The following is a 1,153,433-nucleotide window of genomic DNA, read 5'->3' as shown; positions in this document are numbered from 1 at the left end:
TCTTACTTGTACAGCAACACGAGGACACATCAACGCACAGGCTATCCACAGATCCCGAAAACATGTATTATGAAATAAATGGACGGTATCACTGCTTCAGACTCCAATCCACCACATCAAGAACCGCCTGCCAAATTTTCATCAATGTCAAAAAGCTAGTGCACCATGTTACCAATTACTTCATGATAACCGCTCAAGGGAACCCAAAGAAAAAAAGATTCCCATGATATTCTACGCATTGAAGGCAAAAGAGGTGTTTTCTAAAGTATTGTTTCGAACCACTGACCATGTTTTTGCTACAGCAGATGGCTACTAAATGATGTAGACGGGATGACATGTTTCACCAGCATCAACCGCCAGAATGTACAAAACGATGGTTCCAAATTTCTGGCAGCCACCTCAGGCCCATTGAATTCTGTAAATGAGAAAAACGTGCTAGCATTCCACACAGAAAATGATGACTTTCCACTGCATAAATAAAGACAAGTAAAACAAGCATTGGCATAGCCAATAGGTCTCGCTTTTGGGACCTTATAAGTATTTACTTATGCAGCACAATATCCTTGGTTCAACAACATCAACTGTTGCATGGCTAAACACTTATAAGATCCCAAAGGCGAGACCTATTGGCTATGCCAATGCTTGTTTATATATGGCGCATCCCTGTGTTCTGAAACTGACAGAGCACAGCTTTACCAATTTTGGCAGAACAGCGCGGTCATGCCATTTTCTAGTAAATTTGCCCCTAGGTTTGAACTTCAAATATGGCATGTTACATTGTAGAAATGATCATTTGTGACTTTGAATAGTAACCGATTCCTTTGTGTTCAATATATAAATACTTCAATTTGTAATGGATCCATAATGTTTTTCCATTTGTTATATTTGGAGACATTGTAGTCCAGGTCTTTGAGTGAGGTTTGGGTGAGGAGAGGCAGAAGTGGAGGGTGAGGAGAGGCAGATGTGGAGGGTGAGGAGAGGCAGATGAGGAGGGTGAGGAGAGGCAGATGAGGAGGGTGAGGAGAGACTGAGGTGTAGGGGAGTCAGAAGTGGAGGAGAGACAGAGGTGGAGGGTGTAGAAAGACAGATGTGGAAGAGTCGGAAGTCGAGGAGAAACAGAGGTGGAGGGTGCGGTGTGACAGTGGTGGAGTGTGGGGGGTGGGAAAATATCACTTTTGCCTCCTCTCCTAGTGTCAGGTAACACCCCCACTCCATAGGCCCTGCCGGGGACGAGGGCAGATCACTGTTCGTATCAGCCGTCATTTGAGACCGCTAAGTACTGGTTGGTAAAGAGAGGTTCATTATCTGCTGATAATGTGATACACTTGGGGGGCTGACTTACCTCCTCCACCCCCAGGGCCGACACTGAGAAGGCATCAGAGACCTGGCGCTGCCTATGCTGCAGTACTGCGAGAGAGAGGACTGGGGGCAGAGGAAGAAGAGTGGCGTTAGAGAAGGGACAGGTGGGGAGAGAAACAGGAGAGAAGGGACAGAGACAGAAAAGGAGCGGAAAAAAAGAGTTGGAGAGAGTAAAGAGGAGAATTGGGGTAAATTAAAACATTATGAGAGAACATGTAGCATAGAGATGGAGAGAGTAATGACGCAGGCAAGAGAGAGGGCAGAGACAAAAAGAAACGAAACAAAATACAAAAGTCTTCAAACTCATAAAACAAGAAAGCAAAGCAAATGCCGGATGGGGGTGGGAGAGCCTGGTGGGGGGGTGGGAATGCGAGGGAGGAGAAGTGTGGCAGGCCTGTGTGCGAAAGCGTGATGGGCTTGGAGAGAGGCCGGATGGGGGCGGGAGAAACTGAAAGTACGAGTAGGAGGGAGGCTGATGCGCGTGCTTGTTTTGTCACGTTTCAGGACATGAATTCTCGCTCCGCTCAATGCGCTTGCGCGCATTGATAGGTCGCGAGACCTAAAAAGCACAGAATTGGTGCCACACAAATCACAATTTTCGTCTCAGCGCACTCCCTCATTTTGAGTGGTCGAAAGAGCTGTCCCGCCGTTAAACAAAAACAATGGCAAATCAGAAGCTATTGCAACATCCCTTTCCAGAGCGTCGACCCCCAAAGCGGGAACAAAACACAAACTTATGGTCCGCTGCAAAGTGATTTAATTCCTGAAAGAATTCACAGAACACAATCCAAAGCATTTCGGTCACAGGGCCTTAATCACAGGTCCCCTGATCACGGTCCTGTAGTTACAAGATTCTGTAGCAGCAATGTTTACCACATAATCAAGGATCTATCATATCTGCCACTTAATCTGTAAAATGTGCAGATTTCACACAAAAATTGTTTCTAGCTCAAAAGGATAAAAAATAATACTTCCAGAGAAGGTTCTTGATAATTTGCATTGTTTTTGCAAAATTTTGACAACCTGGCTGTATATTTTGGTCCTCTATGTCGCATAATCCTATTGACCCCGACAGTGATGAAGCTCTGCAGAGTGATTTGGGGGGCGGGGGGTTCATTAGGTTGATGAAATCCATGTTTGACAGGGAACAGTGAAATATGGTTTTTAAAGATTTGCATTACTACATTTTGCACAATAAAAGCACCCAAATATGAAACACAAAGGCAGACTCATAACAGTTATCTGTGTAATATAACAGAATATTGCCTAGAGATGGTAATATAGAACCCTACTACGTCACTGTTATGTACTTTGCATCGTACATGTTTATTCTGGGGTACATACATGGCTTGAAATGGCCGTTTTGTTGGAACTACAAGTAACAATAGGCACTGACTGGATTAAGAATGATTAGGTGTATGAGTCAACAAGAAATTGTTGATAAAACATTGGATGATTGTGAGGGCGCTGGATTTATGTAATTTTGTGCCTGCTATGTTTGCCACATAATTATGTACTGACAGTGGTTAAAGCATACTTCGAAGATTTCACATGAAAAGCTTTCTAGCTCAAATGAATAAAAGGAATACTACCGGAGAACGTTCAGCACGATCTGCCTCTTTCCACATAACTTAGATAACCTTGCTGCATAAGCATAGTGGTCCCTAACATTGACAAAGCTCTGCAGTGATGTTTGGAGGACTGTAATTAGGATTGTGAAAGCCATATTTCACAGTACCTGTAAAATATGGGTTTTATACCACTGGAATGTGTGTAATAAAATCACCCACATATATATGTGTATATCTATATACACATACACACACTATATATGTGTACCCAGTCAGTGAAAATAAACATTACCCAATGATGTCTGTAATTTGGCCAACTAAACTAATAAAGTTATGTTCAAACATTTACTACTACAGTGCAACAGTCAACTCGAGGTTATTTACCACAGCAAAGCTGACATGAAAAAACCCTGTTTACTGCCTCACAGATTACATGCCTCAATTATTATACCTCGGCAAACAAATCTTCTCATTGTCACAAGGCTGCTTCAATATGATTCCCTTTACCGCAGAATTTAACTCCCCGTCATCCTGGTTTTGATGAAGTATTTTTTTTAACAAATACACACAAAAAATGCCAGGTCATAAACCATATATGCAGATGCACAGAGTAAAATTTCCAATTTCATAATCCACTCGCGGCTTTGCCCCTAGTGAGTCATGCCCTCTTCACACTCAAGAATGCCAATAAATAGCATAGTAAACCCTACACACATACAATAGAAACATAAAACATGATTTTAACATGCCACAAGCCAAAAAAAAAAACAGGTCTGATGAAGGCGATCACAACGAATGCATCACAAAGCAGCAAGTTCCTTCCTGTGTACTGTAAAGATGGGGGAAGATGGTTGTGAGCTTCTTCAATTGGCTTCACCCGGGTGATGTTATCACTCGGACAGCTCATTTCTAATTGAAACAAATAAGCAACACGTCACTTATTTAGTGAACCCCTTTACTTGCTTCAGCCAGCCAATCAAGATAACACACCATGTAATGTTGACCCAATCAACATGCGCTTTTGGTGTCTCCAAGACATGTGGAATCGCACAGAGAGCTGCAAACCAGACAAGAGCCTCGGACATTCTACAGCCCAGAATCTCTTCACTTGAGCCTTGAGAAAGCACTGGCACTGCTCACCACACTATAAATATCCATCCTATACAGTCTTGTCCAGTTACAAACAAAAACATGAGGGTTGCCCAAGCCGCTTCCTGCTATGCATTCTCACAGTGTGCGGAGCAATTCCCCACAATGCTTTGAAAACTAGTGCTAGATAATGGCGGCAAACAAATGCTGCTTCAGATATTAATCTGCCTGAAAATGAGGGAGGGCTCATTTTCTTTCTATGTTGGGTTGTTGTCACTCTCCTGCGAGGGCTCCGCATCTTCTCCGTCCTTGACAGCCACCCCTTAATTGGTAAGGCAGCTGTCGGTGACGTGCGTGGACCTGTGCTGATGGTGTACAGGTAGGCGCAGTAGCGGTCTTGATTTCAGCACTCTATAAATAGCGCACCTTTATGGATTTTTGTATTGATGTGGCTCAGCTGTACACAGATGGACTAAGGCACTGCATCAATCTATGTCCTATTGGAGGACTCGACACAGGGATACCCAAGGCCTAGTGTTCTCACCAACGCGGCATCAGTCGATCAGTTTTTGGCTACAAGCAGACTGTGCACAAAACACCTACGTAAAACCAAGAGTTTACGATGAATAACAAAAAAGTAAATGGACACCATAAAATCAGGGCCTCCATGGAACTAACCAAGGGGATGTAAGGGTTATCAAGGAAACCAGGCCCAGAGCACACACTCGATACTGGGCTCTCCTTGCATAAACAAAGAAAGCTCACAAAAAAGGAAAAGTGTGAAATAATTAAACAATGCCATTCAGCAAGGAAACCGAAACGTGGTTAGAAACACTAAACCAAGGAAGGATCAAGCGCTGCTGTCAACAAAAGAAAACCGCAATAATAAATTTGGAAATAATCCTACAAAATATGTTATGCTTACACGCATCTATAGTGTGGGTACAGAGAGGATGTCCTGCATTCCTGGGTGGGAGTGGAGAAGAACCTGCGACTCACCACTTTAGCACAATACACCTTAATGCATTCACAGACAAACACGCTGGGCTATACTCTTTGGTATTTATATGACGTTATGTGTCGCTTATTTATTTTTTTGATTAATGGAGTCTTAAATTTCACCGTAGTCGCTTCAGACAGCTACGCTGTCCCCCTGGCCCTGAAGTGTTAGAAACTGAGTTGAACGGCAGCCCAATCTCCGACTGGCAGAGCTCCACCTCCTCATCTAAGGGGTAGCATTAATGCTTGCGGGTATTATGATCTCTAAGAAACAGGCAGTGTCATACTTTCATGTCACACAAAAAAGGCAATTTTGGACCTTTCCTTCCCAAATCCTGCACCATGGCATCTCTGGTGGGTTCAAAGGAAGATGAGCAAGCTGGGCTGGCATTTAGTTCAGGTCCAGAAAAGGGTTCTCTAAACACCCTAAGAGCCAAGAGTGCCCCCAAAATGCCCAGGTTCCACAAAGACATATGTTGCTGACTGCGAGATGGGACACCACTACATGAGAGTAGCCCCACTCTGTGGATCCTTTTAGTGCAAGCTTCCAGCAAGATATTCGATAGTACTGCACTGTACTGCATCTTACCAGATTTTATTTGTGCTGCTACAGCGCTTCACAAATCCCTTGAGAGGCCTCAAGCGCTCTTCCGCTATAGGATCCTGCTGTAAAAGATAGCTGACGTTCGCATGTGGGATTCAATATCCTATACACAATATTTAGATATGCTCCAACTATTCATCATCTCTTATCAGTGTGTGCCCTGTACTGCTAAGAGTCAACGGTGTGATCCCAAGGGCACAAAGGGGATGTAGGTTTGCATGCTTGGACTTGTTTTTGCTGATCTTTGTTGGCCTTTGTTTGTCCCACGTGGTTGAGGGCTGTTGTGAGTGAGAGCGGCCTATGCATCAAGCTGACAATGGGAGCATATGAAAGGAAACAGAATGAGGGTCAAACTGAGAATACCACCCTCAGCAACGCTGGAGGCAACAAAAGGTACAGCATTGTGAGAACGTGATGGAGTTGGCAAAATACTCTCCCTGGGAACCCGTGTCTGTTTATCTACTACCAGGTCAGGTAATGTTCAGACTAGAAATGTCCAATGCAGCTTACTTCAGGGTGAGACGACATCAGAACGTGGATTTTAGAACATCTAATACCACTTCAGAAAAATAATAAAATTCAGCAAACATAAGCCCTTTTGCACAAAGGTGGAAGAGGAAGTTGATGGAAGGTATATAAACGAATAAATTAATACACATTAATGGCTCCAACAGAAAATGCCTTCTCGGCAATGCCAGCATTGACAAGTACTTGCAAGCAGATTGCTCACCCTAAGCTCAAGTGTTAGCTGTCACTTGGTAGGGTGTGCCACTTGTTCCATAGGCAGTCACGCTGATGTCAGGGAGACACAACAATTCGTAGCCTTATTCAAAATGGTGTCTTTGTTGACGTACTAGACTACTCACGGATGCTGCAGCGGCACTCATGCTGTCACTAACTCACAGCATCAGTCTCATTTTTCGATTCCAGCAGGCATAGTCTTTCTCTTATTTGTGCCTTTCTATCACTAGTCTGCGGAATCACTCTCTCTTTATTATCTTATCACCTTAACTGATTGATGTCTGTCTCACAGCCTGTCCTCTCTGCCTATCTGTCTCTCCACTGGATGCATTCCAGGAGTTGACCCTTCATTCTCTCGGCACCTCTCGGTCTGTGGCAGTCTCCTACACTATCACCCATCTCTTTAGTGGGGATGTCCTTGCCCCCTCAACTTTCCTTCCTTCATCCCAATCTCTGCCCCGTTTCCTCGGGGGACCCTCCTATTGCTGTCTAGCTGCCAATTACCCTAACCCACAAACTGCCACCCCACCCCCATTCACATGTAAGGATGCTGTTGCTAGGTACCGAATGATTCAATTTCAAAAACAGTTCAATAAATGGCTGAGGATAGTACGAAATCATGGAGATAGATCTAGCAATTGACCCAAAATCCTTTACTAATTAACTGTGATGAGTCGCATACTGAGTGGGACATGTCTGGCTACAGAAAGAAATATCTTCCCTTCTTGCTGGACGCACCTGTGAGGTATAAAGTCCAACTCACTTCATCACAGATTCCTGGGTACATTAACAGATGTGCACACATGATAACTTATTTACTAGTAACCTGTTACTTAAGTTTCCCTAGTGCCCTCCACTTTCCATAATCAAAACAGGACATAAAACGCAAAAACATGCTTAAGGGAGAGAAGTTGGCCTAACGGCTAGGGCGGTCTACATTGAATCTGGGGAACTGGGTTTGAGTCTCAGCTAGGACGCTGAACATCCTGTGATTCTGGGCAAATCACTTAATCTCCCCGTGCCTAACAAAAATAATTGTGTGTCCTCATGTAATGCAACTGGTGCTATGTAAAGCGTTCTGATACCCGATTCGGGTCAAGTTCACCCTATATAAAACTCTGTAAAATAAAATATAAGATATATTTAGTCTCCATGAACTCAAGCAAACTAACAAGTCAATAGGAGGGACACTTTAAAGAACTCGTAGGACACTGAAATCTCCATGCTAGCCAATGGTTGGTTGAGTCAATCCAGTTTAAACTACAGCTTAAACAGTCCTTTAAACGTATTCACGCCACTAATGCGTATTTACTCAGCATCAACACTGTCTTAGGGCTCTTCGCAGGAGGCCCTGAAAAGTTAAAAAATATCATTACCAGGCGACACTGTGTGGACACGGATCGGTGATCAGCAGCTAAAAATAGTTATTTCTTGCTGATTTTCGGCTATAAAATCCTCTTTCCTTGAATCAGACATGGTGGAGAGCCATCGCTGTGAGCTGTGGCATCAGAATATCAAGTATTTAATGTTCTGTTCGCACATGCCGAAACAAAATATGGAGAAGGTAAGAACACACTGGTAAGTATAGTTTTACTACACATCAATCCACACATATGTATCTTGACCATTTATATCTTCAAAGTACGCAGATGTGGAGTTATACATACCAGCATGTACTTACCTTTTTGATATTTTTGCTATGAATTGAGTTAGCACACTATTAAAAACGAGATATACTGACATACAAACCCGCAGTGCAAGTCTCCCAGTAATTCTATTCCTCGCCAGAATGAAGGATCACAGGTTTTCATACACTCACTCACTAAACGCTAATAAACCATTGCTGGTCGCTTCGTTTTTCAGCATTAAGATGCCTCTGCAGATAAACAGTGTACATGTGCTATAGTAAAACCTATACCACAGCATGACGAGTGTCCATTACTTATTCCCTTCACAACACCAACATCCCATCTTCAGGCCTCGAGTGAAGCTCTCCCCATAAAACAGTGGGTAGAAAAAAGCCGACAACATACCTTGTACAGCATTTCAAACTACTGTCAATAAATCTCCCAAATAATGTCACTTGCTCACTGCTGGTTCTGTTACACTTCCCCATAAAAGCTTCACCAATGGAAGGTGGCGGGACTGGAACGTATCGACACCTGCAGATCAGACACAGCCCATTTGATCGTGAGGCATTGGTCCCATCAGACAAAGGACCAACCCTGCGCTCCATCCACCTCTATTGAGAAATGTAGGCGGACGCAAATCATTTTCTAAAGCAGTCTGGGTTGAAGATGAATGACCATGGGGAGCTGGTCACTCTCCAGTTGACTACAGGATAAGGGTCCATTACACAACCAATGGTGTAAAGACGTGACCAAGTGGACAGAAAATGAGGAGGTTCATATGATAACTGCCCCAACAGATCCCAAACCAGTGCCCGATCTGACAGACTAGAGAGAAATATGAAATAGTCTACACACTTCATCTGGTGATGAAGGCTTTGTTTAATAATGCTGTTTATCAAGCCTTGTTCTGGGGTGTCAACTCGTTAGATGGCCCAACTAAGAGAAATAAGATTTAGATTACATCATGATAATATCTTTGAAACCACTCACTGTAAAACATTTGTAAAAAAAATGTGAACAAGACAATGTTAAAAGATATATTTATGGGGAAAAAAAGCTGCGTAAGGGCAGATAGGGAAATTAATTCATTTTTCCTTTTTCAAGAAAATCCTTTTAATAGTCAAAGTAGAGGCTTTGTTAAAAGAAGACCTCATTTTCGAGAAACACCAATCCTCCCTAGAGTTGCCGCAAACTCACCCACACACTGTGCATGCTGTGGAATCTGAATTCACCAACCACATGGCAAACATCTAATTTGGTGCACTTGGGACCATTCCATCACTGGCTTTCATGGAATCTGAAGACTGGAGAGGGAGGTGCAGGCATGGAGTAATCAAACAATAACACACAGCCTTATATCAAAGCAAACCAAAAAACAGCAAAAAATAGCCCCTTTTAGCATGTTTGCATCACCATTTGCCTGTTTTCTGCTTAAACCACCACTCCTGGAACCAAGAAAAACACCTAGAAATCGCAACCCAAGTAAAAATAACAGAACGCAACCCGTAAATCATAGCGAGAACCCTGCCGTATGAGAACACAGAAGGCTGTTCTAAATATTTCCCGGTGTCGATTATCCCTGCTGTGTAGAGATGGGGCCAAGTGGGAAAAGATGTGGAATATTGAAACAGATGCACGGTATCAGCTGTTGCAGTTTATGGTCTTAAACCCCTGGAGCTCCTCAAAAGAAAGACACAAGAATGAGCCACCTGTCAACAGGCGTGTTAACCAACTGAGAACAGCCGACTGTGCACTCATTAAAACACACAGATACTGGCCCTGCTCGGGTTCCAAGTCTATCTTAAATGTAGATCACAAAAAAAGTTACTAGAGTATTTCCATTTATTCCGTGTTTTGCCTCAAGAACAACATGTTAGGGCACAGAGGGGGTGCCAATGAGAATGAACACACTGCCTGAATAGTTAATGCATGTCAGTTATATGACCCGCACACACTGCTACCTAAACATTACTCTGATCTTATAGGGAGAAATTACACAGGTTTAAATAGGATCATTTTGACCATCCTGCGGGATACTCTGAGTACCATTTGATGAACCATCACTTCTTTCTACAGGCGCATACCACACTTGGGACTCGGCCTGCTTTACCAGCACAGCAGTACTATCACAACTAAAGCTGGTTAACCAATAAGCATTGGAAAGTTCAAAGGTTCATTTAACACACGAAATTTCCGACCGATGACGTCGGATTGTACACAGGTCCCTGCTGTAGGCACCGTGACCTTTGAACTCTCTCCACCTTCTATGACCTAGCTTTGAAGGCAATTACACTTACACGCCAGATGCGTCTCACCTTCTGCAACCTGTCTTTTCGGTCTGGGCTGTTTCGTCAGATCACAATTGAATTGTAGTGTATTTTACTTCCTATCATATTGATTTTATTCCTGGTACTGAAATACATTCCACCTTGCAGGAACCGACTCATTAAAAGACAGAACATTTTAACTTGAACAGCCCCGCTGAGCAGTGAAACAATAACTGGTCGAGTGCTTACGAACAACCAGGGGACGTACGAACAACCAGGGGACGTATGTACGACCAGTAATAAGTGGCCACAGTAAAAATATTTGGTTAAAAACGTTGAAAAGATTAATAGCTCTTAGAAATCTTTCTTCCAGGGGGTTCAGGCTCGCCATATGAAGTTTCCTGTATTTCATTTAGCCGTATAATGCCTGGGCAGGAAAATGTACAAATTAAATATATCAAAAAACCTAATCAAAGTGGGAGGGTTGGACAATGTAAACAGATTCCCCTGCCTTTAGCAGCCTTACCATTAATGCACTTAACAGCTAGAGTACTGTTGCTAAATGAATGAAATTCGGAGGCTACATTTATTTCCCAAAACAAGTTCTTAATCATTGCACCTTTTTTTCGACCAGGTCTGGTTCATACACTGCACAAGCCAACTGCAAGTAACATGCTCTGTAAATAGTAAAATGATCAAAGGTAGGCGTGATGGGGAGGACACTGTGCATCCCACGAGAAGAAATGCCTCTAAGGCATCCCTAACACAACTGTCTGGTTATTGATCCTCAGTACGCAAGTCTATATAAACCAGTTTTGTAATTAGTTATATTCTCCGTCCGTGATGCTCATGTTAAGGGATCCCTCCCGTCCCTCGAGGACTTCCTATCAAATGTAACATCTACAAAGTACATAATGCGGCCTCAACTATGGCAAAGCAGACCTTATGGTCTCCTACTGGAACCCAGGAAAAGGTTCTGTACTGTGAGCAACCTGCACCTGAGAATTCATTTTAACATTCACAATGTTCAGTCCTAATCAACCTGGTACACAAGTTAGACAGACAGCTTGAAGAAAAAAAAACTCAAGCAGAACTTCGTAAAGGCAGGATTAGCATAGCGTCTAGTGTGGAGATTCCACAAGTGAGGGGGGGGTCTTTCTGCGGTCGTTAAGTGTCAATCACCCATGCCAGACCCAGAAGGTACTGCCTTGGGAGTGATGCTTTGGAATATGCAAAGCTGGTAGTGAACTTTTCGCGAATAGTAACTTTGGGGTAATTCCCCTACATTCACTATGCCGTACCCACTTTTCCGTTCCCATACTACTCTACACTTCAAAGCTAACCCATGGACAACTGAGGCATAAGGAGCTGAAATTGTATTTTACGGTGCAGTAGCTTTTGTAAAATGTTGAGATGCCCAAGAGGTTTCCTGGTGCTGGCAAAAAAGGGACATAGAAATGGGAAGCTATGAACACAAAGGACTGATGGTCTTTGTTAAAAGGTGTGTTTTAAGCCTTTTACAGAACTTAACACTGGAAATGCAATGAAGTCATGGACAGCCCATTCCAAACGGAACAGAAAAAGGCTTTTTTCCCCCTCAGCACCTCACTGCAGAAAACATGGACCAAAAAAAGCTACCAAAGAGAAAGCGATGGTCTACGTGGTCTGAGTTATGCTTGTGGAAATAAAGACGGATCCACATATGGACTAATTATTGGATACTAATTAGGATTCTCTCAGAAATCAGTAAAGAGACAAGCCGGGAAGGGCGGGCTCAAAAGTTTCTTCCACCACCATATGACGCTATTCTAAAGTTGAATAAAAATGTAGTGCGTTAGACCTCTGTAATGGTCATTGCTACTAAAGCGCTGAGAAGCCTATGAGTTCTTATTACCAATGTAATTGATCCTTTACTCATCTCAGTTGACCCCAAATTCACCTGTCATCTTACACGGCCGTGCCTTTGGTACTCAAGCATGAATTGCTGAAGGACCACTCAGGAGGATGTAGGATGAGGGTGGAGGCTGTTACCCTTCTCCTGAATGGCACACTTGGTAAGCATGGGGACTCGGGTTGGTGGGGGCGGCAACGCAACACGAAAAAGTGGACATGCCTGTAGAAGTCTGATGAACGGGTATTTCTTCAGACAGTCCTAAGGCCCTTTTGGCTTTCATCTACCCAGGAAAAAAAAGCAGAGTCTGAAATTCACAAGAAGATACAAATACTGCAGTATCAGGTCTAATAGTTATCTCCGTTCCTGATACTGACTGATATCTGATTTAACTCTGCAAAACCTTCCAACATTCAAAGAGAAAGGCACTGGGATACTACAAAAGGTAATCGTTTAAGCACTTGGCGTCAGAGAGACAGAATGTCACCATTCAGGAGTAAAAATGTGCCAACATGGCATACCACTTATAAACACAAATCAGCCAGTGGTAAGAAAAGTTGAAATAATAAATAAAGGTGTGATTCAAAAGAGGTTCAGGACCCAGTCAGGAGGGAAGCTGCCTTTACATCGTGCTCTGGGGACACAGGGAGGGACTCGTAGGAAAATGAGCAACAACAAAAAAGAAATCAACAAAGTCAAACTGTACTAAATGCTAACCAGGAACAAGCAAAGGGGCAATGACGAAAGGCAAGTGGCTGGGTGACTGCAGCACAACACTGATCACGGTCGCTCTCTGCTGCTGTCAGAAAGAAACGTCATCTGCACAACCGAGTTAAGTTCACAAAGATGCCACAGACACTTGCGGCAAGTCTTAAAGAGCGAGGTGCCAGGATCAAACACCGCTTGCGGAGGCCAAGTAAGACCTCTAAAGTGGTAGGAGAGACAAAAATCCATTTTATAACGAGGTATCACACTATTAAACCAGCCTGGACCCAGACAGTTCGTCTCCACATAAAACAAAAACAAAATAAAAAGAACATCGACATAATTCACAAAGGCTGGAGAGCACACGTGAAAACGGAGTGTTTCTTGAAATGCGGATTCTCAATAGTATAACAACACTTGTGACATTTACATTTAACGGGCATCGGTACATCAGTTTATGCAGAGAGGGCGTGTGAGAGAGGGTGGGTGTGTGAGAGGCTGAATGAAGTACCTGCTGGCTCCTGTCCGCTGGGTTCTTCATCACTGCCTGCCGGAAGCTGTTATCCACATAAGATGCCATTGGAAAGCCTTGGTGATCCGCCGTCGTCGACAGGGGGCGACTGTTGTCCAGCTCTCCTGAAGTGCCCAAACGCATTGGGCCCTGGATCTGTCCTTGGCTGCAGGGTCCACTCACACTATCCAGTCCAATGGGGTGAACACTCGGCTCTTCTTTAGACAGGTGTCCCCCGGAAGGGGCCCACTCCGGGTTCTGCTCACTGCAGAGCTCCCGTCTGGCAAAACACACTCCTTCGAGGCTGTGAACAACAGTCTTCTCCCGTCCCAGATCCAGCTGCACCGCAAATGGACAACGTTCCAGAAACTTAGAACAAAAACATGTATTTCAAGGCCGGTGAATCGGATTCTATAATATCCTTTTCAGGGAGAATGTGTAAAAATGAAGTACGGGATGTGTCACCACCGCTAGCTAACTGCACTAAAGTGGCACTGCCATTTCCCGCTTCTTTAAAACTTTGGATGACCTCAGTAAACCAATCTCCCTAATGGGAGTTGGGCACACCGTCTGCAACCCCAGAAAGTAAAAAAGACACGTCCTATCTGGGAAGGTCCCTTCCCTCCTTGCTTAAGTTGACCTACTGCAGCCCAGAGTCTGTTTACTATATTTACCCTTTGACCCCCGCTCACCCTCTGATCAAGATGCTTCGCCTTCTCTTCCCTATTAATTCAGCCCTGTCCCTCACTCAGACCTCACTCCCCCCCTGAAAAATCCTACTGCCCTCCAGCCCTGGGTCGGCATCACCTCTGCCCATGGGACATCAGACCGCTGCTTGGGGGCACCCTATTAGAGGGGACTAACGCCTCAACCCCAACAAGGAGGCAGTGACAGAGAGAAGAAACGGCACAGGTAACATCTGAGCGCCTGAGAGTAGGGCTGAGAGGGGCAGCGAGTTGTAAAAGCAGTCTGAAGAGAAGAAAGAGCTTTAGAAGCAAAGGAAAACTGAAGATACTAAGGAAGGAGATACGTATATCAGAGTGTGCAGACAGGTCGAATAAAGATCTTAAAACTGAGTGAGGTGGTTGGAGCAGGGAGATGGAAGAGTCAGATTAAAGAGAAGAAGGGCAGGAAGAAATAAGATCGGACAAAGATATGTAGAGAAAGGGTCAAAGAGAGTAGGCGCAGGTGGTCAGAGAGAAGTAACGGGACAGGAGGCAGAGAGTTGACAGAAGAGGGCAAAGGCGGGCTACAGGGCAGTGCCAAAGACAGATGTTATCCCAGGGGTCTGAGGGGACCTGTTAGGGTGGGATCCACGGACGGGCCTAATCTGAGCACGGGGGAGGCAGCGGTGTGACCACGGGAGTGCAGCGGCTGGTGGCGGCGGGCAGAGCCCAGCCCGAGGGCCTGCCCGTGTGCTCCTGGAGGCTGCGGCTCCGTCCGGAGTGCTGGGCTCCGGGGGCAGCGGTGGCGGGATCCCTCGCTCCTGCTCCGCTCTCCGCGGCGGCTGCTCCGGGTCTCTGCTGCTCTATGCGTCCCTCCCGACTGCTGCTGCATGATCCCGGGGCCGGGCCCCGCTCGCCATCCGAGGGGCCGAGGAGGTCAGGGCGCAGGAGAAGCGGGGCAGCTGCGGGCTCGTGGCTGAGCGCCTGCGGGCTCTAGCTCCGGGGCCAGGGCATGGCGGGCGGGCTCTGCCTCGGTCACCCCCCCGGCCTCAGGGATGCAGGGACCGGCGGCGGCTTTGTGCAGCGGCTGAAACCATGGTGAGGGCTGGCGCGGCGCGAGCAGGGCGAGTCCCGATCCGGCGAGGAGGGGCGGGGCCGCGCGAGCCGAAGACAAGGAGGAGGAGGAGGCCCAAGAAACCCAACTTCCACGTCCCCGCCTCCCCGACCGCCCGTCCGTCTCCAGCATCAGGCTCTCTAGCGCCACCTCGCCGCAGCCGAGCCCCACTGCAGCGCGTCCATCTGCACCACTGCCGCGGCAGGGAAAAGATCAACCCACCCTCTGACAGCGGGGCCTCCATCCATCCGCCCATCCGGGTCCTAGCGCAAGAGGCTCGTGGAAGAGAACCCCACACCACTCCTAAACAAACAAACTACACTGCTTAAAAACCGAAGTAAACACAAATAGACTTTTCCTCATGGTGGGTTATTTTTTTTGTGTTTATTTATTTATTTATTCGTTTATTTATTTATTTATTTGAGCTGTTAGCTACCTATTCCTTGTTTGTTTATTTAGTTATTTATTCGCTCATTCATTCCTTTGTTAGTTTATTTATTCTGGGGCGTGTAGAGACCGGATTTATCTAAACAGAGGCGTCCGATACAAAGTATCAGAAAAATAATCTTCCAGGCAGATGAGGCGATAATATACACACCACAGCAGAGAATATACAGTTTCCAAGGGTTAAGGACAAAAACTATAATATGAAACAGCGGGAAATACATCGATTTGTTATGCACACAAATACAAAAAGGAACCGGGTTTCAACAGTATGAGAACAGTGACATTCGATCTGTACATAAGTTCTAGAAATGCATTTCTATTATTTAAACTGGCAGTTGGCGTACTGCATTCCCCCCCCCAGAAAGGGGTCCTCTGGTTGGGGTGAGGTTTAAAAGCTTGAGAGTACGTTTTAGGGCAACAAAGTAGGAAAGTGAAGAGTTTTTCACGTGAAGATGTTTGATTCACAAGTTAGCTTTCACTAAGCACTTAAAAACGTAACCACCAGGAATTCAATGTCTGCTCAGGTGGGTTGCAGAAATATCCGTGGGGCCCGGCAACAAACCTTTAATTTCTCCGCCGGGCCACCCCGTCAGTCCTGGCCCCTTTTCATACTAGTATTGTCCAGCCAGCATCGGGTCACTTTAATCCACGTCCGCCTGTGATAAGTCACTTTAATGCTGAGTTTGCACTCCCTCTTCCTTTGTTTTATGATACAAAGCTATTTCTACTGTTCCCCTCTCTTAGGTTTACTACCCGAACCCCCCTCTAAAGTACATTGGCGATGTATAATTAAATCTCTAATGAATTATGTAACTATGTATAATGGGTTTTACTAGTCTAATGCTCACTAATGTCTCTTTTAAAAAACAATTGTAACAATTTTAATTAATCGTACAATAAAGTATTACATACACTTAACAAACATTTTCAATGCAATAGGTCTCGCATTTGCGAGAGTTTAAGCTAGTGCAATTGTAAATGAAAAAGCCTTTCATTAGTGTGTTTAAAACCAACACACATATACAAGGCATTGTTATTTAAAATGAGAATAGCTCAAACTCTCGCAAATGCGAGACCACTTTAATGGTGGTTGTGCTCCTTTCTTTAGACGCTGATCGCCGTATCCAGGTTACAGTGGGCAGCGTCTAAAGAAATGGGCGCGGCCAACATTAAAGTGAAAGTGCGTTTTGGGTCGTTTTCACCCAAAAATAAAAAAATAAATTAACAAAGGTTTTGTAGCGCGGCCGCTAATGTTAATGTGGACCGCGCTGGAAAATTAAATAAATAAAAATGCGCATCTGCTATATTTAAAGCGGACAGTGCTGGAAAATGAAATAAATAAATAAGGGCACCCCTTTAGTTAAAGCGGACCCGCAGTCATTACTATTAAAAATATAAAAGCAGCCGGTGTGCTGCCTCGTAGGAAAGCACGTCATGGGTGGAATAGTGGAAGATCATTAAAGAAAATTGTGCTCTCAGACTAGATAAAGCAGACCGTGTAACAACCCAAGTAAAAAGGCCTGTCCTTATAGGAGGTTACAAATACAGACAAGTCAGTACCAAGGAGCGACTACTAAGCCTATTTATCAATCAAAAGCAGCGATTTTGAAAGGGCAGCTACAGGAGCCAATTGAAAATATGGGCAGGGAATGGGGGGAGCTTTTATTCCATATCTCAATAAAGCATGCCTGATAGAGCACCTCATTCACTGCCCAGGCTCGACCTAAAAAGGGCAAATATGGTGCCGGCCTTATGTGAGAAGTTGAGTGCTCCTTACGACCAGTGCTTTAAATAGAAATAGAGAAGTCCTGGTACCCACTATCCAGAGTACCTGTTTTCTCCTAAGTGCTGGTACTTTCACATTAAATGTATGATAGAAGTGCTGAGAAGTGCGGGTACTCTCCCAAGGCGGTGGATGTCGAGTGCAGTGGTGTCTTTAGGTTTCGGGTTTTTCTTAGCGGCTCACGTCGCAGTCAGGGGTACCCTCCAGAAAGGGGCTGCAGGTGTCGGTTGGAGACTTGAGGCAGGTCAGGGATCAACGGATCCCAGGTCAGGATAGCTGGGAGTCCTCCTCGTGGTATTGGGCCACTCAAACCTGGGCCATGGGCGTCGGGTGCAGAGTGGTGCAGACTCGTGGATTTGGCCAGAGCCAGAGTCTGTTGTGAGCAAATCCGGTGCTCACGGGAGACAAAGTCTGGTTTGGGAAAGCAGGGCAGCTCCTTTGGGTTCTTGGGGACTGCTGGCCTCAGGACACACTGAGGTTTTGTTGGAGCAAGTTTTTGTTGGAGCAAGTTCGAGGTTGGGACAGGTCGGTAGGGCTGGGGCCAAGTCAGTTGATGTCCTCCTCTTCTTCTTTCAGTATGGCTTCTTCATTCCTTCTTCTTCTTGCTTCTTGTCTGAGGAGGCAAGGTTTGAGGTTGCTCCTAAATACTAGATTTAGGGGTGTTACAGGTAGATGCAGGTCGGGACACATGGGTCCTTTCCTTGGGGTGGGTACCCCCCATTATACAACCCTCCAGTGGGATGGGGGCATACGCCTCACTCTGGTTGGCTGGGTCCCCTATCTGCAAGATGGCAGGGACTAAGAGTTGTGCTTCATCTCGCCTCCCCCAACTGAGGGGGACACAAGATGAACACACCTCTCCTCCTAACTTGTTGTCCCCGCTGATTCTCCCGCCCAAAGTGGGGGTCAGAACTGGTAGGGGCCAGTTGCTGGGAGCATGGAAAATACAGACTCAGCATAGTATCCTACGCTGCTGACACCCAGCTCATTCTCTCCCTCACCATAGAACCCAACATCACCAGACACAGTTTCCAGGAAGGAATGAAAGACGTTGCATCCTGGATGAGCAGTGTGGTTCTGAAAATTCTGGACTCGTGTAATAATTCTGGACTCGAGAATTAAACTTCGTCGTAACATGACGAATTTAGTATCACAAGACAGAGAATGACGAGTACACTATGTACAAGCATTTTCGTCAATTTCGAGTGACGATTTCACCTCGAAATCGTCATTTTCGTTCTGAACCCTTGGCTTCCATTTTGTGCACAGCAGCCATTTTTGTGAGTTGCCCTTTACATAGGCTTATAATACAGCCAAATTTGATTCCAAAGGACACTTACACCTTGATTAACTTTTCTCTGACCTAGGCAGGCTGGGCAAGCTGAAACCATTGCCCCAGGCCGAACCTGTTTGGTCAGTTCCTCTCCCAGTGGCCGAATGAGATAGCATCAAGGCTCAACAGGCCATAAAACCTTTTCAGCACATACACACCCTGCCGAATCTTGCTCACACCTGTCCCTGCTCTTTTCTCTCACTTGCTTTATGATGGGGAGGTGCCCGTTTTTATTGGGGGGCCACCGATATCTGATGAAATGTTGGGCCTTGCCGGGTGATTTGTTGTGGGCTGGACGAAGTGAAATATGGACATGTCATCATGACTCTGCTTTTCCTTTGTAACAAAGAAATGTCAATGGTGTACTGTAAATTCGAAGAATGTTTGCCTAAAGCACAATATTTCGTATAAAAAGAGAAGCCTGACTTTGTGAATTTGAGCAGTCTCCTGAGAATATACATCCTGTGTGTTGTACTTCTAGGACGCTTGTTACCTTGGTTGCAGCCAATAAAATCGATCCTTGACTTCACCTAGAAGACTCTGAGTTTCTGTGGTCTGAATCAGGAAGAACCCAAGGTATTTGGGTGTACCCTGGCACCGCTGGGTTGCCGGTTCAGTACCAGTTCTGAAAAACCCAGTACCTCAGTTGGCGCCCAATGTTTCGGGCGATACCAACGGTACCAGTCCAGCCCGAGGTTCGTGAGGAGCTTCGTGTGAAAATTCTGGAGGAAGGCCATCCACTTCATCGACCCCTGCATGTCGACGTGGTCCAAAAGTCTTTGCTGCGAGGTTCCCCGCTTCCCGACGGCTACAAAGGACTGCTGCCCTGGCTATCGCCCTGATTTGGACCCTTGAAGTTTGGTAGAGCGAAACACTAAGACGAGTCTTCTGGTGACGTCATCGATATTTCAGTTAAGTATAAGTGGAGCGTCTCCCAGTCCTTAGTTGGTTCTTAGTCTTGGGTATCCTTTGGGATCATTTTTGGAACTTGCAAGTGCCAAAGCCGAAGGACTCGTGTATTCACGAGAATATCGTAATCGATAATCCTTTGAAGTTTGGAGCTAGACTAGAGAGCGAAGATGCCTGGTCTTAGACTTGGAAATTTGTTTTGTCTTGGTTGTAATAATAGGGACTCCCGATTGGAGGACTCATGTCCGGTTCCTCCGGTTGGAACTCCAACTTACGAATTATATGTAAAACATGGAGTAGGGCCCATCACGTATAATGAAGTGTGGATCAAATACACCAGAAACGATGGTGTTTTAAAATGGCCCCAATATGGTAGCTTTGATACAGAAATTTTAGGCAATCTCGAAGTTAAACTTTTCAAAAAGAAAGCCCGGCCGGCGATGTTTGACTCTTTCCGCCTATGGCGTAAGGAAGCCAAACAGAAGGAAATTAAATTAGCAAAGAAAAATTAGAGATAAGGGGGTATTTCGATAATGCAAGCTGCTATGTAGTTTAAAGACAATGAAGAAGAACAGACGAGTGAGCAGTTGCACAGGCAACGTAAAATGGTAATAGATAAATGCTATCCAGTTTTGCCGTCTCTTCAGCAAGAGGCAGCAAAAGAGCGTGAAAAAGATCCGTTAATGTCGCATTTATTAGGTTCGCCACCCCCCTATGCGCAAAATGCCACGGCACCTCCACAACCTTTAGTTGTGCAACCTGTGCCTCCTGTTCCTCCACAGCACCCACCAGCTGTTCTTCAGCTGGCTCCTGCTCCTTTGGTGCAGCCTCCTCAAGGCCCACCGATCACATCTGTTTCACCTGTGCTTTCTACCACTTTGCCTAGTGCACCTTCTACTTCTCCTAATGATCCCTCTGCTATTGCTTCTGCCCCTGCCTTATCTCACCCTGTTTTTCCACCCGTTCTTCCTTCAGTTTCTCCTTCCGTTCGTCAGAAAATGGCCAACACTGTTACTAATCTTTTCTCACCTCTTTTCGGGTCGCCTACTACGACCCCTAACATGGGACGAAGACAGTTGCGAAGTCAACTGCCTGACTATCAAGAGAGAGATTCACTGAATCGTTTAGCGCATAAATGGGTTTTGGACACTGTAAAATATGATGTAGAGTCGGTCATGGAAGTCTTCCGTCAATGGGAAGCACCGACGCAGAGATATGTTTTTGAACAAATGTGTTTTTCTCTGTGAGGATTTGGAAGACAATGATCTGGAATACAACCCACAAGAGTTGTGTCGTGTGCGGTTCAATTTCGCAGAGGGCATGATTGTAGGTCACGATGTCAAGAGAGCGGTTGAGATATTGTTGTCATATCGGAGTAAGGGGGGCCCTTCTCAGTCGCTTTTTGAGCATGGTAGGAAAAAGGCGCGACAGTACCCCATGAGAGAAGTTCCCCCACAATGGAGAGAGGGTGACGCAAATGCTAACCCACCTATTCTGCCACACTTTCAGCGTGTGTGGGTACATGTCCCATGGAGGCGAGCTGAAGTTTTAGCCCTTAAACAGACATTACCTGATCACCGTAAAAATCCTGCAGGGTATTACAAAGAGTTGTTACAAACTGCTGGGTCATGTATAATGAATTTAGCCGATATCGATATGTTATTTGGGAATGTTGTTCCACAGCCTTTATGGGGTAAGATTCGTCATGTAGATCATGATCAGGAGTTAGGTGACACATGGGCTAATATTGCTACTGCAGATGCCCGACAAGTTGGTGGTGCTAAGCCTGAGCCTTTAGTAGCCGAACTTCCTGGTAAAATAATTGATTACATGAAAACGATAATGCCCGCAATACGTGTAAATTGGGATAAGTTGTTTGCATGTAAGCAGAAGAAAGATGAAACGGTCTCAGATTTCTTCACCAGGTTTGAAGAGACTTTTGTCGACCACAGTGGTCAAGATATGAGCACAGAAGGTGGTCAGCGTTTGTTCGTCGATAAATTCGTGCACAATCTGCTTCCAGAGTCGTGTAAAAAGTTGAAAGACTCCGAGAGTTCTTGGGCAGTTTCCTCCTCAGCACAGATATTGGCTACTGCACAGTATTACGAAAATCGAGACAAAGACGAGAAAGATAGAGCAGAAAAGAAAACTAAAGAGTTGAAAACGAAGGTTTTGTTACAGCAAGCATATCCGCCACGTGGTGGTGGTGGCCAGAATAGTGGTGGTCAAAATAATAGTGGTCAGAGTAACTATCAGAATAATTATCAGCAGCCTCAACAGTATCAGAGGAACTCGCAAAGAGTCGAGTATACTCAACCACGTGTCCCTGTAGGCCCCAATCAGTGTTCATATTGTAAGGAAGAGGGTCATTTCAAGTATAGTTGTCCTATTTTATTACAGCGTGCAAATGGTGCTTCTGGTGTAAGAGGTCGAGGTGTTCAGCAAGCATCTAGAGGTAGAGGACGTGGAAATTTCCCCCAGAACACACAGTCTCTTCCACCTCAAAATTCGATGAATAGGTTTGATCAGCAGAATAACGCATCTGGTAGGACAGCTCAGTACTATACTGATGATTACTATACAGAAGATGAGCATTGGGAAGGTAATGATTGCTAGGACAGCCATAGACAAAGAGAGGGAGTTGTTTCAGTTCCAGTAGATCAGAGTGGACCTTACGTTGAGGTGATTACATCAGGTGTGTCAGAGCCTTTTCTGTTGGATACTGGTGCTACAAAGAGTTCTATTATGCACTCCAAACTCCCTGGCGCACCTTTGTCTGGCGAAATGAATGTTTCTGTAGGTTTTTCTGGCGCCCCAGTTAGAAATCCGATTTCTGACCCTTTGTCCCTTTCTGTTGGACCTTGTGAATTCGAAGCACCCCTTATTCTAACAACAGGTTGTGGTGAAAACTTGCTAGGATTAGATTTGCTAAAAAGATTGTATGCGACTTTGTACTGTTCTCCTTCTGGAGTACAACTTACACTGGGTAAGAAAGTGGTTTCTCCAATGTATTTGTCGAGAGACAAACTTCCAACAGAATTGTCATCTCTCCCTAATATTCTTTGGGCTACTGGTCCTAATGATGTAGGTCTTTTGGAAATACCACCATATGTTGTAACATTGAAAGCCAATGTTAGAATGCCACGAATTCCCCAATATAGAATTTCTAGTGAAGGTGAAAAAGCTTTGCTAGCGATCGTTTACGAACTGATTTAAAAAGATGTGATTGAAGAGACAAGAGGCAACGTTTGCCATAGTCCTGTTTTGCCTGTTTTAAAACAAACTGATCCCTCTCAGCCACCTGTGTACAGATTTGTGATTGATCTTAGAGAGGTGAATAAAATAGTTGTGCCACAATTTCCAGTTGTCCCCGACATTACTGCCCTATTGACCATGATTCCAGCTTCTGCCACCTGGTTTTCGGTGATTGACTTGAAGAATGCTTTCTTCAGCATCCCGATTGCTGAGGAGAGCAGGGATATTTTTTCCTTCAGTTTAGGAGGTCGCAGTTTCCGCTTTAAACGCGCTCCTCAGGGCTACTGTGAAAGTCCATCAATATATAGTCAAGCTCTAAAAACACAGCTTGATACGATTGTTTTACCTGAAGGTGCTACTCTTGTACAGTACGTTGATGATTTGCTTGTTGCTGCAGATACTGAGGAAATATGTAAGAGAGCCACGTTGTCATTGTTGCGTCATCTGTGTGATTTGCATCACAAAGTGTCACTTTCCAAATTACAATATTGCCGACAAGAAGTGACCTACTTAGGTCACCTCTTATCGAAGGAGGGAAGGAAACTGACCCCAGAAAGAATTCAGGCAATAGCGAAATTGAGTGTGCCAAGAACACAGAGAGAAGTGGGTGCTTTCTTGGGCATTACATCGTACTGTAGACAGTGGATTCCAAATTTTTCGTTATTGGCCAAACCTTTGGTGGCATTAACGTGTAAAGATACACCCAATCCCATTCCTTGGTCTGAAGAGTGTCAGAAAAGTTTCTCTGAATTGCGCACAGCATTATGTTCGGCTCCTGTGTTAGGTACCCCCAACTACAGTAAGCCCTTTACATTATATGTCCATGAGAAGGAAGGTTGTGCATTGTCAGTTTTGACTCAGTTGTTTGGGGACAAACAGCGTCCATGTGCATATTTTTCGTCGACTTTGGATCCAGTAGCTAGAGCGTTGCCAAGTTGTTTAAGAGCCACAGCGGCAGCAGCTGTTTCTATTCGACAGTCTGCTGGTCTAGTAATGAATAATACGCTAGTCGTGATGGTCCCACATGCAGTAGACACGTTGTTAAATAGAACCAAGACACAGCACTTAACTAGTGCTCGATTGTCAGGTTACGAATTATCATTGTTAGCGAGTCATGTGCACATAAAAAGGTGCAACACTTTAAACTTAGGTACGTTGTTGCCAATTGTAGAGGAATTAGATGCTTCAGAACAGCATGATTGTTTTCTTAGAACAGAAGAAGAAACGAAAGGGAGAATAGATCTTAGGGACACTCCTCTTGCTGAATGTGATGGTACATTATGGGTGGATGGTTCATGCTTCAAGCTCCCGAATGGTGACACGACTGCAGCATATGCTGTCACGACTTTGCATACAATTGTTGAAGCTGGACGTATTCCACATAATTCAGCTCAAGCAGCAGAATTGATTGCACTTACAAGAGCATGTGTGTTGTCGAGAGGAATGAAAGTGACTGTCTATACCGACAGTCAGTATGCATTTGGTGTGGCTCATAGTTTTGGACGAGTGTGGAAAGAACGTGGGTTCCTGACTTCGCATGGAGCTAAGATTCAGCATGGTCAGTTGGTGAATGAGCTTCTTGAATCACTGACCATGCCTCTGCAAGTAGCGATTGTGAAATGTAGTGCTCACAAGAAGGTGACTGATGATGTTGGTCGTGGAAATGCATTTGCGGACGAAATCGCGAAAGAAACTGCAAGAAATGTGATGAGCCGAATGTATGTTGCAGGCCCTGCAAGATGGGTTGGTGATGTTGGAATGTGTGAGGACACAATAGAGAGTGTGAAGTCTATTCAAGCTGAGGCTACAGAGAAAGAGTTGAGCATGTGGAGAGAAAGTACGGGTAGAATGGATGCAAATGGCTGTTGGATTGAATTGTCAGAGCATCAGAGATGGTTGTTACCCGATGCATATGTGCTTGCAGTGGTTACAATGGCTCATGGAATGGCTCATATCAGCGTGAAAGGGATTTGCAAGTTGTTGGCTCCAGTATGGCAAAATTCAGGAATTCCCAAGTGTGCAGAGAATGTTGTCAAGAATTGCATGGTGTGTCTGAAACACAATCCTGGTAGGGTAACCCCAACTCCAGCTGGTCATTTTGCACCTCCTACGTACCCGTTCGAGGTTTTGCAGCTAGATTTCATTCACATGGAGAGGTGCAACAATTTAAAATACATACTCGTTGTTGTTTGTGCCTTCTCAAGATGGGTAGAAGCATACCCCCTAAAAGACAATACTGCCTTATCCACAGCGAAAGCCCTTGTGAAAGAGTTCTTCCCCAGGTTTGGAATGCCTAGAATGGTCTGGAGCGATAATGGAAGTGAATTTGTGGGTCGTGTGATGAAGAGAGTGTGTGAAGGGCTGGATATTCAACAAAAGTTCCACGCTGCAAATCACCCCCAAACAGCTGGATTAGTAGAATGTTACAATGGCACGCTTAAGTTAAAACTGGCCAAAATTCAAGCGAGCACGGGTCTTAAATGGCCTGACGCTCTACCCTTAGCACTCCTGTCCACCAGAATGACTGTGCATTCACGAGTGAAACTTAGCCCCTATGAGATAGTCTTTGGCCGCCTGGCCAACATATGGGGAGTGCCTAGACCCACCAAGTTCAGCGAGATCGAACACCCTGTTTTGCTTGATTATCTGTACGAATTGACGGCTAAATACCGTGTTTTGCATCAACAGGTTCACGACACCCTGCCTCCGGTCTCTGAGACTCCAGGACACGCAATAAACCCTGGATCCTGGGTGCTGGTCAAGAATTTCCAGAGAACAAAGAACGACCAGCCCAGGTGGACCGGACCGCACCTCGTCCTTCTTTCCACAAGATCAGCAGTTCGAGTGGAGGGGAAGGCGAACTGGATCTATGGAATCCATTGTAAACGGATCCCTCTGCCTCTGCCATATGACCAGTGGGTCCAGAAGGGTGTCGCTGACTCAGAAACTGAAACCGTGCCACGTTTCTTACCTTTCAGTGATGCACGTGTAAAAGGAACACTAACTGAACAAGAGAGTGACGATATTTTGCAACCAGCAGTATCACCATCAAAGCGGCTGAACACTACAGAGCCTGAACTTTTGTTTCAGGATCAAACAGTACCTGGAAGAAAACGTTACAATTTGAGACCGAGACCTATGGACAAATTAATATATTTCTTTTTCCCTCCAAGTACTATTTTTTTAAGTGCAGCTCTCCCATCTGAGAAAACGTGCTTATTTTTGTTTTTCGAACCGCCATCCGGGTTCCGCTGCTAGGGCCGCGATTGCTTAAAGTCTTTGGGGTGCAGCTGACGACGTTAGGTCGGCAGTTCTGGTCGGTCTAAGGGAGTTGCCCTGGATTGACAGAGGCATTTCTTAGCAGAATCAACCTCCCGTCGCGGGCAGCACTTTAGAGAGGATGGAGTTTTCCGAGATGGAGAGACCTGCCAAGGAAATGAACTTTAAACACAGGATGTGTAATGTAATGACAAGGAAAAGCTTCTTGATACTGTGCATTTTTATGTTATTCAGTGTGATGATATTTTTAATAAGTTATGTGTTATTCTCTTTTCGAGTAACATTTGCACCCACTACATCGCCTATACCTCCTCCTTCTACTGTTTCCCCACACTCTTTTCAACCCCTTCCTGAACACGAATCAGCTAGGAGATTAGAGTTTATTAATAACTCATTTGTTCAGCTTTTGCACCAACACCAACTAGTAATGAACACAACTAACTGTTGGGTGTGTGGTCTTATGCCTCACACAACGGATAAAGGTATTCCTTATCTGGTCCTGCCATTCAGTCACAATGGTTCTGTGTGGGCATACAGAACAATGTTCATATACGCCCATGAAGTCTACCCCCTACGTTCTGTAACAGACAATCCTAAAAAATAGTGCTCTAGTTAAGGGTATAGTAGACATGATTAAGGAAGGTATTTCTTATGAGACTATCCCGAGAGATGAGACACTAGTATACATAGGATGGAACATAACCGGATATGGAGCTACTCTGAGTGAGAAACAGCAGGCTAAGAGATCCTCCCCGATTTGGATTGTACCCCATCAGGGTCATCTGTGTCTGCAAGGTAATGGCACGAATCCCAGAGCTCAGTTAGGGAAGAGTATCTGCACTAAAACGTATGTTTTTGCAGCCCAGACTTCCCCTTAGTTTTTAGCAGCTAAGGGTACCTATTTCATCTGCCATGATAGAGCCTATACATGGTTGCCCCCTGACTTTTCGGGCTCATGTTTTGTTTCATTCCTGTTGCCTCCCACCTACACAGTAGTGGCAGATTACCACAAGACAAGGATAGTTAGAGGTGTCTTGAGCAAAGAAGACACTGCAGGACAAGAATTTGGGGACTTCACAAAGGGTTTTCTGCCGTTCTGGGGATCCATGGCTAACAGCAGGAACATAAGGCAATTGACAAGGGTAGTTGAGTCCACCGTGATCGAAACTGCTGGTGCCCTTAGTAACTTGACTGCTGAGCTCCAGTCGGATCGTCTTATGACCCTTCAGAACAGGGTCGCATTAGATGTCATACTTGCAGACCGAGGTGGGGTATGTAGATTGATCCAATCGAGTTGCTGTGTTTTCATCCCAGATAACGCTCCAACAGTGTACCAGGCCATCTCTAAACTGCATAAGATTTCCGAATCTATTCATGTAGATAAAGGAGATTGGTCATTTATGGGGTGGTTCTGGGAACTGATATCCGGTTGGGGATGGAAAATTCTGATGGTCATTGGGATGGTCTTAGCCATTCTTTTCCTGTTCTGTCTGTGCGTGCAGTGTGCTCCTGCAATATGTGGCCTCTGTGTCACGTCATGTGTAAGGAAACCTGTATCAAGAGACGAACTAAGTACTAGAATGATGTTACAGCAACATCTCAATGACTTTAGGAATATAGACCTGGACTCAGACTAGCATGAGATTAGGTTAAATTGCCTATGTAAGGGCAAAAGGAGGGATTGTGGTTCTGAAAATTCTGGACTCGTGTAATAATTCTGGACTCGAGAATTAAACTTCGTCGTAACATGACGAATTTAGTATCAAAAGACCAGGAATGATGAGTACACTATGTACAAGCATTTTCGTCAATTTCGAGTGACGATTTCACCTCGAAATCGTCATTTTCGTTCTGAACCCTTGGCTTCCATTTTGTGCACAGCAGCCATTTTTGTGAGTTGCCCTTTACATAGGCTTATAATACAGCCAAATTTGATTCCAAAGGACACTTACACCTTGATTAACTTTTCTCTGACCTAGGCAGGCTGGGCAAGCTGAAACCATTGCCCCAGGCCGAACCTGTTTGGTCAGTTCCTCTCCCAGTGGCCGAATGAGATAGCATCAAGGCTCAACAGGCCATAAAACCTTTTCAGCACATACACACCCTGCCGAATCTTGCTCACACCTGTCCCTGCTCTTTTCTCTCACTTGCTTTGTGATGGGGAGGTGCCCGTTTTTATTGGGGGGCCACCGATATCTGATGAAATGTTGGACCTTGCCGGGTGATTTGTTGTGGGCTGGACGAAGTGAAATATGGACATGTCATCATGACTCTGCTTTTCCTTTGTAACAAAGAAATGTCAATGGTGTACTGTAAATTCGAAGAATGTTTGCCTAAAGCACAATATTTCGTATAAAAAGAGAAGCCTGACTTTGTGAATTTGAGCAGTCTCCTGAGAATATACATCCCGTGTGTTGTACTTCTAGGACGCTTGTTACCTTGGTTGCAGCCAATAAAATCGATCCTTGACTTCACCTAGAAGACTCTGAGTTTCTGTGGTCTGAATCAGGAAGAACCTGAGGTCTTTGGGTGTACCATGGCACCGCTGGGTTGCCGGTTCACTACCGGTTCTGAAAAACCCAGTACGTCAGCAGCAGCTCCCTGAAGCACAACTCAGAGAAAACGGAAGTCCTCGTCCTCGGATCCACCCCTCCACATGGGACAACACCTGGTTGTCCACCTCCCTCGGCAACCCTCCCACACCCGCAGACCACGCCCGCAACCTCGGCATCATATATTCGACTCCTCCCTCACCATGAACCAACAGGTCAACGCCGTATCTTCCACAAGCTTAAATACCCTCTGCATCCTTCGCAAGACCTTCAAACCTTCAAATGTATCCCCCCCCCTGAAATACAGAAAGACCGTCACCCACGCACTCATAACCAGCAGACTGGACTATGGGAATGCCCTCTATGCCGGAATCAACAGATCTCTACTCCTCAAACTCCAGAACGCCGCAGCCAGACTTGCCCTCGGCATCCTATGAAAAGACCGCATCTCCCAGCACCTAAGAGACCTCCACTGGCTCCCCGTCAAAAAGAGAGTGACCTTCAAGCTGCTCACTCACGTCTACAAATCCCTCCACAACACTGGAACCCAATACCTCATTAAAGAATCTCCTTCTACGCACCCAAGAGAAACCTCCGCTCTGCCGACCTTACCCTGTCTGAAATCCCATGCATCCGCTGAACAGGAGGAAGAGCCATCTCCTACATCACAACCAAGACCTGGAACGAACTCCCCCTCAGCATCAGACGAACCCCCACACAGCAAGCATTCAGGAAGTGCCTCAATATCTGGCTTTTCAGATGAGACAGAGCTGCTCGAACCCTCCTTCCCTCCAAGCGCCTTGAGACCCTCGCGGGTGAGTAGTGCAGTTCACAAATCCCTGATTGATTGATTGGGAGCAGCAAATGGCTGGGGTAGCTCACAAACGTGGCAAACCTTTGAAGCTTCCCCTTCGTGGAGCCGGCCCATCATGGGTGAGGAGGCTTGGCACCTCGTCCCAGGATGTGCTTTGTTTCAGATCCCAGAGAACGGCAGGCTCTCGACCCAGGGGTCTAGGAACATGTCTGGTGGTGGCAGCTGGCGAGCAGCCACTCAGCCAGTACACTAAACTTAGGTCATTTTTTCAGAGGGCATCTCTAAGATGCCCTCTGAGTGCATTTTTCAATAAATCCCACATTGATGTGCTAAGAAGGTAGATACCAAACTTCCCAGTTTTCAGCAAAGCTATTATGGTGCTGTGGAGTTCATAATGATAAACTCCCAGAACCATATACTCTCTTTGGCATTACTGCATTTACACTGCCTAAGACTTAACTTAGACAGTGTAGGGGTACAGGGCTCATGCATCTGTACCCTCGCCACTGGTATAGTGCACCCAGCTAGAGGGGTGGCTTACCTATGACAGGGCAGTGGATTGTAGGCATGGCACACAGGGGTGTGTGCCATGTTGACTCTTCCCTATGTATGCACCAAAACGCCCAGCCTGCAATGGCAGTGTGTGTGTGTAAAGGTGCAGGTCCTAGAAGGGTGGCATAATACATGGCAGTTAAAACTGTGTGCCGACACTGCAGTGGCAGGTTTGAGACACCGTTGAAAGGATACTTGTGTGGGTGGTACAACCAGGGCTGCAGGCCCTCTAGTAGCATTTGATGTACAGGCCCTGGGCACACACCCAGTGCACTGTACTAGGGAGTTACTAGTAAATCTAATATGCCAATGATGGGAAACCAATCATAACACAGTTTACAGTAGGATCACTTGCACTTTAGGACGGAATAGCAGTGAAAAAGTGCGCAGAGACACTAAACCAGCAAAAATGAAGTCTAGGTTACAATCAAATACAGGAGGTCAGAAAGCAAAAAGACAGGGGATACATGCCAAAAGATGCCAAGTCTAACAGATAATCTGTCAGGAATTCAGTCTTTCGATTTTGAGAGATTGGAAAGCATACTTCTGTGTATTTCTCTTCCCATAATGTGTCTGTTAATTGTTTGTTTGCTATTCAGAATAATGAAATTGAACCCAGCAGCATGTGCTGCATTATTTAAACTCACTAAAATCACCCTTAAACAGAATGTAATTTTCAGCCCTAAACAATTATAATGTTTCTTTCCTTATCTTTCTCAAAATGTTTATTATTGTTTCAAGTCCCTTTGTCACATGTGCTATCAGCAGCCAGCCCCAGCAACTTAGCAAACAGTGGAATGAGTTCTGGGCTTGTTCATTGCTTAATCTGCTAAAAAATTCAGCCATGCAAAGTGCTTTTGGAAAAAAGAGTTCATACAAGACGTTGGGCTGATACTCACCTAGGCATGCTGTACTTTAAGTGGATGGTCCCTTTAATTTATTATTTCTCTATATTTGTGTAGCTCATTCTATACCCTCAGTAGGATGGCAGTATATAGAGAACTCATCAAAAGAGATCTGTTACCTGAGTAGATAGGCTGCATACAATATTTACTAGTCTTGATTAGTATTTCTTAATCAGCGTGAGCCTCAATGGGATACCAATAGAGTTGTATAAGTTGAATGCCCTGAAGTTCGCCCTGTATATCCGAGCCATGTTCCAGGAGAGTAAAGAGAAGGGTCAGCTCCCATACGACCAGCGTGTGGCGAATATAGTGGTTATTCATAAAGCAGGTAAGCCCAGGACACAATGCTCTTCATAAAGGCCCATTTCACTTCTTAATGCAGAGCCCAAAATCTTGGCAAAACTGCTTGCTACCAGATTGGTCAAGGTAGTCACAACAACCCTGATACACCCCGATCAGTCTGTCTTCATGCCGCGCCGGAACACGGCTCTGAACCTGCGGAGGCTGCATGGGATTCTTGGGGTTCCTCAAAGATACAGGAGCCGGCGGTCCTAGTGTCTTTGGATGCCGCTATGGCATTTGATCGTGTTGAATGGAATTATTTGTTTGCGGTTCTGGCGAAGCTGGGTTTTGGAGGGGAGCTTATTGGGTGGGTGCGAGTATTATACACTAACCCCCTGGCCAGAGTGATAGTTAATAACTGTAGATCGAACGATTTTTCACTGGAGAGATTTTTCACGAGACAGGGATGCCCGCTGTCCCCACTACTCTTCGCTCTGGCACTGGAGCCGCTTGCAGCGTGGGTCAGGTGGGATCGGTCGATACGGGGCTTGCGGTGGACACCAGACTGGGAGAATAACATTTCATTGTACGCCGATGATATTCTGCTCTATCTTACCAATCCCAGAGTGTCTTTGATTAGTTTCCGGGATGTGCTTGCCATATTTGGTAGATACTCCGGATTTGCTATAAATTGGTCGAAGGCGGTGCTTTTTGTTCTTGCGGGCGACCTGCCAGTAATTCCGCAGTCGTGCCCCATTCAGATTGAACCAGTAGGATTTAAATATCTGGGTATCTATATAACGCTTGACCCGAAGTTGAGGTATACCAATAACTTGGGTTCCCCCTTGAGCAGGTTTAGGAAAGATGTGGAGCAGTGGAGAGCTCTTCCACTATCATTGCTTGGAAGGGCGGCGCTGTTTAAGATGATGGCCCTACCTCGATTCCTGTATGTACTACAGAATTCAATGGACCCAGTACCAGTCTTCTGTTTTAAAGAAATTGAGGGGCTTCAGAGGCAGCTTCTTTGGGACGGTAGACCCCGAATAGCGTTTGTCAAACTAACTCTCCCGTGGTATGATGGGAGAATTGGACTCCCAGATTTACGAAAGTATTACTGGGCGTCGCAATTAGCAGCTGTGAATCATGTCGTCTATGGCCCCCTGGGGACCCGGGTTACGCCATGGACCGCGGGCTAGCGCCGGGTGGAGATATTAATAAAGCTTTGTATGCTAAGCCAGGGCGATTTGTGTTAACGGGCCCAACTGCGCATGCTGTACAGGTGTGGCACGCGCCTAATAGATATTTGGGATGGGAGGGAAGATATACATTGGCAACCCCCCTGTTTATTTCGGAGAGACTCTGGAGTTTGTGGAAGTCCAAGGGGTTCGATAAGTGGGATCTTATAGGTATTACCCAGATAAAGGACGTTTGGGGAGGAGACAAGATACATACATTCGACTTTCTTAAGCAACAGTATAGTTTGCACGACAATGCGCACTATCGATATCGACAGGTGAGGCACGCACTCCTCACCCATGTACCCAGGGGTGCCACGCTTCCCGAAGCCTCTCCTCTTGAAGATCGAGTTAACCATATGGAAGACTCGCTGGGACATATTAGAGCGCAGTGGAGTGCGGACGGGTTGGAATTAGATGACGAGGACTGGGTGGAGGCAGTTTCCTCCCCGAAGGTAGTGGCGATTCAGATGAGGCTTCGACTGGTGCAGCTAAAGCTTTTGCATAGATCATATATTACCGGACCCGACTGGTGTGAATGGGGCGAGCGGGGAGTGGAGAGTGCAGAAGGGAGTGTGGAGAGCCAGGCACTTTTATGCATATTCTTTGGCACTGCGTGGCAGTTCAGGCGTTCTGGACGAAAGTTCATGATGAGATGAAAGAGGTATTGAGGGAGGATATAGGGCCAAAGGCTCCGAGGTGTCTACTGAATGTGTGGGAACCCACGGATCTGAATGTGTACCAGAGGCAATGGGTGACACTAGCGTATATGGTGACTAAACGAAATACAGCTCAGCTTTGGGGTGCAAGCCAGCAGCCTCGAGTCTCCAGATGGGCTGAGGACTTAGACTGGTGTACGTTTAGGGAGAAGTCTGTGTATGTAGCCAGGGGGTGCCCGGGGAAATGGGGGAAGGTCTGGGGGCATGGAACAGCCATCGTGGAGAGATTTGTGAACCACCGGCCCCACGAGTGGAATCGGAAGCGCAAGAATCCCTGTGATCCTATTAAAACAAATATAGTTGTATGTGATTCTGTACATGTGATATGCGGACCTATACGATAAGAAAATTGTGGTTCACCTGATGCTTTTTCTGTTTTGTAATTTATTTTCAGTTAATTTGTTAATAAAAAGAGTTAAAAAAAAATCAGCGTGAGCCTACTTGGTAAAAATGAACGGCATTACACAGTGAGATTTACAGTCACAAAAGTATACACCATTGTTAAACGTGAACTCAGGCACCAGAGATAGCATCTCGGATTCATGACAAGATCAAGAGTGGTGGGTAGAAATGATATGGCTGTTTGCTTTTTAGTCTAAATTTGAACTGTTACAGGAGTGACAAGGTTGATGCGAGTTGGGATAGAGTTCCAGATCTCAGCGGCAATGCCAGTGAAAGAGAACCTAATTATAGAGCTTTTCCTAAACTTAAAGATTTCATATTGAATGATGGATTTCCCTTCTTTATGGTCTATTTTTTCCAGAAATGAATAGTTTAAGTGGCAGCAGTGTCCATATTTGGTGACATATGGGCGAGCTAAGCAGTCTTGCATGGTCTTTGAGCCTCAATGAGTAGTCAGTTCAGGCGATTCTGAATTGGTAAGATATAGTCACATTTCATAGCCCCAGATAAGGACAGAGCAACTGAGAGAATTATATATTTGAGAACTACAAGTTGGATCTTAGATATGCCTGATTGAAGGTCTTTACAATACTGAGTGCTCAAAATGACTATTGGTTGTACTATAGCCTTTAAATATTTTGTGGGAATTACAAGAAGAATTACTGTTTCAATTGTCATCCTTCAAGCTACCTCATGTGAGTTATATATCTTGACTGCTCATCCATGCTAGTCCAGAGAGTCAAGGATGGTACGTGTGCTTCACAGTTCATTGCACTGGTGCCACCTGCAGCTCCAACATTTCACTCATATGAATTTACCATCTTATCCAACAAAATATCTGCAGGTAGGAGTGATGATATTCCCAGCACCCAAAACACCTCTACTCTCCAGAGATTGTCCAGAAGTTCCAGGTAGGAGTCCAGCTTCAAAATACTGAAAGATCTTGAAAGTCGCCATATCAGCAACTGGGGAGTCAGTTTCCATAAGTTGAGAGTACTCTGTCTTCACCCTGTTCATTGTTGCTTCTTGGCACGGTAGCTCTGATCTATAGGGAAATCTGGCAGTGCCAGAAGGGCTGATTCCGTAGGACAGTATATGGGCTATTTTTGGCTATTTGTGGGCCCGTTTTATGATCGAGTCCAGTGGTTCTTAAACTTTTCAGTGCTGTTAACCCCCCTTAAACATTACTGGAATCCAGGGACTGCCACCGAGTCAGTAATGGAACCCAGGGACTCCGACCTAAGCAGTTTCAATGATTTGAACCACCAAAAAAAACATACAATATTGGAAACAAGCATTCATCAAACAATACAAACATGATGGAATATTTTATTTAATTCACAAACAGATTTTAAAAAAATCAAAATTTGAATGGGGAGGTAGGAGATTTTCGAAAATTCAAATGAGGCCACATATAGTCCATACAATACTCTGTGTAGCTCACAAGCACTGCTCATACAAATCAATATGAGAAGACCAACTTATTTTTCAGCCTCAAAGTTCAAATGCCTTCACATTTACAGAAAGTTTAATAATTTGCAATTTTACAATTCTCTTCTTTATTTATATGCACCTTATTAATCAGTTAATTATTATTTAATCTTCTAAACAGTTGGGGACCCATAAAGTAGGTATTCTGGACCCCCAGGGTCTCCACAACCCAGGTTAAAAACCACTGATCTAGTGGACTGGTGTTTACTGTTGATTTTCTCTGATATTACCACAAACAATGTCTGAAGTAACGATAAATACATGCAATCTCCCAAACTTTGGAAAACACCAACACAGTGCATCTTTACTACTTCATAATTGCCCCGATTTGCAATTGTGGGCCACTTTTTAGTTATTTTTCAGTGGGGCCCTTTTATTATGGTCTCTGGGCATATTTTCTGTTCCAGTCCAACTCTGTTTCTTGGTCCAGCTCCACACTTCACTCTCTTAGCGAGTCCTTCTAAAACACACTTGACTGACTCAACCTCCACCTCAATCTCTCTTGCTTTTCGTTATAGGTCCACATGACGCAAATTGATTGACCTCAAAAGGACACTCTTATGCCAATAATTTCTCAGCTGATACTATCCCTCTCTGGCAAAATTCCTAACACTCATACCAATTTCTCCACATGCTTGATTGAGGTCGTAGAATGGATGAAAAACAACTGTCTTAAACTGAATACTGACAAGATGAAAGTTGTGATCTTCAGAAAACAAGGCTCTATGTGGAATTCCACTTGGTGGCTGGCCGAACTCAGACCCAGACCCGTCCACACTATCCATGCCAAAAACCTCAACGCATTCGTCAACCAGCAACTCATAATGACAGCCCCAATGAACTCCTTCTCCACCACTCTGAAGTCACTGAAAATAATCTTCAAATGGTTCCCCACCAGCAAAATTATCACCTCATATCCAGCAAACTGTACTGCAGGAACACCCTTTATGCCGGAATCAAAATGCAACTGAGCAGACAAACCATACAGAATTCGACAGCCTAGCTCACACTCAACCTACTATGCCACACCCACATCACCCTGCACCTCAGATTACTCCAGATCCGCAAATGAGCTCTTTTCAAACTCCTCACACACACCTTCAAAGTCTTACATAACATGGGCCCAGTATACCTCAAAGATCACATGATCTTACACAAACCCCACCAGACGTCTCCGCTCAGCCAGATTCCGACTGGCACACATCTCATGCACACAAAGAACCAGAACAGGTGGTTGTGCCTTCTCCTATATCACTCCCAAAACCTGGAATTACCTACTCATGCACATTAGAGCCACCTTATCAATTCTTGAATTCCGCAAGAAGCTAAAAATGTGTTTCTCTCAACCAGACTAGCCCTCTGCTAGGCCCAGAAGGTTCCTGGATCAGCACCAGAATATCCTTCTGGGTGATAGCGCATTTACAAATACACATAACATAACATGTCTGCAGGAATATCAAAGTCAGAAGCTTCCCTGTCTTGCTGATCCTGCCCTCTAGGTTTTCAATATTATGAACACTAGAGAGCTCTCAGGGAAAGGAAACCCAAGAAGAGAAACACCAGCTAAGACAATTTTTTGCTTGGACCAAATGAGTATTTTACTTGCAGTTTAGAACTACCTTTAATTCTAAAACTTACATGACAAAATTTAGAATCAAAGATAGATTTCGGCCTTAATGATTGTCATAGCGCACAGTCTTCTAATGAAGACTTCACAGACCATTTACAGACTTCCATTACAAGTATACAGGTAACCTTCTGCCTCTGCTTAACCGTCCACTGCTGAGAACTCCTTACATGCTTCACACAGCACCTTGTTAAGTATTCCATGTTTCCTCCCACCATAACTCACTCTACTACTCAGTCACTTCTTGAAAAAACAGGAAAAACATATTGGCTGCCTTGAACTTTTGGAATATGTAATGTCAAGCATGGGGCAAGAAAAGTGCAAAAGAAGAATGAATACCATTCCCAAAAAATTCAAAATCTACAATGTCATGTGCTTCTTTCTAATCAATCTCTTCTTCTACCACATGTATTCTACTCATGTATGTGTATTTCTTATGTAATCGACTGAACCATATATGCCTATCCATGTATGAAATTCAAAAACCACAAAAGTCTAAATCCAATGAAGAAGAATGTACTCAATTTAATTACAAATGTTTACAGACTTAGCTGTATTAAGGAAAAAGACAAACCACTATTTCCAATCAGTATAGGGCAAGGGCATCTATGGGTACCATAGCATTCAAGCAGGTACTCTCATAATTCATTTATTGTAATCCATACTGACTTGGTAGCAACCAAATACAAATAAGCATTTGCAATGCAATAGGTCTCGCATTAGGAAAGTGTGATATTTTGGTATTGTAGATAATATGTTTTTTTATTTATGTTTTTGTATACACAAAATATAGGAAGTAATAATTTTGTATTTTACAATGCCAATATTTCAAATTTTTCAAATGTGACACCTTAAGCAATTGTAATACAATATGTGTTGTTTGTATGTGACTTGTATGTATTGATATTACAAATAACAATGGCTTTTATTTAAATGTATGAATTCAATTTTGAAATAAAAAGTTATTGTAATGTATTATGGTATTTGCTAAAACTTATGTAAATAACTTGGTGGATTTGTATTTGGAGGGTGGAGTTTGATTATGTTTTTTTTTAGTTTGTTATTTGATGTTGGATTTGGAGGGTGGAGTGTGTAGTTGTTGGAGGGTGGATTTAGAGGGTGGATTTGGAGGGTGGAGTTAGAGGGTGGATTTGGAGGGTGGATTTGGAGGGTGGAGTTAGAGGGTGGAGATAGAGGGTGGAGTTAGAGGGAGGAGTTAGAGGGTGGAGTTAGAGGGTGGATTTGGAGGGTGGATTTGGAGGGTGGAGTTAGAGGGTGGAGTTAGAGGGTGGAGTTGGAGGGTGGATTTGGAGGGTGGAGTTGGAGGGTGGATTTGGAGGGTTGATTTGGAGGGTGGATTTGGGGGTGGAGTTAGAGGGTGGAGTTGGAGGGTGGAGTTGGATGGTGAATTTGGAGGGTGGAGTTGGAGGGAGGATTTGGAGGGTGGATTTGGATGGTGGATTTGGAGGGTGGATTTAGAGGGTGGATTTAGAGGCTCGATTTGGAGGGTGGAGTTGTAGGGTGGATTTGGAAGGTGGATTTGGATTTGTAGGGTGGAGTTGGAGGGTGGATTTGGAGTTGGAGGGTAGAGTTGGATTTTGAGGGTGGAGTTAGAGGGTGGATTTGGAGTGTGGAGTTGGAGGGTGGTGTTGGAGGGTGGATTTGAAGGGTGGATTTGTAGGGTGGAGTTGAAGGGTGGAGTGCTGAGTGTTGTTATTGTGGTGCTGATTAGTTTTGTGTTGTTTCTGAGTTGTGCTGTTGTTTGCTGACTGATGCTGTGTTGTGCTTAGTGGTGCTGTGGTGGTGCTGAGTGATACTGTGGTAGTTTTCAGTGATAATGTGGTGGTGGTGAGTGTTGCTGTTGTGGTGCTGTGTGGTGTAGATTTATTTTGTTTTGGTTGTGCGTGGTGCTCTGGTGGTCCTTAGTGATGCTGTGGTGGTGCTGAGTGGTGCTGCCGTTGTTTTGAGTGAAGCTGTGGTGTTTTTGAGTGGTGCTGTGGTGGTCCGGATTGATGCTGTGGTGTTGCTGAGTGGTGCTGTAGTTGTTTTGAGTGAAGCTGTGGTTGTTATGAGTGATGCAGTGGTGGAGTTGTGGTTGTTATGGGTTGTGTTGAGTGATGCTGGGCTTGTGCTGAGTGGTGCTGTGGTGTTGCAAAGTGATAATGTGGTTGTGCTGAGTGGCGCAGTGGTGGTGCTGAGAGATGCTGTGGTGGTGCGTAGTTGTGCTGTGGTGGTATAGAGTGGTGCAGTGGTGGTGCTGAGTGGTGCTGTGGTGGTGCAAATTGATAATGTTGTGGTGTTGATTTATAATGTTGTGGTGCTGCGTGATGCTTGTGTAGCGTTGAGTGATGATGCGGTGATGCTGAGTGGTGCGGTGGTGGTGCTGAGTGTTGCTGTGGTGGTGCTGAGTGATTATGTGGTGGTGCGGATTGAAAAAGTGGTGGTGCTGATTGATATTGTAGTTGTGCCGAGTGATGCAGGTGTTGCGCTGAGTGATGCTGGTGTTGCAGTGAATAATGCAGGAGTTGCGCTGAGTGATGCTGGTGTTGTGCTGAGTGATGCTGGTGTTGCGCAGAGTGATGCAGGGGTCGCACTGACTGATGCAGGTGTTGCGCTGAGTGATTCTGGGAGTTGCGTTGACTGATGCAGGGGTTGCGCTGAGTGATGCAGGGGTCGCGCTGAGTGATGCAGGGATTGCACTTAGTGATGCAGTTGTTGCGCTGAGTGATACAGTAGTTGCACTGGTGGTGAATGATCCAGGGGTCGCTCTGAGTGATGCAGGGGTCGCACTGAGTGATGCGTGGTTTGCGCTGAGTGATGCAGGGGTTGCGCTGAGTGATGCAGGGTTGCGCTTAGTGATGCTGGAGTTGTGTTGAGTGATGCAGGGGTTGCGCTGAGTGATGCAGGGGTTGCGCTGAGTGATGCAGGGGTCGTATTGAGTGATGCAGGTGTTGCCCTGAGTGATGTAGGTGTTGCAGTGAGTGATGCAGGTGTCGCGGTGAGTAATGCAGGTGTTGCGCTGAGTGATGCAGGGGTTGCGCTGAGTGATGCAGGTGTTGTGCTTATTGAAACAGGGATTGTGCATAGTGATGCAGTGGTTGCGCTGAGTGATACATGGGTTGCACTGTTGGTGAATGATACAGGGGTTTCACTGGTGGTGAGTGATGTAGGGGTCGCGCTGAGTGATGCAGGTGTTGAGCTCAGTGATGCAGGTGTTGTGCTTAGTGATGCAGTGATTGCGCTGAGTGATGCTGGGAGTTGCGCTGAGTGATGCAGGGGTCGCGCAGAGTGATGGAGGTGTTGAGCTCAGTGATGCAGGTGTTGTGCTTAGTGATGCAGTGATTGCGCTGATTGATGCTGGGAGTTGCGCTGAGTGATGCAGGGGTCGCGCAGAGTGATGGAGGTGTTGAGCTCAGTGATGCAGGTGTTGTGCTTAGTGATGCAGTGATTGCGCTGAGTGATGCAGGGGTTGCACTGAGTGATGCAGGTGTTGTGCTTAGTGATGCAGGTTTTGTGCTTTTTGATGCAGGTATTGCACTTAGTGATGCAGTGGTTGCGCTGAGTGATACAGTAGTTGCACTGGTGGTGAGTGATGCAGGGGTTGTGCTGAGTGATGCGTGGTTTGCGCTGAGTGATGCAGGGGTTGCACTGAGTGATGCAGGGTTGCGCTTAGTGATGCTGGAGTTGTGTTGAGTGATGCAGGGGTTGCGCTGAGTGATGCAGGGGTTGCGCTGAGTGATGCAGGGGTCGTACTGAGTGATGCAGGTGTTGCCCTGAGTGATGTAGGTGTTGCAGTGAGTGATGCAGGTGTCGCGGTAAGTAATGCAGGTGTTGCGCTGAGTGATGCAGGGGTTGCGCTGAGTGATGCAGGTGTTGTGCTTATTGAAACAGGGATTGTGCATAGTGATGCAGTGGTTGCGCTGAGTGATACATGGGTTGCACTATTGGTGAATGATACATGGGTTTCACTGGTGGTGAGTGATGTAGGGGTCGCGCTGAGTGATGCAGGGGCTGCGCTGATTGATGCTGGGAGTTGCGCTGAGTGATGCAGGGGTCGCGCAGAGTGATGGAGGTGTTGAGCTCAGTGATGCAGGTGTTGTGCTTAGTGATGCAGTGATTGCGCTGAGTGATGCAGGGGTTGCACTGAGTGATGCAGGTGTTGTGCTTAGTGATGCAGGTGTTGTGCTTTTTGATGCAGGTATTGCACTTAGTGATGCAGTGGTTGCGCTGAGTGATACAGTAGTTGCACTGGTGGTGAGTGATGCAGGGGTTGTGCTGAGTGATGCGTGGTTTGCGCTGAGTGATGCAGGGGTTGCGCTGAGTGATGCAGGGTTGCGCTTAGTGATGCAGGTGTTGTGCTTATTGAAACAGGGATTGTGCATAGTGATGCAGTGGTTGCGCTGAGTGATACATGGGTTGCACTGTTGGTGAATGATACAGGGGTTTCACTGGTGGTGAGTGATGTAGGGGTCGCGCTGAGTGATGCAGGGGCTGCGCTGATTGATGCTGGGAGTTGCGCTGAGTGATGCAGGGGTCGCGCAGAGTGATGGAGGTGTTGAGCTCAGTGATGCAGGTGTTGTGCTTAGTGATGCAGTGATTGCGCTGAGTGATGCAGGGGTTGCACTGAGTGATGCAGGTGTTGTGCTTAGTGATGCAGGTGTTGTGCTTTTTGATGCAGGTATTGCACTTAGTGATGCAGTGGTTGCGCTGAGTGATACAGTAGTTGCACTGGTGGTGAGTGATGCAGGGGTTGTGCTGAGTGATGCGTGGTTTGCGCTGAGTGATGCAGGGGTTGCGCTGAGTGATGCAGGGTTGCGCTTAGTGATGCTGGAGTTGTGTTGAGTGATGCAGGGGTTGCACTGAGTGATGCAGGGGTTGCGCTGAGTGATGAAGGGGTCGTACTGAGTGATGCAGGTGTTGCCCTGAGTGATGTAGGTGTTACAGTGAGTGATGCAGGTGTCGCGGTGAGTAATGCAGGTGTTGCGCTGAGTGATACAGGGGTTGCGCTGAGTGATGCAGGTGTTGTGCTTATTGAAACAGGGATTGTGCATAGTGATGCAGTGGTTGCGCGGAGTGATACATGGGTTGCACTGTTGGTGAATGATACAGGGGTTTCACTGGTGGTGAGTGATGTAGGGGTCGCGCTGAGTGATGCAGGGGTTGCGCTGATTGATGTTGGCAGTTGCGCTGAGTGATGCAGGGGTCGCGCAGAGTGATGGAGGTGTTGAGCTCAGTGATGCAGGTGTTGTGCTTAGTGATGCAGTGATTGCGCTGAGTGATGCAGGGGTTGCACTGAGAGATGCAGGTGTTGTGCTTAGTGATGCAGGTGTTGTGCTTTTTGATGCAGGTATTGCACTTAGTGATGCAGTGGTTGCGCTGAGTGATACAGTAGTTGCACTGGTGGTGAGTGATGCAGGGGTTGTGCTGAGTGATGCATTGTTTGCGCTGAGTGATGCAGGGGTCACGCTGAGTGATGCAGTGTTGCGCTTAGTGATGCTGGAGTTGCGCTGCGTGATGCAGGGGTTGCACTGAGTGATGCAGGGGTCGCACTGAGTGATGAAGGTTTTGCGCTGAGTGATGTAGGTGTCGCGGTGAGTGATGCAGGTGTTGCGGTGAGTGATGCAGGTGTTGCACTGAGTGATGCAGGGGTTGCGCAGAGTGATGCAGGGGTTGCGCTGAGTGATGCTGGTGTTGCGGAGAGTGATGAAGGTGTTGCACTGAGTGATGCAGGTGTTGCACTGAGTGATGCTCTGAGTTGCACTGAGTGATGCATGGTTTGCGTAGAGTGATGCAAGGGTCGCGCGGAGTGATGCAGGGTTGCGCTGAATGTTGCAGGTGTTACGATGAGTGTTGCAGGTGTTGCGCTGAGTGATGCTGGTGTTGTGCTTAGTGATGCATGTGTTGTGCTTAGTGATGCTGTGGTGTTGTAGAGTTGTGCTGTGGCGGAGCTTTCCTGATATATAGTGATGCTGTTGTGGTGTTGAGTGGTGCTGTGGTGGCGCAGAGTGCTGTTGTGGTGTTGGTGATTGATGCTGTGCTGGCACCGTATGAGTGTATTGTAGTGGTGCTATGTTTAGTGTGTGATGTGTATTTTAGCTGAAGTGATGGTGTGTAAGTTTGTTTTTTTAGTATGTTATAATTCTCTATGTTAACATGTGTGTTTATTTGTGTGTGTGTTTTAATATTTTGTGTGTGGCGTGTGTGTTAGTGTTGTGTTGAGTGCTTTTACATACTTATCAATGGGATATCTCACCTGCGCTCCAATATATATATGAACAGAGTTAACTGGTAATCAACTACAATCTCACAAAGACTGAAGAACTAATGCTATATCAAGAAAATAAATGCAATGATGTAACCATAAATCATTGGTCACAAATACACAAAATCCATTTCTCAAGTCCAACAATATTAATCACTGTGCCAAAGATAAGTATCCACAAGTAGTTGGGTCCAGTAGAATTCTTCTTTATTTTCTTATCATAGTTCACAACTTCGGTATCTATTCAGAAAACAGCCACGGTACATTTTCAGAAAACAGCCAACACGTGTTTCGTCTGGCTTATGCCATTGACTTCATCAGGGCTGTATTTAAAACAACAAAAAAATGATATCAAGACTAAGTAACATAAAATAAGATTGTTCGTGAAAAAGGAATCTAGACGTAAGAAAAAGGTAGATTGTGGTACGAGAGAAAATGGAAAAGAAAAGAAGAGAATAGAGATAAAAGTGTCACCGAGGTCCTAGGTTCTCCACTGTGCACACCGTATAACCCAAAATATTAGTAGTAAGGCGATGTTCACCTTCTCTAATTGAGATTAGTACTTGGTTGTTTCATATCTTCCTTCTAAAGAGAAAATCAATCCTTCATAAAATCTAAATAACAAAAGATCATCCAATTAGTAAACATTCTAACTATGCTTCATACCTCATCTCATAATCATCATTATATAATATATCCTTGCCATGAAAAGCATGGTCAATATATTATGGTGTTAGACACCTCAATCATATTTAGTGAACGTTATATTACACTGTTCCAACACCAATACGTTCTAGTACAGCACATACTAAAACTCACCACTAGAGTATATCATCCTCGCCTCCAATAATAGGTCGAGATAGTACACTTCCTGGTCACACGCGAGAAGATCAAATAATATTTGTATCTGTGGTGAATAAGTTATACCGTCAGATACATAACGATATCATCACGATCATTGAAATATCAAACAACCAGTATATCTTACCCTAAATGTGTAATAATTCCTTGTTTCAGTATAGCACTCCTATTAGTACTGGGGTATTATATCTAGAATCACCTCATATTCACCAATGTCTGTAAGTAAAACAAAGGTGGTAATATAGTACCCACTGAACCGGTTTCAGCTACAATAAAAATGATCAGAGTTCAATTTTCATAACGCTTACCTCATTATTTTCTTCAAGTTATCAAAACCTATAGAAGTTTTAAAAAAAACAACACTAATTAATCACGCGTTAAAGGTTTTGAGTCCGATTATCATAACCTGCAAAACCAGTTTTCAGCTTACCTCGCTATTTCTCTTTATCCACGTATCCTATCAAAAAGACAATGATGGCGCATATCAATATGCGTTAAATGTCACTTAATCAGAGTTTCTAGCTACATAACCTCCCCCTCTCACTATTATACTATCTAATTCTCACCGTGTCAATAAGTCTTCATGATCGTCAATTTCGGCGTGCAAGTTCGTCGCCATATTGGTACACCCTTTTATAGCAATCAGGGAGGTAGCGCCATCTTGTAATGTGCAAAATCCTAATAGATTCCCAAATTCCAATCATTAAACATCATAAAACGTAGACTTCCTACTAAAAATCTCATTCAATTCTAAGGTAAGATCCTACAATGGTCATAGAGTGAATCTCCTCTGTTTTTACTCTCACTCAGAGTCGCGTGTTTCCCTTGCAATGATCCAAAAACCGTAAAGAGCGCGATATAAGTGCGAAGGGAAAAAAAATAATCGAAAAAGACCTGAAAGTGTCCAAATATCCCCCCTAAATCTTCAGGGTGCATATTTATCTTCAAAATTATGTTCTAATAACGAAAATATAAAGGTATAAATGTTATAATGAAAATTCCAAAATTATTTGTAAACTAATCTATTTGGGTCTCGAACCAAGATTCTCCTCGTATGTAGCCTCGCTCCCTATTACTTGTGCTATCTGACAGTCACATGCAGAAGGAGCATTCCGCTCCTATGTATCATCTAAAATGAATATATATCGCCACTAAGTCGAAAAAAGAAAAAAAGAGAAGATCAAGATGAGGTAGAATTAAAGTTAGAATATATATGTAAAGAAGAAAAAGGGCAAAGGACAATAAAAGTGCGAGATTATATAGACCTTCAGACCAAGATATAAAGGTTACAAAGGCAAAAAGAGACATATATATTATTTTCTTTCGATAGATTCATAATATCTCTTCACATAGTTTTAAGTACTATTATATAAATTGACAGACGATTATTAGTATAGTACAGACATATATTTCTGTAGGCATTTTGCACTAATCATACATTGTGGATCTCAGGAGGATAAAATTGTTATTAACATACAACGTATCCTTACAAGAATTACACATATTGTAATTAATGGATTCCAATTATCGACCCAAATAATACTGTAATTCAGAGTCTAAGTTAAGACCATCTTCAACTGCTTTCAATCTCATTATCCACATGCATTCCCTACGTCGTAGTTGTAATGTCCTGTCACCGCCTCTTTTATCAGCCTTCACTACATCTATACCATGATAGTGAAATTGGTGTTTAGTCCTCTCATTCTGAGTCCTTATATAATGTGCAGCAATTGGGTACCTCGTATCACCATTTTAAGAGCTCTAAAGTGTTCAATCATTCTATCACCCAATCTCCTAGTTGGGCTCCCAACATAAATCTTGGTACAAGAACAAACAATCACATAGACCACAAATGTAGTTTCACAGTTGATAAAGGAATTAATCTTGAAGGTACCCATATGATTATAATTGAATTCCTTAATCCTCCTGACAGCCCATCTGCATGAGCTGCAATTCCCACAATAATAAAAGCCATGTGGTTGGCGACTAAGCCAATTAGATTTGTCCGGCACGCTGAAATAACTAGTACAAAGTTTATTAGAAAGGGTATTACCCTTCCTGTAGGTAATGTTTGGGCTATCATTCAACACAGGTTTAATGTCAGTATCACTTAATAGCAAATGCCAGTATTTCTTGAGAATACCAAATAACTGGTGATTCCCTTCTCCAAAATTAGTTACCAGTCTCACCAACTTATTAGTATCCTCACTGTTCGGCGGGCTCGGTTTGGGTCTCAGTGTGTCTGATCTTGGTATATTTCGGACTTTCCTTTTAGCTGCAATGATAAGGAAACTGAGACCCAAACCGAGCCCGCCGAACAGTGAGGATACTAATAAGTTGGTGAGGCTGGTAACTAATTTTGGAGAAGGGAATCACCAGTTATTTGGTATTCTCAAGAAATACTGTCATTCTCAAGAAATACTTAGTCTATAGGTATATAAATGTTTTTAATGTTGATGTCTTATGTATATGTTTTGGAGAAATGATTATATTTTAATGTATTGCTTGTATGCGACGTTTTCCCTACATATTCTTTTTTTTTCTCCGACTTTGGGTATGTACTTTGTGTCTATTTATAGAATATTTTGATGTGCTATGTTTTAATGTATGTTTTTATAAGTAGATTATATTGTTTTTATTGCTTGCATTGTATTTTATACTTATTGTGACAGTTATTTATTGTGCCTATGTACATTTTTTGTTATTGTAAAGGTATTACCTTATATTGTACTGTAGTATTTGATGCACATTGTTTTTATGTGGGTGTATAAATGTGTATTTTAGTGAATGTGTTTTATTAATGTTTTTGGGTTGTAATGAAATATGAGCTTATCGTTATGCAACAACTTTTAAAAACACATTTTGGTGTACCTTTGTGTTTGCAGTAACGTTATAGTTGTAGGTGCACTTTAGTTCCTTTTAGCTTGCGATCGTCAGTTATTATTTTTTGCTTTGACAATATTTAATATTTTTGGGTAGTGTTCATTAAAGGTGAGATTATTTGTTTTAGTATCGGTTTGTTTGTTGATTTGGTGCTAGTGTATTCTTAAGGTTGTTTTTGATTAAAAGATTTTTTGGTACTTGTTGTTTATTAGAATGTTAGTTGTGACATTTCCTGAGTTATTTTGTGCTTGTGCTTTGGCCCTTGTTTTTGGTGGCGTTTTATTGTTGCAATATTTTTTTTACATTGTTATACTTTTCGTATTGATTGCTATGTGTTAATTTCTTTCGCACTTATTTGATGTACTGTAACAGATTCTGTTTTGTAGTTATTGTACTTTTGCTGTTTGTTGTTGCTGTGGTGGTGCCGAGTGATGCTGTTGTGGTGTATGGTGTTTATTTATAATGTGGTGGTGCTGAATGATGCTTGTGTAGCGTTGAGTGATGATGTGGTGATGCTGAGTGGTGCTGTGGTGGTGCTGAGTGGTGCTGTGGTGGTGCTGAGTGATAATGTGGTGATGATGAGTGATAATGTGGTGGTGCTGTATGAAAATGTAGTTGTGCTGAGTGATGTTGTAGTAGCGCTGAGTGATGATGTGAGTGATGGTGAGTGGTGCAGTGGTAGTGGTGAGTGATGCTGGTGTGTTGCAGAGTGCTGCTAGTGTGGCGTTGAGTGCTGCTGTGGTGGTTTGAAGAAATGTAATCTTCATTCTCAGGGAATACTTACTAATAGAAAAAAGAACTTGGCACAGAAGCTGAAATATGAAAAGACATCTTTATTAAATTTAATAAGTGAGGCCACGTCACACAGAAGCCGTAGCAACTGAATGAGGTAGTCTAAAGAGTACAGAGCACAGAGGCCTTTTATATGCTTAGGGTTACAAAACTCAGCATAAAAAAAGGGGGCAGTCCTTGCTTTTGCAAGCATGCAAAATGCCTAACATTCCTTCTTACACAAGCCGGACAAACCCATAATAAAAGGACCACAACCCATATCATAAACAGACCATAAAAGAAGGAACAGAAAACAGATAAGAAGCAGGATAAGGGGTGTGTGTGTGTGCATACCAAACTCTACAATGTCCTGTGCTTTGATCCTCAATCTTGATCAGCTAAAGGGCAGGAACTGGTTTAACAAGGTCAGCTTCAGGCAACAGGGTCAGTTCACTCAGGTCAAACAGGAGTCAGCACGAACTCTAGCTAAGGTGTACATGTCCTTAAAAGACTAGTTCAGCCACAGTCATCGGCCTATGTAAGGCAACCACAAAATGGCTGCCATACACAAAATGGAACCCACGGGTTCAGAATTCACAGAACCTCAGACCCTCCTTTTGCCCTTACATAGGCAATCACTCAGTCTGTGTCTGAATTGATATCAAGATTATCCGTTATTCCATTCACTAAGGCATTATTACTCGAGTTATCTTTCATGGAACGCAAGGGATAGACTTCGTTGGCATAAATAAACATCGTCTGATATGCCCATACAGACCCATTGTAACTAAATGGCAGAACCAAATAGGGAATACCTCTATCTGTAGTATGTGGCATAAGACCACACACCCAACAATTAGTGGTGTTCATTACTAACTGGTGTTGATGCAGAAGCTGTACAAAGGAATTATTAGTAAACTCTGACCTCCTAACCAGTTCATGTTCAGGTAAAGTATGGAAAGAATGCAAAGAAGTAGTACTAGGAAGAGACATAGGTTGGGAGGTGGGTACAGATGTCAATTGGGTAGCAAAAACAATCCAACCCACAAAAGACAACGTCATGCTTAAAAATACTAGAAAACACGTTATTAAGAACATATAGACAACAGGAGAAAGTAATGACCACTATTACAAACAAAATTATCATTTTTCACAACTCTAAGCAGAAAGCAAATCCTAAAATTATCTAGTAACATTTTTATGGCTCCTATGCATTTCAGTAAATTATTAAATGTTCGGGTGAAACAGTGGTGATCCTAATCAATGCTCTGAGGTGAAAAGGGGGTACTCTTCCACAGAGAATGGATTTTATTCTGCTTTTACTAAACCGAATACTACTTTAAAACAATGCCAACAAAACAATAAGAATCAGTCTCCAAAAACCCATTTTATGCAATCACACGGAAACCACTTTATGCAACAATTATGCCCAGAGTCTGTTCAAGCCTCTCTGGCAGGCTTCTATCGTCCATCAAATCTTCTCCCATTGTTGCATGGGCCTCTTGATTCATGCCTCCCATGAAAAATAGTGTGTTTCAGTATCCGTTGGAGTGCCCTCCTGGCAAACACTCACAGCTCATTTGAAAGTCTCAATGTCTCAAGGCAGTGCACCAATATCTCTCCTCTGCGGCAGGCACTACAGATAGTGTGCTCTTCATTGATCAAGGGCACAGATCATCTTATGCAGATCCGGGTCTACATTCTCAGGCTCCAACACTCATTACTCAGTGTCAGAGAACGCTCAGGCTGCTCTTTCATGGGCACCAGAATGTAGTGCCTTTTGCCAAACTCGAATCCTCCGGTGCACTGCACTTCCGTTGGAGCAAAGGAAAAGGGGTTGTGTGGCCAAAACTCAGGCCAAGGGGCTCAAGGGACTGCACACTGTCAGAGATACCAGCACATGACAGGTGGGTGGAAAACTGAAGCCTCAAACAACAAGAATCCTTCTCTTTCGTTCTTTGCACTGAAATTATTGTTCTGTGACGTCCAATGCCATCTGATGGAGCAAGTGCGATGCTTTAAACAGTTCATTGTATAACAAGGGGACTGCAAGCAGGTGGCCTGCAATCTTCAAAGGAATGGCCATATGCCATGGGACAATTCTGGTCTAGAATACACTGTCATTTCTCAAAGGCAAAACAAAGACAAAGGCAGTAGGCAAAACAGTGCCTCTAGGCTCTTCAATTGGGTTTCCGTGTGAGAGCATATCCTCCACCATCTAAGGGTAGATAGCTACATGGGAACTCTATCTGAATGGATGTTCTCACACATAGTGGCATCGTCTAATGGGGTAAACACATTTTTGTTCTCAATGATTACATATAGGTGTTCCTAAATTCCTTATCTAGAACAACTCAAAAGAGAGATCACATAATACATATTATCAGGGACATGTAGATACCTCCCTTTATTAATTGTGCATCAGGTGGACTATGCAATACAAAAGCTAATGATCAAGATGTGGAAACAAAAGACAAGAACTAGAGAGTCCTGGTATTTCCATTATTAAAAAACGTAAGGTGTCTCTTATTGAGGTGGAAAACTTGTCTTACTATAGTATTGAGTCAGTTAACCAGTCCATCACTACCCTGACAGTCAGACTGGAAAACATCAAGTTAGGCCTAAAGAAAATTCCTAAAAAACAGTCTAGTCATACAAAAGGGAATTATACATAATATAGGGGTTCCTAGTACATTACTGCAATCTGGAAGTGTGAACCTAAACAATACACCTACAATAATAAAAGGGCTGACTGGTGAAAGGAATATGGAAAAGGGAAATGGGACTAGGTCACAGCTAAAATCCCCAAACGCTAGGCACTATGCGACATCGGTCAGGGGAGAAAAAGAAAAATCTATAGGAAGAACAAGAAATTACTTGGGTGAACAAAAATCTAAATTAGTTCAGAAATGTTAGCTCTACCGCTGGCCGCTACACCATATACGATAATCTCAGCTAATGTTCCAGTTCCTTCTTCAGGGAAAAATGAAACCTTGTTTCCTTTATGGTACAAAGCCATACACTACTTAGGAAGCAGAACAAAACTGACTAATGTAATATAGAAATTAGGTCACCATGTACAAGAGTCACAAATCTATAATTTTATCCTTACGTCCAATCAGGATACATAAATGTAGGGCTGCCTGTTCCTTAAGGGGAGGGGCAGTACGTGACTAACAGCATGTGGCACACTTTGATCCTGTATATCTCTTTTTTATTTTCCTTCAAATACCATTAAAGCCAAATTTGACATACACTGATGAAGTGTTGTCTTGTCTGTCTATCTGTGAAATTTAGTGTCAGAGCAAATCTACCCAACTGTTGTGCAGGATACACATCGTCATGTATATCCCTTCAAAACACAGGTAAACTTGTAATAGTATCAAAAACAACAACATAAAACAAAAAACATGCAAAAAAAACGCACAAAACGGACATGTCAAGCCATCAGATATACTTGCTGTATATCAAGCACAAAAAGCATAGACAAAACAATAGCATATATAAATGAGCGGTGACGCACAACACCAGGTCATGTACTAACAATATTCGGGCCTGCTTAATTTGTCAGGTTTAAAATCCTCACCCTCCTTTTTGACAGCAGATCACCAGGTAGTGGAGATTTGGCTGTCAAATGCAACTTACTGTGTGTCACTTCTGACACACAGGACCAGCAGGAACAATTCATAAAAGGATAAAATGCAAGAATATGTAAAATGCATAAACATTTCTTTTCAAAGAAATTACGCAAAAACACATCTCTTTTCAACCAACCAAACTCACGTGTCTTGTCAGCCTTAAAATCACCCAGAACAATCCATGAATGATCTGTGAGCAGAAGCAGAAAGAAAAAAAATACACAACACACAAAAGAGAGACATTTCTCATAACAAACAAATATCCTATATAACTTGTCATCAGAAGACAAAACATGATACACATTAACATACACAAAAATAAATTTCCATTACTTAACTGTTACCATCTTGTCAGTCAGCTTGCAACATTAAATTATTTTAACTTTTCTAAAGTAAAATTCTTTCACTGACACTCCATGTTATTTTTGGGCCACAATTTCCACTGTAAAAAATAATTCTTAATTGGCAAATCGTTCTCACTTAGGCATGTAGCCTTCAAAATTTCAATAAAAAGCTTTGTCTTATTTTCTGTCTAAGACTTAATGCAATGCTTCATTTTCGGTCAAATAAAAGCAACTAGCAGACATTATTTTTTTAGAGGCAGAGATACAAATATATCATTTCTGCAGAGCATTTAGCATGTGTTGGGACTTTCAAAGAAACCTTTTTCATATTTTCCCTTTGGAATTAAGTTCTTTAATTTTGTGGAGAAACCAGAAACCCTTCCTTTTAGAGGCCTGTTTAGCAAGGTCATTCTGCATTTCACAGAGACAAGGCCCTAATTTAAAAGGTCACAAATGTCAACATGACAGCCTCCTTCCATTGTTTACAGGGAAACTAAAGATAACACCTCAGCGCGACTTGAGCAGCCTCTGCAGCTCTACTAGCCCCCACCCTCTGCTCATTCTGAGGCTGACAAAGGCAAAAGGCCTTCCTAATTCCTCCTAACCTGCAATAATTTACTCTATTTTGAAAAATAATGTCTCCTTTTTAGGCGCTAAAAATTATCTCTGTTTCCAGATTATTAAACAACATTTACAGTGAATAATTCACAGAACCTAATAACACACATACCAGTTTTTAGAACAAATGCTTGTTGCAATGGTACTTATCTCATCAACCTTGAATGGATCTCACTGGGTCATTTAAAAGCAAACCCCAAGTGGGGATAGCCTTCAAATTTGTATTATACCTAAATGTATGCATTTACTGAAGCCTAAAGCACTTTAAAGCTATTATAAATGGCAAAAATACCCAAATTCGACTTTGATATTTGGGGCACTTAAAAATAAATATCCTATAAGTATGTTACATATTAATCATCAACAAAGAGATTCTATCAATGTGTGGACATGTATTTTATTTGTTGGTTTTACAGTGATGAAAATATAGTGAAAGTACTCTCTCTTAGGGTGATAAAGATGAGAGCGCTATGTGCTTTTTAAAATACCCCTCACACACTAAAAAAATCCAGTAGTGTCATGCTTCATCATTGGGGTCTTCCCGTCCCTCTACGGGGCGGGGCGTGCTACGACCTGACCGACTACGCGGGAGCACTGAAGTGGTGACAGGACTATGTGATGGTGCAAGGTGTCAGTGAAAGTGTAGGGACCTAACAATGTGTGTGAGTACAAAAATTAAAAATCCTCTGGCTAGTAGAAAAAAACAATTTATTAGCTTCTCTAGCTGGGGACGTTAAGAAGGGGGTTTTGGGGTTGAGCCGATCGCTACAACCTGGTCTACATGTTTCGTAGGCAGTCCCCTACTGCCTACTCATCAGGACCTTCTACTGGTCCCTACGAAAATAAGCTCAGTTGCTAAGTATTGTCAGCCTGTCTTCCTAAAAACTAACAGTAAAATTCCACTGTTAGTTTATGCTTCAGGGCATGAGCTGGCCCCCTGGGAAGCAAAAATTATCAAAAATAGTGACCCAAATGTGGTCTTGTTGTGGCAAGTGCGTGGTGCCCCATGAGCTGACAATCGGTAGGAATTCACCGCGGCGCTTTTGTCCGCATAGTCCCTAAGTCTTACTTCTACCAGTGTTGCCGCTCTGCTGAATGGTAGAAGTAAGACTTAGGGACTATGCGGACAAAAGCGCCGCGGTGAATTCCTACCGATTGTCAGCTCATGGGGCACCACGCACTTGCCACAACAAGACCACATTTGGGTCACTATTTTTGATAATTTTTGCTTCCCAGGGGGCCAGCTCATGCCCTGAAGCATAAACTAACAGTGGAATTTTACTGTTAGTTTTTAGGAAGACAGGCTGACAATACTTAGCAACTGAGCTTATTTTCGTAGGGACCAGTAGAAGGTCCTGATGAGTAGGCAGTAGGGGACTGCCTACGAAACATGTAGACCAGGTTGTAGCGATCGGCTCAACCCCAAAACCCCCTTCTTAACGTCCCCAGCTAGAGAAGCTAATAAATTGTTTTTTTCTACTAGCCAGAGGATTTTTAATTTTTGTACTCACACACATTGTTAGGTCCCTACACTTTCACTGACACCTTGCACCATCACATAGTCCTGTCACCACTTCAGTGCTCCCGCGTAGTCGGTCAGGTCGTAGCACGCCCCGCCCCGTAGAGGGACGGGAAGACCCCAATGATGAAGCATGACACTACTGGATTTTTTTAGTGTGTGAGGGGTATTTTAAAAAGCACATAGCGCTCTCATCTTTATCACCCTAAGAGAGAGTACTTTCACTATATTTTCATCACTGTAAAACCAACAAATAAAATACATGTCCACACATTGATAGAATCTCTTTGTTTATGTATATCGTTTTGGAGGGTGATTCTATCAACTCCTCTGCACTTCCCTTATTGTTTTGGACATATTAATCATCCTCAGAATGTTCTTTACACACTACAGATATTAGACATATCTCATGTAAATCCTTAGAAAAATGAGTTTTTTACGCCTGCGCTAAGTGAGATGTCATATGCTAATGTCCTCATTATGCAGTGCAACACAACTCAAATTAAATTATAATGCTAGGAGGTCACAGTATGAGCATTAAGCTTCATGAATAGTAAAAAACGAATTTTGTAGCACTTATTTTTAATAATTATTTTTCATAATTTTTTTTAAGCATTTAGACAGTTTGCTTAATAGACTGAAAACATCAAAAAGAAACACAAACACACATTTGAGCTCATTTCAGACATAAACAGAAAGGGGTCAAACACTCAGGACACACAATACAGCGCACTTTAGCCATGCATTTCGTGAATAGTGCCAACGCTATTCACTTACAGAAATTGCACTAATGAGAAAACCACATAGACATTTAAACACATATTTAACCCACAAACCAATACTCAGAACAAAAACAAAGGACAGCCCACAGACTGTACTTAAACCAAACCATTTGTAAATACTAGTTGTAAGTCATATTTACAAGAAACGCTTCTCAATTGTGTTTCAAAAGACTGCAAAAACAGCCCAACAGACTGATGTATGTCCAAAAAGCGAAACAACACTCAATTCACTAGCTTTGGCTAGCAGAACACCAAAAATCGCTCTGCATATCTTCATTCATAAAATTGCACAGAACAAAGGATCCTTGTATGTATTATGTCCATATTTTAATTCCCTGGGGATACAAAATCACCAAGGAAGAAATATGTTTGTAAATCTAAACCTATTTAGATAGTTCCCGCTAGGGGGGGGGGGGGGGGGGCGGCTAATTTACTTCACATCACACTATGGTACCTTCCAAAAAAAGCAACACATTTTTCCATGTGAGCTTGAGAACAGGCATGCCAAAAATACTGCGGAATACGCAAGTATTATAATCATAGTGGTGCTTAAGGTACTTTTCGTACGTGCACCGTTCAACTAAACCAAATGGAGAAATATCTCCTCATTACCTGCCTACACAAATTGCAATTTGCATATACAAACCTATACAAATCCAAAAGTTGGCCAACACAAATTCCAAAATTCCAAAGTTACAGTCCTAAATTTGCTAAGACCAGGCATCTTATAGCTCACTAATCTAGCTTTAAACTTCAAGGGGTTATCAAAAAACGATATACTCGCAAATATACGAGCCCCTCGGCTTTGGTAATTGCAATAACCAAATCAAAACCAAGAAACCAAACAAAGTCGTGGGAGCGACCCACTTGTACTTTTTATTCTTACTAATCAAAAGGTTATCCAAATTCTAACTGTCAAGTTCTACATGACCTAACGGTCTTTTTCAGAATACTCACGCCAAAAAGGTTCTCAGTCAGGAGTGACATCATGTGGAGGATCAAAATCAGGAAGATCAAAAATATACTGGGCTGCAGAAACAAAGAATCTCCAGAATCCCTGTGCACAGAGTACCTCCTTAGTAGAATCCTGTTCTGTCCTCCTCAGTAGATTTCAGTCCTCTGACAAGATCACTCCCACAGATAGTCACTTCTCTGATGAAGCCCACGTTGGCCGCGCCATTTGAAGAAATGTAATCTTCATTCTCAGGGAATACTTACTAATAGAAAAAAGAACTTGGCACAGAAGCTGAAATATGAAAAGACATCTTTATTAAATTTAATAAGTGAGGCCACGTCACACAGAAGCCGTAGCAACTGAATGAGGTAGTCTAAAGAGTACAGAGCACAGAGGCCTTTTATATGCTTAGGGTTACAAAACTCAGCATAAAAAAGGGGGCAGTCCTTGCTTTTGCAAGCATGCAAAATGCCTAACATTCCTTCTTACACAAGCCGGACAAACCCATAATAAAAGGACCACAACCTATATCATAAACAGACCATAAAAGAAGGAACAGAAAACAGATAAGAAGCAGGATAAGGGGTGTGTGTGTGCATACCAAACTCTACAATGTCCTGTGCTTTGATCCTCAATCTTGATCAGCTAAAGGGCAGGAACTGGTTTAACAAGGTCAGCTTCAGGCAACAGGGTCAGTTCACTCAGGTCAAACAGGAGTCAGCACAAACTCAAGCTAAAGTGTACATGTCCTTAAAAGACTAGTTCAGCCACAGTCATCGGCCTATGTGAGGGCAACCACAAAATGGCTGCCATACACAAAATGGAACCCACGGGTTCAGAATTCACAGAACCTCAGGTTCTGAGTGGTGCTGTAGAGGTGATGAGTGCTGCTGTTGTGGGCCTGTTCAGTGTAAGTGAGTGAAACCTGCACTGCTGCTGCCTGCGCTGTGCCTGTTTCTGTATGTGGGCGAAGCTTGCACTTCTGCTGCTTGCACTGTCTGTTCTGTGTATGTGAGGGAATCTTACAGTGATGCTGTCTGCACTATGCCTTTTCTGTGTATGTGTGGGAAGCTTGCATTAATGATGCTTCCTGCACTGTGCCTGTTGTGTGTATGTGAAGGAAGATTGCATTGCTCTGTGTATGTGAAGGAAGCTTGCACTGCTGCTGCCTGCACCATGCATGTTGAGTGCATGTGGGTGAAGCTTGCACTGATGCTGCCTGAACTGTGCTTGTACTGATGTTGATTGTGCATGCTTGTTTTGTGTATGCGAGGGAAGCTTGCACTGATGCTGCTTGCATGATGCCTGTTCTGTGTATGTGAGAGAAGCTTGCATGTCATGCTTGTTCTGTGTACGTGAGGGAAGCTTGCTTGGATGCTGCCACACCCTGCTTGTTTTCTCTTGTGAAGGAAGCTTATTGGGTGCCTGTTCTGTGTTTGTGAAGGGATCTTGCACTTATGTTGCTTATGCCGTGCCTGTTCTGTGTGAGGGAAGTTTGCACTGATGCTGCCTGCACTGTGCCTGTTTTTTGTATGTGAGGGAAGCTTGCTCAGACGCCGCCCGCTCCGTCCCTGTTCTGTGTACGTGAGGGAAGCTAGCACTGATGATGCCTGTGCCGTGCCTGTTCTGTGTACATGAGGGAAACTTGCACTGCTGCTGCCTTCACCTTGCCTGCTCTGTGTACGTGAGGGAAGCTTGCATTGCTGCAGCCTGCACTCTGCCTGTTCTGTGTATGTGAGGATAGCTTGCACTGATGGCACCCTGTCTGTTCTGTGAATGTGAGGGAATGTTGCACTGATGCTGATGGCACCCTGTCTGGTTTGTGAATGTGAATGAAGGTTGCACTGAGTATGTGAGGGGAGCTTGCACTGTTGCTTACTGCACCACACATGTGCAGTGCACATGGGTGAAGCTTGCACTGATTCTGCCTGCACTGTTAATGTATGTGAGAGAAAATTGCACTGATACTGCTTGCACGGAGCGTGTTTTATGAATGTTATGGAAACTTGCACTGTTGCGGCTTGTGGCATGCCAGTTCTGTGTATGTGAGGGAAGCTTGCACTGTTGCTGCCTGCGTTGTGCCTTTTCTGTGTACGTGATGGAAACTTGCTCTGATGCTGCCTGAAACGTACCTGTTCTGTGTATGTGTGAGAAAAATGCACTGATATTGCCTGCGCCATACTTTTTTTGTGCACGTGAGGGAAGCTTGCATTGAGGCTGCTTGCACTGTGCTTGTTATGTGTACGTGAGGGAAGATTACACAGCTGCTGCCATCATCATGCCTGTTCTTTGTATGTGAGGGAAGCACTCCTGCTGCCTGCACCGTGCCTTGTGTTTGTGAGGGTAGTTTGCACTGTTGCTGTCTGCACTGCACTTGTTCTGTGAATGTGAGTGAAGCTTGCACTGCTGCTGCCTGCTCTGTGTTTGTTCTCTGTATGTGAGGGAAGCTTGCACTGCTGCTGCCTGCACCATGCCTGTTCAATACATGTGGGTGAAGTTTGCACTGATGCTGCCTGTACTGTCAGTGTATGTGAATGAAGCTTTCACTGATGCTGCCTGCATTGTGCCTGTTCTGTGTATGTGAGGGAAGCTTGCACTGCTGCTGTCTACACCTATCTTGTTCTGTGTATACGAGTGTAGCTTGCACTGATGCTGCCTGCTCTGCGCCTGTTCTGTGAATGTGAGTGAAGCTTGCAGTGCTGCTTCCTGCACTGTGCTTGTTCTGAGCATGTGAGGGAAGCTTACAGTGGTGCTGCCTGCACCGCACATGTTTAGTGCATGTGGGTGAACCTTGCACTGATGCTACCTGCACTGCCTGTGTATGTGAATGAAGCTTTCACTGATGCTGGCTACACTGTGCTTGTTCTGGGCATTGGAGGGAAGCTTGCAGTGATGCTACCTGCACTCTGTCTCTTCTGTGTATGTGAGGGATGCTTGCAATGCTGCTGTCTGCACTCTGTATGGGAGGGAAGCTTGCAATGGTGCTGTCTGCACTCTATATGCGAGGGAAGCTTGGAATGGTGCTGTCAGCACTGTTCTTTTTCTGAGTGTATGAAGGAAACCTGCAGTGGTGCTGCTTGCACTGTGCCTCTCCTGTGTATGTGAGTGAAGCTTGAACTGCTGTTGCATTCTTGTTCTGAGTATATGAGGGAAGCTTGCAGTGGTGCTTCCTGCACCACGCATGTGCAGTGCATGTGGGTGAAGCTTGCACTGATGCTGCCTGCACGGTCAATGGGGTTTGAGAACAAATGGAGAGCTAAGAGCGCACATGAGAGGGAGGGGGGAGTGGAAGAACGTGCAGCTGAATGGGAGAGAGACAGTGGTCTGCGTGTTTGCGCGCTGGAAAGGCAAGAGATGGGATGACTGGGCAGCGTGCACGTCTGAGTGTTGGCATGCTGGAGAGGGAGGGGAGGATGATGAACGAGAGGCGCGTGGAGAGGGTGGGAGGAGTCAGCAGCTTGAATGGAGCGTGCACAAAGTGAAAAGCCAATAAAAACAGAAGCTGTGGGTTTGGCGTTGGCATGCTGAGGTAGTGCTAGGCAGATGAATGCTTCGTGGGCAAAATGAAGAGAAAAGTAGCACGCGAATTAGAGAGAATGGGGGTAGGAGAAGAACGGGCAGATGATTAGGCTGTGGTGTGCGTGTTGCCGTGCTTGAAAGGCAGGGGGTGGGACGTGCACGTCTGAGTGCTGGTTTAAAAAAAAAACTGCATTGTGGATTTTTTCTGGCATTCAGAGTGTTGGTGTGTGTGCGTGGCCTAAGCATGTACTGACGGCTGGTGTTATGTGTGGCTGGTGGGTAACTGTGCACTAACAAATTGCAGACATACAGATAACATTTAACCTGCATGTAATAGTTTGTGGAGGGGCCGTTGTGTTTTAGCCTGTGTTTCTAAAGTTGGTTCACTTGTTTTCCTATTTTTGGGGAAGACGAGTTTCGTTCCCTTTAGTTCAGATTTGCATTTCACAGCGGATGGCTGCCAACAGATTAGAATCTTTACGACTGAGCTTAAAGCACTCCAGTATCCTGGTGTGGATTCGTCCCCAGACAGTTTTTTTGCCCCCTCCCGAAATAAAAACATGATGGTCAACACAATTGCAGACTTATTGTGTTAGTCTTTGTTACAAATGTTCAGACTTCGAAATAAGTGTAAGCCTTTTGCAAATGACAGATTTTGCACAACATGTTTTCCAATTGCTAAGTAACTTAAAGTTTTTTTAAAAAGCAGATGCTTCGTAAAAGAGGTTTTTACATTACTTCAAATTAGAAATCAGTTATTTCGGGCTTTGCCATATTTTTTGGTGCTTACTTTGTAGGTATAGTGTCGCAAGGCAAAAGCTAATTAATACATTTAAAAAAGCTCCACATCAGTAATTGTGTGCACATTGCACATTTAAAAAGTTAACATATGTTTTTGAAGGTATAACATTTTTTAAATGGAAATGCTTTGCTTGGATTGACAAAGATGCACACTCATTTTGGCTGTGTTTGTTCATTTGAAACAATGTATACCTCTTTCACAGGTTTCACCTCAGATGCGTTTTATTTGCTATGTGTAAAGTTGTGTGCTTATTGCAATGCTATTTTTTTGGGCATTTTTAGAATGAACTGCAGAAGCTGTGGGTTTGGCGTTGGAAGTCTGTGGCACAAGTTTAGGTGTTTGCAATCAAATGTAGAGAGAAGAGCGCGCATGGGGGGAGGGGGGGAAGAACAGGCAGCTGAATGGGAGAGAGTCTGTGGTCTGCGCAAACAAATGTAGAGAGAAGAGCGTGCATGAGAGGGAGGGGGGAGAACGGGCAGCTGAATGGGAGAGAGTCTGTGGTCTGTGTGTTGCCGTGCTTGAAAGGCAAGGGGTGGGATGACGAGGTGGGAGGAGTGAGCAGCTTGAATGGAGCGTGCACAAAGTGAAAAGCCAATGAAAGCTCTTGTAAGCTCGTGAAAAAAAGCCTGTGGGGGAAAAGCGCGTGCTTGTGTTCACGTGAACTGTTTGAAATACGCCGATGGTTTGAGAACTTTTTTGCCTACTATAATTCTCCCCTATCCATTCCTTGCGGAATGGAATAGGCGAGACCTAAAAAGGAATAAAAAAGGGATAAAAAAGTGTATTCATCTTGCATTTGATAGATTCTCTATTTGTGACAGTGGAGGGGCTGGTGAATAAGTGGGAGTAGCTCCTATGATAATTTTCAGCGTGGAGGACCTTCTTCCTAGGTTTCTGCTTCTTTATAGAAATCTCGCTAAGTTTACTGTTCTGTAACCAGTAATGATTCAAAGATTTTTGGAGCATTCAGGGATGTGAGCTCACCATAAGGTCTTTAGGTTCTGATGCCAGGCTGTCTCTGGCTCAAACCTGCCCCATAGCCAGCCAAAGACCTTGGGCCAGGTGTATGAAAATTCTATTTACAAACCGTGGTCGCAAATTGCTTTCTGACTATTTGCAAATGGAATAGAATTTTACGAACCGACCTTTGTATCAATAGGTTGGTTAGCTTAAGTGAGCTGCAATCCTATCTACCTTATTAATATTCATGGGGTAGGTCACAAATTGCAACTCACTACAATGGATGGCCTTCACAGGGTTTGTGTACAGCTGCAGTCAGCAGACTACCATGTTTTTAAAGACATATATAAAATAATGCAGCCAGTTCTCCTTAATTTAAATGCGGCTGCATTTTGATTTTTTAAAGAATCTTTTTGAAAAGTTTGTTTGAAGTACTGCCTAGTCCCCAACAATTTTTTTTAACATTCACAAGCAGAACGGTGCCCCAGGGGCTCCAGTCCCTTTTGCAAATGGGTTACCCCCCAAATCAGGAGTCTGTAACTTTTCAATGTTTTGTGACCAGATTACAGCTGCAAAACACTGATACATTGCGTTGCAAATTGTAATTTGGAAGGGATACCCTAAACACCCCCTTTCAAATAGCTAAACGTCATGCATTTATAAACCCATTTTGTGATTTAGGAATCATTTACTGGATTGCGAATTGAGTTTAGTACATATCAAATAGTTATTTTGCGATTTTAAACACGTATTTTGTGATTCACAGGCTTTGAAGCTGCAAAATGGCGTTGTACCTCTTGCCCCTTTTTCCGATTGGCAATCGAGATTCATTCTTAAGGTTTTGGGGACATTAGCACGTAACAATATTCTGTTGATCCTGCTTAGTGACCTAAGACTTTGATCAGCTAGAATAGGCATATTCCCTTTTTATTTGCACAGGATTTTTCGGGTCGTCCCTTGGCATAGGATGGAAAGCTAAAATTGACACATTCAAAACACTCTTATCTGCCTTCGCGCAATCTGTGTTCTGTGAAGACTGTGGGACTGGTATAGCATTCTGACTCATTACTAGTCATAATAGACAAGGAGAAGCTTTAGTCTGTGCAGGATGTACACGAAAAGGGGAATAGATTACTGTTCCAAGGTAAAATCAGGGGAAGCCTCTTCTGGTAACGGATTTGTAATCTTTGCCTTCATTAGTGTTAGCGATGGAGTCAGTTTTGCCCGTGTCTTATGATTTGCCCTTGTCGGTTGTTAGCCTCAGATACCCCTCTCTGTCTCCGATTCTTTCTTCTAAAATCTTGCTATTTCCTTCTTTTGGATTTCAGCAGGTTTAGCAGATCTTCATAGGTTTGTATACACACATTTGAAAAGTTTGTAAGATGAGTAAGTACAGTTTTTAGTTTAAGTGATGCTCACAAATAGATAATTGTTGCCCTGTAGACGTGCTCCTTCTCAAGGACTGGCCGCCACTATAACTATCTGGAACCCTCCCTAACTTTTACGCGGGGGAGCTTGTAGGCAAGAGAGCTATGCATTGGACTGCAGATCTGTTTCTGGATGAATTCCAGAACTACCTGCATGTTTTGTAGCAGAGTTCACACTGCTGCAACACCATTTCATCACCATTAGCAGACTGAACCTGCTCAATCTTAATTTTTAATTTCTAACCTCCTCCCCTTTTCTGACTTCTTTTGAGGACAGCTGGGACTGACTGTGGATAGTCAGCTTTTGGAAGGGTGGACACCTTAGCTGACTTTCCATTTTCTCCATCAGGCTCTGTGTTTGACTATGACAGGAGCATGGGCTTTGCTTTACGTGTTGTGAAGCACCCATTCTTCTAGTCTTAAGCCGTAACCCCAGAAACATTGGTGAATCTGTATTATCAGCTGCGTGGCTTGGCCTTGATATACTGGGTTGAGTACTAACTGTTCTACCAATGGATGTGTACTCTACTGTGGTATGCAAGCTTTCATGGTGCCGGTTCACACTTTTCTAGAGATTCTTCCAGGCTCCCTGTTGACCGTACATTGTCCATAAAAGTGAGAAATGCATTGGTACAAGAATCCTCTCTAACAGATAGCAGTCATACGCTAGTCATAAAATGATTCTAGATTTTAAGAAGAAAACAGATATTCTCTTAGTTTAGTTTTGATATCTCATGCCTCTAAGAAGTGCAAACTCAATATTTATCAGTACTCTTCAAGCTAAAACACTTTAGTGCAGATGGAGAGATGTGCAAATGGGCGATTGAATTACATTTTATAAATGCAGTACTCCAAAGGGCCTCATTTATTTACCCACCAAATTCGATGGTCAGCAGGGCTGGGGAAATTAAGCCAGCTCTGCAGTGCCCAGAGCAATGCAGAAAGACCTGGCTATCCATGGATTCCTGGTTCAGGTCTAGCGTTTGATTTGAGAAGAGAGGTGCACGTAAGATTACCGGGAGTGGGAGACCTTGGAGGATCCACTATAAGAGATACGTGACCGTTACCATAAGAATAAACCACCCCGAGCAAGTTTTCCCCTGCTAAATCACGAGACCGACATCTAGAAAACAGCAGCATTTCAGGCAAATTAAAATTAAAAAGGATTAACAACAGACAGTCAAACCCAAAGGAAGAACCGCTAGGGGCAGTACAAGTTATTAAAAGAAGCAATAAGGTGATAACTTACAGTTGCAGGGAGAGCGGTTCCTAGGAGAAGTATATTTTTTAATACCAAGAAGGAACGTATTAAGAATCAAAAAGATGATGCGAGAGAAAATGTACAGATACAGCTAAGGGTGATGTAACCAGGAAATCTTTTATAAGTGGCAACCAACCAGTGCCTAGAAGCAGGAGAGACTGATTATTTAGTCTTGAAAAAGATGGCAGAGTACCAATAAAAGCCATCGAAATGCGTCGACGTCACTACTGCACAATCAAAGAAACCAGATCTATCCTGTAGACAAGACATATAACGGGTCCAGGTTTAGATTTTGTGAATATTAGGTTTCAGATGTGTTAAATAGAAAGACCAATAAAAAGTGTCTGTTTGTCTCTCCCCCAAACGTGATCTTTTGTCCCTTTTTTTAATTGATGTTAATCAACTGTGATGCAATGTGATTTAATGTGTTTTTTATTAGTATGTGTATAAAATGATGTTAATGAAATTGTAAGTTGTTTTCATAAGGCGCGCAATAATTTGTTTTTAAGTAGCATAAAACACAGAAAGAAAAAAACCTTTTTTTTAAATAAACAACAAAACTATATTGCTATTGTGTGGGTGTATTACAGGGTGCAGAACTTATTTTATGTGTTTAGTTGACCTAGACAATCACTATGTGTATGTAATTTTAGTTGTCCGCCAAGGGAAGAAACCCCTTTTCTTTTCTGTTTAGAGTACTCTATTCCCCTGGTGTGCTAAGGGGTCACTCTCAAATTACTAAATAACTAGAATTGCTTACTACCATATCTTCATGCCTGTCTTCGTCTTATCGACTTCGAATGGCCCATTCCCAGACAGCGGGATTAGTAGCTTTGCTCAGCATGAACAGCAAACACAAAGGAGGATGTTGGGAAAGAGCAGGAGCTGTTGAGTCACAGAGAAGTTGATGCCCACAAACTGCACCATGTATGCACATACCTGGAGCAACGAGCATGCCCCAGAGCATGGTCAGCATCTGACCTGTTTAAAGCCAATACTTAATAAAGGTAACAGTTAATTAAACTAGAGATAGACATCATGCAAAAGTAGAAGAGAAACATGCTAGTCAGGTGTCTGTCTTCAGAAGCTAGGGTGGTGGAGGTCATAAACTCTGCCACCCTCACTTATGACCGCCTGATACATTTAGAGATTTCTACGTGCTTGGCAGAGAGCTCTGTGCCTTCAGAGGAGTTGCTGACACAGAGCTCCCCTGAATGCACTGTAAGTTTGCTGAGCGACAGTCATGTTTCATGCAGCGATTCAGCAAACCAATTTGTTTTTTGTGCTTGAAAAACAGAAAGCTAATGGCCCTGGCACATTGTGAGTTTGTATTTGTTTCTGTTCAGGACTGCAAGGGTTTTTCTGGAGGATCTGAACTAAAAAAAGAGGACATGAGAACACTCATCCTCAATAAAGTGGATGGTCTGAGGTACTTAGTCCACAGCCCGATGTCCATGACACCATTGGTCTAAGGTTTCTGGCGATGGAGCTGGTAAAAGCTCTGCTGGCGAAAACATGACAGTTTGCCTGACTCTAAATACTGTTTAGTAGACAAGGCACTCTGCTACATTTGTCCTGAAGTACCCTGCCTGCCAAATTCTAATTATCCTGTTAAGACTTTCGCATATTCATTTTGATTAGCGACTCTTTGGCACCTCCTGAAATGTGCACTATTCCTTAATCATTGTCAGTTACATTTTGTTTTCCACAAATCTATTCTTCCATAGATAATTAAACTAAAGTAGCATTTGTCATGTCATTTTTAAGGCTAAATGCTGCAATTGCAGTATTGCAGTGATAGAGATAAATAATGTTTGTTATATAATGCCCTGGCCTTCTGTGATCATATGTGGAAACTGATAGAAAACCATATACTCTTTCTTTGGATTATCAGTTGGTAATTTCAAGACTATCTTCAGAAGCCAGGTTGGCAGAGGTCATAAGCTCTGCCACCCTAACGGATGACCGCCTGATACATTTAGAAATTTCTGCCTGCTTCGCAGAGAGCTCTGTCCCTTCAAAGGAGTTGCTGCCACAGAGCTACCCTAAAAGCTGTAGTATCCTGGATATGTATTGCAATGTATTTTCCACCACCTACTCAGCCAGTGCCTGTGCTCTGAACACAATAGAATGTTGGAGTCTTGATGCGCCTCGGAATTTTGGGACACAGAGAGGTGAAGAGACAGTTGGGCATGGGCTGAGCAGCAGACAGGCTGCTCCTTGTGGGGCTGCTTTACTGAACTTTATTACCTGCTGTACTCGAACTATTCTACATGTAACTATCTTCAATAAACCTTCCTGAATTTCATCCTACCTGCGTGGACCTCCTTACTACATTTATTTGGCGACGAGTTGGCGTAGAATCTACGTGTTACAAGCGGATCTCTGGAACATGGCGAACAAAAGAGGACCTGGAGATGGCGCAATCTACATAGACTACAGCTGAGTTGCTGCCACTGAGCTCCCCTGAAAGCACTTTGTTAGGTTACATACCTCACAATCAATCGCTAAGTCATTTAAACTGGTTGGCCAGAAGAAAAAAGATCCTCATTATTTTATCAAGGGTTACCGAAGGAGTTGAAAGATGTTTTGGGACATGTGATAAATGCTCCTTCTATAGAACTGATAGATTTAGCGTCTGAATTTCATTAAACAAAAACTTAAGTACTAGAAGGGTGGCCAAAGCCCATGCAGAATAGTGTCATAGAGGTTTCACAAGCTATGCATTTTGGCAATATAAGAGACCCAATATCTGTTTTCCCTTTTTTATTGAGCTTTTGTGACACCAAAGCAGAAATGAACTAAATCAGGCAGAACAGAAAAGTGAAGTTAAGTTACTTAGCACGGCACAGTGCATAAGTAAGAGACACTATCTAAAGAAGAGAACGAAAGAAGGAAATCACAGAATCTATATTTAGATTGAAGAAAGTCAGTTCAGACTGTAGAAGTAACACTATATAATTTAAGAAAGCAGCATTGGTTACATTACCTATTAAGACCATAGATGGAAGAAAAACTAGATTTTTCAAAAGTGAAGGGGGTGCCTTGTTGAGGGAATAAATTAAGGGCTTTATATAGAGTTTGGCGGGAGAAATACTTTTCCACGATAAGTGGCATAGTTTATAATGCATGTGTAATACAGCAGACGGGACATTTGCAATGTTTATGAGGGAGTATCTTGTCTGCCAAACTCTAAATAAGGCCCCAAGTCAGTTCCAAAAGGTGATCTGCAGTAGTCCGTATGACAGTTCCCATGAAAATTATTTTATCTGATGGGCAGGAGAAGATAGTTTCAGGACTTTTAGATTCAGGAGCCTCTGGGCACTCTATGGACATTCAGTGCGCCCAGTCCTTGCAAACCCCTGCAATTAAGAAAAAGATTCCAGAGTAGGGCAAAGCAGTAGATTGTTTTACATTATCTTCAGATCCAGTTTGTTTTCATACACACATGATTTCTTTGACCTATCTGGAAATCATCATGATAAAATGTGTTTTGATTTGATAGAGTCCCCTGATGAATTTGGATATGCTTTGGTTGACTTTTCTTAACCCTTGTATTGACGGGACACCAATGACAGTACAGTTGAATTCAGATTATGGTCAGGTTACTTGTGTGACTACTGGTGAAATTCCTGTGAGTCGTCCTTGTTCTAGCAGGGTTTGTCATATCTCCTGTCACTGGTTGTGCGACTTCTCTACCTTCTAGTTATGAGAAATTCAGGGATGTATTTGATAAGAAGACAACAAATCTGTCACCCCGTCAGGATACTGGCTAGGTGACAAGCACAAGCAGTGCGGAGTGCTTAATTTGTAAAAGAATGAGTACCAATGGCCAAACCTCTGCTCAGAAGTACATGGCGGTGTAATTAAATGTTGGCATGCCCAATATCTGGCTGCGTAGTCTTAATTCCACCTCGTGCCTCTTAAATACACTAACTGGCACTCCTTTATCTCACTCTTCAGGTTCCAAATTTCTCCTTTTATGACATTTTTCAGTTTTTCTTTTCTTCTGTCTGTTCACTTTATCTATGTTTCTCACTCTTGCACTTGTTAAATGTCAGATGCAGAAAAATAAGTGCCTGACCCCAAAAATGAGTGTCGGAGCTCCCTCCAACACCCACTGGCTCAAATTAAACACTGACAAGAAGACTGAAGGCGTTGGAGAACGGGCCTGTCAAACCTTAGGGGCATATTGGCAAGCCCCTAACACAACAGGAGCATCCCTTTTTCTTACACTCTGATGGCATTGCTCTCAGCCCCTTATTTACAAGGTGGATTAAGCCACTTAATGTGGCTTAAGCCATCTTGTTAATATGGCCCTTACCGCAGCAGTCCGCTGCAGTAAAGGGGTGGGCAATGGGTGTTGTTGTGGGCGTTCCACCACAACACCCATTGCTTTTTTACTCTTCCCCATTTTACAACGATGGGGCAGCGCCAAAAACTAAGACCGGGTAAAAACTGGACTTAGAATGGTGAATGATTAATTTCTCCTCATATTTTGCTCTTTCTATTTGCGTGTTATATTCTGCAGCACACAGAAACAGCAAATTACCTTTATTTATTTATTTATTCTGATATCTTTATTGAAGTATTTCCCCCCCTTTTTTACAGGGCACATTAGTCATGAAAAACAAAATCAATATGTATAAGAACAAACATATACATAAGCTGAAGCACATGTGGTGATCAGAACTTTAGCTGCAGATATATGCGCACAACAAAGAATTCAAAGCAGAAAATCGTACATAAATCAGTAAACAAAATGTAAAAAAGAAAAACAATATCTCAAGAGCACGAGGAGTAATAACTAAACTAAACAGCCGGGGCTTTCCTTTCCTTCCAGTTATTTATAGGCTCCCATATTTGTAGCCCTAATCTTCTTCCCCTTGTGCCCTTCCTTGCATATATCCCTTTCTTGAGATTATAAACAGAAAGCAGTCTAGCCAACCATTGATGAAAGGTAGGTGGCAATCGTTTGAGCCATGCCGAGGCAATACATATTCGTAATACTGCCATAGCTAAGAAAACAAAGTGACCAGATTGGGCCTGCGAGCCATCACTGTTTACCCCAAGCAAGATTCTTGATGGGTTAAAGTCGTCTCTACTCCCAATGATTTCTTTAAGAATAATTCTATGGCACTGTGGATTGGTTGCAAGTATGGGCACAATGCGAAGATATGTATCATATCAGCGTCTAAGCTGTCGCAGCGAGGGCAGTTAATTCCAGCTATTCCTCCCCCCAATGCACAGTCCTAGCAGGTGTGTAATATAACGAATACATTATTTTGTAGTGCTGAGCCTGAAGGGCCGCTGAACAGAGAGTTTTTCGACCTAACTCTAGTGACAGTCGGAAGCAGTCCCGCCCTATCCCTAACTTATCTGCCCATTTGGTCTCGTACTTCTCAATATCGTCTTCTTTACTTGCAATCAACTCGGCATAAAATCTTTTAATCGTACATCCAACTCCACCTTGAATTACTTCCAAAATTGTGTTCTTCCCAAACCCAGCAGGTCCCCCTTTTTTAGTAACTACATAGCTCCTAACCTGTAAATACTTTAAAAAATTCCTTAAATCAACTCCATATGTTGACCGAATATCAGAAAATTGGTACATTCCCTCCACCCCCATCAAATCTCCCACCTTTGTTACCCCCCGCCGACCCCACTCTGAAAAAACAGTATCTTCAAATATTTCCCACGGGAGCTTGGGATTCTCCAACAACCTGGTGTATGCATTGAACCTCCCCAATCCAAATTTTTTCATAAATGCTATCTAAATGTTGTGCGCTGCAATCCCAGTTTTAAACTTCGTTCTTTTAAAGTAACTGGGGTCTGTATATTTCAAGAAGGCATTCTCTGCCTCCCCACCAAGCACTAACGTGTATATAGCTATAGATCCTAGTGTATCTTCTGCCTCAGTCTCTCCTCCCCCTATCAACCCCGTCATGTACTGTAGGGCTGTTGCCCAATAGTACAATTTCATGTCAGGCAGGGCCCACCCTCCTCTATCCCTAGGAAGCGACATATACCTCAGAGCCCTTCTGGTCTTGCCATGCGCCCAGATAAATCTATTTATCATCTGTTCTAATATGGCGAACCACTTTGCCTCGAACATAAGCGGGATTGCCCTGAAGAGATAGAGGAACTTTGGGAGAAGAATCATTTTGACAATGTTAGTGCACCCTACTATAGACAAATGAAGGTTATGTAGCCTATCTAAATCCTTCTTAGCTTTATTAATTATTGGCCCTATACGTGTCTCCACCAGACTGTCCAAGTTCACTGAAATCTTTACCTCCAAGTAAACTCCAGATTGTACCACCCGAAAAACAGTACACCCTGCCTTCCCATTCTTGATGATCTGGCTCTTAGATCTATTCAGGGCATATCCTGAGACCTGGCCAAAATGCGCATCTTCCAACTCCACCTCACTTATAGCCTCTGTGGGTGCTGGGGTGATGATTGCCACATTGTCGGCGTAAGCCAGAATCTTCCAATGGCCTCTTTGGGTCTCTATCAGGGGAATCCTATCATTCACCTCCATTTTGCGAACTAAAGGGTCTATATACATGGCAAAGAGGAGTGGTGAGCACAGGCAGCCTTGTCTCGTACCTCGTTTGATCTGGAAGGGCAGCGTATATCCTGCATTCACACGAAGTCGAGCTGTGGGAGCTATATATAATGCCTGAACTGCTTTAATAAAGTTCTCTCCGAAGCCAGATCGTCTTAAAGTTCACCAAAGAAATTCCCAGGAGACCCGATCAAATGCCTTCTCAGCGTCCAGCAGTATAACTGCCATTGGGTTTCCTGGAACCTCCATGCCATCGAATAGAGTAATAACTTTACGGGATGGTGCATCGTACCTCTTCCTGGAATGAAACCATGTTGGTTTATGCTGACCAATGTACCAATTACTCTTGACAACCTGACTGCCAATGCTTTCGAAAAACTCTTCGCATCTGAATTCATCAGTGTGATTGGCCTGTAAGACCCTGGTTCTGTAGGCGGCTTCCCTTTCTTTAAAATAATCACAATGTCCGCCCCTGCTCAGGTGCCCAGAACAGATATCCCTAGCTGAGCCTGCTGAATTGTGGTGACCAAATCCAAGCTGATTATATCCCGAAAAACTTTAACCCCTTCGACGCTCATGACGAGCCCAGCTCGTCATGGAGCTTCCATTGACTTCAATGGAAATTACATTAAAAGCCATAAAACACCTTAGCATCCAAGTGGTTAAATAACTCAATAGGGATCTGATATGGCCCTGCTGCTTTACCGGAAGGCAGGCTTGACAAGGCAGCCATAATCTCTTCTGCCTCCAGCGGTGCATCTAGGATTTCCTTATCATCATCAGAGAGAGTAGAAACGGGGATATCATAAAGATATGCTTGAATTTCGCTGGGGTCTTTTGGTTGTACCTTATCATAAAGTGTGACATAAAACTGCCTGAAGCCTTCACGGATCCCCTCTGAGTCTGTAAGGAGCCGCCCAGAGCTATCTGTGATCTCTTTTACTTCGCCTATAGCTGTTTTCTGCCTAGCTCGTACTGCTAAAGTATGGCCCACACGTTCGCTGAATTCATAGCACTGCTCCCTTTTTGCTAAAAAGGTGGCAACAGCCTTACTAACTATACTCTCTTCTGCCTCAGCTTTCGCCCTCATTAACAACAACAGAGGCTGTCCAATACCCCTGAACCAGGGACAGATAATAGAAACACCTAATAAAAGGTTCAGGTACACAGATTCACTAGCAAACTACAAATTCCTACTGGAAAATTCGTTCAAGTAATAGAAGGGGAAAGAAAGAAAGAAAGAAAGAAGCCTATATTTCAAAAACAATTACAAAAAATACTCATAATTTATTAGACATATAATTTGAAAAAACACATTCCAAGTAAAATAAACGCTCATAAAAAAGTGTTGGCAAGACTAAGAGAACTAATTCATTTTACCGAACACGTGGCTAACATACAAACATTACATATACAGAAAGAACAACAAAAACAAACACAATGTGTCTTTCACAGTTTGTGGCCACAGAATGCGTCGACGGCGTTTCGACCGCTGGTTGACTATGCGGTCATCATCAGGACAGACAGTGGTTAGAGCGTTTTCAGTAACAATATTAAAAGCAGACCATTCAGTTGTTGAACGGCAGATGTAATACGTTAAAATTTATGGAGCAAATCACAAGTCCTCATAACACCATTCGAGGGCTGATAAGAAAGCTTATATATAAGTGTGTCTGTCAGTGCCGTGAGCTACCCGGTCGGACCCGTGGATGTATGCTGATTGACTGGGCAAATGTTGGGCCATAATTAATTGCTCCCCACGGACTTTTTGTTGTGCTGAAGACACACTTATATATAAGCGGTCGAAACGCTATGTCGAAATGTCAAATAAATTATGAGTATTTTTTGTACTTGTTTTTGAAATATAGGCTTCTTTCTTTCTTTCTTTCTTTCCCCTTCTATTACTTGAACGAATTTTCCAGTAGGAATTTGTAGTTTGCTAGTGAATCTGTGTACCTGAACCTTTTGTTAAGTGTTACTATCAGCTTTCGCCCTAGCAACCTTAATAAATGCCTGCTCGAACGGCGCACCTGTCACCGCATAGTGGGCCAAGTCTTCTTCAGCATTTACCAGTACCCTGGTTAATTCTGCCATCCTTAACCGCACCTGCTTCCGTTTAAAAATACTGAAACTTAATGTCTCCCCCCGGACCCCTGCCTTAAAGGCGTCTCAGGCGATTCCTGGAGCCGTACTACCCCTATTGATCTCCCAGAAGCCTTTAATCCACTCTCTCATGTGACGAATGTAGTTGTCATCCTTTAGTAAACCCCTCTCAAAAGTCCACACCCACTCCTGCCTAACTTTCGTTGGCACATCTAAGGACAAGACCAGAGGGTTATGATCAGAAATGATCCGGGACAATCTTTCAATTTGTGACTTCGATAGTAGAGAGCTCGAGACAAGAAAATAGTCTAATCTAACACAAAGCTTATGGGGAGCCGAGTAATAGGTAAACCCGGAATCACTAGGTTTTAATTTTGCCCATACATCCACTAGTGCATTATTCTTTGCCAGACTAAGGATTGCTCGACAGACCCTCTTCTCCCGGCCCTGGTATCTTCCAAAAGAATCCAAACCCAATCCTCCCGCCCCGTTGATATTAAAGTCTCCAGTAAGAATAACACGTGGAGCCCATGTGGCTAGTTCTAAGTCTAAAAAGTCAAAAATCTCCGGATTGTCTTCCGTTGAGCCAAAAATTGACCCCAAGGTAACCCAGTTCCCATCAATCAAACATTCTATCAAAACCCATCTGTCCCACTGATCCTTGAGTTTCTTCCTCACCACAACATCTTTGAGTCTTGACAATATGGCCACCCCTCTGGTCTTGACCCCCTGCTTTGCGTGGGCGAGCAAGTGAAACCCTAATTGTTCTAGCAAAGATCCCTTAGTTCCCTCGATGTGCGTTTCCTGCAGACACACAAAGTCTGCTCGCGTGTTTTTCAATAATGCAGCTACACATTGTCTCTTAAGGCGATCATTCAGGCTGCACACATTAAGCGTAACTATCCGTGTAATCATTAGAATACATATGGTGCCTGCCCTAACCAATTAACCGGCCAAAATATGATCAACTTTCCTTTAGTGTCTATTCCTCTGACGGAATCCAGTTCCACATTCAGTTCGTGTTGCTTATTATTATTATTATTATTATTATTATTATTATTATTATTATTATTAATCAGGTTTTATAAAGCGCAAACAACCCGGAGGCCTCGTAGCGCTATGTACCGTCATACTAGTAAGAAGGGAGGAGAGATTAGATGAACAGATAGGTTTTCAGATCCTTCCGAAATTTTAAAAGGTTGGGTTCACTGCGAAGGAGAGTGGGCAAAGAGTTCCATTCCTTAGCAGCATTCCAGGAAAAGGAACGTCCACCCCATCTAGTGCGTCTGATCTTATTGACAGTAGCTAGAAAGGCAGTGCTTGAACGCAGAGGTCTGTGAGGGAGGTAGGGTTCCGCTAGGGAGCAGATCATAGTGGGGGCGGTCTTCCGCATGGCTTTGTGCATGATACACAGGGATTTAAACAACACTCTGGCTTTGATAGGAAGCCAGTGCAGTTTCCTCAGGGCCATGGTACCTGATTGCCATTTGTTGAGGCCTAATAGGAGGCGGGCTGCAGCGTTTTGTGTCACCTGCAACTTCCTTATTGTGGAGGTAGGAGCCCCTAAGTATAGGGAGTTCCCGTAGTCCAAACGGGACAGAATAATGGCTTGCACCATTATTCTGCGAGCTTACTCCAACATGCGGCAAACATATATTCAAAACAGTGCCAAAATGTGCATGTTCCCCCTGCCTCCCTCCCTCAGAACCCCACCTCCTTACAGGCAACTAGGTCAATCCTGACCTATGTGTGACAGCTAAAGCCCTCAGGAAGTCGTGCCCTCCCCCCCACTATGTTTCCTATCCTAGTACCCTTGTGCTGTGGTAGTTCTCTGTTTAGTAATTATACTATTTAATCACTAAAGCTGCAAACTTGCTTCTATCATTTATCTCAATGCAACACTGACGCGACTTTGCTCCCTTTTTTCCTGTAGCTCTGGTAAATATGCTTGGGCCTTTATTTCTGAAAAGAACATCGTAACTTGACCATTCACCAATACCTTAAGACAAGATGGAAATAACAGGAAGGCTTCACAGCCCAGTTTCTGAAAGGGAGATATCAATTGTCTCAACTGCCACCTCCTCTCCACTGTGGCGGGGCAAAAGTCAGGGCGGGCAAAGAATGTTGTGCCATTATATGTTCGCCTGGCCTCGGGTTTTGCCATGTCCATGACCTCCTGTCTGAGTAGGGAATTCTCCACATAGACCAGTATAGCCCTGGGTCTATTAGCCTGGGATGCTGCATATCCTTTCCTGTGGGTCAAAGGAAACCGGTTGGCTCACTGTACTTCGTTCTCCCAGTTCCATGCTGTTATATCGGGAAAAGCCCACCTAAGTAAGGCGATGACGTATGCCCGGAGACCCTGCCCTTCCGTTCCCTCTGCCACACCTAACAGTCTAATGTTATTCCGTCTCTGGCGGTTCTCGAAATCTTCGAGCTTCCACTGTACATCCTCCGAGATTTTCAGCTGTGCCTCCTTAAATTCTTGCCATTTAGAAACTTCATCCTCCAGTTTCACCGTCCTCTCCTCCATCTCAGTAACTCTTCCTGCCATATCTGCATAATGTTTATTCATTTTCCTTAATGACCCCTGTATTTTCTTATTTGCCTGTTTGGCCCTTCAACTTTCTGGTCTCCCCTTGCATTTGTTTCAAGGTGGTGTATAACAAGTCCATGGTGGGGGTCTGTGGGGGACTGGATGAGGGATACTGCTGTACATTCATACCCCCCCCCGATATAGCTGAGAGGTGGTGGAGTAATCCCAATCTAGCTTCTTAACCACCTCTGAATGTGATGGACTCCCTGCCACCTTTGATTTTGAACGAGGTCTGTCTTTCTGGTGTTTAGATCTCTGAATAGCCGAAGCCCTCTGAACTGAAGTGCTTTCTACTGCCGAAGGCTCAGAGTCCGGGTCCCCAGTATAGCTTTCCCCACTTGATAGAGATGACCCTGAATCATCATTCAGGGAAAAGAAGCAATCATGGCTGGGAGAACCCGGAATTGAGTTAGGGGGGCCGTTCTCTGGGGGAGCAGGCAGTATTGGTGGCGCAGCTGCTTGCTGCCCTCCTGAGATAGGATCCGCTCGTGTATCACCCTCAGGCGCAACAGTGGGATGAGTAACAGTATCACTGTTGTATCCCCTTGTTTCAGCAGTACTGGCCAATGTAACCAGCTCCCTGGCCGAATGAATGTCCTGAGTTAAGGATCCCCCGGCGCCTGTACCGGCATTAGCGATCAAACCCTCATCCACTGCTGTACGCGGATTTGTTTGCTGCTCTGACCCCACATTTGCTTGATCCGGTACCTGTGGTGCATAGGACTCCGTACCTGGTACCGTCTGTGTTGTCGACTGCATCGCGGGCTGAGACACAGGCTGCAAGATCTCCTGGCCAGCCACCATCTCATTCTCAGCATCCATGCCGCTCCCTAGCTTGCTTCCAGACGCCTGCGTGAGCTCCTCGTTACGCCGGCCATCTGCGCTGTCATCGCTCGGCTCACCTTGTCTTCCAGGAATCTCAAGATTGCCCCGCAGTGGTATCCCGTCCGGAGAGAGAGCGCTTGCAGGAAGAGGCGCCTCTGGGTTCGCTGGCGTTACGGGGAAGGATTCGTACAAGGTGGGTTGCCGCAAGCTGTATTCCTTGGTTATGGTTATAGCGCCTTCATACTGACACATCTTAGCCGCTCTTTGTCCGGTGATTCCCTTATCCTTATCTGCGATGGCCCCATCTCGCAGATCATCCAGAACCCCCGGGTTTTTGTTGGTCTGTCTCCGTGCTTGTGTTGCCGCTCAGAGGATAGGAACCGTCACAGGCGTCGGTGCAACGGGATCCTTAGTAGTCAAAGGTACTTCTGGTCTTTCTGTGCTTTTGGCCCACTCGGCGCCATTCGGGGTGTCAGGAAGCACAAGTTCAGCAAGGAGTATGCTTTCAGTGTCTCAGTCGGTGCAGAAATAAAAATCGCGGAAATGGCTGTCTAGTTTCCACCTCCGATAGCCAATTCTATAAGCATTGTAGCCAACTCGAAATGCGCAGCATACTACAGCTTACTACAGCATATCACAGCATCATTTGAAAGTCCTAGGGAGAGGGAGAGGATGCAACTACTCCCTACGGCCGGTCAGCGGCCATCTTGCCCCTCGGTCAGCAAATTACGTTTAAAGATTGTTTATGTGCAGGAAGGTATCCCTTTCAACATATAAACAATCCCCCCTGCAGCACGGGGCTTGGGACCGGTCTGTCAGTCCCAGTTCAATGATGGAGCAAACTATTAGTAAGGTCCAGGACGAGCTTGAGGTTATTCGGAGGAATGTTCTACTTTGCTTAATCACTTGATTCAATTAGTGCCTCGTTTAACTGTTATTACTCCTTCTTCACTGATAATGACTACTCCATGACGAGTGGCTCTAACCCAGCTGGAATCACGAGTATTAATGTAAGACTGGATTGAAGTTCATTTTTCACTCCTATTTAGGCCTTAGTTCCTCCCTAAAAGCTCAGAGTGGATCTGCATACATTTCAAAACTTTATGCAAATGTGTCAATTGCATTTTTTAGCAACACCACAGTTATTTACCAGTTATACTGCCAAGGTTACATTTGCTCTAAAGATGTTTTGATGTGGGCGAGGCCATTCATATTGAACATGAGTTGGCTTCTATCCAGCCGGACTCATTTCTTGATCCACTTTACCTCTATTTTTGACTTTCTTACTCTGGAACAAGGCAGCCAGGATCCAGTGAGTTATGTCAGTCATTTTCCGAAGCTGCCTGGGTGGACGAGTCTGCAGCCGCAGCATTTTTATAAGGGATTCAGGGATGATTTAAAGGATGCTTTGTCGTTGTTGTTAAATAGACAGACCATACAGAAAGTGATTTAAAGCTGCAGATCGATCCACATCAATAACTTACAAAGCTTTGCAAGGACTTTATACTTGTCGGCTCTGTTCTATCAAGTCCCCTGACCATAGTGAAAGGAAAGGTCCTGTCGAAGAACCCATATAAATGTGCGATTCGTAGAAAATCATGACTTTGTTTTTATTGTGGAAAAACTAGACATGTGATGAGAGCTTGCCCTCGGTTACAGGGAAATTACTCAGCTTGTCTCTGCAGAACAGACCCAGGATGGGCTCCTGATTCACAGAGGTGTCAATCACAGACCGAGCACATTACTTTTTGCAGGTAATGATGGCCACATCTGAGGACAGTCCTCGTCCTTGCACAGGCTTGGAGCATCCGGGTATTTTATGAACAATCAGTTCAAGCAGCTCAAAAGATTCATATTAGGGAAAAACGTGTAAACGGTGAGATTCAAGGAAACGATGGCAGTGTCCTCCCTTTCAGCGCTATGTAATATACAGCTCTTCCTTTACTCATAGCTACTCAGACAGAATAGTAGAAGGGAATCACTTCAACTTGGAATGTCTCCTTTCTTTTGTGTGTACTGCCAGCATCCCTGAATATTGCCTTTGGTGAAAGAACATTTAAGTGAATTAACAGAAATACAGAGGCCTGCACAGGAAGTTTAGAAGAAAGCCAAATTTAATTTAAAATTCTATGCTGATTGTAAAAATAATCCAACTCCCTGATATGTTATCGATGAGAAAGTGTGGGTACTCAAAAAATATACATTCGAAGAAATTTTCTAAGCTGCAATCCAAATGTGTAGATCCACTTGCTATTGGTCAGATTGTAAATCCAGCTACTCTTAGACTGAAATGACTTCAATCCGAAAATTCACCCAGTAAGTCATGAATCTATTGAAACCATGTTCTGAAAGAACACATCTTGCTCTAAAATGTGTGGAAATTCAGGTGAATGCTGAAAGTGGAAGATGACTTGCATAAAATATTAGATGCAAGAATTGTCAGAAAGCATTTGCAATATTTAGTAGATTGAAAGATTTTTACCCAGAGGTGTGATTGTGGGAGCTATCCTCTAATCTTCAAGTCACACGTTTGTAAAGGGAATTTTATGTAAGACATCCTGACAATTGACACCCTCGAATGGGCATACTTGCTACAAATGTTGCGACAGATGTGATTTGGGCCTCATTTCTGTAATTGGGTGATGCTGCTCTACCCGGCCCCAGGGCAATTGTGCGCAGTGGAGAGATGTGAAAAGGGGCACATGACAGGGATGCTTGTTGTACCCATTACTTTTCGCCCTGAAGGTGGAGCTACTGGTGACTTGACTTTGTGAGTTTAAGGGGCGAGTGGTTATCAAGGTAGGGTACTCCACATACCTTAATTCCATGTATGTGGATGATGTGCTGTTCTATCTATGGTGACCCATTGAGGCGGTTCCACAATTGCTGATGCATCTTGAAGAATTTGGGATGGCTGACGGTTTGTGAATCAATAAATATAAATTGCTGCTATTCCCACTGGGAGAACTGAGTAAACCGTACCTAGGCTGTGGCTGCACTGGGAAACTGAAAGTTTTAGGTATCTGAGCTTCATGGTCGTGCTCTCTCTGGAAGGGTGACATCAGCACAGTATTGAGCCACTTCTGAGCAGGCTGACGAGGTCGGTACAATTCTGGAACTCGCTGCCACCATCGTTGGCAGGAACAATTGAGGTGGCAAAATTGCCCTGCAGTTTTCTTAAGACCCTGGTTGGCCTTCTGACCTCATTAGTGTTAGCTGGGCAGATGAGCAGGGTAGCATTACTGCTGCTTAAAATGCACCTCCTAGAGGGAGGCCTAGGTCTCCCAGACATGGAGCTCTATTATAATGCCACGAAATTGCAATATGTGACTTACTGGGCAGCAGGGGCAGATGATTAGGGAAAGAGTCTACTGAGGGGCACTTATGGGACAATCGCTGCTGACCCTGCTTATGAGAGGTTTGAGAACGCCAGTAGATATACCCGTATGTAATATGCCAGGTAGCTGTGGCAGAGGTGTGGGAGAGGGTCGTGACCAGAGTCCTTGAAGAGGCCACCATTTGCAAGGAAACTCATCCTATGGATCTTAATACCATTTAGCCAGATCACTGCTGACATGTTGATGGCGCGGTAGAGGGAAGGAGGGCGTGAGATGACGGGTGATCTATATCCGGGGGGAGAGGCCCCTTACCTTTGCGGAGGCACATGAGGTATTTACGTTGGCATGTGGGCAGTTCTTACAATAAGATACGCTGGTGACTGCTGCGTGGGAAATCTGGACGGATTTTCCCAACAGACAGTAGTGTGAAACCTTCAGGTTATAAATTAATCTGCTCCACAAATTGGCGCCCAACATGGGGCCCCATCAAAGGCTTGCAGTCGGACTGGGGAGGAGATCAGGTTGGTAAGACGAACTTCGCTGAGCAGCGCCCCACCTGATGAAATTAGTATTGCTCGTGGTCCAAGGTGATTTTTCAGCTCTCCAACTCTGATCTTCCTGGCGGCTGCTAGCCTTGACTGGGGCCTTTGGACGGTCATTTTTGGATCAAGGAGGATCGACAGGTGGGAGGCAAAGACTACACATGAGGTAAAACTGTATTGAACTCGTTCATTTGTTCATTTGGTTTGGATCTGTTTGATCTTTACTTGACTTGGTATTCGTCTTGACTTGCTATTTGATTGGTAATTTGTTTGGAATTTGGTAATCCGTTCGGACTCTGTTTTGCATTTTGAAACCTAGGTTCTGGTTGGTATTTTGAGATCTAAGTTTTGTTTTAAGACTTGCTATTTGTTTTGACTAACATTTTTTCTTATAGGTAAATGTGAGAATATTTTTTATTTCTCTCTGTTTCTAAGTTTTTTTTCTCTTATATAACATGCCTGTGTTTAGCACCCTTTGGAAGTTTTGTTGTTGCTGCTGCGATAAGCAGAGCATTCTGGAAGCAAGTCAGCTGGCGCCACCAGAAGGTTCGCCACATTTTTAGATGTACATCAAATATGGTATTTGTCCCTGCATGTATAATACATTGTGGAACAAATACACAAAAAGGGATACCCAGCTGAGATGGCCATTATAGGGAACTGTGGACCCTCACAAACTTGAGTATTTAGAGAATCAATTGGTTTTGAAGAAAGTTAGGCCGGCTATGTTTGACAGTTTGCGTATGTGGAGGAAAGAAGTAAGGGAGATGCAGCTCAAGGCAGAGAAGGTACAAAGGAAACAGCAAAGGAAAACAGAGTTAAAGAAGTATAAGGAATTGAAGGATAAGGAAGTTCAGGAGAAAAAAGAATGTTTAGATAGGGAGCATAAATTATTAATATCTAAGGAATATATAGTTAGACCAACTGTAGCAGTTCAGGTCCACCAAGAAGATGTGGATTCAGATATTGATGGGTTGTTGATAGAACAACCCCGCCCCCATATGTACCCTTAACACCTCTTCCCCCTGGACCACTAAACATCGCCCCCCTTGTACCTCCGGTTCCGCCTGCTTTGCCTGTGGTTGTTCAGCCCCCTATTTTCCAACCAGTACCTGTACATTCCTTACCCCCACCAACCCAGGCTACTGCACCCCCATCCCAAGCCTCTGCCCCTCCACCTCAGGCCACTGCATTTGAAATGTCTAATGATTCTGTACTTCCTGCATCTGTTCTAACCCCTCGAGTTCTCCGCTCTACTGTATCTCAGCTTCATCAGGATGTGATAAGATTGATGATAATAAATTGGTTAAGTGATTTAGAAATGGAAGTAGAAGACATGATAAACTAGATTCTGAATTTTTTGAAGGCGAGCCTCTATGCCTTATAAATAAGCTTTCTCATCAACTTATGGTTCAATGGGAGATGACTAAAGGACGAAATGGTCCGAATGATGTTAGAGCAATTAATAGACAGTGTCCGATAGGGGCCTTCTCTGTAGATAGAATTAATACTGCTCTAGCAACGATAATTGTATACCATAATGAGCTTTCTTCCTCTCCCCGAATAAGACCTATGAGGGAAGCTGGGTCACAGTTCATCCCTGGAAGAGGGAATGCAGACAATGATGACCCAAACAGTGCTGATGCTAGAGCCCTTTTTTGTATAATTGGATATATACGCCCTGGAAAAGGACAGATGTATTCACTTTAAAAGCCACTTTACCAGACATACGGAAAAATCCTAGAGGATTTTATGATGATGTACAGGCAGCTATTGATTCTTGTATTATGACTTTAGCGGATATCGATATGTTTTTTGGTATGATCCTACCACCTGATATGTGGCGACTTACTCGGAAACAGGATCATGCTGTTGATTTGGGAGGAGATTGGACTGCCATTATAGCAGCTGATAGGGATAGGAAACCTGGTCAGAAACCTAGTCAGCTTCTACTGGATCTCCCTAGTAACATTCGTATTATATAAAAACGATAGTCCCAGCCAGGAAAATAGATTGGGCACTCCTTACTGCTTGTAAACAAAAACAGGGAGAGGCCGTCACTGAGTTCGTTACTCGCTTTTAGGAAGTGTTCCATGATTTTAGTGGACAAGATACATCTACACCCACAGGTGCACATTTATTTGTAGACAGATTTGTGGGAAATTTGCTTCCTGAGATATCAGTTCGCTTAAAGAACTGTGAAAGCACATGGGCTTCAGTGACTCCAAAAGCTATATTAGATATGGCTCAGTATTACCAGAATCAGGTTACCATTGAGCAAAAAAAAAAGAAGGAAAATCAAAAGAATTGAAAACGAAGGTAATAATTTTTCAGGCCTATGATCCTCAAGGTCGAGACCGTGACCAAAATTATGGTCAAAATTATAGACAAATGCCTCCAGTAGGACCACCGCATAGACAAACTCCACTAGGGCTAGATCAATGTGCTTATTGCAAAGAGAAAGGACATTGGCATTCTGAATGCCCTGTTTTAGCTGCTGGTGGAAGAGGAAGGGGATAGGTGAATAATAATCAAGGGACTTCAGCTCCCCGACAACAGCCATAGCAGGTTCAAGCTCCAGAGAGGAATAGGCCAGGAAATTATTTCGATCAAAGAAATAACCAATACTCTATGGAGGATTGGGATTCAGAGGAAACTGTGGGAACACATTTTGCCTAGGACAGCGTAGGACAAGGAGGACCAGTTGAGATACCTGTAGATCGGTCAGGGCCCTATGTAACAGCAACCATACTTGGGCAGGAACAGAAGTTTTTAGTGGATACGGGGCAACACGTAGTGCAATTTTTCAGAAACTGGTCCCTGGGACACCCTTGTCTGGCCAAGTGATCACATCGATAGGGTTTGATGGAACCCTAACTCCTAGCCCTGTGTCCCAAAAACTACCCTTGCAGGTTGAGAATTTCATCACTACAGCCCCCTTTTTACTTCCCCCACATGCTCCAGATAATCTGATGGGACTTGATCTTTTGAAATATTTCCATGCTACTATACATTGTTCCCCATCTGGAGTACGTGTCATTTTTGGGGAAAAGACATTCCCTAAACAACATACGGCCAGATTCATCAAGGTAAGGAATTGCGAGTCCTTAATAGCGAATTTTAAGGATTCGCTATTAAGGACTCGCAAAACGGGATTCATGTAGGAATCGCAATTGAATGTGCGATTCCCACTGATTCCTTATTTGCGATTAGCTAATTGCTAATCGCAAATAAGGAATAACTCCCCATTCATTCCTATGGGCCTAAAGGCCTAAAGGCCCATAGGAATGAATGGAGAGTCATTCCTTATTTGCGATTAGCAATTAGCTAATCGCAAATAAGATTGCGATTTCAAGGGTGCCAGGGTGTCCAAAGGACACCCTGTAGCACCCCTGAAATGTAATCTACATTGGTGTTGCGCACACACATGTCCAAAGGACATGTGTGTGTGTAACATGCAACTTAGAAAAATGCATTTAAATGCATTTTTCTAAGTTTTCGCAATTTACCACGAGGTTTGACCTCGCGGTAAATAGCGGCCCGAAATTGCGATTTCGCAATTTTAAAATGGTTCATGAATTGCATTTAAGGAATCTCAAATAGAGATTCCTTAAATGCAATTCCTCGCAAATGTGCGAATTCTTTATTAGCGAATTTTGCATTTGGGATGATGAATCCCAAATGCAAAAACTGCACTCGCAAAGGGCCAGATTCTCAGATTCTGGCGCTTTGCGAGGGCAATTTAGCTTGATGAATCTGTCTGATAATTTCTTTTAATGTCCGCACCTTGATTCTGTTCCTTCATGTGTTTGGGCTACCACTGACACAGATGTGGGAAGAATGGATATCTCCCCAGTACATATACAGGTTTGGGAGGATACTTCCTTACCAAGGGTCCCGCAATATTTATTTATTTTAAGAACTTGTAAAGCGCGACTGCCACCATTGCAGGCATCCTGGTGCTAACAGAATCCAAACCTAGATAGAAGCAGAAGCAACCGAGTATACCAGGGGAGAGAGACTAGCCAGGGAACAGCCAGGTTGTTACCTTTTTCCTGAACTGCAGAAGTTCATTAGTGGCCCTAATCTCGATGGGGAGAGTATTCCAGAGTCTGGCGGCAGTCACCTGAAAGGATCTACCACCAGCTCTGACCTTCCTAAATCTGGGAACGACTACCAGTTTAGCATCCGATGAGCGAAGGTGTCTGGAAGGAGTATACCAGACAAACTTGGACCTTAAAGGAGCTGGACCGCATCCGAGGAGAGCCCTGAACATTATACAGAGGGCTTTAAATTGGATCCTCTGTCTAAGAGGAAGCCAATGTAATTTTGCCAGGGCAGAAGGTCCATGAGATCTCCTAGGCAGCCCAACGCCAATTTAGCCGCCGCAGATTGGACCCTTTGGAGTCTGTCCAGTAGATACTCAGGGGACCCGAGCAGGAGGGCATTACAGTAGTCCAACCTGCTCAGGATGGTGCATCTAACCACTTGGGCACGGGCATGGGGGGGTAAAAGGGGCAGAACCTTCCTAAGTGAGCGAAGGATGGCAAAACAGCTGGCCGATGTTTTCTGTACATGGGTGTCCATACTGAGCCCGTGGTTCAGCAGGACTCCTAGGTTGCGGACAGAGTCCGCAGGTCGTACGGTACAGCCGGATTCCGGGGGCCAGAAATTGTTGGGAAACGGTCGAGGAATCCTTGTTCCAGTGCTGAAAAGCACTTCAGTTTTCCCGGCATTAAACTGAAGCGAGTTTGCCTTTAACCAGCTTGCCGTGTTCGTTAGGCAGTTATGTAGGACCTCCACAGAGATGGACTCCTCTCCTTCCAAGGAGAGAATCATCTGCGTGTCATCGGCATAATTAACAATTCGAATGCCGAATCCTTTAATGAGCGAGATTAGTGGCCTAAGATATACATTAAAGAGAATAGGGCTGATATCAAAAGAAGGTGAAGATGCATTGATGTATATCATTAATGACATGATACGTACAGGAGTTGTTGAAGAAGTTCCTCCAATGTATGCAAAAGCCCCATTCTTCCCATTCTAAAATGGGGCGATGGAACAGGAGATAAGATTTACAGATTTGTGATTGATTTGAGAGAGGTCAATAAAATAGTGATCCCTCAATATTCTGTTATCTCAGATATTATGACTTTGTTGACATTAATCCCACCTACAGCAATTGTATTCTCAGTTATTGACCTCAAGAACACATTTTTCTCTATTCCTATACATGAGTTTGAGTTTGAGTTTAAAATTATTTATAAAAGCGCGCATACACCAGCGGTTTCTTGGCGCTACAGCTAACAAAGATCCGGGGCCAGAAAACAGGGGAACTGCGAGGGAATTTATTCAAAGGACTTCATGAATAGGTGGGCCTTGAGATGTTTCCGAAATTGTGGGTACAGGGTAAGGGTTCGGAGTTCCAGGGGAAGAGAGTTCCATAGGGACGGGGCAAGGGTGGCAAATTTCGAGCCACCCCACTTCTTTCTCCGGTAGCGTGGAATGGTGAGGAGGGACTGGGAAGACGAACGTAGTTCTCTGCTGGGAGCGTAAGGGGTAATCTCAGATGAGATGAACGCTGGAGCTAAGCCAAGGCGAGCCAAGAAGGTAATGGAGGCGATCTTAAATTGGACCCGGGCTCGCACAGGGAGCCAGTGTAGAGACTTCAAGAGGGGAGTAGAGTGCTGGAATTTCGGGAGATTGAAAACCAGGCGGGCCGCCTGGTTTTGTATCAGTTGCAAACGCCGTAAGCTATATGCAGGAATACCTGCATATAAGGCGTTGCCGTAGTCCAGGCGGGACACCACCATGGCCAGGATGATAAGTTTAAGAGCGGTGAAGGTAAAAAAACGGGACACCCTGCGTATAGTACGCAGTGAAAGGAAAGAGGACGAAACCACAGAGCTAACCTGGGAGTGAAGGGAAAGTTGAGAATTGATTTTTATACCAAGAGTTTTAACTGAGGTAGCGGGGACAGGAGAGGGACCAAGAGAGGGGGGCCAAAACAGAGGAGACCAGGGGCTGGATGAACCACCCGTCAACACCAGCTCGGTCTTATCGGGGTTGAGTTTTAAGTGGTTGTGGTTCATCCAGTCCCGGATATGAAGCATAATAGATTGAAAATTAAGAGCAGAAGAGGGAGAAGAAGACAGGTCGAAAACAAGCTGGAGATCGTCCGCATAATTAAACACGGCGACCTCCATTTGTTGCAAGGAAAAAATGAGAGGGGCAATATAAAGATTAAATAAGAGGGGGGAGAGGGAAGAGCCTTGGGGAACCCCGCACTGGACTTTCCGGACGTCCGCTGTGAAATCACCCAGGCGGACAGCCTGGGTGCGGTCACTCAGGAAGGAGGATAGCCAGACCAAAGCGGTCCCCCCGATCCCCGCCGCCTTGACACGGGAGAGTAAGATGGTATGATCCACCGTGTCAAAAGCGGCTGAGAGATCGAGGAGCACCAGGGCCTGGCGTTGGTTGGTATCCATTCCCTCCCTGAGGTTGTCCAGGGCCGAGATGACAACGGACTCCGTAGAGTGTGCGGGGCGAGAGCCGGCCTGGCGGGGGGCAAGAGCTCCATGCATCTCCACAAAGGAGCTCAGGGCGCAGGTGACGTGGCGCTCGAGCACCTTTGCCAAAAATGGCAAGAGGGAGATGGGGCGGAAATTAGCAGGAATAGAGGGATCCGCACCGGGTTTTTTCAAGATAGGCACGATAACCGCAGATTTCAAAGGGTTCGGTACCACTCCTTGAGCAAGCGAGCTATTAAGGAGATGAAGGGGGGGGTCTGGACAGGTGACAAAAATGTGGCGGAGAATGTGAGCGGGACAGGGATCCAGTGGAGAGCCGGATTTGACCAAAGGTACTAAGGTGGTCAGAGTTTCCCTAGTTATGGGGGGGAGGGAAGTGAGTTCTCCCTTGGGAGAGGGACATTGGGGGTCAACAAAGGAAGGAGAAGGGGGAGGGATATTAGCTTTAATGGTCGCAATTTTGTGAATAAAATAATTGTTGAGGGAATGACAAAGTTCTTCGGACGGAACGGGCTTAAGAGTAGATCTGTCCGAGAACGCCAGGTTATGGACAATAGCAAATATTTCCTTAAAATGGTTTTCTGCAGCCAGGATTTTGGAGGAGAAATAGGTGGTTTTGGCCTCCAAGATGTCTTTTTTATACTGGGTCAGGATGTTAACATACTCCAGTCGTAAGGTGGGGCAATAATTTCTCCTCCAGGCCCGCTCTGCGCGACGTACTGCTAATTTGGTGGCCTTAAGCTCTTTGTTGAACCACCGGTTAGCGTCCTTCTTGCGCTTAGAGGTGATACGTTTAAGCGGGGCAACAGAATCGCAGCCTAAGGAAAGCCACTGTTCTATGGCCTTGACCTGGGAGAGGGTGGATAGACCCTGCAAAGAGGGGAGGGAGGTGGTAAGAAGGGAAGAAAGATCTTCCAGGTTGGCTCGGCCCCAGGCTCGGACCCAGATGTTTTTAGGGCGAGGGGGCTTAGCTGGGGGGTGAATAGGTAGGGAAAATGAAATAATATGGTGGTCGGACCAGGTACAAGGCGAAATTAAAAGGGATTCCACAGGGCAGTTCAGGGACCAAATCTTTATGAAGACAGTAAATATCTTCTTGGGTTTTCCTTACGAGGACGTTCATTTAGATTCTGTAGGGCTCCACAAGGCTATACAGAAAGCCCTAGCATTTACAGTCAAGCACTTAAATGACAGTTAGATGAACTTCTTTTGCCACCAGGAGTTAAACTTGTTCAATACGTTGATGATATTTTGCTAGCTACAGACACAGTTGATCATTGTAAAGAGGCCACTCTCTAGCTTTTACAGCACCTTGCTGTCAAGGGACATAAGGTATCTAAGAATATGATACAATATTGCCAGTCTGAGGTCACTTACTTAGGTCACCTCTTGTCTAAGGAAGGTCGCACTCTGACTAAGGACAGGATTCAAACTATCCTAAAAAATTCCAATTTCAAGTACACAAAAAGAAGTCAGGGCACTTATTGGTATTACTTTCTACTGTAGACCATGGATCCCAAACCTCTCTCTTATTAATAAACCTCTTTTGTCCCTTGTTACCAAAGACACTCCCTCTCCTCTACCATGGACAGCTGAATGTCAGGAAGCATATCAGCGGCTTCGCGCATCCCTTTGTTCTGCTCCAGTGTTAAGCACTCCAGACTATGCAAAGCCTTTCATATTATATGTACACAAGAGAGAAGGATGTGCATTGTCAGTTTTGGCACAGCCATATGGTAATAAGCATCGTCCCTATGCTTATTGCCCAGCTGTATTAGACCCAGTGACCAGAGGACTTCCAGGTTGCCTCAGAGCTGTTGCTGCCACAGTAATTTCTATACACCAATCTGAGGGGATAGTGTTGTGCAGCAAGCTAATGGTTATGGTACCCCATTCAGTAGATGCACTCCTGAATCAGACGAAAACCCAGCACTTAACTAGCGCTAGACTTACAGGATACAAATTCACACGTTTTGCACCTCACATCACACTCAAGAGATGTTTACCATTGAACCCAGTTACATTGTTACCTTTGCCATAAGAACAGGTGCATGATTTGCATGACTGTATTTTCCTAACAGAAGAACAGACTAAGGGAAGAATAGACCTAAAAGATACATCTTTGTTAGACCCTGAGGGAGAAGTATGGGTGGATGGCTCTTGTTTAAGATTATCTGATGGCACCACCTCTGCATCCTATGCCATAACTACATTACAGACTGTGGTGGAAACAGCCTGTATCCCACAAAAATCTGCCCAAGCAGCTGAACTCGTTGCACTTTTTAGGGCTTGTGAACTTAGTGAAGGATTAAGAGTGAATTTTTATACAGATAGTCAGTATGCATTTAGCATGACACACAATTTTGGCAAGCTATGGAAGGAACAGGGATTCCTAACCTCAGATTGGCTCTAAAATACAACATGGTGAGTTGTTAAATAGTCTTCTTACTGCCTTGACATTGCCAAAGAGTTTAGCCATTATCAAATGTAGTGCCCACAAGAAAGTTACAGACAGGGTTGGACAAGGAAATGCTTTTGCTGACGAAGTTGCACTAGAAACTTCAAGTGCACTCACAAGTAAAATATATGAACTACGCTCCCAAGCTGAAAGATGGGAAATCATGTATACAGAGATTAAGGACATACAGCAATCAGCCACTGAACAAGAAAGAGCAGAATGGCAAAAGCAAGGAGAGTTAGATGATGAAGAATGTTGGAGATCAAAAGACATGTTCAAATGGAAATTGCCCTGTGCCTATGTATTACCTTTTGTAACTATGGCTCATGGACCTGCTCACATTAGTGCCAAGAACATTATTTCCCAATTAGATCCAGTCTGGGATAGTCCATTTATTCGGAAAATGGCTGAGCATCTGGTTAAACATTGTATGATCTGTTTACAGCACAATCCTGGGACGGGAGTATCAACCCCTACTGGTGGATTTTCTCCACCTCAGGTACCATTTGAAGCACTCCAAATGGATTATATTCAATTAGAATGCTGCAACAATTTAAATACGTACTAGTTGTGGTTTGTTCTTTCAGTAAGTGGGTGGAAGCCTATCCCACCAAAGATAACATAGCCTTGACATCAGCTAAAGCTCTATTAAAAGAGTTTCCCCCCGTTTTGGGGTTTATAGAGTCCTGTGAAGCGATAATGCCCCCCACTTCACTGTCCAGATAATCGAATACCTGATGAAGAGTTTAGGGGTGAAGCAGAAGTTTCGTGCTGCTAATTATCCTTGGTAGAAAGATATAATGCCACCCTGAAAATCAAGTTGGCAAAAATTCAAGCAACAATGGGCCTTAAATGGCCAGATGCTTTGCCACTTGCTTTGCTATCTGTTCGTTCCATCCCACAGTAAGATTGGACTTTCTCCCTATGAGATTGTCTTTGGTAGACCTATGAATGTATGGGGACCCCCAACACCAAATATGATTAAAGAAATACAGTACCCTGTTTTGAGTGATTATCTTAGAAACTTGACTGAAAAGCTGTTTCTGATTCATCAGCAGGTGCGTGAAGCTATTCCAGACAAATCAGAGGGTCCGGGTCATGGTCTCCAACCCGGCGACTTTCTCCTCCTCAAGAACTTCCAGCGTTCTAAGAATCTAGAGCCTCGTTGGAAGAACATCGAGCAAGTACTGCTGGCAACCCGAACTGCTGTCCGTGTCACCAACAGACGTCACTGGATCCATGCAGGGCACTGCAAAAGAATCCCAGCAACTGTTCTCCAGCCGGGAGGCAAAAATTATCTAAAGGACATTTTGCAGACTCAGAAAAGCATTGCTCCTCTGAACGAAGACACTCTGGGGCATATTATCAAGGGGGTTTATCTCCGCTTTTTTGGCTTTAAAAGCCAAGAAAGCGGAGATAAAATTAACTCCCTATTACCTAGCTGTCGCTAACACCAGTTAGCGACAGCTAGTAGGAGATAGCGACCATCTTGGGCCCCGCTTTGCATGTCAGTGAAATTTATCACTAATGACATGCAAAGTGGGAGTGCCAAGATGTTAGCGACTGGAAACAGTCGCTAACATCGCTATCTCCTATTACCAACTTTTGGAGATATTCGCGCTAAGCGCGAATATCTCCAAAAGCTAACACCTGCCCCTGAGCAGTTCTTAGCCATGTTATCCAGTAGGTGGATAACATGGCTAAAAGCATTAGCTCTGTAATGCATGAATATCGCTGACTTTTCAGCGAAATTCATGCATTTCGGCCGATTTTTATCGCTTAGGAGATAAACCTTGATAATAGAAAGGTTCCTAAGCGATAAAAATCGCCGCAGCTCGGCGATAAAAATATTGCCGCTAAGCCAACATAGCGATAATTATCGCTAGTTGTTGGTAATATGCCCCTCTGTTCCCAGATCAAACTGTGCCATCGGCATCAATGTACTATCTACGACCAAGGAAGGGAAGGAGCAGATAGAGATACCGGAGGGCCGATTTCAATTAGTGGAACGGTTCGGCTGTGACACGGTGGGATCACAGAATCGGCTAAACTAGGTTCAGAGGGGGTTGTGATACGTGTACAGTGTTACCTGGATCTCTTTCCGACCTGTGGTGTATCGATACCGAGAAGGGGACATGCAGAGACTGGGATGCAAGTTGCAGCTGCAAAACAAAGACAAACCTCTGTGTATGGTGATTTTGATTATACTCTTGATAATCTTGGCAGCAGTTTTTTGGACAATGAAGAAAGTGATTCCGGCCCCAACCTTATTGCCTGTTACTACTCCGGTCCCCACAGAGCACTTTTATTACACTCTTTCCTACCATGAGAAAAAGCGCCGGATGTCCTACCTCAATAACACTTTTATACAAATGCTACATCATACCCACAATGCTACAAACACTACCAACTGCTGGGTGTGTGGAATGATGCCAGCTCATCAAAAGAAGGGAGGAACGCCTTTTATTCCCTTGCCATTCTCACACAATGGTTCCTGTACAGCCTGGTTCGCATTATTATGGGCCACTGAAATAAACAAGGTTTTGCTGATGTGGGTAGACTCATTGCCCAGCTCAACAGGGTTTGTAACCCCAATGAAGAAGGAGATCCCCAAGCCAAAGGAACTGTATGGGAAATGGAGGAATATCGCAAAGGAAATTCCTCCACCAGCTATGTCTTCCCCAACACCCGAACAGCTAAGGGTAATGGGCCTCCTGTTATCGCTGTAACCAGAGCCGAGCAGAACTTTGTGTGAGCAGTATTGACAGTATTTCTGTGGGAAAAAGTGGCTCTACCACTGTTTTAAATATTACTGGGACAAACAACAGCACTTTTCTGTCTTCCCACAATACTTACTTTGTCTGTGGCAATAATGGTTACTATCATCTACCAGTCCGTTGGTCTGGCATCTGTTTTGTGTCTTTCTTACTTCCCCCTGTATTTTTAGCACCTGCCTCTTATCACAAAAACCTGAAATTATATAATGGCATCTCTTTAGATAGGTTCAAACGGACCATGACACAGACAGGAACCTGGAACTACTCGACAACCTGTTCCCCACTTTCAAAGAGCAGCTCTCCAATTCCCGGACCTCCACTCATACCCCACTCCAACTGAACCAGAACACCACACTTCCAACTAATGTCTCAGAACAACCCACCGCTTCTGTCCCACACAACACGACTCTCTCCCAGCCCACCCCCCCCCCACTTTCCCCACCCCGCCACTCGCTGCACTCCCCCCACTCCTAGCCCCCACTCCCCCCTCGACATCTCCCTCCCCACTCTCTACACTCAAGTTCAAGTTCAAGTTCAAGGATTTATATAGCGCACTACTCACCCAGAGGGTCTCAAGGCGCTTGGGGAGGGGGATTTATTATTTATCGAATAGCCAGGTTTTGAGTTCTTTTCTGAAGGGGATGTGGTTCTGTGTAAGGCGGAGGTGAGTGGGGAGTGAGTTCCAGGTCTTGGCCGCCAAGTAGGCGAAGGATCTACCTCCCATGGTGGATCTTTGGATACGCGGAACTGCGGCGAGGCCTTGATTGGAGGATCTTAGTTGGCGGGTGGGTGTGTAGAAGGATAGTCGAGTGTTGAGGCATTCGGGTCCTAGTTTGTAGAGGGCCTTGTGTGTGTGGGTGAGGAGACGGAATGTTATTCTCTTGTTGACGGGAAGCCAGTGGAGGTCTTTCAGGTGGCCGGTGATGTGATCTTGGCGAGGGATGTCCAGAATGAGTCTCGCTGATGCGTTTTGGATGCGTTAGAGTTTTTCCTGTAATTTGGCTGTAATTCCGGCGTAGAGGGTGTTTCCGTAGTCTAGTCGACTCGTAACCAGTGCGTGGGTGACAGTCTTTTTAGTTTCGGTGGGGATCCAATGGAAGATTTTTTTGAGCATACGAAGTACGTTGAAGCAGGAGGATGAGACGGCGTTGACTTGTTTGGTCATCGAGAGTGAGGAGTCTAGGATGAAGCCAAGGTTACGTGCGTGGTCTGTGGGTATAGGTGCTGAGCCCAGATCCGCAGGCCACCATGAGTCGTCCCAGGCAGAGGGGGATGATCCTAGGATGAGCACTTCCGTTTTGTCTCATGCCACTCCTGGCCCCCACTCCTCCCTCAACATCTCCCCCCCCACTCTTGGCACTCAAGCTACTCCTGAACGTCACCCCTCCCTCAACATCTTCCCCACCACTCCCTGCACTCCCGCCACTCCTAGCCATCACTCCTCCCTCAACCGTTCCCCCCCACTCTTTGCACTCCCGCCACTCCTGGTCCCCACTCCTCCCTCAACATCTGCCCCCCCACTCTCACTCCCTTTTACTATACCTCCGCAACAAACAGCCTCCACACGTCTCGCAATTGCCTCACCCCTCCCTTCATTGATTCCCTGTCCAATAACACCAACACCGTCACTTATCTTCTCACTCCTCTCCCCCCAACATCGTTGCTACCTACGAGAACTCCAACACACTCACTAACACCCCCAACTCCAAATCCATTTCCAACCACCTCAATAACACCCCCACCCCTTCCCCCCCATGCTCCAGTCGCTCAGACACGTGCTCTCCCTCAGTGCCCCCCCCAACTCCTTACCCAACTGCACGCTGGACACAATCATGACCACCCTCCTCCAAGTGAAAGAAGAACTCCACACCCTCAAAGAGTTTCTCCTCACGCACCCCAGACACCCCTCTCTCACCACCACTCCTCAACGAAACAACAACCCCCCCTCACATCCTACTCACCCCTCACATTGGACCTCTATCCCTTCTCGCAATACCGCCAACCGCCCCCAGCGCACTATCAAGACACATCCTACACACCCCTTACATTGGACCTCTATCCCCTCTCGCAATACCTCCAACCGCCCCCAGCGCACTATCAAGACTCTCTCGGACCTCGACATACATACCCTACTCCGCACATATGTCCCGGAAACCCAAAACGTCTTAGCCACCACACACCTGTCCATTCCTACGATTCTTTCCAACCATATCAGACACCCCACGCATAACAACAGAGGCTCCGTGCCCAACAACCTCACTAAAGTCCCTCTCACTTTAAACCCCTCCTCCTCCCCTTGCACCCCCAGACTCAAATGCACACTTCTCAACTGTAGATCGGCCCAAAAACACTCGTCAGAGGTCGCTGACCTCATCATGTATCTGGACCTTGACCTAACCATCCTAACTGAAACATGGCTAACTGAATCCTCTACTCCTATCATGGATATCCTAGTCCCCCCAACTACTGCATCATTACACTTGACAGGTCCAACAAGACAGGCGGCGGAATCGCATGCATTTACAAGAGCAACCTTTCAATTAATAAAGTCACCGCCCCTTCTCTTACCTCCTGTGAATACTTCTGCCTTGATGTCATCAGTGAAAACAAACCTGTATGCTCGCTACACATCATTTACCACCCTCCTGGGGACAGTCTCATCTTCTCCCAACAACTCATGGACACAATATCAATCAACTCAGGACGGCAAAACACACAAATCTACCTTGGCGATTACAATCTTCACTGGAATGATTGCAGTGACGCAGTGGTTAATAGCCTCAAAAATGTCCTTAACGCTTCTGACCTCACACAAATATGCAACAGCCCGACACATGACAAAGGCTCTATCCTCGACCTTGTCATCGCCAAAGAAGGCACTATTCAACTTGATTCAATCCAACCTTGTGACTGGTCAGACCACCATACTGTCACATTCTTCATCAAGGAAAAAGTTAAACGTATCCCGGTCCAATACTCCATGCCCAAAGTTTGGAAAAGAGACCTGAGGAAACTCAATCTAAACTCTCTACCCCCTAACAGCTGCAATCTCCTACTCCCCCCTACCGACGTTACTGACGTTCAGTACTTAACAGACTACTATCTCAACACCATGGCCTCAATAATCAATGAGGCTGCACCGATGCAACTGAAAAGAGTCTCCACCAAGATCTCCAACCCCTGGTACAACGGGAGTCTCAATGAAGACAGGCGGGCTATGCGAATGGCAGAGCGCACCTGGAGATCTGTTCCCTCGGCACTGCATCTAAAAATTTTGAAGAAAAAGAGAAATACCTACTTCAGGAAAATAAAACGCTCAAAATCAGAATTCTTCAGACTCCAGCTCGACCAAGCAAAAAACCGTCCATGCAAATTGTTCGAGCTAATCCGATCACAATCTAAAGAACAACCCCCAGCTGCTGACATTATGGGCACTGCTCCTTCCTGTGAAGATTTCTCTGCTTTCTTTAACAAAAAAACGGACAACATAAGGAGCGATCTCCTCATTGACCCAAGCCTTTACTCAAAGCCCCACTGCATAACACCCAATGAACTAAAAAACAATGCGACATGGTCATCCTTTGACACCTACTCTGAAGAAGAAATTGACAGAGTACTCAGCACCCTGAAACCATTCAACCACCTCACTGACCCTCTTCCTGCTAACGCTGTAAAAGACTTCACCCCCTTGCTCCTCCCACTCTGGACTAAAATTATCAATAGCTCACTTCAACAAGAAACCATCCCTGACTCCCTCAAAGTTGGCCAAGTGACACCTTTACTGAAGAAACCAACAGCCGACCCCACTGATCTAAACAACTACCGTCTGATTACCAACATTCCCACTCTCGCCAAACTGTTGGAAAAATGCGTCCAACTACAACTGACAAAGCACATAGAACAGTCTGATCTCCTCAACCCTCATCAATCAGGCTTCCGAGCAGGGCACAGCACTAAAACCGCTATGACTCACATAATTGACGACGCCCTCCAAATTTTAGATCAAAATGATACCTGCCTCCTCATCCTTCTTGACCTCTCTTCAGCATTCAACACGGTGAAACATGAGAACTTACTCGAACTCTTAAAAACAAGAATGGGTTTCTCTGGGACTGTTCTTCAGTGGTTCACTTCCTTTCTACACAACCGGTCTCAAAAATTCAAGAGCAAAAACTTGATGTCCTCTTCAGTACCTGTTACGTTAGGTGTCCCCCAAGGTTCATGCCTATCCCCCACTTTATTCAACTTAGTTATGGAACCACTCACCACCCTGCTACAAGCATCCAATGTACACTTTCACATGTACGCCGATGACACTCAACTATATCTCAAGTTACAATCCCCCAAAGACATCATGCGTCTGAACGCAACGATCAGAAGCACCCAATCTTGGCTAGCCGATAACCACCTTAAACTCAATGCTATGAAAACTGAGTTCCTCCTGATCTCACCTCCCACGAAAATATCCACCACACAAACATGGCTTAAGCACCTAACAGCACTCAATGTCCAACCGACCATCGTGGATTCAGCAAAATCCTTAGGAATAACACTTGACACCAACCTCAACATGCAGCAGCATATCAGCAAGGCAACTAAGGGGGCGAACTTCCAAATAAATACATTGAGGAAACTTAAACCCTTCCTCCCAGCCAAAGACTTCCAAACTGCAGTACAAGCACTAGTCATCCCTCGCATAGACTAAGGCAGCGTGGCCCTCTGCGGCCTCCCTCTAACTACAACTGCACCCCTCAGAGCTTCACTAAACGCGGCAGCTAGACTCATCACTGGATCTAAAAAACATTCGCATATCTCCCCTGACTTTAAAGCCCTGAACTGGTTGCCTCTTGAAGCCAGAATACAGCTGAAAATTGCCTGCATGACGCACAAGGCTATACACCTGAAATCACCCGGCTACCTCATGCAGAAGTTGACAATTTCCGGCGGGTCCAGAACCACCAGAAGTACAAACAATCTTCTGCTGAAACCTCGAAGATTCCGGAAGGAAAAAACCTACAAACGCTCCTTCTCAGGAATGGCGCCCAGGATCTGGAACGCACTCCCTCCTGAAACCAGACTCATCTCCTCTACTCTTCTTTTTAAGAAAGAAGTCAAAAGTATCCTCATGGCTAAATACACTTGAACTACTGCGTTTGATTTACTCTGCGTCGATCAGTATTACCGGTCCTATTCCTAGGCACATGTGTCTTACTTGTTTTATTGAGCTACCTAATTGTTCATGCTCCCTCTTATCTGCATTATTTGTGATATTTGTACTATTTACATTGATTTGATGCCATGCTACCTCATATCTGTACTATCTGTAATAGTTGTACTATCTACACTAACGTGATGACCTACCTTCCTACTATGCTCCCTTGTTTCCCTACCCTGGCACTTGTCTGTCTAAAACGCTCTGTTATCTGCAAAGATCTTGTTCGCGCTATATAAAACTTTCAAAATAAATAAATAAATAAAGTAGATCTGACCGATACAGCTTTGCAGCAATATGTAGATTTTAATTTGGGACTCTTTTTCTTTGTTGGTGCAGCCCTAAATAGTAGGAAGATTAGACGCCTAACCCGAGTAGTAGAAGCAGTACCTAATCAGACAGCAATGGCTCTAGGAAATATTACAGATTGTAACTCTTCAGAATAGAATGGTGCTTGATGTAGTGCCCGCCGATCGTGGTGGAGCATGCCGCATTATCGGTAGTAGCTGCTGTGTGTTTATACCTGACCACGCCCTTTCTGTCAACAGTGCTATTTCAAAGCTTCATGAAATAGATGCAGAAATACCTCCAGACCAAGGAACATGGTCCTGGTCTAACTGGTTATGGGGACTTATCTCCTCTTGGGGTTGGAAATTGTTAATGGGGTTAGCAATCATAGGGGCCATCTTCTTCACTTGTTGTTGCTGCATTCAAAGTGCCCCCACAATATGTACAGCCTGTATAGCCATTTGTAATAGTATTAAACCTTCTCCAATCAACGTTCCTGAATTAAATGGAGAAATGATTATGCTCACTGAAATTCATGACCTTATGAATATTCAAATATACGATTAATACGTATACCCTGTTAAATAGATTCAGCATAGCTGAAAAGGAAGGACTGTGAAACCTTCAAATCTGAATCTCTCCTTTTCTGATTCAGCTATGCTTCATCCATACTCACCTTTGACCTGTTTTTCAGCCTGACTCTGTCCCTGACTCCACCTGCATAAACATTAGGTCACAAAGCTAAAGTTGAGACATTGTAGGCTGTGTAAACATGCAAAGTCAGCACAAAAGAACAACTAATCTCTGCACTGTGGGTTTCGTGTGTATTTTAAACAATAGTAAAGCCTTAGATAAAGTTTGTTCAGATAAGCCTATCTTGTTATGCTTCAGAAAAGGGGGTGGTGATGGACAGAGCATCTGAGTTAAACAGAACACTCATACCCAGTCAAAAGATCAGGGCTTGATCCATCACCGTTTTTTAGCTCACTACACCATCCCAGCTCAGAACCTGGCTATATGCAAATTAGTCTGATCCTGGCCCAGTGCATCATGGGAACAGGGCAGACCAAACTACCAAGACAATTCTTTACTGGAAAAGAAACAAGCTTCCGGGGACCGGTTTCCGGCATTGCAGCCGTCTTCGGCCCGGCTTGCTTGAATCCTGATTGTGCAGTGGGCAAGGGACACATGTCTGAGCATACCCTGCCACTCCTATAGTGGCCAAAACGATTCAGAAAAGGGGGTGGTGATGGACAGAGCATCTGAGTCAAACAGAACACTCATACCCAGTCAAAAGATCAGGGCTTGATCCATCACCGTTTTTGAGCTCACTACACCATCCCAGCTCAGAACCTGGCTATATGCAAATTAGTCTGACCCTGGCCCAGTGCATCATGGGAATAGGGCAGACCAAACTACCAAGCCAATTCTTTACTGGAAAGGAAACAAGCTTCCGGGGACCGGTTTCTGGCATTGCAGCCGTCTTCGGCCCGGCTTGCTTGAATCCTGATGGTGCAGTGAGCAAGGGACTCATGTCTGAGCATACCCTGCCACTCCTATAGTGGCCAAAACGATTCAGAAAAGGGGGTGGTGATGGACAGAGCATCTGAGTTAAACAGAACACTCATACCCAGTCAAAAGATCAGGGCTTGATCCATCACCGTTTTTTAGCTCACTACACCATCCCAGCTCAGAACCTGGCTATATGCAAATTAGTCTGACCCTGGCCCAGTGCATCATGGGAACAGGGCAGACCAAACAACCAAGCCAATTCTTTACTGGAAAGGAAACATGCTTACGGGGACCGGTTTCTGGCATTGCAGCCGTCTTCGGCCCGGCTTGCTTGAATCCTGATGGTGCAGTGAGCAAGGGACTCATGTCTATGCAGCCTCAAGATGGGACAGTTACACAAGGCACCAAGGTTGTTGATTCTTACCAATTGTCTCATTTGTGTGTTCTTCTCAGAGCCTTATTTACCTCTGGGCGTTTCTTGTCTGTGGTTTTCACTATATAAACCCATGTAACCATAGTTCAGTGTGTTCTATCCTCGGTAACTTGATGATACTGGTCAGATGGAGACCCATTCATGAGTGATTGAATAAACTACCCATGGTTTGTACTTTGCTCCAGTGTCGTTTCCTCCTAACTTGATAAGAAACCATGGCAAAATGGTGATCCCTGCACCAGCAGGTTATAGAATAATCTGTTCCACAGTAGCATTACAAGTGATGTTGACAAAAGGGATGGCGAGGCATCTAGTGACGCTCCTCTATGAAGCACTGAAAACAGACTGGGTCAGGCTTGATCTCATGGCGCATCGAGCATAGGGTGAAGAGTTAGTGGCACCCCTGACTGATAAGGAGTGAAATAGGACCTGTGAACTGGTGAAACATGTTTCATGTAATGCTAGGTTTAGGCTGGCATACTTGAATTACGTCCACCGCACATACATAATACCGGTCAAGCTTAGTAGGATGTACAAAGAAAGGTCGACAGATTGCCCAAGATGTGTGGGGGGGAGCTTCCTTTGTTCATATGGCATGAACGTGCCCAGGAGTTAATGCCTACTGGTCGTCAGTGGTCACGCTACTGCGTATCCTGACAGCATTGGAATTTGAGCTGACACCACAGGCGTGTTTGTTGGGTATAGTTTAACAGTCAAAAGGGGGGGAGATCCAATGGAAGTTCCTTTATTTGGACCTGTCTTGGCCAAGAGGAGGGATGCAATGGGATGGCTTAGCAGCAGAACTCCATCTATTGGTCTGTGGTATACAGATGTCAGAGAATGGGCACTAGCAGAGGAAGTGCACATAAGGATGCATAGGCAGGATGACAAATCACAAGAGGACTTAGAGGTGTGAACAGCATTGCTGGAAGCTATGCAGACCGGGGCGGATGAAAGGAATACGAGGGAAAGGCAATCTCAAGGCAATGCTCAGTCTGAACATACAACAGGGATAATGTCGGAATGGAAGGTGGGGGATTCACCATGAGTGGCTCCTTGGGAAGGGTATGGAAGAAGAGACACCAAGGTGGTTTGTCTCCAGGAAAATATTGCCTTGGACCGTGATGTGCATGTGTCAATGAACTCTTGTTATGGTGATTGACGTATCTGCAGATGGGGGGAGGAGGGTGTCTGGGGAGGGGGTCCTTACCACTGTGGCTGAATGTATAGGTACGTCTAAACAAAAAGAGAGGTAGGGAGAGTAGAATGACACTCTTATTCCCCGGTAATAGCCAATAAACAAAAGAAGAGTGTCCAATGCTTTATATTATATAAAACCACAAGACGGAGCAAACAAACGGCTTCACTTGAGACGTTTTTAGAAAGCCCTCACTCACCACCTAGTGATGACATGCTTCATCATCGGGCCCCACCAAAGAGACCGAGTGTCTCTTTGGTGTGCTGCAACGCCAGATTTACTGCGGAGCGGGTTGGTGAGTTCAGGCAGTGTTGTGCAAAGAAAAGTAACTAGTGAGTGGTGAATGGTTAAAAAACAGTCCGTAGTGTATCAAAATAACTTTATTTAATGATCACTAAGGATAGGTTTAAAATTATGTGTTGGAAATTTTGTCCACAATTAATTGAGTGGTAGTTTCCTAAATATCAGTCGACATGTTTCAGCCACGAAACAGTGTAATTTTACCTGCCATTCATCAGGACTCTGCGTGTGCTAAACCCTGGTGGAATGGACGCGCTAAGGCCCACCCTTACCTAGGGGCGTGAAAGTGAAAATTAACAAAAAAGTGAAAAGTGAAAAAAAATTAGGAAGGGAAGAATGTTTTCCTAATTACTCCTGGTTTAGCAGGCTTCCAGCTTAAGGGTTTCTGCACCTGTAAATGGAAATGACAAGGACATACAAAAAGGACAGAACATACATTCAGTAATGATGCTGAACACTTGTGTACATCGCTAGTGCTCCAGTGCGTGGTTTGAGAGACATTTGTGGTAAAATAACGATATAGTTATCACCACCATAGTCCCTGGGCTTATAGATGCTAAACAGTGGGTAGTGCTGTGTACTACTCGTGCTATGCAAAAGTATGGTTAATTAAAAGGAAGATATTAGCCTTGTAGCTATCAAATTAAAATGCAGGCACGATCGTGCTAACAGGTTAAAAATATTTCTCACTTTCGTGGTGTTAGGAATTCGCACCATGGGTCTCAGGAGGGGGGTGGGAACGTAATTGGCACACCCTGCGGTTTTTCAAAACAAAGGAAGTAAACGCACGGTCAGTCGTATAGCGTTAGAGAAATACTTAGCTCGGTAGTGAAATCAATCGTGAACAGGTTTTCGCTTCTACTCACGCCCTCGACGCTCGGCACCAGCTGTGTACCTACATCTACCCTCGACCGGACCCCGAAGATGTGGACGCGGGGCCTGGAGAGCATTAAATGTAGGTTTTCGGAATGATCGGCTTCCGGGTGGGCGTGGCCGCATTCTATCGGTGCCCACGTATGGGCCAATCAGAGAGATCCTACGTCATTTTACGTTGCAGTCACATGGTCAGGAAGTGTCCTGACGCGTGAATGTTGTTTGTTGGTATGGTGATCCTCGGCTTTAACACCGGGGCTTCAATGGACTGGGGGCTTGGTCAAATGCTCCAATCAGAGGCCCGTAATAGCGGAGCCCGGGAGCTTGTGTCCGTACACAATCAGTAAGAGTATATATACCAGTTCAGCGCTAAGAGAAAGCGCAATAATCTATAAGATCTGATTATATTTGCAGCAAAAAGAATATTAATGTGCCTGAAACTGGTTTTGGGCTCATCATCTTAGGGGCAAAATTGTGTGCTCACTTGTTTACTGATAGCCAATGGGCCCTCGTAACAATGGTGGTGGGTCTCACATGGCAAAATAGGAACACAGAGAGGGGGGAAAAGTTAGGGGGAACGGTTCGTAAGGGACAGAGTGATGCTCATTGTGCTAAGCTGTTCAGCAATTACAGAGGTGCCTGTCTAACACATGTCTAATTGTATTCATTTGATCACAGAGTTCCATGGAATATCGTCATTTAATCCAAGTAGGTGGGTCCCAAGCCTATACACCCACCGCTGTTCTTTTTCAAAAAGGCAGTGATTGATGTTATTGCCACTACTCACATGTTCAATAACTGTCCATTGCATGTCGTTGTTGTATGGTTGAGTTCGAGAAAGTGTCTGCTCATTTTAGTTGTGACTTTCTTACATCTGATGTTTGATCGGTGTTCACAGATTCTCTGTTTTACCCTTCTACTGGTCATGCCTACATAGCGCAATTTACAGGGGCACATGATAAGATAGATCAAGTTTTGCGTGTTGCAATTGGTATGATCTTTCTGTATCCAAGTTTTGCCAGGCTCGAGTTCTAACGTTTTTGAGTGTACCGTAAGGTGGCAAACGCTACAGTTGGAGCATGGGTAATGGCCGACCACTTTTGGTAGGCCCCAGATGTCTGTGACTGATCTTGGTGTCTCTGTGGTTTTTTGTTTTGGTCGTGTGTGGACCAGGGCATCCTTCAGACCACGTCCTTTCTTAAAGGAAAAAAAGGGGTTTCTCCCAAGTTTTCTTTATACTGGACAATATTCTCCAGTTCTTGTTTATTGATTTGTTTACAAAGTTTGAAAGTGCGCTATGTGTAGTTACACATGTCAGTGGGATGTCTTTTGTGTTACTGACCCTGTCCTCAAGGAGCGCTTCCCTCGGCTGGTTACGGGCTCTTTTATAGCCCTTGTTCAGGATTGCATGTGGGTAACCTCTCACCTTAAGCTTTGATGATAGATCTGCAGATTGGATTTTGAAATCCTGTAATTCAGAACAGTTCCGTCTTAGCCGTAAATATTGGCCGTAGGGGAGGTGTTCTTTTAGAGGGCAAGGGTGAAAACTGGTGTACTCTAGGAGGTTGTTTTTAGCCGTAGGCTTATGGTATGTCTTGGTGGTGAACCTTGTTCCGGTGACTTGGATCGTTACATCCAAAAAGGTTGCCTCAGTTTTGCTGGTGGCATGTGTGAATCTTAGGTTGTGATCCAGGGTATTGACCCAGGTAAGGAAAGCCTGTAGCTGTTCATCGCCGCCCGTCCAAATGACCAGGACGTCGTCTATATAGCGCTTCCAAACTTGGATGGACGTTGAGAAAGGGCTATCTGGTTGCAGGATGTATTTCTCTTCAAAGTCTGCCACATAAAGGCCTGCCACACTGGGGGCAAATGTGCTGCCCATTGAGGTCCCAGTGCATTGAAGGAAAAGGTTGCCTTTATAAGAAAAGAAATTCTCTTTGAGAGCCAAAGTTGAACACTCCAAGATGATTTTTTTTGAAGCCTGGTAGTTCCAAATAACAGAGTCTAGAGCCGCCCCCAGGACCTTGATGGTATCGTCCTGGGGATGCTCGTATAAAGGCTCTCGATGTCTAGCGTGACAAGTGTTACTGTATTTTCAGTAAAGCTGAGGTCCTGGAGTAACTGAAGGAGGCTCTTGGTATCCTTAAGACACTCGGTCTCTTTGGTGGGGCCCGATGATGAAGCATGTCATCACTAGGTGGTGACTGAGGGCTTTCTAAAAACGTCTCAAGTGAAGCCGTTGTTTGCTCCGTCTTGTGATTTTATATAATATAAAGCATTGGACACTCTTCTTTTGTTTATTGACTATTACCGGGGAATAAGAGTGTCATTCTACTCTCCCTAACTCTCTTTTTGTTTAGACGTACTTAGCAGCGCAGAGCTGTGAGAGCTGTTCTTACCCAGGCCTATCCAGATTGGCTTTTAAAAAAAAAAAAATTCACATCTATTGTCTCACTAGCGTGGGCTCATCATGTCAAACTCAGGACTAACGTACTCCGAGTCTCAGATAGCTGATATCCTGTCTGACACAAATCTATTTGCTGATCCTGTAGTCTCGCAAGCCATAGCCCATACCTCCGAATGGGAAAAACTGACGGAAGTCAAACGCGAGAGAATACGCACCATCCTTCATGGAACCATACTGAAACAGTACAGCCTTAAAAACACGGCACCTAAAGGGCTACTAGTCACCAATGCCCCCAGGATTTTCCTGAATGATACCATCTTTAGGAAGGAATGGGCCATGATCGCGTGGCATTGTACCCGTGACTGGCTCGTTCTTATAATAAAAACCGCCCTAAGACTTTCAGAGACTTTACTGGTTGAAATTCAAGAGACTGAGGTTCGCTTCAAAACAACAATAACTGGTTTAAAAAAAAGCTGGATGAAATCAATAAAGATCTAAATTAATATAAAGAGAATTTAACACAAGCCAAAGTCACCAAGTTCCAAAAAGATCTAACCAAATTTGAGTTTGAGAAGGTTTACCCTTACTCAGCGGCCTCTTACACACCGCCTACATGGAACCCAAGTAACAATGATCAATCGAATGATGATTCATCCAATAGCAGTGGTTCCAGTACCGGGTCCTACAAACAAGGAAGAAGACGAGGCAATAGAGGAAACCGCAGTAACAGAGGGCAACCTGCCTACTATAACCAACCACAGAGATGGCCGGCACCACCACAAATGATGGGAATGGGACAACAATTCCCTTTGCAACAACCACCTTATCCTTTAATGGGATGGAACCCGGGCTTTATGCCACAACCAAATTTCACTCCCCAATATCGCCAGCCTTTTTTAGACTTGGGCAGGAGAGGAAGAGGGAAGAGAAGAGGGTCGAGCCAAGTGTCTTGGGAAGACAACGATGCGGTGAGCATCCACACCCGCAACAAGGACCAACAACCGGGAACGAGCAACATGTGAGCTTGATAACCAACCTTTCTGACAAAGTTCTGTCACCGGTCGAAACCAAGATCTTAGAAAGGGGACTAGGCTTTGTCCCTACGTCCCGTCCGGACAAGTTTAGGCTCCATTGCGAGCTCGCTGCTTTCTTTAGGAAACTAAAACTTAAAGCTTTCTTTGAGGGCAAGGAAGACCCTAATGAAGCCTCTCGTAATGGGGACACCAGTCTCAGACTGAGCTCTACATTTAAGCTTCCGCCGCACACAGTGCCGGCTGTTATCACTGCTTTTGAACAGGCAGTGTTTTTGGACCTTGAAACCTGCCAAAACCCAACAACTTATAACAATTTCAGTACTGCAGAATACCATGCACTTCAGGCTTTGCAAAACGACCAGAGCATTACGATCAAGCCAGCGGACAAAGGCGGTGGCCTTGTCATACAGAATACAGTTGACTATGACAAGGCATGCCAAGTACTCCTGGATGACAAGAAAAATTATAAACCTCTGACGCTAGATCCTACAGAGGACCTGAGAACACGGATTTCGGAACTGGTTAAGAGAGCAGAAGAAGACGGGCAAATTTCAAAAAATGAAGCGGATTTTCTCAGTACTAATGAGAGTATAACACCCTATTTTTACACACTGCCTAAAACCCACAAAAATCGGATGCCCCCACCTGGACGCCCGATCGTGTCAGAGATTGGCTCTTTATTGGAGCCATTATTGCGCTTTTGTGACTATTACTTAAAGCTGATAGCCCAGAGCACCCCAACCTATCTTAAGGATACCAAGAGCCTCCTTCAGTTACTCCAGGACCTCAGCTTTCCTGAAAATACAGTAACACTAGTCACGCTAGACATCGAGAGCCTTTATACGAGCATCCCCCAGGACGATACCATCAAGGTCCTGGGGGCGGCTCTAGACTCTGTTATTTGGAACTACCAGGCTTCAAAAAAATTCATCTTGGAGTGTGCAACTTTGGCTCTCAAAGAGAATTTCTTTTCTTATAAAGGCAACCTTTTCCTTCAATGCACTGGGACCTCAATGGGCAGCACATTTGCCCCCAGGGTGGCAGGCCTTTATGTGGCAGACTTTGAAGAGAAATACATCCTGCAACCAGATAGCCCTTTCTCAACGTCCATCCAAGTTTGGAAGCGCTATATAGACGACGTCCTGGTCATTTGGACGGGCGGCGATGAACAGCTACAGGCTTTCCTTACCTGGGTCAATACCTGGATCACAACCTAAGATTCACACATGCCACCAGCAAAACTGAGGCAACCTTTTTGGATGTAACGATCCAAGTCACCGGAACAAGGTTCACCACCAAGACATACCATAAGCCTACGGCTAAAAACAACCTCCTAGAGTACACCAGTTTTCACCCTCGCCCTCTAAAAGAAAACCTCCCCTACGGCCAATATTTACGGCTAAGACGGAACTGTTCTGAATTACGGATTTCAAAATCCAATCTGCAGATCTATCATCAAAGCTTAAGGCGAGAGGTTACCCACATGCAATCCTGAACAAGGGCTATAAAAGAGCCCGTAACCAGCCGAGGGAAGCGCTCCTTGAGGACAGGGTCAGTAACACAAAAGACATCTCACTGACATGTGTAACTACACATGGCACACTTTCAAACTTTGTAAAGAAATCAATAAACAAGAACTGGAGAATATTGTCCAGTATAAACAAAACTTGGGAGAAACCCCTTTTTTCCTTTAAGAAAGGACGTAGTCTGAAGGATGCCCTGGTCCACACACGACCAAAACAAAAAACCACAGAGACACCAAGATCAATCACAGACATCTGGGGCCTACCAAAAGTGGTCGGCCATTACCCATGCTCTAACTGTAGCGACTGCCACCTTACGGTACACTCAAAAACATTAGAACTCGAGCCTGGCAAAACTTGGATACAGAAAGATCATACCAATTGCAACACGCAAAACGTGATCTATCTTATCACGTGCCCCTGTAAATTGAGCCATGTAGGCATAACCAGTAGGAGGGTAAAACAGAGAATCTGTGAACACCGATCAAACATCAGATGTAAGAAAGTCACAACTAAAATGAGCAGACACTTTCTCGAACTCAACCATACAACAACGACATGCAATGGACAGTTATTGAACATGTGAGTAGTGGCAATAACATCAATCACCGCCTTTTTGAAAAAGAACAGCGGTGGGTGTATAGGCTTGGGACCCACCTACTTGGATTAAATGACGATAATCCATGGAACTCTGTGATCAAATGAATACAATTAGACATGTGTTAGACAGGCACCTCTGTAATTGCTGAACAGCTTAGCACAATGAGCATCACTCTGTCCCTTACGAACCGTTCCCCCTAACTTCCCCCCCCTCTCTGTGTTCCTATTTTGCCATGTGAGACCCACCACCATTGTTACGAGGGCCCATTGGCTATCAGTACACAAGTGAGCACACAATTTTGCCCCTAAGATGATGAGCCCAATACCAGTTTCAGGCACATTAATATTCTTTTTGCTGTAAATATAATCAGATCTTATAGATTATTGCGCTTTCTCTTAGCGCTGAACTGGTATATATACTTTTTGTCTCTTACTGATTGTGTACGGACACAAGCTCCCAGGCTCCGCAATTACGGGCCTCTGATTGGAGCATTTGACGAAGCCCCCAGTCCATTGAAGCAAGCGACCGCCCCGGTGTTAAAGCCGAGGGTCACCATACCAACAAACAACATTCACGCGTCAGGACACTTCCTGACCATGTGACTGCAACGTAAAATGACGTAGGATCTCTCTGATTGGCCCATACGTGGGCACCGATAGAATGCGGCCACGCCCACTCGGAAGCCGATCATTCCGAAAACCTACATTTAATGCTCTCCTGGCCCCGCGACCACATCTTTGGGGTCTGGTCGAGGGTAGATGCAGGTACACAGAGGGTTCGGAGCGTCGAGGGCGTGAGTAGAAGCGAAAACCTGTTCACGATTGATTTCACTACCGAGCTAAGTATTTCTCTAATGCTATACGACTGACTGTGCGTTTACTTCCTTTGTTTTGAAAAAACGCAGGGTGTGCCAATTACGTTCCCACCCCCCTCCTGAGACCCATGGTGCGAATTCCTAACACCACGAAAGTGAGATATATTTTTAACCTGTTAGCACGATCGTGCCTGCATTTTAATTTGATAGCTACAAGGCTAATATCTTCCTTTTAATTAACCATACTTTTGCATAGCACGAGTAGTACACAGCTGTTAGAACCGGGGGTCTCTAGTTGGCAGAGGTAAGTACCTTAGATCAAGTAGGGACCCTTGCTTCTAGTCAGGGTGTAGGAATGACCCTCTGAGATAACCCCTGCTCACCCTCTAGGTAGCATGGCGCGAGCAGTCTAGGCTAAACAGAGGCAATGTGGATAACATTTGCACTTAACACAACAATAATCCCCAATCCACCACAAACTGAGACCACACAGGTAGGTATATTTTATAAAAATATATAACTTTATCTAGTTTCAGCAAGTAAATGAAGCAGTTGCATGATAATCACTTCTTTAGAAAAATGTTGCATTTAATCTTAAGGGTTGCACTTAATCTTCATGATGGTGCTTGTAAATAGGAAGTTCTTATGTAAAAAAAAAAACAAGGATAGTCTCAAGTCTCTTTCAAGATCAGTATTTAAGAATCACACCTGGTAGTTATCTAAGCTTAGCTCTCTAAAAATGCGCCAACTAGCTATGCCACTGATCCTCCTTAGTCAATTTCGAGCCCGCAAAGCAATGGGCTCCTCCCGCTGAAAGCGCGCCTCACCAGCATCCCTGGGGACTCTTTGTTTTCTCACCGGCACTGCCTCAGGGCCTCGGGTGCATCTCGCCTGTCAGCGCTCACTCGCGCTCAGGCCCGGCCGGTCTCCGCAAGCTCTCCGCCCGCTCTCAGTCCTTCGGGAGCGGCGGGGGGCAGAGACGGCAGGCCGGGGGCTGGGACACTTGCACAATCCCTCGGCGAGGTCGGGTCTGTCTTTCCAGGTCCCGCCGGGTATCGCACGGCAATCCCGGGACCTCCGCAGCAGCTCCTCCGCTGGGCCAATCAGGTCGCGGCACCGAGGACGAGCCTCCACACACGCCCGGGAGTCAGCCTACGGCAGAGCGGCTCCCGGGTCAGGCAAATGATGACGCTCTGCTCCTTCGGCCAATCACGGCCCACCACCACCAATGATGCTACGCCGCACGGGCCAATCCCGTCGCGGCGTTAGTGAGGGGGCTCGGCTCCCTCCACCAATGGGAGCGCGGCGGCTTCGTTCTTCGCCGCGGCAGCTCCTGGACCTCGAAGCAAGTTACGGGGGGGTTCCTGGCCCCGGGCCGCGGTGGTGATTTGGCGGCAAAGGGTTTTCGGGGCCGCAGATCACGGTCAGCCGGATTCTCCACCAGTAGATCAACAGGGGGAACGTAGGACGCAGAAAACCACTCCGGGTCCCTCCTCACCCCCTGAATCTGTGCCGAAGAGCACAGCGATCAAACCTCACAGCTGGCAAGTAATAATCCCACGTTGGAGCGGGCCACAAGTACGATCTCTCAGCAGTCTTTGGCAAAGTTTTAGGAACCTTTAACCCTGGGTTCCCAACAGGAGGCCAGCTCTTCTCAGGCCCTTGGAGATTCAGTTCAGGAGACACAGCACACAGCAGAGTCTCTCGTAGTTTCAAGCAGGCAGGGTCACAGCACACAGCAAAGCCCCTTTTCTTCTCCTCAGCTTCCAGGTAGACAGCAGAACAGGTCAGCCCTTAGAGCACACAGCAAGGCAATCTTCCTTTAGTTCTCTAGCCGTCCTCCTTCCAGCCGAGGTTCCTTCTTGATTGTAGAATTTCAGAATCTACACTTCTGTAGTCAGGGGTCCTTTCCTTATACCCCTCAATGTCTTTGAAGTCCTTTGAAGTCTTTGTGCATGGAGGCCCTGGGTCCAGTCTAAACCAGTTCTGGGGGTTGCGGAGCACTGAGGTGTCTCTGGTTTTCTTCTTCCTGTCAGCTTCAGGGCCAGAGGTTTCAGTTGGCCGGCAGGAGGGAGCTAGCATGGGGGAGGCAGGCAGGCACAGCCCAGCACTTATCAGGCGTTTCTTCCTCCCACCTCCCAGGCAGCAGATGTGCCCTTTCATCCCCGGGCTGGCTCCGACCCTCTCCTCCGGGGGCTCTGCAGCCCCCCTGTCACACCCAAGCATTCCACAAACCCAGGCACACAGAAAGGTTTAGACAAGAGAACAGCCACTTTCTAAAAGTGCTATTCTCCATTACAGGATTTAAAAACACCCTTCACTAAAGGATGTGTCATTAAATTCTGAGTTCAGGGATATCTTTCACTTATGTCCCATCTTGTTCCTATGGGAAGATAGGCTGGTCTCACATGGGCCCAGCCTCCTCCATGTTACTCTATGGAGCAAGATAGCCTTACAGCAGTGAGCACATAAAATGGCTGCAGCCCACTACCAGAGCATGTGACCTGCACTAGTACATGCTCTACCTTATCCATACACTGCACCCTGCCCAGGGGGGTACCTTGAGCCTTCCATATGGGTGACTGATGTGCACAGACAGGGAAGGGTTAGGCCCAGCCAGTGGAGACACTGTCCAGGGGGACAGGCAGTCTCTGACTGCACACAGGCCCTGCGTTGGCAGGCCTGAGTCACCATTTTAAAGCTACTCATGTGGGTGGCGCAATCTGCGCTGCAGGCCCACTAGTAGCATCTGTCATCACCAGCCCTGGCACACACAGTGCACTTTACTAGGGACTCCATGGTGATACAAATATGCCAATCAGGTATATTCAATCAATATCACAATTTACAGAGGGAGCACTTACACTCTGACACTGATCAGCAGTGGCAGAGTGTCCAAAGCATCTAAATCAGCAAAAACGAAATCCAGCACAGCATCAAAACATATGAATCAGAGGCAAAAAGATGGGGGAAGAACCACGCCAAAAGGTGTCAGGTCTAACAACAGCACTACCCACTGTTTAGCATCTATAAGCCCAGGGACTACGGTGGTGATAACTATATCGTTATTTTACCACGAATGTCTCTCAAACCACGCACTGGAGCACTAGCGATGTACACAAGTGTTCAGCATCATTACTGAATGTATGTTCTGTCCTTTTTGTATGTCCTTGTCATTTCCATTTACAGGTGCAGAAACCCTTAAGCTGGAAGCCTCCTAAACCAGGAGTAATTAGGAAGACATTCTTCCCTTCCTAATTTTTTTCCATTTTTTCCATTTTTGTTAATTTTCACTTTCACGCCCCTAGGTAAGGGTGGGTCTTAGCGCGTCCATTCCACCAGGGTTTAGCACACGCAGAGTCCTGATGAATGCCAGGTAAAATTACACCGTTTCGTGGCTGAAACATGTCGACTGATATTTAGGAAACTACCACTCAATTAATTGTGGACAAAATTTCCAACACATAATTTTAAACCTATCCTTAGTGATCATTTAAATAAAGTTATTTTGATACACTACGGGCTGTTTTTTAACCATTCACCACTCACTAGTTACTTTTCTTTGCACAACACTGCCTGAACTCACCAACCCGCTCCGCAGTAAATCTGGCGTTGCAGCACACCAAAGAGACACTCAGTCTCTTTGGTGGGGCCCGATGATGAAGCATGTCATCACTAGGTGGTGAGTAAGGGCTTTCTAAAAACGTCTCAAGTGAAGCCGTTTGTTTGCTCCGTCTTGTGGTTTTATATAATATAAAGCATTGGTCACTCTTCTTTTGTTTATTGAATGTATAGGTAACCAAGGGCAAACTGAGCAAATATATCATCTGTTATGGTTCTGTTTTTGAGTTTTTCAACTCTCCTTGCTACTTCTGTATTACGCGAGGGGGGTGTCCATGCAAATAACCAATAAGAAGATGTTTGAAAAAATGTCATGGCTTGCTACTGATGGCTAGGCGGGTGTGGGGGCACAGTACTCAGAACCCACTTGCATGACTGTATTTCAAGATGGAAAGGCTGGCAGTGTTGACAGATTATTGGGGCAGCGTGGCAAAATGCTTCATGTTTGTGGAGAACATACTATGAAACTGCACCCAACAACAAGACTACAATTCCAAAGAATTCTTAAACTCTCATGATGGTAGTGGCCATCATGGATTATTGCATATAACTTTCTTCATGCTTTACGGCATCCTTGCTAAGGAATCCTGATACAATGTTGCAGCAGCAAGAACTCTTGCTTTTTGCACTTGTGATACATTGTGGAAGAACAGTTACATTTGAAAGAAATCGCGCAAGAACAGGTTGAAAACAGAGAGGTTGTCTAGAAAACAAAATGTGAACACTTATTTTAACATTGGATTTGGTACTTTAAGACTTCTAAGCTTTAGGATTGTTTGCAATTGTGAAATGCATTTTTTCTGAAGTAACAGGAAGTTCCTTGCATCAACATTATGATTATAATAAGTATATATGAATGTGCAAACAAGGTACAAGTGGAATTAAGTTAAATGATACGTTTTATCAAAAATAGGCACCACAAACTATTAATGATTGTTAATTACTTTGCCGTTGCACAAGAGACAATCTAGAATGTAAGCCAATAAGAAGGCACATATTACTCTGCAGGTGTATGAGGTTGAATATTTGTGTACCCCTATTCTTCCTATCTCCAGGATTCTATCAGAGAATAATGTGAGTCCCTGGTGGCTCATTTTTGTCATGCAAAATACTCTGCAATGGGTTGAGGCTGTAAAACTGTTCTTGCCAGACCTGTTCCCTGAAAAAAGTCCTGCCACTGGTTCCCAATCCATAAAAATGGGTGCCTGTACAAACTCAGGCTTAGAATATAAGTTTTTAAGGCAAATCAGTAAATTGACAACCGGTTTTTAAGACTGTGGCTTTTTTAATATGTTAGTAGTAAACCTGGGAAGGTTAGCATTGACTCTGACCTAAACAAATCCTTACACTGGCTCCCTACTAGTGAAATGATTAAAATCATACTATCAATGCAATGGCCTGGTCATAGGGACAAGATACTTGTTTGTGTGGGTAAATCTCCTCCCTGGGGCTGGAATATACTTCCCAGATAGAAATGCTCTGAAAGATTACAGCCAGAAACATATTTGTTTATGCATATGTACAAACGTTTTCTCTGCCCACTTTCACCCTAGATGGTGATTTATTCTTGGATGAAAGAGAAATTATTACTGAAAGTGCTTCAGTAAATTGGTTGATATAGTGACATTGTGATGAAGAACTTTGTTACTGGCTGCAACACACCAGGCACCAACAAATGGCGTTTAGTCTCTATTCAGTATCCAAAATTGAATTTATACATATGCACCTCTGTTCCATTCAGTAGACTTGAACTGACAAATGGTACTTGATCATCTACCTGTGAATGACCTGGAGGATAAATCAGAAGTATATGTACGTGAGGGGATTGGGCAAGGTTACCCGGGCACTTCGCAGCTAAGCCAAGCCTTGTGTTTCAACCACACACAGGTTTCTCATCGTTTAACAAGCCCAGGAGTTGGTTGAAACATGTGTAGCAGCATCAAGGTTATTAGCTGCAACATGTGAGTCCGGGAACTTCATAAACCAGCTAATAAGGGAGCAGATAATAATTCATATAAACAACAAACAAAAGTGCAGGAGAGATTACTAGGTTGTAGGACTCCCAGTCGAGGAGATACTATACAGTAACTATAGTCAAAGGTAATTAGCCCTCAATTGGATGATTATGTGTGCTCATCGGTCAACTGAAGAAATGAAGTGGGTAGAAAAGTGAATATAGGGCCAGATGTAGGTCGGTCGGTAACGGCCGAAAATCGGTATTTTCGGCCGTTACCGAGCGGTATTGAGCGATCGGTATGTAGGTGATATAAATTGGGCCAAATCGGTAAATTTACCAAATCGGAAAATTTACCGAATTGGTAAAAAAACGAATCGGAAAATGTACCGATTTTGAAAATTTACCGATTCGGTAAAAGTACCGAATCGGAAAATTTACCGATTTTGAAAATTTACCGAATCGGTAAAACACCGCTTCGGAATATTTACAGAATCGGAAAATTTACCGATTCGGTAAAAGTACCGAATCGGTAAAATACCGAATCGGTAAATAAAATAGGAAAAATCGAAGAATGAGATGTAGGTAAGCTCTGAAATACCGAATTTGCTTCAAATTCGGTATTTAAGAGTCGGTATTTACCATGGATTCAAATCAGGTGGTAACCAGGTGCAGCCTATAAAAATGGACCCAAAATGCAATGCTGTTTGCACAATGGCGGCATTTTATGTCATCGCAAGACGGCTACGGCTACAGAAGGAAGGAGAGAGGGAATGGCTGAGACAGGAGCAGGTCTACAGGCAGAGGGTGACCCTGTTCATGCTCACAGAGGCAGAGATACTGCAGAGGTACAGGTTGGATCCAGACACCATCTGGGAACTAATCAGGGACCTCCAACCACTGTTGCAGCACACTACCCCAAGGGCACATGCAATTCCACCCCATGTACAGGTGCTGTGCAGCCTCCACCTGCTTGCGTCTGGGAGCTACCAGAGCGTGGTTGCTGTGGCGGGTGGGGTGAGCCAGAGCAGCCTCTCAAGGTTTTTTCACAATTTCCTTGACGCCATGTTGCAGAGGATGGAGCATTACATTTCTTTTCCTGTCACCCATGCTGAACTGGTTCAAACCAAATCTGACTTCTACCAGATGGCTAGATTTCCCCATATCATCGGCTGCATTGATGGCACGCATATCCCCATTTGTCCCCCTGCTGCCACGGAATACATCTACAGGAATAGGAAGTCAACGCACACCATCAATGTGCAGGTGATTTGCAATCCAAAGTGCGCCATCACTGACCTAGTGGCAAAATACCCTGGGAGTACCCACGACTCCTACATATTTCAATACAGCGGCATCTATGCACGGCTGGCTGCAGGGGAATTTGGTGAAGGATACCTCCTAGGTGAGACACAGTTGTGATGTATTCCTATAGGTTCTGTATCGATCCCCCTATTCCTGACCCTATTCTGGTTAACAAGTTAACTAGCAGCCATCCCATGAGGCAGAAAACCCCCATGATGCAGGAACCGTTATCTGATAAAGCCACACTACGGCACAGGAACGTGTTATCTGATTAAGTCATAACGCTTGCCATCTAATTAGACAAGCGATATTCCTCCAGCCCCTGATAAGGCATACGGAGTTCTCAAAACAAATCAAACCTATGACAGACCTGGGAAAAACCCTGCGGCCATTGTTTTGATTTCACCGAGAACTTCAGCAAAAGAATGTGCTAACGACCAGGTCGTATGACATCCTTATTGACGTATCTATGTCCATCCTTACGTCAATCTCGGCACCTTAAAGGTATAAATATTACCGATATTGCCCTATGCAAACACACGCGGTGGTGACGAGATCGGAGCAGCCAGACTTGCCGAAGCCCAGAGCAGAGCAGACCCCGCTGGCGCAGCCCCGCCTTCCTGACGCGCTGAGAACGAGACGCTGCTTTCTCCTGCCGAGAAATCCAGCTCCGGCGCTTCCGGGTAGCCCTCGCAGGCAGCCTGGGATATCGAGACCAGAGACGAGAGATACCATCCCTCATTCATCCTAGATTCCAGGTACAGAACTGAATAACCCCTTGCAGAGAATTCTTTAGTCAGTCACTTGGCAAAACAAACTTAACTTAAACTGCTACTTTCTATTCCCGCCCACGTATTAGGCTTAGGTCAGGTACACGGGGTAGGCGTAGTTAGAAACACCAGTTGAGTACGATTAGTCAAATGTAAATGTGTATGTATTCATTTTATTCATATTAAACCTTCATATGGCTTAGAAACCATATCAATGTTTTTACAGTATTATTTTATACTTCTGCTTTTATTGTATGCACTTTACTTAACCATAAGTATTGCAATAATATCGATCCATTTCTCTTGTATGAGAAAAGAGACTGATCAATAAATAACATCTTTTATTGAACACGCCCGTCTCTTCCTTTTCTCTACAATCTGGTGAGACTAAGAATGCACGTACTGACTGAGTAAAATAAGTCGTCTTTTGTTTTCACACAACTCTAGAGATACACTCTTGATTAGGGGAGAGCAAAGTTGTCATGTTCTATGGTTGTCAGAAACTAAATCCCTTCTTGCTATCCAGGGAGGTTCAACTCCTCCTTGCCTATTCGAGAAAGTTTCTAGTGAACTCTGAGCTAGCTGGCAAAACCCAAAACTTTAAGTCTAATATCGACAGTAGTAGACCTAGTTAACGTCTGGTCTAGGCCTATACTATTGAAGGTATTATTCCAATGCGCAGAGCCTATTGGGATAATAGGAACTACACTACATGGCGCCCAACGCGTTTGGAAGGGCGATAAAACTAACGTAAGACATTTAGAGTAACTCAGTCGTGCTTTTTCACTCAGACCCCTTTTTCCCATAATACTCCAAAGACATCTGGAGTGGGTAAAAGGTAATATCCGCCAGACCTCGCAGGAGGAAACTCCTATGTATGGTTCTTGGTTTAGTCAACGTTGAAGGATACACTGTTCCAAAATATTGTGCATCTAATCTTTGTTTCCATAAGAAACCTGATCTGCAAACAAACTAAATAACCTTCCTGTCGGTAAAATGGTAGACAGTGATGAAGCAAGAGAGACAGTTAGGATAGCAACTGAACTCGCAGCAGCTGATAATGCACTGCTAGATGCTGACCCGGATATAATACTCATCCCGGTCATCAAGAGGAAATCTATAACTTTAAAACTTATAGAAAATGGACTGACACCTAGAGGTGGCACAGTCATATTCGTGATTGAGGCACACGAATATCGGCAGACAGAGGTATATTATTCATGGATACATTTTCCAGCAGCAAATGCTGTAACAAAGTACTTCCACTATTACAAAACAGAGGACCCTCCTAATGAGTACACTCCTTTCGAGGAGGTGGAAGTACCACTTAAATTTCAAGAGCATCTGCTCTTATTTAATGGCGCCCTAAAACATAATAATCACATCACCAGGCTCGGTCCATTAGGTAGACCAGGAGCAACGTGGCCGGTCCTAGCCGGATACACACCACATCCAGACATCAATGGGATGTCTCAAGCAGAGCTTTTAACACAGCTAAAACAATTAATAAAATTACATAGACAATTAGTCCAATATGTGATGCGGACTTCAACAATTCAACCAGCAATTAAAATTCCACAGCTGACCCCTCACCAGGGGAACACAAATAAAATTACACCACAGAACATACAATCCTGCCTAGGTAAAGTACCAGCTAAACGGGAACAAATACCATTCTGGTTAGCACAAAAAATCACCCAAATAGAGGCGGTGTTTCCAGACACCACCCCGTTAGAAAAACACAGGATTCTGACTATCTGTCTTCCAATGGGAATCGCACCACACGTGGAGGACTGTGACACTTGGGGTACAGTCTTTGCTTCCATCTACACAAAAACGCACGGTGTTCCATCCATTTCGGTAATACCAGATGTGCTAAAACAAATTCAAGACGAATACGGTCCAGAACCCGCTTTAACTCTTGGTATGAAAATACTAAAAGACTTCAAGCAGGTCTCGGCTATATTATTAGCCAACATAAAGGGAGAAGCAGCAAACGTGGCGATCCGCCAGAGGTTAAAGGAGACAGATATAGCAGACCAACCAGCTGAAATTGCCAGAATTATAGAAAAATCCTATGAGGAACTAGGTAGAGATAGTTTAGGTGGAATACCAGTAAAACCACAACTGATTGAAAGTCCTGAAAAAATATTTTTTAATAATAATTCAACATCACAAAAAAAGAGCTGGGATGGAAACAAACAATCCAATCCTAAAGAAAAGAAATTCCAGTCCAGAGGAAGGTCTCCTCGGCGGAGAGAAAAATCTCCGAACCAGAGACACAGGTCACCCCAAAGTGACCCCTCTGGGAAAAGATATAACCTTAGAAATAGGGATAATATAAAGAAGCCTGATAGATATCAAGACATTGATACACGTCCCTCTCAATCTTTTCAGGCTTCCTCGCAGAAATCGTAAAGAAGAGGACGATCAGAACAAAGAGAAGAGCACGCCAAGTCCAAAGACAAGGAACCTGCTCATCTAAAAAAGAAATTACAATTTCCAAAAAAGAAGGTAGCCAGTATCAAGGTAGTAAACAATGCCGAGAATACTGAGGACACAACTGAAAAACGGAGAATGGGCTCAGACAATGCTAGACAGCGCAGCAGAAGTGAGCATAGCTCGCAAAGTCCTTATGAATCTTCTGGAGACAGTGGACACGAATGAATATCTTCAAGTGGAAACTGCAGACACCAGAGTTAGCAAACCTCACAAAATATATGAAATAACTTTACGTATAGAAGGGGATAAGACTAGAAAAATAAGGGGACTATTTTGGGATAATCTCTCCAAGGGCTATGACATCCTTCTAGCTGAAAAAGACTGGCCACCAGAGTTTGTCAGGGAGTGCCCTCATGGCGAAGAAATAATTATGCCTGCCTTCTCAAATCATATCCCAATTCATAAAAAATACACACTTGCCAGAAAGTGGGCAGTAGCTCAAGCTCCTGCTTTATATAAAAATCACGTAGGATGGGATGAGGACTCTCCTCCTCACAAAATCCAGTTAAAATCACAACCTACTGCACAAAGGCAGTACCCAATTAAGCAAGAAGCTAAAAAACAGGTAAAAGAAATCCTAGATCAACTAGAATACCAGGGGGTGATTGAAATTTGCACCTCACAAATGAACAACCCTTTGTTTCCGGTCTCCAAACCAGACAATTCATATCGTCTAGTTTTGGATTACCGACACCTTAACTCATGTTGCAAAACTTTTGCAGTACAAAACTCGCATAGTGCTGAACTAATGAATAACATAGTGCGCAAAAAATACAAAACAACATTAGACATCTCTAATGGATTCTTTTGTCAAAACATAGCACCAGAGAGCAGATATTTGTCTGCATTCTCAATAAATGGCACTCAAAAACAATTCTGTCGGTTAGCCCAGGGGTACAAGAATAGCCCAGGGGTATTCTCAGCGAGAGTAACAGAATTACTACAAACATATGATGACGAAGCATTATCTTATGTCGACGACATATACTTAACAGATGATGACTTGGATACTCACTTGAAGAGAGTGAACACCATAATACTTGGGTTCGCAGCAGAGGGTTACAAATTCAACTTTAAAAAATCCAGAATTGCCCATCTAACAGTCCTGTTCTTAGGATACAAATTATCAAGTGAAGGCAAAAGCCTGGCTGACAATTTCCTAGAGAAATGTGCCGTACTCCAAGCACCTAGAGCACTAAAAAACCTACAGTCAATTCTAGGCTTCCTAAATTTCGGAAGAACATACATCGCAAATTACGCAGAAAGGGTCAAATCCCTTTATGATCTAATAAAACCAGATTTTAAAAGAACCAATTGGACTCAAATACACACAGAAATTTTGAGATCATTACAAACAGACATGTTAATTAAAACAAAATTAGAAACACGTGATAACACACGCAATCTTGTGATTCGAGTCATCCCAGGAAGATGCGGATTCACATACCTGACCTCTAATGAGGGAGAAAAGGTACCAATTGCATTCAAATCACACTTGTACACTAGGGCTGAAATGAAATTTAGCCCAACGGAAAAAATTCTTACTGCAACACAGACAGCTATAGCAAAAGAACGAGCCCTGGCACAAGGTAAACGAATAATAATCGTGACACCAATACCAGCCCTAGAGGCTGTAACAAAAGCAAGCATTCCAAATGCTAAAGCGCTCCATCCGAGATGGATACAATGGGCTAATTCTCTTGCTGCAACAGACGTGGCATACGAATTTGATCCTAACTTAAAAACACAAGAATTTCTCCAATATGAATTTGAATGTCCTCCGCCGACCGAAATTCTGCCTCTAGAACATTACGGCTGTATAATATATACAGACGGATCAGCACAACCCGCAGTAGGGGGTAAACAAGCTTACAGTGCTGCGTGCGCGATTGTTAAAGGTCGCTGGCACGAAGGAAAATTCAAACCGGCTATCACTAAGACACAATCTCTAGGAGATTGTACAGCTCAGCGAGCTGAACTACTGGCGTTTAAGATGGCGCTTGAAAATACCGATCGAGAATTCCCCACACTCATAGTGTGCGATTCGTATTACTGCGTTCAGTCTTACAATGAATACTTGCAGATCTGGCTTCAGAATGGCTTTAAGGATGCAAAAGGAGGCACAATCAAGCATAAGATGCTCTGGGAACAAGTAGTTCTTTTACAAAAAGAACTACCAAAGACTCACGTGATACATATGCTGAGTCATCAACGTGATGGCGTTCACGTTGCAGGGAATTCATTGGCTGATGAGGCCGCGAAGGCAGCTGTGCAAACGGCTTCCGTAGCTGCCATCACACGGTCAAAAACAAAAATAGACAGCGAAATATTACAGGCTGTCAGCGCTACAGAAAAGGATTCGATAGAAACACTCCCGAAAGGCTTTCCAGTAAAATACTCATACATAACTGATGCAAACAATGTTCCTTTTGCTCGAATCCCTGGAGTGGGGGATAGGGCAATTCCAAACATGGAACATAGGTTAGGACTGATAATAGCGGCACACGAAGGGCTTGCTTCTATACATGCTGGCGTCTCAGCCACAGTATCATTATTAAAACAGAGATACTGGTGGCCACAAATGAGAAGACAAACAAGGAACTATGTTTTAGAATGTGAAATATGTCAAAGAATGAAAGTATCAACGGTGAGACGTCCAGCGCAGACGCCCCTTCTAATCTCGGATAAACCATTAGCCTGTGTTTACCTAGACCACTGTGGTCCCTTACAAAGGGATGGTAACTATAAATACATCTTGGTTGCAGTGGACTCATGCACGAGATTCATATGGATGTGGCCCCAGCGAACGGCTGACGCCAGAACTGTTATAAAAGATTTGCGAGTCTTTATCGGCACATACGCAATTGGCATGCTGCATTCGGACCATGGTCCTGCTTTTAGCTCTAGGGCTTATAAGGAGGCCATGGTCAGCATGGGCGTTACATTGCGGTACTCTTGTCCATTTCACCCTGAGGGGAACGGAATTGTTGAAAGAAAAAACCGTGACATAAAGCAATCTATAACGGCAAAGGTATTAGGTTCGGAAGCTGGGTGGGTCAAACATCTAATAAGTGTCCAACGTAGTCTAAATAACTTGCCAAGAAATTCTCTGAAGGGATTCAGTCCGTACGAATTATTATTTGGAACTAGGATGTTAGTCTTAGATCTCGACAGTCAGACTTCAGTGGTGAAGGAAAAATGCTTTGATATCAAAGATCGTTTGGCTATTTTGCAGGACTTAAACGAAACAAGAAAAGACCTGAGCAACATAAAGTTGAAACAGCAGCCAACAACCACTGAAGAACCACCACCTGTCCCAGCAAGACCTGTCTGGATTCCAAAAGTCGGGGATCTAGTCAGAGAAAAGATCGTGGTAAAGAAGGAATTTGGGCCTTCTTACAGGAAAGCAGTTCCTGTCTTGTCTGTCAACGGGACAAGATCAGTTGTACTACCGCCGCTTGCTGGTAAAAAGGAGAACCGAGTTGTATCCATCGACCTGGTAAAACCACAACATGTGGCCGATAACAAATAGTAGGCCAAGTGGACTCCCGAGAAGTAGTAGAACACCAAGATTTGCTACTAACACAGAGGTTCAATCTAAGAGGCTAATCACATTCGAAACGCCTACAGAACTACAACAAGGACTATGCAACAATGCAATGGAACTTAGACCTCTGAAAACCCAAATAAAAACATTTAGCAGAGACACACCAATCTATAATGAAGTAACAAACGACTATGCAAGAAACAGTAATCCTGAAGCAATTGGAACAATTGACAGAACTGCATCCGGCTACTTCATAAACTTCGATGATTCCTCTGAAGGCTTCACTGAATCAAAAACACAGCCATCAACAAAAACCTTTAAAGATAAAGTCAAAGTACTTTTGAAACAACTGAAAGAAAAATATCTGATTTCTCCATGGATTGAATTTTGGGTGGGTTTTGGTGCATTTATCCTCATACTTTGGCTCATCATGGTACTAACTTTGGGACGCTTCATTGAGGGAAAATATGCTAAAATGGACACAGCAAGTCAGAAAATCAACTTGATCCTCAAACCACACACATCTTCACACGTCGAGAAAAGAGAACTTTCTTCAGTCAACTTCACAGCCAATCCTATACCGGGTGGGGTAGCATGGGACAAAACTGACTACGAAATTTATGGTCCGGTTGAAATCCTGAAATATCCACACCAAATTAAGATCTCATTGAGTGACTTTGTAAAACCAAGCTCATTTGCTGACGATTGGGACTTTGAAAGTATAAATAATATGATGTCTGACTTAGTGATGTCTGCTAAATTTACCAAACATGATTATTTGCAGGGTTCGACAAATTATGATAGTATGTACTGTTATAACCACTAGGGTAACCATTTTCTACATAGATCTGCACAACCTAGAAATGTTTTAAATTATAATCAATGGGAACATTGTGCAACTCCTCAAAAAGGAAGCTCAAGAACCGTTTATGACAAATATTCATACTTTTCAGGTTTTAACACAAGTAATGCTGAAACATTTTATTTCAAATTGTCAAAAAAGACAGGGACAAAGACCATGATAACAAACACAAAATTGATATATTCAGACTCATTCTTTGAACAAATGAATACTTTTGGTTTTGATTATTGGGACAAAAATGTTGAAGTAAAAAGTGTTTGGGGTACAAAAGAATGGCAAGTACAGGGTATAGAATCCTTGTTTAGAGCCTGCATGATCCCAGAACAAATTATATTTTTAAATGACACTGTTCAACAAACTACCTGTCTTGGCTTAGCCAAAATCAAAGACTTAAATAAACCGTCTATTCCAAAACCAACAATGAACAGCAATAGCTCCACAGATGAAGAGATAGACGTAAATTATGTATTAAACCAAAACAGAACACATCCTGATTGGAAACAGTGGTTGATCTGGCCCACAGATACTAATAACTGTCAAAACAGATTCCTGAACAAAACACAGGGGTTCAAAATGACCAGGCCAGACCCTAGATATTCCCAAAGACAACACCCAGGGATAATAACCACCTACAGTGTGGGCAAATTATGCCTTCAATGGCTACAGACTTCCACACTGGCAGAAATTAAGCAACACCTAACTTTACTTACTGATGGTGCTGACTTGCGTGATTTCATTATGGGACCGCGCAAACAGCGTCAGAAACGTTTCATAGCAGCCTCTGTATATGCAGCATACAACGAGGCCTGGAAGGTGACTCAAATTGAGACACCAGAAAGAATACGGGAAATTGACCGTATTAATTTGGAAAAATCACTTTCTGTAGTGGACAATGGGTTAATGACTCTGTCCTCCAGAATTTTTTCTCTGGACAGCATTGTGTCTTCAGCAATCGACATAATATCGCAAGACTTACTATTGTTACAACACGGTCAGTCCCAATTGCGTTCTATTGTACAGCTTGGCTGGACGTTACAAAATCTGCGTTCAGGCTATGTGCCTTGGCGTTTAATCAACACAACGTCACTATTCAATATCTTTAACCTTACTGATAAACAAATCAGTATGGCCCAGAAGGGTGCTGATTATACAATCCTGAGCATTGAGAAACTCGAGAGATTACCAGTGACAATGTCAGAACGACCTGTCAGTGAATGGATAATACATGGGATAATTAATATTCCAATATCAACCTTCAGGTTTCAATACTGCCAAAAATATATACAGGCTGGCATGTACGAAAAATTGGGAAAGGGGTACATTAAAACAACATGGAACTTGCCCTATTCACATGCATGTGTCAGTAATAAAGGCCAGAAAGTGTTTCTTAGTGGCAATAATTGTGCAATGTCACTGAGCGGTACACTTCTGTGTAATGGAATTAGTTTGCATGGAGCCTGTGAAGGGAACTCAAATAACCTTTCATGTCACCAGCTAGGCGCACCTGCAACAGAGATAGAACCATTCTTTCAAAGACTCTATAATGGGAGTTACATTCTAATTGTAGATCGCAGATGCTGTAGTCTTATGCCCGGGACTCCTTATCTCGTAACTACGACTGCGAAGGTCAAGTGCTGTGGACGCTTATTGTTCCCCAGCTCCCTTCCAGACAGGGAGGCAAGGGCATGGCCCAACTTGAAAATTACTTCTATTCGAATAGATACTTTAAGCAGAATGAAAACAGTGCTTCTTCAGACGCCGACCAGACTCACGTCATCAAAAGAAACGTATGATCTCCTAGTTGCAAGGACGACTGCAGAGATTCACTCCTTACTATCAACTAATTCCCCCATACATTTCGCAGAAATCCTGAATGAAATCTTAAATATTTCTGATACCAGTGGAGTCTCAAAAGTATTTAAGACAGTATTTTCGATGGCATTAACACCATTCAAAGCCATACTGGGTATTTTTCCAGATTTCGTCCATTCGATTTTTGGCGGACTTCCCCTCATTTTAGGACTAATTGCAGGAATCCTATTCTTAGTCCTTATATTTCGTTATGGCAAACCATGTCACAGACAAAACACCTGCGACAAGGGAAGAAACAATCCTAGCCATTGGATACCGGGACCGGATGTCAAAAATCCTGGGACTATCCCGGCTTAGAGACGTGAACATGACTTGGTTTCTTTCATTTCGACCAATGTGGCATCGATGTGTTTTACCTGTATTAAGGTGCTTGCTATGCGGAGAAGAATGCGTGTTAGACACCTGTCTGACTCTACAATCAGATGCGCCAATGGATGCAGAAACATTGTTGAGTCCAATAAAGGCTCATACTTTGTGCTGCCCTCAACGGCTACCAATCCTGATGACGGCATTCGTGGAAGCTTCACCACTACGATTAAGGGGTAGTGAAGTTCATGATGAAAGCAGCATTGATCAGGTACGACCTTCTGTCAGCAATACTAATCAAAACGTCAATGGAGACAATCATGCGCACGAATGCATGGTTACACCTTTTTCCGAGTTAGTGGAACTCTCCCAGGAAGCTGTTGACAACTTTTTCGAGAGTCTAAATGATATGATGTTCTCACCAGAGCAGAAATAGAGACTTTTGAGCAAGCTCGCACACGGCGTTCCCTGAATTTGGCCTTCAACTAGAATAGCAAAATACCATGAACAATTTTCCCTCCAGTTCACGGACAGCAATTTTTTTTCAGCAGCCCCAAAGTATTTTTACGACTTTTTCGGGACACTTATTTTCTGCTTAAAGTAAGAACTATTCTTAGAGAACTAAAATGTCTATTTTTAGATACTTTATAGACATTAGCTGCCCGCTGGTATGTTCATAATTATTTTATTCTGTGATGGAATGGTCTCAAAACTTTTTTCTGTATTAAGAGCCATTTCATGTGTAAATTCTCATATACAAATTAGTGATAATGTATAGATATGCGTGCTTACTTTAGCATTATTCAACAGCTTGAGTGCATATATTACATGAGACTGTTTTTTCCGTATATTTGATAATTTCAAAATGCATTTATGTATTTTGGGGTGGTAAGGTATACACAATACTCTACAGTATGTTTTACTATGCATAGATTCGTAAATATGTCCATAGTTAGCGTGGAGTGGGTGTGATGTATTCCTATAGGTTCTGTATCGATCCCCCTATTCCTGACCCTATTCTGGTTAACAAGTTAACTAGCAGCCATCCCATGAGGCAGAAAACCCCCATGATGCAGGAACCGTTATCTGATAAAGCCACACTACGGCACAGGAACGTGTTATCTGATTAAGTCATAACGCTTGCCATCTAATTAGACAAGCGATATTCCTCCAGCCCCTGATAAGGCATACGGAGTTCTCAAAACAAATCAAACCTATGACAGACCTGGGAAAAACCCTGCGGCCATTGTTTTGATTTCACCGAGAACTTCAGCAAAAGAATGTGCTAACGACCAGGTCGTATGACATCCTTATTGACGTATCTATGTCCATCCTTACGTCAATCTCGGCACCTTAAAGGTATAAATATTACCGATATTGCCCAATGCAAACACACGCGGTGGTGACGAGATCGGAGCAGCCAGACTTGCCGAAGCCCAGAGCAGAGCAGACCCCGCTGGCGCAGCCCCGCCTTCCTGACGCGCTGAGAACGAGACGCTGCTTTCTCCTGCCGAGAAATCCAGCTCCGGCGCTTCCGGGTAGCCCTCGCAGGCAGCCTGGGATATCGAGACCAGAGACGAGAGATACCATCCCTCATTCATCCTAGATTCCAGGTACAGAACTGAATAACCCCTTGCAGAGAATTCTTTAGTCAGTCACTTGGCAAAACAAACTTAACTTAAACTGCTACTTTCTATTCCCGCCCACGTATTAGGCTTAGGTCAGGTACACGGGGTAGGCGTAGTTAGAAACACCAGTTGAGTACGATTAGTCAAATGTAAATGTGTATGTATTCATTTTATTCATTTTATTCATTTTAAACCTTCATATGGCTTAGAAACCATATCAATGTTTTTACAGTATTATTTTATACTTCTGCTTTTATTGTATGCACTTTACTTAACCATAGGTATTGCAATAATATCGATCCATTTTTCTTGTATGAGAAAAGAGACTGATCAATAAATAACATCTTTTATTGAACACGCCCGTCTCTTCCTTTTCTCTGCAATCTGGTGAGACTAAGAATGCACGTACTGACTGAGTAAAATAAGTCGTCTTTTGTTTTCACACGACTCTAGAGATACACTCTTGATTAGGGGAGAGCAAAGTTGTCATGTTCTATGGTTGTCAGAAACTAAATCCCTTCTTGTCTATCCAGGGAGGTTCAACTCCTCCTTGCCTATTCGAGAAAGTTTCTAGTGAACTCTGAGCTAGCTGGCAAAACCCAAAACTTTAAGTCTAATATCGACAGTAGTAGACCTAGTTAACGTCTGGTCTAGGCCTATACTATTGAAGGTATTATTCCAATGCGCAGAGCCTATTGGGATAATAGGAACTACACTACAGACCCCCATCATACCAATTGCAGTAAGAAGTACATGTATGCATGTGAGTAATGTATTCCCTTTTCATTCCAGGAGACAGTGCATATGCCCTCCGCTCATTCATACTGACCCCGTACCTCAACCCCTCAACACCCAGGCAGAGGAGGTATAACCGGGCCCACAAAAGCACAAGGAATGTAGTAGAACGGACCTTTGGCATATGGAAAAGCAGATTCAGATGCTTGCACAAGAGTGGAGGTGCAAGGCAGTATACCCCCATCACCTGCTGTAAGATAATTGCTGCCTGTTCCATGTTGCACAACCTTGCTGTGAAGAAGGGCACTGAGGTGGAGTTGTCAGAGTACGAGGATCATGATGACGACAATGCTGTGCCAGAAACCCAACCTGCTGGAGTGTCAACACCAAGTGATGGCAGATACAAACGTGAGGAGATTACAGACAACTATTTCTGAGTGAGTAAAGAGACACAGACAGGTTGTGAATGTGAAAAACGATATTTAATGTTGCCACAACGTTCATGCACTGATGTGGAACAAAAAATAAGTATTGGAACGTGGGGACTGCTAATGTCCCAGGTTGCCTCACCCACACTGTCAATGTCATTTGCGGCCGCGCTTCGCAGAGCCACTGGGGTGTTGCTCACTCCCTTCAGCATGGCCTGCAGGCTCAGCTGAGCGCCTGGAGCTCCGGCGTGGCTCAACAACTGCGCTAGCTGGGCTGCTGTGGCTGCTGCTGTCGTCTGTCTCAGCCATGTCCAGGGCAGGATTCACAGCAGTATGGGAGATGATCATGGCCTCCAGGGCACAGGTGATCCTGCCCATGCCCCTGGTTACCTCCGCGGTGTTCTGCGTGAGGCTCTCTTGCATGTTGGCGCCCCTACGGCATTGCTGGGATGTTGCCGTGGCCAGCCGGTTCATAGCCCTGTTGTGCACACGCGCATCCCTGCGCCTTGTGTGCTCCTGGGTATCCATTTTTGCGCACAGCTGGTTGATGGCGGTGGTCATGTGAAGCATTCCAGATGCAATGTCACTATTGGTCTTTGCAACCTCCCTGTTGGTTTCCACTAAATCACTGATGCTCTTGGCCATGTCTCCCATTTGCTGATTTAGGATTCGAAATTGGCGGTGGCAGGCCTGAATCGCTTTCCCCTGCATGCGCTGGATGCGCACCATGCTCCCCTCAAGGCCAAGGAACACAGTGCCCTCTCCAGGTGGACCTGCACTGCTGGGAGTGCGTTGGCGGCTGCGAGTGCTGCTGGACTGATGGGTGCAAACCTGTGCAGTAGGAGTGACTAGTATGGTTGCTGGAGCCTCACCCTCACCTCTCGCCATGACTCTCAGTGGGGCCACATTTTTCCTCCTGGCTGGTGAGGTAGCAGGTGTTGTCAGGGACTGTGATGGGGAGTGCTCAGGTGAGAACACCAATGGGGGGGGATTGGGAAAGGTGTGAGGAGTGGGCAAACACAAGGGGACGAACAGTGTCATCCTCATGGGAGATGGCAGTGGCGTCTTCGTCCTCCTGCGAGGCTTCTGCGGTGCTTGGCCCTGCCTCAACACTCTCCTCCCTCGCTGGTGCAGTTCCTTGTGATGCAGATGGTCCACTGCCTGATGTTGGCCCGAGGTATAAAGAAGCGTATGCACACTGAGTGCTATTGTCTTACAGTCACTAAAATAAATGCATTGCACATTTCACTTTCATTACTCTGATTGGCTTTCAATGCCTTGCTGTTTTCTGTGCACTTACATGTGGTCCTACATTTGCTGACTACATTTCCCATAATGCATTGCTCATGTATAGTGCTAGCAGTACTGGACTGGGGTTGGCCTGTACACAAAGGCTAAAGGGAAGCAGTTTGCTTTGGGGTGTCATGCTGCGCACGCCTCTTACCTTTTCTAGTAGCTCTGGCTGAGCTGTCCACATCTCCTACTCCCACAACACTGTCAGGCTCGATGGTTGAGGCCACCAGTTCCTCAAGGTCAGTCAGGGGGGGCGCTGGGTTCCTGCCTCCACCGGTCACACCAGCCTGCTTGTGGATCTCTGCCATTTTTTTTTGGTGAGGCTCCTGAGGCTGTAAAATCTTTTCTTCAGGTCCTCTTGGCTCCTGCTGGTCACACCCACAGCATTCACCTTCTCCCCTATGGCAAGCCACAGTTTTCTTTTGGCTGACTCTGGTACTGTGAGGGACAGCCTGCCAAAAATCTGTTTGTGGACCCTCACCACTTCCTCCAGCAGTACCTGCAGCTCCATGCTGCTGAACTTTAATTTTCGTTTTCTTTCAGCCTTCTGGCTCTCTGTGCTGTTTGCCATTATTACTCTCTTTCACTGCAAACAAATCTCTCCCTGCTGCTCTGTCTCTCTGCTCAGCTCTGACTGCCTCTCCAGAACCTTCTAATGAGTTGCAGCTGCCTGGGTTGACACTCCCTGATAGGGTGGGGGAGGGTGGTGGCACCTGATTGGCTGTTTCCATTGCTTTCACTTTTACTTGCTTGCCGATTCGGTATTTACCGATTCGGTATTTACCGATTCGGTATTTTCAATGCATTCCTATGGGCCTTTTGGCCCATAGGGTTGTATGGCCATTACCGATTCGGTAATTACCGATTCGGTATTTGCCGATTCGGTAATTACAGAAAATCCGATACCGACTTTTACCGATTCGGTAAAAAATACAGATTTTTTAGCTACATCTCATTTACCGATTTTTGAATACCGAATCGGTAAAATTCGGTATTTAAAAATCGGTAAATTACATTTACCTACATCTGGCCCCTAGTGACTGTGAGTAAAGTTGTTTATTATATGGTGTGACTGTGCAACCTCACTATATAATCAAGACACAATTACGTATTAGGTCCATTCAGGTTCATTTGTAAAACCTTAGCTCAGTCCTGAGTAGCTGTGGTTCAGAGCAGTCAGACTTTATCAAAGAAAACATGTGTAAAACATTTAATGATAAGAAAAGACAACACAATAAAAATATCGAACCAATTTATAAAAATAGGTTGTATTTTGTTTCCTTAAATAGACACCTAAATGACAAGAAATCCACCATAGGGTTCCAAACATATGACTTTTTAAAGAAACAATAAATCACAGATACTCTCTTGTAATCTCTCTTGAAAACGGCTATAAAAAAAGGCAATCATGTGGCGACCAACAATGGCAGGGAGCAACTCACAGGGAACGATAAGGTCCAGTTGAACAGTTACCTAGCAGTCAAAGCAGTCTCCAGTCCAGTTTCATGCTTTATTGGTGAACCGCCATAGACATCAATGGAGTGGGCCTGATGCAAGGGTTTCTGGATGCTCAACGATGCTGAGGATGCTAAGCCGGTGTCAGGGGCCATGCCTGGGCCCACAAAAATGGTGGGGTGACTTCGGCCACATGGACCAAAGCCCCTCGAACTCCATGTGAATTTGAGCCAAAAGCCTGTTACCACTGGTCTCCGTTTACAGCAAAACCAGCGGTTCCCTTTAACTCAGCAGACTTGGGTTCAACTTTTGAGTGTCAGGACTGAGTCTCCTAGGATGCACTTTGGTGGTCAGTGGCAGTTACATGTTCTTGGCTACCAATTCACCAAGGCAGGCTTCTTCAGCTTTTATGGCCCTTTGGCTGTTACAGGAAGGTAGCCAAATGACTCTCTGAGTCACCTTTTCTGTCTAGGGCTCGGGAGGACTTTTCCTTGAGTGGGACACCACAGGCACAGTCCTTTCTTTGATAGCCCAAGGTGCAGAAAGTGCAGGCCAATCCTTGGTGCAGCCTCTTTTTGCTGGGCCTAGGAGACATCAGTGGAGTCGTTCTTCAATCCTCTCTCCAGTACAAACGTGATCTGAGTTCTGAGTGCCAGGGTTGCCTCTTTTATGCCCACTACAAGCTCATGGGGACAGGGCGGCTAACTAGCCAGTCAGGCTACCAGGTCCCTCCCGTCTGATGACAACTGCCTCTGAAGTGTGTTATTTAGGTATCCCAAGGTCAACTATTCTGCCCAGTCTCAGCATGGCAGAGAACCACTCTTGGGGTGTGGAGATTTATTTCCCTTAAAAAGCCCTTTTGGCAACAGCTTTCCCTCTCTGCCCAAGAGGGATCACCGACATAATATCGATGCATACAATATCACAGCACAAAAATATTGGAAATTAAATATCATTAACAAAAATATCAACTTCCTATATGTAACTAGTACAACCAAAAATATTGAGAACACAAATTCATGTCAGAATCTTACCTTATTTTCCACAGGACTGAGAGGAAGCCAAGATGCTAGATCCCATCTTCTCCAAGTACCAAGGTAACGCAACAATAGTAAAAGCCAACCAAGATGGACAGCGAAGAGGGAAAGGAAAGAGAAAAACAAGACAGTCCCACGAAGAGTGTGCTTTGGTGTGAGTGTCTATCTGGGCAATGTAAGACTCCTCCTTCAATGAAGGAAAAATAAAGAATGGGGCAGAAAAGCCTCTAATCCTTTTTACATATGAATCTTTTATGTATAACTAAGTACCTGAGCAATTCCCCTCTTTCGTCTATCAGTAGGAAAAATGACAGCTATTGATATTTTTGTATACCTAAAGAAAGAAAGAAAGATAATACTTGTAAATATAGTGTAGTGTAGTTCCTATATTCCCAATAGGCTCTGTGCATTGGAATAACATAAACGATAGTTTAGACGTAGGACTGAGGTCGACTAGGTCTCTATTGAATATGTTAGACTTAATTATGAATGCCAGCTAGCTCAGAGGTCACTAGAAACTTTCTCGAGTGAACAGGAAGGTGTTAACTTTCCTGAATAGACAAGAAGGGATTAGTTTCTGACAACCGCATAAACATGACAACTTTGCTCCCTCCAGAATAAGGAGTATACCTCCAGAGTCGCGGAAACAATAGATAGTTATTTCACTCAGTCTATCGTGCATGCTTAGTTTAACCAGGAGTGCAGAGAAATAGAGAGACGGGCATTTTCAATAAAAGTGGTTATTTATTGAGCAGTCTTCTTTCTCATGCAAGAGAAGTGAATTGCCACAATTGCAATACTTGTCATAAAGTAAAGTGCGTACAGTAAAAGGAGTATTATGAAATAATACTGTAAAAGCATTGATATGGTTTCTAAGCCATAGATACTTAAAACGGATAAAATACATACAATGATAAAAGTTGACTAAACGTACTCTGCTGGTGCTTTTAAAATACGCCTACCCGGGTGTACCTAACCTAAGCCTAGTACGTGGGAAGGAGTAAGTGAGATTTAGTTTGAGTTAAGATAGTTTTTGCCAAGAATCTGAATCAAGAATTCTCTAAGGGTCTAATCAGCTCCGTACCTTGGTTATAGAATGAAGGAGGTCTTGTATCTCTCTCTCAGGACTCGATTTCCCAGCAACCCGCAAGGGTGACTCGAAAACACTGGAGCTGGATTTCTCGGCAGGAGAAAAGACAGCGTCTCTCTCAGTGCATCAATGGGAGGGTCGGCTTCCTTCGGCACTCGTTTCAGCTGGGCGTCGGGCAAGTAGATAGCCGATCTTCTCCAAACCACCATGTGTTTGCTAAGGCAGATGCTGGTATATTTATACCTGGAAGGTGCCGAGTTTGACGTAAGGTTGGACATAAGACGTCACTAAGAACTCGCAGTTCTTTTAGGACTCCAGGAGTTCTTGGACAAATCAAAACAGAAGCAGGGAGAATTCCCGGGCTGCTGGAGGCTTGGTTTGTTTAAGAACGTGTTGTACTTTCTAGGAGTCTATGGGAGTAGCCTTGCCGTATTTGGAATGCTTTGGCTATGAATAAATATGGATATGATTCTTATGCCTTTATAAGGATATGATTTGTTATAACCACATAAGGGCATAAATCGGGAATATTTAAATAGGGTCCTAGATAAAACTTACAACACCCACTCCACGTATAATGTCCATCATTACTAAATATTAAGCAATATTAAACATATAACGATGCATGTGTTTTCCAGCCCACCCCAAAATACATAAATTGCACTTGAAATGGTATATACACGAAAAATGAGTATTATACTGTACGATTTTAAGCAGTAGTATCATTCAGATAATGCATATATAGTACGTTGAATATTGGCTGAATGAATTGCGAAAATTACATTTATGAAATGGCTCTTAATACAGAAGAGAAGGTCGAGACCATTTCATCACATATTTATACAAGACTGTGCATGTGCTAGAGGCTAAATCAAAAATATTGTCTCTAGAGTCTCTAAAAATAGAAATCTTGTTCTCTAAGAATAGTTCTACTTTAAGCAGAGCATCATGTGCCAAAAAAGTAAATATTTTGGGAACGGAAAAATAATTTCCTTTCATGGGAAAAAAAATAGTTCCAATGTTTTTTAGAAGTTCTGTTTATCAAAATCGAAGGCCGAATTCAGAGTTCAGGGAACGCTGTGTACTCGTTTTTTCTTAAAAGTTATTCTCGTTGTTCGGAGAGAACATTAACTCAGATAGGCTGGCAAAGAATTCGTCTACAACAGTAGGTGAAAGTTGGACCAAGTCCGAAAAAGTAGAAATAGTGCAAATGTGAGAGGCATTGCCGTCATCGGTGTCTAGATCAGCAATGGTCACAGAAGGTTGTACCTGTGTGCCGCTTTCATCTCGTACCTCACCGCCACCTAATCGTAATGGTGAGGTGTCAACGAATGCCGTCATCAGAATAGGTAGCCACTGGGGACAACACGTTGCATGAGCCGTTACCGAACCAAGCAAAGTATCGATATCCATAGGTACTGCTGATGGTAGTGTAAGACAGACGTTCAACACGCATTCTTCTCTGCATAGCAGGCATCGTAGAACAGGTATTATTATTATTATTATTATAATTACATTTATTAAGCGCGCAGCTACCCGGAGGTTTCCCGGCGCTAAAGCAAACAGAACGGTATACAGGGTGAGAGGAGCGTCAGACCAGAAGTTTAAGTATTGAAGAGCCAGGTCTTGATTCCTTTACGGAAAGTCAAGAAGCACATTTCAGAACGCAGAGATAGGGGTAGGGAGTTCCAGAGAGAAGGTGCTAACAGGGAGAACGAGCGGCCTCCCATTTTAGCTCTCTTGACACGCGGTATCCTAAATTTATTCTGCGTGGATGACCTAAGTGTGCGGGGGGGGATATATTGCTGCACTAGAACAGATAGATAGTGTGGAGCTCTTCCAGTCATGATCTTGTGCATGAGACAAAGTGCCTTGAATTTGACTCTGCTCTCAATTCGCAGCCAATGCAGTTTACGCATATGAGACGTGGCCGAGGTTCTGGCGGGTAGGTTACAAATAAGGCGAACTGCCATATTTTGTACCACCTGGTACTTCCTGGTTACCTCCTTGCAAGCACCCAGGAGTAGGATGTTCCCATAGTCCAGGCGTGAGGTGACAAGAGCCTGGACTACAGTCCTCAGGGTGTCAGCAGGCAGCATCCACGTGATTTTCCTCAGCCACCTGATGATGGTGGTACAGGTGGCGGAGACTTTCACAACGTGTTGCTTGAAGGATAGTTGATTGTCAAGGAGGACCCCAAGATTACGAGCAGTCACAGTTGGAGTAGGTAGAGGGCCCATCTCCGGCGGCCAATGTTGGGGGCCCCAGAGCGAGGTATCTGAGCCAAACAGGAGCAGCTCTGTTTTGTCCCCATTCAATTTCAATTTGTGCTTAAGCATCCAAGCAGATATTTGTTTCAGTCCAGCTTGAAGAGAGGAAGAGGGAAGATTTTTGTTAGTAGAGAGTGAGTAGATGACTTGAGTGTCATCGGCATAGGAATAAATTGTAAGACCTGCCTGTTCCGCCAAAAAAGCAAGAGGTCTCACATACAAATTAAAGAAAAGAGGGCTAAGGATAGACCCTTGTGGAACACCGTGAGTGGAGGGAAAGATTGAAGAAACAGATGTAGAAGAAAAAACTTGAAACGTGCGATCAGAAAGGAAATTAGCAATCCAGGCCAGGGCGGAGCCACCGACACCCACACCCACAGATTTCAAGGTGGACAACAGGATGGGATGGGAGACGGTGTCAAATGCGGCACTCAAATCAAGCAATATGAGTGCCACTGTCTCCCCATTGTCCACCTTTTGTCTGATGGATTCCGACACACCAAGGAGAGTGGTTTCAGTGGAAAAACCAGCCCTGAACCCGGATTGAGAACCATGAAGAAAATTAGAGGCTTCGACGTGGGAATTGAGCAAAGAATTAACGTGTTTCTCTAGAATTTTAGAGAAACATGAAAGCAAAGAAATCGGGCGAAAGTTAGATGGGTTGTTGGGATCTGCGTTGGCCTTTTTTAATAATGGGACCACCATTGCGTGCTTCCATTAATTAGGAACAATGGCTTCAGTTAGTGACGCGTTCAAAACCTCCAAAATAATATGGAGTAGGGCTGGGTCCAAGGAACTCAGAACTTGAGGAGGCATTGGGTCGAGGGGGGAACCAGATTTTATGTCTTGCAGATACTTTTTTAGAAGCGCAGGGGAGATGGGATCCCAGGCGTGAAGTAGGGGAATAGCGGATGTGGAGCAAGGGGTAATAGCAGGAGGGGGAGTGCATAAGGTTTGATCAGGATGAGTGGACGTAACGGGAGTAGAGTTAAAAGTATCATGGATATTATCAATCTTTTCAACAAAGAAATTGGCTAAAACATTACACTGGGCAGTGTCCAGGCAGGGGTCCTTAGGTACAGTAGACGCACCTGAAAGCTCTTTAACTATTTTAAACAGGGCCTTGGGTCTATTTTGCGCCGTTAGGATAGTGGTATTAGCAAAATTGGCTCTGGCGATATCACAAGACGAGTGATAGGCTTTAAGAGCAGCCTTGTGTTTTACTTTCTGATCAGAGTTATAGTTGGAACGCCATATGCGTTCCAGTTTTTTACAATTGGATTTTTCCTGGCGAAGGGCGTCAGTAAACCATGGTGCCGGTGGGTGATGGATTTGTGATTTATTTCTTTGAGTCGGGAGACAAGAATCCAAAGCTGTTGTCAGCCACAATCTGACAGCAGGTAGCTCTTTAGTAGTTATACTGGAAGACGTAGGTTTTGAGTTGGCAAGAAAGGAGTTTAGTTTGTCTATGTCTAGACGTTTCCAGTTCCTGCTGGCTTTGTGAGGAAGAGCGGGATTAGAGGAATTAACCACAGTCATTTTAATTGAAAAGTTAACAATAAAATGGTCCGACCAGGTGACCGGCGTTGAAGATTGATAGGAGATACCAGTGAGGTTGGAAATGATGGGGTCTAAAAGATTACCGGCCTTGTGGGTGGGGTCGGAATTATGAAGGTGAAGATCTAAGGCTGCAAGATCCTGTAAGAGGCGTGTAGAGATAGCACACGAAGCAGAGTTAAAATGGATATTTAAGTCACCAACGACCATAAAATTAGTTGATTGCGCTAAGAATGGGGCAATAAGTTCAGGAAAGGAGGAAGCCCAACTACTAGCAGAGCCCGGTGGACGATAGATCAGCGTGCCGGTTAAAGTAAATTGAGGAGAAAGTAAGAGTTTAAACAAACCAGCTTCGCAGTTTGGGAAATCGAGGTCTTCCCATTTACAAGAGAATTCTCTCTTGAAAATAATGGCGATTCCCCCGCCGTCTTTAAGAACCCGGTTCCGCCCAACATAGGTGTAATCATTGGGGAGAGCCATGGCGATGTCAGGACCTGAGCTATCATTTAACCAGGTTTCAGTGACAAACATGGCAGCTGGGCTAGCTGTCTCCAGAAGGTCAAAAATATCTCTCTTGTGTTTCGAGAGAGATCGACAGTTAATACTAATAAACCTCAGAAGGGAACAGGGATTGGGCGGAGTGGAGGGGGAAGTATGAATGTGGGAGGGAATATTCCAAAAAGTAGAAGACATGCAGTCTATGCTTGAAGTGAAAGAATCCAATGAGAGGCTGCACTTTGGGCAAGTAGTGGGCGCATTGTGACAGTTAAGAACAATATCCGAAGAACAGGATGGCCCCCGTAGCCGCAACAAGGCGGTACGAGAATAGGTTACGTAATCGTGAGCAGGGGAACGGGTCCCTGGGCCCGTACTGGCGCGGACGGGCGCAGACGGGCTTGACTTGTGCGCGACTTTGGCGCGAAGTCGGCGCTCCCGCTGCGCTCGTCCGCTGCGCTTCCTCCATGCCACCATTAAATACTACAGGGGGAGGGAGCACTAGACCGCTCACCTGCAAAGACTAGCGCAGGGCGGAAGTGGTGTCAGCCAACAGGAAGTGCGCTCCTCGAGCTGGCCCTCCGCAACAAACGGCACAAGCCGGGGCGGAACGAGGCCACGAGGGCGGTAAAGTGCAGGTAAGAGCGGCTTTCATATAAAAAGGTGCAATGTTACAATTTAAAACAATTAGTCCAGCGTGCTTTTAATATCAGCCGCGGACATAAAAGATAAATGTGCAAATGTGCTAAGATTTTTTAAAAGTAGATCATGCGTGCTCTTAAGATCAGCAGCGGCACAGTTTTCAATTCAATACAGCATCCACAGACCACACACACCGCAACCTGAAACGCTGCGTTTGTCACTGGGGCTGGGAGCAGAGAGCGGCAGTTAAATACTAGGACGGGCTCGGCAGCACTAGACCGCTCACCTGCAAAGACTAGCGCAGGGCGGAAGTGGTGTCAGCCAACAGGAAGTGCGCTCCTCGAGCTGGCCCTCCGCAACAAACGGCACAAGCCGGGGCGGAACGAGGCCACGAGGGCGGTAAAGTGCAGGTAAGAGCGGCTTTCACATAAAAAGGTGCAATGTTACAATTTAAAACAATTAGTCCAGCGTGCTTTTAATATCAGCCGCGGACATAAAAGATAAATGTGCAAATGTGCTAAGATTTTTTTAAAGTAGATCATGCGTGCTCTTAAGATCAGCAGCGGCACAGTTTTCAATTCAATACAGCATCCACAGACCACACACACCGCAACCTGAAACGCTGCGTTTGTAAGATGCAATCTTGCCAGATTGGTCTGAATTAAAGAAACCAGGTAGTATTCAGATCTCTTAGCCAAGCGAAGCCGAGGACCTTAGTAATCCGCTCTCGGTATCTCATTGCTAGGATCGTGTCTTCCATTGTTGCCTGAGTTTTGTCTGTGACTGGACTTGCCATATCGGAGCAGAAGGAACAAAAATAAAATTCCTGCTACGAGTCCCAAGATGAGAGGCAGGCCGCCGAACACAGAGTGCACGAAATTCGGGAAGATGCTCAGGACTGCTTCAAAGGGTGCTAATAGTCCCGAAAAAATCGTCTTAAATACATGTGCGATGCCACTGGTATCTGACATGTTTAAGATATGACCTAACATTTCTACGAAATGCACGGGGCAGTTTGTAGATAATAATGTATGTATCTCTGCTGCTGTCCTTGCAACTTGCAGATCATACGTTTCTCTAGACGAGGTTAAAGGCACAGTTGTTTGTATAAGAATAGACTTCATTCTGCTTAAAGTATCAATTCGAATAGAAGAGATATTCAGAGAAGGCCATATTGCTGCCTCCTTGTCTGGTTTGCTGTTTGGATACAATACTTGCACACAGCAAATGACCCTGGAAGTAACGCTCACGAGATAGGCCATTCCTGGCACCGTGCCACAACAGCTGTGGTCATTTATTATAACGTTGCTGCCGTTGGAAACTTGTCTGAAAAAAGGCTCTATCTGTGTAGCAGGGGTGCCGTGCAGGTGACATGAAAGGTTATTTGATGAACCTTCGCAGGCTCCATGTAAGTTAATACCTTGACACAGAAGTGTACCGATTAGTGAATTTTTACAGTTGTTACCACTAAGAAATACCTCCTTTCTCCCTTCACTATAACATCTATGTGTATAAGGTAAATTCCAGGTTGACTTGATGTATCCTTTACCCAACCTTTCATACAGGCCTGCTGGTATATACTTTTGGCAATATTGAAACTGAAAAGTCGTTATCGGAATTGTAATTGTACCATGTAATATCCATTCAATGACAGGTCGTTCTGACATTGTCAATGGTAATTTTTCTAGTTTTTCAATGCTCAGCACCATATAGTCTGCTCCTTTTTGTGCCAAAGAGATTTGTTTATCTGTAAGGTTAAAGATAGAAAATAATGACGTTGTGTTGATTAGACGCCATGGCACGTAGCCTAAACGCAGATTTTGTAACTTCCAGCCTAACTGTAAAATAGAACGTAATTGGGACTGGCCATGTTGCAACACTAGCATATCCTGTTCTATTATATCAATAGCAGATGATACAATGCTGTCCAGTGAATACATTCTGGAGGACAGAACCCATTGTCCACTACAGACAGTGATTTTTCCAAATGAATACAATCAATTTCTCGTATTTTTTCAGCAGTTTCAATTTGTGTTACTTTCTAAGCTTCGTTGTAAGCTGCGTATATACCGGCGTATATGAAACGTTTTTGATGCTGTTTTGCGAGTTCCCAATATGAAATCTCGCAAGTCAGCACCTTCTTTAAGTAAAGTCAAGTGTTGCTTTATTTCAGGCAGTGTGGATTTCTGTAGCCACTCAAGGCATAGTTTTCCTACACTATATGTTGTTATTATACCTGGATGTTGTCTCTGGGAATATCTTGGGTCTGGCCTGGTCTGTTTGAACCCATGTGTTTTCTTCAGGAATCTATCTTGACAGTTATTAGTGTCTGTGGGCCAGATCAACCATTTTCTCCAATCAGGATTAGTTCTGTTTTGGTGTAAAATATGGGATACGTCTATCTCCACATCTGACGATCGAGGTCTTCGATTAACATTCTAGTACCAAACAAAAGTTCATACGGAGTGATCTCCCCCAGAGAATTTCTTGGCAGATTATTAAGACTACGTTGGACACTTATTAGATGTTTGACCCACCCGTCACCCGAACCTAACACCCTCGCTGTTATAGATTGCTTTATGTTCTGTTTTTTTCTCTCCACTACCGCATTTCCCTCTGGATGGAATGGACTAGAGTACCGCAATGCAATGCCTATGCTGGCCATGGCCTCTTTGTAAGCTCGAGAGCTAAACGCAGGACCCTGGTCAGAATGTAGCATGCCAATTGCGTATGTGCCGATAAAGACTCGCAAATCTTTTAAAACAGTTCTGGCGTCAGCCGAGCGCTGGGGCCACATCCAAATGAATCTCGTCTTAATAATTATGGGGTCGCATTCTTCTGTTTGGATGTCTGCGTGTAGATAGCCTAATGCTGTCTAATAGAGGTGTCTGGGCTGGTATCTGGTCCGGTTCACAACTGCGATCTCTGTTGCAGTCCTGACAATCCATTGCAAAGTTATAAATTTGCATGCTCATCCCTGGCCACCAGTATTGTGATTGCAATTCTATCAGAGATTTCAAGATCTCTTGGTGCCTCAGACCCATTCCCATGTGTGCTTCTTGAATCAAGTAAGCCCTCCGGTTCGTGTTTGGAATTACTCTATCACCCACTCCAGGGATTCGAGCAAAAGGAACGGATATCGCATCAATTATGTATGTATTATTGAGTGAATAGTTGAGAGGTAACGCCGCATAGTCGCCTTTTAATGAGGCTTTTACTGCCAGCATTGTTTCTCCATCTATTTGTTTTTTAGAACGCTTTTTTGTAGCTACGGAAGCCGGTTGAACAACTGCCGCTGTGGCTCTGTTAGCCAATGAATTCCCTGCAACGTGAACGCCATCACGTCGAAGACTCTGCGTATGTATCACGTGAGTCTTTTGTAGTTATTTTTGAAAAAGAACTGCTTGTTCCCATAGTTTTTTATGCTTTATTGTGACACCTGTCTCATCTTTGTAATCGTTTTCAATCCAGGTCTGCATTGAATTATTGTAAGACTGGACGCAGTAATGCGAATCGCACACTATTAGTGTGGGGAATTCGCGATCAGCATTCTCGAGCGCCATCTTCAAAGCCTGTAGTTCAGCTCCCTGAGCTGTACAGTCTCCGAGTGATTGAGTTTTAATGACCAGTGGTCTGAATTTTCCTTCGTGCCAACGACCTTTAACAATCGCGCACGCAGCACTATATGCTTGTTTACCACCAACTGCGGGTTGTGCTGAACCGTCTGTATATATTATACAGCCGTAATGTTCCAGAGGCAGGATCTCAGTAGGCAGAGGACATTCATATTCGTATTTGTAGAAATTCTTGCGTTTTTAGGTTAGGATCAAATTCGTATACTACGTCTGATGTAGCAAGAGAATTAACCCATTGTATCCATCTCAGATACAAAGCTTTAGCATTCGGAATGCTGGCTCTTGTTACTGCCTCAAGGGCAGGTACCGGTGTAACGATTATTATACGTTTACCTTGTGCGAGGGATCTTTCTTTTGCTACAGCAGTTTGAACCGCAGTCAGAATTTTTTCAGTAGAACTGAATTTCATTTCAGCTTGTGTGTACAAGTGTGATTTATAAGCTATTGGTACCGTTTCTCCCTCATTAGAGGTCAGGCACGTGAATCCGCATCTTCCTGGGATGACTCGGATTACAAGGTTGCGCTCGTTTGCGCGTGTTTGCAGTTTTGTTTTAGTAAACATGTCTGTTTGTAATGATCTTAAAATTTCTGTGTGTTTCTGAGTCCAATTAATTGGTTTGAAATCAGGTTTTATTAATTCGTAGAGAGGTTTAACCCTCTCTGCATAATTTAGAATATAAGTTCTTCCGAAATTCAGGAAGCTTAGAATTGATTGTAAGTTTTTCAGTGTTTTTGGAGCTTGGAGTACTGCACACTTCTCTAAGAAGTTGTCTGCTAGGCTTTTGCCCTCACTTGATAACTCATATCCTAAAAATAGGACAGTTAGGTGGGCAATTCGTGACTTTTTAAAGTTGAATTTGTACCCTTCAGATGCGAACCCAAGTATGATAGTGTTCATTCTTTTCAAGTGTGTCTCAAGGTCATCGTCTGTAAGATAGATGTCATCGACATAAGATAATGCCTCATCATCATACATTTGTAGTAACTCTGTTACCCTGGCTGAAAATAATCCTGGGCTATTCTTGAATCCCTGTGAGAGACAACAAAATTGCTTTTGTGCCTCCATACTAGAGAAAGCGGTCAAATACCTGCTTTCTGGTGCAATGTTTTGACGGAAGAAACCATTTGAAATATCTAATGTCGTTTTATATTTTTTGCGCACGATGTTATTCATTAGCACTGTGTGAGTTTTGTACTGCAAATGTTTTGCAACAAGTGTTTAGGTGTCTGTAATCCAAAACTAGACAATATGAATTGTCTGGTTTGGAGACAGGAAACAAAGGATTGTTCATTTGTGAGGTGCATGTTTCAATCACCCCCTGATATTCAGGTTGATCTAAGATCTCTTTTACTTGCTTTTTAGATTCTTGCTTGACAGGATACTGCCTCTGTGCAGTAGGTCGATTTTTTAACTGAATTTTATGGTGAGGAGAATCCTCATCCCATCCTACATGATTTTTATATAATGCAGGGGCTTGGGCCACTGCCCATTTTCTAGCATATGTGTATTTATTATGAATTGGAATGTTGTTTGAGAAGGCAGGCATAATCATTTCTTCCCCATGTGGGCACTCCCTGACAAACTCTGGTGGCCAGTCTTTTTCTGCTAGAAGGATATCATAGCCTTTAGATAGGTTCTCCCAAAGGAGACCTCTTATTTTCCTAGTTTTGTCCCCCTCTATACGTAATGTTATTTCATATAATTTATGGGGTACACTGACTCTGGTGTCTGCAGTTTCCACTTGAATGTATTCATTTGTGTCCACTGTCTCCAGACGATTCATCAGGATCTTGCGAGCTATGGTCACTTCTGCTGCGCTGTCAAGCATTGTCTGGGCCCATTCTCCATTTTTCAGTTGTGTCCTCAGAATATTCGGCATGTTTTATTTTAATACTAGCTACCTTCTTTTTTGTAATTTGTAATTTTTTACTTTGATGAGCAGGTTCCTTGTCTTTGGACTTGACGCGCTCTTCTTTATGTTCTGACCGTCCTCTTCTTTCCGATCTCTGTGAGGAAGTCTGAAAAGATCGAGAGGGACGTGTATCAATATCTTGATATCTGTCAGGCTTTCTTAAATTGTCTCTATTTCTAAGGTTGTATCTTTTTCAGAGGGTTCCCTTTGTGGGGACTTGCCCCCTCATTCTGGAGATCTATATCTTCGTTGAAGAGACCTTCCTCTGGACTGAAACAGTTTTTTTCTGGGAGTGGTTTGTTTATTACCCTCCCACCTCTTTTTTGGAGTATTGAGATTATTCTTAATAAAGGTTTTTTCAGGATTTTCAGTTAGTTGTGGTTTTAGTGGTTTCCCACCCAAACTATCTCTACCTAGTTTTTCATAGGATTTTTCAATTATTCTGGCAAGTTCAAAAGGTTGTCCTGCTATATCTGTTTCTTTCAATTTTTGGCGGATCGCCACAGATTGTACTGTCAACTGTCAATTGAACTATTTGTCTATATGCTTTTGTTAATTCTTTTAATTTAACTAAAAGTTCCCCGCTTGACATTTTTTCAATGTCGGGATGTGGTGTGTAGCCGACTAGAACTGGCCATGTGGCTCCTGGTCTACCTAGTGGACCGAGCCTGGTAATGTGATTTTGATGTTTTAGGGCGCCTTTAAACCAGAGCTCATGCTCTTGGTAAGTTAGTGGAATTTGAACATCCTCGAACGGGGCGTATTCATCTGGAGATTCCTCTATTTTGTAGTAGTGGAACTCGCGTGTCACAGCGTTTGCTGCCGGAAAATTTATCCAGGAATTGAATACCTCTGTCTGCCGATATTCATGTGCCTCTACTACAAATATTACTGTACCACCTCTTGATGATACTCCATTTTTTATAAGTTTCATTGTTATGGTTTTCCTTATATTTACCGGGATGAGTATTGCATCCGGGTCATTTTGTTGGAGACTTGTGTCTTCCGCTAAAAGTTGAGTTGCTAATGCTTTTCTTTCTCTTTCATCTTCACTTTCCGTCATTTTGCTGACAGAAAGTTTTGCAGAGCAAGTTTCAAGGAAACAAAGATTAGGTGCACAATATTTTGGAACACTGTATCCTTCAACGTTGACTATGCCAAAAACTAATACATAGGAATCTCTTCCTACTAAGTTCTGGCGGATATTAACCTTTTTCCCACTCCAGACGTCTATTGGAGTATTTACGGGAAAAAGGGGTCTGTGTGAAAAGCACGACTGAGTTACTCTAGTATCTAGCGTTAAATTATCGCCTTACCAAGCGTTGGGCGCCATGTAGTGTTGTTCCCATATTACCAATAGGCTCTGCGCATTGGAATAACATAAACGATAGTTTAGACGTAGGACTGAGGTCGACTAGGTCTCTATTGAATATGTTAGACTTAATTATGAATGCCAGCTAGCTCAGAGGTCACTAGAAACTTTCTCGAGTGAACAGGAAGGTGTTAACGTTCCTGAATAGACAAGAAGGGATTAGTTTCTGACAACCGCATAAACATGACAACTTTGCTCCCTCCAGAATAAGGATTATACCTCCAGATTCTCGGATACAATAGATAGTTATTTCACTCAGTCAATCGTGCATGCTTAGCTTCACCAGGAGTGCAGACAAATAGAGAGACGGGCGTTTTCAATGAAAGTGGTTATTTATTGAGCAGTCTTCTTTCTCATGCAAGAGAAGTGAATTGCCACAATTGCAATACTTGTCATAAAGTAAAGTGCGTACAGTAAAAGGAGTATTATGAAATAATACTGTAAAAGCATTGATATGGTTTCTAAGCCATAAGATACTTAAAACGGATAAAATACATACAATGATAAAAGTTGACTAAACGTACTCAACTGGTGCTTCTAAAATACGCCTACCCCGGTGTACCTAACCTAAGCCTAGTACGTGGGAAGGAGTAAGTGAGATGTAGCTTGAGTTAAGATAGTTTTTGCCAAGAATCTGAATCATGAATTCTCTAAGGGTCTAATCAGCTCCGTATCTTGGTTATAGAATTAAGGAGGTCTTGTATCTATCTCTCTCAGGACTCGATTTCCCAGCTACCCGCAAGGGTGACCGGAAAACACTGGAGCTGGATTTCTCGGCAGGAGAAAAGACAGCGTCTCTCTCTCAGTGCGTCAATGGGAGGGTCGGCCTCCTTCGGCACTCGTTTCAGCTGGGCGTCGGGCAAGTAGATAGCCGATCTTCTCCAAACCACCGTGTGTTTGCTAAGGCAGATGCTGGTATATTTATACCTGGAAGGTGCCGAGTTTGACGTAAGGTTGGACATAAGACGTCACTAAGAACTCGCAGTTCTTTCAGGACTCCAGGAGTTCTTGGACAAATCAAAACAGAAGCAGGGGGAATTCCCGGGCTGCTGGAAGCTTGGTTTGTTTAAGAACGCGTTGTACTTTTTAGGAGTCTATGGGAGTAGCCTTGCCGTATTTGGACTGCATTGGCTATGACTAAATATGAATATGATTCTTATGCCTTTATAAGGATATGGTTTGTTATAACCACATAAGGGCATTAATCGGGAATATTTAAATAGGGTCCTAGATACGTTCACAACAATAGTAGAGGAGTAACAGGTGATATTAGGAACATATAATTCCTGTACTAAAGCATACCATATGTTTTACTGTTCACGTCTTATAAGAAGGCACATAGGGGCTGTCTAGAATTTCTGAAAAAAAGAATGAATGAAAGGAAAGTATTCCTACATGTATTTCATTTCTAGTCTGAAGACTGAGGGACAAATTATGAGTTTGAAGGTCAGATGGACTGCCAAACCCAGTGTGGCAGTGTGGCTACTGCCGCTCCAGCAGTCTGCCCCCCATATTCAGAGTTGGGTGGCTGGACCGCCATTGGACCACTGCGACCGCCAAGCATAGTACAAGTTTCCTCATCACCATCACCACAGTTTTCATGGCTGTGGGTCCGCCATGAAAAGTGTGCAATGAGGAACACTATGGCGGCCCTAAAGGGCTCCCTGTTGCCCTAGGACCATGGGATGCATACAAGGGGGCACATGTTGTGCCCCGTTTTCTGAATGCACCCTCAGTTCCTGCACGGCATGGACTTTATAGTCCATGCCGTGCAGGAACGCGCTCTGCAGATCCCAAGGCGATGCCTTGTTAAGGTTCACATATGAGCCTTAGCACGGCACCGCTGTGGTACTGCCACAGCAGGACCGCCCGACTTGGATTCCAGTCAGAATCCGGCAGGTCTTCTCAGTACGCATTTGGCGCTGTGGCAGCAGGGCGCTGGCATGGTGTCCCGCTGCCATACAGCTAAATCCGTATTCAGGCCCATAGTCAAAAAGCAAAAATCTAGAGCCTTAAAAATAGCAAGAAAGGTAATAGTAACAAGAATAATATGTAAGAATATTTCAGCCTTTAGAATTTAAGCATTTCATCGATTAGTAATGACTATTCAACGGTCTTCACATCAGAGGTAAAAACACTTATTATGAATCCCAGAAAACAAGAAGCAAAATCAGATAAGTGTTTCATTGTCCGCTTGAAACCTGCCAGCGTGCAGAGCGTGTTACCAGACTGGAATTGAGAAAAGTGCAGATTCTTTTAATGTTTTTTTTTCTCTCTTTGTTTCAGGTATTCAAAATGCTGGAGTGCAGCATCAAACAAGAGTCGATTCGATGAGGACAATGAAGGAATCCAAACTGCAAGAGAACCCAGCGAGGGGCCGCTGAGAACGCCGCAAACAATGAAGAGGACCCGGAAACAGAGGTAAGGAAAACCAATGGCAGGAAGCCTCAGGCAGGGAATAACTAGCATACCAAGCAGCTTCCTGTCCATCATCACCAGTTTTATTCTGTGCATGCTCCAGCCCTGATGCATCTGGAATACACATAGCAGTAGGCATTCCATATCATTGTTAAAAATATAGATTTTTACCTATATTGAAAATAGAAATATCAGAAACAAAAATATTGTTACCTTTAAATAAACATATAATATGTCAAAAATATGGATTCACACAATAGCAAATACAATATTGTTGCCAAAATAATTAAATAATTGCTAATAAAAATAAAAAATCATTTTCTACAGAACACAATTATTAGCAATAAACCCAAAACATTGTTTAAATTAAATATTCTCACGACTTGTTGTGTTCTTACCGGTTCTGGCGTGTAGGAAAAATTCTCGACTTTGGTTCTAGAGGGTTCTGGTCTGACCGAGGTAAGGGCAATCCCTTCTGGTAGCCATGGTGCTGCCGACAATGAAAAAGGCCAAAGCAGACCGTGCCTTTCAAAAGGAGTCCCAAGAGGAAAAAAAACCCATAAGGAAAAACCTCTTATAGAAGTGGGACTCCAGGAATGAGAAGGAAGGAAAGAAGCTACCTGTAAGGAGGAAATAGAAGGCAAGTAATCCAAACAGGAATAGAAGACTATAATACAGAAAAAGTTACACCAGCAGGAATCACAGATACACCAGACAGGAGCACAGGATACCAACAGGAGCGAGAAAACACCAGCAGGACCAGAGTGTTGCAAGGCTAGGAAATTAAGGATTCAGACCTTTAAATACCCATGAATAGGAAGTGACCAAACAGGAAGTGACAAAACAGGAACAAGAGGTGACCAAACAGGAAGTAAGTAAGCACCATCTTTGATAAGGAAAAGGATAGTGGCCGGAATAGGAAGGTCACCATCTTGAATTGGTACAGTAGATACTTCCCAAGGCCTTTTAGACAGAAGACTATGGAATCATGGGAAGCCAACGATGGCCCACAGAAGAAATTAAGAAAAAAGAATTATCCAGTTAAAGGAAGGTAAGAATATAGTGCCCCAACATGTGAAAATAGGAAGCCGCAATTCCAAAACCGGAGCTGCGGTATTCATGTCATTCAAATTGTCAGATAACGGGCCGCTGCGTAGGTATGTGGTGTGCCCAACACAGAAAAAGATCAGATGCTGCGGGACGCACCTGCGGTGTCAGAACAGCAACATCGGGCCGCTACACAGCATCACGATGCACCCGAAAAAAGAGGGAGGCGTTGCAGGCTGTATCGTGGCCTGCGAGAAGGAAACCGACAGCACAGAGAGCCGAATCACTGTCTATTTATTTATTTATTTATTTATTGAAGTTTTGTATAGCGCTAGCTGGACCCGGGGGTATCAGAGCGCTTCACAGCAAATAGAGAAATGCAACCGAGGCAATAAGCATAGAATACAAGAATCGGAAACGATAGGAGGGAAATAAAGCCTGTACACCAACAAAACAACAACAATAATAACGCAATAAGAGACGGAGTTCGGGGGCGAATCGGATAGATTTGAGTTCCGCAAAGGATATCAGATTTCTGCTGTTGGGAGATGGGCTTCTCGCTAAGCACCGGAGCGTTCAAGGAAGAGGGCTTTGAGTAGCGTTTTGAATTGTGGGAAGGAGGCGGTCGTTCTGATATGTGGGGGGATGGAGTTCCAAATCCTGGGAGCAATCCCCGCAAAGGATTTATTAGAGGTCTTGCGTTTCTGTGATTTCAGCGGGATGAGCAGGAGTGTGTTGGAGCTTCTGAGGTTCCTGGATTGTCCAGCCCTTTTGAGTTTAGAGGCCAGGTATTCTGGTTTGCCTGTATGCAAGGCTTTATGTGTGAGGCAGGCTGTGCGGAAGTTGGCTCGTTGGTCAATCGGGAGCCATTTGAGTTCTTTGAGTGCCGGTGAGATGTGGTCAAATTTCTTTGTTCCTGTGATCATTCTTGCGGCAGCGTTGAGGGTGGAGTTGAGGGGTCCCAGGTGTGACTTGGCTGTTCCAGTCAGTACAGCAATGCCATAGTCAATTCTTGAGAGCACAAGTGCCTGGGTGGCATGTTTCAGATCTTTGGGGGGGAGGAAGGGTTTAATTTTGTAGAGAAGTTTCAAGTTCATTAACGCGCTTTTGGCGGTTTTAGAGATGTGCTTCTTCATGTCCAGTTTGGGGTCGAGAGTGATTCCTAGTGATTTTGCTGAGTCTGTTGGAGTAAGAGAGACATTGAGGGCATTTAAGGCTTTGAGCCATTCCACTGTTTGTGGGTTTTCATCTTTGTTCGAAATTAGGAGAACTTCTGTTTTTTCTTCGTTCAGTTTGAGGTGGTTGGCTGAGAGCCAGTGTTGAACCTCCATGAGTGTAGCATTAAGTCTGTGAATGTCAGCGATTGAAGTGGTTTCCAAGTAGAGTTGAGTGTCATCCGCGTACAGGTGGAAGGGGATGTTAGAGTTCCTTAGGAGAGAGGTGAGGGGTTCCATGTAGATGTTGAAAAGTTGCGGGGAGAGTACTGAACCTTGTGGAACACCTTTGTTGATGGGAAGGGGGTCTGACTCGAAACTGTTGATCTTTATTCTTTGAGAGCGGTTGTTAATCAAGGAGGCGAACCATTTTAGGACTGTGTTTTCGATGCCCGCTCTTTCTCGGAGGACATTAAGAAGGAGGGAGTGATCGACTGTGTCAAATGCAGCCGAGAGGTCAAGGAGAATGAGGAGGCTACATTGGTTGGAGTCGAGTGACATGTGCAAGTCATCAAGGACATTTAGGATAGCGGTTTCCGTACTGCAGCCCTTTCTGAACCCTGATTGGAGAGGATCCAGTAGGTTAGAATTCTCTAAGTGTTGGTTTAATTGTGACAGCACACATCTTTCCAGAATTTTGGCTAGGAACGGAAGATTCGAGACTGGTCTGAAGTTGTTCATGTCTGTGAGATCAAGGCCGGGTTTTTTGAGCAGAGGGGTGACTTGTCCTAGTTTAAGGCAGTCAGGGATGAGGCCCTCGCTTAAGGAGCTATTGATGATCTTGCCCCAGATTGGTGCTAGGGTGAGCTTCAGGTCCTTAGTCAGTCTCGAGGGAAGTAGATCGAGAGAGTGAGAGGAGGGTTTCGCTGCGTCAATAAGATTGCTTATCATTTCAACCTCGACTGGCTGGAAAGAAGACCAGCGGAGAGATGAGGTTACTGGGGGGTTGTGGATGATTGCAGGGCTCTGGATGAAGGAGCGATAGATTTTGGCGATTTTTTCATTGAAGAAGCTTGCGAAGTTGTCGCATTGGGTTTTGGAGGCAGCTAAGTTGGCTGCCTTGGGAATGGAGGTTTGGTTTCTAATGATGTCGAAGAGTTCCTTGGGGCGGTTTCTGGCATTGTCTAATGCAGAACTGAAGAAGGTAGTCTTCTTACTTTTGATGTGGGTATAGTAGATTTTGCGGGCTGCCTTCAGTTGGTCCCGATGCAAGGCAGAGGGGTTGTTTCTCCAAGTTCTTTCCACGGATCTAAGGTGTCTTCTTTCCTCATTAATGTCAGTAGAGAACCAAGATCTGCAGGGGATGCTTCTGCATTTTTTTAGTTTCAGAGGTGCCAGCTGATCTAGGACAAGCTCTAGATTGGAATGGTAGAGCGAGGTGAGTTCCGAGGTAGAGAGGGGCTCCGACGTGTTCGGGAGGAGCGTGCTGAGTCCTTCCTCAAGCTTGTCTCGGGGAACTCTGGTGGTGTTCCTGACCCATTTAGGGGGGGCTTGAGTGGGTGGGAGTGACACGGCTGGCTGGATGATATGAAATAAAATGATGTGGTGGTCTGACCAGTCCACCGGGATGATGTGGTCAATCGAGACTGCAGTTTTGTTCGCAATGATGGCATCCAGGGTCGCTCCTCTGTAATGTGTTTCTTCTGAGCAATGTTGGACCAGATCGTTGTCTTGTAGAAGGGTGTTTTGAGATTGAATCAGCGGGTTTTTGTAGTCGTTCCATCTTAAGTTGAGGTCACCCATAATTAGATTGTCGTCGCCATTAAGTGCGGATTGGGTGATCAGATCCGATTACTGAGCTTTAAATTCATTGGCATTGCCTGGGGGATGGTAGAGGAGATGGCACTGACGAGAGCTATGACCGTGAGATTTGATGTTGACCGACAGGCATTCGAAGGAGCTGTGTAGGTAGGAGGGAGCTTCAGAGACTGCGAGGTTGCTTTTGTAGATGATCTCTATGCCGCCACCTTTGTGAATGGGCCTGTCTTTACGGATAATTGAGAAGCCGGGAGGCACCAGGATATCCAGAATGGGGTGGGATAGGGAGTTAAGCCACGTTTCAGTAATGAAGGCCACATCCAGGTCATGGGAGAGGATGGATTCAGCTATTTCCGTTGCATGTTTGACTGCGGACCGGCTGTTGATAAGCATGCAATTCAAGTGGGGGGGGTCTTCTTTTGTTTTCAAATTGTCAGGGATGGCTCTGGGAATGGGGGACAGATAAAGTGGGGGTCTGACGGTTCTACGGGTGGGCAGGTCCCTACCTACTCCGGTGATGACTTGGATCGAGGCGGAGAGGGTCGAAATCACGTGAGGGGCCAGGGCAGTCTGGTTCGGGGGGAGTTCGTATGAAGCGACGAGTGCGCTCACTTCTAGAGGGGGGAGGGAGGTAGAGTTTCTGCTGGGAGTGACTGCTTGCGACTTCGTCGGGACTTTCGTGAGAGGAGGCAGGGGACCAGGGAGAGTATGAGCCTGGACGGTACGGGGATAGTCATTCCTAGGGGGAGGTGGGGTGATGTGGAGTGGGGCGGAGGGGGAGGGTGGTAGCTGGAGATTCCCGAGGGCAGAGAGGGTTTCCTTCAGTCCTAGGATCAGGGTCGAGATCTGTGCTTCAACAAGGTCGAGGCGGTGCGCTATCTCGAGTGAGGGGGGAGGGGAGGATCAGTGGAACTGGGTCCTGGGTGCGAGGAGCTTATGGGCGAGTTTCCAGTGGGAGGGATAAAAGGATGGGAGGTGGCAGGATCTGGATTAGGGATTGGTTGTGAGAGGGCTGTTAAGGGTAGGGTGTTGTGGACCCTACGGGGGAGGGAGATAGCTTCAGAGGAGGGGGAAGTGAGAGCTAGAGGAGAGAGGGATGGCGGGTTAGGAGGTTGAGTAGTGGGGTTGTCAGGTCTATATATCAATTGAGGGAGGGTTAAAGGGTGCTGTGGATTACTGTCCGAACGGGGGTGCGTGTTCACTTCGTTAGAGGGAACAGGGTGAACAAGGGGAGTGGGTATTGGTGGGGGTGGATTGAGCGATGGTGTTGATGAGGGGTCTGGGATCATTGAGGGGTGGAGGCAGAGAGTGGGTGGTGCTTCTGGGGCTGGGGAATGTTCTAGGATCACAAGGGGGGGAGGCTGGGAGTTAGTGGAACTTTGTGGGCTAGGGAGTAGGAGGGTTGGGGTCCTTTGGGGATGAGATTGGGAGCAATGGGGGGGCGGGGCTAGGGAGAAAGGGGGAGCTGGGTCTGGTGAGGACGAGATATTGACAGGTTGGAGGGATAGGGACGGGAGGCGACGCTGGCGCGGATCACTGAGGGCGTAGGACTGAGAGTAAGGGGAGTTACGGGGGCTGGGGAGGGGTGAGTTGAGGGCCCTAAGGGGGAGCGAGGGGGGCTCAGTGGGGGGAAGTTGGGTGTGCCGGACGAGGGGCGAGAGTTGTGAGGTATGGGGTGTTAGGGCTGTCGGGAGCGGCTGGGTGGAGGAGGGACTAGGTAGTGTAGTGGAAGGACGCTGGGGTGGCGCGTTCTGGAGAGTGAAAGTTTGAGCGGAGCCGGAAGGTTGGGCGGGGGGAGTTTTGAGTGGGTAATGGGACGTAGCCATCCTAAGTGTGGGGAAGAGAGAGTCGAAGAACTCTAGGTTCTCCTCTTTCGCCTGGATTAGAATGGTGCCATTCCTATAAATGGTGATGGAGATGTCTCCCGTCAGGGATAGATGATTCAGGGGGGCGAATGTTAGTTTGCGGTTGTGATCAGTGAAGGTGGTTTTGGAGACGGGGAGGGATGAATTAAAGATGGTGGCCCAAACGTCAGGTCTGTTGGTGTGGAAAATAAAGTCCATTTTTTTCGGACCTCTCGTAGTGCAGTGGTAAATGTCAACAATTAGCGTTTCAGGGTGTTGCCTTATTATGTTCTGTTTGAAGCGTTTTTTAGATTTGAAAGAGAGTGTTCGTGGGAACGATATAGCGAAGGTGTTCGGTCCATGAGGGGAAAGGAGGTTAGTGGAAGGGCCGAGATGAGTGACCAAGAGTGCGGCTGGGGGCATCTTGGCTGGGCGGGGGGAGAGGCTCAGGGGGAGTGAGGTGGAGGACAGAGGGGAGGAGGGTTAATTGGGACGGTGCAGAGAGTGTAACGTGTTGTGGAGTGGTGTACCAGGGGGACACGAGGAGAGTGGTCGAGGAACACGCGGGTGGTGGGGGGGAATCGGCGAGATAGGTAGAATGCGCCGAGGATCAAGGGTGGATGTAGGGTCAGAAGAAGTTAGCTCTGGGAGAGCGGAGGTCGGGAGGACGCGGGGAGGGCTGAGGCTGGAGAAAAAAAAAAAATGAGTGTGGCGAGGAGTAGCTGTCGGGGACCGGGAGATTAAGGGCAGGATAGGTTCCGAGGCCCTGTTCGGGTATTATGGACGAGTTCGGAGTAGGCTTAGACCGGGAGATCAGGCCGAGTTTTGAGCTTGGGGAAGCTCTGTGTGAACTCTTAGCTCACCAGGGCTAAAGTTAATAAATCGGGAGAGCAGGAGACTCAAAGTCCATAAGGGCAAGAAAGGGCAGGGCAGGTTCACGTACCAGGGTCCGGATAAGGCATGAAACGGGCAGATCAGCACCGATTTCGCAGCTGGTCGATGTCCTGAGTGGCGGCCCAGTTAGGGACAGGCAGCCAGGGCTAAAGTAGCGAAATTGGCAGTGCATGGAGACTAAGAGTCCAGGTGGGCCAGAAGGGGAGGGCAGGTTTACATGTTCTGATCAGATGTTTCTGGCGAGTCCCAAGTAGGCAGAGAGCGAGCAGATCCGGTCCAATTTAGAGCTGGAGGATGTCTTGTGTGGTGGCCATATTAGGGACAGAGCAGATCAGGACCGATTACATTGCTGGTCGATGTCTTGAGTGGCGGCCATATTGGGGGCAGGCAGCCAAGGCTGATGTCGAGAAATCTGCAGACCTGTTCAAATGATACAGGCGTGTCCCCGATAGGCAGAGAGGGAGCAGATCCGGTCCAAATTAAAGCTGGAAGGTGTTCTGTGTGGCAGGGCAGATCAGGATCGATTTCCTAGCTGGTCGCCGTCCTGAGTGGCAGCCATATTGGGGACAGGCAGCCAAGGCTAATGTCGAGAAATCTGCAGTGCAGATAGGCATGGAGACTAAGAGTCCGAGAGGGCCAAAGGGAGGGCAGGTTCACATGTCCTTATCCAGTGTTATTGGAGAGTCACGAAAGGGAAAGAACGTGCAAATCCGGTCCGGTTTGTAAACTGGGAAGATGTCCTGTGTGGCGGCCATCTTAGGGACAGGGAGCCCTTCACGATATTGAGCGGCTAGTATAAGTGGGGAGGGCGTGGGGGGTGCCCCCGTGGGAGGCACCAGTGAGCCCTGTTTGCAGCGGAGGTCTGGAGGATCGGAGGCCCTTATTTCCCAAATGTTTTGGGCTCACCTGAGACCTTGTCGGTTAGGGCTTGTAGGAGGTCGGCCATCTTGGGGACAGGCAGCCCTGTCGGTCGAGAGCGTCGGGACCGGAGTGAGGTCCTCCACCCGGAGCGGGGCCTTCCGCTTCCACCGAGGTCGAACTGCAGATGAGGAGATGAGGGGAGGGCGGTCCTTGCCCGCGGGCCGGTCCGTGTATGGAATGGCGCTGCTCTTGGTGGTCCTGGTTCGCCGCCCCGCCTACCGATGGAGCGGCCAGTGGAGAGTATCCCGCTCAGACCCGGTGAGTGAGGGGAGGGGGCACTCCCTGCAGCGGCAGTATCACAGCGGGTGGGGGAGCGGACGTAGAGCGGCAGTATCACAGCGGGTGGGGGAGCGGACGTAGAAATAATACTACTATAATAATATATAGTATATTATATTATATATATATAATACTATAATAATAATAAGCGTACTGTCCACCTTGCAATAAATATATTACATCAACAAAATCTTTACCATTCACACCAATAAATTATATACCTAAGATCATAACAATGTAATCTCAAACAATATTACTATTAACTACAAACATTTAACCTCTTCACTGTGCTGGACATTACGATCACGAGTGTGGTCATGATGGCTCCCGGCCGTCATGAGCACACGCCCACCGTGACTCGTGACGGCCGGGAGCAGTCATGAGCATAGGAGAGTTTAAACAACAACCATTAAATAATAATAAATATATATAAATATATATATAAATAAACAAATTCAAAATTATCAAACCATATATCATGCATTAAAAATGAAACCTAAATTAGCGTTTACCATAGAAGGACACAAATGATCAAAACAAAATTCAAACTAAACCTAAACCAATGTATTAACAGAAAGGAAAGATGGTTGACTATACAGTTCTGCACCTCATGCCAGTTCTGATATCCAGTTATCCAACGCAAATAGCCCTGGCATCAACCGTCTAGTGGTGCCACTGTGTTCCAGATCCTTCAAATTGCAATTGGGTGGGCGTGCACGGAGAAATGAAGTCCACTGGATCACAAAGCAGTTTTAATTAAATTTCTTTATTTTATATTAAAATAAAATAAAGAAATTTAATTCAAACTACTTTGTGATACATTGGACTTAATTTCTCCGCGCACGCCCACCCAATTGCAATTTAAACCTAAACCAACCAATAAAATAAAAGTATAAACAACTTTAACCAATAAAATCAGACAAACAATTAAATTAACAATAAAAAGGTACACAAATTTAAGCAACTATGGGGTCTATTACAATAACAGGCGGATCGCCACTGCCGGTATGGCGGTGGGATCCACCCGCCATTACTTACCGCCTGCCTCCCATTTACCCCGCCATATTACGATGGCGGGAGGGGGGGACCATCTGCCGGTTTTCCGCCCGTCGACGAGTCGACCGGGCAGAAATGGGGCTGAGTATGGTGGCAGTGTCTGCAAGACACCGCTATCCATGTTACAATACAGGCGGAGAAGTGCCTTTCCTTGCGGGTTTGCCGCCATGGAAAGGCATGCGGTTCCTGAATGTAGGGGCCCGTTCGGGGCCCCCAGGGTTTAGCGGAGTGCACATAGGGGGGTACCATTTGCATGCACAACGTGGCAGGCACCGCGCGGTGCCTGCCACGTTGTGCATGCAAATGCACAACATGCCTTTTTTACATTACGGTGGGTGCTGCTTAAAGCACTGCCTGCCGTAATGTAAAAAATGCAGGATGCGCGTGCCAGTGTGGCGGGTGCATCCTAATATGCATCACGGGACCGCCACACATATGGCGGACGGTCCCTTTTGTCATTACGGTGGCAGGCGGACAAAGTCCGCCCGCCATCGTAATAGACCCCTAAATACTTAAAAAATGCTACAAGACGAAGAAACTGCCAGATTCTCTCACCAGACCATTAAAGACGAAATATATACATCTCAACTACTACCTAAGTAAAACTTAAATGAAAACTAAAGCATACTTGTTAATAAACTTAAAAATGTAAAATAACAAAAAATTATTATAACACTCTCAAACTTCTATCTCTTTACATAGACTTCCTAAAAAGTTAAAACTACAACGAGCAAAAGCGTTTAACTGTCAGAAAAAACAACTACCATAAACTAGCAAAAAGATACATTATTAAATGTTATAATAATTCATTTGTAAAGCACAGAGTTCACCTTGCAGGTATCATGGTACTATGATACAGCCCGAACACACAAATCCTCCTAATTTTGTAACAGCTAGCCTTAGTATCTTATACTTTACGTCTCGAATTTGGGAAGAGCCAGGTTTTTAAGTTCTTCCAAAAACTGAACAGTTTCCCTGGTTCTAAGAGGGGCTGGCAGATTGTTCAATAACTGAGCTGCCTTAAACTGAAAGGCTCTTCCATATGATCTTACTTTCCTGAATCTTGGCATGCATACCAAGTTAGTAGACGCGGACTGCAAATATCTTGAAGGTTTATCGAGGCTGAATTTCCTTTGTAATAATAAAGGTCATAGTCTGTTGACAGCTTTATAGAATACACATATTGCTTTGCAAACAATTCTATCCCTCACCGGTAGCAAATGAAGCTCCCTCAAGGTGCCCAAGGCTGAATCATGACTTCATTTATATAGTGCCAGTTTGGCTGCTAGATTTGTATTCTGCAGAGTCTTTAATTAGGTAGTCTGGCACACCTAGTAGAAGGGTGTTCCACTAATAAATTCTACTTAATACAGTGCATTGTATAACTGGCTTCCTAGCTGGCCGTGGTAGTAATGGAACAATTTTCTTTAGATGCCTTAATAAGCCAAGACATATGGCAGAAGTTTTATTGAAATGATTCTCCATAGACAGTTGTTGATCCACCATTACTACTAGATTTCGTACTACCAGGACTGTTTTAAGCTTCTCGGAGCTAGTTCAGGGCCAGAAATTGTTGAGAAGTGAAAATGGCACATTGGAGGGGGTACAACACAAGAACTCCGTTTTACTTTTGTTAAACTTCAATGTATTTTTCCTAAGCAGCTCGCCATTGCTTTCAGGCACAAATGCAGTCTTTCTATTCGGCTCTGACTGCTATTTTCCAGGGACAGAATTAGTTGGATATTGTCCGCTTAATTAACAAAAGAAATTCTATGAGATTTAATCAAGGTCAGTAGTGGGCCATAAATATACATTTAAGAGAATAGGACTTATGACAGATCCCTGGTGTACACTATGTTGCATTTCCTTAAATTTCGAATGAAAAGGAGGGAGTGAGATTGCTTGACATCTGCCTGATATATAAGATTCAATCCACTTCAGAAAGGTACCTTACATTGCTATCTCTTGCAATCTAAGGAGTAATATTTGATGGTTGACAGCATCAAACGCAGCTGAAAGATCCGGCAATACCAGCACCACCATCCGACCACTGTCAACCATCATCCTTAGTTCGTCCATGGCAGGAATACGTGTATTTTCTGTACTATGTGCTGGTCTATAGCCCATTTGCTCGTTCTCCAAGATGTGATGTATTTCCAGATTTCCGGCTAACGTTTTACTAAGGTATTTCTCCATAATTTTCACTGGATAAGGAAGTTGCAAAATTGGGCTGTAATTACTGGGATATTTATAACTGTCCGTGTTTTTTGCAGTGAGGGAGTGATTAAAGCTTTCTTCCAGGCAGCTGGTGTTTTACCAGTAGACAATGATTGATTACATACTTTTAGTAAACCTGGGTACAGTTCATCCGCTGTTTCTTTCCATAAACTGGGCGGCAATGGATCCTGAAGAAATTGAAAAGACCACAGTTCAGAACTCCTCTTCTTACATAATTTCTACATTTTCCAATCTGAGACAAATCTTACCCGACTGAGGATCACCAATCATGTAGTCAGATTTCATATCATTTAAAAAGAACTCAATTTTATTATTTAAAAATTCTGAGAGGCTGTCACAAAACTCTTGCGAACGTTTCATCGCTTTTTCGAAGACACTCTGGATTTGCTAGGTCATCCACTATACTAAATATTTAAGAATTTATACGAAAGTAAGTATACATAAATTACTAAGAAACTATAAACTCACCAAAATTGCGAGTAAAAATAAAACTAACAACCTTCAGCCCCTACAAACAGTTAACAAATTAATATTTAAAATTAAGCTGACATTTGTTTTAATCCAACAGACTATAAACCACCTGCTTTACATTAGAACACCCCCAACGTAGAAGCTGAAAACCGTGTGAAACATATAAACAGAACATACATGGAAGAATACAAAAACAGAGTAGTTGCTTACTTTTATATGAAAATAACAAATGTATAAACTTTAAAATATTGTTTATATTTATACTATTACACTACTTTCAGATACAATGACAGAAGCATCAAAGTATATAACTTTGCAGAAAGGAAAAAAGTTACTAAATCACGTGGGCTACACCGACAGCCAAGGAGGTACATCAACAGAAAATATAAATTGGAAATGTATCAGATATTATCCTAATGCATGCTATGGGGCAGCAACTGCAAACGTTGATGTTGTTATTCATGTAAGAGAGCAAAACCATTACCCCAAATGTGACAGAAATAGAAGTAAGTGAGATATTGCAGGATATAAGAGAGGCAAGCACTAGCTCCCAGAAACCCACAACTAAAATCCTTAAAGATATACTGCCTAAAGTCCCTGAACACATAACAGGCCAACTACCACCTATACCCACTTTAAAAGGTTTAATTGCACAAACTAAAAAAGCCACCAGCAGTACTCCACCTGCCCCTACAAGGTACCTGAACATTTAACATTGACACATAATAAAGAACCTTTCCTTTTACATGACAACCTAAATAATGAGAAGCAAATCATAATATTCTTTACAGTAAATAAGTTACTAAATCTTAGCCGATGTCAAATGTGGATGATGGACAGGATCATCCACTCAGATATACACCATACATGGTGAATATCAAAATACAAATATCCCTTTGATATATGCCCTACTACGAAATAAACAATGCATCACTTACTATGACCTCTTAAACCACATTAAACATCAAACAAGTAACTACTACCCCATAAAATAATCATAGACTTTGAATAAGCAATAGTTTAAACCATTTAAAACATTTACCCACACAGACATTCAAGGCTGTTACTATCATTGCAATCAAAGCATAGGGAGACCCTTCCAACAATCTGCACTAGGGGGCTTATTACAACTTTGGTGGTGTGTGGACTGCCGTACCCGCGGTCGCGGACTGACCACCACAAGCTCTGTGGTTCAATGGGAGTATTGCCTTTGCAAACACTGTGGCTGGACAGCCGGCACTGGGAACACACCGCCGACCATAGTCGGGGGAAGGCAGCTTCCATAGGGTGGTACAGAGGAGCAACACCGCTGTCTGTATTGTGAGTTGGCCTTCCAATGAGCCGACCACGGCTGTCGGACCACAGTCTTCAGGTCGGCGGAAATGAAGCATTTGGGGTGTATACTCACCCCTTTCCAGTTCTTCCCAGCAGTTTTCAACATGGATCCCTTTCTCCTGGTTCCCCCTACACAGCAGCATCTTCACCCCAAGGAATATGACCCCATCTGCGGCAATGCTCAGGTTAGTGCACTTTATACCATATACTCATTGCCAGGCCTGCCCACATATGGGTCGGACTCCCGCAATGGGTATGTGGTATTTTTCATATGTATCATGCATATGTGTGCATTCAACACATATTTGATCAAAATGTACACACATGCATTGGTAGATATGGAAATACATTGACAACTGCTGCAAGACTGCCGCAGCCACACAGCGGACCACGCGGTCAACTCGTAATACGGCAGTCAGAAGACCGCCAGCACTGCATTCTTCTCACGGTTGCAGCCACTGTCTTTTGGCAGTCTTACGGCAGTCAGACCATTCTCCAAACAGCCAAATTGCATTTGAAATAAATGATTGATAGCATTAGCCTATGTTCCAGTCAAAGAGTTATCCAACCACTACAATTTATTAATAGAAAGCCCTTTCTACCAACAAAATGAAGACAAACTAAGCCCTCTCATGGATTATTTCAAAGTCACTTGTGTTAGCAGACTGCATTGCTACAGACACAATCGTCAACCCAAATTCCAAATACCGTGGTGTAATGTCTATGACAGCATCTTGGCACAAGAAGCCAAAACAAACAATGCAGTGAAAGGATGGCACAATGCATTCCAATCCCCATTTGGCAGACCCCAACCTACACTCTATAAATTGACAGAACCACCAAATAAAGAAGAGCAAATCTACTAACAACTACGAATAGAGCAATCTGACTTGCCTCTAAACTTAGCAAGCAAACCAAAAGAATGTACTACATTTTGAAGTCAAACTCTTCATAAATAACAAGGAGTAGATTACTTAAAAATAATAGCAAAAAACATTATAAAATACATATTAACCGACCAAAGTCCTAAAAATGTATCACAAAATCTAAACCAACATAACAAATCAATTGTATTACTTCAGTCAAACATTAAATAAAATTCCAATGTTAAGGAAGACTGAGATTATAAAATTATATATAAATTATTTAAATAAAAAATGTAAATGTCACCAACCAAGAAACTTAAAACAAACTCAATCCATCACATCACATAAAGGCAACCCATATTTATTCATTTTTTTTTTCTATCCTCATCCACGTTCATGGTTTCTAGCTGCCAAGCATCAAAAGAAGGTAGTGGGGCACATAGATTACAGTCGTGCTGCCTCAGTCGAAACTGGCAGGGAAGACAAGCGGATGGTGGTAACAATTCCCAACAACAACAACTGGCTCGTACCCGACAAACCAACTATGTTGCACAAATGGCAGATGACACCATTAGGCCAGTTGCTATCATAGCTGATGCCGACAGATAGTTGGGCATAGCAAAGTGATTAAACCATGGCTATGTAATCATCAGACCTGGTGAAAAGAAAAAAAACCAACAAAAACCCCCCCAGGTTCAATGTGCCCAGTCCAACAAATGCCAAAAAGCTCTTCTATCTTTCTTCCCAGCCCTGGCGAGGTCTAATTTCGAGATCTGTAAAATTGAGTTATACCAGTCATGGAATGTAGGGGGGAAGCATCCTTCCAATGTTTACAGATTTCTCTTCGAGCCGCCAGAACGGAGTAAAGTTTACTGCTAATTGAGTCCCAAAAGATCACCAGTTGGGGGCAGTCAAAGAACATATGAGTATCCGGGGCCTCTTTTAAACCACACCTTGCACAAGCCACAGGGCCTCCCAGAGAAAACTTTGACAACCTTTATGGGAAGTAATATGCCCTATGTAGGGTAAAAAGATGATTTCTACACAGCCAAGCTGGTTTAACTAAATCCCAGAGAACCCTACAAGAGATTGGCCAGAGATCTTTCACATTCAAGCCTGGCATTGATTCTCAAAAAGAACAACAGAGGTGCACGTGCCGTAATCAACTTAACCTAGATTATTTTTCTACCAAACATATGAACTAAAACATCATGTTTCATGTGATTTATCACTTCTTTTATTTATTTATTTTTCAATTTCCTTTTTGTTTACCCTTATTTTGGTCTCTTAGTTAACCAAATTCACATTTTTAAGACCTTATATACACAAACAAATACATTCATATTTACATAAACAAAACAATAATTTCAAAATACATTTAAGAGATAGAAATCATTCAAGCCACCATTCATTCATCAAACATACCACCACAAACAACAAAAGCAATGAATTTTTAACAGATACCGGAATAAGAATATTCACAGTAAAGCCATCAATAGTTAATATTCTCTAAAGGAGATAAAAGTTCCACAATCCTTTGGAAACCTCTTTTGTAATTTAGGCTTAATGAAAGGTCTACGCGTTTCAAACTCGTATTGTTTAAGAGTTCTCATCAGGACCGTTGTCTGTGAAGAAAGAAAGGAAACTTTCTTAGGTGAAAAATCATCACTGGGGAGAGCTGCCTATTCCATTATTCTGGCCCTCTGTGTCTTACCTCTTTTTTATCAAAATGGGGGATGCCTGGCCAAGGTTCCCGACGTGTACAGGTCGTCTACAGGGAGAAATATCATGTATTGAAACATCTTCCACACTTAATCTCATTGCTCGCATGTACACATCACACGCATTGCAAACTTACTTGGTTACTGTGGTCCGTTTTAATTTTGGTGTCACTCGTTCCCTGCCTCACTGTGCTCTACAATAAAGGGAAAAGGGACGTTTTTTTAGGGGGGGGTTAATTGCAGTAAGGGGTGATTACTGAGCTTGTGCCAAAGTCAGGCGTGTCTTACCTGACAGGAGGACACGGATGTCTTTAAGGGGATTCTTGTGCCACCGCCTGAAAGTCAATTAATAAGAGCGGGTTATAACCAACGGAGGGAACCCAATATTCTCCTTGTTTCCAAAGAACTGTGTTTTGGATCATCTAGTTCATACCTTTGATTTGCGGGGCACAGAGCGTCCAGTTCCACTCCTGGGAATCGCCGCGTTCGCGTTTGCTTCCGGGTCCGCGAAGGATCATGGGAGTAGTGGTGCATATGCCGCTCTCAATTATATACATTCGATGGTTTCGCGTAGTTTTTTTTTCTTTCAAATCGACATATGGGCCCGTGGATTTCTTGTGGGAATTAATTGCTTTTGGTATCAACGGTGATCTCGGTTTTTTAATCGTCATTACTTCGCCTGGTTAAGGGGAATCAGACGATCGTGAATGTATCCACGAAAAGCTGTTGGAATCATGGGGGATGTAGTTTAGTTTGCCTGTGGTGAATCGACTGCAAGTTAAGCATTTTTTCAGTATGTCTCGAGGTCCCTGTACTTCTGAGAACGTGTAGGTGTTAGACTTTATAGCTTGTACATTTCTGAGAGTTCATTAAGTTCATCAAATGCAGTGTTGAATTTTACTATTAACAATGCCTCACGTTTTGAAAGTTTTAGTTCTAAATTTCCTCCTCTGTCGTCATTTTCTACTTTTGACACCACTGTCCATATGAGGTCGGTGTCTCTGTGATTGAGTTCACGCCAATGATTAACCAGGGGGGCTGTAAGAATATTGTTTCTTATCCTGGATTTATGTTGCTGTATGCGTACTCGCACTTCTTGGCTTGTTTTACCGATGTACAATAGATTACAAGGGCATGTGATCCCATATATAACATGCCGCGATTTACAATTTGAGAACGTCTCGTGTTTCCAACTTTTTCCTTTGTGTGTAAAGAGTATTCCTTCTTTTGTTGAATCACAGCAGGAACATGTACCACATCTGTGGTGTCCTTGAATGGGTGGTAATCTCAACATGGTGCGAAGGTCTGTGTTATTTTCTTTTCTCGGAAGGGCCGCTCTCACTAATTGGTTCGCAATACTGCTGCTTTTTTTAAATGCGAACAACGGTTCTTTTAGAAAAATATTGTCCACATTTTTCAAAATATGCCAATTTTGTTTGACCATCTTTTTCAATGAATTAGAATGGGGGCAAAATGTTGACACCATAACCATCCTTCAGTTTCTTTTTTGGGGTTTCTTTCAAGGAGAGTTTCGCGCGGAGTCCACCATGCTCTCTTTAAGGACTTTTTTAGGAGCTTTTTTGGGTAGCCACGTTGGAGTAGATTAGTTGTTAAATTTTCAGCATGTCTAAGGTATTCATCCTTGTATCGGCAATTGCGTCTAATTCTTAAATATTGTCCGTACGGAAGATTATCTTTCAGGCTCCTGGGGTGGTTGCTTTTGAAGTGGAGTGACTTATTTCTATCCGTAGGTTTTTTGTAAAGTGTTGTGACCAATCCGCCTTCCGAGGGGTAAACCTCGACATCTAGAAATGGCATTCTTTCCTTTGAGTAGTCCAGACTAAATTTGATTGATTGTACTCTGTTGTTAATCCAATCATGGAATTTGTTTAAATCTTCCTCTGAGCCTGACCAAACAAAGAAAATATCGTCAATATACCGATACCAGTGATTAATCCACTGCGAAAATGGGTTGTTCTGGTAGACAAATGTTTCTTCGTATTTTGCCATGAATAAAATGGCCAGTTCTGGGGCAAATGGGCATCCCATCGCCACCCCGCTTACTTGAAAAAAGAAATCTCCGTCGAAGTTGAAATAGTTCTTTTTTAGGGCAAACTCAGCCAGTTTCAAAATGAACCCCGTTGGTATTTTATGGGGTCTCACTCTTTCTTCCAGAAATAACTCCAACACATATATTGCTTCGTCCTGTGGAATTTTTGTATAAAGAGACGTGATGTCCATCGTTACCATCAGATGTTTCTCTTTCTCAAATTCTATCGTGGTCAATTTATTGATGTAGTCTGTCGTGTCTTGTACAAATGATCTAACAGAAGGTAAAAAAGGTTTTAGGAAAAAATCAACAAATTTGGAAATCGGTTCCAATAAAGACTCACACCCAGAAACTATGGGGCGTCCTGGTGGAGTATTTTCGTTCTTGTGTATTTTTGGTAACACATAGAACAGAGGGATTCTGGGATACTTGATTTTGAGGTATTCACACTCCTTTTTTCCTAGGAACCCCTGTTCAAAACCTTCATCAATGATTTTGTGTAACTCATTTTTTACTTCGACGGAGATTTCTTTTTTCAAGTAAGCGGGGTGGCGATGGGATGCCCATTTGCCCCAGAACTGGCCATTTTATTCATGGCAAAATACGAAGAAACATTTGTCTACCAGAACAACCCATTCTCGCAGTGGATTAATCACTGGTATCGGTATATTGATGATATTTTCTTTGTTTGGTCAGGCTCAGAGGAAGATTTAAACAAATTCCATGATTGGATTAACAACAGAGTACAATCAATCAAATTTAGTCTGGACTACTCAAAGGAAAGAATGCCATTTCTAGATGTCGAGGTTTACCCCTCGGAAGGCGGATTGGTCACAACACTTTACAAAAAACCTACGGATAGAAATAAGTCACTCCACTTCAAAAGCAACCACCCCAGGAGCCTGAAAGATAATCTTCCGTACGGACAATATTTAAGAATTAGACGCAATTGCCGATACAAGGATGAATACCTTAGACATGCTGAAAATTTAACAACTAATCTACTCCAACGTGGCTACCCAAAACAGCTCCTAAAAAAGTCCTTAAAGAGAGCATGGTGGACTCCGCGCAAAACTCTCCTTGAAAGAAACCCCAAAAAAGAAACTGAAAGGATGGTTATGGTGTCAACATTTTGCCCCCATTCTAATTCATTGAAAAAGATGGTCAAACTAAATTGGCATATTTTGAAAAATGTGGACAATATTTTTCTAAAAGAACCATTGTTCGCATTTAAAAAAAGCAGCAGTATTGCGAACCAATTAGTGAGAGCGGCCCTTCCGAAAAAAGAAAATAACACAGACCTTCGCACCATGTTGAGATTACCACCCATTCAAGGACACCACAGATGTGGTACATGTTCCTGCTGTGATTCAACAAAAGAAGGAATACTCTTTCCACACAAAGGAAAAAGTGTGGAAAGAGGCCTGGTAGGACGTAATAAAGTTTACAAAAATATGTAACCTGGCCACCAGTATGTAAAACTGCTATTTATTTTAGCAGACTAAGGCTCAGCGCATTTAGTCACTGTCCCTTACTTCATCACTTGAAAATATTTTTTTAAACAATTTATGTAACCATTTTACTTTTCAATGAAGCATTCGAAAGATACATTCTTCATTTTACAGATAAAGATAAAATAAACATGTAAACAATATTGTGAAAGTGCAACAAATAACATTAAAAATGGTGTACATAAAATTACAAATCTTGTGTACTTAACATTGCAAATAATTACACCAGTCAATAATAATGATACATAAGCTCTCTCTAATGAAGACCTTATACTTTTCTACTTATTCGAGACGATCTGTCTATGGGGAGAATTGAGTTTGAGGGTCTCTCCTAAGGCCTATTTATACTGGTAACCTCTCGAGAGTCCTACTTAATTACAATCCCTCATAGATGAAAAAGGAAAATGCCGACGCATAGTGACATTAATGTCAAAATGGTTACATGTAGTGGATGGGAATAAAATCTCTATATATAATAACGAAAATATGTCTGTTTGTCCTTTATGCATTACTACACCATTCATCCGCTCGCCATGAAACTTTGGGAAGTTGTTGAGAACACTCACGCAAAGGTTTCTGGCAAAAAAATAATAAAAAAGATTTGTTAAAAGTTGTTGAGTACACTTCCGCGAAGGTTTCTGCCAACAAAAAAATGTGTTAAATATCGGCCACCCAGCCCCCCAGGCCACCCAGGGCCCTCATAATCTTTCTAATACTGAACGTTTACAGTTTACGGTGCGACTCGCTTTTGCAATGACCATCAATAAAGCACAAGGACAATCGCTGCAAGTGTGTGGACTAGATTTGAAGAATCCGTGCTTCTCACATGGACAACTGTATGTGGCCAGCTCACGCGTCGGAAAACCTTTTGATTTATTCGTGTACGCACCAGACGGAAAAACAAAAAATAGCGTGTATTCACAAGCACTTGAATAAATAAACAGAATTAAAACAACACTTTAAAATGTTTTCCATATTAAAATGAATACGTTTCAATAAAAATGACACAATGTAAATTGAATGTTATCATAACAAGTTTCTTTAAATTTCCTTTCTTCTGAGATCGCAGCAACGCGCGACGGGTAAGCTAGTGTATTAATAAAAATTAAGGGGATGGGTTTGCGAACAATGGTTTAACTGACTTTAATGACATGTAAGCATGGTGTGATGAAGCCTCCCCCTTGCCTGACTAATCAGATTTCGTATTTTTACGATATTGAAACTTTAGTGGGTGGAACATGAAGAACGAAAGGTATAATTAAGATAGCTTTAGTTAGTTAGAGAGATTCAATTTTGGGATGCTGTTGTTGCTGCGGGGGATGCTGTTGCTGGGAGAGATGCTGTGAGATGCTGATGAAGAACTGAATGAAGAACTTGAAGCAGAACTTGCTATCCTAATTAATTGGGTTAGATTAGAAGATTGCGGAAGAATCTCAAGGAGAAAGAGAGTGTCAGAGAGGGGTGCGACGCAACCGTCGGTATTCTAGAGAGGTCATCTATCCTGTCCTGATTCCTGTCTTGAAGTCTTTGTCTCCTTACCTATCCCGGGGGGACCCTTACCAGCCCCCAAGGGCTGGTCTTTAACACCATCCTTGGTAACTATATTTCCTTGTTATTTGTTGATGTCCTTTTCTCTCTTTCCTCTCCCTTTATGAGCATTGATCATTGTATGAGTCTGAAGTATATGCTTGGTGTTTATGAATTAATTTTTCTCTCCTATGAATGAAAGTGACTGCAATGTATTTTGGAAGGGTTCACATGCATTAATTTTAGATAAAGATTTTAAACTTTCCTGAGTCTGTGGTTATTTACACAGAAATGAAGAACAGTTAGTTTAATGTTATTTTCACCATCAACTATTTCAACTAATGGTCCATTGACCCGAGGAAAGAACTTTTTGATAAGTGAAAAGTTAGTTAGGATTATTAAATAACTCATCTTGAACACTGAGAAAATTACAAACTTGACCCCAGCGGTTTTATGCACTGTGAGTTTATGAGCCCAGGTGAGTATATGGTAGTGAAGTATCTGTTGTTGTTGGATCGCTGGATCAGTTTTCTGGTAGCAAAGTTATGGTTATTATTGACGAGTTTGGTGATTAGTATTGATTATTAATTATTGATTTATGTTTAACAAAAGAGTTAGCGTCTTCTTTTATGTTGTCTAGAAGCACAGGTACAGAGGTTGCCTGGTCATCCCGGGAATGGAATGGCGGGTGGTGCTAGAAGCCATACTGCAGGAGGTTACTCATCTGTTGTTGTAACACTGAGATGCTACAGAGGGCTGGCAGTGTTGTATTAGGGACTATATCGTACGATAATAAAGTGTGTATGATAGCAAAAGGGGTTCTCTGGTGAAACTTTGGTCTCATTTCCCAATACGGGTGACACTGAAGAAGTAACAAGTTCTTCTGAGCTTGAATGAAGGGTAAACAGGGGTTTTACTCGAAGTGAAAAGAATTCTGGAATAAGTAATAATCTATCCTATTTAGTGCAACAGACAGAGTAGCGAATGTTTTTATGCTGTTCCTAACAAATTTACATTAAGGAAAGTTAAAGAAATAAGTTTTCGTATTACCTTGTGAAGGGAGAGTCAGTCGCAGGAGTTATACTGACGTCACAGAGAGCCGCGCTGGGATTGGTCGAAGCAGCGGGCATGAGAAGGGAGCAGATTGTAAAGGGAGGGTCAGTAGTGAGGAGCAATACTGACGTCACAAAAGGCCCCACTCGCATTGGTTAAATGAGCAGTGCAAGCCTGAGCTTTGAACGGTTGCTTGATAGAAGCTCTGTTAGGATTGGTTAAAAGAAAATTGTGTGTTGGATTCTGATTTGACATTTGGTGTGAGTCGTGCAAATATATTACGAGACATAAGTAACAGAACTCGAGGATTTACGGAAGACTCTTTCATATATTGTGCATCTAGAATGTATGGAAGAAAGAGGAAGATGTCATTAATAGAGAAAATTAAGAATTTCTTTTAAAAAGATAAGCCTGTGTTGACTAGAGAGGGAATTTCTATTCTGCCACCAAAGACGCCTGCTTCATTTATGATGATGGAAAGAGGATATCATACTTGTATATGGTTAGAGAATTGGATAGAGTATATGAAAGGTGATGGTGTTCTAGCTTTTCCCGAAGATGGTGCATTTAATGGGAGAATTATTCAGAATCTGAGAATGAGAATGAATGATCTAGAACTAAGGCCTAGGTTAACTCAGTATGAGGCCTTGGAAGAATGGGAAACTGAGGTATTTGAACAAGAGAAATTCAGAAGTGCAAAGAAATTAAGGGGATTTTTATTTTTTAAAAATCTTTTTATTAAACAATAAGAAACATTACAACAAAATAAAGTAAAAATTTAGTCTCAGGCGAAAGCATACGATTTCAACTCATGGGTCTAATTGGCACAATACAGAATCTAGTAAATGACAGTTAACACTGGGGTCAAGGGGATTCCTGTACTTATAGGTCAGGCTCCAGCATGGGCGGCTTGCAAAGTCCCCCGCGGTAACTGTTCCATGCTCCCCAGATCTTCACCCATTTCCGCGGACAACTTCTGGCCACATATACTGATCTTTCTCGGAACATGCACCAGTCAAGGTCTTCCATCCATTTGCCGACACGAGGCGGTTGACTAGCGCCCCAATGCTGAGCTATATTACGCTTGGCCACCATATATGCTAGCGTGACCCACTGCTTTTGGTACTCATTCAAATCAGTCGGCTTCCATACGTTCAACAAACATCTCCGAGCCTCAGGCCGCATCTCCACTCCCAACACCTCTCTCAACTTGTCATGAATCTTTATCCAGTACATCTGTATCACATCACAGTGCCAGAGGATATGCATCACGGTACCCACGTCTCCGCTCTCTATCCGACAGTCTCCACTCTCAGCTCGCCCCATTAGCACCAGGCGCGGCCCGGTAATGTAGGACCTATGCAACACCTTCAGCTGTACCAATCGAAGCCGCATCTGGATAGCGACTACTCTGGGGATAACACCACCTCCGTACAGTCTTCATCATGCAGTTCTAACCCATCCGCACTACACTGAGTCCTGATCTTCAACAGCGGGTTCTCAGAGTTATTAACCAACTTCCGATATATCAATGAGATAGCCTTCTCTGGGAGATGTCCGTCCAGTACCCGGTCCTCGAGAGGAGTCGCCTCCAGGAGCTCTGTGCCCCTGGGACGTGAGCGGCAAGAGCGTGCCTCACCTGCAGATATCGGAAGTATTCGTTCTGGTGCAGACTATATTGTTTGACGAGGGAGTTGAACGTATGTATAGAGTCCTTCCCCCACACATCCTTAATCTGGGTAATACCTATAAGGTCCCACCTATGGAACTCCTTGGTCTTCCACAGACTGCCCAACCTCTCAGAATTCAACAAGGGGGTAGCAAGCATCAATTTAGGGAATTTTTATCTAGAAATCCATATGAGTCACATGAGGATCAGATGAAACAAGGGAGAAGAGCTATGGTATCAGAGGGTTTATATCCAGTGTTAATGGCTGAAGAGCAGTCCGGAAGCAAGTGTAAGGAAAATACAAAAACATGAATGTGTCAGGGTATGAAGAAACAGATAATGAATTGTTGGAGGATATTTTAATAAAAAACCCTCCACCATATCAAGAGATTCCTAGGATGGTCACCCCAAGTGCTCCAGTGTTGGGAACACCATTGGTTCCACAGATTCTTCATAATACATCGAGTGCTAGGGTGTTACAAGACAGCAAGAGAGAAGCTTTAAACAAAACTAGAGAAGAATTAGTTCAGTTGAATTTAAATACAGAAGCTTTGACAGTGCCATTAACAATTAGTCCTGTGATCCCATTGAATGAATTTAAAAAGAGTAGTCCAAAACCACAAACTGTAACATTCCTTTAAGTAATATTAGGAAAGAGATAGTGATGTCTGGTGATCAAGCTAGTGAGAGTGATTCAGTTATTTCATTAATGGATTTTCCAATTATGGAACCTTTAACTGAGACTCCAAAGAGAGTTACACCTGAAAAGGTGAAAGAAAAGGTGCCTACAAGCCCTAGTGGAGCAGGTTACCCCAGAGGATTTAGAGTGATGGGCACAGGGTATAGAAAAACGAAATTCATAACCAAAGGTTTTAGCTATTACCGGATTGAAAGTGGATTTGAAAGAAATGATAGCTGGTAATGTAAGCACAGAAAGATTGAACATTTATAGTGAAGATGAATTGTTGTTTTTGTGTAAGAGCATAACAAGAAGGGCAAAGATTTTTCATGAGAAGTTAATTGAAGTTGCTTCAGAAATTGGAATAGATATAGAGAGATCGTAGTTTTTGCATAAACCATATCGAGTGGAGTTTACTGAAAAGGAGTTAAAAAGTATAAATACTTCTGGAACAAGACTTCAGAGAAAAGAATGAATGAACATTTTAAGAAAATGGGGGTACATTGATAAATGGAGAACTAGATGGACAAAGAAGGAGGAGGAAGTACAAGCTAAAGAAGCATTATCTGCATTTCCAAGGAGAGAATCAGAAAAGGTTGAAAGGGCATGTCCAATGAGGGAAGGACCTGGTGGTGGATATGTTCATGTTCCTTGGAGTAGACAGGATATTTTGTCATTTACGGATGATTTCCCTAGGTTGAGAGAAAAACCAGTTAAATAGTACAAACAAGTGGAAATGTTTGTGAAAGTTTCAAAGGTATGGTTGAAAGATTTGATGGTTTATTTGATATTGTCTTTCCTGCTGATTTATGGATGGAGTGTAAGATTACAGTTGATTGGCCAAATGAGGAATATGCAAGAAATTCTAAAACAGGAGTCCCATCAGAGGAGGTGATGAAGAACTATCACCAAGTAATTACTTTCTTGAAAGGGAAAATACTGCCCAAAGAGACAGATTGGGTTAAGATAGAGAGAACAACTCAGGAGCAAAATGAACCCATACATGCATACTATGAAAGGTTGTTAAAGGTCATCAAGCAGTATTGCGGATTTAAGAACATTGGAGATAAGGATATGGGACATTTTGTATATCGGTTTGTGTATGATTTGAAACCGGAGATTAGTCAGATGATTCAGCAGCACATGTTGTGGTGGCAGAGTAAAACGATTGATGAAATATTGAAATATGCCAAGTATTGCGACAATGACATTGAGGCAGAGCATAGAAAGCTTAAAAAGAAAATGATGTGGGCACAGGTGAAATTGGCAGAGCAGCAGGAAGCAAAATTAACTTCTCAGACTGATAATGAGATGAAAGATCAGAATCAAAGTGAACAAGTGTCGAGTGGTGGTAAAGGACGAGGACGAATGAATAGAGAGAAAGCAAGAAAGAAATTTCCTTGTCATGCGTGCGGAAAGCTTGGACATTGGAAGAAAGAGTGTAAGGTTGTCCAGAATAATAATGGGCCAAATCAAAATTTAAATCCGCAGATGCAGAATGAAGTGGCTGTGAAATAGCAACAGCAGCAGCAGGTAGTTACTCCACAGTATCAGTTGCCACAGCCTCCTATGCCAAACCATGTGAACATTCACAAATACAGTGGGAACGCCGGATTTCAAGGAGAAATTGGTAAGAATAACCCTGTGATTTCACAGTATTTTTTGCAGAATAAGGACGAATCGGTGCCTGAGGGGGGGAGGAAGAGGAGTGGGTGCTTGGCGCATACTTGCCGGTAGAGCAGACAGGTCTATTTATTGATGGGAAAGTTGAAGGTAATTACATCATTTTTCTATTGGACACTGGTGCTACCCGGTCTACTGTGAGAACAGCAGACATCCCAAACCTACCCTTCTCAGGAGAAAGTATCCAAGGTGTAGGAGTGTCAAATAAACAGATTAGAACCCCAGTTACAAAACCAATAGAAGTTCATATTGGAAATGTTAAAGACATGTATCAGTTTGTAGTATGTGACTCAAGCCCAGTAAATTTGTTAGAAAGAGACCTACTGTGCAAAATTAACTGCACAATCTACTGTACGCCTGATGGTGTTGCTTTACAAACACCTAATGAGGACGTAGTTTGCAAAATGATGTTAGCTAAGCAAGGTGCAGAAGTGGATGAAGTGTTCTCACTAGTAACTGAAAGTGAATTACCAGAAGAATTGAGAGACACCGTAAATCCAGAAGTGTAGTATTTTATAGGAAAGGATGTAGGGCTAATGGCGTATGTAGACCCTGTGAAAATAGTGGTGAAAGAAGGTGCAGTTTATCCAAACACAAAACCGTACAAAATGAGCCCAGAAGTGAGAGCAGGGGTTGCTCCAGTGATTGAACACACGATCAAGCAAGGGATTCTGACAGAAATAGTAGGGAATCCTTGTAATTCGCCAATTGTGGGACTTAAAAAGCCTAGTGGCAAGTACAGAATAGTGCAAGATTTGAGAAAGATTAATAAGATTGTAGTGCCTTGTCCAGTGGTGCCAACTCCAGCAGTGATTCTTTATCAAATACCCTGGAATACAGGTTGGTTTACAGTGATTGATTTGCGTCAAGCACTCTTTTCTATACCCTTGCACCCGGATAGCCAGTATTTATTTGCCTTTCAGATTGGGGATCATATATTGGCATGGTGCAGAGTTCTTCAAGGGTACACAGAGAGTCCAATCAAATCTTGAAAAAGTGCCTAGAGACATCATTAATCATGCCTGAGAAATCAGTTCTAGTTCAGTACATTGATGAACTATTGGTGGCATCAAAAAACACAAGAAAATTGTGTCACTGACACAATTGCATTACTGAACCATTTGGCCGAAGGAGGACACAAAGTGTCTCCAGAGAAATTGCAATTTTGTCAACAAGAAGTTAGATATTTAGTGCATAAAAAAGTGACACCGGAAAGAATATAAATAATCAAACAGATGCTGCTACCTCAGACACAAAAGGAGATGAGAATGTTCCTGGGAGTGGTTGGGTACTGAAGGCAGTGGATCAGTGGCTTCTCCCTGTTAGCGAAGCCATTAATACAATTGACTCGGAAAAGAGTGAAAGATCCAATTGATTGGGATGACAAATGTTTGGAAGCATTTGTGAAACCGCGAAATTGTCGGTGTGAGGCCCCTGCCTTAGGCATGACTGGTGTATTCAAAAGAATTTGCGCTGTTTTGTTGTGAAAGAGAAAATTGTGCACTTTCAGTTTTGACTCAGAGACATGGACTGAGCCGACGTCCAGTGGCGTATTTCTCTGCCACCTTGGATCCAGTGGCTTCAGCATTACCTGGCTGCTTAAAAGCAGTAGCTGCTACCTGTGTGAGTTTGGAGCAAAGTGAGTCAATTGTGATGGGACATCCTGTAAAAGTATATGCCCCACATTCAAAGTCAAAGTCAAAACAAGCTTTATTTGGTATAAAAATTTACCATAAAAGCATTCTAAATAATGAAACTTGATTCAAAGGAATAATATAACAATAAAAACATTTCTTCGTTTTGCAATCCCCTATTTAAAAAGTTACGTATTTCATTATTGATGTATAAACACCATACTAATCAGTAACATTTCATGGGGTGCATAGAATTACGACAAAACTCTAAAAGGTACCAGATACCTGAGCCGACTGCCCAGATGAAACCACCGTCGGCTGTAAGAACCAGGAACTGGGTGGGCTTCTCCCGGGCGAAATTCAACGGCCCCCTCATTGAGGGAGTAATAACAACAAAACAATGTTCCTTAGGCAAATTATTTCACCTTAACTTCACAGTTATAAAATTGTCACTGCAGTGAACATAAATTTGGTTTTTCAAGAGAAGGTACAAATCTTAAATCATTTGCATTTATTTAATCTGAAGAATATATGAACACATTATATCTCAATCCACTTACGGCAACACAAAGGGGTATACTGTTTTTTCAGTTTGTAGAAAAATATATACAGAACCAAAAGACACTTTTGTAAAGAATATGGACAGTATTGGCGTATCTTCCATATATACATAAATTTTGCAAAAGTTATATACAAAATTATAAATCACTCAATGTTGATGCTATTTACAAAGAAGTGCCGTTGCGTTGACGTTTCGGTCTCATGCAAGACAAGATAACGAGACCATCATCAGGACATAGGTTGCACAATGGACCTATAGTGAAACAATATAAGTATCAATCACAGCTAAGTCTGTACATCATCTTGAAAAAAACTGATTCATAGGTCTACCCACACCGAACCAAGTGTCAACACCTGTGTCCAAAGATTAAAACATATTTACAAGTATACATATATACATAGTGGTCATGCCCCAAAACGACATGCACCCACACCATAATATCACCGTGAAGAACAATAATGAATAAATACTCACTGAGAAACCAATGGAAAGGATTCTGATCCTATTAGAAACATAACAAATAACGAACAATGTCCGAACTGGCCAAAATGGGCAGAAATGAAAATGACCATATCATACAATATCAACAGGAGAATGGAAAGGTCCTACCTTGAGTAGTGTCTTATAGATCACTAACTTGTGGGGGCACTTTGCTCTGCTATAGATATGCTCCGCTCTATCTATGATGAGACAGAACAACGAGCTGTTTAGTATTGTGAATGGTATCGTTTTATTACAAAACGAAAGAAAATCAGTCATAATGTAAATAAGAACCAAAATTACCTTAATGGACAGCGAGTCCAAAAGCGTGGTGGTCGGTAAATACACGAGCCGATCCTAGCGTTTACCCAGAGTATCAGGGTAGAGCTCGCGGTCACGCGATGCAGCGTGGCACGTCAAAGCGGCCATTTTGGGATAATAATTCCGCCTGACTATACCTATAGGTAATAGTAGGGGTCAGGCAAGCCATCAGAAATATATGAACCTGGCGTTTCACAGGAGGGCCCGCAGTCACATGATGTAGCGTGACATCACAAGGCGTCCATGGTGGAATAAATTTGTCGCCTGACTCTAACTATAAACAATAACATGGGTCAGGCAAGCCATCAATCATACACTTGATAAAGTCTCGATAGTGCGAGAGTGTAGCAAAACGAATGAACCATTCCACAAAATTAGTATCAATTCCATTGAGGGAGGCTCCCCGGGAGGTATGGACATCGAAAGCGCCTGCACCAACTTAAACAGGCACATAACGGAAGCTCTGGATAGCACGGCTCCTTGGGTAAGGAGAAAGATGCAGAGTAGGGCTCAAAAATCTGCTCCCTGGTATAACGTTGAACTACGCCTCGTAAAAAAAGAGTGTAAACGGCTGGAGGGAAGCTGGAGAAAGGGTTTCTCGGAAGAGAAGGAGAAAGAGTACCATGCTAGGTTACACACATATCATGGGCTCATTAGGAAAGCGAAGGCCCACTATTATCGAGAGAGAATTGGGGCGGCAGAGAATGCGGCCAAAGAACTGTTCAAGATTTATAAGGAAATTTCTTCTCTGGCTAATCTCACTCCCTCTGTCGTGGGCTCAGTGGAAGCGTGTAATCGGATAGCTGACTTCTTCTCAAATAAGGTAGACAAAATATACTCCACCTTCCCTGATGAAGCTAGGGATGGTAAAAGCATTGGGCTGTGTGAGAGAGGTGTCTGGGAGGGTGAAGGCATGAGCAACCTCCTGGTCCCACCTCCTGAGACACCTATTCAAATATGTTTGAATGTGAAGTCAGGATCTCCTAGGGAGCCTGCGGCCCCTAAAGCTTTCAAGGAGAGCATCTCCGTCCTGGAACCTTATATCAGGCACCTTTTGGACATCTCTTTTGGGACTGGCGTGGTCCCCAACTGCTGGTAAGAGGCAGTGGTCCTGCCCCTACCCACAAAACCTCATATTAGCCCTGAACAACTCGATAATCTGCGTCCCATCTCTCTTCTTCCCTACTTTGCTAAAGTGGCGAAGAAAGTAGTGAACAACCAACTGACGACACATGTGGAGAAATTCCATCTTCTTCACTCTTCTCAATCGGGCTTTCGGGCTGGTCATTCCACCAAGACGGCACTGCTCTATGCCGTCGAATCTATCAGGCAGAGGGTGGATGCTGGGCAGACAGTAGCCCTGATCCTGTTAGACCTTAGCGCCTCCTTTGACACAGTGGTACAAAAGGGGGTGCTCCGTCCATCACCACCCCCTTTTGTATGCTCCGTCCATCACCACCCCCTTTTGTATGCTCCGTCCATCACCACCCCCTTTTGTATGCTCCGTCCATCACCACCCCCTTTTGTATGCTCCGTCCATCACCACCCCCTTTTGTACCACATTTGACACTGTGGCACACCACACCTTGCTACAGTGTCTAGAGGCGGGTGGTGTCTCTGGTCTTGCCTTGAAGTGGGGGCTCTTTCCTGGCAGAGCATAGCTTCCAGGTGAGACAGGGCTCCCACTACTCTAAGAGCATTAAGATACTTCAAGGGGTACTGCAAGGTTCGGCCTTGAGTCCCACCCGTTTCAATCTTTATGTGGCCCCCCTTGCCAACATCGCCGAGCGGTTCGGGATCAGGGTCGTGTCATACGCTGATGACACACAACTGGTGGTGTCCCTCATGCAGGATCTGAACTCGGCAGCCCTCAACTTCACGGCATGTCTACAGGAATTGGCATCTTGGATGTCTGATAATTGTTTGACGCTGAACGGCAACAAGACCGAGGTGCTGATCGTAGGCCGCACCCCAGTTTGGTCGTCGGCGTGGTGGTCTCAGACCTTGGGTCCCACCCCCACACTGAGTAATCAGGTGAAGAACCTGGGCATGTGGCTGGATCTTAAGCTCTCTTTCGAGTATCAGTCCAGACGGGTGGCAGGTACCTGCTTTGGGGTCTTAAAAGGCCTCCCTAAGTCCCTTGACCTGCTGCCGGTGCCTGCCAGGAAGACTATGGTGCACGCCCTGGTAATTTCCCGCCTGGACTATAGCAATTTACTGTATCTGGGTGCGACGGGCCGTGTTTAAATAGGCTCAAAGGTGTGCAGAATGCTGCGGCTAGGATGGTTCTCATGCTACCTAGAAGGGCGTCTTCGAAGAAGGCTCTGGTGTCCCTCCACTGGCACCCTATCAGAGAGAGGGTGATGTTTAAGGCACTCTGTGTGTGCCATCGCATCTCCCAAGGTAAGGGCCCAGCATATTTGGCGGACTTGGTCTCTCTCTATATTCCCACTAGGCAGCTGAGGTCCTGCGGATCGGGTCTGATGACTGTCCCTAAGATTTCGAAATCCAGGATGGGTGGCAGATCTTTTCGTCGCCTGGCCCCCCAAAACTGGAATAAACTGCCATTGAGTCTTAGGCTGGAGGCAGCGGAAACCAATTTCAGGAAGGACTTGAAAACTCACCTTTTTCGTGTGGATTTAGGGTATTCGTAATCTCTGCTTTGCTCTCTAGCTCTGTGTGGTCGCCTCCCACCATAGCACGGGGACACACCAGTCGGTGTAACCAGGCACTCTATAAATCTTTTATTATTATTATTATTATTATTAAGGTACCTGAAGTTAAACCCAACATTTGATCAGCTACTCAGTCTCGTAGACAAGTGATTCCAAATATGATAGCGTTTTGCTTAGCTTAATTGCTAATTGAGTGAAGGAAATTACTGCATTAAAGATCGTAACATGATCTAGTTTACATATAAAGTAAAAAGCGGTTTTATAGGCGTACAACTTTTTGGAAATAAAAAGTGGGCGCAGAATTGATTACCTAAGACCCCTATAAAAATTACAAAACAGTATAAAGTGCAATGTGCTTTGGGCAGATTTACCATCGCAGGTGCACGTTGGGAGGTTTTCACTCCAATTGCCCATCTTAGTAAATGCTATCTGGAAATGCAATGTTTGTAGCCTTAGTCTGGTCAAATAAAATCTATGTTGGGTATTCCTGATAAATATAAGGTAAGGTTGGGTGCCTACTAAAAAGGGCCCTTCACAGTATGATATAACATTGGATTTAGTACATTAGCCCTACCTCCCTTTTTATCTTCCTAGACCCAAGGAGTTTCTTTTTAAGCTCCCTCTTGCTAAAATTCTCAATAATCGATGGGTCTTTAAAAGCAACATTCACATCACACTCGAACAGAAGATCATGGACGTATTTTAACCATGGTATGTTCTTCGAGTGATCAAGACTAAGGCAATCATATATTATTTCCTTGGTAAAATAAGTTTCTTCCTTTGTCCAAATTCAATGCCATAAATTAATGGTCAGTACACTAATCAAAACACTTAAGAAGGGGACATCTGTTTCTCTATGGACAATATAGGTATCAGTGGAGTTTGGGACTGACAACACCCTACGCAAAAATGTAATTCCCATTATTTGCAATATAGAGGTATCTGCCATTCCCCAAAGGGAGCCACCATAACATACCCGAGATACACATTTGCTCTCATAAAGTTTTAAAATCTCTCTCACAGGCTTATTACCTATTTTTTGTGAGAATCTAAAAATAGCCTCACTTGTCCTTAAAAATTTCAATTTACTTAGGTTAACATGGGCATTCCAGGTACCTTTACAATTAAAAAGTAATCCTAAATACGAAAAGGTAGGAGTCCTCTCAATGGGTGCACCGTTTATGAAGTGGGTACTATGTTTAGTTTTACGTTTCCCACAGGTCATAACAAGAGTTTTAGATAGATTAATTGCTAGGTCTTTATCAGTCATAAACTCAGTAATATTATCGATCAAAAGCTGAAGACCATTTGCAGTCCTGGAAATCAGGACTGCGTCATCTGTGTATAATAAAATAGGTGTTACGCATTTACCTACATTAGGGGGATTATGGAGAAGCGTGGCTCAGTGGTTAGAGGCGGCAGACCCGGAAGCTGAGATCAGCTGTGGACCAGGGTTTGATTCCCCGCCTCGGTGGGTCTCGGGCTCAAAATTCCACGGACTCGACAATTCTCGCTCCGGTGCCTACTTGACTCACGGGGTCACACTCTGCGACTCTGGGCAATAGCTTGCTTAATCTCCACTACGGCCCCTCGCGGCGGGATGCTTGGCTTTCACCTTGTGGATACCCTGCCGGGGTATCTCACAGGGGAATACCAGGATGGGTTCCCTAAGCAAGCGCCTTGATACCTTCGGGTGATACGTGCGCTATATAAGTCGCAATACATTTACATTTACATCAGCTTTAAGACCCTGTAGCAAGAAATTAACTCCATTAATATATAATGAAAATAAAAGTGGTGCGAGGACGCAGCCTTGTCTAATTCCTTGGGTAACTTTAAAATGCGTTGTGCATTCCTCTGATGGTCCATATCGTATCTTAGATGTTAAATGGACATAAATTTGAGACAGGAGACTAATAATATTGGTTGAAGCACCCATCCCTTTCAGCGTTTGTCATAACATAGTATGGTTCGCTAAATCAAACGTGCTGGAAAGGTCAACAAAGCATAAGTGTAGTGAAGCCTCCTAAGCAAGAGTATATTTTCCTATGAGTAACTGCAAGTTTATACACTGTTCAACCGTTCCGATTCCTTTTCTGAAGCCATACTGTGTTCCAGTTAATATGTTCCCCTCCTTCACCCAACACTCCAACCTTGCAAGTAAAATTCTGCCCATAAGTTTAAATGTGGAGTCAAGGAGGGAAATCGGTCGGTAACATTTAGCACTAGCTCTATTGCCCTTTTTGAAAATTGGGATGATCACACTTTCGACCCATGTTGCGGGCAACGCCCCGTTAGTAACAGCATTTAAAAAAGTTTATAAAATGGGGGACCAGAAGTCGATGTTATGTTTAAAAATGTCTATCGGAACCCCGTCTGGGCCTGCCGCCTTCCCACTTGCACTGTCTTGAAGGGCAGTTCTGATCTCATCTATAGTAATTATATCAATCTTGCCAAAAGTTAGCAAGATGACATTTCCATCCTTGCCCTTATTATTACAACATTTTGTGGGGTTAAAAATTCCCTCAAAGTACAACAACCAATCCTCTGGAGACACCACAGTATCAATTCCTACCGAATGATCATCTTTTAAAAGGGGTTGATCTATGGTTTTCCAGAAGAGAGTAGAATTTTTAGTTTCAGCTGCCTGTACCAGGATTTCCCAAGCCATCTCTCTTATCTCTATTTTCCTGGCCTGTAAAGCTTGTTCGTAACATTTTCTAAGGTTTCTAATCTCTTCACCATTTCTAGGTTTAACTTTCAGTTCATCCTTCAGGGCTCTATTCAATTTCGAGCATTCCTGGTTAAACCATCGTGGACAGAAAGCCTTATTGTTCCTTTGTTTCGTGTTTTTTTAGTCTCAATGTTGTATCTATACCCATAGTTATATTATTAAAAGCAATAACAACTTCAACATTATCAGAAGATTCATCTAAACAGATTTTAATGTCGCGGTCGCTATTCTCAATCAACTTTTCCATAAAAAGAACAGGGTTAACACCAGACCCCTTAATAGAAGTCCCATTTTCACCTTGGGCTCTTATATCTGCAGCCACAGTACATTGTTTTTCCATAAGATATAGACTCGATTTTAATGTTAACAGTATGGGGTGGTGATCGCTGAATAGGCTATGTACAATAGTATAATCGTTCACAAAACGCCTACTATTCCTTGATATCTAAAAAGTGATCAATACAAGATGATGATCTAGCCCCCTCATAAGTGTATAGGTCCTTATTTCCATCATTGTTGCCCAAATTAATTGCTTCCAGCCCGTATTTATACAACACATAATTAAGTGATTCACCATAGGGGGTATGTATAAAATTGGTAATTTGGTCCCCTAGGTCATCCATGTGGCCACATTGATCCATTGTCGACACATTGCATAATTTTATATTAAAATCTCCACCCCATATCAAAACATAGTCATCCACCAGCCTAGTCAAGAAAATATCAAGTTCCTCCTCAAGCATCATTATTATACCAGCTCTAGATTGTTAAAAATATTGTTGTAAAAGTTGACCACTACGATGTTTTGCTTTCCTTTTACACTAAATAATAAAAACTGGAATTATCGTGACTTGGTAAAACTTTTCTTTAGAGTCAAAGGGGAGGTTACGGAAGCAATATGGCCAAACCTCCACTCGCTCTTCCAGCCTTAGACGGAATCGCTTTAGTGAAAAAGGTTTTAAAACCATTTACATGGAACTGTTCTGTAAGCCAAGTTTCCTGGATCAAAATTAAGTTACGATTTTGGATGCTATTTAGCCATAAGGGTTCGGATAATTTAATTTTGATCTCTGCTACATTCCTTGAAAGGAATTGTAACAATGCTGGTGATTGACAATCTACCAAAACATCATTGCGGCAGCAATTACTAGACAGGGTAAGTTCTCTATTGGTGCCCAACAGTATATTTTCAGTCACTGACGCGACTACTGAGCTTGAAAAATAAGGGGAAAGGTTACATTCAGCTAACTTATTCTGACTACTAGTGGGGAGGGGAGATTTTCCTTCGTCCAAATGGAATACATCTAGGGACCGTAATACTGCTGAGCTTTCCAAGATTTTTACAGGCAACTGAGACTCGTCGATTAGTGTGGATTTTAAATGTAGTAAGTCTACCTCACTGCAGCATCGTAGGAGTTCAAATCTATTTGGCATGAATGGGATTAAATCATTTTCAATGCAATGTCATACCCTGTTGGGTTCTAGGTATCGCTCTGTATTAGGTCTATAAAAATAGCTGAGGGGTACTGCAATAATTGTTTTGTGTACATTTTCTCTATACCATCTTTGTTTCATAGCAATCTTATCTAACAAGTGAGCCACAAGCTCTGGATGTCAGAAAATTACTACAATACAGTCACCCTCACAACCTTTTATTGTACTACCAACCCAGCCCACTCTCCTAAGCATTATTATTTACCGAGATAAAACTCTGATGTTACAATGGCTATTAACAGAGAACCAATGAACCACGCGATTTCTCAAAGATCCCCAAGCGTCTGTACAATTTTCAGCTAATCGAGGAACATCTTTTAAAACATTGACGTAGGGGGTGGCCTGTGGGGGTAAATTCAAAGTAACACCCTGGGACTTTGGCTGGCGATCAATTTCTGAACCGGGCTCATTAATAAAACTTTTTGGGGATTCCTATTTGACCCTTTGTTGTATGTACTCTGGTTAAACAAACCTAATGACCCCACCACATAGTTCGCAGGAAGTTTATCAGAGGCCACCTTCCCTATTTCTTTAACAGTTGCTTTACTTGCAGCCACTGTTACTTGCTTAACAACATCTCTCTTTGGCATAGCTTCTATGCATGGCCTGCTGGTGATTTGTTGCTTAAAATCTATAATCAGTTCAGTAAGATGGCAAAGGTCCTTTTGTACTGATTTAATTTCAGACATGATACGTCGTTCAATTGAGTCAATTTTCCAATGCAATTTCTTAATAAGGGTATTAATACCAGGCATATTTTGTGATGTATCCAAATATCCAGCCCCAGTCCCGTTGCACCTTTTATCATGATTTACATTTTTTCCTCTTTTTGGTTTGGATTTCTTGGGGTTAGTCTTAGGGCTGGTCTTTGCCAAAATAGAGTGTTGTTTGCTCCTTTTAGCCGGTGGTGACAACTGATCAGGTACATCAGACGTTGTGGAAATTTCCATTGAGGAGTGTAATACACATGGGACTGCAATTTTTGTAGTATTAACTTTGGCGATATTGCGGTCATCACTTTGTTTGCTACTATTTGCTTTGTCAGGGTCTTGAGCTCCTGCCCCAATTTTTTCTGGGCCAGAATTATCATCCTGGATATGGTCATCGAGTGTGATTTTCGCCCCCCTTTGTGCAACATTTAAAGCTGTTTTAGTAGCCGCCAATTGTTCCTCTACGTGGACTATCTCGTCATTTAAAATTCCCATAGCACTTTTAAGATAGTTTGTAACAGGCGCTGTATTCCCCGTACACTTCACTTTATCTAGGGCTAACTTTCTCTTCCCCATTGTTTTAGTAGAACTCTAGACGAACAGTTAATGCACTAAATTCTTGTTCTTACCAATGTGGATGATCCTGGATAATAGGGTCAAGAGGTGTTGCCCAGCCTGGCCTCGTCCGGTCGCGGACGGGCGTAGATGGGCCCGGCCTTGGTCCGGGCTTTGCCCGGGCACACCCGCACGCATCCCGCGCTGCGGGAGCCCTAGCCCCCTTTTGTGCGCCTCCTGGCGCTCTCGGTGCGGTGCGCGGCATACGCGCCGCACAGAATGCTGGGATTTGTAGTTTTCCGGGCAGGCGGGCAGCAATGGCGGGTCTCAGGCACCTCGCACCTGTCAGCAGATGTGCGGCTCCGTACCCAGGGCTGTTGGCGGCATCCTGGAAGAGTCAGCAAAGAAACAAGGTACCCCTAACAGCAGAAGCCGGTACGTTGAAAATGGGCTCTGTGTGTCTCAAGCCCAAAAGCTAGAAAGACAACTAGCGCCCCACATTCAGTTGACAAGAACGTGAACACAGCACCTCACTCCTAGTCGGTTGACTAGGAATGAAAGAGTGAGTTTAGGAGCAGAAAATGTGATGTGATAAGATGTACGATAATTAATCCTGCCACATGTTTGCCAGATCCATGTTGTGAAGAAGTAAAAGATGAGACTGATCATGATTGTCTGGATGTGACTGAATTATTGACTAAGCTCCGTCCTGATATAAAAGAAACTCCCTTGAAGTAATCTGATCATGAACTATTCGTGGATGGGTCTTGCCTGAGAAAGGAAGATGGAGGTTTAAGTGCTGCATATGCTGTATGCAAAATTGCAGGAGTCATTAAAGCATCCTGTTTACCGGGAGTCAAGTCTGCACAAGTAGCCAAATTGGTGGCCTTAACAAAGGCATGCAAGTTGGGAAAAATTGGAGAGTAACCATATTTACGGATAGTCAATATGGTTTCGGGGTTGTGCACGACTTTGGCCAGCTCTGGATGCATAGGGGATTTCTGACTTCTTCAGGATTTCCTCTCAGAAATAGTAAAAATGTAAAAGATTTGTTAGAAGCATTACAATTGCCAAAAGAAATAGCAGTGGTCAAATGTGCTGCACACCAGTGAGGAAATAACTCTGTGACGGCGGGCAAAGGATATGCCGACCAAATTGCTCAATACTGTGCGAAAAATAAAATGACAAATAACAGAAAAGTGGAAACAGGTGAAACCATCTGCCAACGTATTTTTTTCTGAGTTTCAGAAACATGGGATGAGGTCAGACAGTTGCAGGAAGAAGTTGAGGAAAAGGAAATCTGGATAAAGTCAGGTTGAACAAAAAGGACCGAAGATGAAGTGTGGGTGTACTTAGATGGCAGACCAGTCATGCCAGATTGCTTACTCTCTCAAATGGCAAGAGTATACCATGGAACATCACATATTGGCAGGGATTCAATGATCAGACTATTTAGACAGAGTTGGTACAATCCTGAGTTTAGGTTAGTTGCAGATAGCCTTTGCCAAAGATGCTTGATCTGTCAGCAGCAAAACCCAGGTAGAAAGATAGTGGTCAGTTGGGGAAAGATTGTAAAGGCTGAAGGACCCTTTACCAGACTGCAGTTTCACTTTATCGAGTTGCTACCGTGCAATGGATTGAAGTATGTACTTGTCATAGTGTGCATATTCTCGAGATGGGTAGAGGCATATCCCACAAGAAGAAAGGACAGTCTCACAGTTGCTGAATTATTGTTGAGGGTTTTCAGTTAATTTGGAATCAGAAAGAGGACCTCATTTTAATAATGAGATAACTCGATTAATCTGTGCTGCATTTAACATTGAACAAAAAATGCACTGTGCTTATCGTCCAGAGGCTTCTGGAATAGTTGAACAGCCTAATGGCACAATCAAGTCAAGGTTAGGGAACTTGTGTGCATCCATAATGCTAAAATGGCCAGGTGTGTTACCTCTTGTATTGATGGGTCTTAGAAGCATTCCTGACAGAAAAACAGGCTTAAGCCCTCATCAAGTGCTCATGGGAAGGTCAATGAGACAAGCATTTATTCCTGGAAATAAATTGATGAACATAACTGATGATCTGGCATTGGATTATTGCAAAGGATTGGCTGAAATGGTGCGTTCTGTCTCTCATCAGGTTGAAGAAGATGCAGTTGCAAGGCAGCCAGACCAAGCGCATGATTTGAATCCTGGGGACTGGGTGTTAGTGAAGAAACACGCAAGAAAATTGTGTCTCGCACCCAGGTGGGATAAAACACGTCAAGTCATACTTGTCACTACCACAACAGTGAAGTGTGCAGGTTTACCCAATTGGATTCATGCTAGCCATACCAGAAGAATTCCGAGCCCATCTGAAGAACTCAAGCAGCAACTGACCAAACCAGCTGAGACACCGGAAGCTGGAGGTTGTGTAGTCGAAGAATCTAAGGTGACTGATTCTGAAAGACAAATAGATGATGAACAACCCAGCACAAGTCAAGAAGACTGAATACCAGTGATTGAAATACCTAAAACTGTTTTGGAAACAAGAAGAACAATTAAATTAGATAGGCATGCAGAGAGGAAAAGACAGGGAAAGAAGAACACACTCAGGAAGAAATAAACAAAGCTATTCAGAAACCTGAGCAGGGTGAGATAGAGGAAGAAGAACAAGTTCAGGCAGAAGAAAAGAGATATGAAATAAGACGTGAACAGGACCAGATATATCTAGTAGAACAGGTTCAAGCAGAAGAACAAAATAGAATAAGACCTGAACAGGTGCAGGCAGAAGAAGATCTAAAGACAGAAAATACAGAACAAGGACAATTAGAAAGGGAAGAAGAAGAAGAACAGATTGTGCCCAGACAAAATGAAAATAAAAGAACTCTAGAAAACGATAAAGAAGGCGAAAGTGCAGCTCAGGTCAAAAGAGTTAGAAAAGGGGATAATTGGTCAGGTGGAGTAAAAAGATTAAGATACTATTAAAGGAAGTCAGAGCAGCAACCAGAACAAGTAAATGAAGTTTCATCTCAAAGTAAATCCAAACAGCCAATAGCAAAATTCACTCGCAGAAGTCTAAGACAGAGGATTCTGAATAGAAAATACAAGGCCTCTGAGTGGACCTATGTAATTTTAGAAGAGTTTGAAAATCTAGATTTAGGAGAAGAATTAGAGGAAGTTCATGTTGCACAGAATGATGACAATAGATTAAGACCACCTTAGAAATAAAGAGAGTGAATTGTGAATAAAGCAAGAAAAGACATTTTCTCCGATTAAAATGGCAAAAGTTGAAGTCGCTGCACAACCGAAAAAAAGTATTAAACGAAAATGTCTTAGGTTTTGCTTATGTAGTATTCTATTAGTAGTATTAGTGTGGTTATTTCTAACAGTGGGAGTACCTTTGTTAATGAAAACAAGTAACAAGAATAACCCAATTACTAATGAAAAAGTAGGTAGAGTAAAGGGACTAAAATAGAAATGGGGTAGAAGATGAGATAAACTATCATCATAATGAATCAGACAAGCGCATGATTTGAATCCTGGGGACTGGGTGTTAGTGAAGAAACACGCAAGAAAATTGTGTCTCGCACCCAGGTGGGATAAAACACGTCAAGTCATACTTGTCACTACCACAACAGTGAAGTGTGCAGGTTTACCCAATTGGATTCATGCTACCCATACCAGAAGAATTCCGAGCCCATCTGAAGAACACAAGCAGCAACTGACCAAACCAGCTGAGACACCGGAAGCTGGAGGTTGTGTAGTCGAAGAATCTAAGGTGACTGATTCTGAAAGACAAATAGATGATGAACAACCCAGCACAAGTCAAGAAGACTCGATACCAGTGATTGAAATACCTGAAACTGTTATGGAAACAAGAAGAACAATTAAATTAGATAGGCATGCAGAGAGGAAAAGACAGGGAAAGAAGAACACACTCAGGAAGAAATAAACAAAGCTATTCAGAAACCTGAGCAGGGTGAGATAGAGGAAGAAGAACAAGTTCAGGCAGAAGAAAAGAGATATGAAATAAGACGTGAACAGGACCAGATATATCTAGTAGAACAGGTTCAAGCAGAAGAACAAAATAGAATAAGACCTGAAAAGGGGCAGGCAGAAGAAGATCTAAAGACAGAAAATACAGAACAAGGACAATTAGAAAGGGAAGAAGAAGAAGAACAGATTGTGCCCAGACAAAATGAAAATAAAAGAACTCTAGAAAACGATAAAGAAGGCGAAAGTGCAGCTCAGGTCAAAAGAGTTAGAAAAGGGGATAATTGGTCAGATGGAGTAAAAAGATTAAGATACTATTAAAGGAAGTCAGAGCAGCAACCAGAACAAGTAAATGAAGTTTCATCTCAAAGTAAATCCAAACAGCCAATAGCAAAATTCACTCGCAGAAGTCTAAGACAGAGGATTCTGAATAGAAAATACAAGGCCTCTGAGTGGACCTATGTAATTTTAGAAGAGTTTGAAAATCTAGATTTAGGAGAAGAATCAGAGGAAGTTCATGTTGCACAGAATGATGACAATAGATTAAGACCACCTTAGAAATAAAGAGAGTGAATTGTGAATAAAGCAAGAAAAGACATTTTCTCAGATTAAAATGGCAAAAGTTGAAGTTGCTGCACAACTGAAACAAAGTATTAAACGAAAATGTCTTAGGTTTTGCTTATGTAGTATTCTATTAGTAGTATTAGTGTGGTTATTTCTAACAGTGGGAGTACCTTTGTTAATGAAAACAAGTAACAAGAATAACCCAATTACTAATGAAAAAGTAGGTAGAGTAAAGGGGACTAAAATAGAAATGGGGTAGAAGATGAGATAAACTATCATCATAATGAATCAGACAATGATTCATCTTTAAATGTGTTTACTAAGTTGTTATTTCAGTATGGTAATACAATGGAGATTAGTGATTGTTATGCCTGTATGAAGTTACCGTCATCCGTATCAGAAGGGGTGACCTATCACCATGTACCTTTAACATATGGTGGGTCGTGTAGCATTCTATCAAGTTTAGTTTATGTAACCAGAAAGCTTCAGTATTTTTATTCAAACTTAGATGTAGTGTTTTCAGAATTACTCATCGAAAGAATATGAATCCAGTACTTAGTAGTAAGGATGCACAGTTTATGGGTGAATTTTTCTTAGCAATGAGTTCAATAGATATAGCACAATCGGATCACTGACATAATATCGAGGGACATAATATCGACTATCAAAAATATCGTTGACAAAATATCGACAGACAGAATATCGACTTTGTATCTACAAACAGGTAAGCACAAAAATATTGAGTAAAAAATATCGTTTACAAAAATAAGGTTTATAAAAATATCAACTATTAAAAACAATGTTCAATTAAATTAATATTAAAAATTAATTACTAAAATATACTTAAAAATACTTAATTTACCTTATAATAATTGAAAAACTTTATGAAAGTTATAAAAAAAATCTTTTACAATCATATTTGTTAAAACATATATATATAGTAACATAATATATTTAAATAATATCCAATATTATTACCGTAGGATAGCGGAAGTGTAAAAATTACTATTCCCACTCCAGAGAGTGCAACAGTAGGGAAAGCGTTGGATAGCGTAGGGGTAAAAATTACTATTCCCACTCCAAAGAGTGCAACAGTAGGGAAAGCGTTGGATAGAGTAGGGGTAAAAATTACTATTCCCACTCCAGTGGGTGCAACAGTAGGGAAAGCGTTGGATAGCATAGGGGTAAAAATTACTATTCCAACTCCAAAGAGTGCAACAGTAGGGAAAGCGTTGGATAGCGTAGGGTTAAAAATTACTACTCCCACTCCAAAGAGTGCAACAGTAGGGAAAGCGTTGTATAGCGTAGGGGTTAAAATTACTATTTCCACTCCAAAGAGTGCAACAGTAGGGAAAGCGTTGGATAGCGTAGAGGTAAAAATTACTATTCCCACTCCAAAGAGTGCAACAGTAGGGAAAACGTTGGATAGCGTAGGGGTAAAAATTACTATTCCCAATCCAGTGAGTGCAACAGTAGGGAAAGCGTTGGATAGCGTAGGGGTAAAAATTACTATTCCCACTCCAGTGGGTGCAACAGTAGGGAAAGTGTTGGATAGCGTAGGGGTACAAATTACTATTCCCACTCCAAAGAGTGCAACAGTAGGGAAAGCGTTGGATAGCGTAGAGGTAAAAATTACTATTCCCACTCCAGTGGGTGCAACAGTAGGGAAAGCGTTGGATAGCGTAGGGGTTAAAATTACTATTCCCACTCCAGTGAGTGCAACAGTAGGGAAAGCATTGGATAGCGTAGAGGTAAACATTACTATTCCCACTCCAAAGAGTGCAACAGTAGGGAAAACGTTGGATAGCGTAGGGGTAAAAATTACTATTCCCACTCCAGTGAGTTCAACAGTAGGGAAAGCGTTGGATAGCGTAGAGGTAACAATTACTATTCCCACTCCAGTGGGTGCAACAGTAGGGAAAGCGTTGGATAGCGTTGGGGTAAAAATTACTATTCCCACTCCGATGAGTGCAACAGTAGGAAAAGCGTTGGATAGCGTAGGGGTAAAAATTACTATTCCCACTCCAAAGAGTGCAACAGTAGGGAAAGCGTTGGATAGTGTAGGGGTAAAAATTACTATTCCCACTCCAGAGAGTGCAACAGTAGGGAAGGTAAATACTTCTTATATTATGTAAAAAACATATAAATTAATATCTATCAAAAATTAATTATAAGTAATTATCAATTTAATATAATATAATAATTAATCAAATAAAATTCCAAATTACAATTAATTGTTACTATTTGTTACCTATTCAAATTAATTACAAATTAACAATTAATTAATTAACAATTAAAAATGAATAAACAATTAATTCAAATTAAATACAATTAAATAAATTGAATTATTTAATTAATTATGAATACATTACTTCCCACCACCGTTCTCCCTAGGGCGCGCGCGCGCGCACCGCTCCTGACCTCACCGCGCACCTTCTAGCGTGGAGCGCGCACACGGTCAGGAAGTCGCGCCGCCGGCCGCTTTGAAAGAAGCGAGCGGCGCGAATGCGGCGGAGCGGTCATGAGGCGTGCAGGTAAGGAGGTGGGGGAGGGCTTGTGGCGCTTGAGGCTATGAGGGAGGGCGGGGAAGACTCTGGCCTTTTGTTTAAGTATTGCTGTTAATTAGAGCCCCTTCACGGGCTCCGATTAACAGTAATACTTAAACAAAAGGCCAGAGTCTTCCCCACGCTTTCCTAACAAAAGAGTAGACAGTTTCCAAACACACGCTGTGTTTGGAAACTGCCTATGCTTTTGTTAGGAAAGCGCGGGGAAGACTCTGGCCTTTTGTTTAAGTATTACTGTTAATCGGAGCCCGTGAAGGGGCTCTGATTAACAGCAATACTTAAACAAAAGGCCAGAGTCTACCCCGCCCTCCCTCATAGCCTCAAGAGCCACAAATTGCTATGTGTGACATTTTCATAATTCCACTAATTCCATTACGGCACTTCAGCTGCTGCAGTTAACTCATTGTCGGGCGAATCTTATGAGTCCTTAAATATGCATCCCCCGACTCGGGGGATGCATATTTAAGGACTCATAAGATTTTCCCGAACAACTCGCCCCCACACTTATGCTCCTCACCCCTCTCAGACAGTTCAGGGAGTGATTCAAGACTTGCTGAAAAGATACTGACCTCAACCAAACTAACACGTCAATTCTATCAGCTTGGGGGCTACCACTAATTTCGTTCACAGAACCATGTCAGACCTCTACCTCGTCATTTGCACCATAAAACTACATGAGCTCATGTGCCATTGAACTATGGTCTCTTACATGGGTTCTGTGTTACGGTGGTACTCAGGGGCAAGACTTGCTTTTAAATTTATAATACATGAAAATGTTAGGTTACAATCCAGATTTTGGGTATGAGTGTGGCCAAACATGTAGCAAATTGAGCATACCTGTTGTGTACTCACGTACAATGCATATCATGCTTCCATGCGCACATAGCCAGTGGGACAGAGGGCACCAAAAACGAGTGGGGCAGAGGGCAGAAGGGCACCAAAAACGAGTGGGGCAGAGGGCAGAAGGGCACCAAAAGCGAGTGGGGCAGAGTGCAGGAGGGCACCAAAAACGAGTGGGACAGAGGGCAGAAGGGCACCAAAAGCGAGTGGGGCAGAGGGCAGGAGGGCACCAAAAGCGAGTGGGACAGAGGGCAGGAGGGCACCAAAAACGAGTGGGACCGAGGGCAGAAGGGCACCAAAAGCGAGTGGGGCAGAGGGCAGGAGGGCACCAAAAGCGAGTGGGACAGAGGGCAGAAGGGCACCAAAAGCGAGTGGGGCAGAGGGCAGGAGGGCACCAAAAGCGAGTGGGACAGAGGGCAGAAGGGCACCAAAAGCGAGTGGGGCAGAGGGCAGGAGGGCACCAAAAACGAGTGGCATTTGGCACCGCAGACGCGCGAGGTTCGGTTCCTGGCGCACATAGCCATGGTTGCAGCGCACAGAGACCCTCCACTGCCGCACACAGAGGAAAAAAATTAGAGGGAACATTGCTTCCCACCCTATTCCCCTATAAACTCACAACCCGCTACAGAAAATAAATTATTAAAATTAACATAATTAGCAATTAATCAATTAAATACAATTAATTGGCAATTAAAATTTAATTAATTACCCATAAAAAATTAATTAACAATTAATTCTAAAAAAATACCAATACATACTTTTACATATTTAATTAATTATATATAAATTACTTCCCACCCAATTCCCCTGTAAACCCACAACCCGCTACAGAAAATAAATTTGTAAAATTAACATAATTAGCAATTAATCAATTAATTAACATTAATTGGAAATTAAAATTGATTTAATTACCAAATATAAATTAATTAACAATTAATTAAAAATGAATACCAATATATACATTTACATATTTAATTAATTATAATTAAATTACTTCCCACCCTATTCCCCTATAAACCCACAACCCGCTACCGAATTAAATGACGCAAAAATTAAAATAACAAAATTCATTAATTAAAATTTATTATAACATAAATACACACTTTTCATACATATAATAACATAACAAACACTATAAAAAATTTGATATTTTTAAAAAATCGATAATTTTAATAACCTATATTATATACTTCGATATTTTAACTTTCTATATTTTTAACATTCGATATTACATTACTTACCTTACAAAACGATATTTTTGATGTCTATATTCTGTCCATTCGATATTTTGTCCAGCCTATATTTTGGACTCGATATTATGTCCATTCGATATTTTGTAGTCGATATTATGTATGCTCCGTCCATCACCTCCCCCTTTTGTACCGCTTTTGGCCGCCATAAGTGTGGCAGGGTATGCTCAGACGTGAGTCCCTTGCTCACTTTGCCACTGGATTCAAGCAAGCCGGGCTGAAGACGGCTGGAATGCCAGAAACCGGTCCTCGGAAGCTTGTTTCCGGTCCAGGGAAGGCATGGCTTGGCAGTTCGGGCTGGACTGTTCCCATGAGGCACAGGGTCAGACTGATTTGCATATAGCCATGTCTGAACTGGGGTGGCAGAGTGGGCTAAAGAACGGTGATGGATCTAACCCAGATCTTTTGACTGGGTGTGAGTGTTTGATTGGTTCTAATGCTCCGTCCATCACCACCCCCTTTTGTACCGCTGTTTACCAGCACAATCACATAGAGATAACCTAACATGTATATTACATGAAGAAGAAAATGAGTTTTTGAATTTAGTAGAAGAAAGGAGACAGGATTTAACAAAGAAGGCTGCTGAACAGAAATCCCATGTACCTCCATGGGCTAAGAAAGAGGGAATTTATGCAAAGCGCGAGGCTCATGCTGCGATGTCCCTAGATTTTGTGAAAAGAGGAAAATTCTGCCTCCATAGGTTAAAGACAGATTATATTTATTTGAACTTATAATGCGCAACAGCTACCCGCAGTGGGTTTCCCGGCCCGCAGTAACATCTTCATTAGTTCCAGTGAATGTGAACACAACTTCCTAATTTTAGGCGGATGGGGACTAAAAGGGGGAACTGATCCTGTATTTCCTGGAGTTTATTATGCGGGAATAATGCCTATTGTAGGTTACCTGCAAGATGGTATAGAAGCTGTTATTTTGGAATAGTTTTCCAAAAATGTACCATGTGTACAGAATCAATGGAATGAATGAAATATCTAATGGACTAACACGAATAAGAGCTTGTTTTTCTGAAATTGTAGGTGATATATTTAGTGCATTGATACCCTCAGTTGGAGTCATTCTAAATTCACGTAAAATTTGCAAATTGTCAACAATAGTTGATTATCTTTCTAGAGATACTGATGGAGGATTCTCAATGATTAATACAGAAATGGCTGCGATAATGTCTATGGTTTTACAAAACTGTCTTGCTCTTGATATTTTGTTGGCAAAAGAGGGCGAAGTCTGTGGTATGTTGAAATTTCAACATTGCTACACTTACATTCCTGACAAAAGTCAATAAATTAAAGGGTATATCGAAAATATTACAAAAAGTCATAAAGAATTGACCCAACTGGAGGTTGACAGTGTATGGGGAAAACTAACAAAAAGCATAACATTAATAGGGAAATGGTCTACTGATTTTGGGAAGAGTTTTCTAGGTCAACTAATATTACCAATAGTTATGATAATAACAATAGTAATGATACTAATGACCCCATGCAAGTGTTATAGAAGTAAGTGAAAAAGAAGAACACAGTTATAAAAGGATGGGAAAGGAAAGAAACGAAAGAGGGAATAGGAAGAGATACAGCTGGAGGAAATAAAAGGAAAGCTAGATAAAAAGATGAAATATTTGAAATGAGAAGGAGAAACTGTCAAAGATCACAGAGAGAAAGAAAAGAAGCTGAGATGTGCTAAAGTTGGCATCTGGTTGGGATGGGAAATTTTGTGATGGCTCAAAAAGGCCATCAGAGAGGGGATTGATGGAGCAAGGACTTGTCGAGAAGACACTTGCTTGGAGCAATCCAATTGTTTAACTCACTAGCAAGTTAATAATAATCATGTTTGTGAATAACTAGTATGCACCACTTTGAACACGCAGGTTAGTGAAACTTGCTTATGTGTGTACTAATGCGGATAACAATGAAAACGGACTAATATCGCTCTAAACTGGGAAACTGTAGTGCGCATGTATCAACTGCATCTACGTAGTATGACAAGCTAACGCTTGGAGGGAAATTCTGGCGCATGAGCAGAAGATACTAAAATGGTGTCTTGAAGACTTGCGTGCATGGCATCTGCTTGTTTGAACTAAAACGAGTAATTTCTACTAATGCTAATGCGGGAAAATACATAAATAAATACACTGGGTTAGAGTAGAGGTGGGTGGTATACAGTGCGACCATTTATTTTGTGAAAGTAACATCTGTCTATTGACTTTATCACTAGTGCATATTTGGGCCTCTCTCGCATTACTGAATGAGCTGAATGATGCAAGGTTTGCGCATGCCCACTGAGGGAAGTCATGAAGGTCAATGACACAGCAGTTGAAAGAAAGACAAGAACCGGATGCTACTGCCTGGGAACAGATGGTGCAGAGTTCAGCAATGAGATGGTCTATTCATCGAAGTGACATTAATGTTTCAAAATGGATACATGTAGTGGATGGGAATAAAATGTATGAATAGAAATTAAGGGGATGGGTTTGCGAACAATGGTTTAACTGAATTTAATGACATGTAAGCATGGTGTGATGGAGCTTCCCCCTTGCCTGACCAATCAGATTTTGCATTTTTACTATAGTGAAACTTTAGTGGGTGGAACATGAAGAACGAAAGGTATAATTAAGATAGCCTTATTTAGTTAGGGAGATTCGATTTTGGGGTGCTGTCGTTGCTGCGGGAGATGCTGTTGCTGGAAGAGATGCTGTGAGATGCTGATGAAGAACTGAATGCAGAACTTAAAGCAGAACTTTCTATCCTAATTAATTGGGTTAGATCAGAAGATTGCAGAAGAATCTCAAGGAGGAAGAGAGTGTCAGAGAGGGGTGCGACGCAACCGTCGGTATTCTAGAGAGGTCATCTATCCTGTCCTGATTCCTGTCCTGAAGTCTTTGTCTCATGACCAATCTGGGGAGCCCCTTACCAGCCCTTTGGCCAGGGGGTTGGTCTTTCACACCATCCTTGGTAACTATATTTCCTTGTTATTTGTTGATGTCCTTTTCTTTCTGTCCTCTCCCTTTCTGAGCATTGATCATTGTATGAGTCCGAAGTATATGCTTGGTGTATATCAATTACATTTTTACTCCTATGAATGACGGTGACTGCACTGTATTTTGGAATGGTTCACATGCATTAATTTTAGATAAAGAATTTAAACTTTCCTGAGTCTGTGGTTATTTGCACTTAAGTGAAGAACAGTTAGTTTAATGTTATTTTCACCATCAACTAGTTCAACTAATGTTCCATTGACCAGAGGAAAGAACTTTTTTGATAATGAAACGTTAGTTAGGAGTATTAAAAAACTAATCTTGAACACTGTGAAAATTACAAAATTGACCCCAGCGGTTTTACGCACTGTGAGTTTATGGGCCCAGGTGAGTATATAGTAGTGAAGTATCTGTTGTTGTTGAACCGCTGGATCACTACTACAAGGGACCTGAATTCCAATCCTGCTAATTCAGTAAATAAATTGGGCATTCATCTTGATTCCTTCCTTTTAATTGATCTTTAGGCTACTAAAGTGGCAATTAATTGTTTTTTCATCTAATATGTTAAAAAAAACGCCAACTCAATCTATCCTGCTTTGCAATTGAAATAAGCCCAATGTCTCTGTCTCTTCCAAAATACTGCAGACCATCTTCTTTCTGGAAGTACCAGACTATATCACATCACTCCTATATTGAGGGGCCTCCATTGGCTCCTTATATATAACAGGATTACTTTTAAATCCTGACCAATTTTACAAAAATCTGTATGAAAAAGCTTTATGTTTTGAGCCTCTACTGTCTCTTGTTAATAGGGTATTATCCTGGCAGAAACCTGGGTTCCAGCAGTCTGTTCTTCCTCTCTGTTCCTCAATCTAAATCCACCATCATTGGGACAGCCCTTTGATCCAGCGGATTTAAACCCCACAATACTGGGCCCTATTATCTCTTTTCCACCTCTACTTTACTCCATCGGCTGGATCATTTAACTCTGCTTTACTTACTTGCTAACTTTATGCTCTGATTGACCTTTTTGTGTCGCACTGAGTGGAAAGAGAGTTAGCATCACTTGTCCGATCAGTGTATTAACAGTGCAGCAAATTGGCCACACAATGAGGACCAGGAATAGATAGCCATTTTTAAGGGTTTTATTACAAATAGATGCCTACATTTAAGGAAATCTCATCCTGTTTTTAACTCCCATGCTGTCTATCTGCTCAGATGTTGGCTTAGAATTCACAAAGACAGTGTCGAAAGTCACTCCCAAGAAGCACAATTTTCTATATGTTTCTGCTTTTAAAAATAATTACAGATAGGAAGCACAATGTTTTTTGTCCATAATTATTTGTAAAATCAGTAAGAACGTAAAACTGCGAGCCTTAATTATAATATTTAAAAAATGAAGACTCTCTACATCAGCAGTATAAGGTACAAAGTATGCAAGAATCCTAAAGACACGTAATTCTCATGTGCAGAATGCACCTTGATCTGGTGTGTCACGAATCGTCACTTTGGATTTTTGTGACGTGTAAAGAGTGGGCAACTTGATGCTGCACCACCTTCCTAAGATGTGGAATTCTGTCTTTCACTCTACGATCTGAAGCTGCTGCATCCCTATGAAAAAAGGTGTGTAAAAATCAATAAATGAGGTTACTCTTTTAGGTTTGCTAATGGTAGGTCTCGCTCTAAAGTGCCAAGAAGCACATGTGTAGAGGTGGTGTACAAATATTATCGTAACCTAACATACTTTCAATGGTAAGTTTTGACCTGGTTTAAGGAAGGAGTGCAGGGATTGTGGTAGAATAAGGCACATTAGTCAAATGTACAGAACACTCAGAAAAGCAAGAGTACATATGAGACTTCGGGCCTGGTGTATCAAATTATTTTAGTCATACTGTGTCTACGGGAAAATGTGATAGTACATGTTGGCCATAGTTCTTTTGGTGACACCTACTCTCGGGTAGATGTTCAGTCCTTTCGCCTGGAAGATGAGTGGAGATGGACTGAGCCCCGGATGTCCCTCTCCAGTGTGTGCACGACCAGACACCTCTTGGCCTTGTCCATGGTGATGAAAACACATGATGTGGTAATGCATCATTGCCGGACCTGCCTAGGGCCTGAGCCAAGGCTCTAACCAGGTGAGCTGTGGAAAGAGGCGCGGAGGAATGGATAGGGCTCTAGGGACAGGAGATTAACCACTCAGAATGTAAATCGAATATTCGCAAGTGCTGGGCCATTGGTAAGGAGTGCACTCTTACACCTCCCTTCACATTTAATCCCTTTTTGCTTTTTCGTCATCTGCAGACTGGATCTGAATATATTTGTGAGTCGAGCTAGCACATTGCACATTCTTGTAATTATTTGTTGCATTCAGTACTTAGGTGTATACTGTAGAAAACTCGCCTCACTGCCAACCTATACATTTATTGGGTGCGTGCTTTTGGGTCCTATCGGATGTTAATTGAAGCGCCTGATAAAATACCGTCTTTTTTGTTTACTTCAAATATGAAGTACTTCGCAACATTCTTCCATTACCGAGTCAAATACTGGTAATATAAAACGATGCATGCATGCATTTATTTGTGTTTGCCTGAGGAGAGGACAGAACCCGCCCCGCGCGGTGCCTGTAGTTCTTTCGGCCTCTCCCTTCTGTTGACCCACAGCGGCGGCCGCGAGGACACTCTGAAAGAACTCGGTGGGAGTCATTGTGCCGTCTCTGAAAGGGCACGCGCCCGCCGTGCCAGGTGAGCTCGCACGAGGTCGCAGTATTAAATAATGCAGCCGAGGTGACCCTCGGCAACAGAGCGTCCTTGGCAACCAGCCACTCGGCGCTGCAGTCTACTGTCCCGCATTCCTGCTGCCAGCCACCGTCCAGGGTCGGTCGCAATGCAAGGGCAGAAGAGAATCTCCGGCCTCTATTCCATCCCCCACCGCCTCTCGCTGCCAAGCACCCCTGGGCACAGGATCCTCTTCACGGGTAAGATGCCGGGTATGATGCGCAGACGAGGGCGGCGTAGCAGCGGCCTTTTTCAGTCCCAGGCTACCCTGGGCCGTCTTCCCCTGATGAGGGAGAGAGATCGCTAAGGGGACATTCCTAGACACACAGCAGCTTCTTGAGGCTTCATTTCATGCGACATATTATATACACTAACTCGCAGACGCGCTCTCCTTTACAAGTTCTAGCTTGATAATTAATGCGCGAGAGGTAATCTAAGCAGCTAGGCAAACTGAACATGTAGAAAAGCAAGATACCACCCCCCCCCCCCCCCCCGTGTTCGGTATAGTTGTAGTATCCGCGTTTATATAGAGACCAGAAAAATATATGAACAGTAAGCATTCTTTTTGCTGAAGCCTCCCTCACACCGACCAGGGTAAAACAAACGAGTGATTAACACACATTAACCCCTTGCCTGCTTCTCAGAAATACTAATGCTCTGTGTGTGTTGTGCAGCTCTCCTCTTTTAGGTCTGGTTTGACAATACTTTTGTGTATGATCGCCCAAAAAAAAAGCTTTGAGAGACAGTTCAGAGAGAGGGGCAGCTTATGCGCATGGCAGTATGCCTGAGTAAGGAGTACTAGAAAAAACGTTTGGTAAAGGAAATGTGCCAAATCTGTTCACTGCTGTTGTAACCAAGGGTCAAGGGTTCATTTACCCCTCTGATAAACCATGGGGTTAAAACATTTGCACTATGATAATCATTTCATTTCATAATCTTTATTTCGATGATTGTTCATCATAAAAGATACAAAAACAGTACAATCATGCAATATTAAAAAATAGTATTACAATATTAAAACTCCCACAGTTAAAAGATTTAAAACTATTTCAATCAGATGCTCAAGTTGACCACAATCTTCCTAGTTTCGAAGGGCTGCATTCAGACAATAGCACCTCCTATGCCAGACCGTGCCCAAGTATTTTGCCACAGCAAACACGATGTTTTCAGCAAGGTCAGATTTAAGTACCCTGTAAGCCACCAGGCACTCAGTGAAGCCTACATTTTTACACAGTGGTACTATCCATTTCTTTCTAGCACCACTGTACGCTGGGCAAAAAAAGAGAATGTGCATATCTGTCTCTCTGTCTACTCCACACCCAGGACAGCTACTCTCAGTGGGCTTACCCCACTTGCTTGTGAGGGCACGAATCGGTAGTGACCCGTGCCTCCACTGCACATAAAGCTTCCTTATAGAGGGCGGGTAGATAATATCTAGGACTGGTTCGAAACAGTAACAGTCTTTAAAGAGCAAAAAAGACTCAGTGCAGGACCCCATATTTTTATTTTGCACTAGTGTCGCTAGTTTGTGATCATAGTAGGTTTTTGCCAATCGCTTCTTGGGCAGCACTGGACAGGTGACCAAAGGGTTAGACCATACAGTATGTAAACCAATGCTCTCTAACCCCGATTTGACAAACTTGAGCCAGGGAATTTTGCCTGCTTTGGGCAGGGAAAGAATCTCTTGCAAGGCCTCCCTATAACTGGCTAATTCTGGCGTTGCCCAAATCCTACGCCAGAACATCAATGGTCTCAGAGATAATTCTTCATCAATTGGTCTCAAGCCTATGTCTAGCCTCAATGGGGTCAACGGTGTGCTGAGGGGGAGTAACAAAAGCCTCCTGATCAACTTGTTCTCCACCTTTAACAGATCATTACAGGGTAGATGTCCCCACAATTCGCTACCGTACATTGCCGCACCTTTTGCCTGGATCTTATAAATCTCTAAGGATGGGCCAACAGGTCTCATCGATGACTTGTTCTTCTCAATCATCTTTGAAATCCCACCTACAAACTGGGCTAATTTGAGGTGCGCTTTTTCATGTTGGTGGCCCCAGGCTAAGGTTTCATTCAGGGTGACCCCCAAATATTCGAAGGTACGAACCCTTTCAAGTTTGTCCGGGCCAATGGACGGAACAAAACGGGATTTGGGAGTTGGATTAAAGACCATATACTTGGTCTTTCCGGTGTTAATTTCCAGCCCATGCTCACTGCAAAAATCCACAAACCCGTTAAGGACACGTTGAATCCCCATTGGGGATTTGGAAAGCAGCAGGGTGTCGTCTGCGAACATAATCGCCGACACCCTGCTGCCAGCGAGCCTTGGGGCATCACTGTCTGCAACCCTGTTGAGGTGGTCAATAACCCCGTTGACATAGAGGCATAACAGGGTCGGTGCAAGCACACAACCCTGTCTTACCCCCCTGCCAACGGGGAATTTACCAGAAAGGCCCCCAATCCTGCCACACCTGACCCGGGCGTAATTGTCAGTGTGAAGACGAATTATCACCTTCCAGAGACTTGGCGGGACCCCCATTTTGCCTAAGACCCTCCACAAGTTGCTACGCGGGACAAGATCGAAGGCAGGTCCACGAATACAGTGTAGAGGCTGCCACCCTCCAACTGTACCGTTTTCCAGAAAATGAGTGCCAAACGAAAGACCTGGTCAATTGTAGAGACCCCGGATCTAAACCCGGCTTGGAACGGGCTCAGTATTTCATTATCTTCCACCCATTCTAGTAAACGGTCAAGGACCAGACGGGAAAACAGTTTCTGTGTTACATCCAGGAGACTAATTGGCCTGTAATTAGCTGGGAGCAATGGGCACCCTTTCTTAAATATTGGGACTATCTCTGCCCCCAGCCATGTGGCAGGGGGCGACATACCCTCAAGGATGGCGTTAAAGAACACCTGGAGATACGGTGCCCAGATGTCAACCTCATGCTTAAACAGGTCCCCGGGAAGTTTGTCCAGCCCCGGGGCCTTTTCAGCTGACAGACCCAGGATTGCTGCGCTGACCTCTCCCAGTGTAAACATACCCATAGGGGCTGCACCCAGGGCAGGATCTGTACCCTCTGGAACTGCCATGGTTTCCATATGGTCCACATCGGCCGCTCTATACAGAGAGGCGAAATGTTCTTCCCAAACGGACGATGCAATATTAGCCTCAACCGCTTTGGTAGGTTCAGCTGACCCATGTTGGACGATTTGCCAGAATTTGCGGGCGTCCCTCCATTGTAGAGCGCTCCTCATATCTGACCAGTTTTCAAAGTCCCATTCAATTTTGGCGTTATGAATAAGATTTTTATATATTACTCGCCTGATCCTGATCTTAGTAGGACTTTCCCGCTCTTTGAGGGACTTTAAGAGATCTGCCTTAGCTCTCCTACACTCAGCGTTAAACCATGAAGCGCGCATCCCCCTTGGATTCCTAGTTTTCGCTACGGGATTCAGGACTTCAGCTAAGTTCATGACCAGCTCCTGGTGGATACCTGCCAGTACTCTGTATCCATCCGGGGACGGTAACCCGGGTAGTAGTTTTTCCACTTGTTCTAGACTTGGAAGCAGTATGGTGTACAGTCTCTGGATGTCATCATAATTCCCCGCTATTTTAGGCCATCTAATTCGCCGCCTGTTACTGGCTGCTATTAGATCTGGGGCTAAGTTCGCAGTACACTCCTGTTCCCCGGGTACCACCCCCTGCACTTCAAACCTGAGCGCCAGCGCATTGTGGTCGCTGTCCGTTCTGGTAAGTACCTGAAAGTCCTTAACTTTCGCCCAGTCCCTGGATTCCACCAACATATAATCTATTCGCGACTCTTGCCCTGGTTTATTATAAGTGGGCCTTGGTGGTATGTCCCCTTTTATACGCCCGTTACAGGCTCTCAGTGAATTGGCCAGAGTAAGGGAAGTAATCTGCACAGCCAGTGGGGACCATGCCTTTGCTACAGGGCCTGCCGGAGGTGGGATTCCCCAGGCATCATCCTCATCAATTGTGGCGCCCTCCAGAAAGGTCGGCAACGGCTCAAACTGATTATTGAAATCCCCTCCCACTAGGTAGGGCGAACAGTGGGGGGAGGAATCCAAAAACACCGCCAGCTCCTCTATTGTGCCCGAGGTCCTAGATAGCCCCACTGGTCGTGAATACACATTAACCAGCGATAGTGATTGGCCAGACACCCAGTCTAGTACAACACACTGAAAATCCTCAGAATTCGTTTGCAGTGCCCTAGCCCTACACCCTAAGTGGGTAGCAACCCATATCAGTAACCCACCTGACGGGCGTCCCTTCCCCCCCCATTTGGCTGTACTGAAAATGTTGCATAGCCTGGTCGGGAATTGCTTCCCCGTGCCCAGGTTTCTTGTAAAAGGCAAATGTCAAAAGACTCTATGAATGTCTCCCATTCAGGCGAGTCCCATTTGTTTGACAGGCCGAGTACATTCCACGAAAGAATAGACACCAAGCCTGGGACCGCCTCCCGGTTCGGTGTGGTACTCCTGTTTTGGTGCACTATTACATTGCTATCATCGGGTCTTTTATCCTGGATCTGTAGTTGTACTAAGCCCCCAAGATCACTGCTTTCTCCAAATATGGATTGACCCACTCTCGGTGAAGTTATACCTCGTTCCTGGGCGGAGTCTACCTGATACTCCACCGGAGGAGGTGGTGTAATACTCCTACTTTCAACAGATGATTCCCTATCAAGTGTTTGCTTTACCCCAGCGCTAGAATCCATCAACTGTCAATCCACTGCATCTAAACAGCCGAACCGATTGGGATGGGTGAATTGGAAGTAAGGGGAACTGGGGGTAGGATGGTTCCAACCTCCCCTCACAAAAGCTCCCCCGTGAGGCCCCACCCTAACTGCACGATGTTGTCTTCTTGGGGGAACCCAAGACAAGCCCTCATTGCCCCCTTCCTCAAACCGCTCACGTTTGTCAGGATAGAATGCCCTCAGGGGTAATGCTTGAATAGACGTCATGGGTGATGGACCTTCCCAATTGCAGATAAAACTTACTGTCCTCGGGTCTCTAAAATTTACCAACACACAGTCCCCGGTGCCCCTTTTTGTTGTCTCGCCAACCCAGGGAACGCTCCTTGCAAGGATAATTTCGTTGTGCATCCCTAGAGGTAATGGTCTATATCTATTAAGCCAACTAATTACCTTATTCTTTAAAGAAACTGGGTTTTCCCTCACAGCTTCCTCAAGTTCTGGTACACCACTGAGGACGACTACATAAGGGGCCGCCCCCGGGGGGAGGTGTGCTGCTTTCCTACTTCCGCTTGCATCTTTCCCTCGCTGTGCTTGGCGCAGCTGTGCCAAGTCAGGTGCCTTCCCCCTAATTTGGTTAGGCAGTGGATCTTGGGGAATAATAGGAGGCGGTATAATGAAGGGGTTTGATGCAGGAAGAATATTACCACCGTCCAAGGGTAGACCTGTGGTAATGGCAGAAAGGGTTGGTGGGATACCTGAGTCGAGTGGTAAGAATGGATTATTATTAGCATTAATTACTGCCCCCCCGCTACGGGGGCCCCCGAGGTGCCAAAAGTTCCACCCAAACCTCTATTCTCCTCCTGCGCCTTATCAGCCTTGACATAGCCAAGTAGCTCTCCCAGTAACCCCTCAATTTTACCCAGCCTATCTTCAGAGTTCCCGTGGCGTACTGTAACCTCCCTCAGATTGCCATGCGCAGCCCCTATAGATTCTACAATGTTGCTGATTCTGTCCTCGATCCTAGTTAATCTGGCTTCTAGGAGATCTATCAGGGACTCCATCAGTGAACTTAGGTCCCTACACCCTCCTGATTCCTCACCCCCCCCTGTGGTGCTGTAGAGAGTTATCAAGCTGTCAGAGAGCGACGGCTGGTGAACTTCCTCTGCCACCAACCGTGATTTAGGGGCTCGGGGGCCCCTCCTTTTACCCATATTACCCATTCTGACAGGTTGTTGTGAATCTTTTTTAGGGACCTTTGACTTTATCCCACATGCTAATTCGGGACCAAGCTTCCTTTTTTTAATGGCTCCTTGCCTGTGGGCTTCATCTATCGGTGTTGGATGGGCCCCTGCTTCTACTATTGTGGTAGTTTCGTGGGTTAGAGGGATAGGTGAGTCGGGAACGATAAGATCATCCCCGCTGTTTGAGTGAACATTAGGTTGAGTAATCTGTACATTAATATGCAGGGGAGCTTCCTGCCTAATTGGAGAGAGGGCTTTAGCTATACTTCCCAGAGAGGAACGTTTAGAGTTTACAATTCCCTGAGAAAGTCTACGCTCCAGGGATGTTATTTCATTGTTCAAAAGTGAGCTAGCACGCACAATGAAGTTGTCCATAGTCCCCACTAATTGCGTGCCAGTCTTAGAAGTAGCACTCCTAGGTTCACGGCCCGACATTTGAATGCAAAGGTCCAATGTACTATGAGTACAAAAGGTACTTGCGGATGGAAGAAGGATGGGCCGGTCTGGTCTCCACCGGGCTCTAACGGGCTCTAACGGGCTACAACGGGCCCGCTCTTGGCCCGGTCTTCGCCCGCGCTTCACCCGCGCGCGTCCCGCGTTCGCGCAAATGGGCAGGGTTAAGTAGGAGGAGGAGTGGGCGGGAAGAGGCAGCAGGTGTGCGCGGTGGCCTGGCATGATAATCCTTGTTAGGACATTTTAGTCAGATGCTGTTTGAATCTCATACAAAGGAAACATTTATAGGCGAGTGGTGGATTAGTTACATCACCATTGTTCCCTTGTTTTTTGTCTCGTTCTTCACCGTCTTGCTACTATTTGTGTTCCTGATTTCGGCTCCTTACAGCTGGGATTTCCGCTGCATATGCTGCTGGATGTTTTTGTCTGCCTTTTTCCTCCTACCTGGTGTCAGAGAGAGACTGCTGCTTACTATTTACTTCTACATTCATCTTTATCTTATCAACAACCACAATATTGTGATGGAGGATTTTTTGCCCTTTGTGGCTTTTTTTCCTCCTAACTAGGACCCTCTTAGGAATCCCTTAGGAGGAGCATGACACCTTTCGTATCAACTATTCAGTGCAAGGTGTCATCATCGCTACTGAGAGAAATTGTCCTTTCCTAGGGCAATCAAGAAAAAACCTTAACAGACCTTTTCAGAGTTCAGTTATTGACAGCCCATTTGTCTATTTTTATTTTCATTTGCTTTTTCAGTCTATTTAATGTGTTTCCTTGTGTGTGTGTGTACTGCGTGCCACACGGCCACTGATTTTAAACCAGGTGGCTATGCTGAATAGTATATTCCATAGTGTATCTTAATTTTACATTTTCAAGATGGTCACCACATTTAGAGTCACTATATCAGTAAGGATGTACTCTAATATAAGTTTGAATTTACATACATGACAATATTGTGAGAAGGATTAAAACCTGATACCTGGTCTGGCTTCAACAAGTTTCAATAAAGGATGTAGGCATCAATTTGATCAGTAAAATGATATGCTATGCCCAATAACCTTCCTAGAAGGCACCCAGTGCAATTTTTACTGAGCGGAGATTTTGTAATTATATAGTACATAGTGTATTCCCATTCCAAAATGGCCAACACATTGCTTCTCAACAATGTGGCCATATTGGAATTTTAAAACAATACACTAAACACCATTTCTTTCCAATATGGTCCCTTTCTGCTTCGTTTATTTATTTATTTTATATTGCAAGCATATTTTGGACATGTTTAGGAGGTGAATTATACAAAAAGTGATGGATGGAATGCTTGAATTAACCTCAGCCACTGTTAATTAATAGGGCCACTTCCCAGTCCATTGTTATTTTGCACATGCCACATCAGTTTGGACCCAGCCATTTGCAAATCATTCTTGAGATTGCACCAATGGGAACAGTCCAGCCCAAACTGCCAGGCGAGGTAGTTCCTGAACCGAAACACAAACAACCCAGATGTGCAAAATAACAATGTACCGTGGTGTGGGTCTGAATAATTAAATACATTTTTGTATACTTCAGTGTGTTGGCCCAAGTGGGACGGATATGTCCAGACGTGGGTCTCATGCACACTGTGTCACTGGAACCAAGCTATACCTGGCTGATGACACCTAATCAGGGTGAAACCGGTCGTAGGTTGCTGTGTTCCAGTTCAGGAATACCTCGCCTGGTAGTTTGGGATGGACTGTTTCCATTGGAGCAGGGTCAAGACTGATTTGCATATGGCTTGGTCCAAACTGAGGTGGCATGGTGTGCAAAATAACATTGTACTGGGATGTGTCCCGAGTAATTAACAGTGGCTGACATTAATTAAAGCATTACATCCATAACATTTTGTATGCTTCAGTATGTCACACTTGGTAGGATGGATATGCCCAGATGTGGGTCCTGTGCACATTGTGTTATAGGAACCAGGCTATACCTGATCCCATTGAATTAGGGTCAAGACTGATTTGCATATCGCTGGGTCCAAACTGAGGTGGTATGGTGTGCAAAATAACAAGGTACTGGGATGCAGCCTAGAGTGATTACCAGTGGCTGAGGTTAATTCAAGTATTCTACAATCACTTTTTGTATGCTTCAATGTTTAAGAGGTGGTCATTTTCTATTTTCATATTTTATTTCTTTTTCATATGCTTGCTGAATTAGGTTGTGTGTTTTATTGTGGATGGGAGATGGGTGAATGCAAGAATAAGGCAGTTGGTGGATGAATTGATCCACAAGTGCAGGTAGGAGTTACAGAGTTCATTTATGATGAGTTTCAGAATATCTAAACTCACTAGTGACTGTAGAGACACTTTTATGTATAAGCCAGACCTAATGGCATCGGCAATGCTTATTTTCTGAAGAAGACGGCGGCAGAGTGAATGTGAGAGCAGAACAAAAATGCACAATGCCGTACTTTCATATTTTCTTTCTTTAGCAAACGGTATTGTTTTTTACTGCCTCTTTTTGTCAAATGCTTTTTTGAATTTTTCTTCATAAAAGGCCATGCTTTTTTAGTGTTGAAAGTCACCCTTTTCTCTTTTTGTAGAGTGGAGCAGGAGAATAAATAGCATGTTAATTACTCATAGGCTCCAACATCCTGCCTTGCGGAATTGATAGGCAGGACACTTAGCTATTCCTTGGGGCTTCAGGTGTGGGAACAAAACCATACCCCAAAATTTAGACAACCCAACATTTTTAAAACCTTAAGAATTTAACTAATCCGGTTCTCCAACAGTTTGAATTGCGCATCAATGTGCCCCCTTAAACATAAATTAGCAGAATAAAGCAGTTCAAATAAATAACAAGGTCTACTCAATTATTGAGTTTTAGAACTATAAAAGTTAAAGGGTTTTATTACAAAATTCAAATTAACGATAGTCAAAGCTATGAAGGCTCTCAGATGTAAAGTTATATAGAGTATGTAAAAATCAGAAATTATTCGAAGTCTCACATGAGCAGCAAAATCAAAATACAGCTGGACAACATCCCTAGTAGCACAGGAAACTCCTCTGATTCACTCCCAAAACCGAGGGGTTCTTGTACTCCTTTCTTGCATAACAAAGTAGAATAACTTTGATTTCATCATGGTATGAGCAAAAGTATAACTTCTTTAGCAAATAAGAACCTAAGAAAAATACACACCATTACCTTAATATATAAGCACCATCCCATTTTTGAAAAACGTAATCAACACCCTGTGTGCTAATTTCACCCAAAGAAGTTCTAACTATTATGAAACATTTAAACAATGGAACTTTCTTTGAATGAATAGACTAGTAATCACAGTGGAAGGCAGTAGATGAGACCTTGACAACATGTCATATAATAGAGAACAGGGACAAGTTCATCAAAAGTAATGTTATCCTAACAGTGGAAATAAACTACTAGATGTCAGCTTGATTGTGCTATGCAGAGCCTGTGGAGAGAAGATGTGTGCAGGTGGGGAAAGCAGGAATAAGTGACAGTGATGGCTTCCATCTTGTTCAAAATGGCGTTTTACATAAAAATGTGGCATAACTAAAACACATTATTAAACACATTTTTACTCATCATATAGAATTTGTTTCAATTACAATTATATCACTTTAGTCTATACATGTATTCATGTACTAAAGAAAATATAAATCATTGTTAGTGTACAAAATAGTAATACTGACACAATTTAACAAATCACCCTCTGATTATTCTATAATCATTAAAAAATTAAAATAACGTTATTAATCTGGAACTTATTCCATCAGCTTCACTTTTTGCTTCTTTCTGGAATTCTCCTCCACCATTTTTAACTGATTGTAGATCTGATACTTGACATTCTCTATCTCATAGTTTCTTTAACGATCTCTCTTTAACCTTGCATTTACAACTGTTATTTAAACAGTTAGAAAGGTTTAGAAAAAGAAACAAAATAATTGCACAAATCATTATAATTATTTTTGGGGCTAATATGAGGTGCTAAGTACCCCCTTCCAAACTATCAATCCACTTATCAACCTTAATAAAACCCTCCCTATCTTACTAACCCAGGACCCTACAGCTTGCCATAGGCCATGTTCTTCAAAAGACTGTAGTTTGTAAGACATATTAGTTAGATTTGTGATATAAGAATTAATTATAGGACTTTTGTCAGGGATAAAAGTGCGGCCCCTTTTACCTTTTATTACTTTGCAAACACTGCCTTCCTTTGCAAGGTGGATATATAACGCTAAGCAGTTTTGCAAAGCCATAAGTCTAATAGCTATTAGTTCAGAATTTATTTGAGTTATTGCGCCCGCTGTACTTAAAGGAAGTCTATCCACTAATGTAGATAAATGTCTAATGTTCACATCATTCATTGCCAGGAAACCACCTGACCAAATCCTAGCTTCACTCTTCTCAAAGCAGCTGCATCATCCATTTAACTCATATGATAAACTCCAGAAAATATTAAAGCAAGCTAACAAGATTCAACCATATTATGCAGCAATTTAAAATAAGCAGTCTTACCACATTAATAATATATTCCTCTCAAAATTGGTTCTCCACCAATCAAATAATCACCACTCAAATCTTAATTTCTTTCACACACTCTAGCTCTCATGTATTCAGCCTTGCCACTCTTAAGAGGTTCACAAAGCGCCATAAACATTTCACCTCTTCTTTCTTGCTCCATTTTCAAAGTATGATGCAGATTCAACAATTAACATTTTTCCACTACCTTTATTGATAGCCTTATAGATTTTTCATCAAACCAATTTCTCACAATCTTCACTCTTCTCTCATTGTATCTCTAATAACGTCATGCTCTTCTTCACTTAAACAACACAGATACCCCCTTTTAATAGTTTTTGTTTCAGGACGAATTTGTGCAACCATTTAAAAAATGTACCATACTTAATACCATTAGATTCTCCATTCCCCAAAAGAAGCACATCCTCCAGTGATACATTCAAATTCAACAGGTAAGCAGAGAAAAAATCTTCATTATGAAATATGCTAATAAAAACTGCACATGATAGACCAAATGAAATAGGAAGTACGTAATGATCCCTCTATAGAAAAAGGAAGGAAAGTGAAAATGGAGCAATTCTGAACCTTCATCATGTCCAAATACTCTTGTTCCATTTTAGTATAAAATGTATCTTGAAATTTATTAACCAAACCTTTCCTAGATTCACATATGTTATGTTTAATTTCATTAGCAACTGTAATTAATTCAACTCTTTTGAAAATATGCCCTACCAGAGATAGTAAGCACAACAACAGGCTAAATGAGATTGGTAATATGGGAAACATCCTTTACAACGAAACTTTTACAACGCAGTGCTTTTACAATGCAGGTTTTACAACGAAAACCATTACAACGCATTGCGCTGGGGGGCGCTCTAGGATAGGGAATAGATTTAATTTACTATCCAACACCTTCCCTAGTGTCCATGGGGGCTGGAGTTGGAATAGTAAATTAAACTATTCACTATCCAGCACCCCAAAGTGCTATGCGTTGTAAAGGTTTGCGTTGTAAAAACCGCGTTGTAACAGCATGCGTGGTAAAAGCATGCGTTGTAACGTCATACATCCAAAAAAAGGTATGGCGAGGCTCAAAATAATAAAAATAAAAAATAAAAAAAATGTTCTTTCAAACAAGTATCAGAGTTTTTCATTCCCTCTTATTTCTTTAAAAACAAGAATACAACAGAAAAATAATTTCAAAACAATCTTCTTTCTCTTTTTTTCAAAAGGTTTTTCAGTTAATGCTCTCAATAAGGTTTTTTTATTCACTTTAAATTTTTTAACTTGTACAGTCTTTAAAACCTCCACAGTGGTTCTTCCTCTTCTTCTGATTGACTTTCAAATTCACTTTCAAAGCTGTACTGGCAACAATTTACAGGCCGGCAGATCGCTGATTCTTCTTCATCTTATACTTGAGCTAGATATACCCATTTTGCTGTAATGCAACATCTCAATGAATGAGGAAATTGATTGCAAAACCATTGTAAAATAATTAACAAAGAATAAACCCTTTTCTCCTCAACCTAAATAGGATCGAAATCAGTAAATTTAGGCAAAACAGTTTCACCATCAGTAGAAACACACAAGAAGAGCATCACCCTTTCCGTACCGTTTTCAGAACACGGTTCACTCTGCGCAGACACCGTCCAGTGTCAATCCACTCTAGCTAATGCACTCACTCCTGTACCTAAGGAGCAAAGTAGACCAACCCAAATTAAACACACACCGTGAATGACTAGTTAGTTCAGAAACCTCGGTATGTGTACGTGCAGCACCTTGCATTACTAGACGCCATTCACCGCCACGCTCTTGCGACTGTTGCTACCACAATACTTTGGTTCATACTCGGGTTTTTACCGAGATCTTTTCAAAATATGCACGTCTAGTCTTCTTCTTTTATATGAAGTGACAACCTCACCTTCGAGGAACCTGACCAAGGTTGGGCATATGGCTCTTGGATTTACTATTTTAATTGTTCTTTTTGAAATATATAAATAACCTTGCCCTGACGAAGTCCTCTGGGATACTAGCCAGACGAAACACGTGTTGCCAAGATCTTTGTGCTACCCTTTGACTGAAGAAATCTAAATTAAAAACTGTGGCAAGAATTTGTTTGGTTACCCTGTGGTTGAAAAGAAATGAGAACTGTCTTTACTCAGAAGAAACCTTGAAAAAGGGACAACAATAAAGAGAAGAAAAGAAAAGAAACATTGCTGAAGAGAGTTTGTTAATGATATGTATACTGATAGATGTTAGCTTTGCTCGGGTTGGAAATTGCGCTCATGTTTTAGGGTAGACTTTGTCTATCTGTTTTTACAACTGTTGAAATTGGTTGTAACTTTACCTTTGAGCATTTGCTTGCCTGAAATATTGTAAGAAATAGTACACTTCTTGCTCATTTATACCCTACTGTCAATCTTGTTTGAATTTTTTAAACCCAGATCAGTTGACTGGGGGTGAGTGTTTGATTTGCTCCAACCCTCGGTCCATCATCCCCATTGGTATCGCTTTGTTCGCCCTAAATTGGCAGGGTATGCCCAGACATGGATCCCTTGCTCACTTTGCCACTGGATTCAAGCTAGCCTGGCTGATGACGGCTGATTAGCCAGAAACCGGTTCCGGGATGCTTGTTTCCGGTCCAGGGAAGACATGGCTTGGTAGTTCGGGCTGGACTGTTCCCATGACGCACAGGGTCAGACTGATTTGTATATGGCCATGTCTAAACTGGGGTGGTGGAGGGAGCTAAAGAATGATGATGGATTAAACCCAAATCAGTTGATTCGGGTTGAGTGTTTGATTTGCTCCTACGCTCCGTCCATCATCCCTTTTGGTATCGCATCATACGGATAGAGCAATGCAAATTGATCAAGACAACAGGAAGGTTGAATCCATAACAGGTTGAAAAAATGGCTGGGGCAGTGCACAACCCAAATGAAATTAAACAATATTCTGAATGCCCAAATGGGGTTTGCATACCCATTTTCACCTACTCGTCCTTCTTTATATGTAAAAGATGATACACATCTTGCAAATCAAGTTTAGTAAACAACTCTTGCTCCTTCAATTGACTCTAAAATAGCCTTCATTGTTATGTTATGTTATGTTATGTTGTCTTGTAAAGCGCATGGCTACCCCAGCAATGGGGCGTCCCAGCGCTGTAGACCACTGGGGAACCCGTCCTGGCTTTCCCTGTGAGATGATCCCTGCTGGGTATCTCTAAGGTGAAACCAGGCATCCCCGGTGTATGTGGGGGGCCGTTGTGGAGATGAGGCAAGCTAATGCCCAGAGTTGCCGAGTGTGATCCCTGGTTAGAGTAGGCACCGAAGCGAGAATTATCGAGTCCGCTGACCCTGGTCCACTCGAGGCAAAGGATATCAATCCTGGACCATAACGTAATTTTTTTTCTCTGTAATCAACGCAAGGACAGAGATCTTTCATGGGCACAGAAAGCAAAGGTACTCCAGCTGGCGAAGAAGATGGCACAATCAACTCATATTGAAAATGCTCTCATAAATAAAACTTTTGCATGTCTTTCTCTTTTTCCCTTAAGGAACACATATGTCCAAAAGGAAGAATAGTGCTGGATTTGCTGGTTTGAGTGGTGCAATCATATACACCAAGATGAGGAAGTGCGCACACCTTGGGCGTGGCAAAAACTGGAGAACTGATTGTGGAACAACCCTTGGGGAGACTGTGACCCTTGCATAGTCAGCAAGATCCAAGATGTATGGATGTCCAGGATTCACTGCAGCAACATGGATCCTCAGTGTGTAATAAACACACCCTTCCTCTCTCTGCGAGCAACATTCGGTAACCCATCGGCACAGATAATATTCTTAGTGCAATTCCCGATACCCTGAAGGAGGGGAGGGTGAACCTACAATCTCATACTTTCCATCAGCTCTCAAAAGGAATATACCAAGGGGCATATCTAATTAGATGTACCCATAAGTAAACAAGTCAAATATAGACCATCATTGGATTCTGATGATATTGTAGCGAAATGAAAAGAGTGTCATTCCTGACATTTCTTCTTCAAAACTCAAAGCCAAAGCCCCAAGTCCCCGTGCAGTGCCTTAATCTCGACTGGCAGAGGAAAGTCTACTACATTTTTCAATCATTTGGTTTCCAAATGCCTGACATCATATCAAACATTTCAATCTAGTGCGTAAGCACCACAGGGGCCACATTTGCTTTAAAGGCCTTCAATAAAGGCCTACATCAATGTCCCCCAAATACTACGTTAAATTGTATTCACCATTTATGGATGCTGCAGCACAAGTTGCCATCATTCTCCTATGCATAGCTTTCCAAAAGGTCCTTAGTAAAAGGAATAACCAAGTACTTGTACACATATACGATTCTAAATGATTCCTACCCCAAACTCTTTGTTTAATTTGCCTGAATCCTCTTAAAGCTAACAATTTGCATATTGCTCATGTTGTCTGTATGTTTGTTGGTAAGGCAGTTTGAAATTACGATTTAACTGTACAAAATGTGAATAGAATCAACTGGAATTGTCTCTAAATATCAAAACATTTACATCAATATCCATTCAAAATGTTTTGCTAGTGGGCGGAGCTTGGTCTTAGTCATGATGGCTGTCCTGTGACAGTGCTCTGCTGTGCAGCTACCCCGGATGTTTGCACATGATGATTCTTTCATTGATAGCGGATTGCAGGTTTCAGCTGCAGATGCAAAGAGGAACACCCAAACCCACTGTGGACTTCCTCTGCCTTCTAAGAGGAGTGTGGCTAACATCACGTGACCACTGTGGTGTAGCTCAGTGCTGTAGGCACTGATCAACCAGTCAGCGGCCTGAATTTCTCCATTCGTGGTTCACTATCTTTCCCTAAGGAGTGGTGACTATGATGGGGAAAGGGCTTGCCAGGCCTTTGCTGTGATGTGCAGAATGAGCCTCCTTGGCTCTCCTAAAGAGGAAGGCTTCATTAAGGGCAAATGCAGCCTTGCGAATGCTCTGGGGTTGCATCCTGAAGTGTGTGGCTGCTGTATCCCACAAATGGTGACTCCTGACTCTGTCGAGCTACTAAATGTTGGCTCTGCAAGAGGATGCCTTCAATACAGATTTGCCACATATTTGGATATGAGATAGGCACTACTGCTTTACTGTGTCTCTACTCCTAATGCACACAAGTGAACTTGATGTGTGACTTTTGCTCCCTGTGTAGATTACTCCTTAGAATACCAATGCCTTTTCGCCCATCTGGCACCTTCTACCCTTCAGTTTCCCTGCAAAACAACACAAAGGACCTTTTGATTTTTGATTGACACCTAATACACAACTCCTCAGACTTTTCCATTGAAACCAATGCAGAGGCACTGTTTTGTGGCATTAAAAAGGTGCCTGGGTAAATTGGGTATCAGGTTTGGCCCATCGGACTGAGCTATTATGTTAATAACTGTGCATGACAAAACAGGGAAATACAACAAACCAAATGATCTAGAGAACTACCTGGACTCTTTGGAAACCTCTGCCATAGACACGGTTCCACCTGACTCTGTAGAGAAGGAACTGGATCTACTACACTCCCCTCATGATCGACATTGGGGATCTCAACAGGGTTCAGGAGGGACACTTTGTTGTCGCTCCAAACACGACGGCCTAAACAGAATCATGGAGAAGTTGCACACTAACAGAATTTTGTCAGAATTAACCGTAAAGGCTTCACCAGAAGTGCAGGGTGAACCCACTTGACCACTGCGACTATTTGACCGTGCTCATTCCTTGGAGTTATGCAAGAATTTATGCTCTCATTTTTCCTCCTTGATTTGTATTGTTCATTCCTTTTGGTTTTCACCATTGTCCTGCAGTTCTAATGTATTTGTGTATTTATCGCAGGGGATACTGAATGCCTTACTGTATAGCCGTGATTGGTCCCACTTTTGCTTGTTTTTCCTATAAGGCTCTTTGCTTGTGATATATCCTCATTGTCCTTTGTATCCAGCCATCGAATGCCATGGGTTGCTTCTTAATTTTCTGATGTATAGCATAATGATGCTTTGTGGATTTCTGGTAAGTGGTGAATACATCTTTGGAGTTTAGTCTTAGTTCTGTATGACCATCCACTTCCCCTCACTTTCTACCTTTAATAGGAATCTACAGTTATAGGCAAACTACTTATCCGATTCCTGGATATTTTAAATTGTGCCCTGTCTTCAGTCATATCCACCATGTGGGAAACTGCCCAGCAGTGCTCGAATTAAGCTCCTGGACTACAATTAGCACTGGGTTAAGGTTTCGTACCCAACCAAACTGCATCTCCCTTTTTCCTGTGTCCCTACCCCTAACCTGTTCCTTTACTCTACATTCATATCTACCTCTATGGGGCTTTTTGGGGAACTGACAGTTTACCTGACCTTCGAGCACAGGTTTCTGGCCCTCCACTGTCTCAGTGTCATTGCATGTCCCTGAGAACAATTCTTTTTGATCCTATTTGTTACTATCTACTATACGCATTTATCTGCCAGTGGTCTGTACATATGTCTGCTGGGAGCTGGTCGCCTATTCCTAATGTTTGGGGATGGCCCCCTTTGAAAAAACCCTTATACATTGTGTCTCTGAATGTGAATGGTCTTTCATGCTTCATAAAATGGAAGAACATGTTTCATTCTTTACACATGAAAAAGCTGACATTGCGTTACTCCAGACAATGTACCTGTCTTCCCTCAAATGCTCTAAGCTAAATCAAAAATTGGTTGGGTTCTGTTATTAGCAACAGCTGGGAGGTTGTCACAAAATGCTCCCTCCACCACTTGTAGTTGCTCCAAGAGTTGTGGTGTAGTCATTCTTATTAACTGCTCAATTCCCAACAAGGTTTTATGAACTTGATCAGATATTGAGGGATGTTATGTGTTCGTCAAGCTAACCTTTATGAAGATGTAGTCATAGTGGGCTCAATGTACATGCCCAATCGAGCTACAGCTTTTTTGTTTTTTATCTAGGCTCTTACTTGGATTTGGCATGTTTCAAACAATAATTGGACTTGCCTGCTGGACAAATTGAATGGCGATCACAGAGCCACAACTTGTCTGATGACTGACACTTGAAACATCCAATAGTGCATCCAACCTTTCTCACCGTCGTTCATGATATGTCATCCTGGCTGGATCACTTCCTGGTGCGAGGTACTTGGGTGTAAGATTTTGGATGGTGGGATGATGGACCATGCTGTAATTCTACTCTCCCTTGATTTTTCATTATTGCAAACATCTCAGGGACTCTGGCATAAAAGGGAATCTCATACAGGGCACTAGTTGAATAAAGTATCTTGATGGGTCATATCCAAGATTACTTACCCATCAATTCTGACTCTGCCCCATGGGCACAGATACTTTGGGCTGCTGCGAGGCTACTTGGAGGGGCAGTCTGGTGAGGGATATTGTGTAAATGATAGCTGGGTGTAAGTGTATCCGCATGGAATGGGAAATTATCTTATGATTCTGTCTAATGAATTCCCAAATCTGACCCTGAAACATAAGCCAGAAGTAGGCAAGCTGGCCTTGAATGCCCTCCACATCCAAGCAAAGGAGTGTGCTCTAGTTAAGTTGAAATTATGGCACTCTGGAACAGGGAAAAAACGGGCTGACTTCTAGCTACCTAACTGAAGTAGAGAGAGGTGCAGAGCGTGATCTGGGTGGTTAAGTCCCTGGACGGTTCCATACTCTTGTATCTTGTTGATATTGTTGCAAGGTTTGCCTCTTACTATGAAGCCCTCTATAACTTAGTCCAGCTTGATACTATAACCACAGCAGGGCTGCCCATGGTCTCTACAGGCATCTCTCATGGATGTTATTGGAATCATATCCCATGATAACCTGCATGTTAATTATGCGGACACAATGCCACAAACTCCTTCTATCTCAAACCATTTTCCGTGCCCCTCTCCATTATTGTGGAACGCTGGACCTTTGATCAACAAGAAACCCATTGGGGGCTGGAGTGGGTGGGGTGGTCTAGCGTCAGGGATTTTTGGCCTCATGGTAAACTCACAATCTTTTTAGACACACAGAACCACTCACCAGGTGTTGTGGCAGGCCATACTTCGGTGCTTTGGTCTTTGTTCTCTCTACCCAGAGGGCCACTTTTATCATTCCTAAATTGCAGTTATCTTCAAACCTTTTAATCCTGCCCCCCCCCCCTGTGGAAAATAATAATAATTGGGGCCTCCCCACATACTTTTTCACAAATATTCTATTTAATTGACAATGTTTAAATATCAGGTTGAAGACCCCTCCTCTATAGAATTCAAAACATTGCAAAAAGTGTGATTCTATTAAAGAATGCATTTATAACTAATTCTTAAAATGATGTTTTAATAACTCCAAAAACACTACTTAATGACGGATCTTTAAAGGAGGAATGCTTTTTATCTAGAACAAACAAATGTAGCCCCCTTCAATGTAAATTGAAGACAGAGAGGAAGGTGAACTGTCCGCAGCTAGGCAATAATTGTAGCCATAAAATACACCCAATCGACATATTAAAAAAACAGAAAATCGTAATCGGGGAAGGAGAGGAGGTGACTCCCCGGTCCCATCTACCTTTTCAAGAGGGCGTTTTAATGGAGGAAGCACTTCCACTGAGTTTGATTTTTAATTCATTTGAACTCAGTATTTTTTTTTTATAAACAATTCTATTGCTGTAATAACTTCACTATTATTTAAACAATTCCTTTTGAAATGTATTATTCTTTATTTCTTTATTTTAGTTTTCGTTAAGTAATCAGCATTTTAAAATTAATTGTAAGTATTAATTGTTGTAATACTTAAAATTAATAGGATTTATTTTAGACCTGTGCTTTTGCTAGCTGTAACCCAAAAGCTGCCCTTTAAGAGCCATGCGGAAAACATTATATAAGGCCTTCACAAGATGAAGTGTTGCTGATGGAGAGCCCTATTTTAATGTGCCTGCTAACATCGTCTTAAAGCTAAGACTGCAGTACTCTCTAATAACGTTTAAAATTTAAAACTCGCTTCTGGTACTGCCTGGTTGTGGTGAAGAAAGTTTCTGCCACAGACGCCACGCTGTCGAGCTTTGTACACATGTTCAGGCTGCCTCTCTGTTGCTCGAACCAGCAGCAGCATCAGCTCCCAAATGGCTGCCGTGTGCTCCTGCATAATTCATAATTAGACTTACCGTAGACAGCAACTCCCCGGTGAGCACGGCGGCCCAATTTTGCTAATGCACTTGAGAACCATGAGGTCATACATTTTTGTTCAACAGAGCGGAATTCTGCAAGCATGAATAAAATACGACGTGTTGCACTCCTCCCGCAGCATGGAAAGCTCGGCAGAGAAGCCGTAAATGAACAGCAGGGTTGAAGGCTTACGATTTCCGGACAGCCACCAGACGCCCATAGTCACATCAGGGCCACATGAACCCCCGCCCCACATGCCCAAACCCGCAAATAACACAAGGACACAAATGTTAGGTTTGGGTAAAAATTGCTGCAGGTTTATTACATACAACATATGTAATGACGGTGGGTTAGCTTACGGGCGATCCTAGGGCAGGCCGCATTCTCGCTACCTGCCCGCCTGTTGAGCCAAACAACACAGTGGCGAACCACCCAACTGTTGTACAAATACCATAATTATACTGACACGCCCATTTACTGGGCGTGACTAGGCAAACCCCCGGTTGCACAGGCCCACAACCGCCCGAAGGACTACTGGGGCGCCGACACGGATTCCTGCACCTCCCATGAGGTTCCAGGTTAGGCTCTGAGGTTATGCTCTGGCACCCCTATGTGCCCGCTGACGTCCAGCGTTTGCACCTCTCTTCTTCCGGATCGCCCAGTAACTCCGCCTGCAACGAAAAAGAAACATATTAAAAGCTCCCCCCGGAGCCCCCTCAAGCCGACACTCTGGGTTCGAGGAAGGGCGGGAAAAGAGTGTCCCAACATGGAACAGCGACGTCCGGGGCGGCAAAGAGGCCTCCCCAGCAGGGCAGAGGTCTGATGAACTCCAGACGGCTCCTCCCCACCGCCCCGGACGTGCATCACTACCAGTCTCCACCAACCAGGGGAGACTGCCTCAGGAGAGGAACTACTGCGTCATGCGGGGGCGGGACAGCCCTCCGTGACTAGGAGCCCGCCCTCCTGATGGCCACTGCGTGGCCTCGGGCAGGCGCATAGTCACATCAGGGCCACATGAACCCCCGCCCCACATGCCCAAACCCGCAAATAACACAAGGACACAAATGTTAGGTTTGGGTAAAAATTGCTGCAGGTTTATTACATACAACATATGTAATGACGGTGGGTTAGCTTACGGGCGATCCTAGGGCAGGCCGCATTCTCGCTACCTGCCCGCCTGTTGAGCCAAACAACACAGTGGCGAACCACCCAACTGTTGTACAAATACCATAATTATACTGACACGCCCATTTACTGGGCGTGACTAGGCAAACCCCCGGTTGCACAGGCCCACAACCGCCCGAAGGACTACTGGGGCGCCGACACGGATTCCTGCACCTCCCATGAGGTTCCAGGTTAGGCTCTGAGGTTATGCTCTGGCACCCCTATGTGCCCGCTGACGTCCAGCGTTTGCACCTCTCTTCTTCCGGATCGCCCAGTAACTCCGCCACAGCCCGTGAGGTGGTTCCCGCTGCCGCACGGGCCCCCCACCATTATTACTGCTCTTTACCTGCAACCTACACCTAGAATTGCTACCTCCAGACAGAGGAGGAACAGGGCAACGCCCAAGGCGTGGGGTGCTACCATCAGGCACCAATAAACCTGTCCTACAACCCCTCAGGGAAACTAAAGGGATAGGAAGGGGCCCCTACCACAGAGGCCCTCAGTAACATGAAATAGGCTGTCCAGCGCAAGCCGTTGGGACACCACCATATCCCTTCCCACAGAGCGTCAGAAAACTGCGCCATGGAGTCACAGATACATCTGAATTACTGTCTTCATAATCCAGCAGGGAGAGTAATTGTGCTCACTGACACGAGGGAATAGGAGGGCACCGGACATACTATAGAACTTGGACGAGTCCCAGATAATGGATAATCCGGGTTCCCAGGCCAAACAGCCGGCATCCCCTGCCCTCTAGGTTTTAGGCTGGAAGCAGCTTCAGACATACCGTTAAGTTAGCTAGACTGAAGGCCGACTTGGGTTTTGGGCTGGTAAGCAGCATCGGCCATGATACCATAAGTTAACTAGTCTGTAAGCCACCTACAACCACCTCCCGGGGAGAACTGCGCCTGCAACGGGGAGCCCCCTAAGCTCCAGACCTGCGCCGGGATATGCCTGGAGAAATAAAAGCCACTCAGGCACCCATTGGCATAACCCCTACAGAATACAGAAGTCTATTGCAGTATGCAAATGTATATATTGGAATAACTAGCGACGTGGTCTAACAAGTGAAAACAGAAAAAACCACGGGGACGGCCGATAACACATGCCCCCCAGTCCGGCCTGCCGGCTGCCAGTCTATCCTACCACAGGGATAGCTTGTCCTAAGTTAACTAGGACCCCCCCCCCCCAGGGATAGGGAACCGACACCGGGGGGGGGGGGGCACCGGGTAAGATACCAGATAGAACATTCTCTAAAGGACTTCTAGGGACCCACCTCAACGATTATAGACAGTCTGGGCTCGGGCTGTGGTAGCCACGGATGTTCTCCTTATACCTGAATTGATTGTTACACTAAGGCTGCAGACCGCGGGTGGGCTGCCAACAGGTACCCGAGCCTAAGATGAAAGATAGACAGCAGGACCAAAGGAAGGAGGGAAATGACTATTGACATACGACCTTCCCTATTCATGGTAGAGCAACACATGTGCTGTTATCAGGAGTGTACAGGTAGTATTTCTCAATTTTACGTGTTTGCCATTATTGCAGTGCTCCCTATGTACCAGTGTGTGGTACTCTTTGTTGCCAGCCACGCCACTTCTCTGAACGCACTGTTTGCTATTTCCCACGTGTTTATCTTTGCACTTACACTTTCTCACGTGTTTAGCTTGCACTTACACCAGCGCTAACATTGCCAACGTCCCGTATGTTCTAATGCCCTGGTGTCTATTGCGTGCTATACCTATTGCCTCCACACTGGGTGGCAAGTTTGCCGACCAGCATGGCACAAGCGCTTGTGCTGCACTCCCTTCATCTGCCCAAAATACCAGGGGGGGGTACTATCAACTCCCGGAGTTTTTAGCATTTTTGATAACCCTAGTCAGAATACAACACTCAGAAAATCGCTTTCAGGTTCTGGCCAGAAGAAGCCCAAGAATGGCCACACCACTAAAATTGCCTGGCAAGAAAACATGTCTAACAGGGACGATTTAGTTGGGAGAAGGTTTATTCTGAATGAGATATCATAGGGGAAGAGTCTAGAATGTAGATCCATTCCGAATTCTCCGGTGTGCCACAGCACTAAGCCTGGTGATGGCTACAGCAGATTTGATAAGTGTGAGGCGCACAATACATACCCACCCACCCACTCACAAAGTACAGTCTGGGTAGCTGGGACATGCCAGGAGGAGGTGTCTGGCCACAATTTAGTATATTATCGTAGCAAGAAATTGTTGGTTAGCATGTAAACAAAACATTTGGGAACAGTACATCTTTACTGGCGCTAACAGACTACAGGGCACGCCAAGGCAGTCCCATATGGCCTTGGCTTATTTAACATGAACGCTCACTCGTGTAACATGAAACTTAACTGACGCAGGGGAGTTTACGCCAATCCACATCCTACCAAGTGCCGGCTGCTATGTGAGACATTTTATAATTTGAGTGTAATTATGAGTGACAATTCAATAGCTCACAGTGCTGCTTTCTCGTGAAAACGAGGGGAAAAACAGTTGCTCCACAAGGGCTCGAAATTAGCGGCTCAAATGACTTGTGCCCTAGCGCATACACTGTTTGTAGGCTTGTATATTCACACCTCATTCACACCCATACATAATATGTATTGTACCTGTAAAACAATTGAACCCCTAGTATTTAAAATAATAGCAAGCCTCCTGTATAACTTCCTGGAGTAAATACGGGGACCTATACATAGCTGACAGTTTGAGACTAAGTATGTGTGGCATATCCATTCATTTTACGTGTGACATATGATGTCTAATATCTAGCACTTCGCCGCATGTTAGAAAAAGGACTGAAAAGAGATCAGCCGTAGAGCCTATCAGTATGATGACCACCTCTTGTGTGGTGAATGGGACCAAGTTATAACGAAAGTGCTTCGAAAATAATAATAACATAAAACTATACTGGATTTCCTTTAAGATTACCTGCGGGTCAGATACAAGGCAGAACTATCGAATTAAAGTAGTCGTGCCTTGCCAAAGCGTCAGGTTACTTTCCGAAACATGGCCCGGCGTGCAGCATTATCTATAACTGCAAATGCCTTGTTTTCTTTGAGCAGGAATCGCAAGGTGTGGGTGCGGGGAGCAAGCCTAATAGAGTAGTTGGTGTGTCATAGGCACTGTTACCGGAAAGATATGGGTCCCAGGATAGAGATAGAATGAAAATTACAGCCATGATCAAATACAACAATAAGGAGGAGACAGGCGTCCTCGGTGCCACTGCACCCGCTGCCGCTACGCTCTTGTTTGCCTGTCTCAGTGAGGGAGTCTCTTCATATAAAAACAGGAATGGGTTTATTCTCAAATCCTGTCCAGCCTCCAGCTATAATATTATTAAACCAGTTCTATCACATGCTATGCTGATGACATACTCCCACCCACACCGTTGTAGATAACTACCTGCAAAGCTGATCAGTTCCCGTATGGTTAGAGGGTTACTTTCCATTTTTATTCCTGATAATAGCAGAAAGAACACAGCACTAATCTCTGTCATACATGGGGCTTAAGGTAATGTATTATTAGGAATAGAAGCAGGGCTCGACTGAAGGATCGCTTTCAATAAGTGTATAATGAACCACTCGCACCCTCCATCGCCAGAGAAACTGTCCTGCTAAACTCAAGATGACGCTGGTCGAATATCCAATATTTATCTTGGGTGATATGATCGTAGGCATGTCATTTGCCACCAAAATGCCACACATTGTAATGGAATGGTTAGACAACTTATAGTAAGATACCATTGGGACAGGAAGTTGCGCATTAGCCTCGACTTCCCCCTATGCCGGGCTCCCAAACCGGACCAAATTGGCGTACAGGGGGGTCAATGAATTTGAAAATATTCTTAACTGCCCATCCTACAAGATGAACAATACTGATGACGTTTAAGGCTTGTGCACTCGCACCTGTTCATAGAGACTTATAGGGAAGGCACAACCGATGCAGGGTGAAATTACAAAGAAGTAACATGAATCAAGGGTTAGCACCGCACGGCTGGTCCCCATTCAAATCGTATAGTGCCCTTCCTTATAAATAGCTTGTCAATTTCATAATAGGGGTACATGTGAACACACCAGAATAGTTATTTCAGCCTACCAGAATTACCTACTTAAGTATCTGTGCAACCCTTTCAGTTTGGGGCCCGGGCCTCTAGGTTTGTGCTTGTCTGCTAGGCTGACATGGCTACGCTACACCCCTCATTTTCCGGGCTAGCGGCATCTAAAAATTCCGATTTAGGTAAGAGGCCTAAATATTTGAGGCTAGTACTGGGAACTGAGCTAGGGGACTTGCTCCCATGGGGGGGAAAGATGTGTCTTTGGAATACCATGATGCTACCTCTAAAAATGACGGACAATATTGAGCATTTCTTTAACCACAGGCAACACCCATCAAAAACATATCCAAACACGCCGAAGATTTCATAAAGACATATCATTCTCCCACCCACAGCCAAGGCTTGATACAGCCGCGGTACACACCAACGTGCTTCGTTAAGGAATAAATAATTTAGCCAGAAGACCATCTACGTATCCGGCACAGGTAAGAACTAGTGGTCCCGGACGTCGTTCCTAACAACTGCAATTACTCAAACCATAAACATACCGTAATGTCAACCTGCACGCACGAGAGGCTGAAGAAGGAACTTGTGTATGGATTAGACGCGTGAATCAGCAGATGTGAGAATACAAAGACTTGGATGCGCGATGAAGGTGTAGACCAAGAAGTTTACAGAGATTCAGACTGCCCCTTTGAGATGATATATTTTTTCGCTCTCCAAAACCTTCACAGCAAAATTCTAAAGACTGCGGGCGAGTCCATTTTTTAACAGGGTGGCGTAATTAGACATTCATCCGTACATATATCTCGTGCAAAAGAATTAAGCAAGTGCAGGTACACAAACTACTGAGTACCCGAATGCTCCTTAGAGGTGCGGCAATCTCCCTTAAATGATTTGCAGCAGTACTGAACTTGCAGGTAACTCCCTTTCAAATCACACGACGTTAATGTACTCTGCACGAGACAATACCAACCCATAATCACTGCTTGTATATGACAATATAAATGAGGTGAGACTTAATGTAACAGAAGCCAGATGACAAAATTCGCGCTGTACTTGCAAAGGAAGGAGACTAAACATGACTATGACCCCATCTGATAATACTACCTAGCAGGAGGCCTGATGCAACGAATCGGATACCTGAGGCCCCCTCAACGCCACACCCTCCTGTTTGCCAGCATACATACCTCACAAGGAGTGGTTGCAGGAGCTGCCTGGTCAGCGCGGCGCCGGGAGTTCGCAAAAGGGGGCGCGGGGGGGGCGAACAAAGGGGCGGAGTCTGAAATAAGAATGGCAAAATTAGGTATAGAAGCCCACACCAGAAGTGCTGCGTGGGTCGGAAGCAACAGTCACATGCTTAAGAAGCTGAACCTCGTGATTAACACCGCAAGTCATAGAGAACCCGGCTGCATCGCAAGCCAGGCGGAGCGAAAAGGAAACATAATGGGGGAGGGAGGACCCGAACACAGTATCCTCTTAACCATGCATTCCACGGAAATGTCCGTCAAAATTGTCCTCACTTACTCACATGCGCCGATATCGAAGAACCGTGACCCAAATTCACCGCCAACAGGCGCCATACACGTCTTGCGCCGGTCAAAGGAAACAAACCACCACCAAAAATAGCCGCACTGGACGCCATTACCCTTAAGCGCCGGACATCACACCATGGTGTCCCTAAAATGGCCGCACCCTTCAGCCATTACACACGTGCACCAGGATAGTAGTAAGCAACTGCAAGGAACCAGGACCATCCCCACGCTTGCCCATATATGCATGTATATTAACAAACCACACTGCGTTATAGAATCGCGCCGTTCTTAGTCGTTGGGAGACTGGTGACCCAAGTGTCAGCACAACAAACCTACAACAGACATGCCGCGAAAGGCCCGAGGATGGCCGACACCCAACAATGGTAAGACTGAATGATGTGCTCGGAGTGAATACACCGATGTCGCAGAATTTTAAATATACCCATAATGCGAGTAATAAACTGAATTAGCGCCGCGGTCGGAAGCATGCCACAAGCAACCACAGCCGCCGCGTTATGGATCCGAATAGCCCGGGGTTAGTGCAATGAAAATGACTCCATGCCTCTTACAACCGCCCCTACGTGACAAGTCCCGGGCCGCAACCACAACATGCCGAAGATGACTCAGTTTCCCCCGGGGCGGAAATCAGCATAGAACTGGCGACGCCCGCCTGTGAACACCTCGCACCAAGATACCCGCGGAGCTGCGCTCAGCACAATACGACACCACCCGTGCTCCAGCCGAACTCCCGACAACTTGCCCCACAATAAAGATGACCGCAACCCATATGCGCAATACTTATTGCCCCCAGAAGTGCGAACCCGCCCGACGCACCCGCTGCTCTACCCAGGATGCGCTTGAACCCGCTTGAGCCGCGACGTGACAATACCACCGGCAGCAAAGGCCTCCACGCCCACGGGACGAGACCAGCCGACTCCCCCGGCAGCTACCGCACCTGCAGGAGACCCCTACTGCCATCACACCAAGCACACCCGTTACTTGCGCGCAAACCAGCCACTCAGAAAGTGCCACGATTCAACAGAGTCAAGCTGAGGTAGCGGTATGAATCTATCCCCCGCGCCCGGGTGCTGCTTTGTTCGCGCCCCCTCACAGACTTCAAACCTCGGGACCTGCTGTTCTCCCGCCGCGTAAAAAGGGGGGGGGGGGCGCAATGCAAACTGGTGTATCCCGCAATAAACAACGCCGGGCAAGACTCACCGCACCGGAAGACGCCAACAAACACGACGCCAGACCATCGAGGTGCCCCCATGGGACCTCGGCACTGAAGGAGACCTCCAGCCGACAGGAAAAGAGAGTCCCTCTCGAGGACACTACCACGCGTCGAGGCAAAAAGAGTGTCCCAACATGGAACAGCGACGTCCGGGGCGGCAAAGAGGCCTCCCCAGCAGGGCAGAGGTCTGATGAACTCCAGACGGCTCCTCCCCACCGCCCCGGACGTGCATCACTACCAGTCTCCACCAACCAGGGGAGACTGCCTCAGGAGAGGAACTACTGCGTCATGCGGGGGCGGGACAGCCCTCCGTGACTAGGAGCCCGCCCTCCTGATGGCCACTGCGTGGCCTCGGGCAGGCGCAAACTACAGCACAGCAGACAATAAAACCTTGGCTGTTTGTATGTAAGATTCATGTTGTCAGCATCTCACCTACTTAGTGAAATGTATGAGAAAACCTCGTTTTATTAACCCTTGCCCATTGCCGTTGTTCAATTTGTGTGTGTGGAGGGAAGAAGTATTTGTAAGACCCCCCCCCCCCCCCCCCCCCCGCAGTAGCCGCCGAATGCCAGGGTAGTCAAATACCAATGCTGCTTAGTCCCAATTTTACCCCATGCTTCTTTTTTCCTCCACCGTACAGTTCCTCTCTCCTTGCATAACTCTTGTGTGCTCTTTTTCTTTTTTTATCCCTCTTTTCTCCCTTTGTCCCTGTGTTCCTATCTTTCTCTTCCTCCTTCTTTCTCCCTTTTCTGTCTTTCTCTCTCTAGCTCCTAATCAAAGTTTGATGATAAAAAATAAAGTGTGGTCACTAAAAACGGGTGCTGGTGCCAACCATCGGTAATCACCAGTGCAAATTAAACGCTGTCTTTGGCAAATTGAGTCAACGTCCACGGATATTTATTTAAGACTCTCTATAGAGCGCACTTACGCTACTTTAAAGAGTCGCATAGTGCTAATAAGAACTCCCACCTAACAGTAAAGGCTACCAACAGATTGCCATTTTAAGATGTAGGTACCCAGGTATTTAACATTTTTATACATCTGAGGTGATTTGGTTCTGCACAACTATCAGGGGTAAGTACATTTCAAAGAATTGGACCTGGGACACAAAGGGTCGGTCTTACCTCCCCACTTAGCTAACCTAGCCCTTGAGACAGAGAAAGGTATCTTGGCAGAAGATTGTACTGCTGGTATTTCTTGAATCTGCTAATAAAAAAGCACCAGCTACGATCTGTATAAGGTTGTATGCATTATACAGGTGACCTTAAATTCTATGCGTTTATTAACCGGCTACCAGTGCGATTGTTCCTGGTATACCGACACATGGTCAGATTCCTTCCGGTTGCAGAAAAGCAGGGACTCTGTATTAATACTTCCTGTTCACATCCAGTATACAATAATTTCAAAAACATTTTCTCAGCTCTGGTTGATACCTGCAGGTTCTAATCAGTACATGAAACAAGTGTGTATATTCCCATTATTAAATCTGTATTCAATAAAAGTGTTGGTCACTATAATTCATTGGAAATATAATAGGAAAGGAAAACTCGTCGAGTTATTTCAGGTGAAAGAAACAGGACTTTAGAGACAGCTGATATCTGAGGATCCAGAGACAAATTACAATCCAATATCCGACCACTCTTCACAGAAGAAGGGATTGTGGCCATAAAACATGGTCCCATGAATTAATTTTGTTGCTGAATACTAATATATCTATTTTACTACGATTAGGTCTTAATACCGGTCTTTAATCATTTTTTGAGCCTGGTCTAACATTTCACTAACCTTGGTGTTATTTCATCTGAGTTCACTGACAACTGGAAAAATGTGTCTTAATTCCTTGTTCTCATAGAAGATGCGCTAACGGGTTACATATGAATTAAATGGTATAGGGAAAATAATAGATCCTTCCGATACGATCCAAAGCAAAGAATTTGGAGAGGAACGAAAGTGTTCTAATTGCGTTTCCTGAGATATATTAGATCAAAAAGAAGTAATGCACTTTAAAACAAGGCCTTATTGCCATTCATTCCTAGGTTTTGAAGTCACTGTAGCAGACTGATATGGTCTATGGTGTCACAAACTGCAGAGATCCGTGTGAATAAGGCCTTCCTCCTCTGCGCTCACAAACACAACATAGTTCTTAAGTCATCAATCACTCAATTGATCCCCAAATCAATACTGAGGCTGGGTCTAAATCCTACCGGGCTATCTTGTAAAATGTGTTTTTCTTCAATTTAAATCAGCAGGTGCTGAGTCTCAATTCGTTTTGCAATAAAAGGGAATAAAGAAATAGGCCTAAAATGCAGGGACTCAGATGGATCCAATAACAATTTGTTTCAATAGAGAACACAAGAAAACATTTTTTATCCACTCCAGAAAAATGTAAGGCATGAAGAAGGAATTAAAGATGTCGGTCAAAAAACAGACCACGGACTCCTTCAGCGAATCCACAGCGCACCTGGAATTACATCATCGGGCAAACTGGAAGGCCCACTGTTACCAATAAGCAAACAATACTCTTTACCCATAGTGGAGCTGAAAGACCCAAAGGTATGATTAGTTCATACTGGCGTTATGTCCTCTCTACTCTCAGTAGAACTGTATATGATACTAACTTGCACTAAAAGAATAATTATCAAATCACTTTTCTAATTAGAGATGGAGTCACCCCACTGTACATTCACCAATGGTGAATGTAAAGTGAATTGTTCTGCTAATTCTTTTCGAATTAGGCTTACTGTACTTTCAACATATTGTGCAGGATTACATACTAAGGTTTGATTACCTCGCACCTAATTATAGGCTGTGAAAATTTGAGTGATATATTTGACAGTGTTATATTTGTATTTAATATTTTGCTAGATTATCAAATTCTTCAGCAGGTCTAATTAAGAAGTTCCTCAATTGGCATTAGAAGGTAGCTCTGGTTGAGAATCCAGTGTTTGCTAATATCATCTAATGAGTCCAAGAGGGAGTTTCCCAACATTGTTTTCTGACCATATTCTTTTCTGCGCAGTGGCTATCTTTTGCACAGACAGGGCCATTATTTGAGTTTCTTGCATCAAAACAGTAAAGGGGATGCAATTTAGCTTTGAGCAGTTGAATATGCCCGATTTGCGGAAGAATAGTGACCGCAATATTTAAGTGTGGGCATAAAAAGTGTTGAAACTGGCTATTTACGTCGATCATAGCAGGATTCATGGTGAGTCTATTAAAGTGGTCTCTTCAAATGTTGGGTCTTTTCTTCTGCACTTGCTCCTGTCCACAGTATTCCTGGAACCAAGAAGCTCTTTTTTCATAACACATTTAAAAAAACCTGTTTTATAGAACAGGGTACACGTGCAAAACGTGTTGGGACAATAGGTCCAGGATTAATGAGGAAATGGCAGAAGGAAATAAACAAAACTGTATGGTGCTTAGATCCCAACCCCACAAATGTTCCACCCCTATCATCCCACCAATGCCTCACCCAGGCAAGGCCCTGAGACATGTAGCCCAGTCCTGAACGTATGTGGCGCAAATTTCAGACTCCTGCGTCATCATGCCGGCGTCCCCAGGAGTTGGAATAGTGCCTGCTAATTTGCACATCTTCCCCATACTTTCATATATTTTTGGGGACCGGTCCTGGTGTCATACACTGTTTTTTCCATAGACATGAAATAATCTAAGCCCCATCGCCATTCCTCAATGGAGGGGGACACTCATCCTTCCACTGGCGTGAGATGCCCCTTTTTGCCATGATCAGATCCAACAAAAACATTGCTAATTTGTAAAAACCATCATCAAGGTTTCTGTGAATATGTAACAGGACTACATTAGGATCCATCGATAGAGACCACCCCAGCTTCAATCCCAGGCAGGAGAGCACACAACACAAATATTGCGCTATGTTAGGGCAACTTCATATTGTGTGGATGAGAACATCCACCAATTGCAAAGCAACAAAGTTAGGCAGGGGAGGTGATCACATCCATCCTTCACAGCTTGTGTCTCATGAGGTATACTCTATGCAGGTAACTCAACTGTACTAGGCGGAGCCTGGCCATTATTGCCGAGTATGGTGGGGATGACCAGGCATCCATCCAGTTCTCATCTTCGAGGGCTCTCACGTCATGTTCCCAGGCCACATGGCAGTTAAGATGTGTGATGTATTAAAGTGCCGTATACCTGCTTCACTTTATGGTCTCTCAGTTCTCCATCAGCAATTTTGCCTCTAGGGGACTGAATTCTGGAAGGTTTTCCAGGTCCGCGACGTAGGGTTTCAAGGCATGTCTGAGTTGTACGTAGTGATAACCTGGCTATAATGTAATTTAAATTCCTGTTGTAGGGTGTGGTAGGAGTTGAATACTGTGCCTTCCATCAAGATCAAGTCACACAAAGTAGATATACTATGACCTATGATGCCCTCCAGCCAAGACACCTGTCGCAGTGTAGTGCCCATCCACAGCAGGGTCTGTCCTGTCAGTTTGTTATGCCACCCCATGCATCACAGGATGGTATTCCATGTCTAAATTACCACTTTAGTCGCCAGTGGAAGCAGTGTGCCGCTTCGCCTCCTTAGAGTAGGTGCTGGATCGGTGTGCCCCGGAGTGCTCATTTTTCTGACGCGTATGTAGGACTTCCCAGGTTGTCTTACCACCACTTGTTAATTATGACTAGGTGGAAAACCTTGTAATATGATTCAATATCAGGCAATACAATTCCATGGACATATCTGGATTTTAAAACATTTAGTTAGGGTGATGGGGGGGGAACCTTTGGTTCTACAGAAAATTGCAGAGCATAGAGTCAATCTTGCGAAAAAGGATGCGTGGGATATCATATGGACACTTCTGCAACTAGTATAAGAAGTGAGGATGTGATATCATCTTGAATATGGCAGATCTCCTGAGCAGTGACAGGAGAAGTGTCGCCCATGTTTTAAAGTTGGATGTCAGGGGGCGTGGCCAAGATGGCGGCCGAGTGAGACGCTTCTGTGAGTGTCTCTGGCGCCATTGTCAAATAGCTTACATTTTGCAGCCCGATGCCGGCACCTGCAGCGGTGGGAGACGAGCCGTATGCACAAGGGCACAATCCCAAAGATTTTCAGCAGGGTTGGAGACTCTGTTGCGGCAGATGCAGAGTGATTGACGCCGAAGTCGTATCGAGGCCCCGGGGCCTGAAGGAAAGGGGCGGACTCGTCTTGCAGGTCGACCTAGTGTGAGATCCCCGCCAGGGTCTCCAGCAGTAGTGGAGGAAGAAGGGATCGGGGTGCTGCCTGACTAGCGGTGACTCTCAGAGTGAAGGTGAGACCGGTGCGCAGCGGAAAACTGCCAGAGCACGCGGCCTTGCCTCGTGCACGGCCCGATGCGCGACCGGTTCGGAGTGGAGCGAGGTCCGCTGCTGAGGGCCGAATCGTTGCGGAGAGACTGAACTCGGAATAGCGTCGCGGGCCCGGAGCCTGAGGGAGAGGAGTGACCCTGCTGGACGAGACGGCCTGTGCAGAGAAAAGGGATCAGGCTGCGGCCTGAACACCGGCGGTTCCCAGAGCGAAGGTGACTAAAATGCATAATAGCAAATCTAACAGGGGGTTTATTAGGAATGTTAAAGAGAGAGCGAGCGTAACACCAAGGCTTGTTTGAAAGAATTTCTTTGTATTGTTTCAAAGAAATTGCAAAAAATTTGTCATAGTCATATAAGTAATGTACAAAAATAAACTTCTGACAGTGCATCTAGGACGATAAATGGAAGTGAACCATCAAGATAGCACTCATGATTGTATAGAGTTGCTTCATTATTCTGTATGACCTCTTTTCAAAAAACAGTCGCTTCCTTTGATGAACATTCCTTTGAAACCTTGTATATATTTTTTCACTTAATGTCACTTAACTATTGATTTTCTTGGTTCTTATATTACACTTGGGACACTTCGCGCTGTCAGAAGTTTATTTTACTTTTAGATGTAATAAGATACAATGATGTTTCTTTTCTTTCTTTCTTGTCCACTTTATTTCTGTGATTTATTCTGTACATTTGTTTCACAGCCAACACGTGTTTCGTCGTAACGGGAAATCTTCCCACGACTTTCTCAAGGCTAATTCCTTTTGGATTCAGTCGTTTTTATATGCGGTGATAATTCCAACCCGCATAGGGGTTCTCTGGGAGGCGTCTATGTCTTTTATTTCTTGTATTCTTGGTAAGGTAGCCTATAAATGGCTTCTTCTCAATTTGACATAGCTTTGGCCGGTGTTCTTCTATCAGTACGGGCGTCTCCCAGTGCTCTCGAAGCAAAATCAGTTATGGCAAATAAAATCACTGAAAGAAGCCGTTGAGGTGCTGGGACTCCCCGAGGAACCTCCTCAAGTGGAAACATACAGGCGTAGGAAGACCATGAATGCTCCTGATTCACAGTGGCGACGGATGGTGGTGTCCTTTTGCTAGCCTCAACCCTGACTCAGAAACGATCGCCAGGGAAAGAAAGGCAGGGATTAACGCCCTAGCCAAAGCACCTAAAGGCACTGTCTCCTCTTGAAATGTCTTCTGGGCACCAAACGGCTTGATCTCAGATGGCGCTGGGGAACTCCCGACCATCGGACTCCTCCTCCCTGGGCACCAGTCAAGGGATTTCAGCAATTCCGCCACTGAAGATCCACTCGGTGCAGCCGACCCACGCTTCCCGTGTTTTTTCTTCTGACTGACGAACTGTTGTCTTCTGTTGAGATGAGACTGATTTTTCTTTGCTCTTATGGGAGGGACTTTTTTGGGTTAAGTTTGGGAGTTCATTATTGCTTTTGTTTACCCTTTCATTGCTTCCCTTCTCATCACCGATACCTGATAAAGACGCTGTCCTAGCTGGGCAAGAGAGACTATGGATTGGGTATCCTAGGTGGGCCAGTAGTTCCACCCACATAGACAAGCCACCTTACACACTTAGAGATGACGGGGAAAGCTGAATCACCCGGTGAAAAGAACAGCGATTCTGTCCCTTCTTGAAAGCTCCCGAGGGGATATCTGTCTCCTGCAGGAAACTCACCTTTTGCAGTGCGATACACACCGCATGCGCTCCCGGCGCTCCCCCCTCCAAGTCTGGTCATCCAAAATGGGCCAAAAGTCCAATGGGGTCGCAATTCTTTTTAGTGCGAAATTTAGCGGTAAGCTGCTGGCTACCATTGTAGAAATAAAGGGGAGACTTTTAGCTGTCAGGATTCAGTGGGAGACCTTGCTGTTCACGCTCACCAATATTTACACCCCGAACACACAACAAGAACAACTCATTCGCAAAGCCCTGGGTGTGGTCCTGGTATCCGCTGATGCAGACATAATAGTGGATGGGGATGTTAACCTAGTAATGTACTCGACTCTAGATTGGTCAGGACAACAATACACACAGACGGGTTCCCTGTCGGAACCGGGCATGCGCTGGTTGGGAGAACACAGGTTCCTACACCTTTGGTGCACCCATCACCCCAGCGTCAGGGACTACACATACTACTCAGCAGCACACAAAACCTAAGCATGCATAGAGCACTTCCTGGCCTCCCCGGCGTTGGCCTCGACCATATCAGATCCCACCATCAAACCCCGCTCTTTATCAGACCATTCCATGATCATGGTTACACTGCAGAAGAAAACACATACTCCACGCCTGGGGGGTTGGCGACTGAATGACACCCTACTGCAATCCAAATCGATGGTAGAGGCGGGCTGCGCCCGTATCACAGACTATTTGCAGAACAATGACACGGGGACTACCTCCCTAACGGCGGTGTGGAAAGCACTGAAACTGGATGTTAGAGGAGAGTGTATAGCGATATCTGATGGAGAGAATAGAGCGGGCAGGGAGAAAAGACAGAGCATAGAGCAGGAAGTGAGAGAGTTGGAGGCGATCCATAAAAGGACGGGGCACCAAGAGTATGGAGGGAGTTGGGAAGAAAGAGACTCCTGTTGTCCTGTCTAGACCTTGATAGAGTACAATACGCACTTTTACGTCTTCTACATACATTTTTTATTAGCAGCGACAAGTGCGGCAAAATGCTAGCACAAAGACTCAGGGCCAAGACCATGACGACCACGATCTGCTCCATCAGAATGGTGTCTGGTGATTCAATGCAAATAGACTGAGACATATCAAACGAATTTCAAATCTTCTATCGCTCACTGTACGCTGAGGATTACTCACCCCCAGTGTCCCCTCTCTTGTTTTTGCAGGACGTTCAGGTCACTAGACTGACGGAAACCATTGCAGAACAATTGGACCAACCTATCTGCACGACGAGGTGATCGCGGCCATTGCACATCTCCAAAGGAATAAGGCACCGGGTCCGAACAGGTTCACGGCCCAATTTTATAAATTATTTTGTCCTGAACTGGCTCCGCTGCTAACTCGAGTCTTTAACTCTTTCTGTGAAACTGGATATCTGACGGATTCTATGCTGGAAGCTTCGATATTCATTATCCTGAAACCTATGAAAGATCCTGCTGATTGTGCCTCCTATCGCCCAATCTCCTTATTAAACATTGACGCAAAATTATTTGCTGGCATACTAGCCGCCCGACTCAACACGCTGATGGTAGGGTTGATGGACCCGGACCAATCGAGATTCATACCCACCCGGCAGAGCGGGCACAACAGAAACAGGTTTTTACACCTTACAGATGTTACCCAATGATCGGGCAGGGAGGCGGCACTCCTTGCCCTTGACGCTGAAAAAGCGTTTGACCGAGTGAGGTGGTCCTATCTGTTCGATATGCTACATCATTTTGGCTTTAGGAGGGCTTTATCAAATGGGTCTCCTGTATCTATAGCACTCCCAGAGCTTTTGTGAGGGTAAATGGGGAGTCGTCAACTGGGTTCCCCATAGCCAGAGGCACTCAACAGGGCTGTCCCTTGTCCCATTTCGTTTTGTGCTCTATATGGACCCTTTCGCACAGAAGGTGCGGGACAACCCTCAGATTAGTGGTATTAAATTCGGCGCGGGCACACTCAGCTTATATGTTGAGGATGTTATCCTTTCGTTGACGCAGCTACAAACCTCATTGCCGGCCCTTCTATCGGAGATGGACCACTTCTGGAAGGAACGCGGATTCAAAGTTAACCTGGGTAAATTCCAGATCTTGAACCTCTCAGTGGCCCCCGCACAGAGATACCTACTTGAGAGAACGTTCCCGCTCTCCTGGACAGAAAAGTCTATTACTTACCTGGGTATCTCACTTGCCACCACTGTTCCTAAGACCTCGACAATGAACTACACCGCTCTTGTGGCGCAAACGTCGCAGGCTCTGACCAACTGGAGCCGGATGGGCCTCTCCTGGTTTAATAGGATGCCCGCAGTTAGGATGACAATCTTGCCGCACATTCTGTACATTTCAGACCATCCCGGCAGCACCCCCCCTTAAGTTATCTGCTCCCTGCAGTTAGCCATCAACAATTTTAGGTGGGGCGGTAAGAAAACACAGCTATCCAGTACCCAACTGACACAATACAAACGGGAAGGCGGAGTGGGTCTTTCCCTGATCCATAGATATCTTCAAGCATCAGACCTCAGGTACATACTCAAATGGAATCATCCCCTGTCCGAAAAGTATTGGACATTCATGGACCAGACAGTAGCAGGGGTCAACATCTAAAGGGAAATCTGGCTTCCCCGCAAGCATAGAGCGTGGGGGCCATACTCCTCCAGTACCCGGCTATCCAGTACTCAACTGACACAATACAAACGGGAAGGCAGAGTGGGTCTCCCCCTGATCCATAGATACCTTCAAGCATCACACCTCAGGTACATACTCGAATGGAATCATCCCCTGTCCGAAAAGTATTGGACATTTATGGACCAGACAGTAGCAGGGGTCACCATCTGGAGGGAAATCTGGCTTCCCTGCAAGCATAGACCGTGGGGGCTATACTCCTCCCCAGTGACCTGCCACAAGATGTATATTTGGGACAGTGTAGCGTGCGCCAAATCCCTGACCACATTTCCCTTATCAATGACCTCAATAACTGAGAACCTGATTTTCCGCCGGGACTCAACTCTACGGTGTTTGATAAGTGGTGGGAGCAGGGCTTTAAACGGGTTGGTTCGCTCTTTGCTCCGGATGACAAAATCCCCTTTGACCAATTGAAACAAGTCTATGGCAGGCAGACACTGGCTCATACCGTCAGTTGCGTCACTGGGTCTCAGGGCCCGTTTATCGGGAGGCAGCGTTGCGAAAGCTGACGATCTTTGTAAAATGGGTGGTATGCAAATCAGACGATAAACACCGTATTTCGGAACTCTACTCAATGTTAACAAATCGGGCGTGAGGGGATGTACTAAAGGCCTGCAACGGTGGGAAGAAGCACTGGGGCAGGCTTTCTCGTACAAGGAATGGGAAGATATCCATTACAGAGCCACCCACAACAGCGCACAGCACCGCAGGGGCAGAATCCATGTACAAAGTACTCTCAGATTGGTGTCTCACCCCAGTGTGCATACACAGTTGGGATAAGAGCAGGTCAGAGAAATGCTGTCGAGGCTGCGGTCAGACAGTTTCCCTTGTCCATTTGCTTTGGCATTGCCCTAAACTGGAACACTTTTGGGCGGCGATTCTGGACGATATCGACAGAGCCTTCAATACTACCATCCCTCACTTTCCAGCTTACACACTCTTAGGGCTGCCAAATCCACCAACATTTCCTCTGCGCTCTTTGAGAGGGCGCCAAATTCTCCTTGCTCTCCTAGCTGTGCGTCAGGTAATTTTGGCGAGATGGGGAACAATGAATGTCCCGGACCACATATATTGGCTACATAAATTATGGCTAACCTTAGCAATGGAGCGCCTGTCGCTGGTGGCGGACCACAAGGAGGAAACCTATAGCGACCTTTAGGCCCCTTTCATCCAGATACTCTCAGTTGAGCTGAGAAAGGTTACTTGCCCGCAATATCTAAAGATGTTGAGACTCATCCCAAGCTAATTGGGCCTTCTGATCCGCTAACCAGCAGATTCCTTAGGCAGCAGGCCTCCATAGGCTGTGAGTAGAAGATAGACTTACTAAAGGGATAGAGCTTCACTGCTGTACAGAGGGTAAGTGAGGGGGAAGGGATAGGGGGGTGGGGTGGAGGGAGGGTGCTATTTCCTTTTCTTTCTCTGTACTTCTTCCCCACCTGATTTGGGGTTTTCCCATGTATGCTTTCCTTCCGTGTTATCTTGATCCTATGTGACTCCCGATCGCTGCCTGCCCACTGGGTTGTTGGCATTAAAGCTGTGTACTCCAGGTAAAATTGATATGCAGCCGGCCCCAGGGTTGTAGGCATATTGCTGTGTTTATCTCTTGAACCTCACAATAAAAAGAATGGTTTCATAAAGTTGGATGTCATTCTATCCATCAATGGTTGAATGTTCTTCTCCCTCGCCTCCTTGGCATTTGGTGTGACATATACTGCCAAGGCAGCGAAAGCCATTTGTGGCCACCTGTAAGCCAGCTGTTCAGTCCGGGGGGCATATTTACAAGAATTGATGCAGCGGCATCGAAGCAACAGATTTCTTGTGCTTGACGCAGATGCCCTAACGATTCCATGGATGCGCTGTATTTACAACACAGTGATCCATGGCACAAGGATTCGCGGATGTGTCAGAAATTCTGATGCATCTTTTGGAGCTAAATTGACGCATTGCTGGAGCTGGTTGTAAGACTGACGCAACTCCAGCAATGCGACAGAACACAGAGGCAAGTCCCATGTTAAAAGCCCTGCTTCAATCCTTATGCCTGGTTTGAGAAGGAGTCGGGATTTTGACGCAGTCAAGTTGTAGAGAGAGTTGCACATTTCACAGTGTCAGTTCTATGTGGGTTTTAATATGGGAACGCCTACCATGCATACATTATACCTGGTGCAAGTATAATGTGATGCAGGCCTCTACAAACTGACTCATTGGGCCCAATTTGCCAATTTGTAAATATAGAGCAGTGTGCAGCCGCAACTCGTGCCGTGCAGGTAAGAGCGGTGGGACCCGTTGGGAGGAGGGGTTAGGGTGGAGGGATTTTGACAGACGACGATGAGGGAACATTCATTATTTATTTATTTTCCCCTTGTCATCGTCTGTCGAAATCCCCACCCCATCCAGGCTCCACCCCCACCAATCTTACCTGCGCGGGCAGGGCCGGTCTTAGGAATTGTGGGGCCCTGGGCGAAATGGAAGATGCGAGGCCCCTCTAATTTTCATGTGACATCACATCCGGGGCCGGCGGCGGGGCCCCTCTGAGAAACACACACACTCTCAATATTATTAGACGGACGGAAGAATGCACTGTGCTGTGCTCACCACTGCGCAGCGCTTTTCCCCAGGCCATCATCATTTATTATTCCCGCAACTGCGGGGCCGGCGGCGGGGCACCCCTGAGCGCGAGGCCCTGGGCAGCTGCCCATACCGCCCATGGCTAGGACCGGCCCTGTGCGCGGGCCCCAGCTGGCAATGTGGAGCACTGAATGCACCGCTGATGCATAAAAAAATATGATGCTGCATTTCTGCTAGCTCCTTAAAAATATGCCTCCAAGTCTAGAGGATAAGTATTGGCCTGAAAGATACACCATTTGGCTATATTAATAAAAAGTCCGTACATTCCCCCCAGATTTGGATGATTTGAAGTGTATGTTGTATGTGTACAGGGAGACTTTATCCAAAATCCCTTTATCCCATTCAAAACCCCTAACCTGTGCATTGAAACGAAGCCACTCCACCAAGGACTCTATGGCAATGGCAACAAGGAGAGGCGACAGTGGACAAGCCTGTGTCGTTCCCTGTGAATCAAGAAGAGTTCTGGTGGGGGCGTGGCTAGCCAACAGCCAAGATGGCCGCACACTAAGCGAGCTCTGTGAGTAACGAGCCTCCCTCTTAGAATCCGCCTAATAATCCGCACTCTTGGCACTGCCTGACCGACACGACCTGCAGCGCCTGACGATCCGGTGCACCCGGCTGTTTACGGCGACTCCCGACGAGCTTCCCTCGCGGAGATACGCCGTGTGCAACATTGAGGCCTGATCAGAGATTGAAGCCGGGGACTCGAGTACGGAGAGACTCAGGCGGCGTACCAACACTGTGGCAAGCACCATCTCCTGCATACCAGCGACAACCCAGGTGAGGCGCCCCTCCTGCCTGCAACGCTCAAGGGAATCCACACCCGGCGGCCACCCACAGCGACCGACGTGCACCGTCGGGAGAGGCACCGTGGCCTGGAGCGCTACACCGGCGCCGCAACAGACGTCCCTCCCCCCCACCCCCCGGCGAAGGGTCTAGAAGGGACGGAAGCGCCTGTAGTGATCTGCTGACTCCGGGACCATACCGGGCATAACCTTCTAGGCGCGAGAACCCACAACTAGCCTGAAAACGCCCGTGATTACCGGAGAGGGGGTGGGAGTCCTCGGTGGCGGCTGGAACGAACGCTTAGCGCTGGCCTACCACAAAGATCCCATTAATAACTGCCTTGCTGCCTGCTACGATACTCGGACAATTATCGCCGCCATCTCCCCGCTACTGAGGCCTGCTACGCGCTATATGTGACACCAGGGGCTGTGAGAGACCGCGACAGAGGGAAGGGCGAAAAAGCGCCGACAAACGGACGACGGAATCTAACCACTGGCTCCTTTCCCCGAGCACCGGCCACCAGCGACGCAACGCCACACGATCCGGGCCGAGGGCCCATTGTTGCCACGCACTGCTCGCCACTGAGGCCTCCTGCGAACTGCACACAACTCCTTACCGCGACCCGCGCCCATTCCATGCGGTGCTCCAGGCGCTAAAAAAAGAAGTACCCCACGAAGAGGGTGGCAAGGAACGCGGCTCAAGCCAACCTAAACACTACACCGTCCGTGATGAGTGGCAGGGGGACCAGAGGCCATCAGACCTCAAAACTGGACAAATTCGCCTATCAAAAGGACCCACCTGACATGGCGAAGGGGGACCCGACCCGAACGCCACCACACCCCGCAGGGGACGCAAATGCCGCGGAGAGAATTACCCTACATGACGTCATGGCGGCCCTGAAGTCAATGCAAGCCTCAATGGGTACAATCTCCACGGAGGTCTCACTGATTAGAGCGGATTTCGCCAAAATGTCTGACCGCGTTCTAGAGGTGGAAAGACCTACTACCGACCTGGTGGGTGACACGTCTGATCTACAGCGGAGAGTCCAGAAGCTAGAAGATGACAACCTCGTGCTTCGGGCGAAGCTGGACGATCAGGAAGGCCGCTCGAGGCGCAATAATATCCGCCTGATTGGTGTGCCGGAATCTGTACGCGGCCCGGCCCTGGACCTCTACGTGGAGGACCTCATCTATAAACAGCTGCAACCCAAAGGTCTATCGAACTATTTTTCGGTGGAACGCGCCCACCACGTGCCTGGGGGCGAGCCAAAACCCGGGGCCCCCCCTCGCCCCATAGTGGCCCGCATCTTCAACTTCAGGGACCGTGACGCGATTTTACAAGCAGCTCGCACAAAACCGCCGATCAAAATTGAAAATGCAGTGATCCACCTTTATCCGGATTACACAGCGGCCGTAGCCCAACAGTGACGCGGCTTCACAGAGGTGAAGAAAGAACTACGTGCCCGAGAACTCAAGTACTCTATGATCTTTCCAGCAAAATTGCGTGTAGAGGCTGAAGGTAAAATATGGTTCTTTGACACGCCGCAGGCAACCCAGGATTGGCTGGAGGTATGGCAGCCGGCAAAGGGGCCTAAGAACCGCGAAAGGCAGCGAAATCACGAAAACAGAAGCCCACGGATGCAGGACGAAACGGAACAAGGACAAGACGATGAGCGATAGATACCGCAGTACAGACACTTCCCTTGGGGCCGCTACTTTTCAACTAGATTTTGCCCACTCCTCCCAACTGAAGATGAGACTTCCTAGACAAGCGAGGAGGAGATGGGACAACAAGCCAGCAACTGCGGCTGGCGGTAGATGGTAAGACGCTGGTCGTGCACATGAAACTCCATGCAGGTAGGACATCTGGTTACGCAAGGCACTGCATGGTCGCTCCCAGAGGGGGGGGCTCGACAGCGGACACAGAAGTCTCACCCCCGAGAACACTGTTCGATAGTTGGGACTACAAGCACTCTGCTCAGCTGGGGTGGTGGAAGGTTTATTGTCCGCCGGGCAGGGAGGCAGGGTGGGGGGCTGGGGTTAACTACGTTTTGAGTTTACTCTGTTTTAGTTTTCGTTTCTTGTTACTGCAAGGTTTAGCTTTTCCTGAGCACACACCATGTACACCAGGGTTCCAAGCCACACACACGGACACACTCACCGGACGGAGGTTACTGCACAAGTCCGAACGTTCATGGTTGGGACGACCTGGATCACGCCAGGTCTTTCCGCCACTGCAGGCCTCAGGAGGTCCTCTTATCATGGACGACGACCGGGCCTCGGCCCGGGTAATCGCCTAGACGGTGCAGATATGCTTTCTTACTGGAGAGTATGGCTGATCCGGATACTTTGACAATAGACCCACAATCACAACCATTAGTATCCCCCCCACTGACGGTTATCTCGTCGAATGTAAACGGACTGGGTCATAAAATTAAACGGGGATTGGTCTTATAATATCTGAAGAGGAAAGCGCCCACCCTGGCTCTGCTGCAGGAAACACATTTAGTAGGGACAGCATGCAAAGTGATTAATCGGTGGGGCTTTAAGATGGTCGCCCATGCAGAATTCTCCTCCGGCTCCCGCGGGGTGGGCATTCTCGCTCAGAAAAGTGCCCCTTTCCTCATCAAACACACTTGGGCGGACGACAGGGGGCGTTTCGCAGCAATTAATGGTCAATGGGAGGGCAAACCCTACAATATTCTATCAATATATATCCCCCCAACACTACACCAAGACACTCTCTAGGACCTGGGGAAGCTACTGCTCGAACTCCCAGAGGGAGAACTAATCATGGGGGGCGATTTCAATGCAGTCGTAGACACTGCGGTTGACCGACACCCTCCGCGTGAACCAATAGACCCCATCAACTATTTAAAGACTTCCTAGAAGCCCTAGGACTGGTGGACATGTGGAGACTGAAACATCCCTATGACCGCCAATACACCTTCCACTCGGGAGCACACAATAGTCTCTCCAGGATAGACTACATGTAGACTCAAGCGGTCCCTCCGGAGAAGGTGTCAGTCATAGAGCACCTCCCCCGAGGGATATCAGACCATTCCCCAATACAACTCAGTTACACGGCGCAACCCTCTAGGCGGCAGAGAATATTCCCGATCTATCCGGGATATATAAAAAATAGACCGATTTTGAAGGCCATTACAACCTCCACCACTCACTATTTTGACGAAAACACTCACTCGGTGGACTCCACCTCCATCCTCTGGGAGGCGTACAAGACGGTGGTCAGAGGGCAGGCCATCTCTTCTATCACTAGCCACAAGAGAGAACAAAGGGCAACCATAGAGTCCTTAGAAACAGCTCTACACACTGCAGAAAGGGCACATGCGTTAGAACCACAGACGATACAGCACACGCCCTTGCACTGGCGACGCAAGAATACAGGACATACGCAGAAGCTGTGACCAAAAAACGATTAACCGACACACTGCATAGAGTGTACGAACTGGGGGATAAAACAGGGAAAATGCTCGCGTGGCTTGAGCGTAAGGACAGGGCAAATCGGTGGATTGCGATGATGGAACTCCCAGACGGCACACATACGACTTCTCCCGCAAGCATAGTGGAAGTACTAGCCACCCACTATGAAACTGTGTACACCGCGCGTAGTGGGGTGACAGAGGAGGACGGCCTGACATTCCTCCAAGACATACCCATGGCCACACTAGCTTCAGAGGATGTGCAGGCGCTTGAGGAGGACTTAACAGGGGAGGAATTTGGAAAGGCCCTAGCAGCACTACACACTGGAAAGGCCCTAGGTCCAAACGGGCTACCAGTTGAACTTTATAAAACACTATCTCAACAGCTCACTCCACACATGCTTGCCATGTATAAGGATTGTTTGGAAAAGGGTACACTCGCACCAGACCAAAGACTAGCTACCATTATCTCAGTGCACAACCGGGCAAACCGCCTGACAGACCAGCCTCCTATAGACCAATCTCCCTGATGAATGTAGATGCGAAAGTCCTAGCGAAGCTCCTAGCCCTCCATCTACAGCCCCACCTCACGACTTTAGTTCACCCGGACCAATCCGGATTTATGCCGGGAAGAAACACATCCCTTAACCTGAGGCGTATTCATGGGGTTATGCACCGTATCCCGCTACTGCGGGAGGATGCAGCCGTTCTCTCCCTGGACGCGACAATGGCCTTTGACCTTGTGGAGTGGCCATTCCTATTGCAGTGCTTAGGAAAATGGGGTTTGGTCCGAGATCTGTGGATGGGTCAGACTCCTTTACACTGCCCCCCAGGCACAGGTGGTTGCAAACGGCCATACGTCGCGTATAATAACATTGGGGCGTGGAACGAGACAGGGATGCCCACTCTCCCCACTCCTATTTGCGCTAATCTTGGAACCACTAGCGGTGAAAATCCGTCTTGACACTCAAATCAGGGGAATAACCTGGGAGGCGGGATGGGAGGACCGCATCTCATTGTATGCGGACGACGTCTTAATCTACCTGACATCCCCTTCCGCATCCCTAGCCGTCCTGATGGGCATCCTCGACTCCTACGGTGAGGTGTCGGGCTACACCATTAACTGGACGAAATCACTACTATATGTCCTACTGGGTAGCCCACCCGTACTGCCCCCAGACTGCGCGATACAAACGGTCACCAGAGGGTTCAAATACCTGGGAATTTACATTACACCTTAGGAATCGATTTTATGGAAGAAAACTTGATGAAACCTCCACTGAGGCTGAAAGCTGATGTTTCCCATTGGCGATCTCTACCACTGACACTACTGGGGAGGGCAGCGCTCTTTAAGATGCTGGCACTCCCCAGATTCCTATATATTTTACAGAGCACACCATTCCCGGTCCCACTTACGTATTTCAAATCAATAAACGCAGAAGTCTCTACGCTCCTATGGGACAGAAAACCTCCTCGCATATCACACTCCAAACTGTCCCGTTCTTGGTATGATGGGGGAATCGCCCTACCCAATACGAAACTATACTACTGGGCGGCACAATTGATGGTAGTGAACCGATGGATACACGCCCCACAACAGGACCTAGCCTTCCGCCTTGACAGGACGATACTGCCCCCAGATCACCTATTAAAGGCGCTCTATTCCAACAAAAGACGCCACACACTGACGAGCCCGACAGCCCACACGGTTAAAATATGGCATGCAGCGCAGAGGGCCTTGGGTTGGGAGGGAGTGCTCACACTAGCCACACCGCTTTGGGACACGCGCCGTCTCGGTACCCATGGCGAACACTAAGGGTTTCCGCCAATGGGACCTTATTGGCATCTCTACGATAGGTGATCTGTGGAAACGGGGGGCGGTTATTTCTTTCCCCGCCCTTCAGGAACAATACGGGATGGCAGACACAGAGAGATATAGATATATGCAAATCAAACATGCATTGCAGAGCGCCATCCCGACAGGTACAACTCTCGCAGAATCATCCCCCCTAGAAGACAGACTCCTTACGGACCAAATAGACAAGAAAGCAATATCACTTACATATCAGAAATTGATCAACAACCTCCCAGACCCTACGGTAGTTCTCCATAGCAAATGGGAGGTAGAACTAGGAGACATTGAGGACGAAGACTGGCTACATGCCCTGGCATCGGCCAGAGAGGCCTCCATACCATCACGGCTTAAACTGGTACAACTGAAAATAGTACACAGAATATACTATTCCCATACACTTCTACATAGATTGGGCCGCACCCCAGATCCAAATTGCATGCGCGGATGTGTCTCCCCTGGCACATTCTTCCACATCTTATGGGACTGTCCAAGAATACAGAGATACTGGGAACAAGTTCTGTCGGAAATCTCTGAGGCAGCCGGGGTGGAACTGCTGAGGGAACCTAGATGTTGTTTGTTAAATATGTGGTCGCCAACTGATATGAACCGGGGATTGCAAACGTGGGCTACACTGGGCCTCGCACTGGCGAAGCGCAATATCGCTAGAAAGTGGGGTTCTGGAGTCGTACCCTCGCGAACACAATGGGAAAACGACATGGACACAGCTATGGTTGCTGAAAGGGCTGTATATGTACATAGGGGATGCCCCAAGAAGTGGTCCAAGATCTGGGGAAAGTGGAACGAACACCGGGGACAGATATGTGATCCCCCGCCTGAACTGTCAGACCCAGAAGCTAGTCCATAAGGGGGTGAAAGACGCAGCATATTACGATTGTGTTGGATTTGTGTTGTTCCTGGAGGGAGGAGGGGGGGTCTACTTTTTCACTGATGAGGTCTAAAACTGAGTAGCGAACGGTGTAAGAACCGATGGGGCGGTGGGCACAACCACGAGAGAACGGTCACATCCCCTATGGGATGCATGGGGACCCAAACTGTCTCCGTAAATACTCTGATAATCAAGATTGTGGTAAATGCAATGTACTGAGAAGTTCAGGTCCGCGCAAATGTATAACTGATCAACTGAGATTCAATGTAATTGGTGAGGTGTAATTTGATGTAAAGCTAAATAAAATGTTTTAAAAAAATAAATAAAAAAAAAGAAGAGTTCTGGTGTTTCTTTGCCCACTTGAACAGGGGAGTTCAGCCCTGTATATAGCAACCGGACATAGACAGTAAATGTGGGCCTGAAAAGGTCAGGGGGCTAAGAAGGGTGGACAAAGAGTTCCACTCTTCTGAGTCAAATGCTTTTTCAATGTCAGCCAGCAGAATCATTGCAGGACCTCCCAGTTGTTCTGCCAAAGCATAAGTGTTATATAAAAGCAGAATATGATGTCTACGAGCTCAGTGTGGCATTAATCCTGCCTGGTATGGGTGTATCAATGAAGGGACTATTCCCAGCAGCCAGTCTGCCAATGCTTTGCCGATGATCTTGACTTCAGTTATAAGTTTGGAAATGTGGTGATATGAGGAGCCCTCCTACGGGGCGACCTGGCTTGAGAATTATCACAATGTCCGCTTGGTAAAGATCAGGTGGCAGCTGATCAGCTCCCACAGCTTCTTCCAGCATTCGTTTAAGGGGTTTGCCCAGGGTATGCATAAATGCCTTAAATAACTCAGACTGACAGCCACAGGGGGCTGGAGCCATCCCTCACTTCTAATGGATAGAGCTGCTGAGAACTCTTCCCCATGAAGTCTCCCTCTAGGGACTGTGGGGCATATTACCAACAAGTAGCGATATTTATCGCTAAATAGGCTTAGAGACTATTTTTTTATTGCTGCCTATCGCTGGATATGTTAGTGGAGAAAACATGCCTTCCTCAGCTCTACCCGCAACCCACTCCCAAGTTGCAGTATTGCCTCCATTATATGTGACATTACTATTTCATATCTTACAGGTCCGGCCAACAGGGATTTGCGTTTCGAGGCCCTCCGTATCAACCGAAGGTTTCAGTTCTCAAGAGTGATTTTAGTTTGTTAGTAAGTGTATCGAACCACCCACTGCCCCTTCAGCCTCCATGTCCAGGTTTTCGGCTGCCTCTCTGTGCCTCTTTTGTGATCGTCCCACTACAAGTCTTCTGTTCTGTCAGGATGAATGAGAGTGGTTCCTGTTATGTCCCCAATGTCAGGATCTGCTTGGGGATTCAATGGGTTTGTCTCTCTCTGGGTATCTGTATTAAACGGAGGGGTGTATGTGGACTCTGGCTATTTTGACCTCTGTCCAATTAATTATATATCTCTTCAGGGGATTCAAAGAAGAGGATCTGTGATTGGTAGATTATCTCAAGTTTAGCCGGGTATAAGATCATGTAGCAGATGTGGAGGTTGCACAGCCATTTCTTGGCTTCTATTTTGGGATTTCCACTGCTGCCAAAGCCCTATGAGTCCATTCAATGATAAAGCAGGGAGACATCGATTCTGCCGGCAGAAGAGAAAGCAGCCAGAGGTCCAAGAATTTTTCAGAAGTGACTTCACAGTCTTCCAAAAGTCCTATGAAGCAGAGGTTGTTCCACTGGACTTGTCCATTGGCGTCTTCTACTCTCACCGCCAGCTCTTTAGAGATCGAGGTGAGCCACGCTATGGACTTCTTCATCTCGGCCACTGTGTCCTTCCCCCAGAAACCGCTTTTCTGTCTATGTTATTCAGTCCACAGCCTGGCGAAGATCCTGAAGCAGCTGCATGGCATCTGCCCCATGGCTCTGATTTTGGCTTTCAATACATCCCATGATTTGGTGATGCCTGGGGGCAGATTGACAAGAAACTGACTCATCTCTGCGTTATAGCGGAGAGGCATCAGTTTCCTTGCACCATGCAAAAAAAACCCTGCGCTTCCATGGATGCGTCGCATTTACAATGCGGCGCTCCATGCTGCAAGGATTAACAGATCAGTCACGCATCTGTTGGCGCAAAGGTCACGCATTGCTGGAGTCGTGTCGCAAGCACGATGCAGCTCCAGCAATTCTCAGGAAGGCCTATACCTATTGTGCTGCATCATTCCTTACGTCTGCTTCAGGCAGGCTTAAGGTTTTGACCCAGTGGCGTCAGAGAAGTGGGCAGCATCCCTTTTATGAGGCTTCCCTGCGTCAGAACACCCACCCTGCATACATTATACCTGATGCAGGTATAATGTGGCGCTGGGCTTTACAAAGTGACTTATCTCCCTAGATGTGTCACATTGTAAATGTGTTGCAACGTGGTGCATTGTTTACGCTGCATCTGTGTTGCAAAAGTGATGCAACGGCAGAGCAAAAGTGTCACAGGGGGCTTGTATATTTGACCCTAATACTGCAAAGCTTCCATTTCCCCCAACATTCAAGCTCTAAAAACTGCCTCGTCAACCGTCACTATAAAAAAAAAAAACTCCTGCTCAACAGAAAATGATTTAGGGGACATTCAGTGTATCCACTCGCTTTAATTCCATCTCTCACGTTTTCTACTGACACCAGCAGATTTCCTGGGCTAGAACCACACATGACAGCAAAGCAACAAGTCGTAACTTATACCAAAGATAAATCTTTTGAAATTGTCACCCCGCGTTGTCGCCCTCCATGTACTGAAACTTTATACTTCCCTCTCTGAGCTCCTGACTCACCCACTTCTTTGTGGACTCAGATTCTCAGGAACCACACCTCACTATGGCATCTGACAGCTTCCACTACATATTTTAACAAGATAGTTTATGCTCATGGCTTCATGTTACCGGATCACATTTTCTAGTTCTTGAATTTCATGCTTTTTAGAAACCACTGTAGATTGCATTGCCAGAATGCAAGATTACAACTCCCAGAATGCCTTCGGTTTCTAACTGAATGCACCCGGTGATATGAATCCTTGTAGTAATCACTGCCCACTGTGCGGCTTAAAAAAACGGCCAGGGGACAAAGACGGACTGTCACTGTGTGGTCTCACCGGGCCAGATGCACACGTGAACTGGCAGGCAGTGTTTCCTTACACCTGCTCCTTTACATGCTAAGACGTGTCCGGGGTAGTGTCTGTCTTTTGACGTCATGCCTGCAGGCCTTCTGCCAAATCGCCGAGAATGCTCTAGAAAGAGGGAGCGAATCCTTCCAGCTGCACCTTTTCAAAAGTGTTTATACAAATCTGAGCGATATTATACTAATATTTATTTGCACAGCATATCATAGGAATGCATAAGTTAATTAAAAATGCGTCTAAGTTAAAAATAATAGCAGAGATAACCCCCCCTCCAGAAAACTGAAAAAATTGTGGATTTACCTTCGAATAGCAATTTCCTGCTGATCATTTCTTCAGAAATCCCAGCACAGCAGAGGAACAGTGACTGAGGCCATCTACACATGCCCACCATGACAGCGATATAGGCACAGCCTCTCATCTACATGTAGGACAACCTAGTGTACACCCGTCTATAAATGTGGTGGTTACATAGCAGTAATCTTTTCTACTCCGATTATCTTACCTCGTTCCATTTGTTACAGTATGAGGTGTCCCATCTCCCTTCAGGCACCACGGGAACGAGTTAAAGCCAAAACAATTCCCTTCTGGCATACAAAACCCCCTTAGGTTCCGCCCTTAACCCAGAATCCCAAAAGAGGAGACCTCCAAAGCACCATATCAAACCATAGTACACAAAATTTCAGTCGCTGACAAAAGAGGGAGGGTGGTACGTAAATACTAAGGACAAGGATGGATAATCCTTATCCGAGTATTGAAGACTACCATTAATGATCTGTACATTACATCAACACACAGTCCTCACAGTAGAAGGAAATATGACAAAACCAAGTAACTTTGACTTGATTTCTTACTATAAAAAAAGGCACAGACTCCAGAGTAATGCCACCCATCCATTTAATACATTCAAATAACATTGGATGAGAATAACCAATCAAGAAGAAAGAGCAACAAATACTTTGACCTCAATGTCTAAGGACCTTTGATCCCCCACATACAATCTGTAGTGGGATACATAAGTGGACAGAGCTGCCCAAGTTGCAGCCTACAATGTCCTGAATGGAAGTTCCTGGAGCCTCCGCCCAAGAAGCAGCCATTGCACGGGTAGACTGCTCCAGAACCAGTCCTGGCTACGAGACCCCCTGAAAGAATACACAAGGGAAACCATTGTCTTAATCCAACAATTTAAAGATGAAGAGGAGGCCCTGAAAGGATCAAAATTAACAAAAAGACTCTCACAAAGTTAGCAGTCAAAGGATCTTGAAGGCACTGGAAACAGCCAGGAGCTGCTAACCCTCTTTCTCCGCCTCAGTACTAGGAGGGAGAAAAAAAAGTAATTTTCTGGTCCAAATGAAAAGTAAAGAAAATACTACTTTAGGATGTACCCCGGAGCTAATTTCAAGGCTAGCCTTTTCAGGAGAGATCTGAAAATATAGAGCGTGGATGGAAAGAAAGTCTAGTTCCCTGACTGGGGGATGGTAGTGATGGCCCCAGGAAAATAAACTTTTAGAGTAAAAAAAAGTGAGGGAGGTCACTGCTAGATATTTAAAGGGAGGACCTGCAAAGTCCTACGCACCAGAGGCAAGTTTCAGGTGGGAACCACTGATATCAAGAGAGGGCGACAAAGAGTAAAATCCTTCAGGAGCCTCTCACCCAAGCCCTCCAGTTCTAAGAGACCACCCTAGGAGCTCAAACAGCTTGACATAAATGACCATTGGACACTGGGGGCCCGATTCACAGAACTAACTTAAGACAAAATCCTAAACTTACTACCATTTTGGTATTCACAGAAGGCACTTACTCATTTTGGTATTCACAGAAGTCACTTACTCATTTTGGTATTCACAGAAGTTAGGAGTCCTAACTTTCGGACTCCTAAATGCCTTCTGTGAATACCGAAAGTCTTAAAATTAGGATTTTTCTCAATTTAGTAGTAGTAAAGTTAAGACTCCTAACTTTCGGACTCCTAAATGCCTTCTGTGAATACCGAAAGTCTTAAAATTAGGATTTTTCTCAATTTAGTAGTAGTAAAGTTAGGACTCCTAACTTTTAGACTCCTAAATGCCCTCTGTGAATACCGAAAGTCTTAAAATTAGGATTTTTCTCAGTTTAGTAGTAGTAAAGTTAGGACTCCTAACTTTAGAACTCCTAAATGCCTTCTGTGAATACTGAAAGTCTTAAAATTAGGATTTTTCTTAATTTAGTAGTAGTAAAGTTAGGACTCCTAACTTTCGGACTCCTAAATGCCTTCTGTGAATACCGAAAGTCTTAAAATGAGGATTTTGGTCAACTTTACTACTACTAAACTGAGAAAAATCCTAATTTTAAGACTTTCGTTATTGACAGAAGGCATTTAGGAGTCCGAAAGTTAGGAGTCCTAACTTTACTACTACTAAATCGAGATAAATCCTAATTTTAAGATTTTCAGTATTCACAGAAGGCATTTAGGAGTCCTAAAGTTAGGAGTCCTAACTATACTACTCCTAAACTGAGAAAAATCCTAACTTTAAGACTTTCGGTATTCACAGAAGGCATTTAGGAGTCCTAAAGATAGGACTCCTAACTTCTGTGAATACCGAAATGAGTAAGTGTCTTCTGTGAATACCAAAATGAGTAAGTGCCTTCTGTGAATACGAAAATGGTAGTAAGTTTAGGAGTTTGTCGTAAGTTAGTTCTGTGAATCAGGCCCATAGTTTGGAGACTGTATATACCAGATCAAACCCATCATGCAGAAACTTCAGAATGAACTTCGGCGAAAATCCGCAAGGGTCTAAGGAGCGTTCTGAACATGAAGAAAAAGAAGTCCAGTGGTAATTGTTAGAATTATATGGAAATAGAGCCTGAAATTCTTTAATAGAGGCTGCCTAACTTTCCCTTTCTCTCAACTGCCAAGCCAACAGAACATTGACATGTCACTTGTTGAGGAAGAGGACTCTGGAGTTGGCAAGGATTCTGAGGAAATATCCACTCTGGAGACAGCAGAGGAAACCATCCCATGTAAGGCCAAAAATAGCTACCAGGGTTAGATCTGCTTTCTCCCTTAGCCAACACTCTGGGGAATAACAGAAAAAGAGTGAAGGCATACAGTAAGTAGGGAGTCAAGGGAAGGTCAGAGCATTCATGGCAAATGTCTCCACTTCAGGAACCGGAGAGAGTAATCAAGATAGGAGAGCACTTCTGGCGCTGACAAAGAGGTTCACTACTAGGATTACAAATCTTCTGCATACCTCGAGAAAAAAAGTGTTCTGCTTCTATACTGTCCACTCGGATGCTGATAAGACTAAACACATGCCGTTCTGCCCACCTGTCAGTCCGTACAGCTAGGAAGGCCAGAGCCCAAGAACCTTCTTGTGCCCTAACTGTGTGTTGATATGAGCCTTTGTTACCGTGTGGTTGGTTTTGACTAAGACCAATCAACCCTGTAAAACGGCGGTAAACCAAAGGAGGGCCCTGACTACTGGATATCCCTCCAATTGGATGAGTGAGTTCTGATGGAAGGCATAGCTCCTGTGCAGCCAGAGACCCAAAGTCCCTTAACCCATCCTATTGATATCTTTTGTAATCATTGTTGGCGCTGGGAGGAAAAGAGGATTGCAGGACATAGCCACCATTGTAGATCAGCCCTGTTGTTGTTGATGACTAGAATCAGGATGTTGACACCCTAGCAAGATGGGGATGATTGCTAGTGGAAATGACAGCCCAGTAGAGCAAAGTGCAGATGAGCCCAATGCACCACAATCATGAAGGATGCTTGCGAAAAAGAAAAAAAGACAGATCAAAACTCTGGTTATATCTCCAATCATAGGGAACCCATCTGAGTTCCATTGTGTATTCACTTACCTTGCCTCCTCCCACCTGGAGCCACTCCCTGGATGACGCTTTCTCCTTGGAGAGCAGCATGTAAAGTTTAAACTGGAGTCTGGAGGCTATTGCAACAGGAAGAAAAACAGCTTCCTTCTTTGTATGGAAGTGAGCTGTGATTAAGTGTATGTTTCAGGTTAGTGTCAGGCAGTATTTCTGATGTTAATCAGAATTCTGTGATTTAGAAGAAAATGTAAAACTCTGCGCCCCACAAGTCCCACTTTGCCGATTGGCAGTGGATTAGCCAATCATCCAGATAAGGGTGTACCAGTGTCCCTGCATCGTGATGAACATCCACCAGCAGGGCTAACAACTTGGTGATTATTCCTGTAACAGACGATAGCACAAAAGGTAACTTTCAGAACTGCCAAAAGAACCCCTTTACACAGAACCTCAGAAATCACTGGTGGACTGGATGTATTGGAATATGTAGATAATCATCCTAACGATCTATTGATGCCAACTATTCCAATGGAGAGACTAAGGGAATGATCCTGATGGTTTCATGTTTAGGTACACGTGGGGCCGTATTACGGAAGTGCTCCTGGAGCGCAACAGGCGTTAGTGCCCACTTTGCAACCCCTAGGGGCACTCTGGTATTGAAGAAGGGGCCGCAGACACTTGTGCAGCCCTTTCCGTAATAGAGATAGCTCACATATAGCACCAGCACTATCACCAGAGTGCGTTCCCTCATTTGATTAGGGGTGTGGCCCCACGCAACTGAGGGAATTCCTTTGCCTCTGCGCTGTATTATAGACACAGATGCAGAGGTAAAGAAGCTGTCAGGAGGTGCACTGACAGTGCACCACACCTGTCAATGCGCTCCCTGAGGTTCCGTGAATTCTGAACCTGGGTCATAAAGGTCGTGGTTCTGTTATGAATTTGGTAACAGCGAACCGTAAACAGTGAGCTCAGCAAGTATGAGTGTTTTCGTCATGTTACACCGATGGATTCACTGTGTATTTGAAGATTTCGTTCTGAACCCTTGGGTTCCATTTTGTGCATGGCAGCCATTTTGTGGTTGCCCTCACATAGGCCGATGACTTTAGCTGACTTTTAGATGACCTGAGTGAACTGACCCTGTTGCCTGAAGCTGACCTTGTTAGGCCAGTTCCTTGCCCAGTAGCTGAACAAGATTAAGGATCAGAGCACAGGAGATTGTAAAGTTTGGTATGCACATACACACCCCTTATCCTACTTCTCATCTGTTTCTGTTCCTTCTTTTATGACCTGTTTACGATATGGGTTGTGGTCTTTTATTGTGGGTTTGGCCGGCTTGTGTAAGAAGGAATGTTAGGCATTTTGCATGCTTGCAAAAGCAAGGACTGCCCCTTTCTTTTATGCTGAGTTTTGTATTCCTAAACATATATAAGGCCTCTGTTCTCTGTATTCCTCAGACTACCTCATTCAGTTGCTACGGCTTCTGTGTGACGTGACCTCACTTAATTAAGTTTAATAAAGATGTCTTTTCATATTTCAGCTTCTGTGCCAAGTTCTTTGTTATATTAGTAAGTATTCCCTGTGAATTAAGATTACAGTTCTTCATCCCTAATGGCATCCTTCTAGATCCCTCAGAGATCCCCTTGCAGGGAGTTTCAGTCAGTCACTGCACCACCTGCAAGGAGATATCTCACCGCATTTTAAAAGTGCAGGCGAGTTTCCGCCTGCACAGTAAAATAGGGGAAATTGCAATCTATTCACAATACAGCCCCTGGAGTACAGACCCCTTGCCTGATCTCCTCTGGCAGAACTGATATCACAGATTGCTTTTGTACCTGCTCCATTAACCCCTGTAGTAAAGAAAGATACTGAGCCGGGTCCCTGTATTCAAATTGTATCACATCCAGTACAAAAGCATTTATAATGGGATCTGCCCAAATGTGATAGAAGAGTGATCGTTGATGTCCTATCTGAACATCAGGCAGGGGAATGGCATAGTCAGGGTCAGAGTTTGTTCTTGGGGAAAGGAGAGGAAGGAGATTGTTAACCACCTCTGGGCTGTTAAGTAAGAGGCTCAAATGAGGCGCTAGAGGGCGCGCACATGGAATGGCCACCTAACTGTGAGGCTCCCGCTCCCTGGAGAATTTATCCTAAATTAATCCTACCCTACTGGAGGGTGAGAATCCCCAAACGCAGCTGTTTTGGTGCAGCGTGTGGCCGCCCACGCTCGGTCCAACTCGTGGACCTCTCGGTGCAACTGGGACCGAGAAAACGATCCTGCCGAAATCCCCCGGCGGTGCTACTGGAGCTGGCGAGACGCGGGGCCTGGTGCCGGCTACCACGCAAGACCGGTGCTTGCCGCGAGGTGGCAGGCCTTGACTGCAGGCCCAGGCGGCGGTGACCGCTGTATCCGTTGCTTTCGGTGTGGAGTTTGGCCCCTTCACCTGCCTGATGAGAGACCCCTCGGAGTCATGACGCCTGAAGGCATATATATGTTGGACTAACCTGTCTCGGCGTAGAGGGCATGCATCTGCGGCCGGAGCCTGATGTCCTGTGAGGGGCCTGGTGCTGGCCGAGAGGAGTGCTGCGGGTCCATACGGGCGCTGCGGTGTGCTGCGACTGCCGCCGAGAGCGTCGTTAATCCTGCCTCGACCCCCGCTGTTAACGCTGAAGCACGGAGCGCTGCTGGGGACAGGAAGAATATCTCTGTGGACGTCTAAAGGTGAGCCAGCTCGGACTGACTGTTGTTGGAGGCTGTGAGGATCGGTCTGACCGTGTGGTGGTTTTCCAATCCCGTCGGAGATTGAGCGCGGTTGGCACCCGAACTCTTTTATCGCTGTTGTGCCGAACGCTGCGCCGGTGGGATTGCAAGCCCCCCGACCCTAAGGTGGAAAACTGAGGCCGGCTTGCCTGGAGTTGGTGGAGGCGTAGGGGAGGCTACGCGGGCGGCTGCTACCTGCCGCGGGATTCTGCGGGGACCTGCTTCATTGCCCCGCTGCCGCCTGGGACTGGGGAGAGGCTGGCTGTGTCTGGGTGTCGCGATCACCCTCGCCACCACAGCCAGAATAAAGGCACGTCGCATGGGGCGTCCTTACCAGATGGACTACATGTCCCAGAGGGCAATGCGGCGTTGGAAGGCTGGAAAACGGGCTGATCCTATATAGGCTCCTCCCCTGCAACAGAAAGGTGCTTGACAATTGTTTTTGTAGCCTAGGTAATGGCGGAAGGTGTTGTCCCCGCTGGATTTATTGCCGAGAAGCCCAACGCCGACGAAGAGCCTGCGAGGTCAGAGTGTGTGTCCCAGCGCCGACGAAGAGCCTGCGAGGTCAGAGGAGAAGCTGTTTTCCTGCTGCACGTCGCAAGTATTGATAAAGAAGAACGGGCTCGTTCTTCTTTTAAAACCTTTTTCCTGATTGAATTCCAACCGCGCGGATGCGCATTCTATGTTTCGTTCTCGCACCAGAGTCTTTCTGACTGTAGAGATCAAGAATTTGATTTGTATTCAGCACACTTTCCTGTGATATATTGGCCATTATTTGTTCCCAAGAATTATTGTGAGCAACACGAGATCGACAAGATATATCGCATCTTGCCACAAACAGTTCCGTTCAGAGCCGGAGAATAGTAACGTCTCTCTGGATCAAACTATCTCTACTGAGGGAAGTGACTATAACTTTCCTTTTCACTGTTTCCCGTTATCTTGGAGTAGGGGACAGCACCATAACATCGCACGAATCATATCGTGGTGTTTTTTGGTAAGTGTAGTAACGAGGGGATAAGGGGCGTTGATGCTAGTCAGAGGAGGCTCTTACTCTTGCTCTCTGTCTCCCCACGCTGCAGTACCTTCCTCGTCCGAGATCTCGTGGATAACTCAGACCAGACCCAGAAGAGAGTACAGCAAACCCTGATCATACTAGTACCTTCTCACCTCCCGGCTTCTTACAATACACGCTCAGGAAGTGGCTGTAGATTTACTGCTGGGTGTTGTGTTGGGAAAAGTCGAGGGGACTTTCCGTCCGATCGTCTCTGCTGGACATCTGAATAAGGTTAGTGGCGCGCGTCTATTCTTGCGCTGCTTACAATCACGACAGATTGTCAAGCCCAAGAATACCGCCCAGCCCAGACGATGGATACCAATACTGTCCTTGTTTCATTATTGGAAAGTTTTTCGGAATTACAACAGGAGGTCCATACCTCTCGTGCAGAGAACCAAGCGTTGTATCAAGAAGTTTCTCTGATGCGCAAGGAGTTGTCTGATTGGCGCAAAAGGAACCAGGGGTGAGACCCTTACTCAAGCCTGCCACATTGCCCCCTCCTGTTTCGTCTCGGCCAGGTTTTTTTTTGTGCCTACGTCTACTCCACCTACAACTACGGATGCCGTACCTACGGTCCAGATAATCCAGAACACTGGGATACCTCTTGCTCCTCCTGAGAGATTTTATGGAGACCCTCGAAAATTTGAGACCTTTCTTAATCAGTGCCGTCTACATTTTCTGTGCAAGCCAACGGTCTTTCAGGATGAAGCAGCAAAAACGGCGTTTATGATGTCGTACATGGGGGGGAATGCGTCGAGTTGGACCATCCCCTTACTGGAACGTAACGACCCAGTGTTACATAATTTTCCCTATTTTTGTCTCGAGTTGAGAAAATTGTTCGACAGAAAGTCACATATGTTAACCCTTGACCGTGAACTAATGACATTGAGACAGGGTTCGCAAGATCTTTTGTCTTATATTACCACCTTTAATCGCCTCCTAGTTGAAACTGACTGGCCTGTGGAGAAACGGATTTCCCTCTTTTACCAGGGTTTGAGAGGAGAATTGAAGGACGTGTTAGCACAAGTGGTACAATTGCCGACAACTGTATCAGAGCTCATTGACTTGACCGTCCAGCTAGATCACCGCTTGCTGGAGAGAAAAGAGGATAGACCTAGGGGGGAGAACCGAGTCTACTATCCTCTAGCAAGACAACGAGTAGGAGGAGAAGTAAAAGCCAAGACACCAGAGGAGCCGGAACCTATGCAGATAGGAGGGATTAGAGGCCCCCTCACCACCGAAGAAAAAGAGAAAAGGAGACGGCTTAAGCTTTGTCTATATTGTGGCAAAGGGGGGCATTTTATCAAAGAATGCCGAGCTCGTAATTACGTTCCAGGACGCGTTTCCCTTCCTCGAGTCCAGGCCACAATGAAGGCCGAAGACCAGTCGGAAAACTGAAGATCTCGAATCAGACGGAGGTCTCTGATTTGAGATGCCAGCTTCCCATGATCTCCCCTGTTCTTGCCAACACCCTCCATCCAGCAGTGGCCCACATGAATGTAAGTGTGTCTCTCTGGATTACTTCACGAGATAAATTGCAGATTGAGGCCCTCTTGGACTCTGGGGCCACTGGGAATTACATCGACCAAGACTTCGCATTGCGAATGGGAATCCCTTGCGAAAAAAAACTGAAACCCGAAACTGTGAAGGCGGTGGACGGAACGGTCCTTTCATCGGGCCCAGTGGTATATCACACCCTTTCACTATTGATGGAGTTTGGGGTGGATCATCAAGAACATATACAATTCGACCTGATCGACGCACCGCAATTTCGTCTTATCCTGGGGATGCCATGGCTCACCCTGCATGATCCTTTTGTGAGCTGGTCATCCCGCACCGTCAGTATGACTTCGCTCTATTGTAAGGAACATTGTAAGAACCAGGAAGTCCTTCCTTTAGCTACTGAACCCTCACCAGCCACCTACTTGGCGAATGCATGCACCCTCGAGAAGTTCTGTTGTGCCACGGTTCTGCCTGCTGAATACCTAGAGTACCACGCATTGTTTGACAAACAAAAGGCTACCCAGTTACCACCCCATCGGGTCTATGATTGCCGTGTAGATCTGGTACCGGGAGCGGATATTCCCTGCAGTAGGGTGTATGCACTAACGGAAAAGGAGACACAATATCTGAAAACTTATATTGACGACAATTTGGCAACCGGGTTTATTAGACACTCCACCTCACCTGCCTCCTCGCCGATGTTTTTCATAGCCAAAAAGGACTGTGATGAGTTAAGACCCTGTATTGATTACCGCGCCATCAATAAGGTAACAATAAAGAACCGTTATCCTCTTCCCCTGATTCCAGTCCTGATGGACCAATTGAAAGGAGCACGTTACTTCACGAAGCTCGATCTCCGGGGAGCATACCATCTTGTAAGAGTACAGAAAGGGGACGAGTGGAAGACGGCGGTCAGGACCAAATTCGGCCTTTTTGAGTATAGGGTTATGCCCTTTGGTCTCTGTAACGCCCCGGCCGCCTTTCAATTCTTCATGGACGAGGTGCTCAGAGGGTGTTTGGAGTCGTTTTGTGTGGTCTACATCGATGATATTTTGATTTATTCATCAAATATGCTCGATCATATCACCCATGTGAAGACCGTGTTGAGAAAGCTTCAACAGAATTCGTTGTATGTGAAGCTGGAAAAGTGCCTCTTTCATGTCCAAGAAGTCGCCTTCTTGGGGTACGTGATAGATGCCCAAGGGTTCAGGATGGACATGAGCAAGGTTGAAGCTATTCTTAACTGGAAGACTCCGTTGAACGTGAAAGCTGTACAAAGTTTTCTTGGCTTCACCAACTATTATCGGCGCTTCATTCAGGACTTCTCCATGACCATACATCCCATCACTTCCCTCTTAAGGAAGAACGTACCTTTCCTATGGGTAGCAGAAGCAGAAGCATCCTTTCAACTCCTGAAAAAGAGGTTCACTCAAGCCCCCATTCTCAGACATCCGGATCCTCAGTTGCCATTCATTCTAGAGACCGATGCGTCCCAGTTCGCCCTCGGAGGGGTTTTATCCCAACGGCATCCCACCACAGGGCAGCTCCATCCGGTGGCCTACTATTCGAGGAAACTTACACCCTGTGAGGTGAATTATACCATCACTGACAAGGAGCTCCTTGCCATTAAAAGAGCGTGTGAAGAGTGGCGACACTATGGGGGCGGAGCTAGCCGCGCTTGGAAATGGCCGCGCCGTAGGCGAGCTCTCCCGATCGAGCCACAATCCTTCAGCTTATCCTGGGTTTCAACGAACCACATTCGCCCACACCCGCCTGCCTATGAAGCGGACTGTCTGAGCTATCGACTGATACCACTCCTGTGCAAATCGGCCGACATTGCCGCACCGACATCGATCTGACCGGGAGCGGAGCGCTGCCCTGCTTACCTGTGCGTAACCACGTTCGAGCTACGCAAGCCCGAGGCTGCGCTGGTGTGAGATAGGCCGCATCGGCCTGAGAGGGTGCTGGGACCATCGCTCTCCGAAGCGCGCTCCTGCTTGGGTCTCACGGGACTTATCACACCTGGCTGGGGCTTCGTCCACAACCCTTCACCCCATCCTAAACACCGGACCCTTGTTGGGGGACGATCCGACTCCTATCTGCGCCACAATTGGGCCTCTTCACTGAAGGCTCCCCTCCCCCCCGACCGCCACGAACTTGCTGTCGGAACACGCGGATCTCAGCCGGGGGGCTGCCAACACCACTGCCACTATGGGTAAGCCGGAGAAGACACAGACAAAAATTCAATTTGAGAACCAGCGGAAATTGCCCATACCGTCCACAGACCGCCAAACGCCACCCCGCGACTCTGCACCTTCTGCTGCGGCCCAGACGACGCTGGACGTGCAGGCGATGTTCACCGCCAGTCAATCCATCCTAACCAACATTGATGGGAAAATTGATTCACTCACTTATCGAGTGGACCGCATGTCGGAACGCCTAGATAAGCAGACGGAGCGTATGGACATGGCGCAACGCCGAATATCGGACGCTGAAGATGCCACGAACCAACTTGAACTGAAACATAAGAAGGTGGACGCTCTCTTGCAAAGCCTCGCGGCCAAAACAGAAGATTTGGAAGCACGCTCGCGCCGCTGCAACCGGCGCATACTGGGCATTGCGGAGACAACTCAAATCAGAAATATGGAAGCATATGTAGAGACCCTTTTGACGACCAAATTGGGCAAGGACATTTTTTCAACGGTTTTCATCGTGGAACGAGCGCATCGGACTTTGGCGCCAAAACCGGCGATTGGAGACAAACCGCGCCCAATCATCGCCAAACTCTTGAATTATAGAGACAGAGACGCCGCGCTCCGGAAATCCCGGGAGCTTGGATCTCTCACACATGAGGGCATGAAGATCTCCATATACCCAGACTTTACTTCTCATGTGCAGGAGGCCAGAAAGCAATATGTGGACATCAAACGGAAACTGAGAGACAATGGTATTCAGTATGCAATGCTATACCCGGCACGCCTCAAGGTCACTATGGATGGATCCAGCGTTATATGCAATACACCCCGTGAAGTAGTTAAATACTTGCAGGCCAACCATCCGCATGTCCTGAGGCGCAAATCGCCACGCGGACAGAACCAGGACCAAGACCCTCCTTCAGATGCAGAGTGACTGATACATAACGTACCCGATATGCTGGAAGGTTTGTGACTGTGTGTCTGGACCATGTTTGCTGAAACGGTTTCCTTTTTTGACCCTTGCTTAGGCTGCTGCTCCTCATTGTTACTAGCTAGCTATTGCACCGCCACTACATGCCGTGGACACTGAAACCCACCGACCACTGACTCGCGCTTTTGCGAGTGGCTTGATCACCCAGCGACTAAATGCTGGGAGTTGTGCGGGCGGCTACCGGCCCCCCTCTGTGTAATCCACACTTTTTGCCTAGTTAAGTTCGAAGGCACCCTGTCATTAGGGATGCCTGCCAGTTGTTGTTGTTGTTGTTTCGGGATGACTGCATGGGGTTATGGCTTTGTCATAATTGGGATGGCGAAGCGGGTGGTGGGCGGAGGGGGGGGTTCGACGACGGATACTGATGTCATGATTTACTTCGGCTATAATACTGTCCCTGATTGTTGGAATACACGCTTTGTATTCCCTGACGCACTGCAATTACATGTATTGTTGAAATGTACAAATGGTAGTGGGTAGATGCTTAAAGTTGCTGACGTGGAATGTCAGAGGCCTTAACAGCCCAAAGAAGATCAGACAGATATTTGCATACTTGGACCGTCATCACATAGATCTGGTCCTTTTGCAAGAAACCCACCTTCTTCCTGGTAAGGCCAAGACACTGGGGTGCCGCTGGGCTGAACACTCTATCTCTGCCACTTATTCCTCTTATGCTCGAGGGGTATCAATCTTAATACATCGTGGGGTTCCATTCTGCTTAGAACGCACAGACATAGACCAAAATGGTAGATTTGTCATTGTAACTGGCACACTCTGTGGCACTAGAGTAGGGGTTGTTAATATATACGGACCAAACACTGATGACCCTGAATTTTATCTCTCTCTACTCACCAAATTGCGAGATTATCCCCCGCTGGAATGGATCTGGGGGTGGGGATTTAAACATAGCACTTGACTCTGCCTTTGATAGATCACAAGACACATTTGAACATCATAGGCGCGCAGCGGACGCTCTCCTCCATGGCATTGAGGAATTTGGCCTACGTGATGTCTGGAGAGACCGCAACCCCACAAAGCGAGAAAGTACGCATTCCTCTGCAGCACATGCCAGTTGGTCCCGCCTCGACTACTGGCTACTATCGGAGCGAGCATCCACATGGGCCACTGAGATCTCACATCTCCCCAAAACACTGTCAGACCACAACCCGGTATTGCTGTCTTTAGCCGTTCCATCCCACACTCCTCCCCCATTCACCTGGTGCTTCAATGCCGTAGCACTCATTGACCCCCTATATAAAGAAACCATACACAAAGCGATAGAGGATTTTTTTTCGATTAACAGTAAATCCGTAGACAGTGCTGGTACGCTCTGGGAAGCATTTAAAGCCACGCTTCGCGGGGTATGTATCTCCACAACTGTAGGTATCCTGAAAGATATTAGAACGCAATTGCAGAACTGCGAGGCAGATATCCGTCGGCTAGGAACAGAGTTCGACTCCACGCAAGATACTGGGGTGTTAGCTGACATACGCGAGGCTATCTCACGGAATAACGCGCTGGCGGACGACGAAATTAAATACACGTCCAAGAGGGGCAGAGCGCGTAGATTGGGTGAGGGGGGTCGCCCTGGCCGGGTGCTGGCGCAGAAGGTGTGCGCGCAACATAAACGACAATTAATCACACACATCACGGACGACCAGGGTCATTCGCATTTTGACACTCCTAATATCCTCAACACGTTTGTCTCCACATACCGTGACTTCTACACCACACAACACACGGCCACTGAATCTGACATATTCAACTATATCGAGGATTTGACACTGGTGTGGTTATCGGACTCTCACCGAGACTTTTTAGCCTCGCCTATAGCGGAGGAGGAGACCCTCACTGCTATCAAATCCTTGCCGAATGGGAAAGCCCCGGGCCCGGATGGGTTCACGGCGGAATTCTATAAAGCATACGCAGAGGACCTTATCCCACCCCTCCTTGAAATGTACGATGAGGCCCACACCGAAGGCGTTTTACCACAGACACTACGGGAGGCTATCATAGTCGCACTTCTCAAACCCGACAAAGATGCCACTAGAGCAGATTCTTACCGACCCCTGTCGTTAATAAATACAGATGTGAAAATACTCGCGAAAATCATTGCCATGAGACTGCAACCACTGATGCCCACCATTGTACTACCAGATGAATCTGGCTTCATCCCTGACAGATCCACCACACATAACCTGAGGACGATCTTTGCACTAATGTACCAGTTGAGGCCGGATCTCCGTGCTGTGGCGGTGCTGTTAGATGCAGCCAAGACCTTCGACTCGGTGGAGTGGCCATATATGTTTGCGATTCTGGGGCGTATTGGCCTGCCCCTGCGTCTGCTAACTTGGATCAAACTCCTATACACGAACCCCACGGCACGCGTCAGGGTTAATGGTTTTGTCTCAGACGCCATACCAATACAGCGAGGCACCAGGCAGGGCTGCCCACTCTCCTCCCTACTCTTCTCGATTATACTAGAACCACTAGCCTGTAAAATCCGTCAGAAATATGCTCACACTGCACTTGGGTTTCGCCTCCGGCCTATCAGCATTTCGCTATATGCGGATGACATGGTCCTATACCTTCGCAACCCGGATACCAATTTATCCCCTGTACTACGGGAATATGTGAAATTTGGCAGACACTCTGGCCTCACCATAAATTGGTCTAAATCCGCAGTGATCCCATTAACCACAAGCACACAACCTCCACAACTAGATTTCCCCCTCGTGTGGCAGGATGACCCCATAAAATACCTTGGGATATGGGTACACCGAGATGTGGAACTTGTAATTCGACACAATTATGGCACAGTGGTTGATCACATCGAAACGCAGATACAGAGGTGGAAGACACTCCCGCTTTCTCTCGCTGATAGAATCTCTCTACTAAAAATGATAGTGCTCCCCAAGTTGCTCTACCTCTTCGTTAATATCCCAATCACCCCACCCCCCTCGGTGTTTGCCAGACTGCGCACAGCGTTCACACAGCTCATTTGGGCTGGGAAACAAGCCAGGATTAGTCTCCGTACACTCACCCTTCCATACACCGCAGGCGGCTTCATGGCACCCGATGCTTACCTTTACTACCTGTGTGCCCAGGCACAATTTGCCTACTACTGGCATCATCCAGTGCGCTATATGCCACATTTAGCGGTTGAAGAAGGAGACGCACACCCAATACCGCTCACAAGCATTCTATCACACACTAGACCACATCTAGCGGACAAGGAAATAAACACAATCCGCACCACCACTCACGCATGGACACGATTAAGTACGCTAGCATGTAAATCCCCTATATATGCTCCGAGTCTCCCATTGGCATGGCACTCCGACCTCTCCGTCACGAGGGAGCGGAATAACATGACCATACTGCAACAGGCAGGCTTTTCGACCCTGGGGGACCTTTACCCCAATGGCTCCTTCATTACACACGAAGATCTGGAATATATTAGTAACCAAACCCCACTCTTTCGTTTCCTGTATCACAGACTGCGGGCCGCGGCTCGAGAACTATACCCCTCCTTCCCCGAGGAGCCCCCCACCTTCCACTCTCTACAGCTACTAATTACCTCACCCACTCATGCCCACATTCTGTCCAAACTGTACAGACAAGCGCAGGCTGAAATCGGCGCTGACACCGTCCCGATGAGAGATAAATGGTCCAGAATGCTAGACACTCCCCTTACGGAAGAAGACTGGACAGCAGCCTGCACGCTGACATCACTCCTCACCCCTAACGGGAATCTACGTATAATTCATTATAAATATCTACATCAGGTATATCACACTCCCCTAAAACTGTACAAACTTAAACTGCGAGATGATGCCAAATGTAAAAAATGTGCGATGGATGGAGCAGACTTTGCACACCTAACCTGGTGCTGTGTGAAAATACAGCAATACTGGAAGAATGTAACCGCCCATTTAACGACATTGCTGTCATGTGATATTCCCTGTACTCCTAGAGTATGCCTGCTGGGCTTGGACGCCCCCCTCAGAGCGCATGGCAAGAAACTCATGGCTTTGTTACTGCTGCTGGCGAAACGCAGACTCTCTATACACTGAGATAGTAAACATTCCCCTCTAATTAAAGACTGGTTGATGGACGCTGCCTACTGCAGGGATAACTTTATGATATATGCGGAGGAACTGCCGACTGCCTCTAAACCTTCTGATATTTGGGGTCCACTGTCTGACTATCTACGCACTGCCCCGGATCCTCTTGAAGAGGCTCCTGCAACTGGGATCCGTCCCTAGCTTTCTGCCTGTACAAATTCACACGCTGCATTATATATGTAAGGTGCAAGTATGGAATGTCTGTTTAGGTATATATTGTTTGCAAGTCTGTAGCTCTGAGATGTATTACTTTGTAAATCTGTGGCATAATGCTTATGCCTGACGCATGACATGTATCTGTCGTCTGAGTTTATGAAAACCTTGATAAATAACATTTTAAAAAAAGAGTGGCGACACTATCTCGGGCTTTGCATACTGTTGAAATCATTACGGATCATAGGAACTTGTTGTTCCTAAAAACGGCTACGGCCACGGCAGCTTCGATGGACCCTGTTCTTCTCTGACTTCGACTTCATGATCAAATACAGACCTGGATCCCGTAATGGAAAAGCAGATGCTTTATCCCGGTTGGGAGAAGAGGAGACAGTCGACCCTGAGGAACCCCCTTGTATCCTTAAAGTAGCAGAATGTCCTAAGACATCGATTGCCCTGATCACTTCTAAAGACTTTTTGGAAGATGTTAGAGTTGCATTATCTGATATCGATGTCCCCTCATGGGTACAGGAGGCACCAGAACACCGACACACAAAAGACGACTTGGCATACCATTATCATGCATTGTACATACCCCTGACTGAGTTACAACAACAGGTGTTGAAGTGGGCACACGATTCAGTACTGGGAGGACATATGGGAATATAAAAAACCACAGCAAACGTGGAACGTTCTTTTTGGTGGAAGGGTGTACGAGCAGATGTAAAAGAATATGTTAAGAACTGTGCGATTTGTGCCCAAGGCAAATCCGTCCACACTAAACCATCGGGCTTACTCCATCCGTTGCCCATTCCTCCTAAACCATGGCATACACTATCTATGGATTTTATCGTGGAGATGCCTCCCTGCGTCAATCAGACGGTTATTTTGGTAGTGGTAGACCACCTCACAAAAATGGGACATTTTATAGCATTACCTGGTCTACCAACGTCCGTGGAGTTGGCTACAGTGTTTCTCCAACACATTGTGCGGGCGCATGGATTGCCGAGTGTGCTGATCACTGATCGCGGTACGCAATTCACGTCCCACTTTTGGAAGGCTCTCTGTGCCATCTTGCAGATTGATGCGCGACTTTCTTCCAGCTACCATCCACAGACAGACGGTAAAACCGAACGTCTGAATCAGACGTTGGAACAATATCTCCGTTGTTTTACCTTGCAAAACACCACTGAATGGACCACCCTTTTGTGATTAGCGGAATTCGCATATAACAATGCTGTTCACACCACTTTGGGATGCTCTCCCTTCTTCTGCCTCTACGGTTTCCATCCGCATATGCTTCCATTCGACTGGCCTGCGGAATCCTTGGTTCCTACCATACACGAGCATCATGCTCATTTAAGAGCTATTCTGATCGATGCTCTGAATAGTTTGGAGACCGCTCAAGCCGCTCACAAACTCTTTGCTGATCGGAGGAGGTCCGAGGAGCCTGCTTATAAAGTGGGGGACAAGGTGTGGCTTTCTACTCGCAACTTACACCTGAAAGGGGTTAACAAACTGAAACCTACGTTTATCGGTCCATATGGGATCTGTGAAGTGGTGAATCCCGTAGCGATGAAACTATCCCTGCCTGTCTCTTGGTCTATCCATCCTGTATTCCATGTGTCTCTCCTCCGGCCCTGTCCGCTGAGTATGCGTTTACCGGAGCGTCCTCAAGCTCTGGAGGTTGAAGGTCAGGAAGAGTATGAAGTTCAGGAGGTTCTGGATTCACGTATGGTGCGTGGCAGAATCCAGTACCTGGTCGATTGTAAAGGGTATGGACCCGAGGATCGGACATGGGAACCCGTAGATAACCTGCATTGCCCTGACTTGGTCGCTCATTTCCACGAGCGGTTCCCTGGTAAACCGGGTCGACCGCCGGGACGGCTGTCCTCGAGAGGGGGTACTGTCGCGATCACCCTCGCCACCACAGCCAGAATAAAGGCACGTCGCATGGGGCGTCCTTACCAGACGGACGACATGTCCCAGAGGGCAATGCGGCGTTGGAAGGCTGGAAAACGGGCTGATCCTATATAGGCTCCTCCCCTGCAACAGAAAGGTGCTTGACAATTGTTTTTGTAGCCTAGGTAATGGCGGAAGGTGTTGTCCCCGCTGGATTTATTGCCGAGAAGCCCAACGCCGACGAAGAGCCTGCGAGGTCAGAGTGTGTGTCCCAGCGCCGACGAAGAGCCTGCGAGGTCAGAGGAGAAGCTGTTTTCCTGCTGCAAGTCGCAAGTATTGATAAAGAAGAACGGGCTCGTTCTTCTTTTAAAACCTTTTTCCTGATTGAATTCCAACCGCGCGGATGCGCATTCTATGTTTCGTTCTCGCACCAGAGTCTTTCTGACTGTAGAGATCAAGAATTTGATTTGTATTCAGTACACTTTCCTGTGATATATTGGCCATTATTTGTTCCCAAGAATTATTGTGAGCAACACGAGATCGACAAGATATATCGCATCTTGCCACAAACAGTCCCGTTCAGAGCCGGAGAATAGTAACGTCTCTCTGGATCAAACTATCTCTACTGAGGGAAGTGACTATAACTTTCCTTTTCACTGTTTCCCGTTATCTTGGAGTTGGGGACAGCACCATAACATCGCACGAATCATACCGTGGTGTTTTTTGGTAAGTGTAGTAACGAGGGGATAAGGGGCGTTGATGCTAGTTAGAGGAGGCTCTTACTCTTGCTCTCTGTCTCCCCACGCTGCAGTACCTTCCTCGTCCGAGATCTCGTGGATAACTCAGACCAGACCCAGAAGAGAGTACAGCAAACCCTGATCATACTAGTACCTTCTCACCTCCCGGCTTCTTACAATACACGCTCAGGAAGTGGCTGTAGATTTACTGCTGGGTGTTGTGTTGGGAAAAGTCGAGGGGACTTTTCGTCCAATCGTCTCTGCTGGACATCTGAATAAGGTTAGTGGCGCGCGTCTATTCTTGCGCTGCTTACAATCACGACACTGGGTTGTTGGTCAAAGAGAGGCGCCTACCGCAGATACGTCATAAGCACACGGAGGTTACAACATTTCAAAGTGCATGACCATGGCTGATTAACCTACGGAACAAGCTAAAAATATTGCTAAGAGACGGGCGATAGACCAGATTGGCCCGAGCCTGCTAAAAGTAGAGACCAGTGGGACATCCTTGATACATGTGACCCCCCCCGGTACCTACACCCTAACTGAGCGGAACACTGTGTAGCTTCTAAACTGTTGATGGTTCCACAGCGCGAGGAGGCACGAGACACAGAACTGAAGTAATACCCTGCTTCAAGACGAGCTAGCAGGCATCGTGACTCCACATTCGGCCAGAAGGGGCACACTATAGTATCGTTGGACCCCAAGGTGGCAGGCAGTGAGAGGCGCAAAAGCACGATGATGCGTCCAGAAAATCGCCAAACGAAAATAAATTTTGAAAATGCGAAAAAAGGGTCGAAGACAGTACCTGCTGACCCAGGGCCTAGTGGTGCGGATATTACCGGCGCAGCCTCTCCTTCTATAGAGCTAGACATGCACCATCTACTACAGGAGATGCAACAATGATTTGCCACTGTGGTGGAGAAAGTGGACAGAATGTCTTCCAGGATGGACGCCCTTGTGCATAAAGTAGACCAGCATGAAGAGCGGATAACTACGACAGAACAACGGATCTCGGACAATGACGACATCACCGCCTCACATACATCTTAACTGGCCCGCATAGATAACCTACTGCGGGTTATAGCGGCCAAAAATGAGGATTTGGAAGCCCGTAGCAGGCGCAACAACATTTGCGTTACGGGCATTCCGGAGTCCACAGGCAGGATGGAACTGTATGTGGAGAAACTCCTTAGAGCATCGGTGGGGGAGGATGCCTTCTCGCCTCAGTTCATCGTTGAGAGGGCTCATAGATCGTTGGCCTCCATCCCTAAGCCCGGAACACCGCCAAGGCCTATCATCGCTCGCCTACTGAATTATCGTGATCGGGACGTTGCACTGAGAGCAGCCCGAACCAAGCAGAACCTGAACTACAATGGCGTCACCTTTTCTATCTATCCTGATTTCACCCCCCTAGTGCAGGAGGAAAGACGCAAATTCCTGAATGTTAAAAAAGAATTGCGCGAAGCCCAGCTAGACAACGCATTGCTCTACCCGGCGAAGCTGTGGGTGACACACCAAGGAAAGCAGCGATTTTTCACGAACCCGCAAAAAGCAGAAAATTACTTGAAAGCGGTCCGGAAAGCACAGAGAGATGGTCGGGGCGGCAATGCAGACCTCGAGGACGACCCACCGGTAGCGGACGAAGATAACTGATGCAGAGCGCCTCCAATAGACTAGGCAACGCGGGCCCTATCCGGATTGGCTGGAGCCTGGGAACATTATGTCATTCTGCAGTTGGGGACTATTGCACTCGTCCAGTGGTAAAGTATCCCAGGGACCACTATCCCTGCCTTGGCCTCCACCGAGGGTGGTACAGAACAGGAGGCTAACGGAGGGAGAGGTGGCTGTGTGCTCTTGATGTTGTTTCCCCTACGGGTATACCCCAACCATGGGTACCAGTTATGGCAGTTGCGGGGGGTAGGGGGAAGGGGTAGGGTGGGAATGGGTGGCTGCTGGCATGATTGGGATGCAGTAGTGGGAGGGGGGAGGAGTACTGTTGAGGAGGGAACTTTGTTTTACAGGGTGGGAAGGTGGCTGTTTGAAACTTGTGGTATTTTGCATCACCTGAGGAGAGATGGCTCTACAGAGGCTACTATGGCATGCTGCAATTCTAAGATGTTCTTTAGCTTATGGCGTGATCAGGGTCCGATGCACAATTGAGTTGTATGTCATGGAATATAAGGGATCTTAATAATGCCAAGAAATGTCAAAATGTGATTGCATACTTGGACCGCCACCAAGTTCAGGTAGCCATGTTGCAAGAAACACACATATCACCGCAAACACGTACTAACTTCGCAAGCAAATGTTATGTTAAAAGTTTGTGTAAGCGCGACAGCTGCCCCAGCAAAGGGGCATCCCGGCGCTGGTAGATCAAGTGCAGTACCAAAGAGGCAGGCAAGCCGGTAAAGCAACCCTAAGGGGGAGGAAACAGAAGGGTTTTGACAGCTTCCCGGAAGGTAGACAAGTTCTCCATGCCACGAATGCCCAGCGGCAAGGAGTTCCAAAGCTTGGCTCCTAGAACCCGGAAGGAGCGCCCACCCATATGGCATAGTTTAGTACACGGTACAGTCACTTGGTGCTGTCCCAGTGAGCGCAGACTCCGCTGGGGCACATATGGAGTTAAAAGCGGACACAAGAGGTCTGGGCACCTGGATTTAAGGATCTTGAACGCCAAGCAGAGAGCTTTGAACTGGATTCGGGAGTCAATAGGAAGCCAGTGCAGCTTTCTGATAGTGGCTCTGGCAGAACATCTACGGGGAAGACCTACCAAGGTTCTTGCTGCCAAATTCTGAGCTCTCTGCAGACGTGCTATCTCAGCTTTGTTTGCACCCAAGAGCAGCCCACTGGCGTAGTCCAGACGTGAGAGAATGGTAGCCTGGACAATAAGCTGCCGTACTTTCGAGTCGAAGAACTTCAGTATCGGGTTAAGGCCCCTTAGCAGTCCCACACAGGTAGCTGCCACTCTCTTGGTGTGGGTCTGAAAACTGAGCGAGGAATCCATCCAGACTCCCAAGTTTTTAACTAATGACTTGGGTGCTGGCATGGTACCCAGAGAGGATGGCCACCAATACTGATTCCAATGGGTGGTGTTCTTCCCTGCAAGCAGCACCTCCGTTTTACCTGCATTAAGCTGCAGGCAGTTGTCAGTCATCCATTGGGCAACAGCAGCCATCCCGTCCCTAAATCTCGTGGCCGATGCAGAAGGTCCTTCAGTAAGGGTGATGACCAGCTGAGTATCATCTGCGTATGAAACCAGCGTGAGGCCCCACTCCTTTGCTACTGCCGCAAGCGGTTGTACATAGAGATTAAAAAGGGACGGGCTGAGTGGAGAGCCCTGAGGGACTCCCTGACCGATGTGATGGGGCTGAGAAAGATACGGAGGTGCCGACACCCTGAATGATCTGTCCTTTAAAAATGAACGAAACCATTCCAGGGCGAGACCAGTAATCCCGACTGCCTCCAGACGATATAACAGAATGTCATGCAATACCGTGTCAAAGGCCGCGCTGAGGTCTAAAAGAATCAGCGCAGCACTCTGACCGGCGTCGAGAATCGTCCGGAGATGTTCGGTCGTAGCCAGTAGGGCAGACTCGGTGCTGTGGCCCGGCCTGAACCCATTTTGAGATGGGTCCAGAATGTCGTTTGGTGCATGAATTGCGACAGCACATTGTTAACGTGGGCCTCAGCAAGCTTGGCCACCCACGGGAGCAGGGAAATCGGTCTGAAATTTTCTGGTTTAGAAGGATCCAGGGTGGGCTTTTTAATGATAGTGGAGACCCATGCCTGTTTCCAGGCAGTAGGAACACTGGCCATAGAAAAGGACAGGTTAAGTATGAGACTCAAAGGCTGCTGGAAAAGCATCGGAAACTCCATGAATTGTGCTGGCCTCACGGGGTCTGCCGGAGAGCCAGATTTAACTTTTCTACAGAGTTTAGTCAACTCATCCATCGTGATTTCAGGTATAACAGTCAGGGCAGCACCACCAGCATTGGTATTAGTGGAGGTGTGTAAGTCCAGAGAGTGCTGCGGAAATGACCTATATATTTTTTGCACCTTTTCTACAAAGAAAATGGCAAGGTCCTCACACTGATGTGTGGAAGTAATGCTAGCCGCAGGAGTTCTATTACTCTGAAGTTCCTACACCAGCTTAAAAATACTTTTAGTGGGGTTAGAGCTGGTTTTAATTTCTTCCGCATAAAATGCAGCACCCATGGAGCAGATTGCTTTATGATAGAGTTTTAATTTAGCTAAGTACACCGTTTTATCTCCATCTTTGTAGTCCCTTCTCCATGTTCGCTCAGCCCTCTTACAATCTTTCCTCATGGATCTCAGGGCATCGTTATACCAAGGGTTAGAGGGGGAGCTTCGCCCCTTAGTCCATTTAGCCGGGATGATGGCATCAAGCCCCCTCACAATCCAGTCATGGAAGGTGGTGTATGCTGTATCGGGGTCCAAAGTGTCCCTACCGGGAAACATCCCTAGGGAGGTATGGAGGTCATTAGATTTAAGTTTATGCCATGGTCTCTTAAAGACCCGGTTCAGCCCTTCCCTTTTGAATGGCTAAAGAACCTCCACAGTGGCTTTAAACTAGGTAGTGATCAGTCCATCCCATAGGTTTGGGCACCTCCGTTTTAATCACCGGGATGTTAGAAAACAATGGATCCAGTATATGCCCTGCCGAGTGCGTAGCGACCTGAATTAGAGAATCTAATTGAAGGGCCGCTAAGTCTGCCAAGAGGTTTTTTATGGTAGGGTCGTGAGCCTGGTCGAAGTGGAGATTCAAATCTCCTAGAATCGTAAAATTAGCCGAACCCACCACCAGGGAGCTGGCCACCTCCAATAAAGAATCAATAAACTTAGATGCAGGTCCTGGGGGTCGGTAGATGTAAAGTCCTGACAGCGAAAAACGCGGGCTAATGGCAATATTAAAGCGGGCACCTTCACACCCCCAAATATCTTCCTTGATGAAAGAGCAGGCGTATTGTTCTTTAAAAATGACTGCTATACCGCCACCCCTAGCATCCCTATTTACAAACCTAATCAGGTAGCCTTCCCGAAGCGTGAGGCTAGGTAAAGTAATCATATCATCGCGCAGCCATGTATCACACAAGAATAGAACATCAGGGGATTCATCTAGGATAAGTGTCCGTACCTCTAAATAGTGCTTGGCGAGGGATCTAACATTCAATTGAAGGACAGTGAGAATGACATGCTTAGCAGACCCCGATCTTTGTCTGGCCAAACAGGGCCTAGGTACAGCAAAATGGCAAGAGTTACACTGTAAGCATGTAAGCCCAAGTTGACCCTGCAACTCACCACAGGTATGATCTGCATTCAGTGCAAGTAAGGTCTCTTTACCATAATATCGAACTTCCCGCCGACCACGACCAGAGGTACAGGCGAGAGGCGATGTACTGGCGATGACGGGCGCAGACGGGCTTGCCTTAGGCGCGCCGCGACGTCGGGGATGATGTTTATTTATAGGAGGGGAGGAGGGCGGGAGGCAGCCGCAACTAGAGCGCTACCCCTGCCTTCACCCAAAATGGCGTCCACCCTACACTCGTACCAGCACCTGATTGGCTGTGCGGGGAGTTAAACTGAGGTAGGAACAGTGCAAAAATCAGGTTTTAAAATACACAATGTACATACAGTTTAAAAAGATTTAAAAAGCGATTGTGTACAAATGTTAAAGACCTAAATAAACGAAGCGCTAATGAGAGGAAAAAGCGTCCTCCACGCTAGTAGCCCCTGGCTTCCGCCTCAGGGGTAAACAACACAAGTAATCTGTGTGGCCGCGTTCTTTAGCGGTTTAAGTAGTCCGGGAGGGCGGGAGGCAGCCGCAACTAGAGCGCTACACCCCGGCCTTCACCCAAAATGGCGTCCACCATACACTCGTACCAGCACCTGATCGGGTGTGCGGGGAGTGAAACTGAGGTAGGAACAGTGCAAAAATCAGGTTTTAAAATAAACAATGTACAATGGGCAAGCGCCCGTGTTTTTTCATCTTATTCCACTTATGCGAGGGGGGTTGCTATCCTGATTAGGCGAACTGTGCCATTTCAAGTGTGTGGGGAACTGTCGGATACGGAAGGCCGCTTGCCGCTTTTCTCTGATATGGGGACGCCTAGGCCGTGACACCATCACGTTAGTAAACTGTTACGCGCCTAATGTGGATATGCCCATCTTTTTTACCACATTGTGGGGCAAAATTATAGACGTGGGGTCCCGACACGTTATTTGGGGGGGCGATTTTAACTTAGCGCTGGCGCCCCACCTGGATAGGGCAGACAGAGTGACGCATTACAAGCCTAGGTCCAGAGAGGCTCTGATGGGTGTGATATCGGAGAGCAATTTAATGGATAGTTGGCGCTACTTACACCCTTTCCGGAAGGAGGGCACACATTTTACATCACTGACAGGTACATGGGCGCGACTGGACTACCTTTTTGTGTCTAGAGACGTTAGTGCAGGGGTGACCAGGGCGGTGCACCTCCCGAGGACATACCCTGACCATAGTCCTATCCTGGTACACCTAAGGGTGCCTGGTTAGGACAACCCTAGACCACACTGGAGGCTGCAGCCAGCGGCCCTATTAGACACCGTGTTCCGCACCGAACTTGGTGAAGAGATTGCTGCTTTCTTCCCTCGAAACAAGGGGTCTGTAGACTTGGTCGAACACATTTGGGAGGCATTCAAGGTTACGATCAGGGGGTATTGCATATCGAAAAGCTTCGGGTTTTTGCGTGACATTCAACGCACAATTCACATACTCGATGGCGAACTGAAGGACTTGGAGGCTCGGATGGTAGCGGGGGATAACACTGCAACACACACAGAGTTTAGAGATAAACTGACACGATACGAGGAGGAAGCGAACAGGGAGGCCAAGTTTAAAGGGAAACATTGGCAGGCAAGAAGATACTGTGAGGGAGACAGACCTGACAAGGCCTTGGCAGTGTTGACACGCACCCCGCACAATCATAATACAGTTCTAGAGGTGGTTGGCGACCAGGGACAGACAGTCAGAGACGCAGATGACATATTAACTGTGTTCAAGTCTCATTATCATGCGCTGTACACCACGGCCACGTCCACTGACGTGTCGTATAATGATTTCCTTGGTGATGTAGCTCTCTGCTGGCTCAGTGACGGAGATAGGGCCTTCCTGGCCGCCCCTTTCGAATTGGACGAAATTAGGGATGCTATTATGTCACTCAAAAATGGAAAAGCACCCGGCCTAGACAGGATCCCAGCCGAGTTTTATAAGGCATATATAGACATTATGGCCCCTGTCCTCCGCGAGATCTTCGTGGAGTCTCTGGCTGACGGGGTCCTTCCCTGCTCAATGCGCGAAGTCGTGATTACCTCACTATTGAAACCTGGCAAAAGCCCCAACGCTTGTGACTCCTATCGCCCGCTTTCGCTCTTGAATTGTGATGTAAAAATACTAGCAAAGGTGCTGGCCACCAGACTGTCCCTTCTGATGACCCGGATCGTATTGCCCGACCAGTCTGGGTTTGTCCCTGGTCGATCCACCTCCCATAACCTACGAACATTGTTTTCTCTGCTCCGCACAGTGCACCCTGATCTCCCAGTTGCAGCAGTTTTTCTGGATGCCACTAAGGCCTTCGATTCCGTCGAATGGCCATACTTGTACACCGTCCTGGCGCGTATGGGGTTCCCTAACTTATTCATCTCTTGGGTCCGATTGCTGTATACGCAACCAACAGCGAAAGTCCTGATTAATGGTCGTCTTTCTCCCTCCATTGCAATCACAAGGGGCACTCGACAGGGATGCCCACTATCCACTCTCCTATTTGCGATAGCCATCGAGCCGTTGGCTTGCAGGCTCCGTCAACTACACCGAGAGGGCGCGGTTCAGTGCTTCCAGCGTCAGATTGACGTGTCGTTATATGCGGATGACTTGACGCTCTTTGTCAAAGATCCGTCACAAAATTTAAATCCCTTACTTAGGGAATTTGTTGTCTTCGGTAGACTGTCTGGAGTGCACATAAACTGGGCCAAGTCACAATTCTACCCTCTTACAGATGCGGTTCCTGATTTCCCACTTGACTTTCCTTTGGAGTGGTGTCGCTCGGACTTGCGTTACCTTGGTATCCAGATTTCACGTGATAAAAATTCAACATTGCGGCTGAACTATGGTGTAGCGGTCACGGAACTTACTGCATCAGTAGATCGTTGGATCTCCCTTCCCCTCTCCATGGCGGGGAGGGCATTGCTTATCAAAATGGTGGTGCTGCCCCGATTTCTGTATCTTTTCCTTACTATCCCTTAATACCCTGGTGCGTTTTTTTTAAGACATTAAAGTCGGAGCTGTGTTGTTTGTTCTGGGGGGTAAGCAACCACGGCATGATGGTCAATGCTGATTCAACCCTATGATAAGGGGGGCTTCGATGTACCCGATTTCGAGGCTTATTACGTATGTGCTCAAGCGCATTACGCATATCACTGGATGGTCCCCACTCCGTTCATGCCTCAACTGGCAGTTGAGGACTGGATCGCGAACCCCCTTCCCCTCAATGGTCTCCTGCATTGCCCAGTGACGTTCATAGAAACACCTCACACTTCCGTCACGTGCACCATGAATGCCTGGCGCCGCATGGCGAAGAGGCTAGACTGCAGTTTGCCATACTCTCCTCGGCTGCCACTGGCATACCACCCTAAGCTTGAACTCCTACAGGAGTATGGCTTCCGGTTGCTCTGTCGGCGCCTGCGAGTCAACTGTTGGGGCGACCTCTTCTCCAATGGCCAGTTCAAATCTGCGAATTTGTTTTTTACTTCTTACGAACCTACACCACTCGATAGGTTCTATTACATACGACTGCGCCACGGAATGAAGGAAATTTTGCCTGGCTTTCCCAATGAACCCGAGGTCCTACCTCCACTACACTTCTTGTTATGCTCACAGGACGGTTCACACCTGGTGTCGGGTATGTACCGCCACATCAGGGCGTGCAGCCCGGGACCGGAGAGCGCGGCCCAAATGCATTGGGCTGCTGACCTGGCAACAGAGGTCACTGATGAGCAGTGGCTATACTGCTGTAACCTTACGGCTCGGATATCGGCCAGCAGTAGGCTCAAGATGATCCACTTTAAGTTCTTGCAGCGGATGTACTATACACCGTTCAAAAAATACAAGTTCCGTTTGTCCAGTGATGATAGATGCGAGCGCTGCCGCGAGGAACCCGCTGGTTTCCTACACCTCGCTTGGGAATGCCCTTCTGTTCATGCCTACTGGCAACAGGTGCATCGTGCCCTTGAATCAATGGTTGGAGAATCCATAAATCTTAATCCATTACTAATGCTCCTGGGGCACACGCCACACATCCCTAAGACCTGCAGGAAATTCTTAGATATTGCTCTGCTTCTTGCAAAACGGCGCGTTGCATGTAGATGGGGTTGTGGCAGGGCCCCAAAGTTTAAAGACTGGCTTGCAGACATGACTCATTGTCAGGAACAACATGCAATTTTTGCTGAAACGCTTCCGATTCCCAGCAGGCCTAATGTCATTTGGGGCCCACTAGTCACATATCTGCTAGCTCAGGGAGATGGGGATGAGCATCCGGATGGGAGCGGGATTCGGACTGGTGGTAATGACCAGGTAGGATGTGACTGAACTGACATGTGGTGCTATCAACAGGTGGCTTAAGATTATGAACATGTGCTGCATAAGTGATTGTATAACCTAACGACTAGCATAACTTGACAATGTTTACTATTTCTATGCATAAAAGACCAGATACTACCCTTTAAATACCCTTGCGATGGGCTGAAGCATGACACTCTTATACTGTATATTGACAAGGTGACTCTGTCCTTAATTGACATACTATGTTTTTTTTACCCTGATGACCATCTTTCGCTGTATGATGCTGTTGACTTGCCATGATCTGTCAATGCTATATGCTCCAGGTGTTTCCACTTTGAACCACAATACCAACCCTTGTATTGTTCTGTGTTAAAAACTCAATAAACAAAGTTTATAAAAATAAAATAAAAAAAAAGTAAGAGGCTCAAACCTAAACTGGCTAGCACGAACAAGTGACATTTTATGACAATGCCTGCAGGAAGGGAGATGAGGGGGTTTCAGGGCTTTAGGTTGACTCTTGAGGATCTGAGCAAATTTTTTATTTTTGTAAATATATTTATTGGCATTTTCATAGTAGACATCCCAAAGTATGCACCGTAACACCAGCCATTATGTCCACAGCTATTCCCACAGGATACCCAGCGTCGCTGTGCAAGGTTCCATAACGAATACTTCCGTAATGGGCAACTTTGAATGTCACAAGAATACATGAAATACAAACTAATAAAGTCAGCAAACTAAATATCTGAGCATATTTCTGATTCATTTAAGTATGTATAGCTTTTTTAAGGTCTGCATTTACCCTTCTACCCACAGAATCAGTATCTTGAAAGTTCTTTAGCTATCACCGGAGAACACCCAGCTTGATTAGCTAACACGGGACATAGACTAAGGGTTGCAGGAAGGTTAGAAAGATCCCTGATCAAGGGGTAAAGCCTGGCCAGGATCCTGGGTAGATCGGCTTTTCCTGAGTCCATCAATTCCCTCAATTCCCTCAAAAGCAGCTCGCAGACCTCACGGTTTACTGGCAGGTAAGGGGGAGGATGAACTTGTAACTAATTAAACAGTACCCACATTAGTGCTGTCTAATGCATCCTCCACTAGAAGTCGAAGATTGTCTGCCAGGCATTCTACACTGTACGTAACTCTGATCTTCGTACTGCTTTGCCCTTATAAACAGGGTGCAGGGTTAAGTATTTCTTCACCACACTCTGGAAAGGGCCTGGAAGAGACTGAAGAAAGAGATGACACTTCTCTACAGGACCACTCCTTCATTGCTGCAGAGCTTCATGAAGGGAGGCAATCAAGGCGTGACTCTGTTTAATACGAATACAAGGAGAGTCAGGCTCCTTGGCAATGTATTGGGAATCCCAGTACTCTATATTCTAGGGTACTGTCTTCAAGTACATCCTGTGGTGTGTCTATGCATTTCAACAGGATATGTCTAACTTGTAGATATCATAGGTATTGGGCCCCTGTAATATTGTGTCTGAGATCTGCGAAAAACACAATACCTCTCTCAGTCCATATGTCCCTCACTTTCGGTATCCCCAAAAGATCCCACTTCCGATCGCCCACCACCATCTGCAGCGGAGAGATGGTTGCTGCGTCCTACAGGGGAATCTAATGTTATTTTGCCACCCCAACTAATCTTATTAGTGGTCTCCCACCATCTCCTAATCACCATCGCTATGGGAGACGGTAGTGAATTGAATCTCCCGCTCTCATACAGCTATCAGACATACCCCAGTGGGTCCATGGCCTGTCAGTCTGCACCAGCGTGGGCTAGAATTCAGTGGCGGCTGCCACTAACAGAGGGTGGTGAGGTGGGTAGGGAGAGTGCGGATGGGGAGCGCGGGGGGGCGCATGTTAATAATAACAAAAACGTACTTTTAGCAGCCTTCCGCCTACAGCGTCGAGTATGCCGCCTCTCCTCTTACTGGGTCCCAGCAGCCCGTGGCACAGACTTCCATCCAATCTCTGGGCTGCAGAGCAGTGCAGGGATTTGCTTGAGCAGGCAGGAAAGACGCTCTGCTGAAGTCATGGAGGCTGTGGGGTTTCTCCAGTCAGGCTGCTGAATGCAGCCGGGCTGGAGAAACCTAAGTGCGCATGTATGTTTTGGTCAGCCTGAGACGGCCGTCCAAACACATATGCGTACTTAGGAAGTGCACAAGCACTCTTCCTCCCTCTCTCATGCCCCGCCACTCCCTGCACAATCTGGCTCGAAGCTAAAAAAAAAACTATGCTAGAACATTGTTTTATTTCTTGTTTTTTGGCTCTGCGCCAAGCAGTGAGGTGACGCTCCCTGCCAATGCGGAGGAGACGCCGCTGCTAGTATTGTTCTGCAAATGACCAGTCATTTATTACTATGAGTTGGATTGCCCAGTAATAGAGACTTAAGTTCTGCAGTACTATGCCTCCATCAAAATGGGTTCTTGAGAGTGTTGTCAGTGCTATTGGTGGTGCACCTCCATTTTCCAGGAGGAGCCTGGTAATGGCATTGGCCAGTCCGAAAAAGTGTTTGGGGACTGGAAAAAGAGAGTTCTGGAGTGCATATAAGAAGTTAGGGAGGCATATCATTTTGTACAAGGCTGCACAGCCCATTCAGGGATATAGGTAGCCTGTGCTTGTGGCCCACGTCCAGCTTATATTCCTACAGAATTCTGTCTAGTTTATTATAATAAAGGATCTGTTAAAAATTCCCCTGGTAAGTAGGTATCAGGCACCTCCACCGCCCCCTCGGCCACCATCCCCCCTCATGGGGAAGAGACATGATTTTTCCCAGTTTTTGCCTAGTCCAGAGAACTGGCATAGATGGCAAAGATCTCGAGGATCCTGTTGATTGAGGCCTCCTGCTCTACGAGGAATAGGAGGACGTCCTCTGCATAAATGAAGGCGACATCCTCTCAGCCGTGATCCGAGTGCAATCACCTGATTAGGGTGTCCCCTCAGCTCAAATTTCCCAGTGGTTCCATTGTTATAGCAAAGAGAAGTGGGGACAGACGGACTCCTTTTCTCATCCCTCTCCCCAATGCAAACTCATCCAACATTGTGCTGGTGACTGAGAGCAATGCCATGGGTCAGGTGTAGAGAAGTCACAGCCAGCCAGGAGGGTGGCCAGTTCTCATATGCGCCCTTCACACACCCCCTCCACTACTTTTGTTATGGTGTGCCTTTTCAGTCAGGGAAAGAATGCTGCCCTGTTTCACCTGTTCTGTAGAGATGCAAATCCTACATTGCTGCTGCTGTTGATAAAGGTGCGAGGGAGACACTTGCTCCTCAGATGTTTGAGTTGTACCTGTTTTACCTGGAGTAGTATTGCACAGTTGGTATGTTGTTGTTGTTATGCATGTGTGATTGAATCTTGTGGTACTCCTCTTACTGCCGACACCTGTTGGGTACCTATTATTTGTGTTAGGGAAGCTTGAACTGCTGCCTGCCTTGTGGTGCCTTTATCATGTGTTAATGATGCTTTTGATGCACTGTTTCACCAAGAAAGGACAAAGGGGCATATTATCAAGAAATAGCGTTAACATTATTGCCGCTTTAGCGGCAGAAAACTGCCGCTAAAGCGGCGATAATGTGCTCGATAATACGCCGTAGAGAATTCCCATAGAAGCCCATGTTCACACTAGAACATGGGCTTCTTTGGGAATTCTCTCTGGCGTATTATCGAGCACATTATCGCCACTTTAGCAGCAGTTTTCTGCCGCTAAAGCGGCGATAATGTTAACGCCGTGCTTGATAATATGCCCCAAAGTGATTAGCTTTTCGAATGCTTGTTTTAATGAAGGATACAAAATGGAAACATTTTCCTTCAAATGTACATGGAACAAGCAATCACAATTTTTTTAAATGGACTAGATGATTTTGAAAAAATCTATATACCTACCAGGTAACTCTTTGTAATGTGTGATACCTTCAGCCAGCTCTGGCTTTTTAGCTAACACCACTTTAGATGTTATGATTTATGAGAGCATGATGGAAGTGTAGGTAAGAAACATGAAAACTGATCAGGATAATAACTAGAGGGACTTACCGCAGCTAGTCCTGCTCTTCATTTATACCAGTCAGCCTAAGAGTACACAGTGGCTCCTGCTCTAACATGACTAAAATGGTTTGCAAAAGATGGGCTAGAAAATATTTATTAGCATTCCCTATAATAGGGAGAGATTTCAGAAAATAAATTGCCCAGATCAATGAGAGCTTGCCGGGATTTGGGCCAGTGGATGTAGCAACACCTGTGAACCCAACCCCTGCTGTGGTAAGGCTTTCTAAAAGCACAGGGCAATGCTGTGTCTGAAGATACATGAGAGACTAAACACGTTTACACAAGAGCTTTGAGCTTTGGAACAGACGGCCATCTCTGAGCCTTCATCGGCCATAAGCAAAGGTTGATGGTGGCCCTTGTCTAAAATTGGTAGGGAGACTCAATTCAGCCGGTGTCCACCTCCAGCATGTGCCCTGCATACAAGTAATCAATTGAGCCTTACAACCGTCCACAGGTAACACTGACATCATATGACTCTTTCTCCCAGCCCTTTGGAAGCTAATCTAACAGGTGACTGACTCTCTCAGGACCTCCATCCTATTCAGAGGCAACTCACAGATGTGACTGACTTTCCCCTTCAGTCAATTTAATTGGAGGCTAGTCTGACATGTGGTGACTGAAGTGTGCTTCACAGAGGCGAAAACATGCCTAATCGTGACAGCTTAATAAGTGACACCAACTCTCGATTGCTAGCTCACCTGCTGCCCCGGAACTTGGAGGCCTTTATTAAAAGTCGGACCTAGACACCCGCCTCAACTTTATCTCTGGATTTCCTTGTGACACCCAGGGCAAATGGTGTGCTCCCTTCACTCTCAGAGCGCACAACAACATTATAGTCCTTTCCAGCTTACACAAACTTGACCACAAAACATCCCTACCATGGGTCTAGTACCAATGGCATTCCTAATCCTTTAGGGTCACACCATGAAGTCACTAAAGCGTACTGAATGTGCTAAGCTATGTCTCAAGTGGTACTTGGATTGGGTGCCCCGGGGCATCTCAGGGCTAGAGGTGCAGTTCCCTTGAACATTGTCTCATTAGCTGGGCTGGAGAGCTTTTCTGGGGGCATTCATGTCACACCTGCTTCCTCTGATGGACTCATTCTCAGAGGCTTTGCTAGATAGGGGCCACTGACTTCTGCATCTTCTTCGACGCCACCTTCTTCTCCTTGGTTGTAGGGTGACACTACAGGATGTGCCCAGTGGAAATATTTCTCATCACTTCTACGTCGCACCTCTTGTCCGTTACCATAGTACTGTGGCCCTTCGTCACTTGCCAGCGTTCTTGCTCAAAAGGCATCCTAAATTTACTGCCAGCATACCGGCCCTTGACTAGAACAGCATCGCCCACCCATACGTCAGAGTTTTGGGCTCATCTCAGAACACTGTTGTGGGCATTTATCTGCTTCCCCACTCGATTATCATCCAAAACTTCAGGGCCCAACTTGGGTGATGGCGAATGGAGAAGGGCATAGTGTCTACTCCGGTTGTGGCATATAAGGTCTGCCAATAGTCTCATAGGAAAAAGTAGCTGGCCCTTTCTAAAGGCTGTCAGTTACTGTGAGCAGTGAAATTTACTTTATTCATCGTTTTCATAAAGTATTCAACCTCGCAATTCCCTGGTGGTCATTGTAGTTGTATTCCTCTTTGTGATATGTTCCAAGACTTCAGATACTCGGCAAGCTCATGCCCATAATGAACGGAAGTCCATTGTCTCTCTGGAGTTCCCTCAACAACCCATGAATGGCCATGATTTTCACTAGTGTCTGTAGGGCTTCACTGGCTGCAGTTGTGGACACAATTTCAACTTCAGGGTACTTGGAGTAGTCATCCATGACACTCATCATGTATCGACCGGCTGGGAGACTGCAAAAACCCATGTTCATGTGTACCTAAGGCTGTCAGAGCTCTTCCTCTGTGATAACAAGGCGTGGTGGTCAAGTCGCATAGTCACTTGGATGGAATGCAAGCCATCGTGGTGGTTTCAACTGGCTCATCCAACTGTGGGAGCCATAATATGTCCATGGAGCAAACAGCAGTTTTCATCTGCCTCTAGTTCATGTCGGACATTGTAAAGGGATTCCAAAATCCTCTGGGCTTCTGGGGTCCTCAATGCCTAGTGGGACTTGAGCACGTCCGATTGTCCTGCTGTGATTGAAGGGAGAGCCATCTGGAGACAATTGTCCTTTTAAGTGGCTGTGGCGATGATGCTAAGTATCATCAGGAGTGCTCTACAACATTCCTAAGGTATTCATCTGTGTCCTATAAGTCTTGCTCCTCTTGGGGATTCCTGCTCTGGAATGCTGGGACAAGTGCTCTTCCATGTTTTGGAAACCTGGTTTGCATTCAACTCTGAATGAATATTTCTGCATCTGCAGCATTCACTTCTCTATGTGGGGAGGAGGCCGACCCTTGAAAAAGCGGCACTGGATGTTCATGGTTTGGGTGCACCACTAAAAGATGCCTATGTACATAGGGATGAAAATGTCGGCACCCCTAGTGGTTGTTGATTGCTTCATGTTCGCTCTGTGAGTAGCGCTGCTCAGTCAGAGTGAGCACTTGACTGGCATAGCCCACAGGTGTCCATTTACCGCACCTTTGTTTCTGAGAGAGCACAGTCCTGGGCTTGTGGGCCTGGTATCAACTGACATTTCAGTGGCTATAGCAGGATCAAAGTATGTGAGAGTGGTGTCTGCAGACAGCACCTCAACGGTCTGCCCAAATGTCTCCACTTGAGGCGCCCTCCACATCCAGGGCATCTTGGTAAATTCCCATAGGGGTTTGGTGAGGGTAATCAGGTCTTTAATAAACCTTCCACAATAATTCACATCCCTAAGAAACTGCAGACTTAGACATACAGGATGGCTGTGGCGCCGTCTTGACATCTTTTACTTTGGCAGGTTCAGGAGCCACCCTGTCAACAGAAACTGCTTGTCAAAGAAACAGATTATTTTTTAGGAATTCACACTTATCTTTGTGCAATGTTCGTCCCCTCACTTTGAGTCTTTACAGTACCTTCCTCAGCCTGGCGTCGTACTCTTCCATTGATGCGGTATGGATCAGAATGGCATCACTCACGTTTATGGCCCCGGGAGGCCTGACAGCACCTCCTGGATAACATTCTGGAAGACTTTGGGGGTGGAAATGGCGAAGTTTAATCATTTCAGCCAGCAAAAGGCCAGGTGAGTGGAGAAGGTGGTGAAGTATTGGGAGGCTAGGTGTAGCATGATCTGATGGTAGCTAGAATTAAAGTTCATTTTCGAAAAACAGCCAAACAGCCCAAACAACTCAATTCATTGACAATATCATCCACTGTGAGAGTGAGATACCTCTCTCTTTTAATGGCTACATTCAGCAGTCTCATGTCTACAAGCAGCCTTACTTTGCCAGGATGTATGGACTTCTGTGTGACAATGATTTGTGACACCAACTGTGTGGGGCCTTTAACCTTCTCAATGATATCGATGTTTTCCAGTTTCTTTAGCTCTGCCTCTTTTGGCCTTAGAAGAAAAGCAATTCGTCAGTGTCAAAGAGCGACCAGCTGGACTGGCCAGTCGATGAGAACTATTGTCTTATCTTTAGGCATACAAAGCCTTGGAACATGTTGTGATACTTAGACAGGACATCTTCAATGCTTGATGCATGAACTCGGAGTGCAAATTGCACCAAGCTCAGTTCCTCCGCTGTCTGGCAGCTCAGACAAATACAGCAGTAGTAGTCACCTGACATATGTGCCGGATTTTTGCTGTGAATTTGCCCTCTATCTGCATTAGCTGCATCTGCCTATAGGGAAATACCTGGACCTTTGCAGGGGTGAAGCTCAGTCACTGACCCAGTTTGTTGTACAGCTCTTTGGCCAATGAGAACCATCAGTCAGATGTTTTCAAGATTGGCATGGCAATCAGTGGCCCTGGTATTGCAGAGGCTCTGTCGTATGGCAAACAGAATGTGTACAGCGCCTTTAATTGTTTTGTGGCCCATGTCGTCTGCTTTATCCCCTGCCTTCTCCTGGTGTTCAGTGAATGCCTGCACCAGTTTTGTTGGTTTTGTTTGCACATTGCGTTTCAATCGACAGGCCTTTGCAAAGTGACTGAGATCGCGCAGGCTTTTCCTTGTGAAGGGCAGTCACTTGGACGATGGGCTGAACTACTGTAATACCTGCATGGTCCCCGTGGGGAAAGACATTGCTTGGTTTTGATGGTCGGACAGACTAGGGAGACTAGATTCACATACTTATCTATGATTGACCTATGCAACACTGCTTCCATGTTGGATGCATGGGCTTTCGACAGCTTCTCCACCTGGCCCAGTATTTGTATGTCATTGAGGGTCTTCCCTGGTTTTTTGGACCATTTGCTCCATTAGTTTGTTTGAAACTCACCCTTGGGTGGTTTGGGCGCGTATTTCTTCACATTCCTTTGTGAATGTGCACTTGCCTGCTAGTTCCTTAAGTCTTGCATAGAAAGTGTCAAGAGACTCATCTGACTCCTGACAGGCTTGGCAATGAAGGAATCTTTCGTAATAGAGGTTTGTCATGGGCTCCAAATGAGTGTTGAGAACCCGGACCATTGTAGCATTTGTTAAGGGGACTTGTTCTCCTGGAGTGTCCAGGATTACCTAGATATATCTGCCCCTGAAAGGTGTAACAGCAATGCTTTCTTGCGTTCTTTCTCCACCTATGTGGCAGCAAAGAAAAGATTTAGGACTTTATTAACAAAGGTAAACTCACACTTTTGGTGTGAGGTTACTATTCTTTTGCTAGTCTCAAACTATGAGTGTAGTTTTACATATAGTATTTGTATGACTGCAGAGTACTCAGCACATATAATATAGAACAGTCTCTACAGTCATACAGATACTACACGTAAAACTACACTTGTGGGTCCTGATTCACAAAGATAAACCTACACTTTTGTGTAAGTTTACGTTTGTTTCGGAATTCACAAACTCAAATTTAGTAGTACGTTTATGGCTCTGGAGGCTCTGCAGTCAGGGCAAAAACTCCACACATAAAAAGATAGACATGTCATATCTTTTTATGTGCAGATTCCTCTGCCCCAGCTGCGTAGTCTCTGGGTAGATAGTCTCTGGGTAGTCTCTAGGTAAAAAGTTTTTGCACTGCGTTATGTCACCTGAAAAAAGCAGGACTGCGCCATATCTGCAAAGAAATGGGGCAGTTCTGTTCTCTCTATGTACTGGCTCTCTTTGGGCTGCCTAGTGTGAACACAGGCATTTCTGATAGATACATTTGCCAGTGGATTCCTCACCTTGTGAATATCCCCCTGCGTCAGCAACGTTCAGAAAACTCTTTTGTAGCACGCCAGCGTGGATGACGTCACAGGAGCAAGCATCGTGCGCGACTCCGGCTGACGTCACCGACTCCTTATTGGGCCTACGTCGGCGTGATGACATCAGTTCCCTTTTTTCCGCGTCGTCGACGCTAACGGTTTTTTGGGATCTCTAGTGTTGCGGATAGTAACTTTGTTGCTATTTGTGTGTTATTGTATCTTTCTCGAGCCACTGTCTTTCGCCGAAGATATCGTCGAAGAAGACAGGGTTTAAGCAGTGCGGTTCGTGTGCCGGGATGATGTCCATAACCGATCCGCATGAAGATTGCTGGTGGTGTCTGGGCTCGGAGCACGATGTCAGAGGCTGTCGTTCCTGTTCCAAAATGAACCCGAAGGCTCTGCGTGAACGAGAGGCTAAACTCCTTCTGGCCAAGGTAAAAGGAAAGGATGCCAAGAGGTCTTCGAGGTCAAGATCTAGACGCTCGAGGTCGAAGCCGAAGTCGAGATCGAGGTCGAAGACGAGATCGAGATCGAGGACGAGGTCCCGATCGGAGTCGGCGTCGAAGTCGGCTTCGGGTCATGCTTCGGGATCCTCGAAGAAAAAACATAAGAGGAAGAAGCATAGCTCAAGGCATCATTCTGGCAGGGAGTCGGATTAGAAGAAGAGGTCTTCATCTCGTAAGCATCACAAGGACTTCATGTCTCCATCACCATCTCGTGAGCATGAAGGTGAAGCCTCACCTTTTCAGTCCCGAGGGCCATCTCCGGATCCGGAACCGAATCCGACTCTGGATCGGTGTCAGTCTTCTGCGCATGAGGAGGATGACGTTGAAGATCCTCAGGCTCCGGCGTCTCCGGTGCATCATTCAGAAGAACAGGAGCGTCAAGAAGGAACGGTTCCGGTGCAGCCTCCTCTGGGGCAGCCAGTGGGTTCGTACCCTCCGTTTCCTGGTCCTGAACAGGACCCCTCGCATTTCCTTAATGCAATGTATGGCGTGTATGCCACGGCAATGTACCCCACTGGTGCACCGGCTGGTCCCATGGGTCCATTATCTTACAACTTGGGCGTTCCTCAAGCTTACGCCCGGCGCCTTTTCTGCCGTTTTTACCAACGCCATATCCACCATGGCTTGGTTCGGCGCCGCCGAGGTCATCGACTCGAGATCGGATTCGAGATTCGACACCTGTTCCAGCTTCCCATCCTCAGGCTGTTCCAGCTCCTCACTCGACGCCGGCCCCGACTCCGTCGGAGTCGCTACCGGATCCGACGACTTCGGTTCGGTTGGAGTGGTCGAGGCGCAGAGCACAGCATCTCATGGAAGAGAAGGAGTATGAGGATCCAGAAGTAGAGGAAGGAGAACTTCAGGATCAGGAAGATTATTTTGAGAATCTGCATAGTGCAAGTGGTTTGGAATTTTCACCAGAGTTGGGGTTGCCTGCAGTTTCTGATGCACCCTCTAAGGATGTGGCTCCATACAATGTTGTGATTAAAAAGGCTGCAGAACTGCTGAACTTGACTTTGCCTTCTGTAGAGTTTAAATCTAGCATCCTTACTGAGGTTCTACATTCACCTTCTTCTGTTGTTGAGCCGACTCTCCCGTTCACTGAGGCTCTTACTGAACCGATAATGGAAGTCTGGAAAAAGCCTCTGACTGCTCCTGCGGTGTCTAGAACTGTGGCGAGACGCTTTAGGGTGGCACATGGTGACCCTAAGTTCTTAACTTCCCATCCTTCACCAGAAAGTCTGGTTGTTCAGGCGGCTTGTTCAAAGAGGTCGGCTGGTGTTTTTCCCCAGGTTCCAGGGGATAAGGACTCGAAAAAATTGGATCAGAATGCCAAAAAAGTATTCTCATCAAGTAGCATGGCCTTGAAATCGACAAATGCTACTTGTCTGCTGGGCAGATATGTACATGCTTTGATGGACACGGTTAAGCAGTTACTAAACTTCCGGAGGAGGATAGGAAGAATTTCAATGAGGTTGTGTCTGACACGCAGGCTGCAGCTCGCCAGGTGATTCAGAGTGGCATGGACACAGCGGACTCTGTGGCTAGAATAATGGGATCTTCAGTCGCCACTAGAAGGGCCGTTTGGTTAAAATCGTCTGAATTTTCATCTGATGTCCAGGCTGCTCTGATGGATTTGCCTTTTGATGGCACTAGCCTTTTTGGGAAGAAGGCTGATGCTGCCCTAGAAAGGTTTAAAGATAGCAGGGCGACTGCAAGGTCTTTGGGCTTACAGGCTAGAGGCTCTTCCACCAGGAAATTCAGGGGTTTTGGAAGGTCCACTTTTCATGCCTATAGGCAGAACCAACAGCAGCAGCAACAGCAGAATCCTTTGTACAAGTCCTACAGAGGTAAACAAAGGGGACGTGCCCGAGGTCGTCAAGCCTCCTCCTCCTCAACTTCCTCCTCTAATACCCACCCCCTACCTACAACAGCAAAGCAGCCCTAGATCCACCATTCTGGATCATTTGGGTCCTGTAGGGGGTCGGCTTACCTATTTTCTACGAGATTGGGAATCGGTTACATCAGATCTTTCAGTTCTCAATCTCGTAGAGAATGGGTATGCTCTTCCCTTTCGGGAATTTCCCCCCAATTACCCTCCTTGCCAAGGTTATTGTTCGGAGGACCACCTGCTTCTCTTTCAGGAAGAAGTCATGGCTCTTTTCAGAAAGGGTGCGATAGAGGTGGTTCCGGAGCAGGAGAGGGGTCAGGGGTGCTACTCCCGGTATTCCCTGATTCCCAAGAAGGATGGCAGACTTCGTCCAATCCTGGACCTCAGGGTTTTGAACCTCTATCTCAAACAGGAGAGGTTCAAGATGCTCACCCTTGCGCAGGTTCTTCAAGCGCTGCTGGAAGAAGACTGGATGGTGTCAATCGACTTGCAGGATGCGTATTTATACATTCCGATCCTGAGGTCTCAGAGGAAGTATCTCCGTTTTACGGTGGGTTCGCAACACTACCAATTTGCGGTCCTTCCGTTTGGAATTACTACTGCGCCTCGGGTCTTCACCAAGGTGATGGCTGTGGTGGCAGCACATCTCAGAAGGTCGGGGATTACAGTGTTCCCCTATCTGGACGACTGGCTGATCAAAGCAGAGTCGCCGGAGAAGGTGCTCCATCATTTGCAAGAGACAACTCAGTTGTTGCACAGGTTGGGTTTTTCAATAAATGTACCCAAATCTCACCTGGTGCCCTCCCAGCGCAACCTGTTCATAGGTGTAGTACTGGACACTACTGTGTGTCGTGCATTCCCTCCTCCTCAAAGGATTCGCGACATACAGGAGACGATTCCTTTATTTCACAATGGAGCGGTCGTTCCAGTCCTGAAGGTCCTTCGTCTGCTCGGTCTGATGGCTTCTTGCATTCTGTTGGTCAACCATGCACGCTGGCACATGAGGGCACTCCAGTGGTGCCTCCGCAGGCAGTGGTTTCAGCACAACGGAGATCTCAGGGAGTCAGTTAGAATCTCCAGAGAAACTGTGGCAGATCTGTCTTGGTGGGGGCGTGAAAGGCAATCTGTCTCAAGGAAAGCCTTTCCAGCTGCCTCCATCGGTGGCCACAGTGATAACGGATGCATCCACTCTAGGGTGGGATGCACATCTGGGGGACCTGGAGGTCAAGGGTCTTTGGTCTCGAGAGGAAAGGTTGCTTCACATCAACCTTCTGGAATTGCGGGCCATACGTTTAGCACTCAAGGCCTTCCTCCCTTCCCTTCGTGGTCGGTCGGTTCAGGTCCTGACGGACAACACCACCACGATGTGGTATGTCAACAAGCAGGGAGGAGTGGGGTCGCGGTGTCTCTGCAGAGAGGCTCTGCGTCTCTGGTCCTGGGTTCAGGGCCATCAGATTTGTCTAATGGCAAATCATCTGGCCAGGGTTCTGAATGTACGTGCAGACAGTCTCAGTCGGCAGTTCTCGGCCGACCACGAGTGGAGGCTTCACCCGGAGGTGGTTCGTCATGTCTTCCGGATGTGGGGAACTCCTCAGGTGGACCTGTTCGCGACTCACGAGAATGCTCACTGCCCGTCGTTCTGCAGTCTCCAGTTTCCGATGCAAGGAGCTCTGGGAGACGCGTTTCAGTTGAGTTGGGACTCGCAACTCCTTTACGCATTTACTCCCATACCCTTGATTCCTCGGGTTCTGAGGAAGATTCGCCAAGACCGGGCCCAAGTTATTTTGATCGCCCCGGATTGGCCAAGAAGGGTGTGGTACACAGATCTTCTCCACCTCTCCTCGTGCTTGCCGCTCCGTCTCCCTCACAGGGCAGACCTCCTCTCCCAGATGGAGGGGCAGGTTCTACACCCCCACCTCCAGACCTTGCACCTTCATGCCTGGAGATTGAAAGGGGCAGCCTGAGTTCTTTTTCTCTCCCTCACGATGTGGTGGATGTCATCTTATCAACCAGGCGTGATTCCACCAAGTCCATCTATTCTTATAGGTGGTCTAAATTTGTTGCTTGGTGTGGGGAGAAGTCCATTGACCCTTTAAGGACTTGTTTGTCCAATATTCTACAATTTGCACTTTCCTTGGCCCTGCAGGGTTTTGCAGTGGCAACTATCAAAGGTTATTTGTCGGCCTTATCGGCTTTCCTTTGTTTGCCTGACCAGCCCTCGTTGTTTAAATCTCCAATTGTTTTACGTTTCATTAAGGGCCTTACCAATAAATTTCCTCCTACACCTTTTATTGTACCTCAATGGGACTTGAACCTTGTTCTTACATTCTTGATGGGTACTCCTTTTGAACCTTTACACTCATGTCCCTTGAGACTTTTGTCTTTCAAAACGGTCTTCCTGCTCGCAATTACCTCGGCAAGGAGGGTTAGTGAGCTTCAAGCTCTTAGCTCTAAGCCCCCGTTCTTGACCATTCATGCTGATAGAATGGTTCTCAGGACCAGGGCTGCTTTTCTGCCTAAGGTGGTAACTCCTTCCATCTGGGGCAGTCTGTTACCCTTCCTACCTTCTATCCTCCCCCCCCCACCCTTCCAAGGAGGAGGAGAGGCTTCATCGCTTGGACCCTAAGAGGGCGGTGAGCTTCTACCTGGACAGAACAAGGGAGTTTAGGTTGGATAACCAGCTGTTCGTTGGATTTGCTGGCTGCAGGAAAGGAAGATCTGTGCACAAGCGCACTCTTTCAAGATGGATTATATTATGCATCAAGATCTGCTACTCCCTGGCGGGTAAGGACCCTCCTGAGGGTATAAGAGCTCACTCTACTAGAGCAAAGTCTGCTACATCTGCTTTGTCTAGGGGTGTACCTGTTGAGGATATTTGCAGAGCCGCGACTTGGGCCTCCCTCCACACATTCGCAAAGCATTACTGCTTGGATACCGTGGTGAGGAGGGACCGCACTTTGCGCGCTCTGTCCTCCAGGATTTTCTGGTATAGGAGAGTGGACACCCTCCTCCGGTAGAGGGGACTGCTGTGGGACTCTATTCACAAGGTGAGGAATCCACTGGCAGATGTATCTATCAGAAGAAAAAGTTACTTACGTTCGGTAACGCTTTTTCTGGTAGGTACAGTATCTGCCTGTGAATTCCTCACTGACACACCCGCCTCCCCGTTGTTCACTCTGCTATACCTGGGTTTATGTATTTTTATGTATATTTGTATTTATATTTGTATATATATTGGGTTTTTCATACCCTTGCTTCGCACTATGTGTGCAGTTTTGAGTTGTATGTACTATGTACATTGTATGTATGTATATCTACTGTCATTGGTCCGTCCGGGTGCCTCGAAGGCACGGAAAAGAGGGCGGAACTGATGTCATCACGCCGACGTAGGCCTAATAAGGAGTCGGTGACGTCAGCCGGAGTCGCGCGCGATGCCGTGCTCCTGTGATGTTGTCCACGCCGGCGTGCTACAAAAGAGTTTTCCGAACGTTGCTCCGAACGTTGCTGACACAGGGGGATATTCACAAGGTGAGGAATTCACAGGCAGATACTGTATCTACCAGAAAAAGCATTACCGAAGGTAAGTAACTTGTTCTTTTGTGCCATCGGTCAGTATAGTTTCTGTGCAGCAAGGGGGTACCTTCTTGCACAAAAGTTATCTTTGGACGTTTTTTCCCTGTATGTACTGCAAAATGCAGCACACATCCAAAGGGAAATAACGAGGAGAAACAAAGATATTTCTCCTCGATATATCAGAAATATGGGTTTGCATCAACATCCGTGGGTGGGTGCACTGCATGGGAACGCTCTTGCACTAGCAATGGAATGCCTACCTGACGCAAAGTAACACATGGCAGTGCAATGTGCTGCGTTGCATTACTTTTTCATCAGGCTATGTTAAAAAGTGATGCAGCTCAGACACTAAGACCCTGATTCTGATGTTGGACAAACCGGAGTCCGTCCGACATCAGTTTGGAACTGTAACCGAACAACCTCCTGTCGTCGGTTACAGCCCAGGAATTTGGATGCGACGAACCCTGTTTGGTTGCATGTCTATTCTTTACAAGGGGAGCATGCATTCCGAATGGAATGCATACTCTTATTGTAAAGAGCAGAGGTGTAGTTCATCCCTGCACCCGGTGACAGGCACCTTGAGGCGCCCACCTGTTGATCCCTGCACCCGGTGGCAGGCACCTTGAGGTGCCTTCCACCGGGTGCAGGGATCAATAGGGGGCAGGCCGCCATTTGGGGCCTTGCACCCATGGAGGCCCTGCTGGGGGCCCCCAAACACAGTTTTCCAATGCCTTTCCGTTTTGGAAAGGCCAGCACAGAAAGGCAGTGGGAAGCTAGCATCGTAATCCCTCGGCTGGAAAGAGGCAGCTGAGGGATTACTGAAGGCCTTCTGAATGGCGGACGGGCTCTCCGAGCCAGTCGTAAGCTATTGGAAACTCCTGTTTGTAATGATTTCGATCGACTCCATCAAAATGGGTCGGTCTGCAATTATTACAAACAGGAGATTATGAAGCAGTAAGATTGGCCTTCGACCGACGGTTGGAGCCATGTCTTACAGCATAGTAATCGAGCCCTAAATATTTGTAAATCCGGGTCTAGCTATATTTAAGTTTGTGATCCAAAAACGAATACAGAAATGTTTTTGTTAAATCAGGATTACCAGAAAAACAGCCACAGATCTAGCAGACCCGACTCAAGGCCCCCAGATCCAAATACCAAACCAAGAACGTATTTATTTAGGGGTTGTTACACCCCAAACACACCCATTGAAACTACGCCCCTATTTCCAAAGCCCATAAATTTCCCACATTTTAGTGAGTATATCATGACAACTGCATTTTGTCTACTGTGGTAATATATTATGCGTGTTATGTTCTATATAGGTTTTTTGAGCATACAGTTACAACCTGTGGTAACTTGATTCGAAATGATAAAAAAACAGAAGGAGGGGAAAAGGACGAAAAAGGATTGGCTACCATTTGGTGACATGCAGAAGTCAAACTTAAAAACAATGGGGCATATTATCAAGGACGGGCGATACATTATCGCCTCTTTTATCGGCAGGAAACTGCCGATAGAGCGGCAATAATGGGCTTGATGATATGCTCTATGAATTCCTATCGAAGCCCAACCTCAACCCATGCAAGAGTGAAGGGTCCAAGAAGATGTGTTTAGAGCTAAAGAAAGAAAATGGAGAGATATAGGCACAGATGAGAAAATGGATGCTGAAGGCCCAAGAGAAAAATGGAGGTAGAAAATGTAAATGACTGGAAAGGAGGAAAGACTGAATGGGAAATCCGAAGGTGGAGTGCGTGGATGGAGCAAAAGAAAGACGAGACAGGGTGCATGTAAAAGAACAAAAGGACCGAATTATAGGTTGGCAGATGAGTACTCCATCACAAATGTAACAGATATCCCGCTGCTTAAAGCATAAGGTGCATAAGGTGAACAGGCACTCCATCATGTCTGTGAGAGAGTACTCGTCTTTTAAACTCCAGATCAGACCCACAGGCTGTATGTGAGGAAAGAGAGAAGTGAGAGGTGAAAACAGGGAGAAGGGCTGAGTGAAACAAATGATTTGTGAAGGCATGAGGACTGAGAAGTAAAGCAGACAAGGACTCAGTGAGAACAAGGGAGGGGAGGAAAGGGTAGGAAATAAAGGAAAAGTGTTAAAAGGTGAAAAATAGACAGCAGAAAAAGATTGTAACAGGTTGGACGGGAGGAAGGGAGTGTGATGAGGTGATTGTAGAACAAGGGAGAATGGTTCAGAAGAACAAAAAAGCATGAAGAACTCAGGGAAAGAGATGAGTGAAGAGTGAAGAATGAGGATGAGGGGGAGACTTTAGGAGAGGTGAAGAAATGAAAAGATCTCAGAGGAGAGGTTGAAAGACCGACTGGACTGTTTTACCACATATTTTGTCAAAAATGAGGGCCCCTTTCCTACTAAGCAATGGCTCATGAAACGTCGTGATCCACAAATACAAAACACTTTTTTGGGGTGCCTTGGTACATTTTTCATGTCAAGTCTCTCCTCAGTAATGCTGAAGGACATCTGACAAAATGCAGATGAAATCTTCTTTTTCGTCATCTTAAATACACAAGATTTCATCTTCTTTCTTGGGTGCTTTCCTTAACTAAGGTACGGTATCTTGAAATAATTGCTTGCAAGTACTAGTGGAAAGTAGATCTGCTCTCTACAGAGCAGGCCACTTCATACTCCCATGGGCGCTCGCCAGCGGCAAACAGGTTAAATATTAGCGATGTACTACTGCAGTGTTACACTCCAAGTGGGAGAGGAAACGGCTCACAGTCACAGGCCACACCACAAAAAGACTTGTTTGGACAGTGTGTTAAAGGGCTGCTCACTGCAGCGTCTGCAGGTCACATCTATGAACTAGCAGCAATAAGGTGAGTCCTTCATGGTTTAATAGCCCCATGCAAAGTACATAGGGATGTCAGCAAATAAACGTTCTGGATGGATTAAGCATCAAACAGGCAGCCGTTATTCAATAACCAACACCACACAAGGACACTAAAAATGTTAGACTAAACTGAGTTAGAGGAACGAGGATAAGTAAATTGGGTGTTAGCTTCCAGCACTGGCCAGCACATCCACTCGCCACGAACTTAGGGGCCTATTACGATTGCGGCTGGCCCGGAGGATGCGGAAAAACCGCAGCAGACCCACCAAAGACCCACCGCCACATTAGGATGGCTGGTGGGTCCTGGTTTCCGTCCACAGCTTTTCCGCCGCGGTTGGCTTACAACCGCGGCGGAAAAGCTCTAATATGGTGACGGTGTCTCTCAGACACCGCCAGCCATATTGGATGGGCTTTAAAAAATGCTTTATCGGCGGCGGGTTTTCTGCCGTGGAAAAGCATGTGGAACTTCACTGCGGGGGCCCGTTGCGGGCCCCCTGGGTGAAGGGGGGTGGGGGGTGCACATGGGGGGTACCTATGGTACCCCCCTGCAGTTGTATGCAGAAATCGTCAGGCACCGCACAGTGCCTGCCGCTTTCTGCATACAAATACAATGTATGCATTTTTACTATTGCGGCGGGTGCAGCTTGAAGCCGCACCCGCCGCAATGGTAAAAATAGAGGATGTGACCGCCAAGGTGGTGGTCACATCCTAATTGGACAGGAGGGAACTCCGCAGGTCATGCGGAGGTTCCCTCCTCCTCTATGGTCGCGGACGGACTCAAGTCCGTCCGTGATCATAATGGGCCCCTATGTTGGTGATCACTGCTGAGTGGGAAGGCTAGTTAGCCCCCACATTACAACTCAACTTCTAAATATGGTGGAAATGGCTGCAAGTCATGGCATTTCCAGCCCAGCCCTTTCAGATGCATTGATTGGCTCAGCTCATTTCATAATCAGAGCAAAGCCGTCCAATGGCAGACTTGCTGGAAAGCATGCCAGAAAAGGGAAACTTGGTATTACCATTACTTGCAGTGACTTTTGGAAATATTTTAATCTTTTACTGGAGTTCTCGAGAAAAACAATAGTAAATACTGTCTATGATGGTAGTAATGTACTGCCAGGCGGAGCAGTCTTAGTTCCAGAATTAAACAGATGTGCAGTTTTACTGGCATGCTGTAGAAACGCAGGACAAAACGGATCCCTAACAGATTACAGGCATGAAGTGGGGGTAATAACAGCACAGTGCAGACTGTCTTGGGCTAAACCCCACACCGCGGATCAGTCTGATGCTAGTGTGAACTTTTTGATGGGACGAAGGTGATCAAGATTTGATTATCGGGGTTTTAAAAATAATTCAGATTCTCTGCAGAATAATACACAGGAGGCATATGAATATAGAAGTAGACAAATATGGAGACAAAACGGATTCAGGCCACAACTGATTTTTGAGCACTAGAACATGAATGCTGGACTTCACTTGCAGGCTTTCTCTTGCCACACGGTGATTGCAGCGTGCAGGGCATGCAGGGGCGAGCCGCCCCGTCAAGCCATTGCCTACTTTCTTGGACATGGGATTCTAGTGGGCAGGAAGCCACCGGCTCCTGTAGTACAGACTCTCCTCCAGCAGTCACATGGCAGTTGTATTAGCGAGGTTGACCAAATACAACAAGAATATATCGGTAGTACCACCGTCCCCAAGCAACACACCGACTGGAAAGGTCGAACATTGTGTAGACCAACAACTGTTAGCTACAATGTCCATGCAGCAGAGCCTTTGGAAGTTGGATCAGTTTGCACACTTTGTATATCTTCCAAAAATCACTGGTGGGCTGCAGGAATGTAAACACCTTGTCGCTGTTATCTTCAACGACTCTGGGTACCACAAGGACGGTCCACTCTTCAGTCTAAGGAGTTCATTTTTGGCAGACTAAACCTTCTGCCTTCTTTTCTGGGTCGTGCCTCTCAGATCTGAGAAAATTATGACTTTGCAGCCTCTGAAAGTTACGTCTTTCAGTTTAAAGGCGGCCCATGTCAGCAATTCTTGCTGTCTAGAATAACCCTGACAGCACTAGGAAATCGCTTGACACACCCTCTCCTGCAGATGCAGGATATCCTGTGACTCTCTAGAGGTAATTGTAAAATCGAGTAAATATTCAGGAACACAAGAGACTCAGATATGAGAAGGTAGGGTTTATTTCTTGAGATAGAGCGAGAGTACCCCATCCACAGCTGCTAGTCTTGACTCTCCTTCTCTCACTCCTCGCAGGGAGCTCGCCTCGGAACGTTCGCCACTGTGACATTCTACAGCATGTCACAGTGGTGTCAACCAATGTGAAACCAGAGGAGGGGTTGAGTGCCAAGGTCTGGGTTCCCCCTAACTCAGAGGATACCACACATCCCCCTCCTTTACATAACCAAGAACAATTGAACACAATATGAAGAGAATGCACAAGAATGATTATTTAGTGACATAATCCTCCAAATATCTCGGGTGGCCAACCATTCCCTGGCTTGTCCTGGGGAAAGGGTTGGCCTGTCCTGAACACCCCGGCTCGAGCGGGTCGCCCATTCTCTGGGGTTCACTCCCACCCCTTGGTGTGTTATCGCTGTCCACCGTGGGAGCAGTGTACCTTACCACCCTCCCCAAATTCCAAATCTTCCCCTCATTTGTCTTGACAGCATTCTTAAATAACCTTACAACGTTGGTGGGTCTGGTGAACTCAGACCAATTTGCTCTGCCAGTGGGTGCTTTAATTTTGACCAGATCTCCCACTTGGAACCTCACGTCTTTGACGGTATGTAGCCTATCGAACCTGGTCTTCCTATCGCTCATGTCTTTATGTTCTCTGTCTCGCCACTGTGATTCTTTAGAGTGGCCTGTCCAACCTTTGTACCACTCCATCAACCCTGGTACCAGCCTTGTGTTGGGTTTTCTGGCTCTAAGCAGTTCGAATGGCGTGATGCCTGTGGTTTGATGAGGGGTCAGTCTGTAGGCTTCCAGAAGTTTCACAACCTCATCCTTCCAACTGAGCCCACTAGCCCTCTCTATTGGATCCCCTCCTTGATGGTCTTGTTGAATCGTTCGACCATCCCATTAGTCTCTGGGTGATACAGCGCACACCGCTTGTGTACGATCTCATTACTCTCTAGGAAATCTCAAATTTCTTTAGAGCTGAGTTGCACCCCATTGTCCATCAACAAGCTACTTGGCAAACCTTCCCTGAGGAACACCTCTTGTAGAAAGTTTGTGACAACCCTCCTGGTGATCTCAGACACAAATTTCACCTCTGGCCACCTGGAGTATAGATCTATGAGTACCAGGATGTAAGGTGTACAATGTTCTCCGGTCAATTGGCCCACAATGTCCAAAGCCGCTTCCACCCATGGACCCACAGGGAGTGGCCTACACTGCATGGGAGGTGTGTGCTGTTTTAGAACCTTGTCCCTGGCGAAGCAGGGTACACAGTCTCTTATTTTCCTTGCGATTTCAATGTCCATGTTGGGCCACCAGTAGTCTAGCGGCAACCTTTGTTTGTTTTTGCTAACTCCCAAATGCCCCTTATGGACCAGATTGACTAAACACTTTCTCAAGGTCTCGGGAGGGACAAGCCTTGTACCCCTTAACAGACAATCATCAGTGAATGATAGTTTGTTTCTGACCATACAGAATGGTCTTAGTGTCTCTTCCCGCTTATCTTGGTCCTTCCAACCTCCCTTCGTCTTCTCACAAACTTCTTGTAGGAGCACGTACGCCCTGAGAACTTCCATTAAGCTTCTTTCTTCGATGGCTCCTTGAGTGATGATGCACACATTCTCCGCCTGCATCTCTTTATCATTCTCATAATCCTCCTCCCCAACGATTGCTTCCTCCCGCGCCTCACTCACCAGGCGAGAGAGATAGTCAGCTGCCAGGTTCCTTACTCCGGGTACGTATTCCACCTCGAACGTGTACTCTTGGAGATTCACGCCCCATCGTATGATCCTGCTTGCAGGAGACTTCAACCAGGGGCTTATGATCTGTCCTCAGGTTAAACTTCATTCCCCACATGAAATCTCTGAATTTGCTTATCGCCCAATGCGCCGCTAGCGCTTCTTTCTCGATTACCGAGTAAATGAGCTCGGCTTTGTGTAGCGAGCGCAATGCAAAAGCTATAGTTTCCTCCCCTCTTTCACCAACCTGCATGAGGACTGCTCCCAATTCCTTCGAACTGGCTTCGGTGGTCAGCACGGTCTTCCTGCCAGGTATAAAAGATTTGAGACTCGGGGCTTCGGCTAGTGTTTTTTTTGTATCTTCAAACTCCTTCTGATACTCCCCACTCGGTATTCACTCAAAATATCGAGTCATTAATATCGATTTGCCTAAATATCGAATTAAAAATATAGAATGGACACAATATCGAATGGACAAAATACAGACTACAAAAATATCGAATAGAATAGCAGTAATATCGAATCCAAAATATAAAATGGACAAAATATCGAATGGACAGAATATAGACAACAAAAATATAGAATGGACAGAATATAGACAACAAAAATATAGAATGGACAGAATACAGACAACAAAAATATCGAATTTGAGGTTAATATTTATTTTTTAATAATATGTAAGTGTTTTTTATGTTAGTATATGTGTTAAAAGTGTATTTTTATTTTATAATTTATTTTAAATAATTAATGTTATGGTATTTAATTTTTGCGTAATATATTTCCAGAGCGGGTGTGGGTTTATAGGGGAATAGGGTGGGAAGTAATTTAAATATAATTAATTAAATGTTTTAATTTATTTATTGGTATTTATTTGGAATTAATTGTTAAATAATTTTTAATTGGTAATTAATTAAAATATGATTGGTAATTAATTTGAATTAATTTATTAATTGATAATTATGTTAATTGTATTAATTTATTTTCTGGAGCGGGTTGTGGGTTTATAGGGGAATAGGGTGGGAAGTATTTCAAATATAATTAATTAAATATTTTAATGTATTGATTGGTATTTTTTTAATTAATTGTTAATTCATTTTTAACTGGTAATTATTAATTAAAATATAATTGGTAATTCATTTTAGTTAATTGATTAATGGATAATTATGTTAATTGTATTAATTTATTTTCTGTAGCGGGTTGTGGATTCATAGGGGAATAGGGTGGGAAGTAATTTAAATATAATTAATTAAATATTTTAATTTATTGATTGGTATTTATTTTGAATTAATTGTTAAATAATTTTTAATTGGTAATTAATTAAAATATAATTGGTAAATCATTTTAATTAATTGATTAATGGATAATTATGTTAATTTTATTAATTTATTTTCTGTAGCGGGTTGTGGATTCATAGGGGAATAGGGTGGGAAGTAATTTAAATATAATTAATTAAATATTTTAATTTATTGATTGGTATTTATTTTGAATTAATTGTTAAATAATTTTTAATTGGTAATTAATTAAAATATAATTGGTAAATCATTTTAATTAATTGATTAATTGATAATTATGTTAATTTGTATGAAGTATTTACTTTCCCTACTGTTGCACTCTCTGGATTGTGAATAGTGATTTTTACCCTCCCGCTAGCCAACGCTTTCCCTACTGTTGCACTCATTGGAGTGGGAATAGTAATTTTTACCCCTACGCTATCCAATGTTTTTCCTACTGTTGCACTCACTGGAGTGGGAATAGTAATTTCTACCCTCTTGCTATCCAACGCCTTCCCTACTGTTGCACTCTTTGGAGTGGGAATAGTAATTTGTACCCCTACGCTATCCAACGCTTTCTCTACTGTTGCACTCTCTGGAGTGGGAATAGTAATTTTTACCCCTACGCTATCCAACGCTTTCCCTACTGTTGCACTCTCTGGAATGGGAATAGTAATTTTTACCCCTACGCTATCCAATGCTTTCCCTACTGTTGCACCTACTGGAGTGGGAATAGTAATTTTTACCCTTTTGCTATCCAACGCCTACCCTACTGTTGCACTCTCTGGAGTGGGAATAGTTTTTTTTACCCCTACGCTATCCAACGCTTTCCCTACTGTTGCACTCTCTGGAGTGGGAATAGTAATGTTTACCCCTACGCTATCCAACGCTTTCCCTACTGTTGCACTCTCTGGAGTGGGAATAGTAATTTTGACCTCTACGCTATCCAACACTTTCCCTACTGTTGCACTCTCTGGAGTGGGAATAGTAAATTTTATGCCTACGCTATCCAACGCTTTCCCTACTGTTGCACTCTCTGGAGTGGGAATAGTAATTTTTACCCCTACACTATCTATATGCTTTCCCTACTGTTGCACTCACTGGAGTGGGAATAGTAAGTTTTACCCCTACTCTATCCAATGCTTTTACCTACTGTTGCACACTCTGGAGTGGGAATAGTAATTTTTACCTCTACGCTATCCAATGCTTTCCCTACTGTTGCATTCTCTGGAGTGGGAATAGTAATTTTTACCCTCCCGCTATCCAATGCTTTCCCTACTGTTGCACTCACTGGAGTGGGAATAGTAAATTTTATGCCTACGCTATCCAACGCTTTCCCTACTGTTGTACTCTCTGGAGTGGGAATAGTAATTTTTACCCTCATGCAATCCAATGCTTTCCCTACTGTTGCACTCACTGGAGTGGGAATAGTAAATTTTATGCCTACGCTATCCAACGCTTTCCCTACTGTTGCACTCTCTAGAGTGGGAATAGTAATTTTTACCCCTACTCTATCCAACGCTTTCCCTACTGTTGCACTCACTGGAGTGGGAATAGTAATTTTTACCCCTACGCTATCCAACGCTTTCCCTACTGTTGCACTCTCTGGAGTGGGAATAGTAATTTTTACCTCTACTCTATCCAATTCTTTCCCTACTGTTGCACTCTCTGGAGTGGGAATAGTAATTTTTACCCTCCCGCTATCCAATGCTTTCCCTACTGTTGCACTCACTGGAGTGGGAATAGTAAATTTTATGCATACGCTATCCAACGCTTTCCCTACTGTTGTACTCTCTGGAATGGGAATAGTAATTTTTACCCCTACGCTATCCAATGCTTTCCCTACTGTTGCACCTACTGGAGTGGGAATAGTAATTTTTACCCTTTTGCTATCCAACGCCTACCCTACTGTTGCACTCTCTGGAGTGGGAATAGTTTTTTTTTACCCCTACGCTATCCAACGCTTTCCCTACTGTTGCACTCTCTGGAGTGGGAATAGTAATGTTTACCCCTACGCTATCCAACGCTTTCCCTACTGTTGCACTCTCTGGAGTGGGAATAGTAATTTTGACCTCTACGCTATCCAACACTTTCCCTACTGTTGCACTCTCTGGAGTGGGAATAGTAAATTTTATGCCTACGCTATCCAACGCTTTCCCTACTGTTGCACTCTCTGGAGTGGGAATAGTAATTTTTACCCCTACACTATCTATATGCTTTCCCTACTGTTGCACTCACTGGAGTGGGAATAGTAAGTTTTACCCCTACTCTATCCAATGCTTTTACCTACTGTTGCACACTCTGGAGTGGGAATAGTAATTTTTACCTCTACGCTATCCAATGCTTTCCCTACTGTTGCATTCTCTGGAGTGGGAATAGTAATTTTTACCCTCCCGCTATCCAATGCTTTCCCTACTGTTGCACTCACTGGAGTGGGAATAGTAAATTTTATGCCTACGCTATCCAACGCTTTCCCTACTGTTGTACTCTCTGGAGTGGGAATAGTAATTTTTACCCTCATGCAATCCAATGCTTTCCCTACTGTTGCACTCACTGGAGTGGGAATAGTAAATTTTATGCCTACGCTATCCAACGCTTTCCCTACTGTTGCACTCTCTAGAGTGGGAATAGTAATTTTTACCCCTACTCTATCCAACGCTTTCCCTACTGTTGCACTCACTGGAGTGGGAATAGTAATTTTTACCCCTACGCTATCCAACGCTTTCCCTACTGTTGCACTCTCTGGAGTGGGAATAGTAATTTTTACCTCTACTCTGTCCAATTCTTTCCCTACTGTTGCACTCTCTGGAGTGGGAATAGTAATTTTTACCCTCCCGCTATCCAATGCTTTCCCTACTGTTGCACTCACTGGAGTGGGAATAGTAAATTTTATGCATACGCTATCCAACGCTTTCCCTACTGTTGTACTCTATGCAGTGGGAATAGTAATTTTTACCCCTACGCTATCCAACGCTTTCCCTACTGTTGCACTCACTGGAGTGGTAATAGTAAATTTAACCCTCTCGCTATCCTACGGTAAAAATGTTGTATATTTTTTGTTAATATTATGTATATATATATATATACATGTATTAAAATTAATATTTTATTTTTTTTAAGTGACATTAATTTTAAGGTTATTTAAGTATTTAAAGTATGTTTAAGTTAATTATATTTATTATTATATTAATTTTAAATTACTTTTAAGATATTAAAACAATTCGATATTTTGACTATCTAGATTTTTTACAACAATATTTTTGATTCGATATTTTTGTACTTACCTGTTTGGAGATAGGCATTCGATATTTTTGTATTCTATAGTTTTTTACTCGATATTTTTGTAGGTCTATATTTTTGACTACGATATTATGTCAGTGATCCTCACTCTCTGGAATGGGAATAGTAATTTTTACCCCTACGCTATCCAATGCTTTCCCTACTGTTGCACCTACTGGAGTGGGAATAGTAATTTTTACCCTTTTGCTATCCAACGCCTTCCCTACTGTTGCACTCTCTGGAGTGGGAATAGTAATTTTTACCCCTACGCTATCCAACGCTTTCCCTACTGTTGCACTCTCTGGAGTGGGAATAGTAATTTTTACCCCTACGCTATCCAACGCTTTCCCTACTGTTGCACTCTCTGGAGTGGGAATAGTAATTTTGACCTCTATGCTATCCAACACTTTCCCTACTGTTGCACTCTCTGGAGTGGGAATAGTAAATTTGATGCCTACGCTATCCAACGCTTTCCCTACTGTTGCACTCTCTGGAGTGGGAATAGTAATTTTTACCCCTACACTATCTATTTGCTTTCCCTACTGTTGCACTCTCTGGAGTGGGAATAGTAAGTTTTACCCCTACTCTATCCAACGCTTTTACCTACTGTTGCACACTCTGGAGTGGGAATAGTAATTTTTACCTCTACGCTATCCAATGCTTTCCCTACTGTTGCATTCTCTGGAGTGGGAATAGTAATTTTTACCCTCCCGCTATCCAACGCTTTCCCTACTGTTGCACTCACTGGAGTGGGAATAGTAAATTTTATGCCTACGCTATCCAACGCTTTCCCTACTGTTGTACTCTCTGGAGTGGGAATAGTAATTTTTACCCTCATGCAATCCAATGCTTTCCCTACTGTTGCACTCACTGGAGTGGGAATAGTACATTTTATGCCTATGCTATCCAACGCTTTCCCTACTGTTGCACTCTCTGGAGAGGGAATAGTAATTTTTACCCCTACTCTATCCAACGCTTTCCCTACTGTTGCACTCACTGGGGTGGGAATAGTAATTTTTACCCCTACGCTATCCAACGCTTTCCCTACTGTTGCACTCTCTGGAGTGGGAATAGTAATTTTTACCTCTACTCTATCCAATTCTTTCCCTACTGTTGCACTCTCTGGAGTGGGAATAGTAATTTTTACCCTCCCGCTATCCAATGCTTTCCCTACTGTTGCACTCACTGGAGTGGGAATAGTAAATTTTATGCATACGCTATCCAACGCTTTCCCTACTGTTGTACTCTATGCAGTGGGAATAGTAATTTTTACCCCTACGCTATCCAACGCATGTTTAAGTTAATTATATTTATTATTATATTCATTTTAAATTACTTTATTAAAAAAATTCGATATTTTGACTATCTAGATTTTTTACAACAATATTTTTGATTCAATATTTTTGTACTTACCTGTTTGGAGATAGGCATTCAATATTTTTGTATTCTATATTTTTTACTCGATATTTTTGTAGTTCTATGTTTTTGACATCGATATTATGTCAGTGATCCTCCCCACTCCACTCGAAAGTCACCCCATTCCTGAGTAGGTTGCGTATGGCATATGTGCGTCTGCCAAAATTCTGCATGAACTTACTATAAACTCCACCATCCCCATAAATGATTTTATTTCTTCATTGCTTTTGGGTGGTGCAAGGTTCTTAATAGTGTTTTGTAGGTCTGCTTTGGGGCAAATGCCCTTCGCCGTCACCTTGTGGCAAAGGAACTCTATTTCAGCACAGCCAATCTTGCGTGTTTCCTTCTTCACCGTGAGTCCTTGTTCTTTGAATCTTTCCAGAACCTGCCTCAGCCTGATCTCATGTTGTTTGCCATCCCCTCCGAAGACCAGCACGTTGTCCTGGTAGCATATGACCCCAGGAATGCCCTTAAGGAGGTTGCTCATTATCCTTTGAAAAACTGCAGCAGGAGAGACTAGTCCAAAAGGCATCCACTTGAATTTGTATGCCCCCATGGGCGTAATGAATACTGCGAGTTCTTGCGAGTCAGGGTGGAGCCTGACCTGGTAGTAGGCTGAGGTCAGATCCAGTGTGATGAATACTTTTCCCCCCTCTAACGTGCTTATCATCTGTGAAATGTTCGGAAAGGGGTACTTGTCGACTATGACTTCCTTGTTTAATGGTCTGAGATAAATGTATAATCGCCCGGACCCATCCCCCTTCTTGGCTGCGACTATTGGTGCCAACCACTCAGTGGCCGCTATTGGTTCGATCACCTCCAACCTGCACAACTTCTCCAACTCCTCCTTCACAGCCTCCTGTATGGAAATGGGGAGACTCCTAACCTTGGCTGAAATGGGCTTGGAATTCTCTTTGAGCTTTATTCTGTGGGCATAGTTTCTGAGACATCCTAATTTCTCTGCGAAGACCTCCTGAACTCTTCCTCTAACCCCACCAGGGTCTTCCCGACCTCCTGTACTAGTATCTGGGGATTCTTGTTAGGATTGAGGTAGATGCCTAGATCTTTTTTAGGCTTTCCACCCCAGTATGTTGTCCCCCTTTTTGGACACATAAATCTTAGCAACCGCTAACCTGTCTTTGTAGCCTACCGTGCCCCAGAAGCAACCCTTCATGTGTATGGGCTGCCCCCCCATAGCCTCCCGGTCATACATCCATTCTCTGCAGTGTCAATTTACCTTTTGACACTTTCTCAAACTCTTCTGCGGATATGATCGTCAGTTTGGAACATGAATCAAACATTGCCTCAATTTTTGTTTCTTCCACAGCTATAAAATCCTTGGGATTGCTCACTGACTCCCCCTGTACCTGTAACACAATCTCATCACATACACGAGTGGTACCATCCCTATTCTGTTTCCTGTAATTGGCATTGCTCCTGCAGCATCGTTTAAAGTGTCCCCTCCTTCCACACTTGTTGCATGTTGATTTTAGCGCGGGCACTCCCTATCATTCGCCACATGACCTGGTTTGCCACACCTGTAACAGTTTCCTTTGAAACCCCAATTTCCTCTAACCTCTTTCTGTTCCTTTTTTTGCTCTTTGACTGCGAGTACACTTTCACTCTCCACAGAGACTTCACTCACCTTGACTTTTCCCTCGCTATCCTGCTTTATTTCACTCACACACTGCCTCATGTGTTCGACTTGCTTCGCCACAATGAGCACCTCCCCAAGGGGCGGGTCATCTTCAAGCCACAACTCCTCTCGTACATGCTCAGTCTTACAGGTTAAGACAAACTGGTCACGTATCTGCTCCTCACAGGCTCCCCCAAACTTGCAAGCAGCTGACAATTTGCACAACTCAAAGGCAAACTCTTCTACAATTTCTCTCTCCTTCTGTCCTCTTCTCCCAAAATGGTAACGCTCCATAATGGTGCTTATCTTTGGCAAGAAATGAATGTCTAGCTTTTTCAGACTTATCTCATATTGATTCAACCCCCTCGCGTCATTGGCATTAAGCTCTGAAAGATGTTCTAATATCTCTTACCCTTCAGCCCCCAGGTCATGCATCAGCAAAGCTGCTTTTCTTTCAAGCCCCAAGTTCGGTCCACATACTACAGCGTAATTCTGGAAAACCTTTTTCCATTTGTTCCATATGAGAGTAGGCTCCCCTGGAGTGGACAGAAAGAATGGGGGAGGTGTGACATTCTGCATGACGACTGCTAGGTGCTGTGACAATTGACACCGAATGTGGGGGGTGTCCTACGGGTTCTCTCTTGGCAATAAGTCAAACATACAATGCACCTTGATCTACCTAACTTTCACCTTACAACGATATGACTATAATTATGCAGAGGACAACAATGTATATAGAATTGAATGGAATAGCTAAGAGTTACTTATGAGTCACGGAAACAAATAGGGGATAAATAATTCTAGAAATTCGCTAGATAGCGCTGTTCTACTACCAGTCTGTTCCTATGAGAGGCAGAGCTCCTCTCACACTCTGCTCGTCGAGTTTTCCAGAGAGTTTCTTTCAGAAGACGATGAAAAGTGTTTTGGACTGCCCGCCTAGACCACAGGCTGACTCTCTCTGAAGTCTGTCCATATGCCGATGTACACAGGAAAAAGAGCTACTGCAGATGATTCCTCACATTGTTACATTGCGTGCAATTCCCCTGTCGACGACATTCGAGGGGAAGGCTGGGTTAACCAGTGTGGCCAGCAGCTATCCACACTTCCCTTGCCAGATCCCAACTTTTGTTATTGAGCAAAAAAGCCTGCAGAGCAGTGCCAGTCAGCGCGACTGGCAGGAGAACGTGCGTCGAGTCAGTTACTTCCTGACGACCTGCAGTCTTCCCCACTTGGCTTACGTCACCCACCTGACCTGGAGACACTCTCCCAGTCACTCCACAGCGTTTCCAGACAAGTCCCACCGCCGGTAGCTTTGCCAGTCAGCACGACCGAAACGGCTTCCTCTTTCGCCGCCCACCGCCATGAAGAAAAATGCACACATTCTCCTTTGGTACACACTTCCTGGCCACTGGGTGTCCCCTCATATACGGCAAGCCTCAATGAGCCATCTGCAGGCAAAAGTCTCACCGTGAAGTGAGACAAAACCAAGACAGGACTTACAGTGCCGCTTCAAATCTCACCTCACTCTGTTGATTTACTCCTCTGCACTCCGCCGCACTGCTTCTGCACACGACTGGTGAGGTGGCCCCAGCCTCCGCCCTTCCTCCTCCTAGTCAAAACACCACACACCCTGGGGACAGCACACAAACCACCGCTCCGAGACACCAGCGGCGAGTAGCCGGTACTTTCTAGGGTATGATTGACCATGTCTCTTGCAGGAGGTAGGTGAGTGCTTTTATTTCCTTACGACTTTAACATTTTTCCTGCATTCGTCGTGTAGGATGGTGCTCCACACTGTACCGAATGCGTTTCCCCCAAGGGCAACAGGAAACTCTCCTCTTTGTACTCACAGTGCCAGTACTGTACACCTTAGGATTGTTTCCCAGCGTGTTGAGGTACCTTTTTCTTATGCTCCTCTGCTCCCTGATCCTGTCCTCCGTCGCCAGTGTAAAATCGAGTAAATATTCAGGAACACAGGAGACTCAGATATGAGAAGGTAGGGTTTATTTCTTGAGATACAACGAAAGGACCCCAGCCACACCTGTTAGTCTTGACTCTCCTTCTCTCACTCCTCGCAGGGAGCTCACCTCAGAATGTTCGCCACTGTAACATTTTACAGCATATGAGCACATCAGTTTACCAGAAACACAGAAGCAGAGCTTTAGCATATTTTTCCTCTGGCAAAGGAGGACTCCATGTACATGTACTCTGGATCCTGTGGCTCTCATCCCACTCCTGAAGAAATCCATGCTAAACCTTGATGACCTCACTAACTACTGGCCCGTCACTCACCTTTCCTTCATGGGCAAGATCATTGAAAGAGGAGCCTAAGATTTTAAAAAATCGATTCTATCCATGCTGCCTATAATTAGATTACCACAATTTGAGTGGTTCTGATTTCTCTTTTTTGGTAAAGGGTGACAACTTTCATCGCTTCCTTCTCTCTCTCAGGCTTGTGATATGACCCGACTCCCTGTGTTGTTAGAGCCCACCAATACATGTAAGATATGTGCCCAGGTCGCCAGGTGCTCTGCAGTTCTTTCATCCAGTCTGACAGCCCTTCAATGAAACTCCTCTGCCATTGATCACTCTGTCCTTTCTCGTTTCCCAAGAGTTTCTGGTAGGACCCAGGTCTTCAGAAGTACCAACCTTAGGGACAAATACCTGTATCTGAGCTTTCCCTTTTTAGGTACATGATTGACTCCCACAGACTATATGGGAGTGGTCTCCAGATGAATACCCAAAAGCCACCTTCATTTTATCACCACCTCCTCCCAATAGCTCTATTATGATTTACAATACCATGTCAGATGGCCAACTGAGGCTTCGGTGCCTCCAACTCTATGGCAAGCAGAGGGCCTTTCAGGGTATATCTTCCAAACGTTGTAGCGGGGTCAGGTATGTATGGTGCAAGAAATTGAAGTGTATTATCTTAAACTTTGTGGTGCAGGAATCCACTTTTACTTCTCCCATTCACATCCAATATTTGTTAGAGACTATTCTCTTCCCATTTCTGTCTGATTTTCTATAGTAGTGTTTGCCAACAACAGACAGCTCCACTTGAAAGTCTGCTCCACTCCAGACACCAACGCCTCAAACACTGCCTGCAACTCTTCCAGACCTGGATGTCTAGCACTTCTCTGAAGTTCAACCACACTACAACATAATTGATGCTATTCCCCAAACAAAAACATGCAACAACTAGTCCAAATTTGACTCAATGTTAAAAACAGGACAGATTCAAACCCCAAATTTCACTCAGTTCCGAATTTTGTGGATTCATCCTAGACAATGACTTCCCCCACAAGAAACCAATTCAGAAGAATACAAAGACAACCTGGTACCAACTCTCTCCATACAGAAAGTGAAACTATTCCTCCCAGAAAGTGACTTCAGAACTGCATTTCAGACCCTTATATTTGCCCAACACCCTTTCAGATTCTACACTGTCCCCTCCCAAAAGGATTGTACATGCCACAACACCCCTCATCAATAGCTAGAAGAAATACAATCATATCAACCCCTACTTGATGGAACTCCTCTTGCTGGACCTCCCATCTTCAAAACCAGATGCATCATCTACAAAGCCATCACAAGCAGCATCCCTACATATATGGTTGGCAAGCTCACCATTTCGGATTACACTCAACACACCAACAGCCAGGACACCATCAAACTAGCAATGAAGATTGCAAAAAAGACAAATAAGGAAACAGGCCTTCTCCATGTAGGCAGCCAGGATCTAGAGCAATATCTCCATATCCATCAGAACCATCAAAATCCAGCTTTATTTTAGGAAAGACCTGAGCGCATATCCCTTTAAATAATAGTACAAAACAGTAACAATCCACTTTCACTCTCGGGAACCCAGCTACTGTTCCAATCACTAGGTAATTGTATAATTGTCTTTGATTCTGTCCAGAATTCTGCTGCGTTTCAAGATATGTTCTCCAGATTTTCCACTTCGCCAAAAAAAGTGATGCATCTCAGACATGAAATCTTTGTAAATCAGGGTCTAACTATATTCAAGTTTGTGATCCGAAAAATGAACAAGTTAAAACCTCTTTGTGAAATCAGTATGATCAGAAAAACCAACACAGACATAACAGACATGAAACAGGGTCCCCATATCCAACTACCAAGCCAAGAATGTATTAGTTTGGTTTCACCCAAAACCACCCCCTTGAAGCTACGCCTCTGGAATCTTGTTTTTGAGGTTCTGGCTAACCTGATCTGTTGATTATCAGACAGGTGTTCTCATGCCACTGACAATGCAAGGGATGAAGAAGAATTGCACTTGCCACATAAAGGCAATGAATAGCCAGAGTGGGCCTGACTGTCATGTGAAATGTATAGTCTGGTAAGGTAAGCTATACACGCCCAATATTCTAAACTTCATTTCCACGGTATCTTGAACCATACCTTTTTTTAGGCTACGCCTGCACAGCACTTGCTCTGTGCTTGAGAAATCTATCATTTTTAACATACACTGAAAAGGGAATTACATCCTGCCTCCTCTCTTTCCTGGCTTCTTATTGGTTCCTGTGCGTGCAATTACCTTTCCTCCATTTCTATTGGCTGTAGCATATTTTCCTGCATTTAACAATTCTTGTTCCTTGTCTGCTTCTCTTATCAGTTTCCCACCACCAAAATACTGTTAACATCCAATTTGGTGGAACTTTATTTTCATAAAGGTTTGCCTTTTACTATTGCAGCATATTTATATAACAATTTATCACCCTGAGAAATTAAGTTATTTGCATAGAATCACAGGATGTTGTGTGGTGCCGCCAAGACTCAACCCGGGATCCCCAGCACTTGCTACAGCACCTCTGGCCACTGCAGCACATCCTCCTCACTTCTTTGTTAATTGGCAGGGAGCTCTTTCCTTCTCCCGGACATTGATTGATGAAAACAGCTCTTCATTCATTAAATAGGCGTAACCAATGCATTACCAATGCTTGTCTAACAGGCGACGTCTCGTCTGCTTTAAAGAGGATTTAGGTTTACCCAGATATGAGTCCTGCATCCCGACTGATTTCTTACACTGCTTGAGAATTTATTTAAAACTCATGACGTTCAATATTATTCCTTGTTCTTTTAAAAACACATTGTACCTGCCCTGGAAAGCACAGTGCGTTAAGCAAAGAATCGGCTAAGCCATATTTGTGTGCTTAAAGTGGTTGCTGCGTACCACTTGTCTCTAATAATGTGATTATTGAAGACACAGTGTGCGCTGAGTATTATCCATAGAAATTACCATAGAGAGATGACGTGTCTGGTACTACAGCCCACAAAATTAAAAAATACCAAACTCAAGTTATGTTGAGTACATTTATAGTATATATTACCACACAGAGGGTCTCCAAAGGAGCATTTTTTACTACCAGAAACATTCTGCTCCCAAAAGGGCAGTCTTACATACTATTTGTACGTTTGGTACATGTGAAAATTAGCTCTTTGGACAAGAAACGTCACTCACCTGAAAGTGACATGCTCCATCACAGGGTTCCTTCCTCACACATGGACCGCAAGGTGCCTTGTGTGGGCTACGACTCACGAGTATTACCGGGAGGAGCAAAGGTCTTTGGATGAGCAGAATGGTAATGATGCTGAGTTAGGGGCAGAGTGCAAGAAAGAAACCTACATCCTGCTCATCAAAACAACTCCGCTCCTGCCGGTGATACTCGGGAAAGGTAGCCCACACAAGGCACCTTGCAGTCCTTTTGTGAGGAGTGAGTGCAACAGTGAGGGAAGTGTTGGCTAGTGGAGGGGTAAAAATTACTATTCCCACTTCAGTTTATGCAACAATAGGGAAAGTGGTGGATAGCGCAAGGGTAAAAGTTAATATTTCCACTGGAGTCATTTCAAAATAAAAAATAAAAAAAATCAACAATACAAAAGATTTTTAAAAAACATATAAAAGTTTTAAATATTACAAAAGATAGAAACAGATTAGAATTTTAAAAAGATCTAACAAATACCTTGAAAGAACATTTTTAAAAATCATTTACAAACAAAAACATTTTTTTTAATAGAAAATGCTTATGAACAAAACATTAATTATTACACAAATGTAATATTTTTTATTTCTTACTTAAATAACACCACACAATTCACAACCCACATTAATTTTTTTAAATGTACCTCCATAATTAACATAATTAATTAGCAATCAAACAGATATTATTAATTTAGAAAAATGAAAATAAATAAAAGTTAATTTACTCCCCAAACGTTACCTCTATAAAACCAAAACACACGCACACAAAATAACAATAAACACTTACCATAAATATTTATCAATTGATACATTAATATTTATAATCAACTAATTTTTAATTAAACATAAATTATTTCCCACCCTCTACCCCAATAAACTCCACAACACACACTTAAAAAACATTACACAATTTCCATAACTGATTTTACATTACTAAATTAATATCAATTAGCAACAACTTATTAATTAATTTAAAATAATTTACTTCCCACCCATTACCACTATAAACCCCATAACTTACATCAAAAATTAATTACACAATTGCCATATTTAAATTTTATTTATTTAAATAGCATTAACACTTATTAATTAAAAATAAATAAATTACTTCCCACCCTATTAACATAATTAATTACAAATTAATTAATAATAATTAACAATCAATTACTACATATTTAATAATAAAATAACTCCCACAATTAACATTATAAAACATAAATTAAATAAATAATAATAAATACAAAATATGAATACATTTATTATAATTAAATTACTTCCCACCCTATTCCCCTATAAACCCACAACCCGCTCCCCAAAAAATGACACAATTAACATAACTGCCAATTAATTAATTAATACTAATTAGCAGCAAATTAATAATTAATTAATTCCCACAATTAACACTATAACATCTAAATTAAATAAACACTAATATATAAAAAATTATAACTAACTTATGATAATTAAACTACTTCCCACCCTATTCCCCTATGAACCCATAACCTTCTCCTAAAAAATGACACAATTAACATAATTGACAATGAATTAATTACAAATAATTAACAACCAATTAATAAATAATTAATAATACATTAATTCCCACAATTAACACTATAAAAACTAAATTAAATAAATACTAATACATAAAAAAGTCATTAATTTATTATAATTAAATTACTTCCCACCCTATTCCCCTATAAACCCACCACTCTCTACAGAACTTAAAAACACATGTATTAAAAAATAAAACAAATTCCTATTAAAAAAAATAGAACACATACTTTTTTTTTTTAAATATTTTATTGAACAAAAGCAGAGGTAGTATCAAGCAGTCAGTCATAAAGTACATATTTGACATAGAATAAGTATGTTACAGCAATGTATCACCAGCACGATTGCGAGGGGAACCAGGTCTAGCCAGTGCCATTTCAGTTGAGGGGGAAGTACACAGTTCACCTCTATAAACGTTCCATTGCCCCCATTTCTTATCCCAAACACCAGGGCATCCCCTGACCTTGTAGACCGTCTTTTCAGACAACATACACATATCCAAAGCAGCAACCCACCTTATCAAAAGCGGTTTAGATGGTGAGCCCCATTGCATTGCTATTTCCCTTTTCAGTAAGAGGAAGCCCAGAGCCGCCCACTGTTGCTCCAGTGCAGTTAGGTCTGTGGGGTCCCATATATTGAGGAGTTCGCACTTGGGAGTCAGAGGGACGGGCTTTCCTAGAGCATCAGCCATTTTGGGAACAGCCCGCTCCCATAGGTCTTGAATTACCAGGCATTCCCAGATAATGTGGTAGAAGGTACCAATCAGACTGTAGTTATGGAGACAGAGGTCAGATGTGCGTCTACCAATCCTGGCCAGTAGGGGAGCGGACATGTATGTGCTGTGTAGTATCTTTAATTGTATGAGTCGAACAGGGGATATCAACGCCGCCTGCCATTCTGCCTCATCTAATTCTCCGATGTCGCATTGCCATTTGCCTCGTAGAAGTTGGAAGGCATTGGGCATGTTATTACATAGTTTGCGGTAGGTGTATCATATTGCTTTGGTCTGGAGGGGTTCTGACAAGAGTCTATCCTCAAGGGGCGAGGATTGTGGAAGAGAAGAAAAATCAGGGACGTTGGCGATTATGGCGTGTTTGATTTGGAGATAGCGGAAAGCCTCAGATTGGGCTAAGTCATGTGTCTTCTGGAGCTCCTCGAACGTCAGTAGTTTGCCCTTGTGAAGCATGTCACTAAGGTAGAGATGCCAATTGTGTCCCATCTGTCAAAGCCCTGATAGTGGCAGAGAGAGCCTAGTTTATGTGAGGTCCAAAGTGGGGTGGATAGCGTAAGAGTGTTAGCCCACCCGAGTCGTTTGTTAGCGCGGTGCCAGACTGTGATTGTGTGGGACATCGGGCCTATATATCGGGCTCGAGAGTGTTTACCATACAAGGCCTCAAAATAGCCCCTGCGGCCCGTCTGGTATCGTTCTAGGTGAAAAGCCGGGTTCGTGGGTGAACCATAGATCCATGTGTTAGTGGCAGTTAGTTGGGTAGTCCAATAGTAGAGTCGGATGTTCTGTAGGGCAATACCTCCATCGTACCACCCCTGTGTAAGTGAAAGGAGAGCAATGCGGGGAGAACCGCCATCCCATAGAAGGAGTCGGAGGTCTCCTTCAAGCGTGTTGAAATAAGAATCGGCTATGGGAAATGGACAATTCTGCAAGGCATATAAGAATCGAGGGAGTGCGAGCATTTTAAAGAGGGCTGCTCTGCCAGGGAGGGAGAGAGGGAGTGATCTCCAATGAGAGATGTCATCATGAAGTCTTTGTAGTGGGCCTTTAAGGTTGCGATCGTAAAATATTGTTGGGTCCGGAGTGACAAAAATCCCGAGGTATTTGAATCCATCCTGGGCCACTTCAATTGAGTATCCTCGTGGGAGGGGAGGTGGTGGGCCGTGAAATACGTATAGTATCGATTTGGACCAATTAATGGAAAAACCGGAGTATTTGCCAAAGTTAGTGATGACGTGTAGTAGACTATTGAGAGAGGATTTGGGGGAGGAGACGTAGACGAGGATGTCCTCCGCGTAGAGCGAGATCTTGTCAATCGTGTCGTCATTCCATCGGAGGCCATGGATGGAATTGTCAGTCCTGACCCAGTGAGCCAAAGGTTCAAGAGTGAGTGCGAACAACAGAGGGGACAGAGGGCACCCCTGTCTCGTGCCTCTGTGTAGGGGAAATCGCCTGGATGTGTGTCCATTAACATAGACTTGACCCCAGAGATCAGTGTAGAGCAGTCTGATCCACTGGATGAATTTGGGACCAAAACCATAGCGCAGTAGGACCTCGAAAAGGTATGACCATTCTATAGAATCAAAGGCAAGTGTAGCGTCTAGGGAGAGGATAGCTGCGTCTTCCTGAAGATATGGTATCCTACTCATTACGTTATGAACCCGTCGGAGGCTGAGCGCTGTATTCCGGCCTGGCAAGAAGCCCGACTGATCTTCATGGATCAAGGCGGGGAGGACTGTCATGAGTCTGGTAGCGAGGAGCTTCGCCAGGATCTTCGCCTCAGAGTTGATGAGGGAGATTGGTCGGTAGGAGCCGCAATCATTAGTTGGTTTATTAGGTTTACGAATGACCACTATTGACGCCAACCTTTGGTCCAGCGGCAGGCATCCAACCTCTCGGCTCTCTTCAAACATTGCCTTACGGTGCGGGAGGATCTCGCCCGCCATGCCCTTTAGGAACTCAATAGGGACACCGTTGGGGCCCATAGCTTTACCTGATTGAACGGCAAACAAGACATTTCCAACCTCCTCTGTGGTGAGGTCTGCCTCTAATTCCTGCACATCAGAGGCGGAGAGAGTGGGAAGTCTCATCTTGTCCAGGAGCAGTTTAGACTCTTCGGCGCTATATAGTGCCTTGGCCGTGTAGGTTCTCTCAAAGTGGGCGGCAAAGGCCTCTGCTATTTCACCTGGGTCTGTGATAGGGGATTGGTCTGGTATGGTCAACTCAGGGATCCATCGGGATCCCTGGTCGCGTTTTTCTAGCCATGCCAGCAGTTTACCTGCCCGGTCCCCCAGTTCGTAGACACGATGGCGAGTCTTCAGGACCTTGGCCTGTGCTTTCTCAGAGGCCAGCGCTTTATATTCCGTTTGTTTCGCGTGGAGACGAGCCGCCGTTCCGTCCGTGGGATTTGCGTTGTGGAGTGATTCTAGGTGGGTAAGGTCTGTTTCCAGTCAGGTGCTCGCTTTGCTTGTCCATGTAACCAGTTTTGAGAGATAATGCCTTACCCTTAAGTACCGCCTTGTAGGCCTCCCATATAGTTATAGCCGATTTCACAGAGCCGACATTTTCCGCGAAGTAGTATTCTGTGTGTTTTAGTAGGTTGTCTTTTATGTCAGGGATTTTTAGGATCCAGGGTGTTATGATTATAGGGCCGCGGGGTCTCTGGCGGTGATGCGTGAATTCCACTGTGAGCGGAGAATGATCCAAGATTCCCCGGGGAGCCCTTTTGGGTGAGGAAAAAAACTCTAGGTCAGTGGTAGGAGAGAACAGATAGTCTATGCGAGAGCTGCTGTTGTGGGCATTGGAGTAGTGTGTGAAATAAGAAGTAGTCGGGTGAGATGAACGCCATAGGTCCTCAAGCCCCATTGTCCGTGTGAAGTCAAATAGAGCAGAGCCCGCTCGGTGTGACGGGCGCTGGGGGTGTCGGTCCTGGGCATCATTCATTGTCATGTTGAAGTCGCCCCCAATAATTAGGGGTCCATGTGGGAGGTCTAACATAATGCGTTGTAGGGCCTGCAGTGCAGCTGTGCCTAGGGCTGGAGGGATATAGACTGAGATGACATTGAGCGGTTTGCCTTCCCAGGTAGCCTCTATTACTGCGAAACGATCCAGAGGGTCAGCCCATGTCTTTGTACATGTCAGTGCAACATTTTTCCGAACCAAAATCCCAGTCCCTCTAGATCCAGAGGTGAAGCCTGCGTGTACGAGTAGTTTATAGCCTCCCCGGTGTAATGCTTGGCATGCATTGCCCATCAAGTGTGTTTCTTGAAGGAGAACCAAGTCTGGAGGGTGGCGTTTAAGATATTGCAGGACTATCCCTCTTTTAATTCTATTGCCTAGGCCGTTGACATTCCACGTCATGAGTGAGAGAGACGTCGTTGATGGGGGTGTCATGGTGGCTCAAGGGACGGAGGGTGTGCGCGGATTAATGGTTTTGGGGGCACCAATTGCAACCCGTAGAAAATGACGGTCCCGGATAGGCCCATAGCGGATTTAGGGAGAGACCTGGCATGACCGACCGCTGGGTATTGGGCGCTTTGTAAAGGCGTCGAGTGTTGTGTAGGTAGGCCCGTGCCTGAGATATCAATGTGGCGCGGAAACAGGAAATGAGTCAGAAATAACGGCAACGTCAGAGCTAGTTTCTCAGACATCCATCTCCCTCTGAGGAGGGATTCGGTATTGTCTGATAGTGAGTGTGGATTGTGTCGTGAAGGCGTGTATCGCTGTGTAGTACGTTCCATGTTCATAAATTCTCTGCAGTGCGTAAACAAAAACAAAGCCAAAAACCATAACAATGTCGTGTCAAACTGCTCAACAACCCCTGCCTCCCCCCGACCCTCCCCCCTTCCCTTCCCCCCGACCCTCCCCCCTTCCCTTCCCCCCCCTCCACCCCCCTCCCTGCCCCCCTGCCCACGGACTTGAAACTATCCACTCCCAACTAGGCAGAGTGCCTGTCGCCCTCCCGAACATTGATGGGTTGCATGGAGAGCCGTGAGTGCCCCCGCTAGCTATTGAACGGATGATATCGTCTGGCGCGATTAAAACATCTTATAACAGTAACAGCATTCACATAGTAGAAATTATTAAAAGTATAGGCCCAGGCCGGCCCACGTCAGAGGCCCCTCCCATTTCAGTGTAGGCAATCTGACGGCGTCCAGATGCGCTGCCCTGTGTATACAAACAGTATGCAACTACCAATAGGGTGAGGAAGGTCCGAGTCTGTAGCGTTGCTTCCCCCAATTAGGCATGGTGCTCATCTCCCTCCCACTCTTTAATAATGCACCCATGGGGCCAAAAGTTGCCTTTACTCAGGAGTGCTAGGTGAGTTAGTTTGTCGTGTCCCAAGGTAACCCCTAAGTAAATATCGTTCACCGGGCCACTGAGAAACAGTCAGATCAAAATGTAAAGATACATCAGGACCAGTAAAAGGATATGCATGGATCCGGATGGGCTGCAGACTGCAGGATGGAGTCTTCTCCGGAGAAGAGGATAACCGAGTCACGAGGTTGGGTTCATATCGGTGACCTGGAGGAACACCCGGAGGCTTGAGGTTTGAAAGAGATTACGTCTGTGAGGTTTAGATATAGTAGTGAAGTGTGGCCCTGATCAGTGCAGACATCTTCAGCGGAGCAGGCATTGGGGTGGACCAATGCGTGTGCGGATCTCCCTTCAATGGGCCAGAATGGGGTCTCGGGACAAGTCGGAGCAACACTACTGGCGTTGCGAATGCAAACGGTTAACAACAAGAGTGCTCCATCTGTTTGAGAAGTACTACTCTTATAGGTCACTGTTCACCCTGCGTGTTATCTGCAAACAGGTCTTGACTTCCAGGTTGCACCTCTGCGTCGGAGCGATCTGCAGATTTCCTGCGACGATTCTGGGTAGTTGCAGACTGACGCCACCCCTCCAGCCAGTCCCATACTTCAGCAGGGGATTCAAAGAACAAGGTCTTGCCTTCCGATTCAATCCGCAGTTTCGCTGGATACAGCATGGAGTACTTGATGTACTGTGCACGGAGTGTCTTCTTCACTTCCAGGAAGCTGCGTCGACGAGCTTGCACTTTTATGGTGAAGTCCGGGAAGAACATGATCTGTGCGTTGTCGATACGCAGTGGTGGTCCCGCTCGTGCCGTCTGGAGGATGACATCTCGGTCACGAAAATTAAACACCCGGACAACGATAGGGCGGGGAGGAGCCCCAGGTTTCGGCTTGCCCCCGGGAACCCTATGTGCCCTTTCTATGGAGAAATAGTTGGAGAGTTGTTTTGGCTGGAGGTGTTGGAGCACCAGTTTCTCCACAAAGAGGTCGGCGGCCGGCTCCTCAAGGCGCTCCGGAACACCTAGGATGCGGAGATTGTTGCATCTGGCGCGCCCTTCATAATCATCGAGGAGTGTCTCCATTTGTTGTTGTTGCTTCTGAAGTTGGGTGACTTGCTGTTGTAACGTGGAGGTGTCGTCGACGAGCGCCAGGGTCTTGATTTCTATATCTTTTACTTTGGTATCCATTTTGCGAAGATCCACGCGCAGCAGCGTCACCTCTATATTCACAGAGTCAATGCGGGTCTCCAATGAGGAGCGGACTCCAGCGATCGCCTCCATGACATCGTCGAGAGTGGGGGGCCTCGTTGGCGGAGGGGGAGACGCTGTCTTGGGTAGTGCATCAGGGGGAGTGTCTTTATACTCTCCCTTGGAGCCCCACGATAGTTTGTTAATTTGTCTTTGGGCGGGGGGCCGATTTCCCCTGCCAGAGCCCATCGTGGAGTGCAGGTCTATTAGGAGGTTGTAGTGGCGCAGATCTGAGAGGTGCACTGCTTGGAGGGGGAGTCCCTCGCCGACCATAGAAGGGGGGGAAGTGATCCCCACGTCGTTCGAGATCTGCGTCTCAGGAGAGATCGTGGGTCCACTGGGCTTTAGGAGGCGAGGGCAAGCAGTTGCACATGGATAGAAAATGGGGATCAGGAACACTTCTTGTAGTACTGTCAGCCTCACCTTCAAGTAGGACTCAGGGTAATGTGTGGTCCGCCTCTGGTTGGATCCCCGGTGCAGCACTAGCAATTCTGGAAGGGCTGGGCACCTCTGTGTGGGAGCTTATCGCCGTCCAGGCGACACCAGCAGTCTGGGTGGGCTTCAGGATCAGGACCAGCGTACCCCAACCACTCCGTGGGTCTCTTCAAAGCCCTGCCACACCTTGAGCGACAGACACATACTAGGGGCACAGGCAGGCTCACAGGGTCCCAGGTGTGCAGCGAGGAACAATGTGAGCCACCAGGGCAGCAGAGTAACGAAGAGGTGCCAGTCACGACACCTTACACCAGGGGGAAACCTCTGGGGAGCGCCGTGATGGGGTCCGGATAGCCCAGGAATTGGTACTAGAGGCAGTGGTGTTCATGCCATTTGGCGCAACCAGTAGGGAGTAACGGGGAGAGTATGTCCACACAAGTTTCCGGAGCCAGGGTGGGAGTAGTGTCTTGCACTCACCAAAGGCCGGGGGTCCGTAAGTCGTAATCTTTTAGCCTCTCTGCTTGCAAGTTGGCACCGCTCCCCACCGTGAGGGCCAGAGGAGTGTCTTTGTAGATCTTTGATGGCGCCACTCACAGCCCCCAGGGGGAGGCTCCAGCAGGAGCCGGGGGGGGGCGTATGTTCAGCCGCCGCGTCGCCAAGCGGAGGAAAGGCGAGTGTCACTGACAGTTAGGAGGCGGTCCCCAGCAGTAGGCCCAAGCCGGGGACTCGCGTAGGCGTTGACGCCGGGCGGCTGGGGGGGCCCGCTATTCGTCGCACCGCTTGTCACCCGGAGGGGCCAGCAAGGCGTGGGTGGTGGTGAAGACAGGGGTTCGTCTCCGTAAGGCTCGGCTAGGCTGTCTGCCTGGAATTAGAGTCCTACAGCGTCTGGAGCGGCTCCGGTCTCGGAGGCAGCACGTCAAGGGTTCGCGGCCGCCATCTTGGGCCGCGAGAAGGTCGTTCACCGGAATCAAACGCTGTCGCTCAAGGAGACTCAGCGGGTGTTAGAGCTCAAGCGGGGGCACCCAGAGGATTCACCGTCGATCGTCTGGCAAACCTGGGCAGTTTGGGAGCACCAGTGCAGGATTATTGGGCAGTTAGGCAGCGAGGGCTGAGGAGCCGCTTCAGTGTGCGGCCATTCCCCTCGGCTGCAAGCCACGCCCCCCCCACATACTTTTAAAATACATACTAAAATACATAACACTAATTAAAACATCGATATTTTAAACTACTATATTTTTGCAAACAATATTAACTACTTCGAAATTTACAAAAACGATATTTCTTACCTGCAAGTCAATATTCTTGACCACAATATTCTTCCTGTCGATATTTCTGTATCACAATATTTAAAACTCAATATTTGTGTTTGTCAACATTTTAAACTCGATATTCTGTCTGTGTACCCTTTATTTCTACAGTAAGAGACATGTAATAAATATATAGCTACATAACTACATAGAAAGATATACATGTCAAAGGAAAATAATAAAAAAATATAAAGTTGTATTATATAAGGTCCCATATGTGCGTGTATGGAAACATTTTTAGAAACTCAGGGCCAGATGTACAATGGATATTTGCATGCGCAAACGGGTCTTAGACCCGTTTGAGCATGCAAAAATCATTTTGGCCGTGTACAAACCCTATTTCCGACTCACAAAAAATTGCGACTCGCAAAATAGTGTTTTGCGACTCGCTATTAGGAAGGGGCCTTCCCTTCCTAATTGCGGCCCCAAATGCCATGTATGACTGTTTTCCAACCGCAATTCCGGACGCCAAACAGTCGCAGTTTATCACCCTTCACAGAAGAAGTCTGAGGAGCCATTTCTTCCATTTCAAGGGGCACCTTTAGGAGGCAAGCTGACTGTGCGCCAAATCAATGTGCTCCCCTTGACATCACCTTTGCCTCTGTGCCCACATCTGAAATGTAGCATGGACGCAGAGGAAAGTGTTCTCCTGTTTGCATAGGGGCATGTCTCCAGGTAAATGAGGAAACACTCGCTTGTGATTGCGCCTGTGCACATGTATCATTGGTGCAATCTGTATTACATACAGAAGGAGCAGCGCAAGCGTCTGTAGCTCCTTCTGTAATATCAAAATGCCGGGGTGACAAAAAAAACGGGAACAAATGCCTGGTGCACCTTAGGAGCCCTTAGTGTAGTACAGCAGCAGCTGCAATTTCAACATTGCTTGATGGAATTGTCTTCACTGTTTTTTTGCGTCAGTGGTTGATATGTTAGTCCCTAGTAAATCCCCAAATGATTCCCCATGTCCCCACACATACCTAAATGTCTATTGCAGTCGAGAGCACTGCTGAGGCATATTGGTTAATAAATTACTATTGATGCCTGAGCTGGAAGATTTTCTACCTAAAAGTCTTCACACATACCATATTTTTTACTTCAGTATAGCATTTAGCTTACTTAGATTATCCTCTATTTTGTGGATTTTCTGCACTTGGTGAAGCGTGGATAGGCATCAAAAGAGAACAATCTTCTGAAGAGTGAATCTGACCGAAGTTAAAACATTACAAGTGAGGCACAACATACTCTTCTTTTGAGAAAGCACCAGGTATCCCCTTAAAGTAAAGCTGTTGTTCAGGAGAAGTACTGCCTCTTCTCAGTTAATGTTTTTTCATGTGTTTCTTTTAAGCTCCTGATGGCGTGGGGGATTACAGAACTCGGCGCTATGATTTTACTGCCTATATTGGTGACACAGAGCCCTCGCCTGAAAGCACCACTAGCGTTGAGCACCTAACTCAGGCTCCCTCAGGCACCTTTGAACCACGCCCAAAATGTCAGTATCCTGGTGAAATTGGCTGGAACGTCGAGGAACACCTGTACCTGAACAGAGCCAATCTCTTAAGTGACATGCAGATCAAGGTAAGTCAACTCTAAGACATAGCTCGGCTTATTTCAAACCTTTGTCTGGGGACATTGTGTGCAATCAAGTATCTTATTAATCCAGTGGGTGCAAGAGAATTATTTAGGTAAATACTTTAAATGTATGTGCTCATTGAGGTCACCATTGCCATGTTTAGGTCCCTACCATATCTCAGATTTAGGCTAAGCTCTATGTCACTTTGCCTTGCAGAAAATGTTCCTTCATCCACAGGTTTCCAGCTCTCAGAGCCATTATGAATGAAGGGGCCAGCCAGGCTTGCCCCAAGGTTTGCTCTTTGCAGGGTCAATGCTGCCGCAAGCCAGCTTCCTCTCCTAGTACTCGTTGACTTTATGCTTGTCTTTGACCAAGTACAGTGTTCTGCTGCCTTTTGGCTAGGTTTGCTCCATAGAAATACTATATACATGCATACATACTTAGATATATACGCATGTTTACTGAAGTTAAAATAAAGCACAAACATGACAGGAAGCCTAATGTCCAACTGGCGTTTAATGCAAAATAGCAGCCAGTGAAGAAAAAAAATCAAAGGACAATTGTCTTTTCAACTGATCGGGTCTCTCGCTAAAAAATGGTCCATTGGAGATTAGAGCTAAAATGCATGCAAAATCATCCCAGTAGATATACAGAATCTCTTAATAGGAATAAATGCAACATGGCCACATAACAGAAATGTATTACTCTCAGCATAAACATATTTAACGTGTAGGTGTCAGGATCTCTCCCTCGGTGTAGTACAAAATAGCCCAATTATTTTCACAAAATCCTGCTTCCTTTGCTAGGTTTGCTCTTGAAAATGTATAAAAAAGGGTAGCACTGAAAACTATGGCTTCCAGGCCTACTAAGCCTGCCAAAGTTTTGCAAACAATTCAAAGTCAAAATAGAAAGCAACATACATATTTGATTACTAGTTTAATCCTAACTACATATGGGATTGTTAACATGGCCCTTATATGTGATCATAATATATATGGGTTCTAAATATCTTTTCACACTGCTAAATGTATTGTAGTGTATCCATCACAAAGCCACCAACAGAAGCATGATGTGTTTCAGTGCAATCAAAAATTGCATCAACACCCTGCCAGATCCACCTATCCTTCACTCCACAGAAAAGTGCAATGCCATTAACCTCTTCGTCAGCGAGAAAATAAAGAAGATCTGGCAGCATGTTGACAATACTAAGCTTGATTCATCTTTAAGCCCCACCTTCCCTTCAATGAATAGCCTTTATAGCTCTATCCCCCACAGAGCTCCATGACAGACTCAACTCTATCAAAGCCACTTCATATGAAGATGATGTATTAGCCTTGTCCATCATCAAAGCTCTCTGGGGGGATGTTCTCTGATCCCTACTCACCGAAGGCATCTTCCCAGAGGCTCTCAAGAAAGCCCATATTGTCCCACTCATCTCAAAGCTAGACTAGACCCTGATGATTTTGGAATTATCAACTCATCACTCACATACCATTCATCAGCAACATCTTTGAAAAAGCAGTCCATGTTCAACTCCAGGCTCACATTAATGCTAACCCTTTACTGCACGATTACCAGGCTGGCTTCTGATCATACTACAGCATGGAGGCCGTTCCCTTACACATTGTAGAAGATGCCTTTCTGATCACAGAAAAAGAAAACCCTGCCTCCTGATATTGCTTGACATCTCAGATGCCTTTAACACAGTCAACCATCCCATTCTCACACTCACCTGGAATGGAAATCACTGGTAATGCACTTTACTGGTTCTCCTCCTTCCTTCTTCCTTCCCAAATGACACCAGTTTGTTCACATGGGAACCTCCAGGCCCTAAATGATATATATCCCATATAGAGTACCTAGGGTTTCAACCCATTCCTTGTCATTTTTAACCTCTTCATGGAGCCACTACTCACAAATAACAGCATTAAGATTCAACAATATGCAGGTGATACATAACTCTACTTGAAAGTTTCTTCTGCTTCAGACATCTAAGACCTCAAACACTGCCTGCACACGATCCACTCCTGGATGTCCAGCACCTACCTGAAGTTCAACCCAAACAAGACATAATTCATTTTATTTGACAAGAACAAGAAACAGTGCAAACCTGTCTCAGTGACATGAACCTTCATGGCTTTGAACGTCAACTTTCACTGAATAACAAGTCACTATGATTCACTCTGGACACCAACCTCATTCTCAAAGAATACATTGCCAAAAACACAAAGATGACCTGGCACCACCTCTCTTGTCTAAGGAAAGTGAAATTGTTTCTTCCGGAAAAGGTCTTTAGAACTGCTGTTTAAGCCCTCACAGTCTTGCATCTGATTGTTGGTTAATGGCTTACTCCATGGCCTTTTTGGTTCCACAGTGGCACCCTTAAGGAGCATCCTTCATACCACAGCAAGTCTCATCCAGGGCCTGAAGAAATATGATCACATCGGCCCCATCCTGATGTAAATCTATTGGCTCCCCTTGCCAGCCCACGCTATCCTCAAAAGTAGCTGCGTCATATATAAAGCCATACACAAACAGCACTCATGCTTATCTTGTAGACAAGCTCACAATCTCTGGTGGTTCTCAGAACACCTGCAACCAGAACACTACTAGACTGCAGATTAAGAGGTGTAAAAAAACAAAAAATAAGTCAGCAAGCCATTTCCATCTATGCACCCAGAATCTGGAACAACATCCCCATATTCATCAGGGCCACCTAAACCCTACTCCAATTTACAAAAGAGTTGAAGATGCACCTCTTTAAAGAACACTACATCACAATGCATTCACTAGCCACAAACCTGCAAACTCTCCTATAAATCTTTGACTTTATCCTGGTGTTTGACCCTGTACAAAGCTCCGCTACCTTTTGACTATGTTCGCACTACAGAAATAACACACACATACATAGATTCATAAGTCACAGAAGCAGGATGAACCTGTTTTTACGATTATAATTATGATGAAGCAGGTAATGACAAGTCATCACTTGATGGCACCATATACTGGTGCTACCTCTAAATATGTCCAAGGACATTGTTTACCTTTTGAATATAGTGCTTTTTTAATAGGGAGGAATGCTGCAAGGGTCCTGCATCATGTTCTGGTCCCTGGCCCCAAAAACGTTTCTGATAGTTCTTCCCAATCTGGTGCACTGTTATATCCACAACATCCCAGAGCAGAAACAATACTGTGTTACTCAGATATAGTGACAGATTTAAGGTAAAGAATTCTGTAGAAAAAATGGACAAAGGGTCCTGGGCGCAGACAAGGTGGGCATGGGCATTCACTGTACATCGCCTTACCTGCATCACCTAAATACAACATCGTTTCCACTACATTTTAGGAGAATTGAGTGCCATATTATCAAGAAAGGGCGATACATTTTCGCCGCTTTTATCGGCAGGAAACTGCCTCTAAAGCGGCAATAATGGGCTTGCTAATATGCCCTTGCGAATTCCCATAGACGCCCAGGTTCTGGTGTTATCCTGGGCTTCTATGGGAATTCACAAGGGCATAGTATCAAGCCCATTATCGCCGCTTTAGCTGCAGTTTCCTGCCGATAAACGCGGCGATAATGTATCGCCCTTTCTTGATAATATGGCCCGAGTCATTTCATGTAAGTTAGTCAAGGGTAAAATTAAAATATTTAAAAATGGGCCAAATACATTTAATTAAATCAATTTAAAAAATGTAAGGACAATAGGCGGTTCGCATGCCTTAAACAATTTTGCCCCACGATACAAAAGAGGTCATGTAGTGATCAGACAACCAGTAACTTCTCCAGCACCTACAACATAACATACGAGTATGGAATTGTGCTGGGACTTAGGGTGCTCAGAGTTCGAGTGGGTCTTGGTTGTGACATCGATGCATTTTAAGAATAAATATTTTAGTTTGTTTAGGGTGCCACTTTTTAATCCTAGGATTCTGCTAATATAGAGCTCTCATTGTCAAAGTCACTTTAAAATTACAATTTTGATTTTTGCCTATTTTTCGTTTTTGAATTAAATATGCCATCATTTGTGTGCTTTGTTGATATATCCTTTTGTATATTTGGGCATTATTTTGAGGTTCAAACTGTAGAAAATGCTTAGGTGGGGTCCCCACTTTCCAGAAGAGATTCAGGTGGAGGGGGGGAGGGGTCCACAGAAATCACACGTGTAAGAACTGCTGGTGTACAGTCTCCCTTACGTATGTGAGGTGGTGAAAATGAGTAAAGCTTTCCATTATTAAATACCTGTGATACACCCATTAAGAGTTTGGATTAAACCAATAAGGAATGAGAAATTAGATACACGACGATGGAAGGCCCAGAGTGATTGAATTGCTACCTGAGTTTGGTTTGTCATCTGTAGAAGAAAAATACCTAGGGCCTGATTTAGATTTTGGCAGACAGAGGTCTCTCTGCCGGGATGATAGAGGACAATACCTGAGGGACCTCCGCTGGACAACTCTCTACATTGACAGGAACTGCTGGCATGGCGGTTTCGGTCAATATAGGAAAAGTTTGGCGGTTGTACTGTCAATGATGGGTGGCTGTCAAACTTTTCAAACGTTTTTTGTTTTTAAAAAACAAACTACCAAAGTGGAAGTTTACTTTGAAAAGCAAAAAAAAAGAAGGACTCAAAATTCCTAGGAGTTTCTCCCAGGGTGTTGGGGTCATTATTTGGTTTACTCCCATCCCTTACCACCAGGTTTTTCCTGATAGTGACGTACAGGAAAGAAAAGTCTTTACACTGTCCTCCCTAAATAGGGAGGACATTGTAAAGTCCTTCTTCCGATGGCCCCAAAGGTCATCGAAGGAAGTATTCTGTCAACGGAGCCAATGGGGACTCTGTTGATGGAATTCTTACTGTCTGCCCTAATTGTGGCTGGTGGACCGAGAGTTTGGTGGACAGGCTCCTCCGTCACATTTGCCATGGAGTACCCTGTTTGTCAAGCTCTACAGGGCCTGATTTATAGTTTAGCTAATGGTTTACTCTGTTACAAACAAGACAGATATCCTGTCTGCCCTATTACAGGTGGCATAAGATATAATGCTCTTGTAATAAGGTGGACAAGAGATTTGTCACGTTGAGACGGAGTAACCCAGCCACCAAATTCTAAATCAGGCTGTTAGACACCTGTGAAAACTACATAGATATGTATTGTGTCGCTATATTGCTGAATACTCTTGAAACATGTTTATTGTTTTTGTTTTATTCGTTTGTTTGCATATGTATCTGAAGTTTAGATGCACTGGACACATTCAAAAAGGGAAATCTACATCCAGGGATCTCTTGGCACATATAGATTTCTGCCTATACTTGGATGGATCCAGAAAAGGGGGTGGTGATGAACAGAGTGTCTGAATTAAGCAGACCACTCTTACCCAGTCCAAAGATCAGGGCTTGATCCATCACCGTTATTTAGCTCACTGCCCCATCCCAGCTCAGAACCTGGCTATATGCAAATTAGTCTGTCCCTGGCCCAGTGCATCATGGGAACAGGGCAGACCAAACTACCAAGCCAATTCTTCACCAGAAAGGAGACAAGCTACCGGGGACCGGTTTCTGGCATTTCAGCCTCGTCGGCCCGGCTTGCTTGAATCCTGATGGAGCAGTGAGCAAGGGACTCATGTCTGAGTATACCCTGCCACACCTGTAGTGGCCAAAAACGATTCAGAAAAGGGGGTGGTGATGAACAGAGTGTCTGAATTAAGCAGACCACTCTTACCCAGTCCAAAGATCAGGGCTTGATCCATCACCGTAATTTAGCTCACTGCCCCATACTTGGATGTGGATGGAGACATCCGCAAGGATGGTATTCACCAACTCCATGTAGTTCAGTCTTTACAACTGTAACGTTACCACTAGTAACTTTAAAAACATATTTTTGACCTAGGCCCATATGTAAAGATATCTGCAGCTGAGGCAATTAACTTTGCTTCTGCCATTGAAAACTCAGAATAGAAAAGAAGAAATCACACACACTTCACAAACATTAACCCCCCAAACACATAAATACAGCCCACATCTCAAGCTTTAATCTCTTCTCCTTAGACTTTCTTACTTTGCTCGCTAACACAGATCCTGGGAACTGCACAGCCTCCAGGACACAGCCTGCCCCAGACAAGAGGAAGAGGATATTTACTGAAGAGATTGACTTTGTAAAAAGCTTTGTTGTATAACACAACAGGGAGCTACATGATTTCTTTCCATACACTCTCAGTGGAGAAGAGCATGTGGACTTGTGGTAGGAGCTGGCAAATTTTCTCAATGTTTGAGGATGGTTGTACCCTTATGTAGGACCTAAAAAAATGTCAAGATGTCAAGAGACAGGTAAAGGTAATGTTTTCCAGGGTTCAGGTGACAATGTTTTTTTTTGGAAGTTGACCTGGATGCCATCTCGGGCTCAGTCCCCTCGATAAATATATCCTCTTCACCATGTACCATGACCTTTGACACATCTGTTCCAGAACCACAGTCAGGCCAGGTAAGAAACTAGGGGGCAGATTTAAAAGCCCCTTGCGCCACCGGTGTATCAGGTTGCATGACGCACCGGTGGCGCAGCCTGCTGTGTGATATTTACAAGCACAGGTAAAGTCACCCTGCGTGACTTAAGCTGTGCTTGTAAATATCGCCCCTGTTCACGCAACACTTTGCATGTTAGGGACTTGACATGGGTGTTGCTGTGGGTGTTCCCACGCAACACCCATGTCCACTAATGCATTTCCAGATTTACGAGAAATTGTAAATCTGGAAATGCGTCAGAATGCTACACCAACCTAGGGGTGGCGTAGCGAGGTGCAACGAGGAGAAATGTTGTCATTTCTCCTCGTTTATTTCTCTTTCAAATCGTGCTATATTCTACAGCACACATTGGAAGTGAAAATCACCTCAATTTATTCTTTTTGTGAAGGAAGGTGCCCCTTCCTGCACAGAAACAATCTCCCCACTCCCCATGGTGCAAGGGTGCCCTGTGCTACGAAACTAACGCTGCGCGGCACAGCAAAATGAATTGCGGCACCGCGCTTCATTAGTTTCTTGTAGATCTGCCCCTAGATTCTTCTACCTATACACTACATTGCTGCTCTGAACTCATGTCACACTTCCCTTATCCCCAAATGTAGGCACACATTTCACACATCTCGCTCACACATGCTTGTACATCTACTATTTATTATAATATTCTTATTGCACACTATTTTCCTTTTATACTTTTACCATATCAAGCGTATGTTAGCAAGAGCTGGAGCAAGAGTAGCTTTTAACGTGGCAACACGTACCACACTAATATCAATGTCACTAACACATTTCAAAAAGTGCATGGTTTTGATTGTCATACCTCAAGATTAAAATTAATTATTATATATATGTTAAGTTAAAATGTTCTCTATAAAAAACTATAATGTAATTTCATAGGCCTCTGTAGTGCTCATACATATAATGTCATCATTTCTTTGGAAGGACCTGCTTTGTCTGTGCCACCTGGAGCACCCCAGGCCATTGTTCTTTTTGGGGGACGCAGGGGGGGCCTGTGGGCCCTGTTAACCACACCAGCACACTGCTACTGATGGAGCGACATTATTTTTTGTAACAATTGATTTAATTTCGAAGTTGGGTGCCCCAGGGCACCGTACAGCATGTTCTTCATTAGGGACTGGAAGGGGAGGCCCAGGGCCCGCCTTATTGTCTGATTTCACCCATCTCTGGTGCAGCAGGAACTGCGATTGCTCCCACCCCGTCAGGCGGGAGCAATTGACAGTATTTTCCCTGCTCGAGGGCGTGAGCAGGAAAACGTTTTGTTCATCCACTGGGCAAGAGCTGCTTTGTGCTCTCGCCCAGTAGGAGAACATTTTGTACTTTCCATGTTCGCACCCGTTTAGATGGTGTCCGGGGATGGGGACCCCGCAACACTGTATGTTAGTTGACCCCGGGGAATGGGAACCCCAGGGCCTTTTTAGGCTCAGGGAGGGGAGCCACAAGCCCCCTTCCCTTAATTGTTTCTATGGCCCTTGGGGAGGGGCTCGGGTTAGGTGGGCCGCACCCCCTGTCCATAAATAATGAATGAATCGCTTCCCCGTGCCCTCTCCCACCCTAATGGGAGTACTTTGAAGAACGCGGGAGACCCGCTTTATAAAAATGTTTTAATGCAGAATCATGGATCCTATGCAAAGTTTTTGGCCCCAGGCGGGATCCCTCTGGCACGCTACTACCAGGCCAAGAAGGTCAGTGTATCCCTGCACTGCCCCCTTATTTGTAAAAAACGTTTTATTAGGACTCTGGACTGAGACTCAAGTCCTAAGATGGCTACACCCACATCGTTGTTGATGTGGTGCCAGCCAATCAGATATCTCCAAGAGATCTGTTGGCTTCGCAGATCCTTTGCTGCATAATATATACAAAGTTTTAAAGCATTAATTGCTTAAAAACTACTGCATGGATTTACACCAAATCACAAAAAAACACTCTTTCTAGACTTTCTAGACAACAGGCGGTTGCTCTTTCCCCGTACCAATCACAGTTCATGAATGTCCAGCATGGTGTGCTGCAGGGGTCTGCCATCAGTCCAATCCCAATCAATATCTATATGAGGCCTCTGGTTGCTGTCATCAAATCACATAACATCAGTCTTGTGAATTATGCTGATGACACTCAATTAATTTTGTCACTAGAAGGCCACCATTCACTTTCGCTGAAAGAATTTCATGACTGTCTGAGAGATACCGTATTATAGTTACAAAAAAACTATTTACAATTTAATGGGAAAAAAACGAGATCCTGTGTTGTTCAGCTTGGAAGGTACCCCTCCTACTACCCACTGGGTTTTGGCCACTCCCTGTGACAGCTCCACTGATTCCTGCTAAGGCAGTATGCAATTTAGGAGTCAGCTTTGATTGTAATTTGAGTCTAGAGTTCCAGGTAAATAAAACAGCTGGAAGCTGTTTCGCTCTGGTTATAGTGGTCCGAAGGATCCTCCCACTGCTTCCCACACAGACCAGATCATTGGTAGTAAGGAGTATCATTCTGAGTCGACTGGGTTACTGCAACACATTGTTGCTGGAGTCTCCTATATATTTGATTGGGAGACTCTAGGGAATCCAGTCGATGGCGGCCAAGCTAGTTCTAATGAGACCACGTCAATCTTCGGCATCTCAGGCCCTCTCTGAGCTCCACTGGCTCCCAGTTATGCTGAGGGTACAGTTTAAGTCGCTATGCTTAGTTTTTAAGGCTCTGCATGGCCTTGTGCCCAAGCCATTACAGAGCAGATTTAAATGGTATGTCCCCTCGCGTAACCTTCATTCCTCCTCCGCTAAACTGGTGAGAGTGTCCAGGTTTAGAAGAGTCAAATCAGGAGGAAGGGACTTCAGCATTGCAACAGCTTCGGTTTGGAACAAACTCCCAGCCAAACTTAGGCAGATGGAAAACCTGCTGCAGTTTAGAAAGAAGTTGAAGACTTGGCTCTTTCCTAGGGCATAAGTTGTGTTCATGGTTCTTTAGTTTTTTCGTTCTATTGGTCCCGTGCCCTCCAATATACTCAGATTTTAGCTGGTCTCACGTGTTCAAGCAGCAGGATACCCATAGGGTCACAGTGCGCTCTATAAATGCTGATTACAATTACGATCTAGCTTTCTACCAAATTTAGAGTACATCCGCTAAGTGGTTTGGGCTGTAGCAGTGTCTAATGTTCCTATGGAAAAATGAATGGGGAAAAAGCATTTTGGGACCCCAGCTTGATGGACCCACCTGAAACTTTGCAGTTAAGAGCTGCAAGAGTCCTTCAAATCCAATTTTAAAAAACATAGAGCGTTCTTCCTTAGTCAATCTCACGCCCACATGAGTCAGAATCCAGTGGGAGCTAGTGTTCTGATTGGCTAGCAGCAACTTGAGAAATATTTTGCTGGCTGCCATTACAGGACTCCGTGACTTATCCCCTGCCCTGAACTTAAAAAACAAATCATATAAGGGTGCAGGGTAAGGATACCCTGCCGCCTTTGGCTCCATGGGGGGAACCCTGAGGTCCCTCTCCTTGGGGCCAAGATTTGTAACAAAAAAAAAATCAGTTTTTTTAATACATATACACTAAAAAAAACAAAGGTTAAAGTGATACTTACATCCAGGCCCTGTGTCCAATTACCCTGAGGCAGGCAATCCCATACTGCGCACGTAGTTCAGCTATACGCAGAAGGGGATTAAGAGCTTAGCCTGCCACCAGGCCCTGTGACCAAACCCCCAGCAGGTTGTCAACCCCACGCCGTGCACACCCTTTGGCGTAGGGTTCCCCTCTAGGCCCTGGAGAACGCATCTCCCGGGGCCAAAACATATATATTAAGGGGAGGAGGCCCCTCTTCCACAAGCCTTAAAAGGCTCCAGGGATCCCATCCTCCAGGGACAAATGCAATTATACAGGGGAGAGGGCATGCGGGCCCCTTCCCCAAGTCTTCTTGGACCCCAGGGACCCAATCCCTGGGGCCAAAATTTATGGGGAGTGGGGTATTCGGCTCCCTTTCCTGAGCCTTAAAAGTTAACGGGGACCCTGTGGTCCCTACTCCCTGGCGCGACAGACACACTGTAGCCAGTAATAGGATGTTCTTGTTCATTTGTATAAATATAGTTATTTGCTCAGCTCCTATCCATCTGAGGAAGGTCCTGAATTCAGTCCACTCTCCCCGTTCTTTCTGGTTAACACCGGGATCTGATGGTCGTGGGGCTTCTCCCTGGTCTTTTCCTGTAATATCCTAGGTGTTGGTGTATTGTGGCCCTCAAAGAAAATATAGGATATGTGGAGAGTTCTGGTAATTAGGTATCCCTCTCCATGTGGTCCGTCACTGGACGTGCTCTGTGATACAGCCCACTAGTGCATTCACTCTGATGCATGCAAACAAACAAAACACCTGTGCAGTTGTAATGTAATGTAATGTAATGTATGTATACTTGTAAAGCACACTATCACCTTTCAGGCATCCTGGCGCTGTATACCACTGTGGAACCCTTCTTGGCTTTCCCTGTGAGATGCCCCCTACTGGGCACCCCCACGGTGAAGCCAGGCATCCTAGCGCTTTCGAGGCCGTAGTGGAGATTAAGCAAGCTATTGCCCAGAGTTGCAGAGTGGGACCCATGATTAGAGTAGGCACCGAGGTGAGAATTATCGAGTCCGTGGACATTGAGCCCAAGACCCTGCCACGTCGGGAATTGAACCCTGGTCCCGGGCCATACCTCTGCCGCTCTAATCGGTGAGCCACACTTTGAGTTTCTATTTTGTGATGTTCTTTTAACTTGTGTTTGGCAAACCAGAATTCCGTCCATCACTTTCTTACTGTATATGCATTAGCCCACAGGACTTGCCTGAAGCTTTGACCCTCCTGGGCGGCAGCAGTTGGTGTCACAGCATGCACTCGCTCCCCTGGACAGCTGGAATTGAGTGCCATTTATCGTCTTACTCGTCTCCGGTGTCCTTCCTCTTCTTCTGACCTCTGTCTCCTTGTCCGTCCAGTTCTCGTATTCTTTTTCCCTCCAGCACACTTGATCTGTTGGCTCTGTCACACCGCCCTCTTCCATGCTGACAATGCCGTTCCAAATATGGACACCATCCCGATGATTGGGTCCAACTTTTGAGACCTGCTGACGCTCTGCAGGCCATGTGACGTTATCGTGGTCTGCTAGAATGCTAATGTAGCCCTCGGCCTGACTATTATCCGTGGCCCTATTAGAAGTCTCAGAGCTTTCAACTACCGGACTACAGACCCCATCCCCCAGGGCCAAATGTAGTTTAAAAGGGGCCCTGGGAACCCCCTTCCCCATGTGCTGTATGTAATTTAAAAGGTGAAGGGATCCCCCTCTCTGAGACTTCTTAGGGTGCACATCCTCCCTCCCTGAGCCTTATTAGGCCCTGGGGACTCCATCCCACTGGGCCAGACCCACTGGGCCAAACTAGGCCCCCAGTGCCTACCTTGGGCACCCACATACCACATGTTGTGTTCATTATTTTTTTGTTAACTTTTCAGATACAACTATCACAACTTAGCACAAAAAATTTGTTCACTTCGCATCAAACTTAGAGCAAAATTTTTAGACAGTAAAACAGAAAGAAGGAAAACACAAATGAGATATACTGCGAGTCAAAGACAGCATGTGGCTGTCAGCGATGTCGGTCCCATTCAGGGGGCCCAGTTTAGGGCTACGAATTAAGGCCTGGGTGGAATAGCATGTGAGTCCCTTGCTCATGTCCTCTGGTCATGCTGACTGGCATAAGAGCCCAGTAGCCCTCAAAGCGCTCCTGGCAGAAAGTGACGTCAGTCAGCCAGGCGCCAACAGTAGGCATTGCGGTGCAACCCCACTACATTGGAATCATTCTCTTGGCCAGGAGTAGCATACCACATGTTGGGGCCATGGGGGAGCCCGAGGGCCACGGCTGGCTCCCTGCGTAGTGCATTAGCCGGCACTGTTCTTGCCTGGAGGGAGCAGCTGCTTTTTGCATGCTCCCTCTGGGCGGGAGCAATATGTGTTCTATTTCTGTGCCCGCATCAGTGTGGGCAGGGAAACAGAACACAAGTCTGCTTCAAGCCAGCAGGAGCATCCTTAAATCCCCCACCGACTGGATGCAGACTTAGTGTTTGCTCTCGTTTGAAGGGAGATTTAAAAATGCTCCTGCCAGACGGGAGCAAACACATGTTTCCCTGCCCATGGTAGTGTGGGCATGTAACCTACTGTGTCTCGGGGGTGGGCTCTCTGGGACACAGTGACCTAGCGGGCCCCGCGAGGGCCATTAAAGGCTCAGAGGGGTGCATGACCCCCTCCCTTATAATCTAAGTGACAGCCTTGAGGGATGGCATCCCCAGGGTCGTTTTAAGGATCAGGGAGTGGGGGTTTGGCCTGCCTCCCCTTTATTTTTTAATACCGCCCTGGGAGATGGGGTCCCCGGGACCTCCCTATGCTCCAGGTGGGTGGGCCTGTGTTCCACCCCACCCCATTCATTAGGATTTCGGCCACTAAGAATGAGATTCCTGGGTCGTCCTTAGGCTTAGGTAGGGGAGATGAACGCCCTCCTCCCCTTAATTACTACATTGGGCCCCAAGGTATGGGGTCCCCAGGACTGAAAACGGCTTAGGAAAGAGGGCCCACGATCTCCCCTTTAGTAATATACCCAGTCCCAGAGGACCCAAAATGAGCTTGGGGAGTAGGGCTCTACTCACCACCCCCTCCTCATACATTCCTTTTAAAAATTTGCCCCATGGGATGGAAGCAAAAAATGCATAGTTTTTTATTCTGGCCCGGAGCGGGGTTGTCCCTCTGGGTCCCCCCGCAAGGCCTAAGGGGGTAGGGTATCCCCACCCTACCCTCTATGTTATTTTTGCTTAACTTCAGGAAAGGGGACTAAGTCCCCGAGTCCTGTAATGGCTGCCAGCAACTTTTTTCTCAAGTTCCTGGCAGCCAATCGGACCACTCTGTCAAGCGGGCTTCCTGGGCCACTCAGAAGGCTTTATAGTTTAAAATTGGATTTCAGGGACTTTAACCCAACCGTCCAGATAGACAAATAATTTTAAACCTTAATTTCTCAAAAACTACTGAACGGATTTACACTAAATCACAAAAACCACAATCTGAGGACCAGGATCTAGCTTCTTGCCAAATTAGGTGCCATTCCATTCAGCAGTTTTTACAGTAGTGCTTTCTAAAGAAGTCTATGAAAAATGCATGGGACTTCTGATAGATACATCTGCCGTGTGGATTCCTCACCTTGTGAATATCCCCTTGCGTCAGCAACATTCGGAAATTCTTTTGTAGCTTCGCGCCGACGTGGATCCGGACGTCACAGAGGCACGGCATCGCACGCGACTCCGCTGACGTCACCGACGCCTATAATAGGCCCACGCCGGCGTGATGACATCAGTTCCCTTTTTTCCGCGTCGTCGACGCTAACGGTTTTCAGGGATCGTACTGTAGCTTACAGTAACTTTGTTACTATTTTCATTGTATTGTGTCTATCTTCATACTTTTCGAGATGTCGTCGAAGAAGACTGGGTGTAAAGCTTGTGGCGAGTGTGGCAAGACTATGTCTATCACCGATCCTCACGAATGCTGTGTCTGGTGTTTAAGCTCCGACCATGATGTCGAGGACTGTCTTTGCTGCAAGAAGATGACGCCGAAAGCTTTGAGAGAGAGAGAGGCGAAACTCCTCGTGGCAAAGCTTAAAAGTAAGAAGATTAAGAAATCTTCGAAGTCTCGATCTCGTCGGTCGAGGTCGAGATCGAGGTCTCGTTCGAGGTCGCACTCGGAGTCGTCTTCGGCTCACGCTTCGAAGTCTTCGAGGAAGAAACAGAAGAAGAAGAGCCATGAGTCGCGTCATCATTCTGGGAAGGACTCTAGTTCAAGACCGAAGTCCCAGGTCAAACTTCTGAGTAAAGAAGTGGAGATTTCAGAATCGGAACATGATGAGGCTTCGCATCCGGGTTCACCCGAATCTCAGAAACAGATCCATTCTCCGTGTCCATCCAATCCTTCTGGTCAGGAGGATGAAGGTGAGGAGCAGGGGGCTGGTGGAGCCGAAGTTCCAGTACCTGAGGGTTTGTCGACTCCGGTTCCGGCACCCGATGAAGAGGTCGACGTCGTATCGACTCCGCCTCCTCAGGAACAGCCACGAGGTCCATATCCTGAGTTTCCGACTCCAGGTCAGGATCCTTCTCAGTTCCTGAATGCCATGTTTGGTGTCTATTCCAGGGCAATGTTCCCGTCTGGTGCACCTGTTGGTCCCACGGGTCCTATGGCCTTTAACTTAGGTGTTCCTCAGGCTTACGCCCCTGCACCCTTCATGCTTTTTATGCCAGCTATACCACCGCATTGGCATTTTCCGACACCGCCGGTGTCGTCAACGCCGAAGCGCACGACGCCGGTGCCATCGACGCCGATCCCATCGACGCCGATACCTGTGACTCCGAGGCAGGATTCTGCCCGACCTCGTATGGATAGACCCCGTCCGACTTCGGGTTCGACGCCGGCACCGACCCCGTCGGAGTCGATTCCGGATCCATTGGCTTCGGTGGTGAAGGAAAGATCTCGGAGAAAGGCCCAGAGACTTCTGGAAGAAGAGAAATATGGGTATTCAGATACTGAAGAAGGAGAGGTGCAGGATTCTGAGGACCCGTTTGAGGATTTGTGTGAAGCCAGTGGGCTTGAATTATCACCTGAATGGGAATTGGCTTCTGTGTCAAATGTTCCATCAAAGGATGTGATGCCTTATCACACTGTCATTAAGAAAGCAGCGAGTCTATTGAATATTACTCTGCCCACTGCTGATTATAAGCCTAATATTTTGACTGAGGTGCTTCATTCACCCTCATCTATCATTGAACCTATGTTGCCCTTCAACGAGGCCTTGTCTGAGCCTATTTATGAGGTCTGGAAAAAACCCTTATCTGCTCCTGCAGTTTCTAGAACAGTGGCCAGGAGATATAGAGCTGCACCAGAGGACCCTGCATTTTTATCTTCACATCCTCTTCCTGAGAGTTTGGTGATACAGGCTGCTTGCTCAAAGAAATCTGCTGGTGCTTTTCCACAAGTTCCTGGAGATAAGGAATCCAGGAAGCAAGACCAAAGTGCCAAGAAGGTTTTCTCATCAGCCAGTATGGCATTTAAGTCAACCAATGCTACGTGTCTGATGGGAAGGTATATCCATGCTTTGATGGATTCTGGTATTGGACACTCAAGCAGCTGCTAGACAGGTCATTCAGAGTGGTCTGGACACTGCTGATTCAGTGGCAAGGGTCATAGGTTCCTCCGTGGCCACTAGGAGGGCTGCCTGGCTCAAATCTTCAGAATTCTCTGCAGACGTCCAATCTGCCTTGATGGACTTGCCTTTTGATGGATCAGGGTTGTTTGGTAAGAAGGCTGATACTGCCTTGGAGCATTTTAAAGACAGTAGGGCCACTGCAAAATCTTTGGGTCTTCAGTCCAGGGGTTCTACCGGAAGACGTTTCAGGGGATTTGGTCGATCTTCCTTTCGGTCTTATAGATCATCCCAGCAGCAGCCTCAGCAGCAGCAGAATACACTGTACAAGTCGTACAGGGGCAGACAAAGATCCCGCCCTAGAGGTCGTCAAGCTTCCTCCTCCTCCTCCTCCTCTCCTTCCCAACCCCCTGCCAACGCAGCAAAGCAGCCCTAGATCCGCCATTCCGGATCATGTGGGCCCAGTGGGGGGTCGGCTTACACATTTTCTACAAGATTGGGAATTAATAACATCGGATCTTTGGGTTCTCAATCTTGTAGAGAATGGGTATGCACTTCCTTTCCAGGAATTCCCTCCCAATTACCCTCCTTGCCAGGGTTATTGTTCGGAAGACCACCTGCTTCTCCTGCAGGAAGAAGTCCTGGCACTGTTCCGAAAAGGTGCGATAGAGGTGGTTCCAGAGCAGGAAAGGGGTCAGGGGTGCTACTCCCGGTATTTTCTGATCCCCAAGAAAGATGGCAGGCTTCGGCCAATCCTGGACCTCAGGATTTTGAACCTTTACCTGAGGCAGGAAAAGTTCAAAATGCTCACTCTTGCACAGGTTCTTCAAGCGCTGCTGGAAGAAGACTGGATGGTGTCGATCGACTTGCAGGATGCGTATTTTCATATTCCCATCTTGAAGTCGCACAGAAAGTATCTCCGTTTCACGGTTGGGTCACAGCACTACCGGTTTGTGGTCCTTCCGTTTGGTCTTACTACTGCACCTCGAGTCTTCACCAAGGTGATGGCAGTGGTGGCAGCTCATCTCAGGAGATCGGGGATTCATGTGTTTCCGTATCTAGACGACTGGCTGATCAAAGCGGAGTCGCCGGAGAAGGTGCTCCATCATCTGCAAGAGACAACTCTGTTGTTGCACAGGTTGGGTTTTTCGATAAATGTACCCAAGTCTCACCTGGTGCCCTCACAGCGCAACCTGTTCATAGGTGCGGTACTGGACACTACTGTGTGTCGCGCATTCCCTCCTCCTCAAAGGATTCGCGACATACAGGAGATGATTCCTTTATTTTTCAATGGAGCGGTCGTTCCAGTCCTGAAGGTTCTTCGCCTGCTCGGTCTGATGGCTTCATGCATTCTGTTGGTCAACCATGCACGCTGGCACATGAGGGCACTCCAGTGGTGCCTCCGCAGGCAGTGGTATCAACACAACGGAGATCTCAGGGAGTCAGTGAAGATCTCCAGAGAAACTGCGGCGGATCTATCTTGGTGGAGTGTGGAAGGCAATCTGTCTCAAGGGAAGCCTTTCCAACTGCCTCCATCGGTGGCCACAGTGATATCGGATGCATCCACCCTAGGGTGGGGTGCTCATCTGGGGGATCTGGGGGATCTGGAGGTCAAAGGTCTTTGGTCTCCAGAGGAAAGGTTGCTTCACATCAACCTTCTAGAATTGCGGGCGATACGTTTGGCGCTCGAGGCCTTCCTCCCTTCCCTTCGCGGTCAGTCAGTCCAGGTCCTGACGGACAACACGACCGCGATGTGGTACGTCAACAAGCAGGGAGGAGTAGGGTCGCAGTGTCTCTGCAAGGAGGCTCTGCGCCTCTGGTCCTGGGTTCAGGACCATCGGATTTGTCTGATGGCAAGTCATCTGGCCGGGGTTCTGAACGTTCGTGCAGACAGTCTCAGTCGGCAGTTCTCTGCCGATCACGAGTGGAGGCTTCACCCAGAGCTAGTTCACGACATCTTTCGGATGTGGGGGACTCCTCGGGTGGACCTGTTCGCCACTCGCGAGAATGCTCACTGCCTGTCATTCTGCAGTCTCCAGTATCCGTTGCAAGGAGCCTTTGGGGACGCGTTTCAGTTGAGTTGGGGAAATCAACTCCTTTACGCGTTTCCTCCCATACCCTTGATTCCTCGGGTACTGAGGAAGATTCGCCAAGACCTCTCCTCTCACCCACCGCTCCGTCTCCCTCACAGGGCAGATCTCCTCTCTCAGATGGAGGGGCAGGTTCTACACCCCCACCTCCAGACCTTACACCTTCATGCCTGGAGATTGAGCGGGGCAACCTGATTTCTTTTTCTCTCCCTCACGATGTGGTGGATGTCATCTTGTCGGCCAGGCGTGACTCCACTAAGTCCATCTATTCTTATAGGTGGTCTAAATTTGTTGCTTGGTGCAGGGAGAAATCTATAGACCCTTTGAGGTCCGATTTATCTGATGTGCTCCAGTTTGCCCTTTCTCTGGCTCAGCAGGGGCTTGCTGTTGCCACGGTGAAGGGTTATCTTTCTGCGCTGTCGGCTTTTATCTGTTTGCCTGACCAGCCTTCTCCTTTTAAGTCTCCCATTGTTTTAAGGTTTTTGAAGGGCCTGACTAATAGGTTCCCTCCTACACCTTTTATTGTGCCTCAGTGGGATTTGAATCTAGTTTTGACATTTTTAATGGGTGCTCCTTTTGAGCCTCTTCACAAATGTCACATGAGGCTTCTGACTTTCAAAACGGTTTTTCTCGTTGCAATCACCTCGGCAAGGAGGGTAAGTGAGCTTCAAGCTCTTAGTTCCAAGCCCCCATTCCTGACCATTCATGCTGAACGAATGGTTCTTAGGACCAGGGCTGCTTTTCTGCCAAAGGTGGTGACTCCTTTCCACCTTGGTCAATCCATTACCCTTCCTACTTTTTATCCTCCCCCTCACCCTTCCAAGGAGGAGGAGAGATTACACCGTCTTGACCCCAAGAGGGCGGTGTCTTTTTACTTGGACAGGACTAAAGACTGTCGAGTGGACGACCAGCTCTTCGTTGGCTTTGCTGGCTGCAAGAAAGGAAGAGCGGTCCATAAGAGGACTTTGTCGAGATGGATCGTCCTCTGCATTAAGATCTGCTACTCTTTGGCCGGTAAGGACCCACCAGAGGGTATAAGGGCTCATTCAACTAGAGCTAAGTCTTCGACCTCAGCATTAGCTAGAGGTGTGCCTGTTGAGGATATTTGTAGAGTGGCAACTTGGTCTTCCCTCCACACTTTCGCGAAGCATTACTGCTTGGATTCCGAAGTGAGGAGGGAGGGTCACTTTGCGCGCTCTGTCCTTCAGGATTTCCTGGTTTAGAAGAGTGGACACCCTCCTCCGGGATTGGGGACTGCTGTGGGACTCTATTCACAAGGTGAGGAATCCACACGGCAGATGTATCTATCAGAAGAACAAGTTACTTACCTTCGGTAACGCTTTTTCTGGTAGATACTATATCTGCCTGTGGATTCCTCACTGACCCACCCGCCTCCCCGTTGTCCACTCTTCTATGCCAGTGGTTTATATAATGTATTATTTTTTGGTCAAGGATTTGTCTATTTCAAATGTTTTATTGCATTTGCTTCACACTGTGTGTGTTACCTTGATTTCTATACTGCGTATACTGTGTATATGTCTACTGTCATCGGTCCGTCCGTGTGCCTCGAAGGCACGGAAAAAAGGGCAGAACTGATGTCATCACGCCGGCGTGGGCCTATTATAGGCGTCGGTGACGTCAGCGGAGTCGCGTGCGATGCCGTGCCTCTGTGACGTCCGGATCCACGTCGGCGCGAAGCTACAAAAGAATTTCCGAATGTTGCTGACGCAAGGGGATATTCACAAAGTGAGGAATCCACAGGCAGATATAGTATCTACCAGAAAAAGCGTTACCGAAGGTAAGTAACTTGTTCTTTAGGGGCATATTATCAAGCCTGTGCGATAAAATTATCGCCGCTTTATCGGCCGAAAGCGGCCGATAAAGTGGCGATAATGGGCTTGATAATATGCTCTATGGAATTCAATCGAAGCCCATGTTAGATGTGAAGACATCTAACATGGGCTTCGATTGAATTCCATAGAGCATATTATCAAGTACATTATCGCCGCTTTATCGGCCGTTTTCGGCCGATAAAGCGGCGATAATTTTATCGCACAGGCTTGATAATATGCCCCTTAGTATTTTGTCAGCCCCTGCTTGATGGATCACCCTGAAACATTCTATGCAAAAGAGCACTTTTTGGAGTTTTGTTGAGATTCATCAAATGGTGCCAAACTTACAAGCACAAAAAATAAGGCAGTGACCTAAAAAAATAAGTACCCAGTGGTGACCACCACTGGGTAATATATCTATATATAGATTTATGTATATTAACTAAAAAAAAGGTTACAGAGATATTATAGTTAGGTGAACAGCCAGTTTAAATATACCATTTTAAATGAATAAAACCACTGAAATACACCAGTTATAGTTATCACAAGTAACTATAACTCGTGCCCTAAATTAACTACAAGACGTGCCCTGCAATGCACAGTGATGTCATCAATTATGTATTTTCAGATGTTAAGATGGATGAACTTTGTTTTCGTGGAAAATTAGATGTTGAGATGTCAAATTGTGCCAAAGTTATAATCAAATCAAAAAAACAATTTCCTATGGTAACAAGACCCTAACTATGACTCCTGAGTGGCGACTGCTACTCTGTTATGGATATATATTAAATATTACCTACTAGCGGTCGCCAGTAGGTAGTTATAGTTAGGACCTATTATTCATAGGAAATCTGCAACATTCTATTCCCAGTAACTTTGGCGCCGACTGATGAATCTTTGCAAAATTTTCCAAACTTTTGGCCAGCTCAGATCTGCTCCTATCCTGAAAGTCTCGGGATGAATCGTCAAGCGTGGGAGGAGAAAAAAAGAGAGGTCCCAAAATGTGTTTTCCCCATGCAATTTCCCATAGGACCTTTAGCCGCAGCTACAGCCTGAACTGCTGAACGGAATTCCACCAAATTTGGCAAAGAGGTAGTCCTCAGTTCAGACTTGTGCCTTTTGCTTAAATGGTGTCCATCTGTTCAGTAGTTACAGATAAAATTGCAGTTAAAAGTATATATATATATATATATATATATATATGGGCGTGGTGGATCCGCGCATCCTGCGCGCACCCTGCGCGCACCCTGAGCGCACCCTTCCGATCACGTGCTGAATGCTAATTGGCTGTGAAGTGGTTATCAACATTCGAAACTAGGTACTGTTGGTAGCCATTTTGTGCTTCGGTAGAAGCGAGCCTGAAAAGGTCTGTGGAATATGTGTGCAAAATGTATAAAGGGGGCAGGGTAGAAATACCCTGACCCTCTAGACCTGCTTAGGGGTCCCAGAAGGACTCCCAGCCCCCCCCAATTTTTTTATTTTTTTTAAAACTCGCTATGTTTGCGCAGGGTGCGCGGATCCTGCCGTAAAAAAAATAAAATAGAACGGTGCTTCTTTTATAATTAGCCCCTGGGGGGCCAAATCCCGGGGGTAAAATTTATAATTTTAAAGGGGCCCCAGAGGGGACCGCCACCCCGTGGCTACAAAATAAATTGTTGGGAGGGGGTCAACGGCCCCCCAAGCCCCGGGGACCACCACCGCCGGGGTTTTATGGATTGTGGGAGGGGGCCTGTGTGGCCCCCCTTCTGGAGCTCTCGAGGGCTCTGGGGACCGCCACCCCACAGGGCCGGCTCCTGCCGTGTCCTGGGGTGCCTACCCTTGGACACTGCTGTTTGCTATGAGAGGGTGGGAGTCTCCCGCCCTCCCATAGCAAACGTGGTTTTGAAAATCCAAATCATATTGCTTTTCCACACGGGGAACTGCATGTTAGCAGCTCCCCATGTGGAAAAGCAATGCCAGCTCCCGAAGGACGCGGGGAGCCGGCTGGGTCGTGGGGGCATTGGGGTTCCCCCCACGGTCCCCAACATTTTTTTATAAGCCCCGAGGGATGGGGTCCACGGGGATAATAAAAATTAGTGAAAGAGGCTATTTCTTTTAACGGTAAAATTAGGAGTCACGGACCCAGAGCGGCGCTCAGTGCGGCCCCCTGGTGTGCACGAATTTGATGCATGACTCATAATCTGTAGGGTGCGCGACTCCAACGCGTTTGGTGCATGACCTCTAAGCGTTTGGTGCACGACTGTGACGCATTGGGTTCGCGACTCCAAGCAAAAAGAAAATATATTTTTCAGATATACATTACGTTTATGTGTTTAGTTATTAGGTGGCTCTAAAATGAGCCCTTGTATTTATTGAGAGATTTTAGTACCTACAAGTAAGTACCTATGCAGAGTCTAAAGTTCAAGAGGAAGACTGTTTCCCTCATCTGTAAAATGTACACCATCTCTCCTATAGATGCCATCCATATTGAAACGCAGATTGTTGTGGTAAATGGGCCCCATTCTATAGTCTCGGAGAAAAGCAGAAACAGATTTATTCACATGTTTCCTAGCTTTCTCAATCTGTGGACAAAATTGATTGGACCAGTTCCATTTCTGCCTTTGGCATATGTTAGAATAGACAAAGGCACTTTTGGGCAAAAGTGACATCAATTTTCCAAAGGTGTCCTTCATAAGCATTTACCGGCCTTCCCCATTCAAAGTGCCTAGGTCATTGCCACCACAGTACACAATTATGAGGTCAGGGTGTTGGAGACGCAAAAAGAATTTAACCAATGGCATCAATTGGTGCCACTTTAACCCTCTCTGTCCAATCCATTTAATGTCTACATTTGGTAAATCTAGGCCTTTGTGAATTCCTTTGTTTTCTGCATACCTTTGGCTCCAGAAAATATAGATGTGTCACACAATCCACACTCTAAGCATCTTGAAGGGAGGTTTGGATGTACTCAGATGGTCTCTGTAAATGAAATGGCAGTTTGAAAACTAAGATTTTTCTAAAATGGTGGATAAGATGCAGTTTTGAAAAAGAAAATAAATGATTGGTTGTTTGACAACATTCTACACTGAAAACTAGGGTGCATGTTTCTGTTTTTTAAAAGCATGAATCTTATTGGTTAACAAAATCTGACTGAAAGGAAGATTACATAGGATAAGCTGATATGTTGAAAAGTCAAGCACACTTGCTGTTTTGATTAGCAACATTGTGTGATGAACTTTTGACCTGTGTGCTCAGTTAAATGTTCCATGAACTGTTTCTATGGTAACAGGCAGAAGACAGATTGGGGTAGGGTTCAAATGTATGTCAATTGGTAAGGGTTCAAATGTGTAACCAATAGAAATGTGTGTTTGCTTTTGAATTAATGTGGGAAGCAATGTGATTTGATGTTTAGGTGTATATGAGTGATATATGCTTTATTTCGATACATAGATATCTTAAAAGCAGTACATACATTAGAAAGTACATTCTTAAGGCAAGATAAAATACATTATAAATTTAAAAAGGATAAAACAATCAACACTGTTGCAATAAATATTTAAAAGGGAATTAAATTGAAATGGAAAGCCTTTTAGAATGGATCACCCATACCCATTTAAAAAATTTAGTAACACCACAAACAATGGGGGACGATGTATCAGTCAGTAAGATACGGAGGGCCACCAAATGCTGTTGTGTACCTAAAAGTCTGCACAATGGTGTAAGCCAGCGCCTCCTTGGAGCACAATAGTCCGGGCATTCAAAAAGAATGTGTGCCACCGTCTCCACCCGTGTCGAACACAGAGCACAGGAGGGTGAGGACTGGGAAGATGATTTCCACCTGGACACCAGGTTGCCTAAAGGTAAAATACCCACTCTGAGCTTAAAGTAGAGACCCCTGTCCAATGGAATAGAAATGAGGTCCAGATAAGGCTCATATGCAACCACATCTTTGATTCTTAGGAATGCTGCGGTCGAATTGCAGTGACGAGGATTGCCAATGAGTTTGGAAAATACCCACTCCCAGTATAGTTTCTTCAGGGTGGCTTTGGGAGGAGCAGAACGAGTAACCCAAGAGTCATCCAACCCCAGCACCCCCAATAGGCTCTTAACATCCCTTAGCCATTTAATTCGATGCCATCCCTCCATTGCGATCACCTCAGACAAGCCTGCTGCATATGAGGCTAGCTCAGGGACCCTCCACAAGCGAGCCCACAAGAGCAAAGGTCGGAGGCGCGCCTGGTCCGCAATTGATCTGCAGCCCAAGTCAAGAAGCACCGGAACTGTGGGTGTACTCAGTGGGAGAGCCATAAGTTCTTTCAGGAATTTGCTTTCCGCTTTAGCTAATACCTCAAGGTTTGAGGTGCCCCACAACTCCGCCCCATACAGGGCGGCAGTAACCCCTCTGGCTTTGTAAATGTCTATAACCGGGGCAATGCAATGTTTAGTAGATGAGCGATGTTCCCTGAGTAGAACACCAGTAACCCTTTTGTGGCTGAGCAGCATCTTTTGAATGTGTGGGGTCCAGCTCATGGAATTACTAAGGCGGATCCCCAAGTAATCGAACTCACAGACCCTCTCCAGGGGAACAGAGTTTAAAACCGGGGGGGGCCTAACTTTTTAGGGGGGTTCATGGTCAAATATTTGGTCTTGTCTACATTAATCGTCAAGCCCCTGAGAGAGCAGAACTCCTGGAAGCGGTTGAGGAGCTTTTGTAGACCCTGAGGTGTCTTTGCGATGAGAAGGGTGTCGTCGGCAAAGAGCAGGGTGGGGATCCGAGTGCCCGCCAGGGACGGGGCATCTGCTGGTTCTTTAAGCAGGTGCTCTACCACACCATTCACATAAAGTGAAAATAGTGTGGGAGCTAACACGCATCCCTGGCGGACGCCCCTACACACCGGGATCCTATTGGTTTTCTCCCCATTCGTGCCCCACCGCACCTGTGCATAATTGTCTAAATGAAGTTTAATCAAGAGCGACAGGATGTAGGGGGGCAGCCCCAGCCCCTGCAGAACCCTCCATAACTCCTCCCTAGGTACTAGGTCAAAGGCAGTCTTCAGGTCAATGAAGGCCAAATAAAGACTGCCTTTGCCCAGCACCACCACCTTCCAATACAGGAGCATCAACCTGAAGGCCTGTTCGATCGTCCCAGTACCTGAACGGAATCCCGCCTGGAAGTCAGACAGTATCTTGTGGTCGTCAGCCCATTGAAGGACCCTCCCCAAGATCACCTTCCCAGCCACCTTTTGGGAAGAGTCGATGAGGCTAATGGGCCTGTAATTGGCGGGGCTGTCCCGGCACCCCTTTTTGAATATCGGGACAACCTCTGCCCCCTTCCAGGAATCAGGTACTAGTGCGCCCCTCATGATTGCATTTAGTAGCGTAGCGACCAATTGACCCCATTCCTTCGGATCGGCTCGTAACAAGTCACCTGGTATCCCATACGGCCCAGCTGCTTTTAATGGGACCAGGGACTTGATTACTGCCTCCAACTCCCTCGCGGTAAAGTCATCACTGCCCCTAACGAATACATCATCCTCCAGGGAGAAAGACTCACTAAGGACCCCTTCAGGTTGGGAATACAGGGCCTCGAAGTGGTTGTACCAGATCTGGGCGGGGATGTTACATGTAACCAGCGATACGTCTGGCCTATTCCTAGTTCTAACCAAACTCCAAAAGCACCTTACATCCTTTCCCTTACTTGCTACCAAAAGGTCTTCCCAAAACCTCTCCTCCCACTCCTTTTTCGCTGCACTTAAGGTGTGCGAGTAATCCTTCCTTGCTGTCCTGATTGCTAGTTGGGACTTGGATTTAACTGCCCCTATCAAGGCTTTTTTCAGGGTCCTGCATTTTGTCGTGTACCAGCCCTGTCTATTCATGGGTTTAGCCCTGTTAGTAGCACCAGAAGAGCTTTTGGGTAAGATGAAAAGCTTACTTAGGGCCCTAGTTAGATCACAATAAATCTGCGTGGCCTCCTCAGGCACATGGGACAATGATCCCAGATTACTCTGGGCTGCAGCCAGCAGTGCCCCTATGGCTGAGACTTTCTCAACAGACAAGACAAGCTTGGCCCACTTCAGTGGCCTCCTGCAGTTAGATACACTGGCCATCTGGAAGTTGGATGCCAACAGAGGATCTAACCCAGCCCTGCCCTTGAGCCACTCAGGAGATAATACAAGAGAGAGAAGATTGTGGTCACTCTAAAGGGTCTGAATAATCTCCATATCACTCAGGGTACTCCATAAACATACGTCGAGAAGAATATAGTCTATTCTAGACGTATGATTGGGCCTATTGTAGGTGTGTGCACCAGTCAAATCAGATTTGGACCTCCCATTGACCGCCCTAAGATCAAATTCCATATTGAGGGCGTTGATCTGCAACGCCACTTGTGACCACCTTTTGATGGGGGGCAGAGCCAGTGCCGGAATCCCCCTTCTCGAATCCTCCTCTTCTGTGCCTAGCATGTCATCAGGGCCTAGGGGCTCGAACGTACAATTTAGATCACCCGCCACCAAAGTGCACGATTTTCTTGGCCGCTGCCTAAGGAGATCTTCCAAAAGAGCAATGGTGGGTGATTGTACGCCTCCCCTAGTGCCTCTAGCATAGATGTTGAAGATGTCTAGGAGCAGACATCCCCGTGAATCCTTTAACGTGATGTTGAGGATGTCTGGTGAGTTTGTAGGGTGCTCCTCCACCCTACAGTCTAGGGAGACAGCAACCCAAATGAGGAGACCACCCGAAGGGCGACCCCTCCCTGACAAAGGGGTGACAGCTGGAACAAAGTGGGATGAATATCCCACCTTATGACAGGGCTCCTTACCCCACGTCTCCTGGAATATACAGATGGAATAACCCTCCACAAGAGCGTTCCAGTCAGGCAACCCCAACTTCCTATCGATTCCCGCGATGTTCCAGCTGAAAATCCTAAGGACTGGATCTGCCACAGCTGGATCACCGCCAGAGTCGAGGCCTCCTCCCACCCTCAACAGGTCCTGGGTCGTTTGGCTGCCAACCCCACCTTGCCTCCCGGGAAGCTGATTACTCTCTTGTATGGGAGTGGGGACTGCCATACTCAGAGCGAGTTTACCATGATCAATGGGCAGCCCTCTCAGCTCAGTGACATCACCTGAATCACCAACTCCGGGGACCTCCCCAACGATACCGTCGGTTCAATAACCCGGTGGTCTCCACCCTGGCGATGGCCAGACTGCCTGAGGATAGAATTGAGGGTTAGCGGGAAATTCAGAATAGGCGGCGCTATTGCTCCATCCCATGCCGAATTCTCGGCCAATCGGGGGGTGACTGATCTTGGGTAAAAAAAGGATAGGTCCACTGTGCCAATTCCCGGCCCCCCGGGATTAGGTTTATATTTGCAGATAGTTTGTGCTACTCTACTATCCCTGAAATTAACCACTAAATGCTTGTGGCCATAACCCACCCAGCCCACCCTTCTGGCTCCTATAATTGATCCATCAAGGCCCCTAGGAAGGGGTCTGTTGGACTCTAGCCAGTGCAACGTTTTATTTGTTAAGGCTTGAGGGGATTCATTTTGATCGGCCTTCAGGGTGGGTACATTTATAAGGACAACAACATAAGGGTGACAGTCTGGGATAAGTCCATAGGGGGGGATATTGGGGCAACTTTGGGTAGTGGAACTTTTGGGACAGCTTTTGTTGGTAGTGTTTGTGGGTGGATAGGAGCAGGATTATTATTCATAGTTTTGGCTGGACAAGCCTGACTATTAACTTTACCTTTACCCGTCCCCTTTGGTGTTCCCTTTGGTTTAGCAGGACCACTCCCACCCGGCAACTCAACCCGGCCCGGCTTCGTACCCGGGACTTTAGAGGGCTTGGGAGTACTTGGAAGGACTGGCGTTTTTTGGCCAATACTCCCAGAGGTAGCCACAAGCGGCACTAAGGGAATATTGTCAGTCGACTGGGCAGTTACCAAGATAGCCGCAGAGGGTACAACAGGCAAAGCCTGCTGGGGCTCTGTAGTTATCCTGTTTCCAGTGGGCCCTCCTTGTCCCTCTTCCCTTATCCTAGAGTGCAGTTTAATGAGTGCTTTCAACGAAAAAAAGCTATCTAGGGTTGACTGTTCAAACCTATCTAACCTGTCACCCAGCCCTGTTACTCTGTCGGCAATCGGGGTCAACAATGTTTTCAGCAATTCCTCGATTTGGGCAATAGTAACAGGGACACAGGGAGCTGGTGGCTGGTAGCTAAAAAGAGGAGCTACACCTACTTTTTCTAGGATGGAACCACTCCCCTTGGTAGAAGAGGAGGGATTTATCGAGCCCAAACCCTCACCCGTTTTGAAACCTGTGCCCTTGGTCCCCTGTTTCCTTGATTTCTTGCACAATTTCAAGGAGCTTCTTTTACGTGGGCTAGCAATCCTTTTCCTTTTGGTAGTTACAGGGATCTTGCGAGCCAAAGGCGGGGTGCCCAGTGACTTTGGATTTTCCACTGTGGGGGGAGAACAGGCAGGGCCTGCTATGAGAAGAGGGGATACAATAGGAGACAAGGCTGGGTTGCCACCGTCTTCAGAAGGAGGTATGGATGATGCAGCCAGCCTCTCCAATCTATCGATGCTGGCTCTCAGAGATGCAACCCTCGGTTCATCTGATACATGAGGTGTAGCTAAAAAGGGAACAGGGTTACATACAGGTGACACTGCCTGAGCTAAGAGGCCCAGGGATGATCTTTTAGACGGGTAAAGTTCTTGCGAAAGACGCCGCTCCATCATTACAATCTCCTTCTCTATGACGGCTGCAACCCGTGTGATAAATTTGTCCATAGTACCTATAACGCTACTAGGTCCCACCTCCACCCCTCCCCTCAAGCTCTTCCCCGAGCGGGTAGACATTAGCACAGACTGTTAGGAAAGAGCAAATACCCTTATTAGCGTAAGATTGTCTACCGGGTGTGGAGTATCCAGATACGATATCAGAGGGATAGCCCAGCCCAGCCTCAGACAGCCTCTGACTGCCACAGACTGCCCGCCCTTTGCCCGGGCTTCGCCCGGCGTTCCGCTCGCGTTCCGCTACGCGCCGGTCGTGCTGTTAAGTAGAAAGCGTTGCGGGCGGGGGCGTGGTTTTGAGGGGGCATGGCCAAGATCTCCGGGGCTTTGCAGGGACTACTGGTCAAGCGAGACCCTGCCTCGCACCGCCCTTCTCGTAGTCGCTGAGTGCTCCTCCTCTCCTCCCTGGTTCGCCACAGGAGCAAAACCAAAGCCCCTCGCTTCTGCCCGCGATGCGGCACCCGCAAAGCGGGTGCGGCGAGGAGTTGCGGGAGTAGCGGTATCCCTCTGGAGTGAGGGATAAAGGGCAGCCCAGGTCTCTATACGGCACACAAGCCTCACGGATCCTCGCCAGGTAAGCTCTCCCACCTGTACCCTAGCTTTATGCGCCTTTAGTTCTCAGCCGGGCGGGGGGCGTGGTTTCGAGGGGGCGCGGCCAAGATCTCCGGGGCTTGGCAGGGACTCCTGGTTAAGCGAGTCCCTGCCTCGCACCGCCCTTCTCGTAGTCGCTGAGTGCTCCTCCTCTCCTCCCTGGTTCGCCACAGGAGCAACACCAAAGCCCCTCGCTTCTGCCTGCGATGCGGCACCTGCGAAGCAGGTGCGGCAAGGAGTTGCGGGAGTAGCGGTATCCCTCTGGAGTGAGGGATAAAGGGCAGCCCAGGTCTCTATACGGCACACAAGCCTCACGGATCCTCACCAGGTAAGCTCTCCCACCTGTATCCTAGCTTCATGCGCCTTTAGTTCTCAGCCGAGCGGGGGGCGTGGTTTCGAGGGGGCGCAGCCAAGATCTCCGGGGCTTTGCAGGGACTCCTGGTCAAGCGAGTCCCTGCCTCGCACCGCCCTTCTCGTAGTCGCTGAGTGCTCCTCCTCTCCTCCCTGGTTCGCCACAGGGGCAACACCAAAGCCCCTCGCTTCTGCCCGCGATGCGGCACGCGCGAAGCGGGTGCGGCGAGGAGTTGCGGGAGTAGCGGTATCCCTCTGGAGTGAGAGATAAAGGGCAGCCCAGGTCTCTATACGGCACACAAGCCTCACGGATCCTCGCCAGGTAGGTGTATATGTGGTTAAAATGAGAGGGAAACTTTGCCATTCTTTGGTTCTGGTGAGAGGTGTACAGAACAGAGATTCTGTATAAGAAAATCTGGTGTGTGACTGACATACTTCTTATTCTACAAAACAATTTGAAAGGTGAGTTATTAATTTGAGAGGGGATGTATGTGGTGCATTTTGATTTTAATCAGACTAATGTGTTTCTCCTGCTAAAGTGTAGTTAATACTTTTTTACTTTAGAATTTTATTGTGAGTGTGTGTGCATTTAGAAGCCATTCTGAGATACGCATTTGTGTATTTCATGTGTTTGCAGACAGATAACTGTGCTGTTCTCTTGTTTTGGTAGAATTAGAAACCAGTCATTTTTTATGTATTTGCAAAATGAGTCAAGTTTCTACATTAAAATGCAGTACTCCTTCTAGACTATGAAATTTGTTTTGGTAAAATGCAAGGGATTGTGTTGTTTGTCTAGAATCACACAGTGAGTCTTGTGTGCATTTAGGAATCATTCTGATAGAAGCACTCTATACTAATGTGTAGTAGAATTTTGTGTGCAATGTGTACAGTCACCTTATGCCTTGTAGACTAGTAAATGTGTTTTGGTAAAATGCAAGGGATAGAGTTGCTTGTCTAGAATCACACAGTGAGTCTGTGTGCATTTAGGAATCACTTTGAGAGACGCATTTTGGTACTTCATGTGTTTCCTGACATGTAATTGATTAAAAACGTATTGTGTTCTCACTTTTTTGTAGAATTAGAAAATAGTAATTGGTTATGTGTTTCCAAAATTAGTTTAGCTTTAATAGTAAAATGCAGTTATGAAATATGTGGAATGGATGCTTGATGTGTTTGCAGACAAATAAGTACATGTACTGTTGCAGTGAGCCAGGCTTTAGGGCAGGCAGTGCTTGAAACTGTTATGCACTATGCAAATAGTAGGTTAATCACCATCACACTTGTGTTTCGGGCCTACATTTTCCCAGTCAGTATCTATATACTCCATTTATAAGAACTACTGTTATTTGTCTAGAATCAAACTGTGAGTCAGTGTCCATTTGGGAAAATTGAGAGAGAATGATTTGGTTGGTTGATGTGTTTGCAGATATAAAGGTACATGTACTCTTGCAGTGAGCCAGGCTTTAGGGCATGCAGTGCTTGAAACTCCTATGCACTATGCAAGTAGTAGTGTAATCACCTTCACACTTGTGTTTCAGGCCTACATTTCCCCAGTCAGTATCTATATACTCCATTTATAAGAAATACTGTTATTTGCCTAGAATCATACTGTGAGTCAGTGTCCATTTGGGAAAATTGAGAGAGAATAATTTGGTTGGTTGATGTGTTTGCAGACATATAAGTACATGTACTCTTGCAGTGACACTACCTCCAGCATGAGCCCTTACACTACCCAAATACCACTGCACTATCCTTAACCCTAAAACACTACCCCAGCACAACCCCCTACACTACCCAAATACCACTGCACTACCCTAAACCCTAAAACACTACCTCAGCACGACCCCCTACACTACCCAAATACTATTGCACTACCCTAAACCTTAAACCTACCCTAGCAAGACCCCTTACACTACTCAAACACTCCTAAACTACCCTAAAACACTATCACAGCACGAGCCCCTACACTACACAAACACCACTGCACTACCCTAAACTCTTAAAACACTACCCCAGCACGATCCCCTACACTTCCCAAATACCATTGCACTACCCTAAACTTTAAACTTACCCCAGCACGACCCCTTACACTACCTAAACAGCACTGAACTACCCTAAAAGAGTACTTTAGCACGATCCCCTACACTACATAAAAACCACTGCACTACCCTAAACCCTAAATCTACCCCCAGCACGACCCCCTACACTACCCATTCACAACTGCACTACCCTAAACCCTAAATCTACCCCCAGCACGACCCCCTACATTACCCATTCACAACTGCACTACCCTAAACCCTAAAACACTACCCCAGCATGACCCCCTACACTACCCAAACACAATTGCAGCACTCCAAACCTTAAATCTACTCCAGCACGACCTCCTACACTACACAAACTTCACTGCATTACCCTAAACTCTAAATCTACTCCCAGCATGACCCCCTACACTACCCATTCACCACTGCACTACCCTAAACCTTACATCTACCCCAGCATGACACCCTACACTACCCATTCACCACTGCACTACCCTAAACTCTAAAACACTACACCAGCATGACCCACTACACTACCCAAACACCATTGTACTACCCTAAACCTTAAATCTACCCCTGCATGACCCCCTACACTACCCAAACACTACTGCACTACCCTAAAACACTACCCCAGCACGACCCTCTACACTAAACAAACACCAGTGCACTACCCTAAACTCTAAATCTACCCCAGTACGACCCCCAACACTACATAAACACCACTGCACTACCCTAAACACTAAAACACTACCCCAGCACGACCCCCTACACTACCCAAACACCATTGCACTACCCTAAACCTGAAATCTACCCCAGCACGACCTCCTACACTACATAAACACCACTGCACTACCCTAGAATACAACCCCAGCACAACCCCCTACACTAGAAAAACATCACTGCACTCCTCTAAACTCTAAATCTGTACTGTTGCAAAACCATAGTGACTGTTTATGTACCATGTAGTAATCTATTCACTAAAGTAAAAGTGAACCAATTATAAATTCACTCAGTGTCTCTCCTTATAGTATTGTGATCATTCAGTTAATATGCATGTACTCATACAGTGCTCCAGGTTTTAGTGTTATGGAGTGCTTCAAACTGCTATGCACTATGCATGTAGTGGTCTAACCACCTTCACACTTGTGCTTCAGGCCTACAATTTCTTAGTCAGAATTTATATAAAAAGTGTTTGTATAGTAATAAAAAAGTATAATATATAAAGTTATTAATAAATATGTATGATTATTTTTTTACAGATACTGTTTATCATCATTAAAATAAAGTTATCATGCCGGAGAAAGAAAGAAGAAAAGGTCAGAAAAAGGATACTTACTTGAAAAAAACTCAACCACAAGTATTGGAAGACCAACATAATGTGGCTAAAAGAGAAAAAATTCTGCTAAGACCACAAAGGACTTTATTAAAAATATTTCTAGATTGAGAAAAAAACTGGAAATGTTCAAAGCACTGAAAATGTTCCAAGCACAAAATAAGTGCAAAGAATAGGAAAGGAAAAAAAGGCAAGGTACATACAAAAGATACAACTTATAGTAAAAGAAGAGAAAATCCATATAAAGAAATCCGCAAAAAAATATTTTACAACAGAGTAGTCCATAATTTGATGAAACATACAAAGAAATTTAGAAAGAGAACACTATTTTATAAAAAGAAGAAGCATATTGAATCCATTGTTGAAAAGGCTTTTGAAGTAAAGAAGAAACTATTTATTTTAGTATTAAAGAGAATTTGATCACTAGATAAACCAATTCATTTAATGAAGGCCAAAAGTAAGAAGAAAAGAGTAATTAACAAAAGTCATTTTTGTGATATTTTCTTTGGGGAATGGAAACACAGTTTAAGTTCTGAATTTTTTTTTAATGAAGAGAATTATTTACAGACCAATGATTTGTTGCATGCAGTTGACACCAGTGGTCGAGCTTATGAGGTTAGAAATGGTTGTCCAATTGACAAAGAGCAAAGGGTTCCTAGAAATGCAGAAGAAGTGATAGCTGATGAAGTTCTAGGCAGACGTCCTAACGCCCCAGTGTACAGTTGGGATTGTAGTAGTATTTGTAGTGTATGACAAGAATCTATTGATAAATTACGCAATTTCATACAAGCATATTGTAAAAAAAGTGTTAAACAAAAGATTAAGGTGTTGCAAGGATTAGACCCTTGCAGAGTGAGAAAACGTAATGGTTTGCAAAGTCATTCTCTGGCTTGTCTTTCTAGGAAAGTATGTCAAAGTGTTTTTCACCATTTCAGGATGTTGGCAGTACATCATACTCAAATGCGGAAGTTAGTGAAAAGATTGTATTATGCAAAAAGTCCAGCACTAAAGTAAAATGAGTTGAACAGTACTCTTTTGCGTGGGTCAGTATCAGATGTGAAAAAGGTTTGTGATGATATTGAGTTTTGTTACTTTGGTCCTGAAGAAGAGAGTGAAGAAACTCAGACATTAATAGAAGAAAATGTTGTAGAGAATGTTGAACATAGTTGTACAAAACATTTTGAAAATGAAATTGCAAAGTTTAAGGTGATTTCAGGTGGAAGGCCAAATTTTTCTTGTATTTGTTGTCGGCGAACTCATTATAAAAATCAGACTAGGAGTGTTGAAAAGAAAATAATGATAAGTGAAAGGGATTTGCAACTTATTTGTTGGTGAAGAATTGTTTCGATTTGAGTTCTGATCAGCGTATTTGTAAATATTGTTATAACAAATTAGATGAGATTAAAATGCCCGCTAGAGCTCTGCATAATAATTTAGAGTTAGTTGCTATTCCTCCAGAATTTATTGATTTAAACACCAATGAGTCTATTCTCATTCAATGTGTGCACCCGTTTCAGGCTATTGTTTGTATGGAGCCTAAAACAGGTAAATTGCCTCCTTCAGATTTACTAAGAGGATTAAAAGGAAGAGTTGTGTATTTACCGTTAGATTTAAAGTAAAATATTGAAACTATTGGTGTAGAGAGTTTAGAAAGTGAACCACTAGTTATTTTTGTTAATGGTGTGCCGACTAAGAATAAGAAAATCTGGCAGGAGTTAGTGGATGTTAGGAAAGTGCAAAAGGCAACATTGTATTTGATAAAAAACAATACATACTATGAGAATGTTTATATGGGAGAAGAAGAAATAATTTTAGCAGAAGATACTGAAATGTCAAGTGGACAAATTAAAAAAGTGTACATGTTAAGATGTGAAGAAATCTATGAACATTACAGTGTGCATCCACTTCATTCAAAAGAAGTGATGGGGAACACTATTGAGTTGTTCCAAATGAAAAAAGCAAAAGGAACTCCCATGAGTATATGGGAAGAGAGCTTGGAAGCTCGTTGTTTTCCACAGTTGTTCCCAACTGGAAAAGGAGGACGATATGATGAATGTCCTTTGCGGATTCCTGCATCTGAATATCGGACAACAAGATTATAAGCAGAAGATCCAAGATTTCGACAATGTATCCCTTATATATTTCATTTTTTGTTTGAAAGTGACTTGTTTGGACTTTCATATGCAGTCAATCACATTTTAAAAACTGGAATACATCTGCAAAATGTTTCTGCAAAAGATTTTATGGATAAAGTGCACCAGAGAGATGATCATCTAGAATCTTAGCTCATTAATCTGATGGCATGTCAGCGAGGGACTAATGAATATTGGTACCGTCATCATGGAGAACTGTAATGTATGCTACGGAACTTAGGAACTCCTACATGGTTCCTTACCTTAAGCTGTGCTGAGCACGCTTGGGATGATTTGCTAGAATTTCTTCGAGAGGTAAACTCAATATAAAAAATATTGAAAATAAGACACCTGGAGAATTGTGCTCTTTGGATCCTGTTAATGTATGCAGGTATTTCAATCATAGATTTGAGGCTATGATGTCATTTATCTGCAATAAAAAAAATCCTCCTCTTGGAGAAGTTGCGGATTTCTTTTGGAGAAAGGAGTATCAAGCAAGAGGTGCTCCTCATATACATATGCTGTTATGGATTAAGGACTCTCCCAAATTTGGAACAGATGCGGATGATACTGTTTTGAGTTTTATTGAATAATGTGCAACATGTGCTGTACCCAAAAGCACAGAAGAAAACAACTTAAGAGCACAAGTCTTACGATTCCAAAGCCACCGATGTGGAAAATACTGTCGACGAAAGTACAAATCTAAGGACAAGTTGTACACCAAATGTCGTTTTGCATTTCTACGTCCTATAATATTCAAAGGAAGAGTGAACAGTTTTATGTAATCTTTGCGACATACTATCACTAGAAAGTCTCCAAAAAATACCTACAACTTAAGAAGAAATGAAGGGTCAAAATACATAAATGACTACTGTTGGACCTGTGATGGGCAAGCCCAGCACAAAGGGGGTAGCTTGGCTCAAGTGTCAAGGCAGTGAAGGCTGTAAGGCTAAGCCGGCTCTGACCCAATAATAACCCCCTGCACAGTCACACCAAAAAGAAGGACACCACACCACTGCTGTAGAAAAATACGATTCCTTTATATAAAAGTTCTCTGCTGTAAATAGGGATCAATTGGGGAAGCACATTCACATTTCATTTGTTACAGCACTCTGGGATTCAGGTTGAGAATAAATACAGTAAATAGGACTTCAGGAACACTGGTGTTGCATAAATATTAGGAATAGCTCTATCAATAAATAAAATGAATATCAGGTTTATATATCACCAATACATGGAATAATAAAGCCTGGTTCATTTAAATGCATAACCACATTTTCATTCTGGTATCGCTGCCACCAATTAAATAATTCAGGAAGTTTACATTTGCAAGATAAACCCACTTTGAAAAGGATAACAGTACTTGTGGAATCATGGGGAATGCATGCAGGCTTCTCTGGATTCACGGTGCACTGGGGACTCTTTTATGTTCACGCTGGGCCCATGCTCGTGTACCTACAGACAAGGAAACACGGTAAATATGACATTTGGCCCTCCGCTGCCACCGGGGAAGGATGTCCGCTTGCCGGTGTGGTTTACTTGAGCCTACGGCAATATCGCAGGCACCAGGGTAGCACAGTTCGAAGTCAGTAGACGAACGAACGGCTGCCAGCGGGGTCACTCAGTCTCAGCGCTCGCTCAAATCAACGCCGGTGCACAGTTCCTTGATAACGCGGCACCCCTCCAGGGGAAACAACCCACCTCACTACGGCTGCAATCGAATAGCGATTCAGTCGGGGCACCGCACTTCCTACGCCAGCATCAGGGTTCTCAGGGGCTTCACGGACCTCCCTCCGACTTCCTCTTCCGGGGGCTGTTCCCGCCCATGGCAACAGTTTCCCTGGTCTCTGGGAAAGGGCAGGGACGCTAATCCCGCCCAATGAAGGCCGGCCTCTCCCCGCCCCGGCGCACCACCTCACCTTCGATCACTGCACAACCAGGAAGCGCGCAACGCCGGTGGGGCTCGGAGACGTCCGAGTCCCCCGCGATAGGCGCTATTCACGAAGGGGGCACTGTGGAAGGTCGCGACTCGCCTTTTCTTCACTATTTCGCCACCGGGGAGGGGGGGCGGGGAGGCACATAAACTTGGCCACAGTCTTTTGGGGCAATGAGGCACTAGCTGGGCAGGCGCTGTAGGCGCAAGGTTACTGGAACACGCCTGACTGGAACGCCAGTCAGGAATCAGGCTATTAACCCTTGCCACTCTACTGCCTGTGCTCTCAGCCACCTCAGGGGTCAGCAGGGCAGGTGTCACTCTGGTGTCAAGTCTGGAATCCGGATTACATCTAAAATGGCCGCCAGGGACTGGGCTTTATATAGCCAGTGCCCTGAGGTACTGGCACGAGCCAGAAGGTTCTAGAACCTTCCCTGGCTGTGTCAATGGCATGGCACTTTTGAGGTGTCTTTTGGTCACTCAGAGCCACCGTACTGGGGCTCTGGAGCAGCCATTTTGTGTACCTGAGGAAAGTTATGAAATTCCTGTCAGGAAAGCGCGCCAAAACCTCAAAAGGTCAGGGTTCAAGGAGGCTCCAATGTGAGTCACTCACATGAGGGAAATATGTGTCCACCATTTTAAGGTTAAACACACACAGGTTGCCAACCTCAGTTTTCATGTCCACAGGTTTCGCCAGGCGCCTTGTACATAGGTGCCAGAAACCTTGTGAGCAACTGGGTGTCAAGGAACACCAAGCCCCATGAAACAACACACAAAAAGGTCCTGGTAGACAAATAAAAAGCGGCAAATTTTGGGAGGTTCAGGGGAACAAAAGAAATCATATTGGTGAGGGGACTCTCAGAAGCAGACGGGTCCAACAACTACAAACCTGTTATTTTGTCCATGTGGAATGCTAAAATGGATATTCAGTATGTTGCGAACAATTCTATTGCTGTTCCTTGATATTTAACGTCCTATGTTACAAAATCAGAAAAGACGGAATTGAAAGAAATGTGGGAAGAGATTTCTCACGAGAAGACTCTAAGTAAGAAATTATACAGTTTCAGTTTGAAGATGTTATACCCCTTCGAGAAATCGGAGCATATGAATGCTCAGATCTGTTATCATCTGCAAGTCTATACTCTAAATCTAGAAGAATCATTTGGGTGAGTCTAGGTCTTGCAGCAATGCGAAATCGAGTACTGAAATCTGTATAAGAAATTGAATATTTAGCAGAAAAAGATCCAGAAAGGGCAGATATTTTGAAAACGAATATGTTGGACACATATTACCCAAACAGAAGTCATCATCTTGAGAACATGTGTCTCTATGAAGTGCTACAAAACTACACTTTTAAACTGAATACTACAGAGAACATCAATAATGTAAAATATGGAGTCATTGGTTCCGAAGGATTTTATTTATTTATTTATTCAAAGTTTTATATAGCGCGAACAAGATCTTTACAGATATCAGATCGCTTCACAGAGACAGGGGTAGGGGCAACAGGACTGAACAGAAATAATGGGAGCAGTATAATAGATACAAACATAATAGGATAACAGTAATGTACAGAAAACATACCGATATACAATCAGGTAACAAGTAATATAAGACGGCGCAGGTCATTGATCCCGCTACAATAGAGTCCAGGTAAACTTTGGATGTAGGGGTGGCTTATACCAATTTCTTAGGATAGAGAGAACACGGGGTGGGGGCATCGGGAGAGTGATTCAACAAACTAAAGTGTATCATATATTGGTCGGTAGTAGGAGAGTAGCATAATAGTGTCACAATCAAATAGGAATATAGTGCCAAGAGACAAACAGGTGATCAATAATACAGAGCAATGCAGAGTCTCTCATCCAACACCTATAAAGTTCAGGAGATCTTGGCCAGAAGGATGGTTTTCACCTTTTTCTTGAAGAATGCAGTGGAGGAGATAAGCCTTGTTTCAGGAGGGAGTGCATTCCAGATCCTGGGTGCCATTCCTGAGAAGGAGCGCTTGTATGTTTTTTCCTTCCGGAATCTATGAGGTTTCAGGAGTAGATTTTTTGTACTTCTATTGGATCTCGACCCTCCTGATATAGACAACTTTTGAGTGAGGTAGTTGGGTGCCTTGTGGTGCACGGCCGAGTGTGTCATAACGGCAATTTTTAGCTGTATTCTGGCTTCAAAAGGCAGCCATTTTAGAGATTTTAAGTCTGGGGATATATGCGAATGTTTTCTTGAGCCAGTAATGAGTCTCGCGGCAGCGTTCAGGGAGGCTCTTAGGGGTGCTGTTGTGGATAGCGGGAGTCCGCTGAGGGCCACAATTCCATAGTCTATGCGAGGGATGACTAAAGCTTGTACAGCAGTTTGGAAGTCCTTGGCTGGGAGGAAGGGTTTAAGTTTCCTCAGTGTGTTGATTTGGAAATTAGCTCCTTTTGTTGCTTTGCTAACGTGCTGTTGCATGTTGAGCTTGGCGTCGAGTGTGATGCCTAGGGATTTCGCAGAATCCACGATGGTAGGTTGGACATTGAGTGCTGTTAGGTTATTGAGCCAGGTTTGGGTGGTGGTAATTTTCGCCGGAGGTGAGATGAGTAGGAACTCGGTTTTCAGAGCATTTAGTTTGAGGTGATTATCGGCCAACCAAGATTGAGTGTTACTAAGAGTGGAATTCAGAAGTTTGATATCTTCCGGGAATCGTAGCTTTAGGTAAAGTTGTGTGTCATCGGCGTACATATGGAATTGAACATTGGATGCTTGGAGCAAGGTGGCGAGCGGTTCCATGACGAGGTTGAACAGTGTGGGGGAGAGGGAAGATCCTTGTGGAACACCTAGATCTGCTGGCACAGGTGTAGATAGCACATTGTCGATCTTGAACTTCTGAGACCGGTTATGAAGGAAGGAAGTAAACCATTTGAGAACAGTTCCCGATAGACCCATTCTAGTGCTTAGCAGCTCCAGTAAGTTCTCGTGTTTGACCGTGTCAAATGCTGAAGAGAGGTCAAGAAGGATGAGGAGGCAGGACTCATTGCGGTCAAGGATTTGGTGGGCGTCATCAATTATGTGCGTCATAGCCGTTTCCGTGCTATGTTTCGCTCGGAAGCCTGATTGATGAGGGTTGAGGAGGTCAAATTGGTCAATGTGTTTTGTTAGTTGGAGTTGGACACATTTTTCCAGCAGTTTGGCCAGGGTGGGGATATTGGTGATAGGGCGGTAATTGTTCAGGTCAGACGGATCAGCTGTAGGTTTCTTGAGTATGGGCGTGACTTGCCCCACCTTGAGGGAGTCTGGGATGAGACCTTGTTGAAGGGAGCTGTTGATGATTTTGGTCCAACGTGGGAGGAGCAGGGGGATGAAGTCTTTTACAGCATTAGCAGGTAGGGGGTCTATGAGGTGATTAGAGGGCTTCAAGTTGCAGAGTAGTTTGTGTATTGCTTCTTCCGAGTAGGTGTCGAAGGACAACCATGATGCATTATTTTTAGGTTGAGTGTTAGACATTCTGGTGTGGCTGGGGAATCGGTTTACATCCATGATGAGGTCATTTCTTATGTTGTCGGTCTTTAGCTTAAAGAAAGCAGAGAAGGCTTCACAGTGTGGGGTGTCACTTGTTGTGCTGTTTGATTGTAAGGGTTGTGTCTTTGATTGAATTTTGATAAGTTCGAACAGCTTTTTTGGCCTGTTTTTTGCTTGGTCCAGCTGGCGGCTAAAGAAGTCAGACTTTGCGTGCTTTATTTTCCTAAAGTAGGCATTTCTCTTGTTCTTAAGCGTTTTGAGATGCAGTGATGAGGGGTCAGATCTCCAGGTGCGCTCGGCCATTCGCATAGCACGCCTGTCATCATTGAGTCTGCCGTCATACCAAGGGTTAGAGATCTTGGTGGAGACTCTCTTCAGTTGCAATGGGGCGACTTCGTTGACTATTGAAGTCATAGAGTCAAGGTAGTGATCGGTCAGTGATTGAACATCCGAGGCACCTGAAGGGGGAAGTAGGAGACTGCCGATGTGGGGAGGCAGGGTATTGGGGTTAAGATTCTTCATGTCCCTTTTCCAGGTCTTGGATTTGGTAGGTTGAGCCGGGTTAAGTTTAACTTTTTCGTTGATAAAGAAGGTGATAATGTGGTGGTCTGACCAGTCACAGGATTGGATCGCCTCCAGTTGGGTAGAGTCCTCTTTGGCGATGATGAGATCGAGTATCGGGCCTTTGTCGTGTGTTGGTCTATCGCATATTTGGGTGAGGTCAAGTGCATTAAGGAAAGTTTTGAGACTATTCACCACTGCGTCTTTCTGATCGTTCCAGTGGAGATTAAAGTCACCCAGGTAGACTTGGGTGGTCTGCCGACCGGCATTGGATGTGATCGTGTCCATGAGTTGTTGAGTGAATGTGAGGTTGTCACCAGGCGGGTGATAGATGAGATGTAAAGCACAAACTTGTTTGCCCTCGCTGGTGATATCGAGGCAGAGGAGTTCACAGGAAGTAAGGGAGGGGGAGGTAGCTTTAGTAACGGAGAGGTTGCTCCTAAAAATGCATGCAATTCCCCCGCCCGTCTTGACAGGCCTGTCCAGTCTAATGATGTGATAATTGGGGGGGACTAGTATGTCCATTATCGGTGTAGAGGCTTCAGTAAGCCACGTTTCAGTCAGAATGGCTAGGTCCAGATCCATTGTTGTGACGAGATCAGTGATGTCGGAGGAGTGTCTCTGGGCCGATCTGCAATTGAGTAGGATGCATTTAAGTTTGGGAGTGAGAAGGGTGGACGAGCCTTCTAGGGAGAGGGGGACTTTTCTGAGGTTGTTAGGGACGGAACCTCTGTTGCTAAGGGTTGGGAGCCTCAGGGGATTTGTGAGAATTGTGGGTATGGGGATGTGTGTGATGGATATGTGTTTTTACCGGACCTGGGCCATAAGAGCGAAGGAGGGAGCATAAGTCGCGGTCCGACAGGGAGTTGAGGACACGACGGGGGCGGTGGGAGTTATTGCGAGCAGGGATAGTCGGCCATCGCGGGGGTCGTTGAAGGCGATGGTATGTGGAGAGGGTGCGTCGTTTGTAGGGTAGTGGAATGGTGGGAGGTTGACTGGGCTGTGAGAAGAGAAGTTCTTTGATTGCGTGGAGATCTATTTTGACTTGTAGGAGATCCTCTTTGACTTGTTGGAGGGTGGATAAAGTCAAGTCCAGAGGTGGATTGGGGATGGGGTTGGTGATGAGAGCCGTTGGCGAGTGGTTGAGTAGTGAGCTGGAAAGCGAGCAGGGTACCGAGGGGGGGATATGCTAGTGTTATTGGAGGGTTCTACGGTGAAATTGGTTGGGATGGCATTTGATGTGTGGGAGAATTTGTGGGCGAGGGGTGTGGGTGAGATAGGGGGAGGGTGGGAGGCATAGGTAGAGACGTCAGTGGGAGACAGTGCCGGTGAATTGAAGAGTGAGTGAAGGCTGAAGACAGTGGGGGTGGCAGGAAGGTAGTGGGGGCTGAGAATGGGAGGGGAGAGAGGGGTGGGTGCTAAGGTAAGGGAGGTGTTATGTTCTGTAGATCTAGTTGGGAGGGTGGGGATGTCGTGAGTGAGAGTGGGGAGGGAGAAGGATCTGCCGTGGGGGGAGGAAGGGGGGGGGGAGATAAGCTCCGGACGGTGGTGTGTTCAGAGGCGTTCGTGGGGGGTGTAAGGTGGGAGGAAGGGAGCGTGGGGGTATCGAGGATGTGGGGGTATCGAGGATGTATGGGGGGGAGTGTTCTCACGTGGGGACTGAGAGTGGGGGGGAACAAAGGGTGTGATTTGTCGTTATGCGTGTCGTTCTGGTGCTGATCTAGATAAGAGGGGTTGTGGGTGGGAGTTGTTATGTCAGGGGAGAGAGGGATGGGAGTGGTATGAGTGGGGATCAAAGGGATAGTGTTAGAGGGGCGGCTAGTGTATGAGGGGGAGAGATTTGTGACTGCGCTTGGGGAGTGTGGGGTGGTAACAGCAGGTGGGCGATTGACTAGGGTGCTGGGGGTAGAGGTGAGGTGCGTGTGGATCCGATGCTGAGCTATGTTAGAAGGGTTGTGGGTGGGGGCTGCGATGTCAGGAGTGATAGTGCTGGAGGAGTTATGGGTGGAGGTCCGCAGCTTGGAAAGGTGCTCTTTGAACTTGGGGAACAGGTTGTCTAGTAGTTCCAGGTTCTTGTCTGTGGATTGAATTAGGACAATCCCGTTATTGTAGATAGTAATGGTGGTTCTGCCAGGGAAGAGTTGGGAAGGTGTGATAGAGAGAGTTAGGCCATGAGCGGTTTTCCTGGTGGTGGAGACGGTGAGGAGGTTTAGGAACGCTTTTCTCCATTGAGCTCTGCGTAAGGTGTGGAAGATGATATCAATGTTCAGGGCTCCATTGCCCGGTGAGAAGTAGGTGTCGGCAAAGGGGGTTTCAGGGTGCAACCTCAAGAAGTTGTGTTTAAAGCGTTTAGCGGCTTTTTTGGTGAGAGTGGAAGGGTAGTTGATTATATATGTGTGCTTGCCGATGAGATCCATGTTAGGATGGCTGTAACGGTGGGTGTGGGAGGAAGAACGATAACAATACACATATGCAAAGAACAGCTGTCATCCGTTGGTTACAAAGCACAAGAGTGACACTAGTGAGTGGCCAAAAGTAGCCAAAAATATAAGAGGTAGCAATCGGTGCACTCCCGGAACAAACAGTGCGTAGGTGCAGCTTACAAAATGTACAATATATGAGAGGTAGCAATCAGTTAAATGGGCCAAATTGACACATCAGAATATAAGAGGTAGCATCGGTGTAATCCAGGAATAGAAAGTGAATGGGTGCAGCTTACAAGACTAAACAAAATAAATGAGGTAGTAATCAGTGCATCAAAGTGATAAAAGTGAGATGGGAGCAGCTTACAAGACTGAACCAAATAAGTGAGGTAGCGATCAGTGAATAATAGGCTAAGAGTAATAATAGGATAAGAGTGAGATGGGTGCAGCTTACAACATATACAGTATACAAGTAGGAATAAAATACTAATGAATTACTGGAACCAATATAGGTGCAAACAATGACTGCAATAAACAAATATGACACTAGTGAGCCACCGGAAGAATATGAGGTAGGAATCAGTGCACTGTCGGTGAGGAAAAGTGAAAATGGGTGTAAAAATGGCCGCCAAGTAGGGGGGATAGAAACATTAGTCCTCTTTTAGTTGTTGCTGTTTTCAGAGCAGGGAAGAGCAGTTTCAGATTCTATTCTTGTTCGCGGGAGGAGAGAGCCTTATCTCCGTTTTGATGACCCCTGACCTCGTTGGTATGCTGCCTCATGGTCATCTGTGGGCAGTGGCGGCGATTCATTGCAGCAGTTAATGGCCCCCGCCATTTTAGACAATGTGGAGTGGAGAGGGAAAGGACCGTTATGCTCGTGACGATAGTTAGAAAGTTTGAAAGCCTCTGAAGTTTTTTTTAAAGAGGTTCCGGGTACAGAATGAAAAGCCGGCATGGGTGATAAAATAACAATTTGCAAGCCAGTACCTTAAAAACTTCAGGGCCTCGTGGTTCCCAGGTTAGTGTTGCACGCAGAGAGCCCTAGAAGAACTCCCCGAGGCGAGCCACTGCACAGACAGGTCCGGCGCTCCCCAGGGTCCTAGTCACCGGTGCCGGTGGTCATCAGGCGAAGTCGGAAGAGCTAAGGGGACCGGCTCGCAGAGAGCCTTCGCAAGCTCCTCGAAGCGAGACTCTGCAAGTCCGTCTGCTCCGGCGCCCTCCCCGGTCCGAACTCCCAATGCAGGCAGGAGGCCAGTCAGAGGTCGTGAGAGCCAAAGGGCCGGGATAGCAGAGAGCCCCAGAAAGCTCCTTGAGGCGAGGCCCCACACTGCATTCACCGGCGAGACACCTTCTGTCCCCGTGCTCCACCTCTGCTCCGTGAGGCGGAGCGCTGCCCAGTGTGTCCCGGTGTCCGAGTTACTCCAATTAGGGTATTGCCGCAGCTCAGCAGCCAGTCGAGGGGGGGGGGACTCCAGGCGATGCGCGACCCCCCTGGGCGTCTGTGCGACCCTCAGCAGGCTCCAGCAGGCACAGTCGATCCGTCTCGGACACCGCCTGAGTCCAGAGCCAGCCCGGTGGCGGTGGGGGTGATCGCGGGACTCAGCACGCCCTGTTCGACCCTTTGCTCCAGCCGCTGTGCGTTGTTGTCCCGATGCTCCAGCCGCTGTGCGACCCTGCGACCCTCAGCAGGCTCCGTCGATCCGTTTCGGACACCGCCTGTGTCCAGAGCCAAAGCCAGCCCGGTGGAGGTGGGGGTGATCGTGGGACCCAGCACGCCCTGTTTGTCCCTGTGCTCCAGCCGCTGTGCGTTGTTGTCCCGGTGCTCCCGCCGCTGTGCGACCCTCAGCAGGCTCCGTCGATCCGATTCGGACACCGCCTGTGTCCAGAGCCAGAGCCAGCCTGGTGGAGGTGGGGGTGATCGTGGGACCCAGCACGCCCTGTATGCCCCGGTGCTCCAGCCGTTCCGCCCGGGCACCATCAGATGCAGATGGGGGTGCCCAAAGTCTTGGACCAACAGCAGGAGTCTCCTACCATCCGTCCCGTTCTCAGCCAGCGTCCAGAAGCAGCCCGGTGGAGGAGTGGGTGATCGCGGGACTCTGCAGGCTCCAGACCTCCGAAAATAGGTAAGAGCAATCCAGTTACTTGCCGAAGTTCAGTTCCGTTCAATCCAGTTACTTGCCGATGTTCAGTTCCGTTCAGTACATACAAATAGTGGGTGCTAACAGGGATAAGTCCAGCGAGGGATCCCAAGCACTGGGAGCTCTTAACAGGAGCTCCTACCTTGCGGCCATCTTGCAGTTGCAGGATGTTTGGTGAAACAAACAAAAGGAAATGTGATTAATCACAGAAAGCTGAGTTGCGACACTGCTGATAAAAGGGAATTTTACTATTTAGCCCTTTTACAACTATTCAAACCATGGCGTTCAGAACTGGAATTACTTGGAGATTCCCAGAGCTATGAAGATTCCTTTAATGCTTGTAAAGATAGCATACAATGCAGTGCTTTTGCAAATTATGTGATAGCGCTTGGCTGCAGTTTAAGCAGCTGTGCAGAGGGAAGCACAGACCTGCAACATATTTATATACATATGTTGCATCCCTGTGCTTCGGAAGTACCACAGCATGCTGTAGTTAAACAGTTTACAGTGTCATGCTGCAGCACTTCCTTATAGTTCTGCACTTATGCATTCACCAAACATCACAAATGCATTCTTTCAGTCAATTATGCACTACACATACCTTCATCTAAACTTTCACACACTAGCATACAAGTTTAGCTCTTTTTTTACCCAGAGTAGGTAGTTCTGAAAATATCTTACTTTTTTTGGTTTTGTAGATTTTTGGGGGGTTTTTGAACAATTTTTATGATTTTTTTAAACAGGGAAACAGGACAAACAGAACCAAAAACTATGAGGAGAAAAAAAAACTAACAATGGTGATTGTCGATAGCCCGACAAACAAGGTCCACTGATTGTTCACCATAAGCAATGAGATGTCCGCATTTTACACAATTCATCCTCACTCATGCAAATTGGGGACGTATAGCTGGTGGTGAACTAGAACTTGATGGTGCTGTCCCAGATGTGCTTGGTACAGCTGGTGGTGCAGGAGCATTTTGATGTAGCCTTCTCATCTCCTCTTGGGCATAGTTGACAGGATGACGTGTCTGCAAATGCTTTTTCATACTCGCTGTCCCACACGAGTATTTTTTGTTGGGGTTTCCTCTAGAGAGGACCGCTTTGCAGATTTTGCAACGTACCTTGGTCGCATTGACCTTTTTTAGTCCAGGTGGGAATGTGAAAAACTTCCACACAATAGATGAATACCTCTCTGGAGGGGGAGGTTCTGGAAAAAATTCCTGAGTTGTAGACTCTTCAGAATCTGATGAAGAAGGTAGATTTGTAGCAATTTGAAAATGATGTGGTCAATCAGGTCTGCAGTGAACAAAAAACAGCAGTTCTTCTCAGCAGGTCTTTCCCTAAGAAACGGTCTAAGAAGATTAAATGAAATGAGTGGGGTCCTTCAATACTTTGAATAGGAAGTGTAATGACACAAGGTGGCTGCGGAGTTAAAATACATACAACCTGATGTCGTTTGTATACAAGAAACGCATATTCCATGGGCTAAAAGGTCGATTCTAAAAGACTTAGGGTTTGTGTTGGCATCTGCTTCGAAACAATCTAGTATGATACGTGGGGTGGCTATATTAACCAAAGACAATTCAATAACAGTAGGTCGCAAATTAGAAGATAAAAAGGGCCGATGGGTCATTGTGGAATTAAAAACTGGTAAGAGTCAACTTACATTAGTCTCGGTATATGGGGCTAATCTAGATGACCCCGATCCATTAGTAGAGATCAATATGGAATTAGTCAACTTTCAACATCCCATAGTGATTTGTGGCGATATTAACATAAATCTGACTAATAGTGCTCTAAGGGATATGCAGGCAATTTATACGGGCCGTAAGCCTCGGGTGTATAAGGCACTTGTGAATCTTTTACAAGATCATGCATTGGTGGATACCTGGGGTATGCTCCGAGAGAGGGATAGTGGATTTACTTTCTACTCTCATCCTCATAAAAAGCTTGTGAGATTAGATTATTTTTTTGTACCCCGAAATTTATTAGAAGGTACCAACATTAAAATTTATCCTAGGGTATCTTCGGATCACTCTCCTATTGTGGTTGATATCCACTACTTAGTTAAACGAAGGATACAATCCAGCTTTTCATACGATAGGAAGTTAGGGTTAAACTCAGAATTCATCGAACATATACAACGCTGGATTCAAATCTTTTTTGATGAAAATCGTGGTACTGCTAGCACTCCCGTAGTATGGGATACATTTAAAGCAGGGTTCAGGGGAGAATGTATAAGCTTTGTAGCCAGGCAACGCAAGAATTCAAGGAAGGAACTGGATAATTTATATGAACTTTTAATTAAAGCCGAGACTCATCTAACCAGAAAGGTGGTACTGGGCGATACAGGGTTATTCAAAGAGGAAAATGATGTAATTAAGGCTAGGACAAACATTTTGGGATTCTGGGATAAGGAAATCGCCAGGAAATTTTTATCCTATAGATTGACGAGTTATGAATTCGGGGAGAGAATTGGTAAAATCTTGGCTACTAGGATTCGAATGAAGCAGTCCGCCCAAAATATAAATTCAATGAAGGATTCCCGGGGAGACTCTCATTCTGACCCAGAACGTATCTTAGAGATATTTAAAACTTTTTATGCTAATCTTTATGCCAGGGAGGGTGGTGTACATAGGGATGAGCAATGGTATGATAGAATGCTGATAGAGTTGAAACATTAGACTCTGAAGTAGCTGGGGAATTAGATCTACCTATAACTATGACAGAAGTAGAGAATGCAGTGAACGGGCTTGCAGTTGGCAAAGCTGCGGGGCCAGATAGAATGCCTGCTGAGGTGTATAAATGTTTTTTTCACATCTTAAAGGATGATTTATATCAGGTAATACTAGCCGCCCAGGATGGTAGTCCCCCTGCTACATGGTCTGAAGCAACGATAGTTGTGTTCTGTAAAAAAGAAAAGCCTACTGATTCCGTAGGATCATACAGACCTATTTCATTGTTAAATGTGGACAACAAGATTTATTCAAAGATTTTAGCCAATAGGTTATCCGGGGTTGTGGCATTATTAGTCTCCAGATATCAACATGGGTTTATTCCTAAAAGAAGTACTGTTGACCACATTAACAAAGTTATCACGTTGTTCGATCTGGCTGCGGTGAACAAACGGAAATTAGCGCTTTTTTTACTAGACGCGGAAAAAGCGTTTGATCGAGTGTCATGGGAGTATTTATGGACCTTAATGGATAAAATGGGTTTTGGACAAAAATACATTAAAGCCATAAAAACACTTTATCTTAATCCTACTGCAAAAATTTCTGCGGCGGGAGGGCTCTCTGATTCACTGTGTATCACCAGAGGGACACGTCAAGGGTGCCCCTGTTCCCCGTTATTGTTTTCATTATACATTAACCCTTTTATTGAACTATTAAGTCGAAACCCTTTAATTCCTCCCTTTCGTATTTCTGATTTTTCTTTTTCAGTATTCGCATACGCGGATGACATTGCTGTAGTAACAGATACACCTGAAACCGCCAGCCCAGAGATTGAGAGGTTGGCTAAAGACTTTGGGATGACAACTGGGTATAAACTTAATGCTGCCAAAACTCAGATTCTTTGTTCAGATGCCATAACCTGGGAAGATGAGAGGGTGGTAGGAGAGGTTACCTATTTAGGGATCCGGATTAAATCAGACATGGATGAATTGGTCAACGTAAATTGGAGTAATGTTTTTCAGAAAATCAAGAGTTCTCTCGAGAAATGGGACCGGCTATACCTTACCATCATAGGTAGGACTAATATCATAAAAATGAATGTCCTCCCCAAAATTCTTTATTTGTTTCGGTCCATTCCCTTAGAGTTTCCAAAATCTAAATTGCAGGCTCTACAGTCACTCTGTGGGAAATTTATTTGGAGTCCTGGTAAACCCAGGAGGGCGATGCAGATCTCACTTTGCCCGTGGAAAGGGGCGGATTAGGGGTACCCGATTTTTTCTTATATTACATAGTATGTTTTTTGTTAAAAATGAAAATTTTGTTAATAAGAGACTCTGTAGAGTATGGACATAATCATCCTTCTATATTCGAGATCCTGATAGGAACACATGCTAGACAAATTTGTTTTAATGAAATTGATGGTAATTATTACAAGAGGACCCGATTCAAGGTGCTTATGAGTGCTTATAAAATTTGGAAATGGGTGGCCCGTACCGGTGATATAGGGAAACTATCATACTATACCCCTTATTTTTCTGCTAGATTTTTACCTCTTATATTTTCGGATGGATCTGCCAGGAACTGGCAAAAAAAAGGGGTGACATGTTTGGGGGATTTTTTTTCAAATGAAGGCAAATGCAAATCATTTACTGAAATGTCTGAAGAGTTTGATCTATCTAGAAGTTATTTTTTTAAATTCTTACAAATACGGGATTACTTTATAAGACATAAATTATGCTTAAAAAAGATTAATTTTGTTGAGGGAGTTGCACGACAAGTTAAAATTGGTACTCTTTATCAAATGTTTATTCTCGTGAAGCCTGATGATCTGGAGAAAATTCAGGCAAAGTGGGCATTATTATTGGGAGATAATGAGATTGTTGTTGAGGATTTGATTTTGCTCTCTAAAGAGGTCTTGATGTCTGCAAATCTGAAAGCTCAATTTTTTAAAAGTTTATTTGATTTGTATTATACACCTGCTCGAATGGTAAAATGGAGAAGGGGCTTTGATGGTAAATGCTTTCGTTGCCAAGCTGATAATGCAGACAGTGTACATATTTTTTTTTCTTGCCCCTCACTAGGAAGATTCATTCAGGATATTGAAAATTTTTTGTCTTTAATTTTTAGGTTTAATTTAAAGATCACCCCCTCTATGCTGATGTTAGGGAAGATCCCTAAGGACTGTAGAACCAATGAATTGCATTGCTTTCGATATTTTATTTTTTTCACAATGACTGTGGCTCGGCTTTGTATTGCCACAGACTGGCTCCAAAAAAAGCCGCCCATATTCCAACAGTGGCAAGCACGATTGTATAAACTTTATAGGTTAGAGTCGAGTCTTTTTTCGATCTCCACGTCCAGGCGGAGAAAGAAATTAGGACTGAAAATTTGGGGGACATTCTCAGAATTCTATGAGGTATGACGGGTGGTAAAGATAAAAAAGAAAATGTCATATTTTTTTTTCAAGTGTATATGTATGTGTTCCTTCGCTTAATGGCATACTATTCAGCTTTTCGATTTCTGCTATATGCCCTTATATTTTATTAAGTGTATCTTGTGATATATGTATATCTCAATATGAATTATTTGATCTGTTTTTGTCGTGTATCAATAAAAAAAAAAAAAAAAAAAAAGAATAGGAAGTGTAATGAACCAATCAAATCTCTTTTTTCGTGGTCACATGGGGTACGCATAGGGTGCGCACACCCAGCACGCACCCAGCTCGCAACCAGCGCGACTTCACGAAATTGCATTTAAAAGTAATATGCTCTTTTTGAAAGTTAAAGAATATTATTTTTATAATTACCTCAGATAATGTCTTGTCTTAATATTTATATTAAATCTATATATATAAGTTTCTGAACATTAAAAAATTTCGCGGGAGTCGAGCACCCACTGCGTCCAATAGGCATATGATGTCACGCGTTACCGCACGTCCGTCACGTCGCGTAATACGTCTGCTTTGGAAAAGTCGTACCCGTCGCACACCCTACGCGGATCCTATACAGCAATCCTAAAATGGTGGACACGTTTCACGCAGTGAACAAGCAGGGGGGGCGCGACTCCGAAAAAAAGGAAAAAAAATCATTAAAAAAATAATTTAAGTATATTTTAAACAATATAAAATAATTTAAAAAAGTATATATATATATTTTTAACTATGTGTAATGTCATTTAAAAAATAACATATCTAAAAATGAAAAGATAAAAAAATATTTAAAAAAGATAACAATAAATATATTTACAAATTAGCATTTAAAAAAATCTTTGAAATTCACTAAAAACATATAGGTTTTAGACATGTTATAGTTAGGAATTAACATTTAAAAAACCTTAGCAATTCACTGAAAAAACCAAAGGTTTCAGACAGGTTATAGTTAGGAATTAGTATTTAAAAACCTTAGAAATTCACTGAAAAAAACATATGTCATCATTGATTTCATTTGAGATGTCATCAGTGATGTTATCAGTGATGTCACTGACCATGTCATGAATGATGTAATAAGTGACATCATCAGCAGTGGATTGCAGGCGCGCGAGTTATAGTTAGTACAACTAACTATAACGGAGGAATTTCAATGGTTTTGCACAAGTGAAATGTCTAGTTAACTATAACACCCTTGAAACCTATGGTTTTTTCAGTGAATTTCTAAGGTTTTTTAAATGCTAATTCCTAACTATAACATGTCTGAAACCTATATATATATATATCCACAAGACTCCGTCTCGTTCACAATCTTCCAAAAGAACGGATACGGACCACGGTATGTGCTTGAAGATTTATTGGTGCACAGTCGCCATTACGCGTTTCAGCTTACTCGAAGCATTGATCACATGACATGGAGGCGCGTTACTTCGGTGCATTTAAAGTGACAAGTGCTGGGTGGTGTTTACCACATGTGCAAAATTTGCCATAGACATAGACAGCAACTTTGATTATTAATTACAATTTAAATATAAACATAACATAAATATGTTGCAGCAATGTTCCGGTTAAATCCATGAATTTATATACATATGTACCTTTGGTAAATTTCCACCTGAGGTTAAGGCTTGCAACAAAATACACACTGTATGCATGAATGATACTGCGAATGTTTGAAAAAGTTTGTTAGAATTCATGGGACTTTTTGACCTAGCATAAAGGCATCCATAACTCAAATCATTCAAATATTGTTATGGTTGCTAAGCCTATTTCTGTGTATCCATGATGAGCTAAAAAATTGTAAAATACATGTTTATCATACATAAATGCGATTGATTTAATCCATAGGTCAAGGAAAATTCAGCTGCCGATGTTGTCAATACGTCCATATTGCCATAAGTGAAAGTGCTCTAGTGCAAACATTCAATGTGTAAACAGTGATAAAGTTTAAGTAAAGTGCCTAGTGCAATTGTGCAGTCTTAAATATTGTAGTATTCTTTGATGCTTATCAAATCACTTTTGACCACCCTTGTAGGTATTAATTGTCAAGGTTAGGAGCCCCCAACCCAGGGTGTGCTTTTTGCCTCGTAGCCGCTGCTACCTGGTATAAATACCAGTTGGTGGGTTCATCGGATTGTGGGTTCAAATGACTTCGTACCCCCATATATATCAATCAATCCTAAGATGGGGTCAATATGTGCAAATATTGCTGTTTCCAAATAGATAAATATCACAAACCACATACATATAAATATATAAACACATAAATATATAAATATAAATATGTAACATGCTAACATTAAATATTGGGTATTTTTTTTCTCCGTATATTAAAAAAACCTTCTGATGTATATTTGTGGATTTGTTGCTAAAAATTCATTAGTTGCAGACATGTATATAAATCCTCTGATATGTTCAGGCCTCTAGGGTGTTTGGAGTTCAATTCGATAATATATCGGGTTTCCAATTGTCTCAGTCTGGACTCCCTCCTGCTTGGAGGCACTGAATCACTTACAAAATATCGGAGGTGTTTACTATTAGAATTGTGCTTGTCTTTAAAATGTCAGGCTACTCGGTACGTGTTGTCCTGGTTATTTATAGCCCTCAAGTGTTGGAGCACCCTTTTGTGCACCTGTAATTTGGTGCTATCAACATATTGCAGGGACACAATAACACTTAAACCGCATATTCGGTTGTGCAAGTCAGCAATTTCGAAATGTTATAATGCTTGGGGCTAAATCGAGTTACATACGAAGTCGTATTAGTGCCCTGCTGGCAGGCTTTGCACAATTTACACTTGTAGAAGCCTTTGTGGTTTTGTAGCCAGCTTGAGCCCTCCAATACCTCCGGACTGGTCTTTACTAAGCCATCTCACATGGCCGGTCCTCTGCTGTATGTAATAGAAGATTTCAGTGGTAGAGTTGACTCAATGAGCGGGTCATTTTGAATCAATGGCCAGTTCTGATTAATAATCAACTGAATTTGTTTCTGTTGTTTAACATACTCCAAAATGATTCTAAGTACATTGGTTGAATTTGACTTACTGTCCCCTATCTGTTGTATATTGTTTGCAGGGTTGACCAGTTTGGTTCCCAGTAGTACATCAATACAACACAAACACCATCTCATAGGCAAACTTCATAATAAAGAATCACGGGAAATGCCTCCCATCCATTTCCTCTACTGCAATCAACCCTTCATGCTCCGTTTTTCTAAAATGTGGTGATATGCACTGTTCTTTGCCCTATACTCAAAATAAAACCATTTTCAAAGGACAGTCAACAAGAAACACGGTCTTGATAGAAATTCACTTATTCATAATGTAGGTGAAAAAAATGTAAGTGGAAAAAATGTATGAAGGACAAAATGACCCCTCACGGGCGCACCACCATCGGGGTAACTGGCAGGTACTCACCAGATTCGGCCCCTTTTCTCATCATAGGCAGTCATTTTAAGTCCCAGAAAAGAAAAGAAAGTGTCCAAACAAGGAAAGAACGTGAAGTGCAGCGGAATGGTCAAGAATCACCATCCACTAGTGACAAAAAGTGATATTAAAATTGACAGACACATCCTTCTCACAACTTTATTCTTAATTTATTGGTGTAAACTGTCAAATTAAAAAGGTTGGTAGCTAACCTTGCATACCAATACCCTCTGCCAACATCTTTCTCTGCCTCTTACATTTTGGCAAATTCTTCAGGGCTAGACACTCTGTCACAGCACCAATGTGTCTTTCCTAATTAGCATGGTCTCAATTTTGTCATTACTGATGTATACCTGAGTATCTAAAAACTGACCTGTGTGTTGCTGATTGTGGCTGTAAAGTGCAAATTTAACTCATTGGTATTGATGGTATTCACAAATTCATTTGCCTAATCAAATGTTCCATCCCATACCACAAATAGGTTGTCTATAAAACGTAAACATAATTTGATCTGACTAGAGGTATATTGCACAAGCTTTGATCCTAGGGCCAGCTGCTCCCATCAGCCCATGTGAAGACATGCAAAGCTGGGGGAGAAGATGGCCCCCATCGCCACCTCTCTGGTCTGTTGATACAGAATGTTATTGAACATGAATATATTATTGGTTAAACAAAAGGTCACCATATCAATCAACATTTCATTATGATCAGTTAGATTTCCTGGTCTTTTGTTTAAATAATATTCCATCGCACGTAAGCCATCTGAATGTCTTATGCTTGTTTATAAAGAGCTGACATCAAGTGCTATAAGTAAGTAATCCTTTTTCCATGTGAAGTTCATCAGTTTGCTTAAAAAGGGCCATATGTAGGAAGCTGTTTTGTGATCCCAAACACTGCGAATCGCAAACATCAGGGTGTTTGCGATCGCAAAACAGACTGTTCCTATATAGGAAAGGTTTCCGCAGTGCAAAAATGGGAATCGCTAATTTAGCGATTACCATTTCTGCGTGCCAACGATTCTGCGAATAATATCGAAAATTGAGATGTAGCAAAAATTCACAAATAGAGATTATACGAAAATCGCAAATTTGCACTTCTCAATTACCACCAACTCTGAGCAGGTGGTAACCAGGTGCTACCTATTTAAACAGGCCCACAATGCCACTGGGACGTCCCACAATGGCTGGCCTGTATGTGATTGTGGAAAAGTAAATTTTGCCATGTTATATGTGCCTACGTGTTCCCCATCTTATGTTATATGTGCATGATCGATATGCATGTATTCCCCTCTGATCGATTAAAGACGCAATTACAGTTGTGTCCATCTCTAGTATGCCAGTTTCCAGACCTCGTGAAAGCAACGAATATTAGGCCTATATAAACCTACGTTGCCACATTTCACAGTGTGCACGTTAATTCATTGAATTGTCCCCGTTTCTAGGCCTCAAAAGGGCCCGGACACCAGATTCAGCTCCAGTCTCCTGAACCCTCTCCGAGGAGCGATACAGCCCCCACCTGTATCCCTGACCCTTCGCTTATTTCTTGCCACGCAGTGCCCGGCCCGGCCTGGCTCTGCCTCCCAGTCTGCCAAGAATATGTTATGTTTCTCGTTATCAGTCCAGCCCTCCTTCTCTGCATTCCTAAGCTACTGAATCGCATCAATAGTTTCCGTCATGGTCTAGCCTTTCTGTCTCCATGTAAGAGAAATACTGTATTAATATTCATAGAATATTCCTCGCACACGCAATACATGTAGAATTATGCATGCACTAGCCTTAGTGTCTATTTGCCTTTGTCCTGATAACTTTTGGATTCTATCAACATGTACTCTAAACACCAGATACCAGATATGCCTTGGGTACATGTCGCTCTAACACTCCAGACTTTAGTCTCCTCTTCTAGCGCAGAAGTCATAGCCCCCAGTTCTCCCTGGTAACACGTCATTGCCCATTTGCGCGCACCACTAGGTTAGAGGTCCCAGCTGCTCAGGTAGCCCCCTCCATGTTTCCGCCCCGTTTATGACATATTCTGTTACGTTTACATCACATGTCTATGTACACGCCCTGTACACGCCTTCTTGTTACATCATTTTGCCCTTATCTTTCGCGACTGTTACGAGTCACGCCTACTGCTACGCCTACTGTATTGAATGTAATGTATTTGTTTAAGTATATATACTGTGCACCCATATTAAAAATTATTCCCCCCCATTTGCTAGCCAATTCCCAGATCCTGCCCCCGGCAGCTGCCTTCATTCTATTCCCGTACAGGCTGTCCTGTTCCTGTCCTTTATGCCTGATTAAAGCCTGGAAACTCCAGCTACCTCGAATCTTGACTCTTATTTATTGAGCTACCTGTTTATTGATTATTCTGAAAAATAGATCCGGTAATAAATTATTTATTTACCACATAATGGCGCCCGAACAGGGACTTGCCCTTTCCCCACGCGCCGGAGAAGCCACGCAGGCCCCCTGATCCTCTGCAGCCGTGACGGAACCATACCGTGCACGTGCAGATATTTCTGCTTCAAGTATCCCTCAGGCCCACGGAGGAGACGGAGGTTGCGGTCCAGCGTCCAGACGAGGCGGTGAGGAACGCGGCGAGTCCCGACCAGAGCCCAAGCCGAGAGTCCAAGGTCCGAGGTATCCGGAGGCCCACCTGTAACTGAAGTCCGAAGTTCGTAGTCCGTCGTCGTAGCAGTCCAATCCAGTCCGAGGCCTTCCGTTCTTGCTGCCCGGTGAGTACCGTTGCTGGGGTAGTATCTAGACAGGGTCAATTAATTTGTCTCTGGTCCGTGGGTTTGGGTACGCAAATCCAACACGAAGTGTTCACTTAGGTGGACGCGGGTCCTGACGTGTCTCTTTATGGGACCGGTAAGTTTCGTACTGTTTTAGCAGTGCATCTAGTCATTCTAGTAAGTTTCTGTTCCAGTAAGTTCTGTTCTCGAGAAAATTCATGTATTCTGTCCGAACTGTTATTATAAATGTTATTCCATGTGTTTTCAATGTCGTGGTATGAGTGATTCGTTTCTCAGTTATTATTGTGTTCATCGTGTATTGTATTGTGTCCAGACTCCAGCCTAAGTTATGCCTCTGTTCTCGAAATTACGTCAGTTGAAAACTAGAAAAGGTCTGCTCGAGGAAGCAGTTCCTGTCCCGCCTAGGGACAGTCCAGGTCATTTTATGTATCATAAACATGGCATAAGTGCCATATTATATCTAGACTTATGGGTGGAGTACACCAAGGAATTAGAAGAGAAATATAGATGGCCCGTATCAGGTACGTGGGATGCCGAGTGCATCATGCGAGTAGAAGAAGCATTATGGAAAAAGAAAGCCAGACAGTCCCAGAAAGATGCCATCGAGTTATGGCGCAAAGAATCTCATAAAAGAACCGAAAGAGAAATCAGAAAGACAGAATTAAGTAGAGAATCCTCAGAAAGAGCCCAAGAAAGGGAATTAATCGAAGTAGGTGAACGAGTTAAAGCCGAACAGTCAGACAGACAGAGAAATGCTCTTATTAAGGGTATGTATCCTCTTCTTGCCGAGGGCTTGCCGAAAGCAACCCCGGAAGCACCATGTAATTTTCCGCCGTCATTAGTTCCGATTAAGCTACGTCATAAACCGACCGCAGCTGATATTTTTCTCTCGTCCTATTTGGACGACACAGTCCCAGAATATGCAAATACTGTTCCGCCAGCTCCTGTAAATAATGTAATTCCAGTTCCTCCAGCCACTGGGGCACCCGTTGCAGCACCTGTTACGGCACCCCCGGTCCAGCCCACAGTCCAAGTACCCGCTACATCAGTCACTCTGCCAGCCCGTACGATACCCGTCGACGATTCTAGTTTAGGAGCCGCGGGGGGGGGGGAAGTCCTCCTGGAACCCCGCCTCAACACAGACGTCTGACACTTCTCGAGCTACATGAACGTGCGTTACAGCGTACGCCCAGACCCCAGTCCGTTGCAGATATCAAGCGAGCCCTTACCGAATGCCGTTATGATCCAGTCCCAGGCGATAATGATATGGTCATATATTCATTGCGTGTAAGACGGGTGACCGAATATTTGGACACCCTACCGAATATGAAAGAAGATCTAGACAGAATATATCGTTTCATCCGTACAGGAGTAGATCCAGAAAGTATTGGCGAAGCCATGTCTCAAAGGAAAGTCGAGACTCAGCTCATGCTATTAAAGTTTCTAATTAATTGTTTAATAAGGGAACAAGATTATCCAACTAAAGATCCGACCGAAATGAAAGTCCTGACAAGGTGGAGTGACCATATAGCCGAGGGAAGACACAAGACACAGAACTGTATAGAGAGTATGTACAAGAAAATCCGTCAGGAAATAATAAAGATACACGAGAAACGAGAAGCAGCACAAGTAACCGAGAAAGAAGACAACTCTTCTACTGAAGAGGTAGACGACGAGAATCCCTCCAGAATAGCGTATGTAGGTAGAACTAGACTTCCTGACCGACATTCACGCCTAGATCACAAGAAAGTTTTCCCTCCTCCAGTACCAGAACAAGGTTCTCTTGAACAAGTATTTCAAGCTACCGATCACATTCTGAAATCACGAATCGGTTATAGTGAACTTAGTACCATGCATGAACAAGAACTAGCCCGATCGGCAGTCCGATGGACTACTGATTCTACCACTTTTCCAGACGAAATAGTGGCACAAATGTTTCTGAAACTGCCCCCAGCCGAGCAGCGACTGGTGGGTATGTATATGATCCAGCACCTCATCACACTGTATGAGGGTCAGCATTCTGATCCAGGTCCGTTACATGATGTTCTGAACGAGTTACTCCAATATAGATGGAGAGGTTTAGGTACCGATTTAATTAGTGTCATTCTAGAACAGCGCCACAAATATCGAACGTTTTTGAATCCGCATTTTGTTCATGTCTCACCTCCAGAAAGTAAATCATTTTACATAGATAGCCAGCATCCGTTACGAGAAGTACACCCAGTTAGGACAGCGGGTGGTGATCTAGAAAGAGTATTTGTTTACACCCCTATCACAAAGATGGAACTCTTAGAGATGAAAAAGTTAATTCCCTGTCACGACAAAGATCCAGCAGGGTTCCATCGAGAATTAAAAGACATGCTCCGTATGGGAGAATACACGTATCCTGATATTATTAAAATGTTAAAGGTCCTGTTGCCCGCAGGGGTATATGAAAAGCTCAAGGAAAAAGAATGGGAGGTGGGAGAGAAAAAGATAGATTGGACAGCTCTAGAAGCTGAAGATAATTCACGAGTACCAGGTACCGGTCTTGGGGGTAAAGTTAAGGAATTGCCCGAGTTACTGATACAGGTTTTGCCAAGATTACTAGCCACGAAAAAGGAAGATTGGGATGCAATCTCAGCTTGTAAACAGAAACAGGATGAAGACACTAGTGATTTTTATTCTAGATTTGAAAAATGTTTCATTATTAACAGTGGTCTGAAGACGAGTAGTGAATCGTACCCTCATCTTTTTGTTACTAAACTAGTCGAGAATTCAAGTCCACAAGTTAAAAATAGAGTATTGAAAGTCAAAAGTAGTTGGCAAGCTAATACCCCGTCACAAATGCTCCAGATGCTCCAGTATCACCAGAACAGAATCAGGGAAGAGCAAGAACACGAAAGGAGACTTATGAAAGACACGAAAATGAAAGTATTAGTTGCACAATCTGTTCCACAAGACAGTCAGAAGAGGGGTCCGAATCAAGCCAGTCATCCTGCAGCTCCCGTTAAAGGGACCTGCAATTACTGTAAACAGCCAGGTCATTTTATAAACGAGTGCGCAGTTCTGAAACACAACATAGCTACTGGTAAGACTAAAGAAAGACCACGTCCGCCTAGACAAGAACAAGTTTCACAGACTTCTCAGTCACCCCAGAATGCACAACAGACAGTTCCAGCACCGCAGCCTATCGCTGCAACACAGCATGTTACACAGCAAATGTACCAGTATGCTCAGTCAGAGTATCCAGAGTATCAACAGTATTCATGAAACAGCCTAGAGAGGGAGGTAGGCTTGCCTCTCATCGAGATACCTGTAGATCAAGAGGGTCCCTATGTACACAGTCAAGTATTCGGGAAAGACAGAAAGTTTCTGATTGATACAGGGGCAAGTAGGACTACTATCAGTCATGACGAGGTTCCAGGGGCTCCGCTCTCAGGCTCTAAAAATGTTTCCCTTGGATTTTCAGGAAAGCCTATTGTTAATGAAATTTCGAAACCAGTTTCCCTAGAAGTTGGTCCATTGTCCCGACCTACTGATTTATTACTTACAAAGTCATGTCCAGAAAATTTGTTAGGCATTAAAACATTAAAAGAATTAGGTGCAGTAATTTGCTGCTCCCCAGAAGGAGTCCGATTGTTTTTGCGTGACTTTAAAGGTCACTATGTATTACGTGATTTTGATCCAAGATTATTGAATGTACCGCAGCATTTATGGGCACAAGGTCCAACTGATGTAGGATGTATGCACATCACACCCCATCGTGTGACTCTCAAACAAGGTATAGTTTTGCCACGAATCAGACAGTACAGATTGCCACCTGAGGCTGTAGCAGCCTTATCCAAAATTATTGACGAGCTTATTACTCAAGGAGTGGTTGTAGAAACTGACTCCAATGTATGTAATTCTCCTATCATTCCAGTCCTGAAACGTACTGATCCAAGTGCACCCCCAGTATATCGATTAGTGATTGACCTTTGAGAGCTTAATAAATGTATCATTCCTCAGTATCCAGTAGTCCCAGATATTTCTTCCCTATTGACAGCCATTGATTCTGAAGCTACATTTTTCACAGTTATCGATCTCAAGAATGCATTCTTCAGTGTCCCCATTCATCCAGACAGCCAGTACCTTTTCGGTTTTTGTTTAAATGGAAGAAGCTATAAATTCACACGAGCTCCTCAAGGTTTCACAGAAAGTCCTAGTATTTACAGTCAAGCACTTAAGAGACAACTAGACAATATCCACATGCCAACTGATACTGCCCTGCTCCAGTATGTCGATGATCTACTGATCACAGCCCGTTCTGAACGTGACTGCGAGCGTGCGTCACTTACAGTTCTGTATTTCCTAGCCGAGATGGGGCACAAGGTGTCCCCTTCGAAGCTTCAGTTCTGTGTCCAGCAAGTGATCTACTTAGGCCACTTACTGTCCAAGTGGGGTAGGCAGTTGACACCAGACCGTATCCAGTTAATAGCGAGTCTTCCACAGCCCAAGACACAGAAGGAGGTACGAGCTTTTATTGGCCTTACTTCTTACTGCAGACAATGGATTCCTCAGTATGCATTTCTAGCCAAGCCACTGATACAGTTAACGACACAGGAGGCAGCCGTATCGACTGTCCTCCCTTGGACCCAGGGACATACACTTGTATTCAATGAATTAAAGAAAGCCTTATGCCAAGCACCTGTTCTAGCTACACCGAACTACAGTAAGCCTTTTACACTTTTTGTCACAGAACGTGATGGTACTGCATTATCTGTTCTCACACAAGATCAAGCAGGACAGTACAAGCCCTGCGCTTATTTTTCGAGCACATTAGATCCAGTGGCCCGGGCTTTGCCTGCGTGCCTCAAGTCAGTTGCAGCCACAGCTCTAGCTATCAGACAAAGTGATTCCATAGTGTTAGGACATTCCCTGACAGTACAAGTTCCACACTCCGTGGAAGTTCTTTTAAACCGAACACAGACTCAGCACTTGACAATTGCACGTTTAACAGGTTATGAACTGACACTGTTCCAGCCACACATAGAAATCAAACGCTGCAACATTCTAAATCCAGCCACACTGTTACCGTCAGTTACTTCATATCCTGCCACACATGACTGTGTGGAAGTTGTTAACACTATGACAAAGCCAAGACAAGACCTGACAGACATTGCATTACCTAATCCCGACCTGACATTTTATGTGGATGGTTCATGTATGAGAACAAGTACAGGAGAACTAGTAGCCGCGTATGCAGTGACTACTGAAACTGAAGTTATAGAAACACATCGTATTGACACCCTGTCTGCTCAAGCAGCAGAGCTAGTAGCTCTGACCCAAGCCTGCATACGTGCCAAGAACCTGAAAGTAAACATATATACAGATTCACGTTACGCATTCGGAGTCGTACATGACTTTGGAGTGCTCTGGCAGGAGAGAGGTTTCATGACTTCTCATGGAACCAAGATTCAGCATGGTCTCCTCATTCAAGCTCTGTTAGATGCAATACATTTACCGACAGCTATCGCTATCATGAAGTGCAAAGCACATACGAAAGTTACTGACATCATTTCCCAAGGTAACGATCTAGCAGATCGAACAGCCAAGCTTACAGCTCAGACTTCAGACATTCTAGTTAACACGACACAGACACTCACTCCAGATCCGACTACTTGTATGACAGTTAAGGACCCTACACAAGATGTCATAGACATACAGTTACATGCTACTCCTGAAGAAATAAAGAAATGGTCCGAACAAGGAGGGGTCCAGACAGATCAGGGATGGTTGACGAAGGGAAAAGCCACATGGTTTCTCCCCGACTCTATGGTTCAAGTCATTATTAATACCGCACATAGTCCAGCACATCTAGGAGAAAAAGCTATGTTAGACAGTATTCAGAACCTTTGGTTCAACAAGCATTTACGAGCTGCAGCCAAGCAGAAAGTCCGTACTTGTATGATATGTTGCCAGTTCAATCCAGGTAAAAGTGTCCCGGTGGAACAAGGTGGATTCCAACCTCCTGACCACCCTTTTGAAGTCCTCCAGATGGATTATATTCAGATGGAGCGATGTCGAGGTTTTAAGTATGTCCTCGTAGTTGTATGCGCTTTGTCCAGGTGGACAGAAGCATATCCAGTTCCAGATTACACAGCTGCGACCACTGCCAGGCAGTTGGTTCGTGAATTCTTTCCCCGCTATGGACTCCCTAGGGTCGTGTATTCTGATAACGGCCAGCCATTCTCATCTGAGCTTATGAAACATGTTTCCCTTCTGTTAGGGTACCAGTGGAAGTTCCATTGTGTGCGCCATCCTGAAGCAGCCGGTCTCATAGAGAGACATAATCAGACGTTGAAAATACGCATTGCGAAAATATGTAGAGAGAAAGGTGTAGACTGGCTAGTTGCCCTGCCAGTTGCTTTATTTTATATGAGGATGGTTGCACATTCCAGATCAGGTCTGTCCCCGTATGAGGTCGTATTCGGCCGCCCCCCAAACATGTGGGGTACACCTAGACCACGCAGTATTACAGATGTTTCCAGTAATATGCTGACAGATTACCTAGCTTCCTTGATGTCTGCCCTACACTCTTGTCGTTCACAGGTTGCCGCCGCATTTCCAGACAACACCGAGGTGAAACCGCATGAAGTCATTCCAGGCGATCTGGTGTTGGTGAGGAATTTTGATCGTTTAAGTCCGCTGGAGCCCCGCTGGAAGGAGCCCCGCCTCGTCTTACTAACAACAAGAACCGCCGTGAAGCTCGAGGGCAGGAAAGGATGGGTCCATCTGTCCCACATCAAGAAATTCCATGGAGTTCGTGAAAAGACATTTCCTAAGGACTGCCTAAAAACAGACTCTGAACTTGACTCTGAACTAAAAGTTCCTCTGTTAGAGAAAACTCCGCAACAGGAATATAAATTAAAACTCAGGTCTAGTAAAATAAGTCAGCCAGTTTAATTGTCTAAGTCCCTCTCGGGTGAAACGGTTAGACAGGTTTCTGACATGTATGAGATAGACCCCCATAGTGAGAGAGTTAGTCAAAACTCTATACGATGTATCATTGTTCTAAGTTTCTTATTGTTTCTAAGTTTAATGGTTACCTGCACAAGTTATGCATTACATTTATGTTTTCCAAGTACACATGTAAATAAGTTTTCTAATGCTACAGTAGAGCACACATTTAGTGATCTGCCTCCTCACGAGCTATCCTATCGTCTTGCTATGCGCAATAACACATTTATCAGAATGTTACACTATTCACACCGGACCAGCAATGCCACTAATTGTTGGGTGTGTGGTCGACTCCCCCCTTTCCAGACTCCGAAGGGAGTTCTGCCACTCTTTCCTTATCCGTTTTCACATAATGGTTCGTGTGGAGCATGGTCCACGTTAACGTCATCCTCAAATGATATGTCCCTTCTGAATAGAACATGTTTTCCAGACAAGCAAGGTCTCCCCCATAGAACAGGGTTAGATCTAGAAAATGAAGTATATGATTTAGGTAATTATTCTTCGCATTTCATGGTTTTGAATGTTCAGTCTGATACTACTCCAGATTTACCTGCTATTTCAGTACTACCAGTCAAAGGCGAATTATGTGTCAGAAAGAATGGTTCCGCACATGTAGGACATAGTGATTGTACTACTATTGTCGAGTATAGTGACAGTGGGAAATCTATTTTCAAAGCCTCACGTCATTCTTATTTTGTTTGTGGTCAGACCGCATATGTTCGTCTGCCCCTCGATTGGGATGGAACATGTTACATTGCTTTCCTACTGCCACCAGTTTTTCTAGCCCCATCTGATTATCACAGAAATACACATCTAGTACACGTCAGACATAGAAGGGAGATCGAGTCCCCAATTGTCGATCAAACTGAAACTACTCTAGAACAGTATCAAGACTTTAATAAAGGTTTCTTCTTCTTTATAGGACCTGTCCAGAATAGTAAGTTAATCCGTAGGTTAACCAGAACCCTTGAAGCAGTAGTGAATGAGACTACTTCTGCTCTAGGTAACTTGACCAAAGAGCAATCTGCTATGAGATTTGTCGTGCTCCAAAATCGTCTCGTTCTTGACGTCATACTGGCCGATAGAGGAGGAGCATGTAGAGTCATCGGATCTAGTTGCTGCATTTTCATTCCTAATAACGCGCCATCTGTTTATTCAGCTATAACCAGACTTCACAAAATTGCCCATCAGTTACACCAGAATCCAGGCACCTGGACATGGTCCGGTTGGCTCTGGAGTATTATATCTGCCTGGGGATGGAAAGTATTGTCATTCCTGGGTATTGCAGTAATGATCATATTCAGTTGCTGCCTCTGTATACAATGTGGCCCTGCGATTTGCGGCATGTGTGCTACCTCTTGTATTCCTAGTTCTAAGTCCCGTTCCAAGACAATTCGAGACGAACAAATGATGCTATATGAAATGATAGATGGTATCATGAATATTGATGTTTCCTGATGGAAACGTAGGGCACAAGGAGGGAATGTGGAAAAGTAAATTTTGCCATGTTATATGTGCCTACGTGTTCCCCATCTTATGTTATATGTGCATGATCGATATGCATGTATTCCCCTCTGATCGATTAAAGACGCAATTACAGTTGTGTCCATCTCTAGTATGCCAGTTTCCAGACCTCGTGAAAGCAACGAATATTAGGCCTATATAAACCTACGTTGCCACATTTCACAGTGTGCACGTTAATTCATTGAATTGTCCCCGTTTCTAGGCCTCAAATGGGCCCGGACACCAGATTCAGCTCCAGTCTCCTGAACCCTCTCCGAGGAGCGATACAGCCCCCACCTGTATCCCTGACCCTTCGCTTATTTCTTGCCACGCAGTGCCCGGCCCGGCCTGGCTCTGCCTCCCAGTCTGCCAAGAATATGTTATGTTTCTAGTTATCAGTCCAGCCCTCCTTCTCTGCATTCCTAAGCTACTGAATCGCATCAATAGTTTCCGTCATGGTCTAGCCTTTCTGTCTCCATGTAAGAGAAATACTGTATTAATATTCATAGAATATTCCTCGCACACGCAATACATGTAGAATTATGCATGCACTAGCCTTAGTGTCTATTTGTCTTTGTCCTGATAACTTTTGGATTCTATCAACATGTACTCTAAACACCAGATACCAGATATGCCTTGGGTACATGTCGCTCTAACACTCCAGACTTTAGTCTCCTCTTCTAGCGCAGAAGTCATAGCCCCCAGTTCTCCCTGGTAACACGTCATTGCCCATTTGCGCGCACCACTAGGTTAGAGGTCCCAGCTGCTCAGGTAGCCCCCTCCATGTTTCCGCCCCGTTTATGACATATTCTGTTACGTTTACATCACATGTCTATGTACACGCCCTGTACACGCCTTCTTGTTACATCATTTTGCCCTTATCTTTCGCGACTGTTACGAGTCACGCCTACTGCTACGCCTACTGTATTGAATGTAATGTATTTGTTTAAGTATATATACTGTGCACCCATATTAAAGATTATTCCCCCCCATTTGCTAGCCAATTCCCAGATCCTGCCCCCGGCAGCTGCCTTCATTCTATTCCCGTACAGGCTGTCCTGTTCCTGTCCTTTATGCCTGATTAAAGCCTGGAAACTCCAGCTACCTCGAATCTTGACTCTTATTTATTGAGCTACCTGTTTATTGATTATTCTGAAAAATAGATCCGGTAATAAATTATTTATTTACCACATGATAGCCAGGAGGCTGCGTATCAGAGATGCTGCATAGAGAAGGAGACGCCAGGAAAGGATCTACAGAACACGCATCACCTTCTTCCAGCGGACCGAGGAGGACATCCATGTGAACTACAGGCTGCACCCAGACAGCATCCTGAATTTGACAGAGGAACTGACACCCATACTTGAACACCCCACAAACAGGGCACACACCATTCCAACCCATGGCCAGGTTCTGTACTCACTGCACCTCCTGGCATCAGGGAGTTTTCAGGGGGTGATAGCCTCAGCAGGAGGGGTCTCTCAGAGTGCACTTTCGCGCTTCTTCCATGCTTTCCTTGATGCAATGGTTCGGAGGCTGCATCACCACATTCAATTTCCCAGCACACAGCAGGCACTAGATAAGACCAAGCAAGAATTCTACCAAATCGCCCAATTCCCCCACGTCATTGGCTGTGTAGATGGGACCCATGACGCACTGTCACCCCATCACAGAATGAGTATGTGTTCAGGAACAGAAAGTCATGTAATTCCCTGAACATTCAGGTAGTGTGCAAAGCAAAACATATAATCACAGATATTGTGGCAAAATACCCAGGAAGTACACACGACTCATTCATGTTTCGCACTGTGGATTAAATCGCAGACTCACAAATGGCGAGTTTGGAGAGGGCTACCTGCTAGGTAATTGCATGGCTCACAAACACACAAGCAGCAAAGGTTTAAACTGGCAGGACAGTATTTAACATAAATCTACTTTTACCCTGCAGGTGACAGTGCGTATGCTGTACGTGACTACATTCTCTACCCATACCTGAATCCAGCCACAGCAGCTGAAAGCGCCCACAGAGCCACACGCTGCCTCCATAAGAGTGGAGGTGCACTACAGTACAGCCCAGAGACATGTTGCAAAATCGTGGTTGCCTGTGCAATGCTACACAACATCGCTACCAAGAAGGGCACCCCAGAGGATCTGACAGATACGGACACATCAGATGAGGAGGAACCACCTCCACAACGCAGACCACCAGGTGGTGCCGGGGCGGCTGCCGGGCGCCTCAGGCGAGATGACATCACACAGAACTACTTCTAGGTGAGTAATGAGGACACAATGCCACAGAATGGTGCTTAACTGTGATGTTTATTTCCTTTACTTCAGGAATACATCTATCACACAGTGTGACTTTTTTGTTAATGCTTGTACATGTTTGTGCCACAGTGCTAGAATTGCCATCAGTCAATGAGTCCATATGAAATGTATTGCTTCACACATAGCCATGAGTCCCTGATGTCTCTTCACCTCCTACGTGCACGCTCTGTTGCCTCTCGCTCAGGCTGCACACTGACCTCACTGGTGTCATCACCTACTCTCCCCTAGCGCGCACTCTAGCGTCTGTCTGCTGCAAGTGGTGGAGTGATGCTGCTCCTGCTGGACTGTTCGTCCGTATCCAATGTGCCAAGTGTCTCTATGCCACCTGTTGCAGCTGCGCGCATCTGGTCCATGGCATGTGTCACCTGCACCAGGCCCCTACCCACATCCTGGCAGCAGTGGGCCATTTCATGCTGCATACTGACACATCTTCGGGCCAGCAGGGATGTGGTGGTTGACTGGCGGTTGACAGCTCTTGTGTACAAGTCCAGCTGGGTGTGAAGACAATGTTTCTCCCTGCGCCTGGCTACCCTGTCTCTCCTTATCTCCCTGCACAGTCCTTCCAATGCACATGTCATGGCCATTACACCAAGCTGCAACTCTGTCATGTTGTGATTGTGTGCTGCTAGTTGGTGCTGTATTGACCTTATACCTTTCACTTGCAGGTGCTGTGCTTTCAGCATGCTTCCTTCAAGGCAAGAGAACACTGTGTCTTCATCGACAAGAGCATTGCTGGTGGAGGGCCGTGCCCTGCGTCTTGACCCACTGCCATCTCTAGGTTGTACAGGGGACTGTGGTGTCTGCTGTCCGGAACGCTGCCTCTGGACTGGCTGTGCCTCTCCTGAGGTGTCTGTTGCCTCTGCCTCCAGCAGTGGTAGTGGTGACACTATGTGGTGCCGTCTTCCTGGCGCAGGGTCTGCTTGTCTTGCTGCACCCTGCTCCTCCTGCCCTGCCTCGTCCTCATTTTCTGGTGTGTTCACCCCTTCTGCCACGGTTTCCTGTGATGTTTGAGGTGCTGTGAATTTTAATGCACACATTAATTCTCTGTCCTGTCTTGCATTTGTTATGCATTAAAGTATATAATTTTTTATTCACATTAGTACTATCTGTCTGTTTTATCCATTTACTGAATGAGTCATCCCTATTCCCCCTTGCTATGTCTCACTGGTCCAGGTATCAGTGCATCTGACTACATCTCCCATAATGCAATTCTGGGTGTGCTTGTGGACATGTACTGGAGTTGCACTCAGGTTGGGTGCCTGGGGGTGTGAGTGGGTTGGGTATGTATCAGGGGGTTTTGGCATGCATCTTACCTTGTCTGGTGTCTGTGTGTTTGGAGCTGTCCAGGTCAGCCACGCCACTCACACTCTCAGGCTGAAGGGTGCCCTCCACCAGCTCCTCCAGGGGCGTTGGGTCTGGTGCTGTCAACGGCCCCACCTCCATGTCTTTTTGGCCTCGGCCAATCTTGTAGCCACCCTCTCCTTTGATCTTTGGCGCATGTCGTACCACCTTTTCTGAGGTCTTCGACTGTGCGGTGTGTGACGCCAATTGCATTCACTTTTTCCTGGATGTCACTCCATATTTTTCTTTTTCCTGCCTCTGGCACACGTAGTGAATTATTTCCAAATAGTAAGTCATGGCTGATGACTATTTCCTGGGTGAGGACCTCCAGCTTGCTATCACTCAATTTTGTATCCTCTTTCTGGGATTTTCTTCCTGCTGCTTCTCAGTCCCCTGGGACTCCATTCCTCCTGCTTTCAGTTGCACAGACCTCCAACTCTCCTCACATGCTCTCACTCTGCTTCTGGCTCTCACTCAGCTGCTGGCAATCTGGTGCAGCATGGGCAGTCACACTTCCTGGTTGTGATGTCATCATTCTGCACCTGAATTGCTGATTCCCGGAATTGCGATTCCTTAATAGCGATTACGCAATTAAGGAATCGCAATTTGAGTAATTGATATGTGATTCTGATATTGGAAATCGCACATTTTTTCCGATATTTTACCTACATCGGAATTTGCGATTCTGAAAAAGCGATTTGCGGAAAATCGCAATTTAAGAATCGCAAATTCTTTTTTACCTACATATGGCCCAAAGTCACTTGTGTCGCGTATGTATGATGGCAGAGTCTTAACATGTTCTTGTAAGGAGTAATCAATATACTGTGAGGAATGTTCTAGTAGACTGTTTCTGGCCGAAATGATCAATGGTTTTGTAGCGTCTTTATGTACTTTAGGAATAAAATATATGGTTGGTATTACCGGGTTCTCATTCTTTAAAAAACTATGTTCTTGTGCTGTAATCAATCCCTTTGTTTTCCATGTCAGTTATTTATTGTAGTATGTTGTATACATTATCTTTATGTTGGAGACACTACTTCTCAGATAACAAGTTCTATAATTGAGTTTGAGAGTAGGCTTCTTTCAGATAAGCTTCTTTAGACATGATAACAATATTTACTACTTTATCAGAGTTGCGAATCACTGTGTAATTTTTACTTTACAATTTTGTCATGAGTTCCTGGTACTTGTTGTTTTGCCAGTTATATTTGTATTGCTGTTTTACGTCTTATGATTTAAATTGTTTAATCTGGTCTACCACGTGTTCATGAAAAATGTTTATCGAATCTCTGAGTAGAATAGGGTTGAAGGTAGACTTCTTTTTGAATGGTGTTGGTTCAATTGCTGTTGGTTTCCCACTCATTTCTGAGACATTCATGCTTGATGTTACGTCTTGTTCACCCCTTCCATCATTGGCCCTACTATCGTTGGTTGTACTGGCATCCCATAGATATCGAATCTCATTGATGAGGATGGAGTCTGATTGGGTGAGTTATAACAGTTCTTGGTTCATTGATATTTCCCTTTGACGGAGCCCCTCTTTTTGTTTAAAATATGGAATTTCTTAAGTTTAAATGTTCTGATACTTTTGTATACATCTAGTCTAGTTTTTGAGTAATTAAAATTTCTATCTGGACAATAAGACAATCCTAGATATAGAATTTCCTTGTCACTCTCGGTTAAATATATGTTGGCTAAATTCATGATGGTCTGGTTTTTATTGGTGTTTATTCTTTCCTTTTTCTCCAACCCGTATTTGACTTTTTCTGACTGGATGCGATTCCTGCAGGCTTTCCTTCTTTGTCTCCTCCTGAAGTCCTGTTTGTGCGTAGTTGGTCCTTTGTGGTGTTGGTCGGAGAGTTTGTCTCCTGTCGTGGCATAAAAAAACAAGTTCTTGCTCTAATGGTGATTTCTGTAGTACTTTGTTTCTATCAATACTGCTTGGTTCCCGGTCCGACTCGCTGTCAATAGCGGAGATCAAATCTGATTGAGAGGTACCAGATGTCGGTTCTCCGCTCCTTGAGGTGCCTGCTTTGGGTTCTCTCATACTTGCAACTTTATTTGTTCTCATTGCTTCGTATTTCTTTGCGAAAGTGAAGATTTGTCCTAAATCATAATCAGTTTTGTCTCGAAGAAACTTATATGCTTTCCTTTCCTTTATTTTGTTTTCTTCCGTTTTTTAACGCAGTATCATTTCATTGCGTAATTTTGTTTTTTCATCAGCCTCACCCACATTCTCCAATTCATCATTTATCTTATCAATTTCTTCCAGTAGTTTAGCTCTGTCTATGTCAGCATATTTAATTAATATCATGACTAGTCGTTTGGAGGATTCCAAATTACATTCGGCCCACTCTCTCATCATGAGTGGGTTTGGATTCTCATAACTTGGGGTAATGAGAATCCGTAAAGCCTTTGGTATCCTGCCCACATCAATGTAGCGCTGCAATGAGCGTGATTCCCACCACTTGCTTTGTTCGGCTCTCATTTTTTTCTCCAATTTTCAAAATTTTTCCTTAACTGTGCCATTGGTGGTGTTTGTTACATTGTTGCAGCTTTGGGCACTCAGTGTCATCGTGGGGCAGTCACTGAACATTTCCAGTGCCACGCCTCCCGATCGTGTACCATGTCCGCTGACATTGCACCCAAAATTTACGTTATCGACCATTGGGGAGTTATCTAAGCTCCTAGTTTCTCCCAATTCACACTCCCTTCCACCCCGCACTTGCTGAATTTCACCTACCTGGTATGTAGCTTGATTCGCCCAAATCCTCCGATTCAGTTCCCCTCAAGCACATCCAGGATTTACGGTCTTTCCTGGCTCGGGATCAGGGGGGTCAAACTCCGCAATTCCTTCCAGATCTTTTGCTGAGCTTCCAAATTGCCCGGGGCCGCTGTCTCTTTATGTGCGTTGTCCTGTTGTAGAAGGGGGGTCCATTTTGCTGAAGAAGATACTCGTCGGCTGATTATATCCACAAGACTCCGTTTCGTTCACAATCTACCAAAAGAATGGATACGGACAACGGTATGTGTTTAAAGATTTATTGGTGCACAGTCGCCATTACGCGTTTCAGCTTATTCGAAGAATTGATCAAATGACATGGAGCTGCGTTACTTTGGTGCATTTAAAGTGACACGTATATATATATGTATATGTATATGTATATATATATATATATATATATATATATATATATATATATATATATGTACATATATATATATATTACCTACTGGCGGTCGCCAGTAGGTATATATAGTTAGGATTTTTTCCCTATGGGATTTTTGAAAATTCTATGTCTAATAACTTTGGCGTTTGTGGACGGAATTGGCTGAAATTTTCAGCAAAATGGAACATTTTGTTTCTGAGCAGCCACTGGAAATTTGGGGGGAGTTGGTCCAGGGGGGGCCGAGAAAAAAGGGGGGTCCCAAAACGTGTTTTTAACATTGAGTTTTCCATAGGGCGGTTAGCCTCATTTTTAGCCCGAACGGCTGAATGGATTTGCACGAAACTTGGCAAATTTGTAGGGACTGGTAGCCCGATGTGCCTTTTGTAGGTCTCAATATATGTGCTCCAGTGGATTTTGAGAAATTAACGTTCAAAAAAAGATATATATCCAGAGCCGCGCCTGGAGCGCTCCCACGTACGCGTACAGGGGAGCGCTCCAGGCGCGCCACGCGATCTGCGCACGGCAAGCTGATTGGTTCTCGGGTGTCTATAAACATTCGAAACAGTCCGCAGCGGCCGCCATCTTGTGTCTCGGTAGGATTGAGACACAAGAGGTGGCAAAAATCAAAGGGGGAAATGAGCAAGAGGGGGCAGGGTACACACCCCCTGACCCCCTAGGTTACATGTGGGGGCCATAAAAGGCTCCCGCGGGTGAAAAAAAAAATAAAAAAAAATTCGATTTTCGCGGGGGTGAGCGCCCGGTACGCGCACCGGGGAGCGTACGGGGGAGCGTACCATGGAGATTAAAAATGACAGACTTTAAAAAAAATAAAGCTTCTTTTTAAAAATTGGAGGTAGTTCTGAAAAGAACTTTTTTTTTCATTTTGTTGTTTTATATATATTTTTTTTTTGTTTTTTTTGTTTTATATTTTTTTAGACTTTTTAAAACAATTTTATATTTTTTTTGTATTTTTTTCAAGGGAAAAACAAAAACAAGGATTCCAAAACTGCTCAACAGGAGCAAAAAAAATTGAAAATTTAGGGACTGGAAGAGCAGCGGTGTTGCTGTTTCTTTAGGGCAATCAGTTCAACACTCTGCTCCCCATAGCAGAGCAGTTCGTCACACTCTGCGCACAAAAATTTGATGCCCGCAAACACCGGCTGAATGTTAGGGATCATTCTTCCACGGGGTGGTCCCGAAGGTGTTGCTCCACCAGTGGAGGTGCTGCCGCCATCTGTTGGTACATTCCGTGCCAGCTCTCTGACACTCTCCCTGGCAAAGTTGTTAGGGTGTCTTCTTTTGACATGCCGGATCAAATTGGCATTGCCAAAACTATATTTTTTCAGAGGATTGCCTCTGGATAAACTACTCCCACATATTTTGCATGTTACTTTGGGAGCGTTCACTTTTTTCTGTCCTTCTGGGATGTCGTAAAATTTCCAAATGAAATGGGTTTTTTTCTTTTGCTGAGGAGGGTCCTCATCCAAAAATCCCTCTGAATCACTGCTGGATGACTCTCTTGCAGCCATTGCTGGAGATCAGAAAAGTAGGAGATAGAGTAGACACAACAGCTCTTGCTCTCTCCAAGTACAAAGCAATAGTGAGAGAAATGGGTGGGTTTCACACAATTTGGAAAAAAAAAAGTTCTGAACCAATGAAAAGTGTTATTTTAAAGTCACATGGTTTGACGCGCTTACGCTACGCGCCCGGGGCGCGTCCCGGGCGTGTATCGTAAGCGCATCGGGGCGCTTACGTTGCGCGATCGTATGCGCTTCCGGGTGCGCTTACGCGGTGCGTCATAAGACGCATCTCGCGGCTACGCGATACGTGTCTTATGACGCAAGGCGTGGCGGCTACGCGATACGTCACGATGTTGTTTTCGTTCTCGACAATAGCGCTTCCGGGACGCGCATTAGTACGCGCCTCGGGGCGCGCCGCCAGATTGCGCTTACCCGTGCGTTCACCTGTCCGCGCCCCGGGAGCGCACTAAAAATAATATTAAAAAAAAATAAAAAAATTATAAAATATAAAATTAGATTTAAAATGTATTATTTTTATAAAGATTTGCTATTAAAAAACCTATGAAATTCACTGAAAAAACCATAGGTTATAGACCATATATAGTTAGGAATTAGCATTTACAAAACCTTGAAAATTCACTGAAAAAACCATAGGTTATAGACCATATATAGTTAGGAATTAGCATTTAAAAAACCTTATTTTACTCACACAAAACCATTGAAATTCCATATATAGTTAGTTGCAGTAACTATATATCGCGCACCCGCAATCCACTGCTGATCATGTCACATATTACATCATTCATGACATGGTCAGTGACATCACTGATGACATCACTGATGACATCTCAAATGACATCACTGATGACATCACTGATGACATCTCAAATGACATCAGTGATGACATCATGACACACCAATACCAGTTACTACATACGCACTCACTGATTCCTACGTCTACACACACATTCACTCATTCACCCATACAATCACTCATACATACAGTCACTCATTATTACAACACTATCATATGCACTCATACACCTAGTCAGTCCTGTGAAGAATCAATCACACTTCGATTTCCTCATCTATACAGTTAAACACAGAACACCATACTTTTCACACATAAACTAACACATACTTACTCTCTTATACAATCACTGATACAAGTACACATTGATATGCACAGTCACACACCTCCCAGCCAGCCACACACACACTCAGTCTTCCATACATCCACTCATTCTTCAATATGTAAAACATATTTAAACTTTACAAAAACACACAGACACTAGATGATGTCATCAGTGATGTCATTTGAGATGTCATCAGTGATGTCATCAGTGATGTCACTGACCATGTCATGAATGATGTAATATGTGACATGATCAGCAGTGGATTGCGGGTGCGCGATATATAGTTACTGCAACTAACTATATATGGAATTTCAATGGTTTTGTGTGAGTAAAATAAGGTTTTTTAAATGCTAATTCCTAACTATATATGGTCTATAACCTATGGTTTTTTCAGTGAATATATATATATTCATTGAAAAAACCATAGGTTATAGACCATATATAGTTAGGAATTAGCATTTACAAAACCTTGAAAATTCACTGAAAAAACCATAGGTTATACACCATATATAGTTAGGAATTAGCATTTAAAAAACCTTATTTTACTCACACAAAACCATTGAAATTCCATATATAGTTAGTTGTACTAACTATATATCGCGCACCCGCAATCCACTGCTGATCATGTCACATATTACATCATTCATGACATGGTCAGTGACATCACTGATGACATCACTGATGACATCTCAAATGACATCACTGATGACATCACTGATGACAACATCCAGTGACTGTATTTTTCTGTAAAGTTAAAATATGTCTTACATATTTAAGAATGAGTGGATGTATAAATGTCTGGATGAAGGATTTAGTAGGTGCATGACTGACTGTATGAGTGAGTGATTAAATGTGTCTCACTGAGTGCATGGGTTAGTGACTAAACTGTCTCAATTTGTGCATCATTATGTCTGTTGTTCTATAAACTGCTGCATGTGTTGATCATTAGCTATATGATTAAATATATGCGTTATTGATTGGTTGCCCAAGTATTTGTATGGGAGACTGAGAGTGTGTATGGGTGGCTGGGAGGTGTATGACTCTGTGCATAGATGTGTGAGCAGTTGATTCACTAGATGTATGGGTTCAAAAGTGCATGTGGAAACAGCTGTATGGGCGGTTGACTGTGTGCATGAGTGTATTGCTGAGTGAATGGATATCTCAGTGCTACATGTCAAAGTAAGTACATATGTAAAACACAGTACATGTGAGAGTTGACATATATAAATAACTGTGCATAAGAGCCAGTGAATGTGTGAGTGGCTGTATGGATCATTGTGAACTTGTATCATTGATTGTATAAGAGAGTAAATATGTGTTAGTATATGTTTGATATTTGATATTTATGGAATTTTGTAAAGCGCGGCTATCGCTCCGGGAGGAGCATCTTGGCGCTGAGCATGCAGAAGATAGTGGGAACGAGGAAGTAAAGTAGATCATATAGCTGCTAGGACTGAAGTGTCAGATTGCTGGAACACCCAGGTTTTCAGAAGTTTCCTGAAATGAGGTTCAGTTTCAGCCTGCCTGAGATTAACAGGTAGGCTGTTCCAGGCTCTGGCAGCCAGGAAGGAAAAGGTTTTTCCCCCCTTGGTTTTTAACTTAAATCTTGGAATTATAACAAGATTGGTTCCTGAGGATCTTAAACAGCGTGAGGGATTGTAATAAGTGAAACGCTTGGAGAAGTAGAGGAGACCTGTTTTCCTGGTAGCTTTGTATACAGTCAGTAAAAGTTTGAACAAGATTCTTTTGTGAAGTGGTAACCAATGGAGGACATTGAGAGCTGCTGAGGCAGAGGACCTTCTGGGAAGTTTAAGCACAAGTCTGGCAGCGGCGTGTTGGATGCTTTGAAGTTTTCTAAGGGTAGACTTCTTCAATCCTGCCATCAATCCATTACAATAATCAAGTCGGGAGAGAATTAAAGCAACCACGACTGATTTTCTGGCTGTAATGGGGAGGAAGTCGAAGAATTTCTTCAATGATCTGATAAGACTAAAACAGCATCCAGCAGTGATGCGAACATGATCATCAAAGGAAAGGGATGTATCAAATTGAATGCCAAGGTTGCGTGCCGAGGATACAGCGCTCGGAGGGGCTTCTGAATTTTTAGGCCACCAATCTTTTGGGCAGAAAGATACGTCTTTTCCTAGAGGTATTATTTCGGTCTTTGCGCTGTTGCATCTGAGATGATTATTATTTAGCCATAAAAAGACCTCTGAGAGGCAATTCTGGAATCTAAGTTCAGCATCAGGACATTTCCTATCAATAGTGACGACCAATTGAGTGTCGTCAGCATACGATGTAGCGAGGATTCCATGAGATTCGATCACTGCAAGGAGGGGGGCCATGTAGATATTAAAAAAAAGAGGACTGAGTATGGACCCCTGGGGAACTCCTGATGTGATGGATCTCTCGCTGGATTTAAAGGGGCCTAGTGCAATCGTTTGCGATCTGTTAGATAAAAACGAAACTAACCATGCCAGCACAGAGTCTTATGTTTGAATAAGTAAGGTGTGTATAACTGTATAGTTGAGAAAATGGAGGTGTGATTGATTCTTTGCATGACTGACTAGGTGTGTGTGTAACTCTATGGATGAGTGACAGTCTGTGAGTGTCTGTTTACACTTACTGTATCTAAGGTTATATTAGAGTCTGAAGAGCTTCATCGTATTATCACATGAATGATGTCATCAGTGATGTGATCAGTAATGTCAAATGAGATGTCATCAGTGATGTCATCAGTGATGTCATTTGAGATGTCATCAGTGATGTCATCAGTGATGTCATTTGAGATGTCATCAGTGATGTCATCAGTGATGTCACTGACCATGTCATGAATGATGTAATATGTGACATGATCAGCAGTGGATTGCGGGTGCGCGATATATAGTTAGTACAACTAACTATATATGGAATTTCAATGGTTTTGTGTGAGTAAAATAAGGTTTTTTAAATGCTAATTCCTAACTATATATGGTGTATAACCTATGGTTTTTTCAGTGAATATATATATATATATATATATATATATATATATATATATATATATATATATATATATATATATATATATATATATATTTCACAACATTCCAACTTGTCCAAGTCAGAAACAGGCAAGTACACTGGAATCCGATTAGAAAATCTTTATTGGCAAACCCCCCTTCACCCCTGACAGACGCGTTTCGCTACTCTAGCTTCGTCAATGTCAGTTTGTCTGTGGAAAACGCGCCGTTTTAAAGTGATTGGCCACTGCACAAATCATTGACATAAATGAGGTGTTGAATTGCCAACGTGGCGGCCATATTGTAGTATATAATCTTACATTACACACAACTTTTAAAACAAGGCGCAGTTCAATATGAAGTGCTTGGTGCTCATTTAAAACATATCGACTGACAAACATTTCATATTATTCTTGACACTTCAATTGAAACAATAACAGTGGGTTTTCACAGGGCAGTTTTTAGAGGTTAAGAAGTATAATATCTGTTCTTTAGCTTTCATTTTGGCGATTAAATGGATGTATTCCCTTAATACGCTTAACCCTCAAAATTAATTATCCTGTGTCTTTCCTGTTTTGTAGCCCTGTATGGGCATACATTTATTCTTATTTGTTCATTTACAAGTGATAGTGGGCTGTTCACATTTCTAAGTTCATACTGAGTTTTATATTTCATTGTTCATAGTTATTAACATTGGAGTATCGATATTTACAGTGCCTTACGCATGGTCCCATGCATTTACCTTCTACAGGTGGACCCAAAGTTCCTCGCCATTATTCAAACCCCACGGAGCCATAGTTTTTAAATCAGTTATATATCTAGACTCCAGGATTCTAAGTGCCTTTTCCCTGTTTCCCCCAAGTTCATGTCTGTTGACTTGATCTATACAGTAAAATCTTAGCAGATCTCTATTGCTCTGATGGCATTCGGCAAAGTGGCGGGCTACGGGGTAAGATTTGTCTTTATTAGTAACCACACGCATATGTTCTAAGATCATACGTTTTGTGGGGTTAATGGTACTCCCTATGTATCTTTTCTTACAAGGGCATTCTAGGCAATAGATGGTGAATTCAGAGTTACAGTTTAACAGTTTAGTGATTTTTCTATCGGGTCCACCTTCTCCAGTTCTGTTCGGATACTCCAAAGTTTTCCTACTCCCTTTACAGGCTTTGCAGTGGAGACAGGGATAAAACCCTTTTAGATTAGACATGGTTACTGGCTTTGTTGTTTTAGCTGAGAAATGGCTGTGAACAAGTTGATCTGATAATGATTGACAGCGTTGATAAGTCACTAAAGGTTGTTCTGTTAGATGTTTCTTAAGAACGCTGTCAGTTTTTAGAATGTGCCAATGTTTTTTCAGGACATGAACTAGATCACCCGATCTTGTATTGAATCGAGTGATCATTCTCACGTCATCGTTTGTCCTTGGCACTTCTTTTGGCATCAGGAGATCCCTCCTGATTGTTTTCGATACTTTTGATGACGCTTGATTTAATAGGCTATTGGAATATCCCCTGATAAGGAACCTGTCTTTGGCTTCACATTTTGCTTGTTGGAAATCAATTTCCATAGAACAGTTCCTTTTTAAGCGTAATAGCTCACCATAGGGTACGTTTTCCACCAGACTGCGCGGATGGTAACTAGCTGCATGCAAAATTGCATTGCTTGCAGTGGGCTTTCTGTGGAGTTTTGTTTGGAGTGTATTGTTCTTTATATAAATCTCCAAATCCAAATAGCAAATGTTCGTGGCACTAATTGTGCTTGTGAACTTCAAATTTTTAGTATTATCATTTAGTTTGGTGATGTAGTCCTCAGCCGTGGTCCGATCACCGCGCCAAATAATAAAAAGGTCATCTATATACCTTGTCCACATTAAAATGTTATCAGTCCAGATCTCATTTTGTTCCACCCATGCATCGTGCTTCTCCCACCAGCCAACGAATAAATTCGTATAGCTGGGGGAGAAGCAAAAAAAAAAAATATATATAAATATATATATATATATATATATATATATATATATATTTTGTTTGCATTATTAGTCTAGCTTATGGCTGGAAGGGGGTCACATTGGGCATGGCTCTAAATATATAGATATATATATATATATATATATCTATATATTTAGAGCCATGCCCATAAGCTAGGCTAATCAAGGATCAAGGGCTTCCCTGCTTAGGCGATAGACTATGGACTATGGGCCTCTGCCGCAGTGGCACTTGTCAGTTCTATGCCCCTATCCCCCTGTTAATACTTTTCTGAGCCACTGGACAGACCTATGGGGAATCCTCACCTGTGGACCCCATCTGTCCCCACCCCAAGCAAACTCTGCCCATAAGGACAGCAGCCAGTGGAGGCCATTGGCAGCTAGAAATGTCAAGAGCCAGCCCAGGGCCATCCACAGCCAGGTTGAGGCTTCAAGAGAGGGCCTTTGGTAGACTTCACTTTCATCCTTGGAGCTGGGAACAAGTTCCCTTACTGCTCTTGAAGATTCTCTGACCTCTGAAGTTTCTCAGAGTGGGATGGCAACTGCTCCAGGTGTTAGGTACCCGATTTCCTGTCTCCTTCCCACCAGTCCAGGAGTTGTAGCCTGAGACTGGCCAACCAGCCCAGGGTCTATAACTTGAGGCTGAACAGGTGCCTGGCAAACCAGGACTTCCAGGGGAAAACCACCACTCCCCTCAAGGATGTTACACTCTGTGTCGTGCAGGGATCAGCCTGTTGCAGGTCTCCAGCCCTCTGTCTCTGTGACAGCACAGGGAGCCTTTCGAGGTCAGAAGTGGCCTCAGCATAGTCATTCTTGGGGTGCTCTGTTCTCTGAGCTGGCAATCCCTGATCCACTGGTTCTCCCACTGTGGACTGTTTCTACTTCCTGCCCCTCCAAATGGGCCTCCCTCCCCTCCCCTTGCGATAGTACCCCAGAAACCTGAGCTTTCATGGTGCCGTGAGCAGCCGCCCCTCCCTGCTCTGCTAACACTGGCACTCAATAATTTTCCAAAGCACTGTCAATGGGCATTGGGATACTGACTATGTCCCTCCTCTGGGTCACCTCCTCAGCTAATTCCAGGGACAACAGAGCCATAGGGTGGAAGAAATCCTGCTCAGGTGCCAGAGTTACCCTACACATCTGTCCGGTAAACTGATTTGGAGAAACTAGCTTTTTCACTGTAAGGGTCTGATTTTACCAGTATCTCTCAGAGCACTGACAGGGATCCCATTTACTGTGACCTGGAGAAAGTAACAAATCCCACCATCATCCTCTGAGTCTCTAACTAAGGGAGACTAGGGCATGTTCTACCACCTGCCCCTGGGGGCTACTTACCCCCTAAGGTCATGTTGCCATCCCTGTAGAGTTTCCACCAGTGGGTGGTTTCTTAGGACAGACAGAATCCCCCTGTGTGTATCCTAACTGGGAACACTGACAGCAACAGAGCTGAACATGGGATGCCCTGGGCCAACTACCACCTGTTTCTCAGTAGGGGCTTCAAAACTCTTCCCCCACCTTACTTTGGGACTTGTCTGGGGCACCTTGGACCTCTTTCTCTGGGAGGAACCTGAACCACCCTTTAGGGGTCACTCCCAGGTACCTTCTTGGACACTCTGATGCTGACTCACAAGTCCACCGTGAGCTCCCTGAGCATATGATCCCTCAAAATCAAGTCCTACAGCCCAATGAAATCACTAACTTTACTGCCCCTTGCCCAAGTCCTCCCTATCCTACTAAAGTAATCCCAGAAATCAGCCCACTACTGGTTTGGCAATTTCTGGCTATCCCTGAGTCTTACGTGGTATTTCTTACGGGTGAGCCCAGACTTAGTGAGAAGAATGGCTTTCATGGGAGCCTACCTCATCTAGTCCCCTACCTCTAGTATCAGCAGATTATCCTTCCCCACTGTAAGCAAGTGTTTCCAGACACTTGCCCCAACCCTCCTCTGGGCCCCTGTGCATCCTCAGGACTACTTCATAGGCTGAAAACCATTAGTCAATATCATTCCCCACCACATAGCTAGGAAGCAGGTCTTAGGGAATGCGGACGCTCGTGTCTGCAATGGACATTGTATTGCTGCCACCTTTACTGCTGGACTCTGAGGCTTGTTTTGGTTGGATGTCCACCTCTTTAAGACTCACTTCATGAGCCAATACCAGTTTTCTTTCAGCCAAGGCCCATTCAGCCTCCACTTTCCTCTTCTCCAGGGCCAGATCATTTTCCTCCAAAGCCCTTTTGCAGTTGCCTCCTCCTTGGCAGCTGCATCCTGAACTCCCTTTCAGCCTTTCTGTCTGCTAGTTCCTCAGGGGACAGGTTGTGTGAGGACACACTGCTCCCTACCCAGGCAGGGGGCTCCCCTCCTGTGGACTAACTGTCCCCCTCCTCCTCGGGGTGCTGCAGCTCAGGTCCTGTGGCCAGGCCCTCTTCCCCCTCTAAGTGTGCCTCCTCCTCAGGACCAACCTCTTCCTGCTGCTCAGGGTGGGGGGGGGGAGGGTTGTATACTTCTGACTTCCTCAGAGCCTCAGATGGCTAACTAGAGGTCCACCTTTGTGGTTGTGTTACCCACATTCAGCCCCTTTTCCTCGCAAAGCCTCTGCCACTCTGCCTTGCTGATGTATTCAATGTTGATCAGCTCCATCTCAATTGTAGCAAAAATGATGTGAGGTACCTTAAATTTGACAAAAGGAAAAAATAATCAAATAAAAAACGGATGAGAATTTAGCAAAACAATCAAATCTGATGCAGTTTATTCTTATGGGATTTTAGTGTTACAGAAAATCACTGGTACTTTACAAACAAGTATTGAATCCCACCGCTGAACATTAGGGCTATTAGTGTTGGTCCACGTTGTTTGTTTTACCTTTGATGTGCTAACTGTTCAATCCCCCATGCACTAGCAGGTGTGTTGAATGTGATTTAGGCCTGGTTGCAACATGTGTACTCTATTGTGGATATATTTAATGTTGTGTTGAATTTTTATCATAATTAAATACAACTGTAATATTTTTTCAATAAAAATATTTTCCTTTTTATTATTTGCTAAGTGGCTAAGTGTTGTTCCATGGTTTGTAAGATAGGGCTTTTTCAGTAGCAGTGTTTGGACATGTGTTTTTTGTGACTTACAACAAGGCTTGGCTGGAGTAGATTTGAGGCTGTGTTTTCAGTAATGTGGTTTTAACTTTGGTGAATTGAAAGTGGCTTAATCTGTTATGGGTGGGTTGTAGTATTTGCATGAGCCTACCCATGCCCCTCTCTTTACTCCGCCGATGTTGTTGTAGATATTCCTTATTTTCTCACCACTCACCTTCCCCTACCATATTTACTTCTAAAATAAGCACCCCTGTGTGCTGAATTCTTTGCACTTGTGGCAGAGAACTTAACACTTAAGGGATGCAGGTGGCTTAGGTGTAGTTTTGTGAATTGCATGTGAGACTATGTAAAGCAGTGCTACTGGAGTACTACTTTGCATACTAGAATTGCTTTCATGAATAGGCCGACGTAGTGCAGGCATTGCATGCCTACATGATATGATAATGAATACACACCATTTGTGTAAGAAATTGGGTTATTTATTGAGGGTGGTGAAAACTCTACTCAAGCAACAACCACAATCCTTGTCAGGGTGAACCACGAAAGTCATTATTAAAATGTGCTTAACCCTCTGGTAGTTTGGCACAAAAGCGGTCAAGCTTAACTTAGAGGCAATGTGTAAAGTATTTATGCAACTCACAAACAGTAATAAAGTGAAAACACAACACAAGAAAAATCACACACCAATTTAGGAAAATAAGGTAAATTGTAATAAATAAAATGATAGCAAAACAACATAAATCCAATCAGTAGAACTTGATATACGTAATCTTAAAGTTGGAGGTAGGTATAAAGCCTAAAAGCACAAAGAGTCACCTGGTCATGCTAGACAGGGGGAAAGTCACCATTTCATGCTGACTGCGATGGAGCTTGGGTCAGATACATGGAACAGGTTAGTCCCATGGAAAAAGTTACCTTCTCAAAGGTTGGTGTGAAGAGTCCAGAACTTCAGGATTTCTCCTTTTCTTGTACACAAGGTACTCTTGTCTACAAGCCTAAGGTCTAGGACCTGGGGATGCACCTCTTGAGATCAGGGACTCACTCAAGCAGAGGCCAGCCAGGCTCATACAGGTCAGCTGTAGGTTCAGGCAGGTCCAGTTGCACATGGTCAGCTGGGCAGTTGCAGGTAGGCCTTTGGAGCTTGTTGTGTCCCTGTGGCTCAGAAATGGAGGTTAGCCAACTGACTCTTTGAGTCACTCAGGTAGTCTGGGGTGAAGGGAGTAGGTCCAGTCTTCCTTAGCAGAGAGCAGTTCAGGACTCAAGCAGCAGGGCAGTCCTCCGGTGGAGCAAGGCTGGCCTCCAGCAGCAGGTAAGTCCACTGGGGAACAAGGCAGGCCTTAAGCAGCAGAGAAGTCCTCTGGTAGCAGAAGGATAGTCCTCTGAGGAACAAGGCAGGTCTAAAGTAGCAGGACAGTCCCCTGAGGAACAAGGCAGGCCTCAAGCAGCAGGAAAGTCCTCTGGGGGATAAGGCAATCATTCTTCTGTGATGTTGGTAGCTCCAGTAGTGTACTGAAGAGTGGCACAGGAGGTCCAATATTTATACTTGGTGCCATCCTCTGAAATGGGGGAATTTTGTAGGCTACCCCTACATCTGGGTCTGGAAAGTTCCGTCCTTCCTCTGTCAAGGCTCCCAGGTGTCAAGGGTGACACAATGCTAGTGTCAGGTTCCTTTATGGGCGCTGGAGGCAAGCCCTTTGAAGTGTAAGTTGGGCAGAGAACAGTTCAGCCTCCAACCATTCTAGAAGGATGGCCCATCCTACCCACATCTAGTCCCCTATTGTTCACTATCTGGGCCCAATACACATTTTTAATGGGAGAGCTATTAACCGGTCCAGGCAACTGGGAACTCCTAGAAGGCTTTAGAAGCTTTTGGGCAGGAAAATGCCCCCTTTCTAAAAGTAGTACTTTTAAAATCTAAGATTCAACTTTACAATTAAGAGGATTTTAAATCGCAATACATTTAAGTCCAAACATGACATTTGAGACCTGTTCCCAATCAACAGTTAGCACTTATTAAATGTAATAAGGATACCCAATTTTACCCAATGGGAGAGATAGGGCTTACAGTAGTGAAAAACAAATATAGAATTTTTTTACTACCAAGACATGTAAAAGCACCCTGCACTGTGGGCTGATTAGGGCCTACCTTAAGGGTGACTCATATGTACCAAACATGAAGGTTTAGAATTGGCAAAAGGTTTATTCTACCTAGTCGAAATGGCAGTTTACAACTGCAGTACAGGCTACAATGGCAGACCTGAGGCATGTTTTAAAGGGCTACTTTAGTGTGTGGCATAATAAGTGCTACAGGCCCACTAGTAGGATTTGGCTAACATGCCCTGGGTACATGTAGTTACATATACTAGAGACTTATAAGTGAATTAAATGTGCCAATGAATTGCAGGCTACATTTACCATTTGTTTAGAATGAGAGCGCAAGCATCTTAGCACTAGTTCTCGGTGGTTAAGTGGACAGAGTCCTAACGGCAACAAAAATAAAATCAGAAAACAGGAGGGATGACGGCAAAAAGTTTGGGGATGACCCTGCTTAGAGGGGCAATTCCAATAATTTGTGTATCTAATAACCCTTAGAAAATAAATACATAAACATTTCTCATTTTAGAAAGTGGTAGAAGTAAGATACCCTGGTGCTCTTACAGTCAGTAGCAAAAAGAGTCATGACAAAAAATAAAACTGAGCGTAAATAAACATTTGCAGTTTTAACTCTGCTTTTTATTTCTCTACTAGGAAACACCTTCCACTTCCCTTTCCCTCTCCTTTTTCCCCATGAAACTCTAGCACTAGTTAGCGGTGGTTAAGTGCACAGAGTCCTAACGCCAACAAAAACAAAATCAGAAAATCGAAGGCATGGCGGCAAAAGGTTTGGGGATGACCCTGAATAGAGGGGCATTTCCAATAATTTGTGTATCTAAAAACCATTAGAAAATACATACATAAACATTTCTCATTTTAGAAAGTGGTAGAAGTAAGATACCCTGGTACTCTTACAATCAATAGCAAAAAGAGTCAGGACAAAAAATTAAACCAAGTGTAAATAAACATTTTCAGTTTTAACTCTGCTTTTTATTTCTCTACTAGGAAACACCTTCCACTTCCGTTTCCCTCTCCTTTTTCCCCATAGATTGGTACTTAACTCCTTCTTATCATAGAGGACATTTTACCTGCCTTTCCTTTATAGGAAACTGCATGCAAATTGTTTCTGAATATTTACAACTTAACTAGTTCAAGTGAAGGACTGGCTGCTGAAAAAATGTGTTGAGCCACCTGCTTGCTTGAAAAAAGGGTGACTCCTTCTCATAGCCATGGTGCTACCCTGCACAGATTAGACTACATGAAAGGTGTCAAGTGTTTCGTAAAGAAGATCCTAATTAGGTGGAAAAAAGACAAAGAGTAAAAAAGCTTGTTTTGTACCTCTTTTTTGAAGAGATAAATCTTAATGCTAAAGTGATAAGCAAAGTGCCGCGGCAACAAATGATGGATGGAATGCTGAATAAATTAAACATTCTCCCCAAGTGAAGAGATAATAATAATCCACATTTGTAAAGCACGAACAATCACCCGTAAGGGTCTCTAGTCAAATGGTGCTAGGCTAATCCGCCGCCGGCGCTGGGGATCGAACCGTGATCCCCAGATTCCAGCGTCAGTCGCCCTGACCACGGTGCCGCCACACCTCTTCTGGGTTAATTCCATTGTTCTTTTGCTCACTACGCCACCCCAGTTTGGACCTAGCCATATGCAAATCAGTCTTGTCCCTGCAACTCATGGGGAGCAGGGCCAAGCCTGATTTGCATAGGACTGGGTTTAAACTGGAATGGCACAGGGACCAAAATAACAATGAATTTAAGCCCAGATCTCTGTACTGCGGTGAATATTTGACATTGTTCGGTATTCTGTCCATCAATTGCTCTTTTTGCATTTATCACCCCGAGTGGGTCGGGTATGCCCAGACGTGAGTCCTGTGCTCTCTATGCCACTGGAGTAAAGCTAGCCTGGCTGAGGAGGGTGGAACCCCGAAACAGGTCTCAGGATGCTTGTTTCCGGTGCAGCAAGAAGCGGTTCCTCGTGTCCTTTTATTCCTGACCTACTTCGACACCCGATGTCAGTGGAACAGTGTGCCCTTGTATGATGTTGACAGGTTTCAAACCTTGTGAGTCTTGTGACCGATATATGTCGGTGATGGACCCACATACAATTTGTATGTGGTGTTTAGAAGAACACCACAACTCAGAGGATTATGGATCCTGCCAGAAGTTAAAACCAAAGTCGCTGAAGGAGCAGAGTATAAAATTGATGGCGGCGCATATATCATTATTCTTGGAGGCTTCCAAGCCTCAGTCTTCATCGTCCCAGAAAGAGCATGTGCAGGGTTGATCCAAGATCCGAAGCCGGTCTAGAGAACGTTGTTCTCCAGGGAAGTCTAAATATAAGGGTGGTTGAAGTCGTGGCAGTCTCAGACTTCAACGTGTGGAGACTCCGTCTCCCATGTCTCCTCCCGCTCAACGGTTGAAGAAGCCAGACACGACTCCGTACCATGTCTCCCTGTATTTCCAAGAGCCTGGCGTTGATGGCTCGGATAAGGGAATATTATAATTCCTTACACCTCATCTTCCAGGCCCCAAGGAGGTGAGTGGGATGCCGTCGGAGGAATTGTCCTTGACTGTTGTACCATTGGAGTTGAGGGATCAGTGTCGGTCGATGTCATTTTGGCGCAGGCTAACAGTCTTTTGGGATCTTTGCCATTGATGCCATTCTTTGACCAACCTACTCCAACATTGACATTGGCGGCACCAGTTTGAGACACCTCTCCTTCCCCTGTCGATGTCGTGATGGCGCCAATTCGGCGTCGTACGGCGTCTGTGGTGGAATCGGCCACGCTGCATGAGGAGATTATACAGTTTGTGGCCCCTTTTCAGGAAGAGGCATCAGGAGGTCCACCTGTGTCGACTGGGTTAGGACATTTTCAGCCAATTTCAAACACCAATGTGTTTCACATGGAGGAGAGGTGGCTTACAGGTGTTAGTGAGGCTAGTGGACCGGATTCTTCACCAGCCTTGGGGTTGCTGTCTCCCCCTAGTCTTGTCAGGGAGGCAAGTTCCTCCTTTGAAAACTTGCTGAGGAAAGTGGTTGCTGTTTTAGATGTATCACTGCCTACAGTGCAGAGGTCGACAGGCCCTTTGTTAAAGATCCTTTGCCAGGGGCAGAAGGGAGAGGAGCCTGTTCCTCCATAGATTGAAGCACTATTTGATATTTTGTTAGGTGCCTGGGCCAAACCAGACTCAGGGGTCTCAGTGGACCGTGATGTTGGGCGTAGACATCTACCTGCAACTGGAGACCCAGTGTGCTTGCATAGGCATCCCTCCACTAGCGGCCTAGTCACCCAGGCTACACCATCTTCTCAGGAGATAGATTCTACTCTTAAGACACCGGCGGGTAGGAATGCTGGGGTACGTGATGCTTGTGGTAAGCATATTTTTGCTTTAGCCAGCTCAGCATTGAGAGCGACCAACACGTCTTGTGTGCTGGGGCGCTTTTACTATGCTTTATGGGATTCTTTACAGAACATGCTCCAATCCCTTCCCAATAACCTCCGGGCTAAGGTAGGCAACTTAGTTAGAGATGGTCAGCAAGCTGCTAGGCTTGCCATAAGGTGTGGCATGGACACAATAGACTCTGTGGGTCAGGCCATGGCATCTGTGTTGGAACTAAGGCATCGGGCTTAGTTGTCCTCTTTGGGTTTCTCAGAGGCTGTCCAGTCTGCTTTGGCTCACATACCATTTGACAGTGCCCATCTTTTTGGAGATTAGGCAGATGCGGCGTTAAGATGCTTCCAAGGAAGACGGAGAGCTACAAAGTCGTAGTCCTGAATTTCTGTCACTGTGTTCTTTGCTTGCCCTTGGGCTTAAGATGTATATTTTGTTGGGCAAGGTGTAGCCTTATTAGTATGTTGTATAGGTCCAGTTTTGGTTATCAGTACTACCACGTGTACTCCGTTGAGGAGGGTGGTTATGACCTCAGTGTCATTTAGTTTTGATTGGTAATTATTTCAATGACTGAGGGAGGTTTCCTTTGTTTCCTGGTCTCTGAAGATGAGGCTATCATTAAACAAAGTGACTTCCTGTCTGGAAGCAAACCAGTTGCATGCTTCTTAGAGACATATGGCACAGCACAGAGACCGCCCTACTTGCCACCACAGATGACATCTGCACCCTCCTGGATAAACGCCACTCCGCAGCCCTCATCCTACTCGACCTATCAGCGGCCTTTGACACCGTCTCCCACCGCACACTAGTTGCCAGACTACACAACGCAGGCATACAAGGAACAGCCCTGGACTGGATCAGATCATTCCTCACTGGAAGAAGCCAAAGGATCAGACTGCCACCCTTCTTCTCCGACCCCACGAAAATCACCTGCGGAGTCCCACAGGGTTCATCACTGAGCCCCACCCTCTTCAACATCTAGATGGCCCCCCTCACAGCCATCGTCCGACAACACGGCCTCAACATAGTATCCTACGCTGACGACACCCAGCTCATCCTCTCCCTCACCAAAGACCCCACCACTACCCCACCACTACCAAACTCAACTTCCAGAAAGGAATGCAAGACGTCGCAGTCTGGATGGCCAACAGCTGCCTGAAGCTCAACGCCAAGAAGACAGAAGTCCTCGTCCTCAATACCACCTCTTCTGCATGGGACAGCACCTGGTGGCCGAACGCCCTCGGAAGCCACCTACCCCCTCGGACCACACCAAGAACTCGACATCGTACTCGATTAATAACTCACCAGGAACCGACAGGTCAACACCGTCACCTCCAGCTGCTTTAACACCCTCTGCATCCTCCGCAAGACCTTTAAGTGGATCCCCCCTACGTCAAGGAAGACAGTCACCCACGCACTCATCACCAGCAGACTGGACTATGGAGTTGCACTCTATGCCGGCATCAACAAGTCCCTACTCCACAAACTCCAGACAATACAGAACACCACCGCCAGACTCGTCCTCGGCATCCCCCGACACGAACACATCAGCCAACACCTAGGAAGTCTCCACTTGCTCCCTGTGGAGAAAAGAGTCACTTTCAAAATCCTCACTCACACCTACAAAGGTCTGCCCAACTGACCCAAGTACCTCAACGACAGAATCAACTTCCACCTACCCAAAAGAAACCTCCAATCTTCCAACCTCGCACTGACCGAAACCCCACGCATCCACAGAGCCAGAGTAGGAGGAAGATCCTTCTCTCACATTGCAGCCAAGACCTGGAACGAGCTACCGGCAGAAATCAGACGCGCCCCCTCCCTGAACACCTTTAGGAAGACCCTCAAGACCTGGCTCTTCGGCTAAACAGGTCTGCAGACTCCCCCTCAGTGCGGGTGAGTAGAGTGCTTACAATTCACTGATTGATTGATTGATTGACTATGCCAGTTGTAGGCTGGTATAGAGTGACTCTTTGGTTCTACTCTTAGAGTACTCAGTGCTTCAGCAAGTTGAAGCGTTGCTCTGGCTCAGACTATATGCTTGCATTATTTCCATATAAGATTTTGATCAGCACACAAGAAAAGTATATGTTCAATGTACAATCAAAACAGATTCTTCTTGTTATTCAAATTCCTTTATTGATTTCTCTGTTTAAATGTAATTTCTTCCAAAGCACCATAGTAGCCAATGCGTTTCGTCCTCCTATGAGGACTTCTTCAGGGCTTACATTTCAGATATTAGCTTCTGTAAAAATGAACCACTTCTGATCTCATTACAGTAAGCCTTCTGGTATTAGTCCCTAGTCCTGTATTTATTTACTAGTGTTCAGTGCTGGAATTCCGTTTTTTTCTCTCTCTTAAACCTGGCACAATCTGCAACATGTGATGTCCGTTATATTAAGCCATGGTGGGCATCATATCCTTTCGAAGCCGGTAGCGCGTTCCCTTCGTGTTCCTGTGGTCAAGACCGCATGCAAGACAAGACAATATGCCCTAAGTGTTTCAGCCGTTTTGGCCTCCAACCGGGCTGCCAATCACCTATAAAGGTCTGGGAGATAACACAAGACTTTGATTATGCCTATGATTAAAGGATTACTTCTCCCAAAACGCGTCAGGCCAATTTGAATATTGCGATGTCCCTGGAGCTCAACGGATGATTCTTGGTTCCTGGGTGCGCTCTCACCGGCTGATCTGATTTATGATATATTTATGTCTATAGATGTATCTCTGTGGCAAGATGTTATACAATTGGTCCATAGAATGAATATGATTTTTCATTTTTGTCCAGACTAAAAGATTTATACTAAGGAGGTGTTGTAGTTAATTTTTTCCCTTGGAGTAAATGAGTTCTGAAAGTCCTGTTTTGGGATTTTATCAGGACAGTAACTTTTCTAATTCCTTATTGTCATGGACAATGCAGACTATATGAATTTTATCATGCATTGACTCTTTTTGGTCATCGAGTTTTCTTACCACTTTAGGGGATGGGATTAATGTTTGTCGTCCGATGGATGATTCTTCAGGGGTTTTCAAACCTTTTGCTTTCTAGGATCGATTCTTTTGGACCTGAAAAGGCTGTTTTGGGGTTATATGTTCTATGACAGTGATCATGAGTTATTTTAAGAGTCTAGCTCTTGTTCTGCTATTCAAACATACATTTGGCTGGTTGACTGGCTTGTTCTTTATGAGAACTTTGTAGGATTAGTTCACAGACCCTCCTCCAGTGGGGTATGGCTATGGTATTTAATTCAAAGTTAAGGAATCTGTGACTAGATGTCTCTATCAGATGTAAGAGTTACGTACCTTCGGTAACGCTATATCTAGTAGAGACGCAGTCTAGCCGCAGATTCCTTAACACCCTGCCCATCCTCCCCGCTCTGTGAATTATTTTTGGGCACCCTTTTGGTGCGGGTTTATATACCAGTGATCACTATCTTAATCTATGTTGGGACTAAACAAATCGCTTGACCTGGACAATTAGCTTTTGTTTAGATGTTGCAATAACATCCATTTCCAAATGTGTGCGGTTGGTAGAGTGGGGGTGTGTTTTATATTTTCCTCTGGATGACACACTAGCGAGTAGTATTAATTCCTTTGTTCTTTCTATGAAAGTCTTCTTGGTATCTTCATACTTTTACATTGGTACTGTCAATATATCACGTAATGGTGTAATTTATCACACAACCTGGTGTTGTTGTTGTAGGTTCTGTTTGGCTATTGCCATGCCATTTATTACCATTGCAGAATGGTTTATAGAGTGCATAGTCTTTTCCCTCATATGGGGGTTATTCTCAAGGGCGTAGAGTTTCTTGTAGCCCTGTGTTCGTTGACTTTATTGGGGATTTCTTTAAAATTCATGTCTGGAATTAATATACCATTTGATGTTTGTTCTTTTTTAATGTTGCAAAGATTTTTGATCTTTTTTGGCACACTGTTTCCACCACCAGTGTTTGTAGTGGCTCCATGTTCTGGTGCGGAAGGTTTCACAGAAGAAACTGACGTCTGTGCTCCGGAAACAACTTATATGGCTCCACTAATGTTATATCCGGAGACGACGTCACTGCAGAGCCATACGACGCCGTACCCTGGCGCACAGAGGTACTTAAAAAAAAATCTGGGTCTAGACTGGCGCCTGGGGAGAATTCAAAGTTAAGGAATCTGTGGCTAGACTGTGTCTCTACCAGATATAGTGTTACCGAAGTGTTACATTAAGACAGGAAAGTAGAATCACAAATAATTGTTTCTAAGGAAAAAAATGAAGTGCGCAAAAACCTTTGTGACCCTTGCCCCATATTTTGGTGCAAAGCGTGCAGCCCTGAGCCGTCTTCACGTCTTTCAAGAGTTCCCGCTCAGGTGCGCCTCAGGTTTCTGCCCAAGATTACAGTGGCTGAGGATTCTGAATCCGGCATCGATCATGTTACACTGAATTGCTAACAATTCCTTTCTTCCGCCTTATTCTTCACCTGGCAGCCAGAGTACAACACAGTGTTTAGATTGTACCCTTTGTATGGATTACTAGGTTTATTATCTGATGACACCATTTGTTTTTCCAGTGCTTATGCTCATGGGGCTGGCTCACTAACATGTTTTGCTGCTGTTGTTAATTCAAAGGCTGAAAAGGGATTTCCCATGAGATAATTGTCCAATTAAATACAAACACCTTGAAGAGGAAACTGTAGTCCCTAAAATCAGTGCAGTAACACATTCAAATTATAAGTCACAGAGGCATGTATGTAGCCGGATGTCAGTATTGTCAAAAATGGTTTGCACATCTGCACAGTGTCATTTTTACAGCATAACAGAAACTAGTGCTGTTTGTCAATGACATACACAAGCACCAATTATGCTGGATTCACAAACTCTTTGCGCATGTAAGAGGAACTTGTGTTAGTGAAGTTACATACCCAAAAAACTGATCTACTGGTGGATATACTCTGACTCCGGTTCGCAGAAGGAGTATTCGTTTCTGTACCCTCATCGGACATAGAAATGCCGGCAATACACGGATTGTCTGCATAGGTAACTGATGTGGGCAGGGACAGTGGACACAGATGTCAACTTCTGTGGGGACTCGGGTTCGAGCACCAGCCAGTAGCATGGGAACAGAGGCACCGGCAGGAAGGCTTCCTTTGCATCTTTCAGTACAGGCTCTTTAATTTGTTGCTGTTGCTCCCCAGCATGACAGCCGAAGGGCTGGAAGTTGCTGGCACACAAGGGCAAACCACACGTGAGCTCCTGTTGTGGTGGGTAGTAAGCAAGCTCCATTGTTTGTGGATTTTGAATGTTTGCCCATTAGCCCTGGAATCCTAGCATCTGCACATGAAATGCAATCTCTGCCCCTTCACCACTATACTAATTAAACCTTGATGGTTTGCATGAATAGAAGCTGCAAACCACACAAAAACCTGTTTCACTTAGGTGCCAAGTGGCCCATTGTCTTGTGTGACACTTCATCAAGACCTCACTTTTTCAGCAGAGCAATGCTGCATTCTGGGACTTGTACTTTTTTCAATCAATCATATAATTTGTAAAGCGCTCTACTCACCCGTGAGGGTCTCAAGACGCTGGGATGGGGAATGCTGCTACTGCACGAAAAGCCAGATCTTGAGGAGTTTTCTGAAGGTCAGCAGGTCTTGGGTCTGCCGTAGGTGGATGGGGAGGGTGTTCCAGGTCTTGGTGGTGAGGTGGGAGAATTATCTGCCGCCGGAGTTCGCTCTTCGGTAGTGGGGGACTGTGGCGAGGGCGAGGACGGCGGAGCGGAGCTGGCGGGTGGGGGTGTAGAAGCTGAGTCGTCTGTTGAGGTACCTTGGTCCGGTGTTGTGGAGTGCCTTGTGTGTGTGGGTGAGGAGCTTGAAGGTTATCCTCTTGTTGACCGGGAGCCAGTGCAGGTCTCTCAGGTGGGGTGTTAAGTGGCTGCGGCAAGGGATGTCGAGAATCAGGGGTGCAGAGGCGTTCTGGATGTGTTGGAGCCGTCTCAGGAGTTAGGCCAAGGCTCCTGCGTAGAGGGCGTTTCCACAGTCCAACCTGCTGCTGACGAGGGCCTGGGTGACCATTCTTCTCGTTTCAGTGGGGATCCACTTGTAGATCCTGCGGAGCATGCGGAGGGAGTTGAAGCAGGAGGAGGAGACGGCATTGACCTGTTCAGTCATGGAGAGAGTGGAGTCGAGGATGACCCCTACGTTGCGTGCGTGGTAGGTGGGTGTTGGGGCAGTTCCCAGTGCGGTCGGCCACCAGGAGTAGTCCCAGGCCAAAGTGGTGGATCCGAGGATGAGGACCTCTGTCTTGTCCGAGTTCAGCTTCAGTCAGCTGTTCCTCATCCATTCAGCGACGGCCTTCCTTCCTTCGTGAAGGTTGGTTTTGGAGGTGTGGGGTTCTCTTGGTGAGGTAGAGGATCAGCTGGGTATCATCGGTGTAGGAGATGATGTTGAGGTGGGGCCGACGGGCGACGAGGGCAAGCGGTACCATGTAGATGTTAAACAGAGTTGGGCTGAGGGATGAGCCCTGGGGTATGCCGCAGATGATCTCAGTGGCTTTGGAGCAGAAGGGGGGAAGGCGGACGCTCTGTGTTCTGCCAGAGAGGAAGGAGGTGGTCTAGTCCAGGGCCTTCTCTTGGATCCCAGCGTTGTGGAGGCGTGTTCGTAGTATGTGGTGGCAGACCGTGTCGAAGGCAGCTGACAGGTCCAGGAGGATGAGGGCCGCCGTTTCTCTGTTGTTCAGCAGGGACTTGATGTCATCGGTGGCGGCGATGAGGGCAGTCTCGGTGCTGTGGTTGCTGCGGAGCCCGGACTGGGAAGGGTCCAGGATGTTGTTCTCTCGAGGTACCAGAGCAGTTGTTCATTGACGGTCTTCTCAATGACCTTTGCCGGGAACGGGAGCAGGGATATGGGCCGGAAGTTCTTGAGGTCCTTGGGGTCCGCCTTGGGTTTCTTGAGTAAGGCGTTGATCTCGGCGTGCTTCCAGCTTTCCGGGAAGGTTGCTGTCTCGAAGGAGGTGTTGATGACTTTCCCGGAGATGGGGTGCGATTGCTGTGCTGGCTATGTTGAAGATGTGGTGTTGGCATGGGTCTGACGGAGATCCGGAGTGGATGGTGTTCATGATCTTGATTGTGTCGTCGTCGTTGATGTTTGTCCAGGAGAGCAGGCGGTTGGTGCGGATGGTGGTCGTGGAGGCGGAGGTCTCAGTGGTTGTCGGGGCAGTTGTGGCGTTGAAGCTGTCGTGGATGTCTGCGATCTTGCGGTGGAAGAAGGTGTTTCCAGCTCTCCAGATCTCCGGGAAGGTTGCTGTCTCGAAGGAGGTGTTGATGACTTTCTGGAGATGGGGTGCGATTGCTGTGCTGGCTTTGTTGAAGATGTGGTGTTGGCAAGGGTCTGACGGAGATCCGGATGGATGGTGTTCATGATCTTGATGGTGTCGTCGTTGTTGATGTTGGTCCAGGAGAGCAGGCGGTTGGTGCGGATGGTGTTCGTGGAGGCGGAGGTCTCAGTGGCTGTCGGGGCAGTCGTGGCGTTAAAGCTGTCATGGATTTCTGCGATCTTGCGGTGGAAGACGGTGGCCAGCGAGTCCCACAGGTCTTGCGAGGGTGGGGCGTCGTTGGTGTTGGAGCTGGGGTTGGAGGGTTCCTTCACAATGTTGAAGAGCTCTTTGCTGTTGTGCGCGTTGTTGTCTAGGCGGTCTTTGAAGAAGGCCCTTTTGGCGGATCTAATGAGGTGATGGTGTCTGCGGGTGGCATTCTTGTGGGCCGCGTGGCTGTCCGGTGTTCGTTCACGGATCCAGATCTTCTCCAGCTTTCGGCAGGTTTGCTTGGAGGCCCGGAGGTCTTCAGTGAACCATCTGGCTTTCTTGTTGGTGTGACTGTTGGAGGGTTTCTTGATCGGGGCAAGGGTGTTGGCGCAGTCGTTGATCCACTGTCTGAGGTTGCGGGCGGTGGTGTCGGGGTCGGTGGGGTCGGCGGGTGGGCTCTGGGCGAGGGTGGTGGTTAGCTGGTCTTCGGTGACTTTGCTCCAGCAGCGGCGAGGCATCTTTTGGGTGCGGTGGTGCGTGGTGGGTTTCTTGAAGGTGAAGTGGATGCAGCGATGGTCAGTCCAGTGGAGTTTGGTGCTGTGGTTGAAGGAGACGTGGGGGCTTGCGGAGAAGATGGGGTCAAGCGTGTGACCGGCGGAGTGGGTGGGTGTTGTGACGAGCTGTCTGAGTCCGAGGTTGGCTAGGTTGTTGATCAGGGTGGAGGAGTTGGCGTCGTTGTTGTTCTCGAGGTAGAAGTTCAGGTCCCCGAGGAGGATGTAGTCCGTGGAGGCGAGGGCGTGTGTGCTGACAAAGTCGGCGATGGATTCGCTGAACTGTGGTCAGGGTCTGGGGGGGTCTGTAGATGAGGGTTCCTCTGAGGGTGGTGTTGGGGTCGGTGTGGATCTGGAAGTGCAGGTGTTCGGCAGTGCTGAGAGTGTCTTCCGTGTTGGTCAAGACTCTGAGAGTGTTCCTGTGGACAATGGTGATTCCTCCTCCTGCTCCATTGGTGCGGTCCCTGCGGGTGATCTTGTAGCCTTCCGGGACGGCTATGGGTATGTCGGGTGCCGAGGCGGGGTTCAACCAGGTCTCCGTCAGGAAGGCGACGTCTGGGGAGGTTGAGTCGAGTAGGTCCCAGAGTTCAACGGAGTGTTTTCAGGCGGAGCGGGTGTTGAGAAGGATGCATCTGAGGTGGTTGGGTTCATTCCTGATTGGCAGCATGGTGGGGCGGATGCTTGTGAAGCTGCAGTTCCGGCAGGTGAAAGCTCCGCGGGTGCGCTTCGGGCAAACAGGAAGTAGGTGTGTGATCGTCCGGTGTTGAGTGCGTGGAGGGTTCTGGCATCGTAGCGGTGTCGGCGTCCTGGCACTCGCGGGGTCCAGGGGTCCTGGCGCTGGGCGCGGTCCAGGCGCGGACGGGCTTGCCTTAGGCGCGCCCGATGCGCGCGGCTGCTGGACGGCCTCCGTAGGAGGGGATGAGGGAGGTAGGAGCAGCTGGGAGGCGGGAGCGGGGCGGCGAATGGGATTGCAGGGGGGCGGGGCCGCAGGGACGCAGCGGCGGGAAAAACGGGCGGGCCGCGGGAGAACTTGGCACAGGAAGGAAAATCAAGTTTAGGCAAGAAAACAAGTACAGGCACAGAGAAATAAAAACAAATCTGGGCAAGAAAGCAAGTACAGACACAGAGGAATAAAAACAAGTCTGGGCAAGAAAGCAAGTACAGGCACAGAGGAATAAAAACAAGTCTGGGCAATAAAGCAAGTACAGGCACAGAGGAATAAAAAAGTCTGGGCAAACAAGCAAGTTAGGCACAGGGGAAAAATACAAGATGAGGCAACAACAATGCAGGCAGAGCTGTGCAGCAGCGTGGGGAGCGACCTGCCTGTCTTTTCTGTCTAAAATGCAAAGTATTGCTGGCTAAAAAGCCAAGAAAGCATGATCATAAAGGCGTCATCATGATATAAAATCACCTTGATGTTTTTTTTTCTTTTACAAAGTGATCAGTGCCTTTCCAATGTGGTTACTACTTGACTGAGGGTTTAAAACCAAGTATTAACCAAGCTCACCTATTTTATGGAAGTACACTATTTCATTCACCTCATGCATGAAAACAAGTATTGACAATAACCTTTGTTTTCACCTTAAAATAGCAATTAGGTAAATGTTTTAGCAAGTGTCATTAACACGTGGCCGCAATGTATTGCGGGGCACTTCGGCATTATACCAAGGAGAATGCATCTATGTGTTGTGACCTATACACACTTGTTTCATGTTCTGATTAGAAACTGCTGGTATCGGCCAGAGCTGAATTATTGTATACTGGATGTTAACAGGAAAGTATTAATCCAGAAATGCTAATAAAGATTCACTTGTACAAAAAAACACAGCAGGCCACAACGTTTCCCGCATCATCTGCTGCATAATTTGCAGATTTAAACAATGTTTTTGTTTCTGGCTCAAACATATCAAAAGTTACTAAAAACACAGTAACACTTTTTCCCATGCAGTGGAAGGCCCGTTGCAAAGGTTGACTGGTCACTTTTTAGTTGCTTTTTGCTGTATTTGGGTGTTAAACTGGTACTAATGGGGAGAAACATTTGCTCAGGCAGTGTTATCACGTGAAAAAATGACAAAATAGAGAAGTAACACTATCCCAAAATGTGCTGCATTACACCACACCCATAGTTTGCCTTTTGATGCCTGCCACATAATTTGGTCTTCCCTGCAGGATAATTCCAGCAGCTCTGATGAACGAACAAAACGGGTATACCATGGGCCGCAGCAGTGTTTTTGGAAAAGAACAGAGGTGGATTGGAAAAATGGGAATCTGAGAGACAGCGTGTGTGAGGGGTGGAATGTGGAAAGCATGTGTGGTTCAGTGTTTGTGAGTGTGTGTATGTGGGTAAATTTGTGTGTGTGACCAAGAGTGTGAGAAAGTTGAAGACAAAGCGTGAGTCTGACTGAGTGTGAGAGTCTGAGAGAATGTAAGCGACCGTGTAAGACAAACATGTCAGAGAGACAGTGGATGTGTCCTCGTGTGTGAGAGCTAGTTAACATATGAGCATTTGAGTGCACATAATAGAATGCATGTGTGTGTTGATTTCCCTGCCATACCAAAGGTAATTCTTGGCTTATGTGGGAGGGCACTTATGGCATATGTGTGGGGGGGTGCTACCCATGGCAGAATGCTTGTCTTGGTATGCTGGCACATGGAGACACCCAAGGCAATATGCTAGTGCTGCTATATTGAAGGTATTGAAGGTAATTCCTAGCATAAGAAAGGATTTTCATAGATAGGGACACCCATTGCAAAATACTGGCCCTAGCATTCCAGGGTAGTTTTTGCCACGGGGGAACAAGTGAAAAGTGAATAGTTTGTTAAGTGTTTTTTACTTCTTTAGTGGGCGGCATATAATTAAACTTCTTCAGAGCACGACTGAGTCGTTTTTAAGTGTGAGCAGGTATATCGGCTAGAGGACAGCAGGCTTGCTGTCAAGAATGGTAGGAAGAGTGACTTAGTGGCTTATTTAGAGCTTGTCAGACAGGGTACTCTGCACATACGAGATGGAGTACCTCTACCTGTCTGGCAAAGTCTCAGGCGTCCTCTCTATTTAAAGTCTGGTGAACTGTCATGCTTCCTCTGGAGGAGCCTCTGCTGGTTCCACTGGTGGAGACCAGCGACCCATTGGGCTGTTGGTTTAATGACCTCATGCTATTCACCAGAAATAGGAAGTACTTTTTTCCTGTTCAGGACTGCCAGGATAATCCTGGAGGTCCCGAACAGTAAAGCAAAAAAATGTCCCCGACACACTGGGAAAACAAAACACAGCATGACTGAGCTGACTCATTAAACATGGTGACTCCTCAGCACAGATGCATTGTCTTCAGTGGAGCTGCTGTGGTGGTGGCTTCTCTAAATGTACAAAAAGTTCTACATGTCTGGCAGAGATCTCTAAATATGGTGGTAGGACTTCCATAGGGCAGCAGAGTTAATTCTTCTGCTGTCCTGACAAACCAATGGACCGTCTGCCAAACTAATAGCAAGCCTTTTAATTACTGTTTGGGCAGGAGTCATTTATTTCCTTTAAAATGACCCAGTTGTGATGGTATTCCTGGCAGGAAAGGTGAGAAAAGAGGCTCAGGGGTTCAAGTTAACATTTTTGTAGGAAATTAACTACTGTGCTGCATAATCTTTCCAGGCCAGAGATGTCACGTACATGAGCTGTTTAATTGGGCCTATGGATGGTATCACTACCTACAGCATTTAGTTGATATCTTTAGAAAGGTGCACTGACCACACTGTCCCTATAGAAACTGTCAAAAATTAGAACATCCCCACCTGCTACGAAAGTAATGATATACTTCTTAACATTTCCCTTTCTGCCATGTTTTCTTATAAGATGCCAAAGAAACTTTCTTAACACATTTCAAGAAAGTTCCTTGACAAACTTTCTTTGAGAAAAAACACACTTTCTCAGGGTGAAGTTTAAATCCTAATCTTGTATTGGCTGCACAAGGTAAGATATTGAAATAGGATTAAATATTTAATGTGAACATGGAAAAACATAAGAAATAGGTTGTCATATAGTAAACACAAGGAGATGATGGACGGAGTTCAGAAACTTTTCAGACACTCAGCCCCAGTCACAGGTCTGGCTTGAATCCATCATCATTCTTTGGCTGACTTCACCACCCCAGTTCAGGCACAGCTATATTCAAATCAGTCTTGCCCCTGTCCCTCATGGTAACAGTCCAGACTGAACTGCCAAGCCATGTCTTCCCTAGACCGGAAACAAGCATCCTGGGACAGGTTTCGGGGTAACACTAGCGTGAATCCAGTGGCAAAGTGAGCAAGGGACCCACATCTGGGTATACCCTGCCAACTTAGGGCGAACAAAGCAAACACAAGGAGATGATGGACGGAGTGCTGAAGCTTTTCAGACACTCAGCCCCAGTCACAGATCTGGGTTGAATCCATCATCATTCCTTAGCTCACTTCACCACCCAGGTCAGACACAGCTATATGCAAATCAGTCTTGACCTTGTGCCTCATGGGAACAGTCCATACCGAGCTGCCAAGCCATGTCTTCACTGGACCGGAAACAAGCATCCTGGACGTGGGTCCCATGCACCCCATGCCACTGGAGTCAAGCTATTCTGGCTGATGAGGGGTGAAACCCCGAAACCAGTCCTAGAATGCTTGTTTCCAGTCAAGGGAGGACCTGGCTTGGCAGTTCGGGCTGGATTGGTCCCATGAGGGACAGGGTCAAGACTGATTTGTATGTGGCTCAGTTCAAATTGGAATGGCATAGTGAGCAAAAAAACAATGGATTTAGGCCCAGAACTCTGTACTGGGGTGAATGTATAACATTGTTCTGCATTCTGTCCATCAAATGTTCTTTTTGCATTTGTCATAAAGTAGGTAAAATCTTACCGCTTGAAGCTCAGTACAAAACTAGCTCCATCTTTTTACAACAGACAATAACTCCATACATTCCCATGAAAACTCTTCCCTCTAAAGCATCCAACCTCCTACATCGTCCTTCTATCCAAAGGTCACGCTTGCAAGGTCATTCATTTTGATACCTCCCTTCCATTCATGATCTGTAGCGATTCTACTCCTAAAGTCTTACAGAAAAAAATGGAACGTGGCTATTTTTTGTCTAGTTTAGTCTTGCCCCCACTTTTCACATTAGCACCAGGACCCCCTATTTTGGACAACAGTGTACTTTACACATTATTTTTCATTCATTCATCCCATGAATTCATTTTCAGGTATCACATTCTATGGTAGTTCACCAGCAGAAAAGTCCACCAGACAATCCTATCACACCTTTCTGTGAGCAGCAAACAGCTGAAGAGACAAAATATAGTGTTGTGAAGTTTTTTTCTCTATTCATATTAGAGACACAGGTCTAAAATAAAACAATTAAGGATAGTCCTGGATTTTTATGCTAATTTCAATTTCCTTCGAGGGTTATGGGTTTTGTAGTGAAATGAGTCAACAGAATTCCTAGATGAGCCTGTGTAAAGTATAGGCATGTCTACATCTTATCAGTGTTAGTTAACGATAAATGTATTTTTACATTGCAGGTGTGTGCAACGAATCATCAAATTGTGATGAGTTTTTAACAGATAAAAATATGTTGGATGCGTCACATTTAAAAAAATTCTATTGAGATTTTGTGTATGGTTATGTTTGCTTTCATGTTTCATATATATATATATATATACGTACACCATAGTATTTTTGTGATGAAAACAAGCTTTTTTCTTTCAATAGCGCAAGGAATTTCGTCAGGCCAGTGAAGACAGAGTGACCCATCGGTATCAAAATCCATGGTAAGCATATCTCAAATCGAAGGAGAATTAGCAAAACTATGATGCATTGTCTGTAATCATTCTATATACTCAGTTTAAAAAACTGGCTTGAATAATCTGGAAGGATAAATAAATTATTTACGCCAACTATGGCACGCTACTCTACAAATAAGAAACCTCCTGAAATACATAGCACATATGAAATAGAATATAACACCCACCAGAATGAATACATTTCAAAACCAATATGATAAATGGCAGAATCAGTATATAATGTCGCAAAACTAATAAAATACACAGAAGAATTTATACATAACTTAGTGAATGCTATGAATGATACATATGTGAAAAGGAATAAAACATATCCTTAAATATGTCAACCATATTCAAATAATTATGGCCCTCACTAAAAAGAAAATGGCAAGCACTAAAATTAATATAACGTGAATTGAAAAGAGAATGGCATTGGCTGAAATGACTGACGTTAACAGGAATATGACAGATGTTGAAATGCATATGATGATCTGAAATTAATATATCAACACTTCGTCAGGAGTAGTAAGCGCTATGTAAATACAAATAACCTTGAATTAAATAATTATGACACAATAAAATAAATGTCCGGTATTTTGAAATGAATATAAGTAAAAAAAATATGACTGTGAATCCTTGTAATGAATGACTGTTGTTGAAGTGAATATGACCCAGACTGAAATTAATAAAACTCACAATGAAATGAATATAGCATACTTTGAAATGACCACAAAAACATGAACATTTATGCAAGACCTGTTGAAATTAATATAGGCTATATTAAAACGAATATAAAACAAGTTCAAATGAATGTAGGTTTAGCTCAAATGAATATGAGAAGTGTTAAAGGATTGTGATATATGCTGAAATAAATGTGACATGCATTTAAATAAATATGGAATGCATTAAGAGGAAAATGACACACCTTAAAGTTAATACAGCATGTGTTGAAACAAATATGAGATGTATTGATATTATATGAAATGCTAAAATAAATATGACTTTTGCTAAAATCAAAAGGATCTATGCTTGAATATCACATGCATTAAAATGAAAATGACCCACACTGAAATGAATATGACATACATTCAATCAATTATGATATGTATTGAAATGGAAATGACCCCCCTCAAAGAAACATGGCTTGCACTAAAATAAATATGGCTTATGCTGGTATGAATATGACACATTGAAATGAATATGGCATCCATTGAAAGTAATAGGAATAGAATTTGACATGCCCTAAAATACATTTGACCTACGCTAAAATTAATACAAAATTTGTTGAAATGAATATGGCATGTTTTTAAATGGATATGACTAGGGTTGAAATGCATCTGACACATGTTGGCAGGACTATAGAACCAGAAGAAATTACTATAACCCATGTCAAAATGAGAAAGAAAATCCTGGAAGATAATAGGAACCCGCTGAGATAAATTTGGCAACAAGGAAATGAATAAGGTATATATTGAAATAAATATGACTCCTGTGTGAAAACATGTGGCATAAATTGAAATGATGATGATATGCAATGAAATAAATGTGACATATTGAAATTGTTATTACATACACTAAAATGGATATGGAATGAAGTGAAATTAATATAACAAGCTTTTAAAAGAGAATAAATCTTTTTCATGTTTATTTAAATTTTAATCAATAACTGCAGACAAACAAAGCAGCACACATCTGGGCATTGACATACATGGCATAGTAACTTTGTTTGTGTATCTACACTATTAATACAACCCTGAACACTGCATTGGTTTGCGCAAGAGGAAATACATTGGTGTAGTCATTTCAAGAGAGAGATGACTTTTATAATCACTATCAAAGCTGTAAGACAAACATCCTATCAGCCTGTCACATGCAGTGGCATTATCATTTCCAACATGTTTGTCCTGGCTTCGTTACAGTAATCAGGACTGAGGCTGTTCCATCAGATGCCTACACACTTGAATCCAATTGCTTTTTCAAATATCTCCTCAAATAACCCCCATATATCGTTAGGCCTGCATTTCAGCAGTTGTTGCATTGCATAGCATTTGGCAGATTCAATACAGTAAGCTGCATTCTGCAGCCAAGCTTCTGTTTTGGGTGGTGTGTCTTTCAGCCAGGTCACTGCTACCCTGCTGTTGGCCAAAAGTAGGAGCATACCTTGTCTTCAAATGCTGATTCTAATTCCCTTTCCTAGTGCTATTTAACTGGAGATACAGAGCAGCCATGGCTGAAGCACAACTGCCATAAACCTAGGACACCCAACCTTCTGTTAATGTCTGATGTTAGACGTATGTCTGTGGGTATATTCAGGCGGCCGAGGATGAAAGGTTGGGAATGCATCCCTAGTGGGGTGCTCAAGCCTAAAGTATGAAAAGATGTCAACGGACTGGTCATAGTCACCAGTTTGAATGCATCTAGTGTTAAGACTTCCTCCCCTGGCACAGATGTCCTAGTTGCAGTAGGCCTTTTACTGGGAAGTGTCGCTACAACAAAGGGTGAAAGTGTAGGAGGAAGCAGAAGGTTCCACAGCAGAGTCGTAGCATGGAAATATAACATGTCATGGCCAGCCCTGCACATCAGAGTCCACCAGACCCAACATGTACAATACACTGTGTGATTTCAAGTGAGGGCTTGGGGTGCTTAATGCATAATGCTGTCAACAAACAACCCTCCACTACCTGGTCTTTTTTGATCAGGAAATGTGGCAGTTGGGACCCATGATTGCACCAGTGTACCACATAATGTGCTTGTGCTGTTAAATAATACATGTAGAGGTCTAGGACCTCAAAGTCCCCCCACCCCCACTTCAGGGGCAATGCAAACCAATTTAGCCAGCATAGCCTTCATGGCCTTGAAGAAATGAATGTTGAGTGGGATTGGCATATTTGTGAATAGTAAAGGGATTGAGGCAATATTACCATTTTTATTATGGCATGCCATTGAAAGTGTCAGTTTAATCCACGGTTTCACATAGGTTTCCAGTTTATCTAAGATCAGGCCATAATGTTCATGATTCAGAATGTCTTAGTCATGAAATAGTGTGGTACCTAAGTATTTAATGGAGTTCTCTTTCCATTTTTTTGGAAACTCCAGGGGTGGTAATTGAAGGTCCAGACACTTCTTCATAGCGCGCTATTTTCCTCAATAAAGGTAGAAGGTTGTGTCCAGGATCTTTAATAAAAAAAGCAAGATGCTATCCTCATGTAAGGAAATTATTATTCTTTTGTCTGGGAGGGCAATCCCCCTATGAGATTGGTGCTGCCAGATTTTACAGGCGAGCGGTCTAACAGCCAGAGCAAATACGAAAGGGTTGAGTGGACATACCTACTGTGCCCCAGTCGCTTTGGAACCAACAGAATAGATTATTATTCACTTTCACCTTACCCCTGGTGAGGGTATACAATAGGCTCGCAAATTTTAGCAGATATGTACCTAGCCCCATATGCGCGAGTACAGAGTACAAATCCAACCATTCAAGCAAACCAAAGGCCTTTTCTGCATCTAGAAAGGATGACACTGCCATGACTTCTGAATGCATTCGTTGCATTAAGGCAAATAAAGTACAAACATTATTAGAAGTAACTCTACCTTTTATTAACCAGTCTTCTCCGGGAGCACTAGGTTATCCATATATAGGGCAAATCTTGTTACAGTGACCTTGGCCAAGATCTTATTGACCAAGTTCCATAACAACAAGGGCCTTTACAAATGACATTTGGAGGGGCCCTTACTAGTCTTTAGCAGTTAACGTGATTATAGCTTCTCTGGAGGTTAAGGGTAGTTGCCACCTCTCCAACGCTTCCATATATACTTCAAGCAGGCGTGGGTCTAAAGTCTGCTTATATTGCTTATAAACCTCAGCAGTCAGACCATCTAAACAGGGGTATCTATCACCTAGAAAGCTTTCTATCGCACTGATGACCCACCCAACTGAGATGTGGGGTAAGAAGGGATCTCTTATTTCATTGTACACCCATGCCAATGCAGCTTCAACTAAATAGTCAGAGAAGGTTTCAGGGATAGTACGGCCCTTAGAAATATATAAAGTGGCATAGTAATCAACAAATTATTTTACAATCTTCTCTCTTGTTGTGGCACAACTATCATCCTGCGTAAAAAGCCTGGTAAAAATGGGTGGGTGTTAACTCTAGCTCGAAATTATTTGGTTATTTGCTGTCAGATATCCCTGCTTGTTTGGAGCTGGCCATCCCCCTAACCCAAACTTTAAATGTGTTCCATAGCTTGGATTGAAGAACAACAGTGCCTTGGTTGTTTTCAAAGTACTCTTTAATCAGTGCCCCCATCTCATCACAGAGCATTCAATCATAGAGGGCCATAGAGGAAAACCTCCATCTAACCTAGTGTGGCAGTGCAACAGGGAGTTGGAACTCCAATGTTACTGGAGAGCAATGTGATAATCTCTGCGGTAAATACAGAACATCCGTCCCATACTGTAAACGGTCAGTATTTACGAACCAGTAGTCAGTATGAGAAAAGCTATCATGTACTGAGGAATAAAAGAAGAATACTTGCTTAGGGACAATTAGGTGTCTCCACGTATCTATGATGGCATATACTGGCGCTAGATGAGTGCTTATTCCCCCAGTACCTCCTTTAGGAGACTCACCTCTCTAGCATAGTCTAAGGCATGGGTACTCACAAACATTTTCCCAGGCGCCGCAAAGTTTGGTCTATGGTGTGACCGAGGGCCGCACTGATGCCAGCGGGGAGTGTAAAGTGGGTGTAGGGGAAGCAAAGCAAGTATGTCTAGTGGCTGTCTTAAAAAATTAAGGTTATCATAAAATGTTAAGGACCTAGCTACTTCATTTCTCTAACTGCAATTAACCTTTAAATAGGTGTTTGCTGTATATTTAACTTTTTTTTTCATGTTAGTGCTGAGTGGAGTAAACGGCAGCCCTGTGCTGCTGCTACCCAGGGGGCTGCATGTAAAGGTCAGGAAGGCCGCATGCGGCCCCTGGGCCGTACTTTGAGTATCACTGGTCTAAGGAGATAACAACAGTCTTATCCAGAGCCGCATCTAAAACAATATTAAGGTCACCACCACAGATAAAGTATTGTAACTCATATTGTTGCCAAATTATATATATTCAAGCTAAATCCACAAAAAAGTGGGGAGACTCACTGTTAAAAACATAAACATTAAGAATATCAGAGGGCCAATCAAAAAAAAATACCATTGACTGCAATCACCCCATCAGGGTCAGCGTATACACAGTCAAGGTAGGGAGCAACAGATTTAGGTATAAGAACAGATATACCCCTCGCATAAGAGCTGTATGAAGCAAAATAACGGAATGGGCACCATCTTGTTTCAAAGGCATGAGAAAGCTGCAAGTACCACCCTTTCTTTTTTCAAACTATTAAGACCTCTAATGTACCAGGTCACCATTTTATTGTTATGGGCAGTCACCACCCCCACCCCCTCACCCCAATTAGTAACAATGGGTTTGCAATCTGAGTACACAAGATGATAAAATACCAACAGGTTGTAAGTCCCAATGCAGCACTGCACCCATCAGCTTAGCAAACAAAACAAGCATTGAAAATGCAATAGGTTGCGCCTTTGATTAGGTTAAAGCCATTTGCTTTGCTAATGGTATTATTTAGCAAAGGAATGGCTTTAACCTAACGAAAGGCAAGACCTATTGCATTTTTAATGCTTGTTTAAACCAGTGGCCATCTTTCACAAGTTAAAATGTAACCATTATGCGCGTACAATACATCAATGTACTCCTCCACAGGTTAACCACAGTTAATGAACCCAGTGTGTGCTAATTTCTGTCTGGTACAGTATCACAACACAACTCCATAAGCAGAAGAGTGGCATAGAAGGGTGCCATGTGCCGTGATACAAACAGGGGAAATTGGCTCCCCATCTCTTGGTTTGATATTGGCAGTAAAAAATAGCTACAGGCGGGGTGCGTTGGACCCCTTAAACGAATGGCTCCGGTGCCACTGCACCTTCTGTACTGTTTGATAGCTACACCTCTGGAGCACAAGCAGTTTGTGTTTGCCAAGTCTGAAAGACAAGCTGCACTGCACAGGTCTGTGATCGCGTGAATTATGTCTTCAGAAGAGTGGAAAGTAGAAGAAAGCACCCTCGGCTAACACTGAAACAGCTAAAAGGTAATCTCGAATTGCACCGAGACAACTCCCTAGTGAGTGTCCTGCTGCTCAAACGATGTATACACAAATACATTGTTGCAGCAGGAGAGGTTCTGCACTGAAGTGAATCACGCTGCAGCTGCACTCTTTCAAGTATGTGCGTGCCACGTGCATCTGTCTACATGGAGCGTGCGGAGAGGGTATTAGAGCATCGTGCAGCCTGTGGGGTGAAAGGACAGTCATGGCTGCCCACGGCCAGGCTGCTGCAGGACAGGTCGTCAATCTGTACACAGCGCTGCCTTAAAACACTCTCAGAATACTCTATCGAGATACGGGGTGGGGTGAGGGCTGCTGAGAGGCACGCCTTTATCACACACTGGGAGACCTGTTTGAAAACACAGTCAAACCCGAGGAACCTGCTGGATAGATTCAAAGATATTGAGACAGAAAAAGAAGGTGCACTCTTAGAAAAATCAGTGCCAGGAGTTGCTTTTTTGTATAAATTCTTCTTTATTTTGAATTTCTTTCAAACATCATAGGCACAGCCAACGCGTTTCGTTCCACTCTTTGCCTTTTGGAACTTCGTCAGGGCAATAAATAATAAACTTGAGACTTCAAAGAAGTAAAGTTCGAAGTGCCACACAGTTCCACATATTACGCTGTGCAGGCCGGACGTGCGTTCTCATAAATAAGGATAGCGTATATCAGCCTGTAGGTCCTGGAGTAATCTTGTGTTTCACGCAGAGAGATTAAGAACCCGTTTTCAAATTGTGCCAGCCTCTATTCGTATTACAAACGTCGAGGTTCCCCGGAATGAAATCACAGACCAAGTGCTTGTGAGCAGTACCGGAAACTTAAAGTACAACGTGCCGAACCTATGATAGGATATCGGCTCTCAGACCCTCGGCTGAACGCCGCACACGCCGAGGGTCTGAGAGCCGATACCCTATCATAGGTTCGGCACGTACTTTAAGTTTCCGGTACTGCTCACAAGCACTTGGTCTGTGATTTCATTCCGGGGAACCTCGACGTTTGTAATACGAATAGAGGCTGGCACAATTTGAAAACGGGTTCTTAATCTCTCTGCGTGAAACACAAGATTACTCCAGGACCTACAGGCTGATATATGCTATCCTTATTTATGAGAACGCACGTCCGGCCTGCACAGCGTAATATGTGGAACTGTGTGGCACTTCGAACTTTACTTCTTTGAAGTCTCAAGTTTATTATTTATTGCCCTGACGAAGTTCCAAAAGGCAAAGAGTGGAACGAAACGCGTTGGCTGTGCCTATGATGTTTGAAAGAAATTCAAAATAAAGAAGAATTTATACAAAAAAGCAACTCCTGACACTGATTTTTCTAAGAGTGCACCTTCTTTTTCTGTCTCAATATTCTTGTAAATCACGCATCCTACGGCAGCGGATGTTAGAAGTGTTTGCACCACCATTAATTGGGAAACAAATGAATCGTTGTGCATGACCAGGTCTGCTGCTTTGGTCCTTCTGTCTAACAGATTCAAAGATATGTCTTTCTCATTTAACATAGGGTATACAGACTGCAGTCTGGGGCCACGGAAGTGGTGCAGTCCGTGTGGTGATGTCCAGGGTTGTGGAATGATGAAGTGTGACCCAGAGATGGACTACAAACACAGGGCAGCGTGGGAAAAGAGTGGCAGCTCTTGGAGCGAACGAGACCCGCGGATGGTATATGATAATGCAAGCATTGTGCGGAGTATATAGGGAAGACAGTCTGAGATCCCAAGCGCATCCTAACAAGGGATGTCCTTTGTTTCTCGGAATTTGTAATGTTTGCAAGGCTGAGAGTAAACAACAGCTTGCACTATTGACACATCTCAGAGGAATTTCCATTAGAAAGTCCGTGGTGGTTTATGAGGAAAGGAAGTGGCCGGAGAAGAAGGGAAAGCTGTCTTCAAGTAGGAACAGCCAGTGTTCAATTACAACAAGCATCGATCTCTTATCTTTATGGGGCCACGTGTTTCTAATTAGCGTTCTCTCAAAGGAATTTTTTTTTGACAAAACCAAGATTTTTTTCTTTGAGAGGTCAGGGGCAGTGCGCTCCTCCACGTTAATTAGAAACACATGGCCCCATAAAGATAAGAAAGTGCTTTGCGACAGCAGCAAAGCAGGCGACCCATTCCGGATCGGAGGCAATAGGGCGTCAACCAAAACCCCTCATTTCCAATGGCAGGCCACCATTTAGCATAAACACTGACACCAGCCAATGAAAATGAGGGGTGGGACTTCAAGTACCCTTCTCAAATCTACTCTCCTACGCAATCTCTCGCCCAGCGTGGAGCGCTTTGCGCTGCAACGCCAGGTGAGACCTAAAAAGGAAAACATTAAGAAACATGCAACTGGCATCCCCCACCCACCCAGAATACTACCCCCAACTGCGGTGGTGTATCCCAGTTGCTTAGGTACATAACTCTGAGTGCAATGCAGATCGGGGCATACACCACCACCCACGAAATCTCGCTCCAATAGATTATCACAGTCCAGAGAAATAGTGAAGTAAAAGCCAACAACAAAAATGTGTAGCAGTTGTTAGGGTACGTAGCTATCTCACCTTCAGGCACCACTCATTGTAGTAGAGTTCAAAAAAGGACAAAAGAATCATAGAAACTAGCTAACCATATCAACTAAACATCCAATATCATACCAGTTCTGATGCATAGCTTCGTACGTACTTGTGTTTCATAATCTAAACCACAGTTATTCATTCCACGTCACTTAGTAGTTGCTGGGAACTCCAGTCTGGTTCTGCGCAGAGCGGTACAGATCTTGAGGCAGTCAATTTTATGCAGAATTTGCAAGCACCTTCTCGTTTGTTGAAGAACAAGGTGTGACCCTCCGCTGTCCCATTATGCTTTGTAGGGTACATCAGGGCATATTTTATACCCGCAGTTTGCAAGAAAGGCCTGTCTAGCCTTTTGAACAGATATGGAGCATTTGTATTTGCGAAACGGTTGGGTGCTAAACCCATACAAGCCATGAATAAAGTTTACCAAGCTAAATTTCTATCCTGTGCTAGTTATGGAAGTGGTGTATGGGGATATAAGGATTGTGGTGAGATACAGAGAGCTGAAAATTATTTTATCAGAAGATTACTGTTAATCCCACAATCAGTCGCCAATTTTATGGGTTTGTGAAGAACTGGGGTTGGAGTATATACAGCTCTTTCACCCCTAGCTCAGTGGTTCACAATTTGTTCAAGTATTGAGATAGGGCTGAACTAGGCTATCATAAAAGATTGTATTTCCCTGGATAAAGATAATTCCATCCCGTGGCTGCGCTATATTAAAGTGTGGCTGGAAAAACTAGGGTGTCAGGATCAGTCCTGGATTAAAAAGCAATTTATGACAAGAGTTAAAGCAGATAGAGAAGAAAGAGAAGTTTTAAAACTTACAGCTCGGGCCCACATACTCCTAAAACCAGATGTTTTTATGGAACCCTACTTAATTACAGTTATATCACCCCATCACCACTTTCTTTTAACTCGTTTTAGATTTAATCTTTTGCACTTGCTTTTAGTAGTACCCCAGGGGCAGCATAACGTGGAAGACCAAGGGCCATGCTCATGTGATAACTTCTCGGTCCAAGATACAGTGCACTTTTTTATGATCATTACCAGACCTTAAGACAATGTTATATTTTACCGTTGCTCAGAGGGAAGGGATTTGGGCAGGTAAAACCAGCCCTGATGTGCCTTCAAATGTTACAGTCCCCTAAAATGTGCTTTAATGTGGTAAGCATTTTGGTGGGTGCTCTGAGAAGTAGTAAAAAACTTTGAGTAGCTGAAAATGTACAATGGCCTTTTTAAATTGAATCTCTTTATAGTACCTAAATATTGAAGATATATATTTATGATGAAATGTACTTTTTATCTTTGTATTTATTCATGTGATGTACTTTTGTGGTTTTTATTTAACCGAATAAAGTATCTATTGATTGATTGAACAGGTTTTGGTAAAAACTGTAGGAGAGTCAGGCATACTGATGTTCAATGTTGCTACGTTCCCTTGCCAACAAAAAAACCATGGACAAGGCCCCTGTAGTTGAGAAATTTAGGTATAATGAGGCAGGCAGGAGCTCTCTGCCGTGGCCTTGCAGTAAGGGACCAATGAGACCCTCTCCACTTCAAAGCTCCATGAAAATAACTCTCTGCCATATATCTTAATGAAAAGTGTCTCAATAATTATCTCACCTCTATTGAAGGAGGTAGATTTGCAATTCCCATGCTGCAGATGTTATTGTGTTTGGTCTCTGCTTCTAAGTCTTCCACTTTAGTCTTGGCAGAAGCCATTTATTTCTCCAGCAGGGTGAGAATATCACTTGATGATCTATAGGTGTTTTCCAGGTCAGAGATGTTTTGCTTGGCTTCATCTAGTTGGTTACCTTGCCTGTCCAGGCATTCAGCAGGGTATGGTGGCTAGGGGCCAGATGTAGGTATCCAAATACCGGTCGGTCACGGCCGAAAATACCGATTTTCAGCCGTTACGGACTGGTATTTGGATACTGAGATGTAGGACATTAAAAAATACAGATTCGGTAATTTTACCGAATCAGTAAATTTACAGAATCGGTAAAATTACTGAATCTGTATTTTGAAATGTAGGTAGCACTGTAAACAGTGCTACAGGGCTTTAAGGATTCGTTATTTACCACCAACTATTAGTTGGTGGTAAATAACGAATTCCTATGTAAATGCAAATATTTGCATTTACACCTGTGCCATGTGACAGACATACATGCCCTTAGGGCATGTATGTGTGCCACATGGCACACAAGCACTAATCAGGGGTGCAACAGGGTGTCAAAGTGACACCCTGCCACCCTTGACTTTTTCGGTATTTACCGAATCGGTATTTACCGATTCAGTAATTGACATTCATTCCTATGGGCCTGGAGGCCCATAGGAATGAATGGCATACCGATTCGATATATACCGAATCTTACCAATTCGGTATTTTTTACCGAATTATTATCTACATCCCAAATACCGATTCTGAAATACCGAATCGGTAAAATTTGGTATTTTAGAATCTTTATTTTCAGATTACCTACATCTAGCCCTTAGTGAACTAATGCGTATACTGTATGTTCAACCTCATGGTCACTGGTTCAAATCCCAGGGTGTCCACTCATCCTTTCATCCATTTACGGTGGATAAAAAAGTGCCACTGAGATAGGTAACAATAGGTATCCATTATTCAGTGCCAAGATGCCCTTGGGTGAATGTGTGCTTTACAAATACATGTTATGTTATTTGATCCAAGCACTGAGATATAGAGTCAGTTTTGTTGACAAGCAGCACATTTCAGCCCTTCACACCAGGGCCTTACCATAATCCAGTACAACACAAATCACCTCCCTAACAATACAGGTGTGTCCACTACCAGCCGCTGACTGGGGAGCAGGACCTACACCTGGTTGCTTCTCTCTCCGCCAAATCTCCCAGTTAGCTAAGAGTGGGGCTTGAGTTACAGCATTATGTGGCTATCTTGATGCCCAGCTGGGCACACCCTATAGAATAAACCCTTTACAATGCCATGCATGGTCATGTGATATGAGGAGCCTATGGTACAAGGATATGAAGTATAAAGAGTTTGGCGCACAAAGACAGAGACAGACTTATTACAAGCTGGGTGGAACAGTATTAATGCTTGGTTTTGTGTAGTGACACCACTCTTCACAATTATATTGATTCTGGTCTGTTATAATGTTTTTGCTATGTGCTAGTCATTTTAAGAGGTGTCATATTTGTAGAGTTGTAATTTTGACATGAACAGGTTCCCATAGACAATGCAGTATGTATAGAACACTGTTTCATAACCAGCATTGAAACAATGTAAAATGCATTGATGTCATCAGTGGTATTTTATACTATATACAAAATGTAAATAATAGTAATGAACAGTGATCTAAATTTAGAGAATGGTTGTATGCCTCAACAATAGTCTCAAGAAAATTGACATCATTCAAACTTCATAAATAGAGGAGTAACTAGTAGGGTTGAAGAATTCATATTTCCTTTGCAAAAGGTTATCGGTGAGATTGTACTTGGAGCAGCATGCAGTTTTGGAATTTCCCCTGTGTTAAGAAAGAATTAGTTGGTGGAATAATTCTCCCAGTGGCCTGAAGTATGGGCCATCAAAAGAAGGATTTTACACTCTCCGCTGTAATTAGAATGGATGGCGTCTAGTCATTTTTTTCTGACCCTCACCGCCAGGAAAAACCTGGTGGTAAGGGACAGAAAAAACAGTAATGAGGGGGTGTCATTAGATGTTTTGTTTTACAAAAATAAACTTCCTCTCTGGGAGTTTGTTTCTGATAGACAAAAAACGTTGTAAAAGTTTGATGGACGGCCGTCATAGCTGATTATACCATTCATCAGGCTTTTCCTACATTAACAGGAACTAGCATGTTATAGGTCAATGTTAATGTAGGGAGCTGTCTGCTGGGCTAGCGGACAACTGTAAATTTGGCTGGCGGTTATCCTTTGTGGTGGTAGAGGTATTGTCCTCTGACATCCTGATGGAGTAAACTATGTACACCAAACTCTAAATTAGACCCTCAGTGCAGTAACCAGCAGGCTAACTTGCAGATGTTGATTTTGCATTAAATACACAGCATACCACAGAGACTGCGTGCACTATATTCTTCATTACAGCATTTTAAATACATAATAGTTGCAGGCTTCCATTTTTGTCAGTTGTGTAACTCCCAAGAGAAAATCTGAAAAGTAATTAATTAAATAAATAAATAATAAAAATAAAAAAATACACCAGGCTCTCTGGTAGTATAATTTCTTAGGGTCTGTTTTAAAGTTCAGCGAATGGGTTACACCGTCACAAACGTGACAGATATTCCGTCCGCCATATTACAAGTTCCATAGGATATAATACATTTGTAATACAGTGGACAGGATATCGGTCACATTTGTGATGGAGTAATCCTTCCGCCAAACTCTAAATTGAGCCCTTACTCTTAACAGAAGCCCTGTTTGTGAGCTTGCTTGTGATACTACATTGATGCCATACAGCTTTTTTAAAGTGAAGCTTACAACTGGTGAGTATAGGCTAGGGCTCTCTATATTGTGAACACTCAGTGGAGTAAGAGCTGTGACACCCACAGTGCACCCCTTTTTTGAGTGAGGAATGCTACTGCACCCTAAAACCATTATAGGCATTGACTGGCGGTGACAGCAGTTGATTTGGTGTCCAGGGCCACTTGCCTTTTTTCTTGAAACCTTGAGGGAAGGCTGCCTACCAGTAATCCCCAGTAAAAGGTGGAGACAGTCCCTATAATTTAGGATCTTGCCTTCATTGTGTTTGCAACATGAACGAAGAGCATGTATGTCTCTGGATGACAGATGTGTGGTTCCAGATGACTTGGTGAATTGTGTGCTCCTTTTGGACTCCATTAGTATGTGGCAAATTATGTTTATCTTTGTGAGGGCTGGCTATGTAAATCATGTACACTATATGTATACATGTATTCCTTTGCTGCCCTTCTTTCTTGCACCTTGCACTTAAGGAGCATAAACCAGCCCATCTCTTTGGTCATGGTAGACTTCATCTGCCCATAGTCATGCGTGGTTGCCATCTCCCATGGCAACAGGAGCAGATACTCAGCCATATTTAAGTTGAATTCACATCTCATCTGGGATCTGACGGGGAACTGAAGGATGGCTACAAATTTAAAATGCTGTAGCTCCTCTGGCTGTATTTTGGCTCCTGCTTTGGCTACTAGAGGGGTATAAGTATGCAGTCTCTCAACCAGTATGTGATTCATTATTGGTTTCTGGACTCCAAAAAGACCTCAACACCCGTGCAGGAAGAAGACAACACAATCAAGAGTTGAGTCTCTTTATGGCTGCTATTGTTTCTCTAAACTGGTTCTAAATCTGGGAAGTCTACAAAGAGACCTTTTGGTTGTACATTGCGGGGAGAAGGAGAGCTTACCTGTAGGAAGAGTGTAACTGTGCCTGCCAGGAGAAGTCAACCTGATCGAAGGCAGGTCTTCACAAGGCATAGCTGATGATGGATCTGGTTGGCAAATGTCATCTTGGTAATGAAGATGCTTCTTTGCCTGTCATTATCTTAAAGGACAGGCTGAATTATTCCCCAAACACCTACGCTGTACCACTATCATCTCTTTATCAACCCCATGAGGACCAGGAGGAAGTTGGACTTCACATCACTGGCATGGGGCCTAATTCTGTTGTCTGAAGAAAGTCACCCTGAGTATGGAACTTTTTGAACTATCATTATAGCCACTGCAGACCCTGAGCGTATCTTCCTGGGAAAAAAATATTTGGTGATTAGTCAGATTTTTGTAGGTAAAAAAACTCTAATCTGAAGATACACATTCTGAATGAAAAATTGGGTGCTGCTTGCTTCTTCTTAAATTTTGGGATGACATGACAGAAAATAGTCCAACCCTTAGAGATACTGGCTCCTACAGATGCTACCAGGTCTTAAAAGAAAGAATGGACATATCATCAATCAGAATATTTTGATAGAGGGGAAAATGAAAGAATAGATAAAATATTGTTGAAATATTAAATATGCACTGGGACGCAAATTGTGATTGTCCACGGCGGGTCTCTTGGCCCCCTCATGAGCCAAAATGGCATCAAAAGGTGGCAGAGCTTTTTCTGTCTAAATTTCCCAACTCTGGAATGAATTACCAGAGAACCTCCGTAAGGAACCCGCCCTCCTCCCTTTCAGGAAGTGTCTTAAGACTTATCTGTTTAGCCCTGGCTATAATCCAATAAATGTGTTTGGTGCGCTTCTGGGATGGTAGAAGGTACCTAAGCTTTCTATACAAGCGCTAAGAGACCTTTAGGTGTTTATGCTCTATAGAAGCTACAATTAACATAAAACTAGTGAGTGTGTGTGGTGGGGTATCAAGAACAGAAGGTAAACCAGATCGTTTTAACGAGGGTTTTATTTTTCCCAATACCCTTCTCTGTCTACTGGTCAGTCTTTCGTGTGCGAAGTTTGCAGAATCCGTCTTGTTTCTGGGGGTGGAAGCCTCAGGGAAGCGTATACCGAGCTCTGTGTCTCTTTCTGACAGCTGGTTCCCAGGGTCGGTTGGTCCGGGACGAAAGCCACAACCCAAAATAAAAGAAAATAAGGAAAAGAAATCAGGACACTCGTCCTATGTTCTGGTTCCTAAACCAGGGACCAGGGGGCGGGGGGGGGTTTAGGAAAAGCTACAGCTCCAGTGCACTACGTGACAACACACGACGGAAGCGAGGGTTGGTGCTCGAGTGCTCGTGAGGTGAAGAACAGGTAATATTTACAAAAAGGGGGGATATATACAAGGAGCAACAAGTGGTGGCGAGGAATTGGTGTTTTACGAGGTCGGGTGACTTTTCCTCCCTACCCAGCCCGCCACTTTGCTCCGTACCTCTTCAAGCCACGCTCCTCCCCTGGGAACTGGAATGGCTTAATAACTTTAATAACTCAAACCTGGCTGAGGAGCTCAGCTACACTGGCTGTGAGCTCTAATCAACCACTCTGGGTCGGAGCATTTCGCATCACCACCAGCATAACATTTGGGACTATTCTCAGGCAATCACCCACCACCCCCCTGAGACTCTTGAAAGTGGTTGTATGATGTTATAACGCATTCCCTTGCAACACATGCCTTTTCTACGCATGTGTTACAATGGGAATGCCATTACCACGCATATGGTTTACCACGAAAATGCCTTTACCACGCTTAACTTTACAGCGATTTTCGTTGTATAACTATGCATGATAATGGCATTTTCATGTTAAACCGACTGCTGGGCTGATTATTTAGTTAATATCTATAAACATTTTTTAATATATCCTAACCTAATAAATTGTTATTTTAAAAAAATATACTCACAGTTTTTGTCCGTAATTCTCTTTCCTCTTACACTGTTTCAATCGGTCCTTTTTCTATTTTTTTGACACTGCAGTACATAGATGCACGTACGTAATTGGAGAAGCGTGGCTCAGTGGTTAGAGGCGGCAGACCTGGAAGCTGAGATCGGCCGTGGACCAGGGTTCGATTCCCCGCCTCGGCGGGTCTCGGGCTCAAAAATTCCACTGACTCGACAATTCTCGCTCCGGTGCCTACTCGACTCACGGGGTCACACTCTGCGACTCTGGGCAATAGCTTGCTTAATCTCCACTACGGCCCCTCGTGGCGGGATGCCTGGCTTTCACCTTGTGGATACCCTGCCGGGGTATCTCACAGGGGAATACCAGGACGGGTTCCCTAAGCAAGCGCCTTGATACCTTCGGGTGATACGTGCGCTATATAAGTCGCAATACATTTACATTACATTTACAATTACGTCGTTAGGGAGGCTCTTATTAAGGACAACAGCCACTGAAGATAATTTTTCAGGTAAGACTTTTCCTTTTTTTTTAAACCCCATTAGTTTTTTTTGGGGAGGGGGGAGATCCCCCAAACCCCCCTTTTTTATTTCGACCTTTAACCCTTTGCGTGCTGGTGACGGAACCACTCCGTAACCAGCCACGGAGGCGCTGTGCTGGTGACGGTGTGGTTCCATCACGGCCCGGCCGCCGCACCTGCGTGGCATCAATTTTGCGCCTGCGTGGCACGTTCTATTAAGCGGGCAGGGCCATGACGGAACCACTCTGTCACAAGCACATCGCGTCCGTGGCTGGTGATGGAGTGGTTCCGCCACCAGCATGGAGGCGCCGCACGGCACCCCCTCACCCCCAGCGCCGCAGCGCAATTACCGCCGCCGCCAAGGGGTTAACTCACATTCCTTTACTACATATCTCGTAGTAAAGGAATGCGTGGTAAAGATTAACCGTGGTAACCACGCATGCGTTGTAAAGCATGCGTGGTTAGGGAATTTGTGGAAACGGCCACGTTGTAGTGGCTGTTTCCCCTTGAAAGTAGCCCATAACTAGGGGGCCCACGTCACCGCTGTCCCCGCTACAACTCCATTGCATCCAAGTGCCCTACTTGTCGAATAGAGTCGAACAGGAGGAGACAAATGGCCTCACAATTACCCCACTGACTTAAGGCCCAAATAGATTGCAAGGAAGAATCAGAAAATTCCTATTTCTGCAACTTTATGCTATTCACGGCACCCCTCTACCATCCACAGAACTCCAGTCTTAAATCGCTGATGCCTCCCGATAGGCCCGGATGGGATGGGCAGCCATGCTTTCTCTGTGCGAACTGCATCATTCTGGAGCTCCTTGCCTACCCACCTTCGGCTGATAGAGTCTGGACTGGCAATTAGGAAAGCACTAAAAACCTGGCTCTTTAACCTCCCGTAGCTCTCTCGCCTCTTTCCTCTATGGTAATCTGGATTTAGCGCCGGAACACCTCCGTCTGGGGTAGCCATGAGCTCTATAAATGCCTCTTATCTTATCAGGGGGCCACCTCCAACTGGGGTGTACGATCAGGACTGCTCATCTCATAAAGTCCTTGAGTTTGGCAAGCAGGTGTGCACCACTCAAGCAACAACACCAATACAATCCTCTGGAGTGAGTCCCTTGCCTGGTTTCAGCTCCTGTAACCTCCTCCCACCTGCAGCACAAATTTGTCTCAACACCATTAGTCACAGACACATTCAATACCATATTAGAGGCCACAAGCTCAACATGAGCTGCTTTTGAGGCCAAAGTAGATGCCATAGCCATAGACGTCAGCTTCCTACTCGTGGACTGAAAGAAGCTGGCTGAGTGGGTTGCTGTGGCAGAGAACAAGAACACAATAGCCAAGTTGACCCCTGACTGCCCAGGACCACAGCTGATGAGTTAATATGAATCTCTTATCAGTCCCCCCTCCCCACTCCGATCCCACCTCAGACCACATGGCCAGTTCTAAGGCATCTCTGCCAAGATAAACCACCCAGTCCCCGATCAATGAGGAGGCGATGTAGGGTCCCACTCCCCAGGTTAAATATCTATTAGGTGAGCAGAACTGTATCCCTATAGTATGAACAAAGGAGAGAGTGTAGGGATTTAATCCACCTTAGTGGACGGAAGAGTACTCCTGGTCCCCTGGGTTAGGTATCTAAATTAACAAAAAGAAGGAGTACCACCAGAAAAAATGCTCAGCAGAGCGATTTCGGCGGGATGATTCGGTTTACAAAAGAAGAGAGTCCTTCTTTGTTTTTTAGTAACCCCTCACTCACCGACCTGGTCGGTGACATGCTTCATCATCGGGCCACCTCGATGGCCGAGTGCCATCAAGGTGTGCTACAACACCTGAAATACAGTGGAGCTGGTATGTGAGTGATGAATGTAGAGAAAAGAGTGGGTGTGTTAAAAATTGTCCTGGTATGACTTATTTTGGAAAAAACTTTATTCTTTAAGACTACTGGACAATATTAAAATCTATGTGTAGATACAGTAATAGGTTTAATTATGACCAAGTGTATCTGGATTATATGTGGTGGGTCTACATGTTTCAAACCGTATTGGGAGTTACCGGTTATTCTTCAGGACCAAAGCAAAGAAATGGGTGGTCAGGGTACACTAACACCCTGCCGTGCCGTCATTCCTTTGTGCCTAGGTAACCAAATCGTGACACTAGGCAGAAAAAACAACAAAGGTATAACCCGGTTGTGTGCACAAGGGCACACAAGGGACTCCATAGGTATAATGCCATGCTAGACCTGCAAGAACTAATATGTTTTCAACCACAGGCCTCTCCTCCCTCCTAATCCCGTGCTGCCCTATGACTCTTCACTAGGAGTCTTTTTATTGTTAGGATAACCACCACCGGGTTATACCTTTGTTGTTTTTTCTGCCTAGTGTCACGATTTGGTTACCTAGGCACAAAGGAATGACGGCACGGCAGGGTGTTAGTGTACCCTGACCACCCATTTCTTTGCTTTGGTCCTGAAGAATAACCGGTAACTCCCAATACGGTTTGAAACATGTAGACCCACCACATATAATCCAGATACACTTGGTCATAATTAAACCTATTACTGTATCTACACATAGATTTTAATATTGTCCAGTAGTCTTAAAGAATAAAGTTTTTTCCAAAATAAGTCATACCAGGACAATTTTTAACACACCCACTCTTTTCTCTACATTCATCACTCACATACCAGCTCCACTGTATTTCAGGTGTTGTAGCACACCTTGATGGCACTCGGCCATCGAGGTGGCCCCGATGATGAAGCATGTCACCGACCAGGTCGGTGAGTGAGGGGTTACTAAAAAACAAAGAAGGACTCTCTTCTTTTGTAAACCGAATCATCCCGCCGAAATCGCTCTGCTGAGCATTTTTTCTGGTGGTACTCCAGAACTGTATCCCACCATCTCGCCTCTCCCAAGCTCTAGCAATATCTCAAGCTGCACATCCTCTGTTAACTACTGGGTAGGCAGGTTGAATTACTCCTCTTTGTCCCTCGTCTTGTTTCTTACCCTATCTCAATAAAGCTACAACAGTTCTCACTCATGTTTGGGCGACTAGCCGTTTGTGTACTGTCCATTTTGGTTACATTACTTTCCCTCCACCCACTACCCCCTTTTCCCTTCCCTCTCGTACCAGAGCCTCCTATAATTCCATAGGCCATTGCAGAAGTGGGGCACTTCCCTGCAGCCTTCTCCTAGCTCCATGCCGCTGGTAAATTGCAACTAGTCTGTTCATATTAAACATTCAACACTCAACCCACAGTTTATAACTTAATCTCTAGGAACATCAGGGGAATGCACACTCATTCCAGCAGCCGTTATAAAATGCATTCATTTCTTCAGCATAAGAGCGCTCACTTCGCCTTTCTGCAAAAGACACACCTGGCTTCGTTGGAGGAATGCTGGCTCCAAAAACGTGGGCGAGGGCTGGTTTACTTTACCGATTACTCAGTCTTTGCCACAGGTGCTATGAAAGTTTACTTAACTGATTCATACCATTTTTGTGACCCTGGGACCAGGAGATCACTGTATTATTGTTGGGAATTATGCAAAAAAGTGTATAAATTGCCTTCTTTTTCCCTTTTTCTAATTGAAGATTATAAGACCGTTTGTATATTTTTGACCTATTATTCCTTGCTTCCCTCCCCCCCCCTTCCTTTTCTTTTGGGCATGAATTTTTGATTAATTTTCATCAAATGTATTCAAATGCATAAGCATTGATTATGGCCCTCGGTACATTGTGAATAAAAACTCTGTACATCATATCTTGGCTTTATCTATGTATGTATAAATGTGTCACTAAGTCCTTCTAAAAAAAAATTCTTCTCCCTGTCCGGACCACCCTGTCCATACCATGAAATGGATCCAGGCAGGTGCCCCATTCTCCATAAATTCAACAGTTATAGACCCAAAGGGTCATACTGGTGGAGTGCTCCCTAGACAAATCACCATTGGCGTTGGGTAGCGTATACGCCCCGAACTCTGGCCAACTCCCATTTTTTGCACGACTTACAGGTTGTTTTAGCACCTTGAGACTATCACTTCTGGGTATTTGGAGGGGACATTAATGCAGTTTGAGACACAGGTTTAGATAGACTATACCCCCACTACCTTAGGCTCTCATCAACAGCAATGCTTAACCTCAGTCGATATCTGGAGGCAACATAACCCAAAACTCAGATTTTACTCCTACTACTCACCCTCACATGACCTTTGTGTACGTCTCATCCAAATAGTATGTTCAGCGCAACTTTCTTCATTATTCTCCTTGTCTATTTGGGTAGGAATATACCTGTTCGCAGTCCAAAAACAACCTCTATTAATGAGGGCAACATTTGCCCCTATTCCCACTTTGTGCCTTCAGGTAGCAGTCTTGGAGGAATTTCCATTAGGAGACTCTCTGACTTCCTGCATTAGCGACTATTTCGATTTTAATAAAGGCTCTGCCTCATTAGACTCCATCGAGTAGATGTTCTTAAAGTGATCATACATGGCCGCAGCATATGTGAGACCTCAACCACCAACGAACAGATTAAGAAAAACCTTATTAGAGCTCAAGGTAAAACCAAAAATGTTGAGTGCCAGTTAGCCATCAACTCGTCCTGCAGGGAAGCCCTTGGAGTGGCCGAGGTCCACAAAGCATCCTTGTGGGAGAAACATAAATGCTTTGATTACTTACGATACACCACCCATACACATGCTGAAGGGGACAAAGAAGGGAAACCCTTTACCTGGCTAACCACACAACTCCTCCCAGACTCCTTTCACAGAACTCAGTGTTCAAACAGGATCCCTAGCACATACCCAGCAGGGCAATCTGCTCTGCTTCCACAACTGCTACAAGCGCATTTGTGCCAGGACCTCAGATGACCATTGTTCGCAGACAGCTGCCTTTTTTCATAGACCTTTCCATTTCCCCGAATTTCCCCTAAGGACCCAGAGGATTTGGATGCTCTGATATTCTCGCAGATAATTAAGACAGCAATCCACAACCTACCAGCCGGCAAGATGCAGCGGATGGACAGCTTCCCTTGGGCTTTTATTACCCATCTTCAGGACTTTTCGCCCCTAGATTAGCTGAACTCTATGCAACATCCTTGGAAGAGAGCAACCTCCAGCAATCCCATCTTAAGGCCCTACCAGTACCTGGGTGCAGTCCAAATGACCCAATGTCCCTATAGGCCCATAGCTATCTTAAATTTTGACTATAAGATATTGGGTAAAGCCTTGGCCTCTCATATGCTCTTGCTCCGTCCACAATTATTCACCCATTTCAAAATAGGTTCATACCATGAAGAAACACCTCTCGGAATTCTCAGTCGCCTGTACATAATGCTAGAAGCTGCTCCTCTGTTCTGGCAGCGATCTGTGGCCCTCTGCTTGGAGCTCGAAAAGGCATTTGACACCATCTGTTGAGAGTACCTATTCGAGGTTCTCTTGTGTTTTGGTTTTGGTCCACTCATTATCCAGCTAATTTAGATGCTTTACTCGCACCTCATTGCATGAGTCTGAGTAGGTTAATCTATCTCACCTCCCTTTAAATTTGGTTGGCGATTCCGCAAGGAGCCCCTTGCCTTCCTCATCTTTGCCTGGGTCATGGAGCTGATTACGATTCGTCTTTGTGCTGAGGGGGTGCCTGGGGAATCTCACTCTCAGAAGGGGTCCACTCAGTCTTCCCATATACAGATGATCTTCTCCTTTATTTCAAGGATTTTCAAGGTTGCACAGCCGAAACAACACTCCTCCTCGCGGACTATGCAGCAGCAGCTAGAATCCGTGTTTGCTGCCCAAAATTGTTTCTTCCCAGTGGCCCCCAATATTACCGGAGCCTGCCTGGACCTAGGGGGAGGATCCATTATTGGGAGGGCATGAATTTTCACTACCTAGGAAGCAGGATATGCTATTCAGATAGAATACCTCTAAGATGGCAACCTGATCCGGGTGGTGACGCCCCTTTCCTCACACATATTGTTTTGGAAGGCCCTTCCCCATGACTTAATTTGATGCACTGTACTTTAGAAAATGGTGGGTCTTCCCCACCTGTTTTATTATATTTTGAAATTCCCACTAGCTGTAGCCTCAACATTTTTTCGGGACTTAGTTAAACTATTATGAGAACTCATTTGGCATACATGCAGAAGTATAGTGGCCCTGCCTACCCAGCACAATAGGTTCAGGGCCCCTCATTTTGAATTATACTTCCTTCTAGCACAACACCAATGGTTATGTAGATGGCTTTCTGGTCTCTCTCTTAAAGAAACAGACCTATAGACACCACCATTATGGGTAGAGGACCTAAATACCCTCCTTCTTGTGAACACGTGTTACTTCTGTTCCCACCCATTCTCCTCAGAATAGCCCTGCGATCACATGCTTTGAATCTTACTGGGCGAGTAATGCCCTCTGCTCCGACAATTCCTCTTATGGGCCTACTGACCTCTCAATAGGCCCATCCATCCACAAAATCTTTGCCTCTGGCATGAGTCAAACCTATTGACCTTTGGCGATTTTTTCGATGAACAGTGTGAGCTCTCCTTTGAGGAACTCCTGGATAAATTCGACCTATACAGGGGCCAATTTTTACTGTTTAACACCATCCAGCATAGGCTGGGTGGGCTTTGGCCCATTTCAGACTCACCTCAAGAGTCGCACTCATTTATCCAAGCTTTGTACAAAAGGGGCGCAGAATATATGTCCTGTTTCTCCAACACCCTAATTGTTCATGCCACCCTTAATCTAGCTAAGTTGAGAGTAAAGTAGATGTTGAAGGAGGCAGAGCCTTTAATAACAAGGAGTGGACGCAAGCCCTTGAGTTATTTCACTCAATATCCTGTAATGCAAAATGTAAAGTGCTATAATACTTTATACTGCACATAGCCTAGCTCTCCCCTGTGGCCATTAACAAATATTTCCCACTAAAAACCGCCTTTTTCCCCAATACTCAGCCTAGGTTGCTGACTTCGCACGCATGCTTTGGCCTTGTCTCTTCTTCAGATCATATTGTGCCTTTACAACAAACTTGCTAAAGACCATTACAGTCAAACCTATCCCACAGAACTGGTCTTCTGTAGCACTAGAAGGACCGTGCAGCCTCAAGGTTGGCTAATTTGGCCCATCTTTCAGCAAAGCATATGATCACTTCCCAATGGAAGTCTAAAATCCCGCCTTCCCTGGTAGCCTGGACTTCTCAAGCGGCCTGGCAGTGAAAGTTTTCGCTGCGTAGAGAAGAGATCGGGCGCTCCGAAAACGCCCATTGCCGCGAACTGGGACATACTTCTAGAGCACCTGAAAATAACCCTGGCCAACAGTGATCCCCATAAGAATGTACAGACACCACAAACTACAAGATATCTAAGCTTACTAGTCCATTGGCAATCCCTAAGGTTTTAGACATCTTCTCTTAACATGGCAGCATCACACGCTATTCACCATGATCATCCATCTTCCCACGTCTATTCGCTATCCCCAAAGTTAGAGCTGGGAACCCTTTCGGCTCTGCATGGACTGCCGTCCTCTCTCTCCCCCACCTCCCCCTGTGTTCCCTTGTTTAGTGTTCAAGTTGTTAATAACTTAGATCATGACTGGATCCTATCCATTTTCAGATGATGCAGACACATGTTGCTGTTTATAGGATACAATGTTACAGGCTCTTTATATGTTGACACCTAAACAGTGTTCGTCGCCTGTATTTGCTTTCGTACCACAGCATAGACAGGCTCTGCATCTGCAATCTGATACCCTTGCCTACAGCCTAAAATGTACTCATGGTGTTAAAAAATAACAGAATGCAAATAAATGCATGTTTAAAATGATTAAAAAAGAATAGACACGTTCCACTAGCTGAAGAGCCGCAGGAATAGTAACATTTGGAAGGCAAGAGAATGCACCGCAGACAGTTAAGAGACCCCCTGTCGGAATGAATCTCTGGATTTTACGCAGGAGAAACAGATGCCAAAGAGCCGATGAGTGATCTTGATGTGAGGGAGTGCATTAAGCTTGAAATTCAGTGTGAAGCCCTATGAGTCGGAAAAGGGAATCAGTAATGAGCAATCCCAAGTGCTTAGTCTGAGAGCCATTTCTACTATGAAGACTGAAACCCGGGAAAGGGCGGCCTTCTGGGAGCCGAAGTCCCGAGGGACTAAACTTTCACACAAAGCAGCGCAGAAAGGGAACTTGCTGTGCTGCGTTGGGTCAAAGGGAGAGAGTAGAAATGTGTTATATTTGCTAGGATATGGTGCACTTCTGCTCTCTCCTTGCAGGGGCAGCTCTAGGCTCATGGCGGCCCTGGGCAGGGAGCGTAGGTAGGCGGGGCGGAGCGCGGAGGCTAGTGAAGAGGGGGTGGGAGGGAGGGGGGGTCAGGGTGTTTGGAAGTGGAACAGAGCCGGAGGCCTCCAAATCCCTGCCAGGGGCCACCACCAAATATGTATCCATCCTCAGAGGATTATTATATTAAGGATATATATTGGCATAGCGGCCCCTGGGGTTTGGAGGCCCTGTGCAGGTGCACAGCTTGCACATGCCTAAGGCCGCCCCTGCTCCTTGCGCTGGTACAGTTGTGGCAACTAAACGGCAACGCAGGCACCCTTTCTCCAAGAGTGTTTTGGCCATAATAGTTTTTGTGCAGGAAGGGATAACATGCAGCCCAAAAGCTATTCTTAGAGGCTTATTCCTCTTTGCTTGCGTGCTGTGTGAATGCAGCACATATTCAGAGAGAAAGAAAGGAGAAATAAATATATCTCTCGTTACACCAACCTCGGGTAGGTGCACCATTTTGGTACAAAACCAGTTTACAGATTAGTACATCTGGGTTTGCGTCCACGTACATGAGTGAATGCACGGGAACAGGCATACTACACCCATTTAACACCTCCCCCATGCAGAGGTAAGCAATGCAGTGTTGCATTACATTTTTGTTTTTTACAAAGCCTGTTGCCAAGTACCAAGGTGTAAGACCCCTTCAGGTCCACCAGGTATCCTCTAGGACGAGCTGAGAAGAGTTTTTTAGGAGAATCCCTATCCATGGAGCTCAAGGTAAGCCCTGCATGGGTCAGCAAGAGGTTTTCCTTCCCTGCTCCAGCACATCTCGCTCTGAGAACAGATCAGCTGCCCCGGCGTCATGGAGCATCTCAAGAAAGCATAATTGTCCGTTTTAGTTTGCAATTGATGTTTAGGTCGTCTATTGCACCCCATTTCTGTCTCTTTGTTTTAGGGAATATCGCATAGTTCTATGTATGTCCTGTCGTCCACTAGGAACCGAATCTTCTCTGCACTCTCAGGCACTTGTCGACTACCCGGCTGGAATAAGGACCACAAGATGTTCAGGCATTTAAAACCCCCCCTCAGGGTAACTCACAACACTTGCCTCAACACTCTGGGGGGGCATCATCCATTTGTCTGTCCTCACTTACGCTACTACTATGGCCCCCAGCAATTCATCTATCCCCCTTCCCTATGCTTCATCAGGGGGATCAGCCCTTTATTCTTCTTATCGATGGATATTGCCCTTCGACACAACAGTTTTTTCAGTGCAGGGCAGACCCTCCTCACTGGAGCTACTCACAACTCCACTACTCTGTAACTGGGAATTCAGCTGCCCGAAGGCCAGGCCGTGCTCCCCTGCTGCCTTCTAGGGGACTCTTAATCTCTCGCCAGAAACCTCTTCAGGCTCTCAGGCATGTTGTTCGCCTTCTCACCTCTCTTTAGCAAATCCAAAAGCCTGGTTTGTGCTTTCGGATACTTTACCACTGCTTCCTGCAGTGACTCCTCAGCTCTCCCAGACCCATCAGATCCCATAGCCACCTTGATCAAGCTGCCTGGCCCTCAATCCCTGGCCAAATTACCAACTTCTCTTCTCTGCTGGTCAGGCGCAGTACGCAGCAAAGTGGACTGCATTGGCACATAGAGAAGGTGGAAGATTACTCCAAAGAATGGCAACTCAACAGGAGAGGAAGGAGCCTCTAAAACTGGTGTGGGAGAGGTGAGATGTTTTCCAAAGAGCGTAGGAAGAGGACATGATATTTTGTGAGCACCTTATGTACTTTGTGTTTGTCTGTAGCCTTGGAAAATGCGAGCATGAATCGTGACAGCGTTATTTTTAAAAAAAATGAAGATTAAAAGGTTTATGGACACTTTGTAAACACAGAAGTCCCAATGACATACAAAAGTGGCTCACTGGTATTTCACCAATTCATGATGTGGCATCCCAAAACCTTGCCCTATAGACAAAGAATACAACACACAGTTATTTCCTCTTTTGAAAGGCTCCAATGGATTTACAATATCAATATTTCATCATTGAAAAAGTCCTACAATCAGGGGTATATGCTGTAGGATGACATGAGTGACTTTGCCATGGTTATTTCAACTGAGACATGAGAACTGCTGACAGTTACGTTGTTGTTAGTACATATATGGCAAGCAAGTAAAATCTTGGTGTTCGGTTATTCTGGAGTTTCAAACTCCTTGGTTCCATGCTGTATGTCTGTCCACAGCTTCTTGTGGAAGTCGATTGGTTTGAGGAGTTGTGACAGTTCTTCATGGGTATCTGATCGGATAGGCATCTATAAATTTAGCTCTTCTGGATCTAGAAATGGTGAACTTGTTGTGATAGATGGACGCCATCTGAGGACCTTACGCGTTGTGTTATATTGTGGACACTTAGAAACCTTCTCGACCTTTACTCATGTTCCATTCAACTGGTCGGGCAGATTGGGTCCCAGGCACCAGTGTTTCCCTTTTCTTTCCTCAGTGTGCATGCTATCTTGAGTTTATAGTGTGATAGGGTGGATGTATTGGCTCTTTGGCAAAGGAGCCTCCCTTTCAACTCTTGGTTTTGCATTTATGACACATTTGTATTAGCCTGCCAAGCCGAGTAATGCTAATCTGTCCAATTCCCAGATCCCACTGACAGTCATGCAAAGCATACTATGCTGGCCAGCAGTAGACCCGGGGGAATGAGATAAGGGAGATAAGAAGAGACACTGGATATCATCTGTCTGCCAGTGCTTACAGCTGGGCATAACCTGCACTGCAAAAGCATTGATACTTAAAACAAGCAATTACTCTTTTACTATTTTACTATTAACATTACAACTTACTATTCCTAATTTAACATATGGTTAACCATGTGACAATATCTGTATTTCTGAATCACGGAAGGCGCTTGTAGAGCAGGAATACAAATGAAGCTATAACAGGTGCAATAGAATACTTGAGCTACAACATCTGTTTCTATATTGATAACTACCTTCTTTGATTCGCCAATTAAGTCTGTGCTCTGAATGATTCTTGATGCAACAAGTTTATCAGCTCTAACATGAATACACATTAGTATCGTTCCTTTCCTCTGATAACAAGCAATTCGTATTGATCACTGTCAATACTTTAATATGTGGAGTGGTGTGGCTCACTGGTTAGAGGCAGCAGACCCAGAAGCAGAGGACAGCCTGGGACCAGGGTTCTATTCCCGACGCGGCAGGGTCGAGGACCAGGGTCAGCGGACTTGATAATTCTCGCCTCGGTGCCTACTCTAACCAGGGATCACACTCGGCAACTCTGGGCATTAGCTTGCCTCATCTCCACAACGGCCCCCCACATACGCCGGGGATGCCTGGTTTCACCTTGGATATACCCAGTAGGGACCATCTCACAGGGAAAGCCAGGACGGGTTCCCCAGCGGTCTACAGCGCAGAGATACTCCTTCGGGAGTCGATTCTAGCGCTTTAGAAACCCACAAATAATAATAATAATAATAATAATATAGTACCGGAGTCAAATGAAAACATAAATGAATCTGCACAAAGTGAGGATTATTCTCCTTCTCCTCATAAAACCTTAAGTGGAATTAGAGTTCACAACCCTTGAAAAGAAGCCTCCATTACGAATGAGCACATAAAGTCTAAATCTTGACCTCAAGTACTATCCAGAATGGCTCTCTGTTTCCAGCAAGTCTTAGAGTACCACAGGCGTAGCTCTTTGAATTACAAACACTGGCAATAAGAATCTGGCTGCAACAACTGAGGAGGAGATTTACTAAGATTGTGTGCCGTGTTTGCGTCACAAAAGTGACGCAAATCAGCACAAAATCTTTTTTTCCCAATTTACTTTCCAGCACTAAACTTGTTTAGCAGTGGAACAGAAAAGTAATGCAAAGCAGAGCATAGTGCTGCTTTGTATTCCTTTGCACCTAGGGGGAGTACCAAGGGTGGTGCATGGGCGTTCCCATTCAATCACCCAAGGTTTCTTATGCTAAACCCAATTTACTAAATAAAGTAGACTGGGTTTAGCATGAGAAAAGTGCGCCATTTTCAAGTTGGTGCAAGGAAGGAGAAATGCATTCATTTCTCCTTCTTTTTCTGACTTTACATGTGTGCTGCACTTTACAGCACACATACAAAGTGGGAACATTATTAAACTGAGTCTGCGCATAGTATTTCTTACTGGAAGGGTTCCTTTCAGAACAAAACCTATCCTAAACTCAAGGAGAGACTCTTGCACCATGGCACAAAGGTGTCTCCATGGCTCACGGCAGCTGATTTCAGCACCAGCGCCAGTGAGAACGGGAGGAGGGTGCCTTATTTTAGTAAATAGGACGCTCGCCTCCTCTCTCCTTTTCCTGTAGCGCAGCACAGCATTTGCGGCTGCTGCAGTGCGCTACATGAAAAAATAGTAAATCTCCCCCTAAGTATCTTTATTGCCTAGCAACCAATGCGCTGAAACACCAGGAACTTATTCTCCATGAATCTAAGATAACTGTAGAGAGCCATACTGGCTCTCCTATACATTGTTGCTGAAACAACACGCATCCACGCATACCCCGGGGCGGGCTCACACGGGGTATAAATAAAGAGGGCGGAAGACCGCTCGGGGTCTTTCCGGCTAACCAGCATAGCAGTGTCCGTGTCCCTCATTGTACACCTCCCCTCCATGTGTTAGGCCCCGACCCGACACGTTACACTGGCGACGAGGCCGGCTTACTGTCACGCGTGCCCGGCTGCCTCTGTGTTCAGCTCCACGGTGTGCCTGCTGCCTGCCGCAGAGCCCACCCGCTTGTACTCCTGCATCGGCCCCGGCTCGGAGGCCCGCCCACACGTCTCCCCGTCGGGAGCGCCTTCAGCTGGCGGGACTCGCCGGTGGGTCGCTTTGTGGCTGGCTGGCCCTGAGAGGTGCGGGTGAGTCTGCTTCTGCCCGCGCGCCTCTGTACAGCCCCCCTTGTGGGCTCCCTCCGCGGCGCGGAGTTATCGGCCGCGCGGAGGCCTGCATGCACTGGCGCACCCGGCCGTCGAGGGGAGGAGCACCACATTGCTCAAGCGGCGGAGGCACACGTGGTCGCCAAGGGGCCCAAGGCTCGCCCTCAGCGGCGCGAAGGCCGCTTCCACACCGGCAAGCGGAGGACGCTGCTCCCTGGCTCCAACGAGACAGCAGTGGAGACCACACGCTGCAAACAGGCACAGGCAAAGTCAAAAAAGTAAAAGAAACAAAAGAGTGACACACCTGGCATCATCTCCTGCAGCAACCCAAACCCACACTTGCATTGGGTCAGGAAAAGACGCCCCAAATAAGAGGGGGAAGGGGATCAGCCTCAGCACAAAGCAAACAAACCTTGGCCAGCCCAATCACCCGCGCAAGAGGGTTTGGCGCGCAGGGACCACGCGAGCGAGCACCTGAAGGCCGCAGAAGGGATTGAGGCATGTCCAACACAGCGCCGGGCGCAGGCCAGGATGGCGCAGGGCAGAATATACCGGCAGTGGTCGCCCCACCACCACCTGTGATGGTCGCACCGCCACCACCAGGCCAGAACCAGGCCGGAGCCCCGGCACTGACTCCACCCAGCCACTTACACTCGGGGGCAGCGCCAATTCCCCCATTTAGCGAGGCGGCGGATCCTGCGACAGCGGCGTCGAGATGGAAGACGTGGATTGGAAGACTGAACCTATACTTTAAAGGCACCAGAGAGACCGATGGGACAGTCAAAAGGTCGCTTCTCATCTTATATGGAGGCCCTGAGATCTACGATCTGTTTGAATCGCTCCCCAATACTGGACCCGAGCACGACTGCGATGCTGCGGTCGCTGCGCTCATTTTGATCCCCAACTCAACAACGACTTTGAGAAGTTCAAATTCAAAAGGGCGTGGCAAACTGAGTCAGAATCTGTGGACATGTATTACGCCAGGCTGCGCCGGCTGGCCAGCACCTGCCCGTTCACGAGCCCGAGGGACGAAATCCGAGACCAAATCATAGTGGGCTGCCGATCAAAGTTGTTGAGGAAACTCATTCTCCGCCAACCAGGCATATCACTAGATGAGATATTAATTCTAGCCAGATCACACGAGCTATCGAACGCGAGAGCTGAAGAGATGGAGGCCGCTCTACGCACTCCGGTAATCGCACCAGCAATGGCTAGGACACCGCCGATCAAAGAGGAGAGATTCGACGCAATCCAGAGGAGACCCCCGGCTAGCCGCCCACGAGCCGCCACCTCCCGAGGGAGCCAATGCGGATATTGCGGTGAAGATCACCCAGCAACAGCAACATATGGAGCGAAAGGAAAGACATGTCTAAAATGCGGGCGGCTAAACCACTTCGCTGCAGTTTGTCGAGGAGGAAAGTACAGACCAGCAGGTCCAAGGCCCCGGACAGCGTCGCAACGCATTCGTCAGCTGTCGCTTGACCAGGAACTGCCTCCCCCAGACAGTCAAGCCCGGGAGCGGCGACCTCGGTATGAAGATGATGAAGACGATGAGGTCTATGTCATCTCCTACGTCAGCAGAGCGTCCACCAAGAGGAGGCCACCACCCATGTGCTCAATATCCATAGAAGGCACCGAGGTAAAAGCCCTCATCGACACGGGGGCCTCAGTAAATGTGATGGACTCAGACCAGTATGACAAGATGACCCCCAAGCCCCCCTTGGCACCTTCCAACGTGAGGATCTATACCTACGGCGGCACCGAGCCTTTGCCTCTGAGAGGAGTCATACAGACGACCGTCATAAATGGCGACTACTCCACGGAAACACGCTTTCACATCACGGAGGGGAAAAAGGGCACCCTTCTAAGCTGCCACACAGCGGAAGATCTAGGACTCATGTTCTTTGCAAACCAGGTGCACCAAGCGCATGCAGATACCCTACTGAAGGATTTCCCAGAACTGTTCCACGGCCTCGGAAAACTCAAAGGACGGAAGTTCAAGCTGCATATCGACACATCAGTATGGCCAGTGGCCCTCCGTCACAGGCGAGTGCCGTTCAACCTGAGACCCCAGGTCGAAGAAGAACTCCAGAAATTGGAAGATCTCGGAGTGATAGAAAAAGTGTTGGGCCCGACACCCTGGGTTTCTCCGCTGGTAGTAGCACCCAAGCCCAAACAACCGGGTGCGATCAGGTTGTGCGTGGATATGAGGTTACCCAATGCGGCTGTGAAGCGGGAGAGACACATCACCCCCACTATGGACGACATAGTGGCCGACCTAAATGGGGCGAAATGTTTTTCGAAATTGGACCTCAACTCGGGTTACCATCAGCTTGAGTTGGAACCAGCGAGCAGGTATATAACGACCTTCTCAACCCATGTCGGACTTCTTCGATACAGACGGCTGAGCTTTGGTGCCTCATCCGCCCTAGCCATAAAGTGGGCGTGTCAACACTTCCACCTCTACCTGTGTGGCCAAGAATTCACCGTAGTGACGGACCACAAGCCGCTGCTGTCATTGTTTGCGGGGTCCTCCAGGTTGGCACCACCACGAATTGAGTGCTGGGTCGTCCAGCTACCAGGATACAACTTCAGGATTGTCTTCCGACCTAGTGCGCATAACCCAGCTGATTATTTATCACGCCACCCAGAAACCTCCGGCTGTTGCTCCCCGGCTGAGGAAAGAACGGAAGCAGAAGAATTCGTCCACATGATCTCGCAAGCAGCGTGCCCAGAAAACATGACACTGAAGGAGATCGGGGAGGCGACCGCAACGGATGAAACACTGGTGAGAGTTCGCCATGCTCTTGAAGGAAACCGCTGGGCCCATTTTCTAGATGGAACTCAAAGCCTTCGACTGGAAGTAAGCCACTCGCGCCAGCAGCTATGGCAAATCCGAAACGAGCTGAGTGTGGGGGACGAAGGGGTCATTCTTAGAGGACATTTGATCGTGATACCAGAGACCCTTCAACAGAGGGTACTAGCACTAGCACACATAGGTCACCAGGGAATGGCCAAGACGAAAGCTCGCCTGAGAAGCAAGGTGTGGTTCCCAGCCATGGACCGTCTAGTCAACGAAATGATACGATCCTGTCATGCCTGCACTATCACCGGAGGCGACCCGGCCCCAGCACCAGTGATCACCGAAGATGCCCCACAGACGCCGTGGACTCACCTCAGCATAGACTGCGGGAGCCTCCCCGATGGCAGGCACACGTTAGTCATGGTTGACTCGTTCTCCAAATTCCCGGTGGTAGAAGTGCTGTCCTCGACGGCGTTTCCCCAAGTCAAGAAAGCCATGAATCGCGTCTTCGCCACCATGGGACTCCCAGATGAAATCAAATGAGACAATGGGCCACCCTTCCAGGGGAGAGAATTTCAGAGCTATCTCGAGAGCCTCCAAATCAAACACCGGAAGATTACCCCTTTGTGGCCCCAGGCAAACAGGGAGGTCGAAAGGCTAATAAGGACACTGAACTGAGCCCTAAGGATAGCCGTAGACAATGGTGAGGATCCCGAAGTAGCACTTGATCAGTTCCTAGGAGCCTATCGGCAGACGCCACATAGCACCACCAAATGCGCTCCTGCCCATGCCCTATTTAAGAGAGCACCCCGAGACAGCATCCCGACAGATAGCACGTGGATGCCGGAAATCCGGAACGCGGAAGCCATTCAAGCTCGGAGACGCACCACCAACCAGAAAGCGAGTGAGGCACGACATGCCAAAGAGCCCAGCCTGCAGGAAGGCGACATGGTGGTCGTGCGAGATCGGCACCCAGGATGGAAGTTCCGAAAGCCATACGTGCCCGAGATGTGGGTCGTAGACAAAGTCCAAGGGACCATGGTCACCGCAAGGCAAAGTGGGCATGTAGTAACACGTAATGTGTCCTGCTTCAAGAAAATGAGAGAACCTACCAGCAGGGGTGAAGCGACGGAAGGGCAGGAGATGGGAGATGACGGTGGTCTGGATCCCCGAGGATCATCCCCCAGGGTCACCGGTAGTCAGGCAAAGTGGAGAAAGCTCACCCAGGACCACACATCACAACACCACTGTCGAGTACATCCAACCATGTGGAGTCCCAAGTGAGGAGAGTGAAGGAACAACCCCGGCTGGGGTTGCTGCATCTCCTGTTGCCCGAAGCCAACGGTATAACCTGCGATCCAACCCAAGACCCAGCCAGAAGCTGAGAGACTTTGTCTGGACATCTCCCTGAGATGACGAGTTTTGATTGATATATGGACAGACTAAATTGAAGGAGGGATGTAGAGAGCCATACGGGCTCTCCTATACATTGTTGCCGAAACAACACGCATCCACTCATACCCCGGGGCGGGCTCGCACTGGGGTATAAATAAAGAGGGCGGAAGACTGCTCGGGGTCTTTCCGGCTAACCAGCATAGCAGTGTCTGTGTCCCTCATTGTACACCTCCCCTCCATGTGTTAGGCCCCGACCCGACACGTTACAATAACCACTACCATTGCAAGCCTCGCAAGAGTCCTGTGATGCTCTGGGACGTGTCTATCTTGACTCCACACACTTCACAGAGATGCAAACCTCACACTGAGCAGCAGTGCAGCACCCACTCTCTGTGCGTAGGGCTGACCTCTTCTGCTGTGACAGACCGATTCACCCAGGAAGTTCGGAGTGCCTCCTAATGTGTTTAGAAAATGCAGGTGAGCATTTGCCACGGATTTGACAGTTTATCTGAAATTCGGTCATAGGGACATGGTATTTTGGCTCCTAATTCCACAATACTGATAGGCTAGAGAGAATTCCAGCTCTTAACTAGGGGCAGCTCCTCCGTTATGGCGGAGGAGCGCCGCCCCACTCCTGGACACAGCAGACACATGTAAAATAAAATGATAATAAAGCAGTTAATAAACCTACTTTATTTTCATTTTGCGCTGAGTCTTGAGGGTACGGCCATCAGGAGAGGGAAGAGTGGTGGGCTCAGGGCACTGCCAGTGCACATGTAGATTTCGCCAGCCGTCTTAGGATGGCCAAACCAACATGCACACTTGGATATCTCCAATCTTTTGCTTGGTGATATTGCAGGGCTCAGGAGCACAGGCTCCCAGTCCCTGCTGGAGTGCGGAACCAGCCTGCACCGCCCAATACATATGCTTCTCTCATGCTGGGTAATACCAGCATGAGAGTAGTGTCTGGATTGGCGCAGGGGACACTGGAATCTTCTATGAGCATCGTCTGAAGAAGCGCCAGGCAGCAGTTTTTATTTTTTGTATTCTTCTCCCTTGTCCCCCCATGCTGCACCATCAATTTCCCCAGCTAGCGGCCGCCATTGCCTTTAACTGAAAGCAATGTGATCCTATTGATATCTTTAGCTCTTTATTTGGTTACTACTTGTTATCTCAGTAGTTACACGTGATAAAAAATTAATGATTCCAAAAGTAAATCAGAGGCTACAATTGTTCACTTACCATGGCCATTAAGCGTCCTTTGTTTCCCACAGCTAGGCTAGAAACGCTGCCTCTCTACGATGGCTTAGTTAAGGGAATCTATTGCCTTTGTTTTTTTGTAATAAACACCTCCTAACTTCCACTGGCTCTGTACGCCTTTGTATGATTCTTCTGAAGGCACAGAGAAATAGTGAGCTCCCAGTTGGGGGATTTATTACAATCTCCTTGGGTTCAGTCCAGCGCCAGAAATGGTGCAGTTCCTTTCATTACTTGCGGAAACTGTGAAAAACTGGTTGGTTGCACAAACACTCTGGTCTTCACAGTGGAACGGACAGAGAAGATATGCTATTTATTTATATAAGTGCAGTATTCCACGATTATCCACAGAAGCTAAAGGCCTCACCATTATTGGACTAGGATGTTGACATAGCCATATTTACATAAGGAAATAAAGAACAACTGGGAACGGATCCAAGTTCACCTTCACTGCAACAGTAGTGGCGATAAAAAAATGCAGTCAGTTATCTAGATCTTTAACTGATCTTTAACTGAACTGTCTAGGCGCTTCGGTGGTCTTTAGACGTCTTCAGGTGAGTGGCTTTAAAAGTCAAATGATACGTTTGTAGACTGAATCCCATCCTCTTAATTCCATACCAGTATTCTTGGTATATCTGTATCATTTACCCCATTGTGTTACTGGGTTTTGTTGGTCATTTGCATTCTGCCAGTAACCAATGGGCTAAATAGTAATCCTATCTTTCTTATGGCTCATAGAAATTCATGGCAAATCCTTCAATGTTGATAAACGAAATAGGAGTGGTCATCACCAGTGTGAGTACCTGTAAGAAAGACACAGGCACGTATGATGTGTCTGGAAGGCTTTGTCCATGAGCGTCTTGCAGCTTTTCCCTTGAAGTTTCTCGCCCTTTTTACATCGACTGCTTGTTGAAAAGCCTGACAAAAGCTTATTAGTGCTGGTGCTTTCAGGCTTATTATATCTGTTGTCGTCCATCACTCAAGTCCCATCTCAGAGTGCGGTAGGGTACGATTTCACTTGTAATGTCATATATAGTCAGAGCAGCCTTGCATGAAGGCTTCTAAACACTACAACTGGCTATGCTCTTTGGGGCTGATTTACAATAACTGACACATCCCTGCATATCAGCTGGGATGCCCCAGTTATTGTGCACCAGGGCTCCGCCACCATGGATGCGCCGCATTTACAATGCGGCGCATCATGGGGCAAAAACAGACAGATGCATGACGCATCTGTGCCGTAAAGGTGGCGCATTGCTGGAGTTTTGTCGCAAGCGCGACGCAGCTCCAGCAAGGCTCCGGGGTGCCCTATCTTTCTAATGCTGCATCAATCCTTACGCCTGCTTCAAGCAGGCGCAGGGTTTTGACGCAGCATGGGCTTAAAAGTGACTGAGTGAAATCTTGTAGATTTCACGTAGTCACTTTTAGGAGGCGTTTCTGTGCCAGAACGCCCCCCCCCCCCCACTGTGCCTGAACGCCTACTACTTCTGGCACAGGGCTTTACAACGTGACGCATCTCCCAGACGCGTCACGTTGTAAATACCCCACAGCATGGCGCCTCTTTTGCGCCACCGCTGTGTCACAAAAGTGACGCAACGGCGGCGTAAAAGAGGTGCAAGTGGCTTGTAAGTCTGACCCTTTGTTTCTCTCAGGATACACCTGTTGGTTGGTATTTGCTTCTCTGGCACAGGTGCATCGCACAGTACTGTTTCACTGCTATGCTTGCCTTCAGTTCATGCTTACCTTGAATGTTTCTGGGATCATCTATCCCTGAGTATCAGACGTCTCTAGCACTCTAATAGACTCAGCCCAGTGTCTCTCAATCAGTCTTTTTCAGAGGCTACAAAACAAAGATAGAAGCTACAAAAATCATACCCGATACAGGAAAGCACTCAGAAAATAGAAACTAATTTTACACCATCTCTGCTATTGATCTATTGAAATTGTTTCCGAGCTCCCTTTGTGTTTCTCGTTGATGTTTGCCCGTTGAACGGATCTGCACTCTCCACTGTCCATTATTGCTTCTCTCATTAATTCCTCTGTTATTCTCCATACAAGGCCACTTGGAGGAATGTTAATGGCAAAAAGACCCATCTGGGTAAGTGGAGAGTGCAGTGCGCCTCTCAGCCAAAGGACCATTGTGGCTGAGTCTGGAGGCTGTCAACCTTGATGTCTGCAGGTGACCATAGAGGGCTTCCTGGCATGCACTCTTTGAAGGCACTGCAGCAGTGAGTGTCCAAGTGGCGATGGTTTGAGCAGTGGTATGATATGTGGTGCTGGTGGACCAGCAGGACAGCATGGGAGGCCTGAAAACATTGAACTGCTGTGCTAGCAGGCAGACCGTGGTGCTAGCAGCCAGAAGGCTGTACGCTTCGAGCACGAAGCAGGGAGGAAGTTCTGCTAGGCTTCCCTGCTTCAGTTACTCCCAGGCCACAAAGGAAGATCACAGATTTACAATTCATAAACTGATTCAATTTGTTTGCACAGTCTGTCCTCTGGCTATCTATACAGGCTCTTTCTCCTCTAAGACTCAGCAAGCAGTCTGCTGATTGCAACACCCCCCCCCCCGCCTTCCCTCCCGCCCCCAGCCTTACAAACATTCCTTCAGAAAGAACACTTCTTGTCTAAGGTTTGAAACTCTGAAGCACCCTACCATGGCATCTGAGACTTGAAATAGACTTCCTGAAATCCAAAATGCTAGAGCAGTGGTTCCTAACCTTTTGACTTCTGTGGACCCCCACCTAATCATTACTGGAATCCTGCCCCCCAATGCCCCCAATGAATTATTTTTGGAATCCATGGACACCCACTGAGTCATCATTGGAATTCGGTGCCCCAGCCTAAGCAATTTCGATGATTTCAACTGCAAAACAATACTCCTAATTATGGAAACAATCATTCATCAAACAAATACATAACTGGTGAAATATTTTATTTAATTCAGAAACAAATATAAAAAAAATCAATATGTTGGTTTGGCCGGGAAGATTCGATTTTTTTTTGTTACTCAACTGAGGCCACCCATTGTCCATACACCATCTGTTTGATGCACTTGCCCTGCTCCCAAGAACCATATACCAACTTAATTTTTAGCATCCAAATTCAAATTCTTTACATTTACAATAATGTTTTAACATTTTCAAATTTTGCTTCTATATTTGAATACACTTTGTTAATCTGGTAATAATTAATTTTCTAAGCAGTTCAGACCCTCTGAGTGGGCATAGTGGATACACAGGGGTCCCCAGATCACAAGTTAAGAACCACTGTGCTAGAGTAAAGACTCACCTCTTCTGCTACCAATCTTTACCCGTTGAAGATTATCTTCCAGTAACGCTAACCTTTGTGCCTTGCATCACAAGTAAGGCTGCCATTTTTCTGTTTAACTGAATGTTACAGAAAAATACAGAGGGAAAACAATGTGTTTCCTGTCTGTATGTATTTCTTAAATGTGAACAAAATACAGAAAATTGTGCTTCTTATGAGAGACACTCCATGCTGTCCTTCAAGAACTCCAGGCAAAAGCCGAGCAAAAGACAGCATGGAGAGTTAAAAAACAACAGGATGAGATTTCTTTAAATACAGTTTTATGTTAACATATATTCTTAATGTAACGCTAATATGTGCCTGTGGGTGTAGTGTTTTGTTTTATGTGACTGCTTAATTTGCTAAAATGCAACAGGAATCCATGTATGAGTGCACGTTTAAGAGTTAAATAAACTCTTTTACGAATACATACATTTTTTAAACACAAAATTAATATGGATAAATACCAATAAGCCGGCCAACAAATAAATATGGAAAATTACTGACGGAAATGTTAAAAAAAAACATAAAACCGTGAGCCCTAATCCTAAGCACCTCTCAATCCACAGGCTACACAAATACCTAAGACCAAACTTATTTTAATGCTTGCACACACTCCAAAGACATCGGTCTCTGAGGGCACTTTCTGTCCCATGGCTGCCAGTGATAAGAACCTTTTTTCATAAATTGTAAATCTCTGATCTTCCTTTGTGACCTGTTTCTCTTGAGATATAGGGATGCACACCTCTTATTTCCTTATTTAATTCGTCGTATTTTTTTATCCCGCTTTCATCAAGTTGCGTGCAGAATGGTATAGGCATGCCCAACTGCCATAAGTTATGAAAACTCCATGTGAGAAGGGACTACATAGCCCCAAGAACCGTTTGCACAGCTTCATGCCGTCATCTGACGTGCATGCTTTTCACAATCATTTTATCAATTTATTCATGCTTTCTTTCTTTTAACCATATTTATAATGCTTCATTTCACCATCTTTTATCATGTTTTTCCAGGGTTCCACAACCGATTTAACTGCCTTTTTTCTGATTTCTGCTATTCTAATTGAGCCAATCCAGGTCTCTTTCAAAGAATAGGAATGATGCAATAGTTCATCACAAGCAGTCTTTTTATTTTGTGTAAAAAACCCAATGCATTTCGGGCTACTACGGCCCTTCTTCGGGGGTCACTACAAATAAGATTAACACAAGCAATTAGTACTGATAATTTCTAAGTAAATCTCTCATCACAACATAATGCATTACTTATGATGTATGTTCATATTCACAAATTCATTTCAAAATAAGACCATTTCAAAACGAAACCATAAAAACATAGCATAATCCCATGTTTCCCTTGTTATAATGCTCCAATCCCTCCTTACTGAACCTTCGTAAACACACACCCTCGTTCCCAATTCGTCTACAACCCCCCTGGTAATCCTCATGTTTCTCATCCTCTTCGTGCCAAAACCCTCTAATCTATACTGCAAGCACTCCATTAAGCCTTCGTTCCTGCCATTCACTTGGTTGTTTATCAAAATCATTCCGCATTTTTCGAAGCGCATTTATTGCTGCTGTGAACTCATACGCATATGAAAGTGACTTTGCTAATCACGAATCTCCCAGTGCTTTAGTAGACCAGATGCCATTCGCCTATGTTAACGTACCTGCTTTCTTCATTTTTCTAAAAGACCCAAAGTGTCACGCCATCCTCCAGCTCAAAAAACCGTTTCAATACCCCACCCACGTTCTTAAATCTCTCCACCTGTGTGCCCAGATCCCTCCCAATTGGTTAGAAACAAAGGACTACCCGTCTCTGTGGTTTTTTAAACTGCATTACCCACAATGCATATCAAAGGCTTAGCAAAACAACCATAAAAACTGCCAAATTCGAAATGAACCAAAAACACCAAAGAGCGTAACATGCTGCAAATGTTTTAAATAATTAATGTTTTAAAAACATTATTAGTGTCCATCCGCTTGTAATGTTGTTTCGTTGCTTTAAACTTGTGATGAACTCCGGATGTTCCGTCGACCTCTGTGGATCCCAAGTCTTCCTCCATTACTTTAAATTATTCTCCTTTTATTCAACGGGTGCTAATCCCTGGTTAGGGCAATAGTTATGAATGTTTCTCTTGAGATATAGGGATGCACACCTCTTATTTCCTTATTTAATTCGTCGTATTTTTTTATCCCGCTTTCATCAAGTTGCGTGCAGAATGGTATAGGCATGCCCAACTGCCATAAGTTATGAAAACTCCATGTGAGAAGGGACTACATAGCCCCAAGAACCGTTTGCACAGCTTCATGCCGTCATCTGACGTGCATGCTTTTCACAATCATTTTATCAATTTATTCATGCTTTCTTTCTTTTAACCATATTTATAATGCTTCATTTCACCATCTTTTATCATGTTTTTCCAGGGTTCCACAACCGATTTAACTGCCTTTTTTCTGATTTCTGCTATTCTAATTGAGCCAATCCAGGTCTCTTTCAAAGAATAGGAATGATGCAATAGTTCATCACAAGCAGTCTTTTTATTTTGTGTAAAAAACCCAATGCATTTCGGGCTACTACGGCCCTTCTTCGGGGGTCACTACAAATAAAATTAACACAAGCAATTAGTACTGATAATTTCTAAGTAAATCTCTCATCACAACATAATGCATTACTTATGATGTATGTTCATATTCACAAATTCATTTCAAAATAAGACCATTTCAAAACGAAACCATAAAAACATAGCATAATCCCATGTTTCCCTTGTTATAATGCTCCAATCCCTCCTTACTGAACCTTCGTAAACACACACCCTCGTTCCCAATTCGTCTACAACCCCCCTGGTAATCCTCATGTTTCTCATCCTCTTCGTGCCAAAACCCTCTAATCTATACTGCAAGCACTCCATTAAGCCTTCGTTCCTGCCGTTCACTTGGTTGTTTATCAAAATCATTCCGCATTTTTCGAAGCGCATTTATTGCTGCTGTGAACTCATACGCATATGAAAGTGACTTTGCTAATCACGAATCTCCCAGTGCTTTAGTAGACCAGATGCCATTCGCCTATGTTAACGTACCTGCTTTCTTCATTTTTCTAAAAGACCCAAAGTGTCACGCCATCCTCCAGCTCAAAAAACCGTTTCAATACCCCACCCACGTTCTTAAATCTCTCCACCTGTGTGCCCAGATCCCTCCCAATTGGTTAGAAACAAAGGACTACCCGTCTCTGTGGTTTTTTAAACTGCATTACCCACAATGCATATCAAAGGCTTAGCAAAACAACCATAAAAACTGCCAAATTCGAAATGAACCAAAAACACCAAAGAGCGTAACATGCTGCAAATGTTTTAAATAATTAATGTTTTAAAAACATTATTAGTGTCCATCCGCTTGTAATGTTGTTTCGTTGCTTTAAACTTGTGATGAACTCCGGATGTTCCGTCGACCTCTGTGGATCCCAAGTCTTCCTCCATTACTTTAAATTATTCTCCTTTTATTCAACGGGTGCTAATCCCTGGTTAGGGCAATAGTTATGAATGTTTCTCTTGAGATATAGGGATGCACACCTCTTATTTCCTTATTTAATTTGTCGTATTTTTTTATCCCGCTTTCATCAAGTTGCGTGCAGAATGGTATAGGCATGCCCAACTGCCATAAGTTATGAAAACTCCATGTGAGAAGGGACTACATAGCCCCAAGAACCGTTTGCACAGCTTCATGCCGTCATCTGACGTGCATGCTTTTCACAATCATTTTATCAATTTATTCATGCTTTCTTTCTTTTAACCATATTTATAATGCTTCATTTCACCATCTTTTATCATGTTTTTCCAGGGTTCCACAACCGATTTAACTGCCTTTTTTCTGATTTCTGCTATTCTAATTGAGCCAATCCAGGTCTCTTTCAAAGAATAGGAATGATGCAATAGTTCATCACAAGCAGTCTTTTTATTTTGTGTAAAAAACCCAATGCATTTCGGGCTACTACGGCCCTTCTTCGGGGGTCACTACAAATAAAATTAACACAAGCAATTAGTACTGATAATTTCTAAGTAAATCTCTCATCACAACATAATGCATTACTTATGATGTATGTTCATATTCACAAATTCATTTCAAAATAAGACCATTTCAAAACGAAACCATAAAACATAGCATAATCCCATGTTTCCCTTGTTATAATGCTCCAATCCCTCCTTACTGAACCTTCGTAAACACACACCCTCGTTCCCAATTCGTCTACAACCCCCTGGTAATCCTCATGTTTCTCATCCTCTTCGTGCCAAAACGTTACGCTCTTTGGTGTTTTTGGTTCATTTCGAATTTGGCAGTTTTTATGGTTGTTTTGCTAAGCCTTTGATATGCATTGTGGGTAATGCAGTTTAAAAAACCACAGAGACGGGTAGTCCTTTGTTTCTAACCAATTGGGAGGGATCTGGGCACACAGGTGGAGAGATTTAAGAACGTGGGTGGGGTATTGAAACGGTTTTTTGAGCTGGAGGATGGCGTGACACTTTGGGTCTTTTAGAAAAATGAAGAAAGCAGGTACGTTAACATAGGCGAATGGCATCTGGTCTACTAAAGCACTGGGAGATTCGTGATTAGCAAAGTCACTTTCATATGCGTATGAGTTCACAGCAGCAATAAATGCGCTTCGAAAAATGCGGAATGATTTTGATAAACAACCAAGTGAACGGCAGGAACGAAGGCTTAATGGAGTGCTTGCAGTATAGATTAGAGGGTTTTGGCACGAAGAGGATGAGAAACATGAGGATTACCAGGGGGGTTGTAGACGAATTGGGAACGAGGGTGTGTGTTTACGAAGGTTCAGTAAGGAGGGATTGGAGCATTATAACAAGGGAAACATGGGATTATGCTATGTTTTTATGGTTTCGTTTTGAAATGGTCTTATTTTGAAATGAATTTGTGAATATGAACATACATCATATGTAATGCATTATGTTGTGATGAGAGATTTACTTAGAAATTATCAGTACTAATTGCTTGTGTTAATTTTATTTGTAGTGACCCCGAAAGAAGGGCCGTAGTAGCCCGAAATGCATTGGGTTTTTTTACACAAAATAAAAAGACTGCTTGTGATGAACTATTGCATCATTCCTATTCTTTGAAAGAGACCTGGATTGGCTCAATTAGAATAGCAGAAATCAGAAAAAAGGCAGTTAAATCGGTTGTGGAACCCTGGAAAAACATGATAAAAGATGGTGAAATGAAGCATTATAAATATGGTTAAAAGAAAGAAAGCATGAATAAATTGATAAAATGATTGTGAAAAGCATGCACGTCAGATGACGGCATGAAGCTGTGCAAACGGTTCTTGGGGCTATGTAGTCCCTTCTCACATGGAGTTTCATAACTTATGGCAGTTGGGCATGCCTATACCATTCTGCACGCAACTTGATGAAAGCGGGATAAAAAAATACGACGAATTAAATAAGGAAATAAGAGGTGTGCATCCCTATATCTCAAGAGAAACATTCATAACTATTGCCCTAACCAGGGATTAGCACCCGTTGAATAAAAGGAGAATAATTTAAAGTAATGGAGGAAGGCTTGGGATCCACAGAGGTCGACGGACCATCCGGAGTTCATCACAAGTTTAAAGCAACGAAACAACATTACAAGCGGATGGACACTAATAATGTTTTTAAAACATTAATTATTTAAAACATTTGCAGCATGTTACGCTCTTTGGTGTTTTTGGTTCATTTCGAATTTGGCAGTTTTTATGGTTGTTTTGCTAAGCCTTTGATATGCATTGTGGGTAATGCAGTTTAAAAAACCACAGAGACGGGTAGTCCTTTGTTTCTAACCAATTGGGAGGGATCTGGGCACACAGGTGGAGAGATTTAAGAACGTGGGTGGGGTATTGAAACGGTTTTTTGAGCTGGAGGATGGCGTGACACTTTGGGTCTTTTAGAAAAATGAAGAAAGCAGGTACGTTAACATAGGCGAATGGCATCTGGTCTACTAAAGCACTGGGAGATTCGTGATTAGCAAAGTCACTTTCATATGCGTATGAGTTCACAGCAGCAATAAATGCGCTTCGAAAAATGCGGAATGATTTTGATAAACAACCAAGTGAACGGCAGGAACGAAGGCTTAATGGAGTGCTTGCAGTATAGATTAGAGGGTTTTGGCACGAAGAGGATGAGAAACATGAGGATTACCAGGGGGGTTGTAGACGAATTGGGAACGAGGGTGTGTGTTTACGAAGGTTCAGTAAGGAGGGATTGGAGCATTATAACAAGGGAAACATGGGATTATGCTATGTTTTTATGGTTTCGTTTTGAAATGGTCTTATTTTGAAATGAATTTGTGAATATGAACATACATCATAAGTAATGCATTATGTTGTGATGAGAGATTTACTTAGAAATTATCAGTACTAATTGCTTGTGTTAATTTTATTTGTAGTGACCCCCGAAGAAGGGCCGTAGTAGCCCGAAATGCATTGGGTTTTTTACACAAAATAAAAAGACTGCTTGTGATGAACTATTGCATCATTCCTATTCTTTGAAAGAGACCTGGATTGGCTCAATTAGAATAGCAGAAATCAGAAAAAAGGCAGTTAAATCGGTTGTGGAACCCTGGAAAAACATGATAAAAGATGGTGAAATGAAGCATTATAAATATGGTTAAAAGAAAGAAAGCATGAATAAATTGATAAAATGATTGTGAAAAGCATGCACGTCAGATGACGGCATGAAGCTGTGCAAACGGTTCTTGGGGCTATGTAGTCCCTTCTCACATGGAGTTTTCATAACTTATGGCAGTTGGGCATGCCTATACCATTCTGCACGCAACTTGATGAAAGCGGGATAAAAAAATACGACGAATTAAATAAGGAAATAAGAGGTGTGCATCCCTATATCTCAAGAGAAACATTCATAACTATTGCCCTAACCAGGGATTAGCACCCGTTGAATAAAAGGAGAATAATTTAAAGTAATGGAGGAAGACTTGGGATCCACAGAGGTCGACGGAACATCCGGAGTTCATCACAAGTTTAAAGCAACGAAACAACATTACAAGCGGATGGACACTAATAATGTTTTTAAAACATTAATTATTTAAAACATTTGCAGCATGTTACGCTCTTTGGTGTTTTTGGTTCATTTCGAATTTGGCAGTTTTTATGGTTGTTTTGCTAAGCCTTTGATATGCATTGTGGGTAATGCAGTTTAAAAAACCACAGAGACGGGTAGTCCTTTGTTTCTAACCAATTGGGAGGGATCTGGGCACACAGGTGGAGAGATTTAAGAACGTGGGTGGGGTATTGAAACGGTTTTTTGAGCTGGAGGATGGCGTGACACTTTGGGTCTGTTAGAAAAATGAAGAAAGCAGGTACGTTAACATAGGCGAATGGCATCTGGTCTACTAAAGCACTGGGAGATTCGTGATTAGCAAAGTCACTTTCATATGCGTATGAGTTCACAGCAGCAATAAATGCGCTTCGAAAAATGCGGAATGATTTTGATAAACAACCAAGTGAACGGCAGGAACGAAGGCTTAATGGAGTGCTTGCAGTATAGATTAGAGGGTTTTGGCACGAAGAGGATGAGAAACATGAGGATTACCAGGGGGGTTGTAGACGAATTGGGAACGAGGGTGTGTGTTTACGAAGGTTCAGTAAGGAGGGATTGGAGCATTATAACAAGGGAAACATGGGATTATGCTATGTTTTTATGGTTTCGTTTTGAAATGGTCTTATTTTGAAATGAATTTGTGAATATGAACATACATCATAAGTAATGCATTATGTTGTGATGAGAGATTTACTTAGAAATTATCAGTACTAATTGCTTGTGTTAATTTTATTTGTAGTGACCCCCGAAGAAGGGCCGTAGTAGCCCGAAATGCATTGGGTTTTTTACACAAAATAAAAAGACTGCTTGTGATGAACTATTGCATCATTCCTATTCTTTGAAAGAGACCTGGATTGGCTCAATTAGAATAGCAGAAATCAGAAAAAAGGCAGTTAAATCGGTTGTGGAACCCTGGAAAAACATGATAAAAGATGGTGAAATGAAGCATTATAAATATGGTTAAAAGAAAGAAAGCATGAATAAATTGATAAAATGATTGTGAAAAGCATGCACGTCAGATGACGGCATGAAGCTGTGCAAACGGTTCTTGGGGCTATGTAGTCCCTTCTCACATGGAGCTTCCTTTGTGACCTGGCAGGACACTTGCAAGCTTTCATTTGTTTATCTTTGGGTGGAATTTCACAGCCTCGTGCACTGGGAACCTTTCCCCTAAACCCACCAATTCAAACTCTGGGATTTCACTAAGAGACCAGACCTCTACTATTGATGCAGGATTTCAGTGGTCGGACAAATGTCTGTGTGCCCCAGGACTTATCCTATTGTGGACTGCCCATGCTTCAAGCTCTGGCCGGTCCTCCTCAGGGCATGAGGTAGGCTATTTTCATGGTCAGTTTAAGTACATGGACCCGTATGTACCAGATACCCTTGTGGGTAGATGCAAACATTATCCACACATCACTATACCTCTCAGCCTATAACAGAAAGAATCAGTGGCAGGGAAGGCAGGCAGGGCCTAGGGCAGGTATAAAAATCATAAACTTCCCTCATGTAGGCCTGGCACTGCTATGCTTTTGTAATAAAGTTGTACATCTTCACAGTGCCTACTATTACAGGGGTGTGCATCTTTTGTATGCCTTGGGTTGTAAATCTGCTTCTCTTGAACCCACCTAGGGCTCCACACTCCTCTTGTTAGGGTAAGTTGGTCAAACAGGAAATATGCTCTTCCTAGGAGCTAATTGAGAGTTTTTCTTTCCCACACTTACTATCATAAGTTAGCACATCAGCCTTGTCTGGTCACCTGACAGCCATGAAAGTTAAGGATGTACCCCAATCGGCCAGTCACTAACCCCACCCCTCCCACCCCCCACACCATGTGGTAGTGTCTTTCTTTTTTTTTGTTGAAACATGTAATTAAGGCACACTTGAAATATTAACATGTGCCTCATGACTTGTACCTATAGTAACAGTTTCCATCACTAGTTACATAAACATGGGTACACCATACAGCAGACTTTTATAGTATTTTTATAGTGAATACAAAACATCTTTATTTATCCTCGTCGTCTGAACTCTGATCCATTGTCGGAGGGGTACAAATGCCACCCCTGAAGGAGTTCCATTTACCCCACATTGTCTCCCATTTTTTAGGGCATCCCCTGTGGACATACGTGGCTTTTTACGCAGGCGGTAGTGTCTTTCTTGATGTCATTCGGGTGTGGTTCTGTTCTGGGTATGCCTTCCCTTAGTTTCAGTGTGGGGTAGCAACTTTCATAGGATCAGACCATTGCAACAGCCACTCACACGGTGAAACCTCCAGTGTTTACACACTGGCAGCCCTCGTGGGGCAGCACGTGCTGCACCATTTGAAGGCAGTGCCACAGGCGGACTCGGAAAGATGGATGACAGCACATTCTTTTTCGTTTCATAGTGTCTCTGTTGCTCGCATTGTTCTGGGAAACAACGTTGTTTTAGCTTGTCGTTTTTCCCCAAGGAGTGTTAATGGTATTGTTACCCCATTAGCAATTAGATGTTCCGATTTGTATTTGAAGGGCAATGTCTGTCCTCTCAACCACTGGGCTGTTTAAGCCTCAAGAATAAAGCCAGAAAGTCAGGAACAACATTTCATTTTGCATTTCACTAGTTTGTTAATTGCTCTATGGGCATATTAGCCATTTCTCACTTTTCAGCACACAGCATATTGTATTGCAGGGCTTGGGTTTTTGCCTTAACGCCTTCTTTTCTGGGTTAACAGTACCAGAATGCAAGTGATGTTAAACAACATGCCAGAAATGGCAGAAGGTGTTATACATGCCACACAGCCACTTGTCAGGTATGTTTTAAAATGGTGCAAAGTCAACAAGTCCATTTTAAAATCGGCTTGTTTCACACATAAATCTAAACGTAAACTCTACTCACATATTTTGTGATGGTTCACCCTTTCATTTATGTCATGCATTACAATTAGAATTGGCAATATGATTTTGTTTTGACTTTTGTGAAGTGAAAGGTTTTATACCGAACTTCACACCACAACAAAGGTAAAACATGGACAGTAGCAGTGCAGCATTCCGCAATGAAAAGAATAAGTAAGGAGGAACATTACACGCTTCTCTCACTCATACAGGACTGGTACAACACAAATAGCTAACACACTAAAGAGGCACTGAGAGGTGTTAAATACATTTGTAAACACTGTAAACACGCATAAACATATAAGAAACACAACACACCTGGAAGAAAGAGCGAAAGCTCAAATAGAATTCCTCTATTATAATTATAGAATGAATTATACATTCATGTACTGTATAGGAGGATGAAACCCGCATAGCATGTGTAGAATGGGTCAACTGTCGGTTGCACAAGTAGCACTGGAAACATCAAAGAGTACGGTACAAAAGGGGGTGGTGATGAACGGAGCATCTGAACCAATCAAACACTCACACCCAGTCAAAAGATCTGGGTTTTATCCATCACCGTTCTTTAGCCCACTCTGCCACCCCAGTTCAGACATGGCTATATGCAAATCAGTCTAACCCTGTGCCTCATGGGAATAGTCCAGCCTGAACTGCCAAGCCATGCCTTCCCTGGACCGGAAACAAGCTTCCGAGGACCGGTTTCTGGCATTACAGCCGTCTTCAGCCCGGCTTGCTTAAATCCAGTGGCAAAGTGAGCAAGGGACTCACGTCTGAGCATACCCTGCCACACTTATGGCGGCCAAAGCGGTACAAAAGGGGGAGGTGATGGACGGAGCATCTGAACCAATCAAACACTCACACCCAGTCAAAAGATCTGGGTTTGATCCATCACCGTTCTTTAGGCCACTCTGCCACCCCAGTTCAGACATGGCTATATGCAAATCAGTCTGACCCTGTGCCTCATGGGAACAGTCCAGCCCGAACTGCCAAGCCATGCCTTCCCTGGACCAGAAACAAGCTTCCGAGGACCGGTTTCTGGCATTACAGCCGTCTTCAGCCCGGCTTGCTTGAATCCAGTGGCAAAGTGAGCAAGGGACTCACGTCTGAGCATACCCTGCCACACTTGGCAGTTCGGGCTGGACTGTTCCCATGAGGCACAGGGTCAGACTGATTTGCATATGGCCATGTCTGAACTGGGGTGGCGGAGTGAGCTAAAGAACGGTGATGGATTAAACCCAGATCAGTTGACTGGGGGTGAGTGTTTGTATTGTCAACGCTCCGTCCATCACCACCTTTGTTTTTTCTTTGTTCGCCCTAAGTTGGCAGGGTATGCTCAGACGTGAGTCCCTTGCTCACTTTGCCACTGGAGTCAAGCAAGCCCGGCTGAAGACAGCTGTAATGCCAGAAACCGGTCCTGGGAAGCTTGATTCCGGTCCAGGGAAGACGTGGCTTGGCAGTTCAGGCTGGACTGTTCCCATGAGGCACAGGGTCAGACTGATTTGCATATGGCCATGTCTGAACTGGGGTGGCGGAGTGAGCTAAAGAACGGTGATGGATTCAACGCAGATCAGTTGACTGGGGGTGAGTGTTTGTATTGTCAACGCTCCGTCCATCACCACCTTTGTTTGTTTTTTTCGCCCTAAGTTGGCAGAGTATGCTCAGACGTGAGTCCCTTGCTCACTTTGCCACTGGAGTCAAGCAAGCCCGGCTGAAGACAGCTGTAATGCCAGAAACCGGTCCGGGGAAGCTTGATTCTGGTCCAGGGAAGACATGGCTTGGCAGTTCGGGCTGGACTGTTGCACAGGGTCAGACTGATTTGCATATGGCCATGTCTGAACTGGGGTGGCGGAGTGAGCTAAAGAACGGTGATGGATTAAACCCAGATCAATTGACTGGGGGTGAGTGTTTGTATTGTCAACGCTCCGTCCATCACCACCTTTGGTTTTTCTAACATCAAAGAGTACTACTGTACACTAGTTGTACAGTCTCCTAGTTATGGGCTACCTAGATTTGGTATGGTCATGACCCTTATGTCAACATGTATGTTCCACTTTGTTAAATTCTCAGACACATATTAAAGTGTGGGTGAGCTAAAATTGTTTTACCAGTGCCCCCCTACAACAAGACTAGAAAAGAGTGTAGAGCAACGGACCCTGCTACTCTTTCCCTGTCAACATGTTTTGGAGCAAAGATATTGGGTGTAAGAACTTACTCAGAGTTACAGGCCCCTCATTTCAAATATATTGGAAAAGTTCCTGTTCATAGGAAATGGTATGCAAGTCCATTTTATTTATACTTGTTTTCTTTATAAGTAGTGGAGACACCGTCATTCAGCAATGAATACACCCATTCTACAAAAACAGGTACACCTTGGTCAGAAACAGTGCAGGCACCTGTAGAGGACACACTTAGGTAGGGCAGCAGCAGTGCAAGCTTTCTCTATCACAGGACACATACAAACCAGTGCAGGTTTTGCGTCCTCACAGAAATCAGAGACGTTTTAAGGCATGGGCTAAGTGGACTCGGGCCCAGGGCCCCAGCCTTTCAGGGGGGCACTGTAGAGACAGCTCAGTACTGAGGAGTCTTGCCCTGATTATTTGCAATAATGTGGGTGAGTTGCTGTTGTGTTACAATATTGAAAATACACGCCACTATTCAAGAATATTAGATGTAAACACATTTAGAATTTGGAGGAGTGCGTCTGTGCACTGTCGGTGACCTGGCCAAAGAGGGAATGAAAGAGCTGAAATTGGATCATATATTAAAAGCTGTTCTAAACAGGGGACCCCAAAATGCGTTTGGCCCAGGGCCCCCCGAATCCATAAGATGTTCCTGCACAGGATTGGTACAGGGTGGCACTAGCAAAGCAAGCTTCCCATTCACACAGAACGTAGCAAGTACAGTGTTCCATATTTTCCATGCAGAACAGGTTCAGAAGCCCAGACTAGTACAAGCTTCCACCATCACTCACTGAACATGCAGAGGTAAGGCATGAGTGACATGCGAGTTGGAGGCAGATCTCTGGAGTGGGTGCTTAACTCACTGCGGGAAATCTATGGGTGAGGTGATTGCGGGTTCTGACACCATTATCACAGGTGATATTCTACATCAACATCCGGAAAGTCCCTAGTTTTCCACATATTGAGAATCAGCGTTAACCATAGGGCATTGTTATTTAGAACAACCCAGCCGCAGCCTGTGTAACTATGCTCTATTCACGCACACAGGAGGCAACCTCTTCAAAAAGGTTTTGAATGCGCGTGCCCTAGGTGCTATACAATGCCAGCTTTCGTGCTGCACCTGTTCAAAATGTTGAGGGCCGCCAGTACCAAGAGTGGCACAGGCAACCGAGGTACCATGAAAGATTTTCACGGGCTCATTAAAACCACTGCAGACCAAGAACAGGTCATGGCTGCCACCTACTGGCAGGCTGGCAAACACAACATTCTTCTACTTGGCATACACAAAATATAAATAAACCTTTGTACATTTTATACAGGCGAGTGGTTTACTCGCGGGCTACAGTAAACTTCAAATGCAGGCATTGAAGGGCAGACTCCGCAGTTTGGGAACAATAAAGTTGGCTGAGTGTACACCGAGTATGACGTAATATGACCGCGATATAGATCTAAAGCGCGAGGCTGGATTATGAACTCCTTAGTGCCTCGATGTCTGTCCAGACTGTAGGAATGGACTAGAACAAGCGAACATTTGCTTTTAAAACATCCCATCTCCGAAACAGCTTGAATCTTGGGTGGAAAACTGAAATTTCAGGAAATTGCCGCAAGAATGTGAAGTCTAGGAAAGTGCAGAAGCAGAGCCCACGAACAAGTGGCTCGGTCCGTTTCAAACCACATATCGTCCTAAACAAGTTGATCGAAGAACTAGACTTCTGATTAACCGCACACTTTACTTACACACAACAGGGCATATTACCAAGGGCCTTATCGCCGCTTTAGCGGGAATTTTTCTCGCTAAAGTGGCAATAATTTTATCGCCCTATTACCTAGCTGTTGCTAACACCAGTTAGCGACAGCTAGTAGGAGATAGCGATCATCTTGGGGCCCACTTTGCATGTCAGCGATATTTATCGCTAATGACATGTAAAGTGGGCGTGCCAAGATGTTAGTGACTGTAAACAGTCGCTAACATCGCTATCTCCTATTAATTACATAGGCGTACTTTTGGAAATATTCGCGCTAAGCGCGAATATCTCCAAAAGCTAACGCCTGCCCAGAGCAGTTCTTAGCCATGTTATCCAATGGTAGGTGGATAACATAGCTAAGAGCATTAGCTCGGTAATGCATGAATATCGCTGACTTTTCAGCGATATTCATGTATTAGGGACGATTTTTATTGTTTTTGAGATAAACCTTGATAATAGCAAGGTTTATCTGCGATAAAAATCGGCGGAGCTCGGCGATAATAATATTGCCGCTAACCGTGTTAAGCGATAAATTTCGCTTAATCTTGGTAATATGCCCCAACGATCGCTCTGTTTTGTGGAGCGCAGACACCTTAGCATGTGAAAGGACAATGTGGGACAGTAGTTTGGCGGCGGTGCTGGAAGAAGTCCTGATGCCGCAGCATCATCATGGAGAGTGAAACAGTCAGGTTTCTGCACACCCCGAGTCTTCCATGCCAGCTATTATCCCGCATCGACCGACGCAAGGGCAGTGAGTTCAACTTATTTACACCTCAGAAATGTTGAGGATGTTTATGGCCATAATGAGTGTAGATTATATAATACATACACGGGTAGAGCAGAGACTCACTCCAACAAAGTTTGTCATTGTTTCTTTAGCATAAAGTTAACACAATGAATTCTTATTAAAAGGTCAGTAGTTTGCCGTCACATGTTTTAAAGTTAAGTAAGCATTTTCCAGATTTTATAAATATACCTCATCAAACAAAGACTTTTCTCTCATGCCTAGCCTTCGCAGAGGATAGTGCCACCATTGGCAACTCCTCCCACCCCCGGTCTGAGCATGCAGGAATGAATAAATATACAAGACAACTTTCATTATGTGAAAATATTGCTGCAGGTTTATTCCATACAAGAGTATGCAATATGTGCGTTATCTTACGGGCGATCCAAGGGCGGGCAGCTGTGCCAACCTATGCTACCCCCGCCGGCCTGATGGGCCAGCACTGTGGGACACCCCGTCAGTGCTACCTTTGATGATTCTCTTCCGGATCACATGACACGTTGGTCTCTTCTACTCACGCCATTTTCAGGGCAGAGCATAGCAGGGCAAACCCCAGGTATGTCAGGCCCCTAACCATCCGAAGGACTAACTGGGCGCCGTTGTGGTTTTCCAGGAGCCTGCCCTGAGGCTCCTGGTCTTTGGCTATGGCACCCCTACTGTGCCGCGCAGAGTTACCCTTACTGTACCCGTCTGCTGCAGAGGTACCCTTACTGCACCAGTCTGTTTCAAGATCGCCCTGTAACTACACCTGAAACTCAAAAGGAAAACATTAAAACATTCACAGTACACTGTCCACCAGCCAAGATGCCGGGTAGGAGGTGGGGTGGGGAGACAGTGTCGCTGGTGAAAAGAGACCGCCAGGAGGGGCGGGGAGGGTTATATGCCCTCCCCCCACCAGGCGCACCGGAAGGACGCCACAGTGGCGACCTGGCTAGAGGGCTCCTACAGGAGCCCCCAACAACTAGAGCGGGTGGGCGGTGCCCAAAATGGCACTAAAGGGCCGCCCTGCTGGATTGGCCCCCTGCCGCATTTCCCATGTAAATTATAATTAGTGCTCCTGGTTTTATGGTATTTATTTTTTTGCCATTTCTGTCTCTATTTATACATATTTATTTTTTGCTACTTTTATCTGTATTTAGCCATATTTATTTTGGGTTTTGTGGAAAAATTTAGCTGAAATGAGTATATTTTCACATTTATTTAACCAATAAATATGCACTCATGCTTGGATGTCTGCCAGACTTCAGTGCTGTGAACACCAGCAGAAAATAAATCAGTGCACTTATATGAAAATATTTAAATTTCAGTATCAACCTTGTGCATATCTACTGCTGCTAAAGCCTCATTACTAAAATGATTTTCTTTTTCAACCCCCTTATCTATCAATCCACACATCTATCGGCCTGGCAGTCATGGCAGACAGTATTTAGAATCACTCAAAAAGCAACCCAATTTCTGTTTTTATCCACATTTAAGAATAAATACGGACAAGAAAATTAATGTTTTCTGTCTATATTTATCTGTAAAAACTGAAAGCAGGGAGCCTTAATTATAATTGCCCGTGCTCCTTATTGACCTTTGGCATTTCAGTTACCAAGACTCTTATATTTTTCCTTACTATCAACACATTCATTTCCCCTGTCTATGTAGCTGATGAATTATTCCATACATGTCCCAGTGTTCCCGACAAGATGTCTTGGTGAGAAATGCGCTTGTTAGTGACATCTGATTTAGCCTGCAGGCACAACTTTAAATCCTGACAGGGCTTTGTTAGTTATTGGGTTATTGGCAGGGCGGCTCCTCCATTAGGGCGAGGAGCATCGCCCCACTGCTTTCTTGCAGTGCGAGAAGCAGAAACATAAAATGGTACTTTAAATATAATTTTATGTTTCTGAGAAAGCAAGGGGTATGCCTGGTTGGGGGCGGGCGGGTGGGCGAGTCGGGGAGGAGTGGCTTGCCCAATGCTGTGGCCCCTGACTGTTTGGTCAGCCCTCTGGGGCTGACCAAACCAGTCATGTGCACTTCGCATTTCCTCTATGTAGGCTACATGCAGCCTACATAGAGAAAATGGCCTCTCCATAGGCACACGGCTGGGTGCTGTCCCCACCAATCACAACGCTGCCATTGCAGCCTTGTGATTGGCTTAGGGGAGTGGAGGGAGGCTGCGTGCTTCCTGTTCGTCAGGAGAGCAGCAAAGCAGCAGGAAAACGTGGTACCCGGTCAGGAGCAGAGGCGGCGCAGGACCAGGTAAGGTACGCTTTTTTAAAAAAAAATCCCCGCATAAATCCCCCACCCAGGAGTCATGCCGGCCACGACTGGTTACTGGTTCACTGGGGTATGAGCCCTGGTAAAGCAGCAACCACAATCCTAGTCAGGGTAAGATGCAGACAAACCCTAAAGGAACCTGTGCTTAACCTCTGGTAGCTTGGCACAGAGCAGTCAGGCTTAACTTAGAGGCAGTATGTAAAGTATTTGTACAACACTTCAAGCAGTAAAACAGTGACAGTACCTCATAAAAAGGTCCCAAACCGAGCTAGAAAAATAGATTTGACTTTAATAAATACAAGACAAAAACAACAACAATCCAACTAGTAGAACCATAAATATCGAATTTCAAAGTTTTTATGTAAAATAGCGCCTAGAAGCAATAAGCGCTATTGGGGATATTTGGTCGCGCAGGATTGGGACAAAGTCACAAGTTCAGGCTGACAATGATGGTCCGTGGGCCAGCTATGGGGACCCAGTTGGGCCCACTGACCAGAGTACCTTAAATCCTAGTTGCAGAACGTTGCGTGGTCCGTGTGAAAGATGTGCTGTGCAGCCGAGGTAATGCGTCATTTACGAGATGCTGTAAGGCTGCGGTGCGTGGTCCTGTTGCATCAAGGATCCCGTTGGCACGGCTTGTGTTGCAAAGTCTTGTGTCGGGAATGTGATGCGCAGATGAGGCAATGCGCCAATTCCAATGAGAGGTAAAGCTGCTATGCGGAGTTCAGCCATTATCAAGGCTGCCATTGATGAGAGATGCGAGGAGCTGCACTGGAGAAATTGTCATGCAATGGCGGTTACGAAGGCGATGCGTCGGTCCCAAGGCACAGGTTGCAGCGGGGATGTGAGTCTTTTGCAGTGGGTCTGATCCACGCAGAAGCGGTGATGTGCCGGTTCTGCTTGGGGTTCGCCACTTAGCCGAGGAGATGAGTCGGGTCTTCTCGGAGATGCGCTGCTCGGCAGTGAAGATGCGTCAGTTCCTTTGGCAAGCACTTTAAGCCCACTTCCAAGGGTCTAGGTCTGTAGTGCTACCACTTAGCAGGATAGACTCACAGATGGCAGAGTCCAGGTGCAGGTGTTGGAAGCCTTTTACGTCGCAAGGCTTCAGATCAGGAAGTTAGCCAACTAACCCTTGGATTCACTCTGGGTTCTGGGGTCAAGAGATGCAGCTCCAGTCCTTCTCACCAGACAAGAGGGCAGCAGATCAGCACAGCAGGAGGTCAGAAGAGTGCTTTCCAGCAGTCCTTCTTTCTGGCAGAGTACCTACAGGTCCAGAAGTGTACTGAAGTGGTGGTTTCTGGGGTCCACTACCTATACCCAGTGGTTCCTCTGAAGTGGGGGAGACTTCAAGGACCTACCTTTGAAGCACATAGATGTTCTCCCTTCCTGCACTGGCTCCAGACTCACTAGAGGAGGGTATGCAGCCCTTTGTGTGTGAACAGGACACAGACTACTCAAATGTAAGTGAGGCAGTGCCCAACTCCTCCCTCCCACCCTGCCAATGATGGCCCATTGAGACACATCTAAGATCCCATTGTGCTTGGCTGTCTAGGAGGAATACACAAAGGCCAACTGCCAACTACACCCAGTGATGTGATCAGAGACTGGTTACAGGAACCAAATGGCTAAAGCAAGAAAAGGCCAACTTTCTAAAAGCAGCATTTTCAGAATTGCAATTAACAATCCGACTTCACCATACTTTTGGATTTTAAATTGTGATTTCAGAGACACCAGACTTGAAGGGTTAATCTCTTCTCAATTAGAAATTATACTAATACAATGTAATAAGGTAATCCCAATGTTATCCTAAGGCAGAGATAGCTCTTTCAGTAGTGAAAAGGGAATTTGAGAGTTTTTCATTACCAGGACATGTAAAACTTAGAAGTACATGAACTGCCTTTTAAATACATTGCACCCTGCCCTCTGGGTTAATATGGGCCCTACCTTAAGGGTGACTTATTTGTATAAAAAGGGACAGTTTGTGTCTGGCAATTTTTTTTTCCAGGTCACATGGCAGTGTAAAATGCACACAATGGTAGGCTTGAGACATAGTTAAAGGGCTACTTAGGTAGGTGGCACAATAAGTGCTGCAAGACCACTAATAACTTTTAATTTACAGGCACTGGGTACATGTATTCTCACTTTACTAGAGATTTATAAGTAAATTAAATATGCCATTGGGAATGAACCAATATTACCATGTTTGGTGGAGCGGGGTAGAGCACAAGCACTTAAGCACTGGTTATCAGTCGTAAAGTGTGTGGAGTTCTAATACCAGCAAAAATGAAGTGAGTAAAATGGAGGAAGAAGGCAAAAAAGTTTGGGGGAAGACAACAATAAGGCTGTCAGGTCTAACAGGCTTAGTCTGACTTTTATCCACCAGATGTCGATAAATCGAGTGCCAATTAATTGGGTAATATAACAGCTGCAGTTTACAGTCAATAGAAATTACAAATGTTACCATATGATGCACGTTATAAATACTTTGTTTTTGTCCTAATTCTCTGCCCAACTTGCTCCAATCTACACTAGAGACATCCACACACTGCCTCAGCATACTGGATATGTAGGCATATGGAAGTGGGGGCCCTTGCCTACAAGGGTAAAAGGGATACTCGAGGGCCTATATGGAGCATTATGGGGATCCTCTTTACCGGGCTTCCCAAGCCTAGTCATACTCAACGATGCACTACCATGCTAGAAAAATATCCTAGCGCTACTGAGCATCGCAACTTAGCCCATGTTTTAGCTAAGCCGTGTAAAACCTTTAGCTTCATTTTTTTTTTAAATTTAGGATCACCAAATTTAAACAAAAAAACCCTCCTCTGGTAACCTAGCACCTCTAAGCATGGCCAAAAACATGCCACCAGCCGCGGTGTTAGTGGGCATTTTCAATAACATGCGAGAATGAGAGAGTTGGAAATCCCAAGCGTACATCTGGAGATCCGGAGCAGCTGGGCCTCCCTTTTACCTCCGCCGCCTTAGTTTTTTCCAGACGATCCTTGGCGAATGTTAGGCCCAAATAAATGAATTAATGTCACTCTGCAGCTTAGCTAAAAAAGCATTCTCAAAGTAAAGGGGAATGGTATTGAAAAGAAACGTAATTTTAGGTAGGATAGACATTTTTACTAAATTTACCCTTCCCAAAATTGACAGGGGTAGTAAAGCCCATACTCGCATAAGTTTCCGGCACTCCCTCGCCACATCTGAGAAGTTGGTTTCAACAATCTTGGTAACGTCCTGAAGGATGCTGATTCCAAGATATCTCATTTTAAAGCCAAGCTGCAGCCCTTGCTGAATCTCACCCATATTCCAAGTCATAATATCTGTTTTGGAGGCATTTATTTCATACCCGGAGACCGCTCCGAATTCCTGGGCTAATTTGACAACCAAGCGAAGAGCTGTATGCAGATCAGAGGAAATAATCAAAATGTTGTCTGCATACAGGGCTACCTTCCTCTCCCACTCCCCATACCTAAAAGGCTTGATGTTAAAATCATTCCTCAACCGTTGGGCAAAGGGCTCGATATACAAATCGAATAGGAGAGGGGAGAGAGGGCAGGCCTGACGAGTACCCCTTGTAATCTTAAAGGGGTCAGAGAGAATACCGTTCACCAGAAGGCTTGCGGAAGGATTCTGATAAATCAACCCAACAGCTCGGCGAAATTTTTCACCGATCTTAAACTTACCCAAGATCCCCGACAGTTGTAACCAATTTACCCTGTTGAAGGCCTTGGTGGCATCAAGAGTCAGTACTGCCAGAGGGAGAGATTGAGTAGATACAATATCAATAGCACCGATCAAGTCGTACGTTAAGTCTGAAAGCTGTCGACCCCTAACAAAGCCCCTCTGATCCTGATGCAAGATGTCTCCAGCTACTCGCCCCAGTCTTGTGGCCATAACAGAGGCGAAAATTTTATAATCAGCATTCAGGATAGATATTGGCCTGTAGGACACACAACTAGATGCAGCTTTGCCAGGTTTTAAGATCAAAGTTATAGATGCATTGTCCCTCGAGGCTGGAGGGGCTACCCCGTCCTGAAGTATCTGATTGAAAAGAGCGGTCCAAATAGGAACCATTTCCTTACCCAGGATTCTATACATTTCAGAGGGAAGGCAGTCAGGGCCTGCCGCCTTCCCCTTTTTACAGCTCACCATAGCTCTATTGAACTCTTCCTGTGTAATGGGTTGATCGAGATAACCTTGTTGTTCTGTGGTTAAGGAAGGCAATGTGACCTCATTCAGCCAGGTCTCAATACTAGAATGGACAATACATTTATTCTAATTATAGATGTCTTGAAAGAAAAACTGAAAAACCCTACGTATATCTTCATATGATGTAAACGTTAGGTTGCCTTGCGTGATTGACCCAATATTATTTCTAACTTGATCGGACTTTGCTTTCCAGGCGAGGAGCTTGCCTGCTCCTTCGCCATACTCAAAATGAGCAATTTTACTCGCCTCCCACCTACGAAGTAACCGTGTATTTAAAACTGTTTCCAGCTGTCCTTTCAAACTCATCAATTTGTTTTGTAACTCTTGAGATGTTTCAGGAGAGGTACCATTGGATCGATCTAATTCCGATTGCAACCCTTTTATTCCAGCCTCAATAGTTAAAACTTCCTCTCTATATCTTTTTTTCCTGTAACTAGCCCTGCTAGTTATTTGGCCCCGTAGAAAGGCTTTACAGGTATCCCATACGCACACCATTGAAGCAGAAGCTATGTTCATTTTCAAGAACCAATCTGTCTCCAAAATCAAAGATGAAATCACTTCGTTCTCCAAAAGTAGTGAGCGATCAAAGGACCATGACCTATAAAAACTAGGAACTGTGCCCTCTACTTCCAGCCAGACTGCAGAATGATCAGATAAATGAGAGGGGAGATATGAGGTGTTCTTAACTATATCTTTCAATGACTGACTAACCAATACAAAATCGATCCTAGATTGATGCCGATATTTATAGTTACGAAACGAAAATCCCGATTGTTGGCCTGATCTTAACCTCCAAATATCAGAATAAGCATATTCCCTCATAGCTTCAAGTAAAAAGGCCCGGGTTTTAGAGGGGACCAAAGCGCGGCTGTTAGGTGATTTATCAAGAAATGGATCAAAAACAATATTGAAGTCCCCTGCTATAATAGTTAGTTCTGGAAAAAATAGATTTAAGAGAAGAAGGGTCATCTTGTTTAGGAGTCCTAATACCAGCAAAAGTGAAGTGAGAAAAATGGAGGCAGAAGGAAAAAAGTTGGGGGGAAGACCACAATAAGGCTGTCAGGTCTAACAGGCTTAGTCTGACTTTTATCCACCAGATGTCGATAAATCGAGTGCCAATTAATTGGGTAATATAGTAGCTGCAGTTTACAGTCAATAGAAATTACAAATGTTACCATATGATGCACAATATAAATACATTATTGTTGCTATTATATGAGGGGAGAATCCACCTGGGATTGCTTGTGCCTGAAAGGTGTTTAGTGTTCAGGATAGGGCCCAATAAGTCTTCAGCAGACGGAGGACACAGGTGCAGTATATCTTAAATATGAAAGAAAAGGTGCCTCACTTGAAGATTAAGAAAACAAAATGCTCTTTTGGAAAAACAGGAAGCTATATTATCTTGAGGAAGTGAATGGAAGCCACTTGCAATGATCAAGGCCTAGCCTTACTTGGGCATTAATTGCCAGCTCTAAGAGGAGCTACATATGATCTAGTTAGGTGCTGTGGGAGCCTCAACTGGCATTCCTCAAAAAAAATAAAGACGCTCTTGGGGCTGAGTTGAGCTGTTATAGAAGATGCTGGGGGTGTGGCAGAGTATGGAAGACTTTCTCTAAAAATAAAGAGGAGCCCTTTATATACCCAGTGGGACTAGGGCACTTCAACAGTAGAATACGAAAAATCCCATAGGGTAACTTTTTCTATGCGTCAAAATAAGAAAATAATTTCCTGGTTGACGACTTGTGCTGTGTCACATTCAGTATGGAAGAGACAGGTGGAAGAGGATAAAGCCCTCCATGAAACGAAGGAAGAGACACCTTTTATTTTATTTTATGCTGGACACACATGTAGAAGGCTTTCAGAACAGAAATGTATGCTTTTCAGCTTGCAACTCTTTAAGTATTCACATTTGTGAGTCAAGTATAGCAAAGTGTTTGTTTTCCTTCCTAACTTGTTTGTATCATGGTATATCTTTCTTTTACAAGACCGATCGAGGGGTCCTACAGGACTGTATATTTCTAGTCCTGCTTGCCAGTTCTTTCGGAGGGTAGCCATTATATCACAAGCATCAGTGTTGTTGCTCAGTGTTTGGTAGACGGGGTGGAAGCAGGGCACAAGTTGAGGGTACATGCGGGTAGACGGTGTCTACCCACAATTTTCACGGGGTGGATGCTGAGAGCCCTGCCAAGAGGTTGAACCCCACAGAAATATGCCAAACTTGTCCCGGTGTAATTTTCAGACACCGGTACACTTTCATCAGCTCCTGCACTGTTGTCTGCTTTTGTTCCCGGCAGCATCGTGCAGGCAGGGAAGGGACTTATCAGATTCCAGATCGTCTATAACAAAAGACAAAGTTAAGGGTCCATCGGGCTTCTTTTTGTTGGAGTATCCTGTCTGGGAGCTATCGGGAGCCTCACACCAATATGCAATGGTGGGGGAAACAAAGGCTCACAGCTTATTACTTCACAGGTACTTAAGAGAGGCAAGCTTTTGACTTTGTTCAGTCTTTGTATATAAGAGATATGCATGCACTGTAAGAATGTCAGATGTGTTGATCTGTCCCAGTATATACAAAAATAACAATTTAAATACAACTATTTTTTTTAATTTCTTTTATGGCGCTTCAGCACTACTCATTCCAATGCAGGTTGGCAGAGCGCATTACATCACAAGTACACATTATACATTGACAATAAATCCTATGTGTGTAAACAATGCACAGGATGAGTTCCATACAACAGTGTGGGTTATAAGATGTAGGAGCCACACGTCCCTCAAAGCTCACTGTGGTATGGTAGTAGGATTACAATTTGTGAACTGCAAGTAACAAAATGATTTCTGTGTTCAAAGCAGTAAACCACTTACCTATTTACATAAAATAAAAATCTGTCATCTGAGTGTTACATAACGTGCTTAGTATGAGACATATTAACCTTCTATGCTACTTTGATTGAAAACTGGATCTAGACAAAACACAGATCTCTCCAGAAAAGACGTTTTTCTCCAGAGTTATTTTACCATTATTATTTCCTGAGATTTAGATGTCATACAAAGATCTCTGCAGCAGATGCCTTAATCCCAAAAGATATTTTCAAATCCAGACTTTGCAACCAATTAAGCAAAACAGATTTACTACCACATTTCTCCTTGTTGCCAATTCTAATTTGTTAAACCTTGTAATGCACTAAAATCTACTCATGATCGACCTGCTTAACATATGTGAGGTCTTAAGATCTAATGTCAGTTCCTGGGAGGTCATGGGTTGTGTTGCCACTTCCTGTGATGACACATGAGATGTCATGCGCCGTGATGTCACTATCATACTGCCTAACTTGGGAGGTACTCACACTTCTTTTTTAGGACTTGTGCCCTGGGTGGAAAGGTGCTGAGTTTTACAAGCTTTTAGAACTCTCCCTGTGGTTGCATTTGATATTGTTTGCAGTCTGTAGGGCTCAATGCCTTTTAGAAATAAGAGATGTAGCCAAACGGCCCTAGTTGCCTACCTAGGAATTGGAAAGCCAGGCCAGAGTCCGACCTCATCGCAACATCCTGCCATTCTGGGGAAATGACATTATCTCCTTGCACCTAAAAAAAAGTACGTAGGTACAGGATGCATGCTTTATTATATGCAGCATTTATTATCTAAAATTTCTTTTCACTATTAGCTCATTGGGGCATCTATTAGGAGTGGCGAACACAGGGCTGGCCCCTGTGTAGTCCTGAGGAAGTGACGCACGAAACATGTTGACAGACAGAAGTTGATAGGTACACCTAAACACATTGTCATTTAGGCACCCTACTATTTCTACCCCGGTTTTAACTCTACCACCTAGGAGCAAGAATAAACTATTTAAAGCTTACTAGGCAGGTATTTTTAATTATTCACATACACCCCACTCCAACACATCACAACTCTCGCACCACACAGAGTCTAATCGTAAGTGCTCCTACGTAATTTGCAAGTCGCAGCACGCCCCAGTCCGCAGCGAACTGGGATGGCCCCTATGATGAAGCATGTCACCGTGGGGCAACCCTGGTGAGTGAGGGGACACCAAGAAAAATACCAATACTCATTTTCTATCATTATATACACTATTCCAACTCCAGTGAGTGTTGCGAATAGGACTATAATCAACAGCTAGGCTCCTGATCTCTGTTTCCCAGAGATCTTTTGTGACTTATCAGTTTCTGGAGGGTGAGCCTATGCCTTTTCCCTCTACCTCCCTTCTAACTTTTGTTAACCTAAAAAAAAGTGTAATGCAATCTGGTGCTCATGTGTAACGCTCTAATGCCCTTGGGCTAAGGTCGCGCTTTATCAAACTGCAAAAAAAAGTTTTGAGGATTAACAGTAATCTAGCACAGTGTTGCTGGGTGCTTGCAGTGTCCTAATTGGTTAAATTTCCTACACAATTCCCTTGTTTATGAAAAGTCTAACATAAAAGGTGTCATTCAAAGTCATTTGATTGAGGTGTGACTCCAACATAAGGGACTCGTTGAAAAAGGCCCTGAAATGTTAACTTTTTGTGAGAAGGTAATTGGGCTACTACCCACTTGAGAACGTCGGAAGATACAAGACGAGCTTTGTTTAGGGCTCAACAACATTAGCACAGTTTTACACCCAGTTCAGGGTGAATCTGCTTTTTATCCCTCCCATCTTACTGTTTCTGAAGCGTCTTTCAAAATATATGCCTCCATGAGGGTCTCACCAGCCTGCAGTGATAAAAGAGATAGTAAAAGGTTAATGCTCGGTCCTCAGCCTTCCACAGCTCCTGCATACAGCATTTCAATAGACATGAACAAAAGACTCTCCAAGGCAACTTTGGCAGAGCACAATGATTGATTATACAAGCTAAAGATAATACGGGAAACAACATACACGTTCCAGGACAGTCCAAAACAAGAACATAAGGTCAAGATATTGCACATTCCATAGATAACAAAATGTTTAATACAAACTATTACTGGTAAAACATAAACAATGGCCATGCCGCTGTAAACTAGCGTACATCATTGAGGCAGGGTTTAGCGACAGGGCCTTTACGTGGTCACATTATAGTTCACGACAGTAGTAGTGCTATAAGAAAAGATTTTATGGAAGGGTTTAGCAGGACAAAACTCTAAGAGCAGGACAAGCCTGGAGTAGGCCAAGCCACCTTTTGCTGAAGGCGGATTAAACAATGGTATCTTCCCACTACTATGTCACAATAGAAAAAAAAAGGTTCGTCCCACAGGAGCAGGTTAGGCTGAAGCTCACTGAAGTCTCAACATCGTTGAATCAGTTTGAGGAGTGCTCACAGTGAAGTAGCTTAAAGATGGCGGGACAGGCTGTGTGGGCGCAGGTCATGCCGGAAGCCAAAGCAGGGTGTCCTTGTTTCTTTGTGAGCCCTGTATGTCCCAGGGAGATGACTCGTGTAGGGATTATTTGACAGAGTTGGCAATTCCACATTTGGGTCCCACACTGGGCTCGCTGTCTTGAGCGGAAATGAATATTGACACGTAGAATCTGCCAGCAATTTGTGTTCAAAATATCTTCTGTGTGCTTGTTTCTGTGGAGCAGTGACACAAGATCAGTGGTTCTAGCACTTCAGGATACTCAAGTAGAGACTATTAGCTTAAGTGTCATGAAGCAAGAAATTACTAGCGCCAAGAGGAGCTGGCCTCAGTTGTGTAGAGTCCTGGCCACAGAGGACACAGACTCAGGTGCAGGAGTCACTATGTTCCGTTTATACACGTCTTCTTTTTCACTCTCAGGCTACAACTGCCCTTTCCAGGGCATGACTCCACCTCTTCCCCTGTCCCTCCCTCTTCCCGCCTCCTCAGCCGAGGAGGTCCTAGTGCCCACAGCTTAATGCAAACATTACATCTCCCCCTTTCTTAACAAATGAACTAGTCCAAGCTTCTTTCAACATATAACTAAAAGAAAAATGTCACATAGTTACAGTTCTTCAATCAGACAACTCAGTCTCTTGATGACTCGGCGGGGACGGGTCTGGACATCCAGCCCGTCAGATTTTCTTCCATCAGAGATCACTCTCGACATCTGGTCACTGGTTTTAGTCTCACTAGGTCTCGTTTCTCCATTGACAGGGCCATTAAGCAGTTCTTTAACTTGAGAACTGCATTTCTGAAAGTGCGCCACATTCCGGGTGATTCTATTCGCATCCGATTAAGCAGTGATCATGGTTCCTTTTTGTTTGGTGCCTACTAGTGGAGTTTCATGATAACAACAGTCTGTTTTCTTTTGCTGTTCTTGTTTTACTAGTACCCAGTCACCTTCTTGAATCAGGGAGGGTGCCGCTCGCCAACGGCGAGCCGCATAAGTCAGTCTTCATCCTTTCCTTCTTGAGTCGGTCAGTGACAGCTATGTCATTTAGATCAGAGTCTTGTGACACTGCTCCTTCCTTCCAGTCAATCATGGGTATTCTGGTGCGCACCGGCCGGCCCAGAATTAAGGTCGCGGGGCACTTGCCGGTAGTGGAATGTGGCATGTTTCTGTAGGCTTGCAAAACTTCATTTAAAACCATTTGAGTGTCTTTCCGTGACAGTTCGGCCTGTTGAATGGCTTTCTTTAATGTAGAAATAAATCTCTCTAACATTCCATTGGCCTAAGGCCATAAAGGTGTAATTTTGCGATGCTTGAAGTTGAGATGTTTGGCAAAGTCTGTGAAATCTTGACTGTTGAATGGAGGCCCATTATCTGTTTTCACTATTTTGGGAATGCCCCAGGCAGCGAACACTTCATCCAGACAGGTATTGTGCTGGACGCTTTTGTAGACGCAATGAGTTGGGCAATAGGAAAACGTGAATACTCATCCATGATAACCAGGATACATTGTCCAGATTTAAATGGCCCAAAAAAGTCTACAGCAACATGCTGCCACACACCCTCCGGCAATCGGGACATTTGCAGTGGTGCGGGAGGATCAGGTCGACTGACCAGTTGACATTGGGGACAGTCCTTCAAAGTGAGCTCTACCATTTGGTCTAATACGGGGAACCAGACCCGTTCCCTCAGTGCTCTCTTGGTGGCCACGATACCTCTGTGGCCTTCATGTGCCAGATTAATAATGCCTTGCCGTAAGTGTCTTGGGATAACTATTCGATTGACTCATAAGAGCAGGCCATTGGTGGCTACCGACAGTTCCTCTTTCACGTGCTTGAAAGCGGCAACTTCATGTCTGTCAATTGAACTGTTAGGGGGGTTGACATCTAAGTGCCTCCAGTCATTGTTATGTATGCAACGCTTGACGTCTTGTAGAGTGACATCTTCAAGAGTGGCATCGAGGATGGCTTCCAGCGGGACGGCTGGTGGCCGGGCCTGATCTACCACAAAACATACATATTCCTCGGCCACAGACGGTCTACACTTGGTTGTCTCTTTGGGGTGCCCTGACATGTAATCAGCAGGGTTTTCTGCTTTTCCGGGCTTGTGCACAATTGTATAAGTGTATTCTTGGAGGCGAAGACCCCAGCGTTCTATTCTCGGTGGCATCTTAGCTCTAGGGTTGCCAAAGATAGTAATGAGGGCCTGATGATCAGTGATCAGTGTGAAATGTTTTCCATATATAAAAATGTGGAAATGCTCACAGGCCCACACAACAGCCAAGCTTTCTTTCTCGGGCTGTGAATATGCTTTCTCGGTCTCAGTCAGGCTTCTGCTGGCCTAGGCAATTATATACCATTGGTCACTTTCGGAGTCATATTGAGCTAGAATAGCTCCCAGCCCCACGGGACTGGCATCAACAGTGATTTCTGTCTTCTTCTTCGGATCAAAATAAGCATGTTGTCAGCTGACTCCACCGCCGCTTTAATTTCGTTGAATGCCTGTTCATAGCCTGCCGACCATTGGAACGGGTGACCTTGTTTTGTGAGTTGTCTCAGGGGATAGCTGATGGTTGCATAGTCCTGGCTATACCGAGCACAGTAGCTAAAAAGGAGCGAACATCTCCTGCATCATGACGACTGGGAGTATCATTCAAAGCAGCCACTTTGTCTGGATACGGTCTCTTCCCCGCCTGTGAGAATATATGGCCAAAGAACTTCAACGTGGACTTATGGAATTCACACTTTGCTTTATTTAACGTGAGGTTGGCTTCCATTAATGCATGACAGACTCGTTCTAGGGGGGTGTCGTGTTCTTGTGTCGTGGACCCATAAACCAGGATATCATCACTGTAATTTATGGCATTAGGGATGTGATGAATTGTTTTTCGAATGGCTTCTTGAAAAACTTCAGCGGCAGAGGACACGCCAAAGCTGAGTCTCTTGTACCTGAAGAGACCAATATGCGTTGAGAAAGTTGTGATGTAACGCGACTGATCGTGTAACTCTTTTTTTTTAACTTTTTTTTTTACATTTTAAAATTGCAGTTCAAAATGACAGCGCAATTAGCACGTAGACAGCTCAGTACAAAATCTGTTACTTGATCACCTTACTGTGAGCAGAGTTGTAACATTACATGCATGACAATAGCATAAATAGACCATAAACGAATCCTACAGGGTCTCTGAATCCGAGACATGATGTGAGTAGTGGCACATTATACATAATGGAATGGCCCGTCAAAAGTCATCATAGGAGCTCTACAAGTATCAGCCCTCGCACCCAGCCTCATCACAAACAATCAACATTGAATTCAGGTACATTTCAGTGCCAATTGGAGGTTTCCCCAGCCTCACCCTCCTCACCCTCACCATCTTCATCAGTGTGTCCCTGTTGTAGCATATAGTCCTGTAACGGTCCCCATATGTCTTTGGGCCTCGAGGTCACTGGTTGTGTTTCAGCATAGATTCCAACCAGTTCCTGACAATATATCATATCTTGTAACCATTCCTTGAACTTAGGGGCTCTCCCCCTCCCCCATCGGCATGCAAGTTTCCATTTAGCTAGCAATAGAGCAATATCTATGAATTTCCTGCTGCCTTTGGGTATGTGTGCTGTGTAGCCTAGAAGTAGAGTGATCGGTCCTTCTCAAAGCTCTTCAGTGCTTCATGTATCTGCTCCCAATAGTGCCAATTCAAAGGACATTCCCAGGCCAGATGGTAAAAACCAGCCCCCGGTCTCCTGCATCTTTCACAGTGGTCTGTGTCAGAGAGCTTGAATCTATACTTCCTGGCAGGTGTGTAATAAACTCTGTGCAGGAATTTATAGTGTATAATCTTAAATCGACAACTGGAAGTGATACGTCCCGTTACATCACAACAATACTCCCATTGTTCGTCCGTTATCTCTCGCCCTAGGTCTTCACTCCAGTGTCGCCTGGCCGAACCCACCACCTCTGGGGTGTGAGTACGACGGCTACTGTATATGCCGGATACAAGGTGCGTGCCATCAGTGCTGCCCAATAGGACATTCAGAGGCGATATAACGTCCGGCTCCTGTGGATAATCGGAGAGGAGAGCCTTCATTCCCTCCCGTAGCCGTATATAATAAAAGAGTTCTAGGGACTAGAGATAGTATCTCCAAAAAATTGTTCCTTAGTTCGAAACTCTCCATTTACAAACAAATCTCCCAACGTTGCTAAGTGAAGACGTTTGCATAATTTTTGAAATCCAGATTCTTGTATCACAGTCACCTTGGGGTGATACTTCAAGGGCATACGCGGTGTATACAATAGGGGAATCTGCAATTTGTGCGATATCCTCTGCCAAGCATCGATAGTGCACGACACAGTGGTTGGCGGTGTCTCGAGAATAGTGGCAGGTCCATGAACGATCCCACTTAGGGGCAGGGGCTGTGCAATCCAGTCTTCAGCTGCTATCTGCGGCATATAACGTGTGGGCCTGACCCAGTGATAGAGATAATGCGCTTGAGCGCTAAGATAATATGCTTCGAAATCAGGGATATCGAAGCCCTCTTTGTGCCATGACAGCCCACTGGAACCTCGGTTGCTTCCCTCCCCAGACCAGCCTGATCAGTTCTGATTTCAGAGTTTTGAAAAAGAAAGCCCCAGGGTGTGAAGGTATATTAAGGAAGAAGTACAAGAACCTGGGCAGCACAACCATTTTAATAAGCGAGGCTCTTCCCGCCATTGATAAGGGCAGCGCATTCCAGCGGGTAATGGTGTCCTTAAGTTTCATCATAGCTGTGCCATAGTTCATCCGTAATATCTCATCCTTGTCTCTCGAAACCCGGATCCCCAGGTATTTTAGGTCGGAGTGGCACCATTCAATAGGAAAATCTAATGGGAATTCGGACACTGCTGGGGTCATTGGAAAAATCTGCGATTTGCTCCAATTTACAGTTATGTCCGACAGTCTGCCAAAAAACAAAAATTCCCTTAACAGGGCGTTTAGTCTGTGCTGCGGGTCGGTGACATACAGCGTTACGTCGTCAGCGTAAAGTGAAACCGAGATCTGTCTTTGGAGGCATCGGAATGCACTGTCCCCATGTAATTGTCGTATCCTGCAGGCCAGAGGCTCTATTGCAATGGCAAAGAGAAGGGGGGATAGTGGGCACCCCTGCCGTGTGCCTCTGGTTATAGACACCGCGGGTGAAAGGTGACCGTTCACTAGTATTCTGGCGGTGGGTTTATTATATAATAGTTGCACCCACGCGAGAAATATAGGTGGAAAGCCCATCTTTTGCAGTACAGTAAAAAGGTAGCACCACTCCACGGAATCAAACGCCTTGGAGGCATCCAAGAACACAGCAGCAAGCGGAAATTCCGGTGCTACTGTTTGTGTAAGTGAAAACAGGGTACGGAGATTATGACTGGTCGCTCTGGACGGGACAAACCCCGATTGATCCGGAAGCACTATTTGAGTCATCAGCAAAGACAGCCGTGTAGCCAATACTTTGGCCAAAATCTTCGCGTCGCAATTAATTAGGGATAAGGGGCGGTAGGAATCACACTCCATGGGGTCTTTCCCTGGTTTCAAAAGAGAAGTGATCACCACCTCCCGCATGGATTGTGGTAGTGTGCCTCCCTCCACTGCGACTTCGAAGACTTCGCGCAATACCGGTGCCATAATGTCTATATAACATTTGTAGAATTCCGCCGGTATTCCGTCTAGTCCCGGCGCCTTCCCATTATTTAAAGACATAATCGCTTCCCTGATTTCATCCAACTCCAGTGGAGCACTTAGAAACTGTCTGTGTACATCGCTCAGCCAACATAAGGCCACCTCCCCCAGGAAGCCATCAAAATCCACAGTGCCTGCAACCCGTGTAGTGTATAAGCTCTGGTAGTGCCCGGTAAGTACTTCCATGATGCGTGCATTATCTCTACAAGCCTCCCCCTTACTGTCAGAAAGTTCGAGTATAGTATTAGTGCCTCGCGTATTTCGTATGATTTCAGATAAGACCTTTCCTGGGCGTTCACCCACCCCATATTTTCGAGCAATCCAGTATTTACTCCGGAAGTTCGACTCCCTGTTCGCTTCCTCCTCATATTCCGACAGCTTGGTTCGAAACTCTTTCTGCGCATCAGCCGTTTCTCCCTCTTGTATCCTCTTTTCTAGTTCTTTCAGGTCAACCTCTAGTTTTTGTATTGTGCGTTGGATGTCACGGAGTACTCCAAACCCCTTTGCTATGCACCACCCGCGTACTGTGACCTTAAAGGCCTCCCATACCATTTCAACGCTGTTGACAGTACCCTTATTGCGTGGGAAGAAGTCCTGTATGTCGTCTCGCAACTCCTCTCTAAAGGCTGTATCAAGCAAAGCAGTGGGCTGTAACCGCCAGGTTGGCCTAGGGCAGTCAAATCCAGGCACCGTCAGTGTGACTAATACAGGACAATGATCAGAGTAAGTGCGGGCCAGATGTTTTGCAGCAGTCACACCAACCGCTAAACCCCGTGTCAAGAAACAGTAATCTAGATGTGCCCATGTACCTGTATATGACGTGAAGTGCGTGCCCTCCAGTGTCGTAGGATGTTTATGTCTCCAGCTGTCAACCAAGGATCCTTCCTCCACTATACCCTGCATGGCCTCCCTTGCTTTAGGATGATAGTGTGCCAAACCATCCGCCCTGCCAGTGTAGGTGTTAGTGCCACATTAAAGTCCCCATCTCAGATGACGTGAGTGGATCCAATATCCAGGATCTTACCCCATAACATTGTGAAAAATTCCGGAGCGTCAGTATTGGGAGCATAGCAATTCACAATGGTCCCGTCTCCCAGTCTCCCCCACACTATCACATAACTCCCGGATGAATCGACCAGTTGACCAAGGGATGTGAATGGAACAGCTCGTTTAATTAATATTGCAACACCCATGGCGTAGGAAGAATAGGATGAGAAATACCTACCACCAGCCCATCTGTTGGCAAAGGAAGGATTAGCCTGCGGGGGAATGTGTGTTTCTTGCAGTAACACCACTTGTGCTTTGTGCCTATCCAGGTAAGACAATACTTGCCTACATTTACGAGCATCATTAAGACCCCTAATATTCCAGGATATGACGATTAAAGATTTGTTAGGTGGTTCACCAGTGACAAATAGAAGCAATAATGAGCAGGTAGTACCACCCAGTCTGCATCTCGTCAACCTCTGCCCACATATCAGAGTCCTGTATAGTGTCATCTTGTGCATCTGCTCTGTCTAGAACACAGTTAACATTTCCCCCCTCCTCCCTCCACCCAACCCCAACCCCCACCCACTGAAGCAGCCAACTTGCCAGACCAGTCTACCCACCCACTACCCCTTTCCCCCAATATGAACACAGTCCCTCCCCAACAAATACAATTCAATTCAGGGGAATACCCGTAGGGGGCCTTTCTAGAGGGTTACACAGCCGCCCTCCCCACCTCGAGCCTCTGGACCTGTACGACCTCTAGGCTCCAATTGAGGGGGGGTAGCGGGTCCCGGAATACATTACCACTGGAACGTCAGCAGTCCTTCTGTGATACTTATCCACTCTTCGATCTCAGTTACAGTTTCTAGCCAAGCATTAGTATTGCCTACAGCGGTTCTTAGGAAGTGAAAGCAATTGGTGGTTGCCCCAGTTCAGGCTTCCTCGTCCGTGCCTTGGTCATGTTCTTGTTGGCCTGCGTCCCGTCCATTTCCTTCCCGCTGCGTCTGCTTCAGCGATCGTAAGTAGTCCTCAGCTTGCTGTGGGTTTGTAAAGAAGCGTTGTTTCCCTTGGTGAGTCACCCGAAGACGCGCTGGATGTAGCAAGGCATAGTCGATCTGTGCTGCACGTAGTTTCTTTTTTACCTCAATGAATTTGCGCTGCTCCTCCTGCACCATTGGAGTAAAGTCCGGAAAGATCGAGAAGGACACCCCATTATACACCAGAGTTTGTTTGGTGCGTGCTGCACGCAGTGCCACATCGCGGTCGCGGTAATTTAGTAGACGCGCAATGATGTGCCTCGGAGGAGCGCCTGGTTTCGGGCTCGGCCCAAGGGAACGATGTGCGCGTTCCACGATAAGATGTGCGGAGAATGCCTCAGCTCCCATGGTAGTTATGACCAGTTTTTCAAGGAAATCTTCCATACGCCCAGTGTCCGTGGATTCCGGAATGCCCGTCACGCGGATGTTGTTGCGTCTACTGCGGGCCTCCAAATCCTCATTCTTCGCAGCGATGATACGTAGCAACTTATCCATTCTCGTCAATTGCGTCGCATGACTAGCGGTGGTGTCATCATTGTCCGATATGCGCCTCTCGGTCTCCTTTATTCTCTCTTCATGCTTGTCTACTTTATGCACAGTAGCGTCCATTCTAGAGGACATGCGGTCCACCTTGTCGAAGATTGTGGCAAATCCTTGTCGCATTTCCTGCAATATCTGCCGCATGTCCAGATCTTGAGATGGCGCACTGCCACCGGACGTATCTGCATTATCCACATCGGCATCGGTCAAATTCTGTTTAGCCCCTTTTTTGGCAGCCTCAAAGTTGAGCTTCGGCTGGCGGGTGTCCGGCTTCCCCATATCTCTGCCTGCACCCGGAGAATCCGACTCTACGCAGCACCTCTCGGGCCAGTACCGTGTCAATACCTCGCTGTCTGTCCCCTGCGTCCCTGAACTGCGGCGATAGTGGTGGGGTCCGTCACAAATGCAATATTCCTGTTCTCGATGGTACCCCTAGGTTACACCACACCGCTGGGTCTTGTCCACAGTATGTCCAATATTGCGCGGTATGGTTGAGCGCAATTATTACCTGCTGGCATTCAACAGTTTACGCCCCTGCAACGTCGCCGCCGATCTCGTAAATAGCGCCTCACCGCCGCTGGTTAGAATTTTGTAGCACTGCATCAATCGGTGAAAAGCGCCTGGTCCTGCTGACCAATTCTGCAGTCTGTGTCGCGCTGCGAGAGGCCACGCTCGAGTCTGCCCTCAATAAGTGTCCCAAGGTGCCGCGCTTAAGGCCGCGCTCCCAGCAGTGTGCCCTGGTAATTACCTCCACTTTCGCAGTTAGCGCATCGGGCCCCTTGACGCAGCAAGTAGTGCTATATTCCTATGATGCTAGGTTACCCCTTGGAGGAGGGGGGAGCAGGGGCCCAGGGTCGTAACACTGCACTGACAAGCTGGGCTAGATCCGGTCTTTCGTTTCGCCCTGCCGGTTTAGATGTCAACCGTAAGTCCACTTGTGCCCGTACTTTGTTGAACAGGTCGCGTGAGGGTTTACTTTTGTAGTGTAGCTCCTATTTTCCCAATAGGCTCTGCGCATTGGAATAGTACCTACAGCAGTAAAGGCCTAGACCAGACGTTAACTAGGTCTACTACTGTCGATACTAGACTTAATTTTTGGGTTTGCCAGCTAAGCTCAGAGTTCGCTAGAAACTTTCTCGAATGTTCAAGGAAGGAATTAACTCCCCTGATAAGACAAGAAGGGATTTAGTTTCTGACAACCATAGAACATGACAACTTTGCTCTCCCCTAATCAAGAGTCAATCTCGAGAGTCGTGTGAGCACAAGGCAATTATTTTACTCAGTCAGTACGTGCATTCTTAGTCTCATCAGAATGTAGAGAAAAGGAAGAGACGGGCGTGTTCAATAAAAAGGTGTTATTTATTGATCAGTCTCTTTTCTCATACATGAGAAATGGATCGATGTTATTGCAATACTTATAGTTAAGTAAAGTGCATACATTAAAAGCAATAGTATAAAATAATACTGTAAAAACATTGATATGGTTTCTGAGCCATATGATGTTTAAAATGATTAAAATATATTTACATACACATATACATTTTGACTAAACGTGCTCAACTGGTGTTTCTAAATACGCCTACCCCGTGTACCTGACCTAAGTCTAATGCGTGGGCGGGAATAGAAAGTTACAGTTTAAGTTAAGTTTGTTTTTGCCAAGTGAATAACTAAAGAATTCTCTGTGAGGGGTTATTCAGTTCTGTACCTGGAAGTTAGGATGAATGAGGAATGGTATCTCTTTCTCTGCTCTCGATATTCCAGGCTGCCTGCGAGGGCTACCCGGAAGCGCCGGTGCTGGGTCTCTCGGCTTGAGATAGCAGCGCGTCTCTCAGCGCGTCAGGAAGGCGGGGCTGCTGCCAGCGGGGTCTGCTTCTGCTCTCGGCTTCGGCAAGTATGGCTGCTCCGTCTTGTCACCACGCGTGTGTTTGCATAGGGCAAGATCGGCAATATTTATACCTTAAAGGTGCCGAGATTGACGTAAGGATGGACATAGATACGTCAATAAAGATGTCATACGACTTGCTCGTTAGCACATTCTTTACTAAAGTTCTCTGTGAAATCAAAACAATGGCCGCACGGATTATCCAGGTTGTCATAGGTTTGATTTGTTATGAGAACGTCGTATGCCTTATCAGGGGCTGGAGGAATGTCGCTTGTCTAATTAGATCTCAAGCGTTATGACCTAATCAGATAACACGTTCCTGTGCCGTAGTGTGACTGCGTCAGATAAAGGTATCTGCATCATGGGGGTTTTCTTGCCTCATGGGCTGACTGTTAGTTAACTTGATAGTTAGTTTAACCAGAATAGGGTCAGGAATAGGGGGACTGATTCAGAACCTATAGAAATACACGACACCCACTCCACGCTAACTATGGTCATATCTACTAATCTATGCATAGTATAACATAGTACAACATACTATAGAGTATAGTATATACCTTACCACCCCAAAATACATAAATGCATTTCGAAATTTTCAAATATACTGAAAAATTGCAGTCATATATATTGTATGCACTTAAGCTATGAATTAAATGCAAAAGTAAACACGCATTTGTATGCATTATTGCTTATTGGTATATGAGAAATACACATGAAATGGCTCTTAATATGGCTATACAGAAAGGAAGTTCGAGACCATTTCATCACATAATAAAATATTTGTGAACATCCCAGCGAGCAGCTAAAGTCTATAAAGTATCTAAAAATAGACATTTTAGTTCTCTAGGAATAGTTTCTTACTTTAAGCAGAAGATCAGTGTCCCGGAAGAAATATGTAGAAAAATATTTTAAGGGGCTTGCTGAAAAATATTGCTGTCCGTGAGCTGGAGTGAAATTGTTCATGTGACTTTATTTTTAAAGTTGAAGGCCGAATTCAGGGAACGCCGTGTGCGAGCTTGCTCAAAAGTCTCTATTTCTGTTCTGGAGAGAACATCATATCATTCAGGCTTTCGAAAAAACTGTCAACAGCTTCATGGGAAAGTTCCACTAAGTCGGAAATAGGGGTAACCATGCATTCGTGCGCATGATTGTCTCCATTGACATTCTGTATCGCATTGCTGACAGAAGGTCGTACCTGTTCGATGCTGCTTTCATCTTGGACTTCACTACTCTTCAATCGCAGTGGTGAAGATTCCAGGAATGCCGTCATCAGGATTGGCAGCCTTTGAGGGCAGCACAAAGCGTGAACCTTGGTAGGAACCAACAGTGTATCTGCATCCACTGGCGCATCCGATTGTAGCGTCAGACAGGTGTCTAACACGCATTCTTCTCCGCATAGCAGACACCTTAGTACAGGTAAAACACACCTTTGCCACATTGGTCGAAATGATAGAAACCAAGTCATGTTTAGGTCTCTAAGCCGGGAGAGTCCCAGGATTTTTGATATCCGGTCCCGGTATCCAATGGCTAGGATCGTATCTTCCATTGTCGCGAGAGTTTGATCTGTGACATGGGTTGCCATAACGAAAAATAAGGACTAAGAATAGGATTCCTGCAATTAGTCCCAAGATCAGGGGAAGTCCGCCAAAAATCGAATGGACGAAATCTGGAAAAATACCCAGTATGGCTTTGAATGGTGTTAATGCCATCGAAAATACTTTCTTAAATACCCCTGAGATCCCATTGGTATCAGAAATATTTAAGATTTCGCTTAGGATTTCCGCGAAATGTACGGGGGAATTAGTTGATAATAATGTATGTATCTCTGCAGTCGTCCTTGGGACTTGTAGATCATATGTTTCTTTTGATGACGTGAGCCTTGTAGGCGTCTGAAGAAGCACTGTTTTCATTCTGCTTAAAGTATCTATTCGAATAGAAGTAATTTTCAAACTGGGCCATGCCCTTGCCTCCCTGTCTGGAAAGGAGCTGGGGAATAAAGAACGTCCACAGCACTTGACCTTCGCCGTCGTAGTTACTAGATAAGGAGTCCCGGGCATAAGACTGCAACATCTGCGGTCTACAATAAGAATGTAACTCCCATTATAGAGTATTTGAAAGAATGGTTCTATTTCAGTTGCAGGTGCGCCTTGCTGGTGACATGAAAGGTTGTATGAATTCCCTTCACAGGCTCCATGTAAACTAATTCCGTTACACAGAAGCGTGCCGCTTAGTGACATAGCACAATTGTTGCCACTAAGAAACACTTTCTGTCCTTTATTACTGACACATGCATGTGAATAGGGCAGGTTCCAAGTTGTTTTAAGGTACCCCTTTCCCAATTTCTCGTACATGCCAGCCTGTATATATTTTTGGCAGTATTGAAACCTGAAGGTTGAGATTGGAATATTTATGATTCCGTGGATTATCCATTCACTGACAGGTCGTTCTGACATTGTCATTGGTAATCTTTCTAGTTTTTCAATGCTCAAGATTGTATAATCAGCACCCTTTTGCGCCATACCGATTTGTCTATCAGTAAGGTTAAAGATTTGGAATAGTGACGTTGTGTTGATTAAACGCCAAGGCACATAGCCTGAACGCAGATTTTGTAACGTCCAGCCAAGCTGTACAATAGAACGCAATTGTGACTGACCATGTTGTAATAACAGTAAGTCTTGCGATAATATATCGATTGCTGAAGACACAATGCTGTCCAATGAAAAAATTCTGGAGGACAGAGTCATTAACCCATTGTCCACTACAGAAAGTGATTTTTCCAAATTGATACGGTCAATTTCCCGTATTCTTTCTGCTGTTTCAATTTGAGTAACCTTCCAGGCCTCATTGTATGCTGCATATACAGAGGCTGCTATGAAACGCTTTTGACGCTGTTTGCGTAGTCCCAGTATGAAATCACGCAAGTCAGCACCATCAGTAAGTAAAGTTAGGTGTTGCTTAATTTCAGGCAGTGTGGAAGTCTGTAGCCATTGAAGGCATAATTTGCCCACACTGTAGGTTGTTATTATCCCTGGGTGATGTCTTTGGGGATATCTAGGGTCTGGCCTGGTCATTTTGAAACCCTGTGTTTTATTCAGGAATCTATCTTGACAGTAATTTGTATCTGTGGGCCAGATCAACCATTGTTTCCAATCAGGATGTGTTCTGTTTTGGTTTAGTATATGGTTTACGTCTATCTCTTCATCTGTATCAGAGCTATTGCTAAACATTGTTGGCTTTGGAATAGACGGTTTAATTAAATCTTTGATTTTGGCTAAGCCAAGACAGGTGGTTTGTTGAACAGTGTCATTTAAAAATATCATTTGTTCTGGGATCATGCAGGCTCTAAACAAAGCTTCTATACCCTGTACTTGCCATTCTTTTGTACCCCAAACACTTTTCAAATCAACATTTTTGTCCCAATAATCAAATCCAAATGTATTCATTTTTTCAAAGAATGAATCTGAATATATCAATTTTGTGTTGGTTATCATGGTTTTCATCCCTGTCTTGTTTGATAATTTAAAATAAAAAGTTTCAGCATTACTTATGTTAAAACCTGAAAAATATGAATATTTGTCATATACGGTTCTAGAGCTTCCTTTTGGAGGTGTAGCACAATGTTCCCATTGATTGTAATTTAAAACATTTCTAGGTTGTGCAGATTTATGTAAAAAATGGTTACCATAATGGTTATAGCAGTACATACTATCATAATTTGTAGAACCTTGCAAATAATCATGTTTTGTAAATTTAGCAGACATTACTAAGTCAGACATCATGTTGTTAATACTTTCGAAGTCCCAATCATCAGCAAATGAGTTTGGTTTTGCAAAGTCACTCAAGGAGATCTTGATTTGGTGTGGATATTTCAGGATCTCGACCGGACCATACATTTCATAGTCAGTGTTGTCCCAGGCTACCCCACCAGGTATCGGATTGGCTGTGAAGTTGGCTGAAGAAAGTTCTGAAGAGAGTTCTCTTTTCTCGACGTGTGAAGATGTGTGTGGTTTGAGGATCAAGTTGATTTTCTGACTTGCTGTGTCCATTTTAGCATATTTTCCCTCAATGAAGCGTCCCAAAGTAAGTACCATGATGAGCCAAAGTATGAGGATAAATGCACCAAAACCCACCCAAAATTCAATCCATGGAGAAACCAGATATGTTTCTTTCAGATGTTTCAAAAGTTCCTTAGCTTTATCTTTAAAGGATTTTGATGATGGCTGCGTCTTTGATTCACTGAGGCTTTCAGAGGAATCATCGAAGTTGATGAAGTACCCGGATGCAGTTCTGTCAATTGTTCCAATTGCTTCAGGATTTTTGTTTCTTGCATTGTCACTCGGCACTTCATTGTAGATTGGTGTGTCTCTGCTAAATGTCTTTATTTGGGTTTTAAGAGGTCTGAGTTCTATTGCATTGTTGCATAGTCCTTCTTGTTCTTCTTTAGGCGTTTCGAATGTGATGAGCCTTTTTGTTAGGACCTCTGTGCTGGTAGCAAACCTTGGTGTTCTGCTACTTATTGGGAGTCCACTTGGCCTACTGTTTGTTATCGGCCACATGTTGTGGTTTTACCAGGTCGATGGATACAACTCGGTTCTCCTTTTTTCCAGCAAGTGGCGGTAGTACAACTGATCTTGTCCCGTTGACAGACAAGACAGGAACTGCTTTTCTGTAAGAAGGCCCAAATTCCTTCTTTACCGCGATCTTCTCCCTGACTAGATCCCCGACTTTTGGAATCCAGACAGGTCTTGCTGGGACAGGTGGTGATTCTTCAGTGGTCGTTGGCTGTTGTTTCAACTGTATGTTGCTCAGGTCTTTTCTTGTTTTGTTTAAGTCCTGCAAAATAGCCAAACGGTCTTTGACATCAAAGGTTTTTTCTGTAACCACTGAAGTCTGACTATCAAGGTCAGAGATCAACATCCTAGTTCCGAATAATAATTCGTACGGACTGAATCCCTTCAGAGAATTTCTTGGCAAGTTATTTAGACTACGTTGGACACTTATTAGATGTTTGACCCACCCAGCTCCCGAATCTAATATCCTTTCCATTATAGATTGCTTTCTGCCTTGGTTTTTTCTTTACACCATCCAGTACCCTCAGGAAGGAAGTGAGAAGATTCCCGCTGGGCTGTGCTCATTTGGCCATGTTTCCCACCCCAGGCTGGATTGCCTGAGTGAAAACAATGGTCGAACGTAGCATGCTCTTAGCGTATATGCCATTTAGACTCGCAAATCTTGTATAATAGTCCGGACGTCAGCTGAGTGCTGGTGATCTACATTATAAGTGGAAACTAGCCTGTATATGTTAATCGCAAGCCATTCTTTTTGCTGGTAATATTATCTGCCTTGATACGACGAGGTATTAAACTGCTTCTCTCCCCACTGCGATCTCTGTTGCAGTTTGGGCAGTTTTTTACAAACATGGTGTAGTGCAGGCTCATGCCTGGCCACCAGTACCGTGATTGTAATTCTTCCAGAGAATCTTTTAATTTAAGGTGTCTGAGACCCTCGCCCATGTGTGCGTCTGCGATTAACAAGTTTCTCCTGTCCATGTTTGGAATCACTCTATCCCCCACTCCAGGGATTCGAGCAAAAGGGACGGAGTTTGCATCGATTATGTATGTATAATTGAGTGGATAGTTGATCGGTAGTGCTGAGCAGTCGCCTTTTGATGACGTTTTCACCGCCAGCAATGTTTCACCGTCAATGTATTTTAATGTACGCTTTTTTCGATCTATGGGAGCCGGTTTAGTGGCTGCCGCTGCGGCTGCTTCAGCCAATGAATTCCCCACAACGTGAACGCCATCACGCTGATGACTCAGTGAGTGTGTCACGTGAGTCTTTGGTAGTTCTTTTTTCAAAAGAGCTACTTGTTCCCAGAGCAGTTTCTGCTTTATTGGTGCATCTGTGTCATCTTTGTAACCGTTCTGAATCCATGTATGCAAATCCTTGTTATATGCTTTGACGCAGTAATATGAATCTGACACTATAAGTGTCGGGAATTCGCGATCCGCATTATCTAGCGCCATTTTCAAAGCTATTATTTCAGTTTGTAGTTCTGAATTAGTTTCTACTGAGTGTGATTTTGTTAAAAGAGGTCTTAGTTTACCTCCGCGCCACACTTCTTTTGTAATCTCACATGTGGGATTGTATGCATGTTCTCCCCAAACGGAGGGTTGAGCATGTCCGTCTGTATAGATTACACAGGCGTAATGTCGTAGAGGCAGAATGTCGATTGGCAGAGGATACGTCTTTTCATATTTTAGATTTTTTAATTCTTCTAGTTCTGGATCAAAGTAGTAGTATACTTTGTCCGTTGTGATTGAATTCACCCATTGTATCCATTCCGGATTCAATGTTGTTGTTGGTAAATTACAAGGTGTTGTTAGTGCCTCAAAGGCTGATTCTGCTGTTCTGACTGTGATATGTCTACCGTCAGCTATGTCTTTTTCTCTAGTTATTGCGGTTTGAACTGCACGAATTATTTTTTCTGTATTACTGAATTTCTGTTCAGCTTCTGTATACAAGTGTGATTTGAATGCAATTGGTACCTTTTCTCCCTCATTAGAGGTCAGGTATGTGAATCCGCATCTCCCTGGGATGACTCGGATCACAAGGTTGCGTGTGTTATCACGTGTTTCTAATTTTGTTTTAATTAGCATGTCTGTTTGTAAGGATCTCAAAATTTCTGTGTGTGTTTGAGTCCAATTGGATTTTTTAAAGTCTGGTTTAATTAGATCATAAAGGGGTTTGACCCTTTCTGCGTAATTTGCAATGTATGTTCTTCCGAAATTTAGGAAGCCTAGAATTGACTGTAGGTTTTTTAGTGTTTTAGGGGCTTGGATTACGGCACATTTCTCTAGGAAATTGTCTGCCAGGCTTTTACCTTCACTTGATAACTCATATCCTAAGAATAGGACTGTCAGATGGGCAATTCTGGACTTTTTGAAGTTGAATTTGTAACCCTCTGCAGCGAACCCAAGTATTATGGTGTTCACCCTTTTCAAGTGAGTCTCCAAGTCATCATCTGTTAAGTAAATGTCATCGACATAAGATAATGCTTCATCATCATATAGTTGTAGTAATTCTGTTACTCTCGCTGAGAATACCCCCGGGCTGTTCTTGTACCCCTGGGCTAACCAACAGAATTGTTTTTGAGTGCCATTTACTGAGAATGCAGTTAAATATCTGCTCTCTGGTGCTATGTTTTGACAAAAGAATCCATTGGAGATGTCCAAGGTTGTTTTGTATTTTTTGCGCACTATGTTATTCATTAGTGCAGCACTGTGTGAGTTTTGCACTGCAAAGGTTTTGCAACATGTGTTAAGGTGTCGGTAATCCAAAACTAGACGATATGAATTGTCTGGTTTGGAGACCGGAAACAAAGGATTGTTCATTTGTGAGGTGCAAGTTTCAATCACCCCCTGGTATTCTAGCTGATCTAGTATTTCATTTACTTGTTTTTTAGCTTCTTGCTTAATTGGGTACTGCCTTTGTGCAGTAGGTTGTGATTTTAACTGGATTTTGTGAGGAGGGGAGTCCTCATCCCATCCTACATGATTTTTATATAAAGCAGGTGCTAAGGCGCTTTCTAGCAAGTGTGTATTTTTTATGAATCGGTATTTGATTCGAGAAGGCAGGCATAATTACTTCTTCGCCATGAGGGCACTCCCTGACAAACTCTGGTGGCCAGTCTTTTTCAGCTAGAAGGATATCATAGCCCTTGGAGAGATTATCCCAAAATAGTCCCCTTATTTTCCTAGTCTTATCTCCCTCTATACGTAATGTTATCTCGTATATCTTGTGGGGCTTGCTAACTCTGGTGTCTGCAGTTTCCACTTGAAGGTATTCATTCGTGTCCACTGTCTCCAGATGATTCATAAGGACTTTGCGAGCTATGCTCACCTCTGCTGCGCTGTCTAGCATTGTCTGAGCCCATTCTCCGTTTTTCAGTTGTGTCCTCAGTATTCTCGGCATTTTTAACTACCTTGATACTGGCTACCTTCTTTTTTGGAAATTGTAATTTCTATTTTAGTTGAGCAGGTTCCTTGTCTTTGGACTTGGCGTGCTCTTCTGATCGTCCTCTTCTTTCCGATTTCTGCGAGGAATTCTGAAAAGATTGAGAGGGACGTGTATCAATGTCTTGATATCTATCAGGTTTTTTAATATTATCCCTATTTCTAAGGTTATATCTATTCCCAGAGGGGTCACTCTGCGGTGACCTTTGTCTTTGGTTTGGAGATTTCTCTCTTCGCCTAGGAGATCTTCCTCGGGACTGGAATTTCTTTTCTTTAGGATTGGATTGTTTGTTTCCATCCCAGTTCTTTTTTGGTGAATTATTATTATTAAAAAATATTTTTTCTGGACTTGTAGTCAGTTGCGGTTTTACTGGTATTCCACCTAGACTATCTCTGCCTAGTTCCTCATAGGATTTTTCTATGATTCTGGCGATTTCAGCTGGTTGGTCTGCTATATCTGTCTCTTTTAACCTCTGGCGGATCGCCACGTTTGCTGCTTCACCTTTTATGTTGGCTAATAATATAGCCGAGACCTGCTTGAAGTCTTTCAGTAATTTCATACCAAGAGTTAAAGCAGGTTCTGGACCGTATTCATCTTGAATTTGTTTTAGCACATCTGGTATTACCGAAATGGATGGAACACCGTGCGTTTTTGTGTAGATGGAAGCAAAGACTGTACCCCAAGTGTCACAGTCCTCAATGTGTGGTGCGATTCCCATTGGGAGACATATAGTCAGAATCCTGTGTTTTTCTAATGGGGTGGTGTCAGGAAACACCGCCTCTATTTAGGTAATTTTCTGTGCCAACCAGAATGGTATCTGTTCCCGTTTAGCTGGAACTTTACCTAGGCAGGATTGGATGTTCTGTGGTGTAATTTTGTTTGTGTTCCCCTGGTGAGGGGTCAGCTGTGGAAGTTTAATCGCTGGCTGAATTGTTGAAGTCCGCATTACATACTGAACTAATTGTCTATGAATTTTTAGTAGTTGTTTTAGCTGTATTAACAGCTCTGCTGCAGGCATTCTTTCGATGTCTGGATGTGGTGTGTATCCGGCTAAGACCGGCCACGTTGCTCCTGGTCTTCCTAAAGGACCGAGCCTTGTAATGTGATTGTTATGTTTTAGGGCGCCATCAAATAAGAGCAAATGCTCTTGGAATTTGAGTGGTACTTCCACCTCCTCAAAAGGAGTGTACGTTTCAGGAGGTTCCTCTACTTTGTAATAGTGGAAGTACTTTGTTACAGCATTTGCTGCTGGAAAATGTATCCATGAATAGTATACCTCTGTCTGCCGATATTCATGTGCCTCGATTACGAATATGACTGTGCCACCTCTAGGTGTCAGTCCATTTTCTATAAGTTTTAAGGTTATAGATCTCCTTTTAATGACCGGAATGAGTATTATATCCGCGTCTGCTGCTTGCATGGTAGCATCAGCATCTGCGAGTTCAGTTGCTAATCTAACTGCCTCTCTTTCATCCTCATTGTCAGACATTTTACTGACAGGATGGTATTATGTTTATTTGCAGATCAGGTTTCTTTATGGAACAAAGATTAGATGCACAATATTTTGGAACTGTTTTATCCTTCAACGTTGACTTGACCAAGAACCTTACATAGGAGTTCCCTCCTGCGAGGTTTTGGAGGATATTACCTTTCACCCACTCCAGACGTCTTTGGAGTATTTGGGAAAAGGGGTCTGAGTGAGAAAGCACGACTGAGTTACTCTAAATGTCTTACGTTAGTTTTATCGCCCTTTCCAAACGCGTTGGGCGCCATGTAGTGTAGCTCCTATTTTCCCAATAGGCTCTGCGCATTGGAATAGTACCTACAGCAGTAAAGGCCTAGACCAGACGTTAACTAGGTCTACTACTGTCGATACTAGACTTAATTTTTGGGTTTGCCAGCTAAGCTCAGAGTTCGCTAGAAACTTTCTCGAATGTTCAAGGAAGGAATTAACTCCCCTGATTAGACAAGAAGGGATTTAGTTTCTGACAACCATAGAACATGACAACTTTGCTCTCCCCTAATCAAGAGTCAATCTCGAGAGTCGTGTGAGCACAAGGCAATTATTTTACTCAGTCAGTACGTGCATTCTTAGTCTCATCAGAATGTAGAGAAAAGGAAGAGACGGGCGTGTTCAATAAAAAGGTGTTATTTATTGATCAGTCTCTTTTCTCATACATGAGAAATGGATCGATGTTATTGCAATACTTATAGTTAAGTAAAGTGCATACATTAAAAGCAATAGTATAAAATAATACTGTAAAAACATTGATATGGTTTCTGAGCCATATGATGTTTAAAATGATTAAAATATATTTACATACACATATACATTTTGACTAAACGTGCTCAACTGGTGTTTCTAAATACGCCTACCCCGTGTACCTGACCTAAGTCTAATGCGTGGGCGGGAATAGAAAGTTACAGTTTAAGTTAAGTTTGTTTTTGCCAAGTGAATAACTAAAGAATTCTCTGTGAGGGGTTATTCAGTTCTGTACCTGGAAGTTAGGATGAATGAGGAATGGTATCTCTTTCTCTGCTCTCGATATTCCAGGCTGCCTGCGAGGGCTACCCGGAAGCGCCGGTGCTGGGTCTCTCGGCTTGAGATAGCAGCGCGTCTCTCGGCGCGTCAGGAAGGCGGGGCTGCTGCCAGCGGGGTCTGCTTCTGCTCTCGGCTTCGGCAAGTATGGCTGCTCCGTCTTGTCACCACGCGTGTGTTTGCATAGGGCAAGATCGGCAATATTTATACCTTAAAGGTGCCGAGATTGACGTAAGGATGGACATAGATACGTCAATAAAGATGTCATACGACTTGCTCGTTAGCACATTCTTTACTAAAGTTCTCTGTGAAATCAAAACAATGGCCGCACGGATTATCCAGGTTGTCATAGGTTTGATTTGTTATGAGAACGTCGTATGCCTTATCAGGGGCTGGAGGAATGTCGCTTGTCTAATTAGATCTCAAGCGTTATGACCTAATCAGATAACACGTTCCTGTGCCGTAGTGTGACTGCGTCAGATAACGGTATCTGCATCATGGGGGTTTTCTTGCCTCATGGGCTGACTGTTAGTTAACTTGATAGTTAGTTTAACCAGAATAGGGTCAGGAATAGGGGGACTGATTCAGAACCTATAGAAATACACGACACTTTGTAAATAGGATCAGCGTTTGTAGAGGCATGTGACTTAGCCCTCCTCTGCAAGCTCTCCGGCAGAGATGTCGCACCGTCTCGAATCCCCGGGCGATGGGCTCAGCAGTTCCGTCCCCGGTCATAGAGGCCTGTTCACCTCGTGACGATCCCCGGTCTTTCCTGCCATCGGCCGCCGCCTACAGTGACTCCAGCTTCCCCGGGGCAGTTCCCGGCAGGGAGATCAGCGCCGCGTTTCTCAGCCTCAGAGACTCGATCGCCTCCAGATTTTCACCGAGTGTGGGAATTGTATTTATAAGCATGCAGGCTTCATAAAAGCAGCTTTCTTTTCAATTTAACAGGATAAATACCGAATAATTATTTCGGGTAGCAGGAGCCTCACCACAGGGCGGCCTGTAGTTCCTGTTCGACCGCTTGTTGGAGATGAAAAGGGATCCGTCTATGGTGCTGGGCCACTGGAGTTATTTGTTCGTTAATGTGTAATCGAATCTGACAATGAGCCATCTTTCCCAGGCCAGCAAATAATTTTGGAAATTTCTGAACCACATCAAGTTCGGCATCCACCTTGTACAAAAAGGTCAACTAGTCTCAGCCGCTCAGCAGTCGGAAGACTCAGAAGGCAGTCCGCTTCTGGCCCTTTAATGACATGGATGTAGGCAGGAATGGTGCGATCTTGATACGTGAGATGCGTTGAAAATTTTCCAAAGCAGGGGAGTGGCTTTTTGGACATTCAGGTGTAAACTCTCACATGAGCAGGGCTTAGTTGCGGTGGTGACTTCATCCTCTGATATTCCGCCACTGGTATGTAGTTGAGAGAGGCTCCACTGTCCATCACAAACGTTGTCCAGTGCGTGCCAATTTGAATGCTGAGTCGAGGATATTTCTTCAGTCGGTCGGGGTCAGCAGCCATACATATATATTCATCACTGTCCTGCGAGTTGGGAGACAGTGACGTTGATTCTTGAGAAGAGATGCGTCGGGATCGGTAGCTCTGGCGAGACTGGCAGCTGGAGCGGGATGATCCCTTTGACGAGTCTCTGTGATCGCGTAATGCTTTGACATGGTGACGCGTGCTCGATGATTGAGAGGACCTTTCCTGATCTCTGTTTGTTATTCCTGTAAGTTTCACATACGTTCTCGAAGTGGTTCTCCCCACCACACTTCCTGCATTTTTGACCCATGGCAGGGCACCCGTCTGTGTGGGGAAAATCATAGCCACAGCGGTAGCATTTGAGATGGTGCTCAAACCATCTGTTGTTTTGACTGGAGCTACGACGTCGTTGGTTCACAGGTTGCTGTTGCATTTTGGACCGGGATGACCTCGGTTTCGCCGGGGAGTACTTGCGTGTGTTGCGAGATTGAAGCCTAAAAGCTTGTTCACGCTTTTCACTTCTCCCGGCTTCCATCTTCTTGGCATGTTCTTCAGCCTGCTCAGGCACTCATGTCATCTCCTCGATTTCGTCTAGCGAGTAGATTTTCTTTAACAGCGTCGGTCGCAGTGATTCAGACTGACAGCCTTCGATGACCCTCAGACGAAGGGCATCCTCAGTCGAGAAAGAATCAAGCTTGCAATAACATGCCAATCGTCTGAGACGTGTGATGAAGGCGCACATGGGCTCTTCTTTTTCTTGAGCAGCTAGGTTAAACGTGTATCTCTCATAGTCAATGTTCCTTTTTTGCAAGAATGTTCGGTTCAGCGCTTCACACACATCAGCATAAGATGCAGCATCGGCTGCAGGTAATTCCTTTATAATTTGGCCGTCATCTTTTCCTATTAGATTCCATAGTGCTATCAGCTGTTGACCGGCTTCCGTCAAGTGCGAACCCTTCATGAAATCTTCAAAATCTTCAAGCCACTCCTTCCAATGAAGACCCATACCTCCTCCTGTTTCGAGAACTAAAGGTTCCGGTGGACGCAGAAACGACACTCCAAACACCCCCATCTGTCCAGCATTGGCTTGCACCGGACCCGCTTGACGAGGTGGTGTGGTGAGTCGGCCTTCTATCAAGTCTGCCCACCGACTGAGGCGACAGCTCCCTCTGTTACTTTGGACGAAGCACACTCCAAATCCCCGCTGGACTTACCTGACTTGAACTTGCGAGAGCTTGATTCAACCAGTACACTAGAGAACACACTCCAGCTGCGTTTGCATACTTCTCGGTTGAATTTTACCAGTGCTTGATGATTTTCCAGCTTTTTAGTTTAATTTCTCAATGCTTGATGGATTTCAAGTTTTTTAGTTGAATTTGCCAATGCTTGATGATTTCCGATTTTTCCAGTTGAATTTGCCTATGATGATTTTCCGATTTTTCAATTGAATTTGCCAATGCTTGATGATGTTCCACTTGAATTTGCCAATGCTTGATGTATTACAGACTTTTCCGTTACATTTACCAATGCTTGATGCTATGTTAGGCACTCCGCCTGACTTTAAAATGGCCGCCGGGACTTCCTCGCAGGGGATTGGTGCAGGCGCCTAACTTAAAGGTGGCCACCACGAACTCTCGCGCCCCATGAAATTTGGCCTTTTGCACACCAGCAGCAGCTCCTCCAGCAACCGGACCTCCCTAGCAACCAGAGAAGGAAGAGAAGACACTCACCCACAGGTATTGGGCTCAGTGACGCGACTGGGGTGGGCTCCCAGATCGCTCCTGCACATGTAGCAACGCGGGACCTCCGCGATGCTTCGACGTCGGGGGGGTTTCACAGGTGCCCCACACGCGCCGCTCCAACATCGGGGGGGCTCTCAATACCCCTTCCTCTTCGGCAGACCAGATGTGACTGGGGTAGGCACCCGGATCGCGGTGCTCCACAGTGAACGTGGTTGTGGTAGGGTCCCGAACCGCGCCAAGCAGATCCTTGCCAGGTGCTCCACGCACTTGCACAGTGCTTCCAGCGCTCGCAGGGCATATACCCACACCACATGGGTCGTGGCCACCACTCGTCGCCAGATGTAGTGTCCTGGCACAGAGGACACAGACTCAGGTGCAGGAATCACTATGTTCCGTTTATACACGTCTTCTCTTTTTCACTCTCAGGCTACAACTGCCCTTTCCAGGGCATGACTCCACCTCTTCCCCTGTCCCTCCCTCATCCCGCCTCCTCAGCCGAGGAGGTCTGAGTGCCCACAGCTTAATGCAAACATTACAAGTTGGTGGCACTTGCTGTTTCTTGGTCAGTGCTTGTAGCTGTGAGGATGAAAATAGTTTTATAAATTGTCTTCTAGCAGTAACCCATATGAAAGGCTGGTGACGTCTTCACATTAACTCAAATCAAGGGTCTCCTCAACCTGCAAAGGACCTACAATGGACCGAATTAACTCTGCACAGCGAGCAAGGATGATATGTTGTTAGAAATGCTCCTGTCCACCAATTCCGCCTGCCTTGTTAAATTAAAAAATAAAATAAAAAAGGACCCCTGACGAAGCAGCGGCGGCTGACAAGGTTGTCAGTTAACCCAATAGTTTGCAATATGCCGCTTTCACCGTCTGAAAGTTCATAAAGATATGTGATCATCAGCACGGTGGGGACCTCGAGGTGCTAACACCACCAATCAGAGCTTTTCTTGAACCAAACGGTGACCGAGAGAGTTGAAGAGTAGACTCATAATTATTTTTAACAATGCTTCCATCTACATTGATTCTACTTCTCGTTACTCATTTCCCAGCAGGAGGGGCTGCTGCCCTGTTTTTAGTCTGGTTGGTAACATTCTCGCTGCCGACTACCATTTCCTCAGCGAAGGCAACAGAATTCTCATGCTAGAAGGTGACGTTGCGTCACATGTTGGTTCCTCTCGACAATTAGGCAATACAATTCTTGTCTTGGACAAAATAACATTTTAGGGTTCCCCATAAACCTGCTACCCCTAGGTTAGATGCTATATTTAGGGTTGTATGCTTTAAGAAAAATTGGTTTTAGTTATGGTGAATTGAGTATGCTAGTTACAGGTTGTGCAGCTGGCCATATACAGACAGTACAGGCAGAGAATCATTCTTTTGTAGAGATGGAAATAAAGATGTTATGAATCTATGTACATTAGTCATAAATGTGTGTGTGTGTGTGTGTGTGTGTGTGTTTGTATATATATATATATATATATATATATATACACACTTGTGTTTGTCTGTGCACGAAAGGAGCTGACACAATCGATTTATATTACATGTGGTCAGGCCAGAAGCCTCTCAATATATATATAACTATTCCTAAAGGCAGAGAAAGAGATATAAAGAGCACATGGAAAGCTGGTGTATTGAAAAAATTCCCCGTCAATTGTGGTTCCGGAGGTTTTCCTCAACAGTCCCAAGGTGCGGCTAAATGACAAACAGATACAGCCCTAAGTATTAAAGGATACAATAAAATACTATTCTAACTCCTGTCCTACAACCCCTGGAGAAAGTGCGCTTTAAAGTATTTCCCTATGTGCACCAACACCAACGACGTCCCACCCTTGCAAGACCTGTGCGACTCGCTGGCCACGTTCTTCCACCGCAAGATCGCAGACATCCACAACAGCTTCAACGCCACAACCGCCCCGACAACAACTGAGACCTCCGCCCCCACAACCACCATCCGCACCAACCGCCTGCTCTCCTGGATCAACATCAACGATGAGGACACCATCAAGATCATGAACACCATCCACTCCGGATCTCCGACAGACCCATGCCCACACCACATCTTCAACAAAGCCAGCACAGCCATCGCACCCCATCTCCGGAAAGTCATCAACACCTCCTTTGAGACAGCAACCTTCCTGGAGAGCTGGAAGCATGCCGAGATCAACGCCTTACTCAAGAAACCCAAGGCGGACACCAAGGACCTCAAGAACTTCCGGCCCATCTCCCTGCTCCCGTTCCCTGCAGAGGTCATCGAGAAGACTGTCAACGAACAACTGACCCGCTACCTCGAGGAGAACAACATCCTGGACCCTTCCCAGTCTGGGTTCTGCAGCAACCACAGCACCGAGACTGCCCTCATCGCCGCCACCGATGACATCAAGTCCCTGCTGGGCAACGGAGAAACGGCGGCCCTCATCCTCCTGGACCTGACAGCCGCCTTCGACACCGTCTGCCACCACACACTACGAACACGCCTCCACAACGCCGGGATCCAAGAGAAGGCCCTGGTCTGGACCACCTCCTTCCTCTCCGGCAGAACACAAAGCGTCCGCCTTCCCCCCTTCCACTCCGAAGCCACTGAGATCATCTGCGGCGTACCCCAGGGCTCATCCCTCAGCCCAACTCTGTTTAACATCTACATGGCACCGCTCGCCCACGTCGCCCATCGGCACGACCTCAACATCATCTCCTATGCCAATGACACGCAGCTGATCCTCTCCCTCCTCAAGGACCCCCACACCGCCAAAACCAACCTTCATGAAGGAATGAAGGCCGTCGCTGAATGGATGAGGAACAGCCGACTGAAGCTGAACAAGACAGAGGTCCTCATACTCGGATCCACCCCTTCGACCTGGGACGTCTCCTGGTGGCCGACCATACTGGGAACCGCCCCAACACCCACCGACCACGCACACAACCTAGGGGTCATCCTCGACTCCACCCCTCCATGAGTAAACAGGTCAAAACCATTTCCTCCTCCTGCTTCAACACCCTCCGCATGCTCCGCAGGATCTACAAGTGGATCCCCACTGAAACGAGAAGAACGGTCCCCCAGGCCCTTGTCAGCAGCAGGTTGGACTATGGAAACGCCCTCTATGCAGGAGCCTCGGCCAAACTCCTGAGACGGCTCCAACGCATCCAGAATGCCTCTGCACGCCTGTTCCTTGACATCCCTCGCCGCAGCCACATCACACTCCACCTGATAGACCTGCACTGGCTCCCGGTCAACAAGAGGATTACATTCAAGCTCCTCACCCACGCACACAAGGCACTCCACAACACTGGACCAACGTACCTCAACAGACGACTCAGCTTCTACACCCCCCACCCGCCAGCTCCGCTCCACTGACCTCACCCTCGCCACAGTCCCCCGCTTCCGAAGAACTACCGCCGGCGGTAGATCATTCTCCCACCTCGCAGCCAAGACCTGGAACACCCTCCCCATCCACCTACGGCAGACCCAAGACCTGCTGACCTTCAGAAAACTCCTCAAGACCTGGCTTTTCGAGCAGTTGGTGAGGTAGGACCCATTCAACCTGACGCTTAACCAAGCACGCGGCCTGACGTCACATGAAGACATCTGGGAACAACACCCATTTGAAAATAATATAATTGTTGAAACAGCTTGAGTCTCCACAACAGTTGGCAGATCCCTAATAACATAACGGATTGCTATATAGGATCAAGAGTGTGGAGACTATCACAAAAATCTATAAAAACGCAGGATTCCCACCGAGGAATAGAAATTATATAGCTGGTGTTTGGATCCAAAGTGAGCCCCGCCTACCACAATCGGAGGATACTGAATCGTCAGGTCCAGCCAAGGGAAACATTCAGGGATTTTGTCAATGGAGACTGTATATCATATTTTGTCTTGAAGAAGGTGGTTACAATAAGACTCATACCACCGAAACGCGTCGACGCATTGGTTTACAGTATTGGATTGTATCCAAGGAATGTGTGTGGGTCTAACGGAATATAGAAGGCGGTAGCCTCTAACAAACATAAATAGATTAATTCCATAGGAAACAACTGTACTAGTGATGTGATTATTTGTTTGCACTGTATATTTGGCTGTCTCTCCTAGTTTTGTCATATTTTTTTTACATTTTTTTTTACATTGTTATTTTATGGATGTATTGTTTTTAATATTTCTTACGCACTTGTAGTGCTTTTATCAGAAAAATTGAATATAAAAATTGAATTTCAAATAAAATATCCTTTACATGTATTTCTTTGACAATTTCATCATATATGTATTGATTGACTAATAGGGTCTGTGGGGTCTTGAGGTGTATGTGGATGAGTATGAAAGCATGGGATAACTAAATAGGGATTTTTGTACAATTAACAATTCATCCAAGAGAGTTGTTTCTTTTACTTACCTGTGGTACTTGGCTTTTGGGGTCACTCCCTTGCTTTTGGAGTTTGAGCAGTAGCAGCATTCCCCAACCCAGCGCATTGAGACCCTCACGGGTGAGTAGTGCGCTTTACAAATGATATGATTGATTGATTGATTGATAGTAAATGCAGAGGTAAATACATTTTAAGGGTAACAATAAATGTTGTCACCGCAATTACCAGAACACCATTAAAAGTAAGGCAATCTTGCAGAGAGCGCCAGTTCTGTTCCATACACTCTAATCTCAAATAGCAACAATCCTCTAATATTCAATTCTGGCACTTTGCTCATAGGCACATGCATGACTTCCAACTGCAGAGTAATAGTTGTGGGTACAATGGAAGCCTCTGTAGTAATGGGCTATTTTATTAGTTGGCTTCAGAACTCTCTGAACAATCCGAGACATTCGCCGTCGCTCTCATACTCTCTGGAAGAGGGTCAGAGTCACTCACTACCCTCACAGGCTCGGTGCGGTCCAGGACCGGTTTCATCTGGTTTGCCAGTCTGCTTTTAGTTCCCTGTTTGCTTCCCATATACTGCTGTCAGCCATCTTTTACCACTTTGAAGCAAGAGGAGATCTAGGTGATTTCCAAATATTCAGAAATATTGTTTTGATTACTTAATCAGTACCCAGAGAATCACGCCTTTCATCTCTGAATGAAGTAACAAATAACAATTATAGGAAACCATGGGACATTTGTGGATGTTAAAATCTAAAATGAAATTAATTAACAACAAATAACAATAAAAAAGGTTCAATTTCAGTAACAGTATTTTCTCATTTTCTCTCATGCCATGAAATAAGTCTGATTGATCCAGGGTGGTGTCTCCTCTGATTGATAATTAGGGACATCTTTATCGACCGAGCAACATGAACAGTCTGTGATGAGGACAGTGGCAGGGAGCAAGGTTGTGTGCACCCGAGGTGTGTTGCACACAACTCGGATCCTGGAAATTATCACCATTAAAAACAAACATTGTCTTGTGCTTATGCTTTGAATGAACCATTTAGTGCATGCATAAAAGATCACAGTGTAGACACTTCGCGTTGGAGCACAGCCTGCCTCCTGCTGGCATTAAAGGGGCGCCCCCATGAAGATGGGCGCTGTCACACGTTTTGCCTATCCATGTGGAGGCTTCAAGGCCTCCCCAATGGAAGTGGTGCACAGTGCAGATACTAACATGGCTGCCTCTGTCAGTGCCTATGAAAGATCACTCACTCTTTTCACTCAGAAAGTGTCCCAAGAAACACACCTACCATTGAGTGATGCACCGGAAACGTACCACGTCAAAGGCCTATTCGTTTCTGAAAAACAAGTCTTTACTTAAGCTCATGTGTGCTGCAAAATGAATCCCTTATTTGCATGAGGCCTCAACTTGAGCAAATAAGGGAATGTTCATTGGCCATTCAGTGGGTGTGGACAATGACAGGTACAAAAGGGGTGGCATAAACAGCTGCACCCAATTCTGGACCATGGAAATGCTGTCTGCACAGCTATCCTTTGCTTTCTTGGGCCATTTAATGAATTTAGCCCGAACTAGCAGAGCACATTGTGCATCATAGTTTGTAATCGGGCTGTGATCTGGGGGCACATGCTCTGGGGTACTCATAGGGGCCAGTTTACCACCATACAGATTCAATGGGTTGACGGTAGAAAAATAAAGATGCAAGTCTTATAGTCAGTCCAGTGTTTGTATCTGTCGAGTGTCTTGCAGACAATGTGTGTTTTCCCTTCTTCCCGCTCACCACTCCTGCCACCCACGCGAAATTATTCTATCCCTTTCTTCGCGATTTGCTGTGTCCTGTCATGAAAATAAACGACACAGAGACTAGAATGGACTCGAAGGGGGCATGCTACTGGGCTCATATAGTTGATCATCTATAACTTCAACCTCCAGAATATTTATTTGCTTCTATAGGTGTATAATATATATTGCCAAAAGGCAGATACCTCTGATGTACCTTCATCCTTGTTGAGATGCAGCATCCAGAACTTGGCATAATACTCCTGGTGAAGACCCACAGTGGTACTCCCTTTAAAAACAAAATTCCCACTAAACTTTAATGCCATATTATCTAGACAAATATGGCAGTATCTGCTGATTCTGAATGCTTGACAGTCACTAATAAGGAGAACCTGAGAAGAAGGGATACATCTCTGCTGTGAGATAGGACCACATTGCACAAACATTCCTGTGGGTATGCATAAAAGGCACCAGCCCTCACCAGCTACTTGTAGACTGTTACCACACTTTGGTGGTTCTGCTGATTAGGCCTCTTTCAGTGTACCACGAAATTGCCTTGCTTATCTTGCCACCGTACCCACTGTTTGAAACATCATGGTAGTTATGTTAGAATTGCGAAAATTATAACTCCGAGGGTGTCAGTGTCATCAGCATTGTGTTTCACAAAAACAAACTTCTGCTTTGGGAATTTGTTTCTGTAAAACAACACATTTTGCTGAGCGGCAGCATAAAACATGGCGGCAGCTCAGCAAAATGTTAGCGCCTTCATAGGCTCTGCTGTGGCAGCTGCGCCTTTGAAGGCACAGAGGTCTCCACCAGGAAGGTGGATATCTCTAAATATGGCGAGGTCATGACCTCTAGCACCTCTCTCCAGCCTTCACTCAATGTAAAGTTAGCACTTCCTGGCAGTGTGCAGAACTTTCCAGGTTCCTGATTCTGGGATGGCAAGGGACCTTGGCAGTCAGCAACCCCAACCTTGGAGCACAAGAGTTTCTCAGTATTCTCTGGCAGGAGACCCTGGATACTGAGAAATGGGAAATCTAGTTACAATTACATGGTTTTCAGCCCCGGGCTTATTCTTAGTTTGTAGAAGCAGACTGTGTGTGTATTCCATGAGTCTAGTGTAGGGACCATTTTCAGGCATTTCATGCCTTTTGTGTATTCCCGCCAGATTGGTCATAGTCTTTTGTCCTTTAGTGTCAGAAGGAAGGTGGGCTACATTTTGGGAGCTCCTTGACAGGGGATACCCAAAACAAAACATGTAGAGGGTGTGAGGCTGCTCCACTTATCTACCTCTCCCAGGTGCGACCCGTGCGGGTAAGAGCGGTGGGGTGGGGAATGGGGGGAACTCGACAAAGAGGGAACATTTAATTTAATTTACTTTTTTCTCGTCTGTCGACAACCATATGACTTTCTTGCATTAGAGAACATAACAATTATCTGGCTGTACTTATTACGTTCCATAAACACAACATTAAAAACATTTCCACAACATTCTTGCATATTATTTACAATATGTACAGTACTTAATTGGGGGTGATTAATACATGGATTCTCCTAACAATAGCTCTCAAAGAAATCATGGTTGGCCACTCTCCTATGGCATGGACTGTTCCAGTTGTGCGGGGGCCATGATCCCCCACAACGAGTTAATCATCACAAGGCGAACTCACCTGCTCCTTCAAGATAGTAGGAGTACGGTCCAGCATAAAATCTGGAAGCGAAAACAAGCATGCCAGAGGCAAACCCAAGACAAGGCAACGGCCACAGTCAGAGCTGGTCTCAGGATCAAAAAAACGCACATTTCCTGCTGGTCCGGAAGAGGATGCAGGAACCCAGGTGCAGGCCCATTGACGGTCATCAGGAGCAGCCAGGCGAAAACCAGGTAGTGGTGAGCGGGTATGTGCCCCTCCTTTAAAGTCATCTGGCGGCCCCTGCATTCCACCTAGGCGACCCCATTATCCTTCTGTCAGCCAATGACTGGCATTGCAGTTGCCTGCGGGAAATTAGAACAAACTTGGTGGCCATTGTGGCAGCCGCCTTCAGCCGGTCCGATCTGGTCCGATCTGGCCCACACATGTCTATTGGGCCTGCCATCCTGGCGTTTCCCCATGTCCATTCTCTTATCCACCATTTTGAGCCCAGCACCACAGCTGCCCTGCTTGCCTGTGAGTAGACTGTGTGCCACGTGCCAAAACTTTAACTGAAATCCAAGTAGACTCCATTGATGTAGATCGTGCACATTATGTGGGGATCTACACTTCTGAGTTACAAGTGCAGTGCCAGGAGTAAAACCCGGTCAAGAGATTCCCAAGTCGGCAGTGTATGCACCATTCCTTCTCACGCTCACCCATCATCCTGATCTCTTTCTAAGACTCTCTCCCACCCAGTCTCTCCCAGCTCAAAGGCTCCTTCTTTACCGTTTCTGCCTTGAATTGCCTCGTCTGCTCCCAGGTCCAGTCCAACTGACCGGCCAATTGAGGGTGCTGTCTGGTCATCTAGCACTCTGATTGCCGGGAATTGTGAGTATTTCGGAAAAACTATTTCTGATCATAAGGCTCCTCCCTCATTCCCTCTCCTGCATCAAATGCAAGCCGGATTGGGCTACAGTATTCAAATATATTGGTGCATCAGTCCTTTGTAGGAGATGGGCATACTTATCTTTATTGAGATTCTGTTAGTCTTAGCCCAGAGGCTGTTTCCCATGTGTATTCGGCCCTCAAGATCACATCTGCCCCAAAAGCTGTCAGACCACAGCCCTGCACGTCAGCACTACATAAGTACCTATACATCAGCCTAATCCTGGCTCACTTTATATAGCCGACGGAGTAAGAAGCTTCTTTCAGAAGGAATAGGACGGAACCGTTTATTAAACACAGTTCACTCACTTAAGAAATGATAGCAGTGGGAGGCCATCTCTCTGGGTTTGGGAAAAGTCAGTGGTTACCGCACAGCATCAGTGGTAGGTATGTGTGGTTACCTCTGGTGTCCCCGGGTCTTCGGTATTATTGCACTCCAAATGGATAACCAAGTTATTCCATACAGAAGCTTGCCATCCCAGGGATAGCAGATCGAACAATCTGAGCTTACTTCAGGAGGTTGGGGTAGGTTAGGAACTTGCATATAATCTGACATATTAAGCCCACTCAAACTCAACGTTGAGTCAGGATTTAAATTAGTTAAATATTTACCTACAAGAAAATAAAGAAAACTACAACAATGAGCATCAGAAAACAAGCATTTGCAATGCAATAGGTCTCACATTTACAAGACTTTGAGCTATTGGCATTGTAAATAGCAATGCCTTTTATTTATGTGTTGTTTTTAAAACAGACAATTAAAAGGCATTGTCATTTACAATGCCAATAGCTTAAACTCTCGCAAATGCCAGACGTATTGTATTGCAAATGCTTTTTTTTTGCGAAAGTGCCCCATGGCGCACTTACATTTTAATGGCGGCTGCACAACATTCTTTTGACGCGGCTCGTCTAAAGAAAGGGGCGCAAACACCATTAAACTGAAAGCATGGTATGCGGCGCCTTTACAAAAAAAAGCATCCATTTGTCAAGTTGACAAACAGATGCTTTTTTTGTAAAATCGACCCATGCCGCGGTTTCACTTTAATAGCGGCCGCACACCTTTCTTTAGAGGTGGCTCATCTAAAGAAAGGGGCACGGCTGCCATTAACATGAAATCACGGTATGGGGCGCTTGTAAACAACAACAAAAAAGTGAAGAAATAGGAAAAAAAACTATGGGTCCACGTTCGACGCCGCAAATAAACCAAATGCATAAACAACAGTTGATGGACAGAATGCAGAACAATGTCATACATTCACCCCAGTACAGAGATCTGGGCCTAAATCCATCGTTTTTTTGCTCACCATGCCATTCCAGTTTGAACCCAGCCATATGCAAATCAGTCTTGACCCTGTGCCCCATGGGAACAGTCCAGCCCGAACTGCCAAGCCAGGTCCTCCCTGGACTGGAAACAAGCATCCTAGGACCGGTTGCATATGGCCATGTCTGAACTGGGGTGGCGTGGTGAGCAAAATAACAATGGATTAAACTCAGATCTGTGACTGGGGGTGAATGTTTTGCCAATGTGCAACATTCCGTCCATCATCTTGTGTGTTTTGCTGTTCGCCCTATGTGGGAAGGGTATGCCCAATCGTGGGTCCCGTGCTCACTACGCCACTGGAGTAAAGCTATCCAGGCTGACGACTGCTGATAGCCAGAAACCGGTCCTATGATGCTTGATTCCGGTCCAGGGAAGACATGGCTTGGCAGTTCGGGCTGGACTGTTCGCATGAGGCACAGGGTCACGACTGAGCGCTGCTACTCGATTCAATTCACTGCCCGAATTGAAGACGATTCATCCCTTCACCGGGTGATTTGCATAACAGCTTGAAGATAACCGATCTCCTTACCGCCGAAGTGGATGTTTCTACGCCACCTGACGGCCCTTGCCCTCCCTGGACCACTCGTGACTCCAGGACTCTGCTGTTCTCCACGTGCCACCCGGATCAGGACCATCACTGGCTTTACTCCAATTGAATCTTTCCACACTGGTTCGATAATCACTGTTCCATGCACTGTACCCAGCCCATCATGTCCTGAAGATGATCCTCATTTATACGGATCGAAACGCCGTCGACCAAACAGCCAGACTCTAGGCGCCCTTCCACATTGGTTCGCCTTACAAATACTGAACTAAGAAACCATTATTGAACCGGAAACCATTGTGTACCTTCACTGTATAAATTTGCACCTTGCACCTTGCGCCGTTCACGCTGTATTCTCTGTCACTTGCGCTGCCGTAGTGTCTCAACCCACTGTACTCGTGCACCTTGTACTACCCTATGGGCTGATATTTGCTATTTGTTTATTTGTTTACACAGTGCTGTAACCATTTGAATATATCCTTTTCTTCGAATATAAAATGATGCTTTTTAGCACTACCATGAACAAAATAACTGACTTCTTGATCTTTTTAGGATAATACTGTATAGATATCCTTACCAAGTACTGTTTACTAACGTGTTCAATAATACCATTTGGGATATTGTTTTGTATATACTTCCTTAGACCCCAATCCCAATAGGTTGATGGGTTCATACTCCTGTTTTTCCACATATGATTTGCTTTTGGCCATGTCTGAACTGGGGTGGCGTGGTGAGCAAAATAACAATGGATTAAACCCAGATCTGTGACGGGGGGTGAATGTTTTGCCAATGTGCAACATTCAGTCCACCATCTTGTGTGTTTTGCTGTTCGCCCTATGTGGGAAGGGTATGCCCAGATGTGGGTCACGTGCTCACTAAGACACTGGAGTCAAGCTATCCTGGCTGACGACGGCTGATAGCCAGAAACGGTCCTAGGATGCTTGATTCCGGTCCAGGGAAGACATGGCTTGGCAGTTCGGGCTGGACTGTTGCCATGAGGCACAGGGTAAAGACTGATTTGCTTATGGCCATGTCTGAACTGGGGTGGCGTGGTGAGCAAAATAACGATGGATTAAATCCAGATCTGTGACTGGGGGTGAATGTTTTGTCAATGTGCAACATTCCGTCCATCATCTTGTGTGTTTTGCAATAAACCAAAGGCGCAGCCGCCACTGTATCAGCGTAGCGTGCCACGCTATAAAATATAAAAATAAATCATTACGGGAGAGAGTGTCCTGCCTACAACAGAAGGCAGGTGAAGACCATTTAACAATATAGTGCTCAGAGGCTGCAATTAAAGCCGACCGAGTAACAACTCAGGTAACAAGGGGTGTCTTCATGGGAGGTTACAAAATGAGATAAGGTGGACCTAAGGAGGGACTAGCAAGCCTGTTGACCAATGAAAAGCCACAGTTTACAAAGGACAATGACACAAGGCAATGAAAAATATGGGCGGAGAATGGGCATTGCTTCAAGTTCCTATCTGAATACAGCTTGCCTCGCAGAGCAGCGCATGAGCTGCCCAGGCTCGACTTAAAAAGGAAGTCCTAGAGCGTTCAGAAGCTGAAAATTAACCCCAAACACTTTTTAATTTTTTTTTTTAAGCGCTGACGTAGTTAGTCATCTGGGCCTCACATTGCTGCAGGTAACATGCTTTCCTTTAAACAAGTATAGAGTTTCACTTCCATGGTTTTAGAAGTCACGTCGGCATCAAGGTTTTAAATTTAAGAGACCACCACTGCAATTTAGATGACGCTTTCCTTATTATTCAGAACCAGATGCAGTGTCACCTCATCATACATGGGCTCTATTATTTGGTAATCCTCAACTAATTGTTCTACTTAGCATATAAGGTCCAGTGTGGGTCGGGGTGAGGGCTTTCTGTCCAACCTTCTTTGGTCACGGAGTTTCCTTCAGCTGTATTCCAGTAGGGGTCTAATTCGAGGTTGGTCTGCACATTTCATAACTTTTTGAGCTGTTGCCCGTAACTGTGACCAGGATCAAGTGAGGTTGGTGCTACTAGGGTTTGGTCAGTGGGGATGCTGTGCTTGATTGAACAAAGCCAGGATTTAGAAATCCATCCCCCTTTGTACTGTTTGAGTGTGGATGCCGGCCTTGAAAGGCTGCAAATTGGGTGGTCATTGTAGAGAATGCTATTGCCACCATACCCTGTTAAACGACCATGAATCGTGCCTTTGGGCATTCATCTGTTGTTCAGTGCTACTTTGCTTCCTTGCAGGGTTCTGCTATACAAGTACCTTTACATATATGACATACAACACACATTAAGAGTCTCTTTCGAACATAAATACAGTGCTACGGTTGGTAAAATATTTGTTGTGTTAGTGTTTCCGTTCCACTAGGGACTACTAGGGCCTTTCCATGGCTGGCTTTTGGCATGGGCGAGCTGGGCCCAGGCCTGGGGCGCCTACAGGTAGAGGGGTGTACATGTAGGTCACCACCCGAGCTGCCATTAATAATGCTTTAAATTCAGGCCACAGTTGAGTTTATTACATTAGAAATGCAGGCTGTATGCGTTCACTATCCTCCCTCCCACTCTCCCTTCATTCTCCCTTGCCCCTTCATGGACTCTCACCTCCGGTTTAGCAAATTAACAGGTTATTAAGTTGAGGTTCAAGGAGCAAATGTGTGTTAACAGGCTGGTCTGAGATATTCAGCCCAGGCTTCAAAAGGGCTTCCCGCCAGGATCACTAGTGGGAAGGGGGAGTTAGGGAAAGGGTGGGGAATGAGAATCAGGTGGGGCACTAAATGTAGTTTCGTCCGAGGCACTGTCTGATGAAAGGCCCGCCCTGCTCTTTTCCCTCAGTGTTCTGGGCCAGGGCTGAGGGATTCCGAGGGGTGGTTTGTTGAAAGGAAGGTTAGACAAGCCCCGCTACCACAGGATCAGTGCTCTGAAAGACAACAACATGCAGAAGAAGGGGAAAGCAGCTTGCCTTCCTCTGTCAGCAGAGTCAAGGCTTCAGGGGATAACAGGAAAGGAGGGGTCTTGACAATTGTTTAATATAAGAAATAACCAAGAACCCTTTCAGGGCCCAAGCCTTAGCTGATTTTGTATGGAAAAAGATCTTGCAATGGAGTTAGATTCAAATGTTTTCTTAGATGCCTTCAATGTAAATGACGGAGCTCCTGCTAGTGTCATTGTTGCGAAGATGTGCTGTATGTAGGTACAGCTGAGGTGAGTCTCTTCGCGATTCGTCAATGTGGGTGCAGGTGCAGCAGGAGTGGGACCTTCAGTACTGTTATTAAAATGTAAAATCTGATTCAATTGTCTTTTGATTAAGCTATGCCTCATCCATTTTTCACCCCTGTCCTGCTTCCAGTCCGGCTCTATCCTTGCCACCACATCTGTATAAAAATGAGAAAAGAATCTAGATTGGGGCATTTTAGGCTGTGTATACATGCAGAGCCAGCACAAAAGAATAGCTGGCGTCTGCTCGAGGCTTTTCAGACAACGGTTAATCCTCAAGTAAAGTTTACTCAGATAGCATATCTTGTTGTTCAGCCTTAGGAATTAGCAATTGCACAAGACACCGAGGATGTTAGTTCTTGCCGTTACCTCATTTGTGTGTTTTTCCCAAAGCTCTATTTACCTCTGGACATCCCTCGTTTGTGATCTTATGCTATAAAAACCCATGTAACCCATCGTTCAGTATGCTTCTCCTAGAGTATCTCTATGGTGCTCGTGGAACGGGCCCCCATTCATGAATGCTAAATAAATGATCCTTGGTTTGTACTTCACTCCAGTGTCGGATCCTACTTACTTGTTAAGAACCCGTGGACTAAAAGGTGACCCTGCACCAGTGGATTATTAATATTCTACTTTCACAAATAGGCTCCCAACCTGTGGGGGCCCATCAAAGGCTTGCAGTCGGACCGGGGGAGGAGATCATGTCGGTAAGACGAACTTCGCTTAGGAGCGCACCACCTGAAGAGATTAGTTCTCGTGTCCAAGGTGATTTTTCAGCTCTCCGACTCTGATCTTCCTGGCGGCTGCTAGACTTGACTGGTGCTCTCGTATGGTCATTCTTTTGGATTAGGGAGGATCGACACGTGGGAATTGAAGACTACGAATAAGGTAGATTTGTATTGAACCAGTTCTTTTGGTTATTTGGAATTTGTCTGGAATCTGTTTGGGATTTTGTTTGGACTCAGTTTGGAATTTGTTTGGAATTTGTTTTGAACCTTCTTTGGAACTTGCTATTTGGTATTGATTAATATTTTTTCTTCCAGGTAATGTGAGAATATTTTTTCATTTCTCTCTGTTTATAAGTTTTTTATATCTTTTATAACATGCCTGTATTTAGCACACTTTGGAGGTTTTGTTGCTGCTGCTGCAATAAGCAGAGCATTTTGGAAGCATGTCAGCCGGCGCCACCTGAAGGTACGCCAAATTTAGAGATGTACATCAAATATGGTATTTGTCCCATCCTGTATAATGCATTGTGGAACAAATATACAAAAGAGGATCCTCAGTTACAATGGCCATTAGAGCGGACAATGGACCCTCACAAACTCGAGTATTTAGAGAAACAATTGTTTTAGAAAATTAGGCCAGCTATGTTTGACAGTTTGCCTATGTGGAGGAAGGAAGTAAAGGAGCGGTAGCTCAAGGCGGAGAAGGTACAAAGGAAACAATAAAGGAAGACAGAGTATCAAAAGTATAAGGAATTGAAGGATAAGGAAGTTCAGGAGAAGAAGGAGTGTTTAGATCGAGAGCATAGAGTGCGCTCTAGAAGTATTTCTTTCATTTCATTTCATTTCATTTCATAGTATCGAAGGAATGTGTAGTCAGCACAAATCCACCAAGAAGATGTGGATTCAGACCATGACGGATTATTGATTGAATGACCCCCACCCCCATATGTACTTTTGACACCTCTTCCCCCTGGACCGCCAAATGTCGTACCCCCTGTACCGCCGGCACCACCACCTTTACCTGCGGTTGTTCAGCTCCCTATTTTCCTACCAGTTCCGGTACATCCCCCCCATCTCAGGCCACTGCACCCCCATCCCAGGCCACTGAACCTGAAATGACTGTCAGGACGCAATAAGGTTGATAGTACTGAAGTGGTTAAGTGATTTAGAAATGGAAGTAAAAGAAATGATAGATCAGATACAGGATTTTTCACATAATGAACTTCTTTGTCTGATAAATAAGCTTTCTCATCAACTTATAGTTCAGTGGGAGATGACTACAGGACAGAACGGTCCTGATGAAGTCAGAGCTCTTAATCGACAGTCTCAGATAGGAGCCTTCCCTGTAAGTAGAGTTAATAATGCTATAGCAGCAATCATTGGATATTGTAATGAACTTTCTTCCTATCCTCGAATAAGACCTATGAGGGAAGCTGCGCCACAATTCATTCCTGGAAGAGGGAATGCAGATAATGATGACCTTATTGATCCCAATGCTAGAGCCTATTTTTTGTATAATTGGATATATAAGCCTTGGAAGAGGACGGATGTACAATATCTAGGGTGCTTGTCCTTATAGCTGGGTATGTGGCAACAGAAAAAGTGTGTCTATGTGTTTCGAAGGCTTTATCTTATTCTACCTTCTTTATCAAGACAGTCAATTAAAACCGCATGTTTATTGCAAATCTATAAATATAAACACACATATATAAATAAAACATGAATGATAAATTTAAGATCATCATTACATGGCTACTTATAAAATACTCAAATACATATCACAAATCACAATTTTTATAATCAATAAGAAAAACCAAGTATTTCGCAAACCTATATCAAAAACAGACCCCAGCTTATACAGAGTAATTGTCTGGTATCTTATATCCTAAGGCTGTAGACAGTAAAAAATAGAAATACATTTCATCTACACTGATGTAACACATTCCCAGAATATATGACAATCTACACTTTTTTTAGTGTCATACTTGTAGTCCACCCCGTCGCACCAGAGCACTTCCCACTTGGCTATCCAAAGGCCGAGCACCCGCTTGTACTCACACTACTCACCCTGCTTCCTAACAGTTCCATTCTACATACATTCATACACTCTCTCATAGACACAATACATGTTCTATCATATATATTGCACTTATAACACTACACCTAGTGTGTGTAGTGGTAGAATTCTGAACAGTTTTTTGAATTATTTTCAATGAATATATCAACTTACTTTGATGGATACTCGTTAAAACCCTCTCTAGCCACAAATATCGTGATCCTAGGGAGATGTTACCAATTAAAATATTCCAATGAATTCTTAAATATAAGAGCAAACATATAAAATCAATATGCTTCCTTCAATGAGTAATAATCAAATATTTGCTTTATGTCTCTTTGTAATCTATCCTATTGATATGTCTAACTTACTTTTTGCAAACTTATAAAAAAGGATGATGTTTGTGGTTCTCGAATGACCCCACTACTCCCTTTTGTATTCCATTGGTCTATCCTTATTGTTTCAATTTCTATAAGTAATAAAATATAAAAGAATACAATAATGAGTCCTACTTCTATGAACACAACCTTGCTTCTCTTTACATAATATATGGTTCAGCAAGATTACCCCCTTTATTAAAAAGGTGCCCTCTCCTAGCATTTGTTTTTAATTTCAATGCCAGGATGTTTTACCTTGAGGGAATCTTGTGCCTTCATGCGATTCCTTCTGCTTTTAAACGTTGTAGAGCATCATCCAATTCAGCTCTACATAACACTGGCCCAGCATGGCTCAACAAAAGCCTTTGCTTTCATAAACCTTCCACACATCCTGACTCCTACTTGCACACATTCCATGCATACGGAAAAGCAGATCCAGCGTTGAGCCTTCTGCATCGCTCCTGAAGCGTGGAACGGCCTGTGGTACACATAAGAGCCTTCTTCTCACTTCTTGAAGTCTGCAAGAAGTTGAAGACCTGGCTTTGAGTAGTCCCACTAGGCCCTTGTTTGACTAGGCTCACCCTTGCTCAGCGCAAGGATACCGTCCTGGGTGACAGTGCACTCTAAAAATCTGCATATCATAACATCACGCACGTCGTGGAAACTCCTTACATAGAATCAAAACAAAGACAACACATTTCCAATAACGCACCCTCCAATGTGTAGCTTGCTAGCCAGGAAGGCAAGTGCCTCACCGTCCAACATAGGACGTTAGTGCTACATAAAGAGGGTGACCAGAATTTTAAAGCAAAAAAATGGGACATTTCACAAAAATAGAAGGACTACAATTTTACTTCAAGCGATGAGAGCGCTCCTCAGCAGAGAAGTACAGAAGAGGCAGTAAGAACATACATAAAATGTAATTTTTAAACCCAGTAGCTTGCCTGTTAATTAAATTGCTTTCTTGAAACAACTGTTAACTTTCCCTGCTTTGTAAAACATAAAAAACACCTACCACCCTTTTCAGTCGACCCTCTCTAAAAACCCAGACATGAGCTAAATTTCTTGAAATTTGCTGGGGACCGTCCTGGCAAAACGGGGACACCTGGTCACCGAATACATAAATGTTGCAATGCTACACAATACAATTCAACCTATTCCTTACAGGGACGGGTTGACACGAGTACAGGCGCTCCAGATCACCCCTTATCAGACAAGTGTCTGGGTTAAAGCACTCCGTCGTCCATAATAATGATATAACCGCTCCCTAAAAAGGACCGTTCAGAGAGGCAAGAACGGCAGTTTCTAAAAGTTAAACGCTCTCTCTGTGCGCGAGCCCAGCTCCTTGGTGGATGACGTCAACGAGCAGAAGGGGGGCTTGGGGGGGGGGCAGCCGACCGAAGGGAGGTCCCCCCCCCCGGGCTGTTTGGGAGGGGCGCGTGGGGGGGGAGTGGGCGGGATCCGGCCAGTTGGGCTATTTTTGGGCTTCTTTTGGGCTCCCCTTATGCTACTAGGGGAGCCCAATTATATATATTTTCCTGTCGCCTCCTCCCGGCCACCATTTTAGGCTAGGTGACCTGGTGGCCGGGAGCTCAATAGCTAGTTTAAAAATGTTCTTGTATTTTTCTGTAGTTGTATTTTCAGGGTGATTTACTATGTCGTTTGAGGACTATCGTGTGCTTGAAGCTATCCGGCTTCTAAGCGAAGCCGGACGTTTGGATCTGGTGATTGGGGAGGCAGCTGGGCCGTCGCGTCCTCACCGACAGGCCTCAGCTGGTGTGTCGGCGGTGGTGGCGGCTTGTATGTCGCCGAAACGGTCCCTCCGGGAAGGGGTAAGTGAAAGGGGCCGCCCACGCTCTAGGAGGGCGGCCCCTGGCTCTGGCATACAGGCGGAAGCCGGAGCGGCTTCATTTGGTCAGTCGGGAGTGGGGGAGGGGGGCACTGGTTTCCCTCGCCCCCGTGTTGCCTCCGTGCGCTTTTGGTCCCCGCTGCCAGAAGCAAGCGGGCCGCTAAGCGCGGAGGCAGGAAGCGCTCTGCTCCTGCCTCCGTTGTTCAGTCAGGGGAGCCGGCGGTTGGCGCGCATGCGCAGATGGCATTTCTTTCTCCTCACGCGCAGGGGAATGAGTAGTCACCGGCGGTAGTGGCGCTCGGAGCGCATGCGCAGGTTGAATTTGTGTCGCCTCACACACAGGGGGCTTTGATGTTACCGGCTGAAATACCGGTTATGCAATCTTTGGATCAGGCGACTCAGGAAGCTTATGGTAGCTATGATAACGCAGATATGTCGTCATTGCAGGAAGTGGCTGGGGGGGCACGTTTTTCTACTCCAGTTGGTGTTGCAAAAGAGCATGTGTTTTTGGTTGAGGATGTTCATGAGGGGGCGCAGGCTGGGCAATGGGTTTCGGGGGGTGAATTTGTACCTTTTAGCCCTCTTTTGTTTTCTCCTTCTGTGTCTACTCGTGGGGAGGTGGTTTCTGTGCTCAGTGGCTCTGTGGGAGAAGGGGAGTGGGCGCAGGTTGAGAGAAGAGGGGGGCAGGTTCGTATTGGTCAGACTTCTGGTCAGGTTATGTTGGGTACCCCTTTACTTACTTCTGGGTCTGGAAGCGGGCGCTTGGAGCCTGCTGTTGAGGGTAGTGTTTTTTCTCCTTTGCAAGGGAGTGGCAATAAGCAGGTGGGTGCCAGGTCTTGGGAGGGTCTGGATGTGTTTCCTTCCTGGGCAGATGCGGGCGGTGTGGCGCCTATTAAAGGGACTGACATGTTGAGTGGCTTTGGGGGCACTTTGAAGTTTCCAGGTTTGCCCGTGGGTGGTCGACCTTCTGTGAGGGTGGACAAGGCATCGTCTGAGGCTCAGCAGGAGGGACATAGGGGACAGGTGGTAGGTCCTGCTTCTAAGGCGGATACTGTTCACTTGTGAAGAAAAGAATCAGGTGATTTCTATGGTGCATAATGGCAATAAATAAGGGACTAAGATACTGGTTTGTTTTCTGCTTGCAGTTACTCAATTTGCAGACAGCCTATGAGGAAGAGTGGATAACTCGAAACGCGTCAGGCTCTGCTGGCGCTGATTGCATCTGTAAACCCCCCCCTTACTGGAGAAGGCAAGCAGGGAGTGCACTCTGCTTTTGGGCACCTTGTGGAACTTCATATTTACGGCCGACCCGGCCGGGGAGAGCACCGCCGTACATTGGAATGGTTCCGCTGCTGGTACAACTATCGGCAGGGCGGATCTGGTTTGCCGATAATTTGAACGGGGAGGTTATCATGCAAGTGCTTTCGTGACTATGAACTATTTGATTGAGATAACTGCAAGCAGCCCACTGGGGTATTATTGAAAGACTACCAGTCCCAGCACACACTATGTTGATATTGTTCACTTGTGAAGAAAAGAATCAGGTGATTTCTATGGTGCATAATGGCAATAAATAAGAGACTAAGATACTGGTTTGTTTTTTGCTTGCAGTTACTCAATTTGCAGACAGCCTATGAGGAAGAGTGGATAACTCGAAACGCGTCAGGCTCTGCTGGCGCTGATTGCATCTGTAAACCCCCCCTTACTGGAGAAGGCAAGCAGGGAGTGCACTCTGCTTTTGGGCACCTTGTGGAACTTCATATATATATATATATATATATATATAAATATATATATATATACATACATATATATATATATATATTCACAGAAAAAACCATAGGTTATAGACCATATATAGTTAGGAATTAGCATTTACAAAACCTTGAAAATTCACTGAAAAAACCATAGGTTATAGACCATATATAGTTAGGAATTAGCATTTAGAAAACCTTATTTTACTCACACAAAACCATTGAAATTCCATATATAGTTAGTTGCACTAACTATATATCGCGCACCCGCAATCCACTGCTGATGATGTCACATATTACATCATTCATGACATGGTCAGTGACATCACTGATGACATCACTGATGACATCACTGATGACATCTCAAATGACATCACTGATGACAACATCCAGTGATTATGTGTTTCTGTAAAGTTTAAATATGTTTTACATATTGAAGAATGAGTGGATGTATAAGTGTCTGAATGAAGGTTTTAGTAGGTGCGTGATTGACTGTATGAGTGAGTGATTAAATGCGTCTTACTAAATGCACGGGTTAGTGACTAAACTGTCTGAAAGTGTGCATCAGCATGTCTGTTGTTGTGCAAGCTGCTGCATGTGTTGATCAGTAGCTATATAAGTAGCTATATGGGTTATTGATTGGTTGCACAAGTATTTGTATGGGAGACTGAGTGTGTGTATGGCTGGCTGGGAGGTGTGTGACTCTGTGCAGATCAATGTGTACTTGTATCAGTGATTCTATAAGAGAGTAAGTATGTGTTAGTATATGTTTGAAAATGTAAGGTACTCTATGTTTAACTGTGTAGATTAGAAAATGGAACTGTGATTGATTCTTTACAGGACTGACTAGGTGTGTGAGTAACTCCATGGATGAGTGGCAGAGTGTGAGTGTCTGTATAGGTGTATGAGTGCATATGATAGTGTTGTAAAGATGAGTGATTGTATGTATGAATGATTGTATGGGTGAATGAGTGAATGTGTGTGTAGACGTAGGAATCAGTGAGTGCGTATGTAGTAACTAGTATTGGTGTGTCAATGGTTTCAAAAATTATACTCTGTATTTAACACTGGGTGTAACAGAGGTTATATTAAAGTGTGAGGAGATGCATTGTATTGTCACATTAATGATATCATAATTGATGTGACCATTGATGTCAAATGAGATATCATCAGTGATGTCATTTGAGATGTCATCAGTGATGTCATCAGTGATGTCACTGACCATGTCATGAATGATGTAATATGTGACATCATCAGCAGTGGATTGCGGGTGCGCGATATATAGTTAGTGCAACTAACTATATATGGAATTTCAATGGTTTTGTGTGAGTAAAATAAGGTTTTCTAAATGCTAATTCCTAACTATATATGGTCTATAACCTATGGTTTTTTCAGTGAATTTTCAAGGTTTTGTAAATGCTAATTCCTAACTATATATGGTCTATAACCTATGGTTTTTTCTGTGAATTTCATTGGTTTTTTAACAGCTAATATCTGTAGCTGTAAAATGTATTCTTCTTTAAATCCAAAAATATATTTTATATGTTTATGAATAATTTTTTTTTTAATATTTTTTTTTCTACGTTCCCGCTTCGCGAATCGGGAAGCTTCCCGTTAGCTGACCTTGATGCCGCGAAATAGACCGCGAGCCGGTAAACGTTTCTTTACCGCAAGTGCCGCGTTAGAAAACAACATCGTGACGCCTCCCGTCCGCATGACGTTCCACGTTGTCGCGTGATACGTCATATGACGTGCTACGTTAGCGAACTGGTACGCGAAGCGAGTCGCAAAGCGCAGGTTTCTGGAAGCAAACCGTGAGGCCCTGCAAAGCGCTTAACGTAAACACAGCAAGTCATGTGACTTGGTAATAACACTTTTCATTGGTTCATTTCACTTTTGGTTTCCTAATGATGTAAGACTAGGTCATATAATCTAAAATGAACACTTTTGATTGGTTGAGAACTCTTGTTTTTCCCAAATGATGAAAATCCCTCCTTCTTTCCTCACTCTGACTTTCATCATTGTGAGAGAAAGACCCTTTGTGATCACTGAGCAATGGCTTCTTTAGTAGCTTCAGCTGGTGCTTCCCCACCACCTCCACCACATCCAAGGAAGAGTGGACCACCTGCTCAAGTTATAATTCAACAAGAAGAGGAACAGGACGACGAGCATGAAGAGAGGCAGTTTTTGCCTGAGCAGCCCAAGACGTCTCACCGGAAAGAAAACTTCATTTGGCAATTTTTTAAAATTCCCAAAGGTCGGAAAAAAGTAAATGCAAGATACGTAACTTGCCTTATATGTCAAGATAGACTGTCCAGAGGAACCGAGAAAAAATACAGTTTCGGAAACTACACAATGCATCGCCATATGACTAGGTGGCATCCTAACAACTACAGTGCTGCACAGTTTCGGAACGACCTAGATAATCTCCCTATTATGGCCAGAAGATCTGTTGTACCGGAAGTAACGGGACCAGAGGGCAGGGAGATGGTGCCAAATATACAAATGAAATTTGGTGAAGTAAAACACATCTGCGTATTTTGCGATGGATTCATTTCCTACGGAGAAAGAAGCATCACTCTGATCAACAGAGCTATTGACTATCATATGCAAGTTTGTACGAAACGCCCAAAATAATAAATACTTCTTTTTTTGTTTTGTTGCTCCTGTTGAGCCCTTTACAATGAATCGTTTTCAATGCCCCCTCCAAGAAAAACCCAAAAAAATATAAAACTGTTCAGAAAAATTCAAAAAAAGTAAAAAAATGTTCCGAAAAATAATAAAAAAAATATAAAACAACAAAAACAATTAAAAAAAAAGTTCTTTTCAGAACTACCTCCCCGTTATTAAAAAATTGGTACAATATTTGGAACTGTGCCAACCTCTATTTCTCTTAGTTCGCTTCCCAGTTCGCTCGCCGGTACGCGAACCGGAAGCGAACCAAAAACAGTAAGTATAAGGGAAGGAAACAGACACTTATGTAAAAAAAGAAAGACAGCTATAGGGGAGTAAACTAGAGATACTATTACCCGTAATCCACTGCTGATGATGTCACATATTACATCATTCATGACATGCTCAGTGACATCATCAGCAGAGGATTGCGGGTTTTTTGGCAACGTGCCTTATCCACGGTTTAATAACGCTGCCTTTTGCTTTATATAAGTTTTCAAATTGTATGAAATATATACCAATAGGTCGTTATGAACCTTTAGGTAGTGCTTTTCTTCATGAGGTCTGGTCGCTTCCATACACATACAGATGTTTCAAAGATGATCAAGAAGTTTATCTGAATGGAGAGGAATGCACTGAGACGCCAGATCATTCACTAATGTGTAGGCACATACAGTTACACGGTTCATGCAACAAACACCGACCAAATATGGCTTGCGTGTTGCAAGGCACGCCAGTTCCTGCTATCATCCCCACGTTCAAGTTGTTGGAAAATGGTAGTTATTTGATGCTCAATAATGAAGATTGTTCTGAGTTAATTAAAAGTATTCCTTTTATCGTAACAGTAAGTGAACGGGTTATTTGCTGCAGAAATGTTCTATTTCCTCCCACACATGAACATAGGGAGTTTTCAATCTGGCCACAAATACCAACCTTGGGAGCACATTTCAACGGCATGGCAAGAATAAGAGCTCTTTTGTCTCAGAGAGAGGTGGCCTTGAGTTCGGCCCGTGAAACTTTCGTGCTTCACATAGCGAACACCCGTACAGAGGTGCAGACCCTTTTCAATTAAGATTTGCCTTTCAATTTCAGCAAGATGGTTCCGACTATCTTTAACGCATCCTCCACAAAGGCCCTGGCGCACTTTTTTGAAGTTGTTACCAGTGGTCTCGTGACTTCATTTGAGAAAATCTTTGGAGTCATCCCTGCTTCCTTTCATTATATTTTTTCCACGCTGCTTCGTGGATTGGCATTTTTACTTGCATTACCAGCGGACGCTCTTGTGCTTTTTTACATTTTTAAATATGGATGTCCCTCCTATGCAACCTCCCACCCTGCAGATGCTGACACTGTTCCGCAATCGCATGCTAGAATATTATGGCACAATGCCGTTGGCGATATTAAGCACGGCATATGGATTATCTTTTCGATTCTCCTACTTCACCTGTGTCCAGCCTGTATTTCACTGCCTGACCTGTGATTTCGATTGGGCCATTGATTTGTGTCTCTGCGGACCGGTTTCTCCTGACGTCGACTTTAATCAGCTGATGACTCCTATCATTACTCACGAGTTGGTTTGTCCTGGCGAAAGGATTATGGCTGTGGCATTGATGCATGGACTACTTGGTCCCTGGAATTTACTGGCGGCAGCACAGTCTTTCTTGGAACAGAGCTTTCTTGAAAACCCACCGAGCTGTCCTCTGATGGTGATAGAGGATCCGGTGCTGGGAGAGCACGTATGTTCTTTTCCGCTTTTAAATTGGATGGCTGAACTGTTTTCGGATGAAGACGGTGACTTCCTATTGGAGGCTGTTGCAGCTTATTTTGCATACACAGTTATGTCATAGACCTTTTTCATGTTTGATATGCTGAGTACTAGCATTTCATTGACAATTCATTGACTTATTTGTCAAGTTTTTATTATTTACCTTGCCTATTGGCTTAAGACTCGATAAAGTACTTGGCTGTTTTATTTTTCTTTAGCATCAAATTTTCCTAGTTTTTAATGCTTTACCTTGCGGACCGTCCACATATAAACTTGCAATCTACTCTCATGAGATGGCACTTCTATTATCTTATTCAGTTCGTTTCCGGATCATGGGGAGGTGTCATCTAGGTCCTGGATATCTTTACACCGTGTTAAGTTAGCATGGGCTCATTACCGGTTTAAACGCCATTTTTCCTTTTTTGCAACTTCTGCACACGACACTTAGTTGTTGCTTTAGCTTTCCACCTAGTAGTTCATCGTGGTTTACATGAGAATAATATGTTATTGCTCTACTATCTGCTTTGCTTGTTAAACTATATCTGTACAGCGAGTGCTAAAGTTTCAAGAACAACACGATACAGAATTGTTATGAGGTCTGATCTCCACGACTTCATACTCATAACATAAGTGCAACTTCTGCCAATTCTGGGCATGAGGCGGGTTTTATATTGCTTTGCCGAACACACATACACAACAGTTGATGCGGTTCACATGAAGAGAGAGCTGGTGTATGCTGATGTGATTCCTTCAAATCTAAGACACTAAAGTATGGGCACGCCCTAAACCAACACAAAGAGACCTTCTCAGCAAATAATATAATATGTGTATTAGGGAGGGTGAGATATAAGCAGCCGCGGGCCGTGGAGGGAGTTACGGTGAGGCAGGGAGGCGGGGAGGCTGCCTCACCGTAACTCCCTCCACGGCCCGCGGCTGCTTATAAGTGTTGCTAACTCTTATTCATTTACAGCATGTTAACATACTGTCACCATTCGCTTTTTATGTACTACTGACTATGCTGGTAATTTTGCTACTGATAATATGTGTACTTGTATAATCTAAGATACTACGCCTCAGAAGACGGCATTAGTAAATAAACATTTCAAATACACATGTGTTCTTCTTAACTCCATGTTCTGGTTTCTAAGAAATATATAACGACCGACTGTTCATGAGTTCCACGTATCCTGAGGTACTATAAGTTCATATTCTGGATTGTCTAAACATTGAGAGTTTGTTATATCCAATGTGACACTGTACCTAGCTTGCTAAGGAGTTTTTGATTACTAACGTGAGTTTTGGGACACCCTAATTCGCCGAGGTTCCAATCCTCTGTCCACAGTTCTGTGTGAGAACAGAAACCCTGCGACAGGGGCACCCCCGACCCTTGCTGGAGCTTCATCACACTTGCGATACAACTCCAGCAATGCGCCACCTTTACGGCACAGATACATCACGCATCTGTGCTGTTTTTGCCCCATGATGCGCCGCATTGTAAATGCAGCACACCATAGGTGACGGAACAGCACAGAATGACTAACACATCCCTGGTGATGCGCCAGTCATCATAAATGTATCCCTATGCTTCTTATCTTGTTAGAGATGAACCGCCATATGTATCATCAAAGTTTTTTGCATTTCCTAAATAGCGAACTTTAAGGAATAAATAGCGATTCTTTACCATTCCTAGTTTGCGATTAGCTATTTGCTAATTACAAATTACCCATTCATTTCCTTCATTTCCATAGGGCGGTTGGACTCACTTTTAGCTCGAACGGCTGAATGGATTTGCACGAAACTTGGCAAAATTGTAGGGACTGGTAGCCCGATGTGCCTTTGCTATGTCTCAAGATATATGCTCCAGTGGTTTTTACGAAAATTAACTTTGAAAAATATATATTGGGCTACATTGGCCTATATATATGTTGGAGCCCAAATGTAGCCCAATGTAGCCCAATGAAGCCCAATGTAGCCCAATGTAGCCCAAAGATGGCCGCCAGACACACAAAAAAACAAATGTAGCCCAAATATCAGCCAGATGTAGCCCAACTATAGCCCAGTGACAGAATGACCAATCCGCTTCGCAAACCTCCGTTACGCGAGGCGGAGCGCTGTTACAGATATATATCTTTTTTTGAACGTTAATTTCTCAAAATCCACTGGAGCACATATATTGAGACCTAGCAAAGGCACATCGGGCTACCAGTCCCTACAATTTTGCCAAGTTTCGTGCAAATCCATTCAGCCGTTCGATTATTATTATTATTTATTTTTTTTGCCCCGCGGGGCCCTTTTAAAACCTCCACATCAAACCTAGGGGGTCAGCGAGGATCTACTATTCCCCCTTATGGTCATTTGCCCCTTCGCTTTGGCCTCCTCTTGTCTCTCGATCCTACCGAGAGACAAGATGGCGGCCGCTACGGACTGTTTGGAATGTTGACAGACGCCAGAGAACCAATCAGCTTCGCTTCACAAAGCTCCGTTGCGCGAAAAGTACGCGTCCTGGGCCGCTGCCCGGTCCGCTGTTACAGATATATATCTTTTTTTAAACGTTAATTTCTCAAAATCCACTGGAGCACATATATTGAGACCTACAAAAGGCACATCGGGCTACCAGTCCCTACAATTTTGCCAAGTTTCGTGCAAATCCATTCAGCCGTTCGGGCTAAAAGTGAGGCCAACCGCCCTATGGAAAACTCAATGTTAAAAACACGTTTTGGGACCCCCCTTTTTTCTCGGCCCCCACTGGACGAACCCCCCCCAAATTTTCAAGGGCTGCTCAGAAACAAAATGTGCCATTTTCCTGAAAATTTCAGCCAATTCCGTCCACAAACGCCAAAGTTATTAGACATAGAATTTTCAAAAAACCCATAGAGAAAAAATCCTAACTATATATACCTACTGGCGACCGCCAGTAGGTAATATTCATTGAAAAAAACAAAATGTAATTTTTAAACCCAGTAGCTTGCCTGTTAATTAAATTGCTTTCTTGAAACAACTGTTAACTTTCCCTGCTTTGTAAAACATAAAAAACACCTACCACCCTTTTCAATCGACCCTCTCTAAAAACCCAGACATGAGCTAAATTTCTTGAAATTTGCTGGGGACCGTCCTGGCAAAACGGGGACACCTGGTCACCGAATACATAAATGTTGCAATGCTACACAATACAATTCAACCTATTCCTTACAGGGACGGGTTGACACGAGTACAGGCGCTCCAGATCACCCCTTATCAGACAAGTGTCTGGGTTAAAGCACTCCGTCGTCCATAGTAATGATATAACCGCTCCCTAAAAAGGACCGTTCAGAGAGGCAAGAACGGCAGTTTCTAAAAGTTAAACGCTCTCTCTGTGAGAGAAATGGGTGGGTTTCACACAATTTGGAAAAAAAAAGTTCTGAACCAATGAAAAGTGTTATTTTAAAGTCACATGGTTTGACGCGCTTACGCTACGCGCCCCGGGGCGCGTCCCGGGCGTGTATCGTAAGCGCATTCATGTGATGATACGATGAACCTCTTCAGACTCTAATATAACCTTAGATACACTCAGTGTAAACAGACACTCACAGACTGTCACTCATCCATGGAGTTACTCACACACCTAATCAGTCTTGCAAAGAATCAATCACACCTCCATTTCCTCAACTATATAGTTAAACACACCTTACTTATTGAAACATATAATAACACATATTTACTCTGTTATACAATCCCTGATACAAGTTCACAATAATCCATACAGCCACTCACACATTCACTGGCTCTTATGCACAGTTATTTATATATGTCAACTACCACATGTACTGTGTTTTACATATGTACTTACTTTGACATGTAGCACTGAGATATCCATTCACTCACCAATACACTCATGCACACAGTAAACCGCCCATACAGCTGTTTCCACATGTACTTTTGAACCCATACATCTAGTGAATCAACTGCTCACACATTTATGCACAGAGTCATACACCTCCCAGACACCCACACACACACTCAGTCTCCCATACAAATACTTGGCCAACTAATCAATAACCCATATAGTTAGTCATATAGCTAATGATCAACACATGCATCAGATTACAAAACAACAGACACAATGGTGCACAATTTAAAACAGTTTAGTCACTAACCCATGCACTCAGTGAGACACATTTAATCACTCACTTATACAGTCAGTCATGCACCTACTAAATACATCATCCAGACACTTATACATCCACTCATTCTTCAATATATAAGACATATTTTAACTTTACAGAAACATACAGTCACTGGATGTTGTCATCAGTGATGTCATCAGTGATGTCATTTGAGGTGTCATCAGTGATGTCACTGACCATGTCATGAATGATGTAATATGTGACATCATCAGCAGTGGATTGCGGGTGCGCGATATATAGTTAGTACAACTAACTATATATGGAATTTCAATGGTTTTGTGTGAGTAAAATAAGGTTTTTTAAATGCTAATTCCTAACTATATATGGTCTATAACCTATGGTTTTTTTCAGTGAATTTTCAAGGTTTTGTAAATGCTAATTCCTAACTATATATGGTCTATAACCTATGGTTTTTTCAGTGAATTTCATAGGTTTTTTAATAGCAAATCTTTATAAAAATAATACATTTTAAATCGAATTTTATATTTTATAATTTTTTTATTTTTTTTAAATATTATTTTTGGTGCGCTCCCGGGGCGCGGACAGGTGAACGCACTGGTAAGCGCAATCTTGCGGCGCGCCCCGGGGCGCGTACTGATGCGCGTCCCGGAAGCGCTATTGCCGCGAACAAAAACAACATCGTGACGTATTGCGTAGCCGCCACGCCTTGCGTCATAAGACACGTATCGCGTAGCCGCGACTTATGACGCACCGCGTAAGCGCACCCGGAAGCGCATACGATCGCGCAACGTAAGCGCCCCGATGCGCTTACGATACACGCCCGGGACGCGCCCCGGGGCGCGTAGCGTAAGCGCGTCAAACCATGTGACTTTAAAATAACACTTTTCATTGGTTCAGAACTTTTTTTTTTCCAAATTGTGTGAAACCCACCCATTTCTCTCACTATTGCTTTGTACTTGGAGAGAGCAAGAGCTGTTCTGTCTACTCTATCTCCTACTTTTCTGATCTCCAGCAATGGCTGCAAGAGAGTCATCCAAGGAGCAAAAAAATTAGAAAATTTAGGGACTGGAAGAGCAGCGGTGTTGCTGTTTCTTTAGGGCAATGAGTTCAACACTCTGCTCCCCATAGCAGAGCAGTTCGTCACACTCCGTGCACACAAATTTGATGCCTGCAAACACCGGCTGAATGTTAGGGACCATTCTTCCATGGGGTGGTCCCGAAGGTGTTGCTCCACCAGTGGAGGTGCTGCCGCCATCTGTGGGTACATTCCGTGCCAGCTCTCTGACACTCTCCCTGGCAAAGTTGTTAGGGTGTCTTCTTTTCACATGCCTGACCCCACATGGCCCCCACATCAAAAGTAGGGGGTCAGGGGGTGTACCCTGCCCCCTTTTGCTCATTTCCCCCCTTTGATTCTTGCCACCTCTTGTGTCTCAATCCTACCGAGACACAAGATGGCGGCCGCTGCGGACTGTTTCGAATGTTTACAGACACCCGAGAACCAATCAGCTTGCCGTGCGCAAGTCGCGTGGCGCGCCTGGAGCGCTCCCCGGTACGCGTACCGGGCGCGGCTCTAGATATATCTTTTTTTAAACCTAATTTACTCAAAATTCACAGGACCACATATCTTGAGACCTAGCAAAGGCACATCGGGCAAACAATATCTACAATTTTGCCAAGTTTCGTGGAAATCCATTCAGCCGTTCGAGCTAAAAGTGAGGCCAACCGCCCTATGGAAAATTGCATGGCAAAAACACGTTTTGGGACCCCCCGTTTTTCTCGGCCCCCCCTTGACGACCCCCCCCCAAATTTTCAGGGGCTGCTCAGAAACAAAATGTTCCATTTTCCTGAAAATTTCAGCCAATTCCGTCCACAAACGCCAAAGTTATTAGACATAGAATTTTCAAAAATCCCATAGAGAAAAAATCCTAACTATATATACCTACTGGCGACCGCCAGTAGGTAATATATACATACATATACAAAGGACAGTGATGGATGGAATGCTTGAATTAATCTCAGCCACTGGTAATCTTTCAGGCCACATCCCAGTTTTTGAGCTTATCACAGCCGCATCCGAGTACTACACAGGTCTTTAAAAGACCATTTACATGTTAACAAGGCTTTGTAGTTTTTGCACCCCTTCATCTCCACTTTGCCTATTGCTGGAAGAATTATTCAGACCTTTATCTGAACCAGGCCCCAGGCGCGAGCCTAGGTCGAGTTTTCAGTCGCTTGTCCACATTTAATTACGAAACATATTTCCAAGAGAAATAGTTTGTGGAGATTGTGCACTGTTAAAGCACAATGTTCTTACAATTCTCTAATGATCTCAAATACAGATGGTAGCCCAAGCTCTTTAGGGTAAATGCGGGCTTTGCCAAGTTGACTGTTATCCTTTAGTACACGGCTCTTAGTAACTCATGGAGACTTACGTAAACAAGTTTACAGTAAAAGGTGAGTAATCTTTTCTCATTACTTATACGTGAAAACTAAACGATTTGGCTTGTAAGACAGACACAAGAAAATCCAGAGATCACACTATGTTAATATTGTATTTATTGCTTTGTGAACTTAACGAGGCAAGAAACGTAGAGCGCCAAAAAAAGAGTAGATGGCATTGTGCAACATCTATAACTTATAAATGCTTTCAAATTTGTGTAATAGGTATCCATCTAAACAAGATCTTCAACAGCAGGAAGTAAAATATGTGCCCGGTCAGGCACAACATCAGAACTACAACCGTAGTGGAGAAATGTCGGCTTCTGCGAAAACTAGTGGCGGACACAGAACATGAGCTTATGTTACAGGTAACAAATATTATAAAATATGGTATAACAAAATGATACATGCAAAAGGATACAAGTGAAGTAAAAGAAGACTGGATGAAGAAAGGCACTGAAGTACTGGATACTCCTTCTCCGTAATTATCACTCATACATCAGTTTTAAAATTCACAAACGCAACTTTTTCTCCCCAAATATCAGCTTCACAGTTCCTCAAAGCACACACATTTTCTATCAAATACAGACGTATTAACATTTGATAAATACGCTCAATTCTCTCTGAAAACAAGCGTACCATTTTCAAGAACAAAAGACTACTTTTGTTCTTAAATATCACTTTTTTGTACTTTTTGTAACTGCAGATTTGGTTCTGAAGCATAACTTGCCTTTTTCATCAAGTAGTCCCATGTACAACTTCCACACATTGGCAAATCCTAACCTTCATGGCCTTCCATTGATCATTCCATAACATGGGTTGCCCATCAATATTGCATGTAGTTCTACTACTACTATGCCGATGATGGACAGATTACATCACACATTTCCACAGTATGTTAGAGGATGGGTTCCTTATGACAGAACCCCTTTCATAAGTTGAATATCTGTAAATAGATTACGAATGGAGAACATATGTCAAGGATGTCCACGGTTATGCTAGAGCGGTCACTTATCACAGGTAGCAAAAATTACACCACTCCTGCATCCTATATGTCAGAATCAGATACTTTTATTCGGATGTAACATGCACCCATAAAAGTTGCACCGCAACACATGACGATTAAAAAACATTATAATAAAACATAGGTTAACACATTCACTCAATATACATAGCAGCATGCAGGTAGCAGCCCTACAATAAAACAGTAATAGCAGCGTGATTGATGAAACAATATATGCTTTACATAGCAACGTTTTAAAAAAATCCCTAAAATGAGGCAATATGAGTAACAGAGTTAGTAGAACATAGAGCTTCGTGCCTGCACAGCAGATTTTAAAAACGAACCTATATGCAAAACAGTTTCTAGGTCAGATATTGCAATAAAAGCTGGGTTTCACCTGCCTATTATCCCAGCATTTCTTTTCTAAAACCAGAATAAAAAAATGTTGTGTATAACTTTCATAAAATTTAAATAAAAAATGCAAAGTATAACACGGATTGTCCTGACTTGCCATTGCAGGGACATGCAATGTCGTCTAAATTCTGCGCGTAACCTAACTGGAAGCACAAGAATTTGACTGTGTCTGCCCTAAAGTGAAATAATAGTGAGCATTACTACCATCCATGCGCATACGAGAGTTAGTTGGTGGTACTGTTTGGCACAATCCTCCTCTGGTCAGCCATAAAGCTTGATTTTCCTGTTAATTTGTTGGGAATACACATAGTTGTGCAAAGCTTGATGGAGGTTCTTTTTAACGAGGGTGTTACAAAACGCAGGCTCCTCAAAAGCACACCGCTGCCCAATCCTAGAACATGCAGATTTTACATAGACTAGTCAGGGAATGAGCGCTTACCTCTTTCACAGGAGAGACAGTCAAAAAACAAATGTCCCTTGTTAGACTGGCCTCCTTGTTTCTCAATATGACCAGCCAGAATAAACTAGTGCCGGCCGCACCTAAAGCAATCTTTCTGGGATGACAAACCCAACTCTTTGTTGCAAATGAAACTAGGGGATGAAATGGGGACTGAGAGGAGTCTCCTACAAAAGCGGTATTCATCGTGCTGTATAGCCCCCTCCCCATGCTTTATCTCCGTACACTGCGATAGAAATACATTGGGCTTTATAAATTTGCAATAATGGTCTGAGTGAGCCACCTCCCACTGGCTGCGGAAGGCTACATAGCAAGCCAATTGCACTCAACAGGTTTGCTCTGTGCAAGGCAATATTGGGAACTCAACACCCAGAGGTAGAGAAGGTAATCCCCAGATAAGGAAATGTGCTTGTGCAACTCAGGTAATTGGCTCCAAAAGGGAGTGGCGAGCTGTTTATGCTTTGGCCCACGCGCCATAATTTGTGTTTTTGTGAAATTTGTGAGTAAATCTAGAGTGGACATGAAGTTCACAAACACAAGCACCATAAGACGCAGTGCCTAAGGCATACACGCCATAAGCACTGCGTCGTTCACATACAAGAAAGTAGGTAACCGCATATTTGTGATTTTGGGTACATTCTGCATAACAGTGTGTAAAAATGGGGGAAGTTCATTTATATTTAAGATTAATCAGAGAGAGGCTAAGACTCACCTGTCTTACTCACGAATGCACATCTTTATCCCTGGATACGTCTCCTTGTGTGCTAATTCTTGCCTTCAAGTCAGTATGCAAGTATGCCAAGAAGTGCATTAAAACTTCATCTATCCCATGCAAGATAAGCATATGCCTAAGCTTGGAGCGGTTAAGACAATCGAAAGCGGAGGTCGGTCCATAAATGGCAGGTAAATAGGGGTTTGTTTGGCAATAGTATATTTTCCAAGCACCAAGTTCAGATTTAAACACTGCTCGATTGTTCCCAGTTTGTTTCTAAACCCATACTGACACAAATATAGGAGCGACTCTGCTTGGATCCACTCCTTAAGTCTATTGTATAAAACCCTCCCCTATTGTATAAAACCGTGGTATCGCTCAAAGAGATCGGTCTAGAAGATTGAGGATGGGATCGATCACCTTTTTAAAAAATAGGTACTATAATAGATGTGGACCATGAGGGAGGCAGCAGGGAGTGAGCTAGATTGTTAAAAATGTTTGTTAGCAAAGGTGCCCAGAAGCCAGGGTTACATTTTATTAGATTGATTGGGACACTCTCTGGGCCTGGAGCCTTAAAACTAACACTTTGGTTGATCACACCCTCTACTTCACATGGGCTTACATGAAATCTTCTCATGCTGGTGGGATTTGTAACAAACTCAACATCTGATAGAAGGGCTGCATAAATCTTGGCAAAGTGAGCCTCCCAGGTTTCACTAGCAATATGACAGGTAATTGAGGTAGCTGGCTGATTTTTGCACCTCAAATCTGACACAGTGGACCAAAAGGATTTACTGTCTTTCCGAGAGACTGCATGTGCCAGCAAATCCCACTGCTGTAATTGTACTTCCCTCCAGCGTTTCAAGGTAACCTCTCTATAATGATTCTGTGCAGAGGTCACAGTAGCACAGTCTATCGAGGTTGAGGTGCGAGGGCCTGGCGCAGTATGCGATTAGCTATGGGAAAATCATGGTTGAACCGTCTATGGGAGTTGGCTATAGAGCAAAAGGGCTTCAGTGTTACCTTCCTAATGTTTGCACATTAGCTATTAAATGCTTTAAGTAACTGGTGGGCCGTCTCCTCCACCGCTAGACATAATTCTACCAAATCAAAATTTTCTCTGATTATTAGTTAGAAAAACTGGGAAGGTTACAGCAATCTCCACATTAGGCTAAGGTTGTCTGTTGAGGGTTGGTAGTCACTTGCCTCTTTGTCCACCCTAATTTCTATTTGGGGGCTATAATGAGAGCTGTTTCCAGGGGATTATGATCACCATAGTTTGATATGAATACTGACTCATGTATGAGTCTGTCTAAGAGGCTATGTTCGATGAAAATATAATCTATCAGAAAAGGATTACCTTTGCCTCTGTAGGCATGTGGGACAGTCTTTAGAACCTGCTACTTCCATTAGGTTAACTAAATAACATGAAGCTAAGTGAGATACAAGATTCTGGTTCCTAGGGTCTGTGTTACCTAAGGGATACGTGCCAATACATGGTGTGCTGTGCTTAAGCGGTAGCTTAACATGAAAGACAGAAGTAAGATGAAAGCCCTGAGGAGGTAGTTTCATCTATCAGTGTGTTAATGTAATCAAACAATGCAGGGAATTTAGAGTATTGGTAAAAAATTACTAGATACACGCTTATGTGGGTCTTCAATTATACATTTGGAAATCGCAGTTTGGTGATTCAAGGGTGCAAGCACGGCCCCCTGTAATTATATTTACCCACCCGTCTAGGCTCCTAAAGCACAACCATGGCAGGAAGGTAGGGTAGGGACACAGACACTGGAAGCCATCAACCACAGAGGGCGATAGGTGCCATTTTTCTTGGAACATGAAAATGTTGAATTCCTTTATAAAGGATAACCAATTGGTTAAACCAATCTTTGACTGAATTCCAGCAAGGTTCCAACTTAGTATTCTCAGCAGATTATCCTGTGAGACATTCAAGTCACTGGCAGAGGGTGGCACACCAAAGCGGGGTGGGAGCACTGCTCTGTTTGATCCTAAACACTGTTGAACTTTTGTGTACCCAGACATGGAATCTACATCCTCAAGGCCGTTAAACGGTGCAAACCTATTGGCACAATCGAGCGGGGGTATACATATAGGGGTGTAGTGTGGCTAGATTATAGAAATATCCAAGTGGGGGTGCAGTGATTTGTGGTGATTCAGAAAAACTAATTCCTTCATAACAAGTATTTTTCGAACACAAGAAGGGTTCCGGAAGTTGACCACAATACAATCTCTCTCAATGGTTTTCTTTGAATGCCCCACTCAACTTACCCTTCTCACTATAATACCCTCTTTGAAGTTCCCCACATTACAATGTTTGTTCTTATTTAACCAATGAATAGTTTTATGCGGGACTGATCCCACATTTCTTGTTGCTCGGGCCTAAGGGGGGTACTCTTGCCAGAATTAAAACATACAGCCAGGACACTGGTGGTTAAGTTCAAAATATCCTTATTCGGGGTGCTGTCACAGTCATCAGGTCCTTCTATAGATAAGGGATATCCATTTGGCTGTGTAACACGTGTCATTTCTTGACTTGGAGTTCGTATCTGTTCCTTGTGGGATACCCAGACCTAGCGTTACTAATGGGTAAAAAGTTGCAGGTATGGACAGTGGGTGTTGTGACATGCTTAACATTAACCTGCAGGTTACCAGGGCCAGGCTGGCTACAAATCATTTTACTTACTACCAAGGAGCTACTTCTGTTGGTAATGGCACATTGTTTATAGACCAACCTGGCTAACAAACTTTCAATACTGTTAAGACGATCCATTAATGGCTGTACTTTCTCCACCAGAATGGAACTAAATCTGTGGGAACATGTGAAGAGTAATCATGGGTTGGAGTTAGCTGGGGCTGGGTTTGAATCTGGGCAGTAGGCTGAACCCACAACCAGAGCTGGCTTTGATGCCCTTGGAGGAATAGTTGCTGGTTGGGTTGACAGGTGGTTTTGTTACGACTAAGGGTTTGATTCTATCCTGGGAGTTTTTTCCTTTTTTTAGCCATTCCACCTTGGATCTGAGTGATGACTGGACTGGGCGGCTCAGGAATGGGAGTTGTTTTAACATGGTCACTAATCCGGGAGCGCAGTTGCATTGCACCAGCTCAGGTACCAACGGGTTCTAAGGTTCTATCATTTAAGGTGGAACTCTCTACAATATTATTTAAGGGGGGGTTCGTTGCCCAAAGAAAGCCTGCGCTCAGCAAGAGCGATTTCAGTGGAGATTATCCCAAACACCCTCTCAAGCATGCTGTTGATAGTCACTGTTGGCCAGAGCCAGGTAGCAGTGCATGCAGTTTTTTGTTTGCCCAGGATTACAAAGAACAGTGGGAGCTCTCACCTGTTGGCACGCGCCCACGCACATACCACCGATGATGGGCTTTAAAGAGAGTGGGCCCAGCCCTGCCTCGTCCAGACGCGGATAGGCAGAGAAGGGCCCGCTCTTAGCCCGGTCTTCGCTGGGCATTGAAGTAGAGCTCTGGCGGTCAGTTGGCACCCATGTGACTGCCTGGAAAGCTGGGGGTGAAGTCCCAACCCAGTGAGTACAGCAGATAGTAGCCGGTTTGGGGACAGTGAAACAGGCTATGAGGCACATGCTCTGCGGGACACCACTGGCAGTGAAGTAGCGCTCCAGCGCTCAGCTGACCCCCCACGTGACTACCGGGAATGCAGGGGGATGAAGTCCCACCCCAGTGAGAACAGCAGTGAAGATATGGGTGCCATTAGATCAAGGTTACTATTATACCACAGCTAGCTACAAATGCATAAAGTGTTTCAACATGATGCAAAGGGAGACCATAAAATAAATAGCCATAGTTAATCCCGGACTTCTCCAAAAACAACATGGGCAGTCACAAATAGAGCGGGGCTAATCTAGTGCATTGAATGGCTACAAACACAAAGTAGGCTCACAGTATGATAAAGAGGGTGTGAGGGGCGTTATTCCTGGGATTCCTGGGATTCCGGTCCAGGAAAGACATGGCTTGGCAGTTCGGGCTGGACTGTTCCCATGAGGCACAGGGTCAAGGCTGATTTGCATATGGCCATGTCTGAACTGGGGTGGTGTGGAGTGCAAAAAAAACGATGGGTTTAGGCCCAGTCTCTGTACTGGGGTGAATGTATGACATTGTTCTGCATTCTGTCCATCAACTGTTGTTTTTGCATTTGTCACCCCGAGTGGGATGGGTATGCTCAGACGTGAGTCCCATGCTCTCCACATCACTGGAGTCAAGCTATCCTGGCTGAAGACGGCTGATAGCCAGAAACCGGTCCTAGGATGCTTGATTCCGGTCCAGGAAAGACATGGCTTTGTAGTTCGGGCTGGACTGTTCCCATGAGGCACAGGGTCAAGGCTGATTTGCATATGGCCATGTCTGAACTGGGGTGGTGTGGAGTGCAAAAAAACGATGGATTTAGGCCCAGATCTCTGTACTGGGGTGAATGTATGACATTGTTCTGCATTCTGTCCATCAACTGTTGTTTTTGCATTTGTCACCCCGAGTGGGATGGGTATGCTCAGATGTGAGTCCCATGCTCTCCACACCACTGGAGTCAAGCTATCCTGGCTGAAGACGGCTGATAGCCAGAAACCTGTCCTAGGATGCTTGATTCCGGTTCAGGAAAGACATGGCTTGGCAGTTCGGGCTGTACTGTTCCCATGAGGCACAGGGTCAAGGCTGATTTGCATATGGCCATGTCTGAACTGGGGTGGTGTGGAGTGCAATAAAACAATGGATTTAGGCCCAGATCTCTGTACTGGGGTGAATGTATGACATTGTTCTGCATTCTGTCCATCAACTGTTGTTTTTTCTATTTTTAATATAGCTAAATGTGAAGTATGTCCTAAGATAATTTCAGATCATAATCCTGTGACACTGACACTCACATTTAACTAATCTAATAAACAAACGCATCAGTTTTCTTTCCCTCGTTCTCTCTTGACTGATATAGAGTACCAATCTTTTATGAAGGAGAGCATTAGCAATTTTTTAATGAAAATGAAGGCTCTGCTTCCCTTTTCTCTGTCTGGGACTCACTTAAAGCTTATATAAGAGAAGCCACTCAGGAGTATGTTTGGAGACAAAACCGAATTAAGAATCAGACAAGTGAAGATACTAGTGCAGAAATTCGACAATTAGAAATAGCTCATGTGGATGAAATTAGGCTAGGGAATACTCTAAAAACCTCAGTTCCTATATACTCTCAAACATACTTACTTCTAATTGAGAAACGTGCTGTATTTGGATGGTCCCTAAAAGATAAAACTGCGGCTAATTACAATAAAAATAGAACCCTCCAATATGAGTATGGTGAACAAGTAGGTAAAGTGCTTGCACATTAACTTCCTGATAAAAGAGCGGGCGAGTAATAAAGAGCATAAGAGGAGGCGGGGGGTTACTTCATACACATCCAGAAGAGATATTAGAGTAAATTTCAGACTTCTATCAGGCACTTTATAGCAATTCTAATGTGTTTAATGAAAGAAAATGTATCGAATATATGGATACATGTAAATTCTATGGAACAATTCACAGATTAGAAATAGATCAGATTCAAGTCTTTAATCTAGATATTACAGCTGACGAAATATGTGACGCTACCATTTGACTCCCTTCTAGAAAAGCGGCAGGAGAAGTTAAAATACCACTGGAATTCTACAAAATATTTAAGACTAGCTTAGTTTCTATGATGTCTGAGATTATGAATCATATTGGTGTAAGGGGGTCGGTGCCGAATTTGTGGTATATGACAAACATTGTCTTCTTTCTGTAAAAGAATAAGCCAAGGGAAGAGTGTGGGTCATATCGACCGATTTCATTAATCAACAACGACGCAAAATTTTTGCAAAAATATTGGCTATGCGTCTTGCACCTTGCATGGCACAATTAGTCTCTGACCAACACCACGGATTCATACCCGTTAGGGACACAACCTTGCATGTGAATACAGCTTTAGTCGCTTTTGATGCTGCTTCTAAACTAAATAAAGTCTTAGGGATGATCATGCTTGATGCTGAGAAAGCATTCGATCGTGTAATGTGGGACTGTCTTTGGGCTACACTTTCATCATGTAATATCCATGGCCGCTTTTACCACTGGATTCGAGCTTTGTATAAAAGCCCAGTAGCTAAATTAATTTACTTAAATCATCAGTCTGCTCCTTTCTCTATTTTGAGGGGTACCCGACAAGGGTGCCCCCTATCACCTTTACTATTTGCTCTATATATATAGAGCCATTTATTAGATCACTAATCATCAACCCATATATTCCGCCAGCTATATTAGGCTCTGAAGAACTAAAAGTGACGGCTTATGCCGACGATATTGCCATTTTCTCTGTGGATCCAGCCAGTGCTATAGAGGCTATTCAAATTAAAGCTGGTACTTTTGAGGACTTTTCTGGATATAAATTAAATGTTAACAAGACCCAGATTATTCTTAATTTTCAGACAAACAGGGCAGTGTCTGGGATCGTCACGTCAGCAACCTACTGAGGAGTACAGATTACCGCAGTGTGGTCGTGGGGGGTAGGCGGGCCGGAATAACAAGCGGGGAGGCCAGATAAAGTGGGCTATGTCTGAGCCGGTTTATTGTGCAAATACAGGATATCAGTGAAACACAAGGGCTGAACACGGAGACACACAGGAAGGAGATGTCCAAAGAGCTGCTTGACACGATGGCGGGTGCCGGTCCTCCTTTGGTGCTCTCTCGTCGTCTGTCCGGTCTGGTTGGGGGTCTCTCGGAGGTGTGGAAAAAAGAGAGAGAGAGGGGCAGTTAGTCCGGTGGACAGGACGCAGGCGTTGCCTTCTACCGACACCAGGAGTGGTGGGAGGCAAAAAGGACCGTGAGGTAGGTAGGGTGGGATCAAGAATGGGAAAGAGGAAGATTAGGAAGGCGGAAGGGTGACGGTGTGATTGGTAAGGGCAGGGGCTTTAGTACAGGCGTGCTCGTGATGGACAACTCTGGTGCTATACAACAACTTTACAGTGTCTAGTGGTATATACAAGAACTCTACAGTGAGGGGTGCGAGGTGTTACAACTATAAACACTAAGGCTATGCTCTCCAGCAAGGGTTCGTTACTCACCCGCCCCGCCGTAACTCTCTTCCGAGTTACGGCCGCTCTCCAGCCTCCTCCGATGGACTCCACCAGTCCTCGGTCCAGACTTCGTCTCCATCTTCGTCTCCCCTCTCCTCTTCCTCCTCCGGTTCTGCGCACGCTGTCTCCTGCCACGAGTCCGCTGGCTTGAACGCTTGGTCTTCCTTGCTTCCGGCTTTTCTGTGTCCCGCCTCTGGATGGTGGGAGGTACTTCGGGGGTCACGGGGCAGTCCTTCCGGGTTTCCGTCCGTTCCGATAGGTTCCTGAAATGAAGGAGAGAGGGGTGGAGTCCGGGTTGCCATAGACGCCACAGAATCGGTTGGCGAGGCTCGGGAGCTCGAGGAATGACGCAGCTTTGCCGAGGTGAGGTTCCCGGCTCTTCCACACGCAGATTTGGGACGGGTCATAACACTGAATTAGGAGTCCTTATTTAAATCTATGGTTTCCAAAATGAAGGAATGGCATAAACTTCCTATGAGTATCATAGGACTTTGTAATATTATTAAAATGATTATTTTGCCCAAATTTCTTTATTTATTTAGGGCAATACCGTTGCGTGTCCCGAACTATATATTTTTAAAACTGGAGGGGGCTATAAGTAGTTTCATATGGAGCTATTAACAACCAAGACGTGCAATAACATTTTTTAAACTACCTTATTGATATGGAGGATTACAGCTACCCGATTTTAAATTATATTTCTGAGCTTCTTTTGTAGGACCTCTCCGCGACCTTCTTGTTCCTAACAGGCAATATTGTTGCTATAATCTCACTGTTGGAAATGACAGCACTATGTTCCTATATAGGATTCACGATCCAAATACTTTAAAAGAGTAAGGTTCAGGACACTGAGGGACATAGTGTGCATATGGCGGGATATAACAGCTAAATGCAATCTACCTTTGACGCATCGAAGCATGCCATTATGGAGCAACCCGATGCTTCCGGAAATCTTTCATGATATGCAAGCTTAATCCTGGAATACATATGGTATTAAACAACTCAGTCATCTATATAATGATATGGGCTTCCATACATTTTTAGATCTTCAGAAGATATATGGCATCCCTAAGAATATGTTTTATAAATATCTACAGATTAGAGACTGTGTATGGAGGTGTAGAGAAATAAGACATCCTACGGGTTCAGATACACTGACTTACTTACACTTAGAGGGGAAAGTGACTATTAGCAAGGCTTACCAACTACTTTCTCAAATATGGGAGAATGGCAGCCTTAAAATAGCGTCAAAATGGAGGGAGATACTGAGACAAGATGTAATCAGCCTTGACCCTGTAAGCTGGGGATATAGAAGACTCTTTGGAAAGTTTAGATACTGTGATATACTCTACTAATGTAAAGTTGCAACAGCTTAAAACTGTATATATGCTCTATTATACCCCAGAACGAATAGCCAAATGGACAGATCTCACCGCTATAAACATGAATGACAAATGTAAATGCGCTAAGTGTGGATTGGTTGCTGCTGACATTCTGCATATGTTCATTACCTGTTCAGGCTTGACTGATTTCTGGAAGGATGTCCTTTTTATAACTAATCGTTTGAAAATTAATATACACTTAACGGATAAAGAACATATTTGGTTATAAGCCAGATATAGCTCTGGGATTAAGATCCCTTACATCAATTATTATAGCAACGGCAAGACTCTGCATTGCCCGCGCATGGATATCCAAGCTTCCACCCAGAGCTCATGAATGGTGGGCAATGTTAAGGGAGATCTTCGAAAGGGAGATGTCTATTGCCAAAAGCAGAGGTGTTCGTTCTGGAAAGAAGCTTCATCACATTTGGGGTCCTACGCTTAATTAGATTAAAACAGTATTGTAATCGTCTTAGCAAATAAAAATATATATTGTACTTTCTTTTCCTTCTACCCTCCTTCTTTCTGTTTCTAGCCTTCATATGTTTAAATGTTTAATGTAACATGATTTCCTTAGAAGCTCGGTTCTTCCTATGTTTAGGTCTCGCTGAGCCAACGCACATGCGTTGCTCAGCGAGAGTAAAGTAAGGGACTTTAAAAAATGCTCCCAAGGTCTGCAGGCGGATCGGGAACAGTGCATGTGCGCCGGGCGCGCGCACCATTTGTTAGCCAGTATCCTTTGGGAGGACTTTTGCGGCTGCTTTGATGTTCTCGGTGAGCCGCGCAGCCACTGAGAACATCAAAGCGGCCACGAAAGTGCTCACCATTTGCCACCCCTCTCCATTATTCCACTTCCTGCTTGTTTAAAAAAGATATTTCTCACTGCTGTCACACCCCACATCCCCCCACACACACCCCACACAAACAACCCCCCCCACACACAACCCTACACACACACAACCCCTCACACACACACACACACACACAACCCCACACACACAACCACACACACAACCCCACACACACAACCCCACACACACAACCCCACACACAACCTCACACACACAACTCTAAACACACACACAACCCCATATACAACCACCCCACCACGCTCACAACCCCCTCACACACACAACCCCCCACACACGTGCTCACCTTTTGCCACCCCGCTCCATTACTCCACTTCCTGCTCACAACCACACACAACCACAACCCCACACACCCAGACCTCCACACACACATATAACCCCCCACACACACAACCCCCCACACACACTGCCCCTCACACACACTGCCCCTCACTCACACAACCCCTGACACACAAACCCCCCACACACACACCCAGACCCCCCCACATACCCAGACCACCCCACACACACACATCTCCTGACACACACAATCCCTGACACACCCCTACACATAACCCCACACACAACCAACCCCATACACACACAACCCCACACACACAGGCCCCCACACATACACACCCTCGCACACACACAACTCCCCCAAACACACAATCCCCACACACGCAACCCCCGACACACCCCACACACACACCCCACACACACACCACACACAACCCCCCACACACAACCACAAACACAACCACACACACAACCCCTCACACCCACCCCCACACACACAACCCCCCACACACAACCCTACACACACACAACCACACACACACATAACCCCACACACCTACAACCCCCCCACAACCCCACACACACAACCCCCCCACAACCCCACACACACAACCTCCCCACAACCCCACACACACACAACCCCACACACCTACAACCCCCCACAACCACACATGCACACAACTCCCCCCACACACAACCCCCACACACAACCCCACAACCACACACACACAAGCACACACAACCACACACACAACCCCACACACAGACCCAACACATACAAGCACATACAACCCCACACACAACCCACCCACACACACAACCCTCCACACACACACCCCACCCCCACACACACAACCCACCCACCCCCACAAACACAACCCCACACACACAGCTCCACAGACAAAACTACAAACACAACCCCACACACACACAACCCCCACACACCCACACCAACACACACACCCACACACACAACGCCCCCACACACACAACCCACCCACACACCCATACCCCCCCACACACACAACCCCCCACACACACACACCCACCCCCCACACCCCCTCCACACACACCCCCCACACACACAACCCCCCCACCCCCACACAACCCCCCACACACAACCCCCCCACACCCCCCCCACACACACACATACACACACACACACACAACCCCCCCCACACACACAACCACCGTTCCCTTTAAGGCACGCACGCGCACCTCTCCTGACATCAGCGCGGACTGCCGGTTGTGGAGCGTGCGCACTGCCAGGACGTCACGCGAGACAGTGTCGCCGCTGGCTGCTTTAAAGATGCGAGCGGCGCGGAAATCAGGAGTCGTGACGAGTGCAGGTAAGGTAGCCTTGTGGCCTGGGGGGCTTGTGGTGATGTGGCTGCAGAGCGCGGGGCAGATTGTGGCCTTTTGTTTAAATATTGATGTTAATCAGAGCCCCTTCACGGGCTCTGATTAACATCAATACTTAAACAAAAGGCCACAATCATCCCCACACTTTACTAACAAAAGAGTAGAGCCAGTTTCAAAACACAGCGTGTACTAAAGTACATGCTGTGTTTTTAAACTGGCTCTATGCTTTTGCTAGTAAAGCGCGATACGGGGACGATTGTGGCCTTTTGTTTAAGTATTGATGTTAATCAGAGCCCATGAAGGGACTTTGATTAACATCAATACTTAAACAAGTGGCCACAATCGTCCCCGCACCGCAGAGCTTGTCCACAGGGCTTACACAATTTTCCTGCTGTAGACCCACAGGTATACACTTAGTAACTTTATGCTGCATACATAGCTGCCAAGGTTTCAGATTGCTATGTTATGTTATGTTAAAGGTGGATTTATAGAGCGCACAGCTACTCAAAGAGTGTCCCGGCGCTGAGACAAAAGAAAGATGCAGAGTCACAGTCAGTGAGAGAGAAAACGAGGGCCCTAAGAGTGGAGTGATCAGACTGCTTGTTGGAACAGCCAGGTTTTCAGTTTCTTTCTGAAAGCCAGAATATTTGTTGTTTGCTTAAGCGGTAGAGGGGGCTTATTCCAGGACCTGGTCACCAGAACCTGAAAGGAAAGGCCCCCACAGCGGGCATTTACACATTTAGGAGTTACCACCAGATGTTGAAAAGCAGACCTAAGAGGTCTGCCGGGGGTGTAAAATGAAATTCTTTTACGTGTGTAGAGTGCCCCCATACCATGCAGGGCTTTGAAGGCCAGGACCAGAGCTTTGAAGAGTATTCTGCAGCGGACTGGAAGCCAGTGCAGTGCCTTCAGATGATGAGAGATCTGGTCTCTAGGCCCAATGCTGAGGACTGTCCTTGCTGCCGAGTTCTGCACAACTTGCAATCTGTTGAGCAGAAACTCCGGGAGGCCCAAATAAAGGCTGTTGGCATAATCGAACCTAGAAGTAATAAGAGCCTGTACAACTGTCTTCCTATTAGAAATAGATAGCAGGAACAGAAACCTGCGAAGCATCTTCAGGAGGCCAAAACGGGTGCCTACGACTGACTGTACTTGTGAATTCATGGATAATGTCTCATCCAACTTTACCCCTAAGTTCCTTATAGTCTTAACTGGTGTTTGAGGAGGGGACATATCAGGGGGCCACCATTGTTTCCACGCGTCCTAGGGGTCGGCGGGGGTGGGAGGGGGGGGATCCGAAAAAGATGATTTCAGACTTCTGAGTTGCATTTGAGATGGTTCAATTGGAACCAAGCGAAAACGTCTCTCAGGCATTTATTAATTTTCTCCCCATTGAACACGTCATCCTTTTTGCACGTGAACAGCAGCTGGGTGTCGTCAGCGTATGATATAATTACAACCTCGCCTGCTTCCAACAGTGTGGCCAGAGGGGCCATATACAGATTAAAGAGCACAGGGCTCAAAATGGATCCCTGAGGCACGCCCACATTAAGAGGAGGTAGACCCGCTGAGAAAGGGGGTGATCACACCTCTTGCTGTCTTGCCTCCAAAAAGGCACTTGTAGGACACCCCCGCGCCGCACGGCCACCAGCTGCTGCGTGTGCCCCCGCCTGCCGATTCTGCCTGCCTCGCAGAGCCTTCCCGCCCTCGGGTCCGCCCTCAGGCCACGCCCCCCGCCTGTTGTTTCTTCCGCGTTGTGTACCACTGTCTGCCTGTTTCTGCTGTATTGTATTTTTACTGTCTGTGCCCTGATACTTTGTTTATTTTTGTCCCCGTGCTGCCCTCTGTACCTGTTTCCCCCCCCTGTGCTGCTGACCCCTGCACCCGCTCCCCGCTGCCGATTCCCGCTGCCGGGGAGTGTAGCCACGCCCCCTTCCTCCCCGCTCCCGCCTCCCAGCTGCCCCTCCCTCCCTGCACTTGGCCATAAATGGCGACCGTGCGGCACAGGTGAGTGTGACCTACTTGTAGGACACCCCCGCGCCGCACGGCCACCAGCTGCTGCGTGTGCCCCCGCCTGCCGATTCTGCCTGCCTCGCAGAGCCTTCCCGCCCTCGGGTCCGCCCTCAGGCCACGCCCCCCGCCTGTTGTTTCTTCCGCGTTGTGTACCACTGTCTGCCTGTTTCTGCTGTATTGTATTTTTACTGTCTGTGCCCTGATACTTTGTTTATTTTTGTCCCCGTGCTGCCCTCTGTACCTGGTTTCCCCCCCCTGTGCTGCTGACCCCTGCACCCGCTCCCCGCTGCCGATTCCCGCCGCTGGGGAGTGTAGCCACGCCCCCTTACTCCCCGCTCCCGCCTCCCTGCTGCCCCTCCCTCCCTGCACTTCGCCATAAATGGCGACCGTGCGCACGCGCACCGGTAACGTGCAGCGGGCGCGTCGATTGTGCGCCAAAGGCGCGCCAAAGGCAAGCCCGTCTGCGCCCGTCCGCGACCGGACCCCGCCCAGCGCCAGGACCCCTGGCTCCCGCCAACACCAGACCACCCGCCGGACCTACAACGCCACCGAACTCTACGCACTCAACGCCGGCAGACTCCCGGGTTGCTACCATGCCACCCCGAGACGCACCCACGGACCCTTCTGCTGCAACTCATGCAAGTTCACCTGCATCCGGACCCGCACCACTCCAGCAGTGCCCAAGACCCCGACGAGCAACAACAGCAGCCACCTGAAGTGCATCCTACTCAACACCCGCTCCGTTCACAGACACGCCGTCGAGCTCTGGAACCTGATCGACACCACAGCCCCAGACGTCGCCTTCCTCACGGAAACCTGGATGAACACCTCCTCAGCGCCCGACATCGCCATCGCCATCCCGGACGGCTTCAAGATCATCCGGAGGGACCGCGTCAACCAGACAGCAGGAGGCATCGCCATCATCCACAGGAACTCCATCCGCATCACGACCAACACCGACGACACCTTCGCTGTCGCTGAGCACCTGCACTTCCAGATCCACATCGACCCCAAGACCACCCTCAGAGGCACCCTCGTCTACAGACCCCCGGGACCACGCACACAATTCAGCGAGGACATCGCCGACTTCATCACCCCGCATGCCCTTCCCTCCGCTGACTACATCCTCCTCGGGGATCTCAACTTCCACCTGGAGAACAACAACGACCGCAACACCACCACCCTGCTGGACAACCTCGCCAACCTCGGTCTCAAGCAACTGGTGACCACCCCCACCCACTACGCCGGACACACACTCGACCCCGTCTTCTCATCCAGCAAGGACATCGCCTTCAGCCACGCCACCGGACTCCACTGGACGGACCACAGCTGCATCCACTTCAGCTTCAGAAGGACCACGATCCACCACCACCAGCAACAGGTGGCCCGCAGAAGCTGGAACAAGATCACAGCCGAACAGCTCGCAACTTCCCTGAACAAGAGCCCACCCACCAACGCAACGAACCCCAGCCAAGCGGCCACCAACCTCACGAAGTGGATCAGCGACTGCGCAGACGACCTCGCCCCTCTGAGGACCCCGCCTAGCAGACCCGGCAGCAAGAAAGCCCCTTGGTTCACCGACGAACTCAAGTGCTCCAAGAAGAACTGCAGAGCCCTTGAGAACACCTGGCGCAGAGACCCCACCCCGGACAACATGAGTGCCCTCAAACTCGCCACACGAAAACACCACCAACTGATTCGCACCACCAAGAAGACGGCATTCAAGGAACGACTGGACAACAACGCACACAACAGCAAGGAACTCTTCAACATCGTTAAGGAGCTCTCCAACCCCAACGCCGGAAACAACGACATCACCCCTTCGCAAGACCTCTGCAACTCCCTCGCCTCCTACTTCCACAACAAGATCGCGGACATACACAACAGCTTCAGCACGCAACCGACGCACACCACAACCGAACCGCCGCCCCCCACCACCACCCTCCGCGCCTGGAACACGATCAGCACCGAAGGCACCATCCGCACGATGAACTCCATCCACTCCGGATCTCCGACCGACCCCTGCCCCCACCACGTCTTCAACAAAGCTGACGTTATCATCGCACCCCACCTACGGGACATCATCAACACCTCCTTCAACACCGCTACCTTCCCGGAGAGCTGGAAGCACACAGAACTCAGCGCCCTATTGAAGAAGCCATCAGCTGACCCCACCGACCTCAAGAACTACCGACCCATCTCGCTGCTCCCGTTTCCCGCAAAAGTCATCGAGAAGACCGTCAACAAGCAGCTGGCCGCCTTCCTCGAGACGAACGGATCCCTCGACCTCTCGCAGTCTGGCTTCCGAGCCAACCACAGCACCGAGACCGCCCTGATCGCAGCAACCGATGACATCCGAGCCCTGCTCGACAACGGAGAAACGGCGGCCCTCATCCTCCTAGACCTCTCCGCGGCCTTCGACACAGTCTGCCACCGCACCCTAATACAGCGCCTCAGCAACGTCGGAATCCAGGAGAAGGCACTGGAGTGGATCATCTCCTTCCTCGCCGGTAGGACACAGAGAGTCCGCCTCCCCCCGTTCAGATCAGGAGCCACCAAAGTCATCTGCGGCGTTCCTCAAGGCTCCTCGCTCAGCCCAACCCTCTTCAACGTCTACATGAGTCCCCTCGCAGCCCTCGCACGCCAGCACAACCTCAACATCATCTCCTACGCCGACGACACCCAGCTGATCCTCTCCCTCACCAACGACCCCGCCACCGCCAGAGCTAACCTACACGAAGGGATGAAAGAGGTAGCCGAATGGATGAAGAACAGCCGCCTGAAACTGAACTCTGATAAGACGGAAGTCCTCATCTTGGGATCCTCACCCTCCGCCTGGGACGACTCCTGGTGGCCCCCCGCCCTAGGCAGCGCACCCAAACCAACGGACCACGCACGCAACCTGGGCTTCATCCTGGACTCCTCCCTCTCCATGACCAGACAAATCAACGCCGTCTCCTCATCGTGCTTCAATACCCTACGCATGCTACGCAAGATCTTCCGATGGATCCCCACCGAGACCAGGAAGACGGTCACCCAGGCACTCGTCACCAGCCGACTGGACTACGGCAACTCCCTCTACGCCGGAACCACCGCCAAACTCCAGAAGAGACTCCAGCGGATCCAGAACGCCTCAGCACGACTCATCCTGGACATCCCCCGCCGCAGCCACATCTCCGGACACCTGAGAGACCTGCACTGGCTCCCGGTCAACAAGCGAATCACCTTCCGTCTCCTCACCCACGCACACAAAGCCCTACACAACCAAGGCCCAAGATACCTCAACAGCCGCCTCAACTTCAACGCTCCCAAACGCCAGCTTCGATCGACCAGCCACGCCCTCGCCGCCGTCCCACGCATCCGAAGAGCCACCACAGGGGGAAGGTCCTTCTCCTACCTCGCCGCCAAGACCTGGAACTCCCTCCTGACCCACATCCGCCTGACCCAGGACCACCTCGCCTTCAGGAAGCAGCTCAAGACCTGGCTATTCGAGCAGTAGCGGACCCCCCCTCCCCTAGCGCCTTGAGACCCCCAGGTGAGTAGTGCGCTATACAAATGCTTTGATTGATTGATTGATTGAAAAAGGAGGACACCCACTTCAACACCGTGCCCCCATACCCGCACTCCTGCAATCTTCGTGAGAGGTGTGGCGCCACGGCCAGGGCGACTGATGCTGGAATCTGGGGATCACGGTTCGATCCTCGGCTCCGGCGGCAGGTTAGCCCAGCACCACGTGACTCTGGACAATAGCTTGCTTAATCTTCCTGACGGCCCCCAGCTCCTAGAGACCCTTACGGGTGATTGTTCGCGCTTTCCAAATGTGAATTATAATTATTATTATTATTACGTAGTAGATGATCATGGGGCAGGGGTGTCGAATGCTGCTGAGAGATCAAGTAAGACCAGCACCGCTTTGCCACCTTTATCAAGTGTCTCCTTAACAGAGTCCGAGATCTCCAGCAGTGCTGTCTCCATACTAAGGTTCTGACGGAAGCCAGATTGGCTAGAGTGGAGAGATTATTAGTTTCCGCAAAATTGTAGATTACTGAGTGGACATGTTTCTCAATGGTTTTGGCAAAAAAGGGCAGCAGAGAAATAGGTCTGTAATTGGTGAGCATAGTAGGATCAGCCGTTGTTTTTTTTAATAAAGGAATGATTTTAGCGCACTTCCAGACGGCCGGGACCTTACCGCACATAAGTGACGTATTCATCACCCTGTTGGCTGTAGGATTCAGAATCTCAGCCATCTCTGCTAAAAATTTAGCCGGGCACGGATCGACCGGCGATCCTGATTTCAGGCCCTTCATGATTGCCAAGGAAGCTTCGAGAGACAGAGGGGGAAAGGTGAGAAGGGAAGCCATGTCCTTGTCATACTGAGGTACAATCCGAGGGGAAGCCGTTGGATTGATCACCTCGTGGGCATCGAAATAGGATTGGATGGTTATTATCTTGGAGTAGAAAAAGTTAGCTAATTTATTCGTCCAATCCAAGGAAGGGGGGGGGAACCCTCATCATGGCCTTCGGGGAGGAAAAACTTTTAACTATTTTAAAGATTTCCCTAGCCTTATTTCCTGCGGACTCGATCTTGGATGCAAAAAAGCTCTTTTTGGCTGACTGTATCTCTTTATGATAGAGTCTGAGGGCCTCTTTATATCTCTTTTTATCCTTCATACCAAAGTCCCTCCTCCAGACTTGCGCAAGGTGCTTGCAGTCCTTACGGCATTGACGCAAAGCCTCATTGAACCAAGGGGCTGAGTATCTGGTATTTTTGGAAAGGCTTAGTGTCGGTGGTGCAAGGGCCGTAGTTGCTTGCGCGATCTAATTTCCAAGGGCCTCTGCATCCTCATCAACATTGCCTGAAAAAGATAGCGGGTGAAGATTAAGTTCATTTTTAAGGGCAGTTGAGGGGATCTTGTTAAAAGATATGGAGGTACAGGCTGGTCGCTTAACCAGAGCAGAAGGCACATTTGTAATTTTTAGCATTTTAAAACCCACCAAGTAGTGATCAGACCAGGGGAGTGGTAGGGGCATTTCTGTCAAAATAGTGCAGTTTGCAAATATTTGGTTAAGAGTATGACCTCTAATTTGGGTAGGGACAAAGACCTGCGAAGCGAGATTAAGCGCATCCAGGGCTTCACTCAGTATGATGGACTCCGAAATTTCCTGTTTGTCCATGTGTATATTAAAATCTCCTAATACCACAAAGTGTTGAAACCTAGAGGCCACTGGTGCAATAGCCCCACATAGGGACTTCAGAAAGGCCCCTGTATGCCCAGGGGGTCTATACACTAAAATTCCTGCTAGACATTGATGGGGAGACAGAGTGGCTTGAAAACCGAGGCATTCTGCTCCGACAATTCCTTCTAGAGGGATACACGAGGTCGCTATAGCAGTTTTGCTGATGATAGCTATCCCCCCTCCTCTAGTTCCTGCACGATCTTTCTTAAGGATCGAGTAGCCCTGGGGGAGTGCTGTTGCAATGGTAGGATTGCTAGTATCCGTCAGCTAGGTTTCTGTTCAAAAAAGGATATCAGGACGAGACTCATCTAATATGTCAAAAATATGCAGGTCATTTTTGTTTAATGAGCGGCAGTTTAGTAATGAAGCTCTAATGAATTTTTGATTTAATGGCCGATAGGCCTGCTGCAGCCCAGCCTTCTCGTGACTGTGAGAGAAAGAGCATCCAGTCAGGGACAAATCAGCAGCTTCCCAGTGGCAGTCCTGACACCGCAGAGAACCCTGTGCAAACCTAGACCTAGCCTATTATTGCACTTTGGACTGTGGCCCAGGCCCCAAAGTGTTTTCCTATCGTAGGCCATTACCTTATTTAATTGTCGTGCGAAACCGGCAGAGTTCCCAGCCCCAGTCTTCTCCGGGTTGCGGATGTGCGCAGACGGGCTTGCCTTTGGTGCACCTTCGGCGCGGCCGCTGCGCGCGTCCGCTGCGCGGCCAGGTCTCCATCTGAATAAGAGGCTGTCCCCAGCCGGAAGTGGCGTGGCGGGGGGAGGAGCCGCGTCCCTCCACAACAATCGGTCGCTAAGAGACCGCGGTGGACCGGGGACCGGCTAGAGGTGTCAAACACAAAGGCAAGTGCAGCACAACACAGATGAAAAGAATGCCAATTTTAAAAAAGCAAACAGAGGAACCCTTGCGCTAAAAGCAGCCTGTGAAACTCAAGCAGCTTGCTGTCTCAGCACGGCCGGGCCTCTGAGCCTATGTGTGACAGTTTCATAATTTCAGAGAAATTATGAGTCACATTTTAACGACTATGAGTGACACAATTATGCGCGCAAAATCACGCTATGAAGAATGGGGAAACGTAAATTTCAGAAATTACACCCATTTCAGCTACAGCAGTAAGAAATAATGATTAAATTGGTTACATTTAAGAAACTCGTGCCTAAGTAAATATAATTAAAATTGTACAAATATCACAAATCTCCTTTGCAACATATTAAATAAATGCTCTGAACTGTAGCTAAGGAACTATTTTTTTGCAGTTGTATGTTTTTTGCGGCTTGTGCTTCTGTGGTGAATGCTAGCCTGCACAAGACACACAGCTATGGAAAGCCACACCATTTGGCAGTGCGATAGTGCAGACCTTCTGCTTGCACATCAGTGTATTTATTCTCTGCCTGAAAATAATGTTAATCTGCCCAGCCACGCACTCGCAGACAGTGACAACAGCGAACACACCAGAAGGCTGTTACAGACATAGTGCTGCCTCTCTGATGATGTATGTGCAGCCGCGCTGACTGTCATTTGTTGCACCGACTGGAAACACCAGTCCACTGTGACTACGCGCTACGGCTAGCGTAAAAAATAAATAATCAAATATCAACAAAAAAGCACTCACTTTACTTGTTGAGTGGCAATTGCAGGCCGCCTCGTCGTTAGAGCCGCAACGACTCCCGACCGAGGCAAACGCCGGCCAGCATAAGTCCGAGGCTCAGGAGGCCTGGCTGCACAGGGCGTGGATTGGAAAGGTGGGTCGGCTCCGGTCGCAGCAGGTTCAATGGTACCGCAGCACAACACAGTGCAAGCAGTGCTCAGGTACCAGAGGTTGAGGATGAGGCTGAAGTTAGCTACTTATTCGGCCAGCTTCTTATTCGCAGGCTGAAGTTAGCTACTTATTCGGACAACTTCTTATTCGCTGATCGAAGCTAGCATCTCATTCAGTCAGCATCTTATTCAGCCAGCATTTTATTTGCAGGCAACTTTTTATATAAAATGCAATCGTAAATAATTCAATTAACTCCATTTTATGGGACTCTGCATTGCCATACAGTGAATATGTTGTTTTTGAAATACAAAACATAACACTATGACGTCTATTAGTATTAACTAGCAACCTTTCCACCAAAACATGGGACAACTTTGCCACCATCACAATTTAAGCAATGGACCACTCATTTACAGAACCTGTTTGTAAGTTGTCTGAGCTGATCATAATTTGTGGCACCATATGGGTTGCCTTGACCTCAAACCATCCGGGCAGTTATATTCTAATAAGTAATCCTATTTTCCCTATAAGAAATTCACATTCGATCACAATCAGTTTAAAAACAATCCATCCTCCTAGAAGCTCCAGAAGGACTAACACTGAGCCAAGCAATGTTAACACCTGTGCCCACTGTGCCACCCTCAAGCCAATGCATTCATATGGAGTTATTGATGAATAATTAACCTACATTTCTCCCATCAAGATCAACTTGGCTCACTAATTTTCATATTTATCCTAACAAAGGAAGTCCCCCTCTATACTTCTGATATGTAAATTGCCGGAGCCAAGCTAAATTTGTCACCACAGGTGGCACCAAACTGGCTGCCCTCACCTCAATGCATTCCTATATAGTTGCATGCAAATAAGTAATTGTGGTTGTCTTATAGGAAAAACACATTGGCTCACAAATATGTATTTTGTTTTTCAAACATACCACATCCCCCTACGAGTTCCATATGCATTTAGCCTGAGCCATGCCAAGGTTCCACTTGTGCCCACTGTGCCACTATCAAGCCAATGCTTTCCTATGGAGTTATAAACAAATAAGTAACCATCCTTTCTCCCATGAAGATCAACTTGGCTCATCAATCTTCATTTTGATCCTAATAAAGGAAGGCCCCCTCTATACTTCTGATATGTAAATTGCCTGAGCTAAGCTACATTTTTCACCACAGGTGGCACCAAACTGGTTGCCCTCACGTCAATGCATTCCTATACAGTTGCATGCAAATAAGTAATTGTGGTTGTCTTATAGGAAAAACACATTGGCTCACAAATATGTATTTTGTTTTTCAAACCTACCACATCCTCCTACAAGCTCCATAAGGATTTAGCCTGAGCCATGCCACGGTTCCAGTTGTGCCCACTGTGCCACTTTCAAGCCAATGCGTTCTCATGGAGTTATAAACGAATAAGTAACCAAACTTTCTTCCATGAACATTAACTTGGCTCACTAATTTTCAAATTGATTCTAATAAAGTAAGGTCTCCTCTATACTTCTGATATGTAAATTGCCTGAGCCGAGCCAAATTTGTAACCAGAGGTGGCACCAAACTGGTTGCCCTCACCTCAATGCGTTTCTATATAGTTACATGCAAATAAGTAATTGTGGTTGTCTTATATGAAATACACATTGGCTCACAAATATGTATTTTGTTTTTCAAACATACCACATCCCCCTACGAGTTCCATATGTATTTAGCCTGAGCCATGCCACTGTTCCACTCGTGCCCACTGTGCCACTTTCCAGCCAATGCTTTCCTATGGAGTTACACATGAATAAGTAACCATCCTTTCTCTCATGAAGATCAACTTGGCTCACTAATTTTCATATTGATCCTAATAAAGGAAGGCCCCCTCTATACTTCTGATATGTAAATTGCCTGAGCCTAACTAAATGTGTCACTACAGGTGGCACCAAACTTGTTGCCCCCACCTCAAAGCATTCCTATATAGTTGCATGCAAATAAGTAATTGTGGATCTCTTATAGGAAAAACAAATTGGCTCACAAATATGTATTTTGTTTTTCAAACATACCACATCCCCCTACGAGTTCCATATGTATTTAGCCTGAGCCATGCCACTGTTCCACTCGTGCCCACTGTGCCACTTTCCAGCCAATGCTTTCCTATGGAGTTATACATGAATAAGTAACCATCCTTTCTCTCATGAAGATCAACTTGGCTCACTAATTTTCATATTGATCCTAACAAAGGAAGGCCCCCTCTATACTTCTGATATGTAAATTGCCTGAGCCAAGCTAAATTTGTCAGCACAGGTGGCACCAAACTGGTTGCCCTCACCTCAATGCATTCCTATACAGTTGCATGCAAATAAGTAATTGTGGATCCCTTATAGGAAAAACACATTGGCTCACAAATATGTCTTTTGTTTTTCAAACATACCACATCCCCCTACAAGCCCCATATGCATTTAGCCTGAGCCATGCCACGGTTCCACTTGTGCCCACTGTACCACTTTCAAGACAATGCTTTTCTATGGAGTTATAAACGAATAGGTAACCATCCTTTCTCCCATGAAGATCAACTTGGCTCACCAATTTTCATATTGTTCCTAATAAAGGAAGGCCCCTCTATACTTCTGATATGTAGATTGCCTGAGCCAAGAAAAATTGGTCACCACAGGTGGCACCAAACTGGTTGCCCTCACCTCAATGCATTCCTATACAGTTGCATGCAAATAAGTAATTGTGGTTGTCTTATAGGAAAAACACCTTGGCTCACAAATATGTATTTTGTTTTTCAAACCTACCACATCCTCCTACAAGCTCCATAAGGATCAAGCCTGAGCCATGCCACGGTTCCATTTGTGCCCACTGTGCCACTTTCAAGCCAATGCGTTCTAATGGAGTTATAAACAAATAAGTAACCATCCTTTCTTCCATGAAGATCAACTTGGCTCACTAATTTTCATATTGATCCTAATAAAGGAAGGCCCCCTCTATACTTCTGATATGTAAATTGCCTGAGCCTAACTAAATGTGTCACTACAGGTGGCACCAAACTGGTTGCCCCCACCTCAAAGCATTCCTATATAGTTGCATGCAAATAAGTAATTGTGGATCTCTTATAGGAAAAACAAATTGGCTCACAAATATGTATTTTGTTTTTCAAACATACCACATCCCTCTACAAGGTCCATATGTATTTAGCCTGAGCCATGCCATGGTTCCACTTGTGCCCACTGTGCCACTTTCCATCCAATGCTTTCCCTATAGAGTTATAAACGAATAGGTAACCATCCTTTCTCCCATGAAGATCAACTTGGCTCACTAATTTTTATATTAATCCTAATAAAGGAAGGCCCCCTCTATTCTCCTGATATGTAAATTGCCTGAGCCGACCTAAATTTGTCACAACAGGTGGCACCAAACTGGTTGCCCTCACCTCAATGCATTCCTATACAGTTGCATGCAAATAAGTAATTGTGGTTGTCTTATAAGAAAAACACATTGGCTCAGAAATATGTATTTTGTGTTTCCAAACCTAACACATCCCCCTACAAGCTCCATAAGGATTTAGCCTAAGGCATGCCATGGTGCCACTTGTGCCCACTGTGCCACTTTCAAGCCAATGCGTTCTCATGGAGTTATAAACGAATAAGTAACCATTCTTTCTCCCATGAAGATTAACTTGGCTCACTAATTTTCATATTGATCCTAATAAAGGAAGGCCCCCTCTATGCTTCTGATATGTAAATTGCCTGAGCCGAGCTAAATTTGTCAACACAGGTGGCACCAAACTGGTGGCCCTAACCTCATTGCATTCCTATATAGTTGCATGCAAATAAGTAATTGTGGATCTCTTATAGGCAAAACACATCGGCTCACAAATATGTATTTTGCTTTTCAAACATACCACATCCCCCTACAAGCTCCATATGTATTTAGCCTGAGCCATGACACGGTTCCACTTGTGCCCACTGTGCCACTTTCCATCTAATGCTTTCCTATGGAATTATAAACGAATAAGTAACCATCCTTCCTCCCATGAAGATCAACTCGGCTCACTAATTTTCATATTGATTCTAATAAAGGAAGGTCCCCTCTAAACTTCTGATATGTAAATGGCCTGAGCCAAGCTAAATTTGTCACCACAGGTGGCACCAAACTGGTTGCCCTCACCTCAATGCAATCCTATACAGTTGCATGCAAATAAGTAATTGTGGTTGTCTTATCGGAAAAAACACATTGGCTCACAAATGCGTATTTTGTTATTCAAACATACCACATCCACCTAGAAGCTCCATATGTATTTAGACTGAGCCATGCCACGGTTCCACTTGTGCCCACTGTGCCACTTTCCAGCCAATGCTTTCCTATGGAGTTATAAACGAATAGGTAACCATCCTTTCTCCCATGAAGATCAACTTGGCTCACTAATTTAGATATAGATCCTAACAAAGGAAGGCCCCCTCTATACTTTGGATATGTAAATTGCCTGAGCCGAGCTAAATTTGTCGATTCAGAAAAGGGGGTGGTGATGAACAGAGTGTCTGAATTAAGCAGACCACTCTTACCCAGTCCAAAGATCAGGGCTTGATCCATCACCGTTATTTAGCTCACTGCCCCATCCCAGCTCAGAACCTGCCTATATGCAAATTAGTCTGTCCCTGGCCCAGTGCATCATGGGAACAGGGCAGACCAAACTACCAAGCCAATTCTTCACCAGAAAGGATACAAGCTACCGGGGACCGGTTTCTGGCATTTCAGCCTCTTCGGCCCGGCTTGCTTGAATCCTGATGGAGCAGTGAGCAAGGGACTCATGTCTGAGTATACCCTGCCACACCTATAGTGGCCAAAAACGATTCAGAAAAGGGGGTGGTGATGAACAGAGTGTGATGTATTCCTATAGCTTCTGTATCGATCCCCCTATTCCTGACCCTATTCTGGTTAACAAGTTAACTAGCAGCCATCCCATGAGGCAGAAAACCCCCATGATGCAGGAACCGTTATCTGATAAAGCCACACTACGGCACAGGAGCGTGTTATCTGATTAGGTCATAACGCTTGCCATCTAATTAGACAAGCTATATTCCTCCAGCCCCTGATAAGGCATACGGAGTTCTCAAAACAAATCAAACCTATGACAACCTGGGAAAAACCCTGCGGCCATTGTTTTGATTTCACCGAGAACTTCAGCAAAAGAATGTGCTAACGACCAGGTCGTATGACATCCTTATTGACGTATCTATGTCCATCCTTACGTCAATCTCGGCACCTTAAAGGTATAAATATTACCGATATTGCCCTATGCAAACACACGCGGTGGTGACGAGATCGGAGCAGCCAGACTTGCCGAAGCCCAGAGCAGAGCAGACCCCGCTGGCGCAGCCCCGCCTTCCTGACGCGCTGAGAACGAGACGCTGCCTTTCTCCTGCCGAGAAATCCAGCTCCGGCGCTTCCGGGTAGCCCTCGCAGGCAGCCTGGGATATCGAGACCAGAGACGAGAGATACCATCCCTCATTCATCCTAGATTCCAGGTACAGAACTGAATAACCCCTTGCAGAGAATTCTTTAGTCAGTCACTTGGCAAAACAAACTTAACTTAAACTGTAACTTTCTATTCCCGCCCACGTATTAGGCTTAGGTCAGGTACACGGGGTAGGCGTAGTTAGAAACACCAGTTGAGTACGATTAGTCAAATGTATATGTGTATGTATTCATTTTATTCATTTTAAACCTTCATATGGCTTAGAAACCATATCAATGTTTTTACAGTATTATTCTATACTTCTGCTTTTATTGTATGCACTTTACTTAACCATAAGTATTGCAATAATATCGATCCATTTCTCTTGTATGAGAAAAGAGACTGATCAATAAATAACATCTTTTATTGAACACGCCCGTCTCTTCCTTTTCTCTACAATCTGGTGAGACTAAGAATGCACGTACTGACTGAGTAAAATAAGTCGTCTTTTGTTTTCACACGACTCTAGAGATACACTCTTGATTAGGGGAGAGCAAAGTTGTCATGTTCTATGGTTGTCAGAAACTAAATCCCTTCTTGTCTATCCAGGGAGGTTCAACTCCTCCTTGCCTATTCGAGAAAGTTTCTAGTGAACTCTGAGCTAGCTGGCAAACCCAAAACTTTAAGTCTAATATCGACAGTAGTAGACCTAGTTAACGTCTGGTCTAGGCCTATACTATTGAAGGTATTATTCCAATGCGCAGAGCCTATTGGGATAATAGGAACTACACTACATGGCGCCCAACGCGTTTGGAGGGGCGATAAAACTAACGTAAGACATTTAAAGTAACTCAGTCGTGCTTTTTCACTCAGACCCCTTTTCTCCCATAATACTCCAAAGACGTCTGGAGTGGGTAAAAGGTAATATCCGCCAGACCTCGCAGGAGGAAACTCCTATGTATGGTTCTTGGTTTAGTCAACGTTGAAGGATACACTGTTCCAAAATATTGTGCATCTAATCTTTGTTTCCATAAGAAACCTGATCTGCAAACAAACTAAATAACCTTCCTGTCGGTAAAATGGGAGACAGTGATGAAGAAAGAGAGACAGTTAGGATAGCAACTGAACTCGCAGCAGCTGATAATGCACTGCAAGACGCTGACCCGGATATAATACTCATCCCGGTCATCAAGAGGAAATCTATAACTTTAAAACTTATAGAAAATGGACTGACACCTAGAGGTGGCACAGTCATATTCGTGATTGAGGCACACGAATATCGGCAGACAGAGGTATATTATTCATGGATACATTTTCCAGCAGCAAATGCTGTAACAAAGTACTTCCACTATTACAAAACAGAAGACCCTCCTAATGAGTACACTCCTTTCGAGGAGGTGGAAGTACCACTTAAATTTCAAGAGCATCTGCTCTTATTTAATGGCGCCCTAAAACATAATAATCACATCACCAGGCTCGGTCCATTAGGTAGACCAGGAGCAACGTGGCCGGTCCTAGCCGGATACACACCACATCCAGACATCAATGAGATGTCTCAAGCAGAGCTTTTAACACAGCTAAAACAATTAATAAAATTACATAGACAATTAGTCCAATATGTGATGCGGACTTCAACAATTCAACCAGCAATTAAAATTCCACAGCTGACCCCTCACCAGGGGAACACAAATAAAATTACACCACAGAACATACAATCCTGCCTAGGTAAAGTACCAGCTAAACGGGAACAAATACCATTCTGGTTAGCACAAAAAATCACCCAAATAGAGGCGGTGTTTCCAGACACCACCCCTTTAGAAAAACACAGGATTCTGACTATCTGTCTTCCTATGGGAATCGCACCACACGTGGAGGACTGTGACACTTGGGGTACAGTCTTTGCTTCCATCTACACAAAAACGCACGGTGTTCCATCCATTTCGGTAATACCAGATGTGCTAAAACAAATTCAAGACGAATACGGTCCAGAACCCGCTTTAACTCTTGGTATGAAGTTACTAAAAGACTTCAAGCAGGTCTCGGCTATATTATTAGCCAACATAAAGGGAGAAGCAGCAAACGTGGCGATCCGCCAGAGGTTAAAGGAGACAGATATAGCAGACCAACCAGCTGAAATTGCCAGAATTATAGAAAAATCCTATGAGGAACTAGGTAGAGATAGTTTAGGTGGAATACCAGTAAAACCGCAACTGATTGAAAGTCCTGAAAAAATATTTTTTAATAATAATTCAACATCACAAAAGAAGAGCTGGGATGGAAACAAACAATCCAATCCTAAAGAAAAGAAATTCCAGTCCAGAGGAAGGTCTCCTCGGCGGAGAGAAAAATCTCCGAACCAGAGACACAGGTCACCCCAAAGTGACCCCTCTGGGAAAAGATATAACCTTAGAAATAGGGATAATATAAAGAAGCCTGATAGATATCAAGACATTGATACACGTCCCTCTCAATCTTTTCAGACTTCCTCGCAGAAATCGGAAAGAAGAGGACGATCAGAACAAAGAGAAGAGCACGCCAAGTCCAAAGACAAGGAACCTGCTCATCTAAAAAAGAAACTACAATTTCCAAAAAAGAAGGTAGCCAGTATCAGGGTAGTTAACAATGCCGAGAATACTGAGGACACAACTGAAAAACGGAGAATGGGCTCAGACAATGCTAGACAGCGCAGCAGAAGTGAGCATAGCTCGCAAAGTCCTTATGAATCATCTGGAGACAGTGGACACGAATAAATATCTTCAAGTGGAAACTGCAGACACCAGAGTTAGCAAACCTCACAAAATATATGAAATAACTTTACGTATAGAAGGGGATAAGACTAGAAAAATAAGGGGACTATTTTGGGATAATCTCTCCAAGGGCTATGACATCCTTCTAGCTGAAAAAGACTGGCCACCAGAGTTTGTCAGGGAGTGCCCTCATGGCGAAGAAATAATTATGCCTGCCTTCTCAAATCATATCCCAATTCATAAAAAATACACACTTGCCAGAAAGTGGGCAGTAGCTCAAGCTCCTGCTTTATATAAAAATCATGTAGGATGGGATGAGGACTCTCCTCCTCACAAAATCCAGTTAAAATCACAACCTACTGCACAAAGGCAGTACCCAATTAAGCAAGAAGCTAAAAAACAGGTAAAAGAGATCCTAGATCAATTAGAATACCAGGGGGTGATTGAAACTTGCACCTCACAAATGAACAACCCTTTGTTTCCGGTCTCCAAACCAGACAATTCATATCGTCTAGTTTTGGATTACCGACACCTTAACTCATGTTGCAAAACTTTTGCAGTACAAAACTCGCACAGTGCTGCACTAATGAATAACATAGTGCGCAAAAAATACAAAACAACATTAGATATCTCTAATGGATTCTTTTGTCAAAACATAGCACCAGAGAGCAGATATTTGTCTGCATTCTCAATAAATGGCACTCAAAAACAATTCTGTCGGTTAGCCCAGGGGTACAAGAATAGCCCAGGGGTATTCTCAGCGAGAGTAACAGAATTACTACAAACATACGATGACGAAGCATTATCTTATGTCGATGACATATACTTAACAGATGATGACTTGGATACTCACTTGAAGAGAGTGAACACCATAATACTTGAGTTCGCAGCAGAGGGTTACAAATTCAACTTTAAAAAATCCAGAATTGCCCCTCTAACAGTCCTGTTCTTAGGATACGAATTATCAAGTGAAGGCAAACGCCTGGCTGACAATTTCCTAGAGAAATGTGCCGTACTCCAAGACCTAGAACACTAAAAAATCTACAGTCAATTCTAGGCTTCCTAAATTTCGGAAGAACATACATTGCAAATTACGCAGAAAGGGTCAAACCCCTTTATGATCTAATAAAACCAGATTTTAAAAGAACTAATTGGACTCAAATACACACAGAAATTTTGAGATCCTTACAAACAGACATGTTAATTAAAACAAAATTAGAAACACATGATAACACACGCAATCTTGTGATTCGAGTCATCCCAGGAAGATGCGGATTCACATACCTGACCTCTAATGAGGGAGAAAAGGTACCAATTGCATTCAAATCACACTTGTACACAGAAGCTGAAAAGAAATTCAGCATTAAGGAAAACATTGTTCATGCAGTTCAAACCGCGATAGCTAGAGAAAAAGATCAAGCAGACGGTAGACGTATCACAGTCAGAACAGCAGAATCAGCCTTTGAGGCACTAACAACACCTTGTAATTTACCAACAACAACATTGAATCCGGAATGGATACAATGGGTGAATTCAATTACAACGGACAAAGTATACTTCTACTTTGATCCAGAACTAAAGGAATTGAAAAATCTAGAATATGAAAGAACATTCCCTCTGCCTATCGACATTCTGCCCTTACGACAATACGCATGTGTAATCTATACAGACGGACAGGCTCAACCCTCCGTTTGGGGAGAACAAGCATACAACCCCACATGTGAGATTACAAAAGAAGAGTGGCGCGGAGGTAAACTAAGACCTCTATTAACAAAAACACACTCAGTAGAAACTAATTCAGAACAACAGACTGAAATAATAGCATTGAAAATGGCGCTAGATAATGCGGATCGCGAATTCCCGACACTTATAGTGTCCGATTCATATTACTGCGTCAAATCATATAACAACGATTTGCAGACATGGATTCAAAACGGTTACAAAGATGACACAGATGCAACAATAAAGCAAAAACTGCTTTGGGAACAAATAGCTCTTTTACAAAAAGAACTACCAAAGACTCACGTGACACACTCACTGAGTCATCAGCGTGATGGCGTTCACGTTGCAGGGAATTCATTGGCTGAGACAGCCACAGCGGTAGCAACTAAATCGGCTTCCGTAGCTCGAAAAAAGCGTACAGTGAAGTATATTGACGGTGAAACAGTGCTGGCGGTGAAAACGTCATTAAAAGGCGACTGCTCGGCGCTACCGATCAACTATCCACTCAATTATACATACATAATCGATGCAAACTCCGTCCCTTTTGCTCGAATCCCTGGAGTGGGGGATAGAGTGATTCCAAACATGGACAGGAGAAACTTGTTAATAGCAGACGCACATATGGGCGAGGGTCTCAGACACCTCAAACTAAAAGATTCTCTGGAAGAATTACAATCAAGGTACTGGTGGCCAGGCATGAGCCTGCATCATACCATTTTTGTAAAGAACTGTCCAAACTGTAACAGAAATCGCAGTGGTGAGAGAAACGGTGTAATACCGTGTCGTTTCACTCCAGAAAAGATCAACAGTAAAAAGCAAAGCGTCCGATTAACATATACAGGCTAGTTTCCACTTATAATGTAGATCACCAGCACTCGGCTGACGTCTGGACTGTTATACAAAGATTTGCAAGTCTAAATGGCATATACGCTAGAAGCATGCTACGTTTGACCATTGTTTTCACTCCAGCCCTCCAGCCTGAGGGGAAACATGGCCAAATGAGCATAGCACAGCGGAACTCTTCTCACTTCCTTCCTGAGGGATACGGGATGGTGTAAAGAAAAAACCAAGGCATAAAGCTATCTATAACAGAAAGGATATTAGGTTCGGGAGCTGGGTGGGTCAAACATCTAATAAGTGTCCAACGTAGTCTAAATAACTTGCCAAGAAATTCTCTGAAGGGATTCAGTCCGTACAAATTATTATTTGGAACTAGGATGTTAGTCTTAGACCTCGACAGTCAGACTTCAGTGGTGAAGGAAAAAAGCTTTGATATCAAAGATCGTTTGGCTGTTTTGCAGGACTTAAACGAAACAAGAAAAGACCTGAGCAACATAAAGTTGAAACAGCAGCCAACAACCACTGAAGAACCACCACCTGTCCCAGCAAGACCTGTCTGGATTCCAAAAGTCGGGGATCTAGTCAGAGAAAAGATCGCGGTAAAGAAGGAATTTGGGCTTTCTTACAGAAAAGCAGTTCCTGTCTTGTCTGTCAACGGGACAAGATCAGTTGTACTACCGCCGCTTGCTGGTAAAAAGGAGAACCGAGTTGTATCCATCGACCTGGTAAAACCACAACATGTGGCCGATAACAAATAGTAGGCCAAGTGGACTCCCGAGAAGTAGTAGAACACCAAGATTTGCTACTAACACAGAGGTTCAATCTAAGAGGCTAATCACATTCGAAACGCCTACAGAACTACAACAAGGACTATGCAACAATACAATGGAACTTAGACCTCTGAAAACCCAAATAAAAACATTTAGCAGAGACACACCAATCTATAATGAAGTAACAAACGACTATGCAAGAAACAGTAATCCTGAAGCAATTGGAACAATTGACAGAACTGCATCCGGCTACTTCATAAACTTCGATGATTCCTCTGAAGGCTTCACTGAATCAAAAACACAGCCATCAACAAAAACCTTTAAAGATAAAGTTAAAGTACTTTTGAAACAACTGAGAGAAACATATCTGATTTCTCCATGGGTTGAATTTTGGGTGGGATTTGGTGCATTTATCCTCATACTTTGGCTCATCATGATACTAACTTTGGGACGCTTCATTGAGGGAAAATATGCTAAAATGGACACAGCAAGTCAGAAAATCAACTTGATCCTCAAACCACACACATCTTCACACGTCGAGAAAAGAGAACTTTCTTCAGTCAACTTCACAGCCAATCCTATACCGGGTGGGGTAGCATGGGACAAAACTGACTACGAAATTTATGGTCCGGTTGAAATCCTGAAATATCCACACCAAATTAAGATCTCGTTGAGTGACTTTGTAAAACCAAGCTCATTTGCTGATGATTGGGACTTTGAAAGTATAAATATTATGATGTCTGACTTAGTGATGTCTGCTAAATTTACCAAACATGATTATTTGCAGGGTTCGACAAATTATGATAGTATGTACTGTTATAACACTATGGTAACCATTTTCTACATAGATCAGCACAACCTAGAAATGTTTTAAATTATAATCAATGGGAACATTGTGCAACCCCTCCAAAAGGAAGCTCAAGAACCGTTTATGACAAATATTCATACTTTTCAGGTTTCAACACAAGTAATGGTGAAACATTTTATTTCAAATTGTCAAATAAGACAGGGACATAGACCATGATAACAAACACGAAATTGATATATTCAGACTCATTCTTTGAACAAATGAATACTTTTGGTTTTGATTATTGGGACAAAAATGTTGAAGTAAAAAGTGTTTGGGGTACAAAAGAATGGCAAGTACAGGGTATAGAAGCTTTGTTTAGAGCCTGCATGATCCCAGAACAAATTATATTTTTAAATGACACTGTTCAACAAACTACCTGTCTTGGCTTAGCCAAAATCAAAGACTTAAATAAACCGTCTATTCCAAAACCAACAATGAACAGCAATAGCTCTACAGATGAAGAGATAGACGTAAATTATGTATTAAACCAAAACAGAACACATCCTGATTGGAAACAGTGGTTGATCTGGCCCAGAGATACTAATAACTGTCAAAACAGATTCCTGAACAAAACACAGGGGTTCAAAATGACCAGGCCAGACCCTAGATATTCCCAAAGACAACACCCAGGAATAATAACCACCTACAGTGTGGGCAAATTATGCCTTCAATGGCTACAGACTTCCACACTGGCAGAAATTAAGCAACACCTAACTTTACTTACTGATGGTGCTGACTTGCGTGATTTCATTTTGGGACCGCGCAAACAGCGTCAGAAACGTTTCATAGCAGCCTCTGTATATGCAGCATACAACGAGGCCTGGAAGGTGACTCAAATTGAGACAGCAGAAAGAATACGGGAAATAGACCGTATTAATTTGGAAAAATCACTTTCTGTAGTGGACAATGGGTTAATGACTCTGTCCTCCAGAATTTTTTCTCTGGACAGCATTGTGTCTTCAGCAATCGACATAATATCGCAAGACTTACTGTTGTTACAACACGGTCAGTCTCAATTGCGTTCTATTGTACAGCTTGGCTGGACGTTACAAAATCTGCGTTCAGGCTATGTGCCTTGGCGTTTAATCAACACAACGTCACTATTCAATATCTTTAACCTTACTGATAAACAAATCAGTATGGCCCAGAAGGGTGCTGATTATACAATCCTGAGCATTGAGAAACTTGAGAGATTACCAGTGACAATGTCAGAACGACCTGTCAGTGAATGGATAATACATGGGATAATTAATATTCCAATATCAACCTTCAGGTTTCAATACTGCCAAAAATATATACAGGCTGGCATGTACGAAAAACTGGGAAAGGGGTACATTAAAACAACATGGAACTTGCCCTATTCACATTCATGTGTCAGTAATAAAGGACAGAAAGTGTTTCTTAGTGGCAATAATTGTGCAATGTCACTAAGCGGTACACTTCTGTGTAATGGAATTAGTTTGCATGGAGCCTGTGAAGGGAACTCAAATAACCTTTCATGTCACCAGCTAGGCGCACCTGCAACAGAGATAGAACCATTCTTTCAAAGACTCTATAATGGGAGTTACATTCTAATTGTAGATCGCAGATGCTGTAGTCTTATGCCCGGGACTCCTTATCTCGTAACTACGACTGCGAAGGTCAAGTGCTGTGGACGCTTATTGTTCCCCAGCTCCCTTCCAGACAGGGAGGCAAGGGCATGGCCCAACTTGAAAATTACTTATATTCGAATAGATACTTTAAGCAGAATGAAAACAGTGCTTCTTCAGACGCCGACCAGACTCACGTCATCAAAAGAAACGTATGATCTCCTAGTCGCAAGGACGACTGCAGAGATTCACTCCTTATTATCAACTAATTCCCCCATACATTTCGCAGAAATCCTGAATGAAATCTTAAATATTTCTGATACCAGTGGAGTCTCAAAAGTATTTAAGACAGTATTTTCGATGGCATTAACACCATTCAAAGCCATACTGGGTATTTTTCCAGATTTCGTCCATTCGATTTTTGGCGGACTTCCCCTCATTTTGGGACTAATTGCAGGAATCCTATTCTTAGTCCTGATATTTCGTTATGGCAAACCATGTCACAGACAAAACACCTGCGACAAGGGAAGAAACAATCCTAGCCATTGGATACCGGGACCGGATATCAAAAATCCTGGGACTATCCCGGCTTAGAGACCTGAACATGACTTGGTTTCTTTCATTTCGACCAATGTGGCATCGATGTGTTTTACCTGTATTGCGGTGCTTGCTATGCGGAGAAGAATGCGTGTTAGACACCTGTCTGACTCTACAATCAGATGCGCCAATGGATGCAGAAACATTGTTGAGTCCAATAAAGGCTCATACTTTGTGCTGCCCTCAACGGCTACCAATCCTGATGACGGCATTCGTGGAAGCTTCACCACTACGATTAAGGGGTAGTGAAGTTCAAGATGAAAGCAGCATTGATCAGGTACGACTTTCTGTCAGCAATACTATTCAAAACGTCAATGGAGACAATCATGCGCACGAATGCATGGTTACACCTTTTTCCGAGTTAGTGGAAAACCCCCATGATGCAGGAACCGTTATCTGATAAAGCCACACTACGGCACAGGAACGTGTTATCTGATTAGGTCATAACGCTTGCCATCTAATTAGACAAGCGATATTCCTCCAGCCCCTGATAAGGCATACGGAGTTCTCAAAACAAATCAAACCTATGACAACCTGGGAAAAACCCTGCGGCCATTGTTTTGATTTCACCGAGAACTTCAGCAAAAGAATGTGCTAACGACCAGGTCGTATGACCTCCTTATTGACGTATCTATGTCCATCCTTACGTCAATCTCGGCACCTTAAAGGTATAAATATTACCGATATTGCCCTATGCAAACACACGCGGTGGTGACGAGATCGGAGCAGCCAGACTTGCCGAAGCCCAGAGCAGAGCAGACCCCGCTGGCGCAGCCCCGCCTTCCTGACGCGCTGAGAACGAGACGCTGCCTTTCTCCTGCCGAGAAATCCAGCTCCGGCGCTTCCGGGTAGCCCTCGCCGGCAGCCTGGGATATCGAGACCAGAGACGAGAGATACCATCCCTCATTCATCCTAGATTCCAGGTACAGAACTGAATAACCCCTTGCAGAGAATTCTTTAGTCAGTCACTTGGCAAAACAAACTTAACTTAAACTGTAACTTTCTATTCCCGCCCACGTATTAGGCTTAGGTCAGGTACACGGGGTAGGCGTAGTTAGAAACACCAGTTGAGTACGATTAGTCAAATGTATATGTGTATGTATTCATTTTATTCATTTTAAACCTTCATATGGCTTAGAAACCATATCAATGTTTTTACAGTATTATTTTATACTTCTGCTTTTATTGTATGCACTTTACTTAACCATAAGTATTGCAATAATATCGATCCATTTCTCTTGTATGAGAAAAGAGACTGATCAATAAATAACATCTTTTATTGAACACGCCCGTCTCTTCCTTTTCTCTACAATCTGGTGAGACTAAGAATGCACGTACTGACTGAGTAAAATAAGTCGTCTTTTGTTTTCACACGACTCCAGAGATACACTCTTGATTAGGGGAGAGCAAAGTTGTCATGTTCTATGGTTGTCAGAAACTAAATCCCTTCTTGTCTATCCAGGGAGGTTCAACTCCTCCTTGCCTATTCGAGAAAGTTTCTAGTGAACTCTGAGCTAGCTGGCAAACCCAAAACTTTAAGTCTAATATCGACAGTAGTAGACCTAGTTAACGTCTGGTCTAGGCCTATACTATTGAAGGTATTATTCCAATGCGCAGAGCCTATTGGGATAATAGGAACTACACTACAAGAGTGTCTGAATTAAGCAGACCACTCTTACCCAGTCCAAAGATCAGGGCTTGATCCATCACCGTTATTTAGCTCACTGCCCCATCCCAGCTCAGAACCTGGCTATATGCAAATTAGTCTGTCCCTGGCCCAGTGCATCATGGGAACAGGGCAGACCAAACTACCAAGCCAATTCTTCACCAGAAAGGATACAAGCTACCGGGGACCGGTTTCTGGCATTTCAGCCTCTTCGGCCCGGCTTGCTTGAATCCTGATGGAGCAGTGAGCAAGGGACTCATGTCTGAGTATACCCTGCCACACCTATAGTGGCCAAAAACGATTCAGAAAAGGGGGTGGTGATGAACAGAGTGTCTGAATTAAGCAGACCACTCTTACCCAGTCCAAAGATCAGGGCTTGATCCATCACCGTTATTTAGCTCACTGCCCCATCCCAGCTCAGAACCTGGCTATATGCAAATTAGTCTGTCCCTGGCCCAGTGCATCATGGGAACAGGGCAGACCAAACTACCAAGCCAATTCTTCACCAGAAAGGATACAAGCTACCGGGGACCGGTTTCTGGCATTTCAGCCTCTTCGGCCCGGCTTGCTTGAATCCTGATGGAGCAGTGAGCAAGGGACTCATGTCTGAGTATACCCTGCCACACCTATAGTGGCCAAAAACGATTCAGAAAAGGGGGTGGTGATGAACAGAGTGTCTGAATTAAGCAGACCACTCTTACCCAGTCCAAAGATCAGGGCTTGATCCATCACCGTTATTTAGCTCACTGCCCCATCCCAGCTCAGAACCTGGCTATATGCAAATTAGTCTGTCCCTGGCCCAGTGCATCATGGGAACAGGGCAGACCAAACTACCAAGCCAATTCTTCACCAGAAAGGATACAAGCTACCGGGGACCGGTTTCTGGCATTTCAGCCTCTTCGGCCCGGCTTGCTTGAATCCTGATGGAGCAGTGAGCAAGGGACTCATGTCTGAGTATACCCTGCCACACCTATAGTGGCCAAAAACGATTCAGAAAAGGGGGTGGTGCAATGAGCTAAAAAACGGTGTTGGATCTAGCCCTGATCTCTTGACTGGGTGAGAGTACTCTGCTTAATTCAGAGACTCTGTCCATCACCACCCCTTGTTGTAAATTATTTTGTCCACCCTAAGCGTGGAAGGGTATACTCAGATGTGAGTCCCTTGCTCATTGCACCATCAGGATTCAAGCAAGCCGGGCCGAAGACGCCTGAAATGGCAGAAACCGGTCCCCGGAAGCTTGTTTCCTTCCCAGTGTAAGAATTGGCTTTTGTAGTCTGGTCTGCCCTGTTCCCATGATGCACTGGGCCAGGGACAGACTAATTTGCATACAGCCAGGTTCTGAAACTGGGATGGTGCAATGAGCTAAAAAACGGTGTTGGATCTAGCCCTGATCTCTTGACTGGGTGAGAGTACTCTGCTTAATTCAGAGACTCTGTCCATCACCACCCCTTGTTGTAAATTATTTTGTCCACCCTAAGCGTGGAAGGGTATACTCAGATGTGAGTCCCTTGCTCATTGCACCATCAGGATTCAAGCAAGCCGGGCCGAAGACGCCTGAAATGGCAGAAACCGGTCCCCGGAAGCTTGTTTCCTTCCCAGTGTAAGAATTGGCTTTTGTAGTCTGGTCTGCCCTGTTCCCATGATGCACTGGGCCAGGGACAGACTAATTTGCATACAGCCAGGTTCTGAAACTGGGATGGTGCAATGAGCTAAAAAACGGTGTTGGATCTAGCCCTGATCTCTTGACTGGGTGAGAGTACTCTGCTTAATTCAGAGACTCTGTCCATCACCACCCCTTGTTGTAAATTATTTTGTCCACCCTAAGCGTGGAAGGGTATACTCAGATGTGATTCCCTTGCTCATTGCACCATCAGGATTCAAGCAAGCCGGGCCGAAGATGCCTGAAATGGCAGAAACCGGTCCCCGGAAGCTTGTTTCCTTCCCAGTGTAAGAATTGGCTTTTGTAGTCTGGTCTGCCCTGTTCCCATGATGCACTGGGCCAGGGACAGACTAATTTGCATACAGCCAGGTTCTGAAACTGGGATGGTGCAATGAGCTAAAAAACGGTGTTGGATCTAGCCCTGATCTCTTGACTGGGTGAGAGTACTCTGCTTAATTCAGAGACTCTGTCCATCACCACCCCTTGTTGTAAATTATTTTGTCCACCCTAAGCGTGGAAGGGTATACTCAGATGTGAGTCCCTTGCTCATTGCACCATCAGGATTCAAGCAAGCCGGGCCGAAGACGCCTGAAATGGCAGAAACCGGTCCCCGGAAGCTTGTTTCCTTCCCAGTGTAAGAATTGGCTTTTGTAGTCTGGTCTGCCCTGTTCCCATGATGCACTGGGCCAGGGACAGACTAATTTGCATACAGCCAGGTTCTGAAACTGGGATGGTGCAATGAGCTAAAAAACGGTGTTGGATCTAGCCCTGATCTCTTGACTGGGTGAGAGTACTCTGCTTAATTCAGAGACTCTGTCCATCACCACCCCTTGTTGTAAATTATTTTGTCCACCCTAAGCGTGGAAGGGTATACTCAGATGTGAGTCCCTTGCTCATTGCACCATCAGGATTCAAGCAAGCCGGGCCGAAGACGCCTGAAATGGCAGAAACCGGTCCCCGGAAGCTTGTTTCCTTCCCAGTGTAAGAATTGGCTTTTGTAGTCTGGTCTGCCCTGTTCCCATGATGCACTGGGCCAGGGACAGACTAATTTGCATACAGCCAGGTTCTGAAACTGGGATGGTGCAATGAGCTAAAAAACGGTGTTGGATCTAGCCCTGATCTCTTGACTGGGTGAGAGTACTCTGCTTAATTCAGAGACTCTGTCCATCACCACCCCTTGTTGTAAATTATTTTGTCCACCCTAAGCGTGGAAGGGTATACTCAGATGTGAGTCCCTTACTCATTGCACCATCAGGATTCAAGCAAGCCGGGCCGAAGACGCCTGAAATGGCAGAAACCGGTCCCCGGAAGCTTGTTTCCTTCCCAGTGTAAGAATTGGCTTTTGTAGTCTGGTCTGCCCTGTTCTCATGATGCACTGGGCCAGGGACAGACTAATTTGCATACAGCCAGGTTCTGAAACTGGGATGGTGCAATGAGCTAAAAAACGGTGTTGGATCTAGCCCTGATCTCTTGACTGGGTGAGAGTACTCTGCTTAATTCAGAGACTCTGTCCATCACCACCCCTTGTAAATTATTTTGTCCACCCTAAGCGTGGAAGGGTATACTCAGATGTGAGTCCCTTGCTCATTGCACCATCAGGATTCAAGCAAGCCGGGCCGAAGACGCCTGAAATGGCAGAAACCGGTCCCCGGAAGCTTGTTTCCTTCCCAGTGTAAGAATTGGCTTTTGTAGTCTGGTCTGCCCTGTTCCCATGATGCACTGGGCCAGGGACAGACTAATTTGCATACAGCCAGGTTCTGAAACTGGGATGGTGCAATGAGCTAAAAAACGGTGTTGGATCTAGCCCTGATCTCTTGACTGGGTGAGAGTACTCTGCTTAATTCAGAGACTCTGTCCATCACCACCCCTTGTTGTAAATTATTTTGTCCACCCTAAGCGTGGAAGGGTATACTCAGATGTGAGTCCCTTGCTCATTGCACCATCAGGATTCAAGCAAGCCGGGCCGAAGACGCCTGAAATGGCAGAAACCGGTCCCCGGAAGCTTGTTTCCTTCCCAGTGTAAGAATTGGCTTTTGTAGTCTGGTCTGCCCTGTTCCCATGATGCACTGGGCCAGGGACAGACTAATTTGCATACAGCCAGGTTCTGAAACTGGGATGGTGCAATGAGCTAAAAAACGGTGTTGGATCTAGCCCTGATCTCTTGACTGGGTGAGAGTACTCTGCTTAATTCAGAGACTCTGTCCATCACCACCCCTTGTTGTAAATTATTTTGTCCACCCTAAGCGTGGAAGGGTATACTCAGATGTGAGTCCCTTGCTCATTGCACCATCAGGATTCAAGCAAGCCGGGCCGAAGACGCCTGAAATGGCAGAAACCGGTCCCCGGAAGCTTGTTTCCTTCCCAGTGTAAGAATTGGCTTTTGTAGTCTGGTCTGCCCTGTTCCCATGATGCACTGGGCCAGGGACAGACTAATTTGCATACAGCCAGGTTCTGAAACTGGGATTGTGCAATGAGCTAAAAAACGGTGTTTGATCTAGCCCTGATCTCTTGACTGGGTGAGAGTACTCTGCTTAATTCAGAGACTCTGTCCATCACCACCCCTTGTTGTAAATTATTTTGTCCACCCTAAGCGTGGAAGGGTATACTCAGATGTGAGTCCCTTGCTCATTGCACCATCAGGATTCAAGCAAGCCGGGCCGAAGACGCCTGAAATGGCAGAAACCGGTCCCCGGAAGCTTGTTTCCTTCCCAGTGTAAGAATTGGCTTTTGTAGTCTGGTCTGCCCTGTTCCCATGATGCACTGGGCCAGGGACAGACTAATTTGCATACAGCCAGGTTCTGAAACTGGGATGGTGCAATGAGCTAAAAAACGGTGTTGGATCTAGCCCTGATCTCTTGACTGGGTGAGAGTACTCTGCTTAATTCAGAGACTCTGTCCATCACCACCCCTTGAGCTAAATTTGTCAGCACAGGTAGCCCAAACTGGTGGCTCTAACCTCAATGCATTCCTATATTGTTGCATGCAAATAAGTCATTGTGGATCTCTTATAGGCAAAACACATCGGCTCACAAAAATGTATTTTGTTTTTCAAACATACCACATCTCCCTAGAAGCTCCATGTGTATTTAGACTGAGCCATGCCACGGTTCCACTTGTGCCCACTGTGCCACTTTCCATCCAATGCTTTCATATGGAGTTATAAACTAATAAGTAACCATCCTTTCTCCCATGAAGATCAACTTGGCTCACTAATTTTATATTGATCCTAACTAAGGAAGGCCCCCTCTATACTTCTGATATGTAAATTGCCTCAACCAAGCTAAATTTGTCACCACAGATGACACCAAACTGGTTGCCCTCACCTCAATGCATTCCTATACAGTTGCATGCAAATAAGTAATTGTGGTTGTCTTAAAGGAAAAACACATTGGCTCACAAATATGTATTTTGTTTTTCAAACATACCACATTCCCCTACAAGCTCCATATGCATTTAGCCTGAGCCATGCCACGGTGCCACTTGTGCCCCCTGTGCCACTTTCAAGCCAATGCTTTCCTATAGAGTTATAAATGAATAAGTAACCATCCTTCCTCCCATCAAGATCAACTTGGCTCACTAATTTTCATATTGTTCCTAATAAAGGAAGGCCTCCTCTATACTTCTGATATGTAGATTGCCTGAACCAAGCAAAATTGGTCACCACAGGTGGCACCAAACTGGTTGCCCTCATCTCAATGCATTCCTATACAGTTGCATGCAAATAAGTAATTGTGGTTGTCTTATAGGAAAAACACATTGGCTCACAAATATGTATTTTGTTTTTCAAACCTACCACATCCTCCTACAAGCTCCATAAGGATTAAGCTTGAGCCATGCCACGGTTCCATTTGTGCCCACTGTGCCACTTTCAAGCCAATGCGTTCTAACGGAGTTATAAACAAATAAGTAACCATCCTTTCTTCCATGAAGATCAACTTGGCTCACTAATTTTCATATTAATCCTCTCACTCTATTCTTCTGATATGTAAATTGCCTGAGCCGAGCTAAATTTGTCACAACAGGTGGCACCAAACTGGTTGCCCTCACCTCAATGTATTCCTATACAGTTACATGCAAATAAGTAATTGTGGTTGTCTTATAAGAAAAACACATTGGTTCACAAATATGTAGTTTGTTTTTCAAACCTACCACATCCCCCTACAATCTCCATAAGGATTTAGCCTGAGCAATGCCACGGTTCCACTTGTGCCCACTGTGCCACTTTCAAGCCAATGCGTTCTCATGGAGTTATAAACGAATAAGTAACCATCCTTTCTCCCATGAAGATTAACTTGGCTCACTAATTTTCATATTGATCCTAATAAAGGAAGGCCCCCTTTATACTTCTGATATGCAAATTGCCTGAGCCAAGCTAAATTTTTCACCACAGGTGGCACCAAACTGGTAGCCCTCACCTCAATGCATTCCTATATAGTTGCATGCAAATAAGTAATTGTGGCTGTATTATAGGAAAAACACATTGGCTCACTAATATGTATTTTGTTTTTCAAACATACCACATCCCCCTACAAGCTCCATAAGAATTTAGCCTGAGCCATGCCACGGTTTCACTTGTGCCCACTGTGCCACTATCGAGCCAATGCTTTCCTATGGAGTTATAAACGAATAAGTAACCATCCTTTCTCCCATGAAGATAAACTTGGCTCACTAATTTTCATATTGATCCTAACAAAGGAAGGCCCCCTCTATACTACTGATATGTAAATTGCCTGAGCCAAGCTAAATGTGTCACCACAGATGGCACCAAACTAATGGCCCTAACCTCAATGCATTCCTATATAGTTGCATGCAAATAAGTAATTGTGGATCTCTTATAGGAAAAACACATTGGCTCACAAATATGTATTTTGTTTTTCAAACATACCACATCCCCCTACAAGCTCCATATGTATTTAGCCTGAGCCATGACACGGTTCCCCTTGTACCCACTATGCCACTTTCCATCTAATGCTTTCCTATGGAATTATAAACGAATAAGTAACCATCCTTCCTCCCATGAAGATCAACTTGGCTCACTAATTTTCATATTGATCCTAATAAAGGAAGGCCCCCTCTATACTTCTGATATGTAAATTGCCTGAGCCGAGCTACATTTATTTCAACAGGTGGCACCAGACTGGTTGCTCTCACCTCAATGCATTCCTATACAGTTGCATGCAAATAAGTAATTGTGGTTGTCTTATGGGAAAAACACATTGGCTCACATATATGTATTTTGTTTTTCAAACCTACCACATCCCCCTACAAGGTCCATAAGGATTTAGCCTGAGCCATGCCACGGTTCCACTTGTGCCCACTGTGCCACTTTCCAGCCAATGCTTTCATATGGAGTTATAAACGAATAAGTAACCATCCTTGTTTCCATGAAGATCAACTCGGCTCACTAATTTTCATATTGATTCTAATAAAGGAAGGTTTCTCTAAACTTCTGATATGTAAATTGCCTGAGCCGAGCTACATTTATTACAACAGGTGGCACCAAACAGGTTGCCCTCACCTCAATGCATTCCTATATAGTTGCATGCAAATAAGTAATTGTGGTCTCTTATAGGAAAAACACATATGCTCACAAATATGTATTTTGTTTTTCAAACATACCACATCCCCCTACAAGCTTCATATGTATTTAGCGTGAGCCATGCCACGTTTCCACTTGTGCCCACTGTGCCACTTTCCATCCATTGCTTTCCTATGGAGTTATAAACGAAAAAGTAACCATCCTTTCTCCCATGAAGATCAACTAGGCTCATTCATTTTCATATTGATCCTAATAAAGAAAGGCCCCCTCTATACTTCTGATATGTAAATGGCCTGAGCCAAGCTAAATTTGTCACCACAGGTGGCACCAAACTGGTTGCCCTCACCTCAATGCAATCCTATACAGTTGCATGCAAATAAGTAATTGTGGTTGTCTTATAGGAAAAACACATTGGCTCACAAATACGTATTTTGTTTTTCAAACATACCACATCCACCTACAAGCTCCATATGTATTTATCCTCAGCCAAGCAATGGTTCCACTTGTGCCCACTGTGCCAATTTCCAGCCAATGCGTTCCAATGGAGTTATAAACGAATAAGTAACCATCCTTTCTCCCATGATCATCAACTTGGCTCACCCATTTTCATACTAATCCTAATAAAGAGATCACTTCTCTACACTACCTATATCTCAGTTCCCTGAGCCGAGCAAAATTTCCACAACAGGCGGCATCAAATGGGTCCCCTCACCTCAATGTACTATGTCTGAATAGGTAATTGCATTTGCCTGATAGGAAAATCACGTTGCTTACAAATACATATTTTGTTTTTCAAGCACACCACGCCCCCTATGCGATCCATAAGCCAAGTAAAGTTTTCACCTCTACCTACTGTACCTCCCTCGAGCCAATACCTATGGAGTTGTAGACTAATAATTAACTATCCTTTCTTCCATCAAGATGAACTCCACTTACACATATTTTTCTCCATCATAATAAATGGAGCATCACACATGATTCATGCACACTTTAACACATTTTTATACAGTTATGTTCAAAATACTAAGTATCAGGTGCGCCCATGCATTTAAGATGTCCTGTCATCTGTCAATTAGGTACCTGCAAGGCTGAAATAATGGGAAGCCTTTATCCAGAAGTAGCAGGACATAGGCTCAAAACAGAAAAAAATGTTGAAAGATAGCTTGTGTGTTTGAAACCTGAGAAGAAACTTCACAATCAGTGCTAATGCTCAAGCTCCATGCTGAAGATGTTTGTATACCGTCAGGCTCAAGTTCTTGGACTGGGTCGTGGCTACGCGCTGATGCGTGATGGCGCAAAATAGAGTAGCTCCAGAGCCCTCCCCCTGAAACCCCCGATCTGTGGAAAAGTCAGCCCATAACGCACCTGATGCCCAGGCTGCTGGCGCAGGACGCCTCTTAGTTCCCATCTTGAACAATTATCAAATAAAGAGACGGGCGCTGGAAGTAGGAAAACAAGAACAGAGCTTTATTTCTCATGAGGAGAGCCTGTCATTTCGGACACTCGCATAGTGTCTTCAGGAGGTGCTCTCTCCTCCCACCCCCCAGTTTCTCTGAGGCTTCGTCTTTTATACACATGTTTATGATGCACAAACATTCCTTATTACAATAAAGACACTTTGAAGTAGGAAAAAACATGCTTGGAATCCCAGCTTCAGGCCTATTCCCATACCAGTCGATCAGATGTCATCCTCCCCTCCTGAATGTAACAAGAGATTGTGATCTCTCAGCCGGACATTCCTACAGGACACGAGGGCAGGAGGGGATGATCAAATCAAAGGTTGGGCAGGCGATAAGATCGGGCACTTCGGCTGGTGTATCACGGTTTTGTTATGCTGGGCAGGAAAAGGGGGGGTCTTAGGACTTGGGACCGGGTCGAGAGGCCAAGTGCAGCCGGGGGGGGGGGGGTCGTCAGCTGAGGGGAAGGGTGTTCTCGGGAGGAAATGGGGGGTGTGGGTCAAGCAGGAGGGTTACTTCTAGAGCAGGGTCACGCAGAGGGAGAGGGTCTTGTGGCCGATGCATGAGCAGTGCGCGCGGGGAGGGGTGCCGGGAACAAATGGGCAGAGAGGCCATGGTGCCTAAAATGGCTGTCGTGTACGTGTGTGCATGGGTCTATGCTGGCGGGATAATTCAGTCAGGGTTTAGCGATATCCGTTCTGCTTACAACAAGGGGTACAGTGAACACAAATGAACGCCGCTTATGTGCATATACATTGCCATTTTCAACAGATCAGTTTATTTAATCCGTACCGTAAAGCTGCCAGAAGTGTCCCGGACTCTGCCGACGCTACAATCGGGTCTGTTGAGCCAATGCTGGAGGAGTGGTGCGCACCGCAAATTGCGGCTCCCCGGAGCAGAAAGCCAGGACCTGAAATGATGGATGGAGCCGACGAGGGTGCATGAGCGTGAGGTCGGCGCAAAACGAAACATCGCAGCCTGGGGCCTGGTCCCAAGGGGAAGTGAAAATGTCGGCGTGGGGTCTCCCCCCCCCGGCCATGATATTCCAAGAGGAGTGTTGGGGCCCCGGAGCCCACATCGCGGTGAGTCCGCCAGCCCTAGAAGGGGGTGCAGGGGACGTTTTGCACCTCCCCACAGAACCATGGTGGCGGGCAGATGCCAGAGGATCTTGAGTGCCCCCGGGATTGTGAACTCCAGTACAGAGGTGCTCCAGCCATCCCGGAGCGGCACAATATCCCTACTTCTCCTGAGATTGGTGCGGCCTGCCTGGTGAGGGTATGGCCCAGAGCTCAGAGAGCCCCAAGGATATAGGTGTATCCTATTGACCGGAGTGCAGGCGTGAGAACCCACAAACGTGTACTCTGGGGTGGAAGTGGGGGGCCCACCTCTGGGACACCTGCGCTGGACACACACCCATCGGACAATAAATAGCGGTGGCGCGGGTGCGTGGTCCCTGCTGTGATTTGGCATGAAGTGCTGCGGCGGGGAGATGCCTACTCTGCCCTCCAGCACCTACCGTCCAGGAGTCAGCGCCCTCGCCCCTGCCTACACTCAATAGCAAAGGGGGTCACGGTCTACACCAGCAGGATCCAGAAAGCAGCAGACGGAGAGGAAAACTCACCCCGGTGGGGCACGATGTCAGGCGGGAGAGGCACAAAGACTACACAGCAGAACAAGCTGGACCTATATACTTGCCCAAAGGCAGCCATTCCCGAGCACCTCTCCTGGGATAGGCCTGCGGGGGGGTCAGACGGGGACATCCCCCAACCTACCCTAAAAGACGTTATGGCAGTAATTGCCAGGGTGAAAACATCTATGGAGCAACGGACAGACGCAATCATGGTGGAGAGGACGCTCATTCGAGCTGACCTCACCAAAATGAGCGATAAGCTCAAGCAACTGGAGGTGACCTCATCTAGTCTTGTCGACGACGTCTCACAACTCCAATCCGAAATCCAAGACCTGACAGCCTTTAAAAAATTTGCCAAGGACAAGTTGGACGACTATGAGGGGCACTCCAGATGAAATAATGTACGAATAATTGGGGTGCCGGAGATGGTGGAGGGACAGGCACCAGATCTGTTCGTTGAGGATCTCATACTCAACCATCTACGCCCTAAGGACCTGTTGCAATTCTTTGTGGTTGAGCGGACCCACAGAGTCCCCGGGGGGCATCCCAAACCCGTCGCCCCTCCCCGTCCTATATTGGCTAGACTGCCTAACGTTCGTGACTGGGACATGATCTTATAGAGTGCTAGGGTGGCGCCACCACTCAAATATGAAAATGCAGTCATCTCTGTCTTCCGGGACTTTACTCAAGCCGTACAAAAATAAAGGTGATCTTTTCTTGATGTTAGAGATAAAGGATTGAAGTATGCAATGCTCTTCCCAGTTCGGCTACGGATTGAGGCGGATGGAAAAGCCTGGTTTTTCAATATCCCGAAGGCAGTGGCGGATTGGCTGGAGGGATGGAGAGACGCAACGGAATACAATGCCAGCTGATACTTGATCAATATGGAACTCTGACTACGAGACATACCCTGGCTTGGTGAGCTCTGACGCCCGTTTTGCCCTTTGCCCCAGTGCTGAGATGAGAAGGAAAAGTTGGGGGCGGTGGACATCCTGGAGAACTCTGACTGGTTGAGTCGTATCACGTTTCCTGTTTTGAAAGACACTGGTGACTGCCCCACTCGGGGAATAAACCTTGTTTGTTTGGGAGAATGGTGGTGGGCGGAGGGATGGAGCGCCTTTCCCCACATTTAGCTACTCGTAGTTCTTAAGTTGGGCGACAGGCACTCTGCAAAGTTGATTTCATGGGTAGTTTTAGGCCCAGAGTGCAGGGGAGCAAGGAGGGGGTGGACGGGTTCGGGGGGGTGTTCACTTGTTATAGTTCAATCTGCAGCTACGGTTATAATAGCGATTGAAGGTAGGCTTACAACTGAAAAATCGTCATGGGCACACACTAGCATAAGAGTTTTACTCTACTGAGCTGGAACGTAAATGGTTTGGAGACAAGGTGAAACACACTTCAGTCCTACAATACTCCAAACCCCACACCCCTGATGTGGTTTTCCTCGAGGAGTGCACCTGGTTGATGACACCAGTAAAGCACTCAACAGATGGGGGTATAGGATAGTAGCCCATTCCAGTTTTACTTCTGGGTCCAGGGGAGTGGGCATTATGATAAAAAACTCCTTCCCCTTTTCCATGCAGTCTACGTGCTCCGATGAGTACATCACTATCACTGGGCAGTGGGAGGGCAACACACTAACCTTAATGTCGGTGTATGTCCCACCCGGGTTACAGAGCCAAACGTTCACTGATCTGGGTACCCAACTGCTCTCGCTTTCTGAAGTTCTTTTACGGGTGGGAGGAGATTTCCATGCGGTGGCCTCTGGCTCCCTGGCTCATCACCCCCCCCGCAACATAGGCCCCTCGTGTCGCTGGCTTCCTGGAGACCCTCTGCCTCTTGGATGTATGGAGGCCGTTTCATCCTAAAAGCATTCAGCATTCCTTTTTCTCAGGGGCACATCATAGCTTTTCCCTAATGTACTACCTCCTTACTCGAGCTTTTCAACACACCCACATGCAGGAGATCAGGAGATAGGGCACTTGGCATGGGGTATATCCGATCACTCCCCGGTATGGGCCCGGTTGGTCCTGGGAGACATGTGGGTGGGAACGGCCGCGCCCATCAGCCCTTGGTTCCTGCACAACCCTGTGGTTTGCAAAGAGCTCTTGCTAGCCATTGACCACTATTTAAGGAAAATCAGGGGCCGGTTGAATCCCCCCAAATATTGTGGGAAGCGTTCAAATTTGTAATCAAGGGGAGGCTCTCTCACTTATTGTAGGAGTCAAGAAAGAAAACCAAGAAGATCTTGAAACTTTGGAGGATGAGATCCTCTGGCTGGAGGGGAGTCTCATTGAGGAAGTGAGTCTGGAAAAACGACACCTTTGGAAATTAAAGAGAGATGAATATAAAGGTATAGCCACTGACAGGGCTAGAACTTGGGGGAGGGAGAGAGACGGTAGAGTGTATGAATGGGGAGACAAAGCCGGGTAGCTACTGGCCTGGCTGCACAGGAAAGAAAGGGCCAACAGGCTTGTCCCAGAGTTGACGGACGATGCAGGCGGAACAATCACAGACCCCCTAAAAATTGTTAGTGAGTTTGCCGCGCATTAGTTTAGTTTAGTTTAAAGGGGTTTGTAGAGCGCATGGTGACGCCTCCCGGCGTGTCCCCGCGCTGTGGATAGAGAATATACTGAGGAGAGAGAGGAGTAACATTATGCCGTAAATAAATGGGTTTTTAGCCGCTTTCTGAAGAAGGCCTCATTTGTCTCTAGCCTGATGTCCGTGGGAAGGAGGTTCCAGTGCTTGGCTGCCATGGAGCGGAAGGATCTGCCTCCCATTCTGGCTTTTTTGGGGCGAGGTGTTCTGAGCAGGCCCATTCCCTGCGATCTTAGAGCTCTGTTCGGTTCATACAGGGATGCCAGATCTGACATATAGGCCGGCGCTTTTTGGTGGATTATCCTATGGCACCATAGAAGAGCTTTGAAGACGATCCTCTTGCCAATAGGTAGCCAATGGAGGGATGCTAAAGAGGGTCTCGAAGGAGCTCTCCGAGGCAGCCTTAGTACCAAGCGTGCTGCAGAATTTTGCAGAACCTGTAGTTTCTTAATGTTTTTGGCAGATGTGCCCAGGAGCAGCACATTCCCGTAGTCAATGCGGGATGTGATCAGTGCCTGCGGCATGGTACGTCTGGAGTTCAGAGGCAGCAAGTCAAGGGTGCGATTGAGTGTTCTCATTACTCCAAAACATTTGCCAACTGTTTTCTTGATGTGGCTGTCGAAGGACAGCTTATCGTCTATCCAGACACCTAGATTTTTTGCTTCATGGTTCGGCGTAGGCAGAGGACCCAAACAGTTGGGCCACCATTCTTTTGTCCATTTTGCCTCGTTTCCCCCAATTATAATAACCTCCGTTTTCGTGCCATTTAGTTTTAGACAGTGCTCTGTCATCCAAGTGGCAAGCTTACTCATACAAGCCTTGAAGTTATCTGCTTCTAGAGAAGGGGCTTGTGATAGTGATATAAGAAGTTGCGTATCGTCGGCGTAGGAGACGAGCTCCACGCCGAACGATTGCACCACTTCTGCCAGGGGAGCCATGTACAAATTGAACAGGGTGGGACTCAGGGCAGATCCCTGAGGTACCCCCTGTTCAAGCTTCACACTGTCAGAGAGAAAAGTCCCTCTTTGGACTTGAAAGCTCCTGTTAATCAGAAAGGCCTTCAGCCATCCCAGTGCCTTATTGGTGACACCCGCTCTGTTTACAGCCCAATATATTAATCAAACTTGTCTTTCCTCGAGGAGGACTCCATGGATTTCCTTCAAGATATCAGCATATCTGCCCTCTCTGAAGAGGATAAGAGTTTTCTAGAAAGCTTTTCTAGAAAGCGACATCACCAATGATGAAATAGCCCGGGCAAACAGGACCCTCCGGTCAGGGAAGGGGCTAGGCCCCAATGGACTGCCGATCAAACTTTATAAACTACGTCTAGATAAAATAGGCCTGTATCTACAAGCCATGTTTGAAGAGAGTAGGAGGGTGAGGTCACTCCGGCAGGACCAGCGTCTTGCGTCACTGGTCGTGATACATAAAGAGGGTAAACCTAGAAATACATTTGCCTCCTACAGACCCATCTCCCGTGTTTAATACAGAACCTAAAATCCTAGCTAAACTCTTGGCCACTCGTTTGACTTGGGTGATAAGTACTCTGGTGCACCCTGATAAATCGGACTTTATGCCCCACCGAAACATGGACCTAAATCTGCAGAGGGTGCATGGAGTGTTGGGGAGGGTTGACACCATTAAAGAGGCAGCCGTGATTGTGTCCTTAGATGCCTCTATGGCTGTTCTCACCAAAATGGGGTTTGGGCCCGTCTTCACAGCATGGGTTAGACTCCTCGACTCTGAGCCATTGGCGCAGGTAGTGGTCAACAATAAATGATTGGACTCATTCAAACTGAGTTGTGGTACCCGTCAGGGGTGTCTACTGTCGCCACTGCTATTTGCCCTCTCCCTGGAGCCACTGGCGTCCTGGATCCGTAGGGAACCAGTGCTACGGGGCTACGGTGGTCGGCAGATTGGGAGGACCGTATCTCGCTCTATGCAGATGATATACTCCTCTACCTAGCCTCCCCCAAAATGTCTCTAAGTTGTGTACTAAACATTTTCACGACCTTTGGTAAATACTCTGGCGATTTGATTGATTAGAGCAAGTCTCTCATATATATATCCTAGGAGGCGATTCTCCTGCTGTACCCAGGGACTGCCCAATGCAAACAGTGAGGTATGGCTTTCGCTACCTTGGGATCATTGTCATCGCAGACTCTAAGCTCCGTTATGAGAGAAACCTGCTCTCAACCTTGCTGAGGCGAGATATCGCTGGTTGGAAGGCACTCCCACTCTCATTACTGGGCAGAGCAGCTCTATTCAAAATGATGTCCCTGCCCCATTTTCTATATGCCCTGCAAAATTACCCCGATCTCGTCCCTGTAAGATACTTTAGGGAAATTGAAGGCTTGCAGAGGGAGTTGCTCTGGGATGGGAATTTCGTTAACTTATAAAAATTGATTAATAATTCCCCGAACACCCTTGAACGACTACGTGAGTGTTGGGAAAGAGATGGCCTTGAGCTTGACGACGAGGAATGGCGAGAGGTGGTGCTCTCTCCGCGAGAGGTGGCGATTTCCGCTCGGCTACAACTGGTCCAACTTAAAATATTGCATAGAATGTAGCTGGTTCATATGAGGAGGGGGGAGGGGGAGATTGTAGAAGACACTGTGGTCAGGTGGGCACTTTCCTAGCCATACTTTGGGAGTGTGAACAGATCCAAGAGTACTGGCGGGGGTTACACGAGGTCATGCGGGAAGTACTGCACAAAGACATAGTCCCGGAGGTTAAAAGGTGTCTATTTAATGTTTGGGAACCCACTGATTTAACTGGTATGGAGAGGCTCTGTGCTACTCTGGGTGCAATGGTAGCCAAACGTGATATAGCACAAATGCGGGGGTGGGAACATCACCGACTCTGGACACCTGGAAAAAGAACTCAGATTGGTGTATGTTCAGGGAGAAAACGGTCTACGTGGCAGGGGATGTCCTAAGAAGTGGTCTTCTGTATGGTGTAAGCGGAATGCCTACCAGGGAGATATATGTGTGGCCCCTATGGTCCCCTTGGAGGATGAACCTCTGTCTCCTTGAAGCCCATTTGGGCGCTCGATATGTGCCCCAGCTATCTATGATGTCTGAATGTACTCGCCATATGAATCGATACCATGTCAGTGCAAGCTGCTTTGCCGAATGTCAATGTTTTTGTTTAATAAAAAGATATCTAAACAAAAAAAGCCTTGGATTCGTACTAGGCAATAGGATGTTGATTGGAAAATGTTGCTCTCTGGTTTGCTAGATCCCTGAAATGAATACCCTCCATGAGAGTTTGTGTAGAGTGCGTATGAAAAGTATACTTCTGTTGCAGACTCACACGCAATTAAGATGCAGCAACTGCTTCTCGACTAACACCTTCCCTGTCTTAGAGACAACACCAATAAAATACAGGGGCATATTAGCAAGAACCTCGTTAAAATTATCGCAGTTTTAGCTGCAGGAAACTGCTGCTAAAACTGCAATAATGGGCTTGCTAATATGCGTTATAGAATTTCTATAGAAGCCCAGGTTAGATGTGCAGTACATCCAACCTGGGCTTTTATTGGAATTCTATAACGCATATTAGCAAGCCCATTATTGCCGTTTTAGCGGCAGTTTCCTGCTGCTAATACGGCGCTAATTTTAACGAGGTTTTTGCTAATATGCCCCACAGTCCAATATGACTAAGTAATACAAAAACATCTAATGACAATACAATAAAATCAATTATATCCTTAAAAAGTTCAATAAAATTTAATTAAAAAGATTTTTAGTAATTTATTCACCCAGTTTTGTAATTACTATTTTTAAGAACCTCACAAAGGTAGCGTTCATAATTATATCATTTGAATGAAGACAGTTTATCAATGCTTGCCTGCACGTCCTTATCCCACGTATATTAAATTGCAATTTAAGCAGTGCGCATCTTTCATTACGGAGTTCAGGACAGATACATAAGAGGTGCACAATATTTTCTTCACCGCTTTTACAAAGTCTACACAATGTGCTAATGTTAGTTTTTTTCCACGGAAGGACGTGACTAAGGCCCGGTAGTACTCCAAATCTTGCTCTTATGAGACATTGTTTACATTTTTCAGACCAGGGTATCTCCAAGTATTCTTGTATCTTCTTTTTTTGGTATCCATTTATTACGGACCATGAATGCTTTCTTTTTGCCAGCTTATCTTTGTCCCTTACAAGTGATAGGTGATTTGTTGTTCGATTTACTATTTTTTTAAACGATCCGTTACTTATCATATTATTCCAAATTGGCATAAGTCCAACTCTTCTATTGCCTCATTTAGATACTTCCATGCAAGGGAATTCGTATTCCTATTTAATTCTTGCCAAAGAAGTTGCGATATATGATTGTCATGGTCGTTTTTTATCCTATACCACGTTTTGATAAATTGGCCTTTTCTTGCAAAACATTGGTTATTTAGACCAAATTCCAATCTAATTTGTGCTGGAGAAGCATTATTTGGAAGATAAAAGAGAGATTTATATGTTTTGGAAAGTACCTTATTTATTATTTCCGCATCCGTCCCCATTAGTGCCTCGCTACCATATTTGAATTTGAATTTGAATTTAAAAACATTTATATAGCGCACTTATACCGTGCGGTTTCTTGGCGCTGTTGGGTTGCAAGGAGGCTAACGGGAGCAGAGGGAGTCTAGACATTATAAGCTTGGGAAAAGAGCAGAGTTTTAAGACCTTTCCGAAACTCGGTATAGGAGGACGTCATACGGAGTTTCGTGGGGAGGGAGTTCCAGAATACAGGGGCAAGAACTGCAAATTTTGTTCCGCCCGCCTTTTTCTTTCTGAAACGAGGGGTGGTTAGCAGGGACAGATGAGTGGATCGAAGCTCTCTTCCCGGCGTATAGGAAGTGATGGCGGAGCAAATGAACTCCGGGGCAGTGCCCATTTTGGCCTGAAAGGTGGTACAGCCAAGTTTAAACAGGGCTCGCTCTTTCACCGGCAGCCAGTGCAGGGCCTGCAGTAGAGGGGTGACTCGATGGAATTTAGGCAGGCCGTGAATCAGGCGGGCAGCCTGGTTCTGCACTAGCTGCAGACGGTGGATGGCATAGGCTGGGGCGCCATTGTAAATGATGTTGCCATAATCAAGGCGCGAGAGCACCATAGCCATCACTATAATCTTTAGGGCAGGTAGGGAGAAGAAGCGAGAGATCTTCCTAATGGTTCTAAGGGAAAAAAAACAGGAAGAGACAACCGAATTAACCTGGGAGTGAACAGAAAGTGAGGAGTTTAAGAAAATACCAAGAGTTTTGACTTTGGGGACAGGGAGCGGGGGAACACCAAGTGAAGAAGGCCAATGGGAAGGGGACCAGGGACTGCAACCACCTCCGGTCAAGACAAGCTCCGTCTTGTCCGGATTGAGTTTGAGGTGGTTGCAGTTCATCCAATCTTGGATGAACGACATGACGGATTGGACATTCAGGGAGGACAAGGGGGAGTGGGAAAGGTTGAAAATTAGCTGGAGGTCATCGGCGTAATTAAACACCGTGACCTCGAGCTGCTGTAACATAAAAATGAGGGGGTAGATGTATAAATTAAACAAAAGAGGGGAAAGTGAGGAACCTTGGGGGACTCCACATACCACCCTACGAGGGGCAGCGGTGAAACCAGCTAGGTGGACTGCCTGAGCCCTACCACTCAGGAAGGACTCCAGCCAGGCGAGGGCCAGGCCCTCTATGCCCGCCGCCCTGACACGGGTGAGGAGGATGGAGTGGTCCACCGTGTCAAACGCGGCGGACAGATCTAAAAGGATGAGGGCCTGCGGGATGTTGGTGTCAATGCCCTCGCGTAGGCTGTCCATCACTGAGGTCACCACCTTCTCCGTAGAGTGGAGGGGGCGAAAGCCCGTCTGCCGAGGGGAGAGGCAGTGGTTAGTTTCCACATAGGAGCTCAGGGTGCTGGTTACGTAGGTTTCTAGAACCTTGCCCAGGTAGGGCAGAAGGGAGATAGGACGGTAATTGGAAGGGGATGAAGGGTCAGCACCGGGCTTTTTTAGAATAGGAATAACAGCCGCAAGTTTGTGAGCGGTGGGGACCACTCCATTACTGAGTGAGTCATTCAGGAGTGTGAGGGGGGGAATAGGGCAGTTTAAGAAGATTTCTCTCAAGATATGGGCAGGGGCGAAGTCTAGGGGGGAGCCTGACTTTACCTTTTGGAGCAAGGGAAGAAGTGTAGCCTTAGTCAAGGGGGGAATAGAAGTGAGCTTGGAAGTGACAATAGGTGGGGAAGGGTTAGTAAAGGTAGGGGAGGGGAGAGGGATGTTGGACTTAATCTTGGCGACCTTATCAACAAAAAAGTTGTTGAGTGAGTCGCAGAGCGGTTGGGAAGGTGGAATCGAAGCCGTGGTTCTATTGGATGAGGCAAGCTCGTGTACTGTCGCGAAGATTTCTTTAGCTTGGGATTCCGCTTCCAGTATTCTATTGGAGTAGAACAAGGTCTTAGCATCGAGGATGCCTTGCTTATACGCCTTGAGCACGGAAAGATAAATAGTTTTTTTTTCGGGGCAATATTGTCTTCTCCATAAGCGCTCAGCTCTGCGTGCGGCCAGTTTCTTCTCCTTGAGGTCGGAGGTGAACCAGCGGTTAGCAGCATGGGCTCGCTTGACCGTTATTCGCCTCAAGGGAGCAAAGTCGTCTCCTGCCTGGGTCAGCCAGCCATCGATAGTGGCCAGTTGGGCCTTGGCAGAGAGGCCTGAAAGGTCGGGGCAGGAATTTACTAACGATGAGCAGAAAGATGACATATCTGCCTTACCCCATTTTCTGACCCAGATATTCTTGGGAAGGGGGGGTTTAATAACTGGAACCAAAGAAAGGGAAAAGGAAATTAAAAAGTGGTCCGACCAGGAGCAGGGGGAAATGGTAAGGGGAGTAGTAGGAACATTCAAAGTCCAAACCTGGTCGAGCAGATGGCCATGCACATGAGTGGGGCTGTGAACCTGGCAAATAAAGTTAAGGCTGGTCATAAGGTCAGTGAATTCTTTGGATAGGGGACTTTCGGCAGGATCGTTGGGCCAGAAATTGAAGTCACCCAACACCAACACTGAAGAGTTATTAACGACCAGTGTTGCGAGAACGTCCTGGAGACTGGAGATAAAAGAGGGAGTGGCGTGTGGGGGACGGTAGATGAGGACAGCGGTGAGAGGAGCCGAATAAGAGCTGGCGCGAATTATCAGACAGTCAACCTCGGGGATGGAAGGAAAGGGGAGAATCTGAAAGTGAGCGTCAGCATGAGCTATCAAGGCTACTCCCCCACCTCTAGTGCCCTCAGGTCGATCCGCACGAATGATGGAATATGAGGGAGGAAGTGCGGCTAAGACGTGAGGTAGGGAGTCAGCCTTGTACCAGGTCTCTGTTAAAAACAGGAGGTCTGGATTGTGGGTGTCAAGGTAATCAAATAGCTCATGCTGATGGCTGACTGCTGATCTGGTGTTAAGGAGTGCAGCGGCGATGTTAAAGGTCGGCAAGAGGGAGACAGGGGGAGGAGTGAGTATGGGGGTAGCGGTAGGAAGCAGGGGGGGTAGGGAGGGGAGCGAGAAATGGTGGTAGGTGGGGTAGTCGGAGGACTCGAAAAGAGACTTAGGCTTTGCAGTAGGTTGAACACATGCGGGCTGACGGTACCTGGGAGCCAATAGGAGAGGAGGCTGGGGGATGAATATGACAGCGGTGGGACATAGGGAGATGCCCCTGGCCCCGGCCTGCCGCGGACGGGCGCCGACGGGCTGGACTCAGGCGTGACTCCGGCGCGAGGCCGGCGCGCCCGCTGCGCTCGTCCGCTGCGCTGACGCATGTGGAACGTTTAAGTAGGCGGATGCGAGGGGGGTGGGCGGAGTCAACAGGGCGGGTTGGGAGGCGGATTAAAAATCAGAAACAAGCCAGCCGCTCGTAGTCAGCGGGACGAGGGACTGCTTGTATTCAGCAGAGAGGAAGGTTAGGTTTTTAAAAAACAAATGCGCTCACAGCCTCGCGCTAGCCCTCTGCCACCGGGCTACTCGCAACACTGAGGCGAGGGAAAGAGAAGCCTAAGAAGGCGGATGCGAGGGGGGTGGGCGGAGTCAACAGGGCGGGTTGGGAGGCGGATTAAAAATCAGAAACAAGCCAGCCGCTCGTAGTCAGCGGGACGAGGGACTGCTTGTATTCAGCAGAGAGGAAGGTTAGGTTTTTAAAAAACAAATGCGCTCACAGCCTCGCGCTAGCCCTCTGCCACCGGGCTACTCGCAACACTAAGGCGAGGGAAAGAGAAGCCTAAGTAGGCGGATGCGAGGGGGGTGGGCGGAGTCAACAGGGCGGGTTGGGAGGCGGATTAAAAATCAGAAACAAGCCAGCCGCTCGTAGTCAGCGGGACGAGGGACTGCTTGTATTCAGCAGAGAGGAAGGTTAGGTTTTTAAAAAACAAATGCGCTCACAGCCTCGCGCTAGCCCTCTGCCACCGGGCTACTCGCAACACTGAGGCGAGGGAAAGAGAAGCCTAAGTAGGCGGATGCGAGGGGGGTGGGCGGAGTCAACAGGGCGGGTTGGGAGGCGGATTAAAAATCAGAAACAAGCCAGCCGCTCGTAGTCAGCGGGACGAGGGACTGCTTGTATTCAGCAGAGAGGAAGGTTAGGTTTTTAAAAAACAAATGCGCTCACAGCCTCGCGCTAGCCCTCTGCCACCGGGCTACTCGCAACACTGAGGCGAGGGAAAGAGAAGCCTAAGTAGGCGGATGCGAGGGGGGTGGGCGGAGTCAACAGGGCGGGTTGGGAGGCGGATTAAAAATCAGAAACAAGCCAGCCGCTCGTAGTCAGCGGGACGAGGGACTGCTTGTATTCAGCAGAGAGGAAGGTTAGGTTTTTAAAAAACAAATGCGCTCACAGCCTCGCGCTAGCCCTCTGCCACCGGGCTACTCGCATATGTTATGTTTGGGAGCAATTTAGCCCCTATAATTTTCAAAAGTGGCCAATAGGTTAGATTTCCAAGCGATTTCTGTGCTATCTTAAATGCTGCAGTTAGCGAATTAGCTTTTCTTTGTATGTCCAGTTTTTGCAGTTGGTAATTTCCCTTCTGGTCAAATAGAACACCCAAATATCTGTACATTTCTACTTGTTCAAGTTGGGTGTTTTCAATATACCATTTATTTTTTTGTCTCAGCCTTATGTTCTTAGTGACCACCATGATTTTTGTTTTGGTTTCATTTATTTCCATTCCATTTTCATTAGCATACAAGATTGTTTGATTAATTAAACGCTGAAGGCCAATTTTAGTATGACTTAAAAGGATGGCATCATCTGCATACATTAGGTTAGATATCAGTTTACCCCCTAGTTTCGGAGGATGTGCATTCAGTTCGTCCAGATTTCCTGATAGATCTCCCAGGAATAGATTAAAAAGGAATGGCCAACACACATCCCTGTTTTAGCTCTTCTAGTGCTGGAATCTCTTTTGTTAATGATTGTCCGTCCCCCATTCTTACTCGTACCCAGGTTTGACTGTATAACAATTTAATCAATCTTAGCAATTCAATTGGAATATCTTTTTCCAGGAGTTTTTTCCACAATAGGTTTCTTTGAACACAGTCAAAAGCAGATTTAAAATCTACAAAACATAGATACAAAGGCTGTTTAACTCTGAGTGACTTTTCAATTATAACGCCATAATGTTTGTCATTGTTCCAAGCCCCTTAATAAAACCAGTTTGGTTCAATGGCAAGATCTTATTTTCTGTTACCCATTCATTCAATTTAATTAATAATACTCCAGCAAATAGCTTGGCATCTGTATCTTGGAGGGTGATAAGTCTATAGTTTTCAGCAAGCGCCCAATTTCCTTTCTTATATATTGGGGAGATTAAGGATCCTCGCCAGGACTCAGGAATATTACCTGACTTTATGATTTCTTTAAATACTTTTACCAAATAGAACGACCATAAGTCTGGGTTTTCTTTATAAAGGGCAAATGGTATCCCATTGGGACCCGGTGCCCCATTTTTCTGCTTCTGTATTAGTTTTGCTATTTGATCTATTTGCATTTCAAACTGATCTTGTATCTCATCACTAGGAATATTAGTTAGTTGTGTTTTCATGATATTTGATGTTGGTTTCTTACGATTTAGGTGTTTTCCTAGATATGTAACCCAATCTTGCTCAGCCAAAGTTGAAGAAACTACCAATTTGTTCGGTCTTACTAATGTGTTTATAATTTTCCAAAATTCTCTTGCATTTGTTTGTTTACTTGCATGAAATAATTTTGACCACATTTCCTGTTTCACTTGATATTTTTCATTCCATATTAGCTTCCTCGGGTGTTGATTTAGGGGCAGATTTATGTTAACTGGTGCATCCCCAGGGATGCGCCAGTTAACATGCGCCACAGTGCGCCACTGCTCCGCCACCCATGGTGCGCCGCATTTATGATGCGGCGCACCATGGTGCAAGGCAGTGAGGATGCGTGACGCATCTCTCGGCGCACGGGCGGTGCATTGCAGGAGTCATGTCGCAAGTGCGACATGACTCCTGCAATGCACAGGGGCCACCTATTCAATGTATGGTGCGTCACCCTTACGCCTGCTTCAAGCAGGCGTAAGGAATTGACGTAGAAAGTGACTGAGTGAAATCTCATAGATTTCACTCAGCCACTTTTAGGAGGCGTTCCTGCGCAGGAACGCCCCCCCCTGCGCAGGAACGCCTCCTTATGGCGCAGGGGTTTCCAACGTGACGCATCTCCTAGATGCGTCACGTTGTAAATAGGGCGCATTGTTTGCGCCGCCGTTGCGTCACATTACGTGACGCAATTGCGGCGCAAGGAGGCGCAAGAGCCTCATAAATCTGCCCCTTAATGTTTTTAGCTTAATTAGGATTTCCTCTTTAGCAGTTGTATTTTCTATTTGTCTTCTTATCCTATTGCGAGTTCTTTTTAACTTCGTTATTGTGTACGGAAGATTTATGTATGAATCCTTTTCTTCTCGTTTTTCTTTTACATTCCTTTTGCTTGAGGTATCTTGAGTTTGAGGTTTCACTAATTTCTTGGTAAATTCCACCCATTGTTCAACCGCTGTTTCCGTTGAATCTTCATTGAAGCAAGTCTCTAGAATGATCCGGATTTGTTCATTCATCCTATACTTATTCAAATTGGTCCAGATAAGTTTCTTATAGTTTATCGTTCCAACATACCCAGAGACAGTATGGTATGGTTGGTTAATGTTGCTTCTAATATTGGTGGTTATTATCTGCTGGCAATGGTCACCATCTCCAACCTTGACTAATCTATATGAATTTATATTCTGAAATATATTAAGTGATACCATTGTATAGTCAATCCTAGTGCTTACATTCTTTGAGATGTATGTATATGCTGGGGGAATATCCTCTTTAAATCGACCATTAAGGATTCGCAATCCCAGCGCTTCTATATCCTAATGAATGTTACAGCGATTTTGTTACGTGCCTGGCTAGTCATGGCACCTAAGTGCTGTTGTTGAGGAATTAACCACTGCTGGTCTTGTGTTTGTGAAACATCATCCCTTATTAATGGTACTAATAAGTTAAGGTTAAAATCCCCAGTCATCACATAGTCTACTGATACTGTGCATGGGGTTTTTTAGAAAAGTAGGACTACAGGGGCGCACTACCTGGGTTAAACGTTACAAAGTGTGTAAGGAACAAACGTGTCGTTGTGTAGTGCGTAAAGAGCAGACGGCAAAACGCCCTTAACCGTCTCAACAGGTCAAAAGACAAGACAATAGTACAACAAATAAGCTCTCGCAACTACAGGTGTGTATAACAAGACAGGGTACAATGACCAACAGTAAAAGGAAACGCAGATGCAGGTTCTTTGGTGTGAAGTTTCTTATTACAGCAAGACGTTGACTTTTCTCCAGACTTAAGAATGATAACAAACGCCGACACGTGTTTCGTCGTGTACGGGTGAGTCAAACACGACTCTTCAGGGCTTATACTCCCAATCCACAGTGTGGTTGGAGTAAGTCTGGGTCTTTAAAAGCTCAGTTATAGGCAATTGGTATTTGGTGTGTTCATATATAAACGAAACTGGTTGATAGGGTGAATAATTGCGGTAAGAGAATGGAGTTGTCCAATCCCGTAGGTAGTCTTGTACAGACTGTAAAAGCGCTGTATCCTGTTGTGTCATCAGGCGGTAAGCCGGGAGGGGATTCTTAAAGAGTGCCGGCTTGAGGAAACGAGTCTGTCTCCTCTGAGGCGATGCGCCGCTTCGTGTAATCCCTCCTCTGTTTGTTCCCGGCGGTCGTCTCTCGTGTACGAATCACATAGTCTACTAATGGATTCTCCAGCATATGTTCCAGCAACATATTGTTAAGAATTGCACATATACTTGCTCTACTTGTTTTTGTTGGGTGGATATATACATTGATCATAATTAATGATCTCTTCTTTTGCTCAGTTGTTTTATAATTCAGTTTGATTATAAGAATATTTTTACTGTTAGATACCAATTGCTCATGATCAGCCTGTATGTTACTGGAAATAAAGGTTGCTAGCCCCCCACTCGGACGACCGTACTTATGAGTTTTGGTTGCATTTTCATAATATCCTACATAACCCTCCATTATAAAGGGATGTGTTTCCCAGGTTTCCTGGAGGAATAATATATGACATGGGAAGGGTATAGACCTTATATGTGCATTAAAGAGCTTTGACCCTACTCCATTTATATTCCATGAGCACATTATCATTTCAGTTATTTTTTCTTGGGGGATTGTAGTCTTATTCCTTCATTGGACTACATTGCTGTGAAGAGCCTGTGCAATCCATTTTTCATTTATTCCTGGGGTAGTTTCTATTATATTAGATGGTAATGCCACTCTTGGTGTGTTAATAGATCTACCCCGGGCATTCCTTAGCACTGTTCCTTTTTGTTTAGTATTTTTTTCTATTAGGACATGACTTATCTCATTAATAAATGGAGTAGGATAAACTTTCGGTGCCTGCTTAATAATGTGTATTCCCCAGGCTTTAAATGTTGTAAACTCTTTTAATATTTGCTCTACTATTAACATAGATTTTAATGTGATCAATGTCATTTCTTGAGTACTATCCTTATCTGTAATAAATTAAATGGAATTGATATCTTCGTTCTTAATGTTATCTAATGCTGGAATTGATTTAAATAGTCTAAGGATGTTCCCTCTATTCAATATATCAGATCTACCTCTGGATTCATATTCCGGTTTAAATATTAGCTGTGCTTTCTCCGTTGTAAACAGGTTTTCTTTGCAAGGTACCTCCAGAGTATGGTTTTTTCTATATGTAATTAGTTTTTCTCCTTCCCGATTTTCAATCACAAGATGATCCCTGTATGGTAATTTGGTTTTATGCTCTACTGTTCTATATATAGTACTTCTTGCTGTATCATTCACGTTAGTTTTGTAACATGTTTCTGTATTCCCATTGTGGTTTAGATCTTGTTGCTGGCATCTTTTTACCGTTATTTTTAATGGCATATTTTCATTTATTCCATTTATATTGAAAAATGTCAGATTGTCCTCCTGGTCTTCATCTATTTCCCTTCTTTTTTCTTTAACTAGTGGTGAATTAGTTATAGTCATCAGTTCTTTTTCCACCTTTTTTAGTATTATTTTGGCATCTTTATTAAGTGCTTGTTCCAGTAATGGTTCTTGTACGAATATTGGGAATAATTTTTTAGTCTCATTGTCAGTTTTTAGAGGAGTTTTTTCTTCTTCTTTTGAATTATCTAGTTACAATCCATGATTTTTTATTGCATCATCAGTTTTTGTAGAATCATCGTACGCATAGTTGTTAACTTTTTTATTTTTCCTTGCTTTACGTAGTTTTTTTCTTTGCCGTTTTGACATGGTATAACCTTTTGAATCCTGTTCTTTGCATTCGTACTCTGCCCTTGTTACAGTACTAATTGGTTCGTCATGTGTTTCATCCATTACTTGTATTTCTATTGACACATCTCTATCATCCTGTATATTTACTTTTTTCTGGGATTCCATCACTGGTAGTATTTCTTTATTATCAGCAGTTGCCACAATGCTCTTTTTCTCCTTTTTAGCTGTCTCACTCTTTTTGCATTTATATTTTCTTGGATTATCTTCCTGGCTATTTTCTTTTTTAATAGCCTTTTTAGTATCTTCTATTATAGTATGCAAAACCTCTGGTATAGCTACAAGCTTATCCATAAGTGGGGTGCAGATACATTCAATGTCCGTTTTTTGTTTGTCATTTTGGACTCTAACTATTAGACTATTGAGCTGTGTAAGTTTATTATCTATCCCTGTAACTGCATTTGCCATCATTGTGAGGAGATCAATCTGAATGTCCATCTTATTGGATTGATATTTTAACGCTTCTAATGTTAATGTCGATGTTTCATAGAAAATATCCCAATTTATTCCAATGTCTAGGTTTTGTATTTCTATTCGATTGTATTGGGTTGACCTTCCATTTAGTTGTTCAGTTAGAGGTGCACAATCTGTTGTAAGGAGGGTGTTTGCTTTTGGGAGTAAATCTTCCATTGTTTTATTATCTTCCCATATTCTATGCATTTCATTTTCTTCATTTTTAGCTTTCCCAGTGTTGTAGCTTTGTGTACTAGTATTTATTTATTTATTTATTTATTTTTAATATTTATAGAGCGCTGCATATACCCGTGGGCGTCTTGGCGCTAAAAACCATTTATCTGAATACGGACTATGAGCTGATGAACCAGTTAATTAAAATGGACTGTGAATGAAAAGATGATTATTGAGTGAACAGCCAAGTTTTCAGGCGTTTACGGAACTGAAGGAGCGTAGCACTTTGCCTGATATTAAGAGGAAGGGTGTTCCAGAGTCTGGGGGCCGCCACCAAAAAGCGTCGGTCACCCCAGGTGACCTTTTTGGTGCGGGGGACAACCAGTTGATTGAGAGTGGCTGATCGTAAAGCTCTGGTGGGTTTGTAGTGTTGTAGTTGATCTTTTAGGAAGTGTGGTCCTTGATTATTAACTGCTTTGAACACAATGCAGAGAGATTTGAAATAAATTCTTTTTTGTACAGTGAGCCAGTGAAAATCCTTTATATTTTTGGAAATGGATTCAAATTTTGTCTTGCCGGAAAGCAGACGTGCCGCCGCATTTTGTACCGTTTGGAGTTTAGTAATTACTCTGGTTTGAGCATTAAGGAATAGCCCATTACAATAGTCCAAGGCTGAAAGGACAAGGGCAGAGACAAGTGTCTTGATGGCAGAATCAGGGAGGAAAGGGCGTATTTTCCTGATCATTTTTAATTTCAAATGTGCCGTAGACACCGTTTTGTTGGCGTGGTCCATGAAGATTAGACCGTCATCGAAGATGACTCCGAGATTCCTGACCTTGGTAGTGGGAGTGGGAGGGGTACCGAAGGTCTCTGGCCACCAACTAGTTGGCCAGGCTGGTAAAAGTGGTCCAAAGATGAGAACCTCGGTTTTTTCCGAATTTAGCTTTAGGCAATTGGTAGCCATCCATTCTCCTATATCTAGGAGCCCATTCTTAAATTTTTCGGCTACTTGCTCTCCATCCCCTTTAATTGCCAACACTAGTTGGGTGTCGTCGGCGTAAGAGGTTAGGCTCATCCCAGGTGCTTTGATGGTCTTAGCAAGGTCCGACACATAAATGTTAAAAAGTGTCGGACTCAGGGATGAGCCTTGAGGTACTCCGCAAGGAGCAGAGAGTTGGGCCGATTGAAAGGGTCCTAGAATGACAGCCTGCGTTCTTTTGGCAAGGAAGGACGCAATTAAGTCTTTGGCAGTGTGGCAGATGCCAAATCCCTGGACACGGTCGACCAAGGTGTTGTGGTCGACCGTGTCGAAGGCCGCCGATAAATCTAGCAGAACCAGGATGGCAGTGCCTCCTTGGTCCCTGATTATCCTGATGTCATCGGCGGCTTTGATCAGGGCTGTCTCTGTCCCATGGTGTTTCCTGAACCCAAACTGCGTGTTGTCAAGGAGCTGGTGTTTTTCTATAAAGTCGGAAATCTGGGTATTCATGATTTTTTCGATCACCTTCGCCATGAAGGGGAGGCTAGCGATAGGGCGATAGTTTTTTAGCTCACTTTTATCCAGGGAGGGTTTTTTTAGCAAGGGTTTTAATAAAGTGTTTTTGAGGGAATCCGGGTAGTTGCCTGACAGAAGAATTGAATTGCAAACCTGCATGAGTGCCGGTATGATAAAGTCCATTACCGGTCGGAGTACGGAAAGAGGGCAGGGGTCCAGAGATGATGCTGATTTAATAGTGGACAGTGTGGTTTTTATTTGGTCAGGGGTGACCGGTTGGAAGCTGAGGAACATATTGGCTGGAGAAGAGGTAGTAGGTGTGATTGTACTTAGAGGTGATTTGGTGGAGAAAGCCTGGTAGATATCGTCAACTTTGGTGAAAAAAAAGGAGGCGAGAGAATCACACAAAAGTTGCGACGGAGGGGGAGTGAGGTCAGGGGAATTACCTGATAGTGCTTTAGTGATTTGAAATAGTTGTTTGCTAGAATTCCTAGCTTTCTCAATTTGATCACTATAGTATTCTTTTTTTGCTTTCGCTATCATGGCTTTGTAAAGTGCCAGGGCTTCCTTATAGGCTACTTTACCGGCTATATCATAATCTTTTCTCCATATTCTTTCCTTGCTACGATTAATCTGTTTTTGAGCCCTTAGCTTTTCATTGTACCATGGGGCAGTAGGTTTGGCTCTGTTTCTGGAATGTTCTTTGGAGGGGGCTGATTGGTTTGTAGCCTGGCCCAGCCAGTCGTAGAATTGCTAGAGAGCTAGGTTGGGGTCTGATGCAAGCGTAGGACGGGTTTGTTCCAGTATAAGTTGCAGATCGTCGTAATTTATGTTTTTCCAGTCTTTAAAAGATTGTTTGGGCATGGAACGAGGGTTGGTACTGCAATGATTATTGATGGCTATGTTTGCAAAAATTGCAAAGTGGTCTGTCCAAGGCATAGGCAAAATGTTGGTAATTTGCAAGCCTTCTAGGTTAGAAAAGATGGGGTCCAAGATATGGCCCGCTTGGTGGGTGGGGGACGTAACACGTTGTTCTAGCCCTAGGGTTTCTAGGTCAGAGATGAGGGCGGCAGAGTCAGAAAGGTGACTTAGATCTAAATGAAAATTTAGGTCACCAAGAACCGTAAAGGCACTTTCTGTGGCTACGGATTCCATCATGGTGTTAATACTGGATAAGAAGGCCGTCTTGGATCCTGGAGGGCGATATATTAGTATTCCCTTGAAATTGAACAAAGGGGAAACATTGATGGCAAATTGCATGGCCTCACAGGAAGTTGATGGAATGGGGGTCGTTCTGACGGGATAAGAATCTCTGGCAATTATAGCCAACCCGCCCCCTCTTTGTTTGGGCCTATCCGGACAGTAAGCTTTATATCCCTCTGGAACTGCGATGACTAGGTCTGGCTGTGAGGTATCATCGGTCCAAGTTTCGGTGATAAACAGTATATCTAGTTTAAAGTCTGTTATTAGATCGAAGATTTCCTGCCTGTGCCTGTGCTAGTAGATTTAGTCCTATTTTCATCCATTGATGACTGAGGTTTTTTCATTATTTCCACGTTTATTTCTATAGGAATTACTGATATCTTTGATTCAATCATGCTACTTTTATTTAATGTCTCTTGTATATCTTGGTTATCCAATACTTCTAAATCTTATAGTTCTATTGATTCATCGTATTGATTTATATTTGGAGGAATGGTTACATTTGGCATATCATGGTCTGTAATTTGGAGATTCTGACCCATCTTTTGTGTGTTAAAATCTCCGTTTTGAGGGGTACTTTGCATGACTTGCCCATTATATTTCCCAGTGCTCATTGGCTTTATTGGAGTTTGTAGTTTATCATTTTCCATATCCTTTTGCATAGTGATAAGAGCACCAGCTGGGTCTGTCAGGAATTCAAACTTGTCCGGGATTTTTCCTGATTTCGCGAACATTCTGGCTATTGGGGAAATTAAAGTTTGATTTACTCCTTCAATGTTTGCTTTGATCTTTTTTTCAACTTTTGTTTGTTGTATTTTCTTTGTACGTCTAGTAGTTGATCCAGACGTTCTCAATTTGCCAGAGCGCATAGTTCCTTTATATTTTCCTGCAGTTTCAGCACTGCCCTTTTGTTATTTCTTATCCCGGACCTTAATAAGGGCGAGGTGCTCCGTTCTCAGGACTCAAGGGGTCGAGGGCTCAAAAGCTCCGGGGGTTAACGCTTTCAAGCATTCAGCCTTTCAACCTGAGCTCTTGCCCTCCGCCACAATTACAGATGATTTTAGCCCTTTGCAGTCCCTCCTTATGATGTAAACTCAAGGCCTGTGAGTTGTAGCGGCGTTATCACAGCGCTTTTTTTTTTACAGCGCTCACGCTCACATTCAACCCACTTACGGTTTAACACCACCCGTCTGATATGGTGTACTTCGATGTGCAGCGGCGTTGTTTTCCTAGCGCGTATCTCCGCGCTCACGCCTGCTCACACCTGCATACAAACTGCAATCCTCCAATAGATAACCCTCCAGCCCCCTGTATCTTCTTCTTTTGTCTTATTTCAATGGATATCCTAGGCTGGCCTCTCCAATGTCAAAGCCCAGTGTCAATGATTGTCATGAGGAAAATCGTGGGGAAATTGTGGGGAGAGGTGTGACCTCCCAAAGGTCTCCCAGTGGTGGGCGCTTAACTTTGCTGTGTGTCTCTGGTTCCCGTTTGCCTTTGATACGCTCACCCTCCCAAGCCTGTCTGCCCTATAGGTAAAGAACAGCTGCCGTCAGGGAGGGATCGAGCGGGAACAAAGTCGGGTTGGAAAAACAACGTACGATTTATAATTGCTGCATAAACCCTCAGCACACTCTATCCTTCGAGGATTCTTACTCCAGCAGGTCTACACCGCTACCCAGCTGTAGCTAATTTAGTGTTCGTTCTCAGTAGGAGCCTCCTCGAAACACTGCTATCAGTAAGCTCACTGCGTCACTCACCCAGCCTACGCTCCCCACTACCACTACCACTCAATTTCCAATCGGGACCCGGTGCTAACCTTTATGTAAACAGGGACCACCTATGTAAGACACTCTGTGTCACTCTTGAGCACTCTTGGGCATCCCTTCGATATAGCCCGTTATAACCCACAGTACACTTGTCTTGACTCAGACGTCATTCAGGGCCTCGGCATTTTCATAATCACAATAGTTAGTCACAAAAGTTAGTCTCTGCACACTCAGCACACTCGGAGCCCAGTACTACGGTTACGTAGCGTATCAGCGTACCAGTTCTCTTAATTGGGCGCGCATGTGGTAGGGCGGGAGCAACGTGCGGCAATGGAGGGGCAGGGGCAGCGCATCGATGGATTAAGGGGCTATCATTCTAATCTACTGCCACCTGCCATTACCGTTACTACTACCACCACTCTGTGCCGTTTACCACTGCTGCCACTGCAGCTTAAATCAGAGCACCAGCGCTCCGGGTTTATTACTTTCGAGCGCACCTGTGGGAGGCCTGTGGGAGGGCGGGAGCAGGAGCACTGGGCGGGTGGTGGAGAGACTGATGGACAGGCAGGGACCGTGTTAAGGTACTATGATCCTACTCCAGACACCCTGCCGTGCTGTGCCGTACCGGTACCGTATCTCGTTATCCGCTCTGTGCCATCACTGCTGATTCCGCTGCCGATTCCGCTGCCAATTCCGCTACCACCGCCGCTGATGCTCTACTTCGCTCCTCACCACTGAGCTCTGTGCACCACACGCTGCAACTCAGTGCTCTCTGTTCTGCTCTCTAGCGCCACCTCAGCTTCCTCAGCTGTCAGAACAATCCACCGAGAGAAGCTGCTGGCCTGGCACCGCGTGGATCTCTGTCAGGCTCAGTCCAATATGTATTCAGACAGATACTGCCAGGTATTTGTATACAAATAGTCTCAGCCCCTTTATCACACTCGTAAAGTAAAAGATGGACCAAAGCAACTTCATTAAAATGTATGTCAAATACAAGGATTTACTTTCCCAGGTTGTATAGATATTGATTATAAGTATGTTCTTGTTGATGTTAGTTATGCTTGTTGATGTTGCATTCGGAGGAATTATTAGAAATTTGTAGATACTGTCCAAATGACCAATGGACGAAATAATACTTGTAATTTGTAATTTGATGTGTCTGCTGTCTGTGGAACTGATATGACTAGTTAATATACATGTAAACTGAATAATTTTACAATTTACAAACAGAAATGCCAGAAAACAAATCACTTTTGTATTCAAGTGCTTTATGTGGGGTTTTAGGGTACCGAATGAAGATATGAAAAATAGTTACTTTACAATCAGTTTGCTACTCCAGAAGTGTTGTTTCTATATACAAAGTGATGATATTTTAAACATAAAAAAATCCATATACGAAATATTATAAGAAGTAAAAACAAATAGGTCTAAATGATTGCTGCTACCAACATAATTGTCATCAGAGTTTATATTGTCTTCATACTTTGCAAGTGTTTTCTCCACTTCTATTTTTTCCATGCAGAGTATCTTTGGTGTACATATACCTCCATTCATTTTGTGCATGTTCACTTCAAGCAACTCATTTGCTGATTTAGTATCATGAAACATTCTCATCCCCTGTAAAATGAAGAATTATATGTCAACGTTTAAATATCAGGTGACCACGTTTAATATTTTACTTCAGTGTCTTTTCATTGCGGATGCATTTTTAGGAACTATTTAATGCCAGTCCCTGCCTAGTAAATCCAATCATTAAATTTAAGACCAAATGTAAACAGACCTTATCTCCACTATTGTTAGAAATGGTGGTCTCTAGTTGGCAATAGCAGGCGCCACTGTCCAAATAGGGACCCTTCTTCCTAAGTCAGGGCAAGTGGGCTACCCCCTTTGACAACCCCTGCACAACACGGTGGTAACGTAGCACGAGCAGTTAGGCCTATCTCCGAGGCAGTGTGTAAAGCATTTATGACCACGTACAATAAGGCATCAATGACACCACAAAAGGACACAACTCAGGTAGGTATAGAAAAATAATATATTTATCTAACAGTTTAACTCAAAACTCTCAAAGCATTTCAACAACTACAATTCACCTCAACCTGTAGGGACTCAAAAAGACAATAACGTATTCACCAAAGCGTGACACTGGCTGAGTTCAGGGCTGGGGCCTACTCGACCCGTTGCGCACCAGATACCTGTTGTTGAATAGGGACACAGCACGCCACTTCTAGAAGAAGCGGAGATGGTAACAGGAGGACTCCCAGTGACCCCAAGTCTTGGAGGCCGAGGCCCGCAGCCTGCACCCACAATGATTCGGGCACTCTGGAACAGGCGGGCGCTCAGCAGCAGCACCACACGGCTGAGGCGGCCCGGGCTGGTGGTGGCGCTGATTCTCGTTGTGCAGCTCCGTGGTGGGCTCACAGCGGCAGCAGCTCTCTCGTAGCTGAGGTGGCCCACAGGACGATAGCGACAATCCTCAACAAGGGAGGACAAGGTGCGGGCGCACAGAGGCAGCGGCTCTCGCTCAGCTGCGTCAGCCCACAGGACAAAGCCCAAGGATGCAAAGTTGCCAAAGGTGCGGTCGCTCAACGGCCACAGCTCTCTCTCAGCTGCGGCAGCCCACAGGACAAAGCCCATGGATGCAAAGTTGCCAAAGGTGCGGTCGCTCAGCGGCCACAGCTCTCTCTTAACTGCGGCGGCCCACGGGACAAATCACGATGATGCAAAGTAGCAAAGGGTGCGGGCACTCAGCGGCTACAGATCTCTCTTGGCTGCAGCGGCCCAGGGAACAAACCACGATGATGCAAAGTAGCAAAGTGTGTGGGCACTCAGCGGCTACAGCTCTCTTCTTGGCTCCAGCGGCCCACAGAACAAATCACGATGATACCATGTAGCAAAGGGTGCGGGCACTCAGCGGCTACAGCTTTCTCTTGGCTGCAGCGGCCCACGGGACAAAGGATGGTCTCGGCCCGTCTGGCACAACGGTGGACGCTCAGCGGCTACAACTCTCTCTCAGTTGCAGTGGTCCACACAGGTTCAGTGAAGGGCTCGAAGGTGCAGATCTTGGTGGGTTCTCAGCGGCGGCAGCTCTCTATCAGCGGCGGCGGCCCACACAGATCCAGCGGAAGAGTTGAAGGTGCAAACTTAGGTGGGCTCTCACGGCAGCAGCTCTCTTTTAGCTGCATGAAAAGGTAGGGAGGCCTTCAAGGGATATAGTTCAGGAGAACAATCAGTTATTCAATGTCAATTGCGGAGAAATTAATTAACCAAATGTGTAAATCATATAATCAAATTGTAAACACATTGAAACATATAAACATATAGACAACAAAACACAAAGGTGTATATAAAAAGAATTTTATCAAAAAGTTCATTAAATCAGCAATAAATCAAAAAAGCAGGTATGGAGATGCTGGTATAAATGACGTGATAGTACAATAATCAATACCACAGCAAAACCTAAAAAGAACATCTATCTCAGAAAACAAAGTGAATCAAACACTGTAGAGATAAGATGAAGGTCGACGTTTCGGTCTCTTTACAACAAATTTATCGAGACCATCCTCAGGACTGATGACATTAAAACACTGCTGTAAGCTGTGCTGTAATCAAATGAACTGAGATACCACAGTATTGGTCTCAAAAAGGATTTTAACGTTGTCCCCCGGTAAGTACCTATGTATAGAGCATAGCCGTCCCTCAGGCTAGAACGCTGAGAGTGTGATGATCGATCAATTATAGATGGCTGAAGGCTCGCAGGAATGAATGCTCCGTGATGTGCAAGCCAGGGATATGAGATCCTCTTATTATCCGATATCTGTATCCACGCACACGTAGTCTTTTAGGTTGAAGCAGTTGTCCAACTGGTAAACACAGAGCGCTAGGACACTTCGTTGCTGAGGTTGCGACGAAGTGTCCTAGCGCTCTGTGTTTACCAGTTGGACAACTGCTTCAACCTAAAAGACTACGTGTGCGTGGATACAGATATCGGATAATAAGAGGATCTCATATCCCTGGCTTGCACATCACGGAGCATTCATTCCTGCGAGCCTTCAGCCATCTATAATTGATCGATCATCACACTCTCAGCGTTCTAGCCTGAGGGACGGCTATGCTCTATACATAGGTACTTACCGGGGGACAACGTTAAAATCCTTTTTGAGACCAATACTGTGGTATCTCAGTTCATTTGATTACAGCACAGCTTACAGCAGTGTTTTAATGTCATCAGTCCTGAGGATGGTCTCGATAAATTTGTTGTAAAGAGACCGAAACGTCGACCTTCATCTTATCTCTACAGTGTTTGATTCACTTTGTTTTCTGAGATAGATGTTCTTTTTAGGTTTTGCTGTGGTATTGATTATTGTACTATCACGTCATTTATACAAGCATCTCCATACCTGCTTTTTTGATTTATTGCTGATTTAATGAACTTTTTGATAAAATTCTTTTTATATACACCTTTGTGTTTTGTTGTCTATATGTTTATATGTTTCAATGTGTTTACAATTTGATTATATGATTTACACATTTGGTTAATTAATTTCTCCGCAATTGACATTGAATAACTGATTGTTCTCCTGAACTATATCCCTTGAAGGCCTCCCTACCTTTTCATTTAATTACCCAAGCCCTCAAGGGTGTAACTGGGTTGCTCACTTTTTCTGAATCACTCTTTTAGCTGCAGCGGCCCGCTCGGGTTTAGCAAAAAACTCGAAGGTGCCCAGTTCCCATTCCTCACAGTAGAACTAGCGGCTCCGGATTACTCGACGGAGGCCTCACCTGCAAGTAGGATTCCTCGCACAGGAATTCCGATGGCTGACGGGGTGAAGTATAATGTCCCTGAGACTTCTGCAGGAGGCACTCTCGATTTAGGCCCTCGGGTAGTTTCTTCGGCAAGTTTGGTGAAAGTTTCAAAGTCCTTTCCTCTGTCCGCTCGGACAGAGTTTCGTCTTGACATCCAGGAGGAACACACATGGACAAAGTTCCAGCACAGCATTTTATACCTAAAAAGTCTTTGTTCTCTAAAGTCGCAAATCACTGACTCCAGTCAGAACCAGTTTGGTGTGGTCGGGGAGCACTTGGTTTGTGAGGCGACATCCTGCCCTTTCAGAATGAGGGGGTCTGCTATCAGACACCCAGTGGGAGGTGGAGCCATCACTCACCTTGCCAGGCACAGCCCTGCTCGGATCAAAGAGTCACCCCTCCCCATGCTCTGAATACCGATCTCTCTCTCCAGCCAGGTGTGACCCAGCTGGCCCTGCTGCTCCAAAACCAGATGGCCAATACACATACTCGCAACAGCCTACAGCAAAGCTTAGGCAAGAAACTACGCATTTTCAGGAAAGGTATTTCAAAACATGTAATATATAAACAGTCCTTACTAAAAGGTGCCCCTCAATGTCCGAGCATAAACATATCAAACTCGAGGTTCCTATCAGGTTCCTAGGGCCAGATAGGATGATAGTAAGTAATCCTTATTCGGCCCATCCTGGCCTATGAGAATGGATCGTTTCGCAGTAGCGACAGTTAAATGGAGGGTAACTCACTATTGACACAGGCTACACAGATGTAATCATTATGGTTATCCTTATTCATACAGTCATTTATAGACAGGGAGCATTCGTGCTGTGGCAGTGAGTAGCAGTGGCACGGCTCCCAGAACATCTAAATCCAGCCAATATAAAAGATAGGGAGAGTAGAGAGGAAGGGATACCCACGCCAATGATGCCAGGTCTAACAGGAAAATAGATTACCGGTTCAAAGTGTGTATGTATATGGGCCCAGGTGAGTATGGTGTTTTAGAAATATCCTGAACTGGTAATCTTGCGCCATCAGACCCACGCCGATGATGCCAGGTCTAACAACTATTAAGGTAGGAAATCACAAGATTTGTTGGATGAATTCCTATATTTGGGACTTCTACAATGGAAAAATAGTTTTGCCATTTTTTTTAATTGAGTTTGCTAACAGCTTCAGAACCTGTCTGAACTCCCCCTGTCAAACTTATTTACAGATATTTGCAGTCATAGGGACAACCTGGCAATATCAATTTTGACATTGATGGTGATCTGCACTAACTAAGATACTGGGTACTTAGTTTGTGATGTAAGTTCGAGACTGCCAAGCATCCTTGACTCTCCAGATAGCTTGGTTGAGCAGTACATGCATAGCTTAAAAAAGGTGGTATGAAGATTGACATGAGGTAGAGGATAACAGAGTGATTGTATCTGCAATAATAACGGAATATCAAGACAAATAGAGGTAAAATGGTGTCCTGGATGAAAAGGATATAAATATAATTAACCAACATAATATAATACAATTCAGTTGCAACACTGTACAACTAACTTACACACTGAGGGCCTGATTCACAAAGGTAAACTTACATGGTTGTGTAAGTTTACTCTTTTTTGGTATTCACAAGCAAGAAGTTGATAGGAACATTACGACTGCTGACACTCCACAATCTGGGCAGAGAACTCCGCACATAAAAAGATAGGACAGTCCTATCTTTTTAGGTGCTAAGTTCTCTGTCCAGAATGCGGAGTCTATTAAATTGCAGTTTTTTTAATATCAAAGAAGAGTAAACTACACAAAGGTGTAAGTTTACCTTTATGAATCGGGACCACTGTGATCTGTTTGCAATATATGAATCTGAATACTGCCTTGTTTTATTTATTTTTTAATCTGTTGTTTAATATTTTACTAACAACGCATGGCAAGCATACATCAGTGGTTAGCATCTGTACCGTACATCGTATAAGCATTCCTAACATCCCCACATTCTTCCTTAATGGACCCTTATTTCTTTACCGTTTTAATATAATATTGGTCACTGGACTGCAGGCATCTCGATGTACTCATGCATATGTTATTAGGAACAAATTGGCAGCCACTTATTGCCTACGTTTGACAGTGCAAGTCATATAAATAACAATAAGCCATCGGAATCAAACTCCCTCTGCAGCCGGTGTGTCCAGGTCCCTAATCGCCTATTAAAGTAGTATTAGCAGTTCCTTTATGTCTTGTTTCTGGATGTTTGGGGGACAATACCCACTATTCCTGGTACATCTCAGAATACTCCAGTCATTCACCACATGGCTAGGCCTATAGCTCCATCCCTGCTCTGTGAGCAATCAAGGGGAACCCCTTGGGGCCTTCCCAGCAGGGTCCCCCTCTGAGTCAGTCTCTGGCATCTGTAATGCTATTACTAGCGCTTCCCACGCCCTTGCAAAGTCCATCGCCTTTTCATTATTAGAACGTATAGCCTGTTGCAAACTAACTGTGCTCTCACTCCTAGCCCATTTAAGTAGTTCCGATTTCCACTTCCCTATGTTAGGCCCTCACCGTGACTTCCATTTGGCCGAGATTTCTCTCTTGACTAGCAGTAGGCCTATGTCCAGAAACTTGCTCGTGATTTTCGTTTTGGGAGAATGCGGAAACCAATGCAATATACAGGTGCCCATGTAAATTTCTATGCAGCGCTCTGTAACTCCACAAAGCTGTTCGACTACCTCCTTCCAGTACGTTCCTAACTATCTGCAACTCCACAGCATATGATGTAGCTCCGCCCTTCCTAAGCTCCAGCGTGGGCACTGGGCAGTATCTATCTGAAAATACCGATTAATCTTGGCCGGAGTCAAAGAAGCCCTATGCAATATAAAGAATTGTATTAATTGAAATCTGGCATTCCTAGTACCCTTCCAGGACCTCCGAACCAACTACTCCCAAGTTGTTTCCGGTATTTCCTTCCCAAGATCCACCTCCCATTTTCTCTGTAATTCTTGCAGCGGCTGCAGGCCTTCTGTGACCAGTCGCCAGTAGAGCCAAGTAACCGCCTTAAACGTCCCCGCCGCCATGACAACATATTGGCATTCCATAGAGGTCCGTGGTTCTGAATGCCCCTCCTTCCAGTGGCATTGTATTCCCGAGATCAGGGCTGCATGCAGCAAATAATTCCCTTGCGGCAGATCATACCTGTCCTGCAGCACTTGAAAAGGTAGTAATACCCCGTCTTCGTACAAGTCACCTATTACCTGGGCACCCATCGTCTCCCAATCTGCAAGTGCCGACCAATCCCCCCCATGAGGGAGGGCAGTACACATGCCCAAGGGAATCTCCAGGGCATATGGGCGGCTAATGCCAGCTCTGTGCTGGAACCGGTACCAACACTGTCTCAGCATCCGCGCCTCAGCGGTCAGTGACCCAAGGTGCAGGCGTTGCTGTAATATTGTAAATTAGATCACGTGACGCGGAAGCCACCGACCCTCTGGACCGTCTGGGCCCCAAAACTCTCGAGCCACCACCTGAGTGAGCCACTGTAGCTGAGCCGCCAAGTAATAAAGTTCGAAGTCTGGCACGCCTAGGCCCCCATCCGTCTCATCATTGTAGGCAAAAACACCCGCCTTCTGCCATGTCCCCATAGGAAGCCGCTAACCATTGTTCTAAGCTGCCTGAAGATTGCCCCCGGTATCCACAGTGGCAATGTCCTAAAATAATATAATAGGCGGGGTAGTAGCACCATCTTCAGGAGTGCCACCCTGCCAGCCACCGAAAGTGGAAGAGCACTCCAAAAAGCCAGGCATAGTCAGGCATAGTCAGGCATAGCCAGTCCACGTATGCCCCTTCCCACATTCCCTTCCAGTAAATCAGCAGGTGCATGATATATATTGGTCCCAAGATAGGGTAAGCAGTTCGGTTCCCACCTAATTGCTGCTACCTGAGTAGGGCCTGACGCTGCTGGAGTCACCGGGAAGAGACATGTCTTCCCCCAGTTAACCCCCATCCCCGAAATCCCTCTGAACTCCTGCAACAGGCTTGTTACCCCTTCAAGCGCCTCTCCCGTATTGGCCAGGAAGATAAGTAGATCATCGGCGTATAGGGATATATACTGCTCGTCGCCCCGCAAGGCCAGGCCCTGGTAGTGCCGCCCCATCCTAGCATGCACAGCCAGTGGCTCAATGGCTAACGCAAACAGCAGTGGTGACAGTGGAGAGCCCTGTCGCGTTCCCCGACCTATTGAACAGGGGGAGGATATCACCATCCCCGTCCGCACCCTTGCCGTCGCAGCCCTGTATAGTAACTCCGTCCATCCCACAAATACCTACCCAAGGCCGAATGCACGCATAACTCGGTACAGATAAGGCCACTCCAGGGTATCAAATGCCTTCTCTATGTCCACTGATAGTGCCGCAGCATTGGGGGTATCCCCGTGATCGGCATTTAATTTGGGGAGGAGGCGTTGTATATTAATGTCCGTGTTCCAGGTCGGGATAAAACCCATCCGGTCCCGATGAACCAGTTGTACCACGTGAGGTAGGAGCCGGGTCGCCAAAATCCTGCTTAAATTCTTATAGTCGGACGTCAGCATAGATAACGGGTGATACGCCGACTTGTCTAATGGGTCCTTCCCGGTTTCGGAAGCGGGATAACGATAGCCTCTCTCATGGAAGTTGCGAGGCACCCCTCTTCCCGCGCCTCTTTATAAAACGCCAGCAATTTTGGAGCGAGTAAATCAATATAGGTTGAGTAAAACTCAACGGTTAGGCCATCTGTGCCCGGTGTTTTGTTGCGCTTAATGGCACCTCGTATTTCCCCCAGCTTGATGTCCTGCCCCAATAAGTCTGCTTGCTCATCCTCCAGTCGGGGCAGTATTATATCGGCCAAGAATTCTACCACGGCTACGTCTGTGCCCCTCAACCGACTCCTATATAAGCCATCATAATACGCTAAAAACAAACCGTTAATCCCTCTCTGAGTGTAGACCGGAGTTCTCAACAAAGAGTTCAACGCCAAGATAGGTGTGCCCCGGGGCACCAGGTTGGCTAACCAAGCCAGCAGTTTGCTTGCCTTGTCCCGCTCAACGTGCGCCCGTGCCAGGTAAGACCTGTGATCATAACAACGGAATCTCTCCATCTGGGTCGCCACTTCCTCTCTGCCCCAGACAGTTCTTTCTGCACCTCTGGGTGCTCAGGCCACTCCCTATCCGCCCCGCACAGCCGGGTTTCTGCCGCCTCTACTTCGCGCAGTAATGTCTTCCGTACACCCGCCAGTTTGGCAATGCACATCCCTCTCATCACCACCTTAAAGGTATCCCACTCCGTCGCTATATTAGATGCCGTCCCCTCATTGTGAGCAAAGTATTGCTCAATGCATGTTTCTATATCCTTACGGAAGGCCACGTCCTCCTGCATTTCCGGTCATAGGCGCCACATCGGTATGGCAGGTCTCTCCTGATCCCAACTAATTGTTAGCAATAACAGATTATGATGCGATATTGTTCTTGCCAAATACTCAATATTAAGTACTTTTGCATGTACGTCTGGCGAGCACAATATGGCATCCAAGTGCACATGCAGTTCATGCAATGCAGAGGAGAAGGAGTAGTCACGATCTTCTAGATGTTGCATTCGCCATGTGTCTACAAGCCCCCACCTTTCCTGCCAGTCCCTTCTGGCTTTAGATATCCTGTGTACAGGGGCCTCCGGCAATGGCGTATGTGACCTAGCCATAGTAACGTCAGTTATTGAGTTAAAGGCCCCTCCCAATATCACTGGGCCTGTCAGGTAAGGTGCCAGTTTTCCTGACAGATGGTCAAAAAAGACCATCTGGTCAACATTAGGGGCGTAGATGCTGCATAACATTACGTCCACACTGTTCAGCCGCCCCCCACCACCACAAACCTCCCTTCTGGGTCAGCAAATTGGCGGGTCATCTGGAAGGGTATACCCGCCCTAACCCATATTAGTGTTCCCCTAGCAAAAGCTGAATACGTTGTGCAATAGACCTGCCCCTGCCATCTTCGCTGCAGTGCAGAGCCCTCTGCTCGATTAATGTGGGTTTTCTGCAGGAATGCAATATGCACCCCCCTCCGCACCAAATAAGCATGTTCCCTGTGGCGCTTTCTCATTGTATGTCAGTCAGTCAGTCAAAGATCTTTATTCGGAAAAAAATAAATCCATAAAAGTACATAGCAAATGCAATAACATACAGTACAATACAAAAATGAACAGCCGGTAAATATGATATGTCTGATGTGCAAAAATGCAGAAACATGTTAAAAAAGACAAGACAATATATACAATATTTTTTAAAAATTCATAAAAACAACAACGAAAACTATTCGATCAAATATATATGTGCAAAATACAATGTGCAAAAAGAGAAGATGATATAAAGTGCGATATGCAAATTGTAGGTTCTTATCAATCAATGTGCAAAGTAGCTCGTGAGCGAACAGCAACTTTAAGAAAACAGCTCACTCTAAATGTAATTTCCTCAGTACCTAACATTAGCAAATTCCTCATTGCAATCTTAAAATCTACCAGATCGTGTTTCCTGCAATATGGCATTAAAAAGTGCACAGTAAACAATTTATAAAAATCACAGAAAAACATGAAGTGCATAAGGCTTTGTTTCATAGTCGGGTTGCATGGACAACTTAAAGTTTCCAGATGTTTGTTATAGCCCAGTGGGAAATGTAACAAATTTACTATGCTCCCGTCCCGGAAACGGAATAGTAAACTTCTATTCCACCTACCCAGATTTAAACGTAGGTATTTCTGGGGCGGGGCAGAATAACTGGAAGTGAGCTCTGAGTGGCCCAAATATTTTACAACTGTACATTTTGGGAGATGTATATTTTCCCGTTTTTCTCTGTACATGTTGTACAAAGCCCTTTTAATACACTTCTTATGGGACCGATCTATAAGGTTAGGGGATGTAAACAAATAACCATACCCTACATTTGTTAGGCTTTCATTTACTGCTTTTAGCCATGGTATATAATGTGCCCTATCACATTTTAAGCAGTCTGATGTTATGTCTTGGGTCAATATGGCTGCCGGGTTTGTCCATATCTTCAACTAAAAAAGGGCAGGCCTAGATCTAACAAAATCCTCAATATAGGGGATGTTTAATTCACTATGACATATGTAATTTGAAGCGCAAATAACTCCTCCCAACACTTTTCGGCAAAATCTGTTTTCTTCCGTTTGGATATGGAGACAATTTGTATATCCCCATACCTCTGCGCCGTAGGTGCCGGTTGGGATGCATTGTGTTTGATAAATCTTAATTAATGGTGTTATCACATCCGCATGGTTGGGTTGACGTAGAGAGATTATGGAGTTAATGGCTTTGCCCAGTTTGTTTCTAGCATAAGCAACATGCGGTTGCCAAGAACCGCTGTTTGAGAACAACAGCCCCAAATATGGGAAAGTGCATGTGCTGTGTAGATCATTCTCCCCTGAGGTTATCCTTGTGATTTTATGTTTTTTTGGGCCACAGGACATAATAAGGGATTTTTTGAAATTTGTACTTAGGCCCAAGTCAGCCATAAAACTAACAAAACCTGAGATTAAAATACGCAATGCCTTTGGAGTGCGGCTCATTAGGACCGCATCATCAGCGTAAAGTAGGGTAGGTATCGGCATGCCGTTGATATACGGTACATCTTTAGTTAGGGTACTTAATGAGCTACTCAATTTGTTAATATATAAAATAAAAAGCAGAGGGGCTAGGACGCAACCCTGTCTGACCCCCCTGCCAATTAAAATGTCACTTGATACTTCGCCAAATGAGTTAATACGCACACGAGCTCTGAGGTTGCTGTGAAGATAAGATAAAAAATGCACCAAATTTTCGTCTAAACCATAATTAAGAAGGACAGTCCATAAACGGGAGCGGTTTACAAAATCAAAAGCAGAACTTAAATCCATAAAACCAAAATATAAGGGGGATTTTCTAGCAATTGTATATTTGGCCATTATCAGATTTAGGTTTAAACACTGTTCTACCGTGCCCACCTTACTACGGAACCCTAGTTGGCTTGGGTGTAGGATGGAACTTTCCTCCGCCCAAGTTCTAATTCTTTTAAAAATTACCCTACCCAAAACTTTCAGGGTGTTATCAATTAATGATATAGGGCGGTAACACCCGGGATCCAGCCTATTACCTTTTTTAAAAATGGGGACGATAGTACTGTTTGACCATGTTTCAGGGATGGATTTGTATGTTAGGTTATTAAATACATTGCATAATATCGCTGCCCAGAAATTAATTTCACATTTTAGTTGGTCGATAGAAAGACCATCTGGGCCAGGTGCTTTATTACTGGCAGATTCAGCAATAGCATCCTCTACCTCAAGCTATGAAAGCAATGTGATGTTTAAATGAGTTGGGGGAGGACGATTTTCTGCAGGGTGATCAGATACAGCATAAATCTTTGAAAAGTGCTCCACCCACACAGGTCCCAAGATGTTACAGTTAATTGATGTTATATTTGAACCAAGTTGTCTTAAGTTCTTTACCTCCCTCCAGAAACCTGGAGTGTCTTTTAGGGCGGCTGTACGTACAAGGGATTCCCAATGATCTTTAACTAGTTCAGTTGATCTAATACGCAGGGTGGATTTATACCTTGCTCTCAAAAACTTTACCTGGGAAGTATCCCGTGGTTTGGCACTGAGAGCAGCCCTTAGATCCCGATTTGCCTTCGAGCAAGAGGCATCAAACCATTTTGGGGCTTCCTCAACTTTCCTTGATGTTGGCTTGGAAATCTCGCTTTTTATTGCGAAGCAGAGTTCACCAAATGATTTAATCAGGTTACCCCTGCAGTTGTCAATATCTAGACAATCCGAGATCAATGCAGGATGTTTCTTAATCACAGTACCCAAAACACCCCTATTATCCACCCCCCTCCAAACAACCCTGAGTCCATCAGTTGTGGCTGCTAAATTTGCTGCCCCAATTTCCCTATATGATTTTTTTCCCCCTAACAATTTTAGATAAATCACAATTGGGTAGTGGTCGCTATATACGCTGCACACTACCTCTGCTTTTAATAAAACATCGGCAAGGGAGGATGAAACAAATATATAATCGATGGTTGTTGCACTTCCATGGCCGATGTAAGTAGGAGCCGGTTTGGTGCTTATGTCATTGCCAACAAACTCCATAGAGTTTATAAGTTCTCTAGTTGCAAGGAGATCAGATAGTTCTACGCCTCTCCTGCAAGGGGGATTCCTTAAATGGATGTGAGCATTGAAATCCCCTCCTAAGCAAATCCCATCAAACTTCCCGTATTTGCGTCCCTCCACTATGTCATCAAAGAAATTAAACAAATCTAAAAAGTTACAATTAGGATGGGATAAAAAATCATTATTATAAAAGTTAATCAGACATAATTTTATATCTCTTACATATACCAGTGCCATAAAACTTGGATTATTGGTTTGTATTACTTCTGTTTTTACCTCTGCTGTTATCTTTATCCAAATTGATAGACCCCCACTTGGACGGCCTAAAGGTGGAGACGGCACAATGCTGTTATGACAGCTATACCCTTCTAATAACAGATTAGTTGTGCTCCATGTTTCCTGGAACATTATAACATCATAACAATTTACCCAATCCTTCCAGGCTCTAATTTCTAATTTTGCCTTTAGCCCTGCAATGTTCCAACTTACAATAGACAAGTTCTCATTAATACGTGGGCAAACATCATAATTTGCAATGATTGTTGAATTAGCTAGTTGATCACATTGAGGGTTCAATGGCAAAGAAGGGTAGGGTAATGTCAAAGCCGCATCAAAATCTACAGTCTTTGAAGGGTCATCAGCAATGGGCACCACTACAGCAAAATCTTCCCGAGTTGCTGACAGTCAGTCTAAGGTGCCCTGGTCTGATAGTGCTGAGAATCTGTTAAGTAACGGAAATATTGGTGGTGATTGCAACAATCTGTTGGGGGGTCTATAGAAGTAACTCAGAGGTAAGGGGGTCACCACGGTAGATGGACCATTCTGAATATTCTTCCTGTTTAGTAAGTATTTTACTACGCCCGGGTTCCTAAAATTGATTGTAATGCAGTCCCCGTTGATGTTTTTAAACAGGGGACCGACCCAGGTCACCCGGCGAGCAGAGAGAATTTAATTTGTTATGTCGTAGCCGACCCCCTTGTGTTTGGTTAACCAGTCAATACATTTGTTGTGTAACTGTACCCAAGATTCACCTTGACCCTCCCTAAGTGGTGGTATGCCGGCCAAAACCAAAACATATGGGCACGACTCAGGAGGAAGGTGTAAAGCAGGACCTTGATGTTTTATCGGCCTGTTATCCTCCGGTTGACCTCTATGCTGGCCTGGTCTGGTAAATACTTTCTGCTTAACTATACCATTGGTGGGGTTACTCTTTTTCGAATTGTTTGTGGTATTAGGCAGACCGGAAGATGGTAGAGGATTGGGAGGCGGGTTTATTGGAGAGTCATTTTGCCTTGTGTTAGCTTCCACTGATGTCGGAGGGGCCATATTAACATTTGAAGCCCCTGTAGCCCCTTTAGGTGTAGCTAAATTACGATTATTATTAGTCTCTTTGCTGGATAGAGTGCTGGTAATAGACTCTAAGTCTTTTAAGAGACGATCGCCTCTAATTTGGTCTAGGCAAACCATACCTTTCCTCTTAGCTTCATCATTTTTCACAAGAGTCTCCAGTCTATCAAACCTCTTAAAAATGATATTAAACTGTTTGATCATTTGACCTTCAAGTTGTTTAAAAATTGTATCTGCGATAGTCTCTATAAGGTTTCCCTGTGGTTTAAGATGAACATTTTCATAAGGGAAATCCGTCTGTGTGCAGATTGAATTAGTCCCATCATTTATTATCACGGTATCACAATGATCCCCAGTGTCAGAGCAAACTGTTGGGACCTCTATTTGACGCTTCTTCCCCTTAGACCACATGCTCTGTGGAGTTGGCTGATTAACACTCCTAGGAGGCTGCTTCCTCTTGTTTAATACAGTCTTTGCTGGGCCCCTTTTACGTTTCGCTCCTGTGATCTTGGTGTTTGTAGATGGAAGCGCTGATAGCAAATCAGGATCACTAGCAGCGTCAGTAGCTGTGACAAGGATATTTCCTTCCTGTAATGCGACAGATGAACTCACCGCAGAGGTAGATTTTACTACAATTACCTCTGGCAATAGGGGTATAGTGTGATTAGGACTAATAATAACAGTCGGCTGGCAGTTACTTTGGGAAGCCAAGGACAACCTCCTCTCAGTCTCTGCAATCTCGTTGAAAGCGTTATCCAAGAGACTCTCAAACGAGAGTTGTAGAGATGCAGGGACATCAATAGGCTGAGATATTTTATTAATTTCACTGGTGGAGATATTGATACTTTCCCCCATGATAGACGATGTGGCTCACCTTTCCAATGGAAGTTAGATGTTAGATGGGTGGCCCGCCCGACCACTGCTGACCTCTGAGGGCCCGCCCTTTGCCCGGGCTTAGCCCGGCGCACTCCCGCGCGCGTCCCGCGACACGGACTAAGCCTACGCCCTTTGAAGCGCCTCCGGGCGCGCTGGCAGGCGGAAGTGGGCGGGAGTGCTTGCCGAGCACTCTGGGAGCTGTAGTCTTTCGCGGCGTCCACAGGCTTCGCTGGACCGCTGCGGCGGGAGAGAGCTGCAGCGTGAGCACCCCAGAGGCGGCGAGGCAACAAGCAGGTATCAGGTGTCAGGCGTCCGCTGTTGCAAAATGACCCCGCTCCTCAGATGGAGCCTACGCCCTTTGAAGCGCCTCCGGGCGCGCTGGCAGGCAGAAGTGGGCGGGAGTGCTTGCCGAGCACTCTGGGAGCTGTAGTCTCCCCGCGGCGTCCACAGGCTTCTCTGGACCGCTGCGGCGGGAGAGAGCTGCAGCGTGAGCACCCCAGAGGCGGCGAGGCAACAAGCAGGTAAGGGCTCCGGTGTCAGGCGTCCGCTGTTGCAAAATGTCATTGTATGCATCTACCCCCTGGAACCTCCGTACCTTCTCCAAGGACACACCGGCATCCCCTGCATCTCCAAACAATCTACTCAACAGTCCCCAACAACCCCACCCCAGAACAGATCCTAACAAATCAGCACCCATCCAAACTCTGAAACAAATTGCTTCCCCGGTAGCTACCAGGGAGCGCCAAATACAATAGAAGGAGGGGGGTGTCCAAGAGCCAGGTGACACCAAATTAGAGTAATCCAAACATCACACGCCTTACCCCACACATGTCACAGCTCCCGCTGTAGTTCCCAAAGTTAAGGGAGCCCTACCCCAAATACTCCCCCCCAAGCCCCCGCCTATACCCCCGTCACCATCTCACCATACCCCACAGTGTGATAAGAAAAAGAAGGGGGAGTGTCAAGAAACCAAAGCACCCTCCAGTCCTGGAGAAAGTCTTACTGTACTATGCATCGGCAATCTCATCAGCAGTCCCTGGTGTGACATGAGGCATAGTGATGCTTGCCGAGTCCGATTCTTCAGACGCCGTCCCAGCTGACCCCTTCTCAGAGTCAGTCGCTCCCCTCGATTCCAGTCCCTGCTCCTGCAATATCTCCGTCACTGCCATAAGCACCGCTGATCGTTCTTTTTCCGTCTGAGATATCGTTAGCCTCTGGGATCTGAGCCTCCGTCTTCCGGAGCGCCATGGACGGGGAGGACGTGGCACCCCCTCGGCAGCCTCCGGGCCACGACCAGCTTCTCCCTGTCCCACCCAGTAGGATTTCAGCCAGTCCCATGCTTCCTCAGGAGTGTTAAAAAATAACTTTTTGCCGTCCATGGCCACTCTCAGCGGCGCCGGAAACATCTGTGAGTATTGTAATTCTTCTGTACGGAGCGCTTTCTTAATTCCAAGAAGGTGGCCCGCTGTCGTTGCACTTCGAAGGTGTAGTCAGGAAACAGCGTCACACTACCATTATTCACCCTAAAGGGGCCCACAGTGCATGCCCTATTCAGAAGAATGTCTCTGTCTTGTAGTGGAGCAAGCGTATCACCACAGGCCTGGGAGGCCTCCCGGGAGTCAACGGGCATGCCGGCACCCTATGCACCCTCTCCAGGGTAAAGAAAGGGAAAAATCCCTCTGGGGCAACCTCCATCCTCAACCAGGCCTCCAAATAGTCCACCATACTGGCTCTTTCCACTCCTTCAGGCAGCCCTACCACCCGCATTGTTCCTTCTGTTCCGCCCCTCAGCATCTTCCGCTCTCTTCTCCAAATTTTGCAAACGCCGATGCACTTCTCCAATCTGTGTCTCAAGAGCCTTGTGTGCAGGATCTAGGACTCCCAACGTGGTTTTGGTTTGTTTTACTCGGTCTGCCAGTTTTGCGTGGTCTGCCCGGAGAAGGCCCAACCCCACAGACACCTGTGCTATATCCTGCTGGAGGGCATCCCTAGTGTTCGTGATGGCCTTAAGTATTACCTCCACTTTCTGCTGCATCATCCCCTTAAGGTGCAACTCCAACGCCTCCGTCTTCCGGTGATCCACCGCCTACGCCTCTTGTTCTGGGGGTGCACCCCCCTGCTTGCCCCGTGGCTTTCCCATGACTGTCCTCTCCACAGGTCCAGCAATTCTACCGGCTATCTACTGTTTCTCCTCCAATCCTCTGCTTTCGTCAGAGATTTTCACGATATTTCCTCATTACTAGGCGTCCCCACTTTTCTCCTCAATATAGGCTAGCCGCCACCCAGTTAATGTGTCGAGACCTGCAGTGAAATCCGGGTTGTTAACAATCTGTGTCAGGGGCGATGGGAAGGAAGTAAGCCCACAACTAGTTTCAGTCGAGTACCAGGCCTTCAATGTAACACTTATGACAGGGGAGCGGTATATTCTTTATGGTTGCTGGGTCTCTTGGAGGAAAGGTATCTTCCACAGTGTCTGGCCAGCTATGGCTCTATCTATGAAAAGCCAGCGCTTTTTCGTTGCTGGACCATTGGAGGAGCTCTTGAATTTGGGTAGCTTGATAGTAGCAGTGAATATTTGGTATGCCCAGGCCCCCTTAACTCAGGTATCTATAAGTCAGTTCTCTGTGAATCCTCGGCCTCCAGCGGCTTAAGTCCTGGCTGGTTTGAAGGAGTATGCGTTTGTAATTGGGGGCGGCGGTGTCCTGGGTGGAAGTTGTCAGCTTGAGCCCTAAATGGGAAATTGAGTCTGCCGCTCACTGTATTGGGCTTGACTGTTGCAGGGCCTCTACAGTAGAAAAGTGGAGGGAAACTCCAAGAACATGTGATTTTTGTATATTGACCTTAAAGCCCACTGCTTGAGGGAAGGCCTCAAGCTCTAAAAGAAATGCTGGTGTTGAGACCTGGGTCTTCCAGAGTTGCGATGACATCATCTGCATATAAGCTAATTGTGTGCCTTTCTCCACAAAGCACAAGTTACTTACCATCGGTTACAATATATCTGTAAGAAACATTAGTTAGTTATAGATTCCTTACCTTAGAATTACCCGCAGGCATCAGTTTCTTTGTCAGCGGTACCTCTGTGCGTCGGAAGGTGGCGTCGGTCGGCTCCGCGTTTGTCGTTGGCTTCGTGGTCGCCGGGATGACATTGCAGCAGCTACTTAGACGCCACCCTTAAGCGCTGACATCTGTTCTGTACATGATTTCCGCGCCAGAAACACAGAACCATGCAAGACACTGACCACTGGTGCACAAAACTAGGACCCTGAAAGGATGTAATTAACCCTAGAAATCAGTTCACAGAACGTGGAGGATGGGTGGGGCGGTAAGACATCTATAACTAACTAAAGTTCCTTACAGCTATATCGTTACCGAAGGTAAGTAACTTGCGCATCTGAAAGAAACACGTTAGTTATAGATTCCTTACCTTAGAATAGATACCCCAGCAATACCAACCCTGGTCGTGAGTCTGCGAACCAAGATCACACCATAAAATCCTGGAGAACAGAACGGCCAAAGAAGCAGTCTCTCCGGACTTGGCTGTCCAGGCAGTAGTATTTGGTGAACGTGTGCAGTGATGCCCACGTGGCCACCTGCCAGATGTCATTCAGAGGCACTCCTCTTCCCAAGGCAGTAGTGGCTGCCGTCGCCCTGGTGGAGTGAACGCGTAGCCCCACTGGAGGGTCTTTTTTAGTTATAGAATAACAAGCCTTAATACACAACACGACCCATCTAGAAATGTTGCGCTTGTGTACGGCCCGACCATTCTTTGCACCCACGCAGCCAACAAAAAGTTGATCATCCACCCGGAACTGTTTTGTGCGATCCAGAAAGAAAGAAAGCTCACTTTTTGGGTCCAGACGGTGGAGCCGTTCTCCTTCCGTTGAAGGATGCGAAGGCGGAAAGAATGTGAGCAAAGTAATGGTCTGCCCGATGTTAAGGCAATGACAACCTTAGGAAGAAAGGATGGACAGGTCCGGAGAACCACCTTGTCTGGGTGAACAGACATGAAAGGAGGCTTTGAGGAAAGAGCCTGGAACTTACTCACCCTTCTAGCAGAAGTGGCTTTGAGGAAAGAGCCTGGAGCTCACTCACCCTTCTAGCAGAAGTGGTGGCTAACAGGAAAGCAGTCTTTAGAGTCAAGAGACGTAAAGGACAGCTATGAAGCGACTCAGAGGGAATGCCCATTAAGTAAGTCAGTACAAGATTCAAGTCCCACTGAGGCATAAGGAAAGGAATTGGAGGAAAGAGATGCGTTAAGCCTTTTAAGAAAGGGTTAACTACCGGGGACTTGATAAGAGAGGGCTGATCTGGCAGCCAGAGGAAAGTAGAGGTGGCTGAAAGGTAGCCCTTGATAGTGCCCAGAGCAGAGCCCTGCTGGGCTAAAGAGAGAAGGAACAAGAGGACTTCAGACAGAGGGGCAGAAAGGGGATCCACAGCCTTTGCTGTGCACCATGCCACAAATTTGTTCCATCTGCAGGCGTATACCGTCTTTGTGGAGGGACGCCTGGCTGCCACGATTACTTCACAGACATTGGGAGGCAGGTCAAAAGACGTCAACTGCCGCCGCTCAATCTCCACACAAGGAGGTGGAGACGGATGCTGCGACAGAAGATCCTCCCAAAAAGGCAGTTGGCTCGGAGGATCGATGGCCATGTTGAGCAGCTCGGGATACCAGACTCTTCATGCCCAATCCGGAGCCACAAGAATGACTTGGGCCTGGTCACACCTGATCTTCGTCAGCACTCTGGGCAGAAGTGGTATAGGCGGAAAGGCGTACAACAGACCCCAACTCTACTCGTGACGAAAAGCATCGCCGAGCGAGTGCCGCCTTGGAAATTCCAACACGTAGAATTGCTGACATTCTGCATATTCTTTGGTGGAATATAAATCTAACCAAGGCTCTCCCCATGGTTGAAAGAGACCTTGCAACACCTCCAAGTGAAGACGCCATTCGTGATCCATCATGCACCTGCAGCTGAGTTTGTCTGCCTTGGCGTTCAGAGAACCTGCCAGGTGTTGAACCACCAAGGAAATGCTGTGATGAAGAGCCTCCTGACATAGGGTCCATGACCCCAACCGCCCTGTTTGTTGCAATACCATATGGCGGTGATGTTTTCCGTGAACACCTGCACTACTCTTCCCCGGACAGAGTGAAGGAATGCCTTCAGTGCAACCCTTTAGGTTGAGGGCAGACAAAACCTGAGCAAGCGTCAACATTTTGAACTTCTCCTTCCAGAGGAAGCGATTGACATCCCTGAGGTCCAAGATAGGACGCAGGCCCTTGTCCTTCTTGGGAACCAGAAAGTAGTGGAAATAGCAAACATGTCCTACTTCTGGGAAAGGAATGCGCTTCATGGCTCACTTGGCCAAGAGAGCTGTAACTTCCTGATGGAGAAGTGCCAGATGATCCTCTGACATGCGGTGGTAATGAGGTGGCTTGGCTGGAGGGGTAGTCTTGAAGGGGAGAGAGTACCCTCTTCAGATTATCTGCAAATCCCACCTGTCCGAAGTGATGGTGCGCCAGTGGGGGAGATGATTGCGAATCCTGCCGCCCACTGGCATTTGATGGGCCTGAAAGGTCGACTAGGAGGGTTTGGAGGCTGCTGCAGAGGGGGGATTGGTGGACTGGCCCGCCCGTTGGCCCCCTGAACTACGATGCTGGTTCCCATGTCTCCGGCCACACGAAGGTTGGGTGCCTTGCTGCGGCCTGTGGCACTGGGTAGGACGTAGTGGGGCACCCCTTCCGTAGCCACGAAAGGGGCTAAAAGCAGACTGCGCCGGACGGAAGGAGAAGCCCAAGGACTTGGCCCTTCGCCCGTGAGTCCTTGGGTCTGCCCGAAGATGGCGTGCATCGCCTCATAGAACGTACGAAGCTGGGGGGGGGTCGCTCCAGGTCCCGTAAAGGGAGGGAAGCTCGGAGTCAACCTGTAGTGTAGTTCCTATTTCCCTTATAGGCTCCGGGCATTGGAATAATATACACTATAGTTTTGGCATAGGACTGAGGTCAGTATGCCTCTATTGAGTACATTAAACTTGATTACTTGTGTGTGCCAGCTAACTCACTAGAAACTTCTCGAATGAACAAGAAGGGATTAATTTCTGACAACCGCAAAACATAACAACTTTGTTTCCCTTAGAATCGGAACAGTTCTCAGAATCGTGGAAACAATAGATAACAGTTTCTCTCAGTCAATCGTGCATGCTTCCTTTCTGCAGAGTTACACAGAAATAGATAGACTGGCGTTTCAATAAAAAGGATTTATTGAACAGTCTTATTTCTCGTGCATGAGATATGAACTGCTACAATTGTAAGACAGAATGCGAAATAGAATACGTACAGCGTTAGCAGTAAGATAAAATAATACTGCAATAGCATGGATTTTAGCTATGACATATATTCATAAATACATACATAAATAACACAGGCTAAAATGTGAATACTCGTCTGGTGCTTCTAGCTATTTCTACCCCAGTGTACCTAACCTAAGTGTAGTTTGAGGTAAGAAGTAGGTGCTGTTTTTCTATAGTGTAGTTTAGCTATAGTTAGTATTGCCAAGAGTCCCTCTAGGTTCTAGTCTGCTCCATACCTTAGAATGAGAGAGGTTGGAATCTCTTTCCGGGTCTCAATATCTAACCCCGCGAAGGGAGTCAGAAACACTGGAGCTGGATTCTCTGCGAGGAGGATGACAGCATCTGGTCAGTGCGTCAGGCAGGGACTCAGATTTCTTTTGATCTTGCCGTGACAAGCCGTATCCAGCTGTGTAGCCGAGCCGTGGTTTGCCAGGGTAAGTGCAGGTATATTTATACCTTAAAGGTATTTAGGAATGCTAGCATTGACGTAAAAGTTTGGCAGAGGCACATCATGAATGAACCCCTAAGGAATAGTTGTTCAATCAATAATCCAAGCAGGGGAAGTCCTAAAGGCTTAAGAGTCTGGTTTTCCAAGAACTCGTTGTGACGTGGGATGGACGGATGTAGGTGACCATGCCTGTATTTGGTTTGCATTGGCAATGCCCAGATAAGGACTGGAATTCTATGCCTAAATAAGGGCAAATGAGAGTTGTGCCTATATAAGGGCATGATTCGGGAAACCTATGTACGGGTATCTAAATCAAAACACAACAAACCCTTCAGGCTCCACGCGCGGAGCCGTGGGAGTGGCACCATCCGCGTGCCTCTTCAGATCGGCTGATCAACGAGGAGAAGTCGAAGAGCGACGATGCTTCTTCGACTTCTTCTCATGCTTCGACTTACCCGACTCTGAGTGCGAAGTCTTGGATGACTTCGCGCCGGAATGACGATGGCTCTGCGATGGGTCCCTCGGCCTATCTCTGGAATGGGACCTTGATCGGCACAGAACTGACTGCCGGTGTTCGAGCAGCTTTCGAGACCGCTCCCACAAAGCCTTTGGTGTCAACAACTGGCAGTCGGAGCACAACTTGGGGTCATGGTCGCACTCCAGGCAGAAAAGACACACGTGGTGCGGATCCGTCACCGACATCATGCAAAGGCAGGATCCGCAGGCCTTAAAACCGGATATCCCTCATGCACCTTACGGAGTCAAAGACTCGAAAAGACGTCGACAAAAGTCAAGAAAAAGATAGTCAAAAAGTTACTGAGGTACCGCTCTTCCTGGATCAGCGCTGGCTGGCGCGGAAAAAGAAAGAACTGACATCAGCGCGCGAGGGCGGCATCTACGTAGCTGCCGCGACGTCCTCCCAGCGACCACGACAACGAACACGGAGCTGACCGACGCCACCTTCCGACGCACAGAGGTACTGCTGACGAAAAAACTTTCCGGATCCAGTCTGTCGCATGGGGGTAATTCTAAGGTAAGGAATCTATAACTAAGGCGTTTCTTTCAGATACTAAACCCCTCTAATCAGGGGATTCTCCTGTACCCTTTGTGCCATGGGCTACATGTAAAGAGCGAATAGGAGGGGTGAGAGTGGACACCTCTGCCTCATCCCTCTTGTGATCGGAAAGGGGGCTGAAATGTGTCCATTTCCCCACACTACTGCTGATGGGCGGGTATAGTTGCTGAATATCCATTTTCTAAATCGGTCCCCCATTCCAAAGTGTTTGATGGTGGCTTCTCAGTATTGCCAGTGTACCCTATTGAACGCCTCCATGGCATCGATAGATAGCAGTGTGCGTTCCAAATTCTGATTTTGGGCCTTATCTATGAGATGAATCAGTCTTTGCGTGTTATCGCAATTTTGTCGGGTTGCAACAAAGCCCGCCTGGTCTGGGTCCACCAGTCCTGGCAGCATTGGGCCTAAACTTGCCGCCAAGTTCCCGGAGAAGAGCTTCAGATCCACGTTTATGAAGGATATTGGTCGGTAGGAGGCACATTGCTCTCTATCCCTGCCAGGTTTCAGGATTACAACTATGGAAGCCAGGAGCATCATGGGTGGGACGTCAGCGGAGTCGGCAATTGCGTTATATAGTTTAGTTAATATTGGCGCTATGATATTACAAAAGGTTTTGTAAAATGTGGCCGAAAACACGTCTCGGCCTGGAGTTTAAAGAGGTTTGAGACGGGTAATAGTAGAAATCACATCATCTATACGAATCGGGCTGTCCAGTCTGGGCGCCTGGTCTGAGGTCAATTTGGCTAGGGTTGCCCCTTGGAGGTATGCCAATGACCCCTCCCCAGGAAGTTGGGTTGTGTAGAGATCAGCTTAGGAATCACGGAACGTCTGTGTTATGTACAAGACATCAGTGTGTTCAGAGCCAGTCTCGTACCCCACCGTTTTAACAGTGGCCTCCTGGGTTTGCGCCCATAGTTTGTTAGCTAGAAGCCATCCGCATCTGTTCCCCCCCACGTAAAAGGAATGTCTCTGTGGCTGGGCAGCATACTCCGCTGTGTCCATGTCCAGGTTAGCTAGCTGTGATCGCCCAGCTTCCAGCTGACGCCAGACCCATGGAGGCCTGTCCTCTTGTGAATGCAAACCAGCTTGAGCACTTGTTTAGAAAGATTGTCTCTTTTGTCCCTGCATATTTTGTTATCCACAGAGGGAATTGCAATAAGGGCCCCTTCTGCCACTACCTTGAGGGTTCCTCTGAAGGTGGTGTTGGGGTCGGTGTGCATCTCGAAGTGCAGGTGTTCGGCAGTGCTGAGGGTGTCATCGGTGTTTGTCGAGACTTTGAGAGTGTTCCTGTGGACGATGGCGATTCCTCCTCCTACTTCCTTGGTGCGGTGATCTTATAGCCTTCTGGGATGGCTATGGCGAGGTCGGGTGCCGAAGAGGGGTTCAGCCAAGGCTACGCCTGGGGTGTTGGAGTCGGGTAGGTCCCAGAGTTCAACTGCGTGTTTGCGGGCGGAGCGGGTGTTGAGAAGGATGCATCTGAGGTAGTTGGATTCTTTGGTAGGTGGGTTAGCGGGCCGGATGCTGGTGAAGCTGCAGTTCCGGCAGGAAAAGGGTCCTTGGTAGAGGTGGGCGGAATTTGCGTAATTGCGTTACACACATCTCTGCAAAACGGTAAAAAATCTCTGAACACGCAGAAATTCTGCGAACACGCGGAATTACTTGTTCACGATGCTTTTTTCCTGTTCGCAATTGCTATTTGCTTGCTCAGGGGAAAATATCTCGTGAACACGCATTTTGAGAACGCAAACAAGCAAAAATTTGCAAAGGTAGAATTTTGGGCAATTTTGCGTTCTCCGCGGAACGCGAAATTATCCAAATTCCGCAATTTCCGGGAGTGGAACGGAATTTACCACCCAGGCCTAGTCCTTGGGTGAGCTTTGGGGCAGCCAGGCAGCAGGTGCGTGGTCGTCCGACGTTGAGTGCGTGGTGCGTAGAGGGTGCTGGAGTTGTAGGGTAGACGGTCGTCATGGCGTTCACGGGGGCCAGGGGTTCTGGTGCTGGGCATGGGCCAGTCATGGGCGGGCACAGATGGGCTTAACTTAGGCGTGCCTTCGGCATGCCATCGGCGTGCCCTCTGCCCACGGCCATGCTGTGGCCGCCATATAAGGGGAGGTGGGAGGGAGGAGCAGCTGGGAGGCGGGAGCAGGGTGGCGAATGGGTGAGCGAGGGGATGGGGCCGCAGGGAGGCATGGCGGGAAGAGAAGGCAAAGGGGTAACGGGGAAGGGGCACCAAAAAACAATGAACAAAGGGGCAACAGAAAGTAATTTAAAGCGGCACAAAACAGTCAACAAGTCAACACAAAGGATATGGCGCAATGCAGAAGAATACACGCAGGGAAGAGGGGGCAGCACACTTATGGAGCGGCAGCAGTGGGCACAGAGGCAAGCACACACAGGCGCAGCTGTGCGGCGTGGGGAGTGGCCTAACCTACAAGCAGGGTCAGGGGTCGAAGTGGGGCCTCCATTACCCGTGGCCTCCGATGCCCTTAGTAGCAGTTCTGAGGCACTTTCCTGGAACGTGGCACAGTGGGCGCAAGTGGAACCATGGCATGACTCAGGCTAAATACATATGGAGCTTGTAGGGGGATGTGGTATGTTTGAGAAACAAAATACATATTCCTGAGCCAATGTGTTTTTCCTTTAAGACAACCACAATTACTTATTTGCATGAAACTATATAGGGATGTATTGAGGTGAGGGCAACCAGTTTGGTGCCACCTGTGGTGACAAATTTAGCTTGGCTCAGGCAATTTACATATCAGATGTATAGAGGGGGCCTTCCTTTATTAGGATCAATATGTGTGAGCCAAGTTGATCTTCATGGGAGAAAGGGTGGTTACTTATTCGTTTATAACTCCATAGGAAAGCATTGGCTTGAAAGTGGCACAGTGGGCACAAGTGGAACCGTGGCGTGGCTCAGGCTAAATACATATGGAGCTTGTAGGCAGATGTGGTATGTTTGAATAACAAAATACATATTTGTGAGCCAATGTGTATTTCCTATAAGACAACCACAATTACTTATTTGCATGCAACTATATAGGAACAAATTGAGGTGAGGGCAACCAGTTTGGTGCCACCTGTGGTGACAAATTTAGCTCGGCTCAGGCAATTTACATATCAGAAGTATAGAGGGGACCTTCCTTTGTTAGGATCAATATGAAAATTAGTGAGCCAAGTTGATCTTCATGGGAGAAAGGATGGTTACTTATTCGTTTATAACTCCATAGAAAAGCATTGGCTGGAAAGTGGCACAGTGGGCACAAGTGGAACCGTGGCATGGCTCAGTCTAAATACATATGGAGCTTGTAGGCAGATGTGGTATGCTTGAATAACAAAATACATTTTTGTGAGCCAATGTGTATTTCCTATAAGACAACCACAATTACCTATTTGCATGCAACTATATAGGAACAAATTGAGGTGAGGGCAACCAGTTTGGTGCCACCTGTGGTGACAAATGTAGCTCGGCTCAGGCAATTTACATATCAGAAGTATAGAGGGGACCTTCCTTTGTTAGGATCAATATGAAAATTAGTGAGCCAAGTTGATCTTCATGGGAGAAAGGATGGTTACTTATTCGTTTATAACTCCATAGAAAAGCATTGGCTGGAACGTGCCACAGTGGGCACAAGTGGAACCGTGGCATGGCTCAGTCTAAATACATATGGAGCTTGTAGGTAGATGTGGTATGTTTGAATAACAAAATACATATTTGTGAGCCAATGTGTTTTTCCTACAAGACAACCACAATTACTTATTTGCATGCAACTGTATAGGAATGCATTGAGGTGAGGGCAACCAGTTTGGTGCCACCTGTGGTGACAAATTTATCTTGGCTCAGGCAATTTACATATCAGAAGTATAGAGGGGGCCTTCCTTTGTTAGGATCAATATGAAAATTAGTGAGCCAAGTTGATCTTGATGGGAGAAATGTAGGGTAATTATTCATCAATAACTCCATATGAATGCATTGGCTTGAGGGTGGCACAGTGGGCACAGGTGTTAACATTGCTTGGCTCAATGTAAGTTCTTATAGAGCTTGTAGGAGGATGGATTGTTTTTAAAATGATTGTGATCGAATATGAATTTCTTATAGGGAAAGTAGGATTACTTATTAGAATATAACTGCCCGGGATGGCTTGAGGTCAAGGCAACCCATATGGTGCCACAAATTATGATCAGCTCAGACAACTTACAAATAGGTTCTGTAAAGGAGTGGTCCATTGCTTAGATTGTGATGGTGGCAAAGTTGTCCCATGTTTTGGTGGAAAGGTTGCTAGTGTCAGACTTAATACTAATAGACGTAATAGTATTATGTTTTGTATTTCAAAAACAACATATTCACTGTATGGCAATGCAGAGTCCTATAAAATGGAGTTAATTGAATTATTTACGATTGCATTTTATATAAAATGTTGCCTGCAAATAAAATGCTGGCTCAATAGGATGCTGACTGAATGAGATGCTAGCTTCAATCAGCAAATAAGATGCTAGCCGAATAAGAAACTAACTTCAGCCTGCGAATAAGAAGCTGGCAGAATAAGAAGCTAACTTCAGCCTCGTGGTTGATGCACCCATTACGCCAGCTAGGCCCAGATTAGGGCAGGCACGACACAACGTGGTGCGAGCGGCAGGCTCCCAAAGGCTGCACAGTGGCTTAGACTGCTAAACTATTAAACTGTGCCCCCGCCCTCACGCTGCAATTGGACAAATTAATGCTCGAGTTTACTGACTCTCGTGATGTCGTCAATCAGTGAATCTCGCCGCGCCGAGATGATGTGAAAGTTACATTTGTAGCAGGTCCAGACCGCGCTGAGCGAGCCAGCCCCCAACCAAACCTGCTGCTAGCAGTGCATAGAGGCACTGCCAGTTAAGAGCTTTACTCTCTGTGTGGTGCTCATTTAGCAGGCTCTGTCATGGAGAGGAGGCGCTATAAATGCGTGACAATGCATTTCAGTGCGGTGATGGGGCTCACCACACTGAAATGCGTTAGTCACACCTGAAGCGTGATACTTGACAGGACTGTGCATTTGCAAATGGTTTCATCAGTGATTTCATCAATGGTTGCTTATTAATAGAAGGTAAAGTACAGGAAATCACCAAAGTAAAATGTGAAAATGAAAACAAAGGTAATGAAATACCAGGAGAAAATGAGGTCTCGTGTGAGTTGTAAACGGAGCAGTGCAGGGAACCGTCCTGGTATTGTTGCCGGACAGTGTGTGAACGTTTGAGAGGTAGAAATGATGTGTAATGCTGTCATCCTGGAAAGTGAGAAGGTATGGAATATTTGGCGCTTATCGATTTGTCATGGTGTTAGTGGATTGGAAAGAGATGCAGTAAGTAAAGGAGCTGGAGATTGGAGGGGCTTTTGTTGACAATAAGATAGGAATGATAGGCCTGGATGCCATTAAAGAAGGGTTCTCAAAGAAGGAGTCGCTGGATAATCAGGCAGAGATCCAAAGAGGAATAGCGGATGCGGTTGGGAAAACTTTGGGAAAATATCTATGTTCCTTTTTTTGATCGGCTGGTGTTGAGAGATGAAGTGTGTGAAAACGTAAAGCTCTAAGAGACTTGATGGTTTTGTTTCAGGTTAGATTTGAGAAATTCTGGTTTTGTACTGTTTAGTTTTTGGGGTGTTTTGTTAGTTCATTTGTATTGTATTGTGTATTGGAAGGAAGGTGTGTATTGTTATGGATGTAGAAAGCATTGTTTGTGAAGGCATGGGTGTATTGACAGGAAAAGTGGAATTTAGTATACGTGCTTGGGGATGGAATAGATGAGGTAGCGAGAGATGGTGGTTGGAGTTGATGTTAGAAAAATAGATTCCACATTTTCTTGCAAAGGTTTTATTTATTTGCATTGGACCTCTGTCCTTTGAGACTCTCATGACTCCGATTCTGCATATTGGCCCCTTGACGTTTACATATATTGGTGCAAAGCACCAACATTATTAACTGTAGTGACTTAATATTGAATCTATTTTCCATAAGAAATACACGGTTTTTAGAACAGAAAAGGTCGTGAAGAGCCATGTTTTATTTTGTCTTTTCATTTACTTTTGCTTTTGTTTATTCATTTCGCTCTGTCTCTCTTTCGCTCTCTTTTGCTCTCTCTCGCTCTCTCTCCTTCGCTCTCTCTCTCTTTCGCTCTGTCTCTCTTTCGCTCTCTTATCTCTCTCTCGCTCTCTTTCTTTCTCACTCTCTCATTCTCTTTCACTCTTTCGCTCTTTCTCTCTCTTGCTCTCTCCCTCTCTCTTTCGCTCTCTCTTTTGCTCTCTCCCTCTCTCTTTCTCTCTCTCTCTCTCGTTCTCTCTCTCTCCCTCCCTCCCTCCCTGTATCTATCTCCCTCCCTCCCTATATCTCCCTCCCTCCGCTCTCTATATCTTTTCTCCACCTGCTCATGGCATCTAGGGACTGAATCTTGATAGGCGGATAAAACCACTCTGGCTAGATGATCCAGAGACCAGCCTTTGAAGATTTTAGTGTTGGAAATTGCTAGTTTGTGAACTGTACTTTGCCTGCAGACACATTTCTCAGTTAGACATGCATTTTTCAGCATTTGAGCTGTAAAAGTGGTGAAGTGTTCTGAATTCAGGTAGAACAACAAATAGTGGGAGAGAGAAAGAAAGAAAACAAAGTGCATACATCAGGCAGTGTATTTTCAAAAGAGATTTCACTTTAGGGTGAAGCAAAGCCTATTGACTCCCACTGCCTGTTCATACTGAAAGATTCCAGACAAGCATAAATCCCTGGTTCCCTCACCCATGAGTAGTAAAACAGTATGAAACTATTGTGTCAAGAAAGTCCTTTTTCGTAACGTGCCTGTAGGCCTCTTACTTTGAGGGTCGGTCTGTTTGTTGTGCCGGTTCTAAACCTTTATAACTACACTAAGTTTTTATGGAGGGAGTGCACATAGCAAAGTTTCGGAAACATTGGCACATGATGTAGCATCCACACTCCAGCTGACTCATTATTCTCCTGATACCCCAGACCATCTATCATTGGTTATCAACACAAATGTCACAGAACGTCTAATTGCACAAGCATGCGCCTCAGGCTGGACCAAGGTTTCAGATTGCTTATGTGTGACATTTTCATAATTTCAATGTACTTATGATGACTAGCATTCGATGGCTAAGGGTTACATTTTCTTGTGGACAAAATCAAAGCTATGTCGGAAATATGTAAAAATCTCTGCAAGTAAAACAAGATTTTAAAGTAAACGTTTTGAGTGGCATTTGGCGCCGCACGCGCGGTCTGGTTCCTGGTGCACATAGCCATGGTTACAGGGCACAGAGACCCTCCACTGCTGGACACAGAGGAAAAAAATTAGAGGGAACATTGCACACAACCCCCCCCCCCCCACACACACACACCAACCCCCCACACCCCACCACACACCCCACCCCCCTCACACACACACAACCCCCCACACACACAACACCCCCCACACAACCCCACACACATACACAACCCCCACACACAACCCAACACACATACAACCCCCACATACACACAACCCCTTCACACACACAACCCCCACAACCACACACAAGCACACACACACAACCCCAAACACAACACACACAATCCCACACACACAACCACAACCACACACACATCTATCTATCTATCTCTCTCCCTCACTCTATCTATCGGTCTATCTATCTATCGACCTCACTCTATCTATCCTTTCTATCAATCTCCCTCACTCTATCTATCGCCCTCACTCTATCTATCTATCTATCGCCCTCACTCTATCGCCCTATCTATTGCCCTCTATCTATCGCCCTCACTCTATCTATCGCCCTCACTCCATCTATCGCCCTCACTCCATCTATCGCCCTCACTCCATCTATCTATCTATCGCCCTCACTATCTATCTCCCTCCCTCACTCTATCTATGTCCCTCCCTCTATCTATATATCGCACTCACTCTATCTATCGCATCACCACAGCATAACTCAGCACCACCACAGCATCACTCAGGGGCACCACAACACCACTATGCGCTACCACAGCATCACTGAACGCCACAGCATCACTCATCGCCACCACAACATCACTCAGCGCCACCACAACATCAGTCTGTGCAACCATTCAACAACTGGTTCAAATATGTTCTCTCAATGTTTCAAGCTTTATTACAAATGTCACAAAAAGATGTTAACATTTCACTTCTGTTCTTGGATTTTCGTCACAATAAAATACACTGAACATAATCTACACAAAAGTTATTTACAAAAGTGTAAGCTATTGCCATTATAAATTACAATAACTTTTATTTAAGTATTAATTATTGAAAAAAATTAAAAGCCATTGTTATTTGTAATATCAATACATCTAAGTCACATAAATACAAGTCATATTGCATTACAAATGCTATAGGTGTCACATTTACGAAAGTTATAACTATTGGCATTGTAAATGACAAAGCTATTAATTTCGCTATTTTCAAAACCAACACATAAATAAAAAAATGTGTCATTTACAATACCAATAGCTCAAACTTTCCTAATGCGAGACCTATTGCAATTGTTGTTTACTCCTTATGACGCATAAAAAATAAATAAAATAAAAAAAGTATTTCTAAATCACTAAGCTATGCTGAAATCTGTGTGATTAGGCTATAGAACCCGAATTTTTGGTGCTATTTTGAATACCGATTTGTGGAAACAACCCTGTGATATATCATCTGGTGCAGTGACCATCGCTTCCAACCTTGCGGTCAATTTCTCAAATTGTCTGTTGACATTGGAACATTTTACCATGAAGATATACTTTCTCCAGTTTCGTTATGGGTATGTTCTCATTTACTGTGTTTGTTTGGTCTGGTGGCTCAGTGGACTAATGCATCCACGTGGTGCGGGGGTCTGTGTTCGACCTCATGGTCACAGGTTCAAATCCCGGCGGGTCCATTCAGCCTTTCCTCCATCAGAGGTCGATAAAATGAATACCATTGAGTTGGGTAACAATACATGGTGCTCTGAAGCGCTTTTCTACATGGATAACACGCTGCTTCGTACATAAGTGGGAAACCCACACATAGGGTCCTGGGACCTAGCTCAGGTATTGGTGTCTGACCTAATTGATCAGTTTGACCATTGAAAGAAAGAACATTTTCTTTCTAGTGTCCCCTCACTCACCGGGGTTGCCCCACGGTGACATGCTTCATCATTGGGGCCATCCCAGTTCTCTACGAAAAGGGGCGTGCTGCGACTCACGACTACGTAGGAGCACTAAAGGGTAAAAGACTATGTGTAATGCAAAAAAGTGTGGTGGAGTGGGTGTGAGTGAGTTAAAAATACCGTGCTTAGTGGGCCTCAACAAATTTATTATTGCTCCTAGGCAGGTATATTAAAAACGGGGTTAGTGTCATTGTAGGTCAACCTTGAGTAGGGTTGATTCAGTGAAATTATAAGGTCAACATGTTTCATGCTACCCCTAGCATTTCTTCAGGACCATGCAGGGACCAGCCCTGCATATGCCACTCCTAAGTACCCGGATGGGTGCACAAAATGAAAATAATATACTTAATAATCAAAGCATGCATTCATACTAGAAATACATACGTCTGTATCAAATTGGTGGTGCTGTAAGAGAAAACATATCATTAGTAGCATTCAACCCCTCCTTATGGGAAGGGACACACAGTACAATATCATGCTGCACACATGTGGAGCTATGGTTGATGGTTGCACCATATTGGTGCGTGCAGGCTGCCATGCCAAGTGTTTCTCCAATAAGAACAGTGCGGTGTGTTGTGAATTCACACATAAAAACAAGACAGGACTTAATGTGACCAGGACGTTAGACACATAAAACATATAGTAGGTACATAGAAATAATGATATCGATATTTACTTATTAAAGTGTATATTAACACTTCATGGTCTCACAGGGGGTCGCTTTCACTTATGGGAATCACTGCTGTTGGGTAATGCAGAAAAAGGGAAAAGTAAGCACCCTGAGATCGATAGTCAGCCGATCGTGAAACAGGACTCTAAGTCCTTGCTAATGTCAAGAAAGTGCGGCGTTCTCCATCTTAGCAAGCGCATTTACTTACTTCCTATCTGGTGAAAACGCTTGGTCAAACCTGACAATCGCCTCCCTGGGAACGCATCTTGCTTGTCCGGTTGCTCGTGTGAGATTAAAACTAGGCGGACTTCCGGGTTCCTCCCTTAGGACCGCTAGACCGTTCGGTGCAGGCGGCCATATTGGAAGTATGCTTTTACCCGGTGCAATAAAGGATATTGAAAACAATTCTACGAGTGTCAAACACGCTGCTTCTCCAGGTAGGTTGTGCGGATCTGACCAACCAACCTCTCTCTTCCACAAACGTGAATTGGAAGCTGGAGTAGAGGTTTGTGGGACGACACATAGAAAAAGACTGGCTTCCTATGGTACGACTATCATTATGAGAATCATTACCAGGACTGCAGGTGCCAAAACACTAGACATGACCACTGCTGGTACCAAGAGGAAATACACCAGGTTCGCTGGTGCAGTAACTTCTGCCAGTGATGCAAGGATCAACAGTATGGCGACCTGATGTAATCAAACGCAAGCCTTGAGCTTCACACTCAAAGTTTCCCAAAAAAATCAAGCAAAAACAGTGAACCTATTGGTTTTTCCAAACCTTTTTTTCTATCCGAAATGGTTGCTGTGATGGGTTTTGGTGCATATTGGGGCAAGGTGCAGCCTGATAACAGTGTGCAGCTGTTTGACCTTCACAAAAATAGTTTACAAAATGCAAAAATGCAGGTGCAGGGGTGTAAGTGGGACTCACGCTGGGAGAAAATTAACAAACACATTCAATACTGTATCAGTGGGCAGCTGCTGAGCCCAGCTAAAAAGTAACAAGGATTGGCATAGCCAATAGGTTTCACTTTTGGGACCTTATAAGTATTTAGTTAAGCAGCACAATATCCTTGGTGTAACATCATCAACTGTTGCATGGCTAAACACTTATAAGGTCCCAAAGGCGAGACCTATTGGCTATGCCAATGCTTGTTTTAATCGCATTGAGGCACATGTTCAGATACCACCAGTAATGAAACTGGGTGGGACTGAAGCGGCTGAGACATACATAATTTAAACATATTCGTGTTTGTAGCTGGAACAAGCCTGTTTCACTTACAAAAAAGTATACTAGCGCAATGTAGTAAAATACCATTTCAAAATTGAACCTCGACTTTTGAAGACGTTGCATTATGTGGAAAGTACAGATTAAAGTTAGTAACACGTGAAAACAAGCTTCATGTGCTAAGCTACCTACATTCTTATTTTCAGTTTGAGACGTGTAGTTTCTGCATTATTTTTTCACAGTCGGAAAACTAAGTAGACACAGGTATAAAACCAGTGCAGGTATGTGGGCAACAGTTAAACAAGGATGGGAGTTCACCAGCAGTGACAGTTACCACTGTTTGATTATTCTTCGGTGATTATCCCTGAACATTAAGTGATAGTTTAAATCCAACATTGCAAAAAAAAAACTAATAACGTCCTTTGGAAAAGTAAATATCTTAAAGGAGAGCGAGCACATCAGTTTTAGATTTGTTTAACGTTCTTTAAAAAATTATAGCACTATTTTAAATTGCAAAAAAGTGGAGCCAAGACGACAAGATGGCGGCTGCTCATTCTTGAGCTCCCACTCGGCTTCCGTCCCACAATAACCAATGACTGATCTGGCAGATACTCTGGCCCCACGAGACTGCCTCTGAAGCCCTGAAACCTGAGATGACCCAGATGAGCCATGTCAGCCCAGCACAGCTACCTGGGGCTGCATCATGGCCAACATGGTTGGTGGGCGGGCTGGGTGATTTGGGAGGCCATGGTGTACAGGGGAGTTGCCCGATTGGGCCGCCTCATCGCACTATTGGCCAATGGGCCTAGGGAGTGGGGAGCATCAAGGCATCACACAGCACCATATCTCTGACCAGACCTGGGAGGATTAACGGCCCGAGACTGCAATGTGGGCCCTGTTGCTTCCTGCCTTGCAGAGGTAGGCCGCCTCGTGCTTTGCTTCACCGGCCCCGCGCATGCAAAGAACCTGCCCCCACACACTGTAACCAGGAGGGCAGAAAGACCTCTAACAGTCTCCTTCCATTTATTTTATAACATCGGGCCATGCCTGGCCCGAGGGTGATGTGTGACTACATCTGGCACGATGGCTGCCACAACAACAGGACTGCCGACCTGCTATATCCCATCCCAACTCAGTCCTTTTAAAAAAAGATTTTTATGAACAGTTTTTCAATATAATCACATTACATCTCATTGTGTTTATTTGGATGACAGTATCGTTATGGAGCCATAGGACATGCATTCTGTACTCAAAGGGGGTACATGTCGCTGCAGTCCACTTGTCCTTTCTGTAAAGTGATGCCGGGGGGTGGGGGGGGGGGAACGGGGCAGAAGAAAACCGGGGGCACCTTGGGGGGCGGGAGTCAGGGTGCGAGCTTCGTATAGGGCATTTGGGTCATGTCAGCTACAGCCAATAGGTGCGTGACTGCGTTGTTTGCGGGCTATCATTGGACAATGCTGCTAATAGTAGTATCCAGTGCAGTACGTTGTGGAGTTGTTGTGTGTTGCGAGCTGGTTGGGATGGTGGGAGCGGTGTCTTGTGTACCCCCGTGGGGAGCTCGTGCATCTGTGTTCGGTGGGTTGCTTTGGGAAGCCCTTGTGTCGGTGCGTGTGTGTAATTGTAGTCCCCTTACCTGCTCCTCCCGCAGAATTTCTTCTTCTGCCGCCGCCCATTTCTGCACCGCACCCACCCATGCCTCCATCGGGGGGCCCATTGTGGCTCGCCAGTTCATGGCGATACTTCTCTTTGCTAGGAGCGTTGCGAGGGACGCGAAGCAGACAGAGACTTTGTGCGTTTTTGGTCGTCGGAATATCCTGAGAGCGACTGCCTCCCACGTGTGAATATCTGTGAGTTCTTTGAGTGTCTTGAGGACTACGGCCTAGTACGGTTGTAAGGTGGGGCAGCTCCAAAACATGTGCTGGAAGTGTGCATCAGGGACAGTGACATTGGGTGTCCGGGTAGAATAGATGTAGGCGTGCTGGTGTTTGATATGCTCTATGTAGGACATAATACTGTATGTTTTTAAAGCGCACATTCCTAGACACCTTCTTGGGGAACTCTAATGCCCTTTCCCACTCCCTATCGTGTAACTGGCGCTCAAGTTTGTCCTCCCATTTGGCTCGGAGAGCAAGCAGTGGTTTGTTAGTAAGTTCTCGTATGGACTTATACAGTCATGTAACTAAGTGCCGGCCTGTATCCATATGCAGGATGGTGTGGACGACCGGGTGTGTTGTTGGCTCGCCTGTAGATAAATCAAAGTGCGGCCTGTAGTGTTCTAGGAGCTGTCGTTGAGTCAAAAACTGTCCCGGGGAAGATTGTAGTCCTCCATGAGTTGGTCGAAGTTGCCCATCTGTGAAGAGCGATTCAGCCTCAGTAATCTCACGGTCCGTCCACGTACGAAGCATAGTGGTCGTGAAGTATTTATCCCGTTTGGGCCAGCCAACTAGCGGCAACCGGGGGGAGTAGTGCGGGGGCTCTGCCGACATGTGGTGGATTCTCTGCATGCATCGGCGGGCTACCGACACCTGCAGCGGATAAGTCCGCCGTGGTTTGGTACCTGGGAGCAGCATGCGACGGAGCTCCGGGGTAGGGACCGGGCCTCGAGACGTGTATGTTTCACCCGTGTGCCTGCCCGCCGTCCAGTACGACAGCCATTGTAATTGAGCCGCTAGAAAATACGACTCGAAGGAGGGGGCGCCTAGGCCCCCTTGTGTGGTGAGCAATTGCAGGTTAGTGAGGGCTATCCGGTGTCTACTCACCCCCCAAATGATCGAGCGGAGGAGTGAGTCGAGGTCGCGAAAGAAGGCTTTGGGAGGGATAACCGGTAAGTTCGTGAAGTGGTATAGCAGTCGGGGGACGATGATCATCATAGCTATGGCCACGCGGCCTATCGGGGCCAGCGGGAGATTCTTTCAAAATTCCACCGACGATCTGATGGAAGAGGCTACCCTCATAAATGTCGGTGTGGGAGTGGTACAGGCGGACGCCGAGATAACGGGGGCAGTAGTGCTCCAAGATAGGGTCTGCTCACCAATGCGTACCTCCCACGGCACGAGGATGGGATGCAGTAGATAGATTTTGGATTTGTCCCAATTTACTTTAAGTCCGGACGCCTCCGCGAACTCCGTCAGGATTGTCCAGATGGGTGTGAGGTCTGCGGTAACATCACGGATATATAGGAGAAGGTCATCCGCGTAAATGGAGACACTATGCATGGTGTCCGCTATGGGAATGCCCCATTCGGGTGACTCCTGGCGCAATCATATTGCCAGAGGTTCTACCGCCAGGGCGAAGATCAGGGGTGATAGTGGGCACCCTAGCCTCGTGCCTCTTTCCACCTTAAAGGGGGACGATACATATCGACCCAAGCGAATGCAAGATGTAAGCTTTGTGTAGAGAAGCTATGTGTATGCTAGGAGAGTTGGACCTATTCCTGTGCGTTGCAGAATGGCAAAAAGGTAGGGCCACGTGAGGGTATCGAAGGCCTTTTCGAGGTTTAAAATTAAGCAGGCTGCGTTAGGGTGCATATCTCCCGCTTGATCTTGAATGTGGAACAAGCGACGTATGTTTTGGGAGGTATTCCTGCCGGGAACAAACCCGCACTATTCCAGGTGAACTAGGGGGTCGCAGAATTTGTTCATATCTATCAGCAAAAATGTTCCCCAGTATCTTAAAGTCGGCAGAAAGGAGCGTGATAGGGCGGTAGGAAGATAATTGTTGCGGGTCTCGGTGTGGTTTACGGAACGTTACAATGACCGACTCGCAGAGGGAGCCAGGCAATTCTCGCCTCTCGAGTGCGGTCGCAAACATCTCTAAGAGACGGGGGACTAACAGGGAGGAGAAAGTGCAGTGATATTCAAGTGGCAGACCGTCTAGTCCCGGTGCCTTGTGCGCAGATCGCATGGGTGACGTCGGTCAGCCATATTTGGCATCTAGTGTGGTTTTCTCTGCTTCCGTAATGTGTGGGATGGGCAGGTGGTCTAGAAAGTGGCTGATCGCCTCCTGTCTGAGCTGTGTCGGGGTGCGGTAGACCGTGGTATAGTATTGCTGAAATGCTCGTAAAATGTCCATTTGGGATCGCACTAAGTGACTGGCGGGTTCTAGAATCTCAGTGATGGGTTTTGTGTCTGTGTCCTGTTTTGCTAACCATGCTAGGAGTGTGCCCGTTTTGTCTCTCTCCTTGTGCATTCGAGTGGCGTATGTCTGCCATGGACGCAGTGTACTGCGTTTTGGCCTCTGCCACCTGTTCCATCGTTGCAGCATTAGCATCTGCTCGTTTTGTGAGGGTTGCAAACTTTTGTTCAGTGGTGGAGAGTGTTCGTTCTAGTGTGCGTTTCACACCCACTATTTGTTTGATGCATGCTCCCCGAGCCACTATCTTAAATGCGTCCCATTCTACCAGTTTGGAGGAGGCGGTCCCGTGTTATTAAAGTAGTCCTGTATGTTTTCTGCATGGTCGTGTTTGAACACTTGGTCTGTCAGACAGTCGCGGGGGAGGCACCAGGTGGGCACCGGAGGTGAGGGGGCCTCCACTGAATGCGTAAGATATGCGCGTCGTGGTCGGAAATTACGCAGCCTAAGTATTCCGTGTGCTGAACTTTGGGGATCAGTGATGGGGAACATAAAAATCTGATTTTGGAAAAGGGGGGTGGTGATGGACAGAGTTTCTGAATGATGCAGAATACTCTTACCAAGTCAATAGATCATGGTTTTAATCCATCACCGTTTTTTAGCTCACTGCACCATCCCAGCTCAGAACCTGGCTATGTGCAAATTAGTCTATTCCTGTCCCAGTGCATGATGGGAACAGGGCAAACCAAACTACCAAGCCAATTCTTATACTGGGAAGGAAACAAGCTTCCGGGGACCGGTTTCTGGCATCACAGCCTTCTTCGGCCCGGCTTGCTTGAATCCTGATGGTGCAATGAGCAAGGGACTCACGTCTGAGTATACCCTCCCACACATAGTGTGGATAAAACCGATTTTGGAAAAGGGGGGTGGTGATGGACAGAGTTTCTGAATGATGCAGAATACTCTTACCAAGTCAATAGATCATGGTTTTAATCCATCACCGTTTTTTAGCTCACTGCACCATCCCAGCTCAGAACCTGGCTATGTGCAAATTAGTCTGTTCCTGTCCCAGTCCATGATGGGAACAGGGCAAACCAAACTACCAAGCCAATTCTTATACTGGGAAGGAAACAAGCTTCCGGGGACCGGTTTCTGGCATCACAGCCTTCTTCGGCCCGGCTTGCTTGAATCCTGATGGTGCAATGAGCAAGGGACTCACGTCTGAGTATACCCTCCCACACATAGTGTGGATAAAACCGATTTTGGAAAAGGGGGGTGGTGATGGACAGAGTTTCTGAATGATGCAGAATACTCTTACCAAGTCAATAGATCATGGTTTTAATCCATCACCGTTTTTTAGCTCACTGCACCATCCCAGCTCAGAACCTGGCTATGTGCAAATTAGTCTGTTCCTGTCCCAGTGCATGATGGGAACAGGGCAAACCAAACTACCAAGCCAATTCTTATACTGGGAAGGAAACAAGCTTCCGGGGACCGGTTTCTGGCATCACAGCCTTCTTCGGCCCGGCTTGCTTGAATCCTGATGGTGCAATGAGCAAGGGACTCACGTCTGAGTATACCCTCCCACACATAGTGTGGATAAAACCGATTTTGGAAAAGGGGGGTGGTGATGGACAGAGTTTCTGAATGATGCAGAATACTCTTACCAAGTCAATAGATCATGGTTTTAATCCATCACCGTTTTTTAGCTCACTGCACCATCCCAGCTCAGAACCTGGCTATGTGCAAATTAGTCTGTTCCTGTCCCAGTGCATGATGGGAACAGGGCAAACCAAACTACCAAGCCAATTCTTATACTGGTTAGGAAACAAGCTTCCGGGAACAGACTAATTTGCATATAGCCAGGTTCTGAGCTGGGATGGTGCATTGAGCTAAAAAACGGTGATGGATTAAAACCATGATCTCTTGACTTGGTAAGAGTATTCTGCATCATTCAGAAACTCTGTCCATCACCACCCCCCTTTTCCAAAATCGAACATAAAAATCTGTCCAACCGGATTCATAGGTTGTGCGGGATGGAGTGGAATGAGTAGAGTCGTGATAGAGGATGGTGTGATCTCCATGTGTCCGTTAGTGCCCAGTGCGAGAACCAACGTTGAAAGCTCTCCGTCTGTCTGGGGGGGGGGGGGCAGGGGGGAGAATGTGCCAGTGGCAACCTGTCCAGTGCGATATTAAGCGCACAGTTATAGTGGCCCCCCCAGGATCCATGGGCTAGATGCGAATTGGGCTAAAACCCCAGTAAGGGAATCCCAGAACCTGTCTTGCTCAATATTCGGGGCATATATGCTGCCCAGTAGGATGGATTGTCCATCTAAGAACCCCTCTAGCAATGCAAATCTACCCTCTTTGTTCACCACTCTCCGGAGCTCCTCAAAGGGGGTACCCGGGCGGACCCAGATCAGCACGCCACGTGCATATGCGGAGTATGACGTAGCACATATGGTACCGCGCCATCTGGCCCGTAGTTTGTTCATTTCTGGTGCTGTGAGGTGTGTCTCCTGCAGAAATGCCACCTGTGCATTTTGACGTTTAATGTATGAGTATGCGGTGTATCGTTTATGGGAGGTATGTAGACCCCGTGCGTTTAAGGTTATAATGCTAATGTTCGCGCTCTGCATTTGGGTATGTGATTATCGTTGCCTTTGCACCTTAGTGCGACAGAGGAGGCTGCATCTTGGATTCTAGTGGTGTCTTAGCCCTGCGTTCGCCGGATATGGGGGTTGAGGACATCCACCCAGGAGTGATGGGTGCCCTAGTGTGTGTGTTCCCTGAGGGGTAAAAGGGTGGAGTAAACCGGGTCAATGTAACCAGAAACAGGGTGGGGAGAACATCCCAATACCTGGGACCTATCGGCGGGGCCGATACGTCCAAACTGACTCTCATTGCACTAGAGAGTAAATAGTCGATACATGGGGTGGCGGTCCGTGCCTCTGAGGCGGATTCACGTCGGGGCATTTGTAGGATCAATGTTCGTCATCCGGATCATGGATCAGCAAGGGTGTCGGGGTGTATGACGTTGATGTGTCCTGTTCAAACGCTGTAATCGGACATTTCTGATCATCATCTTACGTGTCCATTATTGCATATTGTGGGCTGTTTTTGGAGTGATCTTGGGGAAGGAGACGGAGTCAGTCTTAGTTTGGGTCTCATCGCTGTTGTCTTCTCCTTCCGAAGAGAACAGGTGGGGGTCGCAGTCTATATCTTCCCCAAGCGGGGTGGACCGCAGATCCGTTACGGCTTGCAGGGCCTAGCGCCGCTCCTGTATGATTTGCTCCAGGTCTGGGGATTCCACGGCTGGGCGTTCTGTGAGCTCTCTCCTTCCCTGCAGTCTCTGCGTTTGTGTTTGTCGCGGGCTGCGTCTCCTGTTGCGTGGTGCTTTTTGTTTCCACTCCCGCGAGGCCTCTTCCGTGGAGCACTGTGCGCAGTGGTGGTCTGCCCACTCACACGCGTCATCAGCGTTAGAGAAGAAGTGGGTGGTGCCAGCATGGAGGACCTTTAGGCGGGCCGGGAACAGCAATGAGTATTGAATGTTGTTTTCCCGCAGTCGGCGCTTCATCTCCAGGAATGAAGATCTTTGTTTCTGTACCACCCATGCATAGTCAGGGAAGATGATGATGTGCTTGTTTCCACCTGTAGGGGGCCTGTGATTCTGGCGGCCCTAAGCACTGCGTCGCGGTCCTGGAAGTGTAGAAATTTAGCAAGCATCGGCCGAGGTGGGGCTCCTGGCGGCGGCCTGCGGGCCGGGACCCAGTGTGCTCGCTCTATTGAAAAGAAAGGCGTCCGATCTGTGGTTGGGGTGAAAGATTTAACCCAGGCCTCCATGTATGCACGTGGGTGCGCCCCTTCAACGCCCTCTGGAAGGCCCACCACGCTTAGGTTGCAGCGCCGCAAGCGCCCCTCCAAGTCATCCATGCGCTCCTCCATAGTTGCTAGGTGACCCAGGACGGTCTAAAGCGATTTCTGCTGTGCGTGAACAGTGGGTTGTACGTCGGCGAGGGACTTCTCTCCCTCTTTTACCTTGTCGGCCAGTTTCTTATGGTCATCTCGATTGAGACTAATATCTGTAGTGAGGGTGCAGAGTGGCTCTTCCATGGAAACTCTGGAGAGTTCAATTGCTGCTAGTACTTGATCAAGTTTGTCTGAGAAGGTCGGTTCCGGTCTGGTCGTGGTCAGTGTACTGGTCCGTGGTTGTTTATCCGGTGCGGTTTTCGGGGACGACGTCTGTTGCGTAGCTCTGGGCTTCCTCATCGTGCCATATGGAGGAAAGTTCTTCATGCTCTGTGTGAATGGCTGAAGGGATGTGGGCAGTCTGATGCCGCCTTGTGGCCTGAGTATCCGTCTCGTGGACCGCTTGATGTATGTGGAGTAGTGCGCCCATAGGTCCCCCCCCTGCCCCGGCGGGGCTGTCCCGTTGAGTTACCAGTCACTCTCGCGGTGGGCACCTGCTGCGGTGGCCATGACCTGTCCGTCCCACCACTTCTTATCCCGTGTTTTTTCTGGGCCCTGCGTTGGGGTCTGTGCCGGTCTACTTTGTTTGGCGCTCTCTACCTGGCAGCATCTGTTGTGTGAGGCACCCCAATGGTGGCAATGTGTGCCGTAGGCGATGTGTCCGATGGGACTAGTGTCTAGGGTGTCCCAGGCACTTGTCTGCTACTTCGTGGGCGAAATGGAGCCTGGCCCCGGTCTCTTCCGCGGGCCGCAAAATTTTCAGCAGCCAGAGGAGGAGACCAACGTTGAGTGTGTGTCGTCGCCCGGAGCCGCGCTCTGGTGCTTTCAGTCTGGGGGTGCGTCCCCCGGAGAAACGGAGATCGGCCGCTCCAGAGTCAGGGCAGGGTGCAAGAGTCTGCCATCTTGTGTCCGGGTGCCGGGGCGCTTCTCTGGCGGTGTGCTCCATCGGTGTTGCAGTTTTTGGTGTTTTCAGCACCCCGCAGTGTGCATCTTCAATTCAGACTTCAGGTATGTCGGTTTGGCGCCCGAGCTGACGAGGTGGCACCGTCTTCTGGGCTGCCTTAACACGGAACCTCAGCAAAGTGCGTCCACCATTGCAGCCCACTTGGCCACGCCCCCATCCCAACTCAGTCCTTGCGACAAATTAGACACGTTCTTCCAGGCAGCATGCAAAGTCCTTGAGTCGCAGGCTTGGTTGAGGGTTGTGCCGAAGGTAGAATCGGGGATGCTGATTGCGACAGGGCAGCCCCTGATGTGCTGCCATGGGTGATGCATGTCTCTCCGTCTAATGTTCAAAGCTCTGCATGGGTCTGGACCTGCTGCCATGCGGAGAAAGTTTGAATGGTATGTTCCAGCAAGAAGCCTTCGCTCCTCATCGGCGAGACTGGTGAAAATACAGAGTCAGGAAAGCAAAATCAGGTGGCAGAACTTTCGGCGTAGCAGCTGCTAGACTCTGGAATGAACTTCCACTAGAACTGAGACAAGTCGGCGATATCCTTCCTTTTAGAAAGAGACTAAAAACTTGGTTGTTCACCAAAGTCTAAATAATTTGGTTGTCAGTCCCCGGGCACACTCATTAACTGTACTCCGAGCATGCTAGCGCCAGGATGCCTGCCAGGTGATAGAGCGCTTTATAAATTAATTAAATAAATAAATAAATAAAATAAATGCATTGCTTGGCAGAATTTCTTATGTTGTCGTTGGCTGCCGGTCGGTTGGCCCCATGTTATCCCTCGATGTTTCTTCCATACTGGCCAGTCTTCTTCCTCCGCGGTCTCACCCTCCAGGGTAATATCTTGTGGGGCCATCTCTATCTTCTTGAACCATGAGATGTTCCGGGCCACTGTTTCTTGCCCCTCCATGGCCGTTACCCTGGTTCCCTCACTCCTCATCACTGTCCACACCCTCTGCTTGTACGGTGCTCTGACCTTCCACCTGGTCTTCGGTCTTTGCTGACCACTTTGTCCCCTGGCCTGAGGTCCCTGGACTTGGCCCTTATCTTATCGCTGTTTGCCGCATTGCACCCTTCCCTGCATGCTTGAGTCTCCTGGGCATCATGGGGGGAGTGGGGAGCAGCGTTCACCAAGGGCATGCAGGGATTGTGTCCCAGCGAAGCCTGTTAAATATCAATGTCCCGGGGGCCACTGGGAGGTGCTGTGAGGCATGCCCCGATAATCTCTCAGGAATAACTGGAGGTGGCGTTCTGGATCAGTCTGTTCTGTCACCGCAATCTGGATTGCTTTGAGTGTTCACATTTCGATTTCATTGTTAGCCTGAGGCCATTGGGGGTGATACAGCGATGACGGATTCAGGGATGCTTTAAAAACAAAAAATCACAGAACTCCCTGCCTTGAAATGGCGGTCCCTTGTCACTTTTGATCTCTGCTGGGAAGCCAAAAATTGTAAATACCTTCTCCAAGATGGGAGCCACATGGCCACATGTGTGAACGCTATCGAGCAGATGACTTCCACAATGGGGTATTTGGAGTAGGTATCCATAATAACTAGTGTGACTCTTCCATCCGGGAAGCTCCCAAAGTATGTGCTTACTTTATTCCAGGGTGTATTGCACAATTCCTCTGTGATTATTGGTGCTGATCTTTCCTGAACACAGGCCAGTTGGCATGTAGAGCATTTCCGGACAACCTCTTCAGCCAGGTCTTCGAGTCCGGGAACCATATTTTCTCCCTCATCCTAGACTTCATCTTCATCAACACTTGATGTCCTTCGAGGGCTAGTTGCGTCATGTGATGCTGCGGGGCGCTGGGATGACGATCCGGGACCCGCGCAGGATGATCCAGTCTTGGGTCTTGTTGAACTCATTCCTCACCCTCCACATCTTGGTGAGGCATTCACGATCTTACCACGACCAGTCAAAAGCATCCTGCAGAACATTTTGCCTTGATCCACTTTGGATGGCGTTCCGCACCTTGGTGAGGACTAGGTCTGTTTCAGCCGCCTCCCTGTCAGCCAGGGTCAGGGCTCGAGGGCAAGCAGCACAAAAAATCATATTGACGAAGGCTTCCACCGCCTCAGCCTCATAGTTGTCAGCTTGGGGTTCTTAAGGCACTAGGTGGGGGGAGAGGAAGTTGGCCGGATTTTTTGCTCTGGTTCGGTAGACAACCTCCATCATGTATTGTTAAAGCTGAATGGCCCACTACTCGATTCTTGGTGGTGGATGCGAGGCTGATCCCCGGAACAGCGGGACTAGTGGTTGATGGTCAGTGTTGACCTTGAAACGTTGACCACTCTCGTAAAGGTCAAAATTCCTGCATGCCCACTTAATTGCTAGGGCTTCTCGCTCAATCTGGGCGTATCGCGCCTCTGTGGGTGATAAGCCTGTCCTGGCAAATGCTAGAGCTGCCCAACGTCCGGGCTCCTGTTCCTGGGCTAGCACTGCTCCAAGGCCTACTGGGCTGGCATCCACTAATAGTTTAGTACGTTTGTCTGGGTCAAAATAAACCAGTGTCGTATTGTCGAGGAGTGCGTCCTTGACACGTTGGAATGCTGCCTCTTCAGGGTGACCCCAGTTCCATTTGGTCCTCATCGTGGTGAAAGCCCTTAGTGGTTCCGCGATGGTGGCCAGGTCTGGGATGAATTGGCCACAATATTTGAGTATTCGGAGGAAGCTTTGTACTGTGGACACGGTTGTGGTGCTTGTTTTATCACCTGGTACTTGCGGAGGTCAATCTGTATTTCCTTTTGGTTGAATATGTATCAGAATAATTCAAATGTTGGTTGAAAGAACAGATACTGCTCTCGATGCAACGTGACACCATGGTCTTGGAGTCATTAAAAGGGGGTTCAGAGGTGTCTGCAGTTTTCGGATGCCATGGCGGAATGTATGAGAATGTCATCACTAACGTTTAGGATGCCCGGTGGCCCTGATAGTCTCTCGCGTATGGCATTTTGGAATACCTCTGCCGCTAAGGAAATACCAACGTTGAGGTGCCTATAGTGGAGCAGCCCCTGATGTGTGCTGAAGGGGGTTATGTACCTGCTTTCTTCTGCCAAGACCATTCTGGCCCAGCTTAGAGAACCACCGGGAGATGTTGAAATCAGCCACTATCTTGCCCATGGTAGGGGTTATGTGGCGTTCACTCTGAATGGCTCTGTTCGGGAGCCGCATGTCAATGTATAGCCGTATTTTCCCTGGCTGTTTTGGCTTCTCTGCAATTACCATCAGAGAGACCCAGGAGGTTGGTCCGGATACCTTTTCTATTACCCCTTGTTCTTCAAATTTTTGCAATTCGCGTTCCATCAGTGGCCGAAGCTGGAATGGTGACCTTCTGACTGGACGGGCACCGTCATTCGTCCGAGTAGGGGGTAGAGGTGACTGACTCCTATATGCGAATATCTTGGTGTTGGACACTACTAGTTGCGGCTTAGGTTAGAGGCAGTTGTACTGCTGTACTCCCATGACATTTATGGAGGCCCCAGTGTCTCTGACGCCTTTTACTTCGGACCCCACTTATGCGGACTGGGTTTTGGCCTGCAGTGGCTCTTCAGTTCTTTTCTGAACGATATGAGGACTGTTCCTTCCTCTTCATCTTCTTCAGACGGAGTCTTCTACCCGGTAAGTAGATTGATAGTGGGGTCCTCGAATCACCAGGATGTGTAAGGTTTTTAAATGACAATTAGCGTACCGCTTTCCCTCAGTGGCTAGTAGCCTCGGGGGTCCTTGCCCTGGGTTTTCTTTTGGCAGACTGAGGCAAAGTGATTGGAAATTCCGCTGTGAGAGCATGTTCGGCCTTGTGCGGGCAGGCATTGATTGGATGTTCTTCCCGCCCACAGTAGCCACACTTGTTTTTCAGGGGCTGGAATGGGTGCCCTCTGGGGGCATTCCCCTTCTCCCTCGTCCTCACAGCGTCTGCTCGTTCCGTCTTGATGACCACATTCTTATCAGTTGTCCATGTTAGTGCCAGGTCCATCTCGTCAGACCGTGCAGCGGACAGTTCCTGCGACCTTGTGAGGAGTAAGGTTTTGTTGCGACATCCCTGGATCAACTGAGCGCGGATCTCCTTGAGCTAGTCATCAGCTGGGCAGGGGCCTGCAAACTCCCATAGCCTGGTGTAGTATGTGTTGATTGATTTGCCTTTCTGTTGGCGGGCCTGGCACAGTTTAAAGCTCTCAAAGTCCGAATTTAATTGCGGGTCAAAGTGAGCATTGATGCTCTCACTGCAACATTGTAGTGAATGGGTAGGCCTGTGTTTGGTAGCTATTTGAATAGGAGTTAAATTTCTTCCCCTGCATAATGTAGGAGGGAGTAGCGTTTTACCGCGCCATCAGTCTCTTGCATGGCTAAGAAGTAATTGTCCAAACACCCTTTCCATGTTTTCCACATGGGGGACGAGGTTGCGGGGTCGGCCTGTTCACTGAACGGGGGCAATGCACCCATGAGTGCGTGTTGTGTGCTGATTTGGCCGGGTGGTTGAGCTACATTAGGTTCATCTGCCTTCTTGAGGGTTGTGTGCAATTTGTGTTTTTACCCCTTTTTCTTTTCTTTTTTGACTAGGGTCTGTGACTTTACCTGCCTGTGATGTACTTATGTGGTGGTACTTAACACTGGTACCCTAGTCCTTTGAGTGCGAGTCCTCCTGAGTGTATCACAATGCTCCTCCTTGACACGCGATCATTATTTTTCCTAATGTTGTGGCATGCTGTATAGGGTCTTGTGGCGAAAAATGATTGCATTAGCCACTACTTGTTTCCTGCCTTTATGAATAGGCATGTGCGGTGTGAAAGCCTTATTGGGCCCAGTACCTTGCAGCTGATTCCAGGCTGTGGCGCGCCTGGGATCAAAGGAGTAAGCTTGGTCATGTTGATTGGCTGCCGTACATGGTGTCCCTGCCTCCTCAGTAGGCCGTCTGCTTCTCGCAGCTCCCGGAAATGTGGAGGCGTGGTTGTTTTACACCCTCTGATGTGCCGGGCTGCATATCTCCCAGGGACCTCGACGCAGCGTTGAGGAATGTGTGGGCCGGCCCCCGCCCTTGTCGCCAGTGTCACGTCCTGCCTTTCAGCGGAAGGCAACCTTGCGCTTTGCCTTGACTGCCCCCACGCATGCAAAGAACCTGTGTCCACACACTTATCTAGTCGGGCAGAAAGACCTCGAGCGGTGTCCTCCCATTTATTTTAGAACCTCGGGCCAAGCCTGGCCTGATTGTGATGTGTGACTAGATCCAGCACGCCTGCCAGCGCAAACACAGTACTGCTGACCTGCTACAAGCCATACCAGCATCGGCAGCCATGAGGGGAACAGCGGTGCAGGGCTGGGAACAAGACACACCAGGAGTTTTTTCTTCTGGTGGGGCCTGACCACAGTACTGGCAGATTCATGGTATGGATACGGATAATAGACCATTGCCCCTGCAACCGAATACCCTAGAGCCTTGGTGAGATCACACAGCCTGTGGGGCTGCAAAGGATATGGGCATTGAGCGCGGTCGCTCCAGGCAAAGGAAGCACCCCCGTAGAGGCCGCTGTGGTCTCAGGGATGTCTCGGCTAACTGAGACTCTGGCAAAGAAGGAACAGGAGGGAGTCCACCCGAAATGGAGAATAGCGCTGCAGTGCAACCCTCAGTGCCAGATGAAGGAGGCCACACCTGACACAATTTTAGGGGCGAGTATTGGGCCCTTGCCTACTTTACAATACTAATGCAAACCAGCATCACCTTATCCTTATGGCTCTAAAGGCTGGGAGCCTCAGGATGGAAACTTTGTGTTCAGTTTCCTCCCCCACCCACGAAAGTGATGGGGACCATTTTGGGGTAACAGATCCTTCTATGGGGGCGGGGCAGGGCCACTGGAGTTAAGTGGAAGTTGAGGCCCAAAGTATGTGGCAGGGTACGGTAAATTATGCAGCAAGAAAAGGTTAACTATGTGGCACTATGCAGCACATTTTGGGATAGTAATGCATTATTTCATAATTTCTAAACTTGCTAACACTGTCTGGGCATTAGATGCAACTCATTAGTACCAGTTTAACACACAAACACAGCAACAACCTACAGAGAGGTGACCAGTCAACCATTTCAAAAATCCTTCCACTGCACGGAAATACCTATTGCTTCGTTTTTTTGTAACTTTTGAACCATCCGAGTTAAAAACTATTTGGTTTTTGTTAAAATGTGTAGATTATGTGCAGATGATAAGTTATGTGGCAAATGAAGCAGATCTATAACTATACGAATATCGCTGCAGCTGCACAATCGCATAATTCCAGCGGCCCTGAGCATAGGGAAGGAGTTGGGGGTTTGAGGTTTTGGTTATTAATATTGTTTGGTTTATCGTTATATTGGGCACTACACTTGGAGAACACATGTTGCACCACCCACCCTGCAGACCCACTATAGCCCACAACCGTACAGGACAGGTCACTCTGATTGGATACATTGGTATCCATAGCATCTCCTCCTCTTTAGTGTAAGCCATTGTCATCTTTATACCAGTATCATGGAGTATTGGAACTTGTTTTTGAGCTCAGGGAACGATCATTTGAATCCTTGAATTCCATGTATGCCAAGTGTTTGTTTAAAGTGTTTATTTATGTTTTTATGGAGGCCCTGAGGAAGTCCTTATGTATAAGAACGAAACACGTTGGCCGTGCCCTAGGCTGTGTTAATTTTCCTGTCTTTATGTACAAGAAAGGAATAAAAGATTAATTTCATATAAAGCAAAGCAGATTTCGTGATGTCCGTTTCTGTTATTGTGTAGCTTTAGCCCCCTCTTGTTGCCCTTCATTGTGAAGAGATATATTAGTGACTGTATAACAGTAATTTGGTTTGCTTGTGCCCCTCCTTTCTGTGTTGTCCTCTTGATTATGGCTCGCTCAGTGGAAACTGAACCTCACCCCACTTCTATTCTTGATGCAATCGAAGAGGCATCAGGACTGACAGTGAAGTGGCCCAAATCACTACTGATCCCTATCCGAAGTTACAGAGATGACAAAACTGGCACCTGGCCCGGCCGTTCCGGCGTCAAAGCTTCTGTTACATAGGAATCCAGAGGACATGGGGGCCAGACCTAGCATGGAGTCTTAACCTACGCCCCTTCATCCACATGATCCAGACCGATTTAGAAAGAAGGGCTAAACTGCCACTCAATGTACTGGGTAGGGTGGTTCTGTATACAATTATGGCCCTCTAACGACTCCTTTATGTCCTCCAGAATTTTCCCTTTTCCATCCCTAACCAATGGTTCATTTGCATGACTTCTCAGACTCGGAAATTCCTTTGGGCCAATAAACCTCCCACGATCTCCTTTGACAAGTGTGCCTGATCCACTTATGATGGGGGTCTAGCAATGGTCGTAATCGATCTCTATTACTGGTCAGCACACACCGTAGTGGTAAATGACCGCCTCTGCAGGAGGTGGGCAGATCCCAGCTTTAGGAAAGAGGTCTCACTGATCGGCTTTGATAATCTTGTGGGTATGCTTTATGGCACACTGAACACTCACTTGCTCCCTTCCCCAAGACCACTAGAGTAGTTTTCTTGGCATAGAGAGCTGCTTTATGTCGGACAGAATGGGAACAGCGAGTGATGCTGGAAACTTCCTATGGGTTGGTAGATGGCTGGATTGGGTGACACTTCTCGATGTGTTCTGGGGTTGGGACAACATTGGCGTTGCCCGGTTGGGTGACATTTGGATGGGTGGCCACATGAAATCCTTTGAGGACGACCAAACAGAATTCTCCCTCAAAAATCAAAATGTATTTCAATACCTCGAACTATATCATGCACTCTCAGGATATTGGGAGGGTGCTAGTTGGACATCAGGAACATAACCCTTTAGAGACTCAGCTCCTTATGGACCAGTTAGCCAAGGGCGGAATTTACCATATCTACAGAACCCTGGTAAATGACTCCAATTAAATATACACAGATGCACTTAAGGGAGATTGGGAGGGGTGGTTGGTTCCGCTGGACGAGGTGGAACGGAGGGCGTCATGCTTGGCACTTCAAACCATAGCCATTTCAGACCGGCTGCGTCTTGTACAATTGAATTACCTGCACCTACTACACACCCAAGCGCTTGTGGAGAGCCTATAAACTTCCCAAACCTGCCTGCAGTAGACATTGGCGATTTTTATCATATGGCCTGGAAGTGTCCCTTCATTCAGAAGTACTGGCTATCTACATTCATGGCCTCATCAGAGGTTCTGGGCCAGAGCCTTGAGGCATCACCAAAAGTTGCATTCTTAGGTCTGGTAGATGAGGTGGGAGGCCAAAGCGGTGTCTGGATCTAGAGGGGTAGGGCACATTGATCGCGAAAGAGATGTGGCTAAATACTTTAGGTCACCAGAAGCCCCAACAGCGAAGGAGTGGAGGGCGTGCATGAACAGCTCTACAAAATTGAAGGAACCAATTTTTTTTAGCCTCAGGATGCTCCAAGAAGCACCGGAAGATATGAGGGAAATGATGGGAGCATTAGGGACTGGAGACTCCATCTTGAATGGGGGGTAACTACTAGCAATGTTGAACAGATTCTCTGTGAAGTCTTGTGATGGATTTGAGTATTGTGTGCCTGTATTAAAACTAAAAAACTTATTAAAAAATAAATTGTAATAGAATGTGATGTGTTCTTTTCAGATGTACAATTTTCACCAGTGAAAATGTACTCCAATGTAAAGTTCAAGTGGCATCCACATTAGAACATTATATGCATTTAAATTCTGAAACAGATGGCTTTTGATTTTGCACTGAAATAAAGTATGCTTTGTGAAAAAAGCTAGAGCAGTGGTTCTTAACTTTTTGACTTCTGTGGACCCCCCACTTAATTACTGGAATCTGGTATGCTCACTGTGTAATTATTGGAAATCTTGGACACTGTCCTTAGCAATGTCCATGATATGAACCTCAAAACAGTATACTAAATTACAGAAACATGCATTCAAACAAATACAAATGTTTGCTCCTTTATGTACATACATTTTATTAATCAGTTAATATATATAAAACATTTTTTAACCATTTGCAGACCCACTGAGTAGGAATTGTGGACCCTCGGACCTCAGGTTAAGAACCACTGCACTAGAGTACAAATAATATAGTTAGATATAGCATTTTACCGCACTTTAATAAATCTCGTTCTGTTTTTCTAGGGCAGCCAAAATGTTCAGTACTACACTGCTGCGAAGAACAAGTATATATCGGCTAGTTTGAAGGAGTAAATGGTACCAACCACTGCCTCTAGTGAAACTAAAATGTTATGAATTTTTAACAAATGTAGTTACTCAGCTGTCGGCAACTGCCTCAATTTCACAGGAAACTTGATACAACATAATACTTTTATATTCAGAATCATTTTTTTTCTGATCAAACTTTCTCAGCAAATTGCCAGCAACCTGGACAGGTGATAATCCTTTAGAACGTGTTTTTATACACAGCAATTTGTTCTTTTTCAGAAAAGCAGAGTCAACACATCAGTTTCACAAAAAATGTTGAAATATATAATTGGATGTAAAACTGCAACTTTATTAAACACAGAGGCATGTAAATTGTATTGAAAACTTTATTGCACCAAACTCCATGTAAATAAACACTTAACTATAAGAAGTGAACTGATTTTATTAAATAGTAACACAGCTTGTCTCAATGTTCCTCCATCATTAAAGAATTACAAGAGTGATTGAAAACAGTATAAATACGATTGAAGCTTATTTGTTTTGCAATAATCTAGTTTTGAGCAGTTAATGGATTCAACATTGGATACTCCAATTAATGGAAAATGGGATGTAACTACTTGTAACTGCCTACTCTTATGGTTTCCAATACTTTTCTGTTGCCCAGGAACTCCAATATTTCCCCCTTTCCCTTTTATGCGGCCACTTGCTATTGACAGCGATAAAAGTGATAAACCCAAGAAAGTGTGCACTGTCTTACTAGATGTTGGCCGGAGAACTCCCTGTGTGGAAAAGTTTATTAGTTCAATATCCTGTCCACAATTGATCGAATAAGCTAATAGTACTATATTCTTGGGACATATCATTCATCATATACCAATGAATCATCATTCCAACTTTAACATTGAAATGCTTTTCAAATGGATCCACAAAAGTAAGTGTAGGATAGAGTCACTAAAGGTAAAAGGTATTCTCATGTAACTCTATCCCGATGTTATCTTACCGAATACCAAGTGCTCACTTTGGGTTAAAAGAAGGACTCCAAACAAATCATCTATTTTAGTACAAATATTGCTATATTATATCGTCTGCACAATCCCTTGGAGGAGCATATAAGGAATATATAGTCCACATTAGGTAGTTACAATTGCTGTTAAGTGTACAAGCATCTATGAATTGGAAACACATTACAATCAGAATTTAAAACAATCATTTTTATGATCAGTCCTTGCTTTCAGATAAACATAATTACCTCTGGGCGAACTATAAACAACAAATTATATTTTGTGAAAGCTGGTAAAAGGGATCCTTTATAATTTCAAAAAAATAAGACTGAAAATAAAAAAAGAGTTACAAGTGCAGTCATTCACAAAACATCTACTGCACATTCATTTTAAAGAAGAGCTCATTTAATTCTGGTAGCTCAAAATAAAGGTACAGGGTACAAGGTCAAAAGAGTTCCTTCCTTCTAGTTCTGCAGAATGTTATTGGGCACATCAGAAAAACATTTTGTGAGTATTCTTGCTTTTTCAATAAAAATCAGAAACCCATCAAATCATTGCAAAAATCACGTAATACTGTTAATGTAGATATCAACTGGTAATCTTTCACAGAATTTGAAAGCAACATTTTAATTTCATTGGCAGTTCTACATCTAGTGCGTCTTCGCAACAAAAGCTATGCAGTTCACAAAAATGTGCCTCAACAGAAACACTGCTGTTCCCACCAATTTTTTTACACAAGTTATACAACGAAAAGCACAGTCTCCATTTCTTCAACAGCAACATCCTGCAAAAGGTTGAACATTCAACAAACGAAAGACTAGTTAAGTGGATCCTGTTAAATGAGGTAGTAATTTAAGAAACATCTTGACCAATCCTTGGAACAAGGCCTGGTCCACATATCTATATTAACATTTCATAAAAACATATCTGGAAAGCATTGCACAACAATTACAGTGTGTGGCTTCAAAATATCAACCATGCTAAAAAGAACTGTAAACAAAATCATACCCGAATTATAAAGAAGTTTGGTTATTGTAAAGATGCTCAGCACAAGCAGCGCAAGTTCACAGGTGCAGTTGAATGCTAGATATGGGACTAAATAAATGTGAATTTCACAGTGCGGCATGTTTAATTAGCACTTGTTTCTATTCCTCAAACTGGGAATGCTTGAGAAAAGGTATAATTCTATGTGAAAAAAACTGATGGTCTAATTAATTTTAAGAGATGACAGCTTTCGGTATTAAAACAGTTTTACGTAAAACCCATCTTAATCTTGAAAATGCCATCAAAGATCCATCTTGACACAGAAAACTACTAATCTATTAGGGATTAGCGAGCGCATCAACACTTTTGGTAGTGTTCAACTCAACACATGATTGTTTTGGGCGAGAGGCACAGGTTACAAAGACAAATCCTTCTATTGGCCAACCTCCCTGATGAAAGCAGCGAGCCCTCGATAGAAAGAAAGGCACAGGTGATAGTGCAAAGCTGCAGCTCATCTACTGTACATGCAGGAGGCTGTGGCCGTTTTTACAGAACCAACAGAGTCACTTGTCAACTAGTTCACAAGGCCACTGAAAGGCATTCTATATGCATTTCACTATATGCATACAAGTCCAATTCGGTGCTCCCACAACCTCCTATACTTGAAATGTTTATAGGAAAAATACATTTTCAAATAAAGAAGCTTTATCAACATTCTAAAAGTTATTGGGCTTCCTAAGGAAATTTCTTTAGGCTGTCCATCTGCTTTCATTTATAATAACGGAAGTGGACTTTTCTGAGAACACAGTGACATAATCTAGCCTTTTATAATAAACAATAAGATTTCTTGCTATGTAGTGTGTCAGAAAATAATGCAGGTAACACAAAATAATCTGCTCCTATGATTGGACCCATTTCTGGACTGACTGTACAAGACACAGTTATGTATCATTGTATGTGCAACATTACATGTAAACTTCCAGTATACATAAAAGTAAGATTTGTTGTCAAAATAAATACTTATCCCTTTAAGAAGTATGCCGCGATCCTTAAAACCACTGGCAAGATATTTTTTCATGCTTGATCATTAAGTGAGGAGGCTGGTTCCACTTCTTTTTACTTCGTTTTCTTAGAGAACACTTTTAGCAGTTTGATTCCAAGCTTGTTGATCCAGGCCTAGGACTTATTTTTCTTCAACAAGCCATCCTCCAGCTCTGCTAAAGAGACATTATGTGTCGGAATGCTACATACTGTACAACACAGTTAACTCAAGAGGCAGGCGAAACGATCCGAAAGGGCAGTGTAACGCGAGCAGGAAATTTGTAGTTTCTAGTTTCATGGCTTGGGGGGCACAACCCTGTCATCATTTGTGCAAGCCCTCAAAGTGTCTGAAGTCACTGCTTAAATATTTTCCTCTGCCTCTTTTTGGTGTAGTAGTTTAAAAGAACTGTAATAAAGAAATGACTTCATGTCAAACCTGTATGACTCATTTCATGTAAACAAGTTCACTGACAAAGTCTTCAAGCTATGAACCCTGAAAACATACAACTGGAACAAAGAGGGGGCCGATGCCCCATAATTTGCTGCATTGCAGTTCCATTTTGGCTCAGAATATCTTCACGTACTGTCGTGTCCATCCTGTAGCAAGGCGATAACTAACTAGACAGCTTAGCTTATAGGAGTATCTGTGCGACGTAAGGAGAGTGAGTGCTGGCTACAGCAGCCAGGAGAGGCAGGTCGTTCGATTCAATCCTGGAAGAAAAAATAATGTTCTTGGTTCAATGATTGTTAATAACTGTCAAATAGATCGCAGCATCTCTTCACTTGATGAACCCCCATCAACATAGTCTTACTAATTCAGGTATTCTGGGTCTCATTTTAAATTGAAAAATAAGAACGTCTTCAGAACACTGGTAAATGTATCCCAATTGTCATACCTTTTGAAAAAACACGTTATTTGCTTCCACCACGTGAGCCTGAGTCAGCACACAATCAGGTGTCTTTCAAAGTCAATGAAACACAACAGCAATATAACTAAAATCTTGCCCCACAGCTAAATCAAAAAATATAGAGCGGTTTGCTTAGTGCGAAATGGAATGAAGAAATAAAACCTGGGTAGAGGATGCAGTTTAGATTATGACAGAAGGTCATGTATACTGAAACGGAGTAAGATATCATGGTCCCAGTGTAAGACATGTAGCATGCACAGACTACAACACAAAAACTATAACAGCACAATTTAGAACTCAAACCAACAACAACTTAGCAATTAAACATGTTCATTGTCCTAAACAATACAAATGGAAATCTGATGTAGACTATAAGGAAAAAGGTACTAGGTCCTGAAGGCCAGGAAGGTTTCCATGTGGTAGATGGTCAGCTTTTCACTAGTGTACAAACGTATCTGCAAAGTAGACAATATATCAGAAATGAGGGGAACCCTCAAGGGCTGACCTGGCCAACTACTACTACTAACTCATAACCGTTTTAGACATTGTGAGAAATCTTTTCCAAGTACCTGTTGGGCTAATCAAGTACAGTGTAGGTGACCATAACCTGATACCAACATGACTGCACAGACTGGTTGGTTTCAGAAAGTACTACAGACGCGAGGAACAGTGGTTACCAGGTACATCCACTGAAGACATCTTTTTCCTGGTCTTCAAACTTGCCATCAGACTAGTAAATGGAGGTTTAATCTAGAACAAAGTCACTTCTCTTCTAATGCACCTACACATACAATGGCTCTAAGAGCCCTTCAATAAAACACATGGTAACAGGCACAATTTAACAAGCCTGGTACATCATGCTAGCGATTTCCATATATTGTAGCCAGAAATAGATTAATCTAATCACTTCTGCATTTCAAAAAGTATTTGAAATGCATCAGGTATTAGATGACTAGGTTTCTATTTGAAACTTTGTCTTAAACAATGACAGACTATAGATCCTAGTATTCAAGACTAGCAAATATGAATTCAGGTGGTCCCTTGCTAGCAGGTCATCCTGCAAATATCTGTGTCTTATCTCTCACGCAAATCTGTTTTGGAATACCTACCTTCTCTAGAGGACAAGCAAAACCAATGCTCCCATCCTGAAACCATGAAATTCAACTGGAAAAAAACAGTAGGAAACCATGACAGCTAAAGATTTCTGACCTGGTTTGCCAAGCCTGGAAATGATATAGAGGACCAATGTAAATGGCACAGTGAAGGATGGGTACGGTCACAGAGGTTGCGGCATATATCATTATGTTGGAGATCCAATCACTAACCTAAATAAAAAGTCGGGTAACTATGCAGCTCTTGAAGAATGCCTGCAAAGAAGGAAAACAACTGAGAGCTAAATGTAACCTACAACTATACATCTAGAAAGAAAAGGGCAAATTCCCACACCTCAAATGACTAAGTACCACTGCTGAAAACTGGAGATGTACCAGACTAAGTAGATCAGTCACAAAATCAGTCTACAGAAACCCAATGGGTCAATAAGATTAGATTTTCATTTTCTAATTAAAAAAAGAATGAAGAATGGTAGAAGTACTTAATAGTGACTCACACAATGGCAATAAGCATCTAAAACATTATCGAGCAATAGCTCCTGAATACACCCAACTAACAATCTGCCGACGATGTACAATGTTATGTCTCACCCAATTACTACTATGACAATTATACGAGAATACTACTCAACACTGGAAACAAGTTCTGTGACCGGACAAACTGACCTACATGAACTGAGCACACTCAGAAGAGCAGAGCATTTACCACTCCTTTATTTCCTCTGCTGATAAGTGAGGAAGAAAAATCAAGATAATTTCCTATCGAGCGGGAGGAAGCAAAAGTCAGCCATGTACTTATCACTGTGCAGACTAAACGAAAATAACATTCACGTACATCAGCCTACTCCTATAGTTAAAGGAGCATGATTTAAAGACCAATAACCTCAGCTGTGACACAAACCATATATGTACTTTGAGATGTCCAACCCACCTCATGTGATCCTGATGCTTACACCATCAGTAGCAAACAACAAACAGGGCACTACAGGACTACCAAAGCAGGAACAATTCATGGAAATGACCAAAGCAGATAGCTTACCAGTACTTACAAAATTACTATACATCTTCCTCTAAAAGTCCTGCATCATGTTTAACACCTACCCAAAATATACAAACATACAGAAAAGTGAGCTGTACTTAATAAATCTAGGGCAATCACAAACAGTAAGAAAAGATGTAACCAATCATAGACAAACATGAAAGTAAGCACAAGACATTCAGTGTGTGAAAGATCAGTTGAATTTGAAAACTGGCAAAAGATCTAGGCCATTTAAATAAAAGAATGTCAGCCGTACACACACTTCACTGGAGATGCATACCTACCAAATCCAATTTGTCCCTCAGCATATAATTCAATGTGAAAGCCAACAAAAAAGATAATGTTACTTACCTAGTAAGCATCAGTTCTTGGCATGTGCAGCTGTAGATTCACATGCTTTGTATTCTCCTGCCATCTAGTGTTGGGAACTGATGTTTGCAGTTTGCTTTTCTTCGAAAAAGTCTTTTCCAGTCACAAGGTAAAGTGACTCCTCCTTTTGGTGATAGTGCCCATGGGCATCGACTCCATTGTTAGATTGTTTTACCGCCGAGGGGGAGAATGGAGTTAGAAGTGAAGGATAGAGATGTCCATGCAAGAACAGATGCTTACTGGGTAAGTAACATTATCTGTTTTAGGCATGTGACCTGTAGATCACATGCTTTGCATAGACTATATAGCAGTATTCTCCCAAAGTGGTGGCTAACCTGTAGTCGCTGGAGTTGTCTGAAATCAAGTACTGCTTGGCCCACATTAGCTTGTTGCCTCGCTAACACATATACACAATATTGCTTGTTGAATTTGTGCAGTGTAGACCATGTTGCAGCTTTGCAAATGTCAACTATGGGAAAGAGTCCTAAGAAAGCCATAGAAGCCCTTAACTTGTGAGTGGAATGCGCTCTATGGGGGTACAGTTAGAGTTCTTTTTGCTTTTGTATAACAAGTTTGAATGCATTTAACAATCCACGCTGCAATATCTGATTTGGAGATAGGATTGCCCTTGTGTGGTGGTGCAAAAGCAACAAAAAGTTGTTTGGTCTTACAAAATGATTTTGTTCTTTTGATGTAATATAAAAGTGCTCTACTGTCATCCAAAGTGTGTAGAGCTCGTTCTGCAACATAATCAGGTTAAGGGAAGAATACAGGTAATTCTACCGACTGATTCATGTGAAATTCAGATACTATCTTAAGTAGAAATTTGGGGTTTGTACAAAGAACCACTTTGTCTCTGTGCAGTTGGAAAAAAGAAGGTTCATCTATGGTTAGTGCCTGTAGTTCACCCACTCTCCTCAGTGAAGTGATAGCAATAAGGAAAGCAATTTTCCAAGAGAGTAACTGTGGCTCGCATTCATACATGTGTTCAAAAGATGGCCCCATTAATCTTGTGAGGACTATGTTAGGATTCCACACTGGGGCAGGTGGACGTCTTGGTGGTATGACTCTTTTAAGTCCTTCCATGAAAGCTTTAATTACGGGCACTCTGAAAAGCGATAAATGTTGCCTATTTTGTAGATAATGCAACTACTGCAGCGAGATGTAGCCTGATGGAGGTGTAAGCCAATCCTAACTGCTGCAAGTGTAACAGATAGCAGATGATATTTTGTATGGAAGCATCAAGAGGGTTGATGTGATTGTTATTGCAATAAATAAAGCGTTTCCATTTAGCTGCGTAACAGCTAAACGGTAGGCCTTCTGCCCTCCCCGATGATGTTCATGTAGTCTGGTGGAAGGTTCAGATAACCAAACTCTGACTTCAGGAGCGAGATTGCGAGGTACAGTTGTTTGGGATCTGGGTGCCTGATTTCTCCATGGCTGTGTGAGGAGACTGGATGTTAGGTGCAGCTTTTGATGCGGGACAAGAGAAAGCTCCAACAGGGTTATGAACCATAGTTGACTGGCCCATGTGGGAGCTTCCAGGATCAGTGTAAGGGATGTTTGCCTGAGCTTCCGAATCACTAATGGAATGAGTGGGAGAGGCAGAAAAGCGTAGGCAAATATCCCTGACCAGTTCATAGTGCATTGCCCTTGGAGAGAGGGTGTGGGTACCCGGAGTCAAAGCTTTGGCATTTTGCGTTTTGGTGTGTGGCAAACCGATCTATCTGAGGGACTCCCCAACTTTGGAAATATGGGAGGAGAATCTGAGGGTGAGTTTCCCATTCGTATATTTGCTGCCTCTGTCTGCTGAAGAGGTCTGCAATCTGGTTATTCACTCCTGGGAGGGTTTCCGCTAGGATATAGATTTTGTGGTGAATGGCCCACCGCCAGATGTCTTGGGATAAGTGGGACAGTTGGTGAGAGTGTGTCCCCCCTGTTTTTGTATGTAACACATGGCTGTCAAGTTGTCGGTACAAACTAAGATAGCTTTGCCAACCAGGCGAGTTTAAAATGCCTTGAGAGCTAGAAAGATTGCAAGCAACTCTAAATGGTTGATGTGGAGCAACTTTTGCTGTTGGCGCCATAGGCCTTGCACAGTGCGGTGCTGAAGATGAGCTAACCAGCCAGTGAGGGACGCCTCTGCTGTTAGGACTGTCTGTGGACCCGGGTCTATGAAGGGCCGTCCTTTTGATACATTTTGTGTGTTCCACCACTACAGAGAGCGAGGAGTACGGCAGTTTACCAACACTAGATCGGTTAACAGACCCTGTGATTGGTTCCACTGACTCTGAGCATTCCTGAAGGGGAGCCATGTGCAGCCTGGCATGGGAAATAATCGTGATGCAAGATGCAATTATTCCCGGTAGTTGTATTTACCCCCGAGCTGAAAGCGAGTGATTGGATTAAAACTGGAGAACTAAAGCCTGAAAGTTGCGAATTCTGGCTGCGTTGTGAAACGGCGAGCCTTTTGAGTATTTAAGGTGGCTCTTAGGTAGTTTTGAGTATTGGCAGGCTGGAGATGTGATTTTAGCACATTGACTGTAAACCCCAGTTGATGTAGTAACTGAATTATTCTATGAGTGTGCTGGAGACATTTTGGATACGTACTGGCTTTGATGAGCCAGTCGTCCAAGTAGGGAAAGACATAGATGTGTTGTCTTCGCAGGTAAGCAGAGACTATCACCAGACACTTTGTGAAGACTCCGGGGGCAGTGGTGACTCCGAACGTGAGTACCTTGAACTGGTAATGTTGACCCGCTATCACAAATCTGAGAAATTGGAATATGGAAATAGGCGTCCTCTAGGTCTACAGTAGACAGAAAGTCGCCCTTTTGAAGAAGCGGTAGCACTTGTTGAAGTGTTACCATGTGAAAATGGTCAGACTGTATGTAAAGATTTAGTTCTCTGAGGTCCAATATTGGTCTGAGAGAACCATCGTTTTTGGGTATTAGAAAGGAAAAGGAGTACAAGCCAGACCCCTGGGTGTTGGGGTGGAACGGGCTTTATAGCCCCTTTTAGAAGTAGAGACTGAACCTCTTGTTTGAGGAGGTGTAGGTGATCCGGTGATAGTTTGTGTGACCTTGGGGGAATGTTTGGAGGACTGTTGGTGAACTCCAGGCAGTAACTAGAACGTTTCATTTCCAGTACCCACTTGTCTGTTATGGAGTGCCAGATGGGTAGAAAATCTGAAAGTCGCCCAACAGGTGTTAAAGGGTTGTTGGGGGGTGGGGGTACTAGTGTAGCCGATGTCACTGCTTTGTGTTGGAGGGGGAGGTGCGTGTATTTGAGCCTCTACCTTTGCTGTTGTTGCCTCTGTAACCCCCTCTGAAGTAACCCTTAGAGGCAGAGGGTTGGTTGTTACACTTGTACGTTGTGGTGGTCTCTGAGGAGACCCTCCGCTGTAGAAGGAGCGCCAAAAGGAAGCACGTGCTTGTGGTAGTTGAAGGGCTCCCATGGATTTGGCTACTTGAGTGTCTTTCTTCATTTTTTTCCAGTGAGGAATCTACCACCGGGCCATGGAGGCGTTCTTTGTCAAATGGTGTGTTTAGTATGGAAGTCTGAACCTCCGGTTTGATACCTGAGATACGTAGCCAGGTGTGCCTTCTTAAAAGGACGCTGGTGTTTACAGCTCTAGCAGCAGAGTCTGCAGCATCTCGGGAGCACCTGATTCCATTATTTGAAATGTGCTGTCCCTCCCGCACTAGGTCTTGCGCTTTAGATTTATGTTCATCTGGCAGAAAGTGCTCCATCTCTTCCCAATGATGCATGCCATACCTTGCGAGCAGCGCTTGCGTGTTAGAGATGCGCCAGAAGTTTGCCTGAGAGGCTACCCTTTCCCCCGAAGCGTCAATAATCTTAAATTCTTTCCATCGGGGTGGAACATCACCTGTAGTTTGGGAGTTGGCCCTTTTACATGCGTTTGACACCACTAGGGAGTCCAATGGTAATTGTCCCTTTATCTACGCTGGGTCAGATGGTGTGGACTTGTACTTTTTATCTAACCTACGAGTAAGGATACGGGCCCTGACTGGGTCATTAAATAGGTCATCAACGTGCCTGATCATACCCTTGAGCATGGGGAGTGTGTGCGATGACTTCTGTGTGCTGCTAAGGCTTTCAAAAAGGAAATCCTCTTCAAGGGATTCTTTGTGCAGCTGTACACCATGGTAGTTGGCAGCTCTACCCTGCAGTTCTATGTTAGCTACGCTGTCGTCCGGTGGAGAGGGCTTAGTAGGGTATAGGTCAGGATCATTTCCTGTGGGAGTCTTGGTATTGTAATCTGTCCAAAGGTCTGGGAGTAGTGGTGCATTGTCCCCAGCCCAATCCCCATCCTCATCATCTTGAAATTCCGGTGGATGTGGTGGTGAGTGTTCAGGTGAAATTATTACAGATTAAAGGCTGAGAAAAAGGAGATGGAAGGGGAGGAGGAGAAGCATTAGTCCCGACATTCTTCCTCTTTAAAGGAATGTGGTAGGTCTCCTCTGTGTCAGGTTTCCTTCCAAGGGTCACTTTTGTGGCGATATGTCCAGTAGTTGGATGGATGTACAACTGTCTCTGTTTCGGATCCGGTTTGTTAGGCGGAGCATCGAAATGTTGTTCTTGGTGCCAATGGTTTTGCTGCAGAGGTTTTGGATCCTGATGATTTCGGCGTTGAAGGGGGTGGGTCAGAGCCTGGCTTTGACTTCGATCCCGAAGGTTTTGATTGGAGCCCATTTTCGGGCGGCTTGGGTCGGAGCCGGAAGGCTTTTGGGTGTGTTTTGAAGCCAAGTCAGATGGTGAGGCGTCGGAAACATGTTACCGGTGCCGACCTTGGCCCGGAGGCAGGAGTTGGACCGGAGCCTTCTTCTTACACGGAGGACGACTTTGGGGCAAGGGAGGATCTGTACTCACGGTACGGTGCCCTTGCTGGATTTCAACGTCTCCCTCGAAGCCGAAGATGGGATCCTGTTCTTCTTTGGCTCCCATGGCGTCTCCGGCTTCTTGTTGCGAATCCTCTCCGAAATGGGCTGGAATGGAACTTGCATGTTGGCTCAGCATGTCAAGCCTGTCGATTGCGAAGCGTTTTCTTGGAGCGGAAAGCCTTGCACGTGTCGCAGTCCTGTTCTCTGTGCTCCGGAGACCAGCACAGGTTGCACATTTCGTGCGCGTCGTGCTAGGAAACCTCATGTGGCACAGAGGGCAGAATTTGAATGAAGTCTGTTCCATCGACGGCGAGGCGGACTGACGCGGCTAGGCCAGACTGCCTTCCACGAGCTTCTAGATCTAAAGAAGTAAATACGATGCGCGGTGAATGGGATACGCGATCGAAAACAATACAGTTGAGGGTTTTTTGCGCACCGAGGTAAACTGAAGAAACAGTGTCAAACCAAAGCGCAGCAATTCACGTCTGAACCCAATGGCGGAAAAAAACGATCTAACAATGGAGTCGATGCCCATGCGCACTATCACCGAAAGGAGGAGTCACCTACCTCGTGAATGGAAAAGACTTCTTCGAAGAGAAACACAATGCAAACATCCAAACTCCAGATTCCTCCCTTTTAGAATATTCCGCAGGTGCGAAACTAGATCCCAAAGCTTTTTCAGCTGTATTCTTGTGCGCTGCGAAATGGCGCAGTGTTGCTCCGCACAGACCTGAAATCTAAGTGTCACCCCTGCGCACCAAGACCAGTTTCTTGCTTCTTGGCGCCATCAGATGTGGAGCAAAAAAACAATAGTCAATACCAGTGTGCAGATCTCTAACCTGGGACCTTTTGAAATGGTAAAAAAAAAAAACACGCTGCTCCAGAGAAAGGAAAGGGCGGAAGCTGACAAGAAATTGCATTTAGATAGAGTTTTCACCAGAGAGTAAGTAACTTGTTCTTCTGATGGCTATATCGAACTTCAGATTCAGCACCTTCAGAAGAGATATTAAAGCAGTACCTACCAATGGTGGAGGGTATGTGGAGTGGACTCAAACCAAAATGTCTAGCTGGACCAAGCAGGCAAAATATTCTTTATATTGAACCTGGATGTCAAGGCAGTAGTGCTTCATGAACAAGTGCAGCAACGCCCAGATCGCAGCACATGCAGAATGCCAAAGCAGTGTTAGCAACCTCAGCCTTGATTGAATGGGCTCTCAGTTCTTCTGTAGGCTGCTTTTTGGCCAGTGCATAGCAGAATGGACTATTTACCAGAAGAGAGTACTCTTCTGCACAGCCTTCCCATTGTTTGCCTCGGAAAACCCCACAAAAAGCTGATCATACACCCAATGATCCTTGAAACGATCTATATATACGCTTAAAGCCCTTTTGTGGTCAAGTGCATGGAGTCTCTCCTCCTCTTTCGAGAGGTGAGGAAAGGCAAAGAATAACGGTAGAGTGATGGATTACTCAACGTGGAAAGAAGTCAGAACTTTTGATAACAAGGCAACCAGTGTCCTCAGCACCAGTTTGTTCAGAAAAAGATGGTCCAAGGCGTTTGCACTGATACTGCCTGAAATTCAATCACGTGACGAGCTGACGTGATCACATTGAAGAAGACAGAAATTGGGTTCCTGGTTGACTGGGGTGTGAGCCCTGGTCAAGCAGCAACCCCAAACCTTGTCAGGGCAAAGCGAAAGCAAACCACAAATTAAGCGGTGCTCACCCCCCTGATATCTTGGCACAGAGCAGTCAGGCTTAACTTACAGTCAGACTTTAATTAGAGGCAGTGTGTAAAGTATTTGTGTAACACTTCAAACATTAAAACAAAACAGTGAAAACACCAAACAAAAAGATCCGAGGTTAGAACAATAGAGCAGAATTCAATAAATATAACAAGACCAAATAAACAAAAATCCATTAGTAGAACTGGAGTTATGAATAAATTACTGTGATCGTGTCGTTCGATGTAGGAGCATCGCACGATCAATTCCAACTGCAGGGAAGGAGGGTTAAAAAAAAAAAGTCAAGGTCCTGAGGATAACCCAAATCAGAAGGGAGGTTTGAAATGCGTTGACCTAAAGAAACTGGGGAGTTTGAGCAAAAATGAGACGCAAGCTTAGGCAATCCTAAAAAGGACACTGGAGGCCTGTAAAGGAGTGTGTAGAAATAAACCCCAATAGTTGCTTCAAAATAGGAGTTTCAGATTTCTTTCAAGAGAAAGGGACTAGCAATAGGAAACTCCAGCAATTTCCAACTAAAAGACTGGTATATTGTGAATCAATTTTTGTTCCATGTATGTTTTGTTTCATGTATTCAGTCTGATATATTGTTTTGCCTTCATGTGGTTTAAAATGTTGTTTCTTTATAAAAAAACAGATGGGATGTAAATACGGTAAATGTCTTACAAATGTTGTCAGATGGATATGTTTATTATGTATGTTCAATGGTTTGAAAATACTAAAAATCTAAAATCAGAAATAAGGTTAAGATAATTAAATCACTTGAACTTTAAGAAAAAACTGAGTTGAATAAAGAATTATCAGCTTAGGGATTCTATTGATGTTCAACTTAGTGGCATGTTCAAAATTGTAATGAAAAATCTGACTTTATCATTAAAGAGGGTTTATTATTACAATTTCATAGACACCAAACATGCCATAGCTACCAGCTCCCAACTGGAAATAACAGCTTATTAAATGTAATAAGGAACCCCCAAATGTTATCCTATGGGAGGGGTAGGCCTCAGAGTAGTGAAAAACTAATTTTCACTACCAGGACATGTAAAACTTAAGAAGTACATGTCTAACTTTTTAATTACACAGCACCCTGTCCTATGGGCTACCTAGAGCCAATATTAGAGGTGACTTATATGTAACAAAAGGGGAGTCTAAGGCTTGGCAAGGGGTTTAAATGCCAAGTTGATATGGCTGTTTAGAACGGTCTTCAGGCTGCAATGGCAGGCCTGGGATGTGTTTTACGGTGCTATGTAAGTAGGTGGCACAACGGGGTGCTACAGGCCCACTAGTACCATTTAATGTACATGCCCTGGGCACATGTAGTGCTACTTTACTAGGGACTTGTAATTAAGTTCTTAAAAGTAAGTTAAATAGGCCAACTCGGTATAAGCTAATTTAACCATATTTTAGGGGAGTGAGCACACGCATGTTAGAAGTCGCAAAGAGTGCAGAGTCCTAAGGCCAACAAAAATAAGGTCTGCAAAAAGTGAGGAGGTGAGGCAAAAAGTTTGGAGGAAGGCTAAGGCTAACAGGTCTAATAACAGTTTGAGATAATGGAGGGTGCACCAAGAACGAAGCACACTCTGTTAGATAAGTCCTTTAAGATTTATTTTATTCTCCTTAGTAGCATAAACGGTAGGGCATCAACCAATGCGTTTCGTTCCTGTCAAAGGAACTTCATCAGGCCTAAATATTTGAGGTGAAATACTCCGAAGCATCAAACAGTAGAGTCGATAATTATATAAACGAAGGAGCCCCACAATAGGGGTTATAAAGTAGTTACCTCCAGCAGCGGTAATCTGAGCACTCTCCTTCTTCATGCGTTGGTTGAAAAATCTTAAAGGACTTATCTAACAGAGTGAGACTTCGTTCTTGGTGCACCCTCCATCATCTCAAACAAATTTGACTGGACAGCAGTGTGGCCCAACTGCGGCGGGTCTCGGAGGTGGATTGCACAGTACTTTTACAAACTGTATTACTGGGATAGAGGTGCAGAACCTGTGGTCAGCCGTAGTTTGGAGTTTTTAGGTCTAATAACAGTCTTTAAGGTCAAAAGCTGCAACGAGCAGTTGAGCATTGGCAGGACTGGTGCACATATCAGAAACATCAAGACCAAAGCGTGACTCAGTGGTTAGAGGCGGCAGACCCGGAAGCTGAGATCAGCCGTGGACCAGGGTTCGATTCCCCGCCTCGGCGGGTCTCGGGCTCAAAAAAAAAAAAAATTTCCACAGACTTGACAATTCTTGCTCCGGTGCCTACTCGACTCACGGGGTCACACTCTGCGACTCTGGGCAATAGCTTGCTTAATCTCCACTACGGGCCCTCGCGGTGGGATGCCTGGCTTTCACCTTGTGAATACCCTGCCGGGGTATCTCACAGGGGAATACCAGGACGGGTTCCCTAAGCAAGCGCCTTGAGACCCCTGGGTGATTCGTGCGCTATATAAATCGAAATACATTTACATTTACATTAAGGTCCCACTGAGGCATCACAAATGGTTTGGGAGGGAACGTGTGTTAAACCTTTAATAAACCACATCACAACAGGTGATTTAAACAAGAGGAGATGGTCCAGCAAATGCAAAAAAAGACTAATAAATAACTTTTAGTAGTGTCTACTTACTGCAAGTCCTTGCTGGGCAAAAAATAAAACAAACAGTAACACATCAGACTGCTTCGCTTGTAAAGAGTCTGTCTTACGGACTTCACACCAGGTCACAAATTAGTTTAATTGCCCAGTGTAAATAGACTTTGTGGAAGGGCACCTGGCAATAAAGGATGACCGATACAGCTTGAGGTGGCAAATCAAACGCAGTCAACTGCTGCTGCTCAATCTCCGAGCACAGAGGAGTAGATTGCACAGCTTCAAGTGAAGAACCCTGCCCTGCTGTTGTGACAGAATCCTCTTAAAGTGGTAGCCCTGATCGGAGGGCAGATGCTCATTCCCAGAAGGTCCAGGTACTACACTATCTTAATCTGGAGCTCAGGGTGACTTGGTCCTGGTTATGCTGATCTTCTCCAAAACTCAGGGCAGGATAAGCAGGGGCAGGAAGGTGTAAAGGAGGCTAATATTCTATTTCAGCCGGAATTAATCGCCTAACAAGTGTCTCTCCAAAAACTCCAAAGCACAAAACATTTGACACTGCACATACTCAACAGTGTCAAAAAGATCTAGCCAGGATTTCCAACTGCTGGAAGATGCCTGTGCCACCTTGGGATGTAGACTTAACTTGTCACTATGATCGGCAAGACACAGCCTGCTCAACTTGTCCAGACTTGCATTCAGGGACACGGTCAGGTGGTTCGCGATCGGGGAACTGTCCTAGCCTCCAACCTGGCACACAGGCACACAGTCTCATGACACAGGACCTAGCACCCAACTCCGCCCTCCTTGTTGCAATACCACATGGTATTAGTGTTGCGCATGAAAACCTGCACCAGCTTCTTCTTGATGGATGCATGGAATGTCTTCAAAACTTCATGAATGGTCCCCAATTCCAACAGATTGATGTGGAGCTGGGCCTCTCATGGAGACCATGGCCCTTTGATCTCCACCGACCCAGATGAACCCGCCAACCCAACAGGGACACATCTGTCACCACTGTCAGCTCTTGGTGGGGTGAGAAGCTTGCTGCTGGAGCAACTTTGGTTGAACAGCCACTACTGCAGTATGTGAGCAGTCTTTTCCGAGATCTGGGTGACATCTGACAGATTTCCTTGATTCGGTGTATGCTTTAATTTAAGATTCCATTGCAGAGCAGAGCCCGCACATATCACCTAGCACAGCTTACAGGGAGGCTGGAAGCTAAGAAGCTTCAGAATGTCTCTCACTGTGATCCAGGACCGAGGCTGAAACAATCTGAATCACAGCCTAAATGTCCTGAACCCCCAATGATGTTAGAAGGTTTGCCGTCATCTGGCGGTGTCCTATGATGTATTGTGGTGATCCCACCTTCAACAAACAGTCGGTGAGGTAAGGGAAAATTTATACACCCAAAATCTGAATATGGGCAACAACCACCACCGTCAGGTTTGTTGACCCCAGAGGGCTGCTCCTGGCCTTCTTGGACCACAGCTACCATCTGAGCTACCACAGTATGGGTAAATGAAAATATGTGTTCTTCAGTTCCAACACTCACTATTCACTTACCGTTTCCAGGACAGACAGGATATGGATCAGCTTGAGAATTCTGAGTTCGTCCTTACCATGGAAGATATTCAGAGGCTGAAGGTCCAACTTAGGCCTAAGGCCCTAGTCATTCTTCGGGACTAGGAAATAGCGAGTAACAACCCTCACCTCTTTCTGAGTTCGGCACCCTCTAAACTCTAGGAGAGCAACACCCACATCTATTGCAGGAAAACAAGCAGGCGCTCATCTGAACTTTGTTCTGATGTGGAGGGAATATTTGGTAGGGCAAAAAGAAAAGGCAGGGCATGGGCATTTTGAACAGTTTGTGAGTTCCATCTTTGTAACATGATAGATCACCACTCTGGGATGAAATTGTTGACTGACACATAACCAATAGATTTAAGATACTCTTGGAGATATTTTGTTGCAATGTGGTATATGAGTGCATTGCAAACTGGAAACGTGTCTGCAGCTGGGGTTTTTGCGTAGGCAAGGAAGACTTTCATGAGAGGCTTGCACTACAATCTATTTCAATATAGCAGGAGGACATGTTCTTGAGAACACTTCTAACTTTACCTGCTTCCCTTACACTGAGCAAGGGAACAAGTTACATTTGGCAGTTTTTGATGGCTAGATTACTAAATCAGGCCGTCTGTCTTCATTCCATTACCTTATGTAGCTTTGGAATTCTGGAAGTTAACTGACTGCATATGTGGTATGGAATAACTTCCGTGGAACGAGCTGCCACTGGCTCCACCAGTTTATTTTTTTTATTTTCTGCACTGTTAATATTAATAGTGTTGTAGAGAAATTTGTGTCATTTTCATGCAGGCACCTCATCTTGTGTCTTGGTACCAGATAACTCATTTGCAAGTAACCTACTCTGATCCCTTTTCTCTTTTTGATTTACAGTTGTAAACTTGGAAAATAATGTCAAGTGTAGCTTGGATATTGTTGTACACACCATCCACTTGTTAGTCACCACAGTCAATAGAGCATGCAGATGTGTAACTGTAAATTAGGGGGGAGGGGGTCAAGCTGCTGGATGTTTCTGAACCACTGGATAAGAGAGGAGAACATACTGTTTATCTGCAGACTGTGGGAGAATGAAGGGCAATAATCAAGAGGGAGAAACTAAGTTAGACAAACTAGCTGATGTAGGGGTGTGCAATTAGCCCACAATGTGGTAACACATGCATTAAGACCTCGTCAAGTGTATGTACTGTAAAGTGGAATTCAAAATCATTCATACCTTGGGCATTTACAGATAAAGTAAAATCTAGTGGATCCAGTATTTTGATAAATTCTTTTAAGTGACACAGTTTTCAAAGCAAGGGTAGCTAGGCCATCAATCAAGGATGAAGAAAATACCCAGGTAGCCTAACGATAACCAATGTGATAAAATCATGTTGTTTGGTGAATAGACTTTTACCAGCAATTTGTTGAAAGCAACGGAATGATGGGTTATGCATTTACGGAATATGGATGATTCATTATATGAGATATAAACACTAAACTAAAGGTAATAGTTCATTTCTACAGCTTCCTCTTCAAATCAGCCATTTCTTTGTGAAGCTTAATTGATGTTGGGGCTAAGCTAGAAAAATTTGAATATCCCTTTTATTTTTGTATACTGAGATTACATCAATGTAAGCTTCAGTGGGCATTTTTAATCAGCCAATGGCCCAGTAATAGAAAAAGATTGGATTATTTGTAGCTGTATGGATAGACAGAGCTGTGATTTAGAGATCCTCCAGCCAAGGACTGAAGAGAACCATTTTCTGAGGATCCACCCAAATATCAAACAGAGGAACTGAAGATAAAGGTCCCTGCATCTAACATGGTTTTGAATATTTTATGTGGAACAATTTTGTATGGGTATTTCAAAGATTTGAAAACATGCAGCAGGTAGTCAGTCAGTCAGTCAGAATATCTTTATTCGACTTTTTACAAGTCATACAAAGAACAAATAATAATGGATACAATTACATTACAATGCAATACATACTATACATCTATCTACATTTTACAAAAAGAAGATCCAGTTAAACAAAGAAAGATTTTAAACATGGATGGAATAATTTATACAAATCCTGCACAAAAGATATCCTAAAAAGCTAATAATTTTAAGGTAAAATTTGACCGACAGATTTCGCCCTCATTGCAGCTACCAAAAAGTTTGCCATGCAAAAAGTAATATGTGTGTTAGGTAGAAGTTGTAAAAAGAGCAAAGCTGGTCTTACTTGAACGAAACCAGCTTTTTTCAAAATAGGGAGCAAATATTTCTTTCTCTGCTCGTGATAGAAACTACAAAACATAACAAAGTGCAGGGTATCCTGCACCGAAAAGTTATCACAGCAGCACGGTGGGGCCAGCTCAGGCTTCTGCCAGCTCTTGAAAGAACCCAAATAAAAATGTATCAAATTAAATCGAAACTTTGTTAATAAAAACCTATGGTATGGGAATGTGACAAAGCTCAAGTAAGGGGCGAGTGAGGATGTACAAACCAAAAGGTTATGGGACCTTACCGCAGGTTTCAGCAATTCGTATTCCTCCCGCCGTGCTTCCTGCCTGTCCCTAAATAATTTTTTAATAATAACTATGTCCTGTCTCCTAATTTTTTCCGGGGATGAAAAAAGTTCTGGGCGACCAAGATCTGCAAAAGTTTTCGCTACATAAGCCAGCCATGGGATGCTGTTATGTTTATCCAAGGATAAGACGTCATGCATAATTTTGTGGTTCAAAGGTAGGTCTTCGTTTGTCCACATTTTCAGCCACAAAGTCAGCGGTGCGAGGCTCAGGGTATCAGACAGATAGGGCAAGCCCACCTCTTTATGGATCGAATATGTTGGGGTGGATTGCGGAACTGAGAGCAGAGATCTAATGAATCTATTTTCTGCTCTCTGAATTGGGTCAAGATTTACATACCCCCACAGCTGGGAACCGTAGGCCGCTATGGCCACCGGTTTACTCTTGTAGATTTTTACGAGAGCTTGCATGGGCCTAGCCCCTAACTTCCCAGCAAAGCCCAGTACCGCTGAGGAAGATCTTATTACAGCCAGCCTTTTTGCTCTAATCTGAGGGCCCCAAGATCCTTTCTGGTCAAACATTACCCCCAAATATGGGAATGTGGTTACATTGGTGACGGGAACTCCCCTACAAAAAAATGTTTTATGTCTTTTTTTGTTACACTCACATCCCATTATCATCGTGTGTGATTTAGAGGCGTTAACCTTAAGGTCCAGAGTCTCCATAAAACTACCAAATGCGTCCAGGAGATGCTGTAAGCCTACACCAGTACGGGCTATCAACACTGCGTCGTCCGCATACAGGAGTGCTGGGATTTTAACGCCTCCTGCATGCGGTACGTCGGCTGCCTGTCCCCGCAGGTGACTGCCCAACCCATTAATATAGATGGTGAATAGTAACGGGGCTAAAATGCAGCCTTGCCGCACCCCCTTTAGGGATTTAAACAAGGGGGTGCGTCTACCATCATTTGTAACTCGAACAGCTGCAAAAAGCTCCTGATGCAGGTTAGCCATGAACACAACCAAAGACTCACCAATACCCATCTCCAACAATAACTGCCACAATTTTGTCCTATTCACCAGATCAAAGGCAGAGGAGAGGTCCATGAATGCAAGAAACATGGAACCCCCCTTTGCCAATGTATATTTAGATATCAAAAGGTGCAGATTTATGCATTGTTCGATTGTCCCTTTTCTTTCTCTGAATCCATATTGTAATTCAGACAGCCCACCACAGTTCTCAACATTTTCATTAAGTCTGGCCAGAAGGACTCTACCTAATATTTTTATGGTTGAGTCCAAAAGAGATATGGGCCTATAGGAGGCGGGATCATCACGCTGACCTTTGTTTTTATAAATAGGAACAATGGTGGATGTGGACCAGGAACTAGGGGCTTGATTATCATTGGCTGCGTTAAACACTTTAGACAAGACCTCCGCCCACAGTTTAGGTGAGTACATAAAGAAGTCGGCAGGGACACCGTCGGGACCAGGTGCCTTATGTCTTGTTGTGGCCATTAAAGCTTTTTCCACTTCTGCGGGATTAAAAAGAATAGGGTGTACAACTATCGCAGTCAATGAGGCATCTACAGTTCCTTCAACCCCGCCCTCATAGACATTTTTGAAGTGATTTAGCCATTTTTCATCAGTGATCACACAGTCCATAGGAGCATTATTATCATCGGAAAATAACGGTTGTCTGATAATCTCCCAAAATCTCCTACTGTCCTTCAACACTGCCGCTGAAAGGAGATTTTCCCACGATTCGCGTTTGATAATTTCCTTGCGATTCTTAATAGCTGCCTTATAGTTTTTCCTTAGTCTGACAATATCATCCCCGACCCTGGGGGAGATTTTTAACGCTGTCAACAATGCTCTGTGGGCTTTTGAACATGCCGAGTCAAACCAACGCTTTGTTCCAGAAAAACCTTTTTTTGGTTTGGCTAAAAGGTCCTTAGCCACCTGGCCACAAATTGCCTCATACGCCGCTATTATTTCTTTACCTTGCGCGCCAATTTTTTGACAGATGTCCACTTTCTCTTTTATTTTAGGGAAATTTTTTTCATAGAAATGTTCCGGGATCACTTTAGCCCATTTCAATCGTCTGTCTTGGTCGTGAGGTTTCAGGGGATGTACTGGTTTAAGTGCTGTTGGCGGTGCTCCCATCTGGCCACCCCAGGCCACTTCAAGTAATACAGGGTTGTGGTCACTATAAGGTGTTATGACTGTTCGATAGTCCATAGTCCGATTTAGAATACCTTGTGAGACAAAGATGTAGTCTATCACTGAGCCATGATGGATGCCAGTGAAGGTTGGCGCCCTTACGCCCTTGTCGGGTTCATACAAGTCATGGTTTGCAAGTAATTCTTCTAACTCGAACCCCTCTGTAGAATGTTCAAAGTGGGGACCCCGGGGGGCCTCCTCGCCCTCCTCAATTGCATTATCACTCCTTCCCATACAGGCTAAATTACACAAATGAATATTAAAATCTCCTAATAGGATAAACTCATAAACTAAATTGATATTCTGAGACACAGTGTTTAAAATGCTGTCTAGGTTAGCGACATTACTACCTCTGTATTCGCTGTTCCCAGAGTTATAAAAGTTGACATATATCGTCCTGCTATTGTTATTAGTCACCCTTTCAACCATTAGGATGTTTACGGAGTCGGTTTTTATCTGCCTGTAGCTTCCCTTCAGATCTAGGGAAAACATAATGGCCAAACCACCTTTGGCTCTACCCATACGGCTAGGGACGGCAGAATTAGTGAAGCAAGTGAATCCGTCCCACCAAAAATTAGCGGATGTGTCCCACGTTTCTTGCAAGGCAATTATATGGTACTTAGAAATAAAGCTCAAACAGGCATTATCCTGTCGTTTTGCATTTGAGCCAGCAATGTTCCAGCTTATAATTTTACAGGAGTCGGTTGGTATCCTAGGCTCTTTTTCCCCCACCAAACACCCTTCAGCTAAGCTTGAAGATATGTCCACCTCATTCCGTTCCACCTCAGAGGGGCTCTGTATTAGGACGGTGTTCAGGATTGGCTTTTCGCGAACCACCCCCAGATACAAAAACCCAGGGTGGTCGTTGACTAAGGACACATATCTCTCTGGTGTTTCGTAAAACGTGGGCACACTAAGGTCTTCACCAAAATGACGTTGGCTACAATTTATTAAGGGTATATTTATGGTCTCGCTTTCTAAGACAGTTTCAGGTTTAAGTCAATCACAGTTGTTTAAGTCAGATAAAGGAGCATACCTATTCCCTATTCCGCACCCCCAATCAAAGGGGGTAGCTACCTGACCTTGACCCATGACTGAGGTGTTCCACGTAGGTAGTGGGGTATTTGGGCGTAACAGAAACTGGTTGTTTCTCAACCGTGGTATAAACCTGTTGTTCCGACCAGTAGGGTCTAGGCCCGGCAAACCAGGACCCCAACCATTGACGGCTGGGTCAAATGGCATGGAAGGCCAGAGATTTGTCTCATGCGCATGATTAGGTCTTCCATACTCAAAGTTAAACATGGGCCCTAAACGGTCGTTAGGATATCGATGTCTGGAGCCCCCTTCCCGGTTTGAGGCATTATACGCTCTCCTAACTCTAGGGGAGTTTGAAAAAGTAGGGAGCTGAGCCTCACTATAAAAGAATTTTAAAGTGAGCGGGATTATAGAACCGCTCCGCCGTTGGGGTGGGAAGATATTAGTCAAAATGTTTGGGAGGACGTCTGCATCGGCAAAGTTTATAATCACACAATCCCCCTTAAATTTTTTAGGCTTAGACCCGATCCAAGAAACCCTCCTGGTCATAACAATGTCCCTTGCTAAACTATCCATCCCTTGGTGGGCCATGATCATGTTAGTGGTGAGCCAATGTAATGCTTTATCTTTCAGGTCCTGTTTAGATTCTATTTTGTTTTGTGCTAAAACTGGGACATTTGCCAGTACTAGCACAACTGGAGAGGCTTCCAAAATGAATTGGGCTGAAATGTCCTCGTGTATTGGACCTCTTATGTCACCGGATGTCGAGGACGAAGCGGCTCCTCCTGCTACCTCCTGACTAGGTGCCGTTAATGAAGTTAATGGTAGGGGGTGCTCTGGTAGGGTGGACTGTGGTGCGCTCTCATTAGGTAGAGCCTCTACATCTCCAGTCGCCAATTTTGTAATAAGGGAGGATAGATTTGCCACCTCTTCAACCAGATTATTTTGTACTACCCCCGCCTTTTTAACCTCCGATGTTAATTTGTCCAGTTTCCCAATCAGGGGCTTGATGATTGTCCTGATTTTTATGTCGATCATATCTTGTATCCGGTTGAATAATTCATCGTCTATGATGCGTCTAGACTCTGCTTCAACATCAAGCTCCATATGTTGCCCTTCGCGTCTTGGCGGTGGTGTAGCCAACTTTTTCCTGCCTTGTTGTTTCCCCCCTCGCTTTGTGTGAGATTTTCTACAGGCTCTCACTGCCCGTGGTGCGGGCTGCTCCGGTGATGGTACTTCCTCCACAGTAAATGACTGATGGTTTCGATCAGAGTCATTATCATTATTGGCAGACGAGTTTACCAAAACATGGGGATCTTCTTCGTCGCTGCCATGGTCTTGTGAGATGTGGTCTAATCTATTTGACTGGGGAGTCTCTAACGGTGTAGCCAGCATCACTGTAGATGATGCACTTGAGGACGGGCTTTCTGGCGGCATGACTGGAGATTGGCTCAAGCCTAGCGATTGCCTCCTCTCATTATTGATCTTACTGACTTTGTGTACCACATATGAGTACATAGTATTAAGAGGCTCCGTAGCGGCGGGTGCCGACTTTTTCCCTACCATATTGCCTACCAGGTGAGGCAAACTAGCAATATCCCAAAGTAGGTGTCAGAATCGACAGACAAATGGCAGCTGGGCAGAGGGTGATGATAGGCGAGCTTAAACAGTACCTTATGAATGCCAGGCTGTAAACCTCAGGGGGGTGGCCTCGCCTTGCCTTCTCGTGCCTCTGAGGGCCACAGAGGGCCACAGAGGGCCCGCCCTTTGCCCGGGCATCGCCCCGGGCACTCCCGCGCGCTCCCGCGCAGCGGGGTTCGTTGCTTCTTAAAGGCGTCGGTTGAGGAAATTATGCGGGGCGGGGCGGTCAGGGAGAGCGGGCCAGGTGACTTGGCCTCGGGATCACCGGGACTCCTGGGAGAGTGAGTCCCGGTTCCCAGCGCTCGCAGCCCTGTCACTCGCACACTCGCCCCGCAGGGGCCAACACTCGGATGGGCAGCCTTGACGATGCGGGACCCGCGAAGCGGGTTCCGCGAGGTGTAGATGGGTCCTTCCTTCAGCAGCAACAAATCCTCCTACAGATAGCAGGGCAAGAGTCAGTATCACGTCCCAATTTCCTGCTGGGGCGGGTTCCTTTTCTGCTGCTTTTGCGGGGCGGGGCGGTCAGGGAGAGCGGGCCAGGTGACTTGGCCTCGGGATCACCGGGACTCCTGGGAGAGTGAGTCCCGGTTCCCAGCGCTCGCAGCCCTGTCACTCGCACACTCGCCCCGCAGGGGCCAACACTCGGATGGGCAGCCTTGACGATGCGGGACCCGCGAAGCGGGTTCCGCGAGGTGTAGATGGGTCCTTCCTTCAGCAGCAACAAATCCTCCTACAGATAGCAGGGCAAGAGTCAGTATCACGTCGTAGTAAGGGTCACAGGTAGTAAGGGGACACAGAAAAGTGGCAAGGTGGACACTGTCATATGGAAGGAGCTTTTTCAATACCAATTACTGAAGGAAACACATACAAACACATACATGCATGTTTATAGCTAGTATTGATAAATACGCTATAACCTTCTTTTGCTTTGTATATAATATTTCAATCTGCACTACTACTACTACTACTACTACAGACAAATATATGTAAATGCATGTACACGAATAGCAGTTCACACTTATAAGTATGTGGCATACTCAATATCATATTTGTATTCAAAATTAATTAGAAATCTTACTGGCATGCAATTTAAGACTTTTATGAAATTATTTATTTCTTTGCAGCATCACACTCGGTTTCCTTTTAGGGAAGTAGATTCATAAGTATCCATACATATCTTTCAACAACAATGTGCACAAAGTTTAAAGTGGCTTCCTACTTACCCCAATACAACACTGAGCTCTTTCACGTGAACCCTTGTATGCCCTCGCAAGTACTCCGAGAGCATCTTACTTTTGAAATAAAACTCCTGAAGTCTGTCCTCCAAATGCATTACACACTGCAGAAATAACAAAAGACTTTTAGACTCCATGAATCATGGCTGTAGTCACACAATGGATGCTAAATAAATATGTACAAGCATCAAAAATATACATCTGTCAACATGGGTGTTTATCTGCACTTCTTCCAAATCAATTCTGAGAAATTCGTATTTTAGAAGTATGCACTGGCTGTGCAGATTGACCTACTCTAAAAAAAAAACATGCAACAAGTAAAAGGGGTTGTATTCAACAGATATCAATTTTCTTTATTGCGTTTTGATACTGCTTCATGGGGGACATTTGGTCATAGCAAACTTACAATTATATAAATATCCAAACTCATAGCTGTCCAATTTGCTTGACATGAGGAGATTTATTCTTGATGTGTATAGACCACATCCAATTGCTCACAACTTGAAAGCTTCACAATTGGACGGTTCAATTTTGATAGGGACGACGTTGGCCTAAGGTGGGTCTGACATTAATCATTCAGTGAAGGACTGTAAGAAAAGGTGCCTAGAAAATGAGTAGGAATGACATGGAGAGTGGTCCTGCCCTGTATAGGTTCTGGACATTTGGGAGGTTCAATCGAGTTTAGCCATAAGGCAAGGCTTTTGTTGGTTTGGATACCTAAAGCTTCCACATATGGAGATTTTGTTTTCTTTAATCATTTGGATGCCCTCTATTGCCTTGGTTATGTTGTAAACATTTAAATATGTATGATGCGTTCAAAGCAGACTGTAGTGTACTGCTTCACTTTCAAAGCACACTCTAAACAAGGAATTTAGAGTAGGGTGAGAGCAGGTCTTTACCAAACTCAATGACACACGTTATCAACCTCATAAGGATGACAGGCTTTTCTGGGACAGCAGAATGACAAAACAATTCTAGATTTAGCATTTATGCGTGTTTAAGCCTTGAAGACTTACTGCATAGTTTTCTGTAGTTTGTTTCTGCATTTATGATTTCAGTTCAAAACATTTTTGTTAAGTAAGGACAGTGCAGGTATGCAATAGATAGATTGACTGATTAGTCATTAATATTGATTGCAGTAATGGTGAAGACACAGCGGTATCATGTTTCTTAGTTGGAAAGCTGGTTTCTATAGATAACATGTTTCCTCTCCTCCCTTTATGCTCACCTGACTAGAGTAACAAAAATATAGGTCACACTATACATCCACAAAATTAAGGTAAGAGGAAGGGTCAGTGATTAAAAGAAAATTACTGGGGAAACCCTTTAGCAGCTACCTGCGTGTACCTACCCTATTAGTATAACCGATTCATTTCAGCAAATTGTTCATCTTTTGTCTTATCTATCTGTGTACAATCTAACTACAAAATAAACATAATCACAAACTTACAAAGGCAGCTGGGAGATTGAGTTTGTAAAGCTGTGAAATGGACTGGAGTAAACTTGACACTTGACTGGAGACCAAGACCTCTTTGCCCAGTTTTCCACTGTCCATAGTCTTCCTCTGGCTTGTAGCCACCTGCACAGTCCACTTGTCTGTGTCGGCAATAATGCAGACAGTTTCCGCCACTGGCTCATCCAGTACAGGATGCTGCATGGTAAGAAACACGCATGTTTAAAATAAAAATCGGCACACATGAAAAACATCACACCTTGTTATTTCACTACTTATTTTCCCACTGCCATCATGTTGAACCCCATCACAAGGCTATATGATTTAGTAAGGGATGCATAAAGAAGCATGTATCAAAGTACTACCACTTCATTAAGTTTCTAAGTTATGTGACCCCTTTTAGTAAATACAACATAATCCTTTAGTGGGTACTCACAAATCCTTACAGTTTTTTTGCGTAGATCAGAAATGGCATTCCAATCGCGCCTCATTAGAATGACCTATGATACTACATTCATAATTGCTACTAGACAGTTTGTTTTTAAAGAACAAGTTACTTACCTTCGGTAACAATCTATCTGTAAGAGACATATGTTAGTAGTAGATTCCTTACCTTTAGAATTTCCCCCAGATGTCAGCCTGGATCCGGAGATTTTTCCCCAGCGCATCGGTAGGTGGCGTCGGTTGACTCCGCATCAGTCGTCGGCATCGTGGTCGCCGGGATGACGTTTTGGTGCCTACTTACACGACGTCCTGGTGCGGTGATGTCAGTTCTGACACAACTTTCCATGCCATAACCGCAGAGCCATGCAAGACACCGACCACTGGTGCGCCACAACTAGGGCCCTGTATGGGAGTCCCTAACTCTAGAAATCAGTTAACAGAGCGGGGAGGTTGGGTGGGGCGGTAAGGAATCTACAAATAACATATCTTTCTTACTGATACATCATTATCGAAGGTAAGTAACTTGTTCACCTGAAATAGGCAGTTAGTTGTAGATTTGTTATCTTTAGAATAGATACCCCAGCAATACCATCCCCGGAGGAAGGTCTGCGAACCAAGTTCAGACGATAAAGTCCTAGAGAACTGAATGGGTCAAAATAGCCGTCCCTCCGGACTTCGCTGTCCAGGCAGTAATGTCTGGTAAACGTGTGCAGAGATGCCCACGTTGCAGTCTGGCAGATATCAAGAAGTGGGACTCCGTGTGCCAAAGCAGTGGTTGCTGCCGTAGCCCTAGTGAAATGAGCATGAAACCCCACTGGAGGATCCTTCTTAGCCAAAGCATAGCAGAGCTTTATGCAAAGGACAACCCATCAAGAGATGGTACATTTTCGAACAGCCCAGCCTTTCTTGGCACCTCCATGTCCAATAAAGAGTTGATCATCCACCTGGAAATCTTTGGTACGGTCAAGGTAGAGTGACAGCGCACGTTTAGGGTCCAGACTGTGGAGTCTCTCCTCCTCCTTGGAAGGGTGCGGAGGTGGGAAAAGGTGGGCAAAATAATAGATTGTCCCACACGAAATGGTGTAACTACTTTAGGAAGAAACTAAGGCCTCATTCTAAGCACCACTTTGTCCGGATGCACAGAGAGAAAAAAGGGAGCTTGGAAGACAGTGCTTGAAGCTCCCTCAGCCTGCATGCAGAGGTGATGGCCACAAGGAAGGCAGTTTTGAGAGTGAAGAGCCTTATAGGACCGTTATGAAGAGGCTTGAAGGGAGCACACATAAGGTATGTGAGAACAAAATTCAAGTCCCTCTGGGGCATTATGAAAGGAGAAGGAGGAAACAGATGAGTAAGGCCCTTAAAGAACCTATTAACAACAGGAAACTTGAACAAGGATGGCTGATCTGGCAGCTGAAGAAAAGCAGTGAGAGCTGCAAGATAACCTTTGAGAGTGCCCAGTGCAGAGCCCTACTGGGCCAAAGAAAGTATATACAAAAGTACTTCTGAAAGAGGGGCAGAAAGGACCCACAGCCTTTGCTGTGCACCATGCCACGAACTTGTTCCATCTACAGGGGTATATCAAGTTAGTGCAGGGACGCCTGCCTGCCAAGATGACATTACAGACTTCGGGTGGAAGGTCGAAAGCTGTCAACTGTCGCCGCTCAATCTCCATGCAGGAGGTGGAGACTGGACAGGTTCGGGTGGAGAACCGTCCCCTGCTGCTGAGACAGAAGATCCTCTCGAAGGGACAGTCTGATTGGAGGATCGATGGCCATGTTCAGAAGCTCGGGGTATCAGACTACTTGCGCTCAGTCTGGAGCCACAGAATAACTTGGGCCCGGTCTTGCTGGATCTTCTTGAGCATTCGGGGCAGAAGTGGTACAGGCGGAAAGGCATACAGGAGGCCGCAGTTACACTCGCACCAAAAAGCATCGCAGAGCAAGTGCTGCTCTGGAAACCCCAAAACGCAATACTGCTTACATTGGTGTTCTCTTCGGTGGCTAACCGATCTAACCAAGGCTCTCCCCACCGCTGAAAGAGACCTTGCACTACCTCGGAAATAAGACGCCATTCGTGATCGACCAAGCACAGACTGCTCAGTTTGTCCGCCCTGGCATTCAGAGAACCCGACTGGCGTTGAACTAAAAGGGTCATGCCCTGATGTTCCAGCCATCTCCAGAGGCGAAAAGCCTCCTCCACGATCCCACCCCACCATGTTTGTTGCACTACCAAAAGGCGGTGGTGTTGTCTGTGAACACCTGCACCACTTTCCTTTGAGAGAGGGAAAGAATGCCTTCAATCCCAGTCGGATCGCCCGGTTGATATGGAGCCCAGACGCCTCTGATCTCCACCTCACCCAGATGGCCGCCCCATCCCAGGAGTGACGCATCTGTCACCACCGTTAGATATGGTTGGGGAAGGGAGAGAGATCAGCCTCGGACCCAAGCTTGGTTCGTTAGCCACCACTGCAGTTGTTGTGCAGTTCCGTCTGAGATCTGAATGTAGTCTGAAAGATTCCCCTGTTGCTGTGCCCATGAACTTCAAGTCCCACTGGAGAGCCTGCATATGCCATCTGGCAAGATCCACTAGCAGGATGCAGGAGACCATGAGGTCCAGCAGCCTCAGAGTCATTCTCAACTAAATCCGGGATAGAGGCGGAAACATCAGTATCATAGCCCGAATATCGCGGACTCGCTGCTCGGGAGGATAAGCCCGAAACTGCACTGTGTCCAGAACAGCTCCAATGAAAAGCAGCATCTGAGAGGGAGTCGGGTGTGACTTCGGCACGTTTATAGTGAACACTAGCGAGTGCAGGAAATCCGCCGTAGACTGGAGGTGGGAGACGACAGCCTGGGGCGAGCCAGTCCTCAACAGCCAGTCGTCGAGATATGGGAATACTGGAACCCCTGATCTGCGCAAATGAGCTGCAACTATCGCCATCACCTTTGTGAACACCGGAAGGGCACTGGTAAGGCCAAAGGGGAGCACAATGAACTGAAAGTGCTTGTGCCCCACCGTGAACCGTAGATAGCACCTGTGGGCTGGCAAGACAGGTATATGTAAATAAGCGTCCTGCAAGTCAAATGCAAGTCCAACACCACCATCCAATCTATGGGGTCGAGGGCAGACAGGACCTGAGCCAACGTGAGCATCTTAAACTTCTCATTCCAGAGGAAGCGTTGAGGGGTAGAATAGGATGCAGGCCTGTGTCCTCCTTGGGCATCAGAAAGTAGCGAGAATAGCAACCACGACCTACTTCTGGCACAGGGACCTTCTCTATAGCTCCCTTGGCCAAGAAAGCTAAGACTGCCTGGCGGAGAAGTGCCAAATGATCCTCCGATATGCGTTTGTAAGATGGTGGCATGGAGGCAGTAGGAGTATCGAAGGGGAGGGATTAGCCCCTTTGGACGATTTGCAAAACTCACCTGTCCGATGTGATGGATAGCCAGTAGAGGAGGTCATGGCGAATCCTGGAGAAGGGTGTTGGGTAAAGAACACTGGGTCGTCCAGGGCAGGACGGTGGCGGCGGGCAACTGTCCTCTCCACAGGACCAAGTGCCCAGGAGAATATCAGTGAGGGCCTCATTGAACGGCAATAGGGTTCAGAAGATGAAGCCGCAGGCTGAAGCACCTCTATCAGGAGGTTAGTCCTGACTGCCACTGACGGGAGCTCAAGGCCCAAGACCTCAGCTGCCCTTCTCACCACCACATCATAGGATGCTCCCTACTCCGTAGACATGGGAGGGGGAGAAAGCAAAATAGTGTCTGGAGAGGTGTCCAGACCACTAGCATCACCCAGATCCTCTCGCAAGTCCGGTTCTTCTAGCTGGTCAGTTAAAGGGTCCAGTGACCCCTCCCAGTCCTCATCACCACCACTCTCTGGTCAGTAGGGAACACCAGAGATGAACAGGAGAACTAAAGTACCCTCCGGCGACAGTCGGCTCCAACTTGGGGATGAGAATAAGAATGGGGACGGCGCCGACCAGTGGCACGGTCAGCGCCAGATAAGGTTGAGTAAGATTGACCGGCATCGATCTGGATCCAACCTGGATCCATGTGTGGTCCGCGCAAAACAGCAGCATTGTAGGTTCCTACCCGCTCCGCGTGGCCTGAGGCATGTTGGCGGAGACGGGCTGCCCAAAGACGAGTTGTAAGGCCTCTTAGAACTGAAGTTGGGCAGGGAACGCTCTGGATCCTGGAAAGGGTGGGAGGCGTGGAGTCGTCCCTGAAACAGGCACCGGGTCCAGGGTATTTGAACAACGACGCTCCGAGTGCCACGTCGCGTCAGCTCACCGATGGGGAGAAGGTGAAGAGTGCTTGTGCTTCTTCACCTCCTTCTTGTGTTTCAACTTACCTGAAGACGCCGACGACTTGGAGTGCGACGAGGAGTGGGGGCTTTGCAAATGGTCTTGAGAGCTTCCTTTTGAACGAGACCGGGAAAGACGCAGAGCTGAATGCTTTCCGGTCCGCTCCTGCAAAGTCTTTGGGTTCATGGCCCGGCAGTCGTAGCACGACTTTGGGTCATGGTCGCGCTTCAGCCACCACAAGCGCACGAGGTGCAGGTCCGTCACGACATAATTTTGTGGCAAGACCCGCCGGGCTTGAAACTGGTCCGACGTTGGGACATCCCTCGCGTACCAGGAGTCCAAAACTCGAAGAAGATGCTGACAAAAGTCGCAAAAAGGTTAGCCAAAAAATGCCTTAGGGGTAGCTGTCTCCGGATCTGCGCTAGGCTGGTGCAGAAAAAGAAAGAATTGTCTCAGTGCGCAGGGGGCGGCGTTTAAGTAGGCACCACAACGTCATCCCGGCAACCAGGAGGAGTGTAGCTCAATGGTTAGAGCGGCAGACTCTGATGCAGAGTTCTGGCCAGGGACCAGGGTTTGATTCCCGCCTCGGCGGGGTCTCGGGCTCAATTTCCTCGGACCTGTTAATTCTCGCCTCGGTGCCTATTCTAATCACGGGCCCCACGCTGTAACTCTGGGCAATAGCTTGCTTAGCCTCCACACCGGCCCCAACAGCGCTAAGGATGCCTGGCTTCACCCTGGGGGTGCCCAGGAGTGGACACTTCACAGGGAAAGCCAGGAGGGGTTCCAGAGCGGTATGAGTATCAGCGCCAGGAAGCCGAATAGGCGACACCGCAAGGTGATCGTCTGGTGACAGTGCGCTCTAAGTACCATGACATTTACATTTACAATGACGCCGACGACTGACGCGGTGTTAACAGACATCACCTACCGACACGAAGGGGTACTGCTAAACAAAAATCTCTGGATCCAGACTGACACCTGGGGGAAATTCTAAAGGAAAGGAATCGTCAACTAACTGTCTCTTTCTGATTCAGTCTTTACCAGCCAACATATTTCAGGCACCGGACTTCTTCAGTTCTCTGAGTTCGCTTAACTCTTAAGTTGTGATGATGCGTCTGTGTTCTAAAACGAGCATATCTCTATATCATGAAGATGCCATGATCGGTAGATGGCTCAGTTTTATTACAGTGAATCGCTGGTTGACCATCAATTGATGTAACTTTCAATTAACGCTATGACTACAGAACTAGTCATCATCAATACCACAAAAGCACAACAGAGTAACACTTAAAAAAATATGTGCTTATATCCTTGGGGAAACGGTCTCCCGATCACATAATTGTGAAATACCAATTCCATTTCTTTTCCTGGCCAATTGGAACTTAATAATGATCAAACAAATGCCTTTAAAAAAGAGGAGGGTATCATTCAAGGTAGAATATTTTAAGTAGGGTTAACAACAGCAGAGAGAATTATATTTATATCCTCCACAACGTCATACCACGTTAGAAATTTTCAATGTCAATACAGACGTGTGATGCTTCATTTTTTTTCAACTGTTCTTTTATAAATAGAATGCCAACTGTTTAAGAGGTTGCAACATAATTTAAGAACAGTATCTTTAGTCAAGGCTATGGTGCAAAAAATATGCAACTGGTTCCATTTGGATTTTGACCTGTTTAGCATACAGCTTACACTTCAGTGATTTTTTTTAAACGGAATCAATAATAGGTTGGGCTGAATGTTCTGCGTCCAAGGTAAACAAGTATATGGTGTGAACATCTAACTGTTACAAACATCCTTTTTTCTGAATGAATATTTGTTCTACATATAGTTATTATTATGGGTCAAAGAAAGCACTTTTTAAAACCTTCCGTGACACATATTTTTGAAGAACGGAAGACGGCAACTCCCTGAAGGTTAGCAACATGGAATTTATTTTACGTGACAGCAAACATAAGAAATAAGACTCCAAACACATCAGGGTATAAACCCACACAATAGAGCATGTGTACACCAAAGAGTAATGTTCAACTGCACTTACAATTTCGAATTGTAGCTGAAGGAGGAGTCTAGATTTTATTCAAGATTCATAATGACCACCACAAAACATAAGGTATCGACTTGTGTTATGCGCAAGAAAATTTGAATGAATTTGTTCGCACAGGGACTCCAAAGAGTACTCAGGATAAATAAATTGAAGCCTTTCCTGATCCTGAGCTGGTTAAATGGTCACAATGAAAGGCAGCGGATGGCGACTAAATCCAGCAGAATGCAAGCTTGCAATTGCTAGTAGTTTTGCCCAGCAAATTGTGAGATTATGTTGAGTCAGTGCCCACACGTAGTTCAGTGGATGTGAGCTCTTGAAATTCCCTTAATGTAAATGTTTAATCATTATAATTTTATAACAGAATATAATATTCAATTTTGGAAGAACATCGATGAAATCTGCAAAAATTCACAAGAAATATTTATGCAACAATCCAACTGCCTCTAGAATGTGGAATGTATAGATTTTTTCTGGTAACTTTTCCCTTCACATCTACAACAGCATTCTCCATGCCTCAAACACAGATTTTTTTTTTCGCTTTAAAGCTGCAACCTCTTTTTGTATCTCCGCAAGAGATCCCCCAGCCACAAGGGATAAGAGTAAAAGTAGCCCATCCAAATCCCAATGTTCATCGTCTCTTTACAGTCCATGGATCAAATTTAAGTAATTGGTTTTTGCTAAAAAGGAAGCCTAGTATGAACAAAATGTGAAACATGTAGGAGAGTCCAGCAAAAAAGGTAAAAGAAATCTCAAATGTTAATTAAACTCTTATAATCCTAGAAGGCAAAGCCAAATATTTGGTATGCATAGGTTTTTCACACCTATACTTTAAAAAGGATCACCCTCTGCCTTCTCAGTGGCACAAGAACTTAGTAATTAGGGCATCAGTTAACTCCCACCTAGATTATGCCAGTGCTCTATATGCAGGAGCAGCATAGAAATATTACTTTACTTTGGTAATTATATTTCTGGTGGATAGATGATCTTCCAGCACATTCTTTACCCCAAGAATCTCATATCAGGCACCAGACTGGGCTGGAATTCTTTTTACCCAGCAATAGGTCTCCAAAGCCATGTGGTTTTATTCACAACTCTGAGTGAGTCTCTAGAGCCCTAGGAAGAGGGTTCATCTGGCGTTCATCAGTAAAACACCCCTTTACTTTCTCTTTAGAGGATAATCTTGCCCACCTTCAAAGACACTGAGTATGACATCTTAGCCAGCTATGACTTCGTCTTGGGTGACTGGACAGCAGCCCATGGAGGTGCAGCATCCTAAGGTGCCTGGTTAGGAGTTGCTGGAGTCACCAAGTCCACAGAATCGTGTCCATCTTTGTGGGGGCAGAACTACAGGTACAGAGCTGTCCTGAACAAGTCCAACTTTGTAGCTAGAAGATCTTGATGTGCATAGGGTCGGGCTTTGTAGCCAGGAACTCCACTATCAATGACGAGGAAGAATTACTGAGAAACAGTACTGTTTCTTTGAGGAAGAGGACTTCACCTTCCAATGGTTTTATTCATGCTTTCTTTGAGAAGATCTTATGGAAGCTCATTTACTTTAAGAGGGTTTACTTGAAAGTGATTAAAACTAGCCACAGCTTGTGCTTGCTAACGGTTTTCGGGTGCATCACAGCACAGCAGTTGCATACTGCAGAATTGTGTTCCAAGCCTGTGACACCAACAAGGACATCTTCTTGTAACGTCTACAAGAGGGTTTCAATGCTAAGATTTCTGGAAATTTAGCTGGTAAAGCACCAAGAGGGCTCTGGATCCGTATTGACGAGGCACACAAAAATAGCAACTGGCATCAGCGTGAGGGCAGACACCTAACAAACTAAAATGTTATCATACCAGGTGGTTAAAGTTGAGGCTAGGGCCTCTTGGCACCACCTGGAGGTGCTGTAAAGCAATGGCTGGAGAAAGGTTATCCAGACTAGCCAGAAACCTAAAGTGATATTCTTAAGGTGAGAAATATTAATAAAGACATCCATTAGAAAAAGCTTATACAGAGACTCCATTCAAAGTAGTGTAAAATGCAGCAGGGTCATGCTAATCTGTGGTTTAAGCAGCAACCAGGCAGTCCTTACACTATTTACTCATGCATGACGAAATCTTGTTCAAAATAGCATGTCCAGGCGAGGGACCTCTTGGATCGACCCCTGTCAGACGACGAGTTGGGTGCCGCCCTGGGAGAGCTGAACCCGGGCAAGGCTCCATGTCCTAATGGATTCCCCAGTGAATTCTTTCGGAAGTTTTCGGTCCAGCTGGGACCGCTTTTTCGGCCGGTGGTAGAGGAATCGTGCGAGACCGGGACGCTCCCACCAGACTGGCGTCATGCTGAGGTGGTGGTCTTTTTGAAGTCCGGGAGACCCTCTGAGAGCCATGCCTCATACCGCCCCATTTCGCTCCTGAATACCGAAGCTAAATCTTGGCGAAGGCCCTTGCCACCAGGCTCAAGCCGTACATTACGGACCTGGTCCACCCGGATCAGGCTGGGTTTATGCCACAGCGGGCTACCCGCCACAATATCAGACGAGCTCAGGTAGCGGTCTCGGCTTGGAAATGTCTGGGGGAGCCGGCCGCTCTGTTCCTTGGGGATATGGACAGGGCCTTTGATTCCCTGAGCTGGACTTATCTCTTTGCTCTGCTGAGCCGTCTAAATCTTGGCCCGCGTTTTCTGGCGTATGTCCAATTACTATATACAGGCCTTACGGCGTCGGTGCGTGTTGGAGGCGCGGTGTCCCGGCCGTTTCTGGTCCAAAGGGGGACGCGGCAGGGCTGTCCCCTCTCCCCGTATTTATTTGCGCTCGCCATGGAGCCTCTGGCGGCATGCGTGCGCATCGATGCTCAACTCAAGGGCTTCCGTTGGTCGCCGGGCCTCACAGATAGAATAGCGTTGTATGCTGACGACGTCCTGCTTTTTCTCACCGACTTGGACCGATCTGGGCCGTGACTGCTGCGCATCCTACAAATCTTTGGTGAGACCTTCGGTCTCTACATGAATCCGGACAAATCCACACTGTGGACGCTGGGTGGACAGCGGAGCGTAGGAGACTGGGCTACAGGCCTTCAGGTGGCGTCGGGCGGTGTGAAATATCTGGGGGTTTTCCTATCAGAGGACGCGGTACTCTCCCGGGACCGCAACATCACCCCGGTGTGGGATCGGGTACGTCAGGATATGAAGGTTTGGGCGCGGATGCCACTTTCTATACTCGGCAGGTCTGCTATTTTTAAAATGGTGGCGCTCCCACGCCTGGTGTATCAACTGCAGAATCATCCCCATGTGATTTCGCCCCGCTGGTTTCAACAGCTTAACTCGGCCCTGAGCAGATTTTTGTGGGAGGGGGGCGTGGCTCGGGTGGCTCTACGGACGTGTTTTTTGTCGACATATACCGGGGGCCTGGCGACGTCGGACGTGCACTCGTATTACCAAGCGGCGCATCTCCTGGTTTTGAACGACTGGTGGTATGGCGACAGGGGCGACCCGGCCTACGCGTTCGAGAGACACTTAATGGGCCCAGCGTCCTTGCACTTGCCGCCTCTCCGGAAAACCCTTCCCTCGGCCACGCAGGTGGTATTTCATGTGTGGAGGCAGGCACTGAGGCGGATGGGCTGGTGGAATATCCTTACGCAGGAAACCCCCCTCTGGCGTAATGGTCGGCTCCCTCAACTGAACGCCTTGATGGGCTTCAGGGGATGGGACGCCATAGGCATTTCAACCCTGGGCGACATAATGTCCGGTGACACCCTTAAATCCTTTACAAACCTGCAGGAGGACTTCGGGATGCCCCGCACCCAGTTCTACAAGTACCTCCAGTTTCGCCATGCCCTGACACCCTCATTAGTGGGCCTGGAACAGATCCCCGAATTTAGTCCCCTAGAAGCCAACATTTTCATGGGAGAGCTGCCAGACAAAAAGCTATCGCGTATCTATCAGATGCTGGTGCGCCACTGCTCCTCGGACCTGAGCGGGCTTAGAGCCCACTGGGAGCGGGACGTCGGAGACATGGACGAGGAGGACTGGGTGGAGGCCCTTGAAAGTCCCAGGGGGGCGGCAATCTCCACGCGCCTGCGACTGATTCAGTTCCGTTATATACACCGCACATACTACACCCGACAGCGCTTATGGAAGGCGGGGCTGGTAGCGTCCCCTGACTGCCTTCGTTGTGGCCTGGCTGTAGGCACACTACTACACACAGTTTGGGAGTGCGCATCGCTGCCGAGGTTTTGGGATGGGGTCCACCGCTGCTTGGTCGAAGTATTATCCTGGGAGATTCTGAGAGACCCTAAGCTAGCGCTGCTGCATGTCATGGCTGGGGTGGAGGGCAACAGGTATAAGCGTCACCTAATGCTGCTGGGGTTTACACTTGCGAAACGCGATATCGCGAGAGCCTGGAAGGCCCCCCCGGGCCCCATCGCTCACACCCTGGAAGAACGGAATGGATTACTGCATGGGTTTAGAACAGCCTATATTTATTGCAAGGGGATGTCCCAGGAAGCATTTAAAAATTTGGAAACGGTGGGCGGACTATCGGGGTCTGGACTTGGACCCACCGCCTGAGGAAGCCACCCTCCCGACAGTGTGAGGAGATGGACTATGAACAGTGACAGTTGGCAAGATAGGTGCAAGGCGTTGTAATGTACATGTACTCTATGCTGCAAGTGGGCACGCAGGGAGGGCGCGGGGGGTGGGTCGGATGAACATTTACTGCATCCTATGTTTGCCATGCCTTACGGGGGGCTTTCGTTTTTGCTTCAATTGCTTTTCAACTGTTAGACTGTAACTGACGATTCTCGTGATGCATTAATGAAGGCAGTTGTCTCTGGGAGACAGAGCTATGCATAACATGTGAGTTCAGACAATAAAGTTTGTTGTGAAAAGAAAATAGCATGTCCAACCCCTCTAGATACCTTACTTCTAAAATTAGCTGCTAATTTCCTCAGCACTCTTACAAAGTATAGCGGTCAATATACCTGTATAGCCACCTCCAAACATGCTTCAAAGGACAAAGACCAATTTTCTTTTCAACCCATCCCAACCAGAAAAGGCCTCCTAGTGCACTTCCACTCTTAAGATGAATTATAAAGCTTCAGTTGCCTAATGAAGGGATGTATTCCCTTTTGGAGTGGCAGGTTAACACCTGCTAAAGAGACCATAACCAAGTATGAGTGGTATGCAAGCGCAGTGAGAATCACTCAATAAAGCTTTATTCAATTGAGATAATCATGCCCTTTCACATGCAGAACGTTCACTTAAGTAGCTGCAAGTCTTAAAATAGGACACATTGACTTAGCACCCAGTTTTATGTATTTGAAAGTCCGCGATTATGTTTGGATCGAATTTAAAATATACACTTGATAAAACATTCTCTGAATAACTTGTAAGGTTCTGAAGATGGAAGAGACCACAATTTACTTACTCTCCTTTCCAACATTACTGTAATTCAGAAGGGTACTTTCACTGCTCAGATTTCAGTTCATAACAATGTATATGCCCAAATACATACCCAGCAATTTATTACATTCAGTTCATACTCATAAGCTAGTTGCACAATCAGAACGAAATCATTAAACAGACAATTTTTAAATTCCCTTATTATGAGGTTGGTAAACAGGGGTGTTCAGGTGTAATCTGTTAAATATCTTATATACAATAAAACAGAAGTACATTAGGCAAAAAGAATGGTTTCAATTTAATAGGACTACTAGTGCTGTAACTATTAATAACACATGCAATAACATGAATAATTTTAATAAATTAAACACTGGTCTTCCAATCATTACATAATTCACAAAAATCTATATATTTAACAGATTGCAGGAGGAATTTAAAGATGCTGACAAGAATAATTATTAAAATAAAAAATATGTTTTTAATTTACCGTAGTTAAGAGCATTTTGTTATGTAATCTAAATGTTTTAATGTAACAATGAACTGTTTGTCTTGTAGATTTTTTATTTTACAGAGTTTTATATAGTGCAAACTTGACCCGAATCGGGTATCAGACCGCTTTACATAGCACCAGTTGCATTACATGAGGACACATTTATTTTTTTGTTAGGCACGGGACGATTAAGTGATTTGCCCAGAATCACAGGATGTTCAGCGTCATTGCCGAGACTCGAACCCAGTTCCCCAGATTCGAGGTCGACCGTCCTAGCCGTTAGGCCAACTTCTCTCCCACGAACACTATACGTTATTATTAAAGTGGCATACATTTTTCTTTTTTCCCCATTTATCTTGTTGCTGTATTTAGCCCTGAAGAAGCTGCTGCATGCTGCGAATCATGTATTGCCTCTTATAGAGATGATTCACAAGATTTCACTCTCAATCAAAAATATTTTAGATAAATATTTGTGTTGTACAATACTTTATTTTCTAATGTAAAATGTATCTTATATAAAACATTTTGAATTATTTTTTGTAATACTCTAAATTGTTGAACCATATCTCTATTAAGTGAATTTATTATCAGATAACTATGAAATTAATACGAAAAATATATTTAATTTCCCTCACCTAAAGATAGGTTTCCTCTGGATATTTATTACATTTCTCTGTTTCATAAATAGGTTGGTATTATGGTGTTTGGCCTGGTAAATCTACGTTTGTGCAGGTCCATTGGCCTATGTTTAACTTATGGCTAATGTCCTGCACTTTAATTTTAACAGTAGCATCATTATTCTTAGATCACTGTAAAATTATTGTACCATACCAAATAATCTTAGCTCTAATTGCAAACAAGTACATTATCAATTTGTATCTCTGAACCATGTTGAAGCATGGTATAATTTGACAGAAAATAAAAAGCATTTTGTACCAGCTGTATAACACACACACACAAACGTTTCAATAACATAGCAATACAATCACCTACACAAGTGATCGACCTTAATTTCAATAGGTCCCTGTTTCTCTAAATCAACATATTACCATATTGCAATTACAAAATATACATTAAGCTTGATGTAGCAGCAGGTAGAGTTCAGTTCTAGAATACCCGGACTGTCAGCCTTCAATGTGCAAGTCACTTACATTCATGGCATGGTCCAGGTCAGCCATCAAACACTGCTTCAATTTCTCATCATTACTGATTCCATGCAGAACAAAATCAGGCATGTATGTGGAGCAATAACCACCAAAAAGCGACCTGCCAAAGTGGTTCAAACTTTGACTGCTGAAGAAATCCGACCTGAAATGTAGATCAATAAATTCAGTAAATTATATATCAACAAGCATCAGATGTACATGCAGCAGGTTATATGTTATTACAACGAACTCCGTTGTAACGCATGCCTTTACCACGCATGCGTTACAACGGAATACTATTTTCACGCATAACCTTCTCCACGTTTTTTCCGTGGTGACGTGTTACGTAATAAAAAAAAACGGCCGTTTCCTTCCTCTACGATGCCGATTCCCTGCACTTCTCTAATTAAGGTTAGTGGTTTTTTTTTTGAGGGGGGAATCCCCCCCTCACCCCCCATTTTTTAATTGTACCCTTTACCACACATGCCTTTACTACGTACCTCGTAGTAAACGTATGCGTGGTAAAGGTTTTCGTTGTAACCACGCATGCGTTGTAATGCATGCGTGGTTAAGCTTTTCGTTGAAACGGCCGCGTTGTAGTGGCCGTTTCCCCATGCAGCACAAGCTGAAAGCTACCATATCTTCTGATGATTCTTGCACAAATTAAAGATGATATTAACTGCCTCATACATGAGCTTACAACATTGTGATGAGAAAGAACCAGATCCCAACACAAGAAAACGTATTCACATTGGCAATTGCTGCCCTCTAGATCTAAGAGAATGTAGTAGTGGCTGCAAAATAAACACTTAGGGGCCTATGACGAGTCTGGCGGCCCTCGGACCGCCAAACTCTTAGGGGGGTAGCGATGGTGCTCTTGCGACCGCCCCATTACAACCCTAGTGGTCATGCCGCCTTGAGACGGAGGACTCCGCCAGTGAACCGCTGTTCCCGGTCGGTGGTGCGGCGGTCCAGAGGCACCTATATATGCTTGGCGGTACCGCGGCGGTCCCGCCAAGCATATTATGACTTTGATCACCACCACTTTTTTCATGGAGGTCTTTCCTCTATGAAAACAGTGGTGGTGAGGAAAGAAAGGGAGCCCTGCAGGGCCCCCCCATGTGCCTCACACCTTGTGGATGCACACAGAAGGGCACAACAATTGCCGCCCTGTATGCATGCACAGACGTTCCAGCACAGCATAGACTTTTCAGTTCATTCCATGCTGGAACGTCCTTTGACGTTCTCATTGCGGTATCTAATTTATATGCACCGCCGTGAGACCGCGAAAGTAAAAGCCCAACAATGACGTAAACAGTTATAATAGGGAGGGCGGTCTCAACAAGGGTTTGGCGGTGCGGGGCGGTCCCGCTGCCGCACCGTCAAATCCTTAACCGGGCCCTTAGTATCCTTCATATGTTCATAAGGCAAGAAACACTCATCATAGGGGTAAACTACAGTTTAACTGGAATATTCAGTATTCCAACACTAAGTAGATTGATAATAGATGGTTGGGGGGAAAACAGACTGGGCCTGTGATTCGTTCTAAAACCTGATTCAGTAGCATCTGTAGACCAGCACTACAGTTTCCAAACTAAAACAACATACCCTTGAGAATCTACTGCGCTTGTTGCACCAGGAATAAACCCTAAAGTACAGTGTGCCATAGATTAGAACAAAAGGGTTCTAGGCTTATAATTAATTTTGTTACCGAAAAGGAATTGTGACCACTTGATCTGAATCTAAAATGAAGTGACTTCAAACTTGCACTGGCAGAAACGTATGAGGTGTCCCCTTAAGAACATGCATTACATTAAAGTGATACTAAGCAAAATCCCTCTAATTGAGTGTTGGAAAAAATACATCCAAATTCAAGTAACCTGCAATGTATCATCCAGCCTTGGAAATGACAGTAAAAGTGTGCAAATGATCATAGTCCTTGGACGTGTTTTTGTAGGTAAACTCAGATAATGTCAATACTGAGGAATAAAATATCAGAAAATGGCAACAAGAAAGACAACTAAAAACTATTCTGAAAATTACAATTGCTGATTACTGCCTTTTAACAAAACTTAAAATTAAAATTACAACATTGGGTTTTGTTAGCAAGGTGTGGGTAAATTACATTTTGTGAGCTGTAGAGTCAGAGACCAACATCTAAGATGATGACGAAAAACCCAGGCAATTGTTTTCTACGATTCTCAAAATATATAATGTTTTTCTTTTTCATTTCCTTAGCCAATGTCCTTCCTTTGTACAAAGCAATATAGTGGAACAGATCATGGTACATCAGCTATATTAAAATATTATTTGCAGAAATCCTGTTACATGCTGGAGCTTTTCTATTTTCAGTCACAACATTATTTACACAGTTTTAACTACCAGCCCACAATAAGTTACGCTGTATAAATAAATGTACCATGAAGTGCAATGAATATAAGTGTTCATCCTACACAGAAAATATCTGAAGTTAGCTACAAAGAAAATATTTTAAGTATTTATAAAAATCAAATTTTAAAGAGTATTTAGGCTTAAAGCGGAACATGAATTTGGTAGAGAACTAGTGTAAGATTTCATATAAGGCTGCATTAAACTTCCCCATTTAATGATCCCTTCAGAAGCTGCAGCTATGATAGCCATCATTACCAGAATCCCAGGACGTTAAACTACTTGCTATTCCAATGTGTGAAGTCAGAGAGCCCATACTTGATCCACCTAGAAGATCTGACGAAAATGTCCCCTCTGTCCACTCACCGGTTTGTTTCCAACAAGAAAGTCTGTCCTAAGTAACATTAGGGACTATAGTTGAAACAGGATGAAGCGTTAACTTTGGGGGGCGGGGGTGAGCGCGGCGCCATGGTTCTCGTGAGTCACAGTGGAGCTGTGCTCATGAGGAGCTGGTCTCGTCACAACCCCGCGCACTGATTAATTCGCCCGCACAGGCGGGGGAATCAATCACGTGTGGACAGAGCTGCGCAGTTATGACAAGACCAGCTTGTCATGAGCACAGGTTCACTGTGACTCATGACGAGCTGGTCTCGTCATGAGCATCGAAGAGGTTAATCTGTTAATGAGAGACTATTGATTAAAGAGATCAGAATTAATACCTTCTACTATTAACTTGTAGGAAAAGATTATTATGAAAGGAAAACTTTGTGAGTTAGAATATCAGAGTCCGGAAATGTGCTGAACTTCTGCAAGTAAACTTTCATGCGAGCAAATCATAAACAAAGTGTGCACATTTTCGCTTCAGATGGTTAAGTATTGAGATGAAGAACCACTTAACCAGTGTCAGGATAAGCACAAAAAGCTTTGAGTTGAAGTACTGAACCTCCAATACCGAGCTATTAGAAAGGTCAAAAAGTTACATTTGCCCAAAATCACTGGTTCAAATAAAGGTTGGTTTCTTACTGGGAAAGGAAATCCAGCCACTCAAAATATATTTCACCAACTAGGTTGACAAAAAAGAGGACATGGCTTTGAGTAACTCTACAAGTACCAATGGCTGCCAACAAGATCTCACAGGTATCGTCATGCATGCTTAAAGAACTAGGTGAACAGTAAGCTTGACAACACCAGCAGAGGTATCTTCTAAGGATCTCTCTCTCAAAGTTCTAGTAATTGGACAGGACTATAAGTTAACCTTTTGCTAATAGAGCCACTAGCTCGGATGGCAAGTGCTGGCGGCAATGAAACTTTAGGTTTTAGGTGAGTTTAGAATGTAAAAGAAAAGGACATGCTTGGGAAAAAAGCTACATCTTTGTATTTATCACAAAATAAGAGAAATACATCCTACTCCCTCCTGTTGCCTTTAACGTGCTCATGTGATTTCTTAACCTCCCTCCTAATCTCCCTGTCCACACTAAACCGGCTTTGTTCAAATTTTACCCATCTCATCACCCTCAATCCCATTCTCTCTCTCCCGCACACACTCCACTTTATCTACCTATTTATAAAATAAAAAGGAAAACAATTATGAGTTCCATTTTTCATCAATATGAACATAAATATGAGGCTTAAAGGATATATACTTTCTGTAAAGAAGAGTATAGTGTGGCATTCTCTTTGGCATTCTTTAAATTGACTGAACTCCATAGCATCCGATCTTGTGACAGTAGCAGTCATCCCGCTTATTGTTAAATGTTAGGCCTGTTTAGCTTTATTAAACGTATACAGGGCACAGCACTGTGTAGCTGATCCATTTAAAGCACTATGCAAGTCTTGCTCAAGAGAGTTTCACATTCAAATATTATTTTTAAACTTAACACAATGTAAACTGTCAGATCGGCCTGTGGAGACATTTAGATACTTGACAACAGGCTGGTGTCTCTGATAGAGTGGTAGGAACCAAAAAATAATCAGTGGAATATCTATCTCAGCTTGACAATTAAAAGGCTTTCCGATTTGATATGCTCAACCAGTACCTGCCTTTCCATTATGTTTTCAAGATTACAGACAGGTTTATAACATGTTTTAAGACAACATTCAAATGTAAAAATACAATTGAGCGACATCGGTCGTTTCAAAGAAACAGAGCTGCCTTTTTTTTTTTTAAGAGTAAGTCTTGAAATACAAATTCAACTTAATGCATGCCAGGAAGGGAACAAGAAGTTCAAAATCAATGGCTAATTGCCAAAAATAAAAGCAACAAAGTAAACTAAGGTTATTTTCCTAGTAGCACTGTGTTCCAAAAAATCTGCAGCCTGGGGCCCTGCCTAAGAACTGTTTCAACTCCACATATTTCAATCCTGCAAGTGAATATAAAGCAACATGGGAGATATTTTGGCAAGAATCAATTGTCAAGCCTTAATGATGAGTAGACAAAAAGTGGAAATAAAGGTGCAAACTCCACATTCAAGTAGAACCGCACATATCTAAAAAAACAAAAAAACACAAAACACAAAAGAGGAAGAGACTTTGACAAAAAGATTCACTGAGCTAAAATGAGTTGACTGCTTTAGACATTACAGATGAGGATGCAGTGGAAGGTTCACATCTTTCTCTTCAGAATTAAATATTTGTCATAAAACCCAGCGCACTTATCTGGCTCTACCATGAGGCAGCTGGCTGTAGGCCCTACTGAAGAACAACTGTGGGAGACTGAGACAAGCAGACCAGGGTTTGAGGGTTGCTGCAGCTACACACTCTGGAAATAGAACCTCAAAAAGGATCCAAGCAGCAACATCTGTTGTTGGTTCTGCTACTAGAAATGCCTACTTCTAGCTGTAACTAAAGTGGAGGAAAGAAGCGAGGAAGAACAGAAGTGAGAACAGACAGAGTGGGATGCATGAATACATGAAAATGATATAAAATGGATGAACATCTCTTTGTGGTGGTGTCAGAGTAGTCTTTGTTGCATAAAGACATAGATCCCATGCCCTTCATGAGAGGATAGTAGTGTACCAATCTCTATGTAAGACATAGTTGACTAGTTTGTGCTACTGGTACTGCAAGTTTCATCCGAGGGAAGGACTGGTTCACTTAATGTAACCCAAAGGTTCAAAAGCATAGTATAAGATACACTGGAAACAATGCTTCACACTTCACTATCTAGTTTTTCCTCTTTTCATTTGAAAGAAGAGCAAAGCTAATTGAAATATCTTGTCAAAGATTCAGTTGTTTCTGTACATTTGATGCTTCGGTGGCGAGGGGCCCTCGCTGGAGTCTTTATGATGTAAAGAATTAGTTGGGGGTCTAGGAAAACTAGCTTGACGGACCCAAAGCATGGTTTTTTGCAAAATGGTACCAAAGATTGATACAGTTTGACATCACAATTGTCCAAATCAAGCTTACAAGAGGCTAGGAACATGGCGTTGACCAAGTGAGCACTTGTAAGTTAAAGAAAATACACCATTTAATAGTACAAATAAGGAAAAGTCCCATATATTTCGCTGTTATGAAATGTTAATTAAAGATTGCCAGGAAAGAATACAAAAAGTATTTCCTTTTGCTATCATAAAACGAATACCATTTTGAAAATATTTATGATGACCAAAGGAACAACTAGAGTTTTATTGACAAACTAGCAGCCCGTCCCGACATTGTCCGGGGCAGAAATAGAATGTGTGGCACATCACTTTTAACCCCTTCGATGCTGATGACAAAGCCAGTTCGTCATCAACGTTACCTGCGGTGCGCGGATGACGAGCTGGCTTTGTCACGATCAAGCCATTTTTGAAATTCCCGCGTACAGCGGGAAACCGCGGTAGCGGTTAAATCCGCTCCCTGTGACATACGTGATTTATAATGAAAGTGTGAGCAACTGTGCCTCTGAAAGCCTTTTCATTGTGGTCAATGGAAAAAAGTAAACCGTGAGGTTAGCAGCATTAGGTAAGTATCGCAAAATGTAAGATTATTTCGGAGCGTTATTTATCATTAAGCTTACACGTCGTTATGTGCCTGTTTAATGAAGTTGGTGCTTGAGCCCCCGCCGGAGCACTAGAGCAGTATGCAAAGCTTTGTGATTACCGCTGTTAGGCTGAGAGACTTGAGCCCCCGCGTGAGAACCGTAGCAATGCTGCGGCCTGTGAAGCCTTGCCCATTGGTCTTTGGCCACGCCCCTCTGACAACGTCCAGGTGGCGCACCCCGTGAATGCGGCGCCCATTCAGGTTTTGCCACGCACCTCTGACAACGGCCAGGCCCACAACGGAGTAATGTGAAGGTTTTTGTTTACAATGCCGTTTTCGCTTTTACCAGTAATGACGGGGAATGGCGTGCCCAGCGCCCCGTGAATGCCGCGCCTATTGGTGTTTGCTGTTTGTCCACGCCCCTCTCACAACATCCACGCCCACAAGGGAGTCCTGTGAAGGTTTGTTTGCCGCGCCCATCTCTGACAGCACAACGCCCACGCCCACAAGGGACTACTTTACCCCCAAGGTTGTTTTACCTTTGTAATGTATATGGTGGCCACTTGTATAGCCTATGTCCATCTGCTGCAACTGTCCTTTCCAATGCTGTATTGGGTGTTGTGATTGGTGCTGTGGTTCCTGAGATTACCCGCCTCAAAGGTTTGGGCTCTCTCTTTATTATATTAGTATAGATTTACAAAATTCCCTCTGACAAGACATTCAAGAGAATCCTTTGTCTCCAAGCGTTTTGTATACGAAGTGTACAGTTTCAGCAATTTAATTCCCTGCATTTGCAGGTTTAATCAAACATCACACATGTGCACAGCCAAAATATTGCTTCAAATCACTAATTTTAATTGTCACAAAAACAACCAGGTAGACAGATCACATTGCAATGCCATAAAATAGGAATCTTTAATTGATGGCACTCTTAACTTTCTCTTATCATTGTAAAACTCTAGGTGTTACTTTTCCAAGGGAAAAAAAATCTTTTAACAATGAGAGCAAAAGAAAAATCATACATTTGGTAATGAGGACTCTGGATTAGGTGCAGAAATGTAAATCAACAGAATTGATGAAGTATTTACTTAGAGCAAAAGGGGTGCAGTTTTCAACAATTTCATTCTGCTATCCCAGTCTCAACATACAACTTACCGGGGTAAAGGAAGTTCTTCTTCCACAAATTCTTCATGTCGTTCAAGTATAGTACTCCGGGATGTGGCATTTAGATTGCTTGTGCTACTTTCATCATCACTCTCTCCAAGTGCACTGTCTGAACTCTCATTACTTGGAATGTCTAGATCAACACTGAAGGCAATCTTTTTAATCAAATCCGCACAAGTGATACCTACAGTGCATCCTCGACTGCAGTTCTGTGCTGGAGAGCATGCCCTTTCTATATTTAATGAAGAATTATGCATGCTTTTGGAGAACTCAGACATAACTTCAATATCAGAGGCTACAAAGTCCTTTTCTGATACCTCAGGTTGCACAGTAGTAGCATCTGCAGTGCTGGTTTCAATGTTATTACCATCCACAAAATATTCATCAAATATGCTTGTACTACCCTCACACGATGGAATCCTTATATAAGAAACATTGGGAGTTATGCCTGGCTTCTCAGAGACTTTAAAAGCTGTGGCTTGGTCTTGGGCAATCTTGGTCCTTACTTTGATTGAGTTAATAGCTTCACTTCGTATTTCTGGTGATTCTTGGAATGCCTTTAAGGTTTCATCAATTTCTCTTCTGCGACTTTCAAAGTCTGACTCCGGAGAGGCTGAGCTGCCAATCTTGAAAGTGACTCTCTCACAGTCAGCACGTCGCTGACTAAGCTTGTCAGGGCATGGGCGAGCAGATGAATGATTGGTTGGCTTTCCCAGTGCATAAGGTTTTGCCTTCACAAAAAGGCCAGAAGTCTCAGCCAATAAATCCACTGCCACTGATTGCCCCGCCAAGCAATGCACTGCTGCACCCGTAACATTTATTAAGGATTCTCTCTTCGTATCTTTCGTTCCTGGTGCCACTTCTTTGCAAGGACCCAAACTACCATAATCTGCCCTTTCAGGTGAAAGATGAGAGACACCTGAGCAGTGCTCCGAGTGCCTGGTGATCCTGTCTTCCAATTTTACAGTTTCAAAGCTCTCTGCACTGCTGCATGGAGAGGATGTAGCATTCCTTCTACCACTAATAAAAGGAAAGGCAGGAGGCACAGGAGAAGGTTCATTCTTTACTGTGATAACCACATACTCCGATTCCTCCACCTCTCCCTTCTCCAGCGCAGTCGTGATCTTCCTCCCATTGAGAATATGTTCACCTTCTGGTTTTGTGCTGCGAGACATCTGATTCTCCTGCAGTTCTGAGCAGCGAATAAAGTATGTGAGGATGTAAAGAATACGCTGGACAAGATCTTTACGTTTTCCAACCACAACAGTGCGAGTTAGTCTGACTGGAGATCCTATGGCACCATATAGGTCACCTGTGTACAAATTAAATAAAACAAAATAGGATAAGCAACAAACTTAAATTATACACTCATTAGTGTTAATCAAACCAATTTCGAGTACAAAAAACATTTTTACACCACGATCCTTATTAAAGAAACTTTGGTAAATACATTTACACCATTTTTAGTTGCTACTTTTGTAATATGGAATGGAACAAAAAGGTCGAAGTTAAGGACATAATCACAGAGAGGCTTTTACACCAAGGACGAAGCACAAGTTACTTACCTTCGGTAACAATAGATCTGTAAGAAACATTAGTTCGTGTTAGATTCCTTACCTTAGAATAACCCCAGGCGTCAGACTGGATCGGGAAAGTATTCGTATGCAGTACCCATGCATGTCAGTAGGCGTTGTCCTGTGGCTCCGCGTCCGTTGTTGGCGTCGTGATCACCGGAATGACGTCACTGGAGTACTTAGACGCCGCCCTCTTGCGCGGAAGTCAGTTCTGTACATAACTTTCTGCGCCAGGAACGCAGAGCCATGCAAGAAGCCAACACTGGTGCCATGAAACTAGGGCCCTGACAGGGAAATTCCTTAACCCTAGATATCAGTTCGCAGAACGGGGAGGATGGGTGGGGCGGTAAGGAATCTAACACAAACTAATGTTTCTTACAGATATATCGTTACCAAAGGTAAGTAACTTGTGCATCTGAAAGAAACACTTTAGTGTTAGATTCCTTACCTTAGAATAGATACCCCAGCAATACCAACCCCGGTGGTGGGTCTGCGAACTAAGATCACACCAGGATGTCCTGGAGAACTGAACGGCCAAAGAAGCCGTCTCTCTGGACTTGACTGTCCAGGCAGTAGTGCTTGGCAAGCGTGTGCAGTGAGGCCCACGTAGCTGCCTGACAAATGTCCTGCAAAGGGACTCCCCGACCCAAGGCAGTAGTAGCTGCCATGGCCCGAGTGGAATGGGCGCGCAGCCCCACAGGAAGTTCCTTTTTAGCCAAGGAATAACACATCTTGATGCACAAAATGACTCATCGAGAGATGGTTTTCTTGTGTACTGCCCGTCCTTTCTTAGCGCCCACGTAGCCAACAAAGAGTTGGTCGTCCACCCGGAACTGTTGTGTGCGGTTCAGGTAAAGAGAGAGCGCACGTTTTGGGTCCAGATGGTGGAGCCTCTCTTCCTCTTTCGAGGGATGCGAAGGCGGAAAGAAGGTGGGCATGGTTATGGTCTGCCCGATGTGAAAGGCAGTAACCACCTTGGGTAGAAAATAAGGACGAGTCCTCAGAACAACTTTGTCCGGATGGACAGAGGAAAGGAGGCTTAGAGGAAAGAGCCTGGAGCTCACTCACTCTTCTGGCAGAGGTGATGGCAACCAGGAACGCAGTCTTTAGAGTCAGAAGACGTAAGGGACAGTTATAGAGCGGCTCAAAGGGAGCACACATCAGATAGGTTAACACCAGATTCAAGTCCCACTGAGCATTACAAAGGGGACAGTAGGAAACATGTGAGTAATGCCTCTCAAGAATCTATTTACAACAGGGGACTTGAAAAGAGAAGGCTGATCAGGAAGCCATAAGAAGGCTGAAATGGCCAAAAGCTAGCCCTTGATAGTCCCCAGAGCAGAGCCCTGCCGGGCCATAGAAAGAAGAAAGAGTAGAACCTCTGAAAGAGGGGCAACAAAAGGATCCACAGCCTTTGCTGTGCACCATGCCATAAATTTGTTCCACCTGCAGGCGTATACCGTTTTAGTGTAGGGACGCCTGGCTGCCAGAATGACATCACAGACTTCAGGAAGCAAGTCAAATGGCATCAACTGTCGCCGCTCAATCTCCACGCATGTAGGTGGAGGCTGGGCAGGTTCGGGTGGAGGACCGTCTCCCTGTTGCTGCGACAGAAGGTCCCCCTGAAGAGGCAGTCGAATCGGGCTAATCGATTGACATACTGAGCAGCTCGGGATACCAGTATCTTCGTGCCCAATCCGGAGCCAAAAGGATGCCTTGGCCCGGTCGCGCCAGATCTTCTTCAGCACTCTGGGCAGAAGTGGTATAGGCGGAAAGGCGTACAACAGGCGTACAACAGATCGCTGCTCCACTCACGACGAAAAGCGTTGCAGAGCGAGTGCAACGCGCAGAACTGATGACATTGAGCGTTCTCTTCGGTGGCAAATAGATCTAACCAAGGCTCTCCCTGCTGTTGAAAGAGACATTGCGCCACGCCGAGTTCAGACGCCACTCGTGATCCATCAAGCACCGACGGCTGAGTTCCTCCCCCTGGCGTTCAGGGAACTTGTCAGATGTTGAACCAGCAGGGTGATGCCCTGATGTTCCAGCCATGTCCAGAGGCGCAGAGCCTCCTGACATAGGGTCCACGACCCCACCCCACCTTGCTTGTTGCAGTACCACATAGCGGTGTTGTTGTCTGTGAACACCTGCACTAAACTTCCCCGGACAGAGTGAAGGAATGCTTTCAGTGCAAGTCGAATCGCCCAAAGCTCCAACATGTTGATGTGAAGCCGGGATTCCGTCGGAGACCAGAGGCCTCTCCCATGTGGCCATCCCAACCCAGGAGGGAAGCATCCGTCACAACTGTGTGGGGAAGGGAGAGGGATCTGCCATGGACCCAATCACGATTTGTTAGCCACCACTGCAGCTGTCTCGCAGTGCCCTCCGAGATCAGGATGTGGTCGGACAGGTTGCCCTGATGCTGTGCCCACTGGAACTTCAGGTCCCACTGCAGAGCCCGCATCCGTCACCTGGCGTGATGCACCAGCAGGATGCAGGAGGCCATCAGTCCTAGAAGCCTTAGGATCATCCTGACCGAAACTTGGGATAAAGGCTGAAAGATCGGAATCCGAGACTAAATATCCCGAACCCGCTGCTCGGGAGGATAAACCCGAAACTGCGCCGAGTCCAGTATCGCTCCGATGAAGAGGAGCTTCTGAGAGGGAATCAGGTGCGACTTCGGCACATTGATGGACAACCCCAGCTAATGCAGGAGGTCGGCCGTAGTCTGAAGGTGGGAGATGGCTGTTTGGGGTGAGCCCGCCTTCAACTACCAGTCGTCGAGATAGGGGAAGACTGGAACTCCTGATATGCGCAGATAACTGCGACCACCGCCATCACTTTCGTGAACACCCGAGGGGCACTGGTGAGGTCGAAGGGGAGCATGGTAAACTGAAAGTGCTTGTGGCCTACTGTGAACTGCAGGTAGCGCCGGTGGGCCGGCAGGACGGGAATATGGAAATAAGTGTTCTGCAAGTCCAACGCTACTAACCAGTCTCCAAGGTCTAGGGCACCCAGAGCCTGAGCTAAAGTCAGCATCTTGAACTTCTCCTTCCGGAGGAAGACGTTGACGCTCCTGAGGTCCAAGATAGGGCGCAGACCCCCTTTGCCCTTCTTGGGAACCAGAAAGTAGTGGGAATAACAACCACGCCCTACTTCTGGACCAGGAACGCGCTCGATGGCCCCCTTGGCCAAGAGGGCCGTAACTTCTTCCTGCAGAAGTTGCAAGTGATCCCCCGACATGCGGTGGCATTGCGGTGGCATGCTGGAGGGGTCGTCTCGAAGGGGAGGGAGTAGCCCCTTCGGACGATTTGCAGCACCCACCTGTCCGAAGGGATGGTACGCCAGTGGAGCAGGTGATGGCAAACCCTGCCACCCACTAGCGTGGAATGGACCTGAAAGCTCGGACTATGAAGGCTTTGAGGCAGATGCTGCGGGAACGGATGTGGACTGACTGGCTCTCTGACCTCCTGCTCCGCCACGGCGGAATGCATGTCCGCGACAACGTTGAGGTTGGTTCTGCGGCCTGTGGCTGGAATAACATGCAGAGGCACCCCTTCCTTGGCCACGAAAGGGACGAAAAGCAGAAGTTTGCTGGTGCTGGGCCGAAAGGCCCAAGGACTTGGCTGTAGCCCTGGAGTCCTTGTAGCTGGTTGAAAGCTTTTATTCGATAAGCAAGATATCTTGAAAGCATACATACACATGAAACATATTTTTTTTTAAAAGTGCAATGTACGTCAAACATTTAAATGCTAAGACAGATAAAAGTGGGAATAACCCAAGATAAATTAGCTAAAAATGGATTAAATAGAAACTGAGAGTCTCTTGCAACGAATCAACCATGAATGTTTTAAAAACTTAGAAACACCACAAACTATTAAAGGGGCGGAATCAGTCATTAGAATACGTAGTGCGACCAAATGCCTACGTGTTCCCAGCCGTTTAAAAAGAGGTTTGAGCCAATGTCTCCTAGGTTTAATATAGTCTGGGCACTCAAAAAATATATGTGCTACTGTTTCTGGCCTAGATGGACAATAAGCACAGAAAGACGTTCGATGTGCACCATTCCATTTTGATACAAAGGCCCCAATCGGAAGGGTGCCTACCCTGAGTTTAAAGTACAGGGACCTATCAGCTGGCAAGGAGATTAAGTCCAGAAAGGGTTCAAAAACAGCCACATCCTTTAATTCCAAAAATGATGCAGTCAGATTGCAATGGTGTTGGTTCCTGATAAGTTTACCAGAGACCCAATCCCAATATAGCTTTTTGAGGTCAGCCTTTGGTGGAGCAGATTTTGAAATCCAACAGTCCCCCAAACCCAACTCCCCCAAAAGACTTTTAGTGTCCCTCAGCCACTTGATCTTGGCCCAGCCTCCCATGTTCATTATCTCTGCCAGGCCGTCGGCATAGGACTTTAGCTCCGGGACCCTCCAAATGCGGGACCAAAGAAGCAGTGGTCGGAGGCGAGCCTGGTCTTTAATACTCTTGCAGCCAACGTCCAGGAGCACCGGTCGGGTACTTGAAGGGAGGGCTAGGAGATCCTTCAAAAGTTTGTTCTCAGCCTTAGTGAGAGAGTCCATGTTGCAATGACCCCACAACTCTGCCCCATACAATGCTGATGTTACGCCTCTTGCCTTGTAGATCTCAATTGCAGGACTCACCGCTTGTCTCGGTGATGCTCGAAATTCCCTAAGCAGAGCACCTCCTACCTTTTTATGGTTAAGTACCATCTTATCAATGTGGGCGGACCAGTTCATATTGTCAGTTATGCGAAGCCCTAGGTAGTCGAATTTGGAGACTTTCTCCAAGGGGGCGGTGTTCAAGACAGGCGGACTTCCTAATTTCCTTGGGGGGTGCAAAATCAGATATTTAGTTTTGACCATGTTTAAGACCAAACCTCTAGATACACAGAAGTCCTGGAAGCGGGTCAATAGCTTCTGTAGGCCCTGGGGAGTTTTTGAAATAAGCAGAGTATCATCTGCGAAAAGCAGAGTAGGGATCCTTACTCCCCCCAGACAGGGTGCGTCCGCTGGTTCTTGCTGGAGATGCTCAACCACACCATTTACCTTGTAGTCAAAGAGGTGACGGCCATCAAAAGGCATGTCATGGGAGTGCTCTGGACATCCCTTGAAAAGTTGGTGGACCTCAGCCAGGTGTGACGACGAATCGCCACCGTTATTGCAATCGCTCTGCCCAGCGAGTATGTGGTGTCAAGTCCACATCGAATGGAGTATTGTGCTGCATCCCGCCCCTCAGCAAGAGCTTGGGCGAGCACGTCCGCCACAGTATCCCACAAAGAGTGGGTGTAACGGGCCAAAAGGCATGGGGTATTAATGGACCACAACCCTAGACTGACAGAGGAAAACAGTTTCTTGCCAAACTGTTCCAGCCTTTTGGATTCCTGGTCCGGGGGTGCGGTTTGGGACGTGGAGGCCTGGATAGCCAGGCTCTAAGGGGTGAGATTGGTGGACAGAAAGCAGGGGTCGCCCGGAGCTGGGCGGTGGCGCCGGGCCACGTTACTATCCACAGGGGGGAACTGTGGTGGGCTTGGACCAAGTGCCCATCAGAACATCAGTGAGGGCCTCATTAAACTGCAGCAGAGGCTCCAAAGAGCTTACCGGCGGTTGAAGCACCTCGGTGAGGAGGTTAGTCCTCATGACCGCTGCAGGGAGCTCAAAGCCCAGGGCCATGGCCGCCGTGCGAAGCACCACAGCATAAGTTGCCCCCTCCTCCTTAGCCACGGAAGAAGGAGAGCGAAAACCAGTGTCAGGCAAAGTGTCTAGACCAATGGCCTCCCCAGGCTCATCTGCCAAGTCCTGACTTAACTGGCACTGCTGCGCCAGAGGGTCCTCAGACCCTCCCAGTCCTCCCCTTCACCCGGGTGCTGATAAACAGGCAAAAATGACAGAGCCGGGCATAGGTGAAAAGCTCACCAGTTGGCGTGGGAGACAGCGCCGAGTGGCACCGCTCCGACGCAGAGCCTGGGGCTGAAACGGAGGACGGAGTCGTCCGAAGATGGCACCGGAGGTGGCACTGTGGGGGTTGGCGCTAGCGGAGGAGTCGTAAGGTCAACTGGGGTCGATCGGGATCCAGGCCTGGATCCCACGAGGTCCTGCGGCGCCGGGACCGAAGGCTGAAGCCGCCGGCAACACAGGGCAAGGACCCCCAGTCGGACCCGCGGAGCCTGAAGGCACGCCGGCGGGTCTTTGACGGCGGTACGAGAGAGTCCTCATGGGCACGAGGAACTCTCTGATCTGCTCCGGAGCCGCATTGAGTCCAGGGACCGGAGGGTGTGGGACCGGATGCGACTGCGCGGGCCCCGCCGGAGCCGCGCTTGGGCGGCGCCATCCGAACCCTCGGCCGAGTCGGCGAGGGGAAGACAAAGAGCGAAGCTCCTTCGACTTCTTTTTGCCATGCCTCGACTTACCAGAGTGTGAGGACTTGGATCCAGACGATCGATGATGACTGTGGCTCCGCGACCAGTCCCTCGACCTCCTCCTTGACCGGGACCTCGAGCGGCGCAGAGCCGACTGCCAGAGCTCGAGGAGCTTACAGGAACGCTCCCGCCTTCCCTTTGAAGTTAAGGCCCGGATGTCTGGGCACGGCTCGTCATCGTGGTCGGCCCCCAAGCAGTAGAGACACCGGCGGTGGGGGTCGGTAACCGACATCATATGGTGATAGGCATCACACGGCTTGAAACCGGGCATCCCTACTGGCACCAGGAGTCGAGTCGACAAAAAAGATAGACAAAAATGTCCACAAAGTTAGTCAAAAAATGACTAAGGGTACGTGCTCTTCCCAGATCTGTGCTTGCTGGCGCAAAAAAAAGAAGAACTGACGTCAGCGCGCGAGGGCGGCATCTAAGTACTCCAACGACGTCATTCCGGCAATCACGACGCCGACGACGGACGAGGAGCCACAGGACGACGCCTACCGACGCGCAGGGGTACTACTGACGAAAACTTTCCGGATCCATTCTGACGCCTGGGGTTATTCGAAGGTAAGGAATCTAACACTAATGCGTTTCTTTCAGATATGGTGGAACCTTTGTTACACATTGATGCTTATAAATCATTGAAAAAGTCATACTATATTATGTACACCCCTTTAAAAAAAAAAAAAAAACCAGTTTTGCTGTCCAAGTGGCAAGCCAGGAACACACTGATTTAGCCTCAAAAATAGCCCAACAAAGTTATTATGTAAACACAGCAAAAATAATGGCAATACAATCTACAACACATGCTACATCGACCAGAGGAATCATTCAGGCAGGAGGGGCTGCAACTGGATTATCTGCAGACTAGTGGTAGAGTGGAGCTTGTCGTGCTCCAGGACCACATAGGGTGCAGCGAATAACAGGTGGAAGTCACCGTCGGTTGGGACAAGGACCGCCCTGACGTACGCCATTATCACACTGTGCGCGTAAAGATCAGCATTTAACTGAGGTGCCGAGACGCGAGGAGTGCTGTGGGGAGCATGCAGAGTCCAAGGGACCCATGCTTGCAACCAGGGGACATATGCTAGCTTGAACTTCGGAACGTTTGGTTTCTGAGTGGCGTTGGGTACCTGAGCTTGGAGCGGAGATGGTCTTCGACCTCCAGATCAGGAGACGACAGTGCCTGACATCGAGGCCTCTCTCCGAGGTCGTAGCTCCCTCTCCCTGGACCAATGCCACAAGATACTTTGTTGTGGAGAACACCGAGATTGGGTGCAAAATGTTTCTTTGTGTCTTGGGGGCACCTACGGCTGGCTGTCTGGAGCTACGGCAGCTCGCATCTTCGCCTCAGGGGAAACATTTTTTCATACTTGGAAGCATGCCAGCTTCCTGGGTCACAACCTTTAGTCTACGAGGGATAGTGATCCCACAATCATGCAGGTGCCGCTGGGCACATAGCGGTCTAATCCAGATGGTCGAAACAAAGCAATTGTTTTTCAGTTTTAGGTGGTTTCTATAGTCTAGTCAACATGGCGCCTGCAAGGGCAATTTGTATCGTTGGCTGGTGTAGTTGAGTGCCTGAGGGACTGGCACGCGAGGCGCAGTCAGAGACCTGCGATTGCTTGACCATTCTGCTAATGGGAAAGTTTGACAATTGCATGGGACTGTAAAGTGTATATACAATGTGTATCTCGATTTGATTTCAATGTGTGTGCAATACAAAGACCAGTGTTTTATTCATACAGTGTAGAGTCTCTTTGTGGGTACGCAGTCTGTTACGAGAGTGGTGTTGTGCCAATACTTTACACTTGGGCCCAGAGGATAAGCCTGATTGCTCGGTGCCAAGCTTGCCAAGGGTGAGCACAGTTTATCAAACAGGTGTATCGTACGCATCCTATCTAGAGCGGTGGATTCTCACTGGTGTCTGTGCGTCCCAGTCGGCCGGAAACCGCTGTGTCTAACAGCTGTATTAAAACAAATTTGTTTTGTAAAAGAAAAAATCCATAGAAATTGATAGGAAAAAAAAAGTTTAAAACAACATTATAATTAGGGATTGTAATAATAAGTTACCTTACACTGAAAAAAAACCTTAGAAATTTAATTTTAAAAACCAAAGGTTAAGGGGACATTATAGTTAGGCGAAAATGTCAGTTACAAACATACCATTTTAAAAGAACAAAACCACTGAAATTCACCAGTTATAGTTATTTCAAAAGTAGCTATAACTTGCGCCCTTGCCATGCACTGCTACTTCACATATTACATTACTTATGATGTGTTCTATGACACATTGATAACCTCACTGCAACATCTAACATGACTGATGACAGTAATGTGCATGGTGGTGGTGCAAATTATAGTTATAGTTTAGGGCACAAGTAATAGTTACTTGAGACAACTATAACTGGTCTTTATACACACACCACAATAATGTTTTCAGCTACAGTTCATGCCATCTTGTTGAAATGGCAATGCTGATTTTCCTTTTTTAAATAGATTAATACAACTACAAGACTCAGTAACATAACAAATTACCTTTCCTCACCTCAGCAACAGATAATCATTTTGCCATTCAGTGTAATCCAAAAGATAAAGCGGGTTAACATAATGCACAAAATACGTAATCCAAACCTGAAATATCTGATTCTACAAAGTTAACTTACTTCGCACTGAACACTCCACTTACATGAAACAGAAGATGAGAAACTGATTTAAATGATTACCTCAAACACATCTGTGAAACGCTTCATCACCTACAAATAAATATATCTTTAAAAATCAGCGTGATGCGCCCGGGATGGTCTTTGGCCTCATAGCATCCTAATACCACTATTCATTCTCTTCGTACATTTCAAGGCCTCCAATACCACTGTGTTTCATGGTTATTATATTTGGAGAGGTGAACAAAAGACACGTGTAGGGACATGCAGCCTCCTCCTATGTCTGAAGCATATTTTCACAGTATTGTGGAACTACTTAGAATTCCTTACTGTCCTATAGGTCCCACCTCTTCTATCCCTTCTAAACATATGTACAAGTCAATATAAAATTTAAGTCTGCAGTACGGCTACCCTACTTTGAACTGAGCTCACCATCCAAAGCGAATAAAAGGCTTTCCATAATGTATACGTGTAAGACCCTTAACATAAAAGGGTACAGTCATGTTAAAGGTGAAACATAGGTTTATTTTATGGCCATTACAATTATAGCCTAACAATTAGTTAACTGACAATAGATAAGGCACTCTTATATTATGTCAACGTGAGAGACATTAAGTGTTTTATAGTAATGGCACTACAGCATGTGGACAGCTACGGAGAAAAACTCAAAACGAGATTATTTTAAGCATACGTGCTTCCATTATAACCACCAGATGGCAACAACACACCATTTATTTAACTGTATCTTTGTGCAGGGTCTTAAAACCAACATTGTGTTCAGTCTCGCGAAACAAAATATGATGAAGTAGGAGTCGAGAAGACAGACCGCTTTCTCACTTCCAAACAGCCAATTGTTCTAAAAGAGTATATGTGCAAAGCAATCCTGGGGCTAGTGAGATAAAACAAAACCTGTCTGTCTCTTCCAACACAACTTAGACGATGATAATTCTATAGAACGATCTGTGGACAAAGAGTGAGCAGTGTATGGGAAGGGAGAGAGGAAGTGAGGCCAGCAGGAATACATCAGCGTAGGTGATGGTTTACCGCGAAGAGAAGGGTGCTGGGGTGAAGCGTCCTGTAAAGGGAGGGCAGAGACAACTGCAGAGATGTGGGTGAAAGGCGGGTGAAGTAGGAGGGGATGGGAAGGGCCATCCTTCTGGGTTGGCCCGGCTCCCGGATGGCTGGCTACCCAATGAGACGTGAAGAATTTGTAGCTCCTGATGGAAGAATAGGGTAGACATGACTGATCTCGACTGAGCATTTCCTGATTCTAGGTTCACAGCAGGTGAATCCTTGGAGTCTAGTCTTCTCCTTTCTGGATCTTTTAATTTCCAGTTTGGCGATGCTGCTGATGCATTTCATGCATGCACCACTTGATTTTGGTGTCGGTATCTTGGAGTGCTAGGGTTTAATTGCTTGAAGGCCTACAGACAGGTCTTGAGTGAAAGGCAGGCTGGGAGTGTGCCAGGCTCTAGACTAGACGAAGGCTTCTCTCTTTTTGGGACACATTTTATTATGCTTTTTGCAATAAGAAATGCAAATGTATAAGAGATTAGTCTTGACAGCCACCGAGGGTAGCTGAAGTCAAGGCCTTCAGCAGCCCTTCTGCACTACCACTGCATAGGACACTCCCTTCCTGTAGCCATGATAGGGGCAGAAAGCAGACCAGCATCTGGAGAGGTATACAGGTCGCTGGCATCACCTAGTTCATCACACCAGTCCTTACTCGGCTTATCCACTTGGGGCTGGTGGTATTCTAAAGAGTCCAGTGACCTCTTCCAGTTTTCCCTGAGGCCTAGCCCATGAGGATAAGGCCCAGGATCCGAACTAGGAGGCAAGGCTCCTACTAGCATCAGAGCTGGCGTTGTACGATGCCCATCCGGCTCCGTGGGATGGCGGCACCGACGGCATCTGGACCGGCGCCGGGGAAGGTCGAGATGGCATCACCTGTGTTGGTCCGGATCCAGGAATGGATCCCTGGGGTACCCACCAGAGAGGGGACGGAGCTGCTGGAGGGAACCAGGTGGGGCACATTCAGACACCGCGGAGCCAGAAGGCGAGTCAACGGGCTTGGGCCATTCAAATATAAATATAATGAAAGAGGGTCTGAGGGAAAGTTTAGAGTTCTATACGAATGCAATCTCCCTAATTCTAATATTCACAAAACATAATTGAATCCACAGAACTTAAAGAGGGTGCTAGGAATCTACCTCTAGAGCCAAATGTAGAGGCACTAACAACTCACTGTGATGTTAAGTATACGGTAGAACAACGAAAGCAAAGGAAGAACAGAGAAATAATACTCAGAACCACCTAAGGATAACTGGTATCCCATCAATAATGTCAATGTCATAAGTTTTTATAGAGCGCCATTATCACCGCAAGGTCTCAAGGCGCTTGCAGCATAAGAACCGGGTAAGAGGAGACAAAAACAGAAAGGGCGACACAGCAAAGAACAGGGGCCCCCTGCTAAGGAAAAAGCCATGTTTTCAAGGCTTTACGAAATTGCTGGTGCTCATTAATAGAAAGAAGGTGAAAAGGTAACTTATTCCAGAGTGCAGGTGCGAGAAATGAAAAGGAGCGCTGCCCATGCCTAGAGGTTCGCACGCGAGGTTGCATTAGTAAAAACTTGTGGCTAGATCTTAGGGACCTCTTGGGGACATACCAGTTCAGTTTTTTTTAAGATACCGGGGCCCCTTTTTATACAATGCATTGTGGGTCAGACATAAGATCTTGAATTGACTTCTTTGCCGTATGGGGAGCCAGTGTAGTTGTTTCAAACATGGAGCTGAGGCGGTTCTAGGCGGCAGATCCAGCACTAATCTAGCCGCCGTATTCTGCAAAGTTTGTAGTTTTGTCAGCAGGTCCTCATTCAGGCCGTGGTACATGGCGTTACCATAATCAAGATGGCTAATGATCAGGCCCTGAACCAACAGCTTCCTGGCTTCAAGCGGAAGCCATTTGAAGATCTTTCTGAGGCCACGCATTATTCCATAGCAAGTGCCCGTCACCGAGGCTATATGATTTTTCAAGGACAGAGCGCTGTCCTTATAATTCCAAGGTTCCGGACTACCGACTTGGGAGCCGGGCAAGCTCCCAACTCGGGTGGCCACCACTCTGGCGTCCAACATCTGTCTGCTTTTCCGAACAAAATGATTTCAGTCTTGCCCGCATTGAGTTGGAGTTTATTCGCCCGCATCCAGCTGCTGATTTCAACCATACATTTTTTTAAACGTACGCAGGTGTCGGCAAGATCAACGCCACATGTGATCAGCAGCTGCGTATCATCTGCATATGACACCGTTCCAAAGCCAAAAGATTTAATTATTTTAGCCAAAGGTGTCAAGTACAGATTAAAAAGCAGCGGGCTCAAAATCGAGCCTTGAGGCTCGCCTACCGTGACCGGGCGACTACGGACAGCCAGGGAGTCGACTCGACCGGTGGTGAGGCGGCCAGCGAGATAATCCTCAATCCAACCCAGTGCTCCTCCTCGGACACCAATCTCACACAGCCGATGTTTCAAAATACTGTGGGAGATGGTGTCAAATGCTGCGGAGAGGTCTAGGAGGATGAGTACAGCTGAATCGCCCCTGTCCACCGTGAGTCTGATGTTATCCACAATCTCCACTACAGCGGTCTCAGTGCTGTGCGCGGCCCGAAAGCCAGACTGGGAGGGGTCAAGAGCTCCACTGGCTTCTATATAGGCCGTCAGCCGGTTGTTCACAAGGAGTTCCAACACCTTACCAAAAAAAGGCAGCAGTGATATTGGCCGGTAATGGGAAGGTAAAGCAGGGTCATCAGATGGCTTCTTCAAGATAGGCTTTACTTGGGCCTGCTTCCACTTAGAAGGGACCTCAGCTTGCTCCAGAGAGGTGTTAAAGATGGCTGTAAGGGACTCGGCTAGCAGGGGCATGATTTTCGTGCAGAGTCGTGGCGGGAAAGGGTCCATAGGGGAGCCTGACTTTATTCTGCTAAGACCTTCAAGAGTCTCCTTGACCGTGATCGGCGTGAATTTTGTCAAGTAGAAATCTTGATTATCGATCATCTCAGATGGCGGCGTCACCAAGCTACTGTCTGGGATCGGTTGGTCCAAATCTAGAGTAGGGAAAGCAGAATATATTAACTTGATTTTATCCTCAAAAAATTCTGCCATTGACTCGACCCATTTTTGGGAGGGGCTAAACAGGGATTGTTCAGAACAAGGGGACGTAAATTCCTTCAATAGTTTAAATATTTCTCTGTTTGAATTAGCTGAGATTTTTATCCGCTGAGTTAAATACTCCTCCTTTGCCAATTTTATATTTTTCATGTAGCCTGAATGAAGTAACTTGTATTTAGCTCTGTCCTCCTCGGTTTTGGTTTTCCGCCATGTTCACTCTGCAGCTCTACTAGCCAATTTATCTATCTTAAGATTGGTGGTAAACCATGGAGAAGCCACCAATTTGGCTTTGACGGTAGTTACCGGAATGACATGATCTAAAGCTTGTAGAATGGAAGACACCAGATTATCTACCCTTTGCTCTAATGAAAGAGCCAAATTATTTACATGCTTAAAATGAGCTAAAAATGCTTCCGGGGTAAGTTTCCGCCATGGGCGGATCCGCATTCTTATGCCACTCACAGGAATGGCCGGAATTTTACTTGGGAGATTAAGCTTTAAAAGATAATGATCCGTCCAGATCATTGGGAGGGGATCAGCAATGCTTAGTCTAGGGGAACTAGTAAAAATTAAATCAAGAGTGTGGCCCGCACAATGAGTGGGGCCGCTGACTCGCTGAGACAGGCCCAGGCTTTCCATAGTCCTTATTAGGAGGCATGTCTCTGGATCTACGGAAAGCTCTGCATGGTAATTAAAATCGCCTAATAAAATAAAATTCTCCGTGGTTAGGGTGTGGGTGACTATTATTTCTAACAGTTTATTAACAAACCCTGTTTTGGCGCCCGGGGGCCTATACACTAGTGTAACTCGCCAATTATCCATACGGGAGAGCTGTATGTTCACAATCATGATTTCGAGTGTGGGACTGGACAGAGATTCTAGTAGCTTAATCTTAATGGGGGATCTGGCTGCTATTGCTAAGCCACCCCCCCTTTTCCCCACCCTGTCCAGCCTTGTAACAAAATATTCAGAAGGAAAGGCGGCCACTATGTCTGAGGCCGCCAAGCTATGGAGCCAGGTTTCTGTAAAGAAGCAGAGTTTCGGTTTGTCTGCCTCGAGTAAGCTCCATACCTCCGCGGCATGCTTGGGTATAGAACGAGCATTAAGGTAGAGTGCAGTAGTAATCGCACATTCTACGGGACCATTCCTAGCTGGAGACGTTGGTGAGCTTGTTAGCAGTCCGGTCTCAGTACTACCCTTTATGATGGGTGTGGGGAGATTTCTAGGCGTCTCCCATAGGGGGAGCTCCCCAGGGAGTGTAGGTGACTGTGTTAGCTGGGAGCTCGAGTGTGACTTGACGGCTCTACCAGGATTCCACCTCTTTAATTCCCCGCTGGTATACGTTAACATTGTAGTTCCGTTTACCTCACTATCTGTCTTTGTCATGCAGCGGGTCTCAGGCAGAGCTTTGGGCAGCAGGCAGCGGTCTGGCGCGGACGGGCACAGACGGGCTTGCCTTTGGCGCGCGTCCGCGCCACACAGATCTTTAAATGTGGAGGGGGGCGTGGCCGAGAGATGACGCTGGCCAATCAGGGCTTTACCGATAGTTCCGGTATTCCTTGTCCCTCCGCAACAAACGGCACACGCCGCGACGGAACGGGGACGGGAATGAAGGTCAGACCGGGCACACAACTGAGCAGGTGGTATTCAAGTGAACAGTAAAAACAATTGATAAGATGGTTTAAAAGACGCTGCTTCTCAATCAGGTGCACATTAGCTTAGACTGAATATATCCTGCTAACCCCCAGACACTAGCGCAAACAGCGGAAACAGACATACACAATGCCGGTGTCTTAGCTGCGCGCGTCCGCGCCACACAGATCTTTAAATGTGGAGGGGGGCGTGGCCGAGAGATGACGCTGGCCAATCAGGGCTTTACCGATAGTTCCGGTATTCCTTGTCCCTCCGCAACAAACGGCACACGCCGCGGCGGAACGGGGACGGGAATGAAGGTCATGTGCCCAGTGTCATCATCTGGGGTCCCAAACAACCCTCTCCTGACCCTCTTGATTATCAGAGGGAACAGGGAGAAAGAGTTGTATCCTTCTGTGAGATTCTTACAAAAGGAGAAAATCAGATGGGATTTACATCAGAGCAAATCAACACCACCTACTGCTCACGAAAAATCTTCCGGATCTAGTGTGACGCCTGGGGATAATCAAAAGGTAAGGAATCTGCAGCTATAAGTCTCTATCAGATCCACAAAACAATTCAGCTCAACAGAAGACCACATATGAATACTCAGGAAACAACAATGTAGGGTGCATGCATTGCAGAAGGGGAGGGGGGTCACTAGAATGCAAACACAAAGGCAAATAAAGCACGACAATTTCAGCTATTCCCATACGGACGATGAGGCTGACCCTCTATGAATGCCACTATATATTGGGGTGTGGGTGTGTAAAAGGTAGAGATGAGGGGGTAGGAAAAGTCACCCAAGGACCCCAGGAACATCAGGCCCAGTCCAGACCCCGGAGAAGTGTCATTTAGCGGCCCTATAGGGTATTGGATTTCCTTGACAAGGGACCACCTATTGTGTATCTTTGGGGCAGGAATTATGCCTCTGTAGGAAAACCCGCTACCCCTATAGCTTGGCCTGTATCTGAGGGCAACCCCGGCTTCATAAACTGGGCCGTCTAGTCGTATGTACTGATGCAGCCCTTTGTGCCAGGACTCTACCGAGGGAGGCCAGGGTGTCCTTCCAGTGAAGGGTAATGTCACGTTTCGCACAGATTAAGACCACCCCTAGCAGAGCCATCGTATATCGATTGCTATCCAAGTTGATGTAGTATCACCACCTCGTGGTCCCTAGGGAGCTCCCACCCCAAAACATGCTCCAGGGTTGACAGAACTCCCTCCTAAAAGGGCCAAAGCACCACACAGACCCAAACCATGTCCCTTCCATGAGGTCGCAGCATAGACACAATGGGGAAGCTATTGGGCCTCTCTTCAAGAGCCTAGATATAGTAAAGTAGGTCTAATGTAGGTACTGGAGCTGGATATGACAGTATTGTTACACAATGGCTGCTACTCTGGGCGCCGCTAGCACATCCCGCCAGTCTGCATCCTATAAAGTGCCCACATCTGCCTCCCACGCACGACTGAGACCAGTGAAAGTGTCAGGGGTATTAGTCACAAGGGATTTGTAAATCCAGGATCTTTTATAATCCGGTAGTTCGTTAACTAGTGGTTTTGCTTTAAGTGTACTATAGTACAGAAGGTCCTCGAGTTTGTTCACACGGCAACAAGGCATGCTGCAGCTACAGATATTGGAAGAATTAAGTAGGATGTGGGTCAAATTTCACCTAAAGATTCGCGAAGGACTTCATGCCTACTCCGGCATCATTCACTTGAGAGACGTGATGGGCGATCAGATCCCACACAAGCGGAACCAAGAGGGCAGACACATGTGGAAGGGCCAATCCAGCCCACAGGGGCATTTCGGAAGCAAGTCTGCTCCTCCCCAATACACCTTGTAGTATTTCATCCCAAGGTAAGGCCGGCCTTGGTAGCTGAAGGAAGGAAAGCACACATCGAGCCCCCATACAACAGGTGGAGCAACGAGGGCTCCTGCATTGCCCACTTCTCCAGCGCTTAAGTCGGGCGATGCTCAAGGTCAAACCACCACTTGTTGACCACCACCAGATGGGACGCACAGTAGTAATTGTACTATCTGGGGTAGCAATGCCCCCATCATATGTGGATTTACAGCAGTTCTGTAAGGATACAAGAACTATTCCTCCATCCCACAAGAAATTGCATAGCACTGCATAATCTTTCTGGAAAAAGGATTTAGGAGCAGAGAAAAGGAAATTCTGCAGTGTATAAAGTCGCCGGGGGAACGTCACTGTTTTGAATATTGCTTATCTACCCAGCAGGTACAATGGGAGGGCTGTCCAGTATTTTACGTCAGCTGTCGCTCTGTCAATTTGAGGCTGAACATTTATTGCCCACACTCTGTGGATCTGGCGGAGTCTTCACTTTTGATTCTAGTGCTGCCGGACTCTAGCATGATTCCTTCCTGCAGCACGATGCTACCTTTGCAGAGCAAGAATGCGTGGTAAGCAGGAGCCATCAAGGGGTCAAAAGGAGGAAAAATCTTGAAGGAGCAGTGTCCCTATTGAGAGATAAAAAAAAAACAGAGCCTGGACTGCTGTTTTAAAATCTGCTATCTGAGAGGAAGGGCATTGATTTGTGAGGAAGAGACACTTACTGAAAAGGCAGCATTTGTGTATCGTGCGATGTGAGAACTAAAGAAGAGATTGAGGTTCAGCACTATCTACCACAAGTGAAGTCATTAACATCTATACCTGTTGCTGTTTCCAGTCCTTGGAGATAGTGCAAATGTCATCTTGGTTTGGGTTCGTATGAGGTAGGCCTTAATCATCTTGCAGAAAAACGGTGACTGATATAACTAGGTGCAAGAGTTGGTGAACCAAGAAGACCCTGTCAGCAAACAGGACTTCCAAGGACTTTAAATACACATAGAAGATCATCAGTGACAAGATGGAGCATTGGGAACATCACTGGCGATAGAGCTGGCTTGCAGCTAGATTTAGCCAATGGCCAACTGGGCTTTGTTCCCTAGGTATTAGTTGACTTAATGCTGTCGAAGTCCATTTGGGACAACAGAATTCCGGGGTGGGTAGATTTTGAGAAATCAAGGAGCCACTGGAGTTTTCAAATCATGGCAGAGGAAGGTAAAGTGATATTCAAGACAAAAGAATGAAGGGGCGTATGTTGGATGAATTAATTGCCAAACATAAGAGAAACTGGGGGTTTACCAAAGGTATATACTTGACAAAGATGTTTCAAAGAAACATGCAATACACAACAAAGCATATTTTCCATTTCAGTCCAACAATGCCCATCAGTAGGCACCTTCAAGATTGAGTACAAGGCTCACTTAAGAGGAAGAGTGTTTGAGCCAATTTAACTGGATCTTCTTAATGTGGACTATGGTGGAACATTGCTTAATACTCTTTCCTTTGTGGAATTATGTTTTGGGAAGTAATATGAGTTTAGCAAATGGATATGTTGGAGTTTCAGGGTTTCAAGCCATCATAAAAAGGCTGTGGGACTGTGTATAAAAGCAGAAGTTAGACTGGTTACAACTACTTTCCTGAGAGCCGATGTAAATAATCAGTGGAAGAAGGATGACAAGAAAGCAAGTCCTATCAGAGTTTCCTGAAGTATGATTTTTTTCTTTTCAGAACAAAGGTAGGTATAGGAGGAGTACTAGATTCTCAAAGACAGGCTGACTATGGGAGTCTCGCCCGGAGGTGTTGTGGGTGGTGAAAGGTGGCTCCCAAAAGCAAAGACTTTTGGGTGGGTTTGTACTATCTCTGTAAGCGCAACTGATCAAGCAGTTCCGTCATCCTGACTAGTAGTAGGTAGAAAGGATAAATGGTGGGTGAATGAAGAATGAGTGCACCTGGAGGAATCCAGGATACCCCAGTACCAGAATAGCGCAGACAAAGGGCAGTCAGATCTATGCCAATACTGTACTAAATAATAGTTGTGTCTCATGTTGAAAGCCACAGAGGAAAAACTATGCCTTTCACTCCTTCAGAGAGGCTGCCTCATGAAAGGCAGGGAGGGAAGAACAAACCAGGACTGAAACCAAGGTCGCTATGCTGATAGTTGTAGAGGTGGTAGTCACCACAGCAGTTTAGCAGGGACACACAAAGGGCAATTAAACACAGTTGTAGGGGTGTCCTCCCATTGGGAAACAGTGATAGGAGTGGACAGTGCGTCTCAGGAATGACACCAACCTACCAGGTGATAAGTGAATCAGCCAAGACCAGGTGAAAGAGTTTTAATTTTACATAAAAATCAAACTTTGATTAAATTACACTGAATAGTTTAAAACACGTCACATGTGGAAATTCTTTCTATAGGTAGCCACAGATGTGGTTAATACATGAATACTGGTAAATTACTTCGGCCATTCTTGGTAGTTACAAATAAGCAAATTGGAGGAACACACACATGAGCTGAGATCAATGGATCTGCAGTCATGAAGATGGCCTAAAATGAGCACCAAGGGTATCATCATTGATAATCAGGTACAATGGCACCTAAGAGACGACAGCTCGACAAAACGCCAAGTGGTTGACCTTCAGTTTGATGAAAGGCTTAGACCTCTTGCTAATGGTTGCAGGTATGATGGAACTGTAACATGGACAGCACTAGAACAGGCAAAAGAGGCACACATTGAAAAGGATCAGAAAGCAACCACATTTGAGATAAATACATCATCAAAACGGTTTCATCTGGCTATGCCAATAAACACTGTTCCTCTTCACCTTTTCATCAGGCGCCTCCCCGAGTTCAATCATATTATAAGCTGAGCCACTACCCCTTTAAATGGGAGGACTGACACCAATAATCTAATAAATAGAATTACATGTACCAGTTGACTACCTGTAAAAGGAACTTTCAGATACAGGGCATCCCAATGTGCCCCAGCAAAAAGGAGGGCATGAATGCTTGCCCTTCTATTCAACACTTACCTAATCCAGGCAAGAGAAGTTATTGGGAATAGAAAACCCAACAAGATGGTGCTAAAATGTTAAAGTAAGCAACTCACTCATTGTTCTCAAATACCTCCTGCAATATTTTTTTAAAGAAGAAAAACAAGTAGTCAGGGTTAATACAAAGGCTGGAAAGACAAAGGGAGAAATTGAGTTGGTAATGGGATATGAAATAAAAGCCAGGCTTAGGGAATACACATTCCCAGTCGTAGTTCTAGCAATCTCTGACAGTCCACACAATGGGATAATAAACATTCCTAAAACAGTAGCTTCGTTCAGTCTTTACATAAAAGGAGAAAAGCTAAATGCTAGAACCTAGTAATATTAATCAATGAATGTTACTCTCTTCTGTCAATGCACAGATTCTGCCGACACTGTGTAAGGGACACAGCAATCTTGCTACATACAGTTGATACATCAACACACATTGCTATACCTAAAAATATTGTGGTCACCACTGAAATGTGCGGCCTCTGCAGCTTTCTTCAGCATGAATCAGGACGCAGTTCACAAGCCCGTTTACTTACCAAGCTGTGCCCAGAGTGGGTTATAAGGATGAGATTTTGCCAGCAGGTTGACAGACTGGGAGGCAAGCTTTTCTGAGAATGACTTAATAGGAGGATGATCGTTTGGCATTACTGTAGGTACCCAGGCCAGATGGTAAGTCAGCACAGCAGTAAGTAAAGCAGCCAAAAACCTAACAATAAAAATAATATCTTTAATACTGGAAAAATAAAAATTTGAACAATATTATAAAAAGCACTACGAAGATGACTACATACTGGTTCCTATTGGTCTGCTCTGTTAGAAGAGTCAGTTCTTTGAGAAAATGATGACAGAGATGGTTCTTTTCTGGCATGTTGGACATCATGGTCAGCCACACTGGTTCATTGATACGAGGAATGGAGTAGAGGTTCCAAATTGTTTCCCTATGAGAAGACAATTACTATTCCATGTGTGAAAAGCCAAAGAATGAATACTAGTTAACATGTATTTAACTAAATTGAAACAGAATTTGGTTTCTTTATACAATTTGTTCTATCAATATTAATAGCATAATTTCCCAAATCCTTGACCTATAATCATGATAAAATAGCGATTATGTGTTCTGTATTCTTCACTGCTAAAGCAACCCATATGCTGGCTATTAAGTTCTAAAGACCTTCATGGATCCCTTTAAAATACTATAAACAAGAAACTCTTTGCAAGCAGCTGTCTCATCTTTTCGCCTTCCCTCTAGCACTCTGAAGCAACTTGTATGGCATTAAGTGCTTTAGAAGCAATTCACACAACAACACACATTAAACCAAGCCTTCAGAAATAGATCTGTCTGATTGAAATTCTTTGAATACTCTTCCAATACAATATTATACCAGTAGTGAGCTTCTAGAAAGAACTCAATGGCTTTTGTATATGGGGGTATTGGAGGAGTCAATCAAAATGTAAAACTATTCAACTAATCAGTTGATGATGAAGAGACCCCCAAGAACTGGATACATTTACAGTTGAAATCACAATTTCAGTCTACATGTACTGCAAATATTCTGGGTATCCATCCCTGCCCACTAATGTTGCGCTCTGACTCTCTGGAAAACTCCTTTGGAGAACAATTAAAAACCTGGCTATCGGCATCGTAATTTTTGGTGGCTATCTTGTACCTTCATTCTGCAACCACCAATGCTCTTCTTCTCTTGCCTAGGTATGATCCTAGAGCGGGGGACACACCGTTGGTGTAACCAGGCGCTTTACAAATGGCATTTCATTCATCCATTTATCTTGAAACAACTAAGAGATGCTCCAACCACCAATGCTCTTTGTGTAATTGAGAAGAAAGGTCTATTTAAAGATATCAGATTGTGAAATCACAGAGAACTGCAAAACTTGATCTACCACAAATAATATATTGTGCATGATTACAAAATACTACAGTGCATGAAAACTGACAAATATAGAGGGACAGAAGGAACCATACCTAAATGAAAGGTACGCATATTCTTTTCCAAAACCATTCATACTGCGCTCACATTGGTCCACTAGAACAAGATTCTTGTGCTGCTTGTCTTAAATTAAAAGTGGTATTATATTGTTCGATATTCTGAAATTGCATCCCAGAGAAACCATGATGTTAGTAATTTATCAAAATCTTTATGAAAAGAATCTCAACAGTGGCACTAAATGATCCTCCATCATCATAAAAACACCACCACCAATATCATAAATATTTATTTTCTTTACCTTAATTACGTTTTTTGAACAATTAAAAATGTGTGTCTCAGAAATGCTGCTGCCAAATTCTATTTGTCACAATTTATTTCTGTTAGGACACCAATGTTTTTCTCCTTGGTTTAAGAGAAGACCTTTGAGAACCATGAAACTGTTTCTGAGAAGACCTCCAACCTGTAAACATTGTATATCTCAACATGAAATGTAAGTATTTAATGGCAGCAAATCTGATTGTAATGTATGAATAAGTTACTTACCTTCGGTAATGCCTTATTTGTTAAGAGTCTAGCTCTAGCTGCAGATTCCTTACCTTAGAATTATCCCCAGGTGCCAGACTGGATCCAGAAATCTTTCTACAGCAGTACTTCTGTGCATCGGTAAGAGCACTGAGGGACTCCGTATGTCACCGACCACCGGATGCGACGTCAGAGTCCATATAAGCCCTCCCCTAACTCGCTGACGTCAATTTCTTCCGCGACTACTTTCCCGCTGTAAAACACAGACCACGTATAGAAACTGCCATGGAAACAGTGTGTTAAAAAAAGAGTCCTCTTTGTGAAAAACACTTTTATGAAGAACAACTTGAAGTTTGGATTGTCCTTCTTGGTCTCCCCTCTGTATGTTTTTTTCTTTTGGAAATGAAAGACAAAAGGGTGCAAAGAAGGGAACTGGAAGATGGGGAGAATCAGTTCTCGGAGCAGGGAGGATGGGTGGGTCAGTAAGGAATCTGCAGCTAGGTCTAGTCTCTACCAGATAAAACGTTACCGAAGGTAATTAACTTAATTTAATCAAGACGTCTAGCCGCAGATTCCCTACCTTAGAATAGATACACAAGCAATGCCATCCTGGAAGAGGGCCTGCAAACTGATTCCATGAAATATCCCAGACACTGCTATCCGGTCTGAATAAGAAAAAGTGAGACTGCTTGCCAGGAAGGGAGGGGTGGCAGAAAGTACCCCACCAGAAACTCGGGGAGAACCCTGTATAGAAATGATTCCGCAGCCGTGCAAAGACATGGGAGAAAATGCATGGCAGGCGAACAAGACAGGTAGGAGGAACACATCATATATACATAGCTCTACAACGCCCCCCCCCCGCCCGGAAGGACAACCGGTCAAAGAGACTGAGGCGGAAGGTTAAGGACAACAGCTGAAACTCCTGAGCCAAGCTCCCAGCCATAGAAGTATGCATGGCAGAAAGCTTCAACCAACAGCTGATAAAGCATCATGAGAAATAGCAATTATGCCATAGACCACTTCGAGAGAGAGGAGGCTCTCTGGGACTATGCCGAACAGAATCTAGAGAAAAGAAGGTATAAAACACATATAATTAGAGAGATATGAAAATATATATATAACATATCTATGAACATAAACTTATACAGATTTCACACTGTACAATAACAGGTTCCCAAGAAGGGTACATACAATGACCAATGCGGCGGCCACAGGATTAAGGAGAGACAACGGCAAACTGGCAACTAGCCATATGGCCCAGTTTAAAGTGAGCGGGTGGGGCGGAAGTACACACCCCGGAAAACCAAGGGAGCAGACAGAATCAGCACTACTGACAGAACGGTACGATTAGGCAGATGTGAGACAATCGAGCAGAAAACAGCAGGTGAAAACAACCCTGCTAGAATAGAGAAATAAAGACCACAATGGACGACTGGAAAATGGGACCGAGGTGGATGAGGCCAACACCTGCGAGGCCTATGCAGACAACCAGGCCACAGCACAAGAGAAATTAGTATCAGAAGACCAACGCCAGAAATAAAAGTCCAACCACTGCGCCAAGGAAGCCACTCACAACTGAGGTATGGTATGGCACCCCTTGCCAAAGCACTCCCTCTCCCCTTTTTGGGGTAGGATCCAGTATGTAGGCCTTGGAGTCTGAGAGATCCCTCTGAGAGAGTTCACTGTGTAAAGGGAGCCTCCCACAACTGAGATAGGGATGTGATACCACTTCCACTGGGATCACTGTTTACTGGGCTTTGGACGTTGCTTTGACTCGTCTACCAGTTTGTGTCCCCGTCACCCTTCCCCCTCCTCTTTCCATGCGGTGTCCTTCACCCTCCCCTCCTCTTTCCCGCCTTCATTACCCGTCTACTTCCCCAGCTCCTTCCCCTCCCTGAATCTTTCCGCTGCCTGCTTTTCCCCTTCATATTTGTGCTTATTGTTTATCTTGACCTTACAAGTAACTATGTTGCCATGCTCTAATAACTATATACCTTTGTAACGATGTAAACTGTAACTATGATCGGATGCTCATGTAAAGCGCTCTGATACCTCCGGGTCTAGCCAGCGCTATATAAAACCTTTAAAATAACAAATAAAATAAATAAAATAAAGGATTTCTATAATGGTTTACAAAAACAGCGTGGGAAAGAAGACAGAGGAATACGGAATGCATAATTGAACCCCTTTAAAAGTGGACACTGATGTTAAACTTGTCTCGTCATCTCTCAATGGAGCACTGGGTTTTCCGAGGCATGCCAAACTTCCTCTTGCTCTGTATCCTCTTGCCAGTGAACGTCAGCACCTTTTCATTTATCGTGAATGTCCTGCCTAAGAGACCACACTGTGCTCGATCTTTCCAAGCAAGCTGCCAGGCTGCCAACTACCTCAACTAGCCAATTAAGCAATGTCTGAAAGGCTGTCATTTGCCAAAGGAGAATTACTGTCCAGTCGTTAGTACACAGGACATCCACTGCGGGTCTTTTTGTTCGGGAAACACTGCAGTCCTCACACTTTACTGTAATAGGAAGGAGAGGTTGTATTTTCGGTGTGCCAGAACAAGCTGCTTTAGGGGCAGGTGGAGCTATTCTATATTGTGTGGCAGATTGTGAAAGGTGCTGTAGTGTTAAACGTACTACAGTAAATGGGCCTTACTTTTATTCTATTCACTGTATTTTATTAGTTTTACAATGTATAGTTGTTTGGCAGAGCCGACAATTGGCAGTCGCACTCAAAATGGTCAGAAGATTCAAATTTAATTATATAGCCCAATGTTTGGAATTCAGCTATTTTTAATGAATCCATAAATCTTTTGGTATGTCAATGTTTTGCAAAAGTCTTAGGAAACATACGTTTGAAAACTCAATCTTAAAATACAATTCTAGAGATGATAATCATGGCTGGGAGAGGACATCACTAGTTGTCTGGAAACAATTATTAACTATGACCTAATAAAAGACTGTGATCCATATTTAGTTGCAATGATTGTTATTCACACCCTTTTGTAGGGTACAGGATTTTACTACACTTATAAAGAAGGTTTATCTAGTTTTGCTATTACTTGATGCTGCAGTGCCTTGATGCCGCAAGGAGGGTAAAAGGCAGGGGGGGTAGCCTCATTTGTACGTCACAGAGCAATTTATCGATGCGCAAATGCAGATGAATTATATGTGATAAAGCAACCCCTGCAACACATTATACGGATACTGCAAAGCACTGAGGAGTTGCACGACCATATAGGTAATGGAATTTCATGGTCACTTGCAATATCCTCATAACGTAAAGCAGGGTTTACTTTATTCCTTTTAATACATGGTCACATTGTCCACTTCCCTTTCATACCACTTAAATCATTGGTATGCTGCTCTTTCATATGAAAGAGATGGCATGTTTGAAAACATAACAAATAAAAGCAGAAACTCTAGTGCAAAATTAAACACAAAAAAGTAGTTATATATGTGATGCAGAAAGATTTTGGAATCATTTTTAAACAAGTAAGATTTTTAAAAAGTGTTGTAGCTCAGAATGTGTAGAAATGTGCAGAGAGATTCTATCTTTTCCATAATGTCCACGGCTTGCAAAAACAAACCTGTTGCCCTAAATATCTACTTTCTGATTATCACTATTCATCTCGAAAAACAGAGCAGAGGAGGGACAAGCCATTATTTGTTTTTAGGTCGTGCCTAGAGCAGCGCATGCGCTGTATGCTCGATTTTTAGTAAGGGGTTTTTCAAAGTGCTACCACTGGCCTTAAGCTTGCGTGCACGTGCGCGTGCACCCACCATGTGGGTTTCTTTCAAGGTTCATTAAGCCTTGCATGCCTCTCTCCGCGCTTCAATTCCCTCCCCCTCCACAGATCGCGTCACTCTGCTGGCCTCCACTTCCCCCCCTCCCCGCCTCTCTCTCTACTGCAGCAGGCCGTTTAACATTTTCTTTTGCCCACATCCATTACTTCCCATACACAAGTTGGCTCCTTCACTGACACTTGCTGCATAGCCGCTCCCTTGCAGTCTCACATTCATGCGCTGTTGAATTTCAAACCAGTCTCAGTCAGCATGTGTAAAGTCATGAGAAGAATTGGGAGTTGCACTTTATGCAAAAACGCACACGCACGCACCACTTGCGTGCTTGTTTTCGCTCTCTCTCTTGGTCTCTCACTTACTGCCCCTATATCTCTATCTCTTCATTCACCTCTCTCACTTTTCTCTCTTTCCCGGTCTCTCTCTCTTTTTTGAAGTGTTTTTTAGATAATAGCGCAAACTCTACTGAAAGATATTGGAGCGCTTTACATGAGAGCCCAATTGCATTACACAAGATCAGACACCTTCATGTTTCTCTCTCTCTCTCCTCCCCCCTCGTTGACTCTTACTCTCTCTCACACATGCACACTCTTTCTCCTTCACACTTTAAGGGCTCTTTCCCAACACCCCACCCCCATACCTTTATTCCCCCATCCTCACCTGACTTTACTCACTCCCTATTTGATCTTCTTCCTCATACTCATACACTCGCATTCAGGAGTCTCACCATCCCTACTTTCTACACTGCGGAGCTTTCTGTGTTAGTCCAGCGGTTTCTTTCTGTCTTCATTTAATGTCTCCTGCACAGGACGGCTTTGCTCTCTCTGACATTGTTTTTCTCAACCTTGTTGCTAAGAACTGTCAGATGGTTGGTGAGAGGGGGCGCATGGGGAGCAAGGCATGATTTTTCCCATTGAGAGCAGAAACTCTGTGCTGACATTGTGTACGCAACCCATGTTATTTCTAAAGCCATTATCAGCTGTGAGCTAACAAATGCCAAAGTAAAATATACTCCTCCCCTTGTGTGTTCTGTTCACAGCAATCTCCGTTGTGTTGATGGGAATATTTAAATAATGGATAGGGTACAAAGATCTAGCTCCCCCCCCCCAAGAGCATTTCTAGAACGAGACCACCTATTATCTCCTTTGCTGCGTGTATCTTCCTCGTGTTGGGAGTGACAAATGAGTGAAAATGCCTGTTGTTTGAGCTGTCTTGGCTGGACCAAACCAACTGGACCTTTCACTCTTACCAGAACTGATCCTGTAGTCTCAATAAGAGAGATTGGACTGTCCGTTAAATGTCAGTCGAGGAAAGGACATGGTAGTTGTTTATTCCACACATTTAGCCAGTTTCTTCTTCAGATGTCCCAGCAGCATCAGCAAAAGCTCCTTCTGTGCTTCTAGGAGCTTCAAAAGCCAGTGTGTGCATGCAGTTCATATAGCGGCGCTTCCACTCACACACATCTTTGTCATTTGCATTATTCCCAAGTTATTCTTCACATAGTTTTGCAGTTATCCTTGCAATTCATTCCTCAGTTGCATTCATTGACTCCAGTGACTGCACTGGTTCCTGTACATCTAAAGCCTCGTTGCGAACATCCCTCCTCAGCCCAAAAATAACTGTGGCCCAGATGTATTTGCTATCCCAAAGCCGCGGCAGTATTCCAAGATGTAATCCTGTGACTACAAGAGAAGAAATGCCATACACCGGAAATCTAGAGTCCAGTTTGTTGCCATATCCTGCTGCGCCAATCCAGATGCATACGTTTGGCACTTGGATAACTGCGTGTTATTTGAGCCATACGAACTCTGAAGGTGCATGGCTAAACACTTATAAGGGCCTAAAGGCGAGACCTATTGGCTATGCCAATGCTTGTTGTATTAGGTCTGCGCTGTCTGTTGAGAGATAAAGCTGATAGCTTACAGTGGGCTTAGAGCCCACTCATTGCTTACCACTGGTTCGCTTTATTGTCACTCATTTGCCTGCTTCTTATTTGTCAGCTTCTGTGGGCTTAATTTCCTCTTCTAGTGTATGGCTCCCGCCCAGACCACCCCCCAGCCCCACCCAGGGAACATGGACCCATTACTTGAGCCATTCCACAGCTCCCACTACTTCAATCTTTTTGGTTGGGCATTCTACAAGAATGCATATGTTTTCCAGCTGTCCTCGTGTAATTTGCATTCCTCTTTCTTGCCTGTGTTTTTCTCCCCTTGTCCTCCCTCCCTCAGTTGCTGTTATTGCTTCCTCACCCCCCCTGCTGTGTGCTTTTCCATATGCCCAATCACCATCCGTTGCCTGTGTGTTTCCCAATCCCTGCCCACCGTTTGCTGTTCGTGTGATTTACTATTCCCATCACATCAACCTCCGTTGTCTGTGTGCTTACCCGTTCCCAACCACCCACGCTCTGCGGTTTGTGCGCTTCCCCAACCAATCACTATCCGTTGTCCACGTGCTTACTCCATCACCGTTTGTGCGCTTCCCCATTGTTTCCTCTCACTTCTCATCCCCTCTTGTATCTTTCTTTTCTGCCCTCCATCTCTCTGTGTTGCCTGGTCTCCCCCGTCCACACCGCAATAAACGTCCTTTTTTTTAAGCATATTGGCACTAGATCAAAAAAGCGCAGTTGCACTATCAAAAAAGTGTATTTCACGCAACTTTTAATTTACTAAGCAATCTTGGATGCAGGCATCCATGTTTGTGTGTGCTTACAAAATGACGTGATGGCCGTGTCATACCACTTTTTGTTTTTTTTACATTATTTTAAGCAGTGCTAATGTACAGCAGAACTAAAAATCATGGACAAAGCCAATAGGTCTCACATTTGATAAGAAAATAACAGATATAACATACATCATCTGGAATGCACCACCAGACAAAATATAGGCAGAGCCTAGACGTGAAGTATAAAGTGAAAATGTAGTAATATCACTAGGAGGTGGTTGTATGATCTTAAAAGTCCTTAAAGAAGCCATAGTCTCCCCACTTATTAAACATCTTTGAGTCAAACCAAATCTGGGATGGTCCATATAATATCTGATCAGCAAAACAATAATATGTTGTTGTAAAGAACTGTTACGCTGTATCAGACACCATTTGGGTGTCGGAGCAAGGAGAGACTACTAGGCCTCAACTGATATGGGGAGGTGAACATTTTACTTACCTTCGGTAACGCCTTATCTGGTAGATATCTAGCCACAGATTCCTTACCTTAGAATTATCCCCAGGCATCAGACTGGATGCAGACATTTTTCATGAATAGTACCCCTGTGAGCCAGTAAATGGTGCTGTCTGTGCCAGGAGTGACATGCACAGTGCCACTCCAGCATGTTGATGTCACGTTTCTTTCTACGACTTTCCACACCAGGAAATCAGGCCATGAAGAACACTGACCACTGGTGTGGCAAACTACGGCCTTGAAAAGGGAAAGCCCTTTCCCTAGAAATATGTTCACAGAGCGGGGAGGATGGGTGGGTCGATAAGGAGTCTACGGCTAGATAGAGGCTATACCAGATGAGGCGTTACCAAATGCAAGTAACTAGATCATCTGATCTAGCCGCACATTCCTTACCTCAGAATAGATATCCAAGCAACGCTTCCTCGGAGGTGGGCCTGCAAACAAATTCACACTAAAAAGTCCTGCAGGATCGAACACACTAAGGGCCATATTTACAAATGTTTGGCTTTGTGATTTCCAAATAGCGAATCTGTAGAAATCGCAACATGATATATATGAAACAGTGCATTCTTCTGTTAGTGATTTCTATAGATTTGCAATCACAAATAGGAAATCAAATTAAGGAAATCACAATTAGGAATAGTCATTATTCTTTAGGTTTGGGTTGCAAATGCAGTCATGCCTTCACCCCTGTCATCCACCCAACATCCACCCATGGCACAGAGGAGCACAGACTATTCCCTTCTGTCAGCATGCCACCCCTGCTTTTCTTTCAACCCCCACTGCCTGACCACCACTCTAATTTACCATCATGTGGTAAATCAAAGCGGATTTGTTCTCAAAATAGGGACATCGCATCTGGACCTGGTAATGCTGAGCCCACATGTTATTTCCTATTCTGGGGGGAAATAATTCTAATAGACTGATTTATATGCAAGGATACTGGCCAAGAAATGTAATTGTTGGCAACATGGTATCGCTACACATATACCAACCCCATTCATATCTGAGGCCTAGGTGGCACAGAAATTTGTCTAACACAGCCCTATTTCTATTCAGTTGGAAAGAGCACTGTATGTATTACTCATCAGCTTACATTAGATAGTGTAATGAAGGTCTTCTCCATAGCCCAGGTTAGGCTTCTATTATAGTGCATGGCGTTACGGATACCGGTGGCTAACTAAGCATGTCTAATGTCAAAAATAGGTGATAGTATTTGACAGCTTTAGTGTTTGAAGTGGTGAATCACAGTTTTCCATTAATATGGGTAAAACATTTTCACTGACCCACTCGTGATTCATTAACCACCAACTCAAATCTTTTGAAGTCCCCTTCAAGATCTGAACCATGTTGAAGAGATTCCCCTGATACTGCACCCACTAGAAGTCCAGGTTCCACTGCAGATCCTGCATATGCCATTAGGCATGTGTCACAAGCAGGAGGTCATGAGGCCCAGCAGCTTCAGAGTCATTCTCACCGAAACCCAGGATAGAAGCTGAAACAACGGTATCACAGCCTGAATATCCTTGACTCATCGTTCAGGAGGATAAGGCCAAATCTGCACTGAGTCCAGAACAGCTCCGATGAAACGGAGCATCTGAGAAGGGGTTAGGTGTAACTTTGGTATGTTCATAGTGAACAGCTGTCAGTGAAGGCGTACCGATGTAGTTTGCAGGGTCCAGGACAGACAGGGCTTGCGCAAGCAGGAGCATTTTGAATATCTCCTTTTCCAGGAAGAAACAGAAGGCGTAGATCTAGGACAGGACGAAGACCTCCATCCTTCTTAGGTACCAAAAAGTAGCTGGAATACCAACCACACATACTTCTGCTGCTGACACCCTCTCTATGGCTCTCTTAGCCCAAAAGGCTACTTCCTGGCTGAGTAAGGAAAGATGATCCTTCGTCAGCCTGTTGCAAGGGGGAGCAGAGGTGGTCACGAAAAAGCCGGAGTAGCCCCTTCGGACAATCTGGAGAAGCCAGCGGTTGGATGTTATCAACCTTCAGTTGTGCAGGTGATGGCGTATCCTACCTCCCACTGGTTGTCCATGATGGTTGGCGGGCAAACTAAAGCGGGTTGGTGGCTCTTCATGACCTAAACAAAGGCTATAAAATCATGCCATTAACAGCCTTGAAAACTGCATCAGGTTCTTCCTTGCCTACCAGAATACATACAGTGTCACGGGGTCACTGGCTCCATTAGCCTTTACTATAGCAACAGTCTCTGCTTAGCATGCCCACAGTTTACACTGATCCACTGACCACAGCTGCAGAATGTGGCTGGGTGGGTAAACACCATGACCAACCAGTGGCAATAGTTTTCAGCAGTCCTGGTAAATCTACTGTGGTGGCCAGCATGTCAGCAAATGAAGGTTAAGCATAGTGGGTAAATCCTTACTGGAAAGAAATCTCACCTTATTTGCCTACAATTATGAGCAAAATTTGCAAACGGAGAACCTAAAATGAAGGCTCTCCAAGGATTTTTAACTTCAAGAATCCTGTAATGAAAGACATGATTTGTGATTCAGGTTCAATGCAAACTGTGCTTTTTATATTAAATATTTTTATTATTTTTGAGGCAACTGACCTCACAGACCTAGAACAACAATTCACCACCCTGGGGTATACTCTGGTCAAAAAGGCCATCGCTATGAAGTGGGGGACAGGAGGCAAGCCGTTGCTAATTGGATGGGTGGCGGAAATGGATAATTGTATGATAGCTGGAAAAAAAGTCTACAAAAATAGAGGAGGCCCTAGAAAATGGGACAAAAAGTGGGGGACCTGGAATGCTTATCGGGGGGGGGAATAATCTGTCAATTAACATGGAGAGAAGAAAGTAGTTTAAACATGAACTGGGGAAATATGGGAGCGGACCAGGAGGGTGGAGGGGAGGGTGGAAGGGGTCTGGGAAGATAGTTTGGAGGGTCGGATGGCGGTGCCTTTCCACGAATGAATGGTTCCGAGGTAAGTGGTGTGGTTTGTTCTAGAGTGATATTGGAAGTACAGATATTGTATTGTAATTGCATTTGTATAGTGATTACTACCCCTGACGAGGCGTGAAAGCGCTTTTTCGGCGAGTAGCACGCTACTCCGGGACCCATAGAGGATTTGTGTTGAATTAGTATAGTAAAACATGCAAGTAAATTATGCTGCCTAGAGGTGGAAGTGGGAGAGTAGAGTAGTTTGTTGTGGGCGGTTTAGGTGGCATTCAGGTGTCCCTGGTCATAGGAGAGTCCAGTGAGATTCAAAGTGTGTGGGGGCGTACGGAGAGCATGGAGTCTGTGTGGCTGGCGTTTCGCTGTAGGGCTGCTAACTGCTCTTTGTAATCAAAGTGCCAGTCTTGAAATACGTAACCAGTTAAAACAGATCTGCTCATGAGGAAATTATCTAGCCAGGTCTCCAATCAGTTTTTATTGATGCAAGTCAGATTTCCTGTTGTCAGAGAAGAGCCATGATAACTCTAAGTGTACTTTACGAATAAAGGGCCAAAACAAACCCTGAAGGTGTGGTGATTCACTTATATTATTCACCGCAAAGGACTCATGCAATACAGGAATATTATCTGACAGCTTGTCAGAAAGAAGGAAAGAATAAAAACTGTGAGTACCATACAAATCTGGATCCTGAGCTCAACGATGGATATGAAAAGTTAAAATAATTGCACTACTCAGAGCCAGAGTAGAAACACCCTTAACATAAAATCTTAAAGATGTTACAATGGATAAGCAATTCATCCCCATTCTAGAAGCAGATCTCCTATCCATGTTTAATATCTCCCTTCTTCAAGGAGTTATGCCATGATTACGCCTTCTCTTAACAAACCCCCATCTTTAAGCAACTTTGCAAATCACGAATCCCTGTGAAATTCACTCAAGTACGGTATGAACACGATTACTTTCCCATCAGCAGCAAAAACAGTTTCTTGTGTTGTACATTTATTTTTCATGCATGTTCCAATCTCATAACATAACTTGCTTACAGAGTTCTTTATTGGTGCTGGGCCTAACACGAATAACTATCCTCTAGTCCGTGTACATTTGGCCAATCATGCTGTTGGCACTGCAGTCGGGTGCTACCAGCTTCCTCCATCGCACCACCCTCTCCAGACAATCAGCTGTGGGAGCAGCGAAATGCTGGAAGCACTTGTAATGGACCTAAGTAGTGGCAGCCATCATTTAGCCCGGACGATCTAAACTGTCTCCAGCAGGTAAGATAGCGGGAGTGTGCAAAGAAGTTTAGAATTGCATCATGGCTGATATGCACAAGCCATCCTGTGAAAGACCAAAACAATAGGTGGGGGGCGCACAGCCTTAAGTTATTTGATATTTTGTGTATTTCTTAAGGTATTCCTTAAAGTTAGTTGATGGTTGGGTGCTCCACCAGGTGGCTTGTCCGTCCTAACACGTCAAACATATATATCCCATTCAGTGCGACCATAAGCCTATGGTAGCATCCCTGTGTTGTGGGCACACCTCAGGTTCATTTGAAACAAGACTCCACATAAGTTGATTCAAACAGTTTATTCACTGATCATCATTCTTCTTCATGATAGTTTTCAATTTCATATCATTTTCAGTCTTCGACATTCATAACTGCTTTGTATTAGAAAATGCAAACTTGCTCCAATGCATTTCGGGCTCATCTGCCCTTCGTCTGGGAGCTCTATAACAAAGATATAGCACTAAGTGTCTGTGTACAAACAAACAAAGATAAACTCGAAAGTAACTAATGAAAGCGTTCAACGTGGCAAGCAGGTAGGGGAGGTGAGAACACCCACGGGTGGTCGGTATCTAAATGTAAATGTGCTCGCTTGGAGGTGACGTGATAAAAGTGACTGGTAAATAGGACGTGATTGTGGTGAATGGTACAAAAAGACAATCTGTGGTAAGTGGGGGCTTAGTGAACGGCTGTGATAGTCCGGAGTTTTTTTGGGTTTAAGGATAGAGCACTTACGTGTCGGTGATAACTGGAGTATGCTAAAAGAATAAGACCGCAGGTATCAGTATACGTGAAAAACAGAGTACGGGCAACATCTTATTAAATCCGTCACCTCACGCGGCTCGGGCCGACTTACTTGATATCTGAAATGGCACGATGGAATCGGCTGTAAACACGGAGCTTTCCTGTGATGCTCACAACAGCGTAGTCGAAGCAGTGCGTGTTCCCGGAAGGGAAAATAACGGACCGCGATAATTGGAAACAGTGTAAACATCGGGGAAGGACTAAAAGAATATACACCTCGACGGCCATGTTGAGTGTGTTGAAGTGCTCGTGTTATGGGGAAGAAAGTATGCAGGTGTTTGCGTAAATGTGCGCATAAAAATAGTACGTGTTTAACATTAGAATATGTGTACAGACAATCAAAGCAATTCAAGAAACAACAATAAACAGATAATAAAAAAAGATAATAAAAAAATATGAAAAACTATATAATGATGCGGCACTAATGGAAGTATAGTATCAGACATATTATACCACTAAAGGTGTTTCATAAAAAACAAGAAAATTCCAAACGGTCATCGAGTCCTGCTGGTTTCATAGATTGCATCTTGAAAATCCAAACCATCTCTCGTTGTAATAGATATTTGCTGTTATCTATTCCCTCACATTTATTCACAACCTCAAGTATCATGAATTGGAGTTGAGATATGTCGTGTTTCGTTGAAGTGGACTGCAACATTAGATTTAGTATTCATCGTTCTTATATTGGATTTGTGTTCGTTAATACGAACTTTGATCTTTCTTTCAGTCTTGCCTATGTAAATTTTCCCGCAAGGGCATTTGATGAGGTAAATTACATTAGGAGTATCACATGTGGCGTTAACATGCAGTTTGATGTCAGTTACTTTCATGGGATGATTGACTGAATTTCCTCTGATTATGTTGTTACAATTCCCACAGTTCATGCAGGGCCTTGTGCCTTTAGGTATAACTTGAGGGTAAGTCTTTTTGTTGTTGGGGGGGCGTGGCTAGCAAGCCATCATGGCGGTCGGAGGCTGTTAGAGCTCCGGTGCCGCCGGGAGGAACCCTCATCCTGCACGCCGTGTGGGGGGCCGCCAAACGCCATAAACGGTGGGATCCAGGTGGTAAAGCACCCAGCTCGACTCGACGGAGGTTGGAGGACTCCGGGACCTGCGGCTGCCCGACAACCTGCACTGAAGCGCCTGCGGCCTAGTCCCACGTTGCGAGCCAGGGCCTCGAGTGCGGACGGTGGCCGGGACTCGGGCCGCCGCCTGCCAGGGGAGATCGGAGGCTGCCCTGAAACGACCGGATGCCGCACTGTCTACTTGCTGGCAGAGCTGGGGGTGCGGACTGTGACGACCCCATCCCCCCCCTTGGTCCCCCTGGTTCGCGCCTTGGTGGGTCGGAAGGCGGCCGTTCGAGGCTGAGGCCCGGCGCATGGACAATAGCCCCACCTGCGGGGTGCCTGGTGCTGCACTGCGCCGATGTCCAGGACAGAAGCCCGAAGGAACAACCGCTGGGCGAGGGCCACACGACAACGCTGCTTTGCCCAGTCTGCTTCTCCCCACCTCCCTCCCCTCCCCTCCCCTCCCCCACCCCCCGCCGCCATTGCTGGAGCCCTGAGAGTCCCGACGTCCTAGCGCGAGACCGGAGGAGCAAGAAGACCCACCGGCGGTGCCCTTTGTGAGCTGGGAGGTGCTGTGCGAAAGGGGGCGCTCGGCCTGGGACTGCACTTCGCTGAAGGGGTGAGGACCCGGACGAGCCCGGAGAAGACGCGAATACGAGCCCCGAAGAGGAGGAGAGGAACTGAGTGAGTCGCTGCTATTACTTGGGACGGGGGGTGCGGGGCTGCCCACCCCTGGTCCGGGGAGTGGACGTCAGCGGGTTCCCCACCCCCCCCTCCCCGCTGACTGTCCCCCTGCTGCCCCCCTTTTCGAGAGACCGCCGGCGGGGGCGGCTTGTGACATTCCAAACACCGGTGCCATACGTAGTGGCCTGTTGAACACTTGGTGACCCACTGAGCCCAGGAAAGGCTGCAGAGTCGAACTGGGAGACCAAGCGGAGTAAACGCGGGTGGAGAGAGGGGTCTGCCCTGCGACGTGACCCTAGCCACTGAAAGAGACTCTGAGTGGCCGCCATGGTGCGGAAAGGTGCAAAGGCCACGGATGGCAGGGACGGGGGGCCCGTGGAACCTACCCCGGGCGCGGGTCTGGGTGGCCCTGCACCTTCAACACTGCCCTCTGCCCTCTCGGAGGACCAGCAGGGGGACAAACTGGACCTGATACTCAAGGAAATCAGGGACTCTAGAGCCGCGATGGAGATGCAAATGGGCACCCTCACCACTAATCTCTCACTGCTTAAGGCCGACCATGGTAAACTGGTAGACAAAGTCAAAGATCAAGGGGCAACGTTGGCGGACCTTGCCCAGACGGTGGCGGAACACTCAGATTCCATCCAACAAATCCAGCGCCAGGTGAAAACTCTCATGGACCGTGTAGAGGATGCGAAAGGACGCAATCGCCGCAATAACCTACGCGTCATTGGCCTTCCGGAACGCAGCGAAGGGCCCCACGCGACGGAATTCATGGAACAATGGTTCCGGGACCAAGTGGCTGCAGAGGGACTCTCACCGTTCTTCTGTGTGGAGAGAGCACACAGGATCCCCACTGGTCAACCGAAGCCGGGACTGCCACCACGGCCACTGATTGTGAAGATCCTTAACTACCGTGATAGGGACACGCTACTTAGACAGGCCCGATTGAAATCCGTCAGAGTACGAAAATAGGCGTATCTCACTATACCCGGATTATACCAACCAGGTGCAGAAACAGGGGTCTTCATACTACGAGGTGAAACAGAGACTGCAGAGAGCCAGACTCCGCTACGCCCTGCTGTTCCCCGCACGCCTCAAGGTGATTCACGACAATAAAACGCACTTCTTTGAAAGTCCCGCGGACGTGATGGAGTGGCTGGAGGTGATGGATATTGGGGAGAGCCCGGACCCGACCCAGAGTTCGTCGGCCGGCGGATCAAGACACGGACCGGGCCGTGCGGCAGACGGATCGGATGCGGGTGGCGTAGAACCGATACGGCGCAAGCCTACTTTCCATCAACAAAAGCAAGGACAGGAAGACGCTGTTGTGCTGGTGGGCTCCTTCAGGGAAGACCGTGGGGCCATACATACGGACACCGAGGACAGTACTGTCCACTCAGACTCGGAGAACAGTGTGGTGTTATTCCCGACTGTGACACCTAGAGCGGCAGATGAACTTTTGGACAACGACCAGGAGTAATTTCTAACATGGGAGGGACCTGGAACTTCAGGTCGCACTGGTATCCTTTTCCTTCACTATACTAAAAATGCGAAGCTGTGACTTAGCGGGGGAGAGGGTGCGCAGATGGGGTGCATGAGAGTGAGTCTGTGGTGCCATGATGACCCTGGTGGTGGCTGAATTGGCCTTCCCGATCATTGTCTATGCCACGCGGATCTTCCGCACCCCACGCTCAAGTGCTACGCAGACACATTACGCTGTATGATTGAGACACATGTGGACCTCCCCCAAAAAAACGCGGCTAATAATAGTTGACCATTATATGCTATCTCTCCCGGCGGCGCTGTTGAGCCGACAGCGCGGACGAGCGTCGCCCTTTGGACACGGCCCATGCTTAGCCAACCCCCCCAGAAGCATATGCAACGTTAATTGTTTGGTTCTGTACTACAGTTTCATGTCCGGCACAGCGAAGTTCCGAGGCTGCGCCTCCAGAGTTTATGTTTGGGGAAGGGAGGGAACCGTCTCCGGGCTGCACTGTGAATTGTTATATACTATGATACCAGTAATGGGATATGGCTGAGGGGAAAGGGAAATACAGGCTGGTTACTTGGAATGTGCGGGGGCTAGGAGCGGTACAGAAGCGACACAGAGTACATGCCTTCTTGCTACGCCAGCGTGCACACATAGTATTCCTGCAGGAGTCCCACCTAACACGGTCGGAAACGCACACGCTACGGAAGAAATGGAGGGGAACCATCTTTTCCACTACGTACTCTGCCTTCTCTAGGGGGGCCACGATATGGGTGAGATACGGCACCCCTTTCGTGGAAATGGAGCGGAGAGTGGATGAACAGGGACGCTACGTATTGGTAAAGGGCACACTAGATGGTACAATGGTGGTCTTGGGTAGTATCTATGCCCCGAACTTTGAGCAGGATAGATTTCTTACAACTGTTGGCCGGGCCCTAGCAGACTGGATAGATATCCCCTGGATCCTGGGGGGTGACTGGAACATGATACAAGATGTGAACCTGGATAGATCACACCCTCCCCTCTAGGCGACAGGGGTACATAAACTGTCTGACACATTTAGGACATGGATTCAGGGGTGGGGCATGAGGGATGTATGGCGTATGCTACACCCAGCACACAAAGAATATTCATACTATTCCACATTGCATAACCTCCATACCCGGCTGGATAGATTCCTCTGCACCAACTCCTTACTGACCAAATGTACATCCTCAGACTATCTCGCCAAAACCTTTTCGGACCATAGGCCGCAAACACTAGACCTTCACTGGAGTAGAATACCCTCACCGGTCCCCACCTTGAGACTCAACCCCTCCCTACTTGAAGATGGCCCTTTTCGCGCACACCTTGCTGACACATTGACCAATTATTTCCAGGAAAACTGGGACTCTACGTCCTCGAATTTGGTGGTATGGGTCGCAATGAAGGCTGTGCTCAGGGGCGCTGCGATAGGACGACTGGTGGGAGTTAGACAGGAAATTCAGGGCAAATTATGTGACGTGGAGGACCGCTTGAAAAAGCTTGAGACTGAGGCAGGGAATGACCCGGAGCGCGGGGAGGACTTACAATTGTGTAACATAGAACATGCAGAAACCCTAGAAACCTTACGGGTCATACACTATGGGGACTATCTGAGACGACAACAGGCGGAGGCGGATAGATCCGGGGCACTGCTAGCTCGTCTGATCCGAGGCACCCCTGAGACTCCGGTAATCTCGAGCATCCGGGATGGGTCACGCAGACAGGTACATACACAACTAGAGATCAACACTGTGTTCAAGATCCATCTGGAGGGCCTCTATGCTCCTCCTCCTGCAGACACTAGAGATGCTATGTTAGATTTCCTAGGAGACCTGACATTTCCGACCCTGACCCACGACATCCAAACGTCCCTAGCCGGACCCATAACGCAACAGGGAATAAAAGTGGCTATCCACACACTTAATCGGGGTAAGACGCCGGGCATGGATGGGCTACCGGGGGAGTTCTACCAAACCTACTCCGAGACCCTGGTACCTATCCTAGAACGAATTTACAAAACTGCTTTTGAGGTCGGCCATCTGCCGGTCACGACCATGCAGGCCTTGGTGATATCTATACCGAAACCCGGCAGAGACGCCCTTGACGTGACCAATTATAGACCCCTCTCCATGCTCTCCTCGGAGTACAAAATACTCAGCAAAGCTATTGCCTTACGAATACAAGCCCATCTACCTGACCTGATCCACTCTGACCAATGTGGCTTCCTCCCAGAGAGAAGCACCTCCCAAAATACGCGACGTCTTCATGCCCTTATGACGACCACCCCACGAGAACTGCCGCAGGCAGGCTGCATAGCCCTGGACCTCCGACAGGCGTTTGATTCCCCGTCATGGGACTTTATGTTTGAAGTTCTAGGCCGCTTCGGCTTCCCGGAGGCTCTAGTAGCCTGGATACGGCTGTTATATACGGACCCAACGGCTAGAGCGCGAACTGGCGGACACACCTCAGACAGTTATACCGTTCACAGGGGAACCCGACAGGGGTGCCCGCTATCGCCATTGCTATTCGTACTCACATTAGAACCACTAGCGATTGCACTCCGAAACTGGGCAGCAGAGGCGGGCATACCAGTTGGGGATACCCATAACTTGCTCTCCATATATGCCAACGATATATTGGTGTTTCTTCGTAATTTACAAGGCGATCATTCCCCACTAGCGACCATCTTTGAACGCTTTGAGAAAATCTCTGGCCTGGCCATAAACCCAAGTAAATCTCTGGGCTTCTTTTTCCGAGCTGGACAGCAGCCTACCCATGTACAGTTTGGACCCCATGAGATCCAGGTGGCGCCCACCACATTCAAATATCTTGGTATCAACGTATATCGGAGTCCTGAAGACCAGATTGAGGGCAATGTGAGGAGAGCAATCAATGGCCTTCGAGGTAGCGTGACCTTCTGGACGTCCCTGCCCCTCTCTGTAATGGGCCGGGTGGCGATCTCAAAGATGGTCCTGCTCCCCCGAATGTTGTACTACTTCGTGAACTCCCACAACAAATATTTACCACGTTGAACGCGCTACTCATTAATCTCATATGGGGGTCAGGAAGACGGCGTCTCAGCCTCAAGAAACTACAACTGAATACCAGACAAGGGGGTCTAGGAGTACCAGACCTGCGTGGCTACTACTACGACAGCCAACTCCAATGGCTGACACGCTGGGTGGCGGGTAGGAACCTACATGAGATTGCTTATACGGCGGACAAACTGCGCGCGGAGATCTTCACTCCCTTTTACTACCTGCTGCCAAGATCCCCAGAGACTGCCACCCCCTCCTACGTGTAGCTCTGAAATGTTGGCAGAAAGCACTGCTGTACACGGCAGGGATCACCCCCTACGCGGACAACATTCCCCTCCTAGGACTCCCAACACCACAAGGGAACTTGTCACGAAGCGGATTGCGACCCTGGACGGCGGCCGGAGTGGACAGGGTGGGAGACCTGTTTGGGGACGACACTTTACTGGATCATCCCTCTTTTACACAATGCACAGGTGCCCCACAACGACTGTACCTTCTACATGCCTCGGTGACCTCCTATGTGAGACGCACCTGGGCCCCGCAACGCACCAAACCGGGCCAGCACGAATTGGTCCATCTCCTCCACTATATGGGAACGGGTGGACACCTAGTACGATGGCTCTATGTGGGCATTAGAGAACATGCAGCTCTGCCCCTTACCACCCTTCAGGAGATTTGGGCTACAGATACAGGGGAGGACATAACTGAGGGGGAATGGAAGATTATCCTGGGTCATCATAGGAGGGTGTCCAGAAATGTTAAATTCAAATTCATACAAGCTATGGTCCTACACAGAGCTTATCTCACCCCCCAAAGGCTCCACAGGATCTTCCCTACCACCCCCCATAACTTCCCTAGATGTCAAGAGGACGAGGCTAATATTCTCCACATGTTATGGTCGTGCCCGAGAATACGCGACTACTGGGGGACGATCAGACATACACTATACTCAGTAACAGCCCTGCAGATCCCCGAAGGGGCGCTTCCCTGCCTGATAGGCCATAGGAAGAGAACTAAGACCTGTAAGGCGCAGCTGAAATTTCTGGACCTAGCCCTCTTGTTAGCACTTAGAGTTCTCACTATGAGGTCGAAGTCACCTAGATCCCCGAATGTGGAAATATGGCGGTCGGATGTGTTGAAATGGGGCAAAGTGGAAGCTGCGGCGCTGCATAGAGAGGAAGAGAGGGCCCTCCGTAAGTTTCCTGTTGCGCAGGAATGGACCCAAATGCTGATGGTGCTGGAGAATGTGGGCCTGGAGTTGTCACAGTGATATCCAGTCTGCTGTATGTCAGACCCATGATCTCTCCGCACAAGTAGATACTTGGACGGAATGTATGACTTAACCAAGCCTACCAATTGTCATATCCTCTAAGAAACATTGCCAGCGAACGTATCCCAATTGAGGAATGTGTACACAGGAATAGCCGGGAGACAGGGTGGGGGGGCGGGTAGGATCTGAGGGACGGTTTGGAAGCAGATGATAATACATTTGATTGTTACTACTTATTGATGTGTTGAAACCATTTATGGCTAACATGTAGGAAGTGATGACCATCTGGATGCGATTATAATATGCCTAAGTTTAGTTACAGAAAACGGAAAAGACTGATGCAACGTAACCTGTACACATGCACCTTGTAATAACTGTCACAGTCATGAATAAAGAGTTTTTAAAAAAAAAGTCTTTTTGTTTAGGATTTCTTTGATGTTGGCATTGCGGGTGTAAGCAAAGATAGGTGGATCTTTAAAAGTAGTACCGAAATCCGGTTCTATACTTAGTATAGGCCAGTGTCTTAAGATGATCCTTTTATAGGTGGGGCTTAACACAGGGATGCTACCATAGGCTTATGGCTTATGGTCGCACTGAATGGGATATCCTGTGAAAGACCTCACCCGTCTACGTATTGATGAGCAACTGTCCACTGAGAAGATCCTGGCACAACCTAGTACCAGCTACTTCCTGGGTACTGCTAGGGTGAACTGAAAGGGACCATGCTCATTTCATCCGAGGTTTTGGCCAGCTTTTTAAGCTAGAGCTGATATTGGGCAGAGAGTGGCAGTAAAATGAGGCCCAGCAGCACAACAACCCATAGCTGTGCCTGGTGGACTACCCCACACAGACTGCAAAATAGAAAGGTACCGAACACACTGCTGTGAGGCACAGGTTATTCCTGACTAACTTATGGTTGGTTACTTAGCATACTCTGCAGCAAAATGGACACAAACTTTCTTTTGATAGGCTGCAGAGATTTGTGATTGATGTTGTAATATCCTGGGAGATCTGTCTTAAGCAAACAAGTACCATCACAAAGTCTCGAACCAATTATACTCAAGTGAAATTCTGAAAACCGAGATCACAATACAACTTCAAGATTATTTGGAAATTATTACATCCTGCAAAAGCCACAATTTCTGATTCAGGAATGAGTCGCCTCCTTCCTCTCGGACCAGAGTCAGCAGATTCAGACTAAGTTAAAGGAATCATCATCTTGCAGGCTGACAAAAGGTGTGCCAGGGCTATCACTCTCTCCTTCGTGCTCTTAAGCATCTATAGAGGCCTGTGTGCAAAGCTCCTAAAGTAGTAACTGCTAATCTCCAAAAGTACAGTGATAACACATCAAATGTAGTCCGAATACACAGAATGGTCCAAGTGCAAGGACCATGTGCTAGTGCAAGGACCATGTGTCCTACTATATGTTTAGGAGGTTCTCATGCATGAACAGGATCAATATTGATGTCCAATTACTGGATTGAGCAGCCTTTGACTCACTCATCCTTGACAAGCCTCCCAGTCTAGCAGTCTCTCTAGGGATCTCTCCATCCCCACTGTTGAGAGAATGGAAACTAGAAGTCATAATCTATTCAGAGGTTTGCTTCCTTTCCCAAGCCAATGTGGTGCCTTTTGAGATGGGAATGTCACCTGTGTGATTTGCAGTTGTATTCCAATGTCCTGGGTGCCTGGGTGCATGCAGCTGATATCCTGTGTTTGATTTTGGTCCTGGTATCACGGTTATCTAGCATGTGTCCAGAGGCCTACACCTGTGTTTTGCAATGAGAGAGGTTCTAGACCTGCCCTGTGACCACGAGGGACTCATAAAGAGTGCCCTTATTGACTTACAGTGGACTACAGTCCCTGCATGGGTTAAGCACAAGCAACGGTGGAGGCAGCGCATCATATCTGGGAAATCCATAGTTTATCTATGGCATGACTGATGACCCATTTGTGTAATGTTCCTATTTTTTGTGTTTACCCAACTCCTAGCACTAACGTCTGAAGTGTATGTTGTTCGTGGTTGTGTGTGCTGCCTAAGTATACATGCATGGTGTGCACGAGTAAGTCAGAGTAATGGAGGCCTGTGGAATTCATTTTGGATACCCCAGCCAGGGTCTTTTGCAGAAAATGAAGGTGAGGAGGAACTGTACTGCTGACATTCTTGAAGCTGGAGGGAGGAGACCTATACATTATAGTGAGAAGAGTGGGGATAAGATTCCTTTAGAAATTCAATTGTGCCTTTTTCTTGGCAAGCAGCTGCTAATTAGTCAAACTGAACACCGTAATTTGGTAATGGTGAGGGTGAAGTGTGCGAGCGCAGGCTCTGTTGTACACTGTGAAGTAAACCATTTAAATTAGGTCTTGACTTTTGTTTTTCCCTGATCACACTCAGCTTAGTTAAAAACTGCAGATGCATCAACCTCACATCTTAGTGTGTGTTGGGATGCTGTAGCCTGGGCTACCCTACTGTGGGAAGCATTACTCTGGAATGTTCCAAACCGGTTCTGAAGATGTACATAGTGGACACACATATTTACCTGTGTAAAAATGGTAACCCACTATTCCCACTTCTTATTCCAGTCCAATATAGCCAAGAAAGGGAGTGATCTGCAGGACTGATGTATAACCAGAGTTGGTGTCTAACAGACAGGTTTACAGCAGTGAGAGGACATTATCCGAGTCTGAGCTCTTGCTTGATGAGCTGTTGATCTGACCTAAAGCTTGTAGAAGCATGTCTGCCTGCTGAGAGAGGGATGGAGCCTGCAAACTCTGTAGAAGGAATGTCTGTCCTGAAGGAGCGAGCGGCAGCATGTCCCAGGTGTCTGCGAGACAACTGGAGGGAGAAAACTGAGGAGAGCTATCCGTGGACCCTGGTGTCAGTAGTATCTCCACAGTGGATCAAGTCAAGAACACTGAAGACTCAGACTGCGATCCCGATGCCCAGTCAGGGCTGTGATCCTGTGCCAAAATCCTGACTGTACGTGGCCATGTCATCAACAAACGATTGGCCTGTGAGTGGCTGCATCACATTCAGAAGATTGGCCTATATGGCCATGTCCCCATCAGAAAAGAAGGCTATGCATGGTAGTGCATGACAGCAACACAAGCAGAAGATCGCCTCTGTCTGGCTGCAGCTGCCCAGAGATCGGACAGGGAGTGGCAGCACCGAGCCTAAAGAATCAGCCCATGCACGGCTCAACTGTCCGTACCATGATTAAGCTTTCAACTGGGAATGTTGCTTCATGTCTACTTGACAACCACAGATCACCGAACACTGATCCAAAATGGGGAACACCGGATCCACCTCTGCCAGGGGGTCGTCCCCAGCAGGCAGCACAGAGATCCCATGCGGAGTTGCAGGTAGCGCACCACCTCGCAGATGCAAGAGAAGGGCAAGTGCACTGAGAAGGAACCTGTTTGGCTGACCTAAGGGTTGCTCCACCGTGGATGGTAAGAATCTGCAAAAAGTGAACTGTGAGAGACTATGGGTAAATACATTAGAGGGGAGATCTGAACCTGAGCCATAATCACACTAATATTCTTTCCCAAAGAGTGCAGCCTATGCCTAGGCCAGAAGGTGGAACTGAAGGAGATAGCGAATAGTCACGCTGCCCTACCTGATATCACCCTGGACACTAAATTGTCTTGCGGCTATTTTCGTGTGTGGTATTCCGTTCTAGTATGAATTAAAGTACTTTTCTTTCTTGAAAGCCTAACTTATCAAGAATTGAGTATGGATGCGCCAATATATCAGGTCTTTCTAAGATTTCAACAGATCCCCTAAAAGCTGGTCTCAATGCAGCAGCTAGACTTATAATGAGCTCAGAAAAAGTTGACCACACCACTCCACATTTGAAAGCGCTCCATTGGCTACAATACGAGGCAAGAATACAGCTAAAGATTGCATGTATTACACACAAGGCACTACACCACAAAACTCCATGTTACCTGGCCCAGAAAATTACGCTTTCTGGAGGCAGTGGATCCTCTAGGGGATCCGTAGATTTTTTCACTTAAACCAGCATTCTTACGTAAGAAGAGAACATATGATAGAGCGTTGCAGGGAGCTGCACCAAGAATTTGGAATTTGCTCCCACCGAATATTGGAAGAATCACCTACGCTCCACGATTCAAAAAGGAGACCAAGTCCTTTCTGATGGGTACATTTTTCCCTTAACAAACTACATGGAATACTAGGACTTTTCTGAGAACTGCAGACAATCCTTCGATCTTCTACATTCAGCTGTTCAAGTAGGCTACTGTAAGCAGGATTAAAGTACTGCTAATCGCAGAACAGAGAAGCTGGACATTGCACGAGACAGTTTGCTTTCATTGATTTGTCTCTACTGTCTATATTCAGCTAGGTTGGATACATTTAGTCCCTGCTCCTGTCAACAGGGATGTTGTCTAATGACCAGTACCTCGATCAATCCACATGTATATTTGATTAGACTAGCAGTAATATAACCAGTGTGGATACCTAGTATCTTCAGTAGTGGTTTTATTTTGAAATTTAAGTAGGATATGCATGTTTTACTGTAAATCTAGTTGATTCTAGTAATCTTCAACTTGTGTGGTTTGGGTAACGGTAAGCATATGACAATGTTATTGGAATACATATACATTGTACTTGGCGTTAAAGAATTGGATATCTGCAGATTTTGAATGTGGTTGAACTGTAAAGCGCTCCGACGCCCAAATGTTGGGTCTTGTTCGGGTTATAGAAAACACTGAATAAATAAATAAACACTGGGTTGGACATTCATTTATTGCACTGCAGTTTGATTGTTCTGCTCTGAGTTTGACCACTCCCTCACTACCTCCTTGATAAGCCTGGGATGGCTTGCTATTGCTACCCTTGAGAGCCAAGTGCTGAAGGGGCTGTATGTGGCGGTCAAAGCACATTAAACTACTATTCTTCCTCATTCACACCCCATCCTCTCTTCTCCAAAATCGACCGTGGGTAGAAGTGCCAGGAATTGGTACACAAACAATAGTGTCAAGATAGGGCTCCTGGTAAAATAAATGCACAGACTTCAAAACTTGCCAGAACTTGTCTTGTGAAAGGATGTGCATACTAAATCAACTATGAAAACACTCCACAAGCTGCAAAGCAGATGCCACAATCAAGTTCAAGTTATCTTCTCCAGGCAGGCGGCCTTTTGGGGCAAAACACCAAGAAAAGTGCAAAACCTACTACTCCACTAATGGCTTAAAATTAACCTTTATTGGAACACTTCACACATAATCATCTGACAAGCCTCCCATGACCTAAGGGCAGAACTGGTCTACAAGAACTAAAGCAAAACTAAGTGCACCTACAACTGAACTCAATGCAAGTGGGGGTTTGTGAAGTCAGAATATCGTACTGGAATTCTCATACCAAATTGACTATAGTATCCCAATTCAAAATGTTCATTGTTATTGTAAATTTGTACATAAGAAGCTCAAGCTGCAATTAGTATGGCATTGATTAAAATGTACAATCTTTAACATAACATCAGCACTCTTTAAATCTGGGTAATAAATAAAATAGGAAATCTCTGTATCGTACCTGAATTCACCCAGAGCTTCCATGACACGGCTGATGTACACCTGAACACGCTGACTTGATTCTGCTATCTTTCTGCAGGTTATCATGGCCTTCAAAAGAGATAACACAGAGATGAGTCACCCGTAGAAAAGATAATACCTTTTATTGACAAACTGAGTTTCTGGAAGGCACATAATACTAATTCGAAATGCAACGACGGGCTTATTCCCTGAACAATTAATTTGTTAAATTAACTATAGGTCTCATGAAACCAGATATAATTCAAAGTAAAGATGGAACAAAGTGCAAACATTGATAACGGGCTTAAAGGTTGACTGGAATTTCTCATTCCCTTGCCATGTTCTTTACAATGACACTCCAGTACAAGGGAGTAGCCAGAAAATGAAAAAAGCCCCACAGGAAACATGCCTCTAATAGGACTAAGAATGTAAACTGAGAAAATACTGAGCAAACACTACCCTCCTTATGATAATTACTTTCACCCTTTAATCTTGCTTCCATGATCCATCTATCCATCCATCTATTCACCCTTCATCTAATTTATTCACCCGTCATCGAATTTAATCGCCCATCCAACTGTGGATCCCTTTGCCTTTCAATGCACCCATCCTCAACATCTTTCCATCAATCAATCCATCTATAAGTCCATCTTTCACTTACCTACCTATCAATATTTTCTTGTATCCATTCATCCGCCCATGCTTTAATCCATCCATTTGTTCACCTTTCTCCATCTGTTCAATTTCACTTTCTTGTCAAACCTTTCGCTCTTATAAAAAAGTTCACCCATCCATCTATTGCCATCCTTTCACCCTTCCATCTGTTCACTCTTCCCCTTCACCCTTTTTCCTTCTTTCCTTTCATGCTTTCTTCCTTCTTAACACCCATCCTTTGCTCGTGCCTTTCTTTTATTTACTCATTCTTACTTTTTCTTTATTAAGTTTCTCTCGAATGCCAATTAACCATTTCGTTCCCATTTCTCTGCTTTTCCACTATTTTACTGATTTTTCTCACTGTTTACTTCTCTGTGCATGCCAGACCTTGGCCTAAAATTTAACTTTATGTATTCTCTAACAGTGATTGTTATAAGCATTTTGTCTGAATACCTGCAGCCATAAGGGGTCTATAAATAACTAATTTACCGTCCCATCCGGCAAGTGTCAAACCCCGCTTAAGTTGTCAAAGTGAAGGCTTCCCTACGCCACTGATACAGTACAGATTACCCAGACAGGAATGTAGTTCCTTGCCTTTGAAACACTTTAAAGTCATGTTCAACATGTTGGGTCAGACTGATGTTCAGACTACTGCTCATGAAAAACAACAGACTCCGAACTGAAGCACTAAAATAATATTTACCCCTTCTCTTCTAGAATATTAAGCGATACTGTTCAAGCAAAAGGACCATAGTCGATTTTCTAAAGACTGGGCATTCTATTGGCATAGACTGTTCCAACATGAGGCCCTCAGAACATGACATATTCATCTAAACCAGTATGGAAGCCAAATAGATTTAACACTCTGCAAAGCTGTAGGTTGGAACTGGTCATTTGAGGTAGGCCATACTGCAGAGTTAGAATACAATATTTTTCCATAGCCATCAACGTAACTGAAATACGATGAATGGGAGCTGTTTAATAAATCAAAATGAAAAGTGTGATGGGGCACACTCTCCAAGCAATGGTGACCCTAGAACAAAGGATGCCATAGCTCCGACTGCTGATCCATGCGCTCCATTAGTGGTGTCTATACATATAGCGACATTTTTAATATACGTTTGAACTTCAGGTTCAACATATTTTTATCATGTCACACATTTTGCTGCATAATACGTTTCACTGGGTTTAGTCACTGCCCATCATGCCCACCAACCGATCACCATCAGAAGAGAAAACCTACAACGGATGGGGTGATATTTGGCACCTTGAGCATTTTCTAATAACTGTGCTTTTTTTCCTTCCATTCCTGAAACACAATAGATTGTAGTGTGTAAATCAATACTAAATCACAACTCCTTATATTGCTTCAGAGACATAATTCCCCTGGATACTGATGGGATGACCTCTGGGCTAAGTCCATTACAGCTTGGGTAATAGATAAGTGTATCAATGGCACAGCAACAGCCCGAGTTCTGCAGCTTTGAGGGATGTAGTGCTGTTTTAGTGCCCTGACTTTAGAGAGGAGTAATGAGCAGACATGAGATGAGTTAACAGGAAGGGGAGGTTTTGCCTGGACAATCGAGAGAAAAAGTTGAAACGTAATACATTTGGGAAATACGATCTAACACAGGATCTAGCTAGCTGAAAAATGGTGAAAACATAGGAAATTTTTTGAAGCACTGCATTCTCTCAGCAGATACATATGTCCTATGCCAGACTTTCCAGGCAAGCGTCTCTAAAATCACCTAACAGCAGGCCGAAGTAATACTAGAAACACCCACAACTAATGAGACAATCTCTAATCTTAAGACCGCTAAAGCCCCCAGTGCAGAAGGCTACACTGGTCATTTTTAAAAACTTTAACTAGACTCCTACTAACTAAACTAGGAGATTTGTACAATTGCTTTAGAAAAGCAGAGTTGGTGATACCATCAATAAGCGAGGCTGATACCATACTTAACATTAAATCTGGTTGAGTGTACCATACTTTTCTCTTCATGCAAGCCAACAGTCATTAATATAGATGGAAAGATGTACACAAAAATCCTGGCTTCAGGCCTAAACAACTGATTCTGTACCTAGCCCACCCACATCAATCCAGGAGGGATATGTACTAGGAAGTGGCGAAGAGTGTCGTTAGCCTCCTTGGCTTAACGATATGCTCCGCTACTTCTGAATCGAAAGGCTGCACCATATTTACAAGAATGTGGTGCAGCTTTGGGTTTCCCCATGCGATTGCGCTAAGTTAACCTACTTAGTGTCAACGCAGGCACCCTTGCACCAGTGTGCAAGGGTGTCTGCGTGCAGGGGAGAATTGCTTATGAGTAGAAAGGTGTCCCTTCCTGCACATAAACAATCCTAAAATGCAATTCTGTCACTCATGTGTACTGCTTCATGCAGCACACATGAAAGTGACTAATTGGCTTTTTTTTTTTTTTAAAGGTTTATGTACTGGAAGGGACAACTTCTTGTACATAAACAAACCATGACATTTTGCTTTTTCCATGTGTGCTGCCTTGTGCAGCACACATGGAAAAAAGCAAAACGAGGAGAAATTATTTTTTTCTCCTCGTTTCGCCAACTTAAGACCAAGGTTTTCCTGGTCTTAAATTTGGCGCTGCCTTCTATGTGCGACACCCTTGTACATAAGAGGCAGTGTCAAATACAATGGGTGCTGCGGTCAAACACCCACCACACCACCCATTGCACAACCCTTTCACACTAACCGTAGCGTAAAAGAGTGCCTTATGTACAAGGCAGCATTAAGCCATGTTAAGTGGCTTAACGCTGCCTTGTACATAAGGCTCAGCCCCTATCGCCACCACAACTTCCGTAAAAGTAACGTTGTGTTGACGATAGGGGCTTGTACATATGCCCCTAGGTTTGTTAGAGACAGACCGGTCTTAAACAACGCTAGATGAGTAAAGGCCCAAAGAAAGAAATTATCTGCAATAACGGTATCTTTAGACCCGAAATGACCTTTGACCGGGTAGACAAGGAATTTCTTAGACAGGTTCTGAGATGATTTGATGGGTGTAGGCCCCAAAGTCCTTAACATGGTGCTGACTAGCTGCTATACTTCCAAAGCAAGAATAGTGTTGAATGACCAGATGACAGTTTTCATAAAGTTGCACACAGAGTTTAGGCAGGGTTGTCCTCTTTCCCTGCTCCTAATTTCAATACACATCAAACAGTCTTCTGTGGTGTATTAGACACCCCTTCAGTATCCAGGCTTGCCATTGGCCCAAATACACATGTTAACCCTATTTATGCATAACACCCCTCTTAACACTAGGTAAGCCCAAAGACATACTTCCATGTATTAAACTCTCATCTCCAAATATATAAAAAGAAATGTAACAATGCATGAAGAGGAGGTGTCACACCTTAGGGAACTTTATAGCGTTTAGTGTCCCCAAAACATATAAAGCAGCTGGTGATTTTCATTACACTACGAACATAAGACGAGCAATAATCTGTCTATAATATAGCCCCAACACGCTTTAGCGACGATCAGAAGGTGTTTGCCCCCTGGTGAGCGAATCTCAGTGACCAACTTGCAGCGACGCGGCCCCAGCGACCGAAGAACATCTGAGGCTTGTGCGAGCCTCACAGCCGCGCCCTCGAGTTCAGTTGGAGAGAGGCCCGGAGGAGGGACGCCCGAACTGCGGTGGCAGAACCCAGAATGGCGGGCCCCTTTCCGCGCAGATACGGAACCGGAGGGTATCGGACTTCGCGGCGGGCACAGTCCAGGAATATAAAAGTGACGCTGCGCAGCCTGAGTGCGGAGGAACCATCCGCGGCCTGCGCGCGCCCCTGCAGCAGCGGCCTCGAGTGCAGAGGAGGCCTGACGAGGGAGAACTCTGACTGCGGCGGCGGCGCCCAAAGCGGTAGAGCCCCCCAGGGCCGGACTGGTAATGTCGGGCACCGGGCAATCCCCCGGTCGGCTGGATGGGGTGGGGGCCGGTTTTGTTGAAGGGGGGCCGGTTTTGTTGCTGTGGGGCCGATCTGGAGCCTGAGGGCGGCGCGCACGCATGACCGAGCAAACAAGCACAACTATCTCTATCTGCCTGCATAAAATGCAGGTGCCGTCCACGGTCCATGTCACCCTAATTTTATTTCTTGCCAGGACTAATTATTATTTATTAAAAATACGCACTCTGCACCATGATGTGCATTGCGCATGCACCGCGTGCAGCGCTCTCTTAGTCTCCGCCCGCCGCCTCGTCTGGAATCTGCGAGGCAGAGGACGACACTACGCCAGAGAAAGAGACTGGATAATTTAACTTTCCTGCAAAGGCATTGACTTGGTAAGTGTGTTTGAGTCTCCGCTCGGCTCACCAGCCTGCGATTTTGGACTTTTTCACCTAATCTACTTCATGTCTAAAAACATTAGTGTGTGTGACCTTATGTAATGTAAGTTTTCCTCGTGTAAAGCGCACCCGCACTTCCGGGCCTAGTTTGCACCATGTAACTTAGCTCCATTTAAAACAAGATGCGGCTTTACATGAGCCTCACATTATAATTATACAAGATCGGATTTTTTTTATGTACAGGGAGATTACGTAATTTGCTTCAGAATCACAGAATAATGAGCAAACGCCGGGACCGAGCCCGATTCTGTAGTTTCAAAGTCGGCGTCTCTCTTCCCCAACATCATTTTTTCAACAATACGAATGCACAGCGCTTGTTTACAGCTGCGAACTTTCATTATACGTGACCTTTTAAAAGCCTCTTTATAGTGTGTACATTGAATTGCGCAGGTCAAGATTTTACAAACTGCAAGCCATTTAATCGGCATTTGTCATACCACAATGCATGATGGCTTATTTCTGGACAAAGAGAGAGTGGAAAAAGCCTACTGTTTGGGCCTAAAATGAGAGTTGTACCAGCCTAAAGCAGATGCAGTATAATGAGTCATTTGTTGCACAGGCGAAAAGACAGTTTGGAACCCTCAATGCAGGTTTGCGTTTGGTTATACTTGATTATAAATTGGAGTGCGTTACAGATTACAACTAAGTTTTAGGAGGCATGACTCTGTGTAACCCACTGGGATGCAGCAGCCTTCATTACATATTCTTTCACTCATAATCGTGCCAGTGATGGTGGCAAGCCTGGCACAAGCAGGATCCCTTGATAAAGTGAAAGGGATTCCTGGCGGGAATACTGCTTCCTCTTTATCTACACTACTGTCAGGTATAGTTGGATAACAGCAGGTGCTAAAGTCCTCCTTAAGGTCTGCTAATGCCTTTAATATGCTTCTCCCCAAATGAGTTGTGCTGTTTTCAAATTCTCAGTAACATTAGGAATTTTCGGATGTTAAGTGTAGGAAAGATTAATGAATTGATTGAACCCAACCTGACAGACAGCGCCCATTCCCACTTTCAACACACAGAAACTATGGCTGCATCACCATTAATAGCAGTAGCACCCTGTCTCCAGCGCCCACCGAAGAGAGACAATACTCCACAGTCATCAATCACTGGCAACAAAATGCAACACCAAACAGGCATCGCTTGAGGCACCCTAGGCCTCATTTATGAGAAGTGATGCAACGGAAGTGCAAAAAAATCGCATGGCCTCATAAATAAGGCCCCCTGTATCCATAGCCCACTGACTAAACTGCATCACATACACCATGAGGGCACCAATCACTAACATCATTCATCATACAGTTACAACACTCTATGCCATCAGAGATAGCACATCATCATCCTGTATTGTTGTTAGTCAACATAAACAACTGGCCATTCCTATTCCCTCATCACCTTCATATACCATCAGTACCCTCTCACAACATTGTGCATGTTACAGACTGAATCCTTTACTGCGTACTCACTGGCCATCACAGACCTAATTCCATCACTTTGAGAAACCACCAGTACTTACTTACAACACCCAGCATCCAAAGATGGTATCCTGCATTCATCATTACTATCATGAGTCATACTGTATCCAGCACCCACTAAAAACTATCTACCACAGTCCACCTTGAGGGAATGCTCTAGAGTCCTCTGGCTTTTGTGAGTATGCGGGACTCATCAATAATCCATGGTACCTTTAGACAGCATCCACTAACATCCCCCTTCCTCTCACTGGTCTCGCTGCATGGCTAAACACTTATCACGTCCAAAAGGCGAGACTTATTGGCTATACCAATGCTTGTTTCATTGGTTGCATTGCGACTTTTTTGCGAAGGAGTTTCAATGGTGCCACGTACCGGAACTCTTTATCTTCAATGTCTGGTTGTCTGCTGTCTTCACTTAGAAGTGTTGCTCGTCTTGTCACAGGTCTTGTGCCTCTTCATTCCAGTTCTGCACCCACCAGCATCACTCCCATGCACTGGTAATTTGTTGTCTGAAATGCTGCAAGACCCACTTTGCTGAGCCCTTGGCTGGGGCGTCCATCCTCTCAGTCGGGGTGTTTATGCCTCTTGTAAGAGGTCTGCCCTGTACCCTGCAGGAGTTCACATCAGGTCTGCTGATTGGTGGCACTTTGACTCAGGTCGCTCTTGTTGATGATCCTGTGGCAGTCTCATGGTGGTGTTTAGCTTCCTTTCTCACACTCAGCTTACAGTGGAAGTTTTCTAACATGTCCACTGCACAATTGGCCCTACAGTCAGTCTTTTACATTTTATGTGAGTACATAGGGGCTTATTTACAAGCCTCATGCACCACTTTTGAGTCATTTTTAACATGGGAAAAGTGACATACGGGTGGTGCAAGGGGCTTCTAAATAAGCCCAGTAGTGTGCATAGGCCTACAAGTTATTGCTGCTAGCTTCAGGAATATAGCAAAAAACACAGTTGATGGACAGAATGTAGAACAATGTCATACATTCACCCCAGTACAAGGATCTGGGCCTAAATCCATCGTTTTTTTTGCACTCTACACCACCCTGGGTTAGACACTGGCTATATGCAAATCAGCTCTGACCCTGTGCCTCATAGGAACAGTCCAGTCCGAACTACCAAGCCATGTCTTTCCCAGACCGGAATCAAGCATCCAAGGACCGGTTTCTGGCTATCAGCCTTCATCAGCCTGGATAGCTTGACTCCAGTGGTGTGGAGAGCCTGGGACTCACGTCTGAGCATACCCAGCCCACTCGGGGTGAAAATTGCAAAAAACACAGTTGATGGACAGAATGTAGAACAATGTCATACATTCACCCCAGTACAAGGATCTGGGCCTAAATCCATCGTTTTTTTGCACTCCACACCACCCTGGGTTAGACACTGGCTATATGCAAATCAGCTCTGACCCTGTGCCTCATAGGAACAGTCCAGTCCGAACTACCAAGCCATGTCTTTCCCAGACCGGAATCAAGCATCCAAGGACCGGTTTCTGGCTATCAGCCTTCATCAGCCTGGATAGCTTGACTCCAGTGGTGTGGAGAGCCTGGGACTCACGTCTGAGCATACCCAGCCCACTCGGGGTGAAAATTGCAAAAAACACAGTTGATGGACAGAATGTAGAACAATGTCATACATTCACCCCAGTACAAGGATCTGGGCCTAAATCCATCGTTTTTTTGCACTCCACACCACCCTGGGTTAGACACTGGCTATATGCAAATCAGCTCTGACCCTGTGCCTCATAGGAACAGTCCAGTCCGAACTACCAAGCCATGTCTTTCCCAGACCGGAATCAAGCATATTATATATATATTCCGGGTTCAGATCACTCCTTAAAACCCTTCTTTTCACTGAGTCCTATCCTTAAATTCTGTTTCACGTTCCCCTTCACGTTCCCTCAGCTTAAGCGCCAAGAAACCTAATGGTGTTAGTTGCGCTAAATAAATTCTTTTAACATAACATAACATATATATATATATATATATATATCAAACAACACTTTGCCACGCAGGGAGCCCACGACCTTAGCAGGGCGGCCAGTGCTGCTGGTGCGAGGCTTCCAGCAAATATGAACACACACATCCCTTCCTCACGCTGGAAAAAGGTGCACCGACTCAGGCTGTGTTGCTTTCAAAAACCGTTTGTTCAGGGAAAATAAACAGAGGCAGCAGGCTCACAGTCCCAACGTTTCTGCTCCGTAGAGCCTTGATCACGGGAGAGTCTTTGCATTTTGAATTGCCCACGTGCTTCCTTTTAAAGCGCAGGCCGTAAAAAGAATGCAAAAGAATACGGCCTGCGTATAACACCATTTCTTATAGCATTACCAAAACATAGCGCTTTAAAAACTGGGGTGGTGCGGGCGCTCAAGGCGCATGCATTCATGCCAAGCAGGCCACAAGGAGGACTACTCTAGTTGTAGTTTTATGGGCATATGTTTGATGACCTTAATAAAATGTCATGATGTGTCTTGCTTGAGTCACACTCACGGCTTTGAAGATGTGCTCAGGGTAAACACCAATTAGGCCTCCCTCTCTGTGTTAAAGGCTGGTCTGTGTACAGTACGGTATCCCCCAATTGATTTAAGGCCTAAGAGGAGAGTCTCTTCAGACAGAATCAAAAGTGATCTGTCTGAAGAGGTGTAGTGCGAACGAGTAGAGACGGATGGAGTAGATTTTCAGTTAAAGACTCGTCATGAGTGAAATACTTTGCAAGCTCAGATTACCTTGGAACTAAGGAATATATCACTGCAGCACTATAACTATTACATTAAGGAATTATTACCTCAGAGAATCTCTCTTTGGATGTCAACTTCCTGGATTCTTTTAAACTAGAGACACTTTCATGTCTTAAAACGCATATAGACCCCCACACCACTAAACAGATGAAAACTATATTGTTCATGTGGCCCTGAAGAAGGTGACATAAATTATTTGTGATCAACAAAACGTGTGTTGGCCAGCCATCACACATCTGGGAATCCTATCAAAGAGTCAAACTAAAAGAAGAACTAATGGGAAATAAATATGATGGTTCTGTAAACACCTAAACCGTGATTTTGAAAACTATGATGGATATGTTTTAGTGAGCATGATTCCATCTCAGATGTGTTTTTATTGTCATTTTTCTATGTGGTATGATTGATGGTATGTGTGAGAAGAATGCAAGGTGAGAATGGAAGGATGATGGTGTGAGAATTTTTGTTTTTTTTGGGGGTCACTATAAATTGAATCAAAACTGTGAGATTCCAATCATAGTCCATCCAAGTGAAATGTGATATATTTGCCTCTCATTTGTAATTGTTGTTTTTATGAGAATATGAGTCTAACACAAATTTATTTAAAAAAGTGTATGAAAATGCAGGAAAATAAAAAATATATTTTTGATAAATAAAACTGGAAAGAATTTAATTTCTGTGCTGAGATTTTGTCTCTCTTGGGGAAATGTCCATTTCGAGTAATACCATTGTATAAATTAGATAGGCCAGATAAGAGGTTGTTTGTATTGTATTTATTCCTAGAGGCTGGCCTGTTCATGTGATCTGTGTTGTGTCTCTCTAGTAACACTTCTATGCATTGATTTGTCGAGACCTGATTTTAGTCCGTTTAACTTTGTTTACTCCCTCTTTTTTTGCTTCTACCGTAATATTGATTTCACACGTTCTTTCTTCGATATACTCTGTTGTACGCATATAAGGTAATTTCCATGCTGTGGATTCTACAATCTAATATGTAATGAAAAATGTGTTGAAAAATGCTTTGTTTTGACCTTTCTGTCTCCAAACTCCCCCTAGAAGTGGTTGCTCACTGCGCTTGCTCACTACACACCATTTGGGGGCTTTTACTTTGTTCTCTCTGATTCACTACTCATGTCTATGTTTGGTTATCTCTGTAAGAATGTATATGGGTAGATATGAGTGGGTGGGTAACCTGGTGCTCTTTAAGGTCATCATATACTACTTACTGTGCTTTGAAAAGTGATACAATTAAATATGTAATGAAAAATGTGCTGTAAAATTCACCATTTTGTTCTGTCTTGTCCCAAAATTTTCTTGGGGGGAGAACCCCCCCAAACCACCCTAGTAGTGGTCAGGCTAGCTCGCTGCGCTCGCTTGCTACGTGCCGGGCGGGGGCTGGTCTAGCACAATTTGCCAGGGCTGCTTTCAGTTCCCAGTCCGGCCCTGGAGCCCCCCCTCTCTCCTACGGGGCAAGAGTGGCCACAGTGCACCAGACCATACCCGCCCCCCCCCCCTTGCGATCCTGAAACCCAGAGGCCCCGACCAGAGACCTCAGAGCGGCCCACACATCGCTGACCTCCACTGCAGTATGACCACCCACATCTGAAGGTACAGCGGGGATCAGGCTTTGGGAAGGGCGGCCCCATAAGGAACCGAGCGGGCATCAGGGGGGAAGATAGAACCCTTACTTGGGTGAAGGACCCGGGAAGGAGCTAGGCCCATAGGAGAACGGTTGGTGCCCCAGGGTATCACCAGCTCTAGGCGCAGGACGCTATACCACCCTCCCAACCGGCGGGGCACTATGCAGACCATCCAGCACGATAGAGGGAACAGACCCAAGGCTGAGTGCCGTGACCCCCTAAACACCCCTCCAGTTACAACTATGCAACAACAATCTCCACCTACTACGGAGACGGTGCACCTGCCATAACGAGTAAACTGAGAGGCGGAATGCAGAATTCACCTGTGAAGCAGGCGGAAGCGACTACTGCTCCATAACCAGAGTGGGCACTCTCAGCCCACGCGCAGCAATATAATGGGGAGTAAGGGCCAGCGAGCATCACAGCAGCTTAAACTAGACACATTTGCCTATTCTAAGGACTTCCCTGCACTGCCTGACAAAACGGCCACTAAAGAACAAGCCCCCACACAGGACAGACCGCTGATAGTAACACTACAGGATATAATGGCCGCTCTGACTATTATACAGACGACAGTGGGGTCCATTTCAACAGACGTCGCATTTCTACACGCTGACTTCCAGAAAACTGCCATACGAGTGAAGGAAGTGGAATTAGTAACGGCATCCCTGGTCAGTGACACCACCGCCTTGCAACAAAAGGTCAAGCACCTAGAAGCAGAAAATAAGCTCATGGACGAAAAGCTGGACGACCAGGAAGGGCACTCTCGGCGCAACAACGTCAGGATCACAGGCATTAATTACGGAGAGTGAAGGGGGACCAGCAATGGACTTGTACGTGGAAGAGCTTCTCAAGACAAGACTCCAGCCGAGAGGTCTATATAGCTTCTTCTCTGTCGAAAGAGCACACAGAGTGCCAGGAGGCAAACCTAAACCGGGGGTTCCGCCAAGGCCGGTGCTGGCCCGCACCTTCAACTTTCGTGACCGCGACGCCATTCTGCAGACGGCGCGGGTTACCCTATCATTGCATATCATGAACTCGGTGGTGTCCTTTTTCCCGGACTACACAGCGGCAGTAACCAAGAGACGGCGAAACTTTCTAGAGGTGAAAAAGGAACTACGATGCAGAGAAATCCCTTATTCTATGTTGTTCCCAGCGAGGTTGAGGGTCGTGGCCGACGGAAAAACCTGGTTCTTTGAGGCGCCTGAGGAGGTGAATGACTGGCTGGAGGGTTGGCGACAAGTGGGACGTGCAGTAAGATCGGCGAGCCAACACCAAAGACGTACGCCGCAGGACCGATCGTCAAGCGAGAAGACCGGCATGGAACTACAAAACGCCTCACAAGGGGAGGCTGCATAGTGAAGTCAAGAAACCCGCAGTTCGAGCGATCGCACACCTATCAAAGGGCAAACTTGAAGACAACAGCACGCTCGGTCACAATGCGAGATGGACCCCTGTGGTCAGACAGGACCGGCTAGCGCTGTGACAAATAAAGACGCCACAGGAGTCAACACTGACAAGGATACTGGTGACACCATGTTTTGTAAAGCTGAGATAATGGGGAGCCTCGGGGGAGGTCTTGGGCTTCGTCTCACGCACGCAAGTACAGTTTACGGGGTTGGAGCACTCTGCAATGCTGGGGTGGAGGGTAGTTGGGAATCCGTCTTGCAGGGAAGCAGGGAGTGGGGTGGAGGGAGGGGTGTTGTTTAAGTTGATGTTCCTTACACTGGAGCTAGTGTCAAAACAATATTCACAGCCAAAACACTTTCATAAACCCAGAAAGAAAGGTAGGTCCCTATGTCGACTGATTGCCCTCAGACGCTAGAAACCTCAATGTGCAGCCCCCCTGCTCACAGTCTCAAGTACTACACACACTAGGGGCCCCCCTAACGATTATATCCTGGAATGTGAACTACCTGGGTAACAGAATAAAGAAGGGATTAGTCTTACAATATCTTAAAAGGCACGCCCCATCGGTGGTCCTCATTCAGGAATCTCGCCATTTCGGAACGGCGTCCAAGGCTTTGGACAGATGGGGATTTCGTATGGCGGTACACGCCGAGTTTACATCGGGTTCGAGAGGAGTTGCGATCTTTATGAGAAAAAGCTGTCCCCTAATAATAACAGGGACATGGATGGATGATCAAGGGCGGGTTGCTGCGCTATCCTGTCAGTGAGAGGGGCGACTGTACAACATAGTGACAGTCTACATTCCTCCGGCGCTTCATGGCCTCGCCCTCCCAGCCCTAGGTAAATTTCTGTTGAGATTTTCCCACGGGGAATTAATTGTTGGAGGCGATTTTAACACCACTGTTGACGCAACTCTTGATAGATATCCAAACAGGGAATATGGGGCTACTTCCTCTCCCCTCCGAAAATTCCTAGAAGCAATTGGGCTAGTGGATGTCTGCGCACGCGACACCCTGACGCACTACAACACATCTTCCACTCAGGGGTACACAACAGCCTATCACGTATCGACTATGTGTTTACTTTCCCAGCTAGCCTAGAAGGCATAGGCGACATTGAACATCTCCCAAGAGGTATTTCAGATCATGGGCCCATAAGTATGACATAACTCACCCACTGGGAAGGAGAAGCACATATCCATTACAGCCGGGATTCCTAAAAGATCCCAAAATTTGGAAAACCTTACATAAGACCTCTAAACACTATTTCCAAGAAAATATACACTCGGTGGCCTCACCGGTCATTCTATGGGAAGCTTTCAAAACGGTCCTCCGCAGGCAGGCCATCTCAGTGATCACTGCCCATAAACGGGAACAAAACCATCAGATAGAGGAGCTTGAGTGGGTGGTTAGCTTAGCTGAAAGTCCGCATGCAGCGGACCCCACAGACCACACGCCCCACTCTCTCCGACTCGCACAACAAGCACATAGGGAATTACGCATGGGAACGCGCCAAGAGTAGAATCGCCACAACGTAACACACCATTTACGTAGTTGGGGACAAGGCGGCTAGGTTGCTGGCCTGGTTGGAAAAAAAAGAACGACCCAGCCGCTGAGTGGCGCAGATTTGTCTTCCCTCGGGGGAATTGCTGACAGCCCCTTACCGCATTTGCATAGTACTATGAAGCAGTATACTCCCCCGCAGCGACGATCTCAGAAGACGAAAGTCTAACATACATAAAAGAAATACCTATGCCAAAATTGGCATCTCAAGACACTCAGGCGTTGGAGGCTGGCATTATGTTGGAGGAAATCACTGCTGCCATTGAAGGGTTGCAGTCAGGAAAAGCCTTAGGTCCTAACGGAATACGGATAGAACTCTACAAGAAAGACTCGGACATGCTGGCACCTCATTTACTGAATATGTTCAAGACTAGCTTGGAAATGGAGATTCTCCCCAGGACCAACGTATAGCAACCCTTGTTGCAATCCCAAAAGCAGGCGAGCCTCCACAAGACTGTTCTTCCTACCGCCCAATCTCCCTACTAAAAGCTGAGGCGAAGATTCTGGCCAGGGTATTAGCCAACAGGCTACAACCCCATCTTGCGACCTCTATACCCCCCGACCAATCAGGCTTCGTGCCGGGTAGAAACACAGCAATGAATCTGCAAAGGCTATACGGGGTGTTGGCTAGGTTACCTACCATACAGGAGGAGGCGGTCATCCTCTCCCTAGACCCTAGTACGGCTTTCGACCAGGTTAAATGGCCTTTTCTTTTTGCAGCCCTGCAGCACCTCGGCGTCGGGCCCAACTTTTGTGCATGGATGAGGTTGCTATACACAAAACCTCTTGCACAGGTGGTGGTCAATGGGCGACTGTCAGAGGAGTTCCCCTTAGGGCGTGGCACCAGACAGGGGTGTACCTTGCCAACGCTACTATTCGCTCTGGTGCTGGAGCGTCTGGTGGCATGGATCAGGTGGGACCCGGAAATAAGGGGATTGTGCTGGACGGAGGGATGGGAGGTCAGAATATCCCTCTATGCCGCCGATATCCTGCTCTATATGGCGAACCCCCGAAAATCCATTACTTGTTTGCTAGATATCTGCAACATATACGGCAGAGTTTCAGGCTACACGATAAATTGGACAAAGTCGGTGCTCTACATACTCAAAGGTCCCCCCCGCGTCTCCCCCCGGGCATAGAAATATCTCTGGCAACAGAAGGATTTAGATATCTCGGTATATACATCACACCACACCCCACACAATTTTATGAATATAATCTCTTGCCCCCACTGAAGAGACTCCGCAGTGACGCGAGATGGTGGCATTCCCTCCCCTTGACACTACCAGGGAGGGCAGCTTTATTCAAAATGATGGCTCTGCCTAGATCCTTATACGCACTACAGAACACCCCCTCACCTGTTCCGGACTCCTACTTCAAATAAATCGAGGCGGTGGTGGGATACCTCCTATGGGAGGGAAAGCCCCCGCGGATAGAGCAGCGTAAACTAACCCGGAGCTGGTATGACGGGGGTATAGCACTTCCCAACGTCAAGTTCTATTACTGGGCCTCCCAGCTTCTTGTGATTAACCAGTGGCTCCACGCCCCACAAGACGAACCCACATTACGTATGGACACGCATACTCTTGGTACAGATGGGATAAGGAGAGCCTTCTATGATAAACAAGCATTTACAATGCAATGGTCTCGGCATCATTAAAGGTAGAGCTATTGGCATTGCTCATGACATTTTTTTTCTTTAAATCATAAATAAATGGCATTGTCATTTACATTGTCAATACACACCACTCTGCACTCAACTGCACTCACCTGCACTGCACTGCACTGCACATACCTGCACTGCACTGCACATACCTGCACTGCACTGCACATACCTGCACTGCACTGCACATACCTGCACTGCACTGCACATACCTGCACTGCACTGCACATACCTGCACTGCACTGCACATACCTGCACTGCACTGCACATACCTGCACTGCACTGCACATACCTGCACTGCACTGCACATACCTGCACTGCACTGCACATACCTGCACTCACTACTCTGCACTCACTACTCTGCACTCACTACTCTGCACTCACTACTCTGCACTCACTACTCTGCACTCACTACTCTGCACTCTGCACTCACTACTCTGCACTCTGCACTCACTACTCTGCACTCTGCACTCACTACTCTGCACTCTGCACTCACTACTCTGCACGCACTACTCACTACTCTGCACGCACTACTCACTACTCTGCACGCACTACTCACTACTCTGCACGCACTACTCACTACTCTGCACGCACTACTCACTACTCTGCACTCACTACTCTGCACTCACTACTCTGCACTCACTACTCTGCACTCACTACTCTGCACTCACTACTCTGCACTCACTACTCTGCACTCACTACTCTGCACTCACTACTCTGCACTCACTACTCTGCACTCACTACTCACTAATCTGCACTCACTACTCACTACTCTGCACTCACTACTCACTACTCTGCACTCACTACTCTGCACTCACTACTCACTACTCTGCACTCACTACTCACTACTCTGCACTCACTACTCACTACTCTGCACTCACTACTCACTACTCTGCACTCACTACTCACTACTCTGCACTCACTACTCACTACTCACTACTCACTACTCACTATTCTGCACTCACTACTCACTATTCTGCACTCACTACTCACTACTCTGCACTCACTACTCACTACTCTGCACTCACTACTCACTACTCTGCACTCACTACTCACTACTCTGCACTCACTACTCACTACTCTGCACTCACTACTCACTACTCTGCACTCACTACTCTGCACTCACTACTCTGCACTCACTACTCTGCACTCACTACTCTGCACTCACTACTCTGCACTCACTACTCTGCACTCACTACTCTGCACTCACTGCTCACTACTCTGCACTCACTGCTCACTACTCTGCACTCACTACTCACTACTCTGCACTCACTACTCACTACTCTGCACTCACTACTCACTACTCTGCACTCACTACTCACTACTCTGCACTCACTACTCTGCACTCACTACTCTGCGCACTCACTACTCTGCGCACTCACTACTCTGCGCACTCACTACTCTGCGCACTCACTACTCTGCGCACTCACTACTCTGCGCACTCACTACTCTGCGCACTCACTACTCTGCGCACTCACTACTCTGCGCACTCACTACTCTGCGCACTCACTCCTCTGCGCACTCACTCCTCTGCGCACTCACTCCTCTGCGCACTCACTCCTCTGCGCACTCACTCCTCTGCGCACTCACTCCTCTGCGCACTCACTCCTCTGCGCACTCACTCCTCTGCGCACTCACTCCTCTGCGCACTCACTCCTCTGCGCACTCACTCCTCTGCGCACTCACTCCTCTGCGCACTCACTACTCTGCACTCACTACTCTGCACTCACTACTCTGCACTCACTACTCTGCACTCACTACTCTGCACTCACTACTCTGCACTCACTACTCTGCACTCACTACTCTGCACTCACTACTCTGCACTCTGCACACTCACTCTGCACTGTGCACACCACTGATATCATGGAATCTTCCACCACACTTTCTAAAACTCTATAGTCCGAAGCATAATAGGCACAGAACCAAAAGAAGGGTAGACATTGCTTAAAATAATCTTATTGTATTTATGAGAAGCAAAAGCGAGACTGTGAAATGTGCTGAATATCAGTTTGTTACGAATCAACAGAGTGGAGTTAGAGAACCAAGAAATAGTAATTTAGAATCCGGGTTAGAAGGAGTAGTAATCACAAGCTGAGGATCAACGGGCGCGAAACAGCGTGGTGGGCGCGCAGGAGACGCAGCGTGAGCGTGCACATCAGCTGAAGATCGCAGGAGAAGACACCGAGCCTGCCTGCTGCGTGACTGACCCGCTGCAGAGGGAAAGAGCCCGGTGAGTGGGGGTAGAGGGGGGGGGGGGCGGCAGAGAGGGAGTGGGCAGAGAGGGAGGGTGTGTGTGTGTGTGTGCGTGCGTGTGTCTGTCTGTCTGTGTCTGGTGTGTGCCTGCCTGCCTGCCTTTGTGTGTGCGCGTCCACAGACCCTGGTCGGCTCGTGCACCGCTCTGTACTCCCTTGCGAGCTTACTCGGCGACAATAGTTCTCGTTGCCGAGACCTAAAAACAGAAACAAGGACTGATAGGCCCTGCAGCACACATTGTACGTATATGGTCAGTGGCACAGCGTGCACTGGGTTGGGAGGGAGTGATGACACAACATACCCCACTATGGGATACCCCCAGGCTGGGTACACTATGCACTAGTAAAGGGTTTTCCCGGTGGGACCAAATAGGCATCTCCATGGTGGGGCACATGTGGAAACAAGCATTTGCAATGCAATAGGTCTCGCATTAGGAAAGTGTGAGCTATTGGTATTGTAAATAACAATTTTTTTAAATATGTGTTGGCTTTGAAATATATAAATTATTAGCATTGTTATTCACAAAGCCAATAGCTTACACTTTCCTAATGCGAGTCCTATTGGCTATGGCAATGCTTGTTGGTAGCAAGCAAGGACAGTGCTGTTGTGGTGCTGAGTGATGATGTGGTTGGGCTGAGTGATGTGGTGGTGTCCCCGAGTGATGTGGTGGTGTCCCGAGTGATGTGGTGGTGTCCCCGAGTGATGTGGTGGTGTCCCAGAGTGATGTGGTGGTGTCCCAGAGTGATGTGGTGGTGTCCCAGAGTGATGTGGTGGTGTCCCAGAGTGATGTGGTGGTGCCCCCGAGGGATGTGGTGGTGTATTAGAGTGATGTGGTGGTGTATTAGAGTGATGTGGTGGTGTCCCCGAGAGATGTGGTGGTGTCCCCGAGAGATGTGGTGGTGCCTTCGAGTGATGTGGTGGTGCCCCCGAGTGATGTGGTGGTGTCCCCGAGTGATGTGGTGGTGCCCCCGAGTGATGTGGTGGTGCCCCCGAGTGATGTGGTGGTGCCCCCGCGTGATGTGGTGGTGCCCCCGAGTGATGTGGTGGTGCCCCCGAGTGATGTGGTGGTGCCCCCGAGTGATGTGGTGGTGCCCCCGAGTGAAGTGGTGGTGCCCCCGAGTGAAGTGGTGGTGTCCCCGAGTGATGTGGTGGTGTCCCCGAGTGATGTGGTGGTGTCCCCGAGTGATGTGGTGGTGTCCCCGAGTGATGTGGTTGTGTCCCCGAGTGATGTGGTTGTGTCCCCGAGTGATGTGGTGGTGTCCCCGAGTGATGTGGTGGTGTCCCTGAGTGATGTGGTGGTGCCCCTGAGTGGTGCCCCTGAGTGATGTGGTGGTGCCCCTGAGCGATGTGGTGGTGTCCCCGAGCGATGTGGTGGTGTCCCCGAGCGATGTGGTGGTGTCCCCGAGCGATGTGGTGGTGTCCCCGAGCGATGTGGTGGTGTCCCCGAGTGATGTGGTGGTGTCCCCGAGCGATGTGGTGGTGTCCCCGAGTGATGCGGTGGTGTCCCCGAGTGATGCGGTGGTGTCCCCGAGTGATGCGGTGGTGTCCCCGAGTGATGCGGTGGTGTCCCCGAGTGATGCGGTGGTGTCCCCGAGTGATGCGGTGGTGTCCCCGAGTGATGTGGTGGTGTCCCCGAGTGATGTGGTGGTGCCCCTGAGTGATGTGGTGGTAGTAGCTCATTTAACTATTCAGCATATCTGTAAAAATGATAAAACCCACACTTAAACCTGCAGGTTTGAGTGTGGTCTATGCCAGCTACAGTGGACCCATGAGACATACCTTGGGCCTTGGCACTTAATTTTTAACAAAGTAATAACCGGAAGGACACAAGAGACCTGCTTTCCACATCTTTTGAGGTTTGGGATGATATATGGTACTTCAGTGTCTATTTTCCATTTAATGTGTATATTTACTGCAAAAATGACAGCAAAAGATTCTCCTAATTAGTCAGAAGGGATTCTTGATATGGTAAGGGCGGCACTTGGCGTGAGATGTTTACAAGCTCTCATCAATCTGTTTGAAATCGATGAAGTCGCATTACCTCTTCTTGCCTTTCTTCTCTCAGTTGCAGTCGAGTAATGCTGAATGGCATACAGCAGAGCAAATATAATTTGCCTTCAGATAGCTTCCAGACTCTTGTGGCGGTTCTAATGGGGAACTGGCTTATGTTCTTTTTAAATTAAAAGAAGGCAGTGCAAAGCAGTACTTTCCCTCTTAAGCGATAGACACTGCAGGGTGATGCCAACCCGGCCCGCGCACTGGGGTTGATCAGATGATAGCCCTTCTATGCTAATGAGAGCTTGTCAGCGACAGGTTGTTACGTCACGCGGTCTCCTCCCCCCGAAAGTTTGCTCATGTGAAAGTTGTTGGCTGTATGACTAGGAGAGCAGCTCACTGCACTGCAGCTGCAGTACCTCGTGTGAGATATTCAGCATCACCCAGTGACTAACGGCTTGTGATTGTAACCATGATACCAAGACTGCTCTGCCTACTTTTCTGTTGGGATGTTGCAGTAAACATGGGACGTGCACAGAAATTGCCTGGAGGCAAGTAGCATTTCAATTCTAATATCTTTGAAACCGCTTGTTTGATGACAAAATGCTAGCTTGCAGCATGCAAAAGATGTGTGAAATCAGTTAAATTTAAAATGAGACGAATGTCCAGCGACAGCGTGATATTTTTGTGGGGGGCCTGGGCAAGCAATGCCCTGTGCATTCAAGGCAAACAAGATCATTTTAAGATGTAAAAAAATTAACTGAGCAAACAATGGACGCTTCAAAAGGACAGTCACAAGAAGATTCCGTGGTAAAATACATTAGACCCAGACCCTCAAAATATTTGTTGAGGAGTGCGTGCGCACGCCAGCAAACACGCGAGTGGTGCATGCGCAGCAGCGCCCAAAATAAAAGAAATCACGCCTCGGGTGCAGAAAGCTGGCAGCTGTGCACGTTCACACTCGCGTGAACGCAAGCATTAGGCCAGCAAAAGACGGTGGGAAGCACTGTTATAGCTCAATCACTAAAAGTCTAGCAACAGAGCATGCGCTGCTGTAGGCTCGACCTAAAAACGGCTATGTGGCGACAACTAAGTGATGTATTTGGCTAAAAAGAGGCCTACAACAAACTAACATAAACTTAAACATGTTACAGACCACTCTCAGTCTGGGGTAGTATTGGTATTGCAAAGCTGCCTACTTCTTTCCCATGTACACTGATCTTCTTCAAGCCAGATTTCACCCCCTCTCTCTGTAACAAACTGACTGACATATGGTGCAACGGAGGTGTATATTTACTTCTGAAATGCTTTAACAAAAGTTGGAAATTAGCTTTCTAAATAAGCAAATCAGAATGTCTCCATTATGCGCAAATATGCCATTGGGTAATGCACCCATCAATCAAAAAAGAAGTGGTCCAACAACCAAAAAAACAATAATTTGAGAAAAAACTGCTTCAAAAACGTCTGTCCACCATTAGACTCCACTAGCGGGATCATCCCAAAAATATATAAACTCCTTTCAGATACTAAAACTTCTACTGTAAAGTACAGGCCAAGATCGGAGCACCTTTTGTAAGGATAAATAACGAATGGGAAGCTTTCGGGAGGAACATCCATAAGAGCTCTATTTGCATGGTGAAAAAAGTATCATTTCAAGTTGATGCATTACTGATAGTATACATCGCATTTCCGATGGGTAAACCAAATGGCTGGAGAGACTGTGTTTAAATTCGTGGGGGTTTCCCAAGGTTAAAACCCTTCTGGAGGGAGATGTTGGGGCCAATTAGTAAGATTCTAGGTTATCCTCCCAGTGAAACATCCGGGGTATAAATATTGGGATAATGATCCCCTAGTTACCTAAAAAATGACATGCATAGACCGTTCCACCATGAGGCAAATGTCGGCGTGCAGCGAAATTAGCCATTGCTGCCTTGTGGAAGAAAACAGAGCCTACCACTTTTTGGGCCATATTTGTAGTAGAACGACTTATTGTACAAGTCAAAATGAAACACCTGAAATTCAAGACAATATGGAAACCACTGTTTGGGGCTACATTAAGGGACTACAGCCTTTTATAACATTGGTGCCCCGTTTGAGCACTCTAAATCTATGTTCTTGACATATGAGAAAGGCAGTTTGTGATTTGACTAAAAACAGGGATTTAAACAATTATGAACCTGCTCTTTAATGGACAAGACATTACAAATGTTCTTACTAGTTATATTATATCTAGTGAGTGTATGAGATTGGATCCCAGGGGGATGGAGGAAGAATTATAGGAGGAGTTGAGAAGGGGGTGTACTTTACGCCTGGAATGACTAATTGAAAGTCTGTATCATTAATATCAGAATTGTAAATTGATGCAAATCCCAAGTACGTGCTGTACTGTTTAGAAAATTATTTTAAAAAGGTAAAAAAAAAGGTACAAATAGAGAAAACATTAATGATATTTCTTTAACCAAACACACAAGTACATTCTGCACAGAAAATTAGTTGCAGTCCCTTTGAAGCGACCAGTCAACAACACAACTATCTAGCATTTGGAAAACATTGACAAAGTTTAGGATTCTTTGGAAACCAATATCAAGACATCTGTCAGAGATGAGCTAATCATGGAGTCACTATGATGTTGAGAAGATGCTCATCCTCGAGGGTACGGTGCTCTGAGACGGATATTTATTATGCAACAGGGTCTACTGAAAAGATCTTTCAGACTCTTGAGAGACAAAGAGGCAACTTATATCACTTCAAGACATACTTTTTTCTTCTCCTCCTCTGTCTCAACCCAGAGGAGATTTAAACGTCTTTTTTTCTATCAGACAGATAAATACGGAGCCTTCATTTCTACAAAAACACCCACATGTGGAGACTATGCCCTAGAATCCAGAAAGAAACAATATTCTATAGGAGTCCTTTAATTGGCTAATTTGATATCCTCCAATCCATTGCTTGCACAAAAATACAGCTCACTGCTGCTCTTATATCCGTTTTAACATACGAGTAGTATGCACTATAGGTAAGGGCATGGGGTAGATAGCACAGAGGTAATTATAATTCGAGATATAAATCTTAGTATGGTTTGCTTTTCTTGGCATACATCGAGCTAGAAACTGGTATGCTGGACATATATGGTTTCTTACATATCTGGGATTATTTGGTAATAAAGCAACCAATACAATATCAGTGTAAGATTTCAACACCTTATCCACTTCAGCCTAACACCTGGACACATGGTTCACTTTTTTTTGCATCTGCCTTCAACAAAGACTAATCTTTTCTATTCAGTGTTACTTATTTCTTAATACCTTTGCTAAAATCCCTCCTGACTGTATCTCTTAAATGTATTTGTACACTATTACATGATTTATGACAGCAAAGGACTGCTTCTACATCAGTCACTATACATCAGCATATTTTCCCTTAACCAAAACCTTCACAAAAGAGACAATATTTTCTCTATGTTCCATAATGGTTTCTTTGCAGCTGCACAAATATCCAGGCACTAAAGGTATACATCCCAATTCATGGTTACAAGTGGAAAATGGTAACTCCACTATTGATCTCATCTTTAAAACTGAAACCAAAATGATGTGCCAGTTGTTAAATAAATGTAATACATTGGCGCAACAGTAGAACTATACAGTCTGGCATATATTTCCTAAATTGGCATTAACAACTTTGTCAAGACAATCATGCTGTCCACTCGCACTTAACATTGCAGAGGAAATATGCTACTAGAATGTTACTAAGCTTCAGCCAACCTGGGCTTTAAAGTTGACAACCAGGTATATATGAATAAGAGGATAAATCTACCCATCACTATGCCTAACACAGGCTTTAATTAAAATAAAAGATATTTGCCGAAATTCCAGCAAGTGGGTAAACTCTAGAAAGAGAGAATGCAAAAAAACTAAAACACCAACAGCAGACCTTAATAACCGTACTCCACACACAGTTCCAATCAATTAGATTCTGGTGCACTTCATAGCCAGTACCAGCCGATGTGATAACACTGCCAAGCAGAACCACATTTGAAATAATAAAGTGGAATGGTGCACCCAGAGGTATACAAGTCAACACATTTTTGTTTTGTTTTTAAATATATTTCTTTTATTTCTCATATATTGCATAAAATCCATCAAAAGAACATCCGGCCAACGTGCTTCGTCCAAAAAGACATGTGAACTCCATCAGGGCTCTTGTGTCTTAGCAATTATTGTCTTCTGATTCCACAATTTCATTCAGTGATATCCATGTTTATTGGCCAAATCTGGCAATAATGCATGCTCTTGATAAAGACTCGAAATTGATTCAATATCGAATGGGGAAATAGTGTCCCCCAAGTCGATACCTGAATCTGTATCAAGGGTGCACACTCGCCTCACATCTCCAATGTATATCCAGGAAGAAAGCCCATCAGGAGCTGCTCCTGAGTCTGGCCTTACACTGTGTGAGAGTAACTGACAAGATAGTGTCAGCAAAGTGAAAGATGCTTACTGCTCTGTCATCTGACTTCCGCTTTGATTAGATCGGTGTATGCTTCTTTTCTCTCACTCTATTCACCTTACACGGAAAGGTACTGGTTAGAAATAGTCTAAATGAAATATAAACGTTTTGGGCAGAAGGAGCAGACCACATACTCCTAGGCTACCTCTAGAATTGTAGTGAAAAGTAATAGAGTATGAAGAATGCTCTTAATGGAATATTTATTCACATCATAGTTACCTTTCTTCACAAAAACAAATATGTATTGTGCCATGGAGCAACCAGCAAGTAACCAACATAAATAAATAAATAATTAAATAATAGCCATCACAGGATAAGCAACCCTAGCTAACTGGAAAATCATCACATTGGATAAAGACCCAAAGTTTCTAAATGTATTTCAGGATCGGTCTACACCCACAAGAATACCCTGACATTCACAACAGAATAGTATACCCCAAGGCAGCAATTACAGTTCAATAATTAGATCGAACTTTTAAAAAACTTTTTTATAATGTTCTGGTCTCTACAAAGCAACACTTTATAGAGCCTTGGCAAGATCTAGCATATCCTTCTCTCTGATTTATCCTTATCAAGTAGAGCATGTGTGTCTCCTACAACTTGTGGACCTGTGAATTTTTCTTCCGTGAATGTGTCGCTTAGACGATCAGCTCTCTGGCTTAACTTCTGCAAGAGAGCACAGGCACTTCCCAATTTTGTGGAATTGCAAATTCTCAACTACATCCTTTTTCAACTACAACCGGCTCTCAGTTTGAACATAAACAGTAGAGCACATGCCCTGACGAAGTTACGACGAGTAACGAAACGCGTTGGCTGTGTATGTGTATTGGGTAAAATTACCTAAATAAAGAAGAAAAAACTCTCGGACTTAAAGCATCTGTGTAATTCCTCAATGAGTGCGCCTTCCGCCTTTTGTTCATATATATATATATATATATATATATATATATATATGCACAAAACTCCTTCCCGAAAAAAAGAGGCAGATTCCCAGGAGGAACAGGTAGGAGACGCTTGTTTATTGGTTTAATTGCGAATGCATTTCGGCAGCTTAACTGCCTTCCTCAGCGCCCAAAGCGTCCCGTGAGTGAAATGACACGCTGCCTGTAGGTCCCTCATTTAATACGCTTGCTGGTGCAAGCTAGCTCCGCCCTTCTGATGAAGTCCTCGCACCTGTGAGCAGTCCCGAGTGTGGCGCAGGACTGCGGGTCCCAGAATGCAACTCAATAGATGTTTGGAACCTCGGTGCAGGGGAATGACTAGATTGAAGCAATGTCATTGCGGGCTGGTCGAGGAACAGCGTGAAACCTTTAGGATACTGTGATGTCAGTCCCGCTTTGGTATACCAACTAACAAGTGCCTCCTCCGGTCCCCCATTACCATCACAGCCACGTCGACCTGAGAGTCCATGAAGCAGGGGATGGGCCACAGTGAGCCCTACCCAGCATGGGATTAATAATCCCAAAACTGACAGCATTCCTCCTTGGTTTCGATTGCGGGCTCCCAGCCTATCCAACTAACGCTGGCAACACAAAGAACTGCAAGAGTCCAAAATCCCAGTGAGGCTGGTATTCCCAAAGCGCGATGGGGGGTCTCTGTAAAGCGTCCCTGGGTGGCGCTGAATTGATGCACAAAACTCCTTCCCGAAAAAAAGAGGAAGATTCCCAGGAGGAACAGGTAGGAGACGCTTGTTTATTGGTTTAATTGCGAATGCATTTCGGCAGCTTCACTGCCTTCCTCAGCGCCCAAAGCGTCCCGTGAGTGAAATGACACGCTGCCTGTAGGTCCCTCATTTAATACGCTATATATATATATATATATATAAGCGCAATCTGAGGGCTTACAGCGCTTTACTTTACACCACTTGGTGAATACTTGGTTCAAATTGTAAGGCCTGTTGAGTGGCCCCACTGTGGGAAGAGGGCCAGCGGACTACAAGGCACAGAAGGCTTTGCGATGTAGCCACGCCCACTGTGGCAGGTGCCAGTGATTATATGAGCAGACGCGGCCAGAAACTGCTCTTCCAGCCCTTCCTGAACAATGCCTCTGAAGAAAGGATTATTTCCTGAAACGCGTCAGGCTTTACATGTTCAAAGATTGCTCTGAAAGCTGTCAAGGAGCGAGCAGTGAAATGGATGCAAATAAACGTGCTGATCTGAATTTCGTGTGGCTTTGCTTCAAATTGGGGCTTCCTGTTTAGATTTTGATATATATATATATATATATATATATATATATATATATATATATATATGGGAAAATCGTTCACAGAAGACTACAGTAAAAAGGTTTATCCTCATTTCTGCGTTTCAAAATATCTATTCTCCAGGGAAAACGTGCATGGACATAAAACTTCTGCATGCAACACTCACCTTTTCACGTCAATGAGTAGTCTACATAATTTTTACCTTCTCAATAGCACCCTTCAGCTTGTTCATGTGTGATTCAAAGAGAGGAAAGTGGGAAAAGAAGAAATCCTGGAACTTTCTCTGTGACTCTTCCCTATCAGACAGGGAGAAAATTATGCTGATGGCAATTTTTTTCCTCCGGACCAGTGCAGGGTTCGAACTACAGCTTTCATCCGCCATGCTGAACGTCTCCTCTGTCGACCTAAAGAAAGAGCAAATGGATTTAGAAAATTATGTTTTAAAAAATTAAGTACTAAAAACAAGTCAATGTCTTTGGAACAAATGCCGAGGCTTTTCAGTTAGTTTGAATATTGTGTTTCCAGACAATATACACCTATGTTGTCTGAGCTTGAGGTAAACGGATCCTTAGGAGCTCATTTCGGATAGATAAATTAGTCAAATGCTTTAAACAATCAAATTCACCAACACTATTTTTTAAGAATTTCAAGTCATCCTTCACAATGTACTAAAGGTGCATTCTCATGTGAAATTAAGAAATTGAATATGGGCTTGGTAACTTTAAGAAACATTTAGCTCAAACCGTCAGTGGAAGGACTAGCTGGCATAGCTTGACAAACACCACACAAACAAGAGACTAAAAGCAGGCAACATTTAATATTTCTGTTTCAACTTGTATACAATGTATTACTGTGCCGCATTATGCATTTATGGCATGGCATCTTAAGTGGTAGGACTGAATAACGGAAGGCCAAATAAGATTTCAAATCTAGGCAAGATAAAGGAAAGATGAACAAATAGCAAATTGCTCTTTTTTTCAATATTACTATAAGACCCCAAAAGTAAGGCGGCTAGAACAGAAATGGGGTTCACCTTCTAGATGATGTATCAAACATGAAGAGAGGTGACAGGAACAAATAGGATTTGTCTGGGATAGTGCGGTATAGAGCTTTACTGCAGTGTTCTTATATAAACCAAGAGTCTGCCAAGAATATAGGTGAATAGAAAATAATAAACTGACTGAGCTGATTTTACCCACACATAAAACTCTCTTACGATACAACTGAAAGGACAAAGCCAAGGGAAAATGTGTGCTTCCAAGGGCAACTAGCTCCAGATAGCAAGAGACATTTGCCCTTCGCTTGTAATTTTCCAACCCAGTTTGTTTGGCCTGTTGTTTGGATATATATTCACATATTTAAATATAAAAGACCAGCTGACCAGATACTTTCCAAAACAAACACTTGTATTACAAACATTAAATATATAACACACCTTTAGTACTGTTTAATAAAGAACCTTAGCCTCTTTCAACAACTTAACTGACGAGACAAGACTCCTCTCTTATTAACTGAAGAGCAAATGTCAGGCCAATAAAGCAGTTTAAGTGTCACAAAGCAGTGGTAGGTGCTAGGCACCACATCCATAAATAGGCATATCTATAGAGGCTAAGAGTCAGATATTTTAATATAGTAGGGACAATACAAACATAATAATATAACTATTTTATTTTCAATGTCAACAAAATATTTTTGAGCAAGTAGATAAAGTGTTCCTTCAACAAAAGTAAATATATAAACTTGGCTCTTTTCTACATTGACATTTTCATGCACCTATCACTAAAGAACGGGTTACTTACCCTTACTGTATGGATAGAGTATCCGCCTGAAAGAGTGTTACCGGAGTTAAGTAACTTGTACTTCTGATAGATATTTCTAACTGCAGTTTCTTCACGGAATACATACCAAATCGGTACCGCCCGAGGGGGGGAGGGGTGTCTGTGGGGTGCCCTGCAGGACAGAATGGCCAAAATGCTCTTTCCGTCGCATCTGGCTGTCAAGCTAGTAGGGCTTTGGAGGACCCTTGTGTTGTGGTCTGTATGCTAGTCCTGGGCCCTGTGTTTGCCGGACATCTGATTCTGTCGCTGGGCAACATTGACATTCCAGTGATCATCAGTGACACAATAGTTAACTGGGTTGAGGGTTGGTGGAACGCTGGGGAGTGGTGAGTTATAGGCTAAGCTGTTATGTGGACTGGTGGTCTTTTTGTACCTCTGCTGAATAAACACTTGAAAACAGACACCGCTTTGGTTTTATAACTTCATCTTACCACCTTGTTAATAAACCTTATCACAGGTGGTGATTTCAACTAAAATGGTTGACCACGCTAATGCAATAAAGCCAAAAGAGCTCACAAATAACCTTTAAATGTGCCCACAGTGCATCCTTACTAGGCCAAAGACAAAACAAACAATAAAACATCCGACAGATTGGATTGCAGCTGATCTATGTTGTAGGCTCTACGCCAGGCCATACATTTGTTCCAGTGGCTGGTGTAAACAGGCTTTGTGGAAGGGCACCACATAGCAAGGATTACATTCACAACCACAGAAACTAGGTTGAAGGCAGGGCCCCACTCCACCCTACTTGTTGCAGTATCACCTGGCAGTGGTGTTGTCTGTAACAACTTGTACCTGCCTCTCCTTGACGGATGGAAAGAAAGACTTCAACACCAGGTGAATGGCACACAAATCCAACAGACAGATGTGGAATCGGGCTTTCACCAGAGATCAGATTCCTCTGACCTTCACCTGTCCCATATGACCCCTCAACCTAACAATGATGGAGTCGTCACCACCATCAGCTTTGGGTGGGGTAGGGAGAGGGGTCTGCCCCTTGTCAAACTGAGGTCAGGCAGCAACCACTGCAGAACTGTTGCAGTGTGCTACACAACCTGGGTGGAATCCAACAAGTTTCCTCAGTGCTGGGCCCGCTGAGACTTCAGAATCCAATGCCGATCCCGCACATGCCACCTGGCACAGTCAACTAACAGGATGCAGGAGTCCAAGAGGCCAACAAACCTCAGAACCACTCTCACTGAGACTCAGGACCGAGGCTTAAATATTGGGATCATAGACCGAAAATACTCACCTCATGACAGAAGGCCCTGAAATACACCATTTCCAAGATGGCTCTTATAAAATGAAGCCTCTGTGAAGGTGTCAGGTGTGACTTTAGCACGTTGAGGCCAGTGATGTCAGCTCTGTTGCCTTGAGGTGGTTTATGACAGACTGTGCAAGTCAGCTTTCAATAGACATTCGTCAAAGTAGGGGAAAACTGCCATCCTCAACCTTAGACCATGTAAAGCAACCACCTCCATCACTTTCCAGAACACCTAAGGTGTGTTGGTAAGGCCAGAGATGAGGATGGTAAAACTGCTCCGGACCTAACCTGAACCGGAGGTAACATCTATGGGGATGCAGGACGGTTAGATGAAATTATGTGCTCTGAACGTCTAAGGCTACAACCCAGTCATCCAGATCTAAGGGACACAGAACCCGGGCCAGCATTTTGAATGTGTCCTTCTGCAGAAAAGTGTTTAGAGGGTGAATATCTAAAATAGGAAGAAGACCTCTGTTCTTTTCTAGAGCAAGTAATAAACAATACAATACCAGATAGAAAAGGGTCTAAGGGAGAATTTATAGACCTGCACGGATAAGTCCCTAAACCATATATAATAACAACAAAGAATCCGCGGGTCTCTAAAAGACAAAGAAAAGCATATGCAGACCGGTAAGTAAAACAACGCCACAACAAAGGGGAACTCCTAATTACGAAAAAGGAATCCCATCAGCCACCTAGATGGCACACTTCATCATTTGGGATCTCCTCATGGTAGCAACTGAGTGCCACCACAGAGCCACCACTCCTTGCTGCTATATTAGGAGGGGCTCATGAATGTTTCAAATGAAATCCAAGGTTAAATAACCACAAAGTGATGAAGCTTAACAATACAGTGGGGAAGGTATGTGATGCAGTGTATGGATAAAGTGCATATATAATTAAACACCAGTAGAAGAAAAAGTTTATTGAGTATCTCGTGGTGTCAAATAGATAAAAACGCAGTAACAGCGCAATCTGAATAGATGTGCGAGCGTCCTAGTGAGACGGTCAACATGTTTCAGCCACCAATGATGATGAAAACAGGTTTTATCCATAATTGTTGTTGAGGAAATTAACATTTGACAAAGGTTGGAAATGTTATTGTATTGCATTTACAGATCGGTGATAAATATATGTACATCTTTTGTACTCTTTCTTTTTCCCCCCCACAGGAGTACAAATACCCTTGCTTGTAGCTCTGACACACAATAATACACAGGTACAAGGTTGTATTGTTTCTAATTATACGAGTTTGTGCGAACTGTTCACATGTTTTGATTGCTGTAGTTACAACAAGGTCCTAAAGAAAGCCATGATCAATGTAGGATCATTGGTGGCTGAAACATGTTGACCGTCTCACTAGCGCGCTCGCACATCTATTCAGATCGCGCTTTTAATGTGCTTTTATCTTTTTGACACCACAAGATACTCAATAAACTTTTTCTTCTCCTGGTAGTTAATTTTAAATGCACTTTATCCATACACTGCATCACATACCTTTACCACAGTATTTTTATGCTTCATCACTTTGTGGTTATTTTTTTTTTTTCACAACCAATTTTATTGAGCGTAAAAGTATCAAGAATGTGGCATCTTCACACACCAAGATCACCACAACAGCATCAATGCAGAGGTGACATACATAAGATTCACAAAGCTAGTGTCAATGAAGCTCAGCTTTAAAAATGCCCTAACAACCCATCCCAACCCCAACTACACCCCCACCCGTACCCACCATCCCCCCCCCACCACACATGTACAGAGGCAACACAAAAACGATTCACATAGAGGAAGCAGGTATAGTGCAACCAGGGTCGTGCCATTTGGGCCAGAAGAGTCACTGCGATCAAATGTCCTCCTCCTGCTCCGCCGGGGGTTCCAAGGTCAGGTCACGGTAGTCGGCCCACCGCCTCCAGATCTTGAAGTGTTTGCGTGGGCAGCCCCGCGCCTCAAAGACCGGTTTCTCAAGACCCATAAAGTAGTCCAGCCCAGCCTTCCACGCAGACAGGGGGGGGGCCCTCACAGATTTCCAGGCCCGAGCCAGGTCGCGCTTAGCAACCACCAGGCCCAGGAGCAGCAAGTGACGCTTGTATATGTTGCCCCCAACCCCTTCCATAATGTGCAGCAGGCCTAGCCTGTGGGTTCGAGGAAGATCCCAGCCCAGGACCTCAGCCAGGCAACTCCATACGCCCCTCCAGAATCCAGCCAGGCGACCACACGACCACACCGTATGTATCAGGGAGCCAGGCACTTCCCCACAGCGCAGGCACTCCGGTGACGCAATCAACCCAGCCTTCCACAGTCGTTCACGTGTGTAGTAGGCACGATGCAGGTATTTGAATTGTATCAGGCGAAGCCGGACCGCGATTGCGGTGCCGCGCGGGGACTCCAGCGCCTCCCTCCAGTCGTCCTCATCCAAGGCGCCCACGTCTACCTCCCATGCGTCCCGAAGGGAGCTAAGGGTGGACGAGCAGTGAGTAACAAGGGACCGATAAATCCCAGAGACCTTCTTGTCTCCCATGTCTCCCATAAACACTTTCGCCTCAATCGGGCTGAACTCCGGCAGGGAGTCGAGGCCGGCAATGCTTGGGGCGAGGGCATGCCTCAGCTGGAGGTAACGGAAGAACTGGGACTGAGGCATCTGGAACTCTACTCGGAGTTCCTCAAAGGATTTGAGGGTGGCGCCTGACATGACCTGGCCCAGTTGTGTAATTCCAATAGCCTCCCAACCCTCGAACCCGGCTAGGGCCGCCAGTTCCGGGAGCAGACCGTTGTGCCACAGCGGCGTTTCAGCCGTTAATTTGCCCCACCAACCCATGCGGCGCAAAGACTGCCGCCACACTGCAAAGACCACTTTTGTTACCGACGGCAACCCACGGCGTATACGGGCCGAGTAGAGAACGGTGTGGAGCGTACGGTCACCCATAAGATGTCTCTCCAGGGCATAGGCCGGGTCACTCCTGTCCCCGTACCACCATTCATTGAGGACAAGAAGATGTGACGCCTGGTAGTAGGAGAGGCGGTCGGATGTGGCCAAACCACCACAGTAAGTGGACAGAAAGCACGTCTTCAGGGCCACCCTGGCTGCACCGCCATCCCACAGGAAGCGGCTCAGCACAGAGTTCACCTGACGGAACCACTCCATGCCAATAGGGTGCGGGAAATGTTGGATTTGGTACAGCAGTCTCGGCAGCGCCACCATCTTAAAGATGGCCGACCTCCCAAAGATCGTAAGGGGCATTCTGGACCACGTCTTGACATCAGCCTGGACCCGTTCCCACACCGGCAAGACACTGCGTGCCCAGGCCACGGCTCGCGAAGTCGAGAGGAAAACACCCAAATATTTCAGGCCGTCCGTCGCCACGCGCAGGTCGGCGGCCCAAGGGTCGGCAACCGCTCCGCCACGTAGAACCCACAGGGTCGACTTAGACAAGTTAAGGCGGAGCCCTGAGACTTCGCCAAACCCCCGCATGATCTCCAATACACGAGGGCCCGAGCGCCGCAGGTCGGTAAGGAACAGGAGGACGTCGTCCGCGTAAAGCGCAATCCTATCCGTTAGAGTATCGTTCCAGACAAAGCCACGCAGATGGGCATCCATTCGTATCCGCGACGCCAGGGGCTCCATGGCCAGGGCAAACAGATAGGGGGACAGCGGGCAGCCCTGCCGAGTACCACGGCCGATCTGGAAGCGCCCCGAGACCGCACCGGCTACCCGGACCGACGCCGTAACATTAGTATACAGGAGACGGATATAGGACAAGAAGACGGGCCCTAGATTGAGGCGGGCCAACAAGGTGAACAAATACGCCCAACTCACCGAGTCAAAGGCCCGGTCCATGTCCGCGAGGAGCAGTGCGGCCCGTTCATCCCTAGCACCCATGGCGTCGATCGCTGCCTGCGCCCGCCGGATATTATGCCTGGTGGCCCTGTGCGGCATGAACCCGGCCTGGTCAGGGTGGACCAGGTCGGCGATGTGGGGCAGAAGGCGATTCGCCAGGGCTTTCGCCAAGATCTTGGCCTCGATGTTGAGGAGGGAGATTGGCCTGTAAGAGTCGTGTCGGTCCGGCGCCCTGCCAGGCTTCAAAAAGACCACAATCTCAGCATGACGCCAGTCAGGTGGCAACTCGCCTCTAGACCGCGCCGCCTCCAGGGCGCTGCGAAAGTGGGGTCCTAGTTGGACATGGAACTTTTTATAAAATTCGGCAGGATAACCGCTCGGGCCGGGCGCCTTCCCAGTATTCAATTGGCCAAGGGCCTCCCCAAGTTCCTCGGACGTTAGCGGGGCCTCCAAGGCCGTTCTAGTCTCCTCCGGAACTGCCTGCGGGAGCAGGTCGTCCAAGTAAGAGGCAATCTCGCCCTCCATCAATGGGTCACGAGGGGCGTATTGTGCCTCGTAGTAGCGGGCAAAGCTAGCCGCCAACCGATCCGGGTCGGTCATAACCGAGCCATCCTCCGCCGTAATGCCGGGTAGCTCAAGGGGCTGGAAAGTCGCCTGGCAAAGCCTATGTAGCATGGTGCAGGACTTATCGCCCCACTGATACACCCTGCTACGCGTGGCGAGCCACGCCTGCCGGGCCTCCTCATAGAGGACCGAGGAATATGTCTGCTGGGCCTGTAGGAGCTGTCGCACGACGCCATCGTCACCCCCGAGTCGACCACGCTGCTCCAGCTCCTCCACGCGGGCCGCGGCAGTCACAATGGCCTCCCGGCGCTCCCGCCGAGCGGCCGCACACCAAGCTATATCAATGCCCCGGATCGTGGGCTTCAGCGCCTCCCACACAACAATGGCATCGACATCCCCAACCAAGTTCTCGCGCCAGAAGTGGTCGATCTCTTCGCGTAAGTGCGCCACATACTCCGGCCGCTGCAACTGCCAGGCGGACATACGCCAACGAAAGGGTTGTCGTTTAGACGGGAGGGTTACGGTGGCCAGAACAGGGGAATGATCCGAGAGGCCCCTGGGGAGTATCGTGGCGTCCCTGACACGGCTCAGACAGGCACCCGGTACAAACAAATAATCGAGTCTCGAGAATGACCCATGCACCGCCGATACATACGTGAAGGCCTGCACTGCAGGATGAAAATGCCGCCACACATCGATCCAGCCCAGACTACGCACAGTCGCACACAACCGGGTGGGGGCAGCCGCGGGGGGGGGGGTCAGACACTACACGCGCTCGCCTCAGGCGGTCCAGGCCCACATCCATGACTTCATTCCAATCACCCCCCACCACAGTCAGGACCTCCGGGATTTCGTCCCACAGCGCAAACAGCCGCTCAGACAGTGCCCATTGCAGGGGGGGAGGGGCGTAAACACTGCCAAAGACCACCGGCTCGGAGCCCAGTAGGCCCTTAACAAAGACAAACCTTCCCTGAGGGTCAATCCATTGCTTCTCATGAACATAGGCCACCCTACGATGTATCAATATGGCCACCCCCCGTGATCCCCTCGCAAAGCCAGCATGATAGACCTGGTGATAACCGAACCTCTGGAGGCTAAGGGCCTTGGAGCCCAGCATGTGAGTTTCCTGAAGCAGGAGTACATCCACCATCTCCCTCTTCCCCCATCGCAGCACAGCCCCACGCTTGATCTTATCTAGGATACCCCGCACATTCCATGTTACCACCCGCAGGGTCTTCGAAGGAGACATAAGCGCAGCATCAGCCATTGTCAATATACAGTCCAAAATCTGGCCCTCCCTCCCACCCAGGTGCAACCCGCAAATCGACAAGAACCACAGCCTCAGACATGTGTGGACCCACCCCCCCAGCCCGCAAACTCAGCGCCCCCATCCCAACCCAGAACCCCCCCAACAAGTGCAACACCAGAACACCCTCCCAAGCCCCACACCCACCACCCCAATACCTCAGAAAACATTGAGGTATCTGTCGCGGTATGGAGAGACCCGGGCCCAAAACAGAGGACCCAGGGCCCGCCATACCAATGGATCCCCACAACCCCACAATGACACACACACACCACCCCCCCAACAACACTCACATCTGTGAGGGTCTGAGGCCCACGTATGGTACCCTCCGAACCCCACTGCGCCCCCATGACAATAACCAAAGTCTTCACATGGGAGCCGACTGGCACATCAAGGACAAAATGAAACAGTCTCACCAGCCTAAGCAGAGCAATTCAGTATGCAGCATACAAAGTGCGTGTAGGCCCAGCAGTGTTCAGCTGCCCGCATCGGAGTGTTCCGAGTCCCTGGCACCACCCGATTGCGATGCACAGGCGGAAGCCGATCTTTTCTTGGAACGAGACCTCCGATGGCGGCCCCTCCTGGGCGGGCGATCCGTCCGCTCCGGCGACGATCCCTGAGACCTGCCCGGGTCTAGCCCCGGCTGGGCATGGGGCCGGAGTCGCACCGCCTCATCGGTCCAGCGGAACACCTCCTCCGGCGACTCGAAGAAATGGGTCCGAGACTGATATATTACTCGCAGGCGAGCCGGATACAGGAGCGAGTATTGGAGCTTGAGGCCCCGAAGCTTAGCCTTAGCGTCCATGAAGGATTGCCTTTGCTGCTGCACCATTTTCGTGTAATCCGGGAAAATCATGATGGTATGATTCTCGAAGGCGAGGGAGCCCTTGTTCCTCGCCTCCCGCAGGATAACATCCCGGTCATGGTAGTTCAGTAGGCGAGCGATAACTGGCCGTGGGCGCTCACCCTCCGGTGGCCGCTGGGTCAGAGCCCTGTGGGCCCTCTCAATGACGAAGCACGTAGACAGTGCCCCTTCGGGGAGCCAGCTCTCCAGCCACCCGGTCAGGAACCGCTCCATGTTGTCCTTCTCGCACCGCTCTGGAAAACCAATGAAGCGGAGGTTGTTGCGCCGCGCGCGCCCTTCTGCATCTTCCACGCGGGCCGCCAGTGTCTTTTGGACGCTCTCCACCTCCGCTAGTCGCTTCTTCAGGCCACTAATGTCCGCCTCTGTCTCCGTGATACGGGTCTCGGCCCCAGCGATCCGCTCCACCGCGCTGCGAAGGTCCTGGCGCAGGAGCGCGACATCCGCCCCAACCGCTCCAATCTTGGCATCGAGCACGTCTCGGGACTGGGTGATGGCCGCCAGGATAGCTGCATTGTCCGGCCCGGGGCCGCCGCTACCACCGGCCGCCCCGGCGCCACCACTCGGCCCGGTGAATTTATCGATGGGGCCATGTTTAGGCGGGCCACCTCCCTTGTCCCTGGTCATGGCAAGCGTTGGGCAAGGCGGGCACCACCCCCGAACCTTCGGGCACTGCCACCAATCCTGAACGGGACGGCCCAGATGAGGCCCCAGGGAGGGACGGATGCGGGCCGGCTGCCGCGATCGGATGTCGCGGAAATCGAGGTCCCGGCGTCACCCCGGTAGGACAGGCCGCACCCACACTCGTCCCCACAGGCAGCCGTCCAGGGTATAATTGGAAGAATCTGCGGGTCCGCCGTCTGTGGGCAGCCGTATCCAGCGGGCCGAGCCAGGAGAGGCGGATCAGCTGCCCCACCGGCCACTAGTCTATCCCCGGCCGCCTCGGGGCACAAGGAACCCCGGTCTCCAGACTGTCGCGGGACCACGCCTCACCGCCACCGCTCGTTGGTCGTTCAGAGGGTGAGCCGATGGGTAAGAGCTGTTGGCACCGGCCCGATCTCCAGGTGATCGCGGTCAAAGAGATAAGCCAAGAGCGGCGTAGCGGATGCCACCCGCACCCGCCAGGTCGCAGCCGCCACCCGGCGTCACGAAACTCGAGGTCCCCGGTCTCCGGCCGGCCACCAGGCCGCACTCCGCCGCCGCCTCCCTCCGATCACAGGAAGGGAGGAATGACAGGATCAACACACCAAAGTAGACCGGAGGCTCCCTTAAATCGAAAGCAATCACTGGGCACCGACAGTGGGCTCGGAGGTCAGGATAAATGATCAAATTAAGTCCGGGCCGGCGGGAGCTCTACAAGGCTGCGACCGCCATCCCACTTTGTGGTTATTTAACCTTGGATTTCATTTGAAACATTCCTGAGCCCTCCTAATATACCAGCAAGGAGTGGTGGCTCTACGGTGGCACTCAGTTGCTACCATGAGGAGATCCCAAATGATGAAGTTTGCCATCTAGGTGGCTGTTTGGATTCCTTATTCTTAATTAAGAGTTCCCCTCTGCTGTGGTGTCGTGTGTGATTGTATTTCTTACCGGTCTGCATATGCTTTTCTTTGTCTTTTAGAGACCCGCGGATTCTTTGTTGCAAGTAATAAACAACCAATCCTTTCCTTTTCTGATGCAAGGGATTTTAAAAAAGTCTCAATTTGCGCATCCAGTACACTTCACTATGGCCCCTTTAAACAGTAAGGCTTGCATCTCTTGCAAAGAGATGGAAAGAGTTCCTCTGAAAGATACTCTGATGTAGTCGGAAGATGCAGAAGGTCACTAAAGAATTGAAAGTCATAGCCCCACTGAACGATGTAAAGGACCGATCGGTCAAATGTAATCGTTTGCCACCGTTGGAGGAAAAATCTGATCTAGCCTCTCGAAGGCTGGTTGTGTGCCACTATGGGCAAACTACAGTGGTTTGGATGCTGATGATGCAGGGGTAGCGGACTGGGAAGGTTTGTGCACTTGAGACCTATTTGCCAAACGTCATGAGTACCCCCAAAAGGGTCGAAATAGTTAGAGAAACTGACTGGCAGCAGAGGTCGAAAGTCACAAAGAACGTGTTGTCGTCCAGCACTCCTTGAAACTTTGCAGAGCAGAGTCAGCCTTCTCACCAAATAAGCGAAATCTGCTGAAAGGCATATCCATATTGGCTACCCTGGACATCTACAGAGAAGCCTGTAGACCTCATCCATGCATGACAGGAGCACCACCCTAATGTGACTTGTCGTTCCAAACAATCTGTGGTGTCCAGGGACAAATAAATTACATATTTGACCACATCATGACCATGCTCAATGGTTTGAGTCAGGGAGGCAAAAACTCCTCAGGAACCGCTGGCAAGGTCTTGATAACCAAGTCCCAGAGGCCATGTGCGTAATGTTCAAATAGGCAACTAGAACTGACCAACCTTAAGGCTAGGCTGTCAGATAAGAATATTTATTTCACAAATGCTTGAAACCTCTGATACTTGGTCAGGAAATATGGGGGTTGTGGGGTGTTAGCCATTGGATTTTAGGGATTGAATTAGGCTTCACCTTGCTAGTGGAAGCCTGTACAATCGACCCTGTAGACTAGGATAAATCAAGAAGAACACTCTGCCTAATAATTACTTTATATAGTGCAGTATGTCCCTGATATATACAAGACAGTCTTGAACAGGGTACCCTTCACATTATTAGTACCGAGAGCTTGTTAGTTAGAAATATCATATTTATTTGGATAATTTAATCAATATAGTAGGAAACAAGCATTTACAATGCAATAGGTCTCGGGTTAAATAAGTTTGAGCTATTGGCATTGCTAAATATTGCAACACCAACTGCAACAAAAGTCTATAAATTGTAGGCCCAAAAAATGTTTATTTATTTCTGTGGCAATGGTGGCATGCTGCGCTTTAGATGAATATGTTTAAAAGTAAAGTGCGCCATACCGCGATTGCTACATTAGTTAATTGTGGATGTGTTAACAATTGATGTGTGCACTGATGGCTGGTGGTGTGTGTGCCTGTAGAAATTGTGCACTGATACTGTGTGGTTGTGCGTGTGGTTGTGCGTGTGGTTGTGCGTGTGGTTGTGCGTGTGGTTGTGCGTGTGGTTGTGCGTGTGGTTGCGCGTGTGGTTGCGCGTGTGGTTGCGCGTGTGGTTGCGCGTGTGGTTGCGCGTGTGGTTGCGCGTGTGGTTGCGCGTGTGGTTGCGCGTGTGGTTGTGCGTGTGGTTGCGCGTGTGGTTATGCGTGTGGTTGCGCGTGTGTGTGTGTGTGTGTGGTTAGGTGTGGTTGTGTGTATTTATGTGTGTGTGGTAAACAGTTGTTTATTAATTCAATGTGCATTGAAAAATACTACACCTCACCCAAGCCATTCTTATAGCTTCAGGGGCTGGGAACAGTCTGAATTGCGGTATGAGAGTCTGGTGGCTCAGTGCACTAATGTGTCCAATGCAGGGGCCTGTGTTTGACCTCATGGTCACAGCTTCAAATCCTGGCGGGTCCACTCAGCCTTTCATCCTTCTGAGGTTGATAAAATGAGTACCATTGATTTGGGCAACAATAAACATGTTATTCAGCGCCAAGATATCTGTGGGTGAACGTGCGCTTTACGAATAGAAATGTTAGGTTATGTTTGCAGTTTGGAGGAAAATGTGTGAATTTTTGCAGCAATGTGGAAGGCTGTAGTATCCTCTGTGCCCCCATTCCCTGTACTTCTGAAGTGGTGTATTGAATGATCAAAAGGAATAATGTAAAAACATGTTGGTGTGTGTTCTGGAGTGGAAGCGAGGAGATGGGGACAGTTAAGAGGACTGATAGGACTGACCTGTTGATGTAACTACCTAAGGGCCAAACTTGCCACCTGTCTAAGTGGCTCTAGACTCTTGTATGAAGTCCCTGCGCTCTAACTTCAACAGACTTCCAATTCGCACGTTTGGCGCCATACATTTTTCACTTAAACTAAGTTCACTTAAAACCCCTTTGAAGTTATTTGCATATTACTCGCTACATTAAAAAGCACTTGTGCCTGCAGTAACAGAAACTCATTAAATAAAATATTGCTTACAGACTAAATAAGACATACAGTGTAGCAACTGATGTAAAAGGGCCAGTCCTCATGGGAGGTTACAAATGAAGACAGGGCGGTACAAAGGAGGGACTAACAAGCCTATTGACTAATCAGAACCCAAGCGTTTATGAAGGACAATGACACAAGCCAATTAAAAATATGGGTGGAGAGTGGGCGGGGCTTGGCGGGGCTTAAAGTGCATACTCGGAGAGCAGAGCATGCGCTGCGCAGGCTCAACCTAAAAAATAGTATCTCCGAAAGAGCAACTAGAGGAAGGACATATACCGGCAAGGAAGAAGTTATTCGCCCATGTTCCAGGGAAGGGGCACACAAAGAGGAAGTGTAGTGGGAAAACGTTGATCAAAGAGAAGCAAGGATATGAGAGCAATTAGAGCAACAATGGAGTCAACCAATGGTAAGCAGTAGGCAGTATCTATGCCCCCTGTAAGTAAACAAGATGCCTAGCAAGCAGCAGCACATGCACTGCATCAGGCAAGACCTAAAAAGCATATGTATGCATACTGCGTTGCTTCCCTGAAGGCATCGCTTTTCGCTTGCATTAACAGCCTTTTTGCGTCACTGAATCATCATCATCATCTTAAAACAGATTTATTTTGGACATGAAAATCATTGAAAAAGGACATGAAAAATGAACATTAAAGAGACTAAAAATGCAACAATAGATGGTATACTGGTGCGTTTCGAGATAGCATGCACATGGATGTGCACTGCTGTGCACTGCTCACTTCTGACTAGTGGAGAAGTTACGGCATGACGTCATGCCAGGTGAGCGTTGTGGGGGAAGGGAAACCTTTTAAAGAGTCATTTTCTTTCTGGATTTCCCTTCTCTTTCTGAAACGCAAGAGCAGCAACATTGTGGTAGGATCACCAGGGCTATAATTGGAAGCTTTTTCAATATTATATGTAACAAGCCATAGTTGCAGCTTATTTAACTTATGCAACTAATAACCATTGACAAAGCCAATAGTCCTTACTTGTTGTAGATATGATGTTACTTGTTGTATCACATATCTGGATGCAATAACAGAAACAGCAAAATACAAGATTTTTAGCGTGTGTTTTAAAGCCACGCCCCTAATTACACTGACCACGCCCCTTTGAGAGACCCCCCAGTTTTTTCATCCCACTTAAAGCCCTGAATACACCGCTTTGGCGTTATTTGCCTGCATCATTTCTACCAAGCTTTCCCTGGCGAAATGGTGCAGGCAACCATGGTGTGCACAAGTTGCATCCTGGTTCCTTAGGTTCATTGTGAGGTTTAGCGCCCCCACCAGAATGATGACCTTGAGTGTGGTCTCTGGAGAAATGAAAAAGAGCAGCTTGACGGGCACTTTGAGGTTTATCTGGTAAGAACTACGTAGGCACACCGAAAGCATTTGTCTGCCAAGATATGTTACTCTTTTGGTCGGCTGGCTCTCACACTACTTGGCTAAGGGAACTTTTTTCTGCTTATAAATAAACAGTTAGTGGAGCCATACTCCATCACTGCGCAGGCATTTGAGACGGTTTGGATATTAACGCGTGTTATTTCATTACCTCAGTTAAACAGATTACAGTTAAGCGCCCTGGCTGCGGGCCTCCTCGCTGCGCCTCTAAATCAAGTCGGGCTGTCCCAGAGCATGTATACAAAGGCGGCGGGCTTAGCAGCACCGAGCCGCGCGCCCGGTTTCACCCCACTCTCTCTCACTCTAGCATTAATGACGCTGCAAGTAACCGTTTATATTTAACAATTAGTCATCCGCACGAGCCCGAGATTCCTTGCGCAGCCAGTGATTGCCGAGCTGCTTTGCCCTCGCTGAAGCACCTGCAGCCTTTCCTTGGCGGTCACCTTGTAATCCGCCGAACTGCAGAGTTTCAGGCTCTGACCGCATACTTTCTGATGTAACCCGAGCTCCCTCGGTGAAACCGCGCGCTGCCGAGACTCCAATGGATTCTACCTCGGTGGTACAATGTCCTGTCGCATGACACAGACCCGTGCGCCGAGCACATGATGCAATCCCAGAGAAATCCGACTGGCACCAGAAAGAGCAGACGGCACCGAACTCCTTATTTGGGCAACGAGTCCGCAAAAAAAACCCACCAGCTTCCCAGGAGACAGCGCCTGGCCACAGCGCGCGTTCGCGTGCGCGTGGCACTTTCAAATCGCCATGCGCGCGGCCAGTGCTGTCCTCCTGGGAAGCTGAGCCGTTAACAATAAGGTCTCTGGCGAGAGCGAGCTTCGCTCGCTTCTAGCCGAGACCTAAAACATAAAAGGCGACAAATATGCACAGACTATTATAAACATCCTAAGCTGCACACACACAATCTTTCAGACAAACAAGCAAACACTGATTCAAACATACTCGGACATTCCATCAAGTAACAATACATAAAATAGTTCCAGACACAGTTATATAATACAATGCGAAGTGCCCATCACATAAAGACATCAGACAATATTGGATGATATGGAAAATCCAGGGTCGGTTGATTATCGTTACAAGGCACTGATATAGTCCATAGTTTAGTTTTTTTCTCCAAAGGAACGATGGAAGGAGAGGAGGCACAGAGCCTTCAGCGCCAACGCGTGTTTCGGTGTCAGACCCACATTTGGGTAACACCTTCTTCAGGACAACAATTTGTGTGCGAGCAAAGGAAATATGGAGCGCCTGGATTAGGATGCCAGGACGGCGGCCCAAGTCATGGAAAGATAGGCAATCTGTTAAAGTAAAAGGTGCACAGAGACTCCAAAGGAGACGCCAGCAAGGAAAACGATCCAGAGGATAATGGGCACAGCCAGTTTTTCAGTTTTTGGATTTTCCATATCATCCAACATTGTCTGATGTCTTTATATGATGTGAACTTCGCATTGTATCATATGACCGTGTCTGGCACTATTTTATGTATTGTTACTTGATGGAATGTCCGAGTATGTTTGAGTCAGTGTTTGCCTGTTCATCTGAAAGATTGTGTGTGTGCAGCTTAGGGTGTTTATAATAGTCTGTGGATATTTTTCGTCTTTTATGTTCTTCCTACTATATTGATTAAATAATCCAAATAAATATGATATTTCTAACTCACAAGCTCTCTGTACTAATAATGTGAAGGATACCCAGTTCAGGACTGTTCTGTATATATCAGTGATATACTGCACTATATAAAGTAATTCTTAGGCAGTGTTCTTCTTGATTGCTCCTTGATTGTTCCCCTGCTTTATCTGCCTTTTATTCGCCTCAGCTGCCCCCTTCCTTGTGAAACGTTGTCCTGAAGACTAGGACGTAGAGTCAAAAAATCAGGACTGTCTGGCTTCAGTCTGTGGCATCTGGCTACCTGCCTGTTTACCAGTAGCCAAGAACAGCGCTTGGGACAGGTGCCATATTGAAAGAGAAAAAAAAAGGGGAAAGAGGTACGGATCTGCATTCAAAGGCAAAGACTGAAAGTCAGTAACATTAGCAGGCAGGGGCACCGCATGCATGCGGCTCCGCTCTTGTTATTTCGGGGTGCAACTGAGTCATTGCAGAGTCACACGGCGCTTCTTGCTGGCACGCTAAATCCCGGCTGGGAAACCTTCCTATATCCAGTTTGAAAACTGGGGAGATTCTAAAGATGCGGAATCTGTAGTTAGAGGTATCCTTCAGAAACACACTGCTTAGTGGCATAGACATATCGGGTACCCTTGAAGTTGTGCGGTAAATGGATATGGACTTTAACTAGGGCTCTTTTTGTGCATTTGTATAGGGCAAACTGATTTAGTTACCACACTACTGTTTCTGTTGCTTTAGTCCTAGTTGGGTCAACAAAGAGCTCCTTCAAAGGCACAGTACCATTTTCGAGCTCCAATAAAAAAATCTCTCATTTACTGGTTACATACATACTCACATGGATGACAGACAGATGCTTGATTGGTGCATGACTGAGAAAATGGGGTTCAAGATATTTATCTGGGTCAGTGGCCCACTGCAGACTAACCCAGAAAAGACAAAAGTTTACTCGTGCAACAGGCATAATAGATTTCGCTATGTTTTTTTGCTGCTACAATGCACTGCTGATTCTTTTTGGGACGATAACGAAGCAACAGCATTCAACTTTGCAACATTTTAGCATGCACGGTCTTTCAAAACATGCATGGCAGGTAATCAAATATTGATGCAATGACATACATCTCCCATCAACCCCCTAAAAACCACACTGCACAGATCGAGAAAGTAGGAATACTTAAATATAAGTCTGTAAGTGTTCCACCTAAGTAGCATCCAACACTGAAAATCATTCTTGCAAATTTGGAAGCGTGCTATGATGTCGCACAGTGAGATCATATGTCGGCCATGAATAAGCTTCCTTATTAGGCTTAACTGTTTCATTGAGAGAGCAAGCAACTGGAGCTTTCTATGTTCTTGCAAAAGGAGCAGTACAATCTGTGTTGGTCATGCACGGTCTGGGCGCAAGAGCTGCACGCAGATACTGAACAGCGGTCTGGTATAGACATAGGGAGAGGGTCAAATAGTTACATAAAACTGTGCGCTTTCTTCGCAAGATACATTTTGTTAGGGATTGAAATCTTGAGGTCCTAAAGTACAGTTATGTAGCGACTGCTAAATTACTGTAACCCGGATAGTTGTGCATTATTGACTTACAAAACTGAAACACGCAAAGCTCAAACGAACATATAACATCCTAGTGATGAAGCCTTGCCCTCCTCTCATCACACCAACGTATGAAGTGGTGTGTGTGAGGCATTCTGACAGTTCACCCTTCTATGAATATTAATGGCATTTAAAATGAATAACAAATACAGAGCGGGTATATGGAAATAAGGTGTACATCTAAAAAGACTAAACAATTTCCAAGAAGGCGACGCAAAATCACCACAGATCCAAAACCCCTTCCTCTCACACACACATGCTTCTTCTCCTCTGCAGTTGCGTATCTTGACCCACACCAACCCAAACATTACTATTGGAAATGTAAAGTATGGTTCTTAAAGTCTGTATTTCCCCAATGCCAATCCTGGCAAGACTCACCAGCGAGGAATAATGCCATTCTCGACACTGGTCGTCTGGCTCCGCAGCCAGCGTCGCTTGTAGCTGCTGGCACAGCTACTGGTGAAAGAGGAACTTGGCGAAGGCAAAGGGGTGATTAGTAGGCTGCTCAGGGAGGCTGTGGAAAGAAGGGTGTTTGCAAGACAGCTTTACTAACAGGACACCATTTTAAAGATGAAAACATTAAGGAAGTTTGCTTACATCCAGCAGTATATGGCAAAAGGAGTACTATAGAATAATACATCTTTCTGGGGCCGAAGCTAGGAGGGTGAGTGCCTGGCGGTCGTGCCAGAAAGCATATACTTGGCTTCAATAAACTTATTTAAAAGTTGTGCCAAGTTTCAACTTCTGCTTTTTATCTCGCCCCATCTGTATTCTGCCATTAATTCTAAGCGATGTTTCACTTTTTTTTTTTTTTTGCTCTTCTCCATTTATTCTCATATCTCTACACCGGACTGCTTTTACCTCACATTAAACTGTGAATGGAAACAGTGAATCACTTCGCTCTTTCAGTGACCAGTAATCACATTTCACCATCTGAAATTGTACTAATGATTGCATTTATATAGCGCTTACTACCCCTGACGAGGCGTCGACGAGCTTTTTCGGTCTCCAGCACGCTACTCCGGAAACCATGAAGAATAGCAGTGAATTACTTTAGTAAAAATTAAAGTAATGTGAGTGGTGGATATGTTATTCAGTTATTCGATTGGGAAGGATAGTGAAGGGAAAATGTTTGCATTTACATAGTGCTTGCTACCCAGATGAGTTGTCGCACTTCTTCAGGAAGTAGCACACTACTCCGGAACCCTTAAAGGATCTGTGGTGAATTAGTATAGTGAAATATGAAACTAATTTGTCTTGTGAATATGTTAGTTATTTGGATTGAGAAGGATAGTGGAGTGATAGAAGAGGGAGAAGGTTTGCATTTTTATAGCGCTTGCTACCCCTGATGAGGTGTTGAAGATCTTTTAGATTAGTAGCACGCTGCTCCAGAACCCAAACAGGATTAGCGGTAATTAGTATAGGGAAGTATGCAATTAATTTGAGTGGTGGAATGTTAGCCTGTTAAATGGGATTGAAAAGGAATAGTGGAGGGATAAAAAGGAAGCAGGGCTAGAAAAGAGAAGGGGTCTAGTATCTTTTTTTGGGAGGGGGGTTTATAGCAGTAGGAGGGGGTTTGGGATGAGTAAATGGGAGGTGGAGGGTAGTTAGTATAGGGAAATATGAAATAATCATCACAGAAGTAGCGGTCCACTACACTGTTGTTACTCAAGTGTGTGTATGTGTCCTGCGTGGTATGCATGCTTAACGAGCACCGGGCACTGCTAATCCATAAAGCAAGGTCTGTATGTTTATGGGGTGAATGTTCTAAAGGTCTCCATGCCTTTCCTCTTCACGATGACCCCATTTGCGGGTCACACAGAGCCCGACCCTTCCGTACTCCGCTGCAGAGCTCGACAATTTAAAAACAACCTGCGGGGATAATCCAGAGAGCGCCAGACTGTACCTGAGCGCGCGATGCCGCTGTCCCGGTCTTCATTCTGTCCTCGGCTGGGCATGTCCACGGGGTTGCTATGCGCTGCACGGAATAAAAAGACCCGGTTAGGCACACCACGGGAAGCTGGCACAGCTGTTCTTTCTTTCAATGCTTTAAAGTAATGCAGCCCCGCGGAGCAGAGGGGAGGCAGGGGTCTTTCTAAACAAGCAATAGTCAAACCTATCAACACGTTCACTTCTGAAACATGGAAAAGTTCAAACCAATCATGGTTCGCCGTGAGTGGATGCAATTCGCTCATTAAGATCACACAGTGCAGCCATCATTAATCAACGTGATTTAGGAGAAAGCAGCTAAAAATCAACACGAGTTAAGGGGAGGGGAGAGGGAGACAGCTGGAGAAAAGAACAGAATGAACACAAAGAAGGAAAAGCGATAGGGGCAAGTAGTTGAAGAAAAAAAGACACGATCGACACAACGAAGAAATTAAGGCTAAACATAAATGACGGACGTAAAGGACCGGAGTGAAGATATAAAGGAAGGGATGCACTGATGACGGTGGAAGGAGGGATTATATTTGACAGTAAAGTGTTTAGCTGCACAAAGCTTTTGAGAGAGCGCAAACTGACCTAAATGTATGAGTGCATCACACTTACCTGTAGTAAGCACAAATCATGAGGAGAAATGCCATGAGTGCTAATAGTATCTGCAATTATATTCTGAATGTATAGCTAATGTAGAGATTTAAGTAGAAGTGGAACTAATACAGAAATGTGTGACACTATATGATTTTATTAGATGCGATTATTCCTGAATCCATGTCGTGTAGCTGCTAAAATGTAAGATGGCATGTGGTTAAACGCAGAATGTGGTAGGCCTCAGGGCCAGAGCTAGAAGGGAAGGGGAAGGTGTTTCCTTTCACGATATAGATTGTACTAATGTTTTGGTCATTGCATTAATGGGCCATGATTTATAGATGTGTTTACTGAATAATAGAATAAGAGTATTAACATGCTTTAATTAATGAAGAAGTTGAATGCTATAATCATTATGAGAAATGCTGTAGGCCTGAATTGTTTTAACGTTGGTTTACACGTACATGTCTGGGCCAAGAAATGTTGCGAACCTTTTTGGAAGTCTATGAGAGTTGGGATCTTGGCTGCAGATGTCTGTCTGCAAGAGAAAAGGGGGAATCCAATTATAAATAAAATGAATAGAGGTCTGTTCAGGAGACGGCCCAGACATGGAGGAGGGTTCTGGAATGTTTAAGGGGTATCAGCGGGCCGGAGAAGAGTCTGAGAAGCAAGGTCAACTCCAACGTATGAGGCCCAATACAAAGCAGCATGGAAAAAGCCAGAAGCTACACCACGTGAGGGGCGTCTCATGAGGGGCGTCTCAAATGTTGTTGACTGTTTTGTATTAGGGACAGCACCCCTGGGTGGAGTTAGAGCAGATACCTGAGGACCCTTTAGAGAGCGGATGGGTAGGCAGAGAGGGGTCATGACTGGAGAACTATAGGTTTTCACCAAGAGACTAAGAGTGAGTGACTTCCCTTGGGGGTCATTCACTGCTGACACCTTTGTTAGGTTGGGATTTAGTTAAGTAGGGATACCATCTAGAGCAGGGTAGGGACAGCCTAACCTGTGTGTTTTCCTCCAACTTAAATGAAGGAGAGATATGCGTCAATGCTGATAGCTTTATTATTCTTAGAACTTGTGTTAGTAATTTCCGTTGCTCGTCTGAGGGCTTTCAGAGAGCACATGTATGTAGTTGGACCTGTGTATCTCGTGAATCTCATTCTGAGATGCCTGTATTTGCAGCTTATCCTATCCTTACAATAAACTTTTGAAAGCTAGAAGTTGTTTGTGATCTTTTGGAGCGGGGTCCTTTATTGGGTGAACTAGCTTGGTAACAGAGGCACTTTCTTCCTTCAATGACAGGCAACAAAGGTTCAGTCGACCAGATCGGGGTTTAGATCAATAGTGATAAGGTATCGATCAAAATCTCGCCCTTCCAGTTGGTAGCAGAGGATGGTTGCCTTCTTGAGGACGGTGACCTAGGCCAGGTTAGCTTACCCCAAGGCCCCTAGAAATCGATGATCGGAAGAACCGCCCGCTGAAGAAGATCCGGATGACGTGAGACAGAAAAAGCAGCAGTATCGGTCGAGAGTGAGTATAAAGGGTCATGCGTGTTAGATTGCGGTGTTTTTGTATTGTATCTATGTTGTAATGTCTGGCGGAGTTGAATGTCTGTAGAGTGACTGTGGAACAGGTTGTGAGCGCGCGCAACCGGTGGAAATCTTAAGTTCAAGGAGAGCTTAAGTGGTTCGGGTGTATCGGACACCCAGAGTAATTGTCAAATAGTGTGAAGGGGGTCATGAGGTACCATTGATCACCCGAAAGACCGAGATAGGGGGAACGTAAGAGTGAGTGCGTGAGTAACGGACGCTGGTCGGAGGTTACTGTGTGTGTAAGCAACCTATCAGAGAGACGATAGACATTTCGTCAGTTGTGTTGACAATTACATATAGACTGTGGACGTACAGTCGAGGGAAGTGACCGCTTGGTCGGAAGTAGTCATTTTTCGGTGTATGAATGGGACGCATGCATGACCGGGAGACGAGTTGAGAAAGGAGGGGTGCTGCTGCGAAGCGGAGAAAAGTGACGTCAGGAAGTGTCGCGACGTGATTGGCCGACAGGAGAAAGACCGCGCTGTGATAGGCCAGCTAGCAAAGACGTCAGAAAGTGTCGCTCTGTGATTGGCCGACCGGAGAAAGACCGCGCTGCGATAGGCCAAGTTAGCAAAGCCGCGACAGGATTGGTGGATTGTCATCAGGAAGTAAACAGAGTAGCGAGGCTGGATATTGTGCGCATAATTATGAAGTGTTTTAAATGGCTGAGAGCGGCGTTTAAAAAAGAGAAGCGGGGATCGTATGAAGGGGAAGAAGCCCCGCCGGAGGGTACGCCGGCTCGTTACATGGCAGTGAATGTTGGGCTGCATACGATCCTTTGGATATCAGAGTGGAGTAAGATTACGGAAGGAAATGAGGAACTGACGTTCCCGAAGTACGGGACGTTCAGATTAGAGGTGTTACATCGATTAAAATCAGTCATGACCTCAATGAGACCCTTGCCTAGACCGACCCGGTTTGAAGCCCTTGATGCATGGATTAGGGCAGCGCATGAAAAAAATATGAACAGACGACAAGAAAGGGTGAAACGATCGGTAAGGGCAGTGCAGGATGCCAGGTGGGATGCGGATGCTAAAAGATGGAGAGTGCATAACATGGAAGTAAATAAACTGTACCCAGTGTTAGAGGTGCCCGGAAATAAAAGCCCCCTAGAAGAAGATGATGAGAGCGAAACAGAGGACAGCCTGATAAACAGATTATTGACAGACAGGCCACCCCCGTATAATAGAGCAGGGGGAGAGGTCGAGCATAGTGAAAGAGAAAAGGGGGGCAATGCAGGGGAGCATGGACCGCTTCCCAGTTCAGAGTGGGATCCTGAGGCAAAGAAAGAGCTGTCCCAGCCTAGTCAGGTGCAACAGGTAGTCGGGAGGTTTGTGGTACAAAGAGCGCCGGAAACGGAGAGCGCCACATCCTACGCATTACCAGATGCACTACAGGTACCTGTTACCATAGGTCCTATAATATCGATATATGACCAAGAAAGAGCAAGAGGGGAAGAACGGGTACGGAAGGACAGAGAAAGAGCAGGGACGGCAAGGAGGAACGATACGATTAATTCCCCAAGTCAGATGCCGATACCAAGAGAGTGGAGCACCCCGATGCACACAGCAGGGGATCCAGGAGGGGACCCTGGGGGCCCTAGATGGCCAGTGGATCTGAGGGGATCTGGACGAAAATCCTTTCAAGAGCTAAATGAGTACATGAAGAAGTGGGATGAGGCAGTGGAGGCTCACAAGAGCATCATAGCTGCAGAAGCTGAAAGGGAAAGTCAGGACAGCAGAGCTCGGACTCACTGCGGGGCTGGGGAGAGCAACCCGGAGTGGGACGGGAGAGAGAGAGATAGTAGGGGAGTCACCCATTGGGCCCGGAGTGGGGATAGAACAGACCTGGAAAACGGGGGCCCCGGGAGTGGAGGGGTGGCGCGCCCAATACTCAGTGAAGGGGAGAGGAGAGCGCAAGAGTACAGAAACAGCTTTAAGTGTCCACACTGTGTGCCCGGCACCAGAGAACTGAATGGGAGTTGTGAGAGGTCGCATCATAGTCCCTGTGATGACGGAAATGAGCGCAGCCCAGGGAATATGGGGAACCAGGAAGGATCGTATCGGATACTGAGCGATACTAGGCAAAGGGAGAGTAGCGACCAGAGGGAAAATAACAGAGAGGCGTACGGTGAAAGGAGAGAAGAAGAAGAGAGTGGGCAGAGCAAGAGTGGGGGTAACAGGCCCGTGTTCCATCACCTTCCAAGATCGGATGGCCGAGCATGGGACTTGGAGAGATGGGAGCAAGGGAGAGCACTCATTAACTCTCCCGAGCCCAAACGTAGAGCTCGGAGTTGGGATGGTAGGGAGACCAGTGAGCCCCCTTCGAAAGACATATTGCGAGCTGAGATAAAAGCTAAGAGACTCGATGTCGCCAGCTTAAGGTCAGACCTGGATGACATGATAGATGGTACCCTGCCTTTAGAAAGAATAGAAATGTATGAGCAGGATGAAATACTGTATATGGCAAAGGACATCACTCGAAAAGCGAGAGCAATCCATGAGAAGTTAGTCGAACTAGCAGGCAAATATATGGTGGACCTGTCAAGAACCAAAGCATTACAGGGTAACCACAGGCTACATTACACAGATCGAGACCTAGATGAGAGGAGAACGATTGGGCTGAAAACGCACATAAGGGAACTGATCACTGGAATAAGGACATGGAGGGCACTAGATAAGTGGGAAGAGAGGTGGTCCAAGAAAGGGACCGTCAGGAGAAGCACGCTTGGTATGACACCAGGAAGGCTGCAGGGAATAGAAGCATACCCTTTGCGTGAAGTCGCCAATGGGAACTATGTGCATGTCCCTTGGAGTAGGGGAGATTTAGCTGCTTTTACCACCTCCTTCCCCAAATTGCGGGAAAACCCAGTGGAGTGGTACAAGCAAGTCGAGAGATTTGTAAAAATCTCAAAGGTCCTATGGATAGATCTGAACACGCTGTTCGACATTGTAGTACCAGGAGATCTGTGGACAGCATGCAAGGTTAGCGCTGAGTGGCCCACAACGGAGCCGGAGAGAGATGCTAAGACTAATGGGCCGTCCGAGATTGTGATGGCAAAATTCGAGAGAGTGATGACTTGGCTGAAAGAGAAAGTGCCAATGCAAGACATAGATTGGGTCAGAATAGACCGAACCAGACAGGAACCCAAAGAGACCGTCCACGAATATTACGAGAGATTGCTGAAGGCGTTTAAACAGTATAGCGGCCTGGATGTAATGGATCCAAAAGACATAGGGCAATTCGTGTCCAAGTTCGTCCTGGGACTGAGACCGGATATTAGTTTAATGATTCAGCAACACTCGATTTGTTGGCAAAATAAACCCCTAGACGAAATACTGAGGTATGCCAGGTACTGCTGTGATGAGATAGACTCCAAGGCTAGGAAACTAAAAGAAAAGTTGATGGTGGTACAGATGCAGGCAGCAGGAAAGGGGGGACAGCAGCAACAGCAGCAAGGAATAGGTACAGGAGGAAAGAAGCAGTACAGTCAGAACAAGGGCAATGAGGAGAGTTCCACCTTTAGACCCAGATTAGACATAGCTGCCTTGAAGAAAACGACTAGGTGCCACCAGTGTAACGAGGTGGGGCATTGGAAACGCGAGTGTCCCTACAATGTAGAGATAGGAGAACAAGAGATAGAGGAGGAAGAGGTCCAGAGCGCGCCTACAAGAGGGGTGACGCCATACCAGGGAAAGGTGCTCAAAGGGGGGGGGGCTCCTCCCCGAGCCCAGTTCCCGCAACCTCCTCGAGTAGGGAATATGGGTAAGACCTATAGACAGATGCCCCTGTTTGTAGAAGGAGAAGAGTGCTATTATGTGGACCCATTAACCGGACAGAGAGTGGAAAGAGAAGACTGCACCCTCGGGGCAGCCTTGGAGGTGGACCAGAGGGGACCCTATGTCGAAGCAGAAGTAGCAGGGTGCCCCACGACATTTCTGGTGGACACAGGAGCCACTAGGTCCACGATCAGATCAGCTGCAGTTCCAGACCTGCCCATGTCTGGAGAGACCATACAAGTGGTGGGGGTCGCAAACAGGAGAATAACCAGCCAATTGACAGAACCGGTACAGGTGAAAATAGGGAAGTACAGCGATGAGCACCAGTTTGTGGTTTGCGATTCAAGTCCTGTGTGTCTGCTAGGCAGAGACCTGTTGTGTAAATTGAATTGTACAATATACTGTACACCTCAGGGAGTGGAGGTATTGACCAATGATGATGACGCAGACTTCAAAGTTGCAAACTCAAGAATATGCGTGGAGCTGTACCCTACTTTGACAGTAGATGAGCTCCCCTGGGACTTGAGAGAGACAGTGGCACCAGAAGTATGGGACTTCACTGGGGAAGAGATTGGATTGGTCAAAGGGGTGGACCCAGTGAAAATTGTAGTGAAACCGCATGCTGAGTTCCCAAGAACACCCCAATATAAATTGACTCCAGAAACGATTGCAGGCATAAAGCCCGTGATCGAGTCCATGATTAAACAGGGAATACTGAAAGAAATCGTGGGTAGTCCATGCAACTCCCCGATTATGGGTCTGCAGAAACCAAATGGGAAATTCCGGATAGTACAGGACCTTCGAAAGATTAATAACATAGTCGTTTCGTGTTGTCCAGTGGTACCGAATCCATCAGTGATACTGTTTCAGATTCCATTCCAAGCTGAGTGGTTCACTGTGATTGATCTTTGTCAGGCTTTCTTTTCGATCCCTCTGGACGAAGAAAGCCATTTTCTTTTCGCATTTAAGCTGGAAGGTCGCGTCCTAACATGGTGTCGCATTCCTCAGGGGTATACAGAGAGCCCATCGATCTTTAACCAGCTTTTGAAGAAAAATCTTGAAAGTCTAGTGCTGCCCCAGAAGTCAGTTCTGGTCCAGTACATAGACGACCTCCTCGTGGCGTCAGAAACAGAAGAAGCTTGCAGGGAGGACTCCATTGCTTTGTTAAATCACCTAGCTGCCAATGGGCACAAGGTGTCCCCGGGAAAATTGCAGTACTGCCTGACAGAAGTGCAGTACTTGGGACACAGAATAGAGAAAGGCAAACGAAAGGTGTCACCAGACAGGATAGAGGCGATCATGAAAATGAATGCGCCTAAGACACAGAGAGAGGTCAGGATGTTCCTAGGGATGGTGGGTTATTGCCGACAGTGGATCGCGAACTTTTCACTGAAAGCAAAGCCCTTGCAAAAACTGACGCACAAGGAGGTGAGCGATCCGGTACCATGGGACAAAGACTGTTTGATGGCATTCTTACAGCTGCGAGAGGACCTGTGTCGTGCTCCGGCATTGGGAATGCCTGATTACAATAAACCATTTTTGCTTTACTGTTGTGAGAGAGAAGGTTGCGCGTTGTCTGTGTTAGTCCAAATCCATGGGAATGCCCGCAGACCAGTTGCTTATTTCTCGGCTACTTTAGACCCAGTAGCCGCAGCGTTGCCCGGATGTCTCAAATCCGTTGCTGCAACGGGTGTCAGCATTGAAAGATGTGAAAATATCGTCATGGGGCACCCGTTAGAGGTGTGCGTGCCCCATTCTGTTGAACTGTTGATGACCAGGACCAAAACACAGCATCTGACCAACAGCAGGCTCACGCGCTATGAGCAAGTTATTCTTGCTGCAGAGAATGTGACCCTCAAGAGATGCTCTGTTTTGAACCCTGCCACCTTGATGCCACTCCCAAATGATATCGAGGATGATGATGAATGTACAGACCATGACTGCCTCGATGTGACTGAACTATGCACCAAACCCAGACCCGACATCGTAGATGAGCCACTGACCGACCCAGACGAAATTTTCTTTGTCGATGGCTCATGTGTAAGAGACGAAGTTGGGCAGTTGAGAGCAGCTTATGCTGTTTGTACAATTACTGGAGTTGTGGAAGCTGGGTGCCTGGAAGGAGTACACTCCGCTCAGGTAGCCGAGATTATTGCCTTGACACGTGCTTGCTTGGCAAGCAATCAAATTCGAGTCACCATATACACCGACAGCCAATATGGTTATGGGGTGGTTCATGATTACGGGCAGTTATGGTCTCAAAGAGGGTTCATGACCTCTTCAGGCTCTCCCATTCGCAATGGAGAGTTTGTGCGCCTGTTGTTAGAGGCGTTGCAATGCCCAGCAGGTATCGCAGTTGTAAAGTGCACCGCACATACCAGAAATGAGGACTTCGTTTCGAAAGGCAATAGATATGCTGATGAAGTTGCGCGGTATTGCGCGGAGCAAGGGTACTCTTTCACAGAGGTGGAAGTGGGTGGAATAAATGTAAGGACTGAATTAGCCATGATATTGGAAACTGTTGATACTTGGGATGAACTGTCAAACATGCAAGAAAATGCTCCTGATTTTGAAAAAGAAACATGGGAAAAGGCAGGATGTGTAATGGGTGAGTCCCATTTTTGGGTCTCAGCAGACGGCAGAGCAGTGTTGCCCAATGAGATGGTGAGTCCAATGGCCAGACTCATACATGGTCCCGTACACTTAGGGAGAGATGCTATGCTGAGAGTGTTTAGACAGACCTGGTACAATCCTAAGTTTAGAATAGCAGCAGAAGCAGTGTGCCAGCGTTGTGTGACCTGTCAGCAGCTGAACGTAGGAAAAAGAACACCAGTTGCACTGAGTCACATAGGAAGGTCTGGAGGTCCATTCAATCGAATGCAGATAGATTTCATTGAAATGCCGAGGTGCAACCGCCTCCGCTATGTCCTGGTGGTTGTTTGTGTATTCTCCAGATGGGTTGAGGCATACCCTACACGTAGGTGCGACACCCTCACAGTGGCCAAGTTACTGCTTAGGGAACTCATTCCGCGCTTCGGGGTGCCGGCCTTTTTGGAATCAGATAGGGGAACGCATTTCAACAGCGAGCTTGTGAAGATGATTTGTGCGGCTCTGAACATAGATCAGAAATTGCATTGCAGTTACCGACCAGAAGCCTCAGGAATTGTGGAGCAGATCAATGGCACGATCAAGGCCAGAATTGCAAAAGTGTGTTCCTCAACGACCCTGAGTTGGCCTGACGCCCTGCCATTGGTCCTCATGAGCCTTCGTAGTACCCCAGACAGAAGAACGGGGTTGTCACCACATGAGGTGTTAATGGGGAGAGCAATGAGGCTGCCATCTGTCCCAACTACTGCACTGTTAAATATCACAGATGATATGATCCTGGACTATTGTAAGGGGCTGTCTGACGCCATTCGTTCTGTGTCCCTTCAGGTGCAGGCTGCCGAGGTTCCATCGTGCCAGGGCCCGTGCCATGACCTGTACCCTGGGGACTGGGTCCTGGTGAAAAAACATGTGAGAAGAAGCTGCCTGGATGTTCGTTGGCGTGGGCCCTTCCAGATCATCCTGATCACGAACACGGCTGTGAAGGTGGGAGGCCTGCCCAATTGGATCCACGCGTCACATACGCGAAGGGTTCCAGCACCTCTGGAAGAAACAGCTCCTCTCTCGGATAGACGTCCAACAGAGGACCGAGAAGCCATAGAGGGGGCTAGCCAAGCTGTAGAGGTGCCAGCGGAAGCAGGGAACGAGTCTGACCAAGCTGAGGACGGTCAGTACAACAGCGAAACAGACGACGCTACAGAAGGAGAAAGTAGCTGGGAGTACGAGTCAGACACTGACAGGTCTGACAGAGAGCGAGAACAGACAAGAAGGAGAAGGAGTAGAAGGGCACGTGGAGAAGCTAATTGGCCGCAAAGAAGGAGCTCTAGCTTGAGGTCAACTCCAGAGATAACCCTTCCTCCGATATCAGAAGACTCAGACCCGGAAGAAGGTGTTCAGGGCGCTGAAGCACCGGACCGAAGAAGGTCAAGAAGAGTGCGTGTGCCTAGTAGAAGATACTCCACCCCTGAGTGGACATATCTGGCGACAAATGTCTGTGAAACAGGAGACGGGGAGGATCCGAGCGGTGGTGGTGTCCAGTTCTGAGCCCATCGTCACCGTGGAAATACGACTGTTGGTACCCGGAGTCGAACAAGAAGGGTCACTAACATTCATGCTCCCCAGACCTCCCCGCCTCAGCAAGTTAAAACATATGTTTCTCTCAGAATTGCAATTCCCCGACTTTGGTACAACGATAACAGCCCATGAAGAGCACAATCTTCGTTTGGAAATACTGAACTTTGCTATCGAAGCTGCAGGCACAAACCTGATAGTAGATGCTTAAAGGACTTTGTAAATAAAGCGAGCAGAAAAAGAAGATTACCTAGCGCCCAGGAAGCAGAGAATATTAGGGAACTTCCCTTGAGTTGATGGAGAAGGGCTAGGGTTGTCTTTATTGAACTGTTAAAGGACTTTTGCGAAGAAGGTTGTCAGCTTCCAGTTGTGTGGATTCTAAAGACAAAAGGATTAAAAAGAGACTGTAAAGGAACGAGAAGAAAAGAACTTTTTGCTAAGATAAGAGAGAGCCATATTGTCTGACGAAATGGAAGCCGGCACCCAGAACCGCAGAGCTAAATGTATAATAGGTACACTAATAGTAGGAGTGATAATATTGATAGCTTTAGTGGTAACAATTTCTTATGTAAAGGGACATGAGGAAGAGGCGAAGGTAACTGATGTGAAATCTGTAGAAACGCTTACACCCACTGTTGCTGGTGAGAAAAGGGAAAACACTCAAGAGAAAGCGTTATTAGCTGCAGAAGCCCGCAGGTTACACATAGATGAGTCCCAAGGAGACTTTAGGTCAAATGCTTATGCTAAACTCTTATATGAATACGTGGATGCCATGGAGGTTAAGGACTGTTACGTCTGCATGCAGTTGCCGGCGTCTGTAGATGAAGGCATTAGATATCATCACCTCCCGCTGACATATGGCATTACATGTAGCTTATTGCTTAGTATATTTTATGAGAGAGATAGTTTTGAATACTATTTCTCCAACTATGATTCAGTGTTGCCAGAAGTCCCAAATTATAAGCAGATGAACAAATGGGACTACTGGAAGAGTGAAGACAGATTGGCCAAGTTCTTCATTCCTTGGATTACCTTAGATACTTCACATGCCCGTAGAAATAACCTGACATGCAAGGTGTCAGAAGTCGAGAAGAAGTTCATAGGGCAGGTGGATGATCGTTACAGGAGACAAAAGATTTTGAAAAAATCAGGACAATGGAAAACAGATTGGACCGAGGAAGAGAAGGCACACAAGAGAAAAGGTAGTAGTGGTCCAATAGCTTTAGATAAGACGCAGAGAGGAAAGCTATGTCTTCACCGAGCCAAAACGTATTATGAAAATGTATACGTGGGAGAAGTCGACTGTGAACATGCTTTCAATATAGAGTACTATACTAAAGATTTCCTGAAGGGAATGCAAGTGATTCCAAATGTGTATTTTGTATGTGGAAGAAATGCCTACGTGAGACTACCTGACAACTGGTATGGATCATGTTACCTAGCAATTGTCTTCCCCAAAATATATCATGCACAAGACTTAGAGATCATTGAGGGCAAGACATCATCGAGGGGAAGGAGAGATGTAGGAGATGCAGAAATGGTTGGAGATGTCTTTGGAGCTATGTTCCCTCTTATGGGACTAATCCTTAATGATGTTAAAATTAGACGACTGGCAACAGTCGTCGACAGGTTGTCTGCCAGCACTGCTCAGTCCTTAATGCTGGTAGAAGGAGAGATGCAATCGATAAGGGCTATGGTTCTTCAGAACCGTCTTGCGTTAGACGTCCTACTAGCAAAAGAGGGCGGAGTCTGTAAGGCTTTGAAGGTCCAGGAATGTTGTACTTACATTCCAGACAATTCGAAGCCCCTTGAGAAAGTTATTAGGAACATAACTGATATTCACAAGGAGATCGAAGACTTGAGTAGAGAAAATGTCTGGGAAAAGGTGGGCCACGGAATGAGTGAAGTTGGAGGGTGGATTTCCACCCTAGGCAAAAGCTTTGTGTGGTATATACTAAAACCTATCATCATAATATTGATCTGTGGGATCGTATTGTGGGGGTTGGTGAGGGTATTCAAATGGTACAGAGCAAAAAGGTCAGAAAGGGCCCAAAGAGAGCAGCTGCAGAGATTGGCTGCCATACAAGATAATCAGTACCGGAGTCTGAGGGCTCTGGAAGCGCAGAGACAAGTTATGCTAGCAATAACTGCAGTTTAAATGTTAGTGATGACCCCGAGAGGTCATCAAAGGGGGGAACTGAGAGAGCGCAAACTGACCTAAATGTATGAGTGCATCACACTTACCTGTAGTAAGCACAAATCATGAGGAGAAATGCCATGAGTGCTAATAGTATCTGCAATTATATTCTGAATGTATAGCTAATGTAGAGATTTAAGTAGAAGTGGAACTAATACAGAAATGTGTGACACTATATGATTTTATTAGATGCGATTATTCCTGAATCCATGTCGTGTAGCTGCTAAAATGTAAGATGGCATGTGGTTAAACGCAGAATGTGGTAGGCCTCAGGGCCAGAGCTAGAAGGGAAGGGGAAGGTGTTTCCTTTCACGATATAGATTGTACTAATGTTTTGGTCATTGCATTAATGGGCCATGATTTATAGATGTGTTTACTGAATAATAGAATAAGAGTATTAACATGCTTTAATTAATGAAGAAGTTGAATGCTATAATCATTATGAGAAATGCTGTAGGCCTGAATTGTTTTAACGTTGGTTTACACGTACATGTCTGGGCCAAGAAATGTTGCGAACCTTTTTGGAAGTCTATGAGAGTTGGGATCTTGGCTGCAGATGTCTGTCTGCAAGAGAAAAGGGGGAATCCAATTATAAATAAAATGAATAGAGGTCTGTTCAGGAGACGGCCCAGACATGGAGGAGGGTTCTGGAATGTTTAAGGGGTATCAGCGGGCCGGAGAAGAGTCTGAGAAGCAAGGTCAACTCCAACGTATGAGGCCCAATACAAAGCAGCATGGAAAAAGCCAGAAGCTACACCACGTGAGGGGCGTCTCATGAGGGGCGTCTCAAATGTTGTTGACTGTTTTGTATTAGGGACAGCACCCCTGGGTGGAGTTAGAGCAGATACCTGAGGACCCTTTAGAGAGCGGATGGGTAGGCAGAGAGGGGTCATGACTGGAGAACTATAGGTTTTCACCAAGAGACTAAGAGTGAGTGACTTCCCTTGGGGGTCATTCACTGCTGACACCTTTGTTAGGTTGGGATTTAGTTAAGTAGGGATACCATCTAGAGCAGGGTAGGGACAGCCTAACCTGTGTGTTTTCCTCCAACTTAAATGAAGGAGAGATATGCGTCAATGCTGATAGCTTTATTATTCTTAGAACTTGTGTTAGTAATTTCCGTTGCTCGTCTGAGGGCTTTCAGAGAGCACATGTATGTAGTTGGACCTGTGTATCTCGTGAATCTCATTCTGAGATGCCTGTATTTGCAGCTTATCCTATCCTTACAATAAACTTTTGAAAGCTAGAAGTTGTTTGTGATCTTTTGGAGCGGGGTCCTTTATTGGGTGAACTAGCTTGGTAACAGAGGCACTTTCTTCCTTCAATGACAGGCAACAAAGGTTCAGTCGACCAGATCGGGGTTTAGATCAATAGTGATAAGGTATCGATCAAAATCTCGCCCTTCCACTTTATTCAACAGAAAAACCACCACTACAGTGTCCCTCTACGTGGTTAGTAGTGTCACAGTCTGGTCTTCAGTTAGCATGCGCTGTAACATGCAAGATCTGGGAAGTTAGCCGGCAGCGTGACCTCGGTCTCCAGTGGACACCCTTGAGCGGAGACGAAAATACCCGAGGATTACCCTCAGCCGGGCACTCTGCCATCGTGACTAAGCTAATCGTATGCACTCTGACGCAGCAGCACGCGGCCAGGACATCCTCGGGGCATCAAAGATGCTCTCGGAGACGGCTCAGCCCTACAATGTGGCCTAGATTTAGGACTCCGCGGGGCAGCTGCTTCAAAATAGATTCAAAGGATCAACACAGGGAAAGAAACACCAGTGGATAGGAAAGGAACTGCACACCAGCACAAGATGAGCAAGGCAAGCCATGAATCCTCTTAAGAAACGCAAGGGCTCAGTGTCTCGCGGGCGCCGTGCAGCCAGACCCAGGAGACCATCTGTTAGCACCACTGTGGAGAGATGCAGCGCTGTGGACTGAGTATGGAAGATACTCCCCAACGAATACACACAGACCCTGAGCCCTTCTATTTCCACAGAGCGATTATTATGGAACCTCATGCCAGAAACCAGGGGCAGCCGAAAAGGCACTGCATTGTGTGGGTCACGCCGAGCTGAGTCCTCCACACAAACCTGCAAAGCAAGAGGCGCTGCGCACCAGGCGGAGGGGACCCCCATCAGGGACACCGAGCCGCAGCCTGCTACTGCACAGATGCAGCAAACCTAGAACAGCAAGCAGGGGGGACAAGTGTGGGGGAAGAAAGGGACACAGAGACGTTCAAAGATGGCACAACTGGAATTGTCTGAAATTAAATACATTTTCAATGGCGTTTACATTTATGGTATCGTTGAAGTTATGTAGTTTTTCTGTTTACTCCAAGAGGTCAGCCAGCATAAATTCAGAAGAGCAATCATGGAAGGAAAGCCGTCAAATCAAAGAGTCTTCCGTGGAACGTCCATGGCTAATTTGAAAGTACTGGAAGGCGGATTATCCACCATTAATCTTCTATTGCAACATGATAAACGCCCTCTTCAAGAATGTAATTACGTTCCCTCCCAGCCCCTCAAGCATGGCTTCAGTTGGTACACCTCTTAAGTAGGAGTGGAAGATAAACTCCTCTACGCTCTGCTGGCGGAGTTTAGCTTAGAGTTTGGCAAAAACTCCACTAACCACTGTGTGGACGGAGTTTTTCTCGCACGGCTCGCCACTGTTAAGTTGGCGAGCGCGAGTGAGAACAAGCATTTACAATGCAATGGTTTCGCCTTTGGAAAAGTTAGAGCTATTGGCATTGCTCACACACAGAGCCCCACACACAAATACACACACACACACACACACACAGAGCCGGACACACACACAGAGCCAGACACACACACACAGAGCCAGACACACACACAGAGAGCCAGACACACACACACAGAGAGCCAGACACACACACAGAGAGCCAGACACACACACACACAGAGAGCCAGACACACACACACAGAGAGCCAGACACACACACACAGAGAGCCAGACACACACACACACAGAGCCAGACACACACACACAGAGCCAGACACACACACACAGAGCCAGACACACACACACAGAGCCAGACACACACACACAGAGCCAGACACACACACACAGAGCCAGACACACACACACAGAGCCAGACACACACACACAGAGCCAGACACACACACACAGAGCCAGACACACACACACAGAGCCAGACACACACACACAGAGTCAGACCCACACACACACACAAACAGAGTCAGACACACACACAGAGTCAGACACACACACGCACAGTCAGATACACACACACACACACAGAGTCAGACACACACACACAGTCTCAGACACACACACACAGAGTCAGACCCACACACACACAGAGCCAGACAGACACACACAGAGCCAGACAGACACACACAGAGCCAGACAGACACACACAGAGCCAGACAGACACACACAGAGCCAGACAGACACACACAGAGCCAGACAGACACACACAGAGCCAGACAGACACACACAGAGCCAGACAGACACACACAGAGCCAGACACCCACACAGAGCCAGACGCCCACACAGAACCAGACACCCACACAGAACCAGACGCCCACACAGAGCCAGACGCCCACACAGAGCCAGACGCCCACACAGAGCCAGACGCCCACACAGAGCCAGACACCCACACAGAGCCAGACACCCACACACACAGAGCCCCAGAGCATAATTCCAAGAGCAGCATGCAGTCAATTCCGGCGCCACCCACGCCCCCTAGCACCTTTCTGCAGCTCACGGGACGCCGCCCGCACCCGGCCTGCATCCGCCTCTGCCACCATTAACTGGTGCTAGGCCGCGCCGCACTCACCACCTCCTGCGCTGGGTACACAGGGGCCCGCCTTCACTGCAGCCGCCACAGTCACCAGCTCCAGACTCCCCCTGCTGGCAGGACCAGTGCACCTCACGTAGGCCCGGGCTCTTTATATGCTATTTATTCACTGCACAACGAGGCGCTCGTGTGGCCTCCAGAAGCAGTTACTTAGCCCACTCCAAACTTAGACCGCACGCCCGCAGACTCTCGATCCCAGCTCCGACGGGAGGGGACATGGGGGGGGGGGGGTTACTGCTCACCTCAGGTTGTATCTTCACGCAATCTCGTACCCCCGATCCAGGCAAGTACTGGGCACACCCTGTTGTGAGAGCGGCCTGCGCACATGCACGCTCGTGAGCCGGCTGCCTCTGTGCGCCCCGAGGTTGGGAAACATTTAAGAAATGCGCCCAGGGGCGAATTTCTTCGAAAAGACTGATTAATCTAGCAATAGGCGCAGGCTTCACGGGCGCCAGAGAAAAGTGAAAAACAGCCAAATATTTGTGGCAGAGGCCGGTGGAGGACAAACGGGCGAGAGGTCGGACTCCCAAAGAAAAGATCCGTCTGGGGTTGAGTCAACAGGCATTTCAAGTAGATTTGGTAATAGTGTCCAGTTTTCTCTCTCCTGTAGCGGCATTACACTACATTACACTAATTACACTGCCACGCCCCTTTGAGAGACCCCACAGTTTTTTAATCCCACTTAAAGCCCTGGTGCACAGTACATGTACAGATGCAAGAACGCAAGCATATCACTCTGGTATCTTATCAACGGACTATCACTGATTGGGTGGGGGGGGTGCAGCACTACTTCTAGATTCGGATAAAGAATGATAGTAAAAAAAGCCATAAAATATTTTACTGTTGTACTTATTATTAAAAAAAGCCATGATGGCGAATAGTGAAAATAACAATGAGACAATTGTTTTAAACTAAAATAACTCTAATGATTCCAGCATTACAAAACATTTTACGAAGTGAAAACTACTTTAAATGTTTACATACATTATCAAAGGTCACTTTCACTTCTATGAAGGGAAACTGAAGGACTAACCAGGGGATAATTAACAATCAGGAGTGTCAACGGTAATCTCGCAGCATTTCAGATATACAAAAATCTTTAAAAAATATTGTCAGACGAATAGGTCTCCTAACTTATTCTCTGGACCCAAGAGTAATGCACTCGACCCTTGAAGTTGATGCAATATTTTATCTTCAGTGTCCCAACTACAAAACAGGTCTAAATGAGTCTTACTACACTGTTCTTTGTACCAACATGTACAGCCTTAAAAGCAGCACTGGTTTCCTAATGAACTCTGGCCACTGTCAGGCAAGAAACAAGGACACATATATACCAACACATTTTCCCGTAGACACAGAATGGGAAAACCCCAGGGTGCAACAGTCCCTAGATGTATAAAGCCCCCGTGAGCTCGCAAATACTGTGATCTGCAAAAGGTTTACAACTGTAAAGGTGCTTTTTTGTAATGTACAAAAGCCCTGTGAGGAAAATGATTACTGACTCTTAAAATAGCACTTGCTACTCTTTCCAAATTGCAACTGGGAGGGACCATGAAAGGGCTGAAACCCTTTTATTTACAAAACGAAAATATATACATACATTTTATTTTACCGGAATAGTGGTTAACACCATGGAAAAGTTTTTTGACAAAGTACTGTGAATCAGCACTTTTGTGAAATTGCTTGAATTCAGTGCAACCAGGACTACCACTTTTAGAATGTGGTATTGCTTGAATGGGCATCATTTTTAAAAAGTGTCCATGATTGCAAGGAGTCAACTCATAACTTTAATTACACCGCACATTGAAAGCAGAAATAACAATATTCTTGTAAGTCTTTTACCTACTAGTACTACCTAGTGTGATACAAGTATCTTCGGGGTGAAAAATATTCAATTCTAATCTCAATGCCCTAGATTTGCATCCACAAAATTAGACTGTTTGTGTCATATCAGAGTTGCTGTACTTTGGAAACTCCTACTGTGCAATTCTAGAGCGCTCGGTATCATAGCTGAAGCTTGTAGACACATTTGAAACTTGCTGGACTCAATCTGCAACAAAATGTTTACCCTGTCGGAGATGAACAAGGAAGTTAGATCGATCCACTGCCATTGTAATCGTTTTGTGTTCTCATTTAATATCTTAGTCAGTGCATTCGAGTGACTGTTGTCTTCATTTACTTTGTTGAGATTATTACACCATTTTGTTAAATATAAACCCTTTTTTTTTTTTGAAAAAGTATACACCCAGGCAGACTTTAGCTACAAGGAACTGGCTAATTTGCAACACATTTTGTGAACAACATATGATGAATAAACAAGGAATAAAACAACAATTAGTACAACAGACTGTTATGATATCAAAAACATATTTTTTAATCTCGATTTTTTTTAAAAGGGTTAGTAAATATCACTGTGTGTATATGATGTATACAATAGAATATTTGATACATTAATTATGAATGACAATTCCATGATACATTATTAAAACCAAAAAAGAGAAAAAATGATTAAAAATTAATCTTTTAGTTTAAAAATATTTCTCCAATTATTGATAGACTTGGGCTGTGTCAAATATAAACCCAAAATTGAAAACATCGTGTTCTTTTGACTTGGAATATTCTGACAAGTGAAGTGGGCTTTAAGAACAACACCCCTCTCTGGGCTATCCCGTTTGCCGCATGCGACTTAAGGAAACAAAAGCAACCTCAACAATCAGCACAGCAAACAATGGATCGATGTGCTGGCTCAATTCCCTTAAGTGGAACTACACTGTTTGGAGACAGACCAAGTTGACCTGACAACTGAAAGGGACATGCACGATGTTCAACATCTTTCACCGGAGGTGGCACAGGGAGTTTTCCAATTCACGGATGTCCATAAAGACAATTGGAGCCTACCCACCCCCACGCACACCCACCCCAATATTGCAGTGCTTTGCCAACATAAGCATGCCATAAAATAGCTGTTAAAGTCTGATCCAACCGGTCATAAGGCAAAGCAAATGGGTAGAAAACGAACATATATAATATCTTCTCTATACGTTCGTTACAAAAACTTGTAGATGCTGAAAGTCATACTCCGCCCTTCCAACAACCATTAAAGTAGTTACAACTCGACAATATCATATCAACAGTGATATGATTATATAATGTGGCATGTCGTCTAAGATAATGTGCAAGGTCCTGAGCAGTTTCTTTGGAGATGCTGTGGTTGTGTAATTTAAGTGAAATGTGTCGGTTTTGGATTATTACAATGTTTCGGCAACTTTTGTTAATTAACAGAACGAATGCATGCCAACATTTGGGCTGGACATCGGGGGGAAAGGGCGAATGCAATTTCACCATTTACTTGCATTGAAGTGGGGAAGGTTTTGATTAGAAAAAGGGGGATAAAAATAAGATATTTTGGCTTCAATAGTCACCCGTCTAGATCGGAAGTGTGAAAATGTAGGAACGGCTAGATGAAAAATTGCCAGTTTTTTAAATTTCTGAACGAAAACATACAGCTCATCTTGCAATATGAATAACCATGTATGTGTGTAAAATATATGCAAAGCATTACTATACTCATGAGTAGGAGGGCTGGGTGTTTTGCACAGATATTCAGATGCCCGTGCAGTGCGTGTTCTCTGCTGTCATAATTTCTTATCGTTAATGTGAGCTGTAATCTTCATGTGACCTCGGGCAGCACAAATTCTCCTCCCCTACTCACCCGGAGGGACAGTAGCATACCTTCAAAGACATACGTCTCAACACACCCCAAGCAGGGGCCACTTACCAAACCCAGCCAGGTGTCTGCAACGTCAGCCACTGTCCCCAAAGCTTGTAAAAGACAGCAGCTACTTTCCATTAAACGTAACGATTTAGGGCAGGCTCATGTATCACGTGGGGACGGACGTACCAAACCTGCGGGGGAGTGAGGATAAAGCCATGTCCCCCGGACGGAGCCGGAGAGCTAACTAGCTGTATTTGTCGGGATTATAATCCCCAATATGGTCGCTAGATGACGCCAGAGCTATCTATCGAAGACTTTCTAGTGGTCCGGAGCATCCTTTACTTAAAGAAAATCTTCGCGGGTTTAACAAGGTGCGCGGGGACACGCGGTAAGAGGTTTGGCTGAATGCGGTTTCTTGGGTTCCTCTGTTTATAGCACCTTCAGGCTGCTTCGCGCCGTGCCCGAGGGCACACGCCTCCTCTGCGGCGTGGTACCCATTGGCAATGCCCTGCTGTCTCGAGGTTCTGGTGGAGCAGCCTGCCTCCGCTTCACTGCAGTCCTCATCCGAGGAAGCGGGAGGGGGGCGGGAAAGACACGGACAGCGGGGGGGGGGGGGGTAGGAACGCACTCACCTGGACTTCTTCCGGCGGCCGTGGTCGGCATGAAATAAGGAAAACAAACACCAAAAAAAAAAAACGAAACCCCGTCCACCGACGGTGCAAAAAGGGTGGAGAGCAAAAAAAATGCAGGAACGCCCACGAATCTGGTCCGGCCATGACGGACAGATCTCTGTTCCAATGGCTAGCCTCCATTTATGGAGCTAGCCAATGGAACAGAGGGCGGATTCAAGTCCCCCAAACTGCAAAACTAAAGATTTCTCCTGGGGGCGGAGCTAAAGCTCCGTGCCCCAGGCGAAACCTAAAAAACGAGTGTTAGATCGCCTCTTGGCGAGATAGCTCAATGCAGCGGTCACGGTAGGTCATTACTACTCACGCTGAGAAAGTTGCAGCTCACTTTGCAAAATCTGCAGCTCGAGTAGAAAATCTACACGAGCAGCAAAAAGAAGCAGCGCCTCTGATGCACTTCGTCGTGGCGTTCAAGCGGATTTTACAGTGCAGGATAAGCTCCTGGTGCTAAAAATCAGTGCGAGCAGTGCCACAGACCAGAATTCCGCCGCTCCGAGAACTCTGCAGAATCTCACTGAGGTTGTACGTAACTTCCATGGAATTCCGCAAATAAATCTAAAAACTAAATCTTTAGTACCTGCAAGTTTTTTCCAATATTAGGAATCTTCCACGGTGTTGATATTTAGATGTTTCTTTATGGTTGTTTATTAGGAGATAAAGGGGAGCATTTAATTTTGGATGTAGTATATTTTAAAGTTTCGATTTTTGATTTATTTGGTTCTTCAGGAGATTGGAGGGGATGGGTCTGGTGCAGATTCCATTAAACAAAGGGTTGTGTAATCGAAACGGGCTGTCTTGTCTCCTACACTGGAGCATATAACAAAGGGTTTAAATATTTGTTTTATTTTTATTACCCGTGTTTTGTTTGATGACAATGTTCGTAGAACACTGATGTTCGTTTTTAACATTGCAGTTACCCCTGACGAAGGTCCACCATGCTGGAAATGCAATGGGTTTATGCAAATAAGGCAGCCCAGGACAAACATTGTTTCCTTACATGCCAGAACAAGCATTGGCATAGCCAATAGGTCTCGCCTTTGGGACCATGTAAGTGTTTAGCAATGCAGTACATTATCCCCACTGGTATGCCCATACACTCTTAACTCTTAACCGTGCTTTCCTTTTGTGGGAGAGGGAGAGGGTGTTTGTGCATGTGTGAGTGTGCACGCGGTAGCAGTAGTACTGGATGGAGACCAGGACCTACTCAATAGGCCCTGACCATGTGGCATGCAGATGTTGGATCCGGAGTTCTCAGCTACAGGTCACTTCATCTGTATAAGAGACATGTGTCAGGATAAAGTTACCAGACACACATCTACATAATGTTGACCTGAAACAATACACCTCTACCCGGTCCTACTAAACTCACAGTAGTCCCACAATTATACAACCATAAATCAGACTGCTGCCTTGCTGCGGAGGATACCTCTGTACTAAGATGCCCACGTTTCCGTTATAAATATAGAACTACAAGTACCATAATGCAAAGGGAACAAAACATCACAGCAATCTCACAATAAAATAGAGACCAGAAGAAACAAATGAAGAGGCACACGTTAAAAAAAATATTATGATATGTGCAGGGTAACGAAATTTGAGTGTTTTTATTAAACATTTTTTGTTCTTATACATGTCCATTTTAAACATTATACCATCGTTAACGCAATAGTACCACAGTACATATGTCTTCCTCTACAGTTAGAGGTCCAAACCATAATATTCCTCACATATCCTCTGTGTTTTTGCGAACAGCCCGAACAACGTAATTAGGTTTCTCCTATTCGGAGCAGCCGTCCAGCCCCCTCTCCACTCCACCAAAGAGGGGGCTTGTGGAGAGTGCCACCTCCGAGCAACATCACGCTTGGCAGCCAAAGAGGCGACCCCCAAGCGCAATCCATTTAAATAAAAATATATTTAGGCATGTTTTACATAGTCCTGCTCAAAGCCCCAAGACTCTAACACTAGTAAAATGCATGCAGCTGGTTTAGTAGGTACTATGCTTGGATAAGCACGGCACGCCTCACCACTCTGCCAAAGCTTAAATAGCTACTCTTATTCAACGTCACTTGTTTATTACAAAGTAACAATCTTAAAATGCATGTGGTGCATGTTAAATCACCAACTCTGCACCCCTAGCCACTAAAAACCATCATGTGACATCCAGTAAGCGTCATGAGAGGAGTGATGTCAGCAGAAAACTGACAACTTGAATCAGTGGAGGAGAGGGAAGCAAGCAAAAGGGAGAGCGACAGCATGAGGGGGCAAAACAATCTGCAAAGCAGAAAAAAATGCTTGAAATTATCAAGTTCTCTGGCCAGCATTACATAATCCGTGACAAAGCCTTTCGACACTTCACACGTCTCCAGGACACACCTCTAGGTTAAAAAAACAAAAACGCTACCCGGCCAATGCCAATCACTTGCACGTGGATTGTGCACAGTACTCTTACTGTATCAAACTTAACAGCCTCTCTCTGAATTACCCTTTCCTACCCGCTGTAATTTGTAATGAGTAATTACATTTCCGAGTAAGTAATTCAGGCATGCCAACTGTGTGGGGGGTGTCTATATATATATATATATACATACATATACGTATACACACACATATGTAGTGAGAGAGAGGGAACAATCTTGTTTTGGGCAAAAGGGTGAAATCTAATTTTTTCTTTAAAAAAATTCTGTTGTCTCACTTTTTAAGCAGCTAAATAAAGAAATAGGACCTTGCTCTGCTGCGAAATAGCGCTCCTGAAGAATCCCAAAACGCTACGGGGAGAATAAATAATATGTCTGTAGTGCAGGCTCTTAAATCTGAAGAAGAAAAAAAAAAAAAAAAATCGGTAGTTATGGCATGCTCTCCCACAACCCAATTGAGAAACAAGAGGTGTTCACAGAAGGCAGTGTGTGAGGTGGTGGCTCTGCAATGCCATTGGCTTGGTGGAGCGAAAGCGCTGCAGCGTCCTCTGGACTTCCGGCCTAAGCCATGCAGTTACAAAACACGAGCGAGGAATGCAGCTGCAGCGTCCCGCGAGTGGTGCGCGCGCACTCGTGTTGCTCGTAACCGCAAGCCCTAGACCGGAAGTCCAGAGTGATTCCAAGAGGTCATTTTACCTAGAGCAGCGCATGCTCCTGCGCTAGGCTCGACCTAAAAAGGCCCGGATGGGCATTTTCTCAGCACTTCAAAGTATTAAAAGAATTGGAAATCATGTTACTTTTAATGGGAATGGAGAAAGCAGTGAAAATGTGTCTAAAAAGTTCTTGAATTCAAAAATATTAAAACGGAGCATCTAACTTCAAAAGTATTCATTTGAATACTTCATGACTTTGCTGTGCGGCTTGTAGTTGGAGCGACATCACATACTATAAAATTTGAAATTATCAGCCAGTGCCACTGGGACAAGGCACGTTACAAATCAGCACGCAATTTTTTTTCCCCATGAATACTCGTCAAAAAACATTAAAACTTGAGTACTAGGTGTGCATTCTATCACAATTATCGCATATACGAGCAAAATCGCATCACTATTAACAAACCTGCCCATTATGAACTCTCCATCAACCCAAACTCAGAAATACGTGGTCAGGCAGGCTCTGAGACGTAGGCCTGAAGTTACTGATTGACATCACAGGTTCGGTGGCAAGTAACCAAACAAGTTAACAGGAACTTTAAGTCCTTCCCCCAGATAAGCGCAGCAACGCCACAATGGTCCAGGGAGAGAGGCCTCAAAAAAGCACACATGGCTGGAGGAGTGCACGCATTCCGAAAACATCATAAAGTCAGATGCCATACGGAGTTAGGAACATAGAGCCAATCAGGACATAGCACCCACAGTACACACCGTGAGCACGGACACCGAATGTCAGACATCTGGACAAGTTACCCACTGGCCCCCACTGTTTCCACGCAAGGTCGAGGCCCACCTGCATTTGCTATCAGGGCCCATATTTATGACTCCACAGACAAGGCCTGCGTTCTGTTACCAAACAAGGATCGCCAAAAGTATTTTTAGGATACCCAACAACTGTATAAAAACTCGCTCAGATTGATTGTACTTTGAGACAGTCCTCAGACCCACTTCTGTAACTGAGTTCCCAGCCTAAGTGTTTAATTAAACCAACTGTTACTATTTTTTTTTTTTATTAAATTGAAAACAGACATCGGAGAGACATTGTGCAGTTATGAATATTTGAGTTATCATTATTATTATTATTATTATTATTATTAATGAATTTTATATAGCGCCTGGTTACCCTTGGGCATCCCCGCGCTCAACCAGACAGAAACGTTACCACAGAGGTGCAGGCACTAGACAGAAAATAAAAACGTTTTTAAAAGTTTACGGAACCGTAGAAGACTCGCTTCCGCTCGCAGGTGCAAAGGGAGGGAATTCCACAAGGTGGCTACATTTATAGAGAACCTTCTGCCACCGGTTCTTGCCTTCCTCACCCTCCGAACCTGCAACAGATGTAGATCGTCGGAACGGAGCGAGCGGGAGGCCTTATAAGACTGAACCATATCTCCCAGAATGGGTGGGCCTGCCCCATGCAAAATTTTGTGGGCGATGCAGAGTGACTTAAATTTCACCCTTTCCCTGACAGGGAGCCAGTGCAGCGCCTTCAGCGCAGGGCAAGCCGACTGATGCCTAGGAAGGCCCGTCAGGAGCCTAGCGGCCGCGTTCTGCACTTGCTGCAGTTTGTTCAGGGTGGATTCTGGCGCACCCAGGAACAATGCGTTACTGAAATCCAGCCGCGAGATGATAAGCCCCTGGATAAGTAACCTCCTGGCAGCCACTGGAAGGAGAGGCAAAATCTTCCGAGCTGATCGGAGCAGGCCAAAACACACGCCTGCTGTTTTTTTGGCGTGCGTTTTAAAAGAGAGATCCTGCTCGAGCCACACCCCCAAGCTCTTGATCTCCTGCTTGGGGGAAGGTACCGGTCCCAAGCAGTCGGGCCAGCTGCTAGGAGATAAAGATGGAACAGAATTCCCCAGCAGCATCAGTTCCGTTTTGGAGCCGTTAAGCTTAAGAGCCGAGCTGCACATCCAGGTGTGGATCTTATCCAGACACAAGTGGAGCCGGTCATGTTGGTAATCCGACTGGGAAAGGCCTACCACCAGCTGGGTATCATCAGCATAGCTGATGATCTTAATACCCAGAGGCAGTACCACACTCTCCAGAGGGGCCATATAAATGTTGAACAAAGTAGGGCTCAACGAAGAGCCCTGAGGCACACCACACTGGAGAGGAATGGAGGGTGATTTCTCCTGGCCTTCCCACACCTCAAATGTGCGGCCTTCCAAAAAGGAAGCGAACCACTTGAGGGCCAACCCAGAGACTCCCACCCCCGACAGCCGTTGGAGAAGCACCTGATGGTCTACGGTATCAAAAGCAGCACTGAGGTCCAGGAGGATCACTGCCACCGATCCCCCTGAATCCAGAATGCTCCTCGCATTCTCCACGACTGCCAGCAGGGCAGTGTCAGTCCCCTGACCGGGCCGAAAACCCGTTTGGGAGTCGCCCAGGAGGGAGTTGGCCTCCAGAAAGCCCGAAAGGCGACTATTTACCAACTTCTCCGCCACCTTGCTGAGGCCAGGCAGCAGGGAGATGGGCCTGAAGTTGGCAAGGTCGCCAGGGTCCAAATTAGGCTTCTTGATGAGAGCCTTGACAACCGCCCCTTTCCAACTGGGGGGTACCACTCCTTGGGTGAGAGACAAGTTTATGAGGTCCGTCACAGGGCCGCCGATGGTAGGGGCTACCTGCTTTAGATATTTCATGGGTGCAGGGTCTTTCGGAGAACCACTTTTCATGGTCGCCAAAACCGAAAGGACTTCCTCCACCGTGACAGGACCAAAGGAAACCAACTCTGCTGTTCGCACCCTTGGCTGAGTACTTACAATGCCACCGGAGACGACCTCCTCCGATTGCCGGGGAAGGGATGCAAGGATATTATCAATTTTCGTTTTAAAGAAAAAGGCCAGTTCTGCGCATTTCTCACGTGGGTCCTCGTGAGTGACCTGAGGTTCGGGGGGTTTCAATAGACCTTTAATGACCCTAAATGACTCTTTCGAGGAGTTGGCCGCGGAGCCTATTCTCTCCTCAAAGAAACCAGATTTTGCTACCCGAATGGCAGATTTATAAGTGCTCAGAGCCGCCCGATATTCTTTCCGGCTCGTTTCACTCCAATCTTTCCTCCAGGTCCGCTCTAACCTCTTGCACCCCTTCCTCAATGTTCTCAGCTCAGAAGTGTACCAAGGCGCCGATCCCACTCTCTTCCCCCTTATCATGAGCAGCAAGTCAGCCAAGCAAAACAAACCATTAGTACCCTCCCCTCCCTCCTTTACCAAAAAATAGACCCCTTCATACATGACCCATTCCATCTTAACATTCATCATCAGATTCCTCATCTGAGCTATCATCATCAGATTCAGGTATTGGATCACAGATATCTCCCCTGTAAGTGTTCCAGGCAGTCCATATTTTAGTCCATTTTTGAGGGCATTTGCGATTAATATACACAGTTCTTTCAGTGATCATGGTAATGTCCATATCCCTACACCAAGCCTCCAATGAGGGTAATTCCGGTGATCCCCACCTCTGCGCCACATTACGTTTAGCCACCATGATGCCGAGTGTCGCCCACATTTGCCCATACTTCGTTAAGTCGTTGGGTTCCCAAACATTGAGGAGGTCTCTGCGAGGCTCAGGCAATATGGAAACGTTTAGAGTCTGTGACACTGTACGGAGGATCTTGCGCCAGAAGTCAGTTATTATAGGACAGTCCCAGATCGTATGAAAAAAGGAGCCCTTACTACCACATCCCCTTAGGCAAAATGGATGTTGTGCTCTGCCTATTTTGTGTAGCGTGTGTCGAGTGAGATACGTGCGATGTAGGACTTTAAGCTGGACAAGCCTCAATCGGGTCGGGATTCCCACCTCTCTAGGTGATGCTAGCGCCATTTGCCATTCCGTCTCGTCCATAGCGCCAACCTCAGCCGCCCATTTTTCCTTCAAGGCTGTTGTGGGGTCCGATTGGTTATTAATCAACTTAAGGTACGTGAACGAAATGGCACGTTTTGGCATATAATCCGTTAGTAATCTGTCTTCCAAGGGAGAGGATTCAGGTATGTCGGTGTTCTACGGAAGTGCCGTGAGGAGTGCATGCCTGATTTGTATGTAACGGAATGTCTCCGTAGGTGCCAGTTCATATTGCCTTTGCAGCTGATCAAAAGGAATGACCGTGCCCTTGTCCCATAAGTCGCCCACCTGGGAGATTCCTATGTTGTCCCATTGTGCAAAGCCTCTAGTGTTCCTAAGTGACCCAAGCTGTTTCGTGTCCCAGAGTGGTGTGAGTTTTGTGATGGTCCCCTTCCATCCCAAGTGTGCCTGTGCTGCATGCCATATCATGACTGTGTGTTTCGTGGGCCCCTCCAGCTTCGTCGCCCTTCGTTTATTATATAAGGCCGCTAACATACTGTCAGTTCCTAGCAGCGCCCTATCCGCCTTGTAGGCGGGGTCCGTGTGTGGGGCATGTACCCATTGTTTTATGATTTTGAGATGCGCTGCCCAGCAGTAGAGTTGTATGTTAGGGAGCAATATGCCGCCATCGTACCAGTCGCGGTGCAGTTTAGTTTGTGCAATGCGTGCAGGCTTATTACCTCAAAGAAGTGTGGACACCAGTGCAGTTATCTGCTGAAAGTATCACTGAGGCACCGGAAATGGCGTATTTTCAAGCACGTATAAAAAAAAAAGGGGTAATGCCATCATTTTAAAAAGAGCAGCCTTGCCAAGCATCGTGAGGGGCAATGATTCCCAGTGCAACACGTCTCTACGCAGCCGGTCCAAAGGGGGTGCCAGATTTTTAGAGAAGAAGGCAGCAGGGTCAGCTGTTATGTGTATACCCAGGTACTTAAATGAGTCTTGGGATAGTTGCAGCGGGCAGTGGGGGGGAAGTAGGGGTTCCGGCCCCTTAAGTAAATACAATACTGACTTTGCCCAGTTAATGGTATAGCCCGAAACTGTTCCGAAGGCAGCACAAATCCCGAGGAGGGTCGGCAGAGCGTTCGTCGGATCTGTCATGTACACCAGGATATCGTCTGCGTATAGGGATACTCGGTCCTCCCAGCCTTCCGTCCATGTTATACCGCGTAGTAGAGGAGTTGTTGTAAGGCATATCGCCAAGGGTTCTAACACTAGGGCAAACAGAAGCGGCGACAGCGGGCATCCCTGTCGAGTCCCTCTCGCCAATTGCACAGCACCCGAGAGTCGGCCGTTCACCGCAATACAAGCCACCGGATCTGTATAAAGAAGCCGGATCCAGGCACAACACCTTGGACCGAAGCCCAGACGTGGGAGAACCACGAAGAGGTAGTTCCAGTCCACCATGTCAAAGGCCATTCTGGCATCCAAGGAGAGGACAGCCGATGGTTCCGACAGGACATGCTTACGTGCCAGCGCACTATGCAAACGGCGAAGATTAAGCACGGTGTTCCTATTCAGCATAAAGCCGGACTGGTCCGGGTGTATCAACTCGGGCAAATGTGCTTGCAGCCGGTTAGCAATCACTTTAGCTAATATTTTGGGTTCCGCATTGAGTAGTGAAATGGGACGGTATGATTGACATTCCGCTGTGGGCTTCCCTGGTTTTGGAATCGCCACAATTGTAGCTACTCTCTGGTCCCAAGGCAGCACACCCTGTTCCAAACAGTCATTGTACATGTTAAGCAAATGGGGGCAAAGAGTGTCCGCCATGACCTTGTAGAGCTCCAGCGGGATCCCATTGGGACCCAGAGCCTTTCCGGATTTTAGTGATTGTACCGCCGCAAATATTTCGGCAATCGTGAAGTCTGCGTCGAGCTTTATGGACGCTTCCGGCGCTGCACAAAAATGTTTCAGCCCCCACCACCGTGCTGTCAGAGTGCGCAGAATATATTGTTCGGAAATGGTCAGCTAGTGCGCCCACTATTTCCTCCGGGTCTGTCGTAAAACCACCCTCAGTTGTTCTGAGCTGCGCTATTGTTCGAGCTGCTCGTTCTCTCCTGTCGAGCCAGGCCAGAAGCCTCCCCGCCTTATCCCCCGCTTCATAAATTTTGTGTGTGGTAGCTGCCAGAGCGGCCAGTGTATCTTGTCGGAGGTGTTCTCTGTATTGTTGTTGTTTGAGATGAAGAGTATGGGCCAGTTCCGGTGTAGGATTGGTGGTGTAGTCAGCGTCTGCCGCCTGTAGTTCTTGTTCTAGGGTCAAAAGATCTCGATGTTTTGTGTGTTTGTATCCAGTATTGGATGCAATTGCCTGTCCTTGGAGAACTGTTTTATAGGCCTCCCACAAGATGGCAGGTGAACTGACCGAAGTCTCGTTTTCCTTAAAGAAATGTTTTGTGGTCTTGAGGAGTTCCTTCCTGATCTGTGGGACATGTAGGTACCCCGGGTAGATTGGGTAGAGCTGTTTGTGGGACGTGCAGCGTGAGGAGTAAGTGAGGACTATTGGGGAATGGTCAGAGATAGCTCTAGGTCCTATGGTAATGCGGTCTACGCAGGAGAGACTGGATAGTGAGGCAAGGATGTAATCTATCCTAGACAGACTGTTGTGCGCTGCGGAGTGAAAGGTGTATTGTTTTGTCATAGGGTGTTTACGTCTCCATACATCCACCAACCCTAGTGCCTCACTAAAGCTCTGCAAGGGAGAGACCTCGGCCGATGGGGCCCTCACCGGGTGTCTGTCCATGCTTGGGTCCATTATGGTGTTAAAGTCTCCGCCAATGAGAATATCTCCGTCGGGCAGAGACAACAGAAAGTTACTTAGGTCCGGTAGCGCCGTCTTTTGCAGCGCCGGGGGGACATACACTGAGACTACATTGATCAATCTGCCCTCCCACTGCCCATGTATCGCCGCAAATCTGCCCTGGTCATCGTGTTTAGTCTGTAACAGTAAAAAAGGGGAGTTTTTTCGCAGTAAAATGCCCGTACCCCTGGATCCGTTAGTGAATTCAGAGTGGACCACCATTTGGAACCCCCATCTGTCCACTGCTTTACATGCTGTGCCCGTTAAGTGGGTCTCTTGTAAAAGTGCCAGTGTAGGGTTTTGACGCCTCAGGGCTCGCAACACCAGGCCTCTTTTAATTCTGTCCCCCAACCCGTGGATGTTCCACGTAAGCAATGTGAGCAGTGGCACAGGGACTGTGCTGCCCTCTATCTGGGTACTAGTGTGTGGCGTGTTTGGCGCCATCTAAGTGTAGGATGTCTTTTGGATAGTGCGATTCACAAGTGTTATGCAAAGATCCAACCCGCTGCAAAAACCACTCTATTATGTCCATTCCGATGTAAACTGAAAACAATATAGAAAAATTCTGAACATTACCTTCCCAAAAAGCATCCCCCCTGCCTGCCTCCCTGCCTAGCGGACTTTGAACTGCCCGCCACTCCAACTTAGCAAAGTGCTTCCTCCCAGCCCACAACAGTGTACTTGCGTGAAGAGGGTACGAAGTCCAGCGTAAACGTGACCCCTCCCGATCAGCCGGGCTCGCCTTTATCCAGTGTCCAGAGCCGGCTAGATAAAACCTAGTTGTCGGTTATTAAACAGGAAATTGAAGTGCAACTTGTAATCCTCGGGTTCAGTTCAGCCACTACTAAGGTCGTAAAGAGGTCCTGACTGTCACCTCCCTCGTCGCCGGTCCTCTGAGGTGGTTCTTTGTTCCCCCGCCTGGGTCTGCCCGTTTTCCTCCATCCCTCAAGCCAGTCATATGCTTCTTCCGGAGTTTCGAAAAAGAGTGTCTTTCCTTCAGCTACAACTGTAGTCGTGCAGGGAACAGCATTGAATAGGGCACCTCCCGGTCTCGTAACGCCTTCTTGACTTCGATGAAACTGCGCCGGCGTTTCGCCACTGCTGCTGTGTAGTCGGGAAAGAATGAAATGGACGAGTTGAGAAGGCGAATTGGTGGGGAGATCCGCGCCGACGAGCTAGCACAGGTCTGGGGGGTGCCCCGGGTTTGGCCCTTCCGCCCGGCACCCTGTGTGCCCGTTCCACGAGAAGAAAACAGAGAGCCCCTTAGGCTGAAGCCTGGTTTTTATCAAGTCTTCCACATACAGGTCCATAGCTTGGGTACCTTCACTTTCCGGAATGCCTAAAATTCTGACGTTGTTCCTCCGTGAGCGCCCTTCCTAGTCATCCAGCTTGTCGATCAGTGTTCTATTTTCGGACTCCAAACGTGACACGGTCTGCTTCAGGATTGCTGTGTCACTGGTCAAGGTTTTCGCCGCCCGTTCCACCTCCATGACCGTGGTGGTAATTTTTTGAAAGTCGGCACAGAGAAGCGACACTTCCGTAGAAATGGAACCCACTGTGGTTTGTACATTGGACAGGGCCGCCATTATGTCTTCCAGAGTTACTTTCTTCTTCGCCCCGGTATCGTCCCCTTGCGTTACGCTTGCTTGATTCTTCTCGTCTGACAGTGGGGGGGGGGGAAGTCTTTTGAATAGGCATACTTGTCTAATCTGCCTTGCGCGTTTTGATTTCTTGTACCTCTGCCTGACATGGTGCCTCTCTAGTGCTGTGGCGTGGCCCTTTGTAGGTGATTCAGGTTGGCAATGGTACTATGTGTGTCTGACTTTGAGGGTACCGCTTCTAGTAGCTCACGGAGGCCTGAAGGTCTGTCAACCCCTGTGAAGAGGGGGGAGGAGGCGATCTATAGACCCGTGCTGTCCTGGTGAGGGGCCTCGCTAGTTCCAGGAGGAGGTATGGGACGGGTCCAGGCCTCTTGATCGGTGGCGGTGGCCCCAGTCCCAGAGTCTGCAACCTCCGCCCCCGGGGCGTTGTAGGGGGGGTGGGGAGGGGGACACCACGTAACAGCTGTGGCCCGCCGGGGGGTGCCAGTCGATGAGTGCAGTTTCTGCGCTGCGGGCCGTTCCGTGCCCGGTAGAATCTGGTCGTGGTGGGGGAGGGAGGAGGGGGCCCGGCCGCACAATCCGGCACGGCACAAGCCGCGAGGTAGCGGCGCCGCGGCACAAGCCGCGAGGTAGCGGCGCCGCCGTCCTCAAGGCCCCAGAGCCGGGTGCGGCCCCGCAGCACCGGCCCCACTCACTCCCTTTGATCTCTCTTCCTCAACCCCTGGCCCCCCGGTCCCGTCTCCGCCACCGCCGGCCGTCTATGTTTTCAGCGCGGCCGGCCGTCCACAAGGTCTTCACCCCCAACAGGCAGGCGCCGGACTCCCACACCTCCGCTCTGCCCCCAGCGACCGTTGGCGTCTACCCGGGGGAAGCGGGCAACTCGAGGCCCCGGCTCCCCTCACAGTAGCAGGCCGCTACCACGTAGATGCGGCTAATTTCGGTTCTGGTCGTCGGATGAATGCCCGAGTCTCGGCAGTCGTCGCCGCTCGGTCACTGGTATCTGTTGGAGCCTCGGCCCTCTGAGATATTGCAGGATAAGCAGTCGGATCGATTGGAAGGGGCACTTCACAGCCGGAGCTCGCTCAGCACGCAGCCATCTTGTCGGCTGCTAGCCACGCCCCTCAACTGTTACTATTTTGCCAAACGCCTCTGGTCTTGTTTTTCCAAGGTAAATTCATATATGAGCAACAATCAAAAATGGAGAGTTGAGTAAAAACTACTCCTTCGAACAGTCTGCTCAAAAATAGGCCATTGGAGACTGGCCTGTTTGCTGACTGGATAGGTCTTGATTCGTCTTCTTGGGGAGTGGTCTAGATTAAGAGGTTTGTAGATATGCTGGGAAAGACCCTAGTTCCAAGGACTAGTATTGTAAGCTATTAGTTATTTCACCTACATTGGCTGCTCAAAGGATACTTTTGAAGAATTTTGAGGGACCAGGTCCGATGGTGATCCTGAAGGGCTGCCAGCATTCATAACTTTTTAGAACTGTTTTTCAGAGAGAGCGTTGAAGGTGGCTGTGATGGAAGACGTGTGTCATTGGGGGGCGTGGCTTGGACGCTGATGTAGGCGGCAGCAGATTCCGGGGCTGCTCCGTGGCCGCCCTTCTCCCACATACATCCTGGCCATATCTCCGGGTCCCCATCCCCGGACGGTACTCCCCAGAACCCCGTGCCCTTGCTGAACGGGGGGAGGCAAGACGGGTTGCGCCCTGTGAGCAGCGCAACAGAACTTTTGGAGCAACCCGAGTGGCCGAGCTGTGTGCTCCCAAAATGGCGGCTGGAGTCGCGGGGCTGGAGGCCTGACCAGGGCTTTCCCCCCGGAGTGCGATACAACCCCTGGAGCTCTGGACGGTGAGCGGGGGCTGCGGAACCAGTGTCACAGTTGCCAGGGCAGGTGGAGAGCCTGCAGTGAGGCCCTGAGCGCTTTGGTGAGGAGATAGCTGGAGGCCTGCCTGACCCCAAGATGGCGGCGCCCTTGTGGTGTCAGGGCGATATCTGAAGGGGGAGTAATAGCGGAGTGCTCGACCCAGGGAGGTGGCGGATTGCGGACTGGGACTGCGCCTGGGCGAGCACTATTAGCGCTGCAGAGAGGAGAGTGCCCTTGCCTGGGAACTGACGAAGGGGGCACACGAGAGCAAATCCCGCTATAACCTGGCCACATGGATGGGGCCACGACCCTGGACTGTACCCCTTAAACCTGTGCAATTTTAAAGCAGTGGCGTGCAATGTGCTGCACCCCATACGCGGAGTGAGAGGTCCTTTTGACAAGCACGAGGTGACCGAGTGGCGTGCTCCTAAAATGGCGGCCAGCATCGTGAGGGTGAGCGCCTGACGGGGAGCTCTGTACTGAGAGCGAAGGGCTCCCTTGGTTTTGGTGAGGTGAGCGGAGGGAGCGAGGCCTGCGTCGGCGCATCCACAACAGGAGAGGTGCTTGTGGAGAGGCCCAGAGCGAAACCACTGGAAGATATGTTGGGGACTGCTTTTCCCCAAGATGGCGACGACCTAATGATCCCGGGGGGCCATTGACAGGGCCACCAACAGCAGAATCTCAGGCTCCGGGGAGCGGCAGTACACTGGCTGAGACTGCGATACAGTGTGCCCTGCTGGCGCTGGAGATGGGGAGGTGCCCGTGACCCCGGAATTAGTGGAGCGAGCGGCTGGACGAGATCCCAGCTTGTGGAGTGGTTCTGCACCCTGACGGAGTTTCCTAAACGGAACCCCTCTGCTTTACTTGGCCACTGGGTTGTGATAGAGGAGTTGGGAAGTGACGGGCGGTGAGTGGCCTGGCGGGACCGCGGCTAGAGGGAGTAGATCGGTGTCCCCGGTGGTGAATCCTGAGGCAGAGAACTGAGACACTCAGAGTTCGGAACAACGCAAGACATCATTGCTGAGGGTCACTGCTTACAAGAGCCCTAATATTGAAGGATGCCCCGCCTGAACTGTGCTGCTTACCGCGAGTGTACCTTGGTCCTGGAGCTGAGTGGTGAGACTGGCCGCTAGATCACGCGCCCAAGATGGTCCGGGGGAACAGGAAGAAGGGCTTTGAGGCGCTAAGACTTGATAACCCAGGACACTCCATGGAAGAGGAGGATGCGGCGACTGGTTCTGGCGGCTCCGCGCAATCACGGACCCTTCCCTGAGAGATATCATGCAAGCTATCGTGGCCTCAAGGGAGGCTTTGGAAAAAAGAATGGACTCCATCGGCTCTGACTTATCACTCCTGAAAGATGACCACAGAAAGCTGAAAGAACGGGTGGCGACTACTGAGACGGTCATGAAAGACATTCCGGATGAGGTGGATGCCCTGAAGAAGTCGTTGACTGAGGTGGTGCAGAGAGTCCGTGTCTTGGAGATTCGAGCGGAAGACAGTGAAGGCCGTTCTCAATGCAACAACCTCCGAATAGTGGGTATTCCGGAGCGAGAAGAGGGATCGGATGCTGTGCATTTTGTGGAAACCTGGTTAAGGGACGAGGTGGCCCCAGAGGGCCTTTCCCCCTTTTATGCGCTGGAGCGGGCCCACAGGGTTCCGGCGCACCCGCCTAGGCCTGGGGCCCAGCCGCGCCCAATGGTAGTCGGACTTCTTCACTACAGGGACCGGGACCACATCCTGCAGAAAGCCAGGGAGTTGCAGAATCAGCAAATCGGCAACAGTAAAGTTATGATCTTCCCGGATTTCACCAGAGACGTTCAACGTCAAAGGGGCTCCTTTTTGGCAGTAAAACGGAAATTACGGGCGCTGCAGCTTCCTTATGCAATGTTGTTCCCGGCCCGATTGAGAGTCACTGCTGAGGGGTCCGCGCACTTTTTCCTCACGCCACAAGCAGTGTGGGACTGGATAGAGGCCCGTGGGGAGACTGGTGGGCGCGCATCAGCTACGACCTCATCTAGACGTCGCTCCCCCATCGTGACACCGACGCAACGACCTGGCTCCCCTGCAGGCTGGCGTCAAGAACGGGGCGGTGTTGGCAGTGGCGGCAATCAGCCAGGGGGACATCAGCCCATCCAGCAATATGTCAGAACGCACAAGGAGTGGTGACTTGAGCCCTGGTTCCAGCAGTGTCCATGGGCTATCGGACCGGACTTACCGGTGGTCACTCCACAAACAGCAGACGGAGTGTTTGGCTGAGGGGACTGTAAGGACTTTCAGGCAGCCTATGTGAAGTACCGGGGATATATGATAGGCCCTGCGGTGTCAGTCAGAGAGGGGAGGGGGGGTATTGGTGGATGCTCTGTGGTGCTACCATGGGGACCTGGTACATAGAGGTGAACTCTTGGGAGGGGGGGGGTGGGACTTCCGGACCTCCTGGTTCGACGTTCCAAGTAGCCTGCCTTGAATTAGACACTATGTGTATTAGTTTCTTGGTTTGGATGGGGATGCCACGTTGGACGCCTGTCCTGGGGAGGGGGAGTTGGGGAGGTTTTGATTGCATTGTTTATGGGGTTTGGTTCAAGGGACCTGGGTGTGACAGGGAGGAAATTGGAGTGGAATGTCATGTAGTCCAATGTCTGCAATGGGACCCGCATTAAGTTACACATGTCTCACGTGGAATGTTAGGGGTATGCACACTATGCATAGGCGCCACAAGATACACTCATATTTGGTAAGGCGAGGTGTACACATCGCCTTTCTACAGGAGACGCACCTTTTGGCAAAGGAGGGGAAAGCTCTACAACGCAGGTGGAGGGGTCAAGTTTATTACACTGTATTCTCGGCCTATGCCAAAGGAGTCCTCATATGGATACGGGCGGGGGTCCTATTTCAGTGTACAACACAATTGGTTGACCCAGAGGGCAGATACGTAGTGGTACGGGGGAAATTAGATGGTAGGGATTTAACGATGGGATGTCTGTATGCCCCAAATGTAGAGCAGCCCACTTTCTTTTCCTCGTTGTCCCGGAAATTGGCTTCAGTCCTGGTAGGCCCATTGCTCCTGGGAGGGGATTTTAATTGTGTCACAAATATTGCCCTAGACCGATCACACCCCCCATTACCGAATGCACCGGCGAGCAAGCTAGCAATTGCGCGATCTACCTGGCAGCGACAGTGGGGATTGGTTGACACCTGGAGGGCTCAGCATCCAACAGATAGGGATTATTCCTTTTTCTCTGCCCTCCACGAGTTGCATGTCTGTATAGATGCATTCCTGTGCTCCCCTGATGTGCATGGAGAGATATGCACTAGTGAGTATCTCACTCGCACGGTCTCGGACCATAACCCGCTGATGGCCCAGATGAAGTGGTCGAGACTGCGCCCCAGAATTCCTACCTGGAGATTGTGCCCGGAGGCGCTTGAGGATCAGATTTTCAGAACCACTATAGCCTCGAGTATAGATGATTACTTTCGGATTAATGAGGGGTCTGCGGGGTCGGCCACTATTGAGTGGGATGCCTTCAAAACGGTAGTGTGTGGAAGCTGCATTGCAACGGTGTCAGGAGTTCGAACGCCCTTACTTCAAGACATCCAACGGGAAGATGAAAGGGTGCGCACCCTGGAGAAAGAGCCACCAGAACGCCCGGATAAACAAGAAGCCTTATTGGAGGCCAGGGAGGCGGCCGCGGTGACGATAGAACGCCTCCGATGTTTTGACCACAAATCCTATCTTACACGGGCGCACTCGGAGCGAGATAAAACGGGAGCCCTTCTGGCCTGGCTGGCACACCCGGCTCGGCGTGGCTCAGTTATATTGGAGCTCAGAGATCATAAGGGCGCGGCCCGTTTTGATCAACGCGGAATAAATGACCTTTTTTTCGGTTTCTACACAGAGCTCTACCGCAGCAGGGTACTGCCCTCGGAAGACGACTTCCATACCTTCATGGGAGATTTGCACTTACCGGAGTTGAGGGAGGAAGATGCGAAATTACTAGGTGGCAGCATAGAGGTGAGGGAGGTGAGGGTAGTATTAAAATTATCTCACTTACATTGACCTCCTAGCGCCCCGGCTGGCGTGGCTGTACAACGAAGCTAAGAGAATGGGTAGGTTACCGGATTCTACCAGAGAGGTGATCATTATCCCATTATTAAAACCAGGCAAGCAGCCCTGGGATAGGTCGGCATATCGCCCGCTGTCTAAGCTCAACCCGGATTATAAAATCTTGAGCAAAATTCTGCCGACGCGGTTGCTCCCCCACATGTCCACGCTAATTTATGTAGATCAGTCCGGGTTCATCCCAGCCCGCAACACTGCGCTTGATATTCGAAGACTCCTTTATATTCTGGAGGCTGACACCTATGAAGTGGATGAAGCGGCGGTGTTTGCTGTCGACATTGAAAAAGCTTTCGATAGCTTGGAGTGGAACTACCTCTTTCATGTGATGCGTAGGATGGGGTTGGGTCCGGATTTTGTGAGTTGGACGGCTCTATTGTATAAGGATGCAACGGCCAGGGATCGGACGGGGGGCGTAATCTCGGAGACATGTGTAGTGGGTAAGGGCACGCGCCAGGGCTGCCCCCTCTCACCATTGCTGTTTGCCATTGCGGTGGAGACTTTGGCGGCGCATGCTCGGACGGGTCAGGCATACCAGGGGTTGGATGTTTACGGGCAAGTGCATCATATTGCGCTCTATGCTGATGACCTCTTGATGTTCTTAGCGGATACCGGTTACTCCCTACGGGGAGCAAAGTCCCTTCTGCAGGCGTTGAGTATGGTGGCTGGGCTGAAGGTTAACTGGGCGAAGTCGTGTCTATTCCCGACTCGAGAACGTGGGGCATGCCCGCAAACTACTGAAGGGGTGGCCTGGGAGGAGAGATGCCTTCCCTACTTGGGCACGGCAATTTACCATGACCGGAGGGACATCTTGGAAGGGAATGTGGGGAAGGCGAATTTGACTTCTGGGGCACGCTTCCGCTATCTATAGCGGGGGGAGTGGCACTCCTCAAGATGGTGACCCTTCCGAGACTGCTCTATTTTTTTAGGTCTGGATCCCGGCGAGTTATTTCCGAAGGTTAAGGATGATGGTCAATGGCTTTTTGTGGGGGTCGGGCAGACGCAGGGTGGCGCTCAAGACGCTTATGAGGCCCCGGGCCGAGGGAGGATTAGCGGTCCCGGATTATGAGTCATACTATTTGGCGGCTCGGGTGCAGTGGCTCACGCAGTGGGTAGCGAGGGACACCAGAGAAGAAGGGGAGTCCGGTGAGCCGGCGGGTCCAGTGCAAGTTTTGTCTCGCATAGTTCTGTGCCTCCCGATGGGGTATATGCATCTCTCTCAGGAATTTGCCACAGCCCGGAAGTGTTGGTATAGGTACCTGCGAAGGGGGGGGATAAAGATCCCTTATGCACCCGAGATCCCACTGAAAATGTGTAGGGCACTCCCTCACGGAGGTTCATGGCAAAGTTTGGAGGCCTGGGAACAACAGGGATTAGGGACCATAGGTGACTTGTATGAAGACGGCTCGTTTCTGCCATTTGACCTTCTGAGAGAACGTTTTGAACTACCTAGGGGTGACTTTCTGGTGCCTGCTGCGTTAACGACGGCGATTCGTAAGCATTGGAAATTGGGCATGTCAGAACCTCCAACGGCTATGGGTTGCCAATATGTAGTGGTGGCTACGGGGACCATCAAAGCTGTCCCGTGCCTATACAAGCGTATGACCATGGATGCTCTGGCTCCACTGCTAGCCCTAAAGACTAAATGGGAAGTGGATATAGAGCAGGAGATCCCTGACGCGGCTTGGAATGGAATAGTGGAAAGGGCTTGGAAGGGGACGCGCAATGCTAGGTTCCAGCTGGTGCATTTTCACATCCTACACAGGGCATACCTGACCCCAGCCCGCTTACATATATATTTCCCAACCCATTTAGCGGCCTGTCCACGATGTCCGGAGGAGGTGGCTGATTTCCCACATATGTTATGGTCCTGCCCAGCACTGGGCTCCTTTTGGCAGGGGGTGACGGAGCTATTGCGAGAGGTTACAGAACGGGACTTACAGGCCTCAATGGTACACTGCGTTCTGCATTGGTTTCCCCACACCTCAAAGAACAAAATCACTAGTAAATTCCTTGACCTGGGGTTGATCTTAGCGAAAAGAACTATAACTTCCCAGTGGAAGGCGAATAAAGGACCAAGTGTAGAGAAATGGAAATCTGAGTTCTGTAAGTGGGCCCGATGTGAAGGGGAAGTCCGGTTGCAAATGGCACTTAGAACAGGCAATGAACAAGCACTAGAGAGGGCGAGGGCTTGGGAAAGATTAGTCCTTGAACTCACACTTCCGGAGGCTGAGGAAGAGGAGCCCTCCACACATAGCCTGGTGACGCGCTTGCCATAGTACAGCCTGGGGTCCGAAGGGAAGCTAAATTATGATCTACAGCCCCATTCCCGTGACAAATGATGACATTGTCTGCATGATTTCATTGGTACCGTGCTGGTTCGACCTGGCGGGGTCGGTCCCTGACCACGATAGTAGTACTGCAACACGCCTGGGGGGAGGGGAGTGGGGGGGGGGGGGGTTTGAGATGTTTGGTTTTGGCTTTATTGTTGACGAAGGAGGGGGGGTTGAGGGGGTAGCGGGAGGGTAGGAAGGGGGTCCGAGGTTGGGGGGGGGGGGGGGGGGATACTTAGGGCATATGGTCATCCGGATGTCAGATTTTGCGGGGTTATCACTTAGACATTTTGTAGACTGTCTTTATGCTGTTCTGAGGGAGGGAGGCCCCCACGGTTCGAATGTTTTGGCTTGGGAGGGTGGCTTTGAGGGGACTGTATTTATGCTGTTTTCCGTTTATGCTGTCTCTTATGCCTTTAAAACAATAAAAATTGTGTTTAAAAAAAAATGGAAGACTGGTGTCATGCATCATTGGAGTGATGTTGTCATGCGTAGAAATGTTAGCTGCTTTGTCTTTAATGTAGTTTTTAAGAGTTCCATGAAGAATCTGTCACAGAAGGCTTGCAATCACAGAATCTTGTTGTTTTGGGACTCTGGATATTGACATTCTGTTAGAATCCTGTTGAGTTTCTTTAATGGATAGCCAGCTTCAATAATGTGTGAAGAGTAGTGTGTGGTCTTTTACTTGGAGTTAACCCCGGTAGTGTTCTTTATTGGTATCTGGTTCTCCAGTATAGTGTAGATCCAGTTGTTGGAGGTGGGGGCTGTGTCCTGACGTCATACATTGATTGATTTTTCCAGGTGGGAGAGGAGTGTTGGGAGGTCATTTTTTCAGTGTCTGTCTGTGGTGTATGTAAGTGTCTTGGAGGTTATGGACTGGTATTGATCCTGAAGGTAATGAGACTGTGGTCGCTCCAGATAACTGGCATATAATGATTGGTGTGCTGGATGGAATTGTGGGTGTGATGGCATAAAATGGTGCATGAGAGGGCATGAGATTGCTGCTTTCTGGGAGTATGGAGGTGGGTATGCACCATATGATGGGAGGTGTGTGAACTGTATGATGATGGCCTGGTGGGTGTATGAGTGAGTGGCAGTTGGTGAAGGCGCATGAAGGTGGGTGTGGTGTCTTGATCATGGGTATGTGGATGTCTAAAGGTGGCTGTATGGACCTATGTTGTTGATTGTGTGAAGCTATTGTGGTGGGTGTGCTGTCTTACAAAGGTGATTTATGATCATATGATGGTGAGTGTCGATGCTAGTTGTGTTAATGTAAGATAGTGGTTGTGAGGGTGCATCAGCATAGGATTGTGAGTGTGCTTATGTATGATGTGTGTGTGTGCGGGCATAGGATTGTGATTGTGCACATAATTATGTCCTTATAGTATCAATCTTTGTCTTTTCCTGATCATATGTCCCTCTCTTTGTGCTTGGCCCTCTGTCACTGGTTCTCTCCCAGTCCTTGTTCATCTATTTCTACTTCACTAGTTATAATCTGGATAGAGGATGCACAGCTTATGTTTAACAATTCGTTATATTGTGCTGTTATTTCAAATGGTTGGGTGCTAATAACAGGTGGTGTGTCCGTCCGGCACACTTTTAACGTGAATGTCGTGGATGTGTCACCATGGAATTTGATGACATCCCTGCATTCTGTGCACACCTTTTGGTGCTTGAAAAAACAAGCTTCCGTGAAGGTAATTTATAGAAGTTTATTCACATTCGTTTCGTTACTTTCATGGTACTTTTCAGTGTATGTTGATTGAATCCATTCAATTAATTACACATTTCTTAAGGTGGCTCCAATGCATTTCGGGTGCCGAACCCTTCATCGGGGAGCTCCTGCGGATAACATAAAGGAGGATATGGCTCAGGGGATGTGCAAGATGCTGTGGTAAACGTAACATGCGGGAAGGGTTGGTGGGGAAAAGTGATCGACTCGTCATGGAAGTGTATTAAACGTTCAGTCGTGTGGGTTACATCGTGCTCTAGGTGTCGACATTAAGGTGATGGGCTCAAAAAACAATAACACTGGGTGCTCGAAACTGTGATTAATGTGCCTAAACGCGGTCAGAAAACTGTGTGTGAAAGACTCACGTGTGTTCTATGATGCTTGGTGCCTATGGGGGAAAAAAGTAGTAACGGAGTGTTACACTCGGTAAACCAACTTCAATGGGGGATTGCGCCTAACGCGCCTATCAAGCTCCGTTATGCGGATGTCCATTCGGGCACTTACTTGAATATAAATTGTGTGAACGATTTCGAACGGCGTCTGAGGTAGTCTTCTCCACTCCCGGGGAACCAGGAAGTGAGGGATTGCGTGGTTTGGGGGGATAGAAATAGAGAACGGGCTATGACGGCGGCCATCTTATGTGAATGTGATGCCAGACGGGTTGTGGAGGGAGGTGCAAACGAGCCGGTGCGAGATAGTAAACATGGGAGGCTAGGTAAAAGAACAAGGGAGGCTAGGTAAAAGAACAGAGCAGGATTGTTGCAGAATAAAAAATAATGCAAATAAAAAATAGAAATAAATTAAATGTAATGTACAAACAGTTGCACTATAGAAATGTCTGCAGATGACAAGCACCGTATTGGTGAATTTACAGGTAACATGCAAATTCCAAACGATCATTCAGTCCCATTGGCTTCATGGACTGAAGTTTAAAAATCCATGCCATCTCTCTTCTCAAGAGTTCCTTATTGTTGTCTTTTCCTTCAACTTTTTCTACAACCTCCAGTATCAAGAATTTTAATTGAGAGACGTTGTGTCGAAAATCAGTGAAGTGTACTGCCACATTGGATTTCTGATTCTGTGTTCGAATATTGGATTTGTGCTCGTTGATACGAATCTTGATTTTCCTTTCCGTTTTTCCAATGTATGTCATGCCACATGGGCATTTGATCAGGTATATGACGTTCTGTGTGTCACATGTTGCGGTGACTTTCAAATTGATTTTGTGTCCTTTCATAGGGTGATTTATGGAAGTGCCTTTAATGATGCAGTTACAGTTCCCACAGTTCATGCAAGGTTGGGTACCTTTGTACTTCTTTTTGGTAGCGGGTTGGGGTCTATTCAATATCTCTCTAATGTTCGCATTGCGCGTGTATGCAAAAATGGGAGATTCCTTAAAGGTGGTTCCAAAGTCAACTTCAGCTGCCAAAATCGGCCAGTATTTCAGAATAATTCTCTTGTAAGCTGCACTTTGGGTGGAAAATTTGGATACCAGGACTAATCTGTCTCCCTGTTTTTTAGGGGTTCTTTTGAGAACTTCTTCTCTGGTAGCTGTTAGAGCTCTGGTTTTTGCCTTTTGTATTGTGTCCTCAGGATAACCTCTTTCTTGAAACCTCCTGCCCATTTCATCCAAACGTTCTTCGACCTTAGATGGATTCGAGACAATTCTTTTTATGCGTAGCATCTGAGATGTTGGTAAGTGTTGTTTTAGCGAACCTTGATGAAAACTGGTGTACAAAAGTGTATTATTTCTGTCTGTGGGCTTGCGGAATAAATCTGTTTCAATGCCAGTGTCGGTGATGGTTAACCTTACATCCAAGAAAGTTATTGTTTTGTGGTTAATTTCCCACGTGAATTGAATCCTGTCGTTTACGGAATTCAGTGCCATGAGTGATTGTGTTAGGGTTTCTTTCGAATTGTTCCAGATGATAAAACCGTCATCTATGTACCTGACGTACAATATCAAGTTTTCCGTCCAAAACGAGTTGTTGTAAATGTTCTCCTCTTCGAAGAGTTTCATGTAGATGTTGGCATAGGTCGGCGCGGCACAATTGCCCATCGCGGTCCTTGATAGTTGCAGGTACCAGTTGTCTTTGTGGCGAAAGTAGCTATGGTAAAGCGTGTAAATCATCAATTCCATTAGGAATGTTTGCATCTCTTTCTCTATGTCGCTTTCAAGGATGGCTTTTTCTATGGCTTCAATTCCTCCTTGATGAGGAATTGAAGTGTAGAGGGATCGAACATCCGCAGTGCATAAGACCACTTGTTGATTGGGATGAAGTGTTACTTGTGAGAGTTTAGTCAAAAAGTCCGTCGTGTCTTGGACGTAACTCTTCATGTTCTTTACAATAGGTTGTAGATGTCGGTCTATAAGTTTGCCCACTGGTTCATGGAGTCAGCCTCTCGTCGAAACGATGGGTCTACATGGTGGGTTCAACAAATCTTTATGAATCTTAGGAATCAGGTTGATCGTCGGGCTTTTTGGGAACAGGACTGTCAGGTATTTCTTTGTTCTATCGTCAATGATGGCTTTCTCGTGAGCTTTGTTGACAATTAGTAATAATCTCGCTTTGAATTCATTGGTGGGGTTGTTCGGAAGTTTCATGTATGTCTGTTGATCCTGGATGTGCTCCTCCATTTTTTGGTTATACATGCTGGTGTTCATTACTACCAGTGCGCCTCCTTTATCTGCTTTTACACACTTGATGTGTTCATTTCTAGCGATTCTAAGTAGGATGTCAAAATCTTTTTGTGTCATATTGCTGCATGGTGACTTGTTGAAATTTAGTTTTGCTACGTCCTGTTTTACTAGCGTTTCAAAAAGATCAATACTCTTGTGGCTCGTTGGTGCTTCAAACGTACTTGTGGGTCTCAGTCCCATCAGTTGATCCGGTTTCCTGATGCTGGGTGGAGTTACGTGGTCAAAAAAATATCTCAGTTTGAGTTTCCTTATGAATTTGTATGTGCTGATTTGGAGTTCTAAATGGTTCGTTTTCGTGGTGGGTATGAAGGATGTGCCTTTAGATAGAAGTCTTATTTCTTGTGGTGTCATAATGGTGTCTGATATGTTAATCACTAGTTGTTTCTCTTTTTGTTCTTCTTCATACTCCGTGTGTTGGAATACGAAGTTTGTTGCTCTTTTTGTTGATCCTTTGCTTTTTCTGCGGCCCCTCCTGAGTCGTTTCATGCAGTATGATGAAATAGCTAGGTCCACTGAGGCCAAAGCTGACACCCTGGTCTTCAACGAAGACGAAACGGCCCACATTTACGCCCTGATCAATGAGGATATAGCCACCACCACATCCAGTCGCACTAAAGAACAATGCATTCGACAATTAATATACTTGTCCAAACGGGAGATAAACCAAAAGTTGCACGCCAGCACCCTACTTAAATATCATCGATCAATGCGGATTCCCAGAGGGTTACGGATAGCACTGAAACCATCCCTATGTAAGAATTCAAAAAGCTTCCAAGAAAAGTGGAACGCCATTTTAAACAAATGCAGCTTAGATTTGATTCTTTTGATAGTACAAGAACTATCGGGCATACTTACAGATCTCAACAAAGAAATCAAAGAAGTAGAATCTGAATTATCGAAGATGGCAACCTCGGAAGAGCTAAACAAGATCTTGGAAGACACGAAAGAGCAAATCGAGAAACACACGAGAGAAATTAACGACCATAAACTACGAAAGTTCAGAAGAGATACACAAGACTATAAATTAGGGGAGGTATATACGTGGGCAGACGTGTATGCCCAAAGACGACGCAACAAACCGTTTAACCCCCAAACTGACACATCCTCTTCTGGCAGTGATACCAACCTTAGACCACCTAGACGAAATACCAATGAACAACCACAAAATCAAGAAGTCTCATTGAGCACCGACAAATCACCATCCACGGTCTCTTTTTTAGGGGAAGGCCAGGACATTCAAAACGACTCAGGAGGGGCCGCAGAAAAAGCAAAGGATCAACAAAAAGAGCAACAAACTTCGTATTCCAACACACGGAGTATGAAGAAGAACAAAAAGAGAAACAACTAGTGATTACCATATCAGACACCATTATGACACCACAAGAAATAAGACTTCTATCTAAAGGCACATCCTTCATACCCACCACGAAAACGAACCATTTAGAACTCCAAATCAGCACATACAAATTCATAAGGAAACTCAAACTGAGATATTTTTTTGACCACGTAACTCCACCCAGCATCAGGAAACCGGATCAACTGATGGGACTGAGACCCACAAGTACGTTTGAAGCACCAACGAGCCACAAGAGTATTGATCTTTTTGAAACGCTAGTAAAACAGGACGTAGCAAAACTAAATTTCAACAAGTCACCATGCAGCAATATGACACAAAAAGATTTTGACATCCTACTTAGAATCGCTAGAAATGAACACATCAAGTGTGTAAAAGCAGATAAAGGAGGCGCACTGGTAGTAATGAACACCAGCATGTATAACCAAAAAATGGAGGAGCACATCCAGGATCAACAGACATACATGAAACTTCCGAACAACCCCACCAATGAATTCAAAGCGAGATTATTACTAATTGTCAACAAAGCTCACGAGAAAGCCATCATTGACGATAGAACAAAGAAATACCTGACAGTCCTGTTCCCAAAAAGCCCGACGATCAACCTGATTCCTAAGATTCATAAAGATTTGTTGAACCCACCATGTAGACCCATCGTTTCGACGAGAGGCTCTCTCCATGAACCAGTGGGCAAACTTATAGACCGACATCTACAACCTATTGTAAAGAACATGAAGAGTTACGTCCAAGACACAACGGACTTTTTGACTAAACTCTCACAAGTAACACTTCATCCCAATCAACAAGTGGTCTTATGCACTGCGGATGTTCGATCCCTCTACACTTCAATTCCTCATCAAGGAGGAATTGAAGCCATAGAAAAAGCCATCCTTGAAAGCGACATAGAGAAAGAGATGCAAACATTCCTAATGGAATTGATGATTTACACGCTTTACCATAGCTACTTTCGCCACAAAGACAACTGGTACCTGCAACTATCCGGGACCGCGATGGGCAATTGTGCCGCGCTGACCTATGCCAACATCTACATGAAACTCTTCGAAGAGGAGAACATTTACAACAACTCGTTTTGGACGGAAAACTTGATATTGTACGTCAGGTACATAGATGACGTTTTTATCATCTGAAACAATTCGAAAGAAACCCTAACACAATCACTCATGGCACTGAATTCCGTAAACGACAGGATTCAATTCACGTGGGAAATTAACCACAAAACAATAACTTTCTTGGATGTAAGGTTAACCATCACCGACACTGGCATTGAAACAGATTTATTCCGCAAGCCCACAGACAGAAATAATACACTTTTGTACACCAGTTTTCATCAAGGTTCGCTAAAACAACACTTACCAACATCTCAGATGCTACGCATAAAAAGAATTGTCTCGAATCCATCTAAGGTCGAAGAACGTTTGGATGAAATGGGCAGGAGGTTTCAAGAAAGAGGTTATCCTGAGGACACAATACAAAAGGCAAAAACCAGAGCTCTAACAGCTACCAGAGAAGAAGTTCTCAAAAGAACCCCTAAAAAACAGGGAGACAGATTAGTCCTGGTATCCAAATTTTCCACCCAGAGTGCAGCTTACAAGAGAATTATTCTGAAACACTGGCCGATTTTGGCAGTTGAAGTTGACTTTGGAACCACCTTTAAGGAATCTCCCATTTTTGCATACACGCGCAATGCGAACATTAGAGAGATATTGAATAGACCCCAACCCGCTACCAAAAAGAAGTACAGAGGTACCCAACCTTGCATGAACTGTGGGAACTGTAACTGCATCATTAAAGGCACTTCCATAAATCACCCTATGAAAGGACACAAAATCAATTTGAAAGTCACCGCAACATGTGACACACAGAACGTCATATACCTGATCAAATGCCCATGTGGCATGACATACATTGGAAAAACGGAAAGGAAAATCAAGACTCGTATCAACGAGCACAAATCCAATATTCGAACACAGAATCAGAAATCCAATGTGGCAGTACACTTCACTGATTTTCGACACAACGTCTCTCAATTAAAATTCTTGATACTGGAGGTTGTAGAAAAAGTTGAAGGAAAAGACAACAATAAAGAACTCTTGAGAAGAGAGATGGCATGGATTTTTAAACTTCAGTCCATGAAGCCAATGGGACTGAATGATCGTTTGGAATTTGCATGTTACCTGTAAATTCACCAATACGGTGCTTGTCATCTGCAGACATTTCTATAGTGCAACTGTTTGTACATTACATTTAATTTATTTCTATTTTTTATTTGCATTATTTTTTATTCTGCAACAATCCTTCTCTGTTCTTTTACCCAGCCTCCCTTGTTCTTTTACCTAGCCTCCCATGTTTACTATCTCGCACCGGCTCGTTTGCACCTCCCTCCACAACCCGTCTGGCATCACATTCACATAAGATGGCCGCCGTCATAGCCCGTTCTCTATTTCTATCCCCCCAATCCACGCAATACCTCACTTCCTGGTTCCCCGGGAGTGGAGAAGACTACCTCAGACGCCGTTCGAAATCGTTCACACAATTTATATTCAAGTAAGTGCCCGAAGGGACATCCGCATAACGGAGCTTGATAGGCGCGTTAGGCGCAATCCCCCATTGAAGTTGGTTTACCGAGTGTAACACTCCGTTACTACTTTTTTCCCCCACAGGCACCAAGCATCATAGAACACGTGAGTCTTTCACACACAGTTTTCTGACCGCGTTTAGGCACATTAATCACAGTTTCGAGCACCCAGTGTTATTGTTTTTTGAGCCCATCACCTTAATGTCGACACCTAGAGCACGATGTAACCCACACGACGGAACGTTTAATACACTTCCATGACGAGTCGATCACTTTTCCCCACCAACCCTTCCCGCATGTTACGTTTACCACAGCATCTTGCACATCCCCTGAGCCATATCCTCTTTTATGTTATCCGCAGGAGCTCCCCGATGAAGGGTTCGGCACCCGAAATGCATTGGAGCCACCTTAAGAAATGTGTAATTAATTGAATGGATTCAATCAACATACACTGAAAAGTACCATGAAAGTAACGAAACGAATGTGAATAAACTTCTATAAATTACCTTCACGGAAGCTTGTTTTTTCAAGCACCAAAAGGTGTGCACAGAATGCAGGGATTACTTCACTATTTATGCCACTGTCCTTCTATCCCCGGCCTTCTCGACATTGTTCTATTTCAGCATGATCTGCCAACTCAACAATTTAGTGTCTATTCAAAATCTCACTTCTTCCACGGAACGGTATTAGCAATGGTGGCTCCTCCGCAATGGCAGAGGAGTCGCACCACTGCCTGGCGCAGAGCCAGCAAACAAAAAATAAAACGATGCTCTGAGCCAGCTTGTGCATGGAGGGGCAGGACATGGGAGGAGGAGTGCCTGTGCACCCTCTAAGTACGCATATGTGTTTGGCCGGCCGTTTCAGGCCGATCAAAACACATGTGCGCACCTAGGTTTCTCCAACCCAGCTGCATTCAGTAGCCGGACTGGAGAAACCCTACAGACTCCATGACCTGAGCGGAGCATCATTCCTGCTCTGCAGCACAGGGATTGGATGGGAGTCTGTCCGAGGGGCTGCTGGGACCAGTAAGAGGCTAATAGGAATGACACGACGCGGGAGGCGGCCGGTGGAGTCGAGTATGTTTTTTTATTTATTATTTTTAACATTTCCCCGCCGCCGTGTGGCCTCCCCCCACACTGCTAATCAGAACAACAAATCTCTGCCTGTATATATAATCACAATGTGCTAAAAGTCCCTGATGTTGTACCAAGAGCAAGTAAAGAAAACTGGCCTTCCAAAGAATGGTACAAAGAACCACTGCGTACCAAAAATATCACATTTATTTCATGAATATAGTTTTATAATTTATATAAAAAACATAATGAAAAATAGCATACAATGATCCAAGCACATCCTACATCACACATACCCATTCGTTCCAACAAGCAAACACATACTCACACATAATCGGACGTCCTTCAAAGTAAGAGTTCCAAATTTACAAAATATAACACAATAAACAACTTTCCCGTATGATGTAGAGCAATTAATGCTTCTGCGATGTCAACATACATGGAATAAGTATGATCAATACCAAAAAATAGCACATGAAGCAAGAAATCAATTAGTGATGCAGTTCACGTTTTGAGCTCCACATTTCTTCTCCGTATATTGATGGTTGCAAACAAGGGAAACAAATAAAGCAACTGATTAACAAGAAGAACTCCAGCGCCGACACGCGTTTCGGTGTGTGACCCAAGTCTGGGTCTCACCTTCTTCAGGGCACAATACTCCAGTCCAAAACGTGGGAGGACGCGCCTGGAACAGATAACCACAAAAGTGGTAACTAAACATCAGTTTTCAAGGATAAAGACTCTTCAAGAGTGGGCTCTGGGCCCAAATCAGAATCGGTGGGGCTACCAGGTCCCTATGCCAAAAGGGTATAGTCTCAACGAACCTCTACAGACGACCCAAACTGACAATATTGTCGAGTCCGGGGAGTAAAGGATCCCCTAAAAAAAGGGTCAGAAAGTTCTCAATAGAATAAAACCCAGGGCAGGTATGATTAATGGTCTGTTTTAGTCATTTTGGTAATTTGATAAACCTGGATGACAGAAGCGGCGGGTAAAGGTTCCCGTCCAGCGCCTCCGGCTGATAAGGAGATACAACTGGACGGCAGCCAAGTCACCGCGAGCACGCTGCCCACACGGCGCCTCCCCCACCCACTCCATCACCCTTTGTTAATGGCAGACGCCACTGGGTATAAGCGTTCTGTAGTCTTAATTTTTCCTATCAGTGAAAATCCAGAACTGCTATAGTGAAAGTCTTTTGGTGATTATTAGAAACACTTTATAGTAAAATAACGAATAAAAAAAAGCTTATTTATTAAGATAATGCAAAATAGCAAATTACATTTACATCAGCTTAGAAAGTGTACACAAGACAGGGGATTCAGAGAACAAACTTTTCTTCAAAAGTTTAGAGAATAAAAATGGAAGATTCCCAGTAAAGGTCCTTATTTATACTCAAACTCATAAAATACGATTCAGCAAGCACAGCGGATAAAAGACGTGATGGTGAAAGCAATGCCTAAGTTCCTTTTTTTTTTTATCTCTGCTGATTTTCCGATGTAATGCAGATTTTTAAAGCAACAAAAGCCATTATCCAACTGTACTGGAATGGGAAAGCAATTTAATGACTACGATTATAGTAATACTTCTGACACGTGGAGATGTCAAATACTGTCACTGACACTTCGCTTAAAAAGCTCAGCTGCCAAATACAGGCAAATGCTATTGAGCGCACAATTTGTTAAAGTCAAACCTAACCACTGCAAAAAGGCGTATACAAAATGCAGATATTCATTCATTAACACATAAATACTGTATTAGAGGAACACTTAAAATGTATTACTATGCAACTTAAAATGTCATAAGTGCTACTTGTCCCAAAAAAGAACAAGCTTGAGGAAGGAGTACAGGCAGACTGAGGAGGAGGAGAAGGCGAGGAACCACCTTAGCGCCACACAACACAGACTATATGAAGTGGGTAATACGGCTCACGGAGATTGCAAGGAGGGTCAGTTCTGGATGAAGGAGGTGGATAGGCCCCTGACAAAGAGGAGGCGAAGAACCAGCTGAGCACCACACAGCATAGACTATACGAAGTGCGTATTAAGGTGGGGAAACTCCTGGTGTGGCTGACTGACCGCAAGGAGGGTCAGTGCTGAATGAAGGAGGTGGCCAGGGCAATCGGCCACACTGGGGAAACAGCCCTGGACATAGTGGAATGGTTTGCGGACCAGCTGGAGGAATTATAGTTCCCCTGATGACAGAGTCAGTCAGAGGAGCTCCTGTGGTTTGTGAGGGATATCCCTATTTATGCCTTGCCAGTGGAAGATAGACATGTACTGGATAATGCATTGGAGGTGGCAAGAATAACAGAGGCCATAGGACAGTTAAAAAACGCTGGGCCCAAATGGCCTTCCGGCAGAATTCTTTCAAAGCCTGGGTAGTCAAGAGGTGTAGGCGCAGAACTATCTATTACCCTGGATGTACCAGGCAGTATTGGAGGCCAGAACTCTACCCCCCAGATATATGTATGGCCCATATTGCGCTAATCTACAAAGCTGGGAAGAAACTGAAGATTGTGCTTTGTATCGGCTGATCTTCCTCTTAAATATAGATGCAAAACAGCTGGTCAGGGTTCTGGTCTCACAGCTGTTTGAGGTGTGGGATAAAACGGATTCACAGGGTTCAATTCGGATTCATGCTGCTTCTCGCCATTAGACAGAACATGAGATGCTGCATGGTGTTCTCGGAAGAGCCCGCCATATTGGGGAACTTGTGGAGATCCGGTTCCTGGACGCCGAAAAGGCATTCGATGCGCTCAATGGCCATATCTCATGGCAGTGCTTAAAAAAGGGTTTCAGGAAAACCTTCTTGTCCTGCTCTACACAGTACCTTTGGCTAGGGTGCATGATAACGAACGCAGTCAAGGGAATTAAGACTTGGGAGGGGTACAAGCCAGGGATGCCAGTTGTCACCCTTGCTTTGTACAATGGCCATCAAACCCCTGGCCGAATGGGTTAGGAAGGACTTCCGGTTGAGGGATATACGCTGGGATTCTGATACGGAAGATGTGACATCTCTTTATGCCAATGTCCAGCTGTTATACCTGGCTGACCCGATACAGTTCATACCCCGGGTTTTAGAGATCCACAGTCTATTCACGAGATATTCTGGTATCCGTATTAACTGGTGTGCTCTCACACATGGGATGGCGCACACGGAAGACTGGGATTGCCACCTGCAGTGGGCCAAGACAAGAATTAAGTATCTTGGTATCTTCATCACTAAGGACCATGATATCTTTTACGCACAGAATTTGAGGAGTTGGAAGATGTAGCCAGATGGAGGAAGCTGCAGCTGTCCTTGCTGGGTAGGACGGCACTCTCCAAAATTATTTACCTGCCTAAATTTCTTTATGTACTACAGAATATTCTATGTACGGTCCCTGAAGATTTGTTTTGGGTGGTGCAGGAAACTAGGAGGACATTACTGTGGGATAGGGGATTCCCCTAGGATAGCACTGGATAGCTTAATGCAGGGTCCCTATGATGGAGGTATTGCGTTAACCAATCTGAAGACGTACTACTGGGCAGCACAGCTGATGGTTATTGAGTGGGCATACGAGAATCAGTTTGATCTGGCCTTTATAGCGGACAGAGAGAGCTCCCGCGTTGGGGACACCTGCGGGCAATTTATTGCCACATGGGGTGGCCAGTAGGTTTGGCAACCACGGCAGTGTTGGTTCAAATCTGAAAAAGGGCGACCAAGAAAATAAAAGGTGGGCATGGAAAGTTACTATGGAAACACCACTCTGGGATGCAGACCAGTCGATGGACTTGCAGGACACGGGGGGGATCCCAACAGTGAGATCTGATTGGGATCTCTAAAGTGAGGGACTTCTGGGAAGACTCAAGGATGGACTCCTTTGAATATTTGCAGGAGCACTACTATAAGACAGACTCCCAGAAAATTAGATACTTGCAGATTTGGCATGCTCCTATCAAAAGCAATGGACATCTTGAAACAATAAAAGAAGAGCCCCCCTAGAGTTTAGGAAGCTGGCTCCCCCTTTGGTCAGGAATTGTAGGACACTATTGAACAGGTTGAAGGATAGGTGGGAGAGGGGCCTAGGTGTCCTAGAGGAGGAGTACTGGGCAGAGACATGCAGATACCAGAGAGAAGTGGTGATCCAAACTGGTTTCCGCCTCATGCAGCTTAAGATTCTACATTGATTATACTAGAATTTATGACATAGGTGAATTCTCTAATGACAAGGGTTTGAGAGGATGCAGATTTACAGGGGCCCTGCTGCATACTTTCTTGGAATGCCGGAGGCTGGAGAAGTACTAGTGAACCATTCAGGGGCATACAAAACAAGTGGAAGGACAACCGGTGGCCAGATCAGCGCAGCTAGTCTTCCTGGGTATGTGCCTGGGTATGTGGGGGGGAGGGGCACAGACACTTCAGAGGTAATCCCTATTGTTTTGTAATGTTGCACATGTTGTAATGTTGCACTGATAGTAGCTAGGAGAGATATGGTTCAGGCCTGGGGCACAATATGTCCTCCGATAGCAAATAGGTGGGCTTAAAACATGGACTGGTGTATGCTGGCGGAGAGGGCGGATTATCAAACACAGGTGTGTCCGAGGAAGTTTGATAAAGTATGGGGTCAATGGATGGAGCTGAGAGAGCAGGAAACTTAGCATGAGGGAGGTTTGCTAGTTGGGTGGTGGCACGCATGGTAAGACTGGGAAAGCTAGGGGAGAAATTGGGTCGGCAAGGAGATCGAGGTTTGCTGTCCAGGGAACTGGTTTATACGTTAGTGGTCTTCCGGAAGATGCCATGTTATATAATGCTAGATTTGTACCTTTGATTGTATGCCATTTCTTGGAAAATTAAAAAAAAAAAAAAAAAAGAGAATCAAAAGGTGCCTCTCTCACATCCAACAGGAAACAAAATGGCTGAGTTATCAAAGCACATTTAAGAGAAAAGTAGTATTTCACAATGGTAAAAGCCCAATACTGATGCACAAAACAGGTACGGTTGGAATTTCACACATGCAGTGCATTTGCAAATGTGGAACTTCTGCCAGCATGGTGGAATTTCTGTTAACTGCAAAGGTAGGGTTAGGTGCAAGTCTGTGTACATTTCTAGGTGGGCCATTCAGCCAAAGCAGGTGAACACCGACAGGATTGCAGCAAATTCCATACTCTTGAAGGTAGATTCCTACCCTGGAAACACATGAAAATGTAAATCCTGTAAAGAACGTTTTCATGGTGGGAATGGGGAGGGAATACATCCAAACTTAACAGGCAAGTAAGGAGAAAGGATTCTCAATACAGAAAATATTTTTCACAGAAAAAAACAACAACAAATGTAGGTACACATTTTGAGTACATCAGTGATGCAGAATTTTGCACCTGATAGAAACTACACTTGCACATATATCATTGGGTGCTGGAAATCAAAGAAAAGTGTAGATTTACAGAACTGCTCATGAAACTCTTTGCAATTCCCATAAAAGTCAGAAACCTGGACTTTTTGACACAAACATACAACCATTTTTTTTTTTAAAAAGTGAGAAATTTAAAGTGCAGAAGAATGTTCAGCAAAAGTGTTCGTAATAAGGAACATTTTTCTGCACTTTAAATTTCTCCCATTTAAATAAAGAAATAAGTGGCTGTATTTGTCAGTTGAAAATATGACAGTGTGTCCACCAGCCACTGGTAGCAAGGTGCCTGTTGTGTGTACATGTAACTCTTTGAAATGGGAGAAAAAAAATCAACTAAAGAGTTAATTTTAGGTTTATATTGATTACATAAAACTCATCATTTTAATTTTCTCCCATGTCACAGGGTCTTTACAAATAGCAGGCATATTACTCCCAGTGGCCTGGTGCCATATTCATAACAGGAAAATACTGTCATGTGTTTATATGTGAGGAAATTAAAGTGAAGAACCATGCTTTATAAAACATGAGGACTTAAGTGGCTTAATTTAAAGTAGAGTAAAACATTAAGACAGTGTTTCATAGAAACATTTTTCTTCACTTTAAATTTCTCCCATTTAAAAGAAAATGACTGTATTTTTCAGTTATAAATATGGAACTATGTCTACCAGCCACTGGGAGCAACATGCCTGCTATTTGTGTGACACTTTGAAAAGTGAGCTAGGAGAAATTTTCCGACTATCAAATCCAGAACTTTTTGATTTAGGCACAAAATACCCTAAGGTGTCTCCAACCAGTCGATCTAGAGCTACCAGTAGCTCACAGAAATATTCAGAATAGCTCCCAGCATTGAGTTCATTTTTAACTAAGGACTGCAATAGAGAAGTGTTGCTTTTCTATTTAAAGTTAAGAAAAGGCTATGTTTATTTTACAGTATGATCAGGTTGTAGATAGCAGAGCTTGGCAATGAACCATGCTCTCAGATTTATGACCCATGTAGGTCACAGAGGTTCAGAACCAAAGCACTGGGGTATTTAACTCTTAAAAAAACATCCTTCAAAACTCAAAATTGGAGCTGGAGAACAAAATGACATTTCTGAATGCATTTAAATGAGAACATTTAAAATGAAGTGTTAGCTTAAAAATTAATTCTTCATTTAAATTTTCTCCCTTTTCAAAGTGTCACACTTACAAACAGCAGGCATCTTGCTCCCAGTGGCTGGTAGACACAGTTCCAAATTTATTAACTGAAAAATACAGTCATTTTCTTTTAAATGGGAGAAATTTAAAGTGGACACAAATGTTTCTATGAAACATTGTCTTAATGTTTACTCTACTTTAAATTAAGCCAAATAAGTCCTAATGTTTTATAAAGCATGGTTCTTCACTTTAAATTCCTCACATATAAACAAAAGACTGTATTTTCCAGTTATAAATATGGCGCCAGGCACTGGGAGTAATATGCATACTATATGTAAAGACTCTTTGACATGGGAGAAAAATTAAATGATGAACTTTATGTAATGCATATAAACCTAAAGTTAACTCTTTAGTTGATATTTTTCCCATTTCAAAGTGTTACATGTATACACAGCAGGCATTTTACTACCAGTGGCAGATAGGCACACTGCCATATTTTCAACTGAAAAATACAACCATTTGTTTTTTTAAATGGGAGAAATTTAAAGTGAAGAAAAACTTTCCTTATTACGAACATTGTTGCAGAACTTTCTTCTGCACTTGAAATGTTTCGCATTTAAAAAAGAAAATGGTTGTATGTTTGTGTTGTACATGTAACGCTGCAACATATGTCGAAAGGTATGTCGTATTGAAAGGTAAGCCAAGAATCACCCAAAGAGCACAGCATGTTAAAATTTATAATTCCGACTAAACAAACTCTAATCAAGGTCATTTGTGCATACATCTGCGTATTTCCCTGCTTGTATTTTCATTTTCATTTAATCTTTTTTAATACAGAGACCACTCCTGTATCTCCTAAGCAATAGCTTCATTCACATATCATTATGACAATAAATGCAAAAATAGAACAACCCTTTTTATCTTATAAAATGCTCATTACATAGAGCATACTGCCCAATGCATTTTGGGATATATTCCCTTCTTCAGGGGCTGTCCTGTGTAACTGTAAAAAACAAAAAGATGCAACAAATTGGCTTTTGACTTGGCAACAACCACTGTATATGTTCTTATTACTTGGGTTTACACCATCCATGTCACCATGATTTGAGATATATTACACAAAAATATAAAAATAGAGCATAATAATGCCCTAGTGTGTGTAGTTAAATTCGGAAGACTAGAAAAAAGGCTATATGAAATTAAGACAGAGCAATCAACCATATCTACCACCATGTGCTGACAAAGAAGAGTAAAAACTTAAAACCATTGCTTCAAATCGTGTGAATTCCGAAAAACAACGAAAGTTCTATTGTGCCATGCACAAACCGTGGCAAAAAATCCAAAACACCAAGTGATCACAACTCCACTAACTTACTGATAGTCAGTGCTGTCAACGTAATCAGGTTTACAAAGTTGAAAGTAAACTGTATAGAAATCGCATTAATCTCTGTTATTACCGAAGAAATATTGGCTATGTGTAGTTTCCATGTGTCAAAAACAGGTAAAGCTATGACCTACCATTTATCGCAGAGCCTCCTAGTGATTCACACGCCACACTTGCAACCTTGCGTTCGAGCTTCTCTATATAACAAGTACAAAATAACGGCCAAGTATCATTCTGAACCTGATGACTTTTACACCCTAGTACTAGGTGTTCTAATCCAAACTCAGGGGGACAATTTCGTACATGTTCAAATATCTTATAAGCTGTGTCTGTAACTCTGTGGAGCGTTATGAATAATTCAGCAAACACACCTAATTTGGCTCCCGCGAAGGCAGCGTTTTTTACTATGAAAAGCAAAACAGGACTGCACATATTTAAAAATGTGAGACTACCAATTAATAGATTTGTGACTGTAAATTATGTTATTTACAGGAAAATAAACGTGTCCTTTGTTACTTTATTTAACTGTGGTCATTGTGATTTGAATGTTTCACAAACTTAAAGTAGGGGGTTATCTTGATTTATTTTTTTCCAAGACGGTTTTCCCTAGATACAGCCATCTTTTTCATTATTTAGACAGCTGTGAAATGCCTTTTTGATTAAACTATCTGTTTGAATGAAGCACAGTGTCTGTCTTCATAATTCCAACATTTACCATTTTCGTACCAACGACGATAAAATTAATTCTAAATACAAAGACAAATTCTAAATAAAAACTGAATCTTAAAAAGAGAACTGAATCTTAAAAAGAATCAAATATATAATGACATATGTACACACGCAAGTGTGTGAACTGTTCCAGAACCTCTCAACCCTGCAATCACAAACAGAAAAACACATGAAAAGAATGATAGCTTCCACCAGTGAAATAGCAATAGTGATAGCCCATGTATCGGAAAAATTATACCTGATGAAGTGATAAGAAAAGCAAATGTCCGTATATATATATATATATATATATATATATATATATATATATATATATATATATATATATATATATATATATATATATATATATATATATATATATATATATATATATATGCTGTCATAATTGTTCTTCTGGATTTGAAGGCTGTGCAATTAAAAATAGAATAGATAGATCAATGACACTTCCTAGTGTGTGCAGTATTCTATAAAAAGCAACTCCTGTTAATTTTGCCGTTTAGACCTTTGGGAAACATTGTGTCAAAACGTTTAATCCAATACACCTCTCTTTGTGACAAAACCTAAGAGTTATGTTCAGTAATGGTAGATACCAATTCTATTATTTGAAACCGTAATTGAGATATAGTGTGTCTGTACTCCAACCAATGTGAAGCTAAGTTTGAATTAATGTTTTGGTTGCGGATCATATTTTGTGTTCTGTTATTGGGATTCTGATTTTCCTTTCTGTTTTGCCTGCATGAAACATGGACATTTTATGCTGTAAATCACTTTCTGTGAATTACAATTTGTTAAATGTCGAAGTTTGATTATTCCTCCTGATCTGGGGTATGTAATAGTATTTCCAATAATAATGTTATTGCAATGGATGCAATTGTGAAAGGTAAGTCCTATGCCATAAGTACATTCAACAGTGGCCTTCAGTCACCCATACACATATATCACATTCATTCACACACATGTTCATACATCTCCACAGACCATGCACTCACTGATGCACATGGCAGCCCTATCACAGAACTCCTAGTCACACTATTTTGTTCAAACCATAGTATCGGGCCCAATGGGCATTAGGTCTAAAGTTGAAGAAGCTGGGCAAGGGGGTGTCTGCTAACAATGCACGACTTAGTTGGACTTCAGTAGCTCACGACGATTTTTACTGATCAGAAGTAGCTTACATTACAGAATAGGTTGGAGACCCATGAGGATTCCTAGCACCACTTACAGTTGTAAGTCAATCTTTCTTAAGCACATGTCATTATGTTCCAATGCAACTGGAAATCGGGGTGGTACACATTTTTCTACTGATATACAGATATACAAGAGGCATTATGGGAGCAACCGAGAGAGAGCACACAACAATCTGCAGTATAAAGAAAGTACATGTTTGGAACATGCATATTCTACTGTTCAAAGAGACAATTCTTGAACTTAAGGTAAACAGCTTTTACCAATCTCTAACTCAGTGGCAGCGAATCGGATAAGCAAGTGACATTGGGTAGGGCTTAAAGCCATATCATATGAGTCAGTATTCATTTATAAATCACACTGAACTTACCCAAGTTACTTCCACTTCGACAAGAGCTCAAAACATTCAGATTCATACCCAGCTTTCCTGAACTCAACTCTTGGTTAATGTATTCTAAGCTGTCCTGTAAACTGAAAATAAGGCAGCATGGTCAAGAAAACAACAAAAAGAATATTAGAACATGGATCAATGCTCAAGTATTGAATAAAAATCATATGCAAAATACTTTAGGTGGCTATAATTTTGCCAGAGAAATATGTGCCCTGGTCACCAAAAAGATGTTGTGTAAGAGAGATTGCTGTCAATTGAGATGAGATGAGTGTTACTTTAATGTTAGTCCTGAGACTTGATTGGACTGGGCAAAAGAGAATGCTGTAAAGAATGTTTCAAAATATGAAAAGTGGGTAGACTCTTCTGAAAGGGTGTCTGGTTGAAATGCTGCCAAGTGAAAGTACACTGAGTGGCATCAGAGCAGCAAGTTTGAAAAACTTCTAGACCCTATGCAAGACCGTCGACCCAACTCTCAGATCCAATCAGTGGGCTATGTTAGTTTAAAAATGGGGTTTACTGGCAAAACACTCAAGGAAAAGAATGAAGCATGGATTGACTGGTCTCCGATCTAGGGGATCTTTCATCAGAGTTTTTCAAATTCATAACTAAATTGATCTAACGTTGAATGTGACAAAACTGTACAGACCGTTTTACAGAATGATTTCTCTGATTCTGTGGTGGCAGAAGAAGGATGGTACACACATTACAATTTTTAGCCTATTTTGGCCCTAACAGCAACTGGATGTTTCAGATTCTAAAAACACTTTCATCCCTTATCCCTCACAAGCAATGGGTGCATAACAGAATAGAATGTTGCATCAACCACAATACATCATACCATATCTTCTGTACCCTTAGAGAGTAGGAAGGTAGAGTGGGCTCTCTGGAACAAGGAAAGTAGAACATACGAATTGCAAAATTTCAGAGAAAGTACTTACGTTGTCGTGCTGCTGCTGAAACTTCCCACTCTTGCAGAGAAAACTTTACTGACCATCAACTGTGGAGGAGAGCTGTCGACACAAAGGAAGTGATTTCATAGGTTTATTACAGATTCAGTCGCATGTTTGTAAAACAAAACCTTTCTGATAAGATAAATAAAAATGCAAACTTACCGTATGTAATGAATTTTTAATGTAGAACCTTTGTAACTCATTGCTACAGAGCCAAACATCATTTCTCCTAGCATATTGACATCTGAGGCTGGCCTCGTGTACTAGAGAATGAAAGGGAAAATAAACATATTGCACTTTCTGGTTACTAGAGCTTGTGGAATATTTTGCACTAAATTGAAAATTAAAAGCATGATAGGAAAGGGAACAATTCTGAGATTACTTCATCTGACTATGTCTTCAAAGTATGACATCATTAATGGGTCCATTGGTACGGTCTTAAGTCACGCCTATAGCTTGGATCCAGCTAGTGGGTCTATTCTTACTGATAATCTTAGGTACCCTGGTCAGATGATGCTCTCTAACTGTCACAGTACCTCAGTCTGCAGTCACTATATATACTTCATATCTTACCCAAGCTCGAATTCATCTGTCTCTCTATCTTATAAACCACCAAGGAAGCACACCTGCAAATCTAGTCACCATTTTCTCTTCTAGGAAGACATCCATGGGTCTTCGTGACCACTATGTACCTTTATGGGTCCATTAGCATCAATACTACTTTTCAACCATTGTTTCACTTTAATCTAGATTTCTTCATTGTTTTACAATGAACAGCATTATCAATATAAACACACTAAACACATTTTCTCTGCCTGTTCTTCAATTAAGTTCATTTTATACATAAGGTTCTCTACATGACAGCCATAGGCGCTCATAAATCTACAGCAGAGATGGTAAAATAAATTTGCATCGAAGAATTGCACATACATCAACCAATAACACTATACCACTATACCTCAAAGTCATGCTACCGGACGGTATGGTACTAAGAAGGAAAAAAACACAAGTAACGATGAAAACTGACAGATGTGACTATTTCAAACAAAAGCGCCACACATAGTTAAACGGGTGAAAGCATGTGACACAGGAAGCATGCGACACAGGAACTTAGGTCTAAACAAGAGCATAAAGAGAATTTAATCTTTTGGATCTGCGGTCTCTTACCTGGTACTTGGGAAGCTGTTCCTTGGCATTTTGTGGACAACTAGTGGAAGGAGCATGGGATGTGATTGTGCAGGTGCCGCTGCTGCTCGTATGGCAGCTTTTAGCCAATGTCTTCAAGTAACCATCTTCTGCAGCACGCTGTATTGAGAAAACAGATTTTGACAGATGAAGACAGACACTGCACTTCATTCAAACAGATAGTTACATCAAAAAGGCATTTCACGCCTGTCTAAATAATGAAAAAGATAGCATCTAGATAGTATTTAGGGGAAACCGTCTTGGAAAAAATAAATCAAGATAACCCCATACTTTATTTAAGTTTGTGAAACATTCAAATCACAATGACCACAGTTAAAGTAACAAAGGACACGTTTGTTTTCCTATAAATAACATAATTTACAGTCACAAAGAAATCTATTCATTCCAGCCCCGAGTACAACACTGACAAAATTAGGACACAACAGAGAAATTAGCAACAGGTTTCAGAGTACCTATTACGCTTCTTCAGGTGTGTTTGATCTAACCGCTCAAGTAACATGCAAAGCTATAAGAAACTAATGCCTAGATGCATCAAACAGAATTGCATTCGCAAACGGTGCGAATCGCAATTTTCGGCCGTTTGCGAATGCAATTGACTAATTTGGAATGCATCATGCTTTTCGCAATTTTAGGAATCGCAACCATGTTGCGATTTCTAAAATTGCGAGTGCATTTAAGAAATCGCAATTTCAGATTTCTTAAATGCAATGCATGATTATTTTTGAATTGCGAATTCGCAATTTGGAAGGGGTAAAATAGCATGAAATTGAACTTCATGCTAATTTACAGAAAACTATCAAATATGCACAAATTGCATTTTTGGAAGTTTAAATTTACACACACACATGCCCGTGGGGCATGTGTGTGTGTAAATTGCATTTAAAGTTACATTTCAGGGGTGCAGGGAGGGGTTCTTCGGACCCCCCCTGCACCCTTGAAATTGCATTCACATTTTGCGAATCGCAATTTGAAATTCGCAAAATGTGATTGCCTTCCCTTTCATTCCTATGGGCCTTTTGGCCCATAGGAATCAATGGGAAGGCTTTTCCTTTATTGCGATTCGCAAATTGTGAATCGCAATTAAGGAAAAATATCGATTCGCAAAAATAATTGCGAATTGTTCATGCATTGCCGTTTGCGATTTCTAAATTGCGATTCCTTAATTTTCACAATTTAGGAATCGCAAACGGCAACAATGATGCATCTACCCATAAGGGCCATATTTACGAAATTCCATTTTGGCATTATTTAAATAACGAATATTAAGAAATTGCTATTTAAGAAATGCAAAATGGAATGTACTAAAATAGCGATTTCTACAGAGTAGGAATCGCTATTTAAGAAATGCAAAACCAAGGGTGCCTATGCATGCCCCTCCCCCCCCCCCTCAATGCACTTCCAAAAATGATAGTTTAAAAAATAAATTTTGGGTGCAATTTTTTAAACTGCACATGGTTACCATCAACTCGATGGTAATAGCATTTCCTTTTTTTTTTAATTTCGGCTGTTTTTATTGAAAATAAATTTTTACATATACAAAAACATACAGTGGTCTTGCTCGGGCTGCTCTTATAGTGTGCATTTTTGTATGTACTTTGGCCTAGTGGAGGCAGAGAGGGAGAGAGAAAGAGAGAAGAGGGAGAGAAAAGCGGGGGAAGGGGGGGGGGAGTGCTGGTCATTTCTTTAGGTATGCATCCAGGGCTTCCCACATGTCTTCTTTGCCCATATGGTTTGCCGCCTTGTGCTTGGCGGTTATGTTGTCTGCCCCCCTAAGGAATGTTACCCAGTTGAACCAGCGTTTGAAGGTGGCTTTGGTGGTGTTCTTCCAGTTCCCCAGGATGGTTTTCACTGCGGCAGTTAGTAGAATATCGACTAGGTCGCGTGTTTCTTTGGAGTGAAGCTGCGTGTCTAGGAAGCTGGTGGCAATCCCTGCTAGACCCCGTTGTATCTGGCACCCCGTGATTGTGTTTATGAGGTTATATACTTTGTTCCAGAATGCTTTGACTTTGGGGCATTCGTATATCAGGTCACCCCTTGCTTTATGGCAGTTCCAGCAGGTGCCGCTGACGCTTGCCCCTACAGTTTCTACTTTCGCCGGTGTCCAGTGTAGTCTGTGTAGGATCCAGTATTTTGTTTGTGCCAGCTGCGGTGTGACTTTGATTTTGGACGCTGATGTCCAGAATTTGGCCCTCTCTTCATCGTTAAGTGGTCTCTGAATGGTCCCTTCCCAGAAGGCTAATGTTTTGTTGTTGAGAGTTGTGGTGCGTGGTGTGATTAGTTTGTAGATCTGCGCTGTTTGGTGGCCTGTCTTGTTTAGGTTCTGTGCATACTGTAGGATGGTGGGCTTGAGTTTTGAAAGGTTTGCTTTGGTGATGGCTGCTTTGAGTTTTAGGAATTCGTAGAATTCCTTGTCTGGTAGCCTGGTTGTCTGCTGCAGTGCCTTGTAGGTGAGTGGGTTGTTCCCTACTTCTAGTTGTGATGGCGTTGTGATTCCTCTCCTGAGCCATTCACTGCTCTCTAGCGCTTTACCCTTGTATGTGATTTTGGTGTTGTACCATATTGATTCCCATTTGGTGCCTCTGATGCTTACTTCTAGTTCCCTGTCTACTCTCAGTAGCGCTGTTTTTGTGTTGCGTAGTATCGCGTTTTTGACTTCTGGGTGTTTGTTAGCCGTAAGCGCCATGATCGGGTCAGCTCCTCCTAGAATACCCCTTTCCAGGTCCAGCCATACTGGCATGTATTCTGGGATTGGGGCTACCCAGTGTAGTCCCTGCTTGGCAAGGCATGCCATTTGGAAGGCCTTGTAATTTGTGAGGTTCAGTCCACCCTGTTCTCTTCTAAGTCTGAGTTTCGCTAGGCTTATTCTTGGTTTTTTCCCACCCCATAGGAACGTGTTAATGGCTTTGTCCATGTGTTTGTGGAAGTCTGTGGTTAGAGTTAGTGGCAGCATGGACAGCAGGTAATTCAGCATGGGGGTGATCATCATCTTGATTGTCTCAACTCTTCCCCACCAGCTGACGAATTTGGGGCCCCATGTGTCTAGTTTCGTCTTGATCTTTTTCAGTATCGCTTCCTCGTTGTGGTCTAAAGTTGATCTGAGGTCCCTCCCGAAGAGAAGGCCCAGATATATTAGGGGTTTTGTTTGCCACGCCAGCCCGGACGTGCCTAGGATTGTTCTGGTGGTGTGGCAGTTCATTGGTTTGCACTCAGATTTCTCCCTGTTAAGTTTGTACCCTGAGACCCGTGCGTATTCCTCTATTGTCTGTACGAGTGCCTCTATTGACTCTTGTGGTTTGCTTGTGGTGATCAGGATATCATCCGCATATGCTGCAAGTTTGAAGGCTTGGCCCTCTACCTGCACCCCTGTGATCCGCGGGTTTGTCCTGATCATATGGAGGAGTGGCTCTAGCGCTAGTAGGAATAGCCCTGGTGATAGAGGGCAGCCTTGCCTCGTTCCCCTGCTTAGGATGAGTGTTTCTGATGTTGCTGCGTTGACCACGACTCGAGCCCGTGGGTTTTTGTACAGGGACATAATCATACCTCTGTATTTTTCTCCAAGTCCGAATTTGCGCATACATTGGTCTAGGAATGGCCATGAGACTCTGTCGAAGGCTTTTTCTGCGTCTAGTGCTATCATGACGGCCTTCTCCGTGCTGTTAGCGGTGCGGTTTATTAGGTGGCAGAGTAGTCTGGTGTTGTCTTGTGAGAGTCTGTTTTTCAGGTATCCCACTTGTGTTTTGTGTATGAGAAGGGGAAGGTATGCATTTAATCTCGCTGCCATTGCTTTTGCATAGATTTTGCAATCCACGTTTATTAGGGAGATTGGCCTGTAGTTTTGTGGGAACTGAGGGTCCTTCCCATCTTTGGGGATGACAATAATGTTTGCCTCCGCCATTGAGTCTGTCATGTTCCCCTTTTTTGCACAAGTCTGGAAGACTCTGACCAGTATGTCTTTGAGTAGCGGTTGGAATTGTTTGTAAAAGGTTGCTGTGAAGCTGTCTGGCCCTGGGGCTTTGTTGGGTTTTAATGAGTCTATGGCCATTCCTATTTCTGTTTTGGTTATATTCTGGTCTAGCGCCTGTTGTTGTTCGCTACTTAGTCTGGGTAGGTCTAGTTTCTCTAGCAGGCTGGCTCCCCCGTCCGCTTCTAGTGAAGTGTCTGCGGTGTATAGGTCCTTGTAGAACCTCCTGAAGGTTTCGAGGATTTGTTTGTTACCCGTGTGCGTCTTATTGTCTGTGTCGGTGATTGCTGCGACTGAGTGTTGCCTTTGTTTGGCTTTTAGGTATCCTGCTAGGGCCCTTCCCACTCTGTTTGCCGAGCATAGGTTAATGGATTTATATTTGCTGATCCATGTGGAGGCTCTTTCGCTTAGTAAGCTGTTGAGTTTGTACTTTTTCTTTGTGAGTGTTGTGAGTGTGTTCCTGTCCTGTATGTTTGCAATATGGTTGCTCTCTAGCTCTTTTATCTGTTCTTCCAGCTCTCTAATCTTTTTGTTCCTCCCTCTGTTCATTCGTGCCTTAATACTTATGAGTTTCCCTCTTATTGTGGCCTTGAGTGCATCCCATATTATCATTACGTCTGTCTCTCCTGTGTCGTTGTATTGGAGGTATTGTTTGATCGCCTCTTCTATTTCGGTGTTCTAGTATGTCGCTATTGAGACGCCATCTTCTGCTCGGTGCTTCATTGTGTTTCCCGCTTATGGAGAGGGAGATGTGGGCGTGGTCTGAGACTGCTATTGGTCCTATCTCTGTTGTGTCGGTCAGATGTGTGTGAGTGTTTGACATGAGTATATAGCCTATTCTGCTGTACGAGTTGTGAGGGTTTGAGTAGAATGTGTATTCTCTGGCGCTTGGGTGCTGTAGTCTCCATGGGTCAGATAATGCGAGTTTGGTACAAAGGTTCTTAAGTGTATTCTGCTCTTGTGTGGCGTGGCTCGGCCTGGGTGGGTGCCTGTCTATGGCATTGTCCATCGCCTGGTTCATGTCACCCGCCGTGATTAGTAGTTCTCCCAGTGGGATCTTGCTGAGCTCGCTCTCTACCTCCTCCCAGAATTTTTTGTCCGTTGCGTTCGGTCCGTAGATGTTTGCTATGTGCATGGTTTCCTCGCCTCTTTTGATGCATGTGACTAGCCTTCTACCTTTCGTGTCTGCTATGTTGTCGTGGACCCTGAACTTCCCTTTCTTGCTAATGATGGTGAACACCCCTCCCTTTTTGTTGACTGCTGGTGAGCATACGACCTCACTTAGCCAGTTTGCCTTAAGCTTGTTTGCGTCCTCTATGGACACTCTAGTCTCTTGCAGGACGTATATATCCGCTTTGAGTTTGTTCAGGTAGTCTAATGTCTTCCGTCTCTTGACGGGGTGGTTGAGCCCTTTGACGTTTAGTGATACGATCTTGATGTCCGCGGCTATCTGCGCTAGGCCCTGAGTGTCGGGTGTAGTCATGGCATCTTAGTTAGGTCGCTGCTTGTTGTGGTGTGATCTGTGTACAGCCTCCATAAGTGGTGTGTGCCTGCTGCTTGCCACCCATCTTTGGGCCTCCCCCAGGGTGAGGATAGGGATGGGGATGTGTGTGTGGGTAGAAAAAAGAGAGAAAGAAAGAATAGATAGCTCCACCAAGTAGCAACTGGCCTTACTGTATGGCCCCCCCCTCTGCCTCCCCCCCCCTCTGCCTCCCCCCCCTCCGCCTTCCCCCCCTCCCTCCTCTCCCCTGTCAACGTACTGTAAACGTGCGACAGCAACGGTTCTCCACCCTCCGTCCCCCCGGGTCCATTAAAAGTTCCACTGCTCCCTTACGTGCTTGCATAATAAAAGGATATTTGCCGATCGTTGGGCCCGCCCAACAATGTCATGTTCTAGGAGTTCTGTAATACTTTCTGGCAGTCTTTTGTTCTTCATATCGATTTCCTGAGGTAGTTGTCGTTCAGTAGTCTCTTAGTTCTCCCCTCCGTTTATCGTTTCCTAACTGCCAATTTCACATTTAGGAAACGCTTTGTACATGTGCTTAGCTAATAGGAAATCCCTATTTGCGATTTCCTATTTAGGAAATCGCAAAAGGTGATTTCTACTGCTTAGAAATAGCATATTGCAATTACATATCTGCCTTTAGTTTGTACATATGGAAAAGCAATTTAGTATTTCTTAACGGACCAAAACTGCAATCGGTCCATTAAGAAATGCTAAATCCTTTCGTACATATGGTCCAAAGATCTCATGCACATTTTAACCATTGTCTCTTGATTATCCACAAAAATATCTAGAAGTTTCCTACATCAAGGTGAACCTTCCAACTGGCAATCTCGTGTCACATGTTTTGGGACAACCCAACATCTTTTTTCTTGTTATTTAATATCAGGCAGACCCATCTCCGAAGAAGAACATAGCTCTTCAAATGTATAATTTTTATTGTGACAGAAGCATTTCAAATATAAGGTGCAATGCATAAATCATTAAATTCTATGCCTTCCAGTTTAGGATGAACTATCATTAGGGTGTCAAGTGAACCGGCACCCAGGCCCAGAAGAGTGGGGAGGCCCATCGCACCCCAATTACGACAGCCTTTTACTCCCCCAATCTGGATCTGTGTGAGGCCACTTTCCTTACTTGCATTAGGACTTATAGCACATTTGTTACACCAGAGCTGTCATTAACATTTATACTGAGTTGTGGGTTACAAGTCAAACCCCAGCAAGAGCCATTCAGCCTTCCATCCTTCCAATAGCAGGAATTTCTAAGCGCTGGTATTTAAAGCACTTCTAAATTGCCTTAGTGTTGTGTGATAAGCTACATAAATAAATAATTTGTTGCATTCTACAGCACACTCATTATTCGTCTCCAGAAGGGAGATCATGTTAACTAAGAAGCCTTTTATCCACACCCTTGTAAGCCTATATTATAGTCCTTTCCTAGCCCATTCTCTTATCCAATTGCCTTCTGTGCATGTTGGTCTGTCCAACCCTGCTCGCATGTTTAAGTACCTTTCAGGGTCTGTCGAAAGCTGACCTTCTACCAGGTTTCTGATCTGTTATTCCCCATGCGCATTCCCCAAAAGTGTCAAAATCCTAGCATCCTCCCCCTGTCCAAACATGACCTCTGAAACCCTTAACTCTTCTTTAGTTTGCGGTCTCTTGTCTACATTACGCTTCAACTTTTTGCCACCTCTGTGTTATGTTATATTGTTTTATACAATGCACTAATCACCCGAGAGGGTATACAGGCGCTTGGGCAGGTGTGTAGGTGTGATGTACCCAAGGTGCTTATACGAATATCAACAAACAGAGGGGGAGAGGGTCTAAGGGACAGTTTAACGACCCAGCAATGCTACTATCCCTATGAACAGTCACATCAACAACAAATAGCAAGGGGTCAGATCATATGCATACCAAGACTAATTACTATGTGGTGATGAAAGGAAAGAGAAGTTAAACTAACGATGTATTATTGAAGTCACGCATGGGGGCTCTAGTCTCTGTGAAAAGATTCCCATCAGTCACCACTCAGATCCGCCCGTCATCATCTGGGATCATTCACCGTTGAAGGTAGATTGTCAGACCCACTGCGGACTGGCAGTTATTAAAGCCTAGACCTACATGTGGTACCCAGTGAATGGAATTCAAGTAGTATATTATAGGGTGACTGGAAGCAGTGCTCTAAAAGTGAAAAGCAAAGTGAAGTTATGTGAATGTGAACAACGATAAAATTAGGTAGAGAAGAGAAAAGGATTTTAATAGGCTTCTCTTCAATCCCAAAGTAAAAAAGTGCGTAGTGGTCTAAACAAATAACCACTAATAAAGATGAAAGGTCGACATGTTTCTGCAGACTAATTAGATCCAGCTGGTATCTAGCTGCTTCCTCAGGACCATTAACGCTACTGCTTGTGAAGAATTTGTGAAAAAGATAAAATATCACCTGAGATATAGTGACAACATCCTTCTCCTGACAATTTGGCAGGAGAGAAAAGTCCCACCTCACTTGGCTGCAGCGCAGGTAAAACGGGGCACCGCTCTTTCCGCCGGTACCCCGGGCGTCCCTCTGGGCTGTCGTGGGAGGTCACAGCCCAGCGTGGGAGGTCACCTCCCACGACAGCCCAGAGGGACGCCCGGGGTACCGACGGACAGAGCGGTGCCTTTGGAGAGAGTTTTGACTATACTGAAGATCTCCCGAGGGGAGCTTGAGGCGGCTAACATTTTCTTTCCGTAGTAATCTGCCTGTGCAGCTCTCATTTCGGCTTTGTACTTTGTAACTTAGATGATGCTTGTGTCTCTCTTGGTCTTTTATCACTATATGCATCCAAGGGGATTTTATCTGGAGTCCAGTAGTCATCCCAATCTTGAAACAAGCCATTCTAGGGGCAAAGAGTTCCAACTACTTCCTTGGCAGACTATGATTCAATCTATCACTTTCAACGTGTTTACAAAGGAGTGTTGGATTTCTTATCTCCGACAAAGAAATGCACCCAGCTACAACAGACCATTGGTTAACACTGTGTCTTTGTTCTTTTTATAAGCACTAAATAATACTAGCACTATCAGAAAGAGGCAATGCTAGAATTTTTCAAAAGTATTCTTAAAAAACAAATCATCTTGCATTTCAAAAACAGCTCAAGCCTGGACACTTCTAAAGGACTTTTCCAATCCCCCACGTGTCATCTAATTTTCAAGCTTTTTTTGTTTCCCTCTCAGATTTCAGGCAGACTTGTGTGCTACTAAATAAGATGCACAGGCAGCAATGACATGCCCTGCCCGTGTGATAGGCAAAATATGGCCAACAAATGACAAACAGCTAGAAAAGAAATTTCCTGATCAATCACCACACAATACCTAAGCAACAAGAGAGTCGGTTTTATTGGTCTTTTTCTGCATTAGCGATCTAGATGATTTCCTGGTAGAACTCCAATCTCTCTGCAGGTTTGTTTTTAGATGCAGATAACAATAAGCATGTCACATTATGATCCAGAAAATTAGACTGGCCGGCACATCCACACACTAAAATGTAGTCACTGCACATCCTAACCTGTGCTCATTCATGCAACACCAGAGTGACATCCATCACATCGTCCACTACAGCCTACATAATCTGGTCCTGCAATAGTCAGCCATGCAAAGAACAATAGCTTTAGTCTGTGTTCATGCTCAGCCATGCCCTTAGCATCCACAGTGACACCTGCATCTCATACTATACACTGTACCCGGCACACTCAACTAAACTCAAATTTAATGTATCTACTGCAAGAATGCAGAGGGGTATACAGTCCTACACTTGAGGAGCTGGAACTGCATGGGGACACGTGTTACAGGCCATGCTGAAACACAAGAGTAAAAGGGCATCTACAAATTTGCACAAAAAGTCACACAGATCACAAAAACTCTGACATCTACTTTGTTGCTCCTGTCCAGTGTCTGTGGGCAGCTGGTGGTTACCAGCTGCTAGACACTTTATATCTGAACCTGCACACAGAAAAGATGAAGGGGACACTTTGAAGATGGAGAAGAACCACACCTACATCGAAGTCTAACCTTGCAGTAGCTCTAATGTTCATCAATCCAAACAAAACTGGAAGAGTGTGTCGTCTGACTTATTACCTGCAGATGCACATCAGGATGCCTGACCTCCATTTTATTATTTTTACGGAGTTTATATAGCGCGAACTCGGGTATCAGAACGCTTTACACAAGTACCAGTTGCGTTACATGAGGACACATTCATTTTTGTTTGGCACGGGGAGAAAAATTGATTTGCCCAGAATCACACGACGTTGCGTGTCCTTGCTGAAATTTGATTTCGGATCCCCAGATTTGAGGTCGACCGCCTAAGCCGTTAGGCCAAATCCTCTCCCCTATTATATTTAAGAAGCCTAAGTTTCCAGGACCACTGCTAATGTGAAACCCAGCTCGTCTAAACGTGAGCTCGGCAGCGTGCAAGAATCATCAGTTACAGCTTTTCAAGACAGACTTCACAGTTCTATGCTTAACACTAGCTAAGACGGATCTCATGCAGAAATACTCTTTAGCCTTTTCAACCCTGCAACCGTTAACCAATCATCACTGCTCCTTTCCATGAAACATTTTCTATACTTTTAGTACTAAGCTTCAAAGATATCAGCACTGCTAAGTAAGGCAGGGTCTATGATTTCCAACATAATATTCTACCTGTTATCACCTTGCACACACCAACCATCTTACATGTACAGAAGGTTCACGATTTTGACAATGAAGGTGGCTGAGAAACTTTTTTTTGGGGGGGGGGGGGGTAGAAGAACAATAAATACATTTTAAAAGGGTTTAGGATAAATATATGTCAGAGCAGAATGGAATTCTACCTCAGGACTGGAGGCGAGGACTAAGCCTTCTATTCTTCACTTTATTACTCAGCAGCCAATATTTAACAGACTACATTTCCCATCACCCTAGGCCTAGGGAAACTGTAGTCCACAACAAAACAACCAATCTGTAATGTTCATATTCCACCAATCAGGGAACTCCAGCCCATATGTAGTCCGCTCTCACTGGCCCTTCCTCCTCTTTCTTCGCTGCTCAGCAGACGAGTTAAGTGCTTTCCTCATTTCCCTATTGTACTTGTGCGATGCTAATGTGGTGAATTGTTTGGGATTTCCTTATTGAGCATACGCGCTGTGTTTTACGGCAGGTTCAAAGGTGTTGTTATTTTCCTTAACAGATGGTGACTTTGTTGTCTGTTAGCGTGTGACGCACTCGTTCGGGCGGTCTGCTGACCGTTCCCTTTTCCTGTCGGGTTTTGTTTATTACCGCGGCAGCAGCTGCGGCGCATGGTGATTTCTGTTTTTTTCTTCATTTGAGGCGAATGCCCGCTTGTGAGTATTAGTCTGGTGTACCCCGCATTCCCCGCCCGTCAGGGGGCGCGACAGGACAGCTATACGGCGTGGGCATTTTAAACCCTGAAGGGTCTATGTGACGCGCCGTAGTTGGGTTTTTCTCTGGCCTGAGGAGAATACGCGAGCGGGCTGCCGTGAGAACACGCTCATTTCCGGCGGCCCCTCGTCGTAAACGCCACACTCCATTTATTTATTTATGCGATTTTATATAGCGCAAACTTTACCCGAAGGCGTCAGAGCGCTTTACATAGGACCCAGTTTCAAACATAAGGACTGACGGTACAAAAGGAATTGCAAATTTTTGACTTACATAAGAACCAGTTGAAAACGTACGGACTTAGGTTTACATGCATTACAAAAAGGTACAAACAGAAAAAATTTCAAATGTACAAGAGATAGAGTCACACAAGGAGGAGATACAAATCGATAAACTCTAGGCATATACTAGTGAAATCTCTATCTACTTAGGGAGGGGATACACATGGATATACTCTAAGAGTCACATAGGCATGTTAGAGAGCAGAGCGGACTCTTGCATAAACTAGTGATTAGAGTTATCTCTATATACACAGGGAAGGGGTAAGACTGGATATACTCTAAAAGTCACATAGGAATGGTAGAGAGCAAAGCGGACTACTGCATGTTCTAGTGATTAGAGTTATCTCTATATACATAGGGAGGGGATACACATGGATATACTCTAACAATCACATAGGAGACTAGTCATTAGAGTTATCTCTATATACATGGGAAGGGATATGACTGGATATACTCTAAGGGTCACATAGGAATGGTAGAGAGTACAAAGGTCTACTGCATACACTAGTGAATAGAGTTATCTCTATATACATTGGGAAGGGATACACATGGATATACTCTAAAAATCACATAGGAGACTAGTCATTAGAGTTATCTCTATATACATGGGAAGGGATATGACTGGATATACTCTAAGGGTCGCATAGGAATGGTATATGGTGCAAGGTCTGAAGCAAATACCATTGATTAGAGTTATTACAAAAAGTCAAAGAGCAGAGTTCCATAAGTGTGGATGCAGTCACAGCACAAAGGGAGGGTGGGAGGGATGCAAGGGTATGGAGAGAAGGGGAAGCGGAGAAGGGAGGAGACATTTGAGGATCATCCACGGGGAGCAGGGTTAAAGGACGGGGGAATGGGAGGAGGGCTAGAGTCCAGAGAAAACTGTCCGAAAATAGCAGCAAAGTGTCGGTCAGGACAGAACAAAAGTCAAAAGGTCCAGGAGAGAAGGTGGGAGCCCAGGTGGGAGATGAAGCTGGAGGCCATCCGCAGGCGCGTCGCCATCTTGGAGAGCTTGCGGTCATCCGGCTCGGTGGGCGTGAGAGTGCGCAAGGTGATGAAGGTGTTGGTGCGGTCACGCGTTGGCCGTGAGGCGCTGCCACGGCAGCCAGTAAGTTGTGTTTGTATTCAACCGCCCTGGAAGATGTGTGGGAGTCGGTGGCGGACCGGCAGGGGGGCAAGCAGTGTGGCCTCCGGGAGCCATGAGCCATGATGTAGGGGGGGGAGGGGCATTTAGTGGAGTCCTGTATTTAGTTGCTTCACGCCCTCTTGGTCTGTACTTGGCACATTAGCGCTGATTAAGCACCTTTCCCAGGCCAGTATTGAAGTGTGTGGAATAGAGTTTGGTACACCAGACAGTGGTGCTGGGGTTCTTATTTCCCCTTGCTTAGTGCATAACTGGTTTGCAAGGTTCTCACCCTGCTACACAGTGGACACCGAGCCTTCTTTAATTGGAGCCTTGCTCTCCTGTCGTGTCTGACGCCCAGACTATAAAGCTACCCTATCTAATCCAGCAGGGGTCATGGAGGGAGAATATGACGATGACACCTATGGAGGGGATGATGCCCTGACCAACCTCCAATGGAATGACGACTTCTATGAGGCAGTTGACACCTCCATTTATTGGGCTGTGGGGGAAGCAATGGCTCCCTTAGAAGAGCGCCTAACACAGCGCATTGATGAAGCTTCGGTGTGCTTTGCGAACGACCCGGAGGCTCCAGCTTCCCCGTCTGTGGCCGTTCAGTGACATCTCTTCCACCGGCCAAGCGCCCACGTGATGCTAGTGATGCCTTTGATAGGCTTAAACAAGCTTTCCTTGCTTCGCAGCCTGCTTTATCACAGGGCCAGCCGCCTGTTCTTCTCCCCCCTCCCCGCAATTTCGGCTGCCCCGGTCCCTGGGCCCTCCGATGCTGCCCCACAGACCGACGTTTCGGACATGTTTGACCCTGACAAAATTGTACATTCTCGCTCCTCAGACTGGGCTCCGGCAGACAAGGTAGCAGAATATGTTGCACAACGCATCAAGAAACCCCTAGATAAGGACGCTCGTAACTGCCTGCGAGCAGAATGCCCCAGGCCTTCTTTGGAGGGCAAAATAGCCTTAACGCCCGAAATCGACAACCGTATGGCAACCTTTTTGCAAACGTTTATGCGGGACCCCCAAAAGGGTATTGATAGGTCCTGGCGGACTTGCCAGGACAAGGTCTTGGATGTTCTGGGCCCTCTGACCAAAATTTTAGATATGGCGGAGGAAGCAAAATCTTCGGGATTCCTCATCTCCCCTGAATCCTTGTCGGATTGGGCCCAGAGGGCTATAGTGTTCCTGGGTAACGCCAACTGCGCCATATTAACAGAACGATGGCGTTCGCTCTTGATAAAGGTAGACCCCAAACTGGGAGATCTTGTGGATTCTGAAGCAGGTGCGGTGGCCCAGGGCAGTTGGTTTGGGGATCTGTTTGTAAAGGAACTCGGAAAGTTTGGGAATACTGTCACTTCTCTCGATAGAGCACAACTCCTATCAGGAAGGTCTTCCCCGGGTTTTATGGGGGGAGAGGGGGGGGGGTCGGTCGAGGTAGGGGCCGCTCGTCCGGCCGAGGTGCCAACAATCAGCCACATGGTCACGGTTCCGCAAAAGGACAGTACCAGGATCAGTCACGATTCGGTAACTTTTACCCGACAAGAGGCAAGAGAGGCAAAGCCAGAGGTTTCAGAGCAGCTGCTTCCTCTTCCAACGGTGAGTCTTCTCCCTTCTTCCCATCTAAGAATAGGGGGCGGCTGGGAAATTTTTTCCAGGCCTGGACTTCTGTCCCGGAGGATCAGTGGGTGCTTCAAACCATTCAAGGTGTTCACATAGAGTATCGTGTGGTTCCTTTGCAACACGTAAGGCCACACCCTCTCCGGTTCTCTCAGCAAGACTCTTTTCTTGTGGATTCAGATGTGTCTTCTCTACTTGCCAAAGAGGCCATAGTTCCCTCAGAGCTACACCCTTGGGGTTTCTTGAGCAACATCTTACTCGTCGACAAAACAGACGGGGGCAAGCGACCGGTTATCAACTTACACAGCTTCAACGAGTGGCTGGTGTACCACCACTTCAATATGGAGGGTATCCATCTTCTCAGGGACGTGCTCTGTCCAAACGACTGGATGGTCTATCTCGACTTCAAAGATACTTATCTGGTGATCTCGGTTCATCCTCCCCATCGTCCGTTCCTACAGTTCGTTTGGCAGGGTCAGGTCTTCGAGTTTACAGCCCTACCGTTCGGTCTTTCCTCCACCCCTTGGTGTTTCACCAAGGTGTTTCATCCAGTGGTGGAGTGGCTGAGAGCTCGAGGCACCCGGATGATTGTCTATCTCGATGACATTCTCCTCATGGAGTCTTTTCCTCATCGACTTCTTCAACATCTTCAGATGACAGTGTATCTCCTTCAGAACCTGGGGTTTGTCATCAACGATTCCAAGTCCCAGCTAGTTCCTTCACAGACAATGACCTTTCTAGGTTTCGTGATCGACTCGCGTGCCTCCACACTCATTCTCCCTCTTCGGAAAGTTACGAAGATTTGATACGAGTTACGCTGCACTCTGTCCAGAGCTCGGATTTCCCTCAGAGGCCTGGCTCGTGTAGGCTTGCTCTCAGCCTCTATCCAGGCAATCTTTCCGGCGCCTCTGCACTATCGGGCCTGGCAACGTCTCAAAGCTTCCCATCTTTGGAAAGGGTTTCCCTACTCTCACAAAGTGGACCTCTCGGAGGAGTGCAAAGAAGAGATTTGGGGGTGGCTCCACCACATGGAGGTCTGGAACGGACATGCCATTTTCGGCTCCGCTCCAGATTTAGTCATAGAGTCCAATGCCAGCAATAAAGGCTGGGGTGCCTGGTGCGGCAAGTTCTCTACAGGAGGATGTGGTCACAAGCCGAACGCGGTTTGCATATCAAGTGTCTGGAACTTTTCACAGGTTCCTTTGCGGTCCGCTGTTGGACCAAAGACCGCATTCAGACGTCTGTCCTCCTCAAGATGGACGTTTCCGTGGTCAGGTACATCAACCATCTGGTGGGTATCAGATCCAAAGCTCTCTCCGATCTATTCGCCAGTTTCTGGCACTATTGTCTGGACAATCATGTCTCTGTGACTGTAGCATACCTCACGGGCCGGGAGAATCTTGTGGCGGACTTCCAATCCCGTAACTTCAGGGATTCCGGTCTCTGGAAGTTGGATTCAGGAGTGTTCCTTCAGCTGAACGACCTCTGGGGATCTTTCTCAATCGACCTTTTCGCCTCACGGTTGGATCATCAGTTGTCCCGGTACGTCAGTTGGAGGCCGGACCCTCAAGCGGTGTCAACTAATGCTTTTCTCCAAGACTGGGCTCCGGAGGTGGGCTTTGCTTTTCTGCCCTTCGCGATGCTGACCTGTCTCCTCTGTGGCTCTCAGGTTTGGTTTCCAGTTCTACTGGAATTTTCTTGGGATTCTCCAATTCTACTCCCCCTGTTTCCTCAGGTTCTTCTCAATCCCGACAGCGATCCCCATCCTCTTGTCTTGTCTTGTACCATCCTCCATGCGACTGGCAGCATGGAGGATTACCGGAGACGGTGGAAAATCCCGGGCCTTTCGGCGACGGCTGAAGACCATGTCCAAAGCCTGGGCTGACAGCACTATCAAGCGCTATAGATCCACTTGGGGCAGATGGTCCCGTTGGTGTCTGCGAAGGGGTTTCAATCCCGTGGACATGGATGTAGTACATATTTTGAATTTCCTGGCACATCTGGCTTCCACCGGTATGGCTTACCGCTCCATTAATACCTTTCGCTCTGCGAGCTCGGCAGGCCACGTCCTCATTGACAAGTCCTCCGTGGGCGAGCATCCATTGGTCTGCAGACTTCTCCGAGGAGTGAGTTTGTCTCTACCGCCGGAACCCCGGTACTCTTCTTTGTGGGATGTCAATAATGTCCTGGATTTATTCCTTTCCTGGCAACCAAATAGGTTCCTTTCCAGAAAAGAGCTTTCCGCAAAATTGGCCATGTTACTGTGTTTGGTCTCTTGTAAACGAGTCTCGGACGCCCGGGCCCTGGACGTTTCCTCTCGGATTTTCACTCCTTCGGGAGTGACTTTCACTATCCACCGGCGGACAAAGTGTCACACCAGAACGGTTTCCTACCCGGAGTTTCCGGACTCTCCAAAGCTCTGCGTTGTTCGCTGTTTGAAAGCTTACGACGAAATGACAGAGGAGTTCCGCCCCCTCAGGAGAGCGTCAACTTCTCATATCTCTCCGCAAACCTGTTAAGGCGGTCTCTTCCCCGACCATCGCTAGAAGGGTCCGGTGGGTCATGCAGGAGGCTGGAATTGACCTCCGGAATTTTGGGGCCCACTCTGTCAGAGGTGCGATGGCTTCAAAAGCATTTGGCTTGGGCTCCCGCTTAGAGGACATTCTCCATGCGACTGATTGGTCTTCGCACTCGGCCTTTAAAAGGTTTTATTTCAAGCCTGTGCTGGATATGGCTCACCTCGTAGTGAGCAAGCGTTAAACTAGCATAATCCTTGCCTCCAGTCCTGACATAGAATGAAAAGTTTCCTAGCTAACGTAACGGAAAGTTAAAATTCTATTAAGGACTTGGAGGCGAGGATTATCCCACCCTACAGACCATTTCAGGTTGCCCGCCCGTATGCCAGTAAGTAATGCATTTTTGAAGGGTTGTTCTGTGTTAATGGGTGGACTTGTATTTCTTTTCATGCTGTGATAATGTTTCACCATCTTGGGGTTGGGTACATTTCGTTACTATTCCTGAGATATCCTGATTGCAATTTTAACTGTCTGCCATGTCATGCTTGTTTTGCTGACAACCATTTCCTTCGTAAACTGATGGCTCCTTTTGCCTCCGTAGGGTCAGACTCCAATAAACAAGATGCCTGAAGGGTTTTGGACGGCTTACTTAACGCTCAGAAAGAGGAGGAAGGGCCAGTGAGAGCAGACTATATGGGGGGCTGGAGTTCCCCGATTGGTGGAATATGGACATTACAGATCGGTTGTTCTGTTGTTGACTACAGTTTCCCTAGGTTGATGGGAAATATAGTATGTTGTTAAATATTGGCTTCTGAGTAATAAAGTGAAGAATAGAAGGCATAATCCTCCCCTCAGAGTCCTAAATAGAATTGAAACTTTCCGTTACGTTAACTAGGAAATTTTCCATTCCTGCACTTCGTGACACTTTCTAGACTCATTTGCAAACCAACTGCCAAGGAGTTAAATTTGTTGAGAGCAAGAATGTGTTTAAGGGACTAAAATGTTTCAATTACCATGGGGTGTTCAGGTAGTGACAGCCTGGACAAATTAATAATCTCAAGATAAAAGAAGAATCACGGGATAGGAAAGGGAAATAAAAATGGGAAAGCAGTACATATCTCTAGGACTTTGTAATCACAAGATACCTAAATTCCAAATGACTTATTACAAGTTATTCTTCATTGTTCAGTTCTGAGTGTAAACCACTTAGCAAACTGACCAAAGTCTGTGTCAGTCACATGCATGATCAAATCTTTCTTGCAAACATAATAACGTTAGAAATATGTATCAACAGCAAACGTTGAAATACACCCTGCTACTGATGATCTGATCACCATGCCATGTGACATTCCATAATACCCGTGGAGGTTTACAGCGGTAAAAGAAACATTTAACTTGACGGTCGGAGAAGGAGATTCAACGGTGGCATACCCTCGAGTTTATTCATTTGCATTTTTAGGTCTCGCCTGGCATTAGCAGCGTATGCGCTGCTCTCGCCATGCGAGGGCTTCTTGGAATCAATACGGTTCCAGAAGTTCTGTCTCAGCTCCGCCTGCAATTGTGATTAGTGCGTGTCGTTTTGCGTCATGGATTATGCCAAACAGAGTGTAATGATTGCACAGGAGGCAAATCATTACACTGAGGGTTGCCACCCTGTCCGCTTTTGGCCCTGCCCACCGGGATTAGATCTTTTACTTGCAGAGGGAGACAGTGTCTCTTAATTAGCCGCTATGCACTTTTTTTTGTATTACCGCGTTTATCTTCAACAAAGGCTGACGCGCCTTTCATTTCTCTGGCGCTGCTTGTTTTTTAAAGAGCTTTCACTGTCATGTGCTTTAACTAACTTGGGCCATCTGTTTTTTTTATGAGATTTCACTGTTGTGCACTTTAACTAACTTTATTGTTTGTGCTTTTTAAACAAAAATAAGCTTTCACTTTTATTCTTTTTTTTCTATCAGTGTTCCTAACATGCTTTAACTTACTTTTTTGTTTGTGCTTTTTCACTCGCTGTGTCTATGTATGCTCAGCTCATTAATAGGCACTACACGCGTGCATGGCGTCTTCTCGTCATGCGCTGCACATGTGCAGAAAGACTCCTCAACAAGCCCCGCACCTGTTAACTGCAGACTCCCGGACACTACAACCGACAAGGGCTGGACATGCTAGCAGGCACTGCCTGGGAATGAGACAAAGCAATGCACGTGTGCAGGACAGTTCCCCATCACACACTGCACACCAGCCGGATGAAAACTCGCTGTGTCTATGTGACAAGCTGCTCTCTATTTAACAATTCTGACACACACCATGCTTTTTGTGTAGGAAACACGTCGCACGTCTCTATGGTATGGCTGACGGCTTAAGTACTGTGTGGCCCTGGATCGTCTTCCATAAATTACGAGATCATGCGCACTCCCAAATGCAATTTGATCATCGTTATACGATGATGGGAAGTGAACGTAGTGGCTGAGTGCTTATTACACCTACTGTCTCACTGTGTTCTGATCTAAGAGCTAGAAGGCAGTGTGACCGGCACGTCGGGGCTCTAAATGCAAAGCAGCTCAAGCTTGCTGCCAGTGTCCATGACCTGGTCCCTGCTACTGTACAGGCTGCGGGCATCAGTTCGACACCGCTGCAGACACGCCGCCGCAGACCCCTGCCGCAGACCCGCCGCACAAATAGAACAAGTATTGAAAATGCAATAGGTCTCGCCTTTGATTAAGTTAAAGCCATTTGCTTTGCTAATGGTATAGTATAGCAAAGCAAATGGCTTTAACTTAATGAAAGGTGAGACCTATTGCATTTTTAATGCATGTTTAGTTCTGGCATGACATCACAGCTGTATGTATATTTTAAAGAGTCTGTAACAATAGGTTGTGCATAGTGGGATTTTGCTTCACCCTGAGGAGTATTAGCTTCTGTAACGGTAGCGTCATCCCCAGCCCAGTGGCATGTAAATGAATCACTCCACAAACGGAGCTCGGTATTACACATCTTTATTCTCTGGAGTGTAAGCGTTGGCTGACATTTACTGCATCATGAATTTATTAACCACACCATACGACACTAGACTACAGAGTCCATTTGGGAACATAAGGGTCCCACACTCTATAATACACAAGACACTACATCTCCCCCGTCGTTAAATAAAAAGATGCAAACAATACAATATACATACTACAATATACATACACATTAATAAAATATACACACATATTAATATATATATATATATATATATATATATATATTTATTTTTTTTAAACAAATGATGCGGCACTCTTAAGAAAACTTTTGCTTTAGTTTATTAACAAGCGTTCACTCCACCAACGCGTTTCTGCCTAACACAGCTTTTTTCACGGTAAAAAAAAAGCAGAGTTAGGCTGAAACGCGCTGGTGGAGTGAATGCTTGTTAGTAAACTAATACAAAAGTCTTCTTAAAAGTGCCGAATCCTTTGTTTTCAAAATTAATTTAGAGCCAGGATCAGGCCCCTATGCAGAGCACCCGCTGGTGAGCGCTCGCGGAACATAAGAATCACTTTGTGGAATCTATCTGTAAGCAAGGACGATCTAGTCCGAAACGCGTCAGATTCGAAGCTCAAATAAAACAACAGTGCCTAATTCTGTGGGGGTTCGTGTCATCTCTGTTCGCCACACGAGTTGCGGAAGTGCAGAGATTTCCTAAAGTTATCGGAAATATATATATATATATATATATATATATATATATATATATATATATATATATATATATTTATTATTTTTCCAGAAAGTAATTTAAACTACGCAGAAACACATATGGATGTTTTTAGATTCATACGCAAATTAAAATCCCCTATTACGGGCGAAACAAAATGAGGAGCTGCCTGTGCGAGCAACCCGAAACACTCAAAGTCCATCGATGTTGGTTGCAGGGGAAGTTGATTTACTGTTAGCTCTACACCAACTGCAAAGTGAGCACAACAATGGTGAACATGAAATAAGTCAAGTGTACATCAGTGACTCAATACGTACACCTTTCAAACCTAAGTCCACTTTCCACCATGTAATGCCGCATGATAATTTGGATATTTATCATGATCAAGTGACAGCTGAATTGGAAAAAATGTACCGATCCACTGCACGTGCCCAACACAGCAATAGCCGGAAAAACAACTATTATTTACAATTAATGAAGAAATTGCATGACAATGACAATGTCATCATACGTCAATCCGATAAAGGGGGCAATGTTGTCATATGGCCACGAGAACTATACACAGAGGAAGTCCTTGCCCAATTGAATGACACAAACTACTATAAGAGGAGTAACGTGCAGAGTGTCAAGCAAGCACAGAAGAATTACCATGCCAAACTTCTAGCATGAAAAAGTGCAGGTCTTTTGAGCTCGTAAGAATTTAAAATCCTTAAGAACGAATGTCCTGTAATTCCAGCAATTTACTTCATCCCGAAGATAAATGAAACCTCCTGGCAGACCGATCATTTCTGCATGCAATAGTTTCATAGAAAATACCTCAAGATATGTTGATTACTTTTTACAAATCCATGTGAGAAATTTACCGTCGTATTTGCAAGATATGAGTGACTTTTTGAGAAATAAAAGTGATGTTACCTGGGACTCAGAATGCATCCTTATCACTTTGGACGTCACATCACTTTATACAAGTATAGGGCATCAAGATGGAATTAAGGCTATTGAACACTACTTGAATGAGAGACCCATGTGCTTGTATATGCACAAAAGGATGTTGGTCACATTGATAATTACATGCTTGGAACATAACTATTTCCTTTTCCAAAACCAGGTCCATCAGCAAACTAGGGGTGTGGCAATGGGGGCTTGCTTCTCCCCTAGTTATGTTTGCATATGGGACTATAGGAGGAGCAAGTCCTCAAAGCAAAGCATGCAGACATCCTGGGTCAACATGTGTGTCATTGGTACAGATATATTGATGATCTGTTCTTGATTTGGAGAGGCCCAAAGATCGGGCACTCCAATTCATAGAACAGATCAACTGTAACAACCTCAATTTGCAATTTACTGCACATATGAGTAGAGAGAATATTGGTTTCCTTGATGTTGAAGTATACATATGTGATGGAAAAATTGAAACTAGGATGCATAGAAAACCTATGGCTGGGAACACAGTATTACACGCTACCAGTCATCACCCCAGACGCCTTATCCAAAGCATACCTTATGCGGAGATGCTGCGCATTAAGCGCATCTGCAGCACTCCTCGAGATTGTAGTTTGGCTCAACAAGAGAGTAGAGAAAGGTTCCTGGCTAGGGGCTACTCTACTAAGATTGTAGACAATGCCATTGCTAAGATGTCCGCCATCGAGAGGGTAATTATTTTGTCCGCCAAGCCTAACTTACAAATAACAAGTTCCAATTTAACCAACCAAACAACGCGAATGATTCTCACATATAACCGACAACACAAGCTCCTACGTAAAATATTTAACAGAAACTGGGGGTTAGTGCGTAATGACCCGGTCCTGGGAGATCAAATACCCCAAACCCCTGACCTAACATTTAGAAATGCACGCTCTATGAGCAATATGTTCGTGAAAAGCAGCCCAGTAATCACAAGTGTTAAGAATTGTTTGTCTTCTGGTAAGGGATTTGTGAAATGTTCTTTGTGCAAAGCATGTAGATTTGCTAGTAGTAAAACATCTTACACCAGCCCATTTAGATCAGAACTAGTATCCATCACTAAGTTGTTATCATGCAAGGCGGAGTACGCAACATATGTGCTGGAGTGTCCATGTGGCCTGCTGTACGTGGGCAGTACCAAATTGCAGGTCTACAAGAGGATACTCAGCACATTAGGGCTATCAATAGTTGCAATCCAACGTACCCTGTTGCGAGACATTTCAAGGACATGCATAGTAAAAATCAAGAATATCTCAAATACTATGTGATAGACACAATCCCGCCATTAAGAAGAGGAAGCAAGCGTGAGGCTCGCTTACGCCAACGGGAAACCAGGTATATCCTAGAGATAGACACAAAGATGCCTCTTGGTCTTAACTCCAGTGAGGATTTTTAAACCTGCCTATAAAACTTCAGCCTCTTCCTTGCTCAATTGCACAAATATAAGATTAATTGCTCATAAGAAATTTTGAAATTTGCTCACATGCTTCCTTACATTTAAGTCTTCAAATATCAGCACTTAGCACTTTATGAACTGGGATCGGTTCAATCGGGTGGCATGGCAATTTTAGCACTTGCACTTTATCATAGAGACAGAAGATTCGATTTAATGCCCACTGTGGGCTTTATTGTTATGCACCAGCACTTTACATTAACAAACAGTAACATTATCTGGATAAGTTAAGGTATAATTGTGTCTTTTAGACGGTAATAACAGATTTGTTTTTCTACTGTTTACAGTTGATAAAATGCATTAGCAGGTTATAAATCACTTGTTTTCAGTAATGACACTAATTGTAATTTTATACCTCTCTTAAAAAGCGTAAAATAAGGTTTTTAAAGTTAATGCATTAGCTTGCCTTTATAACATATTTACAGGTTTTTAAGGTTTTTGAAATTGTACATGCCAGCATTTTCTTATTTGATCTACATACTGTCCAGCTGGAGACGTTACGTCATGTATAACTTGAACCAACTCTTCTATGTCTATAAGTATACCATGTGATTGGTTATGGTATACCATGTGATTGGTATGCGCGTTATGTGAACAAGACCTCTTGTAGATCGAAAAGCATCGTGTCAGAGGTGCAGGGCATCTAATAAAATCCTGTACACTGAATTTTGGGTCAGTTTGCGTCTTTTTCCTACGATTTGGATGACATCATAGTTCCTCAATGAGTCGTTGAGGAGCTTGAACCACTCTTCCTGATCTTGTTGTGTGAGGTTGAGGGGACACAGGAGAAACAGCCGCAACGGGCACTGGTGAGCTAGACTCTGAGGCAGTCCCGGGGATCTCTTGGCCCTCTGATGACAGAGTCTCACTATGGATGTCTTTAACTGATAGACTCGGAGGAAGGCACTTGAAATGTGAGGAGTCCCTCGCAATGGAGTTTCCAGGACAGCTTAAAGTCACTATGTGTCCCTTACTAGCCACAACTTGCAATAGATTGGTATTGAACGGAGCATCAGATTTGGGTTTCCTCCTCTGCTTGACAAAGACATGGTCTCCATTCAGAAACAATGCCCCTTGCATATCGATGCCTGTCTGCGTAAATCTTCATTCTGGACTTATGAGAATAAGAGAATCAAACTTTCTGAGCGCGAATTGGTTTTTCAGTAGTCTACTGAGGCAGCTTGGTACCCATGGCTCTCCCGAAGATCAGAGTGGTTGTGGTTTTGCCGGTTGTAGAATGGGGGGTGGATCTGTAGAACGAAGAATGGACTGAAGATAAAGTCCCTTTAGTGCAGGGCGCTGGACAGCCTTCTTAAGATTGCTCCTAAAATATTCAACAACGCCATTAGCCTGTAGCCATAACGGTGTGCTTTTCTGATGCTTGATATTCAAATGAGTAAGAACGTCTGAATTCCCAACCATTGTATGGTGTGCCATTGTCATATTTTAGATTGGATGGAACACCCCAGGTTGCAAATATGCCTTTGAGTCTTTCAATTACTCAGCCATGAGTGATTGAAGAAAGGTCTTCCAACAGAGGAAACTGGGAGTACTCATCTTTAATTACTAAGCGGTGATGGCCATTTTTAAGGGGTTCAAAGAAGTCAATTACAATTTTCTCCCAGACGAGTCTTGGAAGATCTGGCATGTTCAAAGGATGCTGTGTTGCTTTAGGAGATAAACAGTTAAACAAATGACAAGCCTGGAGCTCTCTCTCAACTCACTCATCAAGATGAGAGAGCCAAACACAGTCTCAGAGGACTTGCTTTGTGGTGACAATTCCATGATGTCCCTAATGTGCCACTTCAATAACTTGCCGTTGTAGACTTTCAGGAATAAAAATTCTTGACCCTCGCAAAATAATTCCTTCTTGTGTAACGGACCGTTCATCACGCACCATCTTGAATTTCTGATATTCACTATCGTTATCAAGAGGTCGAGAAGGTGTTCTCCAGGATTAATGCATAATAATGTATTTTAGGATGAGTATATTCCGGTCTGCACTGGTAGCAGCACTTATTTTCTCCACGGACACAGCTGCAGGAGTGCTGGATCTCACAATAAAGTTAACATGGGCCTCGGGAAATTTGGAAAAGGGACCCTTGCATTGCATAGGCACTCGAGAAAACTAGTCGGTTGGGGTTTTGATCTTTTCCTGGCTTTTGCACAATGGTGTAGTCATACTCTTGCAGTCTCAGCCCCTGCATCCCAATGCAAGGGGGCATCTTGGCCTTTGAATTGTCGAAGAGAGTAAGAAATGCTTGGTGATCAGTAACAAGTGTATAATGTTCCCCATACAGAAACACATAAAAGGATTCACCATCCCACACCAACAGTGAGGCGTTCTTTCGCAGGTTGCCAGTAAACTCTTCAATCTCTGACAAACTTCGGCTAGCATAAGCTACACGATGCCTAGTGCATTTGCATTCCCACTATGTTGGGCAGTAATCACGGCCAAGCCCACTGGGCTGGCACCCACAACAATTTTTGTATGGCACTTTGGATCAAAGTAAGCCTTCTCAATAGCATTTTCAATTGCATGGTTAATCATTTTGAAACTGTTATGACATTCCTGTGACCACTGAAATAAAACCTTCTGCTTCATTAACTCTCTCAATGGGGCCCTCACAATGGCAAAGTCATGACTGCCTGTAACTGGAACATTAGCTCGCAATACCAAGAAAAGAACGAAGCATGGTTACATCTTGTGGAGGGAGGGGATGTAGATGGCAAAGCCTGAAGCTTGGCTGGATCTGGAGTCATGCCCCTTCCGAGAAAATGTGCCCAAAGAATTTTAGTTTTGTGAAATTCACACTTTTCAGCATTCAACGCGAGACCTGTATCAGTATGTAGGCGGCACACTTGTTTAAGAGCTCCATCATCTTCCTTTTTTCTGTGGTCCCAAATACTAGTAGATCATCACTGTAATTGAAAGTATGCATGACAGGTTGTTTAATGCGACAAATGACATCCTGGAAAAGTTCTGCAGTTGAAGACCCTCCGAAACTCAATCTTTTGTATCTGAACAAACCAGCATTTGTTGAAAATGTACCTGCAATTTTGTTCGAGTTCGAGCTGATGATATCCTTTGGTCAGATCAAGGCGCGAAAATACTTTGGCACCATTCAATTGGGTAATCTTTTTTTTTTTTTAAGACCTTTGTCCGACATACAGTATACACAGCATTATAGCTTACAACCCAGCCGGGCCAGCTGCAGTCAATGAACATTGTGTTAGGTGGGATAAGTGAACACAGCTGCAAGGCCGACAACCCTGGGGTCCAGCAGCGTTTATCAATACGTCACATAACACTGTAATCATGCAAGCATTAGGTGTCGTGTAAGTATGTGGTCTATGGGTTTTCCTTATATAGTCAGTGGATCAGAGTAGCTGCGCCGAACCAACTCTCATCAACAGCAGTTGTGTCAGTCGCGCCCGCTATATCGTTCGGGTGTCACTGGTAAGTGTCTCAGTGTGGGTCAACATTCAGACGGGTATGGTGTCATATGAACGAGTGATGAGGGTGTTCGGTGTCTAAGCGCGTTTGGGGCGCATAACCGCTTTGTTCGCCCATTCCGTTGGAAATAGCCGCTCTGTATCTCAGCGCCCAGGTGGGGTGCCTAAGCCCTAGCTGTCACGTCCGAGGGCACCATGGGGGTCAAAATGGTATGAAACGTGAAGTTGTATGTGTACGGACATGGTCTAAGAGGATATAAAACCAAATCAGTAATGAACTATAAAACAAGAACATGAGTTATATAGGAGGGAGGTAGGGGTAAATGCGGGCAGAGTTCGCCATATCGTTGAGAGGGGGGGGTCGGAATCAGCGTGTCAGCCGTGTCTCACGGGGTCGGTAGGCGGGAGATCGGGGGGGGGGGGGGGGGCGTGGAAAAAATGCAGGCTGTCCGTATGTCAGAGTTATTGGGGGGTGGGGGGGGGTGAGTCCCCGAGTGTTCGTTAGGTGTGGTATTTCGGTGTGGTGCCCGGGCTCCTGTTGCAGCGTCGCATGAGGTGGGGCAAGTAGTCGTCGGTTTGAAAACAGTTAAGCACGTGTCAAACGGTGGGCAGAGCATATTAGTCAGTTGGGTGGCGTATGTTGCATCGTGCGCGGTTCGCAGGAATTTGCATCGGGGAGTGGGGGAGGCGGTACACAATTCTTTACGTAATTCTCTGTTCCACACATTTCTGCAGGAAAGAATGTAATATGTCTTCCCATTGGTGTGCGATGGGGAACTGTCTGAGCCCTGCTGTCTCTTCCCGCTTCAGGACAGAGCTCTCAGCCCGTGCCCAGTTTGTCAGCGACAGACACCAGTGTCGGAGGTGCGGGGGTGTGGCTGCTTTCCACCGCTTAGTAAGTAGCCTTTTGGCTGTGATAAGTCCAAGATCCCAGTACCTAGTCTGGACCTTATTTTGTCGCGTGCGTTTGTACAAACCCAATATACAGGCTTCCCACGTGTGAGGTATTTGTTCCTTGGTGCAATGCCGTAGTATCGTGGTCACTCCGTCCCAGTATTGCTGGAGGGCGGGACAGAGCCAGAGCATGTGGAGGAGATCCGCACCTAGGAGGGAGCAGCGGCTGCAGGCAGTGTCTGTGACTGAAAAGTACTTATTTATCTTGTCCGGGGTGAGGTACGCGCGGTGCAATATGTAAAACTGTATGGTTTTGAAGCGAGGGCTGCGGGGGATGTTCACTGGGCCAGCTAGGATCATAGCCCACTCTTTGTCCGTCCAGTCCCTCCCCCTGTCAGTCGCCCATTTTTCCCTCAGGCGTACAGTTGCCGGGTGTGTGTGTAGAAGGAGCGCTTGCGTTAGCCAATGAATGATGTGAGTGCCGTTGCTCATGACATGTAGGTACTGTATGAAGTGATGTGTCGGTGGCTCACTAGACATGTCTCCCCAAGCGGTAGTCAATGCATGAACGAGGGACGCGTGAGTTAGGAACTGTCCAGCCGGGAGGGATGTATCTCTTACGAGGGCTGCAAAGGGCAGGAGGGCGCTGTCGGAGTAAAGGTCGCCCAACGTTTCCACCTCTGCAGTGATCCAGCTATCTAGCCTCACAGTGGTCAGGGGCCCCGCCGCTGTCGGAGTACCTAACAGCGGCAATATCGGCGCGTATGGTGTCGTCGCCCGTGTTAAACGCAAGCAGCGGAGGAAGCATCTGCGTGCCACCGCGAGTAGCAGTTGCGGCGGCCGGGGGGTCGGTGTCAGTGGATGGAACAGTACGTGAATTTGGAATAGGGACCAGACAGTGGTATCCGTGGCCGTGTCGCCCAGGCTCTTACCACCTAGCCAGCCTGACACCCACTGCATTTGTGCTGCCAGATAGTATAGCTCCATGTTGGGAACCGCTAGTCCGCCCTCTTCAGTGGGCATGTAGAGTTTTCGTCAATGCGACCCGAGGCCGACCCCTGTTCCAAATCAGGTCTCGCAGCAGGATCTCGAGGTCTCGGAACACCCGGGTGGGTACATAGGTTGGTATATTCGCAAAGTAATATAACAACCGTGGTAGGACTATCATTTTTGCTAAGGCTATGCGACTTGGGACATTCAGCGGTAGTGTGTTCCAGAACCCCACCTGTGCTCGGGTGGAGGCGATCGCCCTCATCAGGTTTCCTTCCAAAATATCCATGGGGTCTCGATAGATGTGTATCCCAAGGTATCTGAACGTGTTGGGGTACCACTGCAACCTCTCACCTCCGATGTGTATGTCACACTCGGGAACGTTCGGGCTGAAGGAGTAAGCCCCCGATTTGGCCCAGTTTACTCGCAATCCCGACATTTCCTCAAAGGTGCCGAAAATGGCCGTGAGGGACTCCGGGACGTTGCTTAGGTCCCTGACGTACAAGAGAAGGTCATCAGCATACAATGAGACTACATGTAGTCCGTCCGCCAATGGTATGCCCCAGTCAGTTCCTTGTGACCGGAGTGTCGTAGCCAGGGGTTCCACTGCTAAGGAGAACAGCAGGGGTGACAGTGGGCAACTCTGTCTGGTGCCTCTCCGTACACGAATGGCGTCAGAGAGTAACGCTCCAGTGTGGACTCGGACCGTGGGTTTGCGGTATAAGAGGCCGACCATAGTCAGATAGTCATCCCTCAGCTCGAACTTCTCCATGACCGCTCGCAGGTAAGGCCACTCGACCGAGTCAAACGCCTTCTCCAGGTCGAGTACGAGGCACCCTGCTCGTGGCCACTGTCTTGTGGCGTATTCCTGCAAGCGGAACAGCCGGCGGATGTTGTGGGAGGTGTGTCTCGTCGGTACGAACCCATTCTGGTCTTGATGCACCAGCGTAGGAACCATAGGGGCCAGCCTGCGAGCAAGTGCGGAGGCGAGAATTTTGTAATCTGTATTTAGGAGTGCGAGAGGGCGGTAAGAGCCCATCTGTGTGCTATCTCTGCCAGGCTTAAGTAAGGAGACAAGGGTCGCCTCATTAAGAGTTGGGGGTAAGGCGAAGTCATCTACAGCTGCGGAGTACATCTTCACCAGGTGTGGGATCAGGATGTCGGAGGCGGCCTTATAGAACTCGGCCGGCAAGCCATCCGGTCCCGGAGTCTTGCCATTCGAGAGGTGAAAGATGGTGTCGCGGAGTTCCTCGGGATCCAATGGTGTTCCGAGGTCATCCTGCTGCGTCGTCGTTAGGGTAGGTAAATGTATGTCAGAGAGATATTCCGTGATGGCAGTCAGTGGGACGTGTAATCGGGAGCGATATAGGCCTGTGTAATGACCCGTGAATGCCTCGTGAATTTGGCGCTGGGAGTATAGTAATCCGCCGTCTCCGGCCTGTATGGCCGATATTGGGGCAGATCGATCTTCTCGTTCGACCAGCCAGGTCAACAATTTGCCCGGTCTGTCGCCTTGTCTATGGACCCGGGCGGAGTGTGCCGCGAAGTTGACACTTCGCAGACGGTCTAGTAGGCGGTCGTGTTTCGCCTTAGCTTCCGTCAGTCGGGCGTTCGCATCCCCCCCACAGGGCATTCAAGGTCTAGTAGTTCTGATTCCAGTCGTGTCAGGTCTTGTTCAATTTGGTGTCTCATGTGCCCCTGTGTTCCCAGGCAGAGCCCCCGGGTCACCACTTTGAAAGCGTCCCATTCGGTTTGGGGAGAGGACGCTGTACCAGCATTGAGATCGAAGTATTGGGCCGTTTGTGTAAGCATGGAATCGCGGAAGGTCGCGTCAAGTAAGAGGTCTGGTTGGAGGCGCCAGGTGGGAATGGGAGGGTGTGGGACGTCCCAGGCGATGACCAGTGTGTGAGGATTATGATCTGAGTGGGTACGGCCCATGTATTGGGTGTCTAGGACTAATGGGAGAAGATCGGGGGAAACCATGTATCTGTCCAAGCGGACATGAAGTGCATGCGCGCCTGACCAATAGGAATACGTGCGCGTCGCGGGGTTGCGAGTCCTCCAAGCGTCGTGTAGGTGCCATTGCTGGGCCCAGTTGAGGAGAGCCTTCGTGGTGCCGTGTGCCTGAGCATTAGGTGGGGGTGCAGTAGACCTGTCTAAGTGTACGTCTAGGACACAATTGTAGTCGCCTCCAAGGATCCATGGGAGCCCATGCCAGGGTGCCAGTGCCGTGGAGAGGCACTCAAGGAAGCCTCCCTGATCAGTGTTAGGGGAGTATAAGGAGGCAAGTACTACAGGGTGCCCATCAAGCCTGCCTCTCGTTAATACATACCGACCCCCCGTGTCTATCTGTGTATCCATGACCGCCCAAGGAGTGCCCGGCCTTATCCATATGAGTGCCCCACGGGCATAGGAGGAGAACTCCGTGGCATAGATCTGTCCTCGCCACCGTCTGCGCAGCGCGTGCACCTCAGCTTTGTTTAGATGTGTTTCCTGTAACAAGACTACATGGAATTTATGGCGACGCAGGTATGAGTATATTTGGTAACGTCTCGATGGTGTGTGCATTCCCCTCACATTCCACGTGCAAATCCTAATCTCAGCCATGTCAACTGTCTTGGTAGGAGGCATCCGCCTCCCCTGTCGCCCACCCCCCAGGCGATCGCCCCCACAAACCTCCCCTCCCCCCTCCCCCGCCCCCCGCTGACACAGATTCCGACATTTCTATCAAGGGCATAGGCAATTCTCTGAGGTGGGAAGTGGGAAATGTAACAGGGTTTACTAACAGTGCTAAATAGCAGTAAATACCAAAAGGTCGGCAACGGAACATGTCGCCGTCCAAACGCGCCAAGAGGGCGGAATACCAGCGTTCAAGTCTAGGGGGCAGCTTGAGCTAGGTATCAATTAGGCAGTTCTCCAATGTTCAATCAAGTGAGGTCGATCTGTAGCCCTTCCCCGGACTACGAGCCAATCTCACCATGTATTCAAATGTGGCGGGCAAGTAGGTAGTGTCTTCGCCAGTAGTGCGGCCGCCGGGTTAACCATATACATACAAGTGAGAGAGGTAATCTGTACTCCCCAATGTCACGGAGGAGGAATGCTTCCATGCAATATGGGTGGATGACATGAGTTAAGGGAAAATATAGGGGGGGGGAGAAACTCTGTAGACGTTCCCACCCTCGTATCGCCCTCACAGCGTCCATATCTCTGGGTGAGTACTCACTGCGTTAGGACCTCTCCGTCTGCTCCCAAGGCGGCGCGGGACACCATCGGCTTCAGCCCTGGCTGAGGCGTCTCAGTTATTGTCTGTCCACTAGTCCCTTCCCCGCCGCCCTGGTGATAGCCGATGGTTACATGTGTTGTGCTTCAATGGGGCATGTCAGCCGTTTGTGGCGTGACTTCTGGGAGCTCCACCGATAGTTGAGAGTCTGGTATCCCGTAGATAGCCTCATCGTCGCTTTGAGCCATCTGCGGGCTCGTTGCTTGAACATTGTCTGAGGTCGGTGAAGCACTCAGTTGGGAGACCCTCCGGAGTGCGTCCTGCTGCTCTTGGAGCATTTGGTCCAGTGGCGGGGAGAGGTGAGCCGCGACGTCCGGGCGGCCGTTTGTGTGGTCTCTGTTTCTACGCCGGCGCCGCGGTCCCCGGCCCCGGGGTCGTGTCTCAGGATTCTGTGCGTTCCTGGGCGCTATGTCTGTTCCGCTATCTAGCCAATCGCTCACCTCCACAGGGTTATTAAAGAAGTAGGTTTTGTCTCGCGCAACCACTCTCAGTTTTGCGGGGAAGAGCAGGGAGTACTTGAGGCCTGCCTCACGTAGTCGGCGTTTCACTTCCAGGAGATCATGGCGTTGACGCTGCACCTGTATGGTGTAGTCTGGGAAGAACATCACCGTAGTGTTGTCGATTCGGACTTCCCCGAGTCGCCTGGTTTCCCTCAGGATAGTGTCTCTGTCACGGTAGTTCAGGATCATGAAAAGCAGCGGCCTCGGGTTGGAGCCAGTAGCATAAGGTCTCGTGGGTACGCGATGTGCCCTTTCCACCACGAACTGCGGCGAGAGTGTGTCCTCCGGCAATAGATCTCGTAGCCAGTCTTTTACACGTTGAGTCGGTCGGGTTCAATTGGGTAATCATATCGGCAATGTGCAGACCTGGGTGTCGTTTTCTTTTGTTTGCTTGATGCATGTCACCACAGATTGAAACAGACACTCCACTATTCTTTTTAGGTACCACCATTATCGGCGACATCCATAGCGTTGGACCAGTAAATTATATCATGGCTTAGCAAAGTCTCAAGTTCTTTTTAAGCAGCCTCTTGTAGATGAAATGCAATTCGATGATGTAGTTGATCAACAGGACAAATATTCTCATTCATGTGGATCTGCACTTTAATGGTCTAAAGCTTTCATAATCCATGAAACAAGGACTGAAACAAACTGATTCACTAGATCATGATGCACATTGATATTGTAATTCACAGAGATTAATCCCATGTCAGCAACAGTGCTGAAGCTGAGCAAACATGCAATCGGCAAAGTGGCCTGAAGGACTTGGATTAGGGCTTGTACGTTTGTCTTTATATACTTCACAGTTGCCATAAACAAACCTTGACTTTGCAGGTGTCTAGGCTGCCCACGTGTATACTTTGGTTTTCGATGGTGTGAGACAGGGCACCGGAGCCAGTACATTTTCCGTTTCAGCTTGCATAATATTTATCGACGCACCACTGTCTATGATAAACGGTATAGAGCAGCCATTAACCTTGCAGGTGAATGTTCACTGGATGCACAGCGTAAAGTATAGAATGAACACTCCACAAATTTATGAACAAAAAGCAGACAATTCAATCAGCTGTTTTATACAAAAATGTATTGCAACCAGTGACAATAAAACCAAATGAATATCAATATCTGGTTACATATGTCAAATAATGGATGAAAACGGATGAACTGTGATTCAAACAATAATATACAAAGAAATCAGATCATTTGCAACTCAGCAAAAAATCTAATACATTTTGCGACTAAATTACCCAGCCCAGCCCAATGCATTTCGGGATTCTATTCATCCCTTTTTCAGGGGCCATTGTGAAAAAAAGTTGACCACATAATCAATATTTGGATGCTCTTTCCTAAACAAAGATTTTTCAAGAAAATGAACGCCCAGTCAAGGCAGAATTAAACTGCAACACCTGAATATGTTTACACACGGCAATGGAAAATAAAATCACAAGAGAAGTGAATCACATTAGTGAAAAACTGATCAAAGGAGATTGTGATCAGAAGCGTGATTGTAAAAGTTAAACGAGGTGAAAAAGAAACACAGAATCTTCACCATGCGATAAAATAATCTGGAAAAAACATGGTTCTGCACAAAAGACCCATACGATGAACCCGATACCATGTGTGGAGAATCGTTAGAAAAATGAAGCAACAATGTGGATGCATGCTAAACAGTAAAGCCTCAAGTGTACTAAGTTAGAACTTACGCTGAGCTGTGGCAACTGGGAGCCACGGTCTACTACAATCTGAAGCGACGGGGATGGTGTCAAGACTGTAAAAAAGGCTAAATACCCAATGTCATATCGGGAACGGGAACAACGACAAACTTGCTGGCAATTTCGCAACTCATCGACAAAGCAAGGGTGACCAAACAGGCTCTTCACCTTTGCTTTGTCGACTTCAAGGCGGCGTTCGATAATGTCAACCGGGGCTACCTCTGGAGAAAATTGGCCTCCTGGGGGATCCCCGATCCTCTATTGCACCTTCTGATCGAACTGCATACCAACACGTGGGTCCAGGTCAAGCTTGGCAATGGTACACACCTTTCCAGGCGCATTCCGACTACCAACGGGCTAAAGCAAGGGTGCGTCTTAGCACCGACCCTTTTTAACTTATTTACAGCTGATTTACCACCTGCTCTAGAAACCTGCAATGCACACGCTCCACGCCTGGGGGGCAAAGCGCTGCCTAGTATATCCTACGCAGATGATGTGGTCCTGGTCAGTCACACCAAAGTAGGTCTCCAAAACCTCATCAATGCACTGCACGGATACGCCAAAGCGAATCTGTTAGAAATAAACACTGACAAGACCAAAGTTCTGTCTATAAATGGAAACAACAAGCGGTATACTTGGTTCCTCGGAACAAAGGTTGTCGCAAACTGTTCAGAATATAAATACCTCGGAATATTGTTCGACAAAGGAGGTCGCTTTTCGCACCAACTAGGGGCAATCAAGAGGAAAGGGATGCTGATAGCTACCACGCTCAAACAGCTAAAGTCTAATCTGAATGGTCCCACTCTTCTCCCACTGCTCCGTGTGGCACAGGTTAAGCTAGAGTCATCTATTACATATGGCAGTGAGGCTCTAAAAGGCATAGATGCGAAACTGCTGGACACAACCATTGGAAAGGCCTACCGACTTCTCTTCAACCTGCCAACCTACACCTCACAAGCCCAGATCCGGTTAGAGTTTGGACTGACCTCCCAAAAGCTTGCTAGAAGAGGCTCATACATTAAGTGCTGGCAGAAAATAAAGAACTCGCCAGAAAACTCACTTAACCGTCTGCTATGGCTAGATCTAAGCAGCTCTCTTCAACTGCCGGCGAAAACTTACCTAGAGGAATCCCTGACTGTCACAGGTATAAAAGAACTATGGGAAACTCCCTTACCGCACGTGCAATTCAAGCGTGTTGTCAACAAGAGCATAAAAAGACAATCGCACTTGGAAGACAAAGCGACCCTTTCACAAAGGCGACACGCATGGATGACTTTGTCCACATACAAATCGCCTGGGTTACAAGCGTACTTTGGTCTGGGGTATGGCAGGAAATCAAAAGAAGCCTTCTTAAAACATAGGCTAGGAATTTTACCCTCTATTCCGCATCTGCAACCATGGCTGAGAAGGGACTGTGGGATAAAATGCAGGCTGTGCGGGGCAGAATATGAAGACTTAGAACATCTACTATGTATCTGTCCAAGGCTGAAAGAGGAAAGAGTAGCCCTGTTAAAAACTGCCTTCAACGAACAAAAAATCCGCACACGTAGACAAGCGGTTCTTGCTTGTTTCGACCCAGCCCTTCCCCCATTAAACGGGAAGTTGGTCAAATTCCTGAAATGTTTGGAATTGAAACTAAAAAATCTGGAAGTTGGCACCAGTCCGGACTAGTTGAAAACTGGCCAAGTCACCACACTACGACCACACACCCGCACCAAACTGTTTTTATCAAAGGTTTTTGTTTTAAAGCATATTATATTTTTCTTACAGTCTTTTATCGGAAGGTATGAGTGATCAATGTACTTTTGTAACGGTTTTAATTAACCTAAAACAATAAAAATTACTTACTTACAATGTCATATCCCTAATTCTTCACATGATGACATGTGACATACGTGAAGACTATCAAGGTTACCTAAATGATAAACGCTGACAAGATTGTTCCGTCCTCTGTATCCAACAATACAGCAGCCTCTAATTTCTAAAGGTTTTAAGCAGCAGCCGCTCTGGCTGTGAACCTGTAAAAAATATCATGATATGCTAAACGAATGCTACTATTGAATACCCAAAACGATGCTAAAGCCAATGGAACCATTTCAAAATGTGCAGTACAGGGTTTCTCCTTACCAACGCTGCTATTGCTGTTGAACGTTGAATGAACTTCACTCGAATATGCTACGTCACGCCTTGAAATTCCAAATACCTCGTTTCTGTCGAAAGAAACGTGCAAAACCTTACTCGATGTCTCTATTTAATGTGCATAATATACATGCACCGTAATGCCACTATGTTCACCTAACTACTAGGCTCCCAGCACTTATGCCTCGCTTCCATGCTTCAATCTAATGCCAAACTGCCTGCCACTAAGTCACACACTAGGAACCCCATAGCCACAACTTACCAGCGTGCTTGTCAAAAACCGCCGCTACTCTCGTCAGACGCCAAATACATTTGTACCCGCTCCCTGACAAGTACTGTGTCATGAATCTATTAGCCACACCCAAACCGTCCGTCATTAGACTACTGAGTCCGTAACGGAACTTAAGGGTCTCGCGCTCTGCAATACACAAGAGAGTATACCTTCCTATTTCAAGCTATTGGCTAATTGAACAATTGTTCGATCTTCCAGGAATCGCTTCCATTAGAATGAACGAGGAACCATTTTACATCTGAATCCTACATTCAATCATAATGATACTTGTCACACTCAATTTATCTCCTATGTGATTTCAGAAAGGTAATCATTTTGCCAGTATTGGCAAAGACTGTAGGGCAGGCTTTAAGGCACGCAACACATATAAACAATATTAACAAATGGCTCTACATTCGTAGGCACAAGCTAGACCAGATGGCTTTGCCACTAATGGTTTAATAAGCTCTGGAATTTTTCACAGACGGGTGTTTTTTGTGTGATTGTGCAGAGAGGAGGTAACAAATGCCCCATGAGGGTGAACCATGTCATGCAGATCAAACAATAAAAGACTGCAACTGGGTCAAAATGTCAGCGATATAAAAGCACTGAATTTCTGCAGACAAAACTGATAATTTGTCATGCTAAATGAACACACATTCACTGTATAAAACACTAATCCGCTTTCAAGAAAACAGTTAAAACTTGTCTTTTTCTATGCTTTCTCCATACCCAATTATAATCAAGTCTGCAGTGTTTGTCTTATCACACTTTTTCCAAACTACACCTAAAGCAATGATCAATGGTGAAAATGCCTTCCTTCCTCTCAACACCCAGCCTGTATTGGGGATAACCCAGCCACGTAGGACTACTCTAACCACAGAAGTCATACCAATTCTTTAACTACTGGCCTGGAAACACTTGTGTACATTCTTTATAGTGATAGTAGGCAGAAAGATGGTCCATAACACTTACGGCGGACCACCAAGCGCAACAGTCGACATTTCTGCCAAAGGAAATATTTCAGCAACACTTGTGTTCACTACTCGTCCATCAGATGGCGATGTGAATGAGTTCCAGTCTACACAACAAAAACTATACTCTGCAACACCCACTAAACAAGGTACAGTTTGTGCACATGTATGTAGTAGCCACGGCAATCCAGTTTGCAGTAACAGTCTGGGATACACTGTGACCCATCATACTCAACACCAAAGCATCCTCTACCACATTAACAACCTCATATCTAGGTTAGGTCAGCTCATTTGTCTTCCAATACTGCAACAAACCGGCATATGCAGAATCTAGAGCAATACAGTAAGAAGCAACACTCTCCATGAGACTTTGACAGGCATCAAGAACAAAACAGTACACCTTACAACATTGGGCTTACCTCCACTCTCTACATCCTGGCAACCATGTATTTTTGATGCTACACACAATGAAATACCCGGGTCTAAAGCAGAAACCAAGCTAGAAACCTAGAATGTCAAAGATATAATCCTTTAATAGGATGAAATCTCTCACCCACCAGAGGTGGCATGCTTCATCATAGAGATGCTGCTCACATCGTGACAGCAAATCATGGTGCGGACTACAACTCCCTCTCTAATCGGGAGGATCTCTTCAGGTGTTTTAGTGTGTGGTAATAATCCTTATGAAGTCAGTCGGTGTTGAGGCTAGGCTTCACTATAACACAAAAAGGCAGGGTTATGTGACTGCTGCCAAGTTTATTCACTTTTTGAAAAACCTTACAGTCAAGAATAAAGCTGAACGTCTTTGTTGGAGTAAGTTTTTAACCACTTGCTCATACCATTTTTGTTTACACTAAAGCACTTTTTACACTCTGCTAGCCTCACCATCCGGCTGACTCCATAGGGATTATTACCAAACACTGTTAAAAATTGGGCTTGTGGTTGGCAGAGGTATGTACCCTGTAAAAGCAGGAACATTATCCCAGGCAGGGTAAGTCAGTAACACACTTTAAATTAACCTATGCTCACCCTCTGGTAGCTTGACACAGAGCAGTCAAGCCTAACTAAAGAGGCTTCCTGATCCGGCTCGTGCTCTCCTGCCTGCATTATGGGGAAGGATAGGCCTCAGCGGCACCCATAGAGCAATACTGTTACTCAGTAGACTACCCTCCCCCCCATTAGCCAACTCATGGACTCACTCACCAAGAGGCCTCGCGCACTCCGGAGCGCTCCCCCAAGCGACAGGAGGCACCCTTGTGTACAGCCCTCCTGGAGGCTGTACAGGAAGCGTAGTCTCCACTGAGGTAAATCTGTTGCGGGCAGATCTTCGTAAAGTTATTGATAGAGTGGACAGTGTAGAAACTAATATCACACTCCAGAAGGAGGTGCAATGCTTTAAATAACAGGTCTCCCAACTGTCTGTGGTCTCACACCGTGGAGGAAGGTGTGGAAGACGCAGAGGAGTGATCACTCCAGAATAAAGTGCGCCTGTTGGGCTTTCTAGAGAAAGTGAAGGTCCAATCAGCGGAGCGATTCCTCAAAAACTGGGTACGGCATGCCATTCGCCATAGAGGTTTATCTGACCGTTTTGTTGTTGAGAGGGCCTACGGGGCACTGGATCCTGTACCCCCTTTGAGGGTACCACCATAGGCCCTTATTTCCAAAATCCTTAATTATAGGGATCTGGACTCTATCCTGAGGGCTGCCATGGAGACAGCAGCCTCACCATTCCAGAACCCTAATATTGCAATTTAACCGGATTACACTAAAAGAATTACAGGAACTACGTAAATCTTTGTAGATTAAGAATAAGTTGCAAGAGATGGATCTCAGATACATGCACTTCTAGCCCTGCAAAACTCAGCATCTTTGCTGCAGGGAAGACTCACTTCTTCGAGCGCCACGAGGATGGATGGTCTTGGCTAGACAGGTCAGACAGGATCCCTGTGCACCCTCTGACTGCTGCAGACCCCTTACATACACGCCGTGGGGGGCAGAGAGACTAGACATGAGAGCATATAATAAGCTGTTTTGTAACGCGCTCAATTACTACCGGAGTATCCTGGCGCGGTATACCGCTGGGGAACCCGTCCTGGCTTTCCCTGTGGGATGGTCCCTACTGGGAGTCCTCAAGGTGAAGGCAGGCATCCCCGGCGTTGATGGGGCCATTGTGGAGATTAGGCAAGCTAATGCCCAGAGTTGCCGAGTGGGACCCCTGGTTAGAGTAGGCACCGAGGCGAGAATTATCGAGTCCGCTGACCCTGGTCCACGACCCTGCCGCGTCGGGAATTGAACCCTGGTCCCGGGCTGACTCCTGCTTATGGGTCTGCCGTCTCTAACCAGTGAGCCACACCACTCCACACCATATACAGTCCCCCCTACCCCCCGGAGGCCCAGAGTGATTCTTGCATTGTGGTCTGGGAGGACGGCACTATTGATGGTGCAAATTCTGAAGCTTTGCTGGTGCTTGAGACTCTGGTCCAACACAAAAGAGGCTGAGGAAAGGATCTATACTGAGGGCGACCGGCACTCAAAACAAGCATTGGCATTGCCAATAGGTCTCGCTTTTGGGACCTTATAAGTATTTAGTTATGCAGCACAATATCCTTGGTGCAACAGCATCAACTGTTGCATGGCTAAACACTTATAAGGTACAAGGTTTAGCCAAGCAACAGCTGATGTTGTTGCACCAAGGATATTGTGCTGCATAACTAAATACTTATAAGTTCCAAAAGCGAGACCTATTGGCTATGACAATGCTTGTTATTCAGAAGTTGTGCTAGACAGGTTGTGGGACTCAGAGACGATAGTGCCTCGCACTGTGGTTAGAGAGGCTCAGACGGGGCATGAAATCCCTCTGGCAATTATTGTCAGTAGGCCCTCCTTCACCAAAGTACTAGTAAGCCCAAGAAACTTTTTTTTGTGACAAACAAAAAAGCTCGGCTTCGTAAGCAAGTGAGAAGGATTTTGCAGGCCTGTGCAGGAAGGGTTTTGCTGCAGGAGGTTGAGCCTACTTGCCAAAAGTCAATTAAAACATGAAAACTTGTTGTCTCGGTCAGCAAACAATATGTCCTGGGCGTCGGGTCATAAGAATTTCCCTACCTTGGGGAAAGAAAATACCTTTCAAGCCCTTCCTGGACAGCCGTAGTTTGAGGGATAGAGAGTAGGGCTTGGGCATATCCAACGCTTGTGGGGAGACTACAGAGGAAGAGCGAGTCTGGGGCTTTGGAGCAGGAGAAAGGGAAAGGACTTGGGGATGCAAGGTGATGTGGGAGAAAGAAAGAAAGATTGTGGAATGCAAGGGAAGGGGAATCGATAGAAAAAATATAGTTTGGGTTCTGGAGAGTTGTGCTGTAATTTTCACCCCTGAAGCCTTGCCACGTCAACTCTCTCCCTCCCTTGCCTGAGGTGGGCCCCTGCACACGAAGACGAGCTGCATGCACCCACCTTATCTTCCCTCATCCCCCTCTGTTGACTAGAACAACATGTGCAGGCAATCGGCCTGTGGCTCCATTTGCATCATAAGAAACAACCTCCAGCTGATTGCATTATCTGGACATTGCAGAGGCTCCTGAGTCATCTGCCTTACAACCTTGAGAGACCCCCCCCCTCCCCCGGTTGTTTGCATTATCGGGACAATGTCAGAAGCCCCAGAGTCATCTGCCTTGCAGCCTTGGCCCACCACAGCCCAAGACACAGTGAAGCATCAGGCCTGATAAGGAGAACTCCACATCCTATAAAGACTGCTGCATGCCCTGGAGAAGAAGCAGCTTCCGTAGACTCACCTAGGTGACTCTGGGACTCTGTCCAATAACTCGAGTTATACTCTGTATATTAAAATATCTCGTTTCCCTCCTCACTCTAGAGTCTGCCTCTCTTCTTTGGTAAGAGAAACTCCTGTGGACCCGTAGATTTTATGTGAAGCCCTCCACCGCTGGGGGTCCCTTTGGAACCCAGTTCTACACTTGGCGCCTGAACAGGGACTCCATCAGAGGTCCGTATCCAGCCCGGGAGGCTTCAGGGGGCCAGCGAGTGGAACCCCGGAGGGAGTGCACCTATGCGAATTTGAAGACCCTCGTCTCCATAGCACGACTGACTTCTGATGCTGTTCCTCCTCCTGCTCCTGGGCCCTTCGATGCTGACCTTGACTGGAGTCCCAAGTTCTGGTTTCTAGATTCCTGTTATGCAGAGGCAGATCTCTGTGTGAGGACAGACACGAATTATCTGGTAAGGTCGAACTTTCGACACCCATATTTCTGTTAGCAGTAGTCAGTAGTTCTGTATATTCGTTCTTTGCAAAGACCAAAGGTGGGTATATAGAATCAGTACTAAATTGTACATAGAAGTATAAAGGTGCGATATTTCGCTGTTGGTTTTCTGTCTTCAAAAATGCCCGCTTTCAGTAAATTTAGGATGTTTTGTTGCTGTGTCTGTTGACCCGACCTCTATGCCTTGGCAGAAAGTCAGCCGGCTCCTCCGGAAGGTACCCCTTCTAAAGAAATGTATGTAAAATATGGCCTGACAGCGGTAATGTTCAATTCCCTATGGCACCGTTACACAAAAAAGGAAAAGGAACTGCAGTGGCCTGAGTGGGGCTCTTTTGAGCCTGGTAAACTCGAAGCCCTTGAGCGTAAATTAGACAAACATCATCCTCGCACTTCAATGTGGGAGGCTTTCAGTCTCTGGAAAAACGAAATACAGCAGAGAAAAAAGAGGGAGGAAGCTAGGGAAAGAAAAAGCCTTAAAAACAATACCCACTCTGAAAGAACGCATGAACTTCACCTCCAGGCCCATAAAACAAATATAGAACGAGCTGACCGACAGCGTCGTCTAGGGACGAAGGGCCAGTATCCTGTCCTTCCTCAGAAAGACCCCCATGACTATCTAGATGATGAGCTTCTCCTTTCCCGACCTAATCCACCACCTCCCTATCCAATGATGCCCTTATTACCCACCCCCGATCTAGACATCGACTACCAAGCATTTCCACCTCCTCCACCTGCAATCCCTGATCCATTTGCAGTGGCACGAGCCCAGGCTTCGGCCCCCACACTGAACGATACCCAAACCACCCACGCGTTACCTAGTTTTCTCCCGAAGGCAGACTGCCCCGTCTAACGTCCACCGAAAAAACCAGTCTAGACCTAAAAGCCCAAACATTGACCGTTCCAGGTTTTACCAGAGCGGCCCTAATTAAGGCTTTAGATAAACAACCCATGCACCTCCGCCACCATCTTCTTCTTCAACAAGTTGCCTACCACACATTAGCCCGACTGGAAAAGGAAAGACCCGACCTTAGTAGGCAGCGCCTTCAGACCCTTTTCAGTAAATGGACCCAGTGTTCCTCCACCACAGTTGAACTAGAAACCCTGTGTACATACTGTATCGACCATCTGCACTTTTTAGAACAGGATTCTCATCCTGGCCACGAGTCGGACGGTTCAGAAGACATAAAAGAAGGGTTGTTAAGCAGCACTAACATGCCTGTACGCAAAGCTGCCCCTATCTATGTTCCGGCCAGGGGGGACGGCACGGGGACTGATGACGCTAATGCCTGCAAAAAATTACTGTATAACTGGGTATATACCCCTTGGACTCGCGCTGAGGTCATGACCCTGAAGTCAGGAATCCCTGACCTCCGTACGAATCCAACAGGATTTTATAAAGAGATGCGACAGATACTGGACACCTACGACTTAACACTACAAGACACCCTACAGATATTTGGCAGTGTAGTACCCCCGAGATATGGCACTCAACTAGACACACCGACGATAACCTAAACCTAGGAGATACGTGGACTAACTTGCGCATCCTCGACACTGAGCGTAAGCCTGGGGAAAAACCACACGCATTGGTTTTACAATTACCAAACAAATTATTGACTAAACTACAAACAATTGTCCCTGAACGCAAGGTTGATTGGCATGTGTTGACATCCTGCAAACAAGAGTGACGAGACTGTGGCCGTTTTTTTCTCTCGGTTAAATAAAGCTTTCTCTGATTACAGTGGCCAGGACATAGCATCTGAGACAGGTCGACACTTGTTAGTTCAAACCTTTGTTGACAACCTTTTGCCGACTATTCAGAATAAACTCCGGGCTAGCGAAAGTGCCTGGCAGGCAGCAACTCCCCAGACTATTTTATTGACAGACCAGTATTACGAGACCCTTAAGGACAAGGTTGAGGAAAATAAGGAAAAGCGCGGACAGGAGCTTAAGGAATCTGTTCTTCTCAGCCAAGCGGCAGACGCGATACACCAATACCCGTGCCCCGCCCCATGCACGCAGACCTGACCCTGGCCCTACACCGCCTCCCCAACACACTCGTCAGCAGTATGGAGATGACTGCAATTATTGTAAAAAGCCCGGCCACTACAAAAATGAGTGCCCTGTGCTAGCAGACAATATCCATTCAGGAAAAACAATTCCCAGAGACAATTACAGGGGCCCCCAGAATCGCCCAGCACAACCGTTCCAACCCCGCTCTGCTAATACTTTTGATAACAGACAACGGAATGTTCAAGACTTCACATCTGAGTTCTAAGAGACCACGGACCGATTCTTTTCATAGGGCTGTCAAGGGAGGGGTTCCGGACCACTTGAAGTACCTGTCGATCCTCGGGGTCCCTACGTATCCGCCTACTTGGCGGGCACCCTGGCGACTTTCCTGGTTAACACTGGGGCCTCTAGGAGCGCCCTGGCGGGTAATTTGGTCCATCGGGCTGCCCCTTCTGGCAAAAGAATAACATCGACCGGTTTCGATGGTAAGCCCTCACTTAACGCTTTATCACTTCCAACTACGTTCACCCTGGGGGGAGGCACCACTGAATCTTCATTTCTCTTGTCCCCTGCCTGCCTAGACAATCTTCTAGGTATAGACCTTCTGAAACATTTTAGAGCCACTATTCGTTGTTCCCCTGATAATGTTCAAGTGATTCTTTTTGACAATACAACGGGTACTAATCAACTGCCCGTCACCACCCAAGACTCCATTGACCTTTCCGGCCTCCCGTCCGCCCTTTGGTCTCAAAGCGACACTGATGTTGGCACCATGAACATTGAACAGGTCCACATCACTATCCGTCAAAACGCTCCCTTACCTCGCCTTCCACAATATAAAATGTCTCATGAAGGAGAACAAGCACTATTGATCATCATAAATGACCTGATTGCAGTCGGAGTGGTTCAGCACTCCTCTAGCAACATCTGTAATAGCCCTATCCTACCTGTCCTTAAAAAGAGTGCAAAAGGAGAAAAGATCTATCTATTTGTTATTGACCTTCGAGAAATTAACAAAATAGGAGTTCCCCAGTACCCAGTGGTCTCAGACATTACCACCATACTGACTATGATCCCACCAGCGGGCTGTGCGTTTACGGTCATTGACTTGAAAAATGCTTTCTTTTCTATCCCCATCGATCAGGACTCACGCTACCTTTTCGGATTTACTGTCCGGAATAGAGCGTATCATTCTGTCGGGCTCCTCAAGGTTACACCGAGAGCCGGGGGGCGCTAGAGGGCGCACAAGCGGAATGGCTGCCTAGCTGAGTAGCTCCTGCTCCTTGGCAATTTATCCTTCAATTATCCTGTGCCACAGGGTGAAAATTCACTGGATTCACCCCTCATCTGCTGTAGGGGGGTGCCCTCTACACTCGAGTTTGGTGCCGCTATACAGTTCGGAGCCGGTGATTCCGCCGTTTGAAGATTCGCGCGGAGCTCGCGGGCAGAGGGGGCCGGCTGAAGCAGACAACGCGACCCCGAGGCCGGCCACGAAGGGATAGGCCGCGATCGCGGGCGGCCGCCCGGGGCCAGGAAAGCTCCTGCGTGGGATCCTGAGGTTGAGGTGAGGCGCTGTCGTCCCTCCATGTGCCTTGCCCCCGGCTGTAAACACTCGGCGCCCGGGCTGGAGGCGAGCCGCTAAACAAGTGCGTAGAGGCTTCGGATGGCGTGACGGCCTCCTGAGCGGCGAGAGAGGACCGAACCACGGCAGCGCTTTCTGCGGGGCAGCGTGGACCAGGAAGCGCTCGAACCAGACAGAAACGGGTGCCTCTACGATCCCCATGGACGGTGGGGGGCTAAGCTCGGCCATACTTGCAGGACTACGGGATTGTGCGAGGGCCTTCCGGCGAACTGTTGAACGTATGCTTCCTCCTTGCTCACATTGGAGGTAGGGCCGACCCCTGGTACCGTGTGGACTGCATCATCCCCCGCTGACGATCTGCGGTGACGGGCCGTGTAGTGCGCCCGGCCACGGTGGGGTACCTGCGGTCGCCATAACTGCACTGGACACTGCTTCCCCCTTATGCCACGAGCTGGCGGCCTGTGCACCTGCCCGCACACTGCAGGGCTGACCCCGAGGCCTACTATCCTAGCAGGATTGCTGAGGCTGTGCCACTGCTACTACCGGGCCTTGTGACCCATTATCGCTGTAGGGCCTGGGGGCGCGAGGGACGTCGGACGGCCTGTACCTTCCACCAAGCGACAATTGTCCCGCATCGGAGGTACCATCTCCGGCTGATACTACACTGAGATCTACCTGTACACCTGCGCGCCTCCCTCTGGGGCTACATCTACACCCACTCGGGCGACCTCTGGACACACGGCGCAGGTGGGCTACACGGCGACTTGGGGCCGACCCGCCGCCAACATGGTGCGGCCCGAAAATCGCCAAGCGAAACTGAGTTTTGATGGCGCCAAAAAGGGCACTAAATCGGTGCCTGCCGAAACCGGGCCCAGTGATGCGGCTTCGAAGGTCGTCGCAACTCCCACTAAAGACCTTGACTTACACAGCCTGTTTCAGGAGATGAGGCAGGGGTTTGCCACCGTGGTGGAGAAGGTTGACGGCGTCACCGCTAGATTAGGCGCCCTGGTTCATAAAGTGGATCGCCACGAGGAGCGACTAACGGCTGCGGAACAACGTGTGTCAGATGACGCAGACATCTCCTCGACTCACACAACGCAATTGGCCAGGATGGACAACTTGCTTAGAGTCATAGCGGCCAAGAATGAGGACTTGGAAGCCCGCAGCCGCCGCAACAACATACGCGTCACGGGTGTTCCAGAATCCACGGACACGGGTAGGATGGAGCTCTATATTGAAAAACTACTCAAAGGCTCGATTGGTGAAGGCGCTTTCTCTCCCCAATTTATCGTCGAGAGAGCACACCGATCATTAGCGCCTATGCCTAAACCCGGGCTGCCGCCTAGGCCAATTATTGCTAAATTGTTAAACTATCGAGACCGAGATGCTGCATTGAGGGCGGCCCGGTCTCAGCGACCATTATAGTACAATGGCGTCAACTTCTCCATATACCCGGACTTTACACTTTTGGTACAGGAAGAGCGACGCAAGTTTATCCCTGTGAAAAAGAAGCTGCGAGAAGCCCAATTGGACTATGCTTTACTTTACCCGGCAAAGCTGCGGATCACGCATCAGGGAAAACAACGCTTCTTTACGAACCCACAAAAAGTGGAAGATTTCCTAAAAGCGCTCCGCGGAGCACGCAGGGAGGAGCATGGTGCTGCAGAGGACCTGGAGGTCGTGGACCCATCTCCGGCAGCAAACGGCAACTGATTGCTTGCATCTGCTGAACTATTTACTTGACCTGCACTGTTAAACGCTGACTCTCGCTCTGAGCGCACGTACGGAGACGACCACACATGATGGACCCACGCTGCCACACCATTCCTGTGGTAACGTAACCCAAGGACCACTCTATTGACCCTAGTCTCCACCAAGGGCGGTACAGGCTTGGAGCTATGGGCCGGGGAAGTGGCTGTGCGTACTCTATGCTATACCCCTACAGGGTGTTCCCCTTGAGACTGCTACTGTTGTTGTTGTTGCAGAGGTTGGGGGGGAAGGGGAGGGGGGAGGGACAATGTAAAAGGGAAGACGCTACCAACCAGAATATAAGGTTCTTAAGTATTGCCCGGCGGTGTCGCCTCTTGAACCCACAAGATATTTAACAAATGAAGAGGCAGGCGCTGGAGACTGGAAGGCAGGAAACAAGGTTTTATTTTCTCCGGAGGAGAAACACATCAGTTGGACAGCAGGTATCGTTCTGAGGTGCTCTACCCGCATCTCTGAGGCCTGGCCTCTTATACACAAGTTAATCACTTTATTGCATGAAACACATTCTCGTTAATACTTTGATGTACGAAAAGACATCCTCGGAATCTCCCCTTCAGGTCCGTTCCCACACATAGTTACAGTTGAAGTCCCCACCCCGGTCACAACAGGTGATGATTATCGCGCGGTTGGATATTCCGCCGATTCACGGAATGTGTGGGGTTCGATCGGATCTCGTAGGGTGAGGGCTTTGATCGACCCGAGGGTCCTTTAATGGGAGGAAGCTTCCTACTGTACTGGGGGTAATAAACAGTATCCGCAGAGCCAGGTGGTGGCCTGGGAACGAGGAAGACAAACGGGCACACAGGAAAAAGGGGTTTGTATCAAAAGGACCTGGGACCATGAAAGGAATGAAGGGAGGTGTCGTGCTGGGAACAGGATGGGATTCCGAGGCAGAGCTGCGCTGAAGAGGGGTTTATGACCCGAGACATGTGAGGGCGAGGGGGTTGTCAGCATGCGGGGGATGCCTGCGAGGCTAGGAGAGGGAGAGAGACGCGCTGGTTATCAGAAAAGGGCAGGGAAGCCATGGTGTTCAAAATGGCGGCTGTTTACGTGCACGAAAGGGTTCGAGAAGAGCAAGAGGGCGCCGATAATGTTGACGGTTTCAGCCTAACTTTCAACAACAATGGGTGGGGTTCAATGGCTACTGGCATGATTGGGATGCTGGGGTGGGGGGGGGGCTGGGTTGGTTCATAAAGAGGCTCTTATCGCTTGGAATGTATATGCGATCTATACACTGGTATGAGTACCTATGTTGGCGGGGCGGAGTGAGCCTGATTTCGTCGCATGGGCAGACACTGCTGCATTTGTTGTTACTCTGTTTATGGCTGCTTTGCATGCTAACACACAATTGACCTGCATGTCGTGGAATGTTAGGGGACTCAATGATGCTAAGAAATGTCGAAATGTCATTGCCTATCTTGATAGACACAACGCTCAGGTGGCCATGTTGCAGGAAACCCATTTATCAGCGCAGGGTAGGACCACTTTCGCGAGCAGGTGGGCTGGAGTCCGCACCTTCTCCTCATATTCCACCTATGCGAGAGGAGTTGCCATCCTTATTGCTCGCAGTGTGCCGTTCCATAAATACGGGGAACTGGTGGATAGTGAGGGGCGTTATGCATTATTGTGGGGCAGACTCGGTCGAGACACATATACCTTTGTTGTCCGCTATGCACCAAACGTGGATGCACCCGCCTTCTTCACCACACTGTGCGGCAAGATCATGACCGCTGGCTCACGCCACGTTATCTGGGGCGGCGATTTCAATCTGGCGCTGATACCTCAGCTGGATAGGGCAGATGGGGTGTGCTCCTATAAGCCTAGAGCACGCGAGGCGCTGGAGGGGGTAATCACGGAGGGCGAGCTCATAGATGCCTGGAGGCACTTACACCCACATAGGAGGGAAGGCACACACTTTACCTCACACACGGGAACATGGGCACGCCTAGACTACTTTCTACTTACCAGAGGGATCGCCACAGAGGTGTTAAGGGTAGCGCACCTGCCGAGAACATACTCCGATCACAGTCCCGTCCTGATCCACCTTCGCATACCTGGGTGGGATAGCCCCAGACCACATTGGAGACTCCGCCCTGAGATCCTAATGGATAATCTATTTCGTACTGAGTTGGGGGAAGAAATAGCTGCCTTTTTCCCAAGAAATAAGGGGTCAGTGGACTCGATCGAACACATCTGGGAGGCTTTCAAGGTGACCATTAGAGGCTATTGCATCTCCAAGAGCTATGGCGTTCTGAGAGATATTCAAAACACTATTAACACCCTAGAAAAGGAGCTGCGAGCATTGGAACTCCGCATGGTGGCGGAGAGTGGCCCTGAACCGCACGCTGCTTTTAGAGACACTCTGTCGAAGTATGAGGAGGAGGCTGCTAGGGAGACTAAGTTCCGTGGGAAACACTGGCAGGCCAGGAAATACTGCAAGGGAGATCAGCCAGGGAAGGTACTTGCGACGCTCACACAAACATCACGAGAGCGCAATATCATACTTGAACTTACTGACACACACGGGGCCACGATCAGGGACTCGGATGAGTTGCTTACTGCATTTACATCCCACTACCACACACTCTACACTTCTGACACAGGGTCTGATACATCCTATACTGCTTACCTAAGAGATGTGGCGCTATGCTGGCTCAGCGATGGGGACAGAGCGTTTCTAGCAGCACCTTTCGAGCTGGATGAGATTCGTGAGGCCATTATATCCCTCAAGAACGGCAAGGCCCCCGGCCTCGATGGCATCCCTGCTGAGTTTTACAAAGCATACATCGAAATTATGGCCCCTGTCCTCCGTGAGGTTTACACAGAATCGATCGGCGACTGCGTTCTTCCCTGCTCTATGCGAGAGGTGGTAAGTACCTCCCTCTTGAAGCCTGATAAGGATCCCAGCTCTTGCAACTGTTACCGCCCGCTCTCCCTCCTAAATTGCGATGTTAAGATACTCGCTAAGGTCCTGGCCACTCGCCTGTCACTGCTAATGTCCAGAATTGTATTGCCCGATCAATCTGGGTTTGTGGCTGGCCGCTCTACTTCACACAACCTCCGCACCTTGTTCTCTCTGCTCCGTACAGTACACCCCGACATGCCAGTTGCAGCCATCTTCCTCGATGCCTCCAAGGCATTCGACTCGGTCGAGTGGCCTTACTTATTCTCTGTATTGGCTAGTATGGGGTTCCCGAAACTATTCATATCCTGGGTCCGCCTGCTCTATACTCGTCCCACGGCGAGAGTACTCATAAATGGTCATCTATCACACCCTATCGACATTACTAGAGGCACGCGCCAGGGATGCCCACTCTCTCCCCTATTGTTCACTATAGCTGTCGAACCTCTTGCTTGTCGCTTGCGTGAACTGCACCGGGCAGGGGCGATACAATGCCTGCAGCGGCAAATTGATGTGTCCCTCTACGCAGACGACATCACGCTATATGTCAAGCACCCTGAGACACACCTTAATCCCTTACTCAGAGAATTCGTTGTGTTCGGCGGGATGTCAGGTGTGCATATCAATTGGTCCAAGTCGCAATTTTTCCGTTTAACGGACGCGATTGCCGACTTTCCCCTTGACTATCCACTGGAGTGGTGCAGGACCGATCTTCGCTACCTGGGGATACAAATTTCCCGAGATAGGGGTGAGACCCTGCGATCCAATTACGGAGTAGCAATCACTTAGCTAACTGCTTCCGTAGATCGCTGGATCGCCCTGCCGCTCTCCATGGCCGGAAGTGCATCCCTCATAAAAATGGTAATCCTCCCCCGCTTCCTATATCTGGTCCTCAACATTCCCTACTTCCCTGGCGCTTTCTTCTTCAAAACCCTGAAGTCGGAGCTGCGTCGGCTGTTCTGGGGGGGTAGGAACCCACGGCTAAAATGGTCCATGCTCACCTCCCTTATGACAAGGGAGGCTTCGATGTCCCTGACTTTGAAGCATATTATCAATGTGCACAAGCACAATTCGCCTACCACTGGCTGGCCACTACACACTTCATGCCTCATATTGCGGTGGAAGACTGGATAGTACATCCTCTCCCGCTCAATGGGTTGCTTCACTGCCCGGAATCATCCATCACCACACCGAACACTTCAGTCTCATGTACACTAGACGCGTGGCGTCGTATAGCCAAGAACCTGTCTTGCCATCTGCCATATTCGCCCAAATTACCACTAACGTATCATCCTGATCTCGCCCTGCTACAAGAACAGGGATTTCGCAACCTTTGTGCAAGGATTCAAGTTACTTGCTGGGGCGACTTATTCTCGAACAGTCAGTTCAAGTCTGCGGAGCTGTTCTTTGCATCACACAGCCACACCCCCCTCGAGCTTTTCTATTATATACGCCTGCGCGCGGGGATGAGGGACATTCTACCCGACTTCCCTGATGAACCTGCAATCCTACTCCCACTCCATTTCCTGTTATGCTCACAGGATGGGGCACATCTGGTCTCTGGCCTTTATCGCCAGCTCAGGGACGCGGCTCCGATGCCTGAAACTAGTGCCCGGGCACACTGGACTACTGAGCTGGCTACTGACCTCACTGACTAGCAATGACAATACTGCTGTACTCTCACATCTCGCATTTCCGCAAGCAGTAGAATGAAAATCATACATTGTAAATTCCTACACCGGGTGTATTATACGGCAGTGAGGAAACACAGATTCGGCTTAGCGGACGATGATCGCTGCGGGCGCTGCCAGGCCGAACATGCAGACTGCTTGCACCTGGCGTGGGGATGCCCTCAGGTATTGCGCTACTGGCAACAGGTAACGGTCGCCCTCACATCGATGACGAAGGGAGCCGTGCCCATGGACCCCTTGGTGACAATCCTCGGACACACTCTGCACATCCCTAAATCTTGTCGGAAATTTGTTGATACGGCACTACTCTTGGCTAAGAGGCGTGTGGCATGCAGATGGGGTCGAGGCAGAGCGCCCAAATTTAAGAATTGGCTGGCAGACTTGACCTACTGTCAGGAGCAGCATACCACATTCACTGAATTGTTACAGATTTCAAGTCAGCCTAAAGACATTTGGGGTCCTCTAGTGTGTGCTATCTGCTCGCGCAGTCAGACGACGACGACGATACACCTGAGGGAAATCATGCTGATGTTTAGTGACACTGCTGGGACTCAGAATTGGGCCGTCATCCCTGCTACTACTCACACATCAATGTGTGGACATGTATTTTATTTGTTGGTTTTGCAGTGATGAAAATATAGTGAAAAAACTCTCTCTTAGGGTGATAAAGATGAGAGCGCTATGTGCTTTTTAAAATACCCCTCACACACTAAAAAAATCCAGTAGTGTCATGCTTCATCATTGGGGTCTTCCCGTCCCTCTACGGGGCGGGGCGTGCTACGACCTGACCGACTACGCGGGAGCACTGAAGTGGTGACAGGACTATGTGATGGTGCAAGGTGTCAGTGAAAGTGTAGGGACCTAACAATGTGTGTGAGTACAAAAATTAAAAATCCTCTGGCTAGTAGAAAAAAACAATTTATTAGCTTCTCTAGCTGGGGACGTTAAGAAGGGGGTTTTGGGGTTGAGCCGATCGCTGCAACCTGGTCTACATGTTTCGTAGGCAGTCCCCTACTGCCTACTCATCAGGACCTTCTACTGGTCCCTACGAAAATAAGCTCAGTTGCTAAGTGTTGTCAGCCTGTCTTCCTAAAAACTAACAGTAAAATTCCACTGTTAGTTTTTGCTTCAGGGCATGAGCTGGCCCCCGGGAAGCAAAAATTATCAAAAATAGTGACCCAAATGTGGTCTCTGTAAGGAAAAGGGAAAAAAAGGGAAACACAGATATTTACATTTATAGCTGTGGATTTTGCGCTTTCATTGTTATTTGCGCCACAATTTCACTCATCAAATCCATTCACCCATTACACAAAGAATAACTTTAGACTTTATGGACAGAGTGATGGATCAGTCTGCCATCCCCTGGCTGTCCGTAGGTGATGACGAACAGTGGACGAAAAGCACACAGATGTTCATAGTAGTAACTGTGGTTTGTCACTGCGCTTTCATAATTGTCTGCGCCACAATTCTTCTTTTCAAATTTCATTAGCCCATTGCCTAAAGCCCTAATGCAAGACTTTATGGACAGAGTGATGGTTCAATCTGCCATCCCCTGCCTGTCCGAGTAAATCCCCGAACTTATACGTGCCCTTTGTAATTAGGGCTGTTTCTATCTCCACACACACACACTATCGCGACTCAATACATGCAACGACATCTCACAGGATTAAAAAGGAGGAGCCCGATCTCTCATACTAGTCTTGAGGTTATGGTCACTGAATCAATAAAAGTCCCCACAAACCGGGACGCACCCCTACATTAGAATGGTAACCATACATACTGTTGTGGCAAGCGCGTGGTGCCCCATGAGCTGACAATCGGTAGGAATTCACCGCGGCGCTCTGCGAAGAAAGAGAGCCACGCCCTTAGCGTTATTGTACACACTGTGCGAGGAGTAAAAAATATATATGTCTCAAATCCCACTCGTTTTAAGACCTGGGGTAAAGGTCTGTAACTTACATTGTCCGCATAGTCCCTAAGTCTTACTTCTACCAGTGTTGCCGCTCTGCTGAATGCTCGCGTGTTGGGAGCGGTGAATCATTTAAGCTTCACTGCGCGCTGGTGCCGGGTGTGTCAAAACACTAGCGCGCTAACTCAAAATGGCCGCCCGTAATGGAACGCGGAAGGGTAGAAATGCGGAAGTCTACCTTCTATTTCTATTGGTACTCAGATTTTGCCTGCACAATGTAAATCTTAATGCAAATTAGATCGCTATTAACAAATTGTGACAGAGGAGATTATACAACAATAAGTTAGTGCAAAAGCCCTAATATTATGAACAGGTCGATTGTAGTGGACCTAGATTGAGAGGTATGTGTGTTTAGCAAAATGCGGGAAACATGTATGATAGGTGAGTGGAATTCAGCTTGGAATATTTACGCAGGTTTCTGCCCAGAGTTGGGAAAAGATGTATTGGGTATACGGATTAAACAGCGAAAATCGCTGTGAGATATGTTTATGGAAAACATAATTATTACGTGGTTTGAGACTTGACCCCTGTGCTAAGGTTGGGCACAGTATTCCGGCAAAAGATCCTGACCTGGAAGAGGTATATTGACGACATCCTTATCATCTGGGATGGCGATGATAAGAGCGCCCAACAGTTCCTGACATGGCTTAACTATCAGGATGAATTCCTCAAATTCACCAGCGTCACAACAAAAACCAATCTGGTATTCCTGGATCTGAACATCTTCCCCAAAAATGGCAGATTGATGACAACAACCCATTTTAAAAGTACTTCCAAGAACTGTCTCTTGATGTATCAGAGCTTTCATCCGAGACACTTGAGGGATAACCTCCCCTACGGCCAGTTCCTGCGACTTCGCAGGAACTGTACGGAAGTTGCCAATTTCAAAACTCAGTCAGAAGACCTAAAGAAAAAGTTGAAAATGAGGAACTACCCACCTAGGATCATTGATCAAGCCTACAAGAGAGCAAGGAATAACTGCAGAGAAAGCCTCCTGGAGGACAAAGTCAAAAAAGTGGAAGAGCATAGACCCATTTGTGTGACCACGTACAACACCAACTCTGACCAGGTGAGCAAAATAATCAACAAGAACTGGAAGATCCTCAACAGTGGGGGCCTGGAAATTCCAAAACCTATGTTCTCGCACAAAAGAGCACAGAGTGTCAGGGACATATTGGTCCATACCAGACCCAAGGCCAACAGGGTGAACAACACTGGTAATCCAAACTTTGTACAAGGGCATTACCCCTGTGGCGGATGTAAGGTATGCTGTTTGACCAGGAAAAGCAAGAAATTGACCTTCAACAACGGGACAACATGGGAACAAAGAACATTTAGCAACTGCAATAGTTCCAATGTTGTGTATCTCATCACATGTCCCTGCAAACTCGAATACATTGGCATGACGAGCAGGGCAGTGAAGTTAAGAATAGGTGAACACAAAAGCACAATCAAGTGCAAAAAGTCCAGCACCAAATTAACAAACCACTTCCTGGAAAGTGGTCACAAACCTGAAGACATACTGTGGACTGTAATTGAACAGATCGACAACGAAAGACATCTCCTTGAAAAGGAACAGAGATGGGTTTTTCGTGTCCAGTCCAACAAAAATGGGTTGAACGATGAAATTCCGTGGGGTCAGTTATAGAACCCCCGTACCCCAAAAGAACCCCCACTCTCTGAGGCACCACCCCTAACCGTGGCCAAGATATTAACAGAGGTCCCTTTTAAGTTACCAACTCTACTGGCATGTGGAGACCACCCCCTTTGGAACACAGCACCACTGGTGTATGACTACTGTGCCCAACCTTAGCACAGGGGTCAAGTCTCAAACCACGTAATAATTATGTTTTCCATAAACATATCTCACAGCGATTTTCGCTGTTTAATCCGTATACCCAATACATCTTTTCCCAACTCTGGGCAGAAACCTGCGTAAATATTCCAAGCTGAATTCCACTCACCTATCATACATGTTTCCCGCATTTTGCTAAACACACATACCTCTCAATCTAGGTCCACTACAATCGACCTGTTCATAATATTAGGGCTTTTGCACTAACTTATTGTTGTATAATCTCCTCTGTCACAATTTGTTAATAGCGATCTAATTTGCATTAAGATTTACATTGTGCAGGCAAAATCTGAGTACCAATAGAAATAGAAGGTAGACTTCCGCATTTCTACCCTTCCGCGTTCCATTACGGGCGGCCATTTTGAGTTAGCGCGCTAGTGTTTTGACACACCCGGCACCAACGCGCAGTGAAGCTTAAATGATTCACCGCTCCCAACACGCGAGCATTCAGCAGAGCGGCAACACTGGTAGAAGTAAGACTTAGGGACTATGCGGACAATGTAAGTTACAGACCTTTACCCCAGGTCTTAAAACGAGTGGGATTTGAGACATATATATTTTTTACTCCTCGCACAGTGTGTACAATAACGCTAAGGGCGTGGCTCTCTTTCTTCGCAGAGCGCCGCGGTGAATTCCTACCGATTGTCAGCTCATGGGGCACCACGCGCTTGCCACAACAGTATGTATGGTTACCATTCTAATGTAGGGGTGCGTCCCGGTTTGTGGGGACTTTTATTGATTCAGTGACCATAACCTCAAGACTAGTATGAGAGATCGGGCTCCTCCTTTTTAATCCCGTGAGATGTCGTTGCATGTATTGAGTCGCGATAGTGTGTGTGTGTGGAGATAGAAACAGCCCTAATTACAAAGGGCACGTATAAGTTCGGGGATTTACTCGGACAGGCAGGGGATGGCAGATTGAACCATCACTCTGTCCATAAAGTCTTGCATTAGGGCTTTAGGCAATGGGCTAATGAAATTTGAAAAGAAGAATTGTGGTGCAGACAATTATGAAAGCGCAGTGACAAACCACAGTTACTACTATGAACATCTGTGTGCTTTTCGTCCACTGTTCGTCATCACCTACGGACAGCCAGGGGATGGCAGACTGATCCATCACTCTGTCCATAAAGTCTAAAGTTATTCTTTGTGTAATGGGTGAATGGATTTGATGAGTGAAATTGTGGCGCAAATAACAATGAAAGCGCAAAATCCACAGCTATAAATGTAAATATCTGTGTTTCCCTTTTTTTCCCTTTTCCTTACAGAGACCACATTTGGGTCACTATTTTTGATAATTTTTGCTTCCCGGGGGCCAGCTCATGCCCTGAAGCAAAAACTAACAGTGGAATTTTACTGTTAGTTTTTAGGAAGACAGGCTGACAACACTTAGCAACTGAGCTTATTTTCGTAGGGACCAGTAGAAGGTCCTGATGAGTAGGCAGTAGGGGACTGCCTACGAAACATGTAGACCAGGTTGCAGCGATCGGCTCAACCCCAAAACCCCCTTCTTAACGTCCCCAGCTAGAGAAGCTAATAAATTGTTTTTTTCTACTAGCCAGAGGATTTTTAATTTTTGTACTCACACACATTGTTAGGTCCCTACACTTTCACTGACACCTTGCACCATCACATAGTCCTGTCACCACTTCAGTGCTCCCGCGTAGTCGGTCAGGTCGTAGCACGCCCCGCCCCGTAGAGGGACGGGAAGACCCCAATGATGAAGCATGACACTACTGGATTTTTTTAGTGTGTGAGGGGTATTTTAAAAAGCACATAGCGCTCTCATCTTTATCACCCTAAGAGAGAGTTTTTTCACTATATTTTCATCACTGCAAAACCAACAAATAAAATACATGTCCACACATTGATAGAATCTCTTTGTTTATGTACATCGTTTTGGAGGGTGATTCTATCAACTCCTCTGTACTTCCCTTATTGTTTTGGAACTACTCACACATCTCCTTTCGGTGTTAACGCAGGGGGTCATTTTATCCTCAGGCCATGAGGCATCATCCTGCTCAACACGCCACACACGGTGTCCACCACTGCGGACCTCCCTCCTGGGATCGTCTACCCCCCTTATCCTATCCGGGGATCCCCTAAGCCAATCACGACATTTACTCACATCTCTTACATTCCATGACTTTCCATGACACCATGCACGTCGCTCACTATAGCATTGATGATAGGCCATCAGGACTTCTGGGCTACGGATACTGCGACGTCATGACTTTGCCTATCTATGTTACCTTACCGGCTTGAAAACTCATCTCCGAGCAAGAATGTAGTGCCTCTTAGTTTCTTAACTGTTGGGAAGTTCTTTTAACCTTTACGGAAAATGAACAATAACTATAAAAACTGTTCTGCTGCAGTTCATCCTCTAACGCATCACAACACCGGATGTGCCGCTGCCATTGCCTGCACTTATGATACGCCGCCGGGCCTCCGGGATGCCGGCCACGAGGCTGTGTTCTATCTCCTTGCTATGCTGCCGGCCTCCGGGTTGTAGGCGCAAGAAGCTGTGTACTGTTGTTACTCCTATGCAATAAAGCAGTTTTGAACTTTAAAAAAAAAAAGGTTACCCCGAGAGCCCTAGCATCTACAGTCAGGCCCTCAAGAAAGAACTAGATGAGCACACTTTTCCCCCTGGTGTGGCCCTTATTCAGTATGTAGATGATTTCCTACTGGCCGCTGATTCTATGCCTCTCTGTACCTCTGCCACTTTGTCCCTGCTACATTTCTTGGCCCTTAAGGGCCACAAGGTCTCCCGTTCCAAACTTCAATGTTGTAGACCGCAGGTGACCTATTTGGGCCACCTGCTGTCTAAGGAGGGGCGATCCTTGACACCTGACAGAATACACACTTTGCGCACTTCCCCTATACCACGCACACAGAAGGATGACCGGGCTTGGTGGGTCTCACTTCTTTTTGCAGACAGTGGATCCCCGCCTTCTCCCAGCTCATCAAACCCCTCCTTTCTCTTCTCACAAATGATACTCCCTACCCTCTTCCGTGGACATACGAGCACACAACATTTTTTCACACCCTCATTCAAGCCCTGTGCTCCGCCCCTGTTTTAGGAGCCCCTGACTACACAAAACTTTTTTTTCTTTTTTGCCACAAACAGGGTGGTTGTGCCTCTTCCGTCCTTTGCCAGACGCACGGGCTCTCAAAAAGACCCTGTGCGTACTTCTCTGCCATCCTTGACCCAGTCGCATGTGGTTTACCACCTTGTTTGCGGGCTGTGGCAGCTGCCGCTGTTTCCATTCGGCAATCAGAAGGGATAGTCTTGGGCCACGACCTTGTACTGTTCGTTCCCCACTCTGTCGACATTCTACTTAACAGAACACGCACTCAACACCTCACTAGTGCCCAACTTACTGGATATGAGTTGACCCTCCTTTCTTCCCACATCACTATCAAACGATGCACTACCCTTAACCCTACCACTCTTTTGCCACAACCTTCTGGGGAGAGTGACCCGCCGTTACATGACTGCATTTTACAAACCGAAGCTGACACTAAAAGCAGGGTTGATCTCACAGACACTGCCTTATCAGACACTGACGGCCAGCTCTGGGTCGACGGGTCCTGTTTGAAGAGACAGGACGGCACCACTTCTGCTGCTTATGCTGTAACTATGACCACCACAGTGATTGAAACGTCCCGGATTATACAGACTTTTGCGCAAGCCGCGGAACTTGTGGCTCTCACTAGAGCCTGCATCCTCGCTACAGATCTGAAAGTAAACATATATACTGACAGTCAGTATGCTTTCGGTGTGGTCTATAGTTTTGGTAAACTCTGGAAGGAGAGAGGATTTTTTACTTCCCATGGTACGGCCATACAACATGCTCCTCTTATATCTCAACTGTTGGAAGCCATTACACTCCCTAGCATATTGGCAGTAATTAAGTGCGCTGCCCATAAACGAGTTGCTGATGATGTGGGCAAGGGCAATGCTTTAGTAGACGAAACAGCCAGGCTCACCGCCATGACGGCTGAAGCCACTGTCTACGTCACCAGGTCACAGACAGAAAAATGGAGCGACAGCAGGTCACAGATTCGGGAGATACAGAGCATGGCCACGTATGAGGAAAAACAAAGGTGGGAAAAGGAGGGGTTGAAAGACGAGGAGGGCTGCTGGCGGTCAAGGGACGGAACAAAATGGAAGTTACCAGCCGCCTACCTCCTTCCGGTTTGCCGGCCCATTTAGGGCCAGGTGCCATGATCTCCCTTTTAACACCTGTCTGGGACAACCCTAAGTTACGATCAGTAATGGAGCATTACACCGCAAACTGCCTGGTCTGCCTCCGACATAACATTGGAAAAGGAGTGAAATGTCCCCAGGCTGGTTTCGCCACTCCTGTGGCACCTTTTGAAGTCCTCCAAATGGATTACATCCAGATGGAGAGGTGTCAAGGGATAAAGTACGTCCTAGTGGTGGTATGTGCTTTCTCTCATTGGATAGAGGCTTACCCTGTCAAAAACAATACCGCCATCACCACAGCAAAGGTATTACTTTAGAAATTCTTTCCCCGGTTCGGGCTCTGCAAACTTCTGTGGAGCGACAGTGGGAGTCATTTTATCGGACAGGTCATCAAACACATTCTGGAAGGCCTGGGAGTTAAACAAAAATTCCATGCAGTTTTCCACCCACAGTCTGCCGGGTTGGTGGAACGCTACAATGGCATCCTCAAGAATAAAATAGCAAAAATAACTGACCACACTCGCCGCAAGTGGCCAGATGCCCTCCCTCTAGCTCTGCTGTCAATCAGATCAGTTCCACATTCCCGAACTCAGCTGACACCCTATGAGATAGTGTTCGGATGACCTATGAATGTATGGACTGCCCCTAGACCTGAGAAATTAACAGATGTCCCAGAAGTTGTATTGAGCGATTATCTGAATGTTTTGACTCATACTCTTGCTTCTCTCCACGATCAGGTCTCTGCCGCCATCCCTGACAAATCCGAAGGTCTGGGCCATGCCATCAGAGTCATTGACTATGTCTTCGTGAAAAACTTCTCCAGGCGAGCGACACTCGAGCCAAGGTGGAAGGGGCCAGCTCTGGTGTTATTGACGACCCACACCGCAGTTCTTGTGGCGGGAAGAAATAATTGGATCCACATCTCCCACTGCAAAAGACCGTCCAAACTGAATGAAGACCAACTAAAAACACAGCCAGACATTCTGACCCTGGACAGGCCGGTCAAAGAGGAGGTGGATCCTGAACCACAACTGGACCTGATCAACGAACCAGAAGGGGGCTACAATCACCGTCCCCGATTGAAGAAATAACCTGACACTTTATCTTTGCCCACCTCTTGTGCCCCCCATTTCGCCTGTACGGCTGTGATATTATCTGGACCAGCAGACCAGTGAACGCCAATAGGGCTGCTGGAATCACTGGCCAGTGAAGCAACCACCAGTTACAGACAGCACCTAGGGAGGGGGGTCTCGTGGAGTACACAAACATGAGCACAATCAACAAGAAAATGGGACAAGCCGAAACACATAAGACACTTTGTGGTGGGCGGACTGTCCTGCTGTTCCTACTTTTGACAATATTTTTCCTGTGCGCTATCATTTTTTGGGCAATCGAGTTGACATCCCATGGGGCAACGCCACCTACAGTTTCCCCTATTGAACATGAATTTGCTTCACTACCTCCGTATCTGCAGAATAGACGTAGGGAATTTTGGAACAATACCTTTGTGCAGCTGTTGCACCAGCATCACCTGGCAATGAACACAACAAACTGTTGGATATGTGGCCTCAGGCCTCATTCTGCCGAAAGAGCAATTCCTTCCATCCCCGTTCCATTTTCTATTCATGGGTCGTGCTTGGCCTGGAAGATGTCGATAACACAAGCACACAATGACAATAATATTTCCGATGACACTCACTCCCAATTTACTGACGAATTTTGGCATAACAAGAGTGGAAATAACACTTATCCCTTCTGTCCACACGTGCATATCAACGACACATTGCAGCTAGACATCCCTGAGCAAGAACGAGAAGAAATGCGAATTTACAATAAAAGTGGAAAAACTATATTTTCTGCACTAAAGACAAGAGTGGCCGAAAGACGGACAGTGGCTCTGTCAGTCGTCAATGTCCATTGGCACGTCTGTGTGAAAGGTAAAGGTAGAAAGGACGTGGGCATCAGCTACTGCACTATCATCCGTGCTCTGAATAGCACTAGTCCACCGTCCATTGTGGCCTCACCTAACACTTATTTTGTGTCTGGAACAAACGCCTATACTTGGTTACCAGCAGGATGGAGCGGGGTCTGCTACCTTGCCCTTATCTTGCCACCCACCTACACTGCTCACCCAGATCATCATCGAAGCAAAAGGTCACTGGAGGTGGACCAAACAGACACTTTTGCTGAACAATTTCTGGATGCTATGAAGGGCGTAATTCCTCTGTGGGGCCCAATGATCAACAGCCGGGCTATAAGACACCTGTCCCGGGCTGTGGAAGCTACAATTAACATCACCGCTGGCGTACTGACCAACAACACGGCTGAACTTCAAGCGGTCCGGTTGGTGACACTCCAAATGACACTCCAAAACCGGATGGTGCTGGACGTTGCCCTGGCAGACCGAGGAGGAGTATGCCGCCTGATTGGGGCCAGCTGCTGCATATAAATTCCTGACTACGCCCCCACAGTCTTCAAGGCTATCGAGCGCCTACATCGAGTGTCCTCCAAGATCCACGAAGAAACAAGCAACTGGTCCCTTACCAACTGGTTTTGGGGCCTGATGGCCACCTGGGGCTGGAAGATACTGGCTGGCCTCTGCATCATCACTGGTCTACTGTTCTCGTGCTGCCTTTGCATCCAATGTGGCCCGGCCCTCTGCTCCATGTGCCTGTCAGCCATTAGGCCAGTCTCAGTGACCCAACAGTTCGAGAACGAGAAAATAATGTTGCAAATGGAAATAGACTATATGATGAACATTGACATGGATTAAAAGAAACTGAGAAAGTTGCCATGGCAAAAAGAGGGACTGTTGTGCTGTAATTTTCACCCCTGAAGCCTTGCCACATCAACTCTCTCCCTCCCTTGCCTGAGGTGGGCCCCTGCACACGAAGACAAGCTGCACGCACCCACCTTATCTTCCCGCATCCCTCTTTGTTGACAAGATTACGTAGACGAGCTGCACGCACCCACCTTATCTTCCCTCATCCCTCTCTGTTGACTAGAACAACATGTGCGGACAATCGGCCTGTGGCTCCATGTGCGTCATAAGAAACGACCTCCAGCTGATTGCATTATCTGGACATTGCAGAGGCTCCTGAGTCATCTGCCTTACAACCTTGAGAGACCACCCCCCCCCCGGTTGATTGCATTATCTGGACAATGTCAGAAGCCCCTGAGTATCGGCCTTGCAGCTTTGGCCCACCACAGCCCAAGACACAGTGACGCATCAGGCCTGATAAGGAGAACTCAACATCCTATAAAGACTGCTGCATGCCCTGGAGAAGAAGCAGCCTCCGTAGACTCACCTAGGTGACTCTGGGACTCTGTCCGATAACTCTAGTTATACTCTGTATATTAAAATATCTTGTTTCCCTCCTCACTCTAGAGTCTGCCTCCATTCTTTGGTAAGAGAAACTCCTGTGGACCCGTAGATTTTAGGTGAAGCCCTCCACCGCTGGGGGTCCCTTTGGAACCCAGTTCTACACAAGTTGTTTTGGGGGAGGGTTTAAGGAAGGCAGGCAGTGAGGAATTTATAGTGTATTAGTAGGTTGATTTTTGGGGGTATTTCAATAACAATAAGTTGAAACTACAAGTAAAGTGGCTTTTCTGCTAGCAAAGGTTTGTTGTATAGTTTTTTTAGCACAATGTAAAAACAGCTAGACGGTGGATGACAATAGCATTCTCAATCCTGCTTATTTAGTGCTGGGCTTCGAGGTACAGAAGAATCCAAAAGTTTAAAAAAAGGCATTTGTCAATAGGCTAGAAATTCATAAAATAACTGTTAGTGTTTCATTACTTATTATTCACTAACGATGTTTCAACTAACCCTGCACCCCCACTTTGAGAGCCTGAAGCCTAAGGATAGCCAGGTCACACAGATTATTTACACTCATAAAGGCAAACACGCAGCCCCTCGCCTACATCCGGCATTTATAGCCCTTGCGCATCTTGGACTAGAATTAGCATGTTCCAATGATGTAGAATGCTTCCACTTGTGATTGGTACAGCTCTGTCCTAAGAAATATGTTCATAGGGCATCTTGATGACATAATCAAGGAGTCTTGGGACTAAATTGTAAGGCAAATTACTACATTTCGATGGGATCATGGGATGGACTGACCCTTGCCGACTCAGGAAGGACCACCTAGTAGCGTAGCCAGTGTGTCATGGGCCCTAGTACAAGGAAGGAAATGGGTACCCTGGCTGCTGTCTGAATAATAAAATACAGAAATATTCAGGGTTCAATGTTCCCCTCTGTGCCCCAGTGTCACTGCACCTACTAAAACAATAGAAGCTACCATAGCTGCTAGCAGACAAGAGTCTGGTGGGAGACCCCCGATTTATGAAGCCGAAAACGGCTTTGTTTTGACGATCTTTCACCTAAAAGTGCCTGTTTCAATATTGGTCACAGAACAAAAGAAAAAAATTCCTCCAGCTCCCCTTTTCCGAAATGTTATGCTATAGGGACCTACGCCAGTGGCGACCAACCCACCAGTCAAGCCTACATACACCCTGAGCGAAATGTTTAGGCATAGCACTTCACTGTGTGTGATATCTGAGGCACAGCCTACCAGGTGATAAAAAGTTGACCATTCGGATTCCCTCTCAGCGATCAGGTGAATTGCCCTATATAGTGACCTGAACGTTCCCACTCATTTACTGCCTGTCATAATACTAGAGAATGTGGACTCATTCTGTGCCACAGACGTGGTCTGGGACCAAGCTGTTCCACAGAAGAGCTGTCCAGTGATGGCTCGGTATCCGCTTAATGCTGGCACGCCCAGACCTTTATTTCCAAAGGATTTGAGACACCCACCTCGAGTGGCGCTCACGAGCAACGGCCCACGCCACGAGGTCCCGAGTAGCACAGGCGCACCTTACTTCTGTCTTGGGTGTAAGAGAGCCCTCATCTCACTCACACTATTACCGAAAACATTCGTCCTTAGTTAGACAAGCCACGCCCCTGCAGGCACGCACCCAATCCAACACTTTAAAGTGGTGTGACTCACCCAGATTCAGCCCGTGTACACGCTGCTCGCTCTTCTGGGCTACCTCAATAGAAAATTTAGTTTGATTAAAGATTTGTGAGACCTAGTTGCCACCACACTTAATCTGATACCAGTTGGGAAGAGGTCCCCGCGCGATGAAATTACCCTTGTGAAATTCGTATCTGTGTGAATCAATTTACATGTCCACTAAAATTTCCTACGATCATGAGATCGGTGTGCTTAGCCGCCTACACATTCGGGTTTTTTAACTAGCCACACACTATCTATTGCAGTGACCACAACTCTGCAAATCAGAGTGCACATTTCTACCAACAACAGTGCCTAACAGTAGAGCACATTTTCTCAGAAGCGTAATTTACAAATCGAAATTCTTTTCACAGAAATTACATACAGCAGGGATTCGCCAAACTCTGTACGCCACTGTGAATTTGCGCTGAAATGAGCTACGAGTAAAAATCGCAAACCTCTTTCTCCTGGGCTGGGCTCTGCTAAAGTGCACTACTGCCTGGGAGAAAGAGAGAGAAGGAAGCGAGCGAGATGAACTTGTCAGGTCTGAAGGGAGAGCGGGGCGACGAGGGCTAAACACCGGGGGCGACGAAAGCTAAACACCGAAGAGAGGGCTTCTTTCACGGGGCCAGGCATGGTGCGCAGGGGCTGAGAGCGGGACTTATGCCTTGCGAAGCAGGTAAAGGGACTGCAGAGGTCATTCGGGGCAGGAGTTTTCTGCAAGCTTCTCCTGAGAGGAGCTGTGCAGCACGCAGCTGCTTGACAAGGGGAGGGTGTGGTACGTTGCGTTTTGCTTTGTTGGGGCAGGTTGATGAACTGCAGTGGGTAGGGCTGCAGCAGAACTGGAGTCTGCTACGCAGAATGGCACACAAAAAGCTGTTGCAGGACTTTTAAAAGCCCACTAACTAAATGTCTCGCAGAGCAGCGCATGCGCTGGTTCAGGCGAGACCTAAAAACATTACCCATGATATTTTTAACACAAAGCATATATATTTCTTAAAATGCGACCCCCTATTGTCCGAATCCTCATTTTAATGTATTTTGTGTTAGAAAGATAGTATAGTTATCTCTTCCTTTATGAGGACCTTGAGGAAACTAATGCGCGTTTCTGACTTTAGAGAAACACACACAAGAAACAATATTAGATTCAGTCTTGGTGTTGGTTCCTCCAGTTTTATAGAAAAGCTGCCAATGAAGTTAAAGGGAGCAAGTTGATGAGTAACAGGCTCATCATGACCACTTGCGTGAGGGTACTTCCTATATTTTCATACAATTTTTACTAACGGTCTTGATTTGTATCTCTCCTGTGATAGGGGGAGCCAAGCATACGATTCCGTTTCTTTCCTTGTCCCATGCATAGTGGCATGTATGTTATAAACCAGTTGGTGGGGAAGGGGGCGGAGGACCTTTTGTGCCTTGTGTTGACGCTTGTTGGTGGTTTTTTTTGGGGGGGGCATTTATTTATTTCTTTATTGAGTTTGATATAGCGCTGGCTAGACCCTTAGGTATCAGAGCGCTTTACATAAGGTTCAACAATGTTTCAACAGTGAAAACAATTACACGTTACATTAAATATGTGCGACACATTGAAGAGCGAGAAGGAGAGACAAATAAGAGTGGAAAGGGGGAGAGGGGGAGTGAGAAGGGAGAGGAAGATGGGGAAGACGGTATGAGAGACTAAGAGAAAGTCTGCCCTAAGACCAAATGGGTAGAGGGAATCCACTGCCAGTCTCCCCTATAGCTCTCAAGGTAGCTCCATCGGGCATCGGTCAGGTAGATAGATAGATAGATAGATAGATAGATAGATAGATAGATGACGAGGAAAAAGCAGAGCTACAGAAATACGATGAGGGGGGATGGGCGAGACTGGGAGACAGGGAGCTGTACTATGGACTGCAGTCTTCTCAGGAGCACAAGCCTCACAGAGTCGCAATGCCTTCCACTGAGCCTCGCACCTTTATTGCAGGCCACCATGCTCTCCGTAACGCTAGCCTCACTGTGTTCAGTCACGCGAGCCGCTTTGAGTCAAGCGCACTAACTGAGGAGTGGCCACTGGTTCTCGAAGGACCCTCAGGTTCTTGCGCGTCCAATGTCTTGAGGTCTGTAGGTATCGATACTACTGTTTTTGAAACACCACAAACTTCATGCAGCTGACAGGCTAGTGCTATCACTTGAAGCAGTACAATCCTTCACAAGGTGAAGAGTTGCATTTACACAGAGAAGTTAGTTGTTTGAAAATATGCGCAGGTCAAACAGACTAATTGCCCACCTCTGCCAGATGTATACACATGACTGGCAGCAGGACAGGGCGTTGTGATAGCTAAACGTATTCACACAGGTCGCCAGTGTAACAAGGTGCGTTGGTAGAGAATACAGGAGTGATGATGTGGAGATAAGAGTAGTTTATTCTCTACATTAAAGGTCTCATCCAGCCACTCCAACTACTGTGAAGCCCTCTCCCTTCCATCTGCCGCTCAGCCACCACAAACATTCTATGATGACCTAACAACATTTGGTTCCAATGATGCACATCCTTGCATATCGAATCTTATGGGTTTGTGTGATGAAGTAGTTATTTTAGACTAGTCCGGGGAGGGGGGGGGGGGGGGGAGGAGCAGTTGTGAGTTTTTTCCATATGTTGACCAGTGGGTCGTTGCCATCTGTTCACAGAGGAAAAATAGGTACCCAAGCGCATCACCCTTTTCTTATGGGTAAGATTGGATTATACAAGCTTGACTCCTGGAACATATGGCATTTGGGCAATTTTCAGAAATGCTAAACGTTGTTATCCATTTTAAGAGACACGCTGTTGACACTGCCAGCTTCCAGGGGACACTCTTTTTTGAAGTTGAGGACACCAAACAGGCCTCGAAATTGAGGGGCCAACTTTACTATGCCAACTACTTGAACTTTGCTAGGAGAGTCCTGACATGGATAGCTCTGGGAGTTCCGTTTTGCCCTCATGTACATGGAGACAGACGTAGTGTTCAAGTTCAAGTTCAGGCATTTGTAGAGCGCACTACTCACCCAGAGGGTCTCAAGGCGCTAGAGGGAGGGGTTCATTGTTTATCGAATAGCCAAGTTTTCAGTTCTTTTCTGAAGGAGATGTGATTTTGAGTAAGGCGGAGGTGGGTGGGGAGTGAGTTCCAGGTCTTGGCAGCCAGGAAGGAGAAGGATCTGCCACCCATGGTGGTTTTTCGGATGCGCGGGACTGCTGCGAGGGCTTGAATGGATGATCTTAGTTGGCGGGTGGGATAGTAGAAGGACAGTCGCGAATTGAGGCATTCTGGTCCTAGATTATAGAGGGCCTTGTGTGCGTGGGTAAGAAGGCGGAAAGTAATTCTTTTGTTGACGGGAAGCCAGTGGAGGTTTTTTAAGTGACCGGTGATGTGCTCTTGGCGCGGGATGTCTAATGAGTCTCGCTGATGCGTTTTGGATGCGCTGGAGCTTTTTCTGCAATTTTGTTGTAATTCCGGCATAGAGAGTGTTGCCATAGTCCAATCGACTTGTGACCAGTGCATGGGTGACAGTCTTTCTTGTTTCGAGGGGGATCCAGCGGAAGATCTTTTTGAGAATGCGAAGGACGTTGAAGCAGGAGGACGATACGGCGTTGACTTGTCTGGACATTGAGAGAGAGGAGTCTAGAATGAAGCCAAGGTTACGTGCATGGTCAGTGGGTGTGGGCGCTGATCCCAAAGCGGAAGGCCACCAAGAGTCGTCCCAAGCTGAGGGGGAGGATCCAAGGATGAGCACCTCAGTTTTGTCTGAGTTGAGTTTTAAGCGGCTCTGTTTCATCCATTCGGCTACTTCTTTCATGCCTTCGTGAAGGTTGTCCTTGGCGGTGTTGGGGTCTTTGGTGAGGGAAAGTATCAGCTGGGTGTCGTCGGCGTAGGAGATGATGTTGAGGTTGTGTCGACGTGCGATGGAGGCGAGGGGACTCATGTAGACGTTGAAGAGGGTGGGACTGAGTGAGGAGCCTTGAGGTACGCCGCTAATGACTTCGGTGGGCTCTGAGTAGAAAGGGGGGAGTCGGACTCTCTGTGTTCTCCCGGCTAGGAACGAGATGATCCAGTCCAAGGCTTTTCCTTGTATGCCGATGTTGTTGAGGCGTTGTATGAGGGTGTTGTGACATACCGTGTCGAAGGCGGCGGAGAGGTCGAGAAGAATGAGGGCCACTGATTCACCGTTGTCCAGGAGTTCTCGGATGTCGTCGGTCGCCGCAATGAGGGCGGTCTCGGTGCTGTGTTTGGCTCGAAAGCCGTTCTGTGAGGGATCCAGGGAGTTGTTGGATTCAAGGAAGGCTGCGAGTTGGCTGTTGACGGCTTTCTCGATGACTTTGGCCGGGAAAGGGAGGAGGGAGATGGGTCGGTAATTTTTCAGTTCTGAGGGTGGGGTGATACGTCTTGTTTTAAGGCAGGTTGGATGGTATAGACGTAGCTATTGTCAATACCTACGGACCCAAAATAGATGGACAATTTTTCTTGACATTACGAGATGTTTTTGCCAGCATTATACTATAAGGTTTTCTGGACCGGAGATTTTAATTGTATCCGAAATGGACGCTCAATATTCACCGCACCCCCAATCGCAACACTAAACCCCGCACGACTGCTTCCCTTGGAATGGCATGCAACATACTATTCGCACACACAAGTTTTGCGGAAAAAAGATGCACCGCCTTCTCTAATTTGGAAAGTCTTCTTTTGAAACCATCCACACCCCAGAGAGCCGGAAATCCCACAGATAAAGATTTTTTTTTATATGTCTTGAGGCTATTTCCCAGACCATTCTGTGTCTAAAAGCGACAACCTCCAAAGGCTAGCATGCACCTCAGTACCAAGAGTCACAGTAGGTTGCACTTGCCGAGTTATGCAAACACAGCGTAATATGATATTCAAAGGAAAGCCTTTCCCCATGGTTTGGTGATCATTGAAATTGTGGTTAAAACAATAATGTATGCCCTCAATTGCCACAAAATATAACTTTTTGGCACGTTCCAGATTGGATTGCAACATCAGGCTACTGAATTCACATCAATGGTTTGAGAAGTCGAAAGAACAGATTCTAGATAAGTTTTATAAGTGGGCTGGTCTGTTTCAAAGATAACGCACATGCAGGCAGGCCCAGGCATGTGACCTTTTTCTCTGCCCATTTCTAGGATTAACAATCCACGCACGTGCCCCGGCGCTCACCTAAACCACTTTTACAACTGTTGCTTATCAGCGCCACGGCGTGACTGTCATTATCATGTTAAAAATGCACAAAGGACAGCAGTCATGTGCTCGGATCATGATAAACGGAGGTAAACAAGCCATTACACGTGCAGTCTATTTCTTACTGCCTGAACAGCAACAGTTGGAAAACACAGCAAAGGTCACGCAGCACAAGCAGTCACGCTCCTGACTGCCATATGAAGGTGTCGGGTCAGGTGGATAAACACGCCTTGCTTATTTCACCCCCCCCCTCCATCCCCGCCTTCCCGAGAGTAGAAAAAGAACCCTTGCCATGCAGTGCTCCTAACAAGATAGATATGGATAAAATCCTAGTCGTGGTCGCCAGAAGGAGTTTTACATTCAACAGCTGCCAGCATTAAAGTGTCAGAACTGTCGGAAAGCGATCAAATCTGTGTTTGGGAAGAGACGGAGAAGCAGACCTCTCTTGACGGAGTGAGGCTGAAGAGCACATGATGAGCTACCAATCAGACGTTTGAGGAGAAAAAAAACAAAAAAAAGAAGTGGGGGACAAGTTAGGTAGAATACAAATGGCATCATGGTGCGTGACTGACATCACAGCACGTGGCATCTCAGGAAGTGACATCACAACCCATGACCTCACAGGAAAATACATCACAAGAAGTGACATCGGGTACATTTGAGCTCACTATAAGATTTAATGGATGAGATTTTGCATTGGGGTTGAACCAAAAAAGTGATACAAACCCAACGTCAAATCTGGGCCTCAACTTATACATTTAGAGCCTTGGTTAGCATAGTATTGTCTTGCCCTTAGGTCAGGTGGTGTCACAAGGGCAACACAATACTGTCAGATTCACCAAGCCACACAAGGTCACCTTGAGTGGCCCTGCGTTGCTTGGCAAATCTGGAGTAACGGAAGGCAGCGCAAGTGACTCCCTTGCATTACTCTGCGATGGGAAGGTGTTCAATGCGAGGAGCCTGGCTGTATCCACGCTTCCACCTATGGATCTTGCTGCATTTCCAGATTTACCAATGCGTCAAAATGCTACACCTTCCTAGGGGAGGCCCAACGAGGAGAAAATATCTTTATTTCTCCTCATTGCTTCCCCTAAGTGCGCTGCATTCTGCAACAAACATAGAGAGGGTAAAAAGCCTCAGAGGATTTTTTTGTGCAAGAAGGTGATTCTTTCTGCATAAAAACAATCCTGCCTGCAGTGCAGGTACCCTTGCACCATGGCGCAAGGGTGCCTGCGTTGGTGCTCGGTAGCAGATTGTGTGCCCGCGCAGGCAGAAAGAATGCAATGCAGCAGGTTGTGTTGTGTGAAAGATTGATAAATTTCACTATTCATTTTTTTTATTCTGTCACAAAGAAATTGGCAACAAAGAGAAAAGTGGCAGTAATTCTGTTATGCTTCATTGGTTGTAAAGTCTGCATTTGCTGGAGAGATATGGGTCTGTCTAGTCTCAGTTTTTAATCAAAGGAGTGTAGAGGGTTAATGGGTCACCTGTAAAGCACATCATGAAACAAGCGGTTGACAGATTTTATTTATGTCGCAAGGTATGTGGGTTACTGCTTTTAAAACCGATAGTTTTGTTATTTGCAGTTCATAAAGTCAAACACTTCTAATATAGCACAGCAAGCCAAGACCTGTGACTCCTACACCTTGAAACCCTCACTGTCTTATAGAACACATCCTGCGCATTGATTTGCACACTTATGATTTAATGTCAATGTATAATGTGTATGTCTGATTTAAAGCGCTCTGGAAACCTTGCATAGGGATGAGTAGCGCTATAAAAGAAAAAAACAAAATAGTGATATTTAAATTGTTATTTGTGTAAATACTGGGGCAGACAAACATCTGACAATCTTACATTGCATGCAAATCTCTTATATTCAGTGTTTCAGATTAAATCATTCATTTCATCCATTACTTTAGAAAACTCTCCCAGATTTACCCTATGTGGAAAGGCTAGAACAAGAAGCTACACTGTGCTATTGGAACTCAAGCTGCACCTTGCTTGTGAAGACTGAAAAAGGACAAATATGCTCAAGTTACTTGTGTTTCCATTCAGAGTGAATGTGGTCTAGCAGTGCAAGGAGATTTGCACATTGGTCGGTCAAGCATTTCCATCCACCACATGTTTGCTGCGTTACTGTCTTAGTGGCGTGGAATTTTAAGATGACTTCTCAATTGAACTTTTGAATATAGCCAAATAACAATAACATAAAAATACAAAGCATTTAAAAATAATTAGACTATTTCCCTAACAGGGTAGTTCTATGTGATTGATCTTGCTACCTCTCTGATAGATGCAGTGCACCGGAGCAGCTTGCTCTACTTTTGCTAAAACATTTCAGCAGGGCTTTGAAAGGCTGCAAATTATGATTTTGTTCTAAACTTCACAATTAAAATTTAAGTTTTGTGAGAGAAGAGCTCTCTAAAACATTTTTAACCAGAACATGGTCCCAAAAAAATGCATTTGTAAGAAAATCATCTCACAAAACAATATTTGCAGTAAATGTCTCTTACTAAAGAAGCTGGAAAACTCCACAAGCAGTAAAGCTCCCAAACCAAGTGCAACATTTTCAATTACCAATACCACTGTTTCTGTGTAACTCCTAGTAAGAATACAGAATAAACTGCATCGTTTTCCGCCCTAGAAAATTTTTAATGACTGTATAACAGGTTACAAAAGCACATGGAGAAGTGTGGCTCAATGGTTAGAGCGGCAGACCCTGATGCAGAGGTCTGGCCCGGGACCAGGGTTCAATTCCTGCCTTGGCTGGTCTCGGCGGATCTTGGGCTCATAATTCCTCAGACCTGATTTCTCGCCTCGGTGCCTACTCTAAGCATGGGTCCCACGCTGCAACTCTGGGCAATAGCTTGCTTAGTCTCCACAACGGCCCCCTACAGCGCTAGGGATGCCTGGTTGCACCCTAGGGATGCCCAGGAGTGGACATTTCACGGGGAAAAACTAGGAAGGGTTCCCTAGTGGTATGAGTACAGCGCCAGGACACTCAGGAGTATCAGTGCGCTTTACAAGTACGGCTACATTTACATTTACATACTGGCAAGCAAAACAGGACAACGTCGTTTTGAAAAAATTATTCTGGTTGGCAAAACCTAAGTTTAACAAACAAAATGCTACCAAGTCAAGTTGGCAAAATGTCAAGTTAACGAAGAGCTCTGGTATTGAATGCCAGGACAGAAAAGAAAAAGTACTTGATCAAGAAATTATCAGTGACGACTTGTGCATAGGGGTGGTAAGGCCTATTACGTGCTCGAGGAAGGGTAGTGCATTAGGTAGTAAGGCGTTTTTAAGGCTCAATACTACATGTGGCACTAAGTTTTCAGGCCTCTGGATGGGCAGTAATAATTTCAGTTGTAAAAATGTGATTTAACAAGTGACATCCACTTCTATTTTAATGGTCTAGTCGGGACAGGCAAAGGGAAGAATAGGGTATGTGTCTCTCTATGCTGAATAGTTGGCCTGAGCCCCTAACCCACAGCCAACAAGAGCTCTTGGAAGATATAGAGGATCTGTACGTATCTGCCTGCGAGGTTACAGACTCTGCCCCTGCTCCTACAGCCAATGTCTGGAAGATCAGCTCGCAAAGGGGCATTTGTGAACACTTGCGGTATGCACATACACTATCAATGAACATGGCTTCACTGTTGGCTTCTATAATCATTTTCCTTAAAAACAGATATCCCTTCAATGAGTAGTTTTTTAAATTAGTTTGGTTACTAAAAGTAATTTTTTCACTAAATTGGTTTGGAAATTTAAGTACTGATTTCTTGACTTTAACGTGTTTTTGAGCCACAGCTACCCAAGACAAGCCTACTTTACTTTTTAGGTATTACAATTTTGATCCATAAACTTGAACTACTTTTAGGTGTAACATATTTTAGTCTGTGGTACACAAGGATGTTCAGACAGCTGCTTCAAAGAGAAGCCTAGGTTCTCCCACTACCCTTGCCTATATCAAGTTGAACAACCATTTCTAAAGGAGGAAAACCAATGTTTCTGAAAAAAACAAATCATTCCCATATAATGAACCTAGTCATAGTGCTGAATTTCAACTGGGCATCTAGCGCCTAGCACATGGACACGCTTTGTAGTTTGAGCCTAACAAGATGCTACCACCTTAAGGATTTCAATACTTATCGTAATTTGTTACTAAACTGTTATTAAAGTGTATTTCTTTTATAAAGTCAAGCATAGACTGAATATTCAATTATTGTGTGCTCTTGTTGTGCTCTACAGTATTCCATGTTTCTAAACCCTTCCACCTCCTGGCGTAAGACTCAATTACTCTCCTTCGCTACCCTGACAGGGGCAAGTGCCTAAAGGCGTCTATTGGCTATGCAGTTTGGATTGCACCGGTATTTTGATCATGGGACATTAGTGGTATTCAACATTATTTACATAATGCCATTGCACACTTGAAATATTGCACTAGTATGCTGTAATGAGCAGGGAGTGGATATTCCAGAATGGGAATGCCATGCAAAGTTGGTGAATATCCATTAATGCACGTTTGTAATCACAAATGTTTTCACAACTGCTGCCTACCTACCCTAGATACAATTGGTGATTTCCTCTGGTCAAGAGCAGGCTTAAATCACTATCCAAGGTGGAAATGTGGAGGGAACACCCATAAATTTGCAGAGGTGTAAGATAGGGATTTCTCCACAGGGAAAATACTTTTCACCAGTGGCGGGCGGTGACCCTCAACAGTGAAGAGGCGTCGAGGGGAGCCAATGGCAGGCATTGTAATAAATCTTAATACCTTTAGTCTCCAATGCCAAAGCTCTCAATCATGGTTCGTTAACAGATTGCTGTTTAGAACAGGCTGTGACTGACAGCTCTGGAGTTAAGGCTCAAGGCAATGCGAGTTTCTCACCGTGCCTGTCAGTAGGTCAGAAAGATAATTAAAAAATGTACGTACCCACATTGCTCTCCAGGTTTTCTTCTTTCTACTTGAATGCCGTCAGTGCGATAGCATCTCATGGAGCCTCAGCCAACTCCCATCTCCAAATCCCGACACTGCTCTAATGCTGCAGATGAGCAGCATGAAAGCAGCGCCAGGACTGGCTGGAGCGGGCTGCCTTGCGTCCATAAGGCACTGGGGGTCTGTGCCTGCTCTTCACCCAGCTGTCTAAGACAGCTAGGTGGAGAGGTGTAATGTCAGGCTGGCAGTCACAAGACGGCCGGCCAAAGTGACATACGCACTTAAAACTGGAGTGAGCACTACTCACCGGGTTCAAGTCTGCAGCAATGGCCCCACTCTCAAACTGCTCAGGATGGGAGCAGTGAGAACTAAAATGGCAATTCGTTTTATTAACACTTGATTTTTCACCTTTGCTGCACTGGCACAAGGGGGGTGACACTTCACTGTCCTAATGGGTGGTGGAGGGGGGCTGCTGCTTTACACTCAGAGAAAAAAGAAAAACATAGCACACACAAATGCGCCTTTATTATCTAATTACATAAGCATACATTACACCATATACGTTATTCATGTGCTAACTTCTGGAAACCTTTGTCTATTGTATCGTCATGGGAGTAGTCCTGTAAGTCTTTCAGAAATCAAAAATGTGCGCATGTACAGGAGTAGATTTGCATTTTTGTCTGCGACTCGGGGACATCTACGTTCAAACTTCAAAATCAGATTTAGATTTGCTGCCAGAGAACAACATGCAAGTTCGAGACACAAAAGTAATTTCTGTGGGATCTGTAAAATACTATGACATTCTTTTTATGAAACAATAATTCTAGTATCAGCGAGCAGCTGATATCGATTTCCTCCTGTGTTGTGAACATGGCTTATCATGGGAGTCTTTGCTAAGCTGTTCAGTTATGATGACCTTGCATTTAGCAAAAGGCTCCAGACAGTCAATAATGCTGCAGAGCCTGACACTTTATTTACCCTCAAAAGCAGATGATAGCTGAGTCTAATCATATGATGCTGACTGGCTCATGTTAGGCAACCCACATTTTGTTGAAAGATGAAGTAGGTTTTAATTTCAGATACAATTTGTTGTCACAAAACAAAAAACGTATTCAACTAGTGAGCGATCAGTAAAGACCAAAAGGATAATAAACTTTGGTGATTAAATCTTAAACTGTGGCCTGATCTTTTGAAATGAGGTCAATGGTCTTTACCTGACTCCAAAGCTGATGACCTGTAAAATGTACACAACTGTACTTGTATCAACTGTTCAGGTACAGTGAAATAGGATTAAACAGGTTCGTGGAACATAATTTATAAGTAACCAATAAAGTAAATAGGTCTAAATGTCATCATTGGAAATAGTTTATCCCTAAAATCCCCTTTGCCTCCAGTTTAACCACTTCTTGTCTGGCACTGTTTGAAAATCTGAAGACAATATATGCATCCTGAAATTTTGCTGCGCTCACTGATGTGTACAGGAAATAAAGAGTGCTAAATAACCAGAAAGAAGCTCAAACATTTGATATTCCAACATGTGACAGAACATTTGCATATTAAGCCCTTGCGTATTCCTGAAGTTTTGGAAGAACTTTGAGCATTCTGCTTCTTCATCCAGCCCTCGGGATCTCTTTTTAATCCACAGTATGTGGATATAATGCTATGTCTTTTGAAGACCTTGATACAGCCAACCGACCCAAATATCGCAAGACTAAGGTAGAGGCGCAACTTGGATCTACTTTCAGAGATCAGGGCAAAGACATGAGTGGCAACAAAAGCAGTAAGAGATGGTAGAGGTGCTTGAGAGCAAGTGGCAGATGGCGTAAAGGTTTTCATCATCAAAAGTCTTTATTTCGGTTTTACAGTACCATAAAAGTAGTAAGCACATTAATCTTATATGACAATTAACAGGATAAAAGGTACTATAAAATACTCCTTATATAGACTCTTGAAAATTTTACAAAACAAATATAAATTCAGAAAAACTTGACACTAAAATACGAATACATAAAAGGTACAAAGCTAGACGAATTTTAGTATTTAAGTGCTTTGTCCTGTCAAAACAGAGCTAAAGTGCTAGTGCCTGTGTGACTTTTGTTATTATGTTAATTTTACAAATATGAAACCCAATTACACAACAACTTCTATTTTAAAACCCACGCCCCAAATAACCGGTAGAAAGATAAGAGTTTAAAATAATAGTTTAAAAACAAATTATTTACAATCCAGAGGGCTAATGCAGAGTACACACCCAACTGGTCTCATAATTTAGATGTCAGTATATTTTATCCGCACCAGACGGAAGAGTAGATAGAGCCCTCCTTCTTATCGCCCAAAATTGACCCAGTTCCCTGTCAAAGTTAAAACTAATAAAAGAGGTAAACTTGTCCTAGAAGGTCTACATAAAGTTGACTGTTTAATAGTAAATGGGAGGCTCCCTTCTGACACCCCGGCAGCTTTTACGCATAAATCAAATAAGGGAAATTCAATCATTGATTATGTCATGGCTGATTATGCTCTATTTTCCAAGTTGAAAAATATGAAAGTCATTGAGTCTAATCTTAGTGACCATAATGCGTTGTTGCTTACAGTCTCCGTCAGTCTTCCAAAAGTGGACTCTTGGACCATGGAAAGGGATCTGGTGAACTTCGCCTCTAATTCTGGAAAATGTTTCTGGAATTTTCGCTGTTTTGAAAGTTTGCTGTCCCTTTTGAATCAAACTGTTAAGAGTTTATCTCTCTGGGAAGGGAAAGAGCTGTTAGGATTTGCTAACTTTCTAGATTTGGTAACTGCTATAGCGAGGAAGAAACCTGGCGTGGAAAAATCGCTTGCAGTCCCTCCTCCTCTGCGGGCTTTAAATATAGAAATAAATAAAGTAATAAGGGGGCAATATTTAACATTTACTCAAGAAGCCAAGCATAAATTGTCCATTTTAAAAAGAAGGAGAGTCAGGCTTAAGGCTCGTCTAAAACGTGATAAGGAAGACTCCCTTTGGATACAACTGAGGGAAGCTTCCTATAACGGTCAAGCAAAAATTTTTTGGTCTTTAATTGGCAAGGGCTGTGGGACCAGAGCCAGTGCCACTCCGATAGCCATCGAGGAACAGATTTGGGTCCAATACATTGAGAAATTGTACAGTAACAATAATTTGCAAGTACATAGGGTGGAATCCAATGATGTTACATGCATATTTGATTGTCCCTCTGAAAAGGAAATTGAATTTGCTATTATGAACATGCGTTCCTCTGGTGCGATGGGGCCAGATAAAGTTCCCATCTCAGTATTGAAACAACAGAGTGAACTGTGGAGCAAGATTCTATTTCCAGTTTTTAAATTCTGTTTTCTTAGCGGAACAGTCCCCCCCTCCTGGAAAGGAAGTATCATTGTCCCCTTATATAAAAAAGGGGCAAGAGATCTTCCCCAAAATTATTGTCAAATCGCTTTGCTTGACGCCATAGGTAAGGTTTTCGCAAAATGTATACTCACTTTAATGAATCAATGGGTAACTGAATTTAAAATTCTACCTATTGAACAAACAGGTTTCAGACAGAATCATGGAACTCTAGATAACCTATCGGCACTACAAGTTCTCACAGAAAAATATGTTAAAGTCCGTGGTGGGCAGGTTTATGGTGCTTTCATTGATTTCACCACCGCATTTGACAAAGTGGATAGGATATTACTGTGGAGAAAGTTATCTGATTTAGGTATGCCCTCATATCTCATTAAGTTAATTCGTGCACTCTATTCAGATACTTGGTGCAGAGTTCTACTGGGAGGTGAACGCGATTTATCTAAAATTTTTTTTACCTCTAATGGGTTAAAGCAAGGCTGCCTTTTGGCTCCCTTGCTGTTCTCCCTTTATACAGTCGATTTACCTGTTGCCCTTTCAGCGTGCGCTGGTATTGCTCCGTCCTTGGGGGGGGGGTTCCAATTGCCTGCCTTATGTATGCAGATGACATCCTGATTCTGGACCTTACCCCGAAGGGCTTAAATAATCGCTTGCAGGCACTGTCTGAATACGCCGAAAATCATTACCTATTGATAAACACGGCAAAAAGTAAAGTGATGTGTTTCTCCGGCAGGAAGAAACCTAAATTCCTTAATTTCCCTTGGTGTGTGGGGGAGCAAAAATTGGAAATTGTGAAATCATATACCTTCCTTGGTAAAATTGTCACAACTAATCTAAGTGACAAGGCCCATATAGACAATAACTCCCGAAAGGCTATTGCTCAGGGAAAGAGTTTAGTAGCCTTGTATAAAGCTACAGGGAGAAGGCATTTCTCTATTCTTTTAGATGTATTTAGAGCAAAAGTCCCTGCTTCCCTGTTATACGGTTTAGAGTTAATAGAGCAAAATAAATGGAGTTTTCTATCCTCCACGGAAGGGAAAATCTTGCGTAGTTTACTTTCTGTTAGTTCAGCAAATTCAACTGTTTCCATGAGACAGGAACTTGGCCTACGTAGCAGTTGGGCTCAAGGTTTGGCTGGCTCTATTCGTTGGGTCGTAGGCATTGCAAAAAGTGAGTCTAACACCTTGAGATTTCTTATAAAAAATGAATTGCTGGGAAATCTAAATGATCATTTTTTGATTGTAAAAAACTTTAGATCTGCTGTGGCACAATTGAAATTGGATGAAGAAACTTTATTTTCGTTATCCTCTTATCAATTAAAATCTTTATTGAAGACTTCTTCATGGGAACTGGGGTTTTGTCATGACAGAGATTCCCGGCTGTTAAAAAAAGGTTGTACTCCTGTTATTGAGTCATGCATCTTGCGGAAAGCGCAACCTTATATGTACTGGAACATCCCTCATGGCGTTCGTCGCCTAGTGTACTTAATAAGACAAAACCTGCTTCCGCTGAAAGTTCTTTATGCCAGATGGTATGGTCACTCTCCTCTCTGTGATCTTTGTCAGATGCATGTCCAGGATTTAAATCATGTCATTTTTGTTTGTCCAGTCCTGATGCCCTACAGGCGTAGATGGTTACGTCCAATTTGCCTACAACTTAATATTCTTTCTGCCCAGTCACTTCAGTCGGCCTTGATTAACCCTCCTAATGAAATGTTTTGTTTTAAACTGTATGGCTTCTTTAAATGTTTTTTGGATCTTTATTAATATGTTATTCTTCATTTGTGTTTAGTGTTAAAAGGACATTTTATGCATTTTTCTTTGTATGTATATTTTGTTTTTGTGTGGACCTCGAAAGAGTTCCTTATCATAATAAATAAAACTTGAAACTTGACCCAGAAATATTGCTGTTGCACAAGCATAAAGTGGTCTCACATCGGACTTTAAAATACAAAGGGCGTCTTTATGGCTATGTGTCCCAAGTGGTCTACATACCGGAGTTAGCCAGTTCCTTCCAGGTCTGGTGTAAGCAGCACAGGCAAAGAATACATGGCCTATTGTTTCATTAGGGTATGGACAAGAGGGACAGCCATTGTGCTTTGATGTATTTGTCAGCCAAGTGTTAGTAAAAGAATTGATGGGTAGGCAGCCATATCTGAACTGTGTGTACAATTTTCTGCCTGCCGGCACTTTTATAAAATCAAGATGACTTTCTAGCCGGCTGCCACATTTAACATCAGTGAACACATCAGTTAAGCAGCCATGGCATATTTTCAAGAAATTCGTCTGTTCTACCCATGCCCAAAACTGTGATTTCAGTGTGTCCCTAGAGTATGTTGGCAGGTGACCTTCTAGCTCCTTAGGCACACCTATGTCTGCCCGGATGGCATTGATGTATTTAAACCACCCAATTTTATGGTGTATGTCCAAGGCTGAAACGTCTGTATAAGCAGCAGCGTAGGGCATCAGTTCAGGGGTTGTGACCAATCTATGCCAGTCATGGTCATTGATAGACGTGATGCCCATGTCAAGTATCAAGGGAAGGAGGGGAGTGCTCTGTGGAAGTGATACCAGGCTCCTAAGAAACTCATTTTCTATTGTTGAGAGGATGTTGACATTTGTGGAACCCCAGAGTTCTGCCCAATAGAGCGCATAACCTTGCAGCTATACAACTTAGGTATGGGGCTACAGGCCTGGTGTAAGAAAGGCCCAAGTTAACTGGGAAAATTTCAAGGATGCCCTCTCTAGGTGTTTCTTCCATGCCATTCCCTCGAACAGCTTGATTCCCAGGTAATCAAAGAAACTCACTTGTTCGAGCAGAACATTATCAAGGACCAGGTTACCTTTAAAGGATTTGTGGGGATTTATCATCATCAACCCCTCTCATCACAAAAAGTCTTAAAACAATTTAAAAGTTTTATTTGGGCCATGGGAGTTTTAGACACCAGGAGGGTATCATCTGCAAACAATAAAGTAGCTATTTTATGATTTGCTAGCGAAGGGAGTGTCGGCCGGAGTAGAACACAAAAGTTCGGCCACCTAGTTTACATAAAGGGAAAAGAGGGTGGGGGCCAGGACACACCCTTGACGTGCCCTGCGCCTGATCTTGAATGGCTCGGTGTTTAGGCCCTGGTTTCCCCACCTTACACAAGCAAAATTTTCTGCAGAAAATCTTCTATTTCAAAATCAACTGTGCAAATCTGATGCTCTCAGAAAATACTGTTATCCACTCATTTAAAGAATTTTGGGTATGGCTACGTAGGTACGGCATAACAATGTCCAAGAAACGTGCGGGCAGCTGCCACAACATGCAAAAACAGCTATCCTAAAAGAAGCCTCCAAAGCCCACGCAAAAGGAAACTTGCCATATGTTACGGTTTTCGTGGCTTATTTCAACACAACCTACTTGACAAAAACATTTTTTTAAAGTGGCAAGGATCCTTTTGAATCATCATACCTGAAAGGACGCTGCATCAATCTCACGAACAGCCCTGGAATCAAGGAGGACCTGCCTCCCTCTCCTTTCACAATCTTGGTACACAATCAGCCGGATGTGGCCACGATCGAAGTCAGATGACGACCAGCTGGTGGAAAGGAAAATACAGGAATACGGTTAGAGCATCGTCAAATTAAAAATATCAGACGAAACAAACAACTTCTAAAGTTTACTTCAGGAGATGGTCCTCAAGTAAAGGACACAAGGACAAGACAAAACACCTGATTTAGTGCTTGGTGGATGGGACAGACCATCACAAACGTGATGCATTGTGTAACCTATGAAAAGGACAACTTCAAAATAATACAGAGAAAGCCTTAAATGTGCCCCCACAAGATTGTCATAAAAACCCCATAACACATCTCTTCGAAAACACATAAATACGCTTACCACAGTTTAAAAGAATAAACAAAAAACAAGGGAAATATGCTTGCGGGCCTAAGGATCCAAATCAGGAGGGCAATCACACTCCTTGTGTTGAAGAGTAAGGACCCACTCTACTAACAACACTAGGGTGCCCTGCAGAGCTTTCGAACCATCGACATTTTGGGCCCACTCTTCTCATTTTTAAAGACCATCCTCAGGACACTGGTGAGGGTTCTACGTTGATAGGGTACTGGAATAATCAACAGTGACTTCTTCCAAGTCCAGCACACAGTCCACGGCAGAAAAAAATCTTAGAGTTGTCTTGGAAAATGCTCTGTTCTAGCAAACTTCTATCTAGAGCAGTATTCTTACTGCTGAATGTGACAAGCCGTCTCTGTATTTAAAAACAAACTAGCCCGTTCGAAAATCTTTTAACCTCTCATATTAAAAAAGGTTTGGTTTTCATGGTCACATCCACATATTTGACTAACAAAACGGAGACAGCTTGTTACAGTCACCCCAGATAAGGAGACAGCTTGTTACAGTCACCCCAGATAAGGAGACAGCTTGTTACAGTCGGCCATAAGAACAGAGTATTGCTATTTAGCGCGACAATCAAGCAATCTTTTCAATAGGATACCCAAAGCCACTGGCAGGAAGACACAGATTTAAGCTGGATCAAAGACAGTTGACATCTTTATTTGGATGGTAAAGAGATGCCATTTGAGGTGCTTTGTGAAGCCCAGAGAGTACATAATTCATCAGCTTCTTATATGCGCTGCAATAGTATGACAAATGTGTCTGGGGCCCACACCTTATAACAGAACCCATAAGGAATATGTGCTCAGAAGACCCTTAACTAACTGGCAAAGAAATGGAGGGAGCATTTCACAACTGCATCATTTGATATTTGAAAAACGCCTTGTACAGGCCAGGAACAAGGGTGTATCGGAAGTTGGTGAGCCATTAGACACCACTGAGCGGGCTAGGATGTCATGGCACATGAACAATGTGTTGAGAAACTCCGGATTTAAGGTGAGGCACTACACTTTCTTTTGCTTGCATATACAGTATTCCAAGCCGCAACAAGCATTGGCAATGCCATTAGGTCTTGCTTATGAATAAAATTGTATTTTGTGTCATAGATGGGTTTGGGATCGATCCATCCATCCATCTCTCCATTCATCCATGCATGCATTGATCCTCTGCCACAACCACAATAAAACACACACAAAATCCACAACATATGCAAGATAAATTAAAAGAATACAAGTAGAAACAAAGCATACACTTGCAATAACAAATTTAAACATAGCAGTGGGTGCCTGTCTTGCAGAGGTATTGTACATAGTTTTTCATAGGTTTAAAGTTGCAGCTTAGCACCAAGGTGTGTGGGCATCTTGGATTGGTAGAACTATGAAATACTATGGACACCAGCATTCCTTAATGTTCTCAAATGAGAGGGGAACTATAAAAGGAGAAAACGGAAAATTAAGGGACTGGCCAGGCAGACAGGGCACTGAAGTGCACTCATTTTTATGTTAATGTACACATGATCAGAAAATGCTGTCATTCACAGGGGCAAGAAAGCCAACGACTGATGTGAACTGAACCATTACAGCATGCAATATGCTATCATGGTGAAAGCAGAGTTTAAGTGACACTGAAGACAGACCAATGGCAAGGTAGACCCGACACAATAAACTGGCCCTTTATGCATCCATAAGGGGAGATATATATATATATATATATATATATATATATATATATATATTGGGGTTTTTTTGGTGCTGGTTACGATCTGACAAACACTGGGGAAGATAAAGAAGATTTTTTTACTCTCCAATGATTTAAGCTAGAATCACCATATGCTTTTCACAAAAAATAGGTCAGACTTATGGCCTTCGTAATAATGAACAGGCCAGACCTATGGCAGTTGATATAACATTTTCCTGCAGACCAATCAAACCCATAGCTTTTTTCATAGGCTTGTTACCAAAACCAACTGAGGCCTACTGTAAGGAGTGTAACGTTTCCCACAAGGCAACCGTCAGGCACACAGTCTTCAAAATGCAAATGTATGCAAAATAACAGTTAGCAAAGCAAAATACTATCCTTCATAAAAAAAGCCAGACAATGATTATCGTAGTGCATATCTTCTATCCCTAAGGTTTATGAGGTTGGATCACCAACAGAAAAAACTCTTGCCTACTATGGTAATCTGTGAAATTCCATATAACAAAATACCTGCCTACAGGCTTTAGCACAATGTAATAACAATACATTTTTAAAAGTCCATTGTTTTCAACACATGCTTTTTAGTAGATCACTCTACTGGCTTTTTCAAAACGTTTCCTAATAAAAACATCAAACCTATGAAATATGGCATGACTTCTCCCGTTGAACGAATGAAGCCTTTAACATTGTCTTTGGACCTTACCCACCAGTGGCCTATTCAAGTGCACATAAACTGGCAACTATCACACAAACAGTTACAAAATTACAAATATCTAGAAACATACAGCCTGCAAAACAATAAACAAAACCTCTCAATAAGGTCTAACCAGACTCATGACACTGAAAATCCTCATAGTCCGTCACAGCGGGTGGCCAACACCAAAAATGTTACCTACGGCAGTAATCTGTGAGATTACATGTAAATTACTGGTCTACGGCTTGTAACACAATGTGATAACATCCAACTGTTAAAGACTAAACTGGCTTCAACAAATGCTTTTCACAAATATTACGCTAGACCAAGTGTCTTTGTCATAACATTTTATAATCAGTAGAACAGACCTACAGCATTGGACCGAATATTTTCCAGTTCACCAATCAGGCCAAAGGTTTGTCACGATAACCAACTCAAGCCGACAGTTATGAGCATAAGACTTTCCACAAGGTGACCACCAGAAATACAGTCATAAAATTAGTAAGGTATAGAAAATTACAGTTAGCTAGGTAAAATGCTCTCTCTCCTAAGAGGGCCTAAGAAGGATTCTAATAGAGCAAACCTTCTAGATATATGGTTTGTCACACAGGGTAACAACACCAAAACCATTGCCTTCTATGGTAATCTGTGAAATGCTGTTTAACAAAATACCTATTGAGGCCATTTCATCTGGAGTAACACCTGTAAATGCCTATTGAGTTTAACATATGCTGTTCACAATAAATATGTCAGGTCTAGTGCTTTTATCAGAATATTTCATATTAAACAGATCAGGCTTATACCCATGATCTATGGCTTGCCACTATAACCAACTCAGCCCTGCTGTATCGAGAATAAGCTTTGCCACAAGCCAAAATGTGCAATATAGACAGTCTATTTCGTTGAAGTACACAAATACAGCACAGCCAAATCTCAGTGGAACCAACATGTGGGTGGAACCACAGCCCCTCTCTCAATTGTAGTCTGCAAGTACTTTTTGTTGATCACATATGGGAATTGGACTGTTTCCCTGTCAAGCCAGACCTAAAAATTCATTTAGATTAGTCTAGCTCTGGGCATCCCAAAATGCTATCAAACACAAAACTGCAATATATCTAAAGTTAATGGTGAAAGATGAGGGTGCTGGGACTGCAATACATTCATCATGGCTGCTCTCCTCCAATCAGTGCTGTTAAATGAAAACACATCCCATAAAAGTTATCTAGTTATCAAAGACACTTTAACAGCATTAAAATGTGTGTGTGCACCTGAAAGTTCAAGCTCAGGCAATCATAGTGCTGCTGGTTTGGGCAGTTGTATAAATAAACAAAATAATCACAGCTGCGTGGAAGGAAAGCAAATTTTTCTGTGGATGCACAACTTTTGCCCGATCAAAACATGTGCTTCCGGCTACCAACATATGGGTGGAGCCGAAGCCCCTCTTTGTAGTACTCCTGAAAGCGATTTTTAGGTTGCCCACATTATATCTGGTGACAGCTACACTGTCAAGTCAGACTAAAAAATTCTTGGGATTTCATCAGACTGTCCACAGTAAGTAAGTGGAAGAAAACAAATTAACTCTAGTAAACCTACTATTCTGTCTAAGATATGGTTACCCTGGGGGAAAACCTTGGATCTGTGATGGAAATAAAGTCGAAATTGTGTTACAAGCAGGTCTCACTATTAGAAATACAGGGGCGGAATGGGTAAAACTACATAAAGGAATGTTGTAACACTGTACACAGCTCAGGAAATGGCTAAAGGAAACGAAATGTAGGTGAATCACACCTCATAATGTGCCAGAGCTGTGCTTTATTGCGTGTCTACTGATGCCAAGTGAGACTAGCGGTAATGGCAGGATCCATACACTAAGCCAAGGGAATAGAGGCAGACTGACACTCCCAACTGCAACACATAAGGGGGAAGGAGTAGTCCATTTAATGCAAGGCATAATAGGTGGGCTATGGAGAGGTGAAGTGGTCCAAGCGTGGTAAAGTTGTAAGCTTCTGAATCAACAAAACTGAATTTGAGGATTCCCTCTAGATAGCTTTCCCTTCGACATTTCTTTTGTCTAAGAGATATAGTTAATTTGACGGGCTCCATTTTATTGTCATGGGCCCATGGTATATATTATAAGCCAATGCCTCAAAGGGCCTGTTAAGAGATTTCTTTTTGTACCCAAATGCGTGCCCTCTTGTTTAAGTTTGTAGTGGCTTTATGAAGTTAAGAATAGTAATTAATTTGCGAGCACAGACGAACCGAAGCAATTCAATTAAGCTCACTGATTACAACAAATCTGTTGTGCTCCAGCACCCGGCCGAATTGCTAGGATGTACCAATTTGACCCGTTTGTGAGTGTGTCATCATATTAATGTTCTAGTTAGTTCATTATACGCTTTGTTAATATGTCTTCATGATCCCACAATGAATGGCTACACTGGTTTATGTTACAATCTGTAAATCACCACCCACAGTTTATAGCACGGAATGCAGCAATGTCTCTGTGTATCCTATATGTTTGGTGGAATCACGTTTCATCTGATACTCACGGTGAAAGGATTCACTTTTCAAGTGACAATTTTACATAAGAGAGTAGGCGTTTGGATTTTCTTCAAGGCTCAATGTCTTTACTAATTGCCCCTGTGGGACACTTATTTAAAATACAGTAAGGCGAACGAATCGAGTACCAGAAGACTGCTTCAAAGTAATGGGGTAGTGAGATGAAGACAAAACTGCCCATCAAAGGGTGGGCTTTCCAAGATGTCTTGGCAGCTCGGTTGGCCCCCCAAGATAATATAAATCTGCAATTTCAGAGAAAACGGCCGTTGCTTTTGAGTCCTTTTAAAAAGGGTTATTACACTGCAATTATCATAAAACTATACAGCTATGAGGCTGCCACTGGCTGCTGGTCGTAAACCTAATCAGTGCAGTGAGAAGAATCCAGAAATAATTAGTACATTGGGCCTAGGGGTATTGACTGGCATGCTGCCGGAAATACCCAGGCCATGCTTGAATCTGAAAACTGAGCATAGCCACAGAAAAATAAATCATTGAACATCAGCTTTCTCACCACACTGTCCTGCAGTGGCATATTGGAAGCAAAATGACTGATTCACAGGGTTCACCAAAAAATAGCAAATTCAAAACCAGACGCAAATTGTTTGGTACCACTGAGTAAGAGAGCGCACTGTACCCAATAATTACCAATTTCTTGTTTGTTCGATAGAAAATACTGAATCACTAACTGCGATTACCAAATGGTAAAACACTATTTCAATGAACTAGGCATTCACTAATATGAATTTTGTGAACACACAGCATTTTGCATGTGCAAAATAACATCAATTGGAAGTGGACAGTAAGCAGCTGCAAAATACAAAACCGTAGATGCATTACAACCCTGGATCTTGACTCCATACTGTAATCCCTGAACTCCTAAAGAAAGTTGGTATAGTGCTGATCATAAACAAGGAGCATTATAAAGCGGGCTGTTCGTTTACTCAAAGGCAGATTTCAGTGGCTGCACAAAAGTGGGGGTGCCCTACAGAATGAAACATCTATGTGCTGTAAAAGCATAGCCACTTGTGCATTGGTGCATAATGTAGCCATCCGAAAGAGACTTCGCAAGGGCCCAGCAAGTGAGGAACCGGATGATGCAGAAAATCCCCCTCGAATACTGCCTCCAGGACATCAGGCTGTAAGTGCTGCAGAGTGGCGTGCACCTTGCTCAGTTTCTCGAACCAACCTGGGTGCGCGATTCCCGCTCTACAGTCTGTATTTCCTCTAAAGTGTTTGTTATTTGAGCTAGGCTCCATGCTACATTACCAGCAAGGAGGTTAGCCCATTGTGGTCTAGTCTGACCAGTTCATGGACACATAGTTTAAATTGTTGTATCCAACCTTTCAAAACAGCACCCAAATGTTTAGAGGAGTTTGTTCATATGTCTTAGCTGACGCCTGAGTGGTGCAGTTTTGATCTATGTATGAAAGCATCCTTCATAGCCACTGTTAACTCTTCATAGCCAGATCAAATGGCTGCATTACCTTCACAAATTGTTCTATCTAGTTGTGCTACTCGCCTACTCTATTCAGAGGTAGCCCTATGGCGCTTTGTTTGAATTTTCAAAACTGATTGTTCCAATACATGGAACGGTGCTGGAGTAAGGGCGGTGGGGAAGGGGGTCTGGACTTCTATCATTCTGGTACTTACGGTTGGCCTTAAATGTCTTTTTTCTCTTTCTAAGATAATAAAGGATGGTGTTGGATGATGTTCAGTAACTGCAGAGAAAGCAATAGTTTTAACTGGGTCTCCTAATGCAGGGGTGTAGTTTTGCCTGTTGAGTGGATTGTCTCTGTAGGAATGATAATAGTTGTATCAACGGTTTCTGCTTCTGTGTGACAGGAGGAATCACTATCATCCTCTGTTTCAGGTGGGGTTGTATGAGTAGAGTGAGATGTTCTAGGTTAAAAAACATAGTGAAAGGAATATGTTAGAACTTTGCCAGCATCTGTTCATGGCATGTAGTGTTATGCATACTACTGCCATCTAGTCTTGGGCTCGGATGTGTGCAATTTGTTTTTCTTCACAGAAGAATTTTACAAAGGAAGGCCATGGAAGCCCCCTTTTAGTTGATAGAGTGAGGCCTAGGTGGGATAGGCAGTTGCCTTTTGACTTTGGCATAGCAAGTTTGAGTGTACTTGACCAGCCATCTGGGTTTGCCTGCTTTGGAAAGAGTGTGGCCCTTGGGTGTTTTAGTATAGGCGACAAAAGGTTGACGTTTCTTTCAAAATGGTTTTGTTCTATCAATGTAATACAGGAGGGCCCTTTAGACATCTTGTGTGTGTAGGGCCCTCTCTGCCACCAAGTCTGGGTGTGGGAAGAACACAGGAAGCTCAACTGACTGATTGAGGTGGAACGGGGGTACAACCGTAGGAAGAAACTTTGGGTTAGTCCTGAGGAAGACTGACATTGTGTACTTGGAAAAAAGGTATCTCTGGGGTGAGAGCTTGAAGCTCGCTTACTCACCTGAGAGATGTTATGGCAACTAGGAAGGTAACTTTCCAAGAGCGAAACTAGAGGGCATCACTGAAGGGATTCGAATGTGGGGCCTAAGAGTCAAGTTAGAACTACAATGAGGTTCTAAACAGGGGCTGCCCCCTCTATGGGATAATTCATTTAAGTCCTTCCATTAAGTCTTTGATGACTGGGACTGAATAAAGACGAGTGTCCTCTATTTAGTAGGTAAGCTGCAGCCGCAGCCAGGTGAGAGCGAATAGAGGTGTAGGGAAGGCCAAACGTTTGTAGATGAAGTAGCTAAAAGAATATGCCTTGGACCGCTGGTTTCAATGGATCAATGTGTTTGGGAAGACAGCAATGCACGAACCTATTCCATCTGACTGCATAGCAAGCCCGTGTAGTGGATCTAGGAGCATCTTTAAGGATTGGCATGCACCTGGAGACAGATTAGATACCGAAACTTTAAGGCCTCAGGGGCCAAATTGCAAGATAGAGCTCCCTAGGTTTCGGGTACCTGGCGATGCCTTGATTCTGCGTTAGAAGGTCTGGCCGGTTGGGCAGTTTCTCATGTGGGACTACAGAGCAGTCAAGAAGGGTCGGACCTGTGGTTGTCTGGCCCATGTGGGGGCCACCAGGATGAGGGTGAAGAACATTTTCTGAAGCTTCCAAACCACGTATGAAAGGAGTGGGAGATGCGGAAAGGCATAGGCAACTATCGCTGACCAGATCATCCATTGTGCATTACCTATGCAAGTAGGAGTTGCTGGTAGAGATACCACTTGTGAACGTGTTGCCATATCCTGCTGAGCAGGAAGTTGTTCTCTCCCAGTAGGTATTCTGCTAGTAGATGTATCTTTTGGTGAAGTGCCCAAAGCCAAATGCCCTGTGCTAGTGCTGAAAGCTGGTCGTTGTTTCTGAAGGTAGTACATCATATTATCTGTTCTGAAGAAGACTATTTGTGTTGTACCTGACCGTTGAAGGCCTTTCACAGATAACTTGATAGTCAGCAGTAGCTACAGGTAACTGATGCGGAAGCCCAGTTGGTGGGATGCCCACATGCTCTGTACAGTCACATTGTGCAGATGCGCCCCTTACCGTTAGGTAGGTGTCCGTTGGGATGGTCACCTGCAGGACTTGGCGAGAAAGAATGCTGCTGTTTACCACTGCAGGGAGCAATGGTGCTCTTCCCCTGTGGCCATTGTGTTGCTAGGCACTCTTGTAAAAGAGGCATGTGTAACCTTGCATAGGGCAATATAGCAATAAAAGAGTCCATCATGCTGAGGAGGTGCATCATGGATCGGACTGTTAAAAGGTGATCTGGCTAAAAAAGAGGCAGTAACAGCTGAAAAGCTTGCACCCTTGCTTGATTGAGATAGGCTTTTGAGGTGACCGTGTTGACAACTGCAACCAGGAATGGTTGCATCTGAAGGGGCTGATGGTAGGACTTGACTGTACTGATTGTGAACCCAAGATTGTGCCAGAGGTCCAAGGTGGTCTGAGTGTGTGTGTGAGGCATTGTCTGTTTGCAATCTTTAGCAGCCAGTCTTTTAAGTAAGGGAGCATATGGTGCGTTCCCTCCTGAGGTGATTGCCTACCATCGCAAGACATTTTGTGAACAGCTTGGAGGCTGTAGTGACCCTAAACGGAAGCACTTTGTAGTGAAACTGCTGACCATGAACCACAGGTAGCTGCGCTGAACGGGGTGGATTGTAATGTGGAAAAAGGCATCCTTTAGGTCGAGAGCGTTCATGAATTCACCTTGCTTCAACAGTGGAATGACTTCTTGTAGAGCGACCAGTGGAGGTGCTCTGACAGGATGTACTCGTTGAGGAGTCAAATGTCGAGTATAGGCCTGAGTGTCTTATCCTTCTTGAGGGTAATAAACTACAGTTAATACACCCCTATTCTGCACTGAAGTGGCAGCACTGGCTCTATCACCCCTTTGATGATGAGAACCTGGACCTCCTCCTGAAGAAGGGACTGGTGCTCTGGAGAGAGGGTGTGTTTGCGGGAAGGGATATTTGGTGGGTTTGTTGGGAGTTCTAAGCAGTAAACCTATCTTTTGATGGTAAGGACCCACTGGTTAGAGGGGAATTTTTACCCACTGTGGAAGGAACTCCTGGAGTCTTCCCCCAACAGGTGTAGTATGATCAGGGAAAAGGGAGAGAGAGTCACTTTTTAGCCGGGCGGCTCCCTTAGTCACACCCCTACCTCTGCTCCTGAGTTGTAGCCTCTATATGCTCCCCTGGAGTAGCCAAGTGTAGGATGTTGTTGCTGCCTCTGGTAGGAGGCTGATGCCTATGGGGAAGTAGCTTTAACGTACTCTCTGAACTGGGACCTACGAAAGCAACCCCCAAGGAGACTACGTCTGGAGAGCTCCCATAGCTTTGTCCATATCAGTGTGCTTTTTTACCTTAACTAGCATGTGATTAACCTGCGGGCCGCAGAAGTGTGCCCTGTCGAAGAGGGGGTTGATCAGATGCCTTTGGAACTCTTGTTTGAAGTCAGAGATACAAACCCAAGCATGCACCGAAAAGCACACCAGAGTTTATGACCCGGGATGCATTATCATCCGTGTCAAGGGTGCAGCTTTTGGTGGTGTTAGAAATTAGCTTGCCCTCCAAAACTGACTTGTAGCCACGCTGTTTATATTGCTATGGGAGATGCTCGAAGAGTTACTCCATCTCAAAGTGGGCTCAATCATAACGAAAGAGTAAGCTAATTGAGTTGGCAAATCTCCAGCGAGTTGCTGATTGTGTGGAGACCCTCTAACCTTGCACGTCAATCTTCTTACTCTGCTTATCTGTTGGAGGAACATCGCCAGTAACATAGGCTCATAAACAGTTTGGAATACAACACAGTCCAGTGGAAGACGGCCCTGGATATAGTGTGGGTTGGAGGGTGACGGTCTGTATGTCATCTACCCTGGATGTCACCATACTGGCCTTTATAGGCTCTTTGAAAGTGTCAGGAGCAGTCTTGAGTAAGCCTGTCGCTTGAGTGGTGGACAGAATTTCAATGAGTAAGTCCTCGTCTTCCTGAACACTATGTAAGTCGACCTTACAGAATGAGGCAGCCCTGTGGATGATCTCATAGTGAGAGGTGGTGTCATCATGAGGGGAAGGTTTGGCAGGGTAGAGATTTGGATCAGTGTCCCCAAGGCATCAACATGATAGCCGTCCCACAAGTCATCTCTAGGCTCGGGATCATCTGGGATCTCAAACGAGTCTAGAGAGTACAAGGGGCTTCCATCCACAATAAGAAGAATGTGGAGAACCCACTGGCGAGGGAGGCACAGCGGTTCATGCAGCTGACAGGGAGAAGGAGGAAGCAGTGGTGAAAAAGGGGTAGTGGGCTAGTGCCCCTGTCCTTGTATTTCTTCAGCCTTGTTGGAGATTAAGGCTCTAATACAAATTCCTCCTCAAAGGTTAACTTCCTTTTGCTGGGAAGTGTTATGTTATGTTCGTCCCATTCTATGGGTGGATGAAAAGACTCTTCTGCTGAGTTCCTCTTGGAGATGCCGGAAGATGGCTGCTTTAATTCCTTGGACCACTCAGGGCTTTGGGCTAAAGTCGACTCAATGCTGATGAAGTCTTTTGGCCCATGGGCCACGAAGTAGCTTTCAGCATCGGCTGATTTTTTGGAACCGGAGTTGGCTTCAAAGGCGCTATGGGTGCTGAAGCTGAGGGGGCTGTTAGCAATGGAGGAGGCCAAGACTTGTGCAGCTGTTATGGCACCAGGGACTGGCTTGAAATAACCTCTGAAACCTTCTGTCGATGCAGAGCATGGCCTGCAGGCAGTACCAGACCGGAAGCCAATTGCTGTGCTTCGAGGCTCAAGGTACAATCCCCGCTGAGGCAGGGCCGAGCCTGTGAATAGTGTTGGGGTGCACCAAGTGGGAGGGAGGGTACACTCACAGCAAACTTTTGCTGAGTTGATGTACCCCTTGGACTTAATGGTCTTCTGTCTCTTACTCAGAGGGGTAGATGACTAGGGCTGAACTGAAGGGGCTGCTCGCTCAAGACCCAGGCCCCGGCTCCTATCCATGTCATGGTCTCAAAATAGCAGGGGTGTTGTCCTCATGTCGCTGCTCCATTGTGAGTCGAATGACGCACCAATTCCATTTTATCTCAATGTCTTCTTCCAGTTGAACACAAGGCAGGCGGAACAGGTGGTCTGGTCATGCTTTGGCAAAAGATAGAGCTTGCAGGTCTGGTGGTGGTCAGTCCAAGTGTGTTTAGAGGATCACTGAAGACTTACTGAAAAGGAGTCCTTTCCTGTCTGCTTTATTGGAGAGGAGGATGGAGTACAAGGCCCCGGAAAGGTCAGGGCGTCAAATGGAAACCCAGTGGCTCAGCCCAACTAAGGTCGCAATGAGAGGGAAACTGAATGTAACTGAAACATGTTACCACAACTGTAGGTCCATTTAATTTTCAAGTAACTACACTAATTGATAATATATATTGATTTAAGTACAATGTAATGAATTGACCTGGAGTGTTAGATCCAGGGGCTGTAGTGTCAATATTGAATATTCTACAGATGGAATCAAGCTGAAAGGTTGTCTCTCTTAAATATTCCAAAGGTGTAGACATTGGCTCTATAATTGGTCCTCCCCCACATATAGCTGAAGCCTCCGGTCTTCTCCCTAGTGCTGGATTGCATATTGTACCACCACTTCACTTTTTTTTCTACCTACCTTTTGTTGACGCCAACAACATTAATCGTTTGCTGTATTGTGGTCCAAGTTTTTTTCTGGTGCCTCAGGAACAGACATGAAAGATTATCCAGACAGCTTACCATGTTCAGAGACACGCCCCTCCACAAGAATTTCTAGCTGTTGGTCACTTAATGTGCGCTTCCTCTTCCTGGAAACCTCGTCTTTTGGCTCCTGAATGGACATAGTGGGGTGGTTTGAATACCTTCTGTGCTGAGAAAGAAGTTATTTCTGCTAGGCTGCTAAAAATAAATGTACTACCAGAAATGGGTGAGGACATCACTCACTGCTGGTGCGAAAGTCACTATTTGCAACTCATTCAGCCTCGCGATTCGGTACTTAAAAATAGTGAATGTTTACGTTATTGCCAAATGATAAGAGAAGAGGAGAGTAAATCATATTTAACAATTTCTAATTTGAGGAATTGTCAGATATAATTTTCCTACATCAGGCTCTAGATTCTTTCCACAGCTAAAATAAATTTGATTTACAAATTATTACAACCAAAATGTAATTTTCAGAGCAGCTAGAAATGAATGACTTAAAATCATTCCTGAAATCAATCTAAGTAAATTTAATCACAGACTGCGGAAACGCCGAACACGTCTGATGGGGTAAAGCACATCTACTAATCTAAAAGCTCAAAAATGACCTATTGGGTCCAGCTATCATCGTTGGCAACGGATAGTAATATCTGCATGTCCTACTACCACAACAACAATGTAATGAAACCCTTCATGTATAGATGTCTGCCATCCACAAATCCAAAATCCCTGGGACATTCTTCATCCTTGAATGACCAGTAAACGTCCTATGATCCAGGTATATGTAGTTTTTTTGAGCTCACAAACGACCAGATTTACAGAGTTGGGCCCTTTTTGACTGCCAAATAGAATTTTAATATGTACAGAATCTTATTTTGCGATTGGATAACCTATTACCGATTCGCAAAATGGGTTAGCGATTCGGTATTCGGAAGGGGTGTTTTAAGGGCCTCACTTCCTAATAGTGACTCGCAGTGGTAGGTGTGAATGTTTGCGACCGCATCCATTCGCATTTTACCGCCTACTTCAAGTAGCTGGTAACCCATTCACGGACAGGAAGGGGTCCCAAGGGACCCTGTCACCTTTGTAAATGGTTGTAAAAAGTTTTTTTAAGAGCAGGTAGTGGTCCCACGGACCACTGCCTACTCTTAAAAATATGAAAAGAAAACTTTTCATTTTTGTTTTTGAAACTCATCCTGTTTTCCCTTAAGGAAAACGGACTGCATTTAAAAAAATTGCTTTATTTGAAAGCAATCACAGACATGGTGGTCTGCTGACCACAGCAGACCATCATCCCTGTGATTTTAGCGAATCTATGGGTCGCCAATTGAGGCTGACCCATGAATAATAATGAGGTAGATTTATTTGCGACCTACTGGGTAAAACGCTGTAGTACATCGCTGTATGTGATTAACTAATAGCCAATTGGTAACTGCAAACTCAAAGGTATGTACATCTGGCCCCAAAACTCTTAACTCGGCGATCAATGCACCCTGCCAGACTCATTAAAACGTCAGAAAAAAATCTAAACCAGACTTTAGAAATTATACCTAGTCTAGGATGAGTAAAACCAATATGACGCAAAAGAATTCCTAATTTCACAAACGTATTGGTAAAGATGCATGCGTCGTATGGAGAAAGTATGCTGCAAGTAACGTTTACACCAGCTGGTCTTATTTCACGTTATACAGGGTGCTAGGTCTTAATATAAACCGTCTCGACTTTTGCTTCTGAAATGCAAAAGTAAAGTGCAACAATAAATAAACAGCCATCTGAACTAGGCGTTAGTATTGTCACAAGCTGACGCGAAACTGCACACAAAAATGCTTGTAAATACTGGTGCAACTGGGAAATTGCATTAGTCTTCCGCTTCAACAGCAGGATGTTACATACAGACTAAAACTGCATTATGTCCTATCCGCTCTCCACAATATCCGATACAATTCAAACTTATCATGATCACGTAAGATCAAACAAATGGAAATGGACAGGAGGATAAGACGCGTGGTTGATTAAAACAGTAGTTCTGCTTTTGCTGAACAAGCGATTCTGACCGTCAGGCAAGCACAGTTATGAGTGAGACATCGACAGAAGCACCAGCTCTCACCTCCACGCAATCAGAAGCACTGAGCACAAGACAGTCAGATGACAAGCGCCTGCTTGCATTCATCACAAAAGCTGCTGAGCAGGCGGGCAGCCGTCCTTGCACCCTTCATTGTCCGAGGCGCTGTTCATAAAACAGCCAGCTCAAACCCCGTGCTCTGGGCAGAACTGCCCGTCGGGCCAGTATTGTTCGGGAAAAAAGGCTTAAGGGTTGTAAATAACGGTCCGGAATAAAAAAAGAAAACTTACAAACAGTAAAATTAGAGGGACAGCACTGATAAGCCAACAGTCAGATGGTTGATGGTATGGCCACCTCTGTGCAAAAAAGCCTCTTGTCTCCCCTAGCTCCCACTTCAAATGGCACAGGGGCAACATAGTTATGTTTTTTTTCAGCCAACACGAGTGACAGACTACGCTTTTCGGAGGCGGAGAGGATTGATGGTATGAGCAAGCCGGATAGAAGGGGAACGAGGCAGGGTTGCCCATTATCTCCCCTCCTGTTTGCTCTAGCAATGGAGCCCCTAGCGGTGCGTGCACGGAGAGGGGAGCACTACAGGGGCCTAGAGGTGCTGGGTCGAATGCACCACATTGCCCTGCACGCCGACGATTTACTGATGTTCCTCGTCGATAACATTGGCGCGCTCCGTGGAGCTCGGGAACTGCTGGAGAGATTGGGAAGGGTAGCGGGGCTCAGGGTTAACTGGGCCAAGACCTGCCTGTTTCCGATGAGGGGTTACCGTGGTGCTCCCCCGGAGGGGCTGGATGTGAGGGTAGCTGTTTACCATACTTGGGAGTGCGGATTTACCATGGCGCAGCCGATTTATTTGAAGGTAACATAGGCCGGGCTCACCGAAACACCAAGAATAACCTGGACTTCTGGGGGTCACTACCCCTGTCGGTCGAGGGACGAGTGGCACTACTAAAAATGATAACTCCCCTCCGGTTGCTCTACTACTTTGTGACTCTGCCACTCTGGATACCGGGGAGGTACTTTGCCCAGCTCAACTCCATGATCTCGGGCTTCTTGTGGGGTTCAGGGAGGCGCAGAGTGGCACTGCCTACCCTGATGCGCCCAAGACGGGAGGAAGGCCTTGCAGTCCCTGATTTCGAGGCCTACTACCACGCGGCCCAATTTCAATGGTTTACCCAGAAATTGGCGGGGAGGCTGGGCCTGGAGATAGCTCAGAGAAGCTGGGACACAGAGATGCACCACCTGGCGCGGATTCTTCTGCGCCTCCCGCTGAGGGAAAGGGAGGTCCCCGGTGAGCTCTGGGTCCTGAGGCTCTGCTGGAATAGGGCCCTACGACGCAATAAGGGTAGTCTGGCATATTCGCCCGAGATTCCGATATGGCTCTCCATGGAACTCCCGCATGGGGGAATTGGCAGCGGCTACACGAGTGGGAGGAATTCGGGATCTCCACCCTTGGGGATCTGTACGAAGATGGGGCATTCCTACCGTTTCAAGAACTAGTGGACAGGCATGAGCTGCCTGCACAGGACTTCCTCCTACCCGTGGCCGTGACGGCTGCGATGCGCAAACATTGGAAGGGAGCACTAGAGGAACCGCGGGTTTTCCCCCCTTGCCAATACGTGGTCACCTCTGCGGGAAAGGTCAAAGCGGTCACGTGTCTGTACCGCAGATTGACACAGGGCTTGAGGACCCCGCTGGAGAGATTGGGCGCCAAATGGGAGGTGGACCTAGGAACTCCCATCAAGCCTAAACCTTGGGAAACGCTGATGGAAAGAGCATGGAAATGTTCTCGAAACGCCAGATTTCAACTCATCCAATTTTACGTGTTCCATCGGGCGTACCTTACTCCTTCCAAACTTAATGAGTTCTTCGACTCTCATGCTGCCTGTCCACGATGCAGACTGAAGGATGCAGGGTACATGCATATGTTCTGGAATTGTCCTATACTCCAGGGGGTACTGGGGAGAGATAATGACTAAATTGACTGAGGTAACAGAGAGGAACCTACAAAACACTCCAGCTGTATGTTTGCTGCACTGGTTCCCCCCACAATGCCCGCAACAAGACTACCAGCAGGTTTATGGATTTGGGTCTGGTTCTAGCCAAGCACGAAATCACTATTCATTTCAAAGCGGCCACAGGCCCTAATGTAGGTAGCTGGCTCAGAGAATTTCTCAAATGGGCGGACTATGAGGGGACCTTCCAACTCCAACTAGCTCGAAGAACTAACAATGACAAGTTATGGGACACAGCTAGAGCCTGGGTAGCACTGACAGATCTACTTAACGACCCGACTGACGGAGAGGACTGATCCTCCTGATCATACCGCCCTTTAGGTTGTCTGGGACCTCGGCTGCGGACAGTGTAATGACTAAGTAGGCGGGAGGTGGGATCTCCTGATTGGGTGCATTCTCCCGGATGGAGATTAGATCACTGACACAGGTCTCATTTGGAGTGTGCGGAATACATTGTGAGCGACACGCATGATATTGGAGAAGCGGCATGTCTGGGGGGAGGGTGGGGGGGGAGGGTTGTGGGGGAAATGCGTGAGTTGGTTGGGGGGAGGGGGAAGGGGTAGGAGAGTTGGATGTTCGGTTCCCTGATCTATTGAATGGAAGACGACTATATCTAGTATGATATGAGTACCAAATAGCTTGAGTCCTGCGGAGATATGGTGCTAAGCGACAAAGCTGTGACACCTGACTCAAGGAAGGCTGCGCACGGCACGCTGAAAGGGCAGAGAATGCAACTGACTGGCTAAACGGTGAAGCAATGTTTTACTATGTCTACTTGTATAACTTGGACGCTATGAGCTTACCATGCATTTAATGATACCTTGAAAATGATGTATGCCCTCAAAACAAAAAACCCAATAGATTCTGTTTTAAAAAAAATTAGCAAGCCGGATAGGGTAATTACAAATTTTGGAAACCTAACTGCTGAAAGTAAATAAATAGTCGCAAACAACGCCTATATTATAGTCTTGAACTGGTATGAGAACTTCTTTCAGGGCAGGAGACAGGGGGTGAGCAAAAGGATTCAATTTTCCCCATTTAAGGCTGGATTTGTCCCTGCACAGTGGAATTTCAGGCCGAGGTAAGTCAAAGTGTTGGTCTGCCTCTCCAACTCAAGACCACATGGGTATTGGTGTCATACATTTGGAAGTGAAGGTGGAACTTCCAGATGACTACCGACAGTGGGTTAGGGGGAATACTGAATGTAGGATTACAGGTGCCATACCAGAGGTCTGTGGAGCAGCCAGACAAGAAAGAGGCAAACATACCTCGATCTTTCTAAGTCACAATCTAAATTTCTATCAGTTACTCCACGGGAACGCTAGGAATAAGACAGACAAGAAGCCTTGGTGTAGACAATATACCAGATCTTCCTGAACATTTTGAAGGGCAGTCTCGTTTTTAACCCGAGTAGAAGTCAGTCTTGCGACTGCAGTACTCAAAGGGATTCTGACGTTTCTAGGGCTTCCCTGGAGCACCTGCTTCAAGTGCAGCAATCCCAACTAAAGCCACATGCCGGGGAGGGGGGGCGTCAAAAGCATAAGATGCGCAAAATCGTTAACATTTGTTTTTCCTGAAAGTATACAAAATTTGGAGGAATGAACTTGAGTCAGATGTTGACTATATTCCTAGAGGCAACTGATAGCGGACATCTGCCGGAACACCTTAAACATGCCACAACAGCAGTACTTATGCACAAGGAACAAAAAACACCAGATGAGGGTTTCACCACCTAATATCTCTCCTAATCTTAGAGACCAAAATCTATCCCAAAATACTTCCCATAGAATCAAAGCATTTGTGCTCTGATCCACCCCATATCAGTTAAAATGTATGCCAGGAAGATCCACTTGACAGGAACCGAGAAAGCTACACAACTGGAATGACCAGATGAGAGAGCTGAAGGGTCCCATAGCACCAGTGTCACTAGATGCTGAAACGGCTATCAACTTTATTGGATGGACGCAGCTCACTCATTGATCAAAAAAACTGGGTTGGGCCCGCAATTCAGAGCAAGGGAGCAATTGTTATACACAGATCCAATGGCATGGGTGAGGGTCATTGGGTTCACATTACAGGCTGCTCAGCTGGGGAGGAACTAGGCAAGTACCACCTTTCCCTGCTGCTTTTTTTGAACTTGCGGTGGTTCATTAGCCTGCTAGATCAGACAGGCTTTGGAGGTTAGGGGGTTCTGATTGGAACTCAAAGTGGTGGATAAAATATCGCTATACAGTCTTGTGCAGTTTGTAGAAAGCTCAGACACAAATCCATACTGCTTAAGGTGTACACGTGGGAGGGTGAGCAACCTCAGACAGCGAAGCCTACAACCACACAGGCTGGTTAAAGAATTGGGAATAGAAGTGGCCCTTGATACCAAAACATTCTTTGATTAAAACTTGGTCCCCACACTTACTGATTATGTGAAACACCGCTGCACATTCCCGCTATCAATAATGGGCTGGGCTGCCCTGTTCAAAATTATTAGAAAACAATACAAATGCTAATACTGATGTATTTAGTCAACCTTCTTGAGTTTGCCTTCAGATTCATAATGGGACGCTTCTCTCAGCGTCCCATTATCTCTCATACCCCAAACCTAAACACCAGAGAGGCACCTCGTGGGTGGTGGAGTGCTCTATGCGGTACTAGACACAGCGCTCCCAGGGACTCCAACCTTTCTCCGATTAGGGGTGATGAAAGAGACAAACCTACAGAGGTTAAACTAATGCTGGTAAACTGATCTAATGGTAGCGAAAAGGGACATCTTTAGATAATCAGGGAGCCACTCAGCCCACCAGATCAAAATAGTTGACTGGAATTGGTCAATACATGGAATCAGAGTGTTGTATGGTGGTATGGGATGCCTAAGGAAATTTGAACATATATGGGGGTCATGGAGATACTACTTCAGAATAGGAAATGGACAAAGGATACGGCCCATCACAGAGGGCCAAATGCTGAAAGGGGGTCAATACTGATGAACTTGTTAGCCAGAGGGACAAACTAGCACCTACTCCCAAACGAGAGCTCCTGTATCTAAGTATGGATTTGATAGAATCTGACCAAACCTAAAAGGCTGATGTTTAATATTATGATGCTCCACAGAAATGCATGCACTAGTTACACCTTCTTAAATTAGATACATAAAAACGCGCACCAATGAAATCCATAGCTGGATTGAGTTCGACCAGTCACCAGAATCAAATGAAATAAAACCTTACCGAATGACCATTTCTCATGGACAAAGACCTTCGGTACCACGATTCAGGTTTTAATTCTGTTGTTTAACCTAGCTAGAAGTTAGACTAATTTTAAAGATTTACACTACAAGAGCAAACCATTTCTTTTCATAATTTACATCACAGCATATAAAGCATTAAACATATAAGACATTTGCACGAGATCGTTCAACCTGAACTATGCCCTCGACAGCTGACCGGCAGCGTTTTAACAAAACGTAAGTTTTCAAATTGTTTTTCTTTTTAGGATGATTGCTGGTACAGTAGATAGGAAAGGAGGTTTTATCTATTATCCTGGCTTCCGAAAATGGAAGCACACTGTACTCAGTGCAGAACGTCAATAAAGCAATCTTCATACTGGTCGAGCTTACCCAACAGCTTGCTTTCCAGGAATGTCAAAGGGTCCTACACAACAGTAAACATTGTACATTCATTGCAGGTCATGTTTGACCAGACCCAAGATCTGCGGCAAACATTTACCAAGACAAACATTATAAAGCACGTAAAGCAGTCAAAATAAGAAACAGATTTAAGCACAGTAAAAAAATGCACTGGCCTGTTTCTAGCTATATGCTGTTTTACTTAAACTATTGTAAGCTAGTAGTAAGAAAGGTCACTGCTAATAATATAGCATTTCACTTGCTCGGAAGACAAAACCATTAACTGTTGGTGAAAAACCTTAACGGGATCTCTAGAATCTGTACAGTTCTATTTCTTATCAGTGCTAGAAGGGGCGGGATGTTCTTACTGCAAAATGACGCTAAGTGTCCGGAGATACAGCGATAACCAAGGCTGAGCCCCAGCACACCGGATTCATCCCGGTACTAGCGCATGCAGATAAGTGCATCAAAGGAAACATTTGGCAGGTACGGGCAATTCAGCGCTTCACAAAATTGCGGTGATTTTATTAAAGAAAGGGGCCTGACCCTAAGATGGCGGCTGTCTGAAGTGTTCGAAAAGCGTTTTTCCTTCTCCTGTGGAGCTGCAATGCAAATTACTGGAATTGTGAACAATTAATATTACTAAAGCTGTGCGCGCTAGCTATAAGAAATGTTTCTACACGAATCTGAGTAAAACAGCGTGATGATCTTCCTCAAAACGGGGCCTGACCCTAAGATGGCGCCCGTGATTTAGTTGTCGGCAAAATCAATCAGCATTACAGCCGTCTGTAATTGCTGCAACGCAGAGCTCCTTTTAACCCTTCCTTGACACACCAAATCAAGGGGCATTCTGTTAATACTAGCAGCCTGGTACCAGGTTATCCTGCATTGTGCCGGTGCCCTTTTGCAACTTTCATGGAGCTAATACTTTAGGGTCTCAGTTCCCACTTTTTAGAAAATTGTGCCAGGCACCTGACAGTCACCCAAGCATGTAAAGGATTCCATTGTTTGTCACTGGGATATAAATGGCATTATATGCATTGCAGCTGAACCACATGTGAATGGATACCAGCCGGGCTCACCTATCCTATTGCTTGATGAATCCAAGATGGCCGACTGGTGAGGAGCTCTGGCCTGAAGCTCCCTGGATTGAATCCATGACGACGCCCCCTGGGCGGACACCAAAATTGTTTGTACCCTCTGCGGAGACCGAGCAACCTTGGCCGATGCCCGGTGGAGCTGTCCTATGCAGCTATAGAGGAGTCTTGCCACTTGGCCGTCACCTTCCCAGCCGGTCATCTGACTTGGCTTCCTGTTTGTGTCTCTTTCCCTCCCCCTTCAATGGAACTATGACAACGCCCCCCGAGTGGACCCCAAAACTGTTTTTACCTACCGCGGAACCCGAGCAACCTTGACCAATGCCCGGTGGAGCGGTCCTATACAGCTATAGAGGAGTCTGGCCCCTTGGCCGTCACCTACCCAGCCGGTCATCTGACATTGTTTTTCCTCGTCTCCCCATTCGTGTCTCCTTCCCTCCCCCTACTCCTCCTCCCCCTGTGATTCTTTGTTTCAAATTGATGTAACTATGTAACCTGTAACTCCATGATTCAACTGATATAACTATGTATCCTGTAACTCGCTGATCCTCATGTAAAGCGCTCCGATAACTCCGGGTCTAGCCAGCGCTATATAAAATTTTGCAAATAAATAAATAATGTTCTCATAATTATCATCTAAATCATGTTTAAAAGACAAAGCACACAGCAATAGGAGAAAAGGAGAAGGAGTTCTCGACCCACTGTAGCTATATATATCAAGCAAAAGACATAAAAATCAACATTTAGGGAGAGAAAAAGGCTAATAGAATGGTAATAAAGACAGCTAGGACCACCTGCTGCAAAAGATATTGCAGGACCGCAGCAGGGACTTCCTATTCTACCCAAACACACTGTGCCAGGGTCCTGTTAAACTCAAGACCAAATTAAAGCCCTACACTCTACAGTGTTAATCATGCTCTAGTCGGAATTCTCGACCTGCTATGCAATCCTCTCGGCTAAGCAGGAAACGAACCCCAATGAAACTTAAATAATGTGGACCATTAAACTGTATCCCCTCAGAGTTTATTTTCACACTGCTTGCCACTAGTTTCCCTGATACCCCTGCCCATATCTGAACCAAATGCACATTGCCTAGCTGTTTCACTTGACCTCACAAGTTATCGAATGGTTAAAAAAATGAAAGAATATTAAAATTAATAAAGTATACACAATAAAGAAGCACATTTGAAAACCTTTTCTATTTCCGATTATGAATAAACAAAAGATTTAAATATTAGGAGATTTGTTAGGTGTATAATTCTTTTTATATTTTTATGTATTGTTTAGAGATTCAAATCATAAAAATTGCTTAGGCCACTGGCCCCCAGGCTTCTGATAATGACTCAGTGAATCCCCCAAATTGCAGTAATGATTCAGTGGGGGTCCACAGCAGTCAAAATGTTTGGAACCACTGCTCTACAGCTCAAGCCACTGAACGTTCTGACTCGCAAAGACGTGATACACAACCCCTGCAAAGTTACAGGCTGTCGATTTCTGCAGAATCCATCCATTTTGCAGATCTATCCAACTGCATTTAAGCTCTTCATGATGCTGGACTAAGCATTATCAAGAGAGCCAGACACAGCCAGTCTTTGATACTAGCTGAACGTGACCTAAGACAGTTAGACAGTTGTTCGTTAGATAGTAGTTTTAAACATATCAACTCGCTATGAGTTTAGGTAACCCATATAGGTTTCGCCTCAGTAGCATGATTAGAGCCCACCCCTTACTTACCATTGGTTGACTACCATGTCACTCTTGTTTCTTTGCTTCTTATTGGTCAGAGCCGCGTCCTCGGCTTCATACTAGGGCTTCATGCGTGTCCCTGCCATGGACCATTGGCCAAGTACAGCGTCTTGTCTGTGGCTAGTGTCCTTCCACTGGTCTCAGGCTCCTTCAGGTATTTTTTTATATACTTTTTACATGCACTCTTATAGAGTGCCCTACTCTGCAGTTTTTCTCTTTCACCCCTGCCCTCCTCCTGCTCTTGCTGCTCCCACCCTCATGTTGCTTTCCCCCACCTTCCTCCCACTGTTCATTGTTTCTTTAACATCCTTTTGCCCTCCTCCTGCTATCCGTTGCTTATTTCCCACTCCCCAACCCTTTTCCCACTGTTCGTTTGTGCTTTCAGACCTCCCGCTGTCCATGCTTGCTTCATCCTCACGCATTCCATGCTGGATTTGTCCTCCAGCTGTCTATGCTTGATTTCTCACTCCACCTCCTGCTGTCCGTGGTTGAAACTCTCTCCCTCGTGTTGCTTGCCACCCTCGCTGTTTTTACACATTTCACATCGCTTAAAGAAAAAAAAGAGCAATGACACGTATATACTGGCAACGTCATAGCACTTTTTATTTGATTACTTTAGGCCATGTTGCACAGCAGCCCCCGCTGCTGTGCAACATGTCTAAAAAAACAAATGAGAAATACAAATAGATGTTGTCTAAGTGAAACCAATCGGCTTTGCCAATGTCTGTTCTTTCAATAAATTCATCACTTGGAACCTACGACATTACAACTGTTACCCACAGTGTCTGTGGTCGAAGTGGGGGGGGGGGGAAGTAGGGGAACTGTGGGCAGAGAATCAGAGGGCAGGAATAACCCAAGGATTGGATCAGTGGGCGGAGCTAGAGGTGTGGCCAAAATGTGCAAACATCCCAATTTTTAGTATTGGTTTGGCATTTCACTGCCCAGTTTAATCAACCAATGGATACACATGATTATTTAAGGCGTTATTGACATTAAAACACATTCACAAAGTGGGATATGCTTCTAATCACAGAATGTCCCAAATGCGATAAAATGTGTAAGCACAAGCCATTTGTCGCCGAGCAATGGAGTTTGTCACCAGCACTTCTCCCTTTTTCCACAACAGCAGTTCAAACATGAATGGCAAAATATCCTAGTTTGCAAATGTTTTCTATATAATTATGGCTCTGCCATATTTGCCTCATAATGCAAGATCTGCTGCATGATCTGACCATTTAAACGAATAAATTGTTTATAGCTCAAACATATCAAAAGTTGATAAAAAATGTGACTTGTTTTGCTGCGGAGTGGATGGCTTATTGAAAAGGCTGACTGATCACCTTTCTCACTGTTGCATTTGTATGTTACACTGGTACTAATAAGGTAAAATCTTTCCAGAGACTGTTAGCATGTGTACACATGTCAAAATAATAAAATATCAGGAAATATACTGCATTACGCTGCAGCCTTTTTTTTATGCATAATTTAGTCAACACTGCGGCATACTTATGTCCTTCTTTGCTGCATAATTAATTTCAGTGGCCCCACAGAAAGCAGCACATGTTAAAAGTGCTTGTGAATTAAGCAGAGAGACTGAAGTTTGCGAACTTAGTTTGGTGTGCGTACAAATCCTGCATTGCCAATCCCTGGTGAGTTTCAGCTACTACTTCTGAAACAAGGCCAATGGAGGTACCTATGGGTGAGGCAGACTAGCCTCAAGGCAGGGCCAGCCTTAGCCCTGGTGGTGCCATGTGCATTCATGTTTGTTATTGCCCTCCAATGACCACCTCTGCCATAGATTCCCTCACTACCACCCTTTAACAGTGCCCCTCAAGTCTCCATTACCACACTCTCTCTTAGATGCATTTAATTTGATTTACAGCGCCACTCATACCAGTGTAGGGTGTCAGAGCACTTTACATCACACACAATACGCAGAGACAATCAATATGTGTGTACATCACTGTATAGAAAATGGTACACAAGACTAAGGACTACAAGGTGTAGGAGTCACATGGCAACCATACTAGTAGGCCGTCTAGTTTAATAGTGATTGGTCTGGAGAAACACAAACTCAGAATTTAAAACGTAATACCATGGTTGGGGGTTCTCTTTATTAAATCGGAATTGATTTCTGTCCAAAAGAACACGTTTTGCAACATTAGGATAATCAAAGACTTGGGGGAAAAATAAGGCTCCAATTTATATCTTGCAGTTTGTATACAGCTCTTAGATGAAAGTTAATATCTCACTTTTCTATGTTAAGATTTTAACTTATAAACTGCAAGTAACAAAAGGATCTCTCTGACAAAAGCAGCAACCCACTGACCTATTTACATTATGTGCACTCTGTGATCTGCATGGTACATGTTCTTTGCAGCAGGCACATTAACCCTCTGAGCTACCTTTCCATGAATCAAAACTTCCACTAGACAAAATGATCCCTCTCTAGGAAGAACATTAAACACCAGAGTCATCATGACATTTTTATTGTTGCCGAAAATTGCTGGAGACCAGGAAGGAGGCAGCAAGCGCTTTTAAAACCTTAATATACTTGCAAACATAATGCCTCCACCCAAAGTCAGCACTCGGTGCGGTCACACCGGTTGCACTGCCCTAGAGCTGGCCCTTCTCAAGGCTCCTGTGACCACAGTGACAGTCATTGTTGTTCTAGGCTGTGCTGCTTCATAGGCCTGCACCCAAGACTGGAGGTGAACTTCAGTATGGATTGTGGTGGACAAACCTTGAAGGTTAACCCACACTTGCCACTGCTAGGATCCACCTGCTGGTGCAAAGACACCAGGGCTTCTAAGGTCCTGCGAAGCCTTCTAAGGTCTAGCATGGGATTATGCTCTCTCAGGAGAGTGGTCTGGTGGACTGGTTATTAAGGCTGAACCTGGTTCCCCAGTTCCAAATTCAGCAGTTCTGGCCATAATGCCATATCCTCTCCCCTACTGAACACCATACTGCCCCACTGAGAAAAACTCACACTGCCTTCAACTACAACCCAATTGCTGCCGGCTATAAACACCTGGATGCGGCTCAATTTAAATGACGAACAAGACAAGAGCAATATGCACCCTACAGAAAAAAGTAACAACATCCTGAAAAAATCAAACACTCACAGGGAATGCACAATTTAGCAAACCATGTGAATGTAAGCAGGAACAACATTGTTACCGTAACGCTTTTACACTCACTATTCAGAAATCAGTGAGTGTTTTTGCCTGAAACGTTAAGGACATGACTACAGTGCTGAAGAAAATTACATATTTATATGTATTCGTGCCCCCACGCGCTACCCTCTCACCATCTGCCATGTTGAATAAAAACCCCTGCATTACATCACATTCAGAGGCCTTATTTCTCTGTCACCAGGCCCCTCCATGCCAGACCCTGAAAAAGGCACACGTTACATTTCTCTGCAGCACATTAGATATTTTTTGAGCAGTCACGGAGAAGAGGCCCAGCCCGGGGTGTCTTAACAGTGTCAAACAAGGGTCGACCTGATAAAGCTGCATTCCGGCCCGAGCAGGAGGCGAGCAGAAGCCCCTCTGCAGAGATAAGGCCCAGTTTTGCTGTCGGCTCTCAGAGATAAGTGGGGCCCATGTCAAGGGAAACCTCCAAGACAGTTACACAAGGGGTGGACAGGAAGGGCCAAACCCACTGCTAGTATGAAGCAGCAACACTTCTACAGATGAGAGCAATCTGCATGCTGCCCCGAGCTAGAGATAAGACCAGACATGCTAGTCACTCTGACACCCAGGGCCCTCCCTGGCCAACAGAAAGGAAACAGCCCTCATGGAGAAGTCTGATAAAGTTACGCAAACAGGCATTGCGAGTTTTAGCTGATCTTGCTGCCCCCTCTATGCACCCACCCACCTATGGCTCATTACAGTGAACGCCTACATGCTCATATCTTTTTCTTTCCTTCTGCTTGGAGGGCTCCTCCCTATGTATGCAAAGAATGTATAAATATTGTACTCTGTGAATAAAGCTCAGAACTCTCCTGTGCCCGCTTGGCGCTGGAGCTCTCCCTTAACTCGAGTTAATGCAATAAAGCCCATTGACTCTAATACCACGGACTCTGCTCCTCATTTATGCTTGACCCTTTTGATATTTATTTATTTATAGAAATTATGATAGTGTAAATAATTTATTTACGACATAATCTGGCGCCCGAATAGGGACGCATCCCCTTCCCCACGCGCCGGCGATGTAGGTCCGGCCCCTGCCCCCTTCCACAGCCTAGACGGACTTCAAGTGTACACTCCAGCGGGACTTCCCGCCAACTCCCTCAGGCCCACGGAGGAGGCGGACTGCGACCAGACATCCACACGAGGCGGTGAGGAAGATTGGGGAGCGTCCTGACCCAGAGCCCAACCCGTGAGAGAGCCGAGTCCGAGGTCTTCAGAGGTCCGCCATTCCTGCGCAAGCGTCAAGCGTCCGATGACCAGGTCTTCAAGTTCTGCTTCCCGGTGAGTACCACTGAGAACGCATAAAGACGGGTTCATTTAATGAACACGGTAAAGACGTGTCTCCTTCACGAGACCGGTATGGTTGTACTGTATTCCAGTACATAAGTATATGTTGTATATGTTTTGAGTTTGAAATTGTTTTAGTTAGGTTCCAGCATGCCGTTGTTTTCAAAATTGCGTAAAATAGGCACTAAAAAGGGAATATTAGAAGAGGCAGTTAATGTCCCGCCAAGAGATACTCCCGGCCATTTTATGTATAACAAACATGGCATCAGCGCTATTCTCTATTTAGACCTCTGGGTAGATTACACAAAGGATCTAGAGACGGTGCATAGATGGCCTGCGACCGGCACATGGGATTCAGAATGTATTATGAGAGTAGAGGAACAACTATGGAAAAGGAAGTCGAGGCCCTCGCAGAAAGAGGCCATTGAATTATGGCACAAAGAGGCTAATAGGAGGGCCCTGAAAGAACTTAAAGCCGAGAAAAGCAGGCAAATGTCAGAACAGGCAAAAGAAAAAGAGTTACTAGAAGAGGGTGAACAGGTTCGAGTGGAACAAATGGATAGGGAAAGAAATGCTCTTGTTGCTGGTATCTACCCTGTACTCTCAGAGGAGATTGCAGAGGAAGTTCCCCAAAATGTACCCCTTAAAATTAAACCGACGGCACCAGAGGCGTTCCTTTCCGCCTACCTAGTAGAGCCACCCCCAGCCTACATAGACGCACCATTTCCCCCACTCCCACCAGAGGCCGTGCCCCAGCCAGACCAGAACCAACAACAGGCTTCCGGGGGTGCGGAAGGGGGGGGGGGGGAATAAGGAAATAAAGGATGACGTCGAACTCCCTAGATGTATATATGATTTACAGCCAGGTATTACTGGTCCAATGCGCGCCATATCAATACGAGTAAGGCAAGCCATCGCAGAGCTAGATGGACTGCCTGATATGAATACACATTTAGATGCCATGTATGAGTTCATCAGAACAGGACGGAACCATGAATGCGTAGCTCAAGCTATGGAAAATAGAAAAGTAAAAGCTAAGAACAACATCCTCCGTTTTATTATCAACTGTCTGATCGGGGAACGTGATGAGGGTGATGGGGACGTGGAGGTTAGTTTAATAGAGTGGAGTGACAGCATCAATGACGGTAAACATGATAAGGTAGCGCAGACAGAAGCAATGACGAACAAGATTAAAAAGAAAATACTAGCAATACGTAACGCCGAGAAGGAAGGCAGGGATAGTGTGTCAGAGGAAGGGGATAACAACGAGGCGGCAGACAAAATTAATTTTCTGGGCGTAGCACGGCACTGTAATGGCGCCAAACACCATCGACCTCAGAAAACAAGGGTTAACAAGGAAACAAACATCTCTCCTGAGGATTTGTTCCAAACAACTGAAAAAGCCCTAGACCATTGGATGGACGACGAGCCACCCCTCACGCCACATGAGAGGGAGTTGGCTCGGTCGGCCACCCAGTGGGTGTCCCAACATCATGTATATAATCCCGACATAGTGGCCCAGATGTTCCTGAGCCTCCCACCACTCGAACAACGCCTGGCCAGCATCTATATGGTCCAACACTTGATCACGTTGTATGAGAGCCAATATCACCACCCTGGCAAATTATATAAAATACTGGGAAAGGTAATACTAGATAGATGGATGAAACAGGGCCCAGAACTGATTAACACCATTTTAGACTTGCGTCTCCAATATGAACAATTCCTGTCCGCCTCAATGACACCCGATCCTCGCCCCAGAGGACAGTACCCTCTGCGAGAGGTTCACCCCATAAAAAAACAAGATGGCTCTGTCCAGCGGGTATATGTCTATACCCCTCTCACCAAGCTAGAAATACTGGAAATGAAGAGGTTGTTACCTTCCCATGATAAAGACCCGGGGGGGTTTCACAGAGAAATAAAAGATATACTCCGTATAGGAGACTATACTTACCCTGATATCCTAAGGTTACTAAAGGTCTTGTTACCAGCAGGCATTTACGAGAAACTTAAAGAGAAAGACTGGGATGTGGGAGATAAAAATTTGAAATGGGCAGAGTTGCAAGCTGAAGATGCAGGTAGGGCCCCGGGGGATGGCCTTGGTGAAAAAATTAAGGAGCTCCCCGAACTCCTTATACAAATTTTACCAAGACTATTGACGACCAAAAAGGAAGACTGGGATGCAATTTCAGCATGTAAACAGAAACCAGAGGAAGACACAAGCGATTACTACACTAGGTTGGAGAAATGTTTAGCTGTCAACAGTGGTTTAAAACACAGTAGTGAGGCCTATCCCCACCTTTTTGTGACCAAACTGGTAGATAACGCCCTTCCTCAGATTAGGAATAGGGTGCTGAAGGTTGAGAGTACTTGGCAAGCAAATAGCCCCTCACAAATGTTACAGATGTTGCAATACCACCAAAATAGAATAAGGGAAGAACAAGAACAAGAAAAGAAGCGCATGAAGGATACAAAAATGAAGGTGCTAGTTGCCCAAACAGTACCTGTAAACACGAACAAGAATGGTACTGCACCCACTAAAGGGACCTGCAATTATTGTAAACAACAGGGTCACTTTGTAAGGGAATGCCCCATCCTAAAGCACAATATAGCCACAGGTAAAACAAAGGAACGGCCCTATACACCTAGACAGTACAACACTCAGCAGACACAAGCCCCCACCCCGCAGCAGGTCCAGACGCCCGCTGCCGCTGCACCTCAAATGTATCAGTACACGCAGTCAGACTACCCAGAATACCAATCTTTTTCATGAAACAGCCTCGAGAGGGAAGATTGCTTGCCCCTTATCCCAGTTCCTGTGGACCAAGAGGGTCCTTATGTACATGCTCGTTTGCTGGGGCAAGATAGAAAGTTTCTGATTGACACAGGGGCAAGCAGGACTACCATCAGTCATGACGAGGTCCCAGGGGCACCTCTCTCGGGCTCACAGAATATATCCCTGGGATTTTCTGGAAAGCCAATTGTCAACAAAGTATCAGAACCAGTCTCTTTAGGGGTGGGTCCACTGACACGCACCACAGACCTACTACTCACTAAGACATGTCCAGAAAATGTACTAGGTATAAAGACCCTAAAAGAACTGGGAGCAGTTATCTGTTGCTCACCAGAAGGAGTAAGACTGTTTTTGTGTGATTTCAAAGGGCATTTCACGGTTAGAGATTTTGATCCCAGACTTCAGGATGTCCCACAGTATCTATGGGCACAAGGTTCGACTGACGTAGGTTACATGGATATAACACCACACGAGGTCACTCTTAAGGAAGGAGTAGTCCTACCCCGAATACGACAGTATAGGATTCCACCTGAGGCTGAAACAGCCTTATTAAAAATAATTCAAGAACTCATTGAACAGGGGGTGGTGGTGGAGACAGACTCGAATGTGTGTAACTCCCCCGTCCTCCCTGTTCTTAAACGCACAGACCCTCAAGCACCCCCAGTTTACAGACTAGTAGTTGACCTTCGAGAACTGAACAAATGTGTGGTCCCACAATACCCAGTGGTCCCAGACATTTCCTCATTATTTACTGCCATTGATTCTGAGGCAACATTTTTCACAGTCATTGACCTGAAGAATGCATTCTTCAGCATTCCAATACATCCTGACAGTCAATATCTTTTTGGATTCAGTTTAAAAGGACGCAGCTTTAAATTTACAAGAGCTCCCCAAGGCTTTACAGAAAGCCCAAGTGTTTACAGTCAGGCATTAAAGAGACAACTTGACAGTATTAGTATGCCTACTAACACAGCATTAATACAGTACGTGGATGACATTCTCATCACAGCAAGATCAGAAACTGACTGTGAAAAAGCTTCCCTCACGGTCCTTCATTTTCTGGCGGACAAGGGGCACAAGGTGTCCCCTTCGAAGTTACAGTTCTGTGAACAGCAAGTGGCTTACTAAGGGCACTTGCTGTCCAAGGAGGGTAGGCAGCTGACACAAGAACGAATTAAATGGATTTCCAACATTTCACAACCCAAAACACAGAAAGAAGTACGTGCATTCATTGGCCTTACTTCCTATTGCAGACAATGGATTCCCCAGTATGCCCACATAGTCAAGCCACTCATACAATTGACTACATTGGAGGCAGCCACCTCTAACGTCCTCCCTTGGACATCAGAGCACACCTTAGCATTTGAGGAACTAAAACGGGCATTATGTCAAGCGCCAGTTTTAGCCACTCCTGATTACAAGAAACACTTCACCCTGTTCGTGACAGAGCGGGATGGAACAGCACTATCTGTCCTCACACAAGACCAAGCAGGGAAACACAAGCCATGTGCTTATTTTTCTAGTACACTGGACCCTGTATCACAGGCTCTGCCAGCATGCTTGAAATCTGTTGCGGCCACAGCTGTGGCCATAAGACAAAGTGACTCGATAGTGCTGGGACACTCCCTGACAGTACAAGTACCACACGCAGTGGAAGTTCTCCTGAATAGGACACAGACACAACACCTGACTGTAGCAAGATTGACAGGATACGAGCTGACACTATTTCAAACCCACGTAGAGATTAGAAGATGTAACATACTCAACCCTGCCACTCTTTTACCCTCAAGCACAGATGACACCACACCCCATGACTGTGTGGAAGTAATAAATGTAGTGACGAAGCCAAGACAAGACTTGACAGATGTTGCACTCCCAGACCCTGACATAACGTTTTATGTAGATGGATCATGCATGAGAACAGGGGCAGGAGAATTAGTGGCAGCATACGCCGTAACTACTGACCATGAGATCATAGAGACACAAAGAATAGATATCCTGTCAGCACAAGCAGCAGAGCTCATTGCTTTGACGCAAGCCTGTAAACGAGCAAAACAGTTAAGGGTTAACATCTACACTGATTCACAATATGCGTTTGGGGTAGTTCATGACTTTGGGGTACTATGGAGGGAGAGAGGTTTTCTGACCTCACACGGGGCCAAGATACAGCATGGCCCTCTCATACAGGCCTTGTTAGAAGCAATACACCTACCTACAGCCATAGCGATCCTGAAATGCAAAGCACACACCAAGGCCACAGATGTCATTTCCCAAGGTAATGACCTGGCAGACCAAACTGCTAAACAGACAGCTCAGACTCCAATTGACATAACAAACTCACAGGTATTACCACTGACAAGGACTATGACAGTCAGGGATCCCTCCAAAGATGTACAAGATATACAGACCCATGCCACTCCAGATGAAATAAAGAAATGGATTGAACAAGGAGGGGTCCAGACTGACCAGGGTTGGATGACTAAAAACAAAAAGACATGGTTCCTCCCAGACTCTATGATAATAGAGACAGCACATAGCCCGGCACACTTGGGAGAGAAGGGAATGTTGGATGGCCTGCAGAATATCTGGTTTAACAAACACTTGCGAGCGGCAGCAAAGCAGAAAGTGAAGACTTGCATGATTTGTTGCCAATTCAACCCTGGAAAAGGCATCTCAGTGGAACAGGGTGGATTTCATCCCCCTGATCACCCTTTTGAGGTTCTCCAAATAGATTATATTCAAATGGACAGATGTAGAGGTCAAAAGTACGTCCTGGTAGTGGTGTGTGCCCTAACCAGATGGATATAAGCTTACCCAGTCACAGATTATACTGCAGTTACAACAGCCAAACAGTTAGTGAGGGAGTTCTTCCCTAGATACGGGTTGCCACGTGTCATTTACTCAGACAATGGCCAGCCCTTCTCCTCTGAGCTCATGAAACAGGTGTCCCTTCTGTTGGGATATACCTGGAAGTTCCATTGTGTAAGGCATCCCCAAGCAGCAGGTCTAGTAGAGAGACATAACCAGACCCTCAAAACAAAATTAGCTAAAGTCTGTGCAGAAAAGGGCGTGGATTGGATGGTAGCCTTACCGGTTGCCCTCTTTTACATGCGCATGGTAGCTCATTCTAGAACCGGCCTATCCCCATATGAGGTGGTCTTTGGAAGACCACCGAATATGTGGGGTACACCAATACCTAAAAGAATAACTGATGTTGACAGTACTATGCTCACAGATTACCTGGCTTCCTTGATGTCTGCACTACTCTCTTGCCGTTCGCAGGTTGCCGCTGCCTTCCCTGACAACACCCAGGTCGAGGACCATGCCATAGCCCCAGGGGACTGGGTGCTGATAAGGAATTTCGACCGGACGAGCCCTCTGGACCCCAGGTGGAAGGCACCAAAATTAGTCCTGCTGACGACGAGGACGGCCATCAAAGTCGAGGGAAGAAAGGGGTGGCTGCATGCCAGTCACTGTAAAAAATACTTTGGGACTACCGGAACATTTGCTAAAAACAAAGACAGTACAGACTTTGAGCCCCCCCTTTCTGGAAAAGACTCCCCAGCAAGAGTACACTTCCAAACTGAGATCTAGAAGGTCAGTCGACGTTTGATTGTCTAAGTCCACCCGGTGGTGAAGCGGTTGAACATGATGTCTGACTTGAATAAACTAGTGAACAGTAAAGAAAAAAGGAGTAATATGAGAAAGAAATACTGCAAGCTATTACACAGCAGATGTATAGTGTCTCTGATTATTGTACTTTTTATGAGCATTGTGGTAATAAGTATTGGCTGGCTCTTACATGTTCTCTATCCACCTGCTGTCTCACAGAACGCCACCATAGTACACTCACATGTTGAGCTCCCAGTACACTTAGAGAACAGAAGAAATGAATTTAAGAACAATACTTTCATCACCCTTTTACAACAGCATCAACTGGCCATAAACACATCCAACTGCTGGGTGTGCGATCTTCTTCCCCATACAGTTGCCAAAGGCATGCCTTTCATCACTCTCCCTTTTTCTTATGAAGGATCTTGTACCGGTTGGTGGGAAACAAACAAAGCTTCCTATATGGCCAATACGGATACAAAAGAGCAGTCTCAGCTTAGATATCACCTATACATTTTATGTTGGCGAGGTGAAAAGAACAGGGCATGTGGTACCCCACTAGAGCAGGAAGCCTATGCTGACCACGGTAACAGATCTAATAAGTTATATTATCAGTATATGGACAGGAGAAAAAGATCCGTTTCACATGTTTTTGTGGCATCAACGAAAGCCCCTTTTTGTGTCCAAAGTAAAGGAAAGATACGTATGGGTGATAGCATCTGCAATCACACAGTCAATTTGAATGGAACAAACAATACACGGCTTATAGCCGCATAGGGCACCTACTTCATATGTGGGGATAAAGGTTATACATGGCTCCCACAGGGCTGGTCCGGCACTTGTTACATTGCTTTTCTCCTTCCCCCCCAACTACACTGCCTCTGCGGACTATAATGAAATTGAGCCTCTGACTGTCTATAACAGACGGCGAAGGGGGGTCATAGATACAGAAGATACAGCAGGGCAGGAGGCAGGAGACTTCTTTGCCGGAGTCATTCCATTTTGAGGTCCCATGGTAAACAGCAGGAACATCCGCCACCTCACGCGAGTGGTGCAAAACACGATAGATGCAACAGCAGGTGCCCTCTCTAATCTCACAGCCGAGGTGGTCGCGGATAGACTCATGACCCTACAAAATCGCATTGTTTTAGACATCGTTCTGGCTGACCGTGGTGGTGTATGTAGATTGATCTCCACGAGTTGTTGTGTGTTTATTCCAAATAACGCACCTACGGTATACCAAGCCATTGCCAAGCTACACAAGATGTCAAGTCAGCTAGACATGGATAAAGGAGAATGGTCCTTAAGCAGCTGGTTGTGGGGATTAGTATCAACATAGGGATGGAAAGTGTTGACTGTAGTAGGATCAATACTGTTTATCATCTTCAGTTGTTGCCTCTGCATCCAATGCGGCCCGGCCATCTGCGGTCTGTGCGCCACTGCCTGCATTCCCCGTCCACATGTGCAGAGCAGAAAAAATGAAAAGATCATGTTGCAAGAACACATTAACGGCCTGATGAAAATAGAGGTGTATTAGAGGGGTGCGCTTGGGGACAAGGAGGGAATGAAGAAAATTACATATTTATATGTATTCGTGCCCCCACGCGCTACCCTCTCACCATCTGCCATGTTGAATAAAAACCCCTGCATTACTTCACATTCAGAGGCCTTATTTCTCTGTCACCAGGCCCCTCCATGCCAGACCCTGAAAAAGGCACACGTTACATTTCTCTGCAGCACATTAGATATTTTTTGAGCAGTCACGGAGAAGAGGCCCAGCCCGGGGTGTCTTAACAGTGTCAAACAAGGGTCGACCTGATAAAGCTGCATTCCGGCCCGAGCAGGAGGCGAGCAGAAGCCCCTCTGCAGAGATAAGGCCAGTTTTGCTGTCGGCTCTCAGAGATAAGTGGGGCCCATGTCAAGGGAAACCTCCAAGACAGTTACACAAGGGGTGGACAGGAAGGGCCAAACCCACTGCTAGTATGAAGCAGCAACAATTCTACAGATGAGAGCAATCTGCATGCTGCCCCGAGCTAGAGATAAGACCAGACATGCTAGTCACTCTGACACCCAGGGCCCTCCCTGGCCAACAGAAAGGAAACAGCCCTCGTGGAGAAGTCTGATAAAGTTACGCAAACAGGCATTGCGAGTTTTAGCTGACCTTGCTGCCCCCTCTATGCACCCACCAACCTATGGCTCATTACAGTGAACGCCTACATGCTCATATCTTTTTCTTTCCTTCTGCTTGGAGGGCTCCTCCCTATGTATGCAAAGAATGTATAAATATTGTACTCTGTGAATAAAGCTCAGAACTCTCCTGTGCCCGCTTGGCGCTGGAGCTCTCCCTTAACTCGAGTTAATGCAATAAAGCCCATTGACTCTAATACCACGGACTCTGCTCCTCATTTATGCTTGACCCTTTTGATATTTATTTATTTATAGAAATTATGATAGTGTAAATAATTTATTTACGACAGTGCCCTGAATGGACCCATTTCAATGTCCATTGCTTATATCCTTACAATACGTAAGCAGTATGGTAAAAAGACCACTCTGTCTTACTTTATTTCATTATTTTTCATAGTTTTCACCTTATATTCCAAATGCTGCAATTTGAAATTAAAATGTCAGAAAAATGCGACATTTACAGCAACAACAAAAAAAGTTATTTTTAGGATCCATTTCACAGGGGAGCAAATAAAAGAAAGGAGAAGAAAGAGTGAGAACCCTGTCTTGAAGTCACGGTGTTCAGAAGAGAAGAACTGCTAGACAGAAAGACAAGGAAGAAGGAAAGAGTGGGTGGGGCAGCTGAAGTGGCAGAGCATAAGTTGACACTGTATTTTTCTTCTCTGGGCAAGAAGGAAAAGACAGAGTCCTGTTACTTCTCTGCCGCCCCTCCTCGAACGCCAGGGACGCCGAGCTTTATTTATAGGTGATGGTGATTTATTGCGTCCTGGGACGCATTTTAAAAATAAAAAAAGTAGGGGAACGGAATCCTTGGAATTGAAGAAGTAGGGTCACGCCGTGCCCTGCCAATCCCACCCACTTTGACCACTGCACAGTGTACATATCTATTACCACTTTCTCATAGTTGCCTTGTAATGCCATTTTCGCACATATGCATAGATGCGCAAAAGGCAGTAAAACTGATTGACTGGTTGGATGCACACCTGTCTTTTCAATAACTTGATCTTTTCAAGTACCTAATTTAACAATTGTATGCCAGTGCGCCTGTGAAGAAAAGCAAACAACAGGGAGGAATATTGTTTAACTATCGCCAAAGGAACCCCTAAAATTTGTCTGGCAGACTCAAAGTGCTGGCCTGTAACAAAGGTGAGGAACTTGCATTAAAATTTTAACACGCAACAAGTATCTGCAGGCAGAATGAGTGGCCTCACCTTTGTTTCTGGGTACCTCAGACTAGGTCTGCACGCATCAGACCTTTGGCTGGCTTAGTCTCTATGTTGACATCTCTGTCACAAAACCAGCCTGTACAGCTCAACTCCACTTTCCCAGTTGAGGCATTGGGGCTCCTTTTCTTGGACTTGTTCTCTGAAATGTAAGAGACTCTCTACATGAACAGCAGTTAACCCTCAATCAGTTCATAAGTCACAAGACATTAAGAAATGAAATTTGAAGGAAGGAGGGTCTTTTCCCCAGAGTCTCTGTGCTTGTTCCACCATCCTACTGGTTCAACAGACTTTACTTCCCATATCCACTCACTAATACTTCACCTGCTGTACCCATAATTTCCCTGCTCTCTATACTCCGCTTGCTCTGCCTGTCGTTACTCTACTGGCTGTACTTATCATTACTCTTCATACTAATCTTTCTTTACTCCACTTTTCCTCATCTATCTTTACTCGCCAAGCTTCACACATTTTTGCTCTAACCACTTTTACCCTAAACCTGTCATTTTCACTCACTCTTCTCAACTGTGTTTCAGATTCATCCCCCCCCTCCTCTCTACAACCTTTCCCATCCCGCTCTCTATCGGGAATTTTTAAGACATCTACTGTGGGGAAAAGGTTAATAAAGCACAAATGCATATGCATTGTGATGAGTGTGCGTGCATCAGCAGCCATCATGGAATGGGTTTTCTTCGATAGATGCATGCGTTCATATGCGGTGATGAAAAACAAGCACTGGCAAAGCCAACATGTTGGCCTTTTAGTTCACAGACCTATTTGCTTTGACAATACTGCCTTTCCCTCTTTCTTTCTAGCATGCCTTTTACTTCTTGCTTCCTTGTTGGGTATCTGACATCAGTCTCTACTGTCCACCCGTTTTTGTACTGCAATTTCCTCACTTGCTGCTGGTGAGTAAGGCCACATCAATACAACCATCACCGCACAGATCCAATGAGGAAAGGAAAATATGCACCCGGCTATCCCGCTGTTACACCAGCACGACTCAAGCCAGACAGGCCTCCTTTCCTAACCGTGCTGGACGCAAACCCTGTCAGTACTGGCCCACTGCCACTTCCACAGCATAATGCTGCCGCACGTGTGGCCTAGCCCTTAAGCACATATAAACTAACCACCTCTTATTCAGTTGGGCGGCATTCATAGGAACCTAGTGCTTCTTTCTCACCCGATAGATGCAGAAGCAACCCAGTCACTGCATGCTTTCTGCCACAGTCTGCGTCAGCCTAGTGCAGAGCTCGGGGTCATGAAAAAGCACCTAGAAGCACCGACGTGAAACAATTTGCAAGGTATCATATAACGTAGTCAGTAGTGGAAATGCGTTACATACCCAAAAGTCAGCATGTTCGGTTCTTAGAGGAAACTACCAACCTCATAGTACCTAAAACAGTAAATGATCTCAGATAAATACGCTTGCATGTCGCAAAGATGCTTGCTAAACATTTTAGGGGATACCCTCGTAGAGGGGAAATAACAGGCAGTTATCATTACCCAGTCATGCATCTCAATCACCAACAATAAGCATTCAAGAATGTGGCTTTGTATGGTGATGTCTGCTTGTGTTATTAAGATGTATTACATCATTCTCGGCATTATCCTTAGGGGCTTAAGTTTCAGGCCCTGGTGGAATGACTCAGCCGTACCTCTTTGCGAGGTGAATGGTGTTCAGGGTAGATATTAGTCACGCCTAAGAGAAAAAATAATACTAGGCAACCAAATGAAACAAAATACGAAGTTTGGGAACCTGATGATGTTGCATGGGCAAGCTCACTCGCCAAGGTAAAATTAAACTTTTCAGTTCGCCATGTAACTTGCCGTACCCCATAAATCATATATTACACGTTCTAGGCCAACGAATATCAACGTCATTAATTGTACCAGCATGGACAAACGGGACCACGTTGACGATGCAATAAAATATATAATATGGTTAATTCAGCAGTCTGAAATTGCACCAACACGTGAGATTTGTACAGTAAGCACACACGAACATGCCTCTTGGGGAGACACGGTTTGCTTTGCGCTGACTAAACTAACCTTTCAAGCTATGCATAACCACATGGCACATGCAAGCGAGAAGAGAAGAAAAATAACTATATCTTAACACTTGAAAATGATCCGAATCCTCAGACTGCCATGAACGAAGCTTCCACCCTGTCCCCTAAAGTGAAGAGAAAGTTGTGCATGTAGGGAGGCTTCACTGGGCCCTTGCCAAGGTCGGATGCTCGAACAAACGTATGTGAAACAGGGTAAGGACTTGGAAGCTTGACAACCATGCAATAACATATATCTCTCCAAAATGTGTTCAAGAAAGTTTACAGACCGTATTACCAGAGTAATACTAACACCACGGCTTGGTGGCTGCGCAGAACGCATGGAAGAATTTTAAGGAAATGAAAGCACTAAAAGTTAACAACACAAGCCTAAATCGCCATCTAGATAAGTGCCTGTGCAAGAGTAGTGGTAGGCGAGCCTACAAATTAACAGGGGCAAACCGAGCCAGAACCAAGACAAGGGCAGACTCAGAGAGCCCCTGCACAATCAGAGCCTCGAACACATATGGCATGTAAACCATGCCACAAAGATAGTGTTAGAATATTATAGTGTCATGAAAAGTCAAAGCAGTTTATTACTTTAATAAGCGGAAGCATTTCATGATAGTACATCAGATTATTTCAGGGGCCAGTCCCTGCTCATCCAGGTACTGACCAGTGACCACAAAAGGGACCCCCTGCTGCATCATTTAATCCTGCTGCCAGATCTCATCTAAATTGACAAGTTTTGAAAGGGCAAAAACACTTGAGAAACCACTGGTAGTATTCCCTCCAGCATAAGGGTGCTGTGGTTATAAAGAAATGTAATAAGAGGATCTTCTTCAGATCCAACACATTGTTGTAGCCCATCTTCTTTTCTAGCTTGGTGTTTCTTGGGTTCTAGCATGGTGTGGCATGTTATCAGTCATATATGCGGTTTCATTAGTGTGATTGTTCTGTTCCTGCCATTTGGAGTTTTTGTCTACAGTTCGGGCTGAGCGGGTTACACCCTAGTTCCTGGTGGGCTTCCCTTACTATAACTTGATCTTTAATGAAGTACCCGTTTGTGTACCTACCTGCCTCATGATGTTCCTATCAGCATGCATCGTCGAAATGCGACAGCGGCGACCTGCAAAAACTAAAGGTGCTTGAAGGAGACCGAAGTAACTGCCAACCTGGAGAAGGAACTCTCACCATTGCCACAGGACTTGGCAGCCCCAAAGCAGGGCGCTGCAGCTGTATGAGGAGTGTGTGCCAGCAGGAGTACGCGCTAAGGAGTAGATCTAATTAAGACAGGTATCCCAGAGTCTAACTCAACGGCTAGGTGTTGCATGAAGGGCTACTAATTCAGTTTAAGGGAGGACTTGTCAGTGTAAGTGGCAGAGTAGACCGGGCAGCGCCGAGCAGTCCTGATCCAGGAGAGCCAACAATGTGTTTGTTGCAGCAGCTTTTACAATTTTGCATTCAAAAGGCCAAACCCCTTTCTGCCCAGTCTCACAAGGAGCGTCAGCACAGTATGATGAGGGTGAGCCCTGTGATGTAGTGGCTTATATGGTACTGTTGTACACTGAAAGGAGCGAACAGCACAGAAAAGAATGGTGCTGCATAGTCAGAAAATACAATCCGCACAATACTAAAAGTAAAGCACAGTGTAGAATGAAAAGAGGTTGCTCATATGAACTCTCTGAGGCACTTTTGCAGTGTAAGTTATCGGGTCTAGGGGAGTTTGCTTTCACTCAAGTTTTTGGTGGCCTGGCTGGCTACAAGTGGCTTTCTGGAGAACCAGCTGTCAGCAAGTACATGTTGCAAAATGAGCACAACTTTAATTGGTGTTGTTTGATTACCAGTGCTGCATTGTGCAGACAGGACAGTCTGGTGTGCAATGCACTATCAGCGCCTCCAGATACCATTTGTGTTGTCATAGGACATGCCATTTGCGTTCTGGACCTGATGTTCCATCGACTGGGGAATTCAGTGAAATGAAAGACGCACTATCCAGGCTTTCAAAAATTGAAGTAGGACTGACCTGTTCTGTTTCCTCACTTGCAAATTTTCTCCATTGCTAAAGTATAGCAATGTTTGTGCTCATACATGGGTTTATTTTAATTAATTCCACTGATGATGAATGTGGCATTATTGGACGTTTAGTGCAAAGGAGTGTTTCATTTTGGGTGACATGGAACATGTACCTCATCATCCGACTTCATTGCCGATGATTGCGGAGTTGATTGTAGTATTTTACTGTGTGCAACTGCGTTAGTGGGTTCATGAGTAGGGAGTGTGTGTAGTGTTGAGTGTATTTTGGTATGTGACGACAGCGTCCACATTATGCCTATTGGCATTCTATTGGTTGCTGGCCACACGGTAGGGAGTGTGGGCCCCAGGGTATTCTGATGCTGTGCGTTGTTTGTGTGGAAGGTGGAAGGTGCATATTCCACTGGAAGTGATGGCTGTGTGTTGTGGGTACTCCACTGTGTTTTATTCCCATGTGCTTTTTCCATGGAGAGTGCGTATTCCACTGGGTTCAAAGCCCAGGTGCCGTTTGCTTAGCGTGTGGGCACTACAATGTGTTTTATTTCTGTGTATTGTTTGCGTGGAGAGTACTCCAGTGGGTGTGATGCAAATGCAGATTACTAGTGTTGAGATTATTTTTGGTTTTGTGTGCCCTGCGTGGGCGTGCAGTTGAATTCCCTGTGTGAAGAGGTGTGTTAACTTGCTTGTTGATATTTGTCCTGTGTGAAGTTGTGTGCAGTGGTGTTTGGGTTTTAACTTATTTCTTGTGTGTGTATGGATCAAAAGGGTCTATTTTACTTGCATTGTTTCAGTGTAAATTGTGTATTTTAAGTCAAAGTTGTGCTCTTTTTCGTTTGGCAATTATGTGTTTGATGCTGGGGTTTGTTTTTTAGGTTTTTGCACTTTATGAGAGGAAGATGTGTAGTATTCGGTCTTCTGTTCTACCTTGGTATGTCTTGATTTAGCATGGTGTGGAACATTGTAAGCCATGGTGAATGTGTGATGTGATTGGTGCGAGTGTTCTACCCCTGTCAGTTGAAGTTTCTGTCTACGACTGGGGTCTGAGCTGGTTACATACGAGCTCCTGGTGGGGTTCCTTAACTTGTACTTGAATACAGTACCTGTACCTATCTGCCTCCTGGGTCTTCCTCCCAGAAATCACAGCATGTACCATACCATTCCCCACATCCGCAGGAACAGAACCTGCGGGAGAGCTTTTTCCGCACATCACAGCCAGAACCTGGAACGAGCTCCCGGTTAACATCAGACGCTCCCCGACCATGCACACGTTACGTAAGGGCCTTCCACACCTGGCTCTTCGAATGATCCAGCACTGACCACCCCCCTGCCCCCCCCACCCCCCCCCACAGCGCCTTGAGACCCTCACGGGTGAGTAGCGCGCTATATAAACCCCCGATTGATTGCTTGATCCATGTCTAAATCAGGTTGTAGATGTTCTGTTTAATATGCGCCCAGTCCAAACCTTTTTATGACATCGGATAACAGGCATTTTCATACTGTGCAGCAGATGATTCGGGATAATGCACTTTGAAGAAGTGTAATGGATATTCTGGAAATCATGCTCATGAGGTAACGGTCCACACGGAAGTGATGAAAGGCGGGGCATATTACTAGTTTATAGATTGGTTCATTAACTAGGATACCCTTTAGAACATGCATGAAATGCTACCGGGATATGCTCTCTTGGAGAAGTATGGGTTTGTAAAACGCCTTAGGGAGCTTTGGTTTAAAGTAAGCCAAGATGCCCAGTGTGAGGTTGTTTAGTGTACCTGCGAAGCAAAGGTGGCGGACATGCACATTTATGTCATTTCAGAACGAGTACTTTGAGAAAAGCTAAGCAACATCTGCCAAAAAAATGTAAATGTAAATGTATTTCGATTTATATAGCGCACGAATCACCCAGGGGTCTCAAGGCGCTTGCTTAGGGAACCCGTCCTGGTATTCCCCTGCGAGATACCCCAGCAGGGTATTCACAAGGTGAAAGCCAGGCATCCCGCCGCGAGGGGCCGCAGTGGAGATTAAGCAAGCTATTGCCCAGAGTCGCAGAGTGTGACCCCGTGAGTCGAGTAGGCACCGGAGCGAGAATTGTCAAGTCCGTGGAATTTTTGAGCCCGAGACCCGCCGAGGCGGGGAATCGAACCCTGGTCCACGGCTGATCTCAGCTTCCGGGTCTGCCGCCTCTAACCACTGAGCCACGCTTCTCCACTGAGAAACAGAGAGTAACACATGGTCATTGGCTGCTGAAGCATTAGGATATTATAAGCTATAGAGTTAACAGAGAGGAGGCATTTGTTACAAATAAGTGCCCGCGTTGGGTATCCTTGCATGAAAATCTCACTGCATACTCTATTAAGTATAGGCATTCCCTTTCTGTTCTAAAATGTTATCGCATTTGAGTTACCACACGATGGTTAAAGGATGCATAAACCTTGCGACATACAAGATACACAATACAGTGCAATAGAATTCATTGTATTACAAAACATAGATTAAACAAGCATTTGCAATGCAATAGGTCTCGCATTAGGAAAGTTTGAGCTATTGGTATTGTAAATGACAATTTTTTTTATTTATGTGTTGGTTTTGAAAATAGCGAAATTAATAGCTTGGTCATTTACAATGCCAATAGTTTTAACTTTTGCAAATGTGACACCTATAGCATTTGTAATGCTATATGTGTTGTATTTACATGACTTAGATGTATTGATATTACAAATAATGGCTTTTAATTTTTTTTAATAATTAGTACTTATATAAAAGTTATTGTAATTTATAATGGCAATAGCGTAAACTTTTGTAAATTACTTTTGTGAAGATTATGTTCAGTGTATTTTATTGTGATGAAAATCCAAGAACAGAAGTGAAATATTAACATCTTTTTGTGACATTTGTAATAAAGCTTGAAACATTGAAAGAACATATTTGAACCAGTTGTTGTTGAATGGTTGCACAGATTGATGCTGTGGTGGCGCTGAGTGATGTTGTGGTGGCGACGAGTGAGGGCGATAGATAGATAGAGTGAGGGCAAGAGATAGATAGAGTGAGGGCGATAGAGTGAGGGCAAGAGATAGATAGAGTGAGGGCGATAGAGTGAGGGCAAGAGATAGATAGAGTGAGGGCGATAGAGTGAGGGCAAGAGATAGATAGAGTGAGGGCGATAGAGTGAGGGCAAGAGATAGATAGAGTGAGGGCAAGAGATAGGGCGATAGATAGAGTGAGGGCGATAGATAGAGTGAGGGCGATAGATAGAGTGAGGGCGATAGAGTGAGGGCGATAGAGTGAGGGCGATAGAGTGAGGGCGATAGAGTGAGGGCGATAGAGTGAGGGCGATAGAGTGAGGGCGATAGAGTGAGGGCGATAGAGTGAGGGCGATAGAGTGAGGGCGATAGAGTGAGGGCGATAGAGTGAGGGCGATAGAGTGAGGGCGATAGAGTGAGGGCGATAGAGTGAGGGCGATAGAGTGAGGGCGATAGAGTGAGGGCGATAGAGTGAGGGCGATAGAGTGAGGGCGATAGAGTGAGGGCGATAGAGTGAGGGCGATAGAGTGAGGGCGATAGAGTGAGGGCGATAGAGTGAGGGCGATAGAGTGAGGGCGATAGAGTGAGGGCGATAGAGTGAGGGCGATAGAGTGAGGGCGATAGAGTGAGGGCGATAGAGTGAGGGCGATAGAGTGAGGGCGATAGAGTGAGGGCGATAGAGTGAGGGCGATAGAGTGAGGGCGATAGAGTGAGGGCGATAGAGTGAGGGCGATAGAGTGAGGGCGATAGAGTGAGGGCGATAGAGTGAGGGCGATAGAGTGAGGGCGATAGAGTGAGGGCGATAGAGTGAGGGCGATAGAGTGAGGGCGATAGAGTGAGGGCGATAGAGTGAGGGCGATAGAGTGAGGGCGATAGAGTGAGGGCGATAGAGTGAGGGCGATAGAGTGAGGGCGATAGAGTGAGGGCGATAGAGTGAGGGCGATAGAGTGAGGGCGATAGAGTGAGGGCGATAGAGTGAGGGCGATAGAGTGAGGGCGATAGAGTGAGGGCGATAGAGTGAGGGCGATAGAGTGAGGGCGATAGAGTGAGGGCGATAGAGTGAGGGCGATAGAGTGAGGGCGATAGAGTGAGGGCGATAGAGTGAGGGCGATAGAGTGAGGGCGATAGATAAAGTGAGGGCGATAGAGTGAGGGCGATAGATAAAGTGAGGGCGATAGATAAAGTGAGGGCGATAGATAAAGTGAGGGCGATAGATAAAGTGAGGGCGATAGATAAAGTGAGGGCGATAGATAAAGTGAGGGCGATAGATAAAGTGAGGGCGATAGATAAAGTGAGGGCGATAGATAAAGTGAGGGCGATAGATAAAGTGAGGGCGATAGATAAAGTGAGGGCAATAGATAGATTGAGGGCGATAGATAGAGTGAGGCCGATAGAGTGAGGGCGATAGACAGATAGATAGAGTGAGGGAGATAGAGTGAGGGCGATAGACAGATAGATAGAGTGAGGGAGATAGAGTGAGGGCGATAGAGTGAGGGCGATAGACAGATAGAGTGAGGGAGATAGAGTGAGGGCGATAGATAGATAGCGATAGATAGAGTGAGGGCGATAGACAGATAGATAGAGTGAGGGAGATAGAGTGAGGGCGATAGCTAGATAGAGTGAGGGCGATAGATATATAGATAGATAGAGTGAGGGCGATAGATATATAGATAGATAGAGTGAGGGCGATAGATATATAGAGTGAGGGCGATAGATATATAGATAGATAGAGTGAGGGCGATAGATATATAGATAGATAGAGTGAGGGCAATAGTGAGGGCGATAGATAGATAGAGTGAGGGCGATAGATAGATAGATAGATAGATAGATAGATAGATAGATAGATAGATAGATAGATAGAGTGAGGGAGATAGAGTGAGGGAGATAGAGTGAGGGCGATAGACAGATAGATAGAGTGAGGGAGATAGAGTGAGGGCGATAGATAGCGATAGATAGATAGAGTGAGGGCGATAGATAGAGTGAGGGCGATAGATAGATAGAGTGAGGGCGATAGATAGAGTGAGGGCGATAGATAGATAGATAAATAGATAGATAGAGTGAGGGCGATAGATAGATAGATAGAGTGAGGGCGATAGATAGATAGATAGAGTGAGGGCGATAGATAGATAGATAGAGTGAGGGCGATAGATAGATAGATAGAGTGAGGGCGATAGATAGATAGAGTGAGGGCGATAGATAGATAGAGTGAGGGCGATAGATAGATAGATAGATAGAGTGAGGGCGATAGATAGATAGATAGATAGATAGATAGATAGATAGATAGATAGATAGATAGATAGGATAGATAGAGTGAGGGCGATAGACAGATAGAGTGAGGGAGATAGAGTGAGGGCGATAGATAGAGTGAGGGCGATAGACAGATAGATAGAGTGAGGGAGATAGAGTGAGGGAGATAGAGTGAGGGCGATAGATAGCGATAGATAGATAGAGTGAGGGCGATAGATAGATAGATAAATAGATAGAGTGAGGGCGATAGATAGATAGAGTGAGGGCGATAGATAGATATATAGAGTGAGGGCGATAGATAGATAGATAGAGTGAGGGCGATAGATAGATAGATAGAGTGAGGGCGATAGATAGATAGATAGAGTGAGGGCGATAGATAGATAGCGATAGATAGAGTGAGGGCGATAGATAGAGTGAGGGCGATAGATAGATAGCGATAGATAGAGTGAGGGCGATAGATAGAGTGAGGGCGATAGATAGAGTGAGGGCGATAGATAGAGTGAGGGCGATAGATAGATAGAGTGAGGGCGATAGATAGATAGATAGAGTGAGGGCGATAGATAGATAGATAGAGTGAGGGCGATAGATAGATAGAGTGAGGGCGATAGATAAGATAGATAGATAGATAGATAGATAGAGTGAGGGCGATAGATAGATAGTGAGGGCGATAGATAGATAGATAGTGAGGGCGATAGATAGATAGATAGATAGTGTGAGGGCGATAGATAGATAGAGTGAGGGCGATAGATAGATAGATAGATAGATAGTGTGAGGGCGATAGATAGATAGAGTGAGGGCGATAGATAGATAGATAGATAGATAGAGTGAGGGCGATAGATAGATAGACAGTGAGGGCGATAGATAGATAGATAGTGAGGGCGATAGATAGATAGATAGTGAGGGCGATAGATAGATAGTGAGGGCGATAGATAGATAGATAGATAGTGAGGGCGATAGATAGATAGATAGATAGTGAGGGCGATAGATAGATAGATAGATAGATAGATAGATAGATAGATAGTGAGGGCGATAGATAGATAGTGAGGGCGATAGATAGATAGATAGTGAGGGCGATAGATAGATAGAGTGAGGGCGATAGATAGATAGATAGATAGATAGAGTGAGGGCGATAGATAGATAGATAGATAGATAGATAGATAGATAGATAGATAGATAGATAGATAGATAGATAGATAGATAGATAGATAGATAGATAGATAGATAGATAGATAGATAGAGTGAGGGCGATAGATAGATAGATAGAGTGAGGGCGATAGATAGAGTGAGGGCGATAGATAGAGTGAGGGCGATAGACAGACAGACAGACAGACAGACAGACAGACAGACAGACAGACAGACAGACAGACAGATAGATAGAGTGAGGGCGATAGGCTCTGTCGTCAGTTCTGAAAGGATCAGATCACAATTCTAATCTTCACTTCCGTGCCAAAATTGTGGTCCTCTTAACAAAATGTGTCATCTCTCTGTACTACACATTTTCATTTCTGAAGTGCCGAGATGTGGGTTGACGCAAAGTATTAGAAACTATAAAAACTGGACATTGCCATCCAAACCTTTCTAGTGGGTCGCACAGTTAACCCAAAAGCAAAGAGTTCATTAGCAATAAATCTCTGCATGTTTCGTTACGAGTCCACAACAACGTCCATAAAGCAGAAATACTAGCAAGAGGCATTTCTCAATTAGTTGAGAGGAAACACACACAACATGTCACCGACTTGTGTACTTTATTTGCCCATACTTCAGTTCTACTCTTAAACAGGAAGCAAGCACCAGAGTTGCGTATGAAATGCAGTGATGCTATATGTAGCCTCAGAAGAAAACTAAACTTGTAACACATTGTTGTAAAGTCAAAGCACAAACACAACAAAAAGACACACACAGGGGAATAATTGAAGCATGCCTACTATTCACAAAACATTATATATCACACACAAGTTCACAAAAGCTACAGAGGCCTACAATAACTAGCAGGACCAGCAAAGCAAGTAGACTGAAATATAACGACGGAAAGTGGAAATGAGGAGATTCTAGTACTCTTAATGCCACCCTAGTATAATAATTAAGGCTTTGTTTGGTGAAGGCAGAGAACAGGACCAGTATAGTGAGCAGATGCAAATATAAAGTGGAGAGGGCAGGCTGGGAGGCAGAATCAAATGAATTGTGATACCCTTACTGCCATTCAAGTGTCATTTTTTATTGAGAATGGAGAGTAGATGCAGACATTAAAATCCGGAGAGTATAGTTCGAATCCAATTGCAAGTAGATTTGGCTCTATTTTCTGCTAAAAACACAGCACTAAGTAAAAGGTCACATACAAGTATTACGTTATATAAACAAGCCGGTGCCCACCCGGCATTTGCCCCAAATTGCGGCGTATTTCCACTTGTAGCGAGTGTTACCTCGCTTTATAATTAAATTCTGGAGGGAGCCTACCCCTCGTGTGTCCCCCCGGATCACCGCCGCAGCCCGGGACAAACCGAACATCGCCGCCGGCCTGCGACCAGGAAGTCAGGCAGGCCGGGCGGGACAACCGGAAACCGGAAGTAGGGGGGCGGGAGCCTACCCCGCCTCCCACGGAAGAGCCGCGGCTGTTTTGAGCACCGGAGCAGGCAGGAGCCTACCCTGCGCCCCGGTGCACTTGCCCTGAGAAGGAGGGAGGAAGAGTCCTGCTGCCGGCGCCTTCCACGAGTGAGGGAGAGCCCGTGGTAACCGGCATAGAGGAGCCCTGCAGCTGCCGATGAGAGGAGAGCCGCCGCACCAAGGAAGCCGGTGAGTGGGGCTTCGCCTTGGTGGCTCTCGGGGGCATTCTCTGGCTGTCTCGAGTCCGCCATTTGCACTAAGAGCTGCGGCGGGGGCTATGTATGTGTGTGAGCGTGCGTGTGTGTGTATGTGTCTTGGAGTCAGTGTGTATGCGTGTGTGTATGCGTGTGTGTATGCGTGTGTGTTTAAAAGAGGCCGATGACTGTGGGGGGGGGGGGGGGTGAGTGAGCGAGTGTCTGTCTGTGTATATGCACGCGCATGTGTGCCAACTTCGAGAAGGAGCCGGGGATGTGCACGGCGCGGGGCTGGACGTGCGCGTTCGCGCACCCAAATCCACATGAAACGCTCGTAACACCCTCTTGTCCCTAATTCCCCCGTGACGGCCAGCTATACGTCTCCAGCTGGACGCATCCTTCGGATGCTATTCCAGCGAGACCTAAAAAGGGGTACCAGCATGGACCGTTCCCACCCAGCATAGTATGTCACATATGATGAATCTATAGGCCTCCCTTTCCTCTTTTCGGGGGCATTCGTCTCCACCATCCACCTCAGTGGAAGGGACATCTGCAATTTGCACTGCCAGGAGGAGAAGTTGTTATATCATCGAGTTCATATTATGGCACTGGTGGCTTCAGGCAGCCACAAATGGGGGTGCCAGTTTCTAATCACAACCTGCGTTATTCTGCTCTCACTCATCAGTGAGGGTTAAAAACACGGGTTCTGGACAGTTATTATACATGTGTAATGCTGTGAAACAGTACAGGCATGGGACCATCATGCAGTCATCTATAATTGTTCTACAGAACTTATACACAGTATTTGTGGCTAGAGATGCCAGTAGGCTTTGATTAGGATCTACAAACCAGAGAGCTAGGAGACCAGGTTTGTAGGATCGGATCGTAACCTGGGCACTATGCATATTTCAAACCCAAACTCTACCACAATGGACAAAAACTGTCCCCATATTGAGTGCCTCAGTAGAGAGGCCAAGGACTGAATGAGCAACTAGTCGAAAGGCAAATGTACTGGTTCTACACTGGAGGAGAGTGTGAGGGATTCTGCACTGGGGTGAAGGGCTGCACCTTGACATGCTCTCAAACCAACTGAAAGCAGTACATTCACAAGAAAACTAACCAAAAGCACCTACAGGATATTCGGTTCTCATTTTGCATAATGCAACAAAACACATTATTTTTGGTGTGATTGCTGGTCACAGGGTGTTAAAAGAAACAAAGCCGAATGCACTAAATACTCAGACTCTCATAATTCTGGCATGACTTGTACTTGAAAACATTTTCAAACGCTGCAGACTACTTTTCCATTTTCGCCCTAACTTGCCTAAGACGTGCGTTTCAGCGAGACAAAGACATGCATGGACAGTGAAGCACGGACTGTAGTCAAATCAGCTGTAAATATGTTAATGCAATGGAAGGCGAGCTATTATTTGGTGACTGAGCAAGGAGTTTGTTTTTACAACAAAGTGGTCACCATATAGCAAATCTACAAATACAGTTACCCCACAACAATAAGGGGCCATTATACATGGGTACAGTCAGGTCACAGTTACAGGAAAACTGTTTTAACGAAGATCCACACACATGTAAAACTCAACACGTGTAGTTTGACACATGCATCACTGATAACATGTATTATTAGTGATCTTCAATGCCAATCATAATTTTCATCTCATCTGTGGTCACCAAACTGTAAAGACAACTGCTTCGACTCTAAATTACTTCAATAGCATTAGTTACCTCCTACTGACACCACATGACTCGGCTACAGAAACCCTAGACCAGATGGGGCAATACTCTTTTAAGCTGTACATCCAGAAGCAGCGACCTGTCCAGAACTTGGAGTTGATGTGGCTTTTGACATGATTAACCAACCAGAAAACACGTTCTTTGAAAGACTCAACCTTTCCGCCTGTACAGTCTGAATGAATCAGTCATTCACCCAGAAAGACAGGCGAGCATCGTACCTTACAAAATCACCTCCAAGAAATAACTATACCCAACTTGAATACAATTTCGAAGGAAAGCACACAGAGAAGTCACTTGCCAAGAGGAGGGCAAGATACTGTGCCCAACATTCAATTCCGAAGCTGGTCACGGCCCAAACAGAAGCCATCTGTCCAGAAAAGAACACCTAACATGATCATTCAAAGTATTTGTGCTCCTACTCAGTTGAATTCCACAAAAAACTGTCCATTAAATTCTCCAAAAATACTTCTTTAATCATTAATTTTAACTTTGAAAATGCAGGTTTAAACAGCAAATATAGCCTACTGCTTAGCAGGCAGACAGGCATCCAAATATGCCTACTGAGTGACACAACGAGGGGTTATTTCACCACTCAAACAAATCTTGGGGCTCGGTGTTTTACACATGGGTGCCCAATTTACGACGGTTTACTACAGGCTTAAAACAGAAGTCACACTTGTCTTCTTAGGTAAAACATACTTATAATGGTCTTACCCTAGAATAACTCTTGGGTAATCGGGGCCTGCGTGACTCAATGTACATCTGCCCTGTACACTGTGCCACACCGTTGCGGTTTACTTCCCGGCACACAGGTTTGGCACAGGTTCACTTGTGTAAAGGAAGTATAGGTAGGGGGTAGAAAATAGTTTTAGTATTGTAGCATAATTCAAACTGTACAGCAACTCTGGTTGAAACTTTAAGGAGTAGTCGGAGATGCAGCTAATGGAAATGTATTCAGTATGCTAAATATAGCTAAGAAAAAACAAAGTTCTGTAAGGTAGGACTGCCTTATCAGGTCTACTCACTGGAACCTTGTGGTCTTTGTCTTTGAGTAACGGGACAAAAAATGTAAAACAATATTTTAATATAGACGGGGAGACATTTTGACAATGAGAAGGAAACCGGAGAGAAATTCCAAAATTAAACCTCGTTTGCTATAGTACATTCTAATGTAAAATAAGCACTCAAAAACTGCAAACCACGACAGTAAGGTAATGAAAGTCTAAGAAAGATTCCAACCCCCCAAAAATGCTAATTATGCAACCATTATTACCTCTGCGGCTTCTCGGGAGAGCTGCTGTGCTCAGGAGCTTCCAGCCCTGTTCCAGAATCTCTCGAGGTAATCCTGTGATTCTCGGCGCGTGCTTGCAGAGTTTTCCCGGCGCAGGAGACATGGCCATACCCCGGGCCCTCCAGCTGCCCACCTGCGTGGGTCTGAGTGGTCACTCCACACATTGCGCGAGCCGCCTCTCTCACTCCAGCCCCCAGGGCGACTACCTCGCGGGCGTGCTCATCTCTTCAGCGGAGTTTCTGCAGAGCCACCGACAGCTGACACACCATGCTTGAAAAGCAAGAGGCATGTGGCAAATGGAAGTTTACTACGTGCAGGTAGGTCTGCAATCAGAGAAAACCCATACAATTCCAAAAACGTGACCTAGAACGCTAAAAAAAACTTCAACCAGTTGCGTGCACTCCCCGGGCACTCTTGCCATCTCAGCCAGAGCAGCTGACAGGCACAGCACATGTTGTCTGCCCTCCGATAACAGTGTCTCCCTGGGTGGGATTATACAGTCAGTCTCTCGGTCACAAGACCTGCCAGGAGGGCTGGGCTGTGGTAGGTTTATCCTGTACGTGCTGCGCTGCCCTGCCCTGCCCCCGGCTGTAAGGGTGCTCCAATGCTGGCCACGCACTTCTCTGTAACGGGTGTCATGTGAGCAGGCGTCATCTGACACGGCCTAGCAACCGCGCGAGCCCAGCGTGGAGACCGCAAACACCAGAGCCTGCTATCAGTGCAGGAGCAACTCGCTGCAAGGGCGCCTCGCCCTGCATCACCTCTGGGATACACTGCGACCCTGCACTGAAAGGAAGAAATGGTTCTTGGGCAGCTCCGCGAGCTAAACTCTGCTTGCACTTAACAAAAAAAAGCGTGCATTTTTCCTCTTAAACCAACATGCCAGAGGCTACTGCTTACACTACTGCCGAGGAGGGCAGGGTTTAACACAGTTACATCAGAAAACTCGTAGGGTGACGCATTACCAGCTCGTTCAAACACGTATAACAATAAAGCAGTGACTTCTCAAGACATGTGACACAAAACCACAGAACGTACCCGAGGCGAAAACATGGGAGCTGTACACAAAACCACATAAAACATCAAATGTTGTTTTAATGGTTTTATTTTTTAGTCTTTCCAAGTCTGTGTAAGAGGAATGGCGGTGTGGGGAAACTCGTGCAACCGTGGCGATCACCAACTCAGCCTGAATCTAGGTGCACTGGGAGAACTGAGTATATGGGTGAACTGTGTGCAAATACAGTGATGCAATGTTAAGGTGAACTGCGAGGCAAGGCTGAGGTAATAGTGCAGTACCAAAACAGGGGACAGGGAACCATTTCCTTGCTTACATTAGGGCTCACGACACCTTTGCTTTGCTACTACATATATGGCTCCCAGAACTGAAATTAAAGGGGAGTCATTAGAAATGAGAAGATAATAAACCGTTTTTATTGACTTGATAATGCTGTTCTTTAGGTTTCATAGTGCTGTAAATACTGGGTGCCATTATTGCACAATTCAAAGGTGCACACCTAACCAAACTTCAGAAGATGAATGGTGGAATCAGCCATGCATTGCATTTAAATATATGTCCAGCTGTATTCAAATATATGCCCTGTAGGTTTCACACAGATCTCAGCAGTAAGTGCTCAACTATCTGAACTATCTTGCTGGCACATTGGCAAGTGTGTGGGTGCTTCGAGAGACTTCCTTGTCCTTTTATAATTAGATTCCATTTCTAGTGTCCCAGGAAGCAGATGATAACCAGTGCACAGTGGGCACTTCAAACAGGGAGAGGATGCACCCTTAGGGCTAGAGCAGTCGACCTCGAAGCTGGAACGGGGTTCGAGCATGGGCGTAGGAAGTGTGGGGGACGCGGGGGATATATCCCCCCCCAGATTTTGAAGTGGGGGGGACACGGGGGGGGGACAAGGGTGAGGGGGGCGAGGGGACAAAAGAATTTCCCCTCTCCTTCTGTTATTCAGCAGGGCCATTAGCACGCGAAAGCGTTACCTAATGGCCCTGCACTTGACCTGCCTGGAATCAAAGAGGCCACCGGCCCTCGGCCCTTTGTTATGCTGCAGGAAGGCTCCAAGGCCTGGGAAGGGCAGAGAAGGGGAAAAAACTGTCTCTTTTCCTTCATACCCATTTCTGTCTCTGTCTCACTCCTCCTTAAGACAAGTTCTGATTTCAAGAGCTCTTATGTACTCTCTCTAGTATCTCCGCTCGCTCAGAGGACTTTTACACAGTGTATCCTGCCCGTCGCTACAGGAGTAGCTTACAAGTAATCTTGCCCTTTCTGCGTCCAGCGTGAGGAGGTGACTACCAGCGAGGCCGCAGAGGAGGTGAGAGGCGCGGCCCCGGGACTGCGAGGACCAGCATTCAACATCAACAGCTGTGTCCTCTTCCCGCGTGAGCCGTGCCCCCTCCCAGTGCCACGCCCCCACCAAAGCGCTCTTCACCTCTCGCGGCCCCCGCTTCGCGGGAGCCGCTCGCTCAGAGGACTTTTACACAGCGTATCCTGCCCGTCGCTACAGGAGTAGCTTACAAGTAATCTTGCCCTTTCTGTGTCCAGCGTGAGGAGGTGACTACCTGCGAGGCCGCAGAGGAGGTGAGAGGCGCGGCCCCGGGACTGCGAGGACCAGCATTCAACATCAACAGCTGTGTCCTCTTCCCGCGTGAGCCACGCCCCCTCCCAGTGCCACGCCCCCTCTCGCCTAATAGGAACTTAAGTAAGTCCACTAACGCGCATCGCGGGACGCGCGCGGGTCGCAGCCCGGGGCGAAGCCCGGGCCAAGGGCGGGCCCGTTGTTGCCCGTTAGTGCCCGGTAGAGTCCGGTCCGGGCCACTCCCCTTGGTTCTCATTGTTAAACCTTTCCACCTCACAGCGCACAGAGTAATCTCACATGTCTACCATGCCTGGTAGAACCAGAAGTAAAACCAAAACAGCCCTGGCTGTAGCGCATTTAACCGGACCAATAGACCAATTTATCTCACGGACCAACGAGGTAATCAATCACAGTATCTCTCTTCTTGAACGAAGAGTGTCACTGGACCTCATGAACGCAAAACGTTCGTCCTTGGGCCTTCTAGCAACCGCAGTTTCCCCTATCCAGCAATCCCTACCAATTTCTTCCCTTCCCGTCTCTGTGACTGTTGCTGACATCAATACAGTCCCTTCCATAGTTGACCTACCTGGAAAGCAATCTGCTGTTAGACCCTACACAGACAGGATTCAGGCCCAGGCATGGAACAGAGTCCGCCCTCCTTATGGTCGTTGAGGAGTCCAGAAGAATCATCGATCAAGGAGGATCAGTGGCAGTGATCCTCCTTGATCTCAGTGCGGCGTTTGACACGGTCAGTCATAACACCTTATTGGACCGTATAGCAAACGTCGGCATTGTGGACAAGGCCTGGCTCTGGATAAAATCCTTCCTGAGTGACAGGTCGTTCCAGATATTCGACGGACAAGCCGTCTCTTCCAGCATACCGATGAAGTGTGGAGTCCCCCAGGGCTCCTCTTTAAGCCCTGCGCTTTTTAATATCTATATGAGGCCACTGGCTGATGTAGTTCGTCCGTATGGAGTTAAGATCATTTCCTATGCGGACGACACACAGCTGGTGGTCTCCTTAGCGCAGGAAGCCCAACACTCTCCATCGGGGGGTCTAACCAAATGTCTGGAGGAGGTGAAGTCCTGGATGACGCTGTCCTCACTGAAGCTGAATGGGGACAAAACGGAGCTCATGCTGCTAGGCCCGGCCGACCCGACCTTCTTCAAGTCATTATGGCCCACCTGTCTAGGCCCCCCCCGGCCCCGAAAGATAACATCAAAAGCCTAGGGGTATGGCTGGACAAGAACCTTACTTTTAACACCCAGGCCACAAAGCTTTCCGCCACCTGCTTTGGACTCCTTCGGACACTGAAGAAGGTCCTACCCCTGCTCCCTATGGAGGCTAAACAAACAGCTATTCAGGGTATAATACAATCACGCCTGGACTCAAATAACGTCCTTTACTTGGGAGCCCCAGAGTACACATTAAATAGGTTGCAACTGGTGCAGAACTGTGCGGCTCGCACCCTACTGCAAATTCCACGAAGAATTTCAGTCAGAGAGGCACTGACCAGCCTTCACTGGCTGCCAGTACGGAAAAGAGTCACCTTTAAGGCAATGTGTACTGCCCATCAGGCCTTCTGGGACTCGGGCCCAAAACTCTTGCGTAGCCTAGTCAGCCAATACCATCCAGGCCGTGAACTACGTTCTAGCCAGGCTTTTATGGCAAAAGTTCCCAGAATCAAGAGGTCCAGAGCAGGTGGAAGAATGTTCACCTTCAATGCTTCAAAAACCTGGAACACCCTACCCCTTCACCTGAGATCTAACCCTAACCTTGCCTCCTTCCGTAAGCAACTTAAAACTCACTTATTCAAATCCCCGTAATCAATTCAGCCCCCCTTCTTCTTCCAGTTTCTGTCAGCCTCATTACACCCCCTCTTCTGGTTCCCTAGCGCTTGGACGCCCCAGGGCAGCAATCGCGCTGTATAAGTGTATTTTCATTCATTTCATTCACCTATCTGTAACCCAACTCGAATCGGATTCATCATCATCAGATGACTTAGAAGCAACTCCCGACTTAGTAGCCTGTCAAACACTCGAAGGGTCAGATACTAACATAGATATCTACCTCCGAGGAGTTAGGGAAGGAGCCATCCCCAAGCAAGGTAGTACGAATCCATCTGATAATGCAGTACTTCCTGTTATCCCTACAGGATATGAGAGGGACCCTGGGAGGGATCAATCTAATCAGTCAACAAAACTCGCACAACTGACGACAATAACTCCAATAGAAACTAACCTCTTATTCCCCACTATCCCCACTGAGATTATAGATAACCCCTGTAAAACCTGTAAAACCACATCTCACATACTAACCTCAATCAAAGACCTTCTGTCTCACCAGTTGCAACCCATACAAATAAGTATAAGAAACCTGGAAGCTCAATTGGCAATTTTATCTTCCACACACCTTAATACAAATTCACATTCTGCTAAGCAAGGGTCAAGAAACGTTATTCAGCCCTCAAAAGCACCTCTCCAACCGCAACCATCTGTAGCAATAAAACAAACAGTCCCGATCATTCCATCGTCTCAAAATCTCAAACAAAACGTCCCCATGCAAAACCCGCAAAACGCAATGCCGAGTGCACAAAAGGCCAAAACAACCACGGCGCTGCCCCAATATACGTCCAGTACAGGTTCGGCATAACCAGGAACAACAGGGAACACACCAGGCAACGTAATCACAAATCGCACCATAAATAAATCGACACCCGTACCTTCCAAACCAACAGTCATACCCCAGTTGCTATCTAAAAAGACCCCAAAAAAGACACCAGCAGTCAGGCGTCCAGTCCACCTGCCGCCAGAGGCTACTCCATATACAATTATTCTTACTGGTGTACCTGAACTAACGGAAGGTACGTCAGAAACCACTTGGTCACTTAAAAATAAGGTCATGCAATGGCTAAGTATCAACAGGCCACTAGAGCCTCACCACTCCGGAGGGATCTCTACAGTCCGCAGAGTAGTATGGGTAGGCGAAGTACCTAAGTCGACCCGCGGAGACTGTTATAGTAACATGCAGAGATCCTTCTACCGTGGAACATATCTGCTCCTGGCCCTCACTGGAGAAAAAAGGTGGAATAGACGCCCAACACCTTTCTTTCTTCTATCCGCCATTGAACTCACATCAATATATCCCAGCCTGGAATTGGCACCATCCTCAAGAAGATCAGTGGAAACAGGTGGGATATACATATGACCATGGAACAAGAAACAGATCTAGAGACTGGCAAAGGCAGCCCTGGCAAAGCAGATCCTATCATTCACAGGAGGGCTGGCAGGGTTTTCCAACAAGAAACCGCTTTGACTGCCTAGAGATGGTGGATTGACCGTTTAGGTCCCAACCAAAAAGTAAAAACATCAATACCACTCCCCCTCTAGTAAACTCTGGACACCAGCCACTCTCATGTAAATCCGGAACCCAAGCAAAACAAATTCTCCTTACTTGCAAAAACTCTAAGCTAGCGACAATGATAGACACCTCTTACATCTCAACCAACTGCGCGACGACTAGAGCTTCCGTATCCCCTAGGCATGGGATTGATCCAAATTCCCATCAACTGAATTTCCATCAACCAAACGATCCGAAAGATCCAACTAACCCTTCTCTGATCTTGATAGAGATCCCGACAGTGAACACTTTGAGGGAAGCCCCCGTTCCGCACGTATCCCTTGATTCCAACAAACTGAACCTTTCCATTATGTACTGGAACGTCGCAGGACTGTCCTCCAAAATAACATCAGAGTCATGGCTTGAAACAGTAAGGGAACACCAGATACTCTGCCTCCAAGAAACATGGTCCACAACCCCAAAACATCTAACGGGATACAAAACCTTCTTCACCCCAGCAGTGCAGGGAGCCATGGGCAGGCCAAAGGGGGGTCTCACGATCTACGTTGCTAACACTCTCCCCTGTACATCCACAAAAATGTTAAAAGAATCCTCGACTTACCAAATTGTGCAGACAAACCTGACAAACAACTGTACCTATATTCTCATCAACTATTACAATAATTCTGGTACATTGGACTGTCTGTCAATCCTAGCAGAGATTGCCACATTCTTAACAACTCTACAAAATGACTCTAACCGAAACACAGCACACCTAATATGGGGCGGTGATTTCAACCTCCCTCTATGTCTCAACCACAAAAGAGGAATCTGTGGATTGCAAAATGAACTTGGAAATCCCATGCCCCATTTTGCCCACTCGATAGGTGGAAACAAACTAAACGAGATTATTTTCTCCTTAGACCTGGACTTTGCAAATTAACTAGTAGAGCCACAGCATGACTTTTTGCCAACCTTTCATGGAAGAGGCTTTCTAACAACTATAGATTATATACTGTCCTCCCATTCACTTAAGGGGCAACTAACAAATTTTCTAACTGGGACAAATGTAATGAGCGACCACTACCCACTCAGTGTAAGAATCACCACAAAATTGGCAAATGCACACCCTGTAACATCAAGTCTATTAAATCAGCAGTCACTAAACATGAAAAAACTGAATGGCTACACGGTCAAATGGGCCAAGATTGACCCGGTGGAGATGACAGAGAGGATCCTTGAAAAATCTAACCAATGGATATTGGAATGTATGTCCCCAGAGACGTCACCTCAATTAATCATCAATAGTTTCCACAATATCCAAGAAACAATAACTAATGAACTCTTTGTCAAGCTAAAGAACAATAAGCCCTCTACTATGAGATGGTTCGATGCAGCTTGTAGGAAGGCTCTTTCAACCCTAAAAGAAGCCTTGCACAGAACTACAAGAGACCATGCGGAAATTTCTAATTTAAGAAAATCATACAACTTAGCCAGAAGGGAACGTAAAAAACAAATCAAACAAGAACTATGGTCACAACTGCATGACAGCAGCCAAAGGAAGGATAGTGCCTCATTTTGGCAAGTCATAAGATCCCCTTTTTTGGCCAACAGTACTGAAGGAAAACACCTAGATGTGGCAGTAACTGAAGAAGACTGGGTCATGCATTTTTCTAAAATTTTTGGTCCATCTTCAAAAGTAGCAGCAGATATTGGTCCAGAAACAAGTGAAGTCCACACATCGAAGAATAACACCTACCCGATAAACATTCATTTCCAACTAAGCGAAGTTATCAAAGCAATCAAGGCATCGAAATCAGGCAAGGCTCCGGGCCCGGATGGAGTTCCAATGGACATCTTCCTCCACAATACAGAATTCTGGTCACCGATAATCACCCGGGTTATGGCAGCAGTAACCTCGGTTGGCCTTTTTCAGTCATGGTCGACATCAACCCTTTTACCCATCTTCAAAAAGGGTGACCGTAACGACCCAGCCTGTTACAGGCCAATCTCCCTTCTGGATTCCATGGGCAAAATTGCAGGTCGAGTGCTCCTGGACCGTTTACAATCTTGGGCCCAGGAAAACAACATCATAACCGACCTGCAATACGGCTTCCAGAAGGGGCTTGGGACCGTGGAACAGGCCCTCAACCTTGCCCTTCTGACTGGGAAATATGTTGGCGCCAAAGGAGGTAACATCTTCCTCGTCTATGTCGACCTGAGTGCGGCATTTGATTGCGTCCAACATGGGAAACTCTGGGAAATACTCAGTGACCTTGGAGTGGACCCATCATTAATAGTTTTTTTACGCGAACTCTACTCGAATGCCTCAGGGCGAGTAAGATTTGGTACCAACGGCGAGCTGTCCCGCTCATTTCCTATAACAAAGGGAGTTAGACAGGGCTGTGTACTGGCTCCCTTCCTGTTCAATCTTTACACCAATGGACTAGAGCAGGCTATGCTGGAAGGGAGCCAGGACTTACCCCAGATAGACCACCGTCCGATACCTACACTGTTATACGCTGATGATTCAGTCATCTTAGCCCGCACTTTGAACGAACTTCAGAAACAAATTAACAAATACGGTAGCTTCATGGACTCACTTGGACTCAAAATAAATATAATGAAAACCTTCACAATGCACATTGGCCCCAGGGTTAAAAACCATAGACCGATAATGGTGGATAACACGAAGCTGGAAAAAACCTCAGTTTACCCCTATTTAGGAATTCTGGTGGACGACGCGTTAAATTGGCGTCAAGCCACTACCGCCAGAAACCTTCACTTTCGTCGCGCAACATCGGCCTTGATCTCATTCTCGAGGAAAATGGGGAAACCTGCGCCACCGGAACTTCTGAAAATATACTACGCCAAGTGTCACAGTGTGGCTACTTACGGAGCAGGCGTATGGGGATACGGCCATATAGACCACCTACAAATAACAGAGAATGGCTTTATTAAATATGTCCTAGCCCTCCCGCAAAGTTCCCCGATCCATGCCTCGCACTGTGAGCTCGGCATGGAATATATTACAGACACTATTCGTTCTCAACCCATTTTACTGTGGCAACGTGTATGGACTAAACCCGAGTGTCACTTAACCCGTTCCCTCATTACAGACTGTTTAGCTTTATCTAATTGGCACAAGATCCCATGGCTTGCCTATGTACGGAACTTTTTTAACGACCTTGGTTGCAAGTCCTACTTTGAAGATCCTGCCTCGATCGAAGATATCTCCAGGAAACACTTAAAATAAATGTGCTTGGCACACCTCAGAGAGCTTCGTAACCAAGCTGAGATCATAAAATCCTCAAATGAACAAATCTGTGCAATACAACTTTTTAAAGGCATGCAACCATATCTGTCCTACTTTTTGTCAAACCATGAGAAATTCTTATTAACAAGATTCCGTTTTAATACTTTCTTTAGTTTAGTCTCTTTTCCGGAAACTCATAATTGGTCCCGCAACCTGTTGAACTGTCCATGCGATGGAATTTCTCCACAGACAACGATCCATGTCACCCTGTTCTGTAAATACTACAAATCTTCACGCAAATCCTGGATTATTCCACTTCTCCGATCCAGTGGCCATAGACAGTGTTATTCTGCATTCCTTTTTTTGCAGTCCTTGAATACTCCACACAAAGCTAAATTCATAGTGACTTTCCATAAAGCAACCATCACAACACGCCAAAAACTTTTTTAACTAACCAGAAACATTCAAACTGTAAATTTCTATAAACTATGTCTTTTTTACTCGGTTTTTCTTTTTTATTTTTTTATTTATGATTGTGTTGAAAACTGTCTTGCTATGTACTTTTTATGATTATACAATTGATAATCGAATAAAAGTTATTGAATTGAGTATCTCCTTTTCTTAATTTGTGAAATGGATCCAAAATAGGCGGACACTTTGGCTGGACATTTCCTAATTTACTGACCGTTTTATAATTCCAAAGAAAAACCTCGGGACGGAGAAAAAAAAATGAAATGCCTAAATTAAGCAACACAGAGTGGTCAGCAGACAGCCAGATTGTCATTTACACCCACACACATTAGAACCACTTTACAGAGTTTGCCAGTGAAAGTGCTACTTTCTTTTTTTCTTCTTTCTTTGAACAACATTGTTTTCCCATGGTGGGGAAGTGCACCATTTCTAAAGGGACTGCAATACCTGGTTGATGGGTGGAGTGGAAATGTTTAATATGATCGTTTTCAACTGTTTTAATTATTTTAGCTTATAAAATGTGTACTGCGACTCTGTTCGGGGATTTCATTTTTTTTAAAAAACCAAACTGCTTACATTTTGAAAGGATATTAGCAATGGACATTGAAACTGGTCCCTTCCTGGTCCTGAATTTTTCAGGCAAAATCGCTTAGTGATTTCTGAATAATGAGTTTAAAACTGCTAAGGTAACCATGTTGTTCCTGAATACAATTCACATGATTTGCTTATTCTTGTATTCCTTATGTGTGTTTGCTTTTTTCAGGGTGTTGTTCATTTTTTTTTCAGGCAGCGTTTTAGTGTTTAGTGCATAATTTGAATTTAGTTGCAGCACAATTGAGTTGTAGCTGAAAGCAGTGCAAGTTTCTCTCAGTGGGGCACTATGGTGTTCAGTGTGGGAGAGGATGTGGCACTCTGGCCAGAGCTGCTGAATTTGGAACTGGAGCACCATTTTCAGCCTTCATGACCAGTCCACCAGACCACACTCCTGTCAGAGCTTATTCCGATGCTACACCTTAGAAGGCCCTATAGACCTTAGAAGCCCTGGTGTCTTAGCACCCGCAGGTGGACCCTAACGGTGGCAAGTGTGAGTTAACCTTGAAGGCCTGTCCACCACAATCCATACTGCAGTTCACCTCCAGTCTTGCAAGCAGGCATACGAAGAAGCACACTCTAGACCCACCATCGACAGTGACTGTCACTGAGGTCACAAGATCCTTGAGGCCAGTCCACCGCACCCATTGGTACCTCCATTGGCCTTTTTCAGCTGTAGTGGTGCAACTTACCAGGGGTTGGCAATGTAGGATTTGCATACACACCAAATTTAGAGGGTGATTATAATGGAGGTGGAACTGCCACGTCACTCCCTCACTGGCGGTCCCACCGCCATTGGTGACTGCATCAACGCCAACCATATTACAATGGCGGGTGGTTCCCTGGTGGTCGGAAATAACAACCGCCACGCACCCGACTGGCTCCTTGAGCCCGCCTGTGCGGCAGAGGGGCTTGTGGTTCCTACAATGCTGGTGGTGCCTACCAGGCACCACAGTAGGGATTACGATACCCCTTACCCGCCAGCCTATCAATGGCAGTTGCATTGTAATGCCTATTGCGGGGCCGCCACCTTGAAGGCCAGCGATCCCAATCTCCGATTCGATGGCGGACGGACTGAAGTCCACCTGCCATTGTAATCAGCCCCTAAGTTTGCAAACTTCATGGTCTCTGCTTCATGCACAAACACTTTTAACATGTGCAGCCTTCTTTCGGGCCACTGGAGTTATGCAGCAATGGAGGCCAAAATTATGTTGCAGGGTTAACTAAATGATGCAACAATAAAAAGGCTACAGCCTAATGCGGTGCATTTTATGATACTTTATTATTTTAACATATTTATACATACTAACAGCCTCTGCAAAGCTTTTGCCTCATTAGTACCTGTGTAACATACAAATGCAGCAGAGGGAACGGTGACCAGTCAACCTTTGCAAAAGGCCCTACACTTCACAGCAACGTAAGTCACATTTCTTTTAGTAATTTTTGATCCGTTTGAGCTACAAAATTGTTTTGGGTCAAATCGTTAGATTATGCAGCATATGATGTATTATGTGGCAAATATGATACAGCCATAGTTAAGTGGAAAACATTTTTCCACTTAACTTAATTTTGCCCCAGCATTGTAGTTGATCAATTTATAAGTTCCCCAAACCCAAAAGTCGAGTTTGGGCACAATTTGCATTTTAAAAGCAGTCCTACAACACAGGGCTACTTTTAAACTGACTTCAGACTTCATAAGTGCACACGTGCAAACGCAGAAAGGGCTGCTGGCCTCTAAACTGCCAGGCCCTATTATATTCTTGGGACTTAAAGGTAGTTCTAATCTCCCGGCCCTATTATGAACTAGGGCCTTATAGGAGAGGTCATGCCAATCCTAGGGGTACTCTAGCCCATAGTGCACCCTAGTGTATGTAAGTGTTTCCACAATATCTTTAAGTGTCTCTTTCAGAATAGCACTGTCCCTGTGCCTGTTCAGGCAGAGGCCAGGGTCAGTCAGAGTCAGGTACCACCAGTACCAGTCAGCAAAAAGGTGGGGAGTGCCCAGGGCACAGGATGATTTTGCAACACTAAAGAAGCACAAACTCAGAATTTAAAACATAACACCATGGTTGGGGGTTCTCTTTAATAATCAGAATTGATTTCTATCCTAATGAACCCATTTTCCAACATTAGGATAAGGAAAGACTGGGGAAAAATCATAATGTTCTAATCTATTCCTTGAAGTTTTCATGCAGCTCTTTGGTGACGGTTAATAGCTCACTGTTCAATGTTAGGATTTTAACTTATAAACTGCAAATACCAAAATAATCTCTCAGACAAAAGCAGTAACTCACTGACCTATTTACATGATATGCAATTCGTGATCTGTGTGGTGCACGTTCTTTGCAGCAGGCATATTAACCCACTGTGCCTACCTTACCATGAGTCAAAACTTCCACTAGACAAACCTCCATTCTCTCTCAATAAAGAACATTAATCACCAAAGTTATCTTCACATTTTTATTATTGCCTGAAAATTGCTGGAGACCAGGAATGCAGCAGCAGGTACTTTTCAAATCATAATGCACTTGCAAACACGACGCCCCACCCTAAGTCAGCGACCTATGTTTGCTTGGTGCATCAAGATGCAAGATTTATATACATGTTTTTTTTTTACTTTTGATCTGATTACTATATGAATGTAAATAATAAAGCATACATGAAAACTGTGACAACATGCCTGCTTTGCTCAATATTTCACTTCGAAAGTATGCGATTGTATTTGTTTAACGGGCGGTGATTTGTATAGGGTCACTGGAAAGTCCACAAGGTTGTCCCTGTCCCCCCCCAGAATTTTTGTGTCTCCTACGCCCCTGCTTCCCACCGCCAGTCACTTTCTTCTCTCGCCTAGTTTCGCTTTCTCTCTTTTGTAACTCCACGTGAGACACATTTGCTCTCCGCCACGCCGCACCTTTTCTCACAACTTTGTCCCTGTGCTTCCCCTTCCCTCCTTCTGTCTGAGCTCACTCCCTCCCTCGTCCCCCTCTTCTGAGCCTCTGTCTCTCCCCTCTCTCCCCTCGCACACCAGCCCCTCTGCGGGCCGACCGACTCGTCCCCGCAGGGGACCCTCATAAGAGGGCGGCCCCCTAGTGCCACAAGATGGCACACTGAGCAGCCTAGTGTCTCCGGACCCCAGTGGGTCCCACTCGTCACTTCCGGCCGAGGCGGGGGCAGGGAGAAGTATAAAGTCCTCCCACGCCCCCATGGCGGCCTCTTTGCCCCCTCACCCTGACGCTGTTTGGTGTGCCCTCTGGAAGCTCGTCCAGAGGCCTGGTCTGGCGTCGGGCACTTTGCTTCGCCGGCTTGCTTTCTATTGCGGTGAGTCGTGCGAATAGGTGGTGTTATTGCACCTATGGCTCGGCCATTTTGTCGCGGGGCTTACAGGCGGGTGTATGTACAGAGGTTTAAGAGTAGTTTCGTGTGTCGGCGCATTCATGGCAAGGGGCAGCGGGGGTACAGATGCCTTTGCGAGGGCCCTGCCCTGCACCTCGGGAGTTTTCCCCCGCTCTGAAAACCGGGTTTTGGTGGTGTTATTGCACCTATGGCTCGGCCATTTTGTCGCGGGGCTTACAGGCGGGTGTATGTACAGAGGATTAAGAGTACTTTTGGACAGTCCGGGTGTACCTCTGGGCATGGCAGTATTTACCTATACTGTGTCCTGCACACGCGTCTCCTTTTATATGTGGCACGCCATGTGCTACCTTGGTGCGGCACTATTGCAAGGCGCTAAGTTGCATCCGGGCGGAGGGCGCGCTTGTTTTAATCGCTTCCTTGACTTGTGTAGAATGTAACAGTCAGTGGGTGGGAGCTTTCCCTCGGTGGAAATTTGTCTTTTATGGTTGTGCCTTGGGGAGCAGCGGCGTCGGTGGGGGGGCGCTTCAGGCTTATACTAGTTTGTGTCCTCCTAGCACGTTGGCCGGCGGAGCTCTCAGGGGTTTCTCAATCTTCAATGACTGGCACCCCCATCGCGGCGGACCGCGTTTCGAGCCTCCCTCCCCCTCCCACCATGCTTCCATGGCCTCGGTGCCTGCCAGGTGGTGGGTAGGCCCTGCTACCTCGGTTAGTGTAAGGAGGCTTGGACATTTGAATTGTACGGCCGGCCCTATCTGCTCTTACTCCCTTTACCGTCACGCCTTTTGGATTGCGCTGCACGCGGGGGAGGAGGGTAGGCTGCTGCCCTGGCGAGGCCTGGGGAAAATGGCACCCACGCCTGGTGGCGATCTTCTCCACTGGTACGTTGGGGCAAGTTGGCACACAGTTCGTTTGACCGCCGGTCCCCTAGATGGTTGCATTGGTTTGGTGACCTGGGGGAACTGGCGCACAGGGGCAGCGGCCATTTTCCTCCCCACGGATCCGGTGCAGCTGGATTTAGGCAGGTGTTACGACCGCCAGGTACTCGATTCTTGGCACTTCGTCCGGTGCTTACTCGGGCGCTGTTTGCATGAGGCGGCGTCTCGCCAAGGGGTCAGCTTTCATGACAGATTGTACTGTCTGCGCGGCCTCTCGTATTTTCGAGTCTACGCGCAAATGGGGGAAATGGCTCCCATGCAGTGGCCAGTTTTTGTATGGGGTCAGCCGTGTGGGAGGTCACGCGGTTTTGCTAGGTGGTCGGTGGTTCATCTATCGGTGGTCTTCATGCCCAAAGCAGGTGGCCCCTTGGGTAAGCTACGAACGCTGGGCCGGTAACCGGGTTCGAGGCTAAAGGTTTCGTGTTCTTTCCTGCGATTCTGGGCACGGCACTTTAGTCCTATGTGCTGGGAGGTTTAAGGGATTAAGGGGCCATCCCTGGCGACATTTCTCGGTGCAGTTGCGATGTTTTGGGGTGGCGGCGTCTCCCCGCGATACTGATCAGCGTGCTGGACCGGCATGCCTCACACGGCTCTCGTGCTTCCTTGCGCACTCATACGGGGGGCAATGTCGCCCGGGGCAGCGGCCTTACCACCCTCCCTGATCATGCTTGGTGCCTTCGGAACCTGGCTTTCTGCATCTCTCCCCGTGTTGGGCCTATCGACGTCGACCTGTCGGAGGGGCCATAGGCGCAGCCAGTTTATTCTTTTGAAGAGGTTGCTTAGTCTTGTTTCCTTGGGCTGGGCTTGGGGTCAGGCTTCTCTCCCATGCCCTTTGTGCGTCCAGGTAAATCCCATGTTTTCCTGCCAGAACTTCGTTAGTTATCTTAGTGGATCTTGCAGAGGGGACTTATTTAGGTCAATTCTTTTCACAAACATTATGTAAGGTTCCACTGGCTGAATTATGTGCAACGTGCAAAGTAACATGTATGGAATTATGCTGGCCTAACAGTTGTGTAATTACAGGAGGTGGCCCGGCATTGCTACAGCGAAGGACTGGCCAAAGCCTGGCTGGGGACTTACGCCACCCGCTCTGCTACCCTGTTGGATCGGGCCTTAGATATCCTTTATCTTTCCTTGAGCAGTGCCAGTCTGTACATGGTAGGTTGTCAGGCAACTATTGTTAGCAGGTTGTGACTCGGTGTTCCCTTGGTGGAATGGCAACTCCGGGCACGACGGGGGAGTTTAAGTGGTTCAAGCAATCCCCACCCCGTCAAGCTTTTCCAAGGTTGGAACACGCCGTCACTCTTAACGCGTCTCCGGGTGGGTGAGAGGTTGGCGGCCGCTCCATGTTCCGTGCAGGTCCTCTGTTTCCAGAGCTCCACGGAACAGTACCTGCTCCCAAGGGGAGGGAGTGTAGGGCAAGAGAGTTTAGGGGGCTATGGCACCTGCACGATCCCCTCGTTGGCCTCATCGATTTATTTATTAGTATGTCCCTTCTGGGGGGTTTCGCGCGTAATGCGCACCGGGGGGTGACACGGGACGGGAGCTTTCTGCTGCAGTGCCGGGAGTTGGACCGGGCCGGTGTAAGCGGCCACAGCGAGTCTTGTACGGACGCGCCGTATCTCGCTGCAATTGACAAGCATGTACACAATTTATCTATCCTCATATAGCGCGGATCTTCCTCGAAGGCGTCAGTGCGCTCCACATTAGGAACAGACCTTAAGTGTCCGACCCCATGGTCATCAGTACTCACCCCGGTGGGTCTACCCAGCTTCAACCATCTGAGGTCGATAGTTGAGTACCTTTGAGTTGGTTAACAAGATACAGCGCTTAGTCAGCGCCTTGAGACTTTCGGGTGACACATGCACTATACAACAGTACATGTTATGTTATGCAACAAGTATGTTTACATAGTTTACTTGAGAGCACTACATGTGGCCACATTTCATGCTGTAGATAAGTTACATGTACCAAGTGATAATTGTGTGCAAACATTAAGGAGTTGCAAACGGTGCTTTACAGGAGGAAATATGTGACATGTATGCAAGTTACAATAATGGGGAGTAATACTGCAAGAAATGGTAGCCGCTCAAACACTAGGACAAACATTACGTAGGCAAGGGCGGCTCTTGGGCAAAGTTACGCAACTTTAACTATGCAAGAGGTAACTAACAGTGTGGTACAAGAGTAAAGAGTAGTCTACATGTTGCAATAGAATACCTAAGACAGGGGGAAGGTTTGACATCTTTTGGCAGACTCTTAAACAATAGGAACCACTGGGAGGACACTTCCATAGTCAAAGAGAATTGAATTCTCAAGTATGAAAGTTCTTACAGATAATAGGGCATGACAAGTTGGAAGTGGCTTGGCAGGAGTGGAAGGTTTAGGTCAGTTATGATGGCCTGGGAGATGGAGGGGGTTATGGGAGGAAGAGTAAACAAGTACAAGGTCTAGCTTGACTTAGCTTTCGAGCATTGATCTTAGCCTGTGCCTCCACCATCTCCTTACGAGAATGTTTTGTGGCCAGTAGTTCTCGTACTAACAGGCTGGCTTGGTAGCGTGGCGCCATTGTTGGCCCCTGTCCCTTTGCAGTGATTTCCATTGGTAGAAGATGGGGGGCAGGGTTTTGGGTTTGTATTGTCTAAAATGCAGGAACAACGTTGAACGACCCCACTCACTTGGGGGGTTACCGGAAGTATAAACAAGATAAGGGCATTTCACAGTGGGGGTGTGGGGCTGTGGGGACAGCCGAGCCGAGCGTAGGGCAACCATAGGGGTTCGTTCCCTGCCTCCCCAAGTCTCTATCAAGGGGCTGTTACTTGAGCATGCTCTCGGCTGCTTTCAGCGCGCAAATGTCATGCATATGTATGTAAGGGCATGGCTACCTCTAGAACGGCCTGTTACATCGTCCACCAGTACCTCTATGATACAGGCATGCCCCTTTCTCTCTCCGGTGGAGGGGTAGCAATCCCGGGGGTTATTACACATTCAGGGGCATGGTTGGTTCTACACTAAGGGTCACTTATGGACAGCAGGTGGGGTAACCTGGGATGGGACAACAGCTGATAGCTTTTTACGGGTTGTATAGGTCACCCCACATGGGAAGCAAGGTCTGCCCTGACTTTATCAACACTGGTACTTTGTGGCTACAGGAGGGGGACATGCGCTTGTTTCCACCTCGCGGGGGTAATGCAATTGGGGGAACTGGTGAGTCTGAGCATAGCACGTATACCCTGTGGATTAATTGGGTGTTTTCTCTTGCAAATGACTGAGTCTGGCCAATTGGTTTATTCCCTGGACAATAACTGATGTGTTCGGTTGGAAACAAAATATTGAACCCCATGTGCCTTAATCGAAATGTGTTTTCCGTTAAACATGTGGGGAGTCGGGGCTATTCATGCATCTTCCGTGCAAAGATGGAGTGTGTTCGTTTGGGAACAGCACGTCCAGGATTGGTTGCTACCTTTTCTATCTGACAGGACATTCGCATCAAGTACACAGGCACCACTCTGGAAGAACATTTAGGGCCGGCAGAGTTTGGTAATAAAAGGGGCGACCGTGTCGCACTATAGTACTAGATGGTATAGTACCATGGGCATGTACTAAGGGGTAAACTCAGGTTAAACGTGGTATTATCATCTCAAGCACATGTGACTAGCAGGCGATGGGTATGTATACACTGGATAGGGTTCATAGGAGCGCAATTTTATAAGTGCAGCTTGTAGAACGGTTTTATAAGGTATTATCTTGGTTTTAATTATCTATTGTTGAACACCTTTAATTTGCTGTGCGAATATACACCGGGACACACTAAAGATAATAAAATGATATCTTGTCAGAGCAAATATACCTGTGGCACACAGGGGGGAGGGGCCCCTTCAGTTCTACTTCGCATGCTTGGTTGCGGAATAAACATATGTCAGATTGGTAAGGTTTAACCCACCTAGGTGAGAAAGTCAAGTCTGGACTTCGGGAGGGGCGGATAGGGACCGCCTCTGCTATTTTCAGTAACGAGTTCACCGGTGCTCAATTTGCAAGGGTGGTTGTGTCTGGTGCGCAGCACGGTCCCTCGATTGTCACTAAGTAACACTGCCTGATTTTTCAGAAAGAACCACTACAACAGGCACGGAATAAGTCAAGATCAATGGTGTCTTTTGCCTTTGGCTTTAACAGCTTGTTTTAATTCTGGTGCCCAGAATAATTTGACACTTGTTGGCGCGTCTCGGCCAGATAGGGTTGTGTCTTTGTAAGAGGAACGGCACGTGTTTTGGCTGGGTTTTACTTGTAGGGTCCAGATGTGGGCAGGTAACAACAGCAGTCTTTTCGAACTGCAGGGGATTACATGCAGTGGAGAGCCCTGGGCTAGGTGCAGTGGTAATCGTTCGACCTGAGACAACTGCACAACATGGTAGAGGCATTTGGATAAGGTGCTGGCTATTAGCCACCTTGGGTCCAACGAGTGCCCAAATGGGGCGATGTGTTCTGCTCGCACAGGCAGACGAGTTCGGCAGGGGCTTAGCTAAGCCGCGGCCAGGCAGGGGGCTTGTCCCAAGTATGGGGAGAAGATCAAGGGTTGCAGGCATGCACCAAGAGATGGATCCTCGAGACCATCCAGGACAGACAAAACTCCAGCCCTATTGCCAGGCATTGGCAGAAGCTGCCAGATAGTCGTGGGTTGGGGTGCAAGACACTGAGGGAACCTTGGGGTCAGAACATACTTGGCTATAAAGTTGGAAGAAGGAGTGTTCAGCGCTCACCTGCGCAAGAAAGGCAAGTTATCTCTTGACTGCCCCCCCTTTCCTCTCATGTATGCAAGGACACCAGTAGTCTGGTCACATAGCTCTACGCAGGTTAGTCACCAAAGGGAGGGGGAATCCGCATGGGATGGCCTTCCCACGACTGGGATAGCCTCTCACGCTATCTGGAGCATGTAGAGGAGATAAAGGTTAGAAACTCTGACCGGGGAGTCTGGGCCAAGAAACTCCTCGCTAGAGCTACGGGCAGCATCAGGCTGGATGGTGTCTTTGTGCCTGGGCAAGTGCTTTACAGGGCAGCAGCACATGACACAGCATTTTCGTTAACACGGATGGGTACCAGTGGGTACACCAAAAAAGACTGAGGCGAAACGTGTGGCACACTATTGTGCAGTTCAACAAAATCTTTGGTGTAGGTATCAGGGTCACTGGTGGATTCACCAGTACAAACATGGCCCGATTCTTGTTGGTTATGGGAGTGGCCCTAGAAATATCATGATGTAAGTAGGAATGACGGCCTTGGTGGGGGGCCCTGGCTGCGACGGTCGCCACACCCAGGGCTGTGGCGGAGTTACAGGGCGATCCAGAGGCAGAAAGGTACTCAGGGGTACCCTCTTCAGGAGCACAAAGGATGCTGAGGCCAAATATCCACAGGAAGTCTGTGCGGTGGACCCTGGGGTGCGACGGCGCCCTGTTATCCTACGGGCGGTTGGAAACTTGTACAACCGGGGGTCGCTTGAACGCTCCGCCCCTCGTAGGGGGGGGCATGAGCAAGAGGGTGGACCGATGGTTCACCGGAAGTGGGAGTGGCTACCCCTCACCACAACCGCTAAGCATCGATTGGCTATGGCCACGATGCAAGTTTGGCCCATCAGGTGGTAGGCCGCGAGGGGCGGCTTGCCTTTGGATCGCCTGTGAGATAACCCACCTTGTTGGCATATTGTTATGCTAATAAAACTGCAGCTCTTTATTCCCAACAAAAAAGTTGTTGTGTCTGCTTATTTATGCTGCATGTATGTTGATGCGGGAGGGATGGTCAGTGGGCCGATATTGGCACTATTCTCGTCCTTGCTTCTCACAAGCTTCTAGCTCTCACACCTTGCTGTCTTTTTTCACACACCTGTCTTCTCCTCCGTCCACCTCTCAGTTCACTTCCCCCTCCTCCCATCCCTGCTTTCTTCCCCCACACATCTGCTCTGGTCCTTCCCCTTCATTCTTTTCTGACATTTCTTTCCGCTCATCACCTTCTTTTCTCAAATCTCTACCCCCCTTTCACCCACACACCTCTGCCCCTCCTACTTCTGACTCTCACTTCTGCCAACCCCGACGTCCCTCGTATCTCTTTTCGTATCTCTATCCATGGGCGTAGCAAGTGTGGGGGACGCGGGGGATATATACCCCCCAGATTTTGAAGTGGGGGGGACACGGGGGACAAGGGTGAGGGGGGCGAGGGGACAAAAGAATTTCCCCTCTCCCTTCTGTTATTCAGCAGGGCCATTAGCACGCGAAAGCGTTACCTAATGGCCCTGCACTTGACCTGCCTGGAATCAAAGAGGCCACCGGCCCTCTGCCCTTTGTTATGCTGCCGGAAGGCTCCAAGGCCTGGGAAGGGCAGAGAAGGGGAAAAAACGGTCTCTTTTCCTTCATACCAATTTCTGTCTCTGTCTCACTCCTCCTTAAGACAAGTTCTGATTTCAAGAGCTCTTATGTACTCTCTCTAGTAGCTCCTTTTCTTAATTTGTGAAATGGATCCAAAATAGGCGGACACTTTGGCTGGATATTTCCTAATTTACTGACCGTTTTATAATTCCAAAGAAAAACCTCGGGACGGAGAAAAAAAATGAAATGCCTAAATTAAGCAACACAGAGTGGTCAGCAGACAGCCAGATTGTCATTTACACCCACACACATTAGAACCACTTTACAGAGTTTTGCCAGTGAAAGTGCTACTTTCTTTTTTTCTTCTTTCTTTGAACAACATTGTTTTCCCATGGTGGGGAAGTGCACCATTTCTAAAGGGACTGCAATACCTGGTTGATGGGTGGAGTGGAAATGTTTAATATGATCGTTTTCAACTGTTTTAATTATTTTAGCTTATAAAATGTGTACTGCGACTCTGTGTTCGGGGATTTCATTTTTTTTTAAAACCAAACTGCTTACATTTTGAAAGGATATTAGCAATGGACATTGAAACTGGTCCCTTCCCGGTCCTGAATTTTTCAGGCAAAATCGCTTAGTGATTTCTGAATAATGAGTTTAAAACTGTTAAGGTAACCATGTTGTTCCTGAATACAATTCACATGATTTGCTTATTCTTGAATTCCTTATGTGTGTTTGCTTTTTTCAGGGTGTTGTTCATTTTTTTTTTTTCAGGCAGCGTTTTACTGTTTAGTGCATAATTTGAATTTAGTTGCAGCACAATTGAGTTGTAGCTGAAAGCAGTGCAAGTTTCTCTCAGTGGGGCACTATGGTGTTCAGTGTGGGAGAGGATGTGGCACTCTGGCCAGAGCTGCTGAATTTGGAACTGGAGCACCATTTTCAGCCTTCATGACCAGTCCACCAGACCACACTCCTGTCAGAGCTTATTCCGATGCTACACCTTAGAAGGCCCTATAGACCTTAGAAGCCCTGGTGTCTTAGCACCCACAGGTGGACCCTAACGGTGGCAAGTGTGAGTTAACCTTGAAGGCCTGTCCACCACAATCCATACTGCAGTTCACCTCCAGTCTTGCGAGCAGGCATACGAAGAAGCACACTCTAGACACACCATCGACAGTGACTGTCACTGAGGTCACAAGATCCTTGAGGCCAGTCCACCGCACCCATTGGTACCTCCATTGGCCTTTTTCAGCTGTAGTGGTGCAACTTACCAGGGGTTGGCACTGTAGGATTTGCATACACACCAAATTTAGGGGGTGATTATAATGGAGGTGGAACTGCCACGTCACCCCCTCACTGGCGGTCCCACCGCCATTGGTGACTGCATCAACGCCAACCATATTACAATGGCGGGTGGTTCCCTGGTGGTCGGAAAGACCAACCGCCACGCACCCGACTGGCTCCTTGAGCCCGCCTGTGCGGCAGAGGGGCTTGTGGTTCCTACAATGCTGGTGGGGATTACGATACCCCTTACCCGCCAGCCTATCAATGGCAGTTCACCCGCCATGGAAAAGTTGGCGGAAGGGGACATTGGAGGCCCATAGCGGGCCCCTTTCCCCCCAGCCCCCAGACATGGGACCTGGGGGCATCTAAGAAGCCCCCCTACATATCGCTGCACCATGTGGCAGGCACCACATTGTGCCTGCCACGTAGTGCAATGATGTATGTAATATGTCCGTTTTTACATTGCGGCAGATGATGCAGCCAGCTGCACCTGCTGGAATGTAAAAGATAGGCCCTGCATACGCCATAGTGGCGGTCGCATTGTAATGCCTATCGCGGGGCCGCCACCTTGAAGGCCAGCGATCCCAATCTCCGATTCGATGGCGGACGGACTGAAGTCCACCTGCCATTGTAATCAGCCCCTAAGTTTGCAAACTTCATGGTCTCTGCTTCATGCACAAACACTTTTAACATGTGCAGCCTTCTTTCGGGCCACTGGAGTAATGCAGCAATGGAGGCCAAAATTATGTTGCAGTGTTAACTAAATGATGCAACAATAAAAAGGCTACAGCCTAATGCGGTGCATTTTATGATACTTTATTATTTTAACATATTTATACATACTAACAGCCTCTGCAAAGCTTTTGCCTCATTAGTACCTGTGTAACATACAAATGCAGCAGAGGGAACGGTGACCAGTCAACCTTTGCAAAAGGCCCTACACTTTACAGCAACGTAAGTCACATTTCTTTTAGTAATTTTTGATCCGTTCGAGCTACAAAATTGTTTTGGGTCAAATCGTTAGATTATGCAGCAGATGATGTATTATGTGGCAAATATGATACAGCCATAGTTAAGTGGAAAACATTTTTCCACTTAACTTAATTTTGCCCCAGCATTGTAGTTGATCAATTTATAAGTTCCCCAAACCCAAAAGTCGAGTTTGGGCACAATTTGCATTTTAAAAGCAGTCCTACAACACAGGGCTACTTTTAAACTGACTTCAGACTTCATAAGTGCACACGTGCAAACACAGAAAGGGCTGCTGGCCTCTAAACTGCCAGGCCCTATTATATTCTTGGGACTTAAAGGTAGTTCTAATCTCCCGGCCCTATTATGAACTAGGGCCTTATAGGAGAGGTCATGCCAATCCTAGGGGTACTCTAGCCCATAGTGCACCCTAGTGTATGTAAGTGTTTCCACAATATCTTTAAGTGTCTCTTTCAGAATAGCACTGTCCCTGTGCCTGTTCAGGCAGAGGCCAGGGTCAGTCAGAGTCAGGTACCACCAGTACCAGTCAGCAAAAAGGTGGGGAGTGCCCAGGGCACAGGATGATTTTGCAACACTAAAGAAGCAAAAACTCTTCTCTTTAATAATCAGAATTGATTTCTATCCTAATGAACCCATTTTCCAACATTAGGATAAGGAAAGACTGGGGAAAAATCATAATGTTCTAATCTATTCCTTGAAGTTTTCATGCAGCTCTTTGGTGACGGTTAATAGCTCACTGTTCAATGTTAGGATTTTAACTTATAAACTGCAAATACCAAAATAATCTCTCAGACAAAAGCAGTAACTCACTGACCTATTTACATGATATGCAATTCGTGATCTGTGTGGTGCACGTTCTTTGCAGCAGGCATATTAACCCACTGTGCCTACCTTACCATGAGTCACAACTTCCACTAGACAAACCTCCATTCTCTCTCAATAAAGAACATTAATCACCAAAGTTATCTTCACATTTTTATTATTGCCTGAAAATTGCTGGAGACCAGGAATGCAGCAGCAGGTACTTTTCAAATCATAATGCACTTGCAAACACGACGCCCCCACCCTAAGTCAGCGACCTATGTTTGCTTGGTGCATCAAGATGCAAGATTTATATACATGTTTTTTTAACTTTTGATCTGATTACTATATGAATGTAAATAATAAAGCATACATGAAAACTGTGACAACATGCCTGCTTTGCTCAATATTTCACTTCGAAAGTATGCGATTGTATTTGTTTAACGGGCGGTGATTTGTATAGGGTCACTGGAAAGTCCACAAGGTTGTCCCTGTCCCCCCCAGAATTTTTGTGTCTCCTACGCCCCTGGGTTCGAGTCTTGGAAACGACGCTCAACATCCTGTGATTCTGGGCAAATCACTTAATCTCCCCGTGCCTAACAACATGTAACGAAACTGGTACTCGTGTAAAGTGCTCTGATACCCGATGTCACGGGTCTAGATCGCGTTATATAAAACTAAAAAAAATAAATAAATAAGAGGTGCACTGGGCACAGGTTGTGGAAGCTTCCATCTGCAAATCCCACTGAGCAAAGTAAATGGATGTGGACATGGAGGAGTGGAGGACTGGGGGAAGGGCACAGTCGTAGGTCGTTCTGGGCCCAATGCCTGCTGAACAGGGCCACATGCTGCACACAATTCATCCATCCCGAGCATAGAGAGAGTGGGCACAAGACCAGGCACTGAGAAAAGCTCTAAGATTGGCCACATAATATTGTTGAAGCACATGCACAGCAGGTTATTGGACCATTAAAAAATGCAGAAATCTCTTTGTTAAAAGGTAAGATATGTCTTTTTTTTCTCAGGTGAGAAAAGGTAAATACCATTGCATTGAGTAGGGTATATCATTCTGCAACAATAGAGTGTGCAGGATATAGAGTACCACTATGTCAGGAAGGTAATTCTAGTTAGGGAAGTGTTACCTGTTCTTATATCCACATCCATGTACCTTGTATGAAAAATGGTCTGAATTCAGAGGTGGGTGAGCCTCTGAAAGCTCAAGCCAGAATCCTGGCTCTGGCTCAGCTCGATGCTCTCTTGGAACTTCGAGCCTAAAGCGAGCCAAGATTCACAGGAGGCATAAAGCGAGCTAAGATTCACAGGAGGCAATGTAGCCTAGTGGCTACAGTGCCAACCATGCAAAATGGGAAAACCAGGTTTGAATCCCAGTCTCGGTTCAGCATGCTTTGAAGTTTAGGATGTGTGCTGTATAAAAACCTCTCACGTTTAATTTAATAGCTTATTATACAGCTCAACATATAATATTAATCTAGGCCACATATCGGAGAACATGTGTCCACTGATTTGCCTCTTAGGTGACTAATGGCATTGGCATCACGGCGATAACTAATGTTTTCTAAGTACCGGTTTAAAAACTCACTTTTTCAGTACCGGTTTAAAAACTCTCACTTTTAATAATTCTCAATAAAGAGAGGTGAAACGCTTCTGCGTGTTTAAGAGAAACTTTTTTGAATTTTGAAGACGCTGTCATATTTAACCCGTTGCGTGCTGCAGTCGGCCGTTGGCCGTCGCGAGCACTACCTTCGTATTGCTGCGCACGTCCAACGGCCGACTCGGCCCCGCCCGTGCAAGGAAACGCCCGCACCGCGGCGGAATTACCACCGCGGTTAATGGGTTAATCATGGATGTTGCATGATTTACATGCAAAAAAAAATGTCAAGGCTTGGCTTGTGCACAGGTTCTTAGAGCCAGAGTCGACCCTAGGCTCAGCTCTCCCTATTCATTTATTGGCTCTCCCACTTCTATCCGAAATTCACTTAGTGTATTGTAAATTTGCAAATTTTCTGAAATTCACAAGTACGTTGCGACATTTTATTAGGAAGTAGAGTATATCTTATGTGGATTAGCTGGGAGAGCTTAACATTGTTTAAATTCTATGTTTTTATGTACTTTTATGGCTGTTTTCAACTTGCCGAATAAAGTTTTTGAACCACACCAGATTCATTTTCAACAAATTCAAAACTGGAGTTTCAAGACATTTGCAAGCATAAAAGAAAAAAAGAAGTAAATCATCAACCATCTGTAGGTGCATGGTCTGGTAGGGTGTACTGGCGGGAGAGGATGTAGCCTTACGGTTAAAGCGGTCGACTTCGAAGCTGGAGAACCCGGGTTCGAGTCTTGGCAATGACGCTAAAGCATCCTGTGATTCTGGGCAAATCACTTAATCTCCCTGTGCCTAACAAAAATGAATGTGTCCTTCTGTAACGAAACTGGTGCTCATGTAAAGCGCTCTGATATCTGATTTCTCGGGTCTAGTTTACGCTATATAAAAGTAAAAAAAAATAAAAAAAATAGAAGGTCCGGCAACAGACCAGGCCCTATGCACAAATGCTGAGATGCATGGATGGGTGGGCACATAGTCTGAATGGAGGCACAGCTGTGTGGCGCATATAGCAGAAGGGCATGCACAGTGGGACCTGAACTCATGGGTTATTGGAAGCTGGGGCAGGACGCATGGGTGATGGCCTTTCCTCCAACCAAAATTTTGAGACACAATATTGTAACATACAACCCAAGCAGAAAGATAAAAACTGAAATTATCTTAAAAACCTTCAACTCTGCTAGTGCTGGAAGGAGCACAGGATGGGAGGAACAAATGCTTCACATCTGATGGGCATGCCTACACATAAAGCCTTGTTGGACAGAACTGTTAAATATATTGGAGGAAATTACAGGTATAGCCCTGACCCTGGACACAACTGTTATACTTCTCGGCCTCCCTGAGAAGTTCAGCTCATAGACACATTTGTATCGAACCTGCTGTTGGTAGGGAGTCTGACATTTGCAATTTCTGGAAACAGAACCCCCCCAGCCTCTCAGGTTGTGGTGATCAAAAAGATGGCATATCTATCTCATGGAAAAGTTATTCGCCATACTGAAGGACAATTGAATAGTTTAAGAAAACATGGAAATCTTTAAAAACTTGGGTGAATGGCCGGCTTGAGGGAGGGCGGAGGTAGGCAGAACAAAAGTCTGAACTAAGTAGGAAAGGAAGACAGCAGGGTCTCAGGGTTCTCTGAATAGTGGACTCTGTTGAAGGCCTGGCTTAGCCGGTCCCACCAGACACAAGCCCATCGACTAGCGACCACTGGTTTCGACTGCGGCAACCAGGGTAATTGATGAGGCTGGTACATCATTATCATTTTGAAAAGGGCATAAATGAATGGAGAATTAGACTATATCTGCTGACCCGGGCCCCCTACATACACCACTTGGTATACAGAACACAAGTCCTCGGCTCCTCGAAGGCTTGAAAGAAATACCCAATACCACACGCATGCACATTTGGTTGGAGTCTTTTTTTTTCAATTTCCTTTTCTCCCGTTTTGCCCTTGAATTCCATTTTCACTTGTCAGTTCTTATTACCTTTTGTTGAATAAGTATATTGTATTACTATGGAGACAAATCAATAAAGAAACTGTAAAGGTGAAATTCACTGGTTATGGTGAGTGATGTAAACATAACTCCTCCCTCAACGAACAGTAATGCTAATGACCTCCCATATCATATCGCCAATGACATCACACATAACATCAATGAAGCAGTCACTGGAGGCAGGGCCGTGCCAAAACCCAGGTCCTGCACTCAAAAAGTACTGGGCACAGCCACGGGATATGTGAATTTTAAATAATGTAGGTTCGGCCATGCTATCAGAGCAAAATGTTACTAGTGGATGTTTAAATTATTTCTACCTGGTCTAAATGCTCTCATCTTCTAGAAACAGAAGTCAAAACGTATTACAAGGGGGAGAACAGCAATAAGCGTTGCTGTTTAGGTTTGCTGGACAAGTCTACAGCACTGAATGCCCACAACCACTCAAGTCTTTCCGAAAAGCCTAGAAGCCGAGGAGTGTAGTTCAGGAGCAGCCACCGACTGGCCGGCTTCCTGGCCTGGTTAACCTCTTTGCATGAGCATCTTCAGCCAGGTTGCTCCTACTTTAGCAACAGTTGCTTGGAGGGTCCCGCTGGGTTCTTGCTTTAATGGGTGCCTGAAACCACTAGACGGGTTCTTTCACAGTAGAGGGCTGAAGTTTTGCACACCCATGGAGGTCCTCCGTTTGACAGGGGCCTTAGTTGTGGATTTATATTCAGGCTACTTGAAATTCCTGGCAAAATCCATTTGTGGTTGAGATCGAACTCGCGCTGTCTGATGGTGTCAAAAAATGAGCTCCTATTGTATCTTGTTGGGATTGGTATTATGAAATGAATGCATCCAGCAGTGAGTCCCGCGTAATGGGGTACAGATTGCTTCCAGAGGGATTTAGATGCATCCATGTCCAGAGGAGCTCAGATAAATCGTGTGGTCTCATCCCCTTTTCCAACCCCCCTTTTTTTAAGCCTTAACTGGCCTCAATAGCACTCGACCATCACAGAAGTACAGCTTGATTAATGCAGCGCTCTTTATAGGTGGAGGTTTGCTTCTTTGCGGTTTCGACAGAGCACGATGAGAAAGAAAGCAGCTCAGACTGAGACTAGGGGTATGATGCAACAACCCTTTTTTAGGGTTGCAAAGCCTGCGAATTACAAAATCACAGGCTTTGCGAGTGCAAAGCGGTATGCTGCAAGGTACTAATGGCACACGGAGATTTGGAAAGGGTACTTTGCAGCCAAGGAAATCTGCTGTTTCTGCTAGGTAAAGGGGATAGGAAAAGTTTGTCCCCTTGCTTTTGCAATTCACTATGGAATTTATAAATGGTTTGCCATCAAAACTGCAGTCACAAATCACTGAACAGATAACCTTTCACTGCAACAGACGGTACCTGTTTGCAAAGTGGAATTGGCCTCTATGGAAATCTTCCACCTTCTGAATATGGGCTTGTAGCACAGGGAGGAGCGGCGAGTGGGTTCAGGGAACTATTAGATGCACCCCCCTCCAATGCCTTCAATGAATGGGCACTTTTTTTTTTTTTAAGAAGCCCTTTGCCTTTTGGTCTACATTAACAAAATGCTGGCATTCTGTGAATGCAAACAGTGGTGGCTGGCAGGGAACAGGAGTGGCGGAGCGGGAAAAGGGGAGGGGCTATTGGAAAAAAAACGAAAAAAATAAACACTTGCCTCTTCGGCCGGCCGCCCCTCTCCTTGCTTCTCTGCCGACGTCCCAGAACGGAAGCAGGAACTGGAAGCACACACAGGCTCCCTCCCCTAAACTACTCACAATGCTGCAATGCAGCATTTTGACAGGTCTGAGCGCCGTTGTTACTCGCTCAGACGGGAAATGGGAGCCTGGGCATGTTCCTCACCAGGCTGTGTAATGCAGCCTGGTGGGGAATATGCAAAGTGTGCGTGACTGTTTGGCCAGCCCAAGACGGCTTGCCAAACAGTCATACACACTTAGAGTATGCCCACCACCCCTCCCCCTGTGACCCCAGCCCCGTCCTACCAAGCCCCACAGCTACTAAAAAAACAAAATTATAATAAAGTTATTATAATTTTTTTTCCACTGCTTTGAAAGCGGTGGGGCGATTCTCCACCTAAGCGGATGAGCCGCCCTTGAATGAAAATGCTGGGATCTTAACAGAACTCTAAAAGGGAGGATGTTTGGCGAAACTTCACATTATTAATTATGTGAACTTTAAAATAAAGTGTAAGAAAGACTATAAAATTAAATTCACATGATATGGGAATTTGAGATTAAAAATAGGATGGAGTTACTATACAAGGGTCAAACAAATGGTATAAATAATGGAGTGTGAAAGAAGAAATGGTTATGATGCCCTATAATGACAGACATTACTGAGGGCAAACATGCTTAAATGGGTTTAATCCATTAGGGAACCCTTTATTGTGATGTACTTTTATTATGCGGAGGTTCTGTAGGGGGTCAGATGGGCTACCTCAATTATAAATCAGTCGCAGCACAAAACCCCCTTCAGGTTGCAAAGCAGTCATCATACAAAAACACACTGACTGCATTGCGACTGACCTCAGTACATCGGGCGTATAGTTCCTCATGGGTTACATACAACTCTGGTTCTACTTCGGCAACAGTGGCTGACCATACAAGGTACTTTTCTTTTGTCCACCAAGTCTTTATTACAACATGCAAAAACAACAATTGATGGACAGAATGCAGAACAATGTCATACATTCACCCCAGTACAGAGATCTGGGCCTAAATCCATCGTTTTTTTGCACTCCACACCACCCCAGTTCAGACTTGGCCATATGCAAATCAGCCTTGACCCTGTGCCTCATGGGAACAGTCTAGCCCGAACTGCCAAGCCATGTCTTCCCTGGACCGGAATCAAGCATCCAAGGACCGGTTTCTGGCTATCAGCCGTCTTCAGCCAGGATAGCTTGACTCCAGCGGTGTGGAGAGCACGGGACTCACGTCTGAGCATACCCATCCCACTCAGGGTGACAAATGCAAAAACAACAATTGATGGACAGAATGCAGAACAAGGTCATACATTCACCCCAGAACAGAGATCTGGGCCTAAATCCATCGTTTTTTTTGCACTCCACACCACCCCAGTTCAGACATGGCCATATGCAAATCAGCCTTGACCCTGTGCCTCATGGGAACAGTCCAGCCCGAACTGCCAAGCCATGTCTTCCCTGGACCGGAATCAAGTATCCTAGGACCGTGCTCTATATAAAATGTCACCAAAACGGTCTCCTGGATTCAGGGAGTAATCCTCGAAAAGCAATAAGGCACATTTGGATGGATTACTAGATGAGCCCCCTTCCCTAGCCTAAAGAAAACCACAACCTCCCTGAAAAAGAAAGACAGACACCTAATATTTATTAAAAGACCGAAAAAGGTAATAGTCTCAATTACTAAAATAGGAACCCACAAAAAAAAATCAGCAAAACATTATGCAACATGAAACAAGAGCTATTTGACTCAATAAATGACAATAAACCAGTATTTACAATTAATTTCACTCAACCGACAAAAAACAGATTGTATTGGACAACTGAAGCTGGGTTTTTCAGACACCAAAACAATGCTGTAAATGCAGCCATGGTGTTGGCACTCACAAACATACCTTCACTTGCAGCAACAAAGTGCATTAGAGCTGCAAAAAGAGTCTTTGTACATGTTAGCTACAACATAGCTCTGTGCATTCTGCAATTACTCATGACACCATAATTGGTGGCTTTTGGCTAAGTAGGCATATAGAATAGACAGGGCTGTAGAGAAGTGTCCTTTCATTTCAACAGTCCCATCAACCCAGTTTGGAGATGGAGTTGGCTTTATCTTTGTGAGACGGCGTCCCGAAGACCCCACACTGGAGGCCACCCTCCCCCGCACGTACCTCGTCCATTTCCACCTGGACTACAACCTCGCAGCCAAAACGCCATAGCCGAGACAGGACTCGGAACACCAGCCATAACCAACGACACCCCGCCCTTCTCTCTCCCGCAGGGACCAACCAGAGCACCAGGTCTGGAGGAATCATATCTCGCCGACCCCGGAAGTCCCGCCCCAGAGGCAGCGTCAGCACAGGATAAAGCCGAGGATCGAGGACAACACGCCGTCGGAGTTTCGTGGCAGGACCCTCTGGCTGGAGACGGAGAAGGAGAGCAGACGTGCGACGAAGACGTGTGGACGGAAGAGTGGTGGAGCCCTACGGAGGTGGCTGGAGAGCGGCCGTAACTCACTGGAGAGTTACGGCGGACCGCGTGAGTGCCTTTTGCCTTCTTTTCCCTACTCGTTACGAGTTCCTGTAGAGTCCCTGTAAATACTCCCCTTTTCTCCATAGTCTCACCTCCCCTGCACTGTAAATTGAGTGTATAGCACCTCATAGCAGCCCCATCCGTTCCTCTCACGTCCCGCCTTGGCACCCTCTCTGTTCCCCAACCTTTGTTCCTTCCTCCCGGTACCCTCCTTTCCTCACTGCCTCTTTTCCGCCCTCTCTCGCACTATCCGGGTGACGGTGAGCGGTATATACTGCGTTGAGGTTTGGATAGGACTAACGGTCCCTTGTTTTTCCCTCTCTTACTGCCCTCCGTGGATCCTCCCCGTCGTCGGAGCCGTCCCTGGAGTACCTGAAGACCCCGAGCAGAACAGAAGACCCGGACCGGAGTTCATCGCCTGGAAGCTCCCTTTCTGCCAGTTGTGACATTCCTTGTTGTTCATCTATATTAAAAGTCGAGTATTGCCCACTACATACGGCCTCCTCGCCTGCTTTTCCGGCCCGCTACGCTCACTCCACCACAATCTTGTAATCGATCCTGGAATCCTCTTCGCTTAAAAAAAGCTTCTTCCATGCTCTGGCACTATTCCTTAACACATCCAAACTATCTTGGGCAAGCAAGGTGGGCATAATACTTTTATCAAATGGATTGCACTATCATGGTTAAATACATTAAATTTGTTTTCTTCTTCCCTCCATGAACATAGAGTTCCCATGTTTGAAAGAGAAAGTTCTCATTCAAGAATCAAGAGTGGTCATTGTGATTCTCCAGCCTTATCTGTCACATGTCCTATTGTAGTCAGACGATAGCTCAAAATACACTATATTCAGTCAGAGTCTGAAAGTATTCTAGCAAAGGAGCCATTTCTCTCATCAGAAACATAAGATAATGTCAAGCACGCCTGAGGTCTTTAAACTCCCTCTTCATATATAAAATGCAAACACACAACGTAGGAAGCTTACCTGTGCTGGCAAAGAACGAGTTGAGGATATTTCTCAAGTAGAATTATCTCCAAACTATAAATTATCTATATTTTCTGGGTAAAGATACTTTTTCAGCTGCCATTAACTTCGTAGCAGTAACATGACTTTAGTATTTTACATGGCACAGACAAGACAACATACATCTTCAATGCTATAGGACATACAGTAAAGTACATCTGTATAAACATTGGTCTTGACAGAGGCTCAAGGCCTCATCAAATGTCCAAGTACAATAAATGTAGAGGTAGAACATTTTGGAAAAAAGGAGTAAACGAGTGCTACTGGACACCAATACATGATGAGAACAAGATAATCAATTAAACGCCCATTCGTTTTTCCCACTGAATGCAGCAGTGTTACTGGGACAAGATACAACTAGTAGCTATTACCTTCTAACGTATATATACAGAGAAAATTAGACCCAACAGCATTCACAGCAAGGACACTAGAAACAAAACCCATCAATAATCACATGCAGCACTAGTATGCCTCCTAACAGCAGCAAATACATAACCTTGTCCCGGAGAAGCTTCTAGAACTACAGACACCTGAGAAAGGTGAGCTTTATCAGCAAACCACTAAAGGAAGGCAGCAGAAAAACGGTACAGTAGTTCGAGTAATTTGTTTGTGGACAAATAAAATGGGTCAATATCTCCTTATTTTCGCCTTTCCTAATATATCGAATTGCATTATTTTCTTATTATTTCAATATAATCAAATTCCTTGAATGTGAGGGTTACTTATGCACACAAACTCCGTTTTAGTTGCTTTAAAGAGCAAAAAGAATCATTTTAAATTAAGCAGTTTGTGAATGGAGCATAATGAGCTCAAAGAAAATAACTCGGTCTTCCTTAACAGCTGCGAAATTTGGCAGATGATAAAAAGTGTGAGAAAAGACTCAAGTGTGTACTAAAGAACAGTGTCCACTCCCTCTTGAAATTTGATCAACACTCGAGTCTAAAGTCACAGTACTGAAATACGCCTATTATATCCATGTGGAGGTCTATGGTTTTCCACTCTTGTTTCCCAAATGGTTCACCCAATTACCAAAAGCACATTCTAAACTAAACATATTAGGTGCAATCCGTATCAATACCCACTTTTCTTCATGGCTATGTCAATATTTGCTGATTTTATCATGATGGAAACTTTTCTTGCTTGGCAACTCCCTAGTTTCCGCACTATTTAATACTGCACTTCCAATAACAACATTTAAGATAGGCTGTAGTCCAACAGTTGCTCGTGAGAAGCGGGCGTTCATGAGTCATCGGGTGTCATACAAGATGTTCAACAACAAACGCTGTAATTGTAATTGGCAACGGTGGGATTGAAATTCCCCAAAAACGAAAGATTACAACTTCTGAAGCCCCGATTCTAGAATCCTTTGGGCCTGGTAGAGTAGTTTTGGATGCAGCAAATGAAGTCTTCGTATGACAGTTTAGAACCAGAAAGCTCCAACATGCTTAAGGGTACGTCCAAGTTTAATTAGTGAAACATACCACAGCTTTTGTGTTGCTTTATAGATTTAGGATATGTCCTCATTCAGGGGCATTAGGAGCAAGTAAGCTTCACAACATTGAAATAATTATAATGCAAGGGCTAGTTTTGTCAGAAAACTGCTGGAACGGCAATTATACATTTATTGATAGCAATTAATTAATGTGGCGTGATCTGCTGTAATATTAACAGCTGAATATCAGATAGCTATAGAATACCAAAATGCTGCATTGTGATTGGTTGCAAACCTCAATATATACCATGGAAAATTGTAAAACGAGAAAGCCTTGTAACTAACACAATCCACATGTAACAACGCGTTGCTTACAAGACGGCTACCTGTAAAAGTACAAAAGGTTCACATAAATGTAACAGTGCTAGTTAGCATTCAGCATATGTTGGACTGGCAATCACGCTGCTGGGCAAAAGGAGCATTAGTTATCAGGTCTTAGGATAAGAAACGTGACTGGGAGAAATAACGGGGCCTTCAAATATTAGAGGGCATCTGTTTGGGTCATCTGAGAAGAATTTAAAAATCAACTCAGAGTCCAAATCTTGACTCAGTTTACAGGCGGTAAGTGATTGTCTTGTGCAAATATTGCAAATTGCTGAAGATGTCAAAGTTTAACCTGGAGGGAGGTTCTTCTGCAGTGTTCAATATGTCCCTGGTGAGTATTCAGTGCTGGTCCACTGCAAAGTGGCTCCGGGTTTTAGAAAGTCATTTAGTACAGAGCTTCTAAAGTTTATCGTTCTGGAACACTAGATTGTATTAAATCAGGTTTCCTCTGTAAAGACCCTAAATGCATTCTATGGACAATGATTTGGCTCATCAATAATGGTATCTTGAGGGTTAACAGCTCGTGATGTAGTGTCCTTGTGAAATCAGGCTCCCTAGCGCCTCGTCCTGTTAGGCCTTCTTCCCATTTTTATCCGTTGCTCACCAACAGGATGGCGACTGAGTGACTAGTGTGTGTTGGGTCTAACTTTCCCTGGGATGAAAGATGAAGTCCCCCAACCAGCGCACTGCCATAGGGAGTTCAGAAGAACCAAGACTGTAGAGACCAAAGGACTATGGCCACTAAACAGCTTGACCTGCAATTTCTCTGCAAGCGACAGCAACCACAATTTGGGGGCCTGCCCCAGCATGCCCATTTGTGCTTCCTCTGATTTGTGATAAGCGAATCCAAAAGCCCATTTTCTCACTATTATTAGAAATGGTGATCTTTGGTATCATGTGCTACTTCAAATGGGATGTCAGTTCAGATGCCTAAGTGCATTATCTATTTATGTTGTACTCCGTTAAATGAAATACTTTCTTTAATAAAAAAAGTTATTCTTTACATTCCCAGGCAGCTATATGAATATGCAGATGATTGGAGTACTTGTCTATGCTAGTGCAGTTCCTACCTCAACGCCCGTACAACTAGGCTTATGAGTTGGAAAAAAGAGGGAGTTTAATTTCGCTATACGAGAATCCGAATTTTCCACCCTAAACGGGAACCTTACTAGAGCTGTGTCCACCTTAAAGTCACAGATAACATTTTGAAAGCCCCTTCAGCTCTCAGCAATGGGTCACATTGCTCTGTCCAAGATGGTATTGATGACCTTCCTTCTGCCTCCCGCTTTATCTCCCGAGAAAATGATTCCAAGACTTTAAAAACAGCTGGGTGAAATCAAATGGCACAATAGCAGCAGCCGTGTTGCACTTGCTAAGTTGTGTCTTCCAGTCAAACGGGGTGGGCTGCTACCCCAAACGTTGGCCATCGCTGGAAGAAACCTGCTCTGATTTGGTCACCCTGCAACTAAGACTTGAATAGGCCCTTTTGTGGGGGACTAGAACTGGGCATATATGTCCCCTACTGCCCAAACTGTTATGCACTGCACTGAGCTGCTACACTACGGCCTTTAACACTTACCAGACATTTTACGGTTTATGCTAGAAATCGCCTCATATCTGTGGAGCTCAAGGACTGGTCTGAGGTTGATAGCACGACATCTGGTGACCTTTTACAAGATGGTTAGCTCCTCACATCTGATGCACTCAAAACAATTTGGTGTAAGCAATGGTCAATTCCTTGCTCCTGGGGTCTGATCAAAAGCGAAGATTATTGATGAGGAACCCCAAATACACAGGCAAATACAAATCCTACATACAATAGGTAATTGGAGGAGACTAGCTAGCTGGCTGTTTAGAGCCCCTCAAACTCATACTTAACTATAATTGCAAAGGGGCTGCAAAACATGGGAAACCGACATAAGGGCGCATTACATGACAAGGCATGGGATGGAGCTTTAGCAAACCAACACACATCCTCTGCAACCCAAAGAAACATATCTAATATAACAGACTTTGCAGAGCATACCTAACTCCCAACAGATGCAACTGTCCTCGTTGCACAACACAGTAGCAGGATTAAAACTAATGGTGTGGTACTGTTCATCTCTAGCAGATTACTGTACCAAAGTGACAGACACACTGGTGAAGATCACCAGTCAAACACATGCACGAGGAGATGTGTGCCTTGGTTCTCTTTAAGTGCTCCAAAAAGAACAGGATGACTGCCTCCTTCCTAGACCTCGCCCTCCCGTTTGCTAAAAGAGTAATAATGAAATGAAAGCCCAAAATCACCCCCACACCAAAAACCTGGGATCAAGCTGTGCAGAATTTTCCTGAGGCATATAGTATAGAACTATGCAGAGAGGAAGCTAGAGGCTTATTAAGTGTCTGATGGTTGATGACTGGAACAATATATTCCTCACGTTAAAGGCGAACCTAAAGATGACACATATACATAAAAAACAAGAAACCCTCGGGTCTAAGAAACAAGAGGAACTGACAAGGGGTGACAAAGCTGCATTGGCGTATCCGTTTAAAAGGACGAAATCCCTCACCCACCAAACGTGGCATGCGTCATCATTGGGATTCTCTTTGTGCTGTGATGCCTAGTCACAGCCCGGCTACAACCCCCTCACTGAAAGGGGGAAGCTCAAGGACGTTTTGGGTGGAGGAAGGTAAACTAAATCCCACAATAAGAGCTCAAGGTCAGTGAGGACAGCAGCGAAAGAGAGATATGTGAACGTAAAACTAGATCCAGGGTACATTATATCCCTTTATTCCTGCATCCCTGGGTGCTTGCTGGAGGAGCATATAGCCACAGTTAGTGTCAAAATGTGGCTATTACCCACGGGTACCCATAGTCATAATGAGTTAAAGCAGGTACCACAGATGCTGGTGACTTGTTTTTTTATGGATAAATTACTGTCCATCAGAATGCCCAGGTTTTTTCAACTCTCTTGAGGCTCAGAGCAGGCCGTAACTTTGTAGGCCACCAATCATCTGAAGAATGTGTCTGTACTTTGCCAAGCAAAATAATTTTGGTCTTTCCTCCATTCATATGGAGACAGTTAAGGGACATCATTAGACAACTCAGAGTCCGTTCCAAAAGAGACTATCAATTGGGTGTCGTTGGCGTACAATATTATATCAATGACACATGCACACTCAATCTTAGCAAGCGGGCTCCATAAAGGTTAAAAAGGGTTGGGCTTAAGGAAGACCCCTGTGGCACTCCTTTATCTAGGGTCATAGATTTAGAATTAAAAGAATGGAGCGTGACCACTTGGGTTCTGTCGGCCAAAAACATCTTTAAGCCAATCTCGAGCTTTCCTGCCTAGCCCAATCAATAGAATGTGAGACCATATCGAAGTCCGTGGACAGATAAAGTAAGACCAGCATGGCTGGAATGCCTTCGTCCAACAGTAATTAGGTTGAATGAATTCATTACTGCTAGTAGGGCGGTCTCTGTACTATGAGAGGCCCTGAAACCGGATTGTGAGGTATCCAATATACCATTGTCTTCCAGATGATTGGAGAGCCGTTTAATGACGAGGCCTTCCAGAATTTTGCTAAGAAGAGGTAAAAGGGAGATGGGCCTATAAGGTCAGTGCGATCTGCGTTAGGTTTTTTTTAAATAGGGATAACCTGAGCAGATTTCAACGCATGTGGCAACTTTGCCGTGTCTAAAGATAGATAGATAAGGTCTGTGATACAAGGAATAAGTGAGGAAGCTAGAGAAGGGCTATAAAGGGGAGGACAAGGGTCGCACAGAGAGCAGGATGTAACCTTCCTCAACATATCCTGCACCTGATCTTGAGAATGGTCTCAAAGTGAATCAACCAGGCAGAGGCCAAATGAGGAAGAGAAGTCTGAATGCACGAGTCAGCAGAACAAACTCTCGCTGTAGGAAAAGTCTTAGAGGTCCTAGAGATCTTGCCCTCAAAAAGGTTTGCCAGTACATCACAGAACTCTTGAGATGAAGGAATTGCGAGTTTGCAGGCTGCTAGTTGGGTACATTCGTTAAGAACTTTAACTAATTCTTTCAAGGAGTTGCCTCCCTGATCTATCCTTCTAACAATGGATTTATTGGATTGTAAATCGGATGAATGCCATGGGGATTAGGATTTGGAAGGTCTATTTTTAGCACCTTTAATAGGGGCTACTAGATCGAAAGATTTGATGAGGGAATTGTGATAGCTGGAATCTACATCATTGACATTATCAAAGTTTTGTATTATCAGAGGACAAAAAGCAAGTGAAAATTCTGGGGATTCATTTGTCTCGAGGGTCTAGTTTGTGACCTTGTAATCTAATTTGTCGTGAGTTACTTGCAACTGTTGCTTATGCTAGAAGTATGTGCGCACACACACACACACACACGAAGAAGTTGAGATCTGTGAGAGATAGGGCTTTAAAAGCTGACCACTTCAGAATTCTATGGAAAGGGATAGGCAATGTCTAATGAAGGGAGTCTGAATGGGATGCATCAATACTGCACTGAATTGTGAGAATCTTGGTACACCTTGCTTAATTCTTCAATATAAATGCCTTATATTTCTGTGAATTGTCTTCCCTTTTTATTTTTAAGAATAAGAAAAAGGCTTACAATCTCCATTATAATCTTTCTATTACATTGCATATATGTGTCTGGGTTTATTCTATTAGGGATTTTTTTTCTTCATAATATAGAAAATGCTCCAGCTATTTTGCATGTTTTATGAATAGATAGGTTTTATTACGCAAGATTGTTCATTTTTCCATAATGAATAAAAATTAAAACCAAAAATAGTAAAAAAAATTAAATTACTAATCTTCCATCTCTGCACATTGACTACCAATTCATGTGCGGTTGCCTTCCACAAAAAGCAGATGTAAGTAACCTTGGTCGTTCCCCCAATAGGTTTTACATGGGTCATCTACTGCAAAACTGGCTGAACTTGTGCTATGAGATTGAGGTAAAAAGAGAAAACATGAAATGGAGAAAACGGTCAGGACTTGAAAACCTTTTAATGCATAAACCGTGATCATGAAAGTAGCTGGTTAATGTGTACACTCATTGTCAGGATAAAAGGTAACGAGTGAGGATATGCACTCATAGAAGGGTAGGACCATGGTCTCTTTATGTGCACACATGTGGTGCTGTCCGGCCACATCTTGATGAGCAACTTACAACCTGTTACTTGGTGGGGAGGTGACTAGTGACACCGCAATAGGAGAGAACCAATTTGGTTTATGATATATAACCGATCAACGTTACCTGCAACATTTGACGATACTCCAGTGAGAAAAATCATAACTATAAACATAACACCAATGGAGAGTTTGAGCTGTACAACTTAAAATACGGTGTAAGGCGCTTGGGTCCAGTGCAGCACAAAACCCCTGTAATTTTGAGATGTACAACGAGTTGGAAAATCAACTTAATAGTAAATCAAGTGAAAAAATAAAATCAATATGTTTGTGAATTTTACTCGTTTTGTTCACTTATTCATGCAGATTAATTAGTTTAGCATGATGTTAAACTTTCCAGGTAGGAAGAAAAAAACGTAACTGTGTCAAATTCCCATGGAGTTTCTTCCCAGGTTACAATAAACTGAAAATTTGACATAAAGGGCAGTTATTACGATCCCTCAAAAAACTGCATCGGTTAGCCTTTAGTGAAATTACATACAAGTGTTTATAAGCAGCAATTGTAAACTGCACTGGTTTGTTACTTAACATACCTGAAAATGTAAACACAGACAGAAAACAGAAAAACACGTATGTGCGCAGTGTGAGCAGATGTAATAGTCTGCACTTTGGACTTGATCACAGAAAGCCTTCAGACCTTGTGTTGTCCGGCCAGCACTTTGGCTGCAGTAAGCAACATGTGCCTATCTTATCTACAGGGGACTCCTCAGCAGCCGGCCGTTTGCTAGGCAACCTAGAACAGTCCGGCTCTTCCATGGAAGCGACAAATTCATGACGCGAGCACAGTGTGAGCCAAATACTGGGCAGAGGGGCAGATGTACGACCCTTTTAGTTTCATTTTTTAAGGGCAGGCAGTGGTCCCTTGGATGATTAGATTACATAAACTATGGCAATTGAGAAACTTCAAATTCAGAATGGCCCCCCTTTTTGATCATACTCTCATTCAAAATATCCCACATTAGCGGGACCTACTTATTTGTACACACAGCTACATTTGGGAACACCCAGCCAGGGTGTCCCTAAATTCAAACACCATCTAAAATTCTGAAAATCAAAGACCAGCCAGGATCCCAAAAATATGATGGATCAGGTGCATATTACAAGAGAGACAAATTGGGGAAAAGTGTCAGTTTGCTTTTTTTTTTTTTAATTGCATCAAAAGAGTTGGTTTGCTAAAATCACTATCTTCCCAGCTTTGAAGAACACACACAGCTGTATCAAAAAACAAATTTTTTACAACAGGTTTGGCATTTTTCTAAGACGCGGCCCATTTTTCCAAATGTTTGTGCTTTTAACCTACGTCCAGTTTATAGGGGAAACAGGTGTGAAACCCATGTGTGATGTCGGAAATCTATACATTTCTGAAAAGTATTCAACGTTCGGAATTCAGCAAAGGGTAATTTGTTTAGATCCTTCACGGGTTTCCCAAAGAAACTAACTGTTGAAATAAAACATAACAAATGAAAATGAGTAGGAAAAAAATAGCCATTTGTGACATTTTCCTTTGTAACCTCTCGTCACAATGGGCAATTTACAAAAGCAATATACCATTACGCTCACTAGACCCTTCTGGCCATGGGGATATTTAGGGGGTGTAGATTCCCCAAGAACCTGAGGTACCCAGAGCCAACAACTGAGCTGCACCATACCATGTGTTTTTTTATGCTTACAGAGTATAGAGCAATTCATATAGTAAAATATAAAAATACAAAATGGGCATGAATAAAACCTTTGCACTTCTGAAATGTACACCAGATGCTAAGTTTAGGAGCAGCAGGTATTTGTACATCTCTGAATTTATCTTACTGGCATATGATTTAGAGGGCATTCTGCAAAATGTCTTCTTTCTTACACAATGGCTTCTATTTGGAAGACAAAAATGCACAATTGGTAATAACAAATGTTCTATTATTCTGTGCTTCCACATGTCTCCTGATAACATGGTACCCCACTCGTGTGGCTAGGTCTAGCACCTGCAACACAATAAACCTCAAAAGGTTACTTGTAAACATAATATTTGACCCAGCAGAATCAAATGCTTTTTATTTTACAATGGAAATAGCTGTGGATTTTGGGCCCTACCTCAACTGCCACCCAGAAAAACCTACCATACTCTGACCTTTTTGAAAACTAGACAACCAGCGGGGTCCAGACTAGTGTGAAATATGGCTCTTACTAGGTTTTGTTGTTTTTCAGAAGCCCTTGCAAACCTCACACTTTGGTTAAAAACACATGTTCTACAAATGTCTGTGAGGAATACTTCTGAAACATGCAGCAAGCCACAAAATTCCTACAACCCAGTTATCTCCCCCCCCCCTAAAAGTCTACCGATATAAATGGTATCTCACGTGTGTAGGCAGGCCTAGTACTCCCAACAGGAAAGAGCCCACATTGCAACATGGACACATTGCATTTTTTGACTGAAAAATGAAAAAAAAAATTGCAATCTGGGTAGCTGTGGATTTTGGACCCTAGCTTATCCCACACTTACGGAAACCAGGCAAACCTGCACATTTTTTAAAACTAAGCAGTGTGACCTCCAGCCTGATCAAGAATTTGGGAGCAGCTTTCTTTATGCAGTTATTGTCTGTAATTGTATTTAAAACAACACTAATCCTGACTCGTAGCAGGGATCAGTGGTACATCCAAATCATATACAAAGTTCTCTGTCAGATCCAGCACCCTTCAGGCAGAATGTCTAAGTGTCAAGGCCAAGTGTTCTTCAAGAACCATGCTGATAGAATTGGAAAGCCGAGCGTCAGTTATAAAGTTAATTCCCTTTAATATATCAATGAATCGACCTGAATGAGGCTGAAAGTATAACTTTGCTGCTTTGTCAATGGTTGTAGATAACACGATTTACATGAAAACGTGGTAATACTCCGGTTTCTTAAACTAAAACAACAGCCTTTCAAGAAGTGGATAAAGGGTGTCACTGGCTTAAACTTATTGGCTGGCTATTCCTGTGATTATTTTTTCATCCACTCTACACGCTGAACAGATACATGGGTAAGAATACAATTAGATGGAAAATTCCAACCTGCTGTGAATAAAAATAAAGGCGCATTTTACATAACTTGTTTAAAGCCGAACAGGACAGAGCCTAAAATAACGCTGATAGATTATCTCCAAAAGTGGTTGGTCATAAAATAACATCACTTCTATACGCCGATGACACCGTACTAGACAAGACAGGTACAAGCCTTCAAAAACTGATTTATTTTCTAGGTTGGAACTGAAAGAAATACGATTATAAATAAAAACCAAAACCAAGGATGGCATTTTTTAAGGAAGATCCATAACAGAAGCTCATCGGCAATAATTTATGCGAAGCAGTTGTCACATTACCAATATTTGGCAGTACGAGTCAGTAAAAGAAGGGCATACTATCAATATCTACCAAGCTTTAAATCAAAAACCTTCTCTGTAAATGTAGCATTAAGGGACTTTATCAACAAAAGTAGCGAATTCATCTTCATACTAGTTCTCGCTGTTATCAGAGCTTCCTTCTTAGAATAATGTTGCAGAGGTATTTAGTGTAAATTAGCAACGTTTTTTATCTAGCTTAATGTACTTATAAGATTTTTTTTGACATACTATGATCAGCCGTACTAACCCAATAAGGGAGTAGTTTAGGCTAACAAATCACTCCACTGCGGCAAAAGCAGCCTTTTTATGTTTTGTTAGCACAGTGCTTGCGCTGTGCAATATATTGTTTTTAATATAAATCTTGTAGGGGCTTACATCCCGCCCCTTAGTTTTCCTGGCTCTTCATTGTATCCTGTGCTTGCTCCTTATTTTCCTCCATTTCTATTGGCTGTAGCACTTTTTTTTTTTTGCAGCATTTACCAATCCTTGTTCCTGGTTTGCTTCTCTTATCAGTTTCCCATAGCCGACATTAGGTTAACATCCACTTTGGTGGAATTATTTAAAAAAAAAAAAAAAAAAAAAAAATGTTCCCCCTTTCTGTATTTTTCGTCTTGCACGATACTTAAAATTAAATTAGCAGATTTATTTAGAGCAATTAATCACCCGGAGAGATTAAGTGATTTCCCAGAATCACAGGATGTTTCACCACTGATACTGGGGCCGGGATCCCCAACTCCTGAGTCAGCTGCTCTGGCCGCTTCGTCGCATCCTCCCCTCTCCAGTGATACTTGTTGTCAGTGGAATGGGCCACTGTCGTCTGCAGCTTAGAATCCTGCCTACAAAATTCTATGTCATGTGCAGGGATGGGCGAGTTAAAATAGGCCGGGCTGTCCAATCAGGCGTCACAGTCTAGTTCCTATTATTGAAGAATAATATAGCGCTATCTCGGAGGTACAGCTCTGATTGAAAGAGTTCTTCAAAATGAACCAGTTCATCTATGTTACTAATCTCTGTAGAGAAAAGCACCTACCTGCCTTAAATTGGCGCTACCTGAGAACCCTAGTGGCACTTAAGATAGCTGACCAGCCCTTGGTCAGAAAGGTCAGCAGATTGCCGTATTATCGAAGTTACTCCTGACAGGGTCAGCTTGAGCCCTGGTGGCGCCTGGTTCGACAATCTTTTCTTGGTGCCTGCACCCCCATTGGCCTCCTTCTCCACAAACTCCTTCACAACAACCTTCCAATAGTGCATTTCATCTTTTCATAGCCCCTCTTTGACATACATGTCATTTGTTTTATGTAGTGCTAGCAATAGTTCACCCACATTCAGTTCTGTGATCTGCATGGTCCAAGTTCTTTGCAGCAGGCACATTAACCGTCTGCACTAAGTTTGATGGGTCAAAAATACCACTAAACAAAACCCAGATTCTTCTCCATGAGGAACATTAAATCACCAAAATTTTCTTGACATTTTTTATTGTTGCCTGAAAATTGCTCGACACACCAGGAACTCTACAGAGCATGCTTTGAAACCCATAAGCTATTTTGAACACAGCGACCCCACTTCCCAGGTCAGCGGCAGGTGCGAATGCACAAGTCACACCTCCTTAGAGCCGACCCCGACTCCTGATTAGTTAACTGTATAGTTTCTCACTTTGCAACACCGAAGACACACTGCCACGGCAATTGGCTGCACTCATCAGTCGTTGTGATGCCAGTTAGAAGGTGATCTGTCATTCCATCAACATGAAATTGAATCCCAAGTGGGCCAAGGGCTAATGACTTCAGTGGAGCGCATCTGAGCTCTGATCGGGCCAATAAACAGGGCCAAAGAGTACATTTTCAATCATATGGAAGGACATGCTACATTGAGCACCAGACTGAAGGAGCTGCGACCACATGAGTCATTTTTCCCCGAGCTTCGAGATTTCCCTCTGCAAGTTTTCTTTTCATCTTGGTCTTTTACAGCAAATGGCTTCACCTTTGTGAACAAATATGGCCGCCCCATCTTAGAACTACTTAACGGGTGGGGACGGCCCAAGGCCTTGGCACGAGATGAAAGCCACCTACATCTGACTAGGGTCGTTAGTGGTTTCAAAACCGCTAGATTGATCATGCATTGGGAGATTGGTGAACTTTCTGTTACTTATGTTGTACAATTACCCAGAAAGCTACAACTTACAAAAACACAGCTTATTATTAAGCAATCACATAGGTAAAACAATGTATTTACCTATGCTTGAAGATATTATTTATGAGAAAAATGTTCCAGTAAAATACCTCAAAGTCCCCTCAGTGGATGTGATTAACGATGGGTAATTTGTTGACGGACTAGAAATACTTGGACTAAGTACTTTACTGAGCCACTTGATTAGTTAGCTTTAACAGAGGCATGGGATTTTAAACAATTCATGGGTTTAAATCAAAAGTCAAATAAAGTATTTAAACAGAGTAGCCATGCCTGGCAGATCATTGGCACTATGACAATTTATTCCTTAGTATAGAAGAGGCTTTCCTAGATTTCATGAAATGGCTGTTCATTTGCTTCCCTTTGGCATAACTCTTTCCATGAGCTTTCTTTGGAAATGGAAACCGTGTCTACTGAGAGGGAGCATGTAGACTCTAATTATATTCTTGAATCCCAACCACATTTCTCTGGTTGTCAGGCTTTGACCGGAGAATGCAGGAAACGGATCCCGCCGTTGTCTATATATAGCAACATTGGCAATTGTCAAATGGATAGTATGTTCATTATCATAGACACACTTCTGTGTATGTTTTTATTCATGCACTGTGTGTTCACTTGAGCACAGATTAGGATGAATAAAACTTGTTCTTTGTTGGTAACAGGTATTCATAATATTTTGTATTGATACAATTTATTTTTTACAAAATGTTATTCCTGAAATTGTGTTATTTTCATTAATATAGTGAATATTACAACAAGGGTCTTTGTTCTTTAGTGCTCATTATGACAGGAGCACTAACCCAAACCTCACACACAATATCAAACACGTCACTCTCAGGCTACACCTCAAACCAACACTACCAATCATTCATGAGAAACTAAGGAGAGACTTTGTCAACCACCAGGAAATAACTCTACCAGCTCATTAGAGGTTGGAAAACACCATACAAATAATAAGAAGCAAAATACTGCAATACTACTATTAGATATACAAGTGGGGCATAGAACACTTTTTTTCATAACGTACCACATTAGGGTGACCATAATATACCACTGAAAAATTGATTCTTCCTTTTGGCTCAAACAAATCCATTTTTATGCCCTAATCCTTAATCCCTGTCCAATTGTTTTGCTAAGGATATCTGGTATTTTCGACCTAAGGAGTAACTGAAGCCTGCTGACTATGGATTAGTCATAAATGATCAGTTACAAAGAGCAACCATTTTTATCTAACAATGCCATACTGGATACTTTGGAAAATCCATTGAGCATAAGAATAAAAGGTTTGCACATAGAACTAAGGTCCCAGTAAAGATTGTGAAAGGAAAAGAAAACAGGCACTGGGCGGCCTGATAATGCAAAACAAAAAATACCCTAGCTAGCAGATGTGTTTAAATGGGAGTAGAAGGGAAACTTGCAGGATAAGAATATTTTCAGTTGTTTCTTGAACCCAACAATCCAATCTTTTGTGCAGTGGGAAGTAATGCTAGAGTCTGGGCATCTAACTGGAGACTGTGTGTTTCAATGTCCCTTCTTTATCTGCTGCCTGAATTTTATGTAGGTGATGGCATTGCTGTTGCTGCTCTCTGGCCATGGGAGAACACAAACTTGCTGGCAAGGTTGTCTAGTTTGCTGGCATGTCTCGAATTTGATGCAGGTCATGAGTAGACGTTGGTGTGGATATCTTGAGATCGGGCGCACAGTATTAAACTTTTGTCTGGCCATTGATTCGGTAGGTGTTAGACCCGTCTGCTTCTGAGAGTCCCCTCACCACTATGATTTCTTTTGTTCCCCTGTACCTCCCAAAATTTGTCGCTTTTTATTTGTCTACCAGGACTTTTTATGTGTTGTCTCATGGGGTTAGATGTTCCTTGATGCCCAGTTGCTCACAAGGTTTGTGGCACCTATTTACAAGGTGCCTGGCCCAAACCTGTGGCATTACAAACTGGGGTTGTCAACCTGTATAAATGAACCTAAAATGGTGGACACCCTTTTTCCTCATGTGAAGTGACTCCCATTGGAGCCTTCATGAACCCTGGCCTTTTGAGGTTTTGGCGCCCTTTGTTTGGCGCGCATTTCTGACAGGATTTCCTTTGTTTTCCTCAGGTACACAAAATGGCTGCTCTAGAACCCCAGTACGGTGGCTGTGAGTGTCCTAAATACCCCTCAAGAGTGCAATGTCATTGTCACAGCCAGAGAAGGTTCTAGAACCTTCTGGCTCGTGCCAGTACCCCAGGGCACTGGCTATATAAGGCCCAGTCCCTGGCGGCCATTTTAGATTTTGAGATGTGGATGGAGATTAGTTCAGACTAGAGAAGAGATTCCAGACTTGACACCAGATTGACACCTGCCCTGTTGACCCCTGAGGTGGCTGGTAGCGCAGGCAGTAGAGCAGCAAAGGGTTGCTGGCGTTGTGTCTGACTGGCGTTCCAGTCAGCTACGTGAGAAGTGATCTAGCGCCTACAGCGCCTGCCCAGCGAGTACCTCATTGCCCCCAAAAGACTGTGGCCAGATTCGTGTGCCTCCCCGCCCCCCCGGTGGTGAACTGTGATCGATTTATCGAGTCGCGAGGCGAGAGCAAGTTCGCCGCGACCGCGATCGTCAGCTGTGCCCCCTTCGCGACAGGTGCCTCTAGAGGGGAGCTCGGACGTCTCCGAGCCCCACCAGCGTAGAGCGCTTCCTGCGCAGATTGAAGGTGAGGTGGTGCGCCGGGGCGGGGAAAGGCCGGCCTTCGTTGGGCGGGACTAGCGTCTCTGCCACTCCCCAGTGACCCGGGAGCTGTAGCTGTGGGCGGGAACCACCCTGTATGCGGAAGTCGGAGGGAGGTCCGTGGAGCCCCTGAGAGCCCCGTCGCTAACGAGAGAAGTGCTGTGCCCGACTGAATCGTATTTTGATTGCAGCCGATGTGAGGTGGGCCTGTTTCTTCATAGTGAATGCAGCGTTGTGAAGGAACTGTGAACCGGCATTCATTTGACTGTGCGCGAAGGTTGTGTGACCTCTCCGGCAGCCCGTTCGTCAGTCTAAAGACTTTGAACTGGTGTCGCCTGTGCTCAAGTGGTGCTAAAGCCCGTAGGCGCGCATAGACTTCACCGGCAAAGCAGAGATCCTATCCCGGTGACCGCCGAGTGCAAATGATGTATTTACTGTGTTTCCTTGCCTTTTAGATATACGCGCATACGCCCTGAGTGATTATTAAAGAGTCCCAAACCTTATTTTGTGCTCAGAGAAGCCGTATACCCGGTCATTGAAAACAGCATAAACTGTAAGAGTTATCTTTCCCATTTGAAGCGTATTGTAATGATTCTAAAGTATTTAATTGGTGGCAGCGATACCAGAAGAAACATGTGGTTGTTTATTTAAATGAACCAATATTTATTCTGATATTTATTCTGATATTTATTGTGATACTCATCCCTGAAGTTATTCTATTTATTAATACTATTTATTACCAGAACTGTATGACCAAAAGAAATGTATATGTGCTTTCCCAGTCAACCCTATTTACAACAAAGAACTTTTATATAAAGGAATCGTATTTTTCTACAGCAGTGGTGTGGTGTCCTTTTTGGTGTGGATGTACAAGGAGTTATTATTGGGTCAGAGCCGGCTTAACACTACAGCCTTCACTTGCCTTGTCACTTGAGCCAAGCTACCCCCTTTGTGCTGGGCTTGCCCATCGCAGGTCCAACAGTAGGTAATTGCATTTATATAGCGCCTGACGAGGCGTTGAAGTGCTTTACGCTGGGCAGCACGCTGCTCCGGAACCCGGTTAATGGTTAGTTCAGTGTATTAGTTACTGTTATTGGAGTTCGTCTTGTGCACTCAGACCCATCCATTCCATGCAGTCATTTCAAGTTTTTTTGTATACGGGAGTAAAGTAATAGTGGTTGGTTGTGATCATTAGTTGGGGGGGGGGGGGAGATCAAGCAAATGATTGTTGAAAGAATACAAGATTTAGAGGAGAATAGGTATTGTTAGGTTACATAGGTATGACTGTTAGCCGAAGGAGGAGACATTGTTATCTTGTAAATGAGTTGTGGGAAATTTCATGAAATAGAGAATAGTCAAACAAGCATGTGTCAGTGTAGGATGTGCTCAGAGAGAGGAGGCCTGCAGAGAATGCAAGGGAAGGAAATAGAGAAGAAAAAAAAAAGATGACAAACAAAAGTTTTAATTAAAAGGACAGTTTTTAATTCCAGATTTAATGGAAGTAGTGAATATTTTTGAGAAACCATGCACTTTGAGGATGCAAAATTGTGGAAGGAAATAACATTATTTACTTGTGAAGCTTGTGCTATATTGTGAATTTTTAATAGATACTAGAATCCAGTAAGCCATTTCTCTGCTGCTAGGCTACGGCATTGACTTCTGTTTCAGGTGCAGTTTAGGAACCTGTTGCTTGGTATTTGACCATTCTAAGTGTTATTGACCCCTTCGTAATATTTAATAATTTAGCTGGTGTACGAAATTGGGTTGAAGTTTGACTGGGTTGTGAGCCTTCATCAAGCAGCAACCACAATTCTTGTCAGGGTGAGGCACAAGCCAACCCTAAAATAACCTGTGCTCAACCCTCGGATAGCTTGGCATAGAGCAGTCAGGCTTAACTTAGAGTCAATGTGTAAAGTATTTGTGTAACACTTTTAAACAGTAATAAAGTAAAAACACCACACAAAAAGGATCCCACACCAAATTAAACAAGCATTTGCAATGCAATAGGTCTCGCATTGACACGAGTTTGAGCTATTGACATTGCAAATAACAATGCCTTTTATTTTTGCTTTTAAAACATAAATAAAAAGGCATTGTCATTTAGAATGCCAATAGCTTAAACTCGCATAAAAGCGAGATCTATTGCATTGCAAATGCTTGTAGTGTTGAGGCTCTAGTTTGGGTGACTTTTTTGGTCACTGGTTTAAATGTATTAAGGATTTTGTTCGCGACCCATCGCTGTGTAAGGTAGGCGGCTCCCCATTCCTCTGCCCACAGAGATGGATAAAGTTGTAAAGGTAATAAGTGCGATCCATCGCTCGCCATCAAAAGTAGGTAAGGGATGGACACTGCCTGACAGCAAGATGGATGCCTCACGGACATCAACGTTTTATTGGAATACTCTGATATGGATTGTATAAACCTGGCCTTTGCAAAGGTGGGCGGGGTCATCTTGTGCGGCCAGAGGTTTGTTCTGATCTTTCGAATTGCCCCCCCTGGCTGGCATGATGTGGTAAATTTGCTGCTCGAAAAATGTGCTACGTGTGGTTTGTATTTTCAGAAGATTACTGTGTGGCATGTTATGTGCGCACCGAAACATCAAAAACGTATTTTGTTACACGCCAATCTGTTTAAAAGCAGGCCCCTGATTAATAACGGGCTGGCGTCTCTAGGTACAGATTGGTAGGTTTGAAATTTGTATCATTAAATTTGGGAGTTTGTGGGGGGTTTAAACCGGTCCAGGGAATCCATGCAATAAAATGCCCACTTCCCTCCCCCGATAAGGATTTACTCAAGCAGTGATGTTACACACGTGTAAATGGACTTACTTATGCTAGTTCCCCTTTGTGAATTGTTCGAACTAGTAAAACAAGCCATTTGTGCACAGAAGTTGAACTTGCACAGATGGCTTTGTGAATTGGCCCCCAGTGAACCTGCACTGAGGATGTCTCCACAGCCAGCGGTTAACCTGAACATCTTTCTCACCACCCTGGGTGGTGACATGCTTCATCATCAGGCCCACCAGGAGAAGCTGAATTCCTCCCTGGTGTGCTACAACGCCAGATTACTGCGGAGCTTGTTCTTTGTGGCAATGGTGTCAAAAGAAATGTGAATTAAAAATGTCAGGAACTGTACCATACAAAAACTTTATTCAATGGTCAGTTTGATATAGATAAAATATGTGTGGGAAAACTACCAGTTAATGACTAGGTGGTTTCCACTTAAAGTGGGGTCAACATGTTTCTGCCCATATATGTGTCTTTTACTGGGGTTTCGTCAGGACCGTAAGTTAGTCTACCTCGGTGGTATGGGCACGCTAAGGCCCACCCTTTCCAGAGGACGTGAAAGTTAAAAGCAAGTGTAGAAAAATAAGTGCAAAAAAACAAACCATAAGTGATGGGAGACCTTCAAATTGGAGGTACCTGTACAGTTTGTTATTTACAAGATCCACACCTCATGGGTCTCGGGGGGGGTGGGGGGGGGTGGAGGCGACAATGGCACACCGCCCGCAACGCCTGTCACCCGTTCAGCACCTAGCGCCTCCCGCTACAGGACCCCGCCGGGGTCCGGTAGCGGGAGACGCTAGGTGCTGAACGGATCTTGTAAATAACAAACTGTACAGGTATCTCTAATTTGAAGGTATCCCATCACTTATGGTGATTCTCTGTGTCTAGTGCTTATACACTTTTTCTTTACGACACTCTTCAGTTGTTTAACAATACTGACCAGGGGGACCAAGAGTGCCCTTTACCCTCTCTCTCTATTTGTTATTACGATAACCTGAACATCTGGCATGGAGCCGGCCCTCCTGGACCAATATAGGGCTCCCCAGCTGAAATCCATCCTCTCTCACACCCTCTGTCCCACTCTGTGCATAGTCATGGGCGGGGCGGAGGAGACCCTTTGCAGGCCACCGTAGATTATTACACAAACCGGTAAGTTCCCAGAAGGAGAGAGGACTCATTCAAACACCAATTTTATTCCCCCGCTGAAACAACTGTACTGAATTAAATTCTAGAAACCCGACCCTAAGCGGCAGAGGCGAGGCTTGGATTGGGGGATAAATACATAAATCCAGGGCCGTTTCTACAATTAGGCAAGACTAGGCAGCCGCCTAGGGCGGCAAAAGGGTGAGGGCGGCAAAAAAAATTAGTTTGGGAATCTCCTAAGTGGAATCACACACCTGACCTGGAACAACGAGCTCCCTGTGCATGTCACCCACACATGTGGTAGTGAAGTGCATAACCTGAAAAAACTTTTGCCTTACTTTGTTCAGCCCGCTTGCATTTTTTCTAGAGGCCTGTCTGCACCTTTTGGGTGTTTTTGCAGAGGTGGTGGCACCTGCCTTAGTTGCCGGACTTAGCAGGTCTCGAATAGAGAAGGGGAGGAAGGCGGAGGGGCGGCTCTTTCCTCCTCAAAAGCTTGTGACAAACCTTCCCTGACACGCTCCTTTTTTACCCCTTTCTGGCTTACTGAGCACTTTCTGGAGACTCCCCAGGCCTGCCCGAGGACTCCTCTCTCCGGTAAGAAGCCTCTCTGTTCATGGGCAATATCCTGCCGTGCTACATCTTCCCAGAAGATACAGTACAGGTCTCGAGTACATTATGCTGCAGTGTTACATCTCCCCCAGAAGACTCACAGCACAGGCCTCGGGTGCATTATCCTGCCGCGCTACATCTCCGCAGAAGACTCACAGCACAGGCCTCAGGTCAGTTTCAGGTAGGCAGCGGGGCTGCAGTTTCCCAGGAGGGGGTGCAGGGAGGTGTAGGGGTGCAGAAAGATTGTCCAGAAGGGATGCAGGAGTGTAGTGGATGAGGGCATGTGAGAGGTGTGGGAGAGGGGTGCTGACAGGATGTGAAGGAGCTGAAGTGGGGTGCAGTGAGGGGTCTAGGAGGATAACTGTGGGCGCTTAGAGAACCCAGAAGGGAGGTGGAGCAGCAAGGCGCCAAGGGAGATGTGAAAACCTGAAGTGTGAGCATATAGGGGGTGGTGCTGAGAGTCCTCTAGGGGAATTGGGGTACTGAGTGTGACTTGAGTATTTTTTTTTCCAAATTTAAATAAATAAAAATGTGACGAGTAAGGTGTGAGAGTTCCGTGATGGGTTAGGAGAGTATGTGGGAGGAAGTGAGGGATTAGGAGACAGGTTGGAATACAGTGACAAACTTTTTTTGAGGGCAGCTGTGGATCTCGGTGTCTCTTGTTTACAAGTGTCATGCTGAAGTCTAGATGCCCCCTTCTCATCCATAGCCAAACTATGCAGACTTGGCAGATACCCTACAAAACGATTAAACTAGTTTCCCACACTGAAGAATAGAAAACTGCACCATTTGGCATCGGACCCCCTATCTTGTGGAATTGAACTGACAAGATATTTTGGTGAGACAAAGTGCCTAGAAGGAATTGGTTTTGAAGGGTTTGAGCTTAATACATTTTCACTAAAGTAAGATAAGAGCAACCTATAAAAATGCCCTACTCCAAGATTGTTATTGTGAGTTTTGTATAGCACTGCGTTCAGTACAGGGCTGCTTCCGGGTGCTTGGACTTCTTGGCTTTGATATTGATGCAATGTTTGGCTCAGTGTCTGTGTACAAAACCTTTCAACTTAACACCTTCAATGTTTACACAGCTAAAGAAAGGGGCACCCAGTGTGGACTGGATAGCTCAGTGGATTAGTGTGCCTGCGGCAGAGATCTGCGTGTAAAACTTTCAGTTTGTGTTTGTGCTATGTTAGGAGTCGATTATTGTTTTGTTACTTGGGATCGTGATGGGGAATCAAATTGTACTTTCTTAAGAAAGAAGAATTGAGCCAAGTAGCTTACTGAAAAGAGACCAATATAATTTGCATAAAAAATGAAGCAGGGTTGTTTGTCAGCGTCATGACAGATCCTTGAATAGCTGAATCTTTCCAGAGGGTGTGTGCATCTCTGGTGCCCAGGGGTTGCAATACCCATCCTTTCTTTCACTGGTATTGTATCAGCAAGAGGACCCCACGACACGACAGTACAGTCCAGAAATTGAACTGAGGGACAGAGTAAAGACATTTCCCTGGAGGCCGCTCCTTGCCTGCAGTCCATTAATGTGGGCGGCCGGCATTTCTTTAAGAATGGGCCATGAGCGAAGGAGAGACGAGGGCTTCAGTGGGGCCAGAGAGAGAGTCTGTCTGCTCACTGTTACCTCAGCCTGCTCGGATGCTTCTGAATAATACGTGCGGGAGCATCTATATAGTACTTTATAGCTGGACAGGGCGCTCTGAGTTTTGGAGCCTAGACTGTTTTATAGCATAGACAGCCGGTGGCTTCTTAAGACAGGGGAGAGAGTGATGGTAGTAAAAGGGTTGGGGGTATTTTTCAATTCTCGCCTAGGGCGGCAAAACACCTAGAAACGGCCCTGCATAAATCAGATCGTTAGAAGCTGAGGACGGATGTCTGCCCCTAGGGGTCACGAGGTGCTCACATGATGGCCAGTTTGGCTTGCTTGCAGATGGCAATGTCTCCCCATGATGAAGTGGTGACCCCTTGACCTGACCCGCAATTAACAGGAAGGGGCAATTTATCCTAAAGAAGCTATCATAGTAAGATTTCACTAATAAAAACTCTCTCTCTCTCTTGCATTTGCTTGTGGTTCAGAAGTAGCTTTATGTTGATGTCAGAGGCTGGGTGGTGGTCTGTATTTACTGATGTGAATTTGTAGGCCATTGGTCATGAACGAGGCCTGGGAGCTTTACATGAAAGAATCAGCGTCAGTAAACCATAACAATTAATATATGAAAATATATTAAGAGAGCAGAAATAACTGCAGAGATTTTCTCCAGATGGTGGGTCTTGGGGTAACAAAGGAATGTCTCAAACCACTCACCCTCTGTTGGAAGTGGCCCCAAACAGGGCCACTGGAATCATGACACTCTGCATTTGCAGTGTTTATCGCATAATTCTGGCTTTGCCACACTTGACGCAGAATCCATATTCTGTATCATAATTTGCAGTTTGTGACAAAGAGCTTGTTTCTAACTTAAACGTATTAAAAGTTAACAAAAACACTGCCACACATGTTGCCGCACAATAGTGGGTCATTTGCATAAGTTATGAAATCAGCATCCAGCTGCTGTTTGCCGCACATATTTGTTAAGCAGGGGAAACATCCTTTACAACAAAACTTTTACAACGCACTACCATTACGACGCAACTTTTACAACGCAAACTATTACAACGCATAGCGCTTGGGGGCGCTCTAGGATAGGGAATAGGTTAATTTACTATCCACTAACCTTCCCTAGTGTCCATGGGGACTGGAGTTGGAATAGTAAATTAAACTATTCACTATCCAGCGCCCAAAAGCATTATGCGTTGTAATGGTATGCGTTGTAAAACTTGCGATGTAAAGGTAGGCGTTGTAAAAGTATGCGTTGTAACGTCATACATCCGTTAAGCAGATAACGAGGTAGAACCTCTGCACGGACAGCGTTAACATAAGATAAAATAGTGAAGTAATAACGTCACAAAATGTGCTGGATTCTGCGCCATACTATGTCTTTTTCCACTGCAGAAAATCAGCAATTTTGTTCCACAATTTGGTCCACCTCTGCCGCATAATTCCAATGCACTGGCCACCAGGCAGAGGAGGAATAAAAAGCAGACATAAGAGAAAAAAGGTATGAAAATAATAAATACTAAATCAAAAAAAAAAATGCACCAAGACCGTAAAACTATGTTTTGTAATATTTACCTTATGGTGGCTCTGAAGGTTTAGTTTAAAAAAAAAAAAAAAAAAAGACTGACACTGAGTGGAACATTAAAAAACCAACCTGTCAATCAGGAAATCTGACCACATACATATCTAAAACTCTCATACTAGTGTTGCTGTGAAAGGGCTCAAACACAAGGCTGGCTGGCCGGGTTCTGAGGTCCAGCCGGCTCACGGGGCAGGATGCAGAGACGCACACTCTGCAGACACCTACTTGTCATGCCCATGCCTGACACTACCCTGGTAAAGTCCGCCAGGCCAGCTCGGGTTGGTGCGGACACATGTACCGACACTTAGAACAGATGCCACCCTTTAATTGACAGCAAACGGGCTTCGCCTCCGCGAACTGCAAAATGATGATAGGCTCCATTAATTGGAGGATGACGGATTATAACAAGAAACAGCGGAGAGGCGGGCAAGTCAACTCTTGTACTTACACGTCGGGTCAGCTAATTACTGATAAGGTGTCATGTCTAGTAGAGACGTCACATCTCATGCGTCCCAAGTAACAATAATACAAACAACTGTACACATCAACTATTATAAGGACATGGTTGGCCACAATCGGAGGAAACGAGACAGAGGGTGTGGCTTCCCGATGCCCAGTGTGTGCTGGTCCCGCCAGATCCCTCATTTCCCACCATAGTCATGGGCACACCGGTAACTGCTGTGTGCGGCAACTTAAACGATTATATCAGTACTGCTGCTCAGCCACGCTGGGGAGATCACCCAACCTGGAGGATACAGCGCGGCCCACTGAGGACACTGGGTTCCACCCTTCATGTTAAGAGGTGCTGCCGGTACCTCATCTCTGGGACAGAACTTACCTGATGGACATACCGTTTTCTGTCTGCAGACAGGCTTCCCTACTCTTCTTTTGGTTTGCCTCCCCCTACCCGTAAACCGGCCACAGGCCCGAGCCAACTGGAAGACCCCTGTGATCGGGAGCATTGCTAGTGAGTGGATATATGCCAACGAGTGCCACCCAGGCTGTACAGTAGGTCCCGGGCATCGGTGCTGTTGCCCCATGCAGCACTCCCTCCCGTGCACCGTAACTCTGCCACTAGGGTGCTGCCGCCTTACATTTTACATTTTTAAGGGATGAGGAACCCTGTCTTTTCGGGCGGCGCCACCACTCTGACAATTAGGGTACTGAGCAGCAGACCTGAACAGCATTTCGTTTGTGAGGTCTCTCTGACAATACACTGCCCCTATGACAAACGATTTACCTGCTGCACGTCTGGCCTCCGTCCTTCGATGAGCTCCCGGACTCTTCACTTTACCAGCCTGTCTTAATTCTCCGGCGTCCAAACCCGGTAGGTACAAAGTCTCGTGGAAGGAAGCTTAGCAGAAAGGAGAGACTTGGTCCAAGTGATCTAAAGGTACACCGGCAATATCAACAGGTAAACGGGTGTGTTCTTTTCTGGGTATGACATTTAAAAACTAGACGCCGTGAGCATGCACATGGGCTGTCCAGGCGCCCTCGCTCGTGAAAGCGAAAGTTAAAGTGTGGGGGAGTGCGAGAAGAGACGTGCTCGTTCACAGCCCATGTCTCCAAAAGCGCGTGAGTACAGCCATTGTCTCCAATGTATTTACACGCTCGTGCACCTCTCCTGTCCCACTTCCCTATGCTACCCGGCAACAATAAGTCTCGCTTACGCGAGCAGCGATGGCGCTGCTTCGGTAACGAGACCTAAAAACATAGAGAATTCTTTAATAAATAAAACAAGCTCATAACAACAAAAATCCAATCCGTAGATCCGGGGATATGCTAAATTGAAGATTTTTGTGAAACTAGCTCCAAAAAGCACAAAGCGCCAACTGTGGATATCTGGTCGCACCGGACTGGGACCAACTCACAAATTCAGACCGACTGCAAAGTAGCGTGGGCTGGCTCCAGGTACCCAGTTAGGTCCACTAAACAAAATACCCTAAATCATGGCCCAGAGTTGGGAGGATCCTCGTTGAAGATTTGTTGCACAGGCAAAGCGATGCATCGGTTGTGAGATGCAGCGAGGCTGCAGTGAGAGGTCCTGCATCGTTGTTGAGGATCAAGTCAACAAGGGCTTGGGATGCAGTGTCCGGCATCGTCTTCCGAGGCTGCCCTTGACGAGGTATGCGAGGGCCTGCAACAAGGATTCATTACACAGTGGTGGTTCCCATGGGCTGCAATGAAGGTCTTTGTGACGGGTTCAATCTACGCAGCGGTGGCGATCCATCCGTTCTGTTTTGGTTTGTGCCACACTACAGAAGAGATGCGTCGGTTCCATTGAATCCACAGAGGCGGACATGGCACCTTAAAGCCCACTACCAAGGTCCAAGACTGGGGTGGTACCACCTGCCAGGGTAGACTCACAGATGGGAAAGTGCAGGTGTAAGGTCGTTGGAAGCCTGTTGTGTCCCTGAGGCTTCAGATCAGGAGGCCATTCAAGTAGCCTTTGGAGTCACACTGAGGGTCTTGGGTTCCAAAGAGGCAATTCCAGTCCATCTATCCCAGGTAAGAGGGCAGCAGGTCAGCACAGCACAGCTGATCAGCAGTCCTTCAAAGCAGCAGTCCAGCAGATTGACCATTATTTCAGCAGCTTCGCAGTCCTTCCTGGCAGAGTATCCACAGGTCCAGGAGTACACTGAAAAGTTGGTGTATGAGGGCCGGTATTTATACTCCGTTCTGCCTTAGATGTGGGGAGAAGCTTTTAGAGGCAGGCCTTAGAAGTGCACAGACTAACTACAGGGGGTATGCAGCCCTTTGTGGGGGGGCAAGATGCAGCCAATTGAAGTGTAAGTGGGGCTGGGCCCAGCTCCTCCCTCCCATCCTGCTAGTAATGGGACATCAAGGCACACCTAAGCTCCCCGTTGTGTGTGGCTACATTACAGGAATACACAAAGCCCAACTACTCCCAATCATGTGACCCAGAGACAGGGTGCAGGCATCAAATGGATAAGGCAGTAAAATGTCAATTACCTCTGCTACCGTGCCAGAGAGGTCGGGAATGTCAACTCCCCCTAGAACTACTAACACAACCTCACTACCACAGCCTATTAACACCGCGCCAGTAGACATCACCTCCGATGACATCACACTGGAGGACATAGGCACACTCCTTAGGTCCCTATTGAGTCCCCTTGAGGCTACATTGATTAAGATCGAAGCCAGACTAGTTATCATCGAAAAAGCAACTGTGCAACTTGCTGACTCAAGGAAACTCGATAATAGTGGCTCTAAAACAGTAAAAGAGGGACTAGGACCTAAGTCCGCTAAGGGTAATGGACCTCCTATAGTCACAAATAATAAGCTTCTACCCACAAACCCCAAACCTCTACAATCCATACCAAACAATACTCCGCAACCCCCAAATGCAAACAAGGCCCCTATGCCAACACAACAAATAGCAACTGCCACTCCTAAAATAATCCCCCCACCGAAAGACAATGCTCTGCCCTCGACTAATGCCAAGGGTGACCCACCACTTACTGGAGAGAAACCAAATACCAACCGTAGACATAAGCCTATAAACCTCCCTCCAGAAGCAGCACCTTACACCTTAGTTCTGGCGGGGGTTCCGGAATTAAAATCTCCTATTTTTGAATCCACTACCTCACTTAGGAACAAAGTCATTAACTGGCTCTCTGTAAATAGACCACTCCCGAGAGGAACAATCAGTGATATCTCCATGGCTAGGAGGGCAACGTGGGTGGGCCACACTAGGAAATCCATTAGGGGAGACTGTATCCTGGTCACTTTTAGAGACCCGAATACAGCCGAATATATCTGCACCTGGGCCTCCGATGAGGATTTTGGCAGTAATATTCAACCACTTCCTCTTTCTTTTTTTTACCCCTCAAGCCCTTATAACTTAGAGGACCACAGATGGGGGCACCACCAAGAGCTACTGGACGGCTGGGAAAATTGCCCTAGGGAGAATAATGTCCACCCACAACACAGGGGAAGACCAATAGAGCAGTTCCCTTCGTATGGGGATGAGGCTGGCTGGGAAACAGTTACAAGGAGGAGGGGGGGGGGGTGGTTACAGGAGAGGATTTCCTGGGCCGCACAGAACGCACTACCCAGCCTATCTATCTACCCACAACAGATATAGTAGTTTAGAAATGGTAGACTGACAGGCGGCTGAAGAGGGGAGTGTTCTACAAGTATCTCCCACGATCGAGATCAATACATTCCCAGCCCCGGATACACATACTAAGGCATCCAATATAGTTGAACTTAGTCAGGTTCCAAGCATGACGGATCCTATTTTATCCCCTACTAATATGCCTTCGGATATGAATTACTCGCTCACAAGCCAATCGGCGCCCACAGAGCTCATCCCCAATAACCCTGTTTCTATAGGCCTAACCACTAGCGAACGGTCACATATAACAGTGATCTCTTTGAATGTGGCAGGCCTAGCTAATAAAATAGACTGTACAGAGTGGGGTTCCTACATCAGCTCCAAAAATATACTCCTTTTTCAAGAGACTTGGGCGCGCGAGGAAATATTATTTCCGGGCTTCGCCTCTTTTTCCAAAGCCGCTAAATGGGGGGGGGAAGGGGTAGGCCGTCAGGGGGACTCACGACCTGGGTAGCAACGGACCTAGGGTGCCAAGCTACCTGTATAGAGACCGCCTCAGATGACATATTGGCTGTTCTACTTGAGTGGCCAGACTCTATGAAGTTGTTAGTCATTAACATTTATTCAAGGCCGGTACCAATGCACAAAGAATCTGGCACCATAGACGAATTAGCTCGGCTCTTGGATGGCATTCCATGTGAGCTCGCCTGCCTGGTGGGAGGTGATTTTAACTCTCATTACGAACCACTGCCAGGACTACGTGACGGCCCTTCCTATGAGGAAGATTCATGTTGGTTCGTCCCTGAGACGGTGGCACCACCCCCAAGGGCCTGGACTCCTTTGGCTTTGCAGATAACTGCCCTCACTCTCAACCAAGGTCTAAGGGCATGCAATGGCCGTTGCAATTCAGACATACCCAGTATCCATACCTATAACAAAACAGGTAGTGAATCTAGACTGGATTACATTATGGTTAAACTGTTCATGTGGCCATCATTAGTCGATTTCAAAGTCACCGAAAGAATGGACAGTGACCATAATGCCTTAGAATTGACTTATTCCCTGCCTGGGGGTGAGGTTACATCTCATGGAACGGACAAAGATAAGGAGGGGCTCCTACTTGAAAATAATCGGAGGAAAGTCAAGTGGGAGAAACTGGCCAATAGTCCAGATAGAATACCGCAGTTATATGAAAGGATCATCCCATTTCTGGAGAGCGCCTTTCAGTTAGGAAATGAGGTGCAAGATGATGCCAGCAGAGGAATGCTTGCACAAATACACGCAGACATCATCAAAACCTTAGAGCAGGATCTGTTCTCATCCTCAGGGAAAAGGAAAGGCCCCCCGTCCAAGACGTCTTGGTATAACGCCGCTTGCAGGGAAGCCAAGGCCCATTTGTTACTTGCTATAAAGGGACGCCTTAGCAAGGAAGAAATCCGTGCCAGGAGAAGATTGTATGAAAATCTCCTGGAGAATGCGCGGGCGGAATGGGACCATGATTACTGGGAAAATTTAGTTGGAGCACTAACAAACAGAGATTCCCGAAAATTTTGGCGCGTAATCGCTAATGGCACGGAGGACTTATCCTCCGCAATAGAGCCCAACATAGCCCCTATGGTATGGCAAAGCCACTTTGAGGCGTTGTATGCGGAGGGAGGGGGGGGGCAAAATAGAGCTGGTATCACAAAGACATCTAGCCCCACAGGGGTTCCTTTTACTGAAAAAGAGGTGAGGGAGGCCATTAAAGGCCTAGCTGCTGGTAAAGCCCCGGGACTTGATGGGGTGCCCGGGGACTTGTTCAAGCAAGAACCAGGGATATGGGCACCTTATTTTACATTGATATTCAATGCCATTCTGGGGGGAATGGAGGTACCCGATACTTGGTTGGGAGCAGAGGTGGTCCCAATTTACAAAAAGGGATCCCCTCTGCTTCCTGCCAACTATCATCCCATCAGTCTTATCGACATATCCCAAAAACTTTTCGGAAGACTGATTCTGAATCGGCTCCAGGCCTGGATTGAAGAGATGGACATCCTGTCCCCCTATCAGGCAGGATTTAGGCAGGGTGTATCGACTATAGACCAAATTTTCAGGCTGAATCTCCTTTATTGGAGAACAGCGGTAATCGAGGGCGGCACTCTGTATACTATTTTTGTAGACCTACGTGCCGCCTTCGATTTGGTACCCAGAGCGAGACTGTGGAGAGTTATGGAAGAGCTGAACGTCCCTGGTGATATTCTGGCAATTCTGATGAGACTACACTATAACAACTACGCTCGCGTAAGGTGTGGCAGAGGTGGCAAGTTAACCGAAAGGTTCCCCGTTCGCAGAGGGGTTAGACAGGGTTGGGTGCTCGCACCGACCCTGTTTTGCCTCTTTGTGAACGGGGTTGTTGCCCACCTAAACAGGATTGCCAACACTGATGCCCCAAAGTTGACAGGCAGCAGGGTGCCAGCAATTATGTTTGCAGATGACACCCTGCTGCTGTCTAAATCCCCTATGGGGATCCAACGCATCTTGGACGGTTTTTTAGAGTTCTGCTCTGAACGAGGATTGGAAATCAACCCACAGAAAACTAAATTTATGATTTTGAATCCTAACCCCCATAATCGAGCCCCACCCAGGCTAGGCACAGTCCAACTAGAACGTGTGCACAATATTGAATACTTGGGGATTACTTTAAATGAACATCTAACGTGGACGACTCACCAGACTAAAGTGACCATCAAACTGGCTCAGTTGGCGGGTGGCACTATGCGTCTGGCGAACAAATCCTCCTATCGCCCACTAACCCCAATCATTCATATCTATAAAACTCAAGCCCGTGCAGGTGTCACATATGGGGGTGAGCTCTGGGGACACTCTCAACTCCCTAAATTACAGTCAACTGAAAATAAATTTCTGAGACAGGTCGTTGCCCTCCCTCAGAGTACTCCATTGCTTCCCCTTAGACTAGACCTGGGAATTCGACCTATAACAGAGGAGCTAGGACTTAAACCCCTAACATTTTGGAGGCGTCTGTGGTGTAGCCCAGATCTTATAAACTATAGAGAGGAGCTGCAGGAATTCCTGGAGCTACGGAATGCCAAGAGGATCCCGTGGTTGATTTATGTCAAGAGAATGCTAGAGGAGATGGGCTACCCGGAACTTTGGACGGATCCTTCAAACACCTGTCTAAAGACTCCAAAAAAGGCACTTGTGAGAGCATACCGAGAACTGATGCTCACAAAAGCTATCGACGCCACTCGTGAGGGATCCCTGACACATTTGTTCCTAAAAGTGAAAGACTCCTACTGTCTCGAAAGTACTCTAGACGCTATGTCTCCTGCATTAACGAGGACATTATTTTTACAATGGAGATACGGAAGCCTCCCTTTAGCTTCATTTACAGCGTCCTGGTCATGCCGCTCCACCACAGAAACATGCCCAGTGTGTGCTCATCCGAAGGAGGATGACGTTCACGTTGTCTTCTTCTGCAAGGGCTATGAGAGGAGCAGGAAATACTGGTTAGTCCCATTACTTAGGAACTTGGGTTTTAGATCCTTTCAACCTGCTTACAGAGTTTTAAAGACAGACCTCTCCCCCACTGTAGTCTTTGCCCTCTCGAAATTTTTAACCTCCATGTGGTTCACTTGAAGCCGTTGGGTCAAAAGACTTGTATAAAAAGACTCCTTGATAGTTATATACTGTTTTCGCAGCACCCCTTGTTTTAAAATGTTTTATACTGGATCACATTCTGTTTAATTGGTTTTTAATTGTGTATAAATGTTATGTATCTTTTATGATCTGTGATCGAAATAAAGATTTTTGGAATGGAATAGTCAATTATCTGAAAGTGGCATTTTCAAAATTGTAATTTAAAATCCAACTTCACCATTAGTCAGGATTTTTCATTACAATTCTAAAGACACTAAACATGATTACTGGCTCCAATGTGGAAATTACAGATTTTTAAATGAAATAAGGTAACTCCAATACAATGCAATGCAAGTGGTAGGCATTGAAGTAGCGAAAAACAAATGTAGGAGTTTTACGCTACCAGAACATGTAGAACTTAAAGGTACATGTTCAACGTTTTAAATACATTGCACCCATGGGCGTAGGAAGTGTGGGGGACGCGGGGGATATATCCCCCCCAGATTTTGAAGTGGGGGGGACACGGGGGACAAGGGTGAGGGGGGCGAGGGGACAAAAGAATTTCCCCTCTCCCTTCTGTTATTCAGCAGGGCCATTAGCACGCGAAAGCATTACCTAATGGCCCTGCACTTGACCTGCCTGGAATCAAAGAGGCCACCGGCCCTCTGCCCTTTGTTATGCTGCAGGAAGGCTCCAAGGCCTGGGAAGGGCAGAGAAGGGGAAAAAACTGTCTCTTTTCCTTCATACCCATTTCTGTCTCTGTCTCACTCCTCCTTAAGACAAGTTCTGATTTCAAGAGCTCTTATGTACTCTCTCTAGTATCTCCGCTCGCTCAGAGGACTTTTACACAGTGTATCCTGCCCGTCGCTACAGGAGTAGCTTACAAGTAATCTTGCCCTTTCTGTGTCCAGCGTGAGGAGGTGACTACCAGCGAGGCCGCAGAGGAGGTGAGAGGCGCGGCCCCGGGACTGCGAGGACCAGCATTCAACATCAACAGCTGTGTCCTCTTCCCGCGTGAGCCGCGCCCCCTCCCAGTGCCACGCCCCCTCTCGCCTAATAGGAACTTAAGTAAGTTCACTAACGCGCATCGCGGGACGCGCGCGGGTCGCAGCCCGGGCCAAGGGCGGGCCCGTTGTTGCCCGTTAGTGCCCGGTAGAGTCCGGTCCGGGCCACTCCCCTTGGTTCTCATTGTTAAACCTTTCCACCTCACAGCGCACAGAGTAATCTCACATGTCTACCATGCCTGGTAGAACCAGAAGTAAAACCAAAACCAAAACAGCCCTGGCTGTAGCGCATTTAACCGGACCAATAGACCAATTTATCTCACGGACCAACGAGGTAATCAATCACAGTATCTCTCTTCTTGAACAAAGAGTGTCACTGGACCTCATGAACGCAAAACGTTCGTCCTTGGGCCTTCTAGCAACCGCAGTTTCCCCTATCCAGCAATCCCTACCAATTTCTTCCCTTCCCGTCTCTGTGACTGTTGCTGACATCAATACAGTCCCTTCCATAGTTGACCTATCTGTAACCCAACTCGAATCTGATTCATCATCATCAGATGACTTAGAAGCAACTCCCGACTTAGTAGCCTGTCAAACACTCGAAGGGTCAGATACTAACATAGATATCTACCTCCGAGGAGTTAGGGAAGGAGCCATCCCCAAGCAAGGTAGTACGAATCCATCTGATAATGCAGTACTTCCTGTTATCCCTACAGGATATGAGAGGGACCCTGGGAGGGATCAATCTAATCAGTCAACAAAACTCGCACAACTGACGACAATAACTCCAATAGAAACTTACCTCTTATTCCCCACTATCCCCACTGAGATTATAGATAACCCCTGTAAAACCTGTAAAACCACATCTCACATACTAACCTCAATCAAAGACCTTCTGTCTCACCAGTTGCAACCCATACAAATAAGTATAAGAAACCTGGAAGCTCAATTGGCAATTTTATCTTCCACACACCTTAATACAAATTCACATTCTGCTAAGCAAGGGTCAAGAAACGTTATTCAGCCCTCAAAAGCACCTCTCCAACCGCAACCATCTGTAGCAATAAAACAAACAGTCCCGATCATTCCACCGTCTCAAAATCTCAAACAAAACGTCCCCATGCAAAACCCGCAAAACGCAATGCCGAGTGCACAAAAGGCCAAAACAACCACGGCGCTGCCCCAATATACGTCCAGTACAGGTTCGGCAAAACCAGGAACAACAGGGAACACACCAGGCAACGTAATCACAAATCGCACCATAAATAAATCGACACCCGTACCTTCCAAACCAACAGTCATACCCCAGTTGCTATCTAAAAAGACCCCAAAAAAGACACCAGCAGTCAGGCGTCCAGTCCACCTGCCGCCAGAGGCTACTCCATATACAATTATTCTTACTGGTGTACCTGAACTAACGGAAGGTACGTCAGAAACCGCTTGGTCACTTAAAAATAAGGTCATGCAATGGCTAAGTATCAACAGGCCACTAGAGCCTCACCACTCCGGAGGGATCTCTACAGTCCGCAGAGTAGTATGGGTAGGCGAAGTACCTAAGTCGACCCGTGGAGACTGTGTTATAGTAACATGCAGAGATCCTTCTACCGTGGAACATATCTGCTCCTGGCCCTCACTGGAGAAAAAAGGTGGAATAGACGCCCAACACCTTTCTTTCTTCTATCCGCCATTGAACTCACATCAATATATCCCAGCCTGGAATTGGCACCATCCTCAAGAAGATCAGTGGAAACAGGTGGGATATACATACGACCATGGAACAAGAAACAGATCTAGAGACTGGCAAAGGCAGCCCTGGCAAAGCAGATCCTATCATTCACAGGAGGGCTGGCAGGGTTTTCCAACAAGAAACCGCTTTGACCGCCTAGAGATGGTGGATTGACCGTTTAGGTCCCAACCAAAGAGTAAAAACATCAATACCACTCCCCCTCTAGTAAACTCTGGACACCAGCCACTCTCATGTAAATCCGGAACCCAAGCAAAACAAATTCTCCTTACTTGCAAAAACTCTAAGCTAGCGACAATGATAGACACCTCTTACATCTCAACCAACTGCGCGACGACTAGAGCTTCCGTTTCCCCTAGGCATGGGATTGATCCAAATTCCCATCAACTGAATTTCCATTAACCAAACGATCCGAAAGATCCAACTAACCCTTCTCTGATCTTGATAGAGATCCCGACAGTGAACACTTTGAGGGAAGCCCCCGTTCCGCACGTATCCCTTGATTCCAACAAACTGAACCTTTCCATTATGTACTGGAACGTCGCAGGACTGTCCTCCAAAATAACATCAGAGTCATGGCTTGAAACAGTAAGGGAACACCAGATACTCTGCCTCCAAGAAACATGGTCCACAACCCCAAAACATCTAACGGGATACAAAACCTTCTTCACCCCAGCAGTGCAGGGAGCCATGGGCAGGCCAAAGGGGGGTCTCACGATCTACGTTGCTAACACTCTCCCCTGTACATCCACAAAAATGTTAAAAGAATCCTCGACTTACCAAATTGTGCAGACGAACCTGACAAACAACTGTACCTATATTCTCATCAACTATTACAATAATTCTGGTACATTGGACTGTCTGTCAATCCTAGCAGAGATTGCCACATTCTTAACAACTCTACAAAATGACTCTAACCGAAAGACAGCACACCTAATATGGGGCGGTGATTTCAACCTCCCTCTATGTCTCAACCACAAAAGAGGAATCTGTGGATTGCAAAAAGAACTTGGAAATCCCATGCCCCATTTTGCCCACTCGATAGGTGGAAACAAACTAAACGAGATTATTTTCTCCTTAGACCTGGACTTTGCAAATGAACTAGTAGAGCCACAGCATGACTTTTTGCCAACCTTTCATGGAAGAGGCTTTCTAACAACTATAGATTATATACTGTCCTCCCATTCACTTAAGGGGCAACTAACACATTTTCTAACTGGGACAAATGTAATGAGCGACCACTACCCACTCAGTGTAAGAATCACCACAAAATTGGCAAATGCACACCCTGTAACATCAAGTCTTTTAAACCAGCAGTCACTAAACATGAAAAAACTGAATGGCTACACGGTCAAATGGGCCAAGATTGACCCGGTGGAGATGACAGAGAGGATCCTTGAAAAATCTAACCAATGGATATTGGAATGTATGTCCCCAGAGACGTCACCTCAATTAATCATCAATAGTTTCCACAATATCCAAGAAACAATAACTAATGAACTCTTTGTCAAGCTAGAGAACAATAAGCCCTCTACTATGAGATGGTTCGATGCAGCTTGTAGGAAGGCTCTTTCAACCCTAAAAGAAGCCTTGCACAGAACTACAAGAGACCATGCGGAAATTTCTAATTTAAGAAAATCATACAACTTAGCCAGAAGGGAACGTAAAAAACAAATCAAACAAGAACTATGGTCACAACTGCATGACAGCAGCCAAAGGAAGGATAGTGCCTCATTTTGGCAAGTCATAAGATCCCCTTTTTTGGCCGACAGTACTGAAGGAAAACACCTAGATGTGGCAGTAACTGAAGAAGACTGGGTCATGCATTTTTCTAAAATTTTTGGTCCATCTTCAAAAGTAGCAGCAGATATTGGTCCAGAAACAAGTGAAGTCCACACATCGAAGAATAACACCTACCCGATAAACATTCATTTCCAACTAAGCGAAGTTATCAAAGCAATCAAGGCATCGAAATCAGGCAAGGCTCCGGGCCCGGATGGAGTTCCAATGGACATCTTCCTCCACAATACAGAATTCTGGTCACCGATAATCACCCGGGTTATGGCAGCAGTAACCTCGGTTGGCCTTTTTCAGTCATGGTCGACATCAACCCTTTTACCCATCTTCAAAAAGGGTGACCGTAACGACCCAGCCTGTTACAGGCCAATCTCCCTTCTGGATTCCATGGGCAAAATTGCAGGTCGAGTGCTCCTGGACCGTTTACAATCTTGGGCCCAGGAAAACAACATCATAACCGACCTGCAATACGGCTTCCAGAAGGGGCTTGGGACCGTGGAACAGGCCCTCAACCTTGCCCTTCTGACTGGGAAATATGTTGGCGCCAAAGGAGGTAACATCTTCCTCGTCTATGTCGACCTGAGTGCGGCATTTGATTGCGTCCAACATGGGAAACTCTGGGAAATACTCAGTGACCTTGGAGTGGACCCATCATTAATAGTTTTTTTACGCGAACTCTACTCGAATGCCTCAGGGCGAGTAAGATTTGGTACCAACGGCGAGCTGTCCCGCTCATTTCCAATAACAAAGGGAGTTAGACAGGGCTGTGTACTGGCTCCCTTCCTGTTCAATCTTTACACCAATGGACTAGAGCAGGCTATGCTGGAAGGGACACAGAAGTATGTGGGCTGTAAACAGTTCTAGATCGTCCAAAGAGCACTCTAATTATATCTCTATTTATAGAGATTATAACACTGTTTCAGTCTATTGCCAACGTTAAAAATAAGCCCATCTCTGATAAACAGAAAACCGTCCAACACAGTACAGACATTCACTAGAAGGACAACATTTAGAAAAAAGTGTGAATAGCTAGATGACACCTCACGGGCGCACCACCAATGGGGCCCCTGGTTGGTACTCACCAGGTCGGCCCTGTTCTCATCATCGGTGTCAAATAGCTTAACGAAAACGTGTCCAACACCCAAAGTAAAGAAAGTAACAGTGAATGGTGCAGTGTACAAACAACATATATGTGACACGGACTAACAACGTTCAACATATAACACACACAAAACTGCGCAACAAGATACTATTCTTACTTTATTTATATCTTCTTGTTGCATTGCAGTTTAACATGTAATATAAAAAGGGTGAGTTATGAATACTACCTATCGCCTCATACTCAGCCCACAGCCGACATGTTTCATTGCCTTAGGTATTATATCAGGCAATTTCTTCAGGGCCAACGTATATTTACGATGTCACTGCCAGCGATACTGTGCTTTTAAAATGCTAGATAAATCCTTTACTTTCATACCGTTACCGCTCTGGCTCTGTGCAAAATCATAGACCCCCTTCCGATCGGTAAGTAGGGTCCCGCCTCCCTTCTATGAGCACTAGTGGAGGTACTGCAAACGGCGTTTCCTCAACACCGGAGCCAAAGTAAAGGATTTTTTGACTATTGTTGGATTGAGTGGAGGGCGATCCAGTCCTTTCTGCCCCTCTTGACTCCTAGTATTTGAATATATGCTGGAAGGGAGCCAGGACTTACCCCAGATAGACCACCGTCCGATCCCTACACTGTTATACGCTGATGATTCAGTCATCTTAGCCCGCACTTTGAACGAACTTCAGAAACAAATTAACAAATACGGTAGCTTCATGGACTCACTTGGACTCAAAATAAATATAAAGAAAACCTTCACAATGCACATTGGCCCCAGGGTTAAAAACCATAGACCGATAATGGTGGATAACACGAAGCTGGAAAAAACCTCAGTTTACCCCTATTTAGGAATTCTGGTGGACGACGCGTTAAATTGGCGTCAAGCCACTACCGCCAGAAACCTTCACTTACTCGGTTTTTCTTTTTTTTTTTTTAATTTATGATTGTGTTGAAAACTGTCTTGCTATGTACTTTTTATGATTATACAATTGATAATCGAATAAAAGTTATTGAATTGAGTATCTCCTTTTCTTAATTTGTGAAATGGATCCAAAATAGGCGGACACTTTGGCTGGACATTTCCTAATTTACTGACCGTTTATAATTCCAAAGAAAAACCTCGGGACGGAGAAAAAAAAATGAAATGCCTAAATTAAGCAACACAGAGTGGTCAGCAGACAGCCAGATTGTCATTTACACCCACACACATTAGAACCACTTTACAGAGTTTGCCAGTGAAAGTGCTACTTTCTTTTTTTCTTCTTTCTTTGAACAACATTGTTTTCCCATGGTGGGGAAGTGCACCATTTCTAAAGGGACTGCAATACCTGGTTGATGGGTGGAGTGGAAATGTTTAATATGATCGTTTTCAACTGTTTTAATTATTTTAGCTTATAAAATGTGTACTGCGACTCTGTGTTCGGGGATTTCATTTTTTTTTAAAAACCAAACTGCTTACATTTTGAAAGGATATTAGCAATGGACATTGAAACTGGTCCCTTCCTGGTCCTGAATTTTTCAGGCAAAATCGCTTAGTGATTTCTGAATAATGAGTTTAAAACTGCTAAGGTAACCATGTTGTTCCTGAATACAATTCACATGATTTGCTTATTCTTGTATTCCTTATGTGTGTTTGCTTTTTTCAGGGTGCTGTTCATTTTTTTTTTTCAGGCAGCGTTTTACTGTTTAGTGCATAATTTGAATTTAGTTGCAGCACAATTGAGTTGTAGCTGAAAGCAGTGCAAGTTTTTTTCAGTGGGGCACTATGGTGTTCAGTGTCGGAGAGGATGTGGCACTCTGGCCAGAGCTGCTGAATTTGGAACTGGAGCACCATTTTCAGCCTTCATGACCAGTCCACCAGACCACACTCCTGTCAGAGCTTATTCCGATGCTACACCTTAGAAGGCCCTATAGACCTTAGAAGCCCTGGTGTCTTAGCACCCGCAGGTGGACCCTAACGGTGGCAAGTGTGAGTTAACCTTTAAGGCCTGTCCACCACAATCCATACTGCAGTTCACCTCCAGTCTTGCGAGCAGGCATACGAAGAAGCACACTCTAGACACACCATCGACAGTGACTGTCACTGAGGTCACAAGATCCTTGAGGCCAGTCCACCGCACCCATTGGTACCTCCATTGGCCTTTTTCAGCTGTAGTGGTGCAACTTACCAGGGGTTGGCAATGTAGGATTTGCATACACACCAAATTTAGAGGGTGATTATAATGGAGGTGGAACTGCCACGTCACCCCCTCACTGGCGGTCCCACCGCCATTGGTGACTGCATCAACGCCAACCATATTACAATGGCGGGTGGTTCCCTGGTGGTCGGAAAGAACAACCGCCACGCACCCGACTGGCTCCTTGAGCCCGCCTGTGCGGCAGAGGGGCTTGTGGTTCCTACAATGCTGGTGGTGCCTACCAGGCACCACAGTAGGGATTACGATACCCCTTACCCGCCAGCCTATCAATGGCAGTTCACCCGCCATGGAAAAGTTGGCGGAAGGGGACATTGGAGGCCCATAGCGGGCCCCTTTCCCCCCAGCCCCCAGACAAGGGACCTGGGGGCATCTAAGAAGCCCCCCTACATATCGCTGCACCATGTGGCAGGCACCACATTGTGCCTGCCAAGTAGTGCAGTGATATATGTAATATGTCCGTTTTTACATTGCGGCAGATGATGCAGCCAGCTGCACCTGCTGCAATGTAAAAGATAGGCCCTGCATACGCCATAGTGGCGGTCGCATTGTAATGCCTATCGCGGGGCCGCCACCTTGAAGGCCAGCGATCCCAATCTCCGATTCGATGGCGGACGGACTGAAGTCCACCTGCCATTGTAATCAGCCCCTAAGTTTGCAAACTTCATGGTCTCTGCTTCATGCACAAACACTTTTAACATGTGCAGCCTTCTTTCGGGCCACTGGAGTTATGCAGCAATGGAGGCCAAAATTATGTTGCAGGGTTAACTAAATGATGCAACAATAAAAAGGCTACAGCCTAATGCGGTGCATTTTATGATACTTTATTATTTTAACATATTTATACATACTAACAGCCTCTGCAAAGCTTTTGCCTCATTAGTACCTGTGTAACATACAAATGCAGCAGAGGGAACGGTGACCAGTCAACCTTTGCAAAAGGCCCTACACTTCACAGCAACGTAAGTCACATTTCTTTTAGTAATTTTTGATCCCTTTGAGCTACAAAATTGTTTTGGGTCAAATCGTTAGATTATGCAGCATATGATGTATTATGTGGCAAATATGATACAGCCATAGTTAAGTGGAAAACATTTTTCCACTTAACTTAATTTTGCCCCAGCATTGTAGTTGATCAATTTATAAGTTCCCCAAACCCAAAAGTCGAGTTTGGGCACAATTTGCATTTTAAAAGCAGTCCTACAACACAGGGCGACTTTTAAACTGACTTCAGACTTCATAAGTGCACACGTGCAAACACAGAAAGGGCTGCTGGCCTCTAAACTGCCAGGCCCTATTATATTCTTGGGACTTAAAGGTAGTTCTAATCTCCCGGCCCTATTATGAACTAGGGCCTTATAGGAGAGGTCATGCCAATCCTAGGGGTACTCTAGCCCATAGTGCACCCTAGTGTATGTAAGTGTTTCCACAATATCTTTAAGTGTCTCTTTCAGAATAGCACTGTCCCTGTGCCTGTTCAGGCAGAGGCCAGGGTCAGTCAGAGTCAGGTACCACCATTACCAGTCAGCAAAAAGGTGGGGAGTGCCCAGGGCACAGGATGATTTTGCAACACTAAAGAAGCACAAACTCAGAATTTAAAACATAACACCATGGTTGGGGGTTCTCTTTAATAATCAGAATTGATTTGTATCCTAATGAACCCATTTTCCAACATTAGGATAAGGAAAGACTGGGGAAAAATCATAATGTTCTAATCTATTCCTTGAAGTTTTCATGCAGCTCTTTGGTGACGGTTAATAGCTCACTGTTCAATGTTCAATGTTAGGATTTTAACTTATAAACTGCAAATACCAAAATAATCTCTCAGACAAAAGCAGTAACTCACTGACCTATTTACATGATATGCAATTCGTGATCTGTGTGGTGCACGTTCTTTGCAGCAGGCATATTAACCCACTGTGCCTACCTTACCATGAGTCAAAACTTCCACTAGACAAACCTCCATTCTCTCTCAATAAAGAACATTAATCACCAAAGTTATCTTCACATTTTTATTATTGCCTGAAAATTGCTGGAGACCAGGAATGCAGCAGCAGGTACTTTTCAAATCATAATGCACTTGCAAACACGACGCCCCACCCTAAGTCAGCGACCTATGTTTGCTTGGTGCATCAAGATGCAAGATTTATATACATGTTTTTTTAACTTTTGATCTGATTACTATATGAATGTAAATAATAAAGCATACATGAAAACTGTGACAACATGCCTGCTTTGCTCAATATTTCACTTCGAAAGTATGCGATTGTATTTGTTTAACGGGCGGTGATTTGTATAGGGTCACTGGAAAGTTCACAAGGTTGTCCCTGTCCCCCCCAGAATTTTTGTGTCTCCTACGCCCCTGCTTCCCACCGCCAGTCACTTTCTTCTCTCGCCTAGTTTCGCTTTCTCTCTTTTGTAACTCCACGTGAGACACATTTGCTCTCCGCCACGCCGCACCTTTTCTCACAACTTTGTCCCTGTGCTTCCCCTTCCCTCCTTCTGTCTGAGCTCACTCCCTCCCTCGTCCCCCTCTTCTGAGCCTCTGTCTCTCCCCTCTCTCCCCTCGCACACCAGCCCCTCTGCGGGGCGACCGACTCGTCCCCGCAGGGGACCCTCATAAGAGGGCGGCCCCCTAGTGCCACAAGATGGCACACTGAGCAGCCTAGTGTCTCCGGACCCCAGTGGGTCCCACTCGTCACTTCCGGCCGAGGCGGGGGCAGGGAGAAGTATAAAGTCCTCCCACGCCCCCATGGCGGCCTCTTTGCCCCCTCACCCTGACGCTGTTTGGTGTGCCCTCTGGAAGCTCGTCCAGAGGCCTGGTCTGGCGTCGGGCGCTTTGCTTCGCCGGCTTGCTTTCTATTGCGGTGAGTCGTGCGAATAGGTGGTGTTATTGCACCTATGGCTCGGCCATTTTGTCGCGGGGCTTACAGGCGGGTGTATGTACAGAGGTTTAAGAGTAGTTTCGTGTGTCGGCGCATTCATGGCAAGGGGCAGCGGGGGTACAGATGCCTTTGCGAGGGCCCTGCCCTGCACCTCGGGAGTTTTCCCCCGCTCTGAAAACCGGGTTTTGGTGGTGTTATTGCACCTATGGCTCGGCCATTTTGTCGCGGGGCTTACAGGCGGGTGTATGTACAGAGGATTAAGAGTACTTTTGGACAGTCCGGGTGTACCTCTGGGCATGGCAGTATTTACCTATACTGTGTCCTGCACACGCGTCTCCTTTTATATGTGGCACGCCATGTGCTACCTTGGTGCGGCACTATTGCAAGGCGCTAAGTTGCATCCGGGCGGAGGGCGCGCTTGTTTTAATCGCTTCCTTGACTTGTGTAGAATGTAACAGTCAGTGGGTGGGAGCTTTCCCTCGGTGGAAATTTGTCTTTTATGGTTGTGCCTTGGGGAGCAGCGGCGTCGGTGGGGGGGCGCTTCAGGCTTATACTAGTTTGTGTCCTCCTAGCACGTTGGCCGGCGGAGCTCTCAGGGGTTTCTCAATCTTCAATGACTGGCACCCCCATCGCGGCGGACCGCGTTTCGAGCCTCCCTCCCCCTCCCACCATGCTTCCATGGCCTCGGTGCCTGCCAGGTGGTGGGTAGGCCCTGCTACCTCGGTTAGTGTAAGGAGGCTTGGACATTTGAATTGTACGGCCGGCCCTATCTGCTCTTACTCCCTTTACCGTCACGCCTTTTGGATTGCGCTGCACGCGGGGGAGGAGGGTAGGCTGCTGCCCTGGCGAGGCCTGGGGAAAATGGCACCCACGCCTGGTGGCGATCTTCTCCACTGGTACGTTGGGGCAAGTTGGCACACAGTTCGTTTGACCGCCGGTCCCCTAGATGGTTGCATTGGTTTGGTGACCTGGGGGAACTGGCGCACAGGGGCAGCGGCCATTTTCCTCCCCACGGATCCGGTGCAGCTGGTTTTAGGCAGGTGTTACGACCGCCAGGTACTCGATTCTTGGCACTTCGTCCGGTGCTTACTCGGGCGCTGTTTGCATGAGGCAGCGTCTCGCCAAGGGGTCAGCTTTCATGACAGATTGTACTGTCTGCGCGGCCTCTCGTATTTTCGAGTCTACGCGCAAATGGGGGGAAATGGCTCCCATGCAGTGGCCAGTTTTTGTATGGGGTCAGCCGTGTGGGAGGTCACGCGGTTTTGCTAGGTGGTCGGTGGTTCATCTATCGGTGGTCTTCATGCCCAAAGCAGGTGGCCCCTTGGGTAAGCTACGAACGCTGGGCCGGTAACCTGGTTCGAGGCTAAAGGTTTCGTGTTCTTTCCTGCGATTCTGGGCACGGCACTTTAGTCCTATGTGCTGGGAGGTTTAAGGGATTAAGGGGCCATCCCTGGCGACATTTCTCGGTGCAGTTGCGATGTTTTGGGGTGGCGGCGTCTCCCCGCGATACTGATCAGCGTGCTGGACCGGCATGCCTCACACGGCTCTCGTGCTTCCTTGCGCACTCATACGGGGGGCAATGTCGCCCGGGGCAGCGGCCTTACCACCCTCCCTGATCATGCTTGGTGCCTTCGGAACCTGGCTTTCTGAGTCTCTCCCCGTGTTGGGCCTATCGACGTCGACCTGTCGGAGGGGCCATAGGCGCAGCCAGTTTATTCTTTTGAAGAGGTTGCTTAGTCTTCTTTCCTTGGGCTGGGCTTGGGGTCAGGCTTCTCTCCCTTGCCCTTTGTGCGTCCAGGTAAATCCCATGTTTTCCTGCCAGAACTTCGTTAGTTATCTTAGTGGATCTTGCAGAGGGGACTTATTTAGGTCAATTCTTTTCACAAACATTATGTAAGGTTCCACTGGCTGAATTATGTGCAACGTGCAAAGTAACATGTATGGAATTATGATGGCCTAACAGTTGTGTAATTACAGGAGGTGGCCCGGCATTGCTACAGCGAAGGACTGGCCAAAGCCTGGCTGGGGACTTACGCCACCCGCTCTGCTACCCTGTTGGATCGGGCCTTAGATATCCTTTATCTTTCCTTGAGCAGTGCCAGTCTGTACATGGTAGGTTGTCAGGCAACTATTGTTAGCAGGTTGTGACTCGGTGTTCCCTTGGTGGAATGGCAACTCCGGGCACGACGGGGGAGTTTGAGTGGTTCAAGCAATCCCCACCCCGTCAAGCTTTTCCAAGGTTGGAACACGCCGTCACTCTTAACGCGTCTCCGGGTGGGTGAGAGGTTGGCGGCCGCTCCATGTTCCGTGCAGGTCCTCGGTTTCCAGAGCTCCACGGAACAGTACCTGCTCCCAAGGGGAGGGAGTGTAGGGCAAGAGAGTTTAGGGGGCTATGGCACCTGCACGATCCCCTCGTTGGCCTCATCGATTTATTTATTAGTATGTCCCTTCTGGGGGGTTTCGCGCGTAATGCGCACCGGGGGGTGACACGGGACGGGAGCTTTCTGCTGCAGTGCCGGGAGTTGGACCGGGCCGGTGTAAGCGGCCACAGCGAGTCTTGTACGGATGCGCCGTATCTCGCTGCAATTGACAAGCATGTACACAATTTATCTATCCTCATATAGCGCGGATCTTCCTCGAAGGCGTCAGTGCGCTCCACATTAGGAACAGACCTTAAGTGTCTGACCCCATGGTCATCAGTACTCACCCCGGTGGGTCTACCCAGCTTCAACCATCTGAGGTCGATAGTTGAGTACCTTTGAGTTGGTTAACAAGATACAGCGCTTAGTCAGCGCCTTGAGACTTTCGGGTGACACATGCACTATACAACAGTACATGTTATGTTATGCAACAAGTATGTTTACATAGTTTACTTGAGAGCACTACATGTGGCCACATTTCATGCTGTAGATAAGTTACATGTACCAAGTGATAATTGTGTGCAAACATTAAGGAGTTGCAAACGGTGCTTTACAGGAGGAAATATGTGACATGTATGCAAGTTACAATAATGGGGAGTAATACTGCAAGAAATGGTAGCCGCTCAAACACTAGGACAAACATTACGTAGGCAAGGGCGGCTCTTGGGCAAAGTTACGCAACTTTAACTATGCAAGAGGTAACTAACAGTGTGGTACAAGAGTAAAGAGTAGTCTACATGTTGCAATAGAATACCTAAGACAGGGGGAAGGTTTGACATCTTTTGGCAGACTCTTAAACAATAGGAACCACTGGGAGGACACTTCCATAGTCAAAGAGAATTGAATTCTCAAGTATGAAAGTTCTTACAGATAATAGGGCATGACAAGTTGGAAGTGGCTTGGCAGGAGTGGAAGGTTTAGGTCAGTTATGATGGCCTGGGAGATGGAGGGGGTTATGGGAGGAAGAGTAAACAAGTACAAGGTCTAGCTTGACTTAGCTTTCGAGCATTGATCTTAGCCTGTGCCTCCACCATCTCCTTACGAGAATGTTTTGTGGCCAGTAGTTCTCGTACTAACAGGCTGGCTTGGTAGCGTGGCGCCATTGTTGGCCCCTGTCCCTTTGCAGTGATTTCCATTGGTAGAAGATGGGGGGCAGGGTTTTGGGTTTGTATTGTCTAAAATGCAGGAACGACGTTGAACGACCCCACTCACTTGGGGGGTTACCGGAAGTATAAACAAGATAAGGGCATTTAACAGTGGGGGTGTGGGGCTGTGGGGACAGCCGAGCCGAGCGTAGGGCAACCATAGGGGTTCGTTCCCTGCCTCCCCAAGTCTCTATCAAGGGGCTGTTACTTGAGCATGCTCTCGGCTGCTTTCAGCGCGCAAATGTCATGCATATGTATGTAAGGGCATGGCTACCTCTAGAACGGCCTGTTACATCGTCCACCAGTACCTCTATGATACAGGCATGCCCCTTTCTCTCTCCGGTGGAGGGGTAGCAATCCCGGGGGTTATTACGCATTCAGGGGCATGGTTGGTTCTACACTAAGGGTCACTTATGGACAGCAGGTGGGGTAACCTGGGATGGGACAACAGCTGATAGCTTTTTACGGGTTGTATAGGTCACCCCACATGGGAAGCAAGGTCTGCCCTGACTTTATCAACACTGGTACTTTGTGGCTACAGGAGGGGGACATGCGCTTGTTTCCACCTCGCGGGGGTAATGCAATTGGGGGAACTGGTGAGTCTGAGCATAGCACGTATACCCTGTGGATTAATTGGGTGTTTTCTCTTGCAAATGACTGAGTCTGGCCAATTGGTTTATTCCCTGGACAATAACTGATGTGTTCGGTTGGAAACAAAATATTGAACCCCATGTGCCTTAATCGAAATGTGTTTTCCGTTAAACATGTGGGGAGTCGGGGCTATTCATGCATCTTCCGTGCAAAGATGGAGTGTGTTCGTTTGGGAACAGCACGTCCAGGATTGGTTGCTACCTTTTCTATCTGACAGGACATTCGCATCAAGTACACAGGCACCACTCTGGAAGAACATTTAGGGCCGGCAGAGTTTGGTAATAAAAGGGGCGACCGTGTCGCACTATAGTACTAGATGGTATAGTACCATGGGCATGTACTAAGGGGTAAACTCAGGTTAAACGTTGTATTATTATCTCAAGCACATGTGACTAGCAGGCGATGGGTATGTATACACTGGATAGGGTTCATAGGAGCGCAATTTTATAAGTGCAGCTTGTAGAACGGTTTTATAAGGTATTATCTTGGTTTTAATTATCTATTGTTGAACACCTTTAATTTGCTGTGCGAATATACACCGGGACACACTAAAGATAATAAAATGATATCTTGTCAGAGCAAATATACCTGTGGCACACAGGGGGGAGGGGCCCCTTCAGTTCTACTTCGCATGCTTGGTTGCGGAATAAACATATGTCAGATTGGTAAGGTTTAACCCACCTAGGTGAGAAAGTCAAGTCTGGACTTCGGGAGGGGCGGATAGGGACCGCCTCTGCTATTTTCAGTAACGAGTTCACCGGTGCTCAATTTGCAAGGGTGGTTGTGTCTGGTGCGCAGCACGGTCCCTCGATTGTCACTAAGTAACACTGCCTGATTTTTCAGAAAGGACCACTACAACAGGCACGGAATAAGTCAAGATCAATGGTGTCTTTTGCCTTTGGCTTTAACAGCTTGTTTTAATTCTGGTGCCCAGAATAATTTGACACTTGTTGGCGCGTCTCGGCCAGATAGGGTTGTGTCTTTGTAAGAGGAACGGCACGTGTTTTGGCTGGGTTTTACTTGTAGGGTCCAGATGTGGGCAGGTAACAACAGCAGTCTTTTCGAACTGCAGGGGATTACATGCAGTGGAGAGCCCTGGGCTAGGTGCAGTGGTAATCGTTCGACCTGAGACAACTGCACAACATGGTAGAGGCATTTGGATAAGGTGCTGGCTATTAGCCACCTTGGGTCCAACGAGTGCCCAAATGGGGCGATGTGTTCTGCTCGCACAGGCAGACGAGTTCGGCAGGGGCTTAGCTAAGCCGCGGCCAGGCAGGGGGCTTGTCCCAAGTATGGGGAGAAGATCAAGGGTTGCAGGCATGCACCAAGAGATGGATCCTCGAGACCATCCAGGACAGACAAAACTCCAGCCCTATTGCCAGGCATTGGCAGAAGCTGCCAGATAGTCGTGGGTTGGGGTGCAACACACTGAGGGAACCTTGGGGTCAGAACATACTTGGCTATAAAGTTGGAAGAAGGAGTGTTCAGCGCTCACCTGCGCAAGAAAGGGCAAGTTATCTCTTGACTGCCCCCCCCCCTCTTTCCTCTCATGTATGCAAGGACACCAGTAGTCTGGTCACATAGCTCTGCGCAGGTTAGTCACAAAAGGGAGGGGGAATCCGCATGGGATGGCCTTCCCACGACTGGGATAGCCTCTCACGCTATCTGGAGCATGTAGAGGAGATAAAGGTTAGAAACTCTGACCGGGGAGTCTGGGCCAAGAAACTCCTCGCTAGAGCTACGGGCAGCATCAGGCTGGATGGTGTCTTTGTGCCTGGGCAAGTGCTTTACAGGGCAGCAGCACATGACACAGCATTTTCGTTAACACGGATGGGTACCAGTGGGTACACCAAACAAGACTGAGGCGAAACGTGTGGCACACTATTGTGCAGTTCAACAAAATCTTTGGTGTAGGTATCAGGGTCACTGGTGGATTCACCAGTACAAACATGGCCCGATTCTTGTTGGTTATGGGAGTGGCCCTAGAAATATCATGATGTAAGTAGGAATGACGGCCTTGGTGGGGGGCCCTGGCTGCGACGGTCGCCACACCCAGGGCTGTGGCGGAGTTACAGGGCGATCCAGAGGCAGAAAGGTACTCAGGGGTACCCTCTTCAGGAGCACAAAGGATGCGGAGGCCTAATATCCCCAGGAAGTCTGTGCGGTGGACCCTGGGGTGCGACGGCGCCCCGTTATCCTACGGGCGGTTGGAAACCTGTACAACCGGGGGTCGCTTGAACGCTCTGCCCCTCATAGGGGGGGGGGGCGTGAGCAAGAGGGTGGACAGATGGTTCACCGGAAGTGGGAGTGGCTACCCCTCACCACAACCGCTAAGCATCGATCGGCTAAGGCCACGATGCAAGTTTGGCCCATCAGGTGGTAGGCCGCGAGGGGCGGCTTGCCTTTGGATCGCCTGTGAGATAACCCACCTTGTTGGCATATTGTTATGCTAATAAACCTGCAGCTCTTTTTTCCCAACAAAAAAGTTGTTGTGTCTGCTTATTTATGCTGCATGTATGTTGATGCGGGAGGGATGGTCAGTGGGCCGATATTGGCACTATGCGGGCCGACCGACTCGTCCCCGCAGGGGACCCTCATAAGAGGACGGCCCCCTAGTGCCACAAGATGGCACACTGAGCAGCCTAGTGTCTCCGGACCCAAGTGGGTCCCGCTCGTCACTTCCGGCCGAGGCGGGGGCAGGGAGAAGTATAAAGTCCTCCCACGCACCCATGGCAGCCTCTTTGCCCCCTCACCCTGACGCTGTTTCCCTCCCTACCGCTTACCCGGCATCTTCAGGGTTGGGGGGGAATATGTTCTAATTCTTTTTATTTGTGTTGCAGGCGGAGTTACAGGGTGATCCAGAGGCGGAAAGGTACTCAGGGGTACCCTCTTCAGGAGCACAAAGGATGCGGAGGCCAAATATCCACAGGAAGTCTGTGCGGTGGACCCTGGGGTGCGACGGCGCCCTGTTATCCTACGGGCGGTTGGAAACCTGTACAACCGGGGGTCGCTTGAACGCTCCGCCCCTCGTAGGGGGGGGCATGAGCAAGAGGGTGGACCGATGGTTCACCGGAAGTGGGAGTGGCTACCCCTCACCACAACCGCTAAGCATCGATTGGCTATGGCCACGATGCAAGTTTGGCCCATCAGGTGGTAGGCCGCGAGGGGCGGCTTGCCTTTGGATCGCCTGTGAGATAACCCACCTTGTTGGCATATTGTTATGCTAATAAAACTGCAGCTCTTTATTCCCAACAAAAAAGTTGTTGTGTCTGCTTATTTATGCTGCATGTATGTTGATGCGGGAGGGATGGTCAGTGGGCCGATATTGGCACTATTCTCGTCCTTGCTTCTCACAAGCTTCTAGCTCTCACACCTTGCTGTCTTTTTTCACACACCTGTCTTCTCCTCCGTCCACCTCTCAGTTCACTTCCCCCTCCTCCCATCCCTGCTTTCTTCCCCCACACATCTGCTCTGGTCCTTCCCCTTCATTCTTTTCTGACATTTCTTTCCGCTCATCACCTTCTTTTCTCAAATCTCTACCCCCCTTTCACCCACACACCTCTGGCCCTCCTACTTCTGACTCTCACTTCTGCCAACCCCGACGTCCCTCGTATCTCTTTTCGTATCTCTATCCATGGGCGTAGGAAGTGTGGGGGACGCGGGGGATATATCCCCCCCAGATTTTAAAGTGGGGGGGGACACGGGGGACAAGGGTGAGGGGGGCGAGGGGACAAAAGAATTTCCCCTCTCCCTTCTGTTATTCAGCAGGGCCATTAGCACGCGAAAGCGTTACCTAATGGCCCTGCACTTGACCTGCCTGGAATCAAAGAGGCCACCGGCCCTCTGCCCTTTGTTATGCTGCAGGAAGGCTCCAAGGCCTGGGAAGGGCAGAGAAGGGGAAAAAACTGTCTCTTTTCCTTCATACCAATTTCTGTCTCTGTCTCACTCCTCCTTAAGACAAGTTCTGATTTCAAGAGCTCTTATGTACTCTCTCTAGTATCTCCTTTTCTTAATTTGTGAAATGGATCCAAAATAGGCGGACACTTTGGCTGGATATTTCCTAATTTACTGACCGTTTTATAATTCCAAAGAAAAACCTCGGGACGGAGAAAAAAAATGAAATGCCTAAATTAAGCAACACAGAGTGGTCAGCAGACAGCCAGATTGTCATTTACACCCACACACATTAGAACCACTTTACAGAGTTTGCCAGTGAAAGTGCTACTTTCTTTTTTTCTTCTTTCTTTGAACAACATTGTTTTCCCATGGTGGGGAAGTGCACCATTTCTAAAGGGACTGCAATACCTGGTTGATGGGTGGAGTGGAAATGTTTAATATGATCGTTTTCAACTGTTTTAATTATTTTAGCTTATAAAATGTGTACTGCGACTCTGTGTTCGGGGATTTCATTTTTTTTTTTAAAACCAAACTGCTTACATTTTGAAAGGATATTAGCAATGGACATTGAAACTGGTCCCTTCCCGGTCCTGAATTGTTCAGGCAAAATCGCTTAGTGATTTCTGAATAATGAGTTTAAAACTGTTAAGGTAACCATGTTGTTCCTGAATACAATTCACATGATTTGCTTATTCTTGAATTCCTTATGTGTGTTTGCTTTTTTCAGGGTGTTGTTCATTTTTTCTTTTCTTCAGGCAGCGTTTTACTGTTTAGTGCATAATTTGAATTTAGTTGCAGCACAATTGAGTTGTAGCTGAAAGCAGTGCAAGTTTCTCTCAGTGGGGCACTATGGTGTTCAGTGTGGGAGAGGATGTGGCACTCTGGCCAGAGCTGCTGAATTTGGAACTGGAGCACCATTTTCAGCCTTCATGACCAGTCCACCAGACCACACTCCTGTCAGAGCTTATTCCGATGCTACACCTTAGAAGGCCCTATAGACCTTAGAAGCCCTGGTGTCTTAGCACCCACAGGTGGACCCTAACGGTGGCAAGTGTGAGTTAACCTTGAAGGCCTGTCCACCACAATCCATACTGCAGTTCACCTCCAGTCTTGCGAGCAGGCATACGAAGAAGCACACTCTAGACACACCATCGACAGTGACTGTCACTGAGGTCACAAGATCCTTGAGGCCAGTCCACCGCACCCATTGGTACCTCCATTGGCCTTTTTCAGCTGTAGTGGTGCAACTTACCAGGGGTTGGCAATGTAGGATTTGCATACACACCAAATTTAGGGGGTGATTATAATGGAGGTGGAACTGCCACGTCACCCCCTCACTGGCGGCCCCACCGCCATTGGTGACTGCATCAACGCCAACCATATTACAATGGCGGGTGGTTCCCTGGTGGTCGGAAAGACCAACCGCCACGCACCCGACTGGCTCCTTGAGCCCGCCTGTGCGGCAGAGGGGCTTGTGGTTCCTACAATGCTGGTGGTGCCTACCAGGCACCACAGTAGGGATTACGATACCCCTTACCCGCCAGCCTATCAATGGCAGTTCACCCGCCATGGAAAAGTTGGCGGAAGGGGACATTGGAGGCCCATAGCGGGCCCCTTTCCCCCCAGCCCCCAGACATGGGACCTGGGGGCATCTAAGAAGCCCCCCTACATATCGCTGCACCATGTGGCAGGCACCACATTGTGCCTGCCACGTAGTGCAGTGATATATGTAATATGTCCGTTTTTACATTGCGGCAGATGATGCAGCCAGCTGCACCTGCTGCAATGTAAAAGATAGGCCCTGCATACGCCATAGTGGCGGTCGCATTGTAATGCCTATCGCGGGGCCGCCACCTTGAAGGCCAGCGATCCCAATCTCCGATTCGATGGCGGACGGACTGAAGTCCACCTGCCATTGTAATCAGCCCCTAAGTTTGCAAACTTCATGGTCTCTGCTTCATGCACAAACACTTTTAACATGTGCAGCCTTCTTTCGGGCCACTGGAGTAATGCAGCAATGGAGGCCAAAATTATGTTGCAGTGTTAACTAAATGATGCAACAATAAAAAGGCTACAGCCTAATGCGGTGCATTTTATGATACTTTATTATTTTAACATATTTATACATACTAACAGCCTCTGCAAAGCTTTTGCCTCATTAGTACCTGTGTAACATACAAATGCAGCAGAGGGAACGGTGACCAGTCAACCTTTGCAAAAGGCCCTACACTTCACAGCAACGTAAGTCACATTTCTTTTAGTAATTTTTGATCCGTTTGAGCTACAAAATTGTTTTGGGTCAAATCGTTAGATTATGCAGCATATGATGTATTATGTGGCAAATATGATACAGCCATAGTTAAGTGGAAAACATTTTTCCACTTAACTTAATTTTGCCCCAGCATTGTAGTTGATCAATTTATAAGTTCCCCAAACCCAAAAGTCGAGTTTGGGCACAATTTGCATTTTAAAAGCAGTCCTACAACACAGGGCTACTTTTAAACTGACTTCAGACTTCATAAGTGCACACGTGCAAACGCAGAAAGGGCTGCTGGCCTCTAAACTGCCATGCCCTATTATATTCTTGGGACTTAAAGGTAGTTCTAATCTCCCGGCCCTATTATGAACTAGGGCCTTATAGGAGAGGTCATGCCAATCCTAGGGGTACCCTAGCCCATAGTGCACCCTAGTGTATGTAAGTGTTTCCACAATATCTTTAAGTGTCTCTTTCAGAATAGCACTGTCCCTGTGCCTGTTCAGGCATAGGCCAGGGTCAGTCAGAGTCAGGTACCACCAGTACCAGTCAGCAAAAAGGTGGGGAGTGCCCAGGGCACAGGATGATTTTGCAACACTAAAGAAGCAAAAACTCAGAATTTAAAACATAACAGCATGGTTGGGGGTTCTCTTTAATAATCAGAATTGATTTCTATCCTTATGAACCCATTTTCCAACATTAGGATAAGGAAAGACTGGGGAAAAATCATAATGTTCTAATCTATTCCTTGAAGTTTTCATGCAGCTCTTTGGTGACGGTTAATAGCTCACTGTTCAATGTTAGGATTTTAACTTATAAACTGCAAATACCAAAATAATCTCTCAGACAAAAGCAGTAACTCACTGACCTATTTACATGATATGCAATTCGTGATCTGTGTGGTGCACGTTCTTTGCAGCAGGCATATCAACCCACTGTGCCTACCTTACCATGAGTCAAAACTTCCACTAGACAAACCTCCATTCTCTCTCAATAAAAAACATTAATCACCCAAGTTATCTTCACATTTTTATTATTGCCTGAAAATTGCTGGAGACCAGGAATGCAGCAGCAGGTACTTTTCAAATCATAATGCACTTGCAAACACGACGCCCCCACCCTAAGTCAGCGACCTATGTTTGCTTGGTGCATCAAGATGCAAGATTTATATACATGTTTTTTTAACTTTTGATCTGATTACTATATGAATGTAAATAATAAAGCATACATGAAAACTGTGACAACATGCCTGCTTTGCTCAATATTTCACTTCGAAAGTATGCGATTGTATTTGTTTAACGGGCGGTGATTTGTATAGGGTCACTGGAAAGTCCACAAGGTTGTCCCTGTCCCCCCCAGAATTTTTGTGTCTCCTACGCCCCTGATTGCACCCTGCCCAGGGGGCCGTCTGGGGCCTAACCTGTGGGTGACATATTGTAATAGTAATTGCATTTATATAGCGCTTACTACCCCTGATGAGTATTTTTTTTAAAAAAAGAAGGTTTGTGCCTGGTAAAAGCTTTATGTTGCCTGGTCGAAATGGCAATTTAAAACTGCACACAGAGGCTTCAGTGGCAGACCTTAGACATGTTTAAAATACTACTCCAGTGGATGGTACAATCTGTGCTGTAGCCCCATTAGTAGCATTTAATTCACAGGCCCAGGGCACATATAGTGCCACACTACTAGGTACTTACGAGTAAATTAAATAGGCCAATTGGGTATAAGCTAATCCTACCATGTTTTAAGGAGAGAGCAGAAGTCCTTTAGCACAGGTTAGCAGTGGTGAAGTGGGCAGAGTTCTAAAAGCTACCAAAAATGGGTTGAGAAACTAGAAGGATGAAGGCAAAAAGTCTGGGGATAACCCTGCAGAAAGGGCCAAGTCCAACAGCTGGCATGACGGTTCCGTAGGTTAAATACTCACCATTGACATGCCTGGAGTTTAAGCATACAAGTTAATTCTCAACAAGGCTCACTTGGCTTTCCATCCTTTGAAATCTGTACCAATAAACTGGGTAAGTGTAATGGCTGTTAATTGCAACGCATAGAAGTGCAGTATAAAGCAATATATTAGGTTTCATCCTGATGTAAGTACCTACAATTTCATGTTTTTTTTTCTCTTGTATAGTATACCTGCCCCTCCTAAGGCTTTAGCTGCAGAGGCTATTCCTGCTGCAATGAGGAGTCATTTTCACCCCGAACAGGAACGAATGAAAACTGACCATATGAAGAGAGTATGGCCTTCACACTGTCCCTAGTTTGGACAGTGCCTACCTCGGGCAATAGGCCAAGCCACACAAATGAGGTACAGTTTTTGAATCAAGAGAAGTGTGGAGACACTGGGTGGTAGAAATGTGGTGCATCTCCACAGATTATGGAACTGACCACTACGGAAATGTGAGGATTTTAAATCAAAGCTTGATATTTGCAGGGCATTCTGGGTAAGAAAAGGCAGCAGGATCCAGGCAAGCCCCGCACCAACCTGGATTTCTCTGGGTTCCTGGTTTTCAGAAATGCCCATGGTATGTAGGGTTCCATGGTTGCTGGCTGAACCAGAGCCCAAATAGGGCAACCATTCATAATGAGAGGCGAGAGGAAATTTAGTATTACCCCCGCTCTGCATGCCTATTGTTGAAAAGTATGCAAAAAAGAATCCCGTTTTCCTCTTGCTTACCATGGGTATGTGGATGCTGTAGGCTCCAGGCAGGCAGTAAGACTGTTGTGCCTTTGAGGGTGGAGTGTTAGGATGGAGGGTTATGCCCTTGCCTGAAAGAATCCCTTGTATCTAGTAAAATCCCTCCAAGAGGAGGGGATGAGGAGAAAAACTGTTGGCCCCGTTCTGAGTGGGCGTCCTGGTCAGTGTCTGGGTGTGCCCTCCACTCCCCTTTTTTTATTTTGGGTACAACTTCCATTTTGCTGCCTGAGAAGAGAGGCAGAAAGACTGTTGGGCCTGCTCTGTGAAGGGGCCACAGACCTATTTATTCCTGGGCGAGGCACCTCTTCCTTTTCCCCCTGAATTTTTGCCATAGTGTTTACAAAGGCATTCTACTCCTCTCTGCATGTATCTGAACCAACAGCTTGCCAGGCAGCCAATTCAACACAGATCACCTTGTACCAGGCGCATTCATAAAGAAGAAGGTTGGTTTGAAAGATCTGCCTGTGGCTATGATAAACTCTCTTAAGTTCCCAAATTGCATTGCAGTGGGATCAATAAAAAGATTATAAAGAGAAATAGTCAGCTTGATTTCAGTTATTGAAACTAAGAGCAGACTTGATAAAATGTAAGAATATTTTTTAAGTGAAGCATTTTTAGCCACTGTCCGTGAGCAAGACGCCAACTAAGACTAGCATCAAACTATTACTACCCTCCCAAGGTGTTGAAAAGTTGCTAATAGATATAAAAGGATGAGGGACCTGAAATAGCAGCCATCTAGTTCCCACCTAATGTCCCCAACCAGCGTTAAAAGATCGGAAAATCTGTACCTCTTCCAGGTGTAAGCTGTCCTGGGCTGGCTCTAACAGCTAGTGTAATTCTGTCTATGACTGCCTTTGAATCACCTTCAAGACATTTTGCCAGATAGTAGGTGTAGGTAGAATGATGATCTGATAGATCGTTCGTGACTGGGCACTACTTTTTGAGGAGCAGGCTGGTACAATGACGTATGGGTCTGAAGGAGAGCCTAAGCATCTGATACTTTCAACGAGTTCTTGAAAATACTCTGTTTAAATTGTCTATATTAAAAGATTTAAATATGGGTGGTAGAAAGTCACTTAACCCTGGATGGTACGGTCAGTCTATGAAGCACAATTTACAAAACATCCCACTGTGTAGCAGCTGTTACAGTTGTGAGTAACTCTCAGGGGAAAACATTTCCAGTGATTGACCATGCTTTTAATCTCTTCACTCAGTCACAAACATCCCTTTGCATGACAGTGAATCGTGACTTTGCCCACGTGTTCTGTTAAATTATGGTACACAAATGATCTTGCTCAAATGTTTGTTTCCTGAATACCCACTTACATTGCACTTGGTGTTTCTAAGCCCTGCTGCCCAGACTTGTTGATTTCTAGTAGAATGAGAGAATATGGATTGTATCATTATGTTGCAAACAAAAATATGGGCTGGCACTGCTTTAGGGTATGTTCAGAAACCAAACCTGTTGTCAAAGTTATGCAACTCTAGAAAAAAAAAAAAGCAGTGGCAGTACAACTGAGTCTTACCTTGATAACAGCAGTCTACTACATTCCTGCCAGTCACACTTTCACCCAGGATGCAATGCTGAAACTGCCTCAATTCACGTAGTTGCTGTCACCCTACTCATTAACTTGGCACTCTTGGTTACTTGTATGTCTTAGCAGCATTCAATTATGTGACCTCGACAGTACCATCTCCACATGCTTGCATAACAGGTGCTCAACTGAGTCACCACATTCCCACCTAGATACCAGCTGGTTCACATGGAAACCTACAGAACCCCTGAAACATGTCTGTCATGCCTGAATTTCTTCAGAGTACCACCCATGCATCAATGTTATTATTTTAAGAATCTTAGATAGGAGAATCCCACCGACCTACTGTTGTTTGACCATACGAAAACTGGCCTGCAAAAAGCCCTCAACGCCCTGAATATGTATGATCTTAGGAGTGAGCTAGTGGATAATGGAAGCAAAACGAAAGTAACAATCTTAGGGAAATGCCCAAAGAAGAGGGTTACTAGTTGTGGCTGGGGCCACTGAAGCTGGACGGTGTACAACACTATAATTATCTGGGAGCATGGCTATGCGAAATCGGCAGACCGACACTGCAGCTAAATAAAACGAAAAGCAAACAAAAACGCCCACATGTGCCTAGTGCAAATTAAACGCCACACTCAATAGCCCAACGTCCATCGCCATCTGGAGGGTGGTCTGCACCAAATTGCTCCCTGCACTTAACTATGCCCAACAAGCATTTCCAGGTATGCTGGGGACGGCCCTAGAAAAGATTCAGTACAGAGCCTACAAGAAGTTATTTCACTTTCCACCTCACACAGGGAACATCTTAATTAGGTTTGAATTTGGGCTGGTGCAGCAAAATCTGGAAAACTTGGCAGCCCTAGCTAAGTACGACTTTCAGGTAACAATTTTTACAAGCACTATCAACCCGTGGTCCAACAAGTCTTGCCGTAGCTAAGGAACATTCCCAACTTGCGGTGGAGAGCTGGGACATAAATGCGATCAACTATACTTGGATTAAATTTGCAATAAGAAAACAATTGCATCATCGTTCACGAGAATTGGACAATGAAGCTCTTCTAGCCAGAGACCCTCATTAATCAATACCGGCACCACTGCTGAGCAACTCGGACAAATCTCATCTCCACCAGGCATTAGGAAAACACATTTTAAAACAAATTATACCAGCCAGATTAGTCCCGCTTCCAATCAGAGAACTGAATCCAACCTGGAGATCTCTCAGAAAAAAAATCTACAATTATAGATTATGTAACCAATAGAAGAGAATCTCACACATTCTCTGTTGCTAATCCCAATAACTAACAGTAACCAATAACACTGAACTAACCATTAACCTTGGATTCCGGTGCTGCGTGCTGCCCGGTGTAAAGCACTTCAACACCTCGTCAGGGGTAGTAGGCGCTATATAAATGCAATTACAAACATTCAATTACAAATTACAATTACCACCATAAAGCATCCAACAGAGCTCAGGTTGCACCCACTTAATAAACCAAAAGAGTTCTGGATGAACCAGGTCCACGTGATTCTACTCTCAGGCCCAAATCAATGTGTTCCAACAGAGCTGGGTTGGTCTGCAATAGCTCAATATAAAAAATTGGTTAAGATTCTGAATTATGTCACAATGAGCATTATTACAAGGAACTCAGATGCAACATGTTAATGCATTACAGTTTGGGATTTCTTGGAACTCCAAAGGGCCCACATGTTCAAAGGGTTCCTGTAATGTCCACGCATCCCTGCGGTAAGCCCTGGCTTCATTCATGCTAAACGCTCATTTTTTGTGTAATCAGGGAAAACATATGCTCCACTTAGTTTTATGGAGAACTTAGGCTTAACAGATAGGGCTTATACTCCGGAAGCAACTGCTTTGGACGGAACAGTGACAGTACTTCACAAGCACCAAGAAATCTAATGAATTTGTTAACAATACTCAACCACCCACCTTTATCTTTAGCTACTCTATCTTACCTCAGGGAATTGTCACAAGGATGTATTTGTTTCTGTAGGCTACACCTTAATTTGCTCTCAGTTCCAGTTTTTTCATCTATGCCCTGCCCCAGCTCCTCCAAAGTTTGTGGCAATCATCTTCTTCCTAGCATCTCTTCTCTGTCGAAAGTTGCCAATAACCTTGCTGCAGTTCTATTTCCAGGGCAATGTTTGTTTTACATGCAATTTCTCCTCTTGCTCGCCAGTTCTTGTTACATACCTCTGATCACTATTTTTAATTACATTTTACATTAATTTTCAATACATGGACTAATAATGGCAGCTTCACTGTTATAATTGTTTTTTCATATACCCCTTTTTAAGTTACATCTGTAAATGATTTACATATGTATGATAAATATAGAAGGCATGTTGGTTTAAAGTCAATTTTTCTTGCCATGTAATAATCAAGTTTGCTCAAATATATTCACAGTATTTAATCTGTACTGCCTTCTCTCTTTTAAAATAATTGTTGCTGAGTTGTGAACAAGGGTTCATGTAAACTGATAATGTAATTCTCATTTATTATTATTGGTAGAAAAAGCACAGGTTCACAGAATGAAACTAAGTTTAAGAGCATGGAGACCCTTTCTGTAAATTGTTTATTATTAAAGAGGCAACAGTGGCTAGATACTGTTATTTAAAAGAGAAACACAATATGTAGGGTAGTAAGGGACTTCTTGCCATAAAACAGAGACAAGGTAGGCAATAAAAAAAAACACTTCACCTACTTTTGCTGAAGGGTAACGGGAGACTCATTCAGCCTTCACTTGCTGGGAGTTTGTCAGCCTTCCTCCCAGGGCAGACAAGAACAGCAGGCTGTGCTATTATACAGAACATTAACTTCAACATTCGAAGAAGGTATGAGTGTGTGGACCATCTTTGAACTTCAAATTAGGCTTTTCTTTTGGTACGGTGTTCAGCTTAGTAAGCCAAAGATATGAGGGTGGTATTGATATAAAGCTAAACAGACAAAATACTTGAATATTTTATGCCGTTCATATTACTTTTAAATGTTGCAGCTTCTATTCTTTGTTTTTGTTAGAGTTACAATTCATATTGTATGTGCGTAGATAGGATTTAAAATAAATCTTAAAAATGTATCAATTGCTTCTTAGTGTTCTGGAGTGTGTCTTTCTATCATGAAAGAGGATTTGGGTTACACTAATCACCCTATAATATTTCACAGGCGTGACTGTTCCTTGAAATGCATCTCACTTAAGTACTGGTGAGTACTGCTCAGTTGGTTACTGGAGGAGAAGCGCAACGGTGGGGGGCTGGTTGCAGTCGAATTGGCTTTCTTACAGTGACAAAGTCTTTGTATTAGAAGGTCTAGAAAACATTTCTGGGATCATGTTCTAAAGAATCTAGATAAACTTATCAATGTAATATGATGCATGCAATTTGTGTGTGCCAAACTACAAATGAAGCGTCAACCGCAAAAACTTAGGGTGAAATGCACTAAACACTTATTGCAAAATATTGGCTGCAATTTGTAATCAGTAACTTTGCAACTAGTGTAGTATTTTGCAAACAGACCTAATATCTTTGCCATATTTTGCACAGAGCATTTGCACTTTTCTATGTCAATGGATTGTCTTTCCCTTCCGCTAAACTCGGATTACATCTGGTACTGTTTTGCGTGCGCAATTTTAAATTCAGGTATTTCTTATTAATTCCTCTGTGTACTTCTTTTTAAGGTTCTCCGTACTGCCCATACTGTGTTTCTAACTGAAAAAGACCTTTTGTATTGATATGACGTAGCTCAGTGTATAGTTTCAGTCCATTATAGGATAGGTCCTCTCCTTTAAGTATTGGGATTGTAGTATAAAATTGTACTTTTTATTTCGTATTTCTGTATGTAATGAATGATGTTTTATATATCTATCTTATGTGGAATTCTTCGGAATTCTAAATCATAATAAATACTAATTGAATTGAAATTGAATTGCAAACAGACCTATGCACTAATAGATTGTTCAAAAGATATTGCATTGTAGGAGGTCGCAATTTGATCTACCTTATGAATATTAAATGAGGTAGTTTGCAAATTGCGAATTACAATGATTAGCTGCTATCACAGAGATTGCAGCCTGCTGGGGTAAGCAGACCACCACATCTATGATTGCTTTTGAATAAAGCAATTTTTTTTAATGCAGCATGTTCTCCTAAAAGGAGAACGGGAAGTGTTCAAAAAAATAAATGAAAACTTTAATAAAAAAAAATTTAGACTAGGCAGTTCTCCACTGCCTACTGTTAAAAAATGTTTTTGTAAAAAAGGGGGAGGGGTCCCTATGAGACTCCTTCCAGTTTGCAAATAGTTTTACAACTACCTTTCAGCAGTCAGTAAAATATTAAGGTTTTGCAACCGGATTTCTGTCGCAAAACATTAACACATTCCATTCCAAACCACAAGTTGGAAAGGACACCCTAATCATGCCACTTCCAAATACCGATTTGGCAAGTAGTCGCAAACCCCATGTGCGATTCAGAAAAATTATACCAAATCACAAGTTATGTTTGGTATCTAAAAATATGCCGGACTAATATTTACGAATCAGACCCTTCCAGACCGCAAAAAGCATTAGTACATAGTACATCTGGACTATAATGTCAAAGATTTGCAACCTATCATTGCCTTTCCAACTTTACTGGTTCAAAAAGCATCCTCTCAAATATACTTAACCCCTTCTCCTTAGTATGTATTTCTCTCTCCCATTCAATCATGGAATGGAGGAGAGGGCTGCCTCAGATATAAGTCCCTGTGCATTGTGGTGGCAGGTCTTTCTTCAGAGTCATTGACCTAAGCAAAAATACTTACAGAATTACACCATTTACCTGTTTCCGATCCAACCTGTCACCTAACAGTGAACAAATACGCCAGTGTGGCAGATTTAGACATCCTGCTGAATGACAGACATTTTGGAAACATGAGAGAATACTATTCTCCTTTCACAATCGCCTGCATACAATGGAACAAAGAATAACACAGACAGACGTTAAGTTAGACTGCTCACCTTAATGGGGACTGGAAATATGGGCAATGAAACAGAAAATCACAGATCTGAAAAGCAGATCTTGTTGAGACAATGGCAGATTCTTTGGCATACTGGGAACAGAAGAGTGAGACTATCGCTTTGACTTTCTACAAGACATGACCCACAAGTTCCTACCCACCCAGACTCAAACAATGTAAATTACACACGTAGCACAGCATCACATGCCATGCACATGTCACTGATCACAAATAGGGACCAGGGCATTTTTTTTTAAGGGGCGGAGCACTTGCCCATCCCCCTCCCTATCCCCCCAAAAAAAATCCCTGGTGTCTAGTGGATGGTTCCCAGCAGCGATACACACACAGGTATCTACTATGGGGTTGTATTGCTGGAAAAGAGACATTACCCCTTTCCAATTCTACCTTTCCCGCTTCGATATGTGCTCAGAGGCTCAGATCAAAGTGATGTGATCATCACATAATCATAAAACAAAATTGGGATGCGAGGGAAGCTTTTCTCTCACTTCCGGAGTTTATATTACTAAAAGAAAACCCTACTGGTGCTTACAACAGAAGGCTTTTCTCACACAATTTGAAGGAATAGTCTATTAAGTCCCATGCATTAATCATTAACAAGGTAATAAGGAGAACATGAATGTCTTGACCTCCGCATCGGGGGGGGGGGGGGGAAATCAAGGAAAGGTTTGATGGGGGCCTTCTTGCATGGATGAAGTCAACATTCAACAGCCTAGCTCTGGAGACTTGAGAGTCCAGCACTAAGTTTGTTTAGGGGTGGGGGCTAAAGAAGGGGTTGCAGTAATCAAGACATACATGGGCCAAGACTCACGTCAGTTCAACTCTGTATGTAGGAGTAGGAGAATTTTTCAAAGATTGGCTGCGTGGTCACATTCTTTGGCTGATAGTCCCAGACAAAGGCTCATAATTTTTTTTTTTTTTTTTTAATCAGTCTTCATATGGCTTTGTCAGTCATACAGGCATTGCTAAGAAAAGACAAGGCCTGTAGTAGGCGATGGGTTGCGTGCAATAACAGGGAACTCTTCTTTTCTACTGTACGCAAGCCATGCGTTAGTCATTTAATGGAACGTTTTCATGCTCAACCTAAAAACAGCATGACTGTGTGGGTGTAAGTACAATGAGAAAATGAATGAAAAGAAATCTGTGAAAACCAGATTTAAAAAAAAGAAATACTTCAATTCGGTGAGATGTGTGACTCTTTCTGATAAGATGCATGCGTAAATAAAGGCTAATGCTTCATAATTAGAGAATTAATTTCTAAATGATGGTGGTGAAAATATAAGATGTATAAGGTTCAGATATAAATATATACCTGAACAGACACAAACCTTATTTGATTATGTGGTGATTTTCAGGTTTAATTTTATCAACACTTCTTTGACAGTACCCGAGAACTCACAGAGACCTATTATTTGTTTATATTAACGCCAATTGTTTTATGATGCTGCAAAATTGTAGAACTTATAAATTGTTCACTCTTCGACAATTCTTGCTTTGGTGGATCGGGAATAAACAGAATCTTCTAGGTATACTATCTCATAAGCCTTGAAGTTGGAAGGCTTATACATTCACCTCTTTCTGAAAATGAAATTACTTCTCGTTTAAGTGAACATTCTGTTACACTTCAATCACAGCAGCATAGCACAAAAGTGGTTACAAATGTCCTAACTAACTGCATGTAGCAGCAACAGCTCACTTAAGGATTAATAAAAAAGCAGAAGGCGAAAGAACCTGATCACTTTTGGTATTAGGGACAACTACGGAGAAAAAGTGGAAGGCGAGGTGAATACAACAGATGAGTCGAGGAACATAATCATTCCTTTGCAGAGTACCTTGCACCGCAGTGCACAAGAGACTATTTTTGTTCCACTCTGTGCTTCTCTTTGCTCTTCTCCCCCATTTTGGTCCCCCTGCTCTTTTTATATATTATTAGCCCATCAGCTCCTACTTGCCTCCCCAATTACACCGTGCTCTCACCACTACTGCACTATGCTTTATTGCCAAGCAGCCAACTTGAGAATGTAGTTTAAACCATACCAAGATGGCTGCTCATGTGTACACCCTTTGTGAATGTTTTTTCTTAAAACAGAAGAAAAAACATTCCACAACTGCTGCTGTGCATGCATGGCAGCCATCTGAGAAACAAAATACAAGAATTTGCAACGCCAATAAATGTAATGTGAAAGTCCTTTTGTCTTTTCCAATGTTTATTTTTCTTTGTACCTATAAAATGTACAATAGCTAATTTGGAGAAGCATTTCCTCCATGTGGGACCGTAGGGTTTTTTTAAGGTCTAGTGTTAGCCAAGACCTTTTGATGCTTCAAAAAAAAATATATATAGATATATATATACTCTAATTACTTTATTTATAGGAGCCTTCAGCCAGACTTCTTCATCCACTGGTATGTTGCGTCATTCACCGTTTTCCTCTCCCACTACAGCATACAGCATGGGGACCAATTAGGCCCCTGACTAATTTCACTGAGTGATAGCATTCTGCTCTTTCGCAAAGAGCATACCCACACAAAGTAGTGCCCGTAATTAACATTACCAAGCTGGTTTCTTATATGGCACTCAGTTTTAGCATGTAACCCGTTTCTAAGCACTCCAGAAGGATAAGGGAAATTGCCTGCAAAGTTATTATCTAAGACTCCAACTATATGTTCAAGTGAGAGACCTAAACTTGTGTACAAAATGCCTACTGGATAAAATCTGCATACTTTCAATTCCAAGGTAGCAGGTACAGTCATGTGCACCATCTCATGCAAACCTATCCTATTCAAGGGCTGGTGTAAGAGAGAGAGCAAGGTCTCATCAATTATATTTCCTAATGTACATCACACATATGTTCTTGGGGATGTTTTATAAATTATGTCCTGATCATATGGACTATCCCAAAGGAACCACTGACGGAATATTTGTAATACCGGAATTAAACAAATTAAAATGTACTACGACAGCAACCCTAGCTGTGAGTATTTAAAAAAGATTTAGTTTGCCGCATTTGTTTAGCTTAGAGTACATTAGTACATTTTAAAGGGGTTCATCATTTGGACAGCTGCTAAAAGGATATTTCAGTCAGACTTTGTAGAGTGAGAACCTAATTAGTCCTTATTAACTTAACAGTAGCTAGAAAAATACACACTATTCACTCAGCAGCAGCACCAGATCAAACAATTTCCTACTTGGCAATATTTTTTCAACGAGTGGGGAAGATTCGTTCTGCTGGAAACTAAGTGTTGCTGCTCCAAGTAAGATGATGGTGGCAAGGTAATTTGTTCATTCGTAACTGCTGAAGGATCTATGGATTGGATACAGCAATCATTTCTCATATATTGACACTATGCCTGCATTTAAAGATACAAAGGAATAGATTTTTAAGGGCAATACATAAGAAAATAACATTTGAACAATAGTTGAATCAGTCCAACTATGCCGTTCAGGGTCCACAAATACTATCTGTAGCAAAGAGGGAGCATTTGCCAGTTCAAGCTGCTGACCCACGCACACAAGGCTGTACAAAACCAAGGGCCCGCCTTCATTAACCACCACCTGAACTTCCACCATTGAGAAGGCTCCGCTTCACCTCCCTTACAATTGCCCACACTCCCTGCATCTCCCTAAGCAGAAGTGGAGGATGCTCCTACTCCCACATTGCAGCAAAGACCTGGAGCAGCCTCTCCACTCCTGATCATCAACTCACATCCGGAATTCCGAACGGCCTTCAAGACCTGGCTGTTCGAATAAGCCTCAGGGACCAGCAAGCGTCTGGATACCCTTTCTGGTGATTAGCCGTGCTTTATAAATCCTGATTGATTGATTTCTTGATAAAGCACTCAAGATTGCAAAGTCTGCAGAATTTTTAAGGCCTCTTGCTCCAAGTGGTTCAGCTACTCACATTTATACTTGAAGCATTAACGTGATTACAGGAACTTAATGTCCCCAAACTGCCATTGGTTCATGATTCATATTGGCAGTGCATTTCATTTTGAGAAAACTGCACTTTAACTTACACCGCTTGTTGGGCCAGGAGAGTCTGCAGGATGGTGAATGGGCATGTACCCTTGCCCCGAGTGCCCAACTGCATATGAAAATGGTATCTTGACTTTTGTTCTGGCCCTGGCGTCAGACTAATCTATCATGTGTGCGGAGGTCCATGCATGTTCCTGACAATGCAAGGTCCACGATCTGTCCTGTGACCTACAGAAGTGTACCTAGCATGCCCTCATACTAGACAGTGGACTACTGTCCTTGACCTTTGTACATCACAAAGTGATGCTTGCAGCAGACCTGCTTTTGCTCTGAAACCCAGAATCTTGCAGTGATGCAATAAAGAGATACAAAGAGTTAGACAAAGAGTGTGGAGTATGTGTATACAAAATGTATTGTAGCAGAACTCTGGATGTTGTACGGGTCTGAGCAACGGGGCCAGTGGCATCAGTTTTCGATGCCCCAGGTTTAGCATGGCACAAGATGGAGAATGAGGAAAGCTTCCCCAGACAGTTTACATGTATTGCTTGGTATCCTATGACTGTGGGGTGGAGACCTAGACACTCAAGTGAGGAGGATGGAGACAAGGCAAATTCTGTGAGGTCTCGTCAGCAGAGGAATGCAGATTAGTTCTCCTTAAGCATAGTATTTGACAGCCAGGGTGAAGGGTGGGACTGCAATTTCTGCTGCTCAAGGTGAAGTAGTTTCTTGGCAGGGCCCGCCTTTTTGTGGGCCTATTGTTAGAACTGGCTATTTCTGGTAGGCTAAGGCTGACGCCAAAGCCAGGCAGAAACCACCATTCTAGTCAGGGCAAGGAAGTCACACGACAAGATAACCCCTGCTCACCCCCTTGGTAGCTTGGCACAAGCAGTAAGGCTAAACTCGGAGGCAATGTGTTAAGCATTTGCGCCAGCACACAACAGCAACAACATCCTAGGCACACCACAAAAGGGACTCCACACAAGGTTATATTAAAATAACTTTTGTATTGTAAACACACATCAGATAAAAATCACACATGTACATTGTGCCAACTGGCACGGGCAACATTCATAAGGGATTATGTACAGGACAGGGCCACATGGGCCACTGTCAGAATCAACACTTTGTAGATATAGAAATAGTACTTATAGAACTTAGAGTAAGTATAGCAAAAAGAATAACAGTTGTAAATCACATCCAGTAACTACTGGGGACAGGTAAGTACCACCTACGCAACCCTAAACATCTTAGGAGAATGTCACGCAGGGGACCAGGACCTCACTAGGACCACCTGTACTAAAAAGAACAACCAACTAAGAATAAAATACTTTTAGGGGTATAAACAAGAACACATTACCCATGATGCATGAAACACATTCAGAGGAGTAGTAAAAGAAAACCACCTAAGTATCACACAGCGTTTAGGGGTCTAGCAAAGAACACATTACCCATGATGCATAAATATACATTCAGAGGAGTAGTAAAGAGAAACACATAATGTATAAACCTACACATTCAACGGTGTTAAGAATAAAGCACATGATGCAATAAAAATACATTCAGAGGTACCATAACAATACAATAGCGCAAAAGTCACATAATGTCTAAAAACATTCAGAGGTGCAGGAATAAAAACCATACAATTGCGCACAACCTTACATAAGCCACCACCTGTGGCAGTCCCTAGGCCAAGTGGCCTTGTTGGGGCTAGGATGCCCTGAGTCTCAATGTCAGGGGCCTAAACGATGCAGGTGCCCACTACTTGCTGGGCACCTGGGAACACTCACAAGGGCCTAAACGCTGCAGCTGGCACTAAGTGCTGCGCAGCTGTGACTGGCCGGGCACCTCTGTGCCATCTCTGTCCCTCTCAGGGACTCACTCTCCATCTTGCGCCTAAACGGTGCAGCTGCCCACTAATTGCTTGGCAGCTGGAGACTCAAAACTGCGCCAGGGCCCTCACTGACCCTTAGGCGCAAACTGCGCCACTGGAGCTACACAGGCTCTTCAGCAAATCCTCTCTCTGGAGCCCTCTGGCTCCTCAATAAAAATGCCCCCCTGAGCCTAGCAGGCTCTTAGAACAACTGTGGGGTCGTTGGAGCCCCCTCTGGGGCTCGACGTCATGAAAATGGCCCCCGAGCCTCTCTGGGCTCTTAAATCACATAGGGCACCTCGAGCCTCTCTGGGCCCGTAAAACAAATGGAGGCGGGGAGCCTCTCGGGGCCCCAAACCCAAATGATGCCCCCAGAGCCTCGTGGCTCCAAACAATACAATGCCCCCCGGAGGTCGCGCTACTGAGGGGGGGGGGGGGGGGGCGGACACCGGCAATGTGTCTCGACGCCCCCCCTCTCTTTGAAAGCACCCGCACTCACCGGCTGTCTTCTGGCGGGCGGGGCTCTCCTCCTCACACGGGAGCCTCGCTCCCTGCAGCACTCCTCCGGCGGTCGCTTTGGGGCCGCGGGCGGGGCTCCTCTCCTCCTGGGCTCTCCTAGATGCAGCAGGGCTCCCTGCATCACGGGAGCCCTGCAAACCGGCCGCCAGGCTTCTTCTTTCTTCCCCCCGGGCTGCGGGGGCGGGCCCTTCCGGCCGGCCGCGCTGGGATTGGCCGGCCGGCCAACCACTTCCGGGTCGCTGCGGGCAGCGCAGTGGCCCTCCTTAGGCAGGCAGGCGGGGGCTGATTTTTGCGGGCAAATGCCGGGTGGGCACCGGCTCTTTAAAAATAACCATAAATCAAGGTGGGCACTCGATCGGCCCACAAGTCCGCCACAAAACGGGCCAGATGCCGGGTGGGCACCGGCGAAGCACAAGGGATGCGCTCTAGAGCGCTACGAGAAAAATAAAGCGCTCATAAGCGCTGGAAGCCAAACAAAGCGCTCCCAGGGGCCAGGCAAAAAGCGCTTCCAAGCACTGGGGGCAAGAACAAAGAGCTAAAGACAAATAAAGCTCCGGTAAAAAGGTCCCCCTAGCAGGAAAATGCAGCTTCTCCATGCTGCAAAGGTCCCAGAGATTCCCAGGGGGCAAAGCCAAGTCCCCCCCATCAGCCCAAGCAGGGCAGAGGGATCCCCTAGGAGTCCAGGAAAGTCCATCAGGAGTCCAGGGGCAGGGCTCAGGGATTCCTCTGAGCCCCAGCAGCAGCACACCCCTGGCAGATTCAAGTTAGAAAACAAGAACACTTTGGAAGGGGACACAGCCCCTTCTTATACAGAAAAAAGTCTTTGAAGTCTTTGTGTAGGCAGTGTGAGAACCAGCTAGACTGGTTTAGAGGGAAGTCCCTTCAGTATCAGGGACAGAGGTGACAGTCGCCCAGCGGGGGGGTGGAGCCAGCATTGTGGCAGGCAGGCACAGCCCTTCACTATCAGGTGCTAATCTCCTCCCACTTCCCTGGCAGCAGATGCTGCCTTTCATCCACGGCTGACTCAACAACCATCTGGGGGCTCTGCAGCCCCTGTCACACTCAAACCAGACAGTCAATCCACAAGCAGGCCCAGGCACTCCTGGGCCAGGCTCACCAGCCAATCACGTGCCAGCAGACTCACTACACAAATATGCCCACTTCTAAAAGTGGCACTTCTAGACTAGACACAACCATGCCGCATACACCATTACGCAGCATTCAATCTCACGAGTTCACACATATCAAACTCGACCCTGCACTCCCCACACATCAGGAACTACCATGGGCATACATATTCCCCATTCATTCCTATGGGAGGGCAGGTCACTCACCACACATACACAGAGAGCACACGCACTTTACACTGTACCACAGTGAAAAAGTGCGCAGAGGCCTAAAATCACCAACCCAGGTTCCAGAAACAGGCTAGGAAAAAGCAAAAAGTCTCAGGGTGAACCTGCCAAAAGGGCCAGGTCCAACACCTATGTTATAGGATGGTGATAACAGAAGGTGCGGAGAACTCATATTTCACTATTCCCATGTTTTGGATACTTCTCCTTGGAGCCAGTCCAACTGTTATCTGCTGTGAGATCCATCACTCTGCACAAAGGCTGTGTCTGGAGAGAAGCATGAAATTTACATATAACTGAGAACTGACCGAAACCAGTTTTGGAACCTTATGCCAGTGGATCCATTATCCCAGTCTAGAAGATGTGTATAAAAGTTGGTGTCCAAACCACTCTACTTTTTCCCAGTTCCAAGTACATTGTAACCAAGGAAAGGAGTGCCACTAAATTACTCACAAAAATGCAGTGTGGCCAGAGCTGTGGGTCTGCATGACAGCTAGTCATCTAGAGGGAGAGGACATTAATGGAAGTCTGAAGGAGGAGCAGAGGGTCCGGTTTAGAAATGGAGAGAGAGAAAAAAAAAAGAGAAAAAGAGAGAAAGAGAAATGTACCTGGCTCTGCGGGAGAAGTCCAAGGAAGGAATAGCCAGAACAAGCGACTATCAGGGATTGAAGACTTGACTGAACTGTGAGTGGAAAAGGCCCCTGTTCTCTCTAAAACAATTCTTATTGCCAACCACATCAGGTCTTACTGAAGGCAAGCATCGAGCGAGATTAGCAGCCTGCTGCAGCTGAAAAAATTGGTGCTGCCTCTGTCCATGTAGGAGCTTTGTGCTCCAGCAGCGCCAGAGAATGCATCCTTATCGGCTTTAAGTTGCAAGTGCAATGCATGCATCCCTTCAGCACATGGAGGTGGCAATTTGCAAAAGATGGGAAGCTGCCAGAGGAGTTCCCCTGAAGTCTTCATGTTCCCATCAAGGCTGCTGCTGCAAACCCAAAAGCTCCGAGCTTCTACTGCAGAAGTCGAGCCGCTGCATCTGGCTACCACAGCATGGACCCCAGGACACCAAGCACAAATTACTACGGTTGGAACCTAGTAGTCCCTGTTAGCACTGTGCTCTCATTAATGGGCTTTGACAATGCTAATGTAACTCACCCAGTTTTTATTTTATGTCCATTGGGGGACTTTTTCTTTGAAAGCGGTTAGCATGCTATATCTTAAAGTTTTTCCATGAATGGCAGTAGGGTTTTATACTTCCAATGTGATGTTTCTTGTATTTTCAACAGGAGTCTTTGGTTAGGGCACGGACCTTTTGTCAGGGCACTGTTATTAATGGCATATGACAAAACCTCTCTGGACTAAACAGTGATATAGAAGAATGCTGCTTTGTATTTTTTAATTAATAGCAGGTGTTTTCATGTTACTGTTAATAAATAAACAGAACTTGAATGCATGTAAATAATTTAGAAGTTTCCTGTTTGTAGTTTTCCTGCGTGGTCACCACAGATTTTGTTGCCTTTTGCTTGACCCTATACTGTGGCTGGATTTAGAACTCTATGTACTTTACCCCTGCTAATCAGCAGTAAAGGGCCTGTGTTCCCCCCTTTAACATGGTAGAATTAGCATACTCCTAATTAGTATATTTAACTTGCCGATAAACCCCTAGTATATGGTACGAAATAGAGCATAGAAGTTAGATGGCAGTAGCGCTACTGCGCCATCCATTAAAGTAACAGGGCAGTCATGACTTACTGTAGCAGTATAAAAACTACAATTCAACCTGTCAAAATAAACTCTTTCGGAAGGTCAAAACCTCCCTTTTAAATATTAATAAATCACCCCTATGTATGCCTTTAAGCCCACAAAACAGGGTGCATGGTATTTAAAAGTAAGACATGTAGAAATGTAATGTTAAAATATCCTTAACGTGACTAGCACCCAAAAGCTATTTTTCACTGCGGCAGGCCTATCTGTCCTACGTAGAAATCAGTGTACAGATTAAAATCCTAACACTCTATCTCTGGAATGGGACTAGCTGGAAAAGAAATAATTGAACAGCTATTTCTTGCTAGGTAATAAAAACACAATCCAATTGGTGAAGTCCGATTTTTTGTAAATATTAAGGAAAATTAAATTTTGAAAGTTACACTTTATCTGTGTGAACTGTCAGAAGGCTAATTAGCATAATCATTTGCCAGCTTTAATAGGTGTGAAATACTTCTCAGGAACTGTCACGGTTCGCGGCGTTGCCGCGGCCGGCCATCCCCGCATACACACACGGAAGCCGGAATACTCACTTCCGGCCGGAAGCTGAGTTCCCGGTCTAGTCACGGGCAGCGGCCTGGGAGCACAGAAGCACTTCCGGGGGAAACGCTTAAACATCGCGTTTCCCGCCGGCTCGGTGCTTCGGATTCCTTGCTGGGATCCCGCTTGCTGAGACCTGCCTGCCCAGTCCGGAGACGAGCCGCGCTGGAGCGCTGCTCGGCTGTCACGTCAGACGCACTTAGGAGTGCTTCTTTTTACTAGTCTGCAGGGGTGGGGAATTCCTATCTCCCGACGCCCGAGACATCTAGATTTCTTAGGAGGGCAAGAGGTTTTAATTAGCATTTTGTCCATAGGACAAGTAGACAGATTTTTGGTAATACGATACACAGCTGTTCAACCCTGTAGGTCACAGCCAGTAAATAAGTTGCTCTGAGCAGTTTATTGGCAGTGAAAGGGTCAATGCAAACGCTGGGGCCTGCACTTTAATTTCCCCAGAGCAGAACAACAAAATGATAATGCAGAGCTCAAAGTTGGAGCCAGCTTGATAAGGTCGTGTGGCTCTAGGCCCTCCCCTGGTCCTTTTATTTTCTTTAAGCATGAGACACACATCCAGATTCTGCAGCTCCAGTACACTCGCAGCAATGGCATGTAAGAGTCTGCTTTTTCTGCCTCTTGGCCCCTTGCTCTGACTTGAACTGTATGACCCCTCCCTAACTTGTATTCTCTGCTCCACTCCTGGGCCTCAGAGGGCTCCAATATCCCTGCTCATCTTCAACTCACTTTGATTTCCCTTCTCATGCACCCCCCTCCTTGGCACTTTGTGTTTCCTGTACACCTTATGTTACACCTGGTGCCTGAACCTGCTAACCCCACCACTCCACCCTCCGCTGCACTCTCTGACATCACTGACCCGCTCCCCTTGGCCTCTCATATCTTACTTCATCGAGGGCTTACATTTAAGCTCATTAGTTTCCCCATTGGCTTTCATGCAGGCCGAAGGCCACCCCCATTTCTGTCCTTGCACTAGGCCTCTCATCTCACTTTGTGCCTGCACCAGGGGAATTGCGAACACACCACTGTAGCAACTACACCAGCCGCAGAGTTTTTGATGGGCCTCTTCAGTCTGCAGGTCCGCAGACAAAGGCCCATAATGGACTTGAAAGGGTGGGTGGGAGAGTGAGTGAAAGGGTGGATGAATAGATGCATGGATGAATAGTGAAAGAGTGGATGGATAGATGCATGTATGAATAAGTGAAAGGGTGGATGTACAGATGCATGGATGAATACGTGCAAGAGTGGATGATAGATGCATAAATTAGTGAGTGAAAGGGTGGATGAATAGATGCATGTATGAATAAGTGAAAGGGTGGATGTACAGATGCATGGATGAATACGTGCAAGAGTGGATGATGCATAAATGAATGAGTGAAAGGGTGAATGGATAGATGCATGGATGAATGAGTGAAAGGCTGGATGTATAGTTGGATGAATGAGTGGAGTGAAAGGGTGGATGTTTAGATGCATAAATGAATGAATGAGCGAAAGGGTGGATGGATGGATAGGTACATGGATGAATGAGTGGATGGATAGATGCATGTATGAATAAGAGAATGGGTGGATGTATAAATGCATGGATGAATACGTGTAAGAGTGGATGATAGATGCATAAATTAATGAGTGAAAGGGTGAATGGATAGATACATGGATGAATGAGGGAAAGGCTAGATGTATAGTTGGATGAATGAGTGGAGTGAAAGGGTGGATGTTTAGATGCATACATTAATGAATAAGTGAAAGGGTGGATAGATAGGTGCATGGATGAATGAGTGGATGGATAGATGCATATATTAATAAGTGAAAGGGTGGATGTATAGAATGCATGGATGAATTCGTGCAAGAGTGGATGATAGATGCATACATTAATGAGTGAAAGGGTGAATGGATAGATGCATGGATGAATGAGTGAAAGGCTGGATGGATAGATGGATGAATGAGTTGAGTGAAAGGGTAGATGCATGGACGAATGAGTGGATGGATGTGTGAAAGAATGGTAGGATAAGTGCAAGGGTGAATGAAGGGATGGGTGAGTGGATGGATAGGTTGAAAGTGGATTGATGAGTGAAAGGATGGACGGCTTATTGAAAGGGTGGAATAATGGGCAAGAGGGTGGGTGGGTGGGTGGGTGGGTGTAAGGGTTGATGGATGGGTGGACAGTTGAGTGTAAAGGTGGATGGAGGGATTAGTGAAAGGGTGGATGGATATATGATCGAAACGAAAGATGGACGGGTTAAAGGGTGGATGGACGAGCAAAAGCATAAATAGAGGAAGTGAAAGGATAGGTGGATAGGTGAGTGAAAAGGAGGATGGATGAGTGAAAGGATGAATGGAGGGGTGAGTGAAAGGGTGAATGAATAGGAGTGAAAGGAGGATGTGTGGGGTGAAAGGATGGATGAGCAAAAGGATGGATGAGTGAAAGGAAGGCAGGATGGATCAGTTAGATCGATAGGTTTGGAGATCGCAGGATAGGTTTGAACAGGGGCTTCCTGAACGCCCCGCTTTAGAAGCTACAGTAGAGCTCTTGATGGGTCGCTTCTGTCTGCAGCTCGGCAGACAAAGATTAGTAATTAATGTGAAAAGATGAATGGATGTGTGGGTGAAAGGATGAGTGAGTGGAAGTGTGGCTGGCTAGATGGATGGATGATTGAGTGACCGGGATGGTTGAGTGACGGGGTTGGTGGATGGACAAAGGACGGAGGTTATAATGAAGGAAAGGGTGAATGAGTGGATGGGTTACAGGGTGTAAGGATTAGAGAGCGAAAGGATGGATGAGTGGAAGGCTGGATTGATGGATGGGTCGAAGGGTGGGTGGAAGGATGAGTGAAAGGGAGGGAGGATAGATGAGTTAAAGGGAGGGTCTATGGATGAGCAAAAGGATGGATGGATGGTTGAAATGGATAGGTATGGAGATGGATTGGTAGGTTTGGATATGGAAGATCAGATGGACTGACGGATGAACAGATCGCTTGCTTGGTGTCATAGGAACTTTGGATCAACATGGGGGGTATTTTAATTTTCTGGTTACTCACTTGGCCTACACTATGCTCCTTTCTCTACCTTGGGATTATCAGGTAGGCGTGGTGCTGTATGCCTGGGCGTTAATACTAGACTGCTATTATTTGGTCTCATAAAGGCCACATTGCCATAGAAACTCCTGGCACTGACAAAACTACTTTGTAAAAGAGCAGAATGCTGTGACACACAATGAAGTCAGCTCACAGATAGGAAGAAATAGCATTTTAATAAAAACAAAAGGTCTTGGTTAACTCAGATTTAATTAGGGGCTCAAATGTGAAAGTCACAAAAGTGCACCCATGATGTATGTCCTTGTATTAATGCAGATTTACGTTTTTCATGTATTCACATGAATTTCCTTAAGTAGGCCAGGAAACCGTAGTCCTAGAAAATATTTGTGAATTGCATCTTAGCATGAGCAAATATGAATATGCCCCAGCGGAAATCTGTTGAGTGTTTACAAGTTCTCTTTTTCTCCAACCACATTTTTCCCAGCCCTGGAAGAAACTTTACTTCTGCCAGTGTCTGGGGTAAATTGCCGACCTTTCTCAGTATGGGAAAAGATTAGAGAAGAGCTGGTGAAAAATTCCAAAATACAAATCCTTTTATAGTATTAGCCTGACACAACCAGAGAGGCTACTATCAGAGCTCTTCTATAAAGAGATTGCAGCCATTATTTTACGGCGCACTACATGGCATCAAAGGGACAAGTGGATTTTGTTACAGGACATGTAGATTTATGAAGCTACTTGTCCCATGGACAAGTACATATTTTATTACATTCCACACCCCTGAGTCTGTCATCAAGGAGGCAACCCGCGCTGGAGCGCCCCTCTGCCTCACGTCTGCGCCACTCAGAGGCGCTTGCTTATTCCTTCTCCTGGGGGATCCAGGAATGTGCCCGTTTTTTGTTTCTTTAACCCTTGATGCGCAGGAGCGCCTTGAGGGTGTTTAGCGGACCTAAGTTACGTTTTGGGGTTTGTACTTCGGTGTCCCACCCCGCAGGAGCGCCAAAGGGAAAACAGCTCAGCCTACAGACTAGGGTTCCTTATCGGGGATACCACAGGTGGAGTGACTGCTTATCGTTTCCTGCTACACGCGCAGGAGCGCTTTATTTTTGTTTTAGCTTGGGTGAAACGCGCAGAAGCGCTTTCTTTTTGTTTGGACTTTGCTGTAACGCGTAGGAGCGCCTTACCTTCGCTATTCACATCCGGAGCTGTTCTCATCTGGGGATCTTCCTTCCCGGAAGCATTGGTGAGTCCTCAGAGGGTGACAAGGTCTGTGTGTGTATGTGGGGGGTGGTTCCTTTTCGGGTCTGACTCAGTCTCTGATCTATGTCCTTTGGTTTCCAGTTGACACCGGGACGCCCCGCCAGCTCCACGCTATCCTTTAACCCTACACCCTGGCTCCCATCCCTGCGTTCATCTCATCCCTGCTGGGTATTGCCTTCCACAAGGGTCAGGTGGGTACAGGGACGGGTGCCCTTGTCGTCTCTGCGGAATTGCGTCACAAGCAAAGGTAAGACTTGTGGGGCATCTGACAGAATCCGAAGCCCACGGTAACCATTCCGCCCAGACGACATGGGCGACCCGGAGGTCACTCTGCAAGATATCGCAGTCATGCTGGCTGCCATGCAGACAGAGAACCTTGCCTTGCGCCCTGACATAACGGCCCTACAGGGTCAAATGGCAGCCGGGGTCACCAGTCCTTGGGGGTACTACTCCCAGCCCTAGAGTCAGACAAGACGGCCTGTTGAGACAACCAACGTTCACCTTTGGGGGGCCCTCCGCCGCCACCAACCAAGACACAGCCATCCAGGTTGTCACTCCCCATCCTGTGCAGTTGGCACCACCAGAACGCTTCTACGGTGATAGCACTAAGTACGGAATATTCATTCATCAATGTCAACTGCATTTCATGGCTAGGATCGCGGCCTTTCCGGATGATGCTTCCAAGGTCGCCTACGTACTGTCTTACATGGGCGGGGATGCCACTCAGTGGTCCATTTCCTTGGTAGAGAACGACGATCCAATGCTTAACCACCTGCCAACGTTTAAGGAAGCCATGCGGCGTAAGTTCGCTCGCCATACCTCCGTGCAGGCCGCAGACAACGAGTTGCTCAGCCTCAAACAAGGCAACCAGGACTTGCTCCATTACATCACCATGTTCAACAGGCTTGTCATAGAGGCCCACTGGCCAGAGGATAAGAAGGTATCTGTGTTCTATCGGGGTTTACGGGATGACCTGAAGGACCTTATCTCGCAGTATCCCGATCCGCCCGAAGCTATAGGCCCTTTCATAGACATGGTGGTGAAAATGAACTTCCGTCTTCAAGAAAGAAAGACCGACAGGGGAAAAGGCAACGACAACCGTCTCTTGCCCATTGGGGACAAGGGCGTCGAGAAAGCCAAAGAGGACTCCACTCCCCAGGGAGAAACGTCCGAACCCATGCAGATCGGAGGCATAAGAGGATCCTTGACCAGTCAAGAAAAGGAAAAAAGGAGGAAGCAGAACCAGTGCCTATATTGCGGCAAAAGCGGACACTTCGTGAGGGAATGTCCTGCTAAGCCCTCCAAACCACGAGGCAGAAGGCCGTACGCGTTGCCCATCAACAAGGGCGACAAGACGGGAAACGAGACAACTCAGTAGACATGGGGATCCGTCCTCTGGGTTCTTCGTCTTGTACATCAGCGATCCCTGTGGTATACGACGGTAGTCATCACGTCGGCATGGACGTGTCCTTACGGAATCTGGCAGGCAGAACCTGGGTGGTGACCGCCATGTTGGATTCCGGGGCGACAGGCTGCTTCATAGATACAGTGTTTTCCCGCACCTTGGGCATTGACACAGTGACGAAGGCCCAACCAGAACCCGTCAAGGCTGTTGATGGAACGGACCTAACTTCCGACCCTGTCAGACACCGAACAGAGAACATGACGATGTCCTTCTCAAACAACCACACCGAGTTCATTAGTCTCGACGTTATCGACGCCCCTCAATTTAAGGTGATCTTGGGTTTGCCGTGGTTGGTGAAGCACAATCCTCGCATCGATTGGGTGACCAGAACCATCCACCTTGAGTCGGAACACTGCTGCAGCACCTGTTACGCAAAGGACGACCTGCCAGGCCCTTGTTTTATACAGGCACACTCGTTGCCTGTAGTAGGCATGGGAATGGTTTCCCAAGGAACCATACCGAAAGAATATCTGGACCTAGCGGGAGTGTTCGACAAGAAGGGTGCCAACACTCTGCCACCACACCGGTCATTCGACTGCCGCATTGACCTGATTCCCGGCTCCACGTTGCCATGCAGCAGGATTTACTCGCTCACGGAAAAGGAAAACATCCACCTTCGCTCGTATCTGGACGAATACCTGGACAACGGGTTTATTTGTCACTCCAGATCACTGGTTTCCTCTCCTCTTTTCTTCGTGTCGAAGAAGGAAGGGGATCTGAGGACCTGCATTGACTTTCGCGCGATGAACACCATCACCGTAAAAAACCGGTACCCGCTCCCGTTGATCTCCAATCTCTTGGACCAGGTCTAGAACGCCTCCATCTACACGAAACTGGACCTACGGGGTGCTTACCACCTTGTCAGAGTCCGGAAGGGTGACGAATGGAAGACCGCTTTCCGGACGAAGTTCGGCCTGTTCGAATACCAGGTCATGCCTTTCGGACTCTGCAACGCCCCCGCCGCGTTCCAGTTCTTCATCGATGAAGTGTTGAGGGACTTCATCGACGTCTTTTGTATCGTCTACATAGACGACATCTTGATCTACTCTCAGACCACCGGAGAGTACGTTCAACATGTGCGTTCCATCCTGCAACAGTTGGAGAAACACCGTCTGTACGTGAAATTGGGGAAAAGTGTGTTTCACGTCACATCTGTTGAGTTCCTGGGGCACATCATCACTCCGGCGGGCATCCAAATGGACAACAAAAAAGTAGAAGCCATCCTGTCTTGGCCTACCCCGGAGTCCGTGAAAGGGGTCCAAAGGTTCCTCGGTTTTTCCAACTATTACCGACGTTTCATCACCGGCTTCTCCGAGATGGTGGCCCCCATCACGCGCTTGTTGCGCAAGGGGGTACGTTTTGGTTGGGACCACCTCTCTAAGATGGCACACTTCGTACCCTTGACGAAATTGCCCACGGCGGCCGAACTGGCCTTGATCTTCGTACAGGAGGTGGTTCGCCTCCATGGCATTCCGTCTGTGGTCATAACGGATCGGGGATCGCAATTCGTGTCCCGCTTCTGGAAGGAGGTATGCAGGATACTCGAGATGGACGTACGCCTCTCCTCAGCGTACCACCCCCAGACCGACGGTCAGGCTGAACGAACAAACCACACCATGGAGCAGTATCTCCGCTGTTTGCTGCTTACGGTTGAGAAGGAATGGTCCGAAGTGCTATGGATGGCGGAGTACGCGTACAATAACAGCAAGCATTCAGCCATCGGCATGTCCCCTTTCTTTTGCCTCCAAGGACGTCACCCTCGCACCACTGCCTGGGAGGAGCCTCTGGATAGCCTACTGCCCACTGTGCGGTCTTATCATGAGACACTTCGCGACATCTGGCAACAGGCACGGTTCGAGTTGGCCAAAGCAAAGGACACCTACAAGGAGCATGCTGACGCTCACAGACAACAGGAACCCACTTATCGCATGGGTGATAGGGTGTGGCTTTCCATTCGGCACTTGAACGTGCATGGGCCCAAGAAGCTGCTGCCTCGTTTTCTGGGTCCCTTTGTTATCGAGAAGGTGGTCAACCCTGTGGCCATGAGGCTGTCGCTTCCTCCGCACATGAAAATCCATCCGGTCTTCCATGTCTCCCTCCTGCGTGCAGTCCAGTCTGGTGGCTCCGTACCGTCTCCCCCTTCTCCGGTGGTGGTGGAGGGCCATGTTGAGTATGAGGTCAGGGCTATCCTGGGGTCCCGTCGTACCAGGGGCAAGCTCTCCTACCTTGTGGACTGGAAGGAGTATGGTCCTGATGAGCGGTCCTGGGAACCCTTGTTCCATGTGCGCCACGCTCCTGTTCTGGGTCGTGCTTTCCATCTGAGTCATCCCCTGAGCCCTCGCCCTGTCTCTCTTTTCTGATTTCCGGGGGTGTTGAGGGGGGGGGGGGGGGTTCTGTTCTTGGGTGGGGTGCTGTCACGGTTCGCGGCGTTGCCGCGGCCGGCCATCCCCGCATACACACACGGAAGCCGGAATACTAACTTCAGGCCGGAAGCTGAGTTCCCGGTCTAGTCACGAGCAGCGGCCTGGGAGCTACAGAAGCACTTCCGGGGGAAACGCTTAAACATCGCGTTTCCCGCCGGCTCGGTGCTTCGGATTCCTTGCTGGGATCCCGCTTGCTGAGACCTGCCTGCCCAGTCCGGAGACGAGCCGCGCTGGAGCGCTGCTCGGCTGTCACGTCAGCCGCACTTAGGAGTGCTTCTTTTTACTCGTCTGTCATCAAGGAGGCAAGCCGCGCTGGAGCGCCCCTTTGCCTCACGTCTGCGCCACTCAGAGGCGCTTGCTTATTCCTTCTCCTGGGGGATCCAGGAATGTGCCCGTTTTTTGTTTCTTTAACCCTTGATGCGCAGGAGCGCCTTGAGGGTGTTTAGCGGACCTAAGTTACGTTTTGGGGTTTGTACTTCGGTGTCCCACCGCGCAGGAGCGCCAAAGGGAAAACAGCTCAGCCTACAGACTAGGGTTCCTTATCGGGGATACCACAGGTGGAGTGACTGCTTACCGTTTCCTGCTACACGCGCAGGAGCGCTTTATTTTTGTTTTAGCTTGGGTGAAACGCGCAGAAGCGCTTTCTTTTTGTTTGGACTTGGCTGTAACGCGCAGGAGCGCCTTACCTTCGCTATTCACATCCGGAGCTGTTCTCATCTGGGGATCTTCCTTCCCGGAAGCATTGGTGAGTCCTCAGAGGGTGACACGGTCTGTGTGTGTATGTGGGGGGGTGGTTCCTTTTCGGGTCTGACTCAGTCTCTGATCTATCTCCTTTGGTTTCCAGTTGACACCGGGACGCCCCGCCAGCTCCACGCTATCCTTTAACCCTACACCCTGGCTCCCATCCCTGCGTTCATCTCATCCCTGCTGGGTATTGCCTTCCACAAGGGTCAGGTGGGTACAGGGACGGGTGCCCTTGTCTCTGCGGAATTGCGTCACAAGCAAAGGTAAGACTTGTGGGGCATCTGACAGGAACAAACGATGGGTTCAACTGAATAGCCAGAGATGACTACCATGAGGCCTGGAGAATATGCAGGGTGGGGCTTTGGGCCTCATTTTGACAGCACAGTGTCAAATCCTGCTTGACAGGTCTGTTGGGCTACATGTAACACTGGAAAGTTCGAGAACAGGATGCCAAGCAAATTCTTATGTATTTAATGTCTGGTTGCTGAAGAATCCTGCATTTGTCCTACCAGACTTCTGTCTACGGGTTTATTGTGGGTACAGTTGCTGCCTCAAACTGGATAGGAGTGTTAGATGTGAGTGGACACTAAGATTATCATAGTACACACCCAACACCCCCACCCAGCCCTCAAGCCTAGTGGGGCAAAGACATTTGACATCTTACAAATGCCCAATGTGGGTAGACTTGGCCCCAGGAACTCTAACCCCATCGGTTAGGGCATGGTCTGCAGTCATTCCCACCTACTAGCTAGTGAAAGGCATAAATGCAGCACCTCCAGGACCCCACTTCAGATCACTTTCTGGACCCTGGGGGAAGAACAGTCTATGACCTGAGAGAAGCCCTGAAGAACTGGAGCTCTCCCTCCTGCACCCACGACAGAGAAGTGTGCTTAAAGGGTCATTAGACTGACTTTCTGTTCAAGCCATATTGATACAACTAGCTACAAGAGGCCTTTCCTGCAACTGCCCAACTGACCAGTGGCAACTGGACCCAGCTGTTGGTCTCTGCCCGACACCCTGGGAGTCTCAAAGTGCCTCTCCTGAGGTTCTGAGGGGCTTTATAAGTGTTCTCCTGTTGTACGGATTGGGACTAAAGGACTTGGGTGCTGATTTTGAGTTTTGCAATGATGACGGAGTACCCTCTATGCCAAACAAAGTCTGCCCGCCTGATTTACAAACGGGCGACCCTTAAGTATATCACCAAAGGAGAATTTGTTTCTGTGGCTGACACTCCAACTGCCAGACAGAGTAAGTTCTGTTGGTGGTTTGATGATTTGACCATCTACTCAATTTAGAGTGATAGTCACCCACCTCATCTAATAATCCAATTTTTTACACCATTGTTTTAAATCTATATTTTAATCAGCTTGCATGGAATGTTTGATCAATGTGCAATAAAGCTTTGATTTGACTACTTAAGTGAAGTTACTTCAAACAGGAAGTACTGTACTTTGCCACGGATTTTCAGGTTACAGGATATACTTCTGAAAGTAAGCCCATTTAAGAAGCAGGGCCTTCTTGCCATACAACTACTTACCTCCCATACATCTTCAACAAACCCATGAGCACAAGTCTAACCTTTCCATAATATACATAAAAAGTGCATCTTCCCCACCAGCCTATATACATATGGAATCAACTTCCACAGTCACATAGGTCCAAATGTACCACCACATAAAAACTAACTTAAGAAAACATATGCCTGAGACCGTGGGATAGGAAGAATGCCAAGGGTTCTACCCTTACACAACAACTGAGTCGTAAAAGACATCATAATTATTGATTAGCGGGCCCTGCACACCCCAGGGTCCCAGTGCCACTGCGCCTGCTGCAATAACAATAGATACGTTCCTCTCATAAGGCTCCTTTCCATCAATGTTCTACTTGCATAAATCTCCCCTTCACTGCATCCAAGTGGCTTCCATTCTCCCCTCCCACACTACATGCATGAATCTCCTCAGCACTGGAAAGGAAACCAGGACTTCAGCTACAGTTTCTAGAGGACTACCACCCCCCACGCCATTAAACAAATTTAAGGCAAATGAGGGTGGACTGCGGCTTCAGCCGCGCCAAGCGTTTCACTTCCATACCAAGTGGTCAAGAGTTCACTTTCCCTTAGTACTCAATGAAGTCCAATGAGACTGAAATGGTTGCTTGTGTTTTAGAGGGAACACTGCCTCAGAGTTTGGACTACGCTTTCTCCTTTGGGAAGGACCATAGAAGAGATTTTGTGATATAGAAGGTTTGGGGTGGACATTTTTCCAGTGGGGACTGTGAAAAAGTGTAAATTCCATGTTACCATAAGCGGCAGCCATTTTGACTGTCGTGTCCATTTAGTTTCTGTCGTGTTCATTTTGCTCTCTGTTGTTCGCCTTTTCACCCAGCCTGAGTCCTCAACCTTAGCTGTCCTCTCTGACATGGTCAATCTGGTGTACGTGCTGGAGGGCTGCAGCTGCCGGTGCACCTGGTCTCAGATGTTATCAAATGATTTCTTATTGCCGCCATAAACATTCTTACTCCCCCTCCTCATCTCCTGACCACCTGGTTACCCATCTGCTCTTGTTTGCCTATAGCTATTTCTGTGCTTAAACTTGTTTCTTCCAGTTTTCCTTCCCATGTGATTACACTGCAACAACAGTATATAAGGATGATGGTTTTGTATTCAATGTACTTCCTCCCACAACACTTGAGGGTGTTGTTCGGACGCAGTCCCGCTCATGAGTGTTAAATAAACGTTGTTTGTTTTACTTCACTCCAGTGCCGATCTCTCTTTTGTTAGTCTTCGGACCCGTGGACGAGAGAGTGACCCTGCACCAGTGTGCTCTCACAGGGGGGTACATTTCCACAGGACGACTAGATCAGACAGACATTCTCCCTTCCACAGAACAACACTAGCCTCAGCTGTGCATTTAATATTTTCAACCGAGTTAACATTTTCTGATGGCGATATACGAGAATTGGTGCTGCAGGGGATTACCAATCACCTTGAAATGTTTGATAATTGTACAAGTTTTCCTTATGAAGCGGCTACAAAACCCATGGCTTTTTAGCCAACATATTGGGTAATACACAAAGACATATAGGAGCATATGTAGCATTACTTCTGTTGTACTACATCTCGTTCTCACAAATCACATGGGTATGAGCATGAATCTACACTCATCCCTGTCAGATCTTTTATGTACTGAGTTCTCTTGTTGAAAATGCACAAACCTCAGCACACATTTTTTGTTTAGTTGTAAATGCATAAGTGGGAAGGCTGGGTGAAAAATTTGGAATAACAGCTACAAAGTAGGAGGAGCAAAGAGAAAACTAGAGAGGGCCAAACTAATACAAAAACATGCCTAGAAAAGGGTAAATCTGTTGCAATTCAAAAGCGTTATCACCCACATCTACTCTATTAGTACTACAGCATCAACAGCTTCCAATCTACATCCAGTCAAGCCCTGGGGTAGGTGAAATACCACATATGGCCGCTCAGAGGTAGAGAATACCACTACCAGCACAAACACCTACACAAAAAAGTATTACATTCATTATTTAAAGAGAAAATAGTCATATGACTTTGTATGACACTTTTATCACATAGTAGAAATGTAAAATAAGAAATATCCATTTTTTTAAAATGGTCATATAACATTAGACATTGTACATATCCATACAAATCACATTGTAAAATGTAAACGTAACAGATGCACATACATAAAAAAGACAAACATATTTTTTATTAGAAAAAGCAAAACTCATCTATAAGACTGCTCTACACACACGTAAAGACATGTCATATTACACTGCATGTCCCAAACAAATATGCACAAAACGACTGGGGGAAGAAGAAATAAAACCCCAGAGATGGGTTGCATTTATATACTTGAAGTTCATAGTACTACATAGCATAGGAAGTGATCTCTGCCTATGCTAGGTAGAATTACATTTGGCAGGTTGATATCTAAAATACATCAATAAAAGTAACTTGGTAAATTTAAGTTCGTATTTTGAGTTTTACGTGTCTCCATCCCCTCATGTAGGAGGCAGGGACACAGGTGATTTACTATTAGGGTTGGGGAAAGAATTCCTCTCAGCCGGCAGAGTTTTGTGTGCTCTGCGCAAAGTTCCTCAAAACTTCGGTGATGCGGAGCAGAGTTTTTTCTCTTTCGCTTGCCCCCCGCCCCGGAAGTAGTTGTGCACTTCCGGGGTGAGGGGGCGGGGCCGCGGCGGCGAAAGGGTTAAGAGCCTGGGGAGCGCGGGAAGCGGCCTCTTTGTTCCCGCGCTCCCAGGCTCGCTCATCGACCCACCGTGGGGCTGTTAATTTTCCCCGCCCTCCATCCCCTTTTTTAGCAGACCTTGGGGCCAGCCAATGGTAGGTATAATGTTTAGCAATGTGTCGGATTATAGGAATAATATGCTCGATCCAGTAGGCCTTTTTCCCGTTTACTGGAGGATTGAACAGATGTAAATGTTTTGTGCGTTGCTGTGATAATTTTAACTAATTTTCTCCTTAGGCCTTTTTTCCCCGCTTACAGGAATATCTATATTATGTATATGTTTTGTGCTTTGCTGTGTATTAACCAATTTTCTCCTTAGGCCTTTTTTCCCTCTTAGTATAGCAATGTCGTATTTATTATGTGTGTCTGGCGGTAAGGTCATTAATCGGTGAGCAGCATTTTAAGGTCCTTACGGGGGGGCGGGCCCATTCACGAAAGGGGCCGCCCGTCGGGAGGGGCCATTGGTCTCTCTCAGAACTTCAGGGGCAGGATATGATATCCAGTATTTTAAAGGGTGCGGGGGAGGGAGTCTACGCTTTCCTCAGGCTGGTAGCCACCCCTCACAACACTATGACGTCACTAAGGTGCGCGAGTGTCTGGGGCCCTCCTGTTATGGTTAAATGGAGTTCAGGGAGCGCACGTGGGTGAAACATGCCCTGGGTTGCGCATGCGCATTTCGAACGTGAAAGCGCAGCTGTAAAAGGATCTGACACCGGTTGGCGACCTTGCCGTACGACTTAATTATTAGAATGCATTTTTAATTTTCAGGATGTTAGATTCGGTTAGGAAACACGCTGTACTAGATATTTGTTAAGGTTAGCCCATCATACCATGTCGAAACGGATGTCAATCTAATGTTCTGAAATGTGCATTTTTAATAATTGTCAGAAATGTTTATTTTATTAAAATTTTTGATTTGTTTTTATATTTTAATAAATACGGCCAGGGGGGGGGCCTGTACCCCCTGACTTCCAAAGACCCCATGTGTTGACTGGTTGAATCAGGTAACTAAGTCAGTGTGTTAAGGGGGGAGGTGGTCGGCAGTCCCAGACCATGTTCTCAAAGCGGGCAGGTTGAAACAGCTCGCATTGCGAAATCTACAGCTCGCATTGAGAAATCTGCTGCTCGCATTCAGGAAGCTGCTGCTTGAGTTGAATATCTACTCGAGTGGCAGAAAGAGGCAGCGCCCTCTGGTGCAACACTTAGTGCCGCTCGCTGTGAATTTACAGTGGGGGACAAACTTCAGTGCTAAAAATCAGTGCGAGCAGTCCGACTTACCATATTTCACTGCTCGCGGAGCACAGCAGAGATTTTTGGGCACTAAAGTTCCACGTAGCAGAACTCCACCCAGGTCTATTTACCTGGCACCATGAAGCCCAGTCAGTATCCTCAATCTCCCAGTTTGCTTATCAAATTCCAATTCCACGCATAAGACCTCTCTTCCCCCAACCCACGTGCATAAGTGCCCCCCGTCCAATTCCTATATGCACTACTCCTCTTGGCTTCAGCCTCCAGCCTTGCATGCTTATATAAACTAAGATGTGAAACCATCACCTGTCCTGGATTTTTAACCAACAGCTGATTGCAATAGGTGTAGTTAGTATGTATGTGCTTATAAATCCCAACATCTCTCCGGAGTTGTTGATTAAAAAGGCAGTACTAGGATAAAGTGTAAGGCGATATGTGGGGCAGAGGACAACTATGAATGGGCTGCATGATGTGTCCGCACACTACTCCAATATACTCCACCTCAATTAGTTGCTCCCTTCTTAAACTCGGTATGCAGGAATTCCTCCTCTAATTTGACACTGATATGTTGTACCCTAATCGTAAGCATCATGCTACCCCCATCATCCCCCACCCCACCCCATGTAGCCATAGCCACTATATATCTAGAGACGTCACATAAGCATCTAATTCCAGTTTGTAAATCCCATTGGTATGACGCTTCTACATTTCACCTTCTTGTATGTCACCTAATTCCACTAAAACAGAAGGGAAGACGCATTAATCAATCGAGCCAATGCGCATCCTCCCACGCACAAAATGTCATGATTTACCCCGGTCACGCTGCTATACAGGCTCCCAGAACTCGCCTTCCATCCCACCTCGCACCCGCTCTCCGCCCTGAAATACGCTTGTAAGAGGATCTGCTCCACAAATTCTCACCTGGGTACTGCTGGCTCTCCAATGTGCCCCCGGGACGAAGCTCCCCCTGCCGCTGAAGCTCCGGGTCTCTTGCAGAAGAGCTTCTGCAGCAGGGTGGGAGCCATGTCTGCAAATGTTCATATGGCAGGGCGTGCAGGCTGCCCCTGCACATGAAGCATGACTGCAGGGTGCACAGGCAGCGCCCCCGACAGGCGCACGGTCACGTGTCAATGGCTTACAGGGTTTCGCACAGCCAGGGCTCCTGTGCAGCTGAGGTCACGTGCCCTTAGCGTACTCCTGGCTCCCTCAGATCCCAGCGGAGGATCCGAGACAGCCTCGGACGCGTCACAATGGCAGGACGCTCTCCATTGGCCCACCCGCCCACAGACAACCGAAGTCTCTCAATGGGAGGCGGACTGTGAGTGGGAGGCGGGGGTTCGGACGTGCGTAGGAAGGAACCCTGCAACGTTTCCTCTCGTTGGTGACATCATCAACCTCTTGTTCGCGCCACGTGGTTTGTATTGCTGCGTGAAAGGCGGAGGGGCGGGGAAATCTTGTCTTACTGCTCTCAGCTGCAGCCTTGCGCTCTACTAGCAGGAGCCTAAAGCTGTTTATTAAGCAGAAATAAGTAAATCAGAGTATATTTTACTCGCAATAGGCTATGGCGTATGGAAGCGATTGTCTACCCGGTGTGCATAGCGATGAGCACATTCTTCCACACGGTATGAAGCTGCCCTGCATTGGACGGATGCTTGCGCGGAGTCAGTGTTGGCATGGTTGAATGAGGTTCTATCGTGGCAGACCCCAGGGACCCGAAGGTAGTCCTACTAACATCTCACAGATGACCTAGGAGGGAATAGATATAAACTGTCACCTCTCCTTGGGATTGACTCTCGCTAAACGTGATCTAGCCAGTGTGGAAAGCTGAGTCGCCCCAGTCACTTACAGTGTGGACACGTTTTGTGGATCGCTGTATGAATTTGGAGATTGCAGTTTACAAGGCTAGAGGCTGCCCCCACAAACACCCCAAAATTTGGAAGAGGAGGGCGATTACAGGGGTGTATTCCTAGAACCTGTTTGTCCTGCTCACCACATACTTCAGGATGAAATCCGAGCATGGGGGGAGTGAACGGGGGAAATAGGCCAATGTGCCTTTGAGACATTTGTATACATTTTGGGATGGGGTGGGAGAGGGGTCTGATGGGCAGGTGAGTTCTTTGGACTTTGCTTTATTGTTTTATCATCTCAAACGCAATAAAATATGTTATGAAAAAACTAAGTACATCATACACTCTTGCAGAGTTGACATGTGAAAATGAGACATTTCCTAGTTAACACAAAGGAAAGTTTCAATTCTATTAAGGACGCGGAGGCGAGGATTATGCATAATCTTTCTTCATTTATTAAACAGCAAGTTCAAAGTGAAACAAAAAAACACACTCCTTGAACTACATCTCCCATGAACCCAACCGGTATCCATGGGTACCAAGTAGCCCATCACAGTCCATAAAGCCAGTGCATATAAGCAATGGTCCCTCGTAGTCCTTCCTCTTTCGTTGCTGCAGGAAGTTAAACCATTCGCCTCCTATTCCGCTTTGGGATCAGTTCCTATGAGACCAGAAAAAACTATAATATCCAGGTCCAGCAAACACATGAATAAAAAGCGAGCAAAGGACTATCAGGCAGAAAAAAACATGTAATCAAGAATGCAAATACGAATGAAGTACATTTGAAAAATGATTAGGATGCAAATCATACATAAAGAGAACAAGAACAATAATGCAAATGATCATTGTACTAAGAACTGAAAGCAAAGAATCATAAGACCAACAGTACTTCCCTGATATGTAGAAATAAATATCAGAATGTCCAAGCCAGACAGGTTGTCAGGGTGGAAGGCAAAGAAGATTGCCTGGGGGGGATAATCCTCGCCTCCGCGTCCTTAATAGAATTGAAACTTTCCTTTGTGTTAACTAGGAAATTTCTCATTCTATGTCAGGAAGCGGAGGCAAGGATTATGCATGTTCAAAGCTTACTTACCACCAACGCTCCGGCTTCGTGTATTGGTTTGAAATAAAACTTTTTAAAAGTGGATTCCGAAGACCAATCAGCCGCGTTCATAATGTCTTCCAGCCTGCCACCTACCTAGTAGAATGTGCACCATATTCCCTGATATCAATGCCGGATTCCGACATAATCCATTTGACCCACCTAGCAATGGTCGGAGAGGATACCGCCTTGAACGGTTTTTTAATGGCAATCAAAACCTGCCGTTCACCAGGAGGACGAACCTCCAATGTCATAGCCTCGTAGGATTTCAAGCATCTAACTACACACAATTTTGGAGAATCATGGAAAGCAGGATAAGTTACTGACCTTGTACTCGACTTAGTTCTCCTGGAAATATTAAATGTAACCCCCTCCGGGGTAAAAATCCGAGCAGTAATGTCAAGCGCTCTGACATCAGACGCTCTTTTGCAGGAAATAGGACAAAGGAGCATAGCGAACTTAGCCGAGATCTCCTTCCTGGACAGGAATTCGTTATCTTGCCAAGAAGTCAGTAAACGAAGAACTTAGTTAACATCCCAAAGACCCGCATAACGAGGCTCTGGGGGCCGAGAAAGTCTAATACCCTTCAAAAGCTTACAAACCCAGGGATGTTCACCAACTGGGGCACCATCCAACAAAGAATGACCAGCTGAAATGGCCGACCTGAAGGAATTAATGGTGCAATAAGCCAAACCCTGTTGAAAAAGGTCAGCCAGGAAGTTAACTACCTCAGTAAAGCTGGCGCCCACGGGATCCAGGTGTTTCTCGATACACCAACGAACCCATCTCCTCCAGGCGGATCTGTATCGCTTGGTAGTACCCGGGGCCCAGGCCTGCTGGATAAGGAACTCAGCGTCTATCGAAAGCGAGTTGTCAGTCCATCGTCCCCTGAAATCCTCCATGCCATAAGATGTAGATGGCCCTGGAGAACCAGGAGGTGAGGTTGACCCAGGGGATCCGACAGGATTCCATGGAATGAGGGCAGACGAAGCGGCCTGTCCCATGACAATTCCAGAAGAGACGGAAACCAAATCTGGGCCCGCCAAATCGGGGTAATCAGGATCAGAGAGGCTCTCTGTCGACGAACCTGGGCTGCGACTCTTTGGATGAATAGGAAGGGGGGAAAGGCATAAGCCAGGAACCCCGACCAATCCTGAAGGAAAGCGTCCACAGCTTCCGCTCCTGGATCCGGTTTCCAACTGAAAAAGCGGGCAAGTTGTGCATTCCATCGGAACGCAAAAAGATCCAGCAGAGGAAGACCCCAAAGGCTTGTAATCTGAATGAACACCGCAGGGTCCAGCCTCCAGTCACTGGCATCCCTGAAATGTCTGGAGTTCCAATCTGCCACACAATTTTGATCCCCCGGGAGATACTCTGCCGTCACCGAAATCTGACGTAGAAGGCAATAATGCCAAAAATCCTTGGCAAGCTCCGCCAGGAATTTGGAGTGAGTACCTCCCAGACGGTTGATGTACTGCGCCACCGTAGTGTTGTCCATTCTGAGGAGAACACAACAGGAGACCCTGTTCGTTGTGAAGGATCGGACGGCAAAGGAGCCCGCCAGGAGCTCCAGACAATTGATATGAAGAAGAAGTTCCTCTTCCGTCCATCTGCCTCCCACTGAGAGAGACCCGCAACTGGCTCCCCAGCCGAGGCGACTGGCATCCGACTCTATCACCAGATCCGGACGGGAACCGAAAATCGCTCTCCCGTTCTAAGCTTCCATGTGATCTATCCACCATTGAAGTTCTGACCTGGCTTCCAAGGTCAGGGAGATCAATTCCAAGTAGGTGAGGCCCCTCTGAAGATTCGAGTCCTTCAACCTCTGAAGAGCTCTGTAATGCAGAGGCCCTGGAAAAATGGCTTGCATCGAAGACGACAACAACCCAACAATCCTGGCCAACTGCCGTAAGGAGATCCTGTCTCGCCGGAGAACTTTCTGAACCTCCTTTTTGATCTTGGAAATCTTCTGGGACGGAAGATTCAAGGTAGCATCCTGCGTGTCGATGTGAAATCCCAGAAAATCATGCTTGTTGGGGAACAAGATCTGATTTCTGAGCATTGATGGTGAAGCCCAAATTCTGCAGAAGAGAAACGGTTGTCCGCAGATGGAGGAGAAGCTGGTCCCTGGACTGATCCATAAAAAGGATATCGTCCAGATAAATGATCAACCGGATGTCCTTTGTCCGTAGATGTTCCACTACTGGTCTGAGAAGTTTGGTAAAGCACAAAGGTGCTGAGGAAAGACCAAAGGGAAGAGTCTTGAACTCTAATATCTGATCCTTCCACTGAAACTAAAGGAACCTGGAGTGGGGAGGAAAGATGGGCACCGACAGGTAAGCATCCTTGAGATCCAGCCGAATTAACCAATCGTTTTGGAGGAGAAGATCTCTGAGCAGGTGAATCCCCTCCCTCTTGAAGTGACGGTAAACCAGCCACGGTTGATAACCAGTCTGAAGCCTTTTTCGTTCTTTTCTACTAGAAAAATATTGCTTAGAAAGCCACGAGAATGGAGACGAGAAAGAGAAATAGCCCCTTTGGAAAGAAGATCATGAACTTCCTGATCCATGAGAGACTCTTCTAGGGCTGAAAACAATAAGGAACGCGGACGGGAAGTTTGAATGGGAGTCCCATAGAATTCTATGTGAAAACCTTGGACCGTCTCCAACACCCTAGGGTCTGACGTGAGAAACGCCCATTCTGCTAGAAGCAGAGAAATCCTGTCCTCAACCGAACAGGAGAGAGGAGATCTAGGCTTACCATTGTATCCTCCGGAATTGGCCTGACCTCCACCAGGGCCTCTGTTCTTTCCTCTGCCACCCCTGGAGGGGTAGAAGGTGCCTTGACGACCATCATTCCAGCCGTTGTTGCGTTTGGCCTGCGCTCTGTTGGGGCCTTGACTGTATTGTCGGCCGGAAGAGAGACCCCTGCCTTGTCCAGCCCCACCAAAAACCTTTTTGGGGAAGATCTTCTTCATGGAAGCTTGTGCCTTGTCGAAAGCTGAAAAGGTGGCGACAAACTTCCCTAATTCTTTCACAAATGGATCACCAAAAAGGGAGCCCTGTGCCACCGGTCCGGCCTCAGAAGATGACATTTCTCCAAGCTTTGGATCTATTTTCAACAACAGAGAACGGCGACGTTCTGCCGAAAGTGCGCAGTTGGCATTGCCCAAAAGGCACATAGCCCTCTGCGCCCACCCGGCGACATCATCCATAGAGAGAGGCTGTCCAGACTCGCGTGACCTTTCTGCCAGCTCAATTATCTCGGTGAGGGGACCAACAATATCCCACAGCTTGTCTTGGCAAGCCCTCCAAGACCTATCTATGCCCTTCTTAGGATCTTTCATATATTTCGCGAAAAAAGTACATAGTTTCGGGTCAATTTCCGGGGTAGCTGTGACACCATTGGGAAGTAAAGGTCTTGGGCACTCTGACCGGAGACGGGACCTAACCTCTTGATTAAGTGGTTGCCGAATTTTCTGCCCAACATAATCAGGGTCCTAATCCGCAGAACGTGGACGAAAAATGCAGGTCGGATCAAACATATCGGATGCAAGTGACTCTCCATCCCCCACATCCGAGCAGGAAGATTGGGGACGCCAAGATCTGCTAGAATCCTGCAAATCATCAGAGGAATCATCTTCGTCCTCAACATCATCATCATCATCCTCTCTGCCCTCGGGAAACCCTTCCTCAGTGTCAAATTCCGGGGTGACAAAGTCACCAGTATTCCCGGGTAACTCTTCCTCCCGGTAGGGTGCGCTTCGCAGCGTGCGCGTACTCTTATGGAAGGCTTCTGCTAGCTTACTGAAGCCCTCCAGGTGCCAAGCGTCACGCTTAACGGCCTTGCGTGGCATCACGGAGTGAATGCCACTAGGCCCAGCCCCTACATCACCTAGGATGCCAGCACTATTTTTAAATACGTGTGCTGACAGTTTATTGACACTGTCCTGCAGGGGTGCAAGCGCCTGGGCAATGGGCGAAGAAAGGAGCTTGTCCACCTCTGCAGGAGGGTGTCCCTGGGAAGGCTGTTCCCCCTGAGAGCGCAAGGCTACATAATCGTGCTCCTTATGAGACTGCATATCAACAGAGGGCCGGGCACCCATACAAGTACAACACACCCAATAAAATACAAAAGGGTTCCCCCCTTCACCAGTGCCCAGTCACATAATAACACATAAAACTGCACATGCAAAGAAACTGTGAGCAATGCAAAAACTAATAAAATAGTGGGCCAGGCCCGTCAGTCTTACCGAACACGCTGTGTCATGCAAAGGAGGAAGGGGAGAAAAACAATGGTACCAGAATCGCTGAGGTCCCCTGCGCGTTTCAACCACATGCGCGCAAAGGGCGCTGTGGTGAAACAGAGAAACGCAGCAGCGCGAGTCGGCACCACACTGCGCACTCGCGCGAAGCAAATAAGAAACGCTCGGGCCAAAAGCCTACCGCATAACCAACGAAGCGGGTGAAGCCCGAATTGACACAGTAACCAGAAAACAGTAAAATATACAGGACGAAGGTAATACCCCACGCAACAAGTCCCCAAGTCAAAGGAATGCGTGAAGGGACTTAACTGACGGGGGTAGCAATGAAGAAAGAGGAAGGACTACGAGGGACCATTGCTTATATGGACTGGCTTTATGGACTGTGATTGGCTACTTGGTACCCATGGTTACCGGTTGGGTTCATGGGAGAGTAGTTCAAGGAGTGTGTTTTTTTGTTTCACTTTGAACTTGCTGTTTAATAAATGAAGAAAGATTATGTATAATCCTCGCCTCCGCTTCCTGACATAGAATTGTAAGTGTATTTATATAGTGCTTACAACCCTTGATGAGGCATTGAAGCGTGTTTTTGGGCGCAGCACATAGCGCACTAGTCCAGAACCAAGATTATTAGCAAGTAAGTACACATTTTTGTTTGTTTGTTTTTTCTTGTGTATTAGTTGTGTTAGGTTTGTGCCTTAGATTTCATGCATGTTTAGTAGAGATTAGAGTAGGGATACAATTGGAATTGATTGGAAAAGGGGGAGTCTAAAGTAGGGATGGAATGGAATTAAGCAGGGGAAGTAGTACGTTTTTTTTGGTAGTGATGGTGTGTGCTTGTTAGTTTCCGCTCCTGGATCCGGTTTCCAACTGAAAAAGCGGGCAAGTTGTGCATTCCATCGGAACGCAAAAAGATCCAGCAGAGGAAGACCCCAAAGGCTTGTAATCTGAATGAACACCGCAGGGTCCAGCCTCCAGTCACTGGCATCCCTGAAATGTCTGGAGTTCCAATCTGCCACACAATTTTGATCCCCCGGGAGATACTCTGCCGTCACCGAAATCTGACGTAGAAGGCAATAATGCCAAAAATCCTTGGCAAGCTCCGCCAGGAATTTGGAGTGAGTACCTCCCAGACGGTTGATGTACTGCGCCACCGTAGTGTTGTCCATTCTGAGGAGAACACAACAGGAGACCCTGTTCGTTGTGAAGGATCGGACGGCAAAGGAGCCCGCCAGGAGCTCCAGACAATTGATATGAAGAAGAAGTTCCTCTTCCGTCCATCTGCCTCCCACTGAGAGAGACCCGCAACTGGCTCCCCAGCCGAGGCGACTGGCATCCGACTCTATCACCAGATCCGGACGGGAACCGAAAATCGCTCTCCCGTTCTAAGCTTCCATGTGATCTATCCACCATTGAAGTTCTGACCTGGCTTCCAAGGTCAGGGAGATCAATTCCAAGTAGGTGAGGCCCCTCTGAAGATTCGAGTCCTTCAACCTCTGAAGAGCTCTGTAATGCAGAGGCCCTGGAAAAATGGCTTGCATCGAAGACGACAACAACCCAACAATCCTGGCCAACTGCCGTAAGGAGATCCTGTCTCGCCGGAGAACTTTCTGAACCTCCTTTTTGATCTTGGAAATCTTCTGGGACGGAAGATTCAAGGTAGCATCCTGTGTGTCGATGTGAAATCCCAGAAAATCATGCTTGTTGGGGAACAAGATCTGATTTCTGAGCATTGATGGTGAAGCCCAAATTCTGCAGAAGAGAAACGGTTGTCCGCAGATGGAGGAGAAGCTGGTCCCTGGACTGATCCATAAAAAGGATATCGTCCAGATAAATGATCAACCAGATGTCCTTTGTCCGTAGATGTTCCACTACTGGTCTGAGAAGTTTGGTAAAGCACAAAGGTGCTGAGGAAAGACCAAAGGGAAGAGTCTTGAACTCTAATATCTGATCCTTCCACTGAAACTAAAGGAACCTGGAGTGGGGAGGAAAGATGGGCACCGACAGGTAAGCATCCTTGAGATCCAGCCGAATTAACCAATCGTTTTGGAGGAGAAGATCTCTGAGCAGGTGAATCCCCTCCCTCTTAAAGTGACGGTAAACCAGCCACGGTTGATAACCAGTCTGAAGCCTTTTTCGTTCTTTTCTACTAGAAAAATATTGCTTAGAAAGCCACGAGAATGGAGACGAGAAAGAGAAATAGCCCCTTTGGAAAGAAGATCATGAACTTCCTGATCCATGAGAGACTCTTCTAGGGCTGAAAACAATAAGGAACGCGGACGGGAAGTTTGAATGGGAGTCCCATAGAATTCTATGTGAAAACCTTGGACCGTCTCCAACACCCTAGGGTCTGACGTGAGAAACGCCCATTCTGCTAGAAGCAGAGAAATCCTGTCCTCAACCGAACAGGAGAGAGGAGATCTAGGCTTACCATTGTATCCTCCGGAATTGGCCTGACCTCCACCAGGGCCTCTGTTCTTTCCTCTGCCACCCCTGGAGGGGTAGAAGGTGCCTTGACGACCATCATTCCAGCCGTTGTTGCGTTTGGCCTGCGCTCTGTTGGGGCCTTGACTGTATTGTCGGCCGGAAGAGAGACCCCTGCCTTGTCCAGCCCCACCAAAAACCTTTTTGGGGAAGATCTTCTTCATGGAAGCTTGTGCCTTGTCGAAAGCTGAAAAGGTGGCGACAAACTTCCCTAATTCTTTCACAAATGGATCACCAAAAAGGGAGCCCTGTGCCACCGGTCCGGCCTCAGAAGATGACATTTCTCCAAGCTTTGGATCTATTTTCAACAACAGAGAACGGCGACGTTCTGCCGAAAGTGCGCAGTTGGCATTGCCCAAAAGGCACATAGCCCTCTGCGCCCACCCGGCGACATCATCCATAGAGAGAGGCTGTCCAGACTCGCGTGACCTTTCTGCCAGCTCAATTATCTCGGTGAGGGGACCAACAATATCCCACAGCTTGTCTTGGCAAGCCCTCCAAGACCTATCTATGCCCTTCTTAGGATCTTTCATATATTTCGCGAAAAAAGTACATAGTTTCGGGTCAATTTCCGGGGTAGCTGTGACACCATTGGGAAGTAAAGGTCTTGGGCACTCTGACCGGAGACGGGACCTAACCTCTTGATTAAGTGGTTGCCGAATTTTCTGCCCAACATAATCAGGGTCCTAATCCGCAGAACGTGGACGAAAAATGCAGGTCGGATCAAACATATCGGATGCAAGTGACTCTCCATCCCCCACATCCGAGCAGGAAGATTGGGGACGCCAAGATCTGCTAGAATCCTGCAAATCATCAGAGGAATCATCTTCGTCCTCAACATCATCATCATCATCCTCTCTGCCCTCGGGAAACCCTTCCTCAGTGTCAAATTCCGGGGTGACAAAGTCACCAGTATTCCCGGGTAACTCTTCCTCCCGGTAGGGTGCGCTTCGCAGCGTGCGCGTACTCTTATGGAAGGCTTCTGCTAGCTTACTGAAGCCCTCCAGGTGCCAAGCGTCACGCTTAACGGCCTTGCGTGGCATCACGGAGTGAATGCCACTAGGCCCAGCCCCTACATCACCTAGGATGCCAGCACTATTTTTAAATACGTGTGCTGACAGTTTATTGACACTGTCCTGCAGGGGTGCAAGCGCCTGGGCAATGGCCGAAGAAAGGAGCTTGTCCACCTCTGCAGGAGGGTGTCCCTGGGAAGGCTGTTCCCCCTGAGAGCGCAAGGCTACATAATCGTGCTCCTTATGAGACTGCATATCAACAGAGGGCCGGGCACCCATACAAGTACAACACACCCAATAAAATACAAAAGGGTTCCCCCCTTCACCAGTGCCCAGTCACATAATAACACATAAAACTGCACATGCAAAGAAACTGTGAGCAATGCAAAAACTAATAAAATAGTGGGCCAGGCCCGTCAGTCTTACCGAACACGCTGTGTCATGCAAAGGAGGAAGGGGAGAAAAACAATGGTACCAGAATCGCTGAGGTCCCCTGCGCGTTTCAACCACATGCGCGCAAAGGGCGCTGTGGTGAAACAGAGAAACGCAGCAGCGCGAGTCGGCACCACACTGCGCACTCGCGCGAAGCAAATAAGAAACGCTCGGGCCAAAAGCCTACCGCATAACCAACGAAGCGGGTGAAGCCCGAATTGACACAGTAACCAGAAAACAGTAAAATATACAGGACGAAGGTAATACCCCACGCAACAAGTCCCCAAGTCAAAGGAATGCGTGAAGGGACTTAACTGACGGGGGTAGCAATGAAGAAAGAGGAAGGACTACGAGGGACCATTGCTTATATGGACTGGCTTTATGGACTGTGATTGGCTACTTGGTACCCATGGTTACCGGTTGGGTTCATGGGAGAGTAGTTCAAGGAGTGTGTTTTTTTGTTTCACTTTGAACTTGCTGTTTAATAAATGAAGAAAGATTATGTATAATCCTCGCCTCCGCTTCCTGACATAGAATTGTAAGTGTATTTATATAGTGCTTACAACCCTTGATGAGGCATTGAAGCGTGTTTTTGGGCGCAGCACATAGCGCACTAGTCCAGAACCAAGATTATTAGCAAGTAAGTACACATTTTTGTTTGTTTGTTTTTTCTTGTGTATTAGTTGTGTTAGGTTTGTGCCTTAGATTTCATGCATGTTTAGTAGAGATTAGAGTAGGGATACAATTGGAATTGATTGGAAAAGGGGGAGTCTAAAGTAGGGATGGAATGGAATTAAGCAGGGGAAGTAGTACGTTTTTTTTGTTAGTGATGGTGTGTGCTTGTTAGTTGGGTTTATAAAAGAACAAGAGCACTCCGTTTGTCCATGCGAACAGGGGAATCAAGGCTTCCTTGGCAAATAATAACATGAAACTCATTTTAGGAAACATTTATTATTTCATAGACTTTTCTGTACAAAATAAATCTATTACAAAAAAACTCATGGAAATATCAATTCTACTCATGAATAGGAAAAAGAAGAAAGAATCAGCAAAGCCAGTATTTTTTAAGAAACAGCTGCGGTTCAGCGGAACCAAGTTTATTAGAGCAATGAATAGTAGTTTTGAACATATAGATGTGTGTGTTTCTCAGGTAGAGTGAGTAAACCCCAGGTGAAAAGACAAACCAAAACTGAGTTTGAAAACATGAAGGTAAGGTGCAAGTGTGAATATATACAGTATAATGGTTGATTTACAGCAACTGACAGCTGTTTTTTCATTTGGACACAAAACAATACATTTTTGTATCACACTCCAAAGAAACATGCTTTCTGATTCTGGGGCTAAAGCAAATGAAATAATTATATGAATAAAATGTACTAAATGCCATCAGCAATTCAAGTTCAAAGTTCAAAGACCTTTATTCGAATTTATTAAAATTCATAAAAGTACCGATCAGAATTACAACACACAATAATAATATATATACATTGCCATCAGCAATTAACAACATTGTCAATTGAAGATATACTTCTTTCACCATTTATGTAAGGAATTGTTTCTAGTTTGAAGAAATAATATATGCACAACCTTTAACAGCGTTTGCAAGTACGTTTTTAATCATACCCAAGTGACATTTTAATTAGTGCCAGAACTTATGAAAGAAAATATCATCAGTTGGCAGATCGGCTTTAACTAAAAAAAAATAACACACTTGTTTCTTCCTGCAAAACAACATTTTCTCACTGCAACTTTGAAGATTTATAATCTGATAAAAGGAAGTAACATGCAGTGAGAGTCAGGTCTCTGCACCTGCTCAGGGTCCAACTGTGGAGCAGACTGAAGCACACAAAAACAACACGGAGCATGAGAGAAGCTATGTGACTGGAAAGGACAGGATAACCATACTCTCTCCACAGTAGACTGAGGGGTTGTTGGCTCTGCACTACACCAGCCTTCCATACAACCCAGCATCAGAAATATAAAGTGCACAGGTCAGGTTCGCCTTTAAAAAGTCATTGATCAGATTGACATGTGCACTTCAATTACACTGTAAAAACAGCTGTCCCTCATTACCACAACAATGATGTCACAGTCATGGCCCTTCTCCTAGGCTACAATGGCCTGGCCCCGCACACTGTACTAATTAAATCTAATATGAATTAAAAAAAATTCTAGCTAACGCGTCAAGAATGATCTATTCTATTAAGGACACAGAGGCGAAGATTATGCTTCTCTTATCTTTACTGACATGAACAGCAGCCAATAAACATTAAATTAGCATAACGCCAGAAGGACAACCCCCTCCAGTATGCACCAATCCCATAACGTCCATCAGTATATATGTTTCTGATGCCACACATCTTCCTCTTTCTTTGAGAAAAAACCTTCAAACACAGTCCTTAAACTCGACCGTTGAACATTGGAACTCGCCGATCTTCTGTCGACCTGAACCGGAACTTATCCACAGGGAACTCTCCTCTTGATCCAGAATGAAATACCCCTCGACTCCTTAAGCTGGTTTATTATGCGCTCCTGAAAAGAGACTATAGGTCGTAACAACCATTCACTGAATGTACTTCCAACAAGAATACGGGCGGGCAGAAACCCAACATCATAAAACGTAATGTTTGTATATAATCACATTTGTCAATCAGAACAAATCAAACCGTATAAAATATAATATAGTTTCTAGGGTGTGATAATTCTCGCCTCCGTGTCCTTAATAGAATTGAAAATTTTTGACGCGGTAGCTAGAATTTTTTTTAATTTCATGTCAGTCTACGGAGGCTTTAGATTATGCTAGTTCAAAGTTGATCCACAACCATAGTTGCTACATCAACAATTGGTTTATGATAAAACATCTTGAAAGTAGAACGAGAAGACCCATCCGCCGCAGTCATGATATCTTCCAAATGTGAACCTGTAGCAAAGGCTTTAGAAGCCATAGCTCCTCTTACAGAATGGGCTCCAAGGGCCGTTGTATCAATACCTGCCAAATTCAACAACCAAGTGACCTAATTGGCCAACGTTGCGGCAGTGACTGGGCGGAAAGGTCTCTGTAAGGAAATCAACAATTGTCCTGCAACGTCATTTCTGAACTCTCGAGTGCAATACTCATAACATTTCAAACATTGTACAACACAAAAGTTACTGTGATGCGGAAACACAGGGTAAGAAACACATTTAGAATTTGTTTTTAGTTCTTTTTGAAATATTAAATGAAACCCCGACAAGTGAATACCCTACCTGCTAAGTCCAGTGCTCGTACGTCAGAGACTCTTCTACATGAAATTAAACATAACAAAATTGTCAGTTTCACAGATATCTGTTTACGGGATAAGCCCTCAATTGCAGGCCAATACCTGAGAAAACGTAGAACTACGTACACATCCCACAATTGTGAATATCGAGGTTTTGGAGGGTTCACCAACCCGATGCCTCTCACCACCTTGCATACCAAGGGATGTCCCCCCACCGGTTTTCCATCCACATGGGGATGACCTGCTGAAATTGCAGATCTGAAATTGTTAACTGTCCCAGAGGCCAAAACTTTCTTGCCATATCCAACAGGAAATTAACTATAGAATGAATTCCAGATCCCACGGGATCTCGCTGATGTTCAGCCCACCAACTAACCCACTTCCGCCATGCTGACTCATATTGCTTATGCGTAGCAGGGGCCCATGATTGAGACAAGAAAAACATTGCTTTCTCTGAAACTCACCGGCATTTGCCAACGTCTCCGGAAAGTCTCCATGCCATGAGGGACAACTGCTCCTGAAGAACCAACGTATGGGGTTGACCCAGAGGGTTTGTCAAAATTTCTGGAAACTATATCAGACATATTGGAGGCACACATGACCAGGCCAGTGCTACTGGGAACCACGCTTGTGCTCTCCAACACGGGGATATCAACATCACTTCCGCCCCATGTCTGCGAATCTGCGCTAAGACTCTCTGAATCATGACAAATGGAGGAAATGCACACAGCATGCCCGTCGTCCATGATTGTAGGAATGCGTCCGAGTTGATCGTCTGAGGATTTGGTCACCAACTGTAAAACTGCGGTAGTGGCATATTCAGCCTGGACGCAAATAGGTCTATCGAACAAGGACCCCACTTGTCGTTCAGTTCATTTGAGAGAATATTCTGGGGTGAAGATGCCAATCCCTGGAATCTCGAAGGAAACGTGAGTTCCAATCCGCCACCACATTGGTGCTGCCTGGAATTTACTCCTCCGTCACCGAAATGTGGTGGAGGAGGCAATAATGTCAGAAATCCTTAGCTATTTCCACTAACAGCTGGGATCTTGTGCCACCCACACAGTTGATATATCTCACTGCAGAGACATTGTCCATCCTCAGGAGTATGCAACAACTCGCTTTCTGTGGCGAAAGTGTCCTGATCGCAAATAAGCCCGCTAGTAGCTCCAGACAATTTATGTGGAGTTTCAGCTCCTCCGGGGAACATCTGCCCCCCGTCTCCATGGATCTGCAACGGGCTCCCCAGCCTCATCTGCTGGCATCCGCCTCAATCACGACTTCTGGGACTGTTGCGAAAATGGCCTTGCTATTCCATGCTTCCTTGTGTTCCAACCATCAAGAAATTTACGCCTTGGCTTCCTGATTAAACAAAATCTGTTCTGTGTAGCTCAGACCATTGCGTAAGTGCAATTTATAACCTCTGGAGTGCCCTGTCATGAAGGGGACCCGGGAAGATGGCTTGAATCGACAAGGCTAACAGGCCCACTAACCTGGCCAACGTCCATAAGGATATAGTCTGAGAGGCAAGTGCTCTCCTCAAATCCTTCTTGATGGTAATTCGTTTCTTCAAAGGAAGCAATAATTGTGCCACTACCGAGTTCACTTGGAACCCCAAAAACTCCATTGACTGTGCAGGAGTCATTATAGACTTGTCCGAATTGATGACAAATCCTAACTCCTGTAGGAATTGCGTCGTCCACATTAGATGTTGAAGAACAGTAGCCACACTCTGAGCCATTATCAAGATGTCGTCCAAATAGAATATAAGTCTGTCCCTCTCTCTCTCAAAAACTGCACTACAGCTTTGAGGAGTTTGGTGAAACACCAAGGGGCGGACGAGAGTCCGAACGGCATTACGGAGAATTCGTACCACTTGGACCACCATTGGAACAGAAGGAATCGACTGTGCAGAGGAAAAATGGGTACTGCTAAATATGGTCATTTAAATTGAGCCTCACCATCCAATTCCTTTCTAAGAGCAGGTCTCGGAGTAAGTGTATGCCCTCCATCTTGAAGTAGCGATACACAACCCAAGAGTTGAACTCCCTCGTTTTTTGTAACTAGAAACACTGTGCTGGTAAAGCCGTGATTGTGAGGTTCTGTCTCTACAATTGCCCCTTTTTGCATCAGGGATGCCACTTCGATGTCAATAAAAGACCTCTCTACATGGGAAAAATGTAGCCGTTGTGGTCTGAAAGTCTGCTGTGGTGTTGGGTAAAAATCTATCTGAAAACCTTGTACTGTCTGAAGTACCCAAGGGTCGCACGTCAGTGTCTCCCACTTGTTTATAAACCAAGCAATCCGACGCCCAACCTTGACATCCCCACACTGAATCAGGTTTACCTGAGTAGGCGGCATCTCTGTCGTTAATCTGTCCACAACAGCCTTCTTTTTGATGTCTGCCTCTACCACCACGATTTCTGGTGGGATAGAAATTGGACCGCTGGGCTCCCCCATGTCCTCTCTGGTTGAAGCCTCTGGTGGTCTGGTTAAATCCACAGCTGGTTGCTGGACCCCTGAAGCATCCGGCCCTGGTAAAAAGGCCAGTGTGGAAAACTTTTTTGATATTACTCTGAGCCTTGTCCAATGCCGAGAATGTCGCCACATATTTCCCCAACTCCTTAACAAACTTATCACCGAACAGTAACCTGTTCGCCAGGGTTACGGCTTCGGTCGTGGCCATGTCCGCAAGTTGCGGGTCAATCCGCATTAGGAACAATCTCCTCCTCTCGGTTGATAATGCACAACAGGAAACAGAGGGTCCTGTGCGCCCATTCCAATATCTCTGTCACGTCTAAGGGAGTGTTGGAATCTTTGGCCTGCACAGCCGCGTCGAGGATTATCGTGAGGGGACCAGATATATCCAGTAATTTATCCTGGCACCCTCTCCATGCCCTATCTAACCTTTTTTTAGGATCTTTGGAAAATTTCTTTAGGTACGTGGCCATATTAAGGTCCAACTCTGGCGTGTCCGCCACTTTGCCCAGTAAGGCTGGTCTAGGGCATTCAGATCTTAGGGTAGCGCGCACATTGTGCTCAACACTTTGGTGGAGGTTCTCCTGTATGTAGTGTGCAGCAACTCCCACACATGGCACCCACTCACTGGACCTCAATGCACAATATTTCTGGGGTCAACGAGCAGAATTTTATTAGTGGAGATACTGCTCACATTATGCGTCTTGCGCTTCCTCTTAGCTGCTTTTTTAGGCTCTTCTGGTTCCTGCTCAAAGTAAGAGGTATCTGGAGATTCCTGAGAAGACTCTTTCTCGTCCCCTGGGTTCTAAAGGGATGAATTTCCAGAAGGGGGAGAACCGTATACCCATGGTCTTCCATGACGTTGGATGCCACCTGAGAAAGGACTTCCGCTGAGGAGTGTAGGGACGACTCACCCAGTGATGCCTTATAATTGCACTTTCCATAATTCTGCAGGGGCTTAGTAAATGGCTGTAGAGCCTTGATTAATACCCTGTTCACAGAACCCTGGACGTGCGTATCCAAGGCTTCCACCAGCTGCTCCTCCATCTGGTGCTCTTAGGGCACCTCTTCAACTTCAATCATTATAGTTGGCCCACTGGTCAACCTGCTCGGCGTAGTACGCTATTGTGCTAAGGATGGAGGTGCGGAGGAGCTTCAGGTGGGGAGAAACCCAGGGGTGTCACTGATGCCAAAGGTATATACTAGAGAGTGAAGGAACAGCCTCCAGGTGCCCTCCGACCAACTCCTCGCATCCCTCAGCCAAAACATTCCCACCCTAACAACGGACCCAGACCAAGCGGCCACAAACCTCAGGCAATGGATTACTCACAGTGCGGACGAACTAGCACCCCTGAAAAAACACCAGTTGAAATCATTCAGCAAAAAGGCTCCCTGGTTCAATGATGACCTCAAAAAATCCAAGAAGACATGCCGCACCCTGGAGAAGAATTGGAGAAAAGAACCAACCTCAGACAACATGACCTCCCTCAAGACAGCCACCCGCAAACACCACCAACTGATTCGATCCGCCAAGAAATCAGCATTTAAGGACCGTCTCGACAGCAATTCTCATAACAGCAAGGAACTCTTCAATATCGTCAAAGAATTCACGAACCCCCCCGCAGCATCCAACGACATCACTAACTCCCAAGACCTCTGCAATGCGCTATCCTAACAAAATTGCCGACATCCACAACAGCTTCAAGAACACTCCCAATGACCAACTCACCCCACCCCCTTCTGATCCCACCCCTCCAACTAACTACCTCAATTCCTGGAACCCAATCACCATTGAAGATACCATTCGCCTCATGAACTCAATCCACTCTGGCTCACCTTCTGACCCCTGCCCCCACTACATCTTCAACAAAGCTGACTCCATCATCGCTCCCCAACTCCGCGATGTCATCAACTGCTCCTTCAACTCAGCCACCTTTCCAGAAATATGGAAACACGCCGAACTCAGCGCCCTTCTAAAAAAAACAACAGCAGACCCCTCAGAACTGAAAAATTACCGACCCATCTCCCTCCTCCCTTTCCCGGCCAAAGTCATTGAGAAAGCCGTCAACAGCCAACTCGCAGCCTTCCTTGAATCCAACAACTCCCTGGATCCCTCACAGAACGGCTTTCGAGCCAAACACAGCACCGAGACCGCCCTCATTGCGGCGACCGACGACATCCGAGCACTCCTGGACAACGGTGAAACAGTGGCCCTCATTCTTCTCGACCTCTCCGCCGCCTTCGACACTGTCTGTCACAACACCCTCATACAACGCCTCAACAACATCGGCATACAAGGAAAAGCCTTGGACTGTATCATCTCGTTCCTAGCCGGGAGAACACAGAGAGTCCGACTCCCCCATTTCTACTCAGAGCCCACCAAAGTCATCTGCGGCGTACCTCAAGGCTCCTCACTCAGTCCCACCCTCTTCAACGTCTACATGAGTCCCCTCGCCTCCATCGCACATCGACACAACCTCAACATCATCTCCTACGCCGACGACACCCAGCTGATACTTTCCCTCACCAAAGACCCCAACACCGCCAAGGACAACCTTCACGAAGGTATGAAAGAAGTAGCCGAATGGATGAAACAGAGCCGCTTAAAACTCAACTCAGACAAAACTGAGGTGCTCATCCTTGGATCCTCCCCCTCAGCTTGGGACGACTCTTGGTGGCCTTCCGCTTTGGGATCAGCGCCCACACCCACTGACCATGCACGTAACCTTGGCTTCATTCTAGACTCCTCTCTCTCAATGTCCAGACAAGTCAACGCCGTATCGTCCTCCTGCTTCAACGTCCTTCGCATTCTCAAAAAGATCTTCCGCTGGATCCCCCTCGAAACAAGAAAGACTGTCACCCATGCACTGGTCACGAGTCGACTGGACAATGGCAACACTCTCTACGCCGGAATTACAACAAAATTGCAGAAAAAGCTCCAGCGCATCCAAAACGCATCAGCGAGACTCATATTAGACATCCCGCGCCAAGAGCACATCACCGGTCACTTAAAAAACCTCCACTGGCTTCCCGTCAACAAAAGAATTACTTTCCGCCTTCTTACCCACGCACACAAGGCCCTTTATAATCTAGGACCAGAATGCCTCAACTCCCGACTGTCCTTCTACTATCCCACCCGCCAACTAAGATCATCCATTCAAGCCCTCGCCGCAGTCCCGCGCATCCGAAAAACCACCATGGGTGGCAGATCCTTCTCCTTCCTGGCTGCCAAGACCTGGAACTCACTCCCCACCCACCTCCGCCTTATTCAAAATCACATCTCCTTCAGAAAAGAACTGAAAACTTGGCTATTCGATAAACAATGAACCCCTCCCTCTACCGCCTTGAGACCCTCTGGGTGAGTAGTGTGCTTTACAAATGCCTGAACTTGAACTTGAACTAACCTATCCCTAGCGTGAAGAAGAAATCAGGCACTCACCCTGTCACTAACTTGGTTCCAAAGTTGGCCAAATCAGATTTGTATTCTGTGGAGGGAGCCACCCCTCAATCTCCCCTCAGGCAGTGCCGTGCCTTCAAACGTTTATACGCCCCGTAGGGCGTTCTTTGGGCCTGAGGATATACGCAGTGAAGCTCGTGAATCCGTGGGAAGCCAATAGGTAAAGGATCTCCGATTAGGCTGCCCGCGCATGCACGAGCCGCGTGGCAATAAAAAAAGGACTGCTCCTCAAGCGTGCAATGCGCGTCTGTCCTACTCCCGCTCCACCCACTGAAAAGCCACTATGCGTGCCAGAGCTAATCCCTAATCAAAATAGGCTTGAGCAACCGCAGCAATTAAACACATCCTCTAAGCGAAAAATACATCATACAATTAGCCATGAGTAATATGAGCATGCACAACGGCATTAATTATTGCTAAGTACAAAACAAGTAATCATTCAAGAAAAGTAAAAGACACTTAACTCGCTGCTGCAGCAGCAAAGAAAAAGGAAGTTGTATGGCATCAGAGACATATATACTGATGGACGTCATGGGATTGGTGCATACTGGCGGGAGTTGTCCTTCGGGGGTTATGCTAATTTAAAGTTTATTGGCTGCTGCTCATGTCACTAAAGATAAGAGAAGCATAATCTGAAGCCTCCGTGGACTGACGTAGAATAAAGGTGGTTTTAAGTGATCGGGCACTACTCTTCCTCCCCCCCTTTATAGGTGAACCACCCCTGGTTTTTAAATTCTACCGATTTCAGCTGATAGATTGCTTCTTCCACTGATTCTCTTATACACATTTTTTTTACTGATTGGCTTGGACTAGAACACTTTGGATTTGCATTTTCTTATTGATTGACCTTGGTCGTATAATTTCCTATAGGTTAACTAGCATTATTTAATTGACAAATTAACTTTTTTCTTTATTTGCAAGCTCTGGTGGTTTTGCATTAATTGAAAAGAACGCGTTAACTTTGAAAGTTTCATCTAAGCTAAAGAAAGCTGATAATATAAATATAAAAATGTTCATCAGCAAATTAGGTCATGGGCTCCCGTGGTTAATTTGAAGCAACACAGAACACATGTTCCTCGATTTATTGTAGGGTTGCCATATCTGTATTGTATTATATTTTACTTGCATTTATATAGTGATCAGTAGTTTGGCATCCATCCCATGGCCCTCGGATCAAGCAAGGACATTTGTCCCCCTTTGACTGCTGTTATGGTAGTGAAATACAGCGATTATCAGGGTTCAGTCGCCCCCTTGGGGCTCTCGGCCCCAGTACCACTGCACCTGCTGCCCCAATGCTAGCTATGCCCCTGATAGCGCTTATTATTCCTGATGAGATGTTGAAGTGCTTTAAGCCGAGCAGCACACCGCTCTGGAACCCTAAGTTAGTGGTTAATTCAGTGGTTATTGGTTATTGTGATAAGCTGTGTGTTCTCAAGAAAACCATTCAATGCATTTACTCCACCTTCTTTTTGTTAAATTAAATTAATCGGCGATAACTGTGATCATTAGTGGGGAGGTATATGGGTTGGTGGAATTAATAAATGAGGGAGAGGTAATTAAGTATTGTGATGTAGCAGGGTACGACTTTCAAAGAGAGAGAGGATGCGATTTTTGTAGTGTTGAAATGCAAAGACGGCAATTTCTAGAAATGCAATAATAAAGATTAAGGCAAACATGCATATGACTTAGAGTAGGTTGTGCTCAGGGAGGAGGCATGCAGAGGATGTATAGGAAGCAAAGACGACAACTGGAAATTTGAAATTAGACACAGTTTTTTATGCAGTTTTGGAAATTCTGAGGATACTTTTTGAGTTTGCATGCAACATTATTTGAATGTTAGATATTGATATCCTTCAAGTTTGTTATAACATATATATATCTGCAGTGAGACCCATTTATGGTTATTTACAGAAAGCAACAGTAAATGTGATTTCATTTCAATACAAATGTAATAAAGACTATAAAAATGTAAACATTCTAAAACATATTATTTCATTATCTGTATATGTATAAATTGGTGGACTCTGAGGTTTCAGTATTAGATAGCATATCCAATGCAATTCTGGAGAAACAAAAACACAACCAAAATCTTGAACCCCCTTATTCAATAGTTTGGTCACCCTATCCTTGATGTTTAACTTTTGTATGGCGCAGTAACACCCCTCAAGTGCAACTCGTTCATTCTTAACAATAAAGCATTCATCGGACAACGTGATCAAAATTTCATTACAATAAAGGCTGCAGGCGTTTGTAAATACAGGATGAGACAATAAGGTTATATTTTTCTTTTTTGGAACAATCATCCAGATCTAGATTTATAGTGGCCCTAGATATAGAAGATTTAGGATAAGACTCAAGCTGTAACAGTAATAGAACCTCAATTTATTTTTGCTGAATCTCAAATTGTTCCAAAGCGAGTCTGAAAGTTTTGCAGAATATACTGTCTTCTCTTTTTGAAACTAAACGTTTTCAATATAGTAGTTTCTGCAAAGAATTGTCTTTGCATTTAGTCAGTCAGTGCCCCCATCGTACTACAGCTACTAAACTCGGTGCAAAACTACTATTTAATTCACACTCCAATCTGAAGGCCCAAGTCGCTGCTAATGTGTATTCAAATTGCACAAATCTTGCAAAATCTTCCCTTCAATGATATTCAATAATGACCAGATCTTTTAGGCGTCTATAATTTGTATTGCATACATCAATATAAGGGGTATTTTTAGACGATATAGCTTTACAAGATAAAACATATATATATGCCCCTGTGCATTGTAAAACCTTCTAAAACAGTTTGCATGTAATAATGCCTTTCTACTCAAATGCAGTATACTTTTCTTTTCATTCAAAGTAGCAGAAAACATATTCCTTAAATATAACCTTAATTTTACAAATTGAAGTTTTTACTGTCCGAAACTCCATGTGTAGTTAACCATTAAATATTAAGATTATACTTTCTAATATAATTATCTTCAAAAAATTCCCTTTGGCATAATGTTGTAAGCTTTCCAGGCTTTTTTGAAGGTACTTTGGTATTAAAACTAACATTAGGGACGCGTGATGGCCGCTTAATCCAAAAGCTCCGTTCCGACCGTCTCCTTCACATCTATCCGCCCTAATCATCCATAGCCCTAGAAACCCGCAAGTGATCGGAGGGTGCCCCCAAGCCGATCCAGGTACTCCCGAACCCAGCGACCGTCGGTAGTAGCTGCCAGGGATCCCGCAAGTTTGTGGCGTGCATCCTTGCCTGCGCCCTGCCTAATTTGGGTCCTAAATTACGGTCTGATGCCACGGAGGAGATGAGGAGTTATAGCGGCGGCAGGTGGCGAGTTCCGCGATTGTGGCCTGTACTCTGAGTGGTGGCGGAGGCGTGGTCTGCAGCACCCAGCGGATCCCCCGGCGATCCGCTGCAGCAGAGAGCGGGAGGCGGGTTCGCTGCGGGGAAAGTAGTGCAGGTATCGGCTCAGCCGGGAGGCCAACATGAACACAAGCAGCGGCGATGACAGTGCGTCAGAGCGCTCCCTGAGAAGCAGTAAGGAGAGGCTTGGGTGCACGGGGATCGTGAGTTGCACTCCACTCCCTCCACTGCTTTGAACAACGAGGTGATAAAGTGTGTCCCCCTCCTCCCCCACCTCCTGTGGTATCGGCACTCGAGGGCAGAGGACTATGGTGCACGATCAATAACACCCCCCCAAAACATACAAAACTCTGTAACTGGCTGGGGGTTTGGGTGATAGCCCCCACAGTGATTGGCCTGGTCGACTGAAAGAAGGGGACGACAGCGGCCTCAAGAGAGAAGTGACTCAGATCCAGCCCTACCTCAGCCCTGTGACTCTGCGGCCCCAGGTGTTGGAGTGATAGGGGGACTGGGGACCTTACCCTCACTCCGATGGCAACCATAGAGAAGTCAAAAACGACGGGCACGAGGGGCCCCAAAACGGGCTAGACAAATAAATTGGATCGCTACACTTTCTCCTAGGAGACGCTACAAGATAGGATTCTCAAAGTCAAACCCACAGGTGAACTGGAGGGGGGGGCCAAGACCTAATGCTGAAAGATGTGATGGAGGCAATTGCTGTGGTCAAGGCCTCACTGGAGCACAAAATGGACACTATGTCAATTGAGATTAATCTTATCCGGGCGAATCTCACGCAGCTTAAAGAGAAATTGTAGCAGGTGGATCTTACCACGGCAAGCCTGGTGGAAGATGTTTCGCAAGTACAAAGTGATGTCCGCGACCTACAAGCCTTCCGCAAGTTCACCGAGCAGAAGCTGGATG

The 1,153,433-nt window shown here is 45.6% G+C and overlaps 3 protein-coding genes across 6 annotated transcripts in view; 1 reads left to right on the top strand and 2 right to left on the bottom strand.

Moving 5' to 3' along the window:
- LOC144820356 (rap guanine nucleotide exchange factor 6-like) overlaps positions 1-15,259 on the bottom strand; it is a 754,449-nt gene extending 739,190 nt beyond the window's left edge. Inside the window, exon 1 of the mRNA XM_078677919.1 lies at positions 13,369-15,259. Within this exon, the coding sequence (XP_078534045.1) occupies positions 13,369-13,512 (144 nt within the window). The 5' untranslated portion in view covers positions 13,513-15,259. The remainder of the gene's footprint in view (positions 1-13,368) is intronic.
- A 182,573-nt stretch (positions 15,260-197,832) lies between these two features.
- Positions 197,833-670,689, top strand: SPMIP2 (sperm microtubule inner protein 2). The gene is made up of 5 exons (XM_078677003.1): positions 197,833-198,106; positions 323,409-323,638; positions 425,660-425,718; positions 546,450-546,592; positions 670,200-670,689. Exons 1-4 carry the CDS (start codon positions 198,016-198,018, stop codon positions 546,577-546,579), a joined length of 510 nt encoding a protein of 169 aa, XP_078533129.1. The 5' UTR covers positions 197,833-198,015; the 3' UTR covers positions 546,580-546,592; positions 670,200-670,689.
- Positions 670,596-1,130,137, bottom strand: FNIP2 (folliculin interacting protein 2). Of its 4 annotated transcripts, none has more exons than XM_078676999.1 (18): positions 1,129,745-1,130,137; positions 957,792-957,918; positions 876,749-876,886; positions 875,744-875,844; positions 875,570-875,641; positions 874,611-874,711; positions 829,113-829,202; positions 814,651-814,722; positions 813,123-813,258; positions 794,530-794,731; positions 767,849-767,937; positions 741,047-741,193; positions 740,792-740,961; positions 718,891-720,211; positions 711,394-711,550; positions 697,558-697,758; positions 696,096-696,211; positions 670,596-673,960 (listed from the first exon to the last, which is right to left on the bottom strand). In XM_078676999.1, the coding sequence occupies exons 1-18, from the start codon at positions 1,129,846-1,129,848 to the stop codon at positions 673,882-673,884; spliced, it is 3,423 nt and encodes a 1,140-aa protein (XP_078533125.1). In that variant the 5' UTR covers positions 1,129,849-1,130,137; the 3' UTR covers positions 670,596-673,881. The 4 variants fall into 4 exon arrangements, with proteins under 4 accessions (XP_078533125.1, XP_078533124.1, XP_078533128.1 ...); XM_078676998.1 differs by lacking the exon at positions 1,129,745-1,130,137 and adding an exon at positions 1,010,419-1,010,912; XM_078677002.1 differs by lacking the exon at positions 829,113-829,202 and having other exon boundaries at positions 1,129,745-1,130,136.
- Positions 1,130,138-1,153,433: the final 23,296 nt, after the last annotated feature.

The sequence above is a fragment of the Lissotriton helveticus genome, chromosome 2_1, assembly GCF_964261635.1.
Source record: "Lissotriton helveticus chromosome 2_1, aLisHel1.1, whole genome shotgun sequence".
Classification (NCBI taxonomy): Eukaryota; Metazoa; Chordata; class Amphibia; order Caudata; family Salamandridae; genus Lissotriton; species Lissotriton helveticus.
This window is presented reverse-complemented; position numbering and strand designations above follow the sequence as displayed.

What these genes read in the sequence shown, in the direction of transcription:
- SPMIP2 (XM_078677003.1), top strand. Translation starts at nt 198,016, where the DNA reads ATGCAAGGGCAGAAGAGAATCTCCGGCCTCTATTCCATCCCCCACCGC. An exon ending in TAAGTGACATGCAGATCAAG is followed by an intron (nt 323,639 to 425,659) that starts GTAAGTCAACTC and finishes TTCTTTCAATAG; the next exon opens with CGCAAGGAATTTCGTCAGGC. An exon ending in CATCGGTATCAAAATCCATG is followed by an intron (nt 425,719 to 546,449) that starts GTAAGCATATCT and finishes TTTGTGTAATAG; the next exon opens with GTATCCATCTAAACAAGATC.
- FNIP2 (XM_078676998.1), bottom strand. Translation starts at nt 1,010,600, where the DNA reads ATGTGTGGAGTGACCACTCAGACCCACGCAGGTGGGCAGCTGGAGGGC. An exon ending in TTAAAAATTCATTACATACG is followed by an intron (nt 875,642 to 875,743) that starts GTAAGTTTGCAT and finishes TTGTGTCGACAG; the next exon opens with CTCTCCTCCACAGTTGATGG. An exon ending in AATGGCATTATTCCTCGCTG is followed by an intron (nt 794,732 to 813,122) that starts GTGAGTCTTGCC and finishes CTCTTTCTTTAG; the next exon opens with GTCGACAGAGGAGACGTTCA.